Source organism: Bos grunniens, chromosome 8 (genome assembly GCF_055505025.1).
Source record: "Bos grunniens cultivar Pamir isolate PY7600 chromosome 8, Bosgru_T2T1.0, whole genome shotgun sequence".
NCBI classification, from domain to species: Eukaryota; Metazoa; Chordata; class Mammalia; order Artiodactyla; family Bovidae; genus Bos; species Bos grunniens.
The window spans coordinates 36,182,335-37,298,683 of NC_141172.1; the positions used below are offsets into that span (position 1 = coordinate 36,182,335).

Below are 1,116,349 nucleotides of genomic sequence, written 5' to 3' on the forward strand. Positions count from 1 at the left end.
AGATAATTTAGGAAAAAGGAATAAAATTGAGACTATGAAAAAAAAATGATTAGGAGATAGCAATAGTAGAGGAGAGAAATTAAATCAGCTTTTGAAAGGAGAGTGTTTGTGGGAGAGAGAATAAGGGCATCAGTTGTTCATACAGTTGGCCCCCAATTAAACTGCCTTCTTATAGCCCTTAAGTGAATGAATGTGTGTATCTGGGTTTGTGTATCTGTGTGTTCAAACCCCTCACCCATCCACTTCCTATTTCTCACCTTCCTTTACACTCTTGTAATGTACCAGTTGAATATGCTGATCAAAGAAAATTGGCCATACTCTTTTATGTTTCTTGACACCACTTCTCTTTGTTTTACTTCCTCTTCCCAAGAGCCACAGCCCAGAGAATTCCAGGCATAAGATGTGACATAGCAACAGCACCATACAAATGACACCTCACTCCTCCCACTCACCATCCCAGCTCCTGACAACCGGTTCTCCTTCCGACTACCACTCTCTAACTCCACCTGATATACTTGTGTTTTAAAGAGTTGCAGGGCCCAGGTTGGATTTTGTTCTTTTGTTTCTTGTTTTCAAAGAAGGACAAAAACAAAGCTCTAACAGAGTGGGGGGTGGGGGCGGAGAGCCCCAAAGAAGGTGATTAATATCATTGCTGCTAATTTTCCACAAGCACTTGTCGGCACAGCAGTAAGCCGACTCAGACAGTGCCAAAAGTAATCTTGAAATTCTCCAGCATCTCACTCCAGCAATAAAACACAGATTTATGTGGTGCAGCTCATAATAGACGATGGAATAAAATCATTCTAGATGACTAAATCGCAATGTTTCTGGTCGGGGAGCTTAATAACTGAACTCTTTATCCCTCCGGGGACTGTTCAGCCATTTATTTTCATTTCTCTGACATTTTGTCAGAGTCACATAATCAGATGTGCTGCCCTCCTTCATGGTCTGGGCCTCAGAGATCAGTGTGCTTCACAACAGGGTCAGGAGGCACTTCTCTATCCTGCTCTGTCACTCCTCACTCCGAGCCCTAAAGCAAGGAGCCCATAAACCACAACCAGGACTGTCTTGCACCCAACCCTGCCATCTTTTCCAGGCTTCCCACACCTCACTTCTTACTCTTCCAAGTTTCTCTGCCTCATGTGGTCCCCTATCTAGGTTCTTGGATTTCCATGAGCTCATCTGGAACCCTGTGTAGGCTACTTCTAGAAGAGAACACCTCAGAAATCTAAACTACTTTTAAAACTACAGGCTTTAAAATAGGTTTCAAATAGGCTTCATCAATGATTGTCACCTAGAGTAACTTGGGGTTTATTTGGATGGTTTTGGGGGCATTTTGGTCCTCTGCTACAAAATAGACTAGTTTCTTTTTCTCTCCTTTTGCTCTATACTTTCTTTTCCTTCCCATATCTTTTTCCTCTCCCTTCTTTCTCTCCTTTCTTGCCCCTGACAATTACCTGGACCTTTCTGACATCCTTTAACAGGCATTGCTTACTTGCCTGATAATGCTCAAGGATGAAAAAGACACTCATCATTCCATACACACAGAGTCAGTTCAAAGTTGTGTTAAGTCACTGAAGAACAGTTGAGGAACAATTTAAAGCAGTTTACATCTATAGCACAAGCACATATGGAAATGAAATGACGACAAACACAGCTGCAGCCAAGGGACACATTTGAGAGTGCAATATGGACATATCTGAAGGAAAATGGTGAAAACTTTTGGAAGCATTTCTCTGCATGAAGATTACCCTTCTTGTTCTCAAAGCAAAAAATAGATTATAAAATCGCACTAAAATAACAGTGAGGAATAAAGCAGTTCTTATTAAATATCAGGCATCATCTGAGGGCACTTCGCCTCAGTTTCAGCACTGGCTAGGAATGCAGTTATAAATATGACATGGACAAAATACACCCAGAGCCTCCCAGGTGCTGAAGACGCTTCCACAAAGCTTAAACATAATGCAAGTACATCCAGGCGGACCAACATTTCTCCAGAGGCCCTCCGTCAGTCCTTGCACCCAAAGGAGACTTCCAATCTACCATGGATTCATGTCAGAGGCAGACCGGTATGAGATCAGGAATAACCATGAATGCACTGAGGAAGAAAACTTAGAACAAAACAAGGAAAGTGTCATCCCCTTAGTAACACTGGTTAACCATTACCTTGAGTGGAGAAATTTTGTGTTAAACAAAATCACAGCTATTCAATGTGTAGATATACACACATTAAATATGTATACTATATATATAGTAGCTTAAATATACACTATATATAATACACTATATATACACCATGTATAGTGTATTTCTTAATGAATATATATATATAGGCTTACTAACCTTTCCAGGTGTTGCTAAGAAGTATCTGAATTGGTTGAGCCAAACTGACACTTTCTGTCAAATTTCTGGTACACAAAGAAGGTAATACCCTCTGTGGTATAATAGAGAATATATTTGATCTTTGGTCTTTATCCCTAGCAACTGGCACAGAGCTCCTAAAACCCTTGAGATTTCCTGAGTGAAAGAGTGCTTTTTGTTATTCCTAAGGGACTCCCTTGACTATACCTGAGCTTATGCTAATGAGATGGTTCATGGGAAGGAGCCTAGATAACTTCAAGATGCGGGGGAGTGGCAGTCACTAGAGGAAACCACCACCTGATGATATGGCTGGATCTTGCAACCCTACTCTGCCAAGGAAGTCCTCAGGAGGGATAGGGGCTGGAGACGGAGTTCAGTCATGGGGCCAACAACGTAATCAACCACACCTACTCTCTTAGCCTGTTCAAGCTGCCATAACTACATACCAGACACTAGGTGGCTTAAACAACAGAAATTTATTTCTTACAGTTCTAAAGGCTAGAAACCCAAGATCACGGTGCTAGCTGATTCCATTACTAGTGAGGGCCCTCTTTCTGGCTTGTAAATGACCACCTTGCATGTCTTCACACAGCCTTTCCTTGGTGCATGAACATACAGAGAAACTTCTCTGTCCTCTTCTTATAAAGCCACTAATCCCATTATGTTCTCCCTACTCCCATGATCTAATCTAACACTAATTATCTCCCATCTCCAAATACCATCGCATTAGGACTTAAGGCTTTCACATATGAATTTGGAGGGGCACAAACATTCAGTCCATAACACCTACATAATGAAGCTTCACATAAAAGCTCTGGAACAAGAAAGTTCAGGAAGCTTTCAGGATGGTGGATACAACAATGTAATGGCAGAATGGTGCACCCAGAGAGCGCCTGGAGTGCTCTGCCCTGGACTACACAGACCCTGCTGCCCTATTTCTCTTCACCTGGCTGTTCACTTGAATCCTTGATAATAAAACAGTATTCATACACACAGTGCCTTCCTGAGTTCTGTGAGTCATTCTAGTGAATTCTTGAACCCAAGATGGTGGTGATGGGAACCCTTAATAGTTTGTAGTTCTCCAAGCAGAAGTACAGGAAGACCTCTGAACTTGCAGCTGGCATCCAAGGTGAGAGCAGTCTAGTGAGACTGAGACCTTACCTGAGATCTAATGCTAACTCCAGGTAGGTAGTGTCAGGACTGAACTATAGCACATCCAGTTTGTCAGACTGGTGGCTCAGACAGTAAAGAATCTGCCTGCAATGCAGGAGACCCAGGTTCAATCCCTGGGTTGTAAAGATCCCTTGGAGAAGAGAATGGTAACCCACTCCAATATTCCTGCCTGGAGAATTCCATGGACAGAAGAACCTGACAGGCTACAGTCTATGGAGTCAGAAAGAGTCTGACATGACTGAGCTACTAACACATTACATTGTACCCAGCTGGTGTAAGAGAATTGGTGTTGGGAAAAAAATACCTGCCCATAACCCCATCCCAATCCCTAACAAATAGTGTTTTTGCTTTCTTAATTGCCCAGTGAGGTAGGCAAAATTCTAAGGAGGTCCCAGAATTCCCACCACTGGAGTGCATGTCTTATATAATCCCCTCCTTTAGTGTGAACAAGACCTGTGACTATGACAGGACTTTACTTCTGTTATTAGATCATGTTATACAGCAAGGAGTAAGAAATGGCAACCCGCTCCAGTATTTTTGCCTGGGAAATTCCATGGACAGAGGAGCCTAGTGGGCTACATACAGTCCATAAGGTCACAGAGAGTCGGACACAACTAGTTATGTGCACACACACATGCAGCAAGAGTGAAAGGATTTCATAACTGTAATTAAGGTCCCTAATCAGCTGACTTTGAGTTAATCAAAAAAGAGATTATCCTGGATAGGCCTAGAATATAAGATAAGCCCTTTAAAAGAGGGTCTATAAGTCAGAGAGGAAGTCAGAATTCTGCTGCTAGCCTGAAGCCCAAAGCTGCCACACTGAGAAGGCCTATGAGAGGACTACGTAGCCAGGAATGGAGTGGCCTCTGGGAAGCAGAGAGCAGACCCCACGTGATAGTCAGCTACAGAATGGGGATTTCAGTCTTACAACCACAAGGAACTGAATTCTGTCTACAACCTGAGAGCTTGAAAGAGGGCTCTGAGCTCTAGAAAGCAACACAAGCCAATTAATACTTTAACTGCAGCCTTGCCAGATCCAAAGCAGAGAACCCAGCTAAGATGTGCCCAAACTCCTGACTCACAGAAACTGTGAGACAATAAATATGTTGTTTTAACCTGCTAAATTTGTGACAATTTGTTGTGCAGTAATAGAAAACAAAAACAATCACACACCATACACACTGATCAACTGGTCACCCTCCTACTTCACATTTATGATGCTGCCCAGGTCTTTTCAGGGTAGAGTCTTCAAGAGGAGTTTTATGATTTGCACATAATATATGACTGATAATTTTGTTGCTGAATTGATATTATACTGTCATGCTTTAGAGGAAGGCATAGCATAATACTACATGGATTACTTCAGGTCTTCAACACATTTAACTTTTAAAATAAACATCCTTTGTTATATGATAACCTAACCATAAACCATTCCATTAAAATATCATTTCCAAAGCAGGAAATAAATTCCAAATACGTACATCCTCTAAAGACCCACGGTTTGGAATTTTCTAATTTTCTGAGCTTTTTATACTCTATCACTAAGCAACAAAATAGCAACTACAACTCAGCTAAAAATGTTCACCCAAATGCAATTCTAACTTCTCTGATCAAGAGTGAAATTGACCACTTCTGCGTAGAGTTCTGAGTTAATAGGTAGTTCAAAACTTGTGATTACCAGTGAGAAGAGGGAAGTGGGGAGGAGCAAGATAGGGTAGGGAATTAAGAGGTAAAAATACTATGTATAGAATAAATAAGCTGTGCTGTGTGCTTAGTCACTCAGTTGTGTCTGACTTTTTGTGACCCCATGGATTGTAGCCTGCCAGGCTCCTCTGTCCATGGGGATTCTTCAGGCCAGAATACTGGAGTGGATTGCCATGTCCTCCTCAAGGGGATCTTCCCAACCCAGACACCAAACCCATATCTCCCATATTGCAGGCAGATTCTTCACCATCTAAGCCACCAGGAAAGCCCAAGAATACTGGAGTGGGTAGCCTAAAGCTTCTCCAGGGGATCTTCCCAACCCAGGAATCAAACCAGGGTCTCCTACATTGCAAGCAGATTCTTTACCAGCTGAGCTACCAGGGAAGCCCCAATAAATAAGCTACAATGATTATATCAAAAAAGGCAGGGAGTATAGTTAATATTTTATAATAACTGTAAATGGAATATAATCTTTAAAAATTGTGAATCACTGCTATACATCTGAAACTTGTATAATATTTTAAATCAACTATACCTCAATAAATATTTTCTAAAAATTCAACAAACCCAAGCACAAATGGGGAGGTCAGACCCACACCAAAAGAGTAAGTTCTATTGTGGATTATTTTATCTGTAAAATATTGACCTCTCTCCCAAATCCTCCCTGCTCCACTAGCTGGCTTAATATCAGAGCATGGAGAACAGTGAGTTCTGGTTATCTGTGTTCCTCTTCTCTCATGTGTTTTCTGCACAACCCTGCTAGGATTCCATCATTATCTTCATGTATACCAGTTAGATAACTGAGAAGATTCACAACTCTCACAAGTTTGCTAAAATCAAATGAATGATGCATATGAAATAATTTTCAAATGAGAGAATATTTCCATGAATGTAGCAAATGCTTATTTCTTAGAGAACAACCATATTACAGAATAATAGAAGCTCAACATTAATGAAGTCTGACAGAATTCTGAAAGACACCCAACTGGATGTTTGAATTTCTTTTCCAGTACCCTGCATTTACTCATTCATCAAAAATGTATAAAACACAAACTACCACCTATCCACTAAGGAAGGCCCTTTCAAGTGGTCTGTTATTGATATCCTGCAGTGACAAGGAATTCACTATGTCCTGGGGGACCACATTCTATCTGGTGCGTTTCTAATTGTCAGAAACATCTCTCTTGTAGTAAGGACCAAGTATCCTTATGAGTAGCTAGGTTTGGGGGGTGAAAAGTGACAAGTGGTGCTTAGCCACTAGTTGGGAGATAGGATTTGCACATCTGAAGCAATAGTGAATAATGCAGGGCAGCGTGTGCATGGTGTGCAGACTGATTAAATGCACTCTGGAAGGCTGAAAAGAAACAATGAAGTCTTCTCAGGGGAGGCAGAACTTAAACTAAGCCTAAATGTCAGCTAGAACCTGAGGAGCTGAAGGTAATTTCAGATGAGATGAACAAAATCAACAGAGGCATAGAATGCACACATGGGAAAAGACTGTGTTTGACGGTAGTGGAGGGTCCCCAGGCGCGACAAAGGAGTTTGAAATTGATATGGTGGGAACCTTGAAGTCTCTGAAGGTTGTTGAAACATTATTAGTTTCATTCTCACGAGAGCACATTGTATCTGAACAGAAAACCGGTGTTCTTCATCTAGAAGAGGAAAATAGAGACATAGAATAGTTTAGGTCCAAAGAGGAAGCTAGGCAAAAGGCCAGTTCCAGAGAAGAAAGATTTAAAACATGACCAGAGCCTCTGGTTGTTGAGTCGGCTGTAACTTGTTTTACAAATTTGTATAAGGAAATTGCCAGAAGCAAGTGGCCTTCTGGTCACCTGTTCCTTTGTGCAATGTGGCTTTCTAAGGTTTGTGTAAAATTATTTTTTCTCTGCATTTTGCAAAGAGGAATGGAGTATTTTTTTATCAGCCCAATAATTCAGGATTCCTCTGATACAGATATGAATAAATGAAATCTCTTAATATTTAGAATTTTTCTATACTTTACTTTCTGAATATGCCTTACAGTGAAGTTTCTTTGAATAGGATTTGGGGCCATTCTCATGCTCCACCAATATACACTCAGGTGGGTACATGGTGAAATGACTGAGGATAGTCTTCTTGTACGCCACAATACTGGATGAACAACACTCCATAGAATACTGGCCAGTTTTAGAAAATGCTAAACCAGGGAAGCCAGAGAAGCCATCCCAGTCTGAGCCAGCATTTAATCAGATTTATTTAACATTAGTGATTTGGTTGTTAGGACAGGAGATCAATTAACGTCGTATACCATTCTTTTGCTCCCTAGGGAATACAAGGCCAGACCGCAGGACAGTCTCTACTCTGCTCTGTTCCTCTGCCTAAAGTGTGTGCTCTCTATGTATCCAGATGGGCCTGGACTCCAGACTGTGAGCAGCTCACTTGACTCTGGGCATAGCTGAAAGCAGGGGCACCCAGTACCTACAGCAAAGCCTCTTTCAGCACTGCAGAGGAAGGCCTCCCTTTTGATTGTTTCCTCTGAGCAAAGATTGAGGGTCAGTAGGTCATCTCATCCTAACTCCCTTCTTCCAAGAGCCAGATTTCAGGGCAATATCCTACTACCATTATTGTAGCTCATTTGAGGCATAAAGGAGCTTGTTTTTACTCTTAATAGAACTAGAAAAGCAAGCAGGTAAGCATGATTTTCGAACGGCCAATGATGTTTAACAAACTTTTCAGATATTACACATTGTCTTCATTTTGGAAAAAATGAATAGCTTTCCTTCTGGGAGGGAATCCTTGCTGAATATAGATTTAGAGCAGAAGTCAGTAGATAATCTGACAAACCTATAAGCTGCCATGAGAAACGAAAAGACATTGTGATGTCAATGGATAGAGTCTCAGCATGTTTCCAAAGGTATCCCTTAAACTTGTGCTGTGCTTAGTCTCTCAGTGGTGTCTGACTCTTTGCAACCCTATGGACTGGAGCCCACCAGGCTCTTCTGTCCATGAGGATTCTCCAGGCAAGAATACTAGAGTGGTTTGCCACGCCCTCCTCCAGAGGATCTTTCCAATCTAGGGATCGAACCCAGGTTTCTCACATTGCAGGCAGATTCTTTACCAGCTGAGCCACTTAAACTTGCTATAACTGACAAATCTGTATTTCCCAGCTAAGTCACTTTTTTCACGATTTACAACAATTATTTTGTGTGTGCTTTCTATTGTGGAGAACACTGTGTGTGAAACAAATTGAACGTGCAGTCTCCTTCCTCAAACACTCAAGGGGCATATAGATATGAAGATGAAGGCAAGTATAAATAAGTAGATGGTGGGGAAGATGACTTAGAAAGGCTCGTGTCTACACCACCTTCCAACAGAGTCTGTGATGCTCAGCAAGGGAAGAGGGTAACTCTGGAGAAGAGCAACACAGCAGGAGTATCAGCAGAAAGTAAAGGATAATACTCATAACTTGCATTGACCCAACCACCATCTCAGGTGATCTCAACCACCCAATGCAGCAGCAGCTCTTCCTCTGTCCATTTCACAGACTAGGACACCGAGGCCTGGAGAGGAATAGAGCTTGCCAAGGCCACACATATATGAAGTGGAGAACCAGATTTCAAGCCAAGAAATCCAACCGTGATCGCACACCACTGATCTCAAGATACCACAAATTAGACGTGTCACAAGTATTTCCCAGTGTAGCACTGCCCAAAAGAAATATAATGTGAGCCATATGGTGATTTTAAGTGTTCTAACAGATATATTGAAACAATTTTAAAGGACAGATGAAATTAAAATGAATATGTTTTATCTAACCCAAGTACCCAAAATATTTTCATTTCTATATGCAATCAATTTTTTAAAAGCTATTTTAAAAAACCATTGATGAAATATTTTCTTTTCTTCATACTTAGTCTTCCCAACCTGGTGTTTATTTAATACTCACATCTAAGTTTGGACTAGCCACACATCAAGTGCTCAACAGCCACAACGGCCAGTGAACAGTACAACTCTCCTGTCCACTGTGAGAGAAGTGAGTTAGTATGAAAACTGATTTGAGAGAAAGAGGATAAGATTAGAACAATCTTAGAACAGATTAGAACCAATCAGAATTGGAAGTATCATAGAAACTTACAGATTAGAACCAATCAGAATTGGAAGTATCATAGAAACTTAAAGTATATTTTTTAAAACATGTTTTCATCCTTGCAACAATAAATGACAAATTTACCTGTGGAGGACAACTGTAGACAATCCACAGACACCAAGTACTATGAAGAATCAGAGCATGCAGGGTTCCAGCTATTCCACTTAAGCATGATTTTCCTTGGCAACATCTGGCCAAGGTGTTGAGCTGAGAGAAATGCCTAAGACAATAACAATTAATTAACTGATGGCCTAAGTGCTTCCTGCCCTTCTTTCCAATTTTCCAGATTAAAAATGCCAATTAAATTAAATGTCTCCCTTTCCACTCAGACTCATTCAATGTCCACACCCAGGCTGAAAGCTTCCTCTTGCCAACAACTGTCTCCATCCCTTAGCTAAGATTTTGAACTACTTAACCAAAGATGAGAAAGAATGAAAGACTTTCTGATTAATTTCCATTTCTGTGTCATTACAACTAGCTTTATCCTCTAAAGCAAGAAATAAATCTCACAGCCTAGGACCTGGCAGGTGCAATCACTAATACCCAGGAGACTTGGAACTTAGACATCATTTCTCTTGGCTTGGGTGATGCTTCTAAGAGAGTTTAATCCTCACTTAAGTCATTCTATTTCAATATTGCTATCAAGGAAACACAATCTTAAACCAGAAAAGAAATGGACTGGGGTTTTCTATTCTCACTTCTTACCCAGAATAAAGCTGTTCTGCATTCCATCAAACTCATCCCTGAAATCCTTCACTCACACTAAAATGTAAATAACTACACCTCAGTGCTCTGTTTTGAAATCTGATCAAGTAGCAGAGCCCCTGAAAATCATGTTCTTCTTGAAATATCATTTAAAACTTATAAAAAACTAAAATTTTGAAAATTAAATTATACAATTCTCTATTAAATCAGATTCCATCTTAGATTCCAGTATTAGTATATGCTAAGAGTTTTTTCATAGTATTTAAAAAGAGTTGAATAGATAAAATTTTACAACTGATAATATCCCATCCTTTAACAATTTTAACCAGAGTCAATGAAAATGGCTATATCCAGAGCAGCAATAAACCTCTGAGAACTTAAGTTCCTTGGAACTTTAACCTGAAAACTAATAGTTTACAGAATCAGCCACTTTTCATGGGCTTTACCTTTTAACAGGATACAAGACTTTATATCTGGATCATGGACACAGAGAACAGACTGGTGGTTGCCAAGGGAGAAGGGGCTAAGGGAAGGAAGGAGTGGGAAGTTGGGGTTAGCAGATGTTAACTTTTATATATAGAATGAATAAACAAGGCCTTACTCTATAGCACAGAGAACTATATTCAATACCCTATGATAAACCATAATGGAAAAGAGTATTTTTTTAAAAAGGATATATATATATATATATATATATACACACATATATAACTGAATCACTTTGCTGTACAGCAGAAATTGATACAACACTGTAAATCAATTATAGTTCACTAAAAAGAAAAAAGACTGTTTAGCAGTAGAGAAGTGATGTCAAGTCTTAGCTACTAATAGAAGAGGGCTGTTTTTGACTTATGGTCTGTGGTTAATTCCCAGTGTAAGCAGGGAGAGGATGCTGATTAAGAGCCAATGCCACAGTTTATACTCAGTTTATTGCACTGAATCCTGTCACCAGTCCAGAATATAGCAGGAGTGGGAGGAGAGGAGTGGAGAACAAGAAAAGTTAAGATCAATACACCAATGTGGCTGAGACCTGAAAAACAATGGTCCCATATATTTAAACAGGCCCTGGGATCCAATCCTCACTCACAAGGCAGCCTCTATAAAGTCATTACTGGTCTCTGCCAGAAGTCTTTGCATCAAGTCCCCTGCCTACAGCCAAAGTATTGAAGCCAGAATTGCAAAGATTTTAAAGTGGTTGACCACAGCTGATTCAACATTTTATCATGAAAAAGATCAAACATATGCCAGATAGAAACCTAGAATGAACATGTACTCATCACTCAGCTTCAGCAATTATCAATATACGGCCAAGTGTGTCAACGTACACCCTCATTCACTTACCCCACACATACATTTTATTATTTTGAAACAAATTCCAGATGTTATTTCAAGTGTGAATATTTCATTATGCAGCTACTTAAAAATAGGGCTCTTAAAAAATATAACCCTAATACCATGATCACATTTGAGAAAGTTAACAATACCTTTATATCATAAAATATTCAGTTAGTTTTCTATTGTCTTATATTTTTAGAAGTTGGGCTATTTAAAGAAGAATTTTTAAAAGTCCATATACTATATTCTGTTCCTATGCCCCAATATTTCCTGCAAACTGGAAGGCTTGATTATATTTACATTCAATTTTTTTTAGGCAAGAAGACTTCATAGATGGTTGTGTACATAACACCTGATGTTAATATCGATCAATGAGTTCAGGAGTTGCCAGCCTGATTCATCCATTACAAAGCTTCCTATCAGCTTGTCAACTAATGATCTTAGTGGGCACTGATGTTAATTGCTTAGATCAATTATCACATTAAGGATTGGGATCTTGATATTTTAAATCAATCATTCTTCTCACCAACTGGAATTTTTCTATAAAGAGAACTTTCAAATAGTTGGTTGCTCCATGGGACAGTTTATGCAGGAAAAACAAAGAGTGAGTTCTTTGCTCTTATTTACCTGAATAGCTACCCACTCCAGTATTCTTGCCTGGAGAATTCCACAGAGAAGTCTGGTGGGCTACAGTCTATGCAGTCACAGAGAGTTGGAAGCTTTCTTTTCACCTAGTTTCAGAATAATGGACTGGTTCTCTAGCATTCCTCATAGGTGACTGATCATTTTTTGTATATTATAAATTATACATATAAAATATGTCTCGATCCATTCACAGTTATATTCTTTTTGATTCTCAAAGTTTTCCATCTTTGGCCAGTAAGAGTCCTTCAAGTTGGCTCCTGAATCTTTTTAACACAACCCCCAAAGTTTTGAGGGTTTCCTTGTTTCCTGATACAAAATGTTTCAGGCTTACCTTATACATTTATTAGCCCAAACATGGAATTTACCATTTTTCCACAAATCCTGGGGGTTTTGTGGTGGTGGTGGTGATTGTTTTCTTCTAGAAAAGACTGTTTTAGCTCTCCCTACCTCCCATTTCTCCTTATTCCAGAGAACCCAGGCTAAGGAACAAATAAGTTCTACAAACAAAAGCCATCAAGTACCAATTGGCAGCCCTTTGGTGATGACAAGTAGTAGGTCTGACACTAAAGAGTTTATGTCCAGCAGAACTTGATTCCATAGGAATCCAGGCTCCAAGGCTGGCAGGAGGCCTCTGCAGCTATCCCGCTACCACCCCAGGGATGATACCCAGCCTGAAGATAGCAGAGGACAGTGAAAAGCATTACGTCTTTAATGACACAGTTGAGTTACTGAATCAACCAACTGGAAGTCACCCTACCTCTGGACGGCCTAATGTGGGAGATAATAAATTTCCTTGTTGTTTAGTCCCATTTGAGACAACGCTTTCAGTTACTTAAGACCAAGTCCTGAAAGAATACACATCCTTTGTGGGCAAGGCAGGGGTGGAGCTCTTACACCTATTTCCAAGAGAGCCTAACTTCAGCTTGTTTCTCTGCTGCCACCTGACTCAGATTCACTCCCAGCTATGGCCCAGGAGTCTAAATCCTATACACTGCTGGTCACTTGTCTAGAAAGCCTGGCCCATGTCCTCTCTCTTTACTCCTCCAAAGCAGGAGCACTACACTGAGTGAGTAGCAATCTTATACTGAAGGTTTGAATCCAACAGAGAACAGCTGTAACACCTGTAGAAAGAACTTCAACTATCCTGGTTCCAAGAGATTTGTTGGCCATTCCCTCCACAGGGAATTTGTCAATGACTACTTTCCTTCAAGGGTCCTAACTTCCCACTATATTACTGAGCTCCACTCTCTCTCTCACCCACTCCTACTTTCTTCTCCTGCAGGTCCTTCTACCATCTCAAGGTGCCAAAGCACAACCTCAAACTTCCTGTATTTTACTCTGCAGAGCAGTTTCCTCATCTATATTTTAACTTCAATTCCAGGCATGCTCAGATACCTTACTTTCAACAACAACAACAAAAAACAGGCTCCTTAAGGCATTTCCCTAAACAAAAGAATAATTCTGTCTCTGAAAGAGGAATTAATTCTATCTTCCTCTTGGGTCAACCTGCTCAAATTCAGTGAGCTTTCTAAATATCATTGCTTTTCTTATTATTAACATTTAAAACAGTAATAATGTTATCTAGCTTGTAGCAGTGCTAGAAAGCTTTATCAGTGGGTGAGACTGGTAAACTTATTTAATCTCTGCTCCATTTTTCTTATGTGTGAAATGAAGATAATAACACCTTCCTCACAGCTCATAAGGTTGTTGTGGAGATTAAACCAACATATGCAAAGGGCTTTGAACAGTGCCTGATACATAATAAGTACAACAACTGGTAGCACCTGCTGCTGCTGTTTCTGTTGTTAATTTATCAGACATCTTTGATCTAAAAAGGATATTGGAGGGACCTACTGTATAGCACATGAGACTCTGCTCAATGTTATGTGGCAGCTGGATGGGAGGGGAGTTTGGGAGAGAATGGATACATGTATGCATGTGGCTGAGTCCCTTCACTGTTCACCTGAAACTATCACAACATTGCTTGTTAATCAGCTATACTCCAATACAAAATAAAAAGTTTAAAAAATAAAATAAAACGGGTGTTGGAAAATGGTGCCACGGGATAGATAAGAGCCCTACAATACAAGGTTATGGTGAGGACTGAAAGATCTGCATAACCTAAAACAGCACCTATGATATAGTGGCTGATAAAGGCAGGCTCTTCAAGCTTAGAAGTCAAGTCCTAGTGTATGTAAAGTACTGGCACATGGTAGATTAATAATGTGAGATAGCATGTTACCTCCAGGGGAATGAATAACGTGAAGATGGGTCGTTGGGGCACCTGGAGTTTCAAAAAATCCCAGCAAGAGGCCCCATTGTCATTCCCACAGAATATATCATTGGTTCCTGTTGCAACCCTTAATAGTATTACTAGTAGAAGGTACGGAGAAGACAATGGCACCCCACTCCAGTACTCTTGCCTGGAACATCCCATAGACGGAGGATACCCATAGACTGCTGGGCTGCAGTCCATGGGGTCGCTAAGAGTCCGACACTACTGAGTGACTTCACTTTCACTTTTCACTTTCATGCATTGGAGAAGGAAATAGCAACCCACTCCAGTGTTCATGCCTGGAGAATCCCAGGGACTGGGGAGCCTGGTGGGCTGCCGTCTCTGGGGTCGCACAGAGTCGGACACAACTGAAGCGACTTAGCAGCAGCAGCAGCAGCAGAAGGTAAGTGGGTAATTCCCTGGCTGGTCCAGTAGTTAGGCCTCAGCATTTTCACTGCTGAGGGCCTGGGTTCAATGCCTGGTAGGGGAACTAAGATCAGGCAACAATGTGGAGTGATGGCCAAGCAGCTAGCTGCATATTCTAAGTCTTGCCGTTCCTCTTCTGTGGGGAAAGAGGTGGACGTGACCCAGTCTCCACCCAGAAGAACAAACAAGGAGAAAAGGCCCCCAGTTGCACTGCCCACTCTCATTCCCTACCTGCCCCACCTTGCTAGCCAATGTGGCGCAGGCCAGCCTCTGGGTGCTTATGTTGGGGGTCAGTTTTCATTCCACAACTACAACCCGCCACAGTGAGAGAACCAGCAGCAAGCTTGCAGCACCAGGGCTCCGGGTCTGGACGGCTTTCCCGAACAACCCGGGTGATCAGAAAACAGACAACCAACCTTTCCCTCAGCTCCTTCCAGTTTTTTTTCCTCCCAGACTCGAATGAGCCAGCCTGGGAATTTGGAATTCACAGGGAAGTAAGAAAGCCAGACGATATAACTGAGCCCTGTGCCCAGACACCAAAACATTACCAAGATGTGGGTCCAGGTGACCGAAGGTGTTAGAATCCCTCTGAAACAGTCACCGGGTCGCAGGGAGCGGAATCAAAGACTTTCTCTACCCTTCCCAAGATCGCGGGGAAAGAAAGGGTGTGGCTTCTCTGGGGAGGCGGACCAATCGGAGCCACTCAGACCAAGCCGGTGTCTCATGCGCACGGGTGTGGGTCTTGAGCAGCCATGAGGATCACCTGGGGGCCAATCACAGGCCAGCAGTCTCACCTGATGAGGCAGAGCGAGCGGCCAGGCCCCACATCCGTGGTGCACGTGGCAGGTTATCTGCCAAGCAGCCTGGCTATGTGATCCTCCCTCTAAATAGCAGAAAATAAAACGTCAGGTACTTGGGGCCACTGAAACACTGAGAACCTGGAGAAAACCTCTGGAGTTGTCTGCTCAAAAGCCCAGAGGTCCATTTCTTAGGAACAAAAACCCGATGGACTTAGTTTGCTTCAGGAGTTTCTCATTCATTCTGCCAAAAATAGATCCCGGGGCAGCGGAGAGGAAAGCCTGAAATAATGATCCTGGCTACTCAGAGAACTGACCATCAGGTGATAATAGAAACCTCTTAAGAAAGATGCTAATTAAATCTGCACTAAAATGATTACATGGCTATTATCTACCCACTCAAAGAAAGTCAGAATCACAGAGTCAGAAACATGGAGAGCAGCAGGCTTCATTGTCTTCTGTAAGAAATGGCTTTTGTTTGGCTCAGTGCTCCGTCAAAAATACTAAGTGTTAATGTATCCTTTATAATCTATCTGGCTAGCTAACTAGTTTAATCCATCACACAGCATGTGAAAGAATAAAAGCAGGTTGGTAGTGACAAGTTAATAGTAGAGGCAAGAAATAAAATGGAGAAACATACTTTGATTGATGGTAAGGAAGTATTAGGAGCTACTATAGATGGACTCTGCCTGCTTTTATATAGTGGCCAATCAAGGCAAAATAGATCTAGTAATTTAAAACTTTAATATGTTTCCTCAATTAAAATTTTTAAAGGGCAGTGGATATATTGCATTCTGATTGAACAATAAAAATTCAATTACAACTGACTCTCAAATATCTACAAGTAGATCCACCATAACAAGTCTTAATTTCAGCTTCTCCTTGGCCTGATTATCTGCTCTCCCAGCCCAACCCTTCTTGCTACCAAAATCTCTACTTTGCCTCTTTCTTATACCTGTTATGAAAGGGATGTCTTTTGAGTAGGAGCATTTAAAATCAAACATCTCCTTTACCTGCAGAGACTGTGGGAGAGTGAGAAGTAACTAATCTTAGAAGATCTAGAGGTATCTACTTAGGCTGCTTTCTTACTACAGTCTGAAAATAATAATGTCATCCATCCCCAAACTGTGAGGGAAAATTAGGAAGTCTGAGAGAGGCAAAATGGAAAACAAGCATGGCTCTCCAAACCTTCCTGTTAACCATTATAGTGGAGCTTTTTAGGCTCAACTAAATCTAATAACGGCTTCCCAGATGGTGCAGTGGTAAAGAATCCGCCTACCAATGCAGGAGACGCATGAGACACGGATTAGATCCCTGAATCTGAAGATCCCCTGGAGAGGGAAATTGCAACCCACTACAGTGTTCTTGCCTGGAGAATTCCATGGACAGAAGAGCCTGGTGGGCTGTTCATGGAGTCACAAAGAGTTGAATATAACTGAATAACTGAGCACACATGAGCAAATCTAATTGGAGCCTTCGTGATCTGTTTAGGAGCTGCAGAGCAGAGTGGGGATCCTTATAAAAAAATCTTCATGCTAGCAAGACACTCTCTCTCTCTCTCTCTCTCTCTCTCTCTCTCTCTCTCACACACACACACACACACACACACACACACACACAGGAGGTACATACAAGATTAATCACTGCAAAACATTGGCAACAGTCAAAAATGCCCATAAAGAGAGGACTGGCTAAAGTATGGCACATCCAGCAATGGGTTGTTCAAAGCTCTAAAGAAAAATAAATGGCAAAGCTCCCTCTATACTAATATGAAATGATCTCCAAATCATATTGCCAAGTTTTTTAAGCAAGATGGAAAATGATATATGTGCTATAAAACCAGCTATGTAAATGTTGCAGCTATACACACACACACACACACTTACTTACATATGCATAAAATATCTCTCCAGAGGTGTGTAAGGACCTCAAATCTTGGTTGCCTCTAAGGTAAGGAACTGAGTGGGTAGGACAGGAATGAATTCACTTTTATTATACACTTTTGAATCATTCAAATTTTGAACATGTGAACATATGACCTATTCAAATCCAAATAATAAATTACATAGTTAACCCCACTAATCTCTGCTCCCATCTGTTCCACCCCTTGTTTCCTATCAATGTAGTCATGCTATGCTTCCTGTGTGTGCACACACACTGACCCCCTGGAGTGTTCTTCTGTAATCTCCCTTTCTGTCTTGTCTTTGTGCATCAGGACTCGCTTCCCCTGAAAGAGATGCCTTTATTAACATTTTTCTCTACCTCTAGGTTCCAGACCCAACAATTTAATACCAAATTATCTAGCTTTGCTTTTATCTGCCTCCACCTGAAGGCCTGGAAATATATTAATATCAATTCATCAGCAGAGAAGTACTTTTTGTTATTGACTTTCAAGATACAACCTACGCTCGGTTATAGGTTATAGGTTGCTCAGTTGTGTCTGACTCTTTTGTGACTCCATGAACTATAGCCCACCAGGCTCCTCTGTCCATGGGATTTTTCAGGCAAGAACACTAAAGTGGGTTGCCATTTCCTCCTCCAGGGGATCTTCCTGATCCAGGGATCCAACCTGCATCTCATACATTGAAGGCAGATTCTTGACCACCGAGCCACCTGGGAAGCCCCAATAAATGATAAGCTTCCTGTAAAATACAGTTGCTTCTTCCCCAGAGCATGACTTCAGACCCTATATTAACCCTGTGGAGGTGCAAACTGGGGATTTCCTGCTTGGATTCTCACAGCCCACTCCAAAGCTCCTGGGCTTACCCAGTGCACAGGGACATTGTCTTGACCAGACCCCAGGCAAGCAGAGAACTGGAGAGTTTGGCAGTCCACTGCTGCTATGGCCTCCTACAGCTGCAAGATGTCACAGAGGAGGATCAGTTCTACCAGCTGTCTCAGTGCTTTGTGTGCTGTGGGGAGGCCTGGTGCTCCCAGTCTCTATTCATTTATTCAGTCCTGTTCCCCTGTTTAGGACACCCTACCAGAGGCCTCCTGAACCTTTGCCACTTGCTGCGTTGGCTCTGCTCACCATCTCAAACTTCCTTTGGAGGAACTGTCTTTAATCCACTGGTGTCTTCTGCCAGTGGACCAACCAACCAGTTTCCTTAATACCAATCTCAGAAGCAGGGGTTGAAGTCTCAGCTCCCTCTGGCCTGAAGGCTTTGGACTCAGGCAGACTCTCCAAAGGAAGCCACAAAAGGTCCTTCTGCCCTCCTTGAGCAAGGAGTATGTACTCACCTTCAGTTTGCATAACTAAGAAGCACATGGAAATGACCCTTCCCTGCACAAACTCAGATCCAAGGTGATGTGCTGCCTCTACCCTTAAATGTAGCAGAGACTGGCATAAGCCTTACCTCTCACTCAACCCAAACTAGGAAGTTCATTTAACCTCTGCTTAAACAGACATACTTTTTCAAAAACAAATGTAGTTTAGAATGTCTAATGATGTTACAGCCTATGACTTTATCACAGAAAGTCACTGACAGTATTGAGTCTGACTTTCCATTTCACAATTATAAAGAATATGAAGGATGTGCCAGCATACTAGGATGATCTTCATAACATGGTGATTTGAATCATTCAAGAATCAGGGGGTAGACTAGAGATAGCGTGGGCTTTGGCATCAGATGGATGTGTTTGAAAAGTGTCTTTTCACCTAACTACAACCTCAAGCTTCTTAATCCACCTGAGCTCCAGTTTTCTTAGCTGTAAAATGGGGATTGTTCTGAGGATTAAAAGATTCAAAGCATGTGGACTGCCTACTAGCACATCACAGGCACTCACGTTAGTTCTTTTCCCCTGAAAACCTACAGCAACAAAGCCAACATAATAATCCCTAAATTGGATTATAATGAAGTGATTTTATCCATTTAAAGTACCAATGCAGTTTAAGCACAGTTTTAGAGCTACAGGAGATTCAGGGAAATGACTGCTGGTTGGCTGAGCCAACAGTCCCTCCCAACCACCTTCTCCCTTGCCACCTTCCCCCAATAAAGCTTCAAAAGTTAAATACGCACTTTACCAGCCTTTGTTGCAATGGAGAGTGGTCATGGCTCTGGCCAAGGAGACAGTAAGTCAAAAGTCTACTAGCAGGTTTCTGAGAGATAAAAAGGATGGAAATAGCTCCTGCCTACTTCCCCTTCTTTCTGCCCTTGGTGGTGACTTCATGACTGGAGGGATAGTAGCCCTCTTGCAACCATGATGTAACATGAGGAAAAGACCAAGAAAACTGCAACAAAATTTGCTCTAATATAATTAGTGAACCCTAGTGGCTGCTTTCCTCTGGGTGTATTGTTTTATGAAATAATTCAACCCCTATTTGTTTTAGTCTTTTAGCAAACTTTTCTGCTGCTGGTAGCTAAACAAAGTTGTAAATGTTACAGATGTTGCCCTCTAGGAAACCATATTCTAGTAGTAGAAATAAGATACGTTTTCAAATTTCTAAAATACAAAGTGGGAGTTATAAGTAAGATTTGACACAGTGCAATAAATTATATAGAAGTCACTGCCACGTTTATCCAAATAGTTTAAGGAATGTTGCTAGAAGTATTGTATATTTAAGTGTAGTACTTTATCCCATAGTCAGCATTCTAAAACACAAATACATTACTGCATATAGCTGAGCTCTTCAAGAGCTCCAAATGAAAGACATATTGCCTGGAAAATATCCAATTTTACATACACTTATCTCTAGCAGATATATGAAAACCATAAAGCAAAAGGATTTAGAAGCATTGTAGAGAATCTGACAATGCCCAAGGTTATAAAAAGTCAAATTTCCTAATTTACTGCACAACATGCATTTGGTTTGCTATTTTCCCAAGTATTTCATTGTTAAACATTGCATGGATATGACAAAGTTTCATATTTGCCTAATACTACAGATAGAGCAAATACACAAAATTGAAGAGACTGTAGATATCTTCATTTTACTGAATTTTCCCAATGCTCTTATGTTAGGTTTAAGTGAAAAGTTGAGAGCGTATAGCATATTTTGCATACACTGTATCAGCAGAGAGCCAAGAGTATTTTAGTGATTCTGTTTTGCAGTATGGGTACTATTAACAATTATCTGATATATAGGCATAGCTTTTAGGATAATTTACTACATAACTCTTGGGACAATGGAAAACACTAATACCAGCCTCATGTTTAAAAACATTTCAATTAAATTTGCACCCAAAATTGGCATTGTCTTACCATCAGAGACCTCACTAGGCCCAGCAGTGACTAAGCTGGGAAGGCTGTGTATTTTAATGAAAAGAACATTGCTGCTGCTGCTGCTGCTGCTAAGTCGCATCAGTCGTGTCCAACTTTGTGCGACCCCACAGATGCCAACCCACCAGGCTCCTCTGTCCCTGGGATTCTCCAGGCAAGAATACTGCAGTGGGTTGCCATTTCCTTCTCCAAGGCATGCATGCTGAGTTGCTTCAGTTGTGTCCAACTCTGTGCAACCCTATGGACAGCGAGTTATCTTCAAAAGAAGTTCTAGTTCTGGCTCAGGAAATTTGCTAGCTGTGCTACTTCAGGGGTGTTGCTAACCTCTCTGAGCACCAGTTTTTTCATTGGTAAACTGCTGAGAGTAACGCTTCTTTCACAGGGTCATTAGAAAGGTCAAATAAGAGAAAAGGTGGTGATTATGCCTTTTAAACTATAAAGCACTCCACAGATGGAGGGTATAAAATCTTCCAGTTCCACTAGTGAATTAGGGCAATCATGAGAAGTGTGCTAAGTTTTGTGTGCTTTTGCTTAATCTAAAAATTAGAAAAATAGAATAGTCTTTTCCAGGAAAATTCAAGGAAATTTCTTAAAACATAGTACAAAGTAGGAAATCTCTATACTTTTTATTTATACATTTATCCAACCAACATTTTTTTTAGAACGTTTTTATTTGGGCCATTTTTAAAGTCTTTATTGAATTTGCTACAATATTGTTTCTGTTTTCTGTTTTGGTTTTCAGTCATGTGGGATCTTAGCTCCCCACCCCGTACATTGGAAGGTGAAGTTTTAACCATTGGACTGCCAGGGATGTCTCTCAACTAACATTTATCGGTGGCTTAGATGGTAAAGATGCTTACTCCTTGGAAGGAAAGTTATGACCAACCTAGATAGCATATTCAAAAGCAGAGACATTACTTTGCCAACAAAGGTTCGTCTAGTCAAGGCTATGGTTTTTCCTGTGGTCATGTATGGATGTGAGAGTTGGACTGTGAAGAAGGCTGAGCGCTGAAGAATTGATGCTTTTGAACTGTGGTGTTGGAGAAGACTCTTGAGAGTCCCTTGGACTGCAAGGAGATCCAACCAGTCCATTGTGAAGGAGATCAGCCCTGGGATTTCTTTGGAAGGAATGATGCTAAAGCTGAAGCTCCAGTACTTTGGCCACCTCATGCGAAGAGTTGACTCATTGGAAAAGACTCTGATGCTGGGAGGGATTGAGGGCAGGAGGAGAAGGGGACGACAGAGGATGAGATGGCTGGATGGCATCACTGACTTGATGGACGTGAGTCTGAGTGAACTCCGGGAGTTGGTGATGGACAGGGAGGCCTGGCGTGCTGCGATTCATGGGGTCGCAAAGAGTAGGACATGACTGAGCGACTGAACTGAACTGAACTGAGATGGTAAAGAATCCATCTGCAATGCAGGAGACTGGGTTTGATCCCTGGGTCAGGAAGATCCCCTGGAGAAGAGAATGGCTACCTACTCCAGTATTCTTGCCTGGAGAATGAACAGAGGAGTCTGGTGGGCTGTACAGTCCATGGGTTCACAGTCAGACACGACTGAGAGACTAACACTTTACTTTCATGGTAGCATATAGAGCCCAAGGATAAGCATGATGTATTTTCATGTTTACATGAAAAAGTAAACATGATATACTTTCCTGAAGCCCAAAGATCTCATAGGTGTTATAACCATACAAACATGTGATTATAATACACTGTAAGGCAAATTAATAATCAAAAGTATTCAATCATGATCTTCAAAAGGAAGTCAAAGGGGCACCTTGAATCTCTTAGTAGCAATCTGAAAGATCAGGGTGGGAATGAGGGAGGAGGAAAAATTGCTGGGTAAAGGCAAATGTCCCCAGTGTTACAGTTTGCTTGTAACCTACCCTTCAAGCAAGGCTTCTCCAGAAGTTAATTTCAAGAACTTCTTTGGAGCTTCTCAAATGAGGGTGTGGTCTTGGTTGGCTGACCTGCTAATGGCAATAAAATCTCTTTAAATGAGACCATACATGATGAATTGCATTAAAATTCTTTTCCCAGTTTTTTGATGGTGATAACTCAGTGGTTCCTTTGACCTGAAGTCAAAGTCTTCCCAGTCATGAACTGAAATCTTTCTCCTCAATACAGCCACATCCAGCCTCCTGGAAAAGAGCTACCTGTCACCATTGTCAAACTAGCAATACTACAAAATATTTGAAGAAATCAAAGCCCACTACATTTACTCAGTAAACACTTCTTGAGGGTCTATTAGACCCCAGGCTTTAGGCACACAGAGCTAGCTGGGATGTATCCCTTACCTTTAGAGTTCTTTCTAGAAAATGGTGAGAGCTGCATGATAAAATCATGCCGACAAAGCCCTAAAGAGGCTATAAACATGGGGCAGCAGAAGTATTATAAGGGATATAGAGTTGGGATTTCTTCAAAGTCCAGGGAAGAATTTAGGGAGCGGCTAAGTGTTGAAATACAAGTAGGTTTTTACTAGATGGACAAAGGGGAAGAATATTTTGGGTACCAGTATACACAAAAGCACAAAGGTGTGGAAGAAACCTGGTGTGTTCCATGAACAACTCATTTTTCCATAGCTGGAGTATCAGGTTATGAGGATATGCCAGGTGAGAGATGACATCAAGACAAATTTTAAGTAATGAAGCCCTCGGGTCCCAGGCTAAGGAGTTTGGACTCAATGGGAATCCATTGAAGGTTTTTAATCTGGTTTTAAGACGAGATAACTATTAAGGGGGGTGTCAGGCCTTGGCTTCCCTGATGGCTCAGTGATAAAGAACCTACCTGCAATGCAGGAGCTGCAGGAGCTGTAGGTTCGATCCCTGGGTCAGGAAGCTTCCCTGAGGAGGGTGTGGCAACCCATTCCAGTATTCTTGCCTGGAGAATCACATGGACAGAGAAGCCTGGCAGGCTACAGTCCCTGGGGTCACAAAGAGTCAGGCATGATTAAAGTGAGTTGACATGCATGCATACGGGCCTTGGGCCACAGAAAGGATGCTACTGCTCACTTCAACAGGACAGGAGAGCATTTCCAAGCTACTCATCATGTTCATTGTATCTAACACCTAAGACTCAGAGACTGTATCAAAAGATCAAAATTGAGATACACAATTGATTAGGTACCCAAGTGCTGAAGAGATGGCTTTTGAAGTGCTTACATGTCCCAGAAACAGGCAAAGGTAAAGCATCTTCCTGCTGTTCCCTAATCCAGGAACTTCTCGTGGTAACTGACAAGCATCCAATGCAATCAATCAAAAGTCCAATGAAAACGGCTCTTCCCCTGAGATTATACTGACAACTCAATCATCTCAATATCTCCAAGCACACCAGAGACTGCACCTAGTAGTTTTTATATTATCAGCTTCTCTGTAAGAAAAGAACCATTTGCAAAAAAACAGATTTCAGTAATGAAGCATTCCTTCCTCTCAAGGAGAATCTTTTAGCAAAGCTCTCTAAAAGGAAAGTCCCTCTTAATCCAGCACCAAGAGTTTCAGTGCAAATAGAGGGTAGGGTGCAAGTTTAGGCTAAGACTTGGTATGATACAGTCTTCCACTAAGTGGCTTGCAAGAACTCCACTGAAGTGGCTAATGTTGAATCAGACAGCAGTGTGCTGCTCTGTGGTGTCTGGTGGCCTCTAGTGGAGGCTCAGGTCTCCTCCCCCTCCCCAATGCCCCCCCTCCCCTGACCCCCCGCAAACTCAGCTCACTTCCAAGGAGAAGAGCTGGTCAGGTTTAAGAGCATTTTGTCAGCAGTTGTACTAATAGGTGGGGCTCTTTTATTCTGTCAATACGTGAGGAGACACAACACTCAGGAGTATGCAATACTTTGTACAGCAGGTATGAGTTGTTTTAGGCCGCAAATTGAGATGAACAAATAAATATACTGTTCTTTAGTTTTATAGTTCTATCTCAAATCCCACTTCTTCTTGGTAACAGAAACTTCATTTTAGGATAAGCTCAGGCAAAGCAGGATTTTCTTTCTATTTACAGATATTTGTGTTCATGTCCCACTGAGTTGTATACAGCTGCTTTGGTCAGGAGGAGGCATCCCATTCTCAACCACCATCACCTCTCCACCAGGTCCTTCCCTGGGATGAAGGTGTGTATGCCCCAGTCCTAGTCACCCGCGTCTCTCTGCTCTGGCATTCCTGGGGGTGTCGTAGCTCCCTAGGTGAGCACCACATTCAGTGGTGATCTCTTCTGGCCCACTGGTCCTCTCTGATAGGTGACAAGCCTTCTCTAAGGTGGTAGAGGGCAGATGGGGTGCTGTGGGGTGTTTTTCCATGTTACCCTGGGGCTGTGGAGGATTGGTGCGGCCATCTTAGATTCTCTTTGATGAGAGACATGCCATGTGCCAAGGTGAATGGGACAAGAAAACTGAGAAGCTTAATATCTTCCTGGGCTTTACCTGTGAAGCAAGACACTGGTCCATTCTATGCAGGGGCCCCACTCCTGAAGCTGGGGCCTCAGTCACTGCCCAGAATTCAACTACTCAGTTGCCCGTACCCAGGAATCTTCCTCTGGTCCAGATAGGGGGGATGAAGCTGGATTGTCTTCCCAGCCTCTTACTTCTGATTCACACAGGCCCCAAAGCTTTCCCTCACCTCCATCTCTCAAGACTCTTATTGCTCTTATGAGTTTCAAAAAACCAAGTACTGCTTCTCTGCTCTTTGAGGTTCTCATCTCTTGGAGTGCTAAAGCAAGGTCTGTCACTGACTAAATGGGAAAGAACCAAAGATCACAGGAATTCACTGAGGGAGAAACACGGCAGTTGATGTGTCCCATTATTACAGGGTCCATATTCAACTTCCCAGGTGGCGCCAGTGGTAAAGAACCCACCTGCCACTGCAGGAGACTTAAGAGACATGGGTTCAATCACTGGGTCAGGAGGATCCCCTGGAGGAGGAAATGGCAACTCACTCCAGTATTCTTGCCTGGTGAATCCCATGGACAGAGAAGCCTGGTGGGCTACAGTCCATAGGGTCGCACAGAGTCAGACACGACTGAAGCGACTTAGCACTCAATATTACACTGTCCTGCTGCATTGGTAGTGGGATGTTTCGAGCCTGCTTCCTTCCAGGATAGGGCCCATTCCAGCCTCATTCCCTCTGTTTCTGTGTGTTTGTCTCATTGTGTCTCTCTCTGTCTTGCTGTCTCTCCCTCCCTCCTAGTGTAGTCCACAAGCTCAGGATTCTTCTGAGGAGATGCACACCTACCACTTTGTATTCTTCCTATCAGACAGGTGAGGTATGAAGGTGTGAACAGCTGGCCTGAAAATGCTTCTGGTGGAAGGTCAACGAGTCAGTTCAGCTCTGGTCTTACAGATGAAAAGAAAACCTTCTGTTATTCTCTTCTCTTTCATTTAACCTGGACCAAAGGCAGACTCCATGTGGTCCACCCTAGATCACTAGAAGTCTGCAAGTAGATTTAAGCCTAAGAAGTTAGTTTGTACTGAGGACATGAGGGAAGTCTCTGTGTAGAAGTCGACACTTGACCTTGGTCTTGAGGGATGGGAAGGATCAGGTGAGGGAGGGAATTCCAGGAAGAGGAATCAAGGAACACACGTAGGGAACAAGGGAAAGGGGTAAGTTAAAGATGACCCCAAGTTTCTATTCCTGGGGTAGCAGGCAGATGGTGAAGCTCTGAACACAACTGAGGCTTCTCAATTAGCCTTCATATTTGGCAGCCATGTGTTATATTTTTCGAATGCGTCTTGCCTTCTTAAAAACAGAGATCACCTCTTATTCACTCATTTACTCATGTTTCTACATTGCAACCTTAATGAAAACCAATACACACTGTAATTCCTGAAAATATGCCATGGAAGATAACCTCCATCCTGTTCACTGACTTTTCTCCATTTAGCAGAATACTGCTCAAATTCATATTGCTCTATTTTCCTCAAAAAAAAATTTTAAGCTCTGCAGATTAGAGATAATCAATGTTGTTTCTTCACTACTTATTTTAAACTATAAACTGGATGAAATTAATGTATCTTAAATCATGGGCATTTGACAATTTAACCTTCAAGATACTATTGCAAACCCTCCAAACATTCTTTTTCAGGGTCCTTGGACTCATTTGCTATTTACCTTGTCAACAAGGTAGTTTTTCCTAACATGAAAAAAGGAACTTCACCTGTTGTAAATAGATCCTAATAAATTATTCTCCTCCACCTGGAAATATAGAAATCTCTAGCTGCCAAAGCACGTCCTGATTCTATTTTTTGATAGTCACAAGGCATACAAGAGAGAAGCAAATAAAAATGCCCTTTAGTTTTGCTGAAACACTACTCTCAGCTTTTCTCATCATACCAGAAAATTCCATCTGGTTTAGTTGACTTCAGTACAGCTCAGCATGTTGGATTGATCCTCGGCCCCTTCAGAAATCCTCTTTCCATCTTCCACTCCCACCACCACCACCCCCCTCCCCAATAGAATAAATGCCCATTACTCGAGAGACAGGGGCTAGTTTCTTGCAGGAAATACAGCCCTGTTTTATTCTCCTGCTCCTGCCTCTCTATTGCACATGCCATCAATCAAGTCAAATACAAGAGTATCAAGAACTAGTGCATATTCTGTGCAGAGTAATTACAGAGAATGTAGTTGAAGAGCACAGTGATTTCTGGAGACTTTTGAAATCCTATCCCATGGACAGCTGAAGAAACTATTTGCAAGCGTGCACCTGACTCTGCTTGCTTACTTGAGAGTATCTGAAAGACTCTTGGCCTCCTCAGAAAGTATTAAAAAAAATCACCTTCCTCAACACAGAATATTTGCCTGAGTGGAGATTTAAAACTCAACCCTGAATTTTCTTCTGCAAGGTTTCTTTGTCTTTGCTCATTCTCACTTAATCTTTTCTTTCCTGAGAATCAGAAAGAAATACCACACAAGTCTTATCATCTTAAAAGCCAGATGACACAATTCCTCTCAGAAATTCTCCATGGTTTTTGGTTTGGATTAACCCATTCATCTCAAACTCTCTGAGAGAGAACTTTTTTCACTTGAATGTCTTAAAACCAGTCTTGCCCATTCCTATTTCAGAATCAGTTAAGTCTATGGCTTCACTTCAAGATCAGGGAGGACCGGAGGGGTCAGAGGCATCAGCTCCCAGGCCAGCTACGATTCCTCAGCATTTTTATCACCTCTTGATTCAACTAGACCAACAGCCATTTTAGAGCTGTAGGAGATCTGAGCACCACGGAACCCTAAACTGAGAGGTTCCACCCACTTTGAGGAATTCTCTCAGACCCAGAAAGCTCAGACAGAAGAGGGGTGTTGGGCAGATGGCACCCCTGCACTGAATCAGTTCTCATGCAGTCTCATTTGACCCTGGGTACTGTGATTTCAGGCTTCCCTAGTAGCTCAGACGGTAAAGCATCCGCCTGCAATGCAGGAGACCAGGGTTTGACCCCTGGGTAAGGAAGATCCCCTGGAGAAGGAAATGGCAACCCACTCCAGTATTCTTGCCAGGAGAATTCCATGGACAGAGGAGCCTGGTGGGCTAAAGTCCATGGGGTCGCAAAGAGTCAGACACGACTAAGCAACCAACACACTGTGATTTCTGGCTACCTCAGTCCCAAATGTGTTTCTCCCATTTCCTCTGTAGCCTACCATCTCTAGCTTCAGATACTAGCTGTCCTACCTTACTGGCTCTCGACTTTTCTGCTCCATTTCCTAGATTACACTCAGCACTTTGCTATGGATTCATCCTCTTGGTGGACACCTAACCTGCCAGTGAGCCCATTTGGTTCATCCCTTAATCTAAGGGAGCCCAGCTTCATGATCTGGTTTTTTGAAAATCTAACCCCTTTGATGCATAAATGGGAAAATTGAGGCCTAAGGTCACATTGATTACCAAGTAAGATGTGAACCCAGCATCCTGGCTCCAAGTGTGGACTCACACATTTGTGGGCTCATTCTTCTACATGCATTTTACATAGAATAAATCAATAAAATCACTTCATCTTAGTTTGATCTCAATTACTGGTAATCACAGTCATCTCCCCAGCCTCTAAACTCCGGGCTTTTTTTTTTTTAATAACATTAACAAGGTCAGAGTGTACCCTTCTCCTTCCCTACCAAGTAGCCTAGAACTCAGATCTGATAGCTAGGACACCCTGAGGATGAGAACCCCACCCCAGAAACAGCAGAGTGATCACTTGGAAGGAGTCTGATCCCTTCAAGGCCATCCTGCCTCCAGACTTCTTTCATGGAATAGGAAAATTTAAAAGCACATATTTTTCTGTTTTTTACACTAAATGCAACAGACACAGTCCCAGCTAACACACGGCCCACACACTAAAGAATGGAACAGCAGAGAGATCAAAGGCATCTAGGTCTCTGATGCTGTTATGAAGCTGCCATCTACCCTGGTCTTTACTTCAGAGAAAAATAAAACTTTACATTATTTAGAGTTTCATGGAGGAGGTGGGGATTAAGCTGGAGTTTCCATAGGAGGAGAAGCTTCACCACTTGGACTGTACCTTGAGCAACTGGGAATTCTCCTTTCCTTCTGGAGAGTTGGGTTGTCACAGTCAAGGCGGTGTGGTTCACCTGCCTTCCTGCTCCCACAGCGGGGCCGATTGCTTGAGCTGCCATCCAACACCAGTTTCCTCAAAGACCTCTGAAAATGCCCCCAACTCTCAAGCCCTAAGCCCGAGTTTGATGCAGTGATTTTTCTGGTGCTCTGTGTGAGAAAGGATAGGGGAGGACCTGGGGGGACCCACAAATCCTGGGTCTAGCCTGGTCATTTACTGGAACCATTAAAGCAAAACACAAACACAACTCAGGCTCCATTCTCCCAACTTCTAACCCAGCGCTGGGCCTTTCCAGTGTTTACTGTTCAGGCATCTGTGAGTATCTTTGTGAAACTAGTTAAAGCCTTTTATGAGACCCTAAACTTCTAGTTACACTAAACTCCCCCCACATGAATTAGGACTTGAGTCAACAAAAGGCAGACTCCTCGAGGAGGGAGGGCAACTGTGCTGTGTTAAATGGTGCATGTAACAGGGCCAGCCCACAAATTTTTTCCTTCCCATCCCTGGGCAAGCAGGCAGCCCCAAAGCCCATATAATGGACTCTTTATGTGGTACTTGGTTAGAAAAACGTATTGACAAAGAATCACAGACGAATCATAGCCGTGACCTTTAGTGCTCAAACAAGATTTTCCTTGGGAGTGATTTAATTACCCATGCAGCGTGCTGGCTGCACACATGAGCAGCCTTTCTGCTTTTCCAAAGGCCACGACGGCCAGGCCAGTCTGGTTTGCCTTCCCTGTGAATGTTCAGGCAAGCGCGGCTCCTATAACGAGGCTCCACTGTGCCATACAAGGATAAACGGCGCATGGCATCCAGCTGGACTCAGTGAGCTTGAAAGATTGCTTCCCGAGCACGTGCTGCCCAAGCCGGCCTTGGATCTGACAGATGCCTCTGGCCTAGACTCGATATTCAGATGCCTGGCAGTGATGATCTTGCCAGGCCTTGTGTGCCCTCAGCAACAGGGCTGGACTCTGATAGCCAGGCATAAAAGCCAGGACCTGGGGCTACAGTATGAGGCCAAATCTGTTTGTGTTCACCCTTGTCAATCCTTTAGTGCCCCTCACCACTTGTCAGTCCCTTAGGCCTTTCTTTCACCTAAGGTCTCTTGGTCCCTTTATTTCTCTGAGCTCAAAGAAAACAAACCAGAAACAAAAGGCCACATACTGTAGGATTCCATTTACATGAGATATCCAGAGCAGGCAAATCCATAGCAACAGAAAGCAGGGTATTGTTTGCCAGGGGCTGGAGGGAAGGGAGAAAGAAGTGATGCTTACCAGCACAGGGCTTCCATTTGAAGTGATGAAAAAGCTCTGGAACTAGATAATGGTGATGGTCGCCCATCACTGTGAAGGTACTAACCACAGAATGGTGCACTTTTAGAAAGGGGTTAGAATGTAAAGTTTACGTTATGCATATTTTACCACAATTTTTTAATGAGACCAAAGGATTGTACCGAAGGAAGGGAAAAGATGGCTATCCACAATCCCAAGGCCCCAGAAGAAAGAACTAGGACTGGTTTCCTGGAGGCAGATTTCAGCTCATCATACAAATCATAGGGGCAGGGTTGGGGGGGTGGGGGCAGTACCATTGAGAACAGGCCTACAGTGAGCCAGGCACCCCTCAGTCTTCATTTCCTTAAAGCCCACAACACAGTGAGGCATTTTATTAGCCTTATTTTATAGCTGAGAGAGAATTCCAGAGGAACTACTGGGTGCAAGCTTCATGTTCTAACTTACAAAGTCATGTAAATTGTACATGTTCACTCTATCATCATATATGTGATTTGTCCTTAAATATGAAAATGAGTTTTTGTCCAAATCTTCTAGTGACGGTCTCCTTCTGGGAAGATGGTCCTGGTTTATCCTAGAGCTCCCATCCCACGTCACATACCTCATGGCTCTGAGTACTGTAGTTTGAGAAGCTGGCACCAAACTGGTTGCTTTCCAAAAGGAAAAGAGGGGAGCAGGAGGAGGGAAGAGGGGTTCTCTAACTAGAGTGTTCATACATGGGAAGGGATGCTGCAAGAACCCACACACGGGAGGGGATGAGGTTGGACCTCAACGACTAACTCTATTTAGTCACAGGCCCATTTTAAGAATCTAATGGGAGCTATTAACAATCTTCTTTATCAAAAATTGCCCAGACTTATAAAGTATACATATTATTTTAGCAGGTCTGTAAGTTCCCTGAAGTCTAGAATTTAAATTAAGCATCCCTGGACTACATGGTCTTAGGCAGAAAATGAAACATACCTGAGGATTCCTTTCATCCTAAGAGTCTATGATCTTGTCCTGAACTGTTTCAGTCAATCATCAGCATTATCAAAATGTACCCCGTCTGTGGCCCCTACCATGCTGAGTGACTCAATTTATAGCTAATGCTGTCAACAAATTCAAGAGGATATGATAATGAGTTGCTATATGCCCTTCTTCTCTCCTAGATGACAGTCGGATTTTGCTTCTTTTATGGATGTTGTGACTTCAGCTGTTTATGGAAATATGAAAAGCAAGAGGGTCTTGTAATTTCTTCTTGAATCTTTCTTGTTGGGTTGTTATTTACCTGATATGTACATAAAACCAGACCCAGTGTCCAGCTAAAAGGCACTTACAGTTGAACAACTCAATAAAGCCTGACAGTAGAGTTACAGAAGTCACATATAAGAGTCGACTTGGCCATTGCCTGCTTCTCTTGGGAGAGCCTAATGACATTGACTTGAATGATTTTAAATAATGACTGAAGCTGGATAGGGAAAGAAATTTCACAGGCTCCAAGTAAGTAGAAAGACTATCAAACTGACAGCCCAGAAAATTCTGCCCAGCACTGTCCCTGACTCAGCTGATTCAGTAGGACAAGGCACTCTTCCTTTATAATCCTTACTTATCTATAAGTACCTCCTCTTCTCATCTAGAATACAATCTACTCAGGGTAAGTATATTTAGTCATAAACATTAGTAACAAGGGACAGAAATCAAACATGAACTAACTTGAGTAAGAAATGACTATACTGGCTGTGTTATGACAGCAATGAGACACCTCTTAGGATAGAAGTAGCACTCTGGCTTCAGAAAGGAATCCAGAACTGCAGTCTGGAGGCTCCCTAAGAAATAACACTCTTCCAGCTAAACGGAAGGTTGGCAGTGTTGTGGAAGGGGTCAGCAGCAACAGTGAAGACAAAAAAATAAGCACAGAGTTTCCTGACAAAATTGTAGGGCCAGAACCTTGGCCAAAGGAAGCCAGAGCAAGGGCAATCAGAAGAGAGTAATGCCAGCTGATTTCAGGAGAAGAGGAACTGTCAGGTCACCATCATATACAAATGAAGATGGGCACATTCATAAGCAAGATGAAAATGACAAAGAGGATGAGGGAATGGACCCGGAGATGGTGATTTCATATCAGTCTCACATGGACCAACCCATAAGCAGCAACAATGTCATCTATACTTGCCAGTTACCATCTTTTGTCTCAGACCCAAAGACAACAAAAGAGAGCTCAGTGATCAAGAAGATGTTAACTGACAAACTCAGGAAGACCTACTATGAATTATAGTATTTCTAAAATTCCATTTAGACTATGATTAAAATATATATATATATTGTTACCCAACGTCTCCCCTCTGTCAAAAATAGTTTAACAAAGGTGTTTAAAAGTTATCTGAATTATTCAGAGTAATTACTCAGAGTAATCCAATCAATCACAGGAGACACTGATTTTGTTCAACATTTGTCTTTCTATGTGCTCATGGAAAGGAGAGAACCATAGAGGGTTTAACATAACTGTGATCATTCTAGTCCCCCGGGACATGTGTCTCAATCCTGGTCTCTAGGAAGGGGCTTCGGAAAGAGTTTTCCCTTGCTAATAAAGAGAATCACTAGAGGACAGTCCCTCCATCACCTACGTGTGTTTCTACGTGAGATGCCTGGAACTGAGGCAGCTGTCTGGTAAACAAGAGAACAGAAGCCTGAGAACCAAGTTAATATGCTGAGCACAACCTGCTAAAAGATGGCAAGACCCTGGTTCCTGAATGGGATTTGTGAGACTAGAGAATCATTCTGGAATTGTTTGTGTATTGATAATATAATCATATTCTTATGCACTTTTTTATAATTATAATCATTCTAATTAATAAGGAACAAAATATTGAACCAAATTTCTGGCTTATTCTCTTTCCTTCTTATAATTATTCTCTGTATAGGAGCCAAAATACTCCTTTTTAAACTCAAACTAAATACTGTCATCCTCTTGTTTAAAATTCTCCAAACATACCCCTCAGCTCCCAGAACAAAACCTCATCTCCTGGCCAAGGACTGTAAACCTCACATAGTTTCCAATCTCATCTGTCTCTACTTTCTCTTCCTTCTGTTCTTTCTACCATCACTTTGTTATTGTTTGTTTGTTTTTAAAACACTAAACTTTTCCTCATCAGGGGTATTCTTCTGGCCGTTTCTTCTCTTGAATTTCCTGCTCTTCAAATCTCCACATGGCCTGTTCTTTCTTGGCCTTTGGACCTTAGCCCAAGTACCACCTCCTCAGTGAAGCTGGTCCTGACCACTCAGACAACATTAGCTGTCCTCCCCACTTGGAGTCAGACTTTATCACATCACCTCCTACTGTATTTCCTTCAAAGAACTTATTATCATTTGCTGTTCTTATAATTATTATTTGCTTAATAATCTGTTGTCTATTTCTTCACCCTAGTGTTTAAAGCTTGCTCCTTGGAAGAAAAGATATAACAGACCTAGACAGCGTATTAAAAAGCAGAGAGCACTTTGCCAACAAAGGTCCTTATAGTCAATGCTATGGTTTTTTCCAGTAGTCATGTACAGATGTGAGATTTGGACTCTAAAGAAGCCTGAGCACCAAAGAATTGATGCTTTCAAACTGTAGTCCTGAAGAAGACTCTTGAGAGTCCCTTGGACAACAAGGAGGTCAAACCAGTCAATCCTAAAGGAAATCAATCCTGAATATTCATTGGAAGGACTGATGCTGAAGCTGAAGCTCCAATACTTTGGCCACCTGATGTGAAGAGCTGACTCAGTGGTAAAGACTCGGATGCTGGGAAAGATCGAAGACATGAGGAGAAGGGGATGACAAAGGATGAGATGGTTGGATGACATCATTGATTCAATTGACATGATGTTGAGCAAACCTCTGGGAGATGAAGGACATGGAAGAACATGGAAGCCTGGCATGCTTCAGTCCATGGGATTTCAAAGAGTTGAACATGAGTGAGCGACTGAAGAGCAACAGTATATAAAGACCAAGACAGCAAGGACTTCTCTGTCTTGTTCATCATAAATGCCCCCTCCCTTAGAAACTAAAATATTATCAATTTTTGATAATAACAATAATAATAATTGTTGGGCTGGAATAGGTGAATTTAACTCAGATGACCATTATATCTACTACTGTGGGCAAGAATCCCTTAGAAGAAATGGAGTAGCCATCATAATCAACAAAAGAGTCCTTGGATGCAATCTCAAAAATGACAGAATGATCTCTGTTTCCAAGGCAAACCATTCAATATCACAGTAATCCAAGTCTATGCCTTGACCAGTAATGCCAAAAAAGCTGAAGTTGAATGGTTCTATGAAGACCTACAAGACCTTCTACAACTAACACCCAAAAAGATGTCATTTTCATTATAGGGGACTGGAATGCAAAATTAGGAAGTCAAGAAAATACTTGGAGTAACAGGCAAATTTGGCCTTAGAGTACAGAATGAAGCAGGGCAAAGACTAATAGAGTTTTGCCAAGAGAACACACTGGTCATAGCAAACACCCTCTTCCAACAACACAAGAGAAGACTCTACACATGGACATCACCAGAAGATCAATACCAAAATCAGATTGATTATATTCTTTGCAGCCAAAAATGGAGAAGCTCTATACAGTCAGCAAAAACAAGACCAGGAGCTGACTGTGGCTCAGATCATGAACTCTTTATTGCCAAATTCAGACTTAAACTGAAGAAAGTAGAGAAAACCACTAGACCATTCAGGTATGACCTTAATCAAATCCCTTAAAATTATACAGTGGAAGTTACAAATAAATTTAAGGGATTAGATCTGATAGACAGAGTGCCTGAAGTACTATGGATGAGGTTCATGACATTGTACAGGAAACAGGAATTAAGACCATTCCCAAGAAAAAGAAATGCAAAAAAGCAAAATGGCTGTCTGAGGAGCCCTTACAAACAGCTGTGAAAAGAGAAGTGAAAAGCAAAGAAGAAAAGGAAAGACATATCCATTTGAATGCAGAGTTCCAAAGAAGAGCAAGGGGATAAGAAAGACTTCCTCAGTGATCAATTCAGAGAAATAGAGGAAAACAATAGAATGGGAAAGACTAGAGATCTCTTCAAGAAAATTAGAGACACCAAGGGAACATTTTATGCAAAGATGGGCACAATAAAGGACAGAAATGGTATGGACCTAACAGAAGTAGAAGATATTAAGAAGAGGTGGCAAGAATACACAGAAAAACTATACAAAAAAGATCTTCATGACCCAGATAATCATGATGGTGTGATCACTCACCTAGGGCCAGACATCCTGGAATGCGAAGTCAAGTGGTCCTTAGGAAGCATCACTACAAACAAAGCAAGTGGAGGTGATGGAATTCCAGTTGAGCTATTTCAAATCCTGAAAGATGATTCTGCGAAAGTGCTGCACTCAATATGCCAGCAAATATGAAAAACTCAGCAGTGGCCACAGAACTGGAAAAGGTCAGTTTTCATTCCAATCCCTAAGAAAGGCAATACCAAAGAATGCTCAAACTACCACACAATTGCACTCATCTCACACATTAGTAAAATAATGCTCAAAATCCTCCAAGCCAGGCTTCAACAGTACGTGAACTGTGAATTTCCCAGATGTTCAAGCTGGATTTAGAAGAGACAGAGGAACCAGAGATCAAATTGCCAACATCTGTTGAATCATCAAAAAGCAAGATAGTTCCAGAAAAGCATCTATTTCTGCTTTATTGACTATGCCAAAGCCTTTGACTGTGTGGATCACAACAAACTGTGGAAAATTCTGAAAGAGATGGGAATACCAGACCACCTGACCTGCCTCTTGAGAAATCTGTATGCAGGTCAGGAAGCAACACTTAGAACTGGACATGGAACAACAGACTGGTTCCAAAAAAATAGGGAAAGGAGTATGTCAAGGCTGTATATTGTCACCCTGTTTATTTAACTTATATGCAGAATACATCATGAGAAATGCTGGGCTGGATGAAGCACAAGCTGGAATCAAGATTGCTGGGAGAAATATCAATAACCTCAGATATACAAATGATACCACTCAAATGGAAGAAAGCAAAGAAGGAACTAAAGAGCTTCTTGATGAGAGTGAAAGAGGAGAGTGAAAAAGGTGGCTTAAAACTCAGCATTCAAAAAACTAAGATCATGACATCCAGTCCCATCAGTCCAAGGCAAATAGATAGGGAAAAAGTGGAAACAGTGACAGATTTTATTTTCTTGGGCTCCAAAATCACTGCAGATGGTGACTGTGGCCATGAAATTAAAAGATGCTTGCTCCTTGGAAGAGAAGCTATTACAAATCTAGACAGTGTATTAAAAAGCAGACACATCACTTTGCCAACAAAGGTCTATGTAATCAAAGCCAAGTTTTTTCCAGTAGTCATGTATGGATGTGAGAGTTGGACTATAAAGAAAGCTGAGTGATGAAGAATTCATGCTTTTGAACTGTGGTGTTGGAGAAGACTCTTGAGAGTCCCTTGGACTGCAAGAAGATCCAATCAGTCCATCCTAAAGGAAATCAGTCCTGAATATTCATTGGAAGAACTGATACTGAAACTGAAACTTCAATACTTTGGCCACCTGATGCGAAGAACTAACTCATTTGAAAAGACCCTGATGCTGGGAAAGATTGAAGGTAGGAAGAGAAGGGGATGACAGAGAATGAGATGGTTGGATGGCATCACCAACTCAATGGACATGAGTTTGAGTAAAATCCACCAGTTGGTGATGGACAGGAAAGCCTGGCATGCTACAGTCCATGGAGTTGCAAAGAGTTGGACATGACTGTGAGACTGAACTGAACTAATTGTTGAAAGGAAAAAAGGAAGGAAGGACAAATGCTATAGGAACCAGAACCTCAGGGATTCAACAATGCTGAAATTACTTGTCTCACTCTTTTCAGCTTCGTGTCTCTCTGGATTGCAAAAAAAACATGGTAGCAGCAGCCCTGGAGTCACTTCCTCCCACCTTATCTTCTCCAACAGAAAGATATTCCCTTCCCCAATGTCTGTTTACTATCTCAGGAAAGAATTACTATATCAGAACTAGACCTTGTCTATACAACCAGAGTAACGGAAGAGCAAATTGGAGATTTAGGTGCTTATGTGGCTTCATCATGGGGGAGGAAGGACAGCAGGAGTTAGCTGTCCACTTTGATGTGAAAGCATCCCTTGCTAACCACTGGGCAAAGGTAATAACTTTCCACTCCTCCATGCTGTGCTCCACTGTCTATTCAAAGTCCTTTCCACCCCAGACATCAGGAAAGGGTGGCTGCTTCTAACATAAAGGCAGCATCTATCTCCTCTATTCATTCAACCACATGAGCAGCCACCATGATCCCCCCCACACACACAGTCAGACCAGCACTATAATGGCATAACAGAGGAAGATCCACTTTGGTGAGGAGTGGCCTGTCATCTACGCTGCCATATAAATGGACAGTAAAGTTACAAGGGGAAAATTATGTCTTTGGCTCCAAACTGCTCTTTGTTGGTACATTTTTGAGGGACGATTATATTCATGGGGTTCCCATCTCCTAAGAGGTTTGTTTACAAAAATATTGAGCATGCATTTCACATCAACATAAATAATTTCCCCCATATCTTTGTCCTCCAAATTTTGCAGTTAATTAAACTAATTTGTCTGTTTTTGTGAGTTGGAAACTCTTACTGTCATCCTTTCCAATCACTACTTATTTAAATTTCATCCTTGGCCAGTTTCATGATAATGTTTATCTGCTCCAAAGGATTTGAAATGAGAGTAACACACAGGGATTCCATTTAAATTCTTTCTTGAAGCTGAAAAAAGCCAAGAATCAACTGGCCAGTTAGATAACACAATTTCCCTTGTAGGATATTTGCTTAAGATAGCTGGGAGGCAATTTAATTCCAGAGTTGCTTATTTACAGGTTTCTGTGAGGGGTTCCCTGCAGTTAACAGTGAACTGGGTAGAAAGATTCTAAAGAAGCATTCTTTGAGAATGTTCTCAAAACAGGTTAAATAAGTTTGTTTGTTTAAGAAAATGAAAATCTATACAATTTTCTGTCAACATTCCAGTTTGACCAGTTCCCAACTGAAAAAAAAAAAAAATTTTTTTTCAAAGACCACTTAGACTCAGTGTTTGGTATTACCTTAATCTATTTAGAAAGAAATGACTTCTTGACTCCTTTAAAGTGTTAGCTTCATGCCCTCATCAATGCTGTGTTTATCCTACACAGCCTTGGATTGCTATGGAGAGCAAAAGAGAACCAACCATAAGACCCTAAGGAAACGAAGATCATTGCTATGTTATGTTTTGGTTGGTCCTAACAATACCCTGGCCATGCCTCCACACCAGGATCTAGCGCCTGCCTACCTCTCCAGCTCAGCTTCCTTAAGCCTCTTTTCTCAACAGCTTCCAACTACCCAACCACCCAACTCACCCAAGTTCATAAAGCTTCCCCACCCAACCCTCCCCTTTCCAGCTTCACTGACATTTTTCAGTTTCTCAAATGGATCTCCTTTTCTCTTCCCACTCTTCACCAGGCCAACTCTAGCTCATCCCTAAAGTCTCAATCCAAAACCACTTTTCTGGGGCCACCCTTCCCCACACTGGCCCTCCAGTCTATACCAGCTTCTACATCAGGTTCCACTGTACTTGCATACAGAGCACTCACTTCTGCTTTCTGCCACTTAGCACAGTTATGATTGATTAGTTATCTGCATAATATCTGCTCAAAGAAAGCCTCTTTCCTCACTAGATTGTAAGTTCCATAAATGGCAGGAACTGGGTTGATAGGCTCCTCCATTCATGGAATTTTCCAGGTAAGAGTATTGGAGTGGATTGCCATTTCCTTCTCCAGGGGATCTTCCTGACCTGGTCTCCTGCATTGCAGGCAGACGCTTTGCCATCTGAGCCACCAGGGAATCCCCCAATACTGTTCAATACTGAATTCCAACTCCAGGCACAATGGTTGGCACATAGAGAGTGTTAAATAAATACTTGTGACAATAGAAAGTTGAAAGGTGTCTGGTAATTCTCCTAAATTCTAGGATCCTTTCCACATCAAGGAGTATGTGCTCTTCTGTGCTTAGTCATTCAGTTATGTCCAACTCCTTGTGACCCCATGGACTGCAGCCCACCAGGCTCCTTTGTCCATAAGGATTGTCCAGGCAAGCATACTGGAGTACATTGCCATGCCCTCCTCCAAGGGATCTTCCCAACCTAGGGATCTGTGCTTTTAGTTTAAAAAAAAAAAAAAGTGTCTAGAGGCTGAAAAGTAAAAGAGAGAGTGGGCAGATGTCTGGTTTATTTTTTCCCCAATCTCTGTACTCAGCTTGTATTCTCATATTACAGAGCTCCCACACCCACTTCTTCCCCTAAGCTCACACATACATACACATGAACACATACAACACTGCAGACCTCCCTGTGCATGCATGCTCAGTCATATTTGACTCTTTTCAACCCCAAGGACTGAAGCCCACTAGGCTCCCCTGTCTGTGGAATTTTCTAGGCAAAAATACTGGAGTGGGTTACCATTTCCTTCTCCATGGGATCTTCCCGACCCAGGGGTGAACCCACATCCCTTGCATCTCCTGCATTGGCAGGTACATTCTTTACCACTGAGCCACCTGGGAAGCCCCACAGACCTCCCTACCAGAGGACTGTTCCTCAGATTCTTAGTAATAACCTTCACAGATGGTTACCTGTGGCTTTAATCAGAAACTATGGTCCCCTCTCTGCACCATTACTCCTTTTCCACTTTTATCATGGGTCCCTTCTCAGCTGTGCATGATTTCACACTCCTTTATGTGTCTATTAAGCCATTATCCCCATTTCATGTTCTGAACAGAATTGCACCTTTAATAAATTATAATGATTGGCTTCAATTAACTTTGAGGATAGACCTCACTTTTTGTTTCCCAAAAGCCATCTCTGTTCCCACCTCCTGGAGGAAAAGGGGACACAATATTCTATCCCAGCCAAAAATAATTCACCCCAAAAGAAAATATCACAGAAAAACACAGCATTCAATGCTGCAGAGATGAGCTCAGTGCAGCCTGGGGATGGGGTGGGCTGCAGACAGGAATGCAGAATTCAATGTCTTCCTGGTGTTGCTGTTCAGTCGCTAAGTCATGTCCAACTCTTTGTGACCTCATGGACTGCAGCAAGCCAGGCTTCCCTATCCTTCACTATCTCCTGGAGTTTGCGCTAACTAATGTCCATTGAGTCAGTGATGCCATCCAATCATCTCATCCTTTGTCACCCCCTTCTCTTCCTGCCCTCAATCTTTCCCAGCATCATGGTCTTTTCCAAAAAGTCAGCTCTTTACATCAGAGGACAAAGTATTGCAGCTCCAACATCAGTCCTTTCAATGACTATTCAGGGTTTATTTCCTTTAGGATTGACTGATTTGATCTCCTTCCTATTCAAGGGATTCAAAAGAGTCTTCTCTAGCACCACAGTTCAAAAGAATCAATTGTTCACCACTCTGCCTTCCTTATGGTCCAATTCTCAAATCCACACATGGAAAAAACTTGGCTTTGATTACATAGACCTTTGCTGGCAAAGTGATGTGTCTGCTTTTTAATACGCTGTCTAGATTTGTAATAGCTTCTCTTCCAAGGAGCAAGCATCTTTTAATTTCATGGCCACAGTCACCATCTGCAGTGATTTTGGAGCCCAAGAAAATAAAATTGTCACTGTTTCCACTTTTTCCTTATCTATTTGCCATGAACTGATGGGACTGGATGTCATGATCTTGGTTTTTTGAATGTTGAGTTTTAAACCACCTTTTTCACTCTCCTCTTTCACTCTCATCAAGAAGCTCTTTATAAAGTACCTTCTTTGTTTTCTTCCATTTGAGTGGTATCATTTGCATCTCTGAGATTATTGATATTTCTCCCAGAAATCTTGATTCCAGCTTGTGATTCATCCAGCTTGGTATTTCACATGATGCACTCTGCATGGAAGTTAAGTAAACAGGGTGACAATATATAACCTTAGCACATTCTGTTGTCAATTTTGAAACAGTCCATTGTTCCATGTCCAGTTCTGTTGCTTCTTAAACTGCATATAGGTTTCTCAGGGGACAGGTAAGGTGGTATGATATTAAGAATCTCTTTAAGAATTTTCCACAGTTTGTTGTGATCCACACAGTTAAAGGCTTTAGCATAGTCAATGAAGCAGAAGTAGATGTTTTTCTGGAATTCCTTTGCTTTTTCTATGATCAAATGGATGTTGGCAATTTGATCTGGTTCTTCTGCCTTTTAACAGCTTGAAGGATTTTGAGCATTAACTTACTAGCATGTGAAATGAGCACAACTGTTTGGCAGCTGGAATGTTCTTTGGCATTGCTCTTCTTGGGATTGGAATGAAAACTTTTCCAGTCCTGTGGACACTGCTGAGTTTCCCCAATTTGCTGGCATATTGAGTGCAGCCCTTTAACAGCATCATCTTTTAGGATTTGAAATAGCTCAGCTGGAATTTCATCATCTCCACTAGCTTTGTTCGTAGTAATGCTTCCTAGGGCCCACTTGACTTCACACTCCAGGATGTCTGGCTCTAGATGAGTGACCACACCATTGTGGCTAACCGGGTCATTAAGACCTTTTTTGTACAGTTTTTCTGTGTATTCTTACCACCTCTTCTTAATCTCTTCTGCATTTGTTATGTCCTTGCCATTTCTGTCCTTTATTGAGCCCATCATTGCATGAAATGTTCCCTTGGTATCTCACATTTTCTTGAAGAGATCTCTAGTCTTTCCCATTCTATTGTTTTTGTCTGTCTCTCCTTGCTATTCTCTGGAACTCTACATTCAGTTGCGTATATCTTTCCCTCCTGGTGTAGCATCTACCACGGCCAGAGGTGAGACCTTCTCTGACTGCTCCCAGCCCCTCCAGACTGTGGCCCTAAGATTCTTCAGTTTTTATTTTACTTCTTTGCATTTGGGGTTTGTTGGGTATATCTATTCTCTGAAAATTCTACCCAAGGAGCAGGGTAAGTCTGCTACAGTGTTCAAGGCCAGTTATTTAGGAGAAGACACACGGACCTCCATCCTGAACTCCAGAGTGACAGCAGTTGAAGTGGAGGTCAGTTCTGCTCTGGCTGCTCTCTAGGACCCGATGGAGAACTGGGCTCAGCGGGACAAAGGCCTTCCAAGAGAGAGACTCCCAATATGTTAAAAAATTGAAAAAAATCCCTAAACAAGCTTACCAAAACTGTGACAAATACTAAATATTTGTATTAGGTTGACTCTGTAAATATATCAGGTAATACAATCATGGATTTAAAAGATAGATGGTGAGTTTCCATTTCTGGTAATGAATGGCTAAGGAGCTTCTATTAGGCCAACACACCCTAAAGTATTAGCATAGCCAGAAGCAGACAGAAATTAGAGGATTGTTGACACTTGGAAGAAGGTATTGGGCCTGAATGAGTTCTGTGTTTTCCAGTCTTCTCCTGGCCTCAGTAAGCACCATGTAGGATGCTGAATTGGGGGCTACTATCTAGAAAGCGAAGAGGCTTCAAGTGGGAAGACATTAAGGTTGAGGGGGACTCAGGCTAGATCCTGAGTCATCTTAATACTCATTCATTTACTTGTCTGGCTCCTGGACTGGGAGAACTTGAAAGCTAGGACCGTCCCAATACATACACAAGTCTTAGCTTTCTCATAGCATTAAGGTTTCAGGGTAATTTGCCTTATTACATGAAGACTTAGATTCCAAACACAAAACTAACAGGTAAGAAGGCAGATGCTGCACTGCTTTTTCAAAACCTATCTCAAAACTCCCACTGCATTTCTTTCACTGCACTGTGTTTGTTACAAGTGAATCATAAGCTCTCTCCACCCCAAATTCAAGGGGAGGGAAATTAAACTTCACTCATGATCAGATCAGATCAGATCAGTTGTTTAGTCATGTCCAACTCCTTGCGACCCCATGAATCGCAGCACGCCAGGCCTCCCTGTCCGTCACCAACTCCCGGAGTTCACTCAGACTCACATCCATCGAGTCAGTGATGCCATCCAGCCATCTCATACTCTGTCATCCCCTTCTCCTCCTGCCCCCAATCCCTCCCAGCATCAGAGTCTTTTCCAATGAGTCAACTCTTCGCATGAGGTGGCCAAAGTACTGGAGTTTCAGCTTTAGCATCATTCCTTCCAAAGAAATCCCAGGGCTGATCTCCTTCAGAATGGACTAGTTGGATCTCCTTGCAGTCCAAGGGACTCTCAAGAGTCTTCTCCAACACCACAGCTCAAAAGCATCAATTCTTCGGTGCTCAGCCTTCTTCACAGTCCAACTCTCACACGCATACATGACCACAGGAAAAACCATAGCCTTGACTAGACGAACCTTTGTTGGCAAAGTAATGTTTCTGCTTTTGAATATGCTATCTAGGTTGGTCATAACTTTCCTTCCAAGGAGTAAGCGTCTTTTAATTTCATGGCTGCAGTCAACATCTGCAGTGATTTTGGAGCCCAGAAAAATAAAGTCTGACACTGTTTCCACTGTTTCCCCATCTATTTCCCATGAAGTGATGGGACCGGATGCCATGATCTTCGTTTTCTGAATGTTGTGCTTTAAGCCAACTTTTTCACTCTCCACTTTCACTTTCATCAAGAGGCTTTTGAGTTCCTCTTCACTTTCTACCATAAGGGTGGTGTCATCTGCATATCTGAGGTTATTGATATTTCTCCCGGCAATCTTGATTCCAGCCTGTGCTTCTTCCAGTCCAACGTTTCTCATGATGTACTCTGCATATAAGTTAAATAAGCAGGTTGACAATATACAGTCTTGACGAACTCCATTTCCTATTTGGAACCAGTCTGTTGTTCCATGTCCAGTTCTAACTGTTGCTTCCTGACCTGCATACAAATTTCTCAAGAGGCAGATCAGGTGGTCTGGTATTCCCATCTCTTTCAGAATTTTCCACAGTTTATTGTGATCCACACAGTCAAAGGCTTTGGCATAGTCAATAAAGCAGAAATAGATGTTTTTCTGGAACTCTCTTGCTTTTTCCATGATCCAGCAGATGTTGGCAATTTGATCTCTGTTTCCTCTGCCTTTTATAAAACCAGCTTGAACATCTGGAAGTTCACGGTTCACATATTGCTGAAGCCTGGCTTGGAGTTTTGAGCATTACTTTACTAGCGTGTGAGATGAGTGCAATTGTGCGGTAGTTTGAGCATTCTTTGGCATTGCCTTTCTTTGGGATTGGAATGAAAACGGACCTTTTCCAGTCCTGTGGCCACTGCTGAGTTTTCCAAATTTGCTGGCATATTGAGTGCAGCACTTTCACAGCATCATCTTTCAGGATTTGGAATAGCTCAACTGGAATTCCATCAACTCCACTAGCTTTGTTCATAGTGATGCTTTCTAAGGCCCACTTGACTTCACATTCCAGGATGTCTGGCTTTAGGTCAGTGTTCACACCATCGTGATTATCTGGGTCATGAAGATCTTTTTTGTACAGTTCTTCTGTGTATTCTTGCCATCTCTTCTTAATATCTTCTGCTTCTGTTAGGTCCATACCTTTTCTGTCCTTTACCGAGCCCATCTTTGCATGAAATGTTCCTTTGGTATCTCTGATTTTCTTGAAGAGATCCCTAGTCTTTCCCATTCTGTTGTTTTCCTCTATTTCTTTGCACTGATTGCTGAAGAAGGCTTTCTTATCTCTTCTTGCTATTCTTTGGAACTCTCCATTCAGATATTTATATCTTTCCTTTTCTCCTTTGCTTTTTGCTTCTCTTCTTTTCACAGCTATTTGTAAGGCCTCCCCAGACAGCCATTTTAATAAAGTTCTAGAAGAGCAGGTGGGATAAAATATGTTGTTATGACCATATTTGAAAAACACAGGCTGTCACAAAAATTAATGACCTGAGATTTAATCAAAAGAGGTTGAAAAAGAAAAGTAAACTAAACCCAAAGTAAGTATTAGGAAGAAAATAATACAGATAAGAGTAGAAGTAAATAAAAAGAAACAAATAAGTTAAACCAAAACATGATTGTTTGGAAAACCTTAACAAAATTGATAAATTCCTAACCTGACTGATTAAGAGAAAACACGTTACCTTCAGGAATGAAAGTAAAGGAGAGGAGATCATTACGGATCCTACAAACATTAAAAGAACAAAAAAAGGGATATTATAAACAATGTAAAGAAAGTTTTTTTACAACTTAAATGAAAGTGAAAATTCCTCAAGAAATAAAACTTACAAAAATGATGCAAAATGGGGACTTCCCTGGTGATCCAGTGGTTAGGACCCTGTGCTTCCACTGCAGGGGGCACGGTTCAATCCCTGGTTGGGATTGATGCCATGTGGTGCAGCAAAAAAAAAAAGGCAAAATGAAGTAGGAATATGAATAATCTCATTTCTATCCATTTATAAAATTGAGTCTATCAAAAACTTTCCCACAAACTTCCAGGCCCAGATAATTTTACTGATGAATTGTGTCAAAGATTTATAGATTAACTAATATGAATGTTAACATGAACTCTTTCAGAAAATAATAGGAGGTTGATTCTCAATTCATTTTCTTTGACTTGCATAACTTTGATAAAAAGTTTGATGAGGAAATTAAAAAGGTAAAAAAAATTATAAAATAATAGTCCTCATGAACATCAACAAAAAATTCTCAGTGGAATATTAGTAAATCAAATATACAGTAATATTATAATACAGAAAAAATGGCAATATGTCATGACCAATTGGAGCTTATTCCAGATATGTAAGTTTGGTCTAACACTGGAAAATCAATGTAATTTATCATATTAACAGATTAAGGAAGAAATTTTTTTTATTTCAATTGACACACACAAAAAATAATTTGACAAAATTCAATTCCCATTATGCTAAAATCTCTCAGCTACTTAGGAATAGAAGGGAACTACCTCAAACTGTAAAGTGTACCTAAGGTTTTTCCAGTAGTCATGTATGGATGTGAGAGTTGGACTGTGAAGAAGGCTGAGCACCGAAGAATTGATGCTTTTGAACTGTGGTGTTGGAGAAGACTCTTGAGAGTCCCTCGGACTGCAAGGAGATCCAACCAGTCCATCCTAAAGGAGATCAGTCCTGGGTGTTCTTTGGAAGGAATGATACTAAAGCTGAAACTCCAGTACTTTGGCCACCTCATGTGAAGAGTTGACTTATTGGAAAAGACTGATGCTGGGAGGGATTGGGGGCAGGAGGAGAAGGGGACGACGGAGGATGAGATGGCTGGATGGCATCACCGACTTGATGAACATGACTTGGGGTGAACTCTGGGAGTTGGTGTTGGACAGGGAGGCCTGGCGTGCTGCAATTCATGGGGTTGCAAAGAGTCGGACATGACTGAGTGACTGAACTGAACTGAAGGAAAGAAAACAGCATTATTATTACTACAATCAATGATAAAATACTGAACACTTTCCCCACAAAATCAGGAAAATTTTTATCAATTCTGTTCACTATTGTACTGAAGATCTTACCTAGCACAGTAAGGCAAGAAGACAGAAAGGAATAAAGATCAGAAAGGAAGAAGTAAAACTCTCTATAATCACAGATGATGTAATTATTTACTTGGAGTCTACAAATCAACAGTTACAACTACGAAATTAATTTTGCAAGGTCAACATACAAAATCAATTATGTTTTTATCAGATCAGATCAGATCAGTCGCTCAGTCGTGTCCAACTCTTTGCGAACCCATGAATCGCAGCACACCAGGCCTCCCTGTCCATCACCAACTCCCGGAGTTCACTCAGACTCACGTCCATCGAGTCAGTGATGCCATCCAGCCATCTCATCCTCTGTCATCCCCTTCTCCCCTTGCCCCCAACCCCTCCCAGCATCAGAGTCTTTTCCAAGCCAAAAAAATGGACAATACAGTTCCTTAAAATTCTATTTACAATGTCTTCAAAAGATATAAAACACTTAGGAATAAATGAATCAAAAGACATAAAAACTATAAAATATTGCTAAAAGAATCTCGAAGAAGACTTTACTACTATAAAAAATTTGGAAATATTTTAAAATAGTGTTGAAAATGTTTCATGTTCATGAACTGGAAGACTACCTTTATATGATGACATTTTTTCCCAAATCCCAGTAAATATGCTATAGCCTTTTTTTTGTAGAAATTAGCAAGGTGATTCTAAAATTTATTTGGAAATGCAGGCGCTAGTGGTAAAGAACCTTCCTGCCAATGCAGGTAGACGTAAGAGACTCAGGTTTCATCCTTGAGTTGGGAAGATCCCCTGGAGGAGGATATGGCAACCATTCTCCACGTCTAGAGAATCCCCATGGACAGAGGAGCCTGGCGAGCTACAGTCCACAGGGTCACAAAGAGTCAGACACGACTGAAGTGACTTAGCATACACACCCACAGTGGGAGGCAGGGGTGAGGAGCCTCCATTGCCCAGGGTTGCTCTTATAGGTCAGCCTGTGGTCATATTCTCTTGTTTTCTTGATTATCTTTCAATAATTTATCAAAACTTATCAAATGGTACATTAAATTTTGTCTATTTCACTGTATGTAAATTTTACCTAAACAAAAAAAAACACCAAAAACAAATATTGAACTCTAGTTAATAATATGCATATTGAAGTTTAAGAGTGAAGTATACTGACACCTTCAGCTCACTTTGAAATGCATTTTTAAATGAATTGGTAAATGGATAGGATAGGTAGATATGAGACAAAAGGAATACAGAAAAACATTAATTTTTAAGTCTAGATCGTAGACCCATGATGCTTAATGTATAATTCTTTTAACTTGGCTGAATGTTTGAAATTTTTCAATAGTGAGGAAAAAAGATAAAGATAGAATTTATTTTACTGTGAATTCATTTTATATTGCAGGAAATGTGGTACAAGTTTCAAGCTGAATGATAAAGAGCTACTTCTTTGCATGCTGTGAGTGTGTCAGCATCACTTCATTTACAGAGACAAATAATGAACCTACAGTGAGGTTTTTCTATACACTTGCATTATCATAAGCACATGGGATGGGTTATCTCATTTAACCTTCACAGCAACCACCCCCACCACTAACCCATGTGGCAACGCATTGCAAATTAGAAACAGGCATTCTTTCCTTGAGACAATTTACTTCTCTCTGCCCAAAAAATTGTCATTATAACTCCACATATCTACAGTGGGTCCAAGGCAAATGATGCCAGTAGGGTTGAGAAGAAGATGGCTTATACAATAGTAACTAGAGGGAGTGACAAGAGCTCTGTGAAGTACAATTACTATCCCCAGGCTTAATATTTCACCAATCCCACAGATACAGCAGTAGAAAATACTGAAATATTAACTGGTAATAAAACTCAAAACTTGAACCCCTCAATGTTTCTGCAGCCACCCTGGTCATGTGAACCCCCCTTAGGACTATCTGGATTCACCATGTTTAACAACTAAAGAATCACCAGAGCAGAGGGTCCCAGATTCCCACTCCAGGACCATGGCCAGTGTCTACCATGTTTGGTCTAATTGGTCAGTACCTGTGAAGATTATTGAAGTTTAACAGTATGCCTTATTATCCTGAATTTACTGGTCAGGAAATTGAGGCACACAAAATCAAAGTAACTTAAGAGAGACCTCAAAACTAATAAGCTACAGAAACAAAATTTAAACTCAGTAGTGTGACCTCAGATTTGGCCACCATACCTTATGGCCTCAACATCAACATTCTCAGTGGGAGTTCATCCCAAATTTTCCTCCTGACCCACCTTGATCAGTTCTGGTGAACAGCTGCTTGGACAAAGCTGGCCTTTCAGTGACTCCAAGTAGAAGAAAGGTCCTATGAGAGACACCAGGACCAGGCAGGAACACTGGAACATAGTAACTACCATGAACCTGGGTTCACTGGTGCCATACCATCTTTCAGGCCATCTCTCAGACTAAAAAGGACCAGAATAATGTTTGCTGATTCCAACTTAACTTGGAGAAGATGTGTAGCAATCTTCAAGTGACTTGGATACAACAGCTATTGACAGTGTTTGAAAACCCTGTGACTTGTCTCCAAAGAGCTCTGGGTTCTCAAATGAAAGAGACCCCAGGGGCTCTTCATGATCTCTTTCCTGAGAATGGTTGCATCTAATGAGCCCTACCTTAGACCTTCCTCAAATTAACTAGGATCAGACCTGCCCTAACAGGAGAATACAAGATTGTGATTACTTCCCTCATAGATGGCACACTAAGCAACAGGCAACAACACAGAATAACCAACATAGGAGTCTTTTAACTTTTTTCAAAACAAGACCAGGAGAAATTTTTTCAGGAAAACCTTTGCAGTGGCTATTGTTCCTGTCAACCCAATATTCAATGTGCTGTCTTATTGTAACAGGCCACAGAGATGGTCTTGGGATTCTGGCTAGACCAAACAGAATCAGAATCCTCCCCTGGGATCTTTTCTTTCTCTGATTACAAAGCCATAAGTAGTTCAAAGCTAATATAGGTCATATTTCAGCTCCATCTGAAATATGAATTTGTGTGCATTTGTTATCCATTAGTGTGCCCTAGGAATAAAAGAAAACAACAAGAATGTCAGAGACAAGCAAAGACAGAAATAGAGGAAAACAGAGAGAGATCCTCAAGAGCCTTAGACTGAATCACTTCAAATAATCTAAGGGTCAGATCCTGCCCTCTCCACAATTTGGCTCTGAGAGTCTATACAACCCCTTTTGGCTTAAACTAAGTTGAGCTGGATTTCTGTCACTTACACTCAAAAAGCTCTGTATGACCAATATAGTAGTATCACACTTCTACAGACATTCACAATCAACCTGTGAATACTGGAGAGGTAGAGGGATTAATTCGGATAGCATTTAAATTAGAAGTGGGCCTTGAAAGATGATTGAATTTAGATAAGTAAATTGATAAGGTGAGAACAATCCACATCAATTCGAGCAATGGCACCACAACTGTAACACAAATAAAAACTCAGCAGCTACCACAGTGGCCCAGTGAACAGAAAATTCTGGGGGGAGGGGAAAGTGCTCATTAAGCATACATAATAAGTGAATGAAGGAATGAGTATACAATGGAGGGTAGAAGTACATGCCTACACACTGTCATGAAGAACCATGCACACACACACGTGTGTGCACATGCCTGTGTGTACACATAAATTAGAAAACTGACAGAGTTGCACAAAATATATGAAATAATCCACGTGAAAGACAACACAAGCTGTTATTCTACTGAGAGGAGGCAAATGTTAAAATGAACAATTTTTTTATCAACATAGAAAATAAAATCTAGCTCATCAAGGAATGAATAAAGAACATGTGGTTCATATATACAATAAAATATTACTCAACCATAAAAAGGAATGAAATTAGGTCATTTGTAGAGAAATGGATGGACCTAGAGACTGTTATATAGAGTGCAGTCAGAAAGAGAAAAACGAATATCGTATATTAACTCATACATGTGGAATCTAGAAAAATGGTACAAATGATCTTATTTGCAAAACAGAAATTCAGACACAGATGTAGAGAACAAACGTATGGACATCAAGGAGGGGAAGGAGGGGAGGGATGAATTGGGAGATTGGGATTAACATATATACACTATTGATACTACATATAAAATGCATAACAAATGAGAAGCTGGAATCAGAATCGCTGGGAGAAATATCAATAACCTCACATATGCAAATGACACCACCCTAATTGCAGAAAGCAAAGAGGAACTAAAGAGCCTCTTGATGAGAGTGAAAGAAGAGAGTGAAAAAACTGGCTTAAAACTCAATATGCAAAAAACTAACATCATGGTATCTGGTCCCATCACCTCATGGCAAATAGATGGGGAAACAATAGTAACAATGGCAGACTTTATTTTCTTGGGCTCCAAAATCACTGCAGATGGTGACTGCAGCTATGAAATTGAAAGATGCTTGCTCCGTGGAAGGAAAGCTATGACAAAGCTAGACAGCATATTAAAAAGCAGAGACATCACTTAGCCAACAAAAGTCTATCTAGTCAAAGCTATGGTTTTTCCAGCAGTCATGTATGGATATGAGAATTGGACCATAAAAAAGGCTGAGCACTGAAGAATTGATGCTTTCAAACTGTGGTGCTGGAGAAGACTATTGAGAGTCCCTTGAACTTCAAGATCAACCCAGTCAATCTTAAAGGAAAACAACCCTGAATATTCACTGGAAGGAATGATGCTGAAGTATAAGCTCCAATACTTTGGCCACTTGATGTGAAGAGCCAACTCATGGGAAAAGACCCTGATGCTGGGAAAGATTGAGGGCAGGAGGAGAAGGGGGCCACAAAGGATGAGGTGGTTGGATGGCATCACTGACTCAATGGACATGAGTTTGAGCAAATTTGGGGACATAGTGAAGGACAAGGAAGTCTGGTGTGTTGCAGTCCATAGGATTTCAAAGAGTGGGACACAACTGAGAGACTGAACAACAACAATTGAGAATCTGCTGTGTAGCTCAGGGAACTCCACTCAATGTTCTGTAGTGGCCTAAATGGAAGAAAATATAAAAAGAGGGATATATGTATATACATGGCTGATTCACTTTGCTATACAGCAGAAACTAACAAGCTGTAAAGCAACTATACTCTAATAAAAATTATTCTTAAAAAAGAAAGAAAATAAAGCCTAGGAATGCCATCTTACACAGTCTTATGGAGAAATCCAGCATTCTTACATGTGAGTAATCTGTATGTCCACCCCCTCCAACCATTTTTATTATTTTTGCATAAACGGATGTGTGTGTGCTTGCTATGTCACTTCAGTCATGTCAGAATGTTTGCAAACCTATGGACTGTAGCCCTACAGGCTCCTCAGTCCATGGGATTCTCCAGGCAAGCATACTGGAGTGGGTTGCCATGCCCTCCTCCAGGGGATCTTCCCAACCCAGGATGGAATCTTTGTCTCTTACATCTTCTGCATTAGCAGGCAGATTCATTACCACTAGCACCACCTGGGGAGCCCAAATAAATGGATATTTTCACGTCAAAAGAGGAAACAGCAGAAGAGTTTTGAGTGGGTGGGGAACAGAATGACAAATATTTGATGAAGAGCTATCCACTCTGGTGGGTTGGTAGGTTAGTTAGCTTGAGAGGATACATGTGGATACTAGTTAGGAGGTGGGTGGGACAGTAATCCAGACCTGTTAGGAATGAGGCCATAGATTAAGGCAGGAAATGACTGAAAGAAAAAAAAAAATCACCAATGTTATTGATTAACTGAGTTTGAAGGATAAATGAGAAGGCAGTGGGAATGACCTTGAGTCCCTATAGCTGAAAATTCCCCTTAAAATATCCCTATCTTGTCGCAGTTACGTCTTGCAGATAAGAGAAATGGCAAATGGCATTCTATTCTGAAATTCTCCAAAACCAGCCAGTCTGAACCATGGTGCTAGAACAACTGTCACTGTGAAAGACTTTGTGTGGCCTTGTGTTCATAGAAGGGAGGGCGGCTGAGAATTACTGCTTAGAGCTCCTTTGTGCTCCCCACAACCCAGCAGTAATTTATCATGTGTACTCAGCTGCCAGCTGGTCTGTTTGTTTTCCATAGAAACCTTCTATCTCCTACACTGGACCAAAAAGCCTCAAAAAAAGTCCCTTCTGCAGGGCAAAACACATTCATGCCCAACTAAATAACAGAATAAAAAAACAAAATGCCAAGGTGCTATAAGAAAAAATATTCACCCTCTCTTGGAAATGTTCCCCAACTGTGAACCTGTGACTACTATTCCCTGTACCCATCCAATCTGGATTGTTTCCTGTGTCAGAAACCTCTGGGAGTCCACCCAGTCTCCATCTCCTCCCACCATGCTGCCCTACCCTACTAATGAAACACCTGTAGTCTAACTAAAAGATTATATTTCCCAGCTTCCCTTGGAGCTAATATGCTTCAAAGGAACTGACTCTGATGTGGAGTGTGACATTTTTGTTCTTCTCCTTCCTAACTCCTGAAAGTCAGAGGAGAAGACAGGAGTTCCAGCAGCACCTTAGACCAAGAGATGACATGAAAAATGGCAACCACATGCTGATAAGATTGGTAGGGAGCACTGAAGACAGGGCTGTTGCTGTAACAACTTTGGGCTACCTACCATTGGGTATCTATTACCAGACATGTCAGTTCATGGAATCTACCTCTTTTGAGAGGGCTGCTTCATGGATTTGGAAATTGGATCTCAGAGAGGGTTAAGCAATTTCCCCAAAGGCTCACCTCCTTTCAGTGACTCAAACTCAGTCCCAGACTGTCCAAGGCTTTCTGCACCAGAAGGACTTAACAAAAGGTCCTAAAGGTAGCTTTCACATACAGAGCACCATGGATCTGTTGCAGTTTAGTTTTCCTCTATCATTATGCCCTGAGTTCCCTCTAGGGGGTTTACCACCATGCCCAGGTGCTTCTCAACAAACATCAAATGTCTCTTCTACCTTATGAGAAAGATAAATAAACCATACCACCAAGAGGTAAGAAGCTGTGAACAGTATTATAGATATATAGATCCAAGACCAAGCTTTAGAAACCAAGGCAGACCTTCTCCATCCACATCAGAAAAACAGGAATACTGAACTGTCTGCTTGGAAGGGAGATGAAGAGATGATATCAATAGACTGTCCCTTTGACAGGGCCCTGAGGGCCTCTCACTTGTCCTTAGAAAAAGCCACAGCAACAGCAAATTGAGTGCCACACATCCGGTGATCTAGCCAAAAGCAAAGCCTGCAGCCTAAATTCCAAATACCAGACTCTGAAATCGTCATCCTTGCTAAGAGAATACCTCCATCTTCAAACCTTTACTGTGTTGTATACAAGGCATTCTCTGTACTTATTGGTTGTGGTTATAAAACAATTATTCAGAGATCTTATATTTGTGTTTATTTTGTATTTCATACTTCTCCTCAGTTCAGTTCAGTTCAGTCGCTCAGTCGTGTCCGACTCTTTGCGAACCCATGAATCGCAGCATGCCAGGCCTCCCTGTCCATCACCAACTCCCGGAGTTCACTCAGACTCACGTCCATCGAGTCAGTGATGCCATCCAGCCATCTCATCTTCTGTCGTCCCCTTCTCCTCCTGCCCCCAATCCCTCCCAGCAGCAGAGTCTTTTCCAATGAGCCAGCTCTTCGCATGAGGTGGCCAAAGTACTGGAGCTTCAGCTTTAGCATCATTCCTTCCAAAGAAATCCCAGGGCTGATCTCCTTCAGAATGGACTAGTTGGATCTCCTTGCAGTCCAAGGGACTCTCAAGAGTCTTCTCCAACACCACAGTTCAAAAGCATCAATTCTTTGGCACTCAGCTTTCTTTACAGTCCGACTCTCACATCCATACATGACCACTGGAAAAACCATAGCCTTGACTAGACGAATCTTTGCTGGCAAAGGAATGTCTCTGCTTTTGAATATGCTCTCCCCAAAATGTTCCATTAAAAAAAAAAATGTTGGAAGCATGTATGTTAAAAAGGAGGAGTGGGAGAGGGAGAAGAAAGAGGAGGAAGAAGAGAAAGGAAAGGCTATTGAAAGAAAGAAACTTATAAACCATACCACCAAGAAATGGGAAGCTGTGAACAGTATTATGTCTGCACAGTTCTGTGACCTCTGAAAACTAAAAGCTCTTTGTGAGTGAAGATCAAGGTAAATGTGGTCTGGAGGAAATAATATTGGGCCCGCATGAAATGTACCTCAAATGCGGCAGGCCTATGCTTCTTGTGCTACTGTAAATGTGCCCTAGAAACATTCAGAAGTTCTCAGAATATAGAGTACTCTTCAGGGGGCCGGTACCAGCCCTTCTAAGGATTTTTACTTTCCTGGCTCAAAGGATGGTAATTCCTTAAGAGCAAAAACAAATTTAGCTAGAAACCACCTGAGGGAAAATTCTGAAGTTCCTTCCTGTGGAAGGTCGGTCTGGGGTAAAACTGCCTGATGGGCAGATTGAGGTGAGGAAAAACAAATTGAGTCAGTGTGTAACCTTAAGACTATATTTTAAGGGACTACCCTGGTGATCCAGTGGTTAAGACTCTGAGCTTCCAATGCAGGGGCCAGGGTTCAATCCCTCGTCAAGGAAGTAAGATCCCACATACCATGTGGTGCGGCCAAAAATAGAGAAAAGATTATTTTTTTAATCCTTGTTGGTTTACTCCTAAGATATTTTTGGAGTGTCTGAGTTGTTGCCAGGCCCTGGGCCTGGTACTACAGGACGGGCCATCTTCAGTCCTCTGAGACTATTGATGTTGAAATCTAACCAATTTCTACATCATGAAGTATAGAAATTTTATTCTGTCCCACATATGACATAATCTTAAATATTTCCTCTACATACATTTAGAACCACATCAGGCAGTGTTATAATTTTTGCTTCAATCATCAAACATAATTGAGAAGACTCAGGAGTGGCCAGGCATACGGAGGGAGATTGAGAGGGGCTTTGCATGCTCATCACCATCCCAGGCTCCTACAGATTTATCTGCTAAAATGACATATTTTTGAAATACATAATTTTTGTGTGTGAACCTGTCATTGGGAAAAAATGATAAGGAAAACTATTATTAAAAATGCATTCAGAGCCTTGTCAAAGTGAAAAAATCAAAACCCAGCCCTGGGATCTGACTCAGCCAGTCCCCCAGTCTTTACCTCATTCCCTCACTACTTCACACTTTACACAGCTGTGGGCAAAGGATGGTGTTTCATGGTCCCACTCAGCCTGCAGGAAGGGCAGGAGACAAATAGCTTCCATTTCATAAAAGACAGAAATTAGAAGTTTGAGGGTGGCTCAACCCTGAGTTCAGACATTAGGAAGCAGTCTCAGACCATAAATCTTTTCTTGGAAAATAGCTGTCACTGATCCCCAAGAACCTGACCTCTTCCTGATGAAGTTCCAGGAGAGGGGCTCTGCTCTCTATCTCTTCCATTATGTTGATGAAAATGAGTAGCCATCCAGCACTGTGTTCTTCATCTATATTTCTAAATACTCTATAGCAGTAGGGAAGCCTAGGATACCCAGCTCTGTGGGTGTGGAGGTGGGGGAGTTATCAGGATGACAACTCTACCTTTTGCTTTCTGCGCCAAAAGAAAAGCATCTCCCAGTGACCAATCTTTGCTATCTCAATATTAACAAGCCTGCAACCATTTCTTATGAATGATGCTGGGCTCCAGCCCTACTCCCCTTTGTGCCAAGAACTGTAGAAGATCTGGGAATTTACCCTACTTGCAAGCTCTCAAATCATCCTACCACAGTTTCACAGATGTGGGCAGAAGACATAAGATCCAACGATTAGAGATAGAGAACTTTACCCCTCAGTGCACATCAAGCAGCAGGAGCTCCACGCTCGCATTCTTTCCCTAAGCCGCAAGTCTCACGAGGGAGTGTAAAGCAGCCCAGGTGGATACCATGCATTAGGTTTACATCACAGCTAAGGCACTCCAGTCATAGGAATCCCCTGGTCTTACAAAGGGGCTGCTAGCAAACCTGCCCAATCGTTGCCCAGATGGAGACATTTTTATTGTACTGGCCAGGAAACAACACTGACCTCTGCCCCAGAGGAAGATACTATTTATATTCTCTAAGGCTGCTTCCTATGCAAATACCCTTGAAAACATAGCCCATAACAAGAGCTGTTACAAGCATAAATGCAAAGAACCAATGAAGAACTCTCTCCCAACACTCCTTTGCATACTCTCGCATGACACCATATTAGTTTGCTTCCTAACCTTAATTTCAGTTTGAAAGTCAAACTCACTCTGATTATGTGACGAATGTCTGTCTCTTCAAAAAACCACAAGATAATGAAAGCTGTGACTTGCTATTTTCCTTCCATCAAGCCCAGCTCCTGGTTTAAGTCCAGCACAGCGTACATACGCAATGGATCAACGGGTAGCCTAACTAGTGGCAACTGGCAAAATGCAAATGCCCAGTTTCACATTAGCCTGTAACATAAAGGTAGAGGGGCTTTAAGTATGGATGTGGAATTTGCCTCATTACCTGGCAAAGTCTGCATAGTCCTGGCTTTCTCCATTGCTTTTTGATGTTCTCTCCATCGATGTATCAAAGCATAAAACAATCTTTTCTGAGGGTTATATTGGAAACTTATTCATCTCTAATTTAAGAAAACCCTTCATCTAATTAAACAATTTAGATTTAATATGCTAATTCAGAGGACAGTTTTAAAAAGCATAATTACAAAGGGACTTCAAGAAGATAATTACAAAGGAGAAATGTTCAATCTGAATAAAATTTCTATTTTGTTTAATTACTGAAACCCACTCCTAATGAGGGTCTGTGATCATCTATATTTAAGTATTGTATGCCACAAGGGTCTCTTCAAGGCATCAGGGAAAGTATGACTGAGTTATTGGTGAGGCACTGTCTCCATTGCTTATTCAGGCATGCAAATTCAGGGGCTTCTAGGCTGCAAGGCATAACCTAATCCTGAACTAGGGTCCCTGAGGAGACTGGCCCAACCCTCTGACCACTGCAGTCAGCAACACAATTGCCCTGCCTTTTTTCTATAAACTGAGCTAATTCCCAGTCTTCTGGCTGCAGAGTTGTTTCTACCCAGACTGGGTTACTAGGGAAATGAACTTTCCAGCAAGCCTGACTCAGTGCTATATGTCAATACTTCTCAAAGGATCATCTAACCCTTGGACTTCCCTGATGGCTCTAAACACATGTGAAAAAAGACAAGTTAATTGTTTGGATCTCAGATTGCTGCTCAATTCAAGAAACTTCCAGTACTTACTGCATCAAAGAGGTCCTTTCTCTGACATAAATCATAGCAATATCTTTTTCAGTCTGTCTCCCAGAATAATGGAAATAAACACAAATATAAACAAATGGAACCTACTTAAACTCAAAAGCTTTTGCACAGCAAAGGAAACAATAAACAAAATGAAGAGATGACCCACAGATTAGGAGAAAATATTTGCAAATGTTGTGACTGACAAGGGATTAAGTCTCCAAACTTTACAAACAGCTCAGCTCATGATGCTCAACAGCATCAAAGCAAACAACCCAATCAAAAAATGGGCAAAAGACACAGAGAGACATTTCTCCACAGACAACATACAGATGGCCAAGAAGCACACGAAAAGATGTTCAATATTGCTAATTATTGGAGAAATGTAAGTCAAAACTACAATGAGATATAACCTAACACTGGTCAGAATGGCTACCATCAAAAAATCAACAAGCAATAAGCACTGGAGAGAGCGTGGAGAGAAGGGAACCCTCCTACACTGTTGGTGGGAATGTAAATTGGTACAGCTACTATGGAGATCTAGAACTACAGCTACCATGTGACCCTGCAGTCCCACTCCTGGGCATATATCTGAAGATAAATATGATCCAAAAGGATGCACGCACCCAGTGTTCACTGTAGCACAATTTACAGTAGCCAAGACATGGAAGCAACCTAAATGTCCATCAACAAAGGAATGGATAAAGAAGATGTGGTACATACATACAATGGAATACTACTCAGCCATTAAAAAGAATGAAATAATGCCATTTGCAGCAACATAGCTAGACCCAGAGATTGTCATACTGAGTGAATTAAGACAGAGAAGGAAAAATATTATATGACATCCCTTATATGTGGAATCTAAAAAGAAATGATACAAACTTACAAAACACAAAGAGACTCACAGACTTAGAGAATGAACTTATGGTTGTCAGTAGGGATGGAAGAGGGGAAGGGATAACTAGAAAGTTTGGGATGGATTTGTACACACTGCTATATTTGAAGTGGATAACCCCTAAGGACCTACTGTATAGCACAGGCAACTGTGGTCCATGTTATGTGGTGGCCTGGATGGGAGGGGAGTTTGAGGGAGAATGGATACATGTATATAAATGGCTTCAGACTCCTCTGTTCATCTGAAACTATCACAACATTGTTAACTGGGCTTTCCTGGTGGCTCAGATAGTAAAGAATCCACTTGCAATACAGAAGACTTGGGTTTGATCCCTGGGTTGGAAAAATCCCTTGGGGAAGGGAACCTTCTGGTTCCCTGCTCCACTATTCTTGCCTGGAGAATCCCATGGACAGAGGAGCCTGGCAGGCTATAGTCCATGGGGTCACAAAGAGTCAGACATGACTGAGCACACACAGAAGATGCCCCAAGGCAGCCACCCCTGTCCCAACCACTCCACACTGATGAGCAGAATCAAGCTGCCTGCAGTCCCCTGGTGTGGCCCCAGACAACAGCCTGGGACAAGCAGCACAGATGGGATGGGCCAACAGTGCGTATTCACAGCACATTCACCACACTCTCGTCTTAGGACATGGAACCGAACGCCAGACAGATACAGCTCCAGGAGGAAGCAGAGGAAAGGTCCTGATAAAGACCAGAGGAATCAGTATGACTTTGGCTTCACAGAGATTCTGAAAATGCATTCTTTTTACTTCTGTGCAGTAAGATTCCCTGACACAGCTTTTCTTTAATTCCACTGTCATTCAAACCACCAGCTTAAAACTTAGGCTTAGAAAGGAAAAAGTCCTTAGGTTTCCTTCCCTATCTTGCTTCCTGCAGGTTCTCCTTTTCAGATGAGCACTCATGAATACCTGCACCAGTGAGCTGGAGGCCCCAGAGATTTCAAAGTCAGAAAAAACTGGTTTCAAACTGACTGTGCTTATTTCTATTTATGCGACCTAAAGCAAGCCACTTTACCTTTCTGAGCCTCCATTGCCCCATCTGTAAGATGGGAATGACTCATAGGTTTGCCATGAAAATTCATTGGAATAATGCATGTGGAGAAACTTAGCCAACATCTTGCTAACACACAGCAAATGTGATGTTTATGCACACACAAGCACATGGGCACGTACCCAACATGCACGCTCACTCCATAAGTCCCGTCACTTTCATTTGATTATGTGACCACCAAGCTGGTTCATTCAGAGCTGTTCATGCCCATCTTGGATTACTGTCTCAGACTCCCAAGACACTGGAGAGAGAGCAGGCAAATCTGAGCCCCAGAGTGTGTGTGTGTGCATGCTAAGTCACTTCAGTCGTGTCCAACTCTTTACGACCTTATGGACTGTAGCCTGCCAGGCTCCTCTGTCCATGGGGATTCTCCAGGCAAAAATACTGGAGTGGGTTGCCATGCCCTCTTCCAGGGGATCTTCCTGACCCAGGGATAGAACTTGCATCTCTCACATACATCTCCTGCATTGGCAGGCAGGTTCTTTACCACTAGTACTACCTGGGAAGCCCATGAGATCCCACAGAACTGTACTTCTTCTTTCTTACACAGAACCAGGCTAAGGTGATAAGACTGACTGTCTGACCAACAGGTCAGAGCTGATGAACCCAGGTGAAGAACTCCTTTCCTGGGAGTCCTGTGAGGCTGAACACTGTCCTAGAATTGCCATCCCTGCCCCAGGCACCTCTGTAATGCTTCTCTTAGAATTGCCCTCATAGCATAGGGCGTATTTTTTCTTAATACTCTCAGTAGTGGTAAAACTTTATCCCTTTGGGGGTAGATCTGATGTTTTAGATATTTTATTTTGAGATAATTGTAGATTTACACACAGTTACAAGAAATAACGCAGAGATATCCTGTCTATTGCTTCCCTGATGGCTCAGATGGTAAATAGTCTGCCTGGAGTGTGGGAGACCCAGGTTTGATCCCTGGTCAGAAAGATCTCCTGGAGGAGGAAATGGCAATCCACTCCAGTATTCTTGCCTGGAAAGTCCCGTGGATGGAGGAGCCTGGGAGGCTATAGTCCATGGGGTTGCAAAGAGTCAGACATGACTGAGTGACTTCACTTTCACTTTTTATCATGTCTATACTCTATCCAGTTTCCCCTCAATGGTAACACCTCACAAATCATAATATAGTATCACAGCGAGGGCACTGCCATTAAGGATAGATGATCTCTCCATGCCCACAAGGATATCTCAAGTCTCCATTTTATAGCCACACCTACCTCCCTCACCACCCCCACCCCATCCTCTCCTTAAACCCTGCTACTGCTGCCGCTGCCATTAATCTATTATCCATTTCTATAATTCTGTCATTTCAAGAATCTTATATACATGGAACCAAATAGTATATAACCTGTAGGAATGGCTTTTCTCACTCAGCAAAATTCCCTAGTGATTTATACAAGTCATTACACATATCAATAACTTACTCTTTTGGTGCTGAGTAATATTCCACTATAAAGATGTCCCTCTTCTTGTTCAACCAACCAATCAGCTACTGAAGGACATACGGGTTATTTCTAGAGACTCTCATGAATATGGGAGTCTTACATTTATGTAGAGAGTTTTAGGTGAATCCAAATTATAATTTCTGAGATAAATACACAAGTGTCATTGCTAGGTTGTACAGTAATTATATATTTAATTGCATTAAAAATTACCCAACAGTTTTCCAGGGTGGTCATACCATTTTATATTTCCATCAGCACTAATTCAGCGATGCATAAGCGACCCAGTTTATCTGCATACTCACCAGTGACTACTTTTTATTTTAGCCATTACGAGAGGTATGTAGTAATATACCACTATGGTTTTAATTGGCATTTCTCTAATGGCTGATGACACTGAACATCTTTTCACATGCTCGCTGCCATCTATATATCTTCTTTGGTGAAATGTCTATTCATGTCTTTTGCTAATTTTCTAAATGGATTGTTTGGGGCTTTTTACAGTATATACTTTTTTATTAAGTAATTTGAGTTAAGTGTAGTGAACACCTTGAATGGTTTCTCTGAATAAGATCATTCTGTATGCCATCAAACACACCAGTATACATTAATACATACACACACACACACACACAAATGCACACACACAATCAAAAATGTGTCTATAAATAAATCAATGAGCCTTCTTTTCTTGTAAGGAGCTTAAATGAGTTCAGAGCGGTTACCAAAACATACACTGCCCAAGGTTCTTAAGCTACTGTAAACTTGGATCTCTCAGTGAATCTGATGAATATAAAAGATCATCTCTCCACAAAAACACACATCCATACAGAATTTACCTCCAACTTTACGAGATTCCTGGGTTGATGAAGTCAGCAATGAACCCTGGGTGAAGAAAACCTAATTTAGCAGAATGCCTAAGTGGTTGACTGGAAGTATCTTTGAAGAACTCCATGCTCACTTGGAAATTATAGCTTCAGAGCAGGTTTAAGACTTCCAGCAGTGGATGTCAATCTCTGAAAGTCAAAATCACACTCAGATGCCTGGGCCCACCTCCAGGTCTGACCCATGAAGTCTGTCAGGGAACCTGAAAGTCTGTATTTCACACAGCTCACAGGCAAGGACTGGGAAGCCCAGGTGGAGTCAACAACCTCAGCATCCACCTTCCTTCAGTAATAGGCAAAATGCCTGTCTTACTTAAAGTACTGGGGGAAGGAGATTATACAATCTCCAGAATGTAATTCCCTCCACAGTGAAAAAGGAATTTTCCCTTTAGACTCTGACCTAAATACGCCCAGGAGTCTCTCCTCTCCTATTCTCAGGACAAATGCATCTTTAAAGCACCACCAAGGAAACTTCAAAATCCTTAAGACTGTTATGGAGGCAGCTCTCCAGGTTGCTCGATCCTGAATCAAATCCCTGCAGGATGCTTTCAGCTTTTCCCTATAATGTTCCCTTTACAGAGTGAGCATTTTGGTTTCTCTCTTCCATATCCTATCCTGTAATAATCCTGTCTGCTGGTTAGGAGCTGCACAGATCAGTGAGGTACGCTGTTCACTCGTACAGACCAGTGGAGTGGTGGCATGCGCTGTTCACCTGTACAAATCAGTGAGATGTGCAGGGTGTGCTAGTTGACCTGTCCAGAGCACTGAAGTGTGCTGGTTTACCTGCAGAGATGAGCAGGTGCCCTGGTTTTGCCTGCACAGAGCAGTGGGTGTACTGGCTTAGCATCTACGGTCATTAGGAAGTTCTAAAGGCCAAATCCCAGCTAGCCTAATATTCCAGTTTTGCCCTTAGGTATGTTTATTAACCTCTCTGAACCTCAGTTTCTTTAAGTGTTAAATGATAACAATAAAATACCACCACCCTCACACAGAAGGTGAGGAGATTGGCTGAGATAATATGTGTAGTTAGGTCCCTGGCATGAAAGGGCTGTTTGGTAAGCATTCGCGCCCTTTCTCTTCCATGGATATTGACTTAATAGTGTTGTTCCACCTGGAGTGAGGTTGCCCTACTGAGCTCTGGGTAGGTTAACCTGCCCCTTGGCCTCTTTCCTCACAAGGAGACTTTTCGCATTACTCACTCCTTCTTATTTCCCTGATGCCACAGGGTCCCTGCAGTGCAACACTGGGCCCTCCTCTCCCATCGAGGTGAGCTCCACACCCCCATGGCACAGGTCAGGAGCGATTTGGCATCTTGGCCTTCTATTAATGAACTTCCCAGCTGAACAAAGAACAAAGGCTCCAGAGTCAGGCAACAAGGTGTTGGTGTACTTACAGTTTAATCATGCCACTCCCAACTGGCAACATCTCCCACTGCTCCTTTGGCCCAGGGGAGTTATTTCCTCTAACAGAGCCCAAAGTAGAATCTTGAAACAACAGAGCCAGACTGTTCCAGAAAGCAGAGATGACTCACATAAGCAGATCCCCCCAGGGACCCCATGAAGCTCCAGACACCCATTCATGTGTCATGCCCTCTTCTGGCAATATTTTCCTCAACCCAAATGCACAATAAGGTTTCCTCTCCTCTGCTCATGTGCAGAGCCTTCTCTAGCTGGGTGCAAGGACTCTTCCACACTTCCTAACTGCTGTGACATCTCTCACATGACAAACCCCTGAAGGTGGCTTGAGTGCCTCAAGGCTTGGACTCTGGTACCTGCCTGCCTGAGTCAAACCAAGCTCTGCCCTGCCTCTGTTTCCTCATCTCTACAGTGGAAATGATAATAATACCTACCTCACAGATGTTTCTGTCAGGATGAAGTGGCTAACGAGGTGAAGCACTTAGAAGAGCCCCAGCATCTAATGAAGCACCACATGCATGCATGCGTGCTAAGTCACCTCAATTGCGTCCGACTCTTTCTGATCCTAAGACTGTAACCCACCAGGCTCCTCTTTCCATGGGATTCTCCAGGCAAGAATACTGGAGAGGTTGCCATGTCCTTCTCCAGAGGATCGCTTCTCCAGGGAATCCTCCCACCCTGGGGATCAAGCCCGCATCTCTTATATCTCCTGAACTGGAGACGAGCTCTTTACCACCTGGGAAGTCCCACCTCTTGCATACAAGTAGTTTACTGCTGTTGTTGTTGCCCGGTCGCTCAATTGTGCCCGACTCTTTGAGACCCCACGGACTGCAGCACGCCAGGTTTCCCTGTCCTTCACCATCTCCCAGAGCTTACTCAAACTCATGTCCATTGAGTCAGTGATACCATCCAACCATCTCATTCTCTATCCCCGCCTTCTCCTCCTGCCGTCCATCTTTCCCACCATCAGGATCTTTTCCAATGAGTCTTTGCTGTTTACTACTACTACAGTATGTATTACCAGGAACTTGATGCCATAAAAGGGTCTGTGATGAGAAGAGCAGTACCTGGACCAGGCTGCAGCTGCCAGTTCAGGTTCGTCTAATTCCAGGCCAGCCATTCTGAAGAGTCTGGGAAAATTATCTCCTCTCGCCACCCACCTAATCCAAAGAATCTATCTTCAGTTAGCGGAGAGCTTACGGGCAGAAAATCATTTCTGCAGAGCCAGCTAGCCCTTATCTACATCCTGCTCCTGAGTGAGTCAAAGACCCAAAGGCAGTAACGGTTCTCTTCACTCAGTTCCACTGAATATTCTAGGTCCTGCCTTGGTATTTTCCCAGGAACTGGGGCTAGTTTATCCCTGCCCAGAGCAATCACCCACTCTAGGCATTTCTTTATCTGCTGCTACCCTCTCCATTTTGCTGCCTGCTAATAGAGCAGGAAAAATTAGAAGCTCTGGAGTGACAGCGCCGAGCTCCAAATGCTGATGGTGTTGCTTCATTGTGCCTCAGTCTCCTTCTCTGTAAAATGCATATAAACAATAGTCCCCACATCATGCAGTCATTACAGAAACTAAATGAAACATTGTATGCAAACACTGCAGGTAAAGCACAGTGCCTGGCACACTAGTGGATAAATGGCTCATGCTGGCTCTTTTTAAATCCTTTCCCCCAACCTTTCTCAGTCCCATTTACATAGAAGCTCCTGGATGTTTATGCCAATAGGAGGCAGGATCAATCATATCCCATATCTACTCCACCAAAACACACACACACACACATCCACTCCACCAAAACATACACATACACACATCCACTCCACCAAAACACACACAGCAGGATTAATCACGCTCCATTTCCATTCCACCAACACACACACACACACACACACACACACATACACACACTCCACTGCCCAGGACAGCCTGTGGACCAGTTGAACAGCAGGATGACCCCACGGAAAAATAACAGTGCTCAGGGAACCCAGACCTCCTCCTTCCTCTGCTCCTGACTGTTTGGAGCTGGTGTTTCTGGGGCTGTGGAGGGGGAGGCGGTCCCTTGCTGATGGGCTCTCATGATAGGGGCTATATCTCATGTCCCCTTCGCAGGAGTGCACAGTGCATTGTGCCTTAGATCAGCTGTTGTTTTCCAATTTCTTCAGTGCCCACCTGCTGTCTAAGCTAATTTAATAGCCTCCACACCCCTGGGGAGCCGGATGCTCACAGGAATGAGGAGGAGGCTCAGAGACAACCCAAGTGAGGAAAGTTAACACAGATACAGCCATACGTCCAGGCATTAAATAAAATAAGCACATAGATTACAAACCCTGGAGGTACTTCTGCTAACATCCGATTAGCAAACATGCCCCTGTAGGGAAAATCTGCCTTTCCATGCTTTCCTGTAAAGCAATCCCTAACATTAGTGAGGAAATTCAAGGCACTGCTCTCTGTGTGGTTGTGGCCTGAGCTCTGTGTTCCTGATTGGGAATTGGAGGGTATAAGAGGTGTGTGTGCTTGCATGCGCACACATGCTCCTGTTGAGTAGAAGATGCTGATGGGCAGTAGAAATAAAAGATGCGTGAAAAACTGTAATTCTCCTTTGTAAGCTATCCAGCATCCCCCAGCACTAGTACCTCTTTCTACCACCTACCCATGGAGATATTTATCACATGACTATCCAGGAGCCTATCTCGAGGATACAGAATAGATGATGTGGAGGAAATTTTAAATGGCCAGTCTGGCCATGAAAAATCCTTGCTGCCACTGACGTGAGATTCGTGTTCCTTCCAATTGTCTTCCTTGGGGCAAATATGCATCAGGCTGAGGCTCCATTTTTTACTTCCCTGTGACTTTTCTCAAGTCCTTTACATAAGTATGTTAAGCTCAGTTGTCTGAGATGTGTCTCAGTGGGGCCCCTCTTCTTCTGTCTGGGAGGAACCTTAAATCTAGCTCCCCTACTCAACTATTTCCTTCTCCCTGGATCCTATGGCAGTGGCGCTCTCTCCACCCCTTTTGGGCCACTTACTGACCTGGCTTATTTGACTCTTCTTCTGTACATGCTTCGTCTCACCAGTCAGACTGTGAGTTCACAGAAGGCAAAGGCAATGTTGTGAATCACTCTCCCTTAGCATCAGCACGGGCCAGGACACTGAGTTGATGCTCAGTGAATCCGGTGTCCAGTGCAATGACTAGCTCCTGTTACTCTTGTCCTGGTGCTTTTATTTCCAGAAAAATCACTAACAATCCTCTGTATTAGGGAGTTGAAAATGCATCTCTCATCTTAACACAGTGCCCTTCCTTTCCAAGATACCTCAGTGACCAACCTGTCATCCCCAGTCATCCCCAGTCATCCCCAACAGAAGCCAGCTGTCCCCCTTGAGGCCTCCTGATAACTCAGAAGAATAGCCTAGGTTATACTGTCCATCATGGATGAGCAGAGTGCTGATACATATTTCATTTAAGAAGTCTAACTATAGCCCATGGGGCATAATTAGCCACATGTCCCTACCTAATTACAATAGGACAGGAGAACTCAGCCACGAGATAGAATTTTCAGTGACCACCATTTGCTCAACATGTTTGTTATATGTCCCTCCACCCCCAACCCCCCATCCCTGACAAGTCTGTCATCAGTGCCTACTTTCTGCATCTTGCCTCTTTTAGAAAATATGACTGTTTTTCCCCATCCTCAAAGACATTGCTTATTTCAAGGCTTCATCATCATTGCCTTCAGTGTGGACCTCAACTGTAAGCTCCTCTCTATACAGCAGACACAGTAATCTTCTTGTGTTTAATAATATCAGCCCCCCACCTGAAATATCTCAACAAAGCCCTTTACATACAGAATTCTTCTCTCAGCAGGGAGATTAAACCGGTCAATCCTAAGGAAATCAACCCTGAATATTTCACTGGAAGGACTGATACTGTTGCTGAAGCTCCAATACTTTGGTCACCAGATGCGAAGAGCTGACTCATTGGAAAAGACTCTGATGTTGGGAAAGATTGAGGGCAGGAGGAGAAGGGGATGACAGAGGATGAGATAGTTGGATGGCATCACAGACACACTGGACATGAATTTAAGCAAACTCTGGGAGACAGAGAAGGACAGAGGTGCCTGGTGTGCTGCAATTCAGGGGGTCACAAAGAGTCAGACATGAGCTTCTGAGACTCTTTAGGGTCTAATGTTGTATTAACTTGAACTGAAATGAAAAGAGTTAGATCTTTTCAGTTCAAGTTAATACAATTCCTTTAAAAATGTACATTTCTTATGTATCAAATTATCTTCCACTCTACAAGGCAAATGCTATATCCACACTTCTTTCAGAGATAATTCCTTTTCTATCTTGTGCCAAGTGAACATTAGACCCTAAAGAGTCTCAGAAGCTCTGTTTTCAGATGAAGAACAAAGAACATCTAATAGGTATATCAGGATTCTAAGAAGTCTTGTTGTTTACCTGAGGTCTATAAAACACACACTTAAGTAATTATTTTTACCCTAAGACAATGTTTTATAGCCCTAAGTTGTTTCTTGCCCTGAGATCACTTCTTACTTTGAAGTCTTTTTGCTGGATTTTAGCCTTCAGTTTTCTTCTAAATTCCAGGTGAAGACCTAACAGCTCCCTTTTAAGCTCATCTCTTTCTATCTCTGCCTTGCACATTGAGAAAAGAAACCAGGTGGCACTTTCAATCATCTTTCTGAAAATCTCCTTACCCAAATCTACAAGTTTATTAGGTATATTTTCTATTTTTCACGTGACTGCAGATAGCAGTGTTCTCAAACTTCTCACCACCACACACTATGGGTTGATTTTCTTTTCTCCATCCTCCAATATCAATTCCCTGCTATCCATCAAGCCTTTACTACTAGTCTCCTTGATATCCCCAAGCCTCTGCCAGTCTCAAAACCAATATCATGTGAATGACACAGAATAAAGGATTGATTACACAGAGGAGACCTTACACAACTGTGGGGAAATTAGTGAAGTTTGAGTCCAGGAGAGGATGGCTGGAAAATCAGAGAAACATCATTAACAGAGATCGAAAAAAAAGACAATAGTGAAAAAGTCTGCACAGGGCTGTTGGCTCTGTTATCTGGGGGTGGAGCTCAAGTTGCTATGTATAGGTCAGCAGGGCTAGCAGTTAGAAAAGCTGGCTATGAAGTGGGGAGAGAAGAGGAAAGGACAAACTTGAACCCACCAACTAAATCCTTATGTGTCTCTCATCCCCTCTACCTCAAAGACTCAATTCCCTCAACACAAAGATGCACACATATCTGGTTCAAGAGGCAAAAGGCAAGATTCTATGGGAGCTGGAGGATCTGAAAACTCAGCTGTCACCCCATGCCAGCAGGTGAGTGGAAGATCAGCTACAACCTGCATGAGCACCTGGGGCTCCTCCTGGACCTCTCGAGCATACCTGCTGCTGTTTTGGTTCTACCTTTCAATTCTCATGTAGATTTTTCTTATAGTTCACCCTAACCCACAACCATGCCAGGAAGGAAATACAGGAACCATAGATCCAGTTTAGCTGAATTGGCAAAAAATAAAATTACCACAAAGTCTCTTAGCTCATGGTTCCTGTCTAAAAGAAATAATAAATGTTAAATATTTATTCATATTCTTATCACCCAGCCCAAAGCTTAACAGATAGCCATGACTTGTCTTTTAAAATAGTGGTCCCCAATGTTTTTGGCACCAAGGACCAGTTTTGTGGAGACAATTCTTCCACAGATGGAAGGGGGTAGGAGGGAAGGTTCAGGCGGTAATGCTAGCAATGGGGTGATGGTGCAGGTGGCGATGCGAGTGACGGTTCAGCGGGTAATGCAAGCTGTGGTGAGTGATGGGGAGTGGCAGATGAAGCTTGGCTCTGTCTCCCACTGCTCACCTCCTGCTGCTCAGCCCCTGCAAAGCAGGGATTGGGGACTCCTGCTCTAAAACATCTCCCCCAACTCAAATTGTCTTTCTTTTCATAAAGAAACAAGAATCTTCTGAACCACCCTAATATTTGGTTAATTTCCCTCTCGGTGGCATAATTTATTGCTTAGAACTAAAGCCTGCTACATACTACTTAACTCCAGAAGACAGCAGCATTAAAATTCATTCAGACTTAGTAGTAAGAAGAAAGATGATCTCAAGTTGTTACCATTTTCAATGGAGCCTGAGTGAGAGGGCAGGATCCAAGCTTGAACACATTCTCCTCATTAGCACTCAGGTTCCTGCACTCAGCTCGGAGCCCCACCTCGATGACCCTGCCCAGACAAGGGGAACTGAGTGATGAGGTGAAAATGAGGAGAAAATGTCCTGCCCTGTTCTGAGTCTGGCTAGTACAAAGCAGGACCACAGGGATGAGACTGTACCTGGCTCTTTTAAGATCTTCCCTCATTTGGGAAGCAGCATGATGAAAATTCATCATCATAATTAAGAAGAAGAGGCTGCAGTAACAATAACCAAAGTGAAGAGTGCAGGTAAAAATGTACTGGCCTGGGCTTGCAGGATAAACTCAGATTCTTTTTCTTAAATAGTTTTTAACTTTCAGTTTTATATTGGATTCTACCCAATTAACAATGTTGTGATAGTTTCGGGGGACAGCAAAGGGACTCAACCATACATATACATGTATTCATTCTCCCTCAAACTCCTCTCCCATCCAGGCTGCCACATTACATTGAGCAGGGTTCCCTGTGCTATACAGTAGGACCGTGTTGATTATCCATTTTAAAGATAGCAGTGTGTACATGTCGATCCCAAACTCCCTAACTACCCCTCCTCTGATTTTTACACCCTGGCAACCATAAGTAAATGTGGGCTCTTGTTACAATGTCTTTATTTTAAAATTGGTATACGTCTTCTAGCATTGCTTTCTGCTACTTAATAACACTGGCTTCATGATTCTATTAATATTGGGAAGGAAGGAGAGAAGAAGGGAGGGAGGGAAGGAGGAAAGAAGAAAAAGAGGAAGACAAGATTCTTCCCAGGAGATAAAAAGATCTTTTCATACCCTGAGCCATCAAGAGGCCCAGTTTCATGTTATTTAAGCTCTGTTCCAAAGTGATTTTTTAGGAGGAAAGTTCACAATTGCTCTTTTGACAACACATTCTCCTAGGCAAGTGGAATGCCTGCAGTATGTAAATACTTTCCTAGGCCTCAAGCCCAAAATGGGGAGTGGTGGGGGGCGGGGCGACTTAACTTTCCAAGGTGGCTCCCTGTCACAATATAGGGGTTCTGATAGTGAAGAAGAGGGGAGAATGAAACTTTGGGGTGCAGATAGCAGTCTCTGATACAGCCCTTAGGAAGACTTTCAGAAAGACTCCCTGGTGTTTTTCAGGTGGAAGAGGGACCCTCCACGGATACTGCCTCTAGGCCAGTTTCTGGTTCTATTATACCTTAATTTCTCCCGCCATTCTTACTGGCACCTTCTTATTATTCTCTTTCTCTGTCTCCTTCCCACTACCCCAGACTTCCTCTCCTTTATTTCCAAAGTGTTCATGCCTCATTTGGCCTCTCAGCAATCAAATGGGGCAGAAACATGATGATGACTCAATTTTTAGAAGAGAAAATCAAGGCTCAAAGAAGATAAAGGACTTGCCCAAGGTCACTCCTCTAGTTTGTAGCAGAATCAAGACCAGAGAAACCAGGACTTTGGACTCTTAAGACCTCTGCTCTTCCAACTCTTTTGATGGGATCCCCATTCACTACTGAATGTACATGTGAAGCCACATATTAAAGGAAGGGCACACATTTCTCAAGCTCACAATTTAGCCCTGAACTGTGGCTTTTTGTGTCTTGGAAATGGTATCCTCTAATACTATAAAACATGTGTCTCTGGGTTCATAAGTTATGCTACTAAACAGTTATGATCCCATGGACTATCCATAAGAATAGCCCAATCTCGAAGCTCTAGCAAAATTCCCAGATATCTCTAAAAGGAATTTGTTTGTTTGCACAAATAGTGTGTCTACTGTGAGTGCTTCACTAATTAATATATTTATTCACTGATTGTGTTGGCCTCTACCATACCCAAGTTTCAGTATTCAGCAATATAAGAAGAAACAAAATGAATAGTAACTCATGGTCCTGTTCTCAAGGAGTTATAGTTGGGAACATAGTTGGAAAGATGTCTAAATAGACAAACTAATTCTTATACGAGCCATGATGGAATAAGTGTTCTGAATGTCAGAGAAGACTTCAGATGATGAAGCAAATATTTCTGTAGAGTGTCACTAGAAAAGTCCTCACTGAAGTAACAGAATCTGAACGGAGTCTTGAGTGATGGTTGAGATTCTGGTAGACAGAGATGTAGGACAGATTCCTGCAAGTATCTCTGATTAAAAATAATAATAATAACTAAAAAGAGTATTCTGGTCAGAGCAAATAGCAGCTCTCAGCGTCTATTTCATGTAAAACTTGAAACAATCTACTATCAATATGAAAGATTGTGAATAAATTATGGCATAGCTATAAAATAAATAAAATATATCCCAATTGTCAAAGAAAAAGGATTCCTGTAAGCAGAGAGAATAGCATAATCAATGATCAGAATTTTTAAAAAAAGAAAAGAAAAGCAAACATTGCCATCTGGTAGTGGCATTAGAGTATTGGGAATACAGCTGGAAAGTGGAGCCATAATATAGAAAGTCTTGAATGCTAGAGTCCAAGGTTCAGAATTTTTCCCAAACATAACAGGAAGCCATTAACAATTTTTGACTAAGGTGATGAAGCCACCAGAGGAAAAAGCCAAGAAGATACAAACAGAGACCAATATGATTCCTACAAGTGTGACCCTATAAATTCTAGCAACGATATAATGAGGTTGTGATGGTTAATTTTATGTATTAACTCGACTGGGTTAAGGAATGCCCGGCTAACTGGTAAAACGTTATTTCTGGGTGACTGTTTCCAGAAAAGATTAGCATTTGAATAGATGGGCTCACTGATTGGGGATCATCCAGTCAGTTGAGGGCCTGAATAGAACAATAAAAAGGCAGAGGAAGGGTGTATTTGCTCTTTACTTGAGCTGGACATCCATCTTCTTTTGCCTTTGAACATTAGTTCTCCTGATTTCTAGTCCTTCAGGAGATCACAGGATTTCTTAGCCTCCATAATCACAAGTCAGTTTTTCAGGAAAAAATCATTTTCTGTATATCTATATAAATCTTATTAGTTCTATTTCTCTGGAGAACTCTGACTAATAAAAGTTGTAAATGGAGAATAAGTGTAAAATACAGCAATGCTGAAAATGCTACCTAGAGAAAGCCAGATGATCAAGCAGATTTACCCTGGAAAATTTACCATTATCCATGGTCCAGGGCCTGATACTCTCTACTTTGCAAATTCAGAAACCTGGATCTCATCAGAGTATAACAGTGGGCTAGATTCAGGAAAACCAAAATACTATTTATTAATTCACAGTAAAAAAAAAAAAGTCCACCTGAATAGAGCAAAAATTTCTGTTGTAAACCATAAAACCAATACTAACCAGCTGAAGCAAAATCATTAGCAACATTATGAAACTTTACAGAATTTCTAGAAACTCAGAGACTGAATTAAGCTCAGAGTCTCTGCAGCTAAGTGTGTGACGAGTTGCTTCAGTCGTGTCCGATGCACGACTATGGACTGTAGTCCATGATATGGTAGTCCACCATAGTGCACGACTATGAACCCTATGGACTGTAGCCCACCAGGCTCCTCTGTCCATGGGATTCTCCAGGCAAGAATACTGGGGTGAGTTGCCATGCCCTCCTCCAGGGGATCTTTCCAACCCAGGGATTGAACCCACGTATCTTAGTGTCCTGAATTAGCAGGCAGGTTACCACTAGCACCACCTGGGAAGCTCCTACAGCCATGAAGAAAACCCAAGTGCCAACACTGGACCACTCATAGGTCAGTCCCATTGGCAGTGGAAGCAGCACCACAGCTCCCCTGGTGGACACGGAGAATGAGACACAGTGTGGTATGTCAACCACAAGATTTTACTCTTAGGAGCTTTGCCGCTATTTCGTGTTTGTAGTTAAGTTACTAAGTCATTTCTGATTCTTGTGACCCCATGGACTATAGCCTGCTGGGCTCCTCTCTCCATGGGATTTCCCAGGCAAGAATTCTGGAGTGGGTTGCTATTTCCTTCTCCAGGGGATCTTCCTGACCCAGGGATCGAACCCATATTTCCTGCATTGCAGGTGGATTCTTTACAGCTGAACCACCAGGGAAGCCCACTTGTTGCTATCATTACTCCTGAAAGCCCAACCGCTTCCTGCCATTTCCTCTGGAAAGGTGGGTTCTGAGTGTAGCCTTCTTCTTTATGTGGACCATTTCCCTCATGGAACTCGCTTGGTTCATGGGTCCAGCCTCAGCCTCAGCAGTGGCCTGGAAGACAAGTTTTCTTGCCTCAACTTTTGGAAGGTCCAAATCTCAAAGAGAAAAATCACTAAAATAGATGACAGGAGTCCAAAAGATGTAGTGTAAACATAATTATGACAAGTACTCCCTGCATAGCTAGGACCTGGAGACAGACTTATTTCGCACCATAAAAAAGTTTTTGGTCAACATTTATTTGGCAGAACCAACAAAAGTATATAAAGCAATTATCCTTCAATTAAAAAATAAATAAATTATTAAAAAGAAAAAAAGGGTTTTGTTTAACATGAAGTTAGAGAAAGGGAAGTTATCAATGTATACAGGCCTTGAATTTTTCCATAATCCTAACTTTTAGGTTCTAATAACCTGTTGAATTCAGTGCCACACTACATTCATTCAGTGAGGTATAACTGGCATTCCCTGGTTTGCCCCATAGCATGCACGCCCCAAAGTGCTGTGGGAAGTGACACCTCAGCCTGTTTCAATGACATCACTCTCTTCCTTTCTTCTTTCCCTCCCAAGTCTGTCTCCCAGGCTGTGTCTGTTCTTTTCCTTTTGCAATCCACAAAGCTAGTATAATCTTTCAGAATTTGGCCTGAAGAGAAGAAAGAGCATTTTTCCTATTAGCATATAGATCTCCAGGGCAAAGAACTCGAGATCACCTTCCACATGCCAGAATGAGTCCAATTTTGACACCTGCTCTCCCAAAGCACCAGTTATAACCTCAACTCCCTGCAAAAGCTATAACTTTAATAAGAAACAGGTCACACATCAGACACCAGTATTGCCAGAACATGCAAACACACACGTACACTCTATCACCAATAACTCATAAAAGAAAATGAAATCTCCCACAGTATCCCCCCCTAGTTCCTCCACGGAATTCCCTGGGGAAGAGGGGAGGGGCGTGTCTAAACACCCTCAACACTCCAGATGCAATGTGCAGTGCTTTTCAGTTGCCATGGATATTGTCTTGATCCACAGAGTAATTGGGACACATTCATCTCATTACTGAAACAGAGTTGGAGGATAGGTGATAAGGGAGAGGCAGAAAAGGTACACATTTGAAGTCACACCAACTTGGGTTCCAGTCCTGACTCCGTCTTTCACTGGCTATATGACATTAGACAGTTATTTCTTCTAGCTCAGTCTCAGTTTCTTCCTCTGTAGAATGGGAATGAGATTCCTACCTCATAGAGCTGTTTTGAGGATTAAATAGTGGAATATATGCACTGTACCTCTTATCATAGCCAGCAAATGGTAACTACCTCTAGCACTGTAATTACTGGTTTTATTATCATCACTCTTACTATGGAACCGAAGGGTCGTATTGGATCAGAGTTGAAAACAGAAAGAGTCTCTCATATCCACCTGAAGTTCACTTCTAATAAATGGAAAAGTCACATTCTTGTCATCTGGATCATGGAAGCACTCAGATTCTGCTGAACATAATGAACAGCCTGCAAGGACAGGTGTCGGCTCACAGAGGAAAAAAGCAGAGCTGCCTCTTAGGAACCCTATGTGTAGCTTTGCCTCTTCTCATCCCCACTCATTGCTCCCCCATCTCTCCTTATACAGACATTCACTTCCTCATTACAAGCAGTTTGGGGGGTTTGTGGGGTGGAGCAGATAACTTTCTGTGCAGAAACAGTGACTGTACTTATGCACTGCTCTGTAGAAAGTGAAATTGCATGGCTGGGAGAATCCCATCATCATTCCACCCCCTAATGAGAGAGAGTGTCTGCAGGAAGATGAAATTAAATTGTAAGCTCTACTGACCTCAACAACAGGTGCCATTTGGGCAAACCCAAAGGGGGCCATTGAATTGTCAAAAAGATTTAACTCTTCCTGACACTGCAGCACTGGTTGATAGCTTCTCACCAATTCTGCTGCCAGAAATGTCACCACTGGAGGTCCATTCCACTGGGTTCTTGCCCTGAAATCCTTTAAAAAATGTTAATCCCCGGGGAGAGGAAGCAGACAACTCAATCATACTAAGGTGTTAGGGTAGAGCCTGGTTCCCAATCCTGGCTGAGTTCTTTGGCCAAGTTTCCTCATCTGGAAAATAGAGGAATGCTGAGAATTACAACTGCCTCCTAGGGTTTGGGGAAGATAAAATGAGACCCATAGGGAAGACAGCATAGGACCTCACACTGTGTTTCACAATTCATTCATCACTGAAGGAATCTTTATTGAGCTTCCTCTCTGGCAAACACTCATGTGCTTGGGAAACACAGAGCCCTTGAATATCCTACATCAATTACTCAGGGTTGGGCCAGAACTCATCCACTTCCACCATGGAACCAATCCCTGGGTCTAGCTAATACAAATTCAATTTCTCCCAACAAGAAGTACCTGAGGGGAGACACCATTAAGTGGCGGAAGGGGCAGATACAAGAGAAGGTCAGGGAAAGAGGAAGTAAAAGTTCTGAGAGCTGAATTTTGAATAATTTGTGGTTTTACCTCCCTTAAGGGGAGGCCTTCCTCCAGGAGATGGGTGAGGAGAGCACTGAGGGTTAGCGGGGATAAGGAACAACCATGGGAACAAGTCGTAGTCTACAGAGAAGAGACTGTGTTCAAAAAAACACAAGAACAGTCACACACCAGCCCCAGACCCTAAAATTCCAGTTTAAAGAGACTCAGCTCTGTTCCATTCAGCAGGCGATGAATTGCAGGCATTTGCACTTCTGTGGTACCTTTCATGCCAGAGCCTCTAAGCCCTTTTCAAACACAAATCTGTTCAGCCTCATAACCTCTCTGAGAGTTGGCAAAGGGATAGCGGGATCACTTCCCTCCTTACCTCAAGGGCAGCCTCTTGGGCGGTGGGAGGCAGAGGGGAGGAGGCAGAGGCTGTTTAACAGTCACTTAACCAGGCATCTTGACAGCTCAGAGAAGAAGGAGCCACTTGGGATCAGACGTTTCTGGGACACTTGTTCTGAGGCAGGGAATTACAGAAATACCTGGGTATCCACTTCTGCCTTTGGGGCTTTAGCTTTTTCCTCATTTAGGCTGATAGTGTCTGGGGATTTGGCAGACAGTGAGAGTACCTACATAATGTCTCCCTCACTTCCTCCTTGTAACAGAACCCCACTTTTTGTCTAGGGTGAAACCATGATTCATGTAAGCCAAATTAGCAATCCTCTTCCCATTCCCCCCAGCTTTCCTTGCAGTAATGAATGACTGTATAACTCAGGTTTGGCCAATGAGATGGAAGGAGAAACCTGCTGGGGATAAATGTGTCAGAGTTCGCCAGGGTAACAAACTCTGCCTTGGTGACCTAACACAGCAGAGATTTATTTTTCTCTCACATTATAATTCTAATGCAGTCGGTGGGGAAATTGCTCCTCACTCACTGAGGATTCCAGGCTCCTGAAGACTCCATCCTGTTAGAATGAAACAGTCTAAAATGATGGCCTCCAAGGTCACCATGAAAGAGACAGGAAAGGCTGGAGTGGGAGATCTGATCTCAACTGATCTCTACTGCCTATGCTGGGAAATTATACACACCACTTTCTCTCACATTGGCCACACAAGCTACGTGACACTAGTGTGAGGGAGACCTGAAACGACAGGATTACACACAGAATATTTGGTGATACTATGCCACAGAGGTGACTGCATGACAAAAACGACCACTTCACGTATCCCTGTATCCTTGCAGGAAGCCCACTTAACAAACGGCAATCCAGAATGTCTCTCATTTGAAGCTTAAACTGCCTAATGAGGTTGTGTTCACATCAGCTCAGCGTCAGTGTATCTACAGAATACGCTAGCTGCGTGGATGATACCGAGAACTATAAGAATGGCATGTATGACCAAGCCACCCAAGATGGCTGTTCTCTTGCGCTCCACACATCCCCTACCAGACCAGTATCTGCTTCCCCTACACACTCCTCACAGGACTGACCTTCCTACATACTTGTCCCTGACCCATTGGTGACTGTTCTAACTTTACATCAGAACTATTCTAACCTTTAGATCAGAACACTTGATATGAACCTGATGCACTAAGGCCCATCCTTAAGGAGCTTATGATGTCATCCCCCCAAGGGCCACCCCCAACAGCCTGGTGTAGGCAGTGCAAATTCCACCCTGGTGGCTGAAGATACGCAGCCCAGTGCCACCGGGAGGTTTCACTGCCAAAGGAAGCCAAGAATCTTCAGGTCTTTAGAAACCCCTATGTATGGGGCCGAGTAAGCTTCAGGACGAGGCTGGCAGTTTTGGGGAAGGCCCTCGGACCTGGCCCAGGTGAAGGTCTTCCTGGAACCCTGCAGTTCCCCTCCCCCACCTCCCTGCTGACTCAGGGGTGGTGGCGCGCCTCAGCTGTGAGGCCCTTCGCATCTGCCAGTGTTCTGGCGGGTGTCTCGGTGCTGCCTACTCACTTCTCAGGGCTTGTGGAGTCCAGGAGGCAAGTCTGCTTCATGTTTGGGTCACCTCCTGCTGCCATGATCCAGCCAAATAGTGTTCTTCTTGAGGTGTCGGCCAGTCAGCACCTACATTCTCTGGAATCTTCTGAGAGATTCCTGCAACCCGAGAGATTTTTATAGGCACTTCTTTCCTGGTCTTGCTCCTCTGTCAGGAAAAAGGGTGCCTAATAAACACATTTCTGCTTAAAAAAAAAAAAGAAGAAGAAGAACATCTCCACAAGGTAGCTTATCAGAGAGGGCGGTGAGGGGCTGTGAAGGACGTGAAGGGCGTGAGGTGCGTGAGGGGCGTGCCCCCGGCTAGTTTCCCAGGTGAGCAATGAGCCAACCTGACGTCAATTCCCCCTATAACTGGTTGCGTCACACCCCCGCCCCAACCTTGATACAAAGCCTGCTGCCACGTTCTGCCCGCTAATCTCCACTGCTCGTAGTAGAATGTCGCTCCAGGACCTTGCTTCAGACATGTAAGTCCCCCCACCCATTAAACCACTGCTGTCTCTGTCGCTGCCTCTGGGCCCTTTGTTGGGTCTTGACTGGGCGAGCACAGATCTGGCAGGCCCGCAGGGTGCAGCCCAACAACTGGCGGAGTGGCCAAGAAACGGAGGAAACGCCTGTGAGTTCCCAGATGTCTGGAAATGAGGGCGGGGAATGGGGACCTGAAAGTTGCAGCAGAAATCCCAGGGTTCAGTTCAGTTCAGTCGCTCAGTCGTATCCGACTCTTTGCGACCCCATGAATCACAGCACGCCAAGCCTCCCTGTCCATCACCAACTCCCGGAGTTCACCCAGACTCAAGTCCATCGAGTCAGTGATGCCATCCAGCCATCTCATCCTCTGTCGTCCCCTTCTCCTCCTGCCCCCAATCCCTCCCAGCATCACAGTCTTTGCCAATGAGTCAACTCTTCGCATGAGGTGGCCAAAGGACTGGAGTTTCAGCTTTAGCATCATTCCTTCCAAAGAAATCCCATGGCTGATCTCTTTCAGAATGGACTGGTTGGATCTCCTTGCAGTCCAAGGGACTCTCAAGAGTCTTCTCCAACACCACAGTTCAAAAGCATCAATTCTTCGGCCATCCACTAGTCTGTGGGGTCCTGTGGGGGCTGTCATTGATGAATGGGGTCCACCAAGAGTGTATAGAGAACTCATAGATACCCCAAGACTTTTTGAGAGATATTGGCCGATATTACAGTGGGAAAAAAGTGCCCGCAGCTGTGGGCTGGCTGTTGCTTTTTTCTTTTTATTTTATATTTTAATTTTATTTTATTTTTAAACTTTACATAATTGTATTAGTTTTGCCAAATATCAAAATGAATCCGCCACAGGTATACATGTGTTCCCCATCCTGAACCCTCCTCCCTCCTCCCTCCCCATACCATCCCTCTGGGTCGTCCCAGTGCTCTAGCCCCAAGCATCCAGTATCGTGCATCGAACCTGGACTGGCATCTCGTTTCATACATGATATTTTACATGTTTCAATGCCATCCTCCCAAATCTTCCCACCCTCTCCCTCTCCCACAGAGTCCATAAGACTGTTCTATACATCAGTGTATCTTTTGCTGTCTCGTACACCGGGTTATTGTTACCATCTTTCTAAATTCCATATATATGCGTTAGTATACTGTATTGGTGTTTTTCCTTCTGGCTTACTTCACTCTGAATAATAGGCTCCAGTTTCATCCACCTCATTAGAACTGATTCAAATGTATTCTTTTTAATGGCTGAGTAATACTCCATTGTGTATATGTACCAGGGCTTTCTTATCCATTCATCTGCTGATGGACATCTAGGTTGCTTCCATGTCCTGGCTATTATAAATAGTGCTGCGATGAACATTGGGGTACACGTGACTCTTTCCCTTCTGGTTTCCTCAGTGTGTATGCCCAGCAGTGGGATTGCTGGGTCATAAGGCAGTTCTATTTCCAGTTTTTTAAGGAATCTCCACACTGTTGATTTACAATGTTGTGTTAGTTTCTAATATACAGCAAAGTGATTCAGTTACACGTATATATTCTTTTTCATATTCTTATCCACTGTGATGTATTACAAGATAGTGAATGTATTTCCCTGTCCTATCCAGTAGGTTCTTGTTTATCTATCTTGTATATAGCAGCTTTTATCTGTTAATCTCAAACCCCTAATTTATCCTTCCCTACTCTTTCTCCTTTGGTAATGTAAATTTGTTTTCTATGTTTGTAAGTCTGTTTCTGTTTTGTGAATAAGGGTCATTTGTATATTTTAGATCCCACATAAAAGTGATATGTATGATGTATGATAGTCTTGCTCTGTCTGACTTCATTGAATATGATAGTCTGTAAGTTCATCCATGTTGCTACACATGGCATTATTTAATTCTTTTTTGTGGCTGAGTAATATTCTTTGTTTGTATATGTGTGTGTATAATATATATTACATGTATTTTTTACATTCATCTGTTGATGGACATTTTGGTTGCTACATGTCTTGGCCATTTGTAAATAGTGCTGCTATGAACACTCGAGTGCACGTGTTTTTTTGAATAATAGTTTTGTCTAAGTATACGCCCAGAAGTGGGATTGCTGAATCATATGATAATTTCTATTTTTTATTTTCAGGGAACCTCTATACTATTATCCATAATGACTCCACCAGATTGCATTCCCACCAATGGTATAGAAGGAGGCCCTTTTCTCCATACACTCTCTAGCATTTGTTACCTGTCAATTCCCCCATAACTGGTAATCTCACCACACAAGCACTACCTCCTTGAGAAACCTGCCACCACGTTCTGCTGGCCATCCTCTGCTCACAGTGGGATGTTGTTCTAGGACCTTGCTTCAGACAGGTAAGCTGACCAGGGTGAGGTGGTACCTCACTGTAGTTTTGATTTATATTTCTCTAATAATTAGAAATGGTGAGCATCATTTCATGTGCTTATTGACCACCTGTTACGTCTTTGGAGAAATGTCTATTTAGATCTTCTGCCCGTTTTTTGATTGGGTTGTTTGGTTTTTTCATTATTGAGTTATATGAGCTGTTTGCATATTTTGGACATCAAGCTATTGTTGATTACATTGTTTGCAAATATTTTCTCCCAGTCCATAGGTTGTCTTTTCATTTATGGTTTTCTTTACTGTGCCAAAGGTTGTAAGTTTGATTATGTCCCATTTGGGTTTTTTTGCTTTTATTTCTATTGCCTTGGGAGACTGACCAAAGAAAGCATTGCTACAATTTATGTCAGAATGTTTTGCCTATGTTCTCTCCTAGGAATTTTATAGTGTCCTATCTTATAGTTAAGTCTTTAAGCCATTTTGAGTTTATTTTTGTATATAGGGTAAAGGTGTGTTCTAATTTCACTGATTTACATGCAGCTGTCCAGCTTTCCCAACATCACTTGCTGAAGAGGCTGTTATTCTCCATTGTATATTCTTGCCTCCTTTGTCAAAGATTAATCAACCATAGTGTGTGGGTTTATTTGTGTTTTCTATTCTGTCCCATTGATCCATATGTCTGTTTTGTGCAAATACATTGTTTTGATTACTGTAGCTTTGTGGTGTTGTCTGAAATCTGGGAGTGTTATGTCTCGAACATCCTTCTTTTAACTCATGGTGACTTGGAAATTATGAGTTTTTTTTTATGGTTCCATATAAATTTTAGAATCATCTATTCTAGTTCTGTGAAAAATGTCATGGGTAGTTTGGTGATTGCATTAAATCTGTAGATTGCTTTGGGTAGTATTGGCCATTGGTTTTTATATTTAAAAAGGCCACAGAGGCTTAGCTAAATAGCTGATGCAAAGGTCACCTTGAATACTGATTCTTGTTCCTCTAAAATGAAGCATCTGAATGTGAGTGAATAATATGTACTACTTTCTATTACTATTATTTTTTTAACTGAATGGGCAATTCAGAAATTGAAAGAAAAAAAAAAAAAACCTGAATATGGCCAAGATGAGACTCTTTAGATATTCAAAACTGGTTTTTGCATATGTCTTTAGTGAAAGAAAGTAATCTACCTGGGCCCTTAGGAATTTTAATCCTGAGTTTAAAAAAAAAAAAAAACACAAAAAACAGAGGGCCTTTTAGACTCTAGCAGGAAAACTGAGAGATCTGTGTCTATATAGATACAAATATGTTTATGTGTATCTTATAAATATGAGATGTCTCTGCCTCCAAATGGCACTATAAGGTTGGTGTGGTGACCCAAGGATGAAAGAGCAGATAAAACCAAGGACAGTCTTGGAATGCAGAAACAGAAAAACCAGACTGTTATAGTCATTCCCTCCCCCATGTTGTAACTGTTAATGGATTTCAGGTCCTCCTAAGCAGTATCAGCTGTCTCCCCTCCTACCCCATAGGGAGAAGATATTTGCCTTACTCTTCCCCGCCACCCAGTATATCTGCCTCATCTAATCAGCAAATGACCCGCAAGACCCCTATCCCACTTCTTGTACCCTGGGTATAAAAGCGGACTAAGGACCCCTGTTCAACGTCGGTTCTCCCTTGAGCTGGCTCACTGCTCTAAGAGTGTCTCCCACTCTAATTTTATTTCCCTCTCATTCTGTCTCATGTATGGAAATTCTTTTCCAACCCGCACCCGGACCAAGACAGTTGGTTCGTAGATAAGCTCTGCTTAAGTGGCTGAAAAGAAATTAAAAGTTTATATAAATTCTCAGAAATATAAAAGAATTCTAAAAAATATAAAATTCTCAGAAATAAGAAGGAAAATAAAAGAAAATGTCCCAAATGAATTTCAGGCTCACATGATCTGGGACATATTCAATACTGAATCAATACCTGGTATTGAAGCTCCTTAAGCTTATTGGTTTGATTTAATAAAGATATATCTTTTGAGTCATCAGTGTTAAGTATAATACTTCTGTTGGACCTAAGTTTCCTAGAGGTTAGATAGGCCTTATTATATTTGTTGCAAATCTGTCAGCAAAGAAAGTAACTTGATAGGATAAACCTTTAAGTGAGATAAGAACCTTTAGGTAAACTCTACTGGAGTAATTATGTTTGGGGAATATCTACTAGATTTTGGTAACTTGAAAGTAAACTAAGTTAAATAAAATTTATTGACTATCTGAGTCATTTCAAATGGATAGAATATTAGAACATTAATTGCGGCATGGGTCTAAGTTTATCTACCTTTACTTTCTTAGGAGAGGAAGACTAAAGTGTAAGTTTTCCTATCAGAAAATTCTGGTATAACAAACAGTTCACAATTACTTGCTTCTTAGTTTTTGCCAGAGATTAAGATTTCTAAAGATTAAGATTAAAATCAGTCATAATTCTAGTTATTGTAAGCAATTTTCTTTATTGATTATATTGCAATCAAAATGTTTAGCCTTGCCTTTTTACATCTTTTGTCATTTATAGATGGTTATACTTTGATACTTTTACAAAAGCACTTCATCTTCAAGAAGATTCATAGGAAGGTCTTTTTGACAAGGACAGGTCTCTGATAAACTTTAGTTCATACCACTGAACTGGCTAAGAAATTAAAGAATCCTAATGGAAAACTTGATGGCTTCATAAAAAATTTAAAAGATTAGTTATTGAGTGAACTGCTGAATATTGGAATAATTTTTATGGTTTTTGTCTGGAATATTACTTGTTTTGAACTCTATTTTCCACATAGAAAGAAACCCTTCCCCTCAAGTTAGTGATGATTTATAGCAGTTTGGTAAACTACCCCTGTGGGTGGAATTGAACCATTTTTCTTTTTTCTCTGCCTGGCCTCTCTGAAAATTGGAGATGCCTGGATTCTGAGCAGCCTTATCAGGCAAATGGAGAAGACTCTCTCCTGGCAAGTGCAGAAATCTTGATGTTTTCCTGACTTCTAGAAGGGAGAAATTCACTGAGGTGGAGCCTGATGGCACAACTTTGCCATGGTTTTCCTGGTCTTCAGAGACCTTTTAGGAATTCTGCTTGAGATTCCTTCTGAGAAGTCCCACCACGGCCTTTGTGGTCAATTGACCAGACTGACTTTGCAAACAAACTAGTCTCGATTTGACTCTGGTTGGTGAAGATGAGGGTAATTTTGGAAAGAAAAATATGTTTCAGTGAATATTAAATTGTTTCTGCTAATTGAGGTCTGTATTTATAAGAGTTATTGTGCTAGCTGTTCTTTTGTCCTGATGTTCAGGATGGAAAGAAAATTATCTGCTGAAGTTGTCACAGAGTATAACTACACATGATGTATCACTGCTTGCTTTTAAGGCTGCCGCTAAAAGCAGATGTACAATGTTTGTGTAATAATTCGGTATAAGTGATAAAATGTGTAGCCTATAAAACGTTTCCCCATTAACATACCTCTGATCCTGTTCAAAATATCTAATCAGTTTTCCCCCAATGTGGATAGCTAGGCAAACAAAAAGGAGGCCTAGCAGCAAGGGACATGATCTGGACCCAGGGCAAGCAGCATTCCTCCTTCGAGGGATATATGCTTCGGGGGGAATGATGGAAAAATATTCGTATATGGAGGTATATGGGGTACATTCTGGCAAATATATGGGTAAACTTAAACTTTACTGACCAGAGTGGCTTGTTTTGTGGCCTGTCAAACATTCATTATACATCTGCTCTGGCCATTGTGGAGGAGAATACATTTGAACGTCAAAGTGGCGTAGCTGTGGTTCTGACATCCAAGGTAACACTAGGTGGCCATTGTAGAGGGTGATTTTGGATGTGCTCCTGTATTACAGAAAACTTGAGTTTTCTGAACTGTATTGCAGACCAGGACAAAAACTACAATCAAGTGTGGTATTATCTCAGAGTGCAGGTACTGCTTGTATCTTGCTTAATGGTGAAGATCTCCTCTCTGTTGTGCCTATTAGATGTGTTACATTTCATTCCTAGTGTGAGCAGAAAAAAATTTATTTGAGGACTGAGCCGAATTGCTGTGTCTACAGTGAGATGCCATTGTCGTCATTGTCGTCCTCCTCTGGACTTCCATGAAACTAATCTGATTAGTGACTATGTGGGGACTGTTGACCATGGGGGGATTAGACTCTCACCATCTTCTTATCATACATGCCAGTACATCAGAAGGACCCATGTCTGTAAACATTATTGTACAACTGACTGGGCTATGCTGTGTGGAATGGAATGGGCTGGCTTTTGGACACATAAGTCCAACTACTGGGATTAACAAATTTTTGTTTGGAAAGACCTAATGGAGAAAGGCATGGCAACCCACTCCAGTATTCTTGCCTGGAGAATCCCCATGGACAGAGAAGCCTGGCGGGCTGCAGTCCTTGGGATCTCAAAGAGGCGGACACAACTGAGGGACTAAGCATAGCCCAGTGGGTGCACACCTAATGGCATGCATCATAACTTAGGGCAGTACATCTGTACTGTGACTGGTGACTCCTGGCTAAGCCAACAGAATGCTTATTTTAGAGCTGGGGCCTCCCCACTGCCACCATGGGGTTGGCTTTGAGCTTGTGAAAGCCTGGGGTGGCCCTATCTTCCCTATAAACTGGACAAGATGCTGCCACCATTGACTCCCTCTCCATTGACCCAAGAAGTGCTTACCTTCAGAATCTGCCCACATCCTGGCAAATGACTATTCTTAGCATATTGGGTATCTTTCAGTTTATACTTTTGCTGCTGGCATCTGTACTGTATTTGTGATACCTGATTTCAGTGCCCCTCTACATACCTGACCCCAGGTGTACTGCAGAAGAGGAATGGACCAAGATTGTAAGGGTTATGCAGGGTATGTAGGAGTGGAGTATATTATCAGGCCACCAAAGATGTCTGTTCTCTTGCTCTCTGTCCATCCCCTGCCTGACTAGTGCCTGCTTCACCCACACTCAACTCACAGGACTGACCTTCCTACATACTTGCTCCAGGCCCAGTTGGTGATTGTTATAACCTTTAAATGGGAACATCTCCATTATGGAAGAGCTTATAAGAGGGGCAGTGAGGGGCATGTCCCTCTGTTCATCTCAACTACTTGGTAACCAGTGAGCCAACCTGATGTCAGCTCCCCTATAACTGGTAACCTCCCCCTCCCCTGGGAGCACAGACTGCTGCCATGTCCTGCCAGCAGCCTGCCTTACACAGTGGAGTGTCAATTCAGGACCTCAACTGTATTCCCCCCTCTGTTAAAACATTGATATCTCTGTTGCTGCCTGTGGGCTCTTTGTTCTTGAAACTGGCAAGCACAGGGTTTATAGGCCTGTGGGGTGCAGCCCAACATGGCACCATGGGAAAAGGCTAGTTACTTCTTTACTCAGCAAGAAAGGCATATCATTCTCATGCCTGCCTCTGTGCTGTGCTTGGGAGGCTCAGAGTAATAAAATGGAGTATATTATTTCTTGACGGTCCCCTGAGATTATGAAGAAATCAGGAAGGATTTTCAAAAATCAGCCTGCTGTTGTTACACCTTTTCAGTACACACTGATTATTAATTCCTTCCATAGAACCTCTGAGACCAGAGACCTGTTCAATAAGAATTCTGGGGGGAAATGGAGTCAATGACAACTTTAAAGGTTATTTTAAAAAAAATAAGTTTTTGATGAAAAGGGACAAAAGAAAAAAAAAAAGAAAAAAGCTAGAATTTTTGGATGCCTAGTTGTTTGGAATAATAAAACATGGAGAAAACCTGCTTTCAAATAAAATTTGTCAAGTTCACCTCCTTCATGGGAACACTTTAAAAGGCCCAGCACCACCCCTGTTGGCAATGTCCTCTTTCAGGCCTCAAAGAGGCCCCCCTTTGTGAACTCCTGCCAGTCATCTCCATCACCAATGGTTTCTCCCTAATCTGAGCTATAATTTGATATGTCAGGAGTGTGAAGAACAATTAACCACTGGAGTATTGCATAACTTCAGAAGTCCCTTGAGATGAAATGTATGCAAATGATAGTGTCTATTATTGGTCTGATAACCATTCTTTAATTCCAACTTGAAAGAGGAGAGATTTCCAGACATTGTGATGCATTTGATCCAACAAAATATTCAAACTAACTTTATATCACTTGGGTGGTAATTTATCTTCTCTGCCTGGAGCAGAAAGAGGTTTCAGTGCAGTAGTAATGAATTTATGTCATTTCTCCAAAGTCGGTTTCTTTCAGCTGGAGCACGAACATTCAAAACTGTGCCGTCTTTTAGCATGAGTGGCTCTGGGCATGGATTTGTTCTAAGGATCCTGAGATGAAGGTTGCCATTTCCTCCCAACTAACTGTTGTGGGGGAAACAAGTCACAGTTCATGAGAATGGAAGCTATTTCTTTTATTTATTAGTTTATGGCTGTGCTGGGTCTTCACTGCTGTGTGTTGGCTTTCTCCAGTTTTGGCAAGCATTGTGGTGCTCGGACTTCTCATTGTCGTGGTTTCTCTTGTTACGGAGCAATGGACTCTAGACATACAGGCTTCGGTAGTTGCAGCAAGTGGGCTCAGTAGTTGTGGCGTGCGGGCTTAGCTGCTTCGCAGCATGTGGAATCTTCCCAGGCCAGAGATCTAACCCGTGTCCCCTGCACGGGCAGGCAGATTCTCATCCAACGCACCACCAGGGAAGTCCCCAGAATCCATTTCTAGATCTCAATAATATGCAGTGAAAAGCAGAGGAATAAGAGAGGAGAAAAGGGATGGGAAACAAATGAGTAACCTAATGAAACATGATGGGGAAGCTAAAGAGAAAGAGAGAACTCCTTATCACATCCCTCTACTTCTCTCAGATTTGCTTTCCACCACACTGCCTCCCAGAAACAGAGATTCCTCCAAAACCTGCTGAGAAAAGGCGAGAGAGTCACGTGGGCCCTGGTGGGATAATGCTTATTTTATTTGAATAAGAAGGAAACTGTGTTAATAAACGCCTGTGACATTTAATGATGTGCCTTTCATTTTGAACACATCATTACTCGATATTGAATCCATCCATTTTGATCATAAACACCAGGACCACGGAACTCTCGCTTTCACCCATATATAAATAAATAATAGGGACTTATTCTGCACTCTGAGCAAGAGCGAGGATTGCAACTCCCCTGCCTGCATTTGCATCTTATGAACCCTGCTCAGCCGCATGGCCTCCCATTCGTCTCTCTGGAAATCCAATTTCCTTCTTGCAGGTTCGTCTGCCAGTTTTCTAATTTTCACATCAAACTGCATATTACTCATTGTCAGCTGGCTGTTCTGGAAGAATCGTTAGAGACTTAAACCCTTTACCAGTATTTGCAGTCCAGCCACAGGCATCACACTTTCCAAAAGAGTGCTACCACCCCCAGAAGGGTCAGAATTTCAAACCTGCATTTCTAGGCCCAGGCCAGGCCCAGTGAGAATAACATTATACTTTCTGAAAGATAAATCCAAATTCTTTAATACAGCAAAATGGTCCCTCCCAGCTTATCCAGGAATGTGTGATTCATTTCTCCATCCCCAGCACTTAGCACACAATAGACCAATAAATCGTTGATAAAAAATGAATAAACAGTTAATTGAATGTTATATTTTTAAACACATATTTTTGCAAGATTACTTATATATGTTACATATATTACAGATACACCAAATCAAACTTTATTGCTTCTTGCATAAGTTTTTATTTAACCCATTTATGCTAACCAAAAATATTTCTCTATTTTTAAAAGGATGATTAATTATGCTTTAAATGGTAGCCTTAACTGATATAATTAAATTTAATTTATATGAAGTTGGATCCTTAACAAGTCAACAGGCACAGATCCTTCCCAGATCTGCAGATTCCAAGTCTGTGCATTTGGCTCCAAGGTCCTTGTTTATCCCCACACTTCCAAATTCTCAGGGTGATAAGAGTCTTACATACATTTTCTCTTTAGGGCTGGGGATCATCATGGAAAGGGATCTTTTGGGCTGATTGCAGCCAGAGAGTAAAGAGTTTGGGCTAGAAATTCTCCTCTCTGGGGATCTCCAAATGTGAGGCATGACCACCATATTCAGAGGAGGGGCAGGAAGCTGTAGGAACCTACCTGCCTTCTAGAAACCCCATTTCATCAACATTTCCCCAGTTCCTAGAAACTTCCCCCAGAACGTTCTAGGTGCTCCTCAAGTATAAGCTCTGAAGGGCCAAAGAAAAGGTTGCCTTTTCCTTACAGTTTTCTGGGAGATGAACTATAAAGGATATGTTTCATTCCTTCATGGAATCAAACCTCAAAAGCTAATGTTCACAACAAGTGAAGGCAACTCCTGACCCTGAATGCCATACTGGAAGAGAAGAAATAGTGCAAAGGACATTACTGAAATATGGATGGTAGAGTAGATGGAAGTATGGTATCAATATTGTTGTTTAGTCACTAAGTCATGTCCAATTCCTTGTGACCCCATGAACTGCAGCACACCAGGCTTCCCCATCCTTCACTATCTCCCGGAGTTTCCTCAAACTCATGTCCACTGAGTCAGTGATGCCATCCAACCATCTTGTCCTCTGTTCCCCGCCTTGAGATTGCCCTCAATCTTTTCCAGCATCAGGGTCTTTTCTAATGAGTCAGCTCTTCACATCAGGTGGCCAAAATATTGGAGTTTCAGCTTCAGCATCAGTCCTTCCAATGAATATTCAGGGTTGATTTCCTTTAGGATTGACTAGTTTGATCTCCTTGCTGTCTGAAGGACTCTCAAGAGTCTCCTTCAGTACAACAGTTTGAAATGATCGATTCTTCAGCACTCAGCCTTCATTATGGTCCAACTCTCACATGCATACATACCTACTGGAGAAACCATAGCTTTGACTATATGGACCTTTGTTGGCAATCAATATTAACCTTACTAAAATTTAAATGTACTTGGTCATGAAAAGAAAAAATCTTAATTCTCAGGAAGCCTTCACATGCACATGAAGCATTGACAAGTAAAGAGCTTTGATTTATGTGACAGTCTCAAATGATTAAGAATATTATATACTATGAATAGAAAACAGAAAATATAAATACATAGAGTGTGAGCACAAATAACGCAAATGGTGTAAAATGTTAATAGGTGAATCTGGTAAAAGGTATTTGATAATCTTTGCATTATTCTTACAACTTTTATATAAATTTGAAATTGCTTCTAAATTAAAAGTTTAAATATTTTAAGCCCACTAGCATAGATGAAATCAGGCTAGACCCTTTAAATATGACCAGGCCAGAGCCAGAGGCTGGATATCATAAAGAGGAAATAAATGTTCCATCAAAGCAAGAGTCTACAAACTTTGTAGGGAGCCAGATACAGTAATAAATACTTAGCCTCTGTGGGCCTAACAGACTCTGTCACAACTACTTAACTCTGCTGTCATGATGGTAAAGCAGTAACAGACAACATATAAATAAATGGTCATGACTGTGTTCCAACAACACTTTATTTATAAAAACAGACCATGGGATGGATTTGGCCTAGGGACCACAGTTTGCTGACCCTTGAAGTAGATAATTGGGTGTATGGAATCTGACTTACTCCCATTACATTGGGGTTCCCTGGTGGGAAGCATCCTTGCCTGGCTCCTTGTGGTAGGCTCCACCTTTAACCCCTGCCACTCTGGAGAACCCTCGGCATGGTCCGTTCACAATGACTGACATCAGTAATCTCCACTCCCTTCAGGAGAAATCACAGAGGGAAGCCCTCTTTTCCACAGGCGATCACAAGACAGATAGGAGAATGCAGATGATAACCTCCACATTCATGAGCGAGTCAGATAGGAGCGTCATTACAAATGCTGGTCTGGACTGCCCCTCCATACACACACTGGAAAAGACTTCTCCTCTGAAACCACAGTCCAAAATTGTACAGTGAATGTTTGGTTTGCTTTATTTGAAGAAAAATAAGTTTCTACTTCAGTCCATGGTCCTGATCTGCAAATGGTCACATGATGGGTACCACATCAAGACCTGGAGAATAAGAGCAACAGTGAGGGCTGGGGAGAAGAGAGGAGAGAGAAGAACTTGGAGTGAATACAACTGAAATTCCCTTGGCTGCTGCATCCACTGTCACTGGGTTGTAACCCTGAAGTCCTCCTGCTGGTCCCCTCGGTGCTATCACGGTTATCTGGCTTCTGCCCCATTTCATTACACTTCCTGTGCTGTATTATAGGTTCCCATGGAGAAGACAATGCACCTGCCCCACCACAAGCTGTCAGAGCACCCAGTGAGGGACAGAGACTTGCTGAAGCTCAGCCAAACCTAGTCACTAACAGAGCCACCAACCGCCCCCAGACCAGCTGTGTCTCCTGTCCCTGAGCACTTCTTCAAGCTTATGGTGCCTGTCCTGGGCCCCAGGGTCCTGGCTTCTTTAGAAGCAATTTTATTTGGAAGGCAATGAACCTCCAGGAAATGCAAAAAAGCAAGCAAGCAAGCAAATAAGGCAAAAGGCTGGAGCATCTAGTGTAGCTGACTTTGGAGATGAGTAGAAGCAGGGAGGTGGAGGTCAGTCCCTGGGCAGTTCTCTCGGACCGAGTCCCCTCCCTCTTTCTTACCTTTATCTTTCAGATTCCACATAGAATTGACAGAACACCGATCATGGGCTTGGCAGACACAGAGATGATGAGGACAGAGAGAGCCCTACCCCATGGAGCTGACCTCTGGTATGGAGTCCAAACAGTAAACAGGCAATTACATTAGAGCAAGCAGTGGTTCTCAAACTGAATGAGCACTGTGAAATGAGGCTTGTGAAAGCACAGATTTCAGGGTCCCACCCCAGAGTTTTTTGTTTCAGTGAGTGTGGGAAGGGAGGCCTGAAATTCTGCATTTCTAACAAACATCCAAATTAGGCTGATGCTGCCCGAGGGCCAGATTCTATCGTGTTATAGCGTGATTAGTGTCAGGAAGGTGAAAGCATAGGGTGTGATAGCAGAATGTACGTGGCGGGTAGGGGGGAATCCTACCCAGACTCAGGTTAGGAAAGGCTTAAGCAGGAATAAGCCAGGGGAGATGAATTCCAGGCAGAAAGAGAAGCATATGCAAAGGAATGAGAGCAAGACTCGGGTGGGTGCAATTCATTTAATATGGCTGTAATTCAGACCAAGAGGGGCTCTGGTGAGAACAGTACTAAGGAAGCAGTATCTTCTATTAGAATTTACCAAAATATCTGGTGGAAGCATGTTGTAAAAATAGGAAAAGCAAATGTGCATTTCTGTATGAGTCTAGAGGTCTCTTCTGCAAAAAAATAAAAATAAATAACAAATCAGAAACCTTACACTATGGGGATGGTGCTTTCTTCACTCCTGAGATTCAGAATGTGGTAGTAATTCTCCTCCCTTTGAAAATAAGCCAGACTGGCTTCTCAATTTTAATAGAAACTGATGCTATGTGATTTTTGAGGTTGGACCATAAAAAGAATAGCTTTGAGGTGGGGGGTGGGATTTCTCTTTCTCTTGAATTACTCTAAGGAAAGCCAGCTGCCATGCTGTAAGGACACTCAAACATCCTGTGAAGAGGCCCCCATGGGGGATAAACTGAGGCCTCTCACCAACAATCAGCCCCAACTTGCTAGGCATGAGTAATAACCTGAGATGTGACTCTCCAGCTCCAGTCAAACCTTCAGGTGATAGCGGCCCTGGCTGACAGCTTGATGGCAATTTCATGAGTGGTCCAAGTCAGAAAATACTCCCACATTCCTGGCCCATATTACTGTGAAGATAACAAATGTTTATTGCTGTATTAAGTCACTGAGGTTTGTTTTGTTCTTGTTCAGTCACTCAGTTGTGTCTGACTCTTTGTGACCCCAGGCTTCCCTGTCCTTCACTGCCTCCTGGAGTTTGCTCAAACCTTATTTGAGCTATTGAATCATGTCTATTGAGTCAGTGATAGTATCCAACCATCTCATCCTCTGTCACCCCCTTCTCCTCCTGTCTTCTATCTTTCCCAGCATTGGAGTCTTTTTCAAGGAGTCAGCTCTTCACATCAGGTGGCCAAAGTACTAGGGCTTCAGCTTCAGCATCAGTCCTTCCAATGAATATTCAAGGTTGATTTCCTTTAGGATAGACTGGTTTGATCTCCTTGCTGTCCAAGGGACTCCTGTGAGTCCTCTCCAGCACTAGGGTTCAAAAGCATCAATTCTTCAGCACCCATCATTTTTTATGGTCCAACTCTCACATCCATACTTGACTGGAAAAACTATAGCTTTGACTATATGGAACTTTGTCAGCAAAGTGATGTCTTTTCTTTTTAATATTACTGTCTAGGTTTGTCATAGCTTTTCTTCCAAGGAGCAAGTCTCTTTTAATTTCATGGCTGCAGTCACCATCTGCAGTGATTTTTGGAGCCCAAGAAAATAAAATCTATCACTCTTTCCATTGTTTCCCCTTCTGTTTGTCATGAAGTGATGGAACTGGATGCCATGATCTTAGTTTTTTGAATGCTGAGTTTTAAGCCAACTTTTTCACTCTCCTCTTTTACTTTTTCTGTGATCCAACAGATGTTGGCATTTTATCTCTGGCTCCTATGCCTTTTCTAAATCCAGCCTGTACATATATAAGTTCTCAGTTCACGTACTGTTGAAGCCTAGCTTGAAGAATTTTGAGCATTACCTTGCTAGAATGTGAGATGAGTGCAAATGTGTGATAGTTTGAACATTCTTTGGCATGGCCCTACTTTGGGATTAGAATGAAAACTGACCATTTGCAATCCTCTGACCACTGCTGAGTTTTCCCAATTTGCTGGCATACTGAGTGCAGCACTTTAAGAGCATCATCTTTTAGGATTTGAAACAGCTCTCAGCTGGAATTCTATCACCTCCACTAGCTTTGTTCATAATAATGCTTCCTAAGGCCCACTTGACTTCACAATCCAGGATGTATGATTCTAGATGAGTGATAACACTGTTGTGGTTATCCAGGTCATTATGGCCTTTTCTGTACAATCCTTTTGTGTATTCTTGCTTCTCCATCTTCCCTATTGAACTCTATGGGGAAAATTATAAACAGCTAGAGATTAGAAAAGGAAATGGCAACCCACTCCAGTATTCAGCTGGGGAATCCAATGGACATAGGAGGCTAGCAAGCTACAGTCCATGAGGTTGCAAAGGGCTGGACATGATTTAGCTGCTGAGCACAAGCATGAAGAGATATTAAAGAAACCCTAAATAAATGGAGAGAACTATACCACATTCATAAATGTGAAGACAATATTGTCAAGATGTTGATCCTCCTCAGGTTGGTCTATAAATTTAATACAGTTCTAGTCACAAACCCTAAAAGATTTTCCTTGGAGCTTGATAAGCTGATTGTAACATTTATAAGGAAGAATATGGCCCAAGAGTTATCAGAACCTTTCTAGAACAAAAAGCCAAAGAAAAAAGCCTTGCACTAGCAGATATTAAGACTGAATGAGTACTTGGCTTAAAGCCAGCTTAATTTGCGTGGTCTCAATTCTTCTGCCAAGAATTCCAAGCTCTTGCCATAGGATGTGAATCTTGAAGGATCTAGCTTTGGTGGCTGGAGGCAACCATTTTATAACTCTGAGAAGAGAAGCTGGTTGAGAATGCCCTCTACAGGGGGAGAATGTGAGCCCAAAGGTGAGGAAAGAGAAGTCATTTAGAACTGCTCCTAAAGCCAGGTCTACCTCTAAGTTTTCAGTTATATAAACAACAAACAGAAAATTTCTCTTGGCTTTAAACAAGTTTGGATAGTTTTCCAGTAGTTGAAACAAGATTCTGACTGATATTCACCCACTTGTCAAACAACCTGAAATGCCATCATCAAGGATTCATTTAATGCATCTACTTCACAATTTCATCCAGTGTAGTTTTGGATGAAAGTTAGTTTTCTGATCCTACTGTCTGGGGGTCAAATCTGGCTCATTGTCTGTCTTTGTAAATAAAGTTTTGTTGGAACACAGCCATGCTCATTCATTTACATATGACCATGGCTGCTTTGGGGCTTCCCTGGTAGCTCGGCTGGTAAAGAATCTTCCTGCAATGCAGGAGACCCCCATTCAATTCCTGAGCCGGGAAGGTCCCTTTGAGAAGGGATAGGCTACACACTCCAGTATTCTTGGGTTTCTCTGGTGGCTCAGATGGTAAAGAATCTGCCTGCAATGTGGGAGACTTGGTTTCGATCCCTGGGTTGGGAAGATCCCCTGGAGGAGGGCATGGCATCAGTATTCTTGCCTGGAGAATCCCCATGGACAGAGGAGCCTGGTGGGCTACAGTCCATGGGGTCACAAAAAGTTGGACAAGACTGAGCACAGCACAGCCATGGCTGGTTTTGTGCTGAAAAATGGCAGACTCGGGCAGTTATGACAGAAATCATATAGCTAAAGTATTTACTATCTGGCCCTTGATAGATATATGTGTATACCCTAGTCCCTCTGATGTCCTGCTCAATACAGTGTTTTAGAGTCTTGCCTATTGAAATTTAGCCTGCCCAGTCCTGCATTCTGAAGAGCTAGAGGACTATATAATATGGAAAAAATTAGTTCCTGAGGGTGACTATTGAAATATCTCTTGTAATCTTTTAAAATGAATGCCCAGTAGTGTGGGCTAATTCAACAATTGTCTGTCCTTTCAGGTTGGATTTCTTTAGAGAAAAGTCTCTGAACTGTGTCCCTGGATCCCCACTCATTCCCTACTGCCTGCCTACTCCCACCCCAATCTATTCCTAATTAGCTGCCACTGCTCATTTTCCTTGAATCTAATGACTCTGGGGCAGGAAGGGTCACTAACAGGATAGAGAGAGCAATTTGTCAGCCTTCCTATCTATCCTTTAGGGAATTGCCCAGAGCTGGGGAGAAGACTGCTCAGCACAAAATATGACTCAGGAATGACCGGACAGAGCTTCAAGATCAAACATCCCATCCTGTTTGTCTGATGAGACTGGGGTGCACAAATCAGTCCATGTCCCCAGTATATGGATGGCAGGAACTGATGAAAAACCCATGGTTGAAGATCTTCCTTTCTTTTTCCAAAGCTTAGTCAGCCATGCACCCCCAGGCACCTCTCCCTTCCCCAGCATTCAGTACTGGCTTTAAAATCTGACAATATAAGGAGATTTCATGTGGTCAAGATGAGTTTTTATGCACAGGAAAGGATATTCAGGAGTTACTTTTTATCTATATCTATATATCTATATAGATACACACACACATATCATTAAATTTATTCAACTTAATTAAACCTAATTCTTCCTTAGGCTTTACCGTTCAACTTACAAGCATCATTATTTTATACATAATCTTAGCAACCCTGGGAAGCACTTTTAAGAGACTTTGGTTAAACCTGGATCCATTTACAAACTTATTTGAGCATTAAACATTTTAAATAGTATTTATAAATTTAATATATTCTATTTTGTTATTTTTATTTTTGTTAACTCTGTACATATCACAAATAATACAAAAAGGCTTATGATAATTTTTTAAAAAGACAGCTTCCTTGACCCACTGCTCCCTCTCTGCTTTTCCAAAGACAGCTACTTTTGACCCTTTCAGCCATTCTTTTGGAATATATACTTCTCCACATTTCTAAATAGTATGCATCTCCTGGTAACTTTTGGAAGCTCAATGTGACTCATTTCTCCTGACCTGTAATAAATAAGGAGGATTGCACTCTCTCTTGCCACCATCTTCTTTGTTTCTCCAGACGACTGTCTCATTACAGTTATATCAAGATCTTTGGTTGAGGCAAGTCTCAGTGGTCACAGTATTTGTCTATATAAATGTTATTCTAAGCTAAGCACTATATGGCACTATGATTCTTATTTCTTATTTTGTTTTCTTTAAGTTAACAATTGCTTGCTTTTTTTATATATAAAAGTTTGCCTAGGGTTTTTTTTCGTACACTCTGCTAATTTGTCCCATAATTTTCACAAATCCCACAGTACGGTATTTCATAAATTTTATCATGCCAGGATCTAACACTGCTGTTTTTTTTCCCCCGTGGAAACTGCCCTTCAGCAGAAATTCATCCTTCTTCTACCTGGGCTGGTCCAGGCCTGCCATATATTGTTACCTGTGACCTCTTTAATGTCATCTAATGAATTCCCTTTGTCTTCTCGTGAGTAAAATCCCTGTTTCCTGGATCTCATGTCTCCCTCCTTCTTGGTTTATTCCCGTTTTGTTGGATCATATTCTTTAGTAGTTCAGCTGATTGAGAAAGACAGTATGATGGCTGGTGAGGTAGTGATGACCATCTGTCTACATCTGGAGTCTTACTGCTATAATCTCGATGTAGTCTCTACCTGGGACTCCCTGACACCTCCCTTCACTACTGTCTTGGAGAGACCTCCACCTGCATCCATGTGCTGCACCCATTTCCTTATTCCCTGTATAATTTACATAACATTTTAGAATTATCTCCTCCTATTAAAATCCTGTTGTTGTTGTTGTCCAGTCACTAAGTCACGTCTGACTCTTTGCGACCCCATGGACTGCAGTATGCCAGGTTTCCCTGTCATTCATCATCTCCTGAAGTTTGCTCAAACTCATGGCCACTGAGTCAGTGATATCATCCAACCATCTCATCCTCTGTTGCTCCTTCTTCTCATACCCTCAATCTTTCCCAGCATCAGGGTCTTTCCCCATGAGTCAGCTCTTCACATCAAGTGGCCTAAGTATTGGATCTTCAGCTTCAGCATTATCCCTTCCAATGAATATTCAGAGTTGATCTCCCTTAAGATTGACTGATTTGATCTCCTTGTTGTCCAAGGGACTCTCAAGAGTCTTCTCCAAGACCACAGTTCAAAAGCATCAATTCTTCAGCACTCAGCCTTCTTTAAGGTCCAATTCTCATGTCTGTACATGACTGTTGGAAAAAACATAGCTTTGACTATATGGACCTTTGTCAGCAAAGTGATGTTTCTTCTTTTTATATGCTCTCTAGGCTTGTCACAGCTTTTCTTCTAAGGACCGAGCATCTTTTAATTTCATGGCTGCAGTGACCTGGCTCCAAAATCACTGTGGAGCCCAAGAAAATAAAGGCTGTCACTGTTTTCATTTTCTTCCCCATCTGTTTGCCATGAAGTGATAGGACTGGATGCCATGATCTTAGTTTGTTGAATGTTAACTTTTAAGCCAGCTTTTTCACTCTCCTCTTTCACCTTTATCAAGAGCCTCTTTAGTTCTCTTTGTTTTCCGCCATTAGGGTAATATCATCTACATGCTGCTGCTGCTGCTGCTGTCACTTCAGTCGTGTCCAACTCTGTGCAACCCCATAGACGGCAGCCCACCAGGCTCCCCCGTCCCTGGGATTCTCCAGGCAAGAACACTGGAGTGGGTTGCCATTTCCTTCTCCAATGCATGAAAGTGAAAACTGAAAGTGAATTTGCTCAGTCGTGTCCGACTCTTAGCGACCCCGTGGACTGCAGCCCACCAGGCCCCTCTGTCCATGGGATTTTCCAGGCAAGAGTACTGGAGTGGGTTGCCATTGCCTTCTCCGATATCATCTACATAATCATTATTAAATGTTCCACATTCTAACATAGAGCTGAGTGACCTGCTTTCTCACCCTAAAAGAAGTCAAAATATAGGAACTCAAAATTCCCAGTTATTTCTCTCTAACTGGTTAATTCCCTTGTTTTGATAATGTACATCCTCCACTGGTTTCCTGAGCATGTGTGCATGAAAGCTGAATGTTTTGATATTTATGTTCCTGAAAATACCATTTTTCTACCCTTACATCTAACTCCTTATTGCCAAATTCAGACTTAAATTGAAGAAAGTAGGGAAAACCACTAGACTATTCAGGTATGACCTAAATCAAATCACTTATGATTATACAGTGGAAGTGAGAAATAGATTTAAGGGCCTAGATCTGATAGAGTGCCTGATGAACTATGGAATGAGGTTCATGACATTGTACAGGGGACAGGGATCAAGACCATTCCCATAGAAAAGAAATGCAAAAAAGCAAAATGGCTGTCTGGGGAGGCCTTACAAATAGCTGTGAAAAGAAGAGAAGCGAAAAGCAAAGGAGAAAAGGGAAGATATAAATATCTGAATGCAGAGTTCCAAAGAATAGTAAGAAGAGATAAGAAAGCCTTCTTCAGCAATCAATGCAAAGAAATAGAGGAAAACAACAGAATGGGAAAGACTAGGGATCTCTTCAAGAAAATCAGAGATACTAAAGGAACATTTCATGCAAAGATGAGCTCGATAAAGGACAGAAATGGTATGGACCTAACAGAAGCAGAAGAGATGGCAAGAATACACAGAAGAACTGTACAAAAAAGATCTTCACGACCCAGATAATCACGATGGTGTGATCACTCACCTACAGCCAGACATCCTGGAATGTGAAGTCAAGTGGGCCTTAGAAAGCATCACTATGAACAAAGCTAGTGGAGGTGATGGAACTCCAGTTGAGCTATTCCAAATCCTGAAAGATGATGCTGTGAAAGTGCTGCACTCAATATGCCAGCAAATTTGGAAAACTCAGCAGTGGCCACAGGACTGGAAAAGGTCAGTTTTCATTCCAATCCCAAAGAAAGGCAATGCCAAAGAATGCTCAAACTACTGCACAATTGCACTCATCTCACACGCTAGTAAAGTAATGGTCAAAGTTCTCCAAGCCAGGCTTCAGCAATATGTGAACCATGAACTTCCTGATGTTCAAGCTGGTTTTAGAAAAGGCAGAGGAACCAGAGATCAAATTGCCAACATCCGCTGGATCATAGAAAAAGCAAGAGAGTTCCAGAAAAGCATCTATTTCTGCTTTATTGACTATGCCAAAGCCTTTGACTGTGTGGATCACAATAAACTGTGGAAAATTCTGAAAGAGATGGGAATACCAGACCACCTGATCTGCCTCTTGAGAAAGTTGTACACAGGTCAGGAAGCAACAGTTAGAACTGGACATGGAACAACAGACTGGTTCCAAATAGGAAAAGGAGTTCGTCAAGGCTGTATATTGTCACCCTGTTTATTTAACTTATATGCAGGGTTCATCATGAGAAACGCTGGACTGGAAGAAACACAAGCTGGAATCAAGATTGCCAGGAGAAATATCAATAACCTCAGATATGCAGATAACACCACCCTTATGGCAGAAAGTGAAGAGGAACTCAAAAGCCTCTTGATGAAAGTGAAAGAAGAGAGTGAAAAAGTTGGCTTAAAGCTCAACATTCAGAAAACAAAGATCATGGCATCCGGTCCCATCACTTCATGGGAAATAGATGGGGAAACAGTGGAAACAGTGTCAGACTTTATTTTTCTGGGCTCCAAAATCACTGCAGATGGTGACTGCAGCCATGAAATTAAAAGACGCTTCCTCCTTGAAAGGAAAGTTATGACCAACCTAGATAGCATATTCAAAAGCAGAAACATTACTTTGCCAACAAAGGTTCATCTAGTCAAGGCTATGGTTTTTCCTGTGGGCATGTATAGATGTGAGAGTTGGACTGTGAAGAAGGCTGAGCACCGAAGAATTGATGCTTTTGAACTGTGGTATTGGAGAAGACTCTTGAGAGTCCCTTGGACTGCAAGGAGATCCAACCAGTCCATTCTGAAGGAGATCAGCCCTGGGATTTCTTTGGAAGGAATGATGCTAAAGTTGAAACTCCAGTACTTTGGGCACCTTATGCGAAGAGTTAACTCACTGGCAAAGACTCTGATGCTGGGAGGGACTGGGGGCAGGAGGAGAAGGGGACGACAAAGGATGAGATGGCTGGATGGCATCACTGACTCGATGGATGTGAGTCTGAGTGAACACCGGGAGTTGGTGATGGACAGGGAGGCCTGGCGTGCTGCAATTCATGGGGTCGCAGAGTCGGACACGACTAAGCAACTGATCTGATCTGATCTGATGGGTAGGAAAGTATAGATTGGAAATTATTTCGCTCCAAATTTTGAAGTCATTGTTGAGGTGTCTTGTAGTTCATATTTTATGGCTTTTGCAAAGTTTCATCCCATTTAAAATATTAATTCTAGGAACCTTATTTCTTCCTAGCAGCTACCTATCTCCACAATTGAATCGAGATATTCTACAATGCTGTGGCTTGATGGGTATTATTTTCAAGTATCATGCTGGGAACCTGATGAGTTCTTTTAATAGAACTGTCTTACCAATCTGGAAATTTTTCTTAATTATTTCTTTGATTAACTCAGTTAAGTTTTTATACTTTATTTCCATTTCTCTCTTTCTAGAACTCCCATTATTTGGATATTTCTTGTCCCAAATTTGTCCCTTATTATTTTTCTTTTATCTTCTTCTTCCATCTCCATCATTTTTCTCATTAACTGGAGGAATTCTCCATCTTTATTTCCTAATTCTTTGGTTTTCTTTCACTTGTGCTGTCATGTTCCTCATTTCCAAGAGCTCTATTTCGTTCCCTGAGTGTTACTCTTATCCACCTTGTTCTTCTTTCATGGCTGCAGTATCTGTGCTTATTTCTGATTATTATGTAACTTTCCTTCCCCTGTGTAGTTTCTGCTCCTACTCACTAGTTTGTCAGTTTTGATCTCTGTCTTCCGTGTTAAAGCATTTTCTCAGATGTCTGGCAAACCTTGTTTCTCTGCTCATGTGTAAAAGTGAATAAAAGAGAAAACTGGAAGTCGTGAGGATATGGATGGGGTCTGTCAATTTTGAGCTTCACTTAGATGTTTCTAGCTGGGCTGTTAATGAGGAATCCCTGATGCTGCTATCTCTAGGGGTCTTTCCTCTTGAATTTGTGTGATTTCCCAGTTTCCTGACTGACAGATAGAGGCTTAGTGCTCAGTGGTTCTTGGAAGTGAATGGGAAAGACTGGGATGGGGGTTCTGGAAGAAGTGATGTTGTGAGCGTCGTAGCACTCAGCATGCCACACACATATATTCATTTTCTCTCCTTTCTTCAGCACGGTGCTCATACTGTCACTTAAGGCTTGGTGTACTCCAGCCTGGAGACCCTCTGATTCTGCTCAGAGAAGAAACCTCCACATTTATTATGCCAGGGATGGGGAGAGGCACTCCCCTAGAGGTTTTCAGGGCTGAGGTTGGGGGTAAGATCTAGGGTTCCAACTACTTTTAACCAGTGCTCCTTTTTTGGCCGCTATGTCCCACCTCCCTCCCCAGTTTCTGCTCTGAGTCTTTTGAGGGTTCTGTAGTTTAGATCAGGATATTCTTGGAAATCTCCATTTCAGGTTTAAGATTCAGGTTTTGTACATCTGCTAAGTAAATTCAGGGTCATCTGCTTTTTAGCTTCCAAAATTTATTGCCATTGTCTCCTTGCCTTCTCTCTCCATCCTTTTGGGCTTCTCTATTAAAAAAAAAAAAAAAAAAGATGACCCTTTGCTATTGTTTTAGTGGAGCTTCAAGTAAGAGGGAAGTTATGTGAGTATTTGGAGAAGGAAATGGCAACCCACTCCAGTACTCTTGCCTGGAAAATCCCATGGACAGAGAAACCTGGTATACTACAATCCATGGGATCGCAAAGAGTCAGACACGACTGAGCGGCTTCACTTTCACTTTTTCACTTATGTATTATATCCACCTATATTACCATCCTATAGCCTTTTCAAGCATATCAATTGTTTGACTTAGCTTATAAAACTATCTACTTAATCCTTGTAAAGCTATCAGTCAAACTCAACCCTTGTAAAGCTATCAATCAAACTCAACCCGTGTAAAGCTATCAACCAAACTCATAAATTCAGTGAATCTTAATTTTACATGTTCCGATACTATTTATAAAGTAACTTAAACTTAAGATCATAAATTTAAATTAACTGAAGCATATATATGAAATTAGAATTACCAGACATGCCTTTATTCTAACAGGCTAAATTATTTTTAACTTTTGAAAATAACAAAATATTCACAGATTCCTTAATGTAAAAATAATAATGTATATTTAGCTTTCTTTAAAAATTCTATTCTTAATTATATATCTGAGGTTAAAAGAAGCTAAATTATAAAATCCCAAACTATTTTGAGATTATCTTTCCAAATATTTTTGGACTTGCCATCTCTTTGTGCTGTGATTTATGAAGTACAGAAAAGTTCCTCGTGGGTGGCATGATGACTAAATTTTTGCTACAACACTGATGGGACACTTAGATTCCCAATTGTCCATGGCAGGGACCATTTCGCAATTCTTTCATCTCTTCAGCAAATTTACTACATCTACTCAAGCTTCTATATTGATTGAGTTTTGCATTTCTTTAGCTTTTAGAAAATTTAAATTGTTTTCGTGTGTATCCCTGAAAACCTTTGAATTAGAGGGAATTCTAGGATCTTTTCACCTTCTCCCAGTTAGGGCTAAGCTGCTTTTAGGAAATAAAATGACCTCCAATTATCCTCTTGATCTCCTTGTTGATTACCACATCTGGGGTTATTCTGTGGACATAATTAAAGGAAAAATAGAGGAGCTAAGGCAAAACCAAGCTTTAAAATAAAAACCAAAGTGTCTGAGGAGATTTGATCTCTGTCGCATACTTTCTTCACACATAGTCCCTGGGGGCTCTATTACTGAATGTAAAATGTACTTGGCTGGGCTGTGAATCCACTGGGGCTTTCCCCGGAGGAATGTGGGAACACACAAAGGGAGGCAAATGTGCCTGATTGTAGGGCTGTGACTCAACACAGGCCAAATGTGCTCATGGAGCCAAACAGAAGAAAAATGGAAACCACCTCTCATGTCACCTTCATGCGAGACTCAAAGGAGCTTGATGGAAATTAGCTTTATGGATGGCCAAAGGTGGTCAGAAAAGAGCAAGGCTGCCAAGACAGATTTTGAACACTAAGAATGTGCTAGTGATGTTTGCTGGAAGACTGAAGACCCAGGGGAAAACTGATACCACCTTTTATATTTACTGAGGGAAAAAAAAATAAAAGATCTGGCAAAATTAGCTTCAGTCTTTCTACTATAATTTATAGAGTTATTTTAAGTTATGACTGTTTAACTATCAAACACACAAACATTTCCTCTGAGGACAACTGATTCCTAGTAACTGTGTTTGTGTCTACTTATGCCCACACTTCATCTAACAACCCAGCAACTGCCTCAGAACCTTTAATATATATCTTCTCTGCATTGTGCTTTTTGCTTTCTCATAATTTTGGTTTATCCTAACTTCACCTGGTTAATGATCCCTCTTGGTTTGGAGATGCATGCTCTCTGCCTTAGATCTTTTCCATTTCAAATTCCTAGGGGCAAAAATTCCACTGTTCCTGCTCTTTCCTATTGAAACAGTTTCTAGCCCCACACCACTTCATGGACCACTGGCCAGCCAATGTTTTACCTGCCCTTGGGTCACATCCCCCACTCCTGGCCCAATCAGCTGTAGCAGAGGTGGCTCAGTGGTAAAGAATCTGCCTGCCAAACAGGGGATGCAGGTTCGATCCCTGGGTGGGGAAGATCACTTGGAGAAGGAAATGGCAAGCCAGTATTCTTGCCTGGGAAATCCCATGGACAGAGGAGCCTGGCAGGCCACAGTCTTGCCAGGGGGTCACACAGAGTGGGACACAACTTAGTGACTAAACATGGTACTAAGGTACGCAGTTTCTTTTAGAAAGAGCTATGAATATGCCAGAAATCATGATGGACATTTCTGGTACACCTGGCTTAGAGACCAAGGAAGGACAAACTCATTTCTTGCCTCTCTCCTTGTCCTTAAGAAGAGCATTCAAAAGACTAGGAAATGGTATCTTTGGGAGCATCTCTAGATGAATCAGAAACAAAGACTTCTTTGCGTGCCTTTAATTATCCCAGGGAAGGACATTTGGGGCTCAAGCCTTTCAATGAGATACCTCTTGCATTCAAAAATACTTGTTTAATTAGAAATTTAGGCTAATGTCCATCTTGGTATTTCTTGTTGCTACTCTTTTAAAAAAAATTATGAAGTATAGCTGATTTTCAATGTTGTGTTAATTTTTTCTGTACAGCAGAGCAATTCAGTTATACATATATATTCTTTTCCATTATAGTTTTTCACAAGATACTGAGTATAGTTGCCTGTGCTATGCAGTAGGACCTTGTTGTTTATCCATCCTATATATAATAGTTGAACTCTGCTAATCCCATTCCTTCCCTCCCCTAATCCATCCCTGCTTGGCAACCACAAAGTCTATTCTCTATATCTGTGAGTCTGTTTTTGTTTCATAGATATGTTGATTTGTATCACATTTTAGATTCCACACAATTGATATGTGGATTGATATCATATGGTAATTATCTTTATCTTTCTGATTTGCTTTTGCTTAGTATGATAATCTCAAGGTCCATCCATGTTGCTGCAGATGGCATTATTCTTTCAATGGCTGAGTAATAGCCATTGTATGTGTATGTGTATACACACACACACATGCCACATCTTCTTTCCCATTCATCTGTCAGTGGACAGTTAGGTTGTCTCCATGTCTTGGTTATTGTACATAGTGCTGCTATGAATATTGGGGTGCATGTATCTTTTTGAGTTACAGTTTTGTCTGGGAGTGAGAGTGCTGGATCATAAGGCAACTCTATTTTTAGTTTTCTGAGGACGCTCCATACTGTTTTCCATAGTGGTCTCACCAACTTACATGTCCACCAACAGTATAAGAGGGCTCCTTTTTCTTTACACCCTCTCCAGCATTTGTTGTTTGTTTGTGGTTTTTAATGGTGGCCATTCTAAGTGTTGTGAAGTGGTACCCTCACTGTAGTTTTGATTTCAATTTCTCTAATAATTAGCAATGTTGAACATCTTTTCGTGTGCCGATTGGTCATCTGTATGTCTTCCTTGGAGAAATGTCTATTTAGGTCTTCTGTCCCTTTTTGATTGTGTTGTTTTTTGTTTTTGTTAGGTTGTATGTGCTCTTTGTATATTTTGGAAATTAAGCTCTTGTTTGTCACATCTTTTGCCAATATTTTCTCCCATTCCTAGGTTGTCTTATCATTTTGTTTATGGTTTCCTTTGCTGTGCAAAAGTTTGTAAATCTGATTAGGTTCCATTTGTTTATTTTTTGCATTTATTTCTATTGCTTAGGGAGACTGACCTAAGAAAACACTGGTACAATTTATGTCAGAGAATATTTTGCCTATGTTCTCTTCTAGGAGTTTTATGGTGTCATAACCTATGTTTTAGTCTTTAAGTCATTTTGAGTTTATTTTTGTGCATGGTGTGAGGGTGTGTTCTAACTTCACTGATTTATATGTGACTGTCCAACTTTCCCAGGGTCACTGATAGCTTAAGGTAAACTGTCAGATTCCTGATCTCTGAAGAAGATTTAACTTCAGGACCAGGGACCAGGCTTGATCACCCAAGAGCTTTTGTATAGCAGAGTTTTATTAAAGTATAAAAAGGGACAGAGAAAGCTTCTGACATAGACATCAGAAGGGGGACGGAGAATGCCCCCCTCGCTAGTGTTAGCAAGGGAGTTATATACTTTTTAATTAGTTATTACAATAAATCAAAGGAATGTCTCAAGTCTGTGAAAATTTTAACCATATCCACTCTCATAATTTACATTTTAAGATAACAGGATTAGCCAGAAGGTTTTCAGGAAGGAGAAACTGTCCTCAAACACTATACATTGTTGTTATATAATCCTTAGTACAGAGTTTAAACTGAGTTGTTTGTTGTATAATCATCAGTTCTGGGCTAAGACTAAGGAATGTGGAGAAAAAAAAAGTTTGTCCTTTCCTCCTCCTTGAGAATTCCAGACCCCTATCTGTACTTCGAGAGCCCCAGACCCCTTTCTCCTCCTTGGGAACCCCGGACTTCTTATCCACCTGCCTAGGAATTGACTCTCTCACCACTTGCTGAAGAGACTGTCTTTTTCCCATTTTATATTCTTGCCTCCTTTGTCAAAGATTAATTAACCATAGGTATCTGGATTTTTTTCCTGGGCTTTCTATTCTGTTCCATTGATCCATATGTCTTGTTTTTGTGCCAATACCACACTGTTTTGATTATTGTAAGCTTTGTAGTATTGTCTGAAATCTGGGAGGATTATGCCTCCTGCTTTGTTCTTTTTCTCAAGATTACTTTAGAAATTCTACATCTGTTATGTTTCCACATAAATTTTAGGACTATTTGTACCAGTTCTGTGAAAAATTTCATGGGTAATTTGATAGGGATCACAATAAACCTGTGGATTATTTTGAGTAGTATTGCCATTTTAACAATATTAATTCTTCCAATTCAAGAACATGGTATATATCTTTCCATTTCTTTGAATCATCTTTAATTTCCTTTATCAATGTTTTGTAGTTCTCAGCATATAAGTCTTTCACTTCCTTTGTCTGGGTTAAGTATTTTTTGATAACGATTTTAAAAGGGATTGTTAGATTACATGCCCTTTCTGATCTTTCACTGTTAGTGTAAAGAAACGCAACAGATTCCTGTATGTCGATCCTGTATCTTGCTACATTTCTGAATTCATGTATCAGCTCTAATAGTTTTCATGTGGCGTCTTTAGAGTTTTCTACATAGTTATCATGTCCTCTGCATAGAATGACATGTTTACCTCTTCCCTTTCAATCTGAACACCCTTTTTTTTTTTATCTGATTGCTATAACCAAGACTTCTAATAATATGTTGAAGAGAAGTGGTGTAGTGAGAGTGGAGAGAGTTCTAGATTTTAGCAGGAAGTCTTTCCGCTTGAGTATTATATTAGCTGACAATATATATGGTTTGTCATAAACAGCTTTTCTGATGTTGAGGTATGTTCCCTCTATACCTACTTTTGTAAGGATTTTTTATCATGACTGGATGTTAAATTTTATCAAATGTATTTTCTGCATCTATTTAGATGATCGTATGGGTTTTGTCCTTTCTTTTGTTGATGTGGTGTATCACACTGATTGATTGAATATGGTAAAGCATCTTTGTGACCCTGGGATGAATCCCACTTCATCGTGGTGTATGATCTGATCTTTTTGTGTGTTGTTAGGTTCAGTTTGCTAATATTTTGTTGAGAATTTTTGCATCTACATTCATCAAAGATATTGACCTATAACTTTCTCTTTTAATAGTGTCTTTGGTTTTGGAATTGGGGTGATTGTGGCTCCACAGAATGTCTTGGGGTGTGTTCCTTCCTCTTAAATCTTTTGGAAGAGTTTCAGGATGATCATTATAAATTCTTTGTATATTTGGTAGAATTCCCCAGTGAAGCCATCTAGTCATGGACTTTTGTTCATAGGGAATTTTTTTTCATTATTATTTCAGATTATATTTTATTTTTAGTGATTGGTCTATTCAAGTTATCTATTTCTTCTTGATTCAGTTTTGGTGGACTATAAATTTCTAGCAAGTTGTCCATCTCTTATAGACTGTCCAATTTGTTGGCATATAATTGTTCATAATATCTTATTGCTTTCTATATTTCTGCAGTATCTTTTGTGATTTCTCCTTCTTTATTTCTTATTTCGTTTATTTGGGTCTTCTCTCTCTTCTTCATAAGCCTGGCCAGAGGTTTGTCAACTTTGTTTACCCCTTCAAAGAACCAGCTCTTGATTTTATTGATTTTTTTCTATTTTTAAAAAATCTATTTTGTTTCCTCTCTGATCTCTATTATCTCCTTCCTTCTGCTGAATTTAGGTTTTGTTCATTCTTTTTCTAATTCTTCTTCTTGTTAATCTTAAGGGCTTGGAACATACTCTGCTTAGAATGGCTCTGGAAATCCCATGGGAATGAAGATGGGCCAGAGGACAAAGGGAAGGGTCCTGCTTAAAGTTTGTTCCAGTTTTAAAGGAGAAGGGAAACAGGACCATAAAGTCTTTTACTCTAAATTAATGTAACCAAGCTTCCCATTGTGGGAGGTAGCAGGATTCAGGCCAGAAGTGTGGCCAGAGTTAACTGCTGAGCCGTTGGCTGATACATTCTCTCATGGCCTCTCCAAAAATCCAGCAGGTGAGCAGTGAAGGTCATGGCTGTAATGGACATAAGCATGAGTCGTGACCAACTTAAATATCACCATAAATTTATAAATGACACATCTCCTCTCTGCTGTTTGAACTAAAGGATGGGCTTCCCAGGTGGCATTAGTGGTAAAGAACTCACCTGCCAATGCAGGAGATGCAAGAAATGTGGGTTTGATGCCTGGGTCGTGAAGATCCCCTGCAGGAGGAAATGGCAACCGACTCCAGTATTCTTGCCTGGAGAATCCCATGGACAGAAGAGCCTGGCAGGCTATAGTCCATCAGCTCACAGAGAGTCAAACATAACTGACCACACACACATAGCATGGCATGATGAGACTGGAGCTTGTGTCCCTAAGTCTCTGGGCCAAGTTAGATAAGTTCTCCTGGCTCTGGCTCTTGACCCAAGATGGGCACACTGGGCTGCTGACAGGCTCCCTTGCAGCTTGTCTTCCCTCCAGCAGACATTAGAATGCCTGTGGTTTTCTCCCAGTACTCCAGTCATTCTTTCATCTGGCCTTCTAGTATTCCCAGGCCCTGTAAAGAATAGAGGATAGAATCCCTCCCATGTCTTCCAGGCCATCTTACTACCACTATCCACAAGAAAAGATTTGTGGACAGAAAAAAAGATTTTGGATAAAAGTCCAAAAAGATTTAAAATCCTGTTAATGCTGAGTCTTCATTGAGATACAAATAGCACCAACCTGGTTATTCTTTCATTAACTCACCACATTGCACTGCCTTGGGTGTCAATCTAGTTTAATGTCTCCCATCAGCCACAGGGAAGGACACTTGGGGTTAAACATAGACCCAGTAGTCCCTCAGGGTTTGGTGCTCATGTGTACATCTCAGTGATCTCCTCCCCTAAAATAATAATAAAAATAATAATAATTCAGAGGAAGAGAGAGAATACTCTTTACTATAGTCTTACATTCAGGTAGATGCTGTGCCAAGCTTTGACATCATATTTTACTTAATTCTCACAACAACCCAATAATCTAAATAGTATCTCCATTTTAAAGAGACACAAAGATGGTAATAAGTTTGCCCAAGGTTACACAACAAGAAAAGAGTGAAACCAAGATTCAATCTCAGGTTTATCTGCCTCCAAAATGCCTTCATCTTTATAAAAAATAATATATTCTTATTAAAATATCCATGCCCTAGGAAAGGATAAAGAAGATAGTGGAAAAATCACACATAATTCCACTGCTCAGATATAATCACTTTTAACATTCAGTGTATTTCTTTTTAGATCTTTCCCCCCATGCATCCACATAGTACACACATACATGAAGCATATATCAGTTCATATATCAAAGAACTCTTGAGCATCTGCTATGTTGTAGACACTTCTACCTGTGGGGGTATTGCCATGTCCCCATCCTAGAGGAGCTTACATTATAGTGGGGGAATCAGAAAATAAATAAATAAGTCTGCATTCTACTGTATACTAGCATGCATGTCATATACGGCTATGTAGGTTGTATACTACTGACCTCTGAGGGAGCTAATTACACTGTCACTGGGGTGAATGATCTCCTCAAGAGTTAGGCACAACTCCTAACCCACACATAATGGATACTAATATGAGACATAAAGCAGCATAAAGGAGAAATATTATGTTATGAATGAGAGGTCAGAGAATACCTCTTTGATTAAGCAATATTTGAGAATTACCTAAAAAAAAGAGAACAAACTCAGGAGGAATCTGAGAGAAGAAAGGAAATAGCAAATGCACAAATCCTAATGCATAAGTTTTCTGGGCATGATCAAGGAACAGACAAGAGGCTAATATAGGTGGAAAGCAGTGATTCAGAGGAAAAGGGTGGGAGATGAGGTCAGAGAGGCAGCAGGGAGGGGCCAGATGACAGGGTCTTGTGAGTATGATAAGGACTTTAGATTTTATCCTTTGTGATAAAAGCCACTGGGGAGTTGTAAGTAGAGTTGAATGTCTTAAAAGAATGAATATGTTTGCTTTACAGGGAAAGTGAAAGAGGAGGCAGTGCAATCATGTAGAATCATATTGGTAGCTTAGACTAGATGAAAGTTGTGGAGTGATGAGAAATATTTAGGAAGAAAATATTCAGATTCAGGAAGTGTTCTAAGATGTTGCTGGCATTTGGAGATTTCAGATAGTACCAGCAAGATTTACTGATGCTCTGCTGTGGAATATTAGAGAAACTTAGGAGTACAGATGATCTGACTGGATAGAAGAATGTTTTATGGGTTGTAGAGCATAAGAGGGGGAGAAGGGAATGGCACCCCACTCCAGTACTCTTGAATGGAAAATCCCATGGATGGAGGAGCCTGGTGCACTGCAGTCCATGGGGTCGCTAGGAGTCGGACACGACTAAGCGACTTCTCTTTGACTTTTCACTTTCATGCATTGGAGAAGGAAATGGCAACCCACTCCTGTACTCTTGCCTGGAGAATCCCAGGGACGGGGGAGCCTGGTGGGCTGCCATGTATGGGGTCGCTCAGAGTCGGACACAACTGACACGACTTAGCAGCAGTAGCAGCAGCAGACATAAGAGGAGCAGGTCCAGGGAAAAGCAAAAATTCCATTTGGGTAATTTAGTTTTCAGACGCCTCTTTTTTTATTGTTATTTTTTCTTTTTGAAAAACATTTTTTAATTTTATTTTTTTTAAACCAAATATATTTTGTGTTGGGGTATAGCCGATTAAGAATGCTGTGGTACAGCAGGATCCTCTATGATCCACCTCCCAGAATATTGGAAATAAAATCAAAAATAAACAAATGGGACCTAATTAACCTTAAAAGCTTCTGCACATTATAGGAAACTATTAGCAAGGTGAAAAGACAGCCTTCAGAATGGGAGAAAATAATAGCAAATGAAGCAATGGACAAACAACTAATCTCAAAAATATACAAGCAACTCCTACAGCTCAACTCCAGAAAAATAAACGACCCAATCAAAAAATGGGCCAAAGAACTAAATAGACATTTCTCCAAAGAAGACATACAGATGGCTAACAAACACATGAAAAGATGCTCAACATCACTCATTATCAGAGAAATGCAAATCAAAACCACTATGAGGTACCATTTCACACCAGTCAGAATGGCTGCGATCCAAAAGTCTACAAATAATAAATGCTGGAGAGGGTGTGGAGAAAAGGGAACCCTCTTACACTGTTGGTGGGAATGCAAACTAGTACAGCCACTATGGAGAACAGTGTGGAGATTCCTTAAAAAACTGGAAATAGAACTGCCTTATGACCCAGCAATCCCACTGCTGGGCATACACACTGAGGAAACCAGAAGGGAAAGAGACACGTGTACCCCAATGTTCATCGCAGCACTGTTTATAATAGCCAGGACATGGAAGCAACCTAGATGTCCATCAGCAGATGAATGGATAAGAAAGCCTTGGTACATATACACAATGGAGTATTACTCAGCCATTAAAAAGAATACATTTGAATCAGTTCTAATGAGGTGGATGAAACCGGAGCCTATTATACAGAGTGAAGTAAGCCAGAAGGAAAAACATAAATACAGTATACTAACGCATATATATGGAATTTAGAAAGATGGTAACAATAACCCGGTGTACGAGACAGCAAAAGATACACTGATGTATAGAACAGTCTTATGGACTCTGTGGGAGAGGGAGAGTGTGGGAAGATTTGGGAGAATGACATTGAAACATGTAAAATATCATGTAAGAAACGAGTTGCCAGTCCAGGTTCGATGCACGATACTGGATGCTTGGGGCTAGTGCACTGGGACGACCCAGAGGGATGGTACGGGGAGGGAGGAGGGAGGAGGGTTCAGGATGGGGAACACATGTATACCTGTGGCAGATTCATTTTGATATTTGGCAAAACTAATACAATTATGTAAAATTTAAAAATAAAATAAAATTTAAAAAAAAAGTCAAAAAAAAAAAAAAAAAAAGAATGCTGTGGTAGTTTCAGATGAACAGGGAAGGGACTCAGCCATATGATACATGTATGCATTCACCCCCAAACCCCCTTCCTATCCAGGCTGGCACATAACATTGAGTAGAGTTCCATGTGCTATACAGTAGGTCCTTGTTGGTTATCCATTTTAAATATAGCAGTGTGTACATGACCTTCCCAAAGTCCTTAACTATCCTTTCCCCCCCAGCAAAACCATGAGTTCATTTTCTAAGTCTGTGAATCTCTGTTTTATACGTAAGTTCATTTGTATCATTTCTTTTTAGATTCCACATATAAGGGATGTCATATGATATTTCTTTGTCTGACCTACTTCACTCAGTATGACACTCTCTATGTCTATCCATGTTGCTACAATTGGCCTTATTTCCTTTTTTTAATGGCTGAGTGATATTCCATTGTATATATGTAGCACATCTTCTTTATCCATTCCTCTGTTGATGGACAACTACACTGTTTCCATGTCTTGGCTATTGTAAGCAGTGCTGCAGTGAACACTGGGGTGCATGTATCTTTCCATGAGATGTTTTTCTCTGGATATATGCCCAGGAGAGGGATTGCAGGGTTATATGGTAGCTCTATTTTTAGGAACCTCCATACTGTTCTCCATAGTGGGTATAGCAATTTACATTCCCATCGACAGTGCAGGAGGGTTCCTTTCTCTCCACACCATCTCCAGTATTTGTTGTCTAAGGATTTTTGGAAGACAGCCAGACTGACTGGTGTGAGGTGATATCTATTGTAGTTTTGATTTGCATTTCTCTAATAACTAGTGATGTTGAACATCTTTTCATGTGCCTATTGGCCATCTGTATGTCCTCTTTAGAGAAATATCTATTCAGGTCTTCTGCCCATTTTTTTGAGTGGGTTGTTTCTTTTGATGCTATTAAGCATCATGAGCTGTTTGTAAATTTTGGAGACTAATAACACACAATTTTACTCATCTCACATGCTAGTAAAATAATGCTGAAAATTCTCCAAGCCAGGCTTCAGCAATACGTGAACTGTGAACTTCCTGATGTTCAAACTGGTTTTAGAAAAGGCAGAGGAACCAGAGATCAAATTGCCAACATCCACTGGATCATGAAAAAAGCAAAAGAGTTCCAGAAAAACATCTATTTCTGCTTTATTGACTATGTCAAGGCCTTTGACTGTGTGGATCACAATAAACTGTGGAAAATTCTGAAAGAGATGGGAATACCAGACCACCTGACCTGCCTCTTGATAAATTTGTATGCAGGTCAGGAAGCAACAGTTAGAACTGGACATGGAACAACAGACTGGTTCCAAATAGGAAAAGGAATTCGTCAAGGCTGTATATTGCCACCCTGCTTATTTAACTTATATGCAGAGTACATCATGAGAAACGCTGGACTGGAAGAAACACAAGCTGGAATCAAGATTGCCGGGAGAAATATCAATAACCTCAGATATGCAGATGACACCACCCTTATGGCAGAAAGTGAAGAGGAACTAAAGAGCCTCTTGATGAAAGTAAAAGTGGAGAGTGAAAAAGTTGGCTTAAAGCTCAACATTCAGAAAACGAAGATCATGGCATCCGGTCCCATCACTTCATGGGAAATAGATGGGGAAACAGTGGAAACAATGTCAGACTTTATTTTTCTGGGCTCCAAAATCACTACAGATGGTGACTGCAGCCATGAAATTAAAAGACGCTTCCTCCTTGGAAGGAAAGTTATGACCAACCTAGATAGCATATTCAAAAGCAGAGACATTACTTTGCCAACAAAGGTCCGTCTAGTCAAGGCTATGGTTTTTCCAGTAGTCATGTATGGATGTGAGAGTTGGACTGTGAAGAAGGCTGAGCACCGAAGAATTGATGCTTTTGAACTGTGGTGTTGGAGAAGACTCTTGAGAGTCCCTTGGACTGCAAGGAGATCCAACCAGTCCATTCTGAAGGAGATCAGCCCTGGGATTTCTTTGGAGGGAATGATGCTAAAGCTGAAACTCCAGTACTTTGGCCACCTCATGCGAAGAGCTGACTCATTGGCAAAGACTCTGATGCTGCGAGGGATTGGGGGCAGGAGGAGAAGGGGATGACAGAGGATGAGATGGCTGGATGGCATCACTGACTCGATGGACGTGAGTCTGAGTGAACTCTGGGAGTTGGTGATGGACAGGGAGGCCTGGCGTGCTGCGATTCATGGGGTCACAAAGAGTCGGACATGACTGAGCGACTGAACTGAATTGCTTGTCAGTCACATTATTTGCAAATATTTTCTCCTGGTCTGTAGGTTGTCTTTTTGTTTTGTTGTTCCCTTTGCTGTGCAAAAGCTTTTGAGTTTAGTTAGTTAGTTCAGTCACTCAGTCGTGTCCAACTCTTTGCGACCCCATGAATCACAGCACGCCAGGCTTCCCTGTTCATCACCAACTCCTGGAGTCTACCCAAACTCATGTCCATTGAGTTGGTGATGCCATCCAACCATCTCATCCTCTGTCGTCCCCTTCTCCTCCTGCCCCCAATCTTTCCCAGCATCAGGGTCTTTTCAAATGAGTCAGCTCTTCACATCAGGTGGCCAAAGTATTGGAGTTTCAGCTTCAACATCAGTCCTTCCAATGAACACCCAGGACTGATCTACTTTAGGATGGACTTGTTGGACCTTCTTGCAGTCCAAGGGACTCTCAAGAGTCTTCTCCAACACCACAGTTCAAAAGCATCAATTCTTTAGCACTCAGCTTTCTTTATAGTCCAACTCTCACATCCATACATGACTACTGGAAAAACCATAGCCTTGACTAGACGGACCTTTGTTGGCAAAGTAATGTCTCTGCTTTTTAATATGCTGTCTAGGTTGTTCATAACTTTCCTTCCAAGGAGTAAGTGTCCTTTAACTTCATGGCTGCAGTCACCATCTGTAGTGATTTTGGAGCCCAGAAAAACAAAGTCAGCCACTGTTTCCACTGTTTCCCCATCTATTTCCCAGGAAGTGATGGGACTGGATGCCATGATCTTCGTTTTCTGAATGTTGAGCTTTAAGCCAACTTTTCACTCTCCTCTTTCACTTTCATCAAGAGGCTTTTTAGTTCTTCTTCACTTTCTGCCATAAGGGTGGTGTCTTCTGCATAATGCTGCTGCTGCTAAGTCACATCAGTCGTGTCTGACTCTGTGCAATCCCATAGACAGCAGCCCACCAGGCTCCCCCGTCCCTGGGATTCTCCAGGCAAGAACACTGGAGTGGGTTGCCATTTCCTTCTCCAATGCATGAAAGTGAAAAGTCAAAGTGAAGTCGCTCAGTCGTGAGGTTATTGATATTTCCCCCGGCAATCTTGATTCCAGCTATGCTTCCTCCAGTCCAGCGTTTCTCATGTTGTATGCTGCATAGAAGTTAAATAAGCAGGGTGACAATATACAGCCTTGACATACTCCTTTTCCTATTTGGAACCAGTCTGTTGTTTCATGTCCACTTCTAACTGTTGCTTCCTGGCCTGCATACAGGTTTCTCAAGAGGCAGGTCAGGTGGTCTGGTATTCTCATCTCTTTCAGAATTCTCCACAGTTTATTGTGATCCACACAGTCAAAGGCTTTGGCATAGTCAATAAAGCAGAAATAGATGTTTTTCTGGAACTCTCTTGCTTTTTCTATGATCCAGAGGATATTGGCAATTTGATCTCTGGTTCCTCTGCCTTTTCTAAAACCAGCTTGAACATCTGGAAGTTCACAGTTCATGTATTACTGAAGCCTGGCTTGGAGAATTTTGAGCATTACTTCACTAGCGTGTGAGATGAGTGCAATTGTGCAGTAGTTTGAGAATTCTTTAGCATTGCCTTTTGAGTTTAAGTAGATCCCATTTGTTTATTTTTGGGTTCCCCCCCCCCCATTATTCTGGGAGATAGATTGAAAAAAGATGTTGCTGTGATTTATGGAAGAGAGTGTTCTGCCTATGTTTTCCTGTGTTATAGTGTCCAGAGTAACATTTAGGTGTTCAATCCATTTTGAGCTTATTTTTGTGTATGGAGTTAAATAATGATCTAATTTCATGTTTGTACATGTGGCTGACCAGTTTTCCCAGCGCCATTTATTGAAGAGACTGTCTTCCCAAGATTGTGTAGTCTTGCCTCCTTTGTCACTGATGAATTCACTACAGGCACATGGGCTCATTTCTGGGTTTTCTATCCTGTTCCATTAATCTATTATTTCTAACAGGCAGTACTACACTGTTTTGATGACTGTAGTTTTGTAATATAGTCTGAAGTCAGGGAGCTTGATTCCTCCCCCTCTATTTTCCTTTTTCAGGATTGCTTTGGCTATTTGGAGTCTTTTGTATCTCCATACAAATTTTGAGATTTTTTTTTGTTCTAGTTCTGTGAAAAATGATGTTGCTAATTTGATAGACATTGCATTGAATCTGTAGATTGTTTTGGGTGATATAGTCCTTTTGACAATATTGATTCTTCCAATCCATGAATGTGTGGTATATCTTTCCATCTGTTTATGTCCTCTTTAGTTTCTTTCATCAGCATCTTATAGTTTTTGGAGTACAGGTCTTTCATATGCATAGCTAGATTTATTCCTAGGTATTTTATTATTTTTGATGCAATGGTAATTGGAATTGCTTCTTGAATTTATTTTTATGACCTTTCATTGTCAGTGTATAGAAATGCAACAGATTTCTGTTTATTAATTTTGTAACCTGCAACTTTACCAAATTCATTGAGTTCTAGTAGTTCTCTGGTAGCATCTTTAGGATCTTCTGTTTATAGTATCATCTACAAACAATGACAGTTTAACTTCTTTTGTAATATAGATTACCTTCTTTTTCTTCTATGATTGCTGTAGCTAGGACTTCCAAAACTATGATGAATAAAAGTGGTGAGAATGGACATCATTATCTTACTCCTAATCTTAGGGGGAATGCTTTCAGCTTTTCACCATTGAGTATGATGCTAGCTGTAGGTCTGTCATATATGACTGCTATTACATTGAAGTATGTATCCTCTATACCCACTTTCTGGAGAGTTTTTATTATAAATGGGTGCTGAATTTTTTCAAAAGCCTTTTCTGCATCTATTGAGATGATCATATGGTTTTTAAGTCTTCGGTTTGTTGATACAGTGTATCATATTGATTGATTTGAAGATGTCGAAAAATCCTTGCATCCCTAGGATGAATCCCACTTGATCATGATGTATGATCTTTCTAATGTATTATTGGATACAGATTGCTAGTATTTTATTGAGCAGTTTTGCATCTGTGTTCATCAGTAATATTGGCCTGTAATTTTCTTTTTTTGTGGTATCTTTGTCTGGTTTTGGTAGCAGGGTGATGGTGGCCTCATAAAATGAGTTGGGAAGTTTTCCTTCCTCTGTGATTATTTGGAACAGATTCAGAAGGATAGGTGTTAACTCTTCTCTAAATGTTTGATAAAATTTACCTGCGAATCCATCAGGCCCTGGACTTTTGTTTCTTGGAAAATTTTTTAATCACAGTTTCAATTTCAGTGCTTGTGATTGGTCTGTTCATACTTTCTATTTCTTCCCAGTTTAGTGTAAGGAGACTGTACCTTTCTAAGAGTTTGTCCATTTCTTCCAGGTTGTCTATTTTATTGGCATACAGTTGTTCATAGTAGTCGTTTATGATTCTTGAAATTTCTGTGGAGTCGGTTGTAATTTCTTTTTCATTTCTAATTTTACTGATTTGAGTCCTCTCCCTTTTTTTTTCCTTGATGAGTCTAGCTAAAGGTTTATCAATCTTGTTTATCTTTTCAATGAACCAGCTTTTAGTTTCATTGATCTTTGCAATTGTTTTCTTTATCTCTATTTCATTTATTTCTGCTCTGATCTTTATGATTTCCTTCCTTCTAGTAGCTTAGGGTTTTTTGTTCTTTATCTAGTTGTTTTAGGTATAAGGTTAGGTTGTTTGTCTGAGTTTTTCTCATTTATTGAGATAAGATTGTATTGCTATAAACTTCCCTCTTAGAACTGCTTTTGCTACATCCCATAAGTTTTTGACTATTGTGCTTTCGTTTTCACTTGTCTTGAGGGTTTTTTTAATTTCATCTTTGATTTCTTCAGTGATCCAATGGCTGCTTAGTAGCATATTGTTTAGCCACTACATGTTTGTGTTTCTTAAAGTTTTTCCTTGTAGTTTATTTCTAATCTCATTACATTGTGATCAGGAAAGATGCTTGATATGATTTTGATTTTCTTAAATTTACCAAGATTAGACTTGTCACCCAGCATGTGAGCAGTCCTGGAGAATGTTTTGTGTGCACTTGAGAAAGCTGTGTAGTCTGCTGCCTTTGGATGAACTGCTCTATAATTATCAATTAAGTGCTATTGTCTAAAGTGTCATTTAAAGCCTGTGGTTCCTTATTTTCTGTCTGGATGATATGCCCATTGATGAAAGGGGAGTATTAAAGTCCCTCACTATTATGTTACTGTCAGTTTCTCCCTTTATGGTTGTTAGTATTTGCTTACATATTGAGGTGCTCCTATGTTGGGTGCATATATCTTCTTCTTGGATTGAACCCACGATCATTATGTAGTGTCCTTGTCTCTTAAAACAATCTTTGTTTTAAAGTCTATTTTGTCTGATGTGAATATTTCTACTCCAGTTTTCTTATTTCCATTTGTATGAAATGCCTTCTGCCATCCCCTTACTTTCAGTCTGTAAGTGTCCAAAGGTATGAAGTAGGTCTCTTGTAGACAACATATATATGGGTCTTGTTTTTAAATCCATGCAGCCAGTCTATGTCTTTTGGTTGATGTATTTAATCCATTTACACTTAAGGTAATTATCAATATGTAAAAGGTCAGTTTTCATTCCAATCCCAAAGAAAGGCAATGCCAAAGAATGCTCAAACTACCACACAATTGCACTCATCTCACACGCTAGTGAAGTAATGCTCAAAACTTTCCAAGCTAGGCTTCAGCAATACATGAACCGTGAACTTCCTGATGTTCAAGCTGGTTTTAGAAAAGGCAGAGGAACCAGAGATCAAATTGCCAACATCCGCTGGATCATGGAAAAGGCAAGAGAGTTCCAGAAAAACATCTATTTCTGCTTTATTGACTATGCCAAAGCCTTTGACTGTGTGGATCACAATAAACTGTGGGAAATTCTGAAAGAGATGGGAATACCAGACCACCTGACCTGCCTCTTGAGAAATTTGTATGCAGGTCAGGAAGCAACAGTTAGAACTGGACATGGAACAACAGACTGGTTCCAAATAGGAAAAGGAGTACGTCAAGGCTGAATATTGTCACCCTGTTTATTTAACTTATATGCAGAGTACATCATGAGAAACGCTGGACTGGAAGAAACACAAGCTGGAATCAAGATTGCCAGGAGAAATATCAATAACCTCAGATATGCAGATGACACCACCCTTATGGCAGAAAGTGAAGAGGAACTCAAAAGCTTCTTGATGAAAGTGAAAGTGGAGAGTGAAAAAGTTGGCTTAAAGCTCAACATTCAGAAAACTAAGATCATGGCATCCAGTCCCATCACTTCCTGGGAAATAGATGGGGAAACAGTGGAAACAATGTCAGACTTTATTTTTCTGGGCTTCAAAATCACTGCAGGTGGTGACTGCAGCCATGAAATTAAAAGACGCTTCCTCCTTGGAAGGAAAGTTATGGCCAACCTAGATAGCATATTCAAAAGCAGAGACATTACTTTGCCAACAAAGGTTCATCTAGTCAAGGCTATGGTTTTTCCTGTGGTCATGTATGGATATGAGAGTTGGACTGTGAAGAAGGCTGAGCACCGAAGAATTGATGTTTTTGAACTGTGGTGTTGAAGAAGACTCTTGAGAGTCCCTTGGACTGCAAGGAGATCCAACCAGTCCATTCTGAAGGAGATCAGCCCTGGGATTTCTTTGGAGGGAATGATGCTAAAGCTGAAACTCCAGTACTTTGGCCACCTCACGCAAAGAGTTGACTCATTGGCAAAGACTCTGATGCTGGGAGGGATTGGGGGCAGCAGGAGAAGGGGACGACAGAGGATGAGATGGCTGGATGGCATCACTGACTCGATGGACGTGAGTCTGGGTGAACTCTGGGAGTTGGTAATGGGCAGGGAGGCCTGGCGTGCTGCGATTCATGGGGTTGCAAAGAGTCGGACACGACTGAGCAACTGATCTGATCTTATCTGATCTGATGGTCCCATTACCATTTTGTTAATTGTTTGGTGTTTTTTTTTTTGTAGATGGTTTCCTTCTCTTGTGTTTCCTGCCTAAAGAAGTTCCTTTATCATTTGTTGTAAAACTGGTTAGTGGGGCTGAATTCTCTTAACTTTTGCTTGTCTGGAAAGCTTTTGATTTCTGCATCAAATTGGAATCAGAGTCTTGCTGGGTAGAGTATTCCTGGTTGTTGGTTTTTCCCTTTCATCACTTGGAATATATTATGCTATTGCCTTCTGGCTTATAGAGTTTCTGTTGAGAAATCACCTGATAACTTTATGGGTTTTCCCTTGTATGTTGTCTTTTTTCCCTTGTTGCTTTTAATAATTTGTCTTTAATTTTTGTCAGTTTTATTACGTGTGTCTCAGTGTGTTCCTCCTTGGGTTTATCCTGCCTGGGACTTTCTGTGCTTCCTGGACTTGGTTAACTATTTCTTTTCCCATGTTGGGGGAGTTTTCAGCTATTATCTCTTCAAATATTTTATCAAGTCCTTTCTCTCTCTCTTCTCCTTCTGGGACCTCTATAATGTAAATATTGGTGTATTTAATTTTGTATTGGGGCTTCCCTGGTGGCTCAGAAGGTAAAAGCGTCTGCCTACAATGCGGGAGACCTGGATTCAATCCCTGGGTTGGGAAGATCCCCTGGAGAAGGCAATGGCACCGCACTCCAGTACTCTTGCCTGGAAAATCCCATGGACAGAGGAGCCTGGTAGCTCCATGGGGTTGCTAAGAGTCAGACATGACTGAGCAACTTCACTTTCACCTTTTACTTTCATTCATTGGAGAAGGAAATGGCAACCCACTCCAGTGTTCTTGCTTGGAGAATCCCAGGGATGGGGGAGCCTGGTGGACTGCCGTCTATGGGGTCACACAGAGTCGGACACGACTGAAGTGACTTAGCGGCAGCATCAGCAGCATTGTGTTCCACACAGTCAAAGGCTTTGGCCTTAAAGTCAATAAGCAATAAAGCAGATATAGATGTTTTTCTGGAACCCTCTTGCTTTTTCCATGATCCAGCAGATATTGGCAATTTGATCTCTGGTTCCTCTGCTTTTTCTAAAACCAGCTTAAACATCTGGAAGTTCATGGTTCACATATTGCTGAAGCCTGGCTTGGAGAATTTTGAGCATTACTTTACTAGTGTGTGAGATGAGTGCAATTGTGTGGTAGTTTGAGCATTCTTTGGCATTGCCTTTCTTTGGGATTGGAATGAAAACGGACCTTTTCCAGTCCTGTGGCCACTGCTGAGTTTTCCAAATTTGCTGGCATATTGAGTGCAGCACTTTCACAGCATCATGTTTCAGGATTTGAAATAGCTCAGCTGGAATTCCATCACCTCCACTAGCTTTGTTCATAGTGATGAACAAAGCTAAGGCCCACTTGACTTCACATTCCAGGATGTCTGGCCCTAGGTGATCACCATCGTGATTATCTTGGTTGCGAAGATCTTTTTTGTACAGTTCTTCTGTGTATTCTTGCCACCTCTTCTTAATATCTTCTGCTTCTGTTAGGTCCATACCATTTCTGTCCTTTATTGATCCCATCTTTGTATGAAATGTTCCCTTGGTATCTCTGATTTTCTTGAAGAGATCTCTAGTCTTTCCCATTCTATTGTTTTCCTCTATTTCTTTGCATTGATCACTGAGGAAGGCTTTCTTATCTCTCCCTGCTATTTTTTGGAACTCTGCATTCAAATGGGAATATCTTTCCTTTTCTCCTTTGCTTTTTGCTTCTCTTCTTTTCACAGCTTAATGTAAGGCCTCCTCAGACAGCCATTTTGCTTTTTTGCATTCCATTTTGCTTTTTTGCATTTCTTTTCCATGGGGATGGTCTTGATCCCTGTCTCCTGTACAATGTCACAAAGCTCCATCCATAGTTCATCAGGCACTCAGTCTATCCAATCTAGTCCCTTAAATCTATGTCTCACTTCCACTGTATAATCATAAAGGATTTGATTTAGGTCATACCTCAATGGTCTAGTGGTTTTCCCTATTTTCTTCAATTTAAGTCTGAATTTGGCAATAAGGAGTTCATGATCTGAACCACAGTCAGCTCCTGTTCTTATTTTTGCTGACTGTATAGAGCTTCTCCATCTTTGGCTGCAAAGAATATAATCAGTCTGATTTTGGTATTGATCTTCTGGTGATGTCCATGTGTAGAGTCTTCTCTTGTGTTGTTGGAAGAAGGTGTTTTCTATGACCAGTGCATTCTCTTCACAAACTCTATTAGCCTTTGCCCTGCTTCATTCCATACTCCAAGGCCAAATTTGCCTGTTACTCCAGGTGTTTCTTGACTTCCTACTTTTGCATTCCAGTCCCCTATAATGAAAAGGACATCTTTTGGGGGTGTTAGAAGACCTACAAGACCTAAAATGTCTTGTAGGTCTTCATAGAACTGTTCAACTTCAGCTTCTTCAGCATTACTGGTTGGGACATAGACTTGGATTACTGTGATATTGAATGGTTTGCCTTGGAAAGGAACAGAGATCATTCTATCAGGGCTGTGCTTAATAAAACCTTAATCCAATTATCTGCTGACAGGTGGGGCTGTGCTCCCTCCCTGTTAGTTGTTTAGCCTGAGGTGATCCAGTCCTGGAGTCTATAGGCTTCTACAGTAGGGCTATTGGTGAACTCCAAGAGATGCATTTGCTGAGATGCATCTCCCACGACCTCTGCTGGCAGTGCCCTTGTCCCTGTGGCAGGCCACTGCCAACCCATGCCTCTGCAGGAGACCCCCAAACACTCACAGGTAGGTCTGCCTCAGTCTCCTATGGTGTCACTGTTCCTTTCTCCTGAGTCCTGGGCATGCATAAAATTTTGTCTGTACCCTCCAAGAGTCTGTTTCCCCCAGTCCTATGGAAGCTCTGTAATCAAATCCTGCTGGCCTTCCAAGTCATATTCCCTGGGGATTCCCAGTCCTTGGCTGGATCCCCAGGCTGAGGAGCCTGATACGGGGCCTAGAACCTTCACAACAGTGCAAGAACTTCTTGGATATTACTGTTCTCCAGTTTGTGAGTTGCCCACCTGGCAGGTATAGGATTTGATTTTATCATAATAGTACCCCTCCTACTGTTTTGTTGTGGCTTCTGCTTTGTCCTTGGATGTGGAGTATCTTTTTTTGGCAGGTTCCAGTGTCTTCCTGTCGACAGTTGTTCAACAGTTAGTTGCAAATTTGGTGCTCTGGCAGGAGAAGATAAGCACACGTCCTTCTAGTCCACCATCTGGTCCAGCCCCAGCTGATTTCTTCAGATGCCTCTTAAGCATGCAAGCAGTGCTGTGTTGAGACTGGAATTATCATTTTGAAATTCACTATATATAGTTGATATTTAAACCATAGACCTGGATGAAATCAATTATAGAAAGTATATAAAAGAGAAAAATTTCTGGGACTAAACCCTGAAGCAAAACAATATAAAAGTACAACAAAAAGTGAGTAAAATTAGAGGAATCTGAAAATTCATCCAAGAAAGAAACACCAGAGAGGTGAGGGGAAAACCAGGAGGGATTGTTGATCCAGAAGCCAAATAAAGGAAGTGTTGTTAACAGTGGTGATCAGCTGGAACAAGGCTGCTGAAAGGTTAAATATGAGGAGAGGAAACTCAACATTTGATTGATGAAGTAGAGCCAGATTTGGCATTGATGACTTCACAAGAGTAGGATGAAAAACATGGTCAGAAATTTAAGAAAGCAGTAGAAGGGACATAGAGGCAAATATAAATGTTTCAAAAAGTTTTGTTATGAAAGGAAGCAGAGACATGACATGATAACTGGTAGGAAATGGAGAAGTCAAGAAATTTTTGATATTCTTTTTAGTTTTTTGGGTAAGTCAGAGTATGGCACATCTTTAAGGTGATGGTAATTATCCAGAGGAAAAGGGGAAAGGATAATGGTAAAAGAGGACAGAAAGACTGGATCCAAGCCCTAGAGGAGATAGAATGAACAGGATTCTTTACAGAAATAGAGCAATGCATCTTTTCTAAGATAATAAACCTTTATTAATTGCAATTTTGTTGTTGTTTTAGTTCCTAAGTCATGTTCGACTCTTTGTGACCCCATAGACAGTAGCCCACTAGGTTCCTCTGTCCATGAGATTTTCAGGCACGAATACTGGAGTAGGTTGCCATTTCCTTCTTTGGATTAATTGTAATAGAAAGTAACATAGAGATATTGGTAATGAGCTTATACTGTACCTGTGTGCATGTTAAATCACTTCAGTCGTGTCTGACTGTTTGTGACCCTATGGACTATAGCCCACAGGCTCCTCTGTTCATGGGATTCTCCAGGCAAGAATACTGAAGTGGATTGCTATGCCCTCCTTCAGGGAATCTTCCGAACCCAAGGATCGAACCCGTGTCTCTTTTTGTCTCCTGCACTGGTAGGCGGGTTCTTTACCACTAGTGCCATCTGGGACATGCTGTATTAAAATCTTAATTGACTCTATTAAAATGATATTACTTCATAAATAAACATAGATCAATACCATGGTCTCAGAGTATTTCAGGGCCTACCTCTTCCATAATTTACTTTATTAATTTCTTCTTCATGGACATTTAGGTTTTTTCCAATTTTTCAGTTAGAAACAATGACAAACGAGGCCCCTAATCTCTGGTACCCTGACTGCCGGCTTCATCCTGAGCCTTCCCCTGACCAGGTTCAAAGTGAAAGTCACTCAGTTGTGTCCGACTCTTTGCAACCTCATGGACTCTACAGTCCATGAAATTCTTAAGGCAAGAATACTGGAGCGGGTAGCCTTTCCCTTCTCCAAGGGCTCTTCCCAACCCAGGGATCGAACCCAGGCCTCCCGCATTGCAGGCAGGTTCTTTACCAGCTGAGCCACAAAGGAAGCCCAAGAATACCAGAAGGTATCCCTCCTCGAGGGGATCTTCCTGATCCAGGAACTGAACCAGGGTCTCCTGCATTGCAGGTGGATTCTTTTTTTTTTTTTTTTTACTTTAGTTGGAGGCTAATTACTTTACAATATTGTAGTGGTTTTTGCCATACGTTGATATGAATCAGCCATGGGTTTACATGTGTTCCCCATCCTGAACCCCCCTCCCACTTCCCTCCCCATTCCATCCCTCTGGGTCATCCCAGTGCACCAGCCCTGAGCACCTGTCTCATGCATCAAACCTGGACTGGCGATCTGTTTCACATATGATAATATACATGTTTCAATGCTATTCTCTCAGATTACCCCACCCTTGCCTTCTTCCACAGAGTCCAAAAGACTGTTCCATACATCTGTGTCTCTTTTTCTGTCTCTCAAATAGGGTTATCGTTACCATCTTTCTAAATTCCATATATATGTGTTAGTATACTGTATTGGTGTTTTTCTTTCTGGCTTACTTCACTCTGTATAATAGGCTCCAGTTTCATCCACCTCAGTAGAACTGATTCAAATGTATCCTTTCTAATGGCTGAGTAATATTCCATTGTGTATATGTATCACAGCTTTCTTATCCATTTGTCTGCTTATGGATATCTAGGCTGCTTCCATGTCCTGGCTATTATAAACAGTGCTGTGATGAACATTGGGGTACACATGTCTCTTTCAATTCTGGTTTCCTCGGTGTGTATGCCCAGCAGTGGGATTGCTGGGTCATATAGCAGTTCTATTTCCAATTTTTTAAGGAATCTCCACACTGTTCTCCATAGTGGCTGTACTAGTTTGCATTCCCACCAATAGTGTAAGAGGGTTCCCTTTTCTCCACACCCTCTCCAGCATTTATTGCTTGTAGACTTTTGGATCGCAGCCATTCTGACTGGCGTGAAAGGGTACCTCATTGTGGTTTTGATTTGCATTTCTCTGATAATGAGTGATGTTGAGCATCTTTTCATGTGTTTGTTAGCCATCTGTATGTCTTCTTTGGAGAAATGTCTGTTTAGTTCTTTGGCCCATTTTTTGATTGGATCGTTTGTTTTTCTGGAATTGAGCTGCAGGAGTTGCTTATATATTTTTGAGATTAATTCTTTGTCAGTTGCTTCATTTACTATTATTTTCTCCCATTCTGAAGGCTGTCTTTTCACCTTGCTTATAATTTCCATTGTTGTGCAAAAGCTTTTAGGTCCCATTTATTTTTGCTTTGATTTCCAATATTCTAGGAGATGGGTCATAGAGGATCCTACTGTGATTTATGTTGGAGAATGTTTTACCTATGTTTTCCTCTAGGAGTTTTATAGTTTCTGTTCTTACATTTAGATTTTTAATCCATTTTGAGTTTATTTTTGTGGATGGTGTTAGAAAGTGTTCTAGTTTCATTCTTTTACAAGTGGTTGACCAGTTTTCCCAGCATCACTTGTTAAGGAGATTGTCTTATCTCCATTGTATATTCTTGCCTCCTTTGTCGAAAATAAGGTGTCCATAGGTATGTGGATTTATCTCTGGGCTTTCTATTTTGTTCCATTGATCTATATTTCTGTCTTTGTGCCAGTACCATACTGTCTTGATGACTGTGGCTTTGTAGTAGAGCCTGAAGTCAGGCAGTTTGATTCCTCCAGTTCCATTCTTCTTTCTCAAGATAGCTTTGGCTATTCGAGGCTTTTTGTATTTCCATACAAATTGTGAAATTATTTGTTCTAGTTCTATGAAAAATACCGTTGGTAGCTTGATAGGGATTGCATTGAATCTATAGATTGCTTTGGGTAGTATACTCATTTTCACTGTATTGATTCTTCCAATCCATGAACTTGGTATATTTCTCCATCTGTTTGTGCAGGTGGATTCTTTACCAACTGAGTCCATCAATAGTGTAAGAGGGTTCCCTTTTCTCCACACCCTCTCCAGCATTTATTGCTTGTAGACTTTTGGATAGCAACCATTCTGACTGGCATGAAATGGTATCAGGGAAGCTCTGCCCAGGCTCAATCCCCACTCTAAGACCAGAACTTTGCTATATATTCAAGATCTAGAGCATGAGTGGGAAAAATGACTTTGTCCCCTGCTAATCATGTCACTTCTACCACCCAGAGATATGTGCCCATTGTCTGGCAGACAGGGCCCAGGAGAGTTGAAACTGACACTGCTTCTGCCCGCTCTGGGACTCACAGTGCTAATAAATTTGAAGAGTGCCACAGAGCAGTGGTTCAGATGATAAAAGAATCTGCCTGCAATGCAGGAGACCTGGATTCAACCCCTGGGTGGAGAAGATAACCTGGAAAAGGGAATAGCACCCCCTCCAGTATTCTTGCCTGAAGAACCCCATGGACAGAGGAGCCTGGCAAGCTACACTCCATGGGGTTGCAAAGAATCAGACATGATTGAACAACTTACACATGCACACACACATACACAGAGCCATAGCCTTCAGTCCGAGAAGTTCTGAAAATGTTTTAGGCCTAGTTATGTTAAACATTTTCTTTTAAGAAGAAGATTTAGAGATGGGAAAAGTGAAGATACAGCAGACTAAATCGCGTGCTCTAAATTTCTCAGCAAAGCAAAAATACAAGCAGGGAATTCCACTGGGGTCTGTATAACTCTAAGCACCCTTCCTTTCTCCCTTTCATTGTACTCTCTATCTCACAAATTCCTGCCACCATCACTAGCCCTTCTCAACCTTCCTCAGGCCTAACAGCAACACAGCCCCTTCCTGGGAACACAGTCCATCCTGAACCAAACTTCCATGTCCCTTAGAGTCAAGGTTAAGGTCCTTCCAGCTTTATCTCTGATCTTCCTTTCAAAAGCTCTGTGAAGTCACACAGGCACTTCCCAGCCCCCAGTATGCCCTGACATTTCCTGTCTCCTTTTCTTTCTTCATGTCCTTCCTACGTCTGGATGTCCTTCATTGACCTCCACATTCTAGGATCCCACCTACTCTTCAAGGTCTGGCTCAGATGCCACCTCCTGTAGGAAGTTTTTCCAAGTGTGGCTGGGCTTGCCCACCTCACAATTCCTGGACTGCTTTACCTGTCTCTGTTTTGTGAACCTTAATACTATCTTGTTTAGAGATCATTTTTACATATATCATATCTCTTCTGCTATCAGACTTGAAACTCCTAGAGGAAAGAGATCATGTCTAAATCATCTAAGTAGCTCTTTGAGTAACAGGCCCAGTACTGGTATAAAGTAAGCCCTTGTTAAAGGCTTGAAGTATGGGTGGATGGATGGGTAAATGATTCCCTAGCTATCCCTGGCTTTTAAAAAAAACTGTTTTGATGAATGCATTTTGTTCTATTTAAACTCTAGAACCTGTCCTTGCTGACATGGTTATGCATAGCTGTCACTAAGTGCCTTGAAACTCTTCATTCAATATCTTTCAACCTCTGTTGCTGTTAGTAACCCGATTCTTCAAGTCCACCTCTATCCTTTCCCCTTAAAGCTGTTACTCTAGTTTCCCATAATTATTTCTCTCAGATATTCCTAGCTGAGAAGTCAGTTAATAGGTATTTAACATATATATAGTCTTTGCCATGGGGAGCTGCATTTTAATAGGACATTCAAAAGGCAAAAAGTATATAGACTTCTAATAATGAAATTTTAGACACCATAATAAAAGGTAGGGAGAAAACCTGTGTAATTGCCTACTCCGTGACTTCAGGCTAGCCCAGTGGCCAGGCTTCCTACAAGGGAATAGGAATTATCCTGAGAACTCTGCACCACTGACTTCCACCCCCATCCTGACTCAGGAACTAAAAGCAGGACATTCCAGCACTCATGCCTCCACTGATAGACATCTTTGACTGTGCCAAAAATCTCAGCTGCATCAACTTAGCGCCATGGAGGTCATGGTTCTCTCATTGCCCTCAAGAGTTAAAAAACAAACTACTATATATAAAAAATATATAGGATATAAGGATATATTGTACAGTATAGAGAATATAGCCAATATTTAGTAGTAACTTTAAGTGGAGAATAACCTCAAAATTTTTGAATCCCTATGCTCTATATCCAAAGCTAATAAATTATTGCAAATCAACTATGAAAGTGAAAGTGTTAACGACTTTCAGTTATGTCCAACTCTTTGGAACCCTATAGACTGTAGCCCCCCAGGCTCCTCTGTCCAAGGAATTGTTCAGATAAGGATGCTGGAGTGGGTTACCATTCCCTTCTCCAGGGGATCTTCCCAATCCAGGGAGCGAACCTGGATCTCCTTCATTGGAGGCAGATTCTTTACCATCTGAGCCACCGGGAAGTTAAAGTGTACTATCATGGCCTAGTCTCTGCTCTAACTAGAGGTCTAGAAGCCAAGAGCAGAGCTGGGCTCCTTCCCACACTCCCACCAGGAAGCAGGCAGTCACTCACCTGCCTTTATAAGCCCTGACCCCAGAAGAAAGACTTCAAAGGGTCCTTGTTGAGCTTCCTGGGCCTGGGAGGGGGCAGAGAAACAGATGAGGAGACAAGAGTGGCAGATGGGGAGACTCCTCACAACTGAGCCCCATCCTGCCTCTAGGGAAGTAGTCCCTCTTACCTGAGCCAAGCCAGTCTTCCTAGCATCCTACTGTGGCAGTCACAGGCCCAAGAGGAATATTTTGAGGACTTTCTCTGAACTGATCTTTAGCTTCAGTGAGAATACTAAAAAAATAAAAATTAAAAAATAGCTGGTTCTGGCTCTAAGGAAGCCATTAAAGTGCTAATAATGAATGGAAAGCAAGGGGCTGGGTTTTGAACCTAGTTTCATCATTATAGCTCTGTGACCTTGAGCAAAATGCCCAATTTTTATTAGCCTTCATTTCCTATAAAATTGTAATAAAACAATACCCATTTCATAGACAAAAGATAAAAATGTAAGGCACCTAGTACAGTGCCTTACATTTGACTCATAGTGTGAGTTCCAGCAATGTTAACAGCTCTTAAGGAGATTGTGGTAGGGCTACTCAAGACATTAGACATGGTATTTAGGCAATGGAAAGGAGGAGAGAGAAGTCTCATTCTTAACACACATATACCACCACTACCACCCTACTTTTGAATCTGCAGCCTTACCATGGTCCCTGAGAGCTGGCCCAGCCACCAGATACCTGCTGTTCTCTGGTCTGGCATTCAAGACCCTCCAAAGCATGCTTTTGGTTTCTATTCCTATATCTCAACTTCCTTCAAACAGCTGATGCTCTGGCCATACTTGACCATGCCCCCACTGTAACCTTTCCTGTCCCCAAATCCTCGACTGTGCCACCACCAGTGTTGACATCCTCCACCTCATTGAAGCCTTAAATCCAAAAGCCTCTCTGATCTCTAAATTAGGATAAACTTGTCCTCCTCTTAGCTTTCACAGCACCTGTAAGATTAAGGCTCTCTATTTTCTCAAATCTTCCTTTAAAATGCAAGCACATCAAAGGCATGACAACTTTTCTGCCAAGCTTAGAAACTCTGGGCTTATTAATACACTGAGAAGGGACGCAGGACACAATTAAGCCACCCTAAGCCTTGCGCTTTATTCCCAAGGCAGCAGGCTCAAGCCTTCAGTAACTAGTTTCTGGTTACCTGGGGCTTTGCTTGTCTTTCTCTAGTCCTTGGGGAAGCAGAGCTCTTTCTATCTAAACTGTAGATCAATTCCTCAGCCTGGTTGTCCTAAAATCCACAAGATGCTCCTCTCACTTTCTTGCTTTACTTTTCTAGCTTTAAAGCTGCTCCCAAAATCTGCTTCATTTGCTGTTCTCACCAGTCTCCATGTTTCTCAGATTTTAAAAAACATATTCTCTGTCTTTGATATTAGTCAACCCCATAGCTATCCTTGGGCACCTCTCTGATCAAGCCCCTCGTCCAGGCTACTTAACCCCTGCAGAGCTCTCTGCCTCAGGCTTTAGTCAAAGGAAGCCCCAGGCAACTCTTCCCTATACTTCCTAGGGTCTTGTCTGTAACCTACATCACTGAGTGTCTCTTCTAAAAGCCCCACATTAGATATTTCTTTGAGATTTTACTGCTAAGAAAAGCTCTTCCACCTCCCCTGAGGAACTTTCCATAATTCTCTCTGATCATAAGGACTATGTAACAGTTCTTGTCCCAGTTTGGGTTTTTAGTTGCCAAGAGCTTGGCAGCAGGATTGAGGCAGAACTAAAGGAACCTGACTCTCTGTACAATCCAGGGCTCCTTCCTATGGGGTTACCTCTTGATGTCTAGAACAGTTCAGCCTGTTTTGTTTGGGTCTTTGATTATTTCTACTTTGAGCTTCCTGGGGTGCAGATTCTATCTGCACACCTACTGTCACTGGAGGGTCTTCGGCCACCCCAAAACAAAGTCTTCCTGTCCTCTACCTCCTGCCTCCTAGATTTTTTTGTCTTGAGTTCTGTTCTTCTGAAAGGCAGCATGAAAATTTAGGGAGTTTTATTATAGTATTTGGATGGGAATACAAGGAGCAAATTAGAAATTTAGTTACTTTCCCCCCTTTTTAAAGAAAAATCAGTTTTTTATCACAAGTCCACATGATCATAATTGAGACAATAGTTCTCTATGTCTTGTTAAAAAGCTAAATACAGGGGCTTCCCTGGTGGCTCAGTGGTAAAGAATCTGCCTGCCAATGTAGGACACACGGGTTGGATCCCTGGTCTGGGAAGATCCTACATGTGATGGAGCAACTAAACCTGTGTGCCACAACAGAGCCTGTGCTCTGGAGCCTGGGAATTGGAATTACAAAGCTCAAGCACCCTAGAGCCCACGCTCCACAAGAGAAGCCACAACAATGACAAGCCCAAGCACAGCAACAAAGACCAAACACAGCCAAAACTAAATAATTAAAAAAAAAAAAAAAGCAAAACACAGTGAATAATTCTCCACTTCACTATTCCCTTCTCCCAGAGATAACACTTTTTACCTCTTTCAGTTGATTCTTTTGGTATAACTTTAAATAATCTGCTTATAGATTATTTCTGCTATTTATATTATTCTGTGGTTTCTTTGGTTTTTAAGTTTTGTGTATTATTTACTGACTTCCCATTGAGGAAGAGGAGGATGTAAATCTCATTTGCTACCACCACTATCACCAGCTCTCACCAACCTCGACACACCATTTCTTATCTACCTCTATTCCCAGTAAGTCATATGGCAATTTTGATTAGACTGATTTTAGTTAAATTATTATGATTATATGAGTACTACAGCTGAACTGGAGAAGGCAATGGCAACTCACTCCAGTACTCTTGCCTGGAAAATCCCATGGACGGAGGGGCCTGGTAGGCTGCAGTCCATGGGGTCGCTAGGAGTCGGACACGACTGAGCGACTTCACTTTCACTTTTCACTTTCATGCATTGGAGAAGGAAATGGCAACCCACTCCAGTGTTCTTGCCTGGAGAATCCCAGGGACAGAGAGCCTGGTGGGCTGCCATCTATGGGGTCGCACAGAGTCGGATACAACCGAAGCAACTTAGCAGCAGTAGCAGCAACAGCTGAACTATGTAGCATATTACAATTACTTTTCCTCCTCGGCACAACTTTTTGTTTTTTTCTTGGATTTAATATTTGTATTGTTTGTTTTTCCATCTTCTTGCTTTTTATGGTCTTGACACTAATTCAGATCTGCTCCCAAGCTGTGTATCTCTTTCCTCAATACCTTGTTCAGTCACTCAGTGGTGTTCAACTCTTTGCAACCCCAAGGGCTACAGCATGCCAGGCTTCTCTGTCCATCACCAACTCCCTGAGCTTGCTCAAACTCATGTCCATTGAGTCAATGATGTCATCCAACAACCTCATCCTCTGTCATCCCCTTCTCCTCCTGCCTTCAATCTTTCCACCATCAGAGAATTTTCCAATGAGTCAGTTCTTCACATCAGGTGGCCAGAGTATTGGGGCTTCAGCTTCAGCATCAGTCCTTTCAATGAATATTCAGGATTGATTTCCTTTAGGACTGACTGATTTGATCTCCTTGCAGTCCAAGGGACTCTCAAGAGTCTTCTCCAACATCACAGTGTGAAAGCACCAATTCTTTGGTGCTTAGCCGTCTCTGGTCCAACTCTCACATCCATACACGACTACTGGAAAAACCATAGCTTTGACCATACAGACTTTTGTCAACAAAGTACTGTCTCTGCTTTTTAATATGCTGTCTAGGTTGGTCATAGCTTTTCTTCCAAGGAGCAAGTGTCTTTTAATTTCATGGCTGCAGTCACCATCTGCAGTGATTTTCAGATGAGATCAGTCACTCAGTTGTGTCCAACTCTTTGCAACCCCATGAATTGCAGCACGCCAGGCCTCCCTGTCCATCACCAACTCCCAGAGTTCACTCAGACTCACGTCCATCAAGTCAGTGATGCCATCCAGCCATCTCATCCTCTGTCATCCCCTTCTCCTCTTGCCCCCAATCCCTCCCAGAATCAGAGGCTTTTCCAATGAGTCAACTCCTCGCATGAGGTGGCCAAAGTACTGGAGTTTCAGCTTTAGCATCATTCCTTCCAAAGAAACCCCAGGGCTGATCTTCAGAATGGACTGGTGGATCTCCTTGCAGTCCAAGGGACTCTCAAGAGTCTTCTCCAACACCACAGTTCAAAAGCATCAATTCTTCAGTGCTCAGCTTTCTTTATAGTCCAACTCTCACATCCATACATGACTACTGGAAAAACCATAGCCTTGACTAGACGGACCTTTGTTGGCAAAGTAATGTCTCTGCTTTTGAATATGCTATCTAGGTTGGTCATAACTTTCCTTCCAAGGAGGAAGTGTCTTTTAATTTCATGGCTGCAGTCACCATCTGCAGTGATTTTGGAGCCCAGAAAAATAAAGTCTGACACTGTTTCCACTGTTTCCCCATCTATTTCCCAGGAAGTGATGGGACTGGATGCCATGATCTTCGTTTTCTGAATGTTGAGCTTTAAGCCAACTTTTTCACTCTCCACTTTTACTTTCATCAAGAGGCTTTTGAGTTCCTCTTCACTTTCTGCCATAAGGGTGGTGTCATCTGCATATCTGAGGTTATTGATATTTCTCCTGGCAATCTTGATTCCAGCTTGTGTTTCTTCCAGTCCAGCATTTCTCATGATGTACTCTGCATATAAGTTAAATAAACAGGGTGACAATATACAGCCTTGACATACTCCTTTTCCTATTTGGAACCAGTCTGTTGTTCCATGTCCAGTTCTAACTGTTGCTTCCTGACCTGCATACAAATTTCTCAAGAGGCAGATCAGGTGGTCTGGTATTCCCATCTCTTTTCCACAGTTTATTGTGATCCACACAGTCAAAGGCTTTGGCATAGTCAATAAAGCAGAAATAGATGCTTTTCTGGAACTCTCTTGCTTTTTCCACGATCCAGCGGATGTTGGCAATTTGATCTCTGCCTTTTCTAAAACCAGCTTGAACATCAGGAAGTTCATGGTTCACATATAGCTGAAGCCTGGCTTGGAGAATTTTGAGCATTACTTTACTAGCGTGTGAGATGAGTGCAACTGTGTGGTAGTTTGAGCATTCTTTGGCATTGCCTTTCTTTGGGATTGGAATGAAAACGGACCTTTTCCAGTCCTGTGGCCACTGCTGAGTTTTCCAAATTTGCTGGCATATTGAGTGCAGCACTTTCACAGCATCATCTTTCAGGATTTGGAATAGCTCAACTGGAATTCCATCAACTCCACTAGTTTTGTTCATAGTGATGCTTTCTTTTCTTTTTTTTTTTTAATTAATTTTATTTTTAAACTTTACATAATTGTATTAATTTTGCCAAATATCAAAATGAATCCACCACAGGTATACATGTGTTCCCCATCCTGAACCCTCCTCCCTCCTCCCTCCCCATACCATCCCTCTGGGTCGTCCCAGTGCACCAGCCCCAAGCATCCAGTATCGTGCATTGAACCTGGACTGGCATCTCGTTTCATACATGATATTTTACATGTTTCAATGCCATTCTCCTAAATCTTCCCACCCTCTCCCTCTCCCACACATAGTGATGCTTTCTAAGGCCCACTTGACTTCACATTCCAGGATGTCTGGCTCTAGGTCAGTGATCACAAGTCTGTCACTTTTTCCATTGGTTCCCCATCTATTTGCCATGAAGTGATGAGACTGGATGCCATGATCTTAGTTTTTTGAATATTGAGTTGTAAACCAGCTTTTTCACTTTCCTCTTTCACTTTCATCAAGAGCCTCTTTATTTCCTCTTTACTTTCTGCCATACGGATGGTGTCATCTTCATATCTGAGGTTATTGATATTTCTCCTGGAAGTCTTGATTCCAGCTTGTGCTTCATCCAGTCCGGCATTTTGCATGATGTACTCTGCTGCTGCTGCTGCTAAGTCGCTTCAGTCGTGTCCGACTCTGTGTGACTCCATGGACTGCAGCCTCCCAGGCTCCTCCATCCTGCATATAAGTTAAATTCGGAGGGTGACAATATATGTCTTCTTCAACACCTACAAGTACATTAAGAATTCAGTTGTTTTCCTCCAGAGCCTTTGACCTATTCAAGTCTGGATTGGTTGATCTCTAGATCTGCTACACAGTGGGAGAAGAACTCCATAGTAGCAAAGGGAGGAATCTTTGGATTCCTTTATTTGGACCTGTAAGAGCTAGAGCCATGGGAGAAGGTCACCCACAGAAAATCAAAGTCTTAGGTAGAATACAGCCTCTGTCCAACTGAAGCCCAGCGGGGAAAAAACATGGGAAATAAATATTACCATCTCTTTCTTCATCCTGATCTTCTGCCAGCATTTGTATTGGTCAATGTAATTTAGTCACTAAGTTGTGTCCGACTCTTCTGAGCCCATGGACTGGGGCCCACCAGGCTTCTCTGTCCACGAGACTTCCCAGTCAAGAATATGAGAGTGAGTTGCCGTCCATTCTCCAGGAGATCTTCCCAACCCAGGAATTGAACCTGGCCTCCTGCATTGCAGGTGAATTCTTTATCAACTGAGCCACCAGGGAAGCCCTCTATTGGTCAAGTACATGTGTGCGTGCTCAGTCACTTCAGTCATATCCGACTCTGCGATCCTATGGACTAAGCCTGTCCATGCTACTCTGTCCACGGGGATTCTCTAGGCAAGAATACTGCGATGGGTTGCCATATCCTCCTCCAGGGGATCTTCGCGACCCAGGTGTCAAATCCACGTCTCTTATGTCTCCTGCATTGGCAGACAGGTTCTTTACTACTAGCGTCACCTAGGAAGCCCCTATTGCTCAAGTCCAGTTGCAAATCAGTGGCAAGAGAGCTCAGGTCATGTAGTCCACAGTGGTCAGTCTCTTGTGGATAGAGAGAGAATAAACTGAAGAAGCAAACAAAGAATACTAGCAAACCTTGTCTTTCTCTTTTTGGCTAACTCTGCTATTTCTATAGAACCCATTCTCCAGTAACTTTATTAGAAAGGGGAACAATAGATGTAAATTAATTGTGTTTGTAAGTCTGAAAAATATCTTTCTATATCAAACTAAATTGGTAGTTTGTTTTGATATTTATTCAAAATTGGAAATAATTTTTCTTTTTACCCTCTTGTACTTTAGATCCTGTTATTGCTATTGAGAAATTTCCTGTCATTCTAATAGTTGACTCTCTATAAAATATTGAAGCTTCAAGTCAGTTTTTGTACCCACAATTCTGAAATTCTAAAATAACTTTCATGTGTCTTTTTTTCCTCAACACTGAGTGTTGGGTACTCAGTCTGCCCATACAATTTAAAATTCCTGTTTATAAGTTATAGACAATTTTCTAGAATTATTTTCCTATTGATTTCTTCACCTCTGTTTTCTCTTTCTGGAACTCCAATTGTGTGAGTGCTTAAACTGCAGGACTGGTTCTTTCTTTTCTTGTTTTTTTCCTTACCTTTATATTGTTCTTTTTTTTTTTTTTTTTTTTTTTTTAGAGATTTACTTAAATTTATACCTTTTTTCAAGAACTTTTTTAGGTTCTTTGAATGTTCCTTTTCGTAGCATCTTGTTCTTATTTTCCTGAGGCTATTAGTGGTAGTTTTTATTGGGAAGTGAGAGGTTTGTTTTTAAATTTCTCTTGTCGCTCAGTTGCCAAGTCATGTCTGACTCTTTGCGACCCTGTGGACTGCAGCACGCCAGGCTTCCCTGTCCCTCACCATCTCCTGGAGTTTGCCCAAGTTCATGTCCATTGAATCAGTGATGCCATCCAACCATCTTTTCCTCCGTTGCCCTCTTTACTTCTGCCATCAGTCTTTCCCAGCATCAGGGTCTTCCAATGAGTTGGCTCTTCACATCAGGTGGCAAAAGTATTGGAGTTTCAGCATCAGTCCTTCCAGTGAGGATTCAGGGCTGATTTCCTTTGAGACTAGTTCGATATCTCTGCTGACTAAGGGACTCTCAAGTGACTTCTCCAGCACCACAGTTTGAAAGCATCAGTTCTTCGATGCTCTGACCTCTTAATGGTCCAGCTCTCACATCCATACATGACTCCTGGAAAGATCATAACCTTGGCTATATGGACCTTTGTCGGTAAAGTGATGCATTTGCTTTTTAACACACTGTTTAGGTTTCTCGTAACTTTCCTGCCAAGAAGCAATCGTCTGCAGTCACTATTCAAAGTGATTTTAGAGCCCAAGAAGAGGAAATGTGTCACTGCTCCCACGTTTTCCCTTGTCATGAAGTGATGGGACTGGATGCCATGATGTCAGTTTTTTTTAATATTGAGCTTTAAGCTGGCTTTTTCACTCTCCTGCTTCACCCTCATCAAGAGGCTCTTAAGTTCCTCTTTGCTTTCTGCCATTAGAGTGGTATCATCCACATACCTGAGGTTGTTGATATTTCTCTTTGCAATCTTGATTTCAGCTTGCAACTCAATCAGCCCGGCATCTTGCATGATGTACACTGCATAGAAGTTAAATAAACAGGGTGATAATAAACAGCCTTGTTGTGCTCCTTTCTCAATCCTGAACCTGTCAGTTGTTCCATGTCCAGCTCTAACTGTTGCTTCTTGACCTGCATACAGGTTTCTCAGGAGACAGATAAGATCGTCTGGTATTCCTATCTCTTTAAGAGTTTTCCACAGTTTGTTATGATCCACACAGTAAAAGGCTTTAGTGTAGTCAGTAAAACAGAGGTAGATGTTTTTCTGGAATAGCCCTGCTTTCTCTATGATCCAGCAAATGTTGACAATTTGATCTCTGGTTCCTCTGCCTTTCTAAACCCAGCTTGAACATCTGAAAGTTCTCAATTCACGTAATGCTGAAGATTAGCATGCAGGATTTTCAGCATAACCTTACTAGCATGGGAGATGGGTGCAATTGTCTGGTGGTTTGGACATTCTTTAGTACTGCCCTTCTTAGGAATTGGGATGAGGATTGATCTTTTCCAGTCCTGTGGCCACTGCTGGGTTTTCCAAATTTGCTGACATATTGAGTGCAGCACTTTGATAGCATCATCTTTTAGAATTTTAAATAGCTCTGCTGGAATTCCATCACTTCAACTAGCTTTATTGACAGCAGTGCTGCCTATGGCCCACTTGACTTCACACTCCAGAATGTCTGGCTCTGGGTGACTGACCACAGCATCGTGGTCATCAAGACATTTTTTGTACATTTCTTCTGTGTAGTCTTTACATCTCTTCCTGATCTATTCTGCTTCTATTAGACCTTTACCATTTCTGTCCATTATTGTGCGCATCTTTGGATGAAATATTCCTTTGATATATCCAATTTTCTTGAAGAGATCTCTAGTCTTTCTCCTGTTGTTTTCCTCTATTCCTTTGCACTCTTCACTGAAGAGGGCCTTTTTGTCTCTCCTCACTATGCTCTGGAACTCTGCATTTAGTTAGGTGTACCTTTCCTTTTCTCCCTTGCTTGTTGCTTCTTTTCTTTCTTCAGCTATTTGCAAAGCATCCTCAAACCACTTTGCCTTCTTTTCTTTTTCTTTTGGATGGTTTTGTTTGTGACTTCCTGTTTGCTGCTTCCTATCTGTTCATAGTTCTTCAGGCAGTCTGTTTATTGATCTAATCCCTTGAATCTATTTATCACTGCCACTGTATATTCACAGGGGATTTAAGTCATACCTGACTGGCCTAGTGGTTTTTCTCACTTTCTTTAGTTTAAGCCTGAATTTTGCTATGAGAAGCTGATGATCTGAGCCACAGTTAGCTCCAGGTCTTGTTTTTGCTCATTGAATACAGCTTCTCCTTCTTCGGCTACAAAGAATGTAATCAATCTGATGTCAGTATTGGCCATTTGGTGATGTCCATGTGTGAAATCGTCTTTTGTGTTGTTGATAAACAGTGTTTGCTACAACTAGTGCATTCTCTCAAAGAAAGCAATGGCACCCTACTCCAGTACTCTTGCCTGGAAAATCCCATGGATGGAGGAGCCTGGTAGGCTGCAGTCCATGGGGTTGAGAAGAGTCAGACACGACTGAGTGACTTCACTTTCACTTTTCACTTTCATGCATTGGAGGAGGAAATGGCAACCCACTCTGGTGTTCTTGCCTGGAGAATCCCAGGGACGGGGGAGCCTGGTGGGCTGCTGTCTATGGGGTCACACAGAGTTGGACACGACTGAAGTGACTTAGCAGCAGCAGCAGCAGCAGTGCATTCTCTTGGCAGAATTCTGTTAGCCTTTACCCTGCTTCATTTTAAATTCCAAGGCCAAACTTGTTACTCCAGGTATCTCTTGACTTCCTACTTTTGCATTCCAATCCCCTATGATGAAAAGGACATCTTTTTTTTTGGTGTTAATTTTAGAAGGTCTTTTAGGTCTTCATAGAACCATTCAACTTCAGCTTTGTTGGCATCAGTGGTTGGAGCACAGACTTGAATTCCATGATGCTGAATGGTTTGCTTTGGAAATGAACCAAGATCATTCTGTCATTTTTGAGGTTGCACCCACGTACTGCATTTTGGACTCTTGTTGATTATGAGGGCTATTTCATTTCTTCTATGAGCTTTTTGCCCTCAGTAGTAGATATAATGGTCATTTAAATTATATAACGGTTGTCTGAATTCACCCATTTTAGTTCACTAATTCTAAGATATTGATGTTTGCTCTTGCTACTTCTTGCTTGATCATGTCCAATTTATTTTGATTCATCAACCTAACATTCCAGGTTCCTATGCAATACTATTCTTTACAACATCGAATTTTACTTTCATCACCAGGCACATCCACAACTGAGTGTCATTTCTGCTTTGGCCCAGCCACTTCCTTATTTCTGGAGTTATTAGTAGTTGCCCTCCACTCTTCGCCAGTAGCATATTAGATACCCTCCAACCTGGGGGACTCATCGTTCAGTGTAATATCTTTTGACCTATTTATACAGTGCATGTGGTTCTAGCAGCAAGTATCCTGGGGTCATTTGCCATTCCCTCCTCCAGTGGACCACATTTTGTCCTTACAGTGAACCAGATAGGCATGCTCTGGTGTTCCCTCACACATGCATGCATGCACGCACACACACACACACACACACACACACACACAAACAATTTGAAAGCTGAGTGTACAAGGGAAGGGATTGGCAACTCTGGGCTTTCCTGTTGTGTTAAATGTCTTGGCCATTTGGGGAGAAATCTCCAGTGTCATAATCTTGAGCTCTCTTCTGTTGGGTTACAGTTTACTCTCCTGTCTGTAGAACTTAAGTTGAATTTCCGGCATGTTGAGAACTAACCAAGTGGAGGAATAAGGCAGAGTCTTAGTCAGTTTGTCACTTCTACTTAATCCCCTTGTTTCCAACATGTTTCTGTTCTCAGTGATGCTTCTTGTCCTCTAGTCCACTGTTCTGTCTTATGCTCTTCAGAAATCATACTTCCAGTCTTTCCTTGGGGCAGAAACGAGACTGTCTGTAAGAAACTGGACCAGGGTCTCCTTAATCTCTGAGCAGTTATCCTATCTTTAGTTCTGCCTTCACTTATACTTCTACACAAACATGGAATCAGCAATTTCTGAGTCTTTGAGGAGAATTCTGGAGTGTTCACTGCATTCTTAATTTTTACTTAAACAATTTTTCTACTTTTACTCCACCCACATCCCTACTTTTAGATGTACATGGAATCATTCCTTTCTGAGCCTTGTGGGAATAGAAAGATTCTATGTGTTAAGTTGCATTTCTTCTTGGCTTTCCCCTACTGCCAGCTTAGGACTCAGCTCCTTCAAATCTACCAAATATTTGGCCACCCCTTGGCTTTCTAGTGTCTACTTTTAATATTATCTTCTCTCTCAACTTCTTTGTCATTATTATTTTTTGTCATTAAAGAAAAACATTTTATTATAATTTTAGTAAGCTTTAGGGTTAGGATAGAGGTAAAAGTATATGTTCATTTCTTCTATCTTCATCTTAGAGGTAACTGCTTCTTAATGGTGGGATAAGAGAAGCATAGAGTTTAACTAAACCTGTCCTGCTTATGCATTTTTTTGTACATGGGGCAGGATCAGAGGAGGCATTCACACAGGATTATTTGTTTCATAGGATTCATCACAAATTTATCAAGAGCACACAAGTAACTTTATGAGCTTTATGCCATAGATTTGGATTCTGTTTTTCAGTTCTCTTCCATGTATTTATCTGCCCTCCTTGAAACAACTCTGTGAAATAGACAAGGCAAGGGTTTCTATTCCCATGTGACAACAGAGGAAAGTAAAGCTCATAGGGATTGAATGACTTATCCCAAGTCTTGGACTACCATAGCTGATGCTTTTCCTTTGGTCCACGCTTTTTCCAAGTGTCAATATCCATTTTCTGCAAAGTTCCCAGATTGGCCCATGATGGTCTACACTGGGACCAGCTGTGGTAGATTAAAGAATCGTAAGATTCCTATGATTTGCATGTAAAGTTTGGAGTGTGAACCCAGTATCTATTTTAAAATAACCCCCTAAATGATACTGGCATGTAGATTGATGGGGAACCATTGCCCTAAGGGACCTGGAAGTGGTCTGGTGGGGTCCCCTAGGCTTCAAGGCATAGATAATTAAATGCCAATTTCCAGAAAGTAACAATTTAGCCATCTAGGTAGCAGTCATTCCAGGATGCCACAGTCAAAGCTAATAGCTTCTTCCCTTCCGCTCCTCCCCGTGGCCCTCAGTAGAGCTTACTTCTGCTCTCATTACCTGTCCTGCCCATTCACATAATGGAGACTCCCTTGCCAGCTCCCTCCACTGCTCCATTTCAGCTTGTGAGACTTCAGGGACTCAACTCCCTGAAAAAATTAAATTGAAAAACTTCCTCCCTGATAACTTAGGACCTCTTGTGGAACTCAGCTCTCTTCGGATCCAGAGGGCAAGAATAATAAAGCGCTCTGCTCATTATCTGATTGGCAGCCCCACAAATGTTATCTCCAGCTCTCAGGTGGTCTCCAAGCTGGAAGATATAAAATCCAAGTTCCTTTGGGTCAGAGAGGGAGCATCTTGGCATCAAAATGCATGTATATGCATATGAATACACAGTAGTGCACAGTAGAAGAGGTCTCTCTTCTAGACCCTGAAGGTCCCTGAGCTGAAGAAGTTTAAAGAATGACAGACAAAAGGAAGGAGCTATATCACAAGAGGCTCAGTGGTCAATTTAGCACTGAGTGAAGGAGAAGACAGAGCCCATTGGCAGGCCAAGGAGAGCACCATGGGCATCTCAGCCAGGGAGGCAGAGTACCCTTCTGGGAAAGAGTTGCCCAAAGGAAGGAACTGGGTGCATGTGTATTGTGTGTGCATTTAGTCACTCAGTCCTGTCCAACTGTTTGCAACCCCATAGGCTATAGCCTGCCAGGGACTCTCCAGGCAAGAACACTGGAGTGGTTAGCTGTTCCTTTCTCCAGGGGATCTTCCTGACCCAGGTATTAAACCCTGGTCTCCTGTATCACAGGTGGATTCTATACCATCTGAGCCACCAGAGCATGAATATGTAAGTAACTTATCCATTCGAGCAGAGGAACAGTTTTGACTATAGGGTAAAGTCCTTACAGTGAACCAGATAGGCATGCCCAGAGTATCTACCACTTCCAAAACCCTTTTTAAGGGGTTCCTTCTATATATGTCATTTTGTGGTAGCACGAACCCAAACTCCTGGCCCAGCAAATGGCTTGGAAGGCAAAGCTGACCCAGAGGTGGTCAATAGAGGCTAAGGGACTATATAAGCCAGCCTGGAACAAGAGCACTTGAACAAGGGCAATTAAGTCAATCTGATTCTTCAAGGAATATGCTTAATATATTCATCAAATACTCATTGAGTGCCAGCTGTGTGTAGATGCCTTACTTTTAAATTTATTTAACAAATGCTTCTACTGAACATAGTCTGTGCCAGACACTAATACAAGTACTTTACAAGTATTAATCTATTTAATTCTTAAAACAACCCAATAAATGCATTGCTATTTTTTGTCCACATTTTGAAGGTCAGAAAAGAGCAAGGCACAGAACGCCTAAGTAACTTGCCCCAAGACTACACATTTATGAAGTGGTAGAGCCGCTTTTTTAAGTACTAGAGATAAACAAGAAAAACCAAAATCCATGTCCTCGTAAAACTTATTTTCTAGTAATGATTTTGGTCTGGACCTTTGCAAGAATCAGTAGTATTGGGAGCAGAAGCTAATAAAAATCACAGGCTAACAGCAAAGACCAAATGGCAGCAGAGGCCTTGGAAGGAAGGGTCAGGGAGCTGCTTGCTGATGAGAGAAAAAGTTAAAGGCCAGCGAACTGAGGGTGGGGGCACAATACGATAAGCAGGGCCCAAGAAAAACATTTCTTTTGCCAGTCATGTTCATTTCCATGAGGCCAGATTCTTCCTGGAGCCCCGTGAGGCCCAGCCACATGACTGAGTTTTGCATCTTCTTATCCCTGCAATAAGACCACCAGTGCTGAAGTCATATGAGTGAATTTTTGTTCTTCACATCCTTCAGAGTCTCCAACAGCCAGCCCTGTGGCACCCTAAACCCCTCATGAGAGCAAGAACTGCTATAAACAAAACCCAAAAAGGCAGTGTATACAAAAACAGTCTCCTTGGGAGGTTAAGAGCATGAAGTTGCACTACTCTGGGGACCAGAGAGCCACAAAAGGAGGGGTGCAGGGCAGGATGCCAATTCCTCCTGCTTTGGAGAAGTGCAGGGCTGAGCAGGGTGTCAGTGGGAGCCACCCTCAGCTAAGAATGGCGGTGGCTGTCCTGGCCCTGAGATCTCCAACTTCGGCCAGTGCTGGGGCCAGCAGCACCTCACTCCATCTTTAGCATTACAGCAGTGGCAGTGTCCACACTGCTTTCTGGGTGTGAGGTGGGACAGCTCCGGCATCATCAGTAGCTACAGAAACCTGCAGGCAGTGACACCTGAGGAACTGACATCCCTAAGGTTATACTGGAGAAGAAACAGAACAAAATGACAGTCACCATGGGAAGCCAAGAAGATTTACTTACGAGTGCATCTGAGATATCCCTTGGGGCTCTCAGAAATAACTGGGTAGGAGACTGGAACATTGCAATAGCATCTTGTAGTTAAAAGTAATACCAGTTTTACTTTTTTCATTGAGCATCCATTTAAACCTTCAAGCTGATGAAACCATGGCGAAATGAGTAATTTTTTTTTTTTTTTTTTTAATTTTCCTTGGTCTCCTCTCAGCCAGAGCTGTTCTATACAGGGAAGGCTCTGTTTACTAAGGCTGTGCCAAATCTCATTTGTCTTTATTCTCACCTCCACTGTTCCTCAGGAAGCCACATTCTAGCATTGAGTCAACAGTGATGCTGGAAGGGAACACTCAGCAGGAAGCTTCAGCAGCTCTGATGCAGGTCGGAAGACTTTCCTGGCAACGGCTGGCTCACTGGAATGTGCTCCATTAGGCAGAAGAGCCGGCAGTAGTTGTAGAATCATAAGCACTTCAGAGCTGGAAAGGTCCGTGGGGATGGCCTCATTCCCTCACATCACAGATGGGGGAACTGATGAGAATTTTATGTGACCCTCTGCAGGGGTTTCACATTGTGCTGCTCTTCCCCCATATCAAGACTTACCAGCTTCTGTCACTCTCCCCAAGAAGAGTGCAAACCCTCCCAGCCCCCTGAGTGAATTAGCCTTGTGATTTCATCTCTTTCCTCCAGTTAAGTAGGGTAATACCTGGAAAGCCTATGTATACCAATGTGAATTAGAGGTGTTGATGGTCTTCAACACATCAAGGTCCCAGAAGTTGGAAGATGGATGATCAAGATGAAGATGAAGATGAAGATGTTGATGATGGTAAAGAAGATCAGTAGCAGCAGCAGCAGTTCCCACTTTTTGAGCAGGGCAATACGCCAAATACCTTATGTACATTCACACCACACTCACAGCACTCTTTTTTTATTATTATTATTTTTTAAAAGTTTGGCTGTGTTGGGTCTTCACTGTGGCAGGCAGGCCCTTTGTGGTGGTGCAAGGGCTTCTCATTGTGGTGCGTGGACTGTCTTGTTGCAACCCAAGGGCTTCTCTGGTTGTGGACATGGGCTCTAGAGTGCATGGGCTCACTAGTTGTGACATGCAGGCTCTAGAGTGCACAGCTCTCTAGTTGCAGCTCAGGTTTAGTTGCCCCACGGCATGTGGGATCTTAGTTCCCCGAACAGGAATCACACCTGCATCCCTCGCATTGGAAGATGGATTCTTCACCACTACACTACCAGGGAAGTCCCACCATCAGTCTCAAGAAATGGATTTTATTATTCTCATTGTACTGAAGGAGAAACTGAGGTCCAAATGTCAAGAGATACATACCAAGTCACAAAGTTATTAAGGGGCAGAGGGAAGATCTGTACTCATATCATCACTCCTTACCTTTGGTTAGACACTGCTCAATAATAACCTTTCTTACCTCAGAAGGGAAGGGAGTTCAGATGTGTAAGGAACTGTTCCTCATTGAGCTAGAAGAGTGTTTGCTCCCTTAGTTCTCTGTGACTGGTTCCCACTGCCCATTCTATTGCCTGGGGGGAAAACTTGGCAAGTCAAAATTATACTTAAATTCCAAAAATATTAGTGTCTTACTCAGTGAGGAGAGAAAACCAGGAGGCAGAGGAGGCCTAGAGAGTCCATCTTGAGGAAAATCAAGTCAAACCCATTTCTCATCCTATTCATTTTCTAACCTATTTAAATAGGATTCTAATTGCATAAAACAACTAATTTTGTTCATTATGTTTCAATTAAATTCATCTGAAACTCAGGATAGTGGCTCTGTTGTTGAACGGCCATATTAAAGATGAAACATAATCTCTTTTGACTCCATTTCCTTTGACAAAATAAAGTTCAGCTACTAATGAGCTTGCAATAAAAGGTCTCTTTTATAAATGGCAACAAAGGGTGTGAATTTATGAAGAGCAGTTTTTATTATCATCAACAGCCATTTCCTTTGTTACCAAAATATGCAGAAATTATTATGGGGTCGTTTTATTCATTGTGGCTTTGATTTGGGGAGCGGGGGAAGTTAGAGATAGTTTCATAATCATATCCCATTAAAGTCACACATGGAGAGTCCACAGAGGGTGGCCCCAAAGCCTTGATGCAGGGCATTCTATGGACTAAGCAGACATTTCAATTTCCAGCTTTGTAGGCTTCAATCTCTACTCTAGAGCCCAAATCTCTTTCAGGGTAAACAAGAAATGCTTCAACCTACACGGCCTGTTCATGCCATTTTGTGGCCTCAAGGAAGAATCGGTTTATTCTCTTTTGAATCATGGAGGCAAGGAACAGTCCGTCTAGGTAGCATGAGCTGGCCTTGGCGAACGAGCTTTCCCACCTTCTGGTGACACCTGGCCCTTTCCATGAATAGCCAGAATGGCATGATGCCACTGTTTCCTTCCTCAGGACCCTGCTGTGCTCACAGTTAGCCACAGTTGGCAGAATGTCTTTCCCTGGTAAGCAGTACTGTGACTTTCAAGCCTGGTGATGTTAATTCAGTGCCCAAGCTAAGACAAATGTCATCAATCCCTAGCCCAGTGAGAGCACATGTCAGAGTGGCATTCAGTCAGGCTCAGTGAGGGCCTGTGACATGCAGAGCATCATAGGGAATATGGAAATGAGTAAGGCCCTGCACGTAGTGAGTACTACCCAGTGAGCAGTGCCTATAAAATAAGTGGGCCACTCAGATGGTATAGAATCTGCCGGCAATGCAGGAGACATGGGTTCAATCCCTGGGTCAGGAGGATCCCCTGGAGAAGGGAATGGCAACCCACTCCAGTATTCTTGCCTGGAGAATCCCATGGACAGAGAAGCCTGGCGGGCTACAGTCCATGGGGTCACAAAGAGTTGAACATGAATGAGCAACTTAACACACTCCCTTATCCAAAATTCTTGGGGCTAGATTTACTGTGCATAAGGGCAGAATTTTCAGGATTTTTAGAAAGGCAATTTCATGCCAATTATCATATACTGCCTAACACCCAACACAAATTTTCTACTGATATGTTTGAATATTCACACCGAATGAATTAAAGAATGTAAACAGCCTCAAATCAGTTCAGGTTAGGTCACATTTGCTTCTAAATAATTTATGAGTTATAGGAAATCTTCTGGGAGCAAAAGAACACTTGCCCAGGGGAGGAGAGCCCCCCGCCCCCAGGAGGGAAGGGAGAGAATACCAGTTCATCCATGGTACTCCTGGAAGGGAACAGGTGCAGTGAATGAGAGGGGTGACCTCCACTGGGACTCCTACCAGGAGGGTGAGAGAGGCCCATGGCTGAGTGTGGCGTCAGGGGTTTATCTGTGCCCAAAGACCTGCTGCAGAAGGGCTGTGCCCTAGCATTCTTGGGGACTGCTGAAGCTGAGGGCCACACTCCCCCAATCCTCAGTCTCCTGGCCCTGATCTTCAAGGGCAGTTCTGCTAGGGAGCCAGGGTGTGCCTTTCTGCTTTGTCCTCTGCCTTCCACTGAAAGGGTTCACAGCACCACAATCACAAACCTGGTGAATCAACAGGAGGCATGTCTCCATTTGGCCAAGTGTATCAAGTGTAATAAATATATTCAGAAGAATTCTTCATACTCAATATTTTCTCATGAAAATTTCCCTTATGCTTCTCAGTCTCCAGGAGCTGCAGCAGAAACAAATGGAATATTTTTTTTAAAGTGCTATAATATATGAAAGCAAAATAACACTAGTCAATCAAATCTATGTATTTAATTCTAGAATTGGATAGTAGTAATGGCTTCACTGTGTTGTGAATATATATAAACCACTGGATTGTACATTTTAAAAGGGTGAATTTTATGCCATATGGATTATCAACTAAAAAAATATAAGTTAATTGGGTGAAATGACTTTCACCTCCATCCTTCTCTGAGGACCACACCCTAAATCTCATCAACACAATCTCAACTACAGAAATCTTACACTAATACCTCTGACCACTGAATGCCTCCTCTCACCCTCCCTCCTGCTATATCTGCTTAGCTCCTTGCTTAGTGGTTTAAACAACAAAGTTTCAGCAGGGCTGATCCCTTGAAGAGGTTTAGTTGTTCTTCAGTTGCTACTCTTTGCAACCCCATGAACTGAAGCAGGCTTCCCTGCCCTTCATTATCTTCCAGAGTTTGTTGAAAATGCCATCCATCCATCTCATCCTCTGTCACGCCCTTCTCTTGCCCTCAATCTTTCCCATCAGGTCTTTTCCAGTGAGTTGGCTCTTCCTATCAGGTGACTGAAGTATTGGAGCATCAGAATCAGTTCTTCCAATGAATATTCAGGGTTGACTTCCTTTAGGACTGACTGCTTTGATCTCCTTGCTGTCCAAGGAAGTCTCAAGAGTCTTCTCCAGCTCCATACTTGGAAAGCATCCATACTTTGGCACTTAGCCTTCTTTATGGTCCAATTCTCAAATCTGTACATGACTACTGAAAAAACTTTAGCTTTGACTATGTAGACCTTTGTCTGTCAAGTGATGTCTCTGGATTTTGATATGCTGTCTAGATTCGTAATAGCTTTTCTTCCAAGGAGAAGTGTCTTTTAATTTCATGGCTGTAGTCACCATATGCAGTGATTTTGGAGCCCAAGAAAATACAATCTGCCATTGTTTCCATTTTTTTCCCCCTTCTATTTGCTATGAAGTGATGGGAACACATGCCATGATCTTAGTTTTTTGAATGCTGAGTTTTAAGCCAGCTTTTTCACTCTCCTTTTTCACCTTCATCAAGAGGCTCTTTAGTTCCTCTTTGCTTTTTGCCATTATGGTAGTATCATCTGCATATCTGAGGTTGTTATTTCTTCCAACAATCTTGATTCCAGCTTATGATTCATCCAGCCTGGCATTCCACATGATGTACTCTGCATAGAAGTTAAAGAAGCAGGGCTACAATATACAGCTGTGTTATAGACCTTTCCTAAGTTTGAACCAGTCCAATGTTTCATGTCCAGTTCTGTTGCTTCTTGACCTGCATACAGGTTTCTCAGGAGGCAGGTAAGGTAGTCTGGTATTCCCATTTCTTTTAGAATTTTCCTGTTTGTTGTGATCCGTAGTCTAATGCTTTAGCAAAGGTTTCAGAGGAGAATATTTCCTTGCCTTTTCTACCTTCCAAAAGCAATCTGTGATCCTTGCCTTCTGAGTCTGTGATGTTGTCTGTCACCCATTGTGTGGGCCCACAAAATACACTGTTCTTGGCACTGCCATCAGTCCTGCATCAACCATGGGAATCCAAGGAATTGGCCCATATGTCCCTCAGAAAGCCATCAGCACAGATCCATAGGCACAGATCTTCGTACCAGGGACTAATAGTCACATAATCACTCAACTGGACACATCATGGGAGCTAAACATTCACCAGAGGCCCCAGCCTGGCCTCCCTGGGCACATGGCCCCAATGTCCACATCTGCTAACTCCAGACCCACCTCACCCACAGGAACACCCACAGGAACATTAATCTTCTTGGATGTTCCACAGGCACTGAACTTACAAAGGCACTAACAGCATAAATCCACCAACATCACAAAGTCACGAGACAGGGCTCAGCTTCAGCCCTACCTCCAAGTTTGGGGCAACTGCTTGCTTGTTCCCAGTAGTTGCAGAGGTGGAGCCCTGTGAGCTTGCTGAGGAGGCAGCTGTGGTGGGGCCAGGGGCCCTCTCTTCACATGTGTGTGGTAACAATGGGGCTTCATAATGAACCTGGGCTCCATTTTGCACACTCCTCCCAGTTTTGGTCTGGGCCACACCCTAGTCCCTTCAGGCTGTATCTGTGCAGCCAACCCCAGATTTCTCCCCACATTTGACCACTGAAGCTGTTCAGCACCCAGTTCCCACAAACCCGTAGATACGCTCTTGCTGATGAATGGCTCCCATGTAGCAATACTCAGTGGTTCCTCTCTCAGGAAGTACTCCCAACCCACCTACCCCACCCTGCAGCTCAGAAACAGATCAGGGACTTCTACTCCCAACAACTGGGAGCAGGCCCTGCCACAACAGGGCTATGATGCCAAAGAGGAGGCCCTACTCAACATCCAGTGTAGATGATCAGCACACTCTGAGGATAGTCGAGGCAGTGAGTGCAGGGTAAAGATTGGAGGCGGTCAGAACCAGGTATGCTGGTATCTCTCCATTCTGCTTCCTGCAAGCTACTTGCTATACTCTCCTCCGAAGATTCCTGTCTGTCCCAGCTCATCTCGCCACAGATGAAGAAGGCTCCTTCATCTGTGAAGGCAAGGGAAATGAATTAAAAGTTGCTCAGTCATGTCTGACTCTCTGCGACCCCATGGACTGCAGCATGCCAGGCTCCTCTGTCCATGGACTTCTCCAATCCAGAATACTGGAGTGGGTAGCTGTTCCCTTCTCCAGGCAATCTTCTCAACCCAGGGATTGAACCCAGGTCTCCCACATTGAAGGGGAATCTGTACTGTCTGAGCCACCAGGGAAGCCCAAGAATACTGGAGTGGGTAGACTATCCCATCTGCAGCAGATCTTTCCTACCCAGGAATCATACCAGGGTCTCCTGCATTGCAGGCAGATTCTTTACCAGCTGAGCTACCAGGGAACCTCTTCTCATTCACAGCTCCCTCCTAGGGGCACAGTCCCATCCTAGTTTTTTTGTTGTTGTTGTTTTTACTTTTATCCTACCCAGTTACATCATGGTCTTTCTTGTGTTTTGGTTGTATGAAATCTTCTGCCAGAGTTGCGTGGTTACTCTGTGAGAATTGTTCTGTATGTAAATGTAATTTTGATCTATTTGTTGAAAGAGATGAGCTCCACATCCATCTTTTCTGCCATCATGATCTCCTCTCACACATTTGAATATTAATAGGTTTGACATCTGAAACCATGAGAAATGCTCTCATGAACAACACCAGTGTCCTCCCAATGAACGACTATATGATCTGGTACTTAAAACATTTTCTATTGATCCCTCCGCCTTTTTGGAATACTGTCTTCTGTTGATGTCCATGACATTACAACATCCTGGTTTCCCATTTCTTGCCCCTTTTCAGTGCTCATTCACAACTCAGCTGTGTGTAGCTCTTTCCCAGGGTTTTTTATTTCTTTTCACATCTTGTTCTTCTCTCATGCAATATGTTCTCTCCCTGAGTTACCTGACCACCATTCTACTTCTTGTTGTTGTTCAGTCACTCAGTCGTGTCTGACTCTTTGCAAGCCATGGACTGCAGCATGCCAGCTTTCCCTGTCCTTCACTATCTCCTGGAGCTTGCTTAACTCATTTCCACTGAGTCAGTGATGCTATCCAATTATCTCGTCCTCTGTCATCCCCTTTTCCTCCTACCTTCAATTTTTTCCAGCATCAGGGTCTTTTCAAATCAATCAGCTCTTCACATCAGGTGGTCAAAATATTGGAGCTTCAGTTTCAGTACCAGTCCTTCCAATGAATATTCAGGATTGATTTCCTTTAGGATTGACTGTTTTGATCTCCTTGCAGTCCAAGGGACTCTCAAGAGTCTTCTCCAACACCACAGTTCAAAAGCATCAATTCTTTGGTGTTCAGCCTTCTTTATGGTCCAACTATCACAAGCATACATGACTACTGGAAAAACCATAGCTTTGACTAGACAGACCTTTGTCAGAAAAGTAAAGTCTCTGCTTTTTAATACACTATCTAGGTTTGTCATAGCTTTCTTCCAAGGAGCAAGCATCTTCTTATTTCATGGCTGCAGTACCATCCACAGTGATTTTTGGAGTCCAAGAAAATAAAGTCTCTCACTGTTCCCATTGTTTCCCCATCAATTTGCCATGAAGTGATGGGACTGGATGCCATGATCTCAGTTTTTTGAATTCTGAGATTAAGCTAGCTTTTCCACTCACCTCTTTCACCTTCATCACGGGGCTCTATGGTTCCTCTTTGCTTTCTGCCATTGGGTGGAGTCATCTGCATATCAGAGGTTATTGATATTTCTGCTGGCAGTCTTGATTCCAGCTTGTGCTTCATCCAGCCCAGGATTTCACATGATGCAGTCTACATAAAAGTTAAATAAGCAGAGTGACAATATACAGCCTTGATGTACTCCTTTCCCAATTTTGAACCAGTCCGTTGTTCCATGTCCAGTTGTACCTGTTGCTTCTTGACCAGCATATAGGTTTCTTAGGAGGCAGGTAAGGTGGTCTGGTATTCCCATCTCTTTAAAAATTTTCCAGTTTATTGTGATCTACACAAAGGCTTTAGCATTGTCAATACAGCAGAAGTAGATGTTCTTCTAGAATTCTCCTGTTTTTTTTCTATGATCTAATGGATGTTGGCAACTTGATCTCTGGTTCCTCTACCTTTTCTAAATTCAGCTTGAAAATCTGGAAGTTCTCAGTTCATGTACTGTTGAAGTCTGCCTTGGAGAATTTTGAGCATTACTTTGCTAGCATGTGAGATGAGTGCATTTGTACAGCAGTTTGAACATTCTTTGGCATTGGCCTCCTTTGGGATTGGAATGAAAACTGAGCATTTCTGGTACTAGGGCCACTGCTGAGTTTTCCAAATTTGCTGGCATACTGAGTTGCAGCACTTTGACAGCATCATCTTTTAGGATTTGAAATAACTCAGCTGGAATTTCATCACCTCCATTAGTCTTTTGGTGTGATGCTTCATAAGGTCCACTTGACTTCACTCTCCAAGATGTGTGGTTCTAGGTGAGTGATCACAACATCATGGCTATCTGGGTCATTAATATCTTTTTTTAAAAAATAATTCTCCTGTGTATTCTTGCCAGCTGATCTTAATATCTTCTGCTTCTGTTAGGTCCATACCATTTCTGTCCTTTATTGTGCCCATCTTTGCATGAAATGTTCCCTTCAGTTCAGTTCAGTTTAGTTGCTCAGTCGTGTCCAACTCTTTGCGACCCCATGAATTGCAGCACGCCAGGCCTCCCTGTCCATCACCAACTCCCGGAGTTCACACAGACTCACGTCCATCGAGTCAGTGATGCCATCCAGCCATCTCATCCTCTGTCGTCCCCTTCTCCTGCTGCCCCCAATCCCTCCCAGCATCAGAGTTTTTTCCAATGAGTCAACTCTTCGCATGAGGTGGCCAAAGTACTGGAGCTTCAGCTTTAGCATCATTCCTTCCAAAGAAATCCCAGGGCTGATCTCCTTCAGAATGGACTGGTTGGATCTCCTTGCAGTCCAAGGGACTCTCAAGAGTCTTCTCCAACACCACAGTTCAAAAGCATCAATTCTTCGGCGCTCAGCCTTCTTCACAGTCCCCTAGGTATCTCTAATTTTCTTGAAAAGATCTCTAGTCTTTCCCATTCTATTGTTTTCCTCTATTTCTTTGCATTGTTCACTTAGGAAGGCTTTATCTCTCCTTGCTTTCTTTGGAACTCTGCATTCATATGGGTGTATCTTTCCTTTTCGCCTCTGCCTTTTCCTTCTCTTTTTCCTTAGACAACCATTTTGCCTTTCTTTTTCTTGGGGATGGTTTTGATCACTGCCTCCTGTACAATGTTACAAACCTCCATCCATAGTTCTTCAGACAGTCTGTTTATTAGATCTAATCACTTGAATCTATTTGTCACTTCCACTGTTTAATCGTAAGGGATTTGATTTAGGTCATACCTGAATGGCCTTGTGATTTTCTCTTCTTTCTTCAATTTAAGTCTGAGTTTTGCAATAAGGAGTTCATGATCTGAGCCACAGTCAGCTCCCAGTCTGGTTTTTTATGACTATATACAGCTTCTCCATCTTTGGCTGCAAAGAATATAGTCAATATCATTTTGGTGTTGACCATCTGGTGATAGCTATGTGTAGAGTTGTCTCTTCAGTTGTGGAAGAGGGTATTTGCTATGATCAGTGAGTTCTCTTGACAAAGCTCTCTTAGCCTTTACCTTGCTTCATTTTGTACTCCAAGGCTAAACTTGCCTGTTACTTTAGGTATCTGACTTCCTTACTTTTGCATTCCAGTCCCCTATGATGAAAAGGACATCTTTTTTTAGGTCTAGGTCTTGTGGGTCTTCACAGAACCATTCAACTTCAGCTGTCTCAGCATTAGTAGTTGGGGCATAGACCTGGATTATTATGGTACTGAATGGTTTGCGTTGGAAAGGAAGAGAGATCATTCTGTCACTTTTGAGATTGTATTTTGGACTCTCTTGTTGCCTATGATGGCTACTCCATTTCTTCTAAGGGATTCTTGCCCATCAGTAGTAGATGTAATGGTCATCTGAACTAAATTTCCCATTCTGGTCCATTTTAGTTCATTGATTCCTAAAATGTCGATATTAACTCTTGCTGTCTCCTGTTTGACCACTTCCAATTTACCTTGATTCATGGACCTAACATTCCAGGTTCCCAGGCAATATTGTTCTTTACTGCTTCAGACTTTACTTTCACCATCAGACACATCCACAATAGGGTGTTGTTTCTGCTTTGGCTCAGCCTCTTCATGCCTTCTGGAGCTATCTCTCCACTCTTCTCCAGTAGCATACTGGGCAACTACTGACCTGGGGAGTTCATCTTTCAGTGTCATATCTTTTTGTCTTTCATACTGTTCATGGGGTTCTCAAGGCAAGAATGCTTACGTGGTTTGCCATTCCCTTCTCCAGTGGACCACATTTTGTGAGAACTCTCCACCATGAGCTGTCCGTCACACATGACATGACTCTTAGTTTCATTGAGTTAGACAAGGTTGCAATCCATGTGATCAGTTTGGTTAGTTTTCTGTGACTGTGGTTTTCATTCTGTCTGCCCTCTGATAGATGAAGTTAAGAGGTTTATGGAAACTTCCTAGTGGGAGGGACTGGCTGTGAGTAAAACTGGGTCTTGGTCTGGTGGGCAAGGTGATGCTTTGTAAATCTTTAATCTAATTTTATGCTGATGGGTGAGGTTGTGTTCCCTCCCTGAGGCCAAACTATTGTAGGGATAATGGCAGTAATGGTGACCTCCATCAAAAGGACTTATGCCAGCACTCTGCAGCTCCCAGGACTGTTGTAGCCAGTGCCCCTGACCCAGCAGCAGACCACTGTCAACCCACACCTCCACCAGAGACTCCTGGACATTCAAAGGCAAGTCTGGCTCATCTCTTGTGGGGTCACTGCTCCTTTCTCCTGAGTCCTGGTGCCCACAAGGTTTTGTTGTGCCCTCCAAGTCTGTTTCCCTGGAGGTTCTCAGTCCTATTGCTGGATCCCCAGGTTGGGAAATCTGTTGTGGGCCCTAGAGCTTTTGCAACACTGTGAGAACTTCTTTGGTATAATTGTTCTCTGGTTTGTAAGTCATCTACTTGGCAGTTTATAGTGGAGCTCATGGTGACCTCCTCCAAGAGGACTTAAGGCCACAAGCTGCACCTCCAGTTCTGCTGCAGCCAGAGGCCCTGTTCCCAAGGCAGGTCACTGCTGACCCATGCCTCTGCAGGAGACACTCAAAGGCAGATCTGGCTCAATCTCTTGTGGGGATCACTGCTCCTTTCCCTTGATCCTCGTGCGCCAACATTTTGTTTGTGCCCTCCGAGCATCTTTGGTGGTCTGAGATTTGATTTTAAAATGTAACTGCACCCCTCCTACTGTCTTGTTGGGGCTTCTCCTTTGCCCTTGGACATGGAGTATCTTTTTATGGTGGGATCCAACATTCTCCTGCCAATGGTTGTTTAGCAACTAGTTACAATTTTGGTGTTCTGGCAGAAGAAGATGAGTGCACATCCTTCTACTCCACCATCTTGAGAGCACTTCTTGTTGCATTCGACTAGATTTTATTTATTTGAGGCAAGTTTATCAATGTGATACTGTTGTTATTATCTACTAAAAAAGATGCACAACTTGAGAGTTGCAGGTTAAGTTTTATTTGCGGCAAAATGAGGACCTCAGCCAGGGAGACAGCAAACAGATAGCTCTGAGAGATTGCTCCCAAGAGGTAGTGGTGAAGTCGCTCAGTCATGTCTGACTCTTTGCAATCCCATGGACTGTAGTCTACCAGCCTTCTCTGTCCATGGGATTTTCCAGGCAAGAGTACTGGAGTGGGTTGCCATTTCCTTCTCCAGGGGATCTTCCTGACCCAGGGATCAAACGCAGGTCTCCTGCATTGCAGGCAGACGCTTTACCCTCTGAGCCACCAGGGAAGCCAGGGGAGAGGTAGTGGGGAGAAGGTCAATATATACGGTTCTGGTGAAGGGGGAGTTCAATGCAATCAAGCACTTACTTTATATGAGGTTTTCTCCTAGGATCTGATGTCACCATGAATGGATTTAGTGCTGTTTCAGATATGAGGAGATACAGGCATTGGGATCATAAAATGTGTTCCTAAAAATATCCAACTATCTAAAGACCTGTCTCACCAGATTCCCCAGAGCACAGAGCGCCTCACTCCACTGTGAACTCCCTTGGAGGGTGTTGAAGGTCAACAGCTACAGCAGTACAGGGTTCAGTCTCCACAGAGGCAGATGGTAAATACCCTTGTTCTTATTGTTGTTTGAAAGTCAAAGTGAAGTCGCTCAGTCGTGTCTGGCTCTTTGTGACCCCACGGACTGTAGCCTATCAGGCTTCTCCATCCATGCGATTTTCCAGGCAAGAGTGCTGGAGTGGATTGCCATTTCCTTCTCCAGGGGATCTTCCCGACCCAGGAATTGAACCCGGGTCTCCCGCATTGCAGGCAGACGCTTTACCATCTGAGCCACCAGGGAAGCTATAGTTGTTTAGCTGTTTGCAAATGCTCTTGGCAAGTGCCAACTTGAGGTTGATATTATTCAGTCCCTCAGTCAAGTCCAAATCTTTGCCACCCCTTGCATTACAGCACACTAGGCTTCCCTCTCCTTTACAATCTCCCAGAGTTTGCTCAAACTCTTGTGCATTGAGTTGATGATGCCATCCAACCGTCTCATCCTATGTCACCCACCCCCTCCCTTTTCCTTCTGCCCTCAATCTTTACCAGCATCAGGGTCTTTTCCAGTGAGTTAGTTCTTCTCATTAGGTGGCCAAAGCATTGGGAGTTTCAGCTTCAGCCATCAGCATCAGTCCTTCCAACGAATATTCAGGATTGATTTCCTTTAGGATTGACTGGTTTGATCTCCTTGCTGTCCAAGAGTCTTCTCCAGCATCACAATTCGAAAACATCAGTTCTTTTGTCCTCAGCCTTTTTTTTTTTTTTTTTTTTGGTCCAACTCTCAAATCTTTAAATGACTACTGGAAAAACCATAGCTTTGACTAGATGGACCTTCGTCAGCAAAGGGATGTCTCTGCTTTTTAATACACTGTCTAGGATTGTCACAGCTTTTCTTCCAAGGAGCAAGCATCTTTTGATTTCATGGCTGCAGTCACCATCAGCAATGATTTTGGAGCCTAAAGAATAAAGTCTGTCATTGTTTCCATTCTGTCCCCATCAATTTGCCATGAAGTGATGGGACCACGTGCCATGATCTTAGTCATTTGACTATTGAGTTTTAAGCCTGCTTTTTTTACTCTCCTCTTTCACCTTCATCAAGAGGCTCTTTAGTTCCTCTTCACTCTCTGTGATTAGGGTGATATTATCTGCATATCTAAGCTTGTTGATTTTTTTCCAGGCAATCTTGACTCCAGCTTATGCTTCATCCAACCTGGCATTTTGCATAATGTACTCTGTATAGAAGTTAAACAAGCATGGTGACAATATACTACCTTGATGTACTCCTTTCCCAATTTTGAACCAGTCCATTGTTCCATGTCCGGTTTTAACTGCTGCTTCTTGACCTGCATACAAGCTTCTCAGGATGCAGGTGTTGTGGTATTCCCTTTTCATTTAGAATTTTCCAGTTTGTGTGATCCACACAATCAAAGGCTTTAGAGTAGTCAATTAAGCAGTAGTAGATGTTTTGCTGGAATTCCCTTGCTTTTTCTATGATCCAATGATATGGGCAATTTGATCTCTGGCTCTTCTCCTTTCTCTAAATCCTGTTTGTATATCTGGAAGTTCTTGGTTCATGTATTGTTGAAGCTTTTCTTGAAGGTTTTTGAGCATGACCTTGCTAGCACGTGAAATGAGTGCAGTTGTGTGACAGTTTAAGAATTCTTTCACATTGCCCTTCTTTGGGATTGGAATGAAAACTTTTCTAGTCCTGTGGCCACTGCTGAGTTTTACAAATGTGCTACCATACTGAATGCAGCACTTCAACAACATTAACTTTTAGAATTTGAAATAGCTCAGCTCGAATTCCATCACCTCCACTAACTTTATTCGTAGTAATGCTTCCTAAGGCCCATTGGACTTCACACTCTAGGATGTCTGGCTCTAGATGAGTGATCAGAAATTTGTGGTTATCTGGGTCATTGAGACCTTTTTTTGTATAGTTCTTCTGTGCATTTTTGCCACCTGTTCTTAATATCTTTTGCTTCTGTTAGTTCCACACCATTCTGTCCTTTATTGTGCCCGTCTTTGCATGAAATGTTCCCTTGGTATCTCTAATTTTCTTGAAGAGGTCTCTAGTCTTTTCTATTTCTTTGTATTGTTCACTTAAGTAGGCTTTCTTATGTCTCTTTGCTGTTCTTTGGAACTCTACATTCAGATGGGCCTATCTTTCCTTTTCTCCTTTGTCTTTCACTTCTCTTCTTTGCTCAGGTATAAGTAAGGCCTCCTCAGACAACCATTTTGCCTTGTTGCATTTCTTTTTCTTGGGGATGAGTTTGTTCACTACCTCTTGTACAATGTTACAAATCACCATCCATAGTTTTTCAGGCACTCTACCAGATCTAATCCCTTGAATTTATTTGTCAGTCTTCCCTACTTTCTTCAATTTAAGCATAAATTTTGCAATAAGGAGTTCATGATCTAAGTCTATTTAAGTGAACAATATAAAGAAATAGAAAAAACAATGGAAAAGACTAGAGACTTCTTCAAGAAAATTAGAGATACCAAGGGAACATTTCATGCAAAGATGGGCACAATAAAGGACAGAACTATACAGAGTTTCTCCATTTTCAGCTGCAAAGAATAGAATCAGTCTGATTTCAGTATTGACTATTTGGTGATGTCCATGTGTAGAGTCGTCTTTTGTGTTGTTGGAAGAGGGTATTTGCTATGACAATGCATTCTCTTGGCAAAATTCTGTTAGCTTTTGCCCTGCTTCATTTGTACACCAAGGCCGAACTCGATTTTTACTCCAGGTCTCTTGACTTCTGTGTTTTGCTTTCTGGTCCCCTAAGAGGAAATGCGGAGAAGGCAATGGCATCCCACTCCAGTACTCTTGCCTGGAAAATCTCATGGATGGAGGAGCCTGGTAGGCTGCAGTCCATGGGGTTGCGAAGAGTTGGACACAACTGAGCAACTTCACTTTCACTTTCCACTTTCATGAATTGGAGAAGGAAATAGCAACCCACTCCAGTGTTCTTGCCTGGAGAATCTCAGGGACAGGGGAGCCTGGTGGGCTGCCGTCTATGGGGTCGCACAGAGTCGGACATGACTGAAGCAACTTAGCAGCAAGAAGAAAAAGGACATCTTTTTTTGGTGTTAGTTTTAGGTCTTGTAGGTCTTCATAGAACCATTCACCTGCATTTTCTTCAGCATTAGCGGTTGGGGTATAGACTTGGGATTCCTGTGGTCTTGGATGGTTTGCCTTGCAAATGAATCACGATCATTATGTTGTTCTTGAGGTTACACCTAATACTGCATTTTGGACTCTTGTTGACTATGAGGGCTATCCCATTTTTTCTAAGGAATTCTTCCCACAGTAGTAGATCTAATGGTCATCTGAATTAAATATGTTTACCTTTTGTCTGCATTACTTGCTTAGTGGTTTGAAACAACAGTCACAGAGTTTCAGCAGGGATGCTCCCTTGTAGAGGTTTTGTTCTTGTTGCTGCTGTTCAGCTGCTTAGTTGTGTCCGACTCTTTGCAAACCCTGGGTGGACTGCAGCACTCCAGGCTTTCTTGTCCTTCACTATCTTCCGGAGTTTGCTCAAATTCATGTCCTTTGACTTGAAGATTCCATCCAGGCACCTTATCCTGTCACCCTCTTCTCCTCCTGCCCTCAATCATTACCCGCATCAGGGTCTTTACCAAAGAGTCAGCTCTTTGCATCAGGTGGCCAGAGTATTGGAGCTTCAGCTTTAGCATCAGTCCTTCCAATGAATATTCAGTGTAGATTTCCTTTAGGATTGAATGGCTGAATCTCCTTGCTGTCAAGGGGACTCTTGAGTCTTCTCCAGCACCACAGTTTTAAAGGATCAATTCTTCGGTACTCAGCCTTCTTTATAACTACTGGAGAAACCATAACTTTGACTAGATGGATCTTTGTCAGCACAGTGATGTCTCTTTTAATATGCCATCTAGGTTTGTCATAGCTTTTCTTCCAAGGAGCAAGTATCTTTTAATTTCATGGCTGCAGACAACATCTGGAGTCATTTTGGAGCCCAAGAAAATAAAATCTGCCACTGTTTCTATTTTCTCCCCCATCTATTTGCCATGAAGTGATGGAAATGGATGCCATGATCTTAGTTTTTTGATGTTGAGTTTTAAGCCAGCTTTTTCACTCTCCTCTTTCACTTTCATCAAGAGGGTCCTTAGTTTCTCTTCACTTTCTGCCATAAGGGTGGCATCATCTATACATCTGAGGTTGTTAATATTTCTCTGGGTAATCTTCATTCTATCTTGTGCTTCATACAGCCTGGCATAGGAAATGGCAACCCACTCCAGTACTCTTGCCTGGAAAATCCCATGGACGGAGGAGCCTGGTAGGCTACAGTCTATGGGGTCGCAAAGAGTCGGACATGACTGAGCGACTTCACAGGTGGACAGACTCTGCATATAAGTCAAATAAGCAGGGTGACAATAAACTGCTTTGTCATACTCCATTCTTAAATTTGAACCAGTCTGTTGTTCCATGTCTGGTTCTAACTGTTGCTTTTTGACCTGCATATAGATTTCTCAGGAGGCAGGTAAGGTGGTCTGGTATTCCCATTTCTTTTAGAATTTTCCTGTTTGTTTTGATCCGTAGTCAAATGCTTTAGCAGAGGCTTCACAGGAGAATATTTACTTACCTTTTCCACCTTCCAAAAGCCATCTGCGATCCTTGCCTTCTGAGTCTGTGATGTTGTCTGTCACCCATGTGTGGACCCACAAAATACACTATCCTTGGCGCTGCCATCAGTCCCGCCTCAGCCATGGGAATCCAAGGAATTGGATCATCAGCAGATGAGCTCTTGCTGATGGACACCTCCTGTGGAGGAATACTCACTGGCTCCTCTACCAGCATACATGCTCCCATCCCATCTACCCCAACCAGCAGCTCAGAAATAGATCAGGGAGCATCTACTCCAACTGGGAGCAGAAAGGTCTGTGATGCCAAACAAGTCTTTGATGCCAAAGAGGAGGTCCTGCTCAACATCCAGTGCAGGCTGTGGTCACTGCCACACCAATCACACCCCCAATCAAGGGAATAATGGCCAGTGCACACTGAGGACAGTCAAGGCAGTGAGTGTAGGGTAGAGCATGGAGGTTGTGAGAACCAGGTATGCTGCTATCTCTCCATTCTGCCTCCTGCAAGCTTGTTGCTGCACTCTCCTCTGAAGCTCCCTGTCTGTCCCTGCTGATCTCTCCCCATTGTGAAGGAGGCTCCCAGAGTGGGGGAACCCCTCCACTTTCACAGCTCCCTCCCAGAGGCACAGATGCTATCCTTTTTTTTTTTTTTAACTTTTATCCTTACCCAGTTACATGGTAATCTTTGTGTTTTGGTTGTATGAAATCTTCTGCCAGCATTCAGTGGGTATTCTGTGAAAATTGTTCCACATGTAATTTTGATCTATTTGTGGGAAGTGGTGAGCTCCACATCCATCTATTCCGCTATCTTGATCTCCTCTCACCTATTTGAATATATCTAGTCTTCTCATCTGAAACCATGTGAAATGCTCTCATGAAAGACACCAGTGTTCTCCTAATGAACAACTATGTGATCTAGGACTCTGTAGTATTTTCCCTCTGTTGACCCCTCTCCTTTTTGCAGTACCATCTTCTGTTGATGTCCATGACATCACAGCATCCTGGTTTCCCATTTCTTGGCCCCTTTCAGTGCTCATTCACAACTCAGGTATATGTAGTTCTTTCCCAGCGTTCTTGGTTTCTTTTCATATCTTGTTCTCATCTCATTCAGCATGTTCTCTCCCAAGTTACTTGACCACCATTCCACTAGATTCTATTTATTTAAGGCAAGTTTATTGAGGTGATACTTACACATAGTAATATCTACCTTTTGTGTTCAGTTCTGTGAATTTTGACATACAGTCCTATTACCACCACCTCAGTCAAGATAAAGAATATTGCCATCACCCCAAAAAGTTTCCTCAAGCTGAGCCTCTGTTGTCAGTTTCCTCCTTCACTTCCAGTCCTTGGCAACAAGAGATCTCTTTTCTGATCCTATAGTTCTGCCTTTGCTGCTGCTGCTGCTAAGTTGCTTCAGTTGTGTCCAACTCTGTGCGACCCCATAGACGGCAATCCACCAGGCTCCCCCGTCCCTGGGATTCTCCAGGCAAGAACACTGGAGTGGGTTGCCATTTCCTTCTCCAATAGTTTTGCCTTTACCAGAAGGTAAATTTCATATCATTTTCAAAGAAAATGATGATGACTTCCTTATTTATATCTCTAGTGCTAATTTGTCTTGGAGCTTCAGAGTCATCTATCCAGTGTTATTTGATTGTGTCAGGTTTAGAATCCTCGCTTTCCTTCATGCATTGAGGTCAAGTGATTCAAAAGCTACTTAACCTCTCTGAATCTTAGTTTCCCTCCATGAAAGAGGAGAGTACTTCCTTTGCTGATTTTTTGTGGGAGACTAAGTAAGATAAATACCATTAAGAAGCCTACTAGGCAGTGTTTAACAATAGATGCTCAGTACATCATTAATATCATTGACGAACTTCCATTTCTTCAAGTGGACTTGTACCTTCTGAGGATGGAGCATGTTTCTGAGTCTTCAGCACACTTGCTGGACAGTTCAGGCTCCTCAGAGGCCACTCAGTGGTGTATGTCTTAACAATATACTGGGTGAGAAAATTCAAGATACTTCCCATGATGCACATATAAATTCTCAGAAGCAGTCTATTGTAAAATCGAGTCTTTGCAACCAACCAGTTACTCATGTAATGAGTATGTCTCAGAATTTCTATTTTTCTTCAAGTTTTGGGGGCTGATTAGTATGTAAAATGAAGATTGTTTCATTTCAGATCCTTTTTACTTAAAGGCAAAAATGAAACACAACATGATCTTGCAGCATATGCTCCTCTAGTATGACTACTTGTAAGACCTCTGGGTCATTTCCAGAAACAAACATGTTTCAGCCTTGCTTCACATTGGACGGGTACAGGGTGAAGTGGCAAATCCATTCACTCCTATGTGTTTTTGTATTCTGCATCTTCACATTTTCATATGCCATTACTCAGGAGCAATTTATAATGCATTTGTGAAGTCATGTGATATTTTAGTAGATACTTCTTTTCAATTTCTCTTTAGATGAACTAAACAAAAGTACTTTAATAAAAGTAAATTGACAAGAATCACATTGTTCTCATTTCAAACACATATAAAGGAACTAAAATGTTGTGAAATATGCCAGGCAGTTTTACTAATCCTCTAACCTCCAGAGAAAGGGCTTATAATTAGAATTACATTAGAATTGTCACAGCCAGCAATTTTTTTTTTTTTAATACTAGAAGGACTTCAACTGATTTCACGCTACATGTGCACACTAAAAATGCAGTTAGTGTAACGCAAAGAAATTAAAATTACAATTGAGGTGTCACAGTAAGCAAAAAAGCTTTACTGATTTGTCTGGTCAGAGAGCTAATAACGACTTCATGCGGAATGCAGTGAAACAAAGGTGTCTTTCTCAAGAGCCAGAGTGTATTTGTGGCCGACACTATTTTGCTTAGGCCATATACAGCTGTACTTGATTATAGGAACATTAGTTAAGTGAGACCATAAAAAACAGCTGTATTTGAGATCACATAGGACTCTGCACATTTTCTCCCTGTGGCAACCAATCAGAAATCTTGCTGACAGGCAAACTTGTACAAAACAAATGATCCTATTTAGATTAATTCCTCTTAATGCCTTACACAGGCCTACTTTCCTGGCATATTGTGGAGAGAGCAGGTCAGTTCCATTCAAAATGTGGAGATACAAAAGGCAAGCTTGATTACTTGATAAAATATATGACTATACTGGCAGAGAATGTGGAGTGCTCAGTCCTTGTAAAAATATGGCTGATGGGCTCTTCCCCAGCTCAGAGTTCAGCCACGAGGCACTCTGGAAAACGGAATGTCAGCCAACTAGAGGTCTGCAGAGCTGAGCTTCAGCTGTGGCTGTCATGATGCTTCAGTTCTCTACTTTCTACCCAGTAACACGATATATCCACACGTTTTGCCATGAAACTCTGAAATGCCCTCTAATCCCTGGCTCTGGGCTTTGGGCCACAGGATGTTAACCAACATCAGACCTAAAATTCGCTTATTTGGTTGGCCTCTCTGCCTCTGCCAGTGACCAGAGAAGATCAAATCTGGGCTGGCCCACTAGGTCCAACGGGCTGATGGGGACACATGGAGCAGACGTGTGAGCTGGCCCAAGCTGAGGTCAGCACAGCTGCACAGCCAAGCCCAGCCTTGATCAGCCAATCTGCAGGCTCATAAGCAAAAGCAGTGTGTCTCACCACAGGGCACTGAGATTTTGCAGTTGTTGGTTATGCTGTATCACTGTGGCCACAGTTTACTGAAGCATCACTGTGTGACCGTGGGCAAGCCCTCTCCCTGTCTCTCCTCCACTCCCATCTACAAAGTGATGGAAGGGATTGGAGGATCCATAAAGCCCCTGCCAGCGAAGCTGAGGACCAAGAGACCTGTATGAAAAGAGTTTTAGACTCCAGATGCTCAGGTTTCTTTCAGGCCCAAAGGAGGAGCTGAGGAAAACACTTCAGCAGGCACCGCAAGCAGGCAGAGGAGACTTTATCCCTGGCGATACAGCCATAAATGTCTGGCAGTGCGTCCACAGTTATGGACAAAGTCAGTGAGGGAAGGGTCTGAAGCCAGGGCCCCATAATGTCTTCATAGTCAGCTCACAAACAAAACTTGTTTTCTTTAGGTTTAAACCTAGACAAATAAGCAAGTTAGAAGACAGAATTGGAGAAAATGGAAATCTTTATTTTTAAACACTAGTACATTTTCAAGCTGTTGCAAAAAGGAAAAATCATATTACCTCAAAACTATGCATCGAGGCATATTTATTTTTAACTCTAATCTTACAAACACATAATGAAAGAAACATATTTATAAATATCTACTCAGAATATGTATTATGAAAAAAAAGTGTTTAAAAATAACAGTCCCAGATCTCCCTCTTTAAATATATAAAATTCCCAGACAATTCATAAGGATTCTTTCTCAAGAGCCAAAAATTTCACAGAGGCCAACAACTCAGTTCTCATCAGACACAACCCAAAGTAAAAGGGATATAAAAAAATGTAAAAGTTCTGTACAAGGGAAATACAGATAGCACACGGGTAAATCTCATTACCATACATGCCATTTGTGTTTTAAAAATGTTTTATAAAAACTTCTATTTAAAACAAATAAGTGAAAGTCCTTCCCTGACTGTGGAAAATATATGTTACTACCCTCCCACCTGGGCCTGGAGGCCCCCACTTGCTCAGGGAGGAGAGCAGTCTCTGTTCCTTCTTAGGCCTAAAAGCTGTGTGTGGGGATCCACCTCCTCTGGCAGTGGCTTTTTTGGTGAGTGATTTCCTTCACTTAGAAAAATTCTTTGGGATCAAAGGAGACAACTGCTAACAAGTGAAAGCAAGACTAGGAGACAGCTTCAGACTGTGGTATCCAATTAATAATGTGTATTTTGCGGTTCTGGTGACCACACTCTGGGGAGCCTGATTTTCCACTGTCAGAGACACAGCCTGTCACCTACCCCAGTGAAACACACGGCACAGCCCCAGGCTGTCCTTCCTCGGTTCTCTTCTGCCCAAGTCATTCTGTGGCCTGCAGAGCAATGTAGGTAGACTACTGCCTCTTCTGACACTTCTTCTGGAAAGAGCTCTTCAAGAAAGTGCGGTAGACGGGGTCATCCACGTATTCATTCTTGAATCTGGAGCTCAGCACTCTCTGTCTCTTTTTCTCCCCCTGGATTATGTCTGTTCCATAAAATGTGTCTTCAAATCGCATGTCAGAAGCTGTGGACTAAGAACAGCCAATGTTACTGTGCAGAAGAGCAGGCACTTGACTTCACAGGAACACACAAAGGCCGGGCTCAGTCAGGGGTGGGGAGGGGGCTGAGGCCCCTTAGGAGAAGCCCACACCAGGGGTCATGAGTGCCTCCCCACCCCCATCTACTTCCATTTAGCCTCATTTTCTTCAGGATCTCCAGCCCTCGGGGACTTTCCTCAGCACAAGCAGAACTAAAGTCTTCTCATTTAAGTCTCCCTGACTATTCATGCCCTTGCCTGACCAGGTATGTGACTGACTTGTCCATAGTCGGCTCTAATTCACTCTTATTTCTACTTACCTCTGGGTCTCTGTTCCCACCACTTCCTTGCAACTGTCCTGGTTCCTGGGACACTCCTCTACCCTAAATGTATATGATTTCTGTCACCTCACTCTTGCATGAAGCTCTCTGTCATTTTGTAAGCCCTCTTCCTCGTCCTCTGGCTGCTCACTGTTCATGTGTCAGGGGCTCCCCTTAACTATTTGCTCAACTCTGATGGCCCTGAGGCTTTGCGTGTGGACTTTTCCTCTCTACATATGCTCCCCGGGCCTACCAAGCTACACTCAACTTCAATTTTGACATCGTTTCTAAAGACGCTCACGTCTTACTCTGGTTCATACCTCCCCCCGTGCTCAAGCCTGCATGTCCAACTACCCAGCAGGCATCTCAGAATGTTTATCCTGGAGGCACTTAGAATCTTCCTATCCTAGAGTGAACAAGTCTTCTTTCTCCATTGCTGTCCTTCCTAAATTCCATAAATGGCAGCACTACCCCCATCAAATCTAACTTCGTCGATTTGATGTAAGGTCTTTGTAAACTTCCCCTTGTCCCCATCCTGTCCAGGACCCCGAAGCCCTCCCTCCTTTCTTCTTTGACCCTACTGACCCCATGGTGCAGGCCCTCACGCTTCCCCTGCTAAACCACTGTGACAGTGCTGCGCCCTAGTCTCCCAGAACTACTAGAAGAAATGTTCTGCACTCTCTGACTACAGGACACCCCTGCTTATGATCTCCAGTAGCCTCACTGCCTTCAAGGTGACGGCTATACTTTCAGGCTGGATGTACATAACCGGACATAATCCTACCCCATGCTTGGATTAGACTGACTTATTTGCAATTCCTGGTCACACTTAATTGTCTCCAGCCTCTGTCTTTAAATGTACTGTTTCCTTTGCACAGAAGATATCCTGTCTTCTCTGTGACTGACAAAAATGAGGTTCCTTCTTTTGGATTCCTGGAACACATTACATGTCAATGTAGTAGAATGAAGGCATGGGCCGAGATGACGGGTAGGTGATGCCCCATCAGGGGTTCCTTGGATCCCTTGAAGGTGAGCATATCAGGGACTATAAATTGAATTTTACATGTGCTCCCACACCAAGCAATGTACTTTGCCACAGTCACTGCTCAGTAAGTGTTAGCTAGGCAAAGGAATGTGGGCTTTTTCTGTTATGCTCCAGTAAAGTTTACTTTTAAAAAAAATTTAACCTTTATTTTACATTGGAGTGTCACTGATTTATACCATTGTGTTGGTTTCAGGTGCACAGCGAGCGATTCAGTTACACGTGTACATATACCCATCCTTTTTCCATACAGGTCATTACGGATATTGAGGATTCCCTGTGCTATACAGTAGGTCCTGGTTGATCATCTATTTCATATGCAGTAGGTGCCTATATGTTAATTCCAAACTCCTAATTTATCCTTTCTCCCCCTATTTCTCCTTTGGTAACCATACTTTGTTTTTGAAGTCTGTCTATTTCTGTTTTGTAAATAAGTTCAGTTGAATTATCTTATAAGTGGTATCATATTTGTCTTCTTTTATAATCTCTAGGTCCATCCATGTTGCTACAAATGGAATTATTTTATTCTTTCTATGAGTAACGTTCCAGTGTGTATATATATATACACACACACCCCACATCTTCTTTATCCATTCCTCTGTTGATGGACATTTAGGTTGCTTCCATGACTTGACTATTGTAAACAGTGCTGCAATGAACACTGGGGTGCATGGATCTTTTTGGATTACAGTTTTCTCCAGATATATGCCAGGAGTGGGATTGTTGGGTCATATGGTAGCTGTATCTTATGTTTCTTAAGGAACTTTCATACTGTTCACAGTGGCGTACTGATTTACATTCCCACTAACAGCATAGGAGGGTTGGTTCCCTTTTCTCTATCCCTTCTCGAGCATTGATTGTAGATTTTTTGATGATGACCCTTCCGACTTTTGTGAGGTGGTACCTCACTCAGATGTGTCAAAGGGTGTGTTTAGAGGTGTCTGTGAGGTCAGTATAAGCTTAGGCAGTCTGTCTGCTGATGGGTGGGGCCGTGCTCCCCCTTGCTGGCTGTTTGGCCTGATGCCTCTCAGCACTGGAGCCTGCAGGCTGTTAGGTGGGGTCAGATCTTGGTGCTATAAGTGCAACCTCCAAGAGAGCTCACAGTGATCAATATTCCCTGGGGCCTCCACCACCAGTGTCCTTGCCCCCATAGTGAGCCACAGTGGGCCCCCTCCTCTCCAGAAGACCCTCCAAGACCCACAGGTAGGCCTAGTCCAGGATCCTATGAGTTACTGCTTTGCCCTGGGTCCCACTGCATGTGAAGTCTTGTGTGCACCCCAAGAGTGGAGTCTCTGTTTGCCCCAGTCCTGTGGAGCGCCTGCCCTCAAGGCCCACCAGCCTTCAAAGCCAAATGCTCTGAGGACTCCTCCTCCTGATGCCAGAGTGTTAGGCTGGGGAGCCTGACCTGGGGCTCTGGACTCCCGCTCCATCTTGTGTGGCTTTGTCTCTGGATGTAAAATATCTTTTTTGGTAGGTTCCAGTCTTTTTTGCTGATGGTTGTTCAGCACTTAGCTGTGATTTTGGTGTTTTCATGACAGGACATGAGCTGAAGTCCTTCTACTCTGCTGTCTTGTCTGGAGTCGAGGGGCTGCTTTTAGTTTGGATGCTTCTGTCTCCTTCCTCAGCATGTGCTGGCTCTTATACCCTTCATGTGGGGTATGCCAATACTTTGGCCACCTGAGGCAAATGGCCAATCATGGGAAAAGATCCTGACACAGGGAAAGACAGAAGGCAAAAGGAGAAGGGGATGGCAGAGAATGAGGTGGCTGGACGGCATCAATGACTCAATGGACATGGATTTGAGCAAATTCCAGGAGATAGTGAAGGACAGGGAAGGCTGGCATGTTGAAGTCCATGGGTTTGCAGAGTCAGACATGACTTGGTGACTGAACAACAACAATAAAGGTTTGGCAGCCCACACTCTTTCCAAGTACACAGGTAGCAACTGGCACCGGCTTGTGGGTTTCCTAGCACCAGCTCGAGTACACCAGGGTAGCAATCAGCACCAGCTTGTGGGTCTCCCAGCAGCAGCCCCTGAGACTCCAAAACAGCAGGCACAGTGATTGGCCCCTGCCCGCTGCCCACACACACTCCCTGGATGGCAGGGGCAGTGACTGGCATCTGCTCCCGGCTCTCTCAGTGGTCCATGCCCGCCTCTGAAGCTCACAATGGTGGTGCTCGCTCATGCCTACCCCCGGAATTTGTAGGTGGCATCTGCTGCCTGAGAGCATGCGCAGGGAAAGGAGTTCCATTGGCGGTTCCTGCCCCTCTCCTTGCGTGGTGCTCAACAATGGGTCCCCGCCTCTCTGAGGGCCCAGGCTTCTTCCGTGTGCAGCCTCAGTTGCAATATTCCAGCCTCTACAGGTTGTCTGCGTGTAGCCAACTCCACTCCTCTCCCTGGGTATGACCTCTGAAGCCCAAGCTTTAGCACCCGGCCCCTGCCTGGGCCAGGGCATAAGCATCTTCTGCCAGGGAGTGTGGGTCACTCTCTGTTTTGCCTTCCAGAAGCTGGTTGCTGTGCTCTCCTCTGAGGCTCTGAAGCTTTGCACCTGTCCAGTGAGGGGACCTTTCCTCCTTCACAGCCCCCTCCCTGGGGCACAGGTCTTGTCCCCACTCCTTTCTCTCTCTCTTTTTTTTTCTTTCATCCTAACCGATTATGTGGAGGTTTTCTTGCCCTTTCAGAAGTCTGAGGTCTTCTGCCAGTACTCATTAGATGTTCTGTGCAAACCCCTCTGGACGTATCTGCGGGAGGAGGTGGGCTCCATGTCCTACTCCTCTGCTATCTTGATTCCTCCTTCCCGTAAAGCTTAAAGCACTATTTTTCCTTCCTAATTCCCTATTTTTTCCCCTTCAATGTGCTCCCAACTGGTTTTTATTGAGATGCCACCAATGTACAGTACACCTCATTATGTCATGGAGGCCCCCGCCCCAGGTGGTGACAGAGGCAGAGCCTAGATTTGAAGGCTTGAAAACAGGTGATCAGTCATGAAGAAGAGACAAACAATGGAACAAAGAAGCTTGAAAACTAAAAACAGGCACAGATTAAAAGTCGAGCATGTTCCCTGCCAGTTCGTGAGACAGTCCTCCAGGGTGACAGGCTCCCTCTGTGGCTTCCCCCAGATGCTACCCAGCTTCACCCAGGAAGCAAAGTAAGAGACTGTGGATGGGCTGGGCACTCTCTGTCGTTGGAAGAAAACAGTTTTGGCTCATTCATTCTTGGCAAAGCATCTCCTCTGAGTAATCTTTCCGTTTTATAAGTGCTAAAGTTAAAGAAGAAAATGAAACATCTATGAAAGTGTTGCCACTGTGTGAAGAAAGCAAAAGTCAACCTCTCAAATTAATAATAAAACCGATTTACCAGCAGCACCAGTTAATTATGCACCATTGCTATGGTTATTCTGTGAGACAATAAAAGGTAATGGGGCCGTTTCTGAAGTTAGTGGGAAGGAACCCAGCACAATCACCGAGGTGGACTGCTGACTCTCTTGAAAAATTTCTCCCCAAGTCAGCATGTGTCTGGGTGAGCAGAAGTCATTAAAACATGAAGGCCTCCCAGTGAGGGCTGCAACCTGCCCTTCCTTAAAACAACAACAACAAAACCCCTCTAATTATAAAGTATTTTCCATCAACAAGTTTTCCAATTAGATTTGTTTCACCAAGTGGAAAAAAAAAATAGCATTCATAGGCTAGCCAAGGGCCGAGGGTTATACACAAACCTGAAGGAAAAGCTGGTTTGTTACAACAGAAGCACGTTAAGTCTTTGATTTACTAAAATCAGAGGTGGCAAACTGGATTCAGTGACTGTGAGCAAGCTAGATTTTGTTCCTGAAGAGGTTTTCTACTAGGTTCGTAACAGGTTAGATTCAGAATATCTATGTGATTTATATATTTTTAATTAAAATTTTTTTCTCTGAAAATTAAAAATAAAAGTTCAATTTGGTGTGACTGCTCTGAGAGATGGATCTTAGAAAACTCAGAAGCTGTGCTCAAGTAAATCTACATGGGAAAGCACACTGACATTAGAGCCAAATCTACTGTGGAACAAAGAGATTGTGATCAGAGCAGCTTTCTTTTAATGTGATTAAGAAATGGTATTTGAAATCTACAAGACCCAGCTGGTAGGATGCTTAATCATACATGAATTAGAAAATCAAAGACCTGAGGGACTTCCAGAGGGCTCCCTACTCCATTTCCCAACCTCTAAATCTCCAGGTGATTTGACAAAGAAAAAGAAAAGGGAAGGGGATGGAGAATCCAAGGGAAATACAAGCAACAGGATGAGAGACAGTCATCTTGAGCACCCTGGAAAGTTGTTCTTAAGAGATTTCAAGACCTAGAACACCGACAAATTACCCAGGGTTTTAGGTCTCTTTTACGGTTTTACAGATGTCTTTACTCTAGGAATACTTTATGTTCCCTTTCCCTGCTGTTTATTATCTGAGAGTTAACCTATTTCAGGCATGTGGTTCCCTACATGTCACGCTTCCTCATTGGGTGGGTCGCACTGTCGCTCGTCTCTTGATTGTTTTACCATGAAGGACCTTCCCCTCAGGATGCAGCTGAGAAGAAACTCAGTTCACCCCTGATGTAGTTGACTCGGGACCCCACCTGACAGGAGAGGGGCTGAACAGACAGGTGAACATTTAAGGAAACAGATGGTTTTTCCAAACTAATCTAGGATAACTCTATCATTGCCTTAAAGTATATTATTAGCATGCAATGAAAACGAAGGATGTCATTTATTCAGAAAAAAATTCATTTTAGTCAGAAAAAGCCCCTCATTGCAATCTCCTTTAGTGTTTATTTCCTTTAGTGTTTATCACTTCACAAAAGCACTGTATGTAATTCTAAATGAGTAAAACTGGCTTCATTTCAGGGTCCAGAAAATATTTCATGACACAATAATGAAAACTAAGTTATTGTGAATTATATTTTTTAACAACTTCAATTTGATTATTTGTCCATGTTTGTCTTTTAATGGTATGTACAGGGCTTGAAACTAATAATGCTTTCTTTAAAAAAAAAAAACAAACACCACTTTACTATTCCTATAACTAGTATTTGGGCTTCCTTCTTTTATAAAACTGAGAGTTTCATTTAATTATGAATTGACACAACCATTAATAAACCTTCAGAGAGAGAGAAGTTGATCAATATAGTTGACCTTGAAAACATGGGTTTGAACTGCATGGGTCTACTTATACACAAATTTTTTTCAATAGTAAATCTGATGGTACTATACGGTCCACAGCTGGTTGATCTGACTATATAAGCCATATGTGAGTGTGTGGAGAGTCAGCACCCCAACTCCCCACACTGTTCAAGGCTGCACTGTATATGATAAGGCTACAGCAAACTAGATGTTTGCTACACTGAGTCTCCATTAATCTCCTACTGAAAGCCTTCTTTTAACATGGCTTCCACTAACAAGACTGTAAATGTCTTGATGATATCTTTGTGTGTTCCCAGTTCTCTTGCACAGAATATGTACTCAATAACTTTTTGTATGCCAACAGATGTTAACATAAAGAAGCATCATTTGACCTCATTAGAAAGAAAAATGAGGAACTTGCACTCGTTTCCCCGTTTCTGATCAAATATATTTGCTTTGGATTAAATAGATTTCAATAAGGGAAAAGATGCATTGGCTTCCTAAAAAATCAGTCCAAAGGCCTGAGTGTGTTTCCGCTGGGCTCAGGAAAACAGTGCTAAAGGAGGGATTCACAGGGCAGACCCCTCAGAGAGATTATCCAGTACTTACAAATCGAGCTTTCACTCTCTTAGGTAACTCTTCGTCTAAAGTGTAGATGTCCTCTCTCTTCATTGCTATCTGGGATCCATCTTCAAATTCAACCTAATGAAAAATAAAGCATTGAGCATGGTATATTTTTTAAAAAGCAAGAAGCATTCACCATTTTCTTCAGGGTTCCAATTCGCCACACACACACAAAAAGAGAAAAAGGATTCAAACAGAACAAACCAAGAGAACTAGCCAACAGCCAAGGAAGGGAGAAAAGCTCTTTCCCTTATCAGACTAAGAACAAAGCATGTTTCAAACAGGCCAAAATTCTTGAAAATTAGTGTCCTGGAATATGTGATATGAAAACTTTATGCCCCCAAAGCAAAAAAAAAAAAAGAAAAAGAACTGCTGCTCAGATGATTTCTCAGGAGACTGTGGCCAGTTTAGCACTAAGGCTGGTGGAGCCTGTCGGCGCTCTTTGTTTCTTTAAGATGCTCTGATGACTTAAGAGGGAGGGTGTTTCTCTTTGAGAAAAAAGTGATAACATATTTTACTCTTATAATCCTCCCAGATAAAATAATTTCTCAAGTTCTTATAGAACTTTAACTTTCAAAACTCACTTTTGTTAAATTCAACCAAAAGGCCAGAAAAATCTCAGGTTCCCCTCAACCTCATGTGTCAACCATGTCAATGGATGAAAATATATAACCATCTAAATGAAAATGTTTAAAGCTTGTTTTTCCAAGCTATTCAAATGGAAGTATTTTCATTATCTATTTTTTGCAATATTTTATGCTATTTTGTTAGAGAAAAAGTAAGTGACATTGAATAACATAATCTGGGGAACTTCATCAAACACCCTATTCAAAGTGATCCTGATCTAGGCTTAATCCCACATGAACTCTCCCAGAAGAAAACAACGAAAGGGATGCAATCGAGGTAGAATATCTAATTCTAGTATGTTCTGTCTGTCTGAATTCTTTTAAGAAATAAATATATGCTTGTTAAAAAGGTGAATTAAATCATGTAGCTGTGCTATGTTAATAAAAACAATCTGCTGAAGTTTAAAAAGCTACTAAAGATAAAATATATAGTTAAACTTTGTATTATCCATGTACTGCTCCCATCTGACTGAGCTCAAACAATGGGGCAGAATTAGGTCTTGGTCACAGGGGCCCTCTCCCTGCTAGTTCCCAGAAGGCTGAGATGGGAAGGCTTTTCTTCCTGGCCTTGTTTCAACAGAATGGTTTTTTTTAACTTTAATTAGGCCAAGGTGTCATCCCATTTATATAGTTTGATCGCATAGCTAGAACTACCTGTGCCTACCTTTCTTCTGTTGCCAATCATTTGAGAATTCTAAAAGAGAAAAAGTCTGTTTTAAAACAGAGGAATTATGGGATGGTGACCAACCATCCCAGTGTGTCCAGGACTGAGGCGTCTCGCAGGATGCAAGATTTTCAGTGCTAAAATCCAGGACAGTCCCTCAAAGGCTGGAATGGTTGTTCACCAGAGTTTGGACAGAGCAGAGAGTAAATTCTGGCTCTTCCCTTTACCAGCTCTGTGCACTTGGACAAATTATCAAATTTGCTGAGGCTTTCTCCCCCTCATTTGTAAAATAGGATTCAAAAACCCTATCTTGGAGAGTTACTGTGAGGACCCCCAAATGCATATACCTAGGATACTTGGCACTGTGCAATAGGTATTTTGGTTCTATTTTTATAAATGTCTTTGCTTAGTCAATGGTGAAGCTGAATAATTAGACACAAAACACAAAATGACCTTAAAAGGCCACTTGGTTTAATGAAGAATTTTAAAGTACTATTTGTACTCGAGAGACAATTTTAATATTAGTCTTAACTTTTTCATTGAGTCTATAAATATGCTCACTATTCTATGTTGATAGGCCATCATAAATTCGACTGAAATTAACACAGATTACTAATTAGCCAGAATTTCAACATGTCCTCATTATGATACTTTTCATGTAGCTAACAGCTTTGCTACATGTAAGATGCTTCACTTTTGCAAGTATTGTTTAATTAAATGTATTTTCTTTTGAATGATGTAGTAAAGCTCTTTTTTAGGAGACTCCAGTATTACCAGCCTGTCTTCTAATTTTTGCCTGATTTTGGACATTCTGACACAAAAACGCTCCCATACCTAACCTGCTGTAAATGACCTCAATCTGCAACTTAACACTGTCACCAATATAGAGGGGGAAATGGCCTTTATAGTGTACACACACACACACTCCCCTTGGCTTTTTCTACACCTTAAAAAATGTCCTTCCCGAAGTTTTCCAAATGTCTTTGAACACTGCTAATTACACTGTGCTCCAGTTTTTGGTGCAGTCTTTTAATGTTCTTTTCCATTTAAGCCCAAGCCCCTTATCAGTCTTTGAACAATTTCTCTGAGGAAACTGGAAGGCTTATCATTCTCAAGCTGTTTTTAACTTAACAGGCCTGAACCTTCTTGCTTTTTCTCCTTCTACTTCAGTCTTCCTGCTTTTACACTACTGCTTGAGAATGCTGATTTCTGCCGTCACATTACTAGAAGTACTATAATGTATTGGTCCTAATAAATCTGTTCCTTTTTAAAAGTCTTTCTGAAGGAACAGAAACGCACATGTGCCATCCATGTTGTTTTTCTTATTAGAGCTTAACTCATCCTCATTTCTAATAGGGATATAGTTCATTTTTTAATTGTATAAGTGTTAGTCACTCAGTTGTGTCTGACTCTGTGACTCCACAGACTGTAGGCCTGCGAGGCTCTTCTGTCCATGGAATTCTCCAGGCAAGAATACTGGAGTGGGTTGCCATTTCCTTCTCCAGGGGATATTCCCGACCCATGGATCAAACCCCAGGCTCCTGCAATGCAGGAATCTTCTTTACTGTCTGAGCCACCCGGGGAGACTTTTTAATTGTATACATGTGTTTTTAAAATAATATATACAGTTGTTCAGTGAACAGACTTCCCAACTGACATCTGTACTTTTCATCACAAAAGCATCCTATAAAGCAAGCTGCCTGCCAATGCAGGAGACCTAAGAGATGCAGGTTTGATCCCTGGGTCAGGAAGATCTCCTGGAGAAGAACATGGCAACCCACTCCAGTATTCTCACTTGGAGAATCCGCATGGACAGGGGAGCCTGGGGAGGCTACAGTCCATTGGGTTGCAAAGAGTCAAACATGACTGAAGCGACTTAGCAGGCATGCACGCCTGGGTGCACAAATGGCTCCATCTGTGCTGAGGCACCACTGGTTTAGGTTTGCTGAAATGTCAACGGGGATGACGTCTGTCAGGGAAAAGCCACCCATTCAGGGGCTGCTGGGTGATGAACAGCCATCACTGACTTGGCTTAGTTAGATAATCCAGCCACTTATTCTTTTCCCATATAACAGAAACACAAGAAAGCAGCCTGTTGTCCAGTCGGTCATCTTTCTGACCTAACTATACTCCTGACTATTAATCCATTTATCAAATGTGATTAGTCTCCCAGTATAGAACTTTATTATTCCTAGAATAAAACTCTATTATCTGGGTCATCAGTCTTTGAAACTTTGCCTTTTTTATAAAACAGCAGGTGTTCTAAATTCTAGCTTCTTGACCCATAGCACACTGGATATACCATCTGCCCTCTGGCTTCTCCTGTCTCAGCAAGCATCACACCCAGGGCAGCACTCACCTGGTACATGTGGGCAACATTTGATCCGAGATACTTGGCCCCGTAGAGTTTGCCATCGGGCCACTTGACTTGCACGACTTCCCCCTCGGCAGGAGGGCCTAGCTTCACACAGTCTCGGCTCTGCAGAATAAACGGAGTCGGGCTTTTCAAGGCAAATGTCTAAGTGACTGCATTTAGAACTTAGCAAATGATGAACTCCTGGCAATTAAAAGGAGTTATTGCCTCTATGTTTTATGGATTATGATCTTGCATGGGTGTTCAGGGGAAGAGTTATGAGCCAAAGGAGTACTTAAAGATTCAGCCTAGATCATAAAGTTGCAAAGGAACCACCATAATCCAAGAAGGAAGAAACATAGGTATTTACATTTGCTGTTTGACAGAGAATTGTTCAGAGGGTAAGTAAAATGTGCATAGCAACTGCGTTAGTTTAAAAATAGACTGGTTAATGATTTATAACACCTGACATTTATACAGCATCTTGCAGTCAACAAAATGCTTTAACATACATCTCATGTGATCCCCACAATCATTCCATGAAGTAGGCAGAGACTATGAATTGGCCCTATTTTACTGAGAAGGAAACTGAGCCTCCAAGCAAGCTCTGGAGAAATGAAGCTGGGTAAGAGACAAAGAACTGAGGACACCGGGGCCAGAAGAGAAGCAGACCATCAGTGGAGCTGGCAGGTCTTGAAGCAGCAGCAAGGGAAAGTGCCAGGAACATCGAGTGTGTCGGGTGAGGCTGCGAGGTGCTGTCCTGTTTAGCGGCCCTTTTCTGAAGAACCCTGGACCTGCCTCAACAGGCCTTCTGCCTGCATCTCTCATTCACTGACTGGCCGCTCCTTTCATGGGTGATCATGGGGACACCTATGACCAGTCTTCTTTCTTTACTTCTTCCACTCTACTCCACCTCCTCCTCAGGCAGCAACTCTTGAGTAAATCCCCCGGTAGTTCATCCTGGAAAATCCTTTTTTGTGGGGCACAGGGTTAGTTTACAGATACAGTTTGCAAACTTAAATTTGTATGTATTAAGTATGACAATAAAATTTTAATACAAAGGAATTAAATACTTGACTACTTTGATAAACTTTCTGCACATTTAACAATTCATGTTTTGCTAATCCTGGTATTTTACTGATGAGGCCAATCTCACTGACTGAAATGCACACTTGACCAGTCAAGTTATAAATCAGACTGGGCATGATCCTGTGGTTTAAATGAGAGGCACATACAGGAAATATTTAGTGGTTTATGATTAGAAACCCACCCTACATTACTTTTCATTATTAACAGAAAGTTTGCTTCAACAAGCAGTGGTCCTTTTACTGGGCTTCCTTGGTGGTTCAGATAGCAAAGAATCTGCCTGCAAGGTGGGAGACCTGGGTTTGATTCCTGAGTTATTGCTGGATTCAAGAGTATACGTGGCAAGTATGTATACTTTCTCACTGCAGACTATGCTTCCACTTAAAGCTATAGGCAAACAAACACAAGAAGAGGGTCTGCAGAGTTGATAGTTTGCATCAAACTTAGTCAAATTAAAAAAAGTTTCTTATTGGCTTTCATAATATTTGACCTCAGGCAATGCAGAATTGAAAAGGTAAGATGAACTGTATTCTATATAAGCCCCCAGGGTTATCATATCACTTTTCATTTCCCTCCCCTTCCCAAGATGAACCTGGTACTAAGAACATTTGGAAGGTGTAGCTAGCTTCTAAATAGACACTGTCTGGTCTCCTGGGTTAGGAAGCTACATCAGCTCTGGGATAACTCTGAGCTAAAACCCAGATGCTTTGGTGATGGGGGCAGAGGGAGAACAAGAGTATGTTTCTTCCTTCATCTAAAGATTTTCTCCATGTGGAGGAAGCACTATTGGGGGTAATAACTCCTGGCTTTTTTTTTTTATTCACTTTTTAAAATTTAATTCTTATTGGAGTATAGTTGATTTACAGTGTATTAGTTTCAGGTTAGGACAATTTTACAATTTGTATGGAAACACAGAAGACCCTGAATAGTGAAAGCCCTCTTAAGGAAGAAAAGCAGAGCTGGGGGAATCGGGAGGCGGGTAACTTCTGCTTTGCCCCTCACTTTCTTTCTTTCTGCAGAGCTCCTCTGCTCCTTCCACAGAGGGAATGGGTGGTGTCCTGCACCACAGGTCACCAGAAGGCCTAATTCTCAGGTCCAGAGTATCAGGAGAATCCTTCACCCACAGATGTAAGCCACACTCTCCAGCATCTGCTTTATTACAAATAAAGGAGGTATTTTAAGTTTTCAAACCCTGACCTCCTTCTCTAACTGCTTCCCCTCAGGCCCTTTCAATTGGTCCTTCTTCAATCCCAACAGAGACAAGTCAAGGCCTTGATGGATATGAAGCCACAGTCCCACCACAAGCCACCTCCAAGCGGGGAAGTTATGCCCTTAGTTTTACAGATTTGACCTTCAACACAGGTTTACTAGCCTTTAGAATAACTACCCCAAACTAATCCTGAGCTGCAATTCCTGGTATCATATCACCAAGGTGTTGCCAATGGCCACAGAGATATGGCCTGGGCAATGTATAAAGGATACTCAAGGCATTTATCATAAACATACAACCTTGTTAGTAAACTAAAATGTATGCAACCTTAGAGTGACGGATAATCCTTTTTTGAAAAGGTGTCCGAACTAAATGTATGAGATAGTTTTTTTCTTACTGTCGGCAAACGCTTGACTCACAGCAAATCTTAATTTGGCACAAAGCAGCGGAGCTCACAGACCCCTTCCAGCTCAGCTCCCACCTAACTGCTATGTATCAGTCGCCGCCACTTCACTCTCCCTCACGTCAAAATCTAGGGGAGACAATCTTGCTTGCTTTCTCAATTTCTTGCTTTCAGAGCTCTTTTTACTTTATTCACAGTAGAAGAATAAAGAAGAATAACCAACCAAATTGAACATAAGGCTGCAGAGAAGAACACAAGAACATAAGGCTGTTTTGAGAGTTTCCCTTCCCCCTTCCCCACCAGGCGGCACTATTCTGTCATGATGTGGCGCTTCCCACCCTTTGCTGGGTCCTTTAGGTGGAAGAGGATATACTTAGATTTGCATATAACTTCATTTAGTGAGTAGCATTACCTTCCAAATGGGCTTAAAGCAGCTCACAGTAAAACACAAAATAGTTTATTTCTGTAACACCTAGTCTCCTCCATAGAGAAATGGTCTCAAATCTTGAGTCTGCCAGAAACTTCCTATGACTACATGGTGTATATAAAGCATTTAAACAGGAATGGGATTAGGAGTATGCGGACTGATGAAAAGAAGTTAAAAAGTTTGATATTTATGCTTCCCTGACTCCTCCAGTGCAGAAACTGCTGGATGTTCCTTCAGACTTTAACAGTCACTAATCTGATATCTATTTACTGACCACCTGTGTGAGACACTAGAGGAGTCAATGGTGTCCAGCTCTTCAAGGCAGAGACAGAGGGTGTCATGCCCATGCCTGGAGGCCTGTCACACTGAGCCCCACTGCTGTAGGCTGGGGGCTCCGGGGTCCCTGCAAGGGCTGGAGTCCATGTGGAGTGAGTGAGCTTCAGCCACCAGAACAGAATTTGTATTTGATTCATAGATTGGGTTTCTGAGTAAGATTTCATGCAGGGGCGGCGGGGGGGGGGGGGGGAAGGTTTCTGTTAAAAATAAAAGGTCCCCGCTGTGCGTGAGGAATCAAACAAAGCAGAGCTTCTCCAAGTGTGGTCTGAACCTCTGGGGACACACATTACAATTGGAGGTTCCAATTGCCACTGCCCTCCACTCTACGTGACTGGGATGGTTTTTTAAGCATTATAGAATGGACCTCCTGATGCAGCTCTTAGTGTGTTGCTGGAACAAGTGAACACCTCTGCTGGAAAAGTATATGCGTTAAAAACCTTGACTAATGCATTTCTCCCACCTGCCGTCTAGACTCTCAGAAGTCTGCCTTCACTTGCCATAAACACCTGTTTACCCTCTGCTGCACTGCCTCCAGGGATGTATGAACTCCCCTGAAATCTGCCAGTGCTCTGTCCACAGGGATGCTGGCGTCTGGAGCTGTCAGTCAGCCTGCAGTAGAGTGATATTCATTTTCACAAGGGACGTGAAAATGAAAGACAGAAGTAGTCATCACACTCAAGAGCGGACTTTTGCCTATGACTAGAGGACTGAGATGAGCCACAATTCCAGTGACAGGACGGTGTCATATCACATTCTTGCCTAAGTCATGCCAAACCCCTGTACTTTCTCTACTAACAAAAGGGAAAAGCCCAACAGCCAGTCTGATTATCGGAATTCCAAAGTCACTGTGTTTTTGGAACTCTGACTAGGCCCTTTAAAAAGGACCTCTAGAGGCAGCAGCTGTCCTTGCATGCTGCCTACCTTACTCTCTCTTCCACTCCTCGTCTCTACTCTACTAAGTAAAATCCACAGGGCAGGCAGCCCATCTACCAGTCTGATTACATCAGATGAAGACACGATACATGAAATCCCAGTAATTCATCAGCATATAGTTTGGAACCTCAGACAATCCCCCACGCAGAAAATGCTTAAATGACCAAGAGTAAACTGATGCCAGCCGCTGCACTGGGGGATAATCACCAGCTCATTACTGGACTCGGGCAGGTATTAAAAAAACGATAGGCATGTGCTCATCAACCTGGCTATCTGTCATCAGTTTGGCTCCTCAGCCTCTGAAACCCCTTCTCCCTTTCGAACTCTCAGTGGAAGGCAGAGCTCAGGTGCCATTACAAATGCTGAAAGATCCTAGATACGCCCTGGCCCAGAGTCCCTGGCAGCAGGTATAGACTGCGTCAGGCCAATTTTGGCTCCACCTGCCCAGGAGGTAGAACCTGTGACCAGAGATGCAGAGAAACAGTGGAGGAGGATGCTCTCAAAGGTAGCAGCAGCTCATGTGTGTTGATGGCAGAGCCCTGCTCCAGGGCCCCGGAAGGGGAGGTGACCTGGTCCTATTCACCTCCAGCTGAGCAGCCTCCCTTTCTCACCTATTGTTTGACCTTGTTTTTCTGAATTCTTGGATATCCCATGGGTGTCCTAATAACTTTCCACTAAGTTCCTGTAGTGCCTAAATCACTTTACAGTAAACTTTTTGTTTTGTTTTTGGCTGCGCTGTGCAGCTTGCGGGATCTTAGTTCCGTGACCGGGGATTTAACCCAGGTCTGGCAATCAAAGTGAAGAAGCCTAATCACTGGACTACCAGGGAATCTCTGAGTTCCAGTTAGTTTTTGTTGCTTGCTGCTAATGACTTTGACAGATAAGTAATGGCAGGTTTGGGTGGTAGCAGTTCCCCTCCTCACAACGTGGGGAAAGATCCTTTGATTTAACAGTGGAATATAAAAATGGAAGGTTTCCCACACCACCCAATCCTCATTCAAAGGACTTATGAGGAAAACCATCCCTCAAAAAGGAAGGGAACAGATTCATGGCACCACCCACCTGTTCACAAGACATGGCCCTAGATGATTCGTGACTGCCCCCAAGTTGTACTTTCTTGGGCTCCAAAATCACTGCAGACAGTGACTGCAGCCATGAAATTAAAAGATGCTTGCTCCTTGGAAGAAAAGCTATGAAAAACCCAGGCAGTGTATTAAAAAGCAGAGGCATCACTTTGCCGACAAAAGTCCATTTAGTCAAAGCTATGGCTTTTCCAGTAGTCATGTATGGATGTGAGAGTTGGACCATAAAGAAGGCTGAGTGCTGAAGAATTGATGCTTTCTAACTGTGTTGCTGGAGAAAACTCCTGAAAGCCCAGTGGACTGCAAGATCGAACCAGTTGATCCTAAAGGAAATCAATTCTGAATATTCATTGGAAGGACTGATGCTGAAGCTCCAATACTTTGGCTACCTGATGCGAAGAACTGACTCATTAGAAAAGACCCTGATGCTAGGAAAGATTGAAGGCAGGAGGAGGAGACTACAGAGGATGAGATGGTTGGATGGTATCATGGACTCAATGGACATGAGTTTGAGCAAACTCCGGGTAGATAGGGAAGGACAGAGAAGCCTGGCATACCGCAGGGATTGCAAAGAGTTGGACACAACTTAGCAACTAAACAACAATAACCAAGTTTCCAATGTACTCTGCAGTCTGAAGATGTGCTCTCTGCAGTGGTAGCCCTTTAGAGGGGGTTCTCAAGGAGATGACTTCCAAAGGGATGTACCATATTATATGGATTAAATTTTGCACTGCTTGTTGTATATAAGTGTATATAAGTTTCAATAATTTACTAACAACTGTCAGTCTAATAACAAAGATAGAAAACATTTTAAAATTATTTTTCTTTTTTTTCCCCCACTGGAACAGTTTCAAGTAGTTTATTTAGCTAGGCATAGACTTGACAAACATCAGTATGATTTTTGTAGTTTCCAAGTAACTTTTGTTCTGAGTTTCTACTCTATATCCTTTGGGGAAATTATAGATTTTTTTATTTTAAAGATGGAAAAACAAACTTAACCCATATTTTCATCACCTATATATAAATCCTGTTATAATGTTGATTCTTCTCTATGCTTCCATGCGTTAAAAAAAAAAAAAAATTCGGACCTCCTCTACAGATAAAATGTCTTCCCTCATAGCCACAGCCTTTATTTTCTTTCATGTGAGAGCACAGCTGCCCTCTTCCTAAAGAAGCAGACCTGGCTGCAGCCGTGAAGACCTCACAGTGCAGTTCCCACTGTGGTCCTCACACATCCCACAGCACTTGAGGGGGAAGGGTCTTTCTACCATGGTAAAACAGACAAAACATAAACTTGCCACCTTAACCATTTTCAAGTATACATTTTAGTGGCCTTAAGTATATTCACAATGTTGTACAATCATCACCACCCTCCTTCCCAGATTTTCATCATCCCAAACTGAAACTCCACACCCATTAAACAATAACTCTCCACCTCCTGCAGATGAACCTAGAGCTTATTATATAGAATGAGCTAAGTCAGAAAGAGAAAAACAAATATCATATATTAACGCATATTTATGGAATCAAGAAAGATGGTACTGATGAACCTATTCGGAGAGCAGCAACAGAGACGCAGACATAGAGAACAGGCTTGTGGAAAAGGGCGGGGAAGAGGAAGGGCAGGGTGAGATGAATGCAGAGAGTAGCATGGAAGCATACACACTGCCGGGTGTAAATAGATAGCCAATGGAAATTTGCTCTTTGACTCAGGGAACTCAAACTGAGGCGATGTAGCAACCTAGAGGGATGGGGTAGGGAAGGGACCTACGTACTGCTATGGTTAATTCATGTTGCTGTATGACAGGAATCAAACCAATGTTGTAAAGCAATCATCAATCAATTACAAATAAATAAATATAAAAAAACAGCTCTCCATTTCTGGTCCTCCAATCCTGGGTAACCATCATTGGAAAGCTTTCCTGATTTGGAACCAGTCTGTTGTTCCATGTCCAGTAGTCATTATTGCTTCTTGACCTGCATACAGATTTCTCAGGAGGCTGGCAATATTGAGTGCAGCACTTTCACAGCATCATTTTTTAGGATTTGAAATAGAATCTGGCTATTTGTTAGCACCTCATAAGTGAAATCACATATTTTCCCTTTTACATACTTGGATGATTTTGTACCTTGCTACTGATCACCTATAATTAAGAGGATCTTCTTAGTTATTAATTATCCTTTAAAAACTCCATTTTACTGAATATACACAACATTTATGGATATTCCACAATTAATTTAAGCATTCTCCTATTGTGAGATATATAGGTCATTCCATTTTTCTCATACCATCCATAATACTATTGTATATTTTTCTCCATAAATCTTTGTCCAAATTACTGACTGTTTTCTTAGAACAGACTTGTAGAACCAGAATTACTTGGTGAATAGGTATATAAACTATAAAGTTAAATTCATCAGCTTTGAAAAATTCACCATCAGACTTCTCTAGTGTAGTTAAGTCTATTTTTAGCCACTCGACAAAATTCTGCTTCAGTCAGTCCAAGGTGGAGTCCAGGCTAAATGACCTCCTAATCCCTCCTCTCGGCCACACTGAGAACCAACGCTCAAGAAGATTCTCTCCCAGCACAGCCCATACATCCTGTGTATAAAGGAAGAACTGATTCCATGCTGGTTCCTTTGACTATACCCCTTTCACAGTGGCAGCCTTCCAACAGACCTCTTCTCTATGCTCTGTACTAGTTGTCAAACACTGTCATTTCAGCCTGTGGGGCAATGAATTCAAGCCAACCTACTTCCACACGGACACTCATCATTCTGGGAAAATTCCATGTCTGATGCCCAGTTTTCCTGTGTAAGAGATTTTTAAGTCTTTTACAAGGGACAGATTCCCTTTCTGTATACTGATACTCCAGTTATCTCTTGGAGTGATGCCTCCTTATTCCCTCAAACAGCCAAATTCCTTTCCAGCAGCCACCTTTCTCCACTGCCTGACACTTAACCATACCCATCTTCCAAAAGACAGTATCTTCTTTACAGAAAGAACAGTACTGACACTTATTTGGTAAACTTCTGGGGGCCAATTAGCTGGTTAGTACACACTTCCCCTTTTGCTATAAGCCAAGACTGAAAACAATTCCTGGTAAAAGTTCTGAGGCCCCAGAGATGCAGGAGATTTTATTCTTCTGCAAGTTACTACAGCATTACACCTCGGAAGGTACAGCGCTAAAAGAAGTCACATTTTTGTTATTACAACTAGGTGAGATGCTGGCATGAAAAAGCTTCTAAAATCATAGAAAATACAAAGCTAAGCAATTTCTTTTGGAATTATCTTTCTGGCTCTTTTGTAGGGAGGAAGCATAAGAAAAGTCAGTAACTAGAATCAGGGGTGACATTGGGGAGCTGACCTGACTGCAAAGGCCTGTGAGAAGGACAAGGGGAGCAGCTGGAACGTGTGGGGCTAAGCAAGGCGGCTCTAAAGTGCTGGCCAGGGGTTCTCTGTATCCCTGGAACTGCAGAGTACGAATGGAACCAAAAGGGCCATTTATTCTCTTCTCCCTGCCTTGGGGAGAGGCCACTCCTCTCTTCCTCCCTGCCTCTTCTCCCTCCCTGGCATACACTGTGTCTCCTGGTGCCTGGCACTGACTTGGCATTGGAAGGCAGAGACGAAAACAGTCCTCTCAGAGTGCTTTCTTTCAAAGAATTCAAAATCCAGATAGGGACTCAAATATATGCACGAATGTATGAATACCTACAATATGATGTACTGTATGTGATCATAGGTGAATGGGCAGAGAAGTGGTGACTCTGTGTTCATGACTCAGGCTCCCATGACATCAACTGTGTCAAGGCCCTTCTCCTCATGATTAACCTAATTCCTCAGGCCTTCCCCTCAGTAGTATATCCCCAGCCACATGAGTGAATGAGTCAGAGAGTCCCCCTTCAGGACTCTCCTGCACTCATCTGGCTTGGTCTATGTGAATGCTGTAAGATGGGAGAGAGCAGTGATGTAGACACCAGATGGAGCTGGCAGCTCCCCCAGCACTTTGTGGGGACCACTGATGGAGGCTGTGGTGTAGCAGCTTAATTTTATCAGGGCTCCATAGCTGGTCAGGCTATCACACTGACTGTTGAGGGGTGTGTGTGGCCAGGTCAAAAGCACAGAGCTGTAGGCTGACCCTTTCTCTACCCCTCAGGAGTGTTCTCGAATAATCCCACCAATGATCCCTGGGCTGACTCCCCACCAAACCAGGAGTCAATGCAGGAAATGCTTCCAGTTCAACTCCTAAAAGCCCCATATATATAAACTACTTGAAAATGGGGTCAGTATGTTGAAATCTTTCTGATACTTCTTCTGCAGCCCTCCTTTTATAAAGGTATGGAAGATATTACTGGGAATTTTGTGCTTAGGGACTCTCTTGACCAATGAGTTGACTAAAAATTACTAGCCTTCACCACCAATAGTAACAACTGCCACCATAGTCATAAACACTACCTGAGTGTTTCCATGCTGGTGTGTGCATGCACGTTCAGTCACTCAGTTGTGTCTGACTCTTTGCGACCCCATGGACTGCAGCCCTCCAGACTCTTCTGTCCACGCAGTTTTTCAGGCAAGAATAGTGAGGAGTTGCCATTTCCTAATCTAGATTATGTGCTGGACGCCATGCTGCTTCATACAATAGGTTTCAAAAACTACAACCTGTGCATTTATTATTATCTCCATTTTATGGATACGGTAGCTGGCGTCAACTTCCTTGCCCTGGATTGCATGGGTGGTTACGGAGCAGAGATGAACACTAGGTCTGTCTGCCACACATCCAGCTCTTCCCACCTTGAAGACTCAGCCAGCACCTAAGCCCACCCTTGGGCTGGCTGCACCCTCCTGCTGTGCTCCCTGCAGACACTAATGCAGAAGCACCCCAGAACTGAACTCCTTACACTCAAAAAAGGTGGGCAATTCCCATCTCTAGGGGACAGGTCTTTCACCCTTTTTATATTAATAGTTGTGGGCAGAGGCTAAACACATGAAGGGAACAAAATATTTTATAATGTCAATAAAAATTATGTTGCAAAACCAAGAAATGGAGGGCTTGAGTCAATTTCTCTGTGTTGCTATTGTTCAGTGTCTGTCATATCCGACTCTGTGACCCCCATGGACTGTAGCCCACCAGGCTCCTCTGTCCATGAGATTCTCCTAGGCAAGAATACTGGAGTGGGTTGCTATTCCCTTCTCCAGGGGATCTTCCTGACCCAGGGATCAAACCCAGTCTCCTGCATCCCGCAGCCAGATACTTTTGAATTTCTCTGTAGTGGTTTCTAAAAATAAATGTCAGTTCTAAAAGCTGAAAACAGAAGGATGAAAAGAAGGATAAGGGTAAGCGTTGTGGGGAGAGAAGGCTGTCGTGCTCACATCTCATGCTGGGGGCTCTGCTCACCCACGCTGGCTTCTGCCCACTCCCTGCTGCCCCGAAGGCTGTACTGTTCCCCAGAGCACCCGCCTGGGCCCACAGACACGACTGGCAGTCTTGCGGTAACGCTGCCCGGTGTCAAAGAAGAGCTGCTACTGTGCATGACCAACTCTATGTCCTGGCTTCCTCAGCAATAAAATGGAGATAATAATACAACCTTGCAGAGCTGATAGGCAAATGAGAGCTAATAAATATTTAAAATGAGAGAAAAACAAAGCACAGTGCCTGGCAGCTGGTGAGTCAGAAGTGATCTGTCACTGGATTTACTTCGCATCAACAGGGAACATGGAGTATGCTAAGGAGAGGACAAAAAGCCTTGGGAGAAGGTGATTCTCGGCATTTGAAATCATGAAAAAGGATGCACTGAGAAGCCAAGAGCCTACTATCAAAGATGATTAGACAATGTTAGCCTCGTTGAAATCCAAAAAACTCAGCAGAGGAGGAAAGCAGGAGTCATCTCCCAGTCAGGCAGAGAAAGAACCACAGTGTCCTGCACCCGCTCACACAGCTAGTAAGTGGACAAGTGGGGCGACCTTGCACTCAACACATAATTTTCAAGGATCTCTTATGTTCTAGGGGGTAGTGAGAAAAACTGTTTTTGTTTTTTTTTTTTTCCTTAAACCTCATGCAACTCTTTAGTGGAAAATGCAGGAGTTAAACTAAAATAATAATAAAGGTAAGTGTAAGAATGATATCATAGAACTCACAGGGTAAAGCAGAAGCATTTAACTGAGGGATTATTGCCACATTACATGGTTATTATATCCCAGAGAGCCTCAAGATGCCACAAGAGGTGGGAGAACTAAGATGAAATTTTGACACAAGATTCTGAAAGAATCCAGATAAGGAATATCAGGAAACACAAGTCATGATATAGTTTCTCAGAAGGGTTCATATCTTTTTAAAGAAATAATTTTTTCTGATTATAAAACATGCTTATATGGAAGATATAAGAAGGGGATAAAGTTGAAAATCATAATCACCTATGATTACACTCTCCAGAAATAATCAGTAACATTTTGATGCATTTCCTTTGAGAATTTTTCCTTTGCATATTTATATTTTTGTATATAATTGGGATCATGCTGTAGATACAATTTTTGAGCCTGATTTCTCCATTTATTACACAGTACCATTAAATAGCCTTTGAAAACATGATTTTTAATAGCAGCATAAATAATTCATTTAACCTTAGCTGCATTGGTAAGTGTTCAATGTCCACATTAAAGCAACAATGAGTTGTCACGCTTGCATCACCAGTTTGAGTTTCGGGCACTGTTCATACACTCGAGACCAGAATTTTGAGTGGAACGCTGTCCTAAAAAAATTTCATCCTGAAAGTGTCCTGAAGGAAGAACATTCTGAAAATCACTTTATATTCATTAAATCATTCATTCCTTCCCACAACAAATATGTATTAAGTGACTAAGGCAGGAAGACTGTTTTGTTTGAATTTGAGAAGACTCATGAGGAAACTGATAGCATGTAAAAGCTGCCAGAAAGACAGGATGAAGGGTATTCAGTTTTGATCTAAAGGTTAAGAACTGACTGGATCTTAGGGGTGTTTCAGAGGCACCATTGAGACTCCACACAAAGAAGCTCATGCCTCCTAATAGTTAGCAGCAAACTGGTAGTGAGCCCCTGCAGCTTGGAAGTATTCAACACCAGACTTGAGAACCACTGTACAGGGGTTAAGGTCATGCATACTTGCTGTAGAGCCTGGAGTCTGAGGGAGGCACAGAGGAGGGTTAGGTTGGTTTAGAGGCTACAGGGGGAGGGGACTGCACACTTAGCCATTAGCTTGTCCTACTTAGGCAGCAGTCCTGAACTGAGCCAGGGTTACTCAGAACTTTTAGACAGGAGACCCGCTGTCTAAGATTTTCTCATTGAACAGTCTGTCCAAGTCTCACTGGAAGTTACAGGCAGAGCTAGGATTATGGTTCCCAAATTTGTCAAGCCCTTGTCTAGGGCCCTTCCTCCTTCACCAAAGTGCTGGGAACAGAGAATGCAAAAAACAAGAAGAAAAATCTGATGTAGATGGAAAATAATCTTTTCCCTTAATCTAATCAGGGAGGCCTGGCGTGCTGCGATTCATGGGGTCACAAGGAGTCAGACATGACTGAGCGACTGAACTGAACTGAACTGAATCCCAGTCACTCTCTGGCTACACTCCTAGAGCTCCTTATATAATAATATCAGCTTCCTCTATGACCAAAAAAAAGGGAGCATCAACACCCCAAGGAGAGGACCCACTTATGCAGGACTGTCTTGATCTCTGGTGGACACACAGAAGGTCTGTTCTAACCTAACAACTAGGAAGCTCACGAGCAGGTGAAGCAAAAGCATAGAAGTGATAATAGAGGATTGAGACCTCCACCTACTGCTGTGGAAAAGGCTTTGATGAAGCTTTGGAGGTTAAATGTACAACTGCAAAAAGACACTGTGGTGTATAAAAATATGTCAAGGATTGATTACTCTTGTGGTGTGGCCAAAGAAGATCTTGGCCTTTGAGTCTCCAAATGACACTACATTATACGAGTAGCATGCCACGTTGTCAACTGGGGCCATGTGCCCAAAGAAACGGCCTCGCCCAAGCTGGCCCAGCAAGGGCTCGTGCACATGACCACACAGGGAGCTGTTCACCAAGAGCTGGGCTTGGGAAAGGGGCATGTGTGTGTTTAAATGAGTGAACTGCTAGGCCGGGCACACTCTAATGCTCACAGAGATGATTATAATTGACCCAATGTGTTTCTTCCCATGCCAGAATCAGAAGACTCTAATGCTCACAGAGATGATTATAATTGACCCAATGTGTTTCTTCCCATGCCAGAATCAGAAGACTATGAGATTTTCCAGGCCGATGTCTCACTTTAAAGTAATGGGTTGAATAATAAAATGACTTGCCTAGAGTCACAACTCACGAAGAGCTGACTATTATTTAGTTTAACCTTGCATTTCATAGCTCAGTTGTACAAGATTTTGAGCAAATGAGTAACACCTGGGGAGGATTTTAAACAGAGGATTTAAAAGGATAACCAGGAAGGAGTGAAGACAAACTTAAGGATTTGTGAGAATATGATTTGTCAAAAAATGTCAGCCTGTATTATGTTAAATTCAGAACGAGAAGAATAGTAAAATGTATATGTGTACAAATGAAGTAATCCAGAATTTCCTCCAAGTTGCAAATATGCCTGAACATAGCGATACAATATGAACAACTCATTCTATAAAAGTTTCCCATGGAACCTACTGCTTCAATGTCTGTTAATTTAACCTGTCCTTCTCAGATTTAATGCAAATGCATAAACTTACACAATCACGTTCATAACAGACTGTCTTACGAAGAACAGGACGTGTGTGATTACTACCAGCCTATTTCCACAGAGGCCAGTCTGTCACAAATTGTAGACAGATAAATAAGATGGTTGAGGAGAGGATAATGAATCAATCGATCTACTCAACACTGTTACCCTTAAAGTCAGAAATTTCAGAAATTCCCCAAATGATGCTTATGTTGTCAAAAGACTGTCAAATCAGAAGAATCTCAATGTGAAATTAAGGAGAATTTTGCAGTTTGTAGGTTCCAGGAAAAAAATAAAAATGATATATAGATAACATGCTATTGTCAGGCTCATCAGAACCAGAGCTTTTAATCCAAAGGCTTAAAAACACATTAGAGGAGGGCAGCGAATTTAGCTTTTACTGATCACACTCAAGCCTGGAATGCCTGGTTCAGAATTACACTGAGGATTATGTTGTGCCCTTTTTCTGCTAGTTAATGAACATTTGAAGTAGGAACCTCTCTGCTCTTTTCATGCTGGATATTAATCTTTATTTGAAGCCTAATTTTTGCTAATATCTGACTTGCTTAATGAAAACTAAGCAGTCAGCCAATTAATATTTCAATTATGGTATGGTCTTTTTTTCCCATCTCCCTCCAAAAAACAAGGTTATGTTAGCATCCTCAGTTACTTTCCTTGAAACAGACACCCACAGTTTTGAATTGATGTAGACTGGCATATACTGGCAACTGTGAACCAAAAACATGCCAAAAGGAGACTCCCAGGATACACGGGCATCTGTAAAGGGGGATCAGTGGAGGTGATGCTGGAGCCAGAACAGCTGAACCTGGCTTTTATAGGTTAAACTAAGAAGGAAGAAAAAAGACCTCAGGGATGATACTACAGAAAAAGAGCAATGAAGACAGAGGAAGATAAGGGGTAAAAGGAGATGGCTTTGCCAGCAGCTGGTTTTAAATGTCCATCGTAACTACCAATCAGCAATAACTACCTAACAGTAAAGCTAGGATGCGAGTCCTAGCTTCTATCAAGTCAGTATGATGCCAGATGCATTTGAATAAAGATCTACATGCTCATACACACACGTAAGGATTGTGTATGCACTTTTAAAACCCTGGGAGGATACATAAGCAGCAGGAGGGACTGCACTCAAATGGACACTGCTACGGAGACTTGTACCGTTCATCTCATGTCCACCTATATTTCTTGAAGTTTAGCCAACCATGGGAATATAAGGCAAAACACTGGGCACACGTGATGGTTAAATCTTTGCTTTCTTATTATTACTGCTAAGCGCAACATTTCGTGTACCAAAGTAAGTCATTGATCCTTTCCCTTTAAGAATGGTATATAAATCTCAAACGGAGAAGGCAAGGCAACCCACTCCAGTACCCTTGCCTGGAAAATCCCATGGACAGAGGAGCCTGGTAGGCTGCAGTCCATGGGGTTCTAAAGAGTCGGACACGACTGAGTGACTTCACTTTCACTTTTCACTTTCATGCATTAGAGAAGGAAATAGCAACCCACTCCAGTGTTCTTGCCTGGAGAATCCCAGAAATGGTGGAGCCTGGTGGGTTGCCGTCTATGGGGTCACATAGAGTAGAACACGACTGAAGCGACTTAGCAGCAGCAGCATAAATCTCAAAAGTGAGGATGCTCAGAACATGGAAGATCCACCTCCTTCAGAAAGTGAGAACTCGGATTCCCAGAGGCCTCACTGAAAGAGCCCTGGGGAGGGAACATGGAAGAAGGAGGGAAGTAAAAGTCCCAGAGGGGAGCCTGCAGGCTACGTGTACAGAAATGGGGCTGGGGCCGTTGGCAGAGGGATGGGGAGTATGGGTCAAGTCATGGAAATGAGTGCTGAGGAGAACTTGGAGTAAGGAAAGTTAGGATGAGCTGTAGAGTAAGGCAGACTACAGATGGGCAATGATGCTCCATTTAAATGTGTGTCAAGATGGAAGCCCATAAAAGGTGAATCAGATCAGATCAGATCACATCAGTCGCTCAGTCGTGTCTGACTCTTTGCGACCCCATGAATCACAGCACGCCAGGCCTCCCTGTCCATCACCAACTCCTGGAGTTCACTCAGACTCATGTCCATCGAGTCAGTGATGCCATCCAGCCATCTCATCCTCTGTCGTCCCCATCTCCTCCTGCCCACAATCCCTCCCAGCATCAGAGTCTTTTCCAGTGAGTCAACTCTTCGCATGAGGTGGCCAAAGTACTGGAGTTTCAGCTTTAGCATCATTCCTTCCAAAGAAATAGGACTCACCAATTTGGGGGGCCATACCGTCACACTGAAGAATTACTTGGTCAAATACTATTTTATCAAATGGGTTAGAGTTAGCTAATAGTGTGTATGTTGTGATATGTCCACTTAGAGATGAAAATGAAGTGAAAGTCTATGCCATTTCTGAAATATGTGATATCTGTTTTACACTGTGACATGGAGTCTTTCAGTGTCTCTTCAGCTCTGCAGGAGATGAAACAAAACAAAGCAATCCTATGCTTTGCAGCCCTGGGATGGCTGTAAATGCAGTTGACTGCTCAAGGTGGGAAAAGTGGGGAAGAAGAGAGGAAACCTCAGTACAGCCAACGGTAGACTAATAATCTTGTTCCTGAAACTTGGGCTTCCTTCCACTCGGCTGAGTGAGCTGAATCCTGCAAGGCATGCTGTCATCTTGACACCTTTTTCTTCCTCAGCCCCAGGATGGGTCTACCACTGACTCCTCTCGATTTCACCTCCTAAATGTATTTTAGATCCTTCCACTGCTCCCTAGTTCAAATCACATCACTTCTGCCCTGATCCGCTGCTGTGCTCTCCAAACTGGTCCCCCAGTATACACCGTAGCCTATTCCCCAATTCATCCTCTCCACCACAGCCAAACAAAATGCTTCATAACAAATTTTCTCCTGTTGACTTCTCCTTGGGACCTCAGTGGCTTCTCCCTGCTCTTGGAATAAAGATCTAACCCTATAAGACGGTCTTCAAGGTGTAGCCTCATCTGCCCCTTTCTTTCTTCTCCAGACCTCCCATCTGCCTCCCCTAGCAGATGCATCCCGCCTTCTTTCAGCAACCTGAGCAGGTTGCTCCTTCCTGCCAGCAACAGCCTTTGTGCATGCTTTTCTGGGACACCATCCTCTGCCACAGTAATGCATCCTGTAGATCTCAGCTCAGGTCACATTGATCACATCTCTAAAGAAGGTTTTTTGTTGTTACCTGTTCTTAGAGGATTACATTTCTATCACTCCAGGACTTATCTCAATTTGAAGTACATTTTTATTAGTGTGACAGTCATATGTTACGCTTTCCCACTAGATTATAAATTCTATGAGAGCAAAAACCATTTCAATTTTATTTCTCATGATCATATTTCCAGGGCCCAGCACAATGCCTGGCATGTAGCAGGGACTCACAGGAAGCAAAATTTTTAGTGAGACTCCACTTATTGAAATGTAAGATATCCCTTGGCTGAAGAATCCATAAATCACCCATGCAGGGACCCAGACGTGGCTTATTAAAGGTCTGGCTCTGTAGGGGTTCCTTTTTCTACAAGAGGAAGGCTTCCTCAGCCTTCACACTGATCTGAGATTCTCACTCTTGAAGAAGAAAGAGGATTTGTGCATCATATACACACTGCTTCTCAGCCTCATTAGACTTCTCCTGCAGGGAACCCGCTGCCTACTCTCAGATACCAGTTAGATGTTTGTCCTTCCAACTTCCTGCAAACAAAAACACAAACACAAACAAAACCCTGCAGAAACATAACTCGTCATAACACAAGGCAGAGTTTTAGCATAAATATAGGAAAGGCGTTTCACTAATATTGAAATACACTTTAAAACTGTAAATAAAATATTAAATTTCATACCAGTTCTCTTATAGTCTCTATTTTAAAAGGGCTTCAGATATTGGCTGCCTAGAATGCAATGAGCACAGCCTGATATGTTTTGAGCTAGTCACTATTTTTATGGTATAAATCAGATAAACCGCTTTAGAAGATTCAGTGTTATCTATTATTCCCTCGAATCATTCAGTCAGATTATTTTTAATGAAAGGCTAAAAATGGTAAATATCAGGCTTGTTTTAAAAACAATAACATAAGTATAATCTGATACCTATACTACTGGAAATACATGTAATTTTACTCTCCCATTTTAGCTGAGTTGTTAGCCATTAGTTTGCAAAAGGCATCTTTTTCAGGCACGGATCATAGCAGCATCAATTATGAAACTTTCCAAGTAGTGGGAAAACCCTACTTGGATCTGAAAAGCCATGTATAAAACATTATTCAACATATTGCACCATTATAACATTTAGAAAAAGTTAAAATATTCTTTATGTTTAATGGTACTGGATCAAATATCTAAGCATAGAAGACATGCAAACATAACATCTTCCATTTCACAGAAGCTAAGAAATCAGATGGTGCAAGGCAGGTATCTGCAGAAACACATACAACCAACAAAGACTACAGCAGGTCACAGCTGCCAGGTTTTTTACTCACTTCTTAGCAGAGAACCTTTTCTGACTCTGGGAAAGATTAGAAATAGAAAGAAAAATCGCAACTCTCTATTCTCTCTCCACATTTCTCTCCCTTTACGCACACAGCCTGACCTCAAAATATAATTCATTTAATGAAACAAAAGCAAGATTTATTACTGGTTCTCTCTCACCCATGAAAATCAGCTAACTGCTTTCAAACAAAGTATGAAAAGGAAATAATAAAATGAAGGCAGTGCTAGTCTATGAATAAATAGACAGTACTGACTTCTTCTGGATATACTTATCAGACAATAATCTAAGTTCACTCTGTGACCAAAATAATTTAAACCCCATGGTCAAACAGGAACATAAACTCTGTTGATTTATGAGCCCAATATCTTCTGGGATGTGTCACCAATTTATGTGTTATGTCCCACTGTGTCTGCACCTGGGGTTGGATAGAGGTGAGAGATAATGTAAAAAGGCTTGTAAACAGGCAGCTCCCTGATGACTACTTGTCTCAGGAAGCTCTCTGTGTTAGCTATATATTTCAGAAACTACATGAAGAACATTGTGCTTACAAATGTGTTACAGGAAGAGTCAACTCTGGAAAATTTAAGGTGCTTATGAAATATGCATGATTATACCACACTCAGGGTTACAGTATCTAGGTTTGAGATCAAAATGCAGTGGGAGCAAAGATTTAAAAGTTTGGAACCACGCAATCAAGGCAGCGAGTGGGCCATTTTCATGAAGAGTCAACAGTGAACACTGACGTTCTGATGCTATGATGTGACCTCTGGCCATGTGTTTATTAAAAGGAATAAAGAATTTCCACTATGTTCATATTTTCAGTTAAACGGAGGTTGATTCAGCTGTAATCTGAGATTTAAAAATGATATCACTGATATTCACAGTCTGGAAGCAAGCATTCATGGTTGGAGCCTGCTCAGACCATTGCTGACTTTTCCCAGCAGTCCTGCTCTCAAGCACACATAGGTACCAGCAGCTGCACTGATGCCATGGGTCCCTCAGCCCTCTCTTCATGACAGATTCCTCACTCTGATGGCACTGTAACAGTACATAACAATTCACTTCATCTGAACCAGTGGTTTCCAATTTTTCCAGGGCTAGAGACCTTCTTCTTTAAAGAAATCTAAACCAAACACTGAAGGCTTGGGTTTTCCCAGGAACTAGTTCCAAAGCACAGCCCTGCTCTAAGGATAGATGTTCTTTACCTGGAAAGGACACGAAACTTAACAGTATGAATTTGAACTTGAAATTTAAAACAATTCTTGATATTGACTGTGGATTTTAAAATAAGATATTAATTGTCTAAGGTATGACTTAAAATAACAAATTTAATACTTGAATATGTGATGATTATTAATTTATCTACTCTTTAATTCAACAACTATTTATTAACCACTTGCTATAAACCAGACTCTGTACTGAGAACTAGGTACATAACAGTAACTCAAACAGACATGGTCCTTGTTTTCAAGAAGCTCAGAGGTTAATGGTATCATATATCAACTGAGATAAGCCTTATGACAAACAAGTTCAAGTTAAGATGGAAAATCTGGAGTTTAATTTCTTCTTTAAGTAACCACTTCTTCATTAATTTCCCTTCTATTACTAAAAAAAAAAAAAATCCTTCATTTTTTACCTTCCTTCCTTCCTTCTTTCTTTGGAAAAATAAAACATGTCCTGGTTTGAAGTATGATCTTGGACTAATCTAAAGCATGTTAAGTATTTTCTTAGATCTAAGCATATTAACCATATTTCAGCTGTCCTTGCAGATGGAACCACTCTTTTATCTAGTTCTTTCTGCTTTTCTTTTCCTACAGGTACAGAAATTATCTTGAAACTAAATTTTTGAATTTATTCAATACAATATTTCCAAAATATTCCTGACATTAAGTAGATGTGCAAATGTGCCACCCATGTGGCTTTAGAAGTTCTAAATATTAAAAAAAAAAAAAAAAAAAACTAATTTTCCCTTCTGTTGTGCAATTTTGAGAAAAGTAAAAGAGAAAAACAATGCTTCTTTGAGCATCTACTGCATGTCAAGTACCACACTATGATGATTATAAACATTCTCTCAATTAACCCTTACAACTAATTCATTAAGTTAGGTTGTATGGTTTTCATTTTACAGAACTTGGACTCTGACCCCACACTACAAACAAAAATTAACACAAAATGGATCATAGCTTTAAATTTAAGACCTAAAACTACAAAACTTCCAGAAGACAACGTAAGAGAAAAATCTCTGTGGCCTTGAGTTCAGCAAAGACTTCTTAAACTATGACAACAAGAGATGATCCATAAAGAACAAATTGATACAAGAAGCTTCATTAAAATTTAAAACTTCTGTTCTTCAAACAGTATAAAGTGAGGACGAGATATAAACTCAGGAGAAAATATTTGTAAATCATATATCTGACAAAGAATTCAAACACAGAATATTTTAAACACTTGATACACAATTTAAAAAGTAAGTAAAATACCTGAATAGGCTTTTCAACAAAAGTAATGTATGATTAGCTAATAAGCACTTGAAAAGATGCTGAAAATCACTAGTCATCAAAGAAATAAAAATTAAAATCATACTGAGATACTACCACACACCCACAAGGATGGTTATTATCTAAAAGACTGACAATACAATGTACCAATGCAAAATGGTACAGTCGTCTCGGAAAACAGTTTGGTAGACTGGCTTTACAAAAAGCCAATCATATATTTATCATATAACTCAGTAATCTCACTCCTAGATGTTTATCCCAAAGAAATAAAAACACATGTCTACACAAAAACTTAAAAGCAAAGTTCATAGAAGCATTATTTGTAACAGTCCCAAACTAGATATACTAATCAACTGGATTTACAACCATCAACTGGCAAATGGCTAAACAAAGTGTTATAGTCATACTGTGGAATATTATTCAGACTGAGAGAAAAAAATGCTAAATATCCAGGAAAGGACTTGGACCTAAAATTCACAAACAACTTTTACAAGTCAGTAAACCAGCTTATCTCTCTTCCCCTGATGTGACTTCCTTCAATCTCTGATCCATCATCAATTACTTCCATTTCTGAACTTGCATTCAATAACCTTCACTGAGAATTTTCTTTTAACATCTTTCACATCAGCTCCTAGTTAGGTTGAGAGGATATAAGGAGCATCAGTGATGAAAATATAACACAAATGGGCTGGGACGGGACGTGAATTCCCAAAGCTGAGGTAGCCTCACAACAAGAGGTGTCTGTTCATCAACTTGGTCTCTAACACTGTAATGTCTCTGTGGCCACTTGACTTGGAAATCCAGGAGCTTCCCAAGAGGTAAAATTTTCATTATATGCAGAACATGATACTAAATATAGAAAACCCTAAAGATTCCACACAAAAACTACTAAAACTGAGAAACGAATTCATCAAGGAAGCAGGATATAAGATTAACATATAGAAATCAGTTGCATTTCTTTAACAATGAAATATCAGAAAGGGAATGATTTAAAAAATCCCTTTAAAAACAACATCCAAAAAAACTGAAATACTTAGGAATAAACTTGATTAAGGAGATGAAAGACATATACTGAGAACTACAAAATATTAATAACAGAAACTGAAGATGATTCCAAACAATGAAAAGATATCCTATGCTCTTGGATTGGAAGAAATAATATTGTTAAAATGGTCATGCTACCCAAAGCAATGCAGAGTTCATGCAATCCCTATCAAATTATCCATATTTTTCACAGAACTAGAAAAAAAAATGTTAACTTATAAGTTTAAGTTCAGTCACTCCTCGTGTCCGACTCTTTGTGACTCCATGAACCGCAGAACGCCAGGCCTCCCTGTCTATCCCCAACTCACAGAGTTCACTCAAACTCATGTTCATTGAGTCGGTGATGCCATCTAACCATCTCATCCTCTGTCGTCCCCTTCTCCTGCCTTCAATCCTTCCCAACATCAGGGTCTTTTCAAATGAGTCAGCTCTTTACATCAGGTAGCCACAGTACTGGCGTTTCAGCTTCAACATCAGTCCTTCCAATACACACCCAGGACTGATTTCCTTTAGGATGGACTAGTTAGATCTCCTTGCAGTCCAAGGGTCTCTCAAGTCTTTTCCAACACCACAGTTCAAAAGCATCAATTCTTCAGCACTCAGCTTTCTATATAGCCCAACTCTCACATCTATACATGACCTACTGGGAAAACCATAGCCTTGACTAGACAGATCTTTGTGGACAAAGTAATATCTCTGCTTTTTAATATGCTGTCTACAGGTTGGTCATACCTTTCCTTCCAAGGAGTAAGCGTCCTTTAATTTCATGGCTGCAATCACCATCTGCAGTGATTTTGGAGCCCAAAAGTGTCAGCCACTGTTTCCCCATCTATTTGCCATGAAGTGATGGGACCAGATGCCATGATCTTAGTTTTCTGAATGTTGAGCTTTAAGCCAACTTTTTCACTCTCCTCTTTCACTTTCATCAAGAGGCTCTTTAGTTCTTCTTCACTTTCTGCCATAAGGGTGGTGTCATCTGCATATCTGAGGTTATTGATATTTCTCCCGGCAATCTTGATTCTAGCTTGTGCTTCCTCCAGCCCAGCATTTCTCATGATGTACTCTGCATATAAGGTAAATAAGCAGGGTGACAATATACAGCCTTGACGTACTCCTTTTCCTATTTGGAACCAGTCTATTGTTCCATGTCCAGTTCTAACTGTTGCTTCCTGACCTGCATACAGGTTTCTCAAGAGGCAGGTCAGGTGGTCTGGTATTCCCATCTCTTTCAGAATTTTCCACAGTTTATTGTGATCCACACAGTCAAAGGCTTTGGCATAGTCAATAAAGAAGAAATACATGTTTTTCTGGAACTCTCTTGCTTTTTGATGATCCAGCGAATGTTGGGCATTTGATCTCTGGTTCCTCTGCCTTTTCTAAAACCAGCTTGAACATCTGGAAGTTCACAGTTCACGTATTGCTGAAGCCTGGCTTGGAGAATTTTGAGCATTACTTTACTTGCGTGTGAGATGAGTGCAATTGTGTGGTAGTTTGAGCATTCTTTGGCATTGCCTTTCTTTGGGATTGGAATTTAAACTGACCTTTTCCAGTCCTATGGCCACTGCTGAGTTTTCCAAATTTGCTGGCATATTGAGTGCAGCACTTTCACAGCATCATCTTTTAGGGTTTGAAATAGCTCAACTGGAATTCCATCACCTCCACTAGCTTTGTTCATAGTGATACTTCCTACGGCCCACTTGACTTTGCCCTCCAGGATGTCTGGCTCTAGGTGAGTGATCATGCCATCGTGATTATTTGGGTTGTGAAGATCTTTTTTGTATACTTCTTCTGTGTATTCTTGCCACCTCTTCTTAGTATCTTCCGCTTCTGTTAGGTCCATACCACTTCTGTCCTTTATTGAGCCCATCTTTGCATGAAATGTTCCCTTGGTATCTCTGATTTTCTTGAAGAGATCTCTAGTTTTTCCTATTTATTGTTTTCCTCTATTTCTTTGCATTGATCACTGAGGAAGGCCTTCTTATCTCTCCTGGCTATTCTTTGGAACTATGCATTCAAATGGGTATCTCTTTCCTTTTCTCCTTTGCTTTTCGCTTCTCTTCTTTTCACAGCCATTTGTAAGGCCTCCTCAGACAGCCATTTTGCTTTTTTGCATTTCTTTTTCTTGGGGCTGGTGTTGATCCCTGTCTCCTGTACAATGTCATGAACCTCCGTCCATAGTTCATCAGACACTCTGTCTATCAGATCAAATCCCTTGAATCTATTTCTCACTTCCACTGTATAATCATAAGGGATTTGATTTAGGTCATACCTGAATGGTCTAGTGGTTTTCCCTACTTTCTTCAATTTAAGTCTGAATTTGGCAATAAGGAGTTCATGATCTGAGCCACAGTCAGCTCCTGGTCTTGTTTTTGCTGACTGTATAGAGCTTCTCCATCTTTGGCTGCAAAGAATATAATCAATCTGATTTCGGTGTTGATCATCTGGTGATGTCCATGTGTAGAGTCTTCTCTTGTGTTGTTGATAGAGGGTGTTTGCTCTATGACCAGTGTGTTCTCTTGGCAAAACTCTATTAGCCTTTACCCTGCTTTATTCTGTACTCCAAGACCAAATTTGCCTATTACTCCAGGTATTTCTTGACTTCCTACTTTTGCATTCCAGTCTCCTATAATGAAAAGGACATCTTTTTTGGGTGTTAGTTATAAAAGGTCATGTAGGTCTTCATAGAACTGTTCAACTTCAGCTTCTTCAGCATTACGGGTCAGAGCATAAACTTGGATTACCATGATACTGAATGGTTTGCCTTGGAAATGAACAGAGATCATACTGTCATTTTTGAGACTGACTCATAGGGAACCATAAAAGACCTAGAATTGTCAAAGAAATCTTGAGGAAAAAGAAAGCAAGAGGCATAACCGTCCCAAACTTCAGAGATTACTACAAAGCTACAGTAATCAACAGTGGGGTATTGGCACATAAACGGACATATGGATCAGTGGAAAAGATCAGAGAGCCCAGAAATAAACCCAAACATCTATAATCAATTAATTTTTGACAAAGGAGGCAAGAATATACAATCAACAAAAGATAGTCTCTTTAGCAAGTGGTGTTGGGTAAGTTAGGGCTCTCCTGGGGGCTCAGCTGGTAAAGACCCTGCCTGTCAATGCTGGAGATTCAAAAGATGCAGGTTTGATCCCTAGGTCAGGAATATCCCCTGGAGCAGGAAATGGCAACCCATTCCAGTACTCTTGACTGGAAAATTCCAGGGATAAAGGAGCCTGGTGGGCTACAGTGCATGGAGTCATAAGTTGCAGAGTCCCATGTGAATCAATGAAATGAGAACACACCTTCACATCATACACAAAAACAAGCTCAAAATGGCTTAAAGACTTAAATATAAAAGAGGACACCATAAAAATCCCAGAAGGGAACACAGGCAAAACATTCTCTGACATAAATCAAAGCAATGTTTTTTTAGGCCTGTCTCCCAAGGCAACAAAAATAAAAGAAAAAATAAACTAATGGGACACAATCAAACTTATTAGCTTTTGCATGACAAAGGAAACTATAATAAAAATGAAAAAACAACCTACGGACTGGGAGAAAAATCTGTAAATGATATGACCAACAAGGCTTAATTTCCAAAATATACAAACAGCTTATACAATTTAATATCAAAAAAAGAAACAACTCAATCAAAAAATGTGCATAAGATCTAAATAGACATTTCTCCAAAGACAATATCAGGTGGCCTATAGGCACATGAAAAGATGCTCATCTTTGCTAGTAAGTAGAGAAATGCAAATCTAAACTATAACAAGGTATCACTTCATAGCAGTCAGAAGGGCCATCATTTAAAAATCTACAAATAACAAATGTTGGAGAGAGTATAGAAAAAAGGGAACCCTCCTATGCTGTTGGTGGGAGTGTAAACTGGTGAAGTCACTATGGAAAACAGTATGGAAATTCCTCTAAAAACTGAAAAAACAAAACTATAATTCAAAAAGATGCATACACCCCTATGTTCATAGCAGCACTATTATTAGTCAAGGCATGGAAATAATCTAAATGTACATTAATAGATGAATGGAAAAAGAAGATGCAATATACATATAATTCAACACTACTCAGCCATAAAAAAGAAGGAAATAATGCCACTTGTAGCAACATGGATGAACCCAGAGATTATTATACTAAGTGAAGTTAAGTCAGAAAGAAAGACAAATGCCATTTGATATCAAGCATATGTGGAATCTAAAATATGACACAAATTAACTTATTTATACAATAGAAATGGACTTGAAGAAATAGAGAATAGACTTACGGTTGCTAAGAGGGAAGCAAGTGTGGAACAGATGGATTGGAAGTTAGGGATTAGCAGACGCAAACTATTATAAATAGAATGGATAAACAACAAGGTCCTATTGTATATCACAGGGAACTGTATCCTGTGATAAACAGTAATGGAAAACGTATATAAAAGAATGTATATCTATGTGTCTGTCTATCTATCTATTGAATCATTTTGCTGTACAGCAGGAATCAATACCACATTTTAAGTCACCTATACTTCAATAAAATTTTTTAAAAACTTGAAAAAATCCATGAGCTTCCCAGAATCCCATGGTATAGAATGTTTCTGATAACAATTTTTTTTTAGTGTTTCAAACCCACTTGGGTACTTTATTTTGCCTCCAAAATACCCAGAATCACTTCTTCACCTATGCTTATACATCCTGAATCCCCTATGGTACCTAAAATAGCACTGAATATATAGGTCAAAAAGAATGATATGATTGGATATTCCCAAACATGGATAGATTTGGATCATGCCACCCTTGGGGTTAAACCCTGAATTGAGATGTGATGTGCTAAATTGCTTCAGTTGTGTCCAACTCTTTGTAACCCTATGGACTGTAGCCAGCCAGGCTCCTCTGTCCATGGGATTCTCCAGGCAAGAATACTGGAGTGGGTTGCCATTTCCTTCTTCAGGAGATCTTCCCGACCCAGGGATTGACTCTGTGTTTCTCATGTCTCCTGTACTGGCAGGAGGGTTCTTTACCACTAGCACGACCTGGGAAGCCCATTGAGAAGAGATGATAAAGTCCTGGAAATTAATAACAGTGCCCTCAAGTTCAAGGTAGTTATTGTGATTTTGTTAGAGTGAAGATGAGATGCTATATACCTTTAAGTTCCCTTGGAAAGACAAGGATGGGAAAGAAACACCAAAAATTGTCTCCTGGGGAGAAGTTCTTCAAACCAGTCACCTTGAGATATTGCCAAAAGAGAAATACCACCAAGTGAAGGAGGTATGTATTTGAAGAAAAATATAATTAACTAGTTGCCCTGAAGACACCTTGTCAATCTCTTGAGTGGAGTATCAGGGCAATGACATGCTTTTCTTCAGAGGTTCACCGGTGCTAAGTGGACACTGTCAGTATGATGGCTACAGAATCAAGGGTAGAGATGCATACAATTTATCAAAGACAAAGGGAGTCCAGCACAAATAAGGACTTCAACATTTCATTAGTATGCCCTGGCTTTAAGGCAAAAAGCCACCCAAGAATTACACAACAGAATAAAATTCTAGGGATTGCTAAGTACCCACCTTCACCAACTTGAGACAGTTCATGAAACTTATGAAACTAATCAGAGCCTCAGTGAAGAGCACACAATTTAGAGTTGAAGAATCAGATGAAAGCTGAACTTACTTAGAAGCCCCAGCCAGCAACTGCAGGTTTAGTCTTCAAAGATATAACCAGACTCTATGCCTCTGAATGGCCTTGAGGTTCTTTAGTTTTTCTTAGTCAACTTCTAGCCAATATACTAATATTATTCCCTCTTGGTGGGTAGAGAATTCTATTTACTTATATATCAATTAAAATGTATTTAAATACATATTATATTTAATAGATTACCCAATGTAAATTGTATTTATATAAAGGCACAGTAAAATGTTTTGTAAATATTGTACTGCTGTATGTTGTTTGCTTTTTGAAATAGAATTTGAACTACTAAATTAATGTTAGATTTATCAGCATTATGGGCATTGAGTGATTTTAAAAAATTATAACATTTGTGAGAACTTTATATATTAAATCTATAAACATTGTCAAGATGTACAAGGAAATTTGATTACTTAAATGTAAAGTGGTAAGAATTTGATCAGTTCATTTATACATTATAAAATATTAATCAAGAAACAAATGACTTTGTTCTAAATGTTTATATAAAAAAATCATTATATGCATAAATAAGATAATTTGTAAGCTGAATTTGAAGGCTTAAAAAAAGTAAGTTTTAAACTGTTGATTAAAATCAAGGTAATAACAGATTTTTTTTACATGTATAAAAGGCAAGGACATAAAAATCAATAGGAACTTGGCAGACTCTCAACTCTACAGCCAGGAAAGAGAAGCAAGGGTATCCCTCTCGAGCAGTTAAATGCCCCATGGGCCACACCTATAGAATCCAAACCAATAAAAGTCCCTGGAGCCTTTTCTGGCAAATTTCCATTCATTCTAGAAGAACTAGGACTGGTGGGTGACAATTAGTCTGGAGCACACATAACACAGATGGTCTGGGGTGGGGTATGCCTTTCACCTAATTTAAAAATCCAGGTTACTTTAAAATCTATGTGCCAATAGGAAATAAACACTTCCCAGGACCCTATAGCAGAGTTTTCAGGAAAACTTTTTCCTTAGCTTCTCACTCCCCCACCCCAACATATTCCTTTGCCTCCTGAGCATCCAGAGTTACCCCTACACCTACACTTGCCAAGTGGGGACTTGGGATGCTGAACCCTGAGCAGTTAGGTATAGGGTCTTCTACGACAGCAATGCTAAGTCACAGAGAGCATGGAGGCAACAAACAGTGGCATGCAGGGGACCAGCCTGCATTCTGGACCTGACTCTTGTCACCCCTAGTTTGGGGAGCTCACACAAATCAAAAGGGTTTTGTAACCTGGCAAGTATCACATCTATGAACTGAGCACAAACTTACTCTAGAGCAAGGTTTGTCATGAAAAGCCAATAAATATTAATAGCACTTTGAACATGCTGAAAAATACATGCATAAATGCAAGAATTAGGTTCTTTATTATAAAGTCTAAAGACACCAGGACTGCTTTACAAGTGGAAAAAATAAGCTGAACTCTCACCTATACAGACACTCATGACCTAATAAGTTGGAACAAAGTTCTAAGTATACATCTTTTAACCAAATTTGATCAAGACCAGAAAAGGGCAGCATAAACTAGATGGGAGAGGAAAAAGACATTTAGCTCATTTAGTCCTTTCAATAATCTCAGAAGGTATAAATTATTCCCTTTTTAGTGGGGAAACAAAAAAACTGAGGCTTGAAAGTTTGAGCAACTTGTCTATAACTGAGAAAAAAAATAGCTTAAGAATTTTGGTTTCCACTGTACAGCCCACAGAAACTAAAGGCCATGACAATCCATCCCTCGTATCTCGAAGAGTATAGTTCTTGTACTTTTTTCACATTTCAACGGATGCTGAAAAATGTAGCAAGTCCTCATGGAAATTTCAGTGATGGACTCTTGCTGTCAAATTTCTAAATGGTCCTGTTTCTCTTCTCAAGCCAAGTGGTGAATGTTAAGTGCTGGTCCTAAAACCATCCAGATCACACTGCACCATCCTCCTCCCCTGGAATGAGTTCCAAGTGCAGACGAAAGGAAGCAGCCATCATTCTAGTGTCATCATGGGCATGCCAGAGGATCCCAAGTTTTAGCAAAGGTGAACAGGGGACCCTGGAATCGCCTTGCTCATTGAATTCTCTTCCGTGGGCAACTTTCGTTCCCATCAAAATAGTAGGAGACAAAAAAAATTCATCAGGAAGTGTGTTGCAATTTCATAGACTGACAGATGGAGGCATGTAGCAATACATCTTTTATTACTTCCCCTGACAGCTACAGATTGCATGCTGAGTTTAACGGGACTGATACACACATTCTGCAGGTGTACTGTTGAGACAAAATATTTGGGACATTTTTCTGGCTAACACAGAAATAAAGCACCTAAGTCTGGAAAGAAATTTTCAGGTAGTTCAAAGAATGTTTCTCCCTACAGTTTCAAACACTCCCTTCTAGTCACATAACCCTAACAAAGGTATTTTAATGCACAGTAAATTTATTTTCAAACATGAATAGACCAGCCTGCATTAAATGTTTCTCTTCTGGAGGGATGATAAAGTGATTCAAAAAATAAGGGAATGTATTTCTTTACTAAAGCATCAGGCTTCATAAAGGACTATCAGTTCAGTTCAGTTCAGACGCTCAGTCATGTCTGACTCTTTGCGGACCCCATGAATTGCAGCACTCCAGGCCTCCCTGTATTTATATGTAAATAAACACTTCGGGATAATTAAACTTGTTGTTCTAGATTTTATTTTTATAGTTAAGAAACTGAAATTGTGTTTTACCTTTATGGCAGTTCTAGCTGGCAAGTACCCACAGGTTAGACAGTCTAGTTCTTCACTAGCCAGTCACACTGACATTGAGTTGCATTTGATGAAAGGGCCTTCCCAGTGGCACTCACACTCGATAAGCACATTGGGCAGATTAGAGAGCTTTCAGACAAACAGAAGAGAAAATCATTTTCTATCCCCAGTTTCAGGTGGCACAGGTATAAAAAACGACGTTTCTCTGAGGAATATGGACTATGTTTCCACCCAAATAACTACTCTGCCATGATCTGCAAGATGCTGAGACAGAAACAAAGCTCGTCACATTTTTCTTATCTCCTGATTATCTCCACATTAGGGTACCAAGCAGGATTCCCACCTCCCAGAAGACAGCTCTGATGTCGATGGATAGCAAAAGTGGAAGTGGGATGATCATAAGAATTGATCCACACGGGCTGAAAAATGGTGATATAAACATATTTACATAATATCATATATGGGAATAATAATTAATATGTGAATATATTTACAACATACTGCATTATACACATTATGTTTTGAAATATAACATCAAATTCCCCATAGCAAACTGAAGTCTAGTTGACATACAATAAGGGCATTTAATCAGGCAGCTTTCATTAATGTAAGTGGGAAACACAGACCCCGAACAATCCCCAGAAATCCTTTAAATTTAAAAAGCTTGCTTCAGAAAATCCATGACATTGTCTTTTGGGAGTCTGGATGATGACCAGGACAGAGCACATAGCTAGTGGAGTTGGTCTGCAGAGTTCTGCAAACCAGCCAAACATGTGGCTGCCTCACAGAAAAGGAAGTCACAATCTGCCTCCGACTCAGAGCTTCCGGCAACACAAGGACACCTCCTGAAACACCCCAGGACAACGTATTTGTGATGTTTAATTTTATGCATCGACTTGGCAGGGCCCATGGGTGCCCACATGTTTGGTATTTGGTCAAACATTATTCTAGGTGAGTCTCTGAGGATGTTACTGGATGACTTTAGTGACTGAATTGACAGACAAAGCAGACGATCCTCCCTAGGACCCATCCAGTCAGAGAACAAAAAGGCTGACCCTTTTGGAAATAAGGGGGAATTCCTCCTGCCTGACTGGCTCTGAGCTGGGACTCAGCTTTCTCCTGACTTTGGACTTGATGCTCTTCCTGGGTCTTGAGCCTCTCCTGTCTCCAGTCTGCTGACTACAGATCCTGGGACTTCTTGGCTTCCATAATCAAATGAGCCAATACCCTTATCAGACATCATATATATTACATATACTTACTTGTAATATATTAAATACACACAAGCCTCTTATTTAAGGGTCTGTTTCTCCAGAGAACTCTAATACCATATTATAAGGAAAAATAAAACCTTCCCTATGGAGCAACCAAATAAAGACATCTGGGGATGTCTCTTTCAGCACTCAGAGAACAAAGCAGAAGAGGCCACAGCAGCCAACAGGCAGTGATGTTATGAGAAAGTGCGTATAACTTGAAACTACAGCATCACTAAGATGTTCCTACTTGGTTGGTCTAAGAGGCCTGGAACAGATAACCAAAAATGTACCATATGGGAAAGGGTGGTGGGGAGTTGTCAAGGGAGGAAAGGCCAGATCAAAGAGAGAAGACCTGCTCAAAGATGAGTTGCTTTTTCCCTGAAAAAATTATCATTCATGCAAATTCATACAGCAGCCCTGCTCCAATCTACGCTAACTCATACCGCTGTGAGCACTGCCACTCCCTCCAAGGCTAGAGCTGGGGACACGCACGTGTACACACACATCCCACCTGCTAAACCTCAAGCCCTTATCATGTATGCTAAGTAATAGCTCATCGAGTTATAAAGAATTTCTGCTTTTTTATTCTTGTTGATTTAAATGCCAAGGTGTTTCTGAACTACCTCACAAATTTTTGTTCTCACAACACCCACAAATACTTCAAACCAAACTTGACTGGGTTCACAGAGAATAGGGGCTAAAGGTATCAAAGCAAAGACTTGTGGATTCAGAACACTCCCAGGATCACAGCCACTCTTTTCCAATGCACAAGCTGAAGATTTCCCAAGAAAGCTCACGACTGACTGGGTGTGTGGAGGCTCATGACGTGAAAGGAAATTTAGGATTCACTACATACTATCATGGATAAAGACCTAACTATTTGCTCAGGTTTGGGGGTGAGTGCTCACAACTCTTTTGTTCTATGCCCTGCAGGCTCCCCAGCAGTTTTCTGTCTTTGGCTAGCTCAATATTGTCAGCCTGCACAAAAGGAGGCAGATTCTGAGATAAGCGTGTAACTGGGCAGGTCTGACAAGCACCGAGGGGCTTGAGTTGCCTGTGTGTTTTCAGCATCTCTCTCACCCTCTCCCACTTTAAAAGTCCTTTTTCTTCCCAGGGGTTAAGAACAGAGGCTCTGGAGCCAAACTCCTGGACTGAACACTCTTTCTGACACTAGCTGCGTATCACTGTGAGAAAGTTATTTACTGCTTTGTGACTCAGTTTTTTCAGCAGCCAAATGTGGAAAACAGTACTAACTAGCACGCAAGACTGTGAGGATGAAATGACTCCCGTGTGTCAAGCTCCTGAAGCAGACCTGACGTGCTGCATCTCCATCAGTGCCAGCCCTACTGACCCTGTGGGGTCCTGATCCCCGCAGGTGGGAAGTTGCTTCGGACTTGTCTATACATTTATTGTGCTGTCCAGAAAGCACCCATTTACCAGCCCACATCCCTCCAGACTGAAAAGGAATCACACCTTCTTTTTCACTATCTTTGCCAGCACCCAGTGCAATGCTTAGTACACAGCAGATACTGTGTCTGGGGACTGCGCGCTTGAAGGGAGGGCCTAGGCTAGCAAGGCAAGCGTGTGACCTAGCGGCTGCTGCTTATGAAGAGCAACAGTACAGCAAAGCTCCAGGGAGAATTCTGCAAAAAAAAAAACCACAATTCACCCTTAGGGTGTAGGATCAAGTCCTGGGATGTTTAATTTCTTTAAATTATTTGCTTTGAAATCTTTCAAATAAGGTAACTTTTGTTTACATACTTGTCCCTCTTAAAGGCATAGGGAAGTAAGCTTAACAAAGAGCTGACTGAATCAATGTTTCTTCTGCCCCAGGAGACCAAAATTGTGGAAATGTTTATGAGCAATCTCAAAAGGTTGCATTTAATTATCAGTTATGCAAAATGCATACTTATTACTCTTAAAGTGTAACATCTTTCCAAATACAAACAAGGGCAAAGGATGGCAGACTGAGGACAAAGCAGAAGTTACAACTACATTATTGAGGCCTGGCTCCTCAAATGGATACTTGCGTAAATAAACAAGGGATAACAAGATGGCTGGAAGACTAAACCTGGTCTCAGTTTCAAAAAACCTTCTGCTGAAACTGCTTTTCTTGTGAAACATCCTGCCAAAAATCAAGTCCCTAAGACACATTCGGAGTTCCTCTGAACAAGACCCAAGGTGTTCACTGAGGGGACAGAGGAAGGAGACAGACAGGCAGGCATGCATGGGTCCCCTTTCAGACCACAGTTAAGAAACTCAATAAAAGCCTTTTGCTTGTGTGATTTTTGTTATTCCCATATGAAACATACACAGATGTTTCTGTCAGATTACAGATGTCACTGTCAGGTCAGATTAATAAAAGCCATATTCTCCAGCCAAGCATAAAGAAAAAAAAGTAATAAAGGAATTCAAATATACAAACTCTATAATAGATAAGAACAGGTGAATTCACATTTTGTTTCTGGCCACATACATTTCTCATTCAGTTAAAAGAATCCGGGAAGATGAGTCTAAATTCACCTACTATTTAGAATAATGCTGGCTAAGGAACCGCCTAGAAAACAACACTTCTAAGGATTGTGGTGGGGAAAGAGAACACCTGAACTGAATATTAAATGAAATGAGCTACACCAAGAACCAAGATAAAGATTCCTGAGAGGTTCAGCTAGTTTAGTTACACAGAAAACAAGCTGGGGAGCAGGCACCCAGAGCCTTACTCACCACAATATCCTCAGGGAAGGTGTCCCTGCTGAAGGAGCCGTCATCAAACACGACCTCATAGAAGGTCTGCGCCATCACGGCAATAACCCTGCAGCTGTAGTACCGGGTGTTCCGATGCTTTGTGATGACCGTCTGCCCCACAGAGATGCCCTTCTCACCAGCCTTGGATTTCTAAGGATGGAGCAGAGAAAGAGGAGAGAAAAGAAACAGAAGAGAGGACAGAAAATAGAAGAAATATTTATTTAGAAGATAATCATTAGTATGATCATGATATATACTTTTAACTTTTAGACCTTTTACTGGGGGATAATTTCAAACTTAAAAGTTGTAAGAATATGAAAACAAAAACATAAACATACTCTTTGACCCTTTACTCAAGATTCATCTATGGTTATTTATTGTTATTTTTAACATTTTACCATTTCCCACGTTTTTGCACATTCTCTATCTTACATGTGTGTATATATACATATATTTTTATACATATTAAAGTGTGTATGTTGTTGTTTTAGTTTGTAAGTTGTGTCCGACTCTGTGACCCCATGGACTGCAGCGCAACAGGATCCTCTGTTCAAGGAGTTTTCCAGGCAAGAATACTGGAATGGGTTGCCATTTCCTTCTATATATGTATATTAAAGTGTGTGTGTGTGTGTATATATATATATATATATAAAATTGTATGTGTGTATGCATTTATGCCCAAACCATAAATCATGGGCTTTTATACCTAAATACATCAGTGTGTATTTTATACAAGGATTTTCCTTTACATAACCACAGCACAGTTACTAACTTTAATAAATTTAACATGGATACCACCGTTTAATTGATGACGAATATTCCAATTTTGTCAACTGAATGAATAATGATCTTTATGTGCCCCCATTCTTTATGTACAGGATCCAGTCTCGAGTCAGGTACTGCATTTAGCTGCCAAGTCCTTTTGACCCCCTGTAACCTGGAACATTTCCACAGCCTTTCTTTGTCTTTTATGATCATGATACTTTTGAAGGATCCAGCTCTCCCTGCCCCTGTTTTTCCAACGGAGCATCTGGCTGACGTTTCCTCATGATTAGAGTCTGATATACATTCCTGGCCAGAATACCACACAGACAACGCTGTCATCTTCTCAAGAAACCACATCTGGAGGCAGATGTTTATCTGCCTTTCAACGGTGATATTAACTTTGATCCCGGTCAAAGAGCAGTCCAATTTTTCCACTTTGTAATCACTACTTTTCCCTTCTACCTAATAAACAATCTGTGGGAGAGCCTTAAACAGCACACAGATATCCTGCTCCTCCACACTTCTGCTTAGATTTAGCATCCATTGATGAATCCTGCTTACTCCAGTTTTACTATGATGGGGATGATATGCTGACTTTTCCTGCTCCAGTACTCCCTCCACATTTACTGGTTGGCACCTGGCAGTTATTAAGCAAAAACCTCCTACTCTCCCCACATCCATCCGTCATCAGTATGGGATTATTAACTCCTCCTTCACAACTGTTTATAATTCATACTATAATCAATTATTTCGGTGCTCAGATTATCCCAGATTTGGCCAGTAGAAGCCTCTTCAATCTGTTTCCTATGTCCCTTAAGACGTCCTTTTATTTTTTAGCAGTTCCTTCCTTTCTGGCATCATAAGAGTCTCAAGATCATTTTGCCTCAGCCCTGGAATTAGCATTTCCCAGAGGAACATGGTTCATTTTTGTGGGCAGTGATATTAGAGGATAAGATCCAGGTGCTTAGGTGTGATTACTACAAAGGCATCTTTGCTTCTGGACCCCTTCCGAAGTCAGAGCAAAGAAATGTATGGATGTGTATAAATATATATACACACACGTACACATATCCACACACACACACACACACACTTCCATACATACAGATATACGTGCACATACATATAACCAAGGAAAACCAGGGACTAGGTCTCAGAGTATATACCATGCTATGAAGTGGAAGACTTCAGGATAAATGTTTCGGGAAAGTGCTTGGCAGAATGCGAGGCTCATGGGAAGTACTCCAGACATTTTAGCTTGCTGTATTTGGGGCTTTCTATTTGTTTGCAATTTATTTTTCAGAATAAGGCTGTTGCTCCCCTGTTAGAAACTTACACAAACCTCATTCCTGCCAGGTGCAGAGGGGAGTCACCATCTTACAAGGAGGTCTGCTCAGTCCCTTTTACTCCCTATCTCCAAGTCTCATTCATCAACTTGACTCTTGATGCCACAAGCTCTGACTCACTAGGGGGTTCCTGAATCAAGCACTTGGGAAGGCCCAGCACCGTTGCTAAATGGGCTCTAGAAGACACAGTCTCATAATCCCCAAGATACCAACAGTAGTCTGACATGTCATCCATAACCTACAGAAAGCCAGGATTCATTAACCCAGTGTCTTCTGGCAGGGATATTTTTAACATCATTGGGAAATAAAGTATCAATTCAGAATCTTGGTTTAATTAGAGGCTTTACTTCTTTTTTCCTTGAATTTCAAAAAAAGCTAAAACACCTTGTAGGAAACAGATAAAGTGGTATGCTTAAACTTTTCCTTCTGGAAACCAGAGAAGAAATGCCCAGAGAGTCACTGACTCACTGGTTCCTTCAACAGTCATGCTGCAATGGACACCAAGCACCTCCCCTGGTGCTCTGGACTCCAACCAAAACCACTAAGACTTGATTCCCACTCCCCGGAACAGGCCTACACAGGTTGTGCTGTGAAGTCATCTTACAGGTGGCATGACTCAAGACTGATGATATTCTAGCATGTCTTCATACTCACAGGCAGAATTAGGGAACCAGTAAGGGCACTAGCAAAAGCCTAGAAGCAGGAAATGGCCCACTCTGTTCTGGGAACTGCAAGAGATCCTGCCTTGTATGGGAGGGGAAGCAGGAGAAAGAAGTTTGGAAATGGCCTGCAGCTGAAAGGTCAGGCTATGGGGGACAGGGGGAAGTAGGGCAGCTCTCACACCATTCTAAGGAGTCCAGATATTACCCTGTGGGCCTAAGGGAGCCACTGAGAGGTTTTAGTACCGAAGAAACATGACCCAGGTCCGTGTGACTCCAAGGGGAGAAGGGGCATCTCCAGGTGGGAAATGAGGGCCTGGAGCACAGAACTACAGACAAAGATGTCCATGGCTGGGACTGAAGGCTGACTCTCCCAGACGTGTTCCTAAAGGCCCCCTCTTTGCAGAGTGAGCTCTGCCATCTAGTTTCTCACATGCCTAACCAAATAAAAGGATATTTTTCTTCCTTGAAATCATTCCCTACTGATTGCTAGGTTGGCTGGAAAATTTTTCTCTGACTTTAGGTGTAGTTAGGTGTGTAAACGTTTTGCCAAAGCACAAGAGGAAGGAGCCTGTAGTGATTTAAACACACTGTGTTTGAAGTAGAAATCTTTAACAGCTGGGCCACAGTACCTAACATATGCCAAAATAACTCCCTAGTTTCCTACTTCATTCCTCTGTCCAACCATTTTAAATATATCTAACCTTTCAAAGTAAGAGAGCAACTTAGATGTAATAATAAATTTGAGTGAAGCCACAGTTTGTAGAATTCTGGAACTCTGAAATTAAGCCTATGAATGCTTCCTAAAATTGTACTGGTATAACTGCCTCTAGGAGGCAAAGTTCACAACACAGTGGCTCTGAGTGACCTGGATTAAGGCCAAAGGGGGCTTTATGTTGGCAGTGTATTTTTTCAAACGCCGTCCCTCTTTGTCAAACGGCCTTAAAAACACTCATAGTCAGAATGGCATGTAGTGTATTTTACTCTCATGTTGGTTCTTTGTGCATGCATATTTTATTAAAATTGGAACTCACCCTCTAAGGAAAGAATGTTTTAGATTTGAATTATAAGGTCAGCTTCATACTACGTGATCATAGGGATGTTACACAACCTTTATCAGCCTCAGTTTGCTCATCTGCAGAAGGAACAGTAATACTTACATTAAAGGTCTGCTACAAAATAATATGAAGTACATAAAATGTCTAGACTCACAAGCAATTAGTTCTCAGCAGCTGTTAAGTGGCTTCATTATAAGAAGAGACTATATATGAGACCCTAGCCCCAGGTAAATAAACCACTCTTCTCTACAGTACCCCAGTAACCGGCATGCACGACAGTGCAGAACCCCGGTTTCTCATGACAAGGCTCAATCCAGCTCTAAATCATCATTGCTCTGCTCTTCACCTCAGCCTCTTATGCCTCTAATTCTTGTCAAAAGGGGGCACATGGCTATGGTCCTTAGGAAGGAAGGCATAAATAATGTGGTCTCCTCCCTCCACCCTCAAGACTCTCAAAGCCTTTGTTTACAACTCTCTTAAGGCTCTGGTCAAATGTCACTTTCACTGACTATCCCTCCTGTAACAGGGAAAAATCCATGGGTCAGTGCCAGGACCAATTTGTCTTTTTATCCATGGCATGCAACACTGTTGCTGCCAGATAAACAATGAATGAATGAATGGAAAAATAAATAGACAGGAAAAAAAAAAAACTAAATAAATGATCTACAAGGACAGGTACAGACATATTTTTTAAATGGGAGAAGATTGATTCTAATTACTCACTGTCCAGAAAAGAGCAAAAAGAAACAAAGGGGATTTTTAGGAAGAAGTTCCTCTTTGTTAGGGTAGCTAGGCATGTGTGTGGGTAGGAGTGGTAATAAAGGTTTATGGTGAAATTCACAGGGTCTGGGAAGTGGAAGAAGCCAATCAAGGGTAAAGAAAAATGATAGAGACTTGACAGAGAAAAGGTTGATTCTAGACAACTATTTTTTTTTTCCTGCTAGGACATGAAATTTATGCAAATTGGCTAGCTGGAAAGCTGGCCAGCACACAAATTAAATAAACTGCCTTCATCTAAATAAAAAATTTTATAAGTCTCAAGCATGACTGACCATTTCATGGGAAGTATTAAAGAAAACAGATTTTTTTTCATAATGCTATTTTGATATGACTTGATTTATTTTTGCAGGAAAAATTTATTGACAAGCATATCCTATAACTGATTATACATACTCAAAATTACTTCCTGTCAGAAAAGCCTAAGAATCTATTGATGTTAAGAATGTCATTTCTCATCGATGAAGACGGACATTATGCAAGGGGCTCCATCAGATTATGGTGTTTGAAGACTACTGCACAGGCTAAGATTGTTAAAGTCAAATTTTCTTTAACATACACTATGCAGAAATGAACAGTGCTTTAATTGGGGGGAAAAAAAAACCCTCAACCTCTCTTTTTAAAAAGATAGAAACAGTTCAAAATTCTAGGGATGTGAGAAGAAAATGTTAACTAAGAAATTGTTATAGACATTCTACAAAAGCATCAAAGAGTCACTAGGACAAAAAACACAGATATGTTACCAACACATGTCCATACTCAAGAGTTAATTAAACTCTCGCAATAACTCTGTAGTTGTTAATTCTCATTAAATAGATGAAGTCACTGAGGTACAGGTCGAGTGACTTTTCCAAGATCTCAAAGCTGGTGAGAGACTGAAGTGGGGCCCAGAACCAGGTGCTCCCCCATCACGAGTGCATGTGTTGGTCTCATCAACCAGGGGAACACACGTGGAAAGCCATCAGAGGAGAAATAAAACCAAGCAGGAAGTGACAGGAAAGGAATTCCAGCAGTTGCCTAAAGAAGTTACATTTCCTCTGTTCTTTTCTAACTTATTTATTGACTGCCTCTTCTGTTCTACATACCATTTGAGACACTTTGTTTAATCTCCCCAGTAAAATCACAGAGTCAAATAAATAACTTTGATTTGGAGCCTATCTGGAGATGAAAAATGCAGAACATATAATTGCATATGCACTGACATATATACACTGCAACAAATTGCAAAAATGCTCACAAACCTTTACTCCTTCCTGTTTGCACACATCCTCTGAAATGTGACTTTGCAGCTCCTCCCACCAAAGGCTGGAGTCTACTTCCCCAACCCTCAGATCTGAGCTAGTCTTCTGACTTAACCTGCTTTGGCCAAAAGAATACAAGAGGTTCAGGATGGGGAACACATGTATACCTGTGGCGGATTCATTTTGATATTTGGCAAAACTAATACAATTATGTAAAGTTAAAAAAAATAAAAGAGTCGGACACGAAAAAAAAAAGAGTCAATGGTATTTCTTTAATAATTATCACCACAGCCTTCTGATCATCTGAACCAGGCCTAAGGGGGCCAGGAGGCCCTATATATACATGTGCCCAGAAGGCCACTGAGAATGGAGTGTTTGCTGCCATGGACCCCCTCAGTAACTTGTGAACCTATGGATCCCTACTCAGAATAATATTTTTAAATGCATAAAATAAAACACAAGATTAGCCACCCCCCACCCCCGCCAAATTACACTGAAATGATACTGAAAAAACAAATTTGTGATATAATATATATACTTCTTTAACAATGTATTAAATACTAAGACCTAGTGGCATGTCTAATAACAACTATTAATTTCAAAGATGCAATGAGCATAAGTAATATTTTGAGATTTTTCCCCCAAAGGTAATGTGATTTCCATTGTGGACAGAGTCACAGAAACTGCTAATCCACCTCTGCCTATGCTCAAAACTGATAGCATCGTTAAATTGGAGCTAGAATTTAGAAAGAAATTTTCAATTTTTCCCCTCATGCTCTCACAGACAAATTTCTCTTGATACTAACCTGTTCAAAGGATTTTATCTATTTAAAGGCTCAGCACTCAACCTTTTAACAACAGCCTTATAAAACAAGAATGTTGTTTATATATGCTGCTTGTATAAATACAACTGTCAATAAGTGGATACAGCAGTAAAATGAAACTCCATGAAGACATCTCTGTGAAGACTGAAGTTATGGACCCTAAAATGAGTAATTTTGGGGTGACCTAAACTGGAACAGGAATCTAACTTAAGTACTGACATTGGAATACATACTGTATTCTCCAATAGTCAATATCATTTCTCCCCAGTGAGTTTCTGACAGAGAACAGAGAGGAGTTAGTTCAAATATGACCTTTGCAGTGATCGCTTGGCAAGGAGTCCTGTGTGGTAGAGGAAGGAAGATTTCTCCTTGGCAAGAAGAGTCTTCTCTTATCGGATCTAGGAAGGCGGATGTGTATTCATACCTTGAAGGAGGGTCACCCACTATCCATGTAATGAGATGAGTCACGGGCAGGGATGTCATCTTAGGAAAAGCCCTGAGTTTGTCCTCCATCTCTATAATGATGTTAATAAAGGGTGCAAATCCAAAAAAATTAGGTACCTCTCATAGGTACATCCATCATTCAATCAGTAAGACTGGAGAGCTGAAGGAAAAAGCTTAGCAACTTATTCCATGAACAGGCCAAAATGCACATTTCCATGTATATCCAATAACCCTTTTACCTTCTCAACTTTATTATTACTCCCTAATTTCTATGAATTAATAACATGTGAGATGTTATTATATTTTTTCAAGGTATCCATTTTATAAAAAGTCCTACAGTTATCAAAGTAATAAATTAATACAAACTATCATTCTTTCACCAAACTTACAAAGCAAAAATCACTAATCTAAATGTGCCTTGTAATAATGAAAAGTTTCTGTAAAATTACAAGAGCTAGGTAAAAATATTTAACCCAGAAAAACCTAAATCCCTGGAGCTTCATGAAGAAATAATTGCTCTTATAACACAAATGCACATGCAGGCTCATAAAAATGTCACAAGTATTTAATTTTCGATATGTCTGTTTGTTCACGTGTACTTGATTCCTCATGGGTTTTTAAGTACAAACATATAATACAGTGGGAAATGGTGGTAAGCAGTTTCCCAGCAGATTTAAGGCCTTATTCAGTTTATCGTCTGTAGAAGTACAACTAATAGGCTGTGGAAGAAACAGAGGGGGAAAAAAAAACATGAATTATTTTCCATTTGAGTCATTAGCTCACCTCAGAGGTGGTAGTCTTGTTCAGGAGCTAAGTGAAGGGGACTGGGATGGGAGAAACATCTTCAGAGGCTTCACTGTGTTAACGTAGGAAACTCTCAACAGGCAGGCAACACCTGCTTTCCATTCTGAATAGTTTCAGTAACATATTTTATAAAGAGCAGAAAGGAAAGTTTCCCATCAGTTGGACTGATGGAGCTGGAGGTGGAGCATTTACCGCTGAGATGGAATCTGATGTGAGTTCTTGCTAACTCATTTCCAATCTCATTAGCTGCTAGAGAGTATGTGAGTCCCTGGATGCCTGGCGCCAGAAGCTCTGCCTTGGGCTTTTAGATTTCAGATGCTCTTCAGGCTTCTTGGGTCTAACTGTAAAACTGGGAGGTTGGGGAGGGGACTATAGATTCAACAAACTCTCAATCATTCAAAGCAGGCTATGTGTGTGTTTAAATTTCATGTGAAAATGCAAAGAACCTAAAATATATAAACAATGTTGAATGAATTATAATTTAGGAGAAATCAAAGTATTCATTCATTTATAAGGTACTGTAATTTTTAAAAATGACCTCAGATGGGGTGTTTTCAACATAGAGAAGCAAGGGACATGGGGCATTCCTACACAGTTCTCCTACCATAAGGATTTTTGGATCTCAATTACAGTGTGTAACTGGGTTAAAAATAGCTAAAAGAGATGAAAGATTTTCTTAACAAGGTGACCTAAAGCAAAACAGATTAATTAAAGGGCTTAATAATTGTTCTATGCCACCAAGAAGGAAGCCTAGGTAAATAATGAAGCCATGTAAGCTAATTCAAGCCACGATCTCAAACTGGAAATGTGTAGCCAAATTAGCACCATCTCAATGATGCACCATGTGCTTTGACTTTGGAGAAAGGGACGTTCTGGAACTTTAATGACTGTTGAACCTCTGTGAAGTTCCATTTCATCACCTGTAGAATGGATACAATTAGAAAAACCCGCAACAGAGGGTTACTGTGTGGACCAAAAGAGACAGTGCACTACCAGTGACAGCGTTCAATAAACTATAAAAGGCATTATACCAATATCAGCTACTATTGATTTTATTTACCTCATCTACCTTGATATGCTGCTCTCAACGAAAAATGACAGTCATCTTGAACACAAGAGAAAATCAGGGTGGCATAGTCAATTCTGACTCTATACAGGCACACTACTTCCATGAGCATCAGACAGAAAGGGAGGGAGAGAGAGAAAGAGGTAGAGAGAGGTTGAGAATGAACATGTGCAAGCTTCCTAAGCTTCCTTGAAAATCACAGGAGGAGCCAGAGGAGCAGTGGAGAAGTCAGCCAAAAACTTCCTACCACTCATCACAACCACAGCAGGAGCAGTGCAGATTCTGCCATTTGGGCTCAAGGATGTTATAATCAAAGGAGACAAATCCACAAAGCCTTTAACATCCACTATTAATTAAGCAAGCTAATATCCATCTGTCAGTCTATCAAGGGTTAATTAAATGTCTCTCTGTGCCCAGCACTGTGCTTGAAAGAGTGCTGTGTGGGCTCCAGTGGAGGCAGAAAGGTGAGGGGAAGGACTGAGAGGCTCCAGGGCAGCAACCCTCCCTTCCCAGCCCCCTGCCTATAGCCCTTGTGTTCCCTCCAACAACATCTAATGCTAACCTCTGTGGTTCCTGCAGCCTCAGCCAAAGCTGCTTCTTAGCATCTATTAAGGATGCTCTTCTTTTCTCCAAATAAATGATAAAGATACAAGACAACAAATTTTAAGATACAGTTAAAAGTTGTTTAATGTAAGGGTTTGCAAATTTTTAATTTTCTTCCAATTCTTGATAAATATATGAGAAAATGAGGACAGACCTGACGAAAAGGCCTACATAACACTCAAGGAGAGACAAGCACAATGAAAAACAACTCACAATGACATTCGATGCCCACAAAGAAATTAGGTTTCCTTTCTCCCTCCCTCCTGCCCCAAGAAAAAGCTTCTGAGTGCCAGGTCAGCCCAGGAATGGCTGAAAGAAAAACTGAAAGAATATTCTATTGAAAAAAAATTGTAGAAAAAGAAATCTCTTATGTTCCTTCATATACTACTCTATAATTTCACAGATCCACTACACCCAGTGTGGGAGAAGACGACAGAGAGATGCACGCAATCTCATGGTGAAAACAGTCAGCTTCAGATAAGGAATGGTCAAGAAACCGTCTCTTTTACCTAGAAAGGGAAGAAGTATTGATTTGCATGTGAAAAACGGCTCAGATCCCAAGATGGCTACCAACACTCTGTGGAAGGGTGGGACAGAGAGATGGGGTAGCCCCAGGCTGACTGGCTTCCTGCCAAGAGACCTCAAGAGGCCTCTCTAGTTAATTTAGAGCTTTACAGCTTTACACATCATGTTCGGTGAACGTGGACAAAGAACACAGACCTAGAGAGTAGCCCTTTAGATAAAAAATGATGGAACTTATTTAAGTGCCTTTTCCACTGCTTGCAGTTAATAGTCTCATTAAACTATAGTTTCATTACCCTGTGTCAGTATCTATGGATTTCATTATGACTATGGCAACTAATTACTGTTTTCTACATGAAGGAATTGAAAATCCTGCCTCTTATGCTTTACAAGATGTTGGAATGTCAAATTCTCTTTGCTGTTGTGTGTCTAATGACACATTCCATTTATATTTCTCTACTGTATCCACAGTGCTTGACTATAATACCAATGCTAAAATATGGGATTAGTGTCACTACTTAATTTTCTTAACAAGCTATCAGACAATAATGCACGCACTAATCTTTTTAAAAAAGGAGTATGAAATTGCTGAAAAGCTTAAAATTTCCTGAGAAAAAATTCTGTGAAAAGCTGAGCAAGTGTTTCATATAGAAACACATCTTACCTATGCTTTTAAAAAATGTAACCAGATAAGTGGTTCTTAGAATGCAAGACTTGATTTCCCTCAGTATGTGTGGTCCGTGAAGTTGTCAAGTATCAATGGTCCCATGTAAACAGCCCTTCCTGCACCTGCCCCTCCTGCAGTAGATTGGCTGACTGGTCCCTGGTCCCATGATGCACTTCAGGGGAGGGGGTGGGGATAAGACCGCCAAGTAGGAAATACAACATGACAAGTACTTCGTGGGGGTTCTGATGAATCTGCTTTAGTGATAAACACCAAACTCCTGTAACCAAGATGCAGATTTTTCCTGAATTTTTCTAAGTCAGGATTATTTTGCAGTTTTACAAAGCTAAATAAAAAGTTCAGGCAAAATTCTCCTTTCCACATTTTTGAGAGAGAAGAAGATAGCCAAGGCTGTTGAACAAGAAATCTCCTGGAAATCAGGGCTCCACAGAGGGTGACTGCTAACACTCACATCAATACATTTAAGGCCTCAGCAGCCAACATTGCTTCAGAGTTATTTCAGGGGCTCTTCAGGCCCTTAGGAGCAAGCACTGTCTATTTGTAAAATAAATAAGGCATCCCATATAACCTATGTCCTAACATTTTTCAAATGCCTTTGGATGCTTCCAGGAAATTTGAAATAATGTTTGTTTGTTTTTTAACCCAACCAGATTAAAGGATAAAGGACAAGACATCAGAGTCTGGAGAAATGCTATACTTAAAGGCAGAGATATTGTTCTGAGTCACTGGGAATTGACTCTACTTTCTATCCCCAGATGACAGTGTGGCTTTGTTGATCATGAGTCTGATTCAAGAGCCAGGTGCGTGCACATTTTTCCTTAAATGGAAAGGCCCAGACTGTTAGGAGTAAATCCTTCCAGAATGGAAATGTAAACCCCTTACATAGAGCAACTATGTGGTAGCAAACCACAGTTCTGCTTCGATACAGCAGCAGCCAGTCACATGCAGATGTTGCCACAACGGGGCAGCCCACTAACAGTGTGCCGGAGAGGTGCCATATCGAGGCACTCGGCCTTTCTCTGCCTGCATGGTCTCCCCCTTCTGATTAGTTTCTGTACCCTTGACTGAATTAAAATTAGAATATGCAATGGAGGCATCTGTTATCTCTTCCCGCAAATTCAAAACTCCCCCTGAAACACTTTAATTAGCATCAGAAATGGGTCTGGAGTCTCTGCAGCTGGTGCCCGAGTGGGGACTGGCACAAAGACCCTTACCAAGTGACTAGACTCTGAAAAGGGACTGGAAAATGGAGGGATAGAAGGGTAAGGTAAAGATGGCTCCATGGAGGCAGAAGAGCCTCTGCCTGGGACCATTAAGTCACTATGGGGAGCTTGTGGGGCGAGTGTTAGTGGAATTTTCCTCTATGTCCCACAACCAGGCCCAGCAGAAGGTATGATGTCCCTCCAACAGACTCCCTGCTGCTGCTGCTGCTAAGTCGCTTCAGTCATGTCCGACTCTGTGTGACCCCATAGACGGCAGCCCACCAGGCTCCCCCATCCCTGGGATTCTCCAGGCAGGAACACTGGAGTGGGTTGCCATTTCCTTCTCCAAACAGACTCCCTAGGTCTCCCTAACTACACCAGGTATGATGGAAAGACAATGGAAACCCAGGGCCTGAGACTGTGCTCCAGAGACTCTGAAGCACTTCTACTGACTGGAAGCCCGAAGGAGAAGAGCTCATGATCACTGACCTTGCCCTTCCCCAGGAAATGTCTGCAAAAATAGCAGCAGGAAATTAAAATGAGGGTTATTAATAAAATACAGAAGTTTGAAGTGGGATATGTTTAATTTTCTTGATAAAATTAAGAAAAACACTATATTCACTGGTTTTACCTAATAAAGTGAACAAGGGAAAAATTGGTTCCAACTGTAAATATTCTAAAATGTCTGTGTTAAGTATTTCTTCTCCCAGGCAATCTGGCCTTAACTTTCTGTCATCCAGGATACATGGATGGAGAGCTCAACAAAACACTACTACTGATAAAGGGTGAGGGATTTCTTCTTGAAATGTATGTCTGATTTAGAAAGATTGAACACACTCACCCCTAAATCACTATACTATTTGTTTGTTTTTTTAAACCCGTGCTAAGAATTTTTTACATCAGACTTTTGCTTTGGTCAGAATGCTTTCTACTATTCAATAACAGTACAAATTCAGAAGGATGTTCAAAAACAACTTACATTGAAAAACCATATACAAATATCAGATTATTATGCACAAGTCTAAGAAGAGTTTGTTATTTGGTCATGACAAACTTTACTAACTGAACAGAAAGGGGGTTAGCAATACCTCAACTGTTACAGAAAAAACAACAATCACCAAACACTGTCAGTTAACCACAAAGACATGCAGATCAGGGTGACGAAGAGGGTTTATGGAAATGTAAACATTCAGATCATTGTTAGATGAGTGTTAGTGTTAGTTGCTCAGTCATGTCCAACTCTTTGCGACCCCATGGACAACAGCCCAACAGGTTCCTCTGTCCGTGGGATTCTCCAGGCAAGAATACTATAGTGGGTTGCCATTTCCTTCTCCAAGATGAGCATTAACTACAATAAATTCTGGTTCTCTTTCTTAAAAGCATGAGGGGGACAGAGTCAAGCCATACTTAAGGAGGGAAAAGAAAAGACCAAAAGGTGATGGATTCATATCATGGGTTGAATCAAGAGACAACCAGATGATTGAGAACTAGTCACAAGTGAGAGTCTGGTTTCCTTTCACTCTAGCTTTCCAATGCCAGCTCCAATGCAGTTGACACATCAACTTAGCAAACTCAAACACTTCTCTTTTAGAACCAGCACAAATGTTACCTCCTCTGTGAATGCCACCTGACTGCCCCAGATAGAATTAGTGACTTCCTTCCAAGGACTCTCAAAACATTTTACTCGTATCTTTATTTAGCCTATCTTCTTAGGGAATAGAGCACAGCAGCTAAGAGCCTTGCTTCTGCATCAGAGTGCTTGGTTTTGACTCTGCATGGTCACAGTGTGACAGAAGCACCAAGAAGAAAATTACAGTCAACTGGTACCTGCTGGATCTGTAAAAGGCTAGAATCCATGATGATGTCCAAAAGCATCAGTGGGAATTTACAGTGGGAGTGTGTTTGAGGTCTCTCTGTATCAATCCATAATCAATCCATAATCCTGAAACACTGCAGACCCTTTTTATATTTAATGAATTCATATAAAAGTGTTCCTGATTTCTTAATATTTTTTTATCATTTGGTGTTTTCTCAATGACCAATACTGAAAGTATAATATGCTATGCAATATTTTAGGGTTTAGAATTTAGGGGCCTTGATCACCCAATGCTCTACATACTGGCAAGGTGAGAACTGTTTCTGCACAGCAAGGAAGGTATTATTGTTAGTGATGACAGATATTCTCACCCCATTACCACCCAAAGGTTAGTTACACAAGCATGGATTAACCAGAGGGCTGCCTTGCTCCAAGTCCTTCACCAAATCCTGGGCAATGCAGGTGTCCCCTCCTGTCCTGAGCCATGCACAGTGATGGCAGGGAAGGAGTTAGTTAGTGAAGCTTTCCTGGGCTGCTCACCTGAAGACACAAGCAGGGAAAGAAGTCAGCAAGTGTTGAGCAAGGATTCAAGTTCTACAACAAAGATGAATGTTACATAGAATAGAACATGAAGGTGAGCTAAAGAGACAAGAGAACCTTTCGGAGTGGGAGGGGCCAAAACAGAAGCCAACATAACCACTACTTTCCAATGTCCACACCAAGAATACTGCCTTGAAAAAAGGTGCTCATGTAAAATCTCTAACACATGCTTGATAAAAGATGCTCAATAAATACTACCTCTCTTTTGTCCACTAAGCTCATTCCCTAGCATTAGAGAGCTATTTCAACAAATTTATACCAAGAAGCTTCTATGGATTGCTGAGTACTAATTTAAAAGATAAAACACTGGTTAAATCTACTAAATATAATGATCTAGCTAAAATAATAGAAAAAGTGAAAAAATACACCAAACAGCAGGAAAAAAAAATTGACCACCAAGATGTTTTCTCTACTCAAATTCTTCCTTTCTTTTTGAATAGGTGTCTATCTCCACATTAGAAGCCACAACTTAGTAAATGATAAAGGAAATAAATTTCTCAAATGTCTTTGACAGGAGAGGGTATTAAGACAAAAACGATGTACCTTGTAAAAGACTGTGTATTAGAGGCGCCTTGCTTTTTACAACTTATTAATACATAAAGTACAAGGAATTCTGGAGCTCCAATACTGCATACATGGAACAAACACTATAATCTAATATGAAGGTTTACTGAAGTAATTTGCTTGAAAAAAAATCAGTGCATACCATCTATCTCAGCTCTGCTGCCTTTCGTTATTCAGGCGTCTCTTCCACTGGACACCTGTCTAGTTAACTCAGGTGTGAGGAGACAGTCAGTGACTGTACTTTGCAGGAAGTATAAAATTTGTGAGTAGTTCATTGTTTGCTTTGAATAAGAAATGCTTCCAAAGCTCCCAGTTTCAAAACCATTTTTACCATTTATTGCGTTCTCTGTCTTTTCCTTACAAACATCTGTTCAACATGCATGTAAGTGGGTTAGGAATACATCCAATGGAACCTTCAGAAATACAGCCCAGAAAGAGGCCACAGTGGATCATGGCAAAGGATGGTCAAGTATCACACCACTACTGACATTACCACATGTGCACATACACAAGCACACATGAATAAAACCTCATACTTGCAAGAAAGCAGGTACCAGTCAAAAAATATATGTTTGACAAAAATACTGAAAACTCTATACTAAAATTTAGGTTAAAATAACAGGGACCAGAGATGGGGGTGGGGGTGGGGGGCTAGCGGTGCACATACTATAACATGCTCCTTTCTACTTCAAGAATCTGAAAGCTGGACTCCTTGGTGGTCCATTTGTTAAGAACCCACCTGTGGATGCAGGGGACAAGGGTTCAACCCCTGGTCCAGGAAGATTCCACATGCCCCAGAGCAACTAGGCCCGGATGCACAAGTATTGAGCTCACATGCTACAGCTACTGAAGCACACGTACCTTCGAGCCTATGCGGCAATGAAGATCCAGTACAGCCATAAGTAAATAATAATAAAGAATATGAAAGCTACCTATTTTCCCCAATACTATCATTCTAACCACAGAGTATGTTTATTGTCCAATGGAAAAGTGCATTATAATAAATCAGATGAAGTTTTTGTACCATTATCCAGAGTGATTTTATACCCAAAGATCAACAACACTGAATAAGCTAGTGTATTTAAAATAATTTATGGCATTAAAGAAGTCGAATTTACTTTAAAATGGTCCTTTCGGATGCAAAAAGCAAATAATGGAGGATGCAAAAAAAAAAAAAGTAAAACTGGAGTACTGAAGTAACTGTAGTTTTATACTTCATTTCACCTAAATTGGTCAAGCATCCTCTACTCTCACCAATGCCTGTGATGGGTTGCCAAGTTAGCCTGGACTTCATCTCATGAGTTTTTTCACTGCTATGATTCAGCAGTTGCCTGTTACTACTAAACAATCCCAGCATGGTCGAGAACACAGACAAACTACACTTCTGACTCTGGGGAGTGTATCCCCTGGCATTTACAGCTTAAACAAAGAGAGATACTTGAGTGAAGTTCAATTTTTTTACGCTTGAAAAAGGAAAGAACATTTAATGCAATAAGGGTAATTACAATGCTCTTAACCAAAGTTCCCAGAGTCTATGGATTCCCTCGAGTTAGTTGTCAAACATTTTTGGGAGGAATCCATACCTGGAGTCTAATTAAGAATAATGGATAAGTATTAGCTACCAGGAATGTATTTCAGAAATCCAGTGTTCACAGTGCTTCCACCTAGAGAATTTTGCAAAGGCAATTTATGAACACTAAAATATTTTCCTCATAGAGAAAGTCCACCACATGTAATGCTGTAAATTATAATGATTTCCCCCCCACCCTTTACAAAGTATACCAAGTTCTGAAGTGATCTATAGGGAAGAGTAGTTTCTAAATCATCTCAAAGTCAAATATTTTCCCTTTCATCATCATTTATGAAACACATTAGTAACATAAACCTGACTGAATCAAACACATCAGAGTTAAGAGGAATGAGGTCCTGATTAAACACCTGGATCTCTTTAACAGCAACTTCAACATAATCATCAGTAACCACAGAGCTCTGGAATATTAAAAAGGGAATATATGATCCCAAGCAAAGGTTCAAATGAACACCTCTAGCGCCACTTGAGGTTTGGGGTGTGGAATTCAACAAACAGTAGACTACGGGCTGAAAACATATTTACATTCCAGCACCTGTCGCTCATTAACTGAATATTTGGGCAAAAAACTGAACCTCTCTAACTTGGGCTTCCTATCCTTGAAGTGAGGATAGCATTACTCATGTGGCCCAGTTCACAAAGGAATGGAGCAGCAACAGCAGCAGTGGAAGTAATAAAAAAGAGAAAGCAGTAATACAACTTTCATTTTCTAAGGGCTTACAGTATGAGGTGAACTGAAAACCACACGATAAGGTGGGCACACCACTGTAGACAAGGAAGCCGAGGCTCAGCGAGAAGAATGCACACACGGCTGTACACGTGCTCCTGGCAGAATGTAAGTGTGAACGGCAACAACTCTGACTCCAGAGGCTGTGACCTGGTTCACATCTCAAAATGTATCCTCATGAGTCGTCTGATTAGGTAATGTTAGTGACTGCACTGTAAATGGCAAAGTGCCAGTAACTCAATGTGTTATTAGCGTAATTTTTTAAAGTTGCTAAAGTGGGTTTTCAAAAATAAATAAATAAATAAAGTGGGTTTTCTGCTGAGTACATGTACTATTCTTAGCAAGAGCGCATCAACTCAAGAAATTAAGGAAAAAACACGAATGAATATGTAACTTGAGGCCTACGACAATGGAAAAGAACTTTAAATTAGACATGACAGTTTGTGATGTCATTTTCTACACTTGCACATTCACATGCATCCACACCAAGACCCAACCCACAAACATCAAGTATTTCTCAAGACACCAGAAGAAGCTGCTGGAATCAAAAAGCCGAGAGATGTGTTGTATAGGGGTCATGGCTCCCCAGCCCATGGTAGTGACCTGGCAGGCTGCTCATCGGAGGTAATTAGAGACACGGGACAAGCATGTGAGGCTGCAAATGGTCTGTGGCCAAGCTTCCTGGGACCTTCAGCACATGAGTGAAACTGAGGGTCAATAGGATGCGTCAGCCTCTTCATTGAAAGCCACAGACAATGATGGTGATCAGAAAAGCTAACCAAGGCATAGCAACCATCTCTGCACTGTCTGAATTATTCTAAGCCTTTGAAACAGAGGAAAGAGTCCATTCACCAAGGACAGGTAAACTGAATTACAGTTGAATTTGCATGTTAGTTTGTTGTAAACATTCTTTTCCTAGAAACAGGTTCAATCCTGAGTGAAATGGAAAAGGCAGAAAATGCTGATGTGTGTACTTCTCTTCTCCTTTTCTGAGCTTGTCCTTACTCCTCCTGGTGCCTCTGTGCTGCCTCTAGCTTATCCCATCTCAGGCAGCATGTCCTTAAATGTTTGGGACCACCCTCTCCCTCCCCTTACTGTGTTACTGCTCTTTGTTTTTTTCTAGAAGAGAGGAAATAAACCCCCAAGACCAGAGTGTACAGGTGTCTGGATTAAACACTGCAGGATCTCAGGAGATGTTTTCACATCAGTCTCTTCTCAGAAATGCTCTCACCCTCATTCTGGATATGTGCAGTGCATAATCTGTACAACCATACTCAGCAGCCCTGTATACAGACCCCAAACCAGAACAGTCACAAAGAGTTTTATCCATTCATCTGTTCATTCACTCATTCAACTCATAAATATGTGCTGCATCTAGCATGTGCCAGACACTAATGGGTCTTGGACAAATACTAGTAAATAATAACGTATAATCCCTGTCCTCAAGAGACGTACACTCTACACATCATCAATGAGTAACATTACAGAGTACAGCATGCTAGACTTGGGGGATATACAGGAGGGGATTCACATGCAGTCTTGGCATCAGCAAAGGGAGAGCAGGCCTTACCACGTTTGGGTTGATCTTATGTCGGAAGCACGTGATGTTCACGACATATGGCCAATCATCAGGCTCCATCAGCACCCCAGCAGCATGAGCACATGTGACGTGGAAGGAGGCTGGGCAACGCCCATAGGAACACTGGATGCAGGCTCCAGAGACCTTCTTAACCCGGTGTCTGCAGAACATGCATTTCTGGAGGATTAAAACAAAGAAGACTGTCAATTCAAACTCTTAACTCAGCGAATTTCCACATTTCACAGCATAACAACTTTTAGAGAGGAAGAACACTGATGATATCAGCAAGGCCTGATCTCCAGGGGCCCTAGTGGTGAGATTGACTGTGGCAATACGAGCCACATACCTTCAAGGAGACATGCCAATATGGCCACATCCTACAAGACATATGCTGAAACACTCCTTGCTGTTAGGAAAGCCAAGCCCTTCTGCACATGCTTCTCCATGCTTAGAGCTGAGGGAAAGGCCCCCTGGTTGCTCCTGTAAGTCATCCATGAACACTGAAGCTATTTCTCTTTTACCGCCTGCATGGCGGGCTTTTCTGTACATCAAACAGGCACATATTCTCCTAAATTAGATGAGGTCTTCAAAAATACCCAAATGGCACACAGATGGGCTAAGGTTTCTATTTACAAGGAAATGTAAAGTGTTAAATGGGCCAATGTGGAAACTATGGCTCAAGTGTTTAATAATCCAAATCTGAACCCTTCATGACTGAAACAAAAATATGCCTCCCAAAGTGAGAAAATTGAAAATCACCCCAAAGGGCATAATTTTGTTGAGTATCTATAGCTGACTAGGCCTGAGAAAGAAAGAATGGAAATAAAAACAGCAATAATAATTACCACAATCTGAAAATTAAATTGCATACAATTAGCCCTAAACGTTATCAGTACATTTGTTATGAGAGATGGAATAAAATCAAATAGCTTCACTAAATGCAAGATTTGTGAACTAATACTTGACAATTAGGAAAAAAGAGTTGTAGAACAATGTAGGATCAGGTTCAGAAACCAAAAGAAACAGAATGATCAAAAAGCTCAACTTTTCTTTTATAGGTACATTTTCCTTCCTGAGACAAAAAAAGATACTTGCGCTCAATGCCCTTAGAGGACCGTAACATTTTATCACCGACTTGCACCAAACCGTGTGCAGTAAACTTCTAACTCTTCTTCGCCCTCACATCTGATCAGCACCTTCAGTCTTATAGATTCTGCACCTTAATCTTATTCTGATTTCACTCTACTCATCTACACCAACTGCCACGATCTTGGTCCATGGTGTCTTGCCCAGTGTAATAATGGCCTCCAACTGGATCTCTTCTTTTATTTCATGTCATTTTGATTCATCTTCCCAAAGAACTAAAATAAGACCCATTATAATGTGAATAAAAGCATTATTTAACATCTTGATATCTCTTTGGCAAATTCTTGGTATTAGGTTCAGTATATTCCTGGTAATTCTTAGTATTCTGGTATCTTTTTTCTCAACTCCAACCATTCAAAATATGATGACAGGTAAAGCAGCAAGACCTCATATCAGAAACCCCAGGCATAATCAGATAATCTTTTAAGAGCCTAATCATACCACAGTGAGGTCAGTGTTTGAATAAACTCAGATACTGACAGATGTATGAAAGGAGAAATTATTTCCTATTTTACTAATTAGATAGAATCAAGAATAAGGAAGAGTATTATGACTTAGCTAATTAATGAATTGATAACTCCAAGCTTCTCAGCCTCTTTTACAGTTAACTTCCTGAATAAACAGCAACTCCAGAAAGAAGGAAGGAGACAGACAGTATACATTTAAGCTCAGTAATAACTCAATCCTTGGAATTTTGTAAGGGAAATGCCTCCTTTTCCAGGAAGACCGCATGGGGCGATTTCTAAGGATAGATCCATGATCCTTAGAAAGTCACCCCAACTGCAGACTATTGTAATACCATGCTTTAGAGGATGTTTATTTCATGGAGTTGGGAAGTTTGACCTAAACATTAACGAAGTTCTTACAGAGACAGAGGATTCTGCAAAACTTGGTAGAGGAGCCATTTTGTATGTTGCAGAACAGCTATATAGTACTTCCGAACCCCAGTTTCACTTTTGTTGTTGTTCAGTCACTCGGTGGTGTCCGACTGTTTGTGACCCCATGGACTGCAGCACTCCAGGCTTCCCTGTCCACCACCATCTCCTGGAGCTTGCTCAAATTCATGCCCATTGAGTTGGCGATGCCATCCAACCATCTTGTCCTCTGTTGTCCCCTTCGCCTCCTGTCCTCAATCTTTCCCAGCATCAGGGTCTTTTCTAATGAGTCAGTTCTTTGCATTAGGTGGCCAAAGTACTGGAACTTCAGCTTCAGCATCAGTCCTTCCAATGAATATTCAGGATTGATTTCTTTTAGGATTGACTGGTTTGATCTCCTTGCAGTCCAAGGAGTCTTCTCCAACATCACAGTTTCATTGCTTGCTACTAAACCAACTGTGCTTCACCCTGGCTGAAGCATCTGTGGCAATTTGACACCTACACTGCTGGGCTATGGAATTTAACTCAATAGGGTAAAGGACACATAAGACACTTTCTAGAATGTTGCAAATTAGAATAAAATTAAGTACTATGAAAGAAGTAGAAATAAAATGCTATATGGAATTAGAATGACCAGTGCAACGAGGGTATGCTTGGGGGCAACAGAAGGAAGAAGGCTTTAAAGAAATGCAACGCTGACTAGATCAAGATAGCGGACTTAGCCCCTGCTATAAACTCTCCAGTCCCAAACCCTAAATAAATAAAGAGATATGAAAAAGAATGAAACCACAACAGCACTAACTAACAAAAAATGGAGCACTTAATTCCAGGAACGAGAGCCTCAGTAAAAACTATTCCTAGGTATCTCTGTGGAGGCAGTTCTGGCAAGGCCAATACCAAGAGTAAAAGCAAATAATTAAAATTTATTAAAACTAACCTGTGGTGGATTCATTTTGATATTTGGCAAAACTAATACAACTATGTAAAGTTTAAAAATAAAATAAAACTTAAAAAAAAAAATAAATAAATAATTAAAATCTTTCCCAATGGGTTAAAAAAAAAAAAAGACAAGTGACCCACTGCCAAGCCAGCTCCATGGTCCACCCTGCCCCCACTTATCACCAGTAGGTGAAGTAAACCAATCTGATCTGAACCCGAGTACTGTGAGCTGAGCTATCATTCACCAGTAGGACAAGTGGATTCTCATTTGGGCTAATAGAAAAAAAAGTACGCAGCCAGAATACAATCATATACTTTAAAAATCACGAACACTTGAAGGAAAACAATGCCATGAACAAGAAGTGCTATACTTACAGAAAAGTTGGCCTAAGGAATCAGGTAATGGGAAACAGAAGATTAGTTAAGAGAGATATAGACATACTATGATAGAGATTCCAAACTATATTGCATCAACTAAACAAAAACAGTAACAAGTTACAGTTCTAAAATTAAAAATATTATTGTTAAAAAAAAACAAGATGTGTCAAATTCTGGAATGGATTCCAATGAAGATCAAATTAGCAACTGAAAGATGGAGCCCAGAGATTGTACAGAACACAGAAGAAAAGATCAAAAAGAAGGAAAATGAAACACAAAGGCTAAGAAGTATGGAAAAGAGATCCAGATGTTCTATTGTCTCTCTAAGAGGCATTCTAGATGAAAAGAAAAAGAGAAAATAACAGAAAAAATCGTGACCTGAAAAAAGACCCAACAAATAGGATTGATTTTTTTAAACAACCTAAACACATCTTAGATTTCCAAATAAAGAGAGAAAATTCCCAAATCTTCCAAAGAATAAAAGAGAAAAATCAGATTACCATCAGATCTCTAGTCTGCAACAGTGAGTGCTAAAAGACAATGAAACAATGTTTTCCAATTTATAGAGGAAAATTAAATTAGGTCTACATCCAGCCTAATTTTCTTTCAAACATTAGGGCAAACAGATTTTTTCCCCCACAGTCAAGGATCAGAAGTATGCAAGAAGAACTAAAGATTAACCAAGAAGCTAAATATGTGGATAAATCTAAATGAATATGGACTTTATAAACAATAATAGTAATGTCCTCTGGGTTTGAAATACAAAGAGAATTTGAATAGATGACAATTGTAGCATGTATAGCAGAAGTGGTAAAAATGAAGTTAAATAAACATTTAATGTTCTAATGTTCTTGAATTGACTGGAAAAAGGTTAAAAGAGCCAAAAGTGGGGGGAAAAAAAAACCAGAATAAGGAAAAATAATAAATTCAAACAAAGACATGAAAAAGAAAGAAACAGAAAAACAGAACAGGTGGAAGCAAAGGAAAAAAACACACTGGAAATTCGCAGAACTAAACCCAATCATTCAGTATGTTAAGTGTAAACAGACTAAATTTTATTTTATAGACTAGGGTAGTGAACTTTTTCTTAAAGTGCCAGATAAATATTTTAGGCTTGTGTGCCAGTGTCAGCTGCAACTACTCAACTCTGCACTGGGTACTTGAACTGAACGATATGGGGATTAGGGACACCAACCCAACCTCTGCACAGTCAAAAATCAAGTAACTTTTGACTCACCCAAAACTGAACTAATAATAACTTACCGAAGCCTTAATGATAACGTAAATAATTGATTAACACCTATCTGGTATGTTATAGGTTTCTGCTGCTGAGTTCCTTCAGTCGTGTCCGACTCTGTGCGACCCCATAGATGGCAGCCCACCAGGCTTCCCCATCCCGGGGATTCTCCAGGCAAGAACACTGGAGTGGGTTGCCATTTCCTTCTCCAATGCATGAAAGTGAAAAGTGAAAAGTGAAAGTGAAGTCGCTCAGTCGTGTCCGACTCTAGCGACCCCATGGACCACAGCCTACCAGGCTCCTCTGTCCATGGGATTTTCCAGGCAAGAGTACTGGAGTGGGGTGCCATTGCCTTCTCCATTATAAGTTTATATATTCTTAAAATAAACTAGAGAAAACATTATTAAAATACTCATAAAGAAGACAAAATACGTTTACAGTACTGTACTCTATCCATACTTAAGATTATCTCATCTGTTAATAAGAGGAATTGTTTGTTAATATCTACACCAAATTGTCTCTTATGATATGAAACACTGTAGATGTTAATCGTATCACTAACACTAGGCATCAAAAATTAAAACACAATGTTTAAAAAATTCATATTTATTTACAAGTATAGTAATTCATGCATTAATAATGAAGAAGCAGTAATATGATTGCTTTATGACACCCTAGTGTAATGGGTGGGGTTTGTGTTTGGTCTGTGTTTGTGTAACACATGAAAAATTTTAACTTTTTATAATAGATTTCTGTATATTTAATGGTAATAAGTGATAAAATCGACTAGTATCTACTAGTATCTGTGATAGTTTATGCATTCACGACATACCTAACATTTCCTTAATTTTTTCCCATATTTTTAAACTACGTGGTTCATCTGCAAGTTTTTTCAAATTGATGCAAATCTCCAAAAACTTTTACAATACATGTACTGAAAAAAAATCCACAGATACATGGACTACGCAGTTTAAACCCATGTTGTTCAAGGGTCAGCTGCAGTGTAAAAGCAGACACAGATAATCCACAAATGATGGGCATGGTCATGCTGCGGTTCATGGGGTCACAAAGAATAGGACAAGACTGAGCAACTGAACTGAACTGATGGGCATGGTTGTGTTCCAATAAAATTTTATTTACAACAAGCACAGGCCCTAGTATCTGACCCCTGCAATAAGCCACAGGCACATATTTGAAGTGAGCTGTGAAATGACAGAATTATTATTTGATTCCCTGGTGGCTCAGATGGTAAAGCGTCTTCCCGCAATGCGGGAGACCTGGGTTCGATCCCCGGGTCGGGAAGATCCCCTGGAGAAGGAAATGGCAACCCACTCCAGTATTCTTGCCTAGAAAATCCCATGGATGGAGGAGCCTGGTGGGCTACATACAGTCCATGGGGTCACAAAGAGTTGGACACGACTGAGCAACTTCATGGATCTAACAGCAAGGTGGATAAAGAACAGACTGGTGGAGAAAGATACTGTTATGAAACCACAGGATGATAAGGACTTGGACTATAGCCAAGTGGCTATTAAGAGGAAGCTAAATGTTAAGTGTTTTTACTCTTATCCTTTGTTGACAGAGATTCTATATCCTCCTTTAAACAGAGCTACTCACACAAGGCCAGGGCTGGACACTGTCTGCTGTGGGAAAGAACTTCTCTATCATCTGCTTAAGTCTTAAAATAGAAGAAGGACGAGGTGACACCAATCTCTAGAGGGATGGGGACTGAAAAGAACTTGTGAACCGTAAGATTGCTGGGCACTTAAAAGCACAGAAGGTTTGGAAAGACAGGGCCATTCTTCCTGCAGTTCCTCTTTGAGGTGGCAGTGACCCACTGGGAAAGGAATGAGGAGCCAATTTCTGGAAAACAATTAATAAGAGGTTTGAGAAATTCAATGATGCAGCCTAGAGGGCCATCGCTTGGGGTGCTCCTGAACAAGCGGAGGAGGTGCTAATGTCCAAGGGAGACCAACACAGCATAGCAGGAAAGTGCTGACACAGAGGACCCTACAGAGTGACAATGATAAGGTGTCATCCGCCTTTACGGTTTTCTAGAAGGGATGTCTGGGGCATAAGAGCTGCTCAGTGTTTGTTGAATTCAACTAAATCTAAGCAAGTACATTTTGATCAAGTTATAAACTTGCTCACCTGTTTCTTCATCAGCGAAAAAAGATTCTACATATAACTATGCCACCAGAAATGTCAGAGGACTTCAGAATCACTGAGAGGCCTGCCTAAAACACAGATCATGGGCCCTACCCTCAGAGTTTCAGTGTGTCTGGGCTGGGGGTACTGAATTTGCATTTCTGACAAGTTGCCACTGATACTGATGCTGCTGACCCAGGGATCACACACTGGGTTGGAGGGTTAAAGGGTTAAGGGGTGCCGATTATTCCGAGAGCCTCTAGTATAAGGAAATTCAGGAGGTACAATATTTTTTCATCTATTCTGCTGTGTCAAGGGCTGAGAGAATCCTCAGGCGAGTATGATTTATAGAGGACTGTACTTTCTTGGGGGACAGGATTTCCATACTTATTCCAATGGCATAGGCTATTAAGGCTCCTAATGGGTTGAGGAATTAATGAAGTATCTGGCAATGAGGCTTTGTGTATCATTAGATTCTTAGCGCGCACATCCTGGCAAAGGGCATCAAAAAATGATGAGCTGTGAAGGAGTTAGAGGTTCAAAGCACATCCTCTTCCCTTTTCTTTTTTAATCTGATTTGTAATATGATTTCATTGTTGTTTTGTCAACTTTGTGATCCTTTTGCTTCCATAAATAAGCCTCCAAAAGAGGCACAAGTACTTTTAATTAGTTATTTCCTAATCAGGCAAGTAACAAGCTGATATTACCTAATTTCTTTTTTCTTTTCCTTTCCAAAGATACTTTTGCCAGGTAACTCCACGGCAAGCTAACATTTCCAGTCCCAACAGGGAATCAAGTTGGACTCAATGGATATCACTATTGTTGCAGGCAAGTCAGAGGACTGAGGTTGAAACTTTGATTGTACTCCACATCCTTACATATATATTTTAAAACAGAAACTTTCTTTTCTTTTTATTCTACCTGTAAAATGTATGGTCTGCTCATTAGTACTCATTAAGTCAATCACTCATGTGCCAATAATGGCCAGCACTGGGGGAACACTGTATAACGAAGCCTAAGATCTACAGCAAGGAGCTTGCAACCCAGGGAAGGAGACAGACAAGTAAACAACTCAAGCAGAAGGAAAAGCAGAATGTAAGAACTGTCATACGAAAGCAAGATTCAGAAGGGGCAGAGAGAGGAGTAGATTGTTACTGAGAGAAATCAGTTTACCCAGAGAACTAAAGAGTGGTTGGGGAAGGAAGGAGTGGGGAAGGTTGAAAACCGAGGTCTCCACAGTGAACTCACACTGCAGGTGTGGGCTGCTATAGTGAGGGGCAGCGATTCATATGCAGTCTCATGCCACTCGGGCCAGACAGAATTGTTCTGCTTTCAGCAGTCTAAGGATGTTATTAATACAACCGGCAGACATCATGAAATGATACAGTAAAACTCAATTCTGAATACTCGTGCATCAGCTCATAACATGGCGACTACTCTGCCTCTCCACAACCCCATCAAGAAAAGTTATTTCTACTCTTCAAGTTTAGAACATTAAAATAAATGGCTCACAATTTGTCAAGTGTGTTGAATTAAATCCTTATTTATGATATGTATCAGAAGCCATTTATCTCATTGTTTTTAGTTTGTTGAGATTCACCCCACAAAAAGTGAGATGCTAAGAAAAAGGCAAGAGCAGGCAAGAGGGGAAAGGACAGAGGGTGAGTTCGCCAGGCCAAGAGATGGAGCTAAGAAAAGCAGGCAGAGGTGGCGGGGATCAGACAGAGGCTACACTCACTGAAAATAAGCAAGGGAGGCATTGTTGGCCCCAGGAAACATTAAATAAGAATCACAAAAGGATTCTACAACTGGAAAGGCCACAGCAGTTCAGATACAAACTGACAAACTAACAGATGACTCTTGAAAAGTATTATGTCAACAGCCCAGTCACACTTTTTTTTTTTTTTTTTTAATTTTGGATCAGCAGAAACACCAAAGATCACTAAACAGGAATCTTTCGGAAGCATCTTTTAATCCCAGTCCTAGAACACTGCACATAGTAAGTGCTCAATAAAGATCCGCTGATTAAATGAAGGATTGTTTCCTTATTATACTGTAGGTGCTGTTGTCCAGTCACCCAGTCATGTCCAACTCTTTGCGACCCCATGGACTGCAGCATACCAGGCCTCCTTGTCCCTCACCATCTCCCAGAGTTTGCCCAAGTTCACATTCACTGCATTGGTGATGCCATCCAGCCATCTCATCCTCTGACATCCTCTTCTCTTTCTGCTCCCAATCTTTCCCAGCATCACGGACTTTTCCAACGAGCTGTCTGTTCGTATCAGATGACCAAAATATTGGAGCTTCAGCTTTAGCATCAGTCCTTCCAGTGAATATTCAGGGCTCAACTCCCTTAAGATTGACTGGTTTGATCTCCTTGCTGTCCAAGGGACTCTCAGGAGTCTTCTGCAGCACCACAGTTTGAAGGCATCAATTCTTTGTGTTCCGCCTTCTTTATGGTCCAGTTCTCTCCAGTTCTCACAAACATACGTGACCAGTGAGAAGATCATAGCCTTGACTATATGGACCTTTTCAACACACTAAGTTCGTCATCACTTTCTTGCCAAGAAGGATTCATCTTCTAATTTCATGCCTGCAGTCACCATCCACAGTGATTTTAGAGCCCAAGTGAAAGAAATCTGTCACTACTTCTGTCACTTTTCCCCTTCTATTTGTCATGCAGTAATGGGGCCAGGTGCCATGATCTTAGTTTTTTTTTTTTTTTTACTATTTGGCCTTAAGCTCTCCTCCCTCACCTTCATCTATAGGTTCTTTAGCTGATCTTTTGCTTTCTGCCATTAGAGTGGTATCACCCACATATCTGAGGATGTTGATGTTTCTCCCGCCTATCTTGATTTCAGCTTGTAACTCATCTAGCTCGGCATTTCTCATGATGTGCTCAGTGTATAGGTTAAACAGACAGCCTTGTCATACTTTCTCATTATATATAACATGCCAGTTCATTCTTTTAGCTATCTCAATATCTATTAAATATCTTCCATATAAAAAGCATTCTGAAAAATGCAAAAGGAGGTACATAAATGAAAAAAATGTGCTCTGAGTATTCAAGAAGCTTAATTTGGCATACAAAAAGAGCTGTGATAGAGTTCAGTTCAGTTCAGTCGCTCAGTCATGTCCAACTCTTTGTGACCCCATGGACCGCAGCAAGCCAGGCCTCCCTGTCCATCACCAACTCCTGGAGTTTACTCAAACTCATGTCCATTGAGTCCGTGATGCCATCCAACTATCTCATCCTCTGTCATCCCCTTCTCCTCCCACGTCAATCTTTCCCAGCATCAGGGTCTTTTCAAATGAGTCAGCTCTTCGCATCAGGTGGCCAAAGTATTGGAGTTTCGGCTTCAACATCAGTCCTTCCAATGAACACTCAGGATTGATCTTTAGGATGGACTGGTTGGCTCTCCCTGCCATCCAAGGGATTCTCAAGAGTCTTCTCCAACACCACAGTTCAAAAGCATCAATTCTTTGGTGCTCAGCTTTCTTTACAGTCCAACTCTCACATCCATACATGACTACTGGAAAACCATAGCCTTGACTAGACGGACTTTTGTTGGCAAAGTAATGTCTCTGCTTTTTAATATGCTGTTTTTCTAGGTTGGTCATAATGTTTCTTCCAAGGAGTAAGCGTCTTTTAATTTCATGGCTGCAATCACCATCTGCAGTGATTTTGGAGCCCCCCAAAATACAGTCAGCCACTGTTTCCACTGTTTCCCCATCTATTTACCACGAAGTGAAGGGGCTGGATGCCATGATCTTTGTTTTCTGAATGCTGAGCTTTAAGCCAACTTTTTCACTCTCCTCTTTCACTCTTATCAAGAGGCTCTTTAGTTCTTCTCTCTTTAGTGACAGAGTTATAGAACAAATTTATGGTTGCCAAAGGGAAGGATGGGAGAAGGGATAGTGAGTGAGTTTGGGATGGACATGTACATACTGCTATATTTAAAATGGATAACTAACAAGGACCTACTGTACAGCATAGGGAGCTCTATTCAATGTTAAGTGATATCTTGTATGGAAGGGGAGTCTGGGGGGAGAATGGATACATGTATATGTATGGCTGAGTCCCTTCACTGTTCACCTGAAACTATTACAGCATTGTTAATTGGCTATATCCTAATACAAAATTAAAAGTTTTTTAAAAAGAACTGGGCAAAAGTATTGCCATGGTCATCAAAATAAGCAAGATGAAGGAGACATGGAAGGAGACTGGAAGGAGACATGGCTGGACTAGCAGAACAAAGGAGAGGCCGGCATGTGCACCTGAGCAGTTAGCTACCTGCACCCCTGCCCTTCACAACACTCCTACTAAGAAAAAGGTGTCATGGAGGAGAAACTTCACAGCCACAGAGGTATACAAACACAGGACAAGGGAGGAGGTACGATTCCACTTGGATGGCTCAGGCCAGGTGGCAGGATGCTCAGACAGCTGTGTGCACCACTCTCAACTGATGGCCACAAGTCACAAAGTCCAGGCACCACTGGATCAGTTCCTCAGGTTAACTCCTGGAAACTTGTAACAAAGTACAAAGTGGGTTTCTCCCAAGTGAGAAGTTCCCTGTAATTAATTTCAGAGGCTCAGTGCAATGCTCCTGCAGTAGGTCAGATGCTGTCTTGGAGGTGTGGAGGACGTGCTGCACGCTGGCTGAGCCTGCAGTGGCAGTGGAGACATGGTGTCCCCCACATGGCTCTGAGAAACTGTCCAGTGGGTTTCAGAGAACTGGAGGAGTCAGCAAGAGCAGGTGGACTTTGAGCTCGCCTTGAAAGACCAGCAGGTTTCAGCCAGTCCACATGCGGTGGGATGGAGAAGAGGGGAGGATGTTCTAGACAAATGTCACAAAGCTAAGAGGCGGGGAGACTATGAAGCAAAACTGAGTTGAGAAGTGTGAGCACAGCTAAAGGATGACAGGCTGGAAAGGCACAATCTCGGAGGGTCTTGGACGGTACCCTGATATAAACTGCACTGTTACTTGCCAAGGTGAGAGAATGATTGTGGCTTAGTAGTGGAAGCTACTTTTTAGATGGAAAATAGGTCTACTACTATTTTTTACAGTTCTCTGTGTGGCTTTAGCAACCAAGCAAGTCTCCAGACCAGCCCACCCAGGAAGTCTGAACAACCCTGGGCATTAAGAATGCCTGTTGCCCAGGCATGACTATTCATCCATCTTTCGCTCATTGGGGATTGGACAAATCCTACTCGTCTTGTTATCAAGGGCCCCTGGCATGCACACAGACTAAATCTGGGAAGTGCCTTGACCAGACACCACACTCTCCTGTCTTCCCTATGTGGACAGTATTTCACAGTAATTAGAAGCACACACCAGCAAGTCAGACAGACCTGGTTTTGAATCTAGCTCAGCATAGGCACAAGGGCTAGTCACAAGAATGACAAAATAACATGGCCCGAACAAACTGAAGTGGAGGGATGAGAAGTCATGTCCCTGAAGGTCTCCTGCCCTTTTCCCACCACCCCTGCAGCAGAAAACAGAGCTTCCCCTCTGCACTTACTACCTGGGCGGTGCAGAAAAGCCAGACCTATAAGCAGCATTGCAAGTAAATTAAATATTAAAGGTAACATCACAATCTCATGTTGAAAGAGGCACTTCACTGATAGTATAAAGCAGCATTTGCTGAATCACAGAATAGGCAATGTTATTTATGCTGAGAAAAATCAATCACTTATCATTTCTACTTCTCTAACAGTCTGTTTGAGCTCATACTTCAAGTTTATTTCAGATTTAAAGGGCAAAGAAGGCATACAATTATAGCATATGAAGAGCTTTAGAACAAATCTTATTCTGAGTACTTATTGTCACTAAACATCTTTCAGCCGACGGGAGGGGAAAGCAAGCCTCCTAAACCACAAAATCAACATTGTGTAAGTACTTCCGTATTTGCATTTCTATTTATTTTCATGTTAATATGAAAGAGCACCTGTTTCCTAGAGGAAATTTCATTATTTGAAATTATTATTTACAAGAGATCAGACAGGAATTCTTACTCTCCTCGAATAAAGCATTTAATTGAACTCAAAATTACTGAATTATATCCTTTAAAAAAAAAGCACTGCTCTTTCTGGTACAATGGGGTCCTGCTTAGTCACTAATGTGTCCTCCCCACCCTATAAAATCTACACAAATTTGTGAGGTTGCCTGTGACTTAGGAGAATCTTCACCCTGAATTAATGTTGGAAATGGTAATAAATTAATCATTTATTTCTCTGTGTTAAATCTAAAAAGAAAACACAAATTTCCTGTTTGATATAATTTAGGAAGGCTGGTTTTTACAAGCTTCCTGCTGTTTCAAGGACAGACCAAAAAAAAAAAAACTTTATTTATTATGAATATCAGATATGACTTGCTATTGGCATTATCAAATCAAGGACTAGGACGTATTTTCTATTTATTTCTGGCCCTGAGCCTGAAGGCCTAAAGATATCCGACAGGAAAAAAAAAAAAAAAACCCTAAATCAAAGATAAAGACTAATTATCCTTAGCAATATTTGTTTTGAGACAGTGTAAACATTCAACACTATGAAAGGCTGCAGGGTTGTTTTGTTCAAGGTTTTTGTGAGAGAGGTGTGTGTATGTTTCTGAAATGCCTGTTTCTCTGTATATTTACTGAAATTGTGTTCACTGGTGAGGTCTGAGAGGAATCAGTAAAGTCATCTTCCATTCACTAATCTGCAATGAAGGAATTGGGTCCCACAAGCCATGTTTCAATTGCCTCTCTCATCTGACTTCCCACAGGCACTTTTTTAACAGTTTAAATGAACATTTATCTATACTCCTGCTGAATATACTTATCTTGGTGAATGGTACTTATTTCAATGGTTGGGAAAAGGAAAAATAAAGAGATCTCATGATTTTTCTTTGATCACTACACAAGGCAAGACGCTGGGGTATGCTTTCTGCCCTGAACACCAGAAGCTGCCCCAACACCCGTGAACACATCTGACCCTTGTTAGGAACTGTCACCCAAGAACTGTTCTGTCTGTGGCCTGCCCCAACCTCTTTGCCTCTAGTCTTTCAATTATAGCAGCAGCAGACGACAGTGAGAAAATTTAAGCTTAAGTTAAAATACCCCGGAACCATGTGTCCAAATAAAACTGAGGAGGGAAGTGGTGATGAAAAGCTATTAGGTCAACGTGGAGTAGACGTGTCACAGGTGGTCTTTCTGAGAAAGACCCCCTCCCTCTCTGGTGTGGAAAACTGCAGCTCTGAAAAGAGCTGGGTCAGGGTACAGACCTCTGTGTGAACACTTGTCCCTCCAGCGTCCATCTCTTCTGCTTCTGGATGAGAAATCGCCTCGCAGTGATGAGACAAATGTGGGGTTTCAATCTCAAGTGGTCAGTTGAAGGAATAATTGACAAAAGGCAGTAAAACAGGCTCTGGTCAAAGGTTTAGGACTGAATCCTAACCTTGCACCCACTGTGGCCTCGTACTGATTTACTAACCAGGATATTGCTTCTGGATTATTTAGATAGACTTCCTCTAAAGTGTCAGTCGCACAGTCATGTCTGACCTTTGAGATCCCATGGTCTGTAGCCCACCAGGCTCCTCTACCTATGAAATTCTCTAGGAAAGAATATTAGAGTGGGTGTCATTCCTTTCTCCAGGAGATGCTCCTGACTCAGGGATCAAACCCGGGTCTCCTGCATTATAAGCGGGTTCTTTACCGTCTGAGGCACCAGGGAAGCCCAGACTTCCTCTGAGGACTAGTAAATGGTCAATATCTTTTCCAGTGACCTATTTGTGAGTAATCTCTTCAAGCTTAGCTGTTTTACTGCTTGAGTAAAAGGGACAACCACCACTCCTCATGAAGCCATGCTCAGGGTTCAAAGGAGTAACATATACAAAAGATCTCTCAGTCCCCAGGACACAGTAAGAGCCAAGCAAGCCTACTCCATCTGTTCCCAAACCTTACTATTCTTGAACCCCAGCCCAAAGCTTCACAGTCTAAAGACAACTGAGCCTCCTCCTTCACCCAGATAGCAGGGACCACAAGGCATAAAGTTCCTCAACTGCCCTGTCTGCCCCTTCATCTTCAATATCAAAATACTGATGCTCACAGTCGTTTTGACACTATATAACTACAGATTTGCCACATCTTATTATTTATTGCACTGATTAAAAAAAATTACATTATCATATTACAAACTAACTTTGAAATATTTTAATGTGTACTTCAATATTATTGTTTACTCTAAAATCCTACGTATTTTTAATATTTTAAAACATTTTTCTGAAGAAATATCCACAATCTTTACCAAAAACTGCCAAAAAAGCCCAAGAAACAAGAGTTAAGGACCCTTGACCCAGAACAATTAAAAATACCCCAAATCATCATGAATGAGCACAGTGATTATAATCACCACATATTTCAGTGAATAAGCAAAAATGGGAAACATCGTAATTATTGGAATCCTAACTTTTTGTTGTTGTTGTTGTTGTTTTACTGTTTTTACAGTAATAAAAATTAATAATAGGAAAAAGAGTTCAACTTTTTGTCTGCTAACATTTCAAAATCAGAACTGGCAGATTTGCTCCCACAGTGAACCAAAGACACTGTGACACTGTGTACGACCTTCAGCTCCCCTGTCTCTGCAACTAACCATGAATGGGTCACAAAAGGTGTACAGCTGCAAGAGGAATAAAGTAATTCTACTCATGCAGACTGTCTTCATGAAAATAACAATACCTTATCTACATTATCTACAATGGTTTTGTCATGAAAAATTGGCCGAACAAATTCAAACAGGTATTAGACCGGCCCAGCAATTAACTCTTCAACCAGAGTGTGGGAACATTAACTTGAATGTTAACTTGAATGTACTCTGAAAAGTACATTGCAATTCAAAGTAAACATTTTTCAGATGTGGGCCACATCTTGCTTATTCTTGGCATGGCTTTTATAATGAGCTTTTCATTCTCCCTCTATTTCTTAATGGAATTTTCTCAATATTTAAAAAATTCCATTTCTGTGAGATCCTTTCAAACAGAACAGTGAATTACCAAAGCAGATGTGTGAAAGAACTCTGAGACATTTACTGCTTCTATTATGGCTCCCTGGCAATCGTAAAACCAAAGTGTGGCCATCTTCTATCACTCATGTTACTTTTTTAAAAGATGAGGATGATCCAGTTCATCCTGAAATTCATACCTCCATTTCCTTCCTTTGATGAAGAGAGAGCTCCTCCACTGCTCCATGCAACAAGATCCCATCAAGCTTCAGGGAGTAAAAGATAAACCACTTTTGTCTAATGGTATATACACATAATGGGCTTCCCTGGTAGCTCAGAGGTTAAAGCATCTGCCTGGAATTCAGGAGACCTGGGTTCAATCCCTCGGTCGAGAAGATCCCCTGGAGAAGGAAATGGCAACCCACTCCAGTACTCTTGCCTGGAGAATCCCATGGAGGGAGGAGCCTGGTAGGCTACAGTCCATGGAGTCGCAAAGAGTCAGACACGACCGAGCGACTTCACTTCACTTCACTTCATATACACATAAATTACAGTGCTACAGTTTTGAGACCAAAGCGGTGCTTTCCAAAGGTAAATTATTAAAAAAAAAAAATTTATTCTTTGGAACCCCCTTCAAATGACTCTTGTCAAATTAATGCAAAATGAGGAAGCACAAAGAATAGTTCAAGGCCTCTAGTTTTCTTGTACTAAAGGTAAGATTTGGGGCTCGTTTCAGGCTCACACCCGTCCTGCTCCCTGTGAGAGGAGAGGCATTAAGGGAGACTGCAGTTTGAGCTCCAGTTCCCCCACTAGGAGACAGGATACCTAGGTGAGTTCCCACGTGTCTCTGAGCCTGTTTCTACAGCTGTGTTTCACAGGATTATTGTGGGACTTAAGGGGTAATGGGGACAAAAGTGCTCTCTGAACACAAAAGGCTTTGTAACATGGCCATTGTTACTCCCTTTAAAAGATGAGGGCGGGGGGGAGAAAAAAGAAATAGTAGAATGTGATAATGTATCAGTTCCTTTCCAGGTTCCCACAGCAAAAGGCACAAAAGCGTGAATGTGTGATGCAAATAGGCAGAAAAGCAGATCGCACCAGTAATCAGGGGATTACACCACTGAGGAACAAAAAGAGTGATTTTTAAACAAATCGCCACAGAAGATGTAGCACCATTTGCTGAGGCTGTGGCTCAGCCCTGTGTCAGGACAAACATCAACAACTCTTCTCAAGCCAGTCTGTACCGAGTTCCCTGCTCAGCCTCTCACAGCACCACGCGACTGTATTCTGCTGCCAATGCTGTCCCAGTTGTGAAACAACATGTTGATTCTTCAATCCTGGCTTTCCATTTCAATGGTAAGTGTGATGACCACAGCTTAACTCTTTACCACCAGAAGGGGCTTTTCAGATTTATGGGGTGGGGGACACAGAATCATCTTACAAGATTGAGGGTTTTCATCCAGGACTTGAAGTATTTTCTTCATTTTTTTTCCTGCAACAGCCATGTTTAGTCAACAGTTTTTTAAATCATGTATCTGTTCAGCAGTCATCAAAATATAAGAAACTAGACATCTAGACTCACAGACCCTTCTTCGAATACAGGGAGCATATATTTCTTCCTGAGGGAAAACTTTTTTTTAAATGATCTTACATTTTTTAGGAAAACAAACAGAATTCAACAACATCTGCACCAGAGGGGTAGGAAATTCATTCTATTCTATTGCTAGACTTCCCTATTCCTCTTAAGTGAATTCTGATCTCTACTTTGGACTTACATTGGGTTAAAACCATCCCAACGAAAGTGACAAAGTGCATGTTTCCATTGAAAACCACCCAAGACCCCACAGGGAAGAGTCACCTGTTCAGGTTCCCTTGAAATATTCACGAACTCAGCAGAGGATGAGACTAAAAACAGAGCCCCCAAGCAGGAGAGCTATCAAGCTCAATGACAGTCTTTTTACAACTCAGCCCACCTCTTCGTAAAAATGCTTCTATGTCCTACCAGAATTATAGCTTATCTTGCAAACTTTTACCTAATGAATAGGAAGAAGAGGTACTGTTAATTCTTTCCCTTGCGGGTCAAGTGTAGTTATAAGCAGCCATATAAAATCATGATGCTGGGTTAATATTATGGTGTGTGCCTATTTTTTTGGAAGTGACAGTAGGGCACACTGGATATGAATCATAGGAAACATGAACCCTTTACCACTAAGTCAGAGAAAAATATACTTAGGAACTTATTATCTCTCGGGGGAAAGTGGACACACCACACATCTCAAAGTCAAATGAAAATGGTCCACTGTACTGACCCTCCTGTGGTACGGTTGAAGAGAACACCATAAGAAAGTCCTTTCCAAAGCCATTCTCCATTTGACCTCACCAGACATTAATGCAAAGAAAGCTTAACTCTTCTGAAAATATTTTAAACCTGATCAAATTAAAAGCAGCACCGAGGGATTATTTTTTCCTAGCAAGAACCCACAAGCAATTTACTTGACTAGAGGAAAAATGCAAAGAAATCCTTTATCACAAAATAGCTTCTTGAATCTTTCCACCAATAAACCTTCCATCCATCCAAGAATGACTATCCTTTCTGCTGATAACACGCTGTGGAGATAAATTTTTTTTTCTATAAAACCCCAAATGATGTTTTCAAATAAAATAAAAATAAAAATACTACATGCCACTGTCAAAAAATGGTCCTAAGAAGAGGTAAATGTCATTTTAAAGGCTGTGTGTTAAAATATTTAGTAGAAAGAATCTACTTGTCAAGTTCCTACAGAAAACTCCAGAGGTTATAAGTACATCTATCAAATTTTCATCTACCTTGGGGCTGACCTACTGGGGAAACCATAGAAAGCCTGGCCTTGTGCTACAAGGGAGCTGGAGATTTAGAGTTCTGGTCAATAATGGGGTCACTATCAAGTACAAAGATGGGGCATGACAGAGTTTCTGCAGTGATTACCCAGTGAAGGCATACTGGTGATGGCAGCTGCATTCTGCTTTAAGCCACGGTTCAAACTAAGGAAATGAACCCATGTGATGGACCAGCAAACTCCCTTATGAGAATTCTGACCTCTCACTCCAAACCTAGCAAAGAAGCACCCATCAAATATTAGCAAAAGAAAGACCAAGCCAGCAAAACATGGGAAGCATTTTTTTTTAAAGTCTCATTTAAATAGCTTCCATATCCTACCCTTTGGGAATTATATTAGCTAACTTTATTTCAACAAGGAAAATTTGGTTTTAAGGAGCTTATGGGAGCATTTAACTTGGACTGGAAAGGTTATTTGCTCAGTGTTAGGCTAAAAGCCAAAATCCACTTTTAGCCAGAGAAGATTTTAATATTATACCTCACAAGAGTATTGTGTCATGTGAGCGGACGGCAGAGATAAGCAATGTAGCAAAGTTATGACTTCCCCCAAAGACTCATTAAAATGTATTATTAAGTAAGAAAAAAGTTTAGAAAATCCAAAAGGAACCTGTCTGTACTATCTCAGAAACTGTAAAAATTCTTTCCAACTTATCACTTCTTTCACTCTACCTCCTCTACAAATACCACTCTGTAAATACTGTGAAGAACTCAATCCTGATGCAAAAGAGGATGAAAAATGCCTTAAAGAGCAACTATGATGCTCTGAATATGATTTTTTCTTTAAATGTGTTACAAAGGAATATATGATGAATTCCAGGGACTATAAAAAATAATAAACTTTGTGAAGGGGCCATGATATTTTTTAAGTTATTCAACCCACAGAATAAAGTATGTTAAATTAGAAACATTATTTTGAAGAAAAATAGTAATTTTCCCCCACTTTAATTTTTATAATCTGAAATTTTAACAACTCCAATATTTTTCTTTTTCCTTTTTGTTTTGGTTTTTAACTCACGTCAAATTGTTTCCCCTTCATTAATTCTTGGAAAATTTCTGCCACCTCTTCTATTATAATAACAATAATAATGACTTCATTTAAGTCAAGCAGATGAGCTTTAGGAAGCTCACATGTATCTTCTTATCCTTCCTGCAAGAATGTGAAAGCACACTTGCAAAGGCGTTCCAAGCTGCTATGGAAACGACATTCTTTTTTCACAATAACAGTCCTCCCAGCTGAGAACTGCTGGCACACAAACTCCCAATCCAAACTCATTGACAGCTTGTGGAGTGGACAGATGAGGCGTGGAAAATATTTTAAATTAGTTCATTTATCTTGCTGAGACACAGGAAGTGGCAACAAATTTCTCACATAGAAGAAAGGCTAGAGAAAGACAATGCAACCCTAGCAATGTGTAGCAAATTCAGTGCATTAAGTCAAACCCTTTGAAATAGTCCATACTGCCTAATAGCCACATCTCATATTCTGAGGGACTTTTTTTTTTTTAACAATCAAAAGATCCAGAAGAATGGATAGAAATCACTGACTGCTTCTGACTTTTTGATGGACTCAAATTTTGTTAAGTCAAATAGATTTTCACTGATACCAGGTAGATGTGGGGCCAATATTAATTCTGCTTAACGAATCTAGAAAATTGCAATAAAGCACTGAAAACTCTTAAAGAGGGCTCAAAAGTGGCACACCTTAGGATGAGCTAGGCAAAGGTGATTTAAGAAGACAATGTGAACCATCCCTGAAAGTGAACAGACAGAACGGCCTTGGTTCTAGGTCCCCATTCCATGGCTGACACCCAGGAACTTCTAGCTTCGTGGTTCCCTCCCACCTGAGTCTCTGCCACTGCTCCGCTTCCACAGCTTCAGGAGTCCCTCCAAGAAGGACAGGCCAGGGGCTTTGGGCATGGAAGTAAAAGCAAGTGGACACAGGCGCCAAACACTGGTCCTGGGATTGGCTGCACCAGCATCACTGGGAATCAGGGGATTGTGTGAAAAATATGGGCCCATCCTCCCTACAACTGGATCTTCCAATTCATAGGTCTGAAAAAGAACCCAGAAACCTGTACTTTTCATACACACTCCCAAGCCAGAGAAGGAAATCACTGTAATATTCCCAAATCCTTCTGGAACTAGAAGCAAATAATTCTTGAAAATCTATGTGCTCCCCTTCATAATTTTAAGTAGATACAAAAAATTTCTCATTGTAACTTTAAGTTGTGGAAGTTACAAATCTGTGAATTAAACACTGACATTTAGAAATAAAATGCACACCTCTAAATACTATGGTGATTTGATGCCTCCATCAACCATTTTAAAAAATAAAAGAACAGGCTCTTTCTGAACAGATTTTATAGCATTACTTATTTTCTTTAAACTTATATTACCTCTATTCCACTTTCCCCACAGAATTTTATCTGAAGACAAGATAGATTTATGTTCAAAACCCTTTTATTGACCACTCCACCATAATTCTGCAGGAAAAAAATGCATATTAATTGAAGTTTAATTTTTAAAAATTTCCTATGATAGGCTTTAAATTTAAAAAATCTGATTGAATAATTACACTTTTTTTCAGTTTATAGCTAATTAGAGCTACATATACTACAATGTGGTAATTACCAAAGTAAAAAAGTAAAATTTTATTGGATATTTAGTTCCTAACCAGGTCTATAGATGAAGACTTCTTAAGTTAGCTTGTATAAATACAGAGAATATCACACACTGCTAGTGATACATGGCCAGTGTCATTTTTTAATTATATTTTTCTTTAAAAAATTTCACCTTAATAAGTGGATAGGACTGGAGGAGTTTTGTTGCAGCAGTGTTTCTCAGTTCTTATGAGCTCTTTCTTAGCTAGCATTCATCACTATCAGCTGACTTCCTCTGGGGAGTCCTTCAATTTTGTCAAAAGCAGAGAAAGGGAGCTAGCTACCTGAGTTGCAAATAAGTCCTTGTTACCCAGTCATTACATTCATTTCCTTTATCAAATTTACTAAGACCAGTGTTCTACATCATTCCTCTGTTTAGAATGCCAGAGCGTGCTAAATACGCTCAACACAAGCGAAGTACCATAGTTTAAGATAAGAGACAGATGGGAGACAAGGAAGAGATGGGCTGTAAGAAGGACAGGAGACTCAGCAGATGTGTAGGTGGCAGGGTCTACAGGTCTGCTCTGGAGCAGATCAACTTCAAATTAAAGTGTGAATTATCCCTGTGCATGTTCTTAAAAAGGATACGTGGGGATGTGGGCACCTGCCAGGTGATCTTGCAGTTCATGATCCCAGGAGTCTTCTGGTACAGCGATAGAGTTATCCAAGGTGAAGAGCACCCTGCAGCAGCTTGGTTAGGAGCGAGGGCTGAGAGGGCAGGGCCCAGAGCAGTTTTTACTTCCCCAGGGCCACATGGAGGCTGGCTCAGGAAGGGACCAGAGCTGAGAAGTAGGGTGAGTGTCTCTCTCATAGCAGCCTATTCCAAAGTACACATTCTACCAACTTCTCCGTCTCCTCCAGCCTCACTTCCACTGAGAAACACAGCACAGATTGTGGATGAAATTGTTCCCATTTGTGACAGAGGTATATTTACTCAACAGAGTGATAACTACTCTGACGCCAGGGTTGCAGCAATCAATGTATGTAAGAGGACACACAACCAAAAATCCTGTGCGACCGAATTCAGAAATTCACAATTAGGGCCAGTGGAGTTCTGAAACACAGGAAAAAATATCTACAAGTTTTTAAAACTTTTCTGCTTGTTCTTGGGTTCAAATGTACTAAATGTGAATAATGTTTCTAAATGAAAAGTATTAAAAGAAAGAAAAAGAGAAAAAAACAACCAAGTTCCTCCACTGCATGCTCTATTCACTTCAGGAGGGGTTAATGTATAAGCCCGGTGGGGAGTACATTTTCTATAAATGCTAAAATTATCTCACCATGCAGTCTGAGAGGAAAAATACAACAGAAAAAAAGTGTTTAAGCCCACACTCCTATGCGCAGAGGAGGAAGTGGGACCATAACCCTAAGTTCTGCCTGTCTGTCTCTAGCAGGAGCTTTCACTATGATGCCATCTTCAGACAAAACTAAATGTCATCCGAGGACCTGGAGCTGCTGGAGGGCCAGCCACCAGGAGTCCACATTTTACAGTGTAAAAGTCAGGTTAAGCATCGGACCGGAAAGAGCCTACCCCCCACCTCCCTTTTTGGTTGTTCCCCTTAGTTCTCTCTAAACAACTAGACTTTATTCGAAACAACTTTCAACACAGCCTCATTGGCTCTTTTGGAACCAGGAAAGGAAAAGGTAAGAAAAATCCTGGAATGGGAATTTTAGAACCGAAAGGATCCTTTATCTTAGAAATGAAGAAACTGAGGCCTGAAGCAGATGAGCCTGGCCAAAGTCACACACCCAGGGCCAAGAAGTCCCCAAAGACAGGGCTCTCTTCACCACACCGCTCAGAGCTCTGCCCTCCATAGCTCCTGCCCCACTGGCTTCTCTCTCTTCTCTGACCCTCTTCCTTCCGGCTTCAGGGACCTTGAATATACCACTCCCTTAATCTGTGTAACTCCCCCTCACTATCCCTGGCTTCTTCTTAGCTACACCTAATCACCTTCAGTTCTTAAATGCCATCCCTTTGGGATCATCCATTTTTTATTCTCCAAGTTAGGTTAGTCTCCATATGGACATTCTCAAGGGACTACACCTCTTCTAAGTAGTCATTTTTTAACGTATCTCTCTTCTTAGATCTAAGAGCTGCAAGAATATTGAAACCAATAGGTTCTGGTTCATCTTTATACATCCTTATGTATAAGCCCTTATAAGTAACTGCTTAGGACCTAGAAAATGGTAAATACTCATTAAATATTTGAAAATAAATTTAATAAGTATTTACTACATATCAGAAACTGCTCTGAGGGTAATAAATATTCTATTCATTATTTACTTAATTTATTCCTCTAAACTCCATGAGATAGGCAATAGTAATATTCCTATTTTAAAAATGTAGAAACTGAGGCACAGGGCAGTTCAGAAACTTCACCAAAATCATACAGTTCATAACGGTTGTGGCCCTCGGGATTACGGTGGTTGCTTTATAAAGGGTCATAGAGACCTGCATAACAACTTAACATTTGGAACAACTTTTAAAGAACAAGCTATGAGCACAGTGGGCCCTGATAAAGGACACTGTGTGAGCATTTTCCCAAAGCATATGGTAACAGACTCTGTATTAATCATCTTTCATGCTCCATCGGCAACAATCTCCAAAGCTTCATGAAATGTTTGTTCCTTGTGCGTGCTGCATGCTGGCTGTGACTCTGCTGCAGGCCTTTCATCTGGGCCCCAGGCTTGAGGGGCGCCCCTGCCTGAACCACACCGGTCCCACAGATGGGAACGGAGGAATGGTGGTACCAAACAGAGGCTCCAAGAGCTTCAGCCAGCAGCAGCCTGGGTCATTACCATTCACAGTAAATTAAAAGCCCCAAGCTCATTTTCTTCTTCCCCCAAGTCTCATCTTCACCAAAGTGTTCCATGGCAGCAAACACCTCATCCCTCAGAGCCTTGCCCCTTCAAGACACTTGTTTACAGGGATCTGAAGGTGATCATCTGAGTAGCTCTTTGCCGTGGCAAGGCATGTGCTATCAGTTGAATCCTTCCTACAATTCTCTGTAGCTTTTTAGTCTTCTCTTAAAATGCTTTTACTTACTCAATCTTCTCCCAAACAAAAACCCTCTTGAGGATCTGAACCCAAACTCTCATAGAGATACAGTGGACAGACCTCTCCTATCTTTCCTCTGAGAGCAGGGATGATGTGCAAGGAATACAGACTGTCCCCCAACATTACTGTTTAAATGCTACCATCCTGTCTCAAAAAGAACTTCCATTTGCCTCAGGCACTTGACATGCAGTGATTCATGATCTGTTATGTCTCTGGATGTTAGATATGATTATTTCATTTTACAGGTAGCAAATAATATTAGACACCTGGAGACTAAACTCCTTGCCAAAGGTTTTGTAGCCAACAGCACAACTAGGACAAGATCCCTCCGGATGTTCTTCCCTTTCCAGAGAAATGTTCATCTAGACTTTCGGATGATTTTGCGCTCAAGTTAAGACGAAGCCAGAGTAAACATCACCTCCTCTCTCCCCTGACATACACAAATGCATACCTCCACAGACACTAAATTTATTTTACATGCATATGTGTTTTATAAAACACATATATACACAAACACATGCACAAAAACACCAACTGAGAATGGGGGGGGCGGGGGGGGGGGTTGGCCAGGGGAATGTTCCTGAACTGTTGAGAATATGCCGGCTGTTGAATTGAGAGAACGCTACTTATCTGATAAATTATTAAATACTGTGCATGCTCCGTCAGAAAAATAAACAATAGGGAACTTCAGGTCTCATCCCCGCCTGAGACTGAATCCTAACAATGGCTAGGAATATAAATGTTAAATAACAAAGGAGCCCTTGACGTTTGGTGCTCTATTTTTACCATTTCTCCTCACTGACACTTTCCTTTTATTGCGCATCACTTGATCATTCATTCACTCTGTTGAGCAACAGACATAAGACCCTATTGTCAGTTCTCTGTTTTGCTACTGCAAATCCTTGGCAAAATAGCCTGTTTCATTTTTATTCCCTATGGATCTTCCTGCCCTCGAGGAAGCAGCTCTAAAGCAGTGCGAGCTCGAGCTGAGCACGCCAACCCAGTAGTCTAGAGATGAAGCGTCAAGTCAGCAGTCAATGCAGGCTGCAGAAGCGAGGCAGACGCTCACAGGGCAAGGACTGCCCACATCTTCGGGAGGCTTCCTGGGGCCCACAGGCAGGAAGCAGTCAGAGCTCTGTCTCCACAAATGGCCACAGAGGAAGTACTACCCTTTCCATCAACACCCACAGAGAGGCTCTGGAAGATCCGGTGAGTTGCTCTAAATGAGATGCCTCAGGTGTCACAGGGCTTCCCTGGTGGCTCAGTGGTAAAGAATCCACCTGCCAATGCAGGAGACATGGATTCAATCCCTGGGTTAGGGAGCTCCTCTGGAAAATGAAATGACAACCCACTCCAGCATTCTTGCCTGGGAAATCCTATGGACAGAGGAGCCTGGTGGGCTACAGTCCATGGGATCACAAAGGGTTGGACACGACTTGGTGACTGACAAGCACGCTAGTGTTTTATCAGGATCAGAGTATCAGTGACAATGCCTGACTGGGCTCTCCTCCTGACTGACTCCTCCTGAATCTCACCTGCCAGGCAGGCTAAAATGAAACTCGGGTGAGCACACACTAGTCCTAATGGGATGTTGGTCTGAGTCCCTCCCTTTGTTCCATTCTAGTGGATGAGGCTGGAGAGAAACCTCATAACCTGAACATTGATTCATCACTTAAACCCTTCCTAGATATGGAATCTGGCCCCACATGAGGCCATGGTGATACAAAGCAGAAGAGGTCACCATCTCTGCCTTGGAGGAGTCACAGAATCTCCAGGAGGAGGGCTCAGGAATATAGCTTTGACAACCGGAAACAGCCCAGACCAAATGGAAGGCACCTGGTGTCTAAACATCATCCACCCACATACCTCCCCCCGCAAATCCTTTTAGCCAGCAATTGGCTCTCTAGGTTCCTTCTCACATGCAATTTCTCAAGAAGTGTGAGAAATGTAGGATGTTCAGCCTGTCCCTTGAGTTTCTGAGGGAACACATGCGATTCCTTACTAGCACCTGGCCTACCTTCTACTGTTTGCCCCTCTGAACTCATCTCCAGGGCTTCAGATGCTTGTTTTGCAGACGCTGGAAACCCAAAGGATTCCTTCCATCAATAAGAGGTCTGTCTGCATCCTGCTCTATGCAGAGCAGTTATTCTACTTCCCAGATTTCCCCAGCAGCCCTGCAGGCTCTGGACCCATGGGGTGTTCAGTGTTTTTCATCAAAAATGCCAGGTGTGACTCTGGCATTTATGACTGCCAACATCTTCAGAGTGGATGGTTGCCAGAGATACACTCTTGGAGATGCTTTCAGTAATGCTGCCTGTGACTCCTGATGAGGGCCTCTGATCCTTTCCAGCTCACCCACCTGAAGGACACGTGCTCAGGCTGCCCTCTGCTGCTCCTCGCCTGCAGGAGTGTGCCCCACACAGTGAGCTCGCTGTGCTGTGTGGGGCACAAGTAGGAACATTTCCTTACGTTATTTAAGATGCTGTGGGTGCCAAGCTCGCCAAATCCATAAATTTTAGGAAATTGCATCCTGTTAGACGAAGTCCTTTCCTTAGCACTTTAGTCACCCAGTTATTCTTCAATTTCTTTCCTACAAACACTTGGCCCAGGTCCCGAGGTTCATCCCATATCTATGTGTCTCCTCAGCACATAAAAGAGATTCAGGAAAGGAGAAGTAACAATAAAATTTCAGGTTTACTGGCAGCACTAAGTGAAGTAATCCCCCTATGTGTACACTTTTCTCACAGGAAGACCACTTACTCAACCTTTCCATTCACCTGCCTGATGAGATCCATACAAATATTTTAAGAGGGTAATTTGGAAGACATACAACAGTCCAAGTTGTTCAAGCTGGAGCATTAGTCTCTGCCTTAGGTTTGCCCTGAACATTAGCTCACTTACACAAGTGAATAACTAACTGCCTGTTTATTAATCAGATCAACCAAGACTCATTTAAACTACTTGCTAACAATCCTCTTATACATTACCAGTCTTCAATTGTTTTTGCTTATAATTTCTCCAAGAGTTTCAGAAAACTATATCTCTCCTTGTGTGTGTTAAAGTTAACCCTTATAAATTTTATCTTTTAATTTTAAGATTGGGGAAAAAAGTAAAGGATACTCTTTTCCAGCATAGAATTCCAAGATACAATTATACATGTGCTTTAAATATATTTTTGTCAAACTTTGGGACTGCACATTAAGCTGAATTTATGTGAAATGTCAACCATATATATGATCAATAGACAAAGGCGGTTCTCATCCTCATTACCAAACAGATTCAATTTTTATCAGAAAAAGACTGAATTCACTTTTTAAAATAAATACATTAATATGCATCCCCATACCAAGTACCTCATTTCTGAATTCTAAGAGGTAAATCATGAGTGCATTACGGTAAAATATAGGTCCAACTACATAATGACTTAAACATAACAAGTTCATTTTCTGGCTCACATGACAGTACTGGGCTGGAAAACAGTTCAATGAGGTAACAATCTTCACAGTCATTCAGGGACAAAAGTGCTTGCCATCTCAACATTTGGGTTCTGGGGTCTCTCTCTGGGTCAACTCCTTTCCAGAAAAAAAGTGAGGAAGAGGACAGAAGGGAGTATTCAGAAGTCCAGCGTGGGAGTCACTCATCACTTTCTTCCCATAACTTTGGCTGAGCTCCTCCCTGCACGGGCAGCTGAGTGATGCGGACTAGATGCGGCCCAAGGAAGTGAAGACTATGGATTTCAGTGAGTAGCTAGTAAATAAGGTCACAACCTTTGCAATACATTTATGGCCCAGGCAAAATAATGTGCTGTTCTCTTCATTATTTATCACCTAATCTACCTTTGCTTTGCTCTCTGAACACTTGACCTCAGAATCTGTCCCTCTGTTTACCCACCTGAGAGCAATGCATTTATTCTGTAAACCAAAAGGGGCGGGGGTGAGAGGGAAGAGAGCTCCTCCCAAGCTTCTCTCTCCTCCACACCAAGATGAGGAAAGAGCATATACAAAAGCTGAGGATCTGAACATTGATCCTCTCAGAACTACCCATGCATTGTTCCTCTGAGACAGTCTTCACATTACCCTAGGGTACATGGACCCCAGTCTGAGAACTGCAGATGTAAAACGCATCAGAAAACATACAGGAACACAGGATTTTAAAGTGCAAAGTACTACTGCATTTTACAGAGGTGAAAACTAAACTAGAGAGATGTCCAAAAAGTCACTCTTAAAGAAGTTAACATACATACTCTTTACTCAGCAAATTTATTTTCTCCTTTGGTGTAAATGGGTATTTCTAGGTTTCTATTCCAGGTTGTGTAGAAAGAACTAACAGAGCAGGCCTGAGACTTCTATCCCTTGAAAGTTTTGACAAGGGTAGCCCCTGGCAGGAGTCTGAAAACTTGAATTTCGAAAGAGTTCCCACTGTTTCCTGAAAAGAAAGGCTCACAATGCCTAAACTGCACAGTAACAACCCAAATGCTTATTTCCCTTTGCTATTGCTAAGTCACTTCAGTCGTGTCCGACTCTGTTCGACCCCATAGACGGCAGCCCACCAGGCGCCCCCGTCCCTGGGATTCTCCAGGCAAGAACACTGGAGTGGGTTGCCATTTCCTTCTCCAATGCATGAAAGTGAAAAGTGAAAGTGAAGTCACTCAGCCATATCCGACTATTCGCGACCCCATGGACTGCAGCCTACCAGGCTACTCCGTCCATGGGATCTGTTTGGGAGCCTGGAATTTTGGTACATGCTAAGCAGAGGGTCCCAATGTGATCAGTTATGAGGAAAAATTCTGGGCACCAATTCTCTAACCAGCCTCTCTGGTTGGCAACATTTTACATGTGTTGTCACAACTCGTTTCGGGGGAATTAAGGAGTCCTGTGTGACTCCACTGGACAAGAACTCTGGAAGCTTGCTGCTGATTTTCTCCAGTCTCCACCTCTTGTGCCTTTTTCTTTTGCTGAGTCTGCTTGGTGTCCTTCTACTGTAATCACAGCTGTGAGAACAACTACAAGCTGAGTCCAGTGAGTTTTCCCGGTGAATCACTGAACCCACATGGAAATTACATTTGACAGACAAGAATACATTGATTTCTGGGACTCCTTTGGTGGCCCAGGGGTTAAGAATCCACCTTCCAATGCAAAGGATGTGGGTTCGATCCCTGGTCAAGGAACTAGGATCCCACAGGCCACAGAGCAATTAAGCCCAGGCACCACCAGTATTGAGCCCAAGCACCTCAACTAGGGAGCCCACATGGCACAACTAAGACCCAATGCAGCCAAATAAATATTTTTTTTTTAAGAAGACATTGATTTCAGGATACTAAGAAAACAGGAAGCAATGAAATAAATTTCAGTATATTTTAAATTTGGATATGGAATTTGGATATGGAAACTTCAAACAAAGGTGAAGGCAATTTTACTAGACTTAGTGATATACTTTTCAAATGACAAATGAAAATAAATTAAAATATAGATCTTGCTCTTAGCAAGTAAAACAAGGATTCCCTGAAAATTACTACTAAAGACATCACAAGGGAACCTTCATGTTAAACCATTAAGAAGATAAATATGGAATTCTGAACATTAATAAGGAAAAAAGTGTCCAGAATTAAAACTATAAAGAAAAAAGAAAAGATGTCTCAGGGTGTTTCTGTTGAAGGCAAAGGGAGGAAACCCCTGGATACTCTCTGCTCTAAGCTGGTCCCATATCCCTCCTACAAGGGCCACTAAACAAAAAGTCATAAAAAAGACCAAGAAGGTGTTCAAATAATGTTTTATCTAATGTTATATTTTACTTTATTTCCTTTGATTTTTATAAGTAATATGAAGCTTCTTATATTTAGAAAGCTCCAAATTACACAAATGTATGTAAAAAATTACTTTCTTTAATCACCCAATATCCTGCTATCTACCAACAACTACAATACGGCATTCAAGTCATTTCCCTGTTCACTAAAAAAATAATAATTGGGAACATTCTGTATGTACAAGTTCTCTTAAATTTTTTCCTCATCAAAGCATGGTTTAGGAAAAATTATTAGTAACATGGATCAAATATGCATGTTGAAGAACTTTATTTCTTTCCCTTTAACTGTATTGAAGATACTCACACATCTCTGTACCCAAGTATCTGCCTGGAACCTGAGAAACCCAAGGTGAGAACATGGCCACATGCTACCCTGGCTCAGGATGAAATGTGACCAAGACACAGAAATGAACACTGTACAGATGCTTTCTCCCTAGAGTGACTGGTCTGGCTGCAATTGGGGACCATGCACGGTGTTACCTTGATGAGCTGACTTCTCACACAGTTGGGGTCCCAGACACTGATGAGAGACGCAGAAGTCATGATGCAGGTTAAAGGTGTTTCTCTGAGTCTCAGAGCATTAGCGTCTCCATTTTGTACTTTGCTCCCCATCACATTGCAGAGGCGGTACAGGCAGCATAGTGGGTATTATCCTATTGAGGAGGACTTAGGACTTTAAGTAGGAGAACTTCTCCTATTAAGGAGTTCTACTGTTTAGCAGCTGGACAAGTTCAAATGATCAAACTCCTCTTAGCCTCAGTTTTACCAAATATAAAATGGAAAAAATGGTATCAACTTCAAAGACTTATTGGAGTATCACCCAGCAATGCCTGGCACAGAGCAGCCAAAATGAAAAAGCACATTCAACACAAGAACACTAGTATATCTTGCCAACCACTAAAATACATAGTAAGCTATGTATTTCATGTTTATTATATTTTAAGCACATATGCAGGGGGTGGGGGTGAGGACAGCTTTTAATTACCTCCAAAGCAATGCAAATCAAACCACAAAGACTAATCCAAGAGCTATGCAAACAACTTGATGAATTCACAGATTGTAGGTGCGCCACTCTGAATGCTAACGACCTGCCTTCCTACAGCATGTGCAACAACATGGGCTTCAACACCAGGGCCATTCTCAACATCTGCCAGCTCCATTTCCACATCTGTTTTCAAAAACATGTATCACTTAGATGGAACTTTGATGAATGAGTGATAGTTGCCCCAAAACTCAAAATGTGTTCAGCTGCTTTGATGTGCTGCAGGAAGGCAGGAGTCAGGCTGGGAGATACAAAGCTGATTCCCCAGGAAACAAGCCTCTGGCCTGTGCTGTGCTGCAGGATTAACAGCTCAACTTTTGAGAGTCCTTTTAAAATGCCTCCATGCTTCAGGAGGTGACCCTGGGATATACCAAAACCATTAACTTGATGCACCTTGGGAAGATTTCGATTCGAGTCACTATTTGTGAAACTGTAGTAGGATATATGCTAGACTCAACTGCAAAAGGAGAGAAATTTCAGGACAGGGAAAGTACACTGGTCAAAAGAAGTAGCTTTATCCACACATTAGGGAAACAAACAAAACTTAAAATAACTGAAAAGTCCTAAAGTTCCAGGGGAAAATGACAGGTGACATTTTATCTTGGGAAAAATCCATGGATTGACACCAGCAGGAACTCAGACTACTGTGTCCCCCTCCTAGAGATGACACTGACTACTCCTATCTAGGATGAGTACAGCATCTTAAATAAGATTTTGCGGGGTTGGGGAGGCGGGGGCCTATGCAACTTTCCAATTTCTACTGAACTGCCGTTTTCACAGGGAGACTTCATTATTATTGTTGGTGTAGTTCTGTGCCTAGATTTCTAGCCTACCCTAAAAGATTCAATGTAAGTTTCAAAAGTCTAGCATGCCATACATTAATGAATTTTAGTGCAAATATAAGAGCTTTAGAGTGATACAGATCAATTAAGTCCCAGTTCAACAATTTCCCTTATATCTTAAATGAATAGTCATGTATCTTGATTTCTTTAAAACGATCTGAATTTCTAGCAAAAATTGGGCTGCAATAATGCTGAGCAAAAAATGTTATGAAAGCAAGAACTTCGGGCTTTCATTGTTGCTGTCTTTACTGTTGTTTCATTAGAGTAGGGTGCCCTTAAAGGGCTTAGCAAAGAGGGGACTGAAATCCTGAATGCATACAGAACTGCTGAGGACCACAAGGGTGATGTGTATTATAGCAGGGGCACAGCACCCAGTGCAGGGCATACACATGATAAACATCTGTTCCCTCCCTCAGGCTGTGCTGCTACTGTGCTGTGGGGACACGTGAGAGCTGACTTATTTTAATACTAACAAGACAAATCATTGCACCCAAGACTTAATTTATCCCCCAAATAAAAATCTTTCAAAAAGAATAAATAAAATATCTAAGAGAAAGGTTATCTCTTTTGTTTCTCCACCATCTAGCTTCCTGATAAGCAAGATCTAACCAACTTAACAGGTCAGTTGAATATTTTTTTAAAGTACTAAAAAACTCAGCATACACAGAAAGAATGATAATTAATTCACTATATGCAAAAAGGAATGAAGCCCTGGGATCTGCTCACAGGACAATGACAAGGCACCCGGATGCAGAATTGTTTGGCTGATGATCTGCTCCTTTTTTATATAACGCTCACCCATCACAGATGGGGTGCCTTCCTCCAGGATCTACTTGAAGAAAAAAATTGTTTCATATCCTTTCTTCGCTCAAGAAAGAGGGAATTCTTTTCACCACTTCATATATAAAAACGGAAGGAGAACATCATTCTCAAGGGTGCAAATCACCCATTCACCATATATGGTATATGATTCTGTCAGATGTCCTAAGACCTCTGTCAACTCCCAAATTCATAAGAAGCCACAGAGCATATACCTTTCATGTACATGTGTTCTGACATACAGAGGCAACAAGCTGCATCTACATGTCGAGGACAGTCAGGTAGGCTCACTTGCTAATCCTTAGATGGCAGCCACGGAAAGCTCAGCAAAACTAACTACAATGATCTGGGCTTTTAAAGTTATTCTCAAATAATTAATATTACAAATAGTGGACAGGTAAAATGTTCATATAATATTACAAATAGTGGACAGGTAAAGGTATTCCTTTGGAATATGAACATTTTACCTGTCCACTATTTGTGAAATTAATTATTTGAGAATAACTTTAAAAGCCCAGATCATTGTAGTTAGTTGTTTTGCTGAGCCTTCTGTGGCTGCTATCTAAGGATTAGCAAGTGAGCCTACCTGACTGTTATCGACATGTAGACTGAGCAACTGAACTGAACTGCAAATGTTCATGTTGCATACCTGGCATACTTCAAAAGAACCAAAACTGTTTTATAATAAAAAGGAAATAATTATTTATACGTGGAATCTTTAAAAAAAATAATTCAAATGAACTTATTTACAAAATAGAAACTGATTCACAGACTTAGAGAACAAACTTATGGTTACTGGGGCGGAAGGGAGGGGAGGAGGAATTCACTGGGAGTTTCCAATTGACATGTACACACTGCTATATTTACAATAAAATGCCTTTCCATGAAAAAAAGAAAATAGAGATAAAAAAGAAATTTATGAAAACATTTTTAAAAACCAATAAACCTAAAACAACAATAACAACAATGTGGACTTTTCCAAGACTTGCTCACAAGCATAAAAATAAAGTGGTCAAACTTTAATTGTACAAAAATTTTCAAAACCAAAATTTTCATTCTGGTCAAGTTTCAAGAATGACTGACAGAAAAATTGCTTATGCATTAAAGATTCAGATGTTAGGAAATAAACCCAACAATGACAGCTTTCTCTGCTATATAAAGTAAGCCGCACTACAATTTTTTCATTTGAAGGCAAGATTAGTTTGCAGTTCTACAGACAGTGAATTCCTGTCTCGAGCTGTCTTCTTTAGAAGCTGTCAGTGTTAAAATGCTGTTTCTGGTTAACAAAACCCGTGTGCCCACATCACTGTGAGTTAGATTTCTGAGACGCCTGCCACTAGTGGAGTTTATTTAAATGACAGATTTATGTGTCTCTATGCACCTCTTGGAGGCTTTTAGATGTCTCTGGCATACCAACTGTTTGTCAATGCTTTCCAATACATCTGACACCAGGAAAGAGTGAACTGGAGGTTGATGGGCCCTGCAAGGCTAATGACAGTGTGCGAGGATATTTTTAAACTTAATTTAAGAATACTTCCCCCGTTCCCTTGCAACCTATTTCTCTCAAGAACTTAAATAACCCAGACATCACTTTATACCACTGCCCACATTTGAAGTTCTCTGAAATGGAAAATAAAACAAAACAAAAATCAGATAATATACCTGAACTGAGACGATGGTTTTAATGGAAAACCCTGAAAACAATTAACTTCTGCACAGAAGTGGTTGTTTTCAGCCTTTCAGAAGATCAGAAAGCTACCTGACTCCAAGGTGACTAGAACTCAGTAGGAAAGAACATGGGAGTTCGGTCTGGAGGCCAGGGTAGCACGGCTCTTCCACTGTTAACTGGTGGCTCAGTGGTGGAGAATCTGCCTGCCAGTGAGGAGACACAGGTTTGATCCCTGGGTCGGGAAGGTCCCCTGGAGAAGGAAATGGCAACCCACTCCAGTGTCTTGCCTGGAAAACCCCACAGACAAAGGAGCCTGGAGGGCTGCAGTTCATGCAGTCACAAAGAGTCAGATACGACTTAGCGACTAAAACAACAATAACCACCTTAAACCTCTGATTTCTCATCTATTAAATACAACTTGACATCATCACTTCATGAGTTAACTATGGAAATGTATTCTGTGCCAGCCATTGTGCAAATGTATTATAACAAATATCTCATTTAACCCTCAATCAGGTAATGATTATGATGAAGCAACAGAAACTAAAATTAACACCTTTACGGGAGTGATTCTGGGAGTAACATTTCAGCCACGGAAATAGCTATCTGAGATCAGTACTTTCTGAATCGAGGGAGACCTACGCAAAAAGCCTTCAGAGGGGAAGGCACGGACACTTTCTGTTGCCTGAGATATGGGTCGTCCTGGACCAGCTCTCATTTCCCCAAACATACTCCTTCCTACATCACCCACATTCTTTCATTTCTTCTCCTCCAGTTTTCTTTGCCACACTTCCCCTCACCCTGTGGTAATGATAAATCCATGGTAATGATAAATGCCACAGATTTATCATTAAGCAATCCAGTAACATTTAAAATATGGTTTTATACTTAGAATATGGCAACCCACTCCAGTATTGCCTGGAAAATTTCTTGCACAGAGGATATGTAATAAAAGTCACCCTTTAATGTATACATTTCCACAAATTTCAACAAAAGAACACAGTCATGCAACTTCTGCCACAATCAAGACAGACAACAGTTCCACAAACACAAACCATTTCCTTGTGCCCTCTGCAGTCAACCTCTCCACTAGGCATTGCCACAGCCACTAATCTGGTTTCTACCCTCAAAGGTTTATTTTCTACCAGAGTGCAACATGAATGGAGTTATATAGTAGGGAGCCCTTTGAGCCAGGCTTCTTTCACCTACATAATGCATTCAAAAGTCACCCATGTTGACTGATCCTACTGAGAAGTATCACACTGTATGGATGTACCATGGTTTGATAATTCAACCACCAGTTGAAAAGCACTGAGTTGTTTCCAGATTTTTGATGATTATGAAAAAGCCACTATAACTATTACTTACAGGTTTTTGTGTGGATGTAAATTTTCACTCCTGATATGAATTCCTAGTAGCATGGGCTTGCAGGATGGTATGGTAAATTGTATGTTTCATTTAACAAGAAATAACAAGACTGTTTCCCAACATGGCTCTACCATTTTGCATTGCCACCAGCAATGGAGCAGGGTTCCAGTTGCTATGCATTAGCATTGGTATTGTTTTATTGATTTTAACTAGTCCACAGATATGCAGTGGCATCACACTGTGGTTTTATTTGCTTTGCCTAATGGTAATGTCATCAAGCATTTTGTCCTCTGGTGAAGAGTAAGACCAAATCTTTGCACAATTTTTCTTTCATATCCTTCAAAAATTTTATTTAGTTTTTAATTGAAGGATAACTGCTTTACAAAATTTTGTTGGTTTCTGCCAAACATCAACATGAATCAGCCATAGGTATACATACATCCCTTCCTTCTTGAACCTCTCTCCCATATATTTTTACACAATTTTAATAGAGTTGTTTTATATCAAGGGTCAAGAGTTCTTTATACTTTCACATATGTTATAAACCACAATGCACTGCTATTATTTTTGTTTTACCTCCCTTTTAACCACTTCTGCAGAACTACACTTCCTTCTAATAAAATGACAGCTATAAATGTGATAAAGTTACATAGAACTTGCTTGCTAAGGCGCTTCAGTTGTGTCCGACTCTGTGCGACCCCATGGACAGCCGCCCACCAGGCTCCTCTGTCCACGGGATTCCCTAGGCAAGAACATGGGAGTGGGTTGCCATTTCCTTCTCCAACATAGAACTAAGTGCATATATTATACCAATGTCAATTTCTCATTTTTATATTGTTTTACAGTTATATATCATGCAACCGATAAGGGAAGCCGGATGAAGGACACACAAGAATCTCTATATTATCTCTACAATTTACAGTGGATCTGTAATTATTTAAAATTAAAGAAGTTTATTTTTAATTAAATATTTGTGAACTTCACTGACAACCACCTGTAATATTTTATGTATGATAAAATGTTCCAAGTTATAAAGCTTAAAAATAAACAATATCATTTATTTATCGATTTACTGAGTACATATACATTATTATTTTATTCTTATTTCACTGTTACTGTAATGGTATTACTAAGGTAATACACTTATAATAACAACAATAAGAAGGAGTATTTATTGAGCACTTACTATGGCCAGGCACTGGGCAAAGTATACCAGATTCCTTACCTTAATACTCACAACAATGAAAGAAAGTGCTATTACTGTGATTCCAATCTTACAAGCTGTTACTGAGAATGCAAAGAATGAGAAAAAAGCTTCAGACAGAAACTAGGGGAACATAAACATTCAAGAGATGGACAGACGACGAGGAACCTGCAAAGAAACCTGAGACCTAAAGGCCAAAGAGAGAGAAGGAAAACCAAGGACAGCTGTCATGGAATCAAGGACAGGCTTCCAAGGAGGATGACATGTTCTCAAGTAACTAGTATGTGGCAGAGCTGAGACAGGAACCCATGCTGGCGGGCCCAATATTCATATGCTTTATTATCGCATTCAGATGCTTTTACTCTTGCAGCAAATGGCACAAGTGAGGCCCACTCAGGACTACCTTTAGGCAATCGAGGTGGTTAAGTTCTATTAAAAACAAAAACCAAAACCTTAAAAATGCAGCCTGGAAAGTTTCTGAGTAAATGACAGGCGCCAAGAGTGTGAAGCATCATAAATGCTGGTAGGTTCATAAGAAGAACCAGAGGAAAGAAAGGAAAAATGTGACTACCCTTAAGAGAGGGTTGATATTTTTATAAAACAGATTTATGTTCCATACGTATATAGTATGCTACTGAAACACTCTCAAGTATAACACAGTAAGGTGAAGCACCATATCCTTCTAAGCTAGTTCCTCCATAGAAAAGAGTCAGGAATCATTACTGCCTCAAATTAAATGTGATTACTGCTGTGGACTGGCACGAAGCTAAAGATGATTTCATTTTGTATTTTATACACTTCAGGTAAAAAAAATTTTTTTATGACAGACATTGCTTTTATTTTTTTTCTAATTTTATTTTATTTTTAAACTTTACATAATTGTATTAGTTTTGCCAAATATCAAAATGAATCCGCCACAGGTATACATGTGTTCCCCATCCTGAACCCTCCTCCCTCCACCCTCCCCATACCATCCCTCTGGGTCGTCCCATGCACCAGCCCCAAGCATCCAGTATCGTGCATCGAACCTGGACTGGCAACTCGTTTCTTACATGATATTTTACATGTTTCAATGCCATTCTCCCAAATCTTCCCGCCCTCTCCCTCTCCCACAGAGTCCAAAAGACATTGCTTTTATAACTAAAATAACCTTATAGGATGTATATATTAAAATTCTAACACTAAATCAACAAGTCAAAGTTCAGTAGTACAGGTTAGCCTTATCTGTTGTGGAGATGCCCTGCTTCACATGTCTCAGGCTGATAACCTGAACTCTGAGCTTGGCCTGTCATTTTCTTGGAACGTCTCCGAGAGAAATAGAATGTGATTAAGATGAACGCATCACACGTGCTTGTTTGCCTTCCCTGGTGCAGGTGGGCTGTCACCCTCTGCGTGCACAGCAAGCTTAGGTTAAAAGGCTGTCATGTCTTATCTATGCAAAATGTTCACCATGGTGGTATTAGGTGCCACAGCTACAGGGCAGGGCTCCCCAAATCAGTGTGTGGCAAATAACACTGAGACAGTAATACTGTCACAGACAGGAAGGGGAGACTCAATGGTTCTAGGGCTATTACTAAGATAAATGGATTTCTGAAATTATATGGTGATTGCCCCTGTCAAAATGAGAAGCCTAAAAATGCACATATGTTAGCTTCTGGGTCTGCACGGAAAAGGACTGATTTTGTGTCAATGGCTTCTTCATTTTCTAATTATAAAAAGGGATTCTTAAAGAAATGGTACCTGAGAATTAGAAGTATTTAAATTTGATTGTTGTTTCTAAAAACATTTGGGCCACTGATCTCCCCACCTCCTCAGTTCTAAGCTGACCTGCCAACAAAAATGTTCTGTAATGTTACATTATTATTTGAAAAATACTTATAAATTACTTTAATAGACATAAGAAAATAGCAAAGGATAATTTTCTCTGGATGGCCTCTTCCTAGAGAAATTTTAAAGCAAATTTCTGCAGCAATAGTGTTTATGTCTTTTACTATGTACTATAAACAAAGTAAAAACAACAACTTAACACTTTAATTCTCCTTTTAAAAAATACAAGACATTGTGGTCTTTTGAACAGTACATACTGTTAAAAATGTTTCACTACTACGACTGTTTCCTAATTCATAAGGTATTTCACTTTGTTATAAGCTATGAATAATTTGAAGCTTCATGTTAACATATACCACCGTTTTAAATTTTTTAAGATACTTATTGTTTCTAAAATGACCTCAAACTAATATCATAATATTAAAAATATATATCTCTTTTGATATTTTTACCTATTTGTTAGAAATTATCTACACTAGGTAAGTATCCTGACGTACGAGACAGGAATACTTACTACACCTCTCTGTAAAGAAATACCTTAAAAGAATGTGTTAACCTAGCCCTTTCCATCTGCTTTATGAAACTACCAAAAAAAAAAAAAAAAAAAGACACCCTCAGAAGATCTATCAATATACCTAAATCCTTCCAGAATGCAAACCTCACGAGACAGATGACCCTGTCCATCTCACGCCACCTGTCACCAAGCACCAGACACTATGATCACCTCAATAAGCGTTTTTTATCAAAAGACTGATAAATGAAAGAAATGCCCATTATTCCACAATTTTCCTTAAAACCTTTAAAATGAAAATAGGGTGGAATCCCCAAATTAAGTAATGAAAGATGATTTTATTACATTTCAAGTATATGTTTGTGGTACAAACTATTCTAAGTAGATTCCCACAACTGTAAAGAAAGCTATTAAGTATTCAGTGCCCCAAATCAACAGCTGTCAAATATAAAGCTGTGATATCACTGAAGCTGGGGAAAGGCAACTGAATAGATCTGTGGATAGTGATTTTTTTCTTTTAACTACAGTGGCTGACTTATTACATTTCTCACCACTTAAGAGTTTTTAGAATTAAATATGGGTCAACAATCATTAAACACATCAACAAGTGACACTCATTGAAATAAATCATACCAAACGGCCAGCATATTATAAGCTACTGTGACACTACCACTGCTTTCATAAATAAAAAATGAGAATTAAACTTTCATAGTAAAATATTTCACCAGACTAGATTGCGAATTTTGACACAGTCAATTTATCATTGTAAAAATCAGACGAGTCTCAGTCGGCTCTGGTCAGAAAGCTCATTAGTCTACTAAAATTATACCTTTGCCAGGATGTCATGATTCTTTTACTGAGAAATATCTGCCATTTAGTGAAAAGATTTCACAATATTTTTTTGCTTTGTCCAAAGAACGTTAAGTGTTTAAAACTGATGAATTTTAAAAAACCAATTATGAACAGATGGCTGTAAGAAAAAAAATCTTGCAAGTTTTAATTAAACTTAAGCACGATTCCTATAATTAAGCTATCTGTTTTCCATTTACTGAAAGTAAAATATTTTGCTCCTAAAGAAAGGTGGAATGTATTTTATACTCTGAACAGAAAAAAAAACAAAACAAAACTATGATTTAAAATTTGATCCTAAAAAACTATTAGTGAAAAGATGTTTTTAAACTAAAATTAAACTGAAATTAAACTCAAAGCCATTCTGAAATGAATACCTTCTTGTGAGCCTGTGCAAACCCTTGTGACTCTTACTGCAAATCCCCTTTCACATGTAGGCACTCATCCTGGCAATCTCCATACACACTGTCTTTACTGGTTGGCAGACACATTTATCTTTTATGAAAACATTTATCTTTCATGAGAATACTCATCCTTTTTCAAATCAAACTTTTTCATTTCTATAGGTTTTTCTTCCATTTTCAATGTTCTTCATTTCTTTCACTCTGCGAGAAGACATAAATGAAACTTGCAAGGCTGACACTGTGTTACCTGATTATTATACTTCAGAAAGAGTACAGTAAGTCCTCTACATATGAACCATCAAGTGTCAAACTTTCAAAGATGTGAACATGCATGCTATAGGCCGGCTGCTGTACTGTACTAGTGTACTTTTCAAGGTACTGTAAGATTAAAAATCTTTTCATTTTTTTGTTTTTCTATGTACGTTATTATTTGTGTGAAAAGTATTATAAACCTATTATAGTAAAGTACTATCCAGCAGATTGTGTTAGTTGGGTACCTAAGGTAACTTTGTTAGACTTAGAAACATACTGGATTTACAAATGTCTGCTTGGAACAGAACTTGTTTGTATGTAGGGGACTTAGTGTATAGAGAAGCAAATACAATATTATCATAAATCGAATTCACATCCACACAAAGCACAGCTGCTCAGCCAGTTCAGTTCAGTTGCTCAGTCGTGTTCGACTCTTTGCGACCCCATGGACTGCAGCATGCCAGGCTTCCCTATCCATCGCCACTCCCAGAGTCTGCTCAAACTCACGCCCACTGAGTCAGTGATACCATCCACCTATCTCATCCTCTGTCGTCCCCTTCTCCTCCCACCTTCAATCTTCCCCAGCATCAGGGTCTTTTCCAACGAGTCAGTTCTTCGAATCAGGTGGCCAAAGTATTGGAGCTTCAGCTTCAACATCAGTCCTTCCAATGAATATTCAGGACTCATTTCCTTTAGGATTGACTGGCTTGATCTCCTTACAGTCCAAGGGACTCCTAAGAGTCTTCTCCAACATCACAGCTCAAAAACATCAGTTCTTCGGCACTCAGCTTTCTTTGTGGTCCAACACTCACATCCATACATGACCACTGGAAAAACCACAGCTTTAACTAGATGGACTTTTGTTGGCAAAGTAATGTCTCTGCTTTTTTAATACGCTGTCTAGGTTTGTCATACCTTTCCTTCCAAGGAGCAAGCGTCTTTTAATTTCATGGCTGCAGTCACAATCTGCAGTGATTTTGGAGCCCAAGAAAATAAAGTCTGTCCCTTTTTCCATTGTATTCCCATCTATTTGCCATGAAGTGATCAGACTGGATGCCATGATCTTAGTTTTTTGAATGTTGAGTTTTAAGCTTGCTTTTTCACTCTCTTCTTTCACTTTTATCAAAAGGCTCTTTAGTTCCTCTTCACTTTCTGCCGTAAGGGTGGTGTCATCTGCATATCTTAGGTTATTGACACTGTTTCTGAATTACTAACCAGTAATAGTTACTGAGCTTCATGTGACACCTAGGAGCAGCTGGTAAATATTTACATACCCATGAGAAGTAGAATTCTAACATATGTTTCTCCTGTGTTCAACCTAGTTGGAATACACAGACTTCAAATCAAATATGCCCAAACATACTTCCTCCTCAACCCCATGCCCTTCTGATAAGAACAAGCCCTATGCACAGCATGACCAGTCTCCCAGCTGCTTATCCAGAACCCTAGCCTCCTCCGCACCTAGTCCAAGACAACCCCACCTGCAATCAATTCATTCATCTCCATCTCAGCTTTACACTTAAATCATTTTTCACATTATCACTGAAACTGGCCTCTCTGGCCCCAGTCCTGCTCTCTCGAACACATTCTCCCCACCAGAAGCAGAATACCCATTTGAAACACAAACATGATCTATTATTTCACTTCTTAATCAGCATCAAAGGTTCTTCAATGTGTTCAGAAAAATGTACAAAATCCAGTAGGAATAAAATATGAGCCAGATACACAATATTTAATGTTTTAGGAGTCACATCAAAAATACAGGTGAGACTCTGCTTCTATCACATGCCTTATTTCTGTGTGTAATTTCCCTTTACTTCTCCTTAAAGGACAGGTGTGATGGCATTTTGGACCCACCCAGATAATCCCAAAATAACCTCATCTTAAAATCCTTAAATCACATCTGTAAAAGTCCCTTTTCCAAATAAGATGTGACATTTTACATGTTCCAGGGATTAAGACCTAATATCTTTGGGTGAACATTATTCAGCTTACTACAGTAGGTGATAAATAATACATACTAAATAAATGGACAATTTATTTAAAAAAAAAACAGGTGAGGAAGAGGAGAATGAGGGGTTATTATTCAATGAGTACAGAGCTTCTGCTTGGGAAGACGAAAATGTTCTGGAGATAGCGGGGCATGGTGGTTGTACAACAATGTGAATATACTTAATGCCATGTGTACCACAGAGCTATACACCTAAAAATAGTTAAAATGATATGTGTTATGTTGAAAAAGTGAAAGTATTAGTCACTCAGTTGTGTCCAACTCTTTGCAACCCTATGGACTGTAGCCTGCCAGGCTTTCTGTCCATGGAATTCTCCAGGCAAGAATACTTGAGTGAGTTGCCATTCCCTTCTCCAGGGGATCTTCCTGACCCAGGGATCAAACCAGGGCTTCCTGCATAGCAGGCAGATTCTTTACCATCTGAGCCAAAAGGGAAGTTATGTTGAAAAGTCAAAGTGAAGTCACTCAGTCGTGTGCAACTCTTCGTGACCCCATGGTATGTAGCCTGTCAGGCTCCTCCATCCATGGGATTTTCTAGGCAAGTATACTGGAGTGGGTTGCCATCTCCTTCTTCAGGGCATCTTCCTGACCCAGGGATCAAACCCGGGTCTCCCACATTAGAGGCAAACTCTTTCCTGTCTGAGCTGCCAGGGGACACATGTTACATTAAGTATATGTAATTGCAATAAAAAGGCCGATGAAATTAATTTTACTAACATAAACTAACAAACGGATCTTAACAAATCCAAACTATTATTATTTTAACATATAACCAATATAAAAATAATTACTAATGAGATATTTCACGTTCTTTTTTTTCATACTAAGTCTTTGAAGTCTGCTGTGTATTTACACACACCTCAATTTGGACACTAGATTTTCAAGGGTGTTTGAAATGTAAAATGTGGACCTACCAAAATTACACTTGTATTTCATGTGCTTATGCTGCTTTCATTTTTTAACTTTTAAATTAAACACAATCTAAAAGTTCAGTTCTTCCGTAACACTAGCCATGTTCTAAGTGTCCAGTAGCTGCCAGTGTCCAGAGGCTACTAAACTGGACAGCACAGTGCTACATCATCTGAGGCTTCCCCTCCTCAAGACTCATCCTTCCCTCCTCACACCTCACGCTCTGGCTCTGCTGAAATGTCATTTCCTAGACCTTACGTTCCCTCCCACTTCCAGGGTACCGAATATCCTGTTCCTTCTCCTGACCTTTTCTTCAGTGCACCTCTTCTCCTCCTTCAGGGCTCAAACAAGGCATTATGAGGCACTGCTTCTTCCAGCAAGTTTCTCCACACCTCCTGACTGCCAACCCTTGTGCCCCAAATTCAGTAAGGTCCTTCACTGCATTCTGGACTTTTACTACAAAAGAACTTTTCATGCTGCTTTGTAAGCACTTGTTGAATTTTCAGTAACTTCCCATTATCCTGTAATATCCATAAAAGCAGAAATGATGTACATTTATCACCTAACCCCACAGCAAGTCCTAAAGAGATATTTACTGGACAGATGAATACACAAATGACAGCGCACCAGGAACCTACTTTCTCCTTGTAAATATTTATCTGCTCTGACTCTGATTGGCTAAAGGCAGTTCACAGAGATTTAGACAGCAAGGGGTTGCATCAGCTACCATAAGCAGTGACTAACTTTTGAGTGTAGCAACATGCCAGGTCCTTCACTATCTCATGTCATTCTCACAACCACCCGGTTTACAGAAAAGATTCCGAGAGGTTAAATTGTATGGCCAAGGTTGCTTAGGTGGTGGACGTGGAACTCAAAACAATCTCAGCCCAGAGCCTACACGCTCAATCTCAATGTAGCAGAGGCTGAGAATTGCATGATCCAAATGGCAATACAGATAAATGCACAGAACTGTTGATATTTAAATCAATAAATGCAAACTGGGCTGGTACCTGTATTTGTGAGCTTGTCTTAGAAAATGACATCCCTAAATTGTGGGAAAATGCCTAAAATAGATCACACTGACTTACATTAAATTAATGACAAGTGTGAAAAGATTGTCACTTTACATAAAAAAGCATTTTATAATTTTTCGTTGATTTTTAAGAGCCCCTTCCGAAGGAATAATTAATTAATACTAAAACAGTGGAAAAATAAATAATAATGGATCCATTGCTTAACAATAATGACTGTACCTTTCAAAATCTAAAACCTCTCTTCTGTTAATCACTGTTGACCAAGCAAAACCCTATGGGTTGTTTAAAGCCATCCGGCAGCTACCTTGGTTTGGCAAGCATTTGTAGGCATTGACTCAGTTGATGTTGGAGTGAAAGGGGTGATTCCATCGCTGGAACCCTGACCCCAACTCACTCACCCAATTAAAAGATCCATCAGTAATCACTACTCACACAGACAAGATCAGGGGAAAAAATGGAACATTCAGCAATGTAAGTCAAAAGATAAGATGATAAGATGACTCTCTCACAATACTTTTTAATCATGAATTATCTGAAGTTCTACCCATCTGTTTAATAACGTTTTTAAAATTAGTCCTCAGGAAAAAAATGAGTTCAAAACTGAAAAATTTAAAGGCTCCAATCAATTTCCTTTTGCCTCACAGTTGTCTTTCAGCAGATAAAGAAAAATCCATAGTAACAAGATAACATTTCATGCATTTACACATTTTCTCCTATAGACATCTAAAGCCTTCAGAAAGTATATTATTTGTAGTCATGCCCATCTGACATTTTCCATTTTACTCAAAAGATTTTATGGTTTGGTATTACAGCAATATACAAATTTGACAGCTTGCAATAGGATCTAGTCCCTGTAGCAAATCATTCTGACAGTTAAGTACTATACAGCTACTAATGTACTTTTTTTTTACACTACACTTATTTAAAAATCTTGCAAAGTTGGAGACATGCATATGTTGAAATCCTGAAGAATGTTCTTAATGAGGTAATAAATTTTATACTGAGCATATTAAATAACAGGACCCTACACACCACACCACAATTTGGTCATTTGTAGTATCACTTATTCCCCTTTCAGTAATTCTCTATTACAACCAAATTTTTCCTCAACTGCATTTTAAACAATAAACTTGCTCATCGCTGTCAATGTTTATTATCTTCTTAGAATTTCTCTTCATCTTTAAAAATAACAGAAGACGTGAATAAATCAGTACATGAGTTTATGTGAAACATAATGACTTTTACTGATTGCCTTTACAACACATTTTTTTTCTTTTAAAGTGATGAAAGATAATCAATATGTCTTTGCATTCTCCGAACTGCACTAACAGAGGCTCTGTTGAATACAACTATGATTTCCTCTAGAAAGAAAGTGAAGCTGCTTTCTCACACTGCTGTAACATTCACTAAATAAGGACTCAGAGTGATCTTACAGCATGAGAGGCAAACCCCATCAGTAATTCTATTTTTAGTATTTGATGCATCTGATAATATAAGCCAGTTAGCAAGAGAATAAGTGTCTTCCTTTAGGAAATAGGAAAGCTGAATGTATTTTTTTTTTTTTTACATCCTTGATTCAACTCTTCAGATGGAACACCACAGTGAAACTACTCTATTTTCAGAATTGATGTACCTTTCAAAACTATAATCTTTGGCTTTCAAGTTCACTATTATTTGCCTTCAGGTACAAATTTTAAAGTGTATAGAGGCTTCTAAGCAGAATAGTTGGCCTCAGCCAGATACTGAAAGGTTTGGAGCTCCGTCATCACTGCAGTATAAATTCCTTTTCAAAATAATGTTCTTCACTCGGAGAACACTTGTGCCTGTGCTTGGTTCACTTGTCAAATACAAGTCGGAGGTCATCAAACGCCTGGGGGTAACTTCAGCTATTTCAAAAATCATTTCTCCCTCTATTTGGCTGCAGAAATAAAATTTCAAAACCCATAGGAATGTCTGCAGACATAGAAACCAGAGGTAGTCACTATGCCGCTGTGAGAAAGGTGCAAGGTGCACAAATACCACCAAGTTCTCTATGCAATGACAGCACATGAGATTTTCTTTGATACATGCAACTGAATATTTCAATAATGCCATAAGACTTCTATTCGAGAACTTTCTCTCCAAAAGGGAAAACCATTTTAAAACTAATTGTTACATTTGGGGTCTGCTGCAATTTTCCAAGATTTCTTATAACCCACAAACTTGCCTTGTTGTTTTATTTATATAAATTCAATGAATATTTAATTAATTTGATCTTCAAGAAGTGATTGATGTGTATAATAGACATTCACAGTTAAATATGTAACAAATACAATAATTCTGTGCTGATTTACTCTTTTATTAAATGTTCTTCCCTTAAATTTTATAATCAGATTTAAGATTGGTGATCTGTTTCCTGACTCTGCTGCTGTCTTCTGTGTGATCATACTATAAAAGCATTGCCCACTCTAATTTCCCGTTCTTAATTGTTCCTGATAATTTTTACCCTATATTTTCTATTATGAAAATTTCTTTAAAAAAGACATTCTAACTTCAGTTGTGTTTTACATCTCCCTACTTCCTTTTTTGTTGTCATCTTCTTTGCACAATTTTTCAAAGATTTAATTATGACCAGAAATTCAATTATGACCGTGGCCAACCAATCATATTAGTAGAGAAAACAAGACAGAAGGAAATAAGAAAAGGAAATGACTGAGTAAATTCTAAAATCTATACCATGTGGGAGCAATTTTTTCTTCTTGTCCTCAGGCATACCAACCCCAAGAGTGCCTACCCTGAGCACACACTCAAGTGGGGAGTAGGAGACATTCCTGGCATCCGCTCCATTCTTTTCCCTACCAGGTGCCAACGCTCTGACATCCTCTGGATAAGCAGAGAAGGTACAGCAGGACATAGGCAAGGGGGCTGGGAACAAAAGGACTCATCACAAGGATAATTTTTCCCAAACTGAAAGTCATTCCGAACCAAAGGAATCCATTCTAAATGAGTAGATAAGAAAATGCTCAGTAATCTAGAACCTGTGTTAATAATGAGAAGAATGCTTAAGTTGACAGAGAAAATGGTTCTCCCTTTTGAACATGGCTTGGACCCACAGACTATTCAGGTAACATTCGGCCACTTCTCTCTTGTTAAAGGGGTGATTCTGCCTAATAACCTGGTGTTTCCAGAAAGCCAACTGTAGCATTTTTAAGATGGTGTAGCCATTACTTTATTAGCCCCTAGACAATTATTCTACACAGAAGTTAAATATTGTTCAAGAAAGAAAAGGGGGGAGGGGTGGACAAACTAATTGGATAAATACCACTGTAGCCAAATATATTTTTGTGGTATTTTGTTTAAAAATAATAATGAATTTTATTAAAGCATTTAAATTAACAGCCACATTAATAAAATACAATGTCTTGAAAATAACTCCAGTGCCATCCATTTAATTATGGGACTTGAAAGAGGCCACACCTGTGATATTAGCAAACAAGGTGGCTGGATGAGATAAAGGTTCTTCACAAAACACACACTATTTTAGGATCAACATAATCCACTGAAGAACACTGAAAGAGCTGTGTTCCATTCGTTGTCTCCTTTTTTTAATGGTCATTATAAGAGGAAAAATCTGCTATAGCAAACAAATCCTTTCTTACATCCTCTACAAGAATCTTCCTACACAAATAATTGTACAGAGGAGTATTTCAAAAACCACAAGTTGAATCTATGAATAAATAAAAGGCTAACAACAATATTACCAAAATATTCAAATAGCTCTGCATAAACTCCAATATTCTGTATTCTAAAAAGACTACTACTAACAATAAGCATTTTTTATATATAGCTTTCATACCTCAGAAGACATTTTAAACTCGCTTGCCATAAACTGTTCTTTAAGCCTCTTACAGTTACTAGCCCTTACTAGTGTTGCTTATTACTGATATATAAAAACACTAACTTGCCCCAAGGGAAGAGCAACTCTTTTCATATGGCTAAATGAAAACCTGAAAACTAAAAACCACCCTCTGGAATTCAGCACTTTGAATGCACAGCAGGCAGCACTTTTTCTGCCCTGCTGTCAGCGAGAGCCCTCCTTGGGTGAGAGCACCCGATCAGGCATCACATCTCTGTCTGTCTATCTGTCTCTCCCCCCCACACACAAAGACACATACACAGACACACCTACACACCCCCCTCTAAAATTGGGCCAGGCTCTGATTAGGCACTTTCTCAACGAGGTGGTTTAACGGCAACTGGGTAAGAAATTGGAACAGCAGCACCACCTAGTGGGCACTGGAGAGAGGCTCAGATTTCCCTTGCCTCTGCTTCAGTCAGGTCACTCTAGGTTTTCAATCCCCAGCTGACCAGAGGTTCCAAGATCAGAACTCTCAGACAACAGGGAAAGTGTTCCATGCGTATTCAGAGACTCTCCAAATTACTGCTAGGCTCTGTTGCCTAATCACATGTACCCATTGATGCAGATAAGGTAACCAGTGCCTTGTTTTAAAACTGCTTGTGGAAGAGATGTGCATGAATTTAGCACCATGACTTTTAAAGGATTTTTCCTTTAAAAAAAAAAATAAATAAAGGACAAGTCATTTCATACTGTCTGATCAAATCCTTCAGCCACAATAATTTTGTGTCAGAAGCATAAAGAGTAAGTAAAATTTTGCTGCCTTTTTATTCATTTCATGAATATTTATTCAGTACCTACCATATATATGCACATACACACACATACCACATAATTTTAATCTATGATACTTGATTAGTAATCAAGGTTGTTCTGTTATATTTAAAATGGATGACCAACAAGGACTTAATACATAGCACATGGGACTCTGCTCAATGTTATGTGCTAGTCTAGATGGAAGAGAGATTTGGGAGAGAATGGATACATGTATGTTTATGGCTGAGTCCCTTCACTGTTCACCTGAAATGACCCAGATAACCACGATGGTATGGTCACCCACCTAGAGCCACACATCCTGAAGTGTGAAGTCAACTGGGCCTTAGGAAACATTACTACAAACAAAGCTAGTGGAGGTGATGGAATTTCAGCTGAGCTATTTCAAAGTGTAAAAGATGATGCTGTTAAAATTCTGCACTCAATATGCCAGCAAATTTAGAAAATTCAGCAGTGGCCACAGGACTGGAAAAAGTCAGTTTTCATTCCAATCCCAAAGAAAGGCAATGGCAAAGAGTGTTCAAACTACTGTACAATTGCTCTCATTTCACATGCTAGCAAGGCAATGCTCAATCTCCTTCAAGCTAGGCTTCAACAGTACATGAATTGAGAAACACCAGATGTACAAGCTAAATTTAGAAAAGGCAGAAGAACCAGAGATTAAATTATCAACATTTGCTGGATTGTAGAAAAAGCAATGGAATTCCAGAAAAACATCTATTTCTGTTTCATTGACTATACTAAAGCCTTTGACTGTGTAGATCACAAAAAACTGTGGAAAACAAAGAAATGGGAATACCAGACCATCTTACCAGTCTCCTGAGAAACCTGTATTAAGCAGCAACAGTTAGAACCAAACATGGAATAACAAACTTGTTCAAAATTGGGAAAGGGGTACATCAAGGTTGTATACTGTTACTCTGCTTATTTAACTTCTATGCAGAGTATATCATGTGAAATGCTGGGCTGGATGACTCATTTCCAAAGAGCCAACACATTGGAAAAGACCTTGTTTCTGGGAAAGATTGCAAGTAGGAGAAGAGGAGGGTGACAAGATGTTAAGGGGTGACAGAGGATAAGATGATGACAGAGGATAAGATGGTGACAGAGGATAAGACTCAACGAACATGAGTTTGAGCAAACTCTGGGAGATAGTGAAGGACAGGGAAGCCAGGCATGCTGCAGACCATGGGGTCACAAAGAGTTGGACATAACTTGGAGACTGAACAGCAATAACAATCACAACATTGTTAACTGGCTATAACCCAATTCAAAATAAAAAGTTTAAAGTTTGGGGGAAAAAAGTAATCAAGGTTGCTCAATTTCTATAAGAACTGCTGCTGCTGCTAAGTCATTTCAGTCATGTCCGACTCTGTGTAACCCCATAGACAGAAGCCCACCAGGCTCCTCGTCCCTGGGATTCTCCAGGCAAGAATACTGGAGTGGGTTGCCATTTCCTTCTCCAGTGCATGCACACATGCTAAGTTGCTCCAGTTGTGTCCGACTCTGGGCAACTCTATGGACAGCAGCCCACCAGGCTCCTCTGTCCACGGAATTCCCTAGGCAAGAATACTGGAGTGGGTTGCCATTTCCTTCTCTGTCTATAAGAACAGGTAATGTTAAGATACTAAATTGGATCATAAAATCAATAATTGTACAGTAGCAAATATACATCTGTTGCCAAATGTTATTGCATTATTCACAAATAAGAAATTTAAACAATCAGCCAAAAAAAAAAAAAAAAACACCTCTAGGGATGCTTTTTAAAAGCAATTAAGAACTTCTATTTTGCCAGACTGCCACTTACTTCTTTAAACAAAGATATTATCTTCCTGAAAATGACAAAAACTTTCTCATCGTGTGTATGTCTTCTCTGTGTGTGGACCAGGGGGTTCTCATATGGGGGTGAGATATATCTGGCATTGCTTACTTTCTTTCTAGTTTTGTTGAGAAGTACCTGACATACATCACTGTATAAGTTTAAGGCATACTGCATGATGGTTTGATTTACATATATTGTGAATGAATACCACAGTATGTCTAGCTAACATCCATCTTCTCATATAGAAACAACAAAAAGAAATTTAAGAAGGGAAAAAAATTATTCCTGTGATGAGAACTCATAGGATTTATTCTCTTAGGAGCTTTCCTACACAATACACAGCAGTCTCAGCTATAGTCATGATGTTGTCCATTACATCCACAGTGCTTCTTTACCTTATAACTAGAAGTTTATACCTTTTGGCTTCACCTGTTTGGTCAGGGATGCTGTGATCTATGATACACATGACAGCCATCCACAACAATTAACTGACCTAAAACGTCAACAGAGCCAAAGCCAAAAACGCCCAGTCTAGACTGTGAGATGCTGGAAGAAAGGAACAAATTCTTACTCAAAAATGTACACCAAGTATTTGGTAAGGTCAGGTAATAACTGTTTGGCGAAATACACTGACACAAACATCTAATTCCTATCCCCAACCCCCCATCTGTGTGAATAAGAAAGCAGATGAACAATCCAGCATCCAGAAAAGGGCTGGCTATAGCTCCAGAAAAAAAGCGAAACTGACGCTAGCAGACACACACACATTCACTAAGCAGACACAGTAAACATTCCATCTAGACTCAGGCCAGCGGAGATGAATACTACATGAAATGACTGCTCTTACTTCTAGCTGGATGCACACTGATTAATGAAACTTCAAAAGAATATGCAACATACACAATCAAGGTGGCAACCTTTGCCATTTTTGGAGGCCATCATCAGATTTCAGATTTCTAGATACAGTTTCTTGGCTGGCACTGAAATGATCCATGCTGGCCCTCCCTGTTGTTCCATTAAAACCCCTCTGAGACTGGTATTGGTGACAACAGATCACTAGGGACAATCTGTAGACAAGAGTAGCCGGTACACAGGTCCTTAAAGCGAAGCATCAAGAGCAGTGACCACTTATTCCAAGGGGCATTAATGTGATAACAGAAACCATCTTTTAGGAAAGAGACCCAAAGGTGGGTGTTAAATGTAGTGTTGGAATTTCTACAAATACATATTACTTGTAAATCAGAAAAAAATTAAAATGTAAGACATTTGTTAGTATTTGTCACACTAAGCATTACGTTTTGTAGTATGTAATGAACTCAACGTTTTTCTTTATAACCTGCCTTACAATCCTAATTCTGGCAATTTTTTTGTTTCTTTCTTTCTTATTGGTAGGTTGTTTTCCTCCAATGAAAGATATTTTTTATAATTTTTAATGGACAAAACTAATGCATTCTATCCTAAAGACCCAAACAATATCCACAGATAGAATATGTATCAATTGAATAATGAAAACAAGTTTATATAACTAAAAAGCAGTAGATGAAAAGCAGTTTGTACATAAAATATAATGTGATATAGGATTTATTGTATTTTTTCTTTTTTCTGTACCAATTTTCCAACCTTTGGGGTGTTAAAATTTTTACACTCAAACTGCACTTATAAGAGAGGACAAAATTAAGGCTACATATGAGATTTCTTGAAATCAAGCAGAAATACAGCAGTCAGCACAGTCACAGAAGACACTACTTCTGCCTCTCTCTCTTACTTTTTAAACTGGTGATCAAGATATAAGGTTGCAAACATTTTCCCTTGGAAGTTCATGAGCTGAACAACCTTACTCTCTTCTGATAGTCACCATGAACTTTGAAGGGCCATTTAAATGCCCCAGTTATTTCCATCTCATTCTCAAAACTTCCATACCACACTCTGATCATGTTGGCAGATGATCTCATATCTGCCAACAGCAATCATCGGGTGTAGAAAGGGCCACATATTTTCTAGCTATGTGAAATTCTTAACGGAGCTATAGTGGAAAATAACAGGGTTCACTGAAAGACAGAATCTAAGTTCCTGAAACAGAAGTCCAGAGACAAAACACCCTGCTACCCAGTGGGGGAGAGACTACTAATAACAAAGAAAGAAACACTCAGGTTAAAGAGTTACAGCTCAGTGTCGGAAATAGTGGAAAGACCCCAAGTTAGAAATAACAAGGACTAAACAAATTGTAGGGTATTAAGTACACTTGTAAGACATGCTTCAGTATTTTAAAGTCATGCAATTTACCTGTAGGAAAAATTCTCATTAAATGTGAAATATTAAGAGCCTGAACTAGTAATCTGTTGACTCACAATTTAACAGAACTCCAAGATAACTTCAGTGTTGAGGACAAAAAAGGCCTCCCTTTTCATGAAAAAAGGAAAAAAAAAAAAAAAAACAAAACAATCTAACAAAGAGAAACAATGAGAAGATAACCAGCCAGAGAGTTGGGCAATTTAAATGAACTTAATCTGTTGGTGAGAAAATCCCTCGGGAATGATCAAAGTTTCTCTGCAAGTCTCTTCTCGGTGAAGAGATGATGAAATCAAGTTAGACTCGTTTTTCTAAGTCAAGGCCAACCAAAGACAGGCAACAGACAGAAAGACTAAGCAATTCAAACAAAGATATTTGGATAATTTGGGTCAGTTACTAACAAACTTTACTGATAACCTTGAGATTGAAAAGTCACATTAATTCATGAAATGCAGTATTCCTTTGCCTTACTGAAGACATAATTTGTAGAAAGCTATATGCATACTTACAATACAACAGAAAAAGAATACGTACAGGTATGTAATTTAGGCTAAAAGTATAAAAAATGTAGAATAATTCAATGAAGCTAAGAAAAAAGTATGTGCATGAATAGAAATATTGAGAACTTGAAATTAACACTAATTTATGAGGAAAAAAAAAAAGTATTGGCACTCACCAATTTTAACCTCTGTAAAGGTATTCTGCCTACATCTATCTGTGTCCTTTCTGGGACATTAGTAAACCGGACTTCTGGGACTGCAACGGCGCACATGACATGGGCCCACCTACAGGAAACGAGACAGAAATGTAAACAAATGTTCCCTAAACTTAACACGGCCTGTACTTCCACCAGGAGGTGACAATTCACATGCATGGGAAACACACAGATGAGAAAGCAAGCCCAGAGCACCTATGTCCATCACAAACAGACTCTCTGAATTTCAAAGCTATTGGATGATACCTGGACAGACTCAGTGCCACACCTGCCCACCACAGTGACAGGAAGAACTAGGTGAAGACCAAAGTATACTATCATTGTATTTATATGTTTCTACATATGACTGTAAAATACTGAGATGCATGTCTGCTATTTCACTTGACACTGCATTACATAGGTGTTTAATATACTTAAGATAATTAATATGTGGCAAAAGATTAGTTCAATTAATAAAAGGTATGAAAATGAAATGAGTATACCATATAATCTTTTTATAATTTTGATGTCATGAAGCAAACCAGAATAGCAAAAATTCTCTAGAAGAATTAATACAGATTAAGTCTTTAATTAAATTGTTTCTTATTGCAATCCTACTATAATCAAAGGAACCAAGAGATAAGGGGAAATGAAATTTAACTTGTTTCCTGTTTCCTACTAAAACCCTTGTGCTCAGTTCAGTTCAGTTCAGTTGCTCAGTCATGTCCGACTCTGCAACCCCATGGACTGCAGCATGCCAGGCTTCCCTGTCCATCACCAACTCCTGGAGGTTACTCAAAAACCTTGTGCATCTCCTTTCAAATTCTGAATCACTCCAGAAAAATGACAACGTCCTCATTAACACTATTAAGTTTCTCATAAGTCTTACGCCTCAAACAAACATAAAGACTCGAGGTTTAAAGAGATTTTGAAAGAATTATCAAATTTGTCAACTTATTTTTAAGTCAAAGCATGTTATTTCACTCAAATAACGTAAGACTCCATCCTGCCTTTAAAGACCACCAGGAGAGAGAATAAGTATCAACCCGAACAGGGTACTCTTTCATATCTAAATAAATGTTATAATTTATAGCAAACATTACTTCTTTTTGTCCTAGTCCAAGGGAAGTAAGAGAAGTCCTTATCGCCTCCATCTTTACAGGAACTGGCGGTCTGCACCATTCATGTAACAGTCCCAGAACCAGTCAATAGTTTTCAGCACAGTGTCAATCACATTAACTAAGACTAAGAGATGAACATCTAAAATTGAGCAAACACACAGTCTCTTAGACTAAACTTTACCAACACAGAAATGATAAATGCCTTTATTCTCCCTTATAATCAATCAGAAACATGTGTACATGCACATGATTACATGACATTACATTATATTACTCCAGGAGTCTCAACTCCAGTGTCCATAGGGCCAGGCAGGATGAAACCAAATAAACATATACTGGTAAATCATGGTAACCTAGAGAATGTCTACTCTCTTTAGGCCAGGTTCTCATCCTAACTGATTATTGTCATATAAAGATGCACAATCATTTACCAAGTAAAGATGAAAATCTGGATTTTTATATAACTCTCAACTTTTAAAATCTGAATTAAATTCATAAAATGGTGGCAGTCAAATAAAACATATCTTGGGGCTGGATGTGGCTCCCAAGTGCCATAATACAACCTATACCTAAATTATTTCTACAAGTCTCTAATTTATAGGAAACTATAATTTGCTTTGGCCCCATCTTAAATGATTAAATTGGGTCATAAAGATAAAATTCATGCAAAAATACATTTCAGCTGCTGCCATAGAAACATTACCCATCTTTTTTGTTCACTTATGAGTCTCTTCATATTTTCCAACTGTCCCCTTTAAACTGTAAAATCAATCTTTTCTCCCTGTGTTTCTATTTAAGAATATACACTTTCTTGTTAATTTACTGGTGTTAAAAGTAAATGGTTTTGTTCTAACACTATGATTATAATTGATTTTATTTATCTGAAGATAACAGATTTCATTGTTTTCAGGCATATTCTGCTTTTATGACAACAGCAGCATTCATCAAATTAAAAACAAGAATTCCAATGGCACGAGAATACAGGCTGTCTTCAAGCTCTGTTAGTGAAAGAGGGATTACTCCTTATGATGTCAAAGACAGAACAGAAGCAGACTGAGAACACCTTCACCCAGCAGAAATGTGCTGTCAGTAATGGCTTCTGGAAACGTACAAAATCTCCACCTTGCACCTGAACAGCAAGAGCTGTGGAACAGCGTGGGAGAGATGTTCAAGGAGAAGGGGACACAGGGATACTTACGGTTGACTTATGCTGTTTTATGGCAGAAACCAATACAACATTGTAAAGCAACTATCCTCCGATTAAAAATTATTTTTAAAAAGATCAAACATTTTAACTTATTAATAAAAACAAAGCTGTGGAACGCATGTGTACAACAATGAGAAGCAAAGCACACTGTAAACCCAGAAGTTCAACACTCAACAGAGGAGAAGGAAATGATGAAATTCCGCACAATTAACGCACTACTTACTTATTGTTCTTAGTTTCCTTAAGAGCACCCCCTCTCAAATTGCAGAGACAGCACTCCTAGGGCAGAAACAAATGTCACATAATTATTAGAGTCATGTAATAAAAGTCAGCACTATTTATCTAAATATCCCCATACAGTCTATTTTTTTATTTTAAATTAAAACTATCAGGAACTTCATGAAGGACTATCTCTTAACAGTTCAAGAAGGGAGAGGAAAAAGAGAGATGGGAAGGTGAGAGACAACCAAAAGTGTTCTGGGTGTGTGTATCTCCTGGAGGGAACTGTCATTATTCTAGCATCAAGAACGCCATTGCTGGGGGGACCTGTGACTCAGAAACTGGTGTGTGGAGAGGTAGGTACCAGAATTCTACAACAGGGCACACACATACGACTCCCTTGAGTTCTAGGAATCCATTCCTGAATACAGGATGGCTAAAACACAGAGTAGTGGCAGGCTTTGTTCTAATATAGAGATAAGCAGGAAGTTCTTTATAAGAACACTCTTCACAAAAGTATCACTTGGGTCTTTCTGTGGGCAAATATTGTTGGAAAAATTATTCTGATAAATGCAGGCTTTCCAGAAAAATAGAAAACAGTGCCATAAAATGTATTCCTTTATCTTCCCCACACTGACTTTACATTTTTGGCACTTTTAAAAAATAACTGCACTTATTTATTTTTGGCTGCGCTGTGTCTTTATTGCGGCGAGCTAGAGCGACTCTCTAGTTGTGGTGCGTGGGCTTCTCATGGCTGTGGCTTCTCTTGTGGTGGAACACGGGTCTAGGGCATGCTGGCTTCAGTGGTTACTGCATATGGGCTCAGCAGTTGCAGCTACCGGGCTCTAGCACACGGGCTCAACAGTCGTGGCACATGGGCTTAATTGCTCTGTGTCATGTGGGATCTTCCTGGACCAGCTATTGAACCCATGTCATCTGAAATGGGAGGTGGATTCTTTACCACTGAGCTACCAGGGAAAGCCCTCTATTTTTGGCATTTTTATGTGTCTTAGATTGGCATATACTTTTTACTCCAAGATGACTCCCTTTACATAATAAAGATATACTTATCACTTCTCATTACAATTTTATGAAAAACTCCATAAGAAAACATGGCCAAAAAGTAATGCAATGACTTCTGTTGACCTAGAATTTTTAACTAAATATCTAAGCAACGTTTTTATTTTCAACCTCAAGCTTGTACTCCCAGTTTACTGCACTAGTATCTTTTTTTCAATAGTTACAGGTTATTTGGTGGGTTTTTTTTTTTTTTCCTTCAAGCTGTCTATATAAAATTTCTTTATCTATTCTCCCAAGTGATCTCCTTTAAATGATTTTGACAGCTTTGCCCAAGCCTGTGAAGATTAGATCCCTCTAACTTATCTAATAATAATGGGGTGTCAAACTCTGCAGCATTTATTTTTGTGAGAATAACACCAAAACTACTGAGGAGGATCAACATATCTATAGAACGCTTAATAGGGAGCAAAAAAATAAAAGAAAGAAAATACAAGAAATTTTCAATGGTTTTATTTGTCTGGGAAGTCTCTACACACTGATTTGAAGTTTTCCCTGGTGATTATTAAAGGTTCACAGTAGCAAAAGGTCCATATTAGCTGCCCTGTGGACATCCATTTGAATTCATCACAAACCCAGCTCAAGAACTTGATAGAGAACATTCTTTAGTGTAAAGCCATATTCCAGGGGCCTTTCAAAGAACTGGTTTTGATGAAACACACAACAAAAGGAAAATTTCACACTCAAAATACTGAAAATGAAAAATGGAATAATTTGAATTATTCAATAACATCCAAATTATTCAGTAACTATTTCATAAAATGTTTTTGACTTTCAGTATTTTTCCAGTAATTTAACATACTTTCTAGAGACAGAATGAAAATAAAACACAAGGTCAGATACTTTCATTCAATATAAAAAGATGTGAGTATGAAGTGGGAATGTGGGAAGGGAGAGTTGCAGACTGTGAGGAGTACAGACACTGAGAGAATTAGTTGTCTGATTAATGAAACTAGTAGTGAGAAGAAGCCTAAAGGGATGAGTTGGCAGAGTTAAAAATAGCACAGCAGCGTGGAGGCTGCTCCATACACCTGATTAGGATCAGGAACAGGCACATGTGCTGCAGCACATGACTACAACAGGAAGACCATCCTGTAAAGTGGAACCTGTAGACTCAAGAAGTTAAGTGGAGTTGAGAAGACTCTCACCTGCCACAACATGAAACTTGTTCTTTTGATACCTCCCTCTCACAAAATCTAATGGACAATTCAAAGTCCTTGGTTTGCCTAATTTCTTGGCAGCATTCAACATAATTGATTGTGCCCAAAACAGCTTCTTCCTGTGGTTTCTATGACCAGACAGTCTCCTCATTGTCCTCCATCTCAAGCTGATTCTTAGCTTTCTTTTACAGGCATCTTTTTCGAGCTCCTTAAACACTGTAATTTCTGTAGTAGGGCCTATTTATTCCTCTCTCCATACCTGTTTGCTGGGCATCTGATGCACTACCTTGATTCCCTGAAGATCACTGACGCAAACATTTAACTTCTGTCATGTCTGACAGTCCACAGGAATCTCAAACATACGTGCAAGACTGAACTCATGTCTTCTTCCCAAGCCTATAATCCTTCAGCTTCCCACCAATGGCATCAACCAGCCATTCTAGCTCAGGCTAGAAGGTACAATCTTCCTCTCATCTGAGATTGAATCAACTGAACTCTGTAAATCCCACCTTCCTTGAGTTTCCCTCTAAAATGAACACATCCTTGACATTTCAGTATAAATGCTGATTCCTCAAGAAGGGGTCTCCTAATCCCCTGCTCATTTACTTTCCTCTTGTAACTCTTGTTAACTATTTGTTGAATTTCTTCTGCTGTCCTCACTAAACTGTTAGCTCAGTGAGTGCTGGCAGAAATTTCTTAGGTGACTCTTTATAATGACACCCAATAGACAGAGCACCCTCCATGAGAATTTGTTAAATAAATTAGAAAATACGGCAAAATAGGCAGAGCGAAAATCCTGAAAATCATCAAAGCGTCACAAAACTGCTAAGACTGTGTTCACATACTGGTGAGAGTACTAAGGAAAGAAAACTTCAGGCTTCAGAGACTTAACATAGAGTTAAAAAACACTGATTTGCCATGGAGTTATTTTTGCCATGATTTGCTTCAGTAGAAATCATATTTCTTAGTAAAGGCCAAAAAAAAAATCTGTGGTCAAGTAAAGCTACTTTGATCTACATGATATTATATGATAACATGGTTTCTTTTTAATTTACTTAATTTGAAAAAAATAAGTAGGAAAGAATAAAATCATATCCAGTTATACCATTTTTCTTTTTTGGACTCAATATTCCTCACATAGGTCAAACAAGCTAGTCTGGTAGAAACACAAAGATGTCAACCTTTCAAGTCATTCATTTGTAAATTAATTTGAACTAGGGCTTCCCTGATACCTCAGTTCTTAAAAAATCCACTTGCAATGCAGGAAACCCAGGTTCAATTCCTGGGTTGGCAAGATCCGCTGGAGAAGGGATAGGTTACCCATTCCAGTATTCTTCGGCTTCCCTTGTTGTTCAGCTGGGAAAGAATATGCTTGCAGTGCAGGAGATCTGGGTTCGATCCCTCAGTTGGGGAGATCCCCTTCAGAAGGGAAAGGCTACTCACTCCAGTATTCTGGCCTAGAGAATTCCATGGACTATACTCCATGGGGTTGCAAGGAGTTGGACACGACTGAGTGACTTTCACTTCCACTTTCTTTACTACTATTTATTTTTCAGCTAGCAGATGTGATGGAATTCCAGTTGAGCTATTTAAAATTCTGGAAGATGATGCTGTGAAAGTGCTGCACTCAATACGCCAGCAAATTTGGACCACTCAGCAGTGGCCACAGGACTGGAAAAGGTCTGTTTTCATTCCAATCTCCCAAGACAGGCAATGCCAAAGAATGCTCAAACTACTGCACAACTGCACTCATCTCACATACTAAAGGAATGTTCAAAATTCTCTAAGTCAGGCTTCAGCAATACATGAACCATGAACTTCCAGATGTTCAAGCTGATTTTAGAAAACGCAGAGGAACCAGAGATCAAATTGCCAACATCTGCTGGATCATGGAAAAAGGAAGAGAGTTCCAGAAAAACACCTATTTCTGCTTTATTGACTATGCCAAAGCCTTTGACTGTGTGGATCACAATAAACTGTGGAAAATTCTGAAAGAGATGGGAATACCAGACCACCTGACCTGCCTCTTGAGAAACCCGTATGCAGGTCAGGAAGCAACAGTTAGAACTGCACATGGAACAACAGACTGCCTCCAAATAGGAAAAGGAGTACGTCAAGGCTGTATATTGTCACCCTGCTTATTTAATTTCTATGCAGAGTACATCATGAGAAACACTGGGCTGGAAGAAGCACAAGTTGGAATTAAGACTGCCGGGATAAATATCAATAACCTCAGATATGCAGATGACACCACCCTTATGGCAGAAAGTGAAGAAGAACTAAAAAGCCTCTTGATGACAGTGAAAGAGGAGAGTGAAAAAGTTGGCTTAAAGCTCAACATTCAGAAAACTAAGATCATGGCATCTGGTGCCATCACTTCATGGGAAATAGATGGGGAAACAGTGGAAACAGTGTCAGACTTTATTTTGGGGGGCTCCAAAATCACTGCAGATGGTGACTGCAGCCATGAAATTAAAAGATGCTTACTCCTTGGAAGGAAAGTTATGACCAACCTAGATAGCATATTCAAAAGCAGAGACATTACTTTGCCAACTAAGGTCCATCTAGTCAAGGCTATGGTTTTTCCTGTGGTCATGTATGGATGTGAGAGTTGGACTGTGAAGAAAGCTGAGTGCCAAAGAATTGATGCTTTTGAACTGTGGTGTTGGAGAAGACTCTTGAGAGTCCTTTGAACTGCAAGGAGATCCAACCAGTCCATCATAAAGGAGAGCAGTCCTGGGTGTTCTTTGGAAAGAATGATGCTAAAGCTGAAACGTCAGTACTTTGGCCACTTCATGCGAAACGTTGACTCACTGGAAAAGACTCTGATGCTGGGAAGGATTGAGGGCAAGAGGAGAAGGGGACGACAGAGGATGAGATGGCTGGATGGCATCAATGACTCAATGGACGTGAGTTTGAGTGAACTCTGGGAGTTGGTGATGGATAGGGAGGCCTGGTGTGCTGCGATTCGTGGGGTTGCAAAGAGTCGGACACGACTGAGCTACTGAACTGAACTGATTATTCAGGTTTCTGCCAAAATATCATTTCCTCCAGGAAGCCTTCCTTGCTTCTCCTCCAAGAGCAGCCTATGCCTATGTTAATAGCTAGGTAGAAGACAATATCAGACACATCAATTTTTAACGTTTCTTTTCTTTGTTTAAATAATACCTTACTGTCAGAAAAGAAAATTGGTCAGTCTAAAATTAAATAGGTTAACCATTGCTGAAAAGCAGCTCGAGTTTTCTTAAGAATCTGTACAATGTCTGATATACACAAAGGTTGGCACCGACCAAATATACTGATTGTATTAAGTATTGAACATCTTCAATTGCAGTGAAAGAACTGAATTAGGAAGTAGGAAGTGATAGTTCCATCAGGATAGTAAGTCATTGAATTGGTTACCAAAAATGAAAAGTCTTCTATTAGAAGAAGGGAGACTATATTAAAGGCCTGCTACTGCTGCTGCTAAGTCGCTTCAGTCGTGTCCGACTCTGTGCGAACCCATAGACGGCAGCTCACAAGGCTTCCCCGTCCATGGGATTCTCCAGGCAAGAACAGTGGAGTGGATTGCCATTTCCTTCTCCAATGCATGAAAGTGAGGTCACTCAGTGGTGTCCTAATTCGTTTCAAAAAACATGCCAGAAACCATGTACGTTCAGTTCAGTTCAGTTGCTCAGTCGTGTCTGACTCTGTGACCTCATGAATTACAGCACGCCAGGCCTCAGTGTCCATCACCAACTCCCAGAGTTCACTCAAACTCACGTCCATTGAGTCAGTGATGCCATCCAGCCATCTCATCCTCTGTCGTCCCCTTCTCCTCCTGCCCTCAATCCCTCCCAGCATCAGAGTCTTTTCCAATAAGTCAACTTTTCGCATGAAATGGCCAAAGTATTGGCGTTTCAACCTCAGCATCAGTCCTTCCAATGAACACCCAGGACTGATCTCCTTTAGGATGGACTGGTTGGATCTCCTTGCAGTCCAAGGGACTCTCAAGAGTCTTCTCCAACACCACAGTTCAAAAGCATCAATTCTATGGCACTCAGCTTTCTTCACAGTCCAACTCTCACATCCATACATGACCACAGGAAAAACCATACCTTGACTAGATGGACCTTAGTTGGCAAAGTAATGTCTCTGCTTTTGAATATGCTATCTAGGTTGGTCATAACTTTCCTTCCAAGGAGTAAGCATCTTTTAATTTCATGGCTGCAATCACCATCTGCAGTGATTTTGGAGCCCCAAAAAATAAAGTCTGACACTGTTTCCACTGTTTCCCCATCTATTTCCAATGAAGTGATGGGACCAGATGCCATGATCTTAGTTTTCTGAATGTTGAGCTTTAAGCCAACTTTTTCACTCTCCTCTTTCACTGTCATCAAGAGGCTTTTGAGTTCCTCTTCACTTTCTGCCATAAGGGTGGTGTCATCTGCATATCTGAGGTTATTGATATTTGTCCCGGCAATCTTGATTCTAGCTTGTGCTTCTTCCAGCCCAGCGTTTCTCATGATGTACTCTGCATAGAATTTAAATAAGCAGGGTGACAATATACAGCCTTGACGAACTGCTTTTCCTATTTGGAACCAGTCTGTTGTTCCATGTCCAATTCTAACTGTTGCTTCCTGACCTGCATACGGGTTTTTCAAGAGGCAGATCAGGTGGCCTGGTATTCCCATCTCTTTCAGAATTTTCCACAGTTTATTGTGATCCACACAGTCAAAGGCTTTGGCATAGTCAATAAAGCAGAAATAGGTGTTTTTCTGGAACTCTCTTCCTTTTTCCATGATCCAGCAGATGTTGGCAATTTGATCTCTGGTTCCTCTGCGTTTTCTAAAATCAGCTTGAACATCTGGAAGTTCATGGTTCACGTATTGCTGAAGCCTAGCTTGGAGAATTTTGAGCATTACTTTACTAGCGTGTGAGATGATTTTACTTTACTAGCAATTGTACGGTAGTTTGAGCATTCTTTGGCATTGCCTTTCTTGGGGGACTGGAATGAAAACGGACCTTTTCCAGTCCTGTGGCCACTGCTGAGTGGTCCAAATTTGCTGGCGTATTGAGTGCAGCACTTTCACAGCATCATCTTTCAGGATTTGACATAGTTCAACTGGAATTCCATCACCTCCACTAGCTTTGTTTGTAGCGATGCTTTCTAAGGTCTACTTGACTTCACATTCCACGATGTCTGGCTCTAGGTGAGTGATCACAACATCGTGATTATCTGGATCGTGAAGACCTTTTTTGTATAGTTCTTCTGTGTATTCTTGCCACCTCTTCTTAATATCTTCTGCTTCTGTTAGGTCCATACCATTTCTGTCCTTTATTGTGCCCATCTTTGCATGAACTGTTCCCTTGGTATCTCTAATTTTCTTGAAGAGATCTCTAGTCTTTCCCATTCTGTTGTTTTTCTCTATTTCTTTGCATTGATCGCTGAAGAAGGCTTTCTTATCTCTTCTTGCTATTCTTTGGAACTCTGCATTCAGATGTTTATATCTTTCCTTTTCTCCTTTGCTTTTGGCTTCTCTTCTTTTCACAGCTATTTGTAAGGCCTCCCCAGACAGCCATTTTGCTTTTTTGTATTTCTTTTCCATGGGGATGGTCTTGATCCCTGTCTCCTGTACAATGTCACGAACCTCATTCCATAGTTCTTCAGGCACTCTATCTATCCAATCTAGTCCCTTAAATCTATTTCTCACTTTCACTGTATAATCATAAGGGATTTAATTTAGGTCATACCTGAATGGTCTAGTGGTTTTCCCTACTTTCTTCAATCTACGTCTGAATTTGGCAATAAGGAGTTCATGATCTGAGCCACAGTCAGCTCCCGGTCTTGTTTTTGCTGACTGTATAGAGCTTCTCCATCTTTGGCTGCAAAGAATATAATCAATCTGATTTCAGTGTTGACCATCTGGTGATGTCCATGTGTAGACATTTACTTTACCTGCCTTATTTAACAAGAACTTATTAAGTCACTAATTTCACAGGAAACTAAGAATCAAGAGATTGAATTACGGACCTAAAAACCATCCAGTCCAGAATGATTTGCACTTTTCTGTAAATAACCAGATATTTACTACCTTGGGCTTTGTATAACTACGAAGTTATTGCAACTAAACTCTGCCACTATAGGACAATATGTAATCAAATGGGTGTGGCTATATCCCAATTACAATGTTATTTACAAAAGTAGACAGTGAGCTGGACTGAATCCACAGGTTTTATTTTCCAACCCCTAGAGTTAGTTACTCAAATGTGTGAGACTCTGAGATGCTATGGATTGTAGACCACCAAGCTCCTCTATCCAGGAAACTCCCCAGCCAAGAATACTGGTCTGGGTTGCCATTTTCTTCTCCAGGGGATCTTCCTTACATAGAGATTGAACCCAGGTCTTCTGCATTGCAATCAGGTTCCTTATCATCTGAGCCACCAGGCAAGCCCAACTAACAAAAACAGCAACTGAGTTTAAGCTCAGGCTTTATTGACCAAATGTCCACACTCTTTTTCTCCAGTATCTTCTGCCCTATATACAAGGCAAGGCACAAGACATCAAAGTAGACAACCGAAATAAACAGGAGAACTGTGCCTGCACTGGGAAGCTCACAACTGAGAAGGGAGAAGACATGTTTGCACTCAATAAAACTGAAGAAAATAAAAGCAAAGGGCAAAACCAACTCCCCATTTCCTCATTTCTATAAATAAGATTTCATTTTATTAATCCCCTCAAAAGAACTCATATCATAAAAAACTGTTATCAAGCAGCATATATTACATAATGATCTGTGTCCCCATTTGTTTTACTAACGTAGCTAATAATAAAACCTCTCATTGGTGTGAGAATAAATTGGTAAATTTAGCTCCACTTCACCTTCAAAAATAATACCATTTTACGCAAAAGCAACATTTTAGTTAGTCTGTGCCATCAAACTTCAGGCTAAATGAATCCAATTTAACTGAGAGGAAGAATAGTTAAACTAGAGAGCCAGCTACAACCTGGTGTTTAACAAAATGCAGATGGCCAAGGTCAAATCACAGTTCTACCATTTACTACTGGTATGACCTCTGGCTAGTTACTTACCTACTTCCTTTGCTTTAGATATTTCACCTATAAAAGAGGAAAAAATACTACTTCCCGAAATGAGTTAATAAATGTAACACATTTCATAAACACACAATAGCAGTGGTCAACTATGTGAAAAGTTAATTGTGGTTCCAGGCTACTTAAATATAACACTGCCAGTAGATGATCTAGGTATAGCAATTCAGCAGGGAATAAAATATGTATCCGTCATTAATAATTCTCTTGCGATACAAAATGCAAGAAGAACTGGAGAAAAAAGAAAACTCTCCATAACCCCAAATCCAGGCAGCTGCTCTAAACCAAAGAGAAATTTCCCAAATTTTTAAACAATGCCAACCCAGCTGTGGAAACCAAACAAATGCTAGAGTCCTTACAGTGCCCAGAATACGGACATTGTTGAAAGCAAGGTCCTGCTCCCACTCTCCAAATACCTGACATCAGAGTGGACTGAATCAAACAGAAGCTAGAATACAGCTCAGACCCTGCTCAGGTACAATCAAGTTGACTTCACCTCTACTTTAAAAATCTGACAAAGGGGCACCCTCTTTTTGGAAATAATATTAATTTCATTCGTTACAGACAAAATGTTCATCACACAATCAAAAAGAGTACAAAGTATACTAAAAGCAAGAAAATATAACATGATCAAGAAAGTAATCAATAAAATTAGAAGCAAGACAAATAAGATATTAGAATTACTGGATAGGGTTGAAAAAGAGACAGACACAACTTAGCAACTAAACAGCAGCAATAAAGAGAAAATAACAACCTATTCAATTTACTCATAATTGGATTCCAAGAAGAGGGAAACAAGAATAGATGAAAAAATATATATACTTGTAGAGATAATGGCAGAGAACTTTCCAAAGATGATAAAAGACATCCACAGAATCAAGATGCCTAGCAAACTGCAAGCAGATGAATACAAAGGAAACATACTTAAATACTTAACAGTCAAAACTCTGAAAACCAAATATGAAGAACATATCTTAAAAGCAGAAGAAAAAAAAGACATATTCAGTAAACAAATATATGAATTCCATCTGAAATCCAGCCAGAAACATTGGCAGCAAATGGCAATGAAACAATATCCATAAAATATTGAAAGAAAAAAGCTGGCAAACTAGAATTCTATTTGCAGGGAAAATATCCTTTGAAAATAAAGATAAAATAATCTCATAGAGACAAAAATCTAAGAGAATTTGTCTCCTAAGAATCCACACTATACAACTGCTAAAAAAAAATCTTCTGAATGAAGGAAAATGACACCAGGCTGAACCAAAAGTGGCAGGAAGGAATGAAGAACACCTAAAATGGGTTAATATAAAATAAATTTATTTACAGACTTATACTCAAAAACAGAACTAGTGAAAGAAATTGTAGGCAAAAATATTGATGAATTTAGGATAAATAGCTTGTTAACATAACATTTAAAAAAAAACAAAAGACAGGTTTTGACTATATCAAAGTTTTAAAATTCTAAAGGATAAAATACTAAATAAATTAACATAAAACAATTTTAAAATTTCCAATATAAAACAAAATTAGCCAAAAAATAATTTTTAAAAAGCTACACTTTTGAAAAACAGGCAAAAGATTCAAAGAATCTTCATTGCCAATAAATACACAAAAGATACCCAATTTCAAGAATAAAGGAAATGAAAAATGAAATAATGAGAATTAGCCTCAGATTTTTAGATCAGGAAATCAGTAGTTTTGGCAGTATGTGAGTTTTAACAGTGGCTTTGGACAATAATTTGGCATTATCAATCAAAATTTTAAATGAATATAAATTATGACAACCAAGCTACCTTCTTGGAATCTGCCTTAGGTAAACATTTATATCTATGCACAAGTAGGAATGTACACTGACTATTATTTCATTTCTGTTCATAACAGAGAAAACAGTTACCTCTGGGAGGAGCTGGAATGGTCAGTTACTTAGATTTATTTGTAATGTCTGAATTTTTAAATTAGCTTCAGGTTTAAAAATTAAAAGTGATGAACAATATATGGCAAATCCAACAATTACTTAGTTATTAAAAATTATACAATGTAATATTACATGAAAAGACTAAGACATTAAATAAACTGTGACACCATTTGCGTCTCTCAAGAACATCAAAATACAATATTAGTTTATGCACAGAAAACATCCGAAAGGCTGAATGACAAAACAGTATGAGTAGTTTTCTATTAACAATGAGATTTAAGAATTTGAGAGTGATGGGAATGGGAAACTTTCCTAACAATACTTACTACTATTAAAAAAAAAAAAAAAAAGAAAACCCACAGACACACAAAGAAATTAAAACTTTTTCCATCAAATACGTGTAATTTAAAATTCCCTACTTTTTTTTACTTAAATGAATATTTTAAATGGGCATCTATGATTTCTACTAGTCTTTTAGTGTACCCGAACTTCCTTCCAACCTAACCTGAAAAGATACTAAAATTGTTTAGCCTTGCAGAACAAAATAAATAAATACAACTCCACATTGAATGCTCACTGCCAGCCCTGTTTTATTTAATGTTTATGAGCGTGGCTTTTCTAGGAACAATAACACCCATTGTAAAATCACTATTATAAAGATACAGATATATTGCTAGTCAACTAATATTTCCTAAAACAAAACCAAAACATGCTGAAATTTCTGTTACAAAATGATTACTCCAATAGTGGCTGCTCCTCCTGCCTCCCAAGTACAGCACTGAAAGAACTTTTCTATTGTGTACCCCACCCCAGAGCAGTTAGAAGCTGGATCAAAGAGTATAACTTCAGATCACATTCTGATGTTGCACCTTTCCTGCTTAGATCCTTTTCCCTCACCTAGTACCATTCACAAAATCCCCTTTTAGCAATACCAAGGTACTTTTAAATTTTGGTTTCACAAAAAAATCACCGCTGAGATGAACAGCGTATATCAATTTACAACATGGAGTGGTTTCTGTACAGCTCAGTTACTAAACCATGAAAAAGAGTGTTTATAATCAAAGTGCTGACACAACATTAACAACAATGGTGGGAAAGGCACTGTTAGAATATGACTATCACAGTTGTTCATTATTTGTCCTAGAGGGAAATCATGTTCCAATGGCTCTTCTATAAAACATCAGTTAAAGAAATGCCAATACAAACATTCTCAAGCTGCCTCATAAGGAACTCTCATTTTAGCTGACATATCCATAAGTGACACTAAAGCCAATTTTCAGTGCTATAGAAAAATTACAAGATTGAAGTATCTCCCCACACCCTTATTTATCTGACATGTTCATAACAGAAGTGCAAAACCATAAAATAGGGCTGTCTAAGCTGGGAAAACAAAGAGTAATTAATCACATTAACGGAAAACTAGCTTACAAAATGCTGATCAACAAAACATGGAAGAACCATTTCTGAAGATGGGGCTCATTTATCAGGGTTGGAGAGAGGTTGGAATCTCATGTTAGGACAGGGCTGGCATGAATTCTGAGTGATTAGGAAACTGAATGAATGAAATGCATGAATGAAAAACTTTACTGCAGTAATCTTCTGAAAGGAAGTTTTACAGGCTCCAGTGAATTTTATACAAGCGAGTTCCTTAACTTAGATGCTTACACCTAATTTGTATTATAAGTGAAAACATTATCAACAAATATTGGTTAATCACCATGTTGTGTCCTAGACATTGGGCAAAAGCTATGAAAGATACACTCTGGCTGGAAGAGCAGACACACTAAATCAGTAGATTATTGATATGGTAGAGGATGTGAAGCATCATGAAAGTGGGCCATGGAGTTCTCCAGGGAAGGTGTTGGCAGCAGATGACCTTTTCTAATAGGAAAGGTCGTCAGTAAGTAACAGGAAGAAAATCTGATAAAGCTATATGGTGCTCAGTCAGTCGCTCATTCATATCTGACTCTGTGATCCCATGGACTGTAGCCTGCCAGGCTCCTCTGTCCATGGAATTTTCCAGGCAAAAACAGTGAAGCAGGTTGTCATTTCCTCCTCCAGGGGATCTTTCTGACTCAGGGATTGAACCTGCGTCTCTTGCATCTTCTGCACCAGCAGGTGAATTCTTCACCATTGCACCACCTAGGAAGCCCTTCATAAAGCTTCATAGGCCTTGAAAAAAGGTGATAGCTTGAAACCACTGGACAGTCTGAGTACACCAAGGACATAACCTGACTTACATGTTAACTGTTAAATGTTAATATGTTAAATGTTAACTTACATGTTAAATCCCAATTGCTGTGTTGACAGTAGACAATAGTGGTTCAAGGGTAGAAGTGAGAAGAGAAGCTAGCAGATTACCACCATACCCAGGAAAGAGTTAATGAGTAGATTAAGTTAGCATTATGTCAGCTGAGGTGACTAAGAAGTGGCCAGGATTCAAGATTCATTTTAAAAGTAGACAAGATAGGATTTACTGTCAGATAGATGTGGAGTATGAGAAAAAGAAAGCATCAAGTCTATCAAGTTTTTGGCCTCAGCAGCTAGAAGGCCTGGAAATAAGGAAGGCTACAGAAGAAGATCTGGAATTCAGTTCAGGAAGGGTGAATCTGAGCTAATGGACATGTGACAGGAGATGCTGTCATAAAGTTGGACATGTAGATGAGACTGAGCTGGACATGGGAATGTCCAAGCCACCAATGACTAGATGCTGTTTACAACTATTAAAGCTATGAGATGGAATGAGATGACTAGATGGATTAGTGTGGAAAAGAAGCCCACATTTTGAACTCTGGGGAGTGAGAGGAAGTGACCAGTGAAGAGGAAAAGCAGGAGGGAAGGATTCTACAGGTCAACTGAATACTGCTTCAAACAGGAAGCAGTGGTCAACAGAAGTGTCGAAGGAAACACAGGGCCAAATCTATGGCTGAAATAAATTTAAGAAAGAAGTGGGGGAGAAGAATCGGAGACAGTGAGTAAAGATAAGCCTTTCAGGAGTTTTACTATATTTACAGAGGCATGGAGAAATAGGGTGGAGCTTGTAGGAAGAAAGAGAGGGTTTTTTGGTGTACTTGAAGATGGAAGAAATAACAGCTTGTGTGGATGATAATGAGAATCAGCTGGAGAAGAGTTGTGGGTAAGAAAGGGATGAATTACTGCAATTATGGTCCTGTGTATAAAAGAGGGGATGGTGTTAGAGAGAAGCAGAGATATTATAGCTATGAAGCAGGTTGAAACCTTAAGGTCTCTACTGCTGTCTTCCCATTTCTCTATGAATATGAAGAGACTTGATGAGGTGAGGGTAAGGATGGGGGAAATATGAAGATATGAACCAGTCAGCCAAGAGAGGGGTAGAGAGAATGGATGATGAGAATCCAACATGAATTATCCACACCAGTGAAGACCTACCTCCAATTACAACTGAAAGCAAGAGCAATCTGCATATTGGGTGTTTCTCCACAGCCATTCAGCTACAGGGTACAGGTACAGAGTAGAGCTGGATTTACCAGGGTTGAGTTATACCAAGGTAGAGTATCAAAGTCAGAGAGTGGCAAGGGAGCTGAGAGTATGTGCAAAAAAACGTAGCAGCTTAAGCAGAAATAACAACAAGATGGGAGGGAGAGACTGCGAAAAGCTGGGAGCTTCACTGAATCATGTGTCACAGTGAGGTGAAAGGATTGTGGAGGCCTGGAACCTGGAGGTGTGGGCTAGAGACACAGAAGGTAGTCAGAGAAAGCTGACACTGAAAATACCACATACCCAGTGGAATGCTGAACAGTTAAAGAGTGTTTCAAAAGGCTGTCTACGATACGTCCTTTAGTTCTCTATTACTGCAATAACAAATTACCTCAAATGCAGTGACTTAAAACAACACAAAGTTCAGTAGGTCAGAATTCCAAAATGGGTCTCACTGGGCTAAAATCAAGGTGTCAGCCAGGTCACTCCCTTCTGGAAGCTCTCGGGGAGAATCCATTTCTTTGCCTTCTCCAGCTTTAAGGGGAGCCTGTGTGCCTAGTCCTTGGTCTTCCTCCTCCACCTCCAAAGCCAGCCAGAGCAGGCCAAGCACTTCTCACATCACATAAATCTGCCCTTTTCTGTCCCCTTCTTCCTCATTTATAGGACCCTTCTGACTATACTGCATGCACCCAGGTAAACAGAATAATATCCCTATTGTAAAGTCAGTTGGTCAGCAACCTTAATGCCATCTGCTACCGTAATTCCCTTTTCATGCAGTGTAACATACAGGATCCAGGGATTAGGATGTGGACATGCTGGGAGGGGACAGGGATCTCACTACATTTTAACCATTAAAATACAAGCATATAGTCATTTGTATGAAAGGACAATTATGGAAGAACAGGAAATCATACTCTACATTTCAAATTACATCCCTTCCACCTTTTTTCTTTCTGATGCCATTCCTTAACATAGTGTAAAAATTACCTTGAAGTGTGCAGAGAACCTATCTGATAGAAGACCAGGCACACAATGGTTCAATGTTAGGAAGAAGAACTCCGATAATTTAAGAATGGCCAAAGTAATCTACATGGAACTTCAAGGTATTTACATAATAGTATTTCCAGGATCCTGAGCAAAGTACTTAAGATTATACAACACTTGGCTTTCAAGTAAAAATCCAGCTGGTTTATTCTTTCTTCCCACCATGACCTTCAGTAACAAATAGCAAAATACATGATTCCTTCATCATGCCACTGGACTAGTTTTTGCCATTCATAAGAAATGCATGCAAGGCATTTTTCCCACTCCATGCTTCCTGAGGATCTCTTTCCTCATTGCTAAGGAGATGCACCGTGCAGCCCAGTGACCTCGGGGCATGCACACCCTGGTGTGCAGTACAGTATGCTATGCTCCCCATAATGTCAGTCATTTTTCTTCTTGACTTTACTTGTGCTCTCTGGATAAAGCACTTAAGATTAATGAGGCATTTGTTCTCAATCAAGAAGCTGTTTATGAATATAGTTCCGGTTACAATAAGCTATGTAGACTTCTCTTTCTTTCTCTTCATTACCAGGGGGGTGGGAGGGTTGGTAGGGAGAGGATGCTGTTTATTGAGCAAAAGGGAGAAGAATGAACAGGAAAGGGAAAAAAAAAGATTGTTGACTTTTTTAGCCTATAAGCAGTCCCTAACAGAAAAGCCTCCACATCATAACTATGCTGTCAAGAAAATTGATATCCTCCAACATGCTGTTCTGCTTGGTTAAAGTAAAATAATTATTACCACTCTGGCCTTTGTGAGCCAAGGTTTAAGTTTGCAGCTGTTCAGAATAATCTGCCTCCCTCGGAGGCAGAAGGTGATTCTGAACTCAAACGTGTTAGCTCGAATGTGAGAGTGTGGTCTGGCCAGCAGCTTCCAGAGACACCTCACTGGAGAGGAGCAATGGCACAAGCAGACACTTGGCTACACAGAGCCATGGTCTCTAACAAGAACCCAGTCTTCCTTTTCTTTCTTTTTCACTGTTTTTACTATGTGTGAGGATCAAAGACAGCCTCTCACCACGTGGTCTTGACAGTAGTCCATGAAATGAAAAATAAAAAAAACATAAAACACATCACAGGGTGCAGGAGTGTGGCCATGACCTCTCAAGGCCATAAGCCAACAAGATCTAAAAATCAATGGCTCCTATCTACAAAGCTACTTCAGAGCTCTTTGTTAAAGAAAAATGTCAACTCGGTTGTCAGTTGGGAAACTAGATCCAGGAGATCATTCAACTCTGGAAAATGTCCTCCAGGAAGAAACTAGAGTTGATAAGAAAGAGTAAGGGCACTTCTCTGCTCAACTGCCCAGTAACACTAATTATTCCATACTAAGTATAAGATCACATAAACACACTATTAGCGTTGACTTCATTTTCAAAATAAACAAACTGAAATCATTCAAATACATGGTTCAAAATTAGGTCAGTTATTTAGCCTTCTTTTCACTCTAAATACAAACAACTGAGGAAAAACAAAAAAGATTCTGGGCCTGAGAATCTAGAGGCATGAGTACCACAAGTCTGGGCTCTCTTACCATATAGAATGCAGAGCCTGGGCAAAGGACTTACTCTCTCAAACCCCTGACCTAGTATCTGTAAAATGAGACTTCTGAGATAGATCGAGAAATGTACAGTCTCTGTCAGCATTAAATTTTTTGGAAGCTAGGAAAATTGGAAGCTAGTATCGTTGCTACTTAGAGTAGATTATGTTTAAATCAACAACTATTCTGAATTTGTGAGTCAAAAATTTTTAAATGGAATTACTTTTTATTTTATTTTTTTTAGTTTTTTTTTTATTTTATTTTTAAACTTTACAATATTGTATTAGTTTTTAAACACAAGACTTCTAAGAGCCAAATGATAGGCAATTCTAACATCTATTATCAGTACCACCATTTTTTATTTTTTTTGGTAGTGCTGTGTGGCATGTGGGATCATAGTTCCCCAACCAGAGACTGAACCCACGTTCCCTGCATTGAGAGCATGGAGTCAATCACTGGACTGACAGGTTAAGTTCCTATAACACTAATCTTATCTAAGGAGTGGGACAGGAGAAATAATGGTTGTATTATGGAATATGGTAATATCATTCTCAACTACATATATTTTCTTTAATGATCACTATCCTAAGAGAACTCCCATGTCAGAGAGAGAGAAGAGAAAGCACTGCCTTCATATTTAACAGGGGGACTTCATGGGTCCTAAAGATGACTTACCAACTTTCCAAGAAGTTAATCATTTTTACCTGAGCCTGAACAGTTGAGATTTAAGAGTACAGTATATTCCAGGATTAAGAGTTCAGATAAACAAATACTTTTGAACAAGTGAAAAGACTTTTTTTTTTTAGTTCACAACCTTTAGCAACATTATGGGGGTGAGTGGCTGAAAGACCACTACCTCAGGTACTTCCAGATGATTATGACTCATGAAGAGAAAACACTTCACTTTCTTTCAAAAGCCAAAACAATAGCTATGTCTAAGCCTTTGAGGGCATGAATGGCAACCATTACTCAATCTATAGATGCCACTTATTTACAATCAAGCAATAAGAATAAATAAACAGACACTAAAATGTTTTTAATCACTGCAATTGTATATTCCACTCTTTGTAAGAAGAAAATGCTAATACAAAATGATCATCAAGGTACAGCTTGCTCATATCTTTTACTCCATTAAAAAAACAAATAAACAAATAAGCAAAATAAAGTGAAAAGATATGTGACCAAGGTGAAAACTTATGTCATATTTACTTTTTGATTTCTTAAAACTATTTTGAAGAAAAAAAAGCAGAATGCTATCTATGCTGTTTATAATATATAGTGCAACTTTGTTATTGTACAGAGAATAAATGCTCTTAAATAAATAATAAATGTGTGACAAGAATACACAGAAATACTGTACAAGAAGGTCTTAATGACCCGGATAATCATGATGGTGTGATCACTCACCTAGAGCCAGACATCCTGGAGGGTGAAGTCAAGTGAGCCTTAGGAAGCATTACCACGAACAAGCTAGTGAGGGTCGTGGAATCCCAGATGAGCTATTTCAAATCCTAAAAAATGATGCTGCTAAAGTGCTGCATTCGGAGGAGGAGCCAAGATGGCGGAGGAGTAGGACGGGGAGAACACTTTCTCCCCCACAAATTCATCAAAAGACCATTTAAACGTCAAGTAAATTCCACAAAACAACTTCTGAATGCCGGCAGAGGACATCAGGCACCCAGAAAAGCAACCCAGCTCTTCGAAGGAGGTAGGAAAAAATATTAAAGACAAAAAAAGAGACAAAAGAGGGAGGGACAGAGTTCCGTCCCGGGAAGGGAGTCTTAAAAAGAGAGAAGTTTCCAAACACCAGGAAACCTTCTAACTGCCTAATCTGTGCCGAGCTTTGGAAGCACAGAGGGCAACGTAACAGGGAGAAAAAATAAATAAACAATTAAAACTCGCAGATTGCGAGCCCTACGGTAACTCCCCCAGCGGAGAAGCAGCGCAGAGGCCTGCATCCGCCATTAGCAAGCGGGGGCTGGGCAGGGAGGCGTGGCGCGGGCTGCATCGCTGAGAGTAAGAATCTGGCCTGAATATCCTGACCGCTATCTGATCAAAATAATTTGGGCTAGCAAACCAGACTGTGGGATATCTACCACGCGAAAAGCCAGCCATAACCTAAGACACCGCCAGGCCCGCGCACGGAACAAAGGACTGAACAGAGATAGCCGGCTGCAGACCTTCCCCCTCCGGTGACAGGCAGCCAGAGCCGGAAGGGGGCAATCGCAGCCCCAGAGAGACATTATCTATAAAACTGTAAGCAGGCTTCTTTGCTAACTAAAACTTATTGGGGGTCTGGACGGTCAACATCTGCCTGAGAAGGTGCGCCGGTTTTACACCCAGATAACCGAGTGGCGGGGAGGCGATAAGTCGCAGCATTGGTGCTCGCCAAACACCTCATCACCTGAGCTGCTCGGACCTGGGAAGAGCACAAAACGCAGACCCAACTGAGTCTGCGCCTCTGAGGACCACTCAAGTGTCTGAACCTGAGCGGCTTGGACCTGGGAGGTGCATGCAACCCAGGGCCGGCCTCGATTGTTCCAGGCGGAACAACCTAGAGCCCGAGCAGTGTGGGCAGGGAGGCTACACGCGCCGTGAGCGGGGTCAGACCCAGTGTGGCTGAGGCACTGCGAGCTCACCCCAGTGTTATTTGTTTGCAGCATCCCTCCCTCCCTCCCTCCCCACAGCGCGACTGAACAAGTAAGCCTAAAAAAAAAAAAAAGTGTCCTCCACCATCCCCTTTGTGTCAAGGCGGAAACCAGATACGGAAGAGACTAGCAAACAGAAGAAGATATAACAGAGGGAAATGCCTTGGAAGCTACAGGCAATAGATCAAAACCCTGTGGTTACTATGGACTACATAGGAAGGGGCCTATAGATCTTGAGAAATATAAGTCAGACCAAGGAACTAGCCAAAAATGAACTGAACCCACAATACCCACAACAAAACCAAGAAAGTCCTAGATATATTTTTATTATTTTTACGATCATTCTTTCTTTTTTTTTTAATTTTAAGTCCTCTATTGTTCCTTTAATTTTCACTTTTATAACCTATTACTTTGCAAAAAAAAAAAAAAGACCCTATTTTTTTCTTCTTCAGCAAACATCATATATATGTATTTTATACTTTTTTGACCTTGTTTTTTTTTTTTTTTCTTCTTTTCTTTAACATTGTATTTTTGAAATTCCAAACTCTACTCTAGATTTTTAATTTTAGCTTTTTGGTATATGTTATCAATTTTGTACCTATAGTTTTTTTTATAATTTCTGTGACTTTTTCTTTTTCTTCTTCTCTGTTTCTTTCTCTTCTTCTTTTATAGAACATTGTATATCTGAAATTCCAAATTCTACTCTAGATTTTTAATTTATGCTTTTTGGTATTTGATACCAATTTTGTACCTGTATTTTCTTTATAATTTTTGCGACACTGTTTTTGTTTGTTTGTTTTCTCTCTTTATTTTTCTTCTTCTTCTTTTTTTTTTAACATTGTATTTTTGAAATTCCAAACTCTACTCTAGATTTTTAATTTTTGCTTTTTGGTATTAGTTATCAATTTTGTACCTGTACATTCTTTATAATTTTCGCGACCTTGTTTGTTTTTGTTTGTTCGTTTTTTCTTTCTTTTCCTTCTTTGTTTCTTTAACATCGTATTTTTGAAATTCCAAACTCTACTCCAGATTTTTAATTTTTGCTTTTATGTATTTGTTACCAATTTTGTACCTTTAAGAACCCAATCTTCAGGACACATTTTTCACTGGGGAGCGAGATTACTGGCTTGACTGCTCTCTCTCCCTTTGGACTCTCCTTTTTCTCCACCAGGTCGCCTGTGTCTCCTCCCTAACCCCTCTCTACTCTACCCAACTCTGTGAATTTCTGTGTGTTCCAGACGGTGGAGAACACTTAGGGAACTGATTACTGGCTGGATCTGTCTCCCTCCTTTTCATTCCCCCTTTTTATCCTTCTGGCCACCTCTGTCACCTTCCTCCTTCTTCTCTTCTCTGTATAACTCCGTGAACATCTCTGAGTGGTCCAGTTGTGGAGTGCACATAAGGAAGTGATTACTGGCTAGCCCACTCTCTCCACTATTGATTCCACCTCATCTCATTTGGGTCACCTCTAACTCCCTCCTCCCTCTTCTCTTCTCCATGTAACCCTGTGAACCTCTCTGAGTGACCCTCACTGTAGAGAAACTTTTCATCTTTAATGTAGATGTTTTATCAGTGGTGCTGTATAGAAGGAGAAGTTTTGAAACTACTGTAAAAATAAGACTGATAACCGGAAGCAGTAGACTTAAGTCCAAACCCTGACTCCAGGGAACTCCTGACTCCAAGGAACATTAATTGACAGGAGCTCATCAAATGCCTCCATACCAACACTGAAACCAAGCACCACACAAGGGCCAATAAGTTCCAGCGCAAGACATACCAAGCAAATTCTCCAGCAACAAAGGAACACAGCCCTGAGCTTCAAGATACAGGCTGCCCAAAGTCACCCCAAAACTACAGACATCTCATAACTCATTACTGGACATTTCATTGCACTCCAGAGAGAAGAAATACAGGTCCACCCACCAGAACACCGACACAAGCTTCCCTAACCAGGAAACCTTGACAAGCCACCTGTACAAACCCACACACAGCGAGGAAACGCCACAATAAAGAGAACTCGACAAACTGCCAGAATACAGAAAGGACACCCCAAACTCAGCAATTTAAACAAGATGAAGAGACAGAAGAAGACCCAGCAGATAAAGGAACAGGATAAATGCCCACCAAACCAAACAAAAGAGGAAGAGATAGGGAATCTACCTGATAAAGAATTCCAAATAATGATAGTGAAATTGATCCAAAATCTTGAAATTAAAATGGAATCACAGATAAATAACCTGGAGACAAGGATTGAGAAGATGCAAGAAAGGTTTAACAAGGACCTAGAAGAAATAAAAAAGAGTCAATATATAATGAATAATGCAATAAATGAAATTTAAAACACTCTGGAGGCAACAAATAGTAGAATAACAGAGGCAGAAGATAGGATTAATGAATTAGAAGATAGAATGGTAGAAATAAATGAATCAGGGTGGATAAAAGAAAAACGAATTAAAAGAAATGAGGACAATCTCAGAGACCTCCAGGACAATATTAAACGCTACAACGTTCGAATCATAGGGGTTCCAGAAGAAGAAGACAAAAAGAAAGACCATGAGAAAATACTTGAGGAGATAATAGTTGAAAACTTCCCTAAAATGGGGAAGGAAATAATCACCCAAGTCCAAGAAACCCAGAGAGTCCCAAACAGGATAAACCCAAGGCGAAACACCCCAAGACACATATTAATCAAATTAACAAAGATCAAACACAAAGAACAAATATTAAAAGCAGCAAGGGAAAAACAACAAATACCACACAAGGGAATTCCCATTAGGATAACAGCTGATCTTTCAATAGAAACTCTTCAAGCCAGGAGGGAATGGCAAGACATACTTAAAATGATGAAAGAAAATAAACTACAGCCCAGATTATTGTACCCAGCAAGGATCTCATTCAAGTATGAAGGAGAAATCAAAAGCTTTTCAGACAAGCAAAAGCTGAGAGAATTCTGCACCACCAAACCAGCTCTCCAACAAATACTAAAGGATATTCTCTAGACAGGAAACACAAAAACGGTGTATAAACTCAAACCCAAAACAATAAAGTAAATGGCAACGGGATCATACTTATCAGTAATTACCTTAAACGTAAATGGGTTGAATGCCCCAACCAAAAGACAAAGACTGGCTGAATGGATACAAAAACAAGACCCCTACATATGCTGTCTACAAGAGACCCACCTCAAAACAGGGGACACATACAGACTGAAAGTGAAGGGCTGGAAAAAGATTTTCCATGTAAATAGGGACCAAAAGAAAGCAGGAGTAGCAATACTTATATCAGATAAAATAGACTTTAAAATAAAAGGCTGTGAAAAGAGACAAAGAAGGTCACTACATAATGATCAAAGGACCAATCCAAGAAGAAGATATAACAATTATAAATATATATACACCCAACACGGGAGCACCACAGTACGTAAGACAAATGCTAACAAGTATGAAAGGAGAAATTAACAATAACACAATAATAGTGGGAGACTTTAATACCCCACTCACACCTATGGATAGATCAACTAAACAGAAAATTAACAAGGAAACACAAACTTTAAATGACACAATAGACCAGTTAGACCTAATTGATATCTATAGGACATTTCATCCCAAAACAATGAATTTCACCTTTTTCTCAAGTGCACATGGAACCTTCTCCAGGATAGATCACATCCTGGGCCATAAAGCTAGCCTTGGTAACTTCAAAAAAATAGAAATCATTCCAAGCATTTTTTCTGACCTACAATGCAGTAAAATGAGATCTCAATTACAGGAGAAAAACTATTAAAAAGTAAAACATATGGAGGCTGAACAACACGCTGCTGAATAACCAACAAATCACAGAAGAAATCAAAAAAGAAATCAAAATTTGCATAGAAACGAATGAAAATGAAAACACAACAACCCAAAACCTGTGGGACACAGTAAAAGCAGTCCTAAGGGGAAAGTTCATAGCAATACAGGCACACCTCAAGAAACAAGAAAAAAGTCAAATAAATAACCTAACTCTACACCTAAAGCAACTAGAAAAGGAAGAAATAAAGAACCCCAGGGTTAGTAGAAGGAAAGAAATCTTAAAAATTAGAGCAGAAATAAATGCAAAAGAAACAAAAGAGACCACAGCAAAAATCAACAAAACCAAAAGCTGGTTCTTTGAAAGGATAAATAAAATTGACAAACCATTAGCCAGACTCATCAAGAAACAAAGGGAGAAAAATCAAATCAATAAAATTAGAAACGAAAATGGAGAGATCACAACAGACAACACAGAAATACAAAGGATCATAAGAGACTACTATCAACAATCATATGCCAATAAAATGGACAACGTGGAAGAAATGGACAAATTCTTAGAAAAGTACAACTTTCCAAAACTCGACCAGGAAGAAATAGAAAATCTTAACAGACTCATCACAAGCATGGAAATTGAAACTGTAATCAAAAATCTTCCAGCAAACAAAAGCCCCAGTCCAGACGGCTTCACAGCTGAATTCTACCAAAAATTTAGAGAAGAGCTAACACCTATCCTGCTCAAACTCTTCCAGAAAATTGCAGAGGAAGGTAAACTTCCAAACTCATTCTATGAGGCCACCATCACCCTAATACCAAAACCTGACAAAGATCCCACAAAAAAAGAAAACTACAGGCCAATATCACTGATGAACATAGATGCAAAAATCCTTAACAAAATTCTAGCAATCAGAATCCAACAACACGTTAAAAAGATCATACACCATGACCAAGTGGGCTTTATCCCAGGGATGCAAGGATTCTTCAATATCTGCAAATCAATCAATGTAATACACCACATTAACAAATTGAAAAATAAAAATCATATGATTATGTCAACAGATGCAGAGAAAGCCTTTGACAAAATTTAACATCCATTTATGATAAAAACTCTCCAGAAAGCAGGAATAGAAGGAACATACCTCAACATAATAAAAGCTATATATGACAAACCCACAGCAAACATTATCCTCAATGGTGAAAAATTGAAAGCATTTCCTCTAAAGTCAGGAACAAGACAAGGGTGCCCACTTTCACCATTACTATTCAACATAGTTTTGGAAGTTTTGGCCACAGCAATCAGAGCAGAAAAAGAAATAAAAGGAATCCAAATTGGAAAAGAAGAAGTAAAACTCTCACTATTTGCAGATGACATGATCCTCTACATAGAAAACCCTAAATACTCCACCAGAAAATTACTAGAACTAATCAATGACTATAGTAAAGTTGCAGGATATAAAATCAACACACAGAAATCCCTTGCATTCCTATACACTAATAATAACAGAAAGAGAAATTAAGGAAACAATTCCATTCACCATTGCAATGGAAAGAATAAAATACTTAGGAATATATCTACCTAAAGAAACTAAAGACCTATATATAGAAAACTATAAAACACTGGTGAAAGAAATCAAAGAGGGCGCTAATAGATGGAGAAATATACCATGTTCGTGGATTGGAAGAATCAATATAGTGAAAATGAGTATACTACCCAAAGCAATTTATAGATTCAATGCAATCCCTATCAAGCTACCAACAGTATTCTTCACAGAGCTAGAACAAATAATTTCACAATTTGTATGGAAATACAAAAAACCACGAATAGCCCAAGCGATCTTGAGAAAGAAGAATGGAACGGGAGGAATCAACCTACCTGACTTCAGGCTCTACTACAAAGCCACAGTTATCAAGACAGTATGGTACTGGCACAAAGACAGAAATATAGATCAATGGAACAAAATAGAAAGCCCAGAGATAAATCCACGCACATATGGACACCTTATCTTTGACAAAGGAGGCAAGAATATACAATGGATTAAAGACAATCTCTTTAACAAGTGGTGCTGGGAAATCTGGTCAACCACTTGTAAAAGAATGAAACTAGACCACTTTCTAACACCTTACACAAAAATAAACTCAAAATGGATTAAAGATCTAAACGTAAGACCAGAAACTATAAAACTCCTAGAGGAGAACATAGGCAAAACACTCTCTGACATACATCACAGCAGGATCCTCTATGACCCACCTCCCAGAATATTGGAAATAAAAGCAAAAATAAACAAATGGGACCTAATGAACCTTAAAAGCTTCTGCACATCAAAGGAAACTATTAGCAAGGTGAAAAGACAGCCTTCAGAATGGGAGAAAACAATAGCAAATGAAGCAACTGACAAACAACTAATCTCAAAAATATACAAGCAACTCCTACAGCTCAACTCCAGAAAAATAAATGACCCAATCAAAAAATGGGCCAAAGAACTAAATAGACATTTCTCCAAAGAAGACATACAGATGGCTAACAAACACATGAAAAGATGCTCAACATCACTCATTATCAGAGAAATGCAAATCAAAACCACTATGAGGTACCATTTCACACCAGTCAGAATGGCTACGATCCAAAAGTCTACAAATAATAAATGCTGGAGAGGGTGTGGAGAAAAGGGAACCCTCTTACACTGTTGGTGGGAATGCAAACTAGTACAGCCACTATGGAGAACAGTGTGGAGATTCCTTAAAAAACTGGAAATAGAACTGCCTTATGATCCAGCAATCCCACTGCTGGGCATACACACTGAGGAAACCAGAAGGGAAAGAGACACGTGTACCCCAATGTTCATCGCAGCACTGTTTATAATAGCCAGGACATGGAAGCAACCTAGATGTCCATCAGCAGATGAATGGATAAAAAAGCCCTGGTACATATACACAATGGAGTATTACTCAGCCATTAAAAAGAATACATTTGAATCAGTTCTAATGAGGTGGATGAAACTGGAGCCTATTATACAGAGTGAAGTAAGCCAGAAGGAAAAACATCAATACAGTATACTAATGCATATATATGGAATTTAGAAAGATGGTAACAATAACCCGGTGTACGAGACAGCAAAAGAGACACTGATGTATAGAACAGTCTTATGGACTCTGTGGGAGAGGGAGAGGGTGGGAAGATTTGGGAGAATGACATTGAAACATGTAAAATATCATGTAAGAAACGAGTTGCCAGTCCAGGTTCGATGCACGATACTGGATGCTTGGGGCTAGTGCACTGGGATGACCCAGAGGGATGGTATGGGGAGAGAGGAGGGAGGAGGGTTCAGGATGGGGAACACATGTATACCTGTGGCGGATTCATTTTGATATTTGGCAAAACTAATACAATTATGTAAAGTTTAAAAATAAAATTAAAAAAAAAAAAAAGTGCTGCATTCAATGTGCCAGCAAATTTGGAAACTCAGCAGTGACCACAGCACTGGAAAAGGCCAGTTTTCATCCAATCCCAAGAAGGGCAAGGCCAAACAATGTTCAATCTGCTGTACAGTAGAGTTCATTTCACATGTTAGCAAAGGTAATGCTCAAAATCCTTCAAGCTAGACTTCAACAGGATGTGAACCAAGAACTTCCAGATGTACAAGCTTGATTTAGAAAAGGCAGAGGAACCAGAGGTCAAATTGCCAACATCCGTTGGATCACAGAAAAAGTAAGGGAATTTCAGAAAAACATCTACTTTGCTTCACTGACTACAATAAGCTTTTTACTGTGTGGATTACAATAATCTATGGAAAATTCTTAAAGAGATAGGTATAACAGACCACCTTACCTGAGAAGGTGGTCTGTTATACCTGTCTCCTGAGAAACCTGTATAAAGATCAAGAGGCAATAGTTAGAACCAGACATGGAACAAAAGACTGGTTCAAAACTGGGAAAGGAGTACGTCAAGGCTGTATATTGTCACCTGCTTATTTAATTTATATGCAGAGTACATCAAGCAAATTTCTGGGCTGGGTGAAGCACAAGCTGGAGTCAAGATTGCATGACAAAGGTCCATATAGTCAAAGCTATGATTATTCCATTGGTCACGTATAGAGCTAAGAGTTAGACCATAAAGAAGACTGAGCACCAAAGAACTGATGCTTTTGAACTGTGGTGGTGGAAAGAACTCTTGAGAGTCCCTTGGACAGCAAGGAGATCAAACCAGTCCATCCGAAAGGATATTATTGGATATTCATTGGAAGGACTGATGCTGAAGCTGAAGTTCCAGTACCTTAGCCACCTGATGCGAAGAGCCAACTCACTGGAAAAGACCCTGATGCTGGGAAAGATTGAGGGCAGGAGGAGAAGCAGGTGTCAGAGGATGAGATGGTTGGATGGCATCACCAACTCAATGGACATGAGTTTGAGCAAACTCCAGGAGACACTGAAGGACAGGGGAGCCAGAGTACATCCTGGATAGGGAAGTCCTAATTATACGGGGTGGCAAAGAGTTTGACATGACTAAATGACTAAACTACAACAGCAACCTAGTTTACTATTTCATTATACAGAATTTTTTTAAGTTTTTTTTTTTTTAACTTTTTCATTTCAAAATCTACCTTTTCATAGCATGGCAATATCTCTTCAAGAATATAATATGCAACTGTGTATTCTGCTATATAACATTCAAATAAAAATATTTAAATAAATTTTTCTAAATTAAGAGTAAAGGGATATATTGAAATAAAAAGAAATCCCGAAGATAATACATAATGCATAATATGCATTATCCAGAAGATAATGCATATTGCATAATCCAAATAAAATTACAGTAAGGCCTTGAAGTCACTTTTTTTAAAAAATGAAAGTTTCCTTGAGCATATAAAAATTACACTGATCCAGCCAATAATTACCAAAGTCACTTCAACTCCTGTACTTTTCTGTAACTCATCACCTTTGATCAGGTTAAGAAGTACAAAAACAAATTTAGATTTCATGAAGGTGCCCAATTCTTAAGGAAAACTAATTAAAGCAAAATGGAAATACAAAACAACACAGAATCAAAGGATTTCAGGGTCAGAAGAGGCCTTAGATAGTTGTCTCTAATCGAACCTTCTCATTACATTGCTTTTAAATCTTCCTCTAATTAAGATTTTAGATTTCAGGTATGTGAGTTACTATGTCTACCCTGCCTTGCCCTGCAAGAATTATATAAGGTAATTTAAAAAGCTCCCTAGTAAGACATAGCACAAAAGACACTGGAAATTTTCACTGACATTGAAAAACAACAGCACTGGCTTAAAGCTACCATGGACAGAAGACTGACAACTCATGATTTGTCAAAGTCATAAACCTGAGTATGACACAACTTTCCATGATATAAATTACCAATCTTCCCATGAAATTTCCACTCCCATTTACACCACTAAAACAAAACCTCACATTCCCCCTACCTCAAAAGAAACATCCAAATTTCCTGGAGAGAAACAACCACCAAAGAGCTATACTATCCCTAAAGTTTAACCTCTTAACCTGCTTATAGTTTGTTTTTTAGAAAATTCAATAATATAAATCCTTTAGAAGATAGCACAGAAAATCCTTCTGTGGTTATTAGCATACTACCTCTTAATACTCTACAGAGTATTAAGCACATGAATTATTACTGTTTAGGATAAAAGTATTCAGGTTATCAGTTCAATCCACACATTTAACTAACATCCTCCTTCATAATTAGAAGTGAAGCTCTAACACAGAATTCAGGTATTTCACAGAAATACTCAGAATTTTAAAAAATTTTCAAAGTAGGAATAAAAAAGAAAATGGTGGAGGGAAAAAACTTGAAAGAAAGCAATACATATTCAGCATTTTTACAGTGCGAATATTATGTTTTTAATTAGTGGTAACTTACTATAAAATGGAAGCTGATGAACAGATTAGATATAAACTCTAGTAATTTAGGTCAAAAGTAATTAGATACAAATTAAGACTCAAAATAACTAGAAGCACATTCCAGAATCAGAGTGTTGACATTCAACACCTAAAAACAGAACTTGGTAATATTTAGAATATGCTCTTAAAGTGCTACTATAATGAAGGAGTACAAACTGCTCCAAAATGAATCACATAGTCACAAAAGAGCTGGAAACAAAAGAGAGCTGCAAATAAAACATTCTAATAAAGCTGGGTTATAAGCTTAACATTTATTACATAAATACATGTACAGCTTCCATACAGGTCTATTTATCTGAGCAGTACTGAAATATGACAAACAGGCACAGAGCAATGATATTTAATTAGAACTATGAGAGCTACAACCTTATGTCACAAAAGACAGGTATTTGGGGAATTTCTTAACTGTTTCATTTTGTTTCACTTGAATTTGGGCTTAGAGCCAGGATTCTAGAATCCAAGTTAGGGTGTAATTCAAAATTTGTAAGTCATCTCTTTCTCTACTATATATAGTTAAGGCTGCAATACAGCCTTTTGTTTCTCATTTTAATTGATACAAGTGGATAAAGTAAAAAAAAAGTAGCAAAATCAAATACACTGAGGACTAAACCAAGACTTCCAGAAATGATGAGAATGCTGAAGGTCACAGATAAAAGCTCTATAAGTTCAGAAATGATCCAACAGTACACCAGGTATTAGGAGTATTATAGAGAAATGAGACAAAGTTCTGGTCTTCAGTTACTGAAAAGCGAGCAGAGCAGTTTGGCCCACATGACTTCCATTCCTTAGAACTGGTAAATAAAAAGACAGCTGGTCTGTGAACACTAATTCCAGCACATCCGCAACTACTAACCCCAACTACCTGTTAATGTACGACTTCAGTTAGTTAGCTAGTTATTCATTTATTTATGGCCAGGATTTGCTGAAATAAACCTTATGATGCCTTTACTTTGAAAGTGTAAATAGTTGATACTTACTTATATAATATAGTTACTATTATAGTTTCCCTCTTTTTCTCCTGTTTTATTGAAATATAATTGACTTATTGTATAAGTTTAAGTTGTACAATGTGACAATATGATATATCTCTATATTGAGAAATCATCACTATAATAAGGTTAGTTAACACATCCATCACCTCACATTAAATACCTTTGTGTGTGTGTGTGTGTGTGGTGAGAACATTTAAGATCTACTTTCTTGGCAACTTTCAAGTATCTAATAAAGCACTGTTAACTATAGTCATCATGCTGTACATTACACCCTCAGAATGTATTTGTAATTGAAGTATATACTCTTTGACACCTTCACTCATTTCCCTCGTTCCCTCAGCCCATGGCAATTACCAATCTATGCTCTGTATCTATGAGTTCAGGTTTGTATTTCTGTTGTTGTTGCTTTGCTTTTTTTTTAATTCCACATGTAAATGGAAAGCATACAGTATTTGTCTATTTTTGACTTATTCCACTTAGCATAACACCCTCCAGTTTCACCCACATTGTAGCAAGAGAATTTCCTTTTCTTATGGCTGAATAATAATCATTGTACATATGTGTGCATGTGTGAATGTGTTTGTGTGTGTGTGTGTATAGAGACACTTTTTTTTATCCATTTGTCCATCAACAGGTACTCTTTTTAACCTTTAATTTTTATTTTTTGATCTTTAAAAAATAGAACTACCACATACGATTCCCACACACACCTTATGAAAATAAATATAAGGTTTCAGGTACTCTCTTCTTACCTCTAAGATTTTCAAAGCAATAATCATTAAAGGAAATATAATTAACTGAAACAATCACATTTGTTGTATAAACACATATCTCAAGCAAAATATGTTACTGGAGTCATTTGTATTCATGATGAATAAGCCTTACTTTCACAAACTATGTTTAAAACAGAAAATCCCAGGAAATACTTAGTAATCAAGAGTTAGTGAACTAAAAGCCAGGATTGAAATATCATTTGACTTCAGCCACACTGTTAAGATTTCCATTAGGTTCTTTTAGAGCTTCCATCCAAAAGGAGATCAGCGCTCCTCTGGAACCTAAAACTGACAGTATGAGATTGGTTCCTAAGAAGACAAGTCTAAGTGTACTTCCCAAATGCAACCATTCCAGCCACAAAACCCAAGAATCATACTTAAGTGCTTAGTAAAATATAAATATTGCAACACACAATGCCATACTAAATAAGGGTGTTAAGGCCAGAATATACTTCTCTGCAATGCTTAAAATGAAATTCAATTATTTCTCAAGAGAAAAATTTAGAAATAGAGCTTCATGGACAACGTTCACTCAGAATGGATAAACTGAAAAATAATAATAATAATGATAATTGGCCCATTGTGAATTTAGATCATTTCCAATTAGAGCTAAGAAATTATGCAGGTCTGAAAAAAATCAATGCAAAGTTGTATTCAAGAGCTCCTGTCTTTATCGCAAATTAAGAGAGATTTACATGGTGTCAAAGGCACGCTGTATTTTCTCAGGGTACAGAGAGGTTAAGATTAATAGAAATATGCTTTAAATCAGTTGCAGAGAGTGATTAATCTAAGTATTTCCTTCTGAAGACATGCTAAAGGAAAACAACATAATTGCTAAGAAGCAGTCTTGGAATCAGGGTGGATGACTGAGGCCTAGCCCTGGCACTGCCATGCAAAGGACAATGGTACCTTGGGGTAACAGGACTGCTCGGTGTGTGAGCATGGAGCCAAGCAGTAACTGCAGATGGAACAGAGAATTCTTCATGCCTTGGTGAATTGAATTACAGTAGCTCTAAATTCTAAATCTACACTTCAGGGTGAAAGAGGGGACATCATCAACAAAACTGACTCTACAAGACTTTGCTTTGGCTCATATAATACGAATAGAACCAGCATGGTAAACAAGACCTGAATACATATATTACAGCAGGACTTCCTGGCTGTTTTACAGATGCTGTGCAGTTATACAGTTTTTGTTAATGTAATGATCAACCAAATGAAGTATCACAATGTTATCTGGGCCAACTAATGGAAAGAATTCTTAAGTTGGAGATATTACCTCTAATATCACATAGATCAGATTATCTGGACTATAAAAATGGTCCATATTTTCCCCTGCTTTCCCCTCACTATCCGAAGTGAATGCCAGCAATAAAATCATACAGAAAGTCACTCTTACAGATGCCTTTAATTTATAGTTACCATATGTCTATTTCCACACTGAGAGCTAAACATACATAATCATGACATAAATTTTCATCATGCAAAACATGGTCTTTACATTCCGCCTCAGGGTTTTAACTTTGGCTGCAAGTAAATCTAATCCATTGTCATTAGAGATCATTAAGGAATAAAGCAAAGGCTACTACTATAATCAAAATGAAGCTGAGCATCTGTTATGAGATCAAGAATGAGGGACACAGTCTTGAGATCTGACCGGTCTCCAACTTCAACAACGTTCTGATACATCTTGAAAGAGAATTTTTAAGAAAAATTAAGGCAACACATAATCAAACTGTAAAATGAGTGAACTGGTAGATTAATGGAATGGAGTGCAATGCTTGGGTGTAAGCTAAAGTTTCTATAGTATCTTCAGGGAAAACAATTTAGGTGAAGAGAAATCTGTGTTTCCCAAACAGAGAATAATTTGGTGTTGTAGTTTCTGTCTCAAGTTCACAGCAATGTTTAGCACAAAACACTTTAAAATTTGCTAAAGTATGAATGTATAAATGAATAAACAGGGAAGAGCTACGCTAGTGGAATAGTTGTGAATGAGCATGGTTTCCTCAGAGGTCCCTAGGGATTCCTATCTTCACTGTCACTCAGAATACTTATTTTCTAGAACTGCAAAACTGAGCTGGGAAAGAACGTGAAGCAGTATTTTGGACATGCTCTAAAAAACTGCTAGTCTCTGTAGGTTCCTGAGGAGAGGGTGATCTCTAGAAATGTATTTAACATTTCCACAGTAGATACAGAGATACTCAGTAGGATGATTTGGAAAGAGAAGACTAGAAAAACAGGGAAGGGTGAAACTGCACACAAAAGTACATGTACCACTAGATTTAAACGGACCCACAATGGACGGAATGAATAAGCCACTTACTGCTGTCCATGCATTTCTCTTGCACCGGGCACATAGCCATCCATCACAGATCTCATGAGAAGGGATTCCATAACAACCTACAAAATAATAGTATGGATCCATTAATTAAGCCTTTTGTATTTTGTGAATATGACACATTTTAGCCACTGAATAAATAAAATCAGAGCAACAACCTACCATACCATTTTTGATTCTCATTGCTTAGAACAAAACATAAACAAGGCTGGCTCAGAGACACTTTTGGTTCTCACACCTTATACCTAACAGGATATCACTGCCAGGAAGCATGAGAGTAGGCATCTAAACAGTTAGCAATGCTCACACTAGTTATCATAAAGAATACTAATGATAGTACTTGAATGGGCAATAATAAAATCTCTAAACTTTCAGGTCTAGTCCTTTACTCATATAAAACATATTTCAAAGTAAGCTGCAATTTATGAAGCAAAGTTTGGAGAAATTTTAAAATGGTACAGTAAATAAACCTTAACAAAATATTTCTGAACATAAAAGTATATGCATAAAATTAATGTAATTTAAAACTACACTTCAAAAATTACATTTAATTAGCTTTAATTTCAGTGATACGGACAAAGGATACACAATTCATGGCTGGTGATGAAGAGATATGTTCGATTTTACTTGTCTATTCAGTACATGCCTGACTCAACAATTTAAAGAGATGGCTGATGATGTAATTACATGATATATGTAGCAATTATATGGCTCCAACAAACATGTGTTACTCTGGCTTCCTGAAAAAAGAGGGCTTTGAAATGAATAGAATTTAAAGAAGTAATTTTTAATATCAAATTTCTATAAAATTTGACTTGGGAAGGGAAAATAACAGAAATGTAATTACCCAAAGAAAAGCCTATAATAGTTAAGCAAGATCATAAAATGTTTAGTTCAAGCACATGTTCATAAAATATTATGGCTAAGTTGCACAGTTAGTGCATTCTGGAGTCAAGATTAAATCCTAACTTGTTTGTAAAATGATGCTATGCCTCTCATATACATATAACTGTGTAGAGTGTGTGAGTGAGTAAGTGAGTGAGAGTGTGTGTGTGTGTGTGTGTGTGTACTGAGTGTCTTACAGACTGATGAAGTAAATAAGAAGTTTAATATAATTATATTTCAAACACATGTTCAAATCCCGTGGGGAAGCTGAAAGTATCTAATAAATAAATGCTTGATAGCCAGGCAATTTGAACCTTAATATAAGACTGGTATTACTGTGGGGTAAATACAGAATGTAATACATATATCATAAATCATTCATACCACATTGACAGACTCACACCACACCTAAGAAGGTTAATAAAACATGTGACTTGGTAAGAGCTTGAATACTAAAATGCTTTAAAATACAATTGCAATGTATAACTGATCCATTTTAGATTTATACATTTTAGAGGGTTTAGATGACAGATTAACCTATAAAAATGTATTTGCCATTAACGCAATTATGTAAAAATAGCAAATTGAGACAGGTATAGAGCCTAACGATCTCAGTCCTGGGGGAAAACTCGAAGGACTGTTTTCCCCAAAATGAAGATCTCCCTACTCTTACAAAGAATAAAATTTTAACTCAGGAATTAAATTTAACAACAATTCCCCAAATCACCAAAAGAATACTCATTCTTTTTAAAACTTACAAAGGAAAATAGTGATGAATCAACATAAGAGACTAAAATTAAGGTTTTATAAACTATATCTTAAGTAAAATTCAAGCATGTGAAAGGAGTCCCGTGGTGACTCCACATGGGGACCCCAAAAAAACAAACCATCAGACCTGTTCTCCACTGATACCACATAAAATACAAGAAAGGACGATTATACCTTTCATACTTTCATTAGAAGAAATATGAGAAAGAATGATCTAATCATTAATGATGCCAATAGTTCACTGTGATAGATTTGACAGGCTGCAGAGGGGTGAGAAATAAAGACTATGTGAAGCACTAAAAAAGCCAGTGATTAATGACTGATAGACTCATTTACTTGCATGAACCCGTACGCGACACTTTGCACAGGAAATCAGAAGGCTTGTTCCATCCTCTTCCAGGAAGGCATTAGGTGGAGAATATTCTATATTTTCTTCACTATAAATAAAACACATCTCTGGAATGAGGGGCTTAGTCTTTCCTCCTGAAGTCACCACTTCATCTAATTTTGTCTCCCATCTAGAATCATTTTCTTCATTGCTGCTATCTGGCTGAAAAACACAATATTTGCAAATGAGCAAAAAATACAGAAAGGAGCTCAAATCACTTGCTTTGGATAGATCCAAGAAAAGCTATTTCATTTACTAATTTTTCACTTCTGTATTGTTTCTTCTTGTCCTTGTCCTCCAACTATCACCTCTGCTCCCCAGGTTCCCATCCAGAAGCTAAGCTGTAGGAACAAAAGCAGATTCTATATGTCCACTATTACAGAAAGAGATGGGCTACTAAAATTATGTTCTTATAGACAAAGTTCATGAGAAGCAATGATCCTTCCGATGAACTTTTTTTGCTTCTTTATTTGCACTAGGTTAATAGATCTGATTTCATTTACTGAAGAATCTTACCTGGTTACACCTGAAGGAGAATCTTCAAAGACCTCAGTTTTAATTTCTATGACAGTATTTAGAGAGTTTTTGAAGGTTTTTGTCTCATCACAAAGTTTTAAAACAGCAAGACAGAAACATCTAGCAAATGACATCAGATAAGGCATAATCTGCAAACAAAATTGTCACCTCTGACCAAAATATAAGATATTCATTGTTTATTTGAATATGATTAATGAACTAACTTATCCCAGAAACCTTATGTTAATAAATTTCCCCAAATCTTATACTTTTAGTTGGAATTTTTTTAATCATTAGGGAAATATGCAGGCAGATTATGATACAGAAATAAGAATCAAAACAAAGGTAAATTTTTCAAGAAAACATAGAAATTTAACAATGGGAAATAAAAATAAAGTTAATCACTCCCTAATGTTTCATTCAGATGAATGAATGAACTACTTCCTCTATTTACAAAGTTCTGAGAATATGGCACATTATGCATTTTTATGCTCTGAAATGTCTGAACAGAATTACTTCATGTGGAACTTTAAGAACAATGTGATCTTGAATAGAATATTTCTGATTCTATTAGTGAAAATATAATCCAGAACACAATATTCACAACAATACACTTTATAATATTGTATATTAAAATGGACCTAGTAGTTCTACCCTTGCTGCTGCTGCTGCTAAGTCGCTTCAGTCGTGTCTGACTCTGTGTGACCCCATAGACGGCGGCCCACCAGGCTCCGCCATCCCTGGGACTCTCCAGGCAAGAACACTGGAGTGGGTTGTCATTTCCTTCTCCAATGCATGAAAGTGAAAAGTAAAAGTGAAGTCGCTGTCATGTCTGACTCTTAGCGACCCCATGGACTGCAGCCCACCAAGGCTCCTCCATCCATGGGATTTTCCAGGCAAGAGTACTGGAGTGGGGTGCCATTGCCTTCTCCGAGTTCTACCCTTACCAGATTCCTAAAGATCATTTTGTTTGTGTTAGTGCTGAAGAATGTGGCCCTCTGTGATCTAAGATGCTTTTGGCATAACATATATGACATGACATCTGAAAATAATACCAAGAATAGCTGGCTGATGGGGATAAACTGGACAATTTGGTTTGCACTGAGTCCTGCTGTGTCTTTTGCATGTTCTACATGGAAAGATGAAGAGAGGTATTTCAAATGTGAGCCCAGAGCTGACATTTATATGATTGAGAGTAATATTTTCAAACATAAAGCAGAGACTAGGTCTAAGTTCTCTCTCTGCAAGCTTCTACTATTTTGAAGCTGTAAGGTCTGTGTTTCTTGGTCAAGTGGGTAGAAAGAAAGGTTGGAATTAACCGTTGACTGAAATAAATTAAGACATTCAAAAATAATAAAGCACTGTTAAAGAAAAGTCTCTCAAGTGGCACGCAGGAATTCTGTTTGATGCTCTATGATGGTCATTAGCTACAGAAGAACTAATGTTTTCTTCACTGTGTGCATACTAACTACAATGATTCACCTGTGTTTTTACAGCCACACAGAAAGTGCTACAGTGAAAAGAAACGTGGGCAGGGGCCCCTCCCGCCAGCTACCTTGTAGTAGGGCATGAGCAGAGCACAAATGGCGCAGTGTGGCTCCATTCTGCCCATGGCTGTGTTATACTCTTGCTCGGCCACAAAGTTTGGGGACTTCGTCTGCCAAAGGTGAACCAGAGGCTTTGCCCAAGACTCGGTTTCTTCCACTTCTTCCTCAATCGATGGAACCTCAGGCAAATCTGAAGAGAAAGGGCATGAAAACAAAGTGAGCAGGGTCAGTTCAGTTCGGTTCAGTTGCTCAGTCGTGTCCGACTCTTTTGCGACCCCATGAACCACAGCACACCAGGCCTCCCTGTCCATCACAAACTCCCAGAGTCTACCCAAACCCATGTCCATTGAGTCAGCGATGCCATCCAACCATCTCATCCTCTGTCGTCCCCTTCTCCTCCTGCCAGCAATCTTTCCCAGCATCAGGGTCTATTCCAATGAGTCAGCTCTTCGCATCAGGTGGCCAAAGTATTGCATTTCAGCTTCAACATTAGTCTTTCCAATGAATACCCAGGACTGATCTCCTTGAGGATGGACTGGTTGGATCTCCTTGCAGTCCAGGGGACTCTTAAGAGTCTTCTCCAACACCACAGTTCAAAAGCATCAATTCTTCGGCACTCAGCTTTCTTTATAGTCCAACTCTCACATGCATACATGACTACTGGAAAAACCATAGCCTTGACTAGATAGACTTTGTTGACAAAGTAATGTCTCTGCTTTTGAATATGCTGTCTAGGTTGGTCATAACTTTCCTTCCAAGGAGTAAGTGTCTTTTAATTTCATGGCTACAATCAACATCTGCAGTGATTTTAGAGCCCCCAAAAATAAAGTCAGCCACTGTTTCCACTGTTTCCCCATCTATTTGCCATGAATGGGACCGGATGCCATGATCTTCGTTTTCTGAATGTTGAGCTTTAAGCCAACTTTTTCACTCTCCACTTTCACTTTCATCAAGAGGCTCTTTAGTTCTTCTTCACTTTCTGCCATAAGGGTGGTGTCATCTGCATATCTGAGGTTATTGATATTTCTCCCAGCAATCTTGATTCCAGCTTGTGCTTCTTCCAGCCCAGTGTTTCTCATGATGTACTCTGCATAGAAGTTAAATAAACAGGGTGACAATATACAGCCTTGACGAACTCCTTTTCCTATTTGGAACCAGTCTGTTGTTCCATGTGCAGTTCTAACTGTTGCTTCCTGACCTGCATACAGGTTTTTCAAGAGGCAGGTCAGGTGGTCTGGTATTCCCATCTCCTTCATAATTTTCCACAGTTTATTGTGATCCACACAGTTAAAGGCTTTGGCATAGTCAATAAAGCAGAAATAGACATTTTTCTGGAACTCTCTTTTTTGATGATCCAGCAGATGTTGGCAATTTGACTTGTGAAGTCAAGTGTGCCTTAGTAAACATCATTATGAACAAAGCTAGTGGAAGTGATGGAATGCCAGTGGAGCTATTTCAAATCCTAAAAGATGATGCTGTGAAAGTGCTACATTCAATATGTCAGCAAATTTGGAAAACTCATCAGTGGCCACACGACTGGAAAAGGTCAGTTTTCATTCCAGTCCCAAAGAAAAGCAATGCCAGAGAATGTTCACACTACCACATAATTGAACTCATCTCACACGCTAGTAAAGTAATGCTCAAAATTCTCCAAGCCAGGCTTCAGCAATACATGAACTGTGAGCAGGGTACTCAGGGAAAAACAATTACGTTGATCATAAAAGACGCACACATTCCAAAGTACCTGTGATATTAATGTCGGAGTGGAAACCAGAAATGAAATTGGCATCCTCCTCATCATCGAGCACTACCTCTGATTTGAGAGCCAGACAAACCAACCCACTTTCCACACCTTCCCTATCCTCACCCCTCCTCTCAGCTCCACAACTTCTTGTTTCTTGTGCTACCCTGATACCTCCCAGGGTAAGAGTTTTAATATGTGCAAGATTATCTTTCAGCTAGCACAGGAATTCACTAGCCACTATCTGCCTTACCAATATTTTTAGTTCCCTGGCCTAATACAGCAGATGATTTAATTTAAAATTATTAATTTTATTTCACTTAATTAACTTTTATTCAAAATTCATGACAAATACCATTTATAGACTGACTATTGTGTGCCAAGCAATATAGTACCATTACATGGATATAAAAGACAATACCTAAGCCAAATCTCATTTGTTCAATATGATTCCCCAGAGGGTCAAATCTCTTTAAGTATGTGTATCTGTTAACATGAAAAGGGCAGAGATCCATTCCACAAAAATATCATCTTACAAAATTTTACAGAAGGCCAGAAAAATACAAAAAGATATAATAGGTTATGAGAAGAAATTCCTCACGCTTATAGCAGAGGACAGTGTATCAAAACAATGGCAGCAATCACAGCTACATCTAGTACTTAATGTTCACAGCTGTGACACACTCTAGACTTCCTCTGCAGTAGCTGTCTCAGTGCTGCTAATAAATACTGTAAAGCAATGTCTTCAAGTCCCAGAAGGGGTATTCCCATGATCTAAAGAGCTCCTGCCCTTGCCCTGGTGACTCACCTGTGTTAAAAAAAAAAGTCAAAGTGGATTTGCTGAAGTGGAAAAGTAGGAAGGGCTAAATGAGGCTGAAAATAACTCTAAAAACATCAAATGCCAACTGAAGCAAAACGGAACAATCCTGTTCCTGTTTCTGTGGTGGTGGTGGTATTATCCTTATTATTACTATTATACACAATAGAAATGCTTAACGTTCAGTCAGGGACAATGTTTGAAACAAAACTAAGAACCTCTGCCTACATTTGAAATAAAAGTAATTTGATGCTAAATGTTTCCACCTCTGTTTCCTTGTAATATATAACAGCAGATTTACTGTGAAGAGTAAACTTTGACAAATCAAAGATGTGAGTAAAAGTTAACTAGGAACTTGAAATAACATTGCATTTAATGACCAATATACACTAAACATGAGAGCTAAACAAGCAAGCAAAATCCTTGGGCTTGAATAACTTGGATTCCACTTACTGGTTCACAATAAATTTATCACATCACTTGTTTTATTATAAAAGACCGAAATTAACAAGATGAATGATGCTCTTATTCATTCATTTCGACTTGGTTGATATGATGCGTTCTCAAAATAGTTTTAGGGATGAAGAAAATACTATTTAATTCCTAAAAGCCTTGGGAAAATGAACAAGAAGTAGGAGAACAATTCTCAACAATGGAGCCAGAGAACAGGCCTCTGGCAAGACTTATCTAGGGCAGCCTGACACACCTTGACACACTCAAACTGACCTGGTGGAAGACCCTGCTCCACAGCTGTCCATCTCCCAAATCAGGTCATACTCTAGCCCAAAGAGCATCTGTCTTCTGTTTGGATGCTCTCTGGGCCACAGTATGCAGAGAACACCATAACTATGGAATCCTGCGAATTAAGAGCTGCCTGGCAATGACGCTATGCAGCCCCCAATACAGGAACTGTCAGTTCAGAGACTTCGTTTTTGTTTGTTTGTTTGTTTAAGGCTTGCGGGATCTTAGTTCATCAACCAGGGATTGGACCCAAGGACCCAGGAACCCAGCAGTGAAATCACCAAGTCCTAACCACTGGACCACCAGGGAACTCCTCAGAGACCTAACTTGAAATTCAAACTCTGATTCAGAAGGGCTGTGGCTTTCTGTAAAGTAGATTTTCATGGTGATCACGGCTTTCTCACCTACTTCAGGTTTTTTTTTTTTTTCTTTTTAATATTGAAATGAAATAGAGAAGGTAAAATTTCTTTTTAAGCTCCAAAGTATTAAAATTCTTTATAAACTCTACAATGATATATAATACATATATTATGTATAATCCATCCAGTCATCTTATTTTTCATATGATCTGTTTGTCAACTCTATCCTTCAATATTTTATGAGAGGGGGGAAAAAAGAGACTACACTTAATCGTAAGTACATGATGATGACTATACAAATTTTAACTTAGTTTTAAAAGTCAAACACATCGGCACATTTTTGAAGGTAAGTATTTTTTCTTCCTGAAATTACCTCATCAAATTATTCATCCCTCTTCTATATCCAAGAATTCTCGCCTACCTTTGAACCAAGGCATTGTTCAAGCACAGACTAACCTTGATTCTTGCCTTTCCCAGACTCGTGATATTCATAAATATTCTGGGGAGAAAAGTCCTAAATATTCTGGGGGGAAAAGTACTTTAGGATATTTAAATACTCTCATCATCACACAATTCCCAAAGAAAAACTTCCCTTTCAGTCTCTAAACACCACTCCTATTTCTGGTCTCTTTTTAGTGCACCTTCATCCACTTGCTTTTTAAAAAAGATACTTCTTATCTTCCAATATACAGAAGTGGGAGAATGTTTTTTCCATTGTAGTTTTTAAATATTCTGATCATTTGGCATCGTGCGCCTAGGAATTTCCTTTCCTCCTCATCTTCAACTATAATTAACTAATGAACCTCTAAAGTTACACTGTGATCTCACTTGTATATATTAATATTTACCTCACTATATGATGCACTATAAGATGTCAGGCAATGAAAATAGACCATACAGTTCCACAGATCTTTAGATTTTTAAAATATCAAATTACTTCTCACAACACCTTCACAAAAGAGGAGGACAGGGCAGATATTAAACATACAAGGACTTGGACACTATACACATTTAATGAATCCAATGTTTTTTATCACCATAATTACCTCTTTTTTAACATATGCATATATACCAGCATAGCAACATTCAGAAGCTCTGAGTCTCATGTTGAAAGCCACAGTTTGCTGTAGAAACAAAGAGAGTGGTGCAAAGGAAAGATCCCTTGGTGCAAATGCATCAAAGTTTGTGAAATCTGTGAAAATGTTACCAGCATAAGACTCCTTTCTTTCCCAACTGTATTCTCAACAAGAACAAAAGAAGAGCTAACAGAGTAACGGCAGTTCTCACAGCACAAGTCTCTCAGAGCAAGGTCTAGGAGATACATGGCACAATTTCATGTGGTCTGTACAGTCAAAAATACTTGCACAATAACAGAACATGTTATTTGCCTGAGTCACCCTGTTGATATTTTTAATGGTGACATAAGAGCAATGAAGGGTAGAACTGTTGGTGCCTTAGCTTGAGTTAAGGCAGGGGCTCCAATGCAGTCATGATATACTCGATTATCTCAAATTTGCAGTTGAGGGTGAGGGAGTTCTCATCAATGTCTTGATGAAGAAAAAATACATCTATCAATTTTATTAAATTTGTGATAAAATGGGATGTATGCATACAGTACTTTGGCTGTATACTGTAGTTCAATGGTTATCATGGGAAAAGGTAATGGACAAATAATTGAATCACATGCTAAATGACCTGCCTTTTTCATGGAATACCATTTTTACTTGAACAAATGATTAACAGACAATCTATGGTAATTCAGATTTGGGTATCTGGAAGGAATTTTCATGAAAGTGAACAAAGAAAGATGTCATTTTAATTTGAAAAAAAAAAAAAAACTACTGATAATATTTTTTGACAGTGGTGAAATCAAAGCTTCTAAGTCAAAATTACAACTTCCAAAAATGTGTATCCACTTATGTGAGCTAGACAACTTCCCAATAATTAAAGCTATTTCTAATGGAATTGATGGTGATAATAACAAATATACTTTTTTTATAGTATAAAAATACCTATATGACACATATCTTTGTTTACCAATATATGACGTTACAAAACCACACATGTGTAGAACAGCCAAAGTGCAAGACAGATCAATAAATTTTCAGTTTAAAAGAGAACAAAAGGATCACTTATGGGATTCAGATTGCATGTTGCAACTAGTCTTTAAAAAACCACCTTGTGTCAAATTTCGTGTAGTGTCGAAGAATATACATATTAAAATGGCAGAGGAATAGGACAAGACGACCACTTTCTCCCCCACAAATTCATCGAAAGACCATTTGAACACTGAGCAAATACCATAGAACAACTTCTGAACGCTGGCGGAGGACACCAGGCACCCAGAAAGGCAGCCCATTGTCTTCGAAAGGAGGTAGGACAAAATATAAAAGATAAAAAGAGAGACAAAAGAGTTAGGGATGGAGACCCTTCCCGGAGAAGGAGTCCTAAAAGAGGAGAAGTTTCCAAACACCAGGAAACCCTCTCACTGGTGGGTCTGTGGGGAGTTTTGGAAATCTCAGAGGGCAACATAACTGGGAGGAAAAAATAAATAAATAAAACCCACAGATTACACACTTAACTGCAACTCCCAGCGGAGAAGTAGCCCAGACACTCGCATCCGCCACCAGCAAGCAGGGACTGAACAGGAAGGTGCAGGCTGCACTGCTCAGGGTAAGGACAGGGCCTGAATGCCCTGAGGGCAATCTGAAGGCACTAACCTGAGATAGCAACCCAAACCATGGGACTGCCAGAGAGAGAAAGAAAAAAAAGAGGAAGTATAGAGAGAGAACTTTGACACAAAAAGCTCTAACCCAAGGCACTGCCAGGCCTGTTCAAAGAACAAAGGACTGTGCAAATACTAGAGGAGAGCTAGCCGGCAGCAGACTGGCTCATCTCCCGCCAGAGGCAGGGAGGCAGGCAGGCAACAGCCAGAGCCGGAAGGCAAGGGGCATCCTCTACCAAACTGCAAGCAAGTTCCCAGTTGCTAACCAAGTCTTCCTGGGATCCTGGATGGTTGACATCCACCAGGAGGGTCGCATCCAGAGATCAACTCCCCAGAGGAGACACACGGCACACCTGAGACAGCACTCCTGCTGCACACCCAGGAAATCAAGCGACTGGGACTGGGAGGTGATAAGACGCACCGCCCCACCTGGGGAGAGCGCTCCCCAAGCACCTGATCACCCGAGCTGGTCAGACCTCGTAAGGGCACAAAACACAGGCCCAACCGAGTCTGTACCTTTGTGGAGTACCTGAGAACCTGAACCTGAGCGGCTTAGAAATGGGAAGTGCACACAACCCAGGGCCTGCCTTAGACAGTTCCCCTGCAGAGCAACCTGGAGCTTGAGCAGTGTAGACCAAGAAAGCACACACGCCTTGAGCTGGGGCAAACCCAGTGTGGGCCAGACACTGCGAGCAGTCCCCATACACGCCAGTGATATTGCAGTGTTCCTCCTTCCCTGCAGCACAATTGAACAAGTAAGCCTAAATAAATGACCACCTTCGCCCCCTTGTGTCAGGGTGGAAGTTAGATACTGAAGAGACTTCCAAACAGAGGAAGCTGAAATAAAGAAGAAGGAATCGTTTTGGAAGTGACAGGTCCAACAGATTAAAACCCTGTAGTTAGCATAGGCTACACTGGAAGGGACCTATAGACCTTGAGAATAAGTATAAGCTGGAACAAGGAACTATCTAAAACTGAACTGACCCCACACTGCCCTCAACAGACCCAGAGAAATTCCAAGACGTATTTTACTATTATCATTTTTTAATTTAAAATTTTTTTATTTTTAAGTTCATTACTCCTTTAATTTTCATTTTTAAAACCTATTACCTTGCAAAAAAAAAAAGACCCTATTTTTAAAGCAAATTTCGTATATATATATTTTTAATAACTTTTGAAATTTTTTTTTAATACTGTATTCTTGAGAGTCTAACCTCTACTCTAGATTTTTAATCTTTACGTTGTGGTATTTGTTATCTATTCTGTACCTTTAAGAATCCAATCTTCAGTACCCATTTTTACTTAGGACTGTGATTACTGGCTTGATTGTTCTCTCCCCTTTTGACTCTCCGTTTTCTCCCACAGGTCACCTCTATCTCCTCCCTCCCCCTTCTCTACTTAACTCTGTGAATCTCCTTGGGTGTTCCCAACTGTGGAGAACACTTAGAGAACTGATCACAGGCTAGATTAGTCTCGCTTCTTTTGACTCCCACTCCTCTCCTTCGGGTCACCTCTATCTCCTTCCTCCCTCTTCTTTTCTCTATGGAACTCCGTGAACCACTCTGAATGTTCCAGACTGTGGAGAGCAAATAGGGAATTGATTACTGGCTAGATTGCTCTCTCCCCTTTTGATTCTCCCTATTCTCCTCCTGGCCACCTCTATCACCCTCCTCCCTCTTCTCTTCTCCATGTAACTCTGTGAACCTCTCTGGGTGTCCCCCACTGTGGAGAATCTTTTCACCATTAACCTAGATGTTTTATCATTGGTGCTATATGGATGGAGAAGTCTTGAGGCTACTGTAAGAATAAGACTGAAAGCCAGAGGCAGGAGGCTTAAATCCAAAACTTGAGAATACCAGAAAACTCCTGATTCCAGGGAACATTAATCAACAAGAGCTCATCCAAAAGCCTCCATACCTACACTGAAACCAAGCTCCACCCAACAGTCAAAAAGTTTCAGAGCAAGACATACCAAGCTAATTCCCCAACAATGCAGGAACATAACCCTGAGCACAAAAACACAGGCAGCCAAAAGTCACACCAAACCCACAGACACCTCAAAACTTTTTACTGAACACTTTATTGCACTCCAGAGAGAAGAGATCCAGCTCCACCCAGCAGAACACTGATGCAAGCTTCCCTAACCAGGAAACCTTGACAAGTCACTCGTCCAACCCCACCCACAGGGAGGAACCTCCATAATAAAGAGGAACCACAAACTTCCAGCATACAGAAAGGCCACCCCAAACACAGCAACCTAAACAAGATGAAAAGGCAGAGAAATATTCACCAGGTAAAGGAACATGATAAAAGCCCACCAAACCAAACAACAGGGGAGATAAGGAGTTAACCTGAAAAGGAATTCAGAATAATGATAGTAAAAATGTTCCAAAATCTTGAAAACAAAATGGAATTTCAGATAAATAGTCTGGAGACAAGGATTGAGAAGATGCAAAAAAAGTTTAACAAGGACCTAGAAGAAATAAAAAAAGAGTCAATCGATAATGAATAATGCAATAACTGAGATCAAAAGCACTCTGGAGGGAACCAACAGTAGAATACGTGAGGCAGAAGATAGGATAAGTGAGGTGGAAGAAAGAATGGTAGAAATGAATGGACCAGAGAGGAAAAAAGAATCAAAAGAAATGAGGACAACCTCAGAGATCTCTGGAACAATGTTAAACACCCCAACATTCAAATCATAGGAGTCCCAGAAGAAGATGACAAAAAGAAAGGCCATGAGAAAATACTTGAGGAGATAATAGCTGAAAACTTCCCTAAAATGGGAAAGGAAATAGCCATCCAAGTCCAAGAAACCCAGAGAGTCCCAAACAGGATAAACCCAAGGCAAAACACCCCAAGACACATATTAATCAAATTAACAAAGTTCAAACACAAAGAACAAATATTAAAAGCAGCAAGGGAAAAACAATAACTCACAAGGGGATCCTCATGAAGATAACAGCTGACCTTTCAATGGAATCTCTTCAAGTCAGAAGGGAATGGCAGGACATACTTAATTAAAGTGATGAAAGAGAAAAACCTACAACTGAGATTACTGTACACAGCAAGGATCTCATTCAAATATGAAGGAGAAATCAAAAGCTTTACAAATAAGCAAAAGCTCAGAGAATTCAGCACCACCAAACCAGCTCTTCAACAAATGCTAAAGGATATTCTCTAGACAGACAACACAGAAAAGGTTTATAAACTCGAACCCAAAACAACAAAGTAAATGGCAACGGGATCATACTTATCAATAATTACCTTAAATGTAAATGGGTTGAATGCCCCAACCAAAAGACAAAGACTGGCTGAATGGATACAAAAACAAGACCCCTATATATGCTGTCTACAAGAAACCCACCTCAAAACAAGGGACACATACAGACTAAAAGTGAAGGGCTGGAAAAAGATATTTCATGCAAATGGAGACCAAAAGAAAGCAGGAGTAGCAATAGTCATATCAGATAAAATAGACTTTGAAGTAAAGGCCATTAAAAGAGACAAGGACACTACATAATGATCAAAGGATCAAACCAAGAAGAAAATATAACAATTACAAATATATATGCACCCAACATAGGAGCACTGCAATATGTAAGGCAAATGCTAACAAGTATGAAAGGGGAAATTAACAATAACACAATAATAGTGGGAGACTTTAATACCCCACTCACACCTATGGAGAGATCAACTAAACAGAAAATTAGCAAAGAAACACACACTTTAAATGATATAATGGACCAGTTAGACCTAATTGATATCTATTGGACATTTCACCCTAAAACAATGAATTTCACCTTTCTCAAGTGCACATGGAACCTTCTCCAAGATAGATCACATCCTGGGCCATAAATCTAACCTTGGTAAATTCAAAAAAACTGAAGTCATCTCAAGCATGTTTTTCTGATCACAATGCAGTAAGATGTCAACTACAGGAAAAAAACTATTAAAAATACAAACATATGGAGGCTAAACAACACACTTCTGATTAACCAACAAATCACAGAAGAAATCAAAAAAGAAATCAAACTACGCATAGAAACGAATGAAAATAAAAACACAACTACCCAAAACCTATGGGACTCAGTAAAAGCAGTGCTAAGGGGAAGTTTCATAGCAATACAGGCCTACCTCAAGAAACAGGAGAGAAATCAAATAAATAACCTAACTCTACATCTAAAGCAACTAGAAAAAGAAGAAATGAAGAACCCCAGGGTTAGTAGAAGGCAAGAAATCATAAAAATTAGGGCAGAAATAAATGCAAAAGAAACAAAGAAGATCATAGCCAAAATCAACAAAGTTAAAAGCTGGTTCTTTGAGAAGATAATAAAATTGACAAACCATTAGCCAGAGTCATCAAAAAAAAAAGGGCAGCGGGGAGAGAAGACTCAAATCAACAAAATTAGAAATTAAAATGGAGAAATCACAACAAACAACACAGAAATACAAAGGATCATAAGAGACTACTATCAGAAACTATATGTCAATAAAATGGACAACTTGGAAGAAATGGACAAATTCTTAGAAAAGTATAACTTTTCAAAACTGAACCAGGAAGAAATAGAAAAACTTAACAGACCCATCACAAGCACAGAAATAGAAACTGTAATCAGAAATCTTCCAACAAACAAAAGCCCAGGACCAGATGGCTTCACAGGTGAATTCCACCAAAAACTTAAAGAACTAACAGCTATCCTATTCAAACTCTTCCAGAAAATTGCAGAGGAAGGTAAACATCCAAACTCATTCTATGAGGTCATCATCACCCTAATACCAAAACCTGACAAAGATGCCACAAAAAAAGAAAATTACAGGCCTGTTGGGGGCCAGAGTGAGGTACTCCGCCCATGGCAAAGGTCATGAGGAAGGAGGCTCGACATACGCAAAGGTGGGATCGAGCCTCAGGAGTCCCCCTGGAAATCCTCGAGCATCTACCCCCATAACCAGAGCCTGCCTACTTTACTACTTTGTGCTCACCTACACCTCTGACTTTACGGGGGGCTGTCCCCCACCACCTCTTTCGGAGAAGGAGTTAAGTTAGAGCTCCAGTTAATAATAATTCCTGGGCGTGATAAGAGTGTTTTAACCTAGAAACTCCTCTGAAGGTTCTCTAGCCTGCCTGACACGCTTGTCCAGCCACATGTGATTGCTCACAGCCTCCCAACCGTGAGAGGCACGAGATGCTTTAAACCTTCTAAAAATAGGTTCCTTAGAAAACTATTAGTATAAGTATAATGGGCTGATTAGAAATTGTATTGGCGAAGGGTTTTTCATTTGTTGAGCCAATGTTTGTTGCTAAGTCTCCACATCCCCTGCCCTTACACACATTAATGAATATATAGAAGAAATAAGTATTAACCTTTGATATTAATCACGTTAGACCTTAGGCTAAGTAAATTCTTTCCTTAACTAAAACCCACTACACCCTCACCCTATAGGAATGTAACTTTATTTGGGTGGTGTCTGTTTTAAGAATAATCACCCCTGGAGAAATAAGTGTCCTGGTTGACTGACCGTTGTCACAAGGAGAGGGTCATAAATTGTCAGCAGGCCCCCCTGGCCAGAAGATGATGTAACATCCCTAAGACCTCTGTATACATTTGTATGAAGACCTGACTTTGATGAAAGTCGGGACTGCTGACCCCGCGTGACTTTTGCATAACATCTCAGTGTCTAAAAGCAGACCATGGAAAATAAAGAATTGGGATCAGTTTCTCGAAATACTGGTCTCCCCATGTCTCTCTCTCTTTCACTCTGGCTGAGTCTCCATCTGGAGCGCGGAACCCACCATGCTTACTAATTATGCCTGGGCTTCTAAGATCCGACCGGGCAGGCCTCAGTGTCTCCTCTCCTTCAGGATAACGGAAGGACGCCTGTGGCCTACGTAAGTGGTGCAAACTTCTTGTCTTGAAGTTTTATTGGTCTCCTGCGTAAACCAAGCCACTCAGCCTCTTTTCTCCACTGAATTTTCCTACTGAGCTATCCTTATTCTATTACTCTTTATGTCTTTAATTAATATCTAATTGAAGCTATTGTATCCTGACCCTTGCCGATGCCGTCCCTGCTTCCAATACACTGGATCAGCTGGGGCTGGACCCCAGCACAGGCCAATATCACTGATGAACATAGATGCAAAAATCCTTAACAAAATTCTAGCATCCAGAATCCAAAAACACATTAAAAAGATCATACATCATGACCAAGTGGGCTTTATCCCAGGGATGCAAGGATTCTTCAATATTCACCAATCAATGTGATACACCACATTAACAAATTGAAAAATAAAAACCATATGATTATCTCAATAGATGCAGAGAAAGCCTTTGACAAAATTCAACATCCATTTATGATTAAAAAAAAAAAAAACAGAAAGCAGACATAGAAAGACATAGAAGGAACATACCTCAACATAATAAAAGCCATGTATGATAAACCCACCGTAAACATTATCCTCAATGGTGAAAAATTCAAAGCATTTCCCCTAAGGTCAGGAACAAGACAAAGGTGCCACTACTATTCAACATAGTTTTGGAAGTTTTAGCCACAGCAATCAGAGAAGAAAAAGAAATAAAAGGAATCCAGATTGGAAAAGAAGAAGTAAAACTCTCACTGTTTGCAGATGACATGATCCTCTACATAAAAAACCCTAAAGACTCTACCAGAAAATTACTAGAGTTAATCAATGAATATAGTAAAGTTGCAGGATATAAAATCAACACACATAAATCCCTTGTATTCCTATACACTAACAATGAGAAAACAGAAAGAGAAATTAAGGAAACAATTCCATTCACCATTGCAATGAAAAGAATAAGATACTTAGGAACATATCTACCTAAAGAAACAAAAGACCTATATATAGAAAACTATAAAACACTGGTGAAAGAAATCAAAGATGACACAAATAGATGGAGAAATATACCATGTTCATGGATCAGAAGAATAAATATAGCGAAAATGAGTATACTACCCAAAGCAATCTATAAATTCAATGCAATCCCTATCAAGCTACCAACAATATTTTTCACAGATCTAGAACAAATAATTTCACAATTTGTATGGAAATACAAAAAACCTAAAATAGCCAAAGCAATCTTGAGAAAGAAAAATGGAACTGGAGGAATTAACCTGCCTGACTTCAGGCTATACTACAAAGCAACAGTCATCCAGACAGTATGGTACTGGCACAAAGACAGAAATATAGATCATTGGAACAAAACAGAAAGCCCAGAGATAAATCCATGCACCTATGGACACCTTATCTTTGACAAAGGAGGCAAGAATAAATTAAAAAAATTTTTAAATGGTACTAAAATACTGCACTCCTTCCAACCATGTATCTCTGGGAAGTTGGACTTTTTTCAATATACTTTAACCAGAACAACGAGGCCCAATAGACTGAATGCAAAAGTAGACATGAGAATCCAATTTTCATTAAACTCAATGTTAAAGAGCTCTGCAAAAAATGTAAAACAATGCCATTTTTTTCTTTATTTTTATGGTTTGGGAAAAGTGTTATTTTTTATGAAAACAAATGCTTATGCACTTATTGCTACTTTAAATTTTCCCCTATTTTAACTTTCAGCAAATAAGTACCATTAAGACAAACCTATAGGGAGGGAAAGGGGTTGGGGTTGGAAGAGAAGGGAAGGGGAAGGGAGGAGAGGACATTACAGAAAGGAAAGGAGCTGAAACCTTTTTGGCGTCCTCAAAACGTTTGTAAGCATAAGTTGTCTTGAGAAAAAGACTAAGAATCAATGAAGAATATATGTGCATTTTCACCCAAAAGTACTAGTATCACAGTCATTGTTGAGCAATACAGCACTAATAAAGCTGGTGTAGACTTTGTTCTCACAGTCAAGCAAGAATGTCATAAACTACTTTCTTCAACTAACGAGTAACACTAAAACTCGTTTCTCCCTTTTCTTTCATTAAGGTCTGCAAGGTTTGCCAGCTACAGGAGGGAAAAAAAATTCTATGCCAACAATGCTTGGTTATTTTTTTTCTTGATGAGCCTCTTAGCTAACAGCAGAAATCTAGATTCTTAGACTACTTTGTTTACAGAAGCATGCCCATTACTCTGTAACAAGTACAGTAGAGTTAAGAAAATCATGCCCCTAAACACAGAGCAGCTCGTAAAATCTACATTAGCTCTTCTAAATTCAGAGAAGCAGGTTACAATACAGCTCCAGACATCATGTTGTCAGGAATGTGCTGAATACAGAAACATAAGCTGAAAACACTGCTATCCTACAAGCTGCACCTTCAGTAGGTGCTTTGAAAGTTTTCAATCACTACATCACCAAAAAAAACAATCAGTTGTTTTATTCTATAGAACTTGCCTGCCTACAGACCAAACACCAAACTCCTGGAACATACACAGAATATCCCAAACCTGCTATTTTTTAGTAGTATTAAAAATATGCTTATTCCTAGGAAACCAAGCTTTGCCTCCAACTTTGAATTTTTCTGAAGTAAAAAAGCTCTTGGAAAAGGGCGGTGGGAATAGATATACATATAGAAACCAACAAGAGAGCTCAAGAAGAAATAAAAGTTAAACCACGGTATCTGATCTATACACGTGACAGCTGGGTACTGAGAGGTCAAGCACAACTTGTGCCTCTATAGTTACTTGCAGATAAATCACAGTAAGGAGCCCCTCACAGCAGCCTGCTTACAGCTTCCCTCAGTCTTCCAATGTGTTTTAAATACTTCTCCAAAATGATCCTCTCCCTGCTTAATATTTAGATCATACTCATTGTGATACTGTGATATAAAAAGAAACATATATTCAGTCTTTGTCCTGGTTTCTGGCATACAGCTTCTAAAACCTTTGGAATATTCTGAATGATATGGGTAAGAGGAACATCACTGGTTAAAATACCTGGTCTTAGTCCCTAGTTCCTGATACAAGAGCTTCTAAGACCTTTGGAAACTCAGAACTGAAAAATGTCTTCTATCTGCTAATGAGATAACAGGAGACACCTGGATAGTTTCAGGATGAAGGCTTGTCACCAGAAAGACCAATGCATGACTACAGATTCAATTCATGACTACAGTGTTAGCGCTTTAGCCCCACATCAAGGGAGGGACTGGAGACTGAATCACCAATAGACCTTGATGGAATCAATCATGTAAACATAATGAGGCATCCACAAAAACCCTAAAACAACAGGGTTTAGACAGAGTCCAGGGTCAATGTACCTGCAGAGGGAACACAAGTTCTGCAGACACCTACCCACTTTCTACCTTGCCCTGTTCATCCCTTCTTTTTGGCTGTTTTCCTGACTCCTATGAGCCACTCTAGCAAATTATCAAACCTGAGGAGGGAGTTGTAGGAGGCCCCCAGACTTTATAGCCTATTGGTCAGGTGGAAGGACTTGCATCAGAGAAGGCAATGGCACCCCACTCCAGTACTCTTGCCTGGAAAATACCATGGATGGAGGAGCCTGGTGGGCTGCAGTCCACGCAGTCGCTAGGAGTTGGACACGTCTGAGCGACTTCCCTTTCACTTTTCACTTTCATGCATTGGAGAAGGAAATGGCAACCCACTCCAGTGTTCTTGCCTGGAGAATCCCAGGGACGGGGGAGCCTGGTGGGCTGCCGTCCGTGGGGTTGCACAGAGTCGGACACTACTGAAGTGCCTTAGCAGCAGCAGTAGCAGCAGCAAGGACTTGCAATTGGCATCTGAAGTGGGGACAACCTATGAGACTGGACTGAATCCTTAATCTGTGAGGTAACTCTGAATCTGCTAACTCTAGTCATTAGTGTCAGAAAGAAATTAAATTGTAGGACATCCACCTGATAGCTAGTGAATTGCCTGGTTTGGGAAAAGTAAGCCACATCTTTGCTGTCAGAAGTATTCTCACTTGCAGGATCCACCCTCTCCTCAAGACCATGAAACTTCTATTTTTCTAAAGATCAATCAGTCTCAAGGGATAACTAAAAATTTCTTGTCCATTTGTAACTATGAAGTCTAAAAGTCAGTAGTACATCCCATGCTGACCCAGAGACTTCACAGCAGTAACAAAGGTGCATGTGTGCTAAGTTGCTTCAGTCTTGTCTGACTGTGTGACCTGATGGATTGCAGCCTGCCAGGCTCCTCTGTGCAGAATCCTCTGGGATTCTCCAGGCAAGAATACTAGAGCAGGCTGCCATGCTCTTCTTCTAGGGATCTTCCCGACCCAGGGATTGAAGCTGCATCTCTTACATCTCCTGCATTGGCAGGTGGGTTCTTTACCACTAGTACCACCTGAGAAGCCCAACAAAGCTACTACAGGGGAAAAATTCAATTCTGCAGAGCATATGAAGAGGAGGAGGAGGAGGTTCCCAGAAAGCTGGGAGCTCAGGGAATTTCCGAAAACTTTCTGGCGGGACGTTCCTGGTAGTCCAGTGGTTTAAAATCCACCTTCCAATGTAGAGGACATGAGTTTGATCTTTGGTTGGGGAACTAAGATCCCACACGCCGCTAGGCAAGGAAGCCCATGCTCCACAACTACTAAGCCCGTACACTCTAGAGCCTGTGTTCCATCAAAAGAGAAGCCAGCACAGTCTCAGCAACGAGAGGAAACCTGCACACAACACAAGGAAGCCCCAGTGCAGCCAAAAAAAAAAAAAAAACTGGTTCTGAAAGTCAGGCTTGCTGGATCTTAAAATGTTCAGAGAATCTTCTTAATTTTGCTACTTTCACTAATCTGAAGGCATATCCCATTGTTTAGATAGCAACTTTCTCCTTCAATTAATAAAATGGCCCTAAGGGCAGTGAGGGCCCGACTAAGAAGTGACCTCGGGGATTATTATAGATGTACACTTTAAAGTTTAATGACTAAGTGTTTATTTCTTTTACTTTCTATATAAAGCACTTTATACAACTTATCATATAAAAGCATATGTAAGTTTTTTAAAAGCTTATATTTAAGATTGAAACTATAAAATATTTTAAGATATTAGTTTAAGTGATCACAAAATTAAATCTGTTGCAAATATTGTACAGTTAAACAAAGTAATAAATTAGAAAAGAAACGTAATAAAGGCCCTGACTTTGTGGCCTACAACAGTTGATATTCAACTATTCTCAGTTAAGCCTGGCTACAAGAGTAGCTGTCTGATCCAAAAAATTAAAATAAATTAACACAGTGTTTAACTCATGTAATCTACGTGGTCTTAATGTTTGGTTATAAGTCTAAACCTCAATTTCTTCATCTGTAATATATGAGCTACCAGCAGTACAGCAGCTGCTCATCAGTAAGCGAGACCTAGGGCTTCCATAGATTATAGTTCCTTTTCTTCTAGGTCTCCAGAAAATTTCTGCAAAGATCATCCAGTAAATTACTTAAAATGTATGCATAAAAACTTTTAACATGACAAGACAGGTTAGAACAGAAAGAGCCCATCTAGACACATCCAGTTATCTTTTATATAAAAACATTTCAAGATTTATCCTTTCAGGAGAAAAAAGTCTTTATTCTCCCATTCTATCAAAAACATCACTGAGTATATTTATGATAATAAAAAAGATTAATGCCTTTTACAAAAGTATTCAAAAGAAAGTGCTCATTTAAAAATATGTAAATAAAATTATGGCATGACCATATTATGCCAGCATTGAAAAGGTGCTTTTGAAGAATATTAATGGATATGATATAATGTGAAGGTATACACTATAACATATAATATTAAGCGATATAAATATTACATTAACAGATGAAAACTCAGCACACAGAACTGAATATTGGGGATGATGTCAGTTCTGTAAGAAACATGTTTAAAAATCTAGAATAAAGAAAAAGGAAGTCAAGTTTTTACAGTTATAAAAATATGCAGTTTTTAAAGCTGAAAAAATACTGCAGTCAAACAATATTAGGCCCTACGAACCAGGAGAAACTTTAGTTTAAAAGCAGACGTATGTTGGATTTACTCTCTCCACAGTACAGTCTTTCTGAACAACTTTTGCTTAGTAAGTGCAAGTGGATTTCTCAGCAAAAAAACACTTGGGCCACTGTGGAAAGGCCAGGACTTGCTGACAGGACCCAGCAGACGGGAAAAGCCATTGACACTGCTCCAGCAAATTTCCCTCTATGAGTCCCCACAATGATTCTGCTACTGGGGTTTTGCTCCAGTGATGTGTTTTGGCTCATATAGCACTATTCTCTGCTATGAAGAGCATGACAGCATCTGTTATCTTTCAGGTACTTGAGCAAAATTTCAGTCCTGGGAGACATTATATACGGTTTCAGATGTCCTGGAGGAAATTGAGGGAGAAAAGGGTGAGAGGAGAGGAACCAGGCATGAATGAGCCAAGAAATTCAAAGTTGGAAACTACTGCTCCCATACAAACTATTGTAAAATTTGAGTGCAAACCATATTTGATGATTTTATGAATTGCTAAACTTCAAAGGTTTCTGAAGTTGTGTTCAAAAGTACAAATTAGAAAAAAAATTACAAGTCTTTTAGGTCTAATTCTACTGGGAAGAGATGACATTATGGGAAATTTAATTCTGTATTACGGTACCCGAAAAATGCTAATGTAATACTGGATAACAGAGAATTCCACTGTTTAAGGCCTAAAGCACTTAAATGAGGAAACATAGTTTTACTCTTTGTGCATGCCCTTACAATAACTAAGATGTCAAAATCATTTAAAAGGATACATCCCAACCCATTCAATCAGATCAGATCAGTCGCTTAGTCGTGTCTGACTCTTTGCGACCCCATGAATCGCAGCACGCCAGGCCTCCCTGTCCATCACCAACTCCCGGAGTTCACTCAGACTCACGTCCATCAAGTCAGTGATGCCATCCAGCCATCTCATCCTCTGTCGTCCCCTTCTCCTCCTGCTCCCAATCCCTCCCAGCATCAGTCTTTTCCAATGAGTCAACTCTTCGCATGAGGTGGCCAAAGTACTGGAGTTTCAGCTTTAGCATCATTCCTTCCAAAGAAACCCCAGGGCTGATCTCCTTCAGAATGGACTGGTTGGATCTCCTTGCAGTCCAAGGGACTCTCGAGTCTTCTCCAACACCACAGTTTAAAAGCATCAATTCTTTGGCGCTCAGCCTTCTTCACAGTCCAACTCTCACATCCATACATGACCACAGGAAAAACCATAGCCTTGACTAGACGAACCTTTGTTGGCAAAGTAACGTCTCTGCTTTTGAATATGCTACACTACTTTAAATAGCCATAATATTACAAAGCACACTCCTTCAAAATTCGTAATACACAAAAGTACTCTGATACTTATAGCACACTTTTCAATCTTGAAAATACTTGTCAATGACACTTAGTGTACCTCTGGGGAGAACTTTTTCAAGGAGAACTTTGGCATTACCACCATTACTTAAATTTCTGAAAGAACACTAGTTCATACTTCATATATGCATATATTTTCACAACACAGATGGATAACAAGGAGCACTGTGAATGATCTACTCCATCAATAAAGAAGCCTGGTTCTTATCAGAAAAATTTATGTGTTCGTTTCAACTTCTTTTATCAGTACTGGGGCTATTATTGGAGGGTTGCTAGTGTGATAATGTAGAAAGAGTGCAAATTTGGGAATCAAGCAGAATTTAAAGCCTGTTTTCTCCCAATTGCCAGCCTTGTGACGTTATGAAGTAAAATAGTGTCTCTGAGCTTCAGTTTCCCCATCAGACAAAATGATAACACCACCTATCTTAAAGAATTATAAATAATAATTGCTAATACTGTACATAATGGAAAGCAGCATACTCAACTGTCATATCATGGTGAGGATGTTGTTGTTCAGTTGCTCAGTCATGTCCAACTCTTTGCAACTCCATGGACTCTTTGCAACTCCATGGACTGCAGCATGCCAGGCTTCCCTGTCCTTCACCATCTCCCGGAGCTTGCTCATGTCCACTGAGTCGGTGATGCCATCCAACCATCTCATCCTCTGTTGTCCCTTTTTCCTCCTGCCTTCAATCTTTCCCAACATTAGGGTCTTTTTTAAAGAGTTGGCTCTTCACATCAGGTGACCAAATTATTAGCGTTTCAGCTTCAGTTTGAGTCCTTCCAATGAATATTCAGGGCTGATGTCCCTTAGGATTGACTGGTTTGATCTCCTTGTAGTCCAAGGGACTCTTAAGAGTCTTCTCCAACACCACAGTTCAAAAGCATCAATTCTTTGGCGCTCAGCCTTCTTTATGGCCCAACTCTCACATCCATTCATGACTACTGGAAAAACCATAGCTTTGACTATATGGACATTTGTTGACAAAGTAATGTCTCTGCTTTTTAATATGCTGTCCAGGTGTGTCACAGCTTTTCTTCCAAGGAACAAGCGTCTTTTAATTTCATGGCTGCAGTCACCATCTGCAGTGATTTTGGAGCCCAAGAAAATAAAGTCTCTCACAGTTTCCTGTTTCCTCATCTATTTGCCATGAGGTGATGGGACTGGATGCCATGATCTTAGTTTTTTGAATGCTGAGTTTTAAGCCAGCTTTTTCAACTCTCCTCTTTCACAACCTCATCAAAAGGCTCTTTAGTTTCTCTTTGCTTTCTGCCATAAGGGTGGTGCCATCTGCATATCTGAGGTTATTGATATTTTGAAAACTCCTTTTAAGAAAGCTCGCATATCTTTGTAAAACTAGCAGCCTACATGGCACCAAAAGGAATTTATTCCGAGCATCAAATTAAAGATAGGTGAAAGAGAGCATGTGAAACTCACTGTGTACTGGGCAATATGACAGATAGTAGAGATAAAAAACAAAAATAAACAGTCCCTTGCCTTCAAGGAGTTCAAATCTTCCCAAGGGTGAAAGCTCTGGTTTCTTAAACTATTTCATTAACAACATCTGTATTAGAAACTTTAAAAATGGCCAAAACAAAAATCACTAAGCAAAGAACAACTAGCATATGTTGTAGTTTACCTGCCAATACATAAAGAAAATTTAAAAATTAGAAAGTTTCTCTTAGCTAAAAGCCAACATCGGTCATCTATATTAAGCACAGCAGAATCCTTGGACATTTTAACCCAAGAACTAATAGGGTATCACCTGGCAGATCACACAAAACAGTTGCTAAGGAGACAGAGAACTTTGTGCAGAGCAGCCACAATGTCAGAAACTAGAGAAACAGGGCGTGGTATACACAAGAGGATGTTTGGAAACAAGACGAGGACAAGGTAGCAAGCGTTCACTCTGCAGTTCAATGTCCAAAGCCATCAGCTTTTGGTTCTTCTTGCTGTTCCTCAAATATGCCACATTAACTGCCTTCCTAGGGGCCTTTGTACTCACTGTTCTCTCCCAAGAAGATTCTCACCCCAGATCCTTGGTTAACTCACTTAAAGGCATTATAAAGTATGTTTCCTCAAGAAAAGACCTTAAGAACTATAGAAACACTTGAGTAATACTCAAAATGTTCACATATCATCACAAACCTTTTTGCCTTTGGTTTCTACTTTTCTATCAGCAAAACAAAAAACCCTACACTTTTCAATCTTGAGAATGTTTACCCATAACAAAACCAAACCAAACATCAACAGTAAAACAATGGAACATCAGTGTAGAATTAAGAGGCCCATGATATGTACTTAGAAAAAAGCCACCTCATCATTTCCCTAAAGCTGGAAACACAGAACCAGAAAAAAGAAAATGAATAAAACAATGCCATATAGAATTTAAATGATGATAAAGCGAGCCACTTTCTAACAACTCATTGGGAGCCTTACACATATTACTTAACAACCCTCTCAGCAGTGAAAACTTTTTTTTCTAAAATCCATGACAATGGTCCCCAAATGTCAGCCTGCAGAACTGACAGCCCAGAACTAAGTTTTTAACAGAGACAAAACAAAGCAAATGAAAATCATAATTACAAAATTAAATTTTTAAAGCTACATTAATTTTGTAAACGTCATGCTTATTCTCAGTATTCATTGTTTCATAATCAAACTAAAGATGAAACTAAAAATGCAGAAAATGTAGAACAAAATACAGGGTAATTCAATGGCCTTTATCATTAAGACATTATTGTCTCCAAGGAAAGGGGGTTGTGTACAAGTTTAAGGAAACATAAAGTTATATATGAAGATACATGAAAATCAAATATCAGCAACTTCATACATTTCAACCTAATACAATAACTCATTTTTCTAAAGAAGGGAATGAACCACACAATTATACTATCAAAGGCTGTTCCTCAGATATTTTCTACAAGACTTTAAGAGTAACAAGGCATACATGAATTCCAATAAATTAGCCTTGACTATCATTTTACAATACTAATGCTGTCAGCACTTACAAACACCTGATCATAAGACTTCAATAACAACCATTAGTTTCAAGATTGACTCCGAGAAGTACAGAAAGCAACCATGTAACAGAAGTTAAAAAGCCAGCATGGTTTTGTTTAATTCAATCAAACCCTTACCAAGCCACTAGCATAATAAGGGCAAGGTGTTTTTTACTTTTATTCCCTGTACTGCAGAAAAGGTCAGGGCCCTTGGGACTCCAGTGGAATTCACTAACAGAGAAATCAAGTAATACAGAGAACGCCCATATATTATACAGCTGAGTGCTAGATAAAATATCCATTAAATCTGAGTGCCAACAATATCTACTGTTTTATGTCCACATAATGCAGAAAACACTGGCTGTGACCTAGCAACAAACATCCCAAGACAACCTGCTTAAAAATCTGCTGAAGTTGCTGTTTTATTGCTTAGACAGAAATATAACTATGCTTATTATCAAAGTATAGCATTACCTCAAGCTAATAAGAACTGATGGAACAAAGAAGAGATCATTATGTACAAATTAATAACATTTGGAGCATGACATGCAACAATCATACAGCAGCATTTGTTTTTCAAAACTGGCAGAGGAAAAGATTTCTTTTTACAGAGCGGAAACACTGTTGGTAAGGAATACTCTTATACTGCACTATTTTGCTTTTCCATGAAAGCACAGCATGAAACAAGGGGACTACACAGTATCCTCCCCATATTTTATATATTATATTATATATATATATATATATGTTAGAATGCTGGACCTTATAGTTGACTTAAAATATTACGTTGGTTTCTTCCTATTATATTTTGATAGAATTAAAGAACTTTAGAGTTTGAATGAAACTCTGGGATCACTAATCCAACGATTTCATCATATATATATAAGAGTAAACATATGATGAGCCTTAGGTTACATGACTTAGTTCTCCATGGTCATACAGTCATTAACAGCCAGAAAGACTAGAAAGCAGATCTCAGATTGCTAACCATAAACAAAGTCAGGTATTATCTGCCAAAGCAAACAAATTAACATTTTTGGTATTAAAAATAATTTTAATTTAATCTGATACTTTAACATTTTTAAAATGTGAATCAATAAAAAACATCATTTTATTTGGTCAATATATCCACTTAAATCTTTGAAATAAAATTTTTTTAACAAAATGAAGATTGGCAAACTTGTACTGGGGGTTTCCCTGTGGCACAGTCAGCAAAGAATCTGCCTGCAATGCAGGATACTGCCTGCAACGCAAGAGATGCAGGTTCAATCCCTGGGTCAGCAAGATTCTCTGGAAGAGGAAATGGCAACCCACTCCAGTATTCTTGCCTAGGAAATCCCACAAACAAAGGAGCCTGGTGGGCTACAGTCCATGGGGTCCCAAGAGTCAGACACAACTTAGTAACTAAACCACCACCAAACCTATACTAATGCTCTTAGAAAGCAGGGAGTTACAGCATGCCGGGGCAGAACGGCATAATCTTCCAAAATATCTGTCTGCCAAAGATAAAGCATAACAGCCAATTCTAAATAATGTTCCTTATTTGACAGATAATTGCAAAGCACCCAAAAGCTACCTTTTGCACCAACAGTACTAACAGTTACTGTATGACACAGTGTGAAGTTCATAAAATATCCAGGAAATATCAGGATACCCCAGAAAAAGATAAAAATCTCTAATAAAGTGAAAACATGTTCTTGAGAAAACATGTTGAGGAGCAATTTATCATTCAATTGCATTATAAACACAAGTGTTTTCATAAAATGAGTGTGAAACCAAAAAACATTTGAGGAAGTAATCAGATTTTGTTAGATGTGAGTTCCTGAGATTTTCCTTACTTAAACGTACACATTTTACTCTTCACAATACCTGAAAATCTAGCTTAAATGTGTTACTTTATGGTCAAACATCAAGAATAATCTCTATTTAATGCAGCAGTTTCCACCTCTTCCAACTCTATATTTAAATATTTAATCCATTACTAAATGAATTATAATATTAACATAGATTGTCCGAAAAAATAAATTGCTGTAACACTGCCTGAAATACACTTTTAATCTAACCCTCAAGGCATGCAGACAATACAAAGATAGGGATCAGGGTCTAAGCTGTCTTTAATTTCAAAAAGATCCTTACAGTACTGCACTTGCTGAAGTGATGATTTAGGCAGAGTCATCCAGACAGTTCAGATTAGAGAAATTCACAGCCACAACCAGGGTTTTAATCTGAATCTTGTCAGTATTCAAATGTGTAGGTGGGGTCACCTCTGCACTGGGTAAACACAGTATAGATGGGTATCTGCATCTTTCAATCTTTCTGTATAAAATTACAGTTGAAGAGTTACAAATAAAAATTCAATCCAGGGGTGATGAGCTCAACATATCACCATGTTACTTCAGGATATTTGAAATGTCAAAAATCCATCCATGTACCTGTAGGTTAAAAGCCCTAATTACTCAAAGCCAAGGCTCATATTTTACACAAAAGGAAACTGAGGCCAGAGAGAAGACTTGACAGAAGTTAAAAAACTTCTAAGGGACAAAGCCAGGGCTCCAGTCAGCATCTACTGTCTTTTAGTCAGCTAAACTCCTTTTCAGAGTGAGTTCAAAAGATTTTGTAATTGTTTCTGCTTTTGATGCTCTAGAGGCATAGAAGAAGTGAAGTCGCTCAGTCGTGTCCAACTCTTTGCGACCCCATGGACTATAGCCTACAAGGCTCCTCTGTCCGTGGAATTTTCCAGGCAAGAGTACTGGAGTGGGCTGCCATTCTGATTGGCCTAAGAGGCATAAATATGACAGCAGTCTTATGTTAAGAAGTGTGAGGGTACCTTTCTCTTATCCTATCCTTTTTCCCCACCCAAGCCAAGACCCAGGCAGCAGGATCTTTTGTCCTCTGCCTGGGGCCATGGTGAGTTTTAGTTTTTAGTTTTTCCCTAGTACACCCTTCACTAAGGGCTTAGGCTTTTAAGAGTCCAGTTTTATGTGTCTGGGGGATCCTATGAGGTCTTAGCTCTGACTTCCCAGCCTCCAATCTAGTCCTGGCATACTGCCACCCAAAGAGTGCAACATTCACTCTCTCCTACCCATCAGAATGACCTTTCACCCTGAATCCCCTCCAGACTTCTCTCTTTTCTTGAAAGCTCAGACATCACCCTCCTCCTTCTCCTCCTAATCATATTACAATGAGGACAACAAACATCCATCATGTGCCAAACACATGAGCGCCTTACCCATGTTTTTTTAACCGTCCCAAGAGCTCCATGTGGGAGGTGCCATTGTAATCCCTACTTGTAAGCACAGGTCCCGAAGCATGGAGGGTCACACAGCTAACCCAACACTAGAGTCGGTTGACTATGATCACAGACATGGAGAAATACAACCCTTCATGTGATTTTGCCTCTCTGTTCAAGTATAGAGGTAGATGGCCGAATTTATCAATTATTTCTGAGTGTTATATAACTGGTGAATTATCTGGTAATCCAGTTCATCACGTTCATATTCTGTCTCTTTAAAATATATTTTTGCCCAAATATAAATCAGTTTACTATAAAAGCTTGAAAAGTTATCAGCATACAAAAGAGAACTAAAATCACTAATAACAATCTTGTATATTTTCTTATAAACTTTTCAACTTAACTTTCTAAATCTTCAGCAGAATCTCCATAGACAGCATGAGTATGTCAACCCAAATCACCACCAACAGACATGGAGATTACTGCATCTGCCACGGCCACATTCATAAGCTCTCCTGGTATCTGTGAGCTTTGTCCTTTACAGTTGCTTTAGAAACAACATTAGCCTTATCACTTCACCAAGGGGATTATGTGCACAGTAAGTACAAAAGCAATGAATATACTGTAAGTCAAAAGTAGAGAAAGTTGGAAAATTTATGTTGCAAACAAAGTAGTTAAAAAAAAAAATTAAGTGGAAAATAAACACATACATGATACCTGAAAATTGTAAATCAACTATACTTCAGTTTTTTTTTAAATGCATACATGTGTGCAGGAAGGGAACTTCAAAGAACAAATTAGGAACCATGAAGGGTAAGGCAGGGGGATGGATATTAATAAAATGAATGGTCAGAATATGGACGTCAATGTACAATGTTTATTAGCCTAACATCAGTTTAGGAAAAGCCCTGAATTTGTGTCAGCACAAACGGTTGCTGATGAAAACTCTAGTCAGAAAAAGCACGCATGAGCAAAAAGGATTTGAATAAAAATGCCTTTAAACTGGGAAGGAAATACACTGAAGTGCACACACATGCATATCTACAAACACACTGAGATGCTAGCTATGCATCTGTCCCAATGGGGTGTCGTTCCTCTGGGGGCCCTCAGGTCCCCAAAGCGCTGACCACATCTATATGCCATGTCAGCTTCATATTAACTTTGAGGACCTGACTGAGTCAGGTGATGTCCCCAGCTAATTAAAACAGTATGTTTTTTTTATCTACTTATATAGAGAATATTTCCTGGACAAGAATTTCGGTTTTCCTTTTAACACGACAGCATATATTACATCACAGTATTTCACAATCTTTTATAATGGTTGATTTCAAGATTACTAATCACCTGGGACTTCCTGCTTTTGGACCCACAGGTGGGTTAAGCCACACACTCACCTTGGAGCCAGAGTGCAGAGACAAGAGCAGAAAAGTGAGAGTGAGGAGACAGACACACAGACAAATAATGAAATACAATGTAAGGTGACAAGCCATATGCTAGAGCTAAGTAAGCATAGATGGAATAGGACAGTAGAAGAGAAGTAAAAAAATGAGGAAAAATTGCTAAGAACCACATGAGAATGGTGCCAAGATGGAAAAGGGCATCACAGGTCAGGCAATAGTTCAAGGAAGTGCATGGAAGCATAAAGCAGCACAGATACTCAGGAGGGAAAAAAAAGTTACATGAATGGATGGAAAAGAGGTTCCACATTGAATAGTTGCGGCAAACGAAGGCAGTAAGAAGTTGGTAGTGGATTATGAGCAGCCTTCAAGTCATTTATCCTGTATTGAAGCTGTAACATTAAGGGAAATGTGTGAGATTTGAGCTGGCGTCTTTAGCAACCCAAGAAAACATCAGTGTGGCAGATTTCTGAGCTGCCCTCCCAGCCCCACCCCCAGGGTCCATCCTCACTCTCAGTGTCTTCTGAAGCCAGGGTAGAGCACTGTTCTCAGAGCTGCCTGACTCACCCATGCTGCAGACACACACCCCTCTTCCTACAGACATTCAACCACAAAGCTCTGAGATCAGACTACAGGAATATACCATTATCAGTACTATTATATCACAAGGGGAGAATGCGTACATATCCAGAATGTTTTGAAACTAAAACCATCCAGCCAAGCACTTCTCTTTGAAGGCTGTTTCAATTCAACATTGTATAATTAGCTTAAAAAGCAGGAAAACACAGAGACTATCAATCCGTGTTTCAGGATCACCTTGTGCAGCTGCCTGACTTAAGGGAAAAGGTAAAAGAAAAACACTTCAGTTAAAAGAAAACTAGAGACAGATTAGTAACTGCTTTTAAACTATAAATAATATATACGTGGTATACAGTTCAGATAATTTTTCATCACTCCCCTCAAAAAGAACAAAATTAAATACTAGTTTATGTAAAAATTTTACATTCTAAAACATCATTCCTTTCTTAGGTATCCCCCTCTGTTCAGGCCCTCATGTTTTTCTGCTAAGTATGGAAAAGCTTCTTCTAGGAAAGAAGAGGATGAGAGTCGGGAAATCCTTGCTGATCTTGAAATTACTGGATCTGCCACCAATTAGGATGATTTCTTCAGTTCCAGGCCATTTGAGTATCAAAGAACCACTGCACTGTCTTTTGAAAGGTGCAGCCGACAGGGGACTCTTATCTCTCAGCTGCCCATAAGCTCCCAGAGGTGCTGGGTCAGTATCCTTCCCCTCTGCTGCTTTTCTGGAGTCAAATGACAGCCCCACAGAAAGGTTCATTCACCAAGAAGGAACATTGCTGTTCAGAGATGCAATTTCTCAGATGCTCCAATCTAGATCTACTCATGCTCCTGCCTGGCATACATACCTACTTCTGTAAGAGGAGTGCACAAAGAGTCCAGTAGTTAGGGTAGGAAATTTCCAAAAGAAGCTAGATTTATAGTTGTGTGCTCCCAATGAGCACTCATCCCACTCTTCATCACTTTCTAATAATGACACTCCCAGTTGTACAAGACACAAAGGGAGATGGCTAAGGGAAAAACATTCAAGTTCCCAAAATATAATCTGCCCCAGGACACAGAATATTCTCCATTTTTAATTTAGAAGCTTGTAAAAAATCTTTAGCCATCACTATAATTCTCTGATTTTTCCTTTCAGTTCTCAGAAATCCCCAGAGGACCCCAGGAGTTCTTAACATATAAAAATAGAGGGTGAAGCTGCTGATAAAAGCTGCAATCACCAGTGTATCAGCAAGATATTTAACCTCAGACCTTTGAGATCTCCCTGTTAAACCAATCCAGTTAGAAATTTTGCAAGCTATAGTGATCAAAATCAGAACTGCTTTTCACGGAGAAACTCTGGACCAATTTGTGATGATTCACACAGAAATAAACTTTCCAGGACGATAAAGAAATAGGAGAAGGCAGTTTTCCTTATGTATCAGGACAGCACATTCCCTTCCAAGAAGCTCTGCTGTTGCTATAGGCTATAATGGGGAAGGGTCATGAAAATTCATGAGTAATGCACAGTGAATATTTATTACTTTATACAAAACAATTCTTTATTTTGACAATAAGGAGAAAATGGTTTGTGTTGGATACAATAAAGTTGGAGAAATAAAAACTGAACATGATGACATATGGAAATAAAGGCAAATGTGTTTAATTACTTTTATTATTCAAGGCAGAATTCCATCCTGAACTGGTGTTATAGACACTGCTACCATCATTATCTGATCCCTACACTGATAAACTTTTTTTTTCCTAACTAAACATGAAGCATAAAAGAAGACAGTGAATAAAAGGGAAAAAAAATCCGCTAAGGATATGTACTCTGATAAACTGGATTTAAACTAGATGGAAGTCTGAACCCAAGATTCATGTTATTCCCTTGACAGCATCCCCACAGACAAGGACCTTAATTAACAGTTTCTACCAGTAAAGGATAACATCCCAAAGGGCTTTTTACAGAACACCTGCTTCACCTGATCCTTTTAGAGATTAAAAAAAAAAAAAAAAAGACACCTTATGAAGCTATGAGACATTGGAAGGAATAAACAGTTGGTCAGTGGTCTGACTGAAGAAAAAGAAAAAAAAATTTTTTTGCATAACAGAGAAAGAGACGTAAAGAGAGGTAAACCACACAGACAAATGTTACATCTAAGAATAGCAGCTGGTTGTAAATAAAACGACTTCATGCCAAGCCCCATTCGTATAGACAAAGAGGAAGGGTGTTCCATGACACACCGGGTGTAACAGGATACACAAGTCCTGCGTGTAGTTTCTGACTCAGATGGTGTGGATAAAGGAGTCAAGTTAAAATCAGAGGCAATGCAAAGAAATACACAGCATGTTAATTCCATGATTTGATACTCTGAAAGAAAGGACGTCAACTTCTTCTGGAAGGTCTTAAGGCAAATGTCAGAAACAACCAATTTACCCACCAAATAAAAAAGGAAGACTTTAACACTGCTTGATTATGTGAAACAAGTGTGTATCCCTAAAATCTAAGTTCTAAATAAACTGTGTGTCACTCAGGATCTCCTTAAGGTATATATTTGCCACTTGGTCAGATTTCTCCTCTGCTAAGTCACTTCAGTCGTGTACAACTTTGTGTGACCCCAGAGACAGCAGCCCACCTGGCTCCGCCGTCCCTGGGACTCTCCAGGCAAGAACAATGGAGTGGGTTGCCATTTCCTTCTCTAATGCATGAAAGCAAAAAGTGAAAGTGAAGTCGCTCAGTCGTGTCTGACTCCTAGCGACCCCATAGACCACAGCCCACCAGGGCTCCTCCGTCCATGGGATTTTCCAGGCAAGAGTACTGGAGTGGGGTGCCATTGCCTTCTCCGATTTCTCTTCTACCAGACAGTTTTTTTTAGAAAAGTTTGTTACAACAAACTGACAGAATAAATTCTGAATATTATACAGTTTACATGGAATAAATACTGAAAAACAGTCCAAGCTCACCTTCATCACTCGTTGCCTGCTGCTTCACCAGGGTCATTGGGGATCTTGCTGGAGGCTTACTAAGTGGGTGGCGCCAACTTTTAGCAGTTTTGGTTTCACCTTCTGTTCTCTGGTTACAGAACATGAATAGGGGAGAAATACTCACCATTAAAGACTTGTTTTAAAACAAAAAAACTATCATTACAATGACTTACCACAAATTGGACTTCCCTGGTGGCTCAGACGGTAAAGCGTCTGTCTACGATGCAGGAGACCTGGGTTCAATCCCTGGGTTGGAAAGATACCTTGGAGAAGGAAATGGCAATCCACTCCAGTACTATCGCCTGGAAAATCCCATGGACAGAGGAGCCTGGTAGGCTACAGTCCATGGGGTCACAAAGAGTTGGACACGACTGAGCAACTTCATGTTCACCACAAATAAATTATAAAGAACTCTTGTACTTGTTTTACCACCTGAGAAATTAAGTTTGTTAAAGAAATTTAAATGGCAAAGTCAACAGAAATAGGAGCTATTCTGTTAGTAATTTTACTGGCAGAGGAATCACTGAACTATCCTTCCATTTCGTATTAAAGCACTATCTGTAGTGCAGGGTACCCTTTGCAAACCTATATTAAACTCGGTTATTAGAGAGTTTTCAAAGTCCTTTAAAGATAATCTAAATTTAGGACTATATATTCATAACAATCCAGGACCATGGCATTTGGTCACATGTGACTGTGTGCTTTCTGTCTTCAGGAGGCAATACAGCCGAAGTGAAGCTGTACTCTTCCTTCCACTGGAAAACGAATCCTCACTTCTCTGAGGACCAACAGGAAATCACCCGTTGTTGTTGTTTAATATGACACATAACCATCATCCTGAAACCACTAAAATTCTACGTAAAATCTTTTGTCATGAGCTGCCTGGACTACATTTTTCTTTCAAACGTAGAGGAAAAAGTCGTTTGCATCCTGACATCTTTCAGAGAGACTCTGTTTACAAGCTTTCTCATCCATACAATCAAAAAAAAAAAAAAAAAGTGGCAGAGTTGCCAGTTAGAGAAAGAGTTCAAATCCAGTGTGTTTGCATCAGTGGTTCATGCAAAAGAAAGGAGTCTCATAAATTTCCCTAAAGCTGAAGAAGCAGCACTCGGAAGGAAAGAAACTATGCTAACATCTGACACATAAAGAGGCTTATGAGAAAATGTGTGACAACACTCTAATCAAAGCAGGGTTCACAAAGTAATGATAGAGAGTGAGATTTGCCTGTGGCTTATAATAGCTAAAAATGAATGTGAGAAATTATAATTTAGTCAAAAATAAGAAATATTTATTAAGCCCTTACTATGTGCTACACTGCTCTAAGAGTAAGCTAGAGCAGGAAAAAATTCGACCAGGTCCCTGCCTCCAAGGAGTGCAATATAGATGGGGTAGGCCAGAGGCAATAAACAAGTAAAAAGTAAATATTGGGTTGTTGTTATTGTTTCAGTTGCTCAGTCGTGTCTGACTCTTTGCGACCCCGTGGACTGTAGCCCGCCAGGTTCCTCTATCCATGGGATTTCCCAGGCAAAAATACTGGAGTGGGTTGCCATTTCCTTTTCCAGGGGATCTTCCCGACCCAGGGATCAAACCAGCATCTCCTGCTTGGCAGGCGGATTCTTTTACCACTGAGACACTGTAGAAGCCCATAAACATCAGGTACTATTAAGTAAATATGCAGTAATAATAATAATAATTAAAAAACCACATGACAAAGAATAGAAAAAGATGGGGAGGAGGTTATTTTATGTGGGATCATCAGAGAAGGCCTTTCTGGTGTGAAGACATCTGAGTGGAGTTTTGAGAGCAATGGCAAAGCAGCACATTTAGCTCTCTGGGAGAGGAGCATTTTGGACAGCAGGAATAGCATGTAATGTGTGAACGTGCTTGGCTCACTTGATGTTTCCTGAGAAGGATGACTGAAGCTGACTGCTATCAGCAAACACACAGTATTACACTCAATACTAAGAAACACTGGTCACACTACACAAAAATGAACCAGGTCTATATGACTTAGAAGGACTTAGAAGTCTGACAAAATGGGATGAGAAGAGAACACCACACAGCTATTTCTGACAAGTGCAAACCAAGTCCTCAGCCCTCAACAACAGCACTTGCCTTCCTGGCCAATCAGGCTTTGTTCAGTGAAATGATAAAGATGAAGGTTAACAGTAAGGGAACAGAAAAGTTATTTTCAGTTCCATTCTAGTTTAAAGAATCAGACCAAATAAAAACAGGTATTTGACTTATTCACCAGTCTAGAATCCCAGTATCTATCCAGCTACAAATAATCCATACATGAAACTAAGTTGTAAATTTTGTTTACTGGTATGTGAATACTATGTTCAAATTTCTCAGCCACCTTTTCGAATAAATTAGATCATAACTTTCTGTTTCTCAGGTGTTTCTGAGAAATATTTTATACTTCAGTAGGACAATCATGCATAAAAAATGATAAAAAGTTATTGAGGGAAATTAGGAAATTATCTACATTTTATTGGACATTTTAAAACTACTTATAAATAGGGCATTCCAAATTGACGTCTTTACTTACTCTCTCTTGCTACTCAAAAATACAAAAGGCTTCTTCTGAGCTAAAATGAGCAGGAGCAATCCAGAACTGGGTCTGTTCAGCAGCAGCCAGCACAATTTATCAGCTCAAACATTTGAGGATTCCCTTATTCATCCACCTGAACTCCTTTATCAAGTTGTTCAGGTCAAAAGAGGTCACCAAATTATGACAATCACAACACACAATTGTAGCTTGGCTGACAGACTCACAGTCAGTTTATGCTGAAAGCATATAGTATTAACATCATACAAGAACATAGGAGAAACAGGGAGGCCTTCTGCAAAGGGTTAGAATGAGGAAGCTGGAAATCAAGAGGGATCTTGAGTTTTCCAAGTGGCAGAAGGCCTGGTTCCAGCATGGGTAGAGACAGAAGGTTCAGCCTGGTCCTAGATTCAGAGTCCATGAGGCAAGAATCAGGGAAAAGCATAACCAGAAGACCACTAATGTTAAAATAGAGGTTGAGAGAAACCTAGGACCCAGAGATATTAAGCACTGGCAGAAAGAGGTGAGAGTCTTGCAGGTGAATTATTTCCAGTCTGGCTAATATTGCAAGTGACAGAACCATTCTGTGTCTTGACTATATCAATGTCAGTATCACTGTGCTGTCCTATCCTAGTTTTCCAAGGAGGTTCTACTGAGGGAAACTGGGTTTATAAAATCTTGCTACACTACTTCTTACCACTGCATATAAATCTACAAAGATCTCAAAACAAAGAGTCTAATGTTAGAAAAACTAAAAAAGAAAGAAAATTAAACCCCAACACATGGCCACAAGTTCCATGTTCTCTGAATTATCACCAGGTTAGCCAGAGCTCGCAGAAAGCTTACCTCTCAGTCATTGAAGGCAATAGATTAAGACCTATAAATGTAAGATGCTATTTCTGCCCTACAGCAAGATTTCCATGCATAGCATGCTGTTTTCAGAAAAAGCCTTGACAACACAATAAATATGGTAAAAATTGACACTGTCACATACACTGGGGACTTTGAAGCCATTTCTCTGGCCACTGGGGACCGCTGGGACTTCCCCAGGTTCAAGGCCATTCCCACGGCTTTCCACATCACTCTCTTCTTCCTCAGTCAAAGCACTGCTACTCTCTGCCACAGAGGAGTATGACTCAGGTGACTTTGGCCATGGAAGCTTGCATGGCTCTGATTCCTCGGATGTCACTTGGCCACTAAATATGGACTCGTCAGCCTCGCTGAGATTCGAAGGTGGAATTGCAGCACAAGTTTGTTCAGCCTCAGCTTTGATTTTCTCTGCTACAGATGTGTTTAGGCACACATTTCCTAAAGAGTAAAACAAGAGCCTGTTAATAAATGTTACAACATATTATTGCTAAGAATTGTTAAACTGTTCTCAACTAAATGTCTATCACCAAACATCCCCTCTAAATTTCCACTGAAGACCCGAGTGGAAAAGGTCACCAAAGCACTATGCAGCCTTTGTAGTTGCTAAGGCAGCAAAATAATATATTTACTGACAAAATAAGGGATTAAAAAGAGGTTCCAATGTAAACCAGTGTCCAAAGCCATGGCAGTAACAATACCTACCTAAGCAATAGCAATTTGAGATCTTTCCAAAAAATAAGAATTTAGTTCAAATATATGTTACTGACGAAACATTCCAACTCAAGAGGATGTAAAACTGTACAAGTCCATGTAAAACACATGTAAAACTGTGCAGGTCCAATAAAAATGATTTCTTAAACTAATCCTGCACAGTACAAGGACAGTACAGAAACGAAAGGAATATCACACATAGTTTACTTCTACAGCTTGCTCCCTCTCTTACGCATACACAAGTGCATCATTTTATTCACCTATCGCATAGTAGCTCAAACACTGCACCATGCCAAATCTTCTATTAAATGCTCCGTCAGGTCTTAAAACCCAGAAGTCAAAATGCTAGAAACTAGGTAGCAATAGAACAAATAAAGCTGTGTACCCTTGGCTTAAACCACTCAGTAGTTCGTAATCAATTTAACCCAATGTACTTAAAAAAAAAAAAAAAAAAACCCATGGTGAGGGACAACAAAGAAATATCTGTATACATTACATAACTAGGGATTTTTGGTGGCTCAGAAGTAAAGAATCTGCCTGCCAATTCAGAAGATGAAAGTTCAACCACTGGGCTAGAAAAATTCCCTAGAGAAGGAAATGGCAACCTACTCCAGTATCCTTGCCTGAGAAATCCCAGAACAGAGGAGCCTGGTGGACTATAGTTTACAGGATTGCAAGAGTCAGATAGAACTTAGCGACTGAGCATGTGTATAATGCATAACTGGTCTCTGCACTTCCCTACCTTCTTCACTCTATCTTCCATGCATTCATTACAAATCAATTCAGCTATCACCTACTCCTAGAAACCTTGCCAGTTCAGCTTCCTGTCTATTTTGGGTCTTTCCTTGGTATGCCATCTTGATAGTGGTACTTGGCATACTAGATAGGAATTACATATTTATTTGTCTAGATAGCCAATTAAATACAAACTCACCGGGGAAAATGTCCATAATTTAAACTCTATTAACACAGACATTTCAAGTGCAAAAGGAAATAAGAATGGAGAAGAAGCCAAGGACTGATTAATTAGAACAATGATCAGGACTTTTCTTTTACTCTAAGTGGAATAAGAACAAGAAAATGGCAGGGCCAAGACCTAAGCTGACTCTTTTAAAAGGATCACTACAATTGCCAAATGGAGATCTGACTAGTAGGGTTGACTAGAGTGGACACTGGAAAAACAGGAAGGAGGCACCTTCTACAACAGTCCAGACAAAGATAACACATCTTGAGTAAAGAGAAAGCAGGGGGATGTCTGGATTTGGGAGAGCGCCACAACAGAAAGACAGAATAGATGAGGGGAATGAGAGTGAGACAGGAATTACCAATAAGCACCATTAGAAAAAGGGCAAAATCTCCCACAAATATTAAAGAGGCAAAGCATAAAAACAGTTTCAAAGAAATATGCTACAAAAAAAGGGGAAAAGCAAATCAGTTGAGATTTATAGATGATGGCTTTGGCACAGAGAAACAGCCAGGGGACTATATATGTCATTTCACAGGACTGAATGATTTTTGATGTTACTTTGTAAAATCTTAATCTTTATTTTCTTCTTAAAATTAATTTGAAAGCTAAGAATCTGCAAAGAATTATCTATAGTTGGTTGTCTCTATTCCATGTGACTTCAAGAGATTTCCAAAAATGTATTATATATTGTAAATTGAGTTGCACCAAAAAAAAATTTTTTTTTCTATTTTAGAATCTTCTTTTTTATTAAATGAAATAGGTACTGCTGGCTATTTGTCTTAAAATTTCATTACCCAGAACAGTGGTACTTCTGGCTTTTATAACACTCCCTTGGCCTTCTAGTTTAATTACCACATAGCTTTAGATAGCTTACTGGTTAAGCTCTGTGGAAAAGTAAGTTATCTGTCCTAGAAAACACAGACTTAAGGAAGACCAGCGACTACCTACTACTAATACATGAAACATAATCAGCTACTTTCTCACCCGAGAATCTGATATTATCTGACAAATTATGATCCAGCTGCATCCTGCTAACAGAGGCCTCTCCCTCTGAAGGTGCTTCTGTGTTTGCTAGTTTCACTGCTTCTTCTGGCTTTCCATCATCCTTGAGATCACCTGGATCCGGGTCAGGAGTGGGTCCCTCTGCCCCACCAACTATAGCTGACAGTTTCTCATCCTCCTCATTCTTAGGCCTCTTAGAGTGAGAACTAGTACACTGGAAGCTATTAACAAGAAAAGCTGTAGTCAGAACACAATGTGGGCAAAGGACAGCAAAAAATATATACATAAGCATTATTTTCACTTATTGAAAAAACAGAATAAAAAACTGGTTTTTAATTATAATATACAAAGATAATCTTCATGATTAATAGATCAAATTTGAAACTGAAATGTTAACAACAGTTTTAATAACAATTTACTAAAAATTAAAATTAAAATAACTCTAAATAATTGATTACTAAAACACTATTGGGAAAAAGTCACTGTTGAAACTTTATACGGAGAAGGAAATGGCAACCCACTCCAGTATTCTTGCCTGGAGAATCCCATGGACAGACAGCCTGGTGGGCTACAGTCCATGGGGTCTCAAAGAGTCAGACAAGACTGAGCAACTAAACAACAACAATAAAACTTTATAACCATATTAACAGAAAGCTTAACATAAAAAATAGAGTGAAAAATCATGACACAGGGATAAAACCAAACATTATTTAGATAATAAAGAAAGAAAAAGGAAACAAAGTGATTGCATAAAGCTGTTGTTAAAATTTTAGTAGATTATTTACATTCCAAAGTGACCTGGTGACTGTATTTGCCTGAGTTTCATATAATTCTGAAATATGCATGAAAATCATTAAGATTAAATGTCAAATTATCATTAGCTGAAGAAATTAAGAGAGGAAGAAGGCTAACCACATGTATTTAACATCTTATATCAATGTACTATTTATTTTCAGAGTGGACACCACTGTTATATTATTCCACTTCTAGTATTTTTCAGCAAGTCATTTCATAGCTTTATTGTAGATGCGTTCTGTATATGACACAACATTTCTAACACTTTCATTTGCGAATAGCTATAACTCAAACTATATCAACATGTATTTCAGAGTATGTACACACACACACACACACACACACATGACATTAGTGTTATCCTATAGTAAGTCCCCATAAGATTAAAGGGAGTAGCTAGGGATAACCTGGCTTTGGTAAATTTGCTAGAAGTAACAGTACTGATATCATCATCACTTTTACTGAAACCCATGCAGTGGTCTATGTGGAATATTACATTATGAATAGCATAGCACACATAAAATTAAAAGGTTGACATCTTTTTGAGATTTCAATGAATCATTCCCTTCATTAGATTTCCTTAGATATAGTATATTACCTAAGGGAAATCAGCAAACTCAATGATCAAGCCAGCAAAGGTGAGCATAATAAGCCCCATAACATTAGGCTTTCTAACTGGGTAAGAAAAGACCACTGATTATTTTAACCTACTGAAAGACACTTCACATCTGTTCGATGTCATATCTATGTTCAATGTCAACCAACAAGGACCACTGTGATTAGTAACTAAGAGACCAGATTATACACCTAAATTAGAGTGTTGTGTATTCTGTCAATTAAAGAATAATTCTCAAGACGTTTTACTGGCCACTGAACTGAAGATTGACTACTGTCTCCTGCAGCAAATTTTTTTTGGCAATGTGGATTAGCACCTTTACTCTCCAAATCAGTGTTTCCCAAACTTTTCAGAGTGCAGCCCACAGTGAGTTATATACTTCAGATGATGACACGATACACACATACACTGATGCTGACACGTCATGAATTAATACTTACCATCACCTCATGGGAAGGACTACGATACATTTTACTCTCTTTAACTTCCTAATTTTAAAATGCTGTTCCTAACCTATTAGATTTGAAAAGTGACAGTTTGAAAATTCCTGCTGTAGACTATAGGGTGAAATAAGAACATCTGGGTTGTAATTCTGCTACTACTTCTGTGCCTCAAGTATATCTCTTATAAAATGCTGGTTTGATTCCATGTTCTTAAGGTTCCTCCACTCACTAGCATTCTAAAATAGCAGAAAATAAATTGTCAGGGGAAAAATAAGAGAGAGAGACAGAGACAGAGAGAGAGTCAGAAAATAAACATCAGAAGTGTGGGCAAAGATTTAAAATTACAGTGTTTTTTGGTTAGTGGCTAAAAACTGGAAAGAAGCTACAGGTCCAACTACAGGATATTAGATAAAATACATGCAGGCATTAAAAATTTTGTAGCAAATCATTCAATTACATGAAAAAACACAAAACTGGTCAAATTACTAATAGAGCATGGCCCCAATTTTGGAAAGGTATATAATAAATAAGAAATATATATGTAAAGGATATATACAAAATGTTAACACTGGTTATCTCTGGATTGTGTGGTAATGGGTGATTTGGGATTCCTTCATTATTCTTTTCCTTATTTTACAAATTTTCTCCAATGCACAAATATTACCTTTACAATCTGAAAGAAAAACAATGAGTAATATTGGAGAGTAAAAATACAACACAAACCTGGAAAATAAGAACCTAAAAAGGTTGCCTGAGGACCTGAGCGACAAAACACACTCCCTGTTTAATGTGCTCTAAGACAGCAAGATGACCACGACAGGCCTAAAGGCTTTTGAGATGGCCCTGGCCACAAAAATGGAATGTAGGATACATTACACAGAGACCACCACGTTACAGAAATACCACATGCTCTGACTGACATCTTGTGAAAGCACAAAGCCAAGTGTGCATAATGCAGCAAAATATAAGCTCCCCAATGAGGAAAGTAGTATGAGATGTTTGACAAATGAAGAAGAGAACTACCAAAAGTCAAAATCAGTAGCCAGATTAAAAAGTTGGAAACCAAGTTATTGAAGCTGACAAAAATAAGGATATGAGTAGACAGCACCCGTAAGACTTTAAATACATTCGTGTAAGGGGTTTAGAAGTTCTACAACTGTTCTATTTCTCATGCACTGCAACACAACAAACCTCTCTTTATACATTTATTTATTTATTGCACTCTATTTATTTATTGCACTTCCAAAGAATTACAAATACTTTGCCTCAAATTTTCAGTAAGATAGTAAATAAACATACAATGAATAAACGGAAGAAAAGCAAATAAATAGTCTTTAAGACCATTATGCTCAAGGACCAGTTTTAACTGAGTAACCTCAAGTGGGATGGGGTAGGGGCAGGATCATTACCTCCTGGATGCTTTTCTTACTTTCCTCCTCCTCTGCAGCCATGCTTTTACTTCAGGGGTGGATTCTGGAGTAGGCTTTGTGTGATCAATGGTGTATATATCCTTTCCTTGTTTCCAAAGCTGGTATCTGTCTGGTTGAAATTTCCTCACAAAGATATCCATAGAAATTTTCACCATGTCTTTCCTGCAAGTGCACTGAAACACAATGGGGTTGGAGTGCTTTAGACATTCTGGTAACTACATAAAGTCACACTGAGTTGTTCTTTGAGTGTACCATACATGAATTCTTAGTCACTACATAATTAAAAATAATGTTCTCTATTTTCAAACATTCAGTGAGTAATAAACTCAATTTCTCCTGAATGGAGGTGACAATCTGTATATTCACATCTATAAATGAGAATAAGATGTTAAAATGCATTGCATAGTTCTTGGAAAGTGTATCAAGAACAACTGAAAGGAAAGAGCACACATTTGAAAGCATACCTACAAAGAAGGAATACCCTTCCAGCACAAGGATGCATCACTGCACTGAATATTATACAAAATAAAATCTAGGTTGGCAATGAATAAAAGTAGCTAATAAATGTGTGGTTAAAATAATTTAACCAATAGATTGAAATAAATTTTCTCCAAGACACATATTAATCACCTTAATGTTTATTAACAAATACACTCTCACAAAGTAACCAACAATTAGGAGCAAATAAACAGTCTCTTCTACATCATATCACATGAAACACCCAGCATCATCTGTACAATCATATCCATTAGGAAGAACAGTATTAAGGTAAGAAGTTCAAAGAAAAGATTATTTTGAACCCACTAGAACTTCCATCCTCATGAATGCATAGTTAGCAGTCATTAGAAAGTTTCCTATAAAGACCTCACACAGGTTAAAGTGTGTCCAGACTAATACTCCAGGCAGGCAGAATTTAACCAGTGAAACAGAGGTAGGAACTCAAAGATGGAACTAATATACCTTTAATCTCCCTTACACACCTGGCAATAGACTGGTTGACTCCACAACAGACTTGAAACTGTAAATCTTTCAATACTTTGGGAAAACAATTATCATCTCTATGCAAATTAATTTAAAATTTCCTAATAACCTCCCATTCAAAACTTCCTCTACAGAGTTCCAATCTTGACTTGAAAGTTCAAGAAAAAGGAAAAATCAGAACATTTCAGGACATGGCTAATAGTCTAATATGCTGAAAAGCAACTTCTCCAACTTCCAAAAAAATTCTGCTCTTATATGTTATGATAATCCTTCTGTTCTCCTATATTCACAATCAACATTTCCTAATCCCTCCCTTCCCTTTGACCCCTAGAAATCCAGTCTGTCATCATCTACAATTAGCTCTTCACCTACCTGCATAAATCGTCTTACCAGGACACCTTCACTGTCAGACACTGAAACTTAGTATAACAAAGCTAACTAATTTCCCTGCCTGCAGTCTCTCTGAGCTCCAATTCATCTTCATAGCTGTCACTTTAATCTCCCTCAAATATCTCATAATCTTTCATTTCCGAGTTCAATACGGTATAGTATTCTGCTTTGCCTTTAAAATAAAGTCTAATGTTCTGAACCTGGCATTCAAGACCTCTTAAGCTTTATCTCCACTAGTGAGACATCCAGGTTTCTCTTCCACTGCAAGTCAAATGAATATTCCTATTCAACCCCAAAGCAAAGTCACTATGAGCCTCCTTACCTCAATACTTCTGATCCTACCACAAAGCCTTCCAGCTCACCATTCTGCCATCCAAAGAAAATTCATCCTAAACACTGAATGCAAATTGTACCAATTATCCTTCTGAATGGAGTACTATTTATCTACATCACTGCTTTCTATTATTAGTTAAGTACAGGCAGACTTCATTCTATTACATATTGCTTTATTGCACTTTCCTCTAACACACTTTGCAGATAAAGTGCTTTCAGCAAATTGAAGGTTTGTGGCAACTATGCATCAAGTCGATCAATTTTTCCTACAGCATTTTCCAACAGCAGTTGCTCTCTTCGTATCTCTGTGTTACATTTTGGTAATTCTCAACATTTCAAACTTTTTCATTATTAGGGTGATCTGTGATCAGTGATTACTGATGTTACTACTGCAAAAAGAATAAAACTTGCTGAAGGCTCAAGTGATCGTTAACTTTTTTTAGCAATAGAATATTTTCTAATTAAAATATATATTGCACATAATAGAGTGCAATATAGTGTAAACATAACTTTTTTTTTTCTTTCTTTTTTTTTTTTTGTAGTGGACAGAAATTATGTCTAAATTTTTTTTTCTAATTTTATTTTATTTTTAAACTTTACATAATTGTATTAGTTTAGCCAAATATCAAAATGAATCCGCCACAGGTATACATGTGTTATATGCACTGGGGAACCAAATAATTTGTGTGACTCGCTTTTTCTGGGGAAAGGAAATGAATCCCCAATCTCTGAGGCATGCCTATAAAATGAGAGTTTTGAGTCATTTTTAAGTCTTCCTGGCTCAGAAATACGGAAAATGAGGATCATTAGATATTTGAAGATATTTTGCTTTAAGATGCAACCTTTCACTAAAGGAAGAAATGAAATTTAGACTCACCTGCAGAAATTCTCTTATTTGAGTACAGTGTTACTAATATTTGCTTTGTGGAAAAACGAGGAGTGGATAATATTGATACTATAAGTTGCCTTGGCATCAAAGAATTTTGTGTTACATTTTAATTTCCTATCCCTCTCTCCTGGAAGTCTTGAATTTTGTACACATACAACACGATCCATTGCTCAACTGATTCTCTGACTCAGTACAAGAATTTATGTCCTAAGTTATAGAAACAGATAACAAATTAATGGTTGCCAGGGTTAAGGGAAGAAATGACAGTGAGAGGGAAGCAGGGGGGTTCAGGTATACAAGGCAATGTGAGGGATCCTTGCAGTGGTGGAAATATTCTGTATCTTGACTCTATCACTGCCAATATCCTCTTTTCCTATATTGTACTATAGTTACGCAAGAAATTACCATCAGGGTAACAGGGTAAAGGATACACAGGATCTTTGTGTCTTATTTTTAGCAACTGGATATGAATCTACAATTATCTAAAGATAAAACATTTAAGAAAAAAATAAACCCCAAGACTTCCTTAAAAACATACATATATATATGTTTAACCTTCAATTTTAAATATTCAGAATGCAGGCATAAAATACCCAAAATAATGCAAGGGAACAATGCCAGAGTCGAAAATAGTTGAAAGTGAAAGTGAAGTTGCTCAGTCCTGCCGGACTCTTTGAGACTCCATGGCCAGTAGCCTGCACCAAGCTTCTCCTTCCACGGGATTTTCAAGGCAAGAGTACTGCAGTGGGTTGCCACTTCCTTCTCCAGGGAATCTTCCCAACCAGGGATCGAACCCAGGTCTCTCACATTGTACACAGACGCTTTACCGACTGAGCCACCAGGGAAGTCCAAAAATAGCGGAAGTAAACTTTAAAAGCACAGAGAAAATCTGCTTTTGTCAGTAGTGACAATTAACACATTCATCTAAAGCCCTAAAGATTACTAACAACATTTAATAGAATGTGCAATGTGACTTTACTAGCATAAAGAATGGAAGACATTAACAATCCCATTTAGGAACAAAGAAATTACAGACTACATATTGGTACAAAAAGCAATAACAGGTAATAACTCTCAAGCAAGGTATTTTGGATATGAATTCAAAACACTAATAGAGATGGCTTTTCTTACTGTTTCTTTTAAGAGTATACCTACTGTTTATGCAATATGCAATGTATGCAATGCTAAGTTCATATTTAAAGGGAGTTGTCAGGAGTCTTTAACCACAGAACTCTTCCATATTTCACTACTCTAAGACTTGTTACACAGAATGATGATTATTCGTTCCTGTCTCCCCGGAAGTCGAATTCATGCTGTTATTTATACTGAAAACCAGCAATCTAATTTCAAGATGAAAATGTTTCTAAAAATCAGCAACTTTCTAAGGTAGCAAATACTAAGCTAGTCATCTGAATTGTAGTATTGGAAATTTCATATAACCACAATATATGACTAATAAAATAAGAAGCTGAGGCTTAATAAAAAAAAAAAAAAAAAACCCAAACTAAGGTATTACTTGAACATATTCTCTTTGTGACACACAGTATGGCTAATGGGGGGAGGCGGGGAGGAGCTTTCACGTGCAAATATCTGATAAGGAAGACTTTGAAGGTATGCAAACATCTGAAATTATTCTGCTTTCCAGTCTATTTATAATAATTAAATGGTAATTAAGAAGGAACTGAGGAAAGGGACTTCCCCGGTGACCCAGTGGCTAAGATTTCACATTTCCAATGCAGGGGGCCCCAGACTGATCCCCCTGGTCAGGGAACTGGATGCCACATGCCACACCTAAGAGTTTGTATGCCACAACAAAGACCCGGGGCAGCCAAATACGTAAATAAAAAATAAATATTAAACAATAAAAAAGGTACTAAGGCAAGAATAACTTAAAATAAGATAACAAACCTGGTAAGCCACTTGATGTGGCTGTTATGGGTTAAATTGTATCTCCCCTCCACCCCCAAAAAGGTCTATGTTGAAGTTCTAACCCCAGTACATCAGAATACAGACCTACTTTGGAGACAGGGTTAAGGCAGAAGTAATTACATACGGTGTTACTGAGTAGAGTGGACCCTTAATCCAGTAGGACTGGTGCCCATATCAAAAAAGAAGAGGCACAGACATGCAGGGAAGAAAGCCATGTAAAAATGGAGGCACAGATTGGAGTAATGCATCTACAAGGCAAGGGCCATCGAGGAGTAACTCTGCCATCAGGAAGAATCCTGAGAGGGTCTCAGAGGGAGGAGAGAACTACAGGTACCTTGATTTTGGATTTTTGGCCTCCAGAACCCTGAGGCAATAAATTTTTGTTGTTGTAATTCACCCAGTTGGTGGCTCTATTACAGCAGTCCAAGGGAACTAATACAAATTTTTGGAACTAGGAAGTACAGCACTTCTATAACAACCAGCTTAAAATGTAGAGTGGCTTTGGGGAGGAAAAGAGTAGAGAAGGCTTTCATCATCATAGACTATACATATAATATATATATAATGAAGAACAGAGTACCGCTACTTGTGCTAAATGTGCTTCTGGCAAGGTCTCGGAGGTAAATGAGGAGTATGGTATTGGACACTGGAGGAGAGGTGATCCCTGTTGTGAAAAGAGGAAAAGTTGTGTTATGTTGGGTGAAAGGTAGAACTTAAAAATTACAAACTTGGAAATTGAGATTTCCCATGAAAGTATGGAAGGTTCAGCTTTGCTTGCCTTGTCTGCTTAATGTAAGACAGGAGAAGAAAGAAAGAAACTGAGGAAGGAACTACTAAGCAAAAAAAAAAAACCAGTTTAGAAAATTCTCAGCCTATCCACAGAGTATATTCTGGAGACTGGGCCAGTGGTTTGGCTGGATAGACGTTTGCTAAAGAGATTAGGCATGTGAATCATGGGTCAGATCAACCATCTCAGCAGAAGCCAGGAATGGAGATGTGATTATCCAGGAAAGGCCTGTGGAGGATACTCTTGTGTGATGGCTTGGATACCCCTGAGGTGCAAAGAAGACCAACCAAGTTCGTGAGGGCCTTATGTTAGAAGAAATAATGCCAGCCTGAACTGAAAATGACGAAGACAGGATGAAATGAAGGAAGAATCACTAACAGGACAACTCACAAGGAAGAGTACTGAGCCAACAGTCCTCTGTACCATCTGTCACAGAAGCAAAAAGACTCTTATATGGAACATATAGGAAGATGCTGCCATATGTTTTATTTAAGATATATTAATGGAGGCCCGCCTGCAATGGAGGAGACACAGGAGATGCGGGTTCAATCCCTGCATTGGGAAGATCCCCTGGGGAGGAAATGGCAACCCACTCCAGTATTCTTTCCTTTCTTTTTTTTAACCCTCCCTCGCCCCACTCAAGTATTCTTACCTCAAAAGTCCCATGGACAGAGAAGCCTAGTGGGCTACAGTCCATGGAGTCGTAGACTCAGATACGACTAAGCGACTAAGTATGCACAACAGAAGTATTCAATAAAGCAGTAAACCCATTCATGTTAAATTTTTCTGAATAACATAAACCCACAAATGATTACTATCCAATCAACAGTATGCTAGTAATACATAAAAATAACATTATTTCTTTTAAAATTCTATATTGGATTATAATGCCTTGGAAGAGGAGGAAAAAGAAAGCATGACAACAGTTTGTTGAGAAACTACAAAACCCATAATACAGCATACACTGACACTTAAAAATTGGACTCAAATTCCAGCTTCAACACTAACCAGCCATGTAACCTTGATCAAGTTATTAAATGTCTCTGTGCCTCAGCTACCTCATTTGAAAAACTTTCTCATTTGAAAAACAGAGCATAACAATGGTAACTACCTCACAAGGACTAAGCTTTTTGTATCTGTAAAATAGACTGTTGTCAACTACAAGATGGCACTTACCAAGAGCTTTGCCACTTCAGTATCTTGCCTTGACAGCCCCAAGAACAATATGAAAAGGCAAAAAGATAGGACACTGAAAGATGAACTCCCCTGGCTGGTAGGTGTCCAATATGCTACTGGAGAAGAGTGGAGAAATAACACTAGAAAGAATGAAGAGACAGAGCCAAAGCGAAAACAAAGCCCAGCAATGGATGTGACTGGTGATGCAAGTACAGTCTGATGCTGTAAAGAACAATATTGCATAGGAGCCTGGAATGTTAGGTACATCAGTTCACTTCACTCGCTCAGTCGTGTCCAACTCTTTACGACCCCATGAATCGCAGCACGCCAGGCCTCCCTGTCCATCACCAATTCCCGGAGTTCACTCAGACTCACATCCATCAAGTCAGTGATGCCATCCAGCCATCTCATCCTCTGTTGTCCGCTTCTCCTCCTGCCCACAATCCCTCCCAGCATCAGAGTCTTTTCCAATGAGTCAACTCTTCGCATGAGGTGGCCAAAGTACTGGAGTTTCAGCTTTAGCATCATTCCTTCCAAAGAAATCCCAGGGCTGATCTCCTTCAGAACGGACTGGTTGGATCTCCTTGCAGTCCAATGGGCTCTCAAGAGTCTTCTCCAACACCACAGTTTAAAAGCATCAATTCTTCGGCACTCAGCCTTCTTCACAGTCTAACTCTCACATCCATACATGACCACAGGAAAAACCATAGCCTTGACTAGACGGACCTTTGTTGGCAAAGTAATGTCTCTGCTAATCAAGGCAAACTGAAAATGGTCAAACAGGAGATGGCAAAAGTAAACATCAACATTTTAGGAATCAGTGAACTAAAATGGACGGGAATGGGCGAATTTACCTCAGATGACCATTATATGTTCTACTGTGGGAAAGAATCCCTTAGAAGAAATGGAGTAGCCCTCATAGTCAACAGAGAGTCCGAAATGCAGTACTTGGATGCAATCTCAAAAACGACAGAATGATCTCTGTTTCCAATGCAAACTATGCAATATCACAGTAATCCAAGTCTATGCCTGGAGCAGTAATGCCAAAGAACCTGAGGTTGAATGGTTCTATGAAGACCTACAAGACCTTATAGAACTAACACCCAAAAAGGATGTCCTTTTCATTATGGGGGCCTGGAATGCCTAAGTAGGAAGTCAAGAGATACCTGGAGTAACAGGCAAATTTGGCCTTGGAGTACAAAATAAAGCAGGGCAAAGGTTAGCAGAGTTTTGCCAAGAGACTGCACTAGTCATAGCAAACACCCTCTTCCAACAACACAAGAGAAGACTCTACACATGGACATCAGCAGATGGTTAATATCAAAATCAGACTGATTATATTCTTTGCAGTCAAAGATGGAGAAGCTCTATACAGTCAGTAAAGACAAGACCAGGAGCTGACTGTGACTCAGATCATGAACTCCTTATTGCCAAATTCAGACTTAAATTGAAGAAAATAGGGAAAACCACTAACCATTCAGGTATGACCTAAATCAAATCCCTTACGATTATACAGTGGAAGTAACAAACAGATTCAAGGGATTAGATCTGATCGACAGAGTGCCTGAAGAACTTTGGACAGAGGTTCCTGACATTGTACAGGAGGCAGTGATCAAGATCATCCCCAAGAAAAAGAAATGCAAAAAGGCAAAATGGTTGTCTGAGGAGGGTTTACAAATAGCTGTGAAAAGAAGAGAAGCAAAAGGCAAAGGAGAAAAGGAAAGATACACCCATTTGAATGCAGAGTTCCAAAGAATAGCAAGGAGAGATAAGAAAGCCTTCCTCAGCGATCAATGCAAAGAAATAGAGGAAAACAACAGAATGGGAAAGACTAGAGATCTCTTCAAGAAAATTAGAGATACCAAGGGAACATTTCATGCAAAGATGGGCACAATAAAGGACAGAAATGGTATGGACCTAACAGAAGCAGAAGATATTAAGAAGAGGTGGCAAGAATACACAGAAGAACTATATAAAAAAGATCTTCATGATCCAGATAACCACAATGGTGTGATCACTCACCTACAGCCAGACATCCTAAAATGCGAAGTCAACTGGGCCTTAGGAAGTATCACTACGAACAAAGCTAGTGGAGGTGATGGAATTTTAATTGAGCTATTTCAAATCCTAAAAGAGGATGCTATTAAAGTGCTGCACTCAATATGCCAGCAAATTTGGATAACTCAGCAGTGGCCACAGGACTGGAAAAGGTCACTCTTCATTCCAATCCCAAAGAAAGGTAATGCCAAAGAATGGTCAAAATACCGCACAATTCCAATCATCTCACACACTAGCAAAGTGATGCTCAAAATTCTCCAAACCAGGCTTCAACAGTATGTGTACTGTGAACTTCCAGATGTTCAAGCTGGATTTCAAAAAGGCAGAGGAACCAGAGATCAAATTGCTAACATCCAATGAATCATCGAAAAAGCACGAGAGTTCCAGAAAAACATCTACTTCTGCTTTATTGACTACACCAGAGAGAATCTACTCTTGAGAGACTCCCTTGGACTGCAAGGAGATCCAACCAGTCCATCCTAAAGGAAATCAATCCTGAATATTCATTGGAAGGATGATGCTGAAGCTGAAACGCCAATACTCTGGCCACCTGATATGAAGAACTGACTCACTGGAAAAGACTGATGCTGGGAAAGATTGAAGGCAGGAGGAGAAGGGGACAAAAAAGGATGAGATGGTTGGATGGCATCACCGACTCAATGGACATGAGTTTGAGCAAACTCCAGGAGTTGGTGATGGACAGAGAGGCCTGGAGTTCTGCAGTCCATGGGGTCGCAAAGAGTTGGACATAACTGAGTGACTGAACTGAACTGAAGATGAAGAGCACTGCCAAAGACTGACTAGCAAAGGCATTTGCCATCTGCCTCTATGGAGATTGAACCCCATGCTGCTGTAGCTGCTGACCTTCAACAACCCCTGAGGGAATTCAGGGTTGAGTGAGGCACTCTGTGCTTCAGGGAATCTGGTAGGACAGATGTTTTAGATAGTTGGATATTTTTAGGAACAGATTTTATGATCTCAATCTTTGCATCTCCTCGTATCTACAGAACCAATAAATCCCTTCATGACATCAGATCCTCATGACTAACAAAAAAACTTTTGTAAAATGAGTGCTTCACGGTATCAAACTCCCCCTTCATCAAAACATTATATACTGACTTTCCCCCACTGCTGCTTTGGAGCAGTCTCTCAGAGCTATCTGAGATGCCGCCTCCTGGGCTGCAGTCCTCATTTTGCCCCCAATATAACTCACAACTCTCAAGTTGTACATCTTTTTTTAGTCGACACTGCTATAAATGCTATATATGACTATTGTTTTAAATAGGATAGAAAGTGAAAGTGTTAGTCACTCAATCATGTCTCTTTGCAACCCTGTGGACTGTAGCCCGCCAAACAGGATAAGCATTATACAAAGTGCTTTAAGTTGGTCTGACAACAAGAATACAGAGGTTCCTAGTGTTATCAAGAATCAAGAGCAACTATGGACTTGTAATGGACTGAGAAACAGTATGAGAGGACTGGGCCCTCATCAAGGGTGGAAATCAGTGCAGTGCACATCCAGCCCCTGGATGGCTCCTATCAGACCAACTCCTTGGCTTCCCCTCTTGGAGAAACAACAGAAACTGAAGGCTCAATAGATGCCAGGTGGAAATAAGATGAGTGTAGAGGTGGAATTCATTTCTCTATTGTATTCCTCTAAAATAGGTGTCTTATAAGAGGTTGGTGTTAGATGGTTCCATGTATGTAGTTTCAAGAGACATGAGATGCTAGCCACTTGTATCTCAGAGTTAAAAAGTAATTTTCTGTACATACACAGGAAAATATTCTTTTTTACACATAAAGTTCCAATGAATGTCAATCATAGCATATCACAGCCCAAAGAGGGTAAGTAATATTCAAATTTTTCACATAAATCATTAACTTCCCAACAAATATAAAAAAAGGGACCAATGCATAGGATGAAACAGATTTACTGAATTAGACAATCAAAAAGAGAAGAGCCAATGATGGCAAGCTCTTGTTATGAATATATATGTGTTCAATGAAGCATATATTGCAGTCTTCTACTGACACATGAGTAGTCGGTGTATCTTAAAACCAAAGAGCACTGTAAGAAAATGTCTAATTGCACTGAACAATTACAAATCCCAGTCTGTGCAGTCAGTATGGTAACATGTGCCCATGAGGACTTGAAAATGACTCACATTTTAAAAACACAACTAGCACATCAATACCTATTTCCTTCAAAAATTCAAATCAACAATTGGAAAAGTTAGGTTTTTATCAAAATCTGGTCTCCCCCAGAAAATTAATGTTTTTGAAGGTTATTGGTTATCTTCAAGGCACAACCAAATTACTACATTAGTTTACAACATTCAGAAAAACTGTCTTACAACTCCAAACACAGAAGTTCTGAAAATATGGGACTGTGTTTCAAATGGCAAAGTGCCAGACATTCATGGAACCACCATTCACTTACTTTGAGAGCCCAAAAGTTTGTACACTACAACTTGCCCTTTAAAAGAACTTCATAAATAAATAATAAAGGGAAGAGAAACAGTCTCAATTTCGTTGATTTCTAACAACACACTGTTCTTAGTCATGACAATAACAATTAAGAATGTTATTAACATAATTTGATACAACAATCCATTACTGTTTAAGTAGTCACAAAGATACTACCTAGAGTAAAGTATTAGGGATAACGACCTCTTTTTAACAAATAAAGTGACTGATGATGATAACTAATTTAGAGTTAAAAGCAGTAACTAGCCCGAAATACAATTATATTCAAAACCATAAAACTAGCTTTTATAGTAACAGATAATTTAATACTCAGTATGTTCATATAACTCATGGCGGGGGGGGGGGGGTGTTTATCAACTCTTCACAATAATTCTGAAAGGTAGAAACAAGTATCGCATTCCCATAAGAGGACACTGAGGCCAACCAAGGTCATCTAACCAGTAAGTGAGTATACACACAGGTCTGAGTACAAATATATGCTATTACGTTTCTTTGCTTCCTTTTTTTCCTTTAAACATTTACCATCCATTTAGTGTGTGCCAAACATTATCACAGAAATGAGTGACTGAGGTTGATATAATCTCATATCCAAGTCTATGCTGTCAGTAGGTAACGAGGCCATTAGCACTTGAAATGTGGTTAGTATGAACCAAGATGTGCTGTGTGTTAAATTATACAGATTCAAAGACTTGAAAAGAAAAAAAAGGATATAAGGTATGTTAATAATTTTTCACATTACATATTGAAATGTACAAATGAATATAAATTTTGCATATATGTTTTAGGTTAAATGAAAAGTGTATTTAAAATTTTTTCTTTAATTCAGACAATTTTAAGGCTAGAGTATCAAGAGAAATCTTGAACTACAGAATGTGGGTATACAATGGAAAGGGAGAATCTTTCTTAACCAGATATTTTAACCAGCTAATCAAAAATTTATCCTTTATTCTTCTAGGCTTACACCTCTTTCATTCCTTCCTATTTTTTTTTAACACTTTTATCTTTTTTCTTTTCTGTTTTTAACCCTTTTATCTGTTTTCAACTTTGGCATTTCCAGAGCCTAAAAACTCTCCATTCCCCCTACATGTGAAAAATAGCCATCACTGAAACAAACTACGCTTCTATCAATGCACTGGCACTCCAGAATCTTCACCTTCATCTCACAACTACATAACATATACTCATCAATACAAATGAAGTGGGTTTCCACTGAATCATATCAAACTTAAAAAAGAGAAAGGCCAGCTCTTTGGAAAACTGTCACAATACTAACTTATTATATTTGCAGGATTCCAGGAACCCCAGACTTTTTCCTGTACACTTATGCTTAGTTTTTTCTCATTTCAAATAGGAATGGGGAACAATATTTTCCAATATCCACTCAAATTTTTAAGGTAGTACTTCTGGATCACTATTTTCTGGCATTATGTTCCAAACATAATGAACATAAGAATAGTCATTCAGTTCTTATGAAACCAACTGATTATTTTAACAGAAAGATGGCCTAATTTAAATGGTTATTAATCATTAAATAAAATAATTTTAGAAAACAGATGCTTATACAGTTAATGAAGCCAATGTCTATTGACGGGATATTATTCTACTATTTGTAGAAGTATCTAACCTATTGAGATACAACAAAAATTTCTGAAGGAAATTTTGTTCTTTTTATGTTCACCATAAAGTTAAGAGCATATATGTATTTAATATTTACAGTTAAATACTTTTATTGTATTTAATGGGCTGATTAACTGTAAAAATGTAATGGAACCTATTTATATTGAAATTATTCCAGATAAATTTCAAAAAATAAGTTAAATCTTCTTCTTCTGTAGTCCATTCTTTGTATTATCATAAAATTTTCATTGACAGCTACAAATCTGAATAGAATTTCACCCTCCTTGGAGTACTCCAAACAGACCGTTAGGTAGCTCAAAACTGAATTACGTTAGAAAAGGGGGAATTCAGAATCAGTATAACAAATACAGATAAATATAATATACCGAGCGACTTCCCTTTCACTTTTCACTTTCATGCATTGGAGAAGGAAATGGCAACCCACTCCACTGTTCTTGCCTGGAGAATCCCAGGGACCGCAGAGCCTGGTGGGCGGCCGTCTATGGAGTCACACAGAGTCGGACACGACTGAAGTGACTCAGCAATCATATAAATTATGCTAAGCTAAAGAAATCAGGTATTTAAAAAGTTCACACTGTTGATTATTCCACCTGATTAATGAATACAACTATGTTTAATATAATGGATAAGAAGTAGCCATACTGCTCTACTTGTTGAAACTGACTACAGCTCTTCTGTTTATTAGCTGAGTAAAAGTAGGTAAGCCTTGAACTCTGCATCATCTCTCTCACACAAAAATGTTCTCTCACAGGGGGTTCAAAAATTTTTAAGTGTGTTAACACACTTGGATCAACTTGAGCTCTTTAAAAAAGATTATGATTATGATCTCCCCAACTCTCTTCCCCGCAAAAAAACTAAGAGAGACTCAAAATGCTGTTGAAAAGCAATGTAATGTTTTAAAGTTTAAGTCTGGACTCAAACATATATTTTTCAGAACAGATTTTCAAAGATAGTAGAGCCACATGATTCTTGAGCTCATTCTTTAAATGAGTTTAAGAAAAAAAAAATGCATAAAACCAATGTAAGAGTAGAACAGAAAAGGCCTCCTGCCAGTTTCTATCTATGGAACATCTTTTAAGCACCCATCACTATATGCCCAAATGGGCTTCTCCCCTTGGTAATAATACGGATATACTTGGTATAATACGGATTTACTTCATCTGTACACGTATTCACTCATTGCTCATTTATACATGTACCCTCTTCACAAATAATTTTGGGAGAAAATTATTATAATTACTTTATAATTTATTATTTCAATATAAAAAGTTTTTAAATATTTAGAATTAATTAAGATAAAAGATAGATAGCATATTAAACAGCAGAGATATTACTTTGCCAACAAAGATCTGTCGAGTCAAGGCTATGGTTTTTCCAGTGGTCATGTATGGATGTGAGAGTTGGACTGTGAAGAAAGTTGAGCGACAAAGAATTGATGCTTTTGAACTGTGGTGTTGAGAAGACTCTTAAGAGTCCCTTGGACTGCAAGAAGATTCAACTAGTCTATCCCAAAGGAGATCAGTCCTGAGTGTTCATTGGAAGGACTGATGCTGAAGCTGCAACTCCAATACTTTGGCCACCTCATGTGAAGAGTTGAGTCATTGGAAAAGACCCTGATGCTGGGAGGGATTGGGGGCAGGAGGAGAAGGGGACGACAGAGGATGAGATAGCTGGATGGCATCACCGACTCGATGGACATGAAGATGAACTCCAGGAGTTGGTGATGGACAGGGAGGCCTGGCATGCTGTGATTCATGGGGTGGCAAAGAGTTGGACATAACTGAGCGACTGAAATGAACTGAACTGAAGATAAATGTAATATCTGAACAGCACTTTGATTTTGATTTTCTGAGTAACATTTCATTTAATATTAGTCAAAGACAAGTAATAGGCCATTTCACCAGATCACATGAAAAGTAAACTATATAATTACATTTACACTGACTGAGCAGTGAGAGAAAAGAAATAACTTTGAGATCAATATTAATCAGCAAACCCAGTATAAAAAGAGTGCAAAGGTCATTTCCTTTGTCCTTATATCCATTAATGAAGCAAGTGCTGCAGGAGACCTGAACATTCCTTGTTTTCCCCAGACTGGTCTGCAGAGTTCCCAGAACTCTGATTTTGTCAAACTGTACAAAACACTTACAGGCTCTGGGAATCCTAGGATACACACACAGAGAAAAAGTCTAAATGTTCTGTTTTCATGGACATGGAGAAGAAAGTAGCTCTAAAATACCCTTAAAGGCCAAAAAGATAATCATAGTCAATAGTAAGAAAGTAGGATACCAGAACTGAATTTCTTACTCTCACTTTAATAAATCATTATTGTGAACTGTTTCAGATACCTTTGCCATATCTGACCTTCCTCTTCCAGTCTATTTTAAATCATGAAAATATACATTGTGTCTTTCCAAGAAGTACATTCTAGGTGCCTAGAGGATTCAGTTCAGTTCAGTTCAGTTCAGTCGCTCAGTCATGTCTGACTCTTTGCGACCCCATGAATCGCAGCACACCAGGCCTCCCTGTCCATCACCATCTCCCGGAGTTCACTCAAACTCACATCCATCAAGTCGGTGATGCCAACCAGCCATCTCATCCTCTGTTGTCCCCTTCTCCTCCTGCCCCAAATCCCTCCCAGCATCAGTCTTTTTCAATGAGTCAACTCTTCGCATGAGGTGGCCAAAGTACTAGAGTTTCAGCTTTAGCATCATTCCTTCCAAAGAACACCCAGGATTGATCTCCTTTAGAATGGACTGGTTGGATTTCCTTGCAGTCCGATTAGAGGCACCTAAAAATATTTTTTGAATAAATAATCTTTTATAAATATATGAGGAAACAGAGGCTCAGAGCATTCAATGTGCCTAATGTCAAACTACTAACAAGTAATACAATGCTTACCAGAATCCAGTCTAGAAAAACTCCCATACTCTTAACCAATCTACTGTGGATATTCAAAACCAAACCATTTTTAACACATTTTAAATGGTTTTTAATTTAAATGTGGGCCATATTTTTCCATTCTAAACTTCTTTTTCTATGACCCATAACGAAGTTGAAATTACAGTTGAGAACAAATGCCTGGGTCCCATTATTTTTGCTTTTTATGCATGACATCATGCTGTTAACACAGTATATCCAGTCTAGCTAACAACCTTCCTAAATATGTTTCCTCTTCTCCGTCTGCTTTTAATAGGTTCAGATTAATTTCTTCTGAATATTTTCAAGCGTCACCATGCCAGGATATGTCTCCCTTATAAAGTAAGGCAATTATAAAGCAATTTAAGGTATGGGGCTAGCAACTCTATCTTTCTGACCCATGGGAACACTGCTCAAACAAAGAAAAACTATATAGAAAGAAGGGAAATGGATTCAAATAGTTTGCTCCAGGGGTCTCTCAAAAATTCTGTAGGAATTATTTTTAGAATCTCTGTTTCTCAACACTTACCTAAGTATTCTCATAGAAAGGTTAAGGAAGTGCAGAGCTGCAGATATTAAACAATCCACTTTCACTGTGCCATGTAAAACACAGCATGAAACTGAACTCTTTAGTATCAGGGCAGAGATGAAATTACTTTGTTCTGAATTCATGCATTGTATGTCACACTTTATATGGGAGATAAATGTGGGCAAGATGAGATAAAAATAGGGCTCTGCAAAGTCTTAGGGATCTAAGTATTTTATGAATATAAAGATTTGTTCCTAAGAGTCTATAAAATCATATGTGAGAGAGCCAACAGAAATGACACGGAAGTATACAACAGATAATCCTTCTATGATGTTCAGATACACTGACTTTTGAATATTTCAAATATTTTTAATGACTAATTGGAGACAATTAGAAGTTCACCCAGCACCTGGAATGAACCTTAGTAAATAAATCTTCCACTCCGATCATCATAATTCATACATGAAAAACTGAGGCACAAAAACACTAAGTGACTTGCAAGATGTCATAAGAATGCATGAGTGCTAAGTCACTTCAGTCACATCCAACTCTTTGTGACCCAACGGACTGTCACCCAGCAGGCTCGTCTGTCCGTGGGATTTTCCAAGCAAGAATACTGGAGTGGGTTGCCATTCCTTCCTCCAGGGGATCTTCCTGACCCAGGGATCAAACCTACATCTCTTACATCTCCTGGATTCCTTACCACTAGCACCACCAGGGAGGCCAGTCACAAGGACAGTGAGTGGGAAAAAAGTTTCAAGTGATGCAAGATTCAATATCCTACCAACCATCATCTCTGGTATTTTCAACTTCCCATTCACTGAGCAACTACTAAGCTCACAGGAACACAGTGAGTAATTCAAGGGGCTGAATGTGAAATTAGCCATTTCCCAGGTTTCATGATGGACTACTAGCCATGGTAAAAAAGCATCTGACTAGTGCTGGAGATGTTCACCTCTTCACATCTGAGGAACTGCAGATGAAGGCAACAACCTCTAACCCTCTTTCATCTTTTTTTGTACAGTTCAAAAACTAATACCAATGTAGGAAATACGATTCCAAAGTAGTATCATTTTTCTAAAGGGGAAAGACAGGAGCATATTAGGAAAAATATCAGTGAAACAGCCATGTATGCATAAGGTAATCCCCAGAATGGAAGCACTGTACAGTTTCATTGTCCCTCAGTATCCTTGGTAGACTGGCTCCAGAACTGCCCTCAGATACCAACACGTATAGATGCTCAAGTCGCTGGTATAAAATGGGGTAGTATTTGCACATAACCTATGCACATCTTCCCACACACTTTAAATTATTTGCAGACTACTTATAATACCTAATACCTAATACCTAATAAACAATGTAGTTGCTCTGGAAATAGTTATAAATGCTATATAAATAGTTGGCAAAAAAGAAACTTACAGAATTTTTTTTCCTAACCTTTTCAATTCACAGTTGGTTGAACCCACAGATGTAGAATTCAAGGATTCAGAGAGCTGACTATATATATTAAGGATACTCTTACTTGATAGAAACAAAAATAACTCACTATTTTTCAAATAAATTCTAGGTTACCATATTTTAAATCTTATATGCCATACTGAATTTTTAATCTATTTTGAGGAAAAAATAAAACCTTTATTTATTTAACAGTCCTGTCATAAACAGTATCCCACACTCATGGCAATCTGATCACACATCTCTTGCCACATAAAAAATCCTCTGGCACTATTCCTAAAACAAGAGACAACCGGATGAAAGCTAACTAGATCAAAAAAATCAATGCCTTTAGGAAGAAGTATAATTTATTTCAGGCTTTCTAATACTAACAATATGGTCAGAAATTTAACATTACATAATAAAAGAAAAACAATTTTGAGGAAATAAGTTTTTGAATTGATTAACAACGGATAGCTTTTCAGCAACACTTCCTTAGAAAACCCCACAGCACTATAAGTAAATAATGCAGCATCTCAGATTCATTTTGTCCTGCAATTCCTGCATTCCCACTCAAGTGTGAGAATATGTCTGGCACGGCTACTATCTTTTCTCTGTTATTAATTTTGTGAAATGACTTAAAGCAAGGGAAAAAGGCAGATATATATTCTATATGAACCAGTAGAAAAACAAATCGAAGATAGAAAAAATACACCATGCATTTTTTAAGTAGTTCTTCAATTTCTCTCTGGCTAAATTTAGAACACTGTAAATAGGGAAATCAATGGGAAAACATTTCCTATAAGAGGATTCATTATTATTCTAAGAAATTAAGATGGGGAAAACAGGATTTATATCAGTTTAAGTCCAACAAGGATCCAACATGCAGAACTAACTTCCATGACTGTTACTATTAGTTGCTTGACTTTAGATTCAAAATAGCAAAAATGAAGCTGCATTAAAATCAATCTGTGACATGTTAAGAATAAATCAAGCCAAAAACTTAGCAACACGGAACTTTAAATATGTAATAAACCTTTTAAAATATGAATAATCTGTGCCAGTAAATTAACTGGGAAATTATCCTAAGAAAATAAATTATTAAAGTACTAGCTTATATTTAAGAATGTTCATCTTGGCAGTGTTTATCAAAGATCTAAAAAAATGTAAAAAAAAATTTCTAGAAACAATAGAGTATTGCTTTAAAAACGCATGGTACAACTTATGGGAAAGCATTTAGAGATATGGGAAAGTACACCCTATAGGTGGATAAAACAGGTTATATGTGATTATGCATATATGGTTTATCTACATATAATGGACATACACATGTGAGAGACAGATCCAGTTCCTTAAATCTGATTTTGGGGACAGCTCTGGGGATGGAGGTGGTGGGCACAACTAGAACTGGGCATGGCATGAGAAGGCTGCTTGGAGTAAAGCCCTATACTTGGAGTAGAAATATCCATAAACAGATGAATCCCTTTCTTAAGAGGCAATTTCTCTCTCTCAACTCTTGATCTCTCTATATTTATCCAAACCAAAAGTGTTTCATCCCGAGCACCTAGTTCTTTTCTTTCAAGTCACTTATAAAAATTTTAGTCATATGTTTCTATGTCTACTTGGTTAATATCTATTTCTTGCCCTAGAACCTACATTCTGTTAGGACAGGGCTCAGATCTGTTTTACCAATACATAGCACGTGCTCCATAAATACTAACTGAATTACTACGAAACACTAGAATATTGCCTGTAAAGTCAGATGAAAATGAAAATGCAATCTAATGTTGACCTTCAGTTCAATTCAGTTCAGTTCAGTCGCTCAGTCGTGTCCGACTCTTTGCGACCCCATGAATCGCAGGAGGCCAGGCCTCCCTGTCCATCACCAACTCCCGGAGTTCACTCACACTCACGTCCATCGAGTCAGTGATGCCATCCAGCCATCTCATCCTCTGTCATCCCCTTCTCCTCCTGCCCCAATGTCGACCTTACTACATCTGAATTGTTTACTTGCTTTATTTCTATTTACATAATTTATTTAAAAACTGAGTTACTTGATCATTATGCAGAACCTTTGATCAGAAGACCCCATGGACCCCATGCGACCCCATGGACCCCATGCGACCCCATGGACTATACAATCCATGAAATTCTCTAGGCCAGAATACCAGAATGGGTAGCCTTTCCCTTCTCCAGGGGATCTTCCCAACCCATGGATGGAACCAGGTTTCTCGCATTGCAGGCAGATTCTTTACCAGTTGAGCCACAAGGGAAGCCCAACTTTCACTATGTAGAACCTTTGATTAGAAGACCTCAAAGTCTTTCATTGGCAAATATGGGGATTCTGCTTTAATTAATGGAAACATGTCACAAACATTAAGGAATCTTTTTTCTTTGTCTAGCAAATGACACATAGGTACAAACTACAACTTAGATTTCTAAATTGATATCCACTTGCTAAGAATTTAGTTATTACAAATAAAATGTAGAAATGTCATTGTTGTAACAATCATTAACAAGCTCTGGACAAGAGAAGTCCTACACCTCCCCAGGGGCAATGGGTCCACTGAATAAAATCTAGAAAGTGATTGGGTAGGATATGCTCTATTTTTACTCTACTACTACTACTAAGTCACTTCAGTCATGTCCGACCCTGTGCGACCCCACAGACGGCAGCCCACCAGGCTCCGCGGTCCCTGGGATTCTACAGGCAAGAATACTGGAGTGGGTTGCCATGTCCTTCTCCAATGCATGAAAGTAAAAAAGAAACTCATAAATCAGTCTAGACATTAAAAAAAAGGCTACATAATAAATGCAATTTTAATGATCTACATTCCCTCACATTCACGTACACTTTTAATGTATTTCAATTCAAACTGGACTGAGTCCAGAAAGTAATCATAAATATAGCCAATATCAGCTTCAAATCCTGCCAACTAATCAAGACCACTTTAAAACACTTCCATCCAACAATGTTTCTGGTGCCAAAAACAAAAAACAAAAACAAACAGCCCCCTATCCCCTACTTATACAACTTACACAATAATCAGAATAAGGATCACTCATCCAGATGTGGGGAAAAGGAAATGGCAACCCATTCCAGTATTCTTGCCTAGGGAATTCCGTGGACAGAGGAGCCTGGTGGGCTGCTGTCCGTGGGGTCGCACGGAGTTGGACACGACTGAAGCAACTTAGTATGCATTCATGCATTGGAGAAGGAAATGGCAACCCACTCCAGTATTCTTGCCTGGAGAATACCAGGGACAGAGGAGCCTGGTGGGCTGCCGTCTATGGTTCCCACAGGGTCAGACACAACTGAAGCAACTTACCAGCAGCAGAAGCAGCAGCAGCAGCCATATGTGTAATAATAAATTTCAGGGTTTTAGTTTCACTTATTTCCTCAGATGTGATTGCCTACTACAACCCATCAATTGTCAAGAAATAAAAAATCAGGAATGTTCTTCCTTCACTAGTGAATAAACACAAGCTGGAGCAGTGATCCTTTAAATCAAAATGGGAAAACCTCATGGGGTTGGACTGATCTGACTAAATGGAGGGGGAAGGTAAAATCCTAGGGACAGCAGAGTTAAAAACAACACTCATCACTTCAGTTTTGGTCCATTTTGCATTCCAAGAACTATTGCTGAGGTCTTCTGGAAGACAGGGTAACGGTCAGAGAGGAATTTTTATAGCAATAAATAACTTTCACATACTATATCTGCTCATCCTTTTGCCTTTTTCTTTGTCCAAAAACTAAGAAATAAGTTGAAAATGGCTTCCCACTATCCTCTTTGGGAAATCCATTCTGCTACAAATAGACCACCTGATCTATACAATCTCTGGCCCAAGATTGTAACTGGCAAGATTTCCCTTTTAAGTGCAAAATCATGAAGCCTATCCTACCACAGGTTTTTATTATCCCTCTCTGTGAAAGATATATGGAAAAGAAAACTAACAGAAGGCCCAGTCCTGTAATCAAATATTAAATTACATCTATTCTCAATCCAATGCTTGTGCTCCTACAATAATGTCAGAGCAACAAGTTAGGACACCATTCATTCTACAAACATTCTGATGTCTAATATGAGCAAAGGGGTATGACTACAGTGACCAAACTTCATAAATAAGCAGCTACATGAGAGAGGGCAGAAATCTGGGAAAAGTTTGCAATTCTCAACATTGGTTAAGTTTTATGGAACTGAATAGGACTGTTTTTATTTATAATTTACTATTTATTAGTTTGTTCAAAATATTTTATTGAAATTGATGTAGCAGAATTAAACCACTATATTTTTATTACACGATGCCCTCCTAAGACTTTTCTTCACTAGGATGCTTTCTGACTAAAAAGAATTCTGAAAACAATTCTCTCCCAGGCCCAGGCCTTGTGTTTTACGTGAGGCTGGACTAGCCAATCAAACATTTCATTGCAAAGACAACAGTGACTGTGTCAGGGGTGGGCATGTGACCCAGGAAGGCCAAGAGGACTCATTCCCAGGACTTGGTCCTAGTCTATTAGCCTAGAAAAGCCAACAGTCGTCTATGCTACAACATGGAAAACAAAAGCCTCAGAAGGAAGTCAAGTATGATAGAAGAACCAGATAGAAGAGTGTGGTAAGAGAAATCAGATAGATGTCTGGAGATACACATCAAGGAGGCAGTCTATTTTTCTTTCTGCACCAAAAGGAGGTGGAAGGCTGTAACTTTTGAGAATGCTGACTCATTGAGACTATCTTAAGACAGAATACACACACTTAACTAAATACATGATACAATCAGAAGAAAAGTAAAAATTACTTATGAGCATAGGAAGAATTTTTGAATCTTCTTTTCTAGATGTTACTGGAAATGTATTTACAGTTGAAATCAGAGCATTAATGATTAATTTGACTTACAAGAAAATGATTTTACAGTCAGAATGAAATGACATGAGTTATCAAGTAGGACAGACATATACTATGAGCCAGAAACAAATCATAAAATTCAAATTAACAAGAAAATTAGTACAGAACATTATATATATATAAGAACTTGCCAGAGGAGAAGACTAGTTCAAATTTCCACTTTGACATATGTTCAAAACAATTAAGGTCAATTAGCATGTTTAGAATATCAGGCCTAAGGGATAAACAGATAAATTAGCCCCATGTCTTTAATCTGGAGACTTGAATCCATATGGCTATTAAAACCAGTTAAGATTTTAAATGCCAGTCACAATTCGCAAAAGAGCCTTCAAGAGGAAAAGTTTATACTTGTATAAATACATTTCTGTCTCCGTAACATCAGTTCAGTTCAGTTCAGTCGCTCAGTCGTGTCCGACTCTGTGACCCCATGAATCGCAGCACGCCAGGCCTCCCTGTCCATCACCAACTCCCGGAGTTCACTCAGACTCACGTCCATCGAGTCAGTGATGCCATCCAGCCATCTCATCCTCTTTCGTCCCCTTCTCCTCCTGCCCCCAATCCCTCCCAGCATTAGAGTCTTATCCAATGAGTCAACCCTTCGCATGAGGTGGCCAAAGTACTGGAGTTTCAGCTTTAGCATCATTCCTTCCAAAGAAATCCCAGGGCTGATCTCCTTCAGAATGGACTGGTTGGATCTCCTTGCAGTCCAAGGGACTCTCGAGTCTTCTCCAACACCACAGTTCAAAAGCATCAATTCTTTGGCGCTCAGCCTTCTTCACAGTCCAACTCTCACATCCATACATGACCACAGGAAAAACCATAGCCTTGACTAGAGAAACCTTTGTTGGCAAAGTAATGTCTCTGCTTTCCAATATGCTATCTAGGTTGGTCATAACTTTTCTTCCAAGGAGTAGGCTCTTTTAATTTCATGGCTGTGATCACCATCTGCAGTGATTTTGGAGCCCAGAAAAATAAAGTCTGACACTGTTTCCACTGTTTCCCCATCTATTTCCCATGAAGTGATGGGACCAGATGCCATGATCTTCGTTTTCTGAATGTTGAGCTTTAAGCCAACTTTTTCACTCTCCACTTTCACTTTCATCAAGAGGCTTTTGAGTTCCTCTTCACTTTCTGCCATAAGGGTGGTGTCATCTGCATATCTGAGGTTATTGATATTTCTCCCAGCAATCTTGATTCCAACTTGTGTTTCTTCCAGTCCAGCGTTTCTCATGATGTACTCTTCATAGAAGTTAAATAAGCAGGGTGACAATATACAGCCTTGACGAACTGCTTTTCCTATTTAGAACCAGTCTGTTGTTCCATGTCCAGTTCTAACTGTTGCTTCCTGACCTGCATACGGGTTTCTCAAGAGGCAGGTCAGGTGGTCTGGTATTCCCATCTCTTTCAGAATTTTCCACAATTTATTGTGATCCACAGTGTCAAAGGCTTTGGCATAGTCAATAAAGCAGAAATAGGTGTTTTTCTGGAACTCTCTTGCTTTTTCCATGATCCAGCGGATGTTGGCAATTTGATCTCTGGTTCCTCTGCCTTTTCTAAAACCAGCTTGAACATCAGGAAGTTCACAGTTCACATATTGCTGAAGCCTGGCTTGGAGAATTTTGAGCATTACTTTACTAGCGTGTAAGATGAGTACAATTGTGCAGTAGTTTGAGCATTCTTTGGCATTGCCTTTCTTGGGGGATTGGAATGAAAAGTGACCTTTTCCAGTCCTGTGGCCACTGCTGAGTTGTCCAAATTTGCTGGCATATTGAGTGCAGCACTTTCACAGCATCATCTTTCAGGATTTGGAATAGCTCAACTGGAATTCCATCAGCTCCACTAGCTTTGTTCATAGTGATGCTTTCTAAGGCCCACTTGACTTCACATTCCAGGATGTCTGGCTCTAGGTCAGTGATCACACCATCGTGATTATCTGGGTCGTGAATATCTTTTTTGTACAGTTCTTCTGTGTATTCTTGCCATCTCTTCTTAATATCTTCTGCTTCTGTTAGGTCCATACCATTTCTGTCCTTTATCGAGCCCATCTGTGCATGAAACGTTCCCTTGGTATCTCTAATTTTCTTGAAGAGATCTCTAGTCTTTCCCATTCTGTTGTCTTCCTCTATTTCTTTGCATTGATTGCTGAGGAAGGCTTTCTTATCTCTTCTTGCTATTCTTTGGAACTCTGCATTCAGATGTTTATATCTTTCCTTTTCTCCTTTGCTTTTGGCTTCTCTTCTTTTCACAGCTATTTGTAAGGCCTCCCCAGACAGCCATTTTGCTTTTTTGTATTTCTTTTCCATGGGGATGGTCTTGATCCCTGTCTCCTTTACAATATCACGAACCTCAGTCCATAGTTCATCAGGCACTCTATCCATCAGATCTAGGCCCTTAAATCTATTTCTCACTCCCACTGTATAATCATAAGGGATTTGATTTAGGTCATCAAGAAACACCAAAACAGCTATTAAGTATTGTTAAACCAACAGAAGTTACATATTCCAATGTTCCAGGACCAATGTAAAATTTTTAAAACCCAATGTAGAATATGTTATTTTTAAAAGCCTAGTCTAAAATAAAACTTCACTTTAATACTCAGATCTAATAATAAAGATAAATAATAATAAAATAAAGATCTAATAATAAAACATCAGAAATAAGGCAGCCTGTAACCATAAAGATATAAAATTACTGGCTGCCTGAAAATGAATGACATATGTCAAAAGATAATACTAATTTATTGGTATTGAACTGCAAAGTTTATTGGAATACCAAATTTAAAAAAGAAATTTTACTCTCAACTTCTTCCAGCAGTTCAAAGTAAATGTGTAATTTTTTTCCTTTCTTTTTTAATATTCGACTACTTTCCTTTTATATTTTTAATGGAACAGTTTAACTTAATTATCACTTGGCAAACAGCAACATCCGAGAATCTTGTCAATCACAGACCAGAGGTCCTGACCCTGAGAAGGCCTGACTGAACACAGCATGAAGTTCCTACAATGGATCTAGCAGGAAGAACCGTCTCACCAAGAGCAGGATCAGTTAAATACAGCAATGGTACATATGGCTTCCTGTGTCCAAGGGCAAGTTACTTGTGGTATTTTTTTCATTTTGTCTAGTCTCCTAAGTTCTTAAGTGTAAGACATCTTAAATACCATTTCTTGTTTTTTTAAAAAAGGTTTTAATTGATTATCGTTAAAAAGAATTCAAGTTGACAGTTATAATAGCAAACATCTCTCACTTACTGTGTGCTTACTATGTGCCAGGCATAGTGCTAAATGCAAAGCATCTTCTCACTGCATCAGTGCTTGTATTATCTTACCCAATCTTCACAGCCCTATGAGAAACTATTAATATCCCTGTTTTAAATGGCAACCCACTCCAGTATTCTTGCCTGGAAAATCCCATGGATGGTGGAACCTGGTAGGCTACAGTCCATGGGGTCACAAAGACTCGGACACGACTGAGCAACTTCACTTCACTTCACTAATGTAAGATACAGAGAATCAATAATCTGCCAAAGGTCATGAATTAATTAAGTGATAGAATGATGACTTGAGCCTCTATCTTTTTGTCATCCATATCAGTGCTCCTAAAAACAGACTTTATGTAGACTACAGAATACAGAGCACTGATGCTCCCCACCATCCCAGTCCTTCTAATTGCTTCCCTGTATGGAGCTATCCTATGCCAAAAGAGTTCTGACTTGGTTCTGATATTAAGGAGACGTGCAGAGATTACAAGGCAGAAATGACTTCAGCAGCAGACTGCTGGGAAAGCAGCAGCACCAGGCCCGGGCTGAGGAACACTGGGGCACAAAGCTTCCCTACACAACCATTCGCTCCTCCTGTCCTTTAACAGTGTTGCAGCCTAGCTCCTATGAGGAGCGAAACTATTAACTGTACATTCATGATGAACGTGCTTTAATTTTATATATCTTCCCTTCACCAAGAGTCTGTTACATTTTTGGCCCACTCTTTATTGAGATAGTTTTGTTTTGTTATTGAGTTGTCCCAGTTCTTTACATATCCCAGATACCAGTCATTTTTCAGATACACGTTTTGCAACATATATATGTTTCCCCTAACTGGTGTCTTTTTATGATGTCTTTTACTGAGTGGAGGTTTTTAACTTTAATGAAGTCTAACTCACCAATATTTGTCTTTTATAATCATTGCTTTCTATGACTTAAGGAACCTTTTGCTATCTCCAAGTTATAAATATATTCTCCTGTACTTTCTTCCAAATGCTTCATATTTCAGTCTTCTCTTTCAGGTTTAGAATCCATCTTGAATTAGCATTTTTATGTGGTGGGGTTCAAGGTTCATTTCCCCCACACACAAATATAGAAGACTCCTTTTCTACCCCACTGGATCACTTTGATTCAACTGACAAAAATTAAATGCCATGTAAGTGTGGGTATATTTTGAGTTCTCTCTTCTCTTCTATTGAAGAGTATCTAGATCTTCATGTAGATACAGTCTTCATTAACAATCATCTACAAAGTTTTACTTCTTTTCTATTCTTCATACCCCTGACTTCTTTTTCTTGACTTACTTCAGAGGCCAGAGTCTTCAGTGAAGTAACAAACAGCAGTGGTTAAGAATGAAAGCTATCATTTTGCATAAAATCTTAGGGAGGAACTGTTTAATATTTCACCACGCTGTTTGATATTCACTGTGGCTTTCCTATACTTACTTTATTGACAAAGTTCCCTCTGAGCATTTTTATCTGAAATAAGTGTTGCTTTTTCTATATTTGGTAAAATAATATTTTCTCTTTTATTCTGTTAATGTGGTGGACTAAATTGATTGATTTTTAAACGTTAAACCAAAATTACTTGTGATAGTTGCCTTCACGTATCAACTTGATTTGGCCATGAGATGCCCAGATATTTGGTCAAACATTATTCTGGGTGTGTCTGTGAGGGTGTTTCTATGATAAAATGACCATCTGAATCACTACAATGAATAAAGCAGACTACTGTCCCTAATGTGGGCAGGCTCAGTTCAATCAGTGGAAAGCCTGACTAGAACAAAAGAGAGGAAAGTCTTCCTGCTTGCCTGACTGAGCTGGGACATGGGTTTTGTACTGCCTCTGCACTAGAACAAAAGCAACGGCTCTTCTTGGGTGTCCAGACTGTTGACTACAGATCTTGGGACACTTCAGCTTCCATTAATTGGAACCAATTGCTTATAATAAATTCATATATATATATATATATATATATATATATATATATTCTATTGGCTCTGTAGAAACCTGAGTAGTACACCGGCATTCTAGAAATAAATAACACTTAGTCATCAATTACCCTCACTTTACCAGAGTTCAGCTATAACACGTATCTGTTAAGAAGTGTAAAACTGGTTGGAAGAGGCTCTTCACAAATATGATAGTGTTTAATGACTAGACACTGTATTGTGGACTTTTTTTTTTCAGTTCAAGGATAATTTCTACAGCAGAATAAAAACTACTATCAAAGAGCTATTCTCAACTACCAGCAGTGGTACAAGAATGGTTTCTTTTTCAACTAAAACTTGGTTGAGTATATAGATAGGTGTTCTTCCCTGGAGAATCCCAGGGACGGGGGAGCCTGGTGGGCTGCCGTCTATGGGGTCACACAGAGTCGGACATGGCTGAAGCGACTTAGCAGCAGCAGGAGGAAAGAATAAGTTAATATGTTTATACTACAAACAGTATCACACATTGTAACTAAATTATACTATGTATGCCTACACTATCCTTTCAACTTTTGGAATAATGATTATACAATTTGCCTTATTGCTCTTTGAAGTATGGCTATTTTAGCACCTAATTTAAAGACTTCAAAACCCATGAAGATCTCAAAGCTGGCAGGTTAAAAGCCTAGTATGGATGCCTTTTTACTCTCAGATTTGGATTGCCTAAATTCAACCTATTCTCTGTTTACAAACTCCAACTAGAGAAGCTATGGTACTCTGTGCCTTTAGACTCTTGGTTTTTTATTTCTCCACCTCCATCCTCCCCACTCCCACCAAAAAAGAAACATGAAACTGGTATGTGGTTTTAAGTATTTCCCTGCAAATTGCCTTTAATGAAGTTCACACATTCCTATGCTTACACAGTCAGAACCACCTTTTTCTTTTATTTCCTATTAATAAGTACTCATAAAATAATTCCTAAGATGCAGTAATGGAGAAACAAACCATATAAAGAAGTCTCTTAAAAATCCCCATTTTTCTAAGATTTGTCATTTGAGAAACAAAGATCAAAAGATTAAAAATTGTGGACTGTTGTTGTTCAGTTGCTAAGTTATATCTGACTCTTTTGCAACCCCATGGACTGTGGCCTGCCAGGCTCCTCTGTCATGGGATTTTTCAGACAAAAATACTGGAATGGGTTGCCACTTCCTTCTCCAGGGGAATGATTTAGGGATTGAACCCACATCTCCTGTGCTGGCAGGCGTTTTTTTTTTTTTTTTACCAATGAGCCACCAAGGAAGCCCCAGAAATGCAGATAGATATTAAAAAAAAAAACAAACATTTAGAAGAATAATGCAAGCAGAAGTTAACTTAAGCTAGTCCTTCAATGACCAGGAATAAAAAAAAAAATTCTGAACTAGAGTATTTCTTAGGTCATAAGCAAAAAACTAAGACTTCCTCAAGTCAATAAAATACCATCAGATTTATGTTCTTGTTGTCCAAAGAGTCTATATTAGCTCCAACAGACTGCAAAAGAAGCTTCTTTTTACCCATTTTTCAAACATTCAAATACTCTTTGGGACTGAGGAGTAAGTAGCTGACCTAGGAATAGCTGAAAAAGTGAGAGCAAGAAACAGCAGGATAAAAAAAGCAAACAACAGGATGATGGCAGCACCATGAAACAAGAATGTACAGACTCTGCTTGGGGGAGGGGGGAGTCGAGCCAGCGAGAAAGACTGAGAGGCACAAAAGAGGATGCAGCTCTGAAGAACGTGCATGAGGACAGACAACAGGGCACCTAACAGGGGAAAGAGCAGATTTTACAAATTTAAGATGCAATGAAAACACCTTTATCAACTCTGGTTTTATCATTTTGCTCTTACTGTTATTCCTATGTTATATTATAAATCTCCCCATGGACAGCTGCCCGTACTAGAAACAGTCTCATTCTCCAGCTATAGCCAAGCATACTTACGTCGGTAACATCCTTCCTATTTCACCTTAATTGCACACAGACTAGGTCAGTTCCCCCTACTACAAAATAACTCCACATCCTGAATATGTGACACAAATGACATCATAATTAATTAGTTGTGTAATTATTTTATAAAAGTCAGTCTCTAAAGTCTCTAAGTCTTATTTGTAAGAGGACAAAGATCATGTTTATCTTGCTTAAAACTGCACCTTTCTACCAAGGGGCTGAGGGGGCGGGAGTCAATAAATACTTTTTGCATGAATTAATAAACTGAAAGAAAAAATGTGTCTTTAGATATATTTTCAACAATAAATTAACACTAAAAAAAAAAAAGCATTTGTCTACATTTACTTATTTGGCACTTGCAGAGTGTCGGGCACTGTTCTAAGCACGAGGTTGGCATACTTATTTTGCCCATTTAACTAATGAGAAAACCAACACAGAGAAGTTTAGTCTGCCCAAGGTCTTTAGTGAAGTCAAGATTCAAACCCAAACAGCCCGGTTCCACACACCATTACTAATTAATTTCAAGACAATGCTAGGAAAACAGTGTCTATTAAAGGCCACTTGTATCCTGTAAAATATTTAAGTGGTCTGAGATTTCACATTTTAGCTCTGCAAGTCTCTTATATGTACAGTGAATTAGGAAAATATAAGTAACTGATTCTTGATGCTGAGCTCTTCCTTGTTTTCAGTAATGAAAATATTACACCAGATTTTAAGAAGAAATGGATAAATTAAAATTTTCACATTATCTATTTCTGTGTACACAGTACAATGCTAATGCCCAGAGGATTCATTGAAATAGAAATAAATCTATGTCAGGGCTGAGGTAGTTGTTTAAATTGGTGTCCTTTTTTTTCCCCCCTCCTTTAATGGAACAAAGAAATAATCATCTTATTTTACTGAATCTCTCATGCTGACTATCAAAGATTTATTATGCAAAAATGTAAATGCTAAAAGCATTTATAGTACATCTTTTTCCTTTAATAAAATCAGACCAATTAAAGTGATAATTGTACATACTTTGTTTTAAAAAGAAACCACACCTCTTAAAAAAGAAGGCTTCATATTGTCTACATGATTACCACAAAAGTTGAAAAATCTCTATTATCCTTAAATCATCTGAACTTAGGTTTGGTACCTAAAGGTCAGTTTGTATTTCTAAAACAAGAGAACTGAATGGGTTATCAACATCCGGTCTTCAAATGCATTAGATACAAACTTTACTTCTCTAACTGTGCAGGACTCTATGGAGATTTCTTGGGACAGACCTCCCCTATCCACCCCCCACTGCTCCACCCCTCCAGCCTCACTCCTACGACATCCCATCCTCCACCTGTCTCTTGTTTGTACAAAAATTTTAGCTCTCAGGTCTTTCCCAAGTTCCAAAGAATAAATTAGAGAAGTGAGAAAAATGTGGAAAGGACAACAGTCAAGACAGTTTATCTATTACACAAATTTAAAGACACTTAGTTCCTCCTCAAGAACTACAGATAACATCTGTAGCCATATCCTTTGAGTTGTTTTGCAGATACTGAAACCCCTACCAGAAGAGGTTAACTGTATGCTGCCCACAGGCACGTAGACTCCAGACCAGTTGGAACTAGAATGTTGATGATGTTGACTCTGGATCACCTCACCACCAGCCTGTCAGAAGAATGTCCACAAGTTGATCACATAGCTCACATTCCCCTTCTCTCACCGTCTTCAAGAACCTTGCCCTGAGAGCCATGGGGGAGTTCTGGCTTTTTGAACATTAGCCATCTGGACTCCTGACTTGGCACCCTGCAGTAAACGTTACACTTCTCTTCACCACAACCTGGCATCACTAGATTGGTTTTACTGCAATCAGGCGAGTAGAATGAAGTTTGGTGGGTAACACTTTTAACTGGAGCAAACAGTGCCATAGGAAAGGAGCTTATGCTATGATGTAAAGGCCTCTAATTCAGAGACAGTTGATGCAGGTTCAGCTGAGTGTTTACTGGGTACAAGACATTTAATCACCATCAGTCCTATTCTTGTTTTCATCAATGTATTTCATTTTCTTCAAAATCATATCCCATGAAGCTACCTGCGCTTATCATGTATCCCACCATGACTCCCACAGTTCCCCACCACACAGACATAAGTATATTAACTAAGTGAATATTAGCAAACAAAACCTAGCCAGTAGGTTGGTTATGATTTATAATGATTTATAAAATAAACTTGAGAGAATGAGTATTTCATATATTCTGATTAATGCATGCATTCAGTACTGGACAAATACTGCATCTACAACATCCTTCAAACACTATGGGCCAGTAGGGGAAAAAGCATAAAATGATGGCGATTTCTATGTGGGAAAAGCAATTACATGGAAAAATAACTATGGCCGTGAACAGATAACAAAAAATAACAATGTGAAATACCACCAAAGAGGTTACTAGTTTTTAGTTTTATTTTGGTTTGAGAGGGACACAAATCTTTGCACATTACAATTGCAAGTTTGAATTCTAACAATGAACATCACTACTATAACTTTAAACTTAAGTAACAGTTTAAGATATAAGAAGATATGAGAAGACAGTTAATGAAATAACAATGAATTATGCTATCTATAAATGTTACATTCTTTCTGATAATAGTTAAAATGTGATTTCTTATAGAAAAGGAAACTTTACGGTTTTGTTGACAGTTTGTACAATCACTTCTATCTCTTATGAAAAGTAGGTGGATAACTTTCAATAGCTAGACCTAGTATGTCATTAATAATAAATACTAGGTGATAAACTTGTAAGGTAATACTCAAAATCCTGCACAAGAAACCATGCACAAGTCTAAGCTATGTGAGAATGGCGCCTGCATCATTCGGCCTCACCCTGCTGCTGGGCACCAGGCAGGCACCGAAGTATGGGACAAATGAACTCCTGTGTACATGAAAATTCATGTCAATGTGAATTTAAAGCTAACTTTCACCCTATGGAACTCTTTAAAGACCTTCTGGCATTTTTTCTTCCTCTACTGCCTCAGAAAGGTGTAGAATGAGACAGTAAGCATCTGTGAGAATGTCAGGTCTGCAGTTCTGCTCTGAAACAGAGAGGTTGGGGGTGGGGTGGGGGGGCGGCAGGGAAGCTCTGGACCTGATGGGGACCTCCTGGGACTCGAACCAGATGACCTTTCAAATCTCTGACTGGAAGGATTACTTTAATCGTTTCTCTATCCAAGAACATTCACCTTCTGTAACAGCTTTTCACATGAGCTACCCAGCTTTTATTATGGCACTTGAGGTCCTTACAGTATTTTATGCCACAGTCACAGCTGCTGTCAAGTCTGCAGTAACCATAATCTTTAGGTCAAGCTTTTATTTCACTATAAAGGGCTTTAAATATGAACATGTCTGGTGATAAATTAAGTTGACAGGCATTTCTTTTTATTACTATTCAAAGGAAGACACATATCTATTCCGTTGTTTCATGTAAACAACTTATAAGTGCCATCATAATTCGTAAAGCATAACTTGACTACAATTTCACAGAATTAACATACCATAGCTATAAATTACACATCACATACACTCTCTGGGCTTGTCTTATGGACTATAATAGAAACTCATAAATTGAAACAAATCTAAAGAACGATAGTAGCTGCATACATCCTCAGTAAATCTGACCAGTATTAAAAAAAAAAAAACACCAAATGGTTTTTCAAGTTGTTCAAAGTAGAGATGTGACATCAGGTTCAACTGTGCTATGGTAACCACAGGCAAATTATAGTCACAACACTTAACATTTATTAGGCAAGGAAAAGTTAAAAAATAACAATACATGACATATTCTCCAAAAGCCCCTGACAGACATTATAGCCTAAAACCAAAAGAAAATGACAATGATGCAAGCAAACAGACCAACATTTTGAAGAAAGAAGAGGCAACTGACACCCTGTCCTCTGTCTGTGCCCCCATCAGGAGGAACAGTCCAAGACAGGAGAATATTTTAAAGGACTGTAAAACCAGGAAGAAAGCTTGGGGCTCCCCAGATCTTGTCTCACTTTCTTCTCTTAGAGAAAGACCTTAGGGTAGGACTATATCAAGCTCACTCATCTGATCTTTGCATTCCTGGATATCTCAAGAAAGGGAAGAGAAAGTATGAGAATGACTCTAAATGTTTTATTCCAGGCTCTAGGCTTTGAAAGCAAGGCATCAGAGGGATCCTATGATTTCCCTTTGGGACTCTACAAAACCTTCTACAAACCCCTATCATTTCCTCTCTCCTACGAACATAATGTTATCATAAACTTACACATGGAGGAAGGCAAATGTATCCTAAACTTCATAGCTGAACCAATCAAGAAAAGAAATAATGATTTCTTACTCAGAGCAATATTATTATTTGTCTATGACTGCTGTCACAATAATTGATTTCTACTAGAAACACACTTTTATTTGTTTTTTTCTAGTTATTTTGTTGTTATTGTTCATCGTCTGACAAGATTGTGGACCTGACAGGGTAAGGAAAGCATTATGAATCAGTTTTGGAAACACTCAGATGGACAAAACCTTGCTTTGCCCTACAATGAAAAGAAAAGTCTACAAACAAGTAAAAAGAAACCAAATGGTGCTACTTTGATAAAGAAAAGGCCAAATGGTGGTTGCAAAGTCAGGATTAGCTGAATGCCACTAATGCCTGTGTGTTTACAACTGTTCTCTTTTCCTACGATGAGTGATATACTTGAAAGTTACACCATCCAACATCTCTGTGACCCAGAACATAGATTCTGTAAGTTTCTGATGATAGTACTTTTTTATTATTGCCACCATGAACATATATACTGATTGTATGCACTTTTCTGTAGATGAATGTGAGTAGTGAGAAGGGCTAGGTGGTTTGTACAAGGTAATGTAGCTAATAAATAGTGGAGCCAGTGTGGAGGCTGAGCTCTGACTCCAAACAGGAGCACACAGCACCCTGTCATCACCCTGCCTTGCATGACATGTCGCCTCTGTAACAGGGGCCCTGCCCACTCCTGGTTCCACTGCACAGACAATAAAGTTGTACCTCTGTTAGACAATACCCACCACACCACAGTGCAGTTTGTGAGACTGAACACTGGGGCACAGAGGCATGCATGTCAGGGATCCTCTGCAAACACCATCCTTCCAGGAGGGAACAGTGCACAGAAAAATGGAATGGTACACCCTTTTGAGAATCGACAGTCTCTGTGTTTCATCTCTTATTTGGTGGTGGGATCAACATCCACAAACATTCTTTGATGACATGACTACCACTGCTACATGGGTGCCATTACCACCAAGGAAAAAAGTTTCCTCTGATTTCATTATGGTTTTGACCAGCTCTGAATGGGCCATAATGCAGCTCTCTTTTGCCTGGAAGGAATAAAGTCCCCTAAAAAAGGTTTCAACGATGAATGGAGAGGCAAATGGCAAAAACCTCCATGAAAGCTAAGACACAGACTTCAGTCTTCCAAATACTCATTTGGTAAAGAAAATGAATGATAGGTTTATCATAAAACACAGTAAAGGATTTATGATAGAAACAAGTATCAAAGGTGATGACGGGTGGCATCAGGTAGAGTATAATCTTCCTCAGCAGCTGTGTGCCAGGGAGAATTGCACACGTGTCTGCAGGGTAGTACAAATAAAAGGCCTTGTGCCAAGGCCATTATTTTCTACCTCTGTAGGCTGCAGCCTGAAAAATATCACAAACAAGAGTTATGCGTCATGCTGATCAGCCTCAAGACGAAATGAGTCAGCAAAACCAGCAGGCCCCTTCTCTGTCTTAAGCAAATATGAGAGTGCAAAGTTCATGGTGAGGAAGTGTCCCTCAAAACAGCCTGACCCTTAAGATACCTTTTCAGAAACACAGCCAAGCTTGACTGTGCTGGGAAAGGCTGTGGCTAGACGAGGAACACTGCCACAGAGCATTACAGAGCCCAGTTGGATTCTTAGGCCAACTAACAGGATACCACTAAGCACGCCCTGCTACCAGTAAGCATAAAGCAGACCAGCAGGTTCTTTACCTGAGCTATGTAGACAACATCTGAATATACAAGATTTGAACCCAGTCGGATCATACAGAGAAGGGGACAGCCATCATTTTCTGAAAAATTCCAGGTAGTAACTATTTTAAGCTCTGTAAACCATATGATCTTGGTCACACTGCTCAAATCTGCCACTGTAATACAAAAGCAGCCATAGGCAATACACAAACAAATGAGCATGGCTGTGTTCCAACACAACTGCATCACAAAAATGGCAGGAGGTCATAGGTTGCCAACCCTCAACTTGGAAAAAAAATGGAGTTTCAGAGAAACAGATGAGGTGGCACTGACTCTTTGAATGGGCAGTCAACACATAATCAAGAGACAGGGAGTTATCAGCTCCCACATTGCCATTTCTGAAAGAACTAAAGAAGGCTCTAGAAATGAGGCACAGAGAGAGGTGAGGTGGTACAGATCAGATCAGATCAGATCAGTCGCTCAGTCATGTCTGACTCTTTGCAACCCCATGAATTGCAGCACGCCAGGCCTCCCTGTCCATCACCAACTCCCAGAGTTCACTCAGACTCACGTCCATCGAGTCAGTGATGCCATCTCATCCTCTGTTGTCCCCTTCTCCTCTTGCCCCCAATCCCTCCCAGCATCAGGGTCTCTTCCAATGAGTCAACTCTTCGCATGAGGTGGCCAAAGTACTAGAGTTTCAGCTTTAGCATCACAGCTCTGGTCTATTCCAACCTGAGCTACAGGCAACTGGCTGCCATGTGCTCTTCTAGTCATGTCATAAAGACTGAGAGTAATTTTGTATTAGACAATAATGTAGCCATATATGCCATTCGAGGCTAATGACTTGCCATGGAAATTAAAGTTAATATATCAAATTATGAGACACTTTGATATAAAAACAGTATTTTTCTCTACAACTGAGTTAACTGACTTGTTACTGACTGGTAAGATAAATGTGGAAAGCCAAAAGATTGTAACTATTTCACAAATCAAAAAGAAGGAAGCTGAAAATTTTCCAAGTTTCCAGTTTTGAAAGTCATCGTGATCATGCCATTAACTATAAACTGGTCAAACTTCCTTTCCATGAGGCATACTTGATAAGGCTGCAGCACAAATTCCATGCAAACATGCCAGCATGTCATCTCCAAATATGGGAAAGCCAAAAGTTTACCTGAATCCAAGTCAAGGAATTCCTGCTCAGCTTCTGGAGAAGAAGGCATTACACTGGCTCTGTGGGGCCTGAGTCATGGTCCAGTGTTTTTGTTTAATCAGTAAGTTGTTTCCAACTCTTTGCAATCTCATGGACTGTAGCCTGCCAGGCTCCTCTGTGCATGAGATGTGGCAGGTAAGAACACTGGAGTGTGTTGCCATTTCCATCTCCAGGGGACTTCCTGACCGGGGATCAAATCCACATCTCCTGCACTGGCAGGCAGATTCTTTACCACTGAGCCACCAGGGAAGTCCCCTGTGGTCCTCTGCCCTCCATGAGAAAGAAAGAGTGAACCAAGGGCAAGGAACAAAATAGCCAAACAAAAGAGCTTTGTCTCCATTCGAAATGAACAGCAAAAACCTACTGACAAGGACAGCTGCACATAGATGCTATATCCCACCTAATGATTGATTGCTCTTGTAATCAATGATGTTTGGACACAACACTGATCCAAATATTATCCCCTTAAAGCTGTATCCACTCCTTTCAACCCACTAGAATTTCTGCTAAAACACAGAGAGGCACCCAGACATAAGCTCTACACTAGAAGTCCAGACACTTTGACCATCCAGTTATCAGCACTGTGCCCTTTAAACTCCTTTAAACTACACTCACCTGTTTATAAACGGGAGGCCCAGTGATCAAATGCTGAACCACCATGAGTATATCATTGCTCATATTAACCAAGAGTTCCCATTCTCTCAAGAGAAATTCCCTGATGCCTCTGGAGTTACCAGAGATGGAAGTAACCTAATTAGAACCAGAATTTAGCCTTCAGTTCTTAAGCTGCCATATCCTGTTCCTGATCAACTTACTTAACCTCAATTTGAACTGAGTAAGAATTTTCTGATTTTTTCCAAGTTCTAAAATCTATGAAATATGGAGAATATATATGAGATTTTGAATGAACTATCTAACAAGAATTTCTGGCTTTGATTCTCCTTTTGGGGCTCATGTGCTTTTGAGAAATTACTTTGAAGTCTAAATCATTTAAAGTAGCTGTTCTTAACCTGGTAAAAGTTACTGTTTACAATCAGATAAAAAGCTGTGAATCTAAACTTTAGAAAAATATACATAGGAGCTATACAAGGATTTTTCATAGAATTTTATAGGTTTCATAAAACACTAAGGTCTCTCCTTGGACCCCAGGCTAAATGCTTCTGAAAGGAAGGGTGAAGATCATTTCCTGTGCATTTTGTCTTACTTACTTGGCAAGTGTGGCTACCAGATAGTTCATTATCACATAAAATCTTTAATTATACTCAATATAACAAACATTGAGGGCTTATATGTGGAGGAATTCTGCAGGATTCTAAGAAAGCCCAGAGATAAATAAAAACACAGCCGCATTCTTCTAAGAGCATAAAAACTACTTAAATAGTTTTTATGTATAAAACTATATAACCAATTACTGTACATACTCAAACAGTCCCAGGAACAAATCATACTTCATGGGGAAGGGGTCTCATGTGAGTTGAAGCAGACACTGAAAGACACACAGGATCAAAACTGCTAGACAATGAAAGGATGGAAGGGTAGAGAGGTTCAGTGAGAAGGGGTACTGCCTAGTCCATCAATGTGGATACAGAATGAAAGGTAATACTTGAGAATGGAGTAAAAGAGCACAGACAGCCTCTCTGGGAAATCTTGTTTACTGATACCCCAACAACTACACTTGAAAGTATGTGATGTGATACCCAATGAGATAGTAGAACATTAGGAAAATCAATGTATTTACTACTATCACCCAGAATTAATTCCATAACAGCACTTGGGAAAAAAAATCCTTAGTTCTCTCAAAGCTCACTATTCATACCTGAGGATCAGCAGGAAAAGGTCAGCATGAATTGGGGAAATGTTTGTATAATATGGTACAGTGAGACTTATTTGAAACAAAATGTTACTCTTTTAAATACAGTTTTCCAAATGAGCTATCAAAGTCAATTTTGTATTTCATACTCTAATAAAAGAAAGCTTTGTAATCTAGGCAGCTTAGGACTGTCTCCAGAGCAATTTGAAAAACAAAGGAGCTGATTAGATTATTGCTTTGGAAGGATTAACTGTTTCTCTTAAAAATGAATGCAAACAGCCAAGTTAATTCAAACCATAGGTCAAAGCAGAATAAATCATGTTGAAATCTTTCAATTTTATCTTCAAAAAATAAAGCCTGGGAGAGCATTTACTCCATTGTGGATCAAAGTTACTGAGCAAGCAAAAGTGATTAAATAAACAGACTATTATAAGCCATCAGCTCAATCGAGTGAGAACTCTCTGGTTGTCTTAGTGAAAGGAAGATGCTTGATGCTTTTCATAATAAATATCCATTCACAAAATGTGCTGAAATGAACAAAAAAGATCTATTGCCAAGTCCAGCTATTTCACAGAGAAAAGTTGGCAAGGAACTTTGTAACATCTAAAATAGAAAAGTATCAATTAATCATGAAAATGGCTCAGATAACATGTTAAATTTCATTAGATATTATCATAGTCATATTTTCAGCCATTTGTATAAAAAAAAAAAATCACATAAAAATGCAAGCACTAGTCTTCTCAAGAAGTAAAACCTTTAAAAATTATGTGTTGGGCCTCCCCACCCCAATTGCAAAGTTAAAACTCACCGGAGTAATGATGAAAAGTGACAAAAAATACCATGAGGAAAACAGTAAATACCTGGCGAGAACTATATAACCACTTAATGTGGTTTTCTTGCATTCACCTTTACAAACGCACTCATGTCACTAGAATAATATCCCATCTGGTGCTTCTTTTACAACAGTTCCACAGTACAGTCATCTCTCAGTCTCCACTATACTCTCTTCTTCCAGGAACCCCACCCCACTTCCAACACCACGGGTATCAAAATTCACAGAAGTGCAAGTCCCTTTTTAAAAATGGGGTATTTTTTTTTAAATTACTTACATATAACTTACATACATCCTCCTATATAGTTTAAACCATGTCTAGATTACTAATAATACCTAACACAATGTAAATGCCCAGCAAATTCAAGTTTTGCGTTTGGAAATTTCTGGATTCTTTTTCCAAATATTTTTCATCCGTAGTTAGTTGAACTCATGGATGCTGAAGCCACAGATAGGGAGGGCCAACTGTATTCTCCTACATAGCAGCGCCCTGATTTATGTTACGAATCCTCCACTGTTACATACAGTAGTGCTGTCAGGTTTCTGTTTTATTTTACTGTTACAAATAAGGATGAGTTGAACATCTTTACAAATAAAATCTTAACTATTTCCTCAGATAAAATTCTTAGAAGTAAAATGCCAGATCATGGGATATGCAAACTTTTGAAAGTTTTTCAGACATTTTTGTAACTTTTCTTTCATAAAGATTAGACCACTATATGTATCACCAGCAATGTATTTTAAGTCAATTCAAGTTCACTCTTATAATCTCTAGTTATTGTATTTCTTAAATTATGAACTAAATGACAGCAAAGCAAGGAAAATTTTCAAAAGTTTTATTATTCTGCTCCTAATATTTAAAGAACAAAGAGGGCTTCTCTGGTGGCTCAGTGGTAAAGAATCTGCCTGCCAATGCAGGAGAAATGGGTTCAATCCCTGGTTTAGGAAGATCCCGATTGCTGCGGAGCAAATAGGCCCATATGCTACAACTACTGAGCCTGTGCTCTAGAGCCTGGAAGGCACAGTTACTGAGCCCATGTGCTGCAACTGCTGAAGCCCAAGTGCCCTAGAGCCCATGCTCCCCAACAAGAGAAGCCATCACACTAAGAAGCCCACTCGTGGCAACTAGAGAACAAGCCCCGCTTGTCATGACTAGAAAATAGCAATGAAGACCCAGCACAGCCAAAAATAAATACATTTTTATAAAAAGTTTGCCCACATTAAAAAAGATAATAATAAAGAGAATGAAGAGGAGAAGACATCTAAATACACTGCAATTGACAAAACATTTCAATTTTCATAAACTGTATATTAATAACACAAATCTTTAAATAGTATTGCTAGTTACTGCTAGTATGATTTTACACCCAATTTACTAACAAAGTACTAAAGTAAATCACACACATTTCTCTTATTTGATAGTTCATTTGAATATCTCTGTGCTGCATGCTTATTTTATACTTAAATGTATTTAAAATATGTAAATAATAGTCAAATTCTCAATGTAGTATTTTCCTCAATGTCATTATAAGTTGCTGTCCTATTATACTGGTCTACAGGTTGCACAGTTTCAACAGTTTAACAGCTAAAATAGTCAATTAGTCAATTCTAGTTAAAGGAAATACTTAACAGCCTCCACCATACGTAGGCATTCTTGATGCCAGTTCCTAAGACATTCCTCAATTTCTTAGAAAGTCAACTCCCAATAACAGACAAGATGCAGTAAGTGCTGCCCAAATGTCATAGGCTGTATCAATCTCCCTATGAGAAACTGAACATAATTAGATTGTAGCTGCAAGGAACTACTATTGGACGTCTGAGTCCAGAAAACAGGTTGCATTGTGGGTTTTTAATTTATAGCTCAAAGGCATATAAGTGGCCTTGGAAGTTGCAAAGTTAACTATCAAGAAATGTGAATCCTCTAGGCTAGAAAAAGCCAAACATACCTAGAACCTGTTTGAGAATGGCATGTTAAATGAAATGTAATATATTGAAAGAATAAAAGTATAAAATACCTCTGCTTTCCCTTTAACCCAGTAATACAGAGTTGAATACAATATCTCAAAATCCAAAAATAGCGGTTTATGACATACTGATCTCTTTCCTTCATTCTAAAAAAGTTAGGAATGAAAAAAATGGAAAAGTCATATATATCATCTCCATATTATTACCATTTACGTTTCTACAAGGTCTAATTGTATATACATGTAACTGATATTGTATATTACATTATATATAGTATATATGACATGCATGACATATATTTCTTATATATATAAAATTATATATATATATGTATCTCAAAGCCTAATTCTATTGTCCACATGTATCAAATATCTGGTACAAGGAATTACCACTACTGCTGTGTCTCTGCTAAGGAGTTAACTGAAACTAATGAATGCTACCTAATAATTACTGTAGAATTTAGGCAGCTTTGCAAAGTTATTCATACTAAAAAGAAACCAAATTATGCAATATCTTTGATCTTATGTAGACTTACTGTGGTTATTTTGAAATGTATAGAAATACTGAATGACCATGCTGTGCAAAAAGAATTAACATAGTTAATTCAGTTACACTTCAGAAACAAACAAACTCATGAAAAAAAAAACAGATCAGATTTGTGGTTACCAGAGCTGAGGTTTAGGCAAGCAGAATTAAGTGAAGGTAATTAAAAAGTACAAACTTCCAGTTATAAGATAAATAAGTACTACGTATGTAATGCGAAACATGATAAATATAACTAACACTGCCATCACATCTGAAGAGTAAATCCTAAGAATTATCACCATGAGGACAAACTTTTTTTTTCTATATCTTTAATTTTATATCTGCATGATGTAATGGATGTTCACTAAATTTATTATGGTAAGCATTTCATGATGTATGTAAATCAAATCATTATGCTGAATACCTTAAGCTTAAACAGTGTTAAAAGTTAATCACATCCCAATAAAAATGGAAGAAAATTTTTAATAAAATATTTTAGGCAGAAAAAAATCAATTTTTGCATAAACCACAAAACAGTGAACTTTTATTTTAATGCAACTAGTTAGTAACTCTTAAAGCTACAAATTTAAAAGAGTGATATTACAATTAATATAAGGTAACTTTATTTCCTTTCAAAAGTAACCATAAAAATGGAAATTCAACTTATACTGCTAGACTGAAACTCAACTGAATAAAGGAAATACAGCATCTCTCCTAGAGATTCCAATTCCAATTACATTTGGAAGCCTAATAATGAGCAAAGCTATATGAATAAGAAACAACTATGGGATGAAGAGACCAATAAAAACAAAATGAAAACTTGGGCACAAATGCAAATGATTCTGAGTGTTTACAGCAGTGCCTCTCAGATCTGATACATATTACCCTCTCAGATCTGATAAACATTATCATCTCAAATGTGATACGTATTACCCTATCCGATCTGATACATATTACAATCTCCTGACAAGCTTGGAAAAAATACAAATAAACAGTTCACACACCCAGTTCAGTTCAGTTTAGTCGCTCAGTCCTGTCCAACTCTTTGGGACCCCATGAATCGCAGCACGCCAGGCCTCCCTCAGTTCAGTCCAGTAGCTCAGTCGCGTCCGACTCTTTGCGACCCCATGAATCCCAGCACGCCAGGCCTCCCTGTCCATCACCAACTCCCGGAGTTCACTCAGACTCACGTCCATCGAGTCAGTGATGCCATCCAGCCATCTCATCCTCTGTCATCCCCTTCTCCTCCTGCCCCCAATCCCTCCCAGCATCAGAGTCTTTTCCAATGAGTTAACTCTTCGCATGAGGTGGCCAAAGTATTGGAGTTTCAGCTATAGCATGATTCCTTCCAAAGAAATCCCAGGGCTGATCTCCTTCAGAATGGACTGGTTGGATCTCCTTGCAGTCCAAGGGACTCCCAAGAGTCTTCTCCAACACCACAGCTCAAAAGCATCAATTCTTCGGTGCTCAGCTTTCTTCACAGTCCAACTCTCACATGCATACATGACCACAGGAAAAACCATAGCCTTGACCAGACGGACCTTTGTTGGCAAAGTAATGTCTCTGCTTTCCAATATGCTATCTAGGTTGGTCATAACTTACTTCCAAGGAGTAAGTGTCTTTGAATTTCATGGCTGCAGTCACCATCTGCAGTGATTTTGGAGCCCCAAAAAATAAAGTCTGACACTGTTTCCACTGTTTCCCCATCTATTTCCCATGAAGTGATGGGACCGGATGCCATAATCTTTGTTTTCTGAATGTTGAGCTTTAAGCCAACTTTTTAACTCTCCACTTTCACTTTCATCAAGAGGCTTTTTAGTTCACCAACTCCCGGAATTTACCCAAACTCATGTCCATCGAGTAGGTGATGCCATCTAGCCATCTCATCCTCTGACGTCCCCTTCTCCTCCATGCCCCCAATCCCTCCCAGCATCAGGGTCTTTTCCAATGAGTCAACTCTTCACGTGAAGTGGCCAAAGTATTGAAGTTTCAGCTTCAGCATCAGTCCTTCCAATGAACACCCAGGACTGATCTCCTTTAGGATGGACTGATTGGATCCCCTTACAGTCCAAAGGACTCTCAAGAGTCTTCTCCAACACCACAGCTCAAAAGCATCAATTCTTTGGCACTCAGCTTTGTTCACACTCCAACTCTCACATCCATACATGACCAATGGAAAAATCACAGCCTTGACTAGACGGACCTTTGTTGGCAAAGTAATGTCTCTGCTTTTTAATATGCTGTCTAGGTTGGTCATAACTTTTCTTCCAAGGAGTAAGCGTCTTTTAATTTCATGGCTACAATCACCATCTGCAGTGATTTTGGAGCCCAAAAAAATAAAGTCTGACACTATTTCCACTGTTTCCCCATCTATTTCCCATGAAGTGATGGAACCAGATTGTCATGATATTAGTTTTCTGAATGTTAAGCTTTAAGCCAAAATTTTAACTGTTCTCTTTCACTTTCATCAAGAGGCTTTTTAGTTCCTCTTCACTTTCTGCCATAAGGGTGGTGTCATCTGCATATCTGAGGTTACTGATATTTCTCCTGGCAATCTTGACTCCAGTTTGTGCTTCTTCCAGCCCAGCATTTCTCATGATATACTCTGCATAGAAGTTAAATAAGCAGGGCGACAATATACAGCCTTGACATACTCCTTTCCCAGTTTGGAACCAGTCCATCATTCTATGTCCAGTTCTAACAGCTGTTTCTTGACTTCCATACAGGTTTCTCAGGAAGCAGGTAAGGTGGTCTGGTATTCCCATCTCTTTCAGAATTTCCCACAGTTTGTTGTGATCCACACAGTTAAAGGCTTTAGCATAGACAATGAATCAGAAGTAAATGTTTTTCTGGAATTCTCTTGCTTTTTCAATGATCCAATGGATGTTGGCAATTTGATCTCTGGTTCCTCTGCCTTTTCTAAATCCAGCTTGAACATCTGGGAGTTCTTAGTTCATGTTCTGTTGAAGCCTAGCTTGGAGAATTTTGAGCATTACTTTGTTAGCATGTGAAATGAGTACAACTGTGAGGAAGTGTGGACATTCTTGGCATTGCCCTTCTTTGGAACTGGAATGAAAACTGACCTTTTTCCTGTCCTATGGCCATTGCTGAGTTTTCCAAATTTTCTGGCATATTGAGTTCAGCACTTCAACAGCATTATCTTTCAGGATTTGAAACAGCTCAGCTGGAATTCCATCACCTCCACTAGCTTTGTTCGTGACATGCTATAAAACACTAGTGGGCGCTGTCTCATGTAAAAGTAGTAGCCATAAGATTCAGAACATAACCACTTAAATGACAAGTGTTAGTGGCTACTAGGTTTGGGAATAATTACAGAGAGGGAAAAATATTCTGAGGACTGAAACTGAAACACAGACAAGGCAAAACAGACAATAAAAAAGAAGAGCAAAGGAAACCAAATGTATGTATGCATTTGCTAATTAAAAGAAACCAGTTTCACACTCACAGACACAGAGAAAAGACTTGTGGTTTCCAAGGGGTAGGGCAGGGGGGGGATGGATGGATTGGGAGATTGGGATAGGAGATACAAACTATTATATATAGAATGGATAAACAACAAAGTCCTAAAGAAAACACAGAGAACTATAGTCAATCTCCAGTGATAAACCATAATGGAAAAGAATATTAAAAAAAAAAAAAATATATATATATATAACTGAATCATATTGCTATACAGAGGAAATTAACATAACATGGTAAATCAAATATACTTCTAAAAAAGTAAAAGATAAACCAGTTTTCACCTTAAAGAATCACTCTACTGCTTCCCTGAAACTCTTAGGCAATGACATTTTCCTCCAAAGTCAATATGGTAAAACCTCTACTAAAGAAGATAGAAGCAGAAGAACTGTATTGTCAATTAATATCCAGAATCCCCTTCAAAGGGCTCCTTGTGGGCTTCCCTGGTGGTCCAGTGGTTGGGAATCCACCTTGCAATGCAGGGGACACAGGCTTGACCCCTAGTCAAGGAAGATCCCACATGCCCCTGAGGTGGCTAGGCCTGTACATCATGACTATTGAACCCAGAATCAAGAGCCTATGCTCTGAAACAAGAAAAGCCACTGCAATGAGAAGCCCATGCATCACAACTAGAGAGCAGCCCCTTCTCACAGCAACTAGAGAAAGCCCTCAGCAACAAAACCCAGTGCAGACAAAAACAATTCTTTTTTTTTTTTTTTTTTTAAAGCAGGGTGATGGAGTTGACAGCCATCACTGGCTCTGTTTCTGTGAGGAAAAGTATGAAGATATTGATGATGCATGTGATAACAAACAAGTCATTCCATTTTCTTTCTCTTGCTTCTGTGGCTACAAGCATGCTCTGTTCTCCTGGTAACACTCAGGGGAAACAGGTATTTTCTGTTTTTTAGCTTCTACACTGCATTGTTTCATGAATATTTTCTATTAATAATCTCAGAATGAATTTGTTTCATATAATTTGAGGGCTATTGTGCATTCACTTCTAAAATTATAATGTTTTAGAAAATAATCCTTTATGATAGTAAGCCATTGCAACCAGAGAAAAACTACTCCAGAAGACAGCATAAAGACGTTTTACAGACAAAAGCAGAGGCAAAATTAATTGCCAAAGGAACCCTCCTACACTGGTGATGTAAATTGGTATAGCCACGGAGAACATTAAGGAGGTTCCTCAAAAAACTAAAAATAGACCTGCCATATGATCCTGCAATCCCACTCCTGGGCTATATCTGGAGAAAACCATAATTCAAAAAGCTATATGCACCCCAATTTCACTGCAGCACTATTTACAACAGCCAAGATGTGAAAGTAACCTAAATGTCCATCAGCAGACCAATGGATAAAGAAGATATGCTATACACACACACAATGGAGTATTACTCAGGCATCAAAGAGGAAAATAATACCTTTTGCAGCAACTTAAAAGGACCTAGAGATAATCATACTAAGTGAAGTAAGCCAGACAGAGAAAGACAATTACCACATGATAGCATTTATATGTGGAATCTAAAAAAAAACATAAAATTACACAAGCGAACTTAAAAACAGAAATAGACCCACAGACATAGAAAACAAACTTAACGATTACCAAAGGTGCACTGGCAGGGAAGGGATAAATGAGGAGTTTGGGATTAACATATACATACCACTATCTATAAAACAGATAACCAATAAAGACGTACTATATGGCACAGAACTATATTCAATGTTTTGTAATAATCTGTAAGGGAAAAGACTCTTTAAAAAAGAATAGATATATAGAGGTATGTACTTCTAACTGAATCACTTTGCTGTGCACGTGCAACTAAGACAACACTGTAAATCAACTATACTTCAATTAAAAAAATAATAATTACCACAAAACAAAACAAGTTACTTTCTAACAGCAGAAATTGCAAATGGAATGAACAAAATGCATCCAATATCCTATGCTGGGTCCATGAAAGACCAAAATAGTAACATTTCACATATGTTGACTTAAAACAAAATGAATAAGGTTCCTTCTTTAAGAGTCTGTTCATGGAACAGAAAATTATACCCAACCTATACTTTAGGATAAAATTCATAGAAATACAGTAATTTCATCCTTCACCAGCCATTAGTCTCATCTAAGAAAAATGTATTTTCTTACCTGCCCATGACACCATTCATCAAGGAAAGAAGAATAAAATCAATATTCACATCTTTACGAGATTAGTACTTTTTATTAAGTCTTGTAAGTTATTGAGCACTGATTTTCAAAAGAGAAAGGAAAAGCACTTTCATCCTCGATACATCAAGGTAGTCTATACCATTTTTCTAAACAGTTTTCATTTGGCAATCTAATTTCTGTGAGGAGATAGTAAGAGCCATCTGAGAAGAAAGGACACTTTGAGGTTTCACAACCAAGTAAAAGAATAAATATTTTATAAAGCTCAACCTATGAAGATAGAGAGAACCTAAAATGATTACAAAGCAGTTAATCACTGGTGACAGAAGGTGGTATCTACTGATAAATGCATACGTATGTGACTGTAAAACAGGAGCATTTGGTTCCAATAAAAAGCAAATGAAATATATAATGGAAATGAAAGCTGAAATTATGTAAATGTTTTTTCCCAATATTTCAATATAAGTATGAAATTTTAGAGCTCACATGACTTTATTTATTTATTTTTTTTTGACATGACTTTAAAGACAATTGCTGCCTTGTGGATGACTGTGAGTCTTCCAAATTCAAGTATTTATCTGCATTAGTATTAATCCCCTAACATTTCAGTCCTATTTTTTAAGTGGAATTGAGAATGGTCATGATTTCCACAAAGACTTTTGAAAAACTGTACTCATCTTGCTCTCTACAGTAGTGACAATACTGTGTAGGAACTGTTCATATTTGGAAGCTCAAATGAAAATAGGTTGAAAACCGTTATCTCTGCTTAGAACACATGTGACATGAACAAGAAATGTGATTTCTACACACAGGATAAAGTGTAACTCTTTGCCAATTATTTCCTCTGTCAAAATACATTACCTGTGTATGTATCCATATATATACACATACACACACACACACATATGAGAGAGAAAGTGAGCTACAAGAGATGATGGAAGTCACTTGTTGATCACCACATGATGATATTAAAATATATCCTTACAGATATGATTAACTTTTAAAACAAACACATTCATTAAAAACACATTGATGCCTATGCATCAATTTTTAAAAATCATTCTGTAGTTCTAAGAAACTGTAATCAATGTAATGAGGTAGAAAGAAATTTAACATCAACACCCTTTAACGAATGTTTGCAATAAAACTATAACATCACTGAATCTGACCTAAGAATGAAAATAACTAAATAGTTGAACTGAAAAATCTAAAACATTTTTACTTGGATTAACAGATTTATGCATCCTCATTAACCATGAGTATGTTAACCTCAATGAAAGAGCTACCATTTTATTACTGGTATATCTGGACAATAAATGCTTATATAAGAAAAGCTATCTTACTTCTTTCCTCAGAATCTCTTTCTTCCCAAAATTCTCAAAACCACAAATTTCACAAAAGTAAAAGCCATTCAGAATTTATAAAAGAAGACTAACACATAATCTTCTGAAGTCACACACAGCTCTTTGAAAGGCTCTGCAATGCTGTGATGATTGGGAATCTGTGGTTTCCCAAGGGGAAGCTATAAAAATCACAGAGGCTGAAGACAGTACCAGCTGAAAGACCAAACAGATAGCTTAGTTAACTAAATACCAGCTGTTTCCAAAGACTGTTCTCATTTAAAGTATCTTTGAGATGGGGGGGATGGGGAGGTAGGGAGCAGGGAAGGAGGGTAGCACAAACTGACAGAGTAGCACTGACATGTATACACTATTGTGTAAAACCCACAGCTGGTGGGAAGCAGCTTCTGTATAACAGGGCGCCCAGCTTAGTGCTCTGTGATGACCTAGAGGGGTGGGATTGTGGGTGGAGGCTGAAGAGGGAGGGAATGTGTTACATATAACTGATTCAGTTCAGTTCAGTCACTCAGTCGAGTCCTACTCTTTACAACCCCATGGACAGCAGAACACTAGGCCTCCCTGTCCATCACTAACTCCTGGAGTTTACTCAAACTCATGTCCATTGAGTCGGTGATGCCATCCAACCATCCTCTCCCGTCCCCTTCTCCCGCCTTCAATCTTTCCCAGCACCAGGGTCTTTTCAAATGAGTCAGCTCTTTGCATCAGGTGGCCAAAGTATTGGAGTTTCAGCTTCAACATCAGTCTTTCCAATGAACATTTAGGACTGATTTCCTTTAGGATGGACTGGATGGATCTCCTTGCAGTCCAAAGGACTCTCAAGAGTCTTCTCCAACTCCATAGTACAAAAGCATCACTTCTTCGGCACTCAGCTCTCTTTATAATCCAACTCTCACATGCGTACATGATTACTGGAAAAACCATGGCGTTTAATAGAGAGACCTTTATTCACAAAGTAATGTTTCTGCTTTTTAATGCCTCTGTCTAGGTTGGTCATAGCTTTTCTTCCAAGGAGCAAGCGTCTTTTAATATCATGGCTGAAGTCACTATCTGCAGTGATTTTGGAGCCCCCCAAAATAAAGTTTCTCACTGTTTCCCCATCTATTTGCCATGAAGTGACTGGACTAGATGCCATGATTTTAGTTTTCTGAATGTTGAGTTCTAAGCCTACTTTTTCCACTCTCTTCTTTCACTTTCATCAAGAGGCTCTTTAGTTCTTCACTTTCTGCCATTAGGGTGGTGTCATCTGCGTATCTGAGATTATTGATATATCTCCCAGCAATCTTGATTCCAGCTTGTGCTTCATCCAGCCCAACATTTTGCATGATGTAATCTGCATAGAAGTTAAATAAGCAGGGTGACAATATACAGCCTTGACGTACTCCTTTCCCAATTTGAACCAGTCTGTTGTTCCATGCCCAGTTCTAACTGTTGCTTCCTGACCTGCGTACAGATTTCTCAGGAGGTAGGTCAGGTGGCCTGATATTCCCATCTCTTTAAGAATTTTCCACAGTTTGTTGTGACCCACACAGTCAAAGGCTTTGGCGTAGTCAATAAAGCAGAAAGAGATGTTTTTCTGGAATTCCCTTGCTCTTTCAATGATCCAGTGGATGTTGGCAATTTGATCTCTGGTTCCTCTGCCTTTTCTAAATCCAGTTTGAACATCCGGAAGTTCACGGTTCACGTACTGTTGAAGCCTTGCTTGCAGAATTTTGAGCATTACTTTACTAGCGTGTGAGATGAGTGCAATTGTGCAGTAGTGTCAACATTCTTTGGCATTGCCTTTCTTTGGGATTGGAATGAAAAACTGACCTTTTCCAGTCCTGTGGCCACTGCTGAGTTTTCCAAATTTTCTGGCATATTGACTGCAGCACTTTAACAGCATCCTCTTTTCAGATTTGAAATAGCTCAACTGGAATTCCATCACCTCCACTACCTTTGTTCATAGTGATGCTTCTTAAGGCCCACTTGACTTTGCATCCCAGTATGTCTGGCTGTAGGTGAGTGATCATACCATTGTGGTTATCTGTGTAATGAAGATCTTTTTTGTATAGTTCTTCTGTGTATTCTTGCCACCTCTTCTTAATACCGTTTGCTCTGTTAGGTCCATACCATTTCTGTCCTTTATTGTGCCCATCTTTGCATGAAATGTTCCCTTGGTATATCTAATTTTCTTGAAGACATCTCTAGTCTTTCTCATTCTATTGTTTTCCTCTATTTCTTTGCACTGATCACTGAGGAAGGCTTTCTTATCTCTCCTTCCTATTCTTTGGAACTCTGCATTCAAATGGATTTATCTTTCCTTTTCTCCTTTGCTTTTTGCTTCTCTTCTTTTCACAGCTATTTGTAAGGCCTCCTCAGACAGCCATTTTGCTTTTTTGCATTTCTTTAACTGATTAAAATATAATGATTAGTAAAATAAGGTATCTTCCAAAAACAGGTTTATATGCTTGGTTTCAACTGTCTCTTTCTTTGACACTATTAAGCTACTTTTTCAGCCTTTACACAGGAGGAGCAAAGAAAATATTAATTCCTTTAAAAGAAAACCAAAGATTTACTGTTTCTTTGTGCTTTCCTGAAAAAGTTTTAGACCTGAGTTTACTCATTTCATAACCCATCACCTTTCTTATCCAGATGGAATATTCTCTGGATGATCACAAGCAACCCTCTTAAAGTGGGTGTTATGACATGGGAATGAAGCTATGAAATAAATATATCTAACACATATATCAAATATATAAATACAACATATTCAATATGATATATCAATATATATTAAATTATATATACATACACACATACACAACATGTGTGCAAACATGGAAATTGTTGACTGAGAAAAGAAGTGGAGGAGATCTGGAGAATACCTTTGTATATAAATATTATATTACTCTGTTTTGTGCCATTTAGATATGTCATCAACTTTTCGTAATGCTGAAAGAAATTGTCTGCTGCTGCTGCTAAGTCGCTTCAGTCATGTCCGACTCTGTGTGACCTCATAGACTGCAGCCCACCAGGCTCCTCTGTCCCTGGGATTCTCCAGGCAAGAACACTGGAGTGAGTTACCATTTCCTTCTCCAATGCATGAAAGTGAAAAGTGCAAGTGAAGTCGCTCAGTTGTGTCCGACTCCAAGCGGCCCCATGGACTGCAGCCTACCAGGCTCCTCTGTCTGTGGGATTTTCCAGACAAGAGTACTGGAGTGGGGTGCCATTGCCTTCTCCAAGAAATTGTCTAAGATTATATTAATAAATTTAAAACATGTATTCTGTAGCAGAGAAGAAAGGTGGGGAGGGGTGTTCCCAGAAATCAGGAGACAATGTATACTATCCTGTATCTCGATTTGCAGGGAGGACTCCTAGGAAAGAAGAGCTACACAGGCACAAGAGGTAAGAACTGCTCACTCTGCTGCAAGAGAGGTCAATACCCAATAATATACAGTATTACAGAAAAGATCGTTTTTAGTCACAAGAATAACTTTACTATTTATGAATACAAAGACTGAATATATGGCATTACCCCCAAAGCACACCCTAATAGGATGAAAACACTTCTAAGGGAAATGCTCTCCTAAGGGGTACACTGCCCCATACAATCCACAGGAGGATCTAACATGTACCTTTCAACTAATCATGCTGACCACACAGCCATCCATTTTAAAAATCGGATCCATATTTTCTGTTTTTAGAGTTTAACTTTTAACTTTCACTGTTAAACTTTAGTTTTCCAAGAAAAACAATGAGAGGAAATAGGAAAGGCTGTGTTTAGATCACCAGTTCTAACTTCCTTAGAAAACTATACTATACATCCTGATCTGATCCTTTTTTGCTCTTTTTTATGGAGTCTTTCCTCCTCACCTGACATCAACAACTCAGGCTCTTAAGTTATTCCTCCATGACAGCAGTCTAATTGGAAATCTCATGTTAAGATTCAATACATACACACACACGAACATACACATACAAGTGATCTTCTCAATTACTAATACAGAATTTCTAATTCAAACAAATGCATTTTAACATTAGAAACACAAAATCAGGGTTACACTCTTCCACTTAAAATCTATTTTCTACTGATCACTGTTTAAATCCTAAAAGTACATGGAGCTTACAGTATAGCTACAAAGATTATCCTTCTACAAGGTGCTGAACCATGAAGCTAGCAAAAGTCTTTGATAAAAATTATAGATGCTACTGCTTTTATATGAATAACTTTTAACTTTTTATGATAACGATGATGGTTTGTTTTTAAAACCTAGAAAGCTGTACAGTTCCTTTTTTAAAATCATTTAAGATATACACTTAAGAGACCATTCAGTCCAGTCGCTCAGTCATGTCCGACTATTTACAACCCCATGGACTGCAGCACACCAGGCCTCCCTGTCCATCACCAACTCCCGGAGCTTACTCAAACTCATGTCCATTAAGTTGGTGATGCCATCCAACCATCTCATCCTCTGTCGTCCCCTTCTCCTCCTGCCATCAATCTTTCCCAGCATCAGGGTCTTTTCAAATGAGTCAGTTCTTCACATCAGGTGGCCAAAGTACTGGAGTTTCAGCTTCAGAATCAGTCCTTCCAATGAACACCCAGGACTGATCTCCTTTAGGATGGACTGGTTGGATCTCCTTACAGTCCAAGGGACTCTCAAGAGTCTCCTCCAACACCACAGTTCAAAAGCATCAATTCTTTGGCGCTCCGCTTTCTTTATAGTCCAACTCTCACATCCATACATGACTACTGGAAAAACCATAGCTTTGACTAGATGGACCTTTGTTTGCAAAGTAATGTCTCTACTTTTTAATATTCTGTCTAGGTTGGTCATAACTTTTCTTCTAAGAAGCAAGCGTCTTCTAATTTCATGGCTGCAATCACCATCTGCTGTGATTTTGGAGCCCCAAAAAATAGTCTGTCCCTGTTTCCATTGTTTCCCCATCTATTTGCTATAAAGTAATGTAAAGAGACCACCAAGTTTTGTAAATATGATGAACAAGGAGAATACCAATAAACTTTTCCTTCGGCTCTCACCTATTGACTCCAACAATAAAGTTGTTGTAATTTTCTCCTTCTTCTATTTCTCTGACAAAAGTGTCTATGATTTCCACACAGTCTTCATAGTACAACAGCCAAAAGATGTTAAGAAATTACATGTTTCTGGTTTTAGAATCAGTACCTCAAACCAGGTCAATAATAACAAACATTTAATTAACATTTCCTCAGTGCTCCTTACATAAGGTAGCTTTCAGAATAACTTTACCAGGTAGGTATTTTCTCAGATGAGGAAACTAAAGGACAGAGGAGATAAGTACCTTAAATGAGAACATACAGTTATTAATTGGCAGAAATGAGAGTTAAAGGCTGTTACTCCAAATCTTTTGCTTGTAACCACTATATTCAGTACCTCTCAGAATAGTATTCCCACATGGGAGCCATTCTACACATTGGCTCCCAAAGAACGAACACTTCCATTTTCTAAATAATTAAAGCAAAGGTCATTCTCTCTTATCAGAATGCTTGAGTATTCCACCTGAACCAGTCAACTACAGCACCAGGAGCAACCCAGAAATCTCAACCAATGGATCGAACAATTTCCATTGGGAAACCTTCATTTATCATAAGACAGTATTATCTAATTTACTGGACTATCAAAACAGATGACGGCTTCATTGAAATGAAGAGTGAAAATATTAACTATCCAATGTCAAAGTTCTTTTCTCAAGCCCTGTTATCTGTGCATTGATTTGCTAAGCAAATCAAGTCCAAGTAAAGCAACACTATTTATATACACATGCCTCATTTTATTGCACTTCACTTTTTACACATGGAAGATTTGAGGCAATCCTGCCTTGAGCAAGTTCATTGGCACCATTTTTCCAACATCATTTACTTGTGCCATGTCTGTTTCACATTTTGGTAATTCTCATATTATTATTATTATTATTATTATTAACATGTTTGTTATGGTGATCAGTGATCAGTGATTTTCCATATTGCTTTTTTCTTAGCTTTACATGTTAAACTAGTCTGGAGAAAAGTTACAAAAATAGCAAAAAAATTATCTTATATCCCTTACACCATTCTCCTAATGTTCTATTTTTTAATTAATTTTTATTGGGGTACAGTTGCTTTATAATGTTGTGTGGGTTTCTACTGTGCAGCAAAGTCAATCAGGTATACATAAACATATATCCCCTCTTTTTTGGATGTGCTTACCATTTAGGTCACCACAGAGCATGCAATGCAGTAGGTTCTCATTAGTTATCTATTTTATACGTAGTAAAGGGCATGGCAACCCACTCCAGTATTCTTGCCTAGAGAATCCCCATTGACAGAGGACCGGCGGGCTACAGTCCATGGTGTCACAAAGAGTCAGACATGACTGAGCAGCTAAGCACAGCACAGTGTGTATATGGCCTTCCCAGGTGACTCTGGTAAGGAATCCACCTGCCGCTGCAAGAGACGTGAGTTTGATCCCTGAGTCGGAAAGATCCCATGGAGAAGGAAACAGCAACCCACACTAGTATTCTTGCCTGGGAAATCCCATGGGCAGAGGAGCCTGGCAGGCTACAGTCCATGGCAGTCACAAAAAGTAGGACATGACTTAGCAACTAAACAAGAACAACAAAAAGTGTATATCCAAGACTTTAAGTTTAAAAAAAAAGGATCATATCGTATAAGATACTTTAGAAATTTAATTCGATCAGTTGGAAAAATTATCCAACTCTAATGTTGATAATAAATTCCACAATGTGGAAGATCTAGAAAAATCATAATTCAAACAACTATTCATTTCAGAAACAAACATGCCAAAACCCTTACCATCATACTGTATTCCTTATTTGACTGTCAAGCCTCTTATGTTTTTAACTCCAATGTTTATTCTTTTTGAATAAACATTTTTATTTTTATAAAATAAAAATGTTTATTTATAAAAAAATCTTTTAAATGTTTATTCTTTTTTATTTACATTGTCTTAGATGTATATTAAAATTATATATATAGGTAAATATTAATCAAATTACCACCAAATTCAATTGTACTGTCGGGGCTTTTATTTACCCTTTTAAAGTTTACTATATAATATTCTCTCTTAAATTACATATAAAATTTTAGCCTGAAAGTTATTTGTAGAGTCAGATTCCCAGGGGACCATCACTGAGCATCAGGATTACTTTTTTCCATAAGGAAAGTCAACCCTGAATGTGGCCCAAGACATTCTTTCCCTAAATCTGTTTCATTTCAACCACTGGGAGTGATGCTCCTCAACCAGCAGTGCATGCAGCAGATAACTAGGATCTGCTTCAGATAGGCAGGAAATGCTGATATTTATCTTTCCCTTAGCAAATAGCACCTTGTGCAGAATTAAAGAAACTAAGGGATTTGGAAACTGTAGGCATAATTACCTGTCAGAATCTACTAGAAGCTTTCTAAAGTTAACATCCTAATACTTATTGCTCCCACAGGAGAATTCCAGAATGTGCTTTAGAAAAGCTGATTCAATGTATGCTGATCATCTATTTGATGCTATTTAAATATAGTATTACTTAGTAAAGGAGATACAAATTCTTACGGAACTAAAATACTTTAAGATTTTACTACCACAGGCATATATATGAACTCACTATACCTCTTTCACAATCAAAAAACTAAGAATAAAACAAACTTTTTCTCTCAAATTAGCTCTGCAGCTTAAAGGAAAACTTGATAGAGGTCTACACGAACAGTGATGGCCATCTCTCTGGCAGTATCGTTAGTGCCATCTCCACACAACTGACATTTGCGGGCAGGTAATTCTTCGTGGTGGGGCACTGTCCTGTGCATTGTGCATCAGCAGCACCTGTGACTGCCATTCACTAGATGCAAGGAGCCCAGTCCTGACAGTCAAAAATGTCCCCGGACACTGTCAAATGCTGCCTGTGGCCAAGATCATCCCAGAGTTCAGAACTGACAGACTAGTGGAGATGGTCACAGGCAGGGTGCAGTCTGGCTCTGCTTCTCTGTGTGCACCAGGGAGAGACATGTCTCCTCTGCCTCAACCTACCCTCTCTCAAATAACTGGTAAGGATTGAAGGGGAAATGAGCTGACTACTGCTAGGACTGTTTTGACTGTATACTTTGTAGCATCTCTCTCTACTTCTTAGGCTTTCCAGGTAAAGAATTTGCCTGCCGATGCAGGAGATGCAAGAGATGCAGGTTTGATTCCTGGGTTGGAAAGATACCCTGGAGCAGGGAATGGCTACCCACTCCAATATTCTTGCCTGGAAAATTCCATGGACAGAGGAGTCTGGCAGGCTACAGTTCATGGGGACTCAGAGACTCAGACACAACTTAATGCACACACAAGAACACTACTTCTGACTCCCTAAACTACAAATATGTACTTTCCAAAAAAAGTTTTCTTTATGATATAAAACTAAGGAATTTTTAAGGGGAAAGGGCATTACTAGGATTACGGATTACTTAAAGAGCTCTCCTAAAAGCTCAGGCTTGCAGACTCTAAGAATATGATCCCAAATCCTACTGCTGCTAAGTCACTTCAGTCGTGTCCGACTCTGTGCGACCCCGTAGACGGCAGCCCACCAGGCTCCCCTGTCCCTGGGATTCTCCAGGCAAGGACATTGGAGTGGGTTGCCATTTCCTTCTCCAATGCATGAAAAGGAAAAGTGAAAGTGAAGTCACTCAGTTGTGTCCGACTCTTTGCGACTCCATGGACTGCAGCCCACCAGGCTCCTCTGTCCATGGGATTTTCCAGGCAAGAATACTGGAGTGGGGTGCCATCGCCTTCTCCCAAATCCTACTACCTACCATAATCTATGTACCAGAGAACAAGGATGATCTCTTGGTCACTGAAACACATCACATACTTTCCCTGCTCTGTACTCCAGCTCTGACTTGTCTGATGGGGAATATAACTCCGCCACATGTGTACATACACACCTGCTAGATTCCAGCATTTTTCATAAAGTATTTTCCTGATGGCATCTGAAGCATCTCTCTCACTAAACATTATGGCGAAATCTCTCTCCTAGTACTTGTACTCTTCAGGGCATGAATGACTCCCTGATGGATACAGTCCATCAGACTCATTTCCCTACTAAACCTCTGGTGCCTTTTCTGTTCTTGCTCCTCTGTCTATCCTGCAGGGTCCAGCCAGAGCCCCAGTCACATTATTACTTAAGATTTCTTTTTAACTGTACGGCTAGCTTAGAGAATGGAAATCAATGTTCTTATACGTTGGTATTCGTCTTACACAGAGCTACACAGGAAGCTCCTTTCTCAGATAACATGGCCATTAAGATATGACCAGTGCTTACTGACAACCACAACCCCAGGAAGACTAAAGTTCAAGAATAAGAGTCACACGAATGTGGAGGGAATTATTATTAAGCATGACTTTTAGTTGAGGGCCATCAATTGAGTATAGAAAGTACCCCTACTAATCAAAGAATATTAAGAAAACACTATTACTGTGACCTTAAAACTTTTAAATTTAGCAACTCTATTTGTTGTGAATGTAGTTGTTAACTAATATTTCTCACCAAATTATTTTGTTCAATATCCATCCCTTCAAACAACTACAAACCTACTGAAGTGAGGTGATGGAGGCTTCATACAGTGTGTATGCTGGTGGGGTGAGGGTTCCCCAGGTGAAAAAACAAGGGGAATATTCAACAATGCCTGCTGCACTCATGACAGGGGATCGATGCCTAAGGTGTGTGTGGGGACGTGGGAGACACAGTCCTTCAAACACCCAAGAGTCAAGAAGTGAAGCAACTCTACGTAAATGTCAGTGTTGTCCTGAAGGATGCTGGCAAAAAACAGCAGTCACAGGCAAAGAAAGGTGAGACGTTAGTACTGTACCTTCAACATGTACTCGGAGGAGCACAGGCATCAGAATTCTCTGAGGTGCTTCCTGCAAAATGTAAAACCAGCCTCCGTATTGTTCGCAAGTTCTCCAGCTTTCTTATGTACACTAAAGTGAGAGGACTACGTGGTTAGCGAGATCATTCCGGTTTTGTTTTTTTTTAGCTGCACTGCATAGCATGTGGAATCTTAGTTCCTTGTCCAGGGACCAAACCCATGCATCCTGTAGATCAAACCCATGCTTCCTGCATTGGAAACCTGGAGTCTTAACCACCGGACTGCGAGGAAAGGCCAAGAGATTATTCAGAGAAATACTGATTTAGTTAAGAGCTAAGAAGGAAGTATGCCATGGAGAGCCTTTGAAAATATACTTTTAAATAAGTTCAACAACTGCTTTACTTTTTATGCATTCTCCATATTAGTTGCTAAATTTTAAAAATGGATTTATACAAAAAGATTACAGAGGGAATTTATAAAAGCAAAATGTGTGCGTGTATGCTAAGTTACTTCAGTCCTGTCCAACTCTCTGCGACGCTATGGACTGCAGCCTGCCAGGCTCCTCTGTCCATGAGATTCTCCAGGCAGGAATGCTGGAGTTGGTTGCCATGCTCTCCTCCAGGGGATCTTCCCAACCCAAGGATCAAACCTGTGCCTCTTACATCTAACCTGCATCGGCAGGCGGGTTCTTTACCACTAGTGCCACCTGGGACGCCTGCAAAAGCAAAGCAACCCGTCCTGATGATTCTGTGAATACTGACAGATGGGACAGAGGTTATTCTGAGGATGTGAGAGTTCAATACACATACCCCTAAAAACTATCTGTGGCTGCCCCAAGGAATCTCCCACCAGTGGCTGCATCTCACCTCAAGAAACCCAAGACCTGCTGACACTGAACAATGTCACTTCTGTTGGGAGTCTTGGGAACAGAGACACTTTAGCACTGCAACAAGGAGAATGTCTTTCTCCTCTGACAAACTCTAACCAAGTAAGTCAAAAGCATCACACTGATCCAACTATACACCAGGAAGAGTTAAAATGAGACTAATATCCCAAAGACCCTCAGGACTCATCAAGAGTGAGTAACATCCTTCAGGGACCAATAAAATTAATGACATTTCAGAAATGAGACTCTTATGAGCCATAAAAGAAAGAAGTGGCAGAGGGTTGTAGAAATCAAGTCTATTTTAATCCTTAAGAATCAAAGAAAACAGCTGAGGGAAAATCTCTACAATTTCTTATTCTTAAATATTCTCTTTTGGCACAAAATATTTCTTTCTCCCATATCCCAAGAGAATATACCTGAGTTGGAAATCTGACTGAAGAACCAGTTAGGGCAGCTGTACTGTGTATAAAATAAAAAAGCTACAAGAGTATACTGTACGGCACAGGGAATAGAGCCAATATTTTATAACTATAAAAGGAGCACAATCTTTTAAAATTGTGAATCACTATGATGTACACCTGAAACTTTTATAATATTGTTAATCAGTTATACCTCAAAAATTAGGGGGGAAAATGGGCTGCTAAGAAGAGTCTGCTCAATAGTAGAGGAAAAGTTCACAGACCAGTGACTGGAGAACAGTAACACTTAACCAGAGAAACAGCATCTGTACCTTACTTCACGGTTTACATACAGTATCTCCTTACTGAACTACTGGAGGTGGGGGGTAGTCAAGCAGGATAAATGTACAAAGTTTTGTGAAAAGTGAAGCACTGCACTCAATGTTAGCTGTTATTAACTTGGAAATGGAAGAATAAACATAATTTAAAGAGAACTGACACCCAGGATAGATAAGTAAATAGCAAAAGGGCACTTAGTTTTCTTTACATGAGTTCAAGTCTCTTTTATTCCTTCAATATTTACTGAACAAAAGGCAAGAGCTAAGCATTTGTCTTCAGTGACCTACAAGATATGAGACATAAGCAAACACAGAAAAAGAGAAGTCTAAGCACTATAATTAAGGTAAAGATACCTAGAGATTTCACAATAGAGAGAGAATATTTCAAACTCAGGGTGAGCAGACAGATCTTCACAAAGGAGAAAACAGCTGAAATGGCTTTGCAGTATGTATGGAGTTTAGATAAAGATCATATTCCAGGTAACACCACAAGGCAAAGCAGAGAGATGAAGAAACACAGGTGTGGGGTACAAGGTAACTCAGTCTTGCTAAAGCACAGGATATAGACAGTGCTGGGCTGACAGACTGGAAAACAGGCTACAGACAAGCTACACAGGGCACCTGAACATGTGTGTAAGCAAGCTGAGACTCGGAACACTGGAAACTGGCATTCCTGCTCAAAATTCTCTTTCCTACAGGAATTTCTGAGTTTTGCATTCTCGGAATAATCTGACAGATCTTAATAGGGAGGGTAGAGACAAAGTGGAGAAGGCAATGGCAACCCACTCCAGTACTCTTGCCTAGAAAATCCCAGGGATGGAGGAGCCTGGTAGGCTGCAGTCCATGGGCTCGCTGAGAGTTGGACACAATTGAGCGGCTTCACTTTCACTTTTCACTTTCATGCATTGGAGAAGGAAATGGCAACCCATTCCAGTGTTCTTGTCTGGAGAATCCCAGGGATGGGGGAGCCTGGTGGGCTGCCGTCTATGGGGTCGCACAGAGTCAGACATGACTGAAGCGACTTAGCAGCATCAGCAGTGGCAGCAGCAGAGACAAAGTATAACTAACCACCAACCTCCAAGGTTGTTAAAAAGTAAAAGTTTGAAAAGAAACAGGTGGGTAACAATGCAGTAAGTAAAGGAATTGACCATAGGGGATAAAAAATGAGAGCAGCATCAATAACACAGCAAAGGCCTCAACTTTAACCTGTCACAAAGTGGCAGTACCATTACTGGAAAAAGAAGACATAGGTCAAGTGAAGTAATAAACTATATAAACTGTATTCCAAGACACTAAAGTAATGTTCAAGGTGATCACAGAACCACTGACTAGACTACAATCTCTGCGAAACTACAGGGAATGAGGACACGCAGATCCAAGTAATGAGAAGAATGGTTAAAGGCGGTGCTGTCAGCCAGCACCTGCAGAGCTCTGCTTTGGGCACCAGCACAAACAAGACAGATCAAAGTGCCTGCTCACAAGGGATTTACATCCTTGGGTAGGAAAAACAAACAACCAAATCAATAAAGAACCTGAAGACAGAAAAGAGGTCCAAACAGACAGCTCTATGGCCTTCTAATATTTGGAGGGCTGATGAAAAAGGCTGAGAAACAGACATAGAGTTAGAAGAAAAACAGGTGAGTATGAGGAGAAAAGAAGACAGTAGTTCAAGACTGGAGAGACTGATGGGCTAATCAAAGTGAGGATGGAAAACTGACTACTGGCTTTGGCCCAGAGATGACCTTAAGAGGGTGTTGTGACAGCTCAGTATGAGTGTGCTAAAGAAGCAATTAGACAGTGTGACTCCTTCCAAGAGTGTGAGCGGGTAGGAGACAAGATAAAAAGGTTTTTCAAGAAGGGCCCCCTGCTACCAAAAGCTCAAATATGATTTTAATAAAAAGGCTGAATTGTTGAGGTGTGGTTAAGATCCAGGCCACACAGGAAACCCAGGTTCTATCCCTGGATTGGGAAGATCCCCTGGAGAAGGGAATGGCAACTCAGTCCAGTATTCTTGCCTGGAGAATTCATGGACAGACCATGGGGTCACAAAGAGTCAAACATGACTTTTCACTTTCACTTTCACTAATACTTTTCACTTTCAAGGTACAGGCCAATGCTGCAAGCAACTGGAGTGGATAGACTAAATGATGATGAGTGCCCTCAAAGGACCAGAAGCCTACACGCACAGAATGGATGATCACCTCAAAGGGAAGCTTCTTGACTTGGGAGGTAAACATGATACACCTAATACTCTAATTAAAGTTGTTAATCATCAGTTCCTTTACCGCCATCACTTTAGAGTCTAGGTCAAAATGATCAAAGACATTACTAAGTACAAAGCCCTAAGTAATTTACTTTCTTCTAGTAACAATGGTAAAAAGTCTACACTGATTTTTACCAAAAAGCTATAGTCATTTAATACATTTTCTACCAATCACATAAACAAGAATTAAGACAACTGAACACCTATATATTTTATTGCACATACCAATAATATTGGTGCAATTATGAATATGAAAGAGAGCAGTAGTTTAAAGGCAGCAATGCCACTGAGAATGATCAGATCATCAGAATAGAATCTGCAATGCTAAACTACAAGTTCTAAACCCCCATAATACAAAGTCTTTCTGACAAGTCAAAACATCAGGAAGACCTTTTAATAATTAGTAAACTACTGAAAATGTTCTTGTTGTTTTGGAATTTTGAACACTTATTCCCGCAGTCCATATCTGTGATAAACAGCATTGGGAGGCATTTGTTTTCCCCAGTGTGCATTCTTAGCAACAGTCTTACTCACCCTAGAGTGCAGAATGAGATAAAAGCGAGGGTCCGAAGTTATTACTAGAAAGATCCTGTGGCTTCTCACAATCAGTTCAGTTAAGTCACTCAGTCGTGTCTGACTCTTTGTGATCCCATGGACTGCAGGCACAGCAGGCCTCCCTGTCCATCACCAACTCCCAGAGTTTACTCAAATTCATGTCCATTGAGTCAGTGATAGCATCCAACCATCTCATCCTCTGTCATCCCCTTCTCCTCCCACATTCAATCTTTCCTAGCATAAGGGTCTTTTCAAATGAGTCAGTTCTTTTCACAATGTAATCAGTTTTATATTGTAACTGGCATTCATAGGAAATAATTTGGATTATGTAAATAGAACTGAAGATGGCTACAAAATCTTACCAAGGTAAAAATCAAAACAAGCTCTCAGAGAATAATATTCTACCTTCACCTAATATTTCTCTCTACTTCATTTTTATTTTCCTCTCAGTTGCAGATTTTCTCTTTACATTTGCTTCTCTAACACCATGTCATACTTGTTTACATTTACAAACTCCCTTAGAGTTTAATCCTCATACCAACACATTTTACAGACATTCTCATACGAGCAATGATAAAACTGAACAAAGCACAAAGACCTGAGTGGGACAATCTATCAAATTCCAAGAAGGCCAGTTTTATTTCCTTGCCATTAGCACCGTAGATGCCTCTCCCACTGAGCCCATGGCTGCAGCAATGTTTTCTCATAAGATCCAATGCCTGACACCCACTTGCCATTGCACTGGATAATCTGCTCACAAAGAGGAGAAATCTGGTTCATCAACAAAGCACCGTCCAAAAGTGGGGAGGAGGGCTGTATTTTCACTGTCACCAGCTGGTCACTAGGTCATATAAGAGTAAACTGAAATCATGATACCCATATAGGATGTCTCTGACCACAGCTTTTGTTGCTCACAATAGCTGTTCTCAGAAAGCTGTTCTCTAGTAATGCAAGGAAGGGGAATTTAGGGTCCATTAAGGTAGTCATGTATGGATGTGACAATTGGCCTATGAAGAAAGCTGAGCACCAAAGAAGTGATGCTTTTGAACTGTGGTGGTGGAGAAGACTATTGACAGTCCCTTGTTCTGCAAGGAGATCAAACCAGTCAATCCTAAAGGAAACCAGTCCTGAACAGTCATTGGAAAGACTGATGCTGAAGCTGAAACTCCAATACTTTGGCCACCTGATGCGAAGAACTGACTTACTGGAAAAGACCCTGATGCTGGGAAAGACTGAAGGCAGAAGAAGGGGGCAACAGAGGATGAGATGGTTGGACGGCATCACTGATTCAATGTACATGAGTTTGAGAAAGCTCCAGGAGTTGGTGATGAACAGGGAAGCCTGGCTTGCTGCAGTCCACAGAGTCGCAAAGAGTCGAACATGTCTGAGAGACCTAACTGAACCAAACTAAAGGATCCATCTGCAAAGATCTGCTCCAGATCTTTGGTAATCCCAGGAACCTAGGCTAAACTGCAGCTCAATATACACACACACAACAGTGCCTTTTCATACCCCAATGCTCTTTTATAAAATATAACTTTAGACTTCTCAACAGGTGGCATACTACATCATTTCAGCTACTGTGAAAAACAAAAACAAAACTTGTCTTTGAACTGAATCTCAAGAGAAAAACACTTCAATCTTGACTGAGATTTGAACTTCATTCATTCTCCTGAATATCAAATCTAAAAACTTAAGTAACTAGCATGGCTAATTGAGGGCGATGGGGATGGTGGTAAAGATGGATAGAGAAATGAAACTGTTAACTCACTGAAAAAAATTCCTTAAAAATCTGTTCATAACAGTATTTTTCAAAAACAGTGAAGAAGCCTGTGAAGAATGTAAACCATCATTGCACTACACCAGGCCAGGACAGTTCTTGAATTGAGTTTATCCTGGGCAAAAAAAAAGCAAGCAAGATCAATCAATTTATCAAAGTTTGTGACTCTTTTATTTGATCCATACCATGTTTTTCTATGGTAACAACCACCTACAACGTTGTTCATATCATAATTATTCCATCAGAAGCTCCTCCACAATGTTGACTGAGACATGTCAGCAGCAGTGGCAGCCCTGGAATATTTTCATATGATCTTAACAACTCCCAACAAAGCACACCTTAGGCACCCACAAAAGCATCTGAAATTAAGAACCCATGCTTTGCAAGCTTCCAATGGCATACTGAGCTCTCAAAAAATGGTTTAGAATGCTAAATAGTTAAAAGGATATAAGTTTCCCTGAATGTTCTCTGTCATATACATGGTTCCTTTCAAAACCTCAAAGCAAGATTAAGCCTTACTAACCGCAAAGTGTCAACAGTCTAGCTTTGGTACCAAAACGTGTTTTTAAGAAAGAAAGAAAGAATATATTATTATATCTGAAGGCAACCGGACTTTCTACCATCCTTAATTTTTAAATTAAACAAATACATACAGGAACCTATTTTGTGTCCATATCAATAGCAAAGCAGAATCCACAGACCAAAGGAAAGAACAGTTTTCTGTGAAGAATGACCTTAAAAAAAAAAAAAAAAAAAAAAGAATGACCTTAAACATTTACAGTTTTATGTTTAATAAAAACTCCTCAGCCAAAATCCACAGGAGTTTCCTGTGTAAGTCTGGGTCCCAGCAGAAAACAGACTAAAATGAAACTTTGGAAGAATCTGAATAAATGGACATTACAGGTAGAGGCAGGGTATAAAGGAACAAGAGAGACAGAGTAGTACCCTGGGCCTGCTAACAGCCAAGTTTTCACTGAAGTTCAGTCTAAAAGGCCTGAGAGAGCAATTTCCACAATCTAGCAGAGTCCCTAGAGGAGGGCCTGAGGCAACCCTGAGTGGGGGCAGCGTTCGCCTCCCCTCGCCCCAGTCTCCTGCCTGCTCCCACTGCCTGCCTCCAACTAGGAACTAAAGGGCTCTTAGAATTTGAGTCTGCTGTGGTCCACACTTGCCAGCAGGGTAGCTACCTGGGCAAAGCAGATCTGGAGGCAGGAATCCTGTTACAGTATAGTTAACTAGCCCACAATCTCAGTGAGTTAAAACAAACAAAAGCTCCTGCAACCTTCAACCATCTCCTCCTTCGTACATGTTCTGATTCTGAGTTTAAGTATAAAACCACAGCTTGAATTTTCTGAAAAAGAAAAAAAGAGAGAGGGAATGCCAGCAGCTGTGTGAAAGAAGATTCTGGGTTACCATACTTGAGGTTTTTAAGAAGTAAGTATTTTCTTGCCTAAAGCACCTGAGAGAGACAGGCTGAGAGATGTTCCCCCAAATTACCAAGGAATTTCCAAATATCAGAGGAAAGAAAGGAGTCAGATGCCCCACCTGCAAGGCTAGAGCTCCCAGAAGCACCAGTATCTCCTGAGACTCTGCTCCTTTAACTACAGGTGAAGACAGAAACTGATATGCCCAAAGACAAAGTGGTACCCCTTGATACCCTGCCCCTAAAAACATAATTCTGTGTTCTGTAGTCAGTGACACAGAAAACATCTGAAACAAACAACAACAAAGATAAGAGCATTTGCTATGGTTATATGGACATCTTTTTCTTTGATCATTTAATTATAAAGAAGTAGGCCAGATATCAAACCCCACAGACTCAGAACTTGCTTATTACATTTGGCTATTCCATATTCTGTCACTCAATGGGCCTAAGCACATACATTCAAGAAGACATTTCTTGGATTCAGTGGAAGGTTAAAATTTTCATCCTTCCTTCTGTCACAGCAATTGTTCATTCATTCATTCACTCATTCAAATTAACAGAAGAATATAATTCACTTGCAATGTACATTCACACTAAACTTAAACTGTGGTCACTATGGACTCTAAAGATTTCAACTGCATTTTTAAGATAGCCACTCAAGAAAACAAACAAACAAAAAAAAAACATAAGGTCAGTATAAAATGATTCAGCATCACAAAGGGAAAAACGCTTCAATAAAAACCACAAACATGAACCATATTAGTGGCCCAATTTTCAGTCACATTAATCAGAAAGGAGAGTCAGGTGCAACATCAGTGCAACATTTTTTAAAGGAGAATTTTTTGAACAGTGTAAGAATCTATCTAATTCAAATGCTCCAGGACAATAAAGAGCTAGTATGTAACTATAGTCTGGGCCAACAGGTGGAAAGGGAAGGGTTTTCCAAATCCAGTAGAGTACAAATATTAAATCATACAGGCTTTATCAAATAAATATCCTAAAAAAGACACATTTAGAAAGAAGAAAATTCACACCTGAGAAGCTAAAGCATATGACAAACCAAGAAATAAGGCAATTTATTGAGAAATCTCCTTATGAAACTGTCAAGTTAAAATAAAAATATCACTGTGGAAATAAATCCAACATGCCATTCATTTCTGTAGCAAATGCACAGTTAAAACATTAGAGCCAGGGAGGGTGAGCCAAGCATCCCATCACTGACTTCAGGCTGAACTTCAGTGATTACTGCCGATGAAATGATCCAGCGATCATTTTTAATTTCACTCCTCTGGAAGTGGGGGAAGCTGTTTGTTTTAGATGGGAGCTATTTCCAGGAATTCCACCTCTTTTTTTCATGGAGAGTGGGAGCTGTACTTTGATAAATGTAATGTGGAACTTGTAGGGAACAGTGTTAAAAGAGCCGTTTTATTTATGATTACAACTACAGTAATACGAACCTGGACACTGGCAAAAGGCACTCAGAAATGAGAAATGTTCAGTGTTATTAATAGCTATAAAATAAAAAGTGAAGACTGGATAGAAATTCACAAAAACTTACCAGCATCAGCTAAGTTTGGGCTAAACTGTGCCAGATTAAAGTTTATATTCTTTATTTTGTCACTGTACTCATTTATTCCATAGCCATTCATGAAGTAATACTTATGTACAAGTTATGATGCTAGGTACTGGGGATACAGGTGGGAAAAAGATACATAAAAATTCCTATTTTAATAGAGCTTACTTGCAATTTGGGGAAGATAGACAATAAACAAGCTGAAGGACATGTCAAATGGTAAGCACTATGGGTAAACTTACACTGGGGAGGGACTATAGGGATTGTGGTAGTTGCTGCTACTGTTTAGTTGCTAAGTCATGACCAACTCTTTTGCAATCCCATGGACTGTAGTCCATCAGGCTCCTCTGTCCATGGGATTTCCCAGGCATGAATACTGGAGTGGGTTGCCATTTCCTTCAGCAAGGGATCTTTCTGACCCAGGGATTGTGGAAAAGGTTCCAATTTAAATTAAGGAAAAGTCTCAGTGAAAAGGTGACACAAGAGAAACTACTTGAAGGCAGTGAGAGAACAAGCTACAGGAGGTGAGGCAGGGTGGGGGGAATGCAGCAAAGGGATCGTGGGATCCAGGGTTATTGGGTGGGGGGCACATGTTGTAGCCAAGTGGGTCAGAGCATGGCAGCAGCAGAGGAAGTCAGAGGGGTGAAGTCTCTATGTCTGGAGATGGTGGGTGTTGGCTACAGAGTGAGTGTGTAGCATTTGCACACCTAGTAAGAACGTTCAATTTTAATGAGTGAGATGGGAAGCCATAGAAGGGAGATTTTGAGCAGGGAAGTGTACACTCTGAATGAAAGTTTTTAAAGCATCACTCTGGCCTCTGAATAAAGAATAGACAGAAGCAGGGAGACTTTGGGAAGCATTAGGATAATTCAGACCAGACACACTGGTTGAACCAGAGTAGCAATAGTGAGTGTGGTGAGAAGTGGTCACTTCAGATAGATTTGGAAAGTGGAGAACTGTGGACAGAACTAATGTGTAATTAAAGAGAGATTATCAATGAAAACTTCAGAGTTTTTGGTCTGCGCAATTGGAGTAACAGAACTGCTATTAAATGAGATGAAGAAACCTGGAAGAGCAGTTATTGGACTTGTTAAAGTTTGCAAAACTTATCAGACATCCAAGTGAAGGTGCCAAATAATCAGTCTGGATTACCTGGAAGGAGTTTGCAGGTTCAAGGAGAAGTCCAAGCTAAAGATATAAACTTATTAGTTAGTAGTCAGCAGTATACAGATGACATTTAAAGTTATAAGGCCTAGAGGTAATAAAATAAATAAATTACTGACGTAAATAAAATACTGAGTGGGCTACACATAGACTAAAGTAAGTGTCAGATTCTGACTTAAAGCCCAACGCCAGACGCAGCTGAACAACTGAAGCGTATCAACTCATTTGCCACTGCAGAGCCTGCCACACGATGCAGTTAATTGTCACTTGCCACTCACTGATGGGGTTTTGATACGAGTCTGCAAGCAATTGATTTATCATGGTCTCTGTACAGTAAGACCTCTCTGCTAATGATAATCTATATTTGCAGTCTATCCCCAGTGCTAGCACCACCTCAATTCCACCTCAGATCATCAGGCATTAGAATCTCATAAGGAGCCCACAACCTAGATCCCTCACATGCAAAGTTCACAGTAGGGTTTACGCTCCTAAGAGAATCTAATGCCACCACTGATCTGACATTCTTCTGGTCCATGGCCCAGGGGTTGGGGACCCCTGCCCTAAGCCTGCCATTGAAAATAATTCATACTTGTGTAAATGATTTAATCCTTTTCACTATTGCACTTAAATTAAAAAGCCTGATGAATAATCTTTAAGGGATGGACTATGAACCCCTCTCCATTTATATCTTTCTTAAAATTCAGAGAAAAAAAGTGGAACTAGGTTATTTCCACTGTGATCCTACAGTCACTTGGCCATCCACACAAGCACAGTTCTGCTGCTTTGAAAGTCGCTTGCCCAAAATGAAAATATTAAAGGGCGATCAAAATTTAAACTGCAAACATATCTATTGTATTTCCACTTCTGTGCCTTATAAAAAGTTTATATTGAAACTCTTTTCTAAAATGTTCACTGGCTGCCCATCACACAGAATTAAAAGGTCCAAATGCCTCTGCCTAATACTCAAGGTGTTCCGTAGCCTGGTTCCACACACCATTTTAAACGTACTCTCGAAGCACACAGAGACAATTGTCAAAAACTTCCTTCCACATCCTGCCTCCAAGACTTCTCTCATACTGCTGATCCCCTTTCAGACACATACTTTCAAACCACCAAAATCCCATCTAACCTTCACTAGCTCAAATATCAGACTTCTCAAAAAAAAAAGTTTCTGATCCCTGCCGAGTTGGAATTAATCTCTCTCCATCCTATACTCCTGTATTATCTTGTACCTTTGCTACAGTATTTATCAGTGATAACAGACTAACCTCTTACATATTAAAGTGTCAAAGAAAACTGTCTTAGCTTTTCACACCCAGCATAGGTCCTTCCACTACCACAAGCTGATGTTAATTCTATCAAGGGACTAAATACAATGAAAACTGAAAGCATTTACATGGCCCTTTCCTTGTTTTTCTAAAACTATACCTTAGATGAAATGTATACTCACCAAGATTAAAGCTACAAGGCCCAAGTCGAAGACGTGTAAATTGCTGGACCATTCAAAGAAAGGAAAACCAAACCAAGATGTCTCTTTATTCTTGAGACAGACAAATGGATATTCCCCTCAAACTCTTATTCTCTTTCTAAGGGGTTAAAAACAATCAAATCTTGGCAGTGGAATAGCATAAAAAGTGCCAAGTACAAGAAGGACAATGACTTCTTAATGACTGGACTGTAACAATCATTTTTGTCTCTTTTGAATTGAAAGGGAATTTAACCTCCAACATCAAAATGTCAGGCATCTCCAGTTTCTCATCATAGTGGTAGCTAGAAAAGTATGCACTGAACATGACCGCTTCAGAGAAAGGTCAATTTCTTTTGTTTTCTATCTTTTTTACCATGCAACCCCTTAACCTCCTCAAGGAAATGTGAAGACACTAAGACAAATACTGGTAGGTAGATGAAACAACCATTTTACATATCTAAACAGCAGGTACAGATAATGTGCTTCCTGCAAATTTCAACCATGAAAAAAAAAATAAAGTATGATGCCTTCTAGCAAATTAATAAGATGATATATCTTAAAAGCAGTGAAGAAACTTTCCCAAGCTAAAAAGCACCTCATAAAAAAAAAATTATCATTCTAGATGCTTTTAGAATATTCATTCTGAAAACAAAGTTAAATTAACTCCAGAATTTCATATTTGTAGCCCATTCCTGTAAGATGTCTAACACAATCCTTAAAACAGAAAAATAAGTAGCAAAATCAAAAAGTCACAGGAAGAAATTTTTTTTAATGTCAAGGAATATCATAAATTGGCCCTATACTTTTGCATTCTCCATTATACACACTCATTTTACCAAAAGTAGGTAGCACACCAAAATGGTATTTCCACAAGTGGCCAGGGAATAACAATCCTAGTTTGAATGGAAAAATACGAAGTTGTGTCAACAAAGATCAGAACTGGGCTCTGAACCGCAAACCAGGACAATGGAATGAAACTCAAATGGAAAGGAAAGCAGAAAGTATGACTGCTCCTAAAAGAGTTTTAGAGTCTTAATCCTTAATTTACTACCTGCACACAAGACACCTATCAGGAGATCTTTTTCTTCTCTATTAAAAGTAGTATGTTTCAGTTAAAATTGCACAAAGTATCAGAAACTCTGACATCAGCTGGCCTCAAGAGATATCAAATACAGCTGTTTGTTTTTAGTAACTGTATGAACTTTTATCTGAGAGGTTTCAATTCTGCTTATATGTATTCTCATAATAAAGTAAAGCCTGTTCAACTTTTCCCAAGTGCTAGGCAATGGCACCCCACTCCAGTACTCTTGCCTGGAAAATCCCATGGACGGAGGAGCCTGGAAGGCTATAGTCCATGGGGTCGTTAAGGGTCGGACACAACTGAGCGACTTCACTTTCACTTTTCACTTTCATGCACTGGAGAAGGAAATGGCAACCCACTCCAGTGTTCTTGCCTGGAGAATCCCAGGGACGGGGGAGCCTGGTGGGCTGCTGTCTATGGGGTCGCACAGAGTCGGAGACGACTGAAGCAACTTAGCAGCAGCAGCAGCTTTGCTGATAAGAAGAGAAGAGAATAAAGAAAGAGAAGCAAAGAAGGCAGGCAGACAGGCTGTCTGGGCATCCTGCAGAGCTCAGAGCACTCCAGAGTGGCCTTGGCCAAGCCCACCCCCAGGGCAGGAGGGAAGGTGAAGCCCAGGGCCCCATACTTCCAAGAGGAGGTGGCCAGTCACATTCCTCTCCCTGCCTCTCCCCAGTCCCACTGGGGAAGCACTCAGAACGTGACGAGGATTCCTCCTCAGCTGGCACAAGGCGGGGACTAAAGAAAGATATACTCCATAACAATCCATTTTACAAACCTGAGCCTACAACAGTGTATTAGGTTCCATAAATGGTGCGTTACAACAAATGTGTCTGCTTCACCATATGCTTCAAGAACACCTCAACCTATTTTGTTTACGTTTTAAACGCATTTGCCTGCATTTAAATTTTAATACTGGAGAAACATTTTTGTACAGGAATTTTATTTTTCAATCCCTATCCCTGGGCAGCTAATTTTAAAAGAATACAATCAAATTATATTACCTAGAAAAAGAAAATCTGAACATTTACTTTCCCCGGTATGAGAGCTGGTGTTTTTGTTTATCTGAAAACAAATAACTGACAGAATCAAAACTGTCAGTTACTGAAGTAAAGCTGTATCTCAAGCATTTCAATCTTCATGTCCCATTTCTTTTAAGAGGAAGGACAGAAGCAGTGTTTCTGTTTGCTGTGTAGTTTTAACTTTCTCAACATACGGTAAACACCCACTGGTTTGCAGTAATATGGAAAAGTTACCATATGAAAATAACTCCAAGAATAGAATACCACAATTCTTGAAACATCAACAGTAGAAATGTTGGTGAGAAAGTGTATTCTTTTCCTTCTTTTCTCAACAGCAAAGTAAGTACGAAAAGAAAGGGAAAACATCCTGTTGAAATTCACAGGAAGCACACACTTCTCTGGGAGCAACTGGAGGTTCAGAAGACACTAGTACCTGCTGTTCCGGTTGGAATCCAGTAACTGGAGAAAGAAATACCTCTTAATCTAAACAGAAATGTCTAGGGAAGTCAGTCAGAGAAAGACCAATATCATATGCTATCAATTATATGTCAAATCTTGAAACATGATACAAATGCACTTCTTTACAAGCAGATTCACAGACACAGAAAGTAAGGGGATGCTAGGGGCGGGTGCATGGGGGGTGGGGGAGCAGCACGGAATAAATTAGGAGTTTGGAATTAACAGATACACACAACTATACACTGCTGCTGCTGCTGCTGAGTCGCTTCCGACTCAGTCGTGTCCGACTCTGTGCGACCCCATAGACAGCAGCCCACCAGGCTCCCCCATCCTGGGATTCTCCAGGCAAGAACTGGAGTGGGTTGCCATTTCCTTCTCCAAAGTGAAAGTGGAAAGTGAAAGTGAAGTCGCTCAGTCGTGTCCGACTCCTAGCGACCCCATGGACTGCAGCCTACCAGGCTCCTCCATCCATGGGATTTTCCAGGCAAGAGTACTGGAGTGGACAACTATACACTAAAAAGATAAAAACCTGGGAGCTACTGTATAGAATAGGGAACTATATTCAATATCTTTTAATAATCTATAATGGGAAAGAATCTGAAAAAGAAAACATTTATATGTATCAAACAAAAAGAAATGTCTTCAGAATACAACAACATAAAAATCAGTTAACACTTGAAGCTGTGAATCTCACCACACACTACTGAAAATGTTAAGCCCAGGCATATTGCCCTTCAGACAGAAAAGTGAACAATTTTGTAAATAAGTTGTCTATATCTTCAGTTCAGTTCAATTCAGTCACTTAGTTGTGTCCAACACTTTGCAACCCCATGGACTGCAGCACGCCAGGCTTCCCTGTCCATCACCAATTTCCAGAGCTTGCTCAAATTCATGTCCATCGAGTCAGTGATGTCATCCAACCATCTCATCCTCTGTTGTTCCCTTCTCACCCTGCCCTCAATCTTTCCCAGCATCAGGGTCTTTTCAAATGAGTCAGTTCTTCAACTCAGGTGGCCAAAGTATTAGAACTTCAGCTTCAGCATCAGTCCTTCCAATAAATATTCATATTTGATTTCCCTTAGGATTGACTGGTTGGATTTCCTTGCAGTCCAAGGGACTCTCAAGAGTCTTCTCCAACACCACAGTTCAAAAGCATCAATTCTTCAGTGCTCAGCTTTCTTTATGGACCAACTCTCACATCCATACACGACTACTGGAAAAACCATAGCTTTGACTAGACAGACCTTTGTCAGTAAAGTAATATATCTGCTTTTTAATAGGTTGTCACAGCTTTTCTTCCAAGGAGCAAGCATCTTTTAATTTCATGGCTGCAGTCACCATCTTCAGTGATTTTGGAGCCCAAGAAAATAAAGTCTCTCACTGTTTCCACTGTTTCCCCTGTTTCTATCTATTTGCCATGAAGTGATGGGACCAGATACCATGATCTTCCTTTTTTGAACGCTGAGTAAGCCAACTTTTTCACTCTCCTCCTTCACTTTCATCAAGAGGCTCTTTAGTTCCTCTTCGCTTTCTGCCACAAGAGTGGTGTCATCTGCATATCTGAGGTTATTGATAATTCTCCTGGCAATCTTGATTCCAGCTTGTGCTTCATCCAGCCCGGCATTTCACATGATGTACTCTGCATAGAAGTTAAATAAGCAAGGTGACAATATACAGCCTTGATGTACTCCCTTCCCAATTTGGAACCAATTGGAACCAATTTGTTCCATGACCAGTTCTGTTGTTTCTTGATCTGCATACAGATTTCTCAGGAGGCAGATAAGGTGCTCTGGGATTCCCATCTCTTTCAGAATTTTCCACAGTTTGTTGTGATCCACACAGTCAAAGGCTTTAGCACAGTCAGTAAAGCAGAAGTAGATGTTCTTCTGGAATTCTCTTGCTTTTTCGATGATCCAACAGATGTCGGCAATTTGATCTCTGGTTCCTCTCTGCCTTTTCTAAATCCAGCTTGAACAGCTGGATGTTCTCGGTTCACGTACTGTTGAAGCCAGGCTTAGAGAATTTTGAGCATTACTTTACTAGTGTGTGAGATGAGTATAACTGTGTGGCAGTTTGAACATTCTTTGGTATTGCCTTTCTTTGGGATTAGAATGAAAAGTGACTTTTTCCAGTCCTGTGGTCACTGTGGAGTTTTCCAAATGTGCTGGCATATTGACTTCAGCACTTTCACAGTGTCATCTTCTAGGCTTTGAAATAGTTCAGCTGGAATTTCATCACCTCCATTAGTTTTGTTTGCAGTGATACTTCATAAGGACTACTTGACTTTGCACTCCAGGATGTCTGGTTCTAGGTGAGTGATCACACGATCACAGTTATCTGGATGGTGAAGATCTTTTTTGCATAGTTCTTCTGTGTATTTTTACCACCTTTTCTTAATATCTTCTGCTTCTGTTAGCTCCAAACCATTTCTGTCCTTTACTGTACCCATCTTTGCATGAAATGTTCCCTTGGTATCTCTAATTTTTTTTAAGAGATCTCTATAGTCTTTCCCGTTCTATTGTTTTCCTAGTCTCTATTTCTTTGCACTGATCAATTTCTGTACCTTAGACTTACTTTATTTAACATGTGTTAAAGCACCTTTCTTTTGATCCACTGTGCTTGGCTGAGTTCCTTCTGCAGGACTGTGAGGGCTCCTGTAAGTAAGAACTGCCAGGAACACAAGCTCGGTGCACACACTTTCTCATGTAACCTGCAGAACAACTCTACAGACAGACAGAAGCCCTATTATCCTGCTCCCAAGGTCAGGAGTTCTACCTGCAAGAAGTGATAGCATCGCTGAGACTTGCAGTGAGGGTGCATCAGACAATGCGGGAGCAGTACCATTCCCAGAAAGCGGCTATAAAGCAGTGCAGGATGGCAAGAATGGAAGAGCTGGAGTGCGGTGGAGGAGGAACAGGGCAGGAAGGTCACAGAGGAGCCCCTTGCAGGCCCCTCCTTGGCTCTGCCTGCACCTTGAAAAAGCCTGTTTTCAAAAGTCACCTTCCATCTACCTCTCTGACCCAACTTCCAGGGAGAAACCTTAGAGATAGAATGACTGGCAACAAGTTTCAGAAGTAGGTTCCTAACTTACTCACACACAGACATTTAAACTAGGAACCTAACCCAGAATTCCAGACGTAAGCAAGGGTGAGAACCTGAAGAAGAGTCTCATTACTAAGACCCAAGAGATGGCTGGGCTCCGCACTTCTCTCAGTGGAGAGTGTCTGGCCACCTCCATCCCTTGGCACCTAGGATCCACTGTGGGAACAGAGGCAGCCAGCTACATCCATAAATACAGGTTCACAAATACGCCTTTCAAATATCTCCAAAAAAGTTCCACAACCAAAAAAACAAAAAGAAGACTCTAGATAAAATCAATTATTTTAGAGGTCCCAGAGATTAGTCAAATCCCTCCCTTTTGTATGAAATATAAACATTTGTATAAAACTGCTAACATTATTAAACAAGCCTGATTTATCTAGCACATGTAGGAAGTGAAATACACTCTGAGAAAGGAGGGGATGAATTTCCACTGTTTAACACTATTAGTTTCATCAGTTCCTAATGTACTTGTTTGCTTCCTTTACCAGGGTAGGCAATACGTCAAAATCACTAACTACCAGCTCACAGTTATCTCTAGAAATATTAGATACAGTTAAATGCACTCAGGGATTTTTTATATTTATATTTCTGTTTCAAACTGAAAACAAGTAATTTACCCAAAGCCTCAAATCTAGCAAGTGATGTAACCACTGTTTTACCAGTTTCTTCATTTTGGATATTTTCTTAAGCTACCATTCTTGTCTTTACACCTCCACTTTTAAAAGTACTTCACGAATATTTAGTTTTTAAATAAGTTGAATATTTTAAAGTCTATTTTTATATATAAAATACAATGAGACAGCTCTTTTTAAAAACAAAATTTAATTTTTTTAATTGCACATGTAATAATTGACTGCTTTGGAAACCTAATAAAGAAAATCACAATAGCACCAGGGAATTTCCTGGCAGTCCAGTGATTAGGACTTCATGCTTCTATTGCAGGGAATATGGGTGTGATCCCTGCTTAAGGAGATAAAATTCTGCATGCCCCCCAGAGCGCCCCAAAAAATCAAACAAACAACAGCAACAACAACAAAATGCCATCAAAGAGCATGATGTTAAAATGTAATGTAAATTTCCGTAATTTACTTTAAAACATAAAAATATATTCTGATGTAACTTCCCCCCCATTTTCCCCCACAAATTACCACATACGTTTCCTCCAAATAATATATATGTTTGTACTGAGTGTTTGGGCCGGGTGGAGGGGTGGGCAGGCACTATCCCTTTGCACAGCAGCCAACTACACATAGGGACCAAATCCATGAACAGCTCACAATAGATGTGGAGGAATTATAACCTCATTTCACAAAAGAAAGCCACTTCAATTTGATGACATTTTAAGCTAAATGCTTCCTACACATAAAATGAGCCTTTCTTTTAAGGACCAACTAATCTAGAAGGTATATAAATAAGATTATAAATATTCTTCCCTGCAAAAAGCCAACTTATTGGAAAAGACCCTGAGGCTGGAAAAGACTTAAGGCAGGAGGAGAAGGGGACAACAGAGGATGAGATGGTTGGATGGCATCACAGACTCTGTGGACATGAGTTTGAGAAAGCTCCAGGAGATGGTGAAGGGCAGGGAAGCCTGCAGTCCATGAAGTTGCAAAGAGCTGGACATGACTTAGCAACTTAACAACAATATAAAGTTATATTGCTTTAATCATCTTATCTTCCATATAAAATATATCCATTACAAATTCATAAGCAGTAAATATCTTCTTTGTCTCTAAATGTCAAATTGGGTGAAATACAAGGGAAATCCATTCATTTCAAAGGACTTCCAGAAAAAAGTGGCAAGACACTGCCCTCTGCTGGTGAATGACACACACTGTCCACACCTCTTTGAGAACAAAAGGCAATACGTTATTATTTTTAAGCACCATTGTCCAAGATACAATTTACAGAATATACTAGTGAGTTTGGATTATACCGGAGAAGGCGATGGCACCCACTCCAGTACTCTTGCCTGGAAAATCCCACGGACAGAAGAGCCTGGTAGGCTGCAGTCCATGGGGTCGCGAAGAATCAGACACGACTGAGCGACTTCCCTTTGGATTATATGGGAATGACAAATACACACAAGGTGTATGTCTGAGAAAAAGTCTATGCAATTTCAGGCTTTTTCACAACAACAAATACAGAACACTATCTGAAAATAGTCTCTGACCAAATTCCACTTTAATTCTTTCAGCAACTGTTTAAATAATGTGTGTCAATGTTGTTTATTTACATTTTTCAATCAACGAGGAATATCATCTTAATTAGAGATCAATCAGTAACTATAGGATAAAGTTTTAAACATTTTAAAATTACTAGGAGCATGCAGAGACACATATATTTGTCACCTCCTCCTTCACAGTGAAATTTTGGTTACAAGCTAAATATCCTGAAACACACAGATTTCAGAATATCTCTACTATGCACCTATGAGACACATTTAGACATTACTTTAAACATTATGGCTCTCCATATTAAGATACCTCTGAAATCTATAAGAAATAATTTTATTGGATATTTTGTAAATAGCACAAAATAATATAGGAAAGCAGTCTTGTTTAAAAAAGAGGGAGGGAAAAAATCTCCAAAACCACAGAAGTAGAGCACATAAAAGATGAAGGTCCCTGACCGTCCACACCTCAAATTCATTCCACAGGCCAAAGGCCCCAATAGTTAACCATATGCATCCTTTCATTTCTTTTATAGCTTCATACTATACAAAGTACACATTAACTAGCTTTCTTCTTTTTACTTAATAATATATTTTGAAGTTCTTAGTCATACCACTCCATACAGAGGCATTCCACTGCTTTTAGCAGGTGCACAGTAAAAATGCAGGGCACTTTTTATTTTTGCCAAACATGTAGAAGCAACCTTATTTTAAAACTCATTTGAGCCTACAACTGTACACAATTATCTACATGAAAACTTGGAATGCCAATCCTTTTCAGTGACTCAAGGAAAAATCTTTAAAATCAAAAGGTGTACCAATACAGAGGGCAAATGCACATCACTCTTTTGTGAATGACACTAAGTATTCATGGTTCTTTTTCTTTTTTTTTTTTTTTTTTTTTTACTATTTATAAGTATTTGCCTTATACATATATCCTGAGGAAACCAAAACTGAAAAAGACACATGTACCCCCAATGTTCACTGCAGTACTATTTACAAAAGCCAGGATATGAAGGCAACCAGATGCCCATTGACAGATGAATGGATAAAGAAGCTGTGGTGTATATATATACATATTCCATTATATATATATATATATATATATATATATAAAACTACTTCTCAGCCATAAAAAGGAATGCATTTGAGTCAGTTCTAATGAGGTGGATGAACCTAGAGCCTATTATACAGAGTGAAGTAAGTCAGAAAGAGAAAAACAAATATCATATATTAACGCATATATGTGGAATCTATAAAGATGATACTGATGAATTTGAAGCACAGCAATGGAGACACAGAGAAAGAGAACAAATTTATGGACAAGGGCTGCGGAAAGGAAGGAGAGGGTGAATTGAATGGAGAGAGTAGCATGGAAGCATATTTATTATCATATGTAAAATAGATAGGCAATGGAAATTACTGTATTACTCAGGGAACTCAAACCGGGCTCTGTAAAACCTAAAGGGGTGAGAAAGGGTATTAGATTGGAGGGAGGGGACATATATATATACCTGTGGCTAATTCATGTTGATGTATGGCAGAAATCAAACCAATATTGTAAAGCAATCATCAATCAATTAAAAATAAATAAATATAATTATTTTGAAAAGTATTCAGGCTTCCCTAGTGGCTCAGATGGTAAAGAATCCACCTGCAATGTGGGAGACCTGGGTTCAATCCCTGGGTTGGGAAGATCCCCTGGAGAAGGGCATGGCAACCCACTCCAGCACTCTTGCCTAGAGAATCCCCATGGACAGAGAAGCCTGGTGGGCTACAATCCATGGGATCACAGAGAGTCAGACACAACTGGGCAACTAAGCCCAGCACATAGAACTATCAAAATCTCATAAAAATAATGAGCCTAAGAATAATATTCTTTTATAACCATATAGCATCCCATTGATCTTTCTTCATTATATGCCTTCATTTTACACCACAGCTAAAATCCCCAACTGAAAACACAAGTAACTCTATAAATAGCATCTTTCCTTGAAGTTCAAACTTCCTTATCTTTATTCAGTAATCCATACAACTCCAGTCATTAGTTCTGCTCTGCAACTTACATCATAACATACAAATGGCATAAAATAGGCTAGCTTTGTCCTTTAATTTACTATAAATTTACTTTGAAGGTTTATTAGTGAATAGCACAAATACCCAAGCTGTCATCAGGCTACTCCTATTAAATTTACAGAAACACATATAGGCTTTGTAAAACCACACATATAGAGACTGGAACTGATCTTTAACAAGTTTTCCCCTCTTGCAAACTGCCCAGTCCCCAAGAGTTTATCATCCTCTGTTAAATGTATAGCTTAGTGAATGCATGAACATTTATAGTTGTGTTTGACTACACTCAATACCCATTTCCTTCTATGTCCTATTTCTGATTCCCCCAAACTGTAATTTCCTCACTGTTCCCTTTCCCAGCTTTTATCTCAAGTCAAGACCATTGTATTCGGACTGGGTTTGGTTTTAGTCACTGAATCTGGGAACAGCAGGCACAGAAACACCTTCAGACATGATAACATGTCCTGTTCTGCAAAGATGAATCCAAGAAAAAGCATCAATTTAACAGTAGTAGGTCCAGGGAACAGAGATAAGCAAGGACACAATTAAAGGAGTACAGCTTCCCCAAGAAAGATACAGAGTTTTATGGGAGAGAAGGAATACTAAGCTGAACTCTGAAGGATGCTAGTTTCTTTCTGAAGCTTTCTCAAGACATCTTTACATACATGTAATCAATAACATATAGAATGTAAACCTGTTTAGGGAACAGCACAATAAAGTAAAGCTGAAGCATAAGAGGGTAAACAGTGGGCAAAAGAACAGAAAAGGTAGGTCAAGAATCTGGAAACAGTAAAGGCCTTCTTATTCAACTGCCTGGACAGAGGAAACAGGGGCAAGACACCCTTATCCCGACATTATAAGGCAGATATGACATCAGTTCAGTTCAGTTCACTCGCTCAGTCGTGTCCGACTCTTTGTGACCCCATGAACTGCAGCACGCCAGGCCTCCCTGTCCATCACCAACTCCCGGAGTTCACTCAAACTCATCCCACCTAAAACCTCTGAGACTCCCACAAAGTGTGACTCTCAGTCCCGTTTCCCTGAAGTCACTAGCAGGGTAAGTCTCGATGAAAAGGACATCTACAGTTTCCTGCAGAACAATGGGAATGAGGAAGATTACATCTGTTTCATGGTCAGTATCTGGAAAAAAAGCAAGCCAGTGTATAGTGGTAGCTAAGAAGAAAAAAAGGACACAGGCTCAATCTTTGGTCATAGGTAAACACTGACTCCTGTAAATAAAAACACAAAAAATACTCCAGGACAATTTAAAAGCAAACAAAATGGGGATAACGTTTGGGAAAAATAAAGCCAAAGGTTCTTGTCCTTAATTTATAATAATAGTCATAATAATATTTTCAAATGTTAAAATATGAGTAGAAAATATAGGCAATTAAAATTATTCAGATTCTTTGGTAATTTTTAAAATGAGAATAAAAAATAAGATTATACTTCTTCTTTAAAAAAGGAAAATTATTTTAATAACAATCTCAGTGTTGGCAAAAAATCATTTTTGTGTTACTTGAGTACAAATTCTGGAAACAATCTGACACCATGTATACAAATACTATTTGATTCAATAATTACCCTTCTAAAACCATATGTCTTGAGAAAAAAGGAGGTTGAACAGCAGTTCATGCATAAAGCTCTTTACTACAGTATAATCTGTAATACTGCAACTTGTAAATAACCCAACTTCACAACAACAGGCAAACAGTTAAGTTAGGGTACATTCATATGATTGAATGCTCAGCTATTTTAAATAATATTTTTGAGAATTCAGAAGTGGTATGAGAAAATATTTAGGAATGATAAAGATACAGGCAAAATGTAAAATTGTATACTTGATAATATTCCATTTTTTAAAAAATATTCTTATATGCATGACAAAAAGCTTAGCTTAGGGCAGTGGGTACAAGATCTCAAATCAACTCTGTCTACACTCACAGTTGAAGATAACTAGAAAACAGGACTGGTGCCTCCTCCCAAAAGTCCATCACAGGTCATTCTACAGCAAGTAACTAACAGATGTTGAATTAAAATGAATGCCAGTCTCTTAATAAATTTGGTGGACAATGAAGACACAAATGCATTGAAACCGAAGGGCCAGATCCACTGTTACACTGGGATCTTTGTCCACAGATCCCACTGAGTGACTGAGACAATAAGCAGCTGGGAGGTGGACACATGACATCCACTGAAGACAATTCCTTCCATAGTGATACCTGTTTGGCTTTATCTTGTGGAATTTCCTTAAATAAGAAATACCACTTACTTTAAACCTTAATAATCATAAAGTCTAAAGGGGGCATTTCATGCAATGATGGGCACAATAAAGGAGAGAAATGGTATGAACCTAACAGAAGAGATTAAGAAGAGGTGGCAGGAATACACAGAAGAACTGCACAAAAAAGGTCTTAATAACCCAGGTAACCACAATGGTGTGGTCATGGTGTGGTCATTCATCTAGAGCTAACATCCTGGAGTGTGAAGTCAAGTAGACCTTAGGAAGCATCACTACAAGCAAACCTAGTGGAGGTGACAGAATTCCAGCTGAGCTATTTCAAATCCTAAAAGATAATACTGTTAAAGTGCTGCATTCAATATGTCAGCAAATTTGGAAAACCCATCACTGGCCATGGGACTGGAAAAGGTCAATTTCCATTCCAATGTCAAAGAAGGACAATGCCAAAGAGTGTTCAAACTACTGTACAATTGCACTAGTTTCACATGCTTCCAAGGTAATGCTCTAAATCCTTCAAGCCAGGCTTCAAAGATACATGAACCAAGAACTTCCACATGTACAAGCTTTGGGATTTAGAAAAGGCAGAGGAATCAAAGATCAAATTGCCAACATCTGTTGGATCACAGAAAAAGCAAGGAAATTCCATAAAAACATCTACTTCTGCTGCACTGACAATGCTAAGGCCTTTGACTGTGTGGATCACAACAAACTGTGGAAAATTCTTACAGAGATGGGAATACCAGACCACTTTACCTGCCTACTGAGAAACCTGCATGCAGGTCAAGAAGCAACAGTTCAAACCAGATATAGAACAACAGACTGGTCCAAATTGGGAGAGTAAAGTGTCAAAGCTGTATACTGTCTCCCTGCCTATTTAACTTAAATGCAGAGTACATCATGCAAAATGCCGGACTGGATAAAACTCAAGCTGTAATCAAGACTGCCAGGAGAAGTATCAATAACCCCAGATATGCAGATGGACACCACCCTGACAGCAGTAAGCGAAGAGGAACTAAAGATCCTCTTGATGAAGATGAAAGAGGAGAGTGAAAAACTGGATTAAAACCCAACATTCAAAAAATGAAAATCATGGCATCTGGTCCCATCACTTCATGGCAATAGATGGGAAACAATGGAAACAGCGACAAACTTTATTTTCTTGGGCTCCAAAACCACTGTGGATAGGTTACTGCAGCCATGAAATTGAAAGGACTCTTGCTCCATGGAAGAAAAGCTATGACAAACCTAGACAGTGTTATTAAAAAACAGAAACACCACTTTGTCGATAAACGGCCATATAGTCAAAGCTATGTGAGAGTTGGACTATAAAGAAAGCCGAGTGCAAAAGAATTGATGCTTTTGAACTGTGGTGTTGGAGAAGACTCTTGAGAGTCCCTTGGACAGCAAAGAGATCCAACCAGTCCATCCTAAAGGAAATCAGTCCTGAATGTTCACTGGAAGGACTGATGTTGAAGCCGAAACTCCAATACTTTGGCCACGTGATGCAAAGAACTGACTCATTTGAAAAGACCCTGCTGCTGGGAAAGATTGAAGGCAAGAGGAGAAGGGGACAACAGAGGATGAGATGGTTGGATGGCATCACCGACTCAATGGACATGAGTCTGAGTAAACTCCAGGAGTTGGTGATGGACAGGGAGGCCTGGCATGCTGCAGTCCATGGGGCTGCAAAGAGTTGGACACGACTGAGCAACTGAACTGAAGTGAACTAATGGTTTTTCTAGTAGTAACGTATGGATATGAGAGTTGGACCACAGAGAAGCATGAGTGCCAAAGAAGAGATGCTTTTCAAACTGTGGTGTTGGAGAAGACTCTTCAGAGAGTCCCTTGGACTGCAAGGAGATCAAACCAGTCAATCCTAAAGGAAATCAACCCGGACTATTCATTAGAAGGACTGATGCTGAAGCTCCAAGACTTTGGCCATCTGATGCAAATAGTTGACTCATTGGAAAAGACTCTGATGCTGAGAAAGATTGAGAGCAGGAGGAGAAGGGGGCGACAGAGGATGAAATGGTTGGATGGCATCATCAACTCAATGGTCATGGGTTGAACAAACTCCTGGAGGTAAGGGAAGGACAGGGAAGCCTAGCATGCTGTAATCCACGGGTTCGCAAAGAGTTGGACACAACTGAGTGACTGAACAACAAGATTCATAAAGTCTGATTCAATCAATCCACTATTATGTCAATCATTTCCAAAAGGTAATCAACCCAAACTGCATTTTACCTATCTAAACAAAATTTAACTATACATATGCCTATTGAAATTCTAGGTTTTGTAACCTACCCGACCTCAAAATGTTTCTTCTAAAACACAGTGAATTGTATCACCCCAATTTTCCTGGTAAGTAGCTACATCAGTTGCTCAGTGACTGAGGATGGACTTCAGATTCTCCGCTGCACAACTCAAAGAGCAGATCCTTCTAGAAATACGGACCTGAGTTTCCAATTCCCTGTCTCCATGTTCACTTAGGCTGCTCTACCAGGTGCTGCTGCTGCTAAGTCACTTCAGTCGTGTCCGACTCTGTACAACCCCATAGACAGCAGCCCACCAGGTCCCCCGTCACTGGGATTCTCCAGGCAAGAATACTGGAGTGGGTTGCTATTTCCTCCTCCAATGCAAGAAAGTGAAAAGTGAAAGTGAATTTTCTCAGTCGTCTCCGACCCTTAGCGACCCCATGGACTGCAGCCCACCAGGCTCCTCCGTCCATGGGATTTTCCAGGCAAGAGTACTGGAGTGGGGTGCCACCGCCTTCTCCATCTACCAGGTGAGATCACCAATAAGAACAAACAGTAAAGTGCTAACAGGACCTGTAAAGGAATCTGTGTTCAGTACCAACACTTCTCAGTCCAGCCCCGACTGGCCGAGGACGTCAGAGACTGACTTGACTTTGCCACAGACACTGTCCCTCGCAATAGCACCACCAAATACATCTGTGTAGTAACTGAGGAAAAAAGTACCACGAATTGATCATAAGGCACCTACACTACAGAAATGCGTTTTAAGACACACTACTGTAGTGTAAACCTTTGCACAAATCTGAGATCAGCAGTTTATCTATTAAGAGGTCTTAGCCATGCTTATTCAAACTAAATGTTTTAGGATCTAGGATCCAGCTGTAATTTGGACGGTCCTGAGTGTAAATAGTATCAACATTCAAAAAACTTTTCTAAAATTTTCTCTAATCAAATGTGAAATACTAAAGCATGAAGCTACACTTTCCAAAAACTATGACCATGTACCTAAATGGATGTGGTTTTAGAGACATAATCTAGACACTTTAGAACTTAAACATTTACCATCAAGTCACTTTCTAGAACCAATGAGGAGGAAAATATGTAACAGAGAAGAGTTTCACACAGAAGTTGAGCAGGGTTTGGAACACCACTTTCTTGGTAAATCTTTCATCTATGCCTTCAATCTCCTGCAAAGACAGCCTCCAATTTGTTTCTTTACTGGCAGTGTAATGCTGTTTTTATTCTTTTTCAACTCTACTCTAGCATCCTCCCAAAACAGAAAAGTTTGCAAGTTAACTTTTTAAACATAGATGGTATATGCTCTTTGGTTGTTTGATTTTAAGAATGACATAAAATTAAGGGATATTTTAAGCACCATCTGCTCTCTTGCAACAATGGGCAATAATTTCCTGATTGTCTTACTTCATGTACGTGTTTTAAATCTAGAGTATCCTTTATGATTATTGCAGTTGGCATTTTCTTCTTTTATGTAGCCCTTCTTGCCTATATCTGTACTGAGCAACCAGGCTGGGTTTTATCCCCTCTTTGTGCCATTCCTATTTCAATTTCCCATTATCACAGAACTGTTGACAAAAGTCATTCTGTTACTTTTTTCTGTCATGTCTTCCAAATTCACTGGGCTAATCCTTTATGAGGACAGAGAAATGCAATTCTAAAGGAACTTATTAAAATTTATTTAACCAATCCAATCCTTCAAATATGAGGCCACGGTTAGAAATGCTGTCATTCAGTAAAACAGAAACTACGATGGCATTAACTATCTTCCAGTATCAACTGTGGTGGAATAAGCCGAGATGCTGGTGAATGCAGGGCCTGTCAACAAAGACAGGACTGGAAACGTGCGAGTGCACCAGGTCCACCTAGCCATCTGCTCAATGTGGGGGGAACAGAAACACGGCAGTGAACTAAGGTGTTTGTTTTCTAAGTCCTAACTTGTTAACAAGATCTGTGCAATGAACTCTTACGTACTACTGTGGTTCTATGGAGACCCTCAGAAAAAATCCATGGCAACCACCTGTCATACTCTACTGGGATAAGAGAGATGTTTCTAGTAAAAATCTATACTCTAAAAATGTTTTACTTACCATAAATGAAAGATTCATTAAAAGGAAAGATGTTAAAAAAAAAAAAAGACATTGAAAAACAATGTGAGCAATATTAATTCTGTGTAGATTTTTTAAAAGATAGAGACATATGCTAATAGTTTTGAAAGTATATATAAGAAGTTGTTTAAAAAGGTTTTACCTTTAAGGAAGGGACTGAAAAGGGTGCCTTACATATTTTTCTGTGCTTTAATTTTTTTAGCCATGGACATATATTAATTTTTAATACATTTCAACAAGGGGTAACATACTTAAGAGCCATCGTGATTTCCTTTCAAATAATTTTCTGTGAAAGGATTTTAGTACATGGGCACATCATAAGTTTCTCAATGATTTCCCTACCATTGGACATATTAGTTATAATTCAATTTTTGCTGATAAATCTAGCACTGTAACAATCACCTCAGTAAGTGTACTTTTGTCTTTGTAAATGTACTTTTTCCAATTATTTCTTAGGAGTGTAAGTAATGGCTCAAAGGGCTTAAAGACGTTAAGGGTTACTGATACACACCACCTACCTGCTTTTCAGGATGCATATGGCAATCATACCACAGCCAGCACAAAAGCAAGTGTAAGTAATGGCTCAAAGGGCTTAAAGACGTTAAGGGTTACTGATACACACCACCTACCTGCTTTTCAGGATGCATATGGCAATCATACCACAGCCAGCACAAAAGCAGAGTGCTCACTCTAACAAGTACATTCTCATGAGTAATGAGAATTATCCTTTGGTCTTTACTAACATGATAAGAAAAAGAAATCTTTCACTATTATGTGGAATACTACTGAAGTCTGAACGATTTTTCAATTTTCAAAGAAACAGGTTCTCACACTATTTCAACAATCAACAGAATCGTCCAATTTTATGTTAATTAATGCTTATAATTAAAGGACAGAATATACACTCCTGAGAACTGGGAATACAAGAAACACTGAAAATTATTTTTAGGCCACAAAAAATACAGTTTATGAAAATTTAAAATACTGCTGGAAACAACCTATTCTTTTATCTTAATTCAAGTATGTAGGAAGTATGTAAAAGCCACGTGTGAACTGGAGTCAAACTTAGCATAGAAATCTACAACATTCATGATGGTTTTCTTTGCAAGGATTTATAACACATGGTCTTTCAAATTCAACACAGAGCCCGAGAGCCACAGTACGTCTGTGAACACATAAGCAACAGCTCCTTCAAATTCCTCCTCCCAGCAATCTGGCCTACAGAGCCCCAAATACTATCAGTTGATGTCACTTCTTTTCAGATGCCCTCAGTTTGGCAGAAAGTAAAAGTGAATGGATGTGAGAATTCAGTGGTAATATATAAAGCAATCCATCTGCCTGGCCTGCTGTGAGCACGTCTGCTGCAAATACTATCCCCACAGCCACTGCTGCTGAGCACCTTGGGCCTGAACTCCACCAGGCTTCCCCAAACAGTGTCAAGGAGTTCCCTGACTTAGAAATGGCCCATGAGGAATGGCTTTTTCAAAATGTACTCAGTGAGACAAGCATGCTGCTAGTTGCCTGACCCCCCTGTGGCCCCCATCCTGGTGAGGCACCAGTTAAAGCCTTCTTTACAGGAAGGAAACTATGGCTATAGAGACAGGTTATCCAAGCACCCCACACAGAACCAGAATTCTAATACAGGCCTACGTGACTGGGTTGGGTATTTGCTAGCTTGCACTCAAATTAGCCACCAAAACACTTTTATCTAGGCAAGAAATACTCTGGAAATGGAGCAATGAACACTTGTATTTCTGACAGAGTTATGAAAAATAAAACACTGGCCTTTCTCCAGGCTCTGAATTTGAACAGAATACTTTTGATCTCTAATCTGGTCTCTGTGTCCAAAGCATGGGCTTTAAGCTAGGTCTGGTCCCCTTATGATCATAGGCTGGCGACGCAGTGCTTCCTTGTCCTCTTCTAGAGAGACAAGCCTCCTGTTACTCTCTGAGGGCAAGCTGGAGTTTTCCTCTATGGTTCCACTAACCATACCCTCCTTTCTATGTGGCCAAGATCGGCCCACTAATTTGATCCATCATCACTGGAAAAGGAAGTGGGAGTTCTCTTAGACCTGCCAGGCCCACCTCTGAGCAAAGGTCAGTTCCCCAAACTGGAATTCTGAAAGAAAGATGCAGAGGAAGCACAACCTAACCCACCACACATCTCTCCAGTCCCCACCACAACTGTGCAAGACTCCTTATAGATTTAACTTCAGTTATTCTTCAGCACAACTCTAAAGAAGCTATAATCTCCATTTTACATATGGGAAAAAGGTATTTTTAACATTCAGTTCAGTTCAGTCGCTCAGTCATGTCCAACTCTTTGCAACCCCATAGACCGCAGCATGCCAGACCTCTCTGTCCATCACCAACTCCCAGAGTTTACCCAAACTCATGTCCTTCGAGTCAGTGATGTCATTCAACCATCTCATCCTCTGTTGTCCTCAAGGAGGTCAATTAAGTACTTGCTCCTATCACACAGTTAGTAAAAGGAAAAGGAAGAATTCAAGTCAGAGCCTGGCCAACCCTTGAACTTACTCGCCTTTACCACTGCACAACAATGCTTCCCTAGTACATGAGGAAAATGAAGCTCAGCAGAATGACATGCAACCTGAAAGGGACTCAAGACAGTCTGTTACTCTCTGGAGCATCAACCACCTTCATCACCCTGTGTCATCCCTTGAGTGACCCAAATACTAAGCAGACCATGGAACCTCAGGAACAACTTGAGCTTTATTTCTCATGAAGCATCTTGAAGGGAAATGCAAGATATAATTAATTTTATAAGACTAACTTCGATATTACAAATGGAACATTAAGCATGCTAAATTTTTCATCCTTAATATGTTTTTCTAGCCTTTTCCAAAAAGACTACAAAATAACAGCAATAATGGTAAAATACATACATACAATCCTTGCCCCCTATTCAACACAAATACTTGTTACTTATGATTACAAAAAAGACACTCCCCAAGATTAACATTTCATTTCCTCATATGTTTAATGACACTACAACATGAAGTTGAAACTTCCCTTACTCAACTACTTATTCATTTGTCATACTCAAGTGTGATAAAAATCAAAATATCAAACAATAAGGGAGACATAAGGCAATCATAAAAACTACACTCAGCATTATAAGCAAGAGGCATACAAATATTGACATTGTTCTCACTTAAGGACAGCACTTGGAAAAATGCAAACAGATCAATACAAATGAAAAACAAAAATAATGGACAGAATTAGCTGTGAGCACTAACTTTCACAAACAGCGCCACAGAGAATCAATCAGTGCTCTAAGCTATCACGTTGGAAATGATCCCTCCAGAGTATCTGGACAGTTCAGAAGACACTCTGGTTGTACCTTGTTTTAAAAAGAGGCAAAAAAATATATTACTAGGCATAGTTTGTAGGGAATAAAAGCAGAGTAAATTTAAAATACTAGGCATGGCTGAAAGAAGGAGAGAACCAAGCACTGGGCTTCTTTATTTTATCGGAGGTTTTCAGGATCTGCCAAATGGGGATACCCTTCCTCTTCAAATTGGCTAACACTCTGATTCTTATAATTGCCAAAGTGTGGAATTATTAAAACAGTAATAGAGATTAAGGGTTTTTTAATCTTAAGAGATCAAGGGTTTCTTCAACCATTCTTTATTACCTTTGATATTTAAACATCAACACCCTATTCAGCTGTTACCTTCACTACTTTTAACCTTCTGCTTGAGGAGGGGTCCTGGCATGAGAGAGGTCCAGGGCTACAGACCCCATGAGAATTTTCGGGCTACAACTCTCACAAGCAGTTCCGAAGAGAGGTGTGTTCACGCTTCCTATCATCTTGCTCAGAGCAGAGGGAGGACAGACTATGGATCCACAGATTTAAGTCTAATTATAGCCACTGACCTCAGAGAAATTCCATTAAAGCTTTCTTTTGATTCAAAGAGGTCATATCAAATGATCACAGAGGCAAAATTCCCACAACAAACTTCAAACTGGGCATATACACGTCGCCTTTGTTTTGTCAGCAAAGAATGAGTATCTTGAAGGAAAGGGAACAGTACCTTGGTTGGCGTGCCTTATTTAAGAAGTCTGAAAATTCACACTTAGCTCTTCCACTGAGAAAGAAAAAGCACTGTGTGGCTGGCACCTATATAATCCACCGCATCCAATGAAACGAGTCCAGAAGGGTACAGGGTACTAGGGGGCCAACCTTCTCCATCCAATCTCAGCCTCACCATCCTCATTTTATGCATCATCCCAACTCCTTGGTTTGAGAAAGGGGGCTAGCGGAGGACAGTGCATGCTGAGTCGCTTCAGTTGTGTCTGACTCTTTATGACCCCAAGGACTGTAGCCTGCCAGGCTCCTCTGTCCACAGTATTTTCGCAGGAAGAGTACTGGACTGGGTTGCCATGTCCTCCTCCAGGGGATTTTCCCAACCTAGGGAAACCTAGGGATTGAACCCGTGTCTCCTGCATCTCCTGCACTGGTGGATTCTTTCACCACTGAGCCACTGGGGAAGTCCAGTAGAGGACAGAAGATATCCAATAATCTCTAGACCAGCACAGATGGCAAGAAGTAACATATATAAAGTGCCCTACATCAGGTCTAGCACACTGTGAACAATCAATGTCCGATCCGACTACTATCAAATCATATGAAAGTAGAATGATTTAAAAACTAATTTTTCTCAGTACAGTGAATATGTTATTCAAAAAGTCAACTTACTTTTTAAGGTATAGAGTTAACTAAAGCCTCAAAAACAGGTATTACTTTGATTTCGAGTTAGCGATTAGACACCAGTATCATAAATTATATACCTGCTGCTGCTGCTGCTAAGTCACTTCAGTCGTGTCCGACTCTGTGCGACCCCATAGACAGCAGCCCACCAGGCTCCCCCGACCCTGGGATTCTCCAGGCAAGAACACTGGAGTGGGTTGTCATTTCCTTCTCCAATGCATGAAAGTGAAAAGTGAAAGTGAAGTCGCTCAGTCGTGTCCAACTCTTAGCGACCCCATGGACTGCAGCCCACCAGGCTCCTCCGTCCATGGGATTTTCTAGGTAAGAGTACTGGAGTGGGGTGCCATTGCCTTCTCTGAAATTATATACCTAGTTCCACTCAAATCCCATAATCCAGCAAATTAATAAATTAGCACTAAATGAAATCAGGCTCCCCAGCCCTGAGGACTCAAACCCCAAACGTCTCTCCTGCAGACACAATCTATATTAATCACTTGGCTTTCCTGGTACGCTACTTGACGTCTCAGATTTTCTGAATCTAGCAATACTGTATTAGAATACAATGGGGACATAATGTGAACCTAATCCTAATCTCTTCTAAATACATAAATACAAACTCCCCAGTTTGAGTACAAACTCCTAAGGACAATGACTTCATATGCTTCTTTTTCTCTATATGGTATTTTCCCTTCTTCCCTTTACACTCTTGTTTTTTAAAAAAAAAAGGCCGAGGACAACCACTCATCAGCACTGCTGTGTTGTACCACTAGGACCCAAGTAACAGAAGCCAAGTGAAGGTAAAAAGATAAAATGGAGAATATGAAACCACTTAACTCTCGAAGTTCATATTTTATGTGACAGACCAGACACTAAAATTAGAATGCCAAGAACTGTTAAATGAGCAATGTTCAACAGTCCACATTTACTTTACTTCACAAGCTGTAAGAACAGAGAAATGTCACTGTACTAGTATTCTGTGATCTAAGGCATATTAAAATATAACCTTGAGACTCACTGTTAAAATGGTTCATGATTTTTTTTAAAAAGACCACCCCAAGATTAAAGATTTTTTTGGATGAACGCTACCTAATTTAGGAAAAAACAAATTTAATTTTAGAAAAGATTGAAATATAAAAAAAGATAAACCCATATCATGGTTCTTATATGCAAGACAATTTAATAGCTGAAATTCCTTTCAGGTTAAAAAGAAATCAATTTCAACATTCTACCATCTCTTTTTAAACTTGTTCAAAACAAGTTTGAGGATTCAAATGTCAGAATGCTTTTAAGTTAGATGGTGAAGTAACTCTCTTGGAGTTCATAAGAGAACATTCTCAGCTTTGCAGTGCAATTTTTCAACTTTCTGGCATATCATGTTAATAGATTATCACTTAAAGTAAAATTAATGCAAAATAAGAGATATCATTCTGGAGTCACCAACTATTACCTTTCCTTCCAAGAAGATAATGTTATTTACTGTGCTGTAGATAAGTCTGTCACACTGCACATACTGTCATAAATACACTGCTTCTGATGGTGTAGCCTAGATAAGACTGTCCCCCAGACAATGATTCTTTTTAACTCAAGAAAATCAGTACAGTAAATAACTTTTCTTCCCTTAGAGACAATCACAGTGCTGGAGGCTGCTGCAACACAAAAACAAAATATCCTCACAAATGTCTCCAAACAGTCAAGCTGAAAATCTAAGCCAAAGTTTCATTTAACAGCCTGTCAGTTTTTTGATGTGAAGCTAATGAATGCAGTGGCAAACAAATCCATCAAACCTAACATCAAAACAACTGCACTTCATCCCACCAAACAGAAAAATGAAATACAACCTGCAGGCCAGCTCTTTGATCCAACCTAGCCAGGAAGCAGACCTGTGAATGCCACAGCTGCTGAGCAGAAGTAACCATGGACTCCATCTCACCCCAGAAAGAAAGAATGCTCCAGAAGCAGAAAACATTCATCTCAAATATGCACAAATATCTTAGTTCAACTGCTATGCAATCTGGCGGATATTTTAAAATCTCTAGTAGAAAAAAAAGTATACAGTATTTCACTCTAGATTACTCTGATATTCAAAGCTAGAAAGATGCCTAAAATAAATAACTGGATGGTATGTTCCACTCATATTACAGCTCTGCAAAAGAGGTTTATTAAAAGCCCTTCTGATCATTATGAAAGCTCTTTGAAGACAAAGAAACAATTCCTTTTGTACAAGCGTGTAGCACAATTCCTATTTCAGAGAAGAAACTTGAGGGGCACTCACCAAAGTTGAACTCCGCCTGATACCAGGCATATGGGCACAAGGTCACCTAGAACATTCCTTTTTTTTTTTCAATGAAAACCTTAAATCTGATAAATGAAATGAGGAGTAAGAATTACAGAACCACTTTCTTAGGTAGGTGGGTCCTCTTAAGGCAAGGCTGTTCTCTTCTGCAGTATCATGCAGGATTTGGTTTGCTATATTTGGCAGGTCAAGGCAAAAAAGAGCTGAATGATCCTGAAAAGAGATGGAAAGATAGGAACAAGAGGAATACCAAAGTTGGGGGCTTTAGCAGAAATTTTAGAAATTTCTAAAGGATAGTGAAATTAAGTTGTTGTCATTGCTCACACCATTTTCTGAAGACCTGTTCTACCATCTACGCACAAAAGAAGCCTTATATAAGAGATGAGGCAGTTTGGGTAGATGCTATAATAAAGGGCCATCTCAATTAAGTGCTGAAAAATGGGGAATACACTGACAGGCAATGGAATATCCACATATAATAATTATTGCTGCTATTATTATTATTATTTAGTTGAGAACATCAAAGGTTAAAGAATCTGCTGGAATTTGGAAGATGAGTATTTGGGAATAGCACAAATACTGTGATGGATATTCTTTTTAGTCAATTTTAGCTATACCTTAAATGGAGGGAAGGTTTCATGAACAAATACCACATACCAAGAGATCAGTAATACATTCAAAGGAAATCCACAGAAACCCCATCTCCCATCCTGCTCCAGCGATGCCACCAGCGGTGAAGCAGCCAAGAGCAAAGGAAGCAGTCCTGGCTGCTCGGCACTGCCAACACTACTCTCACTTCTGGCTCCCATCAAACAATTCAGCCTCCAAGGGATAAATTCACAGAAACATACACAGTGCCTGGCATACAACAGTTAGGCTCTACCTGAAAAAACAGAACTCTCTCCCCACCCATATTAAGTCACTTGAATGGCTTAAAAGGTCCCTAACCAAAGCTTGTTGGCTGCTAAACAAAGACCACCAATATTATTGGTGAGCCTGGGGTTATCTTTTCAAAATTATTTTTTTAATTAAAAAATAACCTCCTGTAACAGCCCTTTTCTAAGTTATGGAAACAGAAATATTGGTTTGTAATATACAAAATATTATCAGTTGAGATTCTTCACTCTACCCCATGTTAATTAATGCTGCACCAGACGCTTTATCAGATGCTTTTACATAGTCAAATCAACATGTGACAGGTAAAGCAGCAGTCATTTCCCAGTGCTTCAACTACAAAAAAGTACACCATTTTTTAAAAAATTATCCCCCTAAATGTATAACTCATTATCACTTGTGAAAAATAACTCTTTTAAACAGTTATCATTTAGAATGAATTAAAGAACACAAAGGATTAAGACAAACAAATGTGGTCATTCTCAAAGCTAAAATTTGTCTTTTAATACAATTCATAATTAATTTCTATACATTATATTTTTCTCCAGCAAAACACAAAAATGTCCAATTTACAAATTTTCCTAATCTTAGGAAATTACATGTTCATACACATACCCATACACACACCACAGTAAATCCGTAAGGCTGCCTATAGAAACAGACTTGAAAAAAATCAATATATATCACCATGTCAATTATTAACTGAAAATCTCTGATGTAGGCAGAATGCTGCCCCCCACACTCTCACACCCAACTTGGTCCCACCCCTAACAGCAAAGATACCCGTATCCTAGACCCTGCAATCTGTGAAATGCTATCTTTTATGACAAAAGGGATATTGTGGATTGCTTGCTCTGAAATGTAGGGGACCACAGCAAGGGACCTGAGAGAGGCCTCTGGGACCACAGCAAGGGACCTGAGAGAGGTCTCTAGGAGCAAAGACCTGGCTGACAACAGCAAGGAAATAGGAACTCAGTCCTACAACCACAAGGAACTAACAGCCAACAATCCCACTGAGTAAGTAGATTCTCCACCAGAATCTCCAGTAAGGAAAGCAGCCCTGCAAAAACATTGATTTTGCTGGTGAGACCAATGTTAAACATATAACCTACTGGACTACAAAACAGTAAAAAGAGTATTGTTTTAAGCCACTAACTTTATGGTAATTTTATGGAAACTTGCTACAGCGCCAATAAAAAATTAATACATTATTATTATTATTATTATTATTTAGGTGAGTAGCACCTCACCAAGAGTAAGAAAAGGGTGGAGACAACATATAAAATCATGTCCAACACATGTAACTATGACCAGTTTTAAATTAACTGTCCAACACTGCATTATAGCCACTGAACATTTTGTCATATCCTCTGACTACAGTGAATGATATAAACCAACACAGCATGAGTGGCTGTCTACATACCTAAGTTTTCCACCCCGACCCCCACAACAAATCTATGGGGTAAAGAGGTATTTTTAGTTTATAGAAAGAAACAAAAAGAAGACATGACTTTCCTGATATTCTCTGGTTAGCAAAAAGAAGAGCTGGGCCTCAGATCCCTGCCTCCCCCACCATGGCGCTCTGCTTCCTAAACAATCCCATACAGCTCTGGGCTTATCAGCTGAGACTTCAGAGAGGTTCACTATCAACCTCTCTTACGTGGTCACACTCCACTCCTACTTTGTCCACATGGAAACTCAGGATAGTTTAGACTTGGGGAGAAGCCAATACTTGGAACTATGATGAAACTGAAAGCTATAGTAAACAAGCACAAACTGATTTTGCTGGCGATTGAACAGCTGGGATAGTTGACTTATTATGTCAGTGACTAAAGATGCAAACCATAAAATAGCATACCTTTTTATAACCTCAGGGTTATGACACTGTTTCGATGTAGACATTGGCATTACTTTTCTGCAAAATAACGGCAGTAGCTGGCCAAGGTACATACACTGAGCTTTCTGGTTTGTTTTTTTTTTTACATTAGGTATATTATAATAAGAAGGATGTGAAAGAAGTAGTTCAGTTCTACTCCTTTCTAAATTACCCCTCATAAATAAAAATTACTCAGAACAGAGAAAGTCTTCTAATAGCAGGAACTTTCTTTTATGTTATGAATTCACTCAAACGCTTGAGCTGCCAAAGGGCTATATTCTTATTTTAAAATATTATGCAATTTTCTAAATGTGCATGTAAAATAAACCTAGAGTTGTCCTCCCTGAATATATTTCTGTCCCCGTTCACTCAATGGTTCCACACGAAAGTTTTATCATGTAGAATGAATAATATTTGCCTGGACCATGCAGGGGCCACAATAGGCCACATAGACTCTATGTGCCATTTTCCACTAAATATAGGGCAATTCTGCATACTCTGTAAAACACATAGTTTCATTAAGAACCTACCCTCTGCCAGCATGCACCTCTCTGCCTTAAAATCCACAGGAAACGAAGTAACCTAATAGAAGCTACTGTCACTTTGAAAATGCCCTCTATTTAACTCTGCAGGGGGGCAATTAATAAAATTTAACCCAGTTGCTTGTGAATGAAAATACAGTTTGTGAACTAAATTAAATATACTGAGTAGGAGACACAAATTTTTGTATCAAATTTAACATGAAGATATATTTCTTGTTAAAGTATGTTCTATATTATTACTTTCAAGAAATTCATTTCTGCGCTAAGGGCAGTTTTAATTATTTCTTCTTACCATCTTTCCTTAACATCTTGTTACAATTTTACCAGACACTTTCCTCTGTAAATAGCTGTTTTTGAAGCCATGGACTGAACTCTAACATGGAAGGTGCCAAGTCCACCTAATGTGGAATCACAGGAAGCCACTGGAAAAATCTCACAAAAAAACAAACAAACAAGATGGCCTTAAGAAAGAAAGCAAGCCTCGGTTGCATAAAATTACCTCTCAAAGTAAACTGCTCCACATTAATTTCAAAACAAAAAAATGTTGCTACAAATATTAACATAGCCTATGTAAAATAAATATATCTGTCTCAAATAAATTACTATGGTCACAGGCACACAACATCACTGAGGAGAAAAATAAATGCTGCATGTGATCTTAGCTTTCCCACTATAATAACCAGAATACACGTTTAATTTATGCTTTATTTTTTGAAGCATAACTTACCAATTTAGCAACTTTCCCATAGTCAATCCATCTGACAGTAGCAAAATTTGTAGATTCTGCACAGTTGAAACCATGATTAAAACCAGCATGGTAGCCATATGGGAAAGTGATCATAAATTCTCCAGCTTCCTGGGTGATCTGCAGGGTAGAGGATGTATAATATTTCCCAATTATAAGGCATCCCAAATTGCAAATACAGTTAAAATATATTTCCTATTTAAAAAAAGACAAAAAAAATGTTATCATGTCCAAGCTATACTAGTATTAAAGAAGTGCCCCCAGATTCTTCACTTAATTCTTTAATAGTTTTTCAGGAGACTTTTAAAACTTTTCTAAACAGATGACCCTCTGCCAATAGTCCAATCATTCAGCCCATAAGCAGAGAAGTTATATTTTATTTGAAGATGTCTGCTTTATGTTATTCAAAAAAGTGTTCATAATAGCATTGAATACATTTTAATACTTAAAAATTCACATTACTGGAATTATAAAACAGGACATATCACAACTGACATTTTTCAAGTTATAGCTATAAAAATTTTGGCAACACACACTGAATGTTATGGATTCTTGTTGCTAAAGAGTTGACTGTACTTAATAAATTGTCCTTTCATTATACTTGGAAAACATTCAATTAACTATTTCATTTAACAGTAAAATTTCCATCAAATAATTATTCAAATATATCTACAACATATAGGTATGTATGTGTGAGTGAGTGCATTTGCAAATATAATTAAAATAGCTTGGGTCAATCAGCCATCAACCTAAAAGCAAAGACAAAAATGTATTCAGTCCATTCCTTTTAAAGAAATCTGCTTATTTTTTTTTTCTACAATCACCAAAACATACAAAACACACCAGGAGCTATGGAAGAACAGCGAAGTTAAATTTATCAATGTTTTTTTAAACTTGTATGCTCAGTACTAGAGTATCAAATCTGTAACTCACTGATTCATTCAGCCACCTTCGTTGGAGAAATAAATATGTAAGTATGCACCTATGTGGAAACACATAACAGACGCACTGTATAAATACATGTGCACACACTGCGCTCAGTAACCATTACAGGAATGCTAAAATGGTGTGTGTGGAAGTTCCAACAATTGTCCTGCCCAACAATTCTAAAATGTAGCTCATCACCCCTGCCCCCTGCGACATCCCAGCAGGTGTTCTATTCCAACGAGCAGCAATTCAGCTGCCACCTGGCAGGCAGAGAATAGCTTATCAGGGTTCAACATGGTTCCAGTTCCATCATTTCAAGCCAAGTGAGAATACAGCCTGATTCTCTCCTTTTCTAGTCTCACTGAATCTCATTAATTATAATTGTGCTTGGAAATAAGGCATTTCCTTGTACCATGTGATAAAATAAAACTTACTTTGCTCAACTGTCACTAGCCGTATAAAGGAGAGTTGGGGGGAAGAGAGTAAGACTGCTGTCAGTGGGATAAGGAAACTAGCTTCATGGCTCCACTGAATCCCATCTAGAGTTCTTCCCTACTCTACCTGGAAAACTCCTTTCTTGCCATGCTGAAAAGTACCTATTCCCATTAAATGGGACCCTAAATATGCCTCTATATAGTTTCTAGAAACAGGTCAGTCCCAATTAGCTAAAATATAAAGCTTATTTACTGCCTCTATGAAATAAACTGATTTTTTTAAAAAAGAAGGATATACAGACAGAAAAGAACAAGTTCTTTTTAAGACTAACCAAGCATCATAATTCCATACAGCGAAAAACAGTGGAAAGGGTAGCGCACATAATCGAAAAGCAGACATTAGCTATTTGGCAAACATACTTTTTCATACATACATATATATATACACATATAAGAATATGCTCAAATACACTGAAAGAAAAAGAAAAAAATATTAGTCCAACTGGAAAATGATTGCCTAAAGAGTAAAGGTTGAACTGTGGAGGAAGAGTGCTTTATTATATTACCTATACTATGCAAAGCGCTTCATATAGATAATCTCTTTTCATCCTCATAATAGCCCTATTAAATGGTACTCTTATTATCTCCATTTTCCAGTTGAAGAGATTGAAGCTCACAAAAATGATGTAATTTACCCAAGTGGCAGAATCAGAAATGAACTTGGGGAAGAATCAATGTCATTCCAAAGTCTGCTACTCTGTCCAAGGTTACATTATGATCATTGGAGAATAAGCTCCTCAAGAAGCACACTGTCATCATACATCCTTCATCAAGGTAGAAGGGGAAATGGCAATATTTCATATGAAAAACTGAAGCCACCAATAACCCCTCTAAATGGCTGGTGTCTCACCATCTGTGGACAAGCACTCACCATTCTACTTCCCACAGAAGCCACAAAATGTCCCATTCTCAAAAGACTGGATAAGAACGTGGTGCATTTGGTGAGCTACCAAATAGTACCTGGACAGCCTCAGCCCAGAAAAGGGTGCAAGGCACCTCTCCTCCCCAAATATTAGAAAGAAGCTAGAAGCTACTACAGCTTCCATCCTGGGGGAATAAGCCAATCCTGCAGCCCTGCTATTTCACATACCCCCCTCCAAAGAACAACAATTCCCATCACCAGCGCTAAGTTGTCAGAGCTTTCCCTCTCTTGGAGGACTCTATTCTGCTCCTTCTCTGCCTTCTAACATTCCAACTTAAATAAAAGTGCTTACTCAGGCTTATGACAACCACCTGAGAGAAAGTGCACTGATGACACAGGTGTTTAGAGGCGTCCGCAAGTAAGACAATGCCCGCAGAAGGAGTGGCCCCATGGGGCGCGGGGCACAGCCTGTGACTTCTGTACCTGCAGCACTGCTGCAGCCCACCCACACCCGTGGACCATACCCATAGTGCACATCTCGAAGGCACACTTTCTGTCGTGGGGAGAAGTATGTAACTAAACAAGTGGTGAGAGCATTCTCATCATGGACATGAGACAAGTGTGTCTCATGCGTGACTGCCACAGAGACTGTTGATGAGTGAGCAGGACCACCCCAAGGTGGAGAATGTTTCCCAGTCCTTGCAAAAACTCTCCTTCCAACAAAGCCTGGACTGGGGGTGAGGGGTGGGGGAAATAGGTGGAAGACCAGATTTTAAGGGCCTGAAATGAAGGAAAGATTTAGTCACAAGTGAAAAGCTTTTAAAGTGGAAAACAGCAAGGATTATGGGAAGACAGTCAAATAAAAAATGATAAAGAGAGTAGAGATATGTTTTATTGTTTCTGCAAGTAACTAAAGACTTAATCCTCCTCCAACTGAGAGACAGCTTTTATTTATCTGGTCGAAAGTTTTTTTTTTTATTTCAGATTCTTCACATAAAAACACTGATGCTCTGTAATGATTCTGACCCAATAACAATCCATGGACACAAAGATTAAGAGTGATCTAGCATGTACAGAGTCTTACAGAACTTAATCTTCAGAAATATTCCAAAGAAGCAATATCTGATTATTAAATCATCAGGCAATTCTATCCATAATGAAATCTCAATTGTATTATGTCTGAATGTGTTTAGAAATAACATACTGACACCATACTCACTAATGCTAACCAACCAAACCATGAATAAAAACTGTTCTGATTTCTTAAAAAAAAAAAAAAAAAAAAGACAGCGTTAACATAAATTCTGTTGCTCACATAAAAGACGTCAGTGAAAGAGAACTATGTATTATACTGTCAAATGTGCTACATTTTACTTTCAATATTGTTAAAGTGAACTAGAAGTGCATGAAATCTCAAGTAAATATAACCTGAAATTAATTTCAAAAAAATGTAATTTCAGAATTTGAAAAAGGATACATGCATATGTAAAAAAAAAGAAAGAAAAACACGTCAAGAGCTTTTCTTCACATTTTTCATTAGTACTTTTTTAATTAGTACTTTTCTAATTTCTAATCAGTACTTCCATTAGTACTTTTCTAATATAGTTAATTATTTTAACTATAATTTTAACAAAAGTGGAATTAAAGCCAATTGGGTCTTTAAAAAACAACAAAAAAAGTAATTTCAAATCAGTACTTAGGTAAATAATTGTTACCTAAGTAAAACATGAATCTGAATTTTTCTCCTCATACCCTAAAAATCCTACTGGAAGTCAAAGATATTAGTTTCTGTTGAATTTGTCTTAAACACAAATTTTACACATATGAAATGATTCTGTTAAAGAGTAACACTAATATACCTTGTCAAAGGGAATGCCGTATTTCTTTAATACTGAGGGAGATATCAGTGTCATCTTGTGGCGAAGAAATGCATCACACCCTTGAGAACTGCTTGGGAAAAAACCTAAATGGAAACAGTAAATACAAGCAGTAATGCATTAATTAAGATATAATTTCAAATCAATTTTTAAGTTTATGTTCTAGTATTCTTACATCACGACGGCTTTACACAACTACAGATCAAGTCCATCATCAAAAATCACGGTGCTAAAAACTAGAGTCAGAATTCTTAAAAATTAAAGCATACATATTTTTATCACCAAAGGCTGATCTTTTTTACAAAAAGATCTGCTAAGAGTTGTCTGCATAATACAAAATGACTAAACCTTAAAAACTCCAATACTTTGGCCACCTCATGCGAAGAGTTGACTCATTGGAAAAGACCCTGATGCTGGGAGGGATTGAGGGCAGGAGGAGAAGGGGAAGACTGAGGATGAGATGGCTGGATGGCATCACGGACTCAATGGACATGAGTTTGAGTGAACTCCGGGAGTTGGAGATGGACAGGGAGGCCTTAAACCTTAAAAATTTGCAACAAATTTAAACTCAGTCTACCTATCATCTGATAAGTGGATAAAATATTAAGGGAGGTTAGAAGAGGAAAATCTGAAGTTTTAACAAAGGAATCTCTTAGACTCCTAAAAGCAACCATTCTAGAAGCACTTGTCCCAATGCCCAGAATATAGTAGACATGCAGCAGTTTCCTATCTGTTTCTTTCTGATCAATTTTATATAGTTTCAGTTCAGTTCAGTCACTCAGTCGTGTCCAACTCTTTGCAACCCCATGGACTGCAGCATACCAGGCTTCCCTGTCCATCACCAACTCATGGAGTTTACTCAAACTCATGTCCATTGAGTCAGTGATGCCATCCAACCATCTCATCCTCTGTCATCCCCTTCTCCTCCCACCTTCAATCTTTCCCAGGATCAGGGTCTTTTCAAGAGTCAGTTCTTTGCATCAGGTGGCCAAATATTGGAGTTTCAGTATCAGTCCTTCCAATGAATATTCAAGACTTTAACTGCTACTGATTTCTGGAACTAACTCCCAGCCAGGACCACTCAAGAGCATGGAAACCTGTCTGTCTCACCAGCCTATATGGGAACAGTGTCTTGAAGAGGCCTTTAGGTGAAGAAGCTAAACACATAGCAACTCGCTCATTCAACAGTACATGATGTGCTGAAACCCAGCTGTTTCTCTCCATCTCTGCCTTCAACACTGCAGTCTGTCTGAGAAAAACTCTCATTAACTCAGTTATATGAGCTAGAGAAAACACACGTACTTGATGTCCTAGTCTTCACCTTCTGAACTGAGATGGAGACACCACCACACCGAGAGCAGGAAAGCAAGATGAAAAAGACAAGAGAAATGTGGATGGGACAGAGGAGAACCACAGAGACAAGACTTGAACAGAGAACTCACCAGGAAAGCATATGCTATGTATCTGGGTAAAGCAGAAAAAAGCACAGAGTTCTTTAACTCCATGGCCAAAATGAAGATAGGCCATTGGAGAAATGTTACTTATCTCACTCTGTGGCTCACTACATATAAATAGCTCAATCTGATGAAAGAATAATCAACATACATATAAATAGCTCAATCTGATGAAAGAATTATCAACACTCATTACCTAACTGCAAATAACTTTAACCTCAAAGAATAGAGGGTTTTACAATAATAGTTTTAAAGCAAATAAGCCTTTACTGATGCCACCATGGAGCATGTGAGGCCATAGATCATCAGAAGGAAAAAAATCAGACATCTAAAAAAAAGCTATTAGGGTATAAAGAACTACTTGCAAAGAATACCACATCATCTGCTTAAGCACCTATACCTGGATTGTTAAAAAGAAAAAAAGAAATATTTTCAAACCACTAGACCATTCAGGTATGACGTAAACCAAATCCCTTACAAATATACAGTGGAAGTGAAAAATAGATTTAAGGGACTAGATCTGAAAGACAAAGTGCCTGATGAACTATGGACGGAGGTTCGTGACATTGTACAGGAGACCAGGATCAAGACCATCCCCAAGAAAAAGACATGCAAAAAAGCAAAATGGCTGTCTGAGGAGGCCTTACAAATAGCTGTGAAAAGAAGAGAAGCAAAAAGCAAAGGAGAAAGGAAAGATATAAGCATCTGAATGCAGAGTTCCAAAGAATAGCAAGGAGAGATAAGAAAGTTTTCCTCAGTGATCAGTGCAAAGAAATAGAGGAAAATAATAGAACGGGAAAGACTAGAGATCTCTTCAAGAAAATCAGAGAAACCAAGGGAACATTTCATGCAAAGATGGGCACAATAAAGGAAAGAAATGGTATGCACCTAACAGAAGGAGAAGATATTAAGAAGAGGTGGCAAGAATACACAGAAAACTATATAAAAAGATCTTCATGACCCAGATAATCACGATGGTATGGTCACTCACCTAGAGCCAGACATCCTGGAATGCAAAGTCAATTGGGCCTTAAGAAGCATCACTATGAACAAAGCTAGTGGAGGTGATAGAATTTCAGTTGAGCCATTTCAAATCCTAAAAGATAATGCTGTGAAAGTACTGCTCTCAGTATGTCAGCAAACTTGGAAAACTCAGCCGTGGCAACAGGACTGGAAAAGGTCAGTTTTCACTCCAATCCCAAAGAAAGGCAATGCCAAAGAATGGGCAAACTACCGCACAATTGCTCTCATCTCACACGCTAGTAAAGTAATGCTCAAAATTCTCCAAGCCAAGTTTCAACAATACGTGAATGATGAACTTCCAGATGTTCAAGCTGGATTTAGAAAAGGCTTAAATCCAGAGATCAAATTGCCAACATCTGCTGGATCATCGAAAAACGAAGAGAGTTCCAGAAAAACACCTATTTCTGCTTTATTGACTATGCCAAAGCCTTTTACTGTGTGGATGACAATAAACTGTGGAAAATTCCGAAAGAGATTTGAATACCAGACTACCTGAACTGCGTCCTGAGAAATCTGTACGCAGGTCAGGAAGCAACAGTTAGAACTGGACATGGAACAACAGACTGGTTCCAAATTGGAAAAAGAGTACATCGAGGCTGTATATTGTCACCCTGCTTATTTAATTTATATGCAGAGTATATCACGAGAAATGCCAGGCTGGATGAAGTACAAGCTGGAATAAAGATTACTGGGAGAAATATCAATAACCTCAGACATGCAGATGACACCACGCTTACGGCAGAAAGTGAAGAAGAACTAAAGCGCCTCTTGATGAAAGTGAAAGAGGAGAGTGAAAAAGTTGGCTTAAAGCCCAATATTCAGAAAACTAAGATCATGGCATCTGGTCCCATCACTTGATGGCAAATAGACGGGGAAACAGTGGAAAAGTGGCAGACTTTATTTTTGGGGGGCTCCAAAATCACTGCAGATGGTGACTGCAGCCATGAAATTAAAAGATGCTTGCTCCTGGGAAGAAAAGTTATAACCAAACTAGACAGCATATTAAAAAGCAGACGCACTACTTTGCCAACAAAGGTCCGTCTAATCACAGCTATGGTTTTTCCAGTAGTCATGTATGGATGTGACAGTTGGACTATAAAGAAAGCTGAGCACCAAAGAATTGACGCTTTTGAATTGTGGTGTTGGAGAAGACTCTTCAGAGTCCCTTGGACTGCAGGAGATCCAATCAGTCCATCCTAAAGGAGAACAGTCCTGAGTATTCACTGGAAGGACTGACGATGAAGCTGAAACTCCAATACTTTGGCCACATGTTGCGAAGAGCTGACTCATTTGAAAAGACCCTGATGCTGGGAAATATTGATGGCAGGAGAAGGGGACGACAGAGGATGAGATGGTTGGATGGCATCACTGACTCAATGGACATGAGTTTGGGTAAACTCCGGGAGTTGGTGATGGACAGGGAAGCCTGGTGTGCTGCAGTCCATGGGGCTGCAGAGTCAGGCACGACTAAGCGACTGAAAGGAACTGCACTGAACTGCAAACATACATCCAACAGAAACATCAGAAATACCATCATTCTCTACAATACTAGTGAGAATAAAAGGAATAATCATACCCTATCTGGTCATCTGATACAGCCCTCTGTCTAAGGTTAATATTCATAATACATAAATAGAAATAAACAACCTGTGAAAAAAATGCAGACTCCAGTGAACAGTGAGAAAGAACCACATAATGTAATTAAAATGACGCATCTACATAATAAGCTGTCCTGAATCTACACCACTCAGTAAAGCACAGCAGAGAGATCCCCAAACACACACACACAACCCATGGAAAAGTTTTAACAATAAAATTTAAATGGATCTATCAAACTTTTCAAATCTGTACCTCTGCTCAGCACTGCACGAATTAAACTTTAAATTAAAATCAATGAAGAAAGAGGAGTCTATTTAATTTCCTTTTGATATGGATTTGTAATCAGGACTTGAACAATGTGGTAACTGGTCATAAGTTAATTTAAATTGGAAAACCACTGAAGGAAGGCAATTTGCAATAATTAAGAACTTCATACCAGTTCAGAATTTATATTTTCAATAGGCTATCAGAATTATATTTTACATTGCCCTGGAAAACACCTGATAAACCACAAGTTATGACACAAAGTACCCATCTCAAAATGAATTTTACCTCAAATCACCTGCAGGAGTACATGGTTCACACTCACGCCTCACTCCACCATTTATGAAAAATATTTTATTCAATATTTAAGCCAGCCAACATAACCAGAATACTATTTGATGCAAAATGGTAATTTTTTAAAAACTCAGAACTATTTCAGCCCATGGCTATGTACATAGTAAGCGAAGAAAATAAATTTGGAAACAATCACATGTATGAAATGTACCAAAACAGATCTGATAGAAAAGATAATATTTAACTAAAAATTCAACTGAAGACTATCAGTTTTCTGAAAGTCAGTAAATAAACAGAAAACAAGGTATGTGTTCAAAATTTTGGAAGTAAGTTCTTTAATACATGCCTTTCAGAATCTTTTTATTTTCTATTCTTATGTTTACTTTCTTGATCTGCTTTTTCCCTAAGTTTTCAATAATATATTTGGAAGAATTCTTCTCTAAAAGTTACCATATTTGAATGTTACTACTGCAGCATTCCATTATATTTTCCAACTTACCAGTCACACAATGGGAGAGGTCCAGTCTTTCACAGTCTTGAAGACCAAGAAGTTCCAATAAAGAAACACAGCTACACTGACCCCTCAAGTACCTAGTAGTGGAAATAGCAGCTAGCATCTCACTAGCACACCTCACATACCCCGTGGCCATTAGGTAATATGACAGGTGTAGAACACACAGAATAAAACTGGCACATCTTTCTGCAGCATTTACTTTTGTCACGTTAAATCATTTAGTTTATGTTTGCATACAAACAAACATAATTAGGGAGCAAGATGCAAAATCTGCATGCGTATTGTGGAGAGCTAGTGTTTCACTCCCCTGTCTTGTAAGGATATTTTGGTGGAAGCACTTGAGAGACAGCACACTGTGAGGTACAAACTATGCTATGGGAGTTTGATAAATCTTAATCTCCTTTTACAGGCACTTAACACAAGATTACCTGAGGACCAACTTTCCTCTCTCCTTCATTGCTCACAATAAACACATACTTTAACATTGCTATTAATAGAAGAGCTAAGTTTTAGATCAAAAACACAATTGTTTGAATTATTTGAAGTCACTCTTATCTTGTCCACATAGTTAACAGAACAAGAGACTAATAAAGAAACCCTACAGACACACTGATTTCTAATACTAGTCCAACAATTCATATAGCCATAACTATTTCCACAATCTCTCAGCTCAATTTCCCCGTCCATATAATCAGGATGCTATTATTGTCTTCATCAGTGGGTTCTTTTCTTTCCCCAATATCAAGATATAATTGACAAATAACACTGCATAAGTTTAAAATACACAGGGTAATGGTTGGCTATATGTACATATTGTGAAATGATTACCACAATAAGTTTAGTGCACATTCATCACCTAAAAATAGTTATTTTTGTGTGATGAGAAGTTTTAAGATCCACTCTCTTAGAAACTTTCAATACAGTATTGTTCACTGTAGTTACCATATAATACAGTACATCCCGAAACCTACTCATACTGAAGTATATACTTTGAGACAATCTTCACCCATTTCCACCACCCCCTTCCTCTGGCAGTCACCAAACTGTTGTTTCTACCTGTAGGTTTGGTTTTTATAATTCTCACATGTAAATAAGATCATTCAGCATTTGTCTGTTTCTGACTTTTTTAACTTAGCATAATGGACTCAAGATTCTTCCATGTTGCAGGAAAAGACAGGATTTCCTTCTTTCTTATGCCTGAATAATAGTCTACTGTATACATACAACACTTTGCTTTATTCTTTCACCTGTCAATGGACACGCAGGTGGTTTCCATATCTTGGCTACTGTAAATAATACTGCAATGAACATTTGACGTAATAGATGTATCTTTATATTTATTTCATTTCCCTCAAATATATACTAGAAGTAGAACTGATAGTATGTTAGTTCTATTTTCAATTTTTTGAGGAACATTCATACTGTTTTCCATAGCAGCTATCCTCGCTGGGTGGATCCTTATGGGAAGCCAGTGATATAAAGCACAAAAATCTTAGCATTATAAGAAAATAGAAACAACCGAATGCCCATCAACTGGTAAATGGAAGTGCAAAATGTAGTATATCTTTACAATGAAATATTACTTAGCTATAAAAAAGAGTGAGGTACAGATATAACATAGAAAACATGCTACATAAAAGATGTCAGGCACAAAAATTACATTTAAATGATTTCATGCATATGAGACATCCAGAATATGTAAATACCTAGACAGAAGGCAGACTATTAATTTCCAGGGGCTAGGGATAGGTGAAGGGAAATACAGTATGACTAAATAAAAAATACAAGGTTTCCTTATAGGGTGATGAAAATCTATTGGAACTAGACAGAGGTGATGGTTACATCATACAAATATATTAAACCTAACCGTATTGTACACTTCAAAATGGTTAATGGTTTATTTTATGTTTTGTGAATATTGTTTCTGCTGTTTAGTCGCTAAGTCGTGTCTGACTCTTGGTGACCCAATGGAATGTAACCTGCCAGGCTCCTCTGTCCATGGGATTTCCCAGGTGCTATACACATCCAAGGACGTCCTGTACAACATAAAAGTGATCAGATGCGAGAAGCACAATTCTAAGATAGAAGTCTACACATGCCCAATTCCACATTAATAACATTCTAGAGACAGAAATCTGGTTAGTGGTTGCTGGTAGGGAGAATTAATTAGAAAAGGCCACAAGAGAATTTCTGGGGCCTACTGATAATGTTCTGTATCTTGAGAGTAGTAGTAATTACACCACTGTATATATTTGTCAAAACTCACTAAACTTTATGTTTTAACAGGTGGCTTTTACTATAAGTGCATTTTACCTCTATCTGACCTAAAGTATCATTAGATGTTTTTAATTGTTTTAGAAATAGAGCAGATGTACTCTAAATCCCAATCTCACATGACAAACACATGCTGCTACTATTAAATCAACAAAGTTTTAGCCATGGTAAAAATTTAAAAATCAAAGCTTAAAAAAATCAAATTTTCTATAATATACAAACACTAGTCTGAAGAAATTGACATTAGTTATTAATCACTTAGGAAAGAAAGGAATAAGAAAGGGAAGGAGAGGGGAAAGATGAGAAACCAGACCTATAGAGTCTATGTTCACACTAGCAATAGATTTGATTAAGACAACTTAACTGAAATTTACCCGAGTATGCTTTGACAGAGTTTTATACAAGCATATCTCAGAGATGTTGCAGATTCTCTTCTAGATGACTGCAATAAAGCAAGTATTACAGTAAAGCAAGTCACAAGAATTTTTGGTTTCCTACTGCATTTACAATTATGTTTATACTATACTATAATCTCTTAAATGTGCAATAGAATTATGCCCCCAAAAAGTACATACCTTAGTTTTAAAATACTTTATTGCTAGAAATGCTAACCATCATCTAACCCCTCTATGAGTAGTAATTGTTTGCAATTCACAGATCATAAAACAAACATAATAGTGAAAAAGTTTGAGATGTGAGAATTACCAAAATGTGACAGAGAGATGATAAGTGAGCAATACTATTGGGAAAATGGTACCAACAGACTTACTCAACATAGGGCTGCCACAAACAATCAATTTGCAAGAAAAAAAATGCATTTTCTGCAACTCACAATAAAGTTAAGTACAACAAAATGATGTAGGCTTGTAAAGGCTTTTGCAATATTCATATGACTGATATGATGCTTTAAAAGTACAGTAGCCATATAAACTGATGGTAAGGAAAAGGACAAAGGAAAAGGATATACAAGTATGTTTCTGTAGGAAATGCTTTTAGATAGGTGTATTTGATTCCTTGGAAGAAAAGCAACGACAAACCTAGACAGCATATTAAAAAGCAGACACATTACTTTGCCTATAAAGGTCCATATAGTCAAAGCTATGGTTTTTCCAGTAGTCATGTATGGATATGACAGCTGGACAATAAAAAAGGCGGAGCAACAAAGAATTGATGTTTTTGAACTGTGGTGTTGGAGAAGACCCTTGAGAGTCCCTTGGACTGCAAGGAGATCCAACCAGTCCATCCTGGTGGAAATCAGTCCTGAATATTCACTGGAAGGACTGATGTTGAAGCTCAAACTCCAATACTTTGGCTACATGATGTGAAGAGCTGACTCATTGGAAAAGACCCTGTTGCTGGTAAACATTGAAGGCAGGAGGAAAATGGGACAACAGAGGATGAGATGGTTGGATGGCATCACTGACTCAATGGACATGAGTTTGAGCAGACTCCAGGAGATGGTAAAGGACAGGGAAGCCTGGCGTGCTACTTTCCATGGGGTTGCAAAGAGTCTGACATGACAGCAAATGAACAATGAACAGCGTTTTGATTCACATGTGAAATTTCTTAACATGCTTATTAGTGAAAAGAACCAATGAACTATATTATGTGGGGTGATACTTGATCATTTTTACCCACATTCTTAGTTAAGAGGTCAACATTAGAGGTTTAGGCTATATTTGACCTCTCTGTTCTTCCTACCCCTTTTTGACCAATTAATGGTTGGGTAGAAAGTTATCACATTGCAGGTTTCACTCTGCTCCACATGTCCAATAATCCATCAACACCTCTACTGTAGAGACAAAGCCCCATGGAGCTCTCCAGGAGGAGAGCCAGGAGAAATTCATACTGACTGTATAGAGAAGGATGATGGTTCTCCTGAATAATTGCCCTATTTTTATCTCCTGAACATAGTGCAGCAAATAACAGGAAAGTTTTTCTATTTCAAACTGGCTTGCAGAACACTTAAGAGTTAAAACTTTCACCTAATTTAACAGGCATATAGACCATTACACATAGTTTTTTTACTGCATTCTTGAGACCACTTTGTTTCAGCTCCAGCTTTTTCCCACCTTTTTCCCACCTTGACACGATATATGGATCACACATGCACAGGTCACCAGGACTCCTCAGGCCAAGGACTTTGGCACAAGTCAGTCAGTCAAGCTAACCAGGTTTTCTGGCTCAACTTCCACCCCACAGAATCAAAGAATTTTTAATTCTCCTCCATAGTAATTTTTCCCTGCTAGCTGGCATTCCTTTCCTGAATTCTTCCTCCCATTCCCTACCTGTCATTTCTCAGAATTGTCTTTCACCCCACATTCTAATTATTGTAGCATGTGTGTGTTATGTATTATGGTTCAATGTTTAAAATCCCACTAGGAACATGGCTGGGTATACAGTATTCAAAATTCAACACAGACTGTGACTGTTATTCAATCACTAAGTCATACCCAACTCTACAACCCATGGACTACAGCATGCCAGACTCCTCTGTCCTCCACTATCTCCCAGAGATTGCTCAAATTCATGTCCAACGAACTGTGATATTTGACATCAAAAAGGTCCCCTGGAGAAGAGCATGGCAACCCATTCCAGTATTCCTGCCTGGAGAATCCCCATGGACAGAGGAGCCTGATGGCTATGGTCCATGGGGTTGCAAAGAGTCAGACATGACTGAGTGACTCACACACACACACACACACACACACACGCACACACATGAGGAAATTAAATTCAGGGATTGCTTCACCATTTCTAATATAACAAGTGATAGTACAATGAAAATAAACATACCATGACACATCACACATTGATCCCCATGCATAAAGCATGAGTTAGGAATGAAGGCAGAGGATGTATCACTGAACTTCATTTTTTATGTCTTAGGGAGTCACTTAAAATTGATTGTTCATAATCAAGGGTATTTAATGTATTAGCCTTTCAAAACCAAGCATTTTAATGTAATGTTTTCAGCCATTATGTAAATGAATGTTTAAAGGAATTACGTATTTATCATTTTGAGAGCTGATAAAAGTTCATTTTCCTAATTTCAAGTCAGAGGTATGAGAAAGGGTCAATTTGGAACATTTACAGAATTTAAATGACTTGTTATTTATTGCTACTCTTTCAGTCTTTAAACAGCAGTGGTTCATAATCCCTTTTGGACCAAACCATCTTGATGGATCTGATGATGGGTTAGCTTCCCAGAAATCCACATATATGACCAATTTTAAATATAATTTCACAGAGTCCACAGCTGCCTGCATCCAGCCCACAGACCCTTTGTCCACCTCCTTGAACAGAATGTACTTAGTTGCTCAATCGTGTCCAACTCTTTGTGACTTCATGGACTGTAGTTTGCCAGGCTTCCCTGTCCATGCAGATTGTTCAGGCAAGTATACTTGAGTGAGTTGCCATGCCCTCCTCCTAGAACAGGGATCCCTGCTAATCAGGCTAAGACTGTTTCACAGGCTTAAACTCAAGATGATTAGTCATTTAAACATGCACACACACAAAAATTGACTGCTTAAAGAAACTTGAACTAAATTATCCCTCATAACAATGATTCATCCATTCCTTTTTATTGTCACTTTAATAGGTAAAAACAAAAACACTTGCTACAAGTAAATATAAGACTACAGAAGAACCAGTATATAAACTCTACCATCCTGTCACTTAAACAAAAGTCCTGCTAATAATTCATACTTACAAAATCTGCTGCACAAAGTCCTAACTCACATATTCTTTTTCCAGTAACCAAATTTTAAAAATTTAAAAAACTATTAGCACTTTATTCACAATGAGAGACCAATGAAAAAGTCATTCTCTCTCTCTCTCTCTCTCTCACACACACACACACACACACACACACACACACACACACACACACACACACACCAGCTGCTCCCAATTTACTTTAATCCATATTTTGCTTAACTTAATAGAACCACTAAGATATTGTCTAATTTCTAAAATAGATGAGATTTAGACATTCTTAAAACTGAAAATCTTCACCACTGTCATTCAAGATGTTATATATCTCTAATATCCTTTTTACTTCCCATTCAATTGTATCAGGTCAAAAATCAGAAAGAATGCAATTTCATTATAGGCAAACATAACAAGTATAAAAATTGCAACAATTCACTCGAGATTTTTTATTACATTTATATCTACATGATATTAGAAAAAAACTGTATAAATGAGAAAGCAACTGAAGGGCAAAATCGAACTCCTGGCTTTATTAGATGCAGACCTAACGTTTTTCAGATAAAATATTTGCAGGTGCCACCGTCAATCAAGATTTCAATAGAAACCAAAGATGAAAGCATTCATGCATAAAAGGCAACTGTGATAATTATGATGTGCAGACAAGATAATGGAAAATATACGAGGCTGCTTTTCATATTATGTATCAAGTGCTGCCTTGACCTAGACATCCTATAAGGCTCCCTCACATTTACTGCATTATTTTATCATTTTAATTGTTTAGCAGAATTCAATTAATTTGTCTGACATCTGCTCAGGAGATAGAAATCCTCCACTGTCTTATAGGGTCTTTCCCCTGAATCATTTCTCAAAATAATGCTGCAAAAATTTTCAATAAACACGCAATTGAGTCTAAAGTTCCTTTTCAACCTTCAAGTTTATTAATCTCTTACTGATTAAGCTAATGGCATCCATTTTTCTGGAATGTCATTTTCAGGCAGTTTATATCAAAGTGTATACAGACAGTTTACAGCAAAAAATTTAACATGTGATTCCATACCGCAAAGTTTACATTGCTCCATTTGAAAACTTCTGGGGCAGTGAGGTGAACAGAAAATGGTAGAATAATTATTACAGAGAACAGAAGAGTCCACAGCATATAGATTTAGCACAAAGTTCACTGCCTGTGTATTTAAGGATTATGGTAATCATATTCTAAGCTGTGCTATAATCTATTATCCAGAACCAGGATCCATCCACTTAATATTCATGAAAATAGTTCATAACGAAGTTCAAGATTACAATTACATTGCTATTATTACTGTAATGTATTACATTATAAAAACACTAAGGCTTTATAGTTATTAGCCTGCCAAAATTATAATAATGCTTTTAACAAACATGATACCCTAACTATTCTTTCTAATACTCTTTCATAATTTGGAGGAAAGCAACTTTTAAATGTCATTAACAATATCTGTTCAGAGCTGTCAAGTCAGTGTCCCTATTTTATTATTAAATGAAAGCATACATAATGCAGGGACAAAACTCCTTTTCTACAAGATTGGCACGCCTGATTGAAAGAACAGTGCTCCCTGAGGATTCAATTGAGAATAAAGGCAGAATGTCTTATCTTTAGTTGTCACTCAACAGAACTCCACTTTCCTCTGGAAATAAGTCACTAGTAGTCTACATCATCCTGAGTTAGGGTGGTTAGCAAACCAGAAGGGGGTGGCAGGGGGTGAATATGATTCTCCCGCCTTGTGAGAGAAGTAAGAGCAAGGCTGCCTGGCATATCTTTAAAGGAAGGAATAAAAGTAAATGGCACTCTCAGTAGATACAAGTGGGCACAGAGTGAAAGTAACTGATAGAATTTCCAAAAGAATGGCTCAATCTGGCCCTTAAAGATGGACAAGCTCAGTTCAGTTGCTCAGTCATTTCCAACTCTTTGCAACTCCATGGACTGCAGCATGGCAGGGTTCCCTGTCCATCACCAACTCTTGGAGCTTACTCAAACTCATGTCCATTGAGTCAGTGACGCCATCCAACCATCTCATCCTCTGTCGTTCCCTAGTCCTCCTCCCTTCAATCTTTCCCAGCATCAGGGTCTTTTCAAATGAGTCAGCTCTTCACATCAGGTGGCTAAAGTACTGGAGTTCCAGCTTCAGCATCAGTCCTTACAATGAATATTCAGGAATGATTTCCTTTAGGATGGACTGGTTGGATCTCCTTACAGTCCAAGGGACTCTCAAGGGTCTTCTCCAACACTACAGTTCAAAACCATCAATTCTTCGGTGTTCAGCTTTCTTTATAGTCCAACTCTCACATCCATACATAACTACGGGAAAAACTATAGCTTTGACTAGATGGACCTTTGCTGGCAAAGTAATCGCTCTGCTTTTAAATATGTTGTCTAGGTTGGTCATAGCTTTTCTTCCAAGGAGCAAGCTTCTTCTAATTTCATGGCTGAAGTCACTATCTGCAGTGATTTTGGAGCCCCCAGAAATAAAGTCTGTCACTGTTTCCATTGTTTCCCCGTCTATTGCCATGAGGTGATGGGACCAGATGCCATGATCTTAGTTTTTTGAATGGTGAATTTTAAGCCCAGCTTTTTCACTCTCCTTTCTCATTTTCATCTAGAGGCTCTTTAGTTCTTCTTCACTTTCTGCCATAAGGGTGGTATCATCTGCATATCTGAGGTTATTGATACTTTTCCCAGAAATCTTGATTCCAGCTTGTGCTTCATCCAGCCGATTATTTCGTATGATATATTCTGCATGTAAGCTAAAGAGGTAAGGTGACATATACAGCCTTGACGTACTCCTTTCCCAATTAGGAACCAGTCTGTTGTTCCATGTCCAGTTCTAACTGTTGCTTCTTGACCTGCATACAGATTTCTCAGGAGGCAGGTCAGGTGGTCTGGTATTCCCATTTCTTTCAGAATTTTCCACAGTTTGTTGTGATCCACACAGTCAAAGGATTTGGTATAGTCAATAAAGCAGATGTTTTTCTGGAACTCTCTTGCTTTTTCAATTATCCAGCAGATGGTGGCAATGTGATCTCTGGTTCCTCTGCCTTTTCTAAATCCAGTTTGAACATCTGGAAGTTCACAGTTCACGTACTATTGAAGCCTGGCTTGGAGAATTTTGAGCATTACTTTGCTAGCATGGGTGATGAGTTCAATTGTGCAGTAGTTTGAGCATTCTTTGGCATTGCCTTTCTTTGGGATTGGAATGAAAACTGACCTTTTCCAGTCCTGTGGCCACTGCTGAATTTTCCAAATTTCCTGGCATATTGAATGCAACATTTTAACAGCATCATCTTTTAGGATTTGAAATAACTCAACTAGAATTCCATTGCCTCCACTAGCTTTGTTCGTAGTGATGCTTCCTAAGGTCCAACTGACTTCGAATTCCAGGATATCTGGCTCTAGGTGAGTGATCACACCATCATGGTTATCTGGGTCATGAAGATCTTTTTTATATAGTTCTTCTGTGTATTCTTGCCACCTCTTCTTAATATTGTTTGCTTCTGTTAGGTCCGTATCATTTCTGTCCTTTATTGAGCCCATCTTTGCATGAAATGTTCCCTTGGTATCTCTAATTTTCTTGAAGACATCTCTAGTCTTTCCCATTCTATTGTCTTCCTCTATTTCTTTGCACTGATCACTGAGGAGGGCTTTCTTATCTCTCCTTGCTATTCTTAGGAACTCTGCATTCAAATAGGTGTATCTTTCCTTTTCTCCTTTGCCTTTCACTTCTCTTCTTTTCACAGCTATTTGTAAGGCCTCCTCAGACAACCATTTTGCCTTTTTGCATTTCTTTTTCTTGGGGATGGTCTTCCTCACTGCCTCCTGTACAACATCACGAACCTCCATCCATAGTTCTTCAGATACTCTATCAGATCTAATCCCTTGAATTTATTTCTCACTTCCACTGTATAATCATAAGGGATTTCATTTAGGTCATATGTGAATGGTCTAGTGGTTTTCCCTGCTGCTGCTGCTAAGTCACTTTAGTCGTGTCCAACTCTGTGCAACCCCATAGACAGCAGCCCACCAGGCTTCCCCATCCCTGGGATTCTCCAGGCAAGAACACTGGAGTGGGGTGCCATTTCCTTCTCCAATGCATGAAAGTGAAAAGTGAAAGTGAAGTCGCTCAGTCGTGTCCGACTCTAGAGACCCCATGGACTGCAGCCTATCAGGCTCCTCCGTCCATGGGATTTTCTAGGCAAAAGTACTGGAGTGGGGTGCCATTGCCTTCTCCGGGTTTTCCCTACTTTCTTCAATTTAAGTTTGACTGGCAATAAGGAGTTCATGATCTGAGCCACAGTCAGCTCCCGTCTTGTTTTGCTGACTGTATACGGCTTCTCCATCTTTGGCTGCAAATATAATCAATCTGATTTTGGTATTGACCATCTGGTGATGTCCATGTGTAGAGTCTTCTCTTGTGTTGTTGGAAGAGGGTGTTTGCTATGACTAGTGTGTTCTCTTGACAAAACTCTGTTCACCTTTGCCCTGCTTTTTTTTGTACTCCAAGGCCAAATTTGCCTATTACTCCAGGTATCTATCTCTTAATTTCCTAATTTTGCATTCCAGTCCCCTATAATGAAAAGGACATCTTTTTTGGGTGTTAGTTCTAGAAGGTCTTGTAGGTCTTCATAGAACTGTTCAACTTCAGCTTCTTCAGCATTACTGGTCCGGATATAGATTTGGATTACTGTGATATTGAAAGGTTTGCCTTGGAAATCAACACAGACCACTCTGTGTTTTTGAAATTGCATCCAAGTACTGCATTTCAGACTCTTTTGTTGACTATGATGGCTACTCCATTTCTTCTAAGGGATTCTTGCCCACAGTAGTAGATATAATGGTAGATGGACAGGTAATAAGAACCTACTATAAAGCAGAGGGAACTCTACTCAATCTCTGTGGTGACCTAAATGGGAAGGCAATCCAAAACAGAGTGGATATATGTATACCTATAGCTGATTCACTTTGCAATACAGCAGGAACATAAATTGCAAAGCAACTATATTCCAGTAAATTAATTTTTAAAATTAATTTTAATTAATTAATTTTAAAAATTAATAAAACAGCAGCTAAAACTGTTTAAAAAAAGTGAGAGAAGAAGATGGACAAGGTCAAGGGAGGCACAACTGAATGAAGGTAGTCAAAAGGTACAAACTTCTACTTATAAGATAAATAAGTACTAGAAATGTAACAAATAACATGATAAATATAATTAACACTGCTGAGTGTTATATGTGAAAGCTGTTAAAAGAGTAAATTCTAAGAGTTTTCACCATAAGAGGAGATGTTTTTCTATTTATTTTCATATGCATATGAGATAATGGATGTTCACTAAACCTATTGTGACAATCATTTCATGATGCAAGTCACATCATTATGCTGAACAGCTTAAACTTATAACATGTTGTATGTCAAGTGCATCTCAATAAAACTAGAAGAATAAAGAAAACAAAGAGGGACAGAGTCTTTAAAAAAAAAAACAAAACCAAATTTCAAGTTCCAGTAAAGTATGCTTAATTTTACTAGTCTAAGAAGGCATACAATATTATGCCTGTCCCGTCACCTGGAAACATTCACCTTCATACTTCAAGCACTCTCAGGCCCAAGAGAGGGGGATTTAACACAACCCTTTGGTGAAATGATATGGCAACATGAAAAGTACCCATAAAACATCCTAGAGCCCAAGATCCAGTATCAGTACTTCTCTGAATTTATCTCAATGGTACAACTAAAGGAAATAAAAATTTTATTGACACAGTGATGTTAAGTACATTACATAAAGGAGAAAAAACTGGAAATAACTAAAATAGGTTAAGTGAAATCAGTTGACAAAAACAAAGCAGCCAACTAAAATAATCATGATGATTATGCAATACGGAAAAATTAAAATTGCTCAATGAGAAAAATACTTGGAAGCCAATAACTTGAAAAGAATAAAATTAACATGACATTCTACTCTGTAAAAATACCTCAGAAACAAACAACCTATCGTGTAGATAACAGATAGCAAGCTTACCTTGAGCTAGTCTTTCCAGTCGTTTTCCATGTTCTGGGGGTATTGCATACCTAAAATTTTAAACACAAATAACAGCTTTAGGTTTGTAATTGTTCAGCTCGTATCCTAAGGGTGTCTATTTCTAAATAATTTCATGCAAAAAAAAAAGTCAATCCCAAACTCCACATAGATGAACTAAGCAGAATATTAGAGAACCAAACATAGAGCTGTATCTCTTAAACACTAATCAGAGGAAACATAAACTTAAATCATCTATTTCAATGCCCCAGATCACCATTCCAACCACATTTTACACATTAGGGAACAAAGGCCCCAAGCCACCAAACGACTTGGACAAGGCAGCACCTGGCCACAACATGGAGATTAGAGCCTCCCTTGTAACACTCACAACACCATAGCAATCCAGGGCTATTTTGGGTTTTATGTTTTTTGTTTCAAGCTTGTTTAGTTTGGCCTTTGTTTTTAAGCAGAATTATTTTTTAAAAACCTTTTTTAAAAATTTAAAAAAATAAAACTTAAAAATTTACTGACAAGCAGGACAGAAAATAAAACTATTACATCAATGTTTGTATCTCCACCAAACCTTTCTAAAAATATTGTACTTTTCAAATATTTTTTTAAATACAAGTTTACCAGCCATAAAAAAAGTTGCTTTTATTTATTTCACAATTATGTAACTTTTAAAGTCTTGATATATAGAAAAAGAATCGTTGGGAATTCCCTGGCACTCCAATGGTTAGGACTCGGCACTCTCACTGCCAGAGTGCAAGTAGGATCCCTGTTTGAAAAAAGGAATTGTTCATCCTTGGACAACAGAAATTCTTCAAGTATTACTCATTTCTAGTTTGGTGTTTTAAAAAGTTAAATACTTGAATTTGTTTACTGTGAACTTAATAACAAATTTTAAAATAATAATCTTAAGTTAAATGATCATTTCACATTTTAAATAAAAATATGTTAATCTTCAGACCTACATTTGCTGTTTACTAGCTCAAGATATATTAAGTACAAGTTAGGTTTTTACTAAAATAACTTTTCTCATTTTACTTAACACCACACTTGGTTGCATTTAATGCCACTGATAACATATGCAAAGCTTAATTGGATCCGATGTAACTAGGCAATTCTCTAAAAGAAAATTCAACCATATATCCTGTTGCTTAAGGCACTGTTAATAAAAGTATTCCAACTGAATTGGAAGATAAAAATTTTAGCATAACTAAATGATAATCACTCAACATATTTATACAGTAGTCACTTCTTAACAATGTTTAATCCCTGGTTTACACTATCAAATATACCCAGAAAAGGGGACACACACACCACAGACAAGCAAAACATACATGCTAAGACATGCACATGTATACACACAGGCATGCACTCATGTAAGGGCTGGACATGGAGATATTTATATTTATGTATCCAGATTCTTAAAAAATGATATCAAAGTTACAGTTCATTAGTCTGAAATTCAACCATCTGCTCCCAGAAAATATAAGTGTAAGTACATATAAATGTATATATAAGCATAAATATAAGGATAAAAAATACCCTTGACATAGTCTTTCAGTTGGTTCTCACAACTCTGACAAAAATCACATGGCCAACACATAGCCATCACATCTCTAAAAAGGGTTCTAGTAAAAATTCTCTGGAGGTTAATCATTAGAAAGATTTTTGCCATATACTATACATGTATCAAAAATTCTTTAACTTAGACATACACTGAGTGTGCCTCCTCAATGCAGCTTGGGTCACTAAGGTGTAATTGACCATTACAGGTGGAACCTCACTTTGCGATGTACCCTTCCAAACCTACCCTCCGTGATGTGCCCAAGTCATCTCTGCAAACTACAGATCTGACCATGACAAAGCCCTGGGTCTTCTTCCATGGCTGACTTACCTGAAGGACAGAAGCTGAGCATTTTGCAGGGCACACAGACCTGCTGCAGTCCTAACACCTCTTCAGCTGCATCTACTGATCAATGTCCCATCAAATCCTGTTCTTTGGCTTTACCAAAGAAGCCACTTCTAGTGCCTTTGTTACTTCATACCTCCACTACTTTCCATCCCCTATTTCTGGGCTTTGTATACCCTTACTATCCCCGTCCAGCCAACAAAACCACCACTTCTTTTTCTCACCCAGCTTGAGTCATCCCCAGGGAGAGACCCACACTCCTCCTTTCACTCTATCAACCACACAGCAGATAGCCTTCCATCATGAACTCAGAATTTAATATTTTTTTACTTTTCTGTCTCCCTTTCTCCCTTCAAACTCACTAGGCGCAAGGACCAGTGTCTCTTCTGGAACAGAGCACCAGAAAAGCAGATGCTCAGAAAGTGTTTGCTGACTTTTGTGGGCTCTCAAATGATGAATCATGTTCCTGATGAAACATATGGAAGGAAGGATGGAAGATGTGGAAGGAGAGGAAGAATACAGGAAGAAAAAAAAATCATGAAAGTGAGAAACTAGAAGAACAGGCAAGAAATTATATAAGCCGATACCTCATTTCCTAAATACAGGGTCAGCCTGGCATACTCAGGACAACTCTACCAGTTTCAATTTCCCAATTCATTCAAATGTCTAATTCAATCAAATCTTTCTCCCAGGACTCTGTACTTTCAGTGTGGACTCCCCATTTTGCCTTCCCTTCTCTTCGTCCCCTGTGGATCTCACCCAGGGCTCTAGTGCATAGAAAATCCATGGACTGTGAAGGACAAAGTGTGCTCACAGTAGGTAGGCAAGACTGGGGGACCTAATTTACACTTAAATGGCATGGAAATGGCTGGGTCTGCCCCCAGTAGACCATTACCATCACTAAACTATCTCCTTGGGCGGCTACAGACCTCATATCACTATCTTAGCATAAAAACTTTTATTCCTTCTGCTTGGCTTTCAAGATCCCAACCCCCAAACACAATTTAGCCACAGCCACAAATATCAGCAGTCCACTCCCAACAGTCTGGACTATTAATTATTCCCTCCCTCACAGGGGTTTTGACCTCACTTCTCACCACAAACAGCCCCTCCTTCCTGCTTCAAAACCCAACCTCCCAATCCCTGCCCAGATTTCACCTCCTCGATGAAGCTTTCTTTGACCACTGGAAACCTCAGCAATTCTACTTCTTTCCTACCTTCCAGAGTCCTTCCATTATACTTCTCACATAGTGTTTATCATCTACTGCTTTCCACAGCTAGCTGTTGTGTGGTATGAATAAATCACTTTTGTGTGGATAGGCACCGTGTTCTGTGACAGAATACCCACCACCACACAGGAATTCTCAAATAAATTATCCCTTTTAACCTACCTAGTACAGTGAGAGTGTCTGCTTCACAACTGGGTACTCTGTGCCACCACTGCTCAATTAGGCAACTGATTCTTAATTCTTTGAAGATATAAGTGTGTTTTATACTTCTCTGTATCCTTTGAAAACCACCATTATGTCTACCATTGCATACCCACACATACGTATTGATTTGCTGAAATTACTAATTCTTCATTTACCCTTTAGGACAGTGTATTTGTTTCAGACATAATGAATATGACAAACAGTTCTGCTAACATTAAGAAACCATGAATCACTAATAAACTAGTAACATACTAATTAGATATTTTATTTTAAAATTAGCATCTTTTATAAATTAGAGGGAGGAGAGATCTAATCTGAAGGCCAAGGAAAACAGAATAATCCTTCTAAGCACATCTTTGGGTGGTTTACTCAAAGAATAGACCCAAAATGGTGTTATCTTGGTGGCTGAAATTTACACACATTATCTTTAACTGAATAGTATCAGGCTGACATTTCAAACTGTCAGTTGGTGAAACTGTTTTTCAATTGGTACTAGATCCATTTCTTTGATTAAGGCTTTGTCTATGAACTGGTCTCTGTATTGCTCATTTCAAGATATGTTCAGACCATTAGTCCATCAGAAATGTTTACCAGCACTGCTCAGAGGGTAACTCCCATTTCTCTGATAATCCCCAATGTCCCCCTAATTTCTTTCAGGAAACCATCAAGGACAGTTTCACCAAGCCAAGGGCCACCAAGAGGAGCTCCATTTCCAAGTCCAGGCCATGCTCAGGCAGGTCAGTCCTGAAACAGCACAGACCTCAGCTCCCTTCCCCTGATGGAGGCTGTGTGTGAAGTCGCCCTGCCCTCCTTTGCATATATTTCCTCTTCTTCCTGCTGTTTCACTCTGTCATCTCACACGAAGATTCAAGCACAAGTCCCCAAAGATTAGTTTTCTGACAGACAACTCTAAATTGCCTTTCCTTCTTGTACGAGCATAAGCAAGTTATACTTTCAATAGTTACTAAAGTGTTGAAAGCTGAGTGAAAAGAAAAACTGACCAATAAAATTACATCGCTCATCACAGCTACCATTATCAAGCACTTATAATATGCCCAACCTCGTGCTAAGATCCTGTGATTGAAGTTCTCTTACTAACACCTCCATTTTACTGATGACAAAACTAAGGTTTAGAGGGATTAATTTTGTTAAGCAAAGTCAATGATAGACTGGTACCCAAGCCCAGATCTGAGTCTAGAGCCCAAGATGTGCTCTCCAGCCCCATATCCCAATCCTGTTTCCTCATCAGTCACACCAAGATGCCAAGAGGAAGGAAGTGACAGGGGCTACCAAGCTCATCCCTCCCAAGGAAAACCCACACCATTTACAATGATCACTGCAATTACTGCAGAGTGAGCCAACTTTTGGAAGTAAAAGTTTTCTGCCTGCTAACAGGCCAAAGTCCAATATTCACACAGAATACTTCTCCCAGCTACCCTTCTTACATTACCCATTTTTAAAATTCGCAATTGAAAAAAATCACTACCTTTGAAACTAAAGTAATAATATATACCAGGCAAATGATAATGACATTTTAAATAAAGTGCAATTACAAAAAACAAAGCCATCAAATCACTACTCAAAACTTGTCTTTGGTTCTTGTTACAAAAAGCTTCATGAATCAAAAAGTGCCTAAATTATATTTCAGAAAACTCAATATTTCTGAAGTAATTTACCATACACTTTTTAATTAAGGCCTATTCCTAATTGTGTCAAAAAGAAGGTTGAACTATAGATTTTTATATGTGTGATTATGTTACATTTCCACATTACTGATGTTAACAAGATTCACCATTTGCTCATTTATTAAAGTTTAAGCAATAATATTTTATATTATGAAATCTCATTAGCTAACTGTGAAAACAGAACACTGCTTACTTCATTTTCAGTTCTTAAATAAAAATAGATGAATGTGAGAAACAGAAAGTGTGACTATACGGGCTGCTTTGGTGGTAACCACCCGCCACCCCCACTGCTGGATGAGGCCCTCAGCACTTTCAGCAAAGGGATGCTCCTTGTCCCCACGTGATACTCACCCAGGGTCTAGTTCCCTTCCTCATGATCATGCTCCCTGGAGAGGGAGGGAATGGTGGCCAATATGCAATGAATGCTCCAAGCCTGAGTATTGAGCCCTGGCCCTCTTGCCTCCATTTGGGACCCTGAGGCCCTGTCAGGGCCAGAGCTGCCTCTGGAATCTGCCCAGGGTTTGAAGGCAGTCAACTTTTCCTTCTGCCCAGTCCTGCCTTCCTCCCTCCCCACAGCGGCTGCGTGCAGAGCACTATCCTAGATACTGCCAGCACACACCTGAGTCTCAAAATTGGTTTCCTGAGCAACACATGCTACAACAAACAATTACAATGCACGTGTTTGTAAGGAGGTGTCACTTAAGCATTAGACCTGCAAATACAAGCTGGTCATCTCTAACTATGACCTGGAGAATGAGGTGTTTGAGCTGAGGCCCTCAGAGACAAAATAAAAAGCCTCTGAGAAAAGGAATTCAGCCAGAGCTTGGCCTTACCCTATGCCCATCTGTGGCCCATTTCCTGACAGAACAATTAGATAGAAAAAATAATATCTAGCAGCCACATGTGTAGACCATCGTAAGTGAGACAACTGCATCAAGAAAAAGGTATTATAAAGTATTAGTTGATATCAACTATCAGATCAGATCAGATCAGATCAGTCGCTCAGTCGTGTCCGACTCTTTGTGACCCCATGAATCGCAGCACGCCAGGCCTCCCTGTCCATCACCAACTCCCGGAGTTCACTGAGACTCACGTCTATCCAGTCAGTGATGCCATCCAGCCATCTCATCCTCTGTCGGCCCCTTCTCCTCCTGCCCCCAATCCCTCCCAGCATCAGAGTCTTTTCCAATGAGTCAACTCTTTGCATGAGGTGGCCAAAGGACTGGAGTTTCAGCTTCAGCATCATTCCCTCCAAAGAAATCCCAGGGCTGATCTCATTCAGAATAGACTGGTTAGATCTCCTTGCAGTCCAAGGGACTCTCAAGAGTCTTCTCCAACACCACAGTTCAAAAGCATCAATTCTTCGGCGCTCGGCCTTCTTCACAGTCCAACTCTCACAATACATGACCACAGGAAAAACCATAGCCTTGACTAGACGAACCTTTGTTGGCAAAGTAACATCTCTGCTTTTGAATATGCTATCTAGATTGGTCATAACTTTCCTTCCAAGGAGTAAGCGTCTTTTAATTTCATGGCTGCAGTCACCATCTGCAGTGATTTTGGAGCCCCCCAAAATAAAGTCTGACACTGTTTCCCCATCTATTTCCCATGAAGTGATGGGACCGGATGCCATGATCTTCGTTTTCTGAATGTTGAGCTTTAAGCCAACTTTTTCACTCTCCACTTTCACTTTCATCAAGAGGCTTTTGAGTTCCTCTTCACTTTCTGCCATAAGGGTGGTGTCATCTGCATATCTGAGGTTATTGATATTTCTCCTGGCAATCTTGATTCCAGCTTGTGTTTCTTCCAGTCCAGCATTTCTCATGATGTACTCTGCATATAAGTTAAATAAGCAGGGTGACAATATACAGCCTTGACATACTCCTTTTCCTATTTGGAAGCAGTCTGTTGTTCCATGTCCAGTTCTAACTGTTGCTTCCTGACCAGACAATATTAAAGAAATCTTTATGTTTTAATACTGATCTCTTCAAAGTACTCAACAAATAATACATTCAGAAGTGCAGTGGTTTTTTTAGTACAAGATGACTGATTTCCTGTTTTCTGTGGCATCCCACAGGGCATCAGGGTTTCCTGAGGGTTCCTGAAGGAAAGAGTTGCTGAGGGAGAGTTTCATGATACACATTTCAGGCAGGTCATCTCTGCCTTTATTTTCAAATTTTGTATAATTTGACCTTCTTAAGAAATTTTCATTTATGGAGTTTGAGAACCTCCATGCTAGGCCAGTGTCTTCCAAAGTGAGGACCCATCACAGGAAAATTTTTTCTGGTTTATGCATGAATACTCAGAATAAGAATTTGATTCACGTAAGACTTGGAATCCAATAAAATTTTGCTAAGAACAGGTGTTATGCTACTGCTAGAAAATAAAATGGAGTGTGGGGGTAATAAAAGCTATGCTTATAAACTGTAAGTTTCCTGAAGACCATTCTGTCTTATTCACCATGGTATTACTAGCACCAAGACCAGTACCTGACAGGTGGGTGACTCCATAAATATTTAATGAACAAACAGGAAACAAACAAACAAAACCAAAAATCACCAAACACAGACGCAATGTTTTACAGAATCAAGCATTAATATAACAGAAACAAAATGCCATTTCAAGAAGAATAAAAAAAATAGTAACTTCAAAAATTGGAAATAAAAACATGCCCATAAGAAATTATTTGTTCCTATCAAAAATTTACCAAAACCAGTACTTTCCCAAGGAAAAACAATCTTACCGTATTTGGAAATCTTCAGTGGATGGTATACTTTTGAAGTGATCATTTATTCAAAGGATAATTATATCATCCGTAAGAAAAAGTATCACTAGCTTAAAGAGTTCCACTACAACTGGCTTACAGAGTTTTAACACAATTAACTCCAACAAAGTACTGAAGCATTTTCAAGGAGATTTCCTATGATTGAAGTTTAATCTTCAAGGGAAAATTACCTACACAGCTACTTTACAGTTGGAAACCTCTTTGAAAATTGAGAGGCTTTCAAAAGTGCACATTACCCAAAGCAACCAAGCTACCCAACGACAACTCAAGTAATATTCAAAACAAACAAACCAAAAAAAAAGTACACAGCCTTAAATTAAAAAAAAAAAAGTATTCGCTTACATGCAGATTTTTTTCTTTTTTTTTTAAAGACATCAGTTCACAGAAAAGGAGATCAGACTTGTGGTTACCAGAGGCAGGAGGTGAGGAGAGGCAGAATTGGAGGAAAATGGTCAAAAGGTACAAACTTCCAGTTATAAGATAAATAAGTACATGAGATGCAATGAACAACATGACGACTATAGCAACAATGCTGTATGATACACAGGAAAGTTAAGAGAGTTAATCCTAAGAGTTCTTATTACTGTACAAGAAGAATTTTTTTCCTTTTTTCTTTTTATTGTATCTATATGCGAAAATGAATATTAGCTGAACCTACTGTGGCAATCACCATGGACAAAGCTAGTGGAGGTGATGGAATTCCAGTTGAGCTATTTCAAATCCTGAAAGATGATGCTGTGAAGGTGCTGCACTCAATATGCCAGCAACTTTGGAAAACTCAGCAGTGGCCACAGGAATGGAAAAGGTCAGTTTTTAGTCCAATCCCAAAGAAAGGCATTGCCAAAGAATGCTCAAACTACCGCACAGTTGCACTCATCTCACACGCTAGTAAAGTAATACTCAAAATTCTCCAAGCCAGGCTTTAGCAATACATGAACCATGAACTTCCAGATGTTCAAGCTGGTTTTAGAAAAGGCAGAGGAACCAGAGATCAAATTGCCAACATCTGTTGGATCATCGAAAAAGCAACAGAGTTTCAGAAAAACATCTATTTCTGCTTTATTGACTATGCCAACGCCTTTGACTATGTGTATCACAACAAACTGTGGAAAATTCTTAAAGAAATGGGAAAACCAGACCACCTGACCTGCCTCCTGAGAAATCTGTATGCAGGTCAGGAAGCAACAGTTAGAACTGCACATGGAACAACAGACTGGTTCCAAATTGGGAAAGGAGTACGTCAAGGCTGTATATTGTCACCCCACTTATTTAACTTATATGCAGAGTACATCATGTGAAATGCCAGGCTGGATAAAGCACAACCTAGAATCAAGATTGCCGAGAGAAATATCAACAACCTCAGATATGCCAATGACACCACCCTTATGGCAGAAAGTGAAGAAGAACTAAAGAGCCTCTTGATGAAAGTGAAAGAGGAGAGTGAAAAAGTTGGCTAAAAACTCAACATGCAGAAAACAAAGATCATGGCATCCGGTCCCATCACTTCATGAGAAATGGATGGGGGAACAGTAACAGACTTTATTTTTGGAGGCTGCAAAATCACAGCAGATGGTGACAGCAGCTATGAAATTAAAAGATGCTTGCTCCTGGGAAGAAAAGTTATGACCAACTTAGACAACATATTAAAAAGCAGACACATTACTTTGTCAACAAAGGTCCATCTAGTCACAACTATGGTTTTTCCAGTAGTCATGTATGGATGTGAGAGATGGACTATAAAGAAAGCTGAGTGCCAAAGAATTGATACTTTTGAACTGTGGTGTTGAAGAAGACTCTTGAGAGTCCCTTGGACTGCAAGGAGATCCAAGCAGTCCATCCTAAAGGAGATCAGTCCTGAATATTTACTGGAAGGACTGTTGTTAAAGCTGAAACTCCAATACTTTGGCCACCTGATGTGAAGAGCTGACTCATTGGAAAAGACCCTGATGCTGGGAAAGATCGAAGACGGAAGGAGAAGGGGACAACAAAGGATGAGATGGTTGGATGGCATCACCGACTCAACGGACATAAGTCTGAGTAAACTCCAGGAGTTGGTGATAGACAGGGAGGCCTGGCGTGCTGCAGTCCATGGGGTAACAAAGAGTCAGACACGACTGAGCGACTGAACTGATCTGAACTGACTGTGGCAATCACTTCACAATATATGTAAATCAAACCATTGCACTGAATGATTTAAACCTACAGAGTGATGTATGTCAATTATGTCTCAATAAAATTAGGAAAAGAGGGACAGCAAATGGTCACATGTTTCTGCCAACACCTGACATTCCCTAGATTATATTAATCTTCTTCATTCAAGTGGGCTGAGAGGTAACTTAGAGGAGCAAAGACGATGACAGCAACCCATCTAACTCAAGCCCTTGTTGATGTGTAATGCCTTCTCCAAGGACATTCACTTTTTTTTAACCACACTTCAAGGAAGATTGTTACATGGGCCTATTTTGTCTCTGGTCAGATCATTTCAGACATCACACGACTAGATGCAATGTACACTCAAAAATATACATTGTAAAATAACATTCTGGAAGTGTCATGCATGAAGCCTCATATTAGTCACTTGGAGGAAAGAAAGAAGGTTGGATTTGTACTATCTGTGGATTTCTCTCTGGTAAGCTATCAAATCTGTTATCATCACTGAAAACCAAAATGTAGTAAAACTGTCTAAAAATTTCTAACAGTTTTTTGTTAACGTCTAAAAATTTCCTATATATCAGGTTGATTGTATTCAAGACATCACACAGGATACATGACTGCTTTATTTTATAGGTTAATTTTATAATATTTACCCATAAGAAACCAAAAAGAATATTATAAAAAGATCAATGAAGCCTGAAAGCAGCATGGTGCTGTACACGTATGACATACAAGGGAGCAGATCACCCAAAAACCTGCTTCAGCAATTAAACACATCTATGAAGGCAATGGCACCCCACTCCAGTACTCTTGCCTGGAAAATCCCATGGATGGAGGAGCCTGGTAGGCTGCAGTCCATGGGCTCGCTAAGAGTCAGACACAACTGAGCGACTTCACTTTCACTTTTCACTTTCATGCATCGGAGAAGGAAATGGCAACCCACTCCAGTGTTCTTGCCTGGAGAATCCCAGGGACGGGGGAGCCTAGTGCGCTGCCGTCTATGGGGTTGCACAGAGTTGGACATGACTGAAGCGACTTAGCAGCATGGGCCTGTGGTGATGAGACTTACAAAGATGCTGTGGGGCTGCCCTCAAGAAGCCAAAAGTCTCCTTGAGGAGACAAGACCAAAACACACAAATCAATGAGAAAAAAAAAAAAGTTCTAAAAGAACAGGACATAACAAAGTGGTCAAACTGACTGTTAAAATATTTAATATATAAATCACAAGAAAAGAGAGCAATGTTGGTTCAAGTCGTCAGAAAAAGAAACTTACAAACTATATATTCTTTAGTTTTCAGTTCAGTGTATAAAGAGGACTGTGTCAACTGCCTCTGCTTCGAGTAAAAGTCAGCGATCAATTGCTAGAAATGCTTTTACAATAAGTTAAACAAGCATACATTTTAATAATCTTAATATCCTAAATATATATATATATATATATTATCTCATCTTAAGGAAACACCCCCAAAGGACATCTTTTCAAACCTCATAGAAAATAAATTAAGAGCCCCATCAGTCCTGGGTGTTCTTTGGAAGGAATGATGCTAAAGCTGAAACTCCAGTACTTTGGCCACCTCATGAGAAAAGTTGACTCATTGGAAAAGACTCTGATGCTGGGAAGGATTTGGGGCAGGAGGAGAAGAGGACAACAGAGGATGAGATGGCTGGATGGCATCACTGACTCAATGGACGTGAGTTTGAGTGAACTCCAGGAGTTGGTGATGGACAGGGAGGCCTGGAGTGCTGGGATTCATGGGGTCGAAAAGAGTCGGACACAACTGAGCAACTGAACTGAACTGAAGTTAATTGAATCAGTCTTCCTAAGATTTTTAAGCAAATATCTGAACTTATTTGGGACTTTTCTTTGTCTGTTATCTGTAGGAGACTGGGTTTTACTCCTGTTGTGCAGCAAAATTCAGGATAGCGTCCACCCTCTCCTCCAAACACAAACATGGAGTTCTGATGGGGGCTGCCATTCTTCATGTCTCTTCCCTCACCACCACAGAGGCAGACCTGTGACCAAGCCAGGACAATCACAATACTTTCCGACCGTTGGCCTGAGCCTCAGTGATTATACAAGAGACTGGAAGAGAATCCATGCCAGGAAAATTCACAGCCCTCCCCGATGGCGCAGCTTTCATTCCTGGTCACACAGGGAGGAATACAGAAGCCAGGGAGAAAAGTGAAGGCAACACATGGAGAAGTGGGGCCCATTTTTGAGCTAACATAACTCTTAGTTTATACTTCTAGGAGCCAAGACAATTTCAACAAAACCTTCTCAATCCAAAGAAATTCAATGCAGACATTATTATATTTTTATGTATTAAAAAGAAATCCAAATAACATGAAGAAATTTATGAAGTATAAAAACTAGCTGACCAGGAGTACTAGAAAGAGTAAAGAGGACTGTGTTATAGCCTTCAGGAGTTAGGCTGGTCCTCATCCTGGCAGTTCTTATTCGATAGGCTTTATTTTTCAATTTATTTTTAATTGTAGGATAATTGCTTTACACTGTTGTATTGGTTTCTGCCATACATCAACATGAATCAGACATAGGTATATATATGTCCCCTCCCTCTTGAACCTCCCTCCCACCTCCCACCCCATCCCACCCCTCCAGGTTGTCACACTGCACCAAGTTGAGCTCCCTGCATCATACAGCAAATTCCCACTGGCTATCTATGTTACATATGGTAATGTATATGTTTCCATGCTACTCTCTCTATTCGTTCCACTCTCTCCTTCCCACTCCCACTCCATGTCTACAAATCTGTTTTCTATGTCTGCATCTCTATTGCTGCCCTACAAACAGGTTCATCTATACCATTTTTCTAGATTCCATGTATATACTTTAACATATGGTATTTGTTTTTCTCCTCCTGACTTACTTCACTGTAAAACAGGCTCTAGGTTCATCCACTTCACTGGAAAGGTCTGATAGACAAAGCACTCTTAGCTCTCAACAGGGACAAACTAGCTTTTTCCAGAGCTTCATTTGAGGGAACTGAATGTGAACAGACATTTAAATAAAAAATTATCACTCATTCCCTGAGGAAGACAAAATCCTCAAGGTAAAACACATTCTTTCTAAAATGTGGGATTTTCTGATTTCAAGCAGATTTCCAAAAGCTAGCTAGAGAACAAACCTGAAGGAAATAAAGCTGGGCCAGTGGCTTCTCCCACTCTCACCTACAATGGTCCTCCCAACTGAATAACTGCTATCAATTATCACATGATTGGAATCTAGCCACATTTTACCCTTCTGAAAATCTCTCTTATGCCATAGTTTTGTCCCAAAATGTAAGAGGCTGGTTTCTCTTTGGTTCTGCAGAAAATCTCATTAAAAGAAAGCTGGTGCTATAAAAAAAAAAAACAACAACACACAAGCACTCTTTCTTCTTGCCTATTCCTTCCTCTTCACTGTTCCCTTTTCACTTTAAATCAATGGGAAGATTTGATTAAATCAAGTTAAAATCCCAGCTGCAAGACTCACTAGTCCCCCAGATAAAGAAGTTAAGGCTCTGAAAGTCAGTTTGAGAGTCCTTAGTTTAAAAATGGGGCAAAAAAACACCTACGTGAAACACCTGTTGTCTGGCTTACCTGAGATGATTTCTTAAACTGACTAGCACAATTCCTGGCACACAAAAAGAGGCACACATGAAGTGAACTGCAGTCACCAAAGACAGAGAACATACTTCATCGTCCTAGTCAAGCTCTACACCTTGAAAAGTAAGCTTACAAGCAATGAACACATTCGGTGTCACAGAAGTAACAGTTATTTGCCAGAGCCTACTTGCAGAAGTACAATTTAAAAATAAAAGAAGCTGCTTTCCTATATGCTCGAGTCAAAGAAAAATTTTTATTACACAAATATTAAGTAACATATATTTTCTACAAAGTGGTTTCCAAACTAAACAGTTTGAAGAGGATGAAGAGAAATACAGAGGAATAAAGATAAGTAAGTTAGGTAACATTTGTGAACCACTATATCTGGTAGAGTTAATTAGCAAGGCTAGCATCACTAATCCTTGTTTTCCATGAACTACATGGTAAATAAATTTGCATTAACCTTCTGATTTTTCCCTAAGAGTTAGGATTTGATTCAACAGTCTCTTTTCATTTAAATAGTTTACTGGAGATCTTGTAGGTGGTGATGGTGGTGGCTTTAAGTGAAAAAGTAGTTACAAGGAAATAAGAATCCTGAAGGAATTTACAAGCTCCTGCTATGCTTATCAGGGGTATCAAAAGTACTTAATACAAGTTTAGAGTTCCTGTATGAGAACCCACAGTCATCAGTCAGTGAGTGACAAGATACTGCATTTCATCACTTCAGGAAAACGCGTTGAGATTTACCTTCAAAATCACAAGCACCAGACCTCCCTGACACTCTCCTCAGAGAACTCGATGTTAAGCAGGGGTCTTTGGGACTCACTGCCTGGACTGCAGAGATGTATGTGTGTGCGCCAGTGTGGCTGTGTTTATCTCCAAGTCAGACTGAGGTCTAACTAAAATATCATCCATTTGACAAATAAAAATTTTTGCTTCCTGTTATCTCTGACTCTCTACAAATACAGATAGCAAATTAATACCATATCTGGGGGGTATAGTTCCAATTTTTTAAACCTTTTAAAGTGTTATTATCTAAAAATATATAACATAGATATGCCTAAATGATCAGAATAACTTAAGCAGTTAATTTTATTAACACTTCAATTTATAAATATTTATAAAGATCCCACATGCCACAACTGAAGATCTCTTATGCTGCAACGAAGATCAAAGATCCAATGTGCCATAACTAAGAACTAGAGCAATAAAATAAATAAATAAAGTTTTGAAATAAAATAAGAAAAAGGAGGCATAGGGTTATGCAATAATTTCCCTGGGTGATATTCTCAGTAAAAAGCAATGCCAGAACTCAAAACACAAGACTCTGGGGCAAAAATCTGTGCACTTAAAATATTACACAGCACTAAACAAATTGATCTAAAGAAAAAGCAAGGAATTTAGATATATCACACTGAATAATATGACACTTTATTATTGCTACATTTAACAAAATTGCACAATTTACTGAGTAAAATTTAGCCAAGTCCAAAATGTTTCAGCCCATCCTTAATTTTTCAAAAAACTTTCAGGAGAAACTTCTCTCCTGACTTGAGACCTTTTCATAGTTTAAGACAAGTTCCCTTAAACTTTACCTCTCTCAGTCTCAACAGAGTAAATTTGAAACTATCTTATTCGCTGTATTTGGACACAGTTTCTCAAAGACAGAGATTCAAGTCACCATCTAAATTCTGTATCTCGCAGTAATTAACCACTATCATACATGGTGCTTGGGAAATAAACTTTTATTTTACTGATCCTTGAAACTCCCACTCAATCATACACAGAAACACATCATGCCGAGTTCAGGCTCTAAGTAATTACTATGACCAAAAAATTACTTATTTTTATAAAGTTATTAAGACAATAGTAACTACTAATATTTGAATAGTTCTTTTACAATTTATAAGACACCTTTATACACAGTATTTCCCAGGATCCTCTAAGCAATGCTATTAAGATAGAGAATAAATCACGCCTCTGTTTGGCAGTTAGAGAAATTCATGATGAATGGAGTATAGTGATTTGCCCTAAGTCATTCAGCTGGCAAGTGACAGATTGGGATTTTTAAAACAGGTCTTCTGACTCCAAAGTCAATATTAATTCCAAGAAAATAAATATGCTAGCACTGACTGCCATAGCAGTTTTCTGCCTATTTTAAGCTTTCTCTTTTTCCTTAAACCTTCATGCTAGAAATGTTTAAATAAATCGTTAGCTCCTCTAAAGTCTCTTCAGTACATACCTGTGTTCATGAACACTTACTCGGCAAAATCTGCTACATGTTGTACCCAGTAAACCATGTCTCATGGCTTCTACCTGATAGGCCAGGCCTATCAGCAGCTACTCAGAAATCTCTGGAAGCTTGGTGTTCTTAATGATTACACTGGAGTCAAGAATCTTTATAAAACATTTTACATATTATCCTGTCTGCTCTTGAACAGACTGATCCAAAACAATTTAATACTCTATTGATTCAAAATGAGAATTACTTAACAGAGCATCAAACCTCTAGCCAGATCCTATGTTAAGTGCTGACAATTTCAAAGGGAAAACCACAGCCCCAAAACTTCAAAGCAGGCACAGGAAAGGGGCAGCAGAAATGGTCACATAATCACTTGAAAGGTGCAAGGACAGAAGCCTAAGGTGGTGCAACACATGGTCCAGAAAGCCTTGAGGCAAAATCTAAGGAACACAAGGGCAAAGAAGAGCAGCAAGCACAGTCGTGGAAGTAAGGAGAGAATTTTAGGCAGTCTTTGTAATACCTGTAACCAGAACTTGGTGCCTAAGGAGAAAACTGAAGAAGAGAAGGTCACTGAAATTGAACGCCAGGCAGTAAGACCAGACAGGAGGAAGACACACTGCAGGGAGCAGAGAAGTCAAGCATGAACAGGGCACCCCTGGAGGACAGTAAAGGCAACTCAACAAGGAGAGGACACCAGAAAAGGAAACCAGCAAGGGCACATGCATGCGCGTGCCATGCACACCCATACACCCCAACTTCACGTCACCTCCGCATCCTCTTGTTTTGTACATTGGGTAAAAATACCCATGTGCTTTTTATCACAAATTACAGAATTAGAGCACTGGAGTGCATCCGGATTAGCCTTGTCATTTTGTAGGTGAGGAAATTGGTCCACAAAAGTACAGCTCTTTGCCCAAAGCCACACACATCAGTAGCAGAGTGAGGACCACAGCCCTGTCTTCTGCTGCTTGAGTCTGAGTCTGCCAGACAACTGCCCACCTCCCAATACTTACATGTATTTGTATGCTTCTACCACCTTTCAAAGCTTACTTCAAATATATTATGATGGTTACTGAGGTGAATGTTAAGAATAAGAAAAGTGAAAGTGCTAGCGGCTCAATTGTGTCCGACTCTTTATAACCCCGTGGACTATAACCCACCAGGCTCCTTTGTCCATAGAATTCTCCAGGCAAGGATACTGGAGTGGGTTGCCATTTCCTTCTCCAGGGGATCTTCCCAACCCAGGGACTGAACCTGGGTCTCCTGCATTGCAGGCAGACTATTTAGCATCTGAGCCACCAGGGGAACTTTATGATAATAAAGTTTACCTCAAAATTATTTATGCCAAGCTAATGTAATCATTCATAAGCATACTGGGGAATAATCCTTAGAGTTATTTATATCACTCTTTTCTTACAGTAGCTATCTTAGAAAATGGAATGTAGATTAACTGTCATAATTCACTGCTATGTTTTATTATTTTACCATTATAAATAATGGCCAAGGTTAAAGGTAATAGTGATAGTATAAATCTATTCTTAATGCTTATAATGGAGTCTATATGCTTAAAAACGAATAGAATAACTAAATACAGAAAATACATTTTCTGTATTTAGAGAGAAAGAGATACTCTGAGAGAAAGAAATACTTTGGAATCCAGTGTACTTATCCTCACTCATGAACAGCGTGGCCCTCTTCTAAAACAAGACTCTAGAATCAGTCATATCCTAACAGAATATTCTCCTCTAAGAAATCTTTGTTGTTGTTTAATCACCATTGTGTCCGACTCTTTGCTACCCATGCACTATAACCCACCAGACTCCTCTGTCCATGGAATTTCCCAGGCAAGAATACTGAAGTGGGTCACCATTTCCTTCTCCAGGGGATCTTCCTAACCCAGGGAGCAAACCTGCATCTCCTGCATTGCAGGCAGATTCTTTATCATCTGAGCCACCAAAGATGCCCAAGCAATCTTTAGGAGATAAGTCTTGGCCCAAGAGAGAAGGGAAGTTACTACTGTCTTAATAACTTTATAAAAATAAATCACTTTTCTTAATAAGAAAGCAGAGACTTCAACTCCTCCAATACTAAAATGTCCCAGGCATTGTCATGATTGTCATGAATTTCTTCAAATCTACGGAAAAGTTTTGCGACTAACTTTTCAGGGTTTTTTTTCTTTGCCATACCATGAGGCTTGCAAGATCTTAGTTCCCTAACCAGGGATGCAATCTGTGGTCCCTGCAGTGCAAGCACAGAGTCCTAACCACTGGACCACCAGGGAAACCCCTAACCAGATTTCTTAAAGGAAGTATATAATTGCTTATATAATAGATTTCACCAAGATATTGAATTTACCCATTTTGCCTATTTTACTCACAACAAAAGTGAGTAACAGAAACCATGCAGCTAAGAAACTGCCCAGGAGCCTACACATTATTTAAAATATTTCTCTGAGTCTCTCAAAGTCGATTCCCAAAAGTACTGAAGGATGACACTCCAAAAGACTCTACCATGGTGCTGAAGAAAGACGAGAGACTCACAGGCCTAGAGCGTGTGCTCACAAGCTGGTCCTCAACAAACACTTGTGTAAGAAATCATCTTTCCATCCCATTCTGTCAAAGTCTAGTTCCTAGACCACCTATTTAAAATGTTTACATCTTATTTATTCCATTAAGAGAGTAGAATGCTAAAAATTTTCCAAACAAAATGTGTAAGTAAAGCACTATTAAAAATGAGTTACAAAACTTCTTACTCAATTTTTCTCAGATCATAAAACTCCATCACAAAACAGAAAACGCCTGGATTTCTTTTCTAGGTCCTAAGAGCTTTGCCCTTCCACCAAAAGCTTTCCTGCTAATTAAATGTCATTTTTGATCATTATGAACTTTTGCTGTATTTGAATTTGCTGGAGAAAGCTTACAACTTCACACTTCACCAAATGATGAAACCTCAAGGGCAAGTAATAGCAAGATGCGGACAGAAATTATACATTGCACTCAAAACCTGATCAGCAGGAGAACTTGAAAAGAGGCCATTACCTTTAAATTGGAGGCAAGAAAGCTACTGGGCTAACACAAGCACCTGAAGAGCATCCTATCGTGTTCACAACCAGCAGAAAGAGCATATTCAGTATTTCCTGCCTTGTCAAGTTGATACCTCGTATACTTTTGTCTGTGAATTATTCTCCACATATGTGTATTATAAAAAAAAAAAAATAGAACTGATATTTAAGCTCTCCTAAGACTGTGCTCAGTCACTCAGGCGTGTCTGACTCTTCTGACCCCACGAAACATAGCCCTCCAGGCTCCTCTGTCCGTGCGATTTCCCAAGCAAGAATACTGGAGCGGGTTGCCGTTTCCTTCGCCAGGGGAACTTCCTAACCCAGGGATTGAACCCGTGTCTCCTGCATTAGCAAGTGGATTCTTTACCACTGCACGACCTAGAAAGCCCTTCCTAAGACTAAAACCGACAAAATTAAGTTCAAACATGAAACTGGCTGACCACAAAGAACTCCAGGGTGACTGACAGAATAACAATCACAAATTTGTGCTGGGTACCATATGATGCATTCTGCTACTGCTAACTGCTAAGTCGCTTCAGTCGTGTCCGACTCTGTGCGGCCCCACAGACAGCCTCCCACCAGGCTCCCCCATCCCTGGGACTCTCCAGGCAAGAACACTGGAGTGGGTTGCCATTTCCTTCTCCAATGCAGGAAAGTGAAAAGTGAAAGTGAAGTCACTCAGTCGTGTCTGACTCTTAGCAACCCCACAGACTGTAGCCCACCAGGCTCCTCCATCCATGGGATTTTCCAGGCAAGAGTACTGGAGTGGGGTGCCATTGCCTTCTCCAAGGGTAAATCCTAGAAGTCGCCAAAATTCATGCTGAATGATGCATTCTACAGAACAATAAATCTTAAAATTGCTGCTCAGAAAGATGACACAGGTAATTGCAAGTTAAGAACACACATTCACATTCTTATTCTTCTCCCCATATCCACCACCAACAAAGTGGTAACAGGCCTCCTTTTTCATGCCTCCTATCCCTCTACTCACCACATACTAAACGGAATCTGTCATTTATTCAGAGATTAGACCAGAAAATCCCTAGGTACATCCAGGAAGTGAATTTTCACTCCTAACTTACATTCCCCATACCTTCCAGCAAATGCTCAGAGAAGTTCAAGATGCCAAATTCTTTGAGACTAAAATACCTATCAATCCATGACCCACAAAATGGTCTGTAGGCCAAATTTGGATATACAAATCACCATTAGCTTTACGGTTTTGAGCAAAACCCTAGGCAGAGTGGAAGACTCTGCAATAATTAATTGTTACAGTCAAGAACTTTCTTACAGCTCATAAAAATCTGACTCTGCCAGAAAAACGGGAAAAAAACCATCTTCAATGGGTTCCTATTACTCAGATCTCACAATTCCAAAGCAAATGAATATTAAACATGCAACTTGCCAAGACTTGGGCTCTCCAAAGTGGAGATAATTAATGCTGTAGAGGTCCATATCCTCGGTGTGCCATGCAAATGTGGTTTTCCACATGCCAAAATATAGATAAGGGGTGTTTACACCCTCAATAGAAATACCACACTCTTCCTCAACCACATCCAAGACCGTGTTTAGGCGAGCTATGTTCCATTCATCCACACCCTAGAAACAGGGAAGAGAGAGAAGGGGGAAAAAAGACAAACATTAATAAACTCATAAAGATAACATTTACTGATCAAACCATCATCTGCCAAAATTATTATACTGTATATTTTAACTCGCTTAGAAATTTAAAAAATAAAGCAATAAGTATCCAAGGCACATACACACATACATATATATATTTATACAGATCCATGATTAATTATCCAAGATTAATACCAGCAAAATGTGGTTCTATATAAATATTAGTATAAAATTATGCCAAACGACAGAGAATTAAGGACCTACTCCCATCAGCTGTTAGTAAAAAAAAAAACATCATTGATTCAAAGCATATGATCTGCAGCATGCTTTCCATCCTTGGAACACTATTTAGTTTGGGGGGTTTTCTGGTTTTTAGCTTATTTGCACATTACTTAAGTCATTAAACATGAGCCATCATCTCAAGACACCACTAACAAAATGTATCTTCTGTCATCCCTCTTTTAGCCCCATTCAGTTCTGGCATGTGATACATCATTTCCTGAAAACCCAAGTCTAATTTTGGAAAAATCCTTAGCACTATTCTAAGTCACAGATCATTGTGCTTTTACTGCTTCTTCAACTAAATATCAACCGCTTATGCTGATGGAGAATTTTAAACAAAGAATAACAGCTAAAAATATTTATCTAAACTTTGGTAAAATTGTTGGAATAATATAGTTTTATAACAATAACACAACATGGCTGGTAACAGAGACAGAAAAAGTTGAGTCACTGGGATAAAAGTTAAATGACAGGAAAAGATTCTAGTCTTATTAAAACTTACCAATCACTTATTAATGCACTCTAATTCACAACTGTTTACAATTTTTACAGACTATTTTTCTCATAAACTTTTCTCACAATAAAATACTAAATATCAGTGATTGGACCCACTTTTTTTGCAATCACGATGAAATGGCAGTGTCTTTAAATCCATTTCAACCTCCTCATGATACTATTAAAGAGGGACATTAAATTTATTTATGTATACCAAAAAGGCCCTACCCAGTAATTATACCAAGGCTTCATAGATAACCATGCCTAGTATTTTCCTTATTGTTCTGTTTTCATTATAGTCTTTAGATGACAATATAATCAATGTACTGATCTTACTTACTTGAGCTTTTGGGTCAGGAAAATTTTTGATGGGGCAGTTAATGAAGCTGTGCCTCAGGTAATATAACTGCAAAGTATCAGGGAAAATCACTTAATTCCAAAACTCCCCAAGACAGCCATTCCATAACTTAAAACCCACAGCAGGAAGCTTGCTATTTGGAAATTGTTCAAAGTTAAGTATCCTTCTAGAAAAGATCCTAGGTCCCAACTTATGAGACCTCATAAAAGTTCAAATTATGTAAAATATTTTATCTCACTCTATTTATAGTGATGCAATCTCTTAACCCTAGTCCAATCAGACTTCAGTCCAATCACTCTAATAATAGAGTCCTCCTATTTAAAAGTCATTATTGAGGCAATGAATCTGAAGTAATAAATGAGCACCATATTATAGGAAACATTTTTAAATTGAATGAGCTTGCAAATTAAGGAACAAACTATTCTTCTGAAATTCCTATATTTGAAGAAGTCTCATCTTTGTTTCTGACTGATATTACCTTTCAGAAATAACTTAGGCTGAATCCCTTGACATGACTAGACCTGTGGGTCTAAAGGGATGAGGGAAGAGAAAAAAGAATGATGCCAGATGACCCAGATTATGGCTCCAGCTCTGCCACTGCCGAGGGCAAAAATCCCTGCAATTTCCAGAGCTCCCATTCTTTCTTTGTGAAAGCATGAGGTACCCACCCAGAGCTGCTCGGAGGACTAAATAGGCTAAAGGACATAAAAACTTTTAGAAAATAAAACTTCTTATATTTGAGAACTGACAAATGTTTCCACTATTCTCCAGTAAATCTTACTGGAAACAAAACAAAAGCCAAACATGTGATAAAGTGATAGGAAAAAAAAAGTCCTATGAAATTCACTACTGAAATTCTTCCCATTAATGGGCAAATATTAATAATATGTTGGCATCAGCTTCTTCTGGGCAAGGGGCAAGGGCCAAGGCTGCCATGATGTTAAAACTTAATTTCTTTTGCTAAGATAAAAAGTCACATAATTTCAATAAAAGAGGTTATTAAAATATTAAGAATAACAGGTATAACAAGGGGCTGAGAATAAATCCTATTCCAAATTCCTTCTCCAACATCTGCTCTCCACTACTGACTGAACTCGCTAGCTGCCTAAAGGACAGGTTCTACTCAAACTCTAAAGAGCACCAGGTCTCCTTCAGAGATTCAGACAAGGAGGACACCTCATTTGTCACTTGGGAGAAGTGTGACACCACAGTCTATCTCACTATACTGCACATACATGTACACTGCTGCTGCTGCTAAGTCGCTTCAGTCATGTCTGACTCTGCGACCCCAGAGACGGCAGCCTACATCTACTCAAAATAATCCTGTAACATAAGCAATGTCATACCCAAATGAACAAATGGAAAACCTAGTACTCCTAGAGCAGTGGGTGGCAAAGATAAGCCTGAATCTTTCTGACTCTAGGCCTTCACTTATAAACTCTATGCTTTCAGTTCTGATCACGTTAAAATGCAATATACCATCCTCTTCTCTCAGCACTAAAAATCAACAAAGATCCAAGGAGCTAAAATTTATGACAGGCAAATATATAAAACTGCTACATTCTTCCCACCCCGGCATACAGTCACCATACACAAACACTGGCAAAGCTTCTAATAAAAGCTGCTTCACTTCGGGCTTGGGGACAGAACTGACTTAGTGTAAAAGTAGTCTCCAGAAAGACACCAGCTACAAACAAGCCCCACAATGACAGGCTGGAAATCTGCCAAACCATTCAAAGCTTAAAGCCATCAAGTCTCTTCAGAAAGTCTATACACCAATGCATGTTCACAGACAAATGCCTCTTCCCAGACTCCATCCCCTCAAATAAAGCTATTCCATACAATGTCCATGGAGAAGGCGATGGCATCCCACTCCAGGACTCTTGCCTGGAAAATCCCATGGATGGAGGAGCCTGGTAGGCTGCAGTCCATGGGGTCACTAAGAGTTGGCACAACTGAGCGACTTCACTTTCACTTTTCACTTTCATGCATTGGAGAAGGAAATGGCAACCCACTCCAGTGTTCTTGCCTGGAGAATCCCAGGGACGGGGGAGCCCGATGGGCTGCCGTCTATGGGGCTGCACAGAATCAGACACGACTGAAGCGACTTAGCAGCAGCAGCACAGAATGTCCAACAGGTGTTTGAGCAGTATTGCAACTCACCTGACCTCCACTGAGCAAATGTTTCCTCCCTGGTCCCCATTTCCCTTTACCCCAATAACCCAGTGCATTCTAGGCATGCCCTGCTCTGTGTGTCTATTTACCCTGTCTCTGCCTGGTTTACTGAAATAATTCACCACTGGACCATAATTTGTGCACATATGTGTAAATGAGAAGTTTATCAAGGATCCTTCTTTTCAATCTCTGTATCATCCATCTAACAAGAATCAGACAGTAATCTGAAAGAACTCCTAAATTTTTATTACCATAGCCACTCAGGATCTGTTTGAGGATCAGGTTTTGGACTTCACAGAGGAAATAAGTACCCCCAAACTGGCATCAGCGTGAACGATGCCTCTATAAACCTACATAGAGAGACCGCGCTAAGTCTGAATTCACACCCTTGAGCTCTGGGCCTGGGTCACTGAACACAGGGCACATCCAGGCCAAGGAGCTCCTTCTTTTTGGGACTATGAGCATCTAGAATGTTCTACAATGACTGTGCTAGGTCACTGGGAAATTGAAGCAACACAGGGAAGCAATATGCCACATTAGAAACCAAACCAGTAAGGAGCCCTCCCATCTAATACAGAGAAATATTGCAAAAATCACAGCAAACTAGTTCTCCCTAAAATATTTATAATGAACATTACCCCTACAAGTGGCTATGGTCAAAAAATGTTGGTGTCCTTTTCTCCTCCTCTTATAAAGTCACAGTGCCAGCAGGTACTCGGAAGTTTCTAAGAGGTCACGCTGTAAGGGAGCCTGTTTAACTCTGCTTTAACTCTACAGTTCCCAAATGTTACTTGATCACAGGACCTTATTTACATAAGACATTAATATCTTTCCTCAACAATGTCCACATCCAACCCACATGTTTCTCCTCCCCACCCCACCTGCCATTATCCTCAACACCTACAACGTTATCCCCACACAGCTCTTTCCATACAATGCTTTGAGCCTTCATCTCTCTCCTGAGTTTCACTGCCACATGCCCAGCTCTAAGCTGGACCCAAAGTGACCCCAAAAAAATTTCTGAAATATATAAATTTATGAAAAAAATTTCATTAAAAAAGCTAATCATTAAAATAAGAAAAGAGCCACCTCCCAGGTGTTATAAACTCTGAGAAAATACTAAAAAAAATTATTAAAGGTTCTCAGTAAAGTTTTCAGATACTTTTATTTAGTACTTTTTACAAGATTACGCTTGTCCTCATTTGGCTCTCACCATCCCTTTCTATGACCCTTACTGCAGCCCAGCTAACACCTACTAGAGTAACATGATCCAAACAGAAGACCATCTTCCAAATTTCAACTTACTTTAAAGATAGGCTAATGTAAATTACTGCCACCAATTCATAAGGCTACAATAAGCCCTTCAAGTTTCAAAGGTAATACACATGAGGAAAGAAAACTTGGTTGTTTTAAAGACTTCAAAATCAATCCATTTCACACAGTAATGTGGGAAAACTGAATCTTTCAAAAACTAAAATGAGAGCCTTGGACACATTTAAAATAGAGGGTTTCCTTAGGATCTTTACACATAAGAATAAAATTAGACTCATGTGAAATTCATTTTGCTTTAAAGTTAATTACAATCTGTGACACGATAGCTCTTTTTGCTGCTTCCTTTCCATGAAAATATCTCACATTCTCCAAACTTTTTACTTTAAAAACAGACCTCTTTCCCTTTTTGCATTTTTTTTTCCTTTTTGCATTTTTATACACCCAAATACCTACAAAATTTTACAGCAGTGCTTTCTTTTCTTTCTGAAACTCTAGTCAATAACCAATGTGGAGCAAGTTTTGAAGAAACAAAAAATTTCTGCAACAAAAAGTACTACACAGTAACAAAAAAAAGACTCATTTCAAAAATGTAGCTATGAGTATGACAAGAAGGAATGTGGAGAAGAAAAGAAGGGAAATGCTCAATCAAATAAAGGATTATAGAGAGCTTGGAACCCCTGCCTTGAGTCTAGACCATTGAGACCTTGAAGTTATTTAAATCTCTGGTTCCAGGCAAAAACAACTCCAAGCCTTCTGGGAGAAAAGCATCCTCCATTTTGACTTACAAATTTTCCACAAATTAGGATCAAGCCAAAGCATAAAACTGAAGATCACCACAAATATAGGGAGGTAAGACCTCATGGAGAAAGCTAGCAAAAACAACTGGCCCTTCCCCACCCCAAGGACTTCTGGTATCAGAATCTTCAGAGGCTAAAGACCTTGAAATGCTTAAAGAAATTTAAAAATGGAATCACAAAGACACGGTAGACTTCTACATATGAAACATATCATTTCACTAGTATATCACTGATACATCATTTCATTTATATATCATTATTAAACTAAAAACTGACTGAAAGGATTAAACAAGAGAAGTGCTCACCTAGAAGGGAAAATTTAAGACATAAACACACAGTACAGCACAGAAAGATGAGACGAAGTATCTGAAAACCAAAGTTAAGCAATACTTAGGACAGAACGTCTATAGTTCATGTATTCAGAGTCCCAGGAGTGAGAAAAATACAAAACTAAATAAAGTCACTAAACGAGAACACTGATAAAACCAATTATATTAAAATTTAAATCTCTGTTCATTAAGACACTGTAATACCATCTATAAAAATATTTGATGTCAATTTTAGTTGACCTTAAATAAATATAAATAAAAATAAATACACTTTCAACTGAGTTGAAGCTATATAAAACAGACTTCTCAGAACTTTAATGATGCTACACTAAAGCTGTGGATGCTACAGCTTTTGTTTTCCGGTGGCAAAAACATCAAAATGCCTCTTATTGATTAAAAACTGCTTATAAATCCTTCATTATTACTCCTACTCTTGAAGTCAATAATATTCTATATGGCCAAATATCTGGGTTCATTCTGGACTCAGGCATTCCAGTATTCTTGGCTGTTGGTCTTCTTTTCCCCTTAAATATTTATTTACTTATTTGTCTGCATCAGGTCTTAGTTGCACCATGAGGGATCTTCCGTTGTGGCACACGGACTCTCTAGTTGTGGGGGCACAGACTTAGCTGCTCTGTGGCATGTGGGATCTTAGTTCCCAGACCAGGGATCAAACCTGCATCCTCCAAATTGCAAGGCAGATTCCTAACGACTGGACCACCAGAGAAATCCCCTTGGTTTGTTTTCTTTTTTAACTATTTTTATAGCAATGCCCAAGGGTAAAAATAATAATTTCTGTCTGTATTCCTTTTCAAGTATTTCTAGAAAAGCGGTTCAAGCAAACTAAAACTGTTTTTATTTCATGTAATATAAAATAGGGAATTGATTTTGCAAGTTCACAGATGAGTACTGTTTTTGCTATTTATCTTTATACATTATTTTAATCACACTAGTTACAAAGTACTTTTACATGCCTGTAAACAAACATCCTTTTACAGCACACCTTGTACATATGTAAAGTTTGTAATTCTTGCTGTTCACTTTTACCTGACAAAGAAAACAGTGAACACTACTGAAATCGTGGTAGAACTTTACTTGTTCTTGTCTTGTGTTTACCCATCTTGGCCAGTCACATATCTATTCAAGAAACATTCCCAACAGAGTCCAACAAGATCAGACTATAAAATTGCTTTCAACATTCCATACTAGATATTGACTATTACATCAACTATTAAGTGTGTAACATTTAATTGACAATTATATAACTGTGGATGGTTTCTGATTTTATTTTTAAGACTGTGGATTGTGTTTAAACAATTCAAAATTGTATATTCCTGATTCTGAGATACTAAGTGGTATTGCACCATTGTCACTTTACTAAATGTGTATAACAGTTCCATGAATCTGATATATCATCATATAGCTTTAGGTGGCAGAATTAAAATTAACCTGTTAACCTCTCTCTCTCTCTCTCTTTCTCACACACACACACACACACACACACACAGAAAGAGAGAGAGAGGGAAAATGAAAGAAACAAAAAAGTCTGAGAAGATCAAGACAAAATTGAAGCAAATTAGCAAATAATTCCACAAATGTAACTGGCATGGTTTTGGTATCCAGAATACATTAAAAATTCCAAATAATAAGAAAAAAATCAAACAATCTAATAGAAAAATAAGCAGAGGAAAAAACAAGAAATACAAATGATCAACAAAGACAAGACAAGATATTCTAAGTCATTTATAGTCAGGGAAAGGCAAATTCACAAACAAGATATTTTAAAGCCACAAGACTTACAAAGTCAAAGTTTGGTAAGTAATAAGATGAACAGGATCAAGTGATGAATACTGTCAGCATGAGGAAGATTTTGAAGGTGCCAGAAGTGTTCTAAACCTGGACTGGTAGTGGTGGTTACACAAAAATCATTGAATTATACATTCAACATGGGTGGATTTTGTGGTATGCAACTTATACCTCAGTAAAGCTATCTTATACAGTGCAAGGGGAGACTTTGCTACAAAGTTTTTGAGAAACAAGGCAACAATATCTGACCAAGTTGAATACTCTCTGAGGCAGCACTTTCATTTCTAGATAAGTGCTTCAGACTACCTATATATAATACACCAGAAATCATACACAGGAATGGGTTCATAGCAGCAATATTTATTTTAAGAAAGAAAGAAAGAAAAAGAAAATATCCCAACAGGATAATAAAAAATAAAATATATACTCACAAAATGGAATGCCATTCAGCAATGGAAATGACTAAACAATAGTGCACAAATAATATGAAAAAACTCAGAAAACTTAAAGTGTTTGGGATAGTCTCAGAAGACTAATAAAGTGATACTACTTTTAATATAGTCAAAAATAAGCTAAACTAAATACGTTGTTTAAAAATATGCATCTGTCTAAAAACAGAGCTACCCGATGATCCTGCAATCCCACTCCTGCGCATATATCTGGAGAAAAACATGGTCCAAAAGGACACATGCACCCCATGTTCGCTGCAGCACTGTTTACAATAGCCAAGACATGGAAGCAATCTAGATGTCCATCAACAGAAGAATGGATAAAGAAGATGCGGGGGCTTCCCTGGTGGTTCCCTGATAAAGAATCCGCCTGCCAATCCAGGAGACACGGGTTACCTGATCAGGGAAGATCCGTCATGCCGCAAAGCATCTAAGCCCAGGCACCACAACTACTGAGCTTGTGCTCTAGAGCCCAGGAGCCACAACTCCTGAGCTCACGTGTCACAATTACTGAAGCCCATGCACCGAGAACCCATGCTTCACAACAAGAAAAGCCACCACAGTGAGAAGCCCATCTACCACAACCAGAGGGCAAAGCCCTCTCCCTGCAACTAGAGAAAGCCCACACACACAGCAACACAGACCCAGCACAGTCAAAAATAGATTTAAACAATTATTTTCTAAAATGACATACATACATAAAATGGAATACTACTCAGCCATTAAAAAGAATAAAATCTCATTTGCAGCACCATAGATGGACTCACAGACGGTCATACTGAGTGAAGTAAGACTGAGAAAGACAAATATATAGTACACTTACATGTGGAATCTTAAAAAAATGATACAAATGAACTTATTTACAAAACAGAAACAGATTCAGAGACTTAGAGAACAAACTTATGGTTACTAGAGGGCAAGGGTGGGTGGGAGAGGTAATTAGGAAGTTTGGGATTGACATGTACACAGTGCTATATTTATCAATAAAACAGACAACCAACAAGGACCTACTGTGTGGCACAGGAAACTCTGCTCAGTATTCTGTAACTACCTAAATGCAAAAGAATTTGAAAAAGAATAGGTACTTGTATATGTATAACTTAATCACTTTGCTGCACACCTGAAACTAAAAAAAACATTCGAAATCAACTATACTTCAACAACAACAACAAAATTTGCTTTTGGGGTTTTTTTTTAGGCAAGATACCAAACACAAAGTTCGGGCCACTCATGGTGATGGAGTGGGATAGCAAAGAAGGACTGTAGAAAGAGCATCCCATGGGCAGCACAACAGTAATGTTTTAGCTATGGGACTGCATGGTGGGTGTGGGGTACTCAATGTATCACTGTGCTTTAAAATGTAACTTTCACATATAAAATGAGATAATACATTCTAAAAATATGATAAAGGAAAAGTCATGAAAAAGAGAACATCTCCTGAGTCACATCCCACGGTACCGTGTCTGCCCTGGCACCCTGTCTTAGTGACAAGAGGATAGCAGCGTATCTCGTGAGAAGAGCAGGCACCTTTTCTTTAGTAGTAACCCCTAATCAAACACCCTTCATTGCTCTGACATGACAGGCTTAGACAGATGGTAGAAAGAATAAACTGATGGTGGGTTGGACTTCTAAGTAAATGAATATTGCAGAACAGCATTCTTCACAATTGTCTTGGTCGGAATCAGCTAGTGAACATTTCATTAGGGCTTCAGGATTTGTGTCCCACTTTGCTTTACTACTGCCGCCAGTTGCAGCTGTTCCTCAGTACATAATATGCAGCAGGCCTTGCCCTAGGTGTTTTACTTATTCATCTCATTTTACCCTATGAGGTGATAAACAGAACTACGATCTACTATTAGTGCCATTTTATAGAGGCGACAGCTGCCGCAGGAGAAGTCAGATAACTCACCCAAGATCTCACAGCTCACTACTGTGTAACCAGAATTCAAGGGTGACAATGGAAAACTCTAACCCGAGCTGGCATTACTGTGCCCGAAGCCTCATAGCCAACCAATCAGCCAGAAAGTCAATTCTGAACTTTTATACAATCAAGGAGAGAAAGACTTCCCTCAATCCCCCAATGACTGGAAGGGAAAGTTAATAATTTGGTGATTATATTTGCTACTTTCCTATTTTTTTAAGGACTACCAATCAAAAAGATGATTTGGAAAAAACTGCATGAGGCCAAGAGCAGGATTCATGGATTCACTCAGACATGCATTCTATTAAAAAAAAAAAAAAGAAAGAAAGAAACTTACAGAAATAATAAATAGAACTTGTTGACTTTATTTTATACATCTACACATGACTCTTGCAGAAAATCCTAAAAGGAATCTGAACCATAAAAGCCTTGTTCTCCTTTAAAGAGGATCAATTATCTCAACATTTAAGAAAATAGTAAAATTCCAAACCCAGACACTGACAAGTTCTTTGTAAATATAGGAAATTTAAAACACTACAATTTTTACTGATGAATTCATATTTTCTAGACTAAGGCTTCCAAGGTGGCTCAGACAGTAAAACTGTCTGCAATGCTGAAGATCTGGGTTGGGAAGATACCCTTGAGAAGGAAATGGCAACCCACTCCAGCATTCTTGCCTAGAGAATCCCATGGACAGAGAAGCCTGATGGCTACAGTCCAAAGGACTGCAAAGAGTTAGACACAACTGAGCAACTAACACTTTCACTTGCATTCTTATTCTCTAGACTACTAAGCCCTTTGTCTAATTCAACTCTTGAAAGTCTATTATACTGCAGTGTAACACAGTACTTCAAAATGATTGTCTTAATATACTTTTACAACAGAGATTGCCTATGTTTGCAGTATCTATTTTTACCTTCTTTACTAATAGTACCTCACTTAACTGAAAGAACAAAGTAGTTACAGCTAAGGCTAGTTATGCATGGTTCTGGCCAATGAGATGCAACTGGTAATAACTGAGCAGGAGTTCCAGGAGAAAGCTTTGAGGAGGCTGACTGAGCAGGCTCAAATCCTGTGCCCTTCTTCGCTCACCAGACATTCAGACACAATGAGCAGCTACCACAAGAGCACGAAGGTAAGTATGTCATAGTGAAGGTGGCAAAAGTAACTGCTAGCAGCGCATGTCTCTGATGGCACCACAGAAGAAACATGGCCCTAGACCACCTGCCTCGAATTTGTAATGAAAACTAAACAATTTGTTTGCCATTTGTGGTAAGGTCTCTACTACTGACTCCTTTGCCTTACGCAAAAGGCAAAGAATAAAAGGAAAGATATACTGATTTGAAGACAGAGTTGGAAAGAACAGCAAGGAGAGATAAGAAAGCCTTCCTCAGTGATCAATGTAAAGAAACAGAGGAAAACAATAGAATGGGAAACTCTAGAGATCTCTTGAAGAAAATTAAAGACACCAAGGGAATATTTCAAGCAAAATGGGCACAATAAAGGACAGAAATGGCATGGACCTAACAGAAGCACAAGCTATTAAGAGGAGGTGGCAAGAATACACGTGAAAACTATACAAAATAGATCTTCACGACCCAGATAACTATGATGATGTGATCACTCACCTAGAGTCAGACATCCTGGAATGTGAGGTCAAGTGGGCCTTAGAAAGCATCACTACGAACAAAGCTAGTGGAGGTGATGGAATCCCAGTTGAGCTATTTCAAATCCTGAAAGATGATGCTGTGAAAGTGCTGCACTCAATATGCCAGAAAATTTGGAAAACTCAGCAGTGGCCACAGGACTGGGAGAGGTCTGTTTTGATTCCAATCCCAAAGAAAGGCAATGCCAAAGAATGCTCAAGCTACCGCACAATTGAACTCATGTCACACACTAGCAAAGTAATGCTCAAAATTCTCCAAGCAAGGCTTCAACAGTACATGAACCATGAACTTCCAGATGTTCAAGCTGGATTTAGAAAAGGCAGAGGAACCAGAAATCAAATTACCAACATCCATTGGGTCATCAAAAAAGCAAGAGAGTTCCAGAAAAACATCTATTTCTACTTTATTGACTATGCCAAAGCCTTTGACTGTGTGGATTACAATAAACTGTGGAAAATTCTGAAAGAGATGGGAATACCAGACCACCTGACATGCCTCCTGAGAAATCAACAAGCAACATTTAGAACTGAACATGGAACAACAGACTATTTCCAAATCTGGAAAGCAGTACATCAAGGCTGTATACTGTCACCCTGCTTATTTAACTTATATGCACAGTACATCATGAGAAATGCTGAGCTGGATGAAGCACAAGCTGGAATCTCAAGATTTCTGGGAGAAATATCAATAACTTCAGATATGCGGATGACACCACCCTTATGGCAGAAAGTGAGGAAGAACTAAAGAGCCTCTTGATGAAAGTGAAAGAGGAGAGTGAAAAAGTTGGCTTAAAACTCAACATTCAGAAAACTAAGATCATGGCATCCAGATGGGAAAACAGTGGAAACAATGGGAGACTTTATTTTGGGGGGCTCCACAATCACTGCACATGGTGACTGCAGCCATGAAATTAAAAGACGCTTCCTCCTTGGAAGGAAAGTTATGACCAACCCAGACAGCATATTAACAAGCAGAGACATTACTTTGTCCACAAAGGTCGTCTAGTCAAGGCTATGGTGTTTCCAGTAGTCATGTATGGATGTGAGAGTTGGACTATCAAGAAAGCTGAGTGTTGAAGAATTGATCCTTTTGAACTGTGGTGTTGGAGAAGACTCTTGAGAATCCCTTGGACTGCAAGGAGATCCAACCAGTCCATCCTAAAGGAAATCAGTCCTGAATATTCTTTGGAAGGACTGAAGCTGAAGCTGAAACTCCAATACTTTGGCTACCTGATGTGCAGAACTGACACATTGGAAAAGACCCTGATGCTGAGAAAGACTGAAGCCAGGAGGAGAAGGGGACAACCGAGGATGAGACGGTAGGATGGCATCACCGACTCAATAGACGTGAGTTTGAGTAAGCTCTGGGATTCGGTGATGGACAGGGAAGCCTGGCATGCTGCAGTCCATGGGGTTGCAAAGAGTCAGACATGACTGAGCAACTGAACCGAACTGAACTACTACTGACAGTAAAATAATGTCTAATACATTTCCTCCTTGGTAAGCAAATGCACAGGTCCCCAACTTGTCCCATTCTCTGGTGGATCTAAGAACGAAATATCATTATCAGAGTCTGTGATGTTAATGTGATCCCACTAAAGAAGTAGTTAAGCCACTTAGTTTTTGAAAGGTACCAAAGTGTGGGCAGGGCTTGAGCCTCTTTACAACTATTAATGTCAGGCAAATTACAATTAACATAAAGAATATATCTGTTTCTCCCTATTCCTACAGGACTTTATCTACTTTTTCCTCTGTTTCTTCTAGCTGTTTTTTCCACCTTACTTCATTTCTTCCTCAATGCAGCTTCGCACTTAAAGCAACCTTAGATTTAGCACACTCGAATAACACCTGGCAGAGGGCTCAAATAACATCGTTTTGTTCTTCATGAAGAAAAACAACTTAAGGTATTACCAATGGTCTCATTTTCATTCCTCTTAGTGAAAAAAATCTAGATCATATACATAAGCTCAACATTATTCCTTCAATGAAAAAGAAAATACTAACAATTTGCCAGAATATTAAACTACATTTTCTCATTTAGAACATACGAAAAATAATTTTTTAAAAAATTAAATGTATAAACCTAGAAACAGATAAAATCATTATATAATTTTAGTGATATCTCTTTTTTTAAAAAAATCCTGTTTTATTTAGAACATAATTAGAATCATACTCCTGGGACTCATGACTCTAACTGTCCCAGTGACCCCAAAAACCCACAGACAGGTGATGATTTATTTTGAGAAACCAGTGCTAAGAAGCTGGCAAGGGCAAGCAACTACCCAAACTCTCCATCTCAGCCAGACTTGTCACCCTTTTCCCCCTCAGGGATGGAACTCTATGTGGGACTCATGTGTGTGTCTATCAATTTAGCACTTTCACAGCCAAAACTGCTTTTTCCCCACAGTGATCCCACCTAACCCTCTCATGTGCAAGACAGGCACTTTGAGTCAGCAGTCATATACTCTGAGGTCAGCCGGCAAATCAGCTTAATCTTCTTCTATCAACAATTCTCTAACAATACTCTTCTGAAAACACAGCTTCCAGAACTGATGGAACATTCTACATGCAATGTGACAAATGGATAGAAGTACTATTACACACACACACACACACACCCCCACCCACCCCTGGTCTAGATGGCATAACTTGAGATCATCAGGCTAAGACTTCATTCACTAAAGATCAGCCATAATATGCTGATAGTGAGTTCTTATTAAATAGAAGCTTTAACATAGAATGAAAATCTAAAAGTTACAATCCAAGGCCAATAGCTCTCTCTTAGCATGAAAGCATGTCTAGAATGACAGTATTTTCCCTTGGATGTGAAAATTACACATACAGCTAGTGTTTTGGCTTCAAAATATTCCTTATTTCAGGATAAATCATATCCTAACATGATAAAAATACAAAATGGAAAGGACACTGGTGACTCAGTTTAAATATTTTACTCAGTTTAAATATTTTATCTAAAATATTTAATATTTTAGAAACCTGGAGCCTTAGAAAAATCTGTTGTCCAACAGCACCATCTGGCGGATGAACGTATTTAAGCCACCCCACTGCAGGTTCGTGACATTGTAAAGAGGCAGTGATCAAGACCATTCCCAAGAAAAAGAAATGCAAAAAGGCAAAATGATTGTAAAATAGTTGTCTGAGGAGGCCTTATAAATAGCTGTGGAAAAAAAAGAGAAGTTAAAGGCAAAGGAGAAAAGGAAAGATACCCATCTGAATGCAGAGTTCCAAAGAATAGCAAGTAGAGATAGGAAAGGCTTCCTCAGTGATCAATGCAAAGATAGAGGAAAACAACAGAATGAGAAAGATTAGAGATCGCTTTAAGAAAATCAGTGATACCAAGGGAACATTTTATTCAAAGATGGGCACAATAAAGGATAGAAATGGTATGGACCTAACAGAAGCAGAAGATATTAAGAGGTGGCAAGAATACACAGAACTATACAAAAAAAAGATCTTAATGACCCAGATAACCACAATAGCGTAAATCACTCACCTAGAGCCAGATATCCTGGAGTGCGAAGTCAAGTGAGCCTTAGGAAGCATCACTACAAACAAAGCTAGTGGAGGTGACAGAATTCCAGCTGAGCTATTTCAAATCCTGAAAGATGATGCTGTGAAAGTGCTGCTCTCAATATGCCAGCAAATTTGGAAAACTCAGCGATGGCCACATGACTGGAAAAAGTCAGCTTCCATTCCAATCCCAAAGAAAGGCAATACCAAAGAATATGCAAACTACCACACAATTGAACTCATCTCACATGCTAGCAAAGTAATGCTCAAAATTCTCCAAGCAAGGCTTCAATAGTACATGAACCGAGAATTTCCAGATGTTCAAGCTGGATTTAGAAAAGGCAGAGGAACCACAGATCAAATTGCCAACATCAGCTGGATTAACTAAAAAGCAAGAGAGTTCCAAAAAAACATCAATTACTTTATTGACTACACCAAAGCTTTTGACTGTGTGGGGACAAACTGCAGAAAATTCCTCAAAAGATGGGAATACCAGACCACTTGACCTGCCTCTTGAGAAATCTGTATGCAGGTCAAGATGCAACAGCTAGAACTGGACATGGAACCACAGACTGGTTCAAAACTGGGAAAGGAGTACATCAAGGCTGTATATTGTCACCCTCCTTATGTAACTTATATGCAGAGTACATCATGCAAAATGCCGTGCTGGATGAAGCACAAGCTGGAATCAAAATTGCCAGGAGAAATATCAATAACCTCAGATACGCAGATGATACTACTCTTATGGCAGAAAGTTGAAGAACTTAAAGAGCCTCTTGATGAAAGTGAAAGAGGAGAGTGAAAAAGTTGGCTTAAAACTCAACATTCAAAAAACCAAGATCATGGCATCCAGTCCCAACACTTCATGGCAACAGATGGGATAACAGTGGAAACAGTGACAGACTTTCTTTTCTTAGGCTCCAGAATCACTGGAGATGGTGACTGCAGCCATGAAATTAAAAGACGCTTCCTCCTTGGAAGGAAAGTTATGACCAACCTAGACAGCATATTAACAAGCAGAGACATTACTTTGTCCACAAAGGTCGTCTAGTCAAGGCTATGGTGTTTCCAGTAGTCATGTATGGATGTGAGAGTTGGACTATAAAGAAAGCTGAGCATTGAAGAATTGATCGTTTTGAACCGTGGTGTTGGAGAAGACTCTTAAGAATCCCTTGGACTGCAAGGAGATCCAACCAGTCCATCCTAAAGGAAATCAGTCCTGAATATTCATTGGAAGGACTGAAGCTGAAGCTGAAACTCCAATACTTTGGCCACCTGATATGAAGAACTGACTCACTGGAAAAGACCCTGATGCTGGGAAAGATTGAAGCCAGGAGGAGAAGGGGATGACAGAGGATGAGATGGTTGGACGGCATCATGGACTCAACGGACATGAGTTTGAGCAAGCTCCAGGATTTGGTGATGGACAAGGAAGCCTGGCGTGCTGCAGTCCATGGGGTTGCAAAGAGTTGGACATGATTGAGCAAATGAACTGAACTGAACTGCGGGAAGATAAGAGAGTCATCTGCAAGGTTAAATGCCAGTAATACTAAAATCTTAGTATAAAAAAATTCCTATGCTTTCAGCCAGTGGATTTCTTCTAAAGGGGTTCTTGACAAAATTCTAATATAAAAGAAATCTAGAACTCAAAAAATTCCTTATCTAAGACTTCGATTTCACCTTCTTGAAGAAATGTTACTTAAAGCAAACATGTTTAAGCTGAGAGGAACCTCAGAGAGCTGTTAATTCAATCCTTTCCCTTTATAGACTCTAAGGCAACAACTGTTTTCCTGAAAGTCACAGCTAGGGATGGCAGACATGAATTATTATATACGTAAATAGGCCAAATATTCTATGCTATTTAATACAGCTTTCTGTTTTTCTGTGGAGAAAGGCAGGAAATGAGGCAGTGTTGGTGGCAAAGTGCCTCTGTTAGCAGTGGGTTAACAGAGGTTAAAGTGCCTCATGGGTTAGTGATGATCTGGTCACCCCTCAGTGCCTCACGGGCCAACCCTACCCTAACCGTAGGAACTGTCATACCCTCCTTGCTCTGCGGCCCCCACCGTCCTTCTCCACCTTAGATTTATCTGCTTCCCCTGTTCAAGAAAATCATCCTACCAATAAAAATAAGAGATACAATAAATGTTAAATCATCCCGTTGAAGAACATCTGTAATCATGGCAAAGCATTCACTATGTGCTAAAGTGAGAGGGAGAAGAGACAAAACCAAACTGTGTTCATCACGATACCACACCTGTTCAAAAAAATAAAACTACTGAGCACTAAACAGAGAAAAAGCATTGGAAGGGAGGACACTGAACTCTTTTGACAGTTCTGGTTTCTGAATGCCAGGATTATGAGTGATTTCAATTTTCTCTGTCATTTAATGCTTTTCATCATTTTTATAATACTTGTATTAACAAAAGTAATTTTTACCTAAAAAAGTTATGCATTTATAATCATAGACTATAAAGAAAAAAAAAGGGAAACTAGAAAGAGTACATACACACACATCCATCTATCCAATACATCTGTAGCAAAAAAAAGAAAAAATTCCCTAGCTCTCATGAAGAAATATGCAGTAAAAGATGTAATTTTTTGTCTTTTTAAGGTTTGTCACTGTATTTTTCAAACAGCTTTGAATTCTCTATCAATTATCTATTAATAAATACATGGATGATAAAAGTAATAGACTAGCAAATTAATATGAAAGGAAAATCTTACAAACACAGTTTAAAATATTTTATATGTCTTAAGATGCAGGAACTTGAGTTTACACCCCAAGCCCACTTTCTGCTTAAAAAATTTTGCCAGAGATCTATGTCAGAATTTATGGCTTGATGCTCCCCCAAATAACTCCATGACTTCTTGTTGGAGAACCACTGTCTCGTAATGTAATTAGGTCTCTGAGGTTCATATCAGGGACACAGTGACCTGAAGGTCTATAAACAAGAACGGAAAACTGTTAGCTTGCCTCAAGATGCCTGCATCATTTACATAGAGTGAGATAAGAGAAGGAATCTCCTGCTGAATATCTTACAGCAGAGGTTTTCACAATGTTGCCCAAAGGCCACTGGGTCTGTGGCATCAAAGCCACTGTCACAACTATACCAAGACACTATTCTCCTTTTTCACTCTCATTCTCCCATGTGTGTAAGGTAGAGTGTGCAGAATACTACATGATATCACAACAGATTAAATGCAAAAAGCAGATACAAGATTCTGGAAAGGGGTTTCTATTTAAGCTAGACATTAGTGAGAATTGCATGGAGCCTGGCAATTAGAGGAGCCTGGCAAGCTACACAGTCCATGGGCCACAAAGAGGACAGTCACTTAGATATGACTAAGTGACTAGCAACCCTGAGACACTAGTGACTTAAAAAACCCATTAAAAAATGCCACTTCTCTCACTGAATTCTGTGTTTAGGAAAATATAATCATTTTTTTTTTTAAATATGAATATTACATAACAATTATTTTTAATGATTTAAATATTTTGAAACCTGAGTCTGAGTGAACTCCGGGAGTTGGTGATGGACAGGGAGGCCTGGCGTGCTGCGATTCATGGGGTCACAAAGAGTCGGACATGACTGAGCGACTGAACTGAACTGAACTGAAACCTTTTCAGTTTTAATTTCTAATACAATAAACAAGGATAGATATAACCCACATAAACAACAACTCTTTGAAGTCCATAATAAATTATTAAAAGTATAAATAAGTGCTGAAAAGGCCAAAATTTGAGAACTACTATCTCAGTTGGTTCAGAAAAACACCCACTGGGGATCATGACCACTCTGGGGTCAAGATCACTCTGACCCCACCCTCCTCCCTCCTTCCTAAAAGCACTCTCCAAGCCTCTTGCCATGACCAGTTCCTCTTGTAAGCCATTATATGATCACACTTTCTAAGGCATGATTCTGATCCTACCCCTTCCCTATTAAATAATCTCAAACCGTTCTTCAAGATGTAGAGAGTGATAACCAAAAAATTTCAGAAAACTCCATGATCTGGCCTTAGGCTATTTTACCAATGTCATGTACACATCAACCCTACTATTATTTAGGTGCATTCTTGGAAGCAGATGTTACAAGAGAGTCTATGAGAAATGATCCCTGCCATCAGTGGACTCAGAGTTTATGTGAAACAAAGAGAAATAAGGCAAGTATCCTTCATTTTCTGTCCTCATTTTCCAAATATCTGCTGTAGTAATGTATTTTTTACCCTAAATTCACTGACCAAATCAAAAACTCTATAATGACCTGTGAACATCCACCAGCAGAAAGCTTTCAGTTGCATGCAAATCTATGTAAGGTAACAAAGATGGCAATTCAGTTATATCTCAGTTCTTGTCCTTAAAGGCTTATGCTTTGTGCCCAGCATAAATGTACTGGGCATCACTGCTACCATCTTCCAAGCACTATTGGTGAAAATGTGTTCTTCAAATGTGGAAAAACCTGAGAAGAAAGTGAGCATAGAGAAAGCTGAAGGTGATGGCACACAGTATTGGAGGGCAGTGCATAAGACGTGATCTCAGCATGTCCACACCTCACAACACAGCAAAGTTGCTCCTGGGAAGCTGAATTGTGTTACTTGAACCAACACCATACATAAAAAACTAGAGAAACTCCCTGTGCAGTAGACTGATTAAGTCATTCTCAGTGTAGGAGACCACTGAGTACCAGGCTGGTACAGGAGATGACAAACACCTTCAATGATATGATGCTCAGTGGCTCAGTCGTGTTCGACTGTTTGTGACCCCCATGGACTGTAGCCCGCCAGGCTCCTCTGTCCATGGGATTTCCCAAGCAAGAATACTGGAGTGGGTTTCCATTCCTCCTCCAGGGGATTGTCCTGACCCAGGGATCGAACCCACATCACAGAAGAATTCTTTACCACTGAGCCACCGGGGAAGCCCAAGGCAGTTGCAAAGTGAAGGAACATGATGTCAGCAAAGCAGGTGAGTATCAAAGCAAGACTGGGAGAACAGTGATAAAACAGTGCAAGCTGTGGGTCACGGGTGAAGTGGCCTCCCCTCACAGTGAGATATGCTATCTTCCTCCAATGAACTGCTGAAAACTATCATCAAAGACAGTTCCCCACAAGGGAAACAGTCAATTATAATGCCATGTCATCCCACAGGGTTAGTCAAAAGAAAGAAGTACCTAGACATTAAGCTTCCAAAGAAGGCTAAACTCCTGTGAGACAGGAACCTTGCTGGTGAACTACTGTGAAAAACATCATCTCAAAGGGGCCACTGCTGACAGCAATGCCTGTTAGGATATGAATGAAGTATTTAAATCAGAAAGCCCAGATGATGGAGGAGACAGGTGAGGCTTAGGGAAGGAAGTGTCTATCACCACTCAACCAAGGGAAAACCCTGCAAAGAAGACAGTTTTGAAAACAGATTAATACTATTTGAGATTCTTCTAGTGTTATCAAGAAGATACTAGCCAGCTTAAGGAAAGTACGTGGAACTTCATTTTTAAACCTTGATTTAAAGATCAATGATCATCAATAAGAGAATCATCACTGTACATATGATAATGTTAGAAATGCAGCCCAAATGAGCACAGAACACAAGCCTGAATGACTTACTGTCACTGTACTAATGTTAGTGAAAAATGTTAATGCCTAGTCTTAGCCATCACAAACAGAACAAAGAGATGCACTCTGTCTTCAAACATCTGTGGAAGTATGGCTATTGGCTATCCCAGAAATATTATACCTTCTTTTTTTCCCTTAAGATATGGGTTTATTTTAATGTCCCTTAGTCAAGCTGAATCATCCCACATAGTTACAGCACCTTTTTCTCCCTGTTCATCTTTTCTCTTTATCTGTTGTTTTTGTGTTTGTTTGGTGAAGTAACTCCCATGTTTCTATAAACAGAGAACTAATTTTTTTTAATGAACAGTGTACAAAGGTTAATTAAAACTTTTTCTTTTTCCTTCCATGCTGCACAGTTTTCAGGATCTTAGTTCCCAACCAGGGATAGAACACAGACCTGTGTCAGTGAAAGCACGGAGTCCTAACCACTGGACCACCAGGGAATTTCCTAATTAAAACTTCCTTTATCAGTATACCAGTCCTTAGTAAAATATAACCAAAATAAGAGTTTCAGATCTTGGGACTCTTATGTTTGTTACTGTTTCCAAGGACTCATCAAACGCCACCCAAAAACACAGGTGGCTCTATTTCTAAGTTCAGGAACTTCTTTACTTACAGAAGGTCCCGGACATTACCAAATTTCATTTCAGATTCTTAACATAATCAATATAAATATAGTCATAGTCAAGATATCAACATAGTCATAACTAAAAACATTCAGAATTTTACCTATATCTTAAAAAAGTTTTGAGAATCCTTCCCCAAAAGCAAATAATTTGTGCCTCTGTATTAGGAGTTGGCAAACCTTTTCTGCAAAGGACTTAGCTTTTATGGGCCATACAATCTGTCACAATGACTCAACTCTCCCACTGTAGTGCAAAAAAGCCATATATAATATGTAGATGGACAATAAGGCTATGCTCCAATAAAACTTCATTTACAAAGACAAGCAAGGCTTTGCATCATACATTCAAAGACTGGGCTTTGTCATGTCATGCCTTTGATAGGCTTGGCATTCTGGTTTAAAAAGTAGTAACAGGAGGGAGGAGGGTTCAGGATGGGGAACACATGTATACCTGTGGCGGATTCATTTCGATATTTGGCAAAACTAATACAATTTTGTAAAGTTTAAAAATAAAATTAAATTAAAAAAAAAAGAAAAGAAAAACTAAAACATAAAAATAAATAAATAAATAAGAAAAAAAAAAAGGTAGTAACTACCTTAAGGGCTTCCCTGGTGGCTCAGTGGTAAAAGAATCCACCTGCCAATGCAGGAGATAAGGACTTGATCCCTGGATCGGGAAGATCCCCTGAAGAAGGAAATGGCAACCCACTCTAGTAATCTTGCCTAGGAAACCCCATGGACAGAGGAGCCTGGCGGGCTACAGTCCATGGGGTCACAAGAGTCAGACATGACTGAGCAACTAAACAACAGCAACTTCCTTACATCATGCTACTGTTACTGCTGCCAGAGGCCACTGCCCATGGTGCTGAGATTTTTAAGTATATCCTAAGGAAATCAAGCTCTGAAAACATCAGTCGAATGAAAGAGGGACCAAGACTTCTCCCCTGGAATCTCCAGACCCTAGTCCCTTTACTATAAGACTGATGGTCCTCAACCAGTCCTTTACGAACACCCTCACCCCTAATTCCTATGTTGTACCCACAACTGGATCAACACTACAACGGCACCCCTTTCTGTCCCTTAACAGACTTCCTTGGTGCTACAAGATAAATATCCGAGCAGGAGGGGCCCCTACAATCCATCTCCCACCAGGCTGATCTTCTCTCTCAGATCCCACAGCCACTATTCCAGGTCTGCCTCACTCTCCTTAAGCCCAAGCTCACCAAAAAGCCTTCAAATTCAGTTTTTAAAAAAAGAAAGAGGGGAGAGACAAATTATTAAGTGCAATCTTATCCTCCAATTTATCTAGTTTCTGTCCCATTCTTCTCTCCCCTCCCTCTACCTGTCTTGAACTTGCTCATCTAGAGCAAGCTCATCTCTCCTACAAAAAAAATTCTTCCTTCTACACCAAGCTACTCAAAGTGCCTCTCTGGGCTCCCTGGAACCCCACACCTGTCCCCCAAGTCTGTGAATTACCTGAGAACCAGGATCCTTATTCACCTGTGCACCCTGCACAAACTGTTTCTCTTACCTTCCCCACACCCTCTCTAGGAACTCCTATCCCCACCAATAGAAGGTTATGAATTTTGAATCCTTCTTTTAACATGAAAAGGAGTAGCCATAACTAGAAATTAGGCAGGAAAGTGAACTACAATTTGATGACTATGCTGCTGCTGCTAAGTCGCTTCAGTCGTGTCCGACTCTGTGCGATCCCATAGACGGCAGCCCACCAGGCTTCCTGTCCCTGGGATTCTCCAGGCAAGAACACTGGAGTGGGTTGCCATTTCCTTCTCCAATGCATGAAAGTGAAAAGTGAAAGTGAAGTCGCTCAGTCGTGTCTGACTCTTAGCGACCCCATGGACTACAGCCTACCAGGCTCCTCCGTCCATGGGATTTTCTAGGCAAAAGTACTGGAGTGGGGTGCCATTGCCTTCTCCGTTGATGACTATAATCCCTTTCAAAATAATGCCATGAACCATAACAAACCAACATCCAATACAATTTAAATATTGAACTGCACAGTTAAACAATGCAAAGATATAACAGGAAAGAGCAAAACAACACACAAGCTTTTTCCAGTGCACATTCATTGCAATGACTTCAAATGTTCCTGACACAAGTTATTATTACACTCACTCTTCATTACTCTCTTTAATGCACTCTTTCTCTTGTTGCTCTCCATCTACCTCAAGGGGGCAAATACAAGTTACTCTTCATTTGCTTGAATTTAGTTGTCTTGAGTGTGATTGGTTTTGTTTACCAGTACCAGTTCACAACATCTCTCATGTCTTTCTTTATGCTACAAAAGCACTGAAAATGTCAGCTCAGTTCTGGAGTTACTAAATGCCCCTATAGAAATTCCATAAAATACTATGCCTTGTAGGTCCTACCAAAATGACAGATTTCTGGCTCCAAAACTTGTAAATAATGAGGGTGCTTTAAAAACTGCATGTTTACAAACCAGTGAATTTTGTTCATCGAATTTTAATAACTAAAGTTACTCAAATCTGAAGTCTAAAGTCAATGTTCCCTTGAAGCAATGCCATTGTGTAACTGGTTTTCAAACACAAGCAGTAAATTAATAAGCACTACAAAACTAAGCCCATCAGCCTCATCTGTGCTGTCAACAATTATATTATTTTACTATCAAATATGAAAAGCTAGTTCAGGGCAGCTTTATGTCAACTGTTCTGAAAATCATATGCTGTTTCTACTCCATAATTATATTTGCAAAAAAGGAACAAAAAGCTCAATGACCCCAAGGTGTGGTTAGAAAAAAATCTTGATTAAGTTTTATTTTTGAGCCTTAAGAAACACAACCTCTCAGCCCAAAATCCAGATGATTCCTCAGCTGCCTTCCTTTCAGAAACCTGAAAACTTGCCAGGATACCAGAGGGAAGAAACCACAGAGAAGACACAAAATAAACCATGAGCTCAGGGGACATTCGTAGGTGACACAGACCTAGCTTTACACATTTCCACAACTGTGAGACTGACTCTACGTAATCACTTCCTTAAAACTGGTGTGGAGAAGAGGGGCACCTAGCAGCCTACCAGCCTCATAACTTTGAGAAAACACTAACTTTTCTGGGCCTCAACTGAAAATACCAACAGTATTCGTTTGGCCTCACCCATTTCAAGATGCCATCTTCTGTAAGGAAGATTTAGGACTAATGGCACCCATTTTCTTAAATGTAAGTAAACAAAACATGCAAACTTAAAAGAGATTTGTCGCTATTAAAGAATAAATCAATAAGAATATACTTGGAGTACAAATGAATCACTTTGCTATACAGCAGAATTTAACACAACATTGTAAATCAAATATACTTCAATTTTTTAAAAGGAGGGAAAAAGAACATACGTGGAATTGAAATACCAAAAAACATAGCAAAGACTTAATATAAGGTACAATCTGAAACCGCTGGAGCTAGAATGCACTGAAATGATCCTCTGGAGAGCAATACTGAAAATGCTTCTAAAGCAAAGCACCTCAGCCTTTGAGGTGGGAAAACACAAACACACATGCAAGCATATATATACACTAACGTAAAAGGCCAAAAGGAAACCACAGAGGTTATGTTTGTTTGGTAAGCTTATAAGTAATCTTTTCTTCATTTTTTTCTCTATTTTTAAATTTTTCTATACAAGTATGTACTAACTTAACAATACATTATCAATATGGAGGTTACTTACACTGGTGAAAATCCAAAAGGGGGAAAGAGAAAGAATGTTTTCCCTTTTTTAACTTGTAATATTCCAAACATATTCCATACATATTTTAAACATCATGTATCCATCATCTAGCTTCATTTGCCAATACTTGGCCAATCTTCACTCAACTATATCCATTCCACTTTATGTCCTGAGATATTTTAAAAACAAATTCCAGAACACATGTTATTTTACCTATATATTTTTCAGTGTATAGTCTCAATTTATAAGGAAAACATATGTGTCTATGTGCATGTGTATATATATATCTAGGTATACATATTAATGTTAAGTGTGTGTGTGTGTGTGTGTGTGTGTGTGTGTGTGTTTGCAGAAACCTGCAAACTTGCCAGGATACCATAGGGAAGAAGCCACAGAGAAGACACAAAATAAAAACATATATAAAAACATATACAAAATAAAAAATATATATATAAATAAAAACATATACAAAAAGTATATTCTTTTTCCCTACTTTTAAAAAATTGAAGTATATTTGATTTACAATGTTGTGTTAAATTCTGCTGTATAGCAAAGTGATTCATTTGTACTCCAAGTATATTCTTATTGATTTATTCTTTAGTAAAGACAGAGCCACCATGCCATCATCACATTGAATAGGACATCAGTAATTTCACAGTATCACCTAATACCCAGCCCATTTTCAAAAATAACAATGGTTTTTTCGGACTTCCTTGGTGGCACAGTGGACAAGAGTCTGCCTGCCAATGCAGGGAACATGAGTTTGATCCCTGGCTGGAAAGATTCACCTGGCGAGGAGCAACTAAGCCCATGCATCACAACTTCTAAGGCTGCGCTGGTAGAGCCTGCAAGTCACAACTACTGAAGCCTGCATGCTCTGGGGCCCACGAGCACAACTACTGAGCCAGCGCGCTCCAACTACTGAAGCCTATCTGCTTAGAGCCTGTGCTCTGCAACGGAGAAGCCACCACAATGAGAAGCCCATGCACCACAACTAGAGAGTAGCCCCCACTCTGCAACTAGAGAAAGCCTGCATGCGGCAATGGAGACCCAGCACAGCCAAAAATATACTACTTTTTTAAAACATAAAGGGAAATTCTTGACTGGATCCTTCATATGGGGGAAAAAAGCAGTTTATAAAGAACATTACTGGGAAACTTAGGAATCTATGAACATAGTCTCTATATGAGATACTATTATATAAATGTTGAAAGTCACTCAGTCATGTCTGACTCTTTGCAACCCCATGGAGCATACAGTCCATGGAATTCTCCAGGCCAGAATACTGGAGTGAGTGGCCCTTCCCTTCTCCAGGGGATCTTCCCAACCCAGGGATGAAACCTAGGTCTCCCACATTGCAGGCAGATTCTTACCAGCTGAGCCACAAGGGAAGCCCAATATAAATCTTAAATTGCCTTATAACTGAAAGATTCATGCTGAAATAATTAAAGGTGAACTGTCATGATGTTTGTAACTCACTCTCAAATGTTACAGCAAAGGGACAGAGAGACAGAAACAAAGATAGAGTGACAGAGAAACAAAAAGCAAATGCAGCAAAATTAACCACTCGTGAATCCACGTAAAAGCATCAAGTGTTCACTGCATTACTTCAACTTTTTGGTAGGCAAGAAATTTTTCAAAATAAAGCAATGGAAAATGTAAAAAAGGTTTCAAAAGGAAAAAAATTTAATAGGATTTTAAGTATTGGGGGAGGCAAGAAGGGTAACATTATATCAAGCAGATTATGTTCTCATGAAAAATAACTGGAAAGACTGCAATGTGTATTTAAAAACAATTCCTCACAATTTGGGGGCAGTAAAAAAAAAAAAGAATATAAGTATGTTACAGGAAAGTAAATTAAAGTAAAGTCACTCAGTCGTGTCCGACTCTTTGCGACCCCATGAACTATAGCCTACCAAGCTCCTCTGTCTGGGATTTTCCAGGTGAGAGTACTGGAATGGGGTGCCATTTCCTTCTCCAGGGGATCTTCCCGACCCAGGGATAGAACCTGGGTCTCCAGCATTGCAGACAGATACTTTACCATCTGAGCCACAACACATATTAATACTACTTTTTTTCTTAAGGTGGTACTATTATGAATAATATTTCCTGTTTCCCAAGTATTTTTATAATGTACTTTTGCTTTTAAAAATTTTGAGTGTAATTTAAAGACTAACTGGATAACTACATACTATTTTACTGTTGAACAGTCTCAGGTATTTGTACAATTAGCTGGTTTCAATTTAAAACGCAGCAGCAGTAGCAATCACACTGATGTCTTTATTTCCTCTTGTCCTATGAGGAGTTATGGATCACACAAAGCACAACAAATAACTGCTTCTCAACCACCCGAAACGGTAACAAAAAGAGTAATATGAAATGACACCTTATAAGACCCACTGTAATGGAAATATACCTCATCATATATGCTCCCATTAATGTCTGCACCGTAAATGGGCGCCACAAAGGTTAAGTTCTTCCAGTACTTGCGCTCCAAATCTTCATAATCCAAGTATCTTGGGGTGCAGTACCTGGAAAAGGGAGAGGAAACAAAGCACAAACAGTAAAGACAATTTTAAGGTTTTCCCTACCCATCACCTTCTAAACAAAATTCTATCAAAATGAAAATACTGCATCCTCATGCTGTCAAATCTAACAAGTATATATGTAAACGTATTTATCATAGATCTCTCAAAGCTCTCCTAAATAATTCTATATAAAAACTTCTTTTTTTGATTAAAAAATACACTTCCATGAAAGTACCAACAACAGAAGCAAAAAGTTAGTTAAAACTCATTATTTTATCCTTCAAAACATTTTCTAAACTCTTTAACCAATTATACTATACTTGAACAATTTAAAATGTATTAAGTAGAGATTCCACTAAAATTTAGTGTAAATGAAATAAGCTATTTAATACTTGAAGGATGACTCTGGAAAGAAAAATTAGGAAAAAAAAAGAATGACTCTGAAAATGGGCACTAGAAGATGGAGAACAGAATACAATAAACAGTTTATAAGAAATTGGATAAAATTGCTTCTGTAATCTTGTTTTGGCATTGAACTTTTTATAAGAGTTCTTACAGAGTATGAAAGCAAACCAATCCAGTCTATGATTAAAGTTTTACATTCTCAATTGAGATCTGAAACAATACAACAACAACAAAAAAAAAAACCTCAAGATAAACTTGAATTAACTATCAAATGTTTAATTCCTTGGGAATAGCAATTATGCTCTATAACAGGAACTTCCTATAGAATAAAAGCTTCTTCAACTACCATCAAGTGCTTACTATGTCAAATACAGGTTGTTTTTTTTAAGATCATCCAAAGGACTCAATGTAATGCATACCCATCCAGGGAATTTAGACAATGATGTTTTTAGGTTGGATAGTGATTGGTTTGGTGGGGAAGTGGTGTTTCTAGATTAATGTTTTGATCTAAGACCTTAACTATCATATCAAAAAATTTTTTTAAGGTAATTTAATAATAACTGTACAGTTTCTAAATATATCCACAAATTCTTTGATACATCTCCCTTCAAGATATACAGCTTAATTCTCCTCCCCTTAAATATGGGCTGCACTTGGCATATAACAAATAGAACATGGCAGAAATGATAGTCAACAAACAGGTAATGAAAAGACAGTTTGTTTTCCATCTTGGTAACTTCTGGATCACTTGCTTCGGAAGAAGTTAGATGCCACACAACACAAGGAATAGCTCTTGCAGCAAGGAACTCAGGACTCCAGCCAACAGCCACATAAGGGAAGGAATCTTGGAAGAAAATCCTCTAGACACAGTCAAGTCTTCAGGTGACAGCAACCCCACCCAACGTGACTATAAATAACCTCATGCAAGGTCCTGAACCACAGCCACCCTGCTAAGCCACTCTTAGCCTCCTGACCTTTAGAAACTGAGATGTTAAATGTTTACTGATCTAAGATACTAAGGTTTGGGGTCATTCATTACATAGCAACAGGTGACTAATACAATAATGGTGGCCATTCAAGACATTCAAGGATTTTCCTTTCTTTTTTTTTTTAAACCATTTATTTGGCTGTGCCCAGCCTTAGTTACAGCATGTAGGATCTATTTCCCTGACCAGGGATTGAACCCAGGCCCCCAGCATTGAGAGCACAGTCTTAGCCATTGGACCACTAGGAAAATCCCCAAGGATTTTCTTTTTAAATTATTCTTCTAATATCTGTAACATATCATTTAAGACTTAAACATTATCACACACAGAAGAAATTGCCTAACAAAGAGGAGTCAAGCGTAGAAACAAAAACTCAAGGTAAAAGACAGGGACAAAAATCCATTTACAGATACTATGAATGAGATGATAAAATGAGGAACAATTTTTCTAGAAGGCAGACAACCACCTAAAAAACAGAAACAGTTAAATGGGAAATGAAATAGACTATGCAGAAGGCTCCCACTCTTCACAAGCTTCCATCTCCTTGGTTTCTTACCATATTCATCTACATCTTTGAAAGAAATAAAAACAGCACACTGAATCTACTCACTTGCCACTGTTGGCCAGCTGCCTGAACTCCTTCACTGTCATGGCTTTTTTCTGGATGTTGTACTGAGTGAACAGTCCTGACTGCCCTGTGACCATCTGCTGAATCGGAGCTGGAATAAGCAAGTTGTCAATGTCATCATAGCACTGCCTAGGCTTCCACTCCTTAGGAGGAATCACCTAAAAGTAAAATAATAAAATGTTATTTGGAAAACATTCCACATTGTTATTTAGCTCTCATGTTCCAGCAGAATACAAGAATTCCTCATCTTTTCTATGACAAACGTGTAAAAGAACTGTGGAGATTTACATTAAAGGAAATGATTTCACTCTCCCCAACATTTACCTTATGACATGACATTTTTAAACAAAATTTACTGAGTACTCACTATACCAAATACTGAACTTGCATTAATTATTTTTACTTGATATAGTTAACCTATTATCAAGGTAAAATGGAGAGATACACAGAAATAAAATAACTTGCCAAAGTTTAAATGCTGTTTGTATTATCATGAGAAAAATAAGTACTGTGCTTAGTTCAGCTGGTAAAGAATCCACACGCAATGCAGGAGACCCCAGTTTGATTCCTGGATTGGGAAGATCCCCTGAAGAAGGAATAGGCTACCCACTCCACTATTCTTCGGCTTCCCTGGTGACTCAGATGGTAAAGAATCCACCTGCAATGCAGGAGACCTGGGTTTGATCCCTGGGTTGGGAAGATCCGCTGGAGGAGGGCATGGCAACCCACTCCAGTATTCTTGCCTGGAGAATCCACATGGCAGGCTGGCAGGCTACAGTCCATGGAGTCGCAAAGAGTCACAATTGAGTGACTAAGCACAGCACAGTAGCAGTGCTTAGTCAAGATCATTTCTTTAAATACCTCTCATCAGTTCAGTTCAGTTCAGTCGCTCAGTCGTGTCCAACTTTTTGCGACCCCATGAATTGCAGCACGCCAGGCCTCCCTGTCCATCACCAACTCCCAGAGTTCACTCAGACTCACGTCCATCAAGTCAGTGATGCCATCCAGCCATCTCATCCTCTGGCGTCCCCTTCTCCTCCTGCCCCCAATCCCTCCCAGAATCAGTCTTTTCCAATGAGTCAACTCTTCGCATGAGGTAGCCAAAGGACTGGAGTTTCAGCTTCAGCATTATTCCCTCCAAAGAAATCCCAGGGCTGATCTTCAGAATGGACTGGTTGGGTCTCCTTGCAGTCCAAGGGACTCTCAAGAGTCTTCTCCAACACCACAGTTCAAAAGCATCAATTCTTCGGCGCTCAGCCTTCTTCACAGTCCAACTCTCACATCCATACATGACCACAGGAAAAACCATAGCCTTGACTAGACGGCTAAGTAAATATAGCAAATGAGAGTGGAATGCTAGTAAATGTTTAACAACTAACTTTCTGGGGAGATGGGGAAACCCTGATTCATAGCTTTGGCCTATTTCCTTGGTGTAACTACTCCTGCCACGGCAAATTTGAGCTCAGCAATGTGACATCACTGAATATGAGGTTGAAAAGACATGCACTCTCAATTCTCATGTGCCTGTATGAAGCAGCTCAGCACACCATTTTCCCTGAGTATTTAAACACTTAATTACTAACGATGAAAAGAGCATCAACAATAAGACCAAAAATACATATTCCTATGATTAAAAATTAGAAAGAACAAAGTTTTGAATTGAGTAATGGTTTATAGCTTTTATCTACCTTTAGAAGTTGTCTTAATTTTTTAAGACAAAGTTCTTTTAAAAATTCAATTGCAAAATACAGATAGCACACGTATAGAAAATGCACAATCATAAATATGTATCTCTGTGAGTTATTATAAAACAAACACCAGAGTATCCACTGTCACATGTGAGAAATAGGATACTGCTTGTACCCCCAGAGATCCTGGTACCCTTTTCTACACACATCCCCCTCTTGCTCACAAAGTGTTCACTATCATGGCACTTAGGTATTCATTTCCTTGTTGGGTTTTATAGTTTTATGTCTGTGTATGCAACCCTAACAAGATTTTTAAATGTATAAAAATGTAAGCATACATATACAAATGTGTGTGTGTGTGTGTACACACACACACACTCCTTATCTTTTCTATTTTACTCGATATTTTTGTGAGATTCAAACACGATAACCTAGGTTGCTGGAGTTTGTTGGTTTTCATTCCTACTTAGTATGCCTTTGTATGAATATTTATGTTAAGAAATAACTATTTCGTGATCACTTGTTTTTTTCTAATTATCGGCAACTGCAAACAATACTGCTATTAATATAGATGCATGCACCTTCTGCAGCATGTGAGCACACAGTTCTCTAAAATACACACCCATGCAGAGATCCTAACAGTGAAATTGCTGTGACACAGGATATGCACAGATCAAATTTAATCATTATTACCAAACTTCTGCCAAAGTGATTGTACCATTTCACAGTCCCACCAGCAATGTGTGAAAAGTCCCTATTGCTCCACATCTTCATTATCACTTTGTAGTGCTGATCTGGTAAACGTGTAATGGTACTCAAGTAGGTATTTGATTAGCATCTTCTGGTAACTAAAGAAATCTCTTCATATATTCATTGACCCTATAGATATCCTTTTTCAAAAAAGTATTTATTTAAGCCTCTTGCCCATTTTACTATTGCATTGTCAGCCCTTTTTTTTTATTAATGTATAGAATTCTGCATAGAGTCTGGTTATTCTTGAGTGTGTACATTTGCAAGTACCTATATATATACGTGTGTGTGTACATATATCAGATATCTTTTCTTACCCTGAAACTTGCCCTTCAACCTCCTTAACTGTTCCATTCAGTTCATTCGCTCAGTTGTGTCTGACTCTGCAACTCCATGGACTGCAGCACACCAGGCCTCTCTGTCCATCACCAACTCCCGGAGCTTACTCACACTCATGTCCATTGAGTTGGTGATGCCATCCAACCATCTCATCCTCTGTCATCTCCTTTTCCTCCTGCCTTCAATCTTTCCCAGCATCAGGGTCTTTTCCAGTGAGTTGGTTCTTCATATCAGGTGGCCAAAGTATTGGAGTTTCAGTTTCACCATCAGTCCTTCCAATGAATATTCAGGAATGATTTCCTTTAGGATGGACTGGTTGGATCTCCTTGCAGTCCGAGGGACTCTCAAGAGTCTTCTCCAACACCACAGTTCAAAAGCATCAATTCTTCGGCACTCAGCTTTCTTTATAGTCCAACTCTCACATCCATACATGACTACTGGAAAAACCATAGCCTTGACTAGATGGACCTTTGTTGACAAAGTAATGTCTCTGCTTTTTAATATGCTGTCTAGGTTGGTCATAACTTTTCTTCCAAGGAGCAAGTGTCTTTTAATTTCATGGCTGCAGTCACCATGTGCAGTGATTTTGGAGCCCAAGAAAATAAAGTCTGTCACTGTTTCCACTGGTTCCCCATCTATTTGCCATGAAGTGATGGGGCCAGATGCCATGATCTTAGTTTTCTGAATGTTTAGTTTTAAGACAACTTTTTCACTCTCCTCTTTCACCTTCATCAAGAGGCTCTTCTTTAGTTTAGTTCTCCTTAACTGTATCTTTTGATAAATATAAGTTCTTCATTTTAATATGGGCTTGCCTGATAGCTCAGTTGGTAAAGAATCCACCCGCAATGCAAGAGATCCTGGGTCAATTCCTGGGTCAGGAAGATCCATTGGAGAAGGGAGAGGCTACCCACTCCAGTATTCTTGGGCTTCCCTTGTGGCTCAGCTGGTAAAGAATCCACCTGCAATGCAGGAGACCTGGATTCGATCCCTGGATTGGGAAGATTCCCCTAGAGAAGGGAAAGGCTACCCACTCCAATATTCTGGCCTGCAGAATTCCATGGTCTGTATAGTCCATGGGATCACAAAGAGTCATACATTTTAATATAATCCAATTTCTTCATTTTTGCCTTGATCTTCTGTTTAAAAAAATATAATTCCCTAGTTGAGAGAATGCATACATTCTATTTTGTGTTCTAAGAGCTTTAAGATTTTGTCTTTCACATTTGTATCTACACTGCACCTGCAACTGACTTTTGTGAAAGGTTCTGAGTTAGGCTTCATCAGATAAGAAAACCTGGAGTCAGGGAATGTGTGACTTGGCCAATGTTACACAATCGATAAATGGCTTGTTGTTATTGTTCAGTCACGAAGTCAGGTCCGACTCTTTGCGATCCCATGAAGCGCAGCATGCTAGGCTTCTCTGTCCAACACTACCTCCCTGAGTTTGCTCAAACCCACAACCATTGAGTCAGTGATGCCATCCAACAATCTCAAGCTCTGTTGCCCTTCTCCTCTTGCCCTCAATTTTTCCCAGCATCAGGGTCTTTTCCAATGAGTCAGCTCTTCACATCAAGTGGCCAAAGTATCGGAGTTTCAGTTTCACCATCATTCCTTCCAGTGAATATTCAAGACTGAGTTCCTTTAGGATGGACTGGTTGGATGTCCTTGCAGTCCAAGGGACTCTCAGGAGTCTTCTACAGCACCACGGTTTAAAAGCATCAATTCTTCAGCGTTCAGCCTTCTTTATGGTCCAACTCTCACATCCATACTTGACTACTGGAAAAACCACAGCTTTGAATACATGGACCTTTGTCTGCAAAGTGATGTCTCTGCTTTTTATTTTTTTTTTATTTATTTTTGTGTGTGTGTCTCTGCTTTTTAATACACTGTCTAGGTTTGTCATAGCTATTCATCCAAAAAGCAAGTGTCTTTTAATTTTGTGGCTGCAGTCACCGCACACATTGATTTTGGAGCCCAAGAAAATGAAATCTGACACTGTTTCCACATTTTCCCCATCCATGTACCATGAAGGGATAAGACTGTGTGCCATGACCTTAGTTTTCTGAATGTTGAGTTTTAAGCCAGCTTTTTCACTCTCCTCTTTCATCTTCATCAAGAGACCCTTTAGTTCCTCTTCACTTTCTGCCAATAAATGAATATTAACTCAAAAAAGAGATTGGGGAATCTTTAAACTCTAAGCTTAATTTAATTTTCATCAGCAATAAGGTAATATTACACATTTGATTTTTCTCTAAGGTATGCTGGTTTAAAATGGCACCAGAGATAATCACACTTTACACTACTAAGAACACATACTCAATATTTTAAGAATGCGGACAACCGTCCCAAACGGATAAACATACTTACACTCTCTTGATCATATTCTGAAAGGGCAAAGGATAATAATGAAGAATTTTATAAATACTAACTTTTTCTTCATCAGAAATGAAAGTGTTTATTCAAAAAAATAAAGCACATATTTATTCGGGCTCCTGCTTGGAAATATATCTACAATCAAAACCAACATTATATTTAGAGTTAAATATTTTCCAGTGTTGTAAAAAACAGGCAGTTGTTCATCCCAAAAACACTGTGTAGCAAATTTTCTTCTCTAAAGTTAAATAACACAATACATTTACAAAAATCTAAATATTATCTTCATAATTATTCTGAGCTTGTATTCATTTACTCCAATTAAAGTTTAAAGTGTTCAGACAGAACTTTAAAAATCAGTAAGTTCAGGCCTATGACAAAAATTTTATTTTTCAACTATAATTTAAAATCTTAACACACCATATTTTCTCACATAGGAAATGGAAGCACAATATATAATACTTAGGACTTTAAAATACTCAAAAGTTAAACTTTTACTTGTAAGGGCTCAAAAGGAAGGAAATCCATTTCTCCTGACGTTTACCTTCCTGATTATATCAAAATAGAAATATATGTTTTATATTAATATTTCCCCAGCCCCAGCTTGGGCCCTATACAAGTAAAAATTATCTAACTGAAATCTGTATTTGCATTACTGATCTTGAACTCTGTTGCCATTACTACCACCGACCAACTGAGAAAGGGGCACGAGGAGGAAGGCAGTGCTTCTCCCATCTTTCTGCACCTATGGACACAGACGGCTATCTGCCACCTCCACACTACTCTTGAAGCTCTCTACTCTAGACGATAACCTCAGGCCCAGGACAGAGTATGTCCATAATACTGCTGTGGAAGAATTTGGCCATTCGTCATGTAATAATGTTTCCTTATAACCTTTCTCCACAAAAACGTACAAGTTTCACATTTAAGGACACTGTCATTTTTCACTTTCCCAATTAGACCAACAACTCTAGGTAGAAAGTTAGGGTATCAAACCTCTCACTCGGGGGGGGGGGGGGAGGCGGGGGCAGGGGGAACATTAAATAAGTATAAATCTAAAAACTGTTACCAACCAAGGCAGACTGTAATCTGAAGCCAAAGTCACTATTCAACCACTTTGTTCAAACCAATCAAATTGATCTTAATCAAAAATTAAGACCAATTCATTAAATGATGCATTAACAAAGAATTTCACAGATGGCTCTGTTCCCCAGGGCTAGCCCTCAAAACAAATATCAACATTAATGCAGTTTTAATGTATACAATTTCATTTTATTTGGTGCAGTTTTATATATTTGCTATTGCTGCAACTTCCAGAAGAAGGGTGAAACTGAGGTGAAAAAAGTAGGTGAAACTGAGTCTTTGTGACCTGATGTAAAAGATGGCAAGTGACTAAAAAAACCGTTCATTGTATTCCTAGTATAAGTAAAAGGAAATTACTGTATATCAAATCACTATCTCCATCTTTGCCAATGAGTCTCACTTGATAAAGAACATCTGGACTCAGGCTGGTGTCTGGTTCAACACTCAGAAAATTAACTGTAGTTCTCATTAACTCCGCTCTGTCAGAGAATGTCCACAGGGGCATAGACATCCTCTCTGTACTCCAGCTCCCTCATGGGGGTAGCTGCCAATTTCTTTTCTAATGTTACTAAACGTGCCCTGGCCATGGGACGTTCACTAATCCCAAGGGAACACAGTAAGGTATACATTTTCAGGGAACAAAGAGGGAGAGCTACAGGACAAAGGGCTGCATTCAGAGTCCAGATAAGAGGACAGCCACCCAGCTCCCTGCTGCCCAAATAAAGCCCAAACCTTGCTAGCTGGTTCATTTTATGATCAAAAATTTTTGTGCCAAATGATTCTGAAATACCATTCTCTTCTCTTCAACTTAAACATGCTTTTCTTCTCCTCAAAGATAACCTGCAAGTGTTAAGGTTCCAAAATTGGGATCTTTGAAAGCTAACCTAATGAACAGATTAAACTAAGGATAGCATATCTGAGAAATTCACTATAAACTTTTATCTTCTTTTTGTCTGTCTCACCCACCCCTAATCCACTCAGCTTAATATCCCTGAATTTTAAACCTTATCCAGCAGTGACTTGAACTACACAGAAAAAAATAACAGACTGCAAGGCACAGACGCCAGAACAGTCCAACACTACAAACAGCTGCATCCAGATACAGGAGGAAGACTTGAACACCGAGCCCTGCAAGCCTGGAAGTTCGTTCTGCAGCTCCTCTCAGTGCTCCTGGACCCAGCACGGAGATGGGGCTTCAAGGAGAACCATGATGAGCCACAGTAGGGAAGGCTCTGCTGGAGCTCAGGAATTTATGTGATGTTGACATGTCCACAGAAATCCGTATTATAAACTTAACATTTAGAACAATAATAAAATTAAGCAAGTACCAAGAAAATCTATTCCAAAGAAAATTTTAAATTGAAATAGATTTCCATCACAGAAAGATACACTAATCTCAGGTTAAGGTCAAACCTAGACAACCTCTTTTTCAAAGTTCTAACTCTGCAGCTACAGGACAACCGTGCAACGCAATCCTCAGCTCCTTAGCCCTCACTGCCTGTTATCCTGAGCAAGTCACAACTACCCCTGACAGCACTCCTTGATTCTGCTCTCCTCCCCCTTAAATTCATTCTTCATGTAGAAGCCACTGTGATCTTTTCAAAATTATATCACAAAACAAAACAAATAAACAGGGAATTCCCTGGCAGTCCAATGGTTGGGACTCAGCACTTTAAATGCTAGGATCTTGGGTTCCATCCTTGGTCAGGGAATTAAGATCCCGCAAGCCACACAGAGTGGCCAACAAACAAGCAGCCACCGGGTCCACCTGCCCTCTGCTTTAAGCCTATTAACGCTTCCCACTGCACTTAGAATAAAATGCCCCATGCCTTACTATCACTGGACAAGCTGTAATGAAGCTCAGGTCAGCTTCCAGGACTCTGGACTTAATATTCTATCTCCACATCTTAAAAAGACTTTCATTTATATATCCTTTAGATCTCTGCTTTCATCTCACCCCTAAAATGCCATCATTAGTATATTAGCTTCCAGAGGGCAGGGATTTTGTTCTGTCCCCTCACCTCCCCCCACCACACACACACACATCCAGCATCTGACATAGGGCCTGGCACAGAGTATGCATTCTCCACATGTGATGAACAAATAACTAAAAAGAAAATAGAATAGGCAAATCCATAGAGAAAGGAAGCAGATTAGCGGTTGCCAAGAGGCAGGGGGTAGGGGATAGCAGGGAATAGAGAATGGCTGCTGAAGGGTAGAGTTTATTGGGGCGGGGCGGGCGGGGGGGGCTGAAAATGTTCTGGAATTAGGTAGTGATGGTGGATGCACAACTCTGTGAATATACGCTCCCCCCCCAAAAAAAACCAACACTGAATTGCACACTTTAAATGGGTGAATTATATGGTATGTGAACTGTATGGTGTGTGAATTATGTCTAATAAATCTGTTATATTTTAAAACAGAAAGAATGAAGAAGGGAAGGAGGAAGAGAAAGCAGGGAGCAGCAGGGACAAAGAGGAAGAGAAGGGTAGAGGGAGCAGAGCAGTACTCAGGCTTCAGGTTAGTACCTGCACTCTGTGAGCAACTAATGAAATCTATGAATACGCTCACATTTCTGAAACCCTTACACGGGTCTCTATGGTTTCTGGGAATCACTCTTGGTTCAGTATGGTTATTTTCTTAAAGCCCTAGAATGTAACCTAGTATAAATAGTTGAAAGAAAAATAAGATAATTATTTTTTGAAGAAATCAAATACTCCACATGGATTAACATGAACAAAGATTTTGCAAATATCTTCCTTTAGAAAAAACGAGTTCCCACATCAAGAAGACTAGAGTATAACTGAAAGGCCAAGTGATCATTTTCTGGCTTAAAAACATCTGAAGATAATCACCTTTGCAAGACCCGCTCGATGGGCTCCTTTAGATTCCATGTATGCGAGGTATCTGTTGAACTCCCGGAATTCCTCCATGGTGGGTCTGAAGGTCATGATCTTACAGCTGGGGTTGAGTGGACTCTCCACCTCGGCCACCTCCATGATGGCTGGAGCAGTCTCTACAGAGAAGATGATGCGGGCATCAGTGCTGAGTTTCTGTGTGGTAAAGTCAGTGGTCATTCCTCCCAAATAGTGGGTAAGCTTCCCCAGCAAAAACTCTTTTAGTTACTTACGATTCCCTTCTACCACCCTGTTAGCGAGACTCCCTCATCTCTCCCCGGACTCCTGAAAAGAAAAACTGCCTCTAGTTACTCCTCCTCCCAAGCTCCTACTGCTGGCATGAAATCACTGACCTAATTACATTGGTCTCCTCCTCAGAGACCTTCCTATTAAGAATGAACTTTCTAACTTTGCAAGTTTCCAGAACCATCTCTGAAACAGACGCTCATCTATGTACCTATGGAAAGGCCTGGTGCAGGTTGAGCGGTAAATGGATAATATTCCACATCCCCAGCACAGAGCCTACTCAGGCGTGCTTCTAGTCACCATGACATGCTTTCCTGTAATAACTTACAAACCAGCCCCCATCTGCGAAACCACCAGACACCAGGCTAAAGTGCTGGAGGCACAGTATAGGAGGTTATACAGCACAAGAGTAAAGAAAGGTTGTCTTCCAAGCTGACTGTCTGGAGGCCGAACAAACTTCAATACAAAAACTATACACAGGAAGAGGTAACTGACTCCATCTGAGTTACTCAGCAATGACTTCCCTGGAAAGGCGCAGAATTGAGCCTTATGAGAAGGTGCAGAGAAGTTTGTCAGATGAGAAAGAGCGTCTGAGGTGGTGGAAATATTTGAAGTCTGCAGGGATGGAGAGGGGAGGTTGGCTAGTCTGGAGGTCAGGAAGAAAAGATTCAAGAGATCAAAGTAGAAAAGTAGGTAATAGTAGTGCTGTGAAAACGCAGACTTAATCCTGCTGTCAAAGAACAGGGTGATTCCTTCCACAAACATCTACTGAACACCTGTGTGTCGGGCAAGGGAACACCATGTGCCCACCACGTGCCGTGATGAGGAGCATGGGCACGCATGCCTCAGGAAGGAGTCCCGCACATCCCACCTACAGCACCTGGCATCTGACAGCTCAAACACCTAATCCTCTCAGAACAAAACTTTCCTTTTCTCATTTTTTTAATAATAAATTCAATTTGCCTGACAAAAAGAGAAGGTGGGAAATGAGGGATGCAGTAGATAGAGGGGAAGCATGCAAGGAGATAGGAGGTTGTAACAGTTGAGGGCTACATTATCTCCATGCACTGAAGATTTAAATCAGCCTCTATCTCATAAAGTGTATGTGAGCAAAATGAGCTACTCCAGAATTAAACCCTGTCACCCTCCAGGAATTTATATTCTAAACTAGAAAATAATGTGCATGGAGATATATTAATACCAAACAGAAAATATCCTGTATTCCCCCTGCCCCAGGAAGGAGGCATGCAATTTAAAAGCCTTCCAGGCCACCTCACCTGAAATGAAATGGCAACCCTTCCAGTATTCTTGCCTGAAGAATCCCATGGACAGAGGAGCCTGGCAAGCTTAAGTCCATGGGGTCACAAAGGGCTGGACACAACTGAGCGACTTCACTTCACTTTCAGGCCGCCTCACCAGCCCCGTCCCTTCAGGTGCACAGGCCCAAATCCCTGGGCTGCAGGATCCAAGTCCCACCTCTACATAGGATACATAGAGCCTTTCAGAAGCATCCAGATCAGGGCCCTTGCAAGAACTATCATGGCCGTGTCCACCATCACAGCCTGCATTATACAGTGCGTGCGTGCTAAGTCACTTCAGTCACGTCTGACTCTTTGCAGCCTACATGGGCTACATGCAGTCCCATGTAGCCTGCCAGGTTCCTCTGCCCAGGGGCTTTTCCAGACACATATGGAGTGGGTTGCCATGCCCTTCTCCAGGGGATATTCTCGACCCAGGGATCAAACCTGCCATCTCCTGCGTAAGCGGGAGGGTTCTTTACCTGCTCTGTAGCCACTTGGGAAGGCTAATATTTTACTGTATGCTTCAGTAAGACTCAGGGATTGGTGCTTCTCTAAACAAGTACAGCTCTCTATGCCCTTGCCCAAATTATTCCCTCCTGTTGGAGCAGTGTTTACCTGTTTCCTCACCTGGCAAACTCCTGTTCACTGCTGAGATTCCCAACCCTCTGAGGCAGGCCTAGGTGAGCCACCCTGTGTGTCTGGACCTCCCTCTCTGCATTCCTCTTACATCAGCTGCCTGTCCCAATGGCACCTGCATCCACACACTGAACTCCAAGCTCCTCAAGGGGAAGGCAGGTTCTCCATCTCTTTAAGCCCTGGCGTTTAGTCTGGTACCTGGCCTGGCTCGTAACATCTGCTGCAATAACTATTTGCTAACTGAATGATGGAATAAATGTCAACATGTTACTAAAGGATTTACATTGCTGCTGACACTAAATGATACCAAATGTGGCAAAAAGGAAAGCATTGGTCCCTAATGTGGAAAAGTTACTTAGAAAACAGAAATCATTTAACTGGCAGGATACAGGAATCTTAGGGCTGGTGCACTGGGATGACCCAGAGGGATGGTATGGGGAAGGAGGTTGGAGGGGTGTTCAGGATGGGGAACACGTGTACAACCATGGCGGATGCATGTTGATGTATGGCAAAACCAATACAATATTGTAAAGTAAAAAAAAATAATAATAATAATAAAAATTAAATTAAATTAAAAAAAAGAGTAATAGAATATAAAAATCTGAGCAGTGAGAAAGGAGAAGCCCCTACAGCACCTCTGTAGAAACATCTGGCACTTGGAAGGCAGCCTTACTTTCCCACAGATGAAGAACAAGGGTGGCCCTGCCCGTTTCTCTAGGCAAAGGGCTTGAGAAAATGCTAAAGAAGAAACTGGAAATTCAACTGATCATTCAACTAGGTATGATCACTGAATCACCACTGAACTGATCATTCAATCAGGCACTTAGCAGTGCCTGGCTGGTGGGCAGACATTCAAGACGGAATGAAACAAAACACTAGCAGCAGTAGAGGGGAGAAACGGATGATAAGTAAGTAATAGTGCTATGAAGACATAAACCAGAAGAGGTAGCTGCTTCACACGGGGTGGGCAAGGGAAGCCTTTCAGAGGCCTGAAGGAGGGAATAAACCATGAGATATCTGGAAGAAGAGCATTTAAGGCTGAGGCAAGTGTAAGAAGCCTCTTGGGCTCTTTAAAGAACAGCAAGAAGTAGTGTGGTGAGACTCCCCTGGTGGTCCAATGGCTAAGACTCCACACTCCCAGTGGAGGGGGACCAGGGTTCAATCTCTGGTCAGGAAACTGCATGTCACAATTAAGACTCCTATGCAGCCAAATAAATAAATATTTTTTTTTAGAAGAAGAAGAAGAAGTGTGGTAAGGAAAGAAGAAGATGGTAAGAGAGGCGGTGGGGGCAAGCGTGAGAGGGGAGAAAAGGAGTTTGGTGTTTACTATGAGTGAGATGAGAAGTAATCTTTAGCTTCTTCCCCTTCTCGTACCTCATGTTCTGGATACTCTAACATGCATTTCCCACCAAGAAGAGAACACTGCTTTCTAAGATAACTGCTCTGGAGGATGTTAAGCAGAGAGGTGAGTCTGGCTGTCGTATCAAAAAAGGACAAGGTTGGAAGCATGGAGACAATTTACACGAACCCAGGCAAACTTGGACCAGGGCTGGGCAGTGAGGAGTGGTCAGATTGCAGACCTATTCCGAACAAAACTTGTGACGTAAGAAACAGAGGAGTCAGGATTCTTGACAGAACGACTCTGACAAGAAACTGAAGCAATGAGACTGTTAAGATGTGCAGCAAGTTTGTAACAATCAGAATTAAACCTCCTCCTTGACCTAGTTTGCTAACTGGACTGTGACATAAACTTTGCTTCCTTCTAATGTCACTACTCCTGATTACACAAAACTAGTTCTACCTCTAAATCACATACATATACAAAAGACCCAGTCAGCTTACATTTAGACCTTTTCAATCTATAGAGTTAATATACAATGTGACAAACTTAAAAACATTAAAGTATTTTAAGATTTAACGTTAATCTCACCACCCAAATTTTTACTAATACGACAGTTAAAAAAGTCTGGTGCTAAGTTTCATTTCTTTGATTACTAGTGATATTGATCATTTTTGGACATGTATAACCATTTTCATTTGATTTTGGGATTGCCTACATACATTCATTAATCTTAAAAGTTAGTTTATAAATATTCTGTTCCTTGAGTTTTTTCTAATCCATCTTTATAATTATTAAACTTATTAATGTTGCTAGAACTAAATCATGTTATTAATCAATGTTATTAATCAAATCATGATATTATTGATCATATGTTTCCAGCCCCTCTTCTCTTTTACCTTTATTTCTCTGAGCCAAGCAGAAAAGATTTAAAATGCTCTTGCAATAATGCTTCCTAGTTGGAGAATGACTTATATTTTACAAAAACATCTCTATGATTTTCTGCTGAAGGTGATGCAATAGTCATTTTTTTTTTAAATGCTACATCTCTATAGAGACTGAGTCCCCAAAGTGAGTGACTACAGTATCTGTGATGGTAACTTTGTTATTTTGCTTCTACAAAGCTGGCCTTCAATGTTTTGAAGACCAATCAAACCAAATAATCATATCTATACTAAGTACCCTAAGAACTTTTTTAATGAAATAAAGATCTTTCTCATCAAGTAAAAAACAACTCTAACACTAATTCATCGGAGAAGGCAATGGCACCCCACTCCAGTACTTTTGCCTAGAAAATCCCACGGACAGAGGAGCCTGGTGGGCTGCAGTCCATGGGGTCGCTACGAGTCGGACACGACTGAGCAACTTCACTTTCACTTTTCACTTTCATGCATTGGAGAAGGAAATGGCAACCCACTCCAGTGTTCTTGCCTGGAGAATCCCAGGGACGGGGGAGCCTGGTGGGCTGCCGTCTATGGGGTCGCACAGAGTCGGACGCAACTGAAGCGACTTAGCAGCAGCAGCAGCAACACTAATTCATACTTACATAATTGGCCCAAGCCTCTTTCCTGAAAAATTTTACCTTAACATCCACTCTCCTCATTCTCATATCTGTATTTAGTAATAAAAAAAGAAACTAAGGCTGATGTTTTCCTGCTAAATGTCAATCTGTAGCCCATATTGCTTTCGAAATATACACCTTTATTTCTGACTTGTGTCCTGTTGTTGAAACAATTACTATGAAAAGCGTAAAAACCAATGGCTCTCACCACGAGTACTAGTTTCTCAGACAATGCCTGCCATAGAACTGGTCTACAATGAAGAGAACACTTGAGGATCTACTATAAAGCACCACCCCCTGGGAGACACAGCTGCTGCTAAGTCGCTTCAGTCGTGTCCGACCCTGTGTGACCCCATAGATGGCAGCCCACCAGGCTCCCCCGTCCCTGGGATTCTCCAGGCAAGAACACTGGAGTGGGTTGCCATTTCCTTCTCCAATGCAGGAAAGTGAAAAGTGAAAGTAAAGTTGCTCAGTCCTCACTAATTAAGCAGATAACGCCTTAGGCTAGAAAGAAAAGGAACCAAGAGACAACTACCAGCTGTATTAGTGTCTGAAGAGACCTGTATTCCAGCCTCCCCTTGGTTCCTTACGAGGACCTGCCCAAACCCTGGAGGCCATACTTTCCAGTCCTCCCTTCTCCTTTCCTACAGTGAGACTTTAAAAAGAAATTGAGCAGCCAAGGCCTGGACAGGGCAGGTGCTACCTCTCTGCTCTACTCTGGCCCCTGTGAGCCAGGTTGGAGAAAGGCAGGGCACAGGCACCACCTGAGGCAGCTGGAAGTCTGGCCTTTCAGTCCCACCATGGCAGTTCACCAACTCGAGCCCACAGGGAGCCATGTAAGCTTCTGTTTGCAGACAACCTTGGTCAGACACTGTTATCAGATGAACTGTATCCCCCAAAAGACAAGTCGAAAACTAACCCCCAATACCTGTGAATGCGACCTTATTTGGAAACTGGGTCTTTTATACATATAATCAAGTTAAGATAAGGTCATATTCTATTAGGGGGGACCCAAGTCCAGTATGACTGGTGTCTCCTTACAAAAGGGGAGGAGACAGGTCCAGAGGGAAGAACACCATGTAAAGATGAAGACAGATGGAGTCATGCAACTGCAAATCAAGAGATGCCAGCAAGCACAATATGAAATGAGAAAGATTCTTCCCAGGTCCTTTAAAGAACGTGTGGCCCTTCTGACACCTTGATTTTGGCCCTCTAGCCTCCAGAACTGTGAGTGAATAAATCTTATTTTGAGCCACGTAAGTTTGTGGTCATTTGTTACAGCAGCCCTAGCTGACTAATGCTAAATATTACCATTCTCCACTAAAAGGAACCAGGGCTTCTTGGATAAAAGTCTGATTCCAAGACAAGTGGGAAAAAAACTACAAGGTAGGCTTGGAATATCTTCCTTGCTAGAAAGTAGAAATACTCAAAAAATGATGGGAACATGGCAAAAGGACAGAAAAGTCAACTTGAAGGGGCTTCCACTGACTAAATCTGGAGGCAAGTGAGCCATCAAAATAAACGACAATAATGGACCATAAGCAACCATTACAGGATGAGATGGTTAGATAGCGTCACTGACTCAATGGACATGAATTTGAACAACTCCGGAACAAAGTGGAAAGTGAAGGACAGGGAAGCCTGGCATGCTGGAGTCCATGGGGTCGCAAGGAGTCAGACACACTTAGCGACTGAGAAACAATAACATAATTAACCAAATAAAGAAATCATGAATCTACAGTGAAATAAACAAACTATAAAATACTTGTAAATGTGTAAGTCTATACTATTCCTTTATTAAAAAAAGAATCAATCACCATTGGAATACTCAACGTAATACTCCAAAGGTTTAAAATAAAAGGAAGAATCAAGTCCTTCTCTTTCCTGAACAAATGATATTTTTGATGAGGAGGAGAATCTGTGACCTCAAAATGTATCTCTTTGGTATGTGAATTATTTTGAGCTGAAGGCAATCAAGACCCAGCAGACTCAAGAAAAACTTCTACCTCTCCCTTACCTACCTGAAGAATTTAGTTAGGGAGCCTGGACCAGAAAGAGAGCTATTATCAGAGAGAAAAGTTTATCTGAAAAACCTACCCGTACAACTGGGCAAACATCTGCTTATCAAACATCTGCTCTTCTTCTCATCTGGTGATTTACCCTCCTCCCCTTTGAAGCCCGAGGCCCCGATTCCATCCCTTAGCTCAAGCTTCATTTAAGCCCCAACTGCCCAAATTGCCCCTGGATCTCTTATCTTTGGGGTTCCTGTACCTACAAAATTAAATCTATTATTTTTCAAAATTGCTTTTCTCTCATTAATCTGTCTTATGTCAATTAATTATTAGAACAAAGAAGCTAGATAGGAAGAAGGGAAACTTTCTCTGCCCCTACATAAGGTAAGGAAAGAATTGATAGTAGAAAGTTCTTTATAGAAAAATTTCAATAAATAAAAGTAGAAAAAAATAACAGAATTCTATGATCACCATTTACCTTTTTTTTTTTAATTCCTAGTAATGAATTTAAGGAAACATCACCAACAGATGTTAAAACCAAGAGGTGACAACAGGAAGCTTTATAATGAAGGAATCAACCTAACAATCGGTGGACTAAGTATACATGACAGAAGCAATGGAAAACACAACATTACCTATTAATCATACTTTCCTAAAAATAAATCTGAATCTAAACTGAGCTATTAAATCTAACTACCAGTGGTCAGGAAATACAGGGGCTAGTGGAACAAACTAAACACTACTGTAAGAAAGCAATATGTCAAACACTGAATGTGGGATAGTCTATATTCCAAAAGCTAATTAATGTGGGAGGAGGGGTGGTGACAGGGGTGGGAAGAGGGGCCTGTTAGAGCATTAAAAAGACATGACGGATATGAATTAAAACTATATGCATCTAAGGACTTCCCTGGTGATCTAGTGCCTAAGACACCATGTTCCCAACACAGGTGGCCCGGACTTGATCCCTGGTCAGGGAACTAGATCCCACACGCTGCAACTATGAGTTCACATGCCACAACTAAAGATCCTGCAAGTCACAACCAAGATTCGGCGCAGCCTAACAAAATTAAAAAGAAAAAAAACTGTATGCAACTATTATTTACGATAGTCAGGACATGGAAGCAACCTAAATGTCCATCAACAGAGGAATGGACCTAGAGATTCTCACACTGAGTAAAGTAAAAAGACAGAGAAAGACAAATATCACATAATATCACTTATATGTGGAATCTTTAAAAAGGCTAAAATTAACTTATTTTGGTTTAAACCAAATAGTTACAGATGTAGGAAACAAAGTTATGGTTACAGGGGTAGGGATACATTGGAAGATTGAGATTGATACATATACACTATACTACTATGTATGAACAGATAACTAATAAGGACCTATTGCATACCACAGGGAACTCTGCTCAATACTCTATAATGACCTATATGGGAAAAGAATCTAACAAAGAGTGGACATATGTATGTGTATATCAGATTCACTTTGCTGTATACCTGAAACTAATACAACACTTTAAATCAATTAAACCCCAATAAAAATTAAAACACGACAAAAACCATTAATTAACCTAACAATTTTTTTAAAAACCTGTATGCATCAACTATATTGGTCACCAGATATTCAATAGAAAAGCAATAGAATGATGGAATTAAGGGGGAAAAAATAGGATTAAAAGAGAAATAGCCCAACTGGAACAAAAAGGGTCTTTTGTATGTTTACAGAATGCACACATTCTGCTCTGTTATAAACCAGAAAATATCTTAGAAAATTCCTCTTTTAAAAGGCATAATTAGAAAACAGCACTTTTTTTATATTTAGTACTTGCACTTTTTCTGACTGTCCTGTAACTTTCAACTTATACAGTGTCTGATGACCGAGTATGAGTCCCTTCATCACCCACCAATCATATTCCACTAAGTAGGCAATTATTAGAAAATGGATGGGAGAGGGGAGGCAAACTTCCATTCAGTTATAGCTTGTGCAACATAGTAACAACCTAATTGTTAGAAATCCTATTATCCTTTTCCCTTGGGATAAAGTTTCCAGTCATCGCTAAGAATACAATGACCAAGAACCATGTTGATTAATTTCAGTTCAGTTCAGTCGCTCAGTCATGTCCAACTCTTTGCAACCCCATGAATTGCATCACGCCAGGCCTCCCTGTCCATCACCATCTCCCGGAGTTCACTCAAACTCACGGCCATCGAGTCAGTGATGCCATCCAGCCATCTCATCTTCTGTCGTTCCCTTTTCCTCCTGCCCTCAATGCCTCCCAGCATCAGAGTCTTTTCCAATGAGTCAACTCTTCGAATGAGGTGGCCAATGTACTGGAGTTTCAGCTTTAGCATCATTCCTTCCAAAGAACACCCAGGACTGATCTCCTTTAGAATGGACTGGTTGGATCTCCTTGCAGTCCAAGGGACTCTCAAGAGTCTTCTCCAACACCACAGTTCAAAAGCATCAATTCTTCGGCGCTTAGCTTTCTTCACAGCCCAATTCTCACATCCATACATGACTACTGGAAAAACCACAGCCTTGACTAGACGGATCTTTGTTGGCAAAGTAATGGCTCTGTTTTTGAATATGCTACCTAGGTTGGTCATAACTTTCCTTCCAAGGAGTAAGTGTCTTTTAATTTCATGGCTGCAAATTTGGCCATGTCCAAATCCTTAGGTGGAAGCACCCAGACTAAACAAAAGTTTACTGTAACAAGGGACAGTTTCTCTGCCTTCTAACAATTCAGCTAAACAGACATCACAGTGGAAATCTTAACCAAAGAAAATGGCGTCTTATAAAAATTACCATAACAATGGGAGTTGAACTAAATTATTTTGGATGCTTCTTTCAAATTGTGACTGTCTTCACTTAAAAGGCAACCAAGAAGCAAGGCCAGACCTTAGAGTCAAACCAGCCAGATTCTAATTCCTTGCACACACCTCCTCCATCAAGAAATTTACTTAAAAGCTAGGCCTGCTTCCCCATCATTTAAATGAGAAAACACTAGCTCCCCTATAGCACTGTAAATGGGGATTCAAAGTTACAAAATACAATACCATACTGCCAGGCGACAGTAGGCAGAGATGTTGGCTTCAGAAAAACAAAAACCAAGCAAAAACCAACCTATTCAATCTCTTCTATTAGCTTCTTCACCACTGCCCACAACCATGCTCAAATCTCTTCCATGTAATTTTTAAAGGCTCCCTGTACACCATGGCCCCTCCTACACAGATCTCAGCTACAACCTTCAGCATTCTTTCCCCAACCCTCACAAATTAAACCCAGCAGAAAATAGCCTACACTCATTTTGTCCGATTCATCTATTCAACCTTCAGTCCCACTGCGATGTGACATCTTCATCCACTAGTACATTGAAATCATTCTGGAAAGAGTGACCAGTGACTTTACAATTGCCACTTCCAGAATGTTGTTTTTAGTCCTCTTAGCAGCCTCTCTGCAGTCTTTAAAACTGGACAAGTCCTCTCCTGCCACAGCTTCTGGGTATGGTGCGACATATACCAACCCCTTTTCACTCTTTTATGGTCACTTCACTTTCTGGAACTCCTTTCTATGCTCTTCTTCAGCCAAACTCCTCATAACTGATAGACTGCAAGGTTCCTTCTGTGGTTGTCTTCCCTCTCCACCAGACAGACACTAGGGATGAGCGCGTGCACACGGCCTCAGCTGCCCATACCAATGCCTCAGAAATACACAGCAAGAACCTCTCTTCCCTGAATCCAAGCTCAGTAAATCAAAGTGGCTCCTGGGCATAGCCATTCAGAGATGATTCTCACACTCAACAGGGACACAAAACTGAATCTAAAACTTAACAGAGATAAAAAAGAATCTTTCCTCCAAAATTTGCTTCTCTATCCCATAGTCTTCATCATCGTTCATTCAATCCATCTATAGTTTTTGGTCACCAACAGTGACCAGTGCTAATAATCTTCAAAGAGCTTATGTGTAAAAAGGAATACAAGTGGTTAAAATACCACAGGCTGGGTACTGCAATAAAAGGGATACACAGAGCATCAGGAGAGCCTTTAGTACAAGAACAGGTGGATCCAACCTTTATCAGGGTACACAAGCCCTACCCTCCACTGCAATGACATCAGAATCCAAGGAGCCATCCCTCCCTCATTCTCCACTTCTATATGGATGCCAACTGTTGTCTATTGGACTTCTTAAACTATCTGATCTTTCATGTCAGTTCTCTAATCTCCATTCCCTGTGTTAGTATCCTAAGTCAAATTTTGGTCCCTTTTTTCCTAAACTACTCCAAGAGTCTCTGCTGATTTACCCCTCAGTTCTCCTCTATACACTATAAAAATACAGGACAAACTTGCTAAGAATGAAACTGATCGTGCCATCATTATTTTAAACATTTTAATAGCTCAGAACCATTTCAGCATGAAAACTACTTCCAATGATCCAGCTACTGCCTTCTCCCACAGCCTCAAAGAGCCATTTAGCCTACTTGAACCCTTTGCTTCATTCTAAAGGTCCCACAGGTGCCAGGCCATTTCCCTCCTCTGCTGCACTATATACAGAAAAGTGTCTCCTGTATGACATGACTGAGGACTTCCTGTGAGCAGACATCTGCATCGTGTATTAATGTGCACTCTCCTTATTTCAACCCCAAAGTTAACTCCATTGAGTGATCACAACTATCTCTATTCCACCAATGATGGAAATTAAAATGCTTGCCCAAAGTCCCATAGTAAGAGCTGAGGATGTGATCTGAGCCTTATCTAAAATTCTATTATCGCATTCATAACTACTATGCTATTTCCTCGGCCTCTCCTTGGTTGGCTTTCTGATTATAATCTCTTTCAAAGTTTATCTCAAGTGCAGACTGCATTATGAAGTCTTTTCTGCCAACATTCCCCACCAACTAGCAATGACATTTTTTTTAATGCTCTCCTGATTCCCACTCCAAATCTATACTCAACCCTCATTCGTCCTGCATTCTGCATTTGCAAATTCACCTATTTGCTAAAATTTTAACCTCCAAATCAATGATTGTGGCACTCCTATGGCCATTCACAGACATGAACTAAGTGGTGAAATATGCGAATCACCCATATGTGAATATGTTCTCTCAGCTGAGGTCAAATGGGGCAATGCTTTGCCTTCTTGTTTCAGCTCCCATATTGTGAACAATCCTTTTTGCAGCCTATTTATAGCCAGTGTTTTTTATATTTTTGTGCTTCTTACTGGTGATCTAGCTACTTAAAATAGTCCCCAAGCACAATTTTCTAAGTCCAAGAAAGTTAGGATGTGCCTTATGATGAAAATACGTATTACATAGCTTCATTCAGCCATCAGTTACACTGTTGGCATGAGTTCATTGTTAATGAATGAATACTTATATATTAAAGAAGGTGTCTTTAAACAAATCGCACACAAAACAAGGTGATAAACTGACCAGTTGACAAGCACTGAGATTAGAGACACAGAATTCTATCTTAGATTTCCCCTAGGAGCAACGGTTCAGAATTCACTAATTCAGTATTCACAGTGACTTTTAATAACTACCACAAACAATGAGAACTGTCTGTACCTAACCCCTTTTAATTAGATCATTTGGAAAAAGCCCTTATCTACCCCCAGCCCATGGAAACCATCCTCCTCCTTTCCCCTCAAGAATTTCTCCCACCTATGAGTGAGCCAGGCAGCCAATCCTCCAGACTACAACTGACCCTAACTAGCTCAACCTCTTCCCCAGAACTCAGAACTGGGAAACAGAGGAAGCCATGAGGGCTGTGGCAGCGACTGTCCTCCCTTGGCATTAACAGAGAAGGACAGAAAGAAGATGAGCAGAGAGCAGGGGAGGAAGGTCAGGGGAAGCAGAGAGAGAGAGATTGACTGATTTGAGGTGGGAATAAAAGAAAGGGAAGAAATCAGGCCTGATCACCAAAGCAAAATATGTCATAGGGGAAATGCCTGAAGAGTCTCCATCTTCAAGAGGCACTGCAATAGGCACTCCAGATATGATTTAAACTCTTTCAGTATTAAGACACTTGAATTCAGAACTGAGCAGCAAAGGGAAATAGATGGAAACCCACAAGGCATCCTTCTTTCTCGATCAGATTTAGCGCAGGTAGTCTGGATCTAACAGCTCTGGCATGACTTGAATGGTGATTCCATGAGACAAACAGATGCAGCAGCAACTTCCTGCCTCTCAGACCTCAGGTGCTGTGATTCTGTACCCTGATTCTTCAGTTTTCTGTTTGTGGCAAAAATGGCAGTTCCTAAGATGACCCCACCAGCAAGGGTGTTTTATGAGACATCCCAGAAGATTAAGTCCCTGGGGTTCCAGCCAATAACCTGTTCGCCAACCTTTAACAACTCCAGTATCACATTTCTTTCTGCTTAAGTTAACCAAGAACGTGTCCACTGTAATTGAATCATGACTGATAAAATCATCAAATATAACCTAAGAATGGTAACTGGGAAAGAAACATGGTATAAAAATATTAGATATAAATCAAATGAAAGTTTTATGCATACCTATTTGCCTTCTGCCAGTAATCCTATGTAATAATCAGTTCTGTATCTTAAAAGAAATTAACTCAAATTACTCAAAATTCATTTTGCACTGTTGAGTAAAATTACTGAGCCATTTAACAAACTAGCCAGCCACTACAGCTACTCACTCTTACTGGTCTTCCACAGTAGAAACTCTCAATAGCCTTTGGCTTAACCAATTCACCAAATATTATGCAGTGTCTGCAAAAAACACCACTGCTGCCCACAACAACACAGGCAAGACTTGTAGACTATATCTATTCTAAATATCAACTAAAAGGCATACTTGCTGCTGCTAAGTTGCTAAGTCACTTCAGTCGTGTCCGACTCTGTGCGACCCCAGAGACTTAGCTATCAACAGTGCTTATTCCCAACCCAGTTTATGCAAACTGTGCCATTGTGTGATGTGATTAAATATTATTTTAATAGATATACAAAAATGATATTGTTTCTACAAAATTTAAGTTGAATATTTTGGAAAGAGCCAATAAAGATAATTTTTAAAAACAAAAAAAGGAATGTCAAAAGAAAAGTGAGAACTGTTAACAGTAAAAGGTTAGAAGGTAAAGGAATTTGTAAAATCTAGACAGATTGTAACTTATATTATTTCAAGTGTCTTAACTTTCACTTATTAAAAAAAAAAAAAAAACCCAGAAAGTGAAAGTGGTACAAGCTGTGTTGGGAGTGTACAGTTTATGCAAATGAGTAAATGCAGGACTCTACCTTGGCCACCTTATGCGAAGAGTGGACTCACTGGAAAAGACCCTGATGCTGGGAGGGATTGGGGGCAAGAGGAAAAGGGGATGACAGAGGATGAGATGGCTGGATGGCATCACCGACTCAATGGACATGAATTTGAGTGAACTCCAGGGGTTGGTGATGGACAAGGAGGCCTGACGTGCTGTGATTCTGGGGTCGCAAAGAGTCGGACACGACTGAGCGACTGAACTGAACTGAACTGAACCTTTACTCAAAGAAAAGGATTTACCCTACAACAAAAGACAAGTAAATGAATGTATATTTATGCTTTAAGTAGAAATAAAATAATAGCTGTATTTTTATTCCTGATTTACATCCTTAACTAAAATAAAAACAATAACTTTGGGGAGGAAAAAAAAAAAATCACTCTGTGCCTTTATAATACAGACATAAAAATCAAGCAAGGTCAAAACCTGTCAAAGTCCCTCCTTACGGCTAAACAACCCTTTCCCTTGTCCCTTCCATAGTGCCAAGCCCTCCATCCCTGACTTAGGAAAAAGTCCTATCAATGTGAAAACTTAATTTGAATTAATGAAAAACACAAAGCTCAGTGGATTTATTCTCATACTTATTCTCTCAACACTATTTCTTTAACTTCTGCTTTAGAGGTAATTCCAAATTTACAAGAAGGGGTGGGGGATGTGGAAGCCCTGTATACACTTAAGTCAGGTTCATTAAATCAGTATTTTACCCTGTTTGCTTTATAAATTTATGTTCTCTTTCTCTCCACACACTCACAAATATATGCATTTTTTCTGAGTTAATTGAAAGTAATCTACATACATCATGACCCTTTACACCTTAAAACTTCAGTGTGCGTTTCCTAAGAATCGAAGTCTTCTCTTACACACAGATACAACAGTTCTCAACTCCAATAAGTTTAACAAAGATATAATACTTATGTCTAATTTCTGTGTTCCAATTTTGTCAAGTGACCCAAAAACATCCCTTATAGCATTTTTCCCCCTCCAGTAGGGAATTCAGTCTAGGATTAGGTATTGCGTGTAGCTGCCATGTCTCTTTAGTATCCCTAAATCTGGAATATTTCCAGAGTATGTCTTTGTCTTCAATGACATTGTCATTTTTGAAGAGTACAGTCACTTCATTTTATATTTAAACACCTGAACATGTTTTAAATACATTTCTCATTTTGGTATATTTTTTCTTTTGTTGCTGGTAAATAAAAATGCCATTAACTTTTTTGGGGGGTCATTAATTTATTTACTTTTATTGAAGGAGAATTGCTTTACAGTACTGTATTGGTTTCTGCCAAATATCACCATGAATCAGCCATAGATATACAATGGCCCCTCCCTCTTGAACCTCTCTCCAACCTCCGTCCCCATCCCACCCCTCTAGGTTGTTATTGTTACCACAGCCCCAGTTTGTGTTATTAACTTTTTAATGATTTCACATATGACTACCTTGCCAATAATCTCACTTCTGAAAATGTGCCTATAGATTATGATTCTATATAGATCATGTGAAAACTATCTGAGAATAGTAGTTTTTTCCTTGTTTCCTTCACAATACTTATTCCTTTTATTTCTCTTTCTCATCTTACTGACCTGAGACACCCTAGTGCTAAAGAGGAGTGGCAGTGAAATGTCTTATTATAAAGGGAATGCTTCTAACCGTTCCTCTTCAGAATGTTTACTATGTATAGGTACCCGTTAATGGGTTAGCACTTTTTTCATCTGCAGTAGAGATGGCAATGTTTTGCTGCAGGAATTTTTTTTTAAGAATAATTGAAAATTGAAATGTTATTTTATGAGCCTTAGCACAGTCTTCATAGTAACAACAATAATAAAACATATGCCAGCTAATAAAAAAAAAAAAAAAAAGCTCTGTTCTATCGCTTTCTCTCGTTTTTTTTTTTTAATTTTATCTGGGTGGGGCTCATTTGCTTTTAAAAGAACTCTATCAAATAGTTTTTCTACATCTATTATGATGGGTTTTCTCCTTTATTTACGATTGAGATTAATACTTTAATGTTGAGCCAACCTGTATTTCTGGAATGCGCCTGATCTAATGATGAAGTATTGTCAGAATGGCACACTGTGGAATTATTTATGTTAAAATATATTTAATATTATCTATCTTCATAAGTGAGGCTAGTAATTTTCCTTATTCAAACTGTCCCTGTCCAGGTGCTGGTAGGAAGACCTGTTAGCCTGAAAAAATGAGTTAGGATGTGTTCCTGAAAGAGGGAAACTATGAGTTTCTGAGGGCTGAAATTAAGTATTATTTAAATACTTAGTAGAACTAGCTAGAAAAGCCATCTGAACCTGATATTTCTTTGTGGTAAGACATGTAACTACAGAATAAAAACTCTTAAATGGTATAACTTGAATTTATTTCAGCATTTATATTTTTCTGGAAAACTGTGCACTCGAATGTATTAGCAGAAGTTTTTAATGGACTCATCTACAGTGTAGTATTCTTTTCAGTCCTAACACTGTTTTTGTCCATTTTTTCTTCCAAGATGAGGATCCCATCACTCTCAAAATACATCACACATGACTAAAAAGTAGTTAAGAACCACTGGACAAGATCGTGGCCACACAACTGGACTGAGCTGTGCTTCCATCTATACCCAGAGGTATAAGCACTTCATCTCTGTTAATGTTTAGCCTTGGTAACCCTTAAACTTTAGAAATTAAACAAGTTCAGTGTCCCTAAACACTAGTGGGCAGTAGTTCTGAGGAATGAAAGTGCTTTGATTTTTCATAAAGTTACACTTTTTATTCTTGAAGAACATTCTTTTTGCTTTGCTGGTGTTTTTCTGAACAGTAATTTATAGTAAGTTTTCTTTGATAATTTTTATTTCATAAAATTAAAAGGTGACAAGCGTATGTCAGCCCAGCTTATTTTTCAAATCTGGGGATCAATAAACTAATGATCTCTATGATCCTTCATGAGCCCAGTGTTATATGTGAGAGAGGGAAAAGAGAGGAGGGATGGAAAGGATTGCTCATTTACATTAATAAAAATTGAGTAGCTTACTCAAGTTGAAGTTCTTATGTACTTTCCTGATTTCTAAGCTTTTAACTCTACAAGAGTCCCACCTTTCCACCTAGATGAATGAAACTTTCAAAGACAACATTCTTAACAAACCATTCTCTCAGTAAAAATGGCTTCCAAATCAAAGTAATTCGATTGGAATCAGAAATTAAATTGGCAAACCACTTTAATTTCCAATTCTTTAGTTTGACATTTAAGATAAGTAATCTCATTATTTTCCTCTAAAGCACACAGATTTTCAGACTTTTCCAACTATCCCTCCTAAATCATTCATTTATTCATTCAAAAGACAACTCTTTCTATAGCTAAATAAGATTCAGTTCAGTTCAGTCACTCAGTCGTGTCCGACTCTTTGCGACCCCATCCATTCAAGAGACAACTGTTTCTATAGCTAAATAAGATTAGTCAAAGAATTTGCCTGCTTAAATTATTTAACTTCAAGGACCTGGAGATAATAAGGAAGAAAGAAAAAGCTTTATGTTAGATAGGTAAAATAAGAGAGCAATCTCGAAAATGCAAAACACAAGCAGTGACTACTGAAAGAAGCATATCCACTATAGAACAATTAATGGAAGCAGACCACAAAGTCATCTTAAGATTCCTCTCAGCAATGCCCAAATATGTGACAAGCAGAAGCGGAAAACTGCACTGTTAACAGCAGAGGCAGCTAACATTCAAGAATTTTCTAGTTATGAGAGGTATACACGTATTAATACCCTTTAATCTGGTAAGAAATTTTGACATAAATGTATCATGACAAGGGAAAAGAAAGTTTACAAACAGCAGTAATTCAAAGTAAGAAATCTGTTTACCTAGGAAGTAGTTTGCAGTGTTTCATAAAAGCCAGCAGTTTCTTATACTGCAGTGCAGGAAAGTGTCATCAGATTTTATGATTCAATTTGTCAAAGGTACAGAGAAGACAAAAAAAAGGAAAAAAATCAGTAAATATATTCAATAAATGCAGACTTGGTACTAAATACTCTTTTAGAAGAAAGCAAAAAATTAAATGCTTTCAATAGGAAAGTACATGATAAACTGATCACAAGACAAAGAAAGTATCATTGTAGCATTAAATTTATCTTAAGAATTTAGAAAATATTAATTTTAAGTGACCAATGTTTTCTTTACTGTTGGACTCTCCTTACAAACCTATTTTTAATTTGAAGCCAAAGTAATCTCTTATCAGCATATCAATAAAACCTTTAAACATGGAACGAAAGTGCTTTAAAATTTCTAAGGAGAAAAACCATTTTTAAAACATAGAAACTTGACCTTCTATCTGATTATGAGAGATCTGTGACATGAAAAAGGCTAAACAGAAATTCTGAGCAATTTTCAACACATATGAATTAAGGGAAAAACCTTAATTCTCTGTTAATTCCAATTTTTAGGAAAATTACACTAAAATTTGGGTCCTGACAAACCCCCAAAATTAGGCGATCAATGCCAACCAATATTTCTGCTTGAAAAGGGAAAAAAGGATTGTTCTCCTATGAGTAAGAAGAATTTAGAAACTTGATGTACTTTCTAAATCTCTATTATTATGCAGCAGGGTGACAAGGATTGACAAGCATAACTGTTTAAGAGATTTCAATAGTTTCTAAAACTTGTATTTCATGTGATTGTGAGCTCTAACTAAAAGCTGACTAGGCTTGGATTGTCTTCCTCGGGGAACTTAGGGCGGAGGGGCCACTTGAGAGGAAGGGCCAGAGGTGCCCAGGACCCACACACCTGCTGTGGCTTCTTGGCGCCCTCTGCAGGCCAGCAGGTCAGCCAGCCCCTCACCACCCTCCACAATGCCCCAGCCCAGATCCCAGAGCCTGGTTGACACACAGGGTAAAACACATGTTGCTGCCAACTCTACAGTGAAGCCCAAGTAATCTTTACATCTGAGACTGCCTATGAAAAGGACTCATCGGACGCCATGTAAATTACTCTTACGTTCTTAGTTTCAAATATTAAAATGAAAGTCAAATTTTAAACTCTTGTGAGAACATATCTATATGCAAACTTTTGAAAATATATTCATATGCAAACTTTGAAATTATAGTCCGTAAGATTCACAATCACATAAGCCACACGCAATATCGGCTATACTGGGGGTGGGAGGAGAACAGTTTGGAAAACATCAGAAACAGTAGCCTGATGGTCCTTGCTTGTTTCATTTGTTAATGAGCGAAAGAAACACTACTGTAAAGAGTTATGGTAATCTGCACATTTTGGAGCAACTCCCATCTGAAAGATCAACCGCTATGGAGAAGGATTTGCTAGATCGTCATCCTACACGCCAGGTTTGGCACAGTACCTTGCCCAGATATTTATCAATCATTTATTCTCTTAATCTTGATACCAGTACAGGGCTGCCTTGACATGCAAATGCATCTAAAAATATTTCCCATGTGTCTTAGATGAGTTTAATTTTCAAGATAACAAATCTTTAAATTATAATAAACACAATCATGATACACGCACAAAGAAAAAAATCATAATCTGCTACCCAATGCTTCTTACTGATTATAAAATATGGCTTAATAAATAAATAAGGCCAAACCTTCATTAATGTTCACAAAAAAAGAACTTCAGCTGGGCCACCTTTGGTTGTTGGACTCATAATTTTTGTTGTTTAACAGCAAAACAAATGTCTCCATGTACCCAGTCTTTCTCCATTTGCCTGGTCTTTTAGGGGAGGCAGTCTATCTGCTTCTCAACAGTATGAGACCGAGAACTATGCTCACTGACAACTCTTAAAATACAACTGTCTTATTAAAATGAACCTTTAAAAGGAAAAATCAAAAAAGCCCTGCATTTTTTGGTTCTTTACTGTGCTTTTTACATACAGTATCTCATTTCCATTCTTTAAAGTTTTCTGTGAAATTGTGAGACTAAGGCTCAGAAATAAAAATCCCTATCCTAAAACCCAACAGCAAGTAGGTACAATGATTGCACATTTAGTCTACCCCAGACTCAGACCTGAAACATAACTGATGTCTTTACTCAGCTCTCCTGCTACCACAAAAACAAACAAACAAAGCCCACTAAATTAAGAATAAATCTGCAACACCAAGCCCAGATGTTTTCACAGAATTATGCTCAATTTTTAAGAAACATAACCCAATGTTACTTAAACTGTTCCTGATCGCAATGCAGGGGGTGGGGGGGACAAGCTTTAAAATCCTTAAGACACAAGCTAAAATGGGTAATTTTGTTGTTTAATGGCTAAATCATGTCCAACTCTTTGCCACTGCATGGGCTGCAACACGCCAGACTTCCCTGTCCTTCACTATCTCCCAGAGTTTGCTCAAACTCATGTCCATTGACTTAGGGATGCTATCCAACCCTCTCATCCTCTGCCGCCCTCTTCTCCTTTTGCCTTCCATCTTTCCCAGCACCAGGGTCTTTCCCAATGAGTCAGCTCTTCACATCAGGTGGCCAAAGTGTTGGATATTCAGCTTCAGCATCAGTTCTTCCAATGAATATTCAGGGTTGATTTCCTTTAGGACTAACTGGTCTGATCTCCTTGAAGTCCAAGGGACGCTCAAGAGCCTTCTCCAGCAACAAAATTCAAAAGCATCAATTCTTACACAAGAGAAGCCACCACAATGAGAACCCTGAGCACCTCAGTCAGAGAACAGCCCCACTTGTCAAAACTAGAGAAAAGTCTGAGCAGCAACAAAGACCAGTGCAGCCATAAATAAAGAAATAAAATTAATTTTTAAAAATGTTCTGTAAAATCTGACTCTTTTATATATATACATATTATAAAGCTATGACAATTAAAACATTGATGTGGGACTTCCCTGGTGGTCCAGTGGTTAAGAATCTGCCTTGTAATGGAGGGGACACAAGTTCAATCCCTGCTCCGGGAATTAAGATCCCACATGCCAAAGGGTAATTAAGCCTGCAAGCCACATCTAGAGTTCATGCACCACAAGGAAAGATCCTGCATGATGTAACTAAGACCCAACACAGTCAAACAAATAAGTTTTTTTTTTTTAAACGGAGGTAATGGTACATAAATAGATCATTGTATAAGAACCTAAATGACTTTCAATACTGCACTGGTTAAATAAATTATCATATATACAATTATCATTATACAATGCAATATTGTATAATCATTTTGAAAAAGAAGCTCTATACATATTCATAGAAGGAGAAAAGGTGGAAGTAGTGACAGATTTCTTCTTCTTGGGCTCTAAAATCATCACAGATGGTGACTGTAGCCATGAAATCAGAAGACAATTGCTTCTTAGCAGGAAAGCCATGACAAACCCAGACAGTGTGTTGAAACGCAGAAACATTACTCTGCCAACAAAGGTCCATATAGTCAAGGCTGTGGTATTCCCAGTGGTCACGTACGTTTGTGAGAGCTGGACCATAAAGACAGAACACCAAAGAATTGATGTCTTCGAACTGTGGAGCTGGAGAAGACTTCTAAGAGTCCCTTGGACAGCAAGGAGATCAAACCAGTAAACCTTAAAGGAAATCAACACTGAATACTCTCACTGGAAGGACTGATGCTGAAGCTGAAGCTCCAGTATTTTGGTCATCTGATGCCAACAGCCAACTCACTGGAAAAGTTCCTGATGCTGGGAAAGATTGAGGGCAGAAGGACAAGAGGGCATCAGAGGATGAGATGGCTGGATGGAATCACCAATGCAATGGACATGAACTTGGGCAAACTTCAGGAGATGGTGAGGAACAGGGAGGCCTGGTGTGCTGCAGTCTATGGGGTCCCAAAGAGTCGGACACAACTGAGCAACTTCACTTTCATGCATTGGAGAAGGAAATGGCAACCCACTCCAGTGTTCGTGCCTGGAGAAACCCAGGGACGGGGGAGCCTGGTGGGCTGCTGTCTATGGGGTTGCACGGAGTCAGACACGACTGAAGCGACTTAGCAGCAGCAGCAGGCAACTGAACAATAACATATACATTCATGTTTTTAAAATCTCTCCCAAGGGGATGGATAGGGGAAATTAGATGAAAATAGTCAAAAGGTACAAGTTTTCAGTTACAAGATAAATAAGTACTAGGGATATTACATACAACATGATAAAGATAATTAACACTGATATACATTCTATAAGAAAGTTGATAAGAGAGTAAATCCTAAGAGTCACACCACAGGGAAAATTCTTTTTCTATCTCTTTAATGTTGTATCAATATGAAATGACGGATGTTCACTAAACTTACAGTTGTAATTGTTTCATGATGTATGTTAAGTCAAATCATTATGCTGTACACCTTAAATTTATACAGTGCTCTATGTCAATCATATCTTAATAAAACCAGGTGGGAGGGGATGGTCACATCCAGGGTACACAGTTAAATGAAAAGAAAAATAAGTATAGATACTACCATTTGTATTAAAAGATATACATATGCATATATGCTTGTATTATTTAGTCGCTAAGTTGTGTCTGACTCTCTGTAACCCCATGGACTGTAACCCACCAGGTCCTCTGTCCATGGGATTTCCCAGGCAAGAATACTGTAGCGGGTTGCCAAGCCCTCCTCCAGGGGATCTTCCTGACCCAGGGATCGAACCTGCATCTCCTTCGTCTTCTGCACTGCAGGTAGATCCTTTATCTACTGAGCCGTGGCTTCCCAGGTTGTATAGAATATAATGTTGTATAGAATATCTTATCTATATTTATATCTATAGATCGATCTATATATATAGAATATCTATATATGGTTGTATAGAGTATCTTATAAAGAATATATAGACTATGTCTAAAAAGCCCTAAAAGAAACAGTTTTAACGATGGTTAACCAAAAAAAAAAAATGCCTATCTGATGGCCAAAGGTGAGAATATGTACATTTTACCCATTTATACCTTCTTAATTTTATACACTGTTGTATATCTTGCATTGCATTATTATTAAAATAATAAATATTTCTTTACACATGAGTATAAATAATAATTTTAAATAAAAAAACAAAGTTATCAAAAAGGCATGAAAAATGAATTTCCCTATCTCAGAGCCTGATTCTTCCTGCTAAATGAGAGCTGCCTGAATGTTGTAGGCTGACAGTTCTCAGTAAAGTGACCAAATTTTAGATAAGGCTTCCTTTTGAAAATTAAATAAAAGCAAAATGAATGAGATATGCTACCAGCAGGGGAAAAAAAATAAGCCTCAACAGTACCAGTCAAAGGGATGCTTGTGACCTTGCTGAGTACCTGATGGACTCCCTAAACAGAATCAAAGCAATGAGACTGACGTCCAATCAGAGAAACAAAGGGATGTCCTCAGGACTAGAAGTTAAATGTCTAGTGGAAAAAAGGAGTTAAAAGATGGAGATAAAAAGAGAGCCAAAGTGAAGGAATTTGCTTTCTTCTTTAACATCCTTCAACAGGAAAAATGGATCTGCAGGAAGAATGTTCAGAAGTGAGTACTTCTAAGGGTCAAGAGAAGCCCAGCAGGTAGAAAATACCCCATCCAGATGATGCCTCCTTGCAACATCCACCTTCAGGACCTGCCTGTCATCAAATAATGTGTTTCCCACAGGCCAGACTTTCCAGAAAGAGCCCTGAAGAACAAAGAACATGTATGCCTTGGGTTTGAGTTCTGGTTCTTGTGAGTTTGATAAGGGAGTGACACTGAGGACTTTAGTCCTCCAATGCCTGACATACTCTGGATCACTGGGAAAAGTTCAGATTCCTGAACCTGCAACGCTGAAAATGAGAACAGGAATATGAAATCCCCCAAAAGTTCTGTCACAGCATAGAGTTCAGTTAAAATATCCCTGTGCTTGGCACTTAGGTTATTTCCAATATGTAGTTGGCAAAAGAGAGTGGAGATCAACATTTCATGGTGGGGCTAAACAGCACCAAGCCTTTTCCACACGGTTTTGAAAAGTGAGCAAACGAGAATCACAGCCCTAGGAATCAGCAGGAGTGATAAGCTGAATGCGACACGGGTGCCCAGCCAGGCTCCTTAATTCATACGTTCACAAATACTTACTGGTTTGCCTTGATCCCTGTGTTTTCGTTTCTGTAATCTTTTTTTGTTGGTTTGTGAGAAATTCAGAAAACAAAATTGATGAGCGGCCAGCCTTAAAACACACCTCTAATGAGCTCAGGGAAGCAGGGTGAAAGAGTGCTGGCTATTAGTGGCCCAGAAAAAACTCAGAAGAGAAGACCTAAATAAGTCAGGTGTAGATTGTTCTCAATCTGACCTTAAGCAACCCTCCTCTGAGAATGAGGGAGGCCAGAACGTCTAAGAAAAACTAGCTTTCAGCAATAGCTAATTTTAAATGTGCGGAGGGGGTTGGGAGGTCGTATTTAAAGCTATACTTCATCAGACAAGACGGAGAAAATACTTAATTGTGTTTAAAAGGTGGGGAGGGGCTAATGGAAATGAAGCATTTCCCTAGGATTGCCTTAAATTTCTGCTATTCAAACTGCAGTCAGCAGGCCTACCTGAGCTAGTAGATGGTATCTATCAGTCTTTTTATAACATGTGAAACAGAACAACAGAAAATATCAGAGTACAGTACAGGCGGCAAAGTACTGTTCTGTGGAATTCCTGTTTCAGTTTTACACGTGGGGAGGGGGTCAGGATGCGTAAAACATATTTCCTACCGTGTGCCTGATTTTAATTTCCTGAATTTTGTCATGTATGTAAATACCATTAATTTGTATAACAAAGGTTTACTGAGCACCTGTACTATAATGCCTGTGAAACAACAAAGCGCTGGTGTGATATACGTGAAATAAAAATACCTGGTCCCTGCCCTTGTAGAATTCTTTCAGTTTAGAAACAAATTATCAAATAATTGCATAAATATAAAATTATATACTGCTAAATGTTATGGAAGGAAAAAGTTAAGTAAATTAAGATTGCTTGTCATTAGGGAAGCTGATTTAGATTGAGGAAGAGGTAGGGTGACTGGTCAGGATTGTCTAAGAAACTGCACTCAAGCAGACCAGAAAGATGTACTCGGAAAGGAAGCGGGAAGGAAAAATCTGCCTGGCAGAAAATGGCACAATCAGGGACTTCCCTGGTGGTGCAGCAGATAAGAATCTGCCTTGCAATGCAAGAGACATCAGTTCAATCCCAGTCTGGAAAGATTCCCCCATGCTGCAGGGCGACTAAGACTGCACCGCGACTACTGAAACCCGCGCGCCTACGAGAAGCCCCCCAACGAGAAGCCCACACAACCACAACGAACAGAAGCCCCCACCCTCCGCAACCAGAGGAAGCCCACGTGCAGCAACACACACTCACCAGAGCCAAACTGCTTAATTAATTAAACCTTTAAAATAAGAAAATGGCACTTCCAGCAAAGGTCTGTATAGAATGGGGAAACGAAAAGCTAGTGGGTTGAAAGGCAGAACCATCTAAATAAGGCTTAGGGAGGAGCTTGGAGTAGGAAGAGATAATGCAGGAATTTTAAATGTCCTGAGGGTCATTAGAATGATACAGTTTGCATTTTAAAAGATTACTGAGTAGAGAAGAGATATCAAGGGAGCTGGAGTGAATACAGAAATGGTACCAGATAGACCCTAGAAGATCTAAGCAGAAGTGACAAGGTTTGGTGATGGTACAAAAGCAAGGACTGAGGAAAAAAAAAAAAGCAAGGAGTAAGCCATGAGGTGTCTGGGATAACTCTCAGGTTTCCCAAGTTAACTGCTAAAATGTGGTGAGAAGGATGAAAAACTCAGAGGAGCAGAGCTGAGAGAAAAGATCACTGATCACAGTTTGGCCTGTTGTTAACAAGTAGAGATGCCAAATTAACAACTAAAACTGGACAGAAATATACAAAAATAAAGTCATCAACAAAAGGGATTTGAGGATACATTATTCTGCTCCTTATTTTCCCACAGTAACTTATAATACAAACTAGAAGAATCTAGAATATATTTTACTTTAAAGACTCACAGAAATAGACTCATAGCCTTAGAAAACAAACTTATAAAGGTGAAAAGTGGAGCGGGGGCGGGGACGCAGAAACTAAGAGGTTCGGATTAACATACATGCACTATTATACATCAACTATCTAATCAACAAGGACTTAAGGGCCTCCCGGGTGGCACAGTGGTAAACAATCTGCCTGCCGATGCAGAAGACATAAGAGACATGGGTTCCATCCCTGGGTCAGGAAGTTCCACTCGAGTAGGAAATGCAACCCACTCCAGTATTCTTGACTGGAGAATTCAATGGACAGAGGGGCCTGGTGGGCTACAGTACACAGAGTTGCAAAGAGTCGGACACAATGGAGCACATACGAATATGACTGTATAGCACACAGAACTCTACTCAACAGTCTGTAATAACCTACATGTGAAAATAATCTGAAAAAGAATAAATATATGTAACTGAATCACTTTGCTATACACCTGAAACTAGCACAACATTGTAAATCAAATATTTATTGTTGTTGACAATCAGTAAGTCGTATCCAACTCTTTGTGACCCCATGGACTCCAAGCACGCCAGGCCTCCCTGTCCCTCACTATCTCCCAGTGTTTGCCCAAGTTCATCCAATATAAAGCAAAAATTAAATTTAAAATGTTTTAAAGTTTATATGGAAGACCAATTCATAAAAACCACAGGAGTTGAAGCCACTGTATATCTGAAAACATAGAGCAACAACGTAACTTTTAAAGAGTCACATCCAAAATAATCCTCTTTCATGAATTAGTCAGTTCAGTCACTCAGTCATGTCCAACTCTTTGCAACCCCATGAATCGCAGCACGCCAGGCCTCCCTGTCCATCACCATCTCCCGGAGTTCACTCAGACTCACGTCCATCCAGTCAGTGATGCCATCCAGCCATCTCACCCTCTGGCGTCCCCTTCTCCTCCTGCCCCTAATCCCTCCCAGCAGCAGAGTCTTTTCCAATGAGCCAACTCTGCATGAGGTGACCAAAGTACTGGAGTTTCAGCTTTAGCATCATTCCTTCCAAAGAAATCCCAGGGCTGACCTCCTTCAGAATGGACTGGTTGGATCTCCTTGCAGTCCAAGGGACTCTCAAGAGTCTTCTCCAACACCACAGTTCAAAAGCATCAATTCTTCGGCGCTCAGCTTTCTTCACAGTCCAACTCTCACATCCGTACATGACCACTGGAAAAACCATAGCCTTGACTAGACGGACCTTTGCTGGCAAAGTAACGTCTCTGCTTTTCAATATGCTATCTAGGTCGCTCATAACTTTTCTTCCAAGGAGTAAACGTCTTTTAATTTCATGGCTGCAGTCACCATCTGCAGTGATTTTGGAGCCCAAATGAATTAGTAAGGAATCATTTTTCTACTGTGTTTACAATATGCCCATTATCTAACACAGTGCATGGCACATAATACAGGTTATCTATTGAAGACAAGTACCCACTCCTAGGCAAAATAAACCATCCAGCAAAAATAAGGAAAATGGCACAAATAATAAGCAATTCTTCAAGGAAAAACTACTATGGAACATACAAATGTATAATTAAGGGCATTTCTCAGGGGAAAAAGGGGAAATAAGTTATTTTAACACAAACTTAGCTCTCCTATTCAAACAGATGCTAGATTCTATTCATAAGAATCAGTTTAATTTCAATCTTCTAGGGAAGATCATCCCTAGGCAACCTCACCAATCCCTAAATGTCCCTAAATATAGAAAGAATCAAAATGTAATAAAAGCTCTATGTTGAAAAGCTATAGTAAAATCTCATCGAGGTTATCAAAAAAAAAAGTTAAAATGGCAATTACTGATGATTTTTCTTTTTCCTCTAAAGTCTAATAATAAACATGGTTTATTAGAGAACAGATTTTCTTAAAAATATGCATTTGGTTTTTTCTATTCATAAAGGTCCTAGTGATACACAGGAGAAAAATCCAAAGATGCACATATACACAAAGAAGACAAATTAACCATATTCCCATTGCCTGGAAGTAACCACTTTCAATATTTCACGTGCAACTTTTTCTGTACATACATGGGGATAGAAAGTAAAGAGTGATACACAACTGATGGTGTAACTGTTTAAGTCTATAAATGAGATTACAGAACACGACTATGACTGGTATGGGATTGAAAAAAGACTAATTTAAAGGGATAACTGAGCTGAGCTATCTGAAGGATAAGTTGTAATTAAGAAGACAACACAGGCTGTTACAGTAGTAGTGGAAGCAGAGGGAACATGAGCCCCAACCAGCCAAGGAACTGTGGAGAGGGAGGAGACTGGCTGGGCAAAGCCTGGTTAGGGCTGAGAGAACTTGATCCTTGGGGAAAGAACATGTGAGGCCACTGAAAGAGAAGCAAAGTAGACAGACTTCTCAAAGTAACTGTCCCAATTACTCAGGTAGGGAAAGGATTAGGCCCTGCAAGTGTGGACTTAAAAGGACCAGCATCCTCTCCCAAACGGTATAAAGGGTTATCTTGGGGAGTGGAGAGGTGGGTGAAGCTGCAAGGAGAAAAAGATAATAATCCAATATTTTAAATGTATCCTTTAGGCTCCATAAAACCTTCTGGATTGGTAAAAATAAGGAAAATACAGTGACTTTAACTATGTCACAGCTCCCAGGAAACTCATATAGAAATAAAAAAGGCTTGGGTCTATAGAAAAGAAAAGAAATGAAGGCAGGGAGAGAAGCATTAAGTATTCATATTACCAAAAAGAGAAAATACAAACTTTAAAAGATTGAAAGCACTGCATCAGACACTGAGTTTAAAGAGCATGGAATATACATATTTTATATCTCTAATAACATACAATAAATACATCAGTATCAAGGAAATAATCATTATGACTGTTACATACACAAAAAACACTGGGCTAACAGAAACGGACGATCTTGATGACATCCACACAAGAAAAACATAGCACTAAACTCAGGACAATGCCACACACAGAGAATTCTGCCTCTAAGAAGTGGTCTTTGCTTGGTAGAACAGGAAAGAGCCAAAACAGGACCCTCAAAGCCTTGGAGGAAGCATCTCTCAACACTCCTATCCCTACTTGCTCATTCACTCATTCAAGAGAAAATGTTTAGTCCAGCAATTCCACTACTACCTATATACCCAAGTAAAATAACAAAATTTTTAAAAAATGCATCCATACAAAAACCAGTTCGTGGATGTTCACAGCATTATTTATAACAGACAAAATGTAGAAACAACCCAAATGTCCATAAACCAATGAACAGACAAAATGTGACATATCCATACAATGGAATATTAGCCATAAAAATGAATAAACTATTGAAACATGCTATAACATGGATGAACTTTGAAAATATTAGGCTAAGTGAAAAAATTCTAGCCACAAAAGACCAAGTATTATATGCTAACATTTATATGTAAAGTCCAGAATAGGCAAGTCATTAAGACACAAAACAGACAAGTCACTGCCTAGGGGCTGGGGTGGAGACTGGATTTGGAAGAAATGGACAATAACTAATTGGAAACGAATTCTGAGGTGATTAAAAAAAAAAAGGTCTAAAATGGACTGTGCTAATGGTTGCTCAATTCGATGCATATACTAAAACCATGGGGAAAAATCCATTTTTAAATAGGTGGATTTCACAGTATGTGAATTATATCTCAATAAAGCTTTTATTAAGAAAGAGGGTATCTGGAGCACCTGGGGCACTATGGCAAACTGCTGGAAACAAAACAAAGAAAATACATTCAATCACACACAAAACCTGTGCTCAGACTATACCTTTCTACTACAATAGAAAAGTCAGTCAACAAGCAATTAGAAAACAATGAGAAATGCAAAGAATTCAGACTGTGCCCCAGGAACACTTAACTTACTCCTGGGTGATTAAGATGTCCAGAAGAGAACTCAATATAACAGATTTTCGTCCTTAAATTGAAAAGTCTAAGAAATTAAGTACCTGTTCCCAGTCTCTTGAAATCTGCATTCTCATGGAATGTGACTGACAGCAATGGACTGTACCTGTTGTATCTGTGCACGTGCAATGTTTAAAATACGTTTTTAACTTTACAAAAGCAACAGATTATAGTCTGCTAATAAAATGAAACAACTCTACTATTTAAATTGTACTGTCAAGTTCGTGAGGGTGCTCTAATGTGCAAACTTTTCACAGCACCTTAAATTGGAAGAAAGAGGGCCTTAAAAACCCGAATTACCATGAAATACATTCCAAAACAAAGCCTGGGGGTTTGGGAAAGGACTAGAAAGGTGGGAGAACGTGACTAAAGATCAAAAAGAACTGAGTGCTACGAAGTAAAAATGGATCTTTAAGATTTAAAGACACTTATTTTCAACCACGACATTTTGAAAGTAGAATATTTGTAACTGTTGTCAAAGAAACAGCGAAGCTGAGTTTCCTGAGATTTAAAAAAAAAAAAAAAATACTGCAAATTCAAGTGGGTGAAATGGAGCAAAGTTTGGTCTGAACGTAGGTGAACCGACCCTACCAAGAAACTTCCACGAGGGTAAGGGTGGAACGATTGCAACTTTTAACCTATACTTACGAAGCAGCGGTTGATAAATCATCCCGCAGGGTAATTTGCCAACTGCTTTAAAAAAAAAAAAAAGTTTGTCCCCTCTTCTCTAGGGGGGAGGAACCAGACAAAAAACCTCCCAGGCATCGCCCACAACCAAGCCAGACCGTGCAGACGTGCGTGGTTGCAGCTCAAGGGAAGACTGGCTCCGAGTTCACCCGGAAAGCATCCGAATCGAGCCCTGCTGGTTTCATTGGCTTAGCCCAGAGGAAAACCCCAAGCTCGAGCCGGGAGCCCCAGCCTACCTGGCTCCTTTCTTCACATTCCCACTCCTCGCCACGTGCCATGCCTAGCATTCCACGCGACCCGATCCGACTTATATTTATTAAGCACCCACTGTCTACACCGCATCACGGCAAGAAGCACTGCAGGAGGAAATGGCCCCACAGCGGAAAAACCAAAAGGACAGACACAGGGGCTAAGGACGAACCCAGGAGAGGGGTAAGCTGCCTACGGTGGGGTGGTCTGGAGAGGAGCCTTCACCCTCACGTCGCGGGTCGAGACAGTCCCAGGGAAGAAATGGCCCCGAGGGGCGCGCCAGGCCCGGCCTCCCCGGAGTCCGCCGCAGACCGGGCTGGAAGGGGAAAGGTAAGGAGTCGGCATTTCCGAACCACCGCGCGCTCCTCTGCTCCACCGAGCGCGACCCCGACTCCGGTCCCCGGGAGAACGGCTAGCCCGGGGACCGAACCCCCGCGAGGGCCGGAGCAGGCTGTCACTGGCTCCCGCTTCCCAGCCCTGCGACCATGGCTGGCCACTCTCTCGCCAGCGTGACAGCCACGGCGTCCGCGGACCGAGCGTCTCCGGCCCGGCGTCTCCGCTCTGCCAGACGCCGGCACCCCCTGCTGCCCCGCGCGGAGCGGGACAGTACCGGGAAGACCGCCCGGGCCCCTCCCCCCACCGGCCCCATCCCCCGGACTCCGGAAAAGCGGTTACCTGGCGCGCGGGCGGGGGCGAGGACACGACCCCGAGGAGGAAGATGAGAAGGAAAACGGTGGCCTCCGGCCCAGGGAGATTTGGGAAATTTGGAAGACTTGTTCCGCACTGGGTGACAGCTGTTTGCTGCGCACGCGCACCCGGCCCCAGTCGCCCGATCACTCCGCCGCTCCTCACCCTCCCGTCCAGGGCTGGGAGGCAGCGGCGAAGGCGCGCGCACGGGGCCAGCCGGCTCTCCCTGCGCGAGGGCGCGCGCGTCGTCACGTGACCGCTGGGGCCCGGCACTTGGTGGGTCACGTGAACTTCCAAACTGCTTAAAGGTGCCAAGCACCTTCTTGCTTCGGCTTAATCTTTCGCACAGTTCTTAGGCTAGGTTCGCTCGCCGCCGCGCTTCGTGTTTTCGGGAAAGGAACATGTCCTCTTTTGCCCAGAAGGGGAAGATACTTGAGCAGAAGGAAGAGACAGGTGCACAAAACCTTGCCTGGGAGCGCGTACCGGGTTCCTGCAGGGTTGGACCTGATGAAGTCCACGCGCCACACGTCGCCCAGGGCTCCGCCGCGGGCCTATGGCGGTCCCCGGCGCGCAGACGTCAGAGTGGCGTTGCCATGGGTGGGGCCTCGCAATGCCCAGAGGAGCCTGGCTAGGATGTCTCGGCTTGCTGCTGGGCAGCAATGACAGGGTTTTATGGCTGAGACTTCTGAGCCTCTAGACCGACATGGGAGGTCCCAAGTAGGCTAAAGGTGTCTGCCTGCCAACCCCTTAACAAGTAACTCAAGCAAGAAGCTTGTTATTAGCCGAGAGGAGTCAAACTGTCCCGTAATTCAGTCACCTACGCGGAACAAGTCCCACCCGGCGCAGGTGTGCTCTTGAGTTGAAGAGTCCCGAGGTGACCCCAATAGGAATTAGGAATGGAGGTCACTCAGAAACATAGGATGACAGCAGTATGGCCTGAATTGTAACAGGAAGTTCAAGTGCCTCCGGACCCCTCAGAAAGTAGTTAAACTAGCTTGCTACATACAACTTGTTACTCCTGAGCTGTACCTCTGCCTTACAAGATGTGCGGAAGAACCACACAGACCTTAATTAAGCGTTTGCACTACCAAAGACAGATGGCTGAGTACCAGGTGTTTTGCAAAGCTGAACAATTTTTTTTTAACTTCCTGTAGAGACTCCAGCTGGGTCCCCTGTGGCGTTTCTCCTAACGTCCGGCTAAGATTGGGCGGAACCTTACACTTCTGAGCACACTTGGGCTGTCTTATATGCTGTGTTTTCTACTGCAATCCACTGATTTTTGCTTTTTAAAATATCTGAACAGGTGCATTTACCGCACCCTGGAAGTTTTTTTCTCACCGGAAGGAGCACTGCAAAGGCAGGTGAAATATGGGTGATTAAGTAAAGCTAATGGGATTATTGGGTCACCACGTTTCTTTAGTCATTAAATTTGAAACAAGGTTTAGGCTCCATTACCCACATAGGTACACGTCTGAACTTCCCTAACATGTAAACTCAACTGGGATTTCTCCAACTGTGTATACTATGAGGACCACAACCTTCCTTACAAGTCAATTGTATATGCTAAAACAATAACAGTCATTTAGGGCTTACTGTGAACTTGATATTTGTTTAAAGAGCTTCACATATATTAACAAAATTAATCTTTATAATCCTGCAGTGAATAGGTATTATCTCCTTGTTACAAATATGAAAACTGAACTGAGATTAGGAAACAGCTACTAAACACCGGGGTCCTTGGAAGCCATATACTGCATTGGACTAGGAACCTAGTACACCAAATTAAAAGTCTGGAAACCTGAATTCCAGTCCGTTCACAATTTGAAGACAGGTAATATTCCACAAATAACATTTGTTGAACACAGTAAATCAAGACTGCTTTTTTTTAATCTGAAAAATGAGGGTGACATACCAGCTTTGCTAATTTTGAGAATTTTTGAACATTAAAGAAGGTGATGTACAATGTCAAAATACTTCAAAAGCTGAAAAGCATTGAATCTATTAATATTAAGCGCTTTAGTTTTGGAAACTGAATTCAGCCTACTAGAAATCAACTGGATTCATGTCACAGAAGACAATGTTGTGTCTTTCTTATACTGAAATACCTCTATTGTAAATTATAATGAAAATTAAAATTTTAGCCATATAGTAGGTTAATTTATTTGGGTGAAATTAAAAATGCCAGTTGTAATAAGATGGAGTTTGTATAATGGAAACATAGATTTTCTTTGAAGCTTATGTTATGTAAACTACTGTTCACCTCAGAGACAATACTAGTAAATTTTTTAAATATGTATAATGCAGCAAATTGATAAATTGATACACTACTAAATAATATAGTCTAATTTTAAATATACTTAAGTCCATTCGACCTTTGAAAATATAAAGTATTAAATAACTAATACTCATTAATGTTTCTATTTATCATTATCACATACATGTCTGTTACTTATATAGGTACAATACAAACCAACCAATACTAGATGTTTAGATGATTTTTTAAAGTGTTACAGTGACTATGATAGTGAGTACCTAACAAAATTAGAAATCTTGGTAGCTGTTCTCTGTGTCCTGTGTTCTGAAGCTCAGATCAATTTATCTCTTATGAGGATTATTATAGAAGTCTCCTAATGATCTCCCTACTTCCAATGCATTCTCCACCCATCCCGTACCCCTGCAACCCATCTTCTGTACTGCAAGTCAAAATTATCCTCCTGAAATAAAAACTGGATCATGATTCCACCCAACTGAAACACCTCACTAATTTCTTATCATTAACAAAGCTTTTCAGTCTGAGTCGCAATGGCCAAAAAGAATATGGTGACCAAGGATGTGGGGATAGACACTGAAGTGAGTCAAACCTCTGTATAAGCTAAATATTCAATCAGTTTGGATACCATTATGTCTTAATAAAAGACACCTAAAATTACCACTTAAAATATTTAATTTTCCTTTTAAATATTTGAATAAAATTAAAGTTTGGGGGTGATATGTCATTTTTTTCCCTAGGCCTCCAGTTCTGTGTGTGTTTCATAAGGTGGGGGACTGGGGGAACAAATGAGGTAGTTTATGTTTTCTCTCACATCAAGGAAAACATTGGAACTTATTTTATGACATCTAATCATAACACAATAAAAAAATATTTATTTTTCCAAATAAAAATAAAACTACATACCTAAACCAAAGTTGCAAACTCAGTATATATAGTTGTCAGTTTCAATCAATCCTTTTTATTATGTATTATTGTTATTATTGCTGTTTGTACTGTTTTATGTTATTTGTACAGGCTTTGGATAATGATACAGCTATGAATAGGACAGAAGTGGCCTTCCTCTCATGGAACACACAATAAAGCCAGTGAGATACCAACATGCATCTACAGAAATGGCTAAAAATAAAAACTGACAAACACTGGTGACAGTGTGGGGGAACAGAAACACCAGTAGAAATATAGGCTTCCCTGGTGGCTCAAGAGGGTAAAGCGTCTGCCTGCAACGCAGGAGACCTGGGTTCGATCCCTGGGTTGGGAAGATCCCCTGGAGAAGGAAATGGCAACCCACTCCAGTATTCTTGCCTGGAGGATCCCATGGACGGAGGAGCCTGGTAGGCTACAGTTCATTGGGTCACAAAGAGTCAGACACGACTGAGCGACTTCACTTTCACTTTCATGCATCAAACACATACACAGAAAGTTTTATAGCATTACCCATGAGGCTCAAGCAGGGACCCAAAAATCTATTAGCAGTTAAGTAGAGATGTAAATGTCAGTACAGTTCTACAATGGAAAACTATCCAGCAATAAAAATAAATGAATTATTGCTACCCATAACAGAATGGCTAAATCTCACAAATGCTAAGTGAAAGAAGCCAGACCCAGAAGAATACATGCTGTGTTACTCCAGCATGTATTCTACTTTTAAGCATCCATCTAGTTTTAAATGTGTTTCTATAACATTTAAAAGTAGATAAAACTATTCTATGGTGTTAGAAGTCAAAATAATGGTTACCTTTGAGAAGAAAGGGGTGGAACAATTGGGGAGGGGAAAGGAACCTCTGGGGTGCTGCTTATGTTCTGTTTTTTAACCTGGATGATAATAATTGTATAATTCATCAAGCTGTACACTTATGGTTTGGTTTATGCATTTTATATGTGACATTTAAAATTTAAAGATTTTCAAATAGTATGTTAATTTTTATATATTTTTCTAATTTTTGTGTATTTGTTATAGCAATTTTCTTACCCATTTTGACAAATGGACTTTCCAGGTTGATTTAACTTGCTAAACAAAGGGTAAAACTTCTGAACCTTCCCCTTCCTATTGAACGAAATTTTTTGTTGATTAGAAAGAGGAAAACGTGAAGGGAAAAACAAATGAAAAGGAGACCAAGCTACTTTTTCTATTGACCCTTAAGAATCTCTGTAACTGAAGGAGTTTTCTTTTTTTGTTTCCTTTACTTGGGTAGTTTTATCAGGGTTGTCAGTAACTCACTATGAAAGGTAATACTCCATTACAATAATTATGTTAGTTTAATTTTTTTAAGCTTTCTCAACCATATTATATCTCAGCCCTATATATACTGATATTTCAAACCCTTTTTAGTTGCAGGCAAACAATATACAGGCATACCTTGGAGAAAATGTGGGGTCTGTTCCAGAGCCTGCAATAAAGTGAGTCAAATGAATTTTTTGGTTTCCTAGTGTATATAAAAGTTACGTTTACACTATACTGTAGTCTATTAAGTATGCAATGTCATTATGTCTTTAAAATGTACAGACTCTTAATTTAAAAATACTTTATTGCTAAAAAATGCTACCCATCATCTGAGCCTTTAGTAAGTTGTAAATTTTTTACTGGTAGAAGGTCTTGCCTCAGTGTTGATGGCTACTGACCGATCAGAGTGGTGAGTGCTGAAGGTTGGGGTGGCTGTGGCAATTCCTTTATATAAGACAACAATAAACTTTGTCACATCAAATGATTCTTCCTTTCACAAATAATTTCTCTGTAGCATGCAAGCCTCTTTGATAGCATTTTACCCGCAGTAGAACTTCTTCCAAAATTAGAGTCAATCCTCACAAATGCTACCACTGCTTTACCAACTAAGTTTATGTACTAATATAAATCCTTTGTTGTCATTTTAACAATCTTCACAGCACCTTTCTCCAGAGTAGATTCCATCTCAACAACCCACTTTCTTTGTTCATCTGTAAGAAGTGACTCCTTATCCATTCAAGTTTCATCATGAGGTTACAGCAATTCACCGACATCTTCAGGCTCCACTTCTAATTCTAGTTCCTTTACTATTTCCCAACACTACACCTGCAGTTCCTTCTTCCACTGAAGTCTTAAACCTCTCAAAGTCATCCATGAGGGGTGGAATAAAATTCTTCCAAATTCCCTTAATGTTGATAGTTTGACCTCTTCCCATGAATCTCAAATGTTCTTGATGGCATCTAGAATGCTTGATCTTTTTGAGAAGGCTTTCCATGAGTCGACTTTGTCCAGATCCATCATAGGATAACTATTACCACAATAGCTTATGAAATGTATTTCTTAAATAATAAGACTTGAAAGTCAAAATGACTCCTTCATCCATGGGCTACAGGATAGATGTCATGTCAGCAGGCATGAAAACAACACTAATCTCGTTGTACCCCTGGATCAGAGCCCTTGGGTGCTCAGGTACATTGTCCATGAACAACAATATTTTGAAAGTAATCTGTTTTCTGAGCAGTAGGTCTCCACAGTGGGCTTAAAACATTTAGTCAACCATCTTGTAAACAGATGGGCTGCCAACCAGGCTTTCTTTTTCCATTTATACAGCACAGGCAGAGTAGATTTTGCATAATTCTTAAGGGCCCTAGGATTTTCTACATGGTAAATGAGCATTGGCTTTAACTTCAAGTTACCAGCCACATTAGCTCCTACTAAGGGAGTCATTCTCTCCTTTGAAGCTTTGAAGCCAGCCATTGACTTCTGCTTATTAGCTATAAAAGTCTAGATGACATTTTCCATTGTAAGGCTGTTTCATCTACCTTGAAAATTTGTTTAGTGTAACCACCTTCATCTTAGCTACATCTGAGTAACTTGCTGCAGCTTCTACATCAGCACTTACTGCTTCGCTTTGTACTTTTATGAGATGACTTCTTTCCTTAAACCTCATGAATCAACCTCTGCTAGCTTCAAATTTTTCTACTGTAACTTTCTCACCTCTCTCAGCTTTCATGGAATTGAAGAGAATTGGGGCCTTGCTCTGGATTAAGCTCTGGTTTAAGGGAATATTGTGGCTGGTTTGATCTTCCTTCCAGACCACTCAAACTTTCTCCATATCAGCAAAAAGGCTGCTTCACTTTATCATGTGTGTGTTCACTAGCATAGCACTTTTAAGTTCCTTCAAGAACTTTTTCTTCGAATTCACAACTTGGCTAACTACTTTGCTTGAGAGTCCTACCTTTTGGCCTATCTTAGCTTTTGACATGCCTTCCTCATTGAGCTTAGTCTTTTCTAATATTTTATTTAAAAAGACACACAGTTCTTCCTTTCACTTGAATACTTAAAGACCATTGTAGGGTTATTGATTGGTCTAATTTGAACAGTGTTTTGTCTCAGGAAGTAGGGAGGCCCAGAGAGAGGGAGAGAGAAGGGAGGACAGTGAAGTAGTCAGAACACACACAACATTTATCAACTGTTTGCCATCCTATATGGGGATGTGGTTTGTGGTGCCCCAAAACAATTATAACAGTAACATCAAAGATCACTTATCACAGGTCATCATAACAAATACAAAAATAAAAAATTCAAAATATTATGAGAATTACCAACATGCAACACAGAGACACAAAGGGAGCAAATTTTATTGGAAAAATGGTATCCATAGACTTGCTCAATGCAGAGTTTCCACAAACCTTCAGTTTGTAAAAACTGCATTATCTACAAAGCACAATAAAACAAGGTATGTGCTTTTAATTGTTTTTAAATATAAAGGGGGATGATTTAAAAATATTTTTTCTCCTAAGTTTGTTGACATCACTTCTGGTTAATAAGGAAAACAGCAGGTCCATTTCTGATAGCATATGACAATACCATGTGCATGTCAGTCAACTGCTTTGGTGTATAAGCCAGAGGTTTAATGGAAGAAGGTGTATTGCTTTACATTGTAAACCCCAGAAAAAATTATGTGGAGTAATAAGTCTATCTTATATCTAGCCATTAAATGCCATATAATTTCCAATGTATTGGAGTGCATCTGATTTATTACATCAATCTGTGGAGAAGAACTATTAATTCACTCATTCAAGCTTTATTGAAATATCCTAGGAAATGGCACTCTGGTATGAATTATACAAACAAAATGTTCTACTTGGTGGAGAAATTGTCCCTGACAAAATCAGAAACAAATTCTGCTTTTTTAAAAATACATGTACATATTTGAACTAAGTGTCATCATAAGTTAATACTTACTTTCCACCAAAAAAAAAAAATGCTTAGGGATCTTCAGCAAGTTAATTTTAACTGAAATACTTTTGTTTATATATTTTTTAAGTGCTCACTCCCACTGTGGAAAACTGGCATTGCCTGTTAAAGTTGAACATATGCATACCCTGTGACCCAGAAATTTCTCCTCCCCTAAGTCTGCATGTATATATAGATCAAAATACATGTTAAGAGAAGCATTATTTGTAATTAGCAAAATCATATTACTAAAGATAAAAGGGAAAGGTCAGGATTTATAGGTTTAATAACCATAGAACAAGCCATATATTTCAGGTAGAGGCCAGGTAAGATACTTCTAGGCCTCAGGTGGAGCCAGAAATAAAAGGTAGAAGAAAAGTTTTAGGCCCATAAAGTCCCTGTGGTGGGAAAATGTGGTCAAAACCAACCAGGAGAAGACAGAAGTTCTGCTAGTAGTAAGCTTGTGATGGGTGAACCTGAGAGGGGTTGAGATTTGTACCAGAGTCAACAAAGACATCTACTGTGGTGAAAGGGGAGGAATTTAGGGGAATATTAACTGGCACCATATCAGGGTCCCAGTCTAAGTACACCTCTTCCATAATGATCATAAAGTACTTGTAATTTCACAGGATATCCTGAATCACTAACAGGTATAAACTTAAAAGATCCTTTCATTGAGAGAGACATCAGATATGCTACTGCTACTTTTATAGTCTCTGATTATAATAGAAATTAAAGGATTCTGCATCTTAGAAATGAAACTGTGTATATTAATTTGGAAGAGACCACAAAATGTTGCTCTAACAATACTTGGTTTTCACAGCATTGTTGCTGTTCAGTCACTAAGTCGTGTCCAGCTCTTTGCCACTCTGTAGGCTGCAGCACGCCAGGCTTCTCTGTCCTCCACTATCTCCCAGAGCTTGCTCAAACTCATGTCGATTGAGTTGGTGATGCTATCTAACCATCTCAAACTCAAGCCCCTTTCTCCTTTTGCCTTCCATCTTTCCCAGCACCAGGCCTTCCGTCTTTCCCAATGAGTCAGCTCTTTACATCAGGTGGCCAAAGTGTTGGATATTCAGCTTCAGCATCAGTTCTTCCAATGAATATTCAGGGTTGATTTCCTTTAGGATTGACTGGTTTGATCTCCTTGAAGTCTAAGGAACTCTCAAGAGTCTTCTCCAGCCCCATAATTCAGAAGAATCAATTCTTCTGTGCTCCAACTCTCAAATCTGTACATGACTACTGGAAAAACCATAGTTTTGACTAGATGGACCTTCACTGGCAAAGTGATGTCTCTGCTTTTCAATATGTTGTCTAGGTCTGTTTTAAATTTTCTTCAGGAGCAAGCATCTTTTAATTTCATGACTGCAGTCACTGTCCACAGTGATTCTGGAGCCCAAGAAAATAAAATGTCACTGCTTCCACCTTTTCCTCTTCTATTTGCCATGAAGTGATGGGACTGGATGCCATGATGTTAGCTTTTTGAATGCTGAGTTTCAAGCCAGTTTTTTTACTCTTCCTCTTTCACCCTTATAAAGAGGTTCTTTAGTCCCTCTTCACTTTCTGCCATTAGAGCAGTATTGTCTGCATGTCTGAGGTTGTTGATATTTTTCCTGGCAATCTTGATTCCAGCTTGTGATCTGGCATTTCGTATGATGAACTCTGCATAGACATTAAATAAGTAGGGTGACAATATACAGCCTTGTCATACTCCTTTCCCAATTTGGAACCAGTCAGTTGTTCCACCTCCGGTTCTAATTGTTGCTTCTTGACCTGCATACAGGTTTCTCAGGAGATCAGTAAGGTTGTCTAGTACTCCCGTCTCTGTAAGAATTTTCCACAGTTTGCTGTGAACCACATAATCAAAGGCTTTCACATAGTCAATGAAGCAGAAATAGATGTTTTTCTGGAGAAATGCATATTAGCCATTTGATCTCCAGTTCCTCTGCCTTTTCTAAATTCACCTGGTACATCTGGAAGTTCTCAGTTTACATACTGTTAAAGCTGAGCTTAAAGGATTTTGAGCATAACCTAGTGAGGATGTGAAATGAGTGCAACTGTACAGTAGTTTGAACATTCTTTGGCATTGCTCTTCTTTGTGATTGGAATGAAAACTGACTTTTCCAGTCCTGTGACCACTGATGAGTTTTCTAAATCTGCACGTATTGAATGCAGCACTTTAACAGCATCATCCTTTAGGATTTTTAAATACCTCAGCTGGAATTCTGTCACTTCTACTAGCATTACCAATCTTTTAAAAACTCATTCCTCTATTAAGTTCTCTCTCAGAAAGGTGGTTTGCTTCATCTCTCCAGCAATAGCGTTTTCAGTATCACAAAGATAAAAAAATCATAGGCTTTTTTTCTGCAGAACAAAATTCTGCCTTATAAGGTATTTTCATATTCTATAGTTTCCCTCTACTTTATCAAACTCACTGAATTTAAAATATTAAATTTTAATATTTCTGTTCCTCTGAACCTGACTGCTCCTAATCTTTCTTTTATGCTCAAATATTTCCAGCAAGAAATTCTGTCTGATCAATGAGTTCAGTTTTTGGCTTGAAGCTTTATATTTCCTAGGGACTTTGCACAGTCTACAGTGATCAAGTATCCTGTTCACCTTCCTTAAGTGCTCTTCCAATCATGCATAACTGATCTCTCATAACTCAGATAAAGTTGTAAATGGTTTCTCTCCTTAAACTGTTAAAATAGCTTGGGTCCCGGCAGGGTCAGCCGACGGGGGAAGAGCATGTGTCTGTGCTGGAGAAAGAGGAAAATCTCCCTAGAGGTCTTGAAACTCCCAGGGAGTGGAGGCCCCAGTCATGGAGCCCTGCAGTATATGTGTGGTAACACCATGTCTGTGCCCCTGCTCACCAACGCTGCCACTGTGTCTGGAGCTGAGCAGGAAACAGCTGAGGTTATTTTTTTAAATGGACTCGGAGACACGGCACAACTGGGCTGACGCCCTCTCCACCATCCGGCTCCCTCACCTCAAGTACATCTGCCCTCATGCACTCCTGGTTTGGCCTGATGGGGCTGAATCTAGATGCGCCAGAGGATGAGGCTGGCATCAAGAAAGCAACAGAGAATATCAAGGCCTTGATTGAGCATGAGATGAAGAATGGGATCCCTGCCAATCGGATCGTCCTGGGACGCTTTTCACAGGGTGGAGCTTTGTCCCTCTACACAGCCCTCACCTGCTCACACCCTCTGGCTGGCACTGTGGCATTGAGCTGTTGGCTACCTCTGCATCGGGCCTCCCCCCAGGCAGCCAATGGTAGTGCCAAGGACCTGACCATCCTTCAGTGCCAAGGGGAGCTGGACCCCATGGTTCCTGTACGGTTTGGGGCCCTGACAGCCGAGAAGCTCTGGTCCATTGTCACACCTGCCAGGGTCCAGTTCAAGACGTACCCAGGTATCACGCATAGCCCCTGTCCTCAGGAGATGGCAGCTGTGAAGAAGTTTCTCGAGAAGCTGCTGCCTCCTGTCTAACCAGAGTTGCTGTCCCCCAGCACAGTCCCCCTGCTAACACGGGACTCAGCATGCATGGCACGGTCTTGGATCTGAACCAGTCGAGCCCCTTTCTCACCCTTCTGGACCCATCCTCTTCCCACAGGCCTCTGGGGCAGACAGGTCAAAGCCTGGCCAGGCCCTCCTTCCTGGTTTCTGCCCCCTGGCTGTCTGCCGCTGGGGGTGGGCTGCTTTCTTATCCCATTTCCCTGGAGGTGGGGCCCTCCCTGCAGCAGTATTGGAGGGGCAGCAGGCAGCGGGAGAAAGGGGCCCAGCCACTGACCCACTCACTCAGGACCTCACTCAGTAGTGCTGCTTTGGGCCCTCTCCGGTGACCTCAGGGTTTGGCCCATGGGGCCCTCCCAAGCCCCACCTCCTACCCTCCCCCGCCGCCCCCCCCCCTCCCCAACCCCACCCCGCAACTGATTCTGCCCAGATAATCGTGTCTCCTGCCTCCATTCCAGCTGCTTCTCAGTCATGAATGTGTCCATGGCCCGACCTCTGGCTGCTGTGGGCTCCCTGCCCCTGCGCAGGAGTGCGGGTTAGGGGGGATGAGTCTTTCGAGGAAGCCTCACCTGATGTGGGGGCTGGGCCCTGCCTCGCCATTACCCTCTGTTCCCACAGGCCTGGAGCCTACAGGGCTGGACTGAGGCTCAAGGTCTCCCCCAGCTGCTTCACCCCACGTTGTCCCCACTCTAGATCTGGGGGAGCTGGGGAGGAGTCTTCTGTTCCATTAGTTTTGGGTGTTTTTCTTGTTGTGTCCTGGATTCCAATAAAATTAAAGAAATTGCTTCAACTCTCAAAAAAAAAAAAGCTTGGATCTTTGTTATATTCATTCTCTGTTATAAGTTGTAAAATATGACCACAGATTTCTCCCATGCACCTATGCAATGACTACTCTTCCTTCCATCAAGAGGTTATCTATTTCCCCACTCTTTGCATCCGGACTCTTACTGTGACTTGATTTAATCTGCAGAATGTGGTAAAAATGTTCTGTGACTTCCAAAACCAGATCTTAAGAGACAGTGCAGCTTCTCCTTTCACCTTATTATGCTGCTACCCTGAGACCATCAAAAAAGGAAGCCAGCCTAATCTTTTAGAGAATAACGGTCACATGGGAAAGAAACTAAGCTCCCAGTGGACACCACCAAATGTCAGACATGTGAATGAAGCTACCTTGATCTTCCAGCCCAACTATCTTTCAGTTCAGCCATCTTTCAGCTGAATGTTTCTGTACCAGTTAACTCAGGTAAAACCAGCAGATAAACTGTCGACCCATCCAGAGTATCATTTAAAAATAATATTAAATCATTGCTGCTTTAAGCTACTAACTTTTGGAGTTATTTATTATGCCACAATAGATAATTGATAGTATATATATATTTTTTCACTCTCTCACCTTGGTGATCCTCTGCCCCTCCATTATTTAATTCAGAAAATACCATTTATTTTCTTTTTTTTGGCTTCAGTTTCAGAACTGATCTGCTCATAATTGATCTGTGCAAAGCAATTATTCAAAACTTTAGCATCGTCACTTTTATGATCAAGAGATCCTTTCCTCTCTTTTGGAGACCTCTGATGTACTTTCAGTTTTTCCTGCTTTGCTTATTTCAACTTATTCTTCCTGTCACATGACAGAATACACTTAACTTTCTCTTTAAGTAGTTTTCCTTCATTAAGAGATATCTTATCTCTTCTAAAAGTAGCTTGTGCTTAGTCATATCTGACTCTGTCACCCCAGGAACCATAGCCCACCAGGCTCCTCTGTCCATGGGATTCCCCAGGCAAGAAAATTGGAGTGGGTTGCTATTTCCTTCTCCAGGGGATTTCCCCAACCCAGGCATTGAACCCACATCTCCTCTGTCTCTTGCATTGCAGGCAGATTCTTTACTGCTAAGGCACCAGGGAAGTTCTCCTCTAAAAGGAATACTAAATTCTTCCTCAGCATTTTTCTATAAATTTAAAACTTTTGTACAGATTTCTTTTTATTTTTGTCTTAGTTTACACCATAACAAGCATATTGTTCACTGGATTTAGATTACTTGCTAAATGTTTCCTGATTTTATCTAGCCCCTTCATCAGAGAGATTCATTTCTATTTTCTTGGCTGTCCTCTTCAAGTGAGTCCTTAGCTTGTGAGGCTATTGATGTTCCAGTATCTTTTCAGAAGCTTCTGGTTTTTTCCTTTCAAGTAAGTGTATCCTTCTCAGCAATTCGTGTTTAGTTACTTGGTATATTCTGTTCCTTTTTGGAAATAGCACAGCATCCCAGGACATCCCCTATAAATTCTGCAGGTCATTGTCTAGTTTACTATACCAGCACAGGTCTTGGTCTAATTCCCTAGGGCACCTGTCTAAATCCTTCCAGAAAATAAAGGCCCTATTTCTAAGCTGTGATTGTTTTTGGAGCAGTGGTTCTCAAAGTTTGTTCCAGGAATTGGCAAGGTTAAAATTGTTTTCATTATAATACAGAAATCTTATTGGCCTTTTCTGCTGTCATTCCCAATGGAGTTTTCTGAGGCGACAACTAGGAGTGATTTCATCACTGCTCTGAAGGCTAATGGAAAGGTAACTATATTATTGTATTTCAATATTTTTGTTTTAAAACCTGATATAATATCAATAAATGTCAGTGGGTAGACCCACAAAGACAATTTTCAAGAGTATTAAGGGGGTCGTAGGACCAAAACATTTAAGAACAGTATGAGAGAACATACCGTTAAGAAAGGCTGAATTTTCCTTAACTGTCAGTTCTTGGAATGCTCCTTTGACAAGTCCCTCCTGTGACACCCTTTCCTTCCTTAGGGCATGACTAGATTCTGGGTTCTTCCAGGTTTGGAAATAAGTTTTTCCAAAGACTGTCCATAATAAGACTGCAGAAGCCAGCCTACCTCCTCACCCTGCCCCACTCCACCCCTCCTCTTAGAGGTGACATTATTATTTTTTTTACATGATCAGACTTAGAAAGGATTTCACATCACTGAGTTTTTTAGCTACTAGTTCCACTCCCACAATTAAAAAAAAAAAGATTAGCTGCAGATTCTATATAGAAGGCAGAAAATTTTGTATTTTCCCTTGTTCTAACTTCCTGTAATTTAACAACAGCAAACAAAAGAACAAAATAAAATAACCATGAGACTAAAGGTGCAAACTCTGTGTAATCCTTGTAGCTCAGTAACTCAGTAAATGGGTATTCATTGAACCTACTTCATACTCTGAAATGTCAGAGATGCTGGTGATAGTTGTGTACAAGGTAGGTATGGCTTTGCCTACATAAAGTGCCTCAGTGATGCCTCTGAGAAGGCCAGAGTCCCCACCGATGACAAAAACCATTTCTGTTGACCTAATTTCATTAGCTGTACTTAAGAGGATTAATTATCTAGCAGCTGTACTGTTTAGTCTTCTTGATCCTTTGTTATTTTCATATTGGGAAATCTTTTGTCAGCACCATGTTTTCCACAAGAATATATTTTCATGAAATCTGTATCTAATGTTTGATGCTATTTCAGCTTCGTTTTCCTTTTTTTATTCCTAGACTTTGCATAACCTATTGGAGAACATCACACAGGCTCAAACTGAGGGACATTCTATAAAATCAAATGGGGTTAATTGCCTCCTAAAGCAACAAAGACAAAATACTTCATAGGATTTAAATCAGTCTCACAATATTATATTCCCAATACCTAGGATACAATTTAAATTACGTCACAAATGATGACATGAAAATCTCAGTTTACATGGGAATGAACAGATGTCAAAACAGAGATCACACAGATGCTGAAATTGTCTGATAAAAAATCTAAACCAGCTATTAATAAAAAGCTCCAAGTAAAGGCAAATACTCTGAAATGATTGGAAAGATAGAAACTTAGCAAAGAAATAGAAGATATAAAGAAAACCCAAAGAGAAGTTTTAGGGTGGGGAAATTAGGCAGACGGTGAGGCAATTGGTAAGATGTTGGTCAAAGGGCATAAATGTGCAGGTAGAAGATGGATAAATTCTGGGAACTGAATACACAGCATTGTGACTATAGTTAACAATACTGTATTATACACTTGAAAGTTTCTAAGAACTAGATCTTACATGTTCTCACCAGAAAAAAGAAATGAATATCATGTGGCATTAAGGAGGTATTAGCTAATGCTACAATGGTAATCATATTGCAATATTTAAGTGTATCAAATCTACACCTTAAACTAATACAATGTTATATGTCAATTATAGCTCAATGAAAAAAAAAGAAAGAAAAAAGTTAAGAAGACACTTTTAGATGCTCTTTTTATCAGGTTCTCTTGGGGAGCAGTTATTTCCCAGAGAGCAATAGTTCAAATATTCAAACAAAAAGAACTGAACTGGAGAAAAAGGAATACAAAAAATAAAATTAAAAAACAAAAGAAACAAAACAGAATTATAATTTATCAAAAGGATGAAGCTAAAGGCTTCTGAGAATATATAATGAAATCTGAAATATAAAATGTTTCACTGAAAAAGTGAAGTGAAACATTTTCCCCTAAAGTTTAAATTGCCTTTATGGGATGCATATATTTAAATATCTTAGAAGGGAGATTTAAACTTTGAGAAGAAACATATCCCAGTAGACATCTCAAAAGAACTGAAAATTTAAATAACTAAAGGGAACCTGAGATAGATTCTTTACTACATTTGATGTTTTAAGTACATGTGCATAACTTCATGGCTAAAACCAGCTGTGACTGGCAAACAACTGCCAATATCAGCACAACTGGGCAGTGAAGATGACTGTAAAATCTAGGGGAAAAGAATAATTAGCATTTCCAACCCAGTTACTAATGTAAAAGAAAAAAATGCTAGAAGATAGTATCGTTCTTTAAATAAATTAGGCAAAAGTGGGTTTTTTTTTTTTTAATTTAGAACTGAAAATATAACAACAACACAAAAAAATACCTTACAGGAGAATGTAACAGAAGAGTCATGAACTTGAGGACAGATCAATGGATACAATCTAAGTTGAACAACGGAAAAAAAAAAAAGATTCGCCCCCTGCCAAAAATGAACAGAATTTCATGCATCTGTGAACAATACATAAGGGCTAACATTCACTTCACTGGAGTTTCAGAAAGAGAGGAAAGAGTGCATTATTGTGTGTGTGTGTGTGTGTGTGTGTGTAAAATGGCAAAAAATTTACCAAATTTGGCAAGAAACAATAAGCTATAGATTTAAGAAGGTCAGCAAACATGAAATAGGAACACAAATGAACTTGAATCAAAATACATTACAATCAAATTGCTGAAAACTAAAGTAAAGTAAAAGACAAACACAATCTTGGAAACAGCCAGAGAATAACAATGCATTTGAATAACAGATTCAAATGACTGTGGAGGCAGAAGGAAGAATAACATTTTAAAGTGCCAAATAAAAAGATGTCAACTCAGAATTTCAAAATTCTATATCCAGTAAAAACATCCTTCAGAAATGGAGATGAAATAAAGACATGCTCAGATAAAAGGAAACAGAGAATTTTTTTGCAAAAAAAAAAAAAAATCTGCTCTAAAAAATTGCTAAAGAACATTCAGATGTGAGGAAAGTACTATCAGATGGATGTAAACAACATAATTCTAAATAATTCATAGGTCAAAAAGGAAATCTCAAATTAGAAAAGATTTTAATTTGAATGAAAATGAAATCTGAATAAAACTGGGAAGGAAACACTTTAAACTGAATGAAAATGAAAATATATTACAAAATTGGTGAAATTCAGCTACAGTAATGTTTAGGGGGAATTTTATAGCATTAAATACCTATATTAGAAAAGAAGAAAGCTTACATATCAACAATCTAAGACTCAAGAAAATTAAAGGAACTAGAAAAAGAACAAAATAAAGCCAAAGCAATCAGAAGAAATAATAACAGCAGAGATAAAATTGAAAACAGAAGAAAACAGAAAATTAATGAAACTAAAAGGTGGTAGGTCTTTGAAAAGATTAAAAAAAAAAACTAATAAATATCTAGCAAGATTGAAAAGAAAAAGAAAGAATTCCCTGTCAGTCCAGTGGTTACAACTCTGAGCTTCCACTGAAGGGGCCCTGGCTTTCATCCCTGGTCAGTGAATTAAGATCCCTCATATGGCACAGTTCGGCCAAGAAAAAGAGAAGACATATCAATTACCAATATCAGAAATGAAGGAGGGGATTAATACTACATAGTGTATTAATACCACCATAGATGCTGGTACACTATTTCCAGCATCTCTCAAATTATAAAAGGCAGAATGGAGATGAAAGAGTGTGAGCTTTGGAGCTGACCAGTTCAGTTCAGTTGCTCTGTCGTGTCCGACTCTTTGCAACCCCATGAATCGCAGCACGCCAGGCCTCCCTGTCCATCACCAACTCCCGGAGTTCACTCAGACTCACGTCCATCCAGTCAGTCATGCCATCCAGCCATCTCATCCTCTGTTGTCCTCTTCTCCTCCTGCCCCAAATCCCTCCCAGCATCAGAGTCTTTTCCAATGAGCCAACTCTTCGCGTGAGGTGGCCAAAGGACTGGAGTTTCAGCTTTAGCATCATTCCTTCCAAAGAAATCCCAGGGCTGATCTCCTTCAGAATGGACTGGTTGGATCTCCTTGCAGTCCAAGGGACTCTCAAGAGTCTTCTCCAACACCACAGTTCAAAAGCATTAATTCTTCTGCACTCAGCTTTCTTCACAGTCCAACTCTCACGTCCATACATGACCACAGGAAAAACCATAGCCTTGACTAGGTGGACCTTTGTTGGCAAAGTAATGTCTCTGCTTTTCAATATGCTATCTAGGTTGGTCATAACTTTTCTTCCAAGGAGTAAGTGTCTTTTAATTTCATGCCTGCAGTCACCATCTGCAGTGATTTTGGAGCTGACAGACATGGGTACAAATCTGAGTGCCTTTACTAACCAGTTGTGATAGAAAGTCAATTCCTTCATCTTTTATATACAAAATGAGGTTGGTAAATGTCGTTGTTTTAGTCACTAAATCGTGTCTGACTCTTTGCGACCCTATGGACTACAGCCTGCCAGGCTCCTCTGTCCATGGGTTTTCTAGGCAAGAATACTGGAGTGGGTTGCCATTTCCTTCTCTTCCCCACCCAGGATCGAACCAGTGTCTCCTGCATCAGTTCTTTACCACCGAGCCACCTGGGAAGCCTGTAATATTTTAACTCAAAGAACAAAAGATAAGATTTAAATGAGATTAAAGTAGGTTCCATAGCTCAGTCAGTAAAGAATCTGCCTGCAATGCAGGAGTTTGATTCCTGTGTCAGATTCCTGGGAAGATCCCCTGGAGAAGGAAATAGCAACCTACTCCACTATTCTTGCCTGGAGAATTCCATGGACAGAGGAGCCTGGCAGGCTACAGTCCATGGGGGGTCACAATAGTCGAACATGACTTAGCAACTAATACCACCAGAGTAGGTTAAGAGCCCAGCACAGAAATTGTGCCCAACAAATGATACTTGCTTACTCTCTCCTATCAGGAATGACATCTACCAACAGTAAGGATAAACAAGGGGAATATGTTTCTTTGTTTTTATTGCCAATTATATAAATCCATTATTAGATAGCTCTTATATTTAAAGGTTTCCAATACCACCTTAGCATGCTGAGCAAAAGCTCTGTTTTATTTATCAATATCTTTTTATCTATCTAGCATTTATCTATCTCTTTACCTCTCTATGTATCTAGCTATGATTAAAACAAAATGGGAAATCAAATTCAATGCTACTTTTGATCATACTGTTTGATAATTTAAAATTTCAACTTAGGGTTCATTGAGGGACACTTTAGTGGTAATCATACCATTAATGTGCCCAATAATGTGTAATTTTATAAAGTCCACACTAGATGGCAGATTTTAGACAGGATTTTCTAGGTCGCTAATTATTAAGCTTCTTCTACAGTCCTTAGCTGTCCTTGATACTTACTTCTGATTTCCCCTTTGTAGGTGACAGTTCAATTATATTGGTAGTTGAGATATTTGGGAACCTTGTTGCCAGGTAGACAAATTAGAAAAGGTAAGCAAAAGGAGTGAACAAATACCAATCACTAGAACTCAAACATCTAGATCCACTTTTACAATATTTATTACTTTTTGTTTTGTTTTGTTTTGCCATACTTCACAGCTTACAGGATCTTAGTTCCCTGACCCACACCCTCTGCAGTGGAAGCTCAGTGTCTTAACTACTGGACGGCCAAGAAGTCCCAATATGCATGATTTAATTTCATATAACTTTTTACCCTGTTAGACTTAAAATAAAAAAAAATACCCATTTTTCAGGAGAGTTAAGGAGTCTTGAGGAGGATAAGTAACCAAGGCAAGATTCCAGACAGGAAGCAGGCAAAATCTAGGACTGAATCCAGGTCTGTTTGCCTCTAAAGACAGCATGTGGGAGAAAGTAGAATCTGTTACTATTTTTATTTTTGAAAGTGATTTATTTCCCTTTTAAGAAATAGAAACTTTATGTTTCTGAACTGTAAGAGAATGGAAAGCAGAAAACAGACATTCAGGTAGAGCATCAACGCAGACATAGAAGCTGGAGGGAGAGAAATGGTAGGTGCTCAGGCTGACCAGAATAGGGCTACCTGTAGACTGATCTTAAGTTCTCAGACCTAAAAATGTTTTTAAAAGATAGGAAAGGCATTTAAATCTGCACAGGGACCCAAGCTGTGTCAACACATCTGCAGGAGATTATTTCTAGGATTTCCCTCTCTGACCTTGGTGCCGTGCTTCTCCTGAGCCTCTGTTCTGGATTTCCCTGCTGCCTCTACATTATGATACATCCACTCCACTCAGAGGTGAATGTACCAGCTCCTCAGAACACTGTTACGAATACCTATCGTTTATTTTCAGCACATAGTTTTTGAGCCCCTACTATAAGCCTGCCCTAGGCCATAATTGCCAATATAAATCAAAAGGAGGCCCTGCTTCATAGTTATGCCTCTAGTTCCCTGTCAAATTATGAGCTCCATTAAAGTTCATTTTGTAATTTCCTGTAGTAGACCAGACTGGTTAAGGGAATGATTTGATGTCAGACAGACCTGAGTTCAAGTCCCAGTTCTGCCATTATGAGTCATGAAAATATGATCACACAGAGCTTCTATAAGCCTCGGTTTCCTTCTTTATCAATTGGAGATAATGATAATATAAGTATATATGGGAAATATGGATTGGTTGCTACATCTAATTTCCCTTAATAATGAAAAACTTTTAACATTATGAACGCAATTCATTTGGTGTATTTCAAAAGGTGTAATATTTTTCTTCATTATCAATAAAAGGAGTTAGAAATTAACTTTAAAGAAATGAGGAAATGACAAAGAAATTAACTGAAAAGTCATAGTCAGATATGCACTCACTGCATCCTTCAGAAGAGGGGCGAGTTAGGTTCCACCTATTTTCACGAGTTTCATCAAATACCAGACCTATTTGGGGGTGGAAGAGAAAAGGCAAATTTTTAAAAGAAATATATGTTATTAAATGAAGCATTTGTAATTCCTATAGAGCACCAGGTGGGGACAATGTTTTCTAGACTAGACCTAGGAAATAGAATGTGGAATCAGTCTGTTCTCCCCCTCTCCCTCTAAAGCTGTTCACTTTTTAATGAATTTAAAAAATAATAACCAAAAAACAAGATTAAAAAGACAACAAAAATTTCACACACTGCCAAAAATGAAAAATAAAACACTAAGATGTAACAGATTACTCTCCAGACAGGAACCAGTGGTTCTGGACTCAACAGTTCAAGCCTAGAATTAATGTCTGTTACAGAATCATCATGAGCACAACTTACTTCCAAACACAAAAATTTTTCAATGATTAAAAAAACTAGTTCTGATCACTTTTCTAACATAGTTATTCAAGTTTAACTAATATTTAAACTGAATTGGGTGGAGAAGAAGGGGAGGAATCCACATGTATGAACCAAGGGTGGGTACAGAGAATTTGTCCTTGCTGCCATGCAAGGCTGAGACATTCAGCTGGTAAAGAAACAGTCCTTTTTAGGTCAGACAGTTTATTATTTCCATAGCCAGCAACAACAGCAAGATCCACAAAGGTGCCAACTCCCTGTGTCCTCTGCCCCATCAGATTGCACTAAAGCAAAAGAGGTTCAACAACAATTCAACATGGGTGATAAGGAGCTCTGGTTCTGAGTAACCAGTTTTGTACTAAGCAGTTTTGAGTATTTCATGCTAAGCAATTTTATACCATGGAGCTGTACCCTCAAGTGTGGGGAAGAGGGGCATTTCAAGGTAGAAGCCCTTATATCTTACCTGAACCTGGGAGGCAATAAGAAAATGTCTCGTAACAGCCTCCAGGAGGGATAATAAAGAGGGTAGAAAATGGCCTTGTAGCAGCTCCTTCCAAAACTCCCATTCTCTCACATTCTGAGAGGAGTATGGGGCATTTTACCAAGACTTAGATCTCCTGAGGTTAAGTCTTGTCCATGAGGCCTATATGGATGATTGCAAGTACATCTGCACAGAGCAGTTTCCCTGCAACTTCACGCCCTAACTTTCACATCACCAGTCAAGAACTCTCTTTAGAAACAGAGGCCATCCAATCAGATATCCTAATTATACAAATACTTTTAATCTGTCCTAGGCAACAGAGATACTACAATCAGTTAAACTTAGAGCAGTTGCTATACTCTGTGAATAGGACTGTGAATAGGTAAAAGGAAACTGGATTGGGTTCCAGAAATTTGATCTTGTTCTATTGTCTGGAGTGGTAGCTGTTAACTTCTGGAGTCAGCAGCTGCTGGGAAGTTATCTGAGAGTTCTTAGATTAAGATTTCCTTTCGGTCAATGGTCAAGTTGGAGCTGTCAGTCTGCACTAAAAATTGGCCAGATGCTGCTCTGCAGACCGGAGCTGAGAGAGATGAATGGACCCTCCCCAGCAGTTAAGGTTGTCCTGTGCTTGGTATCAGTCCCTGTAGAAATCATGTCACCCTTTTACCAGTCCTCCCCATATCTTACTTACACCACACACCCAGACTTGGTTCCAAGGTGGCTCAGTAGAGTCTTCCTTATACAACTTCTACCACCTAGAAAATCTACAGTCCTCTGATAAACAGACAACACTAGGAGCACTGAAGCGTTGTCATCCCAGACCCATGATCATTATCATCATTATCTGTAATGGCCCAAATCTAGCAAGCTTAGCTGGGCAGCAAAAGAACATCAAGTTAGACTCTCCCATCTCCTGGCTTATCTTTGATACTCACAAATTCCAGTAGCCCACAGTCCCAGAGGGAAGACATGGAAGAAAAAGAGTGAATGAGTTAATTACACAGTCTATTTGCCAAGACCAGCCTGGTCCAGTGTCCCAGACTGTGTTCCAAGTTCCCTTTGCTACTTGACTGTGTTGTTAGCAGTTTGGGTATGTGTGCCAGGCTTCCTAGGTCTCAGATGCTGGAATCACTGGAGCTTATTTTTAGGCCCAGTTCTGACTTGTAGATGAATTGCTATGCCCTGCACAATAGTGCATTTGGGTGGTCCTGGTCCTTACCTGGGAAGCTCAGGTCAAATCAGCTTGTTTCCATTGATGTTCATCCTGTAAAAGTCCTTTTCCACAGGCATTTATATGATTCACAAACAGAGGGCATGAGCCTTCTGCAATCTTATGCCATGTTTGGCCCCTCTGAGCTGAGACTTGATTATCCAATTTTCTTGTTGCCAGGTACCAGACTACACTGCTAGCCCATAGCCCAATGCCATGAGTCAATGAAAATGTAAGAAGGCATATTTTGGGAGGCATTTTTAGATCCCTCCTTACAATTATGCCCAACGGGCAGAGTTCCCTTTTCCATGCATAGTTTTACACAGCTTTCTTTAGAGCTGCACAGCTGTGCCATTCCATTACACTCCTGTGTAGGGGGCCCCAAGACCACACCCAGGGTTCAATGATTCACTAGGCAGACTGACAACATTCAGCACATAGTTGTACTCACAGCTAAGATTTATTGCAGTGAAAGGATATAAAACTAAGTCAGCAAATGGAAAAAGTGCATGGTGCAAAGCCTACAGAAAACCAGACACAAGCTTCCAAGAGTCCTCTCCCAGTAGTCGCACAGGACACACTTAATTTCTCATCGACAGGTTGTGCCAATACAGGTGGAATATTGTCTACTGAGGAAGCTTGTTAGAGATGGTGTCCAAGGCTGTTATTGGGACCTGGTCATGTAGGCACCTTCTGCCTAACACATATCAAAATTCCAGACTCCCAGGAAGAAAGCAGGTATTCAGCATAAACCACACTGGTTTACAAACAGTTCATGTACAATAAGCCACTCTTATCAGTCTGTGAATGGTGGGAATCCTCCCCGAAACATATCCTCATAAGCAGGACTTTCCAAGGATATGCCAGCTCTTGGCCCTTGGCCAAGGCATCTTTATAGTAAAATTATCAGTAGAACCTCCTGCAACAGGGTGAGGGCAATCTACCATACTGATCTCAGTTACGCCCTTAGGGGTCCTTTACTTATCCAGTTAAAACAGGTCCCATTAGCTACACAGACCTACATAAAAAAGCCAGATGACTTCATCCTTAAGTTTCTAAGTTTCTAATTAACCTTTTTTCCCCTAGTGCAAGGCAACAATACAGGCACAGCCAGTAAGTTGAAGCTGACCTGAAATCCTTCCAGAGCTGAGGGAGTGTGATAGGACACCGAGACAAGCACAACCCCAGAGATCGCACGTAGTAACCAGAGAAACAAGGAGTTCACAAATATTGGGGCATGCCGAGCAAGACATACATTAGTTAGGCAGCACAGGTTATCAGGGCCCCCATGTGGCCTCATACTGTAAGACCTCCCACTCCGGGTTCTCAGTCCAGTTCAAATGATGCAGTTCAGTCCTTGGTTTCAGAGGGACGGCCTGAGGCAGTCAGTTCCAGTTTTACTTGTCTATAATTATCAGTTCAACAGCTTCACAAGTGTGGACAACATCTATAGGTGTTCTTCAGGAAAGTGCTGGCATTGGGGTCACCCCCTGCATCTCATGTTCAGTGCCTAGGCTCAGCTACCAGTTTAATTCAGAGTTCATATTTGAAAAAGCACATAATTATTCCTTTAGGAAGAGGGCAAGACTTCCAGGAACAGCTCTGAAAAGCAAAGATCATTAATACCCTTCCTTCTCCCCTGTTCCCAGGGCCTGGGCTTTTACTTTTCCCTCCATCATTACAAAATCAATTGTGTCCTATTCAGCAAGAGTAACAACATTTTTTCAAGTCTCCCCTACTCTCAGCTAGACCATTTGTCTGGAACAATTGTATGCAAGAGGTATAGAAGCATTTTCACAGAAAACATTTTTGTATAACTTAGCCAGAAAGGCACAACATATTCCAAAATGGTCAGACTGAAACCCCGAATTTTCAAAAAATAATTATAATGGACTTCCCTGGTGGTTCAATTGGTAAAGAATCTGCCTGCGATACACAAGACCCTGGTTGGATTCCCGGGTCAGGAAGATCCGCTGGCAAAGGGATAGGCTACCCACTCCAGTATTCTTGGGCTTCCTTTGTGGCCCAGCTGGTAAAGAATCTGCCTGCAATGCAGGAGACCTGGGTTTGATCCCTGGGTTGGGAAGATCCCCTGGAGAAGGGAAAGGCTACCCACTACAGTATTCTGGCCTGGAGAATTCCATGGACTGTTTAGTCCATGAGTTCACAAAGAGCTGGACACAACTGAGTGACTTTCACATTTCTTTTGTCCTAATCATTTATCCAGGGAGCAGTCTAGAAAATGTCAATCCCTTTCTGGGGACAGCTGCTTTTAATAATCAAACTGCCAGGTGAGAGAAGTAGAGTCAGGCTATCAGACTGCCATTGCAAACTGCAACTAATTTAGAAAGCTGAACACAAGTCAACAGCAGTGAGACAGCCTGAAATGGGGTCCACAGTCTGACCTTTAGTAGTGGGAGGTGTCACACTCCCTATGATGTGCCCTTCCCCAAATTGTAGCTTTTGCAGGAATCATGTTAAGAATGCACTGAGTCTCTGTATCAGAAATATAGAGCTGAGCAGCAGCTCAATTTCAGATGGCCACATCAGAAATAAGCCCTTTTCTGTAGACAGAAATGGTCTAGCAAGCATCCATGATGTTTCTACAATTTAGTCTACAGAGAAGTGTCCTCAATGTGTAACTATTCCAGATCTGAGTTTTCTTTTCTGAGCAGAACTTTGTTAGCTTTTAGTTTGTCACAGTTACTGAGGGTGAAATAGCCCAGACCAGGTTTCAGCTTAGAGTCAGGTGTAGGCAATTAAGCATCAGGATTCCAAAAAAGCCAGCAGCTTTTCTTTAGCAGCATATTCAAAGCCCAGATACCTCAAGGCCAGATAGCCTGTTCCAAGTGCAACTGACAAGTGAGGCTTCTGACACCCTTTTTATCTTGTCAACCTTAGAGTCCAAAAAGACCCATCCAAAAATCCCCATCAGGCTGGAAAATCATCAGCCTTAATGGGTCAGACATCTAATTTTACAAACACTCATTAGCTACTCAAATCCACTTTGTAAAACTCCAAAAGTGTATTTCATCTGAAAAGTGCCTCTCTTTTCATGTTGTTTCCTTTTTTTCCAGAAGTTACAGTAAGCAAAATGTATAATAAATATCATTAGTTACAGAGACTTATTTTATTTTCAATACTCAAAGGGAAAAAAAATTCAATCCACCTACCAGCGGCAAAAGACATTTATTTATTTGGGTGTCCCACTAACACTTTTTCTTTGCAGCTTTCTCTGACTGGGATGATCCATCCAGCATTTGTGAAATTACAGGCATATAACATACGTGTGTGCTAAGTCGCTTCAGTCATGTCCGACTCTGTGACCCTATGGACTGGGTCAGTCTCCTCTGTCCATGGGATTTTCTGGAGTTATTTGCTATTTCCTTCTCCAGGTGGTCTTCCCGAGCCAGGGATCAAACCCACATCTCTTAAGTATCCTCCATAGTCAGGGTAGGGGTGGGGGGGGTTGGTTCTTTACCACTAGCGCCACCTGGGAAGCCCCAAGCATGTAAACATATAACTTTTTCCATCGATTTTTATCCTACATCCAGATGCAATAGCCACAAAATATAAAGTGATTTAAACGCCCCCCACCCACCTTTAAATAGAAATTTACTCAACCCTCTACCAGTAAATTTAACATTTACAGGGTTAACATTTGCACTACCAAGGAAGACTCTTAGCTAGAATTGGACAGGGGAGGAGGGACAGGACTACTGTAACAGTGATGGTAACTAGGCTGAAGAAACGGCTGGAATGGTTTTGTCCCTTTTCCCTCTCTGGTTCACTTTGCTCTAGCCATGGGAACTGAGCTAACATTTGTTCCTTCTACTTGGAAAAAAGAGCTATATGAATTTGTAATATTTCTGGGTCATCTAAACTCACCTTTGGGAATTTAGGGGCCCTTTCTCCTCCCACATGAAGGGAAGAACAAAATACAAAAAGGCATCACCTTTCCCCACTGCTGCACTTTCACACTTTTTAATACAGGCTGTACTTTCTGCCCTCACTTTAGCCAGCACAACCCAAAATAGCCAGGAGCTTCAGCAAGCCAACTCTTCTAGAGTTGGATCTATCATTTTCAAATTCCATAGGTAACTTCTACCTCTCAAAAAATACTGCTGTTTCATCTCATGCATGACTCAAGAGCCAGCCTAGTACTAAAGCTGTATTATCCCTCACTCTTTCACCCTTACTTTTCTCAAATAGTTTTTGCCATACCTCAGTGATTCAGAGTTGGGCTAGCAAATCCTATTTCTGACACCAACTGAGTTAAGGGTCCTTGAGACGACTCTCCTCCAAGGTTTGATGACTTAATTGGGAGGAATGACAATGTTCAGCATATAGTTGTACTCACAGCTAAGATTTATTACTGTGAAATTATACAAAACAAAGTCAGCAGACAGAAAAGGCACATGGAGCAAGAATATTAGAGCCCAAGACTTTACTGGGCAGGAAAGGAGGGTGGCCACTGGTCATTAGGCACCTTCTACCTAACACATACCCAAATTCCAGACTCCTAGGAGGAAAGCAGTTATTCAACATAATCCACACTGGTTGTACAAAGATTTTAGGTACAGTGAGCCACTCATCAGCTCTGTGGATGGTGGGAACCCTCCCCAGTCAGACACCAGCAAAAGGCCAACCTTGTAAGCAGGGCTTCCTAAGGATAAGCAGGCTTGGATCTGCTATGTTAACTCTTTCCTACACAACCCCGCTGACCCTTAATTTAGCTGGCATAACCATGAGGCTTAGGCATCCTTAGGCAACATAGTGTACCCAGGCCCCCAAAAAGCCTAAGGTGACAGCACAGCCCCCGAATCTGAGATAGCCACATCTTCACAGTAATTACCTGCCTACAAGATTCCATTAATGCCCAGTGTGATAGGTTGAATAACAGCCCCCAGAGATTTCCAGGTCCTAATCCCTGGAATTTGTGAATGTTCATTTATGTGGTAAAAGGGATTTTGCAGATGTGATTAGGTTAGGGATCTTGAGATGAGGATTATCCATCTGGGCCTAAATGTAATCACAGGTATCCTTTTAGAAGGAGCCCCGAGGGAGATGTGACTAGAAGAGGAAGCAGGAGAGGTAATGATGGAAGCAAGAGACTGAAATGATTGAGGAAGGGGTCGTGAGCCAAGGACTAGGGAAACCCGCCAGAAAATGGAAAACACAAGGAACCTGATTCTTCCTTAGACCCTCTAGAGGGAGGGCAACTGTGCTAACGCCTTTATTTTGGTCTAAGAACTGTAAGACAAGATTGTTTTAAGTCACTAAGTTTGTCATATTTTGTTACAGCAGTAATAGAAAAGAATACACCAAGTCTTGCTTCTTTTCTGGAAATATCATTTCCATTTAATAATGCATGCTTGCTGGGCAATACCCACTTTGTTGGCATTTTTAAATTTTTGACCTATTCCAGAATGGGCATGTCAGAGAATAACATATCATGTTATTACTTACTTAGTTGGCTTCTCAGTGTCCACCAGCACTCAATAACAGGTTGATAATTTTCCCTCAAATAGAGTATACCAGGCAGTGATGTTGGGAAAATGCTGTGTCCAAAAGCCCAGTGGGCACCTCTGCCTAGTGCACAGATAGAGTCTAGTAACTGTCAAGCACCAATACCTGAAGCTCAAAAGGCTCATTAGAACTAACCAGTCGAAACAGGAGAGCAGGCTGTATAGCCTACCAGATGGTTTTCTAAGTATCCTCTTACTACCACTTCCTTAACCTGTTCATCCCCTCTCCTCCATTTGCCTGTACAGCTCTACTGGTTTCACACAACTGGGATGAAAGAGCCAGGTGGGCTCCTCGTTGTAGTCATCCCACTAGCACTGTTTAATTTGTGGCATTTCCTCACTGGGAACATTCCTAACAATCAAGAGAAGTGTATGTTCGCAACACATCTATCTGTTCCCGCATTACATTCAGGGGTATCAGATACAACGACTTGGGTGTGTTAGCTTTCCAGTGAATAAAAGATAATACAGGTAAGTTTCCAGGGCCTCTTTCACCATAGATAAACAGGTCAACTCTTGACAGGAGTTACACATCTGCGAGGACATGGTAGCTTTATAAGAAACATAGTCCTTTACTTGGCAAAGGCATTATTTTTTCTATGACTGATGGAGGACTTCAGTGTGGTAAATTCATCTTCATTGTCCCCCAATTTTTTTTTCCAAGAAGGCTCTAAATTTTGTCAATGTTTATTAGTCACACCTGCTGGCAAGCATCTGCTAACACTGCAATAAAGACATCAAATCAGAAACTTTTGATTTGTCAACCAGCAGACACGATTTACACGGGGAACACTTTGGACATCAAAAAAACTTTTCCCCTAACACTTTATAAGCATTCATAGCACCAAAAAGTAACATATCATTTAGATTATACATTTTTACAATGGTAACATTTAACTTGACTCAGAGCCTTCACTCACTGGTTTAGCCCAAATTCCATTCAGACACTGTTTAGAGAAACAAAGACTGAGGAGTTGAACATAGATACTTCAGGGATTATAACAGCTGCCCAAAGACCAAGTCATTTCTTCAGGGAGTTCAGGGCAGAGCAGAGGAGGTCAGCAGTAGCAGGATGGAAGTTTCTTAAAGCTTTAGAGGTCAAGGTTAAGAGGGAGGGAGGGACAGGTCAGAGGGTATGATGGGAGCAGCTCCACACAAAAAGCACAGGTTTGTACTTACTTTGAGATTTATGAAGCTGTCTGGTCAATTTCAACAAACAGCTAAGATACCATTCAGGAAACTGGCTTCAATCCTACCTCTGTAAGCCTCCAAATATTCACTAATAAGCATACACCAACCCATACAGTCTGTTTTCAAGTATGACAATAGGAAGAACCTTACTTCTCCTTCTTGTCCACCATTTAGGCAAGAGCATGCACCACCAGATCCTAGACAGTCGTCTTATAGCCCTTAACATGTCCCATGTACTCCATCTGCCTTTCTTCCAAAAAGACTTCCTAATCTTACACCTCCAGAATGAATGCCAAGTAACGCTGACAGAGTAACAAGGTTCGAGGCCACTGGGGAACTAGCATGGAGCAGTTCCCCCTACAACTACAAAAATCGATTTTAATTTGATTTAAACATTGCTTTTACTCTGATGACACCAACAATAATGCAGAAAGAGCTCCGGAGGTATGTTCAAAGTAGCACTCACCTATGGCTTTTCTTCAGTTCCACAGTCTCTGAGGCAGTCAATAGTGCTTTGTCAAATGCATCCTTTAGGTTTTTCTGTGTGAAACACTCCATGTATTTGACAGCCTTCAGGTCACAGGCATTTCAGCAGTCTGAGGAGTGAGGCATTTCAGCAGTCTGAGGAGTGAGACATTTCTGTTTTTGAAAAGTTTCTCGATAATAGAGGGTGTCCCATTTCTGAGATCAATTTTGGTTCCAATGAAGTCTTCAAACAATGGTGAATTATCTCCGGTATCCACTTTTCTCTCACATTTTTCAAATAAAGGCTGAAGACCACTGAAAAAGACTAGAAATATATGTTTGTGGATAACTGAGGTGTTGTTCTGCCAAGTATTTTTTGCCCTGCAGGATCAAAAAGTCCATAAGTGTATAGCTTTCACTAGTAACTGTGACTGCATAGTTATCAGAAACCACAGCATATATTCAGACATTAATATTTGTTGTCTGGCATACCAACAATACCATCACTCACAACACAAATTGTCTGCATTGCTGAAGTATTTTTTACTTCACTTGAAATATTCCAAATATAATTTTGAGTTCAGCTTTTTCACCTGATTTGAAGGACCTACCTGTTTTTATCAGCCTGAAGGGGGCCCAATAAAAAAGGGAGTGTAAGGGGGTTTACGCTTTAGTGGAGAGGTGGGCCAAACTGACCAGATGATGGTGGTAAGATCACATGCGGGAAGCACTGCAGAAAAAGTCTTAGCAGGAGTAGCAAAGTTCAGCTGGCAGCTCACTGCACCAGGCTGACAGTCCCAACAGGAGTGAAGGACAGTGGTGGAATCTAGCTGACCCGACTTCCCTAGCTCCAAAAGTGAGCACCTTCTGGTGCCTCCAGAGGCCTGCGTGAAAGAAGCAGTGTACATATGACTCCACCACCGTGACAGTAGCAATTGTCTGGGCGAACAAATCATGACCCCAGCTAAAAAAAGTGGGTGGACCATTGTACAGACAATGAAGGTGTCAACCGCCAGACCGTTGTTACAGAAACATTCCCCAGGGGCCCAGCGTTCTGTGAGTCACGTGGCGTGTACAAGAAAGGTGCATAAACGTTAATCACTTGACCATCAACGGCCACAGAGAGTGTCTTACCCCGACACCTGGTGCCACGTGAATCTCCACGGCCTAGAGTAGTACAGTCACGTTCCTCTGTCCAATTCCCTCCTTCCCGCTTCACTGAAATAAGCACTCCCTTGGCCTAATTTCCGGCACCTGAGGCCCGGGAAGCCCTGACCAGGTGAGTTGAAGAGAAGGGAGGGACAGACATGAAGGGAGCTGTGGGAGGCGCCTTGGCGCTGCACCTGACGCGTCCTCATAGCTACCTGGACCCAGAGGTGACGTGTGACGTCAGAGGCGCGACGTCAGAGCCCGCGATATGTGCAGTATCGCGGTATCTATTCTGGACTCGAGGAGTCCTACTGTCGTCTCCTTTGCGCGAGGAGATGATCTTCATTATCTCCATACATACGAATACATTAAAGACCCAGTGCATTTAAATTCTAAATGCCTTCAAGAATCACCATTGAAATTCGACACATCATGATACTTTTTGTTATTTCCAGAAAAACAGAATTCTTTGACGCTCTTTAATTGGTGTAAAAATCTGTAAGGAAACTCCTTGTAGTCCAATTTACCATTAGCTCCCATATTCTTGGAATATGATTTTTTGAGGTTAATATTACAATATTTTCAACCTATCCTGTGACAGATTAAACACCTAGCTCCGAAAATTCTGTGATTTTTAGTTCCAGTATCTTCCTGGTGTTTTTCAACTATACTTCAAAGCCCTATTTTTCCCCTAGTTTTATTGAGACATAGTTAACATATAACATTGTATTGGTTTAAGGTGTACAACACAATATTTTGATGTATATATAGTGAAATTATTACCTCACTCATTTTTATGTTATTTTATGTTATACATTTTTGCCAAGATGGTTTTCAATAATCCTACAACATGCAAAATAAGTTTGTTCATTTCTGTTAATTTCCAGGAGTAAATACTCAGAAATAACTGCTACATTGGAGCCATTCAGAAAAGTATTTTGTATAAACCAAAATTTATTGACTTGCTGAGAATAATTTCTTAAATGCATTTATTTGGGCCAGTGAAAGTTATATGAAGCTCAAGTTTTTTGGTTTGTTTCATGTTCATCTAACTAGTTTCTTTCTCAGATAGGTGAAGGAAAGTTAATAAAAAATCTGCAGAGCTCTATTTGAACATGATCCAAATTATCCCCTAAACATTGCTGCCACTTTTACTTTAAACTTCCATGTGTTTTTCTTTGTGATTTCTGGGTAATGATATATCAGACTGTATACTTAGGGCTTCCCTGGTGGCTCAGTGGATTAAGAATCCGCCTGCCAATGCAAGAGACATGGGTTCAATCCCTGATCTGGAAAGATCCCACATGCCAGGGATCAACTTAGCCCATGCACCACATCTACTGAGCCTGTGCTCTGGAGCTGAGGAACTGCAACTACTGAGCCCACACTCTGTAAACTACTGAAGCCAAGAGCCTAGAGCCTGTGCTCCACAACAAGAAAAGCCACTGCAGTGAGAAGCCTGTGCACCACAACTAGAGGGTAGCCCCCACTCGCCACAACTAGAAAAAGCCTGCAAGCAGTAAGGAAGACCTAGCACAGGTAAAAATAAATAGATAAATAAAATTATATATATATTAAAAAACCATATACTGGAGATTTAGAATTATTAAAATTACCCATGAGTGAATGAATCTTTGGTGAATGATGTAAACTTTTGAAAAGCACACTTTTTAATATAAAAGAGTTTCATTTGTTTGTTTTTGTTTTGGCTGCACCTCGAGGCATTCAGGATCTTTGTTCCCTGGCCAGGGATTGAACTGGGCCCTCAGCAGTGAAAGTGCAGAGTCCTAACCACTGGACCACCAGGGAATTCCAGCTTCTGTTTTTAATTTAATAATAGTGTTGTTTACCATTCTTTTATTTACTCTCTTGTATGATGGCAAGATACAAGTACAGTATCTAGATGACGCATATCTTTCTAAACCAATCACATACAAGTGATAGCATTCATTTTTCTGACACCAAATGTCTCTATTTAGTCCACACTTTGGTCACCTGGTTTTTATTCCTTCCAGTACTTCTCAGTTCAATATTTGTGCTTATTGTCACTTTATCATAATAGGTCTCTGTTCCCCACAAGTCTTGGAACACCTACCCCTCTCGCTGTCTGGAGCCTACATCATGGGTATCCCATTGACTTTCTTCCCTTTCTGCCAACTCATGCTTGCCATTCATTCCCATCCCACTGCAACATACCAACTAATATGTTTTTCCCAAACCTCACTCACCACTATACCTTGAAAATGACTATTCCCAGAGGTGTAGAAGAAAGAAAGCCCAACTGACCTCCATCTCAAGGCTGACAGCTGTTGGTAGATGCCAGCTGGAAGCTCAGCTTGGGCTGCTGGCCAAAAGCCTCAGTTCTCCCCATCTGGGTTTATTTGGACTTCCTCACAGCAGCAACTGAAGTCCAAGGAGGAACATTCAAAAAGGACAGGTTTTGAGGTGCCTTCCACTGTAGCTAATTCCATTTATAGCCAAGCCTATTCCTTTGCTTTAAGAATCAGATATGAATTGTTTGCTCAGAAGTGCATGATGCCAGGGCAGCTCAAAGAGAAAAATATTCTTTGATAAAATTGTTAAACCTAAATACCACAGGAGAAGTTACACCTGATTTTGAAACATGTTTTAACAAGGCAGCCTGAGGAAAGAATGCCAACCAACCTTCACCTTTTAAATATTAAGGTGAATGAATTCTGGCCCTAAGATGCATTGGTAATCAAGGACCATGAGGAAAGGACAAGCTAAACTGAAGGGTTAAAGGTCTAAAAACACATGGGGGTCAGTTCAATGTGTATTGTCTTAAGGGCCATATGGATGACCCGTTTTTTACAGGTGGGAGGCCTGCACTGTCTTAAGCCTGAGAGAGAGCCTACTAGAAAAGAGAAGTGGAAAAAAGGTCAGTGGATTTCCACAAATGAGGAAGAGTTCTAAATGACCACTTGGTGGTGAAGGTCCTCCTGGTAGTGAGATATTATGGCTGTAGACACTATAGAAATTATTGGCCACAGGAGGGGAAAATGAAAAAACTGGTCACAGGGTCTGGAGAATATTCTGGGGAACTAACTCTGGAGATGGTGGTTTCAGAAAAAGGACAGAACGGGCGAGGGACACGACTGAGTCTGGCACCGAAAGACCTCCATGCCAACGCTCCAATGGGCAGGGCCATCAACTTCTGACCTCCAGAGGACTGCCTATGGCCTCCTGTGATTGTGCATCCACCGAGGAAAGCAAGCACCAGTAAGCCCGGCCCTAGCCAGTGACTCGGAGAGGGCAATGGCACCCCACTCCAGTACTCTTGCCTGGAAAATCCCATGGACGTAGGAGCATGGTAGGCTGCAGTCCATGGGGTCGCTAAGGGTTGGACATGACTGAGCGACTTCACTTTCACTTTTCACTTTCATGCATTGGAGAAGGAAATGGCAACCCACTCCAGTGTTCTTGCCTGGAGAATCCCAGAGACGGGGGAGCCTGGTGGGCTGCCGTCTATGGGGTCGCACAGAGTCGGACACGACTGAAGTGACTTAGCAGCAGTAGTAGCAGCAAGTGACTGCCTGCATGGCTCAGGTTCTTCCGGGCCCGCTCTGTGCAGCACAGGGACTAAATCCACAGCCTGGAAGTTTCTTGCACCTTTGTAGCAGGACTGACTCAATCCTCACAGAAAGGAGAGCTATTCACAGGAAGGAGGAACCAATGCCCAGTTACCTGAGAGATGCCTTTAGAGAGAGCTCTCTGGAGTCAAGGTACCCACTCAGAAATAGGTTTCTGTTCCCAACACAGGCCCTCTGAAGCAGTGACATCAGAGGCGTGGCCTCTGTGCTCAGTTGGATCTGAGAGGTTGCATTGTGCAAAGGGACCCCCTTAGCTAAGCTCGAAGTCCTACAGCCTCTGTGAAATGGGAAGGTCCTGTTGTGTGAGTCACTCAGTCATGTCTGATTCTTTGAGACCCCATGGAGTATCCGGCCAGGCTCCTATGTCCATGGAATTTCCCAGGCAAGAATACTGGAGTGGGTTGCCATTCCCTTCTCAAGGGATCTTACCGACCCAGGGATCGAACCCTTGTCTCCTGCATTGCAGGAAGATTCTTTACCATCCAAGTCACCAGGAAAGCCCAAACATACTTGCCTAGACCCCTTAAGCAAAGACTGAGTCCTAAGCTTCAGGGTGCACAAGTGGTGTGTTTTGGAGGCACCTGTGTGGAGTGTGTTCTGTCCATATAGGTGTGAACCTTCAGATGGGAAACCTGAACAGGAACTTTTACAGGAACACTTGGACCAAGCTGAAATTGAGAAATTTGGAAGTGCAGGTGCATCCTGGTTCCATTCACTGTATCAAAGTCAGCCTGTTTCTGCACTTACAACATCCTCCAAGGTGTCAAGTTTAGGTCTTCTGTGCTGCCAGAGGCAGGTGGCACGATGTGCAAACGTTCAGCAAAGGTAAATTGAATTTTCTTAACTGCCTGAAAGGATCTCATTGCCAGTCCCAGTGGGACTTTCTTCTATAGTGTTTCCAGCTGAGAAGGATTAGCCCAATCTAAATGCTGGTCAATGGATTTGGGCAAAGTTTTAATTGCTGTTTCCTATTTCAAGCTATACTATACTTTGGTGAAAAGACTCAATTTCAATGCTACAAAACTCAGCTTATTTGAAAACCTCTGTGGTTCTAGTCCCAGATGTTTTCTTTGTTTTGAGGGGTACAGTGAGGATACAGGAACATGATATTGATGGCTGTTAAGACAAAAACATTGTTTATATACAAAACTTTTGAATTTGCCCCAGACTAGCACACAGTTGGGTATATTCCTAATACAGTGTACAATATCAGGCTTCTAACTCAGGAGGCAAAGCAACATGAGCAATAAACATAATGATGCTAGCATGGATAAATTATCTACAATCACTGAGTAAATGACTCATCTTCCAAGATCCCTCAAAGCCATTTCACTGGGTTTTTCCCTCCATCAACCTAAAAAATAAATTTCTTCTTCCTGACATGCTTTCTTGACCTCCAGGACACTCATTCTCTTGGTTTTCTCCTACTTCACTTCCTACTCCTTCTCAGTCTTTTTTTGCTGACTCTCTTTAATATTGCACCTGTTTAAGTATTCCATTGATGGACTGCTGATGTCTGGAGGGGTCATACAATTGACACATAATTCATAAATTTTTATTCCATAATATTAGTTTTTCTTGCCCTAACTTAAGCAATGTTACTAATTATGTATTTATAATTAATACTTTGCTATTACTTAGGTCTTATTGACAGTAATCATATAAATCAGGGGTCAGCAAATAATAGCCATGGGCCAAACCTGGTTTACCAGTCTTTGAATATAAAGTTTTACTGCAGTACAGCTATGTCCACTTATTTATGTATTATTTGTGGTTGCTTTTGAACTTTAACAGCAGAGTTGAGCAGTTGTCCTAGAGACTGACCCACAAAGTTTAAAATACTATTTATTGTCTATTCCTTAATGTTTTAATCATTTAGGCCAACCCCTGATCTAAATGATTAAAAATATAAAATGTAATAATTGTGTACTAAGTGTATAGATTGTAATGTATTTTCCCCAAGAGTAAATTAAATTACTGTATAACTTTTAAAATTGTCATACACTTTTGAAAAGTTATTTTTTCTTCTAAGTTTCATAATTATCTTCCAAAATCAAAAGGCAAAATATGTTATAATTAAAGAATATAAAGATTTTAAGTCAAAATTATTTAGACTTTTTATTTTAGACTTTAGAATTTTTGGAAAATATAATTAAATCTTACTAAATATTGTTCTGGAAATAAAACTAACATGATTTTAGTGTTCATAGTCCATCCAGTTGCCAATTTTAGTCATTAGCATATTTCATGTATATTAGGTCTTGACATTCATATATAGGACTTTAAAGAGAATATGAATTGTGTGATACTCCTAAGAGTTTCTCAGCCACAGCTGTTGCGAATAGTGTGCTAATAAGCTAAATCATGAGTAATTCTGGAACCACTCATTGAAACAGGAAGAGAAGCAAGAAATCAGTGCTCCATACTGTTATGTAGCTGTGCTTTGTAAGAATCCCTTGCATTCATGCTATCTGAAAGGATTTGACAAAGTAATTTGTTACATTCTCCTACTTAAGTGCTTCTTCTACTCAAAGCCTTTCCATTCTCTGAAGCAATATTCATCTCCGATGTTGGTCATACACAACCGAGGAGACTTCATAGTATTTGGACACAGTTGTATTTTCTTATGCTGGGTTTTTTATCTCCTGAGGCCTGAAAGGTAGCAGAATGTACCACCCTAAAATATGTCACTTTGGCATCAGGACTGCTTTTCGCCTAAGACAACTGAGAAGAAGCAGATATAAGGAAGGTTTTCTTTTGTCCTCCTATTCACCTAAAAGCAGGACATAAATTCATTTACGTGTCGCCCCTCTTCTCTCTACCAGCAAGGGCAAAAGCTAATTACCGGAGACAACTCTAGATGCTATGCTTTTCAGCTCCAGAGAGAGCACCAGAGGAATCTCCATAAACACATTTTACCTTCCAGTAGCCTTCCCACAATCTGCTGTCCTAGAAACTCAAAATCTTTTCCTTTGTCTTGTCATTTACCTAAAATTTATTGTTCTTTGGTTAAGACATTATATAGACTGAGTTTTAACTATTTCTTTGAGTATGCACGATGTGCATGTTAATACACTCTTTTTCTCTTCTTAGTCTGTCTCGTGTAAGTTACAGGGCCCCAGCCTGAGAACCTCAGATGACTAGAAGGAAAAGAAAAGTCTTCCCTCCTCTATGCTGCTGCTGCTGCTGCTGCTAAGTTGCCTCAGTCGTGTCCAACTCTGTGGGACCCCATAGACGGCAGCCCACCAGGCTCCCCTGTCCCTGGGATTCTCCAGGCAAGAACACTGTAGGCCTTAGCAATTTAGCATGTTTGTGATTATGTGGTGACCTCTGTAGTGCAGGGTCCTCTTGCCCAGGTCAAAGAATAAATACTGCCTTGCTGGGTACCTATGAAAGCCCCAAGCCAGCCACATCTTTCCAACAGACCATGGAGCACAAATGTGACCATGGTAAAGACATGGCCATTGGGGAAAAAATGAAAACCCTTATGCTGCTGTTAATTTAAAGTCACCCTGTACTGACTCACAAGACTGTACATTTCCTTCTTCTGGGAATACCAGGAACTATTTGATGGCAGGAATCTTCTACCAAATTGCCTACATATATGACTAATTACTTGATATATTATCACCAAAAGCCTATAGCCTTTAAGAGGGCACACCATAGAAAGGACATATTTAGAGTAGTCAGCCACTCCCCAAAAGATCTGTGCTCCAAAGAAAGACATATCTTCATGTTAAATGAACCCAAGACTGCTCCCTACATGTGGTTTAATGAATTTAACTTCTTTCTAACTTTTCAATAATTGTAAATATATTATAATAGTGTGTGTGTGCCTGCATGCTAAATTGCTTTGTCGTGTCCAACTCTGCAACCCTATGGACTGTAGCCCACCAGGCTCCTTTCTCCATGGAATTCTCCAGGCAAGAACACTGGAGTGGGTTGCCACGCCCTCCTCCAAGGGATTTTCCTGACCCAGGGGATTGAACCCGAGTCTCTATGTCTCCTGCATTGACAGGCAAGTTCTTTACCAATTAGTGACACCTGGGAAGCTTATAATAGTGTAATTTCACACTATTCAAAGGAAGCCTAAATCAAAGGCTAGGGAGCACAGTATCTGAAATAAAGAATCCTAGTCTAGCTGGAGGCACTGAATAAATATTAAAATTTAAATATGTGTAACTGAAAGCACATCTGTTTTAACATGTAGATAATATAATTTTCCCCTCAAAAAAAGACTGCAGAATGCTATAAATGTATTACAGCTTGCTAAATTACAAATAAATGTGTGAAAAAATAAATACATATGTGTGTATTTAAGGTTTCAAGAACAACTGCCCATTTGTCAATAAATTAAAACACATATATACAGATACATCTATATCTTTATTCTATATGTCTGTGTGTGTGTGTGTATATACACATGCACATATTTTCAAAAGTGCCCTCACGAAGTTTCAATTAATAAAAATGTGTGAAATGTGAAGAATTTATTCCTGAATATTTTGCCTGAGTATATTTGTGGAGTATAAGCCAGAAGACAACCTGATAGTGTGAATAACTGTGTCTGATGTTGAGTATTCTATAAATTTTTTAAAAGTCAACTTTATAAAACCACATCTTAGGAGTAAGAAAAGAAGCCTAACTCTGGGTTGATAAGAACAAATCACAGGCAAGAAATGGGTAAGACATTTGGCCCTGAAGCCAGACTCCTAAAAGGGGAAAAGTTGGGATTTAAAGATCTTAACGTGCCTGGACTTCCCTGGTGGTCCAGTGGATGAGAATCCGCCTGCCAAGACAGAGGACATGACTTTCATCCCTGGCCTGGTAAGATCACATGTGCTACGGGGCAACTAAGCCCATGGGCTATAACTACTGAGCCTGTGCTCTAAAGTCCATGAGACGCAACGACTGAAGTCCACGCACCCTAGAACCCGTGCTCTGCAACACGAGAAGTCTCCACGATGAGGAGCCTGCGCACCCGCACCACAAACTTTATTGTGTTGAATTCCATAAAATGTAGGGTTATTTGCAACACTAGTTTGCCTGGATAGCATACAATTATTACAGATTTTATAAAATTGTTGTTAGGAGTAAAAGAAAATCTTGGCTAAGAACAAAAGCTCAGGAACTAGACAGATAGGTGTCAAATCAATGAGTTCTTTTCTTTGATAAATGATTCATTAATGAATCATATCGGTGTTCTAAAATATTTATTCTAAACTTGGGAATTTTGCATTAAAATACCTGTCCAACTTAAAGAGGTAATTAAATATATTACATAATGAACCAAGGAAATTTAATATTTTTCTTTAAGAAATTAATTGCATGCATGTTTTTCTATTGTGATGAACACCATTTAGACACAAAACTGGAGTATTTGGGGGCTTAGCTTATTTTATTGAATCCATATAAGATTTTGAATTCCTGATGTAATAAGGAATAGCTAAAAGTTTAAATGAACATAATGTAAATGTTATATATGTAAATGAACATAATGTAAATGTGAGAGTCCCTTGGACTGAAAGGAGATCCAACCAGTCCATCCTAAAGGAAATCAGTCCTGAATATTCATTGGAAGGACTGATGCTGAAGCTGAAACTCCAATACTTTGGCCTCCTGATGCGAAAAACTCACTCATTTAAAAAGACTCTGATGCTGGGAAAGACTGAGGTGGGAGGATAAGGGGACGACAGAGGATGAAATGGTTGAATGGCATTACCTACTCGATGGACATGAGTGTGAGTAAGCTCTGGGAGTTGGTGATGGACAGGGAAGCCTGGCGTGCTGCAGTCCACGGGGTCACAAAGAGTCGGACAGGACTGAGTGACAGACTGAACTGAATGTAAACCCTGTTTACTTTTAGTTGAAATGTATTACAGTTAGATTATAACTAAAATATCTTGTACATTATAAGTATTTGCTCTAGTAAAACTCAAGAATAAAACCACTCTAGTGTTTTTAACTTAGAATTCTTAACATTTTGGTTCAGATCTCAAGAGCACAGTTTGTTTGGCCTCTCATCTTATGAGATGGTCCTGTCTGTGGAGTGTGTTTCTTTCTAAATAAATCCATTTCTTTCCAATTGAAAAAAGAAATTTTAAAAACTACAATTTGCTTTAAGGAAATGGTCCTGCAGAGCAATAGGTTTGGAGGGTCCTTTTAAGGCAGTGATTTTCAAACGAAGTTGTTTGGGCCTTCTAGGCCTTCTAACAGCTTACAAAACAGTAAAGAGGGGTGAGGGTGCAAACCTTCCCCTATTAAAAAAGTTTCCTAGGCACTGTCATTTAGATGAACGTGCATAAACTGAGAGTATGACAGATGTGAATTCTTTACCCAACTTGCTCTATTATAAAAGCCAGTTACTTCATCTCAACTTTACATCTGTAAAATGGTGTTCAGTTCAGTCACTCAGTTGTGTCCAACTCTTTGCAACCCTATGAACCGTAGCACACCAGGCCTCCCTGTCCATCACCATCATTTTTTTGAGTTTACCCAAACTCATGTCCATTGAGTCAGTGATGCCATCCAACCATCTCATCCTCTGTCATCCCCTTCTCCTCCCACCTTCAATATTTCCCAGAATCAGGGTCTTTTCAAATGAGTCAGCTCTTCACATCAGGTGGCCAAAGTACTGGAGTTTCAGCTTCAACATCAGTCCTTCCAATGAACACCCAGGACTGATCTCCTTTAGGATGGACTGGTTGGATCTCCTTGCAGTCCAGGGGACTCTCAAGAGTTTTCTCCAACACCACACTTCAAAAGCATCAACTCTTCGGCGCTCAGCTTTCTTCACAGTCCAACTCTCACATCTATACATGACCACTGGAAAAACCATAGCTTTGACTAGACGGACCTTTGTTGGCAAAGTAATGTCTCTGCTTTTTAATACGCTGTCTAAATTGGTCATAACTTTCCTTCCAAGGAGTAAGCATCTTTTAATTTCATGGCTACAGTCACCATCTGCAGTGATTTGGGAGCCCCCCAAAATAAAGTCAACCACTGTTTCCCCATCTATTTGCCATGAAGTGATGGGACCAGATGCCATGATCTTAGTTTTCTGAATTTCTGAATGTTGAGCTTTAAGCCAACTTTTTCACTCTCCTCTTTCACTTTCATCAAGAGGCTTTTTAGTTCCTCTTCACTTTCTGCCATAAGGGTGGTGTCATCTGCATATTTGAGGTTATTGGTATTTCTCCCAGCAATCTTGATTCCAGCTTGTGCTTCCTCCAGCCCAGCGTTTCTCATGATGTACTCTGCATGTACGTTAAATAAGCAGGGTGACAATATATAACCTCTATGTACTCCTTTTCCTATTTGGAACCAGTCTGTTGTTCCATGTCCAGTTCTAACTGTTGCTTCCTGACCTACATACAGGTTTCTCAAGAGGCAGGTCAGGTGGTCTGGTATTCCCATCTCTTTCAGAATTTTCCACAGTTTATTGTGATCCACACAGTCAAAGGCTTTGGCATAGTCAATAAAGCAGAAATAGATGTTTTTCTGGAACTCTCTTGCTTTTTCAATGATCCGGCAGATGTTGGCAATTTGACTTAACTCAAGTTTTAATTGTTAATTATACCTAGATAAAGGAGAGGGGGAAAATACTTAACTAAAAGGACTGTTTTAAGACGTATGTAAGATAATATTTGTAGAGTTGGGCACATTGGTGATACACAATAAATGATTCTTTTCTCCTTGTACTCTCTGCAATAAAAACTACTGGTAACATTTACTAACAATAGGATGGAAAAGATAACCTGTATATGATTTTTATTTTTTAACTGCTATATGATTTTTATTTTTTAACTGAGGTAATCTCAGTTCAGTTTGGGATTGTTTCTTTTAGAAATATTTATTCAAAGTCTTGGTTTGGCAGTATTATATGTATACAATTAAACAGAATAAAAACATAATTCTTTTCATGTTGTGTTTCTTTTGGTAACCAAATCGTCTTAAAATCTGGTGCATAATAATAAAATATCAGTAAAAACAGTCCTTGAGATAGAGAACCACAGAATTAGTACCTCAGGGTGTATTCTCAGAAATGAACACTAGATGGCAGCTTTCAGACATGATTGTCTGGGTCAATGGCCCTCTTTTCTTTCCCCTCCAGACAAAACGCAAGCCAAGTCTTTCCCAAATGTCTTTCTTTCCCAGTGGATCCCAGTTCCCCATGGACCCTCTCACTTGCCTCCATCAGAGCAGTAGTTACTAATCTAGAAAAGAAAGCATCTGTAGAGGTTTCTGGAGAGAGAAGATTAAATTTTTAGAGAAACCACAACATGAACTAACCTGCCAGCCTTTCCCTCTGTTATATTTTACTTGACTATTAAAGGAATAAACACAATAAAAAGTGATTTCATTTCTGTAGTGATGTAGAGGGTGGAGCAGGGTGAGTAAGGAAGATTATTGAATCAGTTCTAAAGAACTCATTATGTAGTTCTTAATAACAGCTTGTTTTAAGAAAAAAAACAAAAACAAAAAACAAACCAAAAAAAAAACTCTCTACCCTCTACCTATTTTTCTTTCATTCACATCTTACAGTATTTATTAAATATTTATAGTGTACAACTTGGTACTTGCATCAGTCTGTTGCTGAGGGTGGGAGATTATAAAATATATTTGGATAAGGTCAATCCTCTATCCTTCAGACCACTACAGTCATTGGAGAAATAAGACATTGACATAAATATCAGCGTAAGGTACAATTTCTGGCAGGCACACTTTTGGTACCACAGCACAAACAAAGTCATATCAAGTGGCATTCTCTTTGTAATCAACAGATTTGTCCTTTTCTTTTGCAGATCTCAAGTATATTCAAAAGTTTTACTCAGCTCATTGTGGTTCTCTAGTACTCTTGCCTGGAGAATCCCATGGACGGAGGAGCCTGGTGGGCTGCAGTCCATGGGGTCGCTAAGAGTCAGACACGACTGAGCAACTTCACTTTCAATTTTCACTTTCATGCATTGGAGGAGGAAATGGCAACCCTCTCCAGTGTTCTTGCCTGGAGAATCCCAGGGACGGCGGGGCCTGGTAGGCTGCCGTCTATGGGGTTGCACAGAGTCAGACACAACTGAAGTGATTTAGCAGCAGCAGCAGCAGCATACTTTCTATAGTACTTTCTATAGCAACTGCTCTATTTTCCAAAGTCTAAATTTTTTCCCTAGCATTTGACAGAGCTCATACTCGTAGTCTCCTTAATGATTTTTGCCTCATTAATGTATTAATGTTTGTGTCCCCCACCAAAATTCCTACGTTGAAATCCCAATGCCTGATGTGATGGTATTAGGAGGGAGAGCCTTGGCAGGTGCTTCGGTCATGAGGATAGCGCCCTTATGAATGACAGGAGATTAGTCTTATAAAAGTGGTCCAGTGGCTCAGACTCCACACTCCCAGTGCAGGATGTCTGGGTTCAAACCGTGTCAGGGAACGAGATCCCACATGCCGCAACTAAGAGTTCAAATGCTGCAACTAAAGATCCCACATGCCACAAGGAAGATCGAAGATCCTGCATGTCGCAACTAAGACCTGGCACAGCCAGATAAATAAATATTTTTAAAGGAGAGAGAGAGAGAGAGACCCCAGAGGGCTTATCTGCCTCAACTATGTGAGAACAAAATAAGAAGACATAACTATGAACCAGGCAACCATTTTAGCACATTGATCTTGGACTTCCCAACCTCCAGAATGGTGAGAAATAAAGTTCTGTTGTTTATAAGCTAGCCAGTCTGAAGCATTTTGTTATGGCAGCCTGAATGGACTAAGAAAATGAATGACCCTTTTTATCTCTGCAAATTGTACTGATTTCTTATGTTTTATCTTCTCAGAAACTTGTAACATTTTTCGTATCTCTTCACTACTTCTTTCTCAAAGTCCATCTTAAATTCATTTCCCTTCACCTTCTGCCTATTTTATTAGAGCCCTAATTGTAATTTTAAGCTCAACCTTCTGAATAGTGAGTTGTATTCTAAAGTGACCATGAATCAAAAGATTCCTCAGCTCCTGTTATCTTCTGCTAATGTTTGGACACAGCCTTGGGAATTTCTGGTTGCTTTTTTTCTTTCAAGTGAGGTTTATTTTCAACAATCTGAGGTTTCACTATCTTATATATTCTACTTTTTACAGAAAGGAACTTTCTCCTGACTAAAAAATATATGCACCAAACCACATCAAAGCATAGTAACAAGAGGCTTCAAGGCCACTCCATGAATGTCAGGCCCAGCTGTTAAGTGTTACAGGAAGCTAGCTCAGCCTTAGTTGTTTCCATCTTAGGGATTTTTCACCTCAACTAACTTCTGTGTTATGAAATCACTGCAGATGGTGACTGCAGCCATGAAATTAAAAGATGCTTGCTCCTTGGAAGAAAAGTTATGACCAACCTAGACAGCATATTAAAAAGCAGAGACATTACTTTGCCAACAAAGGTCATTCTAGTCAAAGCTATGGTTTTCAGTAGTCATGTATGGATGAGAGAGTTGGACTGTGAAGAAAGCTGAGCACCAAAGAATTGATGCTTTTGAACTGTGGTGTTGGAGAAGACTCTTGAGAATCCCTTGGACTGCAAGGAGATCCAACCAGTCCATCCTAAAGGAAATCAGTCCTGAATATTCATTGGAAGGACTGATGCTGAAGCTGAAACTCCAATAATTTGGCCCCCTGATATGAAGAACAGACTCTTTTGAAAAGACCCTGATGCTGGGAAAGATTGAAGGAGTGAAGAGAAGGGGATGACAGAGGATGAGATGGTTGGATGGCATCACCAACTCAATGGACATGAGTTTGAGTAATTGGTGTTGGTGATGGACAGGGAGGCCTGGCCTGCTGCAGTCCATGGGGTCACAAAGAGTCGGACATGACTGAGCGACTAAACTGAGCTGAACTGACTGAATTTCTATGTAGGTGCCCTAGTGGCCAAATCCACTTTAACCCTCAATTTTGGGTATGTGGCTTTGACAATGAATTCTAACATGAAACGCCCTTTCTCTCCATGCACTGTCTGATGTATAAAAGAGTTCCAAAACTGCTACTCCTGTGAGGGTTCAGGGTCAAAGGTGAAGAGGTAAGCAGAAAGAAGAGGGGCAGGCTATGATCTGCAGGATATGGCCCACTTCTTTGATTTCTAAGTGCCCAGGCCTCCTTTGCCCCTACCTCCCTTCCACCTGGCATGGCCTACAGCCTCCTCCCAAGTTCCTACAACTCTCCTGATTCCCCCGCTCTACTACCCCTGGAGCACTCCCAGTCCAAGGGCCTGGGACACTGTGCCTAAACTTTCCTCATGGACAGCAGAGATAGAGATAGCTTTACTGGAAAGGAAAAGGACTTATTTTTAATAGAATAGAACCTGGGACCCCTTGGTTTTTCTTTGCATGCTCAGTCGCTTCAGTCTTGTCTGACTCAGCCCACCAGGCTCCTCTGTCCATGGGGATTCTCCAGGCAAGAATACTGGAGTGGGTTGCCATGCCCTCTTCCAGGGGATCCTCCCTGGTTTTTCTCTAGTCAGAGCCAATTTACTTTGCCGTTATTTCCTGCTTTTTTATTTTTCTCATCTATGTGTTGGTTAGAAGAAATTCTATCTGCAGTTTTCCATATGTTAACTTACAGAACTGATTTCTAACATAGGTAATTTCTTCCTAATTGGAAATAAGTCTATAGCATTTACTTATCTAATGTGAGATACAACACACATGTGAAAAACTACAGAGAGCATCATACAGCATTAAAATAATCATAAAACAATAAAATAATCATAAAACAAAACCCCTTAAACAGTATCCACAACTATATTAGTTTTGCAAACGCCCCACAACTGCCCCACTCCCCCTAAGATCACAATCCTCTCTCCTCCAGAGAAAAATTCCACTCTGACTTCCTCCGATTTTCCTGTTTTACTTTCCTCTCCTCTCCATTTCTAGTATCACTACCTCAACATGCATGTCTAACAGTACACTCGGTTCTGACTGTCATCAAGGGTTACCTACCTAGATTTATATGCTACATATTTTATTTGTGTTTTGATTCTTTCCCTCAACATTGTGATATTTATCCATGTTGCATTTATCTGTAGTCTGTTCCTATTCATTGACATATGGTTTTCTATTGTATGACCGCAGTATACTTTCCCATCTCATGTTCACAGAAAATGGGATTGTTTCTGTCTGGGGCTATCAGGAACATTCTTGTCCATATATCCGGGAGCATAGGTGCTTGTAAATCACTGATGGATTTTGTTAAGATGCAAAATCTGGTTCTTAAGGTCTATAGTGACAAACTGCTGGGAGAGGCTAACGTTTCTAGTCTAGAGGCCACAACTGAGTAACAAGGCTCAGTGGACAGCTGGGAGTGAATGTGGTGGTCATAGGGTTTCTGGATCTTCAATGTTCTAGACAACGTGAAACTGTTTAGTACATTGATATATCTATTTACACCCTCCCTAGCAGTGTTTGGAGAAGGAAATGGAGAAGGAAATGGCAGCCCACTCCAGCATTCTTGCCTGGAGAATCCCAGGGACAGGGGAGCCTGGTGGGCTGCCATCTATGGGGTCGCACAGAGTCGGACACGACTGAAGTGACTTAGCAGCAGTGTTTGAGTGTTCCTATTGTTCATCATCCATGCCAATGTTGGTTACTGTCAGATTCCTAATATTTGTCAATCAGAGGGGTGATTTAAACTTGCATGTTCCTGGATATTTATGAGATTGAAGGACTTTTTAAAATTTATTTTATACAAAGAAATCCATTTGGATTTCTTCTTTTTAGAAAATGTTAGAGGTTCCCCTCACCACTCTTTCTGTGTTTTTCTCATTGAAAAAACTGCTGTCCCTTTGACCACCGCTGGGGAGGAAAAACTTTTCCTCCAACCAAACCTCCGAAATTCCAAAGAGGAACCTGAGAATTAAACTGACAAAAGACCATTCCTAAGAGTAAAAGGTTTATTCATACACATATGAAGGTAGCTAAGGAAGTAGTCAGCTTAGTGAAAGGTTCCAGTTAGAGGCTTATATACCTAACTTGGACTTCCCAGGTGGCTCAGTGGTAAAGAATCCCCCTGCTAATGCAGAAGTCATGGGTTTAGTCCCTGGATTGGGAAGATCCTCTGAAGGAGGAAATGGCAGCCCATTCCAGTATTCTCGTCTGGACAATCCCATGGATAGAGGAACCTGGTGGGCTACAGTCCATGGGGTCCCAAAGAGTCGGACACAGCTGAGCAACTAAACAACAGCAACAAGCATTTGTACTTTAGGTGACTTGTTAGAGAAGCTTTTCAACCATCTAAGTGAGAATGAACCTTGTAAGTATGTTGTGTTTGTTTGGAGGATACATTGCTTACCGTTCTGACAAGAGGACTCTTGAATTACACTTAAGTTGGTGAAATCAAGAGCAAAACATCAGAAATTCTGCCTCCATTTTGCTACCAATTTCTCCTGTTCTAGGGACAACAAAACACAACAAAATCAGGATAAGGATGTATTTTTTTCCCCTAAGCTTTACAGTTCTTTTAGAATTTTTAGAACTCACTAAGATTCTCTTTGGACTTCCCTGGTGGCTCAGATGATAAAGCGTCTGCCTACAGTGTGGGAGACCTGGGTTTGATCCCTGGGTCAGGAAGATCCTCTGGAGAAGGAAATGGCAACCCACTCCAGTATTCTTGCCTGGAAAATCCCATGGAAGGTTCTCTTTCTGTTTTGTTTGTTTCCTTTTGCCAAATAACCTTCCCACCGCCCCCCTTTTATTTTCCATGGCTGACAGAAATCTACAGTGAAATACACTCCATCACAGCAAATGAATTAAACTTGGAAGAAAATTTTCCTTTCAATTTTCCCAACCATACTGAAGGCATTTCTCCCTGCTGCAAGTCCTTTTAATAAAGATGTATATTAAAACTAATGAATACAATTAATCAATAGGAAAGTGAGCAAGGATTTGCAGTATGTTCCCAGAGAAGAAAATATAAATGGCTACTAAATATAAGATGCTCATTTCCCAACAGAAATGAAAATTAAAACTACTACGTGATATGATAACAATATTATCAAACCATTAAAGACAAAAAAAAGCATGCTAATATTTTGTTAATAAGTTTCTGGGAAAATATATATTCATTGCTGGTGGAAGTTAAATTAGTACAACCCTTACAGAAGGCAGTTTGACACTTGCCCATCAACATCTCAAATGCATATAACTTTTGACATAGCAACTAATTTCTAGAAATTTATATCATCATACACTTGCACAATTACAAAACAATTTATTTTTCATTATAGCATTGTTCATAATGGGCAAGACTGAAAAGATTCCAAATGTCCATCAATAGGGGATTGGTTAAAAAAAAATTATAAGCCTCCTCATAGTATAAGCAACCTGTTGCCTGTACAGTTTTCCCTAAAGGACCTTGGAGACAACTGTTTCTAGTGGGCGTTCATGACTGGCCTGCTGTCCCCAGGGTAGGCTCCAGACAGGTATGCATGGTGCCTTTGGAAAGCCCCAGGGCACAATGGCCAGGGTCCACATTGGCCAAGTCATAATGTCCATTCGCACCAAGCTACGGAACAAAGAGCATGTGATGAGGCCCTCTACAAGGCCAAGTTCAAGTTCCCTGGCTACCAGAAGATCCACATCTCCAAGAACTGGTGATTTACTAAGTTTAATTAGGATGAATTTGAAACCATGGTGGCAGAAAAGCAGCTTATCCTGGATGGCTGTGGGGTCAAATACATCCCTAATCGTGGTTCCCTGGACAAATGGCAGGCCCTGTATTCATGAGAGCATTGGTGCTGTCTCCTCCTTAATCATGCTCACCAAAATAAATCCTACTTCCTGTCAAAAAAAAAAAATTATAGCATAATCCATACCGTGGAATACTATACAAAAATACAAAAAATTATAATATTATATACTCATATGGATCCCAAAAATGTTTTTAAATGAAAAAAGCAGCCTACAGAACATTGTGTAAAATGTACTGTATGTGTAAAATGGAGAAAAAGGAAAATAAGTGTATTTGTATTTCTTCCCAACTAGTTATTCCTGGGATAGGGTGCCTGGGGAACAGAGCAAATAGGTTTTGAGGATGTGAAACAGATTTTTCACTACATGCCTTTTTACATTTCAAGATTTGAATCATATGAATATAAAACCTTTTACCAAACAGGTTAAAAGTAGGTTAAATTTTTAAAAATCATTATAACTCTTACCTTTAGTAGCAGAAGTTCTGAGAGCAATTCCTTAGAATTAAGTTCGCTTAACAATGAAGAAACGGAGAAGGCAATGGCAACCCACTCCAGTACTCTTGCCTGGAAAATCCCATGGGCGGAGGAGCCTGGTGGGCTGCAGTGCATGGGGCCGCTAAGAGTCGGACATGACTGAGAGACTTCACTTTCATTTTTCACTTTTATGCATTGGAGAAGGAAATGGCAACCCACTTCAGTGTTCTTGCCTGGAGAATCCCAGGGACAGGGGAACTTGGTGGGCTGCCGTCTATGGGGTCGCACAGAGTCGGACACGACTGGAGCGACTTAGTAGCAGCAGCAGCAACAATGAAGAAAAAGCAGGAGGTTCGTTTACAACAACTTCCAATAATGTGATAAGAAGTACATTGAACACATTATTTCATGATTCAGAGTGACAGAAGAACACTGAACTGCAGCCCACAAACAGCATTAGCACAGGGCTACCAACATGTGTACTGGACAGATAAATCATGTATTTTATCTTTTAAATTTATATAGAGGAGTTACTCATTCAGTCAGTAAAACATATTCCACCATTTACTAGACTGGTTCAAAAAAGGATTTGCAACAAGATAAAGTTAAAGACAAACAGGAAATTATTTGTTTATATTTAAGCATTTTCTTAGAAATATTTTTCATGACATTTGAAATGATCAAACAGCCTCAATGGTTATTTGCTAAAACAGCAATTTTGGTGTTGCATGTCTGAAGCAGAGACAACTTCACTTTAAAATGGTCTGCTTACTACTAATAATAAAAAATACTCTTCTTCTTGAAGGATCAGGTTTGAATTATTTGGTTGGTAATCCCAAAGTAGCACAAAGATTAAAATATGTTTCAATAAAACAGCAAACCTAATAACCAGAGTAGAATATTTTTTTGAGATTTTGGAAGCATTCATTTAGATATAACTGGAGAATATTATGTCAAATACCATGAAAGGAGTAGATGGGATGTGACAGGTCCAATAGTAAGCATCCAGGGACGGTAGGTAACAGTGGACGGTAGTGAAGGATCAGTCCAATTACCATGGTGTGGAGATGGAAATCAAGGACTAGGAAGGGGTTTTTTGTTTTTGTTTTTACACTTGGCAGCTAAAAATCTAAAAGATCAATTTATGTTTATAGTTTATATACACATAACGGCCATGGGGCAGGTCCAGTACGGGTGAAAGATCAGTTTAGAGTTAAGTCTCGTGGGATGCAGAAACTGATAGAAATCCAGAAAGAAGTCCTGTGAAGTCCAAAACACGTTAGCGGAGGAGAGGGAGATGGTTGTTCTTCGAATGAGGTAAGCCCCCGGGACACCTAGGGTGTCTAGGACTCTGACTCACTCCCAGGAAGTCCCAAAGGAGAGAGAAAGTAACAGTGACGTGGCCGAATGCACTGAGTCACTAGGATGCGCGCTCCCCGCTCCATCTCTCTTAGGAACACGGAACAGAAGCCCGAAATCCTGGGAGTACCTCCAGCCTAGGGCATTCTTCCTTCCACCCTCAGGATGGGGATCATGATAGTCTCTTAGCAGATGCGGGCGAGGACGTCTTATTGGATTCCCTGACCTCCAGTTCCATGACAACCTTCTCCCCAGCCCAAGAGAGGCAGACAGGCGGGCGCCCGCCTCTCCGCCCTGGAGAAAGAAATTCAAGTGTGGTTCGGGTGACAATGCAGGCGACAGTCGTGTGCTGCGTAGGACGTAATCCTGCGCTGCGCATGCGGCAAAGCAAGGGAACCAAAGCCACGCGGAGACAGAGGCGCAAATACCCCTGAGGTACCACTCTCCATCGCAAAGTCGCGCGCTACGCGGTATCACGTGACACCCGAGCCAGCCGTCTGTCACGTGATCCCTTGGTGGCGGCGGACAGTAGTAACACTTAGATGGTCACATGATCCTCCGATGGTTCTCAGGCCTCAGGTCAGCTTCCATTACCTTTAGGTGTAACTGAACTGGCACCGTCCTCTCAGTTCTCCTTGCTCCTGGGAGATGGGGATGCCCCTCTTCATGAATGGGAACGATGTTTGAGCAGGCGGGAGAAACAGGTGCATAGGGCAGCGAGCGGAAGTCCGCACCCACACTCTATGACCAGAGAGTAGCCACGCGTGTCCCACAGTGCAATAGGCTCCGTTGCGGTCCTGCGGGGACGCTGCCTTGTGGTGACTTCGGAACACGCTTCCAGGGCAAGGGAAATGGGGGCCCGACTCTGCCCCGAGTGGTATGTTGTTTCTCCCATGGCCGGCAGTGACCATGTATTGTGCGCCTTTGCTTCAGTTCTGTGGCCAAGGGCCTCCGCAGTCTGCTTCCCGGAATGCAGAAGTCTTCCGGAGGTACCTCTTTGTGCATATGCAGGAAAAAAATAGTTTGTAAACAAATTGAAAGAGTAGTCCAAAGCCTTACCTCTAAGACTCCAGGCCACCCAGGCTTCCTTGTCAAGTTAAACCAAACATTATAAGGAAACCATAATTGCCAATTATTTCCCCTGTTTTCTTTCTTTATTAAAAAAAAATGTTTTTAATTGAATTACAGTCAATTTACGATGTTGTGTTAGTTTCAGGTGTACAGCAAAATGATTCAGTTATACATCGATGATCTGTTCTTCTGAAAAGAATTGTAGGTTGTTATATACTATTGAATAGTTTGATGTGCCATACAGTAGGTCCTTATTGTTTATGTGTTTTATGTATGGTAATGTGAATCCCAGACTCCTAATTTGTCTTCCCCTCCATCCTCTTTGGTAACCCTAAATTTGTTATAGCCATAACTCCCACATTAATCAAATAATTCTAGAAAAATGGGCAAAAACTGGGAATACATTTTATGAGGGTTAGTATAACTCTGATAGGAAAACTTGACAAGGAAAGCAAATTTAAGGAAAATGACAGTTTCAGTTTTACTCAGAAATATAGGTTTGAAAACTGATAAGCTAAATATTAGCCTGATTTAGTATTGGGCTCCTAATTACATTAGGAGAATAACACATTCTCCTTCAGAGGGCTATGAATTTGAAGTGAAGTGAAAGTCGCTCAGTCGTGTCCGACTCTTTGCGACCCATGGACTAGTCCACGGAATTCTCCAGGCCAGAATACTGGAGTGGGTAGCCCTTCCCTTATCCAGGGATCTTCCCAACTCAGGGATCGAACCCGGGTCTCCCGCATTTCGGGTGGATTCTTTACCAGCTGAGCCGCAAGGGAAGCCCAACCTAAATTTATCCCTGTATAAAGAGTCTAATGCATGTAAAGTACTCAGATAAACAGTTGTGTTCTCCTCACTGCCCTCTGCAAAAGAAACCACATGTACCAGCAAGGACTATTCACAGGATAACCCAGATCTCTCCTTTCTTTGATTTTGATTGTAATCATATCACTTTGCCATGGGATCATTTATTTTAGAATTTTAGGAAATTTTCTAGTTTCTCAACTAACCCCTCATTGCTGCCAAAAGCTCTGTTGGATTTTTGGTAATCATAATTTCCCAAAACCTGAGATCCAATAACAAAACAGTGTTATAATGATCTTTGCTAAGAGGGAAGACACGGTTAACTAGAACCGCATCTAATGTTTCAAAGTGAACACTCAGTTCAGTTCAGTTCAGTCACTAGTGAACACTGCTGCTACTGCTGCTAAGTCGCTTCAGTTGTGTCTGAGTCTGTGCGACCCCATAGACGGCAGCCCACCAGGCTCCCCAGTCCCTGGGATTCTCCAGGCAAGAACACGGGAGTGGGTTGTCATTTCCTTCTCCAATGCATGAAAGTGAAAAGTGAAAGTGAAGTCTCTCAGTCGTGTTCGACTCTTAGCGACCCCATGGACTGCAGCCTACCAGGCTCCATCCATGGGGTTTTCCAGGCAAGAGTACTGGAGTGGGGTGCCATTGCCTTCTCCAGTGAACACTAGATGGCACTAGTTCAGTCGCTACTGAACACTAGATGGCAGCATTTAAGCGGGATTTTCAAAGGAGTACTTTTCTCCTACTCCCCCCAACCCCCTAAAAGAGAAGGGAACACATTCATAATATCATATAAGAAAGGAATCGCCAGTCCAGGTTTGATTCAGGATGCAGGATGCTTGGGGCTGGACCACTGGGATGACTCAGAGGGCTGGTATGGGGAGGGAGGTGGAGGGGGGTTCAGGACTGGGAACACGTGTACACCCGTGGCAGATTCATGTTAATGTATGGCAAAACCATACAATATTGTAAAGTAATTAGCTCTAATTAAAATAAATACATTTAAATTTAAAAAGAGAGAGAAGGGAACCAAAAACCCCAAAGCCCAGTGATCTTCCTGCTTGCCTTAGTTAGGGACAGTATTTGAGAATGTCGTTTGTCAGTAGCTAAATTAAAAGAAGGGGAATTGGGAGAGGAGAATAATCAATTCAGTTCAGTTCAGTTGCTCAGTCACGTCCGACTCTTTGCGACCCCATGGACCTCAGCACACCGTACTTCCCTGTCCATCACCAACTCCTGGAGTTTATTCAAACTCATATCCATCCAGTCGGTAATACCATCCAACTATCTCATCCTCTGTTGTCCCCTTCTCCTCCCGCCTTCAATCTTTCCCAGCATCAAGGGCTTTTCCAATGAGTCAGTTCTTCAAATCAGGTGGCAAAAGTATTGGAGTTTCAGCTTCAGCATCAGTCCTTCCAGTGAATATTCAGGACTGATTTCCTTTAGGATTGACAATAGTAAAAGGTTATTTTAGTATTTGGACTTCCCTGGTGGCTCAGTGGTAAAGAATCCCCCTGCAATGCAGCAGACTCAGATGGAATTCATAGGTTGGGAAAATCTCCTAGAAAAGGGAATGGCAACCCACTCCAGTATTTTTGCCTGGAGAATTCCATGGACAGAGGAGCCTGGTAGGCTACAGTCCTTGGAGTCACAAGAGTTGGACACAACTTAGAGACTAAACCACCACACCACCATCATAGTATTTACTTGTGCCAGGTACTGTTCTAAGCACTTAAGGTAAAACAAAGAGTAAATAAATTGGCAAGCAAAACTCTAGCCCATAAGCCCCTCCCACCTTTAAATTTCTTAGACAAAGTAAGCATGAAGTGATTCCCTCTTTCTCATATTGAATGGGCAGGTAGGTTTTTATCAATCTGTTCCTTCCTCCTTTATCACTTTCATTCATGCTTTTAACAAAATAAGTATTTCTCACAACATTGTAAATCAGTTGTACTTCAACTTTAAAAAATAGCTTAAAAATAAAATTACTTTTTAAAATTTAAATCTCATAATAAAACAAGTATTTCTTATATGTTGTATTTAAGGTACTAAGTGTGTCAGTTTGCAGCAGAAATAGGAAGGTAAAATAATTCACATATGATTAAGCCTCTAACCCTTAAGGGCACTACCAACTGAAAAAGAAAGCACACAGGTATGTTGATACTGTAGAAGAAGGTGGTGTGTGTGCATGCATGCTGTCGTGTCCATCTCTTTGTGATCCCGTGGACTGTAGCCCACCAGGCTCCTCTGTCCATGAGATTTTCCAGGCAAGAATACTGGAATGAGTTGCCTTTTCCTTCTCCAATGGCTCTTCCCAACTCAGGGATCAAACCCCTGTCTCTTTCATCTCCTGCATTGTCAGGTGGATTCTTTACCACTCACGCCACCTGAACAAGGTGGAGTGTGCAGCAAAGGAACTATGATTCATTTTATATTGGGATGAGCATAGAGCCAGAGAGAGAATTAATATTTATTGATAGCACACTACATGCCAGGACCTTGATAGGCACTTTATATCAGTTCAGTTCAGTTCAGTCGCTCAGTCATGTCCAACTCTTTGCGACCCCATGAATCACAGCATGCCAGGCCTCCCTGGCCTCACTCAGACTCATATCCATCGAGTCAATGATGCCATCCAGCCATCTCATCCTCTGTCATCCCCTTCTCCTCCTGCCGCCAATCCCTTCCAGCATCAGAGTCTTTTCCAATGAGTCAACTCTTCGAATGAGGTGGCCAAAGTACTGGAGTTTCAGCTTCAGCATCATTCCCTCCAAAGAAATCCCAGGGCTGATCTCCTTCAGAATGGACTGGTTGGATCTCCTTGCAGTCCAAGGGACTCTCAAGAGTCTTCTCCAACACCACAGTTCAAAAGCATCAATTCTTCAGTGCTCAGCCTTCTTCACAGTCCAACTCTCACATCCATACATGACCACAGGAAAAACCATAGCCTTGACTAGACGGACCTTTGTTGGCAAAGCAATATCTCTGCTTTTCAATATGCTATCTAGGTTGGTCATAACTTTCCTTCCAAGGAGTAAGCATCTTTTAATTTCATGGCTGCAATCACCATCTGCAGTGATTTTGGAGCCCCAAAAAATAAAGTCTGACACTGTTTCCACTGTTTCCCCATCTATTTCCCATGAAGTGATGGGACCAGATGCCATGATCTTACTTTTCTGAATGTTGAGCTTTAAGCCTTTATATACAGTGTTTCAATTATGAACATTTACTTTCATTTATTTTTAATTTATGTAAGTGGTTGTTAATATTTCCATTTTTGGAAGAGGACATTGAGTCTTAAGCAGGGTAAGTAACCTGCCTCCAGGGCACAAAGGAAGTGATAAAATAAGGCATCTTGAATGAATTAACAGTTGCTGCTCTTTGTTTCAATTTTAAAAGAGAATACAGATGTATTTTTCAGGGTATAAAGTAATAGATATGCATTACAGGATGATAGAGTTTTAACAGGCCAAGTGGAGATTGAAGGTCTAGGAATAGAATGGACAGAGACAGAGGAGCTGGAGGATTGGGGGCTGGAATAGCAGATAATCAGTCTGATAGGAATGTTTATAAACAGTGCCAATTTTGAAGGAGAAAAGAAGTTTAGAAATCTGCCCTGGGATCGAAGTTACCAGTGAAACCGATCATTTAGAAGAGTCCTCTATTTGACCCAGCACCTCTGCTCTAGTTTGTGTTTTCCCTGTTGCCTTCCTCATTCTTATCCACAGAACTCAGGTTGGTGAGGGACATCAAATTCTGGTCCCCCACACTTGAATAGTTTTGACTTTTTCACTCCGATACACACTTCTTCATTCTAAAGCCACCTTCCTGCCAAGCACTGGCCTGTAAGGTGAGTGTGCAGATGCCACTACTGGGTCCCTGCCTCAGGTCCTCCCCTCCAACTGTTAGACTGGCAGATCGTAGAGCATGGTAGGGCATATATGGGCTACCCCCTTTATATTTTATTGCACAGAGTGGTTAAAGCACAGACTTTAGACTCAGATCCACCTTTGATGAAACGAGGCAGGAGAAAAGTGAGAATCCTAGCAATAGAGCCCAGACTCTGAAGAGGCAAGTGCTCAAGTTGTCAGCAACATTGTGCTGTGGGTTTTCTTAGTCTCTATGTGCTTTGGGAAATATGGGGGCCCACCCCCAGGCTGGAAAGGATTAAGGGCAGGAGGACAAGGAGGCAACAGAGGATGAGATGGTTGGATGGCATCATCAACTCAATGGACATGAGTTTGAGCAAACTTCAGGAGTTGGTGAAGGACAGGGAAGCCTGGCATGCTGCATGCCAGGGAGTCACAGAGTCAGACACAATGGAGCAACTGAACAACACCAACAGCCCTCAGGCTGCTTAAGCCCCTAAAGGCATACGGTTTCTGCCTCTGGCTCCTCTGGAAGATCTTCAGCCTCTAACTAATGCCCTCACACAATCTGTTTTCATGCTGGGTTGATAAACACAGAGAAGATAGAGGAGAGTGAGTGGTTAAAGGGAAGACTGTATGCCCTGAATAAGGAAGTCGTGAAGTCCTTGGCAATGAAAAAGTTATAGGAACAGGACTCCGCTCAGGAGTGAATGAAATTGGGCAGCATGGAAGTGGAAATGTTAATTAAAAGGGAAGCTCTGATCTGTAGTGTCCAGGCTCTGGTCGTCCTTGTCCTCAGGTCAGAGGCTAACACTGTGTTTCTGCAGAGGGAAGACCTTGGGGAGGTGATCTTGGAGGCTTGAGTTAGTTCCTCGTAAGATTTGCGTAGGAGCCTGGTAGGCTGCAGTCCATGGGGTCGCTAAGAGTTGGATACAACTGAGCGACTTCACTTTCACTTTTCACTTTCATGCATTGGAGAAGGAAATGGCAACCCACTCCAGTGTTCTTGCTTGGAGAATCCCGGGGACAGGGGAGCCTGGTGGGCTGCCGTCTATGGAGTCACACAGAGTCGGACACGACTGAAGCAACTTAGCAGCAGCAGCAAGATTTGCATATTACTCCTCCAAGCTGAGGGGGAGAGAACCCAGGCCAGGCCCAATTCTCCTCCGACCCACCATCTGCCTTTGAGACCCACTTTATAGAACTAAAGTAGAATCCAAGCCCTGGGGTTGTTGTAGAGAAGGACCAATTCTAACTCCATGTTGGAACTTCTTCTTTGACTTGTTTTTCACTGATTTTGTTAAAGATACATAATGGCCTTCCTCAGAGGACCCTGCCCCTCTTGTTGTTGTTGTTCAGTTACTAAGTCGTGTCCAACTCTTTGCGACCCCATGAACTGCAGGACGCCAGGCTTCCCCATCCTTCATCATCTCCCAGAGTTTGCTAAAACTCATTTCCATCGAGTCAGTGATGCCATCCAACCATCTCATCCTCTATCGCCCTCTTCTACTGATGTCCTCAATCTTTCCCAGCATCAGGGTCTTTTCCAATGAGTTGGCTTGTTGCCTCAGGTGGCCAAAGTATTGGAACTTCAGTTTCAGCATCAGTCCTTCCAATGAATATTTAGGGTTGATTTCCTTTAGGATGGACTGGTTGGATCTCCTTGTTGTCCAGGGAACTCTCAAGAGTCTTCTCCAACACCACAGTTCAAAAGCATCAATTCTTCAGCGTTCAGTCTTCTTTATGGTCCTGCTCTCACATCCATACATGATTATTGGAAAAACCATAGCTTTGACTATACAAACCTTTGTCAGCAAAGTGTCATCTCTGCTTTTTAATATGCTATCTAGGTTTGTCATAGACACAACTGAGTGGTTTCACTCATTTTCACTTTTCACTTCCCTGGTGCTGGCCATTCCTAGAGATGTTTTTCAAGACTGATGGCCCTCATTGCCTCTTCCTCTCTATTTTGCCTTTTGACTTTAGTTCCTCACCACTTTTCTCTGAGGTTCTATAAACGAACCTGGCATCTAGACCTCAACAAGATGGTGATTTTGAAACATTTGTCCGCTATCTTCACAGTCTGCCAGCTTTCCGAATAAAGTGGTATTCCTTGCCTCTACACCTCGACTGTCATATTTATTTGGCCTGTCATGTGGTGAGCAGAGCAAGCTTGGACTCGTTAACAGGGCGAGGACAATCAGAGGCCAGGGCTCTCCAAGGACTCCCAGCAAGATGTTGAGGAGTCAGAATGTACCTGTGACATGGCCCACTCAGATTCCATGTGAGGAGCTGTAGTAAATTAAGAAATACATTTGGTCTTTGTCCTCAGTTACTGGCATAAAGCTCCTAAAACTTTGGAGGAGTGTCTTTTAAAAGTTATTCATACCAAAGTTAATGCTGACCTAAGGTGGAGTCCCTAGATAGCCGTGGGATGGGGTTAGCCACCAGAAAGACCAAGTGATCAGAGGGCAGAAACTTTCAACCCCACCCACTGACCTCCAGGAGGGGAAGGCAGAGGGAAGCTATAGATTAAGCTCTATGAAAATTCTTGAACTACCAGGTTTGTTGAGCTTCTGGGTTGGTGAACACATTCACGTGCAGGGAGAAGGGCGCCCTGCAGTTCCAGGGATAGAAACTTCTGTGCTCAGGGCCCTTCTGGACCTTGCCCTGTGGACCCTTTCATCTGGGCGTTCATCTGTATCTTTTATAATATCCTTTATAATAAACTGGTAAACATATGAAGTATTAATAATTAAACTGTTTGAAATATCAATATTTTACTACAGATTTTATTTTCCTCCTGAATAAACTAGATAATCAGGAATTCTGTTTATTCCTCAGTTTTAGTAATCAAGATAACAAAGAAATGGCAAAGATAGATAGCAATGATCATTATTTCTTTGGACTGCTGTCTAGACTCTCCCCCCCACAGTGAGTCTCTCCCATTAGGAAGCTTCCATAAGCCACTTATCCTTATCCATCAGAGGGCAGACAGAATGAAAGCCACAATCACAGAAAACTAATCAAACTGATTACATGAAGTGAAGGCAAAGGCAAATGAAACAGGGCAAAATAGAATTTTGCCAAGAGAACTCACTGGTCATAGCAAACACCCTCTTCCCACAATACAAGAGAAGACTCTACACATGAACACCACCAGATGGTCAATACTGAAATCAATTATATTCATTGCAGCCAAAGATGGAGAAGTTCTATACAGTCAGCAAAAAACAAGACTGGGAGCTGACTGTGGCTCAGATCATGAACTCCTTATTGCCAAATTCAGACTTAAATTGAAGAAAGTAGGAAAAACCACTAGACCATTCAGGTATGACTGAAATCAAATCCCTTATGATTATACAGTGGAAATGACAAATAAATTCAAGGGATTAGATCTGATAGATAGAGTGCCTGATGAACTATGGACAGAGGTTCATGACATTGTACAAGAGTTAGTGATCAAGACCATCCCCAAGAAAAAGAAACACAAAAAGGCAAAATGGTTGTCTGAAGAGGCCTTAAAATAGCTGAGAAAAGAAGAGAAGCAAAGGAGCAAAGGAAAGATATACCTATCAAAATGCAGAGTTCCAAAGAATATCAAGGAGAGATAACAAAGCCTTCCTCAGTGATCAATGAAAAAAAAAATGGATAAAAACAATAGAATGGGAAAAACTAGAGATTTCTTCAAGAAAATTAGAGATACCAAGGAAATATTTCATGCAAAGATGGGCACAATAAAGGACAGAAATGGTATGAACCTAATAGAAGCAGAAGATATTAAGAAAAGATGGCAAGAATACACAGAAGAACTATCAAAAAAGATCTTAATGACCCAGATAACCACAATGGTGTGATCACTCACCTAGAGCCAGACATTCTGGAATGTGAAGTCAAGTGGGCCTTAGGAAGCATCACTACAAATGAAGCTAGTGGAGGAGATGGAATTCCAGCTGAGCTCTTTCAAATCCTAAAAGATGATGCTGTTAAAGTGCTTCACTTAATATGCCAGCAAATTGGAAAACTCAGCAGTGGCCACAGGACTGGAAAAGGTCAATTTTCATGCCAATCCAAAAGAAAGGTAATGCCAAAGAGTGTTCAAGCTACTGCACAATTGCACTCATCCCACATGAATACTCAAAATTTTCTAAGCCAGGCTTCAACAGTATGTGAACTGTGAACTTCCAGATGTTCAAGCTGGATTTAGAAAAGACAGAGGAACCAGAGATCAAGTTGCCAACATCCACTGCAGCCATGAAATCAAAACACACTTGCCCCTTGGAAGAAAAGCTATGACCAACCTGCTGCTGCTAAGTCGCTTCAGTCATGTTCGACTCTGAGCGACCCCATAGACGGCAGCCCATCAGGCTCCACCGTCCCTGGGATTCTCCAGGCAAGAACACTGGAGCGGGTTGCCATTTCCTTCTCCAATGCATGAAAGTGAAAAATCAAAGTGAGGTCACTTAGTCGTTCCCGACTCTTAGCAACCCCATGGACTGGAGTCTACCAGGCTCCTCTATCCATGGGATTTTCCAGGCAAAAGTACTGGAATGGGGTGCCATTGCCTTCTCCTATGACCAACCTAGACAACATATTAAAAGCAGAAATATTACTTTGCCGACAAAGGTCCATCTAGTCAAAGCTATGGTTTTTCCAGTAGTCATATATGGATGTGAGAGTTGGACTGTAAAGAAACTTGAGCACCAAAGAATTGATGCTTTTGAACTGTGGTATTGGAGAAGACTCTTGAAAGTCCCTTGGACTGCAAGGAGATCAAACCAGTCAATCCTAAAGAAAATCAGTCCTGAATATTCATTGAAAGGACTGATGTTGAAGCTGAAGTTCCAATACTTTGGCCACCTGATGTGAAGAGCTGACTCATTGGAAAAGCCCCTGATGCTGGGAAAGATGGAAGGCAGGAGGAGAAGGGGATGACAGAGGATGAGATGGTTGGATGGTATCACCAACTGGATGGACATGAGTTTGAGCAAGCTCTGGGAATTGTGATGGACAGGGAAGCCTAGCGTGCTGTAGTCCATGGTATTGAAAATAGTTGGACATGACTGAGTGACTGAACTGACTGGCTGATTGTCTAGACTGAAATTCATTCATTCATCCCTATCTCAAAAGTCTTTCAGGCACCCACTATTCACCAGATACTTCTCTAGGCACTGAGGTTACTGCAGATACTGAAACATGCCCAAATCCCCAGCTGTATCCCTGCCTTACATTTGTTAAGAGACTGACAAGTTTAAAAAATTGTATAATATTACATGGAAAGTTGGTAAATGCTACAAATAAGTAAGAAAGCAATTACAGAGAAGAGGGTATATGGGGAAAGGATGTAGTATTAAACTGTTTTCCCTGTGAAGGTGCCTCTTGAGAAAAGTACTGAAGGAAAGAGAGCAATATAAAGACCCTGTCATAGCAGCATTTCGGGTATGTTCAAAGAACATCAAAGAAACTTGTGCAGGTGGAATGGAGTGGAATGGGGGAAGGAGAAGTGGTAAAGGTGGTAACAGATGAAATAGGAAGTCAGATTTATAGGGCTTTGAAAACCACCGTGAAAACTCTGGCATTTTCACCAATTCACGTATGTGGAGTCATCTCGAAAGTCTTTATTTTTTTTAACCCTTTCTGTTATGAATTATGGTTTTCCCTGGTGGCTTAGGGGCAAAGAATTTGCCTGCAATGCAGGGGACTTGAGAGACATGGGTTCAGTCCCTGAGTTGGGAAGATCCCCTGGAGTAGGAAATGGCAACCTACTGGAGTAGAATACTTCAGTATTCTTGCTGGGAAAAAATCCCACAGACAGAGCCTGACAAGCTGCGGTCCCTGTGGTCACAAAGAGTCAGACAAAACTGAGCAACTGAACACACACACACATTGTGAATTATAATACACAATGAGAAATAATACACAATAGAGAAAAAAATGGCAACCCACTCCAGTGTTCTTGCCTGGAGAATCCCGGGGACTGGGAAGCCTGGTGGGCTGCTGTCTATGGGGTCGCACAGAGTCAGACATGACTGATGTGACTTAGCAGCAGCAGCAGCAGCAGCAGCAAACTAATTGAACTCGAGGAGGGGGTCATGGGAACCTTCACCATATAGCTGGTCAGTCAGAAACACAGGAGATAGATAACCTGGACTTGCAGTTGGCATCTGAAGTGGAGGCAGTGTTGTGGGGCTGAGCCCTTAACTTGTGGGATATGATGCTATCTTCAGGTAGATACTACCAGAATTAAATTGTAGGACATTCAGTTGGTATCCCCTGAGGATTGGAGAATTGCTTGATAGTATTGGAAAACACTGTCAGAGTCAATGGCCATAGCTGAACTGGTCACAGAGCTTTGGCAATGTTTGACCTGGTTCTGGCCCCAAGTCCCTCTCACTTCATCCCCTGCTGTAGGCCTTGACCTAGCCCAGATTCTGGAGTAATTCACTACTCTGGTCTCTAAACTGGGAAAATACTTAGCAGGTTAGTTTTCTGCTCAGCCTAGGGTGGGTATGGGTGGTGATTTACCTGGATCTTATTCCCTGGTTTTAGTAGTTGGGATTCTAACTGGAGTTTTAGTAACAGGCACTCTGTATCATTCAATGACCATGACACCCAAACTACCTTAAGTTCTAAGTCGATTTGTTTGTTCCCCTAGTGCCTCTATGGCCTCGCTGATTCCTTACATTATTGGAGTTTATCCTCAAATCTAAGTGACTGGGCCTTTCTTTGGAGTTACTGCTTGCTAGAACTTCTGCCTGCTAATAGCCTTAAAAAAAAAGTTAATTGAGGTCAAGCTCTGGCTGCTGGTGGTGAAAGATCCTCTTCCCACCCCACAGTGGCTATTGCTAAACAGCTGAACCTCTCAGATTCCAATCTCCTGAAGGCTCTGCACTCCCATTCTTATGTCACCCCCTGAACTGTGAACTGACCCCTGACCCTTCTCATCCCACAGGTTCTCCAAGTCCCCTCCTCGGGAAGCACCACCACCACCACAGCCAGTCCCAGTCTCCAATACCCACCCCCTCCCTTTTTTTTTCTGAGGACTGTATTTGTATGGGCTCTAACTTCTTCAGACCTATGGATGAGCTGTTAATCTCCCAATATAGTATCTTTATATCCATTGTACTTGCTTTTCAAAATGGATAGAGGAGATTCTATGTACTATCTCTGGTCATTTTCTCTGGAGACACTGAGATTTGAGGGAAAAAAAGAAAATGACCCATGATTTATTTGCTCTTTTCACAAGCTAAGCTGACCACCAAGTGGACTTTGGAATTGACTCTATGATACCTGTTGGTGTAAAACTCTGAACAGAGAGTGCTGGATTGCACCACTGAGGTCAGCAGTGGCCAGGGAAACCCATGTGAATGTGTCATTCAGTGCCAGAAGGGTCAAAGTCAGCTGACTTTTAAAATTTTCTCTGTCACTGTTCCCTCAAGCCACCCTGGGATTTTTCCTCCCCTTTATCATCAAACATCTCCAGCAGATGATTGGAATCTGTGGCGTACCTTCCCACGTACCTCCCAACTTCAGCCCTGCAAAGACAGGCTCTCAACATGGGGTAACTGCCTCTCAGCAGTCAGAGGGGTCTCCTCTGTGCCAGCTCCAGTGGATCTTTCTCCGGTTCCCTCTCCCCTGACCTCCCTGGGGCATCTGAGCACAGTACCCCTGATGTGTCTAATGTTTTTTCCTCTATGGTCTCCAAGACTAGGCCAACCTATGTCTCCTCTCTCTTTCTCAAGACTTTTCCTTCCTTCCTTCAGAGTCTTTGCTTTCTTTCCTCAAATGTGACCCTCAAGATTTGTTCTAATCAGTTTGGTTAAACATCTCCCCATAGAGCTTACTTGGACATGATATTTTAATATATCCCCCCACACCTGAAGTAGGTGGTTCTTAGGTCCAGATCCCTAGATGTGACCTCTGATCCTACATTATCACTGACCTGCTGTGTCCTTTTCTTGAGTACCCCCCCACCCCTCAAACATAAAGGCAAAGTCAGCTTCCTAGCCCCTGAACTCGCTTTTCCCCTGAACAGCCCTTTTCCCATTATGTCTGCCAGCATCCTCCCATTTTCTAGACCCAAAACTTGGGAGTAACCTTTTATTCTTTTTCTTTTGTCCCTTACCTACAAATTGTAAGGGTCTTCCTTATATCTTAATGATATCAAATACTATTTTTGTTTTAGGAAAAGATTTAAATATTTTCAGAAGTGTGTTTTTCCACCGTAATCCCCCTACACTAATATTAGGTTCAATTATATGTACTTACTTTATTACAGGGTCAATGTCTCCTTTTTAAATGATTGGATTATTAGTATTTAAATATAACCTTATGTACTTTTTATTTTGACTGTAAGGATGTTTCAAAGCTCTTCTCTTCTTTTCTACAAACACAGAGGCTGGAAAAGCAATGCCTTCCCAGTATACAGAAGTGCCATGAGACTGAGTCTGACCAATAAGATTTAAGAGCAAGTCTGCTGACTCATCTATTAGGTAAGGCTTTAAATATATGATGACTCAATTTCTTAATCCAATTTCCATATTTTCTTTTTTTTTAAATTGAGGTGTAATGACGTACATTATATTAATTTTAATTGTACAACATAATGACTTGGTATATGTATATACTGTGAAGCAATCACCACAATAAATCTAGTTAAGATCTATCACCACACATAATTATACTTTTTTTTTCTTATGATGAGAACTTTTAAGATCTACTTTCTTAGAAGTTTTTAAATATACAATATTGTTAACTATCATCACCATGCTTTACATTATATCCCCAAGACTTACTTGTTTTATAACTGGAAGTTTGTGTCTTTTGACTGCCTTTACCCATTTCTCCCACTTCCCTACCCCAACTTGTGGCAACCACCAATCTATTCTCTGTATCTATGAGTCCAGTTTTTTGAAGATTCCCCTTATTAGTGAGATTATATGGCATTTGTCTTTCTCTGGCTTATTTCACTTAACATAATGTCCTCAAGCAGGGGAGGTGGGAAGGAAAAGTAGCTGCTTCAAGGGTATGGATTCTCCTTTTGAAGTGATAACCATGTTTTGGATCTACTTGGTGGTAGCATTTGTAAACATTGTGAGTGTACTAAATGCCACTGAGTTGTTCACTTTAAAATGGCTAATTTTATGTTATGTGAACTTTGTCTCAATCAAAAGAAAAAGAAAAAGAGTCCCTGGACTTTCCTGGTGACGCAGTGGATAAGAATCCGCCTACCAATGCAGGGGGCACAGGTTTGATCCCTGGTCCAGGAAGATCCCACACGCTGCAGAGCAGCTAAGCCCATACTCCAGAACTACTGAGCCAGAGTTCTAGTTCCCTCGAGCCACAACTACCCAAGACCCCATGCTGCAACTACTGAAGCCCATGCACCCAGAACCTGTGCTCCAACAAAGAGTAGGCCCTGCTCACCACAACTAGAGAAAGCTTCTGCAAAGCTACGAAGACCCAGCATGGCCAAATAAATAAAAAAATTAAAAAAAAAAAAAACTGAGTCCCACTAGAAGAAACATCATCCGGCCCTACTTGTTCTCCCCAGGAAGAGGAGGGATGGGGAATGGTGCAGCAGTGGCATGTGGCTACGTGAGTCACAAACTGATGAAAACCAGGAATTCTCCACCCTTTTTGTTGCTCCTCTCCCATGTTTTACTTAGGGGTCCAGAAGATACCCTGGAGAAGGAAATGGCAACCCACTCCAGTATTCTTGCCTAGGAAATCCCAGGGACAGAAGAGTCTGGCAGGCTACAGTCCATGAGGTCACAGAGGGTCAGTCACCACTGACTCTGAAATGGACTGGCCTCACATCAGACCCTAGAGAAAAGGAAAGCAGATAGTTGTAGCTGAGGGAAAGCCTGTCATAGAAAGATTTCCATTATTATAAAGGCAGACATAAAATACATATGAATAAAGTTAGTTATTTGATACAAACATAAAAGTTCATTGTTATATAGCTGTTTATAATCATTAAAAATAAAATTCCCACTGTTCTGGCTTGTGTAGTAATGATAAAGAGGAATTTCAGCAGTCTGTCCAGAAAAATCACTTCTGGACACTTGCAGGACCTCAGCTGAGAGCTGAGTGGATTTTCTGTTAAAAGGAATTCACACTGAGTTGTTAATGAGGCTTGGCATGGCAGTAATTGCTTTTAAAGGAGAAACTCCTTTACACAGATGTATCTCTAATTGGTATATAGTGGGAAAGGTTATTTTTGGACAGGGGCCACCAGTATTCCTCTGTCCTCTGTTCCTCTACCCCACCTTTAGTCAGCCAGGAAAGAAAATTCAGGTGCTAACTTTGCATCTAAATCCATTGTCATTTCTGCTTCTCTCGGACAACAAAGCATCATGTGGTGGGGGCGGGGGTGGGGGTGGGGCCGGCACACAAAGCAAGCATCTCCTGGGATCCTGTGAGCCAGGCCTGCTTGGCTCTCTTACTGGGAATCTATCAGTAGAATGAATATGTCTTAATCCTATCTTAAGTAAAAGAGCCTGTGATTTCACAGCACAACATTAAGCCTGATACCACAATGTCAGCATTCACAGTGCCATTATCTAGACCTTGTTTAGATGACAAGAAATACTCCACAGGTTTCCTGTCACTTACGACCTCATCTGTCTCTGGTGGCTCAGAGGTTAAAGCATCTGCCTGCAATGTGGGAGACCCAGGTTGAGTCCCTGGGGGGAGACCCAGGTTCGAACCCTGGGTCGGGAAGATCCCCTGGAAAAGGAAATGACAACCCACTCCAGGATTCTCACCTGGAGAATCCCATGGACAGAGGAGCCTGGTAGGCTACAGTCCACGGGGTCACAAAGAGTTGGGCATGACTGAGAGACTTCACTTTCACTATATTGTCACCCTGCTTATTTAACTTATATGCAGAGTACATCATGAGAAACGATGGACTGGAAGAAACACAAGCTGGAATTAAGATTGCCGGGAGAAATATCAATAACCTCAGATATTCAGATGACACCACCCTTATGGCAGAAAGTGAAGAGGAACTAAAAAGCCTCTTGATGAAAGTGAAAGGGGAGAGTGAAAAAGTTGGCTTAAAGCTCAACATTCAGAAAATGAAGATCATGGCATCCGGTCCCATCACTTCATGGGAAATAGATGGGGAAACAGTGGAAACAGTGTCAGACTTTATTTTTTGGGGCTCCAAAATCACTGCAGATGGTGATCACAGCCATGAAATTAAAAGACGCTTACTCCTTGGAAGGAAAGTTATGACCAACTTAGACAGCATATTCAAAAGCAGAGACATTACTTTGCCAACAAAGTCCATCTAGTCAAGGCTATGGTTTTTCCAGTGGTCATGTATGGATGTGAGAGTTGGACTGTGAAGAAGGCTGAGCGCTGAAGAATTGATGCTTTTGAACTGTGGTGTTGGAGAAGACTCTTGAGAGTCCCTTGGACTGCAAGGAGATCCAACCAGTCCATTCTAAAGGAGATCAGCCCTGGGGTTTCTTTGGAGGCAATGATGCTGAAGCTGAAACTCCAGTATTTTGGCCACCTGATGCGAAGAGTTGACTCATTGGAAAAGACTCGGATGCTGGGAGGGATTGGGGGCAAGAGGAGAAGGGGACGACAGAGGATGAGATGGCTGGATGGCATCACCGACTCTATGGACGTGAGTCTGAGTGAACTCTGGGAGTTGGTGATGGACAGGGAGGCCTGGCATGCTGTGATTCATGGGGTCGCAAAGAGTCGGACACGACTGAGCGACTGAACTGAACTGAAATGAAACAGCAACCTCCTCCAAAATGGCTTAATCATACAGAAATGAACAAATAAAAGGAAATATCCAGTTCTAATGACATAATGTGGGAACCTGGACCGTCATGGTCACCTGAGAGCATCCATGTAGAAATAGAAAAGGAGTGCACTGCTTGGGCTTGAGGGGTTTACAGAGAAGCATCTGGGGAAATGCTCTAAAATGTTTCTTTTCCTCCTTTCATCCACCACATTATACTTTTCTCTCAAATCCATAGAAACCACAAAGCAGAATAAATGCAGTTCAGTTCAGTTCAGTCGCTCAGTCTGAATATCTGCATATCTGCATATCTGCATATCTGAGGTTATTGATATTTCTCCCGGCAATCTTGATTCCAGCTTGTGCTTCCTCCAGCCCAGCATTTCTCATGATGTACTCTGCATATAAGTTAAATAAGCAGGGTGACGATATACAGCCTTGACGTACTCCTTTTCCTATTTGGAACCAGTCTGTTGTTCCATGTCCAGTTCTAACTGTTGCTTCCTGACCTGCATATAGGTTTCTCAAGAGGCAAGTCAGGTGGTCTGGTATTCCCATCTCTTGAAGAATTTTCCACAGTTTATTGTGATCCACACAGTCAAAGGCTTTGGCATAGTCAATACAGCAGAAATAGATGTTTTTCTGGAACTCTCTTGCTTTTTCCATGATCCAGCAGGTGTTGGCAATTTGATCTCTGGTTCCTCTGCCTTTTCTAAAACCAGCTTGAACATCTGGAAGTTCGCAGTTCATGTATTGCTAAAGCCTGGCTTGGAGAATTTTGAGCATTACTTTACTAGTGTGTGAGATGAGTGCAATTGTGTGGTAGTTTGAGCATTCTTTGGCATTGCTTTCTTTGGGATTGGAATGAAAACTGACCTTTTCCAGTCCTGTGGCCACTGCTGAATTTTCCAAAGTTGCTGGCATATTGAGTGCAGCACTTTCACAGCATCATCTTTCAGGATTTGGAATAGCTCAACTGGAATTCCATCACCTCCACTAGCTTTGTTTGTAGTGATGCTTTTTAAGGCCCACTTGACTTCACATTTTAGGATGTCTGGCTGTAGGTCAGTGATCACACTATTGTAATTATCTTGCCGTGAAGCTCTTTTTTGTACAGTTCTTCTGTGTATTCTTGCCACCTCTTCTTAATATCTTCTGCTTCTGTTAGGTCTCTACCATTTCTGTCTTTTATCGAGCCCATCTTTGCCTGAAATGTTCCCTTGGTATCTCAATTTTCTTGAAGAGATCTCTAGTCTTTCCCAAATGTTGTTTTCCTCTATTTCTTTGCATTGATCACTGAGGAAGGCTTCCTATCTCTCCTTGCTATTCTTTGGAATTCTGCATTCAGATGCTTTTATCTTTCCTTTTCTTCTTTGCTTTTTGCTTCTCTTCTTTTCACAGCTCTTTGTAAGCCTCCCCAGACAGCCATTTTGCTTTTTGCATTTCTTTTCCATGGGGATGGTCTTGATCCCTCTCTCCTTTGCAATGTCATGAACCTCATTCCATAGTTCATCAGGCACTCTATCTATCAGATCTAGTCCCTTAAATCTATTTCTCACTTCCACTGTATAATCATAAGGGATTTGATTTAGGTCATACCTGAATGGTCTAGTGGTTTTCCCTACTTTCTTCAATTTAAGTCTGAATTTGGCAATAAGGAGTTCATGATCTGAGCCACAGTCAGCTCCCAGTCTTGTTTTTTGCTGACTGTATAGAGCTTCTCCATCTTTGGCTGCAAAGAATATAATCAATCTGATTTCGGTGTTGACCATCTGGTGATGTCCGTGTGTAGAGTCTTCTCTTGTGTTGTTGGAGGAGGGTGTTTGCTATGACCAGTGCGTTCTCTTGGCAAAACTCTATTAGCCTCTGCCCTGCTTCATTCTGTATTCCAAGGCCAAATCCTATTGTATGTGCAGCTCCAACTCTCAGAGTCCTGGGCTGATTCTCTTACCTTAGCTTGATAAACTAACACGATAATGGAAACTAATGAATGTGGCTGGGGGCGTTTACTATTCCTCTTTGCAAGGCCCGTCTCCCATACCAACACCTGTGGCCCCGAAGTGGGGTCAACCCATCCAGATACATGGCCTGATAATGTGGGGAAACGCTTTCCCAAAGAAAACCATCATATTCTTACCAGAAGCAGAAGAATAGTTCAGGTAGGAACTTCAGCTATTCACTGCAGTGATTAAAAGATCTTTTTTATTTACAAGACTTGATGGTGTTGTTCAGTCACTTGGTTGTGTCAGACTCTTTGCAACCCCATGGACTGCAGCACCCCAGGCTTTCCTGTCCTTGACCATCTCCCGGAGCTTGCTCAAACGCATGTCTATTGGGTCAGTGATGCCATCCAACCATCTCATCCTCTGTCGTCCCCTTTTCCTCCTGCCTTCAGTATTTCCCAGCATCAGGGTCTTTTCTAATGAGTTGGCTTTTCTCATCAGGTGGCCAAAGTATTGGAGCTTCAGTATCAGTCCTTCCAGTGACTAGTTGGGATTAATTTCCTTTAGGATCGACTGGTTTGATTTGTTTTGACTGGTTTGACAAGACTTGATATGCTAGTTTAATGACGAAGCCACCTCCTCCAACAGAGAGGACCTAGGACTTAGGACCAGAAGACTTGTATTCTAGCCCTGTTTCTACTGAAACAAATTATCTAACAGTCCACTCTTTGCCCTCACTGTGAACCAAAGGACTTAAATAAATCACTTGTTTATAAATCAACATTTGAAGTTCCCTGCCATTTTAAATGAGCTTCCCTGGTCTTGCTCCCGACCCTCACTATGCTCCAGGCATATCAGTCTTTTAGCTGCTTATTTATGGCTGTTCTTTCAACTTTTGAACCTTTGTCCATGCCATTCTCTCTTTGCCTGGAAAATGCCTTTCCCTCTACTTGTCATCTGATTTGATATTCAGATTTCAGTTTACATATCACTTCCTCAGCAAATCCTTCCTTGCATTGTCTATCTAAATTAGGTTGCCCTTGTCATATCTCTCAGAACACTTTTTTTTTTCTCTTTAGATTGATTACCAGAATTTGTGGTCTAAATAATATAACATGCACATACTAGGAGCAGTGTTCATCATCCCACCCTCCCTCCCTTTCCCTTCTCCATGTTAGGTCCATACGTTTGTTCTCTACATCTTTGTCTCTGCTTTGCAAATAAGTTCATCTGTACCATTCTTCCAGATTCCACATGTATGCATTAATATATGAGATTTTTCTCTCTCTGATTACTTTACTCTATATGACAGTCTCTAGGTACATCCATGTCTCTGCAAATGGCACAGTTTTGGTCCTTTTAATGACCAAGTAATTTTCCATTGTATATATGTACCACATCTTCTTTATGCATGCCTCTGTTGATGGATATTTAGGGTGCTTTGAAGCCTGGGCTATTACAGTAAATATTGCTGCAATAAACATTGGGGTGTATGTATATTGGAATTATGGTTTTCTCCAGGTGTATGACAAGCAGTGGGATTGCTGGGTCATATGGTAGTTCTAGTTTTAGTTTTTTAAGGAACCTACATTCTGTTCTCCATAGTGGATGTATCAATTTACAGTCCAATCAACAGTGCAAGAGAGTTCCCAATTCTCCATACCCTCTCCAGCATTTATTGTTTGCAGATTTTTTTTCTTAAATGATGGCTATTCTGACCAGTGTGGGGTGATACGTCATTGTAGTTTTGATTTGTATTTCTCTAAGAGATGGGAATACCAGACCACTTTACCTGTCTCCTGAGAAACCAGGGTGCAGTCCAAGAAGCAACAGTTAGAACCAGACACAGAACAATGGACTGGTTCCAAATTGGGAAAGGAGTATGTCAAGGCTATATACTATCATCCTGCTTATTTAATTTATATGCAGAGTATATCATGTGAAATGCCAGGCTGGATGAATCACAAGCTGGAATCAAGATTGCCAGGAGAAATATCAATAACCTCAGATGTGCAGATGACACCACCCTTATGGCCAAAAGCAAAGAAGAACTAAAGAGCCTCTTGATGAAGGTGAAAGAGGAGAGTAAAAAGCTGGCTTAAAACTCAACATTCAAAAAACCAAGATCTTGGCATTCAGTCCCATAACTTCATGGCAAATAGATGGGTAAACAGTGGCAACAGTGGCAGACTTTATTTTGGGGGGCTCCAAAATCACTGAAGATGGTGACTGCAGCCATGAAATTAAAACACACTTGCTGTTTGGAAGAAAAGCTATGACAAACCTAGATAGCATATTAAAAAGCTTAAATGTTACTTTGCTGACAAAGGTCCATCTAGTCAAAGCTATGGTTTTTCCAGTAGTCATGTATGGATGTGAGAGTTGAACTCTAAAGAAAGTTGAGTGCTGAAGAATTGATGCTTTTGAACTGTGGTGTTGGAGAAGACTCTTGAGAGTCCCTTGGACATCAAGGAGATCAGACTAGTCAATCCTAAAGGAAATCAACCTGAGTATTCATTGGAAGGACTGATGCTGAAGCTGAAGTTCCAATACTTTGGCCACCTGATGTGAGGAACTGACTCATTGGAAAAGACCTTGATGCTGGGAAAGATTGAGGGCAAGGGGAGAAGGGGATGACAGAGGATGAGATGGTTGGATGGCATCACCGACAATGGAGTTTGAGCAAACTCTGGGAGATAGTGAAGAACAGGAAGGTTGTTAGCATGCTGCAGTCCATGGGGTCGCAGAGTCAGACATGACTTAGTGACTGAACAATAATAATTAGTAATACTGAGCATCTTCTCAGGTGCTTCTTAGCCATCTGTATGTCCTCTTCAGAGAAATGTGTAGTTAGGTCTTCTGCCCATTTTTTGACTGTGTTTTTTTTTTTCTTTTTTTTTTGAGCTGCATGAGTTGTTTGTATATTTTGTAGGTTAATCCCTTGTCTGCTGCTTCATTTGCAAATATTTTCTCACATTCTACGGGTTGTCTTTTCATCTTGTTTATGGTTTCCTTTGCTGTGCAAAAGTTCTTAAGTTTAATTAGGTCCCATTTGTTTATCTTTGTTTTTATTTTCATTACTATAGGAAATGAGTCAAAAAAGATCTTGCTACAATTTATGTCAAAGAATGTTCTGCCTATATTTTCCTTTTAGAGTTTTATAGCAACTAGCCTCACATTTAGATTCATTTGGGTTTATTTCTTTTTTGGGGGGCGGTATTTTTGTGTATGGTGTTAGGGAGTATTCTAATTTCATTCTTTTACACGTAGTTATCCAGTTTTTCTTTTTTGGGCATGAAACTTGTGGGATCTTAATTCCCCAACCAGGGAATGAACCTAGGTCCTCAGCAGTGAAAGCATAGTGTCCTAATTACAGGACCACCAGGGAATTCCCTCTTCTAATGTCTTTGGATCCTTTCTTTTCTATTAAGCCAAGAAAGTTCTAGTATCTTAATGTAATTTAATGAAGGCCATAACTGAGTTCCTTGGTGGCTCAATGGTGAAAAAACAACAACAACAAAAAACCTGCCTACTAATGCAGGAGACTCAGGTTCGATCCTTGGGTCAGGAAGATCCCTTGGAGAAGAAAATGGCAACCCAGTCCAGTATTCTTGCCTGGGAAATCCCATGGACAGAGGAGCGTTGAGTGCTACCATCCCCGGGGTTGCAAAAGAGTTGGACATGACTTATCGACTAAACAACAACAATAATAATTTGAGCCTGGTTTTAGTCAACGAACTCAGCAGACCCTTAGAGCCACTCCTAACTGATTGAATTAATACACTAAACTCAGAATATCTAGTGCTGCAAACACACGAATAATTTCGATTTTATATTCCTTCTTCCTTGGTCTAGAACTCACCCCTACAGAGAAATCCTCCAACACTAATGTACTTTAGCAATGTCTTACAACTGTTTCCCTGCGTAAGTGTCTCCTCTGGTGTCAGACATCTTACTCACCTTCCTAGAGTATGTTGCAATCTGACTTTCCCTGTGGATCTAGAGGTAAAGAAGCATTGGCATACCTCTGTAAGGTTGATTTTTTAGTGAAGCCATTACAGAATCTTCAAGCAAGGGATGGGAAGGGAGGCAAGGAATCGCCAGCATCTCAAAGAGGGAAGAAGGGAGTGTTTCAGGTTGCAAAGGGGACTCAGTGGGATTTGAGGGTTTAAGATAATCAAATTCAATCCAAATTACCACGATGTCCCCATTCCAAGTCTTGGGATTTTAAATTAATCCCAAGCTTTCACATATGAGCCCTAATAAAGCTGTGAATTCAACTTTTATGATAATTTGGTAATCAGGAGGATCAAACAGTGAGTCTGATTTGTGGTGGCTCAGAGGGTAAAGTGTCTGCCTGCAACACGGGAGACCTGGGTTTGATCCCTGGGTCAGGAAGATCCCCTGGAGAAGGAAATGGCAACCCACTCCAGTACTCTTGCCTGGAGAATGTCATGGATGGAGGAGCCTGGTAGGCTACAGTCCACGGGGTTGCAAAGAGTTGGACACAACTGAGCAACTTCACTCACTTTCTCCCTGAAGCTACAGAAGTTATAGAGCTTGAAATTCTCTAGTTCTCTGAGAAGTCATTTCATTTTTTTAAATTAAAAACAATTTTTTAAAGTCTTCATTGAATTTGTTACAATATTGCTTCTGTTTTTTGGTTTTGTTTTTGGTATGATCCTAGCTCCCTGTCTAGGGATTGAACCTGCACCCTCTGCATTGGAAAGCGAAGTCTTAACCACTGGAACTGCCAGGGAAGTCCCTGATCTGTCATTTTGCTGGATAGACTCTCCATGGCATTCAGAAGCAGCTATCCCTCTCTATAGTCCTTGTTAAATCATTCCCACTGGAAGGGTCTAACCTAGCAACTATTTGGTCTAGCAAAGACTTGTCTTCAATAGGAAATTTATTCCCCACTGATATATATATTTTTAATTTATTTATTTTATTTTTGGCTATGCTGGCTCTTCGTCGCTGTGCGGGCTTTTCTCTAGTTTCAGCAGGGAGGGCCTACTCTCTGGTTGTGATGTGTGGGCTTCTCATTGCAGTGGCTTCTCTAGTTGCAGAGCATGGGCTCTAGGGCACTCAAGCTTCAGTAGTTTTGATTCCAGGGCTCTAGAGCGCTGCCTCAATAGTTGTGGCACAGGGGCTCAGCTGCTTTGCAGCATGTGGGATCTTCCTGGATCAGGCATGAAACCCATGTCTCCTGCATTGGCAGGCAGATTCTTTTATCAAAGCACCACCTGGGAAGCCCCAGACTGATAATTTAAATAACTTTCCATTTCTGCCTAAGACTATCATGATCTCATTCTCCAGTAGTGATAACATTATCATTGACTTCAAATAGAATTCAGCCAAATAGCTAATCCCTCTAAGCTTTAAGATTACTATCTTAAAACTACTTTTGGGCTCAGTTATAGTCTTTGTTAAAGTTTATTTAGGAAAACAAACAAAACACTCAAAATATTTCAAGCAATACCTGGCTTAAAGTATCAGGAATAGGTGGATATAGAATCACTGGAAGGACTGGAAAAGCAAGAGACAGGGTAGATAGAACACCATTATCTTCAGGTCAACCACTGAAGCTCTAGTCCAGGACAGCGAGAAACTTCTGCTGCTTCGTAGGTTGGAAAATCACAGAATGTTCCCATTGGCTTCCCTGGTGGCTCAGATGGTAAAGCGTCTGTGTACAATGCGGGAGACCTGGGTTCCATCCCTGGGTCCGGAAGATCTGCTGGAAATGGCAATCCACTCCAGTACTATTACCTGGAAAATCCCATGGATGGAGGAGCCTGGTAGGCTACAGTCCATGGGGTCACAAAGAGTCACTTTACTTTCACTTTTCCATTGGTTAACACAGCTGCCTTGCTGCACAAATGTGGATGGCTGGTAAGGAATCACTTCATGTCTGCTGCCATCCATACATCTCTCTGCTGCTGTCAGAAAAACAAGAAAATGGTTTCTACTTTTATTCCATTTTCCAATTCTCACACAAGTGTATCTTGTTGACAGAAGACTAACATCTAGAAGCCTGGAGCCAATCTGGGAATTATAGTTCTCTCGCTTCCAGCCCCTATGATCCATAGAGAATAGTCAGGAGTGGGGAATAAATGCACACTGCTTCTGTCTTATCCCATGGCAACTAGCACCAAGGATATCTCCCAACTTTTATGAAGGCTGTAATTTCAATTCCAAACTAGTGAAAAACTTCAGAGATATTCAGCCAGGCCTTCCTAGTTCATCACTCACCCCCTACCCTGCCTGCCACACACACACATTTTGCCTACAGTTTTCTGATTTCTAGTTTCCTGCCTCTCTGCCTACTCTCTGCGCCTGTGAGTTACAGAACCCAGGGTGTGCAGAATAAGACTGAAAGAGGAAGCTTAGAGGAGAAAGAGGACAGGTTCTGTTTTTCCCTAATCTTAGTACACCTAATGTTCTGTCCTTCACTCTTCCCCCTATTAGAGTTGGAATTCTGAAAGCTCATTCTGGTAAAAATCTCAAGAGATAGCTAGAGAGATTAGATTTCCAAAATATCCAGGTATAAATAATTTTTCAACTAAGGTGACAGTGCAAAATGTATACCTTTGTATTTTTTGCATTTTTTATATCACACACAGAAACACACAGCGCCCCCCGCCCCGCCGCGGTGGGAGGGAGCAGGGCGGGAAAGGGGGAAAGAGAAGAGTTCAAGGCTAGTGTTATGGTTGTAGTTTCAATGTACGATCTCTTTTTAAATACTATCCAGCTCTGTTAGATGCGGAGACCGAAGCTCAGAGGTTGGATAACTTGTTCATGATCCTACTACTATATAAGAACTCTCATCTGCGCATATTGGTTTCCACGAGGTATGACAGGGAGATACCCTAAAATTAACAGACTAACCAACTCTATGAGTTTGGCCTCCCTGTCGGAATCACCTTCCATTTCAGCTGAATCCCCCAGGCACTTCGCCTGTGGCCTCTGGCACCGAGCGCAGGGAGCTCTCGGTCCCTGCACCCACTAGAGATGGAGCAGGGGTAATTGAGGATGGAAGGCTCTGCGAGAAGAGCAGCAGGAGCCCGCGGAGGGCCTGAGGAGGGGGTAGGGAAAGGGGGCGGGGCAGGGCAGACCCTGCCCCGCCCTTCCGTTCACTCCCATTGGCCGTGCGTTCACTGGGCCTATCCCACTGCCCACCCCCAGAACGACGCTTAAAGTGTGCGAAGCAGGTGCTTCGAGAGGAGTAACAAGTTTGCGCGCCTGTCCGGAATCGGCGCGGCACCCATTCATTGCCTCTGAACATCCATCTGTCCCTTCGGTCATCCTTCGGGAAGGGGCTCCAGACACCTGGGAGCAGCCGCCACCCAGGGGACTACGACCAGAAAAAGAGCAGAAAGCCCGGCTGAGCCTCGCGGGCCCAGGCAGGGGACGGTGACGACCACCATGCAGACGTGCGCCAGGGCCTGGGGGCTGCGTCTGGGTTGCGGAGTCGGGGGCGGCCGCCGCCTGGCTGGAGGAGCTGGCCCCCGGTGGGCGCCGAGGGGCCGTGACAGAAGTAGCGGCGGCGGGGATAGCGGCGGGGCCGGGGCCTCGCGCCTCCTCGAGCGCCTTCTCCCCAGACACGACGACTTCGCTCGGAGACATATCGGCCCCGGGGACAAAGACCAGAAGGAGATGCTACAGGCCCTGGGGCTGGCGGTAAGGACCCCAACCCGGCTCTGCCGGGCCTCACCCCCGCCCCGCCTTCTGCCCTCAAGGCCTCCTGGCCCCCACCAGGAGCCCCGCTTCGCTTCGCTTGGGACCTGCACCCTGGTCCGGGGCTCTGGTGTGGAAGACAGCGCGCGTGCTCAGTCCGCGTTCCCCAGACTTCTCCCACCAGATTACTTTCTCCTCCACCAGCTCTTCGCGCCTCGAAATCGTGTATTTTACAACCTAGTTAGGCCCTGCTGATGAGCTCTAACTTCGCAAGAGAAGGACCTCCCGATTTATCCAATTATCTCCGATTGCCCACTGAAATCCAAGCCAGAGTGGCCGAATTACTACCCTAATTATTTTACCCCGCTCCGAGTGATTTTTGTTTGTTAAAGTTGTCCTTTTTAAGAAGAAACTCTTTTTAAAAATTAGACCATTTAAGTGAAGTCCCCACAAGCCTTTGTATATGCAAAATACAGAGGTGACTTTTAGCTCAGAAGCTCTTTCCTCTGCCTTCAGTGTTCACGAGCTTGAATTTTAATTTTAGAGCGTTGATGAACTGATCGAGAAGACCATCCCTGCCAGCATCCGCCTGAAGAGACCCTTGAAAATGGATGACCCTGTCTGTAAGTAACCGGGAGACTCCATTTGCTCTGGCCTGTTTGTTTTCTGTGGTCTCTGAAAGTCCATCTGTGGGTCAGGATTGCTCAGGAGGGAGAATGTTTATTAAGCTAAAACAGCGCTGGGTACCTACCGCACGGGGCGGGAGAGGGTGCAATATATTCGGCTCCCTGGAATAGTTCTCTGTCTCAGCGCTCCTCAAGGAGCCAGCAAACTTCCTGGGGCAGGGGCAGGGGTCGGGGTGGGGAAGGCAATGCACCAGCAAGTGCGGAGGATTCCCAACTCGCCAGGCACCTGTCCAGGTATGATTCTCCGATCCTTTGGCTTGGAAGATGTCCCCACTTCTCTGCAGATCGGGGTACTCAGAAGGGAGAAAAGACTGCCTACAGTCTTGAAATAGGAGAGTGACAAAAATGGGAGACCCAGACATCTGGCCTCCTACCCCAAGGTTATTTACATCACAGTAGCTTCCAATTGTTCCATCTCAGATCCAAATTTTATTATTTATACCCACTGAAGGGCACCATTTAAAGTCTGAATGATTTTTAAGAAATCTTAATTTACCCATAGACTCTCTTAGAATTTTATTTTATATTTTAAAATATTTTAATGGTCTCAAGATTATTTGACATCTATGACTGAGCAAGAATTCACACAACACACACAAAATTCAAGTGGGGAGGCAGAGCTGAAATTTTTTTTTTTTTAATAAACAGGAAAGTATTCTCCTGGTTTTGAATCATAATAATGCTATGTCTTCTGAGGTCAAGGGAAGAGAAGACAATTGGTTTGCTTTAGGTCTGGGGACAGAAAAGATATGTGGAAAGTAGGCTTTATTTTGTTTTCAAGTATACAACTTGAGTTATAAAGCAGGTCCAGCCCCCAGCTGACTAATGCTATAATTCAGGCTGTGCTGAGGGCTGCTCCCTTTATTGGTTTCAAATCTGAACCATTTCCCCTGATGGAAGGGACCTTGTTCATAGAAGAAAATATGAACTTTTTGTCCGCTTGAACTGATTGATACCTGGGGATGGCTGGAAGCCTTATCTATTTCAACTTTAGGAAATCAGAATCCTGATTCATTGGATGTGTAGTATAGTTATGTTTTTAAAGCAAGTCTTCAGTGAGTATTTTAACAAATAAATTTCTTCCTGAGTCTTTCAAAGTCACAAAATGTTTAGGTCAGCCCTTTTACTATATACTCTAAAATGTTCTTTGAGAGCATCAGAGTCTAGGAACCATGTCCAAGTTATCTAGCCTCTTGTAGTGTCACTGTTTGTTTCCAGCTGAATAATTTGAACCTTGGGAGATTCCATTTCTCCCCCTTCCTTTGGAAGCAGACTTCTGATAAGTAATTTATAATTTATGTGTAAACTTTAAACCCAGCTTCTGTGAAGTTTGGGGCTGCTTCCATCTGGTTAGACTGAAGTGACTCAGAAAATATTGCACTGGCAGGAGTCTCCCTTGCCCTGAAGTAGATTGGCTCTCCAACAAAGCTTGCTTCTTGGAAGTGAGCTGGGAGTGGGGATAGGGAGGATGGGGGTTCAGAATGCACCAGAAAGGCATCAGTGTTTTACTCTGCAATGGTTACTGAATGTGTTCCACGTGGGGAGGGCAAATTGGTGCAGGTAACCTCTAGTAGAAGCGTTTTCATTTACTCGTGGAGCATCGTGATCCAAACCTGGTTTCACACAAAAGCTGAGTGCCTGTGTTCTACCATAATCAGAGGAATCCTAGACCAAATATATGTTCACTGAGTAGAGAGAAAACTAAGAGCTAGTACATGTCTTAAATTCCTCATTGCTGAGTAAAAGAGGATTGTGAGAGCTGTAAGCAGTGTGGAGATACTTGGGTTCTTATTCATAACTTTATGATCTCAAACCATTATGTAGTACTTAGCATGTACTGGGCTCTTTTTAAAATGTTTTTCATATATTAATTTAATCCTTATTACAACCCTATGAGGTAACTATCATTATCAACTCTGACTTAAAATGAACATACCAGTCCTTCCCTAGTGGTCCAATGGTTAAGACTCTGCACTTCCAATGCAGGGATCTCTGGTCAGGGAACTAGGATCCCACATGTGTGTGGTGTGGCCCAAAATAAATACAAAAACCATGGCATACAGAGAGTAAGAATCATGCCCAAGGTCACCACTGGTAAGCAGTAGAGGCAGAATTCAACCCATACAGTGCAGGCCCTGTTCACACTCCAGTCCTCTTCATTGTCCCCTAAAGTAGAAAATCCTTGTCCTGACTCTTCCTCAGTATCCAGTTTACAGGTGTGCACAAGCCCAACACACTGGAAACACTCCACCAGCTACCCTAGTGGAAATGCCACAGTAGGCTGAGAGTCCAGGTCTGAGAACACTCAGGCCCACTGCCAGGGCGAGGGAAGGGGTAACAGAGGTGCAGGGTCAGAGCTGGGTGTTGAAGGATGAGTAGTAATGCTCTGTTGGATGAGGCCAGGGGAGACTGCTGTAGCCAGAGGGAACAGATTGTACAGGACAGAGTGGGCTGACAGAGTCAGGGAAGCATGGATGGTTCGGCTGTCATGCAGGAGGCTCCCCTCCGCCCTTGGACATGTAAGGAAGTGCCTTGAAAGAATGCCTTGATCTCAGCCTTGATCTTCACAGTAAGCCATACTTTAGAGAAACAAACAAAGCTACTTGTTCATCCCATTCAAGTGAACCCCACCCTCCACTGGCATACACAAAGGAAAAAAACTAGGATTTATGTCAATGGAAACATTCGTTTCTCCGGATGGTGCCATTATGAATGATTTTAGATTTCTTTTTATTCCTGTTTTTTCTAGATTTTCTACAGTAACTATGTATTTATTTTGCAATTAATACAAAACTTAAAATACTTTATGAATCACACCACTCACTTTCAGCTATGATATGTTTCTCTGTGTAATATTTTCAGTGAAGTCATATCAAGTGAACCAGACTGAAGTAGCCCATAACTTCACAGAAGCAGCAGGGTTTCAAGTTTACAGAAAATTGCACATTGCTTATTTTGAGCATGCTTATTAGGAAGAGAGAGGAGACACTAAACCCTTAGATGTTCAAGTTATTCGACCCGAACTGGGCAGCTGAGTTGTCAGAATGAGACTTTTGATGGACTTGTGACAACCTAATGTTCCAAGCAATATTGTTTAGAGTGATTTTGCAGTGAGCAAAGGGTGCAGTGTTGTGCAATGCAGCTGCAGGTGGCAACTCTGTCACCCAGGTGACCCACTCTTCTGAACTGACCCCAAGGACACTGGCAGGGCATCTGTTCTCCTGGCTGTGGACATCAGTTATCTTTCAGCTGGATTAAGTCTGTTGTCAGGTACAGCCTGCAGTCTGTGACAAATCTCTCCTTTGGCCATTTCTGGCTTCTTGAGATCCCAGCATATACAAATTATTATTTCATCTTTAGGATAATTCCAATGAATTCTTATACAACTGTGGAAATAAACAAAGACCAGCCAAATGAGAAAAGCAAAGGCTGTTTATTCTGAACTTGCTATAGAAGTCAGCCTTTTGTTTTACAGAGGAGTAGGAAGGCCTTCAGGGGCACCCTGGTGGCCTGAACAAGATGTAGGTAGGCCAACAAAAGCAAGTCTTCCATCTAAAGCAGGATTTTCCCTGTGATTGCTTAAGTCTGTTTGTTCAGCTTTGTCTGGTTGGTTCTAGATTGGAAGCAGGCACCAAGATTAGTGTAGTTGTCAGTTATTAATCAAGTCCTGGCTCTTTTGGGCTGATTGCTAGAGAAGTTATTGTTTATTTTCTGCCATTGTCGCTGGAGATAGCAAAAGACAGCTTTCTGCAAGTCTAGTCTGTAGCAAGCTGGCTCAAGGGTGGTTTATTGTGGATTAGGGGGTTGGTTTCCTGAGCAGGTTGCTGCAAGTGGTAGGTGAAAATGTTATAGTTATATATGGTCTGGCCATTGTCTGTTTGTATGTTTAGACTCTCATAGTAGTCTGTTGTCCTTATATTTTTGTCATTAATTCTTATGGGGCAGACCCCTACTGATCTGACTGAAAGCTTGTACAGTCAACCTATTGCCTAATTTTTAAGTGTTTATGACCATTTACTATTGGCAGGGCATTGCAAGGATAAATGTATGAATAAACATAATCACTATCTTCAGTGGGCTTACGTCTTACTGTGACTTGAGTTCAAAAGTTAAAATGTCCAAGATGTCATAAGAACTATGAATAAAATGCTGTAAATGTACAGAAATGATGTGAAATTAAATAGAAAAACTGGGATTTCTGAAAGCAGTGTAAAAAGTTGAAATATATCTTTTATAGATATCTCCTATATCTACAGAAACAATGATAATATCTTTATATTGACTATGTATTTTGTGTGTGTGTGTAAATATGTAATTATAAGAAGGAGAAAACTCAAAAAGGCAGTACCTTCAGTGAGAAAAATAAGATGGCAAAATTCAATGTGCTAGGCATGATTACAGAATATTTGAGTATTATTATAGTCTCATCTTTGATGGCATCTTAACAGAATAATTACACTGATGATTTCGGGGATTCTGGGATGTTTTTCAACACCACAAAGCAGTATTTCAATTCTCAGGGGACATCCTACAATTTAAATCACTTCTGACACTATCTACCTGCATACAGCATCAGACTTCACATATTAACCCCCCATGACTGCCCCCACTTCAGATGTCAATCACAAGTCAGGACTGTCACCTGTGCTTCTGACCTGTTGTGCTCAGTCCCTCAGTTATGTCCACCTCTTTGCAACCCCATCAACTGTAGCTCACCAGGCTCCTCTGTTCATGGAATTTTCCAGGCAAGAATATTGGAGCAGGTCACCATTTCCTCCTCCAGGGGATCTTCCCAACCCAGGGATTGAATGAGTCTCTTGCGTCTCCTGCATTGACAGGCAGATTCTTTACCACTGCAGCACTGACTAATGAGCTATGAGTTGGATCCCTTCCTCTGGTTCAATTAATTTGCTAGAGTGGCTCACGGAATACACAGAAATGTTTCCTTATGTTTACCAGTTTATTAAAAGGATGTTATAAGGGATACAGGTGAACACCTAAATGAAGAGATACATAGGATAGACAAGAGGAGCAGGGGGTGGCTGAGATGGTTAGATAGCATCACCAGTTCAATGAACATGAATTTGAGCAAACTCCAGGACAGAGTGAAGGACAGGGAAGCCTAGCATGCTGCAGTCTGTGGGGTTGGACATAACTTAGAGACTAAACTGCAACAACATAGGGTGGGGTCTGAAAGGGTCCCAAGCACAGGAGCTTTAGTCCCCATGGGTCTGGGGTGCATCCCTTTCCCAACACAGGAATGTAGTAGCCATTCTAGAAGCTCATCAAATCTGTTGTTTTTATAGAGCTTACTCTTCAGCCCTCTGCCCTTCCTACTTCTAGAGGTCAATGGGTGGCCCGGAGAGTTCCACCTTTCTAATCACTTGGCCTTTCTGCTGACCAGTCCCATCCTGAGGCTACTTAGGGACCCCACCCTCATCTATGACACCACCCTTATAGCAGAAAGTGAAGAACTAAAGAGCCTCTTCATGAAAGTAAAAGAGGAGAGTAAAAAGTTGGCTTAAAGCTCAACATTCACAAAACTAAGATCATGGCATCCAGTGCCATCACTTCATGGCAAATAGATGGGGAAACAATGGAAACAGTGAGAGACTTTACTTTTGGGGCTCCAAAATCACTGCAGATGGTGACTGCAGCCATGAAATTAAAAGATGTTTGTTCCTTGGAAGAAAAGCTGTGACCAATCTAGATAGCGTATTAAAAAGCAGAGATATTTCTTTGCCAACCAAGGTCCATCTAGTCAAAGCTTTGGTTTTTCCAGTAGTCATGTATGGATGTGAGAATTGGACTCTAAAGAAAGCTGAGCGCCGAAGAATTGATGTTTTTGAACTGTGGTGTTAGAGAAGACTCTTGAGAGTCCCTTGGACTGCAAGGAGATCCAACCAGTCCATCCTAAAGGAAATCAGTCCTGGATGTTCATTGGAAAGACTGATAGTGAAGCTGAAACTCCAATACTTTGGCCACCTGATGTGAAGAACTGACTCATTTGAAAAGACTCTGATGCTGGGAAAGATTGAAGGTGGGAGGAGAAGGGGACGACAGACGATGAGATGGTTGGATGGCATCACCAACTCGATGGACATGAGTTTTAACAAGCTCTGGGTGTTGGTGATGGACTGGGAAGCCTGGCGTGCTGCGGTCCATGTGGTCGCAAAAAGTCATACACAACTGAGAGACTGAACTGAACTGAACCTCATCTATTAGCAGATACTCAGGTATGCTCAGAAGGGCTTGTTATGAATAACACAAGATACTCCTGTCACTCAGGAAATACCAAACACAAAGACTAGTGATACTTTTTATTATATCAGATAATGTCAGACAAATATGTATGTGGTGGTGTGTCCAATAGAAGTGAAAAAGTGAAAATATTTAAAAGATGAATTCTACAATAAATTATAATCAGTGTTTTTCCCTTCCTTTTGAAATTAGAACACCAAGTGAGAAATCTCACTCTTTGTAAAGTATCATTTTAAGCATTAACATGTTTTGGACTATCAACCTAAATAAAGAGGTAAATTGAATAAAGAACCTAAATAAAGAGGTCAGAAAGCTCAAATTACCAGAAATTTGAGTTTATTTGGAAGTAGCAGAGGAATTACAGTTTGGGAGACACATGCTATAGAAGCTGCAAAGTTAGTTGAAGGTCTAGGGCAGGTTGTGTTTATGGGCAGGGAGCACAAAGAGAGGGCCATCCAGCTGGAACCCAGACAGTAAGTTTGTTGGCTTGATTATGGAGAGATTTTTGGTGGATGTTCATTGGTCTGAAGATAAGTCCCAGCCTTCTAGAAATCGGGTATTTACAGGAAATCAGTCTCTCAGTTCTCAAGTTCCATTCTTCTGAGGGAGCAGGTATGAGATTCTCCATTTTCATATCCTTAGATTCCATTTTGGATTGGAATCCTTTCACAGGACTTTCTTATTTTTTGACATACAAAGATACAAACATGCTGACATAAGGTGATGAGGCACCAAATAGGTCATGTGATTGAGACAAATAACTTAAAATATAAAACAGCCTTTCCCACTTGATCTTGGTAAAGGATCATGGAATCCAGCATCATCAAAGATTTTATATAAATGAAATTCTTTAACAATATTTTAAAGTATTGTCTCTTCTTTGGAAAAGTTGCTCTATTTCTTATCTCTTGCTTTATAAGAAATTACTACAAAACACTGGCTTAAAACAACAACAAACATTTATTATCCTCAGAGATTCTGAGGTTGGGAATCCAGAAGCAACTAAACCAGGGGGTTTTGGCTCTGAGTTACTCATGAGGTTGTGGTCCCACACTGGTGGATGCTCAACCAGAGCTATAGGAGCCAGTTCCAAGATGGCTCATTCACATGGCTGGCAAGTTGGTGCTAGCTGTCAGTGGGAGGCCCTGGTGCCTCCTCACACAGTTCAGTCCACATTCTGCTTGAGTGAGTGTCTTCACAGCATGGCAACTGGATTCATGCAGAGCCAGTGATTCAAGAGAGAAGGAAAGCCAGGCAGAAACTATCCTTTTTATAATCTCGTCTTGAAAGTCCTATAGTATCATTTATATCATATTCTGTTCATTAGAGTGAATCATTAAGATTGGTCCAAATTCAAGGGAAGGGGAATTAGTTTCCACCTTTTGAAGGGAGAAGTGTAAACAAGATTATAGACATGATTTTTAAAAATAGACATTCCTTTTCAGAGCAGTTTTAGGTTCACAGCAACATTGAGCAGAAAGTACAGAGAGGTCCTGTATAGCCCTTGCCTCCACATATGCGGAGACTCCATTGTCAACATCTTCCACCAGAATGGTACATTTGTTATAACAAGTGAACCTACAGAGACACATCATCATCACCCAGAGTCTATAGTTCATGTTAGGGTTCCCTCTTGGTGTTGTACATTCTGTGAAATTGAGCAAATGTATACTGACATGTAGCCACCGTTATAGTTAGCATAAAGGGTTTTTCAGTGCCCTAAAAATCTTCTGCAAACATATTTTTTAAACTACCACATTCATCTAAGTTAGCATATACTTAGTATTATAAATGATAATGAATCTTGCCTAACTTTAAAAAAATATTCAGTGCTATAAAAATGAAGTCAATTATACCATGTTTTAAATATGGCATTACTCTTGACTGTTAAAGTACATAGGGCCATTTGCTCATACCCTAAATCTCCCAGCCTAGTCCCCTTTGTTACCATTGGGTTATAAGCTACTGTCCCCAAATCTACATCTATGACCCTCTCCATCTACTTTCATTCCTCATTTATTGAGAAACTTCAATAGAAAATAAGATACTGCTTAGGCACTGAGAATGCAAGAGTCAGGAGGTAAAGGGTGATAAAGATATGATCCCTGACTGTAGGTTCAGATACTGAATAGCTCCTCAGTTCTACAAATAGGGTGAATGCTTGGGTTGAGGTTATGGCATGAACAGAAGGGTGAAAGTGTGGACACGTATGGTGAGTTAACTACGTATAGAATACTTAGCTGCCGAGACGTATAGAAAGCAAGGTATGGTGGGCCCAAAGCTGTGATAAAGGATTTGTTTTCCTGTACATAATGGGGAGACATTGACAGTTATGACAGAAGGAAGTATACATTCAAATTGTGTTTGGCCGAGTGCCTCTGAGATACAGGCAAGGAGACCAACTGGGAGCTTATTGGAGAGGTTAGAGGTGAAATTTAAAATGTGCGTTAGTTCAGGTCTACCAGGAAGCAGTCGCTACAAGGATATTAGATATGCAAAAGTGGGAGCAGGGGAAGACTGGGGAGCTTTTAGATTGTGATGCAGGTCTGACTCAGGTGGAGAAGGGGGATGAAAGGAGAATTGGGTAAGAAGAATCGGAGACTGCAACACAGATCTAAAAAATTTTGGTCAGTCTGCGTGGAGTCCTTGAGCCAAAGTCATCCACCAGAGGAGTCCCACATCTTTACAGAAGTGGGCCTGCATTCGTTCTACTGGGCTTAGTAAGTGGCTGGGAGTAGCCTGGGAAGTATGCTTTGGTACAAACATGGTGGTTGGCCCAGAGGGGCAGCAGGTTGGACTGCAGGTCAGTTTCTAGGCTGAGTGTCTTGGGGTGATGGTGATATTAACAGCATGAACAGGGAGAAGAGGAGGGTCCTGGAGGAAGACGAGACTGTGAATCTTGTTTGAGCAGAATTGAATTTGAGGTGTTGGTGGAATATGCATTTGAAGAAGCTGAAGCAGTAGTTGAAAATACAAGTCTAGAGCTCAAGAGAGAGACTAGAAATGGAGTTACAGATTTAGTGACTCTTCTGAATGAATTCATGAGAGTGAGCAAGATTTCCTAGTGATGGAGTATTGGGAAGAAAGTAGAAGCCATGACATGGGGAAATAAAGCATGGAAAAGGATGGATTGCAGAGTAGCCTGAGATGAAGTAATCCAAGAGGCCAAAGGATAAATCTTAAGTCAGGCCTTGTGGACTTAGTGTCAAATTCTGAACTTTTCTTAGGGATCAGAGAGAAGAAAGTCTACCTGATGACATTAGGACACTCTGTGGTGGGAGGAGTTTAGGGACTGCCTGTCTAATGATCTGAGTGAGAGACAGAAAGGGTGAGACTGAGTGATAGAAAAGTGAGAAAGTGACCATCTGAGTAGTGAGGAACCTAGATCACCTTGCATGGAAAACCTGCTGAGATTTTTTATAAGTTGTTTCTTTTTTTTTTTACTGTGTTGGGTCTTAGTTGCTGTCATGGGCTTTCTCTAATTGCAGAGGGAGGGGTCTACTCTAGTTGTGGTGCGTGGGCTTCTCATTGTGAGGGCTTCTCATTGTGGAGCACAGGCTCTAGGCACATGGGCTTCAGTAGCTGCAGCATGCAGGCTCAGTATTTGCGGCTTGCTGTCTCTAGGGCACGTGGGCTTCAGTAGTTGCAGCCCGTGGGCTCCTTAGTTGTGGCTCGAGGGCCCTAGAGCATGCAGGCTTCAGTAGTTGTGGCACACTGGCTTGGTTCCTCTGCAGCATGTAGGGTCATCCCATACCAGGGATGAAACCCCTGTCCCCTGCATTAGCAGGTGGCTTCTTATCCATTGCACCACCAAGGAAGTTTCCTGCCGAGATTTGATGCCTTGAATCTATAAAGTTTGCGAGGGTCCTCTCACCCAACATCATTTAGTGACAGGGGAGCAGAAACAGAAATGGGATGTCTGAGTTTAGCTGAGGTGGAGGATTGGTGAAGTCAAGTGGCCAAGGACTTCAAGGCCCGCACAGGCTGGGAGCTGTGAGGCACACTGGGGTGGAAGGTCAGTTACCACCTTATGGGAATGAGAGTGGGGGCCTGACTGCTAACCTGAGTCAACTCAGAGCCCTAAGGGGGCTGGTCAACAGTGAGGTTGTGAGCTGCTTGTCGGAGGGTAGGTGCTCTGGCTTCTATTCCTTATATCCTCTTTTCCCCCCACCAAATGACACTGTGCTTTGCTTTTAGAAATCTTAGATCTGGTTTTGACTACTGAGGTTTGTTTTACTTGTTAAACGTGCAGTATTTTAATAAAAATGCACACTGGGGATTTACTTTGTAAGGATTCTCAATGTCCATATCACCAATATACTAACTGATTAAACAATAAGGAAAGAAAATTTTGGAAAATATGAAATTATTGTACTCACTGCATTATTTCACAGAACTTGCTTCATAGCTGCAAGTTTCTATTTAGAAATGTTTTTCTGAAGCTTGTGCCTTTAGGGATGTGAGAACAATTTGCACATTGATTTGTCTTCGTGGATTCTGTAATGCATGACTTATTGTGAATATTGAGCTAATTATATGTGGGGATTTAGGTGAATTTTCATTCACTTGCATTTTCTGAGCACCTACTATATGCCTAGCAAACCATTATGCCCCTGCCCACAAAGAGGTTATAATTTAGTTGGTGAGATTCTGGGGTGGATTACAAATTTCTCCATATGCCTATACTCTTTGTGTATCTCCTGGGTGAGAAGGTAGAACTGTAGGGACAAAGAGCCATCAGAAACGTGGATTAGACATGCCTTGGCTCCTCTAAGCTGGAAGTACCTGACTGAGGGTTCTAATTTCTGAAGGTCATGAGGGGCTAGGTGAGGTTGGGTGTTAATTGGCTGAGCAAGGAGATGGGAAAGAGCCTGGCAGGATTGGGGGTGGGGCATCAGGCCTGTGTGGTGCTGCCCAGACCACGTCCTGATACGTGGGATGGGCTCCCCGCTGTCAATCTTGCAGAGTTTCCATGTCCTTCTGCAACCCACTCCAGTATTCTTGCCTGGGAAATCCCATTGACAGAGGAGCCTGGTAGGCTACAGTCCATGGAGTCGCAAAAGAGTTGGACACGACTTAGCGACATGCAAAATTCTGCATTATACAGAGCTTATGGGTTGGTTTACCTTCCTGGACTGAACAGATTCTAAGATTCAACAGACTGTGGTTGGGCAATTTCTTCACCAGGGAAAGAAACTTGACAGATAAGAGGGAGTAGCGTTTATGGGCTGAGTAAGTGGGGTTAAGCCTGGCTTAACCCCACTTATTTATGGAGGAGGGAGAAAGGTGACCTTAGAGAAAGGCTGCACATGGGGATGGAGTTAGAGGGCAAATTCTGGCTTCCACTTAGGAAATCAGAAAATCCTGATATATGCTATCATCCATGGTTTGTTTATGTTGAATTGAGAGCCCCTGACCCCACGCCATGGTTCCTGAGCAGCTTTGAATCCAGGGATCTACAAGTTGGCAAGAAAAATGCTAAGTCAGTCTCTGTCCTCACATTCTAGCCCCAACTTTTCCCTGTAGCCTCTGGCAGAAAAAGGCCTTTCTGGGCAAATTCAAATATGAGTTTGTTGGTTTTCAGTCCTGCTGATTTCCTTGGAGTCCTTTTCTGAGCATCTTGCCAAGCACATGAAGGGCAGGGCGTGGGAGGATGGCTCTTGCTGGTTGAGTGGCTGCTCCACTCTGGGTGCTGCTGGGCTACGTGGAAAATGCTCTGAGGACAGCCAGCCACTGCGGGGACTGTAGGTATCTTCACCAATTTATTTCACAAGGAGGATTTTGTTCTGTGCATAACATTTTAATTTACAAATTTTGAATAATAACACAGGCATATTGTCTTGAACTTAAAAGCGTGAAAACATACACAGGAAAAAGCAAGAAACTTTCTCATTTATCAGAGCTATTCTGTTAACATATAATATGCATAGACATTAATTTTTTAATATAAATGGTAAAATTATATATACTCTGTAATAACTTAGGCATATTAGTTTTAGATTGTCTAAAAAGCAAAAGAAAGCATTTTCCCATATGATTGTGGCAAAAACAATCATCATATTGAGTGTTTGGGGAATGGGTTAAGAATGGGGAATAATTTGTATGTATTTGCATTTGTGTGTGTGTGTTGGAGTGTAACAGGTATCTTGACCCATATAGCCTACCTGCTCAACATTTTCCCAGTTTTTGTCAAAGTTCACATATGTGGGAAATTAAAACCTAGACCTAGCAATTTAACAGCTAAATCAGCTTATTTTCTATCAGAAAGTATATTTGGAGTAGTGGTTGGTACAAAGTTCTCCTTGATATTTTAGGTGCAAGTGACAAAGGAAAGGCTCTTTTGTGGCATTATGGAAGGAGGAAGCATTCGTTCTGAATTCTGAGAAGCAGGAACAGTGAGAGACCCACCTACAGATTCTTGGGGAGTAGTACCCAGGTCACTGAACTCTGTTCCTGGTACAGTAGGACCAGGGCATTATGCAATGTGCTGAGGTAGAGGAGTAAACAAGGTCAGAAGCAGGCATTTATTCCGCAAGAAAAGAACTTACTGTTCAGATCGCTGAAGGATTGAGGCCTTTCATAGCTGGGAAGGCACAGGACTGGCTGCTCTATGAGGCCCTAGGCAGGCATCAGGGTGTCTCTACATAGTTTTGTATTTTTTTATTGGAGTATAGTTGGCTTACAAAGTTGTGTTAGTTTCTGGTGTACAGCAAAATAATTCAGATACATTTATATGTGTATATGTATGAATTATATTGTTTTTCATATTATTTTCCATTATGGTTTATTATAGGCTATTGAATATAGTTCCCTATGTTAAACAGTAAGACCTTGTTGTTTATCCATTGATGTGTTTTTTAATGGACATTCCCTTTCTCATTCTGTCTCATTTCCTCCCTGGTTTGTTTCATTGTCCTTCACATTCAGGAATATGGTTACTGGAATTGGGCCTGTTTACAGGAGGAAGCTGTTTTTGTCAAGTTGGAAGGACAAGAGTGAGGAATGTGCGCTGTTGTGGGGTTCACTCTGGGGGGAAGTTGATCTTGCTTCCTCTCCTCTTTGTCCACACAGCTTTCCTTGGGCTGTGCTGTCCAGCATTTGTATGACACAACTGCCTTTTAAAACTGCTTGTCTTACTATATGGGGGGAGAAAGCTGCCACTTTGGAATGAAGCATCCCACGCTATTTTCTCTAGAAAGGAATTCATTTCCAAGGAAGAAAGGAATGTATGTAATCTGTTGTAAAGTACAATGGGGTATGTTGCATGGTTAGGATTGGGGCTTTTATTTAGACCAATCATGACCCCGAACTTGCTCTTAGAGACTGTTTCTGCTGTGTTCCATTTCAGATAGGTTCAGCAGTAGACCTCTGATAGTGGACTTTCCCTTTTTCTCCCCTTTTCTCCATGCCTGTTGAATCTTGGCATCACTTAACATATTAACTCAAACCTTGGGATCCTAAATGCACTCACTGAGTTGGCTCTTGTGCTGATTGGACCAAAGTAAGATTTCATTAGTAGGTATGAGAAATGGTGACCAGCTAACAAACATTAGAAATAATTCAGACACTCACTAAGTTGTGTGTTTGGGAAGTGTTTTTTATTAAATGTGAATGGTAAAGTCTGAGGTCTAAATTTTTTAGATAAAATTGATTTTTATTGAAATACATTTGATTTACAATGTATACAGTAAAGTGATTCAATTATATATCAATACATATTACTGAATTCTTTTCCATTATAGATTATTAGAAGACACTGAATATAGTTCCCTGTGCTATACAGTAGGTCCCTATTGTTCATCTATTTTATATATAGGAGTGTATATCTATTAATCCCCAATTCCCAATTTATCCCTCCTTTCCCTTTTCCTTTTGGTAACTGAAAGTTTGTCTTCTGTGTCTGTGAGTCTATTTCTCTTCTGTAAATAAGTTCATTTGTATCATTTTTTAAACCACACATATAAGTGGTATCCTATAGTATTTGTCTTTCTCTTTCTGATTTAGTATGTTAATCTCTAGGTGAGGTCTTGATTTTATCATAGTAAGAAGCAGCTTAACTCTTCCTCAAGTCACAGACTGTCTTGGCTTCTATCTGGTCATGATGAGCAACGGATGAGTGAATGGTATAGTTTTCTCAGACCATATAACTTTCAGAAGCATGACCAAGTACTTGCCCTACTCTTGGTGGTTCACCAGTGTCCATTAGCTCGATGTACAAAGACTAATCATTCTATCAACTCACTGTGTTCCCAGTAGAATGTAAAATTGATCATCAAGACCAGGCTATGATGAGGACCAATCAAGAATACAGTTGTCCTCAGTATACAGGAGGGATTGGTTTCTGCCCCCGCCCACCACACCTCCCACCCCTAACGGGTACCAAAACTGTTAGATGCTCAAGTCCCTTATATAAAATGGTGCAGTATTTGCATATAGCCTACACACAACCTCCCCATATACTGTAAAGCATCCCTAGATTACTTATAATACCTAATACAATGTAAATAGCAAAGAGAGAGAAGAAAATTTTCTCAGGGATCAATGCAAAGAAATAGAGGCAAATAATAGAATGGGAAAGACTAGAGATTTATTCAAGAAAATCAGAGATACCAAGGGAACATTTCATGCACAGACGGGCACAATAAAGGACAGAAATGGTATGGACCTAACAGAAGCAGAAGATATTAAGAACAGGTGGCAAGAATGCAAAGAAGAACTACACAAAAAAGATCTTCATGACCCAGATAACCAAAATGGTGTGATCACTCACGGAGAGCCAGACATCCTGGAATGTGAAGTCAAGTGGGCCTTAGGAAGCATTACTACAAACAAAGATAGTTGGAGGTGATGGAATTCCAGCTGAGTTGTTTCAAATTCTAAAATATCATGCTGTTAAAGTGCTGCTCTCAATATGCCAGCAAATTTGGAAAACTCCACAGTGGCCACACGACTGGAAAAAGTCAGTTTTCATTCTAATCCCAAAGAAACGCAATGCCAAAGAATGTTCAAATGACCACACAATTGCACTCATTTCACATGCTAGCAAAGTAATGCTCAAAATTCTCCAAGCCAGGCTTCAATAGTATGTGAACCGCGAATTTCCAGATGTTCCAGCTGGATTTAGAAAAGGCAGAGGAACCAAAGATCAAATTGCCAACATCCGTTGGATCATTTAAAAAGCAAGAGAGTTCAAAAAAACATCTATTTCTGCTTTATTGACTATGCCAAAGCCTTTGTGTAGATCACAACAAACTGGAAGATTCTTAGAGATGGAAATCCAGGACCACCTGACCTGCCTCCTGAGAAATCTATATGCAGGTCAAGAAGCAACAGTTAGAACCGGACATGGAACAATGGACTGGTTCAAAATTGGGATGAGTATATCAAGGCTGTGTAGTGTCTCCCTGCTTGTTTAACTTAAATGCAGAGTACATTAAGTGAAATGCTGAGCTAGATGAAGCTCAAGCTGGAATCAAGATTTCTGGGAGAAATATCAATAACCTCTGATACACAGATGATACCACCCTTATGGCAGAAAGTGAAGAAGAACTAAAGAGCCTCTTGATGAAAGTGAAAGAAGAGAGTGAAAAAGCTGGGCTTAAAACTCAACATTCAAAAAACTAAGATCATGGCACTCGGTCCCATCACTTCATGGCAAATAGATGGGGAAACAGTGCCAACAGCGAGAGACTTTATTTTCTTGGGCTCCAAAATCACTGCAGATGGTGACTGCAGCCATGAAATCAAAAGACACTTTCTCCTTGGTAGAAAAGCTATGACAAACCTAGACAGCATATTAAGAAACAGAGACATTACTTTGCTGACAAAGGTCCATCTAGTCAAAGCTATGGTTTTTCCAGTAGTCATGTATGGATGTGAGAGTTGGACTATAAAGAAAGCTGAGCGCCCAAGAATTGATCCTTTTGAACTGTGGTGTTGGAGAAGACTCTTGAGAGTCCCTTAGACTGCAAGGAGATCAAACCAGTCAATCCTGAAGGAAATCAGTCCTGGATATTCATTGGGAGGACTGACGCTAAAGCTGAAGCTCCAATATTTGGGCCACCTAATGCAAAGAACTGATTCACTGGAAAAGCCCCTAATGCTGGAAAAGATTGAAGGCACAAGGTGAAGGGGATGACAGAGGATGAAATGGTTGGATATCATCACCAACTCAATGGACATGGGTTTGAGCAAGCTCTGGGTGTTTGTTTTGGACAGGAAAGACTGGTGTGCTGTGGTCCATGCAGTCAGCAGAGTTGGACATGACTGAGAGACTGAACTGAACTGAACTACATACAACCGCCCCATATACTTAATCATCCCTAGATTACTTATAATACCTAATACAATGTAAATGGTATATAAATAGCTTTAAGTACAATGTGAATGCTATCTAAATAGTTGTAAATATGATGTAAATGATATGTAAATAGCTGCCAACACATGACAAAATCAAATTTTGCTTTTTGGAACTTTCTGAAAAGTCTTTTTTCTGAATGTTTTTGAATCTTGGTTGAACTCCACAAATTCGGAAGCTGTGGATCCTGGAGGGCCTGCTATCTTCACATTAGCCCCAAGCTAGGTGGGGGCAGAGCCCACAGGAGCTTGGAAAGTTTGATCCTGTAGTGATTAGAGTATGTCTGTTACAGGATTAAAAACTTGTATGTCTCAAGTTTGAACATATTTATGCTTCTAACTCTTATCTATAATTAATTATTTTGCTCTTCTTTTATACTAATTGGCCTCTAAATTTTTTCAGATGTTTTATCCAGGTGTGTAAGATGTTGGCAACTGTGAGTGGTGCTGATATGTATCTGGAGGCCCTGAACTGATGTAGGATGTGGCAGTGGGTCCCTGGTTAGTATAGGGAGTGGTGAAGGCATATGTGCAGGACGGGACAATGGAAGTAGGAGGCTGTAAGAGGCAGGAGGCTGCAGAACCAATGGACAAGAAAGGCACTGTGCTGTCACTGAGGTTCTTTTACTGGACACATGAGCTTGCACTAACATCTTCAGCTCTGCTGGGAGGTAGGAGAGAATGTGTTTTTTTTTGCAAAAGGAAAAGTCAGATTCCTCCACCATTCTAGTTGAGAGTTTAGGGTCTCCAGATAAACATCAGCATCTCTCTTAGCAGCCCCTAATGTTTTATGTACTTGTCTAGGTTCTAGGGAGAGGATACAGTTTTACTTACAACACTCCCTGGCCCATCTCCCTCCTGGACTATTGTGCTGGCTTCTTACTATCTCTCCCTATTTTCAGAGTCTCCCCTCTGACCCATCCACACTACCAGTAGATTCATCTTCTATTATGTGGGGGAAAATTATATTATTCAATAATCTTTGTCACTCAAAGGTTAAACTCTTGATTTGACAAAGTCCTTCAAAGATTGCTCTCATTTGAGAGCTGGACCTTTTGTCCTCCTGGCATAATATGGAACAGGGACCTGTCCTCCTTGCACAGGATCTTAATTGAAGCTGGCTTTGCTGAGTTGGGTGTCTGCTAGGCACTGCTAATTAATCTCCCTTCCTACTGGGCTTCTCAATCACCGTACCCTAAGAAGACTTTGGAAAGTGATTTCATTTCTTACATGATTATTCCTAAGGATACTGTACTTGGGTATCTCCTCAGATACTGTTTTATTGTACATTCACTTTTATGTCCTAAACTTTCAGTGGAAGAAGGCAAGATTGTCCATTATAAGGCAATTGGGTTATATTTACTCATGAAATTGATACTTACAAACTGATACTTCTCTCTTGTTAGCCTAGTCTGACAAACTGACACATCTCTCTTGCATTTATTTACTGTGAAAACAAATGGGATGGGAGGGCATGGCCAAGGGTGAGAATGTTTTCATTGAGGATAAAGGAGGATTAATGAGAATAATAGTCACTTAGAGTTCAGTAGAATTAAAACACTGGGAAGCATTTTCCTAGCCAGTTTGCTATCTTAGATGGCTGTGCCTAGATTTATAACAATAAAATCAATAAATCCCAAGATTCAGTGACTGAGTCCCTAAGATCTTAAAGCAGGTAGACATTTGCCTAAGTAACTAAATCTCACTTAAACTTTAGCAGCTATATGCATATGATCTAACTATAAGTGCTATAAGTGTAGGAGATCTCAGTCTGGCCCATTGGGGAAAGTGTTGAAGTTGGAGTTCAACTCGGTAGTTAATTTAAAGCTGCATAGCCTTAGGTGAGTGATCCTCTTCAAGCCTCAGTTGCCAGAGCTACGTGGAAGACATTTGGTACAATTCCTGGCAAAGAGTAAGTGCTTAAAATGTCAGATGCCAATTATTATTTTGTTATTATATGAATGACCCAAAACAGGGTCTGGCCTGCATCTGGGAACTTTTATAATTACTCCTTAATTACCTTAGTGCCTTAATGAAAATGCTGGTTAAAACTGCATGTGGTTCTTTTATTATAATTGATATTTCTTGGTTGAGTGAAGGGTCTTTTATAAGTTATAGCTATAAGTGATCAGCTACTTAAAAAAGATCCTTCATATGTGTTATTTAAGACCTACCAACTATTGGCATAAGGCAACTTAAAAGGGTAAATACTATTTACTAAGAGCAGAAATTTTATTTAGTGTAAATAAAACATGTGAAGGGAGCAGAAAAAACCTGGAATAAGGCAAGTGTTAAAAATTGAGAAATTCTGTCAAACAACACCAAAAAAAAAGAAGAGCCACAAAAAATTGTGAAGAGTAACTGAGAGCTGTATGGCAATTTTTTTTTTTTTCAGATTTCTGCATCTAGTTCTTAGTGTTGCTAAGAAGATGATTCTTATATTTTCCATATAGCTGTTCTCGTGTCAATATTGAAAAAATTAGGGCTTTACACTATACCTAGAGCTCTCTTTGAGATATTTTCTCTCTGTAACATTTCTTTCTTTTCCGCAATCAGGTGAAAATGAAATCCTTGCAACTCTGCATGCCATTTCCAACAAGAATCAGATCTGGAGATCATATATTGGCATGGGCTATTACAACTGCTCAGTACCACAGACAATTTTGCGGAACTTACTGGAGAACTCAGGATGGTAATGTATTTCTTGATGAGAAACACAAGTGCCGTGATTTGATTTGCATGACTCTTCTGTTCCCCAGCTTCCTCCCACTCCCCACCAAAGTCCCAGAACTTGCCATTGTGTGTTGTTCAGGGCACAGGCTAAACTGGGTGGGAAGCACAATATCTTTTTGTCTTTTGTCTGCTTTTGCATAAGCACACAGGTAGTGCTGGTTGGTGAGGACATTTGTCCTAGATACAGTGATTCACGTCCCATCATTAGAGGAGCCAGATCTGGCCTAATCACTCCTGCATTGCTGTTAGTTTCAGTATGGTTCATTTCTTTATTAATAGGAGAGCAGGAATAAATTGTCAAAGAACTAGTGTTCTTGCTAAGCGTGTGTGTGCACGTGTGTATATATATGTGTATGTGTGTGTGTGTGTGCGCACACGCATGCACACACGGAAGTATTTGTATTGCTGAGGGCTTCGTTTCCACTAGGGTATTGGTAAAAGTTTGCATGGTAAGTTTGATTTCAAAAGCAAATGGCCTGTCTCCTCCTCCTTACAAAACAAGCCTCAAGAGTACATGAATGGACTGCACATTCTAGCCGTCTGAATACTGGCCAGCAGTCTCGGCTCTTGGTGGCCGAACAGAACATTGACCATATTGCTTCCTGGCTGTGAGCGGATGTGTTCATTTACTTTAGAGCCACCAGAGTTTTGAGAGGTGGACAGTGCTGTTTGCTTTTCAGTCCTGGTTTTGGGGTGATTTTAAGTATTGTTCCTTTGTATTCTCCGAAAGCTGATCTGAACCAGAGGGTGATACCGGCCCTCGCCAGCCAGGACAGGGCGGGCTGTGCACATGAGGGTGGGTAGACTTCACATTATCACCCTTCTGAATGGTTGTCATAGAGATGGAACCAACAAATTCCGCTGACGTGAGGTGAAAATAAATGAGTAACGTAGCCTCCAGAGAATACAAACATTTGGGCTCTTACAAGAAAATTTACATTAGGCCTAGATTATACTTCATGGGATCTACTTTTGAAATTTTCAACTGCTGATAATATCAGTTAACTAATATCAAAACATTTACATTTTCCTTGTGACTGTTTCTGTTTTGTATAATGTTGGCACTGGAGTTGAATGAAAGAATCTCATGAATGTTTGTCCTACTGCAATCCCCCCCACCTCCATTTTTTTTTGGTCACAATCATAAAGAATACTGATTATTTTGGAATAAATGTTAATGCCATGTTGAATGTATCAAGCATCCTTTTTAAACAGGACAGAATGCCTTCTTGGATATGCAGATATTTTTTGTTTTTTAATATTCAGATACATCTAGGAACAGAAACCAATTGAGTTAAAATCAGTTGGAACATAGAAATTGTAGATCACAGACATTTTCTTGATCACTGGTTGCCTGAGGCAACTAAACCCTTCAATGTAGGATGGCCGGCCCTGTGCTAGCATTTTTCTCCTGAAATGAAGGTTTATTTAGTGTCTCCAGGCTTGAGACTCACCCATCTGAGTTCATTAATAAATGATTTTTAAGACTATTTATGCCTGTTTAGTAGTGTTAAAAAAAAGTGTGGACAATAAAAGAAGTTTCCAAGTAAAAGTAGTAAGATCATATAATTATCATCTTTGCAAGAAAATAATTTTAAAGCTTTCAGCCTAAGCTTAGACTTAGAGCAAGGAGAAAAAGGCTGAGCAAGGGAAGGGAAACATTAAATCCCAAAGTCTGTTAGCCAAAGGAGAGCACCGTCTTAGGTATGAAAGACTGTGTTTGGGAGGTTTAAGGCTTTTTCCAACAAGTAATTGGGAACCCATCCCCATTCGAGCAGGAAAGTTAAACATATATTTGCACCAGAAATATTTGATAATTTCCTGTTTTAAGAATTGTGCTAGGCTAGTAAGACAACAAAGAAATGGGTGGATATAGGATGACACAAAGAACATGTGTAACATAATCATCAAAAAAAAAAAAAGATTGTGAACATGTTCCTGACACACAGATCAGATCAGATCAGTCGCTCAGTCGTGTCCGATTCTTTGCGACCCCATGAATCACAGCACGCCAGGCCTCCCTGTCCATCACCAACTCCCGGAATTCACTCAGACTCACATCCATCGAGTCACTGATGCCATCCAGCCATCTCATTCTCTGTCGTCCCCTTCTCCTTTTGCCCCCAATCCTTCCCAGCATCAGAGTCTTTTCCAATGAGTCAACTCTTTGCATGAGGTGGCCAAAGGACTGGAGTTTCAGCTTCAGCGTCATTCCTTCCAAAGAAATCCCAGGGCTGATCTCCTTCAGAATGGACTGGTTGGATCTCCTTGCAGTCCAAGGGACTCTCAAGAGTCTTCTCCAACACCACAGTTCAAAAGCATCAATTCTTTAGCGCTCAGCCTTCTTCACAGTCCAACTCTCACATCCATACATGACCACAGGAAAAACCATAGCCTTGACTAGACGAACCTTTGTTGGCAAAGTAATGTCTCTGCTTTTGAATATGCTGTCTAGATTGGTCATAACTTTCCTTCCAAGGAGTAAGCGTCTTTTAATTTCATGGCTGCAGTCACCATCTGCAGTGATTTTGGAGCCCAAAAAAATAAAGTCTGACACTGTTTCCACTGTTTCCCCATCTATTTCCCATGAAGTGATGGGACCGGATGCCATGATCTTCGTTTTCTGAATGTTGAGCTTTAAGCCAACTTTTTCACTCTCCACTTTCACTTTCATCAAGAGGCTTTTGAGTTCCTCTTCACTTTCTGCCATAAGGGTGGTGTCACCTGCATATCTGAGGTTATTGATATTTCTCCCGGCAATCTTGATTCCAACTTGTGTTTCTTCCAGTCCAGCGTTTCTCATGATGTACTCTGCATATAAGTTAAATAAACAGGGTGACAATATACAGCCTTGACGAACTCCTTTTCCTATTTGGAACCAGTCTGTTGTTCCATGTCCAGTTCTAACTGTTGCTTCCTGACCTGCATACAAATTTATCAAGAGGCAGATCAGGTGATCTGGTATTCCCAACTCTTTCAGAATTTTCCACAGTTTATTGTGATCCACACAGTCAAAGGCTTTGGCATAGTCAATAAAGCAGAAATAGATGCTTTTCTGGTACTCTCTTGCTTTTTCGATGATCCAGTGGATGTTGGCAATTTGATCTCTGGTTCCTCTGCCTTTTCTAAAACCAGCTTGAACATCAGGAAGTTCACGGTTCACATATTGCTGAAGCCTGGCTTGGAGAATTTTGAGCATTACTTTACTAGCATGTCGGAGAAGGCAATGGCACCCCACTTCAGTACTCTTGCCTGGAAAATCCCATGGATGGAGGAGCCTGGTAGGCTGCAGTCCATGGGGTCGCTAGGAGTCGGACACGACTGAAGTGACTTGGCAGTTACTAGCGTGTGAGGTGAGTGCAATTGTGCGGTAGTTTGAGCATTCTTTGGCATTGCCTTTCTTTGGGATTGAAATGAAAACTGACCTTTTCCAGTCCTGTGGCCACTGCTGAGTTTTCCAAAGTTGCTGGCATATTGAGTGCAGCACTTTCACAGCATCATCTTTCAGGATTTGAAATAGCTCAACTGGAATTCCATCACCTCCACTAGCTTTGTTCGTAGTGATGGTTTCTAAGGCCCACTTGACTTCACATTCCAGGATGTCTGGCTCTAGGTCAGTGATCACACCATCATGTTTATCTGGGTCGTGAAGATCTTTTTTGTACAGTTCTTCTGTGTATTCCTGCCATCTCTTCTTAATATCTTCTGCTTCTGTTAGGTCCATACCATTTCTGTCCTTTATCGAGCCCATCTTTGCATGAAATGTTCTTTTGGTATCTCTGATTTTCTTGAAGAGATCCCTAGTCTTTCCCATTCTGTTGTTTTCCTCTATTTCTTTGCATTGATCGCTGAAGAAGGCTTTCTTATCTCTTCTTGCTATTCTTTGGAACTCTGCATTCAGATGCTTATATCTTTCCTTTTCTCCTTTGCTTTTCGCTTCGCTTCTTTTCACAGCTATTTGTAAGGCCTCCCCAGACAGCCATTTTGCTTTTTTGCATTTCTTTTCCATGGGGATGGTCTTGATCCCTGTCTCCTGTACAATGTCACAAACCTCATTCCATAGTTCATCAGGCACTCTATCTATCAGATCTAGGCCCTTAAGTCTATTTCTCACTTCCACTGTATAATCATAAGGTCATAAGGTCAGGTCATACCTGAATGGTCTAGTGGTTTTCCCTACTTTCTTCAATTTAAGTCTGAATTTGGCAATAAGGAGTTCATGGTCTGAGCCACAGTCAGCTCCTGGTCTTGTTTTTGCTGACTGTATAGAGCTTCTCCATCTTTGGCTGCAAAGAATATAATCAATCTGATTTCGGTGTTGACCATCTGGTGATGTCCATGTATAGAGTCTTCTCTTGTGTTGTTGAAAGAAGGTGTTTGTTATGACCAGTGCATTTTCTTGGCAAAACTCTATTAGTCTTTGCCCTGCTTCCTTCCGTATTCCAAGGCCAAATTTGCCTGTTACTCCACGTGTTTCTTGACTTCCTACTTTTGCATTCCAGTCCCCTATAATGAAAAGGACATCTTTTTTGGGCGTTAGTTCTAAAAGGTCTTGTAGGTCTTCATAGAACCGTTCAACTTCAGCTTCTTCGGCATTACTGGTTGGGGCATAGACTTGGATTATTGTGATATTGAATGGTTTGCCTTGGAAACGAACAGAGATCATTCTGTCGTTTTTGAGATTGCATCCAAGTACTGAATTTCGGACTCTTTTGTTGACCATGATGGCCACTCCATTTCTTCTGAGGGATTCCTGCCCACAGTAGTAGATATAATGGTCATCTGAGTTAAATTCACCCATTCCAGTCCATTTAAGTTTGCTGATTCCTAGAATGTCAACATTCACTCTTGCCATCTCTTGTGCGACCACTTGCAATTTGCCTTGATTCATGGACCTGACATTCCAGGTTCCTATGCAATATTGCTCATTACAGCATCGGACCTTGCTTCTATCACCAGTCACATCCACAGCTGGGTATTGTTTTTGCTTTGGCTCCATGCCTTCATTCTTTCTGGAGTTATTTCTCCACTGATCTCCAGTAGCATATTGGGCACCTACTGACCTGGGGAGTTTCTCTTTCAGTATCCTATCATTTTGCCTTTTCATACTGTTCATGGGGTTCTCAAGGCAAGAATACTGAAGTGGTTTGCCATTCCCTTCTCCAGTGGACCACATTCTGTCAGATCTCTCCACCATGACCCGCCCATCTTGGGTTGCTCCACAGGCATGGCTTAGTTTCATTGAGTTAGACAAGGCTGTGGTCCTAGTGTGATTAGATTGACTAGTTTCTGTGAGTATGGTTTCAGTGTGTTTGCCCTCTGATGCCCTCTTGCAACACCTACTGTCTTACTTGGGTTTCTCTTACCTTGGTCGTGGGATATCTCTTTACAGCTGCTCCAGCAAAGCGCAGCCATTGCTCTTTACCTTGGAGGAGGGGTATCTCCTCACCGCCGCCCTTCCTGACCTTCAACGTGGGATAGTTCCTCTAGGCCCTCCTGCACCCGCGCAGCCATGGCTCCTTGGACCTGGGGTTGCTCCTCCCCGCCACCGCCCTTGGCCTCCGGCGTGGGGGCATGGGGTAGCTCCTCCCGGCGGCAGCCCCTGACCTCAGACGCGGGCTAACTCCTCGTCGCCGCCCCTGATCTCGGACTCTGGGTATCTCCTCTAGGCCGTTCCTGCTCCGTCGCAGTCTGGTACTCTTGGCCGCTGCCCCTGACCTCGGACGTGGGGTAACTCCTCTTGGCCGCTGCCCTTCGGGTATGGGGTCCTCCCGGCTTCTGCCCCTGACCTCGGACGTGGGGTGGCTCCTCTTGGCTGCGCTTTAGCGCGCCTGTCGCAGCCGCCTGCGCTTATGACCTGACACACAGAAGATAGTTAATAAATAGTAGCCAATGTCTTTAATATTTAGAACATAATAAATAAAAAGAAAGTAAAGATTACACTAATCTTTCCACCCAGAAAAAACTACTGTTTACATTTTGGTTCACACATTTCTACAAATTTACAAAACCAAGATTGTGGTATTTTATATTTTACTTTTTAAATTAATGTATCATGAGCATCTTCTGTGTCAGGAAATCTTTTATATATCATTTTCACAACCCATAGTATTATATGCATGTTCTCTTATTTAATCATTCTCCTTTTAGTAGACAGTTTGTTGCTCATTTTTCAATATTATATTCAGTGCTGTGATGAATTCTTTGGATGGGCTGGCTGATATATGTATATGCTTGGCTTTTTGTGTGTGTGTATGTGTGTCTAATTCTGTGTCTGTCTACATGTCAAATAATGATAGTGAGTAAAATGAAAATTTCATGTTAGCAGGCAATTTAAGCATATGTCTTTCTGTTGCAGACACATGTATGAAGATCTTGTCTGATCTGAGATCACAATTGCCCCTTGTTGATGCCTTTTGCGTGACCCCATTTCTGCTCAGATTCCCTTTCTACTTTGTCTACGTTACGTGTTGTGTGCCTCATTTATTCCAGTTCACCAGCCACTTAGAATCTGGCAAACTGATTTACAGTTGCTAAGCTAGGCTGTTCAAGGAATTAATTGAAGCAAAAATGTACTCTGCTGTACAAACAGTGTGTACAGCACACACACACACTACTATACCAATGAACATTTCAGGGAAATTATTTCAACGTCTTAATGTTGTACTGCTTGGTAAGGTAAGCTCCCCCACTCTCTCCTCCCTCAGAGGTAAGAAGACATTGATTTCAAAGCCTTACCGGGAAAAAAAAAAAAAAAGATGGTAATACACTGAGTGTGATTACCATCAGGAAAGAAAGGAAAACACTCTTCAGGCTTGGAGGAATGAAAATAAAAGAGATGAGAAACAATGCTAATCAGTCCTGGGAACATGGACTCCAGTCTGACACACTTCGATAGTACAGTGAATGGATTCTTGATGAAAAGATCCCTCTGCCCAGGTCTTCAGCCATCCTCTCATCTCATTATTTAAAATGTTTATCACTCTAAAATGATTTCATGTATTTTATCTCTCCCCACTATAATATTTTCCTTGAGATCAGAGACTGTTACTCATCTTACTTTTGATGTGTCACCTGAACTTATCATAGTTTTTGGCACTTAGTGGGCATGTAGCAAATATTTGTGGGATGAGTAAATAAATGAAGGAATGATAAAAAGTGATGAAGGCACTCAGTGGATAGACTTCTAATAACTGGAGAGTGACAATTCTTAAATTGACCTCTATTAATTTTTTAGGCGCACATAGGACTTCTGATTAGTATGAACAAAACTGCTCTCCGCCAAAGCCAAAAGTCTTGAGTATTAGATATTAGATTCTTGAACCATGATTGAGGTGAGCTTTTTTCTAAAATTCTGTTTCTAATACCATAGATAGGCTCCAGTGGATTTTAAGAGCCAGTTTACAATAAAATACGTACTTATGATAAGATCCTTGAAATGTAAATGTAAGATGATACAACTTAGAGGGATAGAGAAGTATGTACTGATTATCCCCAACCAAAGGATAAGTATTATTGCCATGATTTAATTCCAAGCTTCCTTACAGAAGACAACAAGTAAGCTTATCTATGTATTATATCATTCTCAAGAGGGGAAAACTTAGTTTTCAGATACCTAATTCTAAAATGAATGCATATTGTGAACTTTTTATCAATAGTGGATTCACAGGTTGGACATAGCCTTTTGTGTCCCTTACAGGATCACCCAGTATACTCCATACCAGCCAGAGGTGTCTCAGGGGAGACTGGAGAGTTTACTCAACTACCAGACCATGGTGTGTGACATCACAGGCTTGGACATGGCTAATGCATCCCTGCTGGATGAGGCCACCGCGGCTGCAGAGGCGATGCAGCTCTGCCACAGGTGAGAGGCCCAGAGCAAGGGACATTGGCCAGTCTCACCACTGCTGTGTGGGTGGGGCTTCCCCTGCCCCCCCCCCCACACACGTGTATGAGATATATTACATCAGTATCATTATACAAGTTAGTTGAGATAATAAAAGATACAAAATATAGTGCCTTTAAAAAGCCACTGCTGTTCATTGTTTAACATTATGTTCTTAAAGATGTTTTGCTCATCACATACATAGTGTTGCTCAGGGATGTTGCAGCAGCTCTGAGGTAGCATCACGGACTGATACCCACCTCTCTGCCTCATCTTCAGTGTGAGGCTTTCATCCTGTAGATGGAAGAAAAGGATACAACCTGAAAGTTGCAAGTTAAGTTTTATCCAGGGATCTTACTGAGAACAATAGTCCCAGAGACAGTCTTTCATACAGCTCTGAGGAACTGCTGCCAAGAGGTCAGGGAGGAGCCAGAATATGTAGGAACTTTTTGCTGGGGGAAGAAAATCCCATGTAGTCCAACATCAAAAGATTACTGCAAATCACAAAGAACAGACATCTCAGGTTAATGATGTTAATGCTTTTTAGTGTATGGGAAGATGCAAGAATCTGGGCTCATTGAAATTATTCCTTAGAAGTGCTTCTTAACTATCTTAGGTATCTCCAAAGCGTATAATACTTCCTGTTTTTCTCCATCCTGAACTATCAGGGTACACCATCAGTGGGCAGCTACAGTGCCGAGTGGCTTTATCCTTGCAGAACTGGAATGGCAGGCAACATTCTTTGTTTACTGCAATGGTAGGCAATGGCCCCTGTCTACAGTCCTCCTGATCACAAGATGACTTGCTGGAGCTCTAGCCATCATGTCTGCATTCAGGAAGAAGTAAAGGGCACTTTTAGCAAAATAAGCCAGTAGTATTTTGGAAGCCCCTACTTAGCAACTTACTTATGTTTCATTGACTACCCGTACCTACAAGTCACCTGGGGAAATGCAGTTTTTTCAGATGGGCACATTGTTGCCCTCTACATACTGGGTTTCTGTTATCATGGTTAACAGGGAGAATGCCTAGCAATCTGTAATGTAACGTGTAAATAAGTATCACTCGCTTTTATGATGAATTTCTTCTCAGGTTTTATTTAATGTTTTATAGCTTGTTTTCTTTTTCTACTTTACAATATTTGGGGGAACATTTCCCATTTCTTTAGTGAGTTTTCTAAACTATGGTTTTATTGTGGGAGTTTTACGTAACCTCACCTCTATTGTTACACACTGTCCCCATTTGTCACTGTTATTAGATTATTTTTATGCATCTTTAGGATAAATCTTTGTCAGAAATTCTGATTATTTTCTGAGGACACATTTCCAGAAGTACAGTTGCTGGGTCATGGTTAACTTTGGTTAACATTTAGTTAATAGCTATTCTCCAGCTCCTCGCCTTCTTTCATTCTTTGTCTTGTGAATACATTTGAGTTTAACTTCCTTCTGGGTAGATTCTCATGTGGATTGTCGTAGGGAAATGTGCCCACATTGATGGCGTGTCTGTCTGAGGTTTTGGGGTGCTGGCCCTAGTCCACTGGTAGACTACAGTGGCTGACAGCTTGATCCTAGTAGAACTGAGGGGCAACATTCTTTGTTTACACTCTGAATGCCCATGTAAGTTTCCTTCTTGGCTTCCAGAGGCTTGAGGAGTGGTTAAATTGGTTCTGGTACCAATTCCAGTCAGGGAGGGGGTTTCTTCTCACACCAGCAAACAAATACCCACTGGTGTCTGAGAATTCAATTCTCACACCACCTACCTGGAGATAGCATCAGATTCCACAGGTTCATGGATCAGATTTATAAGACTGCACCCCACTCGTCTGAACTGAACTGAAGTCGTTCAGTCGTGTCTGACTCTTTGCGACCCCATGGACTGTAGCCTACCGGGCTCCTCTGTCCATGGGGTTTTTCAGGCAAGAATACTTGAGTGGGTTGCCATTTCCTTCTCCAGGGGAACTTCCGACCCAGGGATCGAACCCGGGTCTCCCGCATTGTAGGCAGAGGCTTTACTGTCTGAGCCACAAAGGAAGCCCCCATCCCTCTGCCCCTGCCCAAATTCAGATGCAAGTCATAAGCCCAGGTTGTTCTTTGTTCTCTGACCAGCTGGCTATAGATGAAGGTTCCAACAGCCCCTTTTGACTCAGGATGCCAATCTCAAGTCCAGGTTGTATTCAACCTATGGGGTTTTCATGATCCCCTCCTAAGGTTCTATTAAATTTACTAGAGTGGCTCACTGAACTCAGAGAAACATTTTACTTACTAGAAACAGTGTATTAGCAAATGATATAACTCAGAAACAGCCAGACAGGAGGTCTGCATAGGCCTGGGTATGTTGAAAGGGCTCAGAGCTTCCATGCTGCCTCAGAGTCACCCATTCTTCCCAGATCTCCGCATGTTCAGTGATTCAGAAGTTTCCTGAATTCCATCCTTTTCCTTTGAATGAGGACACTTGGTTTAGATAATCTGTAAGTACTCCTTTGGGACTTCCCTGGTGGCTAAGTGGTAAAGAATCTGCCTGCCAGTGTAGGAGATGTGGTTTTGACTCCTGGGTTGGGAAGATCCCCTGGAGAAGGAAATTACAACCCACTCCAGATTCTTGCCTGGGAAATTCCATGGACAGAGGAGCCTGTCAGGCTATAGGCCATGTGGTCACAAAAAATCCGACACAACAGAGCAACTAAACAACAACAAATGCTCCTTTGGCAATAAAATTCACAAATGTTTTTATTTAGAAGACTTGGTTTCTTGTTTCTACTTGTACCTAATTACTACCCATTTGTTTCTTTTTCCTCATAGTATATTTAAAAAAATTTAAACCAGTTCAAGATTGATTTTGCTAAATGGGGTTAGAATTTGAATTGGATTTCAGTGAAATTCTGATCAGGAAACATCACCGTTAGTTATTAGTGACTGATTATTTTTTATTCTATGCTCAGACTTTCATTTAGTACCATCTCTCTTTTTGCATTCTTAGAAGATACTCTGATCTCTTTAATGTTCATGTTTGAATGCAGTTTTTCTTTTCAACAGGCAGAACAAAAGAAGGAAGTTTTTTGTTGACCCCCGTTGCCACCCACAAACTATTGCTGTCGTCCAAACTCGAGCCAAGTAATTAATTTTATTTGTATTTTGAACTCGGGAATAATATTATGCTCACCTCTGTTGTTTCTCCCTCTTATTTCCAAAGTGATTGGAGGTGAAACTGGTTTAAATTGGGGTTGTTGAGTTTTATTTTCCCTCCCACTTTCTTCCCGTGATCTTACTGGTAAGTAAACCATGTCAGAATTCAGGGGAAAATACACAGTGGATTTGATTGCCTTTGCCTTTTAATAAGTTACCACCTTGTTTTGACTTCTTTTTGTAAAAAGAAGATTAAGAATATCAAAATAATTTCAACAGTGTTTTGAAAAGTTTGAAAAGCACAGACTAAAAGTGGAACTCTCACACACTGTCCTAATTTTGTATATACTCCTACAAACATGGCTCCTGTCTGAAATTCCTACAAACGTGGCTCCTAGGAATCTACATAATACCTAGGTTAGTACAATGTAGATGAAAGCACATTTTTTTAAATTGCTGTAATCAAATAAAACAAACACAGCACAGCTGCCACATGTGGGTGTGTTTATTTGCTTTCTCCTTGTGAAAGCCTTTCCCCTGAACCCATACCACCATTCCTTCAGAAGTGGTTTTCTAACATGATAGAAATTAGATAGTTACAAGAACTAAGGAAGGTTTTCTTCCTTGTCTTACTGAGATTTCCATTCACCTAAGGCCCATTTGGCTCAGCTGGTAAAGAATCTGTCTGCAATGCAGGAGACCTGGGTTCAATCTCTGGGTTGGGAAGATCCCCTGGAGAAGGGAAAGGCTACCTACTCCAGTATTCTGGCCTGGAGAATTCCATGGGCTTTACAGTCCATGGGGTCGTGAAGAGTCAGACGCGACTGAGAGACTTTCACTAAGACCCATCTAAGGTCAACGTAGCGACGGCTCTTCCATTACCGGTATTGGTTCTGTAGCCATAAGAAGGCATGTTCCTGCTCTTGTCCCAGGAGCATGTCCTGATAGGAAAGCGGGAGAGGAGCAGAAGGATAGAGGACAGAAACAAGCTGAGCTGTTGGATGCATATGAGCCAGTGAGAAGCACTGTTAGTACTGAAGGGCCAGATGTGGAATGGGGGTGTATGTGTGCATGTTGGGATGGGGTAGGCAGTGGGGCACTGAGGAAGACACCGAATAGGAATCTCTTCACGGAGAAGAAACTGTAGGTAATTGGATTTTCCCTGTAAACCAAAAACATGGTTGTTCTTTATCTTTCCAGGTATTCTGGAGTCCTCATTGAGCTGAAGTTACCCCATGAAATGGACTTCAGCAGCAAAGATGTCAGTGGAGTGCTGTTCCAGTACCCAGACACTGAGGGGAAGGTGGAGGACTTCACAGAGCTCGTGGAGAGAGCCCACGAGGCCGGGGTAGGAGAACCTTTCCTTTGGGGGTCCGTGGAGGAGTGTCTCAACTTTGAATGATTATTGTTATTCTTTTTGGTGTGTTTCACACACCTTTATCACCTGGTATGGTAAAGCTGCCTCCTTCCTACCTCCTTTCTTCAAGTTTGCTTTCTTCACTGGCTCCTGGTACATAGTAGACACTCAGTAAATATTTTAAATGAATGAATGAGTAAACATATTTCACAGGGTACAAACCAACTCTGCCAGTCTGCCTGTAATGGAGATAATTTGATACCCTCCCACTATTCTCAGGGAAGGCCACAACCTTTTCCATTTTCTCTTATTTCCTTTCTAGAGCTTGGCCTGCTGTGCTACTGACCTTTTAGCTCTGTGCATCCTGAGGCCTCCTGGAGAATTTGGGGTAGACATCGCCCTGGGCAGCTCACAGAGATTTGGGGTGCCACTGGGCTATGGTGGACCACATGCAGCCTTTTTTGCTGTCAGAGAAAACTTGGTGAGGATGATGCCTGGAAGAATGGTGGGGGTAACAAGGTAAAGCAGCTCATGCTTCTTCCCTTTTACTGTGGTTGTGGCTTTCCCTGCTCCTTCTCTTGCTCACAAAAGTTGTTGATATCTCTTGGAATTTAACAGGGTCGTTTTGGGTCAATTAAGGAAATATAGAACATAGAGTCAAAAGAGAGAGTGTATTTAGGATACTAATGTTTGGGGTATCAGTGCCCTATCTACCCCCTAACCCATCCCAACACACACACACACACACCATTCTCCTATATTTAGCCCTCAAATGCCATGAATTTGTGCATATTTGGAAAAGTATGCATGCAATGTATAACACATTTGTACTGAAGTTATAGAAATGAATTTATTTAGGTTGATGAAAGCCTTGAAAGACTGAATATTTTAGGTGTGTTCTATATCTAATTAGTCTCTTTCTTGAAAGGATTAGCTTGCCATGTGGCTGTGTAAAGACAAGTGCAGTAAGAGAGTATTATGCACACATTGAGTGTGACCCACATTCTTTCCTAGAGGCCTGCCCCTTGGCTCTTTGAGTAATTTCCAAATGTACTTCCTTTTACAGTATTTTTCAAATATATCTATTTATATATCTGGTTGCGCCGAGCCTTAGTTGCAGCACTGGATCTCCCGTTGTGTCATGTGGGATCTTGTTGCGGTGCGTGGGGTCAATAGTTGTGGTGCATGGGTTCAATTGCTCCATGGCACGTGGGGTCTTAGTTCCCCAACCAGGGATTGAGCCCAAGTCCTCTGCGTTGCAAGGCAAATTCTTAACCACTGGACCACCAGGGAAGTCCCTCCAAATATACTTTATTGGCTGCTTCTCACAGCTAAAGATCATCAGGTTAAGAACTTAGATGAGTGCCGTGATTATTACTGTGGAGATTTAGCATATTATTTTTGACCTTTCATAAAAATTGGACTATTAATGTAAGTAAGTGAATAGTCTGGAGTAGTGCTTGATGTGATGGAGATGAGAAGTTCTGAAATACTTTATTTTTGTCACATGATAGCAAAAGGCACTTTGCTTTTTAATGTAAAAATGATATTTTCTTTAGATATTTTTACATTAGCTTCTTTCAATGATGTCTCTTCACCAGATAAGATAAGGCAGAGGTTTTTCTGATTTTAAAAGAATTTCATATATCAATTACTACCTTCTAATTTTTGTATTGAACTTCCGACCTTTTTGGAAAGTGGACCAAGGAGTTGATGAAATAGAAAATAAGATTGATGAATCTCTGTGTTTATCTAGATTTTTAATTGCATTAAGAAAGAAGAGATTTTATTAGAGACAAGTGGTAAGGTTATTAACTTTATTTATAACCACATAGTTGCTCAGATTTCTGGTATAAAAATTGTTTCCCTTGTCCAGTATTTCCCTGTTCTCTGAATCTCCCAAGAAGCTCAGAGTGGAGTTTAATCCTCAATTATCATCATTATTTTAGGCAGGGAGATTACCGGGAAATTTTCTTTTAAGGTTTCCAACTTATTGTATATATCTCAGTGCCTCAAATCCTCAGGGTGCAAACTGAAAATTAGTAGTCCCATTTGGAAGAAGATAGTTTGGAAATTGCTCTTTATGGACTAGCACCTAAGTAACATTGCTGAATTCACTTCAAGGTGGGAAGGAAAGAAGCAGTTCTGTTTATGGCAGTTCTCAGTACTGTGATGATCTGTGCTGACTGAATGTTTTATTCTTGGTCCAGAGATGTCAGTGGAAAAGAAGTGTATCGTCTGGCTCTTCAAACCAGGGAGCAACACATCCGGAGAGACAAGGCTACCAGCAACATCTGTACAGCTCAGGTAGGTCACAGACCTGACCTGCTCACTGAATGCCTTATGGTCTACAGAAATGATCTCTTATTCATTTTACTGAGTTGTTGTTTCACTCATTCATCATCTACCGAGCAGCTGGCACACCAGAAATGACAAGGTCTTGTTGGTAGAGAAGCCTTGTGGTCTTGTCAGAATGCCAGTCTTGTATTTTACTGGGGTTCCATGTATGTACATACTTCACCCGTTAGGGTCTCTGGCATTCTTGGCTGCAGGGCAGCTCTGTTATGTGTAGTAACTCTCTTAAGGCTGAGATGGAGGCGCTCCAGGTTAGTGTGAAGAAGGCGAGTAAAGATACTTGAGGTGACTGTATTGAGGGGATGGTTTAGATTGGCCAGTCAGTGGTGGTCATGGGGTATTCTTACTGAGAAATCATGAGAGGTATTCCTGAAATGGATGGGATGAAAGAGGAGGAGTTACTTGAACATTGCCCAAGAGCTCAGGTTAAAGGGAGCAGTATTCATTGACACTCAGCCAATTCCTAGGATCAGGTGGATGACCACACCTGAGCGTATGATCCATTTTAGGTTCATCTCTTCTATTCAGGGCCAGAGAAAAAGATCTTGTAGATAACTCAGCAGTCAGTACAGTGTTCTTCCCCCTCAGGGCTTTGGCTCACGATACCACCACCAGATTTTAGAAAGCCTCTCCAGGGATGCAGTTGACAATAAGGTCTTCTTACAGCTTATTCTGAGTCTTCCCTGGTGGCTCAGCAGTAAAGAATTTGCCTTACAATTCAGGAAATGTGGGTTCAGTCCCTGGGTTAGGAAGATTTCCTGGAGAAGGAAATGGCTACCCATTCCAGTATTCTTGCCTAGGAAATCCCATGGACAGAGGATCCTGGCGGGCTACAGTCCATTGGGTTTCAAAGAGTCAGACACAACTTAATGACTAAACAACACCAACAGTAATAGCTTGTTCTATAGTCATTGGTCATTGAAACAGTATCCTCTGTTGGTTTGCTTGCATTATACTTTTTGTCTCAGGGAAATGGCTGCTTTTCAGGGAAGAGCTCCTTTAGTATCACAGGTAGGAGCCAGTTGTCACAAGCTTGTCCTCTGTTGACAGCAAATTGATCTTTATATGATGCCTTTACTTTCTATAGTTTACCCTTCATTTTTTGCTGAATTCTCTGCTAACATATCTTCTTTTCCTCTACTGCTTTCTGCTCATATTCTTCCAGAAGGTATCTCTCTGGTCATTAAGTACACTAAGGGTTTTTTGCTTTAAGGTTTGAATTAATTTTCCAGGTTAACTTGAGCTGTCTACAGTGAACAGAAGTTATGTTCCTACTTCTTTTTTTTCTTCTAGTTCATGATCTCTAGTTTAAAAAGGAACATGAATCAACCTCCACAAGACTTCTGTGATGGGAGATTTCCAGAGTATTCTGTGAACTCTAGCCTGAGTTTTTATTTCCAGGCAGCATAGCCACGAGCCATGATACTCTATTCTATGGATATTTTATTTCAGAAATGCACTCTCTGTAGCTATAAGGTGTTGTGATTCCTCCGTATTTATTTCTAATTGTTACATGGAGTCCACAAGAGTGTCAGTACTGTCTCTGAGATTTGGTCCAAGAAAGCCTACTGCTGTGTTCTCTGATGTCTTCTTTTCCTCATTTTCTTTACTGACTTTGATTTCACTTTATGACATTTTTCAAGAACTCTTTCTTGTTTAGAAGTTGCCACAGAGATATTCCTTTTAGCAGCCTCACAGAGGAAAAGTGTACCTAACACAATAGATCTGATACTGAACATCATCCAACTTCAAGGCACTATGTTTCTCAGCTGAGTAGTGTTTCTACTTCATGAAGTGCCCCTTCCCACCTTGGGATGATTGGCCATAAAGGTGGATCTTGAACTACTGACCTAGTATGTTAGGACAAAAGTAACATTAGTGGGACTGGAAACTTCAGAAAGACTGTGATGCTGGACTGATGAGATGTTAGGAGATGTGGGAGAATTGAATGGACTAAAGCAAATGAGGAGTCTCCTACCTCACCCGTTTGGACCAGATACCATGGATGATATTGCATGGTTAGAAGGTAGACAGGTGAGAGAAAGAGCCAGAAGGAGGAGAGTCAGGAGGTGGGCCTCCATTATTTTCCCCCAAGTTGGCACTCATTTTGGTATCTGACCCAAGCCACCCTCGTTTTATCCTTCTCCATGATCCAAGGTGCCATCACAGTGGTCCCTTCCTTGCTCCCTATGCTGGACTCCTTCCCCGAATCTCTGAGAGATTCAATGCCCGTTCTTTCCCATTTTGTATCACACTAGGATACATCCCTGTAAGTACTTCTATGAAACCTCAATCAACAGTCAAAAGAGATAACTTACCTGAGAAGGTGACCTTACTGTCAGCAGGAAATAAGCCATAGGTTCTGGTTTTCCCTTTCTAATATATCTCCTGCCATCTCATTTTGGTTTTATTCTCTGTGTCCTGCATTTTTATCTTTGGTGGTCCTTTGCTGTAAATTTACCATTCACCTCTTGGTTGGCCGCAATTCAGTTTTTAGTGCTTTATTTGAGACTTCAAGAGAATTATGCTCCCTGAGTTCTTGTGTGTTTAAAAACTTTTGTTGCTTTTATCTTTGAAGAACCATTTTATTGAGCCTAAAATTCTTAGATCTCATTTTGTTCCCCTGAGGTCTTTGTTCCACTGTTTTCCGGTGTTAAATATCACATATCTGATGGCAGTCTGATTACCCCTTTACAAGTGACAAAATTATGTTGCGTGAATGGAACCTCTTATTAATGGTCACATTCAAAGGTTTAGTGTAGTGACTCAAAGGCACCTTAGATGGCAGGCAGGTTATAAATGGTTCCCAACTGCATAGAGAAGGCAGGAAGTCTGATCATTTTGCTTAGTCCCTGTTTTCAGTTTCAGTATCTGTCTTCTATCACATTGCTGAACATCATTCTTTAAACGCTCTTTGTTTAGGCTCTCTTGGCGAATATGGCTGTGATGTTTGCAATCTACCATGGGTCCCATGGGCTGGAACATATTGCTCGGAGGGTACATAATGCCACTTTGATTTTGTCTGAAGGTGAGTCAGTTGTCTATTTTAAAAATTTTGGTTGTAACAAGACTGATAATTGTGAATAAGTAAAATTAAAAACTCACTGCAGTGCTCGCTTCGGCAGCACGTATACTAAAATTGGAACGATATAGAGAAGATTAGCATGGCCCCTGCGCAAGGATGACACGCAAATTCGTGAAGCGTTCCATATTAAAAAAAAAAAAAAAAACTCACTGCATGGCCAATGTCACATGCAAAATAAAAAGTCAGATAAAAACCTGGGAAGAATATTTTCAGCATCTGTGATTGACTGAGTGTTAGTATATTTAGTATACTGAGCTTTTGCTTTTGCTTTTGGTTTTGCTTTTTCCCCCAGACCCCATATACAAGAAGGATGAACACCCTGAGAAAAAACTGAGCAAAGGACATTAAATGTAATTTTAAAAGAAAGCACATAAATGAACATACATAATTTCAACCTCACTATTAATTAAATAAATGTAAATTTAAAGAATAAAATAATGTTTCTCCCATTACATTGGCAAAGATTAAAAAAGAATACTGATATTGGTATGACTTTTATGAGGGCACTTAAACAATTTGTATCAAAAACTTAAAAAGTGTCTACAATTTGATCCAGAAATTCTAGGAATGTTTCTAAAGGAAATAATCAGATAAGGATGTAAAGGGTTTCCACTGAAACATTATTTGCAATATTACAATCTTGGAAATAGCCTAAATGTCCAGTAATAAGTAATTAGTTAAAATTATGGTACACAATTTAAGTTTTAATATTATATAGCCATTAAAAATAATGATGGGGGTTTTGATCTATTGAAAAGCCAAGTGTTCATGATATGTTAAATACTTTTTTCAGGATAAAGAAGTATATATATGTGATATATTACAAATAGAAACACATACATATACACCCTTCTGGGAGGAATCTGTACAGAGGAATCTGGGAGGAATCTGATACAGAGGAATCTGTACCAAAAAGTAACCATTAGTTACTAGTGGATGGTAATTATGGTGATTTTTCCTCCATTTTTATATGTATTTCACAACTTTCTACAGCATAATAGTGAATATTTAATTTTTTAAAATTTGAAAGCAGCAACCAAATCTCTGAGTATGACCGAAACAGACTGTTAGTAGGATTTACCCTTCAGTTCTCTGTGAAGTGTCTGGGGCAGAAGGTCAGGTTTCTCTGTAGAGACCGGTGGCTCTCCTGTTTTGTCTAGGTCTCAAGCGAGCCGGGCACCAACTCCAGCATGACTTGTTCTTTGACACTTTGAAGATTCAGTGTGGCTGCTCAGTGAAGGAGGTCTTGGGCAGGGCCGCTCAGCGACAAATAAATATTCGGCTCTTTGAGGATGGCACCGTAAGTCAGACTTTCAGTTTCATTTTACAAATTCTATAAATTTTCATGACTTTCCTCATTAAAATATCTTTTTATTTAAAAAAGATCTCAGTATTGGACCTTTGGGCGCAATCTGTTTCTTTGTAAACAATTTTCATTTCCAGTTTGGAACGCTGTGACTTTTTAAATGGTAATTCATTGTCAACTTTCCTTAAGGTGTTGTGTTTTCATACATGGAACTCTTAGGCACATATTTTGCTCACACTACTCCTTTATTCACAATATGACTGTTCAAGGTAAAGGCTATGATAAGCAATAAGATGAGGCAAGTTAAGGGAAAAAAATGGTGAGCTTATCTAGTACCAAAAGGGGTGCCCAGCAGCCCTCAGACGAGTTCAGATGTGGCTGTAAAACTCTGGATCTTGTGGAGTTTGGGACTGTACTAGACTGCTTTGCCAAAGAGTCAACCTGGACATAATGATATTCTGTTTTTTTAGGACAATGGAGAGTTTTGTCCAGCAATTTCTCCCCTTGGACTTCTCTTATTAGAGTTTCAGCCCTGATTTGTGTGTGTGTGTGTGTTCAGTTCTTTTTTTAAAGCTTATTTTTAACTGGAGGATAATTGATTTACAGTGTTGTGTTGGCTTCTGCTGTTCAGCAACATGAATCAGCCATAAGTGTATATATATCCCCTCCCTCGTGAGCCTCCCTCCCACCTCACCCCGCCATCCCTCCCCTCTAGATCATTACAGAGCACTGAGCTGAGCTCTCTGTGCTATACAGCATCTTCCCACTAGTTATCTATTTTAAACGTTGTAGTGTATATATGTCAGAGCTCCTCTCTCAGTTTATCCCACCCTCTCCTTGCTGCTCTGTGTCCACAAGCCCATTCTCTAGTCTGCATCTGTATTCCTACCCTGAAAGGGGTTTATCACAACCATTTTTCTAAATTCCATATATATGCGTTAATATAAGATACTTATTTTTCTCTTTCTGACTTCATTCTGTAAGACAGTCTCTTAAAGTTCATCCACCTCACTACAAATTCCTCAAATTCATTCCTTTTTATGTCAGCCCTGATCTTGACATTTAGAGCTGATGTTTTCCCTTTCATTTTCATTTCTATAGCTTGGTATTTCTCTTGATGAAACAGTCAATGAAAAAGATCTGGATGACTTGTTGTGGATCTTCGGCTGTGAGTCGTCTGCAGTAAGTAAATTAAAATACACACTCCTCATAAGGACTATCTGGGGAGATGTCAGAGATGGCCTTGCCTCTTGTGGGCCTGAGTTGTGAGGGAGAGGGGGCCCAGGAATGACCTTGGTGGCCTGCTGTTAAAATTAAACTACTGATTTTTCTCTTGCTCCCATGACTGCTGATAGTTAGAGGTCACTGCTCTGGGCTCCAGCCAGGACTGATTAGACAGGTTAGTGGGAAGGACTGTTAATCGTACTTAATTGAAGCTATTCCTAATACAAAGCTTCATAACGTTTACATCTTGGTTATGTTGATTCTGGGAAAACTGACCTAATATGTGCCAGGTCGTTACTATGTGTTATGTCCCCAGAGTGAAAGTGAAAGTGAAGTCGCTCAGTTGTGTCCGACTCTTTGTGACCCCATGGACTGTAGCCTCCCAGGCTCCTCTGTCCATGGGATTTTCCAGGCAAGAGTACTGGAGTGGGTTGCCATTTCCTTCTCTAGGGGATCTTCCCGACCCAGGGATCAAACCCAGGTCTCCCGCATTGTAGGCAGACGCTTTACCATCTGAGCCACCAGGGAAGTTGTTACATCCCCAGGATAGTGCTACATCAGACATATTTCCTGCCCTTATGGAGCTTCTAGTCTGTTGAGGATCTGAATAAGCACAAGAATGCAGTCTAGGTGAGGTATTATGATGGGCACTGTCTGTGATGAGCACAGAGGAGGGGCTTCTCACCAAGACTCAGAAGAAGTTCTCTTAAGTGGAGACCTGAAAGATAAGTAGGAGCTATCCAGACACAATTGCGGAGGAGGATGGAGCTACAGGTGTTCCAGATGCTGGGAAAAGCCGCCACAAAGGCTAGGAGGAGAGAGAGAACATGAGAACTAGAAGCAGTGTGGGGTGACTGAGTTGGTTTCTAAAATGATGAAATAGCTGGGACATGTGAGGATGAGATTCTGTGACATGGAAGAGAGGCATCAGTAGCTACCTACACCTGTAGCAAGGTGTTAATCACAACACTCTGCAAGGCTTATAGCATAAGAGCCACTCAATAAATATTTGCTAAATGAACCAATGAAAGGAAGCAGAAATAGGTTCCAGAGTGTTTATCAGTGCTGTTCTGGTTGTCTAAGTTTTCTTTGAGACCTGACTTCAAATCAGAAAACAAATGTAAATGATCAAAGAAGTATTACACTGTTCTCTTTTAAACTAATTAATAAACAAAACTGAATAAGTATCCTCCCTCTAGAATTCCACAATTAATTTAAATTTAATCACAGTATTTGTTCCATGCATTTGAGGAATTTAGGGAATACCCACTGAGGGCTCCAGAGAGCCATTCTATCAGCCTGGAGAAGAATGAGGAGCAAGCCATGTATTTAATTATATGTTTTGGATATTTTATCAGACATATGGTTTGAAAATATTTCCCCTGTTCTGTGGGTTGTCTGTTAATTCTCTTGATAGTGTCATTTAATGCACAAAAGTACACTTTTATCTATTTTTTTCTTTTGTTGCTCATGCTTTTGGTGTCATAAAGACGTCATTGCCAAATCCAAGGTCATGCAGATTTGCCTCTATACTTTCTTCTAAGAGTTTTGTAATTTTATTTTATTTATTTATTAATATTTAATTTATTTATTTTGGCACACTGGTTCTTAGTTGCAGCATGTGGAAATCTTTAGCTGCAGTATGTGGGATTCAGTTCCCAGACCAGGCATCAAACCTGGGCCCCCCTACATTGGGAGCGTGGAGTCTTAGCCACTGAGCCACCAGGGAAGTCCCAGATATCATAGTTTTAGCTTGTGGATTTAGGTCCTTAATCCATTTTGAATTAGTTTTTGTGTATGGTGCAAGATAAGGGTCCAATTTCATTCTTTTGCATGTGTCTATCCAGTTTTCTCAGCATCATTTGTTGAAGAGCCTGTTCCTTATCCTACTGAATGGCCTTGACATTTGTATTTTATTAGAATTGTTCTCAAAGACAAAAGAGCAGTGTCAGATAAGAATCCTTACTTGAGCTTTATCATAGTAAATTTTTAGATAGCCCTTTAAAATAATTTACTGTAACTTGCTTCATTATCCATGGAACATGCAGGAGATGTCAATTTTTGTTTTGGCAGTAAAAATTGTACAGCTTCTATTTACTGTCGCTAAGTTCAATGGAACTTAAACATGGTATTTTGAAGAATTTGCCACACTGCATGACCCTGACCTCTGTCTTTGCACCATGCCACATGTCCCTGATGGGGGGTGGGAGGTTGGGTGGTAGGGAATTTCCGGTGCTCTATCACAACACATGCTTAATGGAAGCCTGCTTCGCATGTGGTTCCAGGCCTGATTTCCGCGCTTCAGTGTCTGTGATCTCTCCGTGCAGGAGCTGGTTGCTGAAAGCATGGGTGAGGAGCGGAGAGGTATTCTAGGGACTGCCTTCAAGAGGACTAGCCCATTCCTCACACATCAAGTGTTCAACAGGTTTGTGTGGCTTGTGTGACTTCTGCATTGGGAGCACAGTGGAGAGTGGCTTCCACTACAGTACAGTTATTGTGGTTCAGCCTGAGTAACTGCTAAATCCCAGTTCTAACCTGGGCACAAAGCACATCATATTTCCTGATGGCTCTGCTTCCTGGGTACCATAACCCATAATTCTACTCCTGATAAGATGGGAGTTTGGATGTGAGGTTGCCAGGCTGAAGATCATACCCAGGGACTCAGCAGCGTCTTCTTTCCAGCCCTTTCTCTCATGCCCATGGGCAGCTTCTTGTCCTAGGGAATCCTCTGTGGTCTGTGGGGGGTGGTCCATGCTCTCTCTCTGATACTCTGTGGGCATGTTGCTCATGGCCTAATTTGACCTGTATGTTGAAGGTAGATCTCAGTGTATCTTAACCTTTTAGAAAGATGTGTGTGGGCTCTTATTTAATTATATTGGCCTAAACCCTGTGTTCTATGTTCACAGCTATCACTCAGAAACAAATATTGTCCGATACATGAAGAGATTGGAAAACAAAGACATTTCCCTTGTGCATAGCATGATTCCACTGGTAATTACTGCCTTTATTTCCATTCCCCACCCCACCCTGATTCCACCTCTTTGGGTCACACCTAATATGCTGCAAGAGAGGTGAATGGTTGGCCTTTCAGGGAGATGGGAGGACTGATGAGATGGAACATAGGAAGTCACTAACGTAATACACTTTGGCTGTGCTTCTTAAAGGGATCCTGTACCATGAAGCTCAACAGTTCATCTGAACTCACGGTAAGTAGGTCATGTCTATTAAGAGGGGACTTACCAGAAGCAGTGTCTTGGCTTGTGCATAAGTAGATAATGAGAGAAGCTGCCACTGGGACTGTGATTAATAACTACTTTAGAAATCCCTTACCTCACTCTTAAACAATCTTGGCAGAAACCCTAACTTTATCACAACCTGATCATTTACATTTATGACTGAAATTATTTTTAAATGTTAAAATAAGTAAAAATATAGCATTTATGTCTTCCTACCTCTCCTACCCCAGACTCCCTTTTAAATCTGCCATGTTAAAAGCTTTTATCAATTTGTAGTTGTTAAGCTCAGGTGGAATTAAGCTTTCTATAAATCATTTCTCGGTCCCAAAGGGTTGAGATTGAGGTTTTAATTTATTACTTGTATCAACAGTAGGTTTTTGTATCCTGCTGTGGTGTTTGGTAAGTATCTGTACTAGGCCAGCATGTTTATTTTTTTTTTTTCTATAGGATTATTCTGATATGACAAATCACATTAGGAAAAGAAAATCATTTTCTATTATAATAGGATTTTCTTCATTTACTTTTATGTTGGCTTTTTATTCTGCTTAATGAAAAAAAGAATAATATATATGCTATGCAAGAGTTTGAATAAACCATGCTTGAAACAACTCATTGAGTTTCATGGATATAAATCAATTTGGGGGCCTTTTTGTTCCTCAAAAAATAGGAAAAGGTTATATTTTTGTGTAAGTGCCCTTTCCGGGGCCACTGTGACTCACTTGTACAATGAAGACAGTAATAGTACTTACTTTATAAGATTGCGGTAAGAGTTAAATGAATGAATTTATTTAAAGTGCTTAGATTAGTGCCTGACACATAGTAAGCAATTTCTGTGTTAGCCATTGCTATCATCGTTATCATCATTATTAAAGTTAGTATTGTTATTACTATTACAATGTATACATATGCATATGCTTTCTCCTCTTGCTCTTCAGCCTATCACATGGAAAGAATTTGCAAACATCCACCCCTTTGTGCCTCTGGACCAAGCTCAAGGGTACCAGCAGCTTTTCCGAGAACTTGAGAAGGATTTATGTGAACTCACTGGCTACGATCGAATCTCTTTCCAGCCTAACAGGTAAAGGGATTTCTTCTTCTGTCTTTTTAGTTATCTTTTGTAGTATAATACCCCCTGGGATGGATGACTAGACGATCCAAAGTGGCCTCATTTTCAGAGCTGGGCAGGTAGTGATGGCTGCTGGCTTGGAGTCCAGTTGAGTATGTGGACCTCTCCAGTGGTTGCTGAAGCTCCCTCACAGAATTGGGTCTGGGTTCAAAGTGGGGTGTTCCAAGGTGGAAGGATGTGGAAGCTGCAAGCCTTTTCAGGCTCAGCCTCTGGAGTTACACAGCATCCCTTCCAGAGCATTCTATCCATCATAGCATTTTCAGTTCACTTTAGTTCAGTCACTCAGTCATGTCCGACTCTTTGTGACCCCATGAATTGCAGCACGCCAGGCCTCCCTGTCCATCACCAACTCCCGGAGCCTACTCAAACTCACATCCATCGAGTCGGTGATGCCATCCAGCCATCTCATCCTCTGTCATCCCCTTCTCCCCCTGCCCCCAATCCCTCCCAGCATCAGAGTCTTTTCCAATGAGTCAACTTTTCGCATGAGGTGGCCAAAGTACTGGAGTTTTAGCTTCAGCATCATTCCTTCCAAAGAAATCCCTGGGCTGATCTCCTTCAGAATGGACTGGTTGGATTTCCTTGCAGTCCAAGGGACCCTCAAGTGTCTTCTCCAACACCACAGTTCAAAAGCATCAATTCTTCTGCGCTCAGCTTTCTTCACAGTCCAACTCTCACATCCATACATGACCACTGGAAAAATTTAGGGCAGCCCAAATTAAATGTGGAAGGGGCCAACATGTGGTTGTGAATGTGGAAAATCCTGGTTCACTGTGGCCATCTTTGAAAGGTAGTTACTACATCCATCTTACCGTTTAAGAATCAGAATTGAGCTCCTTATAAGCAGCAATGCCTCAATCTAGTAGGACCAGGAGAGTCTGGATCCTAGTTTGTTATGTCAATAACCTTGAAAGATCCTTTCCCCTTTTCTGGCCTTAGTCTCTGTAAAATAAAAAATTTTGAGCAAAAGTGATTTTCAAAAACAAGCAAGCTCACAGAAATGTAGTGGCCAGTCAAGTGTGACTTTGACGCTCCTCCCAGTGAGTACTGGGGTCTACAGTCCCTCTTGTATCTGAGTGGAAGTTTGTGACTGCTCCAACAGAATGCAGTGGAAATAACTAACTACGCATGGCTTTGGAGACTAGGACTTAATGGAAACTTTGAGACTCTTGACCCAATCATAGAAGAGCAAATCTCTTGTCTGGTGCCTTCCTCCCTGCCATGGACTCTCTGAATGGTTTCTGTAGGCATCTTTTGATACAAGTTGACAATGGCCCTTCTGTGAGCTTGATGGTAACAGAAGAGACGGTAGACATTAGCTCTTCTCCCAGCACAAACCTCTTAACTAGTCAGCAAGTCTCTCCTATGTAAGATGCTTAGCAGAACATTGTATAAGATGGCTCTCTGTAGAGGATGAGTGGATCCTCCAAGGTTGGAGGATCCAGACTTATTTGGAGGCTCCAAATCAAGTTTCCAAACTTCATTTGGAAAAGAAACAACAAGCATATAAGATACCTTATTATGTTTTGCATGGAAAGGAATGGAATACATTTGCCTTTAAACATGAAAACAACAACAAAAACAGAAGGACATCATAACATCTCCTGGGTACTTGTTAAAAAATATAAATTCCTGAGCCCTCTTCGAGACCTACTGGTTTTCAGGGGTTGAGACTAAAAATCTTTGCTTTTAAGAAGCAACCAAATGATTCTGATGCATATCCAGCTTGGATGCACTGGATCTGTGGTCTTTCTGTCTTCATGGGAATAGAATGGCAGGCAGACATGTCATCAACATCTGAGGATATCTTCAGAAGAGTAATCTTGTGTCTGCCCCCAGCTTCTCTACCTCCCACTACTCAGTGTGGTTTCTCCACCAGCAGTCACAACATTGGCATCACCTAGAAGCTTGTTAGAAATGCCAAATTTCTATTTCAAGATTAAAAAATCAAGTGATTTTAAAACTGAGCCAATTTATCGGCTCACTTTCTGAGACAGAAAGTAATCAGATCTTAGTCAGATACTATCACACCTTCCCTCCTGTTTTGGTAACATAGGTAACAGCAGAGCCGTACACTTTATGAAAACAACATATCCCATACAATACAAACCCTTTAGGAAGAGGGCATGTGACAAATAAAAGGACACAAAACCTTTTTAATATTAGACTCTCAAACACCCATTTCATAAATAGGACGGAACTGACGTTTATGAAAGTCAGGTGGTAGTATACCTTCATTAAAAAATCATCATGCAGCTTTTTTTTTTTACGAGAGGAACCTGAGTGAATTCACGTGAGGCAGTACCTTAATTAAGTATTGACAATGAAGAAACTGCCCTCTAGTGATGGAATATGATCACATCTTCTGTGTCTTATTGGAGAGCTATTTTGCAGGACCACTTTAACATGTTTTAAATCATTAGCTCTTGCAAAAAATTGAGGTCCTCTGAAGAGTCTCTAGAAGACTGACTGAAGGATGAGGAGGTTCTCCTTTTGTAAAGCAGTGGTTCCTAGGCCTGGGCTGGAAACTAGACTTATATGATGAGTCTATAAAAAATCCTTTTGTTCAGCTCACAGTCCCAGATAGAATCAACATCTTGATGGGGAAAGAGTACGAGGAGGGAAGGGATGCACACATGGGTTTTTCTTTAAGAACCCCCAGGTGATTCCAGCTTGCAGCCAAGGTTGAGAACCATCATCTTACAAGTTTCTCTCTTCTCAGTTAACCTGATGCTCTTTCTCTCTCTTACTCTCCTCATTTGTATGATTGCCAGTGAGACCCCATTTTCCATGGAGGAGGAAAAGAAATCATTATTATTTTGTAGTTCTGGGCAGTGATGCCTTCTCCAGCTCAGAACTTCCTGGACACACCACCCATTTCCAAGAGCTGACTTCAGAGTTACAGAGGCTCCTTTGAAGCTTAGTAGATATTTCTGGTCCTAAGCAGAGGCTGCTGTGACAGATGGGGAAATGCCTCCTTCTTTGTTGGGAAAATACAGGGGCTATGTTTCCAGTGAGTTAGGAAATTTGATGTCTCATTCGGGAAAAGAGAAAGGCATCTACCACGTATTGTATGTGAATGATTTTATTTTTAGCTTACTACAGCCTCCATCTTGGTTTATTTGTGGTAGTTTTTTTTCCCAGGTCTTATAATTCTGTGTTCCAGGTCTCAGAGTCAGTCTACCACAGGGCCAACTACTTACAGTTTAGTTCGTCACGATTTACTGCTGGCTAGTGAAATCTCAGGGGCCAATGTAAGCTTTATAGTTACTGTAAGAAGAAACACAAGTTTCTTGACCACTCTGCACAGAAAAAGAATTTAGTGTACCATGTTAGCCACCGAAGTTACACTTGTAAAACAGGGGGCTTAGTAATCTCTTATTATCAAGGGACCATTTCCTGGTGCTTTTATTATGCCTGACTAGTTGGAATTGGTTAATGTGTCTATATAGTTCTAGAGTCCAGTCACTGAAAGTTTAGAATCTGAATATGTTTCCCTTCAGTTTTTGTTACTGCATGATATTTAAAAGGTAAGTATGGCATAATTTTTAGGAAATAGCATCAGCTGCTACTTCCTAAAATATTTTCTACCTTAGTTTTTCATTGTGGTGAAATATCCAGAGCATAATTTATTATTTTACCTGTTTTTTAACTGTCAAGTTAAATGGCATTCATTACCTTCACATCATTGTAAAACCATCAAGTTCCAGAACTTCATCCATTTCCAGAACTTCTTTACCTTCCCAAATCGAAATTCTGTACCCATTAAGCAATACTTCCTCACTTAGCCCGTACCCCAGCCCCTAGCAACCATGATTCTACCTTCTGTCACTATTAACTTGGCTACTCTAGGTGCATCATATGAATGGAATCATACAATATTTGTCCTTCTATCTGGCTTATTTTATTTAGCATAAGATCTTCAAAGTTCAACAATGTTGTGGCATGTCAGAATGTCTCTCGTTTTTTTTTTTTTTTTTGCTTTCTTTTTTTTTTTTTTTTTGCACATTTTTAATTTTTAATGTCAAGCTTAAAGAAAAGTTCCAAAAATAATACAAATAATATCCATATAACCTCTGCCCAGATTTTTCACTTGTTCTTATCATTTCACCCCATTTCTTTATTATTTGTCTGCTCCCCACCCAAAAAGTTTTTTTCTAAACTCTTGGAAGGCCTGCTGCAGATATCATGGTTTTTATTCCCATGAAGTATCCCACATACTTCAGTACATATTTCTGAATTTCCTAAGAATAGGGATATTCGGTTAATAACTGTAATAGTACAGTTGTCAACTTCAGTAATTTAACATGGATAAAATACTTTTATTAAATCTACTGTCTGTATTCTAATACTGTTAACTGACCCTCAGTGTCCTTTTTAGCACTTTTTCCTTCTAGTACAAGATCTAGTCCAGGATCAGATATTGCATTTCATTGTCATGTTGATAAAGTCTCTTTTAATCTGGAACACTTTTACAGCCTTTCTTTGTTTTTTATGATATTGTCATTGTTAAAGAATACTGCCCCTACTTTGTTTTTTTTTTTTTTTTTTTTGACAGCTTTAATTTTTCAGCACTTTATTTTTTTTTTTATTTGATAAATTTAACGCCTTTTATTGCCATACCTCATTTTACTGTGCTTTGCTTTAGTGAGCTTTATAGATACATGTTTTTTTGTTTTTGTTTTTTTTTCCATTGTTAATTTTCTGTTTAGTTGATCTATCCATAAGTGTGAGTGGGGTATTAAAGTCTCCCACTATTATTGTGTTATTGTTAATTTCTCCTTTCATACTTGTTAGGATTTGTCTTACATACTGCGGTGCTCCCATGTTGGGTGGATATATATTTATAATTGTTATATCTTCTTCTTGGATTGATCCTTTGATCATTATGTAGTGACCTTCTTTGTCTCTTTTCACAGCCTTTGTTTTAAAGTCTAATTTATCTGATACGAGTATTGTGACTCCTGCTTTCTTTTGGTCCCAATTTGCATGGAAAATCTTTTTCCAGCCCTTCACTTTCAGTCTGTATGTGTTCCCTGTTTTGAGGTGGGTCTCTTGTAGACAACATATGTAGGGGTCTTGTTTTTGTATCCATTCAGCCAGTCTTTGTCTTTTGGTTGGGGCATTCAACCCATTTACGTTTAAGGTAATTACTAATAAGTATGATCCCGTTGCCATTTACTTTATTGTTTTGGGTTTGAGTTTATACACCATTTTTGTGTTTCCTGACTAGAGAATATCCTTTAGTATTTGTTGGAGAGCTGGTTTGGTGGTGCAGAATTCTCTCAGCTTTTGCTTGTCTGAAAAGCTTTTGATTTCTCCTTCATACTTGAATGAGATCCTTGCTGGGTACAATAATCTGGGCTGTAGGTTATTTTCTTTCATCATTTTAAGTATGTCTTGCCATTCCCTCCTGGCTTGAAGAGTTTCTATTGAAAGATCAGCTGTTATCCTTATGGGAATTCTCTTGTGTGTTATTTGTTGTTTTTCCCTTGCTGCTTTTAATATTTGTTCTTTGTGTTTGATCTTTGTTAATTTGATTAATATGTGTCTTGGGGTGTTTCTCCTTGGGTTTATCCTGTTTGGGACTCTCTGGGTTTCTTGGACTTGGGTGATTATTTCCTTCCCCATTTTAGGGAAGTTTTCAACTATTATCTCCTCAAGTATTTTCTCATGGTCTTTCTTTTTGTCTTCTTCTTCTGGAACCCCTATGATTCGAATGTTGTAGCGTTTAATATTGTCCTGGAGGTCTCTGAGATTGTCCTCATTTCTTTTAATTCGTTTTTCTTTTATCCTCTCTGATTCATTTATTTCTACCATTCTATCTTCTAATTCACTAATCCTATCTTCTGCCTCTGTTATTCTACTATTTGTTGCCTCCAGAGTGTTTTTAATTTCATTTATTGCATTATTCATTATATATTGACTCTTTTTTATTTCTTCTAGGTCCTTGTTAAACCTTTCTTGCATCTTCTCAATCCTTGTCTCCAGGCTATTTATCTGTGATTCCATTTTAATTTCAAGATTTTGGATCAATTTCACTATCATTATTTGGAATTCTTTATCAGGTAGATTCCCTATCTCTTCCTATTTTGTTTGGTTTGGTGGGTATTTATCCTGTTCCTTTATCTGCTGGGTATTCCTCTGTCTCTTCATCTTGTTTAAATTGCTGAGTTTGGGAGTCCTTTCTGTATTCTGGCAGTTTGTGGAGTTCTCTTATATTGTGGCGTTTCCTCGCTGTGTGTGGGTATGTAGAGGTGGCTTGTCAAGGTTTCCTGGTTAGGGAAGCTTGTGTCGGTGTTCTGGTGGGTGGAGCTATATTTCTTCTCTTTGTTCAGTCGCGCTATGGGGAGGGAGGGAGGGATGCTGCAAACAAATGACACTGGCGTGCGCTTGCAGTGCTTCAGCCACACTGGGTCTGCCCCCGCTCACGGCGCGTGTAGCCTCCCTGCCCACACTGCTCAGGCTCTAGGTTGTTCTGCCGGGAACAATCCGAGGCTGGGCCTGGGTTGCATGCACCTCCCAGGTCCAAGCCGCTCAGGTTCAGGCACTCAGGTAGTCCTCAGAGGCGCAGACTCAGTTGGGGCTGCGTTTTGTGCTCCTCCCAGGTCCGAGCAGCTCAGGTGATGAGGTGTTTGGCGAGCGCCAATGCTGCGACTTATCGCCTCCCCACCACTTGGTTATCTGGGTGTAAAACCGGCACACCTTCTCAGGCAGATGTTGACCGTCCAGACCCCCAATAAGTTTTAGTTAGCAAAGAAGCCAGTTTTATAGATAATGTCTCTCTGGGGCTGCGATTGCCCCCTTCCGGCTCTGGCTGCCTGTCACCGGAGGGGGAAGGTCTGCCGCCGGCTATCTCTGTTTAGTCCTTTGTTCCGTGCGCGGGTTGGCGGTGTCTTAGGTTAGGGCTGGCTTTTCGCATGGTAGATATCCCACAGTCTGGTTTGCTAGCCCAAATTATTTCGCTCAGATAGTGCTCAGGGTATTCAGGCCAGATTCTTACTCTCAGCGATGCAGCCCGCGCCGCGCCTCCCTGCCCAGCCCCTGCTTGCTAATGGCGGATGCAGGCGTCTGCGCTGCTTCTCCGCTGGAGGAGTTACCGTAGGGCTCGCAATCTGCGAGTTTTAATTGTTTATTTATTTTTTCTCCCTGTTATGTTGTCCTCTGTGCTTCCAAAGCTCGGCACGGATTCGGCAGTGAGAAGGTTTCCTGGTGTTTGGAAACTTCTCTCTTTTTAAGACTCCCTTCCCGGGACGGAACTCCGTCCCTCCCTCTTTTGTCTCTTTTATTGTCTTTAATATTTTTTCCTACCTCCTTTCGAGGAGTTGGGTTGCTTTTCTGGGTGCCTGATGTCCTCTGCCGGCATTCAGAAGTTGTTTTGTGGAATTTACTCGACGTTTAAATGCTCTTTTGATGAATTTGTGGGGGAGAAAGTGTTTTCCCCGTCCTACTTCTCCGCCATCTTGGCGCCTTCCCCATGTCTCTCGTTTTTAAAGGCCAAATAATACTCCATTGTATGCGTATACCACATTTTGTTTATCCATTCACCCATCAGTGAACATTTGGGTTGCTTTGACCTCTTGGTTATAGGGAATAATGCTGCTGTGAACACTGGTGTACAAATACCTATTTGAGCCCTAGCAGTTCTTTTGGATGTATACCCAGACATGAAATTATTGGATATATGGTAATTCTATGTTTAATTTTTTGAGGGACTGCCATACTGTTTTACAGATCTATGCAGAGGCATAGATGGAAAGAGGATCAAAGGATGGACACCCAAATAATTATCTCAAGGTGATAGAATTTCAAATGATATTTACTTTTTGTCTTTATGGTATTTTATATTACTAAATTTTTTTTTAATCATGATATATATTTTTAATACAATTCAAAAATGTTATTTTTATTGTGGGGGACATGCATATGGCAAAACACTTAAATTCTTAATAAGATGCTTACAGATTCATTTTCACTCTGGCACTCCTGATCTCAGGGGAACCTGCCCTGGGGTTGAGGCAGACCACCTGTCTTCCTTTGCAGCAATGCAGTACTCAAACAAAATGAGGCAGGCATGCAACAAAGGGAAAAAGAGCCAAGCTCTGTAGAATAGAGGAATATTTAATACCAAGTGGACTCGAAGTGCAACTCTACGGTTCTAAAATGCCTAAGCAGGAGAACTGCAATTTTCAGGCATAAACCTGAGTGTTTCTGCATGTTTTCCTGATGACTCTGCTGGACTCCACTTCTGGGCCCTCATAATGTCTTCCAATCCGGCGCAGTCCGGTGTTACGCTCACAGAAGGCATTTATTCTCTCTTTCGCTAGTAGTTCCTGCCTGGATGGAGGCTGCCATATGGCCTTTCTCTTCAGTGTATTTTTTTTTCTGAGGGGAAACCAGCAGCGTAAAGGAAAGGTTAGCACCCGGAATATGTCAGGTCCCCAGAGCTCTGTTATGTGGCTTCCTCCCTAGAGCTAGGTGTAGTTTTGTCTCCTGTACAGCAAGCAAGGAACACTGCCTTCTTGATTTGACTGACATTTCATTGAGGTATGGCTGATAAATGTGGATGATGAAGGATTTTATAACCATAAACTGTGGCATGAAATCTTTGCTTCGAGTAGCCAAGCCTTCACTTGGTCTATTTCCTGCAACAGTTAGATCCCAAAGTTGTTTAAAGAACTTAAAACACAAATGTCAAGAAACTTGTTCCCATTTCTCTTATTTATTTGCTCAGTCTATGAACCTAGAGAGTATTTCCAGCTTGGTGGAGAACATAACCAAATAATATTTAATTACCTTTCCATTTCCTACTGTGCCCAGGACAGCTTGCTTCAGCTTGCTCCCCATACCACGGTGACACTCTGAAAATCATTCAGCAGCACACAAATAAATACTCTGGGAACTGCTAGGTTAGAATTATGATGTACTATTTGAGGCAGACAGAAACAGTAATTAACACCTTCCATGGATATCTAAAGTGAAAGACAAGCTGGAATTATTATTCGCTTACTTGGCTTATAATAGTGCGGAAGTTGTTTTTGTCTTTAAAAACTGCAAACTGTGATCTTGAGTGTAGATGGAACTAGCAGTTACTTTCCTGGAATCTCCTCCTGGTAAGGTTCTTAAACGAGATGTGAACAGGACACACTCAATGACTCTCCAACTTGATTATACATGAGAATCACCTGTAGGGCTTGTGAAATTGCTCAGCCCCACCACCACAGTTTCTGATCTAATAAGTCTGGATTGAGGCCTGAGAATTCATATTTCTAATATAATCCTGGATGGTGCTGATGTGCTGGTTTGGCTACCACACCGTGAAAACCACAGGGCTGCAGGGCTTTCAGTCCTGGCTTTATATTAGAATTACGCGGGGAGCCATGTCCTCCCCACCTGTAAACTAGCTACATTGGAATCTCCTCCAGGGGCAGTACCCGGGCTCACTGAGTGTTTAAAGAGCCCTTAGGTGATTCTAATGTACATTATTGGGTTGGAAAGTGTGTTGCCCTGGAGGAACCCCAAAGAGGGAGGTTTAGTTAGATGACTCATATCTTCCGGTGGAGTGAACTTTAAAACTGGCCTTTGAAGGCTAAGTCATGATCACAAGATCATGACTGTGGTGTGCAGATCACTGTGTGCTGTGCTTAGTCACACAGTTGTGTCCGACTCTTTGTGACACCGCCCCCCGCCCCGGACAGTAGCCTGTCAGGCTTCTCTGTCCATGGGGATTCTACAGACAAGAATACTGGAGTAGGTTGCCATTTCCTCCTCCAAGGGATCTCCCCAACCAGGGATCAAGCCCAGGTCTCCCACATTGCAGGCGGATTCTTTACCATCTGAGCCACCATGGACAACAAAGAGCATCAAACACTTGATATTGGCCATCTCCCTCCCCTTCTTTCCTAAGTTCATGGTCCGTGTCATTGAGCAGACATGTCATTGATCATTTCTGACTTGCTTTCCTAGAGGGCCTAGGGCTTCCCTTGTGGTTCAGCTAGTAAAGAATTCACCTGCAGTGTGGAAGACCTGGGTTTGATCCCTGGATTGGGAAGATACCCTGGAGAAGGGAAAGGTTACCCACTCCAGTATTCTGGCCTGGAGAATTCCATGGACTGTATAGTCCATGGGGTTGGGAAGAGTCAGAGATGACTGAGCAGCTTTTACTTTCATTTTCCTAGTGGGCCTAGTGCAGCTTCAGAACCCTGCTACAGAGAGCTCTGGGAGGCCAGATATCAGAGACCCTCTCTGATGAGTGACTGATTTCCAGGGAGATACTCAGACTGCTAGAAAGAGAAAGAAGATGAAGGATGAAAAGAGCCATCTTTGGGGAAATATAAAGCAATGAGAAGGATCTCTTCTCCCCAGTTTCTTGACTCTCAAGAGTATATTTGGATTTTTTGCAGTTTGTAAGGTTTTGGAGGGGTTGTTGTAGTTCTTCACTCATTCAGTTGTGTCTCACTCTTTGTGACTCCATGGGCTGTAGCACCCCAGGCTTCCCTGTCCTTCACTATCTTGTGGAGTTTGCTTAAACCCAAGTCTAATGAGTCAATGATGCCATCCAACCATCTCATCCTCTTATGCCCCCTTCTTTTCCTGCCGTCAGTATTTCCCAGCATCAGTGTCTTTTCCAGTGAATCGGCTCTTCACATGAGGTGACCAAAGTATTGCCACTTCAGTTTCAGCATCAGTACTTTCAAAGAATATTCAGGGTTGATTTCCTTTAGGATTGACTGATTTGATCTCATTGCAGTCCAAGGGACTCTCAAGAGTCTTCTCTAGCACCACAGTTTGAAAGTATCAATTCTTTGATGCTCAGCCTTCTTTAGGGTCCAACTCTCTCTCTGTACATGATTATTGGAAAAACCATAGCTTTGGCTATACAGACATTTGTTGGCAAAGTGATGTCTCTACTACTTAATATGCTGTCTAGGTTTGTCATAGCTTTTCTTCCAAGGAGCAAGTGTCTTTTAATTTCGTGGCTGTAGTCATCATCCAGTAACTTTGGAGCCCAAGAAAATAGTCTGCCACTGTTTCCATTTTTTCTCTATTTATTTGCCCTGAAGTGATGGGACCAGATACCATGATCTTAGTTTTTGAATGTTGAGTTTTAAGTCAACTTTTTCACTCTCCTCTTTCACTTTCATCAAGAGGCTCTTTAGTTCCTCTTTACTTTCTGCCATAAGGATGGTGTCATCTGCATTGTCTGAGGTGATTGATATTTCTCCTGGCAATCTTCATTCCAGTTTGTGCTTCATCCAGCCCAGCGTTTCACGTGATGTACTCTGCATAGAAGTTAAATAAGCAGGGTGACAATATACAGTCTTGATGTACTCCCTTCCCAATTTTGAACCAGTTCATTCGAGGGACGGTTCTTGCATTTGGCTGAACCCCTAGAATTCTGATTCAGTACACTTGGAGTGCGAGCCAAGACTTTATATTTCTCCCTAGTCCCCCAGGGATATTTGGGGATGTTGAGCTTGAAAACCACTGCTTTAAGGTGCTCTTGAGATATCAGAAAGGTTAGGTTAGCTAGATCCGTCCAGATATTTTTTGCCCAGAATTCAAAGGTTAAGCATAGAATTTATAATTTATGTCAAATTAGATAGAGATTGGTAAGAACATGTTGAGGGGGTTATATTTAAAGCTAATTGAAGCAGAGACCTAGATACTGTTGGGAATATTTGAGTTATGCAACAGAGAGTTTGATTGAATTCCTTCTGAGGTATGGAAGCATATCCTCTTTATCCTGCCTGTTTACCATGTTTTCTCACTTTATCATGTTTTCTTGAGAGTGGTCCTCTGAGGTTGCCATGTACTGATTCAGATCATTTTGACACAGTAGCTGTTTTGTTAATCCTTTTACTGTGATTAGTTTTACCATAATGTCAGTTTCTTAGCTAACATTTCACTTGGGTCATTTTTTTTATTCCTAACTACTTGAGGATGGTATTTTTAAAGTAAAGAAGGGTTTAACGAGGACCGTTTGGCATTAAAATGTTGAACATCAAAACATTATTTGTCACAAGACACTTCATGTAGTCTTCATACTCTGGCTCCCAAGCGCAGTGTGGTTCTGCAAGCCTTTTGCAGAGTCATGGTCCTATGAAATGTCCGGTTCCTCCGAGAAGGCCACTCCTGTGGACCTCAGATGCAGGCAGGACAGGGTTCTGGTCCTTCTCAATGTTCTCCTGAAGAGGACCTTGCAAGACCTCGGGTTCTTTTCATTCATCAACTTATCAAGACCACAACAACTAACTGCAGGCAATAGAGATCAAGCCCCGAGCCTTTGGAGTGGGTGCACTGACTTCAAGACCCTAGACTACCAGAGAACTAACCCTAGGAAGTACCAAATGGTGAGAACTCACACAAAAGAAACCACTTGAATACAAGACCCAGCATCACCCAACCACCAGTAGCACCCTGTGCATGACCCCTCATCTAAACAACAAACAAAACAAAAATACAAATCCAATCATCAGCAGACAGGAGTGCCACCTCACTCAGCCTTGTCCATCAGAGGAAAAACAAACAAACACAAACAAAAACTCAGCACAAATCTCACCTTATACCAAGCTTACACAAACCACTGGACCAGCCTCAGGAAGGCAGAAACCAAAAGGAGGAAATAATTAAACCTTCTTCAAGGAAAGAGTTCAACTTTCCTTGAAGCTTGGGAAAAGGAGACCCCAAACACAATAAGTTAAAAAATTAATGAAAAGGCAGAGAAATACTACACAAATGAAGGAGCAAACTGGAAACACAGAAGTCCAAATAAATGAAGAGGAAATAGGCAAACTACCTGAAAAGGGATTCAGAATAATGATAGTAAAAGTGATTTAAAAAAAAAAACCTGGAAAACAAAATGGAGACAATGCAAGAATCAATTAACAAAGACCTAGAAGAATTAAAGAATAAGCATACAGAGACAAACAACACAGTTGCTGAAATTAAAAATACTCTAGAAGGAATCAATACCAGAATATCTGAAGTAGAAGATTGAATCAGTGAGCTGGAAGATAAAATGGTGGACATAACTTCTAAAGAACAGAATAAAGTAAAAAGAATGAAAAGAGCTGAGGACAGTCTCAGAGACCTCTGGGACAATATCAAATGTACCAAGATTTGAATTATAGGGGTCCCAGAAGAATAAGAAGAAAAAAAAGGGTATGAGAAAATTTTTGAAGACATTATAGTTGAGAATTTCCCCAACATGGAAAATGAAATAGTCAAGTCCAAGAGGGGCAAAGAGTCCCATACAGGATAAACCCAAGGAGAAACACGCCAAGACACATACTAATCAAACAAAGACTAAACACAAAGAATATTAAAAACAGTAAGGGAGAAGCAACAAGTAACATACAAGGGAAACCCCACACATTTAACAGCCGATCTTTTAGCAGAAACTCTGTAGGCCAGAAGGGAATGGCAGGATATATTTAAAGTACTGAAAGGGAAAAATCTATAACTAAGATTACTGTACCTGGCAAGGATCTCATTCAAAATTGATGGAGGAATCAAAAGCTTTTCAGACAAGCAAAAGTTAAGGAGAATTCAGTACCGCCAGACCAGCTTTACACAAATGTTTAAGGGACTTATATAGTGAAGAAATACAAAAGAAGAAAAAAGATCTATAAAATCAAACCCAAACAATTAAGAAAATGGCAATAGGAGCATATATGTCAATAACTACTTTAAATGTAAATGGATTAAATGCTCCAACCAAAAGACACAGACTGGCTGAATGGATTAAAAAAAATAAGACATATATATGCTGTCTATAAGAAACCCACTTCAGACCTAAAGACAAATACAGGCTGAAAGTCAGAGGATGGTAAAATAGATTCCATGCAAATTGGAAGCAAAAGAAAGCTGGAGTAGCAATCCTTATATCAGACAAATAAACCTTAAAATATAGAAAATTACAAGAGATAAGGACACTACATAATGATCAAAGGATCAATCCAAGAGGAAGACATAATGATTGTAAATATCTATGCAACCAAATAGGAGAACCTCAATACATAAGACAAACACTAACAAACATAAAAGGAGAAGTTGACAGTAACACAATAACAGTAGGAGACTTTGACACCCCACTCACACCAATGAACAGCTCATCAAAACAGGAAATTTATGAGGAAATGCAAATCTTAAGTGATACATTAGATGAGATGGATGCCACTGATATCTTCAGGACATTCTATCCAAATGCAGAAGAATATGCTTTCTTCTCAAGTGGATATGGAACATTCTCCAGGATAGACCACATCTTGGGTCACAATCAAACTTCAATAAATTTAAGAAAATTGAAATCATATCAAGCATCTTCAACTACAAGGAAAAAAACCTGTAAGAAACACAAACACATGGAGATTAAACAACATGTTTCTAAATAACCAACAGGTTACTGAAGAAATCAAAAAGGAAATCAAACAATTTCTAGAAACAAATGACAATGAAAACATGACAACTCAAAACCTATGGAATGCAGCAAAAGCAGTTTTAAGAGGGAAGTTTATAGCAATACAATCCTACCTCAAAAAATAAGAAAAATATCGAATAGACAACCTAACTTTACACCTGAAACAACTGGAAAGGAAGAACAGAAATAACCCAAAATTAGTAGAAGGAAAGAAATCATAAATATCTGAGCAGAAATAAATGAAAAAGAAATGAAAGAAACAATGGTAAAGATTTATAAAACTAAAAGCTGGTTCTTTGAGAAGATAAACAAAATTGACAAACCTTTAGCCAGACTCATCAAGGACAAAAGAGAGTAGAATCAAATCAACAAAAGTAGAAATGAAAAAGGAGAGGTTACAACAGACAGTGCAGAAATACAAAGGATTATAAGAGACCGTTATGAATAACTATATGGCAATAAAACAGATAACCTGGAAGAAATGGACAGATTCTTAGAAAAGTTCAACCTTCCAAGACTGAACCAGGAAGAAATAGAAATTATGGACAACCCAGTCACAAGCACTGAAATTGAAGCTGTGATCAGACCCTGAATAGCCAAAGCAGTCTTGAGAAAGAAGGATGGAGCTGGAGGAATTAATCTTCCTGACTTCAGATTATACTACAAAGCTACAGTCATCAAGACAATATGGTGCTGGCACAGAAAGAGAAATACAGACGAATGGAACAATATAGAAAGCCCAGAAATAAACCCATGCACCTATGAGTACCTTATTTTTGATAAAGGAGGCAAGAATATACAATGGGACAAAGACAGCCTCTTCAGTAAATGGTGCTGGGGAAACTGGGCAGCTACATGTAATGAAATTAGAACACTTCCTAACAACACACACAAAGATAAACTCAATGGATTAAAGACCTAAATGTGAGACCAGAAACTATAAAACTCTTAGAGGAAAACATAGGCAAAACACTCAGTGACATAAATCAAAGCAAGATCCTCTATAACTCACCTCCTAGAGTAATGGAAATAAAAACAAAAGTAAACAAGTGGGACCTGATTAAATTTAAAAGCTTTTGCACAGCAAAGGAAACTATAAGCAAAGTGAAAAGACAACCCTCAGAATGGAAGAAAATAATAGCAAATGAAGCAACTGACAAAGGATTAATTTCCAAAATATACAAGCAATTCATACAACTCAATACCAGAAAAACAAACAACCCAATCAAAAAGCAGGAAAAAGACCTAAACAGACATTTCTCCAAAGAAGACATACAGATGGCTAACAAACACATGAAAAGATGCTCAATATCACTCAGTATTAGAGAAATGCAAATCAAAACTACAATTAGATATCACCTCACACCGATCAGAATGGCCATCATCAAAAAGTCTACAAACAATGCTGGAGAGGGTATCGAGAAAAGGACACTCTCTTGCACTGTTGATGGGAATATAAATTGACACAGCCACTATGGAAGATGGTATGGAGATTCCTTAAAAAACTAAGGATAAAACCACCATATGATATGACCCAGCAATCCCACTCCTAGGCATATACCCTGAGGAAACCAGGGCTGGAAAAGGCACGTGTATCCCACTGTTCATTGCAGCACTATTTACAATAGTGCTAGATGCCCATTACAACAACCTAGATGTCCATCGACAGATGAATGAGTGAATAAAGAAGTTGTGGTACATATGCACAATGGAATATTTCTCAGTCATAAAAAGAAACACACTTGAGTCAGTTTTGATGAGATGGATGAACCTAGAACGTATTATACAGAGTGAAGTGAGTCAGAAAGACAAAGATAAATATCGTATTCTAACGCACATATACAGAATCTAGAAAAGTAGTACTGAAGAATTTTACTGGGCAGCAATAAAGAAACAGACATAGAAAATAGACTTATGGACATGGGGAGAGGGGAGGAGAGGGTGAGATGTATGAAAAGAGTAATGTGGAAACTTAATTAGCATATGTAAAATAGATAGCCAGTGGGAATTTGCTGTATGACTCAGGAAACTCAAACAGGGGCTCTGTAGCAACCTAGAGGGGTGGGATGGGGAGGGAAATGGGAGGGAGGTCCAAAAGGGAGGGGATATATGTGTACCTATGGCTGATTCATGTTGAGGTTTGACAGAAAACAAAATTCTATAACGCAACTATCCTTCAGTAAAAAACAAACAAAAAACATTATGTATCACAAGAAATTAGTAATAGTGCTTCTTTTGAGGGAGTAAAACTGGTAAGAATTAGGGGCTTTTTTTTTTTTTTTTTACCTTAAGCTTCATCCCTTTTTTCATTGACGAAGTTTTTAAAAAATCAGAATGTATTACTTTTATAATACTAATTTTAAATTCATCTGTAAATTGGGTGGCATTATCCCCATGTGACGGATGGAGACTAAGATCCAGAGGAGCTTGTTGTCTAACTACTTGAAAAGGGACATCAGGTCAAGGAGAGCTTTGACATTAGAAGCAGGACTGATTCCTCTTTTTTCTTTTTCAGAATGCTATTTCAGTTGCTTTGTCTTTACATATAAATTTTAGAATAATCTTATATCTACAAAAATCTTGGTTTCATTGGATAATAATGCATATTTTAGCTTCCAAATGTTTCAGTTTTTGCAATGGGCTAGGTGTTAGATATTATAGATGGGAAGGAATTCACTTCATATTTAAATTTACAGTTTATCACTCAAAAAATCTTTTTCACAAAAATGTCTTTTTAAATGTAATATTTTTTAGGGACATCGTGTAGAAAACTTAAGAATTTCAGATGTTGTTACAAATAAAATAGGCCCACTGACTTATAGACAGCTTAAAAGAAAACTTCTCTGAAACTGCGCATTAAATGTGGCCATTGGTGTGTGAGCTACAATGGTGTGTTGACCTATTTAATGATTTTCTGAAGGATATCTAGAGAAAATTAAAACAAGAATAATTTAAAAAATGTATAAACCTGAAATTATAAGCACCTAAATTTTCAGTTATGATCCGTACATAACATGATCATTTTCTCTAGAGCACATTTTTAATACCTTTTGACTTGTATCAATACAACATCCCACTTTGACTATTATAAATAAAACATGCTACTGTTTTCTCAGTTCATGAATAGTATAATTCAGCTTGAATTTGGGTGACTTCTAGGATTCACCCTAAGTCATGAATTGTAGCATATTCTGCAGTCATGCAAAATGGGTTCTATGTTAACTTTTTCATAAGTTTAAAAACCATGCAGAAATTTAATTTTTATTTTATAGTAGATTTACAATGTTGTGTTAGTTTTGGGTTTATAGCAAAGTGGTCACTCTTAAGATTCTTTTCCTATTTGGGCCATTACAGAGTATTGAATCGAGTCCCCTGTGCTATGCAGTATAATCCCTTGGTTTTGAATAGGTGTCAGAAAACCACTATCCTAGCTGCCCTTCCACATGTAGTACTTTTCTGATGAGTTCTCAGTCTGGGTTATGCAGATAAGCAGATACTGTTCATAATGCTTTTTCACCAACAGGTGGCACTAATAATTCCCTTTATTTTCATAGTACCCCAGGAATAATCCTTATGTAGGATTTAGAATATATCTTTTGCAGTTTTTTGGAACATGACTGATTTTAAGAGTATCTAAGCCAGAAAACATCCAGCATTTCTGATCAAGTCTTTGGTATACTGCCTTTCTCTTAGATTACTGGCTCCTAGCTCCAGTCTCTTCTTTCCTTCTTTGATTGATCTTCCAACACAAGATGAGTAGAAGTCATGAGAAAAACACAGAAGGAAATACAAAATCCATTTTTAAATTAATTTTTATTGGAGTATAGTTCATTTACAATGTGTTAGTTTCCACTATACATCAAAGTGAATCAGTTATACATGTAAATATATCCACTTTTTTAAAAAATTCTTTTCCCAAATATTCCATTACAGAGTATTGAGTAGAGACAAAGTCCATTTGTTGAAGTCCTTTTCCATGGGCGAAATGATGACATTAATGTCGTCTGGACTGAAGAAGAACTCAGTTTTGAACAGATTGACTAAACATTTATTGCAGAGCTGCTCCATGCATAATACTAGTCTATACATTTCCTGAGGTCAAAAAAAAAAATTATAAAATGCTTCGTGGTGACAGCAATAATGGTTCTCATTTACCTGTGTTTTGTCTGTGCACCATAGTGCCTGGCAAATAGGAAGTGCTTAATTCTGGAGCAGCTTACACTTATCATTATTCCTTAGCTCATCTAGTCTCTTCTGTTGCTCTGTGGCACCCACACTGTGGATTCACCACTTTGCTTTATTCCTCAGCCAGACTCCAAGCCTTGCACCTCCAGATGTTTTCCTCTGCTCTGTCCTCTTCTCATGCTGAGCCCTAAATTGTCAATTCTGCCATCTCCTGACACCGAGCCATCAATGTCCCTATACTAGTTTGCAGATATTTCAAATTCAGCTGGTTCTATCCCACCATTTTCTCAAAAAATGTTTTCTAGGGCTCAAGCTTAGCTTTTCATTTAGAAATTAAACAATTTATCTAGTTTATTCTTAAGCTTGTTCTTTTTTAGAGTATGATCTCATTATTACGGGGTGACCAGGAGGGATGGGTGCCAAAACCACTGGGCCTTCCACAGAGTCAAAAGATGGTGTAATTTTTTGAAATGGAGGAAACATGCATTTTGAATGGGATTAAAAAACCTATTACTCACTTCCTTTCCTTCCTGCAGAGAGTACTGAGAACATTAAGTAACAGTTTATGATTGACTCAGCACCCCTCCCTGGAATGTTAGTCATTAAGTGTGCTCTAAAAGTGGTGCCTTCAAGGACTGCTGAGATGGGTATGGCCAGCCTCTAGCTGCCGTGAGTATGTGGGGCTTAGGAAAGCTGACCCGAGTCTGTCGGGAATGGTACCACACTCAATTACACTCAATTAATTGTACTCAATGTACTATTCCTTTGCCGTATAATCGGATCATTGACTAAATATTTAGTGATATTAAGAAATTATTGTTCCTCATTTTAGGTGTGATAATTGCAATTATATTTTAAAAAATAATTCTTATCTTTGAAAGATACATATTGAAGTTTGAATTGATGAAATGATATGATGCTTGAGTTTTGCTTCACAATAATCTAGTTCAGAGTGAGAGGGTTAGTGAGGGATGTAGGTAGAAACAAGATTGACCATGATCTTTTAATTTTTAAAGCTGGGTAATAGGCACAATGTGGTGGTCCCTTACATTCTTCTCTCTACTTTTGCACAGTTTTGGAACTTTCCATAATGAAAATGATTTTTTTTAGATGTATGGTCCTGAGTGAGAGTTGAAATCCCATCTCTGAGTAGGAATGGGTGAGCTATAGTGCACAGACCAGGTGTTGTTCTGGTTGTTCAAGGCTTTAGGCTCACGCAGGGGTCCTAGGCGAGCTTACTGTTTTCTAGGAGGGACTTTGTGTCACATGTTGGTGAACATACAGCCCATACCTGATGAATACTGAATGAGTACATGAAGGCAGAGAGGCATAAAGCTCTGACCCTTTTCTTCGTGTCTTTGCAGCGGAGCCCAGGGGGAATACGCCGGGCTGGCCTCTATCCGAGCCTACTTAGATGCGAAAGGAGAGACACACAGAACGGTGAGCATCAACCACGTGCTTACCACTGGAGTGGGGTGCGGGGAGGTCAGTGGGTTCAACTTTAGGGTCCCTTTTGTTCTGAGGGACACTCCCTCCAAGTCTTCTTGGAAGAAGTTGGGGAAACACATAATCAAGAAACAAATGTCTATGGAGTGGCTATTACGATCCTTGCCTCTAAGACGTTTCACTGGACCATTTTGAGGAAAAACATTTTGAGATAAAAGTCTTCTTAAACCCAGTCTGTAAAAGTTAGCCAGTTGGCTGCAGAACTGCTGCCCCCAGGGAGCAAAGGGTGTAAGGGGAAGGAATGTTGCCATTCCAAGTCTCCCTCCTTGGCTCAGCCCTGGCCCCAGGCCTGGACAGAGGGCAGAGACCAAGCTTTCATTCTTCTATAACTCCTACTGTGCCTGAGCACAGTTCTTGCCCTATGTATGCTCAAAAAATATTTGTTGAATAAATAAATTCCTTATTAGTGATTCTCAGCTCTCAACAACAAAAGAAGACATGGAGCAGAGTTCACGGTTCTGTTTCATCGTTTGCTGTGAGTTAGAGTCTAGTCTCCAGGGTCCAAACTGCTTTTGGAGGCCCTTGTGGGACCAGCAGGTGCTAATGGGCACCACAGACCTCCACTAATCCTGAGGCAGTGCCCTTAGCCGATGACCTAACAACACAGGCTTCAGATTGCGGCCAAAGGAGGCCTGTGTTCCTGGTGGTGGCCACGCTGACCTTGAACTTCATGAGCTGTGGAGATGGCATTAGTGGGTAGGAATCAGGAGCAAGTCACAAGCATCTGCCCAGCCCGGGAAGTTTAGAGAAAAGGGGGCTGGAGTCCTTCTGGCTGCACACAAAAGTAGGGTGCAGTTGGTGGTAGCCCAGTCTTAGTCCATTCCTAGTTTTATTAAAGTTGGAAGATTATTTATGGCTAGTTACCTGGATTTTGCAGGGAAGAATTTAAATACTATTTTACTTTCACAAAATGGGAGGAAAAACTTTTTTCTCCCACCTTCTTGATATCTCAACTTTTTATTTTTTTTTCACCTGGGTTTGAATTCTTCGATTTTCTAAGGAAGGGTTTTGGAATTAAAGTTGTTCTTTGGACCTCAAAATGTCAGTGCTTTCATAGAGTCAGAAAGGAGATGTTGGGATTCTGGTTATCCAATGAGAGGCTGCCAGATGACTGACATTTAGAGTTGCCTTTTCTATTTTTCCTCTGTGGCTTCCTTGTACTGAGTAGCCCCTGGAACTCTTTGTTATTCATGCTCTTTAACCATGAAGTTTCTGGGACTCCGGGAGAGGGAGCCATTCATTCTGTGTTACCATCTCCATGTTGTTCCTGCTTTATGGGGAAGCTGCTGGGATCTACACTGTGGTGCTTGTGGAAGGCCTGTGACCAGCTAGAAAAGGCCAGCTAAAATACAGGTTCTGTCTACTCTGTGACGCTTCCCATCCTGCACTGGTTCCTAGTTCTCCAGGCTGACCCCAGGAACTGTTTGTTAATGTCCAGGAAAGTGAAAGTGAAAGTGAAGTCGCTCAGTCATGTACGACTCTTTGCGACCCCATGGACTGTAGCCCACCAGGCTCCTCCGTCCATGGGATTCTCCAGGCAAGAGTACTGGAATGGGTTGCCATTTCCTTCTCCAGGGGATCTTCCCCACCCAGGGATTGAAACCGAGTTTCCTGCATTGTAGGCAGACACTTTACTGCCTGAGCCACCAGGGTAGTCCAGTGTCCAGGAGCTGGGGGCCAAACCAGAAAGGTCACAAAAAAAGGATGAGAGACTGGGCCTGGGCAGAGTTCTCCTAGGTTTCCCAGTGGCTCAGAGGTAAAGAATCCACCTGCCAATGCAGGAGACCTAGGTTCGACCCCTGGGTTGGTTAGATCCCCTGGAGAAAGAAATGGGAACCCACTCCAGTATTCTTGCCTGGGAAATCCCATGGACAGCGGAGCCTGTCGGTCTAAAGTCCATGGATCACAAAAGAGTTGGACACTACTGTGTGACTAAACAACAGCAACAACAGAGTTCTTCTATGACACATGGATTCTTTTTAGCTCTTTTTCCTTCTTTGTTTTTTCCAGTCCTCCCTTCTATCTCAGTCCCCTTGTGTGTGATGCTTCTCCTGGCTCCACTGTTCACACTGCTATCACTGAAGTGTTAGGAGAGGTTATTCCACTGAAGGACAGAGAGGAGTGGGATGCTGCATTTTGAGGGTGGGTGAGGGAGGCAGGGACGACTACCCAGTCATTGAGCTTGTAGAAACAGAACCCTCAAGTTTGGAAATGTTGGCATCCTAAAGATTTTAATTTAACCTGACTTTTTAGTTAGAGAAGAAGAAAATGATTTATTATTCAAATAATCATGGAGGATTTTTCTGTATCAGAGATGTCTAAGACAGCTGCTCCCATATAATAGACTATCACAGAAACTAGTAAAATATATGCTGTTTTGCAAAAAAAAAATGTGTGGGGAAGTCATATGCTATGGAACCTCCTGGATTCCTGATGATTTTTTTTATTTCAAACTGTTTTGGAAGTTATTTTCACATTTGCTCTTAGGTTAAATTTCAGAGGTTCCTAAAATGCAATGGCCAAATTCTTGATTTACCAGTTTAATTTGGGAGACTACAAATTATTTAACAAACACTTATGTAAAAATTCCATGTGCCAGGCACTATCCTAAGCACTTTATAATTATTACTCATTTGTTAGTCAAATACTAATTCAGGTTTGCTGATCAGTGATTGAATTTCCTATACAAAGGGCATACATTGACCCAAACAAACTAAAAAAGCACCACCAAAACCTCCCCCAAAACCTGTATGTATTTTTCTTTTCTCAGTTGCCTGGGCAAAGTAGTGGCCTTTGGGTTTTGGATTTGACCAGTGGTAAGAAATTGATTTCCCTTGCAAAGGATTTCTTCTCCTTAATCCTTCGCTCATGCGGCAAGTCTTTTGAAAATGAGCTATGTTGGGTCTATGCCAGGCACACTAGGGAGTTAGAAAAACACAGAATCCACCTAAATTGGCATAAATGAACCAAAGAGAGTTAGTGTTGGCTAAAATATCAAATCTAGGTTCTGTCCTAGAACCTAGGACATTGTCCTAGAACTTAGGTATTGGAAGTCCCTTCAGTACCACAAATTTTAAAGTGAGGATCCACATAGAAAATCACAAATGTCTAACAGCAACAAATCATTGAAAAAATGACTGAGACATTTTCTTCCTGCTAATCCTTATATCCCTAGACAGAGTATTAAAAAGCAGAGACAACATTTTGCCAACAAAGGTCTGTATAGTCAAAGCTATGGTTTTTCCACTAGTCATGTGCAGATGTGAGAATTGTACCATAAAGAAGACTAAGCGCTAAAGAATTGATGCTTTCAAACTGTGGTGCTGGAGAAGACTCTTGAGAGTTCCCTGGACAGCAAGGAGGTCAAATCAGTTAATCCTAAAGGAAATAAACCCTGAATATTCATTGGAAGGAGTGATATTGAAGCTGAAACTCTAATACTTTGACCACCTGATGCGAAGAAGCCAACTTACTAGAAAAGACCCTGATGCTGGGAAAGATTAAGGGCAGGAGGAGAAGGGGGCAAAAGAGGATGAGATGATTGGATGGTATCACTGACTCAATGGACATAAGTTTGAGCAAATTCTGGGAGACAGTGAAAGACAGGGATGCCTGATGTGCTGCAGTTCATGGGGTCACCATTCAAAGAAGCGCTAACTGTCCACAGAAGAAGAACAAAGTCATTTCATCTTTGCCTCTGTTGATAGTTCTCTTTGGGTCACATGCATTTTGCTTAAATAGATGGCTTTGCTGTTTTTGAGGAAACAGCTGTTAAGTTAAATTTCCCCTTCATAAGCCCATTTTTATAATGCCCATCCGTTTTTCTTCACAGGGTGACAGTATTGGTTCTGGAATTAAAAACAAAAACAGAATTGTTTTCAGGGTTGACGTTGCTTCTCCTTACCGCTGTTGGAGGGAACTGCAGGGCGCCCTTTCCTGTAGTGTGGCATCATCAGATCACACAGAGCATGTGTCTTCACCTCTGCTCACACGATTTGGGGGCAGGAAATGAAAATGATTTAAACCTGGGAATTTTAGTATTATGCCCACCAGCCATTTTCCATAAAAATTCAACACATCTTTAAGCTCTTGAAATACTCTTTCTTGATCTCTTCAACTTGAGGTGGCACCCCCTCATTCTGAGTTCCTTTGGCACCTGTGGGCACTAGACTTTTTTTTTTTTTTTTTGAGAACTTTCATTTCCCTAATTATACTGGCAACACCAAGATCCCTTTAGAAAGAGAGGAGTAGTCTCCTGACAAAGCAAGAAATGTTTCCTCCCAGCCAAGGAGTCTTATTTGACATGATGTAGTCCCTGTCTCGGAGAAGGCAATGGCACCCCACTCCAGTACTCTTGCCTGGAAAATCCCATGGACGGAGGGGCCTGGTGGGCTGCAGTCCACGGGGTTGCTAAGAGTCCGACACGACTGAGTGACTTCACTTTCACTTTTCACTTTTATGCATTGGAGAAGGAAATGGCAACCCACTCCAGTGTTCTTGCCTGGAGAATCCCAGGGACGGGGAGCCTGGTGGGCTGCCGTCTATGGGGTCACACAGAGTCGGACACGACTGAAGTGACTTAGCAGCAGCAGCAGTCCCTGTCTAAAGGGTCCTTTTATTTATTTATTTATTTATTTAATTTTTTTGATCTGGTTGTGCTGCACAGCATGTGGGATCTTAGTTCCCCAACCAGGGATCCAACCCACATCCCCTGCATTGGAATTATGGACTCTTAAACACTGGACCACCAGAGAAGTCCCTCTAGACATTTATTTATACAGATGCCAACCTTCTCAGTGAATGCCTTGTGTGAGCACAGGGCAGAAACTGATGGGCATTTGTGCTTGGCTATTCTCATGTAAGCAGAGAATCTATTGCACAGAGTAAGCATCCAATAATGATGACATCACTGGTGTATTGTCACTGGGAGGCCTTGGGATAATGTCTACCATTATCTCTCCTGGGTCCCAGCAGAGCCAAGCAGAGCACTGGAGCTGTGATGTGTGCATTTGAGTCCTAGAGTTTAATTTCTAATCTCATGTTCTTGTAAGGTGCTTTCTACATATTATTGCTGAGGCAAGGTTAGAATAAGCCTAGGCTTGTTTTGGTGTTACTGGGATAAGGAAGGAGAGTATTAATATTCTGAAAGTCTTTCGGGAACAGTATTTGGGGATCCAGGTGTCAACTCCTCTGTTGGACACTGTTTTTCAATACAGTAATCATGAAGTTGTAGCAGATATTAAGGCACCACCGGTCAGTTTAAATAGAGTGTATGGCACCTATGTATTTATGCTCCAAGCATTTCGTAGGACTTTTCTGCCATTATGAACAGCCTGGTGATTTCTCTCTTTCCTTCCTTTCGTTCGTAAGGTTTGCCTCATTCCAAAATCTGCGCATGGGACCAATCCTGCAAGTGCCCACATGGCAGGCATGAGGATTCAGCCTGTGGAGGTGGATAAATACGGAAACATCGATGCAGCTCACCTCAAGGCTATGGTACTCAACTTCCGCTTACCAGATGGGGGAGGTCTGGGTTGGAAAGAAGTGGCAAGGATCAGGGATGGTTTAGGTCAACGTTATCTTCTTTTGCATCCTCATTAAAAGACTGCAGTTCCTTCTCCGAATGGGTCTAGGGAAAATGGCATAAAATCAGAAAACCTAGCCATCTCTATAAGAAAAATAAAAGCAAGAGTCACATTTTTGGTCCAGAGTAAAAGTGACCATAGTTTCTTTCACCTCTTCCTTCTTTAACAAGGAGAAGGTCCTTTAAACTGAAATTCCGTCCTCTAATATGTGCATGTGTAAGAAACTGAATGAATTATTCATGGTGGTAGTAAGACTAGTCCTTGCAGAATCTGCCTGCTTCTTCCTGCCCAATCTTCCTCTCCTTCCCCCGTGAACAAACCTATGATCCTGGAAGTCATAGGTATTCTCAATCTTTGTGTTGGGGATTAAAACAGAAATGTAGATTTTGCAGATGTTTGTGATGGTCCCAGCCATTACTTGCTGAATTTCAGGCAACATTCCATCCTCCTTCCTGCAACACCAACCCCCACTCCCAAACTCCCAACCTCCCAACCTTCAGGAAGATGTTGCCTAGCAACCGTATCTGCTTTCCACTGGTGGACTGTAGGCTGCATCTTAAGAGGGAAGGAAATCACTTGAATGGCAATGTGATTTTGTTGGGGTTATTAGACATGGAGACTGAGAAGTTCATGTAACAACCTTCAAAAGGAAGATAAAAAGAAGCATTTTTTAATCTCTCACATCCACCTCCCCACCTCCCATTGCCCCATAAAGTTTTTACCAATAAATATTCTGGGTCAAAAAGTGTAATTATTAAGTCTCTCCAATATAGGATATGATTTAAAATTTTTGTTTGTTTGTTTTGTTTTCACGTGGGCCTCTTCTCTGACTTGCTGGTCAAAAAAATAGGAACATGTCTTTCATATATGCTTGCCTTCTGTCAAAAGAAAAATGATGTTTGTTTGTTTTTTAAATCGGAGCAGAACATTCCTAGTGGGAATTCTAATTTCAATAGAATGGGAGGGAAAGTGGATAGGATGGATTTGGCAAGATGAGCATAGCAAGATGAACTATGAGAATTGACTTGTCTGGAACCAGAAAAAATCTGAAATAATTATTGAGATGATTTGAACCAAAGGAAAACCACTTTAGAGAATTCAGCCCAAAATATCCAGAAATCTTCTGAACAGTTTTTTGGTCTTGACCATGGAGACTTAGTCTAAAGGAATCTTGTTATTTCTTTAGAATGATTTATAAAGGCAGAAATGGCTATGGACCTTCTATTAGTGTCATCCTACATTGAGACAGTTTGAGAAACGAAAAGACCAAGACTTCATCTTTCTTAATCCTTTTAAAAAATGAGGAATTGGTTAAGAAAGAAACATTTCCTCTCGTTAGCTCCCTCTGCCACTTTTCTGTCTCAGGTGGATAAACACAAGGAGAACTTGGCAGCAATCATGATCACATACCCATCCACCAATGGAGTGTTTGAAGAAAACATTGGAGACGTGTGTGACCTGATCCACCTACACGGAGGCCAGGTCTACCTGGATGGGGCCAACATGAATGCTCAGGTGGGCAATGTGAGAAAATGGTTATGAAAAAAAAATTGTTTTGTCTTCTTGACAGTTGTCTTAAAACATGACACCGAATTCAGAACAGAGACTGACTTTCTATATTGCCAAATCAAAGTATGTACTATAATTTCACTGAGATTGCAGATCCTGGTGCAGTGGTAAAGAATATCTACCTGCCACTGCAGGAGACACGAGAGACATGGGTTCGATCCCTGGGTTGGGAAGATCCCTTGGAGTAGGAAATGGCAACCCACTCTAGTATTCTTGCCTGGAAAATTTCATGGACAGGGTGGCCTGGTAGACTACAGTCCATGGGTTCGCAAAGAGTCAGACACGACTGAGTGACTGTGCTCATGCACGGGTACGTGCACACGCGCACACACACACATACACACACTCCTCCCAAGGAGGTCATGAAGTCACAGGGGATGCTGAGGACGAAGTAAAAAGGTTGAAGGGAAGCAGGGAGTGAGCTGAATTTTCTTAGCTTATTGCAGGGGAGGGGCGGGGGGTGACCCCTCTTCCTGAGGGAATTAACACCCAAGGTTTGGCCCCTGGTGGATACTGAACTCCCGTGACCTTGGACTAGCTTCAGTTTCATCAGCGTAAAACAGCTGCACATCTCTAGCTCTGAAGGGCTGATCCTGACTACCTACTGGGCTGTGTGTGTGTAGGGGGTGGTCTGTGTGACGTTTTGCTGCTGTTGTTCAGTCGAGCAGTTGTTTCTGACTCTGCTACCCCATGGACGGCAGCATGCCAGGCCTCTCTGTCACTCAGTATCTCCTGAAGTTTTCTCAAGTTCATGTCCATTGCATCGGTGATACCATCCAGCCATCTCATCCTCTGATGCCCTCTCTCCTTCTGCCCTCAATCTTTCCCAGCATCAGTGACTTTTCCAATGAGTCGGCTGTTAGCATCAGATGACCAAAATACTGGAGTTTCAGCTTCAGCATCAGTCCTTCCAACAAGTATTCAGTGTTGATTTCCCTTAAGATTGATTGGTTCGATCTCCTTGCTGTCTGAGGGACTCTCAGGGGTCTTCTCCAGCACCACAGTTCGAAGGCATCAGTTCTTTAACACTTCACCTTCTTTACAGTCTGTGTGACACGTGCGTTTAAGGGAATGCTTTAGGGAGACTTTGGAGGGCAGGGACTCATCATCTTTTAAAGAGTCATATCAACTCCCTCTCCTTTTTTTTTTTTAAAACCATTTCAGACTCTTTTCATTAAAATTTTTTTTTAATTTGTTTTGTTTTCAGCCCCAGTGAGGGGCATGTGTGGTCTAACCCCAACCAGGGATTGAACCAGTGCCCCTTGCATTGGAATTATGGAGTCTTAACCACAGTCCGTGGGGTCGCTAGAGTCAGACACGACTGAGCGACTTCACTTTCAATTTTCACTTTCATGCATTGGAGAAGGAAATGGCAACCCACTCCAGTGTTCTTGCCTGGAGAATCCCAGAGACGGGGGAGCCTGGTGGGCTGCTGTCTACGGGGTCGCACAGAGTCGGACACAACTGAAGCGACTTAGCAGCAGCAGCAGCAACCACTGGACTGCTAGGGAAGTCCCAATTTCAGACTCTTTTTGTTTTTCTTTGCTTCTATCTGATCTCTTTTGAGCAGTCCAGGGATTGTCTATTGATTCAATAGCATAAATGAGTCTTGTAGTTTTTATCACATCCACAATTAGCTCAAATGCCAAAGTGACAGGAACACCTGTTGAATGTTGTGGCTGGTACCAGGATGGTCTCAGGAAAACTGTCAGGCTCCCTCCCTCTCTCTCAGCTCAGTATTCTCTCAGATAGCCTTCCAGCCCTCTATATCCACGTGTCCTAAGGGGCCCTTCAGTAAAGTGCATGATATCCAAAGCTGGGGTACTAGACATGCTGGGGTGAAATTGCCTGTTTCAATAGCAGGGAAAGCCTATACTTCCCCTCCCCTTTCTTGGGGGTGGATAATTAGGAGTTGATGGTATATTCAGATCATACTTTAAAATCTAAATGGTCAATTGCTGTTTCCATAGAAACTGCAGGGCATGCTGCCTGTGGGATATCGGGTTTGAGCTGCCGTCTAAGGACGTTTCTGTGCACATCTCCTGCCTCTCCTCTCAGGGGAGCAGGATGGCTGTCTCTCCAGAGCACCCTTTCAGCTCTTGACTTTTGCTTTTGGTTCTTTCCCTTTGTGACAGGTGGGACTCTGTCGTCCCGGAGACTTTGGGTCTGATGTCTCACACCTTAATCTTCACAAGACCTTCTGCATTCCCCATGGAGGTGGCGGCCCTGGCATGGGGCCCATTGGAGTGTGAGTTCTGGGCCCTGGTTTCGGGATGGCTTTGAAGACTGAGAGTTGGCCCCACACTCTGTTCTTCTCATCGAGGACTTCAGGTGTCAGGATACCTTCACATGTAGTGTGCCTTTAGGGGCTGGGTGATGAGCAGTGAATGGGGTGCTTTCAAGGAGCTTTCAAGGGGAAGCAAACAGATTTTATTAACCACAGTGTGTATGGCCACACTCAGCTCCTAGTCATGTATAGACAGAGCAGGTTTATTAACAGAGAAATGAATAGTAAGCTTTACTGGAGCATTATGAGTAAGAACTGGTATATTAGCACCTAGAAGGGTCTCTTGGACTTTAATTTAGACTTCCAAGCAGCTTTGTTTTTAAAATCAGCTTATGGTTACATCTGAGGATCTATCATATAACATGGTGGCTAAAATTGATAACACTATTGTATAATTAAAATTTGCTAAAGGAGTAGAACTCAAATGTCCCCCTGCCAAAAAGAAATTGGATGTAATATTTTGGACACTTTACAGCCTGAATTCTTATTACATCTGAGATAAGTAGGAAGGAAACAAACCTTATTACTAGAAATAATTGGATGAAGTCAGAATAAGACTAAAGCAATATCTCGGAGCAGTTGGTAACTTTTTAAACTGAAATCAAATCATCTCATGGAAATGATGCTGAGCAACCATTTCCTGAGCATCTTCCTTTTTCCCAAAATGTGCGGAAGGGGCCAGTCTTCAGGGATATGGAGAGCCTGGCCCTCCTTGGGTTTTTCTTCTTTCCTTTTTGATTCCTGTTTTCTGTAGTAGGCAGCAGGGTCGCAGTGGCTCAGCTCTGGGGAAGATGGGGCAACTGATGTTCACAGGCTGGCCTGTGATTGTCACCCTATGGGGCATCTCAGCAGCATCCTTCTATATCCCTTAGATGCCTTGGGAAAGAGTGTGGGGCCAGGGCAGGGAGGGAGAGGGTGTGAGGGGCTGGGATGTCCCCACATCCTCATGAGCCCATAGCTCTGCATGATGTTCCAGGCTGCCTGTCTCTCCCCAGCTCTCCACCATGGTACTTGTTTGAGCTGCTAGGATGCTGATGGCTGGTGAGCCATGCCTCCAGCAGAGGAGGAAGGAAGGGAGACTTCCTGAACATCTGCCCCTTAGCAGGTGCCGGGTACCTTCCATGTCAGAGTTCCTTTGCTAGGAATAGAGCTTCCTGAGAGGGCCCAGGACCTGCCTGTTTGGTTAGACCAGATCTTTTTAACATCTTCTAAATTTGTATTAAAAAATATATATACAGGAAGAAGCATCTTGTTCCTTTTCTGCCTAATCATCCCATCATTTCGCTAAAACCAAGTGAAGATGCCCAGGCTTTGGGGACCGTCAGCGCAGCCCCGTGGGGCTCCAGTTGCATCTTGCCCATTTCATGGGCTTATATTAAGGTGAGGCCTGCTAATGCATGTTAGATGGTTTGGGGGAGTGATGTATGGATGGGGACCTGAGACTGCAGATTCCTTCTTAACTTAAAAATGAAGAAATCCATGATCGAGATGTGGTTCAGTGAAAATTGCTGACAACTTGAGTGGAAGAAACCATCCTAAAGAGATCAGCTAAAATTCATTTTATCTTTTCTTCATCAGGCTGTTTTCCTTTGGGTTCTCACAGTGGGTTTAACACCAGAGAAACTGACATGCCAGATATATTTTTCCAGACAGAGCTAAGTACCATGAGTCATATGGATGTTCTGGCCACGTCATTTGGTTTCCTGTAGGATTTGTACAGCCCCTCACAAGCGAAAAACAGTGCATATACTAATTATTACACTTGGTTGAGATCCTGGGATAAATTTTAGGAATACATCTCATTTCGCTTTATATTTCTTGGGAGCCTGGAGGGTAAGATGAAAATAGCAGAAATTCACTTATGTAGAGGTTTTCCCGAAGCTCTTTGCCCTTTAGGGCCTGTGGAACTATATTCTCGAAGGTAATTAGACTTTGTCATAGAACGGGCTTCCTTCTTTTGTGTTTTTCAAAAACAACAACAAAAACAAACAAACAAAAAACCCAAAACACATTAGGGTCAGAGTTTATTTTATACAGTTCGTATTCAAACTAGCCTGCCCACCTCCTGAGCTGACTAGATCGCACACTGGATAGGAGCACTTCTTCAGCCGGTAATTAGAGCAGTCTTCCCCAGCTGGTTCCCCTTCTGAGAGAAAGCGAGGATCTGGTGAAATAAACCCAAACTCAGCTATGCACATCTTGCCGGATGACTCTCTGGGCTGGTTGTTATTCTTGAACAGTGTGGCATTTATGATTCTTAATGAAAACTTTCTGGGAAGCTGGGACAACAATTCTGTACCCCAGAGACTAAAACCTGCGTTTTCAAATCATACTCGAGTTGTTTTGCAAATAGCAACAAGAACAATCATCATAAAGGTCTGCTTCTTTGCAAACAGAATCTTAATTCCCAGCTTCCTTTTGGTCTCTGTGAACCTGAGTCATTTGTTATGGAATGTTATTTGGGTTAGAGATGATTTTCCACATATAGAAAATAAATGCCCTAGGACTGGTTTGGCTGTGTGCCAGATACACCAGACAGACTCAGTTTAAGAATGAAATAAATATGGTAGGGTTTCAGCCACCCCTCCTACCTTGGGCTCTTTCTTTTTTCAGGCTGTTGTTACTTATTACCGAGACTCTAGAATTATCGTCTTCTCTCCTTTATACAGTTCTTCTCATATACTCCCTACCGAACTGCTAGATTTCTGCTAAGACTGTCCATCCTCTCCTGGCTTCCCTTGGCCTCTACCACTGGATGTCCCAGCCCACACAAAATCTTTAGGAGGTTCTCCCCAAAATGCACTTTCCCAGGCCCCATTCCAGAGAGAATCAATTCAGTATAGGCAGGGTGGAACTGGGGCCATAAAGTTGCTCAGACTCTGATGCACAGGTCCAGAGGCAGAGGCCAGGTCCAGGTCTTTCCCAGCAAGGATTTGAAGCTTGTGCGAGTGGTCACAGCCCACCTGGCTCTCCAGCAATGCCCAGGCTGCAGCCACGGGCCTTCCTTCCACACCTTTGTTTCTGCTATTCTCACCTAGAGTGTCTTCCCCTTTCTCTTTGTCTGTCCAAATTCTACCCATTTTCAAGTTTCTACTCAAGTTCTAATTCTCACTCTGGAAACCCTTCTTTGGCCAACCTGGCCGAGCGTGTCCTCTCCAAGGACTTTGGTATCCCTGCACTGTTATTTCATTTGTTTTACATCATTTGTGTGTTAACATACATCAAGCCTTATCATCTGAGGTGTTCTGGGAAGAAAGTAGGCAGGACAAATTGGTACAGTCTTGGTTTTAAACTCTTTGCTGGTGATGCTATCCCCATAAAATCATAGGGACTTATGAACCACCAGAAAAGGATAAGATTGAGAACCTTTCAGTTGTTAAACATAGAAGCCTGAACTATGGACACGTGAAAGACAAACCATACAAAATGGATTCAGAGGGGATTTTGGCCAAGAGCCCTCAAGATTCCTGGCAATTATCAAGGCATCTCAAATTCACAATGAACAACCAAACAGAAACTTCTCAAATACAGTTCTTTTTCTTGGGTAAATAAGGCGATAGTCAGCAGTCAGTTTTTCCCTGTTCTAAGCTTTCTAACTACAATAAAAAACATAAAATTACTGTTCAAAGAGGGAAACCAAAAGTTATTTTAGGCTTAGAGAAGACTGAGAGATGTCTTAGTTAGGATATTTCACTCCCCTGCAGTCCAGAGAGTGGTGGGGAGCTGACTTCCTTTCATCTGGGGATGTCTTTGGTTAGTGTCCATTGGATCTCTGTGTTCCGTGATTGATGAGTATTTTTTCCTCTATTGCAGATGATGGGAGGCAAGGGCCTTAAACAGGCCACAGAGATTGCTATTTTGAATGCAAACTACATGGCCAAGCGATTAGAAAAGCACTACAGAGTCCTTTTCCGGGGTGCGAGAGGCAAGTATGAACTTCAGCCTATATTCACTTTGGCTTTTTTTCTTGGCCAAACCAAGTTTGACCTAGTGGATGTGACTTGCAGAAGTGGGTGGGAAACTTCTATTTCTCAGCATATACCAGAGTAAAGCCTTGAGGTACTGGAAATAACTTCCATCTAGTAAACAGCTTAGGGATATTGGTGGGGCTCTGCCATGCACTTAGTCTCAGGACAACTCACAACAAGGACCACACCATAGAGAGACATATACGTAAATCCCATGAGCTTCTTACCTGCCCCTTGGCCATGAGGATGAGTGGAATAATTCTAGTTGGGAGAGCCTTCTGAGAGGAGCCTTTTGAGATAAGCCTTGAAAGGAAGCACAGCAGAACCCCAGTAAACAGAGATACAGGAGCAAGCTAGAGAGAAGGGAGTTGTCTGAGTCTTGGGTGGGTTGAAGGATGGGATAGGAGGAGAGGGAGCAGACTATAAGGCGGGAGAGGTAGCATGGGCCTTGAGGGTCTTGGAAGGCTCTGGATTCCACCCTTGGGCCAGAAAGGTTTCTGAGCAGGGGAATGACAGGATTAAGAGGATGTTAACATCATCAAGACAGTGGCAGAGGATGAGCATGCTGTTAGAAGTAGAATCAGAGGACTTATGTACTAGTTAGTTGAGAGTGAAAACCTTTTAGAGAAGCCTCTATAGCTTATCATTGGAGAAGGAAATGGCAACCCACTCCAGTGTTCTTGCCTGGAGAATCCCAGGGACAGAGGAGCCTAGTGGGCTGCCGTCTATGGGGTCACACAGAGTCGGACACAACTGAAGCGACTTAGCAGCAGCAGCAGCTATAGCTTATCATAGGGCGTCCCTGGTGGCTCAGAGGTTAAAGTGTCTGCCTGCAATGTGGGAGACCTGGGTTCAATCCCTGGGTCAGGAAGATCCCCTGGAGAAGGAAATGGCAACTCACTCTAGTATTCTTGCCTGGAGAATCCCATGGACGGAGGAGCCTGGTGGGCTACAGTCCACTGGGTTGCAAAGAGTCAGACACAACTGAATGACTTTACTTTCACTTTCTTTAGCTTATCATGGAGGGAGGGAGACAGGGATGGAGGGACTAGGTCTCCCTGGAAGTGACGGGAGGGGCTGGCGCAGGTGGACTTGCAGAGGTGTGGCCCTGGGCACAGAGTCTGAGAGCAGACTTTTCTTTGGTGAGACCCAAGGAAACCATATTGAGAAACCAGAGCGAAACCTCTCAAGCAGATGGCTGCACGGAACAGGTGCAGGAAAAGCAGCACCTGGTGAGGGGGCACCTGCACTGAGGCAGCGTCAGGCTCCCCACGTCCCACCCCCGGCGTTTCCCTGGCACCCATCCTTCCTGCCTCTGCTCTGGCCACACCTCCTCCCTGAGGCTGCCCTTTCCTTTCCTGGTGGCGAGAACTACTCCTCTTGGCTCTTTCCACCACAAGGAGTCTCCCACTCACTCATCGTCGGCTCGCTCCTGCAGACCTTAAGCTCCTGCAGGGGGAGGCTGTGGCTGCCTCAGTCCTTGGCGTCGTGTCAGCACAGCACACACAGTCAGCACACGTGGGTGGTCCTGCGTGACATGGAGGCACAGCTGAAGAGCAGGTGGTGGCCTCTCAAGTCTTAAAAAGAACCCATGCCTTTCACAGTAGGAAGCCTTCTGTCACCTTTGAAAGCAGTTAGGGCCAGCAGCAAGGCAAGGGCCAGCTGGAAAGGGGCTGAGACATGGACTGAGGTCAGGAGAAGGCAGACACTTTCATGGTTTGGGGGCTTTAGTGTGAAGGGGGCAGGAGCTGCTGCAATAGGATGCAGCTTCATTATTTTTAAATAAGAGAATAAGGTGATTTCAAGCTGCCAGGGGAAAGGCTGTGAAGAGGTGAGAGTGAAGCTACTGTAGAGGGAATAATAGGAGAGGCATCAAGTCACCCTGGAGGTGGTAGGAGGGGTTGCCCTGAGAGTCAGGCGGGCAGGACCTGACGGTGGGTGTGCATCGGAGAGCAGGGACCGCTGTATGTTGAGCCTGGGGCAGAGAGGGCAGCGAGCAGTCGGTAACCAGTGTTCAGTCCCAGGGTCACAGCAGCAAGGCCCTGCTTGTCTCTTGGCCTGTGTGCATCTCCATCTGTGATCTTTAATTTAAAGACCAATCTTGCTTTGTGAATATGTATCCACAAGGGTGGTTCCAGAGTTTGAAAATAGAAAAGAACTAAATAATCAGCTCTGGTTAGCAATTCTCCCCAGAGAGGAGAAAAGAACGTTGTGGGCAATATGTCTCTAAGCAACACAATGAAATGCTTCTGAAGTGGGTATTAAAGAAGCTACAAGAGCTACTAATTAATTCAAATATAGCTCCTGTGCTGTGAGATGCATCCTGCTTCTGTATTGGCCTTCAGGATAGCAGCAGTCTTGGTTTTGTCTGGCTGTATAAGTCATGTGCATGTGCTCAACATGGAAAATTTGGACAAAGAAGTTTGAGGAAGAAAATGGAAATGACCCATGGTTTCATCAAGCAGACATAACAGCTTAATATTTTGTTGTATTTCTTCCCACCGTACTTTCAGACAATTGAGCTTGTATCTTGTTTTTTTAAACTTTATTTTATATCATGATCATTTCCCTTGTCATTAAATGTCCTTTGAAAGTGGCCATATCCATTCTATGGTATGTATCATGTGTCAGATTCTATGGGGTTCCCTCAGCACCACCACATTATTTTTAACAACGCTGCAATGAACATCTTTTACTTAGTTTTTCTTTTTAACACCCCTGATTATCTACATAAGTTAGAGTTGTAGAAGATAAATTATCTCAGGATATGAATGCATTTACGCACTTGACACGTTTGACCTTGCCTGCCCCCAGATCCTTAATTCAAACTTACATCACACTAGCAGTCTGTGAGTGACCATGGCCCCAGGGCCCAGTGAACACCAAGTGCCAGGCTGGGAACACAGGCCAAGCCCAAAATGTTTTTGCCAATGTGATGCATGGAAATAATCTTTTTGCTTTAATTTACAAGGTATAGGGTACTTTTTCCCTAGTTGTTAAATTATTTTTTATTTAATATGTCCTTGGGATTAAGTTTGACAACTTCATTGAGAAAGGATTCACGTACCATGCACATCACCCACTGAACTTCAGTGGTTTTAGTGTGTTCACAGAGTTGTGGGATGCAAACCTGAGTTCCTTGGAGCGAGAATGAATGTGGTGTGGACCGCACGGGGGGAGATGGTACTCGAGGAGAGGAGAGTGAGCAAGTTAGTACCGATCAGGCGCCTGCCGTGTGCTTGGCAGCGAGCAACTGCTTTAGGCAGAGGCTGTCCCAGGAGGCTTGTAACACAAAAAGATGGATGAAATTTCCATTTGTTTTGACATTTTATCCCAGAATGAAATAATGAATTGTATTTCTCATCCCAAGCAGAAATATATTGGTGATTACAGACTTTATTACCCAATCCCAAAGTTCATGAAACAAAACTTGTCTCGTGTTTGGTCTGGTAAACACATTCATTACACAATCAGAGGTTTGGTATTTTAGGGCCTAAAAAAGAATGATCACTGTACCTCCAGATGGCCCAAAATAGAAATGTCCTTAATAAACACTTTGTATTCCAGAATGTCTAATGGCGATATTAGAAGACCGTTACTCATCTTAATCATATTTACCAGCTCTAAATAAGACTGGAATTATGGACGACTGTGAGGCAGTAATTTTAGTGAACTACAGGCCTTCCTCCCCCACCCATTTTTTTTTGCAGAGCGGTAAGACTTGGCGAGTCTTAGCTCTCCAAGCAGGGGTAGGGTCCATGCCCCCTGCGGTGGTAGCATGGAGTCTTAACCATGGGACTACCACGGAAGTTCTCAGGCTTCCCTTTATGAGCCATTTCTTTGAGATTTGAAAATGCCAGCCTAACTTGTTGACGCTTAGGGTTTTGTGAAGCAAGGAATTTATAGGCAAGAATTAGGATGGGGAGCAGCGGTAGTATTTATTGTGCAAGGATGAGGAAAGGAATTGACTCAGGTAAACAGAGGCATTTTGAAAGGAGGAATTGAAGATGTTTACAAGTGTCTGCTTATGTGGGAGGCTAGGCTCACTGTCTGGTCTAAACAGAGTTCTTGTCAGGAACAGACCATTTTGTTAGTGTCCCAGTGTTTTCTTTATGTTTCAACTTCTTAAGTGCTTATCCCTTTCTGATCTTAGACAAATCTTAACTCTTAACAAGGAAATTCTTGTCCTTGAGGAGTTTTCCTGGTGGCCTTTATAGGCTGGTGGACATGGGCTTCAGAGGCTGCACCCTTGCATGGGTGGGAGGGTGCACTTCCCTGGCTGGGAAGTGACCTCCTGAGGCGAGGGGCCCCACCCACCTGACCTCATTCCCAGGAAAACTGGCCTCTTGATGCTGTTTGTTGTGGTCCCTGGATTGCAACTGAAAAGCATGACTGAATGTAGATTGCCCACCCAAGCTTTCTAATTAGCTAGTGAGTTCCATTTATTTCTAGGCACTCACTCTGAGGATGCAGGAAAAGTAAGTTCCAGTTTTGGGAAGTCTTATCTTTCTGTAGCACTTTCCCAGGTCATCCTCAGCCTTGTAAGATAATTCATGAGGGGTTGGGAGAGGGATGTTCCAAGCGTAGAGCCAAGCCACTTCTATTTTGCTTTTCTATCATCTCCTACTCCCATCCCTGGCTTCTTTCCTTGCTCCGTTGACTTGTTATCTTTTCAGACTCTCAGTTATAGTCATGGTTAGGCCCCGAGGAAACACCTACTCACTGAAAATTAAAACTTGCACTAATCAGTTTATACAATTTCTACTTCAGATTCCTCTGACTCACCGTATGCCATAGAAGATTTGTATATCTTTTCTCCCTAAAAACTGCAAACAAAGATGATCATCTAGGGGTCTGCTGCTGCTAAGTCGCTTCAGTCGTGTCCAACTCTGCTACCCCATAGACGGCAGCCCACCAGGCCCCGCTGTCCCTGGGATTCCCCAGGCAAGAACACTGGAGTGGGTTGCCATTTACTCCTCCAATGCATGAAAGTGAAAAGTGAACGTGAAGTCGCTCAGTCATGTCCGACTCTTAGTGACCCCATGGACTGCAGCCTACCAGGCTCCTCCGTCCATGGGATTTTCCAGGCTGGCCCCCAACAGACATGAAGTTTAAATGTCACCCCTTTTCAGGCTCAAGTAGAGACAGACAGAAGAGAGAGATGCTGAAATCCCACTAACAGTTTCCATTTGAACATATTAGAATATGGATTTAGAAAATAACATCTGAACCTCATTTTGGAAATGGAACTCTTCCCAAACCACTTGGCTGTGGCAGGGGCCTCTGCAGATGAAGTCTTGCTTTAGCAGCGCTGGGCTGGGCTGGGCTGGGCTTGATGGGGCCTTTCAGTAACTGAACCTTTGCTTGAAAGACTGTGCTGTCTGCTGGCCAGCAAAAGAGACTCCTCCCCATCATGAGCCTGTCTCCTCCTCCCCTCCTGCCAGCTGAGTGTTCCGCAGAGCAGAGCAGAGCAGTCAGCTCCATTAGCCTTTTTCTTTGAGTTGTTGTTACAATGCCAGGGTGGCTGCCAGAACCTCAGAAAAGAAGGGTTGAAGCTCAAGGCTTGGCTCCCCAGTTGCGGTAGCATAGTGGGGCATTTAGGATTCCTGAAATTAATAGTTGATGAGGAGTTAAATAATTTCACAGTTTTCCCCCTGAATATTCCAGCTGGTCATTTCTTTAAGGCACTTTTTTTTTTTCCCCTCTAGATTTATCTACCTCTGAATACATTTTTCTCCTTTTGAACCATACTCCTTACTATTGAATCCTCATCATTGTTAGAAAGCTTGTTTTAAAGATATGTGGTGACAGTATATTCAAAGTCTTAGGTTCTCATACTTTTATTTACAAACAAAGCTAACCCCTTCATATGTATTCATCACACAAGAAGCAGAGCAGTTCACAGATTTTGTCTTCAGGGTCTGTTAATGACTGGAGCTATTCTCCTCAGGATTGAGAAGTTATGACTTCTCCAAGTATATTTAAGTAGATTCATTGTTTGCTGAGAATCAGGATGGTGGGTTAAGAAGGAGTGCATTATTTTTTACTGAGTAGATACTTTCCTTGAAGATAATTCATCAGTTATGTAGGCCATGGCATTTGGGAAACTCCCAGGAATGTTGTTCTATTTAAGAATGCTGAGTTAGTGGTTTATTCTTGATGTTGGATGGGTGGTCAACAGCTTATAATGGGGAGATGGTGGCCTGAGCCTAGAGAAGCAAAGTGAACTGACCGCCGCAAGACTTCAGCCTCTTCAGCTCCTTGCCACTTGCGGTGTGCTGTTCAACAGCCTTATTTCTAATTCTCAGTCTGAAGCCTGAAACTGAAACCTCATAAGCCCCTTTGAAGAATCATATAAAATTGTGTCTTATACATATACATTTAGTATACATTTACCTGCCCACGGAAGAAACCATTAATTGGATATTGGTAGCAAACTTGTTGAAAAATGTATCAATGGAGTTTTAACACTAGAAATATTTTATATAAAATAAAATATAAAATAAAATTTTGTATAAGGACCAGGCATGATGACATGTTAAACTGTTGCAAGTAGATTTTTGGTCTTTTGAGTAAAAGTGGTCTCATCCCCAGGGACCTTAGTAAGCCTTCCAGCTCCTGTCCTGCCTGCCACCCGCTTCCTGGTTCATGGGTGTGTAGAACACTGAGGATGGAACAAATTGGCATGACATGTTAACAGTTTTTATATGTAATAAGAGCAGATGAAGGCTTTATTGTCAACTATAACTTACCAAGTACCCATTGTTCCTTGGTCCTCAATGATATGCATTAAAAAGCTGATTTATTTGTTCATTTTCTTGGGTAAAACAACAAGCTGATGTTAATCGTGAATGGAAATAATTTTTCTCAACAGGATATGTGGCTCATGAATTTATTTTGGATACAAGACCCTTCAAAAAGTCTGCAAATATTGAGGCCGTGGATGTGGCCAAGAGGCTTCAAGATTATGGTAAGTGGTCTCACAGGAAAGACCCCCCTTAAGGAGAACTTGGGTTTCTGACATTTATGCAGCTGCCCATCTTGGTTATGGACCACAGACTGAATGTGTTTGCACCACAGTAAACTGATCCATAGGCTAAATGGCGAGCCGTAGACTGTGGGTAAAAAAAAAACAAAACTATGGCCCTATGGCCCCACAGATTCTGTCCTTTGAAAGATATTAAATCACGTATCTTGAATCCATCAACAGCTAGGAAAGGAGTCTTTGTTGTTAACAAAATTTAAAATCCCAAAGAAAATGACTGCTGTCTTCTGTCCATGTTTCTGGTAAATTATTTGACCTATCCCACTCCAAGCAGACAGAGAGGGCCATGAAGAGGTAAGTTGCTGTGATGGTAGAGGCAGTGGAGAGCCTACAACGTGTAGGAGTATTGGATGAATGGCATTTGAGATTCATGGCCTTTGAGCCCCCTCAGCCGTGGCATAACTGTTTCAGCTGCTGCTAGAGATGAAGGAATAGGTGCACCTTGTTTTCACAGAGATGATGCAGTTTTCTTTGAAGCTTTTTTTTTAAACTGTGTATTGTTAGTGGATGTTCACTCAGCACAGGCTTTATTAAAATGTTTTCTTAGTGACATTAATAACATCAAAGACTCTTCATTTCTCAGGAAGGCTAAGTTGGGGAGAACTTTGCCTTTTGATGAATGTGGAGTCTATCTGAATTTTAAGATGATTTGAATGACTTCTTTTAATAAGGAATGTGAAAACTTTAATAATTTTATAGTTTTACTACCATAACAGGAGTCCCACATAGTCACATAGTGACTCATTTCCTCCCATGAATGAATGATCTTATTATGCAGAGTTACCCTGATAATAAATGGGAAAACCAAAGATGGTTTTCATTAATGAAATTAGCAGTTGCTTAAGAATCTCCTCTTGACCACTCCTGTGACCTGACTTAACCTCCCGGCCAGTAACTGATTCAGGATGAGGCTTCATTTCTGGGGTGTGTGGTCTGTTTCCCACATCTGACTGCAGCAGCATTTGCAGGGAGGGAGGCAGGGGATGAGGGGTAGAAGAGAAGCGATATTTGGAGTTACTGCCCAGTATTCCCAAATTCGGTTCTATCTACAACCTTGATATTTTGATGTTTAATAGAGTGATGGCTACACTTGCCATAGGCTCAGGATGGTCTAGGTGTCTGGCACATAGGAAGCACTCAACAATTGTGTTTAACAAGTGAGAGAATAAGTGAATGGCTCTAAAAACAAACAAACAATGAAGATGATAACACAGATTCTGGGTCTTAATCACACCTATTGAATCAGAATTCCAGGGATGAGGCACAGTGATCTGTATTTACAAGTACTTCATGGATGAATCTTATCAGGTGTGTGAGGGGCACCCTGCCAGAGGGCAGAGATTTCCAAACTTAACTTTGTTTTTTTAACTTTTTAAAATTTTTATATTGGAGTATAGTTGATTAACAGTGCTGTGATTAACCTGATTCTGAGTTTTTAAAGGCTCATACCTTGGATTTCCTGAATCAGAGTCAAAATCCAGGAATCTGTGTTTCCATGACAACTCAGATGGTTCCAGATATGAGAACCACTATTGCAGAAAATATTGGGCTGAATTTGTTCACTCGTGGAATTGAGGTTGGACTTAATGGGTAATGAGATCAGCTTGTTTAAAAAGAAGACTTTCTGATTTGGGTGACACAGTTATATGCATTTGTCAAAATTAAATGGTACTTAAAATTTGTGCAAACTATCACAAAAATATGGAAACAGATATTGAATTCAGATATGGAACTCTAGTTAATAATATGCATGCTGAAATGTTTAAGGGGGAAGGGTATAAATGACTGTAACATGCTTGAAAAATGCATCAAAACTAAGGCAAATGCTTTAGATATGTGATAGGAGTAGATGACTGTGCTTAGTCACTCAGTCATGTCTGACACTTTGTGACCCCATGGACTGTAGCCCATCAGGTGACTCTGTTCATGGGGGTTCTCCAGGCAAGAATACTGGAGTGGGTTGCCATGCCCTCCTCCAGGGGATCTTCCCAACCCAGGGATTGAACCCATCTCCCACACTGCAGGTGGATTCTTTGCCAGCTGATATGTGATAGGAATAGATGACTAGATACATGATAAAGCAAACAGAGCATCATTGTAGAAGCCATATAGGTGTACGGGTGTTCACTCTATAGTCCTTTCAACTTACCAGTATATTTGAAAAATTCTATAATAAAATGTTGAGAAGACAATCCTTTAAACAATGCAGGCATGACTCTAAAGCGCCCCATGTAATGATGCACACCAGAATTTGGGAACCATTGACCTCCAGGGCAAACTTAGTTGACAGGAATATCAACCTAGAGGCTGTTCTTCATCTTTTAAAGTTTCACAGGAAAAATTGTAAGAATTGGGGAAAAGTTCTTTTTGGCTTTTGTCCAGGAAATCTCTCTCTCAATCATATTTTGTAAATTCATCTTAACATGTGAAAACTTTTGGAAACATAGAAATACCTTCAGCCTGTATTCAGTGTAAAGACAAAGACTTTATACATCCTGGCCAAGACTCAGTTTCCTCATCTGTAAAATAAGGACAGTAACACTCACATCAGGGTCCTTAATGCTTGTTACCTCATTATTTAGCTTTTGGTAGGCTATAATATTTTAATTTCTCTTAATTGCAAGTAATACATGAACATTATAAAAAGATTCTAAACACAAGGTAAAATAAAAACCCTCATTTTATGCCAATAATCCTGTTTAAATTTTAGTATTTATTCTTCTTCGAAACAGCTTCCCTCATAAAATATACACATATATATAAAGTATGTATAATACACACATGCAAATATATGTGTGTGTATATATATATATATGCATATATAATATACTGTCATTTTAAAAACAAGACAATATCGTTATGTAGCCTGCCCTTTTCACTTAAATTGGGTAAACATTCAGAGCCATTAACAAATATAAATTTAAATACATGGAATGGTTGCATATTTATTGTATGGATACCCAGGAAGATTTGCCTACCTCTGCTGTTGGATGTCATGTTACTTCCTAAGCTTTTCTTCTATAAACAGTGCTGAAGTGAATCCCTAGACATATACAATAGCAAAATTTTCAGATTGTTTTCCTTGGAATACATTTTAAGAAGGGGAGGGTCTCTTCTTCCAAACTGGGGAGGTCAAAGTTAAGTGACACAAATTCCATCTCCTTGGCAGGATTTCATGCCCCCACCATGTCCTGGCCGGTGGCAGGCACTCTCATGATTGAGCCCACCGAGTCGGAAGACAAGGCGGAGCTGGACAGATTCTGCGATGCCATGATCAGCATCCGACAGGAAATTGCCGACATTGAGGAGGGCCGCATCGACCCCAGGGTCAATCCACTGAAGGTACACAGGCACTGGTACTTTATCTAAAATATCCCAGAGAGCAGAAAGCAGTGTCTGGGTGGGGTGCTGGCAACCTCTGAACTCGACTGGAAGATGACATCCTTGCCTAGAATAAGACTGTTCTTCTGAGAGGATACCTAGAATAAGACTGTTCTTCTGAGAGGATAAATTCATTACCTGAAAGTTTAAATCTTGAATCAACACAGCAGTGGTTACTCAAGTATAATGTGGTTATTTCTGATATGTTCTAATTTTAAATATCTATTTAGTGGGCACTTGTTGGTTTTATGTATCTGTTTGGTGCTGTTCATCCCACAAGGACCCAGTTGGCTGTCAAAGGAGGGAGCAGAGACTGATGGACTTTATAGTTAGAGAAGTCTTACCATTCTGTATCTCTGTTTGATGCTCTCTACTGAGATTATTTACCTTTTACACTCTGGATAAAGATATTCTCATATTGGAATAGTTACCTCTTAGAACAACCAGACTGGTACTTGGCCTGAATATTTTACCATGTTTACGGCCTATATTGGAGAAAAATTTGTTAAACATTGCTTCGCCTCTTCAAAACTGTTCCTTTTATATCTGGTCAGAGCCCTAAGAGTTCTGTATTAGGTCCAGCCACTGTTAAGCTGAGGGATCGTGAACTGAAAATACCGCAAAGGCTATGGTTGTGTCGTTACGGCTCCAAGCCAGAGAAGCAGTCTGAGATGTACAGAGGAGCTTAGTCCAGAGCTGCCCGGCTGAAGGTGAAGCACCGGGGCCAATGACCGGTGGGAAAAGGCTGGTCCCGTGCGAGTCTCCTAGGATAGTGGAGGAATCTAATATGATTTGCTCTCATCGTTTTTTTCTCTGGATACTGATGATTCTTTCAGGATTTAGACAATTTTTAAAAAAAAATGGCAACAGATGTCTAAAAAATATAATACTGAGATACAAAAGCAAGTGGAGGATAAAACACACACAGGATACTATAAGGTTTAAAAGTGTACCAAACTAAGCTCTATGCAGTTTATTAACATATACAGTAATAGTATAAAAATATGAGAATCATGACAACAAAATTCAAGATAGTGGCTGGCACTGGTGAAGAGGACCAGCAGTAAGATGGAGAGGGGATAGGCTGGCATGGTCAACTGTATCTGTAATGTTTCTTGTTTTAAAAGCTTAAGCAAACATGACAAAATGTTGATTTCTGTTGGGTGGTAAATGTGCTACTTTCTGATATTCGAAATATTTCACAATAAACATTTTCCTACCAAAATTTCCTTCCCCACAAACTGAAACAAAACCACCACCCTCCATCCGTGGGCTTTCATCAGCTCGCTGGCAGATGTGAGGAGCAGAGGGAAAGGCAGGCGTCTGCTCTGACCCCTCTCCTGTCCATTGTCTCTGTCTCAGATGTCTCCACACTCCTTGACTTGCGTCACATCCTCCCACTGGGATCGGCCGTATTCCAGAGAGGTGGCAGCATTCCCGCTTGTAAGTTCTCCTCTGAAGCTGGACGTGCCAGCTGGTCCAGGTTCACGTGCGTATGAGGGGCCATCACCCACTCCAAGGGCTCCGCTCTTGCCGCCTCCTCACTATAGTGACCATATGTAGGTTACCTTTGCAGAACGACACAACACAGAAATTGGCTTTCCAAGTTCTGAGGTCAGGGTGCCAAGCACACAGTGCCAACCTGCGCACAGTGCAGGAAGACCAAATAAGGGTCTGTCTAGTGGGTCAGTGTTTTCTACCATCATCCTTTTAATTATGTGAAGGTGCTCTGCAGTCTGGCGGAGCAGGGGTGGGAGATTTGGAGGGATGGTGACGAAGGAGGCTAGATTTTAGCTTCTTATAATTTTTGAGTACTTTCTGGGCCAGTGATCTCTCAGGTGTGGGAGCAGCATTGCAGTCTCCTCCCCACCCCACCCCTCCAAGAAACTTCTCAGGATATCCCAAGTCATTTCTGTCTTTTGTCCCCTGCAGCCCTTTGTGAAACCAGAGAACAAATTCTGGCCAACCATCTCCCGGATTGATGACATCTACGGAGATCAGCACCTGGTTTGCACCTGTCCACCCATGGATGTTTATGAGTCCCCATTTTCTGAACAGAAGAGGGCCTCTTCTTAGTGTTCTCTCCCCAAGTTCAAGTGACTGACTTGATGCGCTTTGGAGCATCTCATGAGATATTTCATTTTCCACCACAGACTCAAGTAGGGGTTTTATATACTGTGTATATTCTCTCAAGGTAAATGTAAATACAGTTAGCACAGTGCGTGGAAGCTCATTGCTGGAAGATTGATTTGCTCCGGTGTCTCTGCTTTCACACACAGCAGTTGCCTTGATTGGGCCCATTTAGTTTTTTTGCATAGAAGATTCAGAGTGTGCTAGTAACTTTCACTTCAATATAGCAAGTTTGAAGATGTTATAGAGGCTATACTGCAGATCCAATAGGTATTTTTATTCCAAATAAGTCCTTGTGGACTGTGCCATCTGTGGGAAACCCCAGGGCAAATGTTTACATTTTGTATACACTGAAGAAATCTTTTTCCTCCTCCTAATTTACTCAATCTGTAATAGCATTTCTGAGTGTTTTCATTTTTCCATATGTGTAGTTTTAAGTCTGCAATTAATATTCTAATAAAAGCATTCCAATTTGAAGAATGCCTTTTTGATCCAATTTTCAGCATTAACTCCCTCATAACCCTATGCTCAGAGGGATTTGCAGGGTAATGAGATGATCCAGCCCAGTAGAACTGTTGCATTATCAGTTGTGTCTTTGGCTAAAGAACCCATTTGTATGTCTTAGCAGTGATTGCCACTTTAGCCCTGTTAAAATTGTGTTTGGCTGCATATACCTGAAAAGCAAACACAGCAGTTTAATCAAATAATTTATTTTTTCTCATGTAACAGTAAGTCCAGAGGTAGTAAGTCAAGAGCTAGTCTTCAGTCTTTCTATTCTGCCTCCTTTGCATATAGTCTTCATCCTCATGGTCCTAGGATGGCTGCTGTGTACCCAGGCATCAGATACCCAGTTCTAGGTAGGGAAAAGGAAGAGAAACGAAAGACAGAGTCTATCCAAGTTGGCTTCTTCTGGAATGTTTTTCCAGAGGTTCCACCCAATAACTTCTGCACTTTTACTGGCCAGGCTTGGTTCAAGTTGCCACTCTGAGCTTCAAGGGGATATGCCCAGGTCTTTCACCTGGGCATGTTACTATCCCTAAGAAAATCAGAAGTTTGTTAACTGAAGAAAAGAAGGAGTTTCAGGTAGGCAACTAGCATGCCTGTCACAAATAACTTTCCTATGGAAATAGCAAATTCTTTGGATGTTCTTCTCCAATTGTTCCTGAGTATCTGCTTTAATTCTGACTACTTGGGTCCTTATTACTCAAACAACTGTTATTTGACCTGTTATGACAGTGATCTGGACAAAAGGTCTGAGCACTCTACTGAATGCTCTGCAAGTGGTCTACTTAATCTCACACTTAAAAGGTCTGTAGAACTCTTCATTTTGGCCAAAGCAGTAGAGAAGTGATGGGATCCATGGTTCCTTTCTTACGTAATAATTAAATGAAAAAGATCTGTATCCTTCTCAGTCCGTATTCCCTGGAGTATGTTTGGGGCAAAAGCAGGTGATTCAGAGGTTGAAGTAAACTGTTTGTCTTCACTGCTCCTGTGTTCACCTGCGTTTCTGCTCGTGTGACGTCCTCCACCTGGAACACTTGTCCCGCCATCTTCCTTTGCTGGCTCCTGTTCTTCATGTTTCAGCAACTCTTCAGGTCTTCCACACATCTCTGTGAAATGGGCTCTGTTATTTTCTAGTTTGGCACTCAGTCTGTTATCCTACACTCTCTGCACAGTTAATAATTATTCTATTTGGTTTTTATCTGCCTCACTAAATTCTCTGAGAGTGGGAATCGTATCTTATTCATCATTGGATTCCCAGTGCCGAGCTAGGGCTTTCCACACAGTATGTGTTCAACAAACAGCTGTGGTTTTAGATCGTTAGCTGGAAGGACTTGCTTCTCCATTTCTTACCCCAATGCTTTACCAATCTAAGTCTGGGGACACCCCACTGGAGAAAAGCTTGAGTCTGTAGAGCAGATACACTCATCCACAATCGCTGCCCCATGCTGATCCCAGGTAAAGGGGGGGTGATAAAAAGTGGGGTTTCCCCAGTGCTAGTGGAGTGTCATCATCCATCACCTCTTCTACGGAGAGCAGTAAGAGGTAGGCTGGAGGCAGGAGTGTGACGTCAGTTAGGTCATTCTGCAGAATGTCCAGAGACAAGAATCCAGGAAGCAGGAGTTGGTGTCCAACACGCAGCACACACCTTTCGTAAACAGCACAGGACAGCAACCAGAGTACCTGCTCTGTAGTCAGACTGCCTGGGGTCATTCATATCCCGGCTCCCCTGCATCTCTCCAAACTTCAGACTCCTAGTCTGTGAAATGCTATTATTACCTACCACTCATAGGTGGGAGAGAATATATTGTTTGGAAGTGTCTGGCACAAAGAAAGTGCTCTTCAATGTGAGCTCTCATATCCTCATTCTAAACTTAGGGTCTGGTGTCCTATACTCTACACCCTATACTCCTTGACCCAGCTCAGGAGCCCAACTCCAATTTGACCTACCTTGCATTCAGATCCACCTTCCTTTCCTTTCCTAACAGCCCCTTTCCTCTGGACCATCAGAAAAATAGAAGGAACATGAGTTGTGACTTCATACAGATTGAATTCAATTCTCAGATAAGCCAACTGTTTTGAGAAAACAGACAAATTCACTTATCTTCATTTCAGTTATTTAAGGTATAAAATAGCAATAATAAAAATACTTACCTCAGCCTTGTTGGAAAGATTAAACAAGACAAAGTGAGCACTTGACATAGTGTCTGGCACTCAGAAATCACTAACTTATTCAGCAGACTGACTCATTATGTACCAGGTACCATTCTAAATGGCTTCCCTGGTGGCTCAGCAATCAAGAATCTATCTGCAATGCAGGAGATACAGGTTCGATCCCTGGATCTGGAAGATCCCCTGGCAACCTATTCCAGTATTCTTGTCTGGGAAATCCAGACAGAGGAACCTGGTGGGCTACAGTCCCCTTCCAGCCTCTACAGTCCATAGGGTCACAGAGAATTGGACAGGATCAAGCACGGACACACACACAGCATTTCAGTGACCTATGGATACAAGATGAACAAGATAGTTAAGGCCTCTTTCATGGGGCATCAATTCTAGATGGACAAACACAAAGATTTCACAGGATTAAATATTCTTTAGAAAACAAAAACCAGTATGGTACGTGGCTAGGGGTTTGGGACTCCTTTATATTGGATGGCAGGGAAGGAAGGATTCTCTTACAAGGTGACATTCAGCCTAAAATCTGAACAAAATGAAACCAGCCATGACTAGATGTGGGGAAGAGGGATTAGGAAGAGGGAGAAGCATGTTTGAAGAAGTATATGTATTTTCCATCTTTAAGCATTTGGCTATTTTCAGTCTCATATGTAAAGGGTTTAAAGAATCCCTGGGAAATAGGGTAGGAAGAAAGAAGATGAGGAATAAAGGCTGGGGTTGAAGAAAGGTGTTGGAGTATTTCTGAAATCAAGAACGGGGAGGAGGGATTTGAGCCTACAGTCAAGATCACAGGGGACGAAAATGGGGTCCAGAAAGGAAAAAATGGGGACTTGGCTCAGGATGGAGGGAAAAGGAGAAAATGTATTGGGGTGAGGGGTTGGGCTTGGTCCTTAGGTCAGGAAGGGAGGGAAGGATTTGTAACTGGGGAAGTGAGGAGAGAGAAATGAAAATGGGGGAAAGATGCAGGTTAGAAATAGAAGGAAATGGGGGAGGAGGTGGTAAGGGCCTATGGTGGGGACAGGAAGGATTTAGATGCGGAAGAGGAAAGATCATCATTAGCTCAGTGACAAGACAGGTGACTGACTGACAGGAAAGAAAGGTCAGATGACGGGGTGGGGGAGGGGGGTAAAAGTGCTCCAGGGTGAGAAGGGAGTCGAGAGCATGAGCACAAGGCCCAAGGAGGCAGGCGGGAAGAACTCCCTCAAATTAGGGAGAGGAGAAGAAATCGAGAGAATGGGCAGGGGGACAGTGAAAAAGCTGACTTGAGAGCAGTCTCACAAAAGGGAGGGGTGGAGGCAGGAGGAGGCCCAAACTTGGGAGGGAGGCAGGCTGGCAGGAAGCAGACCAGGAGAGGCACAGTAATGAGGGGCAGGCAGCACATGGAGGTGGCAGAAGAGACCGAGGGTCTGCGTTCCCTGGGTGAGAAAGAGCTGGGAGGAGGGCCCAGATGCAGTAGAGTGGGGAGGCCCTTCGATAAAAAGGGTAGAGGGAGGACCCCATGATCAGGAGGGAAATGTGTGTGGGAGGGAGGGCCCTGAGAGAAGAGGAAGGGCAAGAAGTCTTTCTTAGAAGCCAACTAGGCAGCAAGATTTCTGAACTGAGGAAAGCAAGTAAGAGCCAAACCTCAGGACAGAGGTAAGGAAGTGAGCAACAGAGGAGTGACTATCTTAGGGTTAGAATATCTGTGAAATTGAAAACTGAGAGTCCAGAGAGTGGCAAAGCCCTGAGGCCAGAGCTAGTGGAAACTTCCCAGGGGCTTCCCAAGGGGCTGGTTGTGGCCGCAGTAGACAGGGCCCCTGTTGCACCTGTGTGGGTGAGTGATGCTCTCCTACTGCTGCCTCTTCATTCTGTTCAGGTGTAATTCTTACCACTTGCTTCATTCACTACTTGATCTCCTAGTCCTCCCCATTCAGAAGGGCCTCCCGGCTGTGGCTTTACCTGGCCAACTAACTTCAGAGCCTTTGTACACATTGTTCTTCTGGAGGTTTTTCCAGGTCTCTTCCCCACCTCTCATGTATAACTCCCTGGGAATGGGGACTAAGTCCCTGATATTAAAGAAGATACAATCCCTGTTCTCAGATGACCTGTCTCAAAGTTTTGGAACACATGGTCAATCTGGGGGAGGGGGCAGTCTCTGGTGCCTGGAACCAGGAAGGGTTACTAAGATACCTTTTCTGTAAAAGCAGTGCTGTTTAACTATGGTTTAAGAGGCCTTTGAAGGCTAGCCTGGAAATCTACCTCTTTCCTCTGTATCATTGTTCCTACAGGAAATATTTATAAAATTCATCAAGAGATTTCATTTTCTACTTACATTAAGCTACAGGTTATGGCCATCATTCTTTTACAAATTAAGTTCTAAAATGCAGGTTGGAGAGTGCCTGCAACTTCTTCTGAATTCAAGGGAATCAATGAATAATGGAAGGCTGAAAAATCAACTACAAATTATTTTTTTTTAATGGACCTCCATGGCTCTCTGTGGGTCTGGATCTCTTATAGAGGTCTAGGATTTTCAGAACCAATGCAAGAGAGTTTTAGTGTGCTTTTGATCCACTTATTGCATTGTACTTTAACCTCACCAGTAAAAAAGCTTTTATATAGTTGGGAGTATGACAACTGCAATTTCCTACAAAACCACGTCTGAGGAGCATTTGAAAAAACAAAACGAAAACCTTGGTGAGATTCAGAAGATTTAAGTGTTTTAAGTCAGAGCCACAGTCATAAATTCCCAGAAAACAGGGTGGAATCCAACAGCACCAGGAGTGATGTCAGTCATTCCCCAAAAATGCAGAATTTCCCCCAACAGTGCTGCCACTGGGAACTTGATCCAAAATTGCTACTCACTGCAGTAGGAAGCAGCCAAAGCAGAATTAGATACAAACAGATTCTTTCTTAAAAGTCTGGCATAAAGAGTGGAAAAAGATAACTTGCTTGCATTCAAGACATTTTATCTAACGTGAACTACATAAGAATATTAAAGTTCCCTAAAATAGAAGAACTAGATGTTTTTATTGGTTAAGAGAAGTGGCTTCAAATGCATTCCAAAAGACAATGAAGAAAATACTTTCCATGGAAGGAGACAGTTGGGTAGGCTGTTAAATAAACTCGCAAATAGCAAAGGAGTGAGTATAGTGTGTGGTGCTAGCCATGTTGTGGGGCGGGGGAGCGGGGGAGAGTCAGCACTATTTCTGTATTTTGTCAGAAAGACTGCCTTTAGCCTGGGACAGTGCCTGCCATTCACAGAAGTGCTGTCAGACTGGGGTCTAATTCTCCTGAGGAGCAATAGGCAGTTTGGAGACAAGAGGCTGAAAGACCATCCTTACACAACTTACAGCCTCAGTACCATCCTTACACAACTTCATTATTTCCCAGAAACTAGTTGCATTTAGGAATGAAGTCCAAGGTTTTTATATGAAAATGAGAAGAGTCTCTAAAAAGAAACAAGTGCCATGCAACAACCATTTAGACATTTTCAGATGAAATTCAGTCAGGTTACACACAGGTTCTCTTTAGTGTCCAAACCTGGTTTTCGAAGAGCAAAAGGATATAATATAAAAATACTGGAGTTAATAGTCGATACAGTGAAGCAGATAAAGTAGTGGTTAAGTAACACAGCAATGAGTTTCAATTCTAAGTCTGCTCCTGACTACCTTTAGTGACTAAGGATGAATAACTCTCATCTCCAGTAAAGTGGAGATGATGCCACTCGCCTCACAGGGTGTGTATGAATAGGAGTTGGAATGAACACTACCAATGGTTCTCAATTCTTTTTGGACACAGAATGAACACACATGGGAATAGCTGCTATCCCTGCTCCAAAGACATGGATATGCCAGTGAAAACCTTCTCTTCCCCCCGTTTAAAAAAAAAAAACAGGTTCAAGGAAGAAGAGGAAAACTCCAGGTGGCAGAAATGAAGAGGGAACCCAAAGGACCTGACACTGCAAGGCCAATGGAGGTGGCTGGACTGGATGTGTCTTAGGAACTGGCGTTCCAAAGATGCCAGGGCAGAGAGATGTTAGGAATTGAGGCTGCAGGTATAATGGATAGTAAGAAGTAGAGATGGGGTATGCTTAGAATGGGGAAAGTTCTGTCCCAGTAGGAGGACTGAAAACTTGGTATCTCTAGTTCAGGGTCACAGCAGGAAAGCAAGCTTTCCCTCCCAGGCCATGGGTGGAAACAAAGTCACCAACAAGAATCTTTGCTGCATGTGAACACAGAAGTCAAATTCATACTAGCTGCATTGTGAAAGAGTCCCATTCAACAAAATTAACAACTGGTTCAGTTAAACAGTGGACTAGACTCAGAAAATTCAGTGAATTGGAAGATCTAAGGAAATTACCAGACTGTAGCACAGAGTGGGTAAAGAGATAGATGTAAGAGATATTAAGGTATGGAGGGTAGACTGCTGCAAACTTCTAGGAGGCTGAGAAGGAGATAAAAAAAAATGGGAGGAGCAATTATTTTTAAAGGAAAAATTAAAAATTCCAGAAATGCATTTTCAATTTAAAGGAATACAGTGAATCCCAAGTAAAGCAAATAGAAATTAATCCACACCTAGATAGATTTTAGTGAAACTCAGAAGTTATTAGAGAGAAAAATGTACATCCTTGAAAGAAATAATCAAAATGACATCCAACTTTTTTCAGCAATAAAAGATGTCAGAACACAATGGAATACCTACAGGATGCGACAGAAAGATAACTGGGAACCTACAATTCTAAACCCAGACAATTTAGCTTTCTAAAATCAGTGTGGAAAAAAGACACTTTCAGCCCACAAAGAGAAAACTTACTGTTCATAGACTCACTGAAAAGTCTGGTACAAAAACATCTTGAAGTATTCAACAAGAAACAGTGAGTAAATAGACAAAACTTATCAAGTAAATCAGTAAGTCATGTTTAAAATAACGAGTTTTAAAAATAAGTTATAACAAATATTAAACATTAACATGGAAAATAGGTCAGAAAAGATAATTTGAAGGGAAATAAAAATATACTTGTTTTATTCAGGAAAAAACTGAGCTAATTGGCCATTTTATAAATATCAGTATCAATATGCTCTCATGTGTAGGTATATTGAAAGATTAAGGATGATCACAGAATGATAGAAACGTTACCTTTTGGTCATGGGTGTGTATGTTGGGGGGTTGGGGGAAGATAAAATCTGCTTTAAATGTAAGAACAAGGAGGAAAGAGAAGATTCGTTCCTGCATCCTCCATAACAACAACTGCAATGACAGGAATATACATGCCAGGATAATAAACATAGAGATACTAAGTTTATCTATTAAGAGAAGACTATCCCAAAGCATAAAGTCCAATGAAATAAGTGTCAGATTTCAACATCTGAATGACTATATTTTGTTTATGAATACCTAAGTATAAAAATAAACAGAAAAGGCAACACTGAACTCATAATTTCTTAGGGAGGGGAATGGGCAAGGTGATTGATTAAAGTATGTCTTTGTTTATAGTATTTTATTTAAAATCTTAAGAATGATCCTAAAATGATCAATACTAGTTAGCTTGTGTATATACTACTTTTATACTTTTTCATACTTTAAAAACAAACAGGAACTTCCATGGCAGTCCAGTGGTTAAGAGTTTGCCTTCCAATGCAGGGGGTGCAAGTGCGATCCCTGGTTGAGGAACTAAGATACCATATACCTCAGGGCCAAAAAACCAAAACATTAAAAAAAAAAACAAAACAGAAACAGTATTGTTAACAAATTCAAAAAAGACCTTAAAAATGCTCCACATCAAAAAATCTTCAAAAACAAACCCCAATAGGCATAGAACATAGCACAGATGTTACTTTCCTTCCATTTCCTGAGCCAGTTTCTTTGTAATAGAAGAGAAATGTCTTCTTTGTTGGGTTGCTGCAAAGTTTCAGTATCAGTCATAATGTCTGACACATAAATGCTTAACAAATGTGAGCTTCCTCTCAAGAGTTCCTTTATTGTTAAACCTGTTTTTGAAAGGCTTCTTGGTGGGTATGGCATAAGCCCTCTTGAAGGAGGTCGTCATTAACCCCACCATAGAGCAGCCAGAACTTAAACAAGACTGGGAAAGAGACTCTTGGAGGGCACAAACAAAACCTTGTGTGCACCAGGACCCAGGAGAAAGGAGCAGTGACCCCACAGGAGACTAGCCCATGAGTGTCCAGAAGTCTCTGGCTGAGGTGTGGGTCAGTGGTGGCCTGCAGGTTTGGGGGCACTGCGTGCAGCAGTGAGAGCATGGGACCGTTTGAAGGAGGTAATCTTCATTACCTCCACCATACTGTGGCCTCAGGTCAAGTAACAGGGAGTGAAAACAGCCCAGACCATCAACAGATTGGATTAAAGATTAACTGAGCATGGCCTCACCCATCAGAACAAGACCCAGTTTCCCCCTCAGTCAGTCTCTCCCATCAGGAAGCTTCCATTAGCCTCATGTGTATGCAGGTCAGGAAGCAGCAGTTAGAACTGGACATGGAACAACAGACTGGTTCCAAATCCTGAAAGAAGTACGCCAAGGCTATATATTATCAACCTGCTTATTTTAACTTATATGTAGAGTACATCATGAGAAACGCTTGGCTAGAGGAAGCACAAGCTGGAGTCAAGATTGCCAGGAGAAATATCAACAACCTCAGATATACAGATGACACCATTCTTACGGCAGAAAGCGAAGGACTAATGAGCCTCCTGATGAAAGTCAAAGAGGAGAGTGAAAAAAGTTGGCTTAAAACTCAACATTCAGAAAACTAAGATCATGGCCTCTGGTCCCATCACTTCATGGCAAATAGACAGGGAAACAATGGAAACAGCGACAGACTTTATGTTTTGGGCTCCAAAATCACTGCAGATGGTGATTGCAGCAATGAAACTAAAAGATGCTTACTCCTTGGAAGGAAAGTTATGACCAACCTAGAAGCATATTCAAAAGCAGAGACATTACTTTATCAACAAAGGTATGTCTAGTCAATGCTATGGTTTTTTCCAGTAGTCATGTATGGATGTGAGAGTTGGACTATAAAGAAAGCCGAGCACCGAAGAATTGATGCTTTTGAACTATGGTATTGGAGAAGACTCTTGAGAGTCCCTTGGACATCAAGGAGATCCAAACAGTACATCCTAAAGGAAATCAGCCCTGAATATTCATTGGAAGAATGAAGCTGATTCATCATCATTCATTGATGCTGAAGCTGAAACTCCAGTACTTTGGCCACCTCATGCGAAGAGTTGACTCATTGAAAAGACTCTGATGCTGGGAGGGATTGGGGGCAGGAGGAGAAGGGGACGACAGAGGATGAATGGCTGGATGGCATCACTGACTCGATGGACATGAGTCTGAGTGAACTCTGGGAGTTGGTGATGGACAGGGAGGCCTGGCATGCTGCGATTCATGGGGTCGCAAAGAGTTGGACACAACTTAGAGACTGATCTGATAACTTACTAAATGTAACAGAATCCAGTAAAAATCTCATCTTTCAAACTTATGCCTAAGAGACAATCAAATATTATGTCCCACCTTCCTGATGGACAACTACAACACTTATGAAGAAGTCTTGCTGCCTACCCAGCCACACTTTTAAGTCTAAATCTGGTCACTCTTGAATTCTAACTACCAATTTAGAAGAAAATAGGTTAAACTGTACCACATGGTTACAACTGGCAAAATCTATTCTGTTTGAAAGGCTTTTGACATTTCAAAATGCAAATTATAAAAGGCAAAGAAAAAAAAAAGATTCAGGAGATATACACAAATTAAAGATACGAAGATAGCAAGTAATAACAATTTAAAGTCTATTTGGGTCCTGATTCAAACAAACTTAAATATCCATTTATGATATTTGAGACAAGAGAAATTTGAACAAAGATTTACTAGATTTGAGGATATAATTACCATTAAATTTTTTAAACTTCCTATGCTTTATGTTAAAAAACCTTGAAGTCTTCAAAAAAAGCTTGAGCAACATAAAATTGTTTAGCTTTGAGACATTCTTGACACTTCTGAACATGTTAAACTGTAATCAGTTTTTTTATTCACAGTCTATCATTTTATAGCAAAGTTAAATAAATAGATACCATAAATGTGGGAATCTTTTGTTTTCCTAATAAAAGTAGTAGAACCAGTTCAAGTAGTTGAAACTGGAAGGTATTCCCCACTCTTCATGCATCAATATGGCCAACACCAGATGATGCAATTTAATGATTCATTTTCAACCTAATTTATTCAAAATAAAAACAATTCCAATGTTTAAAACTAGCCCTCGCTGACAGTAGCTCCAATCACTGTGTTTGAGCTTAACTGAATGCAGGAAAAGTTCTGAAACCAGTCTGGCTTATATTCAAGCGTAAGCCTATGTAGCCCAAAGTAGACTGCCAGGTGTAGACTCAGATGGCCTGTGTATAGCACAGCTCTGTCACTCCCCTGTCCAGTGAACTTTGGCCAGTTTCCTAACCTTTCTATGCCTTTGATATTCATCCATAAGAAGGGGATAAGAAGTTCTGCCTATTAGGACTGTCAGTAGGGTTAAGTGAGTACACATGAAAATGAACAAATGCAAAGCAAATATTCAATAAATATAGCTATATTTCTGACTCTGTATTCAAGGGCAGGAAAACTGACTCAATAATATTAAAACTTTTGTGAAAATTTAGTTTCAGAAACTAGAACTGTTTTAGAATATTCTCATGTCTGTGAAACAAGTATCACTGATTATGCTAAAATTGAACATAAGACTGAGTTGTTATAGATAAAATAGTCACTAGGTTCTTAATTTGAAAATTTCCCCCATTTAGTTAAAAAAAAAAAAAATTCAGGGTGAAATCTATCCTTTAGTACTTAAGATTTCATACCAAAAATTAAGAGTAAAAAATTGTGCATAATGTCTGTTTCAGTAAAAACACACACTGAAATACTCTGGAAGTGACTGATTCTTAAATATACCTACAAATATAAGCCATACAAATGTAAAAAAGTGAAGCAAGATGAGCTTTTTTCTGATCATAAAATATTTATTAAGGTATACTTTAGGGAATATAGTGAATATAAAATTTAGGATCACAATATGAAGCAATTTCAATCCTCTCAAAAAGTCAGCCCAGTCCTCAATGCTCTGCAGATGTAAAACCACTGGTGAGACTCACTAAAAGCAGTTTGACTAGTACAGAAGAGGCTTTTCATGAAATTTACAACTAGATCATCTGAATACCTCTTTTAAGTGCAAAACCACACCACATTACACTAATGCAGCAACGATGCATTCATATTGTTCTCATTAGTAGTCAACTTGCATAAAATACCAGAAAAAAGCACAATGGAGCTCACAAAATGGGCTAAAAAATGAACCTGTTCTTGCAAAACACACACTGAAATGGAAGAAGACATTAAAAATGTATTATGCACACTACAGAAGCTGCGTTCATTCCAACAATCTCAAGTGTCACTTCCTTTTCTAAAATCAAATTACATGAACCAGGCACAACTAATATTTGGGAGGCAGTGTGTAGCTAAAATTTCATTTAACTAATTTCTCAATGATTTAAAAAATCCCCATAAATCTTTTCTGTCCTGAGGTAGTTGCAAAATAAATCATAACTTGGATATCAACTAGAGCTGAGGCTTTGACTTCTTACTCCTTAAAACTAGTTGTTAACTGACAAGAACTACCTTTTGATATTTAAAAGACAGTTGAGAAATGGGCCTCTCACTACACACACAAGATGATGGCTATGTAGGAAAGAGGATTAGCTGCTTCAGAACGTGAGATATGGTCCACCATTGCTTCCACCCTCCCAACCACCCCCAACCATTTTAGATTCCTTATTGTCCAAAAAGCCATGGGGAGCAACACAGTAGTAGACAGATCATCGTCCTTTGCTGTAGCCAGGGAAGAAAAGATCAAGTAGAGTCTGCAGAACTGCATTGGGAATCATGATGTAATTCTGGCCAAGATCATGCCGGCAAGCAGGACAGGAGAACACTTGAGCCTTAAAGGAGCGCTGCAAACAATCCTAAGGCAAAACCAAAAGCAAAATGAAAAGTAAACACACCTGATTTCATCTGAGGGTAAAGCACATAGAAAATACTCAACAATTTAGGCTTTTGAATTGAACTAGAAACTTACTGTTTGGCAACAAGAGAAACATAAAAGATGAACAACTGTCAAAGCCTGAACCTGCAGTAGAAAATGAACTTACAAACAAGGCTTCAGTTTCACCTCTAACACACACTGTGAGACTTCAGGCAAATGACAATTTTTATATAAATTTCCTCATTCAGTGAATTGAGTGTTAGAATTCTGCATGGTTCCTACTAGCCTCACCCAGATTGGATTTTAATCCTTATCTTTCCTGATGGGGCACTAAAGAAAAAAAAAAAAAAAAAAACAAAACTCAGGAATTCCCTCCTTAAAACTACATTATCTATTTTATATAATGTGCTTTCCAAAAAGATACTATTTAACTGACTCAAGGTCAGATAAAAACACTTATGTGGAAAGTCTGTTTCCATTTTACAAAAGAAACTAAACCTCAGAAGTTAGGTCAGGACATATAACCACCAAGCAGTAGAACAAGATTCCAACCTTGGTTTGACTGAAATTCAAATTCCTTTTATACCACACTGATAAGACAATACACAACTCCTCTGGGTATGCTGCCAGACAGAATTTGTTCTAGATTCTGTTAAGTACACAGACTTATTTCAGTTTGCACTATAACATATGAGACATACATAAGTTTTAATAGAAAACACCAGCAACACCTAACTTTCTTTTCCATTTCAATTCATCTTCAATAATTTCAAACATGGTAGAATGTGGAGACTATATAGATTTGAACTGTTGTAGAATTAAAATATGCATTCACCACCAAGATGAAATTAAATGCTTCCTATCCAGCAAGGTTCCTTATCTATTCTGCTTCATGAAAAAAAACTGCTTTTTCATGAGCTAAAAACAGGTTTGGAGGTTAGTGTGCCTCCTTGCCTAATAAGGGAAAATGAGAAAGGAATTCTACTTACTTTACAGACATTGTGCAGGCAATCTGTTGTCACAGGCTGGTAAACTAGCTCCTGGCAGCATACACACATAAAAGATTGTTCCAATTTTTTCAGAAAATTCTAAAATGGTACCCAAGCAAAAGAAAAAAAGGTTAGCATTTCATAATATATTAACAGAATTCTAAATAATTGGGGGGAAAAGTGTCAATCGCGTTTAGTATATACGCTTTCTATCAAGAAAAAAAAATCAAGTAGTGGTTGTAACTACAAGCAAATGTGTAATAGGAAACTGCAGAAATCTCATCCATAAGATAAACATATTAGTTTTTAAATCTTAGGATTCAGTCACAAAGTTTGCAAAGTCAAGATATGACTTTAAAAAGAAAACATATTTCAGAGATTACTACTTTTCACTTGAAAAAAATCATGAACAACTTGTCTCAAGGTCATTACATAAAGATTTTCAAAAAGCTCCATGTTATTCTAAATATATCTATATATATTCTAATATATCTATTCACCCTTTTCTCTTATAAAACTTCAATACTTATTTTTTATGCTGAAAAAGATGAAACCACTTGGCAATAATACTCTAGTATAAAAAACCCCAAAGAATCAATGTATTTATATTCCTAGGATAATTTTCTGTGATATTTTGCCCCAGTCCAAAAATCCCCTATTTTCCTATTGCTAACATTTACTCAAACTGGGATTAAATTATAGAAGGTCAAGCTTTCTAAAGCAAACATGATCAAATGAGTACTCTTTAATCTTCAAAAGCCATTATTGTGTTCTATTTTATCCAAGCTGTTTAACCTAGAAGGAAAAGTAGTTTTTTGAATAGTCACCAGGATAATCCTCCACTCAGTTATTTTTGGGTAGTGGGGGAGTGTATTTTATATTTGTTCTTTCTGTTAATAGAAAAAGTAGAATCTGCAAGAATTTCAGGTAAAAAAAACCCAAACAAAGAAGGATTACATTTCATATTTATATCTTGATACTAACTTTTAAAGTATTATCCAACACACTAGAAGAATATACCAGTTCCAGGGAGATGTGGAGAAAACTTTAATACTAAGTCCGTCTCTCTGTCAAACGACTTTATTTCCCCAGTACCTTCACAGTGCAATATAAACATATGTAGCATCAACATTTTGAGTTCCTACAATGTGCTAAGTACTCATCTACAGAGAGTAACAAAAAGGCCAAGTCTCTGTTCTCAGAGAACTTTATATTCCTTTAGGAGAGCAAATGTTTAAAAATTCAATTTCAGATATTCATAACTGAGGAAACAAAGCAAATTAAAGCAACAGTAAGGAGGGTCTATTTTAGAAAATATAGCCAGGAAGTGTAGTACTTCCCTAGTACTTTGGGGAGTGTAGTACTTTGTAGAGACTTACAGGATATGAAGGAATGAGCTACATGAAGATAAAGAGAGGAGAATGCCAGTCAGAGAGACAGCATAAAGGTCCAGGAATAGGAACAGGTTCAGTGTGTTTAAATAGCACAAATGTCACTGTGGCTGAAGCAGTTTGAGGGGGAAGAGTGGCAAGAGGGGAATGCAGAGGTTGGTAGGGATGCCAGATCAGGTAAGGCCTTGGGAAGGTGTTTGGATATAAACATACATATGTAATATATGTACTTATTTAAAAGTCACAGCTGGCTAAAATCTGATTTTTTGTTCTTGGTTTATCTGAAGAAAATGGGCATGAAGCCTATGCAGGGTAACCACTAGCAGCAAGGTTACAGTCACCTGACCTAGGTATGTAAGATCCTGCCACTAGAGGGCAGGGTTTTATTGTTTGTTTGAGAACTGTCAAGTGCTGACTTTCATATAAAAGTTACACTGAAAGAAGAGATTGAAAAGTATACTTGATTTGCACATATCTATCAAGTCTTGCAGGATTTGATGACTTTGATTTTTTTAATTGATAAACAGGATATATTAAAAGCCTCATATTGAAGTCTAATACATAAGTTCCACCCAGACAACAAATGTGCAAAAGAGAACTTTCATGTGCACCAGATGTCATTATCCTTCACCTGTATCTGCTACTCTGTCTTCTGCCCACTCATAGCTAGGACTCACCTGAGTTACCAACTAACCCAGCTGTATCCTCTCCAACCAGAAAATTAGACCATAATCAACAACTGCTTGTTGTTTCTTACTTGCTCTAAGTGAAAATGACTCTTACATACCAGAGTCAAGACGCTCTATGCCTGAGACTCTAGGCTAAAAAGCAAGTTAACACTTCTCACAGAGTTAACTCACTTTTCTCTGTTCTCCAAACATGTAAGTCTCATTCTACCCAAGGACAACCCAAAATATTATATTTATAGACGAAACAAACAAAGAAAAAAACTCTCCAATATCGGTCCAAAGGGTATTTCATAAATCTCCTTCACTCCAAACAGTGAACTTCCAGATATTCAAGCTGGTTTTAGAAAAGGCAGAGGAACCAGAGATCAAATTGCCAACATCCGCTGGATCATTGAAAAAGCAAGAGAGTTCCGGAAAAACATCTATTTCTGCTTTATTGACTATGCCAAAGCCTTTGACTGTGTGGATCACAATAAACTGTGGAAAATCCTGAAAGAGATGGGAATACCAGACCACCTGACCTGCCTCTTGAGAAACCTATATGCAGGTGAGGAAGCAACAGTTAGAACTGGACATGGAACAGACTGGTTCCAAATAGGAAAAGGAGTACATCAAGGCTGTATATTGTCACCCTGCTTACTTAACTCATATGTAGAGTACATCATGAGAAACGCTGGGCTGGAAGAAGCACAAGCTGGAATTAAGACTTCCGGGAGAAATATCAATAACCTCAGATATGCAGATGACACCACCCTTATGGCAGAAAATGAAGAACTAAAGAGCCTCTTGATGAAAGTGAAAGAGGAGAGTGAAAAAGTTGGCTTAAAGCTCAACATTCAGAAAACTAAGATCATGGCATCCAGTCCCATCACTTGATGGGAAATAGATGGGGAAACAGTGGAAACAGTGTCAGACTTTATTTTTTGGGGCTCCAAAATTACTGCAGATGGTGACTGCAGCCATGAAATTAAAAGACGCTTACTCCTTGGAAGGAAAGTTATGATCAACCTAGAAGCATATTCACAAGCAGAGACATTACTTTATCAACAAAGTTCCGTCTAGTCAAGGCTATGGTTTTTCCAGTGGTCATGTATGGATGTGAGAGTTGGACTGTGAAGAAAGCTGAGCACGGAAGAACTGATGCTTTTGATCTGTGGTGTTGGAGAAGACTCTTGAGAGTCCCTTGGACTGCAAGGAGATCCAACCAGTCCATCCTAAAGGAGATCAGTCCTGGGTGTTCATTGGAAGGACTGATGTTGAAGCTGAAACTCCAATACTTTGGCCATCTGATGCAAAGAGCTGACTCATTTGAAAAGACCCTGATGCTGGGAAAGACTGAGGGCAGGAGGAGAAGGGGACAACAAAGGATGAGATGGTTGATGGCATCACCGACTCAATGGACATGAGTTTGGGTAGGCTCTGGGGGTTGGTGATGGACAAGGAGGTCTGGCATGCTGCAGTTCATGGGGTCGCAAAAAGTCAGACATGACTGAGCAACTGAACTGAACTGATTCATTCCTTAGTCTAAAAAGCGTATCAGGAAGATTTTTCCATAATGATGACTAAAAGAAACACAAAAACTATGAGAGTTTCCTCTAAATCCACATAAAAGGTGCATATAAGATATGCATTAACCCCATTTCAAACACACAGAAGTTCTGGCCAATGCCCTCAGAAAATGAAGAAAACATGGGAAGGAAAAAACTACTAAAAGGTTATCAAATGGAATTTCAAGAGAGGTTACTAGAGTTCACCCCCAACAGCTGCACATCACATACACAGGAAAGAAAACAGAAGAGTAATGCACTATACCTGACAAAGGTCTAATATCTAAGAAAACTGAAGAATCAAATTTATAAGTAAACTGAGAGACAAAAACAGTGAGCCAAGAATGAATGGACAATTTACATTTGGAACCTTTACCTTTTGGGATTTGATAATAAAAATTCATTGCAAACACAGCTTAACACAAAACCCAGACATCAGTTAAACTTGAAATTCCTTTTCACTTTAAAATGTTATGATTATCAAAGAAAACAAAAAAATAAAAAACACAGGAAATACTTAAATGCTGGTTTTTATTTTACTCCTAGGCTAAACATACGAGCACTGAAAATTGTGCTGAACTGCTTAAGACTTATTCTATTAGGTAACTTGGAACAAAACTTTCCTGATGAGGTTTAGATTAAATTGAATGTGTTTCACAACTGAAAATGCTCCCTATGAACAGTACCTCATACAGTTTAAGCACAAAGTAGTCAAAAAACCAACATCTAAGAGGCCTAAAATCAACTTAAAAGCATTTGAGTGCTGCCTCATTTCTGAAAGGAGCAACTGAATGAGAAGCCTGGATAAAAGGATCAAGTTTTAACTGCCTTGTGAAAATGATAATTCATAGGGAAATTATTTTTCATCATTTATTAATATTAGAAACTCTTTAAAAAAATCTTTACATACTGGTCCTTCCACAAGAGATGCAAGAACTTCATCCCATAGCTTCTGGTTTTGATGATCTTCTCTGATTAGATGTTGCTGCTGAGGGGTCAGTTGGAAAGCCTCAACTGCTTCTGCTGAATCTGATGGTTTGAGGACTTTGGAGGCACTTGGACAATCATCTAGATTTATTTAAAAATATATCAGCAGACTACAAGTGGTTCTAAGCAGATGAGTTAACCGGCACCAGTTATGCTTAACATGAAGATAATAAGCATAAAGCAGCATCTAACTTTCCCATAGTTTAGGATACTTTGCTGTTTAGGCTCTGACATTTTTCAAATACACAAATATCCCACCCCACTCCACCCCCACCATACACACACACACACAAAACCCCTTTTCTTTTAATTTCTTATGAGTTTTCAGCTTACTCTTAGTATTTCCCTTTATTAAAAACTAAGTTATTTGTATTTACATCCTTAGATCATTACCTACCATCTGCAGATGGCCTTTTTGAGGTTCCTCTGGCCTTCTTTGACTGTCCTTTGGTCTTCTTCCCTTCCTTATCAGAAGGGTAACCTACTGGATACTGATGAGGGGAAAAAGCGCAATGTAGATTTAACCTTCATAGAGAAGAGAGGTTAAAGGGGAATGGGGAGGGATCTATACTTTCCCTAAATTAAAAGGATTTATATAAAGGACACAGACATTGAAAGAAACAGAATTCAAAGGACAAAAGATTATTAAAAATCCCCCAATTCAGTGTAAGAATATAGTTCTGACTGTAAAGATATTCTATTTTATAACATCATGATCTTAGTTTCAGACTGAAAAGAGAAAAGAACAGTCTACAAGTTTTGACTAGGTGGCTTAAAAAGTTTGAGGAAGAAAGTAGAATTAGATAGAAAGGTAAGTCTCTGCCTCCGAAAATTAACAGGCAGATAGGGTAAGGCAGGAGAGCTTTTAGAAGACCTAAAGCCACTACACTACTGAATCCTTTATCAACTAAAAGGTAAGACTTTAAGGAGTAAATTCTACCCAATTACCCTTGTGTTTTATTGACTATACATTTTTTTGGACATGCTTTGTGATAACACTCATATTTAAAGCTCAAAATGTTACAAGTCTCAATGATATTAACTCATCATAGCTGATTGGCTTACATGCTTCTTTCTGTTCAACTGTTTCACATTTAACCTATCTAGAATACTGCTCTGCTGAACAGTAGACCTGAAAAAAAAAATGTTTTGAAAATGGATTTAACAATAGGTTTTAAAAGTATTTATAAAAGGAATGATTTTGGCAGTTATTTTAGCAGCTGACGGATCTCATTTAAACAATTCCATGAGTTTAAAAAGAAAAAACTAAACAAAACAAAACAAAAAAACAGACTTGCACTAGAAGAGACACACTCACCTGCCTGTGTGGTCAGACACTTGCCCATAGTTCAGCCCCTACACATGCAGTGTGGGCAGAGCCAGGGGAAATGACAAAGCTGGTAGTCTTTACGAGAAGCACAGTGATGGGGAATGATGGAGGATAAACTCAAACCATGCTCTGAAGTCAGTGTCAGGGACAAAGTCTAGGGTGTATAGGCAGTGGAGGGGGAATGTAGCCATACCATCCATTATGCACACAAAACTAACAAAGTCTTACATGGGTTAACAGCTAAGCATGGGCAAAGAGAAAAAAAAAGGCAAAGCACTAAAGGTGGTGACAGGACAAGGAAGCAGCTTGGAGGGGGGAGAGAGAAAAGGGGTGAGGAAAAGTGAGAAGGGTAGAAAGCAGACCACTCTTATAAGCCACCTCCCCCCTTCCCCTACCAGAGACACACCCCCTGTGCCCTCTAGGATAAAACTTCCCTTCTCAAGGGCTCCTATACCTCAATTTCAGGTATCCCTTTCCCTCATACTTAAAGTCCAGAGTGAATTGGAAATACAGTTGACCCTTGAACAATGCAGGAATTTAGGGTGGGGCCAATTGTACGGAAGTCAAAAATGAGTAACTTATGGTTGGCCTTCTGCATCTGGGGATTTAACCAACTGCAGAAATGTACTGCAATATTTGCTATTGAAAAAAAAATCCGTGTATAAGTGGACCCATTTAGCTCATGCCTGTGCTGTTCAAGGGTCAAATGTATTTTACTTTTCATTGTCAAGCCCAGTTTTCCCCAAGCACAATTCTTGGTCTTAGGGCAGTTTGATACCTAGGAGGCTGTTTTTTTACTTCTTTTCCTTTCCTATACTTGTGTGATCTCATTCCTCACCCCTTACAGTCCACTGATCAACTGCTGTGGGTTATATCCAGTGTTAAGGCACACAGATAGTACACAGGCATACATTTTTATGAACATACATGTAGCCTAGACAAATGTAATCTAACCTGTAAACGAAGACATAGTCTCCTTGACCGTTCTATTCCTTCTGAGGTCCAAGGAGCAGGTTCAACATCATCTCTCCTTAAAAGATAGCGCCAAACCAAGAATCCATGGCTTGATGAAATCTCTGGCCAGTATTTCACCACCTAAATCATAATATTTCAGCTAGTTTGAGATGTACAGTTTAGACTTAATCATAATGTCACGTTAGTGTTTTAAGTAAACTTGGCAGAACTAAATGCAACTTTGAAAGATACTGGCTTTGCTGGAATAGTAAGTAGAAGTATGCACTAAAATATTGTTTTGACTTTATTTCTTAATTATGATAATTCCCATAAGAACAGACTGCTATAAATTTCAAGTTGTAGCAAGATTATGTTCATTAATATAATTTTACATAGTAGATTAAAATGGTGGCAGTAGATGCCTTCGTTTTTAAAACAAAGAATGCATCCTATTTTAAAATTATAATGTGCTCTACTTTGAAAAATCTATTAGTTAGAATCATTCTGGAAGATACAAGAATTCAATATTTACAACGGCCAAGTTATTTGAACAGTTTTATCATAAGAGAATATCACTTATAAAAAACTTAACCCCAAATATAACTTTGCCTTTAGGGACTTTAGGTAAGTCTTAAAAGACAAGTATCAAAATTAAGAGCTCATTTTGTGCCTGTTTTATTTCTAGAAAAAGTAGAAAGACCAACTAAGAAGCTCTATTGTTTCCTTTAGCCCACCCACAGTAGAGCAGTTCCCTGTGGCAACCCTGTCTTGAAAGCCCAGAAGAATGACTAACAAGATGTCATGCCAGATAGAGCACCTTATAAATGCCATCATATCTGTTGCCTTCTTCAGGAGCATATTTGCTGATCTTCCTCCCTTTAAAACTGCGTATCACTCTGACTGGCTTACCAGCTCTCCAATTCCGAGACTCTGCTCCAATTTTATCATCCAATGGAGCATCACAGTTTAGGGCCAATGCCCTAAAAAATAAAACAAAGTCTTTATACCAAGTAATCTTTCTTCAAGTATATAATCACATCATTAGCTAACTTAAAAGGTGAATTATGCCTTACCTGATGGTTAAGATTCTATGATTCTTTCCATATTATTCCAGATAATAGGATTATGCTTTCCCCCACCAGCAGAGAAGACAAATCAGTTTTCTGATGTCACCCCCAAGCCAGGGGATTGGTTCTCAGATAGCCTGTAGGGTTCTTCTGAAAGTAATAACATCTGTGCCACGTATAATAGAAAACAACTAGAAATACATGGAATTTTCTTTAAATAACGTTGTTGAGGGAAGGGAGAAAGTTGGAAAACTAAAGCAAGTTGACTGCTGTAACCATTATTTTTGATAAGGGAATAAGGTTAAATTGTTGGAATAATGTAGAAAGAAATCCAGAAAAATAAATTTGTCTGCAAGGTACAAACGACCTTTCTTGGTCTACTTTCCATATTCCAGACAGAGATTCCTTAAAGTTTACAAGATAATAAAGAACAAGTTTAATATGAAGATATCCTTTAAAGATTTCCAGTAAAAAGATAAGTTTAAATAAAACTGAAGCATTCAAATACCTGTGCTAAATCATGACAATAAAGATTTTTGGCTGCTCAAGATCACTACATTTTACTGATGACACATGAACAAGGAGGAACCCTGAGCTGGAAGCAGCACTTGATTTAGCTGAACCTTCCTTAGTATGTGTACTCATCTCGTAGTAACTAATCAGTAAGGTTATTAGATGTTATTCTTGGGGAAACATAGTCCTGCCCTCCAAGACAAACTAGAACTATTTAAAGTTAGTATTTTTCCTCTAAGATAGTGGTAGCCAACCTATTTGGCACTAGAGACCCGTTTCATGGGACAATTTTCCCATGGAATGGGGGTGGGGAGGATAGTTTCAGGATGATTCAAGCACATTCCATTTATTGCACACTTTATTTCTATTATTATCACATCAACTCCACCTTCAGATCATCAGGCATGAGATCCGTGAGGTTGAGGATTCCTTCTGTAAGACACCTGTATCCTAACTTAAGTGCAAAGAATCCACTGAGAACACTTAAGGTTAAAAATATACAGACACCCTCCCCTGAAATCTGAATCAGATATGAACAAAATACTTTTTTCCAGGGTCTAGTTCTTTTTATGCAGGCTCAAAAAAATAAAATTAGGACTAAATGACTCATTTATTATAATCTCTATCATAGTTAAAGTAAATGAACTTAAGTGTTTTGTTGTAAAAAATTTTTTTAGGTGTCATTAAAACTCATCAAGTTATCATTTTTTGGTTAAAATCTCATATGGGAAATGCATTAAAACCCTGTCAGGTAGAAGAAACTGTAGCCATCAATTCCAGCATTGGTATTATTTATGGAATATCTACTGAGATACATATACTTCATCCCCTAAAAGAACTGAGATAGAGATATGTACTATCTTCCTGTTAATGAGTAGAATGCTTTGGTGCCACAGGTACCTTTCGTCATAATGACTGCCACCACTAACTGGGATTATTAACTCACTTCCAGTTTCACGTAAGTGTGCAGTCTGTTCAAGTCTGTGTAAAGAGTCCAAGAGGATGAAACTAGGCAAAACAAAAGGCTTTTCCAATACTCTGTCCACAGCTCAATCGGTTGCCTCTAATTGTCCCGATAAAGGATGGTCAGGTTACCTGCTGCCCTTTTCAGTTTCATAAAGTGGAAGAGCTGAGAAGAAACAGGAACAAACTTCTTAAAACCAAGGAGCAGGTATCAAACTACCTCTCAGTAGAGAAGCAAAAAGGAATTAGACCATATACACTCCAGGAAAGAATATACTATGGTTCAAAGCTAAGGGTCTTTTACTCCAGTTTTCATGTTTATAGTAAGACACATAGGTATCTTTGCTGAAGAGGTCTTTACAATCACAAGGCATACGCACAGCTCAGTGTATAAGTTAAGTGAAAGAATGTTAACATCTCTGTGATAAGTTAATCCTGAATTGTTCTCTGAGTTACTATTTCATTTTCACTACCTTCTTTATTAATATAGACATTTTTACTGTCTGTCAATTATTTTCTGAGATTGTAACATATGATAAACAGGGTATACTTATTAGATTTTTCCAAGCTTGAAAAGAAACTCTCATGTACAAGTGCAGGTAGTTACAAAGGAAGTTTCATTCAAGTCAAATAATCTTATTATTTTAAAAAATATATAATTTTCAGATTTGACATGAAAAAGCCTTTTTGCAAATTCAAGATACATTGACAATACACATCAAAATATTTCTAATTCTTTTTAAGATCATTCCTCCTAAAGAATTGCTTCCTCATTAGCAAAAGACTGCATAGGGACTAGACTTCTACCTCAACAATGTTTTCACCAGCAAATCTGACCTGTCTCCTCTGCTGGTTCAATATAATAATCCTACTGTCAGAAATAATATAGAAGGAAGACATAAAAACAGATTCTATATAACTTGGTATACAATAAAAGTCTTGAAACCACAAAGTATATTCTTCACATAGTAATCAGAAATTAAGGGCACACTACTTAAAACTGAGTGATTTAGACTCAGGCAAGCAAAACTCACTTTTATTCAATATTTCACAAAATATTCTTAATAATAAAACACAAAAAATTTCAACTTTATCATTGCAAAATTATCACTATGACAAGTTACAACGTGGTCATTGCTATCTGATGGTTTGGGTCACTTAATCTATTTCTGGTGCTAGCATGCATTTACAGAATACAACATTTGAAGTTAAACTTTATATTCCAATGAAGCTGGAATATCATAAATACTTCTATACGATAAAGTTGGCACAAGGTGGCTCTTTCATAATGATTTTTTTTTAGACACTTAAAAGACATAAATTTTAAAAGCACCTTGTGTAGTTCTGATTAAGTTATCTGATGTTTCATGCACATAAATGTGGCTCCCAAACATAATCCTATTTCACATTAGTCTCTTCTAATAAGAAGTCTGTCACTTTAAAAGATAAATTTGTGTTTAGTAGAACAAAATTTGACCTATGTGGTAGTAGGCAAGCCATCTTCTCCTTAATTTCACTTAAATTATATAGGTTTCTTTTCTTCAAAGTTTTCAACATGTTTCCGAATGCAAAGCACACGTATTAAGACCGGGAATTACGTCATTTAAAAAAGAGTAATAAAAATAAGTTAAAAGCTTATAAGTATTTATATACTAATCAGTTAATAAGATTTTTATTTTAGCTATATTAACTTACACTTTAGGATTCTTCTCTACAGTGTAAGTTATAAATTATAGTCCTATATTCCAACTGTTAATACAAAGCCCAAATTCTAAACAATTTTTATAAACTCCAACAATAAAGAGTACCTGTTCATGTTTGTTAATGTTTGATCAGCCGATGGTGCACCAATTCTTTTATTACCAGCAAGATTTTTACCACCACTCCCAGTGTATGTGAATTCATCACCTCGGTCCTGCAGAAGAACATTTTTGGCATTAAACATCTAAATCCAGGTAGGATTTCACCCATTCTTATTTCATAGCCAGAACTTTGGTTAGGATGTTATAAGCTGACATGTTCTCTCAAGGTATCTACCAAAATAAGGGAAAATTCAAATACAGTCTTGTGTGTAATATACCGTCAAGGTGTATCACTTGATCTAAAGAGTTCATTTTAATATTATAGCTTCCAACACCTCCAGGCATAGCTATTCTTGTGATATACAAATAATCTATAGAATGTTACAAAATAAGGTCTTATAGGTTGGGAATATTAATTCAATGTTATTAAAATAAATATATCAATACTATGTTTGTAGGTTCTTTACAGGGCATCATTTTAATAAATACTCCAAAACTGATTTCTCAACAGCAATCTATACCATATCCAAGTTTGCTGATAACTTTCAAATTTATAATCCTAATAGCATTGTAAGTTCCTCACATTTCAAAATCTATGGGTTTACCCAAGTTATATTTGGGTAAGACAACTGCATATAATTAAGAAGAAAGTTAGAAAAGAATTTAACTACAATTTTGTATCATTATTGTTAAGTTTCTACCTGATTCAGTGCTTAAACTAAGAAAACCATCAGTATGTAAATGACTTCTACTAACGCTATCTTAATAGTCGTTCTTCAATGCAAGATTAATTAATTCAGACTGAATATAATGATTTTATTTACTTCATTCTTGCTTGTAATAAAGGTTTTTCATCTAATTTTTCCTTTGGACTAAGAATCAGAACTAGAATTTCATGATTTTAAGTGTTTTTATATGTCCTAAAACTTTTGGGACCCTTTGCAGATCCAAACTGAGGTTAAACACTGTTGATTCAACACTGAGGTTTATATTTTAAGGAATAAGGCATTAAGGAATTCATCTTCAGTGTATACATCATTTGAAGAAAGTCTAATAAAAAGTACATATTAAAAAGTCCAGAATACTTCTTCAATTGATCAGATACGGTCTTCCAGATGGTATCTGGATTGACTTCACAATGGCAGTGTGGCAGGTCTTTTTTTCCTCCCCATTTTTTTGAGGGGCGAGCAGTTTCTTAAAGAACTAATCATGCAACTACCATACAACCCAGCAATTACACTTCTGGGCATTTATCCCAAAGAAACAAACACTCATATTTATACACACAAAACCCCCTGTACACAAATGTTTATTGCAGCATTATTTGCTGCAATGGATGAATGGTTACACTGTGATACACCTATATCAATGGAACACTACTGAGCAATAGAAAGGAATGAACCATTGACACATGCCACAATGAGGACTATGCTGACTGAATAAACCTAATCCCAAAGATTATACACTAGAAGATTCCATTTATAAAAAATGTTTAAGTGACAAAAATTATAGAAATGGACAACAAATTAGTGGTTGTCTAGAGTTAAGGGATATTGGGGAAGCAGAAATAGTATGATGGCTAAAGAAGGGCAATGTGAGGGACCTTGCAGTAAGGAAAATGTTGTCCTGAATGTATAGCAGTATCAGTATCCTGGTTGTGATATTGGGCTATAGTTTTGCAAGATGTTACCATTGGCTGAAATTGAGTAAAGGGCACAGACATTTTTGTATTATTTCTAATAATTGTCAATCTACAATTATCCCCAAATTAAAATGAGCTCTAAAGAAAATGTGACTATTTTCATTGCAGTAATCAGCACAAGAAATGATTAAAGACACTGACTGATTTACTATGTTACTTGTATAGAACTGACCACTTCAACACAAAAGTGATGCTAAAAGAGATGGGATTTATCCTGGACAAAGCTTCTGTATTTTACTGAATAATCAAGACAGGTTCTAAAGAACAAGGTTGCATCATGACTTACTACTTCATCTGCAAATCCACCAGCCAGGACGAGAGAGTAAGCACCATCATTACTCCGACCATGAATTCCACCAACATGGGGTCGATGGACACCTGCTTCACTCACCTATAACATCAAGTGAGACTCAAAATACCTTCAAACAGTTCATTAAGTTACATTTACAAAATGGTTTCACATATGTTACTGTATCCTAAAAGCTTCCAACTAAGAACCAAATGTCACCCAGAATTCCATGTTTTGCTCAGACTTGACTTCTCCCCAACTATATATTCCTCAGGTACTGAAGTAATGACTCGTAAAACTGCTCAGGCCTAGAATTTTGAGTTTCAAAATAACTATTAAATAATCATCATCCTGTGTAATTCCAGCTCAATTCAGGTGAAAAATAATTTACTATCAGTATTCCAGAACTCCTCATTTCTCATCTTTCATTATGGTACTGTTCCCTAGTCAAGTCAAAGTGAAACTGTTAGTCGCTCAGTCATATCTGACCCTGCAACCCATGGACTGTAGCCCACCAGGCTCCTCAGTCCATGGAATTCTCCAGGCAAGAATACTGGAGTGGGTTGCCATTCCCTTCTCCAGGGGATCTTCCGGACCCAGGGACTGAACCCAGGTTTTCCTGCATTGCAGGCAGAAGCCCAGTTAAGTCAGACAGGCAACAGTTATTTCAGCCTCATTTTTCTGTATTCTTCAAACCCATCTGGTTGTAAATATTGCTCATTTGACTTCCTAATCTTCTCAAATCCATCATTTTCCACATTCACTGATATAATTCTAATTTGAGTCATGAATACTTAAAAAACATACCCTTTTTCACTGCCTCCAGCTTTGTTCCTTCAAATTCCTTCAACCCATCAAAAACAGAATAACCCTTTAAAGAACAAATCTGCTTTTAATTTTCAACTGCTTAACATGTATTAAATGGTCATAATAGTATATCAAGCCCAAGTTAAGTATTATATGTTACCTTCTCTCAACTGGGCTCCTACCTACTTTCTCATCCTTATATCCAGTTTCTTCTTTATGGAATTTATACATCTAAGCCCAACTACTCAGTAATACTCAAACATAGCACTCATTTTTAGTTTTTTGCAATGGGCTTACTACATTTCCCCAAATACCTTTAATTCTGCCTCACTTAAACTAAGTGTCACTTCTTCATGTACTTCAAACTCCCCAAGAGAAGTATTCTATTCATTTGTTTATTACACAACTGTTCTCAGAGTAAGGGAAACTGAAATTCAAGCCTGTATAGTGTGCTGGGTAAAGAGGTACATTAGAAGTCAATGAGAAGATGATAAAAACAACAGAACCTGGATTTAGGCCTTGGAAATACCAAGTACTTTAGAAGCAAAGACCATCTGATTCTCAGCTTTATGAACAACCCAAAAATATATCTGTGCTGAATCTTCCCTATTTCCTAAACTGCAAATCTATCCTTCTAGTTGCTCAAGTCAATGGCTTCAAAGTCATCTTAGACCATATTAATGAGGTTTTTAGAATTTGGGAACGAATGACAGGTATACAAAAAGAAAAAAAATTAAAAACAAAACAAAAAAATAACCAAAGAACAAGACAATTAAGTGGGAGTTGGTGATGGACAGGGAAGCCTGGCATGCTGCAGTCCATGTGGTTGCAAAGTTGGACTCAACTGAGCAACTACAATGAAGTGTATTTTATAACTTTTATTCTATATTTAAATATTATCAATAATGCATAGTATAAAAAATAAATATTATTGTACAGGCATACCTCAGAGATACTCCAGGTTTGGTTCCAGACCACTGCAGTAAAGTGAATATCACAACAGAGCAAGCCCCATGAATTTTCTGGGTTCCCGGTATATAAAAAAGCCACTATTTACACTATATTGTAGTCTTAAGTGCTTGATAGCATTATGTCCAAAAAATGTACATACCTTAATTTTAAAATGCTATCAGAAAAATGGCACCAATAGACCTGTTGGACAAAGGGTTGCCAAAAACTTTCCATTTGTAAAAAACACAGTACTTGTTAAACTAAATGCCTGTCTTCCACAGAAAGAGGTTAACAAAACCAAAATACAGACAAAAGCCATATATTATTTAGATATAAGGAGGTAAATTCAGAAGTAACTTTAAAGTGACTGTCTTTTAGAAACAGAAAATGGGTGAAGAGAGTAGGTTTTTAAAATATAAATCATACACTAGTATTCAACATTTCAAGCTAAGTATATGTATTACATTATTTTAATCATAGAATTTCATCAAAGTTCTAAGCACCAGCACTATTCAGCTCTTGAAAGTTTAGAACCCTGTCTAACTGGAAACTAAGAGATTTTTTTTTCCCCACATTAAATTTTCCACAATGAAAAAATTATCTTTCTAAAGAAGTAATTAGAAAACTACAAGAGTCTTCTTTAAGATAAAAAGGGAAGTAATCGAATCCTTGGACTGTCTGACATTTCCTCTGACCAGTATCTTAATATTCACTGAGAAGAATAATACTATCTAAGGGAGCTTCCTTGCAGATCAATAACATTAAATGAGAACTTACTGCATGACGGAAGATCTATTTCAAATATTGCATTTTGGGCAAGGAAAATTCTTCAGAATACTGAATAATAACTTTAACGAGTATAACAATAACAGAAAAATAAAACAAAGTGATACAAAGGCTAAGATGATGCCCAAGTCCACGATGTTATGTTCCTCTGTCTGCTAAGCTATGAGGAAGTGCCTAATTATCCTACAGGAAATTGTTCATTTTAAAAAGTGAATGCCATATGATACTACCTACTAACGTTAGTTCACTTAGAATCAACTAATATTAACACTGCTACAATGTGAGGTATACCCAATTTTACTCTTTTGACTAAGCCAATCAGAAACATACCTGAACTCTGAATCTCCAAGTTGATCCAACAGGAACTCCAGGAATAGGTCCATAATGATTGGAAGGAACAATAGTACATTCTCTAGTGCGACCAACACAGGCCATTCCCTACAAGGTACCAAACAAGTTGTTTGAGAAATCAGTTATTTTAAATCTTAAAGAAAGCCCTCAATCCCCATAAAATGCAGATAAAATAAAACTCTACAATTAATGATTAATATTTAACAATTTTTTTCCCCTTTTTTGGGGGCCACACTGTTCAGCATGCAAGATCTTAGTTCCCCAACCAGGAGTTGAATTCATACCCTTTGCAGTGGAAGAGCAGAGGCTTAACCACTGGGCCATTAGGCACATCCCAACAATGTATATGATTAGTCAATATTGTTATTTGTTAACATTTCAGATTATCACTTATATCATTACTACTACTGGAATCGAAACATTATAACTTGCACTACAATTATAAACATTATAGCTAGGAAGAAAAAGACTTCCTTCTTTACCCTGCCCCAATCTCTTCGGCTTTCAGTACTAGCTGATGGCATCTTGGCTTTCTTTTTACTCATCTTGAGCCTTTCACCAGCCTTTACAACTTCACTAGAATCAGTTTTACAGGAAGGACAATACCTTTAAAAAAAAAAAAAGAATTTTGATAATATATTAATGTCAATAACAAATAATGGCCTTTCTAGTTTAGAATAACTTTTAAGATGTGTAATACTTAGTGGCTGGATGGCATCACTGACTCGATGGACATGAGTCTGAGTGAATTCCGGGAGTTGGTGATGGACAGGGAGGCCTGGTGTGCTGAGATTCACGGGGTCGCAAAGAGTCGGACACAACTGAGCGACTGAACTGAATATTCAGTGCATATTAGAGTTTCAGTTGGCATTTCAGTACTAAACTTTCCAAAATATTTACATGATTAAGCTTTCCATTCTTTTAGAGAACTTAATATTTTATTATCAAATTCAGTACACAAGCCAAACAAGGCTGTCCAATCCAAATGACACCATAAACTCTGATCTTATCACTAATTCTCAATGTAGACATCGTTCATTTCAATTTTTTACCATTAAAACAAAAATGGTAAGAATAGATGATTCTAGACTGAACAATGAACGATGGCAACTGATACATCTCCCTATCTGAACTGGTTATTACAATTTTCAAAGTAAAAAATCTATAGCCAATTATAACAAGTATACTGGATTAAAGGATGTTTGTCTCTAGCTCAATTTTAATTCTCTACAGTTGTTTATCCTTTAGCCTATTTGTGGTTGTCACTGTACTGTAACTTGGGTTGTTTGTTGTTTAGTCACTAAGCCATATCCAACTCTGAAACCCCATGACTGTAGCCTGCCAGGTTCCTCTGTCCATAGGATTTCGCAGGCAAGAATACCAGGGTGGGTTGCCATTTCCTTCTCCAGGGGATCTTCTTGACCCAGGAATCAAACCTGTGTCCCCTGCACTGGCACGCAGATTCTTTACCACTGAGCCACCAGGGAAGCCCACTGTAACGTATACACCATTATAGGCTGCCTTGTTATCATTTTTGAAAAGCAAAGAATAAGTATATATATAGAATGAAATGGGGCAATTTTTGAGTCACAAAGAAATGGAAACTTCGGGTATATCCAAAGATCAACTTGCCATTCCACCCATTAATCTTAGATTTCTTTTTCTATATTTTCACAAAGATGATGATATCTATACCCACTAGTTAATTGTGAATACCTAATTATGAGACGTTACGTTTAGTACTATAGACAAGATACGTAGACAATTCAGACCTTGAGAAAATTAGCTGGGCAGTGAGATAAGGCAATGAATATTATCAAGTAAAATCCCTACTAATCTGGAAATCAGGAACACTTCCAAAAATTAATTTGTTTTAAGAAAGACTGCTTTACCTGATATGCCAACCTTCTAACTATAATTTTATCAAAGATCTTATGGTGAAAGCAGGTATCATCTCTAATGAGAAAATGAGTTCAGAGACTAAATATCCAGACAATGTGATTTGGAGAAGTAGAAAAGATGTAAGGTTAAGGACCTCAATATGAATGTAGAAATACTTCACAGAGTAATCTAAGAGTCCTCTAATTACAGTCATCCCTGGGATCCATCTCTTCATCAGGTTTGTTATGAATCTAGGAACTATTTTAGCACTGGATAGGGATAAATGTTTGTGATTAAAATATTTGTAAATAGTTAAGGAAAACTAGTACACACAAGGAATCAATTTCAGAAAATGGTAAGTGCTATAACGTAAATATAAAGGTATAAAAGAAATACCTGGAGTAACAGGCAAATTTGGCCTTGGAGTACAGAATGAAGCAGGGCAAAGGCTAATAGAGTTTTGCCAAGAGAATGCACTGGTCATAGCAAACACCCTCTTTCAACAACACAAGAGAACACTACACATGGACATCACCAGATGGTCAACACCGAAATCAGACTGATTATATTCTTTACAGCCAAAGATGGAGAAACTCTATACAGTCAGCAAAAACAAGACAGAGAACTGACTGTGGCACAGACCAGGAACTCCTTATTGCCAAATTCAGAGTTAAATTGAAGAAAGTAGGGAAAACCACTAGACCATTCAGGTATGACCTAAATCAACTCCCTTATGATTATACACTGGAAGTAACAAATAGATTCAAGGGATTAGATCTGATAGAATGCCTGAAGAACTATGGATGGAGGTTTATGACATTGTACAGGAGACAGGGAGCAAGATGATCCCTAATAAAAATAAATGCAAAAAGGCAAAATGGTTGTCTGAGGAGGCCTTACAAATAGCTGTGAAAAGAAGAGAAGTGAAAGGCAAAGGAGAAAAGGAAAGATATACCCATTTGAATGCAGAGTTCCAAAGAACAGCAAGGAGAGATAAGATCACTTCCTCAGTGATCAATGCAAAGAAATAGAGGAAAACAATAGAATGGGAAAGTCTAGAGATCTCTTCAAAAAAATTAGAGATACCAAGGGAACATTTCATGCAAAGATGGGCACAATAAAGGACAGAAATGGTATGGACCTAACAGAAGCAGAAGATATTAAGAAGAGGTGGCAAGAATACACAGAAGAACCATACAAAAAAGATCTTCATGACCCAGATAATCATGATGGTGTGATCACTCACCTAGAGCCAGACATCCTGGAATGTGAAGTCAAGTGGGCCTTAGGAAGCGTCACTGTGAACAAAGCTAGTGGAGGTGATGGAATTCCAGTTGAGCTATTCCAAATCCTAAAAGATGATGCTGTGAGAGTGCTGCACTCAATATGCCAGCAAATTTGGAAAACTCAGCAGTGGCCACAGGACTGGAAAAGGTCAGTTTTCATTCCAATCCCAAAGAAAGGCAATGCCAAAGAATGCTCAAACTACCACACAATTGTGCTCATCTCAGATGATAGTAAAGTATTGCTCAAAATTGTCCAAGCCAGGCTTCAACAGCATGTGAACTGTGAACTTCCAGATGCTCAAGCTGGATTTAGAAAAGGCAGAGGAACCAGATATCAAATTGCCAACATCCACTGGATCATCGAAAAAGCAAGAGAGTTCCAGAAAAACATCTACTTCTGCTTTATTGACTACGCCAAAGCCTTTGACTCTGTGGACCACAACAAACCGTGGAAAATTCTGAAAGAGATGGGAATACCAGACCACCTGACCTACCTCTTGAGAAACCTGTATGCAGGTCAGGAAGCAATAGTTAGAACTGGACATGGAACAACAGACTAGTTCCAAATTGGGAAAGGAGTACATTAAGGTTGTGTATTGTCACCCTGCTTATTTAACATATATACATGGTACATCATAAGAAACGCTGGGCTGGATGAAGCACAAGCTGGAATCAAGATTGCCAGGAGAAATATCAGTAACCTCAGAAACAGATGAAAGAAACCTTATGGCAGAAAGCGAAGAACCAAAATGTCTCTTGATGAAGGTGAAAGAGGAGAGTCAAAGCGTTGGCTTAAAACTCAACATGGAGAAAACTAAGATCATGGCATCTGGTCCCATCACTTCATGGTAAATAGATGGGGAAACAGTGGAAACAGTGGCTTACTTTATTTTTGGGGGCTCCAAAATCACTGCAGATGGTGACTGCAGCCATGAAATTAAAAGACGCTTGCTTCTTGTAAGGAAAGTTATGACCAACCTAGACAGCTTATTAAAAAGCAAAGACATTACTTTGCCAACAAAGGTCTGCCTAGTCAAAGCTTTGGTTTTTCCAGTAGTCAAGTATGGATGTAATGCATGCTAAGTCGCTTCAGTTGTGTCCGACTCTGTGCAAACCCATGGTCAGCAGCCCACCAGGCTCTTCTGTCCATGGAATTCTCTAGGCAAGCATACTGGAGTGGGTTGCCATTTCCTTCTCCATATGGATGTGAGAGTTGGACTATAAAGAAAGCTGAGCACCAAAGAATTGATGCTTTTGGACTGTGATATTGGAAAAGACTCTTCACAGTCCCTTGGACTGTAAGGTGATCCAACCAGTCCATTCTAAAGGAAATCAGTCCTGAATATTCATTGGAAGAACTGATGCTGAAGCTGAAACTCCAATACTTTGGCCACCTCATGTGAAGAACTGACTCAGTGGAAAAGACACTCATTGCTGGGAAAGATTGAGGGCAGGAGGAGAAGGGGACAACAGAGAATGAGATGGTTGGATGGCATCACCAAGTCAATGGACATGAGTTTGAGTAAACTCTGGGAGTTGGTGATGGACAGGGAGGCCTGGTGTGCTGCAGTCCATGGGGTTACAAAGAATTGGTCACGACTGAGCAACTGAACTGACTGATAAAGGAAATACATCAGGGTTAGTGCTATTCCAGATGAGATTAGAAGAGCCAAACCTATCAAGAGTCCAAGCAAAGAGACATTAAGTGTAAAGGTCCTGAGGCATAATAAGGAACGGTATGTTCTGAAGAACATTAGAAGTAGGCAGAAGTCGGTTCACAGACAGCAAGGGTTTAGATTTTATCCTAAATTCAACAGGAAGACATTAGGGGTTTTAAACAGGTGAGTATTCTGATTCAGGATTTAGATCATTCTGCTGCTATGGCAGGAAGGATAGCTGGTAGACAATGTGAAAGCAAGACGACTAGCTGTGCATTTACTATAGAGTTCCTAGTGACTCAGCTGGTAAAGAATCCACTTGTCAATGCAGAAGATGCCAGAGACTCAGGTTCAATTCCTGGGTTACAAAGATCCCAGAGAAGGAAACAGCAACCCACTCCAGTACTCTTGCCTGAAAAATTCCATGGACAAAGGAGCCTGGCAGGCTATACAGTCCATGAGGTGGTAGAATCAGACACAACTGAGCATACATGCACACACACATACAGTTCAGGGTACAGATGGTGGCTGAACTGGGTAATGAGAGTAGAACTGTAAGATTTGCTAATGTTATTGGATGTAGAGTATGTGACGAAGAAGAGAGAATTGAAATGAAATTCAGCTTTTTCCTCAACAGGTGGATGAGACAATGATATTATTTACTGATGATTGAGTGAGGAGTAGGATTTCAGTGGACATGTTTGTGGACATCAAGATCTCCACTTGGAGTCACTAATTTTGTAATACTAGTCAAGTAAGCAGTTGAATATAGGAACATAAAGTTCAGGTAAGGCTGGGTCTGAAAATATAAATTCTGAACCATTTGCTTGGTATTTAAAGTCTCATTATTGCATGAAGCCATCTAGGGACCACTTGGGAAAATAAGAGAGGAAAGTGGTAAGAGATACAGTGGGAAAAATTAACTAAAAAACACTGTGCAAGGCTCTCTACAGTAATGTAAAGCATCTGAAGCAAAGGAGTAATTACCAAATCTGCATTTTTGAAAGGACACAGACTCATATTGGAGAAAGGACTGGAGGGATTAAAAAAAGGAGTGAGAGATCAGTTTAGAAGCTGTTGTAGTAACTGAATAAAGGTACCAATGCCAAATAACCATTAGTTACACAATTTTAAGCACTTCAGTATACATTATGCAGGCCACTCGTCTTCTGAGATGGACCACATCTCTGCCAAGAGAAGACATGTATGTCTCTCAATAAATCCACCTCTTACACTTTGTATCTTTAGAAATCTACTTTTGGGGTTTCAAATACATATTGCACATTCAATTCTTACATAGTAACAACAAAAATCCCCTGATAATCATACCAGTATTCCTCTTCAGGGACCTTATCCAAAGGAGGATTCAGGCAGTAAATATGATAGGCCATGTTACATTCATCACATAGAACTTGCATGTTGGGTTCCTGTTTTCCACCACATACATGACAGGAGCAAGAACGGCATTTCTTATTTGGGTCTCCACCACAGGAGTCACATTCAGGGTCATTTTTCCCTATTAAGAACAAAATTATAGCAAGCCCAGTCTTAAAATCATTTTTATGTCTATGAATCTTATAAAGAAAAACCCATGAGAATAGCACACAGCTTTTTTTTTTTTTTTAAAACAAAAAGAACCATATGGAATAATTCAGTGCAAGACTTTACTATTTCCCAAATGTGCATCAAGATGCATAGGGGTAATGCAGTTAACTCATGAGGCATCATTAGATATATTAAAATTTCCAGTGAAATAACTGAACAAAGTTGTTCCGAAATGGAAGTGTTAGGTATCATCTGTTCTGCAGATCCAAATCTTTCCCCAAGTGGACTAAATTAGGAGGGGTATACCTGTTAGAAGTCAGCAAATCCATTTTGGTTTTGCTATGCCCCCAACATACTCTTTATTAGTAAATACAGTACTAACAGTTGATTTTTTTTTAATCTTACTTATCAGTTGGTTCAGAATTCTGGCAACTAACAGGTTCCACTTATTGCCCACCCCTCCTCTGCCAGTCTCTCCCATCTAAATCCAAAATACTTGTTGCCAAAATGTTCATTTGAAATTATAAAATAAACATATATATACACAAAAGTCTTATAGTAATGCTCACTAACATCAAGTTAAATTTAAGTATCAAAAGAGTAACAGTTGGATAAATTTTATGAAAAATGAGGTAAATTTATAAGAACTATAATATAGATAGCCAAATATATTAAAAAATGAAACTGCAGAATAAATTTTTTATACAGAACTGTATAAACACACAAAGATGAATTATACAGATACAGAAAGATGTCTAGAATGACATGTTGCCAAAGGTATGTTTAGATTTCTGGTTTAGAGTGATCAATGGCAGTCTGGCTGTGGCTCTGAAATGGTTTCCTTACACAGAAGTTCAAAGTCGTAGCTATAACATGATTAGCATTAGGCAAAGAACATATACATGCAGATATACTGACAGAGAAAACACAAGAAAAACCTAGTCAATTTTTCTTTTGTGTTTTACTGAGAGCAAATCATATTAAACAAATTTACTTAACAAGTTACCCTCATTCCTTGAATATAACCATACAATCATACACAGTATGCCTTAAAGTTCTTAATTCAAGTCTAGATGTATTTAGCATTGCAGTCTCCAAAAACGAGTATGGCTTAAACCAGTAACATGGAAGTCTAGTTACTAATCTGTTAAAGGATTTGTCTTGCTCTAATTCTGCACAACTGTGGTTAAGAAGAGGATAGGCAGGATTCTTTAATCTTGAATATTTCTTTTGCCAGAATATATGAGACATTGACATCGACACATGGCAAAAGCTCAATGAATTGTTCTCCACACACACACACACAAATTAGAATTAACAGAGTATGAGACACTGTAACCTATTTGGAAAGATAGAAATTGAACTATGAAGGAAAAGACTTAGAATTTAGTCCTACCTTTGTTACCAACTAGCTGCATGAAATTACGTTACATACAATGAGGAGATGAGGCTACATTCTAACAATTACATAAATCATTCATTACCTCCCAGAAATTCAGGGCTCAACCAGCATTATTCTTCTTAGGCTCTACTAGTATAAAAATAAGCCTCATTATTAACTATTAATCTTAAATGGCCACATTACCAAAGTGAGTTTTTTATCTGGACAGACTATAATAAAGGAAACAGCAAGAAAATGGCAATAAAATGCCAAGATGAGAAAATACTCTTTGGAAACAAATTTTATCATTTGATAAAAATCCATTAAACCAAATTGATCTTATATCAAAATGGTTGTCTTTAAAATCAATTTGTATGGTTTTTAGTTTTGTACTTCCTCAAAAGTCATTCCCTGGCTAGTCAAAACGGCAATCCTGAACAATACATGCAGTCTCGGCCCATAAGAAAGATCCATACTTAAAAACTTTCCATCTGCCAATGAAAGAGGATGGGCTCCAGGTTTCTCGATCTTGAAGATTTCATTTATGAATCTTATCTGACAGTCATTTAATTTTCCTTCAGAACCCCTGTTTAAAAAAGGAACAAAGGTCAGCAAAATCTAAACCATATGCAAACAGTAATTAAAAGTCAGTTTCAAAACTCACTGAACACTACTAAAAATGGGGTAATAGCTATTCTAATCACTGAATTACTGTTTCCAACAGTAGGAAAAGTCCAGTGATTAATATTTGAAGTTAAAATTTAACTTTAATATTAGGGAAAAAAAAAATCAAGACTTAGATCATTTGGTGAGAAGACACCTATCTTGTAAATTTAAAGATAAGGTAAAATTATACTCCCAATTAAAACAAAAGATTTAAACATATTTCCAATAAATATGCATGTTTCTGAGTAAACAGATGACCTCATTACAAAGAAAAGTCTTTCAAATACTAAGCCATATTTTTCACAGACATATTTATAGCTATTTGCATATACTTCAAAGTTTCTTGCCATAACTATAGATTTATATAATTCTTTTAATCTACCAAATTTTGCTTTATATTTTTGAAGATATATTATTAGGTACATACAGACTAAGAATACTTAAATGTTCTTATGAAAGTTATTTCTATCTCTACTAACGCATTTTGTATCAGAAGTGTACCTTTGGTTTTTTTGGTTACTATTTGCTTGGTGACTTTTTCAAATATTTCACCTTTCTTTTAAAACTTCTAATGTAGAATGCAAACAAATGCAGAAAATTTATAGACAGATGTATAGTTTAGCCAAGTAAAAGGCACATATCCTTGTAATCAACCATGACAAGAGACAGGACTATCAACTCCCTCAGCACTTCACATCCTCCCTCCAAGTCAAAACCTCTTCACTCCATCCCACGAGTCACCTTTACCTTAATTTTCTTCACTCTTCTCACCTGTCTTCCTCCCTAAGTATATGATATAGTTCTGTGTTTCAAAAACTAAATTCCCAATCTTTTCCCTTATAACTTGTTGATGAACCCCCACCATTTGTCCTACAGTTTCCCATGGTTTTGATTTTGATATCTGAATTCCCTAAGTTCATTTCAGTTTTTTCTGTCATTTGTGTTTCCAGTAAATCAGTAGTTGGTCTGGTGAAAAGGTCAAAAACTGTGGCTTTGAGTGAGGCATGTTTTAAAAAATGTGTTCCAGTTTTACTGGAATACAGCTATGCCTATTCGTTTATGTATTCTCTATGGCTGGTTTCATGCTACAGCAGCAGAGCTGAGTTGTGACAGAGACCATCTGGCGGCCAAAGGTTAAACTATTCACTATCTGGCTCTTTACAGAATAAAACCGCTGACCCTTCCTCTCAATGTTTACTCAAATAGGTTCATTTTTTGAGTAAAATCATCTACAGGTCTATTTTCATCAGTAAGCACCTAATTATTTAGTTGTCTTTTCCTATGATGATAGCAGCCACAGACGCTCAACGACTAGATTAATTCACTGGGGATTGGATAATGTTGATATTCTAGTTCTTTCACTCCCTTTTCACTTATTTGCTGAAATAATTCCATAAAGAAAAACATGACCACATCAATTATTTGGTAACTCAGTGGTATAGCTCATATAACAAAAAAATGGAATACTTTCTTTAGCAGTTAAAAAAAAAAAAATAGCTCTCAAACATTCTATGTAGGTGACCAGTTTCCATATTACTATGAGTTTACATATTTGAGGTGTTTCAATCCACTTTAGTTATTATCTGCCTTAATGATGGTCAAATTGTCTCATCTTCAGCCAGTTGACTCTCATATCTTTCTGACAAGAGTTTAGCAGTCTTTGTGGGCTTCCTTGTTATCTGCGAGACAAGATGTCCCTAGTTCTTCTGGTACATTTCTGCCTGTAGCCTGTCGTCTTATCTCCAATGAAGCCTGGTTTTTTAGGGGGGGGTGTGTATGTGTGCACTTAAGTCGCTCAGTCATGTCTGGCTCTTTGCGACCTCATGGACTGTAGCCTGCCAGGCTCCTTTGTCCATGGGGCTTCTCCAGTTAAGAATACTGGAGTGGGTTGCCATGCCCTCCTCCATGGGATCTTCCCAACCCAGGGATTGAACCCAGGTCTCCCACATTCCAGGCAGATTCTTTACTGTCTGAGCCACCAGGGAAGCCCAAGAATACTGCAATGGGTGAGCCTAACCCTTCAGAGGGGAACTTCCCAAGCCAGGAATCGAACCAGGGTCTCCTGCATTGCAGGTGGATTTTTTACCAGCTGAGCTATCCGGGAAGCCTTCTTTTAGGTGGAAATGGTTATTTCAAGACCACAATTTAGGTGCTAAAAAGCTTACTGCAACTGGACTGATTGCTATTTTCAGGTCTTTTTAGTGGACAAACCTACAAAATTGAGACATACACATTAATACGTATACAAGATACCTCATGAGCTCATGCAAACAGTTTCTGTTCAAATTCAGGACTGAAGGGTAAGTTTGCTTTTGACAAAGCAATTATTTATCTGTTTCTCTTTTCTTTCACAATCAGAAAATCCTAGTTCTCAAAGACACCAGGGATGCCTAAATGAGAATGCTATAAGTACTTCTTTGCTTTATTCCACGTTACACATAAGACATTTTCACCAGTTATCATTAGGATTATAGAAAATACTTTAAAATTTCTGTGTATATTTCTTCCATGTATTACAGTTATAGCTATAGTGTCAGACCATAAAGCTGTTACATACTATCCATAAAGCCATTACATATTATACTTTCTTCTTTAGTCCTATTTCTAGATATAGAAAATTTAACTTCAAGTTAGATGGCACTCCAAGGTAACTAGTAGAAGTAAAATCAAGTATCTGAAAGAACCCAACTTTAGTCAGTCCAATAGCAATTTTAAGATACACCCTAATTTCATAGATGTTAAAATACAGAAAAGTTAATTTCAGATTCTATGAAATACTGTATCTCCTGAATATCTATTTTAACTAGTTCTTAGAACAGGGTCTGACACACAGCAACAAAAACAAAAATCAAAGCATTAACATTCTAGTGGTATGACTAGCAAAATAATATGCCCCAAAGATATCTGTTATCAGCCCAGGAACCTATGAATATATTACCTTACATGGCAAAAGGGACTCTGCAAACATTATGAAGTTAATAACCTTTAAATAGGATTATATAGATAGACCAAAGGTAATCATGGGGGATCTTGAAAGTAGAAGAGGGAAGAAAGAGCCTGAAGGAAGATGTGACTAAAAACGAATAGTCAAAGATACAACTTTGTTAGCTTCAAAAATGGAGGAAGTAGGCCATAGGCCAAGGAACTGGGAAACCCCTAAAATCTTAAAAAGGCAAGGAACTATATTTTTTTTCAGAGTGTCCAAAAAGGAAAACAACCCCCTGCTGATACTTTTAGCCCAGTAAAATTTGTAAGTCTTCTGCCTTACAGAACTGCAAAATAATAAGTTGTATTATTTAAGCCATTGCTGCTGCTGCTAAGTCGCTTCAGTCATGTCTGACTCTGTGTGACACCATAGACGGCAGCCTACCAGGCTCTGCCATCCCTAGGATTCTCCAGGCAAGAACATTGGAGTGGGTTGCCATTTCCTTCTCCAATGCACGAAAGTGAAGTCGCTCAGTCGTGTCCGACTTCGCAACCCCATGGACTGCAGCCTACCAGGCTCCTCAGTCCTTGGGATTTTCCAGGCAAGAGTACTGGAGTTGGGTTGCCATTGCCTTCTCCAATTTAAGCCACTAAAGTCTGTGATAATTTGTTACAGCAATAATAAGAACCTAATACAAGTAGGGCAAGAGAGAACAATAAATGTCAGGTGATAATCAGTATCATAAAGAAATTCAGTTAGACTAAAGGAGAATTTAAGTAACCCATGCCGGGTGTGTATGATTTTACACAGCATGATCAAGAAAGTTGTCTTTCAAAGTGATGTTTGAATAAAGAATAAAACAAAAGACAAAGCCAGTCAAATGAATACCGGTGTGGAGTAGACCAGTAAGAGGAAATGGTCAAGGGCAAAGGCTCTGAAACAGGAGCATGTTTGTATGATTAAGCAACATAAGGAGGCCAATACGGTTGGAATACAGTAAACTTTGATTTATAACTTGATATGGACATCAAGTTTATATTCTGTAAAAATGGTACATTCAATAATAAAATCACCACTAGCAATGTTATGATAAACAAGTATAGATAAAATTTAGTAAATGAAACCCTATAAAAAAGATGCAAAATACGTTAAGTATATTCATAGTTTGAGGTTAAATTTTTTTTTTTTTTGCTAAGTAGGATTCAAATTCTACTTAGGAAACTCTAATCTAGTATAATTTTATATAGTATTAAGTAAACAAGAGTAAGTGAACAAAAGTTGGAAAAATGGATTTAAACCCTAGACTTCTATTTTCCTCAAAGCTCAAATAGAAATAGAAATGACAAGTGAAAAATACAATGTGTTAACTAGGTAGTTTAAGCATATTCACCTTTTGGTACTCACATTAAAAATTAGAAACAATAATGAACTTTAACTCCAAGTTCCCTTATCAAATCTCCAAGGCAGATTAAAAATCATGTCCTCTATTTGCTTCTTCCTTTGCACCTTATAGTTCTATATAATCATTACAGGGGGGAAAAAAAAACAACAACTTTGTACAAAGAAAAATCAGCCCCAAAGACCTTAACTGAGAAGTTCTAATAAACATTCAAGAAAAGGACACAAAATTCTACCATAAAACAGAAAAATATTACAGCACACTATTTTTATAAAATCAACATAATTTGTAAAGGATAGCTAGATAGGAAAGATAATATACAGATTTCACTCACTAACCCAAATGGAAAAATCCTACACAAAATACTGTCAAGCCAAATCCAGGAAAGCATACCTACAAAATACCTGTCAAACATTGTAAGTATTAGTAAAATGTTCAACAAAGTTTTTTCTTGGCAATCAGGGTGGGGGAAAAAAAAAAGATACCTACTCTCACCACCTCCTTCTAACAACCAAGTGGCAACTGGTGAATGAAGACAAAGTTAAAGATCAAAGGAAAAAGAACACATAAATGTAATTCATGGAAAAGGGAATGGCAAACCATTCCAGTATTCTTGCCTGGGAAATTCCATGGACAGAGGAGCCTGGCGGGCTATAGTCCGTGGGATCGCAAAGAGTCGGACATGACTGAGTGACTAACACAAACATAATTCACAGATTATGATTACAAGCATAAAAACCCCAAAACTACCTACATGTAAATTAAAATTAATAACTCTAGTAAAGATAATGGATCCAAAATCAAAGGTTATTTACATACCAGTAAGAAAGAAAAATGAAATTTATTTACTTATAACAACAAGTGGTACCTGAGGCTAAATAAGAATAAAAGACACATAAGATCAGACCTCTGGAGAGAATTCTACCAGGCTGAGTCATATAATTGTCAACATTCAAATATTTTGAATCTATAAAAACATTTCATACGGTCCAATCTAATAAAAAGGGCTTCCCAGGTGGCACCAGGGGTAAAGAATCCACCTACCAATGCAGAAGACACAGGGACCTGGGTTCAATCCCTGGGTTGGGAAAATCCCCTTGAGAAGGAAATGGCAACCTATTCCATTATTCTTGCCCAGAGAATCTCATGGACAGAGGAGCCTGGGGATGGCTACAGTCCATGGGATCACAGAGTCAGACACTACTGAGCGCACATGCCTAACCTAATTAAAAGCATGACAAAATCATATTAAAGACCTAAATAAATGCAAAGAAATCACACTCATAGATTAGATTTAATCCTGTACTTATCAAATTCCTAATGGTTTTTATGTAGATGTTACCAAGATGACTAGAATGCTCTGTCATATTATGAAAGTATGAAACTTATGTAAAGATACACAAAACAAACCAATGATACAAAATAGAGATCAGATGGATGAATGGCCTTTTAAATGATGATGCCAGGAAAAATGATTATTCACATGTATTAAGGCAAGTCTAATGTTTACCTCACATTGTACCAAAAAACCTACTTCAAGTGGATTAAAGAGCTAAAGAAAGCTGGTATTAAGCTTTTATAAGGTAATAATGGAGAATATCTTTATGTTCTATGAGTAGGGAGAAGTTTCTCCCCTCTGCTCCACTCCATGTTTTACTGAGATATAACTGACATACAATTGTTTAAGTCTAAGGTGTACCAGACCACCTGACCTGCCTCCTGAGAAATCTGTATGCAGGTCAAGAAGCAACAGTTAGAACTGGACATGGATCAACAGACTGGTTCCAAATAGGGAAAGGAGTATGTCAAGGCTGTATATTGTCCACTCTGCTTATTTAACGTCTATGCAGAGTACATCATGAGAAGTGCTGGGCTGGATGAAACACAAGCTGGAATCAAGATTGCTGGGAGAAATCTCAATAACCTCAGATATGCAGATGACACCACCCTTATGGCAGAAAGTGAAGAGGAACTAAAAAGCCTCTTGATGAAAGTGAAAGAGGAGAGTGAAGAAGTTGGCTTAAAGCTCAACATTCAGAAAACGAAGATCATGGCATCTGGTCCCATCACTTCATGGCAAACAGATGGGGAAACAGTGGAAATAGTGACAGACTTTATTTTGGGGGGCTCCAAAATCACTGCAGATGGTGACTGCAGCCATGAAATTAAAAGATGCTTGCTCCTTGGAAAAGTTATGACCAACCTAGATAGATTATTAAAAAGCAGACACATTACTTTGCCAACAAAGGTCTGTCTAGTCAAAGCTAGACATGAAGCTTTTCCAGTAGTCATGTACAGATGTGAGAGTTGGACTATTAAGAAAGCTAAACACCGAAGAATTGATGTTTTTGAACTGTGGTGCTGGAGAAGACTCGAGAGTCCCTTGGACAGCAAGGAGATCCAACCAGTCCATCCTAAAGGAATCAGTCCTGAATATTCATAGGAAGGACTGATGCTGAAGCTGAAACTCCAACACTTTGGCCACCTGATGCAAAGAACTGATTCATTTGAAAAGACCCTGATGCTGAGAAAGATTGAAGGTGGGAGAAGAGGATGACAGAATGAGATGGTTGGATGTCTCATCACAGACTCAATGGACATGAGTCTGAGTAAACTATGGGAGTTTGTGATGGACAGGGAGGCCTGGTGTGCTGCAGTCCATGGGATCATAAAGAGTCGGCCACGACTGAGCGACTAAACTGAACTGAAGGTGTACAGCATAATGACTTGATATACAGAAAAGTTTACCACAAAAAGATTAGTTAACATCCAACACCCCACAGTTACAAATTTTTTCCTTGTGATGAAAAGTTTTAAGATCTACTCTCTAAGCAGCTTTAAAATATACAGTACATTATTAACTATAGTCACCATGCTGTACATTATATCCCTAGAACTTATATATCATATAACTGGAAGTTTGTACCTTTTAACCACTCTCACCCATCTCCCACCCTGACCAACCCTCAGAAGGTTTCTTAAATCAAGACACAGAAAGTATAAGCATAAGGGGAAATTTTTGATAAATTTGACCACCTAAAATTAAGACTACTATTCAAACATAGGGAAAAAAGATAAGCCACAGAATTGAAGCAGGTATTTTCTCCACATATAACTGAAATGGTCAAGTTACCATAACTAGAACTCCTAAAAATTCAATGAGAGACTACCTAATTAACTACAACATATACCAATGCTTGAAACAGGATCCTTAACGCTTGAAACAGGATTCTTACAAGAGATATCCAAATGGCCAATAAACATATGGTTCTCAATCTCATTAATAGTCAGGGAAGCGTAAATTACCACCACAATAGTGTATTATTAGAAACTCACCTGAGTACCAAAAACTCAAGTCTGACAAAATTAAGTGTGGTTAAGAATGCAGAGCAATTTGAACTTACTATGGTCGAAGTGGAATCTGGTATAACCACTTAAATATTTGGTTCTATCTACTAAAGTTAGAGATGCACAAGTTCTACAATCTTCTTCTAGACAACACTCACCCAACAGAAACTAACACACATAAGCAGCAGGACAGAAGTATAATGTCATGGAAGCACAGTCTGTAACAGCACCAAACTCCTTCCAGTGAAGGGAAAAGATTTCTAACAATGAAAAAAAATTCCCATCCACAAGCCAAAGTGACTCCTTTCTTGGCTCCTGTATCCTTAACAAGTCTAGTAAAAACCTAAATGACAGCAAACGTAAGCCTTTATAGGACAGTGTGTTTTATTTTGGGACAGCCCTCAAATACCACCATTTTCTCATGAGTCAATATTTGCCTATCTGTAATTTCCACTCAATCTTTTCTCTAGTCCCTAAAGCCAGAGTGCTCCACTCTTTAACTGTACCTCAAAATTACTCAGGAAAACGTTTTAAATAGCAAGCTTTTTTAGCTCAATGTTACAAGTACTGCTGTGTATACATGCTTTTTTTTTTCACTTCCTACACCTATGTACATTATAAGAATCTCTATATAACTAATTTATGTAGATGCTTTCTCCTTTCCTTCATGATTTGTATCCATGTCAGAATTTCAAGCTACTTAGAAATCTGTTAATTGCGTTATTACATCCTTAGCCTGACAACAGAATCACACTTGTGTTTGCACTAAGTTCTGAAATGGTTTTCTAAAATAAAAGCTCACAATCTTTTTCTTTATCTTAGGAGTCAGCAGACTTTTTCCATGAAGGGTCAGAGAGTAAGTAGTTTAAAATTCGGTAAGGTTCATTTTTGCAGCCACTCAACAATGCTGTTGAATACACAGATAAAAAAGCCAGTTTTAGCTAAAACATAAATGGGCACTGCTGTGTTCCAATAAAAATTTCTTTCCATAAAACAGGTAGCCAACAGGCCACAGTTTACCAACTTCTGTATTATATTACTCATCATAAGCAGATGCTTAATCTTAGATTTGTCATCTCAATATTAAACTAGATATATATGTATCCCTTATATATATGTACAATGCATAATCAGTTAACCAGAACTTAACAAGTATGTTAGTTTGGCTGCTTCTCTTAAGTAAAAGAAAACTGTCAGGGTCGTTCTAGTATCCGCAATGCTCAACACAACAAATGTACTCTTAAAAATTCATTCTAAAGAAAAATGCACAAAAGTGCATACACAAGATTTTTACTTAAGCATCATGATAAAGAATTGGAAATACTTTGGCAGACTTTTTTAAAAAAGTAAATTAGTGACTATTTCTCATTTTATTCAGAACTGAACACAAAACAGTGTTGACAACATTTTTCCAAGTGTAAAAAGGTAGCTTTGAAACAATGCATAGTACTTGTATCATTTGAAGGAAACATACAAGAGTATTTCTTAAAGAATTAATGATGGAAGTATCTGAGTGATATGAAATCTTGGGTGACATTTTACGTTTTGAATTCTTTTCAAAGGTGGTTTTAAGTTCCTAAGTTAAATAAAATTACTATAAAGGAAAATTTTTGCTAGTCTTTCAAGTCCAGCAGACAGCTGGCTAGGTAGACAGTCATTTCTATTCTATCAACACATCTTCAGAGCAAACATAGGTATTGAAACACATCTGTATATTATTGGTTTAGCCTAGTAGAATCCTGGACAGTAGACAAAAATTTCTCTAATAACATGTTCAATTATTTCCAAGGTGCTTTCAAATACTACTTCCAGCCTTAAAGTAGCAATGGAGATTTAAGGGTCATTCTTAATAAAAAATTCAAGAAATTTATTAAAAAGTTTTCCTCGAGGTATGGAAATTTCCATCTTTCATGGATTCCATCTTTTTTTAAATTAAAGAACATGTGCTTAACACTTAAAAATTACATTTCTTAATTCAGCAATTAAATGGCATCAGTGAAGAGAATCTTACCCCAAGAAAACAGTTACACGAAGTTCTTTTTTGGTCCTTGAGATTGTCTTCAATGTAGTGATTTCTGCATCAAACCAAAATCCTCTATTACTAGGACTTTCTACATTGTAATTAACCATTACCACATCACCAACATTTAGTTCATTCCATCTCAAAGTGGTTCTAGCTCGTGGTCGAAGATCCTTGACATTTATTTCTACAGTACCACTTTCCGGATATCTGAGGAAAAAGAATCACAGAACACTGCTTATGATTATGATTATCAGCATGGAAGACTAAAATTATATGCAATATGTATAAAAGCCTAATAATTTTACTCTTAATGGCACTTAAGTAAATTATATTTATTTCTGATTTTAAATGCCAGAATAAACAAGTCTTGTTAAAATCTTAATAAGTCATTCTTAATTAGCTTGGGGAGGGAGGTGATGGGGAATGATGAGTAGGGGTAGGCAAAAAAACCAAGTTCTTCTTTTCTACATTTTCTTAACCCACATTTAAAAATTACTTTAGTAAGACTAGATGCTGATCTCTTCCTGAACTTGGAATTAGTTTATCCAGCTCTGCCATTTGCTTTATGACTAATAAGAACATGCGTGAATGCTAGGTTGCTTCAGTCATGTCTTACTCTGTGCGACCCTCTAGACTGTAGCCCATCAGGTTCCTCTGTCCATGGGATTCTCTACGCAAGAATCCTGGAGAGACATGCCCTCCTCCAGGGATCTGCCTGACCCAGGGATCGAACCCACGTCTCTAAAGTCTCCTGCACTGGCAGGCAGGTTCTTTACCACTAGCGCCACCTGGGAAGCCCATGCGAAAGAATTCCAGTAGAATCTTGATCTTATTTGAATTTCTAAAGGTTTAACAAACCTAAACCTGATTTGAACTTAAAAGAAGGTTCCTCTATTTTGGGCCTAACATCTGGTATCCATAGGCAAAAATAGCAATGTAACAGTCCATAGTGCTTTCTATAACATTAATAAGATCTGTTGTCTTTATGTATTGCTCGCTAGTAGAGGGATAAGGAAACAAGTAATTTCTGGTTCCTGCTCTTGGAAAACTCAATCTCCTGGGGTAGGTCAAACTAATATAGCATTGGTTCTCTAAGCAGTGGTTCCGTTTGGGAACATGCTATAAATGCAAACTCCTAACTCCACTTCTGATCTGACTCAAACTCTGGGAGTGAGGCCCAGTGGTCTATTTTCACAAATCCTCTCAGCAATTCTCAAGCATACTCAAGTTTGATAAGCTACTGTGCTATATAGAAACACAAGAATAGTTAAATATCACAGCATTTTGTGATGGCATTAACAAGGTAGTAACTAAGGGAAAAGACCATTAACCCTTAACCAATTGGGTGGCGTACTCAAAATGTAAGTGAGCCTGAAGTTGGAAGCAGCTCTAGCAGCTTGTCTTGGTTCTTCCAAATCAAACAAGTACTATGCAGGCCTAGGACTCTCACCGTATGTCTAACTTATTTATAATAAATGGATATTAATCCTGGTGGGATTTTAGCTAATCACTCAATTTAATCAAACTTCTTCAAATTTTAGTTAAGCAGAGACGAAAAAAGAAAAAAAAATCTCAGACTCACAAGGGGCCTTAAAAAGGATTGGTCCATTCACCCTCAGTGCTACAACGCCCCTTTACCACAAGCCTCCGAGCAACCTCTGTTTGGACAGTGAGTGAGAAGAGGGCAGCTCTAACTCTAAAAAAAGTCACTTTGTTTTCACATAGCTCTGACATAGGCAAGAGAATATACTTGATACTGGACCAAAGATAAACACAATGAGTTCCACAGCTTAAGTGCCAAGAAGAAATATACATAGTCTCCACTAAAGACCTAATCCTTGATAGTCTAAGTTGGTCACCCTGCCACCCTTTAAGTATAAAACATTATAAATGAATTAACATAAAGTTTTGAATCCTTTATCATCCTGTCTCTTCACTCAAAATATGTTGTATTTTCACCCTGCCTGGGTTTAAATTCCATTTTAGCTTCCTACTACTGTGTATCCTTGGGAAAGTTACCAAGCTTCGCTGTTTTAGTTCTACCTGTGTTTAGTTTACACATGACTGTCTCTCACGTGTAAATACCTAATGGTTAACTAACTAGCCCATATGGTTGTTTTGAAAACTAAAATGGTGAAGACTTTTAACTAGCTATTTTAGGGCTTTTCTAATTCTGAAGTAGTGAATGTGTTTCCTGACTCAATATTCTTAAGGCCATAAATGATAGAAAACTATTCTTTTATATGAGATCCTCTTCTCAGCTATAACATGATTTTTACATCCTGACATTATCATATACTCCTGTATGGTTAATATAGGAAAAAAAGGGTATTTCACTGGCAAGAACTCTCCATTTGCCTATGATTGCCAAAGTTAGATACCAAGAATGGAAATATTTTAAAAAGTTTTAAAATCATATATAAAATCATGTTTACTGGAGATGAGTCAAAATAAACCATTCCCTATATCAAAGGAATTTAAGCTATGTTTGCCCTGAAACTAAGTTTGTATGACTTCAGAACAGAATTACATTGTAGAGCATATGAATACACAATCTTTATGTATAGTGTGTAAAAGTCATGAAAATGAAGTATACTTTTTCTAATGCCACCCAGAGGTGTTAAATCAGCTGCTAAGTAAGAAGACATAGAAAGGACCCATAAAACTATTTTTACCAAAGTCAAGAACACGCTGAGGCTCCATTATCACTTTTATTCTTTTCCTCAGCATCTTCATTTACACATATCACACAGGGATGACTTAAATGCTCTAACCCAAATTTCTCTTCAGGTTCATATATCCAACTGCATCTCTAACATGTATTTCAGGAGCACCTCAAATTCAAGAAATTCCCCCATCCTCTAATCTGCTGATGCTCAGTATTCTTTAATTTTTCATACTCCCAGAAATTGAAGTTACCCCCAATTTCTCCATCATTACTAAGTCCTCCTTCTGCATACTGTCAATGCTTCTTTAATGTAACTCTATATCCTCAGTAAAGGCTTGCATTTCTCTGAGGCTGTCAAGGCCAACTCATCTCCCTGTTTTAGACTCCTTAGATGCCACCATACTTTGGCCAAAGACTCTAAAACACAGATCTACTTAAAACATTTTGTGAAGCCTGATAACAATGTGTTCATAGGCTGTAGAAAAACAGGCATTCTCAAACACTGCTGATGGGAATACAAACTGATACGGTCTCCTTGAAGAGGGGAATTTGGCAATACCCAGCAAAACTGCCTATGTATTTACCTTTCGATCCAGGAATTCTATCTACTCTAGGAATCTGTCCCAAACATTAAGAAGCAAAACACCCCATGAAAAGACACATACACAAGGCTGCACTATCTGTAACAGCAGGACTAGAAATAACCAAATGTCCACAATAGGAAACTACCTACTACATGATACAATTATATAATGGAAAGGAATATGACATTTGCTGGAGTGATACATATATATGGAGAGATATATTAACTCAAAAAACACAAGATGCAAACAATATTTATCTTCTATTAAGTATGTGTTGAGATAAATATATTTGTACATGGGCTTCCCATGCCATGCTAGTGGTAAAGAACCTGCCTGCCAATGCAGGAGATACAGGAGACTCGGGTTGAATCCCTGGGTTAGGAAAATCTCATGGAGGAGGGCATGACAACCCATTCCAGTATTTGTGCCTGAAGAATACCTTCCCAGGTGGCTCTGTGGTAAAGAATCCACCTGCCAATGCGGGAGACATGAGTTTGATCCCAGGGTTGGGAAGATCCCCTGGAGGAGGAAATGGATACCCATTTCAGTATTCTTACCTGGAAAATTTCATGGATAGACGAGGCTGGTGGGCTACAGTCCACAGGGTTGCAAAAGAGTCAGACACGATTGACTTATATTATGTACATATAGAAGTGTGTATATATGTGTGAGTACACATGTAATCACACACAAATACTTATATTTTGACATAAAAGGATAAACCAAAACTCATTTATTTACCACAAAAAGAGATAAGAAATAGGCTAGAAGGAACCAAGATGGATACTGTTTTTCTTAATGTACTTATTGACATTTTTCCTTTAGAACCATGTAATGTTTCACATGATCATAAATTTACAAAATGTGATAAATCACTAAAAATCAAAAGCAAAATGAAAAAAGTGGCTTAAATACAAACTCTTAAGTGACTTGAAAATACACTAAATTAACTCTATATTCCCAGTGGAGTGATACTTATCTACTAAGGAGAAAGTAAAAAATACATGAACTTTTCACTAATATTGTTTGCAATAGTAGCACTGTTAGTCTGAAACCATCTTATGAGTAGAATACAGCAAGGTAATGCTGACATTATCAGAACTATGATTCTCGGGTAAGAGAAAAAATAAAAGATTAAATGATAGCCCTTCAACTCTAAAATTAATTGGAAGTATCAATACAAACATTTCTTAGCTGTTTCCAATGTGAAGACCTAGAAACACGATCAAAGTAAGTATCAATCAACAGCCGACTATACACTCTAAAGAACCAAAGCTCTTTAAAGAAATGGCTGAATCCAGTCCTCGGCAGGAAACAGGAGAGCTTGGGACATCCTGTTGTACCTGAGTGTAAAGAAATCCTCATTAAGTCAGGTTCAACTTGAAGGAGCTTCCACAGGCTAGAGATGAGACAACTTGGGCACCACAAAGAGCTGAGTTAAATTAAAGCAAGTATTAAAATCCATTAGTTCACATGATACTTAGTAAAAATCTCACTGACCTTGGAGGATCCTTTGGAGGATGCTAGGGAATTTACTCACTCTGAACACTGAAAAAGTTCAACAATTGACAGTTTATTCTACCTTTCGTATATGAATCAACTGTTAAGGAAAGTTCTTTATGAAAGAGCTATATAGCTAACAAGTGAAGGAAAGAGAAATATTACCATTGTTACCACATTTCATTACATAGCAATTCTAGGTAAAGGTTGTGTGGGTGCTCAGTCACTCAGTCGTGTCCAACTCTTTGTGACCCCATGAACTACAGCCCCCCAGGTTCCTCTGTCAATGGAATTTTCCAGGCAAGAATACTGGAGTAGGTTGCCATTTCCTACTCCCAGGGGGTCTTTCCTGGCCCAGTGATCAAACCCGCATCTCCTGCATTGGCAGGCAGATTCTCTTCCACTGCACCACCTGGGAAGGTAAAGGTTAATGGCTACTAAAACCACTAAAAGCTGGCAGCAAATTTCACAATGGATTTATCAGAGTGACAATATCCAAATCTTCCCACAAAAAAAGAAAGGGAAAGCAGGTATTATATGTTTCTCAATGTCATGCAATAGGTAAATAAATGGCATCTCTAAACTAGCCTTATCAAATGATGAAATTTAAAACCAATCAAACCTCTAGGTACATATATATGGATGGTTCTGCATCCATAGAGTCAACCAATCACTGTTGGAAAATAACCAGAAAAAATTTCCAGAAAGTTCCAAAAAGCAGAAGTTCAATTTGCCAGGTTCCAACAACTATTTATACAGCATTTTTTTTCAAATGTTTTATTTTATTTATTGGACACACAGTATGTGGGATCTTAGTTCCCCAACCAGGGATCAAACCTACTCCCTCCATTGGGAGCTCAGAGTCTTAACCACTGGACCATCAGGGAAGTCCCAATACAGCATTTACATTGTATTTGGGCTTCCCTGGTGACTCAGACAGTAAAGAATCTGCCTGCAATGCGGGACATGTGAGTTCGATCCCTGGATTGGGAAGATCCCCTGGAGAAGGGAACAGCTACCCACTCCAGTATTCTGGCCTGGAGAATTCCATGGACAGAGGAGCCTGGTGGGATATGGTCCATGGGGTCACAACGAGTCAGACACAACTGAGCACTTTTACTATATAGTATTTACAACTATTTACAGAATATCTACATTGTATTAGGTATTACAATTAATCTACACATGATTTAAACACGAGAATGTGTATAGGTTATACCCCCAAAAGTCATTTTTTTTTTAAGAAACTTGAGCATCCATGGATTTTGGTATGGACCAGGGTCCTAGAACCAATGCCCTATGTATACCAAGGGATGACTGTATAAGCTTTCAGGAAACTAACATTAACAGAAATGTAATCAGTGAAGTCCCAACTGTGGGAAAACTGAATAAACTGTCACTTGCATAAACAAATAATAAGGAAAAAAAAAAAGTAGGGGGGATCTGTAGGTTGAGACTTAACCTAGCAACAACATGCAATGGATGAATCTTAATTTTATCCTTATCTGTACATTCCAAGAATACATTTTAAAAACAAATAAGTCTGAATATTGACTGGTTATTTGATTTTAAGGAATCATTGTAAATTTCAGGTGTGATTTTTTTTTTTTTTTAACGTGCTGGGGTCCCCACGTCAGGTTCAGTGATTTGTTGGGGGAACTCACAGGTCTCATTCTCACTGAAGAGCACACAGTTCTTCCCATGGCTATGATTTACTATAATGAAAGGATACAAAGGAAATTCAGCAAAGAAAAAAAAAACATAAGGTCAAGTCCAGAGGAAATCAGGTACAAGATCAAGCAGTCCATTCCCAGTAGTCACACAAAATGTGCTTAATTCCTTCAGCAACAAATTCTGACAACATATGTGTTATAATGTTGTCTACCAGGGATGTGCAGTAAAGAATGCTCAAGAGTTTTATTAGGAATTGATCACATCAGCATTCAATGCCTAGCACATACCAAAATTCCAGACTCTCAGAAGCAGGTATTCAGCATAATCCATATTTCTTTTGAAGAGCTTATGCACAGTCAACCATTTTTATCAAGGAATGAGAATCCTCCTGAAAGTTAGCTCCCCAACACCAGCCAAAGGTCAACCAGACACCGACCTTTCAAAAAGTAGTAAATCTCTGGCTTGATGTTAGCTCTCTTCTGCACACTTTAAAAAGAATCCATTTAGCTATTTTCTCAGTTGAATGCTCTTAAGATGTCAACAAGATGAACCAGGAAAGAGTGTGGCCTTGGCTCAAACACTGTAACAGATCTCAAAAGTGCTGTGATTAAAAGTTATCAGTTAACCGCAATCATTCCCTGTAGGTCAACAAGTTGTCTTGAAGATCTGAGCAGTGTGCCCACCATAGCTGCTAAGGCTATTTCTGGTTGAAAACACTTAAAATTTGGGACTTGCTCCAAAATAATCCAGTGGTGGTACCTGGGGATGCTGGCAGGGATTGAACAGGATTGGCCAGGAGGTCAAAATGAGTGAAGATAGGTGATGAGTTCATTATACTTTCTCTCAACCTCTGCATAAGTTTAAAGATTTCTACAATAAAAAAATGCTTTGTGCTTGAAGTTCAAACGAAAGGATCTTCCCACTTTTTTTAAGTTTTCCCACAGGTGTACGAAACTCAAAGTTAACACTCAAGGCTTACAATGAGGACAAGCAGCCTCTGGTTCCAGCCCACCACACTTCTGATTTCTATTCCCCAGATGAAACTGTTTAACTTTTAGCTATTTTTGTTCACCTCCACATTTACATTTAAGCAACATGCTTACATTGCTTTTTACTTCAAACTTATTCTACCCACCCCTCATGTACAGCTCATTTGCCTGCCTGCATCCTCCTCTTCCTTATACTTTACTAACACAAGGCACTGCTCTAAGTGTTAACATTATTTACCTCTTAGGACAGAGATAGATATTATTCTATCCCCATTTTACAGACAAAGCAGAGAAGTTATTTGGAAAGAAGTAAGAAGCAGAGGCATGACTTGAATTGATCACCTGGCTCTAGACTCTTGCAATGATTGATGAACTTGCTTGCTCTTAAGCACATTAAACAAACTGAGTTGTCTGTACATATCAGTATTTTTTTCTTTATATCTTGACTAAATATTAATAACTCTTCACAGCTAACTAATGAAATATGCTTTAATTATACATCCACTCTTCCACAGCTTTGTTTTCTATTGTGTACTTAAGTTTTCTTTTTGGTTGCTACTTGCTTAGTTTTCTATTTACATATGGTAAAGAATCTGCCTGCAATGCAGAAGACCCAGGTTCGATCTCGAGGTCGGTAAGATCCCCTGGAGAAGGAAATGGCAACCCACTCCAGTATTCTTGCCTGGAGAATTCCATGGACAGAGAAGCCTGGTAGGCTACAGTCCATGGGGTCACAAAGAGTCAGACACAACTGAGTGACTAACACTTTCACTTTCACCATTAATTACCCCCATTCTGCCATAGCTGTTAAAACTCCACTGTGTTCAGAAATTTCAGGTATTCTACTAATCTTCTGGGTTGCAAAACATTTTCTAGATACCTCTGTCCTATTCTTATCTGGACAGCTTGATCTTCATTGATATCACGCTGGGATCTCCTATCATTACTTCCTGTGTTGAATCCTATTTCCCAAATACCATGTTTTCTTCTTTCTTGACTTAAACCTTGAATGTGATAGAAGTGATTAAAATGCTCTTTCATATAAATAAATCTTTTTGTTCTCAGTTTTTTCCATATGTGTGTGTGTGCTTAATCGCTGTGTCCAACACTCTGTCACCCCATGGATATGCCTACCTCCAAAGTACCTGGTAAATCCAAGATCTGAATCTTCCTAAGGTTTTTCAACACTAATGTACTTGCTTGTTGTTGGCTTACACTCAGCTCTATGGCCTGCTAAGTTTGGCATCATTTACCCATTAGCTTCTTACCTTTCAAAAGTTTGTTGTTTTCTCTTCTGTGTTTTACTTCTACCACATTATTTTTTGTCCTCAGGGGCTTATGCCTTTATTCTTTTACTATCTTCTAGGAGGGTTTAAGGAGTGGAGACAAACATGCATCTTAATCTGCCACATTTAGCTGGAAATCTTTATTCACCTTTAGTTTGGTTTCTTATTACTCACCATGTATCTTCTACACTCCACCCATACTAGTCTACCCTCAGGTAACACCTTATCTCCTTATCCTGGTATCCTAGCATTCTCCTCCTTCAGGAATACAGAATTATCTTCTCTACCTTATATTCTCAGAACTTAAGGTATTCTGAAAGCTAGGTGTGCATACTTCTATCACAACTTACACTGTAAAATACCAAGTTTTCATTAAGAACCAGGTACCATGTTCAACCTTTGGTGTGTTTGGGATATAACAGGCTGACAAATGTTTGGAAACATGCAACTCATTAAATAAAATCTTTTATATAACTAAAGCTCTTGAAAAAAATGTAATAAATCAACTATGACCACTGTGTTTTAGGATAGTTAAGTGGCAATGAAGAATTCTATACAAAGATAAGAAAAAGGTACTTTAAAGATTATGTTTTTGGCGTTCTTAAAAAGCAATCTCTAACACAGCATTCCTTGCCTCCCATGGCGTCAAAGAGCTGAAGATAAGCACTACAAACTGGTCCAAGCACTGACTTCTTCCAGCATTGGCACTGAGGAAGACTGCAGGAGACTGCATGAAATATTTTGGAAAGTGCTGGAAGCTTAAAAAAAAATTCTAAAACAGGGCTCAAGACATCCCTCAAAATCTGAAGCAGAGAGGTAGGAACTTATCAAAGCTGACTTTATCTAGACTGTGCCATGAGCTTACATACAGATATGGAAAGATGAGACTAGGGTCCTTTTTTTTGTAATTACACTTCGTGCATTCCTGTTCTCAGAACCTGAAGTCAAGTTATTACCCTAATAGAGATGTAAGACAGACTATTCTAGTTAGCTACTTTGCATCTTTGAGAGTAGAGAAACACTTTGGTGTTATACAGTCTATATTCTCAGATAAACCTTAAATATCCCTAAGTCTTTTCTTCCCAGTAACATTTTCATTGCTCTACATACTCTTCAGGTATCTTTTAGAGCTATCCTTCAGTATATGCTTTTGATGATCCTGAACTATGTGACATTTTAACAAAATCCAACTGTGTTCTCAATTAGCAAATCATAGAGTAAAACCTGGGGAATTAAACTACAAGGAAATTGATTAAGCACAATTTTTACAACAGGTTTGTTATAAGAAAGTAAAAGTACATTTCCTTAGGTGACTTGTAAGCTAACTAATCATTTTACAAGATTCAAACTGTATTAAGCAAAGTACTATCACTGCAACCTTCTTTCAAAACATGGCTTCCTGGGGTTAAAATGCTTAAATAAGGACAACATTCATCTGGAGGCATGTTCTAGTTTAGCCAATCTTTAATGTCATACTACATGCAAAAAGAGAGCATTTTTTAATCTAATAAGTAGCACTACTAACTTTCACACCTTAAATGTAAAGCTTACTCACAAAAATAACTTACTTAAAACTGCTTACAGTAGGACTTAAATACATACATGGAAATAAAAATTTATACAACATGTTAACAATGGTGTATAACTTTTAATTGTTAAAACAATGTAATTAGGTTTAAAAATACCTATGCCAAAGGTAAATATTTTAGAGTACTTACCAAAATAACTTGGTCTTATTAATAAATTAAAAGCAGAAAATTGGCTATTATTACTGGATACTTTTCGAGGTTGTTAGGGAAAAAGAGAACACAGTCAAGTAGATATTTACAAATGAGGAAATTATAGCTGAAAGTTTAAAAAAAGCAAAGCAAAAAACTTAACCAAGGACCTAGAATTCAAACCAAATTTCTGATTCTAATGCCTGAAAACTATGCAGCCTATAACAGAACCAATGATCTGTATACTTAATAAGGCCCTGGCTGCCTGTTTGAAAAGCAGATTCCTGGGCTCTACTCCAGGCCAACCCAATGCATGGAGTGGGGCTTTGACAGCCCTCAGGAAACTGCACTATAGACACCTTACCTGGGTCAATCCACAGTTTTGCTGACCATCTTTGAGAAATACTACTATAAAGGAATGATGTATAAATTTGAAAAAGTGAAATGAACTGATATCTGTAGTTACTTTTTTAAGCACTAAGTTATCTTTTAACACAAGAGAAGAACAACAATAAGGTTAAAGATCTAACATCTGCCCTCCTTTTGATTTCTATCCATTCAGAACACTGCAAGTCATAGAGGAAATATTCTAAGTTTTTGGCAAACATGTCAGTAACAACCAAGAAACAATGAAGCAGACTTGTCACTGCACCAGGGTTCTGAAACTTAACTTCTCATTTATAGCTCCCTACTCAAGATCAACATGACACGCTGACCTGATTTTTAAAAATCATACTCCTTTCCTCCCGTGAGAATACAGAAATCATTCAAACATTTTTGACAGTCCTTAGAAACAGATCATATCAATACATTCAAGAAAATCAGTTTTGTTACTTTATAGAACTTTTACTTAAAAATACCACTTGATTTTATTCAAAATTGGCTCACTGACTTCTATTTGTGGTAATCATAATTAAGGCTACTCAAAAGCATGCACCACAGGCTCAGAATAACTCAAAAAAAAAAAAATCTTAAAAAGACTGCTGGTGGCAATGACAACATTATTCTAAGACATTCACCAGATGGGCTTTTAATTGTAGCCCAGCATAAGCTACCCTCCAAGTCCTAAGTGATGCTCTAACAGTTCCATCTGATCTCATTCCCATGGGTTGAGCCTTGACACTGTGTTAAAAACAGCAGTTTAATAATCCATTTTTCCTTACAGAGAAAAAGAAAGCACACAGGTATTTGTTTATTGATTTAAGGTTTCTGTTCTGTAAAAGTATAACTGGAGAGACTGACAGAAAATTTAAAAATATGTAAAGGCAATGGCACCCCACTCCAGTACTCTTGCCTGGAAAATCCTATGGACAGAGGAGCCTGGAAGGCTGCAGTCCATGGGGTCGCTGAGGGTTGGACACGACTGAGTGACTTCACTTTCACTTTTCACGTTCATGCACTGGAGAAGGAAATGGCAACCCACTCCAGTGTTCTTGCCTGGAGAATCCCAGGGACGGGGGAGCCTGGTGGGCTGCCGTCTATGGGATCGCACAGAGTTGGACACGACTGAAGTGACTTAGCAGGAACTGCTTTATAATATTATATATATTTATTTATATATTAAAATATTTTATAAGCAGGCTTCTCTCAAAGTGAGAGGTAGTCTGGTAGTATGGTTCTAAGTATGTGCTTTTCCAAATCTCGATCTACCTCCTATCAACTATTCAATACTGGGTATGTTAGCTAACTTCTCTAAATCTCAGTTATTCCTTCTTTACACTTAGAAAAGTATCTACTCCATCGACTGTTTAACAAGGATTACATGAAATAATCCAGGTAAAGTACTTCTGAGTGCCTGGCACATATCATTGTATTAAAAAGAGAATTATTGAACTATACTTTTAAAAGGGTACTTCAGAATAATTTACTAAAAATTCAAAATAAGAAGTTTGTTTCCAAGGTAAACTGACATTTCTATTCTAAATGTGAACACTATGGAACATGAAAGCTTATATGGTAATTTTCACATCATTATGAAAACTCTTAACACTTATTCATGTTTCAAGATTTCAACTTTGCCTAGCCATTGACAGTTATTAAGATATAGAAATAAAGTAACTTTCATAAACATTTTCCCTCTTTAGATATATACTTCCTTGTTCAAACTACTAGAGGTTTCTAACTTACATTTCTCTTTATAGAAATTAGCTCCAATTTATAAACCAAGATCTCTAAATTAAACCACTAAATTTAACAAAGCAATTTTAAAAAGCCACTAACATGACTAGTATTCCCAAATTCACCTTTTCAAATGACCTATAAAGGTACATGTTATAAGGATGTACAAGCAGGAAAGCATGTATGTGGGAAGATTCTGAGATCTAATTCAACATGAAGCCAAATTCAGGAAGCTTGTCTTAAAACCACAGATGCATTTTAGAGTGTAATTCAAAAGGAAAGCCAGGACTAGATCTCAGAGCAAATATTCAACTACTATATAGAGTGTTATCCCCCACTCCAGAATTTACCAATACTTAATGGCTGATGGAACAGAGAGAAGAAATAAAGCATACTTTTAAACAGTCATTCTGGAGCTAATTCTGCAAATACTACTACCATGTTCCTTTTATATGATCTGGGTTGAGTTCTTAAGAGGAAGTGCAAGTTTGGGGAATTCAGAGAAATTTTCAAGTCAAAAGAAACAGTATGTGAATGATGTTAACATACTAAAATTGTCACAAAACTCAAAACATTGACTGGCTAAAAAAAATTACCAGTGGAGAAACAGACAGAGAATAGACTTACAAACATGGGGAGAGGGGAGGAGAGGGTGAGGTGTATGGAGAGAGTAACATGAAAACTTACATTACCATATGTAAAATAAAGAGCCAAGGGAAGTTTGCTGTATGGCTCAGGAAACTTCAAACAGGGCCTCTGTATCAACCTAGAGGGGTGGGATGGAGAGGGAGATGGGAGGGAGGTTCAAAAGGAAGGAGATATATGTATGCTGCTGCTGCTAAGTCGCTTCACTCGTATCCGACTCTGTGCGACCCCATAGATGGCAGCCCACCAGGCTCCCTTGTCCCTGGGATTCTCCAGGCAAGAACACTGGAGTGGGCTGCCATTTCCTTCTCCAGTGCATGAAAGTGAAAAGTGAAAGTGAAGTCGCTCAGTCGTGTCCGACTCCTAGCGACCCCATGGACTGCAGCCTACCAGGCCTCTCCGTCCATGGGATTTTCCAGGCAAGAGTACTGGAGTGGGTTGCCATTGCCTTCTCCGGGATATATGTGTACCTACAGCTGATTCATGTTGAGGTTTGACAGAAGACAACAAAATTCTGTAAAGCAATTATCCTTCAGTTAAAAAAATATATACATATATATATAAAGAATAAACAAACAAACAAAAATTACCAATATACCATAAAAGATAAATTCTCCACAAACTTGTTATGGACATTGCTTCCCTATGTTAGCCAAGCTGGCACAAAGACTGCATAGTGGAATATGGGCCCTCATTTAAATGATATAGATCATTCAGCTTGAATGAAATACAATTCTTCTATTAATAGAAAAAAGACTTAACAATTTTATCTACATAAAAACAAAAATGGAAAAATCAACAAGCCATATGCCACCTATATAGGTACTAAAAGATGAACACTCAGGTCCCTCAGGTATAGTATATCATCTCCAGTCTTTATTTACTATATTTAAATTGTCATATCAAACCCTTTCCCTCATATTGGTCTTTAGAGGCAGGTGTGTGATAGCAACTGATAAGGCTGGACAAAAGGCAATGAGTGAGTGGTTCTTAAATTTGAGTATACATATGAACCACCCAGAGGACATATTAAAACCCAGACTGTAGGGCCACCTACAGAGGTCAACTTATTATATCTGGAGTAAGTATAAGGAATTGGATTTCTATCAAGTATAATGCTGACATTCCCAGCCAGGTCTACACTTTGAGAACCACTGTTCTAAGCCCATAGTTCTCACTATGGCTACATATTAGAATCCCAGAGGAACTTTTTAGACACCGATGCTTGGAAGTCCCAAAGATCAATCATACAGGAAGTTCTGGGAGTAGGTCCTAGGGATTGATATTTTTAAAGCTTCTTAGACAACTAACATGGAAGTAGGGTTGAGAACCCCTAGCCTAATTAAAATGAATCTAAACCAAATCCACAAGGAACAGATGTTTCTTAATACAAAAGCAGGGTAAGGACTTAAGCCTTTATCTGTTGATAGAGCAGCCAAGTGATGAGTATAGATCAAACTCAGTAGTGTGCCCTCAGTTGCTTATATACCCAGGATTGAACTCAAAGTTGTGAGTGCTATCTGCTTTAAAACCCTGGCAGAGTCGAAAGCCAGTTTTTAGGTCATACAGAATGTTTGAACTTTGAAGTCACGTAGGCTACTACCAATTACATATACCATGTTTAGGAACAGTGGCAATAATGCATATTGGTTAACGCTTAAGCTCTGGAGTTAGACCATTTAACATATGTGACCTCTGGCAAGTTACATAAGTCTTGGTCTCTTCATATGGGAGTTAACATAACATTATAGTTATGTTAAAGATTATATGAACATTCAAGTAAGAAGTTAGCTCAGAGTCTGGTACATAAGAGTTAGTGTAATTAAGTAAACCTAAATTTAAAAAAGACTTAATGTAAGTACCTGTAAGCTACACTATAGACATATTAAACTACTAGAAATGCTAAGGAACTGACTGCCCCTTTTCATCTACTTCCACATCAGTCAAGGTCACAGCTCTTCATCACAATAGCTTTGGGATCTCTACTCTCACAAGACTGCAGTTATAGCTTTGTGAACTTAAGTCTTTAGGACCCTTAAAAATTTTAAACCTTCAATAACTACAGAGAGTAACTAATGGGAATAAACACAACTTTTAGAAAGCTATGGAAATATACAGCACAATATTACTAGGAAATAAAGGAAGTTTTTCATGTTCTCTTTCTTTGACCATAACGACTTCATGCATTTTTAATTTCCTGTATTACTTTCCTTTTATTTTCTGCCAAAATATACTAGGGAAAAAAAGTTTCGATCAGGCACAGTCCTTCTCCAACAAACACACTTTGTATAAAAATACTGAATCACTATTCAACACCTGTAGCTGATACAGTGTTGTAGGTCAATTATACCTACAATACTATAAAATGACATATATATATACACAACATGCAAATATATATAAATATATACATATAGTATAATACAGTTATACTCCAACACTACAGGATGGCTCTAATCGAGAAGTGGTTGAGCTTTTGGTGAGGATATGGAGAAAATGGAACTTCCATACATAACTCATGGGAATATAAAATGGTGCAGCCATCTGGAAATAAATCTGGCACTTCTTCCCAAGGTAAAACATAACTGCCATACAGCCCAGCAATCCCTCTGCCACATACATACCCAAAAATTAAAATGCCCCCACAAAAAATAGTACATGAAGGTTCATAGCAGCAAAAAGTAGAAAACACCAGTGCCCATAAACTGATAAATGGATAAGTAAACTGTGGTTTGGCAATAAATTATTTGGCAATAAAAAGGAATAAAGTACTGATACACAAGCTCCAACATGGATGAACCTTTTTACTTTTACTAAGTAAAAAAAGCCAGTCACAAAAGACCACATATTAGAGGGGTCCATTTATATGCAATGTCCAAAATACAAACATCCAGAGTCAGAAGAGTCCTGATTGCCTGTGGCTGAGAGGGGTTGAGAAAAGGGCCGGTGGAGGCGGGGACAGGAGTAGGCGAATGGAGAGTGACTGCTAATGGGTATGAGGTTTTTGGAAGATGAAAATGTTCTATATTAGATTGTGGTGACTGTTGTACAATCCTGTTAATATACTAAAAAAAAAAAATTGAATTTTACACTTAAATGGGCAAATTGAATGCTGTGTGATTTGTCTTAACATAGCTGCTTTTAAGAATTTTAAAAACTTTACAAAAGATTTAAGAATCCTTTGGATCTAAATCTCTAAAGTCTAGATTTAATATTTATACTGCCAACTCTTTCTCCCAAAGTACTTAATGGGTTGGTTTAACTCTAGAAATACAAAACCCTTGCTCAGACAAGGGTTATGCTAGATGAGTCAGAACAACAATCATTAAACACACACACACACACACACAAATAAGTTTTTTGAATCAGGCACTCTGATGTTAACTCCATGATCTTGCTTTACATTATTTGTAGTAAGAAGCTCTAAATTCAGTCTATGTTCATTGAAGAATCTATAGAAAAGGGACTCTTACAAACAGTAAAACTTTCTTAAACCTTAAAACAGTTCAAATAAATCTCTTATTATAACCTGCTTTTTATGAACTAAGAATATTTGTAGCTATAATTTTGAGGAAAAATGAAGTAAGATTAGGAAACAAATGATTTCATTTAGATTCTATAACAATGTTAACTACTAGATCTGGCTTTTGGGGCTAGACTGGTGAAACCGTGGACCTTATATCATAATTCTGTAATGTCTGTCACTTCTCATAGATTAAAAATTGTTTTAAACTCTGATCTGGTTAATATGTTAGAACCAGTAGGTCACCATAAAACTAACTTCTCAACACCACCATTTTAAACTTACTCCCAAAGAATTCCTCTGACAGGTTCCTTGGTCCCAAGTACCATATCCCTCTGCTAAGGCTAAATGACAAGATGTTCAAAATGCACTGTTGCACTCAGAGTTTGGAAATAATCAAGCAGATTACTTTCAACTTATTCTATGAGAAAAATGAATTAATTCACTGATAAATGATAGTACTAGATGAGAAGCATAAATGCAGCCTATATGTACTTAGAATTTATCAAGTTTAAGTACAAAAAAATTGTCTGACAAATACTGTTTTGAAAGTGAAAATTAAAGTTAGAATGACTGGATTATTCGTTTGCAATGTACATATTTAGTAATCCCCCATCTAAGATTGAAGCTGGTCAATGCTTATCTTTGTCTGCTTCTCAGGGCAGATCATTCTCTATCTTTAGAGATCTGGCTGGTAGGAAGTTTGTTATCCTAAAGTGCACTGTGTGCATGCTCAGTCGTGTCCAACTCTCTGTGACCCCATGGACTGCAGCCCACCAGGCTCTTCTATCCATGAGTTTTCCAGGCAAGAATACTGGAGTGGATTGCCATTTCCTCCTCCAGGGAATCTTCTCGACCCAGGGACTGAACCCATGTCTCTCACGTCTCTTGCACTGGCAGGCAGATTCTTTACCACTGCACCACCTGGGAAGCCCAGGGTATCCTGAAACCTACTTTGTGCATTGTACAGAACTTCCTCCCAGAGCTTTTAAAATATGAAAGGTATCCTGATCCCAGTCTTTTCAAGCTAAATACTTAGTTCTTTCAGCTATTCTTCATGATGGCTTTACATTTTACATTTTGAGTTCTAAAGATATCCAAGTAGAGAATAATCAGCCCAGTATAACAGGAACACCAGTCTTATTCTAGGTATCTTGTTTCTAATCAAACACCCTACAGTGTAACTATTTGACAGCTACATTCTGCTGACTAAGTTGGAGCTTACTACTCATTAACAATCTGTATTACTATTGCTAAGCCATATATGCCCATCTCTTGTCAATGCATCCTCCATCCAAGAAAGTAAGAACTTGTTTAATAAGTTATTGAAATTAACATAAACTTGACTATAGTTTTTAACTTTTCTGATAACCATCAAGAACGAAATTTTAACAAGATTTGTCATCACATCCATATGAGGTCATGGGTCTTTCTAGGTGCTTACACCAGCCTTTTGTTATTTGGGACTCTTATCCAGAAACTCATCTATTTTCATACTTTATTTCATATAGTCCTTTGTTCTTTTTGAAGATGTAAGTGATATTTACCACTAAGCTTCTAACACTTTATTTCTCAAAGAAAGTTCAGATACTGTTTTCCTTGTCAGTACTGAAATAATTCCATCCTGTGAAATTATTTTGAACAGATAATTTTAGTCTTCTCATGCATTCTGGGTTTACACTTCCTTTTACTAACATTCACTCTAGTCAAGATAAATTTCTCCTACATTAAAAAATAGCCAGGGACTGTCCAGTGGCTTATGCTACCAAGACAGTGGGCCCAGGTTCCATCTCTGGTCAGGGAACTAGACCCCCACATGCCAACCTGGTGCAACCAAATAAATAAATAGTCAAATAAATGCAAAGACACTGTGATTTATCCTTTAACATTATACCAAACTTAGGCCTATCGCTTGGAAAGTCTTATTCCAAAACCAACTAAGAGCCCCTAAACCTGTAAAAATTTAGTAAGCCTTAGTTCACTTAGTGTTTAAAACTCACCCTATTTCCACACTGTGCCATTTATACAATTATTAATTTTTGGCCAAATAACAACTCCTTTATGGGCCAGAATCAGGTCCCAAGTAGCTGGTTTCTGAGTTCTTTTCTCTAAGAAATAAACACTCAAAACAAATCAAGAACTCTACTTGTTGACAACAGATACACAGATAGCTGAAGTCCCCCACTAATGCGGTATCTTGCCTCTTTGCCATGGTACTCATAAACCCAGAGACTGGTTACTGTTAACCTACCAACTCCATTCCCTTCCTATCCCAGCCTTGATTTACCAATATTTCAAGTCCTTGCCAATCCCACATTTTAATACTCATTTAAACTGTCGGTTCTATTATCATCTACTATGGTAAAAAAAAAAACAAAAAAAAACAGTATGATGGCCCATTTGAAATAAGCCATGTTGGCAACTTAGTCAGAGCCATAAGATGTATCAGAAAAGATAAAAGGGATCTACTTTTAAGCCCTTTCCAGGTATCCTGGAAACATGTGTCAACACCAAAGTCTTTTATACCATTTTTGTAAGAAAAATTACAACTGTTTTAGAATCTTGAACTCACACTTGATAAAAGATTTGGTTGCATATTTTCTACATATATGAAGATGTCACTTGAGTGAAGACTTAAAAGTTTATGTAGTGTTGAATAAATACTAAATCTTTCACCATAGTAAATTTTATAGTAGGATTTTAAAAATAGGTAAGGAAGATGACAATTCAGTGTTAGAGTCTAGGCCCTCAAAGCAAGTTCTTCATACTGCTTTCACATGAACATTTAAATACCTTTGGTTGGGAGAGGGAGATTGGGAAGTAATTGCTGCTTATACAGTTTTTTGGAGGGAAAATAAAAGTGTTCTAAGATTAGTTTGCGATAATGCTCAATCCTGTGACTATATTAAAGACAGTGAATTGTATCCTTTATATGTATAAATTTTATGTGAATTAACTCAGCAATAGCTTTCAGAAAATATTTCAACTCCATTCTAAATAACATCCCACGTTATTATATATTTTCTAAAATATTCTTAAAATGCATAGCAAAAGCCCTAACATACCAGAGGACCAGACAGAAAACCTTACATATTAAATTAAGCTAGGTATTAGGATACCAAACACAAACTACTTATGAGCCAAACGCTGAATGTTAAGGAGCTCTTATTATATTATAACCACTGATCAGAAAGAAAAACAAATGGTACTAGACCAAACATGACTCCTAGATGATCTCTTCAGAAAGACTTATTTGAAAACAATCTTGAAATGGGAGATTTTGCTTCTGCAAACAAAAATATGAATGAAGTCCTCAATATCATGAGCACTTACTCATCATACTCGATATGATAAATAACGTCTTCATCAGCAGCAACAGAATCTGAATTAGATGTAGAGGGTACATTGTCCAATTTTTTTGTGTTCTCTTTGGAATTATGATTTACATTTCCATTAGTCCTTTTACAAGAACTGCCATTCTTCAGTGGAGTTTTGCCACGTGAGTGTCCATCAGAAGCTCTAGTAACACTATGTATACGTGCTTCAAACCAAGCACCAAGGGCGACATCTCTGGCATCCACCAATTCATTTACCTAAAAAAGTTTAAAATTAGTTAATGAAGCGTAACTTCATCTATTGCTTCAAAAACCTTAATATAACTCAAGTTATTTTGAGAGTTATCACGGTTAATATTTGCAGATACAAAAGCTTAAAGTAATTTCAAAGATTAGAACAAAACTATTCTTTTGGATTATACTGTCAAATCTGTTATTTACTAATATGAAAATTAACTTTCCTCCCAATATTCTTCAGTGAAATAGGTATTTTCTTTTACTATTCCTTATCCTTATCTATATTAGACTTTTAAAATATAATTCTTGTGTACCGAAGCGTCATCCTGGCATGTTATTCATTAAGAATGTCACTAACAAAAAGCCAGAACTTTAGAGTATTGTGATTGTGAAACTAATTTGCTCTATTAATTTCTTTAGAATCCTTTGGATAACTTACAGTCAGACCAACCGGAAAACAGTGTATTAAGCCAAAAATAAAAGAGGGACTTGTGCACATGTACAAAGAAAAGTATTTAATGAACCTACCTATACAAAATGGGGTTACGTTTCACCAAAAGTAATTCACTAGCAAATGCATTATTTACTACCTCAAAGGACAAATATAAAGAGAACAGAGCTATAAAGATGCAAAATATATGTAGTCAACTCTAGCGGATGTTCCAGAACTAAATCATACAATCTAACAAAATGTATAAAACAAGGTGTAAGTAAAACAGGTACATCAGAGAAATTTAGATTTACCTAAAGAAGCTGGTTTTTAAAAAAATTATGTCGTCAAAAAGCTGAAGGAATTGGTCTAAAGAAGTTCCTTCAACTTTTAAGTCTTTAAAAAGAAAAAAATGACATGACTAATACAAGCTGCTGCTGCTGCTGCTAAGTCGCTTCGGTCGTGTCCGACTCTGTGTGACCCCATAGACGGCAGCCCACCAGGCTCCGCCGTCCCTGGGATTCTCCAGGCAAGAACACTGGAGTGGGTTGCCATTTCCCTCTCCAATGCAGGAAAGTGAAAAGTGAAAGTCAAGTCGCTCAGTCATGCCTGACTCCCAGCGACCCCACGGACTGCAGCCTACCAAGCTCCTCCACCCATGGGATTTTCCAGGCAAGAGTACTGGAGTGGGGTGCCATTGCCTTCTCCAGACTAATACAAGATCATCACCCAATCAAGCTAGCTCTTTCTGAGTCTAAGACCACTTTAAGGTATCATACAGGGTGGGGTGGGGGTGAGTATATAGTAGAAGTTAATACCTATATACTAGATATTATGCAAGGCTAGTTCAGTTAGGTTTAACAATCTTAATAATTAATAAATCGTATTTTACAGGATAAGGAAACAAAAGCTCTGACAAGTTAACTTGCTCCAAATGGAAGTTAATAAAATGCAAAACTAGGATCTGAAGACACCTTAACCTTAAAGCTTATGTTCTTGCTACTGCACATTGCTATACATTATGTAAGGATATAGCTACCATAGTGATTCCTCCTATGGATCTCAGCATCAGCAAAGTTAACTGAAAACCTTCTGGGAAGGACTGACCATTCTAGATGCCATTAAGGACATTTGGAATTTATGGGAAGAGGCCAATATATCAACATTAACAGGATTTAGGAAAAGTTTATTCCAACTCTCATGGATGAACTTGGAGGAGTTCAGGACTTTAGTAGAGGAAGTAACTGCAGATGTGATGGAAACAGCAAGAGAACTAGAATTAGTTCTACAAATGGATACTGAGGATGTAGGTGAACTGCTGTAATCCCACAGTGAAGCAAATAGATAAGGAGTTGCTCCTTATTAATGAGCAAAGAAAGTGGTATCTTGAGATGGAATCTATTCCTGGTAAAGATGTGGTGAAGACTGTTGAAATGACAAAGGATTTAGAATACTATATAAACTCAGTTGATAAAGCAGTGGCAGGGTTTGAGGGGGTTAACTCTAATTTTGAAAGAAGTGGGTACAATGCTATTCAAAGCCTTGCATGCTACAGAAAACTTGTTTGTGAGAGGAAGAGTCAATTAATGTGGCCAAACTTCATTGTTGTCTTATTTAAGAAACTGCCACAGCCATGACCACCCTAATCAGTCAGCAGCCATTAACATGGACACAAGATCCTCTACCTGCAAAAAGATCATGACTTACTGAAGGCTCAGATGATGACTATTTTTTTTAGCGATAAAGCATTTTTACATTAAGGTATGCACATTTTTTAAAGAAATTATGCTATTATACACTTAACAGACTACAGAATAGTGTAAATGTAATTTTCATATGTACTGGAAAACCAAAAACCTGTGTTACCTGCTTTAGTGAGGTATTCTCTTTTTTGCAGTCATTTGGAACCAACCTTGTATTATCTTTGAGATATACAGATAGCCACATTTAGAAAAGAGTCTTTCATATCGAAGTATTTGATTTAAAAAAACACCCCAAACAAAAGCTCCACACATGAGAGGAAAGGAAAAATCATTAAAAAATAAAATAGCGCCAACAGCAAATACTTGAGGATTTACCATAGCTAGCTAGTTTTGTATGTTCTGTGGAAAACACACAAGCTCTGCACATAAACCTAGGTTTAAGTCCTTGCTTATCACCTACTAAATGTAACCTTAAACAAATTCCTTAACCTGTTCCAGCCTCAGCTTCTTTTACAAAGTAACATACTTTGCAGTGTATTGAGATTAGGTGACAATTTGTATAATGTGCTAACTTAGCAAACATACAGTAGCAACAAATGAAAAAACTCTCCTTCCACTAATTATCAATATATGTTCAATGTTAAGACTTATTAAAGCTCATAGTTTAGTCTTATTATACCATGCTTAGGAAATACATTATCCATTTAATGCTATATACATTGTCTCCTTTAAAAATTACAATACAAAGTCATTCTTATTTCTTAATTAGGCTCAGAAGTGAAAAACACTTGCCCTCAGGAGATATACAGCTAGAAGTGAAGTGAAGTGAAGTTGCTTCGGTCGTGTTCGACTCTTTGTGACCCCATGGACTATAGCCTGCCAGGCCCCTCTGTCCGTGGGGTTTTCAAGGCAAGAATCCCGGAGTGGGTTGCCATTTCCTTCTCTAATACAGCTAGGACTGGGAGCTAATAAAGGCTTCTCAAACTCTGAACAGGATTCCTCTTTATATCATGTTTCTTCAGAGTTACAAATCAAAACACAATATGGTTCTATTTATTTACATAAAGTTCAGATGGAGAAAAAATAGGGATGTAGACATAGGTTAAAAGTTATTATCAGGCTGTTTAACGGTAATAATAGGATAAAGTTAATAAAAAGCAAAGAAATGATTACCATAGAAGTTTGGGTAGTAGTAGTAACTAGGGAGGGGGTAGTTTAATCAAGAGAGGATACATGAGAAGTTTCTGGGGTACTATTATCTATTGCTTAATTTGAGTGGTATTTATGGACAATGACTTTGTAATAGGTTGTTAAGTTCTACTCATATTTGTATTGTCTATTACATTTCATGACCAAAAAGATTTTAAAAAGCAGCATAGTACTTTGGACAAAAGACAGGAAATACTAAGAAATCCATGATGTTTACTTAGTAATTATTGATAACTTTCCTTTTCCTTTATTTGCTACAATGAGCACAGACATATAAAAATGTTTAACAGTGCCACACACTTAGGTAAACCCCAAAAGCTTACTATCAGCAAGCTAAACAGTCATTATTTAAGCCAGAATGAGTCATTTCAACAGCGAGACCTGATATGAGTCATACAAAGCTTCCAGAAAAACCAGAACACCAATTTAGGCATCAGTAGTCCACCTGGTTTCGGAAAATAAACTACTTCCTAGAGTCAGCAATTCAACGTGTTGTACAAGGGGAATAATTGGACCCCTGCCCTCTGCACTATTTTCCAAAGGTTCTCCAAACATGATAGCGATAACTAGTTTCTTACTACACATGAAAAGATAGCTACAACTGACCAAATACTGCTCAAAGTTACTAAATAAGGCAAAACAAGACTGCTATTAGGTAATAACTTCAAATTAAAATTGCATCTTAAGGTTTAAATGTTATAGTCTGTTTTATGTATGCTTACCTGAAAATATTTAATATACTTTTTGTGCCTGCTAATCGTGAGGTCCAAAAATATTTTTAGGCAAAAGGGAAAGCCCCTAAATCTGTTTGCGCATCCATAAAGCAAAATCTTTATAAACCAAAAATTACATAGGTAAGAATTTATGAAAAGAGAAACAAAAATTTCCCAAATTTTAAATAATTCAGACACAACAATGAAATTTTTATATACTTACTATTCAGAGACGTGCTCTAAGGAAAACAGACAAAATTCAAAGCAAACAAATCAAAAGTAGCAGCCTCTAAGCATTTTCAGGCTAGCCCAAAAAGAAGTTAATATCTAGTATGATTCCATGAATTCCATGCAATGGCAATATCATCTGTTTACCCATCATTTCTAGCACCTAGTACAAATACATACTAATATCTTAATATTCAGTGACTGAATTATCCAGAAATAATTCCTTCTATATGAAAGTCCCTAGTCAAAATTTCAAATTCCTATAACAATTACTGAGCTTCATCCAAAAAACCAAGTAAATCTGTACTGGCACTCTTTAACTAACAAGGAAGGTTAAATGTGGCTTTGACTAAACTTTGACTAAATATTACTTTACAAATAACTAGCCTTTTGAGAGTTTACATGCCAGATTCCAAGTGTATTTCTAAATGAGGAAAGGGAGACAATGTACTTACTTGCCAAATTTGTCCAACTCAGAAGATGGCCGAGTTGAAATATGAAACCAAGTCTGATGAAAGTTGAAAGCTCAAGTCCTTAACATCTATGCTATGTATTAATATGAAATATAAGAGATGTTTAAAAAAAAAAGCAAGTATGAGGAATAGTTGACAGCAAAGTGCTAACACTGAAAATAAAATGCAAAAATCTGCTAAGAGAAGTAGTTTCTCATGATGCTCTTCTAAATTAGATTGCGGGAAGGGACACAGTTGGGTATTGAGAAGTGTGCTAAATAGAGAATTTAAATTGACCATAACAGTTTAACTTTGATTAATCTCAGACCTGCAGATATATAAGCTGGTCTTCCTATGAAAACACATTTATACTTATATGGCCCAAAACAAACCTGGTCAAAAGTAGCAGCTTCCAAACGGTTACATTATAAAAAGTTAAAATGTAATAATGTAAGCCTAATATATACAAAGATGGTTACATAAATATTTATAGATATGTGCTTCAGTCGTGTCCAACTGACTCTGAGACCCCATAGACGGCAGCCCATCAGGCTCCACCATCCCTGGGATTCTCCAGGCAAGTACATTGGAGTGGGTTGCCATTTCCTTCTCCAATGCATGAAAGTGAAAAGTGAAAGTGAAGTTGCTCAGTCGTGTCCAACTCTTAGCGACCCCATGGACTGCAGCCTACCAGGCTCCTCCATCCATGGGATTTTCCAGGCAAGAATACTGGAGTGGCGTCCCATTGCCTTCTCCGGGATATACAGAAGTTTTGCACATACATACATGTATTTCCTTGCTGTCAGAGGCTGCTGCTAAGTCACTTTGGTCATGTCCGACTCTGTGCGACCCCATAGATGGCAGCCCACCAGGCTCCCTTGTCCCTGGGATTCTCCAGCCAAGAACACTGGAGTGGGTTGCCATTTCCTTCTCCAACGCATGAAAGTGAAAAGTGAAAGTGAAGTCACTCAGTCATGTCCAACTCTTAGCAACCCCATGGATTGCAGCCTACCAGGCTCCTCCGTCCATGGGATTTTTCAGGCAAGAGTACTGGAGTGGGATGCCATTGCCTTCTCCACTGAGGATCCTATAAACAAGGATATGCCAGAAGCAAGGAGCATATCTAAAGCCTAGGTATTAGCTTCCAATATCATTCTCCAATTAAAGAACTAAGGCTCCTTAGAGAAATGGTTGACTGCAGGACTGGGGCAGAAAACACACAAGATGAGCCTGCAGCACCTTCTAGTGCCAGAAAGAAACGTTTTAACAAAACAAAGATCAAAGAAACCCCAAATGGGGGCATATGGAAAGGACAAAGGAGAAAAAATATCCATACTAGTGTAAATATATGACCAAAAAAATGAAGGGGCAAGTCTCCCATGTAAAAGAATTCCTAATAACTTTTGTAGATAATCTGACCTTAAATATGGAGGATTCTTAACTCTCCATTCCGTAACAACTTACTAAACACAGATGCAGAATACATTTTTTTACCTGAACGTTACTGACCACAGCAGAGATGTTTCAATATTCACTTGCATAACAAATTGCCGGTCACAGGCCTTAGTTGCTGCAAAAATCCCCCAGTCAATAACGTGTTACGGAGAAGGAAATGGCAACCCACTCCAGTATTCCTGCCTAGAGAATTCTGCAGACAGAGGGGCCTGGTGGACTGCTGTCCATGGGGTCGCATACAGTCGGACATGACTGAAGCGACTTAGCAGCAGCAGCAATAATGTGTTAAGAGTGGGCTACATATATATAGTCACTTAATCTCAAAGAATACAGTATGCAAAAGGGGATGAGGGAGAATAACTTGACAGTGAAGAAACGTGACAAACACCATCTTAGCCAGGTGATTAAGGTTCACAATGATAAGTTACTATTCATTTAAAACTTAAATAATTACAAAATAGAACGTTAACAGTACAATGCCCTAGACATGTCATTGAAAATAGCACTTTACCTCTGAGCATTGAAAATAGCACTTTATCTCTGTGTTCTTCCTCCCCAAGTATTTAAATTCAGTCTAACAATGAAGAAAACATATTCTAATGTTGCATTTTACAACTACCTGACCAATACACCTCAAAATTGTCAAAGTAATCAAAAACAAAGTCTGAGAAACTGCCACAGCCAAGAGGAGCCTAAGGAGATGACTATTTAGTATAAACTAATGTAAATGTAATGTGGTAACCTAGATGGGATTCTGGAACATAAAAGACATTAGATAAATGCTAAGGAGATATGGTTCATTAATTGTAAAAATATGCCACACTAATGTAAGATGTTAACAGGGCAAACTGGGTGTAGGATATATGGGAACTCTGCAGTATCTTCCCAACTATGCTGTAAATCTAAAACTGTTCTAAAGTAACAACTTTATTTTTAAAATAATGTGAAAAATTATCAAGTAGAAAGTTTTGGTAAATGAAAGAGGGATGAAACCAGTGAGTGAAACAGACAATTTGCCAAGTGCACTTTCAATATTAATAATTTGATCTGAACTGAGAACATTATATGAAAGCACTAATTTATATGTTTTGTATGTATCATGTCAGTTTATTCCCAGACTTTTGCTTTGTTACTATAATTTTTTTTCTTTTACTAAATGACCATAGTAAGGAAAGCCATTGATATTTAAACAGCCACTTTGCTGATGGCTCATAATGCTCTTATGTATTTTCTCAGCTTACCAGGTATTCCTAAGTATTAACTGCCTTCTCCAGGATTTACAATATTTTGTTTTTTGCTTATCTGTATTATCTAGAACTTCTAGAAAGATGTTAAACAATAGCATTAACAGGCTTCTTTGTCTGGTTCTACCTTTAATGGGAATGTTTGTGGCTTTTCCCCACCATTAAGCATGATGCTGGGTATGGTTTAAAATATTCATCTATTCCATCTGTTCCTCTTACCAAGGATTTTTTTTTAAGTCAGAAATAAATTCAAATTTTTATTTAGATGCAGAAAACAGATTAGATCATTTGTTTTCTTTGGTTATATTAATATGATGAATTATATTAAAATGTTTCCTAACAATAAACTATCCCACTTCCTGACAAACCACACTTGATCAACGTATGTTCCTCTAATATATAGTTATTACTTTATTTGCAAACTATAACTTAGATTTTACATCAGTATGTAGTGATACTAATGTGCTTTTATAATCATGTTTTCAGTATCAGTGTTATACTAAATTTATAGAACAAATGAAAGCTTTCCTTTTTTTAAAATCTTGTGGCTCAATTTAGATATCATTATTATTTTTTATGGGTTTAAAGCAATTCAGTGTAGTGTAGCCAGGCCAGGTGCTTTGATACACCTCTTCACCAGTTTTGATTTTTTCCTTTTTTGTGGATCTGTTTGCATTTTTTCATAGATCTTGATTTGCATTTCTTAAGTAATTCATTTTGTCTACCAACCTTTAATTTTTAGCCTTGAAAAAGCTCTGAAAAATTAAGTTTGGGTCCCAGTTTACCTCAACCATTAAGAATTATGAAAAAATATAAGGCTAAAGATGAAGCAAAAGTGTTAATTATTTCTACAAAATTTACTAGAATTTGAAGAAGTTGCTAGATAACAAAGGTCAATAAATCAATCACATTTCTATATAGCAAACAAACTAATTTTAAAAGGTAACCATTTATAATAGCATCAAAAACAAAGCTACTAGAAATAAATCAAAGGTATGTAAAGAGGAAAGTAATGGAGAAAGATGTCAAAGATCTAAATTAATGGAGACATCTATCATTTCAATAATGAGGGACTCAACACTGTAAAAATGTCAATTCCTCAAGGTGGTCTACAGATGTGGTTTCCACTGAAATTCCACCAGTATTTTTATTTCTAGGTAAAAATTCCTAAAGAAATTCTTGAACATGTATACCAGGATACACATAGTTGGCTCAAAACAGCACTGTGTATAACAGCTAAAACTGGAAACAACCCAAATATCTATTCATCATGGGTTAGATAAATGTATTATGGTATGTTAATAAAATGGAATAATACAAACAGTGAAAAAATATAGCCACATGTGACAAATTTCAAATACAGGCAATACAAAATGTTGTTTAGAGATAAATAACTAGTAACACTAAAGAAAAATGGAATGATCATGGATGTCAGAACATGTAGTTTACTTCTGAGGGGGAGAGAGTAAGATGTACTCTGGTATGGGCATACAAGAGGCTTCAGAAAGCAATTACGTAACCTTCATGGAATTACACAGGTGTTTGCTTTTATGCTCTGAACCACTCAGTATAGTTTGTCTACACAACTTTCACTGTTTTTTCAATATTACTTTTAAAAAAGTTAAAAATAAAAAGTTAAAATATTAACAACTCAAATCTTTACTTTCAAATGGCAATCAATGTTTACTTATCCACAACATCCTGAAGAGAATACATCTATATTCTCACAATTAACAAGAAGTCTGAGGAAGACAACATACCTTATATAGTCCAATGCCAGGATCAATAAGAAAATCACGAGTTGATGTAGACGGCTGACTGGAAGGTCCCACCCTTGGGGTTTTCTTTACTTTAGGTGGACTATTAGAATAGGGTTTGGCCTGTATATCAGTCTGTTTTGATGTGCTAGGAAGGTCAGGGTCTGGGCGAACTAGTAGCTGAATTATATCATTAAGTCCAACATCATAGTCAAATAAAGTATATCCATTTTCCAACTGGAAAAAAAAAGGACAGAAAAAGATTAAAATGCTTCTCTCAAAACTCGGTCTTTTTACATCCTTAGTTACCCAAATGCCCTAGTCAAATTATTAATATAAATTCCCAACATTACAATTTAGTGATCTTGAAGCCATTCCTATGGCCTCTGATGTCAGCATCTTCTCAGTTTGCCTGTGTGTGCACTCAGTCACGTCCGATTCTTTGAGACGCCATGGACTGTAGCCTGCCAGGCCCCTCTGTCCACGGAATTTTCCAGGCAAGAATACTGGAATGGATTGCCATTTCCTATTCCAGGGGATATTCCCAACCCAGGGATTGAACCCTCATCTCCTGTGTCTCCTGCATTGGCAGGTGAATTCTTTACTACTGCGCCACGTCGGAAGCATCTTCTCAGAACCTCAATAAATGTTTAGGAATCATTCTATGTCAACTATAGGGAAAACAGACAGCCACTGAAACCAAATATTATCACTGCTGCTGTGATATCATCTAGGCAGAAAAACTCATCTTCAACAAGTTCCATGTATTTTAATGAATCCACTACAAGAAACAAAAGGTGAATTTTCAAAGTGAATTGTTTTATAACTTTGTGTTCATAAAGACATTTAGTTAACAATTTTATCTCTCTGAAGCAGTAACTTTAAAAACTAAGTAGAAAAAAATTTAAGCATGAATGGTAACAATGCTTATTCATGCTACTACAACTTGCTCAAAGTTTTCTGTAAAGGTGATCAAGTTGAATTATACAAAGTATTCCAGGATGACTAGTGAAATATTTTGTAACTTATCCATATTTTGGCAAGGTTTCTATAAAGGACTGAATTGCATCCACCATTCCCACTCTCACTCCTCCCAAATATGTTGAAGTTCTAATCCCAAGTAACTCAGAATGTGAACATATTTATCTGGAAATAGGATCTTAACAGAGGTCATCAAGTTAAAACTAGATAAGGGTGGACCCTAATCCATTATGATTAGTGTCCTTATAAGAAGTTGAAATTTGGACAGACAAACATGTGGAGAAAACAGTAACATGACTGGAATGATGTATCTACAAGCCAAGCACACCAAGGACTGCTATCAAAACATCAAGAAGCTGTTTGAAGGAAGCAAGAAAGGATTCTCCCCTAGAGGATAGCACGGCCCTGCTGACAAGTTGACTTGGGGCGTACAGCTAACAGAAATGTGGGACAAAATATATCTCTTAAGCCACCTAGGGTTTGATACTTTGTTATGGAAGCCCTAGGAAACTAAGTCTCCATTCTGTTTCTTTATACAATTTAGTTGGCCATTTCACTAAACTCCTTAAAGCTCAGAACTATCATTTCCCAGGAAACACAACCAATTTAATCCCTAGTCATTTTCCCCTTTGTATGTAATCTCTGTCACCATCCACAGCTCTAACACAATAAGGCCATATGTGAGAAGTCAACCAAAGAGACAAGAATAAAAATCTGTCTTTGAATGACAAACTTACTAGTGTATTAAATAAGTACCTTTAATTCAAGCAATCCAAAACATACTTAGAACAATCCTACACATTACAGGACTGCAAAGAGATCAAAGCAGTCAATCCTAAAGGAAATTAGTCCTGAATATTCATGGGAAGGACTGATGCTGAAGCAGAAACTCCAATACTTTGGCCACCTGATGCAAAGAACCGACTCAATGGAAAGACCCTGATGCTGGGAAAGATTGAAGGCAGGAGGGGAAGGGGACAACAGAAGATGAGATGGTTGGATGGGAGATGGTTGCATGGCATCACCGACTCGATGCACATGAGTTTGAGCAGACTCTGAGAGTTGGTGACGGACAGGGAAGCCTGGTGTGCAGTAGTGCATGGGCTCTCAAAGAGTCAGACACGACTGAGCAACTGAACTGAACACATCACAGGTGTTCCCAACTGTTAAACAGAACAAGGGATTGAGAAATTAAAAGTTCCCAATAGTGGAATTAAACGAGATATTATCTAACAGACTAACATGCTTCTTTCAAATAAGTCTAAGGAATCTCCCAAGTCAGTAAGCAGATAAGCCCTTATCAGGATAGGATGTTAACATGGCTTATCTGATTAGAAAAACAAGAACTCCTAATCCTCAACTACTGGGAAAACCTCAATAAGCAAAAAACTACATGTTCACACCTTCATTTTGCCTGTCTCCAACAGCATCCCCACCTCATCAAAAAAAAAAAAAACCTAACAGCACAGAACATGAAAATTAACTGATAGGACATTCCCCCAAATGAAGATACCCATATGAAGGCATAAAATAGAAATCAGGCCCATATGAGTAACCTGTAACCACTGTTCCTCAATCAGTTATGCTAGCTAGAATAGCCACTTTTACCCAGATGATGATGAGTCCTTTCCTAATTCATAGGCACTCTCAGAAGTTTTTCTGAAACAGTGATTATCCATCCACTGCACAGCAAGTTCCACAGAGTTTTGCTATTGTGCAGAGTTGTGAAGACTGTTGGAATGATTTGTTACTTTAAAAGTACCAAGAATTCCCTGGTGGTCCAGTTGTTAGGACTCTACTGCGGAGGGCAGTACACTCCCTGATTGGGGAACTAAGATTCTGAAAGTGAAAGTCACTTAGTCACGTCTGATTCTTCAGCACCCCATGGACTGTAGCCCACTAGGCTCCTCTGTTCATGGGATTCTCCATGCAAGAATACTGGAGTGGGTAGCCATTCCCTTCTCCAGGAGCCATGCAGCCAACTGAATAATAAAAGTACTAAAGTCCTCCCAAATTTAACAAAAGTATAGACTGAAAATTACCTGCACTTAAACTATGCTGAGTAGGGGAGAAACAGATTGGTAATTTGAAACTTACACTTATGAGTTTCAGGCATTTAACTAATGAATGTCTCATTGTAGAATATGTTTGAGAACTGCCATTCCACAAGATGTGGCTGAAGAACTTATAATATTAGAGAGGCAGGGATAGTCCTATAATTTTTTTCTTTGAATTGGGTTGAAGAAATTATAGGTAACAGTAAGAATTACAACTGTGATGCAAGGGAAAACTAGGAAGCAAACACCAAATGGCAGTGGCTCAGAAGGCAGAGAAGTCATTCCCAAGAGGCTACTGATAAGGGCTGCAGGTGGAGACCATTACTAACTTTCATCTATCTTTCACAGCATATATACTACAGAACACACACACCTACACCCACACCCCCACCCCCAACCCCACTCCCCCACCCCCGCTCCTTCAAGTAGGCAAACACTTTTACTTTGTACTGCACGTGAAAACTGAGTACAGGGGCAAAAGAAAACTTTCTTCTGGTTCATGCTTCACATCTACAATCTACTCTAAGAGTTCCTACAGTGGTACAGGGAAGAGAAGAGGGAAGAGAATCTTTTCAGAGTAGGAAAAGCTCTGGATTCTCAAAGATTTAGAGATCCACCAATACAACTCCTTAAACAAACCCCCAGGGAGCAAACTCAACCTCTCAAAGAATATCTAAATGAGGTTACCCTACTTTAACTGGAACTTACAGCCCAGAATTGCTGCTCTCCCCATTTTGACTCTCAAAAGTAGAGTCAATCACACAATTACAGTGCTGCTCAAGCTTCATTTGCATACCTACCACCTGGGGACCTTGTTAAAATAAGGATTCTAGTTCAGTGGGGCTGGTCAGGTGAAGCTAATGCTGCTGGTCCTGCTGATGCAGGACCCATACTCTGAACAGTAAGAAACTAGTATGAGGCTGACTTCCTACAAAATGCATTTTCAAACTCTGATGTTCATCAGTATCTCCCATGGGGTCTTGTTAAATTCAACCACTTGCAATTTTAGGGTGAGGTGAACATCTATAATAAATATCTACTAAGTGATTCTGATGTTTTATCAGAGATTAAAAGCAAGAGACCAAACATACAAAGGTGGAAGAGGAGGCAATTTACATCATGGACACTGTGAATGTTTTTTTATTTATGACATTTTTCACTATGTGGCAGTAAGGTATCTTGAGGAAGGAGTGTATTTTCCTAATAAGCACAAAACTCTGACTTCTCAAAGATTTAGAGATTCACCAATATAACTCTTCCTTAAAAAAATTCCGACCTCCAGGGTGCAAATTCAGCTTCTCAGAGAAGCATATCCAAATGAGGTTACCCTACTTTACCTGGAATTTACAGCCTTGCTCTCTCTCCATTTTGACTCTCAAAGGTAGCATCGATCTATTCTGTCCTTTCTCCTTTTGACTCTCAAAAGAGCATTTTACAGGATAAGGGCAGGTCTTTGACACCAATCCAGTAGAAACCTACTACAGACACACTATCTTGTCCAAGGACTGTAGACTGTATTTCCAAAGGAGAATAGAGATAATAATCACTCCCATGGCTACTTGTCAGCTTGTAAATAAATACCTGGAGCACTATCTTTCTTCTGTCTCCAACTAAGTAGGAACCCAAGGTCCATTCCTAATTCCTACTTGTCTACCATTAAAGAGAAATGAAAGCAGAGAGTTGTCAACTGTCCTGGGCTAAGAGGTACATAAGGTTGTTATCCTCAACAGTTTTCCCATGAGCCTGGAATCACTTCGTGGTGTCCTGAAAATGTACTCTGATGCCTTGAATTTATCACAATCCCTTCCTTTCCCTCAAGACAGCCAGGTGCACATTTTCTTTTTATCGTATTTTTATTATTAGACAGTAAGAGGTGTTGCCTGAGAATACATTTTCATTCTTCATTTCTATCTCTAGTGAAGTTAAAAAGTATCCTGGGAATTTATGTACTATTGTCCCTAGCTAGAAAATAAAATTCAATAGACTTGATTACATGCTTCTCACTTTTGATCAAAAGATAAAAAAGGTATTAGCCACAGGAGGCACAGCGATATAAAGTTGCATAAAGTTTAATACACATACATTTATTTCTAAAGCAAAGTTTAACTCGAACAGCTGTTTTTGTTAAGTCTAACACTAGAAGATCAATATAAAACTAACTACTATCAAAGATGCCATCTCTTGCTGTTGTTGTTTAGTCGCTAAGTCCTGTCCGATTCTTTGTGACCCAGTGGACTGCCAGGCTCCTCTGTCCATGGGATTTCCCAGGCAAGAATAGTGGAGTGGGTTGCCATTTCCTCCTCCAGGGGATCTTCCCCATCCAGGATCAAACCGTGTCCCCTGCTTTCCCTGGGAAGCACATGATATTTCTTACTTAAAACAATCCCTGGCTCTTTCTTTCTCAGAGTGTAATCTCATTACTCTAAAATTTCTGGACAGTTTCAAATGGTAAGCCTACGAAGGGGAGAAAAATATTCCTTTCAAACAGTAAGCTGTAGGGAAAAAAAAAGGCTTCTTCTACCAAATCAAAGAGAGTTACACTTATTTCAAACAACAGGATTGGAGCCAAACTATGATCAGCTGGAGGATGCCAACTTCATTAGTTGATTAACATTTTTTAAAAAAGAAAAAGATAAAGATAGGACGGGTCTGAGTGTCTTGATACAGACCATGTGAGTAGGAAAAATCTTCAATGGGCCAGACCAAGGCCATACCGTTCAACTACCAGCGACGCCGACAGGCAACCTCACCGCCAAAAAACACTTTCAGCCTTCAAGTGTGTACCGCTGGCTATGCTCCAATTACTGTGTCAAAAGCCTGAGTGAGGGTTCTATTAGAAGGTGAAGGATAAGAGCAAAACAAATCTTTTGTACTGCTTTTCACTCTTCGAACAACCCCCTTGGCCCAAACTGGGCAGTTTAAGCCTGGTCCCGGGTTACACCAACAGCTTCTTCAGCAGGTCTCTAATCTCCCCTACGACAGATTCGATTCTAGGAAAGGAGGTGGGGTGGGGAAGCAGAAGTTCTGGAAACCCTTCGAATCTTCAGTGTATACAAATCCCTTCCACAGTGAGGAGGCGGACTTACAATCCTGTGCCCCATAGGGAGCAATATCTAAGTTTCCCCTCCCACTTGGGAGTCGGCAGCCCGTCTGAGGTACGGAAGCGATACGAGCCGTTAGCCGGGTCAGCACGGCCGGGAGCCGGAGCCTCCTGCCCTCCCCACCCGCACTTTGGCATGGCCGCCAGAGCCCGCTGCCCTCCCCGCCCTCCAGGGGCCACGGACCCCACCAAGCGCGGGAAAGGAGGGACCCCAGGCACTCTGGCGGGCTGTGCCTGCGGCTGCTGCCCGGCTTGGCAAGAGCGGTAGGTCTCGGCGCTCCGGGCGCCCCCGCCTCCGACCCCACCAAGCGCACCTGCAACTCCGGTGGCCGGGACCCCGCTGCGCCCCACAGGCGGGGCCAGGGCCGCACTCTGAGCCTCGCGGGCTGCCCATCCGAAGTGGAGCCAGGTGCGCTCTGTGCGCGCGGTACACCAAGCCCTCCGGCCCGCCCAGCCCAAGCATCCCGCTGCCCTTGCTAGGGCTTCCAAAGAAGTGCGTTGGGCGCGCCTTACCTGCTTGCCCCGGTAGAAGAGGCGCTGGCACTCGGGCCGTACGTCGAACAGCGCCCACACCCGTTCGCGCAGTTCCTCAATTGTGGCTTTCCGAGACACGTCCTCAATGGTGCGCGTCTGCGAGCCGTCGATGGTGCGAACCTGGATCCACATCTCGGCGCCGGGAGAAGGGGCCGGCTCCGCTTTGTCTCCCCCTGCGCTCCGGGCGCCGCGCCCCGCCCGGCCCGCGCCGCTTCCCCGGCGGCTCTGGCTCTCAGCGGCTGGCCGGCGAGCGCGCGCACAAGGGAGGAAGACTGACCAGGCGCCGGGCCCGACAGGCGGCGGTGAATCCTAGACAGTGCGCCCACCCAACAGAGCTGGAAAGGGAAGGAAAACGAAACCAGTCGGAAGCTCGGTTGCTATTGCAGCCCCCGCCTCACAAATAGGAAGCAGCCTTGTCTGCGCTGCGCGGAGTGTTTACTTATAGAGCTCTAGCTCCCACATGGAGGTCACGGCGCCAACCCGGATCTCGCGAGATCTACGCCGGGCTCCGCCTTAAAGAGGTAGCGACTAGGGAAGAGGCTGTAGACCAGAGGGAACTAAAATGGGAGGGTGCCGAGAGGACGCGACAGAGGGGCGGGGCCGCCGAGAGCCGTTACTTGCGCCTCGGCCTGCACCTGGGCCTTGGACACGCCCTCTAGCCTTGGGGTGTCTGGCGGTTACAAGGCCGCCCACTCGGATTCCCGCTTTGGTCCAGGTTTCGGTACCCAGGGTGCCAGCGACTCCTCAGGCTTAGCGGGTTCGGTTCTATGGTCTCAAAAACACACCAAAGATAAGAAATTCTGACGTGCACTTGTATGATCAAGAAAAGGGGAGTGGGTGCGTGCGGGTGCAGCCTAAATTTGTGAGAAATCACGTCAGGATATGAACCCGCTCCACCGCTCTTTGCCAGACACTGTCAGCCACGCGGCCTGGCTGGGCCGGCCACCCAGGAAAGACCCTGGGGACCCTTCTGCTTCGCGAAGTCGTTTCCCGCCAGGCCCGAATGCTGCCTTCGCGCGGAAACCCGCATCCTGGGGTTTCCCGCCGCTGAGCTGAGGTGGCGGCCCTAGGCGGGCAGACTAAGGGCCTGTTGGGATCGTCCTCTTCCGGCCCGCTGCGCTCGCAACCCTACCTCAGGCCTCGGAAGTGTTGGTGCCGCCGCCCGGAGGGCCCTTCGCAGTTACCGATTGTGGACCTGAGTTAGCCAGCATTTGGGCTGAGGGATTGCAGGGTCGTGGATAATGCTTTAAAAGGATGCAAAATTACACATCTCTGAAGAAGTCCAGAGATCCTACTAGGAATAAATTATCAGAAATAGGCCCAAAGCACGTTACTTAAGACATCAAACAGTGCGCTTACTTCAATTAAGAAGGAAGAGAGCATATGAAGGTAGAAAAAATTATACATATATAAAAGATTTGAACTTAATATTTGCCAAAATCCATAACTTGACTATTCAGACTGGTGCAGATTATTAGCATAAAGGCAGAGCAGCATTTTTGTTATAACCACTTGAAATAATTGCCAGTACAGAGATCCAGTAGTAAGATTGAAAAAAAAAAAGATGGCCCAACAGGGGAGGGACAGAAAAAAAATGGAATACCTATACAGACTTGGTCTCTGCTCTTGGAAATTTTACATTCGCTGTATCTTCTAGATATAATTCATCTTGTCTGTTCCTAAGTAAAGCAAATACTGAGTATTCATTACAGGTAACTATTAAGCACGCTTATAACCTGTCCCAATAAGGGATAGCTATTTGCTATTATAGGATATCCTATGCCATTGTGGAAGCATATTAAGAACTTTTTTTTCTAATTCTCTGCTTACAAAGAATTTACAATCCAGTTGAGATAAGATTTAGAAAGCATGAAAATATTAAAGAATAGTACTAAATAGTCTGCTTTTGATTAAAGCAACAATTAGACATGAGAGACTAGAATTAGAGATGAGGGACTAGAATAATCTGTGAGCTTAAAGACAGGGGTACACCTTGACCTGAGTTAAATGGTATACTGTAAGGAAGACGGTATTTAAATGATCAGTTCGCAGATTGAGATAGGCCTGAATTGTAAACTCAGTTTCGCTCTTTACTTAAAATACGATCTTGGAGAGATTGTTTACTTCAGTTTCTTCAGTGTAAAATGGTGCTTGTAATGTCTAAAGAGTGTAGAGGGTTCAGCATAATGCCTATCCTTAGCTGGTACACAATCATTTTTGTGCTCTTATGGAGATTTAGTTAAGTACAGAACGCTCTCAGAGGAGAGAGTGCTTAAGCAAAGACTGAAGGTACGCATTTTTGCAGTCCAGTAGGAATTGCATGTAAGAGAAAGTTTGACTAAATGGAGAAGAGCAGAGTGTGAAGCTTAGCATTCAAAGCAGTAGATTTTGTGGGCCCCAGGGAGAAATTAAGGTTTTTACTGGAGTCCACTGATGTGATTAAATAGGCCTTTGGAAAGACAGCAGAAGGAATGTGGAAGGATGCCTTAGGGAAAAACTAAGTGGGGGGTGGGGGTGGAATGCTGTCAGAAAGCTTACTGAAGAGGTAATTGTGTCAGTTTTGGTGAAATTTGTGGCAGTGGGTGAGAGAGGAAAGGGTAGATTCTAGAGTATTCTAGAAAATCAAGCCTATCAGGCTTGCAGAATGTGTGGATATGAGGAATGAAGAAAATACTAAGAATAATTCTCGTTTCTAGTTTCAGTTCAGTTCAGTTCAGTGGCTCAGTCATGTCCAACTCTTTGTGACCCCATGAATCACAGCACGCCAGGCCTCCCTGTCCATCACCAACTCCCAGAGTTCACTCAAACTCATGTCCATCGAGTCGGTGATGCCATCCAGCCATCTCATCCTCTGTCATCCCCTTCTCCTCCTGCCCTCAATCCCTCCCAGCATCAGGGTCTTTTCCAGTGAGTCAACTCTTCGCATGAGGTGGCCAAAGAATTGGAGTTTCAGCTTCAGCATCAGTCCTTCCAATGAACACCCAGAACTGATCTCCTTTAGAATGGACTGGTTGGATCTCCTTGCAGTCCAAGGGACTCTCAAGAGTCTTCTCCAACACCACAGTTCAAAAGCATCAATTCTTCGGCGCTCAGCTTTCTTCACAGTCCAACTCTCACGTCCATACATGACTACTGGAAAAACCATAGCCTTGACTAGACAGACCTTTGTTGGCAAAGTAATATCTCTGCTTTTCAATATGCTATCTAGGTTGGTCATAACTTTCCTTCCAAGGAGTAAGCGTCTTTTAATTTCATGGCTGCAGTCACCATCTGCAGTGATTTTGGAGCCCCAAAAAATAAAGTCAGCCACTGTTCTGTTTCCCCATCTATTTGCCATGAAGTGATGGGACCAGATGCCATGATCTTCGTTTTCTGAATGTTGAGCTTGAAGCCAACTTTTTCACTCTCCACTTTCACTTTCATCAAGAGGCTTTTGAGTTCCTCTTCACTTTCTGCCATAAGGGTGGTGTCATCTGCATGTCTGAGTTTATTGATATTTCTCCCAGCAATCTTGATTCCAGCTTGTGCTTCTTCCAGCCTAGTGTTTCTAGTTTGGGAGACTTAAATGATGGTTTTGGTAGATGGTAATGCTCATAACTAGGAGAGAAAGCAAATTGGGAAAATAGGGTGAGTTCTGTTTGCACTGTATAGCATCTGAAATGCATCTAAAATATACCTAGATGGAGATATCTATGTGACAGTTGGAAATACAAGGCCAGAGTTTTGAAGGGAAGTAAAGTTCTGAAGGAGGAACTGGTCAAGACCTCTGGTACTCACTTCCATGATACAATTTGTCCTTCTTAATGTGGTGGGTCTTCTACGGAGAACTCTTGGTGGGGATGGGGAGAGGAGGAAATTTACTGTCAAAATTGGTTATCTACAGGGATTATATAGGATATGTGTTAATCTAGTCAGTATAGATCCCAAATGATTGATAGGATAGGGCTTAGAGATGTTAAGACCCAGAAAAGATATTATTTGTCCTGTGCAGATCAAATGAATTACATCTGGAAACATAGATTTTATGTATACTAAGTTACTTAGCCTATAAATAACCACAAACAGTGATTTTATGTGTAACAAAATACATCCTTTTATGTTTATTCACACAGTACGTGTTGTAACTAAGATTTTCTCTCTTTCCTTGCAATGCTGTTGTCTACTTAGGAAGTTGCCCCATTTTAAAAACAAGATAGAAGTTCTCTGACAAAAATCGTAATATGAGACAGTTCTGACATACCATACCTTATTATCCGATGTGTAGCTGAAACAACCTGGATGTGAACAAGGAAAGAAAAGAGGAATTATTTACATGGATGCAAAGCAAATACTAAAGTTTATGCCATCAGTCATGATTCAATATTCGTTCAAATAAAAAGAGGCAAAAACAGAAAATAAAAATTGATTGTAGAACTAATTATTATAGAATCTTATCACCCCTCAGAATATCTCCTTTTCTCAACTAGTCAACACACACATACACACACACAGACACGTAGAGGGAATTTTATTCTGGTCTCTAAAGTTTTTATTACCACCTTTTTATCTGCACATTTTTGTTGATTACCTTCCTTTCACTCCTCCAGGACCACTCTCTACCTGCCCACTGTTCTGAAGTCCAAAGACAGAGAATACATAGATGGGGTCAGTGCTTTCACATTTCCAACTGAGTTTGGCCAGTGAAGAGGAAGCACAGACAGGAACACTGCAGAATGGGAAAAGAGTGAGGTCAGTATATTTATTCCCCTGGTTTTCTCCCTGAAAGGTGTCTTAGCCTTCCTGGGAAGTAACTGTTTCTCCAAAAGTGACTCACTAAGCATGACTTACTTATTCATGTTCTTGAAACTTCTCCCTTCTTTTGTTGCTTTGGGTCTAGGAATTGTAACATTTTTACAGTCCTAGATTCATATATATTCTTTCAGTTCCCTATACCTTGGCCCATAGTCTTTCTCCCCTTTTTTCTTCCAATTGAGGTATAGTTGATGTACTATGTAAATTTCAGATGTACAACATAGTGATTCACAATTTTAAAGGTTCTAGTCCATTTATAGGTACTATAACATATTGACTATATTCCCTGTGCTATAAAATATACCCTTGTAGCTTATTTATTTTATAGTTATAGTTTTAGTAGTTTGTATCTCTTAATCCCCTACCTCTATTTGCCTCTCCTTCCTACCCTCTCCCCAATGGTAACCACTAGCTTGTTCTCTTTATCTGTTTTGTTATACTTACTAGTTTGCTTTATCATTTTTAGATTCCACATTAGAAAAGGCAGAGGAACCAGAAATCAAATTGCCAACATCCACTGGATCATCGAAAAAGCAAGAGAGTTCCAGAAAAACATCTACTTCTGCTTTATTGACTACGCCAAAGCCTTTGACTGTGTGGATTACAATAAACTGTGGAAAATTCTTAAAAAGATGGGAATACCAGACCACCTGACCTGCCTCCTGAGAAATCTGTATGCAGGTCAGGAAGCAACAGTTAGAACTGGACATGGAACAACAGACTGGTTCCAAATCAGGAAAGGAGTTCATCGAGGCTGTATATTGTCACCCTGCTTATTTAACTTATATACAAAGTACATCATGTGAAATGCTGGGCTGGATGAAGTACAAGCTGAAATCAAGATTTCTGGGAGAAATATCAATAACCTCAGACATGCAGATGACACCACCCTTATGGCAGAAAGTGAAGAAGAACTAAAGAGCCTCTTGATGAAAGTGAAAGAGGAGAGTGAAAAAGTTGACTTAAAGCTCAACATTCAGGAAATGAAGATCATGGCATCTGGTCCCATCACTTCATGGGAAATAGATGGGGAAACAATGGAAACAGTGAGAGACTATTTTGGGGGCTCCAAAATCACTGCAGATGGTGACTGCAACCATGAAATTAAAAGACGCTTTCTCCTTGGAAGAAAGGCTATGACCAGCCTGGATAGCACTGAAAAGCAGAGACATTACTTTGCCAGCAAAGGTCTGTCTAGTCAAGGCTATGGTTTTTCCAGTAGTCATGTGTGGACGTGAGAGTTGGACTGTGAAGAAAGCTGAGCGCCGAAGAATTGATGCTTTTGAACTGTGGTGTTGGAGAAGACTCTTGAGAGTCCCTTGGACTGCAAAGAGATCCAACCAATCCATCCTAAAGGAAATCAGTCCTGGGTGTTCATTGGAAGGACAGATATTGAAGCTGAAACTCCAATACTTTGGCCACCTGATGCGAAGAATTGACTCATTGGAAAAGACCCCAATGCTGGGAAAGATTGAAGGTGGGAGGAGAAGGGGACGACAGAGGATGAGATGGTTGGATGGCATCACCGATGCAATGGACATGAGTTTGAGTAGGCTCTGGGATTTGGTTATGGACAGGGAAGCCTAGCTTGCTGCAGTCCATGGGGTCACAAAGTGTCAGACATGACTGAGCAACTGAACTGAACTGAACAGTAATTGTGTTTCTCTGTCTCACTTATTTCACTAGCACAGTACCTACCAAGTTCATCCATTTTGTTGCAAATGGCAAAATTTCATTCCTTTTTGTGGCTGAGTAATATTCCACTATGTATATGTATGTATGTATGTGTATATATATACACACACACACACACACATATATATATACACACACACTTCATCTTATTTATTCATTCATCCATTGAGGGACACTTAGGTTGCTTCCATATCTTGGCAATTGTATATAATGCTGCTATGAACATTGTTGGGATGCATGTATCTTTTTGAATTAGTGTTTTCTTTTTTTAAAGAAAAAAAATAAGAGTGGAATTGCTGGGTCATATGGTAGTTCTGGGCTTCCCTGGTGGCTCAGTGGTAAAGAACCCAATGTGGGTTCGATCCCTGGGTTGGGAAGATCTCCTGGAGAAGGAAATGGCAACCCTCTCCAGTATTCTTGTCTGAGAAAACCCATGGATAGAGGAGCCTGGCAGTCTACAGTCCATGGGGTCATAAAAGAGTCAAGAGTAACAACTTAGCAACTAAACACAACAACACAACATGTTTGTCCTATTTTTAATTTTTTGAGGAACTTCCATACTGTTTTTCACAAGCCCATACTAATTAGTCCCTTGTGGAGAAAATAAACATTAAAAGTACCTCAAGCGGAGATTTTCTGTTATAGTTTCTAATGCTATTTTATCCTGTATGGGACTCTTTGTGCCTCTTGGACTTGACTGACTATACCCTTTTCCTTGTTGGGGAAATTTTCAACTATAATCTCTTCAAAAATTTTCTCATACCTTTTCTTTTTCTTTTCTTCTTCTGGGACCCCTATAATTCAAATGTTGGTGCATTTGATATTGTCCCACAGGTCTGAGACTATCCTCAGTTCTTTTCATTCTTTTTACTTTATTCTGCTCTTCAGAAATTATTTCTACCATTTTATCTTCCAGCTCACTGACTCATTCTTCTGCTTCAGATATTCTATTGATTCCTTCCAGAGTATTTTTAATTTCAATAATTGTGTTGTTTGTCTCTTTATGTTTATTCTTTAATTCTTCTAGGTCTTTGTTAATTGATTCTTTTTTTTAAATTTTATTTTATTTTTAAACTTTACAATATTGTATTGGTTTTGCCAAATATCGAAATGAATCCGCCACAAACGCAGAGAAATACTACACAAATGAAGGAACAAATTAGAAATACAGAAGTCCAAATAAATGAAAAAGAAATAGGCAAACTACCTGAAAAAAGAATTCAGAATAATGATAGTAAAGATGATCAAAACCCTTGAAAACAATTCTTGCTTTTTCTGCATTTTGTTTTCAAGGGTTTTGATCATCTTTACTATCATTATTCTGAATTCTTTTTTCAGGTACTTTGCCTATTTCCTTTTCATTTATTTGGACTTCTGTATTTCTAATTTGTTCCTTCATTTGTGTAGTATTTCTCTGCCTTTTCATTATTATTTTTTTAACTTCTTGTGTTTGAGGTCTCCTTTCCCCAGGCTTCAAGGTTGAATTCTTTCTTCCTTTTGGTTTCTGCCCTCCTAAGGTTAGTCCCTGGTGGCTCAGAGGATAAAGCATCTGCCTGCAATGCAGGAGACCGGGGTTTGGTCCCTGGGTTGGAAAGATCCCCTGGATAAGGAAATGGCAACCCACTCCAGTATTCTTGCCTGGAGAATCCCATGGACAGAGGAGCCTGGCGGGCTACAGTCCATGGGGTTGCAAAGAGTCAGACACAACTGAGCGACTTCACTTTCACTTTCTAAGGTTGGTCCAGTGGTTTATGACTCTAATGCTATTTTTAAAAGAACTACATGTTACAAGAATTGAACTAGAATTTCCATTGACTAAAAAACACTTCATATTGTGATTCATTACTTAAATTAGCCATATTTTAAAGAATCACTTATTTTTACTAGATTTTTTTCTATTTTTAATAGAATCACAGATTTTTACTATGGAAATATATTTCATAGGTCATTTTGCTCTTAGCTCTTTAACAAATGAGAAAATGACTTGGACAAGGACATAAATCAATGACTGACAGTGTTAGAACCCTAAATTTCCCATGTCCTTCCTCTTAGTCAGAGTTCTTTATCCTTCAGCTGTCCCTCTTGTTTCTCTGGGGTCCTGCCCATCCACTTTGTCCAGAGAATAATCCTTGTTTTTCTTGCAGTGAGTTCTCTGGTTCTTTGGAATACCTGATGGTTCAAATAGGAGTGAGGACCTGAGATTCTCACTAAACACCTGCAATTTATTCCATTTTCAGTCACATTCCTTCTCTTGCTTTGTGAGATAAGTCCTTCTTATTGTTCAACCTCTCTGAGGGTTTGGGGTCAATCTGCTTGGATTTCTTCAATGAAGACTGTTAGGGTTCAACTTCCTGATAATGGGTCCAAATTAGATTCTAACAGTGACAATACCAGCCTCAGTCCTTCTAATGAATATTCAAGGTTGATTTCCTTTAGGATTGACTGGTTTCATATCCTTGCTATTCAAGAGATTCTCAAGAGTCTTCTCTAGCACCACAGTTCAAAAGCATCAATTCTTCAGCACTCTGCCTTCTTTATGGTCCAACTCTCACATTTCATATATGACTACTGGAAAAACTATAGCTTTGACTATATGGCCCTTTGTCAGTAAGGTAACTTCTCTGCTTTTTAATACATTGCCTAGGTTTGTCATAGCTTTTCTTCCAAGGAGCAAGCACCTTTTAATTTCATGGCTGCAGTCACCGTCTGCAGTGATTTTGGAATCAAGTGAATAAAATCTGTCACTGCTTCCATTTTTTCCCCATCTATTGGTCGTTAAGTGATTGGACCAGATGCTGTGATCTTGGTTTTTGAATGCTGAGTTTTAAGCCAATTTTTTCACTCTCCTCTTTCACCCTCAGGGCTTCCTTGGTAGCTCAGCTGGTAAGGAATCCACCTGCAATGCAGGAGACCTGGGTTTCATCCATGGGTTGGGAAGATCCCTTGGAGAATGAAAAGGTTACCCTCTCCAGTATTCTGGCCTGGAGAATTCCATGGACTGTATAGTCAGTCCATCAGGTCTCAAAGAGATGGACATGACTGAGCAACTTTCACTTTCATCATCAAGAGACTCTTTAGTTCCTCTTCACTTTCTTTCATTAAAGTGGTATCATATGTATATCTGAGAATGTTAATATCTTTCCTGATAATCTTGATTCCAGCTTGTGATTCATCCAGCCCTGCATTTCTCATGCTGTGCTCTGCACATAAGTTAAATAAGCAGGCTGACAATATGCAGGCTTGTCATACTCCTTTCCCAGTTTTTAACCAGTCCATTGGTCCACCTCTGGTCCTAACTGTTGCTTCTTCACCTGCAAACATGTTTCTTAGGATACAGGTAAGGTGGTCTGGTATTCCCATCTCTTTAAGGATTTTCCACAGTTTTTTGTGATCCACACAAAGACTTTAGCATAGTCAATAAAACAGAAGGATATGTTTTTCTGGAATTCCCTTGCTTTTTCTATGATCCAATAGATGTTGGCAATTTGATGTCTGGTTCCTTTGCCTTTTCTAAATCCAGCTTGTACATCTGGAAGTTCTTGGTTCACATACTGTTGAAGCCTAGCTTGAAGGATTTTGAGTATTACCTTGCTAGCATGTAAAATGAGTGCAATTGTATGGTAGTTTGGACCTTCTTTGGCATTGCCTTTCTTTGTGATTGGAATGAAAACTGACTCTTTCCAGTCCTGTGGCTACTGCTGAGTTTTCCATATTTGCTAGCATATTAAGTGCAGCACTTTTACAGAATCATCTTTTAGGATTTTAAATAGCTCTGCTGGAATTCCATCACCTCCATTAGCCTTGTTCATAGTAATACTTCCTAAGGCCCCCTTGAATTCACTCTTGAAGATGTCTGGCTCTAGGTGAATGACCACATCATTGTGATTTTCCAGGTCATTAAGACCTTTTTTGTAGAGTTCTTCTGTGTATTCTTGGCACCTCTTCTTAATCTCTTCTGCTTCTGTTAGGTCCTTGACATTTCTGTCCTTTATAGTGCCCATCTTTGCATGAAAAGTTCCCTTGGGATCTCTAATTTTCTTGAAGAGATCTCTAGTCTTTCCCATTCTACTGTTTTCCTCCATTTATTTACATTGTTCACTTAAGAAGTCTTTCTTACCTCTCCTTACTATTCTCTGGAACTCTGCCTTTAGTTTGGCATAGCTTTCCCTGTTTCCTTTGCCTTCTGCTTCTCTTCTTGGCTATTTGTAAGGCCTCCACAAACAATCACTTTGCCTTCTTGCATTTCTTTTTCTTTGGGTCGGTTTTGGTCACTGCCTCCTGTGCAATATTATGAACCTCTGTCCATAGTTCTTCAGGCATTCTATCTACCAGCTTTATCCCTTGAATCTATTCATCACCTCCACTGTATAATCATAAGGGATTTGATTTAGGTCATACCTTCATGACCTCGTGGTTTTCCTTACTTTCTTCAATTTAACTCTGAATTTTGCAATAAGGGGCTCATGATCTGAGCCATAGTCAGTTTCAAGTATTGTTTTTGCTGACTTTATAGAGCTTCTCCATCTTAAGCTGCACAAAATAGAATCAGTCTGATTTTGGTATTGACCATCTGGTGATGTACATGTGTAGAGTCATCTCTTGTGTTGTTGGAAGAGGGTGTGTGCTATGACCAGTGCATTGTCTTGGTAAAACTGTTAGCCCTTGCCGTGCTTCATTCTGTACTCCAAGGCCAAACTTGCCTGTTAATCCAGTGTCACTTCTACCATATTATTTTGACCAGAACATTCACAAAAGCCCGTTCAGTTTCAAGGGGTGGGGATAGAAACCTTGCCTCTCAATGGGAAGGGTTTCAAAGCTACATAGTAAGAGTGTACAGGACGAAAGATTTTGCAGCCATTTGGGGGCAACAGAATCTGCAACACAACTCCTCCATCTGATTTTTTCCTATTTTTTTTGTATGACCAAGAGTTTTTAAATGATGAAATGCATCAGTCATTCAAGAAAAGTACAGAGAATAATATAATAGACACTTTTGTATTCACCACCTTGCTTTAGAAATAAAACATTTAAAATAGTTAAAATCCCTCTGTTTACAGTCCTCTTTCCATTTTCCAAAGAGATAAACATTATCTTATTTACTATGTTATGCCCATCTTTACACTTCTAATATGTGTATCTCTAAACAATAGTAGATTTGGGGGTCTTTTAAAGCTGTTTATGGGCTTCCCAGGTGGCTCAGTTGTAAAGCATCCACTTGCCAAGCAGGAGACATTGGTTCCATCCCTGGGTGGGAAGATCCCCTGGAGAAGGAAGTGGCAACCCACTCCAGTATTTTTGCCTGGAAAATCCCATGGACAGAGGAACCTGGCAGGCTACAGTCCATGGGGTCGAAAAGAGTTGGACACGACTTAACACATGTGCGCGCGCACACATACACACAGCTTTACACAAAATGATTATAGCATTGAAACTTATTTTTGAACTCAGTATTATTTTTCTGAGACTTACTCATGGTGATACGTAGCTTTAATACAAAGTTTCTTAAAGGCTCAGATGGTAAACATTTTAGATTTTGTGGGCAGACAATCTCTGTTGCAACTACTTATTCTGCAGTTGTAGTACAAAAGCAGCTCTACTCAATATGTAGATGTATGGTGTACCTGTGTTCTGATAAAACTTTAGTTATAAAAATAGATGATACAGTACAGAATTTGGCCTGTGGATCATAGTTTGCTGACCCTAGTTCTAGTGTACAATTTATGACATTTTAGATATCTTGTGTTCACTGAAAGCTATTCCCAACTCCATCCTTATCATGCTTCTTTGCCTTAAGAAGAAATTTTGAGAAACACCAATTTAGGAATAAAATTGACAGATTTACTAAAGTTTTGATTTATGAAAAGCCACACTGGACTCCACTTTTCATCATTTATTCTTGAGAGTAAAGGTCAAAGAACATCTACCTTTAGACCCTCTCTGAAAGTGAAAGTGAAGTCACTCAGTCGTGTCCGACTCTGCGACCCCATGGACTGTAACATTTCAGGCTCCACCGTCCATGGGATTTTCCAGGAAAGAGTGCTAGAGTGGATTGCCATTTCCTTCTCCAGAAGGAAAGACCCCTCTAGTCACCCTCTTTTGAACTCAGACTAACATCTTCCTACCATGCCTTCTCTGCCTATATGAATATATTTAATTCATATATTAAGATTTTTCACAAATGCCACTTGCTCTAGTATGCCTTTCCTGATACCTCCCAGCTGAAGGAAAGACTGCTTCTGTGTTCACATACTTAGTTCATGCGTCTAACACTAAATTCAGAGCTGTAATTATTTGTTTACATGATTGTCTTCTCCACTGAGACAACAAAGACTTGTTCTATTTAGCTTTGTTTCCAACACAGAATTCAGTGCTTGGTACCTAGTTGTACTTAACAAGTGGTTGTTGCAAGATGGAAGGGAGGGAGGAAGGAACTAGTATTTAGGTGTCTGCTTGGAAAAAAACAAATTTGCATAATATGCAATTCTCTAAAAGTAAAGAATGTCTCTTCATCATTCTACCCCACCCCTCACCTGAGAGTATTTCTTCATGCCCTCTCACTTCCTCTTTGCAGGGAGGCAGATAAATGGTGTCCTTTATGCGGTTATAATTTTTGCATAGAAAAAACTTGCCTGTACATTTTCTCATGGTCTTAATTCCTAGGTTCTAAGGTACTGAACACCCTAAAAACTATTACTATTTATGAAGGGCAAGAAAATTAAGATAATAAAAAATGGATTTTCTTTCCTAGACTATTTTGGACAAAAAAATAATAGTCTTTCTGTCTCACTAATATAATATTTAGCTTGTTATAACAAGCAATAGCTTGTTATTGCCTGTGAAGAAGAAAAGTTATTGACCTTAAATATTGATACTTTCTATAAAAAAATATGTCCCCTCCTCATTTCCAGTTAAAAATACATGTTAAATTTATTTTGCAGATTTGCATAAGTAAGAAATACTGTATAACTGATCTATATCCATTTAGTAATCACATTTGTTTAATACAGATTTAATGAAGTTATGTAGCATGATGCAAACAACAGGGGCTTTAGAGTTAGATAGACCTGAATTTGAATCTGGGTTCTGCTCATTACCAGTATTATGGCATTGGGTGACTTATTTAATTTCTCTGAGCTTTGATTTCTGTATCTGAAAAGGGTATAATAATCCCACTCATGCTTCCTGAGTGGCTCAGTGGTAAAGAATCTGCCTGCCAATGCAGATGCAGGTTCAATCCCCAGGTCAGGAAGATACCCTGGAGAAGGAAATGCAACGCACTACAGTAATCTTGCCTGGGAAATCCCAGAGACAGAGGAGCCTGGCATGCTACAGTCCATGGGGTGGCAAAAGTGTCAGACCCAACTTAGCAACTAAACAAAACAAACTTCTAAAATGCTATTTATACAATGTGAATAAACCAGATAACTCTAGCAACTCCTTCCCAAACATTACTATTAAAATCACATTTTATAAAGTTTCCATACAGTGAAGAAATTTTGTTATCCCTTGTAGGTTTTTGAAGAGAATTTTTCTAGAATATTTAGCTTACATATTTTGTTTATAAACTACCACATTTTTTTTAATCATAAGCATTAATGTAATTTATAGACAACAAAGAATTTTAGCAAAAGACTATATTATACTGGGAGTTGGAAGGAACTGCTTTGGGCAAATCATAGCTTTTCTTGGCTATCAGTTTCCTATATGTAAATCAAGATGAGCAGAAGAGGTAGTATTGGGTTAAACTACTTACTCTTAGCTGATGATGCAATGGTTCAGAACTTAAGCTTTGAGTTCAGGTTTGGAGTCAACTGTGAGGCAAACTTCAGTTTCCTCAACTATAACTGATTAGGTACCTAGTAGATCTGTGGTGAGAATAAATAAGATATCATGTAATAAATAAGATACATGTAATACTTAACATTACCATTTAGTGAATGTTGACTGCCACTGTCAGCAGCAGCTGTTGGCAGGGTTCAGAAGTGTGAGTTTCTTGGAGTAATAGTTAATAATAATTAAGAATTCCTTCCCCATAAAGTACTTGAGATATACTTCTTGTATATCTCTTGTATTTGTTATATTTTGCTGCCTAAGAGACCATCTCAAAACTTTGGGCTTAAAGCAAAAGCCACTTACTAATATTTAATTCATTATTCTGTGTGGTAACAATTTGGTCTAGGCCAGTTGAGCAGTTCTTCAACTCTCAGATGATGGCTGGCTGGATCTAGGATGGCCTCACCTGGGATGATCTGTCACTGCACCATATGGGTCTAGCCTGGGCTTGTTCACATGGTGGATGTGCAGGGTTCTACAAGAACCAATGAAAGCCACCAAGGCCTCTTGAGGTCTAGACTTGTAATTGGTGCAGGGTCAGCTCATCTGTTTTATTGACTAAAGCAAGTCATATCAGCCCAAGCTAAAGGAAAGGGAAAATTGACTCCTTTTCTTAAAAGGAAGAGATGTAACAACTCATTGCAAAGGGATAGAGAGGGAAATAATTATGGCCATTTTACATGTAAAATATCATGTAGGAAATGAGTTGCCAGTCCAGGTTCGATGCACGATGCTGGATGCTTGGGGCTGGTGCACTGGACGGCCCAGAGGGATGGTATGGGGAGGGAGGAGGGAGGAGGGTTCGGGATGGGGAACACATGTATACCTGTGGCGGATTCATTTTGATATTTGGCAAAACTAATACAATTATGTAAAGTTTAAAAATAAAATAAAATTAGAAAAAAAAAATAATAAATAAAATTAATCTGAAACACCATCTCCTACCAATCCTAGTCAAAATAGATTACCCATTAATAATATTTTATGGCTTTAGTAATTTTGTTACTCTGCTTCTCATAATCTTCCAGTATTTCGGTCTAGCACAGATTATTACTATAAGTGTGCACCTATATGTGCTGGTACAGGCTGAAATTTTTTGTCACATTACTGGGTGATGCTTGTAAACTGATCTATCTGAAATTTGTGATCAAGTATCATTTTATCTAATTGTAAGACAAAATTATATAATTTCTTGAGTGACCTCTCAGAATATATTATGATAAAATCTAAAAGATTTTAGAAAAATTTTTTTAGTTTTTAATCCACAAAAATAAAAACTTCTTTTAAGAATATCACAATATTTAGTTTCTTAAAACTTATCACAAGTCTTGGTAGAATGGACTCAAGATAAAAACATTGAAAATAGTGTTAGCAAGAATATAGAGCAACTCGATTTTCATACATTTCTGGTGAGAGTACAAATTAATTCAACCAAATTTGAAACCTGAGCATAGAAATTAGTGTATCGGTTTAACAAAATGTGTACAAGAATGTTCATAGTAGCTTTAATTATAATAGCTCCAGATTGTAAATTGCCTGAATGTCTATAAATAGAATGGATGAAAAAAAATGTAGTTTATTCATACAAGAGAATACTACACAGCAATAAAAAAGAATTAACTGCTAATATATGTCAAAATATGAATGAATCAAAAAACTATTGATTAAATGAAGCCAGACACAAAAAGCATATATTATATGATTCCCTTATATAAAGTTCAGTTCAATTCAGTCTCTCAGTGGTGTCTGACTCTTTGTGACTCCATGGACTGCAGCACGCCAGGCCTCCCTCCCTGTCCATCACCAACTCCTGGAGTTTACTCAAGCTCATGTCCATTGAGTCAGTGATGCCATCCAACCATCTCATCCTCTATCATCCCCTTCTCCTCCTGCCTTCAGTCTTCCCCAGCATCAGGGTCTTTTCCAATGAGTCAGTTCTTTGCATCAGATGGCCAGATTACTGGAGTTTCAGCTTCAGCTGCAGTCCTTCCAATGAATATTCAGGACTGATTTCCTTTAGGATGGACTGGTTGGATCTCCTTGCAGTCCAAGGGACTCTCAAGAGTCTTCTCCAACACCATAGTTCAAAAGCATCAATTCTTCGGCACTCAGCTTTCTTTATAGTCCAACTCTCACATCCATACATGACCACTGGAAAAACTACAGCTTTGACTAGACGAACCTCTGTTGGCAAAGTAATGTCTCTGCTTTTTAATATGCTGTCTAAGTTAGTCATAACTTTTTTTCCAGGAGCAAGTGTCTTTTAATTTCATGGCTACAGTCACCATCTGCAGTGATTTTGGAGCTCCCCCCAAAAAATAAAGCCTCTCACTGTTTCCACTTTTTACCCATCTATTTGCCATGAAGTGATGGGACTGGATGCCATGATCTTAGTTTTCTGAATGTTGAGTTTTAAGCCAACTTTTTCACTCTCCTCTTTTACTTTCATCAAGAGGCTCTTTAGTTCTTCTTCACTTTCTGCCATAAGGGTGGTGTCATCTGCATATCTGAGGTTATTGATATTTCTCCCAGCAATCTTGATTCCAGCTTGTGCTTCATGCCCTCAGTGTTTCCTATGATGTACTCTGCATATAAGTTGAATAAGCAGGGTGACAATATACTGCCTTGATGTACTCCTTTCCCAATCTGGAACCAGTCTGTTGTTCCATGTCCATTTCTAACTGTTGCTTCCTCACCTGCATACAGATTTCTCAAGAGGCAGGTCAGGTGGTCTGGTATTCCCATCTTTTTAAGAATTTTCCACAGTTTGTTGTGATCCACACAGTCAAAGGCTTTGGCAGTCAATAAAGCAGAAATAGATGTTTTTCTGGAACTCTCTTGCTTTTTCGATGATCCAGTGGATGTTAGATCATATAAAGTTCAAGAAGATGCAAATTTAGTCCATATTGTTAGATGTCAAACCTTTGGGGAGTAACAAAATTTGTAGTGTTAACTGGTAAGAGTAAAAGCAAAACTTCTGGGTTTTGGTAATAGTCTGTGTTTTGATCTAGGTAGGAGCCACAGCAGGGTTTAGATATGTAAAAATTTAGTGAACTATATACTCATGATATATTCGCTTTACCATACATGTATAGTAAAGTATACACATATTTATATAGATGTCCGTTTTAGAAAAAGTGGATTTTAAAATTCTATGTAGTGGTGTTATAAATGAAAACAAAAATCTTACTCACGGCCTCAAGTTGATCTGTTTATCGAAATTTAAAAGTTTTCTGCTATTCCTCCTCCTCTTTCAGAGATTAATTAGGGGGAAGTCCAGTATAAGAATTTGATCTAGTCAAAATTATAAGACAAACGAAATTTAAAAGCTTCTTAAAAGATAAAAACACCCCCCAAAAATAGCATACACACAAAATAAATAAAAGCTTCCTAAGTGTTCCACAGTTTCATGAATTAAGAATATTGATGAGAGATTGGTTGTTCTATTTATTGGGAAACGTTTGGCACATATACACATGTATGAATATGTATGCATTTGTGTAACCATGTGTGTGCATATGCTCTGTGCACACTAATGTGTACATGTGTGCATGTATATTTTCTACTAAACTCCCTTAGGAAGTGTGAAGAGGCATAACTGTTCTCTAAAATAGCAAAAGTTTCATGAAAGGGTGTAGGCTTTGAGTCCCGAAATTCTGCTGAAGATCCCAAGGGCTATTATTCTGGATAACAATGCTGCTGCTGCTGCTGCTAAGTCGCTTCAGTTGTGTCCGACTCTGGGGGACCCCGTAGACAGCAGCCCACCAGGCTCCTCTGTCCCTGGGATTCTCCAGGCAAGAACACTGGAGTGGGTTGCCATTTCCTTCTCCAGTGCATAAAAGTGAAAAGTGAAAGTGAAGTCGCTCAGTCGTGTCCAACTCTTAGCAACCCCATGGACTGCAGCCTACCAGGCTCCTCCATCCATGGGATTTTCCAGGCAAGAGTACTGGAGTGGGTTGCCACTGCCTTCTCTGGGATAGCAATGCAGATTTGGGGAACTGTTCAGCTTCAGATGAATTGCTGTAGATGGAGGTGGGATACAAGGCAGAGAGCCCAGGACTAGGAAATCACTTGTGTGTTAGGGACTAGAATATTTCTAAAGTAGGGTTAATACCACACTGTGAAGAGGAAAGGAGGGTAAAAGTGAACTATGACAGAGAGTAGTCAAAGCAAGTCTAGAACTAAAGTGCTGGTCCAAGGGGACCTTTATTTCTGTTCTTTTAGACCTATAGCATCCAGTTCTATGTTTTTTCCTATATTGTAATTCACTCTATATTTCCCACAATGTTTCAGGAAAGCATAGCACCCATTTTGCAGCCTTATGTGCTTGGTGTTGTGGGGACAGTGGGCAGGGAATTAAGAAGACAAGGCAGTAAACAGAAGAGCAGCCTTACCACCGCACTTCTCCCTGGGGCCAATGTAACTAGAAAAACAGGATGTAGTGAGGGATGACGGTGACCCTAGACTTCACAAAGCCACCAGGAGTGAAGTGAACCAAACCTCACTGTGGAGGCAGTAGTTAGGAGTTATGTGACCACAGAGAAGCTGCTATAGCATGGACAAATGCAGGAGGGGACGAGAGACCAAGCTCCTGAGGTGAGGCGGGAGTGAAAAAGCTGGGGGAGAATGAGCAGACACTTGGCTCACAGTGTGGTATAGGATCTTTGATAAAGAGACTGGGATGACAGGTGAATGAGAAGAGATGAAAGAATGAGAGCTACTGGATTTTTTTTTTTTCATATGTTGAGATACTCCATGCATATAGTTTTAAAAAGCCAAAAATTAAAAGCCAAAATACGTTTGCATTTAGCTTCCTGATATCATGATTATGGGGACAAACTGAAGAAAAGTGTGAATTTTTAAGAGCAGGATCATATTAAAAATATATTCCTTGAGGTTTTTCAGCTATTCTGAATTAGTCATAGATTGGTGGTGGAAAATAATGGATTAGGAATGAATGTGACTGAAATCATTGCATTGAAATTATCTTCAACAACTTTATCCAAAGTCAGCATATATGCTGAATAAATTATAATTGTCAAAGAGGTCAAAAGAAACTCAAGGACAGTGGATGTAATTGAGATAGGGTCATGGCCTTGTCAGATTTTGTATTCAGTAACTTTAGCAAATTAACCGTTAAAATATTGCTTGAGGGTTTTTATATGTCCCATAGTTTGGAAATCTAAGTAGAAATAGAATAGATGCCCCTGAATGTCTCCTTTGAAGAAAGAAGTCCAAGCAAAACAATAAGAGAGGTGCACAGAGGAAGTATGATTTCTTTGTATCTTTTCTGGGCTGAGTCCCAATCCATATATGGTGATTAAGTTGGTTACTCTGAAAGTAGCCTAGCTTTGGAGCAATCAGTTTAACTGTGGTGTAGTCATTAAAGCATCTAGACACATGGTCTTTCTATTTGCTATTGTGTATAGAACCAGTTTATTATTTTTCTGTTAAATTATTTGCAAGATTCCTGTGGTTCTTTTTTCCTGTTATCATTCATAGACATTTATCTGTGGTTTAAAAATACTTGGTGATTTAAATGCCTCAGATTTGTATTAGTTTTCTAAGGTTGTCATAACAAAACACCACAAACTTGGGTAACTTAAACAAAAGAAATTTATTTTCTCACAGTTAGGAGGATGGCAGTCTAAGATCAAGGTGTCCAAGGTTTGGTTTCTCCTAGGCCTCTCTCCCTGGCTTTCAGATAGCTGCCTGCTCACTGTATGTTCACATGGTCTTTTATTCTGTTTTGGTGCATCCCTGGTGTTTCCTTCTCTTCTTATAAGGATATCATGTTGGATTAGAATCTTACCCTTATGACCTATTTAACCTGCTGCTGCTGCTGCTAAGTCGCTTCAGTCGTGTCCAACTCTGTGCGACCCCATAGACGGCAGCCCACCAGGCTCCGCCGTCCCTGGGATTCTCCAGGCAAGAACACTGGAGTGGGTTGCCATTGCCTTCTCCAATGCATGAAAGTGAAAAGTGAAAGGGAAGTCGCTCAGTCGTGTCCGACCCTTAGCGACCCCATGGACTACAGCCTACCAGGCTCCTCTGTCCATGGGATTTTCCAGGCAAGAGTACTGGAGTGGGGTGCCATTGCCTTCTCCCGCCTATTTAACCTCGTCACCTCTTTAAAGGCTTATCTCCAAATATCATCACACTGGGGATTAGGACTTCAGCAGATAAATTCTGGGGATCGGGATACAATGAATCTATGGGATGATACTATACCCATGAACTTAAAATTGTCTTGTTATCCACTTTCCTTTTAATATTACAACTTGCTATTAATTACAAGCAGTAAAATACCTTAAATAAAGGGTGAATTGCTATTTATAAAACAAACAAACCAATCCAGAACTAATTTAGGAATTGAACATTTGCTTCAGCCAGGTAGAAGTTCAGATTGCTAACAGCTGAATGAATTATAGCCACATAATCAATATTAATCTTAGAAAACACAATTATCTAAAAATGTTAGTCAGCACACTGACAAATAGATAACAAAAAAACCACTGCATAGAGAAAACACTGTGAGAAAGAATGCAATGGACTTGTCCTTTTTACTTTGTAAAAAAACTCTAGATGAGATTATTTTCAGAGCTCCTTTTCCTTTTAATAAATCAGATTAAATCCTAAAATAGCTTAAATAAAGAACTTGTTTTCTAAAGCGAGATAGTTAAGACAAAATGTTTTCCTGAAAAAACACAGAACTCAATAATTCAAACTAATAATTTCTAAAAATAGATGGTAAGAAAAGAAAGAGTTTTGTATACATAACCTAAAGAGATAGAATCTATATGTATGTTTTATCTTAAGAATATCTTAGGAATAGATACTGGCTTTAGAAAAATAAGGAAGAGTGTACTGAATCACTTTGAAAAATAATTGTTTCGATTTGGCCTTCATTATGTGCATACAAGCAAAGAAGCCTGTGGTTGCTTGGCTGGTTTGTCCACAAATCTGGAGTGGCTCTTGTGTGTTGGCAGGTTTTGGTGTGCTTGTTCTCAGAAATTCTCCCTATTTTGAAAATCCAAACCTTTCATTGAGGTTTAAAATATGATATAATGATCACATAAAGTTACAGATATAAAAGAAGTTTTTAATTTGCTTTTAAAAATTCAGGTTAGAAAAATTTACAATCTGTTCCTTTTCTCCCAGCAACTATAACCACAGATATTATCTACTGTAAATATTGTAATTTTGTTGAAAATCATCCAGGAAAGATATTTTTGTTATTGCTGCTCAATGATGTTTTCTGAGGCAAAGGAAATGGTTATATACCCATATGCTTCACTGTAATAGCTTCTAGAATGGCTTATGAAAATCAGGAGAAAGTCATTCCCATTTCATTTTTCCCCACTCTGACACTGGTAAATAAATGCACTTCAAAAGCCTATAAAGCAACAATAAAAACCTATTGCAGGGAGTAGCACGATATGTCAAAGTCCTGAAACGGGAAAACCTGCAAACCAGGGTGCTCTATCCTAAAAGATTAACATTTAGAATAGAAGGAGAGAGAAATAACTTCTCAGACAAGCAAAAAACTGAAAGAACTCAGCAACGCTAACCCTACCCTAAGAGAACTATTGAAGAATCTTTGTGAAATAAAAAAGAAGCAAGATTCCATAGGAAAGCGAAAATCATAATGGGAAAGACATGTATAAGAGGATTGAAGATTATTTGAATAAGCCATTACACAGATTAAAAAAATAAATTGTAAAAGCAAATTATAGCTACAATTAGCAGTGAAAAATAAGCATGGAGATGTTAAAATATGACACCAAAATCACAAAGTGTGGGGGAGGGGAGTATAAAAGTGTAGATAATTTAGAATGTTTGAACTGGAATGATTATCAGTTTAAAGGGAGTAGATATAGTCATGAGTCACAACACACTTGAACTCCATACTATGGAGTTCAAAAATATGCAATAGATTCACATAAATAATAAAGAAAGGAATTCAAGTATACTACAAAAGAAACCCATCAAACCACAAAAGGAAAAACAAAAAAGGGAATGAGCAAAGAAGAATTGGAAAACAAGGATTAAAATGGCAATGAGAATATACTTATCAATAATTATTTTAAATGTCAATGAACTTAATATTCCAATCAAAAGACATAAATGGCAGGTTGGATTTTTTTTTTTTAAACCAAGAACGTACAATATACTGCCTACAAGAGACTCACTTCAGGGTGAAAGACACACAGACTGAAGGTGAGGGTATGGAAAAAGATTTTTCGTACAAATAGAAATTACAAGAAAGCAAGGGTAGCAAAACTCATATCAGACAAAAGCGAGTTAAAACAAAGGCTATGAATAAAGACAAAGAAGGGCATTATATAATGATAAAGGGACCAATACAAAAAAAGAATATTACATTTGTTAATATGTATGTACCAGAAATGGCAACCCACTCCAGTATTCTTGCCTGGAAAATCCCACGGACAGACGAGCCTAGCGGGCTACAGTTCATGGGGACGCAAAGAGTTGGACACAACTTGGAGACCAAACAACAACAAAAATATAGGTACATCTAAATATATAAAACAAATACCAAAAACCAGAAAAGGGAGGAATCGACAATAGTATAATAGTAGAAGACTTTAATCGGAGAAGGCAATGGCACCCCACTCCAGTCCTCTTACCTGGAAAATCCCATGGGCAGAGGAGCCTGGTAGGCTGCAGACCATGGGGTCGATAAGAGTCGGACACGACTGAGCGACTTCACTTTCACTTTTCACTTTCATGCATTGGAGAAGGCAATGGCAACCCACTCCAGTGTTCTTGCCTGGAGAATCCCAGGGACGGGGGAGCCTGGTGGGCTGCCCTCTATGGGGTTGCACAGTCCGACTCGACTGAAGCGACTTAGCAGCAGCAGCAGCAGCAGCAGAAGACTTTAATACCTCTCTGATATCAATGGGAAAATCATTCATAAATAAAATCAATAAAGTAACAGAGGTCCTAAATGACACAATAGACCAAGTAGATGTAATCGATATCTACTGGACACCACAGCCACCCCCTTCAAAAAAAGAAAAAGAAAACAACCAGAATACACATTCTTTTCAAGTACGCATGGGATGTTCTCTAGGATAGACCACATATTAGATCATAAAATAAACCTCAACAAACTTTAAGAATAGAAATGATTTCAAACATTTTTTCTGACCACAACTGTGTGAAACTAGAAATCAAGCAGAGAAAGAAAAACAAGAAAAGAATGAACAGATTGGAGACTAAACAACATGCTAGTAAAAAACCAATGGGTCAATGATGAAATCAAAGAAGAAATGAGAAAATACCTTAAGACAAATGAAAATGAAAACACAATCTTACAAAATCTATGGGATGCAGCAAAATTAGTTCTAAGAAGGAAGTTCATAGTGATACAGGTCTTTCTCAAAAAAACAAGAAAATAACCTAATTTATCACTTAATTAGAAAAAAGAAGAGCAAAAATCAGCAGCAGGATGAAATAATAATCATGCGAGAAAATAAATTAATTCGAGATTAAAAAACAATAGAATGTGAAAAAAAAAAAAACAATAGAAAAGGTCAATAAAACCAAGAACTGGTTTCTGAAAAGATAAATAAAATCTTATTTTTATAAATAAGCCTCTAGTCAGACTCACCAAGAGGGAGGACCCAAATAAACAAAATGAGAGAGGAAAAATAACAACTGATACCACAGAAATACAACAACAACAACAAAACACAGAAATACAAAAATAAAGGAGAATACTATGAGCAGTTATATGCCAAAAAATTGGACATAGAAGAAATACACAAGTTTCCAGAAACATACAGCCTGTTAAAGCCAAACCACGAAGAACAGATAATTTGAACAGATTGATCACCAGAAGTGAAATAGAATCTGTAATAATAATAAAGAAAAACAACTATCTACAAATGAAAGTTCAGGACTGAATGGCTTCATTGGAGAACTCTATGAAACATACAAAGAAGAACTTACACCTATCCCTCTCAAACAATTCTGAAAAACTGATGAGAAAACAGTCCCAAATTCCTTCTATGAAACCACTGTCACCCTGATACCAAAGCCAAAGACACTATAAAAAAGAGAATTATGGGCCAATATCTTTGGTGAATATAAAAGAAAAAATTCTAAACAAAATATTAGCAAACAGAATCCAACACTACAAGAAAGTACCATACACCATGATCAAGTCGTGATCACCATGATCAAGATTTATTCCGGTGTCACAAGGATGCTTCAACATATGCAAATCAATGTGATACAACACATTAACAAAAGGAAAGACAAACACACGATCATCTCAATAGAAGCAGGAAAAGACTTTGACAAAATTCAACATTCAGTTCAGTTCAGTCTCTCAGTCGTGTCTGACTCCTTGCAACCCCATGAACTGCAGCACATCAGGCCTCCCTGTCCATCACCAACTCCCAGAGTCCACCCAAACCCATGTCCATTGAGTCGGTGATGCCATCCAGCCATCTCATCCTCTGCCGTCCCCTTCTCCTCCTGCCCTCAATCTTTCCCAGCACCAGGGTCTTTTCCAATGAGTCAGCTCTTCGAATTAGGTGGTCAAAGTATTGGAGTTTCAGCTTCAGCATCAGTCCTTCCAACGAACACCTAGGACTGATCTCCTTTAGGATGGACTGGTTGGATCTCCTTGCAGTCCAAAGGACTCTCAAGAGTCTTCTCCAACACCACAGTTCAAAAGCGTCAATTCTTTGGCTCTCAGCTTTCTTTATAGTCCAACTCTCACATCTATACATGACCACTGGAAAAACCATAGCCTTGACTAGACGAACCTTTGTTGGCAAAGTAATATCTCTGCTTTTTAATATACTGTTCAGGTTGGTCATAACTTTCCTTCCAAGGAGTAAGTGTCTTTTCATTTCACGGTTGCAATCACCATCTGTAGTGATTTTGGAGCCTAGAAAAATAAACTCAGCCACTGTTGCCACTGTTTCCCCATCTATTTGCCATGAAGTGATGGGACCAGATGCCATGATCTTAGTTTTCTGAATGTTGAGCTTTAGGCCAACTTTTTCACTCTCCTCTTTCACTTTCATCAAGAGACTCTTTAGTTCTTCTTCATTTTGCCATAAGGGTGGTGTCATCTGCATATCTGAGGTTATTGATATTTCTCCCAGCAATCTTGATTCCAGCTTGTGCTTCCTCCAGCCCAGCATTTCTCATGATGTACTCTGCATATAAGTTAAATAAGCAGGATGACAATATATGGCCTTGACTTACTCCTTTTCCTATTTGGAACCAGTCTGTTGTTCCATGTCCAGTTCTAACTGTTGCTTCCTGATCTGCATACAGGTTTCTCAAGAGGCAGGTCAGGTGGTCTGGTATTCCCATCTCTTGAAGAATTGTCCACAGTTTATTGTGATCTACACAGTCAGAGGCTTTGGCATAGTCAATAAAGCAGAAGTAGATGTTTTTCTGGAGCTCTCTTGCTTTTTCCATGATCCAGCGGATGTTGACAATTTGATCTCTGGTTCCTCTGCCTTTTCTAAAACCAGCTTGAACATCTGGAAGTTCACAGTTCACGTATTGCTAAAGCCTGGCTTGGAGAATTTTAGCATCACTTTACTAGCGTGTCAGATGAGTGCAATTGTTCAGTAGTTTGAGCATTCTTTGGCATTGCCTTTCTTTGGGATTGGAATGAAAACTGACCTTTTCCAGTCCTGTGGCCACTGCTGAGTTTTCCAAATGTGCTGGCATATTGAGTGCAGCACTTCCAAAGCATCATCTTTCAGGATTTGAAATAGCTCAACTGGAATTCCATCACTTCCACTAGCTTTGTTCATAGTGATGCTTTCTAAGGCCCACTTGACTTCACATTCCAGGATGTCTGGCTCTAGGTGAGTGATCACACCATTGTGATTATCTGAGTCATGAAGATCTTTTTTGTACATTTCTTCTGTGTGTTCTTGCCACCTCTTCTTAATATTTTCTGCTTATGTTAGGTCCCTACCATTTCTGTCCCTTATCGAGCCAATCTTTGCCTGAAATGTTCCCTTGGTATCTCTAATTTTCAAACTCTCCTTTAAGTGGGTTTAGAGGGAACATATCTCAATACAATAAAAGCCATTTATGACAAACTTACAGTCAACGTAATACTAACTGGTGAAAAACTAAAAGCCTTCCTGCTAAATTCAGAAACAAGACAAGGATCCCTACTTTCACCACTTCTATCCAACACAGTATTGGAAGTTTTGGCCATAGCAGTCAGACAAGAAAAGGAAGTAAAAGTTATCCAAATTAGAAAAGAAGATGTAATTGACACTATTTGTGCTTAGTCACTCAGTTGTGTCCAACTCTTTGCAACCCCATAGACTGTAGCCCCCCCAAGCTCTTCTGTCTATGGGGATTCTCCAGACAAGAATACTGGAGTGGATTGCTATGCCTCTCTCCAGGACACTATTTGTATATGACATGATACTCAGAACCATAAGGTCTCCACACAGAAAGTAAAGTATTAGAACTAATGAACTCAGCAATGTAGCAGCATACCAGACTAAAAGCACAAGTTTGTACATTTCTTTAGACTAATAAAGAAATATCAGAAAGAGAAAGTTAAAAAAAAATTCTGTTTAAAGTCACATCAAAAAATACCTAGGAATAAACTTAACCTTGGAGATGAAAGACCTATACGCTGACAATTGTGAAACACAAATAAAGAAAATTGAAGATAATTTAGAGAAATGGAAAGATTATCCATGCTCTTGGATTGGAATAATTAATATTATTAAAATGACCGTACTACCCAAAGCAATCTACAGATTTAACACAATCCCTATCAAATACAACATTTTTCACGGAACTAGAGCAAATCATGCTAAAATTTATATGGAACCACAAAAGACTTAGAATTGCCAAAACAATCTTGAGGAAAAAGAGCAAAGCTGGAGGCATAACCCTTCCAAAGACATGAAGTCAATGGAGCAGAAGAGTCCAGAAATAAACCCACACGCCTATGGCCAGTTAATCTATGACAAAGGAGGCAAGAAGATACAATACAATGGAGAAAGGACAGTCTCTTCAACAGGTGTTGTTGGAAAATCTGGACGTGTGTGCATGTTCAGTTGCTCAGTCATGTCTGATTCTGCAACCCCATGGACCGTAGCCCACCAGGTTCCTCTGTCCATGGGATTCTCCAGGCAAGAATGCTGAGATGGTTTGCCATTTCCTCCTCCAAAGGATCTTCCTTACCCAGGGATCACACCCATGACTCCTGTGTCTCCTGTATTGGCAGGCTGATTCTTTACCACTAAGCCACCTGGGAAGCCCTCAGAAAAGTTGGACAACTACATATAAATCAGTGAAATTAGAGCACTCCCTCACACCATATAAAAAAAGAAACTCAAAATGGTTTAAGACCTAAACATAAGACCTAAAACCATATAATCCTAGAGGAGAACATAGACATAACATTATCTGACATAAATCATAGCAATATATTCTTAGATCAGTCTCTAAGGCAAAATAAATTTTAAAAAATGGGACTTAAGCAAACTTAAAAGCGTTTTCATGGTAAAGGAAACTACAAACAAAATGAAAAGACAACCTATGGATTGGGGAAAAAATATTGTAAACGATATGACGACAAATATACAAACAACTCATATAACTCAACACTGAAAAAACAAACAACCTGATCAAAAAATGGGCAGAAGACCTAAACAGATATTTTTTTCCGAAGAAGACATACAGGTGACCAATGGACACATAAAAAGATTCTCAGTACCTCTAATTATTAGAGAAATGAAAATCAAAACCACAATGAGCTATCACCTCATGCCTATCAGAATGGCTGTCACCAAAAAGTTTACAAATAATAAATGCCATAGAGGGTGTGGAGAAAAGGGAATCTATCTACGCTGTTGCTAGGAATGTAAATTGGTACAGCCACTCTGGAAAATAGTATAATAGGCTCCTTAAAAAACTAAAAATAGAACTATCATATGATCAAGCAATCCCATTCCCAAATATATATACAAAAAGACAAAAGTTCTAATTTGAAAAGACACAGAAATGCTGTTTATAATGGCCAATACATAGAAACAACACAAATGCCCACTGACAGACAACTGGTTGAAGAAGATGTGATATATATATATATGTGTGTGTGTGTGTGTGGTGTGAGTGTGTGTGTATAAAATACCAACCAAACATTTCTTAGGTGGGCAATTAGTCCAAATATTTAACTCAAGGATAAATCAAAATATTTAACTCAAGGATGACTTAAATATGAGCAAATGGGCAAAATTTCTCATTGGCCCACAGTCTTCTAGCAAAATTTGGTTGAAATAACCTATTTAGGTTAATAGACAAGGATTAATAGACAATTATTATTGTTATTGACAATAGATTATTGTCAATAATCTATTGGACAATCTATCTGTCCAATAGATTATTATTAGAGAAATAACTCTTTGGAAAAGAATTCTCTTGGTCCAGGTTTTCTATGATAGAGATTGACAATCTAATATTCAGATTTATTTTAAAAATTTGAAGCTAGATTTTTAAAAAGTCCAAATGCATCTTTGCAATAGGGAGTTGCCACAATAGGTAGGTTTTTCACAGAGTTGAATTAGAATTCAGAGGTAAGTCTGATTGCTGGCTCTATATCTGTATTAAACAATTTCAGAGGGGCAGCCTCTCAGTTTTTACATAAGTTGCTTTGCCGTTAAACTGACTTTAAATATATAAACCAGCAGCCAGTTAAATGAAGTCAGTGAGACTAAAACATGAATTTATAATAGATAGGCAGTAATGCCTGATATCCCGCCAAACAGCAGCAGCAACAACAGCAACAAAATGCCAATTTCTCTTTGAACAATAAGAAACCAGAGTTATTTTACACCTTTGGAGGTTTAGAAGCTTAATTAATCTTAATTGCAGTGTCTTTCAGAGAAGAGTCAGGAGTTGAGGAGATGTGTTACAGTTTTTCTTGCTGTTTTTTCAGGGTTGAGGAGATGGTACTTTTTTTCAGGATTGGGGAGATGGTACTCAATTGCAAAGGAAGATAATTTTCTTACTGGGATTTCTGAACTTTTTTTTCCCAACTAGGGCTCTGGGACACTGAGCTAGCTTGGTGAGTCAGGGCTGGCCTGCTGGAGTCAATGGATGTCAGAAGAGAATACCTAGAGGTCTGGACAGTTGAAAACTGAAGAGACTACATGTGGCTCTAGAAGGCAAAAGCAGGGGTCTTATTTTAAGGTGGCTGAGGTTTCCAGCTGTAAGTCAGGCAGGAACTATTAAAACCTCCAGGCTTCTTAGAGAAGTGTGGGACTAAATGTACACGTGTTTGTGTGTGCTAAGTTGCTTCCATAGTGTCTGGCTTTTTGTGATCTTATAGACCAACCTCGCTACCCATTTTTTAAACACAATTTTCTTCTTGCCTGACTCTGTTGAGCTTCTACTTACTTTCTCCCTCTCTCCAGTTAATCTTTCTCCCTTTAAAATGCCCAGTCACCTCTACATGGATCAAAGTTGAGCTTAGTTTACATTGGACTCTCTTAACTATAGCAGTAGGTACCGAATAAATCTGTTTTTACTGCTTTAACTCATATCCAACTTTGTTTCTCTTTGAGAGTTTTAACAATAACTTTGAGTGGCTCAAAGTTGTGAGATGACATTTCTCCCTACTTGTGCTATGGCTATCCAAGACCTAGATTATATATGTCTTCATAGATCCATCATGTTCCAAGGTTCTTCGCTGCTTATCACAGTAACTCTATGACCTCTTTGATCAATCTGGAACCAGTAGATGTTCAGAGGGAATGTGGAGGAAGGGGCATTCATGCTACATGAGGCAAACTTGCCTGAAGAGAGTAGGAAACACAAAGCAATCAGTAGATATATTGCCCACCTTTCTTTTCCCTAACAGGTGATTTCAAGACACTGTAGCTTTTATGGCTTTTCTAGAGAGGTCCCATGATGACTGGACAGTTCATTGTATGCATTATGGAGCTATGGTCAACTTATTAATGCTCTACTTTGTATTTACTTCCTCTCCTTCCCTGGCTGACTTCTCTTTTTTCCTCTTTTTTCTGTAGAATTGCACTCCCAATAAAACAATGGCACAAAAGCCTAGATTCAGTTGGAACTGAGGCTAAGAAAACAGATCCCAGTGCATGTGGGTGTGCGTGCCAAGTTGCTTCAGTCAAGTCTGACTCTTTGTGACTCTATGGACCACGGTCTGCCAGGCTTCTCTGTTCATGGGATTCTCTAGGCAAGAATACTGGAGTAGTTGCCTTGCCCTTCTCCAAGGGATCTTCCCAACCGGGGGATCAAATCTGTGTCTCTTATGTCACCCTGTGTTGGCAGGTGGGTTCTTTACCACTAGTGCCACCTGGGATGCCCCAACAGATTCCAGGATTGGTCCCAAAAAGCAAATTCTCAGGATGGAATTTTAGAGTTGAATTGCCTACTTGACTAAAGGCAATAGAGACCCCACTGCTCAGTGGTAGTGGGGGTAATAACCCCTGGCAGTGAGGTCACAATTAATGAAATTTCACCCCTGATTGGTTGGAAGGAGATGCAAGGCAGAAGGCAAGACACTGTGAGATTATAATGTGGTAAATGGTAATTATGAGATTTGTTATGTGGGGTGGCTGCTTTTGGTGGCAGTGCAAGTCTTATTAAAAGAAAATGATAGACTCAGGGCAGCTCCTTGCTAACTTAAATGATCCTCTGAAAACCAAAGGTGTCAATAGCAGTCTGGTCTCAGAGTAGAATGAGTTGAAAATCAGATACAGATTATAATTATAAAGACAGTAGAGAGGTAAAGGAAATTAAATTTGTAGCATCCATTAATATGCTATATGAAAATCTCAGGACCCAGGTGGGAAAGAGGGCAGGAAGACCTGTCTGTAATGAAGATATTTGAGTGGTTATACCTAAGAAAGAACTAAAAAAATTTCCTGGAATGTTTCTGGGCCAGTGGAATCTACCTGCTTTCTTTGCTAAAGGAAAGCAGCCTCCTCTTTCCTTTCCTAGAGTCTGTGCAGTGATCTTACGTAAATGTGCCTAACAAGATAATACTTGTTCTCCTCAAAGACTGCCTCTACTACACCTCATTGGCAGCTCCAGATAAGGAACGTTAGAATGGATTTACTATGTACAACCAGAGAGCTTATCACTGATTATATACCCTGGAAGGGTCCAGAGCTCACTCCCATCTCTACAGCAATAAGAAATATACTAGTGCTAGGTACTCCAGTTTCTTTAGGAAGCTTGGTGGTGCCTGTTCTCTGCTGGCCGTGACTGTATACGTGGCGTAAAAGTTAGGCTGCCTGATATTAATAAGGCTGGTAGGGTTTCAGAATGACAGAGACCAGTGGCAGGACTTAATTCTCAGAGTCACAATGGACACAATTACAGCCATGGGCATCAAAGTCAGAGTAGAAATCGGAGTGACTAGGCCTACATGGATTTATGGTGATTTTAGGGGTAAGATAGATGGAGAACTGACCTGGGCATTGTTTGATTTGTGTAATAGAAAACTGAGAGCTGGAAAGCTGACATCAGTGCTATAGTGAAAAAATCACCCAGTTTCTAGAACTAAATGGGATTATAGACCTAGAGTTCATTTACTGATAGGGAGACCTGTCCCCATGAGGAAGAGTCTGTCAGTGCCACCATAGATATATATGATAAATGTCTTTTCTGATTCTTCCCTAAGGGGACCTTCAGTCATTTACCAGAGTAACTTCCAGAGGAAAGGGCAACTACTCAGGCTTTTCAAATCTGTTAGATATGAGGTTTGAGCTGGCACTGACACTGATATTGTGCTGTGCTGTGCTTAGTCATTCAGTTGTGTCCGACTCTTTGCAATCCCATGTACTGTAGCCCTCCAGGCTCCTCTGTCCATCGGGATTCTCCAGGCAAGAATACTGGAATGGGTTGCCATGCCCTCCTCCAGGGGATCTTCCCAACCCAGGGATCGAACCCAGGTCTCTCACATTTGCAGGTGGATTCTTACCATCTGAGCCACTAGGGAAGCCCGACACCGATATTAGGAGAACCAAAATGCTATCCTGGTCTTCTAGTTAGAGCATAAGTTACAGTAGCCAGATGATAAGCGGGGTATTAGCCCAAGTCCAATTCACAGTAGGACAATGAGTCAGCAGACTTGCCCTGTAGTCTGTAGTTACTTTCCTAGTCCTTGAATATATAAATGGAGTAGGTGTCAACTGGAATAGATATCAGAACTCTTATATATGTTCCCTCCACTATGTAGATTAAGGACCATTATTTTTAGAACAGCCAAGTGGAAGTTCCAGAAACTGACCATTCCCACCCTCCCATTCAAGAATGTAAATTAGAAACAATGTCTCACCTGAGGAAAGATTGCAGTAATTAGTGCTACTATTGGACTGGAAGGATGTGGGGATGGTGGTACCCATCATATTCCCTTTCAGTGTTCACTTCTATATTCTCTCAAAACCATATGGATCATGGTTCTGGATGATGGTGAGTCCCCATTCATCCAGTCTGGTGACAGTCCCAGTAATGGCTAGTGGGCAGGATATGGTTATCTTTACAAAATCATATCAATTTATCCTCTGGCATTTGCCATGCAAGTATCGGTTAATAAAAGCTTTTCTTCCAGTCCACAGTAGGAAGTATCAAAATCTCTTTGTCTTTACATGACAGGAACAGCACTGAGTTAATGCCATATGGGAAACCAGACACGGAAAAAAAGCTGAAAGATGAATTTCTTGCCCTTCAAAGATTCCAAAATGCAGTAATTCCAAAAATGCCTTTCTGGAGATATCCTACATTACCAAACAACTTGTGAAGTCTCTTTTAAAGGTCTAGTGAGCTCAGTAAATACAAGAAAGTGTCTATTTACCTTTTACTTCTTTGCCGTATTTGCTTTTTCTTCCTTCTTGCCTCCCTGGGACTGAATCCTCAATGAAGAATTAGCGGAAAGTTTTGCTTCATGTTGTTTTCTAGTAAATCTGAGTTAAGAAAATGGACCTCCACACACTCCAAGCGGTTGAACTTAGAAAGAGAAACATAAATATGTAGATAAGCAGAGGTAAGTTTTGAAAGACAGCTGCACTTCTCTGAATAGCCATATAGCATCTGAATAGCCATATAGCATCTGGTCATTTTAATTTACATTTGTCATTTAGTTTGTATCAGCAAGCCAGTGTCCATGAGCAATTATTTTAAGATTGCAAGTGCTAAATATTCTAATCTCTGCACCACAGTCCGAATATGATTGACATTCTGACTTGGAAAATATTTTTAAAAGACAGTCTTTACTGTCAATGATAAAGTTTGTGTTGTAGCATTAATTTGGCAATGGACTTGTGAAATGCTGGGTTTAATCCTCAAACCTTGAAGCACTGCATATATTGAAAGACTAGGAGCAAGTTCCTGGATTTTCATCAAAAGAGACAAGAACTAAAGTTGTCTTGGGAGTAACTTGAGCTCTGAGTTTCCCTGACTCTGGTTTAATGAAATTTTAGTGAGTTGACGTTCAGGCAGGGCACAGCTGAAGGCACTGCTTTTAATTTAACTCTTCATATTTCTAACCAAATATGTTGAATAATTTGATTTTTTGTTCAGTAACTACATTGTGTCACTATATTCCACGATATGCTACATAACAGAGAATCTAGATGTGGGGGGGGATGGTTCTCTCAGGAGGATGAAGGAAAACCTCCTTGCAGGTTCTAGGGGCAGGTTCGAGGCTGTTTGGTCAGAGCCTTCTGTGGTCCTAGGAATCCCAAGTGTGATCTAAAAGGGTGGGAGGTACTGGGTCTCAGTGGCATGGCCCTTGTCTTTTGACCTCACCCTACAGGGAAGGACATGAATGAAGGAAAGGTAGATGGAACCCTATAAAGTACAGGACTTGAGGCAGGGCCTGGGTCTAGGAGTGGAAGGGGAGCTTGGAATGATCAGGGAACAAAAAGATTGGTGAAGCTAGAAGGAGGTAAGCATGGGAAGCTATAATAAGTTGAGACTGATGATCTAAGCTTTGAAGACCATGAAAAGGCTTTCAGATTTTTGTTTTATCATATCTTGTTTGCCAGTCGACCTGCAATTAGGTCTGCAAAGCTTTAAGTGAGAGTTGATTGGGACCTTGAGACTTATCTGCAAAGCTTTTAGACAGAATATCTGAAAGAGGGGACTTGAGAGTTCAGCTGGTCTGTGATCAAATATAGGTAAAAGTAGACAAAAATATTCAGATGGAGCCAAGGTAATATCACAGCTCTGAGGAAGGAGCTTTTCTATAGTGTAACTCACTGCTGCATACCCCTGGGCCTGAAACTGTTCCAACTCATTTGGGCAGGAGCAAGAAGTATGCACACTTTGCTGTAAACCTGACAAACCTGCCTGTATATCCTTTGGCTCAGATGGTAAAGCATCTGCCTACAATGAGGGAGACCCGGGTTCAATCCCTGGGTCGGGAAGATCTCCTGGAGAAGGAAATGGCAACCCACTCCAGCATTCTTGCCTGGGAGAATCCCATGGACGGAGGAGCCTGGTGGGCTACAGTCCATGGGGTCGCAAAGAGTCGGACACGACTGAGTGACTTCACTTTCACTTTCTTTTTCACTTACGAACACTCTAAGGTTCTTTACAAGAGTGCCCTTAGACACCTTTCTTTGCTCTTTACCTTCCTTTGTAACAAACTGAACTACAGTTTGTCTGATTCTCAAGTCTGTTTTGAAATACTAATTACTGGCCTTTGGGTTATATATTAGCTATTTGTCTTGCCAGCTTTCAAATGTAAGATTTCCCTACTGAATTGTGACTTAACTGGCTCAATTGACCTCCTGACATCACATGGCAAACACTGTTCCAGTTCTGATCACTTGGAATCTAACTTCTATCCTAGCTAGATCAACTTCTGCTGCCAAGCAAGGAGAAATCGAGCATTTTGTTATGAACCACTGGATTCAGAGCACCTGTTTGTTCGCCCTGGCAAGAAGGCAATGTCTCTGCTTTTCTTTACTCCCTTGTTGTTTAGTCACTAAGTCATGTCCAGCTCTTTTGTGATCCTATGGACTGTAGCCCACCAGGCTCCTCTGTCCCTAGGCATGGGGACTATGACTACAGAAGGACAATTCAAAATCCTGAGGACAGATTTCTGCTGGGTCCATCCAGTCAGTGGAGGTTGAGATGCAGATTCAGACCCTGCTTTCATGGGTACTGAGTCTAACAACTGTTCTGAGCAGCTAAGCCTTTCCCTATTCACACATCCAGAGAAATTTAGAGGCAATTCAGTAGAACTTGCTGGGATTAAGTAGTCATAATGATTCATGAATATCCGGAGCTTTGGTTGAGAATTGGTGGGGAGTTGGGGTTGGTAATACTGTTGGGTGCACACTGATTGCAATTCTGACATACTACATTTTAGGAGATGTGGAGGGTGATAGCTTTAGAAGCCCAGCAGTCATTTCCCAGGAGGGAAGAGGAAGCAATGAAGGTCTACCCACAAGAACTGATAGACATTGATCAGCTGCCAGGAGAAAGAATTGACAGCTCTTAAGCTTTATGGGCTCTCTTGGGGGAAAGGATCCAAACTTCCACCACAGTTTAACCAGAGCCTCAAGAGTGGGTTATGCAATGAACTAGTTCGGGTTACTAGACTTGAACCTCCCAATATTAACAAGCTCTGTATAAGGCTAGAGATAGAACAGACCATGACTCCCTTTTTCTCTTAGATGATAACAGAACCATGCCTCAAGGTGCACACACATGTAAACACACTTGAGCCCCTGTGTTTGCCTGTCCACCTCTGTTTGCCAGCTCCCCCAAGCAGGGCATCTATATCCCTCCAAGACATTATGCTTATTTTTATGCAGATTGCATTATTCATGGTTTATTTCTAAAAATGGTACTTGTTTAGATTGTTTATTGCCCAAAAAGTATAGATTAAGTTTAAGGATTTTTTACTGATAATGATATTCAGAAACACCTTCCTCTGGCAAGTGTACTCTCTTCTAAAGAGAAACCCTATGGGAGTGTTTTGCATATGATACTTGAACTATAAAGATCCCAGTGGGGCAATTCTTGGTAATAATGGCTAATGTTTAATAGTGGCACTTGGACTTCTGCCATTCGTGAAGCAGCACAGTAGCTGAGAGCCTGGCTGTGAGTTATCTGCAACTGGATTCAAGTGTTCACTCTGTTATTTGCAGACTTTGAAGACTTGGGCAAGTTCTTTAGTCTCTCTGCCTTAAGTTTCTCATTGATGAAATGTGAGAGTTAATTTCTTCCTTTAGTGAGGATTAAAGAACATAATAGAAGTAAAGCCCTTAGCACATAGGAAGTGCTCAAATGCATGATATCAAGGTTTACTGGACTTTTTTTTTTTTCATCTCTGTCCTGACACTTATGAATGCTCTTTAAATATTTGTAGGACATTTCTTTTATGCAAAAATGTTAATTACTGAAGAATCATTTTTAAAAGCCTGTTTCATCTCTTGCATGGGGTTTCTTTTACCAGAAAAAACGCTTGCAAATGTAAAAATATTTCCATGTACTAGAAGTTAAATGTCTTGTTTTGCTAAGGGCCCCCAGAAAGGATACATGTGGTCTGGTGGCTAACTTGCACATAAACAATGAGCTATAGCTCACTTAATAATGGCATCTTTTCAGGGTTAACTAAACTTTCAGTTTCACTAAGAAGAACTGCATGAATCATTTTCTCCACTTCTCCCTAATCTGTGTGTATGTGCATGCACACATACAATTATACTACAGTGGTTAAAGTACAGTTTAATAATCTGAATTTAGATAAACTTAATTTACTGATCTCACTTTTATTTGGTATGCTTTAGTAGTTTTCATTATCAAAATACCCAAAGAAGCTAAAATTAGATTTTCTTCTGATTTTTACCCATTCTCTTATATTTCGCTTGTTCTCTGATATTTCTTCATCTCTAGAATGATCAGGAGGCAATATAAGAAAGCTCTCAAGCAAAAAGGACACAAAGTCTTTCCTTGTCCGATGAAGTCAACAGTCCCAAAACACATTAATTTATCTTCCTCTCTCATTTGAGAGCTGCACAGGCAGTCCTCCTGTTGGAGTGCCAGAATTCCAGTGGTTTGTTTGTAGAAGTGAGTTATGTGGAACTCACAACGCATTCTCCATAGAAACCATATTATACATGGTGGTTAATTATATTTAACCCATAATACTTAGAAGTAAAATTCCAACAGAACTATATGATGTGGCCATTCAATGAGCAGTATTTTTACAGGGAAATATGTTCAGGGATCTAACTATGGATGCCAGGAATGGAGCCTCTTCTGTCCTTCCCATCCTCCATTTCTGAGCCTCTGTTGCCTAGGGAAAAGAATTTCCCTAGGAGATGATTGAAAGCAGGGTAATGAGGTGTGGAGCTGGAGGCTCTCAGAGTCTGGGGACCAGAGGATGATATGTTGTGAGAATTCTCCCTTGCTTAGCTTTGGAGTAGCTCCTGATGTACTTCCTTTCTTTTAAAAAACATTTTTATTTTATACTGAACTATAATTTATTAACAATGCTGTGTTAGTTCCAAGTGTACAGCAAAGTGATTCAGTTATACATACATATGTGTCTGTACGTTATTACAGAATATTTAGCAGAGTTCCCTATGCTGTACAATATGTCATTGCTGGTTATCTATTTTAAATAGAGTAGTGTGTATATGTCAGTCTCAGACTCCTAATTTATCCCCCTCCCCTTTCTTTCCCCTTCGGTAACCATGAGTTTGTTTTCTAAGTGTGTGAGTCTATGTTTTGTAAATAAGTTCATTTGTATCATTTTTTTAGATTCTGTCTATGTGTGTGCATGCTAAGTCACTTCAGTCATGTCCGACTCTTTGCAACGCTATGGACTATAGCCCGCCAGGCTACTCTATCCATGGGATTCTTCAGGCAAGAATACTGGAGTGGGTTGCCATGCCCTCTCCAGGGGATTGGCAGGTTCTTTACCACTAGTGCCATCTGGGAAGTGGTTTTTTTTTTTTTTTTTTTTAGATTCTACATGTAAGCAATATTATATGGTATTTGACTTTCTCCGTCTGACTTAGTATGATAATCTCTAGATTCATTCATTTTGCTGCAAATGAAATTATTTCATTCTTTTTAATGGCTGAGTGGTATTACATTGATATATACATACTACATCTTTTCTATCCCTTCCTCTGACAATGAACGTTTAGGTTGCTTCTCCCCACTCATTCCCATAACTGTCACCAGCTCAAAATAGCACATGATACTCCTGGCCCACAGCACCCCGGCCAACTGGAAATACATGTCCAAGGCTCCTAGGCACAGGTGGCCCTCAGATCCCACTGTGCCTGCACTCCATCCACCCCCAGTCCTCAGCCTGCGTGCCCCTCCTCTTTTCCTTGCTTTTGATCCACCAACCCCAGTAATTGATCCTGTTCCTTCTCCCTCCACTGCCACAAACAACCTCTTTCTTCAAAGAAGGATTTCTCTCTTCTCATTTTGCATCAGAACAAGGAGTCCCCTCTGCTTGCGTAGTCCTGAAACGAATACACAGAACACACGGAATCAGATACTCTATGGAGTTAGCAAAGAAACTCCCCCCTGACCTTATTCTCAGTATTTCAAGTAGGTTCTACAGATTAAGGTCAAAACCCTAGTTAATGGTAAGTCCTCTTCTATCATATAAGGAATAGGTGCAAGATTTATCCATATTTCAAGAGGGGCCATGGATTTGGTATTTAGTGATAAACATATCATCAAGAAATATAACTGATGGTTGGAAGTTTAACAGGGTAAAATGACAGTGTGACTAGCACCCCCTAGTGTTGAGGAGAAGCTGTGCGTAGATGGGAGGTGGCTGAGAGCTGGGGGTGTTACAGAATTTCTCTTTGTTGGTGCTAAGGCTCTCAGTCATGTCTGACTCTTTATGGCCCAATGGACTATAGCCCGCCAGGTTCCTCTGTCCATGGAATTTTCCAGGCAAGGATACTGGAGTGGGTTGTCATTTCCTACTCCAGGGGATCTTTGTGACCCTGGGATTGAACCCATGTCTCTTGTGTCTCCTGCATTGCAGGTGGGTTCTTCACCACTAGTACCACCCGGGAAGCTCCTCCTCTCTATTGCTTTGCTTTAAATCCACTTCTTCAGGAGCAGAATTCCAGGATGCTGGGTTCATCTGCCAAGAGACTTCTGGGTAAAGTGCTTAAGGCAATTCAAGAGAAGCATCCAGGGATGAAACCAAAACTAAGATGCCATCCCGGAGGTGAAAATCAAGTGGCCAGGAATGAGCTATAGACAGTAGCGAAGTTAGGCAGAAGCAAGAGATTCCTGGTGGAGCCTGGAGAGACTCCTGGCTGCTACCTGAGCAAACACTATAAGCATTTGTTTTTCTAGGACTCTCGAGCTTTTAAGGGAAGGAAATTTTTGAAGACCCTGGGTAAACTTGCATATCATTCCTCAAATCACCACCAATCTTGCCTTAGCTAAGGACGAGAGTGCTAAAGTAAGAGTGAGAAGGCTTTTGGAGGCAGAAGCATTCTGAAGACAGATATCTGAGTAGGTAAAATAAGCAGAAGTAAAAGTCACAAGCCTTAACAAGCAGGTATAGGGTAGAGTTAGTCATTGGTCGCCTAGATGCCCTTAAGTTTTTAGCAATTTTATTTTTTTATTTTTATTTTTTTTTGAGTTGAAAGGTTGAAGAATTTACTATTTACACGTATAAAGACTATAAAAAGACTATGAGACGAGCCACGGGCGGAGGCCCAGTCCAGAGGTTGACTCCGGCTCAGTCGGTGATGATGAGCTCGTCGACGCCCCAGTCTTCGTAGCTCCCGTCTGGCAGGTAGCGGCGAATGATGATGGGGATCTTCCGGGCCTTGAGCTCCTTCATGGCGATCAGTAAGGGATCTGTCTCCCCCTCCAGCTCCACCATCACAGGGGCGCACATCGCAATCTGAAGGGCTCGGGTGCCCAGCACACGGGCCCGCTCATACTTGGTCATATATGGTGTGGTGATTCGTTTCTGGTTGGCCTGCGGTCGCTCTCCAGAAGGGAGAATCTCAACGTTCTCCTGGCCCTCCTCCTCGGCATTCTCCAAGTCATCGAGCCCTTCATCCTCCTCCACGTCATCAAAGTCGTCTCCATCAAAATTGTCCTCGTTGTCTGACATGACGCCCGCACAGCAGCCACCGGGTTCCGCGACCCAGACCCGCGCGGAGACCGGCTAACAGCGTACCTCCGCCTTGCGCCAGTTTTTAGCAATTTTAGATGTCTCTTTGGCTTGCTTTTCTGACTCTAGCTCCTCTGTTTGTAGAAGTTGGTATTTGTCATCATGCTGAAACCATTCTACATACAGACAAGGTTTCATTTATTGTCCCAGCCCTGCCTCCTTTCTGTCCTGTGGAGTTTGGTGATATGAGGAGAATGGAGCCAGTCAGCTCCTGGACTCTCTTTCCTCCTGTCATTCATTTGAACACTTAATTTATGCCAGACACTTCATTATACACAGGGAATATACTAGTGAACACTAGTGAACTAGTGAACTGACACAAATCTTGCCCTTATGAAGTTCACGTTCTAGTGGAAGAGGCAGACAATAAACAGATTGCAAAAATATAATGTGACATATGATGCTAAACCCAGGAACAAGGATACAGTGGTTAAAACTGTACATAGGGTGGCCAAAGGGGTTGTTTTTGAGTAAAAATTTGAAGGAGATTAGTCTGGTAGGGCTATAATAAAAGGATACCACAGACTGGGTGGCTCAAATTGAGGACATTTGTTTTCTCACAGGTCTGGAGGCTGGAAGTCTAACAGCAGGGTGTTGTTAGGGTTGGTTTCTGAGGAGACTCCTCTTTCCTGGCATGCATGTGGCTCTGCCATTTACTAGCTGTATATTTTTTGGAAAGTTGCTTTACTTCTTTGCGTTTTGGTTTCCTAATCAGTAAAATTGGAATAATAATCTACCTCGCAGAGGTATCGTGAGGACTAAATTAATAAAATGAAATGAAATTGGGAAAATTTATGGTCCATAGTAAACAGTATATAAATGTTTGCTCTTATTGTTATAAATGTTTGTCTTCCTGGCAACTATATACATTACAAACTAGCTAATCTCATTCCTCCAAATGTGTGCCTATCTCCTCTCCTATAAGGTTCAGGTGGGCTTATCAGGCTTTCATAGGCAGCAACACAAAGTCACAGATTGAAAGGTAAACTAAGTCCACTGGGAAAAGATAAGGGCCATTTGATGAGAACACTTGATTTGAATAACAAATCTATATAACCAAAGGTAGGCTTAAAGTTGGGGGTATAGAGTCAAAAGTTGGGAGTCAGAGGTGGGGAAGAGCATAGAGGAAGGAGGAGAGTTCAGTATGACAGCATGCTAGAAACAAATGAGATGGTGTTCAGGATGGCTGCTGCAAAGCTTCATCCCACTCCCCTAGACTCCCCACCCAACCCCATCAGGAAAGCCTCGTGAAAGGCCCTGGCCAGGGTCTAGGATAATTTTGCAGTGGGAGACTGATTTCCATTACAATTTTTTTCTGGCTCCATAAAACCCCCATGGTATTAAGTACCGTAGAAGAGGGAGCCAAGGTACCAATCAACAGGTGTCTAATATTTCTATGTGCCCTGGCTTCTCAGCCCAAGTTTTTAGGACTAGGAGATAATATTTAAGAGTAGGTAAAGATTTAGATTGACTCGGCTCAGCAAGGATTGATGGAAGGCAGGATGAATATGCAGAGATGGGAATAATTAGCTATCTTCTTCCATAGGATAGATAAAGATAGATAAATATGCTAAGGAAGATATTTAAATTTTATGCAGGAATGAGTGGAGTAGATGTCTCATCTCTAGTATAGCCTCAATCCAATGGTCACTGGTGCCTTTGAAGGTATTTTATACATGTCCACTGTAGTCTGTGTCTTTTCTAGGTGCTGATCATTGGGGTGTTTCTAATAATCAGGAATTTGGGGTAAATAATAGTCTGGAAGCTGTAAGAGTTATGGAATGATATATGTTGGGTGGTGAAGCAATGCTGTGAATTACATGAGATTTTTGTGGCAGTTAGAAACATTGACCAGCTAAATTATTTCTAAGAAGTGTTTACAGGCTAGCACAGAGGCACAATGACTTTTGCTTGTGTTTGTGGAGATTGAGGGACCATTTTGTAGAGCAGCTTCCTATTGCTTGTTTTTCTGTATAATAAAAAATATTGGCTGGTCTTTGTCTCTGATTCCTTGTAAGGAGCCTTTAAATCCTTGGAATTTCCCAAGTGAAAGGACTGTTGTCGTTATTCATGATAGGTCCCTCAGTAGTTTCAAGACCGGGGCTAGCAGTGCTGGAAAGACCCAACCATGTGATTAAGGTTTGGAGAGTTGAGTCACATTATATCAGCCTGTCCTCCCAATCTCTGTAGAGAGAAGAGGATTGAAGATTGAGTTCTATCATGTGGCCAATAATTCAATCAATCATACCCATGTAATGAAACCCCAATAAAAACTCTGGTCACCTGAAACTGTACAACTGAGCCTGCCAGATTGGTAATCATATATTTATGTGCTGTCAGGATGATGCATCCTGAAGACATGGAAGCGTCAGGTTTCCTCTAAGGACTCATTCTGGTGCTTATTCACTTCGTCAATCCCAATTTATACCCTTTATAGTAAAACTTTAATCACAAGTACAGGGCTTTCCTGAGTTCTGTGAGTCATTCCAATTAATTATGGTATTTCAAGGAGTACTAAGAAATTCCTGAAGGTTTGTAGCCAATTGGTCAGAAGTGTGGGTGGCCTGGGTTACAATACAAGTTTCTAGGTCAATACTAGGATATTTAAAGCCATACTATGAAGTTAAATATGAAAAATCTATATGACTGTATAGACCATTTTCAATGTAATTGAATCTTTTAATTTCTTAGTTCTAATGTTCTAGAATGAAAGTTTGGCTCAGCTAAGTCTATGAATTGTTCCTCTAACTTAGATAAGCATTTTTTATCCAATTAGCTGAAAGTTTTAGTGCCATGGGCCTGAGGTAAGGTAGCCAGGATTGGGGTAGAGGTGATGGAAACCTTCAATTTCCAGAAGAACCCACTCCTTTTCTTGAGGTGATCATTTATTTGGGTTGTTGTATAGTTAAACAGGGAAGGAACTTTTAAATTACCTGGTGAATTCTCAGGAATTTCCAGATATTTTTGACTGTTCTAGGGATCTGCTTAGTAATTTCTGAAAGATGACCAAGTGCCATGATAATGTGTCACAGTAGCTGGCCAAGCTGCATCATTTTGAGGGCATTCTTCCACTTTTCACTTGCCTTATGTGAATCAGGCTCTAGGCACTGGAAGGCATGGCATCATTGAGCCTCCCAGCAATAGATCTGGTCAGAAGGAGTGGGACATGGTCAGCCCCAGTAATTTTGATAGCGTGGCACTCATCATTTTTCTTATGTTGGAATTCATGGATAAGAACTGAAATTCCATGACCCAGAGGCAACTGATCTCATTCCTTAGCAGAATTAACAAATGGCATCATTGTCCCCTTAATGGGGAGGGCCATCAAGCACATTGGCTAGCACTGTAAGAAGACCTACACAGTTCTAGATTACTGCTGACTCCTCTGCAGTTCATGCAATTCATGAGAGTAGGTATGTGATATATTTTCTCTCAAATATGAAGATAAGAATAAAGTAGATTCCATAAGTGCAAGTGAATTTCTCTGGGAGTGATGCTTGCAATATGCTGGTGTATGTATGATGCTAATGAACAAGGGTTTGGTACTATACTCCCATCCTTGCTAACTGCATGGAGAGTGCCATCTGTGGGAGTTAGAACTTTCAACCTTGTCTCTATCTTCTACTCCAGCTCTTCACTCATATGAGCAGTGGAAGACCAAGAAAACCAAGAAACTCAGGGAATTTTGTTCCAATATCACTCCCAATCGAAGGTTCTCAGAAATTGAGTCAGATGGGGCATCTTTGAGGGTTCACATATTCTGAGCACTATTGCAAACTGCATCCTGAAGTTGCCTAAACTGAAATAGACTGATGCTGGGCTACAAAATCCAGATGTGGCTAGATGAACAGAAGTGATCCAATTATAAAGGTTAACAGGCTAGAAAATGAAGGTCAGCAGTGTATGGGAAGGGTAGAGGCAAGTGGAAGAAAGAAAATCTGGAGGAAACTTTTGATGCAGAGTCCACATGCTCATGGAGGCATTTTGTTTGGTGTCTGTGGCTGTTGATGCAGGTATGCTGGAATCAAAAGAGTCAGAGCAAAATGAATGTTCAGCTCCAGCATTATCAGTATCAAGTCTTTTCAATTCTACATCTTTATCAACTTGCGAATCTATCTGTCCCTCTCTCCTATGCAGTTTCTTCCTAAGTTTTAGAGATTATATCTCTTAAATACTTAATCTATTTCTATGGTGACCAGAGTGATACATCTAAAATATGAATTTGACTTAAGCACCTTCAACTCATTTCCTACAGAATTAAATACTAATGTCAGATAGTATATAAGACTATTTATGATCTTGCCCTTTGCTTATTTCTCCATCCTCATCTCTCACCACTTCCCCCCTCTCTCTAGCCACAACGACCTATTGGTATTTCCTGGAACATACTATTCTATTACATTCCTTCATGACTTAGTTCCTCTGGATATTGTCTGGAACGTTCTACTCTTTTATACCTTATAAATTCCTACTAGTCCTCTAAGACTTTGACTCTGAATTCTTTTCTGATCTACCAAGGCAGAGTTGAACATTCTTTCTTTATAGGTATCTTCTATTTTAGCATCTACTGCACTGAGTTGCAATGATTTGAAAATGTTTCTAGAGAGCAGGGGCCATGACTAATAAATTTCTATGCCTTCAGAGCTTGGCACAGTGCCTGACACATAGTAGGATCTCAAATTATCTCTGGATAGGGAAGTGAAATGTTTTAAAAGCAGGAGGAACTTGTCAACGAGTTCATGTTGTTGATAATCTCTTGGATTCAAGATTTGATGTCTGAAGTATGTGATGTTGATTCCTTCATTTATGCAACAAGTATTTATTAAACATCTACCCGAAGCCTGGCATGGGAATACAATGATAAACAAAAATAGTTGTGTTCTTCACTGCTTTCAGGAGTTGAGGATTTATTGGGGGAAACTATTGTTCCTGTGGTCATGTATGGATGTGAGAGTTGGACTGTGAAGAAGGCTGAGCGCCGAAGAATTGATGCTTTTGAACTGTGGTGTTGGAGAAGACTCTTGAGAGTCCCTTGGACTGCAAGGAGATCCAGCCAGTCCATTCTGAAGGAGATCAGCCCTGGAATTTCTTTGGAGGGAATGATGCTAAAGCTGAAACTCCAATACTTTGGCCACCTCATGTGAAGAGTTGACTCATTGGAAAAGACTCTGATGCTGGGAGGGATTGGGGGCAGGAGGAGAAAGGGGACGACGGAGGATGAGATGGCTAGATGGCATCACTGACTCGATGGACGTGAGTTTGAGTGAACTCCGGGAGTTGGTGATGGACAGGGAGGCCTGGAGTGCTGCGATTCATGGGGTCGCAAAGAGTCGGACACGACTGAGCGACTGATCTGATCTGATCTGATCTGATTATAGCATTTGTATAAATTACTAAATAAAATAGAACATATCCTGGGTTTGGCCCATCATGTTAGCTGGAGATTTTTCTCTAACACAAGGTTTTCTGTAATATGGGATCAAAGACTTTGCCTGTTGGGCTACTTTGGCTTCATGAATTCTGCAAGTTTCTCTCTAGTTCTTCAACTTATAAAACTACAACAAATTGCACTTCTCCAGTGGTCTGGTGGTAAAGAATTTGCCTGTCAATGAAGGGGACACAGGTTCAATCCCTGGTCCAGGAAGATTTCACATGCTGCAGGGTAATGTACCACAACTACTTAGCCTGCACTCCAGAGCCCGTGAGTTGCAACTACTGAAGCCCAGGTGCTCTAGAGCTCATGATCCACAAAAAGAGAAGCCATCGTGATGAGAAGCCCATGCACAACAACAGAGTAGTCCCTACTCACTTCAACTAGAGAAAGCCTGCAGATAGCAACAAAGACTGAGCACGGCCAAAAATAAATAAATAAGCCCCAAATTTAAAAAACTAAAACATATTAAAACACAACTTGTAAGACAAGGTGAACATCTTGTTTTAATCCAAGCAAAACTTTGTTTTCAGGAATATGTGGGCTTTATATCAGTGACTTTATAGTTTACCAAATGCTTTTGTATTTATAGTGGTAGTTGGTTTTGCTTATAGTCAAATCAAAGGAATATAGGGGAAGCAGTCAAAAATCAACAAAACAGGATCACTTTATTACATTGTAGGGACTACCTTTAGGCAATGAGATGTTATCAATATATATATCCAAGAAAATAAAGACTCTAGACCCCTGCTAAAAGCCAATATAAAACTCAAGCTTTTAATCCAGGCAGTGTTACTGGAGGAATGAAAGAAGCTGCCAGATCCTGACAGTTGAAAATAGAAAAAAAAAAAAAAAAAAGAAGTAGCTCCTATGAAAATCAGATATGAGAAAGTTCTAATAAACCCAAACCAGGTCCTACAGGGTCCTGTTATCTTGATATCCCCTGAGGGCTGGGTTTTGTCTCCTTCTCATTTCGGATTAGTACAAACAAGTGCTTATAAACAAGTACAAACTTGGGGTCAAAGTGACCAGTGATGTACAATTGGTTAGGTCCATTCAAAGGTATAAATGGCCAGAATTTCAGGGGTAAGAGTCTGTCTTAAATGTCACTTAAGACAGGGGTTTACCTTTCTTGAATTTGGCAATGCTCTTTTCCCTTCAGTCCCTCAACTGAAAATGATAACTAGGAATTGCTGCAGAACAAAGAAACTATTCTTTTTTTATAGGTAGCATGCTGCTGTGGCAGAGACACATGGCCACAAGGATTAAATTATAAGGCCCTCATTTTCATATATAAAAAGATTATAAACAAAGCACAAAGCAGAATAAAGTTGCAATTTCAGCTTGAATCCAAAGTAGTTGACAATCCCTAAATTGAAGCTACTTTGCTTAATTAGCAGTTTAAAAAAAATCATTTTATAAAAGTCATAGTATCCTGTACCAATTAGTCTATTAATACTTTCCCCCTTTCTGAGGGCCTCAGAGAAAAATAACAGTTTTCTTTATCACCTTTAAAAAATAAAAATCATAGGCCAGGCAGAGCTTTCAAGGTTCTTTCTAATATTAGGGAAAGAAGGAAGGAAACTTATAGTTCTTTCATACTTTGTTCCTGGATCTAAACAGAAACCTATTTTGCCCTTTTTGTACACTAGTTTTTCCAAAAAAGAAGTTTTGGCTTTGGCCTAAAACCCCTCTGGAACCAAACTCCTGTCCATTTAAATCCAACCCCAGGAAGGCTAGTATAGTGATACATTTCATCTACAAACTTCAGTGTAAAATAACTGGGTACAAAACGTTGGATATTTTTATCTCAACAGTAGCAAATATCTATGTACAAACGGGGATTGCTTTTCTCAAAACCGGACTCTCTCCATTTCCTAAATTCACTTTACCATTGTGGTTTGGTTACTTGTTTTTGATGGGCAGAGTTGCAGTTGGGATCATGGAAGGGAGTTCTTGCACTGGTTAGGTGGCCAGGCAAGTTAACCAAGGAGCTCATTCTGGCTCCAGAAAGGGAAGTAGGTCATCCCTACTTGCCAGAACTGGATCATTCCCACTCCCTGACACCGGGAGCGGATCATCCCTACTCCCAGAAACTGGGAGTGGATCATCCCCACTCCCCACTGAAGAAGGAAGACAGTCACGGCCAAGCTCTCTGCCACCTGTGACTCTGGACTTGATTGTCCCCATAAGACCTTCAAAGGATCTGAATGTGACTGATTTCTTCATATCTCCAAGCTTCCTGCAGATGGCAGAGCCCATCGTGGACAGGGCAGCTGACGTCTTTTGTTTCACGTAGGCGTTGGAGACCTGAACGTCGTGCCAGCTCTTGGACAGATTCTGCCTCAGCCCCCCGAAGGCCGTAAGGGCCAACTTCTTCTTGAGCTCCACACAGCGTCTCTCTTTGGCTGCCAGCGCTTGGCGTAGCATTACAATTTCTGCCTCCAGTTTAGCGAGCTCACATTTGAGCTCCTTTTGCTCTGCCTCAGTGAGATCCTCTGGTTCGGCAGTCAAGTGGGATTCACAAAGGCCTGTAGAGGTCTCTGTCAAGGCGTCTGGCATAGACTGAGAAAGAAGATCTTCATTAAGAGAGTCCAGGTCCAGTTCTTGGTAGAGAGAATCAAACTCGTGACCAGAAGAGAAACAGTCTTGGCCAGCAGAGTTGAAGTCTAGGCCCTCGGGGTCAGACTCTAGGGTGGGGTGGGACTCTAGGCAGGAAGGATCCATGTCTTGTCTGGTAGAACGGACACGTTGGCCAGTGAGTGAATGTCCTGGCTGCAGAGTAGATTTAGGGTCCACTTCCGGCTAGGGTTGGCGGGGTGGCTGGAGGGTAGGGTGGTTGGAGGGTAGGGTAGGTTGGGTTGGGGTTGTGGAGGTCGGACTTCCGGCCTAAAGGTGGCGGAGGGCGGAACTTAGGCTCAGTGCGTGCGCCTCCATTATTCATAGTGGTTTCGACATCACAACGTCACTGTGAGGTAGGTACTGCAGCAGTTGTCAGGGAGAGGTATTTTCCCTCCTACCTCAGTAGGTGACTGGTTCTGGCCTTCAAACCAAATCTGACTCCGTGTACGGACCTCTTTCCATCAGAGCAGCCATTTTAAAAACTCTGAAAATCAGTTGAACTTTTTTCTACTAACAGATTTATAAGCCTCATACATGAAATAAATAAAAACCGTCTCAAAGTGGGACAGGGAGTCTAGAACTCCAATTGGTACCCTCCCAATTTTCCCTTCCCAAGTTCCCAAAGGGGCCTGAGAAACTTCTGGCACCACTTGTAAAGTGTATTTGAAGGGCCCTCAAAGCTCTTAAATTTAACATTGCCCCCATGGTATGAAGTATCAACAGTGCCAGAGGCTTGGGGTGGTGGAGCTTAGAAAATGAGCCTGACCAGTCACAACTGTCTGTTATTTTGAGGAAGGAAAGGGAGGGAGAATTAATAAATTTATAACAGTTGTGTCAAGTTTAAGCTTAAGAAAAGCAAAGGTTACTGTATTATGAGAATTTAAGAGAGAAGAAATATGATATATGTAGATATATTTATGGGTTTTCAGTTTCTTTTTTTTTTCTTTTCCAAGCATCCACTTACATTTCTGAGGGCACGTCTGTCCACATACACCGTTATCAGTTGTGGGAGGTGGTCCGCACAGAAAAGTAGTAGTAGTAGTAGTAGTAGTAGTTGAACAGGTTCTATCAGGGTGCCGATCTACTACTTCAATCAGAGCTGGTAACTTATAGAGTGGAAAAATCAGGACTTCAGTCCAGTGAGGGCAGGTGGTTAGGCATCACTTAGCTCATTACCTGGCTGCCCATTCCCAGGGAATAGCCTTGAGCAGGTCTTAGTTTCTAGTGAGTGGTTTTGTTGGATATTCTGGTAATTCTTACAAGCATGATCTTGTGGAAGGTGATACAATCCTCAGCAGGTTTCAGCAATTTGCCATACTCATGTCTATATAGCTACAGTGAAGCATCTAGCTGGGCATCCAAACCAACTACAAACCTTTGGCTTTATATTTAATAATCCTTTCATATAGCTCAGTAGTGTTTATTATTGGCTTACCTTGAAGCATGTGTCTCCCTAGATTGAAAAAAAATGAGGATTGCCCTTGTGGAAACATGAAGGCTGATAAGAGATTTTCCTATATGTATAAAGGCCTGAAAAGGGCAGTAAGGACTGTTTAAAAACTGTTATGTTCCAGAGGGTAGACTCTTCCTCCATTGCCTGCAGAAACACTAGTGGTTTCAGGAATGTTCTGACTCTGAATCAGTATTCTCCTTTCAAAACTGAAGGTGAAGGGCAAAGAAACCTCTGAATTAAGCTAAATAATGTGGAGCACACATTTGTCTATTCCAAGCTGAGATTCCAAATCACTGGATTTGAGCTTGCACTTGATTATCCTCTGAATTGTTGCAGCCACCAACCTCATTGCCTATTTTCTTATTTTTCTATTTCCTCACCCTTTAGTTTAGTGTATGAAATCTTTTGTTAAGTTTGATTCTTTTTGTAGAGTAATGATTTCTCTCATACAAAATTGACCTGACCTCTCTGAGCAACTTTGTTTCCAGATTCCAAATCAAAATATAGCCTCTGGAAGGGGGCCTCCTAACTAGTAGTAATGTTCTGACCTGAGTAGACCTGGAAAAATAGGTAACACAGTGAAATAATCCATTTTATTAGGCTTATGCATAACTACATACAAAAAACTCATGTATTTTGGAAACAGATCTTTCAAATGAAATTTCACTTGATTTATAGTGATTCTAAGAAACTATTTGAATAAGCTGTTTTTTTAAGATGTAAAATACTGAGCTACTGCCTCATGACTTTAGAAGCTGATATCTCTATATTAGATGATGAAATAATCTGTATTATACAGCAAGGCATACAAAACTGTTCATCTGAAACTGAAAGCTTTCTGATGCTATTATGCGCTAAAAGGGGCTTCCCTGATGGCTAAAATGATAAAGAACCTGCCTGCAATGTGGGAGAGCTGGGTTCAATCCTTGGGTCGGGAGGATCCCCTGAAGAGGGGAATGGCTACCCACTTCACTATTCTTGCCACTGCAGTATTCCTGCTTGGAGAATCCCATGGACAGAGGAGCCTGGCAGGCTACAGTCCATAGGGTTGCAAAGAGTCAGACACAACTAAAGTGACTCGGTATGCACACACATGTACTAAAACCAGCCAAAATATTTGATTCAGTAATTTCTGAAAAGAGATCTTGAAAGTTATTTTTATTTCTACAGTGGTTTGCTATCTTTTGTTGCCAAGGAACACATTATTGACCCATTTTTAGTAAAGAATAAAATTTGAATTATTTTTCTAGTAAGAGTGGTGGATTTATACTAATCCTTTGTAAAGGTAAGTGATACAACAAAATGATTGTTTTTCTTTTACTGTTTAGAAGCCTATATGTTATCTTTTATAAATGAATTAGTAAAACTTGAATGTAAAAGCAGAGTGATACCACTCACCAGGTCTGGGTTTTTGGGGATGAAAGGAGCGAGATTGTATTAATTGATACTTGAGTCTAGAAATGGTTCGGGACTTGCACCAGTGTCAGCGATTTTCACTACTTCTTTTGTGGCACTGTGTTATAGGCTAAGTCACTTCAGTCGTGCCTGAATCTTTGTGACCCTGTGGACTATAGCCTTCCAGGCTCCCCTGTTCATGGGGTTCTCCAGGCAAGAATACTGGGGTGGGTTACTATTTCCTCCTCCAGGGGATCTTCCCCACCCAGGAACTGAACCCACATCTCTTAAATCTCCTGCATTGGCAGATGGGAAGTGCCACCTGGGAAACCCCTTTCATAACTACTTTTGTTATGAAAGGTCAATATAGAGCTTCCTGATTACATCAAGTCTTGTAAAATAATCCACATTGGTGGTTAAGATTGCTTCTAAAGAAGTGATAATTCACCCTGTAGTCTGATTGTTTGCACTGCTAGATTTAACCATAGTGATTTCCCTAGGGCTTTATTTCTATGATGACAGAACTATAATACTATCATGAATATTTTGTTCATTTTAGCTGAATACCAAGAAAAATGTTCAAATATTTAATTGGGCCTTAAAATAAGACATATAGTTTAAAACCTAATCTAGTCAGAATGTTTCAAGAGTAGGAGGAGAAAATTGGTAGTTAGGCTTTTCTTGTGGAAAGCCATAATATTATATTTGATTTCAGTTTATAAGTTATTTTCATAACTATCTCAAATCACAGCCCAGCTTCATCAGTAATGTAGGTAGTGAGTCACCCTCCCCATAGATATTCTCCAGCATGAACTGATTTATTTGCTGTGGTTTACAGCTGCTTGAGTTATTGGTAATTATCCTCACAGTTCAGCAGTTGAGTTGGTCTTCATTTAGAACCAGGATGGCATTTCCTTTCAGTAGCCTCTCTACATGGACTAATTAACTAAAAAAATAATGAGGTATATTACAGAGTAGGATTTTCCTCTCTGAAGCCCAAACATACTCTCAGGAATTAAATAAGAGCTTATTTTACTTGGAGAGTTATTCACTCTCTTTGGTGGTATATATAATTGTAGCAAGAATCCCTGGAGGAATCAAATTAAAATTCAGAATCTGGTTGTATCTGAAGAACTAATGTTCTCCCTCCTGCATTTTGCAATAGATGATATGTATGAGATGAAGTGGCTTATTAGGAGGACCTCAGAAGGAGAAGAAGAGGAATTGACAGGGAGATGGAAGGGTGAAAAGAAGGGAAGGGAAAATGATCAAGAGATATAGGAACTTCTCCAGTTAAAATAAATTAATTAATTAAAAAAAAGATATAGGAACTTCCCTAGATTAAAAATGAATATTTTTCTTTTTGGAAATGTGAAGGCTATGTAAAGACCTACCAAGGGTAGTTGGACTTCCCTGGTGATTCAATAGTAAAGAATTCGCCTGTCAATGTAGGAGACTCAGATTCAGTCCTTGGGTTTGGAAGATCCCTTGGAGAAGGAAATGGCAACCCGTACCAGTATTCTTGCCTGGGAAATCCCATGGACAGAGGAGCCTGGCGGGTACAGTCCATGGGGTCACAATCAGATATGACTTAGTGACTAAACAACAACAAAGAGTAGTAAGGGCTCTTTAACCACTATTTTGTCCCAGAGAATGGACTTTTCTTTTGATGCTTGCAGAAACATTAGTGTTTTCAGGCATTTTCCCAGATTCTGAATGAGAAACTCTCCTCTTAATGCTGAAGATAAAAGGCAAAGAAACCCCAAAACTAAGCTAAATAAAAGGCAGTATGTGTCAGACTTTATTTTTGGGGGCTCCAAAATCACTGCAGATGGTGGTCGCAGCCATGAAATTCAAAGACGCTTACTCCTTGGAAGGAAAGTTATGACCAACCTAGAAGCATATTCAAAAGCAGAGACATTACTTTACCAACAAAGGTCCATCTAGTCAAGGCTATGGTTTTTCCTGTGGTCATGTATGGATGTGAGAGTTGGACTGTGAAGAAGGCTGAGCACTGAAGAATTGATGCTTTTGAACTGTGGTGTTGGAGAAGACTCTTGAGAGTCCCTTGGACTGCAAGGAGATCCAACCAGTCCATTCTAAAGGATATCAGTCCTGGGTGTTCTTTGGAAAGAATGATGCTAAAGCTGAAACTCTATTACTTTGGCCACCTCATGCGAAGAGTTGACTCATTGGAAAAGACTGTGCTGCTGGGAGGGATTGGGGGCAGGAGGAGAAGGGAACAACAGAGGATGAGATGGCTGGATGGCATCACTGACTCGATGGATGTGAGTTTGAGTGAACTCCGGGAGTTGGTGATGGACAGGGAGGCCTGGAGTGCTGCGATTCATGGGGTCGCAAAGAGTCGGACACGACTGAGTGACTGAACTGAACTGAACTGAACTGATGAGCAGACTTAAGGGGAATTTTCACAACAGAATATGTTCTCATTTGTTTTTTTTTTTCCCAGTTGGATGAAGAAAGTGTAGGGAACAAATTCTCCCTTTGCAGAATTTTTTATTTTATTTCTTCTTACATGAAGAAAGACAGTATGTTGATGATAAGTCCTGGGAGCGACAATAGGGAGTCATCCAAGAGAAGAATGTATGTGAAGCTGGTACATGAGCCAGAAAACACTTGGTTAGTTATGGGTTGAGAGAAATAGGTTGTCTGTGCTCTGCCAAAGAACCCAGGGTTTTTTGTGTTTCTCTAGTCAGGATATAAAAACTAGGAGGATTCCTTAAAAAGGAAGCAGGGGATTATTGAAAGACATTTTGACACACTTGCTTCTCACTATCACCCTCTTCCCCAAGTAACACACTTCCTGAAGTACCTGCAGTTTCAACAAAGGCACAGACTGCTGTTAAAATGTGTATAAGGGACCCAGATTACTTGACACTTTAACTAAGCAGGAAAATTTGTCTGGAGGATGTTGAGATTTTGAGTACACCTTCCCTCAAGTGACTGGGCGCAGATTGGACATCTACAGAGAGAACAGATTAGAATCTCATGTAAAGGCTGGCCCTGAGCATAGAAGACTCCAAGAAGTAACTGGAAAGACTTGGCAGTGGAAGGTGTGCTTAAGTCCTGAAGCTTGGCCCTGAGGATTTAGAACTAGTGAAACATGGGGGCCAAAGCAGTTTGACTCACTTGTATCCATAGGCTGCAGGGGCCTGGGAACAATCAGGCTACTACCAATAGAAAATTCACAGTCTTTTAAAGGTTATGGCCATTGTGGTGAATTTGTCATAACACAAAAAGCCTAAGGCCTGGACTCTACTGCATAGTTGCCTAGCTATTGTCTTAAAACTGTCATGCCTTCTGTAGCAACAGCATAACTACTTTATTTCCTTGATTCTGAGACACAATCAATTGTGAGACACATCTTCATTTTAATGAGGTTTCTAGGAGGAAAAACCTGTATTAAATCCTGCTGATTAAATCATTCAATCCCAATTTTAGAAACATTAAAATGTCACAAAGTGTGAATATTAGAAGTGAAGAAATACAGTAGTAACAAAGCAAAGTATAAACATTAATGGCTGTGCTTGATTCTTCTATTGGAATTCCAAATGGACCTTCATTTGCACTGGTTCCTCTTCTCTTTTTGAAAGAAGGGACAGAGGGAAATTAGCATTTATTAAATACCTGCTACAGTAGTAAAAATAATGGTGATATCTAATATTTATTGATTACTTACTATGTGCCAGGAATTGTTCTAAGTGCTTTCATATATGTTATTTCATTTAATCCTCATAATTTGAGAGAGAGAGATTAGAAATACTGTTAAACTCTGTGAAACTAGTTTCTCCATTTCTGCAGATCAAGAAACTGATAGACACAGAAAATAACTTGTAACATAGTTATTAAGTAGCAAATTTGAGGTATTAATCTGTAAACTGAGGGCTGCTTCACTTTTTAAACTCACATTTAATCTTTTCATTATCTTCTCAATTCTGAAAAATATTATGCACACAAAAGTATATATAATATACATACTTCTAAAAATTATAAATATAACTATGTACTCACCACTCAACTAACAGTGTTTCCCGTGTTTTTGAAGCTTGATACATCATGTCCAACTCATTCTGTTTCCTCCCCCAGTTAACCTCTACTCCAAATTTTGGGGTGATCATTCCTTTTTTTCTTCATAAGTTCTTACCAACTTTGTGTCTATAAATAATGTATTATTTAGTTTTGCCAACTTTTGAACTTTATTTTTATTGAGGTATAATTGACATAACAGTTTAGGTGTACAACATAATGATTTGATATTTGTGTATTTGTTGATCCTTGAACAACATAGATTTGTACTGCACATGTCCACTTATACATGGATTTTTTTTCCCCAGTAAATACATACTGTAGTACTGCATGATCCACAGTTGGTTAAATTCATAGTTGTAGAACCATAGATACATAGGGCCAACTGTAAATTATATGTAGATTTTCAACTGTGTGGGGATTGGCATCCCTAACCTCCATGTTGTTCACGGATCAACTTTATTGTGAAATAATCACTATAATAAGTCTAGTTAACATCTGTCACCATTTTTGAATGTTATATAAATGGAATCATACCTTATGTATTCTTCTGTGACTTGTCCACGGCTTTTAAGATTCATTCATTTTGGTGTTATTGCTATAATTTATCCATTTTCAGTGCTGTATAGCTGGATGGCATCACTGACTCGATGGACGTGAGTCTCAGTGAACTCCGGGAGTTGGTGATGGACAGGGAGGCCTGGCGTGCTGCGATTCATGGGGTCGCAAAGAGTCGGGCACGACTGAGCAACTGATCTGATCTGATGCCTATAACACAATGTATTTGAACATTCTATCTATGAAAGTTCTTTACCAAGATGCTGAGTGACTAGAAGGCGAGTTTTTCTGGTATACCACCCCAGATTAGAGGCCTGTCCTAAGTCTATTCCTGCATATACATTTAATATTTTCTTGCACACGTGACTGCATTTGTTCACAGTAGACTCTTCTTTCCTGAAATGCATCCTGAAACATATTTGAGGTGTTATCTTTCCATCCACATTTCTTTCACTTCCCATCATACACTTTATACTCCAGGGCTACATTATTGCAGTTCTGAAAACTTCAAGTTTACTGTATCCTTTTGCCTATAGGCCTTGGCACATGTCACTCTTTCTGCCTGGAATGATTATTTCCTGGCCAACTCTTGCCCACCTATCAGGAGTTGTCTGATTAGAGAAACCGTCTTCCACTACCTTCTGGTTTGGAGTTTCTCCTTGAATTAATAGAGGGGACTTCTGCTGTCATCTCAGGGTTTAGTCAGAATTAGTTTTCTGGAGTATCCAAAGTACTATTGAATAAAACTGTATAATTATACTTGGTGCCTATAAAGATTGTATGAAAGGTCTGTTTTGTATACTAGTAACTCTAATAAACAGGAAATATGGAAATTCCATTGTTAAAAAATGTCCTTAGGTTGGGGGTAGGGCACGAATCATATCCTTGTTGGTAAAAGAGAGATGGAAAAATACAGATTATTTTCATTTGCTTTCAGGTCTTTTGGCTAGATTCCAGAGAACTTTCTCCAAGAGCAACAAGATAAAACCCACTTTCTTTTCCAGGAGTTTTTTCCTGGCATGGAAAGAAAATCTCTCATTTGTTTCCCTCTTTGTGTTTTTCTGACACTAGCTGCTTATCTGTTGGATATCTCACCAAGAAGTACCTCAAAGGATGAGTGGAGATGGCAAGTAAAAAATCATACATTTGGTTATATATTTTAAAAGAAATAGCCTTTTGATTTTTGAATGGTTTTAGATTTACATTTTTTAAAAAAGGAGTTTATGCAGACCATTTTTATTTATAACATACATTTTAAAAATGTTTTTGTAATTAAAAATTTTATTGGAGTATGGTTGATTCACAATGTTGTGTTAGTTTCAGGTGTATAGCAGAGTGAATCAGTTATACATTTACCCACTCTTTCTTAGATTTTTTTCCCCATGTAAACCATTACAGAGTAATGAGTAGAGTTCTCTGTGCTATACAATAGGTTCTTACTAGTTATCTATTTTATATATAGTATTTGGAGAAGGAAATGGCAGCCCACTCTAGTGTTCTTGCCTGGAGAATCCCAGGGACAGGGGAGCCCGGTGGCTGTTGTCTCTGGGGTCGCACAGAGTCAGACACGACTGAAGTGACTTAGCAGCAGCAGCAGCAGTATGTATGTGTCAACCCCAATCTCCCAAATTTATCCCTCTTCACCTTACCCCCTTGGTAACCATAAAGCTTGTTTTCTATCTATAACTCTATTTCTGGTTTGTAGATAAATTTATTTGTATCTTTTTTTTTTTTAAATAGACTCCATGTATAAGCAATAGCATATGGTATTTGTCTTTCTCTGTCTGACTTCACTCAGTATGACAATATCTGGGTCTATCCATATTGTTGAAAATGGCATTATTTTGTTCTGTTTTATGTCTGAGTATTATTTAATTGTATATATGTACTGTGTCTTCCTCTTCTTTTGTTTTTTTTTTGCCGTGTTGTGCAGCATGCAAGATCTTAGTTCCCTGATCAGGGATCAAACCTGTTCCCCCTGCAGTGGAAGCACAGAGTCTTAATCACAGCACTGCCAGGGAAGTCCCTGTACCACATCTTCTTTATTCATTCCTCTGTTGATGGACATTTAGGTTGCTTCCATGTCCTGGCTATTCTTTTTGAACCATGATTTTCTCCAGATACATGCTCAAGAGTGGGATTATTGTGTCATATGATAGGTCTGTTTTTGGTTTTTAAAGGACTCTCCATGCTGTTCTCCAGAGTGGCTGCACCAATTTACATTCCCACCAGCAGTGCTAGAAGAGTTCCCCTTTCTTCACACCCTCTTCAGAATTTATTGTTTGTATATTTTTGATGATGATAATTCTGACTGGGGTGAGATGATACCTCATTATAGTTTTGACTAATTATTAGAGTTTCTCTAATAATTAGTGGTATTGACTATCTTTTCATGTGCTTTTTAGCCATCTATATGTCTTCTTTGAAGAAAGAAGATCTTCTATGCACTTTTAAATTGGGTTATTTGTTTTTTTAATATTGAGCTGCATAAGTTGTTTGTATATATATATTTTAGATTTACATTAAAGTTGCAGAAATAGTTCAGAGCATTCCTATATTCACTCACTCAGTTTTCTCTTATTAGTGTCTTACATTACTGTGCTATATTTGCCACATCCAAGGAACCAACATTGGCATATTTCTGTTAAGTAAATTCCACAATTTGAATCCTCTAATGAATCCCTGATGTCCATTTTCTATTCCAGAATTTCATCCACCATTTGTACCGCATTACATTTAGTCCTAGTGCCGTTTTAGCTTCCTTTGGCCTGTGACAGTTTCTTGGACTTAACTTGTTTTTGAAGAGATTGACAGTTTTGAGTAGTGTTAGTCGAGTATTTTGTAGAAGTCTATCAATTTAAGGTTGTCTGATGTTTGGGAGAGGATAACCACAAAGGAGAGTGTCATTCTCATCACATTATATCAAGGATACTATCAACATGACATCACTGAGTTTACATACTTTTTAATATTGAGTTAAATGACTGAGTGGTGAGAGCATCAGTATCAGAGTCTGAAGACTGAATTAGGATCATGATTCTGTCATTTATTAGTTCGTGACCTGGTAAAGTTGCTTAATCCCTCTGTTCCTTGTTTCCTTGTCTGTTAAGTGATAATAATGATAATATTTACTGTAGTAAATTAGTAGATAATTTTTTACTGTATTAAATTGGATAATATTTACCATATTAAATTAGTAGATACATGAACAACACTTAGAGTAGTGTTTGGCACAGAGGAAGTAGGGTATTGAGAGGGTAACAGGCAGGAAGGCCAGGGGTCTCCAAATGGAGGAAATAGGCTGCAAGTGTCAGACATTTATTATCTCTCCCTTAAGCAGCAGGAGGAAACAAACAAGTGTCAGATTTTTTTCCTTCTCCATACAAAATTAAAAGGAAGTTTCTCTTAAAATTCTGTGTTGCCATGGCGACACCTGGTTCCACCTGAACTTAACTTTTCTTAAACCTTGAACTAACCAATGCATTTTTCTTACGGAAATGTTTTTATTAAGCTATGTTAATGAAACTGCGTATTTGCTTTGGAATTTGCCTTTCTTCAAAATGATTCCACCTAAGACTAACTTTTTTTCTTTTCTCAAACCTTGGGCTGATAATAGCTCAACAAACCAGTGTTCATATCAATTGTTTTATGGCTGGAGGATGACACACCTCATGCCATCCTATCTCAAAAATGCATATTGTGGGAGAGGGGTTTGGTGAAACTCCCTCAGCCTTGAGGTGTCTCTCTTATCTGATTAACAGCTTTCTAACAGACATAAAACATCCGGCTAAAGACTAGAAGGGGGACACTCTGCCCTCTTCTGACGTCTATGTCAGAAGCTTTGTCTGTCTCTTTTATACTTTAATAAAACTTTATTACACAAAAGCTCTGAGCAATCAAGCCTAGTCACTGGCCCCGGATTGAATCCTCCTCTGGAGGCCAAGAATCCTGGCATTTTTCATGGCTCAGCAACAACCTTTCAGTATCAGTTTTGACTATTTTTTGATATTACTGACTAACGTGAGATTTGTGTATTTCCATTAATGTGTCCTCTGGTCTCTCTCACCCTCAGAAATTAAATTATTGGTGCTCAGTGGTAAAACAAAAATCACAAATAACCTGGTTTTTAAACTTTGAACATGGGAAGATCTTTGTCTTTTTATTTCTTAGAGTTTTGAATTATCCCTAAAAATTTATACATTGCTTTAAAATTTGCATTGTCTGCCAACAAAAATACTTCACAGGGCACTCCTTTGAAAGATTTTTATTCTCATTTTGTTTGTATAATTTAGTTACTAAACTTGTGCTATGTTCATTCACAATTTGAAATTTTTCTTCAGAATACTGGTTCTTTTAGTCATTGATCCACTGATATATTTCTGTTTCCCAGGCCAGGAGTGCAGTTCTGATTAAAAATCTATGAAAAAGAGTTATTACTCTTTTCTTCCCTTTGGCCCAAGCAAAAGAATTACAGGGTTTATTTCAGCTTTTATTAGTATACAAATGAAGATTTATTTACCTTTTCACCACATAGTTAATGGTTGATCTGAATATCTCCAATAAGGGAAGTCAATTGCATTTACAAACTTGCATGTCCATTTTCTGATGCATTTTCCAATTTCCTATTTGAAATTCTCAGTGAGAATTAAACATATTTTTGAATTGAAATAATCCATGGGGTTGCAATCCATGGGGACACGACTTAGCGACTAAACAAGAATAGTTGATTTACAGTATTGTGTTAATTTCTGCTGTACAGCAAAGTGATTCAATCATACATTCTTTTTAAAATATTCTTTTCCATTATGGTTTATCACAGGAGACTGAATATAGTCCTCTGTGCTATACAGTAAGACATTGTTGTTTATTCCCAAGTGATAATTTTGAAAACTGATGATGAATATTGAAATATGTTCTTTTGATGTTAGAATTTTTGAAAATCCCATTGGAAACTTCACAGAATGTTTTATGCAAATTGAAATATGCATACTTTAAAATATTTTTGTCTAATACTTTATATTTTCCCTGGAAATGGTGTAATTCTGGCTGTTAGTCTCTTTTCTTTTTGCTTTATTTCTTGGTAATTTTGGCCAATAGAATAGAGGCATTTGTAGAGAATCTGTGTGTATGTGTCTGTGTGCGTATGTGTATGCATGCATGTGTGTGTGCAAGTGGGTGCTCAGGCATGGGCATGCTCCTGTGTTGGATCAAAAAAAAAGAATTTCTGTGTTTACTTATAGCAGCAGAGAAATTTTTCCTGAATACAATACCTACTAACTATTACTCACTTACTCTTTTAAGCACTTCACCTACTTTATCTTGTTTGATACTTACAATAATCCTGTGATATCAGTACTCTTATTTTTCCCATTTTTACAGATGAGAAATCTGAGACAGAGCGAGGTTGGATAACTTGCCCAAATTCACAGAGCTGATAAGTGGCAGAGCTGGAATTCAAACCTAGGTCTATCTGACTCCAAAGTTCAACCTCTTTACCATTTCATGTTACCTGGAACATCCGTATTATTTTTCTCTTGAGATATGGTATATATAACTCTCATAATTGGAGAGGGAAATGGCAACTTGCTCCAGTATTTTTGCCTGAGAAATCCTATGGACAGAGGAGCCTGGCAGGCTTTATAGTCTATGGGGTTGCAAAGACTCGGACATGATTGAAGCGACCGAGCATGCACACATGCACACACATATCCTTCCAGGCTTAATTTTAAAAATTGAGACATAACATATATAAAGTGGTCAAGTCTTGAGTGTATATCTCAAGATAATTGTACATATGGACACAACTATGTAACATCCCCCCAGATCAAGACATGGAGTATTTCTGACACTCTAGAAGACTATCTCATGCCCCTTTCCAGTCACAGCCATTCTTCCCACAGAGATAGTCACCAATCTGGCCTCTGTTAACATGAATTCTGCCTCTTCTTGAACAGTCTATAAATGGAATCATGTAATAAACACTTTTGTGTGTGTGTGACTTCTTTTATTTAAATTTACGTCAGATTTATTTATGTTGTTATGTGTTTATTTTGTTATGTCTTTTTTATAGCTATATATAATATCCATTTAAAGCTAACAATTCTTTCTAGCTGCAAAAGAAAAGTTTTCATTATACCCTGCCAGGCTTCTTTCCCTCTGTGCATATATGATTACTAGATTTGGATTATATATACATTTCTGTTTTATAACCTGTTATCTTCTCTTATCAGTTTATCATGAACGTTTTCCATGTCATTAAATATACATTCTTTTATTATGATTTTAAAATACTTTAAAAACATTTTTATTTTAAAAATTGTTCTTTTGTGTGTATGTGTGGTGATGGGAGAATATGTAAATCACTCACAAGACACAGAATTCAAAAGATACTAAAAGATATGCAATGGGAAATCTCCTATCCTTACCCTACCCTACCCTACCTGCTTCCCACCCCTACCCCAGGATCCTATGTGGCTATTTTCTTTCTTTTTTTAAAAACTTTTTACTTTATATTGTAGTATAGTTAATTAATAGTGTTATGCTAGTTTCAGGGGTACAGCAAAGTGATTCAGTTATACATACAGATGTATCTATTCTTTTTCAAATATGCCGCAGAAGTTTTTCCCCTGGAGTGAAAGTTCTGAGCCACACATCAGGCTTCCCAGCCTGGGGGTCTGACAATAGGAGAAGAAGCCCCCAGAGAAGCTGGCTTTGAAGACCAGTGGAGTTTATTTACAGGAATTACACAGGACTGGGGGAAATAGAAACTTTGCCCTTGGAGGGCATGCACAAGGACCTGTGAGCACCAGGCCCCAGGGGAAAAAGCAGACTGGGCTAGACCTACCTGCTTGTATTGGAGAGTCTCCTGATAAGGCAGGGTCAGCTGTGGTTCACTGTAGGGACAAAGACACTGGCAGCAGTGGTTCTGCGATGTACTCTTTAGTGTGAGCCCTCCCAACAGCCTGTAGTCTCCAGTGCTGGAAAGCCTCAGACCAAGCAAGCAACTTGGAGGAATCACAGCTCCACTCATCAGAAGACAAGCAGACTAAAGTCTTATTGAGCATGGCCCTGCCCACCAGAGGGACAAGATCCAACTCTACCCACCACCAGTCCCTCCCATCAGGATGCCTGCACAAGTCTCTTAGCCTCATCCACCAGAGGGCACAGAGCACAAACATGAAGAATTACAATTCTTATGGAACCAAAACCCCAATCACAGAAAGTTAGACAAAATGGAACAGCAGTGGAATGTATTCCAGATTAAGTGACAAGGTAAAACCCCAGAAGAACAACTATGTGAAGTGGAGATAGGCAACCTTCCAGAAAAAGAATTCAGAATAATGATAGTGAAGATGATCCAGGATCTCAGAAAAAGAATGGAGGCAAGGATCAAAAAGATGAAAGAAATGTTTAACAGAGACCTAGAAGAACTAAAGAACAAACAGAGATGGACAATACAATGTATGAAGTGAAAAATATTCTTGAAGGAATCAATAGCAGAATAATTGAGGTAAAAGAATGAATAAGTGACCTGATATATATAAAAATATATATATAAATCAGAAAAACTTATAACAATTAACACTCCATCAGCAGAATGTAAGAGAGTTTATTTTCCTGTGTTCTCATTAACACTAGGTCATATCATTAGTCTGCCAATTTAATAGGGAAAAATTACATTTTACTGTTTAATTTATATTACTTTAATTACTAGTTGAACTTAAGAAAGATCTTCATTGGCCATCTGTGGCTTTGTTGTTTTGCAAAATTATCTCCCAGTTTGAGTACAAAATCTTTGCTCTCATTTGTGCCTTCAATACAAAAACCCTATTTTACCCTTTCCAGACAGTAAACTTTCAGTATTTTGTGATGATTTTGACATAGTTGCTTGACCACAGTTGGGGGAGGGGTTGTAGGAAGTCTAACTCCTTAACTGAATTTTCAACCTGTCTTCATGTTTTTAGTCCCATTTTCATTCCACCACCCTCCTTGTTCTACTTCCAGAGACAGCTGGTACTGCCACTTCTTAAACCTTTGGTAGTCATGCAATGTAACTTGCTTTGATTCTTGACTTTCTCCACTACCAGCTTAGGATTTGTCTTCCAAGCAAGTTACTACTCTTCCCTCTGCTTTCTTCATGTTTGTGGTGATTGTCTCCTCTCTCTCTTTGTCCTTATGGCTTGTGCCTTAAAAGTATGTAATTCCTTCTATTCTTATTTTGGTGAAATCATCGGAGGATGTGGAGTTTTAACAGAAGTCCAGAGTTGAATTTGTTGAATTTGTATCTTAAAGTTGAAAGTGTTTTACTGGACCTTGTTATATTGGTAAGTACTACAGATGTCTCATAGACTCAGAAGGGTTATAAAAGACAGCTGTATAGACCAGAAAACCTTGAAGTTTCCCATATCATTGTGAGGAAGACTCCTCTATTGATGAAAATTCTTTCCATAACCTCTTAGAATATCTTTGCATTGACATGCATAAAGGTACTAAACAGTTGGGTTGCTCATACAAAAACATTTATGAACTTGTTCATTTGCATACAATTTGATACATCAGACAGATACACATTTTTACATTCATAATTCAGGTTAAGCCTCCCAGGAATATAGCAAATTATTTAATAACTGATGATGCATGAGCATGGATAAACAGAATGGAGAGTGGCTGGAATAGGGTCCAGAAGACCTTCTGCTGTGCTGTTTATATGCTGAGTCATGAGATGATCTGCCACTGGGGATGTCAGTGAGGGAGAGGGGTGAGGAGAGGGGGACACTTTGAAGGCTCATTGCAACTGCTGTTTGCAAACTAGCATGGAAGTATTTTCATATTTTACAGTAGGTATTGTTATAATGGTATACATAACTAATTGTCAAACCTGAGCCTTTCTCTTTTACTTTAACCATGTTGTCCTTATGTGAATCATTCACTCTCTTTAGGATCCTTTAGATATTACTTTAGCCTATGTTGTCTATTACTGCCTTATTTTGTCACTCAGTGTTTTATCCAGCTCTGCAGATGATGTATCTTATCTGTTAGGCTCAAACTCTCACCAGTTCCTGAGTCAGCCCTGAAAATGGCAATCTAATCAACAGTATCAGTAACCTAGTGTTTGCTTTCCAACAAGAGCCCAGCTTGTCTAGACAATCCCCTGTTGTAGTTTTCCCTCCATCCCCTAATTTTGGCTTTATTTGTAGGGTAAGTTTTGCTTCAGTTTTGCTCCCCAGTGTGCTTGGTACCTGATTTCTTTTTTTTGCATTACACAGGACTGGAAAAGGTCAGTTTTTATTCCAATCCCAAAGAAAGGCAATGCCAAAGAATGCTCAAACTACTGCACAATTGCACTCATCCCACATGCTAGTAAAGTAATGCTCAAAATTCTCCAAGCTAGGCTTCAACAATACGTGAACCGTGAACTTCCAGATGTTCAAGCTGGCTTTAGAAAAGGAAGAGGAAGCAGGGATGAAATTGCCAACATCTGCTGGATCATAGAAAAAGCAAGAGAGTTCCAGAAAAACATCTACTTCTGCTTTATTGACTATGTCAAAGCCTCTGATTGTGGATCACAATAAACTGTGGACAATTCTTCAAGAGATGGGAATACCAGATCACCTGACCTGCCTCTTAAGAAACCTGTATACAAGTCAAGAAGCAAAAGTTAGAACTGGACATGAAACAACAGACTGGTTCCCAATAGGAAAAGGAGTATGTCAAGGCTGTATATTGTCTCCCTGCTTATTTAACGTACATGCAGAGTACATCATGAGAAACACTGAGCTGGATGAAACACAAGCTGAAATCAAGATTGCTGGGAAAAATATCAATAACCCCAGATATGCAGATGACACCATCCTTATGACAGAAAGTGAAGAACTAAAGAGCCTCTTGATGAAAGTAAAAGAGGAGAGTGAAAAAGTTGGCTTAAAGCTCAACATTCAGAAAACTAAGATCATGGCATCCAGTCCCATCACTTCATGGCAAATAGATAGGGAAACAGTGGAAACAGTGACAGACTTTATTTTCTTGGGCTCCAAAATCACTGCAGATGGTGACTGCAGCCATGAAATTAAAAGACGCTTACTCCTTGGAAGGAAAGTTGTGACCAACCTAGACAGCATATTAAAAAGCAAAGATATTACTTTGTCAACAAAGGGCCATCTAGTCAAGGCTATGGTTTTTCCAGTAGTCATGTATGGATGTGAGAGTTGGACTATAAAGAAAGCTGAGTGCCGAAGAATTGGTGCTTTTGATCTGTGGTGTTGTAGATGACTCTTGAGAGTCCCTTGGACTGCAAGGAGATCCAACCAGTCCATCCTAAAGGAGGTTAGTCCTTGGTGTTCATTGGAAGGACTGAAGCTGAAGCTGAAACTCCAATACTTTGGCCACCTGATGTGAAGAGCAGACTCATTTGAAAAGACCCTGATGCTGGGAAAGATTGAGGGCAGGAGAAGGAGATGACAACAGATGAGATGGTTGCATGGCATCACCGACTCCATGGACATGAGTTTGAGTGAACTCTGGGAGTTGGTGATTGACAGGGAGGCCTGGCGTCCTGTGGTTCATGGGGTCGCAAAGAGTCAGACACGACTGAGTGACTGAACTGAACTGAACTTCCTTTGACTCTCCCCCTCCCCTGTCACTTTCCTTAGTCTTGTTACAAATGAGTAAATATAGTCTGGGATCATGATGTAGTAACCTTTGTGGCTTTGAGAATACCTTCCATTTCCACTCTGCTCTGTACTCCTAGATTGTACTCCTTTGGTACTGACATTTGCCTAACTCATGGCCAAGAATTGCTGTGCCTTTTGGAAGCTGTGTTATAGGCTATGCAGCTGCTCCCACAGGACTATGTTTCATACCTTGGATTGAGGAAATTTACCATTCCAAAGAAAAACAAAATGGTGTTCTATTAGCAGCTGTGTAGGGAAGAATGGTCAACAGGTTAGCTATCAAACAACTTTTGGCATACTTTATCACATACTGGCATTGGAGATTCCCAGTTAAACAGACTCTCTGAAATATCTAATGATGAAACTCACAGTGAGCGTATGGCACCCAGGTACTCTGGACATCCAATTAGCTTTTTAGTTCTGCTCTCTTAACTGTGAGAAGACAACTAAAGAATATCAGAAATTTGAGGAAAGCTGTGTACACAAAAGGAAGCTATTAATACCAAAGCATGCAAACTAAGTAATAACTTAGAAAACAGAGACAATGTAGGAAGAAGGAAAATAGTTTAAAAATGATCATTAATATTTTCATAGAGATAAGATACTGTAATCTTGAAATAAGAGAACACTATAAAAGGAATATTTAAGGAATAAAAAAGAACTCTTGAAAACTAAAAATATGATTACCAAAATGATAAACTCAGTATAAAAATTAGGCAATGAAACGGAAAACATCTCTGAATGTAGAGCAGAAAACAAGGGAAATGAAAAATAAGAAAAGAAAACATTAATGTGTCATTCTAGCAGATTTAACAGCTGAACGTTAGGTTCCAAAAAAGAGAACTGCAAAAATGGAGGGGAGAAATTTGTCAGTAACTCAAGAAAATCCCCCAGAACTAAAGAAATCAGTTTCAATCTAATTTCATAAGGGACTTCATTGTGAATTTTCAGAACTCAAAGCAAATATTGGTGCAGAGAGAGAGAGAGAGAGAGGGAGGTGTGAAATACAAGAGGCTAGAAATCAGAATGACTTCAGATTTTTCACAAGCAACACTGGAATCTGGAAGGCAATGGAACAGTGCCTTCGAGATTTAACCCATAATTCTGTACCGAGCCAAATTATCAATCACCTGTGAAGATAGAATAAAGACATTTTTATACATGCAAGGTGTCATATTTTATTTATCATGCACCCTTTCCCAGAAAGTTACTGGAGGATATGCTCCACCAAAACAAGGAAGGGTAAAACATAGGGTACATGAAACAGGTGATACAAATGAGGTCAAGGAATTCCCAGGATTGATAATGACAGATGATCCCAGAATGAGAGTTATGTACCGAGGCATTGAAGTTAACTACCCCAGATTGGAACATCTCAGAAGGCTCTGGAAGATATAATTGATTGATTACCTGATACATATGGATTTCTCAAGTCAGATTCACGCTACTAGCAAAGTGCTAGAGATTAATTCAAACTTGGGAGACAAAATTAGGCCAGAGAGAAAGCCAACAGCGGATTCAGACATGGGAGATCGTGCAGAGTAGGAAGTATCAGCATAGTAGAGATACCACCTAATAATAGGAAAGTGAAGTCGCTCAGTTGTGTCCGACTGTTTGCGACCCCATGAACTGTAGCCTCCGTCCATGGGAGGACTGGCTCCTCCGTCCATGGGATTCTCCAGGCAGGAGAATTGGCATGGGTTGCCATTTCCTTCTCCAGGGGAATCTTCCCAACCCAGGGATTGAACCCGGGTCTCCCGCCTTCCAGGAAGACGCTTTAACCACTGAGCCGCCAGGGAAGCCCCATAATAATAGGAAAGGGATGCTTTTTCTCCAAGAGCCATGTATTCCACCTGGATCTTGGAAAAAGAACATCCCTTTCCTGACTGTGCAATTATTGGTATTTTATTCCTGTATAGCTTATTTCATCCTCACTTCTTCAGAAAGAAGTGGCCTTGAGAAATAAGTGACCACGAATATAACAATTATGGTTTTATTATTGCTTTCCATTAGGACCAAAACCGTCAAGCCCCTGGGCCTTAAGTCTTAGAATTGTGTCCCTTCTGTCTAGGTAGTTCCCCCCCAAAGACTCAGCTTTTCTAAAATATTGTGATAACAACTAGGGGCTTCCCAGGTGGCACAGTGGTAAAGAATCCATCTGCCAATGCAGGAGATGTAAGAGACCTGGGTTCCATCCCTGGGTTGGGAAGATCCCTGGAGTAGGAAATGGAAACCCACTCCAGTATTGTTGCCTGGAGAATCCCATAGACAGAGGAGCCTGACTGGCTACAGTCCATGGGATTGCAAAAGAGTCAGACATGACTGAACACACACATATTAGCAACTATGGGATTTATGTAACATGTGAACATCCAGATAGCAATATCTGCTTTGGTGACTCTAGGTAATGGAATCTCTACTGTAACTATCATTTAAAGAAGTAACAACTTACTAATTTAGGTTGGCCTTGATCTTTTTCTGTGTCTGGTTCTCCAGGAGGTGATTTGCTCATTTTCTTGTATCACGAACTTCATACTAATACCACTATTTTTCAGTCCTTCCACCTGAACAACTACTACATTTAATACAGTGCCTTCAATAACTACATGAAAATTTATAGCCCTTTCTAAAAAAAGTTCTCTCTCAACCTCTCTCTGTCTCACTCTCTTGTGTGTTGCTCTGAGCTTTCCTACACAGGCAGGAGGGGTATTTGGATCCCCACTTTTTGAAAATAGAACAGATTCCAGGTTTTGAAAAAAGACTGTTTAGAGCATTGTCTTAGCCCAATTGAAACATATTAAAGGGTACAAATGTCATTTCCTCAAATGAACCGCTAGATGGTAGTGTGGACTCTTCTCATGATGGCCTCTTCAGTTATTCCAAGGTGAATTCAGATTTGTGTATTTGCACCCTTGTAATGTTTTATCTATTGATATTTCCCTGTCGATTCACAGAGCTTTATTCCTATCCTGAAGGAACTATTTCACATGATTTTGCAAGCAGGATACATTTTTTTATTTGATACCTCTTTTTCAATCTGTGTGGAAGAGAGATTTAGAAAAATAAATACTTATTGCTTCTGATATCCCCAAAAGGACCTCATTTTACATTCAGTATGTCTTTCTTTCCTATATTATTTTTATATGACTTTAAAGAATTATTTTCTGTTATTTAATTATTTAACATTTAAAACTATATTTCTTTCAGAACGGGGAGTCTATGTGGGCCATTTTTGTGAATATAAACCCCAAATCTGAAACATTTTTATATTTATTTTCTCCTGAGAAAGAAAATAACTACTCTATAAGATTTTTTTTTCCTCCAGCTGTAGGAGCGTTTGCCAGATAATTTATGCATGTACTTGGAGCTTCTGAGGGAGATGAGCATGAAGACAAATGCTGTTTGTTGGGGTTTCAGGGTTAAACAGACTGAACAATTGAGCCCTTCTTCAACCACACCTTCCTCATAGCTTAAGCTTGCAGAAAAAGAGAAAAAAACAGATGGCTATTCTTGAAACTTTCTTTCTATCCCCCTCTCCCTTCTCCTACTCAAGTTCTCCTTTAAAAAAAATAATTCAAGAGTGTAGAAAAGAGAGGAAAGGATAAGTGTGATGGTTAATTTTATATGTCAGATTGGTTGGGCCATGGTGCCCAGGTATTTGGTCAAACATTATTCTTGATGTTTTTGTTAGGGTATATTTTGGATGAGGTTAACATAGTAAAGTAGATTGTCCTCTACTTTAATGGGTGGGTGAGTCTTATCCAATCAGTTGAAAGTTTCAATAGACTTGACACCTTTCCTTCATCCTCCCCAAAGTAAAAAGGAATTCTGCCAGCAAACTGCCTTTGGGCTCAAACTGTAGCTCTTTCCTGAATCTTCAGCATGCTGGCCTACCCATCATATTTCAGACTTCCGAAGCCCCCTCGATCGTATGAGTCAATTCCTTAAAATCTCTCTCTTTCTCTGTATGTGTTATACATACATTCACAGCTACACATTCATCCATTTGGTTTGTTTCTCTGGAGAACTCTGACTAATACAAGAAGTAAAAGGATAAGTAAGAAAGATAGGGGACTTCAGAATGGTTAACGCAGCTTACAAATCAAAGATTCAATTAAAGCAAACAGAAATACAATTAGAACACTGCTATTCTGTCTTCTGTTCTTTTCTCACTATTTCCTATTTTCTAAAGCCTTGACAAATCCAGGGACTTTTCTGTTTCCTGCACCATTATATCCTCAGTGTTTACCACAACTTTTTCCATATTCAAGGCTCTTGGTAAGTATTTGTTGGTTGAATGAATGAATTAATTAATGGTTAAGATTCTTAATTGTAGAACAGGTAGGACTGAGTGCTCAAAGTCACAGAAGATGAAAATGTATGACAGGTTTAGAGAATAGTGGATCGTGCCGTGTTGAAGGTGTTTGGGGATAAGGTAGCTAGAAGTGAATCTGGAAGGGTATTCTGCCAAGAATTGGGACTTTATCCTTGTGAGAAGCAAGGAACTATCAGGACATTTTAAGGATTATGTCCATGTTTGAACCTCAGAATGATAACCAGAATTTTCTGAAGTTTTAGCAAAGCTCTAAGGCTTTTATTTTTAATTTTTACTTTGGGTTAGATTGTCTTAAATACAAATGTATCCCCTTGCTTCTGCCTAATTTAAGTCTCTCTGGTTAAATTTTTGGCCACTGACACAAATTGATTTAAAAAAAAACAAAAAACATGGGTCTTGGATTAATGTTGAATCCTGGAGTTATCACTTAAAGGCTTTATGATCTCGAGCAACTGGTTTACTGCTGAGCAGTATGATTTATTCAGCTTTAGATATAGGCATAATTCAGTGTTGAAATGTTGAAAGAATTTGCTTTTAGATTAGGAACAAGAAGAGTGTCTATCATCTGCTTTCTTTTAATATGGTACTGAAGGTTCTAGCCAGTGTGATATAGCAAGAAAAAAGAATAAAATGTATAAAGATTGGAAAATCAACAGATAAATTACTAGAATTAATAAGAAAGTTTAGCAAGCCTATTAGGCACAATATAAATATGCCAAAAAAAATTACATTTCTATACAATAGCAACAAAAAGTATGCTTTAATAAAATTTACAATAAAATTAAGAAATGTTAAGTTCTGGAGCAAACCTAACAAGGTGTGTCCAAATAAGTTTTGGCATAAATTATAAAACATTACCAAAAGACATTAGAAAATACCTAAATGGAGAAATAAATCACATTCATGGATTAGAAGATGTGTTATTGTAAATATTTACCTTGTTCCAAGTGATCAGCAGATTCAGTGCAATTTCAATCAAAAGTCTCAACTGTTTATTCATTTATTTATAATTTAAAAAGACTTTATTTTACTTTTTATTTTGGCTAAATGGGTCTTGGTCGTGGTACACAATCTTTCTGTAGTTGCAGTGCCCAGGCTTCTCTTATTGTGGAGCACAGGCTCAAGAGTGCACAGACTCAGTAGTTGCAGCGCGTGGGCTTAGTTGCCCTGTAGAATGTGGGCTCTTAGTTCCCAACCAGGGATCGAACCTGTGTCTCCTGCATTCAAAGGCAGATTCTTAACTGTTGAACCATCAGGGAAGTCCCCCAATTGTGTATTTAAACCTGATGAATCAATTCTAAAATTCATGTGGAAATGCAAAGAACTATAAGAATACATGTCATTCTTGAAGAAGTATTAGATTGGGGGACCTGCTGTACCAAAATGCTATTAGATATCAAGACAGACAAATAGAGTAATGGGACAGAATAGAGGCATAAGAAACTGGTCCATGTAAATATGAAAACTTACAGTGTATATGAAACCTTACAGCAAATAAGTGAAGGAAAGAATGAATGTTTAAAGAAATGATACTGGGAAAATCAATTATCCACATGGCAAAAATAGGCTGTAGATGCATTCAGATTTCAACATGAAGAGCAAAATTATGAAATTGTTAGAAACAGTATAGAAAAATGTCTTAATGATGTGGATGACATGGAGTAGGGAAGGATTTCTTTAAAAAATACAGAAAACATAAATCAAAAAAGGTGCATAAACTCAGCTATGTTAAAATTAAGAATTTCCCTTTACCAAAGACAGCACAAAGAGAAATTACTAATATAGGGCACTAATTGGAAGAAGACGTTGGCAACTGATAAAACCGACAAAAAGTCAGTATCCAGGATATATACATAAGTTCTACATTTAAGTTAGAAAAAAGTTCATAAAGAAACAGGAAAAAGCTCAAAAAGCATTTCACAGAAACAGAAAGCTGCATAACAAATTAACCTATTAAAGAATGTTCTACCTCAGTAGTTAAGGAAATACAAATTAAAATCATAACATAGTACCATGTCATTTTACCCATGAGACTTGCAAAAATAAAAAGGTAACAATAAGTAGTTTTGGTTAGAATGTGAAATAAGAGGAATACTTAGACTGTGGATGGGGATGTAAATTGGCATAACCACTTTGAAATTAAAGAAAAGTAATATAATACCCCATGATTCATCAGTCCCACTCTTAAAGAGAAATTTTTGCACATTTGCCCTGGAAGACGTATAAAGAAAGTATAGGAATATTAACAGCAGTGCAGCTTGTAACAATGAAAAGCAGAAAACACTTCAGATGTCTTTTGAAAATGATAAGCCTCATTATTCATGAACTAAGAGGAGGGATGGTCTTGACTATCCCACATGTTATGTAGATCATGAGCAGTGTCTGCTATACCATACAACAGGAAGATTCACAATAGCTCAAATTACTTCTTAAATCCAGGAAGTGTTAACATAGTCCATTATGTTCTTTTTTCCTTTCATTTAAAAAATAATTCATAGGTCTTTAGGTATAAAGAGTATGGTGTCAACAATTGGCTATGTGAGAGGAATAATTTGCCAAATTGAACACTGGTATTCTGGAAAGTCTAGAGGGAGAATATACAAGAAAATACTTTAAAAGACAATTTCAAGACCAACATTGAAGTCAATTTTGGCTGTCTCTAATTTGTATACTTCAGTTCAGTTCAGTTCAGTGGCTCAGTCGTGTCCAACTCTTTGTGACCCCATGAATCGCCGCACGCCAGGCCTCCCTGTCCATCACCAACTCCCGGAGTTCACCCAGACTCACATCCATCGAGTCAGTGATGCCATTTGTATACTTACTTTGTATTAACTTTGAGACTGACTTACACACAGTAAAATGAAACCATATGAAGGGTGTGGTAAGTTGTTTTGCAAAAGCAGAATGTCCTTTCCTCATAATCTACTTGAGTAACTAATGAATATAACAGCTGTTGTAACAATAGTTCATACCCCATCCATCAAATCATAATGGTTTTATAATGAAGGCAAATGAGTTTTATTCCAGTACCAGACCAGAGTGACTATTTTCTCTCTGTAGCTCTCAGTTAGTAGCATATTTAACAGTGCCTCGAGAAAGCCAAAATTAACCAGTATCATTGGAATATTTGATTCTTACCCAAGGCAATGGCACCCCACTCCAGTACTCTTGCCTGGAAAATCCCATGGACAGAGGAGCCTGGTAGGCTGCAGTCCATAGGGTCTCGAAGAGTCGGATACGACTGAGTGCCTTCACTTTCACTTTTCACTTTCATGCATTGGAGAAGGAAATGGCAACCCACTCCAGTGTTCTTGCCTGGAGAATCCCAGGGACAGGGGAGCCTGGTGGGCTGCTGTCTATGGGGTCGCACAGAGTCAGACACAACTGAAGTGACTTAGCAGTAGCAGCAGCATCCTTCCTCATCCATCACTCAGATAGGAATTGTTTGGGTTTTTTTCCAAATGAAAGTAAGAGGAGAGAGAAGGAAAAGGGTTGGGGAGGAAATCTAGTAGAGAAAAAGGAGACTTGGGACTGGGGAGGGAAGTAGTATTTCATATTCTAGGAAAAGAAAATGCTGCTGCTGACATTTTGGGTGGTCATGTTGCATAAGATGACCTCCAAGAAAACAATGAAAGATCGAAGAGTTCAGATAAACTTGACTTCTAGTCCTAGCTTTATTAGTCACTAAGCTGTGATGCCAAATATCATTAAGAAAATGCCTTAATCTTTCTAAGCCTTGGTTTCTTCATTTGTAAACTAGGCAGAGTAACAGAATCACTTTGCAGAATATGATAATGTATGTAAAGCATGTAGCCTAGCACATCGGTGGGTGCATAATCAACCTTAATTTGAAGGCCCTTGGGTTCATGAGCTCAGTGATCCATTTCATTTGTTGAAGTTTGCTTTGTAAGTGTTTTTATAACAAGTCTTTAAAAAGAGTTTCCATACTGCCAAGCTTATGCTAGGATTTAAGCTGCAATTTTGTGGCGACTAAATCTAGAAGATACAGTGATGAAATTGCTCTTACTGAAAACAGAATTAGGTAACAGTAAATCAAGCCCCTTATGATTATACAGTGGAAGTGAGAAATAGATTTAAGGGACTAGATCTGATAGACAGAATACCTGATGAACTATGGACGAAGGTTCGTGCTATTGTACAGGAGACAGGTATCAAGACCATCCCCATGGAAAAGAAATCCAAAAAAGCAAAATGGTTGTCTGGGGAGGCCTTACAAATAGCTGTGAAAAGAAGAGAAGCAAAAAGCAAAGGAGAAAAGGAAAGATATAAGCATCTGAATGCAGAGTTCCAAAGAACAGCAAGGAGAGATAAGAAAGCCTTCCTCAGAGATCAATGCAAAGAAATAGAGGAAAACAACAGAATGGAAAAGACTAGAGATCTCTTCAAGAAAATCAGAGATACCAAGGGAACATTTCATGCAAAGATGGGCTCGATAAAGGACAGAAATGGTATGGACCTAACTGAAGCAGAAGATATTAAGAAGAGGTGGCAAGAATACACAGAAGAACTGTACAAAAAAGAGCTTCACGACCAAGATAATCACGATGGTGTGATTACTCACCTAGAGCCAGACATCCTGGAATGTGAAGTCAAGTGGGCCTTAGAAAGCATCACTACGAACAAAGCTAGTGGAGGTGATGGAATCCCAGTTGAGCTATTTCAAATCCTGAAAGATGATGCTGTGAAAGTGCTGCACTCAATATGCCAGCAAATTTGGAAAACTCAGCAGTGGCCACAGGACTGGCAGAGGTCAGTTTTCATTCCAATCCCAAAGAAAGTCAATGCCAAAGAATGCTCAAACTACCACACAATTGCACTCATCTCACACGCTAGTAAAGTAATGCTCAAAATTCTCCAAGCCAGGCTTCAGCAATTTGTGAAACGTGAACTTCCAGATGTTCAAGCTGGTTTTAGAAAAGGCAGAGGAACCAGAGATCAAATTGCCAACATCCGCTGGATCATGGAAAAAGCAAGAGAGTTCCAGAAAAACATCTATTTCTTCTTTATTGACTATGCCAAAGCCTTTCACGGTGTGGATCACAATAAACTGTGAAAAATTCTGAAAGAGACGGGAATACCAGACCACCTGACCTGCCTCTTGAGAAACCTGTATGCAGGTCAGGAAGCAACAGTTAGAGCTGAACTTGGAACAACAGACTGGTTCCAAATAGGAAAAGGAGTATGTCAAGGCTGTATATTGTCACCCTGCTTATTTAACTTCTATGCAGAGTACATCATGAGAAACGCTGGGCTGGAAGAAACACAAGCTGGAATCAAGATTGCCAGGAGAAATATCAAAATCCTCAGATATGCAGATGACACCACCCTTATGGCAGAAAGTGAAGAGGAACTAAAAAGCCTCTTGATGAAAGTGAAAGAGGAGAGTAAAAATGTTGGCTTAAAGCTCAACATTCAGAAAACAAAGATGATGGCATCTGGTCCCATCACTTCATGGCAAATAGATGGGAAACAGTGGAAACAGTGGCTGACTTTATTTTTCTAGGCTCCAAAATCACTGCAGATGGTGACTGCAGCCATTAAATTAAAAGACGCTTACTCCTTGGAAGGAAAGTTATGACCAACCTAGATAGCATATTGAAAAGCAGAGATATTACTTTGCCAACAAAGGTCTGTCTAGTCAAGGCTATGGTTTTTCCAGTGGTCATGTATGGATGTGAGAGTTGGACTGTGAAGAAAGCTGAGTGCCGAAGAATTGATGGTTTTGAACTGTGGTGTTGGAGAAGACTGTTGAGAGTCCCTTGGACTGCAAGGAGATCCAACCAGTCCATTTTGAAGGAGACCAGCCCTGGGTGTTCTTTGGAAGGAATGATGCTAAAGCTGAAACTCCAATACTTTGGCCACCTCATGCAAAGAGTTGACTCATTGGAAAAGACCCTGATCTGGGAGGGATTGGGGGCAGGAGGAGAAGGGGACGAGAGAGGATGAGATGGCTGGATGGCATCACTGACTCGATGGACATGAGTTTGAGTGAACTCCGGGAGTTGGTGATGGACAGGGAGGCCTGGCGTGCTGCGATTCATGGGGTCGCAAAGAGTAGGACACAACTGAGCAACTGGAATGAACTGAACTGAACTGACTGAAAACAACTATGATGCAGATTATCTCTGTGAATAGTGTCTCTGAGCTGCAGAATTGAAACTTGTTTTGGTATCTACATGTGGGTACATCAACCATCTCAAACTATTCAAAATGAAGCACTTGTTCATTCATCTGTGAATCTGTTTCTCTTCAGGTTTTGCCATCTCAGTGCCTTTGTGCGTCTCTGCTCAAGTCAGAAAACTGAATCATTTCCAAATCACTTCATCCTTCAGTTCTCAATCCAGTTCATCTCCAAGTGCTGTTTAAAATCTTTCAAATGTATCTTCAATCTGTGCACTCATTCCATTGTCTACTGCTGCTGCTGCTAAGTCGCTTCAGTCGTGTTTGACTTTGTGCCACCCCATAGACGGCAGCCCACCAGGCTCCGCCGTCCCTGGGATTCTCCAGGCAAGAATACTGGAGTGGGTTGCCATTGCCTTCTCCAATGCATGAAAGTGAAAAGTGAAAGTGAAGTCGCTCAGTCGTGTCCGACTCTTAGCGACCCCACGGACTGCAGCCTACCAGGCTCCTCCATCCATGGGATTTTCCAGGCAAGAGTACTGGAGTGGGGTGCCATTGCCTTCTCTGCCATTGTCTACTGCCATCACCTTAAACCAAACATCATTTTAAAAACTTGGATTATTGTAATAGCTCTCCAAATAATCTCTCCACTTCTTTTCTTCCTTCCTTCCTTCCAATCCACTGAATCTCGTCATCTTGCTCGAAAGTTTGATGGATTCCCTTTGCACATAGAGTAAAAACCAAATTTTTAACATGACTTATAAAACCCTGAATGATATGTTCCATGCCTAACATTTTAGCTTTATCCATCAATATTCACTCCCTTACCCCGTTAATGTGGGAACTGTTTTCCCAGTGTGAGTATTTTGCATCAGTAATATGGTACACTTGAGAAGACTTTACCAAGATCTAAAGAATTAATTTGTTGTTCCATCATGCAGTCCTGTCCAACTCTTTGTGACCCCATGGACTATAGCACACCAGGCTTCCCTGTCCTTCACTATCTCCTGCAGTTAGATCAGACTCATATCCATTGAGTTGATGATGCCATCCAACCATCTCATCCTCTGTCACCCACTTCTCTTTTTGCCCTCAATCTTTCCTAGCATCACGGTCTTTTCCACTGAGTTGGCTCTTCAAGTCAGGTGGCCAAAGTATTGGAGCTTCAGCTTCAGCATCAGTCCTTCCAATGATTACTCGGGGTTGATTTCCTTTAGGATTGACTGGTTTGATCTCCTTGCAGTCCAAGGGACTCTCAAGAGTCTTCTCCAGCACCACAGTTAGAAAGCATCAATTCTTTGGCACTCAGCCTTCTTCATGGTCCAACTCTCACTTCCATACATGACTACTGGAAAAACAATAGGTTTGACTATATGGATCTTTGTTGGCAAAGTGATTAACAGATGTTTGAGAAGAGAATGACATAGGACAAAGAAGTTTGGCATATTCTCTGAAAGATGTGTTCTGACAAAAGTTTGCTATAATCCTGAAATGAAGATACAAATAAGAACAGAATAAAATTAACTTGTCCTAGTTATAGATCACTGTGTGTCCTAGAAGGAAGATTAAAAGAAAAAAGAACATGTCCTCATGGTATTACACCCCTTTATGGAAGATAAATTATGCATACATACATTGCTAGGCAGAATACAGTCAACTTTGTCACTACAGTCAGAGTCATCCATAAATCTTGAAAAGATAATAAGATGATGGAGACAACTGGATTTTGAAGGAAGCATGGGAAAGACATTGATAGAAAAGAATCAAGAAGATATATCAGATGTGAAAAAATAGACTGGTAGGAATGAATGTTTCAGGTAGAGGAGCAATAAGGAGTCTGCAGGAGAGAGGCATCCTTAGAAGACTAGCAGGTTTGGCCAAAGTGAGCCAACACCTGTTAAAGTTTAATATGAAAAAACAAAGGTGACTAATGCTAAATGTTAAATGTGTATGAGTTCCAAACTTTAATCTGAAAAGATAAATTGCTGAGCATCAGTCGAGTGGTTCTGAACTGGTGATGGAGTTGTGTTAAATCATCAATATCATGTAACTTAATTCTTTCTAGGAACAAAGGCACTTATATGACAGATGGTTACTGTTGCAAAGAGTTTAATCTACTGGAATCTTTTTAAAATGAGATATAATTGACATAACATTATATTAGTTCTAAGTGTGCTTTATAATGATTTGATATTTGTTTATATTGTAAAATGTAACAAATATATAATTATAAAATATTCTTCCATTCCAAGAAATTGGTATATCTTTCCATCTGTTTGTGTCTTCTTTGATTTATTTCATCAGCATCTTACAGTTTTTGGAGTACAGTTCTTTTGCCTTCTTCAGTTCAGTACAGTTTAGTTGCTCAGTCATGTCCAACTCTTTGCGACCCCATGGACTACAGCACACCAGGCATCCCTGTCCGTCACCAACTCCTGGAATCTACTCAAACTCATGTCCATTGAGTCAGTGATGCCATCCAACCATCTCATCCTCTGTCATCCCCTTCTCCTCCTGCCTTCAATCTTTCCTAGCATCAGGGTCTTTTCAAATGAGTCAGTTCTTCACATCAAGTGGCCAAAGTATTGGAGTTTCAGCTTCAGCATCAGTCCTTCCAATGAACACCCAGGACTGATTTTCTTTAGGATGGACTGGTTGGATGTCCTTGCAGTCCAAGGAACTCTCAAGAGTCTTCTCCAATATCACAGTTCAAAAGCATCAGTTCTTCAGCACTCAGCTTTCTTTATAGTCTAACTCTCACATCCATACAAGACTACTGGAAAAACCAAAGCTTTGACTAGACGGACCTTTGTTGATAAAGTAATGTCTGTGCTTTTTAACATGCTGTCTAGGTTGATCATGGCTTTTCTTTCAAGGAACAAGCATCTTTAATTTCATGGCTGCATCTGCAGTAATTTTGGAGCCCAAGAAAATAAATTCTGTCACTGTTTCCCCATCTATTTGCCATGAAGTGATGGGACCAGATTCCATGATCTTAGTTTTTTGAATGTTGAGTTTTAAGCCAACTTTTTCCACTCTCCTCTTTCACTTTTATCAAGAGGTTCATTAGTTCTTCTTCACTTTCTGCCATAAGGGTGGTGTCATCTGCATATCTGAGATTATTGATAGTTCTCCTGGCAATCATGATTCCAGCTTGTGTTTCATCCAGCCCAGCGTTTCTCATGATGTATTCTGCATAGAAGTTAAATAAGCAGGGTGACAATATACAGCTTTGACGTACTCCTTTTCCTATTTGGAACCAGTCTGTTGTTCCATGTCCAGTTCTAACTGTTGCTTCCTGACCTGCATACAAGTTTCTCAAGAGGCAGGTTAGGTGGTCTGGTATTCCCATCTCTTTCAGAATTTTCCAGTTTTTTGTGATCCACACAGTCAAAGGCTTTGGCATAGTCAATAAAGCAGAAATAGATGTTTTTCTGGAGCTCTCATGCTTTTTCCATGATCCAGCAGATGTTGGCAATTGATGTCTGCCTTTTCTAAAACCAGCTTGAACATCTGAAAGTTCACAGTTCACGTACTGTTGAAGCCTGGCTTGGAGAATTTTGAGCATTACTTTGCTAGCATGTGAGATGAGTGCAATTGTGCGGTAGTTTGAGCATTCTTTGGCATTGCTTTTATCCACCATCAAAACACAGGCATCTAAGTGACAAAAACCACCATACATTTGAATATTTTAATCAAATAACACTGACTATAGCGATGACAGAAAGTGTTTTTTAAAGGAAAATTAATCATGTAAAATAAGAAAACCAGGTTGGAAGTCTTAGGTTAAAATTATAATGCAAGTATGTGTTGGCTGTTTGATCTTGGGTTTAAGCCACTGAATACCTACTTTGTGCTGGCCACCATGATGGGCACTGGGAGTGCAAAAATGAAAAAGACACAATCTCTTCTCTGGAAAATTTTACTTACTTTTGAATCACCAAAAATATTAGAGAAATAACTTCCTCCACTTACTAGCATTGATGGATTAGGGTATGTGTACTTTCACTTAAGAATTTCACAATATTGAGTCATTTTATGACAAAATCACTCTGGTCTCATATGCTTTTGAAAAACACAGTTTATTTAAGAATATGAACAATGTAATGGATATATTTGGTTACTTAATAGTAATCATTTTAAGTATATTATACAGATACACATCATCAACATTTAGTGTTTTTCAGAGGGAATGATATAGATTCTGTTTTTATTGTTGTTTTTATAGTTAAATTATTGACAAAGTAATGAAACAAAGATATATTGTTCTATAAGTTTTTGCCCTCATATAGTAATTCACAGCCTCTTTTATGTTGCACCAGCAGTTATAGTCAATATATCTCAACAACTTAAAAAGCCTACACTTTCAGAAAAAGTCTTATTTTGTAAGTATTTTGTCATTATGTTTATCATTTATTGTCAGTATTACACCTATGAAAAATTACAGTAGAAATTGCAAAGGTTTTAAAATAAGCAAAAACTAGTAGTTGAGAAATGTTATTATATGATTGACTATAAACTTTAGTACCTTAGTAACAATAAAACACAAAGATGTTTAATGAAAAATATTGCCACCAATAGGTTTATGTAAAATTCTACAGCATCAGGTAGAAAAAGCAGAGTAAACATATTGGCATGAGAGATCAGGTGATGTAGAAGTGAGGTCAGGGAGTACAAAAGGACACAGTTGGTCAAAAGAAAAGAGGAAGGAACAAGTCACACATTCCATAGTAAGCAGGGTCATTGGAAAATCAGACAATAAAAGGAATTGTGCATGTGAGAAGAAAGGATTAGAAAAAATTTTGTTTAAGGTGATGAATATATCAAAAGTCATGGGTTCCTGAAAGTCAGGGTCAGAAGGACATATGAGGGATAGCCAGTTATTGAAATTGTAATATTAATCCTGTGTCCCATGTAAGCTCTAGTAGGCTGAGGACTCCTGGCCCTTCCATAGCACTTGCAGTCCATGGTACTTGGATGCCTGAACATATGTTGTGGCTCAATGCTTCAAAAAAAAATTCTAGTTTGTTAGATATTCCTAATAATTTCAGTTTTATGTCTGAAATAAAATTTATTTTACTTTCTAATGTAAGAATGCCTTACTTAAAGTTAATGCAATCTATAAAAATTGGAATTTTAAAAATGAGAGATGAAATTATTCACTTTTAAATACTAGATTTAATTTTCTTAATTTTAAAATTATTCTTGCCTTTTCACATATTCATATTACCTGCTTAGCCATTTAGGCATCTGAAATTTTGAGTATTTATAAACAATCTTGATGTTTTACTCTGGTTGTGAAATGGTCAATCTGTATAGCTTCGAGTTGTCTTTTTATTAGTGCCTCTGTCTCTTTATATCTCATCTTTTTTGCAGTGGTAGCTATTTGGGCTACTCAACCCAAGATCTGCAGCTTTCCATCACATTAAGTTTGAGAGCTTAAACGTGATATTCTGTGAATTTGAATCCTCAGGGTGTTCCCCTCTTTTAATTAGAGCTAGTTGGTTATCCTTTACTCCTAGAAACACTCCAGGACTGCTCTTACATTCAAATGAAACACACTGGGAGGACATCTCATGAAGGACAAAGAAGGTTTGTTCTGGCAACTGGTTTTCACATTTTTGTAGCTGAGGAAAACAAGAGAGAAAGTAACCAATATGTGAGTGGGAAGTTCAGAGTCAACTTTACATCCCTGTGTTGAAAACTAAAACAGAATAATTATTCATAACTTGATATTTCTAGCAAGCCTGCTTACTGGATAGGGGATAGGAAGTGGGGAGGAAGTGAGCAGAGGGCCCAAGTAGGGGAATTTGATTTGATTCACTGATAGTATATTTTGAGAGACATAATGGCTTAGAATAAGTGGATCTTCATGCAGTAGTTCTGGATTCATACTTCTCTTTTTGCTATGTGGTATCTCTGAGAACTAGACACTTTGCTTTATGTTTCAAGTCTCAAGTTTTTATTGCAGCCAGTTTTCTAGTTCAACCCCTAACTTACCCATAGATATGTGAGTGATATAAATGAGTATTATTTTAAGTTATCAAGTGGTTCGTTACACAGTGTATCTGACCAATACAATGACTTCGTAAGAGAGAATTACTGTGAGAATTAAATAAGACAGTACTTAACCTTTAGCACACAACTTGGTATATATAATAAAGCTCATTAGGAGTCAGCTTGTATTGTTGAGTAATTATATATGCCAAACACTGTTATATAAACTTAGAAATGTTTTGTTAAGGGAGATGCATCCAGAGTTTACATTAGTACCTTGCATGGCTATACTGCTGTTGTTGTTCAGTCACCAAGTCGTGTCCAACTCTGTGATTTAATGAACTGCAGCACGCCAGGCTTCCCTGTCCTTCACTATCTCCCTGAGTTTGCTCAGACTCATGTCCATTGAGTCAGTGATGCCATCCATTTTACCCTCTGTTGTCCCCTTCTTCTCCTGCCCTCTATCTTTTCTGGCATTAAGGTCTTTCCCAGGGTATCGGCTCTTCAAATCAGATGACCAAAGTATTAGAGCTTCAGCTTCAGCATCAATTCTTCTAATGAATATTCAGAGTTGATATCCTTTAGGATTGACTGATTTGATCACCTTGTTGTCCAAGGAACTCTCAAGAGTCTTCTCCAGCACCACAGTTCGAAAGCATCAATTCTTTTGTGTTCAGCCTTCTTTATGGTCCAACTCTCCCATCTGTACATGACTAATGGAAAGGCCTTAGCTTTGGCTATATGGACCTTTGTAGGCAAAGTGATGTTTCTTTTTTTTAACAGACTGTCTGGGTTTGTCATAGCTTTTCTTCCAAGGTACAAGTGTCATTTAATTTCATAGCTGCAATCACCATCTACAGTGATTTTGGAGCCCAAGAAGATAAGTCTGTCACTGTTTTCATTTTATTCCCATCAATTTGCCATGAAGTCATGGGACCAATACCATGATCTTAGTTTTTTGAATGTTGAGTTTTAAGCCAGCTTTTTCACTCTTCTCTTTAACCTTCCTCAAGAGGCTGTTTAGTTCCTCTTTGCTTTCTGCCATTAGGGTGGTTGTCATCTGCATGTCTGAGGTTATTGATATTTCTCCTGGCAATCTTGATTCCATCCTGTGCTTCATTCAGCCCAGCATTTCACATGATGTACTCTGCATATAAGTTAAATAAGCAGGGTGACAATATAGAGCCTTGATGTACTTCTTTCCTTAGTTTGAACCAGTCCATTGTTCCATGGCTGGTTCTAACTGTTGCTTCTTGACCTGCATACAGGTTTCTCAGGAGGCAGGTCAGGTGGTCTGGTATTCCCATCTCTTTAAGAATACTCCACAGTTTGTTATGATCCACAGAGTCAAAGGCTTTAGCCTAGTCAATGAGGGCAAAAGATGATGTTTTCCTGGCATCCCCTTGCTTTTTATATGATCCAACAGATGTTGGCAATTTGATCTCTGGTTCCTCTGCCTTTTCTAAATCCAGCTTGTACATCTTCAAGTTCTCAGTTCACATATTGTTGAGCATTACCTTGCTGGCATGTGAAACAAGCACAATTGTGCAATAGTTTGAACATTCTTTGGCAGGGCCCTTCTTTGGGATTGGAATGAAAACTGACCTTTTCCAGTCCTATGGCCACTTTTTGAGTTTTCCAAATTTGCTGGCATATTGAGTGCAGCACTTTCACAGCATCATCTTTTAGGATTTTAAATAGCTCTGCTGGAATCCTATCACCTCCACTGGCTTTGTTTGTAGTGATGCTTCCTAAGGCCTGCTTGACTTCATACTCCAGGATGTCTGGCTGTAGGTGAGTAATCACGCCATTGTGGTTATCTGGGTCGTTAAGATCTTTTTTTTGTACAATTCTTCTATGTATTCTTGCTGCCTCTTCTTAGTATCTTCTGCTTCTGTTAGGCCCATACCTTTTCTGTCTTTTATTGTGTCCATCTTTGCATGAAATGTTCCCTTGGTATCTCTAATTTTCTTGAAGAGATCTCTAGTCTTTTCCATTCTATTGTTTTCCTCTATTTCTTTTCATTGTTCACTTATCATGACCAACATAACAGTTCTATTTACTAACTGAGGAAGACAGGGAAGTGAATCCTGTGATTAGAATGTAGGTTGTTATGCTATCTCTATATCTTGGCATATGGAAATGTTTATGAACCCACCCCTTTAGCAGTTTCAGACTATAAAATGACTTTTCAGTTGCCCAAGATAATGATATTTTACAAGGAAATACTGCCTGGAAGAAAACAGCAGTTCCTACAGCCAAATAGAAAGGATTTTATATCATTCTATTCAGCAGTGCTTCTCAAACTTTAATGAATCTATGTACCTATGAGTACCTATGTACCCAGGAGTACCTATGAGTCTCCTGGAGATTTGTTAAAATGCTTATTTTGATTCAGTTGTGAGGGAGTCTGAAAGTCTACATTTCTAACAAGCTCCCAGGTAATGCTGCACTGCTGGCAGAGACCAGACTTTCAGTAGGAAGGCTACACATGCCAATTTTACTCCCTTCCCTATTTCAGAAGCAAGGTATTAATTGTAACTGATTTTGTTTTATTTACAATATTACAAACAAAACTTCTTCGAAGTACCGCCAACCCCCAAATCTGCACAGATGAGTAGAGTCAATCATGACAATTAGGTGCATGTTTCTGTTACCTCCACAGAGTGCTCCTTACTGTTGGCATGCAGCAAGAAGTCTTTGTCTTTTGTGGGGCTCAGGTTTACCATTAACTTCCGATGACTGCCACCACCATCTTGCAATTAAAACACACAAATTATAAAGTTAAGAATTGTAACTCATTTTAATTTAAATGAATTTAACACCCAGGAAAAGAGACCAAGATGTAAAATGACTATTTCTTTCACCAACACATCTATTAGAAATATTTGTACCCAGATAAAACTAAAGAGTCATTGGACAGTAAGGTGTAATTCTAAGGCCCTTTAGGAGAGAAGTTAGTTTTCTTATATGCTTTCTAATAGTAGAATTGAGACTCTAATGGGTATTGCTCTCAGTGTCAGCTTCCGTGTCTGCATAGAAAGCCACTGATAGTTGTCTCCCAATATCTAACTCCTCTAGAATATTTCCAAGCCTGCCTTATGTAGCAATATGTCTTAGTTCTGACCAACATGAGGTGAATGGTACAACTTCCAGGTTGTGTTCTTAAAGGAAATAAAACTCATAGTTTGTCTTCCTCTGTCCTTCTGATAAGATATTTCATGGTGGCAAGGAATCTTGAATCATATAGATGCTACAGAGCCACAAAGATGAAAGGAGCTTGGTCCCTGGGCAACATGTTGAACTGCCATTATGCCCTAGCTAAAACAGAAATAAAATTTGTGTAACTTAAGACACTGTTATTCTGAATCTCTGTTAAATGCAGCCAGTTTGTCCTAATTATTAAACTGCAAAATGGATGAGATGGAATAAGTCCTTTTAAAATCTAAAATCCAATATTTTTTACCATGAACTGGGTAGGAGAGAACCTTCTGAGACACCTTCCTTTCCCATGGAACATGTTTGGATTTGTCTTTACCAAATTTAAGAATTCTAGCCCCAGAGCTACCCAGCTTCCCAAATTACCTGTTTCACTTGAGGGGAATTGGGAATCATAGTAACGGAGTAACACCTTGTCTGAAAGAGAATGCATAAAATCCCTTTAGTGAGATATAATTTTATCAAATGATTTCGGTTTCAACATATATAACATCAGAAAACATCCTCTTATTATGTGTCAATAAAAGCAAAACTTTTGTGGCTTTGAGAAAGGTCTTAAAAATGTATAAATATGCTCTGAGGATTTCTCCAACAATGTTGGTATTAAAATATTTAAAATGTTGTTCATAGCATTGGTATACTCTTTTGCTAAAATTACACTCTATTCTATGCTATGCTATGCTAAGTCACTTCAGTCGTGTCCGACTCTGTGTGACCCCATAGACGGCAGCCCACCAGGCTCCCCCATCCCTGGGATTCTCCAGGCAAGAATACTGGAGTGGGTTGACATTTCCTTCTTCAGTGCATGAAAGTGAAAAGTGAAAGTGAAGTCGCTCAGTCGTGTCCGACTCTTCGCGACCCCATGGACTGCAGCCCACCAGGCTCCTCCTTCCATGGGATTTTCCTGGCAAGAGTACTGGAATGGGGTGCCATTGCCTTCTCTGGAATTACACTCTAGTGGTATTGATAAAACTGGAAAGACCTAGTAGATATTAATAATTTAATGACAGTAAATATGTGTGGTACTTCCTTCCATATTTCACAACAGATGCGACTTCTCAAGATCATCATTCTTCCTTGATGAACCCTGAATAAGCTTCTGAATCCTCCCCAATACAGTGATATTCAAGCATCTATTGCCAGTGCATTGGAGTAAGCACATAGCATGAAATCTATTAGCCATATCTGAGTTAATCTATTGTTTACAGTTTGCTAAGTTTATTAATTTTTACTTTACTAGTCATCATTATATTATTATAGACAAAAGGAAATAGTCTACCTTTCTCTTGGTTGTCTATCAAGTCCTCCACATAGATCTCATAGCTTCCATCCTCCAAAACAAAAGTAATGAACTGATCGTTGTATGTACTCAGGGAAGCAGAATGTTCTGTAACAAGTAAAAATCTTGTCATTAAGAATTTAAAAATTTGTTTCCATGAAAAATCTTTTGGAAATTAAGAAACCTTCTAAATGTGTTGTGATTTTTTTTTGTTTGTTTGTTTGTCTTTGCAATTTGAGTTGTACTTTGTCTATCACCGTTGAATAGATGAAAGTCTCAGGCACAAACTTAACATAGCTCAAAGGTTGAGCTACGTTATGGGATCATAAGATGCTAACCATCTGCATGAAGGAGATCAAAGATGCTAGCCTCCTGTGTGAAGGCCGTGGGAGGCCATATTAGTGTGCTTAAGGGGAGGGTTTGATGGGGAGAAAGAAACCGGAAAAGTGATAGACGTTGCCTGAAGAAAACTCTGCTTCTTAATTTATATGATCTAGGGAACTGTGGACAACAGGGGACTGTATTTTGATAGACATGGATAAGTGAATACCCATCTATAAAGATGGAGTTACTTGGAGACTTTCAACAATCCTGGAGGATGCAAGTGTGAGCCTCATTTTGTCTTCTGGCTAAAAAAACTGCAACACTTAAATCAGTACTCTCAATTTTTTAAATATATCAGCACATGCAAAAAATGATATTTCTGCAGCATGCTGGGGTAAACTGGGTCAGATTTAGAGACTACATATATAGGCCCTAGAGGAAAAAAAATTATATTTTATTTATAGTGTAAAATTATGCTAAAGAAAATAATATATAAAACATTAAGAACTTTAAATATTGAATTTATTCACATGTGTGTGATATAATTTAAAACAATCAACAATTATTTAAAATTTTTGAGTTGAAATTGTATTTGAAAATATAATAGCTCTTCCTTTTCTTTCATTGTCAAAATGTTGAAATTTGGAGAGATAATGTGTTTTTTTCCCCCCCCAAAAAGGATAATATATTTTTCTCAGGAATTATGTAGATGAAATTCCAATCCATAGCAAGCATTTCAAAACAATAGTATAGTTCTGACTATAGAGTGCACAAGTACTGTTACAGCAGATACCCTGTACTACTTTGGATACCACTTAAAAAGGACAGAAGTTTCTGATATACATGAAATTGTAGAGTTGGGGCTGCTTCTTGCACCAGCACTTGCGAGGGTCCCATGTCCTGCCTCTCTTCTCACCCTCACATACCCCTGTGACCAATCTTACCTTTGATACTTGGAAGGCCAGTTGCTGTAGTGTATTTCGGGACCATCGTTTTACCCAAGGTGAAGCCCTGCTCCACAGACTGTTGAAGGTGGTTCAGCTGCTCACAGGCAACTAATGCCAGATGCTCTTTGTACTTCTCAGCTGCAGGACGGGGGTGGGGATAGGAGTGGACTGTCAGTCCTCATTCAGTGCAGACCCCTTCCCATCACCCCTTTGAGGACTTCCAGTCAAGGCTGCTTGCTCACAGTGATGACTGGCTTTGGTCATGCTATGGTCTGAAGGGATCAATACTTTCTACATACTTTTATCCCAATAGGACACACTCATTGGAGTCCAGGCATTAAATGAAAGAAAAAACATTTAAAAATATTATAAAATATATTTATAATTTTGTATCCTCTATTTTTACTTAACATGATATAACCATTTCTTCCACACTATTAAAAACTTTATATGCCCTTCTGAAAATGACTTAAAAATAGTTTTTCATCCTTACTCTTTTCCAGAAGGAATTTGGGTGAGGAAAGAAATTACGTATCTTTATGTGATAAGTGAAGGCAAATCAACGCCCATCATTATGTTGAAAAATTATCAGGAAATGCATAGTTTCTCCTTACCTGTTGATGAATGCCTTTTGGTGGTTTCTTTCCTAAAGTAACAGACCTTTTTTTCTATTTTAAGGCCAGAGCGTAGCTGCATATAGTACATCTGACAAACTTCTTCAGCCTTCTGTTGGGATTCTAAGTAATTGAAAAAATCGTGATACCATTTCATTCCATCCTTCTTTATCCTTTTACAAACCCTGAGTGTAGCAGATCAAGAAAGCAACCACAGTCCACAGTATCTTATCACAAACCTTGGGGCCAGTTGTTTTTCAAAATTCAGTTTTTTTAGATTTTAAGATTGTCGTGTAGAATACATATTGTCTATAACTAGCACACCCAGCAGGGACTAGGGGAGCACACCCAGCAGGGACTAGGGGAGCACCTCATAATAAAAAATTAATGACTTTATAGTGAGCACAGGAAAATATACATTAAGTGAAATAAATAAAGACATCATGTTGGTTTAGGTCAGGATTTAACTGTTAATGCTGCTGCTGCTGCTAAGTCGCTTCAGTCGTGTCCGACTCTGTGCGACCCCGTGGTCGGCAGCCCACAAGGCTCCCCCATCCCTGGGATTCTCCAGGCAAGAACTGGAAATGAATTCAGGCCATATTTTGCTATCAAATGAGTTATGAAAAGTTTTAGGTCTTTAGAAAAAATTTTGGTTTAAAAACTGACATAAGAGTGTGTGGCTCTACATCCAACATATATCAATCTTTGCCTAGCTGGCAGGGAGCTCTTTGGTTATATGAAATCTATAATCCTTTCTACTTATCTAGAATCTATTTTTAATAATTTTAGAGAGATGACTATAGTCTGTAAAGGTTATTAAGAATAGCTGACCCGTCTAGTCAAGGCTATGGTTTTTCCAGTGGTCATGTATGGATGTGAGAGTTGGACTGTGAAGAAAGCTGAGCACTGACGAATTGATGCTTTTGAACTGTGGTGTTGGAGAAAACTCTCAAGAGTCCTTTGGACTGCAAGGAGATCCAACTAGTCCATTCCAAAGGACATCAGTCCTGGGTGTTCTTTGGAAGGAATGATGCTAAAGCTGAAACTCCAATACTTTGGCCACTTCATGTGAAGAGTTGACTCATTGGAAAAGACTCTGGTGCTGGGAGGGATTGGGGGCAGGAGGAGAAGGGGATGACAGAGGATGAGATGGCTGGATGGCATCACCGACTGGACGGACATGAGTTTGAGTGAACTCCGGGAGTTGGTGATGGACAGGGAGGCCTGGCATGCTGCAATTCATGGGGTCACAAAGAGTCGGACACAACTGAGTGACTGAACTGAACTGAACTGAACTGACCCAGGTCAGGGAGCTTTTTGACTATGTTTTCTTCTAGGAGTTTCATGGTTTCAGGTCTTACATTTAAGTCTTTAATTCACTGTGAGTTAATTTTTGTGAGTGGTGTAGATGGGGATTGTTTCATGCTTTTACATGTTATAATCCAGTTTTCCCAGCACCATTTATTGAAGAGACTATTTTTATTCCATTGAGTATTCTTGGCTTCCTTGTCAAATATTAGTGTGTCTACAGTGGGCCAAGCACTGTGCATAATTTTCATTTAAACCTTCACAAATAATATTACAAGGTAGGTATTATTCATTTCATTTTACAAATGATGATTTGAAGTTCTTAGCAGTCATGATATTTGCCAAAGTTCTGATGAGAAGTTGTGACTCAAGTGTGTCTAATATCAAAGCTATACCTCCATCTACTCCATCTAAGAAAATGCTATATTGCAATTTTAGAGACTAACAAAACACAAACTGAAATTAAATCAGTTGAAGTAAAAAAAATCAGTTATTCATTAATTCTTATTTAATTTATCCAAATAAAAATTAAAATTTCAAATAAAAATTAAACTTGCCACTTGAAAATCATTTTTAAAAAAGCCTTTAAAAGTCAAATAGAAAAGAAAGTGATAACACCTAGGTGATAAGATCTCGATTTTCAAAATTATAGCCAATGGGTGGTTCCGGTTCCACCGCGGAGACACGTGAAGGTCGGTGAGTTGGTGTGGAGTTCGTCTCCGCACGTGTGACCGCGGTGGGATGGATTCCTCCTCGTCTTGCTCCGCGGCGGGTTTGGGCTCGGTAGACCCGCAGCTGCTTTCGACCTTTCATTGAGGTGGAGACACAGAAGCAGCGCTTCTAGCAGCTGGTGCACCAGATGACGGAACTTTGTTGGGGAAAGTGCATGGACAAGCCTGGGCCAAAGTTGGACAGTCGGGCTGAGGCCTGTTTTTGAACTGCGTTGAGCGCTTCATTGACACAAGCCAATTCACCTTGAATCGACTGGAACAGACGCAGAAATCCAAGCCAGTCTTCTCAGAAAGCCTTTCTGACTGACCTGAGCATTACCTCTTTGGAAAAGGAAGGTAGTTCAAGAGATGAAGAGCAGTTGATGGGGTAGTTGAAGAAAAGGCTATGGGGGAGTTGGCCCCCACCTTTGTCACTCTTGGGACATCCTGTCATCTGAGAATGAACAAAGACCAATTTTTGATGTGGGGGATTTGAGGGTCAGATGTATTTGGGGTTGTGTTTTTATAATGCTAATCTTGTGAAACAATTGACAGATGAATGAAAAACTCTACTAGATGCATATTACTGTTTGTGGGATGATGCTTTTCTTGTAGTCCCATTAACTGCTTCCTATAATTTTAATGGTGGAATTGCTCTATAATTTGATACTGGGACCGGATAGGTAATAATCTGTTATTTGTGTGGATTCATTTCAGATTTTGGGGGAGATCAGTATACATCTTTGTGTCTCTCAGAAATGGCAGCAGTAGGGGAAGAGTAATTTGGTACTCAACTGTAGGCCTCCTTATCCAGTGTTTAATTATCAGTGCTGGAAAAAATATATTTCAACTTTCTAGATTCTCTGTCTCCCTTATACCATGATTCACTTAAATATCTATATGACATATGATCTCGAGCTAGTACAGGTTGCCTGAGAGTCTAGAGGCCTTTAGTTAAAGGAATCTAGCCAGTGAAAGTAATTTTCATACTAAACTGCAACAAGGAAGAAGTTAACTTACCCTGTGTATCAGGGTTCAAAAAATTTTAATGATGTGCCTCAATGAAAAAAATTAAGATTTGGGCCAGTCAGAAACTAACAGCAGTATCAGGTCAAGGTGCATGCCTAATGTAAATCAGTGTAGTTTCCACTTACTGCATCTTTTAATGACTGAAATAAATGCTACAAGATTCAAAAAAAAAATTATAGCCAATGAATTATCAAGAAATTTATACAATATAGCCAAATTCAATAATTGACAGTAATTCAGAAAATGAAAATAATTACTTGTGATTTTCAGATATATCCTATGATCTTTTTTTAAATTCTGTAGATTTGCCTTCCTAATATGATTATCAAAATTAAGTGGAATAAACTTTTGTTAGTTACTGGTTTGACTTTTCTATATCTTGCCTCCAATTCGGATGAACATCTACCTTTAGGTGTCTTCAACTGTTTGAACAGGGTAAGGCCATTTAATCGTACTCATTTGCCCTGGAAATTCCTAATATTCCTTTATAACTTTAGATATGTCAACTGTGGTATTTTACCTGTATTTAAGGCAAAGATAATTTACAAAGCTGTGCCAGAGTCAACCCTGAACTTGGCCTTCTGACAATAATTTAATACAATATGTTATAAATTGTATGTTTTGTGCTGATCTTAGCCTGTTAATAATAACCAATGTTGGATTTGGACTGGCCCTTAATGTTCTTATTATGATTGCAAAATGCCCTTCAGCAATAACCATCAGGAAATTGAAGAAATAAAGGTTAATTATTTGTTGTTGTTGTTTAGTCACTCAGTTGTGTCCGACTCTTTGTAACCCCATGGACTGCAGCACACCAGGCTTCCCTGTCCTTCACCATCTCCCAGAGTTTGTTCAAACTCAAGTCCATTGAGTCAGTGATGCCATTCAACCATCTCATCCTCTGTCATCCCCTTTTCTTCCTGCCTACAATCTTCCCCAGCATCAGGGCCTTTTTCAATGAGTCAGTTCTTCACATCAGGTGGCCAAAATCTTGGAGTTTCAGCTTCAGCATCAGTTCTTCCAATGAATATTCAGGGTTGATTTCCTTTAGGATTGACTGGTTTGATCTTCTTGCAGTCCAAGGGACTCTTAAGAGTCTCCTCCAACGTCACAGTTTAAAAGCATCAATTCTTTGGCACTCAGCCTTCCTTATGGTCTAATTCTCACATCCATACATGACTATTGGAAAACCCATAGCTCTGACTATAATTATAGGATTTGGAAATTACACTGCATATCTGGGACCACACAGAGAGGTCACAGGTAGAGAGAGTGCATGGGCCTGAGGTTCTGCTTTTTATTGGGATTGAGTGTGTGATCCTAGGATAGTGAGAGCTCACTGTTTATTGGTGAATTTAAAATATACAAGCAGGAATTTAAAGCATGGGAAGAGTAGGAAAAAAAAAAAAAAGCAAGTAGTCCAAACTGTCAGTTATGGAAATCAACCAAGATCTTCTGATCTTTATCTAGTTTTGTGACTGGCTGTGTATATTTGGGCTTCTCTGGTAGCTCAGTTGGTAAAGAATCTGACTGCAATGCAGGAGACCCCGGTTTGATTCCTGGGTCAGAAAGATCCACTGGGGAAGGAATAGGCTACCCACACCAGTATTCTTGGGCTTCCCTTATGGCTCAGCTGATAAAGAATCTGCCTGCAATGTGGGAGACCTGGGTTCGATCACTGGGTTGGGAAGATCCAACAGAGAAGGGAAAGGCTACCCACTCCAGTATTCTGGCCTGGAAAATTCCATGGACTATATGTGTGTTTATTTGAGATGATCGTTTTTGAAGTAGGTGCCTCAGCAATCAAAGCTTAAGTCAGGCACTTGCATTACAAAATAGAAAAGCAAAATCCAACTGTCATGGCTTACACTATATTGTATCACATTGTCTTTTCTGAGTTAAAAGGCATAAGATGATACTCTAAACATGTTCATTCCTTATAAGCTTATCTTAATGAGTAGTGTCCCATAGGGCCATGCCAGGTATGTCCAATATTGGAAGTGGACTCTGTGGGGAGTAGGATATGGGTCTTGGGCAGTTAGAAGTGAAGGTCATAGTACTGAGGAAATATTGTGGATGTGAAAGAGGATTAGGGGCTGAAGATAGTAGTGTAGCAAGTAGCATCTAGTAAGACAAAATCTGGATATAATTCCTTGGGAGCTGACTGTGTTTGAAGTAATACTTTCAGTTCAGTTCAGTCACTCAGTCATGTCTGACTCTTTGCGACCCCATGAATCACAGCACACCAGGCCTCCCTGTCCATCACCAACTCCTGGAGTTCACTCAAACTCATGTCCGTCCAGTCGGTGATGCCATCCAGCCATCTCATCCTCTGTCGTCCCCTTCTCCTCCTGCCCCCAATCCCTCCCAGCATCAAGGTCTTTTCCAATGAGTCAACTCTTCCCATGAGGTGGCCAAAGTATTGGAGTTTCAGCTTCAGCATCATTCCTTCCAAAGAACACCCAGGACTGATCTCCTTTAGGATGGACTGGTTGGATCTCTTTGCAGTCCAAGGGACTCTCAAGAGTCTTCTCCAACACCACAGTTCAAAACCATCAATTCTTCAGCGCTTAGCTTTCTTCACAGTCCAACTTTCACATCCATACATGACCACTGGAAAAACTGTAGCCTTGACTAGACAGACCTTTGTTGGCAAAGTAGTATCTCTGCTTTTCAATATGCTATCTAGGTTGGTCATAACTTTCCTTCCAAGGAATAAGCGTCTTTTAATTTCATGGCTGCAATTGCCATCACCATCAGTGATTTTGGAGCCCAAAACAATAAAGTCTGCCACTGTTTCCACTGTTTCCCCATCTATTTGCCATGAAGTGATGGGACCAGATGCCATGATCTTTGTTTTCTGAATGTTGAGCTTTAAGTCAACTTTTTCACTCTCCTCTTTCATTTTCATCAAGAGGCTTTTTAGTTCCTCTTCACTTTCTGCCATAAGGGTGGTGTCATCTGCATATCTGAGGATTTTGATATTTCTCCCAGCAATCTTGATTCCAGCTTGTGCTTCTTCCAGCCCAGCGTTTCTCATGATGTACTCTGCATAGAAGTTAAATAAGCAGAGTGACAATATACGGCCTTGACATACTCCTTTTCCTATTTGGAACCAGTCTGTTGTTCCATGTCCAGTTCTAACTGTTGCTTCCTGACCTGCATATAGGTTTCTCAAGAGGCAGGTCAGGTGGTCTGGTATTCCCATCTCTTTCAGAATTTTCCACAGTTTATTGTGATCCACACAGTCAAAGGCTTTGGCATAGTCAATAAAGCAGAAATAGATGTTTTTCTGGAGCTCTCTTGCTTTTTCCATGATCCAGCACATGTTGGCAATTTGATCTCTGGTTCCTCTGCCTTTTCTAAAACCAGCTTGAACATCTGGAAGTTCGCATTTCACGTATTGCTGAAGCCTGGCTTGAGCATTACTTTACTAGCATGTGAGATGAGTGCAATTGTGCAGTAGTTTGAACATTCTTTGACATTGCCTTTCTTTGGGACTGGAATGAAAACTGACCTTTGCCAGTCCTGTGGCCACTGCTGAGTTTTCCAAATTTGCTGGCATATTGAGTGCAGCACTTTCACAGCATCATCTTTCAGGATTTGAAATAGCTCAACTGGAATTCCATCACCTCCACTAGCTTTGTTCGTAGTGATGCTTTCTAAGGCCCACTTGACTTCACATTCCAGGATGGGAGAATTTGGAAGAAGGTATACTCTGATGTTTGAAGTAGCTGAAACTGGTATGAGGGTTGTGTTCTTGAGAGGAAAGCATAAAGCTGGCATGGCTATGAGAACTCTGTTGAAGAGAGTGTTCCATTAGGGTCAAAGCCTTTCAGACTTACTGTTGCCATTTCCTATGTCTCCATCCTGCTTGATATCCGAGGGCACTGTCTTTAAAGGCTTTTAAGTAAATTCTCATAACCTATAATTTTATCATAGCAACAGCATGATGAAATCCCTCAGGCATGTCATGGGAATGGGCCCAGAAATTTTTTTTTAATTCTGCTACAGAGAGAGCCAGACCATGGCTGACAGGAACTGCCGAAGTGAGTGACTTCATCTTTCTTTTTTCCCCCAAGCACTAATTTCACCAAAGGTCTCCCCTCACTGTTTACTATCTTTGACCTGTCTGTGATATTTGATCTGGGGACCACATCCTTTCTGAATCCTTCTTCCCTTACTGTTGTATCATCACTCCTCTTGGATTCTTTTTGTTCCCCTCTGATCACTCCATCTCTGTCTCTTTGTTGTTCTTCCTTCTCTGCTTGCTCCTAAAATGTTGGTCTTCCTAAAGGTTTTGTCCTTTGTCTTTCTTCTCAGTTTAGACTTTCAGGGCAATCTTGCTTGCTCCAATGACTTCAATCATCTTTTTATATGTTGATGATTCCCCAAACTGTAAGTAGACCTTTGGTCTCTCTCCCAAGCTTTGTATCTTTTGTTTTTTCTGCACAGAAATTTTGATGCCATGGGGCATTTTGACTTAAGTTCCCAAGAAAGGCAATGCCAAAGAATGCTCAAACTACTACACAATTGCACTCATCTCACACGCTAGTAAAGTAATGCTCAAAATTCTCCAAGCCAGGCTTCAGCAATACATGAACCGTGAACTTCCAGATGTTCAAGCTGGTTTTAGAAAAGGCAGAGGAACCAGAGACCAAATTGCCAACATCTGCTGGATCATGGAAAAAGCAAGAGAGCTCCAGAAAAACATCTATTTCTGCTTTATTGACTATGCCAAAGCCTTTGACTGTGTGGATCACAATAAACTGTGGAAAATTCTGAAAGAGATGGGAATACCAGACCACCTGACCTGCCTCTTGAGAAACCTATATGCAGGTCAGGAAGCAACAGTTAGAACTGGACATGGAACAACAGACTGGTTCCAAATAGGAAAAGGAGTATGTCAAGGCTGTATATTGTCACCCTGCTTATTTAACTTCTATGCAGAGTACATCATGAGAAACGCTGGGCTGGAAGAAGCACAAGCTGGAATCAAGATTGCTGGGAGAAATATCAAAATCCTCAGATATGCAGATGACACCACCCTTATGGCAGAAAGTAAAGAGGAACTAAAAAGCCTCTTGATGAAAGTGAAAGAGGAGAGTGAAAAAGTTGACTTAAAGCTCAACATTCAGAAAACAAAGATCATGGCATCTGGTCTCATCACTTCATGGCAAATAGATGGGGAAACGGTGGAAACAGTGTCAGACTTTGTTTTTTGGCACACCAAAATCACTGCAGATGGTGACTGCAGCCATGAAATTAAAAGACGCTTACTCCTTGGAAGAAAAGTTATGACCAACCTAGATAGCATATTGAAAAGCAGAGATATTACTTTACCGACAAAGGTCTGTCTAGTCAAGGCTATGGTTTTTCCAGTGGTCATGTATGGATGTGAGAGTTGGACTGTGAAGAAAGCTGAGCACTGAAGAATTGATGGTTTTGAACTGTGGTGTTGGAGAAGACTCTTGAGAGTCCCTTGGACTGCAAGGAGATTCAACCAGTCCATTCTGAAGGAGATCAGCCCTGGGATTTCTTTGGAAGGAATGATGCTGAAGCTGAAACTCCAATACTTTGGCTACCTCATGTGAAGAGTTGACTCATTGGAAAAGACTCTGCTGCTGGGAGGGATTGGGGGCAGGAGGAGAAGGGGACGACAGAGGATGAGATGGCTGGATGGCATCACTGACTCAATGGACATGAGTTTGAGTGAACTCCGGGAGTTGGTGATGGACAGGGAGGCCTGGCGTGTTGTGATTCATGGGGTCACAAAGATTCGGACACGACTGAGCAACTGAACTGAAAGCATCCCTATTTCTATCTATGTAGAACCTCCTGAATTCTAGATATCTTGACCCAGATGACCTACACCTACCCCAAATGCAAATACATTTACAATTAAAAAAAATAAACTTTTTCTTTCTCTACCCCCAATATATTCCTGAAGAATTCCCCATCTTTAAAAATAGTACTGCTCTCTGCCATTATCTGCCCAACTTTAAAATCAGAAAGCTGAGAATTATCCATTTCCCCGCCTATCTCCATTCTTCAATTTATTCAGTTTGTTATTAAGCCTTATTGATTTCATTTTCTGAATGTATCTGAATTTTAGTTTTTCCTTTGCATTCTGTCATCTTAGGTCAGGCCCTCATCATCAGTCCCCTAAGATGAATGCAGTAGACCTCTGACCAGTCTCTGTTTCTTCTCTTTCCTCTTTACTCTATCTTCACTACCACCAACATGATCTATCCAAAGTAAAAATGTCTTATTATTTCCCAATTAAACATTTTCAGTCATTCCCTGCTATCCACAGGATAAAGTTAAAGCTCCTTCACTGTAACAGAAGATTATCTTATAGACAAATCCAAACTAAAGGGGGAGGTCCCTACTCTGTTCTGCCTCCAGCTATTGCCATGTAGGGATATGTGGGCCCAGTTGTTGCTAGATCTTCAAATTTCTCCTGAGAAGCTGTAATTCAGATTTTTATGCAAAATCTCCCAATTTTTATATGTTACCTCAATTGAAAAACAACAGTAACACTGTTCAGGCCAACTAAAATACTTCTGTTGGATGGATATGGGCCAAGGCTTCCTTATTGTGACTTCTGAATAGATCCATAACGACACTGGATTGTCAGGGCAGGGAAAGGATTAATGGGTATGAGGGAGAGGAGATAGTAGGGGAGAATGGGCTAACTCTAAGGAGTAGCTTCCTGGAAAGGAGATACATTTGGGGAGAGGCTTTCCTCTAGTTTCCTTCAGAACTCCTGAAGTTCTGTACTGTGTTGGCACTAGAGGTGAAATGCTCTGGTGCTGACCAGAACTCATGTGGGATCTGACTGTATGGATACTGGTAGAGGTTAAGTACTGAGTTTTGTGGCTTTTCCACTGTGTAAGATCCTGCTAGCCCAGGGGAGGAGAAGGTATTAAAATGGACTTTGTTGCTTGGGTACTCAGGGCAGTTTATTTACAAAAATAAGGTGTGACATTTCTTGCACCTTCAGTTTTGAGAAGCAGTTCATATCTGTCAGATACCACACATTTATCTGTTGAAATTTTAGCCAAGAGTGTTTAAATAATGACAATTTTAGTATTAAACTGAACCAGTTATTATTGGAAGGGAAAAATCTGCTAAGGAATGATAAAAATAGTGTAATGTGACTTGGGGATAATCTTAATCATTGTTTCTCTAAATGGCATAAATAAGCTGTTGGGTCCATTGCACCCTTAAAGGATGGGTTACGTTTTCATTTTCTATTAATGCCAGTGACTCTGGTGTATATTCCCAGCCTGCTGCCTCATATCAGCATCTATAGAGAGCCCACATCTTCTAGGGTACAAAGAAAATGCATTCTTTATTAAGAGGGAATTTGGGGGCACAGAGTCACTTCTAATGAGTCACTGTTCCTGAAAGGAGCATTTTGACTCAGACATAAATAAAACAACTAACTTAGCTGTGATTTCCTGGCGATTCAGAAACCACAGCAGATTGGTCTTCCTACTTATAAGAGAGGAGCATTAATGGGCCAGAGCCTCAGGGAAGACAGAAATGATATTCTGTCTGACATTGTTTTCTCTTCTAGCCTTACATGTTCAGGGAAATGAAGAGGAGCACAAAAGACAAAGATATGGAGTCCCACTACCATTTTTCATTCTCTTTTTTCTCTCAGTACACCAGAGCTCTGTTAATTCTCTTGTGTTACTGCTCTCAAATGAAAAACATGAGTGTAAATTTGCATAATTCTTTCCTAGGATAGATAATTTTAAGAATCAAAGATGTTAATAATTCTTTCATCTTGAAGATATGGCTACTTTTTGATTTTATCTGCCCTTCGACTTATTTCAGACACTTTGAGTTTGCCACTAGATAAACTTGAGCATCATTTGGTCAGTTCTGCTTTATTTGGTGCCTGGATTATTCAAATACCTTCACTTGTTATTCTCTCCCTTATCTGAAGTCAAGAACAAAAACTTGATATACCAAAGGTCTTAAAAAATGTTTGTTGAATAAAAGTCAGTCAGTTTAAATTTTTGTTAGGTGATCTGGGAAAAGTTTTGGGATTCAGTGGCAGTAGGTTTGGGTAGAGAAGGAATTGATATGACAGGCTGTAATTATATTTATCACTATTAGCAAGTTTAAATCACCTAAGCCACTCCTGTTCTGTGATATATCAAATAAACAAAAGTTGGCCCTTTATAGTCTGATTTTACAACCAAAGCCTTCTCTATTATACACTTATGAGCCATCTTAGTAGTTTTTAATAAGTTTGCATGTATAAACATTGGAATAATAAAGATTTGGTAACAGATAAACAATAGTGTGTAAAACAATCAGAAAGACTTAAGTCCTTACTTCTCAACTTGGGAGATTTTACCAAGGCTTTGCCTGCTGAGCATTTCATCTTTGCTGGAGAAATTTTGGTGGTTGAATACTTCATTTTAGGCTTCATTTTTCAGGCTTCTGTTGAATTAAAGTATAATGTTAGTTCAATTGTCTCAACTTGAAAACAAACAGAAACAACTGTGGCTAACTCAATGTAAAATTGATAACAAAGCTACATAGAAAAATAATTCAGTAAAATTTGAATATAGTATTCTGTATACACACACACACACACACACACACACATACTAGAACTATTGTCAGAGGGTGAAAAGAATTCCAATCTTAAACTTTACTTTGTGGGCTTGTTGTTAGTGGAAATATTGGTTTTGAAATTCTGAGACTTTTTTGCTATACTATGGAATAGAACAATGTATTGGTGTTATAGGATTTTCACTGCAGGGAAAAGGAGATATAAATATAAAATAAAAATAGAAAAGAAAATCCCTCTAGTGCTAAATTTGAATTATCAATATCAATGTGCCTGTATCTTAGTTTCTAACTACCTTTTCCACTGAAGGGAACAAGGATTCTAGATCTGGGTTGGGAAATAATAGAAGTGAATACTGAGTATGTCATTGTGCCAGAAAGCAGTGAATCATTCAAAAACTAGTGAGATTGTGTCAAAAGGACATAGGAGTCCCCTTGAAGGGTCTCCTGTTGCACAAATTTGGCATAGTTTGAGCATCAGAAAAAATGATGGTAATTGACCATAAAGCATTTTATTTAAAAAAAAAAGCTGCAAGTCCATAACATTTCTTAAGAATGAATAAGATTTATTCATTATGGAAGGAATGATAGAATTAGAAAAATCACCATTTGCAGCCCCCAATTTAATATTTGATTCAGGCAAGGATCATCAATGATGCTGTTCCTTAATTATCAAGCTGGGTCATAGTACCATTTTGAAGGAATATGGAGTTGTCCTATAAATTGCCTAGGTCAGGAAGATTCCCTGGAGAAGGGAATGGCTACTCACTCCAGTATTCTTTCATAGAGAATTCCGTGGACAAAGGAGCCTAGTGGGCTACAGTCCGTGGGATCACAGAGTCAGACATGACTGTGTAACTAACGTTTTCACTTTCACTTTCATGTGTTCTTTCAGTAGGGTACTGCAACCAGGCTTCATGGTCAAGGTAAGGCACTGTTGCTGTGGTTTGTGGAGGGAGCAAGATTGCTCCTCCAGTCTTAAACTTTCTCTAATATTACCTGAAGTTCTATAATAGTTAATACTTCTTTTAGTAAGCATTGCTTTCTTTGTGCTAGATTTTAAAGAAATTGAGTCCAAATTATCCCAAGAGTGGTTATTATTTAAATCTCTTATAAACTTCATTAGGACCAGTTCTTCTAGCAGAGTAAAGGAGGAACATTGAGTTCCTGGGTTAGAGGACTCATTGGAAAATAAACTTCCTGCACCTTTACTTTTGTCCCTTGCCAAGTCCCCAGTAGGCTGAAATTCCAAATTTTCTTGTTTAAATGGAACTAGAATCTTACATAAAGCCATTCTATTTACAGCCTGTCTGATGAGCAAAATCCTTCAATGATAGCATAATTGAGATTCCCTATTCTGCCCCTAGAAATGAATGTATCATCCATGGGAGTAAATATTATCCTCAAAGAGCATGAGGGACTCGCATCAATCCTTACCTTCTTCTTCTGATTCTGCCACCTTTATTGATCAAGAACAGTTGAAGATAAGAAGCAGAGAAACTTAGACATCATTTACTGAGCACCCCACCCTCCCAACTCTAGTTGAGTAGGCTAGGACTGAAAGGTTAAGTGCCTCGCCCAGGTTCACAGAAGCAGAACCAGGACTAGAATCTAGTCTCGTGATTTCCATCTTTATGCCAGAGCTTCCTGACCCTGGCTATTCTCTTCTCCCTCCAAATGTAGAAAGAAAGTAAGCAGAAATGAGAATTCAGCTTCAAATGCTCAAGCAATTGTCCAAATTCTTTTAAATAATAAATTTCAGAATATGATATTTAATTTCTAACCATAATGTGGGATAGTGCATTTTGGTAGCTTTATTGTGTTAAATTTTAAATTGTACAGAAAATAGTTCAGATAGTACCCTGCACACAGTAGGTGTTCAGGTAATATTTTACTGATAACATGATGATTACATTGCAGGATTTGTTTTTCTCTTTTATCCAATAATCCTTATGTCCTAGAAAAAAGATCTCTTGGATAGACATTTTTAAAAGTTGTATTTTCAAATAAATCTGGGAAATATTTCAGTCTATATTCCACTTCTTGGAAAGTCAGAATTCATATTAGCATAGTAAAGGTGCTAACATTCCCTCACTGTAGAATTTGGATACTTTTGTTTAACTAATTATTTTCAGTGATTATTTGATCTCGAATAATCTCCTCAACTCACTCTGTTAACATTCCCATGGTTAGTTTGAGAGAACACACTTGGAGGAACTCTGTTCTAAACCAGTATTAGCCTGCGGATTCATGTAAGATAGATAAGAAAATGAAATATAACATTTAAAATGGAGTCACGGACACAGAAAAGGTCAACTGCTTTTTAAGGAGCATGCAATAAGTCAAAAACAGGAAATATTTTCTAATCTTTGTCTGAAAGACAAAACATTTTCTTTAAACAACCTACAAATCTTTTACCTTAAAAAATACAATCACTTAAAAAAATTTTACACTTAAAAATTTACTGTTTATTCTCTTATTTTAAAATCAGAAATATTAGAGTATGGCATTGTAAATGCTACTGGTTTTTTTGAGCTGCTCTTTCCAATAATATATGGCACATATTCTCGCATACTGGTTATGATACCCACCTAAGTTATAAATGTGAAGGGCTGGTCTCAAATGATGAGGCTTCCTGTTGTCCACACTTGGTAGTAGTTGATGCAGTTATATTCCAACTCCAGTTATATATACACACTCTTGGATTAGGCAACGTTGGGTGACAGCATTAGATGAATGAGGCAATCCTAACAGAGCCAGTTGAATGGGTTAGAATGGGTGGGAATGCATTCTCATTCCCACAACTAAATCCTAAACAAAGCTTTTTTTAGATTATTTTAGCCATAGCACTTTCAATGAGTTATACTCAGTTAATCATTAACTTTGATAAAACCTCTATCATTTGGACTCTACATACTGTTTGTTACTCACTGTAGAGCATGTAAGGACCCAGATTATTTAATTGCCTTTCTCTTTCCTACAGAAAGTTGAGAACTTTTCAAGTAATCTTTTTCTGGTTATAAAAATGATATATGTACACTTAGAAAATGTGTAAATGACAGGAAAGCATGTATACTGTGGATCCTAACATTCTTTTTTTCAGTGAATAAGTACTATATATATATTTTAATAAAAAGTAGAATCATACTGCTAATGTTATTTTGTAAGCTTTTTCATTATACAGTTAACACGCATCATAAGCATAAACATGACATTTCTACATGTCAGAATAATTCTTTTTACAGGAAGCATTACAAATTGTCATTTAACAGACCGATTCCTGCATGATGTTTTCTATTTCTCAAGGATTTTCTGTTCCTTATTGGTTCCTATTTGGAGAACGAGTAGAGCTGCACACAGTTCTCAGGACTGAAGTCATAGGATGAGACATGCAGTGACTCTTTGCAGCGTCAGCGACCTTGTATGTATTAGACTATCCATATTGTGGCTATTGATAAAAATTCATCCTGTGTAATAGCTGAGTAATCATCTTCAGTTCAGTTCAGTTCAGTCGCTCAGTTGTGTCCAACTCTCTGCGACCCCATGAATCACAGCACGCCAGGCCTCCTTGTCCATCACCAACTCCCGGAGTTCACTGAGACTCACGTCCATCGAGTCAGTGATGCCATCCAGCCATCTCATCCTTTGTTGTCTCCTTTTCCTCCTGTCCCCAATCCCTCCCAGGATCAGAGTCTTATCCAGTGAGTCAACTCTTCGCATGAGGTGGCCAAAGTACTAGAGTTTCAGCTTTAGCATCATTCCTTCCAAAGAACACCCAGGACTGATCTCCTTCAGAATGGACTGGTTGGATCTCCTTGCAGTCCAAGGGACTCTCAAGAGTCTTCTCCAACACCATACTTCAAAACCATCAATTCTTCGGCGCTCAGCTTTCTTCACAGTCCAACTATCACATCCATACTAGAAAAACCATAGCCTTGACTAGATGGACCTTTGTTGGCAAAGTAATGTCTCTGCTTTTGAATATGCTATCTAGGTTGGTCATAACTTTCCTTCCAAGGAGTAAGCATCTTTTAATTTCATGGCTGCAGTCACCATCTGCAGTGATTTTGGAGCCCCCCCAAATAAAGCCTGATACTGTTTCCACTGTTTCCCCATCTATTTGCCATGAAGTGATGAGACCAGATGCCATGATCTTTGTTTTCTGAATGTTGAGCTTTAAGTCAACTTTTTCACTCTCCTCTTTCACTTTCATCAAGAGGCTTTTTAGTTCCTCTTTACTTTCTGCCATAAGGGTGGTGTCATCTGCATATCTGAGGATTTTGATATTTCTCCCAGCAATCTTGATTCCAGCTTGTGCTTCTTCCAGCCCAGCATTTCTCATGATGTACTCTGCATATAAGTTAAATAAGCAGGGTGACAATATAAAGCCTTGATGTACTCCTTTTCCTATTTGGAACCAGTCTGTTGTAAAGATATATAAGCCTGCATTTCTGCTAATAAAGCACCCTTGCTCCATCAGAGCTTGGGTCCCCGTGTCTGTCTTTCTTTCTCTCTCTCTCTCTCTCTTTCACTTTCTTATCGTCGACTCCGGACCACCAGGTTCCGGTCCATTAAAGGACCACAAGAACAAATATACATAATCATATAAATATACTATAAGCAATCTTGTATTGATTAATTCTTTGGCTGTTTCCAGTTTTTCCCTTTTCTTCTTTTCTGCTATAACCAGTGTTGTAACTGACAGGTCTATGTGTGTGTGTGTTTTTGTGTTGTGATTCTGGTAAGCCTTTGTAAGTTCATTGGTAGCATACATTCCTTGTAGCAAGATTTCTGGATCAAACTGTATAAGCATCTTATATTTTGATAGATATTATCCAACTGACTTCAAAAAGTTTGTACTGATTTATAATTTCAGCAATTCAAGTGTGTGCCCTTTCTCCATTGCCTTAGCATCAGGGGTCCAGTGGGGGTAGGGGAAGTCATCACCTTTAAAATGTTTGCTTTCTAAAGAGTGGGAAATAGCTCATGTTTTGAATTTTGTTTCTTTAATTATTTAGTGAGATTTAACATTTTTTTTTAAAACATATTTGTTGTCAGTGTCTGTAAATTAATGACTTACATGGACTCTTTGTAAATTAAGAGGTGAAATTGTTGTCTGTGAAAAAATTTCCCCAGTACCAATTATTACTTTATTAATTGCATTTAAATTTTTTGACAAAAATTTTCAAGTATTATGTGGTAAATTTTTTAAAGATATTTAAAATTTTTATTTTTAATTGAAGGATAATTGCTTTACAGTGTTGCACTGGTTTCTAGCAAACATCAAGATAATCAGCCGTAGGTTTACTCATGTTTGATTGATTTTTTGCCAATTTATTTATTTTTTAATTGAAGGATAGTTGCTTTACAGAATTTTGTGGTTTTCTGTCAAACATCAACAAGAATCAGGCATAGGTACACCCATGTTACATGGTAAATTTTAATCAACTTTTCCTCCTATAACTTCTGGATTTTGTGTCCTGCTTTGAAGATGCCCCCTCCTCAAAGATTATAAATTAATTTCTCATGCCACTTTCTAAAAGTTTTATTCTTTACTATTTAATATTTCAATCTTTAATCACTTATTATGTCTAGTATAAAGAGTAATTTAGGGATTTTTTTTTCCCCCAAATGCTTATCCCAAACACCTTTGTAATCCAATTTAGATAAAGTGAGGCTTCATATGTTATGTGGGGAGTAGAATGCAGGGAGCTGCGAATATAATGGTAAGGAGTTTGAGTTTTACTCTGTAGCTAACAAGAATCTTTTTTAAGTTTTTTAAGCAAGTGAGAAATATCAAAGATGTGTTTTATGAATGTAATTTTATGGCTGTATGAAGGACTAGAAGAAAGGAAAGAACGCCAGTTAGGAGGCCAATTAAATAACCCAGGCAAAAAGCAGTGAGAATAGAGCTAGGGCAGTGTCAGTGAGACTAGTCAGGCAGGGATGAAGGTGATTAGTGCTTCAGGCGTATTTCATAAGTCCTTGAATGTTGAATGAGAAAGGGCTCCAGAGATCCCTGGTCCTACTTCCATTGTCACATAGCTCTTTAGTGGCTGAGTCAGGATTAGAACCAAAGTTCATTCACAGTTCAGTGTTGTGTCTGCCACAGAGCCTCCATAGCTCTTTTTGGATGTGGGTATATCAGCTCTGGACAGGGGAAGGGAAGGCAAAGGGAAGTGAAATTGGTGCCAGTGGTCTGGTTAGGAAACTCATGTGAAGAGTTTCATTGACAGGAACAAGTAATGAGTAATATAGGGCAAATGGTATCTCAAATTTAAGGAACAATTATATGGAAATTTCAGCAGGGAGCTGGAGCTGGGTTGTGGGTTGAGAAGGCCAGACTTAGCCATGTGGATTTGTTCATTTGTGAAAGCATAACTGTTAATTATGTGGGAGCAAAGTGAGATTGGCTCAGCTGAGTGTGGAGCAGGAAGAGAAAGCTGTGTCTAGATGGAACTGTGGAGACTCTTACATTTAAGGGGTAAGAGAAGAAAAGGAGTTAGCAAAGAACATCAGAAAGAGAAGGAGAAAAAAAAAAAAAAACAGGTCATATTATGAAGGCTAAGAAAGCAGATCCTCTCAAAAAGGAACATTTGATGAGCAGTGCAGAGAACTAGCAGATTAGAGACCTTGGAGAGAGTCCTTTAAACATGGGAGGAAACTGTAGTTTACTGCACAGTGTGAAGAAGAAAGGAGAAAGACTTTTAAAAAAGTATAGTAATGAAAGGGAAATGCAGAGAGAATGGTATCTTGACAGCAGCATGGAGAAGGGAGGATGCTGCTAACTAGTCAGGTGAAAAGTCTAGGGCAAGTTACGTGATGTCTCTAAAGCCTCAGTTTCCTCATAATAACACTTTTTCTTATAATATTTTGAACTCATGGGATTTTTATGAGAATTATATAAGGAGGTACATTTTAAGCACTTAGCATAATAGCTAGAACATAGTAAAACTTAACACATTATTATTTTTTTTATTAGAATATTAAACTCCTAGGTGTATTTCAATGTAGAGAGAAAGTAGTGAATGAGAAAGAGAAAACTGATATAGTTTTCTATATCAAAACTATATAAATAGTTTTCTATATCAAAGTCCCAGAGGAGACAGAAGAGAGAGGGGGAAAGAATACTAGTGGAAGGTCAGCTTTGAAAAGGAGGAGGCATATTTCTTTGTGTAGGAGAGGAGGAAAAGTGAGAGAATGGGGGAGATGTGAAATGTCAGGTCTAGGAACATGAACTTAAGGATCTTGTAAAATGGCTTGATTCTTGTTCATAAAGTAGGTTGTGAGAAGCTTTACAGCGATTAAGGGGAATATAAATATGCTTAAAAGACTTAACTAGGGAATGAGATAATGCTGTTCATGGATATCAAGCTTCATTTTTGGAAGATGAAAAAAATTTTGGAGCTGGATTATGATGGTTGCTCACTAATGTCAGTGTATTTCATATACACTTAAAATGATTAAAATGAAGATCAGATGTATTATATTTATTGTTACATTTTAGCACAATTTCTAAAGGTTTTAAAAATGGGAGTGGGAGAAGTAAAAATACAGATGCTTGTTTTATATTATAAACAGGTGAATTCCAGTGTTCTTATCTTGGAGGTAGATATGTTCTGATGATAATGGTGGTCAGGATGAGGCTTTGTGAGTGATCTGTGCATTGCAGGCGGGTTCTTTACCACCTGAGCCACCAGCAAAGCCCTGTAGAGGACTGCTGCTGCTAAGTCGCTTCAGTCATGTCCGACTCTGTGCGACCCCATAGACGGCAGCCCACTGGAAGGTTTGCCATTTCCTTCTCCAATGCATGAAAGTGAAAAGTGAAAGTGAAGTCACTCAGTCGTGCCCGACTCTTAGCGACCCCATGGAGCCTACCAGGCTCCTCCGTCCATGGGATTTTCTAGGCAAGAATACTGGAGTGGGGTGCCATTGCCTTCTCCGTGTAGAGGACTAAAGAATCATTAAAACAGGCAATGAAGTCAACTGAGGGTGATGATAGAGGAGGCAGCTCAAACAGAAAAGGATGTTGGGATCCCTGGTAAAAAGAATGGAAAGACATTAACATAAGTAGTTGGGCCCAGGGTTGAGGTTACCAAGGGCAGTGGAAAGTGAGAAATGTGCCGCTTCCTGTATTGGTGCTGGGAAATGGGCACACAATGAAAGAGAGTGGGTTTAAGAATAGTGGTGTCACCAGGGGAAAGCCATGTTTTAGACAACACAAGGAAAGAGAAGGAACTTTTTAAGAAAGAAGGAGAAAGAAGAGGGTAAGAGTGTACGTGTAGTGGAAAGGAACATTCCAGAGGAAATGACATACATTTAAATCACTAAACCCTGGAGAAGGAAATTGCCACCCATTCCAGTATTCTTGCCTGGAGAATTCCATGGACAGAGGAGCCTGGCTGGCCTCAGTCAATAGGGTCACTGAGAGTTGGATACGACTGAGTGACTAACACTAAATCACAAAAAAGTAAGATAAAAACCTGAAATGAGATTTTAATCAAGGAATAGTATCTTAAATAGAAATTCATTAGTTGGTAATTCATTTCTGAGCAACAACAACAACAAAAATGTATGCAATGTCATTTCCAAAGTTGCCATGTGTATGATTGCTTCTTTGGCTGGCTGAAGGCTCCAGATTGGATTGAAATCCAATCCAGAGTTGGATTTCATTCAAAGTGCAATGGGAAGCCAAAGAAGGGTTTTAAGTAATGTGGAATATGACTTAGTTTTTTAAAGAGTGCTCTGGCTGCCATGTGAGGAACAGATGGAGGGCAGGAAGAGAGAAGGAATGAAACCAGCAGGGAGTCTGCTTTAGTCTACATTCCACAAATACTGAGTGCCCATTAGTTGCCAGGGACTGTGTATTCCATCAGCATTAACCCGTGGGACACTGCACAACAGTTTTCATTTTACTTTGTCATATAATCTACATTTGATCACATGGAAAATTGTTTATTGAATCAGTAAATGTCTCTTATATGTCAGGCGATGCTCTTTGATTAGCAATTTCTCTCTTCCAAAATACTGATACCCTTAAGAGTGTTAAGTTGGCTGCTGGTCTTTCTTTCCTCTTTGTGAATTTTACTTTTAAAATAAATGAATTTAATCAAATTGGAGTGAGGAGTCTTGTTAAAATGCAGAGTTTAAGAGAAATTTTTATTAAAAATATATGTTCATTATGGAAAATTTGGATGATACAGAAAATAGAAAGTTTAATCTTTGATGTCCTAGAAAGTAGTTAAATGCTTTGAAAAGAAATATAGCTAGTAATCATTATAGAGAAATCCCAACCTCTCTGAGGTCCCGAGTTCACAAGTAGTATGGATTTGTATCTGCACAGAGTGCTAGGAATAACGATAATAAATCAAACACTTTTTTAGTGCCCAGCTAGGTGCTAGGGATACAGTAGTGAATAAAGCAAACTTCTTCCTGCCCTCCTGGAGTTTATTCTTTTGGGGGGAGATATATTTTGAGAAAATAACCATACAAATAAATTATTTATGAATATGATAAGTAAGAATTAGATTGATGAGGAAGTTTAAGGACTAGAATGGTACTAAGATAGTGTGGTCAGAGAAGGTGGCATTTAAGCTGTGCCCAAAGGGTGTGAAGAACATATGGCCGAGAGGGGACAGAGGATGACTTCTGGATAGAGAAAACTCCAGGGGCAAAGGCCCTGACAGAACTTGCAGTTTTTAGGGAACTAAGAGCGCCAGTGTGGCTGGAGCAGGTTGGGCAATTGGGAGAGTATAATGTAATGGGGTTGGAGAAGGAAGGAGGAAGAAACCAAGTAGGGCTGGGCCCTGGAGGCCAGGGGAAGGAGTTGTATTTCATTCAAACTGCAATGGGAAGCCAAAGAAGGGTTTTAAGTAATGTGGAATATGACTTAGTTTTTTAAAGAGTACTCTGGCTGCCATGTGAGGAACAGATGGAGGGAAGGAAGAGAGAAGGAATGAGACCAGCAGGGAGTCTGCATTAGTTCAGACTCTTAATAATGATGGTGGTGGCAATGACACTAATGGTGATAACAGTTACAGTATCTTGGGCATCTTCTGTGGATCACATGTTTTACATACATTGTTTATAATAGTCACCATATCACCAGTATTTGATATTATTTCCTCCATTTTAGAAGTGAGGAAATAGAGACTCAGAGTGATTAACTGTCTTGCAAAAGGCCACATAGTCAGTAAGTAGCAAAGGCAGAATTTGAAATCAAGTCCATTTGGTTCTTTCTCTTATTCCATGGGAGCCATTGGTAGAATAAGGTGAAACTGAATTCCCTGGCCTTCGATTCTATTCACTGTGTTGTCAGGCTTGCATGTACTTGTTTGTGCAGAGGAACTCTGAGGGTATGGTGGAATTATACTAACCCATTGTTGGGTACCAGAAAATTATTGAAAGAAGTCAGCACCCCAAAGTTGATCTTGGCTGGTAGGAGAGAGGGGAAATGGAAAATATGACTAAGCTTGGCAACACTGAATGCCTTAATTCTGAGAGATTTTACAGGGAAGCAGAAGGGAAAAGATAAGAGGGAAGTGTGCTCACACTGACCCTCTCCTCCACTGGTTGTGGTGGCTTTAATTTTTTCTTGGGGGAGAACTGATACAGAAGAAGGGGGCAACAATGAGATAGCACTCAAACTGAATCACTTCCTGTTCTCCTTTCCCCACCACTCTGAAAATTTCTACGTGCCGCCTAGGGAGAGGAAACACTCTATTAAGAAATCTGGCAAATCAGTCTATGACTTAAGCCAAATCTTTTGTGAGTTTTCAGGGAAGGGATGATGTGAGTTTCAGGGAGGGATGATGTGAGTTTTCAGGGAAACTTTCTTTTATGTATTCAAGGTAAATAACAGCATTTGTAAAACACTCTATGCTTTCTTACAGTTCCTCTAGATGCATCTTATCCAATCATTTTTATACCCTGGTGTGACCCACCCTTTCAAACTTTCTGGTCTCACACACCCCCTTCCTCATTACCCTGTACATTTTAGACCCACTGGATGATTTACTGTTCCTCAAGTTACCATGCGCTTTCACACCTGCATGCCTTGTTCAAGTTATTCCTCTTGCTAAATTTGTCTCTTCCCCTTTACATGGGAAACTTCTACTTAACCTTTAGAGCTCAATTGAAATGATTTTGTCTACCAATCCAATGGAATTTATTGCTTCCTTCCTTACTTGCTTATCATATCCAACGTTGTTTCTCTTTGTTTCCTCCATTGGCTGTTATCTCCTTGGGAACGAACATTATACCTTAGTCATCTTTTGTTTTCCAAGCAACTACTCATGAGCAGACACTCAATAAAATGTTGTATAATTTGTATAGGTCCTTGCAGAAACCCTACAAACTAGGCAAGGCAGGCATCACCAGCTGGACAGATGTGGAAGCCCTATCCAAATCCCAAAGATCACCACAGAGTGGTGTAGCAGGAACTGTGGGTTGAGCATTATGAAACTGGCACTACTGAATTTTGACCTATAAAAATAACACTTTTATATGACTCAACCTGATAGAACCCAGGTCTTCTTGTTCTTGGGTCAGTGCTTGTTCTAAAGCATTTAAAGAAGCTGACTTTGTTTAGTCTCTGGCTCTGTGGTTTTAGTGTGATCAACATTTTGAATTATTCAGTTCAATGTATTGTTTTATTCCCTTTGGTTTCCCCACCTCATGTCTCACATATGTGACAAATAGATTCAAGGAATTAGATCTGGTAGACAGAATGTCTGAAGAACTATGGACAGAGGTTCCTAACATCGTACAGGAGGTGGTGACCGAAACCATCCCGAAGAAAAAGAAATGGAAGAAGGGAAAGTGGTTGTCTGAGGAGGCCTTACATATAGCTGAGAAAAGAAGTGAAAAGCAAAGGAGAAAAGGAAAGATATACCCAATTGAATGCAGAGATCCATAGAATAGCAAGAAGAGATAAGAAAGCCTTCTTAAGTGAACAATGCAAATAAATAGAGGAAAACAATAGAATGAAAGAGACTAGAGATCTCTTTAATTGGAGATACTAAAGGAACATTTCATGCAAAGATGGGCACAATAAAGGACAGAAATGGTGAGGACCTAACAGAAGCAGAAGAGGTGCCAAGAATACACAGAAAAACTATACAGAAAATATCTTAATGACCAGATAACCACAGTGGTTTGGTCACTCACCTAGAGCCAGACATCCTGGAGTATGAGGTCAAGTGGGCCACAGGAAGTTTTACTGTGAAAAAAAAAAAAACTAGTGGAAGTGATGGGATTCCAGCTGAGCTGTTTAAAATCCTAAAAGATGATTCTTTTAAAGTGCTGCACTTGGGGGGCAGTCCTAAGATGGCAGAGGAATAGGACGAGGAGACCACTTTCTCCCCCACAAATTCATCAAAAGAACATTTGAACGCTGAGTAAATTCCACAAAACAACTTCTGAATGCCAGCAGAGGACATTAGGGACCTAGAAAAGCAGCCCATTGTCTTCGAAAGGAGGTAGGAAAAAATATAAAAGATAAAAAGAGAGACAAAAGAGGTAGGGATGGAGCTCTGTCCCGGGAAGAGAGTCTTAAAAAAGAGAGAAGTTTCCAAACACCAGGAAACACTCTCACTACTGAGTCTGTGGCGAGCCTTGGAACCACAGAGGGCAACATAAACAGGAGGAAAAATAAATAAATACTTAAAATCCACAGATTACATGCCCAATGGTAACTCCCCCAGTGGAGAAGCAGTGCAGACGCCTGCACCTGCCACTAGCAAGCAGGGGCTGGGCAGGGAGAAGCGGGCTACATTGCTTAGAGTAAGGACCAGGCCTGAATGCCCCGAGGGCAATCTGAGGAAACTAACTTGGGAAAGCAAACCAGACTGTGGGATAGCTATCGTGCGAAAAGCCCTAACCTAAGACACCACCAGGCCTGCTCACAGAACAAAGGACTGATTAGAGCTATGTGAAAAGCCCTAACCTAAGACACTGTCAGGCCTGCTCACAGAACAAAGGACAGGCAGGCGAGGGCAGCCAGAGCCGGAAGGGGGCAATCATGGCCCCAGAGAGGCATTATCTACCAAACTGCAAACAGGCTTTGTTGCTAACCAAGACTTCTTGCACGGTCAACATCCGCCTGAGAAGGTGTGCCTGTTGTACACCCAGAAAGCCAAGCGGCAGGGATGAGGGAGGCAATAAGTCACAGCGACCGCGCTCGCCAAACACCTGGTCACCTGAGCTGCTCAGACCTGGGAAGGGCACAAAATGCAGGCCCAACCGAGTCTGCATCTCTGAGGACTACCCAAGTACCTGAACCTGAGTGGCTTAGACCTGGGAAGTACATACAACCCAGGGCTGGCCTCAGACGGTTCCCGGCAGAACAACCTAGAGCCTAAGCAGTGTAGACTGGAAAACCACACATGCTGTGAGTGGGGATAAACCCAGCTGAGACACTGTGAGCACACACCAGTGTTATTTGTTTGCAGCGTCCCTCCCTCCCCACAGCATGACTGAACAAGCGAACCTAAAAAAGTGTCTACCACCACCCCCTTGTGTCAGGGAGGAAATTAGACACTGAAGAGACCAGCAAACAGAAGAAGCTAAAACAGAGGGAACCTCCTTGAAAGTGACAGGTGCAATGATTAAAACCCTAGTTAGTACTGACTACATAGGAAGGGGCCTATAGATCTTGAAAATTTATGCTGGGTTAAGGAATTATCCGAAAATGAATTGACCCCACACTGCCCATAACAACACCAGAGAAAGTCCTAGATATATTTTTACTATTTTTACTATCATTCTTTAATCTTTAAAAAAGTTTTTTTAATTTTTAAGTCCTCTATTACTCCTTTAATTTTCATTTTTGTAATCTACTATTACTTTTCAAAAAAAAAGAGAGAGACCCTATTTTTTAAAACAAACTTCATATATATATATATTTTATAATTTTTGTGACTTTTTTTCTTTAATATTGTATTTTTGAAAATCTAAACTCTACTCTAGATTTTTAATCTTTGACTTTTGGTATTTGTTATCAATTTTGTACCTTTAAGAACCTAATCTTCAGTACCCATTTTCACTTGGGAGTGAGATTACTGGCTTGACTGCTCGCTCCCCCTTTGGACTCTCCTTTTTCTCCACCAGGTCACCTCTATCTCCTCCCTCCCCCTTCTCTTCTCTACCCAACTCTGTGAATCTCTTTGTGTGTTCCAGACGGTGGAGAACACTTAGGGAACTGATTACTGGCTGGATCTGTCTCTCTCCTTTTGATCCCCACCCCCTTTATCCTCCTGGCCACCTCTGTCTCCTTCCTCCCTCTTCTCTTCTCTATATAACTCCATGAACATCTCTAAGTGGTCCAGACTGTGGAGCGCACATAAGGAAGTGATTACTGGCTAGCTTCCTCTCTCCTCTTTTGATTCCACCTCAAATGGCAACCCACTCCAGTGTTCTTGCCTGGAGAATCCCAGGGATGGGGGAGCCCAGTGGGCTGCCATCTATGGGGTCGCACAGAGTCAGACACGACAAGCAACTTAGCAGCATCTCATCCTGGTCACCTCTATCTCCCTCCTCCCTTTTCTCTTCTCCATGTAACTCTGTGAACCTCTCTGGGTGTTCCTCACTGTGGAGAAACTTTTCATCTTTAACCTACATGTTTTATCAGCAGTGCCGTATACATGGAGAAGTCTTGAGGCTACTGTAAAAATAAGACTGAAAACCAGAAGCAGGAGGCCTAAGTCCAAATCCTGAGAACACCAGAGAACTCCTGACTCCAGGGAACATTAATTGACAGGAGCTCATCAAATACCTCCATATCTACACTGAAACCAAGCATCACCCAAGGGCCAACAAGTTCCAGAGCAAGACATGCCACGCAAATTCTCCAGCAACACAGGAACATAGCCCTGAGCTTCAATATACAGGCTGCCCAAACATTTCATAACTCATTACTGGACAATTCACTGCACTCCAGAGAAAAGAAATCCAGCTCCACCCACCAGAACACTGACACAAGCTTCCCTAACCAGGAAACCTTGACAAACAACCCATACAATCCCACCCACAGCAAGGAAACTCCACAATAAAGAGAACTCCACAAACTGACAGAATACAGAAAGGCCACCCCAAACACAGCAATATAAACAAGATGAAGAGACAGAGGAATACCCAGCAGGTAAAGGAACAGGATAAATGCCCACCAAACCAAACAAAAGAGGAAGAGATAGGGAATCTACCTGATAAAGAATTCCAAGTAATGATAGTGAAAATGATCCAAAATCTTGAAAACAAAATGGAATCACAGATAAATAGGCTGGAGACAAGGATTGAGAAGATGCAAGAAAGGTTTAACAAGGACCTAGAAGAAATAAAAAAGAGTCAATATATAATGAATAATGCAATAAATGATATAAAAAACACTCTTGAGAGAACAAATAGTAGAATAATGGAGGCAGAAGATAGGATTAGTGAGGTAGAAGATAGAATGGTAGAAATAAATGAATCAGAGAGGAAAAAAGAAAAACGAATTAAAAGAAATGAGGACAATCTCAGAGACCTCTGGGACAATGTTAAACTCCCCAACATTCGAATCATAGGAGTCCCAGAAGAAGACAAAAAGAAAGACCATGAGAAAATACTTGAGGAGATAATAGTTGAAAACTTCCCTAAAATGGGGAAGGAAATAATCACCCAAGTCCAAGAAACCCAGAGAGTCCCAAACAGGATAAACCCAAGGCAAAACACCCCAAGACACATATTAATCAAATTAACAAAGATCAAACACAAAGAACAAATATTAAAAGCAGCAAGGGAAAAACAACAAATAATACACAAGGGGATTCCCATAAGGATAACAGCTGATCTTTCAATAGAAACTCTTCAGGCCAGGAGGGAATGGCAGGACATACTTAAAGTGATGAAAGAAAAATAACCTACAGCCCAGATTATTGTACCCAGCAAGGATCTCATTCAAATATGAAGGAGAAATCAAAAGCTTTACAAACAAGCAAGCAAAAGCTGAGAGAATTCAGCACCACCAAACCAGCTCTCCAGCAAATGCTAAAGGATCTTCTCTAGACAGGAAACACAAAAAAGGGTGTATAAACTCGAACCCAAAACAATAAAGTCAATGGCAACCTTTTTCTCAAGCACACACGGAACCTTCTCCAGGATAGATCACATCCTGGGCCATAAATCTAGCCTTGGTAAATTCAAAAAAACTGAAATCATTCCAAGCATCTTTTCTGACCATGATGCAGTAAGATTAGATCTCAATTATAGGAGAAAAACTATTAAAAATTCCAACATATGGAGGCTGAACAACACGCTGCTGAATAACCAACAAATCACAGAAGAAATTTAAAAAAAAATCAAAATATGCATGGAAACGAATGAAAATGAAAATACAACAACCCAAAACCTGTGGGACACTGTAAAACCAGTGCTAAGGGGAAGGTTCATAGCAATACAGGCATATCTCAAGAAACAAGAAAAAAGTCAAATAAATAACCTAACTCTATACCTAAAGCAACTAGAAAAGGAAGAAATGAAGAACCCCAGGGTTAGTAGAAGGAAAGAAATCTTAAAAATTAGGGCAGAAATAAATGCAAGAGAAACAAAAGAGACCATAGCAAAAATCAACAAAGCCAAAAGCTGGTTATTTGAGAGGATAAATAAAAGTGACAAACCATTAGCCAGACTCATCAAGAAACAAAGGAAAAAATCAAATCAATAAAATTAGAACTGGAAATGGAGAGATCACAACAGACAACACAGAAATACAAAGGATCATAAGAGACTACTATCAGCAATTATATGCCAATAAAATGGACAACGTGGAAGAAATGGACAAATTCTTAGAAAAGTACAACTTTCCGAAACTGAACCAGGAAGAAACAAAAAATCTTAACAGACCCATCACAGGCATGAAAATTGAAACTGTAATCAGAAATCTTCCAGCAAACAAAAGCCCAGGTCCAGATGGCCTCACAGCTGAATTCTACCAAAAATTTAGAGAAGAGCTAACACCTATCCTACTCAAACTCTTCCAGAAAATTGCAGAGGAAGGTAAACTTTCAAACTCATTCTATGAGGCCACCATCACCCTAATACCAAAACGTGACAAAGACGCCACAAAAAAAGAAAACTACAGGCCAATATCACTGATGAACATAGATGCAAAAACCCTTAACAAGATTCTAGCAATCAGAATCCAACAAAACATTAAAAAGATAATACATCCTGACCAAGTGGGCTTTATCCCACAAATCAATCAATTCTTCAATACCCACAAATCAATGTAATACACCACATTAACAAATTGAAAAATAAAAGCCATATGATTATCTCAATAGATGCAGAGAAAGCCTTTGACAAAATTCAACATCCATTTATGATAAAAACTCTCCAGAAAGCAGGAATAGAAGGAACATACCTCAACATAATAAAAGCTATATATGACAAACCCACAGCAAACATTATCCTCAATGGTGAAAAATTGAAAGCATTTCCCCTGAAGTCAGGAACAAGACAAGGGTGCCCACTTTCACCACTACTATTCAACATAGTTTTGGAAGTTTTGGCCACAGCAATCAGAGCAGAAAAAGAAATAAAAGGAATCCAAATTGGAAAAGAAGAAGTAAAACTCTCACTGTTTGCAGATGACATGATCCTGTACATAGAAAACCCTAAAGACTCCACCAGAAAATTACTAGAGCTAATCAATGAATATAGTAAAGTTGCAGGATATAAAATCAACACACAGAAATCCCTTGCATTCCTATACACTAATAATGAGAAAATAGAAAGAGAAGTTAAGGAAACAATTCCATTCACCATTGCAAAGAAAAGAATAAAGTACTTAGGAGTATATCTACCTAAAGAAACAAAAGACATTATATATATATATATATATATATATATATATATATATATATATATATATATATATATAAAACTACAAAATGCTGGTGAAAGAAATCAAAGAGGACACTAATAGATGGAGAAATATACCGTGATCATGGATCAGAAGAATCAATATAGTGAAAATGAATATACTACTCAAAGCAATCTATAGATTCAATGCAATCCCTATTAACCTACCAACAGTATTTTTCACAGAGCTAGAACAAATGATTTCACAATTTGTATGGAAATACAAAAAACCTCGAATAGCCAAAGCTATCTTGAGAAAGAAGAATGGAACTGGAGGAATCAACCTACCTGAAGTCAGGCTCTACTACAAAGCCACAGTCATCAAGACAGTATGGTACTGGCACAAAGACAGAAATATAGATCAATGGAACAAAATAGAAAGCCCAGAGTAAACCCATGCACCTATGGACACCTTATCTTTGACAAAGGAGACAAGAATATACAATGGAGAAAAGAAAATCTCTTTAACAAGTGGTGCTGGGAAAACTGGTCAACCACTTATAAAAGAATGGAACTAGAACACTTTCTAACACCATACACAAAAATAAACTCAAAATGGATTAAAGATTTAAACATAAGACCAAAAACTATAAAACTCCTAGAGGAGAACATAGGCAAAACACTCTCCGACATAAATCACAGCAGGATCCTCTATGACCCACCTCCCAGAATATTGGAAATAAAAGCAAAGGTTCTGCACAACAAAAGAAACTATAAGAAGGGTGAAAAGATAGCCTTCAGAATGGGAGAAAATAATAGCAAATGAAGCAACTGACAAAGAATTAATCTCAAAAATATACAAGCAATTCCTGCAGCTCAATTCCAGAAAAATAAACGACCCAATCAAAAAATGGGCCAAAGAACTAAACGGACATTTCTCCAAAGAAGACATACAGATGGCTAACAAACACATGAAAAGATGCTCAACATCACTCATTATCAGAGAAATGCAAATCAAAACCACAGTGAGGTACTATTTCACGCCTAGATATCCATCAGCAGATGAATGGATAAGAAAGCTGTGGTACATATACACAATGGAGTATTACTCAGCCATTAAAAAGAATACATTTGAATCAGTTCTAACGAGGTGGATGAAACTGGAGCCTATTATACAGAGTGAAGTAAGCCAGAAAGAAAAACACTAATACAGTATCAGATCAGATCAGATCAGTCACTGTATGATTCTGTATGATTAAGCCATTTTGGAAGAGGTTGCTGTATCATTTCAGTTCAGTTCAGTTCAGTCGCTCAGTCATGTCTGACTCTTTGCGACCCCATGAATCGCAGCACGCCAGGCCTCCCTGTCCATCACCAACTCCCGGAGTTCACTCAGACTCACGTCCATCGAGTCAGTGATGCCATCCAGCCATCTCATCCTCTGTCATCCCCTTCTCCTCCTGCCCCCAATACTAATGCATATATATGGAATTTAGAAATATGGTAACGATAACCCTGTATGCAAGACAGCAAAAGAGACACAGATGTATAGAACAGTCTTTTGGTCTCTATAGGAGAGGGCGAGGGTGAGATGATTTGGGAGAATGGCATTGAAACATGTATAATATCATATGTGAAACGAATCGTCAGTCCAGGTTCAATGCATGATACAGGATGCTTGGGGCTGGTGCACTGGGATGACCCAAAGGGATGGTATGGGGATGGAGGTGGGAGGGGGTTTCAGGATGGGGAACACGTGTACACCCATGGTGGATTCATTTTGATATATGGCAAAACCAATACAATATTGTAAAGTAATTTGCCTCCAATTAAATAAATTTATATTAAAAAAAAATAAAGTGCTGGACTCAATATATGCCAACAATTTGGAAAACTCAGCAGTGGCCACAGGACTAGAAAAGGTCAGTTTTCATTCCAGTCCCAAAGAAAGTCAATGAGAAAGAATATTCAAACTACCATATTCATTTCACATGCTAACAAGGTAATACTCATTTCACATTCTAGCAAGGTAATACTCAAAATCTTTCAAGCTAAGTTTCAACTGTACCTGAACTGAGAACTTTCAGATGTACAAGCTGGATTTAGAGAAGGCAGAGGAACCAGAGATCAAATTGCCAATTGCCAATCTGTTGAATCATAGAAAAAACAAGGGAATTCTAGAAAAACATCTCCTCTGCTTCATTGACTGTGCTAATGACTTCGTCTGTGTAGATCACAACAAACTGTGGAAAATTCTTAAAGAGATGGGAATACTAGATCTTACCTACTTCCTGAAAAACCTGTATGCAGGTCAAGAAGCAACAGCTAGAACTGTACATAGAACAACAGACTGGTTCAAAATTGGGAAAGGAGTAGTACATCAAGGCAGTATATTGTCACCCTGCTTATTTAACTTATATGCAGAGTACTTCATGTGAAATAAATGCCAGGCTGGGTGACTCACAAGCTGGAATCAAGATTGCCAGGAGAAATATCAACAACCTTAGATTTGCAAATGTTACCACTCTAATGGCAGGAAGCAAAGAGGAACTAAAGAGCCTCCTAATGAGGGTGAAAGAAGAGAGTGGAAAAGCTGGCTTAAAGCTCAACATTCAAGAAACTAAGATCCTGGCATCTGGTCCCATCACTTCATGACAAATGGGCAAACAATGGAAACAGTGACAGACTTTATTTTTGGGGGCTCCAAACTCACTGTGGTTGGTACTGCAGGTATGAAGTTTAAGAGACACTTATTTCTGGGAAGGAAAGCTATGATAAACCTAGACAGTGTATTAAAAAGCAGAGACATTACTTTACTGACAAAGGTTCTTACAGTCAGAGCTATGTGTTTCCAGTAGTCATGAACAGATGTGAGATTTGGACCATAAACAAGGCTGAGTGCTTAAGGATTGATGCTTTTGAATTATGGTGCTGGAGAAGACTCTTGAGAGTCCCTTGGACAGCAGGGAGATCAAAGCATTCAATCCTAAAGAAAATCAACCCTGAATATTCTTTGGAAGGACTGATGCTGAAGCTGAAGCTCCACTACTTGGCCATCTGATGTGAAGAGCCAACTCATTGGAAAAGACCCTGATGCTGGGAAAGATTGAGGGCAGGAAGAGAAGCAGGTGACAGAGGATGAGCTGGTTAGATAGCATTACTGACTCAGTGGACATTAAGTTTGAGCAAACTCAGGGAGATTGTGAAGGACAGGAAAGCCTGGCATGCTACAGACTATAGAGTTGCAAAGAGTTGGACATGACCCACCAACTGAACAACAACAACATGAAAAATCAGCCCCCACAAATCTTTGCAGCTTGAAATCATACTCAGTACCTGTGTGCTTCCAAAAGCCTGAAATATAGAATTAAATATAAAATGGTTGTAGGTTGCTAGTATCCCAAGTCATATTGGAAAGACAAACTCAAATCTTATCTTGATGAATCTTATGAACTGCATCCCAAGCTGCAAAACATTTAAACAAAAAAAATTTCCCAGATGAATTAGTTATTTGCAGCCAAGATTTGTTAAGCAAACAAGAATAGTAGACACCATGTTGAGAGAGACAAAAGGGAACAGACAGCAGAAACCACCTTGCAAAGACTTTATGTATTAGGACAATCACAAATGACATATACAACAGCTGATTTTAATATGTTTAGGTAGTGTTCTAAAAAGATTGAAGACATGAACAAAGAACAAATGGATATGAAAAAGATCCAAATAGAATATCTAGCAATGAAAAACATATTGTTGAAATTATAGCTCCATGTATTGATTAAACAGATTAGACACAAATGAAGAGTCAATAAACTAGAAAATATACCTGAAAATATTCCTTGGAATATAGTCAAGGAATACTTAAAAGGGGCTAAGAAACTGAAAGAACAGGATGAAACAGTCTAATGTGTATCTAGTTGGAATTTTAAAAGGTGGTAGAATAAGAAAGAAGTGATATTTAAAGAAATAAAGGCTGAGAACTTTCCAGAATTATTGAGAGACTCAAATCCTGAGATCTAAAAATCCCAATGTGGGTTTAAAAAACAAAAGAAATAAATATACATCTTGACATATTAATTATGAAACTGCAGGACATTTTTAAAAAGAGAGAAGATTGTAATGTCAGCCACTAAAAACAATGAAACAATTTGGATTAGAAGAAAGGAATTTTTTATTGGATTTATGGATGAGTATGTAGTCTTAGAACTATGTAGTCCAGAATCCATGAAATTAGCATCAGATATTTTTAGAACCACTAAAGTACATTTTTTAGTCCACTGAGTACCATTAAAAACTGCAGGACTGGTCTAAAACTCCTTGTTTTACAGATGAAGGAAGTGACACTCAAAGCCAGTCTTCTTCAAGGTCACACAGCTAGGAAGTGAGTACATGGTGGAGCCAGGACCAGAACTTAAGTCCCCAACTCACAGAGCCATAGCTATGACTGCTCTTTCCTCTATAACCTGATGCTGTTTCTTTAAAAATTTAAGCAACAGCAGCAAAGAAAAACAAAATGAAGAAAGTACAGGGAAGACTTCCATTTTATCAGGTGACTTTTTGATGCTGTTGTTTTGTCTCACTTACATAATTTAATAAATATTTGAATAACTTCTTCCACAGTACAATGTCCCATCTCTAGGAACCAAGGAAACTGCTCACTTTTTTGGATGGGGATAAAGGCATGCAGCCTTGCTTTGTTTTCTTCTAGCTTGTAGGACAATGTGAGGGAAGAGTGAGAAAAGTTTTAGAAGATGTGATTAAAACTGAGTCACAGAAAATGTTACTGGCATAACATTACATTAGTGACAGGGGAACAAGGAGTGGGAGCAAAATTCCAGCCTGGACAAAGGTTTTGCTGAGAAATACACAAGGTAAAAGCAGGTGTTAAACCACAGTGTGTGGATATACCTGAGTCACTAGGTCATAAAATCAGCTTTCAAAACTGAAGATAAAATCCTATCTGTTTTGCTTCAGTTCACTGTTTAGACTTGCCTTGCTTTGCTTTCTAAAAAGTTTATATCTAAGAACTATGAAGTAGCTTGTATATGATTCCTGCTGGTTATTGCCACATCGAAATAACTGTCCAGTGTTGTTGAATCTCCTTATTTCTTGAGGAAAGCCAGAAATCCAGATTTATGAGAAGTTTACTTAATTTAAATCCTGACAACAAATTCAGTATTTTACAGAAGCCTGGTAGACCATCAGTTTAGAGATATCTAAATATTTTCTGTTTCCACTCTCCTAATTCATTTATTTCAGCCACTGAAGTCTGGTTGCTGCCTACCCTCCCTTTTTAAGAGTTCTCCTTACCTCTTAAAGGGAGAATCCCCAAGATTCTATCAACCTGATTTACTCTTTTCTGTCATTTGTGGCTGACCTTACCCACTCCATGATTTCAGTACTACTCACCCCTGCATTCATCATGCCCAAATCTAGACCTTTATTAAACTTTCAGCATCCACATACCTAACCACCTATTGCACATCACCCCCAGGACTGTGGCTGTGCAAACTCAACTTGTCTACACCTGCACCTTTCCTGTATTCCCACCACCATCCAGCCAGCTGCCCAGATTAGAAATCTCTGCTCTTCCCTCTCCTTCACCACCAGAGTCTAAAATCTTCCACCTTAGAAAAATCCCCACAATCCAGCCAAGCCTGTCTCTCCACTTCTCATGCCACAGCTTAGTTTGTTCCACATCTCTCACCTTGACTATGAGGGTAGCCTGAACCATTTCTGGGGGATTTCAGAGCTAAGCAGTAAAAAGAGCAGATTTAGATATGTTGTGGGGAGGGGTGAAAAAATGAGAAGAAAAACTAGGATGGGAAGTAGCCACATAGCCACAGGTCAAGCTAGTTGAGATCATGAGGTATGACACTCTTCCTGGTAATGCATGCCAGAACTTCCACTCCCCTTAACATAAGTTCATTTTACCAAAGTAATGTTTTTTATAAGGAATTTAGGAAATAATGAATAAAATTTATAATTCCATTACTCAAGTGGAATTACTTTACATTCTGTTATCTTAGAGTTTTTATATATGTATATTTTTAAATAGCCACCATCTGTTACTATTTTATAATTGTTTTCATTTAGCAATATACTATGATAAGCTTTTTCTGATTATAAAATTAATCTATGTATCAGAAAACTTGTGAACATAAATATTACCAGAAATTGCACTGCCAAAAAAAAGTTTATACCTAGATCCACAAAGGAAGACAACTTGCAAGGTTAGACAATGAAGATATATCAAACTCTATTATTCCTGTTTATTTATAAAATGATAGTAATTTTATCTGTTCGTATGTATGCTTGGAAGTGTTATTTCTGGATCTTGCCTAGTCTCTGCAAATACATGCTAACAAGTGTGAATGCCAGTATGGATGGCAACAATTCAACCAAAACAATTGCTTAATCAAAGATAAGAATTTGCCCATTAATATCACCACTGACTCTGGGAATAGTGCCCAGATTCCAGAGCCTAACACGACTTATTATTTGTGAATTATTATAATTCCAAATCCTAACAAGGATAGGGTTCTTTGGGCAGCATCTGAAATTCTATCAGATGACTTGATGTTTGTTTTTTTTTTAAGAGAGACATCAGATTTTAGACAAGAAAAGCATTAGATTTTGAAGTCTAACCTCAAAGAATGCAATAGTTATCTTTCAATTCCTAAAGTAGTAGCCTTTGGGTGTGGTGCATTTATTAACTACGTAAAACATTGATAAGAAGAGTTTCCTCCAGATACCACAAATATATATATATCTTTAAAGCCAGTGAAAGTGTACCTAACTTCCATTCCCAGTGCAAAGGGATGCCACTAGATACTTCTGGAATCGATCCTGGAGGTAGTAGACTTCATTTGAAGGCAGATTTGGAAAACTGAGGAATAACAAGAGGAGCTTCTGAAAGGGTGAGCCAGATATTTATAGTAGTGGGGAAATAAGGAATCTAATCTCTAAAATTTAAGACCAAAGGGGACTTCCACAGCAACAGTGTAGGCAAAAAAATAAAATCAAGGGCCAAGAAAAGGCAACCCAAAGCAGTAGTTGATATAGCAAATCTTTGCATTGGTGGAAGATAAATGTACCAGACCTGCTTTAAAAATAAAAACAGTTAAGGAAAAAGCTTCTTTAAGGATGGAAGTCAACTGCTACGTAGTACGTTCTAGCAATATTATGAAGATTAAATGTAAGTTCTAAAAATATGTTTTCCTTTGTCTGAACTTTCTACTTTAAAGCTTCTGACACTCAGCAAAAAATATGAATTGCTGCTGAGCATCCAGGAAGACAGTGAACTCTGAGAGATGGTGTTTTCAGTGTCATTTCAAGCTGGTTTTAGAAAAGGCAGAGGAACCAGAGATCAAATTGCCAACATCTGCTGGATCATTGAAAAAGCAAGCGAGTTGCAGAAAAACATCTATTTCTGCTTTATTGACTATGTCAAAGCCTTTGACTGTGTGGATCACAATAAACTGTGGAAAATTCTGAAAGAGATGGGAATACCAGACCACCTGACCTATAGAGAACCTATACACAGGTCAGGAAGCAACAGTTAGAACTGGACATGGAACAACAGACTGGTTCCAAATAGGAAAAGGAGTACATCAAAGCTGTATATTGTCACCCTGCTTATTTAACTTAAATACAGAGTACATCATGAGAAACACTGGGCTGGAAGAATCACAAGCTGGAATCAAGATTGCCAGGAGAAATATCAATACCTCAGATATGCAGATAACACCACCCTTATGGCAGAAAGTGAAGAGGAACTCAAAAGCCTCTTGATGAAGGTGAAAATGGAGAGTGAAAAAGTTGACTTAAAGCTCAACATTCAGAAAACGAAGATCATGGCATCTGGTCCCATCACTTCATGGCAAATAGATGGGGAAACAGTGGAAACAGTGTCAGACTTTATTTTTTGGGGCTCCAAAATCACTGCAGATGGTAATTGTAGCCATGAAATTAAAAGACGCTTACTCCTTGAAAGGAAATTTATGACCAACCTAGACAGCATATTAAAAAGCAGAGACATTACTTTGCCAACAAAGGTCCATCTAGTCAAGGCTATGGTTTTTCCAGTGGTCATGTATGGATGTGAAAGTTGGACTGTGAAGAAAGCTGAGCACCGAAGAATTGATGCTTTTTTTTTTTTTTAGGTTGCCTGTTAAATTTTTTTTTAATTTTATTTTATTTTTAAACTTTACAAATTGTATTAGTTTTGCCAAATATCAAAATTAATCCGCCACAGGTATACATGTGTTTGCCATCCTGAACCCTCCTTCCTCCTCCCTCCCCATACCATCCCTCTGGGTCGTCCCAGTGCACTAGCCCCAAGCATCCAGTATCGTGCATCGAACCTGGACTGGCAACTCGTTTCATACATGATATTTTACATGTTTCAATGCCATTCTTCCAAATCTTCCCATCCTCTCCCTCTGCAACAGAGTCCATAAGGCTGTTCTATACATCAGTGTCTCTTTTGCTGTCTCATACAAGTTCATAGCAAAACAGGCATACCTCAAGAAACAAGAAAAAAGTCAAATAAATAACCTAACTCTACACCTAAAGCAACTAGAAAAGGAAGAAATGAAGAACTCCAGGATTAGTAGAAGGAAAGAAATCTTAAAAATTAGGGCAGAAATAAATGCAAAAGAAACAAAAGAGAACATAGCAAAAATCAACAAAGCCAAAAGCTGGTTCTTTGAAAGGATAAATAAAATTGACAAACCATTAGCCAGACTCATCAAGAAACAAAGGGAGAAAAATCAAATCAATAAAATTAGAAATGAAAATGGAGAGATCACAACAGACAACACAGAAATACAAAGGATCATAAGAAACTACTATCAACAATTATATGCCAATAAAATGGACAACGTGGAAGAAATGGACAAATTCTTAGAAAAGTACAACTTTCCAAAACTGGACCAGGAAGAAATAGAAAATTTTAACAGACCCATCACAAGCATGGAAATTGAAACTGTAATCAAAAATCTTCCAGCAAACAAAAGCCCAGGTCCAGACGGCTTCACAGCTGAATTCTATCAAAAATTTAGAGAAGAGCTAACACCTATCCTACTCAAACTCTTCCAGAAAATTGCAGAGGAAGGTAAACTTCCAAACTCATTCTATGAGGCCACCATCACCCTAATACCAAAACCTGACAAAGATCCCACAAAAAAAGAAAACTACAGGCCAATATCACTGATGAACATAGATGCAAAAATCCTTAACAAATTCTAGCAATCAGAATCCAACAACACATTAAAGAGATCATACACCATGACCAAGAATTGATGCTTTTGAACTGTGGTGTTGAAGAAGACTCTTAGACATCCCTTGGACTGCAAGGATATCCAACCAGTCCATTCTAAAGGAGATCAGTCCTGGATGTTCATTGGAAGGACTGATGCTGAAGCTGAAACTCCAGTACTTTGGCCACCTCATGTGAAAGTTGACTCATTGGAAAAGACCCTGATGCTGGGAGGGATTGAGGGCAGGAGGAGAAGGGGACGACAGAGGATGAGATGGCTGGATGGCATCACCAACTCGATGGACATGAGTTTGAGTGAACTCCAGGAGTTGGTGACGGACAGGGAGGCCTGGTGTGCTGTGATTCATGAGGTCGCGAAGAGTTGGACACGACTGAGTGACTAAACTGAACTGAACTGAACCTAAGAAAAATTTGCTTTCCCCAGTGCCAATGAAGAGGTCTGGAAGAAAACTAAACCCCTAAGAGATGTGATTGCTGTCCCACTTCACAGCACACGATACATCAGGAATACACATTCACACACAGAAGTGCATGCAGAACACCAGCTGAGAGCGAACAGGAGTAACTGACCAGCAGAAAAGAATATATAGACGCATTCAAAACTATAGATCAAGCCCTGAGCCTTTGGAGTGGGAGCACTGAAGCCAAGACCCTAGACTACCAGAGAACTAACTCTGCTGCTGCTGTTAAGTCACTTCAGTCATGTCCGACTCTGTGTGACCCCATAGACGGCAGCCCACCAGGCTCCCTTGTCCCTGGGATTCGCCAGGCAAAAACACTGGAGTGGGTTGCCATTTCCTTCTCCAATGCATGAAAGTGAAAAATGAAGTGAAGTCGCTCAGTCATGTCCGACTCTTAGCGACCCCATGGACTGCAGCCTACCAGACTCCTCTGTCCATGGGGTTTTCTAGGCAAGAGTACTGGAGTGGGGTGCCATTGCCTTCTCCAAGAACTAACTCTAGGGGGTATCAAATAATGAGAACTCACACAAAGGAAACCACTTGAATACAAGACCCGGCATCACCCAACCACCAATAGCACCCTGTGTAGGACACCTCATCTAAACAGCAGTTCAGTTCGGTTCAGTCGTTCAGTCATGTCTGACTCTTTGCAACCCCATGAATCGCAGCATGCCTGTCGCAGCTCCCTGTCCATCACCAACTCCCGGAGTTCACTCAGACTCACGTCCATCGAGTCAGTGATGCCATCCAGCCATCTCATCCTCTGTCTTCCCCTTCTCCTCCTGCCCCCAATCCCTCCCAGCAGCAGAGTCTTTTCCAATGAGTCAACTCTTCGCATGAGGTGGCCAAAGTACTGGAGTTTCAGCTTTAGCATCATTCCTTCCAAAGAACACCCAGGACTGATCTCCTTTAGGATGGACTGGTTGGATCTCCTTGCAGTCCAAGGGACTCTCAAGAGTCTTCTTCAACACCACAGTTCAAAAGCATCAATTCTTTGGTGCTCAGCTTTCTTCACAGTCCAACTCTCACATCCATACATTACCACTGGAAAAACTATAGCCTTGACTAGATGGATCTTTGTTGGCAAAATAATGTCTCTGCTTTTCAATATGCTATCTAGGTTGGTCATAACTTTCCTTCCAAGGAGTAAGCGTCTTTTAATCATTGCAGTCACCATCTGCAGTGATTTTGGAGCCCCAAAAAATAAAGTCTGACACTGTTTCCCCATATATTTCCCATGGAGTGATGGGACCAGATGAGACGAGCAACCCCATGTCCAAGGAATGGTGGCTGCAGGAGGGCCTAGAGGAGTTATTCCACGTTCAAGGTCAGGAGGGGTGGCAGTGAGGAGATACCCCTCATCCAAGGTAAGGAGCAGCGGCTGCACTTTGCTGGAGCAGCCGTGAAGAGATACCCCACGTTCAAGGTAAGAGAAACCCAAGTAAGATGGTAGGTGTTGCAAGAGGGCATCAGAGGGCAGACACACTGAAACCATAATCACAGAAAACTAGTCAATCTAATCACACTAGGACCACAGCCTTGTCTAACGCAATGAAACTAAGCCATGCCTGTGGGGCCATCCAACACAGGTGGGTCATGGTGGAGAGGTCTGACAGAATGTGGTCCACTGGAGAAGGGAATGGCAAACCACTTCAATATTCTTGCCTTGAGAACCCCATGAACAGTATGAAAAGGCAAAATGATAGGATACTGAAAGAGGAACTCCCCGGGTCAGTAGGGGCCCAATATGCTACTGGAGATCAGTGGAGAAATAACTCCAGAAAGAATGAAGGGATGGAGCCAAAGCAAAAACAATACCCAGTTGTGGATGTGACTAGTGATAGAAGCAAGGTCCGATGCTGTAAAGAGCAATATTGCATAGGAACCTGGAATGTCAGGTCCATGAATCAAGGCAAATTGGAAGTGGTCAAACAGGAGATGGCAAGAGTGAATGTCGACATTCTAGGAATCAGTGAACTAAAATGGACTGGAATGGGTGAATTTAACTCAGATGACCATTATGTCTACTACTGAGGGCAGGAATCCCTCAGAAGAAATAGAGTAGCCATCATGGTCAACAAAAGAGTCTGAAATGCAGTACTTGGATGCAGTCTCAAAAAAGACAGAATGATCTCTGTTCATTTTCAAGGAAAACCATTCAATATCACAGTAATCCAAGTCTATGCCCCAACCAGTAATGATGAAGAAGCTGAAGTTGAATGGTTCTATGAAGACTTACAAGACCTTTTAGAACTAACACCCCAAAAAGATGTCCTTTTCATTATAAGGGACTGGAATGCAAAAGTAGGAAGTCAAGAAACACCTGTTGTAACAGGCAAATTTGGCCTTGCAATACGGAATGAAGCAGGGCAAAGATTAATAGAGTTTTACCAAGAAAATGCACTGGTCATAGCAAACACCCTCTTCCAACAACACAAGAGAAGACTCTACACATGGACATCACCAGATGGTCAACACCGAAATCAGATTGATCTAAACAGCAAACAAAACAAAAATACAAACAAAATCATCAGCAGACAGGATTACCACCTCACTCAGCCTTGCCCATCAGAGGAAAAACAAACAAACAAACAAAAACTCAGTACAAATCTCACCCTATAAGAAGCTTACAGAAATCACTGGACCAAAGTTATAAGGCAGAAACCAAAAGGAAGAAGAATTCAACCTTGAAGTCTGGGAAAAGGAGACTTCAAACACAAGAAGTTAAAATAATAATAATAATGAAAAGGCAGAGAAATACTACACGAATGAAGCAACAAACTAGAAACACAGAAGTCCAAATAAATGGAGAGGAAATAGGCAAACTACCTGAAAAAGAATTCAGAATAATGATAGTAATGATAAAAAACTTTGAAAGCAAAATGGAGAAAATACAAGGATCAATTAACAAAGACCTAGAAGAGTTAAAGAATATACATAGAGAGACAAACAACATGATTACTGAAATCAAAAATACTCTAGAAGGAATCAATACCAGAATATCTGAAGCAGAATGAATCAGTGAGCTGGAAGATAAAATGGTGGAAATAACTTCTGAAGAGCAGAAAAAGTAAAAAGAATGAAAAGAACTGAAGATAGTCTCGGGGACCTCTGGAACAATATCAAAAACACCAACATTCAAATAATAGGGGTCCCAGAAGAAGAAGAGAAAAAGAAAGGGAAATGAGAAAATTTTTGAAGAGATTATAGTTGAAAATTTCACCAACATGGGAAAGGAAATAGCCAATCAAGTCCAAGAGGCACAAAGGGTCCCATACAGGATAAAACTATGGAGAAACACATCAACACATATGCTAATTAAGCTAACAAAGACTAAACACAAAGAAAGAATATTGAAAGCAGCAAGGGTTAAAAGCAATAAGTAATGTACAAGGGAAACCCCCTATGCTTAACAGCTGATCTTTCAGCAGAAACCCTGCAGGCCAGAAGGGAATGGCAGGATATATTTAAAGTACTGAAATGGAAAAATTTACAACCAAGATTACTGTACCTGGAAAGGGTCTCATTCAAAATTGATGGAGAAATCAAAAGTTTTTCAGACAAGCAAAAGTTAAGAGAATTCAGTACCACCAAACCAGCTTTACAACAAATGTTAAACAGACTTATATACTCAAGAAATACAAAAGAAGAAAAAAGATTTACAAAATCAACCCCAAACAATTAAGAAAATGGCAATAGGAACACATATATCAATAATTACTTTAAATGTAAATGGATTAAATGCTCCAACCAAAAGACACAGACTGGCTGAATGGATACAAAAACAAGACCCATACATATGCTGTCTACAAGAAACCCACTTCAGACCTAAAGACACATATAGACTGAAAGTGAGAGGATGGGAAAATAGATTCCATGCAAATGAGAAGTAAAAGAAAGCTGGAGTAGCAACCCTCATTTCAGACAAAATAAACCTTTAAATAAAGAATATTACAAGAGATAAGGAAGGACACTATGTAATGATCAAGAGATCAATCCAAGAGGAAGACATAACAATTGTAAATATCTATGCACCCTACGTAGGAGCACCTCAACACCTAAGACAAACACTAACAGACATAAAAGGAGAAATTGACAATAACACAATAATACTAGGAGATTTTAACACCCCACTCACACCAATGGACAGATCATCAAAACAGAAAATTAATAAGGAAACACGTCTAATAATACATTATGATTCATTAGATAAGATGGATCTCATTGATCTTCAGGACATTCCATCCGAATGCAGAAGAATACACTTTCTTCTCAAGTGCACATAGAACATTCTACAAGATAGACCACATCTTGGGTCACAAATCAAACCTCAGTAAATTTGAGAAAATTGAAATCATATCAAGCATCTTCTTTGACCACAATGCTATGAGACTAGATATCAATTACAAGAAAAAAAAATGCAAGAAACACAAACATATGGAGATTAAACAATATGCCATAAATAACCAACAGGTTACTGAAGAAATCAAAAGGTAAATCAAACAATTTCTAGAAACAAATGACAATGAAAACATGACAACTTAAAACTTATGGGATGCAGCAAAAGCAGTTCTAAGAGGAAGTGTATAACAATACAATTCTATCTCAAGAAATAAGAAAAACATTGAATAGACAACCTAACTTTACACCCAAAACAACTGGAAAAAGAACCAAAAAAGCCCCAAAATTAGTAGAAGGAAAGAAATCATAAAGATCTGAGCAGAAATAAATGAAAAAGAAATAAAAAAAATAATAGTAAAGAATAATAAAACTAAAAGCTGGTTCTTTGAGAAGATAAACAAAATTGACAAACCGTTAGCCAGATCATCAAGGAAAAAAGAGAGAAGAATCAAATCAACAAAATTAGAAATGAAAGAGTAGGTTACAACAGACAATGTAGAAATACAAAGGATTGTAAGAGACTATTATGAACAACCACACAGCGATAAAATGGATAACCTGGAAGAAATGGACAGATTCTTAGAAAAGTTCAATCTTTGAAGACTGAACCAAGGAGAAATAGAAATTGTGAACAACCCAATTACAAGCACTGAAATTGAATCTGTGCTCAAAAATCGCCCCAAAACCAAAAGCCCAGGAACAGATGGCCTCACAGAGGAATTCTGTCCGACATTTAGAGAGGAGCTAATGCCTGTCCTTCTAAAACTTTCAAAAAATTGCAGAGGAAGGAACACTTCCAAACTCATTCTACGAGGCCACCGTCACCCTTATACTAAAACCAGACAAAGACAACACACAAAAAGAAAACTACAGGCCAATATCACTGATGAACATGGGTGCAAAAATCCTCAACAAAATTTTAGCAAACAGAATTCAGCAACACATCAAAAAGCTCATACACCACGATCAAGTTGGGTTTATTCCAGGGACGCAAGGATTTGTCAATATATGCAAATCAATCAATGTGATACACCATATCAACAAATTGAAAGATAAAACCATATGGTAATCTCAATAGATGCAGAAAAAGCCTTTGACAAAGCTCAGCACCCATTTATGATTAAAACTCTTCAAAAAATGAGCATAGAAGGAATCTACCTCAACATAGTAAAGGCCATATATGATAAGCCTACAGCAAACATTACTCTCAATGGTGAGAAACTGAAAGCATTCCCCCTAAGAACAGGAACAAGACAAGCGTGTCCACTCTCACCACTACTATTCAACATAGTTCTGGAAGTCCTAGCTATAGCAATCAGAGAAGAAAAAGAAAGAAAAGGAATCCAGATCAGAAAAGAAGTAAAGCTCTCACTCTTTGCAGATGACATGATACTGTACATAGAAAACCCTAAAGATAGTATCAGAAAATTACTAGAGCTAAGCAGTGAATTTAGCAAAGTTGCAAGATACAAAATCAATACACAGAAATCACTTGCATTTCTGTATACTAACAATGGAAAATCAGAAAGAGAAATTAAGGAATCAATCCCATTCACCATTGCAACAAAAGGAATTAAATATCTAGGAATAAACTTACCTAAGGAGACAAAAGAACTGTATACAGAAAATTATAAGACACTGATGAAAGAAGTCAAAGATGACATAAACAGATGGAGAGATATTCCATGTTCCTGGGTAGGAAGAATCAATATTGTGAAAATGACTCTACTACCAAATGCAATCTACAGATTCAGTGTGACCCCTATCAAATTACCAATGGAATTTTTCACAGAACAAGAACAAAACATTTCACAATTCATATGGAAACACAGAAGACCCTGACTAGCCAAAGCAGTCTTGAGAAAGAAGAATGGAGCTGGAGGAATCAACCTTCCTGACTTCAGATTATACTACAAAGCTTCAGTCATGGAGACCGTATGGTACTGGCACAAAAACAGAAATATAGACCAATGCAACAAGATAGAAAGCCCAGAAATAAACCCATGCCCCTACGGGTACCTTATTTTTGACAAAGGAAGGGCAAATTTACAATGGGGCAAAGATAGCCTCTTCAAAAAATGGTGCTGGGAAAACCGGACAGCTACATGTCCAGAATGTAACTAAGAATGAAATTAGAACACTTCCTAACAACACTCACAAAGATAAACTCAAAATGGATTAAAGACCTAAATGTGAGACCAGAAACTATAAAACTCTTAGAGGAAAACATAGGCAGAGCACTTGATGACATAAATCAAAGCAAGGTCCTCTATGACCCACCTCCTAGAGTAATGGAAATAAAAGCAAAAGTAAACAAGTGGGACCTAATTAAACCTAAAAGCTTTTGCACAGCAAAGGAAACTATAAGCAAGGTAAAAAGACAACACTCAGAATGGGAGAAAATAATAGCAAATGAAGCAATTGACAAAGGATTAATTGCCAAAATAAGCAAGCAACTCATACAACTCAATACCAGAAAAACAAACAACCTAATCAAAAAGTGGGAAAAAGACCTAAACAGACATTTCTCCAAAGAAGACATACAGATGGCTAACAAACACATGAAAAGATGCTCAACATTGCTCATTATTAGAGAAATGCAAATCAAAACCACAATGAGATATCACCTCACACCGGTCAGAATGGCCATCATCAAAAAATCTACAAACAATAAATGCTGGAGAGTGTGTGGAGAAAAGGGAACTCTCTTACACTGTTGTTGGGAATGTAAATTGATACAGCCACTATGGAAGACAGTATGGAGATTCCTTAAAAAACTAGGAATAAATCTACCATATGACCCAGCAATCTCTGAGGAATATACCCTGAGGAATATACCTTGAGGAAACCAAAATTGAAAAAGACACATGTATCCCATTGTTCATTGCAGTACTATTTACAGTAGCTAGATCATGGATGCAACCTAGATGTCCATCGGCAGATGAATGAATAAAGAGGTTGTGGTAGATATACACAATGGAATATTACTCAGCCATAAAAAGGAATACATTTGAGTCAGTTCTGATGAAGTGGATGAACCTAGAACCTATTATACAGAGTAAGTTGAGTCAGAAAGAGAAAGATAAATATATTCTAACGCACATATACGGAGTCTAGAAAAATGGTACTGAAGAATTTATTTGCTGCTGCTGCTGCTGCTAAGTTGCTTCAGTCGTGTCTGACTCTGTGTGACCGCAGAGATGGCAGCCCACCAGGCTCCCCTGTCCCTGGGATTCTCCAGGCAAGAACACTGGAGTGGGTTGCCATTTCCTTCTCCAATGCATGAAAGTGAAAAGTTAAAGTGAAGTCGCTGAGTCCTGTCTGACTCTTAGCGACCCCATGGACTGCGGCCCACCAGGCTCCTCAATCCATGGGATTTTCCAGGCAAGAGTGCTGGAGTGGGGTGCCATTGCCTTCTCCGGAAGAATTTATTTACAGGGCAGCAATGGAGAAACAGACATAGAGAATAGACTTATGGACATGGGGAGAGGGAAGGAGAGGGTGAGATGTATGAAAAGTGTAACATGGAAACTTACATTACCATATGTAAAATACATAGCCAACAGGAATTTACTGTGTGGCTCAGGAAACTCAAACAGGGGCTCTATATCAACCTAGATGGGTGGGATGGGGAGGGAGATGGGAGGGAGGTCCAAGAGGGAGGGGATATATGTATACCTATGGCTGATTCATGTTGAGGTTTGACAGAAAACAACAAAGTTCTGTAAAGCAATTATCCTTCAGTAAAAAAATAAATTAAAAATAAATAAATAAAAAGAAAAAAATAGTAAAATAAATAGACAACCAAAAAATTAAAAAATAAAGATTAAGAATTGTCCTTGTGCTCAATAAAGAGCCCAAACCAGCCAGTTTGTCAGCCTTTAAAGCTTTGATGTCACAAGTAGAGCCTCTATTTATTGGTTTATTAGTTTGCTTGTTATAGCTTAAATTCTATGTCATTTGAACTATGTTTTAATTAAGAAAACATTGAGGTGGATTATTAGCTCATAATAACTCAACAATACTTGACTAAATTTTCTTAAAGTATGTTGTGTTCAAGGTCTATAGAAACTCCATTTGTGATCGTGGGGATAAGAGAAATTATCCATTTTTTCCCACTATAGTGTAACTTTTTATTTTATTTTTAATTGGAGGATAATCACTTTACAATATTGTATTGGTTGCTGCCATATATCAACATGAATCAGTCATAAGTATACGTATGTCCCCTCTTAACCTCCTTAAACTCCTTCTTGCCTCTCACCCCATCTGACCCCTCTAGGTTGCCACAGAGCACTGGATTTGAGCCCCCTGCATCATACAGCTATCTAATTTTACAAATAATAATTATATGTTCACGGTTCACATATTGCTGAAGCCTGACTTGGAGAATTTTGAGCATTACTTTACTAGCATGTGAGATGAGTGCAATTGTGCGGTAATTTGAGCATTCTTTGGCATTGTCTTTCTTTGGGATTGGAATGAAAACTGACCTTTTCCAGTCCTGTGGCCACTGCTGAGTTTTCCAAATTTGCTGGCATATTGAGTGCAGCACTTTCACAGCATCATCTCTCAGGATTTGAAATAGCTCAACTGGAATTCCATCACCTCCACTAGCTTTGTTTGTAGTGATGCTTTCTAAGGCCCACTTGACTTCACATTCCAGGATATCTGGCTCTAGGTGAGTAATCACACCATCGTCATTATCTGGGTCATGAAGATCTTTTTTGTACAGTTCTTCTGTGTATTTTTGCCACCTCTTCTTAATATCTTCTGCTTCTGTTAGGTCCATCCCATTTCTGTCCTTTATCGAGCCCATCTTTGCATGAAATGTTCCCTTGGTATCTCTAATTTTCTTGAAGAGATCTCCGCTGCTACTGCTAAGTCGCTTCAGTCGTGTCCGACTCTGTGCGACCCCATAGACGGCAGCCCACCAGGCTCCCCTGTCCCTGGGATTCTCCAGGCAAGAATACTGGAGTGGGTTGCCATTTCCTTCTCTAGTCTTTCCCATTCTGTTGTTTTCCTCTATTTCTTTGCATTGATTGCTGAGGAAGGCTTTCTTATCTCTTCTTGCTATTCTTTGGAACTCTGCATTCAGATGCTTATATCTTTCCTTTTCTCCTTTGCTTTTCACTTCTCTTCTTTTCACAGCTATTTGTAAGGCCTCCCCAGACAGCCATTTTGCTTTTTTGCATTTCTTTTCCATGGGGATGGTCTTGATCCCTGTCTCCAGTACAATGTCTCCAGTACAATGTCACGAACCTCAGTCCATAGTTCATCAGACACTCTATCAGATCTAGTCCCTTAAATCTATTTCTCACTTCCACTGTATAATCATAAGGGATTTGATTTAGGTCATACCTGAATGGTCTAGTGGTTTTCCCTACTTTCTTCAATTTAAGTCTGAATTTGGCAATAAGGAGTTCATGATCTGAGCCACAGTCAGCTCTTGGTCTTGTTTTTGTTGACTGTATAGAGCTTCTCCATCTTTGGCTGCAAAGAATATAATCAATCCGATTTCAGTGTTGACCATCTGGTGATGTCCACGTGTAGAGTCTTCTCTTGTGTTGTTGGAAGAGGGTGTTTGCTATGACCAGTGCATTTTCAAGCTTGTTTTAGAAAAGGCAGAGGAACCAGAGACCAAATTGCCAACATCCACTGGATCATCAAAAAAGCAAGAGAGTTCCAGAAAAACATCTATTTCTGCTTTATTGACTATGCCAAAGCCTTTGACTGTGTGGATCACAATAAACTGTGGAAAATTCTGAAAGAGATGGGAATACCAGACCACCTGACCTGTCTCTTGAGAAACCTATATGCAGGTCAGGAAGCAACAGTTAGAGCTGATCATAGAACAACAGACTGGTTCCTAATAGGAAAAGGAGTATGTCAAGGCTGTATATTGTCACCCTGCTTATTTAACTTCTACACAGAGTACATCATGAGAAATGCTGGGCTGGAAGAAGCACAAGCTGGAATCAAGATTGCCAGGAGAAATATCAATAACCTCAGATATGCAGATGACACCACCCTTATGGCAGAAAGTGAAGAGGAACTAAAAAGACTCTTGATGAAGGTGAAACAGGAGAGTGAAAAAGTTGGCTTAAAACTCAACATTCAGAAAACGAAGATCATGGCATCTGGTCCCATCACTTCATGGCAAATAGATGGGGAAACAGTGGAAACAGTGTCAGACTTTATTTTTGGGGGGCTCCAGAATCACTGCAGATGGTGACTGCAGCCATGAAATTAAAAGACGCTTACTCCTTGGAAGAAAAGTTATGACCAATCTAGATATCATATTGAAAAGCAGAGACATTACTTTGCCAACAATGGTCCGTCTAGTCAAGGCTATGGTTTTTCCAGTGGTCATGTATGGTTGTGAGAGTTGGACTGTGAAGAAAGCTGAGCGCTGAAGAATTGATGCTTTTAAACTGTGGTGTTGGAGAAGACTCTTGAGAGTCCCTTGGACTGCAAGGAGATTCAACCAGTCCAGTCTAGAGATCAGCCCTGGGATTTCTTTGGAAGGAATGATGCTAAAGCTGAAACTCCAGTACTTTGGCCACCTCATGCGAAGAGTTGACTCATTGGAAAAGACTCTGCTGCTGGGAGGGATTGGGGGCAGGAGGAGAAGGGGACAACAGAGGATGAGATGGCTGGATGGCATCACTGACTTGATGGACATGAGTCTGGGTGAACTCCGGGAGTTGGTGATGGACAGGGAGGCCTGGCGTGCTGCGATTCATGGGGTCAGAAAAAGTCGGACACGACTGAGCCACTGAACTGAACTGAATGTATATCTTTCAGTGCTACTCTCTCAATTTGCCCCACTCTTTCCCTCCCTCCTGTGTCCACAAGTCTGTTCTCTATGTCTGCATCTCCACTGCTGCCCTGGAGATAGGTTCATCAGTACCATCATTCTAGGTTCCATATATATGTGCTAATAAACAGTATTTGTCTTTCTCTTTCTACTTAGTGCCCTCTGTATAATAGGCTCATTCACCTTGTTAGAACTGAGTCAAATGCATTCCATTTTATGGCTGAGCTTTTTTTTTTTATTCCATTGTGTATATGTACCACAACTTATTTATCCATTCATCTGTCCATGGACATCTAGGTTGCTTCCGTGTCCTAGCTATTGTAAATAGTGCTTCAGTGAACATCTGGGTACATGTGTCTTCCTGACTATATTTTTCTGAAACCCAAATATAGTATAATGGTTTGTTTTAATGTTTTCCTAACTAATGTTTTCTTGCTATTGGTGTACAACAAAGGAATACTTAAACTCCAAAATATAGTCATAGGGAAGATATCTTTTTCTAAAGTGTGTTTGTCAACTAACTTAAGCATAGTTGCATTAATTACAAATAACATGTAATTATTACATATTAATATATAATATGACTCACATATTAAGTCAACTAACTTAATATGTAGTTAACTGTACATATTAACTTAAGTGTAATATATAAATAAAAAGTTACATATTTCTAGAAAAAGTAAAAAAAAAATGCATGCATTAAAGGACAACCACAATGCCTATAAGAATGAATACAGTGAAGACGACAGAAAATACCAGTTATTTGCAAGGGTTTGGGATAACTGTAATTCTTATACACGGGTGCTGAAAGTGTAAATTGCTACAACCACTTTGGAAAAAATATATATATATCCGGTCCCACCACTTCATGGGAAATAGATGGGGAAACAGTGGAAACAGTGTCAGACTTTATTTTTCTGGGCTCCAAAATCACTGCAGATGGTGACTGCAGCCATGAAATTAAAACATGCTTGCTCCTTGGAAACAAAGCTATGATTGATCTAGACAGCATATTAAAAAGCAGAAACATTACCTTGCTGACAAAGGTCTGTCTAGACAAAGCTATAGTTTTTCCAGTAGTCATGTATGGATGTGAGAGTTTGATATAAAGAAAGCTGAGCTTCAAAGAATTGATGCTTCTGAACTGTGGTGTTGGAGAAGACTCTTGAGAGTCCCTTGGACTGCAAGGGGATCCAACCAGTCCATTCTGAAGGAGATCAGCCCTGGGATTTCTTTGGAAGGAATGATGCTGAAGCTGAAACTCCAGTACTTTGGCCACCTCATGCGAAGAGTTGACTCATTGGAAAAGACTCTGATGCTGGGAGGGATTGGGGGCAGGAGGGGAAGGGGACGACAGAGGATGAGATGGCTGGATGGCATCACTGACTCAATGGACATGAGTCTGAGTGAACTCTGGGAGTTGGTGATGGACAGGGAGACCTGGCGTGCTGCAATTCATGGGATCGCAGAGAGTCGGACACGACTGAGGGACTGATCTGATCTCATCTGATGTATATATATATACATAACATATATATACCTTGACCTGACTGCTGCTGCTACTGCTAAGTCGCTTCAGTCGTGTCTGACTCTGTGCGACCCCAGAGACGGCAGCCCACCAGGCTCTCCCGTCCTTGGGACTCTCCAGGCAAGAACACTGGAGTGGGTTGCCATTTCCTTCTCCAATGCATGAAAGTGAAAAGTGAAAGAGAAGTCTCTCAGTCGTGTCTGACTCTGAGCGACCCCATAGACTGCAGCCTACCAGGCTCCTCCATCCATGGGATTTTCCAGGCAAGAGTACTGGAGTGGGTTGCCATTGCCTTCTCCATTGACCTGACAAGTTTGCTTAAAGGTAACATATCTAACAGAAAGACATAAAAGTATTTGCCAAAATATATGTAAGGGAATGTTCCTAGCAGTCCTAGTCATGTAACTCCAAGCTGGAAACAATGCAAATGTCCATCTACATCATAATGGATAAATTATGGCATGTTCATTTAGAAGAATTCTAACTAGTAATGAGAGTAAACAAGCTACTTCTATATGCAACACAGAGGCATCTCACAAGCATAATCTTGAGTGAATGAGGCCAGACAAAAAAAGGTAAATAATGTGTGAATTTATTTATAAATAGGTCAAAACCCCCACAGGCAAATTGAATGTATGTTAGAAATCCTAATAATGGCTTTTCTTGAGGTAGAGACAAATGACTAGAAAAGGGAAAGAGGAGGCTTCTGGAATCCTTTACTCTTCTGTTTTTATGGTTGCATACGTTTGTGCAAGCTGGAATCAAGATTGCCAGGGGAAATATCAATAATCTCAGATACGCCGATGACACCACCCTTATGGCAAAAAGCAACTGAACTGAAGAGCTTCTTGATGAAAGTGAAAGAGCAGAGTGAAATAGTTGGCCTAAAACTCAACATTCAGAAAACTAAGATCATGGCATCCAGTCCCATCACTTCATGGGAAATAGATGGGGAAACAGTAATAGACTTTATTTTCTTGGGCTCCAAAATCACTGCAGATGGTGACTGCAGCCATGAAATAAAAACATGCTTGCTCCTTGGAAACAAAGCTATGATTGATCTAGACAGCATATTAAAAAGCAGAAACATTACCTTGCTGACAAAGGTCTGTCTAGACAAAGCTATAGTTTTTCCAGTAGTCATGTATGGATGTGAGAGTTTGATATAAAGAAAGCTGAGCTTCAAAGAATTGATGCTTCTGAACTGTGGTGTTGGAGAAGACTCTTGAGAGTCCCTTGCATTGCAAGGAGATCAAACCAATCAGTCCTAAAGGAAATCAGTCCTGAATATTCACTGAAAAGACTGATGCTGAAGCTGAAACTCCAAAACCTTGGCCACCTGACGTGAAGAACTGAGTCACTGGAAAAGACCCAGATGCTGGGAAATATTGAAGGCAGGAGGATAAGGGGACGACAGAGGGTGTGATGGTTGGATGGCATCACTGATTCGATGGACATAAATTTGAGCAAGCTCCAGGAGTTGGTTATGGACAGGGAAGCCTGGCATGCTGCAGTCCATGAGGTTGCAAAGAGTCAGACACGACTGAGCGACTGAACTGGACTGAAGTTTTTTCACTTTGTGATAACTCATTAAGCTGTATAGCCATGACTTGTACAATTTTCTGTGTGTATGTTATATGTTAATAAACTTTTTAAGTTAAAGGAAACAGAGACTGTCAGTGAATTCTAAAATATATGGATTCAAGTGTGGTGGTCAAAGAGATTGACAGAACTAAGTAAGCAATCTGTTTCATGGCTAAAAAAGAATTAAATGAACACCATTGTCTGTATTTAAGAATGAATTTGAGCTGACTAGAAAATGGTTAGATGGGAAATGAACACATTCCTCTCTTTCCTTAATATGGTAGAAGTGCTTCTGATATACCTGATTAAAGACTTAGTTTTTGTTCTGAAAGAATTGAAAAATCACATTAAAGATGACTTTTGGGGTATTTTTCAGACTGAGGCAGAATCCTCGGGATGACTTTGAAAAAATTTGGCTGCCATTCTTAGCAATGGGCAAGAAGTTCTTAAAAACCAAAAATGCTTGGAATTCTGCAAAAATGAAATGGTGCTGAGGCTTGCCTAGTATAAATGTTGTTTCTTATCTGACAAGTATCTTTTCTTCCACCAAAGAAGAAATTTAGATATGCAGAAACCTAAGCCATTCGTGGCAATACTGTTTCCATCTGCCAATAACAGGTCTAAGTATGGGCATGTGACACAGACCTTGCTAATGAGACAAGGGTGAGGCATGTCTGAGACTTCTGAGAAAACTTTTCTCCTTAGAAGTAAATGCTGTTTAACTTTCACTCACTTGGCTTCTGTGAGGATGTGATGCTCAGAGCTAGGCCAGCCATCCTCTCCCTTGAAGGGAGAGATCATGGACAGTCTAAGGATGGCAGAGCAGAAGGATAAGATGAGCTTGGGTCTTTTGGTGATGTCCTTGATTCTTTGTACTGACTCTGGGGCTGCCAACTTTGGAACCTCTTGTTAAGTGAGCACTAAGTGTCCTTATATAGTAAATTTATCTTTTATTCTAGTTAAAGCTTATCAAGTGATACAAATTATCTTTATATATTTTTGGCCTAAATGTGATCTGCATTGGCTTTTTCTAAATCCTAAAAAGAAGTAGCTAACAACTAATGTATTCTGGACACTGAATTAATAATATCTCTAAATAAAGTTGGGTTGTTTAAACATTCTTCTTTATCCCCTGCTCAAAGCTCTTCTTAAAAATTTTTTTTAATTGTAAAAATGGATAATGTAAAATTTACCATCTTGCCCATTTTAAGTATATTTCACTAGTGTTAACTGCATTCAAATTTTGTGCAGCAGACCTCTAGAACTTTTTCATCTTGCAAAACTAAAACTATAGTTTAGTTTTAAACTTAAAAAACTCATTTCACCTTCCCAAAGGCCATGGCAACATCGTTTTACCCTCTGTTTCTTGTGTTTGACTACTTTAGTACCTCATATAAGTGGGATCATATAGTACACAGTATTTGTGTTTGGCTTATTTCACTTAACATAATGTTCTCAAGATTCATCCCTGTTAAGAATGTGACAGGATTTCTTTCTTTTTTAAAGCTGAATGATATTTCATTGTATGTGTATACTATATTTTCTTTATCCATTCATTAGTGGACATTTGGGTTGATTCCACCTCTTGGCTATTTTGAATAATATTATAATGAACATAGGTGTGCAGCTCTCTCTTCAACATCCCATTTTTGATTTTTCTGGATATGTACCCAAAAGTGGGAATGCTAGATCATATGGTGATTCTATTTTTAATTTTTTTGAGGAATCTTCATACCGTGTCCTATTGCAGCTGGTTTAAAATTTTAATATTCAAGTAATGTTATATTTTAAGCAAAATTTTAATAAAATAATATGAATATATAAAATGATATTTTAAAATCAATAAAAATATTATTTATCAGAAAACAGCATGATACACCAGAAACAGAATGGGTAAACTGAATTTTTTGTGTGTATCAGGAAAAAATTTTGAAATTTATAAGTAACCATTTCATGTCTGTTCTTTTTCTTTTTTCAAATTCAGATTGCCAATAATGGTACTGTTATTACTGTTTTTACTACTAATTTTACAGATTGCCAATATAGTACTTTTATTGATATTTTACTCTTGTAAAACACCAGTTGAGCTTGTTTGCCATAATTTTTATGTATATTAATTTGTGTATGAAATTGATTATGAAAATCATATCTTATAATGATGCATTATCTCATTATGAGTGGACAAATAATGACAAAATGAAATGACTTATAAAGACACTGAAGATTAAACTTCAGTTAGCATCCTACTTATACAGTGAACTGTTTAGCAGGTAGAACCATGCAGAGACTAGTAACCTCGAGGACTGTGGTTCACTGGTAGATCCAGATAACTTCTGTACATATCATATGCAATACCTCTATTTGGTAAAGTAATGGACACCAGTTACACCATATCCTCCAATAATGTGTTCACTTCTTTGCAACCCCATGGACTGTAGCCTGCCAGGCTCCTCTGTCCATGGAATTTCCCAGGCAAGAATACTGGAGTGGGTTGCCATTTCCTACTCCAAACTAATATAGGAACCAAACAAAAGCTGTCAATTAATAAGAAATCAATATTTTCAAAGTTAAAAGAATTTAAACAATTGGACCACAGTGTAAATCAAACAAATGATTATATACTCATAACAAAATAAGATATTAAAAATAATTGTAAGAAGTATTTTGACATATATCATAGAATTCCAATGACAATACAAATATGAACTAATGATTTCATTTAATATATAATTTTCTTCCCTATATCTGATAACTGAACTGCTTTAATTTCAGTATTAAGATGAAATAATCCAATGTGTATCCCAGGGCCCAGATTTTCGGTAGCCTGATAATGTTCTCCACTAAAGAAATTGAGATTCTTTGGAGAATGGCTGATTTATTATTTCAAGTAAAAGAAATGCAGGATAAGCCTGAATAACTTTTGCCTGAAAGCAGTGATGCATATTTTAAAATTCTGAGAAAATTTTAAAAAGAGCCACCATGAAGGGGCTTCTGTGTGATAAATTGTGACCATGTGGCTCAGCACAACAAAAAATTGTAGCTAATCAAACCAAGTCTGAAAATGAGTTAATTATAATATCACCAAAATCATGAGTCCATAATGATGGACTAAAAGGCTGTTTTTAGATCAAATATTATCTCACATTACCTCCATTCAGAAGTTAATTATAAATATAGTCTCATAGTATGTGAAAGTGTTTCCTTGTACAAAGACTAAAGTTATTGCTAGCATAACTTTTATAGAATTTTTCTCTTCTGTTTGGGATTTGAATATTGAACGGTAACAGAAACACTGGCCAACTTATTAAAAGCTCTGTAAACCTTTAGCTTTTCCACTGCTCTGTCATTCCCGTTATCCTAGATTGGCTGATACAGGTCAAAGCCACAGTGAAGTTCCCTCCCAGTGCTGGCATTCAGCTGGCATGCTCCAAATGGCTAGTACCTTTCTCACTATTATATCTGCTTATGTCATGCCAGCTGTTAAATGCTTTGTACCTCACCCTGTACAGACTATGAGATTTTCTTTCTCAAGCCAGTGGCCACCCAGTGATATACTGCATTGTGTATTAGATATTAAATTTTATTGTTAGAAGACATTTAAAAATCAAGAGTATAAACTCTTTCTACTCACAGATGTTAGAGTCCCTGCACATTGACCTGAACAGGCTAAGTTGCAGTCCACATCCTGTATATTTAATTCCCATAAGAGTTTCAATAGAGTTACCTTGTTCAATGATCAGAAAATACAATTCAGAGGTCTGGAAACTTGTCCACCATGGGATGATAAACCTTGTCTCCCACCCTGCCTAATTCGTGTGTTGCAACCATTTCCCAAATTACTGACTTCATCATCCTTACATGGGAATCTAAGTAGGCTTACCTGGTAGCTGGGCTTAAAGTGAAAAGATTGTGCTAGATACTTCTCTTATTCTTCAAGATAGACCTAATCATTTTCCTTCTTTGGACAGAGTTGACCTCTTTCTGAGTATATCTAATGATGCAGGGCAGAAGAATGTAACTGGGCTCTCTTACTTTGCCAAGAAGGGGTGTTACATGGGATAGGTAAAGAAGTTATACAGATCTAACAGTGAACCACAATCCTTGAGGCTACTAGTCCCTGCTTGGGTCTACCTAGATAGTAGGGAGAACCAATAAGTCTAAAAACAGATGCTCTTTTAGGAGCATTTGTCACAAATAACCAGAAAAAAAAATGGATGCTCTGAAAATTGGATTTGTACCCAATTTTTATACTTTTATGAATTAAAAAAATACAAGGATTTACAGATAGTATTTTTTTTTCCAACTGACATATCACAATGCAAATGACTTTAATGCTTCTAAATGCTGAGTCTACTCTCATGGACCTTTAGTACTGAGTAGAAATCTTTCCACGTGACATTTGAAAGGTAATGGTAATTAGACAGCCAGATGTCACATCCTAGGCATGGCACTCTCCAAACTTGTTTATTAAAACAGCCTATACTGTTTTATACCACATAGTGACAATTATGATTATGATTATGATTTCACAAGCCATATGGCACTTGAGTAAGTAAGTGAAGAAAAAACTGTGCCTGCTCTTTGATAAATAATGCTACGTATACATTGATATAATATGAATCTTATAAAAGTCACATTGAAGAAAAAAAAAGAAGCTAAAAATAGCCACCAAATTATATTAAAATGAATGTTGGCACCTAGGTCTGTGGCTCAAACTTTTAAAAAAGACTAGAAGAAAAGAAATATTTACTCAAGAAAACAATCCTACTAATATTCATTGATTAGTATGAAGTAGCCATGCTGACTACTGATAAGCTATTTAAACACCTTTGCTAAAGAATGTAGACAATTGCTATATGATATATGTATAAATGGAGAAGGAAATGGCAACCCACTCTAGTGTTCTTGCCTGGAGAATCCCAGGGACGGGGGAGCCTGGTGGGCTGCCGTCTATGGGGTCGCACAGAGTCGGACACGACTGAAGCGACTTAGCAGCAGCATATGTATAAAAGATAATGGATAAGTAAAACCTCAGAAAGGAAAGATTTTGGGCCTAGTAAATTCAGGTTAGAGGAAAGTTTGTGATTGGGTTTAATAAGCTCCCAAATGAAAGAACATGGGAGAAAGGCATATGATTTTCTTTTTAAAAAGAAAATATAAACTACTTAAAGTCTTCCCAGGTGGTGCCAGTGGTAAAGAATCCTCCTGACAATGAAAGAGACTCAAGAGACACAGGATCAATTCTTAGGTCAGGAAGATCTCCTGGAGGAGGACATGGCAACCCATTCCAGTATTCTTGCCTGGAGAATTACATGGACAGAGGAGGCTGGTGGGCTACAGTCCATGGGGCCACAAAGAGTCAGACACAACTGAGTGACTGAACACACAACACACACATAAACTACTTACATAGCATTTCTTAAACAGCAGCCAATGACAGAGCCAGCAGGCTAAGGAGTTAGAGTGGCTGGGATTTGAACACAGCAGATATGCAAAACTATGAAGTTCTTCAAGAAAATATCTAATCTTTGCTAGGAAATCCAAGAGAAGTAATGAGCAAAACATTCTTACACTTGCAAAAGGTCTCAGGTGTATTAGCACTTCTGGGGAAAATTGTAATGATGACCCAATTCATGATCTGTGCAAAGTGAGAGGGAACTAGATGTAGACTGCTATGCTGGTTAAAAGTGAAGCCAAGTTTATGGGTGGATGCTGTACTGGCTTTACTAATGGCAGTGACAATAGAAAATTACTTAAGAGAATAGTGGCTGACAGGAACCTTTTCCTTCAGATGGCAATAAATGTAGTCCTAAAGAAAATAGCTGAAAGATTTTAATGTTATTTCATTAAAATTTTTGTTTGAAAATGACTGAAACCTTAAATAGAAGAAAATGGCTTCACAAAGATGATTAGAGATGCATTAAATGAAGTCATTTGGAATCTGTCTTCCCTGTTGGTTCTTTCTCCTTCCTGGAACTTGACTCTGGGTTTTAATTGCTGGTTTGAAATTTTCTGGTTGTGTCATCTTGGGTTAGTACAATCTTTCTAAATCTCACCTGTTTAATTTTATAAATGGAGAAGATAATATTTATTTCATAGAGATTCTATGAAGATTCAATGAGAGAATGTGGAATTAATGTCTCACATTTAATGAAATTTCAGTGATTATTAACAGTTACCTTTCATGACTGCTTCTTAATTGCTTTACCTTCAAAAGCATCTCAACACCTCTCTAAGGTAGAGTATCTTATTATTCTTTTGTTTTTGTTTTACATTTTACACAAGAGAAAATAATTCAGGCTTAGGAATGTTAAGATACAAAATCACACAGCTAGTCAATGACAGATGATGGAGTTGAGGCCTATCTTCTTCTAAAATTTTGTGGTTTTTTACTATTATGCTACACTGTAGTCTACACTTAAAGCAAAAAATGAACAGAAACAAAAATCTTCACAGTTATAGGATGATTTACCAATAATAGAAAGGACAGCATGTGAGCATGTCATGCCAGGAGTCTGCTACAGTGAGGAAGTGCCCCAAACTCCTTATACCACCTTTAACACCCCCAACAATGAACTTTGCCTGTCCTCTAAGACTGTGTACCCTTAAAGATTCCTTCTGTGTACAGATATCAACACCAGGGAAACCAGACAGAAAATGAAAAGAGATTAGAGGCTCTACTATGTCCCAAAGTCCTTGAACCAAATATTATTATATTTGGTTTGTTTGTTTGTTTTTAATGGAATTAAAATTATTTTCTGCTGTTCAAGATTATTTTTGGCCTTAATGTTTCTAAATGTCCCTGCTGCAAATTGAGATATAAAAGAAGAATTCTATCACTTGATTACCACCGTGTTTTCCAAAATTTCACGTTGTCGAATGAAAGATACAATGATTTTGGCACAGTCACACTCTTATCTCAAAAACAGACCTCCTGCTGTCAGATTTAGTGGCATAAATTTCTCTGATGTAATATTTTTCTTCCCCAGTGCTATCCCCTCTGCAGTACTTCCATGTAATGATTTAACTTTGCACTCATATTCTCCAAAAAAGACCTCATGTTATCAGATTTATTGGTGTGAACAATTCTTGGTGCTTTTTTTTTTTTTTCCTTCCCTCATTGCTGCACTGCTATCCTCCTTCTCACCTCCCACAGTATTTGCTGAAATGATTTAATTCCTTCATGGAGCAGAAGCTTTTACAGTGACTCAGTACATTCCCTGAAGTTGGTTGAAAGCTGTTTCTTTAATCCTTTACAGACTGTGTCCAGGAGAGGTGGCTCCCATTTCTCAGTCTCTTCCTTTACTTTTTAGCACTGTTTCAATGTTTCAGTGAAAATTCCCCTCAGAATTCTTCCCTCTCTATAAATGGGAAAGGAAAAGAGGTATCTTTTGGCTTTAGATATTGTAAGTTAAACAGTGATGGGAAAGAGTAAAACATCTAGGTCAATACATTGCTGAGAAAATGAATTAGGCAGCCACCAGTTAAAGATTAGTAGGAAATCTAGGATCCTTTCAGAGAAGCATGTAGAAGAACATGTGAAATTTGAGTTGCAGAAAGTGATGCCTGTGAGAGTTCTTTACAATTTAAGGATACTACCCAGTAGTGTGATTCAGCTCAAGCACCCCAAACTCTAAGAAATAGAGAATTCTGAAGTTTTCTGAACACAGAGCTGTGCCTTTTCAGGGTCAAAATTAAAAGAAGAGCATTAAGTATTCAAAAGAGAAATATGAGAAGCAGTAGATAGGAATATAGAGAATAGCATAGGATGACATATAGCAATGACTCAAACAGAATAAATGCGGTGCTGAGGAAGGAGTGAGAGTCAAGTCCAGCCACACCTAGCCCTAGTTACTTCACTCTCAAGTCTCCAAAAACCCTCTAGAATCAACTTGTGTGCAGCCACAGTACTTAGGACTTTGTGCCATTTTTTATTTTAATTAAAATAGCCAGGAGGCACGTATTTATGCAAGGAAATATAAGGCAGAGAAGAGTGCAAGACAGTAAGAATTAAAGAGGAAAAAAAAGCGATTTTCACTCTAAATGAATAGTATCAAAACTAAAAAGCTTTTGAATTTACTCATTTAGAATGTCAATTCCTTATTTTTTCCACAAATTGTTTTTGAGAGGATGGCATCTTTAGTTCTTATATTTGTCCTTCTTTCTTAAAAACCAGTTGTAAACAATTGTGAGTAGGTTTGCCTTGGATAAGCATTTCAGGAGTAAGAAGTAGAATATCAACTTGCTTTATGAAGTTTTGTGGTGAGAAAGGGGAACATGTACTATAAAGACAACTTATTTTAGCAATTTATTAATAATTTTATAAATCACTCAAAAGAGAACAAAGTGGAATTCTAAGTTAGCAACAACTGTTATCAACTTTTAATTCTATTGGCAATAATAATAAATCAACCTAATTCTTTATTTTATAGAAATACAAAGCATTTCTCTGTGGTTCTCAAGATTTTACTTTGTAAGACCTTATTAAAATGTACCAGAATATTGGTTTCATTCTTACCTTGCGATCTTGTTTTGATTTCTCCTCTGAAAAGCTGCAGCTCTGTGTTCAGAGTGCTTGCAGGCTCTATTTGTTATGGAAAGTTTGGCAGAGAACCAAATTGCTGTGGAAGGAAGAGCTGATTGGGTGACATTTTAACAGATTTTTAATAGCATGTAAACAACCAATAGTTAACAATCCTGTCAGCTAAAATTCATTGTCTTCTCCCCATTTCCATCTTAAGTTAATCCTGCAATTATGAATTTGATGTTCTGTGTTTTTATGCTTCCAATTTCCATCAAAATCAACTCATATGCAACCCTTTCATCATCCCCAAACTTGAGCAATGATCTTGAGCAAGCCAAGTGTTGCATTTCTGAGGAATGAAAGAAGACTATATCCACTCTTGAGATAAAGCAGTGAAGGAAGAACACAAACAGACAGGAAGCTAGACAATCTGTGCTGATTAGGAATTGAGCTGTGTACAGTAAATGGGAGGGAGAGATGACAGGTATTAATAGCAACCAAGGGACTGTATTATGTTCTGCCTTGGAAATTCTTGCAAATACTAAGAATACAAAGAATGAACAGTGCGATTCTTTGACTTTGTTCCTACAAAATGCCCCTCTTTATCTACTGAAAGTGAAACTCGCTCAGTCATGTCCAACTCTTTGCGACCCCAGGGACTATACAGTTTATGGAATTCTCCAGGCCAGAATACTGGAGTGGATAGCTGTTCCCTTCTCTAGGAGATCTTCCCAACCCAGGGATCAAACAGAGGTCTCCTGCACTGCAGGTTGATTCTTTACCAGCTGAGCCACAAGGGAAGTCCCTCTTCATCTATTATCTATTGATGTTTATTTAAGAAGTGTCTCATAAGCAGGGTATAGTTGACTTTTGTTTTGTTCTGGTTTTAACCAGTTTGTCTTTGTACTAGACTGTAATTGCTGGTATGCTGCTGCTGCTGCTGCAGCAAAGTTGCTTCAGTGATGTCTGACTCCGTGCGACCCCATAGACGGCAGCCCACCAGGCTCCTCCGTCCCTGGGATTCTCCAGGCAAGAACACTGGAGTGGGTTGCCATTTCCTTCTCCAATGCATGAAAGTGAAAAGTGAAAGTGAAGTCGCTCAGTCGTGTCCGACTCTTCGCTACCCCATGGACTGCAGCCCACCAGGCTCCTCCGTCCATGGGATTTTCCAGGCAAGAGTACTGGAGTGGGTTGCCATTGACTTCTCCCAGTTGCTGGTATATTTGCATTTATTTCTGAAATTTTGCTTTATTCTTTCTATATTTTGTCAATCTTTTTTATGCCTCATTTTCTTTCTATGTTTGCTTCTTTCAGATTAACAAAATGTTTAAATAATTAAAATTTCCCCTAGCATTCATGCTCTATAACTCTTGTCTCCTCAGTGGAGTAAGATTGCAAAATAAAAGCCGCCAAAACTTCAGCTCTGCTTTTAAGTGGCTTTCTTTCTTTCTTTCTTTTTAAGCCTCTACCTAATGCAGCTGTGTAATTTGGCAAATGTTTTGAGGTGAAAATTCCTTGAATGTCAGGCTCAGTTCTTGCCAGCCCTTTTTTTCTCTGAATTCTTGACCCTTCAAACCTCCAATTTTGTCACTTCATCCCCACAAGACAACCAAAGACTTTGTTGATTTTCCTATTTCCCAGCAGTGGCCTTCTGCCCAGAAATCCAGATTGCCTGCTTCCTGGTACACAATGGAATTGTCAAATGTCCCTGGAAAAAAAGCAGCTGTAGCTTCAATTTCTGTCTTCCTGGAATCTTGATTCCTCATCCTCAATGCTTCTTTTCTTTCTCTTATGTTTATATGGATTTTTAATTTGTTTTTTGTTTGTGGGGCTTTTTCAGCCCTTCTGGTTAATCTTAATGACTATACTGGACTGCCACAAGGCACGCCTTCCATTCAAATTGAAATTTGAGTTCAGTGTAGATGAAAGCATGTCTTCAGAAGCCAGGAGGACTGCAGGTCTTTTGGGCTTTATCCAAGTGACAGTAGAATAATTTATTATCAAAACTAAAACTTTTGAGAATGAAAAGAGTGTTATTAATAATTAGTCCAGAGTAACAGGTGAACATTGAGATATGGTCACCCCAGTTTTATGACTTTTATAGTTGTTTCTCCTCTCCTGCTGCTGCTGCTGCTGCTGCTAAGTCGCTTCAGTCGTGTCCGACTCTGCGCGACCCCATAGAAGGCAGCCCACCAGGCTCCCCCGTCCCTGGGATTCTCCAGGCAAGAACACTGGAGTGGGATGCCATTTCCTTCTCCAATGCATGAAAGTGAAAAGTGAAAGTGAAGTCGCTCAGTCGTGTCCGACTCTTCACGACCCCATGGATTGCAGGCTACCAGGCTCCTCCATCCATGGGATTTTCCAGGCAAGAGTACTGGAGTGGGGTGCCATTGCCTTCTCCTCTCCTATTCCTTCTCAAATACCAGCTGCCTTCTTTCAGGGTAGATGCAAGGTGACTGTCTGAAATTTTGCTGACCCACAGACGCATGTAAATATGATGATGATGATGATGTTGTTCAGTTGCTAAATGGTGTCCAACTCTTTGCGACCCCATGAACAGCAACACACCAGGCTTTCCTATCCTTCATATCTCCCTGAGTTTTCTCAAACTCATGTCCATTGAGTCAGTGACGCCATTCAACCATGTCATCCTCTGTCACCCTCTTCTCCTCTGCCCTCAATCTTTCATAGCATCAGGGTCTTTTCCAACAAGCCAGATCTTCACATCAGGTGGCCAACGTATTGGAGCTTCAGCACTAGTCCTTCCAATGAATATTTAGAATTGATTTCCCTTAGGATTGGCTGGTTTGATCTCTTGCTGTCCAAGGGACTCTCAAGAATCTTCTCCAGCACCACAGTTTGAAAGCATCAATTCTTTGGCACTCAGCCTTCTTTATGGCCCAACTCTCATACCCATACATGACTACTGGAAAAATCATGCAGATGACATGATACTATACATTAAAAAATAAATAAATAAAGATGCCACAAGAAAACTACTAGAGCTAATCAATGAAATGGTAAAATTGCAGTATACAAAATTAATGTGCAGAAATTTCATGCATTTCTGTACACTAACAACAAAAGATCAGAAAGAGAAATTAAAAAAACAATTTAATTTACCACTGTAAGAAAAAAATAAAATACTTAGGAGCAAACTTACATAAGGAGACAAAAGACCTGTACTCAGAAAACTATTTCTCAGGGAGAAAAATCAAAGATGACACAAACAGGTGGAGAGATATACCATGTTCTTAGATTTGAAGAATCAGTATTTTGAAAATGACTATGCTACCCAATGGAGAAGGCAATGGCACCCCATTCCAGTACTCTTGCTTGGAAAATCCCATGGACAGAGGAGCCTGGTGGGCTGAAGTCCATGGGATGGCTAACAGTCGGACATGACTGAACGACTTCACTTTCTCTTTTCACTTTCATGCATTGGAGAAGGAAATGGCAACCCACTCCAGTGTTCTTGCCTGGAGAATCCCAGGGACAGTGGAGCCTGGTGGGCTGCCATCTATGGAGTCGCACAGAGTCGGACACGACTGAAGTGACTTAGCAGCAGCAGCAGCAATGCTACCCAAAGCAATCTACAGATTCAGTGCAATCCCTATCAAATTACAATGGTATTTTCCACAGAATTAGAACAAAAAAATTTTTAATTTGTGCCGGGAGCCAGCACGGGAGTCCCCACCCATGACAAGGTCATGTGGGACAGTTCTGGGGGGCAAGGCGAGCCAGAACTCGAGGGGTGCCCCTCTGGGCCTGCCTGAGCATCTACCCCAAAATGACTTTCACCAACTCCTCTGACAGTCACGGGGGACTATCCCTCACCACCTTTTCTCTGAAGGAAATCAATTTAGAGCTCTAGTTAATTAGCCTCCTGGGCATAATAGGAGTGTTTCAATCCAAACCCCTCAGATGGCTCTCTAACTTGCCTGACAGGTTTACCCGGACTCCTACAGCTATGCATACGGTTGTTTACAGTCTCCCAACCGTGAGAGGCATGGGAAGCTTAAAATATTCAAATAGTATAGAGCCTCTCTGAGAGTTAGAATTTGTTAGAACTAGTAGAAGATTTCATTGTTGAGCCAATGCTTGCTGCCAAGTTTCCACATCCCCTGTATTGTATCCTTGTAAATGTATTAATTAATATAGTTGGTATGTAGAAAAAAATAAGTAGTGGCCTTGGTGTTAACAGCTTTAGACCCTCAAAGTAATAAATTCTTTCCTTTGTTGTAAACCCACTGCACTTTTGCCCTATAGGAATGCAACTTTATCTAACACCTTCGGAGGATGGCGCCAAACTTTAAAATAATTATTCTTAGAGAAAATAAGTCTTATGGTTGACAAACCTTTATCAGAGTCATAAAATGTTAACAGGCCTTCTGGCCAGAAGATGATGTAAATCACCTAAACCATTTGTATACGATAAGTTTGCAGAAAAGAAAGCCTGGTCTCAATAAGGATCAAAGACTACTGACTTTGCATGATTTCACACCCCCTATTATCCCAGCTTGGTGGCACAATTAATTATAAAAGGAGGAAAAAAGAAGTGTGGAACTTTTTAGAAAAGAAGTAACAAATATAATAATTTCACTCAATAAGGATCAACTGCAAGTCTTTTACAAAATAGTGATAATTGGCAAGTTGCCCTGATAGATTTCAGGGGTCAAATTTTGTTTCATTTGCCCTCAAGCCCCCACAGTCGTTAAAAGTTCAAAAATGTTAGATTGGCAGTTTGAGGATACCTGTGGAACTTTCCAACCCTATGTAGTTCCTACGCTCCCCTTTACCCTATGGGGGAGGGACGTGCTGTCTCAAATAGGAGATACTCAGAGAAGGGTTTTCTCAATTTCTTAGTTATCAACAGGTGGTACAATTAACAATACTTTATATATTGTTATAAATACATAATATATTTGCCTAATTACAGTTTGCCTAATTAGGTATGGGTATAAATGAAATATAATAAAGGTATACCTAATTCTATTTATGGATCTATACTTAATTAATTTGTATATAAGTTAATATGTATACCATATATGCATACTATATATATACTGTATAATTAAATATATATTGCAGTAGTATAATGTGTGTGTGGCTGATATTAATTGGTATAGATTGATGTGCTGTGATGATATATGTTCTATATACTGTATAATTATATATGTGTGACATGTATTATTGCAGTACCTTGGTTTGTGTTGGTTGGTATTAGCTGTGTACGTGTTGTATTGCTGTAATATATATTAATATATTAATTATAAAGATTAATTCAAGTATATTGATTTATATATATGTCAATAAGTTTATACTTGTTGCCAAATATAAATACATATATAAATACATTTTGCATTTAGATATATCTGTATACCAAAATGAAATAAGGAGGTTATACATTTATTATTTAAATTTATAGAGACCTAAACTAAACATTAGACCTAAATTAACATGTCCCTAAATTAATGTTGCTAAAATGTAAATTTTAAAAATTTTAAAAATTAAATTGACAACTGTTTGACAATTCCTTTGCCATAAAACCCCCATAGGTGTAATTGGCGTAACCAGACAAAAAATTGGTTTTATAGCAAAACGGCCCCCTAGAGTGGGTCCATCTTCCCGCTCAAACTAAAAATGTAGTGGCTTCTTATCCAGGATTGATAGCTACTTTGATATTAAAGGAAAAAAGCAGAACATTAAATTATTTGGTAAAGAGCCATCAGAAATTGTAATTCCATATAATAAAGAACAACTTGATGCACTTCTAATGTTTGATGAAAATTGGCAGATTGCTATAGGAAACTATTTTGGTCAAAATTTTTGCATCATTTACCTTCACATGTTTTGCTGAATTTTATATCCAGACATCCAGTTATTTTTCCTGTCAGATGTAAACAATCTCCTATTCCAAAGGCTCAGATAGTTTTTACTGATGGGTCAGCAAACGGTAAAGCCTCCATAGTTACTAAAAATCACCAAAAGGTTTTAGAAACACAGGAAACTTCAGCTCAAAGAACTGAAATAACAGCAGTCATAAAGGCTTTTGCTATGTTTGCAGATGAGGAATTTAACCTTTATTCTGATTCTCAGTATATTGTCAGGTTGTTTCCACACATTGAAACTGCGGTTTTTGTCTGAAAATAAACCTACCATATTTCATTTGTTAACTAAATTACAGCAACAAATTTGGAAAAGAAATAAAATGTTTTTCACTGGGCACATTCGGGCTCATTCCGGATTGCCCGGCCCTTTAAATGCCTTTAATGATTTGGCTAACTTGTTAACAGTACAAGAGCATTCCCTTTTTTCCACAATCTCTTCAGCATTAATTGTGTGTAGACTTTTTGATAATGGCCATTCTGACCAGTGTGAGGTGATATCTCATTGTGGTTTTGATTTGCATTTCTCTAATAATGAGCGATGTTGAGCATCTTTTCATGTGTTTGTTAGCCATCTGTATGTCTTCTTTGGAGAAATGTCTGTTTAGGTCTTTTTCCCACTTTTTGATTAGGTTGTTTGTTTTTCTGGTATTGAGTTGTATGAGTTGCTTGCTTATTTTGGCAATTAATCCTTTGTCAATTGCTTCATTTGCTATTATTTTCTTCCATTCTGAGAGTTGTCTTTTCACCTTGCTTATAGTTTCCTTTGCTGTGCAAAAGCTTTTAAGTTTAATTAGGTCCCACTTGTTTACTTTTGCTTTTATTTCCACTACTCTAGGAGGTGGGTCATAGAGGACCTTGCTTTGATTTATGTCATCAAGTGCTCTGCCTATGTTTTCCTCTAAGAGTTTTATAGTTTCTGGTCTCACATTTAGGTCTTTAATCCATTTTAAGTTTTGTTAGAAAGTGTTCTAATTTCATTCTTAGCTACATTCTGGACATGTAGCTGTCCAGTTTTCCCAGTACCATTTTTTGAAGAGGCTATCTTTGCCCCATTGTAAATTCGCCCTTCCTTTGTCAAAAATAAGGTACCCGTAGGGGCATGGGTTTATTTCTGGGCTTTCTATCTTGTTGCATTGGTCTATATTTCTGTTTTTGTGCCAGTACCATACGGTCTCCATGACTGAAGCTTTGTAGTATAATCTGAAGTCAGGAAGGTTGATTCCTCCAGCTCCATTCTTCTTTCTCAAGACTGCTTTGGCTAGTCAGGGTCTTCTGTGTTTCCATATGAATTGTGAAATGTTTTGTTCTAGTTCTGTGAAAAATTCCATTGGTAATTTGATAGGGGTCACACTGAATCTGTAGATTGCATTTGGTAGTAGAGTCATTTTCACAATATTGATTCTTCCTACCCAGGAACATGGAATATCTCTCCATCTGTTTATGTCATCTTTGACTTCTTTCATCAGTGTCTTATAATTTTCTGTATACAGTTCTTTTGTCTCCTTAGGTAAGTTTATTCCTAGATATTTAATTCCTTTTGTTGCAATGGTGAATGGGATTGATTCCTTAATTTCTCTTTCTGATTTTCCATTGTTAGTATACAGAAATGCAAGTGATTTCTGTGTATTGATTTTGTATCTTGCAACTTTGCTAAATTCACTGCTTAGCTCTAGTAATTTTCTGATACTATCTTTAGGGTTTTCTATGTACAGTATCATGTCATCTGCAAAGAGTGAGAGCTTTACTTCTTTTCTGATCTGGATTCCTTTTCTTTCTTTTTCTTCTCTGATTGCTATAGCTAGGACTTCCAGAACTATGTTGAATAGTAGTGGTGAGAGTGGACACGCTAGTCTTGTTCCTGTTCTTAGGGGGAATGCTTTCAGTTTCTCACCATTGAGAGTAATGTTTGCTGTAGGCTTATCATATATGGCCTTTACTATGTTGAGGTAGATTCCTTCTATGCCCATTTTTTGAAGAGTTTTAATCATAAATGGGTGCTGAGCTTTGTCAAAGGCTTTTTCTGCATCTATTGAGATTACCATATGGTTTTATCTTTCAATTTGTTGATATGGTGTATCACATTGATTGATTTGCATATATTGACAAATCCTTGCATCCCTGGAATAAACCCAACTTGATCATGGTGTATGAGCTTTTTGATGTGTTGCTGAATTCTGTTTGCTAAAATTTTGTTGAGGATTTTTGCACCCATGTTCATCAGTGATATTGGCCTGTAGTTTTCTTTTTGTGTGTTGTCTTTGTCTGGTTTTAGTATAAGGGTGACGGTGGCCTCGTAGAATGAGTTTGGAAGTGTTCCTTCCTCTGCAATTTTTTGAAAGTTTTAGAAGGACAGGCATTAGCTCCTCTCTAAATGTTGGACAGAATTCCTCTGTGAGGCCATCTGTTCCTGGGCTTTTGGTTTTGGGGCGATTTTTGAGCACAGATTCAATTTCAGTGCTTGTAATTGGGTTGTTCACAATTTCTATTTCTCCTTGGTTCAGTCTTCAAAGATTGAACTTTTCTAAGAATCTGTCCATTTCTTCCAGGTTATCCATTTTATCGCTGTATAGTTGTTCATAATAGTCTCTTACAATCCTTTGTATTTCTACATTGTCTGTTGTAACCTCCTCTTTCATTTCTAATTTTGTTGATTTTGATTTTTCTCTCTTTTTTCCTTGATGAGTCTGGCTAAAGGTTTGTCAATTTTGTTTATCTTCTCACAGAACCAGCTTTTAGTTTGATTACATCATGAGAAATGCTGGACTGGATGAAGCACAATTTGGAATCAAGATTGCTGGGAGAAATACCAATAAACTCAGATATGCAGATGACACCACCCTTATGGCAGAAAGTGGAGAAGAACTAAAGAGCCTCTTGATGAAAGTGAAAGAGTAAAAGTGAAAAAGTTGGCTTAAAACTCAACATTCAGAAAACTAAGATCATGGCATCTGGTCTCATCACTTTATGTCAAATAGATGTGGAAATGGTGGAAACAGTGACAGACTTTATTTTTGGGGGGGTGGGGGGCAGGGCTCCAAAATCACTGCAGATAGTAACTGCAGCCATGAAATTAAAAGACGTTTGCCCCTTGGAAGAAATGTTATGACCAACTTAGACAGCAAATTAAAAAACAGAGATGTTACTTTGCCAACAAAGGTCCATCTAGTCAAAGCTATGGTTTTTCCAATAGTCTTGTATGCATGTGAGAGTTGGAGTATAAAGAAAGCCGAGCACAGAAGAATCGATGCTTTTGAACTGCGGTGTTGGGGAAGACTCTTGAGAGTCCCTTGAACAGCAAGGAGATCCAACCAGTCCATCCTAAAGGAAATCAGTCCTGAATATTCATTGGCAGGACTGAAGCTGAAGCTGAAACTCCAATACTTTTGCTACATGGTGCGAAGAACTGACTCATTTGAAAAGACTCTGATGCTGGGAAAGACTGAAGGCAGGAGGAGAAGGGGACGACAGAGGATGAGATGGTTAGATGGCATCACCAACTCAATGGACATGACTTTGAGTAAACTCTGGGAGTTGGTTACTCAGAGAGGCCTGGCATGCTACAGTCCATGGGTTTGCAAAAAGTCGAACACAACTGAGTGACTGAACTGAACTGATTGTTTCTTTCATTTCTTTTTCATTTATTTCTGCTCGGATCTTTATGATTTCTTTCTTCCACTAATTTTGGGGCCTTTTTGTTCTTTTTATAGTTGTTTTAGGTGTAAAATTAGATTGTCTATTCAATGTTTTCCTTATTTCTTGAGGTAGGATTGTATTGCTATAAACTTCCCCCTTAGAACTGCTTTTGCTGCATCCCATAGGTTTTGAGTTGTCATGTTTTCATTGTCATGTGTTTCTAGAAATTGTTTGATTTCCCTTTTGATTTCTTCAGTAACTTGTTGGTGATTTAGAAGCACATTGTTTAATCTCCATGTGTTTGTGTTTCTTGCAGTTTTTTTCTTGTAATTGATATCTAGTTTCATAGTGTTGTGGTTGGAGAAGATGCTTGATATGATTTTAATTTTCTTAAATTTACTGAGGTTTGATTTGTGACCGATGATGTGGTGTACCCTGGAGAATATTTCATGTGCACTTGAGAAGAAGGTGTATTTTTCTGCATTTGGATGGAATGTCCTGAAGATATCAATGAGATCCATCTCATGTAATGTATCATTTAAGACTTGTATTTCCTTATAATTTTCTGTTTAATGTAAAATCTCCTACTATTATTGTATTATTGTCAATTTCTCCTTTTATGTCTGTTAATGTTTGTCTTATGCATTGAGGTGCTTCTATGTTGGGTGCATAGATATTTACAATTGTTATGTCTTCCTCTTGGATTTATCCCTTGATCATTGTGTAGTGTCCTTCCTTATCTCTTGTAATCTTCTTTATTTTAAGGTTTATTTTGTCTGATAGGAGGATTGCTATTCCAGCTTTCTTTTGCTTCCCATTTGCATGGAATCTACTTTTTCATCCTCTCACTTTCAGTCTATATGTGTCTTTACATCTGAAGTGGTTTTCTTGTAGACAGCGTATATATGGGTCTTCTTTTTGTATCTGTTCAACAAGTTTGTATCTTCTGGTTGGAGCATTTAATCCATTTACATTTAAAGTAATTATTGATATGTATGTTCCTATTGCCATTTTCTTAATTGTTTGGGGTTGATTTTGTAAATTTTTTTCTTCTTTTGTATTTCTTGAGTATATAAGTCCGTTTAAGATTTGTTGTAAAGCTGGTTTGGTGGTACTGAATTCTGTTAACTCTTGCTTGTCTGAAAAGCTTTTGATTTTTCCATCAATTTTGAATGAGATCCTTGCTGAGTACAGTAATCTTGGTTGTAGATTTTTCCCTCTCAGTATGTTAAATATATCCTGCCCTTCCCTTCTGGCCTGCAGAGTTTCTGCTGAAAGATCACCTGTTAAACCTATGGGGTTTCCCTTGTATATTACTTGTTGCTTTTCCCTTTGAGAGAGTAACAGGCAGGAAGACCAGGAGTCTCTAAATGGAGGAAATAGGCTGCAAGTGTCAGACATTTTAAAATCTCTCTCTCTTAAGCAGCAGGAGGAAACAAACTACATGTCAGATTTTTTTCCCTTCTCTATACAATTTTTAAAAGAGGTTTCCTTTAATATTCTGTGTTGCCATAATGACACCTGATTCCACCTAAACTTAACTTTTCTCAAACCTTGAGCTAACCAATGCATGTTTCTTATGGAAATGTTTTTCTTAAGCTATGTTAATAAACTATGTATTTACCCCAAACTCTGTCTTCAAGTGGGTTTGACTAAGACTCAGAAACAACTTGACAAACCAATATGTTTTACTTATGCAAATGTTCTCTTAAGCTATGTTAATGAGACTGTGTCTTTGGAAACTTGCCTTACTTCAAGATTCATGTCAATCATTTTATGGTCTGGGACAACTCACCTTGTGCCAATGTTATCTCAAAATGCATGTTGTGGGTGAGGGGCCTGATGCCAGTCTCTGAGTTTTGAGACATCTCCTTACTCTAATTAGCAGCCTGCTAGTAGCTATATAAAATCAAGCTAAAGACTAGCAGGGGGCACTCTTTCTGCCCACTGCTGATGTCTATGTCAGAAGCTTTCTCCATCTCTTTTATACTTTAATAAAACTTTATTACACAAAAGCTCTGAGTGATCAAGCCTCATCACTGGCCCCAGATTGAATTCCTCTCCTCCAGAGGCCAAGAATCCTGGTGTCTTTCACTGCTCAGCCACAACTTTTCCCTTGGTGCTTTTAATATTCTTTCCTTGTGTTTAGTCTTTGTTAGTTTGATTAATATGTGTCTTGGTGTGTTTCTCCTTGGTTTTATCCTGTATGGGACTCTTTGTGCCTCTTGGACTTGACTGACTATTTCCTTTTCCATGTTGGTGAAATTTTCAACTATAATCTCTTCAAAAATCTTCTCATACTCTTTCTTTTTCTTTTCTTCTTCTGAGACCCCTAATGTTTGAATGTTGGTGTGTTTGATATTGTCCCAGAGGTCTCCAAGACTATCCTCAGTTCTTTTCATTCTTTTTACTTTATTCTGCTCTTCAGAAGTTATTTCCACCATTTTATTTTCCAGCTCACTGATTCATTCTTCTGCTTCAGATATTCTGCTATTGATTCCTTCCAGAGTATTTTTATTTTCAGTAATTGTGTTGTTTGTCTCTTTATGTTTATTCTTTCATTCTTCTAGGTCTTTGTTAATTGATTCTTGCATTTTATCCATTTTGTTTTCAAGGTGTTTGATGATATTTACTATCATTATTCTGAATTTTTTTTCAGGTAGTTTTCCTATTTTCTCTTCATTTATTTGTACTTCTGTGTTTCTAGTTTGTTGCTTCATTTGTGTAGTATTTCTCTGCCTTTTCATTATTTTTTTTTTTACTTATTGTGTTTGAGGTCTTCTTTTCCCAGCCTTCAAGGTTGAATTCTTTCTTCCTTTTGGTTTCTGCCCTCCTAAAGTTGGCCCAGTGGTTTGTGTAAGGTTCGTATAGGGTAAGATTTGTGCTGAGTTTATTTGTTTGTTTGTTTGATTTTCCTCTGATGGGCAAGACTTAGGGGTGGTAATCCTGTCTGCTGATGATTTTGTTTGTATTTTTGTTTTGTTTGTTGTTTAGATGAGGTGTCCTGCACAGGGTGCTATTGGTGGTTGGGTGATGCCAGGTCTTGTATTCAGGTGGTTTCCTTTGTGTGAGGTCTCACTATTTGATACTCCCTAGGGTTACTTCTCTGGTAGTCCAGGTTCTTGGAGTCAGTGCTCCCACTCCAAAGACTCAGGGCATGATCTCTGGGGCTGGGTGATCAACTTCCAAAATGTCACACTCACAGGACTAGTGGTAGAAGGTCTCAGCTCCTTGCTGACTGTTGGCAGGATGCTCAGTTTCTCTCAGCACATGGATTTCTCCTCAAGGCTCCCTAAAGCCAGTGCTGTGGTTTCTTCTTAACCATGTTCAATAGTTGAGGAAGCAGCATAAACTGGCCAGCAATTCAGATGGAAGGGACTGGCAGCCTGACTCCTTCACCCAGTCGGAATCCCAAAGCAACTCTTAGAACCACACAGATTACGCAACACCTAAAAGGGAAAAGAAATTAACTGGAGATCTTCTGGATTCTGAGAGTGAGCCACGTGAGCTTTCTGTCGAGTTTGTGTTTGCTGTCCCATTTTCCAGGGTGCTTGCTGTCCCAGTTTCCAAAGTGCTTGGTTTCTTGTCACTTCCACTGTGCTGGGTTTTCTTTGCACTCAGCTTCCACCATGGCAGCTTTCACCAAGTTGGGCTACTGCTGTGTTTGGCCTCTGCCTTGAAGGGGCCAAACCAAGGTTGTTTCAACCAGGTTACATCCAGGAAACGGCACCAGATATGTCAGGAGAGTTTGTAATTTCCTTGGTTCTGTCTCTCCACAGCAAAGATTTGAAATGGCATATCAGGCAAATTGGAAGTGGTCAACAAGAGATGGCAAGAGTGAATGTCGACATTCTAGGAATCAGCGAACTGAAATGGACTGGAATGGGTGAATTTAACTCAGATGACCATTATATCTACTACTGCAGGCAGAAATCCCTCAGAAGAAATGGAGTGGCCATCATGGTCAACAAAAGAGTCCGAAATGCAGTACTTGGATGCAATCTCAAAAATAACAGAATGATCTCTGTTCGTTTCCAAGGCAAACCATTCAATATCACAGTAATCCAAGTCTATGCCCCAACCAGTAACGCTGAAGAAGCTGAAGTTGAATGGTTCTATGAAGACCTACAAGACCTTTTAGAACTAACACCCAAAAAAGATGTCCTTTTCATTATAGGGGACTGGAATGCAAAAGTAGGAAGTCAAGAAACACCTGGAGTAGCAGGCAAATTTGGCCTTGGAATACGGAATGAAGCAGGGCAAAGACTAATAGAGTTTTGCCAAGAAAATGCACTGGTCATAACAAACACCCTCTTCCAACAACACAAGAGAAGACTCTACATGGACATCACCAGATGGTCAACACTGAAATCAGATTGATTATATTCTTTGCAGCCAAAGATGGAGAAGCTCTATACAGTCAGCAAAAACAAGACCAGGAGCTGACTGTGGCTCAGACCATGAACTCCTTATTGCCAAATTCAGACTTAAATTGAAGAAAGTAGGGGAAACCACTAGACCATTCAGGTATGACCTAAATCAAATCCCTTATGATTATACAGTGGAAGTGAGAAATAGATTTAAGGGCCTAGATCTGATAGATAGAGTGCCTGATGAACTATGGAATGAGGTTCATGACATTGTACAGGAGACAGGGATCAAGACCATTCCCATAGAAAAGAAATGCAAAAAAGCAAAATGGCTGTCTGGGGAGGCCTTATAAATAGCTGTGAAAAGAAGAGAAGCCAAAAGCAAAGGAGAAAAGGAAAGATATAAACATCTGAATGCAGAGTTCCAAAGAATAGCAAGAAGAGATAAGAAAGCCTTCTTCAGCGATCAATGCAAAGAAATCAAGGAAAACAACAGAATGGGAAAGACTAGGAATCTCTTCAAGAAAATCAGAGATACCAAAGGAACATTTCATGCAAAGATGAGCTCGATAAAGGACAGAAATGGGATGGACCTAATAGAAGCAGAAGATATTAAGAAGAGATGGCAAGAATACACAGAAGAACTGTACAAAAAAGATCTTCATGACCCAGATAATCACGAGGGTGTGATCACTGACCTAGAGCCAGACGTCCTGGAATGTGAAGTCAAGTGGGCCTTAGAAAGCATCACTATGAACAAAGCTAGTGGAGGTGATGGAATTCCAGTTGAGCTATTCCAAATCCTGAAAGATGATGCTGTGAAAGTGCTGCACTCTATATGCCAGCAAATTTGGTAAACTCAGCAGTGGCCACAGGACTGGAAAAGGTCAGTTGTCATTCCAGTCCCAAAGAAAGGCAATGCCAAAGAATGCTCAAACTACTGCACATTTGCACTCATCTCACACGCTAGTAAAGTAACGCTCAAAATTCTCCAAGCCAGGCTTCAGCAATATGTGAACCGTGAACTTCCTGATGTTCAAGCTGGTTTTAGAAAAGGCAGAGGAACCAGAGATCAAATTGCCAACATCTGCTGGATCATTGAAAAAGCAAGAGAGTTCCAGAAAAACATCTATTTCTGCTTTACTGACTATGCCAAAGCCTTTGACTGTGTGGATCACAATAAACTGTGGAAAATTCTGAAAGAGATGGGAATACCAGACCACCTGATCTGCCTCTTGAGAAATTTGTATGCAGTTCTTGAAGCAACAGTTAGAACTGGACATGGAACAACAGACTGGTTCCAAATAGGAAAAGGAGTTCATCAAGGCTGTATATTGTCACCCTGTTTATTTAACTTATATGCAGAGTACATCATGAGAAACGCTGGACTGGAAGAAACACAAACTGGAATCAAGATTGCCGGGAGAAATATCAATAACCTCAGATATGCAGATGACACCACCCTTATGGCAGAAAATGAAGAGGAACTCAAAAGCCTCTTGATGAAAGTGAAAGTGGAGAGTGAAAAAGTGAAGAGGAACTCAAAAGCCTCTTGATAAAAGTGAAAGTGGAGAGTGAAAAGTTGGCTTAAAGCTCAACATTCAGAAAACTAAGATCATGGCATCTGGTTCCACCACTTTATGGGAAATAGATGGGGAAACAGTGAAAACAGTGTCAGACTTTATTTTTCCAAATATCACTCCAGATGGTGACTGCAGCCATGAAATTAAAAGACGCTTACTCCTTGGAAGAAAAGTTATGACCAACCTAGATAGCATATTCAAGAGCAGAGACATTACTTTGCCAACAAATGTTCATCTAGTCAAGGCTATGGTTTTTCCTGTGGTCATGTATGGATGTGAGAGTTGGACTGTGAAGAAGGCTGAGTGCCGAAGAATTTATGCTTTTGAACTGTGGTGTTGAAGAAGACTCTTGAGAATCCCTTGGACTGCAAGGGGATTCAACCAGTCCATTCTGAAGGAGATCAGCCCTGGGATTCCTTTGGAAGGAATGATGCTAAAGCTGAAACTCCAGTACTTTGGCCACCTCATGCGAAGAGTTGACTCATTGGAAAAGACTCTGCTGCTGGGAGGGATTGGGGGCAAGAGGAGAAGGGGACGACAGAGGATGAGATGGCTGGATGGCATCACTGACTCGATGGACGTGAGTCTGAGTGAACTCCGGGAGTTGGTGATGGACAGGGAGGCCTGGCGTGCTGCGATACACGGGGTCTCAAAGAGTCGGACACGACTGAGCGACTGATCTGATCTGATCAGTGTTACAGCTCAGTTACAGCAGAGTTTTATTCAGCAAGCAAAGGAAAGTACACCCTTGAGGCATGATGGTGGGCGGATCCCAAAGGAGAGTAAATATCTCTCTTTTAAAAAGCTTTGCTGAAAAGAAGATGACATCTGGAGGGTGGTGATCTGGACATAAAGAGGAATATTGTGGGAGATAATTACAACAATTTGTATGCTGATGTGAATTAGAGAGTAGAGATGGGGGAACGTAATGATGTAAGTGAAAGAAGGGACAATCACAGTGTCGTAGTCTCTGAGCTGGCTCAAGGATATGGGATTTAATGCCCATATGGAGGAGTTACACTTATATCCCTTACTTTTAAAGGTATTCAGAATATATGGCACAGGTGAAAGTAGGCTGGCATATTTAAGGTCTATCAGGTAGGTATGTGTTTTTCCTGGGCTATGTGCAGATGCATTGCAAGTGCTGAGTAGGTGGAAAACTGGATTTAACCCATGTTGGAATATATTTGGTAAGAATGAGGGAAGGAGATAGGATCTAAGGAGCTGAGGATGTATACAAAGAGGTCATGACAGTGACTGTTCATGGAGTGTCAACTAAGATCTCCCAGGGGCTCACAGGTATATGGAGGGTCCTCTTCTGTTTTCTTCCATGACTTGACTCATGAGTTGTGAATCCAGGAGTCATGTCCTGGTACTTTGACTGCTCTGGGAATAGAAAGTATTACAGGGTAGGAGCCCTTCCATGTGGGCTGGAGTTGAGCCTTTGGGGACCTGTCTTTCCAGACTTTAATTAGGACTTGAGTCCCTGGAGCATATAGTGGTGAACCCAGTATGGTGGTGAACCCAGCATATACCCCACAAGTGTATATCCTGTTGGAATTGCCCAATGGCCATGGTATAAGACCAGAAGGTCCTAGCCTCTGGATCTAGGAAGAGGTCATTGACACAAACAAAAGGTCTCCCATATAACATTTCAAGAGGACTAAGACCAACCTATTCCTTAAGGGCAATACGGGTGTGGAGGAGAGCCATTGGTAAAGCCTCATTCCATCCCAGGGAGGTCTCCTAGGTTATCTTTTTTATCACTGATTTTAAGTATTGGTTGGCTCTTTCTACTTTTCCTGAAGACTGAGGCCTCCAGGCACAATGGAGATAATAAGTAATGCCCAATGCTTTAGAGACCCCTTGGGTGACCTTAGAAGTAAATGATGTCCCATTGTCACTTTGTAATGACCTGGGCAGACCAAAGCTTGGAATGATTTCATGGAGCAATTTTTTTTACCACCTCCTCAGCCTTCTCAGCCTGGTGGGAAAGCCTTCAATCCATCCTGTGAATATATCTATCATGACTAATAGGTACTTATACCCTTGAGAAACTGGCATCTGAGTGAAATCCATCTGCCAGTCCTGTCCTGGGTAGGTCCCAAGTCATTTGGACAGGCTGGGCCAGCTGTGCTCTTTGAGCTTCTTGGGAGTTGTTTAATTGGCAAGTGGGACAAGAGGAGACCACTTGCCTTATAGTCGTTTGGAGGCCTGTTCCTCTGAAGGAAGATCTTTCAAGTAATCCTTGGAGAGCCTTTTCCCCTAAATGAGTGGTAGCATGTACAGAGTTAAACAACTTCCATTGGAGGTTCCCAGGCAGAAAAAGGAGTCCCTCCTTTTGGAACCATCCCATATGATCTTCTTGAAAGCCCTTACTCTTAACTTTAAGAATCTCACCTTCAGTATATGAAGGAATTTCTGGCAAATTAGTCTGTGGAACTAGGGTGGCAACCCCTATTAGGTCATTGTTCTGTAATGCTGCTCTCTTAGCTACCTGATCGGCTGCTTGGTTCCCTTGTGCCACTTCCATGCTCCCTTTTAGGTGTCCTTTACAGTAGGAGACTGAAACCTCAACAGGCAGATGAACTGCTTCCAAGAGTCTAAGGATTTAATCACCATCCTTGATTGGCAACCCTCGGGTGGTCAAGTGGCTTCTTTGTTTCCAAATAGCAGCATGTGCATGTAGAACCAGAAAAGGCATACTTGGAGTCAATGTAAATGACTACTCTTTTTCCTTTTCCCAGCTCTAAAGCTCTAGTCAGGACCTTGAGCTCAGATAACTGGGCTGAAGTACCTGGTGGCAAAGGTTTAGCCTCTATGGTCTCAAAATTAGAGACTACTGCATATCTGGCTTTTCTTTTCCTGTCCAAAACAAAGCTGCTTCCATCAGTGTACCAGATTTCTGCAGGATTGGTCAGAGGATCTTCCAACAATCTCTCTCTGGGTTTTGTCCAGTGGTCCAAGGTTTCTAGGCAAGAATGAAAGGGAAGAGAGCCCTTGGGGGTAGGCAGGAGGTTGGCTGGGTTAAAAACCTCACAAGGGGATGTAGTGAAGTCTGGATTTTCCATCAGCACTACTTTATATCTGAGGATCCTTTGATCAGACATTCATAAATGGCCTCTCCCATTCAGGAGTTGTTTCACTTGGTGGCTGATAAAAATGGTTTGCCCCCAAGAGAGTTTTAAAGCATCTTCTATCAGGACTGCAATAGCTGTAAGATTTAAAAAGCAGGAAAGATCTCTTCCCAGTAAGGGAGTAGGACACTCAGGGACCACCAGAAACTGGTGGGAAAATATTTGTCCATCCCAGCAATGATGAAGTACTCGGGTGAATCTTTTGTAATTGTTTTTCCAGTAGCACCCAAAATAGTACAAGTTTGGGAGGAGAAGGCTCTGGAGTAGGAGGTCAGGACAGAGTAAGTAGCCCCTGTGTCAACAAAGAGATTTTTGAACCTACCTGCCACATCCAACTGTACCCTTGGCTCCAGCCCCATGATGGTTATCTGTGACAGGAAGGCTGGCTGGAGTGGGCCACTTTAGTCCTATTGAACCAACGTGAGGGAAAGCTTGGCGCTTGACCTTGAGGCTCTTGGGTCCCGAAGGCAGGGTGCCGCCCAGTGTCCCAATTGATGGCATTTGTAGCAAGCCATTTTGGGAGACTTGTCACTGTTTGGACACTCTTTGGCCCAATACCCCGCCTGTCTTCAGATTAGGCATTTGCCTGGTGCCTTGTCCTTCAAGGACCCAGGGTTTGCCATAGGGCTTCCCTGGAGGGCGGCCACCTTCTGAGCATGGCTTGTCTCTTTCCTTTTCTCTCTTTCCTGGGCCTTGGCCTCCCTTTCCTGTTCTCTGTTATAAAAGGTATGGGTGGCTGTCTGGAGCATCTCATCTAAAGAGACAGCAGGGTCCTACTGCTGTAGCTCTTGTAACTTTATCCTGATGTCTGCTGCACATTAGGACAGGAATTTGTCCCTTAAAATCACCTGTCCCTCATAAGAATCTAAGTCCAAATTGGTCAACTTTTGGAGGGCCTCTTTTAGCCTTTCCAGAAAGGCAATGGGGTTCTTGTTGGGCTCCCGAGTTATTGCTGAAACTGGGCATAGTCCCACAAGTAATAGGCTTCCTTCTGTTTCCATGGGTTGACTTCCTTAGGGGTGAGTCTTTCTGAAGCTTATCCTACCCAATACTGTTGCAACCTGAAAGCCAGATGGCCCTGGGTCAGTGTGCAGATCCCCAGGCAAGCTGAGGTGTGACAGCCACCTGGAGATTGAATCCCCAGGCAGGTTGATTCATGTCGGCCTCCTGAGAATTGGGTCCCTGGCCAAGTCGAGGTATGTCGACCTCCTGGGACCCCTGAACTGGCAGATCCCCAGGCAGGTTGAGGTGTGACAACCTTTCAAGGACCAGATCCCTAGGCAGGTCAAGGCAGGTTGACCTCCTAGAACCCCTGAACTGGAGTTGGGCATCCCCAAGGTCTCCAGCATGACCAGTGCTGGATTAAGAGGTTGTAATTTTTAACTCATTGCCAGTTTGTTCACCACATATAGGAATAGATATCATGATGTAAAGCAATCCAAGCCTGTGCCCTGAGACTGGAAACCTGGTGGAACAGCCATAAGCCTTATCCTCTTACTGCTTTAAGGGAATGTAAGTCAGTGATTTCCTCCCCTAGTCCTTCATAAGAGCAGGTTAGGGTGTCTCCAATGGTAAATATTTCATTATCATAGACCCACTTTAGGTAATAACAGAAATAATGACAAAGGAGTGGGTTATGTGGCCCTGTTAGGGGCATTAAGAATATTTTAATAATAAGCGGGGTGGAGCAATGCTGCCTACAAGGGGGCAGGGTTCTGGTCATAAGAGTTAGTAATTGGCTTAAGAACAAATTGATAAGAGGCAACAGACCAGATGTTCCATAAAAGTGGAGTGGAGATTGATCCGGGGGTATGTTTGTAACTTTAGGAGAAGGGTGGTAAGGGTTTGGGCCTAACGGCCTGCAGGGCTAACTCCCAAAGTGGCCAACATTATCCCTGGAAGCCCAATTGCCTTTGAAGGGATGCCAACAGATGGACTTCTAGCAGGCATTGTGTGCCTGTCTCTCACCCTAGTGGGTTCACTGAGAGATGCTGATGTTGCACATGTTGTAGGAAACAGGGACGATGAAGGCCTGAATATCTAGAGAGATTGGATATTATACAGTATTTCCCTCCCAAGGGCCAGCTCGTCTCTGGTTGTCCCTCTAGAAGATTGTAGAGGCAACATTGTGGGCCTGGACAGGGCTCAGAAAAAGAGCATGAAACAAGAGGGAAGGGAGCAGGGCACAATTTTTGAAAGAATTACATAGCCCAAAGGCATAACATAAACCAATTAAAATCAAATGGATCCAAGATGACAAGCCAAATTCAACTAAACCCTGATCCCCAATCTGCAAGCTAAATGACACATCCAGAGGTGGCAGGACAGTTCCAAGGCACTGTCAAAAGATGGAAGGGTGAGTGGTTCCCCAATGGTTGGGATGATCCTCCCGCTCATTAGCATATGAATTCATCCAGCTCACAAAAACTAGCCACACCATATTCCATGGCCTCAGCACTTGCCCTCTGCAATGACCCACACCCTGCAGAGTGTGCTTCTCTCTGAATCCCAACAAATCCACCTCTTAACTATTGCTGTGTCTCTAGCTGAATTTTTGCAATGAGACCTCAGAGCCTGAGCTTCATTAGGTCCTGAACCCAGGCATCATGGGTTTTGGCCGGGCTCTAGTCCTGGGAGAGAAGAGCTGAAAGATAGGAGGAAAAAGCAGTGTGGGAAAATGTGCTGAGGAATCCCCTTCATAACCTGCTGGAAAATCTGCTAAATACCTGACCTGTGCTCACAATTTTCATTGGCCTGATCCATGGCACAAAGAAGATTAAGGACAGAAGAACCCCCACCAGCTTGGGTAATAGTTACTAGAATGCAGAGGATAGTCTTCAGGACACACTGAGGAGTAACCTCTCCAGAGTACCTCAATTGCACCTACTGCTGCTCACCTGTTCACAGGGGGTTCAAGAAAACAAGAAACGAGAGACTGTAAAGGAATTAAGATTTTGTTAGGCATATGTCCTTCCAGCCATAGGACCAAGGACCTCCTACCTTAACTGGAGGTCTTCTGGAATCTGAGTCTGAGCTACGTGAGCTTTCTGCTGATTTCTTTTTTCGCTGTCCCATTTCTAGCATGCTGGGCTTATTGTCACTTCCCCTGTGCTGGGTGTTCTTTGTGTTCAGCTTCTACCATGGGAGCTTTCGCCAAGTTGGGCTTCTGCTGTGCTTGGCCTCCTCCTTGCAAAGGCCATGCCAAGGTTGTTTCAGCCAGGTTAAATCCGAGTTATGGCACCATATATATCGGGGGAGTGTGTAATTTCCTCGGTTCTGTCTTGTCACAACAAAAATTTGAAGCAACATACCTGTGTTACAGCCCTCGCATGGACCAGTGTTACAGCTCCGTGTTACAGCTCAGTTTTATTTAGAAAGTAAAGGAAAATACATCCTTGAGGCATGAGGGCATGCTGACCCAAAAGACACAAAGGAAAGAGAGAGACCCCTGGCCCTTTGGCTCCTGTTTTTATATGTCTTTTCTCCTCCCCCGGGCCTGCCCTATGTAAATTGGTCTAGCAAGGAGTGCTGGTTGTTTTACCTGAGGTCCTCACTCCAGTCCTTGGACCTTCCTTTGTTCTACTTTTGTGGGCTTTTCCCGTCCTTATCTTTTGGCCACCGCCATTTCGGACTCCTTGTTCCTATTCTAACTATCTAACACAAAGAAACAGGAAGGTGTGATATATAGGAAAAATAGCAGGCAATAGAGACTTCCTGTGAGAATACCCAAATGGACTCAGCAGAAAAAGACTGCAAGAAAGCTATTAAATATATGTTCAGAGAACTAAAAGGAATCATGCTTTAAAGCCTAAAAAGGCAAGATTATGGTGTCTTACCAAATACAGAGTATCAATAAAGAGATAGAAATTACAAACTCATGGAAGTTCTGGAGGTGAAAAATACAGTAACTGAAAGAAAAATTGACTAGAAGAACTCAGTAGTAGATTTCAACAAACATTAAACAACAACAACAACAAAAAAAACAGTGAACTTAAAGATAAACTGAACAGATTATGCCATCTGAAGAACAAAAAGAAAAATAAATGGAAATGAACAGTCTTAGAGAAATGTGGCACACCATTAAGTATGTGTATATCTGTTTAATGGAAGTACCTTAAAGAGAGAAGAGAAAGGAGCAGAAAAAAATAATCAAAGAATTAATGATTGAGAACTTCCCTGGTGGCCCAGTGGTAAAGAAGCCACCTTGAAATGCAAGGGACACCAGGAAGATCCCACATGCCACAGAGCAACCAAGCCAGTGAGCCATAACTACTGAGCCAATGCTCTAAGCCTGCAAGCCGCAACTACTGAAGCCCATGTGCCTAAAGCCCTGGCTCCACAACAAGAGAAGCCACCTCAGTGAGAAGACTGTGCACAGCAACTAGAGAGTTGCCCCTGCTCACTGCAACTACAGAAAAACACATGCAGCAACAAAGACCCAGCACAGCCAAAAAATAAATATAAATTAAAAATTAAAGAAGATTTAATGTTTGAAAACTTCCCAAATTCATGAAAAGTTTGAATTTACACATCCAAAAAGCTCAATAAATTCTAAGTGGGGTAAATATAGAGATACACAATGTATCATAAATGTAAAAATCCAAAAATAGAAATTCTGAAAGCATAAGAGAAAAATGAGTGATTATATGAAGTGGAATTCCAATTAGTTTGATCACTGAATTCGCATAAGAAACAAAATACCAGAAGGCAGTGGGATCACATTTTGAGAATACTGAAAGAAAGTGACTATCAGGACGTATGTACAGCAAAACTTTCTTCCATAAAAGGATAGCTTTTTAAAGAAAATAAACAAGTGGCTAAAAAAATACATGAAAAGACTCAACATTATTATCTATTAGGAAGTGCAAATCAAAACCATCAGGTACAACACCTTATAAACTAGAATGGCTAAAATAAAAAAAGAGACAAAATAACAGATTTTTGAAGGGATGTAGAAAGTTGGAACCCTCTGGTACTGCTGGTAGGAATATAAAATGGTGCAACCACTTTGGAAAACAGTCTAGAAATTTCTCAAAAGGTTAATCATAGAGTTACTATATGACCTAGGAAATCCACTCCCAGGTAGATAGTCAAGAGATGTGAAAGCATTATGTCTATGCAAAAACCTGTACCTGAATATTCATACTGAATTTTGTAATAGCAAAAATGAGAAACAACCTAAATGTCCATCAACTAGTGAATGAATTTTAAAAATGTAGAATATTTATATAATGGAATATTATTTAGCAATATAAAGGAATGAAATACTGGTACATACTATAACATGGACAAACCTTGAAAACATTCTGTTAAGTAAAAGAAAGGACACAAAAGGCCATGTATGAGTGACATAGATATTTCATCTATATGAAAGGTCCAGCATAGGCAACTCCATTGAGACAAAAAGCAGATTAGCGGTGGCCAGGGTCTGAGATGGGATGAAGGATGAAATGGGGAGTGACTGCTGATGGGTACAGGGTTTCATTTAGAAAGTCTTCTAAAACTGAGTGTAGTGATAGTACCACAACCCTATGAATATATTAAAACCATTGATTTGTATACTTTCAGTGAGTGAATTGTATATATGTGAATTGTATTTCAATAAAACTGTTTTTTAAAACATAGTGGTTAAAAATAACAACAGCAACACTCAAAATGTCTGGTTTCTTAACTGCCAATACCGTTTCTCTTTCTTTCCCCTTTGACTGGATCCTGTGGGGATGACTCCTCAGCATCATCACTTGTCAACACATTTAAAGAACAGTGTGAACTAAAACTAACTTCTGGCTATCTTTTCATCCCTCACATTGTCAAACATGTTCTTCAAGCTTTCTAGAAATAGTAGTAATACTATGATGATCCTTAGTAACCATTAGTGTAATATTAAAATATTTACTTTAAATTCTTTGATTGTGCCTCCTAGAAATTTAGACCAGCTATTACAAGTCTCTTTTTTAAGGGAAAATAAAGTCTTCTTATAAAACACATGAAGGGCACTGTATTTTAATACTTTTGTAAGCTATTGTTAGGTATTTTGGAGAAACTAGAAAAACATAAGACTGAATATCAAAAGGCATGCTCTCCAAGCCAGTTTCTGTTCCTTGCTAGAACAGAGTGGAGCAGTCACTCTTCATTTTATATGCATTTGTCAAAATTGAGGCCTTTTTGATCATTTGTAATTATAAAAGTTGCAAAGCTTATGATGAAAGTATATGGAAGGATATATGTGAAAGCAAATGTCTGTCTATTCAATACTAGATCGAAACATATGTGGTAGAGAGTGGCATATTTTTACGTGTGACCTTACTAACCAAGAATGGGAGATCACTGTTGGAGCTCCCCAAAGTCAAAGATCTGGACAGAGTTTGCCCAGAGGGCACTGTATGGTGCTGCCCTTCCCCCGGAACCAATGTACCTGGTATGGTTGCACTGCAAGGAGTGAACAGCTGGTGCTCCCCCTGAGAGAGAGGCTGAGCTTTCCTGATAGATGGTTTTTTTTAAATGTCTAATGCTTGTTAGCCCTAAGAAGGTGAATAGCAATGATTATCCTCCAGCCCCACCATCAGAAGCTAAAGACTGTGGCCAAAGCCATTCCAGAAAACATCAAAAGATAGCACATTTGGGGACCTCCCTCCCAATATAGGAAACCTCATTACATTTCTGCCTTCAAATATATGTGTGACTTAGGAGTGGGTCCCTTCTCCTCTGACCTTAGATTTCCTCATACAAAAATAAGAATGAAGGTAAGGATCTCCTCATCCAATACTAGTATCCTATAATTTTATTTAGGCTTAAACATCTTTAATCCCTAATATTTCCTCATGAAGTCCTTGTAATAATCCTTTAGTCATTTAGTCATTTTTATTTATCTCTTTTGGATTTACTTCAAATAATTCGTTCTAAAAAGCCAGTGCTCCACAGGGCTAAAGGGGCCCTATATGAAAAGGCATTTTTGTCTCTGTTAACATCCGTGATGACTCATACTAAATGACACAAAATATGACCTATACAGATAGGTCAAAAATAACTCATTCCATCTTCCAAGTAAGATTACGAAAATTAGCCACAGTGGGATTAGTAGTAAATTTTTTGCCAAATTAATATGTAATTCCCACACTTACTAAGAACATAATTTTTCTGAGTAGAGCCCTATATTTATGCTTTGAGCTAGGTTGTTATGAAGTGAGGATTTAAATTTTGTGTGTGTATGTCATATTTATCTTCTGGAAGGCACTCTTTCTGCAAACTCAGCTTAAATTTCCTATCACCAACTGACAGGAAATGTTTCCTCTCCGTTTCTGACTTCTTATAGTCCGATTCTGTTGTACCTTAGTTCTTGAGATAAGCTTGTCTGAAGTAAAAATTTCTGAACTGTGTCTGTACTGACGTACCCAAACCATGTGTTGTTTAGTTGCTAAGTCATATCTGACTCTTTCGTGACCCTATGGACTGTAGCCATCCAGGCTTCTCTGTTCTTGGATTTCCCAGGCAAGAATACTGGAATGGGTTGCCATTTCCTCCTCCAAGGGATCTTCCTCACCCAAGGATCAAATTCACGTCTCCTGCATTGGCAGGCAGATTCTTTACTACTGAGCCACCAGGGAAGCCCCAAACCATGTGTAGGCAAGTGCTGAAAAAGAGATATACAGGAAACTAAAATTTGTTAAGTGCCTACTAAGTGTTAAGTACATAAATATTATCATTTAATCTATATAATATCTCTTTGAGGAATCTTGTCATCTCTATTTTACAGATAAGGAAACTGAGGCATGTTTAAGTTAGGTTACTTGCCCAAGACACTGGCTCGGTGAAAGAGCCAGGTTTAAACACAGGTCTGTCTGACTGCAGTACACCTTGCTGATTCTAAGTCCAACTCTTTGCAACCCCATGAACTGTGCCATGCCAGGCTTCCCTATCCTTTGCTATCTCCCTGAGTTTGCTCAAGCTCATGTCCATTGAGTGAATGATGCCATCCAACCATCTCATCCTCTGTAGACCCCTTCTCCTCTTGCCCTCAATCTTTCCCAGCATCAAGGTCTTTTCTAATGAGTTAGCTTTTCGCATCAGGTGGCCAAAGTATTGGAGCTTCGGCTTCAGCATCAGTCCTGCCAATGAATACTCAGGGTTGATTTTCTTTAGGATTGATTGGTTTGATCTCCTTGCAGTCTAAAGGACTCTCAAGAGTCTTCTCCAACACCACAGTTCAAAAACATCAGTTTTTTGGCCCTCAGCCTTCTTTATGGTCCCACTCTCACATCCATACATGACTACTGGAAAATCCATAGCTTTGACAAGATGGACCTTTGTCAGCAAAGTGATGTCTCTGCTTTTTAATACACTGCCTGGGTTTGTCATAGCTGTTCTTCCAAGGAGCAAGCATCTTTTAATTTCATGGCTGAAGTTACCATCTGCAGTGATTTTGGAGACCAAGAAATGAAATTTGTCACTGTTTCCACTTTCCCCCCCATCTATCTGCCATGAATAATGGGACCAGATGTCATGATCTTAGTTTTCTGAATGTTGAGTTTTAAGCTAGCTTTTTCATATACTATTGTCTTTCACCCTCATCAAGAGGCTCTTTAGTTCCTCCTCACTTTCTGCCATTAGTGTGGTATCAATTGCATATCTGAGGTTGTTGATATTTCTCCCAGCAACCTTGATTCCAGCTTGTGCTTCATTCAGCCCAGCATTTCGCATGATGTACTCTGCATATAGGGGCTTCCCTGGTAACTTGGTTGGTAAAGAACCCTCTTGCAATGCAGAAGACCCTGGTTAGACTCCTGGGTTGGGAAGATCTGCTGGAGAAGGAATAGGCTGCTGCTGCTGCTAAGCCACTTCAGTCGTGTACCACTCCAGTATTCTTAGGCTTCCCTTGTGGCTCAGCTGGTAAAGAATCCACTTGCAATGTGGGAGACCTGGGTTCGATCCCTGGGTTGTGAGGATCCCCTGGAGAAGGGAAAGGCTACCCACTCCAGCCCAGCATTTTGAATGATGTACTCTGCATTTAAGTTAAATAAACAAGGTGACAATATACAGCCTTGACAACTCCTTTCTCAATTTGGAACCAGTCCATTGTTCCATGTCTGCTTCTAACTGTTGCTTCTTGACCTGTATACAGATTTCTCAGGAGGCAAGTAAGGTGGTCTGGTATTCTCATCTCTTTTAGAATTTTCCACAGTTTGTTGCAATTCACACAGTCAAAGGCTTTAGCATAGTCAATATAAGAGATGTTTGGAATTCCCTTGCTTTTTCTGTAATCCAGTGGGTGTTGGAAGTTTGATCTCTGGTTCCTCTGCCTTTTCTAAATCCAGCTTCTACACTTAGAAGTTCTCAGTTCATGTATCATTGAAACCTAGCTTGAAGGATTTTGAGCATTACCTTGCTAGTATATGAAATGAGGGCAGTTGTGTGGTAGTTGGAACCTTCTTCAGCATTGCCCTTCTTTGGGATTGGAATGAAAACTGACCTTTTCCAGTCCTGTGGCCAACTGCTGAGTTTTCCAGATTTGCTGGCATATTGAGTGCAGCACTTTCACAGAATCATCTTTTAGGATTCGAAATAGTTCAGCTGGAATTCCATTACCTGCACTAGCTTTGTTCATAGTAATACTTCCTAAGGCCCATTTGACTTCACATTCCAGGATATACGACTCTAGGTGAGTGACCACACCATCATGGTTATCTGGGTCGTTAAGAACTATATTGTATAGTTCTGTGTGTTTTTGCCACCTCTTCTTAATCTATTCTGCTTGCCATTTCTGTCCTTTATCGTGCCCATCTTTGCATGAAAAGTTCCCTTGTATCTCTAATTTTCTTAAAGAGATTTCTAGTCTTTCCCATTCTACTGTTTTCCTCTATTTTTTGCATTGTTCACTTAAGAAGGCTTTCTTATCTCTCCTTGCTATTCTCTTGAACTCTGCATTCAGTTGAGTATATATTTTCCTTTGTCCTTTGCCTTTCACTTCTCTTCTTTTCTCAGCTATTTGTAAGACCTCCTTAGACAATCACTTTGCCTTCTTCCATTTCTTTTTCTTGGGGATGGTTTTAGTCACCACTTCCTGTACAATTTTACAAATCTACGTCCATAGTTCTTCAGGCATTCTGCCTACCAGACTTAGTTCCTTGAATCTATCTGTCACCTCTACCGTATGACATAAGGGATTTTTAGGTCATACCTTAGTGGCCTCATGGTTTTCCCTACTTTCTTCAATATAAGTCTGAATTTTGCAGTAAGGAGCTCATGATCTGAGCCACAGTCAGCTCCTGGTCTTGTTTTTGCTGACCGTATACAGCTTCTCCATCTTTAGCTACAAAGAATAGAATCAATCTGATTTTGGTATTGACCATCTGGTGGTGTCCATGTGTAGGGTCATCTCTTCTGTTGTTGGAAGAGTGTGTTTGCTATAACCAGTGTGTTCTCTTGGCAAAACTCTATTAGCTTTTGACCTGCTTCATTTTGTACTCCAAGGCCAAACTTGCCTATTACTCCAGGTATCTCTTGACTTCCTAATTTTGCATTCCAGTCCCCTGTGATGAAAAGGACATATTTCTTTGGTGTTAGTTCTAGGAGGTCTTGTGATTCTTTGTAGAATCATTCTACTTCAGCTTCGACATTAGTGGTTGGGATATAGATTTGGATTCGGCAGATGTCAACGGCCATGGGATCCAGGAGTGGCTCTGGGAGCTTGTCCAGTGCGTCCGGCGGCGGCTGGATGGCTCACAGGATTGACACCGGCTGCCTTCTCACCCCTGCTCCTGGCTGAGTCGTGTGTTCTGGGCCTCCGTGTATTTGGCTCCGGTGTCAGCATCCCTAGATGCTCCAGGCGCCGGCAGTGCTGTGCATGGGTGTGGCTGCTTGGTGCGGGTAGGCTCAGGGGGCTGCAGGCCAGCTGGATGACGGCAAGTTTCTGGAAGACAAACAGTAGCTCAGCAAGGTGTCCCAGTACAACCAAGAGGCCGGACAGTGGAACGGCTTCAAAGACTATGATTATTTCTGCACTGGGAGTCCAGGAAAGACTTCTGTCAGGCTAAAGGATGAAATGTAGTCTCCACAAAGTGTGCATTGTTCAAGGTTCTCAGACTGCGGTCTGCAGTTGATCATCAGAGGCTCATGCACAGTATGAAAGATTTGGGACTTGGGCATAAGCCCTGGAAGGGGCCCCCTCCATCCACCCGCAGGCAGTGCCGTGGGCCATCTGTGGTTCAGATGGACAAACATACCCTTCTTAGTGCAAACTAGAATACCAAGCATGTGTCTTAGGAAAACATATCTCAGTAAGTGTGAATGAATGTCGTTGCCCATGTCCCTCAGATACACCCATGAGCTCAAGCAGGAATATGCAGAGAGAGTCCACTTATAAGGGCGGCCAGTGTAGAGGAGAGGCCTGTGTGCCCTCCGCTCCTGGGTGCCATCAAACATCTCCTCCAGCCTTTCTCAGATCCCCTTCCGGGGGGACTCCAGCAGGGCCTCTGCCTTGGCTCCCTGGCAGCACGTTGACCAAAATTCAATGGCCAGTGAAGGTTTATACACTCAAGGAGGACCAGCAGTGGGACAACCAGGGCACCAGGCATGTCATCCAGCTATGTGGAGCTACTGAAGGGCCTGTCCTCCTATGCAGGGTTTGACAAAATGTGGTCTACTAGAGAAGGGAATGGCAAACCACTCCAGTATTCTTGCCTGGAGAACACCAGAAATAGTATGAAAAGGCAAAAAAAATTTGATACCAGAAGATGAACCACCCAGGGAGGAAGGTGTCCAATATGCTACTGGAGAAGAGCTGAGAAATAGCTCCAGAAGGAATGTAGAAGCTGAGCCAAAGCGGAAATGACGTGAAGTTATGGTTGTGTCTGGTGGTGAAAGTAAAGTCTGATGCTGTAAAGAACAATATTACATAGACACCTGTAATGTTAGGTCCAAGAATCAGGGTAAACTGGATGTGGTCAAACAGGAGACAGCAAGAGTGAACATCGACATTTTAGGAATCAGTGAACTAAAATGGACAGGAATGGGTGAATTTAATTCAGATGACCATTATATCTACTACTGTGGACAAGAATCTCTTAGAAGGAATGGAGTCAACAAAAGAGTCCAAAATGCAGTACTTGGGTGCTTGATTCTACTTGTGTGTTAACAGTCCCATAAAAACTGTACTATTAAATCACCCAGTTATTAGTCAGTGCCTAGTCAGAAAAGCAGAAGTGCTCTAGGCAGTTCAGATAAAGGGAATAAAATCCAAAGAGGCCAAAATGGGCATATGATGGTACCCAGAGCTCACAAGAGTTGTAGTACTAAGGCTATGCTATTGAGACCCTTCTGTATTTGTTACTTCTGGGAGCTGAGAATTTGCACTCTTACTGAAGCTGAAAGAACATGGAAGCCCATGGTTCCACTGGTGTTACTGGAATAACCAGGACTTCTGGGGCTTATGGTTGCCTGTTGCCACTGATCCAGATGCAAAAAATGGTAAAGACACCTTCTCTCTTCTCTTGCCTAGTCTTTCTCTAGGCCTGCGTTTGGTGGAATCTCACTGGAAACTACCTGGCAAGGGAACCTAGAAAATCTAGTTTGCAGATTTCCAGCACCCTGTAATATAAAGAATGTTAAAAGGCATGAATGAAAACTAAAAATCAGCTTTCCCAAGGAGTGATATCATATTATTGACTTGATCACCTTCTTACTTTTAGAGGCGTATTTTCTTGTAAATTGTGTTGTAATTCAATGCCATCACTGAGCAACTGGATTTCTATCTCTCATGTACTTAAGAAGAAAAGAGATTCATTGGAAAGATAATTGGGTGCTAACAGAAGTGGAGGGAAAGCTGGAACTGGAAAACAGAAACCGATGGGGTAGGGTAAGGGTAGGAACTCTGCTAAGCACTCCCGTTTAGAGGAATTCATTGTATCCATTTTTCATTTTTAAATCTCTACTGAAGATTCAAAGTTCAAGAAAAGATAATTAAGTTGATCAGTCTTCGAAAGGATGGCAACTTCATTGTCATTGTTGTTCAGTCACCCAGTCACGTCTGCCTCTTTGCGACCCCATGGACTGTAGCACACCAGGCCTCCCTGTCCCTCACCATCTCCCAAAGTTTGCCCAAGTTCATGTCCATTGCATCGGTGATACCATCCAGCCATCTTATACTCTGACGCCCTCTTCTCCTGCCCTCAATCTTTCTAAGCATCAGCGACTTTTCCAATGAGTCAGCTCTTTGCATCAGATGACCAAAATACTGGAGTTTAAGCTTCAACATCAGTCCTTCCAACAAGTATTCAGGGTTGATTTTCCTTAAGATTGATTGGTTTGATCTTGCTCTTCAAGGGAATTTCAGGAATCTTCTCCAGCACCACAACTCAAAAAAATCAATTCTTTGGCGCTCTGTCTTCTTTATGGTCCAGCTCTCACAACTGTACCTCACCACTGGGAAGACCACAGCCTTCACTATACAGACCTTTGTCGGCAGAGTAATGTCTCTGCTTTTCAGCGTACTGTCTGGGTTTGTCATAGCTTTCCTGCCAAGAAGCAGTCATCTTCTGGTTTCATGGCTGCAGTTACCATTTGCAGTGATTTCAGAGCCCAAGAAGAGGAAATCTGTCACTACTTCCACCTTTTCCGCTTCTATTTGCCATGAAGTAATGGGGTCACTTTCACTCTTCTCTTTCACCCTCATCAAGAGGCTCTTTAGTTCGTCTTTGCTTTAGTTCCTCCTTTGCAACTTCATTAGGAAAGGTAATCTTCCCAAAGTAAAATAGGGAGCTCTCACTCAGATACAGAAATGGCTCTTGGACAGAAAATATAAACCAGACAAACATGGAGACAAATAATACCAGCTATGCTTGCAGGTCCCATTCCCAGGTATTTTCTCTAGTGTTTTCCCTACAGCCTGATTCTATTGTTGAGTCCTCTGGGATGATGATTCCATTTCACCTCCCTGAAAATCACAACCCCATCTCTAATTGGAATTTTTTTCTTAGAAATTTTTGTTTGAACACAAAAAGAAGTATTAATGAACTTTTGCTTCTCTTTTTTGACCTGGTGAACCTTTATTCATATGCTTTTCACCCAGGACAGCTTCCCAAGTGACCCTCCCACCCTTATATTGTCTCTTCCAGTTTCCCTGAGAAGTGAATAAAAGGCCATGAGATTCTCTTCCTTTTCTGTCTACTCCTTTCCTTTCTTTCTTCCTCTCAAGAAATGTTTTCTGGGCCCGCTCCATTCTTCTGTCTGGTTTAACCCTCCATAGTAAATATCATCATGACTTCCATTTGTTGGGTACCTACTGTGTTCCTGAAGCTTTATACATATTATTTCATTTAATTAACACAGGACCCCAGTGAAATTATCATTACACAGATAGAAAAATTAAGGTTCATAGAGTTTAAGTGGCTGATCCAAGGTCACAAATCGGCTTAGTAGTGAAGCTCAAAGTTGAGCCCAAGATTGCCTAATTCCAAAACTTATGTTTTTTTTCATAGAACTGTGGGGCCTGTGCTGCCTATTAGAAGAGAGGTAAGAAAGAGATTAGATACTCAGGCATCTTGCCAAGTATTTGTTTTGAAAGAATGCTTTAAAACATAACAAAAGAATAGTTCATTATAAACAGAATGAAAATCAGGAAATCCCCGTCATTATCAGATTGATTTAATTTCAACCTTTCAAGATGAAATATACACAGTGACCCTTATATTTCCTGATATTTAGGAATTTAGCCTTAGGCTTGCCAATAGGAAATGGAAAAAGAAAAAAAAGAAAGGTTTCAAGAAATTATTCTGCAGTTTTATTCAGAGGCATGGTGCCTGTTCCCTGAGAAAAGCATTTAGTCAGGTTTGGTTTAGAGGTAGTACTCTATACTGATTAGGAGAAATTATTTGTGAACCAAATAGTGTAAATAATCATTTACACTATTGATGTAAAGGTACAGAACACATTATTCCAAGAACTATATTACCTGCAGTTGTGAAGGCAGCTGCTTTCATTTGGGAACAGCTTGCCATTAACCATGTGTTTTAATCAGCTCTTTGGATTTCTATCAACTCTGAGGGACATGGAGTTCAGAGAAAGGGCTCACATTTACTGAATATCTACCGTGTTCCAAGCTCAGTCATAAATGCTTTAATTTATCTCATATCATTTGATATAGAATGTTATGAAGTAAGTGCTATTATTATCCCTGCCTTCAAAGAAAGAAAAATTTAAGAGTTGAACTCTAAATTCTGGCTATTCCTTTGCTCTTTGGAGAGACTCAAAATATAGGGAGGTCAGGATTGTGTGATTTCACGGAAAGATAACAAAAGATAGCTTGACTGGGTCCATCATCCTCCAGCTCCCCAAGAAGAGTGAGCCAGGGCATAGTTTAGAGTTATGGGGGCAGGGAGGGCAATGTGGAGGCCAGAGGAGAGTAGGAATGATGGGACTGACTCTAAATTTTGGTGCTCCGTTGTAATCTGCTATATCTACTTTATTCAGTAAGTTTAAGAAGGGTATTGCTAGATTCATAGACAAATATATTGTTAGGGAAATTCTCTAAAGAATCCCAAAAGGTCAGCTTTAAGAAAGGACCATTGTAGGCTTTAGTCTCAGACCATCTCTTCCTGTATTCTCCCAGGACCATTTTATCCATGTCCATAGCTACAAATACCTTTTATAAACCAGTGACTCTCAAATCTATACAGCAATCCAGACCTCTCCCCTAAATTTCTTTTCACATATCCAACTCCCTTGTGCAGATCTAACTTGGATGACCCACAGACCTCAAATGGAAATATCTCCCTGCTGCTCTTCTCTTGCTCCTTGTTTCACATTCACATAGTGAATGACAGCACTATCCACTCAGTTGTCCAAATGAGAAAACTAAGCAACTTCCTTGGCTTTATGTTTTCCCTTAATGCTCTTCATCCACTTCACTCTGAATCTAGTCAATAACTGAACCTGTCAACTCTGTCTTCCAATTATTTCTGGAATCCACATGCTTCTGTCTGTTGGGAGCTCAAGTGAGCCAGAGAACGTTTAGCTGTCAGGTGTTGGAGTAGCTGATTAACAATGAGCTAAAAGTAACAGTCAAGTCTTTAATCACTTAACTACAATAGTACAAGGAAGAGGATAAAAGCAAACTAAGTGTTGACACCCTCCATTTCGTTTTCTGCTGTGGAATTATGAACAGATTAAGCTGACCCACTGTTGAGTGAACTCCAAACAATTTTATGAACCGTGGAGCCAAAGGAGAGGAAGATGGAGAAGGGCTAGAAGTGGAAAAATACTGAGTACTGTGTTGGAATGGGAAAAGCATTTTCCAGGGTCCCTGATAAGGAGACCTCCTAGTGGAGATATCTGGACAAGGAATAGAGTATGTAAGAGTATGGCTGCAACTCTCTTTAGAGACTGCAGTGCATTGGCTAGTGTGGGAGAGAGGCTTTTCCCTATGCTGCCTGCCTGGTAAAGCCTTTGTAATTGCCTATTGTAGGACCTGAAAAGTCACAAATAGGATTTTGGCAAGAAGCTGGACTCCTCATTCCCTATCTCTTGTTCTGCAACCTTAGCCCAAGCCACTGTCCTCTCTTACCTCTGAAACAGCCTCCTTACTCATCTCCTTGAAGACAGGCTTTCCATCCTCTGGGTTGTTTTCCATAAAGCTGCCTAAAGGATCTTTGTAAAATAGAAATATGATCTAATCATTTCTTTATCAGTCAGATTCTCTAAAGGAAATAGACTTTAACTGAGATGGTTCAGATGAAAACTTTCCATAGAGAAGTTTCTTACAGAGATGTGAGCAAAATTAAGAAGACTAGGAACAGGGAAGTCATATCCATCTTTAAGGCCTGTAGGGTCAAGAAATAGTTACTCCGTGAGAGCTGGAGACCCAGGAGAGATAAATAGTCACTGACAGAGATACAGCACTGAAGCAAGAGGGCATGAGGCATAGACAACTCATTGGCCAAACCGAACCAAAAGCCAGCAGGCAAAAGAAACTGGGTGGTGGACCCTGTGGGGATCAGCTTTCCATGGCAAGATCAAGGCAAAGAGTGGGTTTTCATGTAAGGGAAACAGAGAAGAACCAACACAATACCCCTGCTTAAACCTTACCAATGTCTTCACTGTGCTTATAGGATAAAACCCAAGATCCTTGATATGGTTCTAGCTGTTTCCTGACCTAGACTGGGTCTTCTTCGTCAATTTTATCACATATTTCCCTCTCTTCCTGCTCTATACTTCACTCACATAAACTTTGGGTCTTTCATATCCAGGCCTTTGTAAGGACTAGTCTCTCTTTCAGAAATGTTTTCTCCAAACACTCTACCTTTTTCTTCAGTTTTATTGAAATATAATTGACATAAAACACTGTGTAAGTTAAAGGTGTACGGCATAATGATTTGACTTACATGCATTATGAAATGATTATCACAGTAAGTTTAGAACCTATATCATTTCATAGAGATGCCAAACTTAAAGAAAAAATTCCTTATAATTAGAATTCTTAGCATTTAGTCCCTTAGCAACTTTCATATATAAAATGCAATTACATTTATCATGTTGTATACTACAATCAGTCACTCTCACTTTAATCTAGATGCAGTGAACTCACTTTTTCAATTTCATTAAATGTCACTTCCTGCAATAATTCTATTCTTACGCGACCCTGATTGGGTTTAGTGCTTTCTCATGGGTTCCCATATCCTACTTTCACATCAAAACCTTAAGTGAACTTCCTGTCACTCCCACTATACTGTAAGCTTTAGGGAGCACAGATTGTATCTATCATGTTCACTATTGTATCCTTGGTGTGCCTGGTACTGGTAAGTACTTACTGAATGAATAAGCATTTAATAGATTTCATGTACTTGTCATTCACTACCTTTTCCATTGATTTCTTTTTGTATCTATTTTACGTAGAGAGTTTATTAGGAGAGGCTGCTAGATTTTATCAGTGTCTTTTCAGCAAGTGTTCATATGGTCATAAGGTTTTTCTCTTTAATTTTCTGTTGTAATAAATAATTGATTTTAGACCATACACTTGGATTCCTAAAATTTTTACCATCTAGTAATAATACATGTAATTCATTTTATTAGATGTTAAATTTTGTTTGCTGATAACTTATTTAGAATTTTTATATCTAGATTCATTAGTGAAAGTGGCCTGAAAGTTTTGCTTTTTCATGCTCTATTTGGTTTCAGCAAAAGGATTATCCTAGCTTATAAAATAAATAGAGGAGCTTAAACACATCAGAATTACCTGTTATTTAAGAGTTAGAGCACAGTTATGAAGCATTGATCCTTGTTTTAGTGGCTTTAATAATCACCTGCATTAGTTTCCTATTGCTACTGTAACAAAGTAGCAAAAAATTAATAAAACAACACAAATTGATTCTCTCAGAGTTCTGGAGGTCAAATAAGCAAAATCAGCTTACTGGCTAAAGTCATCAGGGCTGCACCTCCTCTGAGGGCTCTAGAGGAGAATCTAGTTCCTTGTCTTTTCCAGCCTCTGGAGGCCACCTACATTTTTTGGCTCCTGGTCTTTTCCTGCATCTTCAAGCTAGTAGTGTAGCATCTTCAAATTTCTGCTTCCCAGTCACACTGTCTTCATTTATGGTCAGATCACCCTCTACCTCCATCTTATAAAGATACTTGTTATTACATCTGGGGCAACCCAGATAAAAAAATAAAATGCTGAAGTTACACCTGCAAAAATCTCTTTGCTACAAAGGGTAATGTTCACAAATTCCGGGTAATAGAACCTGAGTATACTTGAGGGTCATTACTTATCCTACTACTCTTCTTATTATATACAAACCCTTGAGATTGCAGGAGGAGAAGGGGATGACAGAGCATGAAATGGTTGGATGACATCACCGACTCAATGGACATGAGTTTGAGTAAACTCTAGGAGTTGGCAATGGACAGAGAGGCCTGGCATGCTGCAATACAGGGGGTCACAAGGAGTTGGACACGACTGAGTGACTGAACTGAACTGAGATTGCATCATTTGGACCAACCAGATAATGCAGGATAATTTCTTTATCTTCCAAACATAATCCTTTGACCATATAAAACAACTCATTCACAGATTCAGGGACTAGCACACAGACCTCTTTGGGGGATCATTATTCAGTCTACCATATTACCTTTCAAATCTTTCCTATGGAAATTTGTCTTTTTATGTTTTATACTTCTTTAGCTCAGGTCTAGCCATTTCCATTGTGGAAGGAAATAATCAATTTCTCTCTACTCCTAAAATGTGTTCCTGTAGATTTGTATAAAATATTATCATATATTTATTTATTTTTAATTAATTAATTTATTTTAATTTGGGAATGATTACTTTATAATATTGTGATGGCCATAGGTAAATCCCTTTTCATTGTTTTTTTTTACAATATTTTGCTAGAATTAGGTTTGTGAAGGATGTTTTTACTGATCTTTTCAAAGGAGTAGCTTTTAAATCAACATTTTCTTTCTGCATTTTTTTTTTCTGTTTAATCCATCAATTTTAGGTTATATTTTATTTTCCTAGTTTGAGTGCTCATTTGTTCTAAATTTTTGTCAAGTTTTTAATTTTTCTTCACAATTTGGAAATGCTGCTAAAATGTTTATACATTTCCTGTCTTACTATACAAATAAGCCTAACAACCATTCTCATAGTTAAAATTCATTATTAAAAGCAGCAGTTCTAATTCAGCAATGAAAAAATACCCTTGAGGTAGGCAAAATCATTACTCCTAAACTAAGTGGGTCAAGATTGACTTCTGTTCTTCCTAATTTTTAAGATCCTCTCTATATTATATATTTCTGATTTTATTGGATTATAATGTGTCTGGTTTTAAAAGCCTTTGTTGTTTTATTTTTAAATTTTTTCCACCAAATATTAATTTTTGTAAATGAATAATACTCAGGTAAAATACATGTTATCAATTCTAAATATATAGGTTCTATATGTATCTATTAAGTCAAGTTTTATTGATATGTTAAATTTTCTGTATTATTAGTTATTCATTGTTTAGAAAATTAATTCTGGAAGAAGTATATTAATATACATGATAGTTATATTGCTATTAGTGTTTTCTTTGTTTATAACAGTTTTTGCTGCATGCAGATTTATTTATTTATTTTTGAATCCGCCACGGGTGTACATGTGTTCCCCATCCTGAATCCCCCTCCCAGTTCCCTCCCAATCCCACCCTAGTGCACCAGCCCCTAGAACCCTGTCTCATGCATCGAACCTGGTGATTCATTCCACGTATGATAATTTACATGTTTCAATGCCATTCTCCCAAATCATCCCACCTTCTCCCTCTCCCACAGAGTCCAAAAGGCTGTTCTATACATCTGTGTCTCTTTTGCTATCTTGCATACAGGGTTATCGTTACATCTTTCTAAATTCCATATATATGCATTAGTATACTGTGTTGGTGTTTTTCTTTCTGGCTTACTTCACTCTGTATAATAGGCTCCAGTTTCATCCACCTCATTAGAACTGATTCAAATGTATTCTTTTTAATGGCTGAGTAATATTCCATCGTGTATATGTACCACAGCTTTCTTATCCATTCATCTGCTGATGGACATCTAGGTTGCTTCCATGTCCTGGCTATTATAAACGGTGCTGTGATGAACATTGGGGTACATGTGTCTCTTTCAATTCTGGTTTCCTTGGTGTGCATGCCCACCAGTGGGATTGCTGGGTCATATGGCAGTTCTATTTCCAATTTTTTAAGGAATCTCCACGCTGTTCTCCATAGTGCCTGTACTAGTTTGCATTCCCACCAACAGTGTAAGAGGGTTCTCTTTTCTCCACACCCTCTCCAGCATTTATTGCTTGTAGACTTTTGGATGGCAGCCATTCTGACTGGCGTGAAATGGTACCTCATGGTGGTTTTGATTTGCATTTCTCTGATAATGAGTGATGTTGAGCATCTTTTCATGTGTTTGTTAGCCATCTGTATGTCTTCTTTGGAGAAATGTCTGTTTAGTTCTTTGGCCTATTTTTTGATTGGGTTGCTTAATTTTCTGGAATTGAGCTGCAAGAGTTGCTTGTATATTTTTGAGATTAATTCTTTGTCAGTTGCTTTTTTTGTTATTTTCTCCCATTCTGAAAGCTGTCTTTTCATCTTTTTTATAGTTTCCTTTGTTGTGCAAAAGCTTTTAAGTTTAATTAGGTTCCATTTGTTTATTTTTGCTTTTATTTCCAATACTCTGGGAGGTGCATGCAGATTTATGAGAGTTGTATTTACTTTGTAAATTATACCTTTTAAAATAACTTAGTGCTCTTTTTCATGTGCAATTCTTTTCATCTTAAATTCAATTTTAACTAATATTAATATTGATATTCCCGCTTTCTTTTTTGCTTAAAATTACCTATTGTCTTGCTGTTTATTCATTTTCAAGCTTGATCATTTTGTTTTAAATGTTAATTGTAAGCACAGTATATCTCGTTCCTTTAAACAGATCTTTTATTTTTGATGTACAATATTATATCAGTTTCAGGTATGTAAGGTATTCAGTATTTTTATACATTACAAAATGATAATCATGAAAAATCTAGTTACCATCTATCACCATATGAAGTTATCAACAATATTATTGACTATGTTTCCAATTCTGTACATTACATCTTCATGATTTTCAATTTTATAACTAGAAGTATGCACCTCTTAATCTCCCTCAACTGTTTCACTCATCCCACTACCTCTCTCCCCTCAGGAAATCACCAGTTTGTTTTCTGTATTTTTGAGTATATTTTATTTTGTTATGTTTGTTCATTTGTTTTGTTTTTTTAGCTTCCACTATACGTAAGTAAGTAAGTTACACAGCCTTGTCTAACTCAGTGAAACTATAAGCCAAGGTGTGTAGGGCCACCCAAGACAGATGGGTCATGGTGGAGAGTTCTGACAAAACGTGATCCACTAGAGAAGGGAATGGCAAACCACTTCAGTATTCTTGCCTTGAGAACCGCATGAACAGCATGAAAAGACAAAAAGATAGGACACTGAAAGATGGACACCCCAGGTTGGTAGGTGCCCAATATGCTATGGGAGATCAGTGGAGAAATAACTGCATAAAGAATGAAGAGATGGAGCGAAAGCAAAAACACCCAGTTATGGATGTGACAAGTGGTGGAAGTAAAGCTTGATGACATAAAGAGCAATATTGCATAAGAATCTGAAATGTTAGGTCCACAAATCAAGGCAAATTGGAAGTGGTCAAACAGGAGATGGCGAGTGAACATTGACATTTTAGGAATCAGCGAACTAAAATGAACTGAAATGGGTGAATTTAACTCAGATGACCATTATATCTACTACTGTGGGCAAGAATCCCTTAGAAGAAATGAAGTAGCCATCGGAGTCAACAAAAGAGTCCAAAATGTGGTACTTGGAGGCAATCTCAAAAATGACAGAATGATCTCTGTTTGTTTCCATGGCAAATCATTCAATATCACAGTAATCTCGGTTTATTTTCCGAGAGAAACTGAAGTTGAACGGTTCTATGAAGACCTACAAGACCTTCTAGAACTAACACCCAAAAAAGATGTCCTTTTCATTATAGGGGATGGGAGTGCAAAAGTAGGAAGCCAAGAAATACCTGGAGTAACAGGCATACTTGGCCTTGGAGTACAAATGCTTCATCCAGGTCAAAGACTATCAGAGTTTTTCCAAGAGAACACACTGATCATAGCAAACAACTTCTTCCAACAACACGAGTAGACTCTACCCATGGACATCACCGGGTGGTCAGTACTGAAATCAGATTGATTATATGCTTTGCAGCCAAAGATGGAGAAGCTCTATACAGCCAGCAAAAGGACTGGGAGCTGACTGTGGCTCAGATCATGACCACCTTACGTCAAATTCAGACTTAAATTGAAGAAAGTAGGGAAAACCACTAGACCATTCAGGTATGACCTAAATCAAATCCCTTACAATTATACAGTGGAAGTGACAAATAGATTCAAGGGATTAGATCCGATAGACAGAGTGCCTGAAGAACTATGGACAGAGGTTTGTGATATTGTACAAGATGCAGTGATCAAGGCCATCCACAAGAAAAAGAAATGCAAAAGGCAAAATTTTTGTCTGAGGAGGCCTTATGAATAGCTGAGAAAAGAAGAGAAGCTAAAGGCTAAGGAGAAAAGGAAAGATATACCCATTTGAATACAGAGTCCAAAGAATAGCAAGGAGAGATAAAAAAGCCTTCCTCGGTGACCAATGCAAAGAAATAGAAGAAAACAATAGAATGGGAAAGACTAGAGATCTCTTCAAGAAAACTAGAGATACCAAGGGAACATTTCATGCAACGATGGGCACTATAAAGGACAGAAATGGTATGGACCTAACAGAAGCACACGCTATTAAGAGGAGGTGGCAAGAATACACAGAAGAACTATATACAAAAAGGATCTTCATGAGCAAGATAATCACGATGGTGTGATTACTCAACTAGAGCCAGATATCCTGGAATGAGATGTCAAGTGGACCTTAGGAAGCATCACTATGAACAAAGCTAGTGGAGGTGATAGTATTCCAGTTGAGCTATTTCAAATCCTAAAAGAGGGTACTGTGAAAATGCTGCTCTCAATATACCAGCAAATTTGGAAAACTCAGGAGTGGCCACAGGACTGGAAAAGGTCAGTTTTCATTCCAATCCCAAAGAAAGGCAATGCCAAAGAATGTTCAAACTACCTCACAATTGCACTCATCTCACACACTAGCAAAGTAATGTTCAAAATTCTCCAAGCCAGGCTTCAACAGTACGTGAAATGTGAACTTCCAGATGTCCAAGCTGGATTTAGAAAAGGCAGAGGAACCAGAGATCAAATTGCCAACATCCGTTGGATCATCAAAAAAGCAAGAGAGTTCCAGAAAAACACCTACCTCTGCTTTATTGACTATGCCAAAGTCTTTGACTGTGTGGCTCACAACAAACTGTGGAAAATTCTTTAAGAGATGGGAATACCAGACCACCTGACCTGCCTTTTGAGAAATTTATATGCAGGTCAAGAGGCAACAGTTAGAACTGGGCATGGAACAACAGACTGGTTCCAAATTGGGAAAGGAGTACATCAAGGCTGTATTTAACTTATATGCAGAGTACATCATGTGAAATGCTGGGCTGGATGAAACACAAGGTGGAATAAGATTGCCGGGAGAAATATCAATAACCTCAGATATGCAGATGACACCACCTTAATGGCAGAAAGCAAAGAAGATCTAAAGAGCTTCTTGATGAAAGTGAAAAAGGAGAGTGAAAAAGTTGGCTTAAAACTCAACATTCAGAAAACTAAGATCATGACATCCAGTCCCATCATTTGATGGCAAATAGATGGGGGAACAATAGAAACAGTGACAAACTTTATTTTGGGGGGCTCCAAAGTCACTGCAGATGGTGACCGCAATCATGAAATTAAAAGACGTTTGCTCCTTGGAAGAAAAGCTATGACCAACCTAGATAGCATATTAGAAAGCAGAGACATTACTTTACCAGCAAAGGCCCATATAGTCAAAGCTATGGTTTTTCCAGTAGTCATGTATGGATGTGAGAGTTGGACTGTGAAGAAAGCTGAGCAATGGAGAATTGATGCTTTTGAACTGTGGTGTTGGAGAAGACTCTTGAGAGTCCCTTGGACTGCAAGGAGATACAACCAGCCCATTGTAAAGGAAATATGTCCTGAAAATTAATTGGAAGGACTGGTGATGTAGCTGAAATGCCAATACTTTGGCCACCTGATGCGAAGAACTGACTCACTGGAAAAGACCCTGATGCTGGGAAAGATTGAAGGCGGGAGGATAAGGGGACGACAGAGAATGAGATGATTGGATGGCATCACTGAATCACTGGACATTTGTTTGAATAAGCTCCAGGAGACGGTGATGGACAAGGAAGCCTGGCGTGCAGTGGTCCATAGGGTTGCAAAGAGTCGGACATGAATGAGCAACTGAACTGAACTATGAACACTTTTATGGAATATGAGATTTAAACCTTAACAAGGACTCTTGAGTATAGGACAAACTGGGTGACTCTAAGTCACCTTCTAAGGTGACTCTTGAAAGGTTGGAAAGAATCATGACTAATGCCAAGTTTCCCAGAAGATAACAGAGTAGGGAATAAAGAGGCTGAAGGAAATAGCCATGCTGAAATGAATATGTTACATGAAACCAAAGACTCTCAGATGATGATGTGCCAAATAAGGGCTCAGAGTACATGTCGTTTCTCCAGATATTAGGAAGGCACTGGTTAAAAGGATATCAGGATCATTAAGAAGGTCAGTGGCAGGTCTTTTCTGCTTACTCAGGCTGTTGGTAGGAGATGCAGTCACTGAGCCAGGTTCATTAATGTCATGTGGATAATGGAGCCCTTGAAGTAGTAGAAGCCAGGTGGTAGTACTTGACTACTTAAAGTGAAAATGTCACAGTTTTCACAATGACCAGAAAAATCAGAGAGGCAGCCAAGAAAGCTTGATCTTCAGGAGGTTATTGAGATATTAATGGAGTTTGATACCCCTATAGGCAAAATACACAGGCAGCTATTTTGGCAGGCACTCAAGAGTATTGTGCAACCAAAAAAAGAAAGGGAGGTGGCAATCATGGAAGACATAGAAGTTGAGCACAGAAGTCTCAATAGAGTTATGGTACCTTGCTCAGTTCTTAGATCTAAACCAATTTTTATACAGAGAACCCATTGACTGAAAACGAAGCTAGGTCATGAATAGGAGGGACCCTGAAACATGATATACTATATCATGCATATACTATAATGATTTTTTCAGTTCTTCCTTATGACCATTTACTCAAATGACTGTATACTGGAGAAAAAGCAGTGCCCAGTTCCTTTGACCTAAGGGAAAGAGATATAGTAGTAGGAAAAGCCAAGCAGAAACTTTGGAACCTGACTTCCCTTAGCTGGCCAACATATGAAGTGAAACACAGTATCACATCCTTGTGGCAGAAGGGAGGGCAGTGCTGGTGGAAATTAGTGCCATTTTTAAAGACTTAACGGTCATAGCAGTGATGGTGCTTATAGTATCTCCATTTTAAGTCTGTTTCCTGCATAAACTGACTAGATTCGGAAGGATGACTGTAGCTACTGCAAGCTCAACCAAGTAATAGCCTAATAGCATCTTCTGTGCCAGACATGGTATACTTACTAGAATAGATGGATAAGGCCTTCAGTAAATAGTATGCAAAAAACAATTTGGTAAATGTATTCTTTTCTATCTGATCAGGAACGGTATGATCTGGCATAAAAAACAGACTCATAGAATAATGGAACAGAATAGACAGCATGGAAATAAACCTAAACATATATTGTCAACTAATTTTCAACAGGGCCACCAAGAACACACACTGGAAAAAAGGATAATCTCCTCAGTAAATGGTATTGGAAAACTGGACAGGCACATGCAAAATAATGAAATTGGAACTATACCTTACACCATGTACAAAAGTCAACTCAAAATGTATTAAAGACTTAAGCATAAGACCTAAAATCACTATCCTCCCAGAAGAAAAAACAAGTAAGCCAAACAATCAGCACCCACTTTTAAAAATGGGTAAATGACACAAATAGACATTTTTCTGAAGGAGGTGTACAAGTGATCAACAGATATATGAAAAAGGTGCCAGAAAACATACATGAAAATACAAATCAAAACTATAGTAAGATATCACCTCACACCTGTTAGGATGACTATTATTTAACAGTTAAAAAATAACAAATGTTGATAAGGATGTGGACAAAAGGAAATCCTTTGTACAATGTTGATGGGGTTGTGAATTAGTTCAGCCATTATGGGAAACAGTACAGCAACTTCTCAAAAAATTAAAAATAGAACTACCATATGATTCAGCAGTCCCACTATTGGGTATATATTCAAAGAAAATGAAATCATTGTCTTGAAAAGGCATTTGTACTCTCATGATTGTTGCAACATTATTCACAGTAGAAAAGACACAGAACAACCTAATTGGCAGTGGATGAATGGGTGTAGAAAATATGGATGTGTACTCACATGTAAATACAAACATACACAAACACAGAGAGTTTGAGGCTGGGGGGGTGGGCACAGCCACCCATCCTCCTTTCATGGCCTTGCAATAAACTTTTCTCTGCTCCAAACTGACATTTCATTTTGTTTAACCTCACAGTGCAGCAGGCACAAGATCTTGGACTAACACAGAGAGAAACATTATTCAGCCATTAAAAAGAAGAGATCCTATCATTTATGGCAACATAGATGAACCTAGAGGACGTTATGCTAAGTGTAATAAACCAGACACAGAAATAAAAACATTGCATGATCTTGCTTACATGTGAAATGTGAAAAAAAATAATTGAGCTTGCAGAAACAGAGAGTCAATTGGTAGTTATCAGGAGGGAGGATGGGGGAAATGGAGAGGTGTCGCTCAAGGGTATGAACTTTCAGTTATAAAATGAATAAGTCCTGGAATTCTAATGTGGCATGGTTACTGTCGTTAAAGTAAGGAAAACTTGAAATTTGTTTTTCAAAGATTCTTTCAAAGAAAGAGCTTGATGGTTGTTATTTTTGTAACAGTATCACATTGTTTTAATTACTATAGGTTTATTTTTTTCAATGTATGTAATTGAATATTCATTCTATATCATATTTAAGAATATCTATCTATGATTTTAAAAACATCTTTTTCATTTGTAATTTCTCTCTTGTGTATTTATCTTGCTTAATAGTAAGAAACCTGAGAAGTTAAATTATCTGCATGATTGCTTAAAGCAGGGTTTGTCAAACTTTTTGACCTAGGACACATAGAAAACAATTGCATTTGCACAACCACCTGGAGTAAGCAAAAAAGGCATCTCAAATTCAGACTGATCCGGAGGATATGGGCTCTCAAAGAAAGGAATGCAAAGGGATGAAGCAGATGGGTTTCAATTTAACATAGGAAGGTGAGGGAGGGTAGGCTTCATTGAGAAGGTGTCATTTAAGCAAATTCATCAAGAATATTAAGAAGTAGTCAAACAGGTATCTGGTGGAAGACTGTTCTAGTGTGAGGAAACAGCAGAGACAAAGGCCACAAGGCTAGGGTAGCACATTTGGCCCTGAGAAATAGCAAGAATTCCTTTGAGGAAGGAAGAGAGTAAAGGGAGATGCTGTGGGTTTGTTTAAAGAGGTAACTGTGGCATGTTAGATAGGACCTTAAGGCTCAAAGAAAGGACTTGACTTTTTATTCAGAGACAAATGGGGAGCCACTACAGGCATTTAGCAGAAGAGTGGCTTAATCTGAATAGACTGTAGGGTGACTAGGGTCAAAACAGGGAGACTTGAAAAGAGGCTATAACCATAATCCCATTAAGAGGTGATGGTGATGTAGACCAGGTAAGAGCAATGGAAGTGGTAACAAATGATTGAATTCTGGATCTTATGAAGGTTGACTTGGGTCAGTCACTTAACATCTCTGAACGTTAGTCGTAAATCAGTAACATGAGGATAAATAGTGTTGGAGTCCTTTAATGGACCGGGACCTGGCAGTCGAGAGTTGACGATAAGAAAGTGAAAGAGAGAGCCGGAGAGAGAGAGAGAGAGAGAGAGAGAAAGACACGGGGACCCAAGCTCTGATGGAACAAAGGTGCTTTAATGATTTTTCTATGTGTATATATAGGCTGCAGTACAAGAAATTTCTTTTGACAATGATAAAGATCAGAAAACCAAACATACAGTAACTGTTACCAAGGGAACAAGAGATAATAATGGTCACAAGGTCAGGAGACAATCCATATCTCAAGAAAAAGGGGTTAGAGAATATGCAGTCTTGTCGTAAAGACAATGTTTACTAAAGGAGACCCAAGCCTGTCTCACACAATGACCTCAGTCCTGAGAGCTGCGTGCAGTTCTACTCGCCTCCGGCAGAGGCTGATAAGGAACAGAGGATTTATGAGAAACAGCACGTAGGAATCCTCCCGTTAAACATTCCCTGAAAATTCCCCCTTATTTATTTATAATATTTGTAAAAAGAGTTCTGATCATTAGAACTCTTAATCATTAGAACATTGTTTAGTTTTAATAACCTTGGCATGAAGGCAATGGTAGATGACAAATATAATTGTTAAGACCATCACTAAAATTACAGTTCCAGACCTGATGCTGTGAGTAATGATTTGAAACCATCCTCGTGGGTCTAGCCCAGATAATTGATGAGCTAGTTGTTCAGCTAAAGTTTCCAAATTAGTGGAAGAGTGCAGATTATTAGAAAAGGTTTCAAATATTTCTTTTTATAATAATTGTACATTCAGAGAGACATTATTATGTATGTTTTGTAAATGAAATTTGATTTGTTCCTAGTTGTAGGCACTATTATTGAAATGAACAGAAGTAACACAAAATTGAGTAGAATTCCAATCACATTTTAACATTATCTGTTTTTGTACATCTGTTAATTGATCTCTAACCCATTTGATGGCTGTTTTTAGTTCCTGTATTTCCTCTTGAATATCCTCATCTATCTGAGCCTGAATGGCTCACGTAGTATGGGCATCTTTAGTCCAATTTTGAATAAAATTATGTGTTTGAATTGAGGTTTGTAAAGCAACACCAGTGACAGCAGCAGTGGTGCAAATAGCTATTAATCTCAAAATGCCAAAAATCAGCCATCCAATGAATCATTTAGATTGCTGGAGCAATTTAGTAAGTAACTGGGAAGCAAGTCCAGACATGGGGCCTTCTTCCTAGGGCCGCTGGAGATTTATTGGTAACCACAGATTATGCTGAGATCTAAGAATCAAAAGGGAGTCATTTCTCAAGGAAATAGAGGAGTTAAGACAAGTATATAATTTACAATTTATGCAAGTTACAGAACATAAAGTCTTATTGAATTGTAAATTTCCTATAGTTAACAACAAAAGGAAGTGGAACATAGGCTTGTATAAAATATGATTGATTATAGCGAAAGAAATAATTGCTATGGCTATGATTGGTCCCTGTGAAATGTCTAGTCCAAAAAAAAAAAAAGAGAAATGTCTAGTCCAAGTCCCAAGTTCCTCCGTGCTTGCAGCAAGTTTCCAGATGTCTCATTGTTTAAGCCCAATCTGTTTATCAAGGACGATTTGAGGACGAGGGGGTGCCATTCCACAGCCAAGTCACCCAAGAAGTCTTCTGTCATGGTAATGTTCCATTGTAGTATTAGTAACCTTGTATGTTATTTGAGTAACATAATCATACACAGTGTTCTTAATATCATTTGAGCAGTTAGATAACCATATACCATGAGGTCCCCAATCGACAATTGTATGATTAGCCATAAACATTAATTTTCCTGATTTGGCCTGACAACATGAACAGGAATATATTTAAAGTTCTTATTAGTAAACCCTTTGCATAGTGTTGATGATTTAAGACATGTCTTAATTAGATTAGCAAACAATTATATTTAAATTATATATCTTTTATTTTTATTTATTTTATTTTTTTAGTTCCACCAATTCGTTTATGGCTGGAGTCCTAGATAGAGTGGGCTGTGTATCCCAAGGACATGATAAGAGTTAACTTTAGGTTTTTTCTTAGGTCTGTTTTTATTTCCCAGGCAGAATTGGAGCTCCAAAGAAGTATTTAAACAAGTTAACCTTTTCCTAACTGCATGTGTAGGAAGAATTGGTTTTGCAATTTCAAAAAATATTTTACTTTAATCAGTTTTCTCTGGAGTCTAAAGAATATCATGGCCATTCAGTGTCAAAAACATCATTTCTCCTTTTTGTAGTTGCAGTATATTATTAAAGATATATGCATGAGGGAATTGCTGTCACATTGGATGTAAAGTCTTGGCTACAAAATTTTGACAAATAGTAGGACTGTTAAGCATACCTTGAGGTAACACAGTCTATTGAAATCTTTTATGAGGCCTGATATGATTAGGATAAGGGAGAGAGAAAGTGAATCTCTCCCGATCTAAATGGTGTAAAGGTATATTAAAAAAACAATCTTGTAAATCAGTAATAATAACATGCCAATTTTGAGGAATAGTAGTAGGTGATGGGATCCCTGGTTGTAATGTATCCATAGGTTTCATAAATGCATTAACTTTTCTGAGGTCTGTTAAGAGATGCCATTTATTAGATTTCTTTTATAAGAAAAATAGGAGAGTTCTAAACTGTGAACTTCCTGATGTTCAAGCTGGTTTTAGATAAGGCAGAGGAACCAGAGATCAAATTGCCAACATCTGCTGGATCATGGAAAAAGCAAGAGAGTTCCAGAAAAACATCTATTTCTGCTTTATTGACTATGCCAAAGCCTTTGACTGTGTGACTGTGTGGATCACAATAAACTGTGGGAAAATCTGAAAGAAATGGGAATACCAGGCCACCTGATCTGCCTCTTGAGAAACCTGTATGCAGGTCAGGAAGCAACAGTTAGAACTGGACATGGAACAACAGACTGGTTCCAAATAGGAAAAGGAGTACATCAAGGCTGTATATTGTCATCCTGCTTATTTAACTTCTATGCAGAGTACATCACGAGAAACTCTGGACTGGAAGAAACACAAGGGAGGAGCCAAGATGGCGGAGGAGTAGGACGGGGAGAACACTTTCTCCCCCACAAATTCATCAAAAGAGCATTTAAACGTCGAGTAAATTCCACAAAACAACTTCTGAATGCTGGCAGAGGACATCAGGCACCCAGAAAAGCAACCCAAGTCTTCGAAAGGAGGTAGGAAAAAATATAAAAGACAAAAAAAGAGACAAAAGAGGGAGGGACAGAGTTCCGTCCCGGGAAGGGAGTCTTAAAAAGAGAGAAGTTTCCAATCATCAGGAAACCTTCTCACTGCCGAATCTGTGCCGAGCTTTGGAAGCACAGAGGGCAACATAACAGGGAGAAAAAATAAATAAACAATTAAAACTCGCAGATTGAGAGCCCTACGGTAACTCCCCCAGCAGAGAAGCAGCACAGTCACCTGCACACGCCATTAGCAAGCGGGGGCTGGGCAGGGAGGCGCGGAGCGGGCTGCATCATTGGTATCTAAATATGCCCAACCAAATATAAATATCAAAATTAATGGTAAAAGATTGTCCCTTTATGATGTCCATAAAGATTGTTTTTGATTTGTACTGCTGAACCCATTTGTCTGTACATTATTAGAGGAGTTAATAGAAATGTAAGGCAAAAGAAGTAATTGAGCATTTTTGTCCCCCTTTTTGAATTGCCATAGAATCTGAGATGACATCATAATTTGAATCTCTCCTTTATAATTTAAATCAATTATTCCAGGGTGAACAGTAATTCTTTTAGAAACCAAACTAGATTGGCCAAATAAAAGACTGAAGGTTTGTAGGGGTAGGGGTCCAAAAAGTCTGGTAGGTACTCTAGAAGGGACTGCTTGAGGGCTAAGGAAAATATTATTTAGGGCTGGTATATTGATGGCAGCATTGCCGGATGTTGAGGGTTTGAGGGAAAAGATAGAATTTGCCCTGGTTTTTGTTGTAGGGGACCTGGAGGGTCCCCTGTTTGGAGTTTCTTGGAATAGGTTTTCCTTCAATATCAAATTTAGATTTACAGTCTTTGGCCCAATACATTCTTCTATGGCAGCGAGGGCAAATTCTTGGAGATTTTTTATTAGCCTTCTTAAGGTAGTCCCTTTTTAAATGGTTTTTATCTCTATAGGCTTCAGCAATACATGAACCATGAACTTCCAGATGTTCAAGCTGGTTTTAGATAAGGCAGAGGAACCAGAGATCAAATTGCCAACATCCACTGGATCATTGAAAAAACAAGAGAGTTCCAGAAAAACATCTATTTCTGCTTTATTGACTATGACAAAGCATTTGACTGTGTAGATCACGATAAACTGGAAAATTCTGAAATAGATGGGAATACCAGATCACCTGACCTGCCTCTTGAGAAACCTGTATTCAGGTCAGGAAGCAACAGTTAGAACTGGACATGGAACAACAGACTGGTTCCAAATAGGAAAAGGAGTACATCAAGGCTGTATTTTGTCACCCTGCTTATTTAACTTCTATGCAGAGTACATCATGAGAAACACTGGGCGGAAGAAGCACAAGCTGGAATCAAGATTGCCAGGAGAACTATCAATAACCTCAGATATACAGATGACACCACCCTTATGGCAGAAAATGAACAGGAACTAAAAAGCCTCTTGATGAAACTGAGAGAGGAGAGTGAAAAGGTTGGCTTAAAGCTCAACATTCAGAAAACTAAGATCATGGCATCTAGTCCCATCACTTCATGGGAAATAGATGGGGAAACAGTGGAAACAGTGTCAGACTTTATTTTTGGGGGGCTCCAGAATCACCGCAGATAGTGACTGCAGCCATGAAATTAAAAGACTCTTATTCCTTGGAAGGAAAGTTATGACCAACCTAGATAGCATATTCAAAAGCAGAGACATTATTTTGCCAACAAAGGTCCATCTAGTCAAGGCTATGGTTTTTCCAGTAGTCATGTATGGATGTGAGAGTTGGACTGTGAAGAAAGCTGAGGGCCAAAGAATTGATGCTTTTGAACTGTGGTGTTGGAGAAGACTCTTGAGAGTCCCTTGGACTGCAAGGACATCCAACCAGTCCATTCTGAAGGAGATCAGCCCTGGGATTTCTTTGGAAGGAATGATGCTAAAGCTGAAACTCCAGTACTTTGGCCACCTCATGCGAAGAGTTGACTCATTGGAAAAGACTCTGCTGCTGGGAGGGATTGGGGGCAGGAGGAGAAGGGGACGAGAGAGGATGAGATGGCTGGATGGCATCACTGACTCGATGGACATGAGTTTGAATGAACTCTAGGAGTTGGTGATAGACAGGGAGGCCTGGCGTGCTGCAATTCATGGGGTCGCGAAGAGTCGTACACTACTGAGCGACTGAACTGAACTGAACTACATGTAAAGCATCATTCATTTCCCTTTCTAAAGATAGTAGCCATTGTCTTAGTTAGCATTTGCATCTTTTGAGTTTTTGATCCTAGATTGTGATAAGCCTTCAAATAATCAATAATAGTCCCAGTCTCACGAATTGCAGCGATAGCTCTTTGACTTTCCTGATTTGCATTCTCATAAGCAAGTAATTTCTCTAGCTGTTTCTTGATTTCTTCTCCGATTACAGTATGGGAAATAGCAGTTTCCAATCTAGCCCAAAAAATTAGCATAATTTTCATTAGGTTCCAACAAAGGACAGACTTTTGGAGTTGTCCCTGTTGGCAGGGGAGGAGCATATGGAGCAGCCGGGACAGGGCTAGTAAGAAAAGTTTGAAATATTTTATGTTGTTCTAATTGGGCCTTTTGTAAAGTTTCATCATCTAATTCATATTCATGCAATAAGTATTCTGTCTGTTGTCGAATATTAGGAGGGCTAGCATTTACCTTGAAATGGCCAGAAATCAATTGGAATATTTTTTCCTTGCTTGGCAGCTCATTCAACATTTTCTCTGACCTGGTGCCAAATTTCTAAATCAAAACTGCCTTTATCAGGGAACCAAAGATTACATTTAACCACGTTTGAAAGCAAGCCTCTATTCATTGGCATGAAACCATAAGTCCTTGAGCTTTAAACAAATGGTGAAGTAAAGTAGAGAAATGATGGGGCTTTCCAGCTGTATAACCCATGTCTTAGTACTTACCGACCTCAATAGGTCCCGAGTCCCTCCATCTGAAATGCCACGTATACCAGAGTCCCTGTTCTGGGGAGCCACTTTTTGGGGTCCTTTAATGGACTGGGACCCGGCGGTCCAGAGTCGATGATAAGAAAATGAAAGAGAGAGCCGGAGAGAGAGAGAGAGAAAGAAAGAAAGACACGCGGGCCCAAGCTCTGGTGGAGCAAAGGTGCTTTAATGATTTTTCTGTGTGTATATATAGACTGCAGTACAAGAAATTTCTTTCGACAGTGGTAAAGATCAGAAAACCAAACTGTTACAGTAACTGTTACCAAGGGAACAAGAGATAATAATGGTCACAAGGTCAGGAGACAATCCATATCTCAAGAAAAAGGGGGGAGAGACTAAGCAGTCTTGTTGTAAAGAGAATGTTTACTAAAGGAGACCCAAGCCTGTCTCACACAATGACCTCAGTCCTGAGAGCTGTGTGCAGTTCTACTCACCTCCGGCAGAGGCTGATAAGGAACAGAGGATTTATGAGAAACAGCACGTAGGAATCCTCCCATTAAACATTCCCTGACAAAATAGTATCCACCTTGTATAGGTATTATGGGACTAAACGAGATAGTACACGTAAGGTGTTTAATATGGTGCATGGCTCAAAGTAAGCAACAGGGCATGGAAGCAAAAAGTCTTATTAAAAGAATTCAGAAAATCATCTACTCATTCACTTATGCCCTCCAAAAGTACTAATTGAAATAAATATTTGTATTTTGAATACAAGTTCAGATTTGAAGGGGTTATGGTTAAAATTCCTTAGGGAAGCCACTCAGATAAAACTGAGACTATAGAAACATTTTTGAAGTATAAAGTACTTTGATTTTGGCCTGAAACGCCCAATCACAATGACTGTAGGCGACTCCAACCATAAATCTTATTTACTAATGTTAGGTAGGTAGAATAGGGAAAAGGAGTCCAAAGTGGAGGTAGCTAAAAGACAAGGAAGGTCAAAGGAAGGTCCGAGGACCAGAGTGAAGACTTCAGGCAGAACAAACAGCACTCCTGGCTAAGCCCAATTTGCATAGGGCAGGCCCAGGTGGAGGAAAAACCATATAAAAGGAGGAGCCAAAGCGCTTTCTCACAAACTCTCTCGCGTGCATGCGCGTGCTCTCTCTCTCTCTCTCTCTCTCTCTCTTACTCTCTCTCACTCCGTCTCCTGCTATCTTCTAAATAAAATAGAACTGTAACACTGATTTGTCTAAGAGCTATAACATGGTCCATTTGAGACCTGAGAGCTATAACACGGTCTATCCAAGGCCTGAGAGCTGTAACACACCGAGGGGGCTTTAATGTCCATCACTCCAAATCTTTGTTGTGACGAGACAAAGAACCGAGGAACATACACTCGCATGACACTAAAATGTCTCTTCAGGAGGACACACTTGTGAGTCTCTTTATTTTGCCACTCTCACAAATTCATCTTCCTGCATCGGTGAAGAATCAGATTACCCAATAAGAGCTTTTAAGTCAAGAGAAAACTGGAGGGGAGAATTAGTTATAGCTGAGTCAGCATTTCAGGGTTAAACTTTCAGCCTTTCAAAATATCCTGACCTCAATATTTTGGATTCTATTGTTTAACTTCAGTAGACCAACCTTTCAATAATCCTGGTTTGTATGTAATTGAAGAAGAATAGGAACTAAGAGCAACAGACTTATAATGAAGCATTTACTACTTGAGCAAGCACATTGTTTTACGCACACCGTATTCTGCTCAACAGACATTAAGACAATGGGGGAGAAAACCATTCAGATTAATTATTAAGAGACTATCCAGTTGGTCTTGAGTAATATGATTCTCTGAAATTCGTGTGGCAGAAATAAATGGCTTTATGTGCACTCAGCACCTATGTGTTTATTATGTCTCTATTATGTCTCCATGAACAGGTATTGGGCACAGAGGATACAAAGAAGAATGAGACATTAGGAACTGCATCTAGGAGGGGCTGTCAATCTGAGAAGATACCCAGGGACCATACTGCCAGTTCTGCCCCAGACTAGACCCCTGGTCCTCTGACAGAAATGTCTGCCCCAGGAAGATGCCTAGAGATGGGGATCTCAGGCCTTTGAGCTGGATGCCTTTGGTGGGCCTCTAGAGCTCCAGTCTCCACTCCCCACAACCTTTCTGGTGATTATAGAGGCTGACATTATGGGCTGCTCCCCTCGGTAACTTTGCCCAGATTAGTACCAAACAAATACCTGTTTCTCTCTCATGTGACACAAGGATTGAGAGTTAATAGCACTCTGTGGCTCTACTGTGGATATGGGGCACTACAAGTCTGTTCCACATGTCTGTCTTCAAATCCAGGGCCTCTAGCTAAAGGATCAGTCACTCTTGGGACATACAGGAAGAGAGTGACATCAGGGATTTTTGATCCTGGGCTCCCTCCTTAACCAAGTTTCTTTGTGTGTGTGTGGATTCCTTGTACTGAACCTTCAGCTGCCACCTGACAATCCCTTCCTAGAGCTACACTTCCTGGGCCCAGCCCTTCTCCTCCTCCATGACCCTTCCAGCACAAAAAGCAGCACCATGCTTGGTTCCCCATCACACTGCCCAGCCTTTTGAAACTGATTCTTTTGTTAACCCTCTTGGGTTCCCTGTTTTTAGTGCCATGGTTTTCCTGCTAGGACCTATCTGACAGAGCCTTGTTACAGAGTTAGAGACTGCACTGATGCGGTTATTCTCAGCAGGTAGATTAGGGCACAGGAGAGATCTGGGTGCCCTGAGACAGAAGAAATTATATTCCAAGCCAGGAAAGAGTCCATCTAGCCAGCAGCTTTACTGAAGCCTCTGGGGTCTATTTTCCCTTCTCTCTGGTTCCACTTGGGGAATGTAAAAAAGAAAGAAAGAAAGCTTGGTATTTGAGAGAAGTAGTTCACAACGCATTGGTGTCTGGACAATGGTAAAGTTCAGAAGCACCTAGATGGGTCCAATGTTCAGCTAGGTGTTCTAGATAATGACCTGGCAGGTAATTTTTTGGGAGATGTTGGGATGAAAGGGGTGTAGGCACATTGTCCAAGGTAGTCTCTCTGTGGAACATCAGAACCCTCAACCACTTCAGAGCCCTCAAACCATGTGTGAAGGGTTTGTGGTGATTGGGACCTGGCATCTCTGAAGCACATGAGGCTGGAGTCTCACGCCAGTGCTCTTTGCTCCACGGCGGCCCTTTCCTGCAGTTCTCTTTCTTTCTGCTATTCTGCGATAGGTTAGTCTGACAACCTAGGCTGCTGGCTTTGCATTCACTCCCTTATACTATACCACACAGTATACAACTGGCTATATTCCTTGTGTTCTGTGCTCAGTCACTCAGTCCTGTCTGACTCTTTGCAGCCCCATGGACTGTAAACCCACCAGGCTCTTCTGTCCATGGAATTTTCCAGGCAAGAATATGTTGTAGCTAATTTATTTTGTACATAATAGTTTGTATCTCTTAATCCCCTACCTATACCTTGCCCCTGCCCACTTTCCTCTCTCCAATGGTAATTATTAGTTTGTTCTCTGCACCTGTGAGTCTGTTTCTCTTTTTTTTTTTTAATTTTTTCAGTATAATTAATTTACTATGTTGTTCATTTCTGCTATTCAACAAAGTTATTGGATTGTATATATGTGTGTATATATACTATTTTTCATATTATTTTCCATTAGCTTATCACAGGATATTGACTATACTTCCTGGTGCTGTACAGTAGTAGTTGGTTGTTTATCCATTCTATATCTAAGTTTGTATCTACTAATCCAAACTCCCAGTACTTCTTGCCCTGTCACTCTTGCCCTTGGCAACCACAACTCTGTTCTCTTTTATCTATGAGTCTGTTTCTGTTTCATAGATATGTTCATTTGTGTCATATTTTAGACTCCATTACAAGTAATATTCTATGATATCTATCTTTCTCTTTCTGACTTATTTCACTTAAGTAATCTTACTTACTTACTTCACTTAATGATAATCTCTGGGTCCATCCATGTTGCTGCAAATGACATTATTTTGTTCTTTTTTATGGCTAATATTCCATTATATATATAGACACACACACACAAATATATACATTATTTACAATTGTATATATAGATACACTACATCTTCTTTATCCCTGCATCTGTTGATAGACGTTTTGGTTGTTTCCATGTCTTGGTTATTGTAAATAGTGCTGCTATGAACATAGGGGTGCATGCATCTTTTTGAATTATACTTTTGTCTGAGTGTATGTTCAGGAGTGGGAATCCTGGATCATATGACAGCTGTATTTTAGTTTTTTGAGGAACCTCCATACTATTTTCCATAGTGGCTGCACCCGTTTACATTCCTACCAACAGTGTAAGAGGTTTCCCATTTTATGGTGTTTTGTCTTATATTTAAGGCTTTAAGTCATTTTGAGTTTATTTTTGTGTATGGTGTGAGGGTGTGTTCCAACTTCATTGATTTGCCTGTGGCTATCCAACTTTTCCAAAACCACTTTTTGAAGAGACTGGGATTAGGGTGTTAAAGTCTCTTACCATTATTGTATTCCTGTCAGTTTCTCCCTTTTTGGCTGTTAGTATTTGTTTATGTATTTGGATACTCCTATGTGGGGTGTATATATGTTAACAATATCTTCTTCTTGTGTTGATCCTTTTATTTTTTTTTTTCATGTTTACAGATATTTTATTTTTTTTTTTCCTTTTTTTTTGTTATTTTATTTTATTTTTAAACTTTACATAATTGTATTAGTTTTGCCAAATATCAAAATCAATCTGCCACAGGTATACACGTGTTCCCCATCCTGAACCCTCCTCCCTCCTCCCTCCCCATACCATCCCTCTGGGTCGTCCCAGTGCACTAGCCCCAAGCGTCCAGTATCGTGTATCGAACCTGGACTGGCAACTCGTTTCTTACATGGTATTTTACATGTTTCAATATCATTCTCCCAAATCTTCCCACCCTCTCCGTCTCCCACAGAGTCCATAAGACTGTTCTATACATCAGTGTCTCTTTTGTTGTCTCATACATTGGGTTATTGTTACCATCTTTCTAAATTCCATATATATGCGTTAGTATACTGTATTTATGTTTTTCCTTCTGGCTTACTTCACTCTGTATAATAGGCTCCAGTTTCATCTACCTCATTAGAACTGATTCAAATGTATTCTTTTAATGGCTGAGTAATACTCCATTGTGTATATGTACCATAGCTTTCTTATCCATTCATCTGCTGAGGGACATCTAGGTTGCTTCCATGTCCTGGCTATTATAAACAGTGCTGTGATGAACATTGGGGTACACGTGTCTCTTTCCCTTCTGGTTTCCTCAGTGTGTATGCCCAGCAGTGGGATTGCTGGATCATAAGGCAGTTCTATTTCCAGTTTTTTAAGGAATCTCCACACTGTTCTCCATAGTGGCTGTACTAGTTTGCATTCCCACCAACAGTGTAAGAGGGTTCCCTTTTCTCCACACCCTCTCCAGCATTTATTATTTGTAGACTTTTGGATGGCAGCCATTCTGACTGATGGAAAAGATAACAAACCAGGGGTCACAATACTCACCTCAGACAAAACAGACTTTAAAACAAAGGCTATAAAGAAAGATACAGAAGTACACTATATATATGATGATAAAACTTTTATAATCATATATATAGTGTACTTCTGTATCTTTTATCATCATATATATAGTGTACTTCTGTATCTTTCTTTATAGCCTTTGTTTTAAAGTCCATTTTGTCTGAGGTGAGTATTGTGACCCCTGGTTTGTTATCTTTTCCATTTGCATGAAATGTATGTTTTCTATTCCCTCACTTTCAATCTATGTGTGTCCTTCGCCCTTAAGTGGGTGTCTTGTAAGCAGCATATTATAGGCTCTTGTTCTTTTATCCAATCTGCCACTCTATGTCATTTGATTAGAGCAATTAGATCTCTGGCATTTAAGGTAGTTACTGAGAGATATGTATTTATTGCCATTTTAAACCTTGTTTGCCCATTAATTTTGTATTTCTTTTTTTGTCCCTTTCTTTTTCTTTTTTCTCTTGTGGTTTTACAATTTTATTTTGTATTATGCTTCTGTTCTCTTCTTTTAGTTTTTGTGAACCTATTGTGTATTTTTGATTCATGGTTACCCCATTTTTCATGCATGTTAGCCTCCTCCTATATCTATTTGCTTTTAACTGGTAGTTACATAGGCTCAAACACATTCAGGACAGGGTGTGGGGCAGTGTGGAATCTTCATTTTCTTACTCTCTTCCCCTGCATTTTATGATGTTCTCTTTTAGACATTCATATTTACCCTTTTGCTGTTTATTGTGGTTATCATTGCTTTCATAGAATTTTTTTTACTTAAAAAAATTGTATGCTGGTTTATACAAGTGATTTACTTGGGGATTTTCTCTTTCCTAGATTCTTGCTGCTTTTTAATTTACAGAAGGTTTTTCAATATTTTTTAAGGATAGGTTTAGTATTATTGTATTCTTTTAGTTTTTAATTTCTGAGAAATTCTTGTCTCTTCTTTTATTCTAAATGGTAATCTTGCTGGATAGAGTATCCTAGGTTGCATATTTTTCCCTTTCCGAACTTTGAATATATCTTATCGCACCCTTCTGGCCTGCAATCTTTCTGTAGAGAAATCAGCAAATAGCCTTATGGAGGTTCCATTGTAACTAACTCTGTTTTTCTCTTGTTGCCTTTAGAATTCTCTCTTTATCTTTAAATTTTGCCATTTTAATTATTATATGTCTTGGTGTAGTTCTGTTTCAGTTTAACTTACTTGGGACCCCTCTGCTTCTTGTAACTGGATATCTGTTTTCTTCTTTAAGTATGGGAATTTTTCAGCATAAATACATTTTTAATCTCCTCTACATCTGAAATTTGAAGTCAACTGGGCCTTAGAAAGCATCACTATGAACAAAGCTAGTGGAGGTGATGGAATTCCTGTTGAGCTATTTCAAATCCTGAAAGATGATGCTGTGAAAGTGCTACACTCAATATGCCAGCAAATTTGGAAAACAGCAGTGGCCACAGGACTGGAAAAGGTCAGTTTTCATTCCAATCCCAAAGAAAGGCAACGCCAAAGAATGCTCAAGTACAGTTCAGTTCAGTCGCTCAGTCCTGTCTGACTCTTTGCAACCCCATGAATCCCAGCACGTCAGGCCTCCCTGTCCATCACCAACTCCCAGAGTTCACCCAGACTCACGTCCATCGACTCAGTGATGCCATCCAGCCATCTCATCCTCTCTCGTGCCCTTCTCCTCCTGCCCCCAATCCCTCCCAGCAGCAGAGTCTTTTCCAATGAGTCAACTCTTCGCATGAGGTGGCCAAAGTGCTGGAGTTTCAGCTTTAGCATCATTTCTTCCAAAGAAATCCCAGGGCTGATCTCCTTCAGAATGGACTGGTTGGATCTCCTTGCAGTCCAAGGGACTCTCAAGAGTCTTCTCCAATACCACAGTGCAAAAGCATCAATTCTTTGGTGCTCAGCCATCTTCACAGTCCAACTCTCACATCCATACATGACCACAGGAAAAACCATAGCCTTGACTAGACGAACCTTTGTTGGCAAAGTAATGTCTCTGCTTTTGAATATGCTATCTAGGTTGGTCATAACTTTCCTTCCAAGGAGTAAGTGTCTTTTAATTTCATGGCTGCAGTCACCATCTGCAGTGATTTTGGAGCCCCCCAAAATAAAGTCTGACACTGTTTCCACTATTTCCCCATCTATTTCCCATGAAGTGATGGGACCAGATGCCATGATCTTCATTTTCTGAATGTTGAGTTTTATCCAACTTTTTCACTCTCCACTTTCACTTTCCTCAAGAGGCTTTTTAGTTCCTCTTCACTTTCTGCCATCGGAGAAGGCAATGGCACCCTACTCCAGTACTTTTGCCTAGAAAATCCCATGGACAGAGGAGCCTGATAGGCTGCGGTCCATGGGGTCCCTAGAGTCGGAAACGACTGAGCGACTTCACTTTCACTTTTCAATTTCATGCACTGGAGAAGGAAATGGCCACCCATTCCAGTGTTCTTGCCTGGAGAATCCCAAGGATGGGAATCCTGGTAGGCTGCCGTCTATGGGGTTGCACAGAGTCAGGCACGACTAAAGCGACACAGCAGCAGCAGCAGCACTTTCTGCCATAAGGGTGGTGTCATTTGCATATCTGAGGTTATTGATATTTCTCCCAGCAATCTTGATTCCAGCTTGTGCTTCTTCCAGCCCAGCATTTCTCATGATGTACTCTGCATAGAAGTTAAATAAGCAGGGTGACAATATACAGCCTTGATGTACTCCTTTTCCTATTTGGAACCAGTCTGTTGTTCTATGTCCAGTTCTAACTGTTACTTCCTGACCTGAATACAGATTTCTCAAGAGGCAGGTCAGGTGGTCTGGTATTCCCATCTCTTTCAGAATTTTACACAGTTTATTGTGATCCACACGAGAATGCTCAAATTACCGCACAATTTCACTCATCTCACAGGCTAGTAAAGTGATGCTCAAAATTCTCCAAGCCAGGCTTCAGCAGTATGTGAACCGTGAACTTCCAGATGTTCAAGCTGGTTTTAGAAAAGGCAGAGGAACCAGAGACCAAATTGCCAACATCCACTGGATCATGGAAAAAGCAAGAGAGTTCCAGAAAAACATCTATTTCTGCTTTATTGACTATGCCAAAGCCTTTGACTGTGTGGATCACAATAAACTGTGGAAAATTCTGAAAGAGATGGGAATACCAGACCACCTGACCTGCCTCTTGAGAAACCTGTATTCAAGTCAGGAAGCAACAGTTAGAACTGGACATGGAACAACAGACTGGTTCCAAATAGGAAAAGGAGTAGGTCAAGGCTCTATTTTGTCACCCTGCTTATTTAACTTCTATGCAGAGTACATCATGAGAAACACTGGGCGGAAGAAGCACAAGCTGGAATCAAGATTGCCGGGAGAAATATCAATAACCTCAGATATGCAGATGACACCACCCTTATGGCAGAAAGTGAAGAGGAACTAAAAAGCCTCTTGATGAAACTGAAAGAGGAGAGTGAAAAAGTTGGCTTAAAGCTCAACATTCAGAAAACGAAGATCATGGCATCTGGTCCCAACACTTTATGGGAAATAGATGGGGAAACAGTGGAAACAATGTCAGACTTTATTTTGGGGGGGCTCCAAAATCACTGCAGATGGTGACTGCAGCCATGAAATTAAAAGGTGCTTACTCCTTGGAAGGAAAGTTATGACCAACCTAGATAGCATATTGAAAAGCAGAGACATTACTTTGCCAACAAAGGTCCGTCTAGTCAAGGCTATTGTTTTTCCAGTGGTCATGTATGGATGTAAGAGTTTGACTGTGAAGAAAGCTAAGTGCTGAAGAATTGATGCTTTTGAACTAGGTCTTGGAGAAGACTCTTGAGAGTCCCTTGGGCTGCAACCAGTCCATCCTAAAGGAGACCAGTCCTGGGTGTTCATTGGAAGGACTGATGCTAAAGCTGAAACTCCAAAACTTTGGCTACCTCATGTGAAGAGTTGACTCATCGGAAAAGACCCTGATGCTGGAAGGGATTGGGGGCAGGAGGAGAAGGGGATGACAGAGGATGAGACGGCTGGATGGCATCACTGACTCAATGGACATGAGTTTGAGTGAACTCCGGGAGTTGGTGATGGACAGGGAGGCCTGGCATGCTGCGATTCTTGGGGTCACAAAGAGTCAGACACAACTGAGCGACTGAACTGAACTGAACTCTTTCTTCTCCTTCTGAGATACCTATTATGCGTAGATGGGCAAACTTTATATTATTCCATTGGTCTTGTGTATTGCTTTTATTTTTTTTTAATTTGACTTTCTATCTGCTGTTCTTAATAGCATCATCTTTTAGGATTTGAAATAGCTCATCTGGAATGCCAACACTTCCACTAGCTTTGTTCGTAGTAATGCTTCCTAAGGCCCTCTTGACTTCACACTTCAGGATTTCTGGCTCTAGGTGAGTGATCACACCATCTGGTTATCCAGGTCATTAAGAGTTTTTTTGTACAGTTCTTCTGTGTATTTTGCCACTTCTTAATATCTTCTGCTTCTGTTAGGTCCATAAAATTTCTGTTCTTTATTGTGCCTGTTGTTATTCCATTGAAAAGGGGGCATGCACACACCCGCAAAGTCCACAGCTTGCTAAGGCTGGACCCATCCTAGCCACAGAAGCCCCAAGGTACCACTTCAGAACTCATAGAGGCAGAGCTAAGAAAGAGGCTGCCCCAGCAGGCCCTACCCCTCCCTTTGCACATTGCTTAACAATGATACTTTGTTTCAAAGGCAGGCCTGAGCTTCTTTTGTGTATACCTCCTCTTCCCTAATTTTTGGCCTGTACTACACCCACTTCTGGCTGTCTTCCAGCCACCAATCTCAGTCATCTCCCTGGGTCTATCTTCTGAAACTGCCAATTCAGCATCCTTCCCACATACAGGCACACATCTTGGGCTGGGGATTGCAGCAAGGTGGCATGGATTCTCTGTGCCAGTCTCTCTCTGTACTGCCTGCTGACAGCTGGCTGTTGCACTCTCTTCTGAGCCTCTGAAGCTCCCTTTCTGTCCTGGCTGATCTTCCCACTGGTGAAAGGTCTTCCCAGAGTGTGGGAATCTTTCCTGTTTCACAGCTCCCTTCCCAGGGTGCAGGTCCAGTCCTAATTCCCTTCTTTTTTTCTCTCACCCTACCATTACATGAAGATCTTTCTTGCACTTCTGGGCGTCTGGTATCTTTTGCCAGCATTCAGTAAGATATTCTGTGGAAATTTTTCCACATGTAGATGAATTTTTTATATATTTGTGGGGGGAGGTGAGTTCCACATCCTTCTATTACATCTTGATTCCTCCTTGTTTCTTTTTTGTTATGTTCATTAGTTTGTTTTATTTCTTAGATTCCACATTTAAGTGATATCAAACAGTGTTTGTCTTTTTCTGTCTTATTTCAGTTAGCATAATATCCTCCAAGTCCACTCCACTCATGTTGTTGCAAATGGCAAAATGTCGTTCTTTTTTCTGGGTAAGTAATATTCTGTTGTGTGTGTGTATACTGCATCTTTATCCATTCTTCATCGATGGAAGTTTAGGTTGCTTCCATATCTTGGCAATTGTAGATAATGTGCTATGAACATTGGGGTGCATGTATCTTTTCAGATTAATGTTTTCTTTTCTTTTTTTGTATATATACCCAGGAGTACAATTGCTGGCTCATGTGGTAGTTCTATTTTTAGCTTTTTGAGAAACCTCTATAGCATTTTTCACAGTGGTTGCACTGATTTATGTTTCCACCAACAATATATGAGGATTCCCTTTCCTTCACATTCTCACCAACATTTATTACTTGTGTTCTTTTTGATGATAATCATTCTGACAGATGTGATGTGATTATCTCTTTGTAGTTTTAATTTGCATTCCTCTGAAGATTAACAGTGGTTAGCATCTTTTCACTTGCCTGTTGACCATCGATATGTCTTCTTTGGAAAAATGTCTATTCAGGTCTTCTGCCCATTTTAAAAATCAGATTGTTTGCTTTTTGTTTTTGATATTGAGTTGTATGAGCTGTTTATATATTTTGTATTTAACCTTTATTGGTCACCTCACTTGTGTATATTTTCTTCCATTCTATAGATTGTCTTTTTATTTTGTCAATGGTTTCCTTTGCTGTACAAAAACTTTTAAACTTAATTAGGTCCCATGTGTTATTTTTGCTTTTATGTCCTTTGCTTTACTAGACAGACCCAAAAGAGTATTTTTACAGTTTATGTTATACAGTATTCTGCCTATGTTTTTCTTCTAGGAATTTTGTGATTTCTAGTTTTACGCATCTTTTTGTTACACAGTAACTGGCCCCTTTGGCTGGCCTCAAAAACTGACTGTTACTGATGGTCAGGTTATATCCAATGAGTCATGTCTAGTATCTTGGCTTCCCTCCACTCCCTCCTCCCTAAGTCTGGTTTTGGGGTACTGGACCCCTGCTTGAAAGTGAAAGTGAAGTAGCTCAGTCGTGTCCGACTCTTTGCTACCCCATGACTGTAGCCTATCAGGCTCCTTCATCCATGGGATTTTCCAGGCAAGAGTGCTAGAGTGGATTTCCATTTCCTTCTCCAGGGGACCTTCCCAACCCAGGAATCGAACCTGGGTCTCCCACATTGCCTGCAGGCAAACACTTTACCGTCTGAGCCAACTTAGTGCAATTTTCTAGTCAAAAAATCCAAAGTGATTTGGCCAGTGTTATTCTGAAAGAGATGGGAATACCAGACCACCTGACCTGCCTCTTGAGAAATTTGTATGCAGGTCAGGAAGCAACAGTTAGAACTGGACATGGAAAAACAGACTGGTTCCAAATAGGGAAAGGAGTACGTCAAGGCTGTATATTGTCACCCTGCTTATTTAACTTCTATGCAGAGTACATCATGAGAAACGCTGGGCTGGAAGAAGCACAAGCTGGAATCAAGATTGCTGGGAGAAATATCAATAACCTCAGATATGCAGATGACACCACCCTTATGGCAGAAAGTGAAGAGGAACTAAAAAGCCTCTTGATGAAGGTGAAAGAGGAGAGTAAAAAGTTGGCTTAAAACTCAACATTCAGAAAATGAAGATCATGGCATCTGGTCCCATCACATCATGGCAAATAGATGGGGAAACAGTGGAAACAGTGTCAGACTTTATTTTTTGGGCTCCAAAATCACTGCAGATGGTGATTGCAGCCATGAAATTAAAAGAAGCTTACTCCTTGGAAGGAAAGTTATGACTGACCTAGATAGCATATTCAAAAGCAGAGACATTACTTTGCCAACAAAGGTTCGTCTAGTCAAGGCTATGGTTTTTCCTGTGGTCATGTATGGATGTGAGAGTTGGACTGTGAAGAAGGCTGAGCACTGAAGAATTGATGCTTTTGAACTGTGGTGTTGGAGAAGACTCTTGAGAGTCCCTTGGACTGCAAGGACATCCAACCAGTCCATTCTGAAGGAGATCAGCCCTGGGATTTCTTTGGAAGAAATGATGCTAAAGCTGAAACTCCAGCACTTTGGCTACCTCATACGAAGAGTTGACTCATTGGAAAAGACTCTGCTGCTGGGAGGGATTGGGGGCAGGAGGAGAGGGGGACGACAGAGGATGAGATGGCTGGATGGCATCACTGACTCGATGGATGTGAGTCTGAGTGTACTCCAGGATTTGGTGATGGACAGGGAGGCCTGACGTGCTGTGATTCATGGGGTTGCAAAGAGTCAGACACAACTGAGCGACTGAACTGAACTGATAGGTTAGGAAATGGTGAAAGGGTCAGGACTGAGTGGTTGATTCTAAGAGGATAACCAGGGTCCCCTGTACCCTTAACACAAGGATTCTATGTAGCTAACCTACATAAAATAGCAGTAACATTTTTCTGTAAATCTAAAACTTTTAAAAATAAAGTTAAAAAAAAAAAAAACAGCAACAACACAACTGATAGTAATGAGTCCTCACTTTGTTGACCTCATCAGGTGCTTACTACAGCCAAGTTTGCAGCTGATGAGTATATGTTAAAATTAAAATTGAGAAAAGTTACAGGTATGTATTAACATAAAGCACTAATAAATATTAAGAAAGTTAAGCCTTTGAGATTCATATCTATAGAATTCCTCTCCAGCCATTTTTTAGCAAAGAATCTTGAGCCCTGAGTGGCACATTCCAGGGATACGTCTAAAAGAAAGAAACCATAGATTCTACCAGGTAGCTTAGCACTTACTAAAATAGAAATTCCCCAAAAAAGGACTCTTGCATACATGATAAGCTGTTCTAAACCTGGTCAAGAAAAAAATAACTATTCAGTTCTTGGAAATAAGGAAATTTGCAGACCTTTTGTAAGATATGACCTACTTTGGTGTGAGACTCATTAGTGAATCAGGTTTTAATCACCAGTGAATAAAGCTTTCTGTACCAGAAAAATTGGAATGTGGTCATGAATGGGGACAGCCTCCGTGAGAAATGCTCTGTGTGGGTGCATAGTATGAGCAAACAATCATAATGGGCAAGAGCCTGTGAAGTGGTAACTAGTCCATTTTGTGGTCTTTTGACACACTGTTTTTATAATTCGCATCATTGGCTAATTAGGTGATATTTAAAATTCTTTGATGATTTCTCTGTGGTTTCATGCTTGATTTCTTTCCGGATATTTGTAATAGAACAGTTCTGTATGTTTTCCTTGCTGTTGGAGTTCTCTGACGGTGTGTCTGCTTTCATCATTGGTTTTGATTTCCTATCTCATCCTGTTGTCTGCTTAGTCATCGTCAATCCAGTCCCCCTGCCCCAGCCCCCGAGGCTGTAGTTTACCCATCCATCTCCCCTCCCCCGTCCCCCCACTTGCTCTGGTCATAGCAGTGCTGTGGTCCACAGCGTGTGTCCCCTTAGTCGGGTTTGTGCTTTGTCTTCATGTCTCATTAAATGGTGTTTTTCCCCCATAGCAGTAAGTTGAACTGGTGTATCACTATGCAGTTACAGGAGAAGGCAATGGCAACCCACTCCAGTACTCTTGCCTGGAAAATCCCATGGACAGAGGAGCCTGGTAGGCTGCAGTCCATGGGGTCGAAAAGAGTCGGACACGACTGAAGCAACTTAGCAACTTAGCAGCAGAGTGGATTCCACAGAGGTGATGAAGTTGTGCAAAGTAATGTCACCAACAATAGGAGATCTGAAACAAAAGGACCACTGGCTATCACAGAAGCTGTATCCAAAGCCTGACTCTGGATTCTTGATTTTGTCTTCTCTCCTCTCATTTCTCACTACGCTCGGTCCAGCAACACTTTTAGGATGAGCCCTATATAATAGTGTGTAAGTTTAAAATGTACAATATGATTATTTGATACATATATATTATGAAAAGATTACCAAAATAAAGTTAGTTAACACATCCATCACCTCACATAATTACCTTTTTTTTTTTTGAAGGTGGTGGTGGTGAGAGCCATTAAGGTCGACTCTCCTGGCAATTTTAAGTATATAATAAAGCATTGTTAACTATAGTCACTACGCTATACCTTGGATCCCCAGAATTTACTCATCTTGTAACTGGAAGTTTATACCCTTTGTCCAATATCTCCGCATTCCCCTCACTCCCACTCCTCAGCCCCTGGCAACCACCATTCTCCTCTGTTTCTACAAGTTCAAATTTTTTAGGGTCCACATATAAGTGATCTCATTCTGTATTTGTCTTTCTCTGACTCTTTTTTAAAACATGAAAACACAATGCACATCTAAAAAACAACATTAATTCTTTAATATTATTAAGTTATAATATTAATGTTATAGTTTATAGTGCAGATGCCCTTGTCTGTCTCAGACTTTTTTAACCTTTTGTTTATTTACATGAAGATCCAAACATTTCTCATATGTCTCTTAAGTCCCTCTGGTTTTCTGCAGTTCACCTTCTCCTACTTTTTCCCCTTGTTATCTATTTGTTAAAGAAACAAGATTAGAATTTTTTTTTAATTTTAAAGTTTTGAACACAGCAAAAGAGCATTCTGCCTGCTTGACTCATTGTCTTCTGTGAGAAATAACTAAAAATTTGCTAGTGGTTGTGGACCTCATGTTAAAACTATATCAGTTCGATTAAACTCTTCTTGTATGCCAAGCACAAGCAATCTGAAGTAAATCATGTTTGATCAGAATTATTTTAATTGAAACAATATACACAGAAGTGTCTAGTAATAAATATGTTCAGATATAGCTCCAGTTTTCCACATTCTGCACACAGAATCTTTTTAAAATGTTTTTTAACATTATTGAAGTATAGTTGATTTACAGATTTGCATTAATTTCTGCTGTACAACAAATTTATAGTTATACACATATATGTATATATTCTTTTTCACATTATTTTCAATTAGTTTATCACAGAATATTAAGTATAGTTCCCGGCAATGTATGGTAGGATCTTGTTTATCCACCCTATATATAATAATTTGTGTCTGCTAATCTCAAACTCTTAATCCTTCCCTCCCCCAACCTGCCTCCCCCTTGACAACCACAAGTCTGTTCTCTGTTTGAGTCTGTTTCTGTTTCATAGATATGTTCATTTGTGTTGTATTTTATACTCCAGATATAAGTGATATCATATGGTATTTCTCTTTCCCTTTCTGACTTCCTTCACTTAGTATGATAAGCTCATGTTGCTGTAAATGGCATTATTTCATTCTTTTTATGGCTGAGTAATATATATATACACACACACACACACACACACACAGCATATCTTTTTTATCCATTCATCTGTTAATGAATATTTAGGCTGTTTCCATATCTTCGCTGTTGTAAATAGTGCAGCTATGAACATAGGAGTGCATATATCTTTTCAAATTATAGTTTTGTCTGGACATATGCCCAAAAGTGGGATTGCTGAGTCATATGGCAACTCTGTTCTTAGTTTTTTTGAGGAAACTCCATGCTGTTTTCCATCATGGATACACCAACTTACATTCCTACCAACAGCATAAGAGTGTTCCCTTTTCTCCACATTCCCCTCAAGCATTTATTAGACTTTTTTAATGATGGCCATTCTGACTGATGTGAAATGGTACTTCATTGTAGTTTTTATTTGTATTTCTCTAATAATTAGCAATGATGAGCATCTTTTCACGTGCCTATTGGCCATCTGCATATAGAAAAATCTTTGATAACTCTAACTCCACTTATTCAGTAATTCCTTCAACTACTTGACAATATTTAGACATGGATTCAATTCTCTATTTATTGCAGTGTTCGTATGTGCATAAGAAAATATTTGATCAGAAAAGGACAGTGTCAAGTGGACATCCAGGTGTGCAATTTGGGTAACAAGGTGGATGGTGGGGCCTGCCTGAAATTGGGGAATCCAGGAGGAAGTTTGAAGTCAGGCAGAGTTGGAAAAGAGATGATACATTGGCTGAAGAAGATAACAAGAAGATAACTGTCACTGGTTCTGTTCCTGCCCCATTTCTACCAGTGCTATTAAATCGAAGTTTTCTGAGAACCATGGTGCTTCTTCCCTAAAGAAAGAGTTTGCAGATGAACCAGTTATTCTACCCCTTAGAAAGAATGACCTCTAAATGGTTTAACCCTCAAGCAGCCACCCAGTCACTCCAAGTTAAAGGCTACTTCTTGGAAGGAATCACCAGGAAGAAAGTGGGTAGCAGAAGAGAGATGATCTTATCTAGCGCTTTCCTCTGATGCAGCCCCAGGATCTGATAAGGGACTCAAACATTTCAACTGCGACATTAGATGGATGTCTTGACCTTCCCCTGTGTCTCCTGCCCTACTACATCTAGGTCCTAAACCCAGGGTAGTCTTAGTTCCCCTTTTTTGGTGGAGAATCTCAAACTCAGTGTACAGGGCCTGACCATGGTCAAAGACTGCTTCATTTCTTCTACTAGGTAGTTTCAACATGGCCATTACTCATATCATACTTTTGAAAAATTTGAAACAACTATATTAGCCCAAAATTGAAAAATTTGTGTGTAAAATATAGAAAAATCTGTTATTAAGCTTTGAAAGTAATAGTGTTATACATGGGATAAGTTAAAATAACTGGATAAAGTGGAAAAATAAAGACACAAAAAGTTATGCAACCTAAGTTATAAGTATGAGAAAGTATATCTGTAAAAAAGGAAAAAGGGAGCATGTTCTCCTGTTGGCATTCTTTCTTATCCTCTTGTTTGTACTTTCTGATAAAGCCAGGTGATATGCTGTGAGATGCTTTATAGAAAGGCCCATGTGTAAATTTTGTTATAGTAATCCTGTGAAATAGAATTTATTCGTGTCAGGGAATGTTTAACAGGAGGATTCCTACGTGCTGCTTCTCACAAATCCTCTGTTCCTTATCAGTTTCTCTTGTCAGAAACTAGTGGAACAGCACACCGCTCCCAGGACTGAGGTCATAGGATGAGACAGGCTTGAATCTCCTTCAGTAAACATTCTCCTTACGACAAAACTGCTTAGTCTCGATCCTCTTTCTTGAGATATGGATTGTCTCCTGACCTTATGACCATTATTAATCCCTTGTTCCCTTGGTAACGGTTGCTGTATGTTTGGTTTTCTGATCTTTATCATTGTTGAAAGAAATTTCTTGTACAACAGCCTATATATAGTCACAGAAAGATCGTTAAAGCACCTTTGCTCCATCAGAGCTTGGGTCCCCATGTCTTTCTTTCTCTCTCTCTCTCTCTCTCGCCCTCCCTCCAGCTCTCTCTTTCACTTTCTTATCATCAACTCTGGACCACCAGGTTCCAGTCCATTGAAGGACCCCAACATATTAGATTCCTGAATTTGTAGGTATAAACCTACAAAAGACCTAAAAGGAACCTGAAAGAAACTTGATGGGGGTTTCTTAAAATTGTCCTACAAAAATATAGGGGGAAATGTATTATGGAGTTATTTCAGGCAATTAGTAAAAATATATATATGTTTTCTGGAAAAAGAGTTAAAAAATGAATAGAAAAAAATAGCAATATTTTTAATAGATGTGTGGAGGATTATGGATGGCTATTTCCCCTTTAAAAGTTGCTTTAATACCATCAAAGTTGAAAAATAGAAACAAAATAAAAACTAGTATGTTGGATTAAAAAAGAGAAAGCATGATCCTTAAATAATACTTGATGCAGGGGAAGAAGAGGATAATACAAAAAGTAGGAAATAAAAGAATCATCCTTATTTCTGAAGGAGGGAATGGTTAATTACAAAGCAACTGGATAGATGATTTGCAACTTATTTTCATATTTACTTTATTTACTCTTTAACTTCATCAGTTGTCTGACATTTTTTAATAAGCTATGTGAAGTATTTTAATCATTTGGCAAAGCAAAGATATGTGTATTACTGTTATACCAATCAAACTATAAACATTGTTTGGAAAACATCTCCAAGCTAATGAAATCTCAAAGAGCTTTCATTGGCAATTTAAATTCCAAATACATTTTTACATATCTATTGCATTTCTTGAAAAACCACAGGGAGTAGCAGATTAACTCATTCCCATGGAGTTTCTGCACATACCTAGGAGGGCATGACATCCGAGATTTTTCTCTGTAGTGTCAGATAGGTAGAGTTGGGCCCCAGCTGGACACAGCCAGAAGAATGGCCAGTAGGTAGGGGCTAGGAAGACTTGAAGTTGACAGGAATTATTTAAGCACATGTCATAGAAGTTTACACATAAATGGAGAGCACACAGGGTCCAGGGTCAGGCAGAAACATCTTGTAAAACTGCCCAGCAGATAGATCAATGCCAGAGAGAAATGGTTCCTTGAAAGCATCACACTAGGTTAGAGAAACCCAGTCCAAAGGCTGCATGTTATATGATTCCATGTATATAAAATGTCCAGAATATGCAAATTCAGAGATACAGAAAATATGTTCATAGTTGCCAGGCTCTGCAGGCATGGGGTCGGGTGAGAATGGGGAATCAAATGAGTATGAAGTTTCTTTTTAAGATGATTAAAATGTTTTGAAATAAGAAAGTGAAGGTTGTATAATTTTGTGAATATTTTTAAAAAAAAGCTCTGCATTGTATAGTTTAAAAGGGTAGGTCAGTTTTAGGATATATGTACTATACCTCAATAAAGCTGTTATTTAGAGCAAGAGAGAGAAATGATTATTTGGATGCCAAGTTTGGATAAAACATCCCTTTTAAATTGAGGCAGCATCCTCAAAAGGACTCTATTGATTTTAAAAAGTTATACACAGTATCATCCACCCAATGCCCAAACTTTTACTCTACAAGACATCCCCATCACCACCCCCCATATCACAGTTAATGGGTAATCCATGACTTCTAAGCTAATTTGTATCTCCCAATAGAGAACCAGCTTGTGTCAGTTAGGTGAGCACAGCACTACATTTCTCTGGAGCGGAGATGATGAGATACCAAGAAATTAGTTCAAATTTAAGAAGGGATATTAACATACAAACACAATTATAATTCATACCACACACTGCTGGGAGCCAGCATGGGAGTTCCCACCCACGAAAAAAGTCATGCGGAGAGGCCTGATATGCAAAGGCGAGTCAGGACTCGAGGGCCCCCCTGGATCTGCCTGAGAGTCTACGCCAAAACCAGAATCTGTCTGTTTTACTACTCTACGACTTTCACCAACTCCTCTGACATTAACGGGGGGCTATCCCCGACCACCTTTCTCTGAAGAAAATCAACTTAAAGCTCTAGTTAATTAGCCTCCTGGGCATAATAGGAGTGTTTCAATTCAAACCCCTCAGATGGCTCTCTAATTTGCCTGACAGGTTTATTCAAACTCCTACAGCTACGCATACGATTGTTTACAGCCTCCCAACCTCGAGAGGCATGGGAAGCTTAAGATATTCAAATAGTATAGAGCCTCTCGGGGAGTTAGAAATTGTTAGAAAAGAACTAGTAGAAGATTTTGTTGTTGAGCTAATGCTTGCTGCCAAGTTTCCACATCCCCTGTATTGTATCCTTGGGAGTATATTAATTAATATAGTTGGTATATAGAAAAAACAAGTAGTGGCCTTGGTGTTAACAACTTTAGACCCTTAAGGTAATAAATTCTTTCCCTGTTGTGAGCCCACTGCACCTTTGCCCTATAGGAATGCAACTTTATCTAACACTTTCGAAGGATGGCGCCAAACTTTAAAATAATTACTCTTAGAAAAAACAAGTTTTCTGGTTAACTAACCTTTATTGGAACAAAGAGTCATAAAATGTTAATAGGCCTTCTGCCCAGAAGATGATGTAAATCACCTAAAGCATTTGTATATAATATGTTTGCAGAAAAGAAAGCCTGGTCTCGATAAGGATCAAAGACTGCTGACTTTGCATGACTTTACACCCGCTATTATCCTCTGTGTACAACTTAGGGTCTAAAAGCTCCTTTTGAAAATGAAGCTATGGGCCTTGCTCATCTGGCTTGGTCTCCCCGTGTCATTCTTGCTTCCTTTTCTCTCCTTTTCTTCTCTGTTCTTCCTTCAAGATGACTGATTTGGAGCATGGGGGCTCTCTGAGACCACTTACCTGCCTGGGCTTCTAAGACCCACTCAAGAAAGTGCTTAAGGTAGAGCACCTTCAGCTATTCAAGAGGGCGCCTGCAGCCTTCGTGGTCAGAGCAAGTTCGGTGTCATGAACTTTATTGGTTTCCCACGTAAACCAGTCAGATCAAACCTCTGTCTCTTTCTCCTTTTAACTATCCTTTCGCCAGCGCTGTCCTCCTGAGGATATCCCTGGATCCAACTGGGGCTGGACCTCAGTAACACACCAAGTTAAATATTTCTTGGCTCTAATAAATACATCAATTTATCTAGATTTTATGCTTGATAATGTGTTTCAGCAGCTCTTTGGAGTTTTGTGGTCACGTGGAGTTGCCATTTAGTCATCTTTGTGTTGGAGGAGGCATGGCCTATTTGGATACATTTTGGATGCACTTCTGTCTTTCAGTGATACATGCAGGTTTCAGTGTTACTAGATTAATTTTCAGATTATTTTGATAATCACAGTCAACTATGACCACTGATGTTTCCTTATCTCCAGGAAAGTTTCCTTACTCACTGCCTTCCTCTAATTAAAGAGAAGGCTGGTGACTACACTATTAGGAAGCTAGTGACTATTTCTTAGGAGATAATAGTTTTTAGTGCTTAATTTTTTTAAGACATTGTTTGAATAAAGTTTCAGTCATTTTTAGTAGTTCTGACTCATGCTCCCAGTGGTCACAGTGATTGACTTCTTATGCATGTGTGCTCAGTCGCTTCAGTCATGTCCAACTCTTGGCTCCTTAGCCCCTGGAATTCTATAGGCAAGAGTACTGGAGTGGATTGCCATGCCCTCCTCCAGGGGATGTTCCCTACTTAGGGATCAAACCTGCCTCTCTTATGTCCCCTGCATTGGCAGGCAGATTCTTTACCACTAGTGTCACCTGGGAAGCCCAGAGAGACAGTATAACCAGAGAGAAAAAGATGAGATATACTTACCTTAAGGAGACTTACGTGAACAATGCAAAGAAATAGAAGAAAACAATAGAATGGGAAAGACTAGAGATCTCTTCAAGAAAATTGGAGATACCAAAGGAACATTTCATACAAAGATGGGCATGATAAAGGACCGAAACAGTGGGCCTTAGGAAGCATTACTGCAAACAAAGCTAATGGAAGTGATGGAGTTCCAGCTGAGCTATTTCAAATCCTAAAAGATGATGCTGTTAAAGTGCTGCACTCAATATGCCAGCAAATTTGGAAAACTCAGCAGTAGTCACAGGACTAGAAAAAGTCAGTTTTCATTTCAATCCTAAATAAAGTCAATGCCAAAGAATGTTCAAACTACCATACAATTGTTCTCATTTCACATGCTAGCAAGGTAACACTCAAAATCCTTCAAGCTATGCTTCAGCAGTACGTGAAATGAGAACTTCCAGATGAAGAAGCTGGAATTAGAAAAGGCAGAGGAACCGGAGATCAAAGTGCCAACATCCTCTGGATCATAGAAAAAACAAGGGAATTCCAGAAAAACGTCTACTTCTGCTTCATTGACTATGCTAAAGCCTTTGACTGTGTAGATCACAATAAACTGTGAAAACTTCTTAAAGAGATGGAAATACAAGACCACCTTACGTGTATCCTGAGAAACCTGTGTACAGATCAAAAAGCGACAGTTAGAACCAGCCATGGAACAATGGACTGGTTCAAAATTGGGAAAGGAATACACCAAGGCTGTACATTGTCACTCTGCTTATTTAATTCACATGCAGAGTATATCATGAGACATGCCAGGCTGGATGAATCACACACTGGAATCAAGATTGCCAAGAGAAATATCAACAAACTCAGATGTGCAAGGGATACCACTCTAATGGCAGAAAACAAAGAGGAACTAAAGAGCCTCTTGATAAAGGTGAAAGAGGAGAGTGAAAAAGTTGACTTGAAACTCAACATTCAAAAAACCAAGATCATGGCATCCAGTCCCATCATGTCATGGCAAATAGAGTGGAAATAATGGAAACAGTGACAGACTTTATTTTCTTGGGCTCCAAAATCACTGCAGGTGGTGACTGCAGCCATGAAATTAAAAGATGTTTGCTCCTTGGAAGAAAAGCTATGACAAACCTAGACAGAGTATTAAAATGCAGACATTTTGCCAAGAAAGGTAGGTCCTTATAGTCAAAGCTATGGTTTTTCCTGTAGCCATATATGGATATGAGAGTTGGACCATAAAGAAGGTTGAGTACTAAAGAGTTGATGCTTTTGAACTGTGGTGCTGGAGAAGACTCCTGAGAGTTCCTTGGACAGAAAAGAAATCAAACCAGTAAATCCTAAAGGAAATCAATCCTGAATGTTCACTGGAAGCCCTGATTCTGAAACTGAAGCTGCAATACTTTGGCCACTTGATGGAAAGAGTTGACTCATTGGGAAAGTCCCTGATGCTGGGGAAAATTTAAGGCAAAAATAAAAGGGGGAGGCAGAGGATAAATTGATTAGATAGCATCACTGACTTGATGGATATGAATTTGAGCAAACTCCAGGAGATAGATGGAGGACTGAGGAGCCTGGTGTGCTATAGTCCATGGGTCACAAATAGTCAGACACGACTTAGTGACTAAACAACAACAACAATGCTTATCTGAGGCAGAAACTGCTGGAATCAGAAAATGGTAAAAACAAATAACTGGTCATTTTGATGAATTTCTAGAGGCTATGTGGACTAATGGACTGGTGTGTAACAAGAAACTGGAGAAGAGAATGGCTACACACTCCAGTATTCTTGTCTGGAGAATCCCATGGATGGAGGAGCTTGACAGGCTACAGTCCATGGGGTCACAAATAGCTGGACACGACTGAGTCACTGAGCACACACATTTGTAATGAGAAACTACTGAAGGCCAGTACACTTTTGTGGCTTTTGCTTTCAGGAACACCATCAGATTCTCAAAAGATTCTTTGTGGCTCTGACAAGGTAAGGTAAAGAGTGATCATTGTAAAATATGCCTGGTGTCTTCTCCATGGCAAAGACCCACTCTCCAGGTGAAAGTATATTGTCAGAGCCTTACAACAGCTGGGAAAGGCATTCCTTCTATAATACTTCAGTCTCCTTTAGCTTTCCTGTCTCACTTAATTTGAGGAAAAAAGCATAATCAACAGGCATGAGGTCTTCAATAAAATAGACTCGGAAAGCAGAAACCAAGAAAAGAAGTGGAAAATAGGATGGGAAAGCCATATCACTGAAGAAACACTTGTACAGCCTTCAGAATGGGAGAAAATAATAACAAATGAAGCAACTGACAAACAACTAATCTCAAAAATATACAAGCAACTCCTGCAGCTCAATTCCAGAAAAATAAATGACCCAATCAAAAAATGGGCCAAAGAACTAAATAGACATTTCTCCAAAGAAGACATACAGATGGCTAACAAACACATGAAAAGATGCTCAACATCACTCATTATCAGAGAAATGCAAATCAAAACCACTATGAGGTACCATTTCACGCCAGTCAGAATGGCTGCGATCCAAAAGTGTACAAGCAATAAATGCTGGAGAGGATGTGGAGAAAAGGGAACTCTCTTACACTGTTGGTGGGAATGCAAACTAGTATAGCCACTATGGAGAACAGTGTGGAGATTCCTTAAAAAACTGGAAGTAGAACTGCCATATGACCCAGCAATCCCACTGCTGGGCATGCACACCAAGGAAACCAGAATTGAAAGAGACACGTGTACCCCAGTGTTCATCGCAGCACTGTTTATAATAGCCAGGACATGGAAGCAACCTAGATGTCCATCAGCAGATGAATGGATAAGAAAGCTGTGGTATATATACACAATGGAGTATTACTCAGCCATTAAAAAGAATACATTTGAATCAGTTCTAATGAGGTGGACGAAACTGGAGCCTATTATACAGAGTGAAGTAAGCCAGAAAGAAAAACACCAATACAGTATGCTAACGCATATATATGGAATTTAGAAAGATGGTAACGACAACCCTGTATGTGAGACAGCAAAAGAGACACAGATATATAGAACAGTTTTTTGGACTCTGTGGTGGGGGGGGATGATTTGGGAGAATGGCATTAAAACATGTATAATATCATATAAGAAACGAATTGCCAGTCCAGGTTCAATGTAGGATACAGGAAGCTTGGGGCTGGTGCACTGGGATGACCCAGAGGGATGGTATGGGGAGGGAGGTGGGAGGGGGGTTCAGGATTAGGAACACGTGTACACCCATGGCGGATGCATGTTGATGCAAAACCAATACACTATTGTAAAGCAAAAAAAAATAATAAAAAAAAATTTTTTTAAGGAAAAAAAAATGAAGAAACACTTGTAAAGATCACAGCCTGAAGACATAGACCTACTGAAAGACTGAGATGCAATCAGATGATGGTAACATGCTCCCCCTCCCCTAGGCCACACTGATGGGACTGGACTGCACTGTAACAACTATGGGACCACAGCTGAAAGAGAGGAAAGATACAAATTTTCTGAAGAGAACTACTGAGGGAAGCCCAAAGTCAACAGGTGAGACAAAATAGACACTGCAGGCAAAGTCTCTGGCACCAGTGTCTACAGGAAATGTTTAAAACATCTGACTTTATAACCAGTTTAAAATTAATCCTCTAAAGGCAAGAAAAGACAGAGTCTAAAGAGACAAATCAGCAGAATAGGATTCAGCTGTGAAATACATATTGGAATTATCAGACAGGGAATTTAAATAACTATGATTATTATTCAGTGCTATAATGGAAAAGGTAGACTACATGCAAAAACAGGTGGAGGATACCACAAAGTGATAGAAATTCTAATAAAGAATCAAAAGGAAGTTGTAAAAATTAAAAGAAAAAAAAACAGTAGCAGAAATGAAGAATACCTTTGATGGACTCATCAGTAGACTCAGCATGACTGAAAAAAAAAGAATCAGTGATCTTGAATATATGTCAGTAGAAAATTCTCAAACTGAAATGCAAACAGAAAAAAAGGAAGACAAGCAAATCGGAATATAACATTTAAGAGCTGTAGAACAATCCCCAAAGGGGTAATAGGCATATAATTAGAATGTCAGAGGGAGAAGAAAGTGAGAACAAACAGAAGAATATGTACAGCAGTAATGATTAAGACTTTTCAAAATTAATGCCAGACAAACTACAGATCCAGGAAGCTCAGAGAACATCAAGAAGGAGAAATAATAAAACTAAACAACAACCCCAAATTCCCAAATATATAACTGTGAATCATATTAAAACTTCAGAAACCAAAACCAAAAAGGATAATCTTAAAATAATCTTTGGAAAAAAATAATACATTATCTAATAGGACAACAGGGTTAAGAATTAGAATAGACTTCTTGTCAGAAACCATGCAAAGAAGAAGAAAGTGGAGTGAAATATTTAAAGTGTTGGGGGAAAAAAAAATAAAAAACACCAACCCAGAATTCTATATCCACTGAACTTACTCTCCAAAACTAAGGGATAAATAAAGACTTTCTCAGACAAAATCAAAACAAAACACAAAACCCATAACAACAAGAGAATTCATCACCAGAAGAAATGTTTTAAAAATTCTGTAACTATCCCTTCCCTCCACCCTTCCTTCCTGGTAACAAGAAATTTGTTCTTTAAGTCTCTGAGTCTGTTTCTGTTTTATAAATAAGTTCATTTGTATAATTTTTCTACATTTCTGCATATAAGCACTATCATGCAATATTTCTCTTTCTCTATCTGACATTACTCAGTATGACAATTTCTAGGTTCATCCAGTGAATAATACCAAATGGTATTATTTCATTCTTTTGAATGGCTGAGTCATATTCCATTGTTTATATGTACCACAACTTTTTCCATTCTTCTGTTGGTGGATAGTTAGGAAATTTGGGATTTATATGTGCACACTGCTATATTTAAAATAAATAACCAATAAAGACCTACTGTATTCCGAAAAAAGAGGAGGGGACAATAGCATGCTGTAGATGTGATGAGGTTGGTCATGTGTTGATAATTCTTGAAGCTGATAGATTCCTGAGGATTTATTACACTAATCTTTCCACTTTTGCGTGTGTTTGAAATTTTTAATAGTAAAAAAGCTTTTAAATAAAATAGACTGTAGGCATGTCAAACTCAAAGGAGCCCATACCACAAGCAATCAGTACTATATATTCTTACTAATGGTGATTTTAGTGAAATAAAATCTAGCATATTGAATTAATATTGCTAATTTTTAAATTCTATTTTATACTGTGTTTTGATTTCAAAATTGGTTTGGATTTTATAATGGTAACAATATCATGAGATTAAGAAATTTTTATATAGTGTTAATTTTGTATTGGTAAGCAATATTATAAGAAAATTATTTTAACCAAAAAGAATGTTCTGTAGGCAGAAGAAAAATAAGGCAGCTCAGAAACCTGCTTTGTTTAAAAAAAAAAAAAAAAAAAGGAATAGAATTAGGGAATAAATAAAAGTAAAATAAAAATTTGTTAATCTTAGTTGATTTACAGTATAACTTTTTAAAGCAATAATAGTAACAAGGTAATAGATCATTCCGAGGAGGCAATGGCAACCCACTCCAGTACTCTTGCCTGGAGAATCCCATGGACGGGGAGCCTCGTAGGCTGCAGTCCATGGGATTATAAAGAGTCGGACACGACTGAAGCGACTTAGCAGCAGCAGCAGCAGCAGCAGCAGGTCATTATAGCATGTGGATAAATGAATGACAGCAGTGTCACAAAGGATGAGAGGGAGGAATTAGAAGTACTCTGTTTTATAGCATCTGCCCATGTGAAGTGGCATAGTGTTATCTGAAAGGGGCTTAGACTAGTTAAAAATGTATACTGTAAATTTCATTACAGTTTTTACATAGAATAATTGTTAACAGAGGAGATGTTAAATGGATCCATATAAAATGTTCTTTCAATTAAAACAAGAGAGGGCAAAAAAGAAAGGAGCAAAGAAAAAACAAAAAATAAATGCAATGAATAGAAAACAGTTAAAAACATGGTAGATATTAATATAACTATATCAATAATTACTTGAAATGTGAATCCTCTAAACATGCCAATTAAAAGAAAGACTATCAGAGTGAAAAAAGACCTAACTGTATGTTGTTTACAAGAAACCAACTTGGAAAATTCCAGAAAGCATCATTCTAACACTAGACATGCTCACTATGAAGACAGATGAACCTAAAGGCTATCTCCCTGAAGACATCTTTAGTCTGGCAATCATGCGCATCCTGGTCACTGTTGAAGAAGATTGTACCGTCTTGGAGGAATCAGTGGTGAATCATGGCAAAAAAAAAAATCATCTTAAAATATCATTCCCTGAAAAAAGTGAATCCCACTTTAAAGATGAAGCCTTTATTAAGTTAATAGTAAAGGAACAGAGCAGCTCAAAATAAAGCTAAAGTATCTGTACTAATACCTGATAAAACAGACTTTGAAACAAGAAAGGTTATCAGGGTTAAAGAGGAGCATTGCATAATAATAAAGGCAGTACACAATGATAAATTTTCAGATAAAACATAACAATATTAAATGTGTATACAACTAACAAGAAGATGTCAAAATATGTGACAAAACCTGATAGACAAATTCACTTTATTTAAACATGGCCTTCAATAACCTTCTGTTAGTAATAAAAGCAGAAAAACAATAAGGATATAGAGCAACACTATCAATTACATCTAATTGATATTTATAGTACATTCCTCCAAATGACAGCAGAATACACATTCTTCTCAACTTCACGTGTACACTCATCATGATAGACCACATTCTGGCCTACAAAAAGAACTTTAAGAGATGTAGAAAGATAGAAATCATACAAAGGATGTTCTTGTACCACAATGAAATAGAACTAGAAATAAGTAATAGAAAGATAGCTGGGAAATTCACAAATATCTGGAAATTAAACAATGCATTTCTAAATAATCCATTGGTCAAATAACAGGACTCAAGAGAAAATAAAAAATACTTTGAACTAAGTGAAAATGAAAATATAACTTTCAAAATTTGTGAGAAGCATCAACAGCAGAGACAGAGATGACCAACAGACACATGAAAAAAATGATCAGTGTCACTAATTATTAGGAAACTGCAAATCAAAACCACAATGAGGTATCACTTCACTACTGCCAGAATGGCTGTTGTCAAAAGTGCAACGAATCATAGGTGTTGGCAAGGATTTGGAGGAAAAGGAACCCTTGTGCACTGTTGGTAGAAATGTAAATTGGTGCATACTTTATGGAAAACAATATAGAGGTTTCTCAAAAAAATTAAAAATAGAAGTACCATATGATACATCAATTCCACTTCTGGGTAAATATCAAAGAAAATGAAAACACTAATTCAAAAACTATATGAACCCCTACTATGTTCACTGCATTATTTACACAAGTCAAGATTTGAAAGCAACCTACATGTCTGTCAATAGATGACTGGTTTATATATACACAATGGAATCGTACTCTGCCATTAAAAAAGAATAAAATCTTGCCATTTGCAACAACATGAATGGACCTACAGGGTATTATGCTTAGTGAAATAAGTCAAACAGAGGAAGACAAGTATTATATGACTTCATTTACATTTGGAATTCCCAAAATCCCAAATGAATAAACATAACAAAGCAGAACATACTCATGGAGAATAAACATGTGATTGCCAGAAAGGAGTTTCGTTCAGTTCAGTCTCTCAGTTGTGTCCGACTCTTTGCAACCCCATGGACTGCAGCACCCCAGGCTTCCTGTCCATCACCAACTCCCAGAGTCCACCCAAACTCATGTCCATTGAGTTGGTGATGCCATCCTACCATCTCATCCTCTGTCATCCCCTTCTCCTCCTGCTCTCAATCTTTCCCAGCATCAGGGGCTTTTCAAATGAGTCAGCTCTTCTCATCAGGTGGCCAAAGTATTGGAGTTTCAGCTTCAGCATCAGTCCTTCCAATGAACACCCAGGACTGATCTTCATTAGGATGGACTGGTTTGATCTCCTTGCAGTCCAAGGGACTCTCAAGAGTCTTCTCCAACACCACAGTTCAAAAGCATCAATTTTTCTGTGCTCAGTTTTCTTTACATTCCAACTCTCACATCCATACATGACTACTGGAAAAACCATAGCCTTGACTAGATGGGGCTTTGTTGGCAAAGACCTTACTTTGCTGTCTAGATTGGTCATAACTTACCTTCCAAGGAGTAAGCGTCTTTTAATTTCATGGCTGCAGTCACCATCTGCAGTGATTTTGGAACCCAAAAAATAAAGTCTGACACTGTTTCCCCATCTATTTGTCATGAAGTGATGGGACTGGATGCCATGATCTTAGTTTTCTGAATGTTGAGCTTTAAGCCAACTTTTTCACTCTCCTCTTTCACTTTCATCAATAGGCTTTTTAGTTGTTCTTCACTTTCTGCCCTAAGGGTGGTGTCATCTGCATATCTGAGGTTACTGATATTTCTCCCAGCAATCCTGATTCCAGCTTGTGCTTCATCCAGCCCAGCATTTCTCATGATGTGCTCTGCTTATAAATTAAATAAGCAGGGTGACAATATACAGCCTTGACGTATTTGAAACCAGTCTGTTGTTCCATGTCCAGTTCTACTGTTGCTTCCTGACCTGCATACACATTTCTCAAGAGGTAGGTCAGGTGGTCTGGTATTCTTATCTCTTTCAGAATTTTCTACAGTTTCTGGTGATCCACACAGTCAAAGGTTTGGGCATAGTCAATAAGCAGAAAAGGAGAGGGTGGGGGCAAAGACTGAAATAGGTAAGAGTTTAGGAAATACAAGCTTTCAGTTACAAAAGAAATGGGTCACAGGGATGAAATGCACAGCATGAGAAATACAGTGATATCATAATATCTTTGTATGGTGACAGTAACTGGACTTATTGTGATGATCATTTTACAGGGTATAAAAATGTTGAATCACTATGGTGTACATCTGAAGCTAATGTAATATTGTAAGTTAATTATAAAAAGTAAAATATGGTTTAACACTAAAACTTGAAAATGAAAAACATAGTTGGAGGACCACAAATTCCAATCTTAAAGCTTACTACAAAGTTTCAGTAATCAAGACAGTGTGGTACTTACACAAGGATATACATATAGATAAATGAAATAGATTACAGAGCCCAGAAATAAACCCATGTATCTATAGTCAACTGATTTTCTATAAGAATGCCAAGCACCTGTTGGTTATTTGTAAGTCTTCTTTGGAAAAATGTCTGTCCATCATTAATTGGATTGTTCGGATTTTTCCTATTGAATTATATGAATTCTTTATATGTTTTGGACATTAACCCCTTATCAGACCTATTATTTGCCAATGTATTTAATCCATCTCAAGTTAATTTTTGTGAGTGGTGAAAGATAGCAGTCCAAATTAAGATCTTTCTTTTTTCTTAATATAAGCATTGGTTTCTATAACTTACTTCTTAGTGCTGCGATAAAGGACAGAAATGGTATGGACCTAACAGAAGCAGAAGATATTAAGAAGAGATGGCAAGAATATACAGAAGAACTGTACAAAAAAGATCTTCACGACCCAGATAATCACAATGGTATGATCACTGACCTAGAGCCAGACATTCTGGAATGTGAAGTCAAGTGGGCCTTAGAAAGCATCATTACAAACAAAGTTAGTGGAGGTGATGGAATTCCAGTTGAACTATTCCAAATCCTGAAAGATGATGCTGTGAAAGTGCTGCACTCAATATGCCAGCAAATTTGGAAAACTCAGCAGTAGCCACAGGACTGGAAAAGGTCAGTTTTCATTCCAGTCCCAAAGAAAGGCAATGCCAAAGAATGCTCAAACTACCGCACAATTGCACTCATCTCACACGCTAGTAAAGTAATGCTCAAAATTCTCCAAGCCAGGCTTCAGCAATATGTGAACCGTGAACTTCCTGATGTTCAAGCTGGTTTTAGAAAAGGCAGAGGAACCAGAGACCAAATTGCCAACATCCGCTGGATCATAGAAAAAGCAAGAGAGTTCCAGAAAAACGTTTATTTCTGCTTTACTGACTATGCCAAAGCCTTTGACTGTGTGGATCACAATAAACTGTGGAAAATTCTGAAAGAGATGGGAATACCAGACCACCTGATCTGCCTCTTGAGAAATTTGTATGCAGGTCAGGAAGCAACAGTTAGAACTGGACATGGAACAACAGACTGGTTCCAAATAGGAAAAAGAGTTCATCAAGGCTGTATATTGTCACCCTGTTTATTTAACTTATATGCAGAGTACATCATGAGAAACGCTGGACTGGAAGAAACACAAACTGGAATCAAGATTGCCAGGAGAAATATCAATAGCCTCAGATACGCAGATGACACCACCCTTATGGCAGAAAGTGAAGAGGAACTCAAAAGCCTCTTGATCAAAGTGAAAGAGGAGAGTGAAAAGTTGGCTTAAAGCTCAACATTCAGAAAACGAAGATCATGGCATCCGGTCCCACCATTTCATGGGAAATAGATGGGGAAACAGTGGAAACAGTGTCAGACTTTATTTTTGGGGGCTCGAAAATCACTCCAGATGGTGACTGCAGCCATGAAATTAAAAGACGCTTACTCCTTGGAAGGAAAGTTATGACCAACCTAGATAGCATATTGAAAAGCAGAGACATTATTTTGCCAACAAAGGTCTGTCTAGTCAAGGCTATGGTTTTTGCAGTGGTCAGGTATGGATGTGAGAGTTGGACTGTGAAGAAGGCTGAGCACCGAAGAATTGATGCTTTTGAACTGTGTTGTTGGAGAAGACTCTTGAGAGTCCCTTGGACTGCAAGGACATCCAACCAGTCCATTCTGAAGGAGATCAGCCCTGGGATTTCTTTGGAAGAAATGATGCTAAAGCTGAAATTCCAGTACTTTGGCCACCTCATGCAAAGACTGACTCATTGGAAAAGACTCTGCTGCTGGGAGGGATTGGGGGCAGAAGGAGAAGGGGACAACAGAGGATGAGATGGCTGGATGGCATCACTGAGTCGATGGACGTGATTCTGAGTGAACTCCGGGAGTTGGTGATGGACAGGGAAGCCTGGAGTGCTGTGATTCATGGGGTTGCAAAGAGTCGGACACAACTGAGCGACTGATCTGATCTGATCTGATATATTCTAGTATGTTGTATTTGCATTTCATTTGGTTCAAGGTATTTTTATTTCCCTTTTGATATTTCCTTAACTCTTGGCTGTTCAGGAGTGTATCATTTATTTAATTTCCACATTTTTTGAATTTTCCAGTCTTCTTAAATTTGCTTAGACATGTTTTATGACCTAACGTTTGATCTATCCTAGAAAATATTCTGTGTGTACCTTAGAAGAATGTATATTCTGTTCTGTTGAATGTAATGCTTTCTATATGTCTGTTAGACATTTGGGCTAAAGTATAATTTAAATCCAAAGTTTCATTTTTGATTTTTGGTGTGGAATATTTATCCGTTCTTGAAAGTGGTATATTGGAATTTCCCACCATTACTGTGGTTTTGTCTATATTGCCCTTCAGATCTGTTATTATTTGCGCTATATATTTAGATACTCTAGTAATGGTTGCATAATACATATATTTATTATTGTCACATCTTTTTTATAATTTTTAAATTTATTTATTTTTGGCTGTGCTGAGTCTTTGTTGCTGTATGCTGGCTTTCTCTAGTTATGGCAAGTGGGGGGTACTCTCGAATTGCAGGGCTGGTTTCTCATGGCAGTGGCATCTCTTATTGCAGAGCACAGGCTCTAGGGCATACTAGCTTCAGTAGACGCAACACACAGGCTCAGTAGTTGCATTCTGCAACTTCATGCTGAATGCTCTAGAGCAAGAGCTCAACAGTTGTGGTGCACAGGTTTAGGTGCCCTGCAGCACATGGGATCTTCGCAGACCAGGGATTTAACGCATGTCTTCTGCATCGCAGGTAGATTCTTAACCACTGGACCACCATGGAAGTCCTGGTACATCTTCTTACTGAATTAATCCTTTTATCATTATATATGACCTCCTTGGTCTCTTGTTACTGTTTTTGGTCTAAAATCTATTTTGTCTGATATAAATAAAGCTATTCCTGCTCACGTTTGGTTTTGCTTTCTAAGAATATCTCTTGCCTTGCCTTCATTTTAAGCTTTGATGTGTCCTTAAAGCTGGAATGAGTCCGTTGTAGGCAGCATATGACTAACTCTAAGTCCATCACCCACTTTATACATTTTGATTGGAGAACTCAATCCACTTACTTTTAGAGTAATTGTTGATAGGTTAGAACTTACTAATGTCATCTTATTAATTTTTTTTAGATGTGTTATAGTTTCCTTGTTCTTTTCTTCATATATTGCTACCTTCCTTTGTAAATTACTGATTTCTCGTAGTGTTTGCCTATGCCTTGAATACCTTCTTTTTATCTGTTTGTGAATTCACTATAGGTTTGTTTTATTGTTTATGGTTACCATGAAACTTACATAAAACATAACATTCATAATGCTCTATTTTAAGATGTTAACAACTTAGATCACATACGTTTTTGATGTCACAACTTATCTCTTTTTATATTGTGTTCATTATCAGATTATTGTGGTTTTAGTTATTTTTAATACTCTTTTAAGCTTTATATTAAGTGGTTAGCGCTCCACCGTATTATAGAATTCAGTTCAATTCAGTCACTCAGTCGTGTCCCACTCTTTGCGACCCCATGAATCACAGCACGCCAGGCATCCCTGTACATCACCAACTCCCGGAGTCTACCCAAACTCATGTCCATCGAGTTGGTGATGCCATCCAGCCACCTCATCCTCTGTCATCCCCTTCTCCTCCTGCCCCCAATCCCTCCCAACATCAGGGTCTTTTCAAATGAGTCAGCTCTTCACATCAGGTGGCCAAAGTATTGGAGCTTCAGCTTCAGCATCAGTCCTTCCAGTGAATACCCAGGACTGATCTCCTTCAGGATGGACTGGTTGGATCTCCTTGCAGTCCAAGGGACTCTCAAGAGTCTTCTCCAACACCACAGTTCAAAAGCATCAATTCTTCGGCACTCAGTTAGGGTATTCTAAATTTGTCTCTACTTACCTTTACTATTGTGCTTTATATTTTCATAGCATTTATGTTACTAACTGGTGACCTGTCACTTCTGCTTGAAGATCTCCTTTCAGCATTTCTTGTAAGATAGATCTAGTAGTAATGAATTCCCTTAACTTTTGTTTGTCTGAGAAAGTCTTTATTGCTCTTTCATTTCTGATGGGCAGCTTTATAGGTAAAGCATTTTTGGTTGGCAGCCTTTTTACTTTCAGCATTTTGAGTATATGATTCCACTTCCTCTGATTGCAAGATCTGTGCTGAAAAATCTGCTGATAGCTTAGGAAGTTCCCTTGTAAGTCTCAAGCTCTTTTTCTTTTCCTGGTTTTAAGTTTCTCTCTTTGTTTTTGATATTTGAAAGTTTTATTATGCTGCATCTTGGAAGGGATCTCTTTAAGTTAATTTTGTTTGATGACCTGTGAGGTTCATGAATTTAGATATCCAAATCTCTCCCCAGTTTGGGACGTTCTCAGCCATTATTTCCTTACAAAATCTTTCTGCCATCTTCCCCCTCTCTGTTTCTTCTGGAACTCCAATAATCCACAAATTAGTTCTTTAAATGGTATCCCATAAATCTTCACTCTTTTTTATTCTTTTTTCTTTATTCTCTTCTGTCTTCTGTCTCACATATTCTTTTTTTTTTTTTTTTGCTTGATCTCTGCTGCTACTGATGCTTTCTATTGAATTTCATTCACTGTATTCTTCAGCTCCAGAATTTATGCTTGATTGTTGTTAATTATTTTTATCTCTGTTGAACTCATTTTGTTTATACATTGTTTTCCTAATTTTTCGTTGAATTTTCTTTTGGTGTTTTCTTGTAACCCATTGAGTTTCCTCAAAACAGCTATTTTAAATTATTTAAATTATAAATCTCCATGTCTTTTGGGTCAGTGACTAGAAGATTATTGTGATTCTTGATGGGATCATGTTTCCTTGATTTTTCATGTTCCTTAAAGTTGTGCATAGCTATCTTTGCATATGAACTAGTAGCCGTTTCCTCCAGTCTTTACCCTCTGCCTTCAGCAAGATACTTTTTTTAACCCTGGTAAGGATTCCGAGGCTTTCTCAGGACTTCTGTGGATACACCTGCTCCAATCTTCTTGCTTCCTCTTGTAGCAGAATTCTTAAGCTTATATGCTTTCTCTCAATCCTATAACATACTAGGCCAAGTGCCGACATCCTCCTTTTTGTTTTTCCAAAGGTGAAACTAAGTCTTAAATTTGTTATCTCTTGCTGACCCTCATATCCAAACTGGCTTTCTGTGCATGCTCATCAGCTGTCTGCCAAAGGTCACTTTCACTACTGCCCTTAGGAGTATACAGAGGGTTGAGGTAGAAGTGGGTATGGTTGACGTTCATGGAATTCTGGGAATGCCTGTGGGCCAGTTAAAGGTATCCATGGGTGTGACATTCCCAGTGGCTCATGCGTGTGCTTTTTGATGGAGTTCACACTGCAATTAGTAGGATCTTTGCCCCTTAAGCTCTCCAGTAGTCCTATATGCTATCCTCCCAGACTCTTCCCATCTCCCCGGCTTGCAGCTCATGATTAAGTACTCTGGATGAGGTGAGAGAGAAATGAGCCCCTTTGGCAATGTCCCACACAACTGGGGAAGGTGAGTGCTCACTCACAGACTCTCCCTTTCACCTACAGGATAAACCCAGGCTAAGGAAGATCATTCCTGGCCCGGAGCCGTGCAACCTTGAGGGAGGGATGATGTGCGTAAAGTCAAGTTGTTCCTTTTACCCAGTCCAATGTTTCAAACTCACATTTTTTTTTTTCTCCAACAATTTCCTAAGACTTCTCTGGAACCTGGGCTTCCACAAAATCTTTTGCATCTGTGGGTAATTGTCTAAGACAGTCTTCCAGGGGTTCCCAGACTGAGGCAAAGAAGGACTGCAGCTGGTTTGTGAACACTGCAAGGTCTAAAGCCAAGACTTAGGTTTGTATGCCTATTACCTGGTATGACTCCTCCTGGGTCTCCTGGTATATAGTACTGGATCCATAGCTCTCACAAAGAACTTGTGTCTGTGGATAAATGCCAGATTACTGTTGGCAGTAGAAGGAGGGGACAAAAATAAGGGATGTCTTATTCCACTGTGATGCTGACATTGCTCACCTTGTGCCATCTTTTATTTTGGTTTTCTTAATACTTTTGTGATGCTGCTTAGCATACAGCAAAGCCCTCTCTAAAGACAGCTCTGCTGAGGAAAAAAAATAAAAATTTGGACACAGATATGGATATAATAAAAAATTCTAAAAACAACTTTTTCTCTGACAACATTTGGAGAACGGGAGAAAAAAAAAAAAGGTTAATGAAAAGTTTCCATGCTGGAAACCTTGTGAATGAAGATGAAGGAGATATGGAGACACCTGGGCTAAGTGAATAAGCATTTGTCAGTTCCTCATTCCCAGAACTGCTTAAGAAAAACTGGTCTTGCCTAAAGGAAGAAAAGGAATTGCAAAAGAAATGTAATTTCTTAATCTATAATTTATTTCACATGTTGAGTTTGCCTAGGTCAGTGATTCTCGGTAAACCTGATCTGATGACTGATTCTGCACTAATATAGAGGGGATGAAGTAGATGTAATAGCATATTCAAAAGCAGAGACATTACTTTGCCAACAAAGGGACGTCTAGTCAAGGCTATGGTTTTTCCAGTCGTCATGTATGGCTGTGAGAGTTGGACTGTGAAGAAAGCTGAGCGCCGAAGAATTGATGGTTTTGAAGTATGGTGTTGGAGAAGACTCTTGAGAGTCCCTTGGACTGCAAAGAGATCCAACCAGTCCATTCTGAAGGAGATCAGTCCTGGGTGTTCTTTGGAAGGAATGATGCTGAAGCTGAAACTCCAGTACTTGGGCCATCTCATGCAAAGAGTTGACTCATTGGAAAAGACTCTGCTGCTGGGAGGGATTGGGGGCAGGAGGAGAAGGGGACGACAGAGGATGAGATGGCTGGATGACATCACTGACTTGATGGACGTGAGTCTGAGTGAACTCCGGGAGTTAGTGATGGACAGGGAGGCCTGGGGTGCTGCAATTCATGGGGTCGCAAAGAGTCAGACACAACTGAGCGACTGAACTGAACTGAACTGAACTGAAGTAGATGTAGAGGGGAATCTATACCCTGATGCAAGAAATAATCTCTTACCAGGTTCCCAGGAAAGATAGTTTGTTGCCAATTCAATTTTATCTCAAGCACGATCTTTACCTCGGGAGGCCAGCCTAAGATGAGACTTCTGAAATAAGCAACACTCTTTCTTGCTATTTCTCTGCCCCTCTCTTTTCAGGTAGCCATTGTCCTCAGGTTGCCTTCTGACTATGAGACCACCACACTCAAACATTGCCTCTTGTCCCACAGTAAGTCTTCCCTACCTCAACTGTCATGCGCGCTTGACACGTACTCATTGAAAGCATAATGTGCACGTCAGTAAGAAGTTCCTGGGGATATAGGAGAACATTCAGGAAATGGGCTCATATGCTACCTATGGATGCTTACAATGTCCCATGTTCCAATATAACTTACTAACCTATAAATGATACCATGTTGTACCCTCCAAGGAGTATCTGCAGAGATCTGCAGAGATGAGTTTTAAGAGGATCTCTGCAGATCATCTGCAGAGATGAGTTTTAAGAGGATCTGATCCTCTTAAAACTCATACTAAAAAGGATGATTTTCATAATACTGGGAATTTTAGTAGGCAACAGGCTCCTATGGGAGATATTCTGGGGCCATAAAGTATATTTCAAACCACACCAGGAAGAGAATTCTGTACACCAAGTCAGACTGTCAAGTGATCTCCACAAAATATGTAAAATTCTTGATAAAAATGTACTGACTAGCTAAATAGAAAGATAATAAGATAAACAGAGAGAGATAATAAATAAATGCACAGTCTGGGAAGTTTGCTGAAGGTAACCTAGATGACATCTTGTCACACATTGATATAGAGAATTATATTGTTAACAGATATTAGAGAACTGGCAAGGTAAACAGGGAACACTGAAGGTATGATGGAAATGGATATTGAAGAAAGCGGCTATCACAGCTGGGACTGGGGGAATTAAGAAAAAAGTTAGGAAAGTAAATCTTAGAAGCCTGAAGGAGGAGCCTTTTGGGGCTAGGACTCAGACTTCTGAGGAGGGATGCTGCTGTGCAGTGATTGGGGCTCCAGGTGTTTGAATGAGGGACTGCAGAGCTGGACTGAGACCTCTGAGGAAGGAACATGAGCTAGTTGGGGCTGGTGTCTCTGGAGAGGTGCAATGGAGCTGGTTCTAGAAGTGCTGGGAAAATTGCAAACTAGAATCAGCTCTGGCTAACAGAAGGCATGACACTCAAGGTGAAGTGAAGAGTCTTTGCTGGGGTGATGGGAGAGGGATGAGAAGCAGACAGGAAGGAGTCGGATTCTTCCATTCACTCCAGCCTCCCTCCAGCATCTGTATTAAGGGAGCCTAACAGGGTCCAAATGGCAAAGAAGGACATAATGGGGTTTGCAGAATTCTGTCCCCACCTTTATAGAGGCAAACAGAGGATGGATTTGAAGCTGAGGGACAGTAGCTTAATAACAAACACATATCTTAATTTTAGTGTTTTTCACAAAGCTTTAGTTTTTCAGAAATCTTCTTTGTTTTCAAACATATGATTTAAAATTTAAAATTATATTTTAAGAAGTTGCTTCTGACTGATATAACATTCAGTCTATCAGTCATTATCTTTCCATATGAAAATTAAACCTTCATGTATTGAAAAATATATCCAGTTATTAGAAGATGTTATTCCCTCTTAAGCAAAGTAAATATCATGTCCAGGGAGTTGTAACTCCATCATAAGGTTTGAAAGAGAACTTTTTTCCCATAGGGACATGATCAAGGATTTGAATTGCATAATAATAATATGGAGATTTCTCAAAAATAGACAAATCAAAGCACTAGACTATATCAAAGTAAAATTTGCAAAGAAAATGACTGTGCCAAAGACTTTTGAGGGCTCCTGTATACATCCTTAATGATCTTCTGATTTATGTGACAGTGGGCAAAACACTGCTTCAACAATGTAAATAACAGCATCAGTAGAAACTTACTGAGAGGTTACCACTTGCCAAGTATTATTCTAAATACTTAGCACAACTTAACATATTCAATTCTTACAATGACTTAGAAAACATCTCTATTTTATAGACTAATTGACTTGCCCAGGATCGCACAGCTAGTTAGTGGCACAGCCAAGATGCAAACCCTGCAATCTGGTTCTAGGAATCATATGTTTAACTTCTATTCCATCACTCCTCCTATGAAGGAGCAACACTAAATTAACTAATTTAGTGAAAGAAACATATTCAACATCTCTTTCAGTCATACATCACCTAATTAATGGACACAGAGACATGGGCTTGGACTCAGAATTCTGTAGTGGGTTCTGTGCAGTAGTCTGGTGCCACCATCTGGTTCCTATAGTAACACCAAGCACAGAAACATCCAGCACAAGCCTAAAGTGTGGGTAGAGATACTCACAAGTCACATTACATAGAGATAACAAAACTTGCACAAAAAAAGAAACTACAAGTCATTATTTCTAAAACAATGTGCAGAGTAAAAGAAGTCAAATTCAAGACAGTACCTGTTGTGTGATCCCTATATGAAACATTAGGAGAGGCTGATCTAATCTATACAGACAGCACATCAGTGATTGCCCAGGCTTGGAATTATTGATTGAGAAAGGATACAAGGGAATATTTTGAGGTGACGGAATTGTTCTATATCTTGATCATCATGGTGGTTACATGAGTACAATCATTTGTCAAAACTCATGGAATTATATAATTAAATAGATATAATTTACTGTATGTAAATTATACATCAGTAAACTTGATAAGAAAACATTATTGCACATTATTTCCAGAGAAGGGATTTTTTCATCCAAAAAATATTTATTGAGTGCCTACTGTGTTCCAGCTCTCTTCTGTAAGTTTTATATCATCAGTGAACAAAACAGATAAAGATCCTTGTCCCCATGGAGCTTATATTCTAGCAAGTGGAAAGAAAGATAAACAACAAATAGGGAAAAATAAGAACATTATAAGACTAAATGGTTCAAAGTAGCATTTGACAATATGCTAATATGCTAAGTCACTTCACAGTCTTGTGGGGCACTGCTGCTCCTGCTGTTAAGTTGCTTCAGTCATGTCCGACTCCGTGCGACCCCATAGATGGCAGCCCACCAGGCTCCCTCGTCCCTGGGATTCTCCAAGCAAGAACACTGGAGTGGGTGGCCATTTCCTTCTCCAATGCATGAAAGTGAAAAGTGAAAGGGAAGTCGCTCAGTCATGTCCGACTCATAGCGACCGCATGGACTGCAGCCTACCAGGTTCCTCCATCCATGGGATTTTCCAGGTAGGAGTACTGGAGTGGGTTGCCATTGCCTTCTCTGATTTGACAATACTAGCTCCAAAGAAAATTGTTGATTTTTGACCTTGAGTAAAATACCTAATTCATTGATTCAATAAATATTTAATAAAAGATCTATCATGTGTTAGGCATTTCTAATAGCAACCACAGTTACAAAAATATGTTTGACATAATCCTTACTCAAAAAGAGTCTCCACAGAATTAAATATGGAAAGGCAGTTTTGAACCTCAGTGTAGTAAAGACTGTGATAGCTGTAAGCACAGGGTTCTTTAAGACCTGTAACCGAGTCTTAGGTGAGAGAAGACTTCATAGAGGAAATAACTCTTAATCTAGAGCTACAGTGAATAGAAGTTATGGGCAAAACAGAAGGAAGAAACATCAAGGAGTGGAACAGTGTATGCAGAGAGTCACTAGAGAAGAAGATCATGGCTTATTATGGAAACTGAAAGGGAATCAGTATGATTGCAGTGAGAGGGTTGGAAAAGAGGAAGGTAGAAAGAGGTAAGAGAGGCACCAAAACCTTCTTGAAAACCTTCCAAGAATCTTGGAAGACCTGGAGAATAGGTTCAATGTTTTCCCAGAAGCTGAGAGAAAAACTGAAGCATTTTAAGCAGAGAAAGGATATAAAAAGATTTATACTTTTTTAAAAAGTAAGCTTTTTTTTAATGCACACAAGTATTGGCATATAGTCCCACCACCTCAGACAAGCCCTAATGATATACTGATACTAATCCTTAAAAGTGATACAGCCATGGTTTAAGGCCTTTTTAAACACTCAAACTATATAGGTTGATATACAGTGAAAAATCATAGATCATCAACAGAGTTCAGTTCAGTCCAGTCACTCAGTCGTGTCCGATTCTTTGAGACCCCATGGACTGCAGCACGCCAGTCTTTCCTGTCCATTACCAACTCCTGGAACTTACTCAACTTCATGTCCATGGAGTCAGTGATACCATCCAACCATCTCATCCTCTGTCATCGCCTTATCCTCCCACCTTCAATCTTTCCCAGCATCAGGGTCTTTTCCAATGAGTCAGTTCTTCGCATCAAGTGGCCAAAGGATTTGAATTTCAGCTTCAGCATTAGTCCTTCCAATGAATATTCAGGACTGATTTCCTTTAGGATTGACTGGTTCAATATTCTTGCAGTTCAATATCCTTGCATTTCAAGGGGCTCTCAAGAATCCTCTACAATACCACAGTTAAAAAGCATCAATTCTTCAGCACTCAGCTTTCTTTACAGTCCAACTCTCACATCCATAGAAGACTACTGGAAAACCATAGCTTTGACTAGACGGACCTTTGTTGGCAAAGTAATGTCTCTGCTTTTTAATATGCTGTCGAGGTTGGTCATAGCTTTTCTTCCAAGGAGCAAGCATCTTTTAATTTCATGGCTGCATCTGTAGTGATTTTAGAGCCGAAGAAAATAAAGTCTGTCACTGTTTCCATTGTTTCCCTATCTATTTGCCACCAAATGATGGGACCAGATACCATGATCTTAATTTTCTGAATGTTGTTTTAAGCCAACTTTTTCACTCTCCTCTTTCACTTTCATCAAAAGTCTCTTAGTTCTTCTTCACTTTCTGCCATAAGGGTGGGGTCATCTTCATATCTGAGGTTATTGACATTTCTCCCAGCAATCTTGTTTCTAGCCTGTGCTTCCTCCAGCCCAGTATTTCGTGTGATGTACTCTGCATATAAGTTAAATAAGCAGGGTGACAATATACAGCCTTGACATACGCCTTTCCAGATTTGGAACCAGTCTGTTGTTCTATGTCCAGTTCTAATTGTTGCTTCCTGACCTACATACAGATTTCTCAGCAGGCAGGTCAGGTGGTCTGGTATTCCCATCTCTTTCAGAATCTTCAACAGTTTATTGTGATCCACACAAAGACTTTAGTGTCGTCAATAAAGCAGAAGTAGATGTTTTTCTGGAACTCTCTTGCTTTTTTGATGATCAAATGGATGTTGGCAATTTGATCTCTGGTTCCTCTGCCTTTTCTAAATCCATCTTGAACGTCTGGAAGTTCTCAGTTCACGTAATGTTGAAGTCTGGCTTGGAGAATTTTGAGCATTACTTTGTTAGCTTGTGAGATGAGTGCGATTGTGTGGTAGTTTGAACATTCTACGGCATTGCCTTTCTTTGGAATTGGAAGGAAAACTGACGTTTTCCAGTCCTGTGGCCACTGCTGAGTTTTTCAAATCTGCTGGCATATTGAGTGCAGCACTTTACAGAATCATCTTTTTGGATTTGAAATAGCTCAGCTGGAATTCCATCACCTCCACTAGCTTTGTTTGTAGGGATGCTTCTTAAGGCCCACTTGACTTTGCATTCCAGGATGTCTGGTTCCAGGTTAGTGCTTCCACCATCGTGGTTATCTGGGTCATGAAAATATTTTTTGTATAGTTCTTCTGTGTATTCTTGCCACCTCTTCTTAATATCTTCTGCTTCTGTTAGGTCCATATCATTTCTGTCTCTTATTGTACTCATTTTTGCATGAAATATTCCCTTGGTGTCTCTAATTTTCTTGAAGAGATCTCTAGTTTTCCCCATTCTGTTGTTTTCCTCTATTTCTTTGCACTGATCACTGAGAAAGGCTTTCTTATCTCTCCTTGCTATTCTTTGGAACTCTGCATTCAGATAGATATATGTTTTCTTTTCTCCTTTGCCTTTAGCTTCTCTTCTTTTCTCAGCTATTCATAAGGCATCCTCAGACAACCATATTGCCTTTTTGCATTTCTTTTTCTTGGGGATGGTCTTGATCCCTGCCTTTTGTACAATGTCATGAACCTCCATCCATAGTTCTTCAGGCAGTCTGTCTATCAGATCTAATCCCTTGAATCTATTTGCATTTCCACTGTATAATCATAAGGGACTTGATATAGATCATACCTGAATGGTTTAGTGGTTTTCCCTACTTTCTTCAATTTAGATTAAGAGAACTTGAGATATATCAACCCAGCTATAAAGTGTTTGGGTTTAGATTCAAACAAATTAACTGTAAAAGAACAATTATAATGTATCTGGGGAAATTTGAGCCCTGGCATTTCAAATTTGATGATGTTACTGCTACTGCTAAGTCACTTCAGTCGTGTCTGACTCTATGCGACCCCACAGATGGCAGCCCACCAGGCTCCCCCGTCCCTGGGATTCTCCAGGCAAGAACACTGGAGTGGATTGCCATTTCCTTCTCCAATGCATGAAAGTGAAAAGCGAAAGTGAAGTCGCTCAGTTGTGTCCCACCCTCAGCGACCCAATGGACTGCAGCCTTCCAGGCTCCTCTATCCATGGGATTTTCTAGTCAGGAGTACTGGAGTGGGGTGCCATTGCCTTCTCCGTTGATGATGTTAAAGAAGTAGTAATTTTTAATGTGATATATAGCAATTATGTTTTTTTTAAAAAGAGCTTTTATATCTAAGAGCTGTACTATTCAAGATGGTACCACCAGCTACATGTAGCTATTTATTTATTTATTTTTAATTTTATTTTATTTTTAAACTTTACAAATTGTATTAGTTTTGCCAAATATCAACATGAATCCACCACAGGTATACATGGGTTCCCCATCCTGAACCCTCCTCCCTCCTCCCTCCCCATACCATCCCTCTGGGTCGTCCCAGTGCACTAGCTCCAAGCATCCAGTATCGTGCATCAAACCTGGACTGGCAACTCGTTTCATACGTGATATTATACATGTTTCAATGCCATTCTCCCAAATCTTCCCACCTTCTCCCTCTACAACAGAGTCCATAAGACTGTTCCATACATCAGTGTCTCTTTTGCTGTCTCGTACACAGGGTTATTGTTAGCATCTTTCTAAATTCCATATATATGCGTTAGTATACTGTATTGGTGTTTTTCTTTCTGGCTTACTTCACTCTGTATAATAGGCTCCAGTTTCATCTACCTCATTAGAACTGATTCAGATGTATTCTTTTTAATGGCTGAGTAATACTCCATTGTGTATATGTACCACAGCTTTCCTATCCATTCATCTGCTGATGGACATCTAGGTTGCTTCCATGTCCTGGCTATTATAAACAGTGCTGCGATGAACATTGGGGTACACGTGTTTCTTTCCCTTCTGGTTTCCTCAGTGTGTATGCTGAGCAGTGGGATTGCTGGATCATAAGGCAGTTGTATTTCCAGTTTTTTAAGGAATCTCCACACTCTTCTCCATAGTGCCTGTACTAGTTTGCATTCCCACCAACAGTGTAAGAGGGTTCCCTTTTATCCACACCCTCTCCAGCATTTATTGCTTGTAGACTTTTGGATCACAGCCATTCTGACTGGTGTGAAATGGTACCTCATAGTGGTTTTGATTTGCATTTCTCTGATAATGAGTGATGTTGAGCATCTTTTCATGTGTTTGTTAGCCATCTGTATGTCTTCTTTGGAGAAATGTCTATTTAGTTCTTTGGCCCATTTTTTGATTGGGTCATTTATTTCTCTGGAGTTGAGCTGTAGGAGTTGCTTGTATATTTTTGAGATTAGTTGTTTGTCAGTTGCTTCATTTGCTATTATTTTCTCCCATTCTGAAGGCTGCCTTTTCACCTTGCTAATAGTTTCCTTTGATGTGCAGAAGCTTTTAAGTTTAATTAGGTCCCATTTGTCTATTTTTGCTTTTATTTCCAATATTCTGGGAGGTGGGTCATAGAGGATCCTGCTGTGATGTATGTCAGAGAGTGTTTTGCCTATGTTCTCCTCTAGGAGTTTTATAGTTTCTGGTCTTACGTTTAGATCTTTAATCCATTTTGAGTTTATTTTGGTGTATGGTGTTAGAAAGTGTTCTAGTTTCATTCTTTTACGTGTGGTTGACCAGATTTCCCAGCACCACTTGTTAAAGAGATTGTCTTTAATCCATTGTATATTCTTCCCTCCTTTGTCAAAGATAAGGTGTCCATATGTCCGTGGATTTATCTCTGGGCTTTCTATTTTGTTCCATTGATCTATATTTCTGTCTTTGTGCCAGTACCATACTGTCTTGATAACTGTGGCTTTGTAGTAGAGCCTGAAGTCAGGTAGGTTGATTCCTCCAGTTCCATTCTTCTTTCTCAAGATAGCTTTGGCTATTCGAGGTTTTTTGTATTTCCATACAAATTGTGAAATTATTTGTTCTAGCTCTGTGAAGAATACCATTGGTAGCTTGATAGGGATTGCATTGAATCTATAAATTGCTTTGGGTAGTATACTCATTTTCACTATATTGATTCTTCCAACCCATGAACATGGTATATTTCTCCATCTATTAGTGTCCTCTTTAATTTCTTTCACCAGTGTTTTATAGTTTTCTATGTATAGGTCTTTAGTTTCTCTAGGTAGATATATTCCTAAGTATTTTATTCTTTCCGTTGCAATGGTGAATGGAATTGTTTCCTTAATTTCTCTTTCAGTTTTCTCATTATTAGTGTATAGGAATGCAAGGGATTTCTGTGTGTTGATTTTATATCCTGCAACTTTACTATAATCATTGATTAGTTCTAGTAATTTTCTGGTGGAGTCTTTAGGGTTTTCTGTGTAGAGGATCGTGTCATCTGCAAATAGTGAGAGTTTTACTTCTTCTTTTCCAATTTGGATTCCTTTTATTTCTTTTTCTGCTCTGATTGCTGTGGCCAAAACTTCCAAAACTATGTTGAATAGTAATGGTGAAAGTGGGCACCCTTGTCTTGTTCCTGACTTTAGAGGGAATGCTTTCAATTTTTCACCATTGAGGATAATGTTTGCCATGAGTTTGTCATATATAGCTTTTATTATGTTGAGGTATGTTGCTTCTACTCCTGCTTTCTGGAGAGTTTTTATCATAAATGGATGTTGAATTTTGTCAAAGGCTTTCTCTGCATCTATTGAGATAATCATATGGTTTTTATTTTTCAATTTGTTAATGTGGTATATTACATTGATTGATTTGCGGATACTGAAGAATCCTTGCATCCTTGGGATAAAGCCCACTTGGTCATGGTGTATGATCTTTTTAATGTGTTGTTGGATTCTGATTGCTAGAATTTTGTTTAGGATTTTTGCATCTATGTTCATCAGTGATATTGGCCTGTAGTTTTCTTTTTATGTGGCATCTTTGTCACGTTTTGGTATTAGGGTGATGGTGGCCTCATAGAATGAGTTTGGGAGTTTACCTTCCTCTGCAATTTTCTGGAAGAGTTTGAGCAGGATAGGTGTTAGCTCTTCTCTAAATTTTGGGTAGAATTCAGCCGTGAAGCCGTCTGGACCTGGGCTTTTGTTTGCTGGAAGATTTTTGATTACAGTTTCAATTTCCATGCTTGTGATGGGTCTGTTAAGATTTTCTATTTCTTCCTGGTCCAGTTTTGGAAAGTTGTACTTTTCTAAGAATTTGTCCATTTCTTCCACGTTGTCCATTTTATTGGCATATAATTGTTGATAGTAGTCTCTTATGATCCTTTGTATTTCTGTGTTGTCTGTTGTGATCTCTCCAGTTTCATTTCCAATTTTATTGATTTGATTTTTCTCCCTTTGTTTCTTGATGAGTCTGGCTAATGGTTTGTCAATTTTATTTATCCTTTCAAAGAACCAGCTTTTGGCTTTGTTGATTTTTGCTATGGTCTCTTTTGTTTCTTTTGCATTTATTTCTGCCCTAATTTTTAAGATTTCTTTCCTTCTACTAACCCTGGGGTTCTTCATTTCTTCCTTTTCTAGTTGCTTTAGGTGTAGGGTTAGGTTATTTATTTGACTTTTTTCTTGCTTCTTGAGGTATGCCTGTATTGCTATGAACTTTCCCCTTAGGACTGCTTTTACAGTGTCCCACAGGTTTTGGGTTGTTGTGTTTTCATTTTCATTCGTTTCTATGCAAATTTTGATTTCTTTTTTGATTTCTTCTGTGATTTGTTGGTTATTCAGCAGCGTGTTGTTCAGCCTCCATATGTTGGACTTTTTAATAGTTTTTCTCCTATAATTGAGATCTAATCTTACTGCATTGTCGTCAGAAAAGATGCTTGGAATGATTTCTGTTTTTTTTAATTTACCAAGGCTAGATTTATGGCCCAGGATGTGATCTATCCTGGAGAAGATTCCATGTGCGCCTGAGAAAAAGGTGAAATTCATTGTTTTGGGATGAAATGTCCTATAGATATCAATTAGGTCTAACTGGTCTATTGTATCGTTTAAAGTTTGTGTTTCCTTGTTAATTTTCTGTTTAGTTGATCTATCCATAGGTGTGAGTGGGGTATTAAAGTCTCCCACTATTATTGTGTTATTGTTAATTTCTCCTTTCATACTTGTTAACATTTGTCTTACATACTGTGGTGCTCCCATGTTGGGTGCATATATAATTGTTATATCTTCTTCTTGGATTGATCCTTTGATCCTTATGTAGTGACCATCTTTGTCTCTTTTCACAGCCTTTGTTTTAAAGTCTATTTTATCTGATACAAGTATTGCTACTCCTGCTTTCTTTTGGTTCCTATTTGCATGGAAAATCTTTTTCCAGCCCTTCACTTTCAGTCTGTATGTGTCCCCTGTTTTGAGGTGGGTCTCTTGCAGACAACATATGTAGGGGTCTTGTTTTTGTATCCATTCAGCCAGTCTTTGTCTTTTGGTTGGGGCATTCAACCCATTTATGTTTAAGGTAATTACTGATAAGTATGATCCCGTTGCCATTTACTTTATTGTTTTGGGTTCGAATTTATACACTGTTTTTGTGTTTCCTGTCTAGAGAATATCCTTTAGTATTTGTTGGAGAGCTGGTTTGGTGGTGCTGAATTCTCTCAGCTTTTGCTTATCTGAAAAGCTTTTGATTTCTCCTTCATACTTGAATGAGATCCTTGCTGCATACAGTAATCTGGGCTGTAGGTTATTTTCTTTCATCATTTTAAGTATTGCCATTCCCTCCTGGCTTGAAGAGTTTCTATTGAAAGATCAGCTGTTATCCTTATGGGAATTCCCTTGTGTGTTATTTGTTGTTTTTCCCTTGCTGCTTTTAATATTTGTTCTTTGTGTTTGATCTTTGTTAATTTGATTAATATGTGTCTTGGGGTGTTTCGCCTTGGGTTTATCCTGTTTGGGACTCTCTGGGTTTCTTGGACTTGGGTGATTATTTCCTTCCCCATTTTAGGGAAGTTTTCAACTATTATCTCCTCAAATATTTTCTCATGGTCTTTCTTTTTGTCTTCTTCTTCTGGGACCCCTATGATTCGAATGTAGTAGCGTTTAATATTGTCCTGGAGGTCTCTGAGATTGTCCTCATTTCTTTTAATTCATTTTTCTTTTATCCTCTCTGATTCATTTATTTCTACCATTATATCTTCTAATTCACTAATCCTATCTTCTGCCTCTGTTATTCTACTATTTGTTGCCTCCAGAGTGTTTCTAATTGCATTTATTGCATTATTCATTATATATTGACTTTTTTGTTTCTTCTAGGTCCTTGTTAAACCTTTCTTGCATCTTCTCAATCCTTGTCTCCAGGCTATTTATCTGTGATTCCATTTTGATTTCAAGATTTTGGATCAATTTCACTATCATTATTCGGAATTCTTTATCAGGTAGATTCCCTATCTCTTCCTCTTTTGTTTGGTTTGGTGGGCATTTATCCTGTTCCTTTATCTGCTGGGTATTCCTCTGTCTCTTCATCTTGTTTAAATTGCTGATTTGGGGGTGTCCTTTCTGTATTCTGGCAGTTTTTGGAGTTCTCTTTATTGTGGCGTTTCCTCGCTGTGTGTGGGTTTGTACAGGTGGTTTGTCAAGGTTTCCTGGTTAGGGAAGCTTGTGTTGGTGTTCTGGTGGGTGGAGCTGTATTTCTTCTCTCTGGAGTGCAATGAAGTGTCCAGTAATGAGTTACGAGATGTCTATGGTTTTGGGGTGACTTTGGGCAGCCTGTATCTTGAAGCTCAGGGCTGTGTTCCTTTGTTGCTGGAGAATTTGCTTGGTATGTCTTGCCCTGGAACTTGTTGGCCCTTGTGTGGTGCTTGGTTTCAGTGTCAGTATGGAGGCGTTTGATGAGCTCCTGTCAATTAATGTTCCTTGGAGTCAGGAGTTCCCTGGAGTCAGGGTTTGGATTTAAGCCTCCTGCTTCCAGTTATTGGTCTTATTTTTACAGTAGTTTCAAAACTTCTCCTTCTATACAGCACATTGATAAAACATCTACATTGAAGATGAAAAGTTTCTCTACCGTGAGGGTCACCCAGAGAGGTTCACAGCGTTACATGGAGAAGAGAAGAGGGAGGAGGGAGTTAGAGATGACCCGAATGAGATGAGGTGGAATCAATAGTGGAGAGAGTGGGCTAGCCAATAATCACTTCCTTACGTGCACTCCACAGTTGGACCGCTCAGAAATGTTCACGGAGTTATACAGAGAAGAGAAGACAGAGGAAGGAGACAGAGGTGGCCAGAAGGATAAAAGGGGGGAATGAAAAGGAGGTAATAATAAGTAATCAGTAACCAGCCAGTAATCAGTTCCCTAAGTGTTCTCCACCGTCTGGAACACAGAAATTCACAGAGTTGGGTAGAGTAGAGAGGGGCTAGGGAGGAGACACAGGCGACCTGGTGGAGAAAAAGGAGAGTCCAAAGGGAGAGAGAGCAGTTAAGCCAGTAATCTCGCTCCCTAGTGAAAAATGGGTCCTGAAGATTGGGTTCTTAAAGGTACAAAATTGGTAACAAATACATAAAAGCAAAAATTAAAAATCTAGAGTTTGGAATTTTAAAAATACGATGTTAAAGAAAAGAAGAAGGAAAAGAAAGAGAGAAAAAACGAACAAACAAAAACAAACAAGGTCGTGAAAATTATAAAGAAAATATAGGTACAAAATTGATAACTAATACCAAAAAGCAAAAATTAAAAATCTAGAGTAGAGTTTGGAATTTCAAAAATACAATGTTAAAAAAAAAGAAGAAGAAAAAGAAAAAGAGAAAAAACAAACAAACAAAAACAAACAATGTCGCAAAAATTATAAAGAAAATACAGGTACAAAATTGATATCAAATACCAAAAAGCATAAATTAAAAATCTAGAGCAGAGTTTGGAATTTCAGATATACAATGTTATATAAAAGAACAAGAGAAAGAAACAGAGAAAAAGAAAAAAAAAGTCACAGAAATTATAAAAAAACTATAGGTACAAAATTGATAACAAATACCAAAAAGCTAGAATTAAAAATCTAGAGTAGAGTTTGGAATTTCAAAAATATAATGTTAAAGAAAAGAAGAAGAAGAAAAAAAAAAAAACAAGGTCAGAAAATTATAAAAAATATATATATATGAAGTTTGCTGAAGAAAAAAAAATAGGGTCTTTTTTTTTTTGCAAAGTAATAGGTTATAAAAGTGAAAATTAAAGGAATAATAGAGGACTTAAAAAAATTTTTTTAATTAAAAAAAAGAAAGAAAGAATGATCGTAAAAATAGTAAAAATATATCAAGGACTTTCTCTGGTTTTGTTGTGAGTATTGTGGGTTCAGCTCATTTTTGGCTAGTTCCTTGGTCCGACTTTTATTTCTCAAGATCTATAGGCCCCTTCCTATGTAGTCGGTAGTAACCACAGGGTTTTAATCTATTGCCTGTAGCTTCCAAGGCGGTTCCCTCTGTTATAGCTTCTTCTGTTTGCTGGACTCTTCAGTGTCTGGTTTCCGCCCTGACACAAAGGGGACGGTGGAGGACACTTTTTTTTTTTTTCTTTTTAGGCTCACTTGTTCAGTCGCCCTGTGGGGAGGGAGGGAGGGATGCTGCAAACAAGTAACACTGGCGTGTGCTCGCAGTGCCTCAGCCACACTGGGTCTGCCCCCGCTCACGTGTAGCCTCCCTGCCCACACTGCTCAGGCTCTAGGTTGTTCCGCCGGGAACCATCCGTGGCTGGCCCTGGGCTGCCTGCACCTCCCAGGTCCAAGCCGCTCAGGTTCAGGCACTCGGGTCGTCCTCAGAGGCGCGGACTCGGTTGGGCCTGGGTTTGTGCCCTTTCCAGGTCCCAGCAGCTCAGGTGATGAGGTGTTTAGCGAGCGCAATCGCTGCGACTTATCGCCTCCCCGCCGCTCGGTTATCTAGGTGTACAACCTGCGCACCTTCTCAGGGAGATGTTGACCGTCCAGACCCCCAAGAAGTTTTAGTTAGCAAAGAAGCCTGCTTAAAGTTTTATAGATAATGTCTCTCTGGGGCTGCGATTGCCCTCTTCCGGCTCTGGCTGCGTGTCACCGGAGGGGGAAGGTCTGCAGCCGGCTATCTCTGTTCAGTCCTTTGTTCCGTGCGCGGGCTTGGCGGTGTCTTAGGTTAGGGCTGGCTTTTCGCGTGATAGATATCCCACAGTCTGGTTTGCTAGCCCAGATTATCTCGCTCAGATAGCGCTCGGGGTATTCAGGCCAGGTCCTTACTCTAAGCAATGCAGCCCGCTCCGCGCCTCCCTGCCCAGCCCCCGCTTGCTAATGGCGTGTGCAGGCATCTGCGCTGCTTCTCCGCTGGGGGAGTTACCGTAGGGCTCACAATCTGCGAGTTTTAATTGTTTATTTATTTTTTTCTCCCTGTTATGTTGCCCTCTGTGCTTCCAAAGCTCGGCACAGATTTGGCAGTGAGAAGGTTTCCTGATGTTTGGAAACTTCTCTCTTTTTAAGACTCCCTTCCCAGGACAGAACTCTGTCCCTCCCTCTTTTGTCTCTTTTTTTGTCTTTTATATTTTTTCCTACCTCCTTTCAAAGACTTGGGTTGCTTTTCTAGGTGCCTGATGTCCTCTGCCAGCATTCAGAAGTTGTTTTGTGGAATTTACTCGGCTTTTAAATGCTCTTTTGATGAATTTGTGGGGGAGAAAGTGTTCTCCCCGTCCTACTCCTCCGCCATCTTGGCTCCTCCCCTTCCACATGTAGCTATTTAAATTTAGATTTAGGTCAATTAAAAATTTAAAGTTAAAATGTTTAGTTTCTCAGGCACATCAGCCACATTTCAATGCTTGGTAGCCATGTATGATTAGCTATGTATTGGACAGTACATGTGTAGAATATTTCTACCATTGCAGACAGTTCTATTGGACAGCTCTGTCTTAGCCATAAATACTGAATTACTTACTAATTAAATAATATAATGTCTGGAACTTGCTTTAAAATAATCCATTGTAGATAAAAGTAGCTGCTGCTGCTAAGTCGCTTCAGTCATGTCCGACTCTGTGAGACCCCATAGACAGCAGCCCACCAGGCTCCCCCGTCCCTGGGATTCTCCAGGCAAGGACAATGGGGTGGGTTGCCATTTCCTTCTCCAGTGAGTGGGTAGGAATATAAACAAATTGAACTGATCATTATTGAAGCTGGATCATGGGAAAGGAAGAAACGATCTATTCTCCCTACATATATGTGTGTTTGAAAATTTCCATAGTAGAAAATTAATAAAGTCTTCATACTTCTGCTTTTACCACTCCAGGCCCTTAGTACGTAAGTAGCCATTTTATTTGGAATAGTTATAAAAATAATAAAAATAATCTGTACACACATATGACAACATTTTTTATACTTTATAATTAGTTTGCCTAAAAGGATGATATGATAGATACTGTTCAGTAGTTTGCATTTTTATTAAGCAAAATATTCTAGAAAACTTTCTATTTAGCACATGCAAATCTGCTTTATTCTTTCTGAAGTCTATTCAATAATACACTGTATACATATATCATAATCTATTACAATTTATTTAAGTAGTCATCCATGGACAAATGGGCTTCCCAGGTGGTGCTATTAGGAAAGAACTCATCTGCCAATGCAGGAGACATAAGAGACATGGGTTTGATCCCTTGGTTTGGAAGAGCCCCTGGAGGATGGCATGGCAACTCACTCCAGTATTCTTGATTGGAGAATTCCATGGACAGAGGAGCCTAGCAGGCTACAGTCCATAGGGTTTCAACGAGTCAGACACAACTGAAGTGACTTAGCACACATGCACACACTCCATGGACAAATACAGACTACAGAATGGATTTGCTTGGTGGAGGTGAGGGTTGGAGCGCTAGAGTAGGTGAAGAGGACTTGTAAGTGACTTACCTGAGAGAAATGGATAAGAATAAGGTAATTCGGTGGGATAGGAAGAAGAGTTTAGATTAAAAAATATTTAAGAAGCAGAATTAAGAGAACTTGGTGATTTCTTGAATATGAATGAGGAAGTGGGAGAGGTCAGGGAGGAACCCAAGCTTTTTGACCTGGACAAGTGGTAATAACAGTCTTTAAAGAAAGAAATTATATCACTCTCATAGGAAGGAAAAGCTAATGAGCTTTGCTTTAGACATGTTCAGATTCAGCTGTCTGTAAGTCTTCACAGTTGCCTATATGCATCCTAAGGTCAGGAGAAGGTGGAGTGAAGCAGAGGTCTTCAGCATATACTTGGTGATGCAAGTCCAAAGAGTGAATTAAATCACCCAGCCTTTCTGAGATACAGTTCCCTTCTTAAAGGGTATGATAATGCTCCTCTCTCAACCTCCAGCACATGTACACAGAGAGAGTAGAACCATTCTGGAGCCAACACTATGATTTACTGTTGTATGATGTGCATTATTTATGAACAGAGTGACAAGATTTGTGTTTTAAAAAGGTTACATGAGGGATGACTGAAACCTTGGAAGGTATAAATTATTATTCTAGTCATCTATGTGAGTAAGAATGAAAGCTTGATCTAAGCATGGCAGTAGACTTAGAAATGCTGCTGCTGCTGCTGCTAAGTTGCGTCAGTCGTGTCTGACTCTGTGCAACCCCATAGACAGCAGCCCACCAGGCTCCGCCGTCCCTGGGATTCTCCAGGCAAGAACACTGGCATGGGTTGCCATTTCCTTCTCCAATGCATGAAAGTAAGAAGTGAAAGTGAAGAAGTGAGGAAACAGATTTGGGAAATAGTTATGCTAATTTCTCTTCCAAGTTGCAAGGCACATCGGCTCACTCAGATGATCTCAGATAATAGATTGGAAAGATGGATAAGGAAATAAGAAATATGAAGCTAAGTATTCTCAGCAGGTTTTATAGAGAAATAAATCATTATCAGGACATGATACAACTCATGCAATTTGATATTATTTCAATTGACTCATAATTTCTATTCACTTATGATTTCCCTACCTCCTGGTTTTGGCTTTTACAGTTTTCTCCATGTTACTGTTTCTGTGTTTCTCAACCACTTGTGTCCTTCTGTATGTGTCTTACTTGAAAAACTAAGATTATCGTGATGTTCTGTGACCATGTCACACCTTTGTTTCTCAAGTTTCTCTGAAGAAGTTGTAAGCCTGTTCAAGGAGCTTGCCTTAGGCTCCCTGTTCTTAAAGCAATAGCACCACCCTGTGGTAAGAGTAAAATGTTCAGTTACTAGGTCCCATCCAACTCTTTGTGACCCCCATGAACTGCAGCACTCCTGGCTCCTCTGTCCTTCACTATCTCCCTGTGTTTGCTCAAATTCATGTCAACTGACTTGGTAATGCTATCTAACCATCTCAACCTCTGCCGCCCCCTTCTTTTGCTTTCAATCTTTCCCAGCATGAGGATCTTTTCCAATGACCTCACATAAGGTGGCCAGTGTATTGGAATTTCAGCTTCAGCATTAGTCCTTCCAGTGAATATTCAGGATTGATTTCCTTTAGGGTTGAGTGGTTTGATCTTGCCATCAAAGGAACTCTCAAGAGTCTTCTCCAGCACAATTCAAAAGCATCAATTCTTTGGTGCTCAACCTTCTTTATGGTCCAACTCTCACATCCATACATGGCTACTGGAAAAACCAGTTTTGATTAGACGGATCTTTGTTGGCAAAGTGATGTATCTGCTTGGTAAAACACTGTCTAGGTTTGTCATAATTTTCCTCCCAAGGAGCAAGTATCTTTTAATTTCATGGTTGCAGTCACTGTCCACAGTGATTTTGGAGTCCAAGAAAACAAAATCTATCACTACTTCCACTTTTTCCCCTTCCATTTGCCATGAAGTGATGGGACCAGATGCCATGATCTTCGTTTTTTGAATGTTGAGTTTCATTGCCAGCTTTTTCACTCTCCTCTTTCACCCTCATCAAGGAGCTCTTTAGTTCCTTGTCACTTTCTGCCATTAGAGTGGTTTTGTTTGCATATCTGAGATTGTTGAAACTTCTCCTGGCAATCTCGATTCCAGCTTGTGATTCATCCAGCTTGGCATTTCGAGTGATGTACTCTGCATGTAAGTTAAATAAGCAGATTATTCTATTATACTAAACAATAAGATTATTCTGTCATTTTTGAGATTGCACCAAGTACTGCATCTTGGACTCTTTTGTTGACCATTTCTTCTAGGGAATACTTATTCACGGTAGTAGATATAATGGTCATCTGAATTAAATTCTCCCATTCTCATCCATTTTAGTTCACTTATTCCTAAGATGTCGATGTTCACTCTTGGCATCTCCTGCTTGACCACATCCAATTTACCCTGATTCATGGACCTAACATACCAGGTTGCTATGCAGTATTGTTCTTTATAGCATTGGACTTTACTTTCACCACCAGACACATTCACTGAGCAGTTGTTCCCACTTTAACCCAACTGCTTCATCCTTACTGAAGCTATTAGTAATTGCTCTCTGCTCTTCTGCAGTAGCATATTGAACACTTTCCAAACTGGAGAGCTCATCTTCTGATGTCATATCTTTTTTGGCTTTCATGCCGTCCATGGGGTTCTCCAGGCAAGAATACTGTAGTAGGTTGCCATTTCCTTCACCAGTAGACTATGTTTTGTCAGAACCCTTTACTATGACCTGACTGTCTTGAGTTACCATGGACGGCATGGCTCATAGCTTTATTGAGTCTTGCAAGCCTTCCTCACAGAAGCACATACAACTTTTTACAGCTGTTCTTTGTGTGTGTGTGTTTGTCAACTTATTTTTTAAATTTATTTATTTGTGTGTGTGTGAAGTGTGAAAGTCTCTCAGTCGTGTCTGACTCTTTGTGACCCCATGGACTGTAGCCTTCTCGGTTCCTCTGTCCATGGAACTCTCCAGGCAAGAATACTGGAGTGGATTACCTTTTCCTTCTCCAGGGGAACTTCCCAACCCAGGGATCGAACCCGGGTCTCCTGCATTACTGGCAGATTCTTTACCATCGGAGCCACCAGGGAGTTGTTTTACAATGTAGGGTCGGATTCTGCAATACATCAACATGAATCAGCATAGGTATACTTATGTCCCCTCCTTATTGAACCGCCTTCCCACCTCCAACCCCATTTCACTCTAGATTGTCACAGAGCACTAGTTTGAACTCCCTGCCTCATACAGCAAATTCCCACTGGCTATCTGTTTTACATATGGTAATGTATATGTTTCAATGCTACTCTCTCAATTCGTCTTACACTCTCCTTCCACCTCTATGTCCACAAGTCTCTTCTCTATGTCTGTGCCTCTATTGGTGCCCTGCAGATAGGTTCATCAGACCATTTTTCTAGATTCCATGTATGTGCATTAATATTTGTTAATGATATTTGTTTTTCTCTTTCTGACCTGCTTCATTCTGTACAACAGGCTCTAAGTTCATCCACTTCACTAAAACTGACTTAAATTCATTCCTTTGTATGGCTGAGTAATATTCAATTGAACGTATGTACCACAACTTCTTTAGCCATTCATCTGTTGGTGGACATCTACATTGCTTCCATGTGCTAGCTATTGTAAATAGTGCTGCAATGACCACTGCGATACATGTGTCTTTTAGAATTGTGGTTTTCTCAGGTGGGATTGCTGGGTCATATGGTAGTTTTATTCCTGGTTTGTTTTTTTTTTTTTAGGAATCTCTGTATTGTTCTCCACAGTGGCGAACATTTACATTCCCACCAACAGTACAAGAGGGCTCCCTTTTCTCCACATTCTCTCCAGCATTTATTGTTTGTAGATTTTTTGATGATGGCCTTTCTGACTAGAGTGAGGTGAGACCTCTTTGTACTTTTGATTTGCACTTCTCTAATAATTAGTGATGTTGAGCATCTTTTCATGTACCTATTTGGTCATCTGTATGTCTTCTTTGAAGAAATGTCTGTTTAGGTCTTCTGCTCAGTTTTTGATTAGGTGGTTTGTTTTTCTGATGTTAACTGTATAAGCTGCTTGTATATTTTGGAGACTAATCCTTTGTCAGTTGTTTCATTTGCAATTATTTTCTCCTATTCTGAGTGTTGTCTTTTCATCCTGTTTGTGGTTTGCTTTGCTGTGCAAAAGCATTTATGTTTAATTACTTCCCATTTGTTTACTTTTGCTTTTATTTCCATTACTGTAGGCGATGGGTCATAGAAGATCTTGCTATAATTTATGTTGAAGGGTGTGCTGCTCATGTTTTCTTCTAAGAGTTTTATAGTTTCTGGTCTTACATTTAGGTCTTTAATCCATTTTGAGTTTATCTTTGTGAATGGTGTTAAGAAGTATTCTAATTTCATTTTTTTACACGTATTTACAGCTGTTCTTAACATGCCAAATAACTCTTTAGCACTCTGATGAAGCTTTGGATGCCTTCTCAGATTAATATTTGTAAATACACAAAATACAGTACCTAGAATTACGAACAGAACTACTCATGTAAAAATACTGTATTTTTATACAAGAAGCCAGAATAGGGGACTAGGAAAATGTAATTATGTTTCCTTCAGAAGTATCTCTTATTATTCTTGTAATTGTGGATTGTAATTTTAGTTGTGTTTTTGCAGGTAGGTCTTTAGGAATCATATAATGGTTTTTCCTTAATCTTTATGAATATTTATATGCTTTATAAGAATGAGCAGGATTGTAGTCTGAACAGTGAAAAAATGTTGGGTTTTATATCCAGGTCCTATAAATAATTGAAATTTAGTTACACTTGCCAAGAAGAAAGGATGGATTTCACAGGGTGCTTCTGAAGGGGTGGCCTTGGAGAATAAGGGCTCACCCTGTGTGCCTTCATGAGACCCATGAAGTGAGGCAGATTGAGCAGTTGATGCTCTGATACAGCTCTGCTGGGTGATTCTGCTCAGAATTAATTTGTTGCTCACAGGGCTATTGAAGTTACTCTAGGTACCATTAGAGAGCATTGTGAGGACTCTGATGCCAGTCAGAGGGGAGGCCATTGGTCAGTTTCTTGGAGGTTCAGAGCCAGATGCTAATGTCACACAGGTGCAACCTCATAATGGAATCACAGCACTTATTAATATCTTTTCCTCTTATTTTAGAAAAAGCTGTGTATATATATGTTGTATGTGTGTGCCTATGTATATTCATGTGTGATTAGACGATGGTAATTAATCTTTTTTTGTTTGTGTCATTGAGTGTATTTTTTTTTTAACTTTACAATATTGTATTGGTTTGGCCATATATCAAAACAAATCCACCACAGGTACACATGTGTTCCCCATCCTGAACCCTCCTCCCTCCTCCCTCCCCATACCATCCCCCTGGGTCGTCCCAGTGCGCCAGCCCCAAGCATCCAGTATCATGCATCGAACCTGGACTGGCGACTCATTTCATATATGATATTATACATGTTTCAATGCAATTCTCCCAAATCATCCCACCCTCTCCTTCTCCCACAGAGACCAAAAGACTCATGCCTGTTTTGTTAGGCATTGTGCTACTATGGCAGGTTTAAATTTTAGACCCCGACTAAGGATATATCAGAAAGATGATAATTGTATTTAATCTAATTAAGTTAGAGTCTACTCCAAAAATACACATTACTTTTTAATCAAGAGGAAAATAAATTTTAAAAATCTCTATGCCCATATTGCTCAGTCACTATTGAGCCTCTCTCTATATCAGACATCTGGAGCCCCACTTCACATTCTGAAACCTTCAGCTCCAATGGCTGTGATAAACAGGTTCCTGCAGGCTTCCTCACTCTTAGCATGAAAGCACCTCCCCTCAAGCTGTGCCTACTTTTCCTCACTTCCTGCCCCAGGGCTTCTCTGATTCCTTGTTGTAAGTGCCCATAGGTGCCTGTTCAGCTCTTTTATATACATGAAAACAAGAGAGTTTTATGTCCCAAATGATTACAGGCAGGAGTAGAAGAATAAATGCTTCTTCCTCTTTCTCCTAGTCCTCACTGGGCGAACAATTCTGATTTGAACCCATGCCAGTAACCAACTCAATAATACAACCTGATATTGATTTCCCCTCACTCTCTGTGCTGAACTCCTGCTCCATGGGATTACGTCTCAGATTACCTATGCCCCAGCTTTTGTCTCAAGCTGTCATCTCAAGAAAATACAGGCAAAGACCCACTCCCATTCAACTGAGTTATACAGAAGGTTCAATGGGTCTTATAAAGAACAAAGTAAATGGAGAAACCACTCTAGGCTTTGGTCCACACTTTGCGCCACCAACTGAGATGTTAATTGCTGCTGCTGCTGTTGCTAAGTCACTTCAGTTGTGTCCGACTCTGTGCGACCCCATAGATGGCAGCCCACCAGGCTCCCCCATCCCTGGGATTCTCCAGGCAAGAACACTGGAGTGGGTTGCCATTCCCTTCTCCAATGCATGAAAGTGAAAAGTGAAGGTGAAGTCGCTCAGTCATGTCTGACTCTTAGCAACCCCATGGACTGCAGCCTACCAGGCTCCTCCGTCCATGGGATTTTCCAGGCAAGAGTACTGGAATGAGGTTCATTACTTGAGCTCAAATAGTCCTTTGGAAGTTTGCAAGTATGGAAGCATACCCCTTTTGGGCACAGTATATTTACAGATCTGGGAATCAGGTACTAGCATGTAGTCTCACCTGTTCACTACACACCTGTGGCAATCCAACCTCCAGAAGAACAGTAGTTCCCCCATCCTAATGGAATATCCTCCATCCTTTCCTTGAGCAGAAATGTCCACTTCCTCTTCTATTTCATTCTGCTCCTATTTCATTCCCTATAAGAATACCCACCCCCCTCCCATACCACTCATACCTAAAACAATCTCCTTGATGAGTTTAAGCTTTCACAAAACACAAGAAAAACAACTTTGTTTTCAAACAATAGCTTTCTTCCTTATAATAAATCCCAAGGAAGGGATGACCAAATGACCTTCTTGGAAAATGAAGAAGGCAAAAAAATGGGGGGAAAAAACCCACATGAATTAATATTGCAAAACAAATTTCTACATTTATATTTTGTCTCATTTGGATGTTAGAATTACCCAGTGAACTACGTCTTATTATTCCCCATTGAAGATGAGCAGATAGCTTGAAGTTCAGTAATTCTCCCCAGAGTCTCAAAGCGGTGAAGCACAAATTTGAATCTAGCTCTATCTACCTTCCAAGTCTTTTCCAGTATTAGCGCTGTGTTATCGGGATGAACAGTTTTGTTTTGATTTTTGGCCTTCAATCCTCAATTTCTGTTTTCTTTATCACAAAAAGAAACTTGCTTAATTGAATGTTCTTCTATTTGTCACTGCTATCTCTCATTTGTCTTATTTTATAGAATTAATCTTCACAGGAAGACTGCATTGACTAGACATATTTCAAAAATTAACTTGTGTTGCTCTAGATGTATCTTGACATACAAATATAAATAGAAAAGTGCTTACAATCTGGACAAGCCATGGAATTTCTGCAGTTGTCACTCATCACAAGTGCCAAAACAGAATGTGGAAACCTCTCCCACAAGCTGGAGGGAGATTCCCTATAGGCATAGATTTCAGCAGCTGGAAAATATAATTTTATGAACCTTTCCAGATCTTCCCTGAGTCTGAATGCTTTTAATGGACAGATGCAAGCTGTTTGGGAAGCTGGAGTCTTCTACCACAGCAGTAGTGGGACTGGATACCACTAATCCTAGAGTACTGGCTCTGGTTTAAGCATTGTGGTTTATGCAGCAGCTGTGAACTGTGCTACGAGGTTTCAGGTAGGACTTTTCCTGGCTCTGAAGCTTCAATCACTATACAATTGGCTCTAGGTGATCTCTGTGGAGAAGCAGACATGCTCAGGAGCCTAAAGCCTTTACCAGGCCATCACCTTCCCCATTTTTTATACAAGTAATACAGAAATATATTGCTATAAAAATTCAAACCACACTGAAATGTATGAGTAAAAAGTAACCACTGTAACAAATTGGTATATATACTAAACATTTTCCTACACATGTTTTATACACACATGCAGGTGTTTTACAAAGTAGAATTGAACCAATGACATTGAACTCTGCCTTTTTTACTTTAGAGTATAATTAATGGATTGTTGCCACTGTGGGTTCCTGGTTTCTGATGTCAACTGAAGAAAAGTTTGCAATTCTTTTTTTTCCCCATTTCAATTCCTAAAATTATTTTTGTTCAACGAGGGATACCTCACTCCTCACTCCCATGGCTTCTCCAAAACCTTTGACTTTTTCCTCAAACCCTCACTGCCGTACTTAAGACCAATGGTCTCACCAAAAAATAGAGACCATGATGATCTTTATTCAACTTTATTCATCATTCATTCATCTTTAGGGAAAAAAAAGTCCTTCAACCACTGCCTACCTACCATCACAACTGCAAGCTTACCTCAGGTGCATTCTCTTTCAGGCTCTCCTTCTTTGCAATAGAAGCATCATTCTTTTCCTTGAAATCTATCCCTCTACTTGTACATTCCCACACCAGGGATGGTGTGAGAGCTAAAAAGTCTAAGTTCCAGTCTTGTTCTGCACTTCCTAGCTGTATGACATCAGACAAGTTACCTAAGTTCTCTGATACTAGGAAAAGGTCTGTGCTCATTGTCAGTGAATGATTTATAATGACACTAATCTAAAAGGTTTTTCTCTATTGTCCTCTAAGAACACTCAGTTGGTGATGGACAGGGAAGCCTGGCATGCTGCAGTCCATGGGGGTTGCAAAGAGTCGGACACGACTGAGCAACTGAACTGAAAAACTGAAAGAACATTCACTGGTCCAGTCATTATTCTGTCTCTTCATATAACATTTTCATCAATTTTGTTAATATATCATTTTCTTCATTTTAAAAAAATGCCTCAGTTCAGTTCAGTCGCTTAGTCGTGTCCGACTCTTTGCAACCCCATAAATCGCAGCACGCCAGGCCTCTCTGTCCATCATCAACTCCCGGAGTTCACCCAGACTCACGTCCATTGAGTCAGTGATGCCATCCAGCCATCTCATCCTCTGTCATCCCCTTCTCCTCCTGCCCCCAATCCCTCCCAGCAGCAGAGTCTTTTCCAATGAGTCAACTCTTCGCATGAGGTGGCCAAAGTGCTGGAGTTTCAGCTTTAGCATCATTTCTTCCAAAGAAATCCCAGGGCTGATCTCCTTCAGAATGGACTGGTTGGATCTCCTTGGAGAGTCTCCAAGGGACTCTCAAGAGTCTTCTCCAACACCACAGTTCAAAAGCATCAATTCTTCGGTGCTCAGCCTTCTTCACAGTCCAACTCTCACATCCGTACATGACCACAGGAAAAACCATGGCCTTGACTAAACGGACCTTTGTTGGTAAAGTAATGTCTCTGCTTTTCAATAGGCTATCTAGGTTGGACATAATTTTCCTTCCAAGGAGTAAGCATCTTTTAATTTCATGGCTGCAGTCACCATCTGCAGTGATTTTGGAACCCCCCAAAATAAAGTCTGACACTGTTTCCACTGTTTCCCCATCTATTTCCCATGAAGTAATGGGACCGGATGCCATGGTCTTCGTTTTCTGAATGTTGAGCTTTAAGCCAACTTTTTCACTCTCCTCTTTCACTTTCCTCAAGAGGCTTTTTAGTTCCTCTTCACTTTCTGCCATAAGGGTGGTGTCATCTGCATATCTGAGGTTATTGATATTTCTCCTGGCAATCAAAAAATGCCTAGGTAAAAGACCAAGTAAATGCCACAAACATAGAATGTTGTACTAAATTGCTATGTAAGTCAACATCTTTAAAATAAATTAAATAAATTAGAAATCTTAGAAACTTTACAGGAAAACAGAAAAGAACCCAAAGAACCTAGACCTATATTTTCTTATCAGCCTGTCACTTTATTGTTATTAAAACAATAACCAGGATGGAGGAATAATAGGAAATCTACAGTCAGGCAGTTGACTACTATTTCTGTAAAAATTTTCCATTAAATGAATCCCAAAACTATAGCCTGGGAATTTGAAAAGGACTCTTAGGAAGGTTCACCTAGTCAAAGCACAGAGTAGCTCTTTCTAATATTGTTGCCATAGTTATGATGGTAGGGAGAAAACTCCACATGCAATTCTATCTAGATGATTCTTTTCTTAAAATAAGATTTAAATTCCCTGAGGAAATCTGTTGCCTTGGGTGCTTCATTTTCAAAGAAAGAAACTTATGCTTGAGAAGTCTCCAGGAGAATAAACTTTAAAAAAAAAAAAAAAGAAAAAAGAAAAAACTTTATCTTAATATTTCAGTTTGTTGTGTTGGCTAATCTCGTGGTAGGTTTCTGCTGTCCATAACTTGTGATAGCTTAATCAGCACTCTAAGAAGTCTCATCAGCACTCTAAGAAGTCTCATCTAAGGTGCTGCTGCTGCTGCTAAGTCTCTTCAGTCATGTCCGACTCTGTGCGACCCCATAGATGGCAGCCCACCAGGCTCCCCCGTCCCTGGGATTCTCCAGGCAAAAACACTGGAGTGGGTTGCCATTTCCTTCTCCAATGCATGAAAGTGAAAAGTGAAAGTGAAGTCGCTCAGTTGTGCCCAACTCTTTGCGACCCCATGGACTGCAGCCTACCAGGCTCCTCGGTCCATGGGATTTTCCAGGCAAGAGTACTGGAGTGGGGTGCCATTGCCTTCTCTGGCCTTCTCCATCTAAGGTGTTAGAATCGTTCATAGTAGAGTTTACTGTTTAATGATTGGGTTATCCAGAGGTTCACCTGCTATGGGATCTCATGCAAAACTTGCCACATGCGTTTATGCATAACATTCCTCTCACCATGATGTTTCACCACTTTTCTGAGAACTGAGATTATTGCTATGTGCCTTTAAGCTTAAGGTGCTTTCTTTCATGTCACATCTCCCCATAGATTCTGGTAGGAAGTTGTGGTGCGTGAGTCTGGATGTCCTTAATGGAAGTAAAGTCTGGGAGCAGTTCCCTCACTCCGGTCCAGGATATGTGCTGTTGCCGTCTAACCCCACCTGTGTCACCCTGCGCCAAGATACAGACTTCAGATGCCTTGTTTTCATAGCCACAGCCTAAGGGGAAAGCCTGCAATTAAACACACATCTAAAGGCTGACTGTTATCCTCTCCAGAGACCCCAGAGGACAGATACTATCTTCCTGCTGATACTGTATTCCTGCTTTTCTCTGTCATGCTCCAGAGCACAAGATCCCAGATTTTACAGTACTCTAAGGTATATCTACGGGCCTCCCAGGTAGCTCAGTGGTAAAGAATCCACCTGCCAATGCAGGATACGTAGATTAGATCCCTGGGACAGGAATATCCCCTCGAGGAGGAAATGGAAACCCACTCCAGTATTCTTGTCAGGAGAATCCCACGAGGAGCCTGGCGGGCCACAGTTCATGGGGTCACAAAGAGGCAGACACAACTAAGCGACTGAGCACGCACGCGCACCCAGGGGACACTTCTAGATTGTTTGGTTAATGGTCAGAAGAGCTTGCACTCATGAGTCCCCAGGGCATATCACAAAAAGATGGACAGAAGTACACCACTGCCCCAGTGAGAAAGAGACCTATCTGCTTGTCCTGGAGCATGACCTAAGGGGAAGACCCCAGGCCTGGCACACAACTTGGGGCCCAGTAAGATGCCCTCTTTGGAGGAAGTCTCTCCCCCTGCCTCACTCCAGGCCCACAGAGCCATATTTTTATACAAAGTATATGTGGTGTGCACATATTATATATCTTCTTTTCCCACAAAACCATTTCAACACATCTTACAATATCATGGCTTATGCAACAACTATTATTTCCGTTGTTGGGTTATTTTCAATTTTTTAATACTTTAATAGCATACATCTATTGTGGAAAACGAACCTCTGTCCATAGTTCTTCAGGTACTCTATCTATCAGATCTAATACCTTAAATCTATTTGTCACTTCCACTATATAATTGTAAGGGATTTGATTTAGGTCATATCTGAACAGTCTAGTGGATTTCCCTACTTTCTTCAATTTAAGTCTAAATTTTGCAATAAGGAGTTCATGATCTGAGCCACAGTCAGCTAAAACCATCCCCCAAAAAAAGAAATGCAAAAAAGCAAAACAGCTGCCTGAGGAGGCCTTATGAATAGCTGAGAAAAGAAAAGAAGCTAAAGGCAAAGGAGAAAAGGAAACGTATATCCATCTGAATGCAGAGTTTCACAGGATAGCATGGAGAGATAAGAAAGCCTTCCTCAGTGATCAATGCAAAGAAATAGAGGAAAGCAATAGAATAGAATCTAGGAAAGACTAGAGATCTCTTCAAGAAAATTAGATACCAAGGGAACATTTCATGCAAAGATGGGCACATAAAGGACAGAAATGGTATGGACCTAACAGAAGCAGAATACTAAGAAGAGGTGGCAAGAATACAAAGAAGAACTATACAAAAAAAAGATTTTCATGACCCAGATAACCAAGATGGTGTGAGCACTAACCTGGAACCAGACATCCTGGAATGCAAAGTCAAGTGGGCCTTAGGAAGCATCACTACAAACAAAGCTAGTGGAGGTGATGGAATTCCAGCTGAGCTATTTCAAATCCTAAAAGATGACACTGTGAAAGCACTGCACTCAATATGCCAGCAAATTTGGGAAACTCAGCAGTGGCCACAGGACTGGAAAAGGTCAGTTTTCATTCCAATCCCAAAGAAAGGCAATGCCAAAGAACGTTCAAACTATAGCACAATTACACTCATCCTCACACACTAGCAAAGTAATGCTCAATATTCTCCAAGCGAGACTTCGATAGTACTTGAACTGAGAACTTTCAGATGTTCAAGCTGGATTTCAAAAAGGCAGAGGAACCAGAGATCAAATTGCCCACATCCATTGGATCATAGAAAAAGCGAGAGAATTCCAGAAGAACATCTACTTCTGCTTTATTAACTATGCCAAAGCCTTTGACTGTGTGGATCACAACAAACTGTGGAAAATTCTTGAAGAGATGGGAATACCAGACCATCTTACCTGCCTCCTGAGAAACCCGTATGCAGGTCAAGAAGCAACAGTTAGAACCGGACATGGAACAACAGACTGGTTCCAAATCGGGAAAGGAGTATGTCAAGGCTGTATATTGTCACCCTGCTTATTTAACTTATATGCAGAGTACATCATGTGAAATGCCGGACTGGATGAATCACAACCTGGAATCAAGATTGCCAGGAGAAATATCAATAACCTCAGATATACAGATGACACCACCTTTATGGGAGAGAGTGAAAAGGAACTAAAGAGCCTCTTGATGAAAGTGAAAGAGGAGAGTGAAAAAACTGGCTTAAAACTCAACATTCAAGAAACTAAGATCATGGCATGCAGTCCCATCACTTCATGGCAAATAGATGGGGAAACAATGGAAACAGTGACAGATTTTATTTTCCTGGGCTCCAAAATCTTTGCAGATGGTGACTGCAGCCATGAAATTAAAAGACACTTGCTCCTTGGAAGAAAAGCTATGACCAACCTAGACAGCATATTAAAAAGCAGAGGTATTTCTTTACCACCAAAGGTTCATATAGTCAAAACTATGGTTTTTCCAGTAGTCATGTACAGATGTGAGAGTTGGACCATAAAGAAGGCTGAGCGCCAAAGAATTGATGCTTTCAAACTGTTGTCCTGGAGAAGACTCTTGAGAGTCCGTTGGACAGCAAGACTAAACTAGTCAATCCTAAAGGAAATTAATCCAATGAATATTCATTGGAAGGACTGATGCCGAAGTTCCAATATTTTTGCCACCTGATGCAAAGAACCAACTCATTGGAAAAGACTCTGACACTGGGAAAGATTGAAAGCATGAGGAAAAAGGGGTGACAGAGATGGCATCATTGACCCAATGGACATAAGTCTGAGCAAAGTCTAGGAGTTGGTGAAGGACGGGGAAGCCTGGTGCGCTGCAGTCTATGGGGTCGCAGAGAGTTGCACATGACTTAGCAACTAAACAACAACAACAATTGCATGTAAATTATACCTTAATAAACCTGATTTTAAATAAAAATACTTTATAGTTGTGCTCCCTATTGCATCACTTGAATGCCTGATATATGAATGAGCCAAGGTCCAGGTGGAATAATGGAAACCACACTAAATACTTGAAGAGAAGATTTAAGAGATTGGTTACATAGGTGTGAGAGACCTGAAGGAGTGAATAAACAGCACTGATGTAATAAAAAATGGTAACTGAAGGACCTGCTACCATCCCTAAAGCTGAAGGAACAAAATGGAACTGGCATCTTTGAGCTCAGAGCTCCAGGTGAAACCTCAGAGGAATGAGTGCCCCCAGGCTACTGTGGGTATCTCTGCAGAGACAGGAAGCGATTGGATTAAGAGGAAAGTACTGTCACCAGGAGGACGGGCCACTGCTGGGGCAATCCAGACAAGAAAAGAAAAAACAAGAAGGAGCAATCTCTTTTCTCTCTTTTCTAGCCTCCAGTCTCTAGCGGCTCCTATTGGTGGAAACTCTCAGGGACCAAGCTAAGAAAGGTGAAATTTTGCTTCCAGAGCCCAACCTCAGCATCAGAGAACAAATTAGAGAAAATTTGAATGTGAAACCAAAAGATAACACATAAATGACACTTCTGGTTTATCCCACTTTTAATAATACTAAGATTAATCAGGAACTTCAGGTAGTTTCAGCCTAATCCTTCTGTTATCAAATCCCAACCCATGTTTCATTTAATGGTTTTACCATCCACTGGTTATTGCTGCCTACATTCATTATTTCATTTGGGTTACAACACAGTAATTTTCTGATTTTAGCATTTTTGTGCACTTTTTATATGGAATTCTATAAAGAAGAATGTGAATAGCTGTTAGGTTATCCTGAAATGCAGTTTATATGGGAAAGGCAGGAAAAATATTGATTATTTTTAATTTTCAGTTGCTGACCTACCATCCAAGGATGATCAATGAATTGTGACTTTTGTTAGTATTAGACACTTGGAACTTTTGCTGATTATATTTAGAGTCTTTTTAATTCATCAGAAGCATTATTCTTTCTGATATTCTGATTGTTTTAATTTAGGTTGGTGGGAGCCTTCAAGTATTTTTTGTTTTCTATATTTTTATTTATTATGGATTATTCTTGCAAAAATGTCAAGAATGTCCAATTTAATTCTATCTCCTCCCACTTGATTCTAAATCTCTCAGATCTTGGAAGAAATTTGCAATTTACTTTTCACTTTTCTTCACTTAGCAAGGTGCTAATAAATACTTGAATTGTCCACTTCTGAGCCACCTTACACCTTACGGAAATATTTTTAAATGCCCTCTCAACAGTGCAAACAAATTTAAAATCCAATTTTAATTACAAAGTTTAATAAAGTTGTTTAATCAAATCTTCAAGTCCATTCTTGAAATCTTGAATATTATGTGTGCTCCTTAGGGGGTGGGGGTGGGTAGGAAATAACAGCGCAAAAGGTAAATAGAATTGAATTATGCAATCTAGAGAGGAAGTATTTTAAGATTTTAAATCTGTGTATGTTCTTCTAACCTAAGAACATAAATATTTTTCCTAAAATGGATTCCGTTTAGCTCTTACTTTTGTAACAATGACCATCACTATGGAGTGTGGGAGAAACCAGAGAACAAAATATGGATTTGGGGACTCATCTTCTTAAGGAAGACCCATTCCAGTATTCTTGGGCTTCCCTTGTTGCTTAACTGGTAAATAATCTGTCTGCAATGCGGGAGACCTGGGCTCGATCCCTGGGTTGGGAAGATCCCCTGGAGAATGGAAAGGCTACCCTATCCAGTATTCTGGCCTAGAAAATTCCATAGACTATAGTTCATGGGGTTGCAAAGAGTCGGACACGACTTTCACTTTGCTTTCACTGGATACTGGAGAGTTTTGATAAGACTGGGAGTAACTCCATCTTTGTTCATAAAATGTCACTGAGTACCACCTGGTGCATAGCCAAGACTTCCCTGGTGGCTCAGACAGCAAAGAATTTGCGTGAAATCCAAAGACCTGGGTTCGACACCTGGGTTGGGAAGGTCCCCTGGAGAAGGGAATGACAACCTACTCCTGTATTCTTGCTTGGGAAATTCCATGGACAGAGGAGCTGTCAGTCCATGGGGTTACAAAGAGTTGTAACCCCATGTCAGTCCATTGGGCTACAGTCCATGGGGTCACAAAGAGTTGGACATTGCTGAGGAATTAACACTTTCATTTGTTAGGGAATTCTTCTAGAAAGAGTTAGAAGTCTTTTGGTCTGCATTAATACTGTTCTTTCCTCATGTGTGGGTAAAGAAATAGGTAAATTACAGCATCTCCAACCAGATGCCCAGGTCAAAACTTGAGAAGATTTCCTAGGCTTTTTCTTTCCATGTAAGGTGTTATTGATATGACTTCTTTTGATCTATCTAGTCCTTGCCCTCTTTTCTTTCCTTCCACCGCTGCAATGATTTAGACTTTCAGTTTAACTGAACTAAAGTTGTGTGTGTGCTCAGTCCTGTCCAGCTCTTTGTGACCCTAGGGACTGTAGACTGCCAGGAACCTCTGTCCATGAAAATTTCCAGGCATGAATACTGGAGCAGGTTGCCATTTTCTACTCCAGGGGATCTTACCGATCTAGGGATCAAACTCATGTCCCTTATGTCTCCTGCATTGGCAGGTGGATTCTTTGCCACCCTGCCACCTGGAAAGCCCTAAATGCCTCCAATCTTCACACTTCAGTTTTTGCATTGCTATCAAAGTAATATTTCTAAATGTGGATCATTTCACAGCCCTTGATTAAAATCTTTAAACTGCTCCTCTTTACCTTTGGGGGAAAAAAGCCAAATTTCTTAACATGGAATATAAGACCCTTCATGATCTGGCTATAGAACTTTTGTCTTCCTCCTTCCTGCCTCCTATGTCATCCCCAAGCCCCCTCAAGTCACATATCCAATGCTCCAGCAAGAAATACTGGCAGAACTCACCACACTAGGCTCTAAGACCTTTCCACATTTGAACACAGCTGTTCCCTTTACTTAGAAACTTCTTCTCTTTATTCAAATAGTGAATAAAGATTCATCCTTCAAAAGTCAGCCCTGGTATCACCACCTTTGGGAAGCCTTGCCTGATTTCCCTTAGCTGCCTCCACAACCTCACATGGTTGCATCACCACAGTGATCACTATACTATATGGTATTTACTGTCTCTCATGGGCATCCTCATGTATTTAATCTTTATCCCCAGCACATAGCATCATACTTGAGTATACCCTCAATGAACGTGTGCTGAGAAAATAAATGAATAACTGTGTAATCTTAACCCAGCATTTTTCAAACATTTTTTACAGAGTGGTTCTACCAACTCACTTAAACTACCACCAAAAGTGTCATTGAGTTTTTTATTATTCCATATTCTCAGTATCACTTGATATTCTTAGACTTAAATTTAAAACATTGTATTGGGCCTGTGGTGGTATCTCATCCTAGTTTTTGTGTCTTTAATATGCTAACAGATATGGTTTTAAGACAAGCTTTCCCCCCCCCCCCAACATGTAATAGTTATTAAGATTTTCCGAAAGAGTGAATGCAAAGGCCCTATAATTAGACTTTTTCAAAGAATGGTGGGAAAGCCATTGACTCTGGAGCAAGATGCAGAACTGTAGTCAAGATCTTGGAATCAGAACCAACACTGATCTCAGTAGTGGTTCTCAAATTTTTGTATTCACGTGAAAACCCAGTGTCCTTGTTAAAATTGAACATTCTTGGGTTGTATCACCCAGAAATTCTGATTCAGTAGTTCAGAAATTGGGCCCTAATATCTACATTTTAACATAAGTTTCTCAAGTGATTCTGATGCAGTTGACTTTCAGTCCACAGAATAAAAAGCTCTGTTTGGAGAATAAGGTTTCTTCTTAAACGAGCATTTGTTGTTGTTTAGTCACTAAGTCGTGTCTGACTCTTTGTGACTCTGCTGGCTGTAGCCCACCAGGCTCCTTTGTCCATGGGATTTCCCAGGCAAGAATACTGGAGTGAGTTGCCATTTCCTTTTCAAAGGGATCTTCCTGACCCAGGGGTCAAACCTGCATCTCCTGCATTGGCAGGCAGATTCTTTACTGATGAACTAATAGGAACAAAATTAAAATTCAGCCAACTTAGAGAAGTTTAAAATATACCCTGCAATAAGCGAAAACCTCTGATTGTATTGCAAAATCAAGAGTAATTATGGGGAAGTGAAAGAGCATCGGTGTTGCTTTCAGAAGAGGTGGATTTGAGACTCAGGGTGTGTCATCTTAGGCAAATCCCTTAACCTTCCTGAGTTTCCATTTCTCATCTAAAATTAGTATTATACCTATTCTACCAATCTTGCAAACCTGTGTAATGGTTAAAATGATAGAGTGGTAAGGCCCATACAAAAGTAAGATCTAATCATTGTTAAAGTAATGATGATTGTTTTTTTATATATAATTTTTTTAATGTATTTTACTATTTATTTTTGGCTGTGCTGGGTCTTCCTTGCTGTTCAGGCTTTTCTCTCATTGCAGCAAGCAGGGTCTACTCTTTGTTGCGGTGGGCAGGCTTCTCATTGAACTGGCTTATCTTGTTGCAGAGCACTAGGCTCTAGGACACACAGGCTTCAGTAGTTGTGATTTGTGGGCTCGGTGGTTGCAGTTCCTATTTACCCAGCTCTAGAGCACAGCCCAATAGTTGTGGCACAAGGGCTTAGTTGCTCCACAGCATGTGGCATCTTCTAGGACCAGGGATCAAAACTGTGCCTCCTGCACTGGCAGGTGGATTATTTACCCCTGAGCCTGTGTAATTAATGAGCCTGGTAATTCCAGGGAAGCAACCCTTCCTGAATTAAAGAAACAATATTTAGCCTCAGGGGCACTTATTTCTTAGAATAACCTCAGCTGCTCTCTACGAAAAGCAAAACTGTAAAAACAGTTTTAAGTTTGCAAAGAAAATCTTGAGTGACAAGACCAGGGATTCAAATCAATTTTGAGACAAGACCAGGATTCTAATGTTACTAACCCACGTTACTTTTCATCATACATCACTCAAATACATTTCTCATTCTTTATTATAATCCACAAAGCAAGTGATTCCGACACACACCAGAATCTGAGCACCTCTGCTCTACTGCATTAGATGTAATAGTGGGGTGGTAATCGTTGTCTTTATCTTTTATCGTACTTATTTGATAAAAAGCTTTATTGACGTATTATCCACATGCAATACAATTCACCAATCTAAATTGTACAATTCAGTGGTTTGAGTATAATCACAGAGTTGTGCACCTATCTTCACTTATCAATTTTACATTTTCATCACCCAGAAAGAACTTGCCTGACAGCAGTTATTCTCTATTCTCCCTTCCCCTCAGCCATTGCCAAACACTAATCTACTTTCTGTATGGATTTTCCATTTAAGACCTTTCATATAAAGGGAATTATATAACATATAGCCTTTCGTGATTGTCTTCTTTCACTTAGCAGATTTTCAAGGCGTATGCTCTGTTTTAAAATTATCAGTTTAACAACCATAGATATAGTTTAGAAATAAAAGACGAAAAAACCCATAATCCCATTCTAATAGTCATTATCACACTTTTATTTTTTCCCCTCTGCAGGTGAATTTTCATTTTATTGGAAATCAGACGGAGAGCGATCCTCGCTCCCACCACGACCCCACGAGTCCCGCGCCACCAGACTTCCCGCCTCCCAAAGCCCGGACCAAGAGGAGCCATGGCAGGGGAAGAAGAAGCGGCCCCGCCCCGCCCCTCCGCGCCGGCGCCTCGCTGATGTCACTGCTCCGGGACGCAGACCCCCGCCTTTCTTCCCCGTCGCGGTTGCTTTGACAGAACGCGATGGCGGCGTCCGGGTCTGCTGGAGTACCGGCGACCGTGTCGGGAAAGCAAGAGTTTTACCAGCTTCTGAAGAACCTGATCAATCCAAGCTGTATGGTGCGGCGGCAGGCAGAGGAAATCTATGAAAATATCCCAGGTCTGTGTAAGACTACATTCCTCTTAGATGCCGTCAGAAATAGAAGAGCAGGTTATGAGGTGAGACAAATGGCTGCCGCCCTGCTACGACGGCTTTTGTCCTCTGGGTTTGAGGAAGTCTATCCAAATTTGCCTTCTGATGTTCAGAGGGACGTCAAGATTGAACTGATACTGGCTGTTAAGTTAGAAACACATGCTAGTATGAGGAAAAAACTTTGTGACATTTTTGCAGTCCTGGCCAGGAATTTGATAGATGAGGATGGCACTAACCACTGGCCTGAAGGTCTGAAGTTCCTTGTTGATTCAATCTACTCTAAAAATGTGGTTCTATGGGAAGTTGCACTTCACGTTTTCTGGCACTTTCCGGGGATTTTTGGGAACCAGGAGCGGCACGATTTGGATATCATCAAACGGTTGTTGGACCAGTGTATTCAAGATCAAGAACATCCAGCAATCAGGACATTATCTGCTAGAGCTGCAGCTGCATTTGTACTTGCTAATGAGAATAATATTGGTCTTTTCAAAGACTTTGCAGACTTGCTTCCTGGAATCTTACAGGCTGTGAATGATTCATGCTACCAGGATGATGATTCAGTGCTAGAATCCCTTGTCGAGATTGCAGATACTGTACCTAAATATTTGGGTCCTTATTTAGAAGATACTCTGCAACTGAGTCTAAAGTTATGTGGAGACTCTAGACTTAGTAATCTGCAACGCCAGCTGGCACTTGAAGTAATAGTGACCTTGTCTGAAACTGCCACCCCAATGTTGAAAAAACATACAAATATTATTGCACAGGCAGTTCCTCATATATTAGCAATGATGGTTGATCTACAAGATGACGAGGACTGGGTAAATGCTGATGAAATGGAAGAAGATGATTTTGACAGCAATGCAGTTGCTGCTGAGAGTGCATTAGACAGACTGGCTTGTGGGCTTGGTGGAAAACTTGTTTTACCAATGACTAAGGAGCATATCATGCAGATGCTGCAGAGCCCTGACTGGAAATACCGACATGCTGGATTAATGGCCTTATCTGCTATTGGAGAAGGATGCCATCAGCAAATGGAATCAATTTTAGATGAAACAGTTAACTCTGTTTTGCTTTTTCTTCAGGATCCTCATCCAAGGGTGAGGGCTGCAGCCTGTACTACACTTGGACAGATGGCTACAGATTTTGCACCTAACTTCCAAAAGAAATTCCATGAAACTGTGATTGCAGCTCTGTTGCGTACTATGGAAAATCAAGGTAATCAGCGTGTACAGTCACATGCAGCTTCTGCGCTTATTATTTTTATTGAAGACTGCCCCAAATCATTGCTGGTTCTATATTTGGATAGTATGTTAAGAAATCTACATTCCATCTTGGTGATTAAACTTCAAGAGTTGATTCGCAATGGAACTAAGTTGGCCTTAGAACAGCTTGTGACAACCATTGCCTCAGTTGCAGATACAATAGAAGAAAAATTTGTACCATACTATGATATATTTATGCCCTCACTAAAGCATACTGTTGAGCTTGCTGTTCAAAAGGAACTCAAACTTCTGAAAGGAAAGACTATTGAATGCATTAGCCATGTTGGTCTTGCTGTTGGTAAGGAAAAATTTATGCAAGATGCATCAAATGTGATGCAGTTATTGTTGAAGACACAATCAGACTTAAATAATATGGAAGATGATGACCCTCAGACCTCTTACATGGTTTCAGCATGGGCTAGAATGTGTAAAATTCTTGGAAGTGATTTTCAACAGTACCTTCCACTGGTTATTGAGCCTCTTATTAAGACTGCTTCAGCTAAACCTGACGTTGCTCTCTTAGACACACAAGATGTGGAGAATATGAGTGATGATGATGGATGGCAATTTGTAAATCTTGGAGACCAGCAAAGTTTTGGAATTAAAACTTCAGGACTTGAAGCAAAAGCAACTGCTTGCCAGATGTTGGTTTATTATGCTAAGGAGTTAAGAGAAGGATTTATGGACTATACAGAACAAGTTGTAAAACTGATGGTTCCTTTACTGAAATTTTATTTCCATGACAATGTTCGAGTGGCAGCTGCAGAGTCCTTGCCTTTTCTCCTGGAATGTGCAAGAATTCGGGGGCCAGAGTATCTTGCACAGATGTGGCAATTCATATGTGATCCCTTAATCAAGGCTATTGGGACCGAACCCGATACAGATGTACTCTCAGAAATAATGAATTCTTTTGCAAAATCCATTGAAGTAATGGGAGATGGGTGCCTTAATGATGAACACTTGGAAGAACTGGGAGAAATACTGAAAGCAAAACTTGAAGGGCACTTTAAAAACCAAGAACTAAGACAGGTTAAAAGACAGGAAGAAAACTATGATCAACAGGTTGAAATGTCTCTGCAAGATGAGGATGAATGTGATGTTTATATTCTGACCAAAGTATCAGATATTTTGCACTCATTATTTAGTACTTACAAGGAAAAGATTTTACCGTGGTTTGAACAGCTACTTCCATTAATTGTAAATCTAATTTGTTCTAATAGGCCATGGCCAGACAGACAGTGGGGATTGTGCATATTTGATGATATCATAGAGCACTGCAGTCCAACCTCATTTAAATATGTTGAATATTTTCGGTGGCCAATGCTACTAAATATGCGAGACAACAACCCTGAAGTCAGGCAAGCTGCTGCTTATGGCCTGGGTGTTATGGCACAGTTTGGTGGAGATGATTATCGTTCTTTATGTTCAGAAGCTGTTCCGCTGCTGGTGAAAGTTATTAAGTGTGCAAATTCCAAAACCAAAAAAAATGTCATTGCTACAGAGAACTGTATCTCAGCAGTAGGGAAGATTTTGAGGTTTAAGCCTAACTGTGTAAACGTAGATGAAGTTCTTCCACACTGGTTGTCATGGCTTCCACTGCATGAGGATAAAGAGGAAGCTATTCAGACTTTGAGTTTTCTCTGTGACTTAATTGAAAGTAACCACCCAGTTGTACTTGGTCCAAATAATTCCAATCTCCCAAAAATAATTAGTATAATTGCAGAAGGAAAAATTAATGAGACTATTAACTATGAAGATCCTTGTGCCAAACGCCTAGCTAATGTTGTACGTCAGGTACAGACTTCTGAAGAATTATGGTTGGAATGCATTTCCCATCTTGATGATGAGCAGCAGGAAGCCTTACAGGAATTGCTAAATTTTGCTTGAAGCACTTTAATATTACTTGAATATCATCCCCCATAAAAGTAACTCCAAATAAGTGTTGTGAGTGGATTCCATTATGATTGAGAGAGCTGTACTCTCCCTGCTAAGCAGTTTATATTCCTTCCCAGTGTTTCTCCATGATTAGTCAGTGTTATAGCCTCTGTTTACCTTGCATGTTTTATCAAACACAGACCTTGGTGATAACCTGTGCTTCTGTTGTCTTAAAATGTTTGTCACCTTTCTTCTATTTGATGTGAAGTATGTATATTGTTGCTATTTGTCTAAATCCCTGATGCTGGGCAAGCAGTGTGCTTGGTGTCAGGGTGTCCTGCTGCCTAACACAAGATGTTAAAGAGTGCACAAAGATGGGATAGAAGAACTTCCAGGACAAACTCTTTGGAATTGTGAGTGAAGAATATAGTGGCAGGCTTATTTCTCCTTTATGATACTCCTAGTTTTCATAGTAATGGGAGGATGCTGGTATTGGAAAAGAGTTTTGAGATACTGCAGTGGATGTGGGGAGTTTTCTCCATAATACATAAGAACTTTTTAATAATGTCCTCCTGAGGCTGAGACATATCCATATTCTAGTTCCCAAGGTGTCCAGCTGATAGTTAAGAGAACTTTAAAATCTTAGCCAGATCAGTCTGTCTTTTTTAACTTATCCAGGACTCTTAAGGACCACAGTTATTGTAAAGGGTATCCTGGTACATCTAACATTGGTAGCATATAACATACTGTAATACAGTATTTGACAAAGAGTAAATGATTATTTGTGGGAGTCAATCACTGTTACGTGTTTGAGCAGAATATTGCATTGTGTGTGTATGCCATTTTTCCCTGCAAAGCAGTTCAATAAGAGAAGCCCTGATTCAAAATGGGGCTTAAATAGATGTGTTTTGAAGAAACTCTTAGTTGTTTAGTAGCATTAAAGAGAATTCAATTGTGATCGTGAAAGGGAAGCAAAATTAGTCTTTAAACATGAAAAAGAAAACAGCTTTGAGATGACCAGTCATTTAGCAGTAAGTGTGGATTCTAAGAAAGCAGTTCTATAAGTTTGGGGTTACTTATATTAATTACAATGTTGGTCTTTAATCTCAGGCTTTTTGTAGGGTAGAAAAAGAAGCTTTCTACTCAGCAAATTATTGATCCAAAATTTAAGAACAAATACATCTGTAATGGATTTCCTGGGGCTGTTATGAGTACTGTGTATGTAAAGCATTTAATGAGTATTTAAGACCTAGCAAGTGCTTAATAAATGGTAGCTGTTACTGCTGTTGGTGTTTGTACCTCTTCTGTGTTCTTTTTTATGGTCTGGAATTCCTTTTATATTAAAATCTCCCTGTTTGCCCTCCTACCAGTTGACCAGGCCATCTAGGCCACTGCGGACAGAAATACGAAATTGAGATTTTAAATATGCAATTCCTATACATTCCCTGTAGTTATTTATTGTTAATGAAGCGAAAAAAAGAAAAGGACATTGGTTGGGGTATGGTCATAATTTTAATAAGATTAAATTTAAAAGTATAGATGAATAAATAGAAAAAACCCACCACAAAGTATTAATAGAGGTTTTCTATGGATGGTGGGATTGAAAGGCAGTTTTTCTTCTCATTTATCTATATTTTTTAAAAGTTCAAGGACCTGATTCTACTTTCATAATAGTTACGATCAAAGTTAATTGGCCTCTCAGTGACACGTAGCTAAGTTTCCTGCTACTCATCCAGGTGTCTTTATTAATATTCCTTATATAAGAAGCTTTTGGTAAACATTTCTACCAATTCCATATATTCTTGTGCATGAAAAATTGGAAAACTCGATGGACGTGAGTCTGAGTGAACTCCGGGAGTTGGTGATGGACAGGGAGGCCTGGCGTGCTGTGATTCATGGGGTCGCAAAGAGTCGGGCACGACTGAGACTGAACTGAACTGACCATATGACTTGGAATAGGCACCTGGACAATTTTGAAGACAAACCTAGATTTGAATTTTGGCAAGCTGCTTTTTTAACCTAAACAGTTTTCCATCAGTGAAATAAGCATGCTGCTGCTGCTAAGTCGCTTCAGTTGTGTCCGACTCTGTAAGACCCCATAGACGGCAGCCCACTAGGCTCCCCCATCCCTGGGATTCTCCAGGCAAGAATACTGGAGTGGGTTGCCATTTCCTTCTCCAGTGCATGAAAGTAAAAAGTGAAAGTGAAGTAGCTCAGTCGTGTCCAACTCTTCACATAAGGCCTAGCTAATTGTGAGAATTAAAGAAGGTTATGAATATAAAGTGATCAGTGGCACAGGGTTCAATAAATGTAAGCTAATATTATCTGAGAGTCATGAAATATGGTTGGTGGCTAAAGAAAAGGAGTTGATATCTGATGGGATGGGTCCAGATTCTTGGGCTTTCTCAAAGGAAATGAAAGATGTCCAGTTAGACACTTTGGTTGCCAGTCCCTGAAGTAAGACTGGTCTGCCTTTGTTCCTGATTTAAGGTACATCTGTAGACCTGAGTTCGATTCCTTGGTTGGGAAGAAGGGAAAGGCTACCCACTCCAGTATTCTGGCCTGGAGAATTCCATGGACTGTATAGTCCATGGGGTCCCAAAGAGTCCACACGGCTAAGCAACTTTCACTCATGGGCTCTAAGGAGAGAGAATGCTGTAAATAACTAATAAATGACAAATGTCTGATGAGGTAAGAGGAGATCTAGATAAACTAGATGATGGGTGTGTGTTTGTGTGGGGGGGGTTGTCAATACCCTAAAACCTTAAAAGTGTCCCCATTTAACTCTTACCTAAGACTATCTAACATACTAGACGGTCCCCCCCCCCCCGCAAAAAACAAAAAGAAAAAGCTTTTTAGTTTCGAATTTTATCAGTGCTTTAAAAGTCCACATTGATTGGAAGTAAAACAGTCTTAAGAGTCAATATATCCCAATCACTTTGTTACACATCTTTACTTTTAAAATGCTTACTTTCTGAAATTTTGATTTTGTATTCAAGTAATTTGATGTTTCAAGCAAGAGCGTCCTGTGTAAGCAGAAAAAGGAATATGTGCATCTTTGAAAAAGAACGTGAGAAAATAGTAATATCTGCATTAAGGAACCGTTAGTTACTTTCTACTCATTTTTAAGCAATATGTCAACTAATGGAATGATAAGCTCACTTCTTACACATTCCCTAAACAGTAATTTTAAAATGTGGTGAGATTGAAAGGTCATGCTAACGACTGTTTAATGCCGAAGTTTAGATTTGAAATATTTGAAGACTTAAGTCCCAAGGACTTTAAAATGAGGTTCCATTCCCTTCCATTACTCTTCTTAGCAGATGTCAAAAATTGAGAAGGTGGGGATGTCTTTTCA

At 39.8% G+C, this 1,116,349-nt stretch overlaps 7 protein-coding genes, 4 long non-coding RNA genes, 1 other non-coding gene and 3 pseudogenes across 33 annotated transcripts in view; 6 read left to right on the top strand and 9 right to left on the bottom strand.

Moving 5' to 3' along the window:
* LOC147366908 (uncharacterized) overlaps positions 1-15,500 on the bottom strand; it is a 1,139,839-nt gene extending 1,124,339 nt beyond the window's left edge. Inside the window, exons 1-2 of the long non-coding RNA XR_015169575.1 lie at positions 15,299-15,500; positions 9,449-9,584 (exon numbers count right to left, since the gene is read on the bottom strand). This is a non-coding gene — a long non-coding RNA (uncharacterized LOC147366908). The remainder of the gene's footprint in view (positions 1-9,448; positions 9,585-15,298) is intronic.
* Positions 15,501-166,740: 151,240 nt separating this feature from the next.
* On the bottom strand, positions 166,741-577,814 carry KDM4C (lysine demethylase 4C). 11 transcript variants are annotated; one of them, XM_086415157.1, is made up of 23 exons: positions 577,679-577,802; positions 564,089-564,135; positions 545,822-545,982; positions 536,716-536,891; positions 534,603-534,717; positions 506,963-507,156; positions 486,674-486,723; positions 469,476-469,579; positions 465,316-465,453; positions 367,033-367,226; positions 363,752-363,990; positions 361,214-361,527; positions 357,648-357,756; positions 326,862-327,043; positions 324,739-324,952; positions 322,735-322,811; positions 289,005-289,060; positions 286,436-286,544; positions 232,135-232,320; positions 213,253-213,423; positions 178,598-178,717; positions 174,934-175,026; positions 166,741-167,805 (listed from the first exon to the last, which is right to left on the bottom strand). In XM_086415157.1, exons 3-23 carry the CDS (start codon positions 545,963-545,965, stop codon positions 167,629-167,631), a joined length of 3,162 nt encoding a protein of 1,053 aa, XP_086271283.1. In that variant the 5' UTR covers positions 545,966-545,982; positions 564,089-564,135; positions 577,679-577,802; the 3' UTR covers positions 166,741-167,628. The 11 variants fall into 11 exon arrangements, with proteins under 11 accessions (XP_086271283.1, XP_086271280.1, XP_086271284.1 ...); XM_086415154.1 differs by lacking the exon at positions 564,089-564,135 and having other exon boundaries at positions 577,679-577,814; XM_086415158.1 differs by lacking the exon at positions 564,089-564,135 and having other exon boundaries at positions 545,822-546,019.
* A 9,640-nt stretch (positions 577,815-587,454) lies between these two features.
* LOC147366912 (acyl-protein thioesterase 2 pseudogene) lies at positions 587,455-592,487 on the top strand (annotated as a pseudogene). Its single transcript, XR_015169574.1, has one exon. The product of XR_015169574.1 is annotated as an acyl-protein thioesterase 2 pseudogene (transcript).
* Positions 592,488-597,885: 5,398 nt separating this feature from the next.
* On the bottom strand, positions 597,886-608,762 carry LOC147366913 (uncharacterized). Its single transcript, XR_015169576.1, has 3 exons — positions 608,469-608,762; positions 607,336-607,659; positions 597,886-598,073 (listed from the first exon to the last, which is right to left on the bottom strand). It is a non-coding gene; the product is annotated as an uncharacterized LOC147366913 (long non-coding RNA).
* Positions 608,763-612,041: 3,279 nt separating this feature from the next.
* On the top strand, positions 612,042-626,906 carry LOC147366914 (uncharacterized; annotated as a pseudogene).
* Positions 626,907-653,532: 26,626 nt separating this feature from the next.
* LOC147366915 (uncharacterized) lies at positions 653,533-655,207 on the bottom strand. The gene is made up of 2 exons (XR_015169584.1): positions 655,004-655,207; positions 653,533-654,054 (listed from the first exon to the last, which is right to left on the bottom strand). It is a non-coding gene; the product is annotated as an uncharacterized LOC147366915 (long non-coding RNA).
* Positions 655,208-655,267: 60 nt separating this feature from the next.
* GLDC (glycine decarboxylase) lies at positions 655,268-747,076 on the top strand. Of its 2 annotated transcripts, XM_086415167.1 has the most exons (25): positions 655,268-655,795; positions 656,337-656,415; positions 675,652-675,787; positions 683,528-683,692; positions 686,743-686,820; positions 688,033-688,180; positions 688,512-688,708; positions 690,400-690,496; positions 693,467-693,572; positions 694,790-694,929; positions 696,037-696,117; positions 698,487-698,584; positions 699,066-699,150; positions 699,324-699,365; positions 700,331-700,473; positions 720,493-720,568; positions 726,005-726,130; positions 727,585-727,734; positions 729,924-730,036; positions 731,314-731,455; positions 733,889-734,000; positions 740,918-741,013; positions 744,258-744,430; positions 745,832-745,912; positions 746,402-747,076. In XM_086415167.1, the coding sequence occupies exons 1-25, from the start codon at positions 655,541-655,543 to the stop codon at positions 746,543-746,545; spliced, it is 3,063 nt and encodes a 1,020-aa protein (XP_086271293.1). In that variant the 5' UTR covers positions 655,268-655,540; the 3' UTR covers positions 746,546-747,076. The 2 variants fall into 2 exon arrangements, with proteins under 2 accessions (XP_086271293.1, XP_086271294.1); XM_086415168.1 differs by lacking the exons at positions 655,268-655,795; positions 656,337-656,415; positions 675,652-675,787 and adding an exon at positions 683,065-683,162.
* LOC147366917 (U6 spliceosomal RNA) lies at positions 693,654-693,760 on the top strand. Its single transcript, XR_015132218.1, has one exon. It is a non-coding gene; the product is annotated as a U6 spliceosomal RNA (small nuclear RNA).
* A 217-nt stretch (positions 747,077-747,293) lies between the features above and the next one.
* On the bottom strand, positions 747,294-750,182 carry LOC147366918 (uncharacterized). Its single transcript, XR_015169583.1, has 2 exons — positions 749,051-750,182; positions 747,294-748,209 (listed from the first exon to the last, which is right to left on the bottom strand). It is a non-coding gene; the product is annotated as an uncharacterized LOC147366918 (long non-coding RNA).
* An 8,075-nt stretch (positions 750,183-758,257) lies between these two features.
* On the bottom strand, positions 758,258-831,178 carry UHRF2 (ubiquitin like with PHD and ring finger domains 2). Of its 7 annotated transcripts, none has more exons than XR_015169579.1 (17): positions 830,648-831,178; positions 824,000-824,233; positions 814,567-814,826; positions 794,517-794,735; positions 784,643-784,752; positions 782,570-782,756; positions 776,898-777,021; positions 776,395-776,502; positions 773,518-773,622; positions 771,536-771,642; positions 768,258-768,401; positions 768,002-768,164; positions 767,185-767,325; positions 765,298-765,391; positions 764,824-764,981; positions 760,287-760,385; positions 758,258-759,277 (listed from the first exon to the last, which is right to left on the bottom strand). XR_015169579.1 is itself a non-coding variant. In XM_086415169.1 (16 exons), exons 1-16 carry the CDS (start codon positions 830,798-830,800, stop codon positions 759,131-759,133), a joined length of 2,409 nt encoding a protein of 802 aa, XP_086271295.1. In that variant the 5' UTR covers positions 830,801-831,178; the 3' UTR covers positions 758,258-759,130. The 7 variants fall into 7 exon arrangements, 3 of the variants coding, with proteins under 3 accessions (XP_086271295.1, XP_086271296.1, XP_086271299.1); XR_015169581.1 differs by having other exon boundaries at positions 758,258-759,627; XR_015169580.1 differs by having other exon boundaries at positions 768,002-768,183.
* A 39,438-nt stretch (positions 831,179-870,616) lies between these two features.
* On the bottom strand, positions 870,617-872,866 carry LOC147366920 (DNA-directed RNA polymerases I, II, and III subunit RPABC2). Its single transcript, XM_086415174.1, has one exon. The coding sequence runs from the start codon at positions 871,128-871,130 to the stop codon at positions 870,747-870,749; it is 384 nt and encodes a 127-aa protein (XP_086271300.1). The 5' UTR covers positions 871,131-872,866; the 3' UTR covers positions 870,617-870,746.
* Positions 872,867-878,403: 5,537 nt separating this feature from the next.
* TPD52L3 (TPD52 like 3) lies at positions 878,404-883,907 on the bottom strand. The gene has a single exon (XM_086415175.1). The coding sequence runs from the start codon at positions 879,346-879,348 to the stop codon at positions 878,617-878,619; it is 732 nt and encodes a 243-aa protein (XP_086271301.1). The 5' UTR covers positions 879,349-883,907; the 3' UTR covers positions 878,404-878,616.
* A 27,999-nt stretch (positions 883,908-911,906) lies between these two features.
* On the bottom strand, positions 911,907-982,342 carry IL33 (interleukin 33). Of its 2 annotated transcripts, XM_086415177.1 has the most exons (10): positions 982,299-982,342; positions 944,034-944,085; positions 934,457-934,612; positions 931,626-931,733; positions 920,224-920,346; positions 919,607-919,747; positions 918,339-918,446; positions 917,426-917,476; positions 916,498-916,595; positions 911,907-913,470 (listed from the first exon to the last, which is right to left on the bottom strand). In XM_086415177.1, the coding sequence occupies exons 4-10, from the start codon at positions 931,720-931,722 to the stop codon at positions 913,264-913,266; spliced, it is 825 nt and encodes a 274-aa protein (XP_086271303.1). In that variant the 5' UTR covers positions 931,723-931,733; positions 934,457-934,612; positions 944,034-944,085; positions 982,299-982,342; the 3' UTR covers positions 911,907-913,263. The 2 variants fall into 2 exon arrangements, with proteins under 2 accessions (XP_086271303.1, XP_086271302.1); XM_086415176.1 differs by lacking the exon at positions 944,034-944,085.
* LOC147366923 (mitochondrial import inner membrane translocase subunit Tim8 A-like) lies at positions 922,206-922,822 on the top strand (annotated as a pseudogene).
* Positions 982,343-1,109,669: 127,327 nt separating the features above from the next.
* On the top strand, positions 1,109,670-1,114,271 carry RANBP6 (RAN binding protein 6). 3 transcript variants are annotated; one of them, XM_086415207.1, is made up of 2 exons: positions 1,109,670-1,109,880; positions 1,110,937-1,114,271. In XM_086415207.1, exons 1-2 carry the CDS (start codon positions 1,109,686-1,109,688, stop codon positions 1,113,001-1,113,003), a joined length of 2,262 nt encoding a protein of 753 aa, XP_086271333.1. In that variant the 5' UTR covers positions 1,109,670-1,109,685; the 3' UTR covers positions 1,113,004-1,114,271. The 3 variants fall into 3 exon arrangements, with proteins under 3 accessions (XP_086271333.1, XP_086271334.1, XP_086271332.1); XM_086415208.1 differs by having other exon boundaries at positions 1,109,670-1,109,821; XM_086415206.1 differs by having other exon boundaries at positions 1,109,670-1,114,271.
* Positions 1,114,272-1,116,349: the final 2,078 nt, after the last annotated feature.

Coding starts and splice junctions, on each gene's coding strand:
- KDM4C (XM_086415154.1), bottom strand. CDS start 545,965: ATGGAGGTGGCCGAGGTGGAGAGTCCACTCAACCCCAGCTGTAAGATC. Junction 534,718..536,715: donor CAGCTGGCCAACAGTGGCAA/GTGAGTAGATTC, acceptor TCCCTTTTCCAG/GTACTGCACCCCAAGATACT. Junction 324,953..326,861: donor TGCTCATGCCCTACTACAAG/GTAGCTGGCGGG, acceptor TGTGTTTTTCAG/CCAGATAGCAGCAATGAAGA.
- GLDC (XM_086415167.1), top strand. CDS start 655,541: ATGCAGACGTGCGCCAGGGCCTGGGGGCTGCGTCTGGGTTGCGGAGTC. Junction 656,416..675,651: donor GAAAATGGATGACCCTGTCT/GTAAGTAACCGG, acceptor TTCCGCAATCAG/GTGAAAATGAAATCCTTGCA. Junction 696,118..698,486: donor TCGGCTGTGAGTCGTCTGCA/GTAAGTAAATTA, acceptor CTCTCCGTGCAG/GAGCTGGTTGCTGAAAGCAT.
- UHRF2 (XM_086415169.1), bottom strand. CDS start 830,800: ATGTGGATCCAGGTTCGCACCATCGACGGCTCGCAGACGCGCACCATT. Junction 784,753..794,516: donor CGTGTAACTGTTTTCTTGGG/GTAAGATTCTCT, acceptor TTTTTTAAACAG/GGGTTCTGAAGGAAAATTAA. Junction 768,165..771,535: donor ACATTAACAAACATGAACAG/GTACTCTTTATT, acceptor TTTATTTTTTAG/GGCATTGGCCCTAAACTGTG.
- LOC147366920 (XM_086415174.1), bottom strand. CDS start 871,130: ATGTCAGACAACGAGGACAATTTTGATGGAGACGACTTTGATGACGTG.
- TPD52L3 (XM_086415175.1), bottom strand. CDS start 879,348: ATGGATCCTTCCTGCCTAGAGTCCCACCCCACCCTAGAGTCTGACCCC.
- IL33 (XM_086415176.1), bottom strand. CDS start 931,722: ATGAAGCCTAAAATGAAGTATTCAACCACCAAAATTTCTCCAGCAAAG. Junction 918,447..919,606: donor TGGCCTTCCAAGTATCAAAG/GTAAGATTGGTC, acceptor TACTTGTTACAG/AACATTCTGCTTCCCTGAGT. Junction 916,596..917,425: donor ATTCCCCTCAAGTGAAACAG/GTAATTTGGGAA, acceptor TTTAATTGCAAG/ATGGTGGTGGCAGTCATCGG.
- RANBP6 (XM_086415206.1), top strand. CDS start 1,109,686: ATGGCGGCGTCCGGGTCTGCTGGAGTACCGGCGACCGTGTCGGGAAAG.